Genomic DNA, 1,005,496 nt, shown 5'->3' with positions numbered 1-1,005,496 from the left:
AACTACCTCTACTTCTAGACTAGTTCTTTTACTAGTCCTCTAAGCCTACTAGTAGGCGTAGTTAGTATATAGTTACTAGAAATACTTACTAGTAACTATGCATTAACTACCTTTACTTCTAGACTAGTTCTCCTACTAGTCCTCTAAGCCTACTAGTAGGTTAGGGTTAGCAGATAGGTAGTAATACTTAAAAATAAAAGGGTTATATTTTATTATATAGGAAGAAGCGTATTATTAGCCTCTATATAGATACCTAATTTTTACTGCTAGCTAATACTAAATATATAACTAGTATTACTTTCTACCTCTTTTTCTTTAGCTTAAGCTAGTAGAAAAAGGTAGTTAATATATAGTTACTAGAAACACTTACTAGTAACTATGTATTAACTACCTCTACTTCTAGACTAGTTCTCCTACTAGTCCTCTAAGCCTACTAGTAGGTATAGTTAGTGTATAGTTACTAGAAACACTTACTAGTAACTACGTATTAACTACCTCTACTTCTAGACTAGTTCTCCTACTAGTCCTCTAAGCCTACTAGTAGGTATAGTTAGTACGTAGTTACTAGAAATACTTACTAGTAACTACATATTAACTAACTCTGCTTCTAGACTAGTTCTCCTACTAGTCCTCTAAGCCTACTAGCAGGTTAGGGTTAGCAGATAAGTAGTAATACTTAAAAATAAAAGGGTTATATTTTATTATATAGGAAGAAGCGTATTATTAGCCTCTATATAGCTACCTAATTTTTACTACTAGCTAATACTAAATATATAACTAGTGTTACTTTCTACCTTTCTTTCTTTAAGGCTTTACACTTATATTTAGTATTAGCTTAAAACTACCTATTCTAATTTAGTATTAACTTAAAACTTTTTATTCTAATTTAGCGTTAGCTTAAAACTTCCTAATTAAGATTAGCTCTATCTAACTGTCTCTAGATATAAAATATTAAATAACTCTTTAAAATTAAGAGATATTATATTAAAACTTTTACAAAAGAGAGTACAGAGTAGGATATACGTAATAGTAGTAGTACAGTATTATAAATCTAAGTTCTAACTATAATATTATTACTGTTAGACCCCTATTTATGTTTTAATTTTCGCTATATCCTACTGAATTTTAGAGGTGTCTATAACCTAAAGGGGTATAATAGGTACTTAAACTTAGGCTTTAGTAGACGTAGGTCTAGAAGATAAGATATATTCTTACTACCCTTCTTCTTCTTTAGCGTCTTAGTTAAGTAGTACTAATTATCTAGATTAATACTACTATTCTTCTTCTCTTAAATTTCCTTATATACTAATAACTCTTTATTAGTAAGCTCTACTACCTAGTTAGTAAAGTCTATAGGAAACCTAGAAATATAGCAGATATAGGTAGTTTTAGATTAAGTAGTAATACTAGCTAGAGTAGACTAGTAGGGTAGAGTTAAAGGCTACTAATTATTAGGATAGTCCTTAGCAGTACGTATATAATCTATAAGCGCTAGACTAGACTCTAAAAAGATAAAGTAGTAGGTGTAGTTTAAGTTATTATCTAGTTTATCTTTAGTAGCTTTATAAATAAACCTAGAAAGGTAATTTATATAGACCTTCTTAATAAGTTTTAGAGGAGCTTTAAAGTTATTAATATTAATATCTAGAGATAGCTTAAACTTTATAAACGCTGTAGCAGAGAATAAGAAGAAGAGAAGGTTATTACTAAAGAAAAAAGTTAGTAGAGCTATAATAATAGTAAGGAAAATAAGGTAAGATACTAGGGGGGTACCTATTAAAGTTTAATAGGTACTTCTATAAGAGTAAAGAAACTAAAAGTATAGCCTTAGTATAGCTAAATCTAATTTATAATACTTATACTAAGTGCCTTACACTATAAGCTCTCCTTATAGTTAGTTAAAAGAAGTATACTTTTAATATCTAGCTACTATAGTATTACCTTCTAAGTATTTAGTACTCTTAATTATTAGTGTCTAGTGTATTAATAATAGCGGCTCTTTAGGAATTCTTCTATAAATTATAGCCTATTCTAAAGATAAGCCTAGAGGTAAGTAAGAAGTAATTCTTAGTCTTTAGGTTATTTTATTAGTTCTAGATACGCGCTTAATCCTTAGTACTAGTAGATAAGTAGATAGAAAAGACTAAATAACTAAGAAGCTTAAGTATAGTTTAAGAAAGCTCCTAAATACCTAGAGTTAAGGACTAATAGATAAACTTCTTATTATAAAGAAGAGCCTAGTCTATATAAAGTATAAGAATAGATTATATTTTAGGAGAGTACTTTAAAAACTCTCTAGTAAGGTTAGTATTAAAAAGCTTATTATAGTTTATATCCTTATTAAGAAGAGTATAGTTTAGTTCTTAGGCTATCTTAAAGATCTAGCGTAAGTAATTACTACGCCTACTAGGCTTTATCTTAAGTAGAGAACTAAAGGACTTATATATAGGTAAACCCTTATAGAACTAAGAGATATAATTCTTATTATACTTTTTATCTAATTTCTTACTACTATAGCTATAGATACTATCTTTTAGGCGCTTCTTTACCTTTAGCTTAATATAAAGAGAACCTAGAACTAGAAAGAATTTAATTATTTAGGTAGCTTTATTAGTATAAGCGTCTATAGTAGGAACTTACTTTCTAGAAAAGTTTTTATATATTATAAATATACGCTTAGACTATTTTATAAATTAATTATTATATTCTTACTAAGTAGATAGAGAATATATTCTCTTAATAGTGTAATAGTGCTTAGGTAGAAGAGAGTAACTAATAGTATTAGTAGAGCCTATAAAAAGGGCAGTGTTAAAGTTATAGTAGAGGATAAAGGACTTAAGTATTCTCTATATATTCTTTACTTACTCTAGATAGTTAGAGTACGTAGGGCTCTTAGTGTTAGTAATAAATATCTTCTAGTTAGAGTAAAGAAGGCAGAACTTAGAACTAGAATATATTAGTAGTCTAGGGTTACTTAGAGGGATATACTAAAGTTTTATAAAAAACTCCTTAATAAACTTACTTTAGATTATTATTCTTTAGTAGGTAGGGATTTATCTCTCTATATACGTATCTATCCTTATCTATCTTAGTTATAGCCTTAGCTAACAGCTTAGGATACTTAAGAAGCCTTAAATATAAACTATAGTCCTCTATCTCTTAAGAGGCAGGATAGCTAGATATTATTATAAGTTATACTAGCTTAAGCTACTAAATAGTACGCTAGTAAGATAATAGATTACAGAGGCCTTCTTACGCCTTATTAGTAAAGACGTACCTAAACTAATACTTAAAACTCTAGATCTATTACTTAGAAGTATTATTAGGAGAATTTATAATTTCTTATCTATATATATACTAATTAAATCTATAAGGGGTAATACGCTTAGATTTTAAATACTTAGAAATATTAAGTATAATACTATTTTAATAGGCAGTAGGGCTATAGTACTTAGTCTAGTGCTAATAGGACACTATAAAGATAGTCTAGATACTAGTAGAGTTCTCTATATCCTAGACTAGATTATTAGAAGGGGGTATTAAGTTAATTACCTTATATACACTGTTAGCAGCAACGCTATTACTACTAATATAATAGACTTAAAACTTATCCCTAAATTAGCTTAACTCTTAGGCTATTTAGTAGTATAGTAAAGTAGAGGTAAGGTAAAGGTATAGTTTAGACAGGTTACTAGGATACTTATAGAAACTCTTAGGGTAGGTAGGTTTAGGATATTTAGCGTAGATATCTACTAGTGCAGCGTTATAATAATTATTAAAGGTCTTAATAGTCTAGTAAGTTAGTAATAGAATATTAAAGAGATTAGGGTAGCGTAGGAGTAACTTATAAAAGTTTTATAAGTTACCCCTTAGACGTACCTAGGTAATTATTACACTAGCCTTAACTATCTTTCCTAGACTAATCTTATTAGCTAAAATACTACCTATAAGGTAGATAAATTTCTTAGTAAGGTTTAAAGCCTACTTTATTATAATAGCTTACTACTAATATAATATAAAATATATAAAGAGTATTAACTTTTTCTTAAGGCTAGTAATTTTAGCCTCTAGGTAGGCCTCCTTTAGGTATATTAGCGTAAATGCGCTACTATACTTATTTATTTTAAATAGAATAGCAGAAGGATCTAGGTTAGTTAGAGTAGGGAGCTTAAGTATCTATTTAACTTTAATTTCTAGACTATTTTTATAGTCTAGATAGACAGCGTTGTCTTTAAGTATAAGTACTTACTAAATATTATTAAGAATATTTTCTTTCTAGGTTACGCTAGCTATAATAGTAGTAGCCTTAGAATTATAGTTATACTCCTCCTTATACTTTCTCTAAATAGGATTTAAATACTTATTAGAGTAGTAGATAGTTTTAATATTATCTAGATAGTTAGTACCTATAGTGTATAGTATAGTAAGATCTTAATAATACGCTTAATAATTATTTACGCGTACTTATAGGTCCTTTATTTACTGTAATATAGATTAGGTAGCTTTAGCTTTATAAATAAGTAATTATTTATTAGCGTTCTATTTTACCTTAGTCTTTAGAATTTTATTAATATAGGACTAGATAATCTCCTCTTCTAGAAGGTCTTTAATCCTCTTATCTTCTTTACTATTATCTAAGGTATTACCTATAGGTATATTAGGTTTAGTAGAGTTATAGACCTCCTTATTACTCTCTTTATCTAATTAGTAAATATAGGTACTTAATTTCTAATATTTTACAGGATACTATTTAAAGGCCTAGGACTTAAGGGCATTAATAGTACTAGAGGCGGCGTGTTTAGAAAGAAGGTTAAACTAATAGGGAGTTAGTTATTAAAGTTTCCTAGGTAACTCTAAGAGCTACTATTACTTACTGTAAGACTAGTAGTTACTTATTCTACTTAAGACTTTAACTTCTTTTTTACTGCACTTTACTTTAAATTCTCTAGCTTCTTAAGACTCTACTTTCTATTAGTAGGATAATTATTTTAGAGTATAATCTTAGTAAGAACCTATAAGGTGCTGTATATTATATTATAAGAATAAATATTAGTAAGATTAAATAGGGAGTTATTAGGAATAGAGAAGAATATTAATATAAGAGCTAGAAAATGTACCTAATATCTTAAGTTATTCTACTTAAGTATATCTTCTTCTAATATAGTAATAAGGAGAATACTAGAAGTTTTATTAAGGATATTTAATATAATACTCTTAAAGCTTACTAATTATTTTATAATATTAGTATTCTTAGAGAAGACATAGAATGTATTTTATATACCTAGGTACTAGAGTATAAGCTCTAGGAGGACGTTACGTATAGTCTTTAGAATATTAGATATAAAGAAATCTAGGTATAAAATCTAGAAGCTAAAGGGTTTATTACCTAGCTTTTTAGTGTTATATATAAGGCGTTCTGCAGTATCTTCTATATTAGAGCTAGTATTATTAACTTCTTTACTATTATGCGTAGGTATAATAGGTATAATATTTATAGGTTAGAAGGCTTCTTTATTATTACTCTAGTTAGATTATTTATTCCTATTATATATTAGTCTAAAAGAGGAGAGTAATTATAGATATAGAGAACTTATAATTACTTATTTATAGAAGTTTTAGGAGGCTTAGGGTTAGAGGCGTTAGGTAATAGATTAGAGGGGGAATTACTAAAGTTTAATAAGTAACTCTATTATTAAGTATATATTCTAAAACTTATATAGGCTTTACTTTATTAAGCTCCTCCTTTTTATATTATAGACTTAATAAGTTACTGCTAGACGTTTAGTACCTACTTATAAAAGAAATATATTAAGGGGAACTATAAACCTAGTTTAGGAGCTTACTATATTAGTATTAGGTATAAATATATTAGACGTAGAGTTTACTATCCTATAAACCGGTATACTAAACCTGCAGATTTTAGGCTAACTATTAACTAATTAGAATAGGGCTTAGTATTAGTAAGTTAGCGTTTAGCAAACGTTACAAACTTTAAACTTAGAAACTATTAATTAACTTAATACTAACTTACTCTATATATTACGTTTTTACTCTATATTAGTACTATCTTTTCCTATAATAGCTTTATACGGACGCGCTAATAATAACCTTATACCTAAGGATACTCCTATTACATAAAAATTGTAGCAGAAGCCTCTACCTATATACCTTAAAGGTTACGCTAAAAACTCTTTACTATAATAGGATCTACTTATACTTAATAACTCTAATAATTACAGCTACCTACGCCTACCTACTTACTGTAATAGTAAGCCTTGTAATTAGACTCCTATTAAGCTGTTTAAGCTATTCTTTACTAACACTAAGATCTTAAAAATTTACTACTACACTAATAAGAACACTTGTTAATAATACCTATCTAGGCCTACTCTAAAGCACTTCTACGCGTAGTGTAAGGTAACACCTTATAAAGTTTATAGTTACCTAGCTATATAAATCTATATAGGTATCTACCTTAAGGTATTAGTTAGAGATTACTAGCGCACTAATACGCAATTTAGAGTTATCTATGTCTATCTGCGTAAGATTATAAGCCTTTACTGCTTTAAGCAGATTAATTATTACTTCTATATTACTTCTCTATATAATATTAATAACCTATTTATACGTCTGTTTAAATAAGTTTAGGAGTTCTTTAAGTATATCTATTACGTTAGCTAACGTTACTAGAGCCTAGAGTAATATTTAGCTGTAGATAAAAGTATAACTTGCTTCTATAGGCGCGCTAAAGAGAAGATAATAATTAATTATAAGTCTAACTTAATAGGGTATAAAACGTAGTACCTTAGAGATTCTAGGTATTAATTAAACTAGCTCTTTTATAGTAAAGGTTTAAATAAGGAGGATAGGCCTTACAAAATTAACCTACGTTATACAGCCCTTAGCTTCTACCTAATAAAAGCTCTTGTACTCTATCTTACCCTTAACTACCTTGCTAGTAATATTAACACCTAGCTACTTAAGCCTAATAAATACGTAATTTTTATAGATAACTTATTTATATTAGTGCTGTTACTTAAGAAGTTATAACGCGCTAGGATTGCGGCAGTAGGCACTATATAGACAGGAAAGACTCTATGTAAAATTAGTATAGGTAATGTTTCTTCTTAAGTATCTTAGGTATTATAGTAGCCTTCTATAAAGCGTAAAGCCGTAGCTCTACTAATAATATTATTCTAGCTACCTAAACAACCTTATAGCTAGCCCTAGAAAAACGCGCTACTAGCGCTGTTACTATTACTATTACCTCTACCTACGCAGCCTACATAGTCTACACAGCCTACTTAGGAGACTAAGAGTAGTTAGGGGCTAGAGCCTAAGCCTCTAACTACTCTTAGTAATCTAGCTAAGGGCTTCTTAGTAGAGCTTATTAATATTAGGGCTTAGCGTAATAAACTTAAGTAGGGCACTATTTACTTTAATACTTTAGGAAGTAATAGAGTTAAGATAATAGCTTAGCGTAATAATAATATTATACTATTTACTATAACGTTTAATAATTTAGTAGCTATAATTACTAGATTAAGGAAGAGGCTAAGTAAAACGTAAACTAAGGTAGTCTAAACGCGTATAGCTTTTAGTAATATACTTTAGAAGGAGATAAAGATTCTAGAACTTATTAATTTATATAATTAGTTTATAAACGTAATTAATTGTTTTAATTAACTCTAGAGTTACTACCTACTTTAATAGGTTTACTGTAAAACCTAGAGGCCTCTATTTACTCTCCTCTTTAATATTATACTTATAAATACTTATAAGCTATTTAGTAGTAACTCTAGTACTTTAGTTTCTAAACGTAATACTTACTAGGAGTTTCTCCTTAAGCTTATAGTTAAGCTTAAGGCCTTATTAAAGCGGTAAATACTTCTCTAAAAATAGTACCTAATTTAAGCTATTTCTACGCTAATTATTAGCTATAAATAGGTTAAACTCTACACTTAATATAAATACTAGCTGTGTATAATTTATACTAGAATTAGCTCCTAAGCTACCTAAAAAACGCCTCTATAAGTTATTTTAAGCGTAAATCTTAACTTAGTTTAAAACAAGAGATTGCAGAGGACAGTTTATAGGTGTTTATAGTGTAATAAAATAATTTATTATCTTTACTAATTTCTTTACGTAAATAAGGAGGAGCTTAAATCTTAGCTTATTAGTAATAACATACGCCTACAGCTTGGGCTAGCGTTGTAATTATCCCAAAAATATAATTATCTTAACTTAAATTAATTTTACTAATGTATATTAAAAATAATTAAATTTTAAATCTATATACGCAATTTTTAGTAAGGAGCTTTAATTTTAAAGTTCTTAAGATGTAGCACTATAACACTGTTTTATTAGCTAAAATCTACGGGTTTAGTATACTAGTTTATAGGATAGCCTATAAGTTAGAAGCCTAAGTAGACTTTAGTACCTTAGCGTAGGAATACGCTTTTAATTAGTTAGCTAAGGTAGTATTAAAAGTTCCTAGAAAAGTTTATAGTTAGGCTAGGAATAGGACTAGTAGGCTATATATAATCTTATAAGTATTAGCTACCTAGTTACTTACCTATAGGTAAGTAATACCTCTAAAATTAATTATTCTAAGTACATAATTAATTAGTAGGTAAAATAAAAGTAATTTATAATAAATATTACTAATTACTATTAATAATTAAGCGTACGCATAGTCTATAGGTAGTTAAGGGTATAGTTAGTTAGTAGGGTAGGTAAGTAGTTAGGTAAATACTAAGGTATATATAATAAATTTAATAGTAGGTACTAACGCGCTAAGCTCCTAGCGTAACGTATAGACCTAGCTAGAATCTAAAACTTTAGTAAGTATTCCTCTTTACTTTACTAGTTTTAATCCCTATATAAATCTCCTATATTTACTAGTAGCTTTACTTACTATATAACGTTTCTACCTATAGTAACTATCTAGAAATTTACCTCTCCTTTTATTTTCTTTTACCTCTCTAATAATATTCCTATTCTCTGCTATACCTATCTGTTAACACCTCTAGATTTCCTCTATACCTAGGGTTACGCTTTATAATTATAGTTCTAATCCTATTTATACATAATTTTAAGTATAAAGACTAGTAATTAATTAGCTTTAGTATTATTTAAACTTATATAAATAGAAACTCCTTTATACGTACTTTATATAGAGATCTTAAATAGTAAGGTTTACTAAGAATTTATACCTTCTATTTAGGTAGTTAGCTATATTATTTATATTTTACTATTTTAGATTAATAAATCTCCTTATAGGTATTTCTTATAGTACTAGGAAGGTTATAGGGCTACTTAAGAAAGTTCTATATATCCCTCCTTACGTACTATGTTTTACTATCTATATATCTTTACCTAAGGTTATAAGGCCTTACCTGCTCTTTAAGGATACTCTTCTTCTACAGTGCCTATTCTTATACTCTAGGATTTATAATAGAAATAATATTAATTAGCCTTCTTATATATCTATACTTATTAACTAAGATATTATCCCTCTTATATCCTCTGCTTTACTGTCTATAAATAGTTATTATATTTACTGTAGTAAGGGACTTATCCTATCTAATTATTTAAGCACAATTAGTTCTACTAGATAAACCTTATTATATAATAAAAAAATATACAAGAAGCCTATATAAACGTCTATAGTATATTATAGAGTTATTTATTTTAAGATATTTTAGCTTATTTTTGTGTTCTTTACTTATATAGGTGTCCTATACACTAATTAGGTAATACCCTGTAGACAAAAACTCTAATTAGTCTCTTACTATATAGATAAAAACTCTAATTAGCTGTATTAGAAAACGCTAAGCTAGAGCACTATAACACTAATATATACTTTAATACCTACTATTAAAGTTTAATAAGTATATAATCTAATAGAGCTTAGTCTTATAAACATTATAATATAAAATTTAAATATAAATATTATATTTAGGAGATTTAAACCTATAAAAATAATAACTATAGAACTAGTTATTTTAACTATATTAAGTAATAAAGTATATATAACCCTATACCTTTTCTATATATACTATATTAAGTAAAGTACCTACCTACTAGCTAAGAGGTACTTACGTAGTTCTAAACGCTCTTAAAAGTTAGGTATAGTATAGGTATACCTATCTACTAACTATTTAGTATTTTTATAGGTATAACTTTTTACTTCTATTAAATTAGTGTTACTAGGACTACTATATTATATAATTAATAGAATATATAGTTAATAAAGCTTTATAAGAGTATATTTATCTCTATAGTAAAACTTAAACGCTTAATAGTATAGAGTAGCTATTTATCTTTAGATAATAGCTTAAAGGCGCTATATTTATCTAGGCTACTATCTAGCGTACTAGACAGGCTAGTTAATATAGGGGCTAGAAGTATAGATATAATTATTATTATTAGTAGCTTAGATATATATAAGTTCTTACTATAGATATTATAGGTTATCTCTTAGTATACATTATATATACACTACTTCTAATTACTATCTAGATATAAGTTAAGAATATAGCGTTAATAGACTTCTCTACCTTTAATACCCTTTATATATTAATTAACTTAGTCTATAGTAACCTAGCTATTATTTCTAGCCTATAATAGAAGGCTAGCTATAAGTATAATCTATGTAATAGTAGGCCTTCTATCTTAACCTACTCTACTAGACTCTTAGCTGTATTACTTAAGGCCTTTAGGTAGACTAAAAGAAAAGACTTTATAGATATCTATTTAATAGTACTTATAATTAAGAGCGCTTATTATAATTAGAATACTTCTATAAGATAAGTTAAACTTTATAAGTACCTAGGTTTATTACTTAAGGGTTATATTACTATAATAGAAATTATACTTAAGATTAGTAGTAATACATTCTACTAGTTTCTTATCTTATATATAGATAAGTATCTTCTTATTAGATACTTTCTCTAGCTCTTTTTAAAGATATTAAGTAATATCTACCTACTAAAATAATCTCTAACTAATATATTCTACTTTATATTAGATATTAGGCTAGCTTATAGGTTTCTAAAATATTTTTATATTAGTATCTTAGAGACTAAGTTTATTCTAGAGTATAGCCTCTTTACTAGGTAGGATAGTTATACTAAGTAGCGTTAGCAGAGTTTCTTTTATAGTAATCTATTAAAGGCGCTTTAAGTATAGTTAAAACTTAGAATTTATAAAGAGAGTATAGTAATACTTATTAATAATAATTTATATAAGTTATCTAAAGCTATATATATGCTTAATAAATACTTAGAAAGTAGTTATTAGTATATACTTAGGTATAGCTAGAATAATCTTAATATCTTCTTACTAGTTTATAGCATTCTATTCTATAAACTAAATATTAAGTTCTTATAGACACTTAACAACGTTAAGCTATAATACTACTAGTAGTCTAATTAGAATAGTTAGTCTATAGTATAGGGATAGTGCTAGAAGAAAGAACGTTAGGCTTTTACTACTACTAGTACCTATAATATATACTACTAAACTCTTACTATTAAATATTATATAAATAACTTCTTTTTACTTACTATAAAACTCTACTTAACTACTAAAGTTATTATAAAGTAGTAAGGTTATATTAATAGCTTAGTATTTACTCTTATACTTAATTTAGTTAGCTAATAGTATAGATATAACTAGATCTATAGTCTACTAGTTAATATTATTACTATTATCTATATAGCACTTTATTTCCTGCCTATTACTAGTCTACTATAAGATAAGACTAAAGTTAAAAAACTAATACTAGTTAGTACTTAGCTTATAGTATTATTATTATAAGTTATTTAAGCTTAAAAATATATTATTAACTAGCTTTATATATACTGTTTCTCTAACTATCTAGCTATAGGTAGATATTATCTTAAAAGTATACTCTTCTAACTAGCCTTAGAGTGTAGTAATATCTTCTTCTATAATAATATTAACTATACTATCCTTACCTATAATTTACCTACTAATAGTAATAATAAAGTAATAGATAAGATAAGCATTAATAGTAACCTTTAGCTATAGTCTAGTTGCCTAGGTTAATATATCTATTAGTACTTTTAAGGTTATATAAGCCTTACTATTATTATTTAGCTATACTAGTAAACTAAATAGCTATAGTATACTACTCTCTCTAACTAAACTATAATTATAGACAGTTTAGGTATATAGTAATATAAGCTAGAGGTACTAGATAAGAATACTTCTAACTTCTTATAAGAAGAATTAATACACTACTCTTAGCGTATAAGTATAGTTATAGAGTTTATAGTATTAACTTATAATTATAATAAGGCCTTATACGTAGAAAATATTATAAAGGCTATTACTAGACATATTATAGTAGTAGGTACTAAGTAGTTTAGTACTATAAGTAAGTTAGCTATATATAAGATATATAAGAAGTAGAAGTAGTATTCTAAGTTACTTAACTTACTTTTTATATTCTACTATACCCTTATCTTTATAGAACTGTAATATCTTCTATTATTATACCTTTAGTTTTGTACTTTATAAAAGTATACTCTTAACTTAGTTAATAATAAAGTTATTACCTATACTAAGAATTAGGTTAACCTTACTATTAAATATATACTATCTAGGCTATAAAATAGATAGTTTATTATAAAGCTAATTTTATAGAATTACTAGTAATAACTTAAGCTTATTAGTAAAGGTTACTACTAGTAACTATTATACAGTTATCTTATATAGACTATAGACTATATTAGAGAATTTAAGTATATTAAGAGTTATATCCTTAATAGTTACGTTACTACCTTCCTAAGTTATAAATCTATTTATAATATTAGTATCTAATATAGATTTAGTAAATACTAAGAAAGAGATAATCTACTAAATAATAGTTAGGTTCTTTAAACTAAGGTAGAGCGCTATTTATTCTTAGATTATCTTAAATAGTATAGAGGTATATTCTTTCTTAGAGTCTAGAAATCTAATAGTAAGTTCTTATATAAACGTAAAGTGTATAATTTTCTTAACAGCTAATAGAGTTATTATATATATACTAATATTATAAAATCTATCTACTTTAACGTAAAGAACACCTATTATAATATATATTATAAGGTTACTTTTCTTATAAAATAACTATTATTATAGAAGAGTAATAAAGAAGCTATAGTATAATACTTTTACAGAGTAAAATATTATATAATTAGAACCTATTTCTAGTTTACGCTAAACAGATTAAGCGTCTTTAAGCAGAGCAAGATAGTTTATTAGAGTAAGCTAGGCTAATTCCTATACTGCGTTAAGATAGTACTTTAGAAAGAGCTAAGCTAATTTATTATTAAATATTTTAGTAAAGAATATAAATATATATTATATATAGATTCTATACTTAACTATCTTATCTTAGTAGAATTAAAGTAGAAGCCTTAGGGGTTTATATTTATTCTTATATATTACCTTAATAAGTATAGTTTATAATATCTAGGTAATAGTACGCTAGTAGGTTTAGATTATAGATTATACTACTACCTAAAGAAGCTATAGTTTAATATTATCCTCTTAGTTTAGTTTCTAGCGTATACTAAGTATATATAGGGCTAATATACCTCTAAGAATAGTTTAAAAACCTAATTCTAATAACTATAGGTTTACTTTACTCTAGTTACTAATAGGAAGATTAGTACTAATCTATTATAAGACTATAAATCTTTTCTCTATATACTTTATAAAGAGCCTATTAATCTCTACTTTATTAAAGCTATTTTAAATAGGTAAACTAGCAGTATTTAGTTAGACCTTATTAGGAGTAATAACCTTAAAAAGTAATATAGTAAGGTACTTAACCTTATTTCTATATTTATTAGTTAAATCTATCTTTAATAATATTAGGTAGTACCTTTAGTAAGTATCTATATAACGCTAGTATATCTTCTAGTACTTATTTATTACAAGCCTCTTACCTTTAGTAGGCCTACTACTCTTAGTATTATTATTACTATATAATATAAGGTTGTATATAATTTAGTTATAAGACTTTATATTACTTATAGTATCTCTACTGCTGTATATCTAGGTGCACTAGTTATATACAACGTAGTTATAATATAGTAGAAGGTAATAGATTACTAAAATTAGCTAGTTTAGGTAGGCTACTTTACTATAAGTCTTAGGTAAGCTAGTATACTTCTTCTTTAGTACTATAATAATAAGTTTTTACTTATTTAGTATAATATTATATTTATACCTCTTCCTTAAATAATTAGCTATACTAGAAAGCAGTACACTAAATCTATATATAATATAAATAAGGATATTATATTTCTAGTTAAAAGTAATAATAGTATAGAAAGTTATAGTATTATATCTATAACACTTAATTTATAGGTATATAAAAGGTCTTTTAAACGTGTCCTAATAATTAAAGGAAAAAGAGATATATCTAATAGTACTTATAAAGTATAAATAGGATTTAGTTTAAGTCTAATATAGTAGTAGAAATTAAGATTTACCTAACTAACTTATTTAGGCACTTATTGCGTAGTAAAATAATAGGCAAGGTTTAGTTTAGTATTAGTATATAATAATTTAATTTAATTATGCTAAAAGAGAGCTAAAGTAATCTTATCTTATCTAGTATATTTAATTAGTTAAGAATAATTCTTTATTATTAATCCCTAGCTTATTATATCTTCCCTAATTCTTTATTATTTCTATCTAAGCCCTTAGGTTGCTTTAAGTATAGTAATAATATCTTTACTCTTATATACTAATATTAGGCTGCAGTTACTCTCTGCCTAGTTATTAGATTTAGGTAAACTAGTAAAGGCTTTTTCTAAGATTCTAGATAAATATAATACTATCTAGCTTATACCTAATCCTAACTAGATAGTTAATTATAACCTATTTATAGCGTAAAATCTAGAAGCTATATTACACTAGATCTATACCTATAGCTATAAGAATATTCTTATATAGTAGGTTTACAAAATCTATACTCTTTTGTAGGATACTAAGTAAGATAATAATATTAACAACCTAAATTAGTAAGAGGCTAGCTAAGAAAGAAAAGTTTCTAAAGAAGCCCCTACGCGTAATAAATAGATAGGAGAAGAAGGTACTTATACTTATAATAAAGCTATTTATAATAAGGTTCTAGTTAAGATAGTAAAAACTTAAGAAAAGGATATAATAAAAGATATTACTTTAAATAGTAATTATTTATAGTATATAGGTTTCTTTAATTAATATCTGTTACTTAGTAAAATATAGGTCTAGGAAATAATTAAGTTAGCTACAGCTCTTTAGTCTAAATAAATACTAAATAATTAGGTACAGGTTATATAGATATAGAGATACTGTTAGGTAGAAAGTTAGAATATATTAGATAGCTTAAGCTAGCTTACTTAGAATACAAGGCCTCCTAATACTACCTAGGCTCTAGGTAGATTAGTAGTTCTAGATTTATAGGCTCTAGGCAACCCTCCTCTTAAGAAGGTAAATAAAGAAATTAGGTTAATTAAATAGTAGGATAGATATAAGGAGTAGTTTAAGAGCTTATTTTTTTATATTACGTATATAGAAGTAACTTTAATTATTAATATCTTCTATTAGCGCTAGATAATAACTACTCTTTAGGAAAAATTATAAGCCCTTAAAGCTTATATTATTACAGAGAAGGAGCGCACTAGAAAGTAAGGTATAGGTATAAACACTGTTATATACTAATAATAGTTAAATATTCTTTTTAGTCTTAGTTACCCTAGTTAGCTAATAACTTAATAAGCTTTCCTCTAATAATAGAGTAAACTAGATTAAATACTTATATTTAGAAAGTAATAGTAAATACTTATAAATACTTTTAGGTTTAGGATTTTAGGTCTTCTTCTATTAACTAAGGTACCTAATGCGTTTATTAAATAGACTATAACTATAGACTAGATCCTAATCTAGATTAAGCTTATCTAGACCTATATTCTAGATATCTAAGTTATATACAACTAGATTCTTCTACTCTATATTACTTGTATTAACAACTATTAACCTCCCCTAGAGAGATTAGTACTTAAAGAAATAAGAGTAGATAAATTAATTAATATTAATTATAGTGCAGTAGTTAGATATCTAGAGAGAACTAGCTCCTAATTAACAGTAGAGGAGTAGAAAATTATATAGGAAATATAAGCCTTAGGTTACTCTATAAGGAGATAGTTACTTAATATTAGATATTACTTATTACTAGAAAAGAGAAGATACTTTTAAAAAGGTAGTAATATAGAGACTAAGAAGGGAGTGTTATTAAGAAGGTAGAATTTAACGTTACTATTTTAAAAAGAACCCCCTAATAATAACTTTATATTTATATAATATAATTTTTCTTTATATAATAAAGGCTTAGGGTCTAATAAATATAAATATATTAATCTAATTATTATTAAAGTTAAAATTAGTATAAATAAAAGCATATTTTTGCATTTATACGTGTTTTTAGAGTTATTAGGTCTTAGTAGTAGCTAGTATACTAGGCTTACTTTATAAAATTTAGAATAAAATAGATCTATTTAGGATCTCTAAAATATATTAATATATTATTAGATTACGTATATAGAAATTATAGATATAAAAGAAATAGTAATTTTATAAGTGTTTAATTTAAAGACTTACTAAGATATAAAACTAGAATTTAATTAATAGATAAGAATCTTCTTTTTAGTAGAAAAACTTACGTATTTAGTAATAATATTTAAATATTAGTAATAATATTTACCTATTTAGTAATAATATTTACACATTTAGCATTAATATTTAAACTTTAGTAATAATATTTAAGCTTTAGTAATAATACTTACACAGTTAGCAATAATATTTATATATTTAGTAATAATATTTATACAGTTAGTAAGGATATTTGTATAGTTAGTAATAATACTTAAGCTTTAGTAATAATATTCGCGTAATTAGTATTAATATTTTAGCTTTAGCAATAATATTTTAGCTTTAGTAATAATATTTTAGCTTTAGTAATAATATCTAAGTTTTAGCAATAATATTAAATTTTTACAATATTAATAAGAAGTTTATCTAATACTAAGCCTAAACTTAGCTAATAGGCAATAATATCTATTTAGCAATAATACCTATTTACTTATATATAATAGTTTTAGGGTTAGTTAGTATTAGTTTTCTAATTTAGTTTCTACTAACTCTTCTTTTTATTATCTTAATTATTACTAGTATTTACTACTTACCTACTGCCCTAGTTCTAGGCCTAGAGTAGAGTACTAGTAGATTAGTCCTAGTACTATTTTAAAGGTTTAGAGTTATATCTTTTCTTATAGCTACCTTAAGTTAGAAAGGTAGCTATTTATTTAGGCTTTATAAAGTCTAATAGTTTTAACTTTATCTTTATACCTATAGTAGTTTCTATATTATAAAAAGCCTACTTAAACTCTAACTATTTAGTAATAGTCTTTAATACTCTATTATACTAAATCTCTTATTAGTAAGCCTTAGAGGCCTTTACTTATACTAAGGAGATTTTTAACTTATTATCTATACTATTATCTATAAGCTTAAAGAAGCTTTAATAAAGTAGAGATTCTCTATAGTTTAGGTATAGTAAAAATATATTAACTAAGTTATTAGTATACTACTTAAAGTTCTAAAACTTTAAGTAGTTTTTTTACTATATAAGAACTAGGTCTTATACTAGCTTCTACTTCTCTATATAGATATTAGCCTAGGTATAAATTACCTTCTTATTAATCTTTTATTAGATTAATTCTAAGTATACTTTATATTAGATAGTACCTATTACTTAGTAAGTTCTAGTTATAGAGTCCTCTAGTACCTAGGTATACTTAAATACTATATTTATATCCTTAACCTACTAATCTACTTATTAGAGAGTAGAGATATAGGATTCTATACCTAATTTAGGCTTAGGGTTTACTATATTAAGTACTCTAATTAGCCTTCCTACTGCGTTAAATACTAACTAGAAAGGCTCTACTAAAGTAGTAGAGTATCCTAGGCCTAAGTACTATAAGGTAACTTAGAGGTATCTTTCTAGAATTATAATATATTTTAGGCTAGTACCTTAAAGTTATTCTTCTAGAAGCTTATTTAAGATTAATTAAATATACTACTTACTACTTAGTAGAGCTACTTATATATAGACTCTTAGGAGTAATTTCTAAGAAGGTTATAAAATACTAAACTAGTAGATTACTCCTAAAACTCTATTAATACTACTTTCTAGCTATATTCTAGAGGAAAGTATATAGCTTATTTTCTTAATTAAGAGTTATTCTAAAGGGCTTTTATATATTTTCTTAAGTAGCTAGTTCTCTATTAAAAAGTAAGTTACTTTCTACTTAGAAGTTTCTTCTTTTTTATCTAGGCTCTCTATGTCTTTAATATAGGTAGCTAGGCCTTACTCTAGAGCTAGGTTACTTTTAGTCCTAGATAAGAATACTATTAGGCTCTTTTTAGGTATAACGTTTTATTTTCTTTAAGAAGGTATTATTTTTCTATTAAAGAAAATAGCTTCTATTTATCTTAAATTAACTACTCTTTCTAAGGAGAAGTATAAAGGATTTAAATTATAAAGGCACTATAAATAAGTAATTAAGATATAAGATAAATAGGTATTTATTAAGAGATTAGATAAATCCTTAGAGTATAAGCCCTAGAGATTTATAAGTACTATATACTAGAGCTCTAAGAGCCTTATACTCTTAGCCTAGAAGTTTATTAAAGGTAGGCTAATAGAAGCTTAGATAGAAATACCTATAATATTAGGCCTTTTATAATTATAAAGTATATTAGAAAACTAGCTTATAAACTAGTACTACTACTCTTTATAAAGTATATATATTTAGTATTTAATATATTATTACTTAAACTATAGTAGAAACCTCTTACTAAGAAGAGCTTCTAGCTAGAGCCTATATAACTTCTAAAGAATACCTTACCTAAAAATAAGTATAAAGTTAAAGGAATTATAGAATACTATAATACTACTACCTAAGGGTAGAAGTATAGAGTAAAGTAGCTAGGTTAGTCTAATAAGAATACTACCTAGAAATTACTTAAGAATTTTAATTACTATAATAAGATTCTCTAAAACTATTTAGTAAACTTATAAAATATATCTTAGGGTACTTATAGGCTACCTAAGAGATATAGGTAGAAAGTAAAAGCCTTACTAAAGCTAGAAGTTAATAATCTACTAAGGTAGAAATAAGAACGTCTTAGAAAGAATATTTAAAAAAAAAAAGAAAAAGAAAGCTAGAGCTATAGTATAGTAATTACCTCTAAAACTAAAATTATAAACTAGTATAAAATAATATAGGCCTTAGTAAAGATAAAAAATTATAATTATTATTTCTTATACTATCTAAAGAAATTAAAATATATATCTACTAAGAAAACTTTTATAGTTACTTATTAAAATACTATAAAGTTAGAACTAATACTACTAGAGTTATACTTAGCTATTAGAGAACTAAAGAAACTAGTAGTAAAAGCCTTTTTAAAAGTACTACTAGCTACCTTTTAACTAGAAGTATAGAGAGCTACTAAATAAAGATACTTTTAGAATAATAGTAAGAATAGAATCTTTTCCTTCTTAGTATTAAGAATATTAGTGCTATAGTAGTAGAAGTACTAGTTAATATTCTTAAAAGTGCTATTATATAGAAAGTAAGCCTTTATAGGAGTATAAATAATAATATTATTAGAATAATATAGGCTAGTAGTACTAAGACTTAACTAAAATAAATTAGTAATAAGAAAATACTAGAATAATAGTAGACTAACCTTATATTACTTTAAGTTATACTAAGTAGAAACTTAATAAGCCTAACTAAAAGCTATAGTAAAGAAACTACTATTAGTAATAGTATAGTACTTAGTATAATTATACTTAAGAAAACTCTTATAATAAGCCTTAGTATAAGCGTAAGTATTTACCTAGTTAGCCTATACCTAGTTATTTATAAAGAGTATATTAGAGTTAGTAGTAGATATAAAGCTAGTAAACTTCTAAGTCTTATATAAGGTATACTTAAAGTAGTAGTTAAAGATATTAATAATATAATAGAACTTAGGTAGAATCTATTAAGGTTAGTAATAAATAAAGTATAAATAGAATAAAATAGGAAACTTACCTTAGTATAACCTCTAGTCTTAGTATTAGAATAATTACTATAAATACTTTAACTAGCCTTATATTTATAGTATAGCTTATTACTCTACTATAGCTTAAAAAATAATATAATAGTACTATTAAAAAGGTACTTTTAGAAAGTAGTAGTAAGAAAGTTAATATAGCCTATATACTAGAAGTAAGTAAGAGTAAGCTAAGAGGCTATACTAGTAAAGAGCTAGTAGATCTACTTAAGTAGAGGTATATTACTAATATAAAAAGGTAGAAGTATAGTAAGTTAATAAGAAGAAGGTTATTATAGTAATATTAAAGTTATAAGGTAATATATAGGTATTTTATACCTATCTAGTATATGTATGTTGGCTCTTTAGGACTACTATAATACTATACTACTTTACCTTACTTTATATATACTAATAACTATAAAAAGTTAATATAATATAAATAAATAATAAATACTACCTAAGATACTAGGACTATACTTAGTAGACTACTTATAGAGAGCTAATAGACTTTTATAAGAGAACTATAGTTATAAACTCTATAAAGAGTATAATAGGTACTAATATTAAAGTAAGCACTGCCTATATAAGATAAACTTCTAAGAAGGCTACTAGTAATATACCTTATAAGAATAATACTAGCCTATAAATAATTATATAAGTTAGTATAAATACTAACTATAATAATAAAGTAAGTAAATAATAAATTATTATAAGTAAACTCTATATTAAGCCTTTACTTTATATAATTATATATTATAAAGTCCCTAAAATAGAGCTATAGAAGTAATAGAGCCTAATAAACTATTTATATAGTTAAGAGGTACCTAATAAGGTAAAATTTATAAACGTAAAGTTACTAATAATAATATATAGTAAGTATAACTATACCTCTAAGAATTATAATCTAGAGATAACAGTAAATAAGACCCTCTATAGAGGCCTAGTAGTTACTTATAATAAACTAGGCTATACTTACTAAAGTTATAAAAACTTAGTAATAAGGATATAAGCCTAGTGTAGTAGGCTTTTAGGCTAGATCTAAGAACTAGCCTAGAAAAAACTTAAATAATTTAGTACTAAATTTCTCTTAAACTATTTTTCTTTTATAAAAGGTTTTTATAGAGTTTAATTAAGGTAACTATATAAATTAAATACCTATTTATTTACTCTAAAAATTCTAGTAGTTTAGGATAAACTATAAGCAGAAAGAGAGCTCTATTATAGGTATTTCTATCTAAGCTCCTATTAGCCTACCTTTAGTAAACCTCTAGGCTAAGGGCGTAAGGCCCTTAGAGCTTTAGTATATAGTACTTATAAATCTCTAGGGCTTATACCCTAAGGATTTATCTAATCTCTTAATAAATACCTATTTATCCTATATCTTAATTACCTGTTTATAGTGCCCTTATATAAAAGTAGACTTTTATATTTTAACTTTTAAATCTTATTAAATTAAAAGTAAATTTTTTTATTCTAACTTTTAGTTTTTAACTTATATATTATACTAAGTTAGAAGAAGACTTTTATATTATACCTTTTAAATTTTACTTAATTAAGAGTAGACTTATATATTTTACCTTTTAAATTTTACTAGGTTAGAGGTAAACTTTTATATTTTAACTTTTAAATTTAATTATATTAAAAGTAAACTTTTATATTATAACTTTTAAAATTTCCTTAGTTAAAAGTAAGCTTTTATATTTTAACTTTTAAATTTTATACTAGTAATATATATTTTGTATGTACCTATTCTACAAGGATTTTAAACTAAAATCCCTAATCCCAATATATATAGAGCGGATATTTCTTGAAACGGATCCAATAGAACTGCCTTGGGGTGTTCCGGAAACTCCTAAATCTACGGATCGCGAAGACTGAAGTATAGTTGCTCAAAGCTTCCTGCGTGGATCCTAGCAATTAAGGTGTTTTCGTAGTAGTGGATCTGGGAAGCTCGCGTATTCGAATTTGTTTCTCAAGCAGACTGTCCATCCGTTCACCGGTTTAGATATGCAGCCCGTTGCTTGCACAGTGAAGCGATTCATGTCTGTGTTACATTAGTGGAAGCCACGCCTGTATGCGCGATTTTCGATGTCCAGTGAAGGTGCCACTTCAGTTGTTGGTCATGCAAGGGGTCGTCACCAGGGAGGGCTGCATGTCTCCCATCTTCGGTCTCGCCGGTAATACGAGAAGTTCCGAAATCCTGTTGCTGCTACCACTTGCTTGTCTTGATTCAGCGAGTGGCTCACTCTTCCAGATGCTGCGACCATGACGACAGCAGTGCAGACCGAAGCTATTAGACCGGCCACAAAGATGCGCGGGTGGTGGCCTTTGTGCCAGGTCTTTGGTAAATACGTCAGGGCTGTTTTTCTAAATTCGTCGTTGTTGACAGTGCCATAGTACTAGAACTGCGGTGCTTGCGATGAAGAGACAAGACTGCCGAGTAACTCCAAGTCGCATTGTCTAATTGGCCAAATGCCTACAGTATGCGATTGGTTGTATGCGGGCGCTGTTTTGTGACGTCTAGCCGAAGTGGGGGGCTGTGCAAAGCAATTGATCGGTGTGCTAGTAAGCGTTGCCATGCATCTTAGGCGTTCCAACCCATCGAGGGGTAAGCGAAAGCGATGCAACGTGTTCGTTGGCCGGACGCGGAGAACATAGTAAAATACCGTTTTGCTTGTTAGACCCATTACTAGCGTTTTATCAGCCAAAAGCATCGGTGTAAGTTCGCATGTGAGCCTTACCAGTGTGTTGAAGGTTATGAGAACTAATCAGAGGCCATTTAGCTTACACCCGATAGAGAATTACTGTTAACGAAAACATGCCGTGTAGAAAACGAACAATGTTCATCTCGATCATGAGCAGGGCCTTGGATCTCTTGGTTAGAGTTTAAGATCGATAGCCCATTCGCATGAGCATGGAATCCATGTCGACAGTGTGATTGTGTAACCGACAGCCATGAGAACCAAGGCAAACAGCAAATCATCGTATGATGGAGGATGACCCGAGAATCGTGCGTTGTAGTTGACATCGGCGACACGGAGCATGCATGAGCGCGCGTGAGGGGCTTATCGAGTGTGTTGCTGGGTCTCTCCGGCTCCCACCTAATTTTGCATCGCCGTCCGATATCGAAAGTTTTACGCTTGCTTGTCCAGCTGACCAACTGTCCGGAAAGAAAATCGACCATCGGATTGACGACCATGTTGAGAGGCATCTGCATATCAGTGTGGGCGATAATGTTCCTGATTCTGGCGGCTGGTATGTCCATGTCTACTCTAGACGCATCGAAGGTCTTCGTCTGCCAATAAATCATACGGAATCACTGGGGCTGACTTGATTGTACGTGTCTAGCTTCAAAGGTAGTAGGAGCGCCTGTGGGACAACCACTAACAAAGCGCATGTCCACCGAGAGTATTGTTGGCATAGCAGTCGGTGCGCCAACTGTCTTGATAGGCACAGCAGCATTTGTCGTGGCGCTCATGCATTTCCTGAGGGAAAAGGATCATAGGGTGGAAGGTACGTGAACACAAGCAAGTGGGCCGAGCAGCCTCCTCAAACACACTTGTGTTTGATGGGCTCGTGGACAGTCCAGGTGTTGAACCAAACTTCGTGAAGGACGACGACGTTGAAAACAAGGGGCATAGTTCTTGACGAGCATATGTGAATGACTTCGTGAATCAGGACAGGAAGATCCAAGTAGCGTACGCGATAGACGTCAACAGACTTCAATTCCAGAAGGTCAGTAAGGATGTGATGCCGTTTAGGTGCAAAACTTACGTGAAATAGCATTTGCCGATGGACGATCAAGCGACAGCTCTGCGTCCAGGTTGTGTTGGAGGAAGGTACGATCGAGCGGACGAAGGACCTCGGATCGAACGCGTCAGGAGGAAGGTGCATCTGCTCTTGATTCAAACTTTGGCAGTGCTGTACTCAGCGAGTACAATGATGTGCATTCTCTAGTCGCAACCGAACGGGATGTGTGGGCTATACCAATCAGCGACAATGCTCAAGTTGGATAGAAAAATAGAGGGCCGAGAGCATCGGTGAGCGAGAATGACGGTGGCGAGAAGATGGGCCAGACTGAGATGAAGTGTAGACAAGACGCAATAAAACAGGTACTTACAATTCCATCTGCCATGTCCAACCTGATAAAAAGGGCAACGAAATAAAGAGGGCAACACAAACATCAGATATATTTGAAATATCGGAAGTGGGTAGACGATGAACCAAAAGGGCGCGAGGGACCAGAGATGAGTCGTGCGAGAGGGCACGAGCGAGGGACTTTATGAGAGTCCCTCGCCAAAACCTGCGTGTCAGCATGAACTGTTTTGACAGGAGGACTTCGCCAAGCGAATCAGTCCCTCTCACCCTTTTCGCCCTTTTTGCCAAGAAAGTCCCTCATGCCCTTTTTGCCCCACGATGGACTCACTAGCTTGCTGCACGAGCCGGGAAAATCAAAACTCGCAGTCCACATCTGCACGCCTCATCCCCCACACCGAACGAATGGACTGTCATCTGCTCGGCGGATTGCAGCGCAGCTGATGCTACCTGCGTAGTCACCCAAAAATAACGCGAGTACTACATTGTGTTGTCGTCATGCGACGACGTGTTATATGTGCAACACTGCCACAACACTCGTACGACTACCAACACTTTGGGGCGCAAAAAGAAGCTGTCCGCTTACAAAGCTTTAATTACTATTCACCACAGATACTACTAACAACGATACCACGACCCTTCAATCTGCGCCATTCACCATTTCAAGAGCTGCCCACGCCAACTTGCCCTCGGACAACATGCCCTCCCCTCTCGCGACAACAACGACCATTATCGGCCGTGGCTTCAGCGGCTTCAAGTCCCAGCCCAAACACACCGGCCGCTGCAATGAATGAGACAACGCCATCTTCCACTCTCCTTTGTCCAACTTCCCATAGAACGCCTGCTCCCCATCAACACACACTTGCAGTGTGATATCCACAGCTCCCAAATTCACACTCCCTTCTACATCAACGCACCATTCCCCGTCATCCAACTTCGTCGCACACACCTTCCCCACACTGAGATTAATTTTCCTATCCACCGTGCCATTCAAACCCGTCGATCTCGCCACAACACAATCCGTCTCCAACGACTTGGTCAGTGATGGACTAACCCTCATCCTCGCTTCCCGTTCAAACGCCCACGCACATCCCAACAACACTGCATCCTCATAAGCTCTCCCAGCAAAAGTGACATTAACAGGCATGCCCTTCCCACGCAGCACCCCCATCGGCACACTCACAGTCGGCACACCCAGATGCCGTATCGCGCGGTTGCCATTTGAGTACTTGACCCCGTTGAGCAGACTATGCGTCGCGCTCTCGACATTGGTTTCCAAGTCTGCAAGCCCAACGTCGCCCTGCGCCGGGAACGCTAGCAGATCGAGCGCGTTGGTCGTCATCCATGTGTCGAGGTCGCGGGCGCGCTGGGCTTCGAGAGCGGGGAGGGCTTGCGCGAGACCGGGCAGTGATTGCAGTGGTGTGTTCTTGACATCTTCTGTGAGCAGCGAGGGCAGGCCCGCATAGTCTATCCAGTTGCGCACCTCGAGGAAGGTGTCTGGTATGTAAGCTGGGGGCTTGGGGAACAGCATCGCGGGGTCTGCAATATCTGTCAGACTGCTCAATTTGGCGTCAGCGTTCTGATCCAGGAAATCGTCCCATGCTTTTGCGATGAGCACGCCGCGCTCAACCTTGTTCCACTCCGAGGGCCTGCCGACGACGTTGTTGGCCTCCCCTGACACAGAGTCGTTCTCGTAGTTCGTTACCAGCGGGAAATTGGTATGTACCACTTCTGCACCCAGAGCTTCGAGGCGGCGTGCAGCATCTCCCCAGAGCTGAATCACCTCCGGTGAAACATGAGGATGTTTAGCATGCGGATCCGAGTCTCTCAACCCAATATACATTTTGGGAACGCCAACCCTCTTTCCCCTCAGCGCATCTGCATTCGGCAGCAACGTACAGATATCTGCCGGCGGCTCAGGAATCTCCACAAACTTCTGCTCGCGCCAAAAGTCCCCCTTGGCACTCTCATCCGGCGTAGCAATCACCGCCAGCACCCTGCACAAATCGTCCATCGACCGCGCATACGGCACAGGCACATCACACGTAACATACAGCGGCCACAGACCCCTACAGCTCAGCACGCCTCTCGACGGCGTATAGCACGCGAGCGCATTATTAGACGCAGGACTCCGCCCACTACTCACCGTCTCGCTGCCCATCCCAAAGACCGCGAAACTCGCCGCCGTCGCGGTCGCCGCCCCATTCGACGACCCAGACGAAAACGCGCCGGTCAGGTACTTCGCATTATACGGCGACTCCGCGCGGCCGTACAGGCCCCGTTGCATTCCCCCCGCCGCCATGGGGGGCATGTTCGTCTTCCCGATTAGAATGGCGCCTGCGTCGCGCAGTTTCGCCGCGATGGCGGAGTCGGAGCTGGACATCAGGCCGGCGAGCGCGGGCGAGCCGTTCGTTACGCTGAGGTTGGCGTACTTGTAGCTGTCTTTGAGCGTGTAGGGGATTCCTTCCAGTGCGCGGGGGGTCAGGCCTTGGGCGCGGCGGGTGTCAGATGCAAGTGCTTCGGAGAAGACGGAGGGGTTTAGTAGCGTGAAGGCGGAGAGGCCGCGTTGGGTGTCGTGGTGGGCGATCCGGGTTAGGTACGTGGTTACCAAGTCGACACAGGTTACTCTCCCGCTGTTGAGAGCAGATAGGTGGTCGGAGATGCTGGCTTCTGTTATGTTGAAGGGGTCTTGGTCGTGCTGGCGTTGTGTTAGTGGCTTGTTGCGTTATTGTTGTACATAATGTCAAGCTTTACAGATGATCATTCTTTGCATGTTTTCATATATTGCTACTGTGAGTCCTCAAAATATCCCCATCAACAAAGTCCGTCTCACAAAACGACGATAAGGAGGAAGGCTTTACTGACTGCATCCATATCTGGCCCAACACTCGGGTCGGTGTTATCGTACTTCATATTCGCGACTTTGAATTATCCTATCACAGATGCGTCGATGTTCGAAGTGGAGGAGAGAGCGAAACGACGTTGTTGAATCAGGATAACTACCGCTGTTGTTGTTGTGACTTTCACCCCCACTTTCTGAATGCCCCCGGTTGGACCCCGCAGGACTAGTCCGAGGATGGGATATCCGATTGGGTTGTGATGGTTGGGAACGAGCTGCTTTGGAAGGTACAGGGACGCGATGATGGTGTGATAGCTGAGATCGAATGTATGGAGGAGGTTAGGTAGTGGTGGGCAATCGTTGGGGGCTGGTTGGCAACATGGGCATGTAAAGGGCATGCAGGAGTCAAATAAAGATATAATTGCTCCAGAAATCAACGCTCGCTGTACTGCATCCCAGACTCGCACAAAACTAACCAAACCAATAAAAGACCTCTCAAACATTTGCATCTCTACGCCGTCCCCGCCCACAGCGCCTTGACCCTTGTACTCCCCGCCACCAGCCCACACGCGCCCATCCAGCCCAGGTTCCACCCAGGCAGTCCCCCGGCACTACTGCTAAAATGCAGCGCCATGGGGAACCACGCCGCGGCAACCATCGCATCTGTCCACCACCTCGAATCAAACTTCTCATCCTCCCCATCTTGATACTCCGCCACGGCCTTCCCTTCACTCTGCATCCTAGCCCTAACAGCGCGCCTCTTCCCCTCCAGCTGCCACTCACGGCCCAGACGCAAGAAATCACAGCTCACGCCGCCCAACCACGCGCGGTACGCCCACAAGTATACACGCGCTGTTGTTGAGTCGCCGCGGTTTATCCGCGCGATGACGGATGGACCGACGACGCCGCTGTCGGCTAGCAGCGAGATGTTCTCCAAAGCTTGGTACGTGAAGTAGCTGCTTGCCTGCAGAATTGCGATGCGGTGCAGCACCGGGTCTGCGCCGAACTTTGGGCCTGAGGCTAGTGTGCGCAGCCAGGCGTACATGGGCAGCAGGCCGAAGAGGCGGAGAGTTGTGCGCGCTTTGGAGACGAGGACGGCGAGGGCGGCGATAGGGGGTACAGCGCCGGCGGTAGAGACGAGGGTCGTTGTTGGGGGTTTGATTGCGGTGGGGGAAGACGGGTTGACCAGCGCGAGCAGCTTGTGCAAGACGCTCATCAAGGCGGGCGACTTTGTTTGAAGATAAGCGACGATGTAGAGGGTGTAATTGAACGTCGAGAGGAAAGCGGGGAGTCCGCCTGGAGCCGCCAGCAGCCTGTTTCCCAGTCAGATCAACATCTCTCACTCTCAAATCGTCGAACGTGGCACTGACTTGTTCAACCGCAAAATCGTCCTATCCACATTGCGAATCGCACTCAGCGTGTTTCCAGGCCCAAGTCCTGGATCTGCGACCGGCGCGACTTTCTCCGCCTTCTCGGCGATGACTTCGGCGCTGGGCACGCCGGGTTTCGTCACTTCGTCGGCCATGGTGCGGGTGTTGGGTGTTGGGTTTGGGGATTGTGGGGAAGCTTGCTTGATTGTCTGGGGAAGGCGGACAGGGGGCTCCACAATGGGTAGCGGGCTGCGCGTCATGGGCCGAGGTTAGGAAGCAGGTTTGGTAATTCATCATGTCTTGAAGACTATGATTGGTTGGGATGGAAAAATGTTTTTGTTCAGGCTGGTGATTCGCTGGAATTTTGGAGTCTGACAGCTGTCATTGTTTGTTTTTTGGATGACGCGTGGGATTGCTCATGAATTCTTCATAGAAAAACATTTTTGATGTTGTTCATCGAATTTAATAGAAACATACATTCAAACTATTGCAAAATTGCGGTAACCTTCTCCACTGGAATAAATGAAGTCATTCGCAGTTTTTACTTATTTGACAAATGGAAAATGGATGTTCTTACCTTCCGTTTCAAAAAAGGATACAGTCTGGTTTATTGATATGAACCCGACAGATGACGTATTCTTTCCTTGGACTTTCACGTGAATAAGTTGCATGTTCTCGTAGGTGGGAGGAAAGCAGATCAGGATGAAGTTACTGTGCTTCTTAATGGATATACTTGATACCCCAGAATTCCACCTCGCTCGATTACTTGAGCTGTCGAGGAACACTCACGTCCGCTCTAGAACTACATGCCGGTGGCAGAAATGCACTATTCGTAGCTTCACGTGGCAATGTATTCCACAATTTGACGTTCAACATCAATTCTGTAAAGGAGTGAAGTTGCAAGACAGTGAATGAGGCATCCTACGAAACCCTTCTAGCAGTCGATACACACAACATCAACGTACACTCACAAAGCCGTCCAGCAGTCCAACCCACATCGCACAACCACCACGATCCCACCTCAGACTAATCTTCTCCCCTCCCCAAATCCTGTCTCACAGGAACAAACCCACAATGCCAACAGCAACCCCGTCTGCATCTACGAACCCCCTCACACTTCACTCCCTCCGTGCAAAAGTCGCCTCGCCCTGGACCCTAGGTATCGCCATCGGTCTCCTGCTCTACCACATCCCGCCCCTCGTATCCGAACACATGGGGCAAGACATGCATTTCCAGAACAAAGTCCCCGCGGCACTGACATGGGCACCAGACTTCGTCCCCACAGTAGACACTTACATAGCTTCTTTACGCGCCACTGACGGACACACAGAACCCATCAACGCGGTGAGTTTGAGTCGGAAGCACAAAGCAAAGCGACAAAAAGATACGGAATATTACACACACATCGTTGAATGGGCGTATAAGATCTGCATATCTGAAGCGCTGGGCGATATGTTTCGTATCTGGGAACGTGATGGAACGGAGAAGACGAGATTGTTTAACAAGGGCGTCGACAAAGTGTTGAGTGGAGTGCAGTGGCGTGTTTATCCAAGTGAGAATATCGTACTAATGGCTGGAGAGAATGATTGGAAGACATGGTTAGGGAACAGGTGCGAGGAGGTGGGACGGAGGGAGGTTAGGGAGGGGAGGAGTGCGTTGGAAGAGTTTGGGGAGGTGTGGGAGAGGGATGGAGAGGGGCGGTTAAGATTGAGGTTCGGGGAGTGGGGACTGTGAGGTGAAAAATGTCTCGAATCTCAAACTTGACAATGGTGGTGTGAACGGAGTTGTGTTTTTTCTGTGGGGGAGAGAAGTAGCAGCTGACTAAAATGGGCATCAACAAGGATTAGGTCAGTATGCAAGGGTCCACGCCAAGCTTCTTTTGCCATGATGCAGCGGCACCCTGTTGAGACGCGACTGCGCAACTAGAACCTGACAACAAACACGGCCAACGACACACCCAAGCGGTTCTGAGGAAGTCTTTTTTCTTTTTGCATACTCTCCATCTTGACTCCATCACCTGCGAACATGGCCGGCCGGTTCGTGAGAGCGTCAAAGTACCGTGAGTCCATGTTGCGACGTCGGGGTGCGCTGACACGACTGACGATGCCAACCAGGCCACGTGTTTGGCAAGGGAACAAAGAAGGTATGCGTAATCACTCAGTATATATAACAGTACGAGACTAATACCCATCCAGGAGACATGCTATGACAACCTGCGCATCTCCAAGAACGCCTGGGACACGAACCTGATCAAGGTCAGCACAGCCTCGCACGCGACCCCCAGACGCGCCCGCTCACCCTCCACAGGCCAACCCGCTCTACCTCTCGGTGAACTGGGAAGCAAGCGGAGGAGGCGCCTTTGCCGTCATCCCGCTTGAAGAGCGCGGCCGGGCTCCCGAGCAGCTCCCCCTCTTCCGCGGCCACACGGCCGCCGTCCTCGACACCGACTGGTACGGCAATACACGGCGCGTGGGACAGCGAGGACAGTGCTGATGTTTGGTGTAGGAGCCCCTTCAACGACTCGCTCATCTCGTCCGCTTCCGACGATGGCAAGGTCTTCATCTGGAAGGTGCCCGAGGACTTCTCGCTGCACTCGGACGCCGAGGAGCCCAACGACGTTGCGCCCGTTGCTAAGCTCAGCGGCCACATGAGGTGCGGACGCGTGCGATTCCATGGAGGGGTAGTGTCTAATATACATGCAGAAAAGTCGGACACGTGCTGTTCAACCCGGCCGCCGAGAGCGTCCTGGCCAGCTCGTCCGGCGACTACACGGTCAAGCTGTGGGACGTCGAGGCAGGCGCGGCCAAGCTCACGCTCAAGCACAACGACATTGTGCAGTCGCTGTCCTGGAGCGCCGACGGCTCGCTGCTGGTGACGACGAGCCGCGACAAGAAGCTGCGCGTGTGGGATGTGCGCCAGGAGAAGCCCGCCCAGGAGGTGCCTGGCCACCCCGGCGCGAAGAACAGCCGCGCCGTGTGGATGGGCGAGGCCGACCGCATTGCCACGACGGGCTTCTCGCGCATGAGCGACCGCCAGCTCGGCCTGTGGGACCCGCGCAACCCCAAGGAGCCCATTGGCGGCTTCCAGATCCTCGACAGCATCTCGGGCGTGTGCATGCCCTTCTGGGACGATGGCACCCAGTGCCTGTACCTCGCCGGCAAGGGGTGTGTAGTCATATACCTGACGATGTGATGACCAATTATAACTAACAATACTGCAGCGACGGCAACATCCGCTACTACGAGTACGAAAACGACAAGTTCGAATACCTCTCCGAGTACTCGTCGCCCAACCCCCAGCGCGGCATCGCCTTCCTGCCCAAGCGCGGCATCAACCTGCACGAGAACGAGGTCCTGCGCTGCTTCAAGACGGTCAACGACGGCTACATCGAGCCCGTGTCCTTCATCGTGCCCCGTCGCGCCGAGATGTTCCAGAGCGACATCTACCCGCCCACCAACGGCACCACGCCCGGCACGACCGCCAGCGAGTGGTTCGGTGGAAAGACTGCTCTGCCGCCCAAGATTTCCCTCGAGAGCGTCTACGAGGGCGAGGAACCGAAGGAGGTTGCGTCCGACTACAAGCCCGCCCAGATCTCCCCCGCGTCGACATTCTCGCCCACAAAGGCCGAAACGCCCAAGGCTGCCCCGCAACCTGCGCCCGCTGCTCGCGCCCCGCCACCACAGCTCAAGGACAACAAAGACTCCCTCTCCTCGCAGGCCGACAAGTTCGCCGACAAGGATGCCAGCTCCGACGACGATAGTGTGTCCAGCTTCGAGGAAGTCTCCAAGCCAGTCCAGCGCCCATCATCCACTGTCGCCAGGCAAGAAGAGAAGACCGTCCCCATCAGACAGCCCGAGCCCGCAAAGCCCACCACCCCCACGCAGACGAGATCCACACCACCCGCTGCTGCCACTCCCGCCCCAAGCTCCGCACCGACACCGGGCGGCCCCGCCTCAGCACTCCGCGACGCCCTGGGCGACATCAGGCACCAGCTCGAAAACCAGACCAAGGTCATGTCTGACCAGACCGATCAGATCGCGCTGCTGCTCCGCGAGGTCACCGACCTGAAGGCGAAGGTCTCGACTGGCGGCTCGCCCGACCACGAGAAAGACGAGCGCATCAGGCAGCTGGAGCTGGAGCTTGAGGAAGCGAGGTCTTGAGCTTCTTGAAGTGTTTTGACTCTTGTCTGGCTTTGATGCTGACGGCTGCGCAGATTGTACGTTAAGACTGGGGCGGAGACGCTGGTCGACGACTTGCAGGTGTTGATTGGTGCGTTGGGCGATGTTAAGGGTGTGGGACGTGATGGCGCATCGACGTCTTGAGCGTGTGTTGGACGGTTGTGATTGGATTGAGTAGGGTGGTTTTTGTATGCGTATTGTTCATTTTTTTTGCCGTGGATAACTTGCTTTGTTGCAGGGTGTTTTGGGGCTGGAGGGGTTGCAGTGCAGCTCTTTTTGTGTAGGAAAAGATTATCTTTTCGTCTTGATTTTTTCTTTTTGAAAATATGTGTGTGTTGGTGAGGCTTTGTGGGGGTGTGATTGATGTTGCGTGTTTAACAAGTGGGTTGACGGTGAAGAGACGAGGAGATATCGGCATTATGTCAACAGAACGGGATATGAGGGAGATTCAGATGGCGGAGTTTTTCTTGCTGTGGAGAGCATGCTGTGTATTGTCTACGTGTGGGAGCTGGGTTTATAGAGCGTGGCAGGGCTGCATAGAGATGAGTACTTGGTTTGTTTTGCGGTGGGCGTTTTCAATGGGAGAGGGAGTGTGTCGAGTGATCTTCCGGGGACTATGGTGATACATGATTTTTGTTGAGACACGTGGAGATGGAGGGTAAGATGTGGTGACGGGGGTGATGGACTGAGATGGTGAGGAAAGATATTTTTGTACGAGGAATGGATCGAGATGGGATTTTGTGATGTTCTCCCTCCCCTGCGGTGGTTGGTGTGTTCTGGTCGAGGTAGTTATGCGACAGTTTTGGCGTGTGACAGTTGACGAAAACCTTGGTGTGGTATCCTCCAGTCGATGAAAAGATTGATTTTCGAGTTTACTTTTTCGAGCAGAACGCAAAGTGAGACGCTTTTTATCCGCAGGCTTGGGTTCGACACGACATACGAAAGGCCAAGGTGATGAAGCTGCAAGACGTCGGCTTTTCGCACTTGACAATGGACTGCCGTCACATCGTCCCACTTGAAGATTTGTGTTCGTGAACACGCACGTGAGAAGAATGTGCCATGTTTGAATTGGAGGTGAGGTCTAGATTGCCGGGTCCTGCTCCGATTGATGCACAACCTGAGACATAGAGCGCCATGCATCGCTAGGTAGTTCTCAGCAAGCCACACCAAGTCGTAGTACGGGTTCTTCCATTTGTGGCTGTCAAGGGATAACTCAGATACACTGACTGGCACCTGAGTTTTACCATTTTATCCTCAGCTCCGATGTCACAACCTGTCACTCGCAGCCCCAGTATGACGACACAACGTTCCATCTCCCGGAACCCAGTCGTGTCAGTCTCCACAACTGCTGTGCCACAGTCCGGGTATGAGCCGATATACCCGGCGCGTTCGCTCACCGCCAAGGTCAGGCGAAAAGCTTGGTAATGCTTGTTCCTTGTTTTCCTGAGGCATTTTGTGACGCCACGAAGCTTAAGCCGCGTAAGCCTGCGCGCCCTGGACGTCGTCAGCCACCAGCACCATCCAATCGAAGCTCAACACCGTCATTGCTAAACATTACAATGTGATGTCAATACAGCTCAGCCACTGCGGCGGTCGTTCTCCATTCTTTCGGTGACATGGTGGCCCAGCTGGGAACGCGGCATCGACTGATATGGGTGATGAGGCGGTGCGTCGGTGAGCCATGGCCAATGGCGTAGACAACAGCTAGCAGGCGTTGAAACCAGCGCATGTGTCGGGATCAGGTTCTGACGAATACGGCTCAGCTGCGGCTGATGACAGGCTATCTGGACGCCAGGGTAACGGTGGCAGATCGTTAGCTCGCAGTGTCCGTCGTAAGATCCATAAAAGGGAGCCCATCACCTCCGCTGGCAAGCATCCACTCACTCATCAATCAACAACCATCAATCTCTGTCTCCCAACCTTTCACGCCAAAACACCTTCACCACACACCTCGACTTCCAAACAGTAAGTAACCACACCTTTGTATTCATTCACTCCATCTAACCCTCTTCCCAGAACCAACCGCCAACATGCCTCCCAGCGTCACCTCCTCCATCTCCACCATCGTCAAGCCCAAGCCCGTCTCCTGCGGCGAGTCGTGCGACTGCTGCGGTTGCGCCGAGTCGTGCTACTGCACCGTCATGTAAATCAACATCACACATACGACAACGGGAATTGTACGCGCATGGTTATGCTGGAGGGAAGACTTGAATAGCGATCGATTAGCGGGATGGGATGGAATGGGAGTTTGGGACACGACTGATACGAAACGAGAAGCAATTTACCATATATCATCATGATTTCGAGCTTTCCATGTGACTTTTATGTCGTGGGCTGCGTGATTGAGGTGTGTTGGGGTGTGGAGCATTGTGCACCGTTGCGTTCGTACACGTTGAGACTACGTTTTGCGATACTTTGGCCCGAATATTTCCAGCCCATTGCTACTTTCTTTTTCTCCTCAACGGTGCTTTCGCTCTGAACTTTAGAGAGGTTGTTTTTCGAATGAGTACTTCGACCTTAGTTTTTCGTAATCTCGTTCATATAACCGTTACGCAATTTACTCGTTGACCTAGCATCGGTTTCATGTTGTCCTCCCTGCGCCCTTAATAATGCCCCATATTGAGTCAGGAAGCATCGTTCTCGTACAAATCCCTGATTACCAGGATATCTGAATAGCGCTACCAAGACTTCAAGCATCGAGTTGTATCGTGATGCAAGGTTATGACAACAAAACTCCGATGTTGTGGGAGCGAGTCATTCAACTTTGCTCTTTTTGGATGAGACATCCGCGATACTGATATATATGAGTGTTTTCGTGTTTTCTGTTAAGGATGCTTGAGATAAGCACTGGTGTAGCTTGGGACATTTGGCACTTGTATAGGACGTTGGAAACTTCGCATTATACCGCTTGGAAAGAGAGTCTTGTATTCACATCCAAATGGAGGCTATTGAGGATGAGAGGCCGAGCATTTACTATATAAGGGTTATTTCTATAAGAATGAAGGCAAAGCTTCTAGATCCCTATAAAGCATTCCTTGATTGTTGAGCATGATCATTGCTAAACAGGTTATAACTGTGAAAACGTCGTCGGCAGATACTATACTATGTGGTAAGACCACGTTTGGAGGGTTCGAGTAGGGCCTTCATCGGATAGATAAATTGGGTAAGACAATACCACTGATTTGGCGTCTTTGTTCTCACTTACTCACTACTTGTTCCTACCAGTATGACTCATGGGAATACTCGCACAATCCTGATAAGAGTCGAATCTGTAGCGTGTACTTGCTCTGTTATTTATACTCTTCTCGGCTTCTTACGATCTTCAGTTTTGTCATGTTTCCTGAACATAGTCGTGATGGTATGAGTATTGCTGCGAGCAGTTCGGCTCATTTTATCCGTTCGTCATGTATTTGGAACTCTGCCGGTCTTCTAGTCCCGACGTAGCGATGACATTGACAATCTTCACGCTTTGTTCGTTGAAGAGAAACTCTTTTCGATGAGCGTTGAAATTGTATTGTAAAGTGATGAAAACTCCAGCAAATAACTCCACATCACTCGGTACTTATAGGCAAATGGAGTACACGATATCACTTACTTAGAGTAGGGCGAAACTTCATCATGATCTACACGTTGCAGATTTCGACTACGCGATGAAATCTTCTCGTACGTTCTACACAGCGTCTTCTGCTCACTGGTGAGGAGACTGAGATGAACGAACGTTGGACACCTCAGTGCTTCTATAGAGTACTTCGTGAAGCTGCTCCATCTGTGCTGACAACTATCTACAGCAGTAACCCCTCCGATATAGATCCTCGGCATTGAATCGTGGCCGAGTGGGCTGACTCATGCATCTCTCATGCTCTCAGTCATGGTATGCTGATTCTCATGTGCTTTCTGCAACTCCCTCGCGTTCGCCAATACAGCGCCCTCGCTCTTCTTCTCTCTGGTTGGCGTTGGCGAACTCCGATGAGGCTACCTTAATTATGCTTCTGACATATTCGAGCCATCGGGGTTATCCATCTCCGATTCCAACGCACGATTCTACGCAGGTATGCGATATAAGAAGGCTTTGAGGAACGCCGGGCTCAGTCGCACTGCGTTCAAAACCTGCCCATCCCCGGTCAGCTTGCGCAAGGCGCCGTCGTTACCCAAGCACTCGATGGTACCGGTCAAAGCGACGCAATAGAATTCACTCAGTAATAAGCTGACTTCTTGTTGACCGGGGTGGTCGCGATCATATGTGTGCTGTGAACAGCACACAGCGCCCGTTGAGGGTGTCGATTCTGTGACGTTATCTCTAGGAACCATCAAGGTGGAAGCGAGGGCAAGACCTAGTAGATGCTGTTCTATAATGAATTCGCGGGTACATCATGGCCTGATCTCGTACAACATACGGCTTCTCGGCGATCACGACACAGATGCAATGGGAACAGATGTCTTGCCTGATAACAGGCTCGATCCCTGTCAGTACTTCAGCACAGGTGCATCCCTACGCCTAACCTGGATGTTCTTTTGGATCCTTCCAATTCGAATCTCACTGGCAGGTACCACAAACAATAGATAGTCTCAATCTCAAGTAATATGCAAAGCAACTAGAGGAGAAACAGAGGCACCTGTATTGCTGAGTAACTGATAGAGAACAATGTCATTTGAAAAGGTCCCGATGACAAGACTGCGTCGGATGATAGATTACCATCACACTACATTGATTGGCGTGTTTTGATATTCCCTATTTCTCAGCACATAGAGTAGTTGATCATGTAACGAGACCTATCATGTACTGAGAGTAGATTGCGCGCAATTCTTAGCCCCTCTCTATTACAGAATTTTAGAAGTGATTAAAAAGTAGAATCTTCTTTACTTATCTACTAAGAAGAGTTTCCTTACTGCTTATCTAGCTAACAGAATAGTAGATTTAAGTTCTATAAGTAGCACATTAAAATCTAGAATTTAAGCCTAATTAGTAAGAGAGAAAGAAAAAACTCTTAGGAAGAATTTTAATGCAAAGATGTGTCTCTAATTTAGCTTAATTAGATTGTTAATTCAGCTTCTCGTCGTAAAGTTACAGCGTTGCGAAGTTGAGTATCGGTACGTGATCAGTCTCGTTACATGATCGACTACCCTACATATTCTGTTGTAAGCAAGTAGACAAACTCCGGTCTGCGACTCAAGCGCAGTGTTAACGAAACTCTGGACACTTGTTGAACCAATTCTAGGCAATGACGCGGTTGCACGTGTGCGGGCCGTTGACCTGAAACTAGCTGACATGGAAGCCAATCATTGCCTGAGCTTTAGCCTTGGCCCTAGGCTGCAGTCAACCCTTCGCCAGATTCTGACAATCCGTATCCTCGTCAACATTGACATACAAATAGATGCGAAATTCATCACTGGTATCGGTTCACATCGACTAACTTACTCTCAATTCGCAACTCACAGCTTCTAGCTTGCATTGACAGAGTGACATGCCTCGAGCAGCCCCCAAGAAACGCAGCCGTGCCGAAAACACGGCTGGCGTGGATCTAAGAAGATCGCGAAGATTAGCTAGCAACTCGCAAGCCGCCCATGCACGTGGGGAAAACGATGCGCAGGCGAATAATACAATGTATGCACCCCAGCCCGCAGCTTGAGCCAGTCCTTACAAGCCAGTACCCTTCGTAACCAGCGGAACTCGCCTCTACTTGGTCTACCAGCAGAATTGCGAGAACGCATCTGGACCTATGCTTTTGGAAATAGGACTGTGCATCCTATCAGCTCTCGCACCAAAAAAAAGGATAGCGTAGGGCGCATTACATACCACCCGTGTCGCGAGCGCCTTTCCGACCAAGAAGTCTACAATCTCAGTCTCCAGGGCGCTGCAGATGACGACCCTGTCACATGGGCCGCGAACGGACTCGACGACCACCGCACCTTTGCTGGCACCCATCATTGCAATCCCGATCCCGATAATTCGTTTCCCTTCTTAACGGAGAACCTCGTATGCAAGCAGATGTGGTGTGAAGCCGAGCCGATCAAATGGAGGACAACCACGATCTATTTTAGCGATTCTATTGCATTCAAAGACTTTATCAAAACGCCGAGCGCGAAAAAGCATCTCATCCAGGAACTCACAATCAACCCACTTGGCTGGAGTAAATCGTGGGAAGCAGCGTTGACACGAACAGCTGTTGGAACTTTCGTCTCCCTTCAAGGTCTCCATCTGATTTTTGACATGCGGGTAGGATATTCTGGCTACGAAGGGTTCAACACCCTGAATGAAGTGCCAATGCCTCTTCTGAGGAGGTTGATCCCGCAGTTTCAAAAATTGAGACTGAGGGACGAGAGAACGACAGTGTGGATTACGGGTGGGCGTGCCACGTTCTTTACACCCAGTGGTTCAGTTTGTGAAAGTAGGGAGTTTGCGGAAGGAGTGCGAAGGTTACTGCTGCAATATCAACCTACGAAAAAGACAGGGAAGACAGCCACGTGAGTAAGGTATGAACTAAGACGTGCCCAAAGTAGTTCTTTATGAGATACCAGTAAGCTCAACAATGGATACTTGGTATACAAACATCTCCACAAGCAGTAAGATATTTTTTGGCTATTATAAATGTTTTGTGTTACTCAATCTCCAAGTAGAATTATAGTGTCTTTTTTTGAGTATACGGCCTTTGAGCGGGTTAAAGCCGCTTAAGGCCGTGATCATTATCACGAATTCAGCCACCTGTCAGCATTCTTTCCGTGTTGAGACAAACCCTTATTGTGTAGCCAGTGATGTCTTTGTATGCATGGCAACACATCTCTATTGAACCGATCTATGACGACTAAAGAATGGCTCCTGTCTATCGTACGATGCTGTCTGGCGACGATAAAACGTTCCGTATTCGCACTGTTCTACGCTTCAAGTTTCACTCCAAGCCCAACCATGCCTAACCTTGCAATTATTCACGCCGGCGTCGCTGAGCTTCCCAACGGCACTCCCCTCGTTGTCGCACTCACAGGTGGCACAACAGGAATTGGATCGTACGTTGCTAGAGCACTTGCGAGGACTTTCACGAACCAAGGCGCAAAACTACGTGTGTACATCGTCGGGCGCAACGCTGAGCGCGCGGAAACGCTGCTCCAATATGGCCGTTCTACGAGTCCTGGGTCTGAATGGCGGTTTGTGCAGGTCGCAGACCTGGCGCAGATGAAAGATGTAGATCGCGCCTCTGCAGAGATCGTGCGAATGGAGGAGGAGGCACCATTTGCTGGTGGAAAGGCGAGACTGGATGTGCTGTATATGAGTCAAGCGCTCTCGCCGGTTCAAGAATCTAAACGTGAGTGGGATATTCATTTCCACAAGTCATGATGTACTGCGTTTTGGGGTTCCATGCTTACCGACCCGGGCAGGTACCGAGGATGGCATTGACGCGCAGATGTCGCTACTGTACTACTCTCGAATGCGGTTCATTCAAAATCTCACTCCTCTATTGACAAACTCTTCTGCGACTACGGGCGCACGCGTCATATCGATCTTTGCCGGAAGCATGGAGAGCAATGTCAAACCGGATAAATTGTTGATTGGGATCCCGCCAAAAGAAACTTACGGCGTGACAGCTGTACGAAACCATACCGTGTTCATGAAGACATTCATGTTCGAAGCGCTGGCGGAAAAACACGCGGGTAAGATCAGCTTTGTACATATCTACCCGGGGCTTGTTGATGGGCCTGTATTCTACAGCGACGTAAACCCGTTGTGGTTCCGTGTGTTATGGCGCGTATTCAAGCCACTGGCATCTTTGTATATGACGGCGCCTGATGTTTGTGGAGAGATCATGGTGTATCTTGCGACGGCGCGGTACCCTGCGAAGGGAGTCTTCGAGTTGGGCGGTGGAGGTGAGAGTAAAGTTGTTGGTGGAGTCGCTTTCAGTTCGCAGCGTGAGCATGGGGGCGGCGCGTACGGCGTGGGTCAAAGGGGTGATGAGACGAAGGCTGTGAGTTATGCGCAGGCGAGGAAAGACGATACGGCGGAGAAGGTTTGGCAGCATACGATGGAAGTGTTGGAAGGAAATCAAAAGACGAACGCTGGTCTGTAGATGAACAGTTTTCACATATACTACCAACCTTCTATACGGAAGTTTTGTCCCTCATAAAGTCTCGCACCTAATCAGACCACACAACCGCACTAAGACCATCCTCGTTCTCTGGCGTCCCGGCGGTACCGATTCTCAAATTGGCAACTAGCTTACCGAGCCTACCAGTCATTGTATCCCTCGCAACAATAGCTACATTTGCTGTTGTTTGATCGCCAATTGCGACAAAATCGCCGGCCTTGTTGATATCGAATGTCCTCGGATACGTCCCGTAAGAAGACGTGTTGTCTGTCCAGGCGATTGTACCGTCTGACGCAATTGAGTACTGCGTAATTGAGTCATTTCCGGAGAACTTCTTGTCGTTTCGATTCGTCATGTAGAGTGAAGAACCTTTGACCTTTACTTCGGCGACTTTGGTACCCAATGGAGCAGAACTGTTTCCCTCATATGGAGTCAGGGTGTTCTTTAGTGTCAAGCTCAGGCAACCACCTGAGCCCGAGGGATATGAGACTTTCCATCCCGAGACAGAGTTGGAGAGCTCGTTGGCGATGAATAGAGTCGTGTCCTTTGTTCCTCGTCGGATCCGCGATTGGGATCTCGTAGGAGTCCAGAAAACGCCGTGCCGTGGACCGGTTCCAGGAACAGGCTTGCCGGTGCCACACTCCGCGAGCTTGCCAGAGATTTTGTCGATTTTATTGATGCGAATCAAATCAGCGCCTAGATCAGGCACGATGAGATAGTCCCCTGTTGGGTCCACAAACGCATGATGCGGATGCGGAGCCTCTTGACGTCCTGGGTTATATCCAGGGCCGCTCATCGTATACTTCAGTGACTGGAGTGGCTGACCACCGTTCAGTGGCAGCTTGAACGTTGTCAGCTGCGACGTCGAACTGTGCTATGATTAATGCCGATCTGTCTTGAGCACTTGTCAACTATGTCCACTCACTAGTGAACGCTCACGATGAACCCTCTCCCATCCGATCCACCGTACAGCGCAGTAGCAACCCCACTCAGCGGAGTAGATCCCTTTCCTTTTGCCGTCAACGCGCCATTGCTACCAATCGCAAACGAGGTGAGATTCCCTCCCGCTGCTCCGGAAAACATCTCATCTGCAATGTACAATGATTTGCCAGGACCATCATAGGTGATCCAGCTTGGGACGTTGTTTCCAGTACTGAGTGAGCTGTTCAGCGTGAAGTCGATTCCGCTGAAGACGAGAGAGTGAATTGTGCCTGAGTAGTGAGTTGCCCAGAGGTTGGCCGCGCTTGCGAGTCCGCCCATAAAAAGCGGTAGTATAAGAGAATGTGTAGGTAGCATAGTGGGTGACATGGTTGGAGTTGTCCGTTGTACTCAACACATTGCAAACGGCGAAGCGCACATTAAGTACACTGATACTTTTGTTGAAAATGATATCGGGGACGATCATTCAAGCTCACATGTGTACGATTGATATTGCAGGCCTGCTGTTAAGAGATGCAGTCGTCCACAGCGATATGGCTGGAGATTGGGGGTATTTTTTGCTCGAGTTGCAAGCCATTTCCACGCCGTATGTGCGCGTGCTTCATCTGCGAATAGAAAGTTCTTCATTTCAGTAAAACGTCGCAATATAATTATCCGTTTCAGGCGAAGACATTTGAGTCCGGCGGCTAGACTGCCCCGGATTAATAAATGCAAAGAGATTACATTACCCTTGCCTTCATGTCCGGTTTGAGTGCCTCGCGTACATCGGCGCACATTGTGAAGACTTAAAGATATACTGAGCCAAGTTTGAGAACTTGTTTGAGGTTGTTACGTCTGTCTGGTAATCATCGTGTTCTGTTTCTGCTTTCAGGGTGACGCTCATCCATCCCACTTGTCGCTTAAACTGAGGCTTGTCTAGACTAGCTCTAGCTCATTTCGTCACATAGTGCCGCGAGCATACTCATCCCTCCTTAGCCCACTGTTTCCCACTCCACAAATTTCCCGTCGTCCACAGCCAATAATCGCGTCCCTTGATGAGCCAGATCATGAAGCTGGGCAACTTGTAACCCATGGCGGCGCCAACGCCCTTGCTCTTCCCAATCGGCACCATCTGCGTTTCACGCGTGTCCTCCTTGAACACTCTATCCTCGCCACCAACGTTCTTTCCAGAGGCCGACAATAGATCGCGCTTGATATTGGCAGTCACGACCGGTATGGCGGCGAGAATCTGGTGAATGGCAGGCTGCGCGTAGGATCCTACATCGCCGACTGCATATACACGCGGGCCGGCAGCATCAACGCGGAGGGTGGACGCATTCGTGGCGATGCGGCGATCGGCGGTCAAAAGGAAGGGACTGGTGACGAAAGATGTGTTCGGGCGCGAGCCGAAGGCGGGGACGTAAAGGTCTGCATCGATTGTAGTGCCATTGTCGAGACTCAGCGTTGCTTTAGCAGCAACATCGTCGATGCCTGGGCCATGAGATGTGTCGAACTGTTCGTCATGGGCGGGTGCTTGGCGGCCCTGCGGAGCTGCGCTTTTCACTCGCGCCTTCTTGACAACGGTGACGCCGACTTGAGCGAAGTAGGTCTCTGCCTGTTGCGCGATGGCGGGGCGCAGATTGGGCAAGAGGTTGTCGCCGGCACTCACGAGGGTAATGGCAACTTTCGGATGTGACAACTTTGAGCTGAACCAACCTGCGCGGCCATTCAGGTATTCGCCCAATTCACCAGCTGTTTCTACGCCGGTAGGGCCGCCACCCGCGATAACAATACTCCTCGCGGCTGGCAATGCCTCTCGAAAGACAGTCCAGCTTTCGCGTAGGAAGACTTCATCACGATTGAAGCCGAAGAGTGGAGAGTATGTGGACGCACCAGTGGCGATGACAAGAGCATAGTAGTCGATCTGCTCAATATCTCCAGCGATGTCGAGCGAGACGGTTCGTTGGTCGTGATGGAGCTCGGTCGCGGTGCCATGGATGAAGCGGAAGCTAGATTTGTATTGCTCAAATTGTTTGGGAATGCTGACAAATAGTTTATCCTGGTTGAACATGTCGTCCGAGATGAGTGCACGAGGACAAGCGGGCCGGCACATGGCATGTGAAGAGGTGCTGACTAGAATGACTTGATAGGTGGAGCTTTCGGGCAGGCTGGGTAGAATGTGTTTGAGGACATTGTGGGCTGTCGAGACACCACTGTACGAGCCGCCGAGGATGACAATGTGCTTCTGTGCCATCTTCACGACGAGTTTATAAGCCAATGGGGAAGACACGGATCTTGAGCAAAAGAGCAGTACTGTTGAGGCTAACTAAGGGGACAATATAAAAGACAGTGAGATATTAGGCAACAGAACTCGGGGTGATTCTCATCCGCGCGTTATCTGATATCGCGCCTCATGGGCCCTCCGCATACACATGCGGTACTCCAGAGTACCGACCCAGTTCGAGATCCAAAATCTGATGATCTTGAAATGCTTACTTCAGCTGGAACGCAGATGTTTATAGGATGAGTTCAGCCTGAGGAACCTGGCGCGGGTGTTGCCTAGCGCCAGGGGCGATGAACGCGGATCAGCCCGATACGCTGGGACCACTAGTGCGAGGCGGGGTGGATAGGCTGAAGGTGGGGTGATGGACGCAATATCACGACCAGTCTCATTCTTCCTTCCTGAGCTTCCTCAACAATCGAAGGCCGAAGAAAGACGGCCCCGATTCTCTGTATTCCAGCACTCCAAAGCCCAGTCGTACTCTGTGTCTTTAACAGAAACCCACGCCACATCTTCACAACCGCTGGTTCTCCTGAAACCTGGGGACATAAGGTCGGCGCAAGAAGGAAAGTGCAGAATCCCCTAAGCTTGGGGCAAAGTCCAGAGGATAGAGACATGACTTTGGAGCTGCAGTTGGGTTGTTCGCCGAGAGTAGAAAGATGATTACGGTCAATCTTTTGGCCGTCGTTGTGTATCACGACTAATCCACGATAGTATCTTGCAACTCTACTGTGGTCTCATATGTCCTGCCGCTGAGTAGGCCCATAAAGTCTCGGAGCTTCTACTTGGAATGGTCAAGCCTGTAGCTGCGGCCGCTCATGGTATAGTAATCCTAAAGATCAACTAACGAGTCGCTCCAGCGATTCATTAAGACCTTTGTATTCGTCTTCATAGACGCGGCCAGGTCGCTGTCTAGGTACTCTCATTTCTCCGCCAGTCTTCCAGTTTGTTTTCCAGGACCTGATTTATGACAGCCAGCGAGTAGACGATGTTAGGGTACGACTCGATATCTGGAAGCTGTTGTATACCTTGGCAAACAACCTGCCAGCAGGTGATCACCTTGGCGGCGGCCGCGTTAGGGAGGGAACCACACTTGAGACATCACAGGTAGGTCGCTAGGGGCTTATATGCGTCGTTACATGTCGGAACCAAAGATGGCCGACATTTGCAGTCCACATTCCTTCGTACCTGGGCTTCCTGCTCCCCGACAGGAAGATTAGAGTAGATTATCCATTCTTGAAAGAGCGGATCCAAGTTTCGTCGAATCCTGTAGAGTTGCCATCAGGTCGAGGTACCAGTTGAGTGCAAAATTGTTTCTTGTTAATAGGCGAGGAAGAGGCGCCAGACTTTATCAAGATAGTTGGAGTTAAGCAGTTTATTGGACCGTTCACGACTACTAGTACTCCACCTTATGGCCTGCTCATCGTTGAGACAGCTGTACCAGAGGGTACATCCTCCTTTACCAGGGATTTCAAGATTGGGTACCGGATTGCCACCGCCATGTCCAAGGATGAGAGCCTGAATAACGGAGAAGAAGATAACGCTTGAGTCCATCTCTTCTAGGGTGGGCGAACATTAATATTTCATAAGAAGCTAATCCATGCTTTTTCGAACTCTACGCTTCGAGGCGCTTTCTATGAGATGCGCACCGGAGGTCGGCATCTGAATTCGGCCCAAGCCGTGAAGCGCGGAATCTGATGCAAGACGATAGTAGCTCTAAACAATTGAACGAATGCGGGCAGGGGTCGGTCGCCGGCGTCTGTTCGTGTTCATGCGGCGATCGCGCGATGGCTGTGCGTCGGCGGCGCGATACGAGATTCGCTGCTCGCGTTCCGGTAAGCAAAGCTCACGACACGGGCACAAGCCCGCAACTAAATTTTGCCTAACCTGTATTGCAAATGCGAAAATGACTCGACGACTTACTACGATCTGCACCGTGTAGAGCATTGAGATACAGTTTAACAAACATGACATCACGGAACCAGCTCCTTGATCAACGAAAGGTACGAGTGTAACACCAGCAGCGTTGACTATATCCCAGAACATTGAAAAGTGGAATAGCAAGGACGTGTTGAGACAGTAATGTGAAGGACTAAGCGGGTAGCGATTGTAGTGGTAGAGCCGGTTCTGAAGTCTACCGAAGAAGGCTAGCCTTGCCAATAGATGGTTTCGCCGCCAGGTAGTAGTCGAGATAGCCGCAGACTACTGACGCCAGCAATTGGTCAATACAAAGCGCTAAGAGAACTCATGACGATGATTGCAGTCTGTGCTGTCTATGATTATTATTAGGAGAAGGTACATTCTACTTCGTTCATATGTTAGGGTTCGATACCTTGTCTTTGATCTCGTGGGCATAGCTTATCATGCAGCGGAATCTCCTTTATACATTGGCTGCTACGCCAGCTTTGGCCTGGACACAGCCAAGGTTTGGGTATGTTCCTGGAAATGACTTTGGCATTCCGCAGAATGCATCGTATGACTATGTTATAGTAGGAGGAGGTTAGTACTACACAGAGTTCCGGTTCTTGTAATTCACCGTTGACATCGATCAGGAACTGCTGGCTTGACCTTAGCATATCGCTTGGCTGAGTCTGGCACGTACAGTGTCGCTGTCGTAGAGGCGGGCGGCTTCTACGAACAAGACAACGGCAACACTTCTGTCGTGCCAGCGTACTGCACTCGCTATGCCACCACTACCGTGGAGTCCGCGACTCAGTATCCGCTGGTAGATTGGGGATTTGTTACTGAGGCTCAAGAAGGTCTTGGAGGACGCAGACTGCATTATGGGCGCGGTAAGACACTGGGTGGAAGGTAAGCCTGTTCTCATTCTTGGATTTGATAAGCAGTGGTTGACTTAGTCTTTGGAGCTCGTCGCTGAACGCCATGATCTACAATAGAGGGACCTATGGATCCCAACAAGCATGGGTAAGTGCTAAACAGTGAAGCATCTCGATTGGAAGCGCAAGCTTTGAGAGGGTAGCCTTAGCCAAGTACAAGGCATGCGAAAGCTGAAGTATCTCAAGAGCTTGTTTATGAGCGAACTAAGCTAACACTTTTGCTTTTGATAGGCAGACCTCGTCGGTGACGATGCATGGACCTTTGACAACCTGCTCCCTTACTTCTCTCGCGGTATCACATACTGGCCTGGAAATGCAAATCTTCGTGCTGCAAACGCGACGGTGCCACTACCAGCAAATGAAATGGCCTTCAACGGGACAGGACCGCTCCACGTTTCACACCCTAACTTTGCTCAAATCTTCGCCAGCTACATTGACGGAGCCATGGAAGAATCGGGAATTCCAGTCCAACAAGACTTTGCAAGTGGTTATCTACTAGGCAGGCAGTATGCGCCCCTTACCATTGCGTACCCAGAAGAAGAACGCAGCTCTTCTCAAACTTCATTCCTGCGCGCGGCGCTGCGTAGTGGCAGAACAAACCTAAAGGTTTACCCAAATATGCTCGCGAAGAAGATTGTGTTCAATGGAACTCTGACCGCTATGGGTGTAGAGGTGAGTAGTAATGGCCCCGAGAATGCGTAGCCTATCTCGGCTACAACGTCATGTCTCAATAGGCCAGAACAGCCTTCATCACATAGACAGTTGTACCGGGGCGTGAGGTGCAAATACATGTGAATCTGTCTGGCTGACAATCTTTACGCGATAGGTCGAAGCGTCTTCATACGGCAACACGAATACATTTGTGCTGAATGCTACACGAGAAGTTATCATTTCAGCCGGCGCATTTCAGTCACCTCAACTTTTGATGGTCTCAGGTATTGGACCTCGCGACCAACTGGAAGCACATAACATCACTGTCCTAGCAGATCGAGCGGGTGTAGGTAAGTACTCAGAGACTGCAGAAAACTTAGTAACGAGTTCAATATACTGATATTTGCGCGATAGGAGCAAACATGGAAGATCACTTGGATTTTGCGCCAGTCTTTGAAATAACGTTACAGAATGATGTCGGTGCGACAGCTGATCCTTCTACTAATGGCCCATTGATCGAGGAGTACCGAGTCAATCGAACTGGACCCTTCACGAACGCGGGAGCTGACTATATCGGATGGGAGAAGCTGCCAGACACTTACCGCAGTAGTCTCAGCGCCGCTGCCCTTGCGGATTTAGCACAGTTCCCCGCAGACTGGCCAGAGGTGAGAAAACCAACGAATGACCTTATCATCATCGACTTTGGAGCAAGAGACGACGCTGAGACATTTTGCAGATCGAGTACGAAATTAGCGCAGCCTCCCTTGCTGGAAGCGACCCGACCAAGCGCTTCGGAACCATTGTTACTGTTCCAGTGACGCCACTGTCGCGGGGGTACGTTAACATAACATCTAGCTCTATGCGCGACCTTCCCCTGGTCAACCCCAACCACCTCTCCCATCCTACCGATCGAGAACTTGCGGTGCAGGCTTTCAAGCGCTCGAGGTCGTTCTTTCATACAGAAGCTATGCGTTCCATCGTGATTGAGGAATCCATGCCCGGTGCCAACGTTACTAGCGACGAGGCTATCTTGGAGTACATTATGGCATCAAGCTACCAGAATTGGCATGCGTCTTGCACATGTAGAATGGGTCGACCCAACGACCCGATGGCGGTAGTCGACACACATGCCAGAGTCATCGGCGTGGAACGCTTACGGGTTGTCGATGCGTCGTCCTTTGCGCTGTTGCCACCTGGACATCCAGAAAGCACTGTTTGTAAGTCTGGTTTCATGAAATGGCTGCATTTCCTCAAATTAACATTCGCTAACAAACGTGTTGTTAGATGCTCTAGCAGAGAAAATTGCAGCTGATATATTGGCGGGGCTTTGATTGACAATGATCTACCTATTCTTGTAATAAATAAGATGTCAGATGCATTATTAAATCTCAGCTGGTACGTAATCTACTCTGCTTCCATCTAAGCTTATTGCTAAGTTAGTAGCGTCACTATAGCAACTTACTGAAGTAAAGTACCTCCCCTATGTGACGCATACATGATTTTATGTAGTTGTAACATCAAACGTACTTTCTTATATCAAGCAAGTAAAAGTACAGCCAGTATGTTTTCTAATCTGCTACACCTTACAACTTTAGGTTCAGTACAAGAAGACATACATATCAATAGAGGTAGATAATGACGAGGTTGTTGATTTTGAAAAGTAAGATTCGATAAATAACATGCGACTAGATTGGCATCCGAGAGCAACGGTATGCCTATTATTCACTCATTGTCTGCTTCTCAAATCTCTTCTCCCCGAAAACGCCTCCACCACCGGCTTAAGGATCCCATTTCCCCCTCCTCTCCTCCCGTCAACATCCACCACTTGCGCAAGAACCATGGTTGTGCCTCCCATGACCTCTTTTCCCATGGTGTTGGTCCCCAACAACAAATCGCTTCGCCTGTGTCGATGTCTCGCCTGAAATCTTCCTCTTCAAAAACTTTCGGCCGCACGGCTCGAAGAGCTAGCATCTTCTCGCGGAACTCCGGAAATGGGAAGATATCAATATACAGAAGATGAGGATATTGCAGCTGAGTTGCAGTTGGAGCAAGATCGGGTGCTACTTTCATTATCGCCGGAATATCCTCTCTCCAATGAACCCGTATCCCCATTTGCGATTGTGGCTGTGGTAATGTTGGACACCAAAGTGATTTCAGGTGACAGCCGTAGGTTGTCACCCAATCAAGCGTGTACCCCAGCATCGTCGCGTTTTCCATAAACGAGTTGAGAAGGGAATACCGATGCACTCGAATGTATGTATCTCTTGGGATCGATGGAGCAGGCAAAGCATCAACAGGAAATAAAAACGAGGATTCAATGGATGCGTAAGGCCTCGCTACCCTGGAAAATTGCATGGCTTCTGGAATGTCCTGGGTATCGGCAACCTGCTCACTCAAAGTAGGATATTCACTCGCTGCTATCGTTTGACAATCCCTGCCCATTCTCCCCTCCAGCATGTTCTCGCTAGATAAGCATGTATCATCGAGCTGGAATGTGTTGGGTCCACCAAAAGGGATGTTCATGTTCCAGTTTGGATTCACCGTTATACCTTCAATGGCGGATAAAGACTCTACCTCGTTCGATTCTACTGAGCGACCAGCTCTACCTTGAGCGTTCACAGGACTCTGTTCTTCCACCAGATTGAGACCTCCATTCGAACTGGGTAGCCAGGTGGCCTTGAGAAGGCCCGATGACATCGGTATTGGATGGCTCGGTTCATTGGCATGACTTGCAGACGCAAAACTCGACAGCTCTGCTAACCGGCGTTTCTGCTTCTCACCTATAGATCATGTCAGCATTTCATCCGACTCTGGCATCCCGCATGGCTTACGGTATCTTTTCTGTGCCGCTCTACTTTGTTGCCGTCGAGCTTCCGTCATCAGCCGTTTCTCCTTCGGCTGGACGACTTCGCTCAATGCGTCCATGGCGAATAGAGGATATAATTCAACGATGCAAAACGAAGAACTAACTCGTCTTTATCAGCCAAAACGTGGCTTACGTTAGCCATGCATTAGCTCGGGACCCGCTCGTCTCCACAATCTCTGGTACCGCAGGGATCGGCGCTCAGCCATCGTATCTTATTGGTATCGATGGATTTCCTATATGCAGCTCATCCACTTGGGAATCTCGTCAGCCAATTTCAAAATCTCGGTCTCACTCTCCACCCAGAGCATTGTCCACACCCTTCGGTGCTGTCGCAAGCCAATTGAAGAAGATTTGGAAATGGGCAGGCGCAAGGTAAAAGAGCCGGATCATGGAAGGCATGATTGAACCCATTGAGAAGTATAAAACGCGGAGTTTAGTTTAATTGTATCAAAGTGCATCATCCTTGAGCCGTCTTACAAGCAATCCACTGTTCCTCTGACACAGATCGAACATCTATTATTCACGAAAATGGCTTCTACGACCAAGACCTTCCATCACGCGCCCTATCCCGCAATATCCGCTGAGAATCCATCTAACAGTCAGGCGGGAAAAACTGTTCTCATCACTGGGAGCGCTTCAGGCGTTGGCTACGAAACTGCTAATAAATTTGCCCAAGCCAACGCATCTCGTATCATCATCTCTGGTCGCAATTCGGAGACATTGAATAAAGCGGCTACAGATCTCAAGAAGAAATCCAAATCCAGTGAGATTCTCACTCGAGTTTCCAACATCAATGAAGAAACCAGCATCGACCAACTTTGGACGTCTTTCTCTGATGAAGGCATCGTCATTGATGTTCTCATTCTCAATGCCGCTGACACGTCTGGTGGTCCAGCCAATCCATTGCTGAATGTATGGCCTCAGTTCCGGGCCATGTTCAATACCAATGTCTTCGGCAATGTGCTTATGGCAGCGAGGTTCCTCGATTCGCCGAATCTCGTCAAACAAGGGAAAACACTGATCAACCTGACGAGTTGTTTAGCACACAGCAACCCCGCACGCCTTCAAGCCGCCTATTCCGCCAGCAAGGTTGCTTCTTCTTCTTTTTTCCAACATCTTGCCCAAGAGATACCTGTTGACCAGTGTCGAATCATCAATCTTCATCCGGGTCTTATCCCAAACACGTCTTCTACAGACAAGGCTCCTCCAGAGCTTATCGAAATGGTCCGATGGGACGAAGGTAAGTGGAGAGCATTTCTCTGACGATGGGGATTTTCCAAACTACACATCTATTCTCCCCAAAGCATGCTAATCGGATTAAAACAGTCGATCTTCCTGCTTCAGTTTGCGTTTGGGCATCTACTACAGCTGCATCCTTCTTGCATGGTCGATTCATTTGGTCCAATTGGGACGTCGAGGAACTTGCGAAGCGCAAAATCGAGTTCCAGGAGCCAGGATATCTGAGGATTGGACTCCAAGGTGTCGAATACGTTGACGTCACGAAACTCTTCGACCAAATTCGTGAAAAAGACGCCAGTGAAATTCAGTAAGCTACAGATTCATCGTTATGTACGTACCAAGCGGTATCTAAAGGAAGTTGAATCAAGGAAGAAGAAGTCTCGGGTATAATCCATTTTAAGAGCGATAGGATTGAGTGGTACGAAGGCTAGTTCTTTATTATTACTAAAAGCTATAACGTATTGAGTGACTTGAGGCATTTAGCCAGATCTCATTCACCTTGCGCAGCACGTGTACTGCTTCGTTACGCGCTTCGTGGTTAACGATCAGGAGCGCGCCAAGCTCTCATAAACGCGCTAACAGATCTGGCCTAAGCTCTCCAGCTCTTGAAGTTACCTTACACTCGTAAGTCGTCCCTCACCACTTATTCACTGAAATTTTTAACCTCCTTCTTTGCTTTACTCAAGATGTCGACTACAACAAAGGATCCCCAAGGCGTCCTGCAGGAAGCTAAGGACGCTATGATGGAGTATTACACTTTGCTTTGTCGAATGCCTCATATGAAGCCAGAATGCCTGCGGGTGCCTCCTGCTGAGGGCTGGTCTGGGACTCATGCTGATGACTTGAGAAAGCAAGGCTGGTCAGACCAAGCTGCTGAAATCAGTCGCCATCTTCCGTTTTTAGCGCCTGGGTTGTATGATGCCGAACACGCTTGGATTGTGAGCCCCGCCATCTCATTTATTAAACAGAGCACCAGACAAGCGATAGTTTGATGATCGAGATGGTTGATTGAACAGATAATCGAGGCATAAGACCGAAATATATGGCCAAGGTAATTGGGATGGCTAGGGCATTACATACTGTTCAACATCATTGTGGTATCCTGGTTTAAAGTTGCCTACCTTACCATAAATTCTGCCACTCCTCGCTCATCACACAACGTATACCTATCACATTAACTCACTGACATCATTGCTCCAGACTTGGAGCTCGACGGCTGTGGCTTTTGATCAACCAGTGAACGACTTCTATCTGTCACGCACTTCGACTACAGACCAACCAAAACCACCGTATCTGCCACCACACGTTATCTACATTGGGCAGGGCTACAGCGAAGCGAAGGAATATCTTCTACTAGATACGGAGCTTGGAAAGATCGTCAGCTATCCAAACTACGGTGGTGACTTCGCGCCGCCGAACTTGACGTTCGACGAATACGAAGCCCTTGCACCCGAGCGGAAGTGGAAGGCTCACCCAACTCTGCCACTTAAGGCGTTCTTTGAGCGGGCATCTACTCGCCTGAAGCGCCTGGTGTACATACCTGTGCCCTGCCGCCGTAGAGGTCCCAGCTTCCACTTCCGCGCTGAATGGCCTGCAGAGGAAGCAGCACTTCTTGCAGTTGAGGATGAGTTCGATGCGGAGCATGAAGCCAATGATGACTACTTTGATAACGAGAACGATGATGACTACGTTGATAACGAGAACGATGATGAGCAAGATGAGATAGACTTGGAAGACTTGCGGCTAAGTGGCGACGAAGACGGCGGGGAAGATGAGGCAGAGGATGAAGTCTCCGATGACGAGATGGAATGGCTGCGCCACGATGCTGAGCAAGCCGAGTATCAGCCGGCTCCACGCCTTGAGAGGCCAGAACTCAAGCCATTGCCAGAGAAGACGAAGGTGAATACTATGTCATCGCTATTCGAGAGGTGAAGCACATCCGCTAATGCGTAACACAGAAAGTCTACGAAGCGTACAAGCAGAATGGGTGGCCGCACGATCACTTTAACGTAGAGAAGTGTCGGGTAGAGCTTACGGCGCTCCAAGATGAGTGGGACCGGGTGCAAAAGGCAGAAATGGAGGCGAAAAGTAAGAACAAGAAAGAGGATTATGTGAAGAGATTGACCCCAGAGTAACTCAAGACGATCGAGGAAAGGAAGAAATTGGCTGAACCGCAAAACTCATAGGATTAATAGATCGTCTCCAAATCCGCAGTAGCCTCGGAGCCTCTCGTGCGTTTGAAAAGTTGGACCAAAGAAAATGAGAAACTTTTGTTTCTTTGATACAACTCGCAAATCGACACGAGGTCTTGAACTTGTCCGTCTTGTAGTTGGTCCATGAGGTATGTACTAGCAAAAGCTTCCCTAGAATATGGTATCGTTGTTCTGGCCTGCGTGATATGATCAAAGTGCCGCAAGTCAGACCACTGCCCTTCCCTTCTCTGACCTGTTCCGAAAGCGACCACCAACGTAGCATGAGTGCCTGCATCGCCTTTGCGAAGTGGAGCCAAAGACACGAATATCCCGACGTAGGATAAACTGTCATGGGTAATACAAGCTCTTGAACAACCCAATCACGACTGAACCAAGGTCTCAACAAAAGGCGCTCCATACCCCTACAAAATCTTGCCTGTAGCTGGGACTCAAAATCCTCGTCGGCAATACGTTTGAGAACATAACCGCTATCCTCGCGTTCGGGGCCCAGCCAGACATAAAGCATGGTGAACAATGTTTGAGTTACCGCCGTTGGCCTTTCTTTCAAGAAACGGTATTTTCCGAGGCTGCGGCATGGGACCCCAGCAGTATGACATAGCATTGTACTTTCCGGCCCTTTCTTCAACTGTAGCGCTCACAAAGCTACATTTGACGATCCCGTTTGAGTTCTGAGGTTGGAGATGCATGACTCGATATTCCTCGTTTCTTAGTGGAGTATAAGGCGGTGGGACTTTGCGGACAAGTTTCAAGACGAGTGCTTCGGTGTCCTCCATTATCCCAGGATGTTTGGTGGAAGCCACGGAGTCGAGAAAATGCCACAGAGAAGTCTTGAATAAGTTTCTAGCATCGACGTTAGTTGAGCGACGATGATCAGAATGGGTCGTAAGTCTTGTCCAAGCTTGATCCCAAACCTCAGACAACCGTTTGACGGATCATTGTTCTTTACTGAATACAGAAGTGGTTTCAATGTTTACCAAGTCGTAATAAAGACTAGTTCTACAAGCGTTTGGAGGCCGAGTGTTATCAAGCTTGAGGAAAGGCTGAGTCTCGTGGGACGCGGGACGGGCGCGTGGCGGAACATCGCCAGTGTTGAACTGTTTTGTCGCCATTATGAATGTTAAATGAGTCTATGGTCGTTTTATCAGTATGCGAGGGTGTGTTAGGAAGCTGGAAGGAAGGGTAGCAATCCATGCGTGGCGGGGAATCTCGCAGTTGAAAACACTGCCCCAGGCGGAAGCAGCTTCTCGCGTAAAAGTTATAGTCTCGCATGCATAATGATTGTCTTCTGCAAAACAAGCGGGCCTCACCCTCCCGCAATTCATCACGTTGGTCAATATATCGATACCACAAGCTGAGGGTACGAGCGACATGCCTGGCCAGGCGTTGGGCACTCGTGGACGACATGTGTTTTCCACCTTGTTGGAGGGTTATCAGAGCAGACGGCTTTCACAATGTGCGCTACAAAAAACCATATATGCAATTCACAGTGAAGGCGGGGTTTTAAGTACACGGAGTCGATAATTTTACAACAAGAAGGCGACAAGATGTGGATCAGGCGGTGGCTAGCGCGATAGGGAAAGTCGCTACTTCACTCCACCTCATCATCACACAAGTAGATTTTCCCTGAATGTTCATCTCCACGCGTTATCCACCTCTCCACAGCTACAAGGCGCCCCTCAGATGGGATGCCATATTCATGCCAATCTCTTTAATGAGACGCGCAGGCATTCAAAAATTTTGATACCAATATCAACAGTTGTTGTCTCAGCATCCTTTCTACACGCTTCGTGCCGAGCACAAATTCTATCTTGATGGCGCAACCGAAGTAATTCAACATGTCACACAATGCTTCACATTAGGAGCAGGGTATACGTGTAAGGTCTGGTGCCATCTCTATGTGACCAGCCAAACTTTCTTTTATATTCTACCTCGTCCATAGTAGAGCGGTGCCATCCCGCTACAGTGCCGTGACTCTTGTATCGGCGTGTAGCTTTCTGGTATACGGAGTCTGTTCATGTTCCCTCCTCATTCCTTGTCTTCTTCGATTTTTTTTATCAATACAGTATTTTTACGGAGTTCAAGATTGGTCGGTCAATGGCGAGCTTTGGGCAATGTAGGTATGCTCAACCTTTCTTCAACAACAGTTTCTGAGGTCTAAACGAGGTTGTCCACTCCACTGGGGTTTTCTATACCCTTGAAATGTCATGCTCTATCTCAGATCTCTGTGGCTTGTCCCGTCACTACGGAGAATTGATGCTTTCACTGCGGCTCCTATGAAACGCTAATATTCTTGGCGTGATATTTCACGCTGGTTCAAGCTCGACGCGTCGTAAATATTCCAGTCGCACACAATTCACGAGACCAACGTCGTTTCTTTCAACCGCAGTTTCTTCAGCACAATCCGACAGCAATGAGTGACGGTGACGAAGGCGAGACTGACCTTAGCGGGCTTGACTTTGGGTAAGCTTTTTGTCTAATCATTGTTTAACGCCACTCAAATCCGATACAGTGCAGACCATCACACCTTCGACATGCTGGGTCCCGCCGCGCGCCCTACCTTGGTACCGGATACTTCTAATGGTGGCGAGCAAGCCTTCATGGACTCTGTTAGCCTTGCTCTAAATGAGAATATTGCCTCCGTCAACGAGACCCAAGACGTCGATGGACAAGAACACGAGCAAGCCGGTGGAGTGACAGTCGACTCTACTGGTGCTGTGGCAGTTGACACAACTTCCTTCTCGTGTCAGTTCTGTAACAAGTCCTACGACAACTTGGCGAGCCTCAAGGTATGTAACATCCATGTTCAAGTTGCGGATCGCTTTCAGCTGACTGTGATTTAGCGTCATCTGAAGAGAACGATGTCGGTATGCTACCGAAATCGTACTATTCAACGAGATGACGCCGAGGAGCCCGACACGAAGGTCGCGCGCACTGCAGTTGCCTCGCGAAAGCAGCGTAAGAAGCGCAAAGCCACTGTACCACCTGAGGATAGCCCCAGTTCAACACATGTATCTAAGCGACCACCGAAGACGATCAAACTGGAAGATGTTACACGCCCTGATGTGGGCACCAGCGCGAGTCTTCCTAAAGATGCAGGTATGTCGTCACGTTCATCTTCATTGAGTCCACAACTCCACAGTCACCAGCCCAAGACCAGCTTATACAGGGTTCGCTGGCAGTACCTGATCAGACTGCCATACCTGGTCCTGCTTGGACGGTGACACATAAAGCTCAGACCCACCCCTCAAAATGCATATGGCTGACAAGTACGAGTTGATCTCCCACTTAGTAAACTCATGAGCCACAGTGCTACGCGCGATCACATCCCGCAAGTTTCATTGCCAGCATATCGTGATGATCCACTCACGCAGGATTCTCGAGCCTCATTACAACCTCCAAGACACATCCTGCCCTCAGTTCGGAGTCTAGGCTATCCAGTCCTCCAGGAGTTCCGACAGAGTCAAGACGGTCGCCCCATAGCCGTAGCTCAGTCACACCAATCTTTGTTCCAGGCTCAACCAAATGTGGAAATAAACCATGGTCGCTTCAACTCGTATGGCAATGGATATGGTTCGTCTAGACTTCCTTCGGGAACCGATTTCAGCCCGCAATTCAAGGCCCAGCAAATGCGCAAATACCAGCAGCGTCGGAACTTCGAGGCGACAGCTTATGAGGGGCAATATCACCATGCACGTTCTCAGTTGCCATTCCCTGACCCTCACATACAAGGCTTGGGTGTGGGCACGAATATTGGACACAACGGTGGCGCAGTCTTATCTCACCACAACGCCGGTATGAGTATGGCTATAAACTCGAACACCAACTTTCAGGTTTACGAGAATAGCTCTCTTGGTCAATCACAAGGACCGGCTGACATGAATCATGCAGCAAGTGCGCCTGGATCCCGAATGCCATCTCGGCAGCCATCACCTGACCAATATGCGCCTTCCCAATCCGAAGCGCCTCTCTGCCAGTCATCTGTAGAATATCCCCAAAACCAAGATGTCGATATTTCGAACGTGAACGATGCACACGACAATGATGAGACCTGTGCTTATCAGAACGACGACTTCTCCGTGTCGCATCAAAACCCACGCTCGGTATGTGGGATGTCTACCTTTTTCAGATCGTTGCTAATACCTCCAGCTCGCTAAATTGCCTTCCGCTTCACCCGCACCAGATACAGACGATCCGGTCCTAAAGCTACGCATACATGCCAAGAAACACGACTCAGCTGGCCGACCAATCTTCTTTTTCTTGGAAATTCGTGGTTCTCAGAAGTTTGGGCCCGTCCTGGAGGCCTATTGCCAGAAGCGCAACAAGCGGTACAGGTCAGACTGGAAATTTATCTACATGTACCCAGCACCTACTCCGGAAAATCCAAATCACAAGAAGTACGTCGATTTGGTATACGATATGACACCCAACGACGTTCACGATATGGAGTACCCTGACGTATCGCTCAAGCATCTCGATACCATCTATATTCTGGAGGCTAAGCCGTGTACAGCTGTGGGGATTCAAGGTGGTATTCACAAGGATAGTTTTGCCTCGTCTCTACCTTGGTCGAAGCCGTCCGGTGGCGAAGTCAACGTGATGGATCACGAGGCTCCAGCCAATCAACATTCTAGTATTGGGACAGAGATCTATGACGGGCTCAGCCTTCAGAACAGGGACTTACGCACCCGCGTTGGCGAGCTTCATTCCGTTGTTACGCAACAGGCCAATTCGCTAGCCCAGCAAAATCATCATATCGGAGAACTGCGTGGACGCAATCACCGACTCGAGAAAGAGAACCAGTACCTACGCCAAGTCAGACAAGCTCACCCCCTTCCTCGCATGCCTTCCTTCATCCCATCCTATGGATCTGCCACACGACCCTCGGCCCCTTTGCCCTTAGGTATTCGAACAATCGGTGCACAAAACCGTCCCACAGCCTTTGTTGACCGGTGCGAGTCCGTTCGTGAGCCGGATGCACAAGGTTTGAAGCAGCAGCTCGATCAGCTTCAGTTCCCCAGCTACGCCCACAATGCGTACGATCATCCTGCGAATGATTCACAACAGCAGTATCGCAATCTGCCGGCAGCTTCTTATCATGACTACGTCGCTCAGATAGAGTCGTCCAAGAGTCGCATCCACGAAGCTACCACTGGTGATCAGCTCCAGAGTACGGTCGGCAATGCTATTCGTGATGTTGCGAACAAGGTCGGAGCGGAATTTTCTGAGAAGGTGGAGGAATAGGCTTTGATTCAACTGACATGCTCTGGTGAGGGATTTGATAAGATGTGCGAGCACGCAGCTGAGATATCTGATCTTGCTATGATATCCGGACCCAAGCAGTGCTTTGAGAGGACAGGTATTTTCCGGTGTATGTCTCCCACGATGTGATTCGCGCCAACTCGCACCAGATTATATTAATGTACTTCCTCTCATGTGCAACAGCGCATGATGGTCTAAGAACGCCCGTGACGTAGCATTTGGATTTCGCATCTTCTTGAGGTCTGGTTACATGTAGTTTGGTCTCAAATGATCTTTGTCCACCTCGGCATGTTTCTTCCTTCTGGTTGCCCATCTATTACGTGGCATCACAGTTTCTACGCGTCACCAACATAAGCTACGCGAAGTGGTATCTCTGATGCTTTCTTTTCCTCATGCGCTGCCAACGCAGTCTCTACATGGTATGAGTACGATTTAGAACACTAGTATCGAACTCACACATCGAATTCCATTGTATCAACAAATTTACACTATTCAAGACTACTCAAATACTCTTACAATTTGTCAGACTTGCTGTCAACATACTTCGGTATGGAGGCGTTGTGATGACGTCTCGACGGAAGCAACTCCGCTCACTAACTATATCAATACCCTATCTTTCCCCCCCGGTTCCCCCGCTTCCAGTTTACACCCATCAATACGTGTTTTTTCAATCGAGTCATTCGCACAACATGGAGCCTCTAACCCTTATATCCGCGACCCCTTCTCCCTTCGCACGCATGAACCGGATCGCGCTAGCTCTCAAATCCATTCCCTTCACCCTCAAGAACGAGATACCGTGGGAATCGGACACCGAGACGCCGAAATACAACCCCCTTGAAAAGCTTCCTATTCTGGTCTTCCCCGATTCAGATGGCAGACCCCCAGTTTATGACAGTGCACACATTCAAGAGTACATTGTCCGGAAATATGACGATAAGAGCCCGAAGCTCATTACCGGGGATGTCGATCTGGATCTTTCGATTCGACAGATCGTTGTGTTGAGCGAGGGTTGTCTTGATGCGATCGTTCTGCTTCGATGGGAGGGTCGTCGCGACTCGTCCAAGCAAAGTCAACTTTGGCTTGACCGCCAAAACCGTAAGCTGGATGGCGCGATGCGTGCTTTCAACGACATGGTGCAAGAGCGCAAGAACGATGGCAAAGGATATCTAGTGGGTGAGGAATTGACGATTGCGGATATCGCGGTCGTTTGTACCGTTGGGTTTATTGATTTTGGAGAGCTGCGACCGCAGTGGAAAGAGAAATATTCGACGCTGAGAGAGTGGTTTCAGAGGCTGGATGAGAGAAAGGAGTTTGCTGAAACAAGACCTGTCATGTTTGATTTGAAGGAGACGGTTGTTTGAAAGGGCAAAGTCTATCAAAGCAGGCTCTAAATCGTCGAAACGCGAGGTAAGTCGTCCTCCGGGCAGGTGGACCATACTCAGGCAAAAAAAAGCTAGCTGACTTATTACAGCTTTAGTCATAACAAAATGTAATTATTATACATCGTTACCTTCTTCACCCGCGGAGTGACATCGCCCTCAACATTTACAGCTTGTCCTTGACGTGAACCATCACAATATGACTCAATCCAGATTTGCATGGTATGTGTTCGACTTCAAGGAATGCAGCCAAATTTGAGGATCGTGTCTCTGAGTTGTGATGGAAACACCAATTGTTCTCCAAAAATGGTAACTTTATATAGGCCTTGTAATGGAACACAAATATTACCATATCCCAGTAGGAGCTACAAAAGTTACTTGAGTTATTACAGCCAGTTGATTTTGGTGTTGGGGACAACTTCTTTGAACGCTGACAAAAGCAACCACCCAACGGAATGTCTGACGAACATGATGCATTCTTGCATGCAACTATCACGCGAGTGGCGTTTTGGGTGCATACGGCGCTTACATGGCAATGCGCCTCTACGATTTCTTCGCTAGAAGCAGCCTGATTACGAAATCCGCAGCCCCTTCTTCAGCTAGCCGTGCGGCGTACCCTTTCCCATCGTCTGCTCATATTCTGGGAAGTCAATATCTACGCAGTCATTTCATTTCCGGCACAGCTCTCCAGATCATCAACTGTCCTGGCGACACCTCACCCCTTCGTAAAGATGTTCCATCTGCCGACCAGCGCATCGGCAGAGGATGTCCGGGCTGTCGGCAAACTTAATTCCTCAGATTGGGATCGCTTTAGGGTAAGTCTGTATGTGACACCTGTCCATGACCACGTTGACAAAATTCCAGATCATCACGCGGGAGATCGCTGAGGAATGCGTCAAGACCTCTCCCAACACAGGATGGCGATTCTATACAGCGATTCAACAGAGAGAAGTGATTAGCCTCATAAAGTCCAAGCTTGCGACCGAAAACATATGGATTTGGGAGTCAGAAGAGGATATCATTCGTTGGAAGATGATGATCCTGGTGCGAGATGTGATCCGCGCGAACAAGACGAGTAGTATGGGAGATTTGTTTGTGTATACAGGATGACACTAATTCATTTACAGACACCATATCGCAGACTTCCAAGACAGGGGTGGAAGCAGGAGCTGGGTTAGGAAGCACACGTAGATTTGACCCTATCAGAGACATATAATATTACCGATATCACAAAGTCCTGATCAATTATAGACATAAAAGTTCATTATCACCTTATGAGTGACCGTGCTTCTCTTTAGAAAAGACAAGGCAGTATAAACCTGAGTCGTTATTACCTTGACTTGAATTTCAAACGTCGCGAAGTCATTTACACGCTTAGCTGCAACAAGAACTTGATACATCCTGTGCCATACACCTAGCCGGCTTTTTGCATGGATCTTCACTCCTATAACTCTTTGCGTCGCCAAACTCCAGATATCAGGAGAATTCTCATTCCAAATAACGATGTTAGCCAATAGACCGTCGCCACACCACCATGCATGACATCCGAAAGTCGTTTTTGCCATGTCATCATTAGCTGTAGGGAGACCCTGGCTGCTTTCGCTTTTGGGCTGCTTTCCAATTCGAGTGGCCTTCGGTACTGTTAGTATCAGATCCTTCGACTCTCAACTAGTAATTTCTTTGCGAACTGTCTATGCTGCCCTCTGAACTCCTTCGCACTCGTTCTGCCCTCAATCTTACTGTATTGTTTCCTCCTAAACATGCAGCCCAGTACAACTCTGGTGTTCTCAGCACGATAAGGATATCAGTACCCTGGTTCTAGTAAAGGCAAGCTCTAGCTGACGCTGCCAATAACCAAGTCATCAATAGCCATTAGGACGAGGATGTGAACAAAAAGCCCCAAGCATATCTCGACAACTGTGACGATCTTGGATAGATGATCATAAGGAGTAGAAGGATCTCAAATCAAATTGTCACTTATCCCCTGCCCCAAAGTAACTATCAACGATGATGCCGACTACGGCAAGCAAAGTCGAGGCATGGGAACTTTCAGCAGAACGAGACAACGTGTCAGGTAATCGAGTGATCGACCGGAAGAAGCTTTTTAAGCAGAGGCAGCCGTCTTGAGTATGGCGACCTCGATCTCACGGCGGTGTTTGGCTAAAGGAACGACAGCATTGATTGGCGAAGCTTCGGCTGCAATGGCTAGTGATAGCTAGACGAATGCCAGCTGCTAACGTGAGCTAGTTTAACAGAAGTCGATTATGCAAGATTCCGTGGAGGATATAGGTTGAGAGCTTTTATTTGTCTTGAGCAAGGGAATTTGTACCTCGATCCGAGATAAGTCACGAAATTGCATAAAGGATGAGTAGACCGAACTGTTCGCTTAATTCCATTGCTGGACGACCGCACTCGCGTTCAAAAAAACTACTTTTCAACGGCGTGTTCACAGAGACAGCAAGCACCTCGATGCTACGCTCTGTTCAACTACGAGAGATTTTCAAGCTTGTTGTTTTGGACACTACGAAAGCATCAAGACGATTTGCAACATATGCACATACAAGATCAGATAGCTTGTTAACCTTGGTTGTCAATGATGTGTTTTGGTGTTCAAATTCTGAACTCTAACGCTTTGAGGAGAACCTCATCCTAGCAAGATAGCGGAGGACGACAAACACCGCTTCCAATCAGGCTACATGAGTTTCGTCTGCGCATCACAATCACCAGCCTTGTCCTTTTAGATAGGTAAACAGCCGGTGTACCCATTCCGAAGAAACCTTCTCTCCTGCTTCAGATTTCGCAACGTTGTCTGATCTCCTAGAACCTCTTTGAATGTAGATATTGTGCAAATTCGGCACACTCTCTCTTGTGCCTACGAGGATCTTCTTGATGGCCTCCCATTCGGCATCGTCAAAATCGCCGTGAAGATGTAGTGCTTCAAGTGAGGAAGGAAGAATTTCCCTGAGGTCAAACGTCGCCTTTTCCTCGGCTGTCAAATTGTTGGGATAAACTATCTTCCAGTCGCATCTTAGAGTTCTCAGTTTCTTGAAACGACGTAGGGAAACGCGTTCGAAATCGAACTGCATGTCCTATGTAACGTCAACACATGCTGTAAGTGATGTAGAGAGAGTTCATACCACATAATCTTCGACCATCGCGTATTCCATGACCAGATTCTCCAACGAATGTCCAGTATGTTTGACGAGCGCATTGATAATCCTTTTGGGGGTGTAGGGTTCATCATCGACCAATGCTCCGCCTTCATCGTAGTAAAACCTTCTCAGAGCTGTGACACCGCAAAGAATTCTCTCTAAGCCTCTTTTGACATCTAGTGCAGATGAGGAGAACATGAGCTCTTCGACATTAGACATGGGAAGGCAGGGCCGGGGCCGCTCACGCTCCTCGTCCGCGCTCTCGTCATCTTCTTCCTGGAATGCTGGATCGTCGTCCATCCAAAGATACTGCTCATCCTCGTCGAATGCCTCAGAATCCCCCGCCAGCCTATCACATCGACCCCCTATCATCGATGCAACAAATGCACGCAATGACGGAATACAGATGATATATCGGCACCAATCTGCTGGTATATGTCCTTCTGTGTCATGGTGTGCCATGGCCACCGTTGTCAGGTGTTGCAATGAAAGCTTTGGTGCCCATACAGGGTCTGCGAAAGCCTTAATTGTATTTCGAATATAGAAGTAAAATAGACCTCCATATTCCAAGCCTGTGACCCGCAGCGTGTTCAAGTTCGGAGCGTTATGCACAAGAAAAACCAACGGGCAATCGCTTTCACCTTGAGCAATTGCTTCCTCGAGGCACAACCGGAGGCTGATCTCCCCTGGTGGATCCGGTATTACTCGTGTGATTTGTTGCACAGACTCTGAGAAAGCCTCATTGTAAGGTATAGGTGGTAATCGCAAATTTGTTTGTGGTTGCATTGGATATGATACCGCATTTTCGTCCCAATGATGCCGTTGAGAGGGGAGACTGATGTCTTGCACAAATTCTCCTCGATAAGGGTCATCGAGAATCTCTTTGGCAATGTGCCAAAGTAGCTGGCCTTCCGGGCCTGAATACACATCAAAACTGAGTGTCTGGTATTTCGCACAGGAATGTGCGCGTTCCATAAGTGGTTTGCAAAGTGCCCAATGAGACTTGCATGATATCGCAAATTTGAAACTTGAAATGGGATCGAGTTGGTCGACGATCATGAGCTTGAGCTCAGGTGGGAGGGTTAAAAGATACATAACAATAGCTGAAGATTTAAGGAAAAAGCTGGGTTGATCGAAGTTTAAAAGGATGGTAGTGCCATGGTTGCCTGCTACAATACGGCGCAGTAGTTCTGCGCTAACTCTTTTTGGATGCATTGCCGGTATTGGACGATATCAAGTGGAGTGATCGACAAACAAAATCGAGAGACAACAAAGATGAATCGATAGTTGAGTGGTTACTAGAGGCAAGAGGTTGGTTGGCTAACTAACCTCTGTTGTGGCCTTATAACACTTTGTTACTCCGATATTGAGACAAGTCGAATGGAGAAAACTTGCACAACCTACCCAGAGACCAAGATGAAGTCCTTCACAACCGCAGTCCCATTAGCCAGCGCCAAAAGCTCATCATCCACACACGTAAGAAACGCGTCCCACAGATAACACTCATTCTTCGGGCTCGGCGGCAACACATTCTTGATCCCTAAGCTACTCTCCGGGCCCGTCGAGCTGTACGACGAGTTCCCAGCCGTGCTGGTGTTTCCTGTAGCGACGTCCGAGTCGAACATGACGCGGTCGAAGATCTTGGACACGGTTTCGGGCTGGTATGCACCGACAGCATGGCCTGCGTCGAATACGCGCGAGAAGGAGATCTTGTTGTGTTGACGTACGACGCCGCCGTTGAAGGTCGAGTTGGTGTGTATGGGCTCGTAGCCTGCGGAGCGGAAGCTGGGAGCTGAGGAGTAGGACATGGCGAGGCTTACTGCTTCGCCGCCTAGCCCTGCGTAGTGTCAGAATGGTTAGATGCATCGGTGGTTGGAATGCTTTAGGAAAGTTGATAGGTAACGTGAAGAGGAAGAGCACTTACAATTGCATCTGTAATCCCGATCGCCATAGATGAGCGCCACTTTGATGCCGCTTTGAGCAACATAATTGATGTTGTCGATTGAGACTTTGACTGGATCGCCCGTAACGCCAAAGAAAGTGTTCAATACATCGTTCGAGCTGATGCTGAAGTTAAGTGGTACACCCAGTTCCCTTTGGACCCAATCTTGGTTCATGTATCCGATGATGTATTCCGGTGGGAAGACCGAGTGTTTCTCCCGCGAAATGTCGAAGGGATTTCGCTGCCGGGGTTAGACATGTTGCAGTTGCAATGACTGGAATTAAACTTACGTCAGACGCTGTAGTGAAGGCGCCTTGTACATATCCGAAGCAGTACTGCGTCGCCAGTGCACACGCTGCATTGACAGTCTCGTTTGCCCCAAGGCTTTTTGGATCTGAAACACTCAAAGCGCGACATTGGTCGAGCAGATCGGAACAGCCGCCCTTCTTGGTCAAGTTGTTGCGTGCTTCGAGATAGACGTCTTCAGAGTAGGCTTGGAAGCCGTAAGTGTTGTTGACAGCAAACTCGGGGTAAAACTGGGCCTCCGTCTTGACGTCGATACAACCGTTCGTTATACCGAGGGTATCGAGATGAAGGTATTTTGCTTGAGTGTTAGTGATCGTGCCATTTTGAATATTTTCGTTCTGGGATTGGAAGTATGCCATGATCCCCGGGCCCCAGTGGCCGCCGTACTAACACACGTTAGCAGTCGTACGTGGAGAAGACGAACGAACAGTCCTACCGAGTTTGTCCAGAGGCTGATGCGATCGTTTGAAGACTCATGTTCCGGGAATTCCTGCAGCCAAATCTGAGTGAATCCCCAGAGTATTCTAGCTGCATTCGCCGTGGTGTTCACAGTGGTACTGATATTCTGACCCGGAAGAATGCCAGTCACAAAGGTAGCATTTGAGATCTCAGACGCTTCCATCGGAGCAATAGTCCCGGTGAGAAGATCCAGCACACTTGGGACAAGATCGGTGTAAGAGAAGCCGACCTTAACTGGCTGGTCAATATACAGCATATTGACATTGTTGTTCCATGACCAGGGGTTCAGTCTTGTGCTGTTTGAGTCAGGGTTGATATAGCAAGGTCCGTTCTCTGCTGTGACTCCCCCAAGCGATGTTGTGCCTGGTCCGCCTCCGACATAGATGGAGAGTGGTGCGTTCTTGGGATCCTTGCGGGATTCGAAGTACCAGTAGAAGATACTTGCGTTGTACTCCGCTGCTCCGCCGACATCACTTATCAGAGAACTTGGTAGATTGATGTAGCCGCTGAAGGCTTGGACGCCTGGGGTTGTTTCGCAGATGTGTGTCTATGACTTGTTGGTACATCTTCTTAATTGTCGGACCCAGTTCGCTGCTATGATTGTGAATAGTGAGTGATGCTTACTTGTTTGTACGAAATTGTCGCTCCAGGAGCTATTTTTGAGTCGATTGTGTGCAATTCCTCGGGCTCATCGGTAGAGTTCGCCGAGGAATACGCAGCAGATGTGTGAAGCAGGAGCGTAAGAAAGGGAAGGGTTGAATATTTAGACAAAGAAAACATGATCTTAAACAACTACGAAGAGACTGTATCGTATAATAAGCTTATAACGTTGCGAACTATCCGAGCTTAAATATGCCTTCAACTTTGGGCCGCGCAAAGTGGCTGACGTTCAGTTAGTGCTTATCCCCATGTTTCGTCAATTTCGACTCCGCCCTCCAAGGCTCACTCCAGAACAAAGTAAGCCCTCAAACGGCAACGCAATCTTGAATGCATGCGGATGTTCAAATGACGCGGCTAGGGATGCCTAATGCGCTGGTATCCCTTCAGCGTGGTCAACGCTTACGCGAAATTCCTACAAGTTCTTTTGTAAGGCCTGGATGCCGCTCAAACAGTAGTCGGTAGGAAGACTAAGTCGAGTTATCGCAGGAAGATGTAAGGTTGTAGTGAGCCGGTTGGGGTCAAGCTTCATAAACATACATCTGCTTGTTTCCTTGCTTTCAGCTGCTCTTTGTCTCTACATCATTCGGTGGACTACTAAACTCTAACTCATCACGCCTGCAGATAATAGCCGACATTCAGATGCACGTACATCCTCCAGTTTACGATGGTGACGATTGCCATCCCGTCCGTCAACGGCAGCAAGACGTGGCTTACTCTCACCCAAATGGGATGTCTGACAACCATAGAACTTTATGGACACCTTTCGATTGAATATACGTTTCAACCGTAGGTCAGCAAAACAAGTCCTGTTCTTATCCAACACAGGCCGTTCAACCAAGAATCTAACTGTGCTTCGGGCAGGCGAGGGATGGGTTGAAACTCGCCAAACAGAGGAGTTGATGGTTCAAGAGAAATGATCTACCGTGTGAGGGCGTCAGAAACGTTTTTCCAGACCACTTTGTCAGCCTCTTTAGCGCTGACTGTGTTTGATGCAAGGCATAAGGATTTGAGGGTGAGACGTCTTGTGTCCGTACGTTGTCTGTACCGTGACGTCGTATGAGCCCACAAAGACGGTACCTTTGATCTACGGCCTTCGAAAGACATTATAATCCTGGGCCGTAGACATGAGTATTCAAATATATACATGCCGACATCTCATACACGCTGCGCTGTCATTCTGAGTATAACCTTGTCGCATGATCTTGTCCATCCGTTGCACGCCCAATGCATGAGATGTTTTCGAAGGAGGCGCGGAGTTTATGTCTGTTCTCAATGTTGACTTCGAGTCGTGGTAGTTATTCAACCCCATATGCATACGACTACCCTCCAGCAGTTCACAAGAAAACTCTGACGCAGACCCGCGATATACATCTCAATTCCCTCCCTCAAACCATTGACCTTTGGGTTGACTGGGAGCGACTCTGATAGCCAGGATGTTTGATATTGGGAAACTGCTCGAGGACAAAAACAATCGCGGGATGAATACTTTCGTTGGGAGGATTCCACGATTTGCCCGATGGATCATACCACGCATCAAAAGGGCCTTCCGTGATGACGATGCTAGGTAGCGTCTCTTTCAACGCATTTGGGATGATACGGAGAAAGTGTATTGTATCAATAGTACGTTTCTCGAGCACAAGACGGCATGTGGCCCATATCTTGAGGAATGCTGGGCTCGGTGATACGATGCGATCAAGGTAGATTGCCGATCGCAAGATCTCCTCGTAGTATTCAACGTAGCGTTTTTGATGCAACGAGATGAACGTTTGGACTTCCGTGTTGACGTCCTTAGCAACTGCCATGAGCGAGGTGAAGAGTGACACCTTGAAGACCAAGACTCCCACGCCGGGCATTGTGATGCTACGAGGTTTCCTTTGGCGGGCATGGATATTTTCTAGCCCAGCGGCGTTAGCTACGTGGCTTCGCTCGAAAGTACCAATTCGCTACGTTGGTCATACCTTGCCATTTGACCATGTTAGGTAGGGCGAAATCGCTTGGAATCTTTCCTCCGTGTCCTGTTGTCGTGGCCAGAAAGATAGCCCGCGGCTCGATTGTTAATCCATAGATATGCTCTCGCAGCTCCAGCGGTAGATCGCGAAGACGAAAGCTGGAAGTTTCCATTAACATGATTTGGGTGGCACCGCATGTGCGTGACTTACGCTAAGGGATACGCTGCATTATTTCCACGAGCTTCTTGCTCAACCTTGTCAGCCATGCTAACTATTCGTTCGACTGACGGATCTGTGGCGTTCGGCGGCAAACGCGGAGTGTGAGAGTGAGGAGGGGATGTCAGCGTCAGCGGGAGCTTTGGATGCCAATGGGTAAGCTAGCGAGGTAAGCAATACCCAGCATCTTGTTACAAGGGGGTGTGTGAGCAGGCCAATCACAGAGGAACGGGAACCTGATATGCTCATCAAGCAAAAACTCGTTCAACGCCATAATTTCCAATTGTGAGAAGCCAAAACGAGCGTTTTATATAGCCACAAACTTGGGACGCTGCGGCTCGATCAGGCGTCCAAGTCACCGTTGATCAATGTTTCTCTCCATTTTCATTGCGCCAGGCGAGGTTTCGTTGTTCTTCAAGATTTGGATTTAGGTAGTTTGGTGTGCGTTCTTTTGTTGGAACTGCGTGAAAGGTATCTCGAATTCCACGGAAGGCGGGTTCGAGCAGATTTGGAAGTATTTCTCCACTGCAGATGATTAACTTACAAGGAGTATCGAACATTGAACAGGTAAACTATAAAAACATAAACTGGCGTTCATCAAATCCAACCTAACATGGAAATTTCTTCTTCCAGCGACCATCTCCAAAAAAAACCCTCTTACTTCCCCTACCCAAAAACACCCCTCAACTTACCCCCCAGCGAGCGTTTCTTCTTCCCCTCCCCCTCCCTCTCCTCCCTAATCCTCCCCACCATCATCCCCAAAGCCCCCACCACCGCCTCTCCATCAAAACAACTAACCTCCACAAACCCGCACCCCCTCTCCCCAGCCCACTCCTCCGCCGTCTCCCTCCCAACCCTCCTCCGCCCCCCCTTATCCAAAACATCCACCTTATTCCCCACCAGCACGCACGCAAACGGGCGTCCGCCCCGACACGTCCGCACAGCCTCATACGCAAGCTCAGTCACGCACTCGAAGCTCTTCCAATCCGTCACATCGTAGAGTAACACGATGCCGTCTGCGTCGGCGAGCAGGCGCTGGAAGTACTCCGTGTTGGACTGTGCGGGATCACGCAGCGTGGTGGAGCTCAGGTCTGTGGGGTAGATGTCCCAGGTCTGAGTGCCGAGGGGGAGAGTGCGGTGGTTGGAGAAGGGGAGCGTGGGGTCGTAGCGCGTGAAGTGTTTGCCGGTTAGGAACTGGGGTGTCTTTCAGGGGGGGTGCTTGCGAGAGTGGATGGTAGAGATGGAATGGACTGGGATGAAAAGGAGGAGTGAATGGGTACCATGTCTGTGAAGCATGTTTTTCCTACACCGGACTCGCCGAGGACTACTACGCTTGCTATTGTTTCGAGGAGGGAGGGGGACATGATGGGGACTGAGGGTTGGATTGGAAACTTGGGGGTAGGGAATTGTTGGGTATAAGAGTTGTGATGCTTGTTCTTGAGATGGGGGATTGATTAAGAGGGCTGGGTCACGTGCTTACGTGAGACAAGTCGCGACTTTCGAGACACGTCGTTGAATTGCAAGGGTACAAGCAAATGTTCGAGCCTCTTCTAGAGTACTCATTATTCGCCCCGCACAGTGACCAAATCCGCAGAGCAAGCGTTAGTCCTTTCGAGAGTGAAAAGAGTCAGACCACCCTGCAAAGAATGACGCGCAACCGCTAAGCGCCCTTCAACAATTGCTGCGGACATTTTCAGATTTTCAGGGACCCGCTCAAGCAGCAGACAGACATGCTTTTTCCCCATCCCTGATTAGCAGAGCGCCTTCCTCAGGTCGTGAAAAGCCACTGCACAGTTCACGACTCAAGAAAGCCATGGCCACTCACTTACCTAGCGTGAGCATGGGGGTGGAGTGGTGATCCCAACGCGCCTGACTACATCAATCGCCTTGAAAAGGCTCCCATCCCGCAACGTTCTCGAATAATCCAGATATTCCACGCGCCGCCGTTTGCTCCAGGATCCAACGGCCGCTCTGATGTCATACCGCGACTACCCGCGCGCGCAGAACCGGCCGCCACCGCTCGTCGACTTGATCCCCCATCAGCGCGACGACTTGGACGTGTCGGACGAGGAAGACGACTTCTACAGCAAGGAGGACGACTACCTGAATAACCCCAAGTGGCGATCGGGCATTTCACGCGCAGCAGACGGCATCCCCCGGAGAGTGCAGCGCTGTGTCGTCATCGGCTTCGCGCTCGTGTTGCTTCTGTTCCTGAGCTGGAGAACATACTTTGGGCCACAGTACGCCGCACGCGCCGCGCAAGCACAAGAGTTGAGGATCATGGAGGAGACGCCGGTCATGGGCTATGGGAGCAATGTGCTCCCGCAGTTCAAGGGCATGATCCAGGTCAGCGACATGGACGAGCAGCACCTGCCTAAGAAGGGGAAGCGGCTGGTGTTTGTGGGCGACGTGCATGGGTGCAGGGAGGAGTTGGAGCATCTGCTCAAGAAGGTGGATTTCGACCACAAGCACGACCATCTTGTCCTGACTGGCGACATGATCGCGAAGGGTATGTCACGTCTGCTCTCGAGGTAGGCAGGCATCATGTGCTAACGGAACTGAACCAGGCCCCGACTCCCCCGGTGTTATCTCTCTCGTGCAGAAGCTCGGCGCCTCATGCGTCCGCGGCAACTGGGAAGACAAGCTCCTCCTCAGCATCGCGCAATCCAGCTCGATCCCCAACACCGACTCGCCCGACGCCCTCGACGCCGCCTCGCACACACCCGGCAACCCCAAGCTACAGCACCTGGCCAAGAAATTCTCGCACTCGCAACTCGCCTTCCTCCAGCAATGCCCCGTCATCCTGCGCATCGGCAGCGTGCCCCACCTCGGCGCCCTCGTCGTCGTACACGCCGGCCTCGTCCCGGACATCGCGCTCGAAAAGCAAGACCCCTTCCATGTGATGAACATGCGGACCATTGACCCCAAGACGCACATCCCCAGCTCAAAGCACACGGGCACGCCCTGGGAGAAGTTCTGGAATCACAGACAGGCCAAGGTGCATGGGCATGGGCACGAGCATACGAGTATCGTGTATGGGCATAATCGCAAGAGGGGCCTTAATCTGCAGGAGTATACTTATGGATTGGACTCTGGGTGTGTGAGTGGTGGCCATCTGACGGCGTTGGTTGTGGATGGACATGGCAAGACGGAGGTCGTGCAGGTCAAGTGTAAGAGGGCGGAGGGGTATGATACGGATTAGAGTGTGGGGGTTGGGTAGTTTTTGGGCGTTGGATGGTAGCGACTTGCATTGCATTGCGGGAGTTTGGATATCCTGTTCTAGGGGTTGGTGCTGCATTGTGCTGGGCACCGTACGTTGGGTAGTTGCGTTTAGACCTGTATGGTGCACGCTTGTGTTGAATGTTCCTGCATGCAATATAATAACAGATACTACATATTCTACAACTCTCTTTCTCTCTTCGTTCATTTGTTCACCCATCCCTCACTGTTGATGCCGTGTATGATAGCGATACGAGTGGTGGAGTTGCAATCGCATACAGTTCATACACAGACTCATCGCCTACTTGGCAGCGCCTATATTGGCGAACGTACGTTCGCGAGGCAACATGTGGACTGGATAGATCGTAGGCCAATTAAGTTTGCCTAGCAATCATTGGCATATGGCGAGAAAAGATGATTGGGCAAGGCTCGCGTCAAGTTAGCGAAGATTAAAATTAGTACTAGTTATGCTCATGTCAAATATGGCTTAGAGTATCTTAAGCAAACACCCCGAACAAGACCTTGAGATGGCTCACCGGGTATCTTTTGCTATTTCCTGCCTAGGATACTCAAGCCAGTGATCCCATTCCGACCCAAGATAGTCCGAGATGATACCCATTATATACGCGCCCGCATCGCCAACCTGCCACATACTCCGCCCATGATGCAACAACAGCGCATAATACGCCATGACGACCAAAGCTTCCGGTCGCTTTGACGTCAAGAGCCCCATAAACTCCGGTGCCATCAGTGTCGTCCACGAAAACACCATTTGATATTGATTGCCCTGCTCCTCCTCGGAAAGCACTGCGTCCAACCCAACCTGCAGGTAATGGACTGCCAGTCGACATGCTGCCCGGTCTTCGGCGTCTAGGTTGTTTGCACTTTCGATGAGTTCCATAGCTCGCTGGCAGTGCGTGCCTGTGGGCGCGCGACTCGTGAATGCCGAGCTCAGGGAGAGGATGGGCTCGAGCTCCGATTCCATTAGCAGCGGCCACGCGGATTTAGCAACGGCTACGACGCCCCTCTGCATCCCCGCACAGTGAGCGTAGTACTTGACGAAAGCGTCGAGGCCACCCGTTTCGCGCTTAGCGAGCGTGTCGGCAAGGAGGTGGTGGCCCAGTACTGACGAGAAGAGGAGAACGGAAACGCAGTTGGAATGGTCGACCTGAGCCCACGTTGAGTTGAATAGCGAAATGGCACGGGTTTGGAGGGTCATGGCCTGGTGGAGAAACAAGGTCGAACGCTCGGGATACAGAAATGCTAGGTGACGGGCGGAGAACGCGAGCAGCTGGTGCATGAGGAACGGTGCCTCGAGACCAGTCTTGAGCGCGAGGGAGAGACCGGCTGGGTGGTACCATTCCATGCCGACACCGAGATTGAACATGCCGTTGTCGAGGGTGATGTGCGCCACGAGCTCCATGTGGTTCATGTTAACGGCGTCATCGGGTGGCAAGTCTCGATCGTCCCTGACATTTCGAACATTCGAGTCGACATCGGAAATAGACGCTGGTGTTGAAGGCGTACCAGTTTGGCTTTGAGCGGTGTTTGAACTTGTGTATCCATTCTGTGAGGGTGAATGTTCTGCCGATCGACTGTCCCGTGAGGTCCGAGATCCATAACTGCACTCCCGCTCGGATCTGATGCACAGAAGGCATATGGGACGCTGTTCATCGCACTGATGGGTTGGAAAAAGAGACCGAGGTCAGCTTTAGAGATATATGCATGGTACCAATAGTCTTACTTTGATATGGCGTCTCTTACTGCGAGTCTAAGATCAGTAGATGGCAGGAGGAAGCAAGCGAGGCGGGTCCATGAGCCATTTTGCGTGCAACTCACCATTCCAGGCATCCTCCCCTTGACTTCTTGTGGCTACGACGAAGCATGTTTGGTGGCTGGGAATGATTGAACTGGCGAATACGCGTGTTACATAGCTCGAGAGGTGTGGATGCCTGGCAGCAACGCTAACCACTTTAACACGGCATTAGCGCAGGGTATTGCTGAGGTAACACGCGTATCAAGCCTTCTGTCAAGGCTTCGACACCACAACCCGCAATCTGACAGCAACAACTCTGGTGTCGTCGCAATACGCGTATCCGCAGCACGACGAACATGGGTGGTAAGAAAACCGGTGAGATGCATCGCAAGATAGATAAGAAAGATGTTGATCTCTTTCCCTTTGTTCATTCGCATCTTCATCTCACTTCATACCATTCTATCTCGCTTTTATCGTTCCTAAAATCAATTTCTTCGTGCAATAACTGCTTGTTGCTTCACGCTTGCGTTTCCTTCGCCAATCTTGCAGACCCAGTAATCACACCTCATATACTCTCAAGATGCCGACCCTAGAAGCGTTTCGAGGCAACTACTATCTATGGCACTACATACCCAGTCTCCCCGCCGCCATTATCTTCGCCATCCTGTTCATCATCGTGACCATTGCCCACACATGGAAGATGGCAAGAGCACGGATGTGGTTCTGCCTCCCCTTTGTGATCGGCGGCTTCTGTACGTGCCCCTCAATTTTGGAGGACTCTCTTTCCCCGCAAAACCCCACAAAACTAACATTCCACGCAGTTGAAGTAATAGGCTACGCAGGTCACGCCGCTGCCACAAACAGCACCGGAAAACTGATGCCCTACATCATCCAATCCACATTCCTCCTGCTCCCGCCCGTTCTCTTCGCCGCAACCCTCTACATGGTGTACTCGCGCGTCGTGCAAGCCGTGTCCGGGGCGCGCTTCTCGCTCATCCCGCCGCACTGGTCGACACGCGTCTTCGTCGCCGGCGACGTGCTATGCATGTTGATGCAGACGTCTGGCGCGGGGCTGCTCGCGCAAAGCGACGACCCTACCATGGGCGAGAGGATCATCATCGGGGGTCTGCTTGTGCAGATCGTGGTCTTCACCGGCTTCGTGGGCTGCTGCTGGATCTTCCACCGCAGGTTTAAGGCGCATCTTTCCAGAGAGGGCGCCGCGACCCGTGTACCATGGCAATCGTGCCTGACGATGCTGTACGCAACATCGCTGTTGATCTCGATCCGTAATGTTTATCGTCTGGTTGAGTACAGTGTAGGGCACGACGGTTATTTGTTCAGCGTAGAGTGGCCTGTGTATGTCCTCGACGGGGTGCTGATGTTGTTTGTTATGGTGTTGTTTATGGTCTGGTACCCGGATCAGCTGAGGACACAGCCTAGGGGCGAGACATATGAGTCTGTGGAGCTTGGACAGAATGGGAAGCACTGATGGTCTGGTTTTCGGCGTCTGGGTATGTGACGAATGGAAAGGAGAATGAATGGACGAGAAAGCTAGAGATCTGTAGAACGTCATGACTATTGGTAGACTTTGAATATGAACATTAATTATCCTAGGATCTCCATGATACAGATCATGTCATATACAGCATCAACAAACCCCCAATGCACATTTGAAAGTAAATGATAGATATTCAATAAGTGAAGCCCCGCAGAGCATATGCAAGAACAACTCCGATGAAGACCCTAATGCAGGTAAATAGAAATTACGAATAAGCCCGATAATCCGTGAGAGCGCCAAAGTATAAACGGCGTGATAAAGACAAGCGTATCTCGTTGATGCCCCAGCCTGTTCTAAACTGTTCGTTCGACCCAATCTCAGTCACCCATTACGCGTCGAACACGCACATCATGTTCAAGAGCGATCTACCGGTCCGTGGACCCACAATCCAAGAAAAATAACCACGCGAGCAAAATGAATCAGAACGCCGATCGGAACTCTACTGAGATAAGCTTGAACAAGCCAGGCGAAAGCCAATTCTTGCCAAGCTCGGTACCGGACGTCCACGAATAACATGATGCAGACGAATACGTACGCCTGCCGCACGGAATTGGTACAGACAATGGTGTCAGCCTGCCTACATGGTAGTTGACTGGCTCGGGACACGCTGCTCGGTATATCGATCGGACAGGGTTGAGTTGCGGGGTCCAATAGTACGCCGCGTGAAACTCACTGAGCCGCGCGTCCTTTGCTGCGTCCAGGTCTGGGGCTAAGAACGGTTGTCTGGTTTGGCGCAGTTTCAATAGATGGTATGGTTTAGACCCTGTCCGACTGGGTCACAGTTCCCGCTCGCGATCGTTCCGAGTATTTCAGGTAGAGTTTGCCTGAGCTTGAAGCGCTGTCATCTCTGTCGAAGTCCAGAGGCTGGAGGCGAGGAGGGGGAGATGTGGTCTTGATATGAGAAGAGTCTTGTGAAAAGGTCAGGAAAAGAGGTCGTGACGTTTATTACTTGCTAAAAATACAAAGCAACGCACCGAAACAAAAATTTCTACCTACGGACTTGAGAGTAGTCCTGGGGCGATGGCGACCGTGACTCTTTCCTCAATGCTGTGCCGGGTATCGTGGGAAGTCGGGTCTCAGGTGGGTTGCTGGGCGACCCCAGAGGTGAGAGTGTGTTGAAGGACCCCGTTTGTGACCTCGCATTGCTGTCTGCGTCGTGGTAGGATACCTGTAGAGCTCCAGCTGGTACGGGTGCATAGTGTGACGGGTTACCGTTGGGAGACATGGAGCGTGGCGAAGTGAAGCCGTCGCTTTCACCATCATCTGAACCGCTAAAGCCTCGGTAACCGGGCGAGGGAGGGACATTGAGTGTCATGTCGACTGCTCCGTTATGATTGTGGCGACCGCTTAGTTCGGCTTCAGATGGGCGGAGTTTGATAGCGGGAGGTGAGGGCCTGCGTGATTCGTTGTCTCCGAGAGTGTCCGAGTCGCGATTTGTCGAGCCCATTTGTAGACTGAGAGCGCTGTTGTTTGCCATGGAGTTCTTGATGAAGGGAGAAGAAGCGCCGTTGGTGAGGGTTTGAGAGCTTGCCATAGAAAGGTCCATGACTGATCCTGCTCTTGAAGGCGGGGCCGATTGTGCCACGCCAGCATAGAAACCCGCTTCGATGGCACGAATACCAAACAGATCTCCTTCGTCCTTTTCGCGTTGGGTGAGTTCAACGGTGTCCTCCTTTTGCCCAGCTTCCAGTTGTTCCTGCTTAACAAAGCCCGCCATTCTACCAAAGGTTAGCGCAGAATCGACTTGATTGAAGAATATACATACCTGTGACGGTTGTAGAGCACCTTGATAAACCCAGCAAGGATTGTGAGGACAAGTAGACCGACAAACACAATTCTATCTCGGTCAGCCGATTGCAAACCATATTGATTCTATGTGGCCTACGTGAACTTGTACGCCAACTGTAGGTTTCCGAACCAGCTCGACATCTTGATGGGTTGGCAGGGCAGAAACCTGAAGCTAGCAACAACTGCGTGTGTTCTGATTCAGGGCGAGAGAGCCGGGGTATATCGATTACAAGTCTAGCAGATCAAGTCGATCGACAGTGATTATCGCGGTGGAAAATGGCACGTAATTTCCTGGCTGGTCGAGAAGGTATTGGAAGAGAGTGTGTAATCTGCGATAGTCGACAGATGTATGAAAACTGCAAAGCGCGATAAGAGCGAGTGGTGCGCGGGTTAGAAACGAAAGGACGTGTGACAAGGCACACTGCGAAGAATAACTTGGAGCACGAATATCTAAAGATCGGAAAATTGTGAAAACAGACGAGGGAAAGGAGGTAGATGAGGTCCGAGGCAAGCTACTACGCATGCGCGCTGTCCGCTTCAGTCTCGCGCCTTGTCGTACCGAGTCGATGCATCTAGTTGTGAGTCTAAAAGCGTAACAATATGACGGGGTGTCTCCATGCTGGGCCGCGAACCGAACCGAAGCCCAATCACACGGTGCTATTCTGAGGTAAGCAATGCCTAATTCAGGTTAAGTTTATGCACCCTAGACCGTTTCATATTGGCCATGTTAACACTGGCATGTCCTGGCTTGGTAGCCTGTCTCAGGAGGCGCCAACCATGCGCTTGCAACACCAATGTCGAAGACCACGCGCTCCGAGTCGAGAGGTGGTTCTTCGCAATTCAGCTTTCCACAATTGCTTTTGTTCAGCTTGACACCGATGTTGTGCATTCTAAGTGTGGCGTTGGCGGTGTCAAGAACCGTTGAAAACGCATGTGGCAACGGCAGGCGTCTTTCTTGAAGTTGATGCGAGCTGAAAAAGCATGATCCCGCTGCCATGCCCCTGAACTGGTGTGGAGCAGGAAGAAAGAGGGAAAGCGGCAACCTAGCGCTGAGCTATTGTCCGCCTTGGCAGGGGATTATCATCACACCGATCGGCCAAAGACAGTCAAGTGGGGAGGAGAATTCGCCTCTGCGTATTTTCTTTGCACCAACGGCGGCCAACGCAGGGGCGCGAGGAGAGGTTCCGTTATAATGCGCCGCAGACGTATGAAGTGACATGTAAAGTTCGATCTAATCGACGGCGCACAGGATGCTAAAGGTGCGTTAATCCAGCCACGCGGATTGACACTTACACACTGTGTCACTCGCCTGCTATATAGGGACGTGACAGGAACGAGTTGCGCGTGTATGTGTCGCACCAGAGTTGAATAGGCTACCAACCGTCAAATCGAAACATGATGTTTTTGTGCCTGACTCTCGTTCCTCACCGAAACTCGTATTCGCCTCAAATATCACCGGGAGGCGTAGCCGGCGGCAAACATGGACGGCATGGACGGCATTGACGGCTTTGGATTGCAACAACAATCCATGCAAGACAAGGCTGGAATCGCGTGTGTGGGTTGACACTTCAACATTCTCATCCTTTTCAACTCCGCCATAATCCTGTGCTTGCAAAACACCAACACACGGATTGGGGAACTCATGGGCCTCCGCGGGACTTAGGGTATCCTTGTTGACTTATTGGGAAAAGCGCGAGAGAAGGACTCGTATAGCGCTATTGACCAAGGGTGAAGAACATTTGGTTGGGGCGTCTTCCACGTTCCACACCTTAGTGGGTGCTGGTGAGCGCCCGATGTTGGCGCTGTCTTGCAAAAGGACGCGGTGTCAAAGTGTAGAAATTGCAAATGTCGCATTCATCGCGATTCGTTGCGCCAGGGATTTGTTGACTGGACGCCTGGATGGTGAGCCCACCGAACTAGAAGGGTCCGTCGGACGCAGGGGCACGGCCAGCGACTTGGCGCCGCGCGCAGATAGGAAATGAGCCTCTCGCTTGCTTTAAGACTGTTCTTACCGCCGATGTTGACCAGTATCGCCACAGTGGGCCGGAGGATGATTTGAGCCGTCAAGGGGTGTTCTGTGCTTGGAATCGATAACCGCATTTGAGATTGTGGGCTGCTTCTCCGGTGACACTGGGGGATGTAATGGTTTAAGACATGTTGTCGATGGGTGGATGAGTGAGTAAGAAGCTTTCGGTAAAATGTCGCGATGTGTGTCGTCATCGAGCCCCACCAGTGCTCTCGCTTTCCTAATCTCGTGTAACATCCGCAACGACAACAACTGCAACCTCAACATCAGCCTCAATCTCAACAACAGCCTCAACCGCAACAACAAAACCCGTTCAACCCCCACGCCCTGCTACAACTAGGCGTACCACCTCACTATGGCCTCCAACAAATCACAAAACAAGTCCAAAGTCCTCAAGACAGAGCCTCTGGTACTGATCACAAACCACAAACCGCTAGAACCAGTCCCATCCTGATACCCCGCAGGACCAAAAAGACGCGAAATGGGTAACACTGTCGAAGTCAGAACAACCACGCACCACCTCCCAACCCTCAATTGATCATCTCCAGAATCACCTACTCCGACCCAGAAGGTGTTGAGCGCACATGGGAGTCCGCCGAGCGCCTAACCCGGCCCAAGGGCTGTGATATCGACGCTGTAGGCATCGCAGCTATTCTGCAAGATCCGTCGAAGCCGTATGATGAACCGCGAATTGTCCTGCAGAAGCAGTGGCGAGCGCCTGTCAATGCGGTTTGTATTGAGGTTCCGGCTGGCTTGATGGATGCGGGGGAGTCCGCGGAGGAATGTGCGCTGCGTGAGCTGAAAGAAGAAACTGGATATATTGGGGAAGTGGTGAAGGATCGTGATTTTGCTGTTAGTCCTGTGATGTTTAGTGGTGAGTTTTTTACTACTTATTCTTTACTCCCTTTTTTCCATTGATTCCCATTTTCTCCTCACTTTTCAAAAGCTCCACACTCGTTTTACGTGTTTCGTCATCTTTTCTCTGCAACCAAAGTCCGACAATTTCACACGCTGCTCCTCTCATTCAGTCAAGTCCCAAAATTTGTTCATGAAATTGCATCAGCCCTCCACCAGAACCCAACACGACCTGTTTACTTTTTCTCCAACACCGCATCAAACTAACTTCCACAGACCCAGGTTTCTGCACAACCAACCTCCGCATGATCCACATGACAATCGACATGTCGCTCCCCGCGAACAAAAATCCCACCCCACACCTCGAGCCCAGCGAGTTCATCGAGACATTTTCCGTCCAGCTACGCCATCTCTGGGACGCGTGTAGGAAGTTTGAAGAAACGGGGCATGCGATTGATGCAAGGGTGGGCACGATTGCAGAGGGGGTCGAGATGGCGAAGCGGTGGGGAGTTGGGAGGGCGCCGCGGAAGGAGGACTATGAGTGAGGGGGGGGAAGGAAGGGAAGGGAAGGGACGGAGATGGAGTGGATTTGAACTCGAACTCTTGTGATACTATCCACCACAGTACAGTACAGCATGAGACAGTGAACGGAACAACCCCCGCATCACAAGCCCCCATAACGCGTCAGACACTACAACACGGCAATTCTTACCCTTTTGTGCGAATCAGTCAGTCGATAGTGTCTACACGGGGATACACCTTCTATACTAGAAACACGACCCCTCACAAAACAGAACGCACGCCCCCTATCACAATCTTCATTTCACTCCACTCCAGCCCATCTACTTCCCCGCTCATTTGTCTTTCCATCTATCTATCTATCTATCTATCTCTTCGTCCATATATCCCCAATCCATTCTCACAACCCTCACCTCACTTCTCCGATCCATAACAAAATCCATGCATTTATTCCATTCTTTCTGCTCTACCAACCAACATCCCCTTCCATCCACCTACTACAGCTAATCGATTGCTCATCCCCAAACCTATTGACCCCCTGGTTAACTCGCGTACCTCCCACACTTCTCTGAAGATAAGACCTGGTAAACAGTTTCACCTATTTATGGATAAATGGTAGGACTTCCAGCGCCGAAGATATGTAGTAGAGACTTGCTACATGTTTACTTAATGCGGAAATAGAGAATAACTCTCAAACCAAGATGACTACGTAGATATACAGTCATGCCAGCTATTCAATATCAAATCCAGAGCGTACCCTTCTCCGTTTTTCTGCTATCAATACTCTCCTTGTCACCTCTCCATACCACCTATCTTCCTACTTGTCTATATCGCTCTATCCCAACCCACAATATAATCCAGTCGTACAAACTCAATCCCCGTACGTCCCCACCCTCCAAACACACCCCAACATCCAGATCCCCTCTCAGCACCGCCCACCCACCCATCAGCGCGCAGAAAACACCTTCTCAAGAGCATGACAGTTTTGTAGATATCAAGGGGATTGTGCAGGAACAGGTAACGCGGAGACTGGGGGTTATAAGGTACGGGTGACATATCAACCCTATTCCTCCCCTCTTTGTATTACTACGTCGCTGTTCCTGTATATGTGGATGTAGACTGGATATCATCCCGACAAGAGCGGAGTAGGTTGTTAGGGATGTGCTTCCTCGATGAGCCTGGTCTGGTCTAATCGGTACTGGAGGCGGCAGGGCAGGGCAGAAGAGAGGAGAGCAGCCAAGTACCACATACCGTTTCCTTCCCAGTAGAGTTATTGTTCGTAACAGGGAAGCAGTGGAGTGTTTTGTCCATGTACGTGACCTTCCAAGTCTAGGGCAGAAGATCATATTGTATATGTATAAGATGAATCAGGTTGAAAGAGGATATTGCATATCCTACCTTACCCTGTTTTCTCATTTTGCTTTCCTTATATTATATGTGATCAAAAAAGAGAACAAAAGACGAATGTGAGTTTACACAAATAAGAAAAGAGTGAGTATTTCCTATTTTCTCCCTGAACACATCATAATCTGAGACGAGAACAAGATAACAACAAGCGAAGTGACTGTGAATGTGAAAGTGAATATGAAGAATATTATGCATTACCATCTCATCCCATCCCATCTCATCTATCTATGTAAACTCGTCGCGTCGCGTCGCATCGCATCGCGTCTCACTCATCCCAACCCAGTTTAAAATACACCATCTACAACAACAAGCCACCAGACCAAACCAAACGCCAAACCATAACACGCCGACCCATAAACATGCATAACAACAGAAGAACACCACTCAACTCCTAACCTCAGCAACAAGATACGGCCCAATAACCGCGGCAGCCGTCCAAACAATAGCACACATCTCCACCGTCAACACATACGGCACCTTCCACACAGGCACCTCCCTAAGCCTACACGCCACAGCATAAAACGCGACGCTGAAAAAGTGATAGACAAGCAACCAGGGGTTCTGAATGAGGCCAGAGAGCATACCACAAGGCTCATCGACACAGCGGCCACCACGTTGGAAGTAGCGGAAACAGCCGTTTTTGAGGGCGGTGAGGTGGGGGTTGTTTGCGGCGAAGAGCGAGTACAGCGCCATGGCGAGGATGTTGATGACGGAGCTGCCGCTCTTGCGGGCCCAGTGGAAGCGCGACATTGCGGCGACGACGGCGGGCGTGTCCTCGAAGCTGGGGACGTTTTGCGGGGAGAGGAGGGTGGAGAGGGTGACGACGTCGTTGAAGGCGACGGTCATGCCGCCGCCGGTGAGGGGGTGGCGCATGTTCATTGCGTCGCCGAGCATGATCAGGCCGGCGGTTTTCTGCACCGCGGGCGGCAGGAAGGAGTTGGGCATTGAGCGGAGTTTGCCGGATTCGACGGCGCGGCGGAAGGCGGGCTGGACGCATTCGGGGAGGTTGGGGAGGGCGACGTTGAGCATGTGGTTCTTTACTCCGCCGGCTTTTACGCTCGCAGAGGGCAGGTTCTCGGGTATGTCGACGAGGATGCGCGTCTCGTGTGTGCCGATCTGGTAGATGAGGATAGGGGGTGCGTCGGTGAGGATGACATGGCCGTGTTGGGGCATGGGCAGTTCGGCGTCGATCATCTCCAGGCCCCAGAACTTGCTGCGGACTTGGGGTGTGTGGGGGAGGTGGTTTTTCCTGAACTTGGAGGCGTAGCCGTCGGCGACGAGGGTGATGGCGCCGAAGTAGTAGTCCTTCTCGCCGGCCGTGTGGCATTCAACACCCAAGACCTGGTTGGTCCATTCATTCTTCACCATATCGGTGACGGTGGTCTCGACGACGGTGACGTTTGGAGCGGCCATGGCTGCGGCGCGCAGTTTGGTGATGAAGCGGCCGTGGTGGAAGGACCGGCCCTCTGGCTGCTTCTTGGAGGCAACGAGGCTCGCGGGGTAGGCGATTTGCACGGGCTCGCGGTTGTACGAGACCTGGTAGCCGTAGCACGGGATGGCATCGATGCCCTCGAGGCAGTCTGTCATGTATCAGCATGGTGGACTGGTCTAACAACGAATTGAGCCACGCACCCCTCAGGCCCAGTTTCTCCAGGGCCTCGACGCCGCCCGGCTGCAGCAGCTCGCCCACAATGCGGTCCGGCTCCTTGAGGCTCTTCTCGAGCAGGATCACGCTGCGTCCCTGCCGCCCGAACGCCACCGCCGCTGCACATCCCACGATGCCGGCGCCCACAATGACAATGTCTGCCTCATGGTGCACGCGCCGCCTCTCCTCGCGCGAGTCCACCTCTGGTATGTAGTCTGTGTGGGGGATGGAGGAGGTCGAGGCGCCGCGGGCTCGGGAGTGCGACGACGTGGTGACGCCCGGGGGCAGGGTGGTGATTTTGGTGGAGAAGATTGTGAGCATCTTGGCGGCGAATTGGGCCTGTTGAAGAACCCGGGATGTCGTGGATGGACGTGAACGAGGGTTGCAGGCGCTACAGAGTCGGAAAAGCACACACTACGAGGCTGGCAGAGGCGTCAATGGCCCGTCGGTGGCGACTCGCGATCTTAAACCCTCGTCCTGCGAACTAGAATCGCGGGCGGTGAGGCCCTTCTGCCAGGGGTCGTTGGCGCTAGCCACCGCTTCGGCCGGAGTGGCGTGAAGCTCATCTCATCTCCATCCGGTGCATGTCGGGCCATCATCTTTCGTGAGAAGCATGTTGGACTGCTTGACGACTCTACACAGCGAGGTAAGCATGTTGTATGAATGACATGTGAATGCATATGCAGCCGGATATGGCTAGCGCGGTGGGATGAACCAGCTCGCCAATGATACTCCACCTCGACGCCCACACAGCACATCCACGTCCTGGCAGCTGGGTTCGGAGAACTCCTGCAAACTCTTCCTCTTCCCCATTCTCGAACACCAACCCCTGATCCTTGAACTCAGGACAACCCTACCAGTATATCTTGACTATCATCTGCTAGCCATACAGAACAGCGATAGGCGATGATATTAATCTTTTCCTATCAATCGCGTTCCTTTACTCTCTTTTATTTTCCATACATCTTCTCGTACTCCGATAACAAACATTAAACAATCTCTCATCATCTCAATCACGCTCACCCCTCAGTGTCCGTCATAACCATACCCCACCATTCATAAACAAAAAACAACCACTTCAAACCACCCAAGAACCCATCATACATATCACATAAAGCCCACACCCACAACCAACACGTTATCCTCCCAGCACTCTACATATCTGCAGAACCTCCAGGCGATAATCCAAGCAAACCAAGGAATGCAACCAACTTTCAACGTCATCTATCCAATATCCAGTATCCATCCACACAATGTAAGCTAGACTTGTCCAAACTCTCACCACCACCCCGATGAATATCAGACATGCAGAGCTTACTCCGCGGGACCAAAGTCCTCTCACACCCCATCAGCATCAATGGCATGTATTCACTAATCGGTGCAGTGAGCTGCGTGTGGTCATATTGGCAAGCGATGGATTAGACAGCGTGTCGTTGTGAATGGTGCTCATAGGTTATAATGTGCAGTTCAATAAGTGTGTAAGTCAATATACAAGGGGTGGCTTGGAAAACGCATCAATCGACAAGTCCATCGACAGTGAAAACGCAGTCATGATGTGCAAGCAACGGGTATTGATAAGTTTTGTATCATGATACAAAACGAGGCACGAGGACAGTGCTGTATAAACTGGATGGAGAGACATCCTCATTAACACATCCACTGACACACCACCAAACATCAAGCATCAAGCCAACATCAGACCAAACACAGCACAACCAATAAATGAATAGAAAGTAGGAAAAAGACGTCATCATAACATCTGCCTAACCAGCGCCTCGTTCTCATAACGCCATTCTCACACACACCAACAAACAAACAGATGTTCTACGCCACCCCACGATATCCAAGAACCCAAACGGAACAGAAAAGAACAGAACAGAAACCAGCAAATCGACCTCGAACACTTCACCGGTCGCTGCAAAAGAGAACCCTAAGAAGTAGAAAGAATGTAGAAACCCACCAAGACAACCCCCGCACACAAATCCTACCTACCCACCCACATCCACACACACACACAGATCAAGCCTTCGCCCCCGCACTCGCCGGCTTATCGTCCTTGATGGTCTTCGTCTGCTTCTTCGCCGTGCCGATATGCGTATTGTGGACTTTTGTCGCGAATTTGAGACTTGTGATAGTTTCCTGGAGATGAGCTTGGAGCGGGGAGACCATGACGAACATGAGGGTTTTGGAGTTGCCGCCGAGCGAGTATTGGAGGAGGTATGTGAGCTGCGTCATGATGCATTAGCAAGTATTCGAAATCAATAAAAGAAGAATCAGCGACAACATACCTTTGAGTTTCTGTACGGGACATGGGTGCCTTCTTTCGCGGACCCAAGAGCGTTGATGACATCGCCTAGACAGCTCAAGCTCTTGTTGATGTTCTGTGTTTCTTTCAGTCGCGCGCCCTCCGCTTTGGAGTGCTCGAGTCTTTCGGAGCCGGCGAGATCGACGAGGTTGAGTGTGCCCTCGCTTCTCTCGCCTGTGATCTGGTTTGTGCCGACGAGCTTCAGGATGAAGACCGAGTGACTTCTGCTCGATCGCATGTTCGCCTTGGTGGCAGCTACTGTCCTGTTCTTGTCTGCCGTGTCGAGGATTTCCTCAACTCGTTGCGCGCTGTCGAGGGTGACGCTAACAGTATTCTCAAGAATCGTCTGCTTTTTCGCAGGGTCGTGTCTGACTTCGACCTTCTTCTTGTCGAGGTCTTCCGCACGACCGAGCAGATCGTTGTATGTCTCATTGTAAACCTCGATGAACGAACCCTCCATCTTGTAGCGCCAGCCCTTCTCTTCCAGGCGCTGTGCTTCAGCGTAGATCTGCGCTGTGGCACGTGGGATCATGCCGTCAGCTGAAGACATGGTGAAGGTCTTTCCAGCTCCGGTTTGACCATAACAGAAGATGCAGACGTTATACCCATCCAGTGCGCTCTGAACAAGTTGGCTGATCTCCTCAAAGACTTCGCCGTTCTGAGACCCTGGGCCAAAGACACGGTCGAAAGAGTAGGCGTATGAAGGTGTGATATCCTTCCCGGTCGCACTCATTTTCTCTGGACCAAGCATGGCCACCTCCTTGCTATCTGTGTCCACGTCCGGAAACGAGATCTTCGCAGGATCGTTCTCGGAGTCGTGCTTCGGTCGCACACGACACATGACTCTGATGTTGCCCTTGAGCTCCTGCACTTGGTTGAAGAGCTTTCGTCGTAGTGTCTCTTCCTGGCGGAGTTTGTCGTTGGCCAGCTCTGCTGCTTCGATGGCGTCTTGCATTCTCTTGTGGAGATCGTTGAAGGATTGCGACTGCGCTTGGCTGTCGGATTCGAGAAAGTTGATCTTTTCTTTCATCGCTTGGTTTGCGGCTTCCAATGTGAGGTTGTTGGTCGTCGCCAAGCCCAATTGTGTTTGGAGTCCAGTCTTGAGGTTCCTGGTCGATTCGAGTTCTGCCTTGACGTTGATGAGTTCCCCTTGAACAAGCTGTAGCTCCCGCTGCTTGGCCTCTGTTTCGTGTCCAGCGGCTCTCAACTTCGAGCCCCACTCTGCTTCTTTCTCCTGGGCCTCGCGAGCCCGCCTGCTGCGTTCTACTTCACCATCGGCATCGATCTGCTTCCTCAGCTCTGCCAATTCCTCGCGGTGCTCTTTCAGTAATCCCTCAATCTGAGATTTGAATTTTCTGACAATCTTCTCCTCGGACTCTTCCTTCTCTCTTTGCATCCTGTCCGTTTCTTTTCGCTGCCGGAATTCGAGTTCTTCCGTTTCGTTGCGCAACTTTCTGCGCAAATCGTCTGCTTCAAAAGTGTGGTTTCGTCGTGTCATCTCCAGCTCCATCTTCACAGTGTTCAGGCAACTTTGAGTGTCTTTCATATCAGATTCTAGGCTGGTGTTTGCAGTTTCTAATCGGGCGCGGATGGCTTCGAGTTCAGCAACTGCGGGATCACCATGTTAGTCAAGGGTGTTCGCGCAGGAAAACCGACAAGGGGCTCGCAGCGTCTTTGCGCCTTTGAGACGTACCTCGACCCTGAAGTTGTTGAGCAGTTTCTTTGTTATCGGTTGCTTGTTGCATGTCGCGCTCCATCCTAGCGGTAAACTCCCGAAATTGCGTTTCCATCGCTTCCATTCGTTCATCGTAAAAGTCTGGACAGCGGTCGTTAGTAAATCTATTTAAAAAATTCGTCCGCTTTGCTCTAGGGGTAGAGGATGGAGGATGTCGAGTGGGCGTTCGGTTCACTGTCTGTCGAACAGGCGATGCTTGAGGAAGTCGAGATGGAGGCTTTGCAGGCTTCAAGAAAGGGTTTGTATCCCTGCCAGAAGTCATACCACGCTCAGATTCACTCTCACGGGGCTCTGCATCCGAAACACCCAATTTGAGTGCCCCAAGATTGGCGCAGACTTCCTCGCAATCGAAATCGGCAGGTTCTTCGATGACAGGGGTGATGGGGCGAAAGATCGAAGGGGACGAGATGGCTCGAGAATGTGATATGCGAAACGTCTTCTGAGGGGTTACCTCGAAAGACTGTGTGCGCGCTCTCGAGGTCACGGGCGCCTTTTTCAGCACCTTGAGAGTCTCTTTGGGATTTGTGGAGATAAGAAAGGGCTGCGAACCTTTGGGGTTTGCCTCCTCGTCCTCGTCGTATCCAGCACGCTTAGACATGGCGGTGGCAGGACGAGACGGCTGATGATGCGACTTGCTTCTGTTGTGCCCATACGCAGACTTTGGTCTCGCGTTCGCAACGGGGGCTTTTGCGCCAGGACCCATGCTACCACCAAAGGCGGACGCAGAAGCACTGCGAGAGACGGTATTCCCGGTCGCGCGCGACAGCGATGCAGACATTCCGCGTGCAACAGTGCTCTTGACGCTGTTGCTGGTGTGGCGCGAACTAGGGGGCGCGGGGATCTTTGGCTTGTAGGGTTCACCACCCAATTCTGCCAGTGTCTTCCGTTTGGCGGCGGGCTCGGGTACTGGGGGAGTCAGTGGCCTGTCCGGGTCACAGTGTATGGAAATGGGAAGTTTACAGCCGGAGGGCTTGTGCTTCGTGGCCGTTGTCGACTGAGACATTGCGATGCGCGCGTTCATGCCAGAAGGGGGCAGTTCGGTGAGAGCGCGTGGCGACGTGGGCTCGAGATTGATCTTTGAGGGCGGCTTGATTCCTGAACGCTTGACGAAGCCCTGAGCAGACCGTGGGCGTCAGTCGTGGGGTCACAGTACTGCTTGCGCTGTGTGCAGACGTACCTGGTTGTCCATTGCGGGATCCATAATTCCAAAAGTCAACACAACTTTAAAAGAGCGAGAAAAATCACCAAGTCATGCTGCTCCCAGCCAGGTGCACGAGCGTGTTGTCGATGGCAGCGATGGCGGTGCGGAGTTTGATAATGCCGATTGTTTTGGCGTGTTTACAAACACGTCAAGAGACCCCTGTCGTTGCACCACGAGGAATCAGGTTAGACGATGGGCCGTGCCCACGGCGCGATGAAGACGCACCACCATCATCTTTTTCAAGTCCCATGCTGAAGTCTTGCACTGGCACAATATCGATACAAGCAGGCTAAGATGCCGGACGGTATCGGGTATCATTATGCATTTCTTCGATTTCGGACTCTCATAACTCCATGCTATGGAATGCTTGCTGAACGCCTTGCAATGCAGATGCTGAACCTCCTTCAATGCCGTGAAAGTCCCAAACCCCTATATCGTCCTACAACTCTTCAAACACTGAAGAATCCGAGTTGCAGAGGCATATCTCGCTGCCTGCGCAGCCCTCATTCCTTCCATTAAACACCTCTGCATAGTGTGCTAAACTTGTTTCACGAACGCTATGAATATGTTAGTCCATCTGAATCTTCAGGTATGCAACGAAGATGACTTACTGGCATCGATCTGAACCACCTGTGGCAGCGCCAATCGTACCTTGTTACGATACAGTGCTGGTTGCGATCGTTGCAAGGGATTGCCTTCGAAGTACACCGTCTCCAATTCTTCCTTATCCTTGAGCTCCTTTTCCACCTCGTCGAATCTGCTGAGCTTACAATTGCTTGCCCAGAATTCGGTGAGGTGGACGAGGCTCTCCAGACCCGTGAGATGTTCGATCGGGTTGGCGCTGATGTCGATGACCTTGAGGTTCGTATTGTGCTCGAGACCGGAGATTTCAGTGATAAGATTGTGCGAGATGTGTAACTCTTCGAGGCTAGTGAGACCCTGCAGGCCGGTTATTGTGCGCAGACGGTTCGACTGGATAGAGAGTATCTTGAGATTCGCGAGGGTGTCGAGGCCTTTGATTTCAGTAATCTTGTTCTTGCCCAACCACAGCTCCTCCAGGCCAGTCAGAGTCTCCAGGTTTTCAATTTCGCGCACCCTGTTTGCGCCGAGTTCGATTTGCCGCAGGTTGGTCATGCCATCGAGATTCTCTATCTTGCTGATCTTGTTCTGCACAAAGTACAGGTCTTTGAGTTTTGTGAGATGGCTCAGCCGCTTGATGTGCTTGATCTTGTTGAAGGACAGGTCGAGCGATGTGAGCTCGGTGAAAGCGTCGAAGCTTTTGATATGTGCGATGAGGTTGTCGTAAAGATCGACTTCTTGTAGTGTGGGCGCGACTGATTCGGGTATTGAAATGACTTCTATGCGGTTTTGGCGAAGGCAGAGACGCTACGTTTGTCAGCTCACCTATCGCAAAGGTTAGAGAGGGTGTGCTACCTTCATTTGCGTGAACCGCTCTAATCGCAGTGAGTCCATATCTGCAACTTTGCAGTGTACCAGCTCGATCTCGTCTTCATCGTCGGGCACGTCGTCTAGCAGGTCTTCGTCCGCTGCAAGTTGCTCTGGCGGTGGGCCTTCGTCGTCGGACACCTCTGGCTCACTTTCGATTTCCACTTTGGGATCTGCTGGCCCGTTTTCCTTAAGAGCCAGCTTATCGATTCTGAGTTTCCCGTCCCAGCCTTTGCTATCTCTAGGCTTGTGGTCGTCGATCTTTTCCTCGTGTGTCTCGCCCGTATTTGACGGCGCCGCGGGGTCACGCTCGGTGGGCGGGGTAGTGTTCGAATCAGCCATAGTGGCGTACAAAGCGATCTTGATAGGATGTATGTGGAGAGTTTAGTTGACCGAAAATATTCGACCACAAAGGTAGTGTGAAGTGTAGTTGTATCGGACTACTTCGGATGCTTGTTCAGGCAGGAGTTACGTCGTTGGAAAGCTTAGCTTAGCCCAGGACAAGGGTCCAGCACCCCTCAGCCTTGCGGAGTGCACTCGAATTCCAAAACCAACATCTTCACCAAATCGTCACGATAATCTCCGAGGAGCCAATGTAGTTGGGATGTGCTGTTGCTGTATTACTTATCGTATGTATCCCGCTATGTGCATGATGTCGCTGAGGTATTAGTTGAAGAGTAACCTCACGACAACTATCGTGTGCGACACTAAAAGCTCCACAGGCCTAATTAACGCATGACCCTGCACGATTAGATTGTGTAGCAAACGCCTGTGCCACATTTCAATCTTTAATACGGCCTTGAAAGTGGCCCTGTTTCTCTCCGACATCAAATCCCTCTCCCGTCAACTGGACCATGTCGTTCGAGAACTGTGGTACAGTAGCTGCCATGTTTGTTCTCAGCCGCCGTGAAGATTGCCTCGGGTACAAGATGTACAACGTTGAACGGTTGGCCACCAATATATCGACCACTTGTTGCTTACTTATCGTTGCTTCTTTCTTTGATGCGTCTGGGGGGCATCTTCAGCCACCTCCTCATTGCTACACACCCTCTCGTAGCGGGGATCTCGGATCAAGCCAACACCCAGCACACCCTCAAACATCAACGTTCGACTTGTGACTTGCCGCTTACAGTAGTAGGCTAAGATCGACGCGGGATGGCCTCGACATGCGGCCCGCACTGCATTGCACTGCGCTGCACTGCACTTGTCACGGGGCGAAACGTGAACGATGTGTGGCATGTGCTGGTTCATGTATTGAATCTAGCCTGCTCCAGCCGCCACGACGATGGTCATGCAAGATGGTCGTTGAAAATATCCGAACTGCATTGAGGTTGAATGCCGACAGAATCATGGTTTGGGAGTGGATGTGGCGGTGGGCGCGCACTCGAGGCCCACACGGTGATAGGCTGGGTCTGACTTGGTTAACCGCCGCCCGTCGTACAGGGTTAGCGATGTAGCGATGCACTCCGTGGCTGGAGGGGATTCCCGGAAGCAGGGCCCTAAGTTTATTGACAGAGACATGGGAGTTGACAGGCAGATGCAAGTCGCAAGCAACGTCTACTGGCGTTGAGAAGGTGCTGTTTATTCATGTGATGTACTCGCACAGCACCAAGAGAGAGCGGCTCGCTGGGTGATGTAATGCAGCCTGGTCGCGTCCGCTTGTGGATAGACTCGCAGGGTGGAGTGCAGAGAGTGGAGAGTGAATGCTTGGGCCTGGCCGCGGCTAGGCGACCATACGGTTAGTGGGGACGCAATAGTGCTAGATGGGTGGCACCCCTGTCGACTTCGTATTGCGCTTCTTGGGCAGCCCAGTCAAGTTGGCGAAGCATGCTCGAGTCCAGCGCGCCATCTGAGTCTACAGTCTCCAGAACGGCATCACAGTCGCAGGCACGCTGCAGGACCCGCAAGAGCACCCCAGAGCACCCTGCGCCGCCCACAAGGACGGTTGTTGGCGGAGCTGTTGGCGCTGACGACGGTGAAAGACGGCAGCTCATTTCCGCCCGCCTTAGCGAACCAGCCTCATCCCAAGCACCGATCCTGACCTCGCGAACTCCCTCCCTTACACCTCCCGACCGCGTCCTCGACGATCGTGTCCTAGCCACGGCGACATTGCGACTTCTTCCCATCTCGCGCGCCTTCCGCATCCACCGCAGTTGCCCAGCAATTGCCTTTCACGGAAGCAGCGACGGGCGCAAGTCGGACCACCGCCAGCGACCACGCACGAGGCACCACCACGCGACGCGGCTAGGGATCACCACCAGCTCTGCATCCTTCACCATCGCTACCGCTCGTCTTGCACTGCGCGCTGTCTGCCTGAGGTGACTGCTGCCTAGTGATGAGCATCGAGCCCTCGCACTCAGCTGCCAACGGTTCTGGTACGTGACGATAACGATGCTGCCGCCCCCAGCCCAACGCCATCGATACGGAACCCGTGCACTAACCCGGTGACGCAGCTTCACAGGCCTTCAGCCCCAACACAGTCGTTCCACCGCCCCGCTCGTCTTCACGAGGGCCACCGATGGACAACAATCACGTCGCCGGCAGCAGCGGGGAGAGTAATACGAACCCGCTCCTGGCCGTCGGCTCACCGCCAAACGAAGGGCAGACGTCCAAGACCGGGCTGAGTGGCGCCACCGCGACAGACACTGAAAGCATTGGCCAAGGCTCCCGGCACTCCAAGCGCAGCTTCATGGGCAGAAAAAGGGCGGGCAGCACTACGAGCAGCAAGCGCCTGCAGCAGCGTGCCGCAACCTCGGAGAAGGTCACACACGCGGCGCCAGTCGCCCCCACAACCAACCGTGAGGGTTCCATGCGAAGCAAAAAGAGAGGCGGCGGCGGTCTTCTCTCCTGCCTGCCTTGCTTTGCGCCGAAGGAGTCCCGAGCAACAGAAGATGTTGCGCCTCCAGAGAATGTCAAGCGGACTGAGAACGTGCCGGCCGGACGCACGTCGCAATCGACGCCCGTAAAAAAGCAGGAGCCCAATCCTGCCGAATCAATCACTGCTGAATCAAAAGAACCCCTAGATGAGAAGGCGGGTGTTGAGGCTTATGGCACGGGTGTTGCCGAGAAGCCCAATCACGGTGATGGCACGACCGAGCGCCAGTCACATGATATCTCGCCGCCTCAGATCGTCACAAGAAGCGCGTCCAAGAAGATGCAGGCACAGACGGAGTTCCCACCGCTCCCTGGCCAGCCCGGTTTCCTGCAGACGGATCATCCCCAGATCAATGTCACGACTCCCACGCCCGGAACTACTCCGGTACTGCCCACCGTGCTGCCGAGGCCCTCTGTTGATCAGCAAAGGATCATCGAAGATCAGACCGAGGAGCAAAAGCAGATCGATGCTGACATTGAGATGAAGGACGTGCCAATCTCGACCAACGACGTTCACCAAGAAGGCGAAGACCCGGTAGCAGCAGCGCAGTCTGACCACCCCAAGATCGATCTTCCTCCCCCGCCTCCCGTTGAGCAAAGACAGGATGCTGTGCACAAGCAGATTTCAGACGTCTCGGAAGCCTCGGAGCCACAGAAGTATCTGCTCGGCCCAATAGCACCAAGGTTCACGGGAAAGAAGTGTCTGGTTCTCGATCTCGACGAGACTCTGGTTCACAGTAGCTTCAAGGTATGCTATTACGCGAGCTAGGTGACCGTTTCCTGTCGTGCTAACATTTCTTAGATCCTGCACCAGGCCGACTTCACCATCCCAGTTGAAATTGAGGGACAGTACCACAATGTGTATGTCATCAAGCGCCCAGGTGTCGACCAGTTCATGAAGAGGGTTGGCGAGCTGTACGAGGTCGTCGTCTTCACGGCATCCGTCTCTAAGGTATTATTTGTCTAGCCCGTTCTGCCAGTAACACATGTTAACGACCACAGTATGGCGACCCACTTCTCGACCAGCTTGACATCCATGGTGTTGTACACCACAGGCTGTTCCGAGAGAGCTGCTACAACCATCAGGGCAACTACGTCAAGGTATGTTTGAGTCTTTTCAAGTGACTCTGTGAACTTTGCTAACATACTTTCAGGATCTTTCCCAAATCGGTCGCGACCTCAAGGATACCATCATCATCGATAACTCGCCCACGTCGTACATCTTCCACCCGCAACATGCCGTCCCGATCAGCAGCTGGTTCTCTGATGCCCACGACAACGAACTCCTCGACTTGATACCCGTCCTTGAGGACCTTGCTGGCAGCCAGGTCAGCGATGTTAGTCTGGTGCTTGATGTCGCTTTGTAAGCGAAGTGGAAAACGAGGATGAGGAATACCCCTTGCGCATACCCTTTTTTACTACCCTGACATACCCTTTCCTTTGGTCATCCTTTCCTCCCGGAAGGGGAGTTTAGACCGTACGTTTGTAATCAGTCTTGTAATCTGCAGCATGAGGCGGGTCCACCCGACACACATCAGAGCTTAGCTGGAAGAATGACAGTTCTTTCGTCTGGGTCTCTTGAGCTGTCTGTTGCCAGGGCGGCCCGCCACCTTGTGCGAAGCCAAAATTGCTCAGGTTCGGTATTGTAAGAGGCGTTCGAATCGACGTGGAATGATCGCTGCTGGAAAAAGATGGAAAAGAGCATTAATATTGTCACACTACATACCCACATACCCGCTGTTTCCGTAGGTCGACGTTGTTTGTCGACTAATAGTATTTCCTTTGTATACCACCCCCTTTCTTAGCATGGCATTGCTCACGGGCACATGTATCGTTTCGTTCAACCTCCACGACTGGAGCGTGTATTGACTGATATCTTGTTTCCTTTCTTGTACTTGTGTCTTTTGTTTCATGTAGTCGAGGATTTGATGTAGCGAGAAGAGCGATATGGGGGGTTGGGGGAAATGATGGTTCAGGTAGTATATACAAGATCTCTACCGAAATATTTGTCGTGCTTCTGATCGATCTGTGGGTCAGTGTTGTCAGTGTTGTCACATGTTGCTATGTCCTTCCCGTTGATGACGTTTTGGAAAATCACATGTGAACAAGTGCACAAATTCAAAATGACTCGTGCAACCACTTACCTTTCGTCCCGCCAACAGCGAACACCACACCCGTCGCCGCCACGCCTGCAGCTGTCAACTTTGGGACACTGACGACACATTGGAGCTGATATATCTCCGACTGTCTGCCTCCCTTCGCTCTGCTTCGCCTCTTTCACAGTTCTTCATGGCCCGGTAGCACGACGCCGAAATACACCACCCATCATGGAAAAGTACAGCCAATTCCGCGATAAAGGTACATTCATCATGCACCCAGGACCTCCAATGGAGCTTCAGATACTAACACACGCATAGGCACAGCGATTGCGCCTTTCCTGCCCGTGCCTTCCCCTCCATCGAGCTTTCTCTGGACACCCGTACATGTGTTCCTCTTCTTCACGCGCCTACCGTTTGTCATAGGGTTTTCGATTCTCTACTTTGGCATTCTGGACTGGCTACCTGTGGGGCATGCGATCAAGTATGCGGTGCTGTGGTCTATGCTCATGGCTCCTGGGGTGTGGTGGGTGGACTTTCAGGTCGATGGTGTGAAGCGGGGGTATGTATACCTCTCTCTCCACGCAATCCTCGAATATGTCATACAAGAGACGGAAAAATATGTGCTAATTGCATCCTCTTAGACAGCTCTCCTCGGCGAAAGAACAGCTCCCCAAGCCCGGCACAATTATCGCTTCGTCATACACTTCCCCCCTCGACCCCCTCTACCTCGCCGGCATCTTCCAACCAATCTTCACCCGCGCATATCCAAACACTCGCAAGGTCGAGCGCATCACACTCCTCCGCGCCATCCTCCTCGCCTTCTCCCACCCCACGCTCTCTCCCCCCGACACCAGCAACCTCGTCACCCTCGCGCAGCTCACTGCGGAAAACCCCACAAGCATAATTTGCGTCTTCCCCGAATGCACCACCACAAACGGCCGCGGCATCCTACCTTTGTCCCCTTGCCTGCTCAGCGCAGCCGGCGACACGAAAATCTACCCCGTAAACCTGCGCTACACACCTCAAGATGTCACCACCCCCGTCCCCGGCAACTACCTGAGCTGGTTCTACAACCTCCTATCTAAACCCACGCACCAGATGCGCGTAAGGATCGCTAGTCGCATCTATAATTCGCCGTCGCAGGACTCGCCCAAGAAGATTGTGCAGAAGGCGACGGGCACGGGCTATGATACGAATATCTTCGACCAACCGGATTTCCGCAACGGGGTCAATGGGAAACACTGGGATGCGGATGCGGGCATGCAGGTTGAGACTGGTGTTGGCGGAGTGGAGGACGTGAGTGCAGATGAAAAGAAAGTATTGGATCGGATTGGGGAGGATTTGGCCCGGTTGGGGAGAGTCAAGAGAGTCGGGTTGGGAGTTGAGGATAAGATTGAGTTTCTGAAGGTTTGGTTGAAGAGGAAGCGATGAGTAGGTGGAGGAGTAGTATCAGGGAGTTCTGGAATGGAGTACGTGGACATGAATATGGATGGTTACTTTTGGAAAGAATATGTAGGTATGAAGAATGAGTTATCATGATACCATGATTCTATTTCTGTCTCGGCTTTTCCATGCCATACGTGCATATCCTTTTTTAGTCATGATATAAATTCTACCATCACCGGATCAATCAGTCCAGTTCAAACCGCACCACCTCAACTCCATGAGTACCCGAAATCCAACCCAAATCATCCAAACATAACCGTATAAAGCCCCTCATCTCGAATTCACTCATAAACCTATACCTACCGTCATCCCATCTCTAAAACATACTCGACCCCTTTATCCCATCAACGCCATTCGTAATCCCCTCGACAGACCTCGCACTCCCATGCTGGTAATCGCGCGTAATCTCCTCCAGCATACCAGCACTCGCAGCAACGAAGCCGAGATACGGACGGCTGGGATCGAGGACGCGAGAGAGGTACTCGGGGTGGAACTGGACGGCGACGAACCAGGGGTGGTCTTTGATTTCGATGACTTCCATGCGGACGCCGGCCTCGTCTTTGCCGACGAAGCTGAGGCCGCCTTTTTCGAGCGTGGCGATGTAGTCTGGGTTTACTTCGTAGCGGTGGCGGTGGCGCTCGAGGATGGTGTCTTTGCCCGCGTACAGGGCACGCAGGCGCGACCACTCGCTGCCGGGCTGGAAGAGCGTGGGGCGCAGCCCGAGACGCATGCTGGCGCCCATGGTGGTCTTGTCGACTTCGGGCATGAACATGATGAGCTTGTTGGCGGCCTGGCCGTCGAATTCTTCAGACGTTGCGTCCGAGATGCCGCATACGTTGCGCGCGTACTCGATGACGGCGATTTGCATGCCCAGGCAGATGCCGAGGTAGGGCTTTTTGTTCTCGCGGGCCCATTTTGCGGCGGCAATCATGCCTTCGGTGGCACGCTGGCCAAAGCCACCGGGAACGAGGATGCCCGCGGCTTGGACGACCTTGTGCCAGGCGTCGTGGTATTTTGCGGGATTCGACACTTGGCATTTGGGCTCGAGGTGGTCCGAGTCGACCCAGCGGATGTCCAGCTTTTTGCGGCAGCGCATCGTCGCGTGCTCCAGGGACTTGATGACGGACAGGTAGGAGTCTTGTAACTCTACGTATTTTCCAACGAGAGCAATAGTGACGGAGTCGTGGAATCGGGTATCATGGCCAGTGAGTGATTGCCATTGAGCCCAGGTATGACGGCCCTTATCGGTCATGGCAGGAGCTACGGTGATTTGATCAAGGGCGAGGAATTGTCGTACCATGGGGATCAGCTTCTGCTGTTCGAGGAGCATAGGGACCTGGTAGATGGAGGGCATGTCTTTCACGACTACAACCTGCTCCGTCTCAACCTGGCAGAAGTGGGCAATCTTCTCAATGGCCGAGGCGTCTAGTTCGCCCTCGCAGCGACAGGCAATCTGTAGCACATCAGCTACATGGCCTGAAGGTCTCCAAACAGACATATATCCCCTCCGCCATAGATCATGTTGTACGTACCAGATCCGGAATCATACCAGCCATGCGCACATCCTTGATGGCGCGCTGCGTCGGCTTCGTCTTCTGCTCCCCGTGGATGACGGGCACATACGAGACGTGAATCTGCATGAAGTTGTCCTTGCCCGCGCGGCGCCTCAACTGACTCATGGCCTCGATGAAGGGCGCGCTCTCCATGTCGCCCACGGTGCCGCCCAGCTCAATGATGCAGACATCGGGCTCCTCGTTGGTGTCGTCGACAGGCACGCGCGCGACGCGTTCAATCCACGACTGAATCGCGTCGGTGATGTGGGGTACGACTTGCACCGTCTTGCCCAGGTAGTCGCCCTTGCGCTCGCGCTCGATGACGTGCTGGTATATTTTGCCCGTCGTGATGTTGTTGTCGCGCGTCAGGGTGATGTTGAGGTAGCGCTCGTAGTTACCGAGATCGAGGTCAACCTCGCCGCCGTCGGACAGGACAAAGACTTCGCCGTGCCTGTCGAGTGGTTTAGTGGGGTGTAGTGGGGGAGTCGGAGAGGGGTGCCCTACTCCTTCGGGTTCATTGTTCCCGCGTCGACATTGAGGTAGGGGTCGACCTTGATCGAGGAGACGTGCCGGGCTGTCAGTAGGAGCTGCGCGCGTCAAGTCGCGAAACTTATCTTGAGGCCAATCGTCTTGAGCAGCAGACCTGTCGACGAGGCTATGACGCGTGGGGTTAGCAGTGGACATGGACATGTCCAATATGGACTTCTTTCTCTGCGAGTATCTGCTGGCTCGAGTCGAGTCTGCCCTTTACTAGCAGATACCGTGACGAAATACTAAATCATCCCCTCGCCAAACCAGCAGTCCTCGCGGAGAAAACTTTTGATCACACAACCTCGAGTCTTACCTATAATGCCCTACGTTCGCCTGGTTAGTTCTAGGATCAAAGGCGCGGCAACACGCAGTAGCTCACCTTCCCCACGCCGCTGATGACACCTCCAGACACGAGCACGTACTTCATGATTGCTTTGGGTGTCTGAAGTGCGGTTTGGGGAAGAGGGAGAGAGGAAAGGTCAAAGTCGGCCTTCGCAAAGAAAATTGTCCCACCGCCTACGGTTCTGGTGGGGCACCCTGACCTAGTTAGCGCCAACCAACCAATCACTCGTCTCTTCACTCGACCTCACTCTATTACTCTATTGCTCAGACAAGAAAATCATGCGCCTGCGTGTGCAGCTTTGGTATGTTATCTGCACAGTAAAGCCTATCAATTGGTATCGTACTTCCACTTCCTGCCAGCTCTAACCCCATTACGCCATAGTCTCCGCCGAGTCGGTCGACTGTCCGTCTGCATTGTCTGTAATGCGTGCGATCCAACCAGGAAGGACGAATGTGTCTTATTCGTAATATCGTAATGATGCAAGTAGGTATTTGTGAAAAAATGCTTCAGGTGTCCCTAACGTCAATGTACCGCCCATCGCTATAAAATTGATGCCTTTTGTTGCCCTGGAAGAGATGATCCGTTAACCTCGAATGATGACAGCAAACGCCCGCTACATCCGGCGTTGTCGCTTCATCTCCTCCTCGTGTGTATCATGCTCTTGGCTGCTAGTGAGTCGTTTGCGCTGCAAAGCCTTCTCGTTGCCCTTTTTGACCTGGATATTGCAGCCCTGCAGCTTCAGCGCTCGAGTAAGAGCGCTACTGGGTCGCATGCCCGGGAAGTCTTTGGCCGTGTAGACGGTGAACACGTCGCTCATTACCTCTGTGAGGATAGGCGAGAACCCTCCAACGTGCAAGTTTACAGGATCGATTCGCATCAGCACAAACCGCAAACGGTACTTGCCATTTGTGCGACAAGACAGATCTGGGAAGCAGAAGAAGCAACCCTCATTGTCGTGCTCGTCCTTTGCAACCGAGGGTGACGCTACCAGCTGCCCCATCAATCTTCGCGTCGTTCGTCGGTCGGGTTGAATCAGCGCTGTCTCCTCGTTCGTCCCGTCTGCATTCCAGAGGGTGCAGTGCACCACGTTAAGCGAGTACCGTAGCTCTTCCTGTTCAGCAACGCCAGTCTTTGGGTCTGTGACTAGGAGTTGGATGATTGGTGGAGGGTCAATGACTCTGCGATCACGTTCCCCAAACCCGCACGCTCTGGCTGCTATGGGCTGCTGTCGCACGCGAAGTTCATAGTTGAGATTTCTGCACTCTGTCAGCGACCATTTACTTCTTCTTTTAGACGCAAACCACACTCACAATTGTTCATTGTATACAGGTTGTGGTATAGACCCAGGCAGTCGGACTGTCCGGGGCTCTTTCCGGGGCGGAGGTGCCGCAAGAGTAGGTGCAGAGTAGGCTATTGGTCCGGAGGGTGGCAACGCTCGTTGTGAATGCGAGTGGGAGTCGACAGACCCCCTGAATGGCGCGCTGCTCGACGCATAGTTTGGCGCATAGCCTGGCGATGATATCGAACCGTATGTTCTTGGTCGGGGAGGTTCGATTGGAGACGCAAGAGGCGCATACGACTGGTCTTGGTGGAGTTGATGATGTACTGGTCGGGATTCTTCATACGAATATCGATGATCCGTTGGCCTTGTTGATCCTCTACGATCAAACTCCGAGCGAGGTGATGTCGAATGTCCGTATTGGCGGGGAGAGTACGGTGGATCTAATCGAGACGGCGTGTACGGGTGGAGTAGCTTGTCGAACGGCGCGGCGGACCTGTGCGATGGTGGTGGGGGTGGTGGAGGCGGTGGTGGCTGATGGTAGTCGTGTCGAGGAGGCGGCCCTGGGTAGATTGAAGGAAGGTGGTTGATGGGCGATCGAAACTGGTAATCCATCCGCGGTGGTACAGCGTCTGAGGGGATTTCCAGCGGTTTGAGTTGGATAGGTGGGGGCAGTTGCCGGTGAGGGTAGTCTAGGAAGCCGGGCGGCGCGAAGACGGGGAGCTTCTGAGTCTCAGTCATGTCTGACAGTGAGCGAGGGGAGGTTGGTGAAGGAAGTGACGGCAGTGAGGGAGGAGGAGGTGGTGGTGGTTGGGACATGCGTGTGTTATTATCTGTTCGAGCCGGGCCACAATGCACGAAGCCGCATTGGGAGCACCACCTGTGTTCACGTTGCGAGGCTCTTGTTCAAATTAGAGAGGGCCAGGCAGTGGTGCAGTGTCAGACAGAACGTCAGGAATGCGGCACTAGATCGAGTGTGGCGGCATGAGAGGTTTATAGTCCCAAGTCCCCTTGTAGGCGGCCCTGTACGTATCTGGACGGTCAACAGGCAGATCGGCGGCGGATTGCTTCGATTGCGGTTACGTTGACGTTGGGTGGAGAGGCGCTCAGACAACGGCACCCGGGAGCGAAGAAGGATGCAGACGGGGATGTCCCGCAGGCCCTGGTCGAGTGGCAAGCCTCACGCCAATGGTGCACAGGAGCGGAGGGGTCAAGGGCATGGAACAGACGAGGAAAAATAAACGGCTTTGCACGAAACGCGGACTAGACAGAGGCAATATCCGAGGCGGTGGTGGGCAGGTCATGATGACCAGGATCGTACGAGAGCAAGCCAGGGAGGCGGATGCAGCAAGCTGGCTTGGTGTCGAGGAGCGGTGCAGTGCAGTTTGCGATGATCAAAAGGCTCCGGGATGGAAGCTGGGCGAGCCGGCTAATGCATGTGTTGCGGCGGCATCCACTCCTTCACACCAGACGACAGGACGGTGCTGGCTGTGCATGCAGGAGGGGTCCTCGCGACGCTCTGATTGCACGGGCGCGGATGCTCTTGTGGTGTGACTGCGCTGGGTTTTCGTGGGGCGCTGCCGAATAGGCTCATGCCCGGGTCAAACAGACAGCCAGCAGACAAACAATCGGCCGTCTGTGTGCAGAGGGGGTGTGTGGCTACGGCGTGCGACGCGAAACCTACCTGGCCTAGTAACATGGACAGCCCAGCAGTAGGCAGACAGAGACAACCTGGCAGAGGGACATGCCATCCAGCACGAGTCGGGCAGCGCCGCGGAGCATCGTGTGGGAGGGGATGCGATGGGCAGAACGAGCAGCACAAGCAACATGGGGGAACACGGACGCATCGCTGCAAAACAAAAAAGAAGCCATGACGGCACAGGGCAGGCAACCGGGAAAAGTCGATGTGTCAACTGGCCAACGGGCGAATCAGCCCTCCTCGCTGCCGTCTGCTCTCCGCAAGCCCAATGGCCTCGTCCCCTCGGTCGTCGACGGGCGACCTCCCTCGGCACACAGCGTCGCCGGCCACTCAAAACGAAGCCCCGTTTCCAGGGTTCTGGTCGAGCTTGGTGCAACGTGCAGAACGGTCATGCACCACAATCAACGGCCTGAGACCGCCCTTTCCCCTCCGGGACGCCATCTACCGCTCTCGCTGTCACCCCGAGCCCGCTGTGCCTGGCTCTGCCTGTGAGGGCTTCACGGCTGCTGGTAGCGAGCGTTGCAGGAGACACATCGCGCCCAAGTGCCTCCCCATTCGACGACTGGCCCTCCCCATTCGACGGCCCTCCCCATGCAGCGCAGGCAATGCGGCAGGCTCGCCGTGCCATGGCTGAAGCAGTGCGTGCATGGCGCGGGCGTGACCTGGAAACCCCCATCGCGACAGCTGCCATGTTCAGCGCGCACTTTCCGCTTTCAGACGCGTCTGGACGATGCTTTTCTCACACGAGCGTCCTGGCGTGCTACCGCGAGGTGCAAGTTGCAAGTTGCACTGCCATCCCGGCAAGCCACTTTGCACGGCGATGCGCTAGGTACAAGTATGGGAAGTATTGAAACTGCTGTCGCTTAGGGGGTACCTAGCCATACCACCGCCTACCAGAGTGACATTGGCACCCACGCAGGTACGCGCTACCCTGGAGCAGTTCGGCCCGCCCTGTGCCACCTCGACCGGCTGTCTTGCCCCTTCGATCCGCCCTCAGCCAGGCACTCCTCGCCGGCTCGTCTCCCTCCAGAGCGTGTCGCTTGTCGCTTGTCGTTGAAACTGGGTGTGGTCTGCACTAGGCTCGACGTCTGCGCTAGGCTCGAGGGGCACCCCAGCCTTACGCGAGCCGCCCGCCGCGAGCCACCCACCGTCCACCGTCCACGGCCTTCTCGCCGCCCCTCCTGCCTCGATCACCGATCCCCGAATCCCCCGACGGCGCATCAATCACATCGTCACCCGCCTGCTGACCCACTCTTTGCCTTCACATGTCACCTCAATAGAGGCGGCTCAACACGCACTTGCACCTGCGCCCCATATCGCTCCTCGGCAGCCATGGCCACCGTTTATGGCAACTACACGGGTTCGTCCCCACTTTCGGACTTCACCCGTCTCTATTCGCATCTCGTTGTCCTATTCGGCTCTCCTGCTAACCCTGTTCACTTCCCTGCAGACTATAGCGGTCCCTCCAAAGTCCCCGGATCAGCGACCCATGTTCTTGACGCTCGCCTCAACTTGCTCCGGACTCTAATCCCAGCCATATTCGAGGGCAAGAAGTGCCTTGATATTGGCTGCAACGCTGGAAGCGTGTCTTGCCAACTCGGTAAGTGAAGGGATATCCTGGTCCCCGCATCCGATCATTCAAATTCCCTCGTATGTATTAACATGTGCCAAGCCTTCGATTTTCATGCAGCGTCTGTCACTGGTATTGATATCGATCCAGAACTAGTAGCCCAGGCCGAAAAACTTTCAGCATTACGTTCTTCTCGCGTCCGACCTGCGGCAGAGAACACGGAATCTATTACCGACTACTTCCCTGTATCAGCTGTCCTCAATCACGGGTACCGCATCGAGCCAAAGAACGAAGCTGCGCGTCGCTCATCAACCGCTCCTACCCTTCCAAAGTGGCCATGCCTAAAATTCTCCACTGCAGACTGGGTATTGACAGAACCCTCAAACTCCCCAGATGTCTACGAAGTAATTTTGGCTCTAAGTGTCATCAAATGGATCCACCTTGAGCATCTCGACCAGGGACTGGAGACATTCTTCCGCAAGTGTTCGTCCTCCCTGGTAAATGGTGGCTATCTCGTCATCGAGCTACAGACCTGGGACTCATACGAAAAAGCCATTCGCCCCAACACTGCCCCCCACTTCAGTGAGAGCCTGAGGAAGCTGCAGTATCGGCCTGAGACATCATTCGACAACCTTTTAGCAGCGGAGGGGCTCAAGGTTTGCGCTTCATCGACTGCCTTACCACGCCGCATAAGCGTATATCGCAAGGATTGAGATTCGGTATGTGTAACCGTCGGTCTCGGCTATCACTGTAGATCTGAATCGAATCTGGAAACCGATCCAGAATTTCTGCAGAGGACCTAATATCCGTTGTCAACTCCACCCATCTAGTACTGTCTACATGTCATACCCTGCAGATGATTCGCGCAGATATCCGCCGTGGAGTCCGTGTGCCCGTCAAGACTGATCAAAACGGCAGGTGTTAGCTTTACGCAAACTGAGCTTCAACAGTAACTACAAGGACTTTCCCTGTCTTTTGTGAACTCCTGCCGTTGTACGAACCGCTCTACGAGTCGCATGATACACACTAGAAAAACGGTATCCAATGGAATCCAGCTGCCAAACAACGTATGTCGATCTATGTTTGGCGCGTCAACAAGGACGATCGATGCGGACTTGCGTGCCGATGGCGACGTCGGATGAGTGAGGCAAGGTGGTGCCCCTCGGAAATCCAGGCTATGCAAGCATGCAACACTCCCAATCAGGCGAGAGCGGTGGAAAGTTCGCTTGAATCTCAATCTCGATCAGCTACGATCAGGGTCTACCCTAGATCCATTGGGCAACCTCTCTCCATCCACTCAACCTCATCTCCCCCCACAATGCGTGGAGTGTGAAGACATCTAGAGCGGCAAGGACCTATCGACTGCCCAATTATGGTGTCCTATCGTTCTTTTTCGGTCCATACGATGCCCGCTTTTCCACTCTTCTCCCGATATCCCTCTCTATTCGATTACCGGTATTTCGGGTCAATCACCCTCCACTCACACACTCTATTCCTGATCAACCTTGTTATTGTTTTTCAAAACTTAGCGGGGCGGCTGTCTCGCCTCGAAACGTTCGTTGACTGGCGAGCTTCCACTTACAACACATGCGTGATGCAGTCAACAAAAGTCATGAGTCAGGTCCTGGTCAAAAGTGCCCATCCATCCACTTTCAATAGATAGTTCACAATCAGACGTCTAGATTCTTACAGTTCGGCGATAGTGCAACTCAATGGTCATCATATACAGCCGACAACTCGCCGTGAAAGGAAAACTACTTGAACGAGCCGAGAACTGCACATTTTGCAAAGCGGGTCGGGATGCATACAGCGCCTAGAGGCGGCTCTAACTACATGATGTACATGTCATTCGTTCGTCTGCTTAATTCTGACTCGGGAAACTCCTATTATGAATGCATGGCCTGAGAATAAATACATGTTAGCAATCCTCCAAGAAGATTTTTGGGTGCTAAGGCGAGTTTTGAAACAGTAGCGCCGTCAGACTCAGACACAATATTCGTTATACCAGAAACGAGCTCTATGCTTCTGATTGTTTCCAAATACACAGCTGTTCTTATCAGCGAGCATCTCAATATTCCCTCGACAAACATTTCAGCAGAGCAGTAGCTACACTCAACATGTCTTCACCGGTCGTCACACACGTACAACGAAGCTGTACTCTTATAAAGAAACGTCTAGTACCACAGCGTCTTCCTCTTCCCCACTGATAGCTAGTTAGGTTCCGATTCTGCGACAGCTTAAACGCCCCTGTTTGTGCGAGCTCCTGTGCGGGTAGCTGCGTCCGAGTAGCGTACGATCAGCAACAGAACGACAGCAAAACTGCACGCGCAAGGTGGGAAGGAAATACGGGTTGTTTATTGATTCTGGGTTACGGGGAATGGAAGAGGTTTGTAGGCAAAGTTGTTCACAAGGGCGAGCCTCCAAGCTCAGCTCACAGGCAATTACAGAGGAGCTTGAGTGATCGAGACACAGGCTAAGAGGCCCTTTACACATGATAGTCGTCAACCAAAGACCAGACCTATTACGCCTTGCAGTCAACAATGACGCAACAGTAATAGACGGTAGATGATATTTATCCTAACCGTTGAATCTCATAAAGCCCGACGCTCGGGCACATATCCGATATCCATAGCCTTGGACACATGTCGCTGATCCCAACTAGCTACTGCACTGCACTTTGGTGACCTACGAGAATCATCATCGCCGCGTTCGACAAGCAGGTCTGCAGTTTGCCCTGATCGGATCTCGACGCTTTCCAGACGAGTAGGCCAGCACAGACTACGGTTGTGCCATGGCCTTCGTTATGAGCAGCAGACGGAGATGCTGCGATAGTGCCGCAGTGCAAGCAGACACGGTCGAATGAGCATCGAATGACACGCACTTTGTGTAAGGGATAAGCGGAGGGAAGGGTAGTCTTAGGGAGTGGGGCCTATCGGGAGGGTGCGTCCAGGCGGGCTGGGGTTGCACGACGGTTGGGTTTGTTGAGCATATGACTTGGGAGTGAGTTGGGCTGCTGGTGTGCTGGTGTGGTGTGGCATTGTTCGGTCGAGTAGGGTCTATACGGCTATTTTTTGGTCGTCGGTGTCTCGGTGCTCGATACCTTGCAGACTTTTGGAGCGTAGCCATGGACGGCATCTTGTATGGGGTGGCAATGCAAGGTATTGCCAACCAGTACCAACTAGACTCGCCCCACAAACAGAAACAGCCAGTTCGTGCATTACCCTCTGATGTGCATTACGTTCTGATGGACACGCCATCGAGCCACGCTCGCTGAGTATCAAGTCCGGCGCGAGGTTTTGTTTTGACGAACAGCACAGCACAGCACAGCACATCGGGTAGCTGCCTGAACACCACGCACAAAGTACAACAGCGCGGTCGGCGTATCTACCACATATGGCTATCAAGAACATGCCAGCTCTTTCCAGCATGCAGTATTGCTGCACTTTGCACTTTTCTCCATTGCTGCCGCAGGGGTTGGATTGCTAGAGGTTGAGACGAAGAAAGACAGGAGGTACTGTGTATGTCGCGGGAAGGCTCAACAAGGCGAGGAATACATACGTGTTTATGTAGGTAGTCGGCACATGATGCAATCAGTAGGAAGCGCTCCCGTCAGCCACTACCGCGATTCCAACGTGGTTCTCGCAGATTTGCGGTTGACGTGCGGCGCATGCTTGTTGCCGTCTTCAGCAGACGATGCATACGTAATCGAGGCGAGTTGCACGATGCTCCAATGGCAGAGCAAGCCTGTTGATGCATGCTCAAAGAAGAACACCTTTTGGCCTTGCCCAGCCGTCACACAACGACAGCTCATCATTCCTTCGGCCACAGACTGCCTTTCCCGCTGCACAGCGTTGCCAATCGACCACCGCCAGACGAGGTGATGCGATGCGACTTTTCCACCATGAGGTGCGAGCGAGCGTCCACGTAGCGGCGGGGCGGTTGCGTACGCCCGACTGATACTTTTTTCTGCCGTCTACTGCACCATCCTCGAGCCCGTATCCGGCCCATTGTCAGACTTTGGTTCGCCATCTCAAAGCCTCCAGCTTGTCCGACGGCCGTACGGTGCCAGGGACAGGTTTGCCCCCGCCAGACGGCGTCCACGATGGCATCCCACTGCTGCGAGCGCTCAGCTTGCACGGAACACAACTAACCGTGCTGGCCAAGTTCTTGCCCCCAGCGTATTTATACTGTGCAGACGCATGAATGTATGGCAAAAAGTTTGTCGAGTTTCTTTTTCACCCTCTCGCGCCGGCTTTCTTTTTCCTCGCGACTTGAGACGTCGTAGGATATTCATTGTTCTCGGGTCAGCTTGTTTAAACCAATCCGGTACCTTGGACTGCGCTCGTTCTCAGGTAAGCAGCAGAATCGTCGCGTGCAGGATACGTCAGGATGCGCACCAGCGTTCATAAAGTAGTGCTGGGCACTATTTATTCCAAGGGGGATGGCTGGCGAGGGCGTTACGCGCAACCAGACCACTGACGACGGAACAGACTCAAGACGATCTGCGCGGCCCTTCACGATCTCTCTTCTGCAGATCTAGTACCGTGGTACAGCTAATTTGACCAGCTGTCCGTGTCAGCTTACATGTGGCGTCCCTGCCGCGACTGCCACAGCACGAGACAAAGCGAATGACCTTGCAACGACTGTCACACACCCCGGGCTAGACAATCCCTCCCATATACGAATCGGCGTTGCAACCAGGATACTTTGCCGACACTGCACGATTTGCTATATACCTACGTGACTGCTTGCCGTGTCCAGGACGTGTCTGGAGACTAGCGCTTATCCTCGACTTCAGCGCACCAACAGAGGCCATGCCGCCCGCGAGCTCCTCCTTCACGCCCCTCAACGTAACCGACGATGCCGTCCCCGAATGGATGGGCTCCTTCACCCTCTCCGCGCCGCCAAACACCGACTTGTGGAGAAAGCCCCCTTCGCGGGATACATCGACGGCGCCCATTCTCTACACCGCCCTACGCAACCCCTTCATAGCCGCCGAGGTCACAGTGTCAGCGGATTGGGAGCTGGAATGGGATCAAGGAGGCCTCGTCATATTCGCCGGTGCACCACCCGTCCAAATACCCATCGTCTCGCCGCAAGTAGCGGCACCCAGCACCGTCTCCCTCCCCCTGGACGCCACACAACCACAAACAACACAAATCCCCCAAGAATCCGGCTCCCAGCACCCCCGCGATCCCCCGCCTGCATACGTACCCCCCGCCCCCGCCGCAAAATGGGTTAAAGTCGGCCTCGAATTCTGCAACAACGCCTGCCACGCGACATCCGTCGTCGCCAACTCAGACGGCGCAGACTGGGCTCTCACATCGCTCACCACGCACCAAGCGCGCCGCCTCGATCTGCGCGTCAAGATCGAACGCATTGGGTATGGGTTGTGGGTGTGGTACGAAGATGAGGTGCTCGGCTGGAAGAAACTCCGCGAGGTTACGTGGTTTTTCTGGGGCGTCGAGGATAAGCTGGTGAGGGTGGGCGTTTATGCGTCGCGGCCGGCGAACTTTGGGCTCAGTATGTTTGAGAGGAGGGCTGGTGGGAATGGTGGGAATGGGAATCTGGGAGCGAGGAACTTGTGTGTGGATTTTGAGGGGCTGGAGATTTATTAAGTGGTCTCTTTTTTTTCTTAAATTCCCCCCCCTTCGTCCTGTTCTTTCCTTCATCCCCGTTTCGTGGTCGAAAGGTCTGAAATTCTGAAATGTACCGCGGGATGAGGTTAATTTTCTTCCCTCCTATTGCTCCTCCTCATCGTTTTCTTCTTCTTAGTATTACAGTTACACATTTAATCCTTCTCGGCTTTTCTTCGCTGAATCTAATTCCATCTCGGTATTAATATTCTATGTATCGTTTTATCGCACTTTTTACTCGTGATGTCACGGCTTTGTTTTCGTCCTCATCTTTGTCTCCGCGGCACGGTGGGCGGGCTTTGTCCCCTCGTTTTTCCTTTTTCTTGCCGAAGGTGTTTGAGCACGGCTCGGTCGTACTCGTATTCGTCTCGGTGCGAATCTGGGTTTGGTTCTGGGTCGGTGTGGTCGTCTACCATGGGATGGCATGGCATGTCACGAGATTTGGTAGCTTAGTCGGGTGCGTGGGCGACGCGTGTATGTGCGTTCGTGGGGTTTGCAATGTCAATTAGTCGACGAGAGATAGCACCATGTGTTTCCACCCTGTGAGAGAGTGTCTATTGTGCCAATATCGGATAACTCACTACGCTATACAGAACTCTCGACTACATCAGTTACCTGGAAAACACGCTTTGCATTCGTGCGTGTTGACTAACGACTGCGAGATGTGAATTCCGGATCTAACGTGGAATCTTAATGTATATGGGGAAGAGGGAAGCGTTAGTCTCGTAGTGCGATGTGTATCCGCCGCGTACTGGAGAAACGCAGTCAGAATGTTTTGACATGTTCAGGTATGACCGGCAATTGGGCTGGTGGGAAGACACGGCCTTGGAAAATGACTTGAGGTTCGGTTGTACGTCGTTTGTTCCGATGTGAAGGAATTCGACAAATTCACACAAATCGCTGATATGATCGCCCACTTCATACGCGTACTCTGCCAGGCCTTTTGTTCATCACATCACCATGCTAGGCTATCTTCTGCTGCTCATTGTAGTACCTCTGGCTGTTGTGGGACAGACTTTCGCCCCGAGGCCGCCAACGTCAAGGTGGAAAAGTACGACTCCAAGTCTGACGCTGATTCCTACTCCAACTTTGACTCCGTCTCCAAAGGCGTCGCTCAGGCTAAGCGTTACATGTCACCCCATTCTGACAGGTCCTCGGTTGAGCCTGAATGCCCCGACTGATGGTGTCGGAACAACATGTCGAACAGTGACGGAGACGGTGACGAGTGCGCCGAGCTTAGTGAGGAGTTGTAAAACTACGACTTTGGAGACGATGACCACGACGCTGTGTGTGTGGGAAGTGTATGTTGTTCATCAAATCTGGTCTCGATGTTTATGTTGATGGACTGATGTTGAATAGTCCTGACCGAACGACAACCAGTACAGCCTCACCTTGGGTAAGCCTCGAAGTCGATGAACTCGGGATATGTACATGGAACTAAAAGTAACAGACATCCCCACCCACAGGCCAATATGACGCTTGTTGGGCCTTGGACGAATGTAGTATCGTCTTCACAGACATAACCAACTGCTACAAGGCATTTGGCACGATAACAGACCCCACAGATCCCTGGCTCGAGAGCAACGTATACAAGCAATGTCTTTGCCGAGACAAGGGCACGCAGTATAAGAAGTGCGTTCCCCTGCTCCCAAAGCTCTTATCGACACCCTCCAAGCTAACCGCCACATCACAACCATAGTATACTAACGCCACCACGCCTCCCTCCTTTCTCACCAATTCAAAACTGCATATCCTGCTTCGCCCAAGCCGGCAAGTCCGCCTTCGCACCCACCAGCCCCATCCAAAAATGGACATGGGCCATCAACGACTTCTGCAACACTCTCCAACCAAACCTCTACCTCTTCCTTACCGCCACACTAACCTTCATGCAAGACACACACCAACCGCCGTCCTTCTCTCAACTCCCCGCCCAAGTGTCCGACATAACGACGCTCGCGGATCGCTTCACGTCGCAGCCAGGCATGAACGTGCCGTCTACCACGCCGCCAGGCGTCACTCGACCGGCGGCTCCGACAGAGTGGTGGGCAAGTGAGTTAACGCGTGGTGCTGTGGTTCCGACGGAGTATCTCGCTCAGCTGCCGGTGCATTGGCCGTATACGAGGTTTGGGGCAGCAAGACGGCCGCGTGTGGTGGCGACGTGGGCGTTTACACATCCGAATGTTACGGGTCAGACCGTTGCGCTACTGTATCATTCTATGCTGTGGAATCCGAGACCGTTATATACTTCGTCTGGTCACGGCTCAAGCGGGAATGCGTCGGCGAGGAATCCCCTGTTGGAGGGCTGGACCCATGCTTTTGTTACTACTTCGATGGATAATTTTCCACTCAAGGAGTTGGTTGTGTCGTCAACAGCAATGGTGGCGATGCGTTCAGCCGACTCACATTCTCTGATACCGATAGAGATCATGGCTGTGGAACCTTCGCAGACTGATGAGGCAGTCTTGGGTGTTGCGGAAGCCAAAGGGCAGACGAAGACGACCAGTAGGTTTGCTGTTCCGGAGGTGACGACAGAGTCTTAAATGTTAGAAGACTCGTTGAGTATGGCGTGGAATTGGCTGACCGAGTCCTGAGCTGGAAAGTTGGAATATGTGGGTAGTAAGATCTCTTAGTATTGTAATCTCTTAACGGTACTATTTTTGTCACAATGTTCGGTATTTTTCGCAATCGTAAGAGCACATATATTAGCTTGCCGTTAGTCTATTATAGATATAAGATGGACTTCACGAACTGAAATGAAACCCACATATACTCTTTGGTGTTCTTAAAATTCTCAAGATCATGCGCCATATAGTGCTCTCAGTGGATTGGGTGGCGAAGGCAAGTTATCGATTGGCAATTCGTACTTGTAGGTCAGATGGAGTCTATGTCCGCCAGATTGAGGAACATGTTGACATATTGATTGACTTTCAGATCATGAAAAGTGTGGAGAGAGCTGTGACTTCTGAAATAGGGACTAGCTACGACCATTATGTCATCCTAGCCTAATCTCATCAGCCGCGGAATCCCTCAATCAACAGACAAGAGATGCTTGTTTATCCGCGTAAGTGATTCCACGAGATTGACGAACAATTCATGCCTAGCCTCGAAGCCTCACGATCACCCTACCACGAATGACGATATAGTTGATGTGGCTGCATACAATATGGTTATGACAGAAACGAACGGCAGTATGACAGGATGGCAGAAGTACCATAAGCTACTAGCGGCCAGTCAAGAATGAGGCATGGAAATGACACGAACAAGAAGATCGCGTACCAGCAGTGCCTGACTGGCTCGAATTGTGACGAGGCTGGAGCACGAGCCGGCTGACCAGGTCGACCTGCCTGACGACTTGGGGGCTTCATCGATCCTCCATCGACCTATGCCAAATTGAGCGTATTCCAATATTCGTTTCATACGTTGAGCTTGAGTTCAGTCCGAAATTAACACAGGCTTCAGTAGGCAAACGACTCGTGGCATTCAGGCATTGGCACGCGCGCCTGCGTGTCAGCCTTCCGTCCACCGCTTTGAAAACACACAAGAGTTCGAACTTTCGCACTCTTTCTCATAACCTGTAACTCGTACCTCCAGCCGTAACTTCTGATACACCACCTTCATTTGTCAGTTACTTGGGTTTAGAATGAACGTTAATAAGAATCGCGCCATTACTGGTGTGTGGAAAGATTATACCACTGGAGGTGAGGCAGCCGCAAATATCGCATAAGCACTCATCCGAGCTAATCCTCACTTTTATTTTCAGATATTATTTTGTCGGTCTCGGATTCATGGGGTTATGCTATGATTGCTATCGCGACTGTATGGCTGTCGTGGTCTGTGAAATACCTCAAAAAAATACTAGGTAACTTCGCACTGTTCATTCATTTGCGTCAGAAGGAACCATCACAACGTTCAAACAATGATAGTTCTCTCTCGGAGCGCTCCTCGTTACTAGGTCATGGATCACGAGTGACCACTACGGCAGATCCACAAGCTCTTGCCAGGGTTATCAAGAGAACAAGTGGCGTTCGCGATCTCTTTTCGGAATCCGTATCCAACGAAGACCTGACTCGAGGAGAACGACTACGTCTCATCGTCCTGACAGCCGTAGTGGCGCTCTGTGCATCTGGGATGATCGTTGGAGGATATTATGCATCAACAATCAGGTTGACAGAGCCAGCCAGGTTGGCCTCGAATCGTTGCGGACTTTGGATCTTTGACGGTCAAAGTCGATCCGAAGCAGCTACACGGGCAGGACTGCTCGACCTCCAAAGAGAGGAAAGAGCAGCTGAATATGCAAAAGACTGTTACGGCCCAGTCTCTGGAATTAATGCCGTACGATGCAACTTGTTCTACCGTTCTAAACTTCCATTTCGTGCAGCAAACTACACGAACGACTGTCCTTTTCAAAACGATATTTGTCGTCAGAACCTCACAGTTACTTTCACTACCCCGACTATCGATGCAAGCGACCTCGGTATCAACAGCCCCACGACTCATAAATTTCGTCGCAGCACGAAATGCACCCCGCTCAGCATGGAGTATCCCTTTGTACAGAATGTAACTGAGAACGGAACCACAACCTACTACTACTATTATGGAGGAAAACCCGGCGATGACCCTCCAGTGAATTATACATACAAGACTGTTGGAGACCCTTGGGATCGTCTTACTCCAGTGTATGATCTCTAGTCAGTATGCAAGCTCTTTAATGTCAACGTATTCACTAACATCATGTCCAAGTGCCTACAACTCGGCCTCAGAGCCACTCCTATGGCAGCCACGATCAGAACTTACGATACCGAAGTATAGCACTCTAACCATAGTATTTGTCTCGTCACTCCGAATACTCTACGAAAAACGAAGCGACGATGCAATTTTTCCTGCGGACACGCCAGTGTGGATACCGGAAGATCCAAAACCCTGGTTTCGAAATTCTGATCCTCGAGCTCGCCCACTCGCATGCATCAATCTTATAGAAGTGTGCTCAGCAGACGAAATGGTTTGCTGGTCTATCAGGGCACCGGATGATATCACCAAGTTTGAGTGGACACCGGAACTCACACTCTTGTACACATCGCTTCATCGTACAGACATATTTGATTCGATCAAGAAGCGTCAAGGTCGTGGACTTCTAGCCCAAAAAGGTGTATCGAAATACTTCTCTGATGCATTAGGCGAATATCACTGGGTTGATGAAATGGAAAACCTGGTTGCGATAGCGCATGCTCGGACCCAGATTAACGCATGGAGTGTCGCAAGTGGGGAAGACTCTGTGCACGAAGGGAAAGATGGCTACTATCAGATCACAGAGAATTACGGCAATCTTTGTGGCAAGTTCAAGTATTCGCCTGAAGGTTACTCTGGTCTCAATTTTGTGGCATTCATTATCATCTGCCTTTCGCTTCCAGTCCTTTGCGTTGTCAGTTTGGATTGGATTCCCATTGAAACTAAGGTAGCAAGAGGTACCGAGAGCATCAGGAATATTTTCACGAACATTACTTCCCACACCAGAGCCTCCAGAGCTGCTTCAGGGCAAATATCTCAACCAGTCGGAGCATCCCAAAGTCAGTCGAGTTTGAATTCGCAAAACACGTCAGGGCTAGGGGCCACGGATCAAAGCTTGACCGCAGTAGCAGCCACAATTACGCCCACAGCTGGAACATCCACGACGGCAGCTCTGCCGCAAACCCAGATGCAACCGCAAAATTTACAGAGTCAAACAGCACATGATGAGGAAATCGAGGATCGTGGAGTCATGAAAAGTGATGAGATCAAGTGGGAACCTCTTGTCCTTCACAAGTTGTTATTGTTACCATGGCTCGTTTTATGGAAATTTCCTAGGTTTGTTGTCAGCCGATGCAGCAATACTGAGTAAAAGAACGTAAGATTCGAATAACGGCCCCGTATCTGGAACTCACATAATGCTAGTCTGTCCTGCATAGTACGGCAAGTCAACTCTCATTTCCACATCAGGCGGCACTTGAGGCTCTTGCTTGCAATTTCGGTTAACCGAGTAAGTGCAAGCTCACCCTATTGGTACAACTGATATCTGGACATGGGAGAGAATTGAAGGACCTTTGTATCAGTCGACAGGATTGGTCGGCTACATACGTAAGGGGGACGCCTCAATATCCAACACCAGCAACTCCCTGCAAGTATAGCCGGTCGTCATGGGATACTGCTTGCTGCGCCTAGTGATCACGTCCCCTAATGGATAGCTAGCAAAGAACTCCACCTTGGCGTTATTGTGAATTTATTCTTAACGTCAGCCTCTTCTCTTCCATACACACAATCAGGGAGCATATGCATGCAATGAACCTGATGCCTGGGGGCTGGATATGGAGCCCAGAGTATCAAAGATATTATCGGGGTCTTTACAATGGATTTCGCATATGTGTACAGAGAGAATGGGATTCTCGATCTCAGCCTAGTCCACAAAGATTATATCAACCTTTTCACCATGCAATGAGGTAAGTTTACGACTTTCGCGTAAAATTTACGAGTCGCTAATTTGTCGTATAGTATACATGCTATCCATGGACAAACCCCTACACTACTCGAGCCAGAGCCTAGCTACGTAATCCATCCGTGGTACTCTCAGCTTTCCAATATACCCATCTATCTATTTAAGACCGGATGTCAACAGGATGTCCCTTGTTATATAGCGCTGGTAGCGGATACACACTGGCAGACCAAGGGGCTAGGTGATGATCTAGGTCGTCATGGAGATCAAGACAATAACAGAGATATGAGGGACGGAGATAAAGTGGGCGCTCACGGAAAGGGTTTGAAAAGATCCATAGTGCACAACCACATGCGGTGGATCGCTCCGGCAGGGTACCATTGGTACGACTATATCTTCTGAGGTCGGTTTGCACTGCTTCAATCAGACGATTGAGGATGTAGATGCTAGCAGACCGATTTCAGAGTCAGCCTTCTGAAATCACCTACCTTCGACGCGTCTCTTCGGTCTAATGTTCGACGCATGTTGAGACCTCGCTATCAGCGTAGAAAAAAAGAAGCTTGTCGATTTGTAAGAGGAGCAGAGCATGTCTAAAAGCATTAGACATCATCGTACCTTGGGCACTCAGTCTTTGTCCGTTGAGTATCTTGGACAAGCGCCCTAATCTTGAGACATACCTGGCTGCATTAGTAGCGAATAGACGTTACAAAACCAATGGCAAGAAAAAGAATTCTAATAATGGCGATCTGAGCTTTCACGAAGTCGAATAAATTCATGTCAACTCCCCCGGTACTGATGCTGAGTATATATACTTTGCATATAATTCTCTTCTATCGCTCGTGTAGCTCAACTATTCAGTTTTCAAACAAGCTTTCCTTGTGGACCATGATTCGACTCAACGATTAGGTCTCGGCATCAACGTCCTATTTTGTAACAGTGATATTACGGCTATATGTGTAAGCCTCTTCGTTGTAACTACATTCGGACCTAAAAGCACAGTGTCAATTACATAGACATGTACAAAAGGTGTATCAAGTCAATTGATACCCCGGTCTTATATACCTCCATCAACATCATGTTTGAGTGATCTTCGCATTGTGTGTAAAAGCGTGAAGCTGACTCCAGCGATACTGAGCGTTATGTTTTGATGGAGTTAAGTAGGGATTAGAGATTATCGTGCGAATATTCCGCGATGATATATCAATTTTAAATGCGATTTTCATTTCAAGGCCATCATCCGTCAGACTCGTCACATAATCGACATTATAGAAATACATCATGCACTCATAACCTCATGCCAACACCAATCTCATCTCAATCAAGTTTTTCCCTCTCCAATCTTCGGCGGCCTCCAATCAAACAAGTCAAAAGCCTCGGTGCTCCACGGCCCAACATCCTTATCCACGACCGGACTCGGCAAATTGCTCTCCGCCTCTGATACCGATGCATTCGTATCAACAGTGAGACTCCTCGCGCGCTGCAGCTTCTTCCTCGGATCCGTCTTCTTGATCAATGCCGCCAGACCACCAACTTTGGTCTTCGGTTCTACTTGTACCCCTTCACCTTCGGCGTCATCAGCAGGAGGTTTTGGCAGATTACGCTTCTCCCACTCCTCGCTTGTACTCGGGATCGGCGCATCGTTCTCGCTCCTTACGCGTCTGAAGGTGCGATTGGGAGATTTACCAGCAACGACGCTGTGTTCTTTGCCTACAGTAAGGCCCTTCGAAGTCTTCTTCGATTTCTGCAATAGTGCGGCGAGCTCAGTTGTGCTCATAAGCGGGCCCTTTTTGCCAGCTCGAAGGGGATGTGGAGGGAGGGCTACGCTCTCATTGCGGGGAGCTGAGATGACCTCTAGATCCGGATTTACTATTGTGGGGTGGGGCTCGTTGCGTTTGGGTTTCTTGCGGAAGCCACCTGTGGAGAGAGCGAGTTTCCGAGGTGATGTGGAGGAGGCCCTTGAAGTACTTTCAGAGACGTCGGTTCGTGCGAGAGATACCTCCCTGGAAGGTTGTTGAGGAGCTTCCAGTACGGGAGCTGCAAGCGGCGAGACTTTGCGAGCTGGTTGAGGTTTCAAGACGGTCGCTTTTTTTGGTTGAGTTTTTCGTGTTGCGCCTTTTGGCGAAAGTGACCTTGCTTGAGCAACCTCAGGGTCGGCAAGCATTAGAGGAGGCTTACGGACAACCGTATCTTTCTTTGCAAGTTTCTTCGTCGTAGTCTGCTTTGGCTTTGGTGTTTTTGAAACAGGTGGAGAAGGAGATCGCCAAGGCTCTGATGGTGGCGAAGGGACCATCAACTGCTGATCCAGAAGACCATGGACGACTTCTGGATCATCGAAAATATCCAGGGATCCATCTGCTGGCGACTCTGAGATCCTTGCCCTCTTTGAGACCTCACCTGTAGATGAGGTGAGGGCCTTTCGTTTGGTTCGAGGCAGTGCGTCGCCTGCAGCTGTGCTTCGTGAGCTTCGTGAACTGGCACTAGCTGACGAATCTTTATTTGGAATTCTCAGCACGCTCTCGGCCTTTTGCTTTCCAACTGATACCCGAGATTGGCTTCCAGCACTTTGTACCTGCTGTGGCAACGATTGACAGAGTAACATCCCACGCTTCACTCCAGCAGATAGGCGTAGGGACTTGGCTTTGGGGTTTCGAGGCGGAGCAGATGGGAGTGAATGTGCTGTTTGCGGTTTGTCTGTAGGCACTTGCTGTGCGTGTGGCATCTGTACCGGTGACTTCTGTGCAGACTGTACTGCGAAGTCGACATTGGTCAAGCGATTCGATGCACTGACTGGAGGCGAGGAAGCAGGTGCAGGTCGTTGGGGCGTCTTCATAGCTTTGACATGGGGCACCGGCACTTTTCCTCGAGGTATCCTTGGTGTTTGCACAGGTGGCTTCTCAGACACGATTTGGGTGACCGATGGTAGCGCTGGCATGACTGGAGACCTGGGCCTTGTTCTTACTAGTCCAGGAGACGTGCATGGAAGTGTTACATCTGATAAGATGGCAGAAAACTTATCCGACGAGGAGTCGAGAGTAATGACGGTGGCCCCATGTGGTATTGACTTGTCAGACACTCGAGCAGTCTTCGCGTCTGACGTCCTCGCCCATAGAGGCAGATTCTTCCTTGGTACAGGACTGTCATCTAGTGGAGGGCTAGAGACTCTGGAGGTTGCTGAATCCTGCGCCGTCTTCTGCCTCTTTGTTGCTCTCTCTGTCTCCCACTCGTTCGCCTTCTCCTTCTCCTTGCGAGCTTCATATGGCGACTCCATTGGCACGGATTTGCCGATGGGACCTTTTGAAGCGCCGAGCAATGTGTTTAAAGACTTGTGTTTCAATTGGGACCCTGATCGTACGGTTTTGCTAGGCGCCACGCTGGATGGGGGCTGGAATGGACGTGGTGGGGCAGTCGCATTCGGGCGCGCGGGCGAGTCTTTGGTCTTGTTCTCAAAAAGAGGTGTCAGGTCCGTCTGTGTAACTCCCATTGCCTCCGAGACCTCCACCATGATGCCCTTGTCAAGCGTGAGCTCATCGCCTTCGTGCAGCTCATTGCTCTCTTTGTAGTAGGTGTCTCCCAGAAAGTAGCGCGTCTGATCGTACACCATGACGCGATTGTTGAAAGTGTGGAACTTGAGGTAGCCATCCTGCCACCTCTTTTGCTTTCGTCTGAGGTCGTGCGTAAAAAGACATCGGAACTCTGCGACGGGTGCTGTATTCTGAGAGGCGGGGACGGCGGACGAGTGGGGCGTGCTTCGCAAAGGAGCAGTCATCGCGTGAATATTCGAATTCTGCGCGTCGCGCCGATGTCGGCAGACATCAAGGGCGAGACTGGCGTCGAGAGTGTTGGATGGGGTGGTGGAGGCGTCGTGGACATGACGGCGACGCGACTGCCTTTCCGCGAACACACGTGATGCGTCTAGCGTGCGGAGCTCCTTCCTTCACCGGTCAGGGCGGCCAGGCTCCCAGAAGAGGAGAGGCCGCGGTCAATCCCGGTATCATGACCACAGACTATGGCACGTCTGTGTGTTGTTGGGACGCTTCACCAGGCTGACCTTCTGTTGTCTCATCAATTGCACCACATTGCCAGCTGGGCTGTGAAACGCGGGGCCGCCTATCCAGCACCCTGGTCCACGACCCTTTGACTCTACGCCAAAGAGCACAGCCACTTGTTAGTTCGCGTCGCTGGCCAAACATCCTCACGTTGAACAATACTTCCCTCTGAACCCCCAACTCTTCACCCAGCCGTAACTCCCGTCGCCGTCCAAGATGCAGCGTGTGCAGAGATCCATCGGGCGTTTCCTGCCCAGGCAGCCTAATGAAGCCGACATTGAAGCCATGCTGCGCGATTTTAACGACTCAGAAACGATGCTGGAAAAGGTGCGTTTGTTTTCCGCTGCATAGATGTGGCATGTTGAGAAGGTCCGAACAGGCGGGGTTGCGTCTTGTTCAACAAACTCCCCTGTCCCTGCGCAATCTCACCGAGAGCCATGTTTGATCTCATTTGCACATACTCTGCCGAAACAGAGTCAGTACTGTCATGTCGAACGGATAACTGATCAGCGCCCAGCTCGAAACTTGCGCAAAGCAATGGCGTGACGCGTGGACCAACATCCTCAACCACCAGCTGGCCACTGTCGAGCACCTGCACACCATCTTCAAGCCATTGGGCGATGAGAAAGGCGGACACAGCTCGCATGTCGCAGCCGACACCCCTCAGGCAACCTTGGAGCGTGTTTCGGCGCTCCAGGAGGCCTTTGCTGAGCTCAAGACGGACATGCTGGAGGAAGTCAAGGACATCGAACGGAAGCTGATCGTACCCGCCAAGCTGGCCAAAGACTCGCTGAGACCCATCAAGAAGTCTATGAAGAAGCGCGACGACGCAAAGGTACGACACATGTCACCTCCCACTCCTGACGTTGTTGACCCCGTGTCTTGCAGATTGATTACGAGCGCTACAAGAGTCGCTGCGAAGCTCTCCAGAAGAAGACGACGCGCTCAGAGCGAGAGAATGTTGCCTTGCACAAGCATGAAGCTGATCTTGAACGTTCTGCAGAAGCATACCATCAGGCAGACGAAAGCCTCCGGGTCTCGCTGCCCCCGTTAAACACCGCGACCTTCTCCCTCCTGCCTCACCTCCTCGCGAACCAGATTATCCTACAGAACAATCTCATCGGAAACCTGTACACGGTGCTACATCAGTACTCTCACGAGCAGGGATACCCAGACCCGCCACCTGAGCCGGAAGAAGTCATTCCCCTCTGGGAATCTAGCTTCACCTCCTTGCGCATGGAGATGGAATCCGAGTTCTCCCTGCTCAAGCAGGGCAAAGCAATCCACCAGCCTATGAGGTTGCCAGACAAGGGAGACACGGTGACCGGTCTTGGATTACGCAACAAGGTCATACCTGGTCGACGAGTGAGTAGTAGCGACAGCATTCCCGTTGCCGGGAGGTTTTCAAGGCCATCAACAAACCTGGCTCCACCATCCGAGAACGGCCCTCCTGTAAGCCTGTCTAGCAAGCCTTCAATTAACTCCCTCAATGGTACCAAACCAAGGATTGGGGCTGGCTCTTCGATGTTGAGTCCTTCATCCGGCGCAGATCAATATGGCCGCCGCCCCTCCTATGGGTCATCGTATTCGAATGGCGGTACAAACGGGCATGGTGACTACTTTGGCAAGGTCCCTTCAAACACCTCGCTCGGTTCTACTCCTGGCACGTCGCCCAATCCAGCAGCAGGCAAGAAGAAGCCCCCACCTCCGCCCCCAAAGAAGATCGGATCGTTCCAGTCCGAGTATGTCACAGCTATGTACGACTTTGACAGCCACACTCCAGGAGATCTGTCGTTTAGGGAAGGCGATCGCATCCGCGTGGTCAAAAAGACGGAGAGCTCGCAAGATTGGTGGCAGGGAGAAGTTGGGGGAGTGAAAGGAAGCTTTCCTGCGAATTATTGCAAGTAATGACCGTCATCGTAAACCAAAATCGAGTTGCAGGCTCGAACAACACTCAAAATTGTATCGGCAAGAATCGTACCAGGCACCAATGCTCATATGTGGCTTGGGTGGCTTTGCAAGCTCGCAAGGTATAAATAGCAATCGCATTCTATTCGTCTGATCGATGCTCAGCCCCCACAATCGCTCGGCTCCTGCAGCGGTAGGCGGGCGCAACCTGCATCATGGAGTACACGGGAGTGTCAGCCTTGTGCCACTGGTCGCATAGCCTCACCACATAAACCATATATGCTTCCTCGTACTCCCATGTCCGCACACGACCTAACCGCTGACATTGATTTTGCACGAAAAGATGGCTGACGAGAAAATCCCCGAGATGGTATGTTATCGAACATGTGCATGCACGCAAGGCGATATCACATTCAAAGAAGATGGCAGCCTACTAAGTCCACCCCAGCACCTCCACCACCTCAACCCACCATTCTCACCCCGTCCAATTCCCCCGGAACCTCCAACTCTCCCTTCCTCCTCATCTCCCACCTCTCCCGCCCCACATGTTGCCCTCGACACGGCGACGTCGCTCCCACTTTCCCCGCTGGCCTCCCTTCCCACCATCGCAGGTAAAGGAAACGCCTGCTACCTCGCCAATTCGGATATCCCCCAGTTCCTCGCCTCAGACCTCGATCTCTCGCGCCTAAACAGAATCCACTCGCATCTCTGGATGGCTGGACGACCTATGCGCGCGCGTCCTCTCCACCGCTACCGCATGCTGGGCTACGAAGTACTGGGCACAATGCAAATGGATCTGCATTTGCTCAAGTTCTCAAATGAGATCCTAATCAAGCCGTTGCCAGAATGGATGGTTAGCTACGAGTTCTGGGCGCAGTACTTATGCCACGACGGAGCGGGCGACCTGCACAAAAGCGCCTGTGGTTGGCTGCTGAGCTACATCTGGCTTATCACTACGCCGCTGGACCTCAAATTTGCGCACGAGCACAGTCTGCTCCCAAGTTTCGTCACGTGGATGTGGTGGAAAGAGTTTGTCGCGGATTTTGTGTGCCATGTGGATGTCAATGCGCTGGATCAGGTGAACATGCGGTACCAATTTGGCGACTTGCGTCTCGGGCGCATCAATTCGATTTACCGGTTTAGATTCTGTTTCACGCATTTTGTGCGCGGATATCTCTACGGGTATAATCGCTACGTGGTGTTTTTCGAGCGGAATTTTAGCTGGATCTTGGTTGTTTTTGTGTTTTTCAGCCTGGTGTTGAGCGCTATGCAGGTCGGTGCTGGGCTGGATGAGCTCAAGACCAACCATGCATTTCTGCAGGGGTCGTATGTGTTTGTGGTGTTCAGTATGATGAGCGTTGTGGCTGTTTTGGCAGTTGTGTGCGTGTTCTTTGTAGTAATATTTCTGTTTAACATGGCGGCTGCGATTGGGCATGCGAAGAGCGAGCAAAAGAAGAGGAAAAAGATGGCGGAGGGGAGAAGCCAGGGGAAGGAAGTGTGAACAAACATGAAAATATGCGAGTGGGTGAGTTAACCTTTTTCTTAAAAACAAGAAAGATAAATGAAAAATGATAAAAGAATCAGAGGGCTAAAAGCATCTTACAACTCCTGTCTCCCGCCCTCTTTCTCTTGCACCTTCAATCCCTCAACACTAAACTCGACCTCGCGCTCTCCTGTCTTCTTGTAGTCCACCTTCCCAATTACCGCCCCATCCCGCGGTTCATTCGCATATTCCTCCAGTCCTGCAAACGCGCCCTCGCACTCCCCTTTCCCATTGACCCACAGCGGCAGAAGCGGGTAAATGGCTCCCGGTGCAAAGAAAACTACATCATCATGCACGCTGAAGTGGCGTTGCGTGCTTGAAGTCTGCAGCCAGCGGTGCATTTTCGTGGGGAGAGACGCGAGTGGCATTTTAAGGAGTTCGCGGTCGTTTCCGTGCGCATCGTAACCAGCCCAGGAGCCGGGGTAGCTTCGATATATTAATAACTGTTTCATTCAAAGAACGCGAGCAGCTCGCACAGAGGCGAAGGAACAGAAAAAATGATGAAGAAGACTTGGATATACAACATAGCATAGTGGAGAATTCGAAGGAAGGGAAGCGTAGATGGAGACTCACAGCTGTTGACTATAAAACATTTTCAAATTCGCAGTGTAGTCTTCCAGTGCAGGATACATCTCTCCTAGTTTATAAATCGACGCCTTGTAAGTTGATTTTGTGTGGCAAGACTGCTCATATGGTGCCAGATCGTCCGACGTCCATGATGCGGTCCAAAGTTGGCCGACGGGTGTGGGATCCTCGGATGCGGACTCGGATGCAGATGCAGAGACGGATGCAGCCAGGAAGGCTGGGGAGATGAGCGTGAGGAGTTTCATGGTCGTCGGTTTTGTGATGTGAGTTCAACTTTCTTTGTTGTTGTGAAGGGTGGAAGTAAAGTGAGGTTGAATTTCAACGAGAAAGATGTTGGGCGAAAAATAGAATTTGAAAACTATCGTCTAAACGTTACTTGTGCATATAATTATACTTTCCCGATCTCGCATGATAATCCTGTTATTGCGTTCTGTCCTCTTCTCAAGTATGTTTGTCTGCGACGTGTGGGTCGCGATGATCTTCCGGATTTCCATATTAGCCGCAAGGGTAGGTCATATACACCACGCGACTACGATAGATTAAATGGACAGATCTCAGCAACCGCATATTTGAAACGAGCCGCAAAGTTTGCAAACTAATACAACAGTGGGAATTGTGGGCTGTGAGGTGATGCGAGACGTTAAAGACCAAACGTCATGTGTACTACTTCCGCCAATAAGTCTGCACAAACTCATGCGCCCAATCAATAACACCCGCCTTCCAATCTCCCATGCTCTCTTCAATCAACCTCTCAAACTCCCGCCCTGCCTCATTCTCCCCTTTCCCTAACCACATTCTTTCCTGCACCTTCCTCACGCTGCCCTCCCGCTCAACCTTGATGTCTGGAATATTCGCACCCTGCATGAGCGCAAACAAATTTAGCAGCAAGTTGCTACTTTTCCTAAGTGTGCTCCACGCCGTGAACGAATATTCTTTGAAAACGAGGTAATTTGCATGTGTAGCGCCGCCCATACCTTCAATCATCTCACGGCAAAGTTTCATCTGCGGGGCGAATGGTTTGGGGTCGCGACCAAGAATATAGCCAAAGTCGACGTGGAAGAAACGGCCATCGGGCGCTAGAAGGAGGTTGTCGAGATGGCGATCACCAACACCCAGGAGGTAGGTTATCACACAGTAACCGGCGCATGACTTGATGTATGTGTCCATTGCCTCTTTGCGAACGCCTAGCGGGGCGGCGTCATCTGGATTGTTTGCGCGCAAGTAGGCCAGGAGCGAACCTTTGTGCTTTTGACATGCTGCGGCGATGCTCATTGAGGGGACGAACTGGAAGGCCCCTGCTGATGTGCTGGTGGCGAGGATGCGGTATGGCGTTAGTTTCAAATCGAGGTTTTCTTTTCGGAGTAGTCGGTCCATGAGTGTGATGATTTGAATGACGAGCTGATCTTGTCGCAAGTCATCACCAGTCTTGAAGATTATGGGATATTTCGTGTCGGATGAGGTACGGAAGCTGAGGACCATCGGCAGTAAAGATGACTTTAGGACGTTGCAGTCATCGGTGTAGATTCCTGTGATATACACCGAGGGATCAAGTGGTAACGGTAGAGGTTCGAAATTTGTGAGTTCGTTCTTGGGGTCTGCTAATGCCTTCTTCAGGCGTGCGAGTTTTGTTGCTCGATCGCCGCCACCGAAACGCACATCTTTTGAGATCTTTGCGAGAATGGTGAGTAGTTCGCCTTGTCGACGAAAGGTGTTGCGTATTTCGATGCCTTCGGGCGTTGTTTCGAGCTCGACCATGAAATCATACTCGACCTTTGCGAAGAGATCGCGATGTTCAGGTTCCTGATCGCTGCTGGTATCGCTAATCTCAACCATCAAATACCAATGGAAGAAGTTGCCAAGCGTGAAGCTGTTCGCGGCACGAGTGACTAGGAAGCGTGCTAGAGACGAGTCGTCGCCTTCCCCAGGAGCTTCGTACTTCAAAGCTTGCACAAGCTGAAGGAGGTAGAGTTGCAGCTCTTCATCGTCGGCTTTCTTAAGGCGTTCGACGGCGTAGCTCCGAACGACAGGGTGGTCAAAGTGAGGTCCGAGCAGTTCGAGAGCATCGTCAACATCGATTTCTGCCCATTTGTCGAGCAAAGGAGCTGCCTGTCGTGCTTCCCTGGGGTTCTTCCAGTTTACACACTTGACAAACTTGGTCAGTGCTCGTTTGTCTCGCAGGAGAAAGTATCTGAACTTCCAGATATCGTCTCTTTCGTGTGAGGTGATCTCTTCTAGTGGACCTTTGGCCATGAGCAAATTCAACTTGTCTCGTACATGCACATTGGGCTTTCTGTCCCGGTCTAGCGAGTCGGTCTGTTGACTGCGCATCAACTCGCGATGCTTGTCTTCAGCTGGGTTAACTCTTCTTCCAATCTCGGGATCGTAGACTTTGATAAGCCGTCCTGCATCTGCATCGCCATAACCAATGCCATCGATGTCGATACCAGGTCCAAACGACACTTCGGGAGGTGGACGTAGCCTGATGTCTGACTCTGTGGGCAGTCTCAAGTCTGAGACAGGAGGCGGTGAGTACTCGACATCGGTGAAGACAATTGCGTGATCAAAGCGCGGAAGCTCGATGTCGAGGTAGAACAGTTCTGGATCACCCCCCTCGACAGAGCCACCGTTTGTCACGTTGTTCTCGCTTTGCCGGCTAAGAGCAGCTGCCTCTGCCTTGAGGGCTTCGTTCCGTATCTTCATCATCTTTTTGAAGACGAGCCCATCGAGCCAGTGGTTCGATGGCAGATCGCCCATCTCTTGCTTCTTCAGCAGTTCTTCGAGCCTCTGCATCTCAGCGATTTGCTCATCTACTGTGTCTTCGACTGTGACGTTCTTCCTGCTCTTGCGCGCTGGCGGTATGACCCATGGCGTGGTGGTGTTGGACAGTCCATCTGCTGCTTTGAAACGATGTAGCCTGCACCGCTGCCTCCCCATGTGCAGTGTGTTGTCCTTGTCAAACAATGGTATCGTGGTACCCCCGAAAGGCACAGCATGGAGATTCGAGTCTTTGTCCTCCAAGGGTGACAGGTCCCACACGGTGACGGCTAGTTGAGCAGACACGGGGAGGTTGGCGTACGTGGCAGGCAACTGTAGCCACTCGTTCCATATTCGCGCATTCTTGAACGCTTTGTACGCTGTCTGGACGGGGACGGTGAGGGGCTTGCTGTCGGCCCATATCTGCGCGGTGACATATAGCTCAAAGTGCGGGCTGTTGCCTTGACGTCAGCCATGGATTTGTCACTCGCTCGGCGCACCGTCACTGACTTGATGTTGGATGCTCGATGTCTCAAATCCGGACGCTTCAACAGTACCGAGTACGGTACAGGCTTCTGGTTGCCATCAAGGCGGTCTCTATGCGACGTCTCAGTAGGGGCCAAGCACACACAGCAGGAACGCTCACATGCGGACGTGCACCGACAGCTCGGTCAGGTCGAGCGACGTCGCGAAGTTGAAGGCTTCCATCGTGAGCGATGAGGGAGCTGTTTGCTACCGCATGCCATAAGCGCGCGTCATCTAGGTATAAGGCTATGGTCTCCAGCGCAGCTCGTCCCAGGCCCGCGGCGTACTGTGGGGTCACCAGCAAGCGCATGCACCGTGAGACATCAGGCGGGACGAGAGGGGGTGACGTGCACGCCGAGCAAGCAGGGATACGCGCGAGAGCGTTGGCACGTGTTGTGGTGATTGCTGACGCCCAGTCGCACTTTCCAGGGCGAAATCGCGCTAGCGACGCCCTCTCCATGGGAGCAGCCGCGACGCAGGAACAGGCACCCCCTCACGTCGCCATCTCTGCCTTCACTTGCGTCGACAAACAAACATGGCGCGTCTCAACACACACCTCTCTGCCACCCCACAACAGAGTCGCGCGACCACAGCCGACACTCTTTATCGCGACCCCTCCGTTGCGCCACGGAATGCCAGAAATGCGCGCCCCTCGACCTACTCTGTCATAAGCCCGTCGCAGTCCATGGCGTCGGACAAAGAAAACGAAATGCCTGAAACGCGTGAAAACACGCCCCGCCCAAGCAAAGCCAGGGGCCTGAGAGGCGCGTCTGTACGCATGCCTACGCCAGATTCTGGGTCGACTGCAGGAGGGAGCGGCAACAAGAGGCGACGAACGGGGACCTACAGCATGGGCGGCCCCCAGGTCTACGAAGATGAAGAGGAGGAGCTAGAAGAGGAGGAGGACGAAGATGAAGAAGTGGACGATGACGACACAACCGGGCAGGTCGAGAACGATGAGAGCGAGCACCAAAAGCACTACGACCCCAACCAGCCTCCTGAGCAGGCCCGTCGAGTGCGCGCGCATTTGCGCGACAATCATCGCACTCTTGAGGGTATGTTCTGTCACTGTGGGGTATCAGCACGCAAACAGCGCTCATAGACACAGAAAACCGCGATGACATGATTGGGAACAACAGCCATCTACACGACCTCCTCCTCAAGCAGAACAGCATCTTTGGCAAGGTCCGACAGACCATCGACGCTGCGGCAGATTCCCGTTTTCTGGTACACGCCAGCGATTTGGCTACAAAGAAGCTAGACAACAGTCTGCATGGGAGCAGCGGTGTCAGCATTGATCTGGACAAGTTTGTATCAAAGTGCATTCACTTTATGAAGACTGGCGGAAACATCGAGGACGCACCGGTAGTGGCAGACGACGACGAAGAAGACGACACTGGCGATGGCCTCGATTGGGCCTTGTTCGGTCGACAAGCATGCTTTCCATTCAACAGGCGACCGCCAACATCGGGCTTTCTCCTCGGCCCTCTGTCTGTTCAGAAGCGCGTCAGGACCACCCAACGAAAGGCAAGGTCACAGCGTCAGCCCTTGGCACCAGAAACACGGCCACAGGAGATCAGGGAAGCCGACCTCCAGGAGTCTGAGAACTCAAACTTGTCCCACCTCGTCAAAGGCATCAAGTCCCATCTCGAACGCCACATTGAGCGCGCACAGGAGGGAGTCGAACAGGAGCTGTCGCAAATTGGAGAAGACGATGTGGGTGAAGAGGACCAACGCGCAGCCTGTCGACGTTTCCGAGTGGATCCAGCACCAACCGGAGAACTAGCTGTCGGACTTCTCGACTTTGCAATCAATCCGCGTGATTTCGGACAGACAGTGGAAAATCTTTTCTACATCAGTTTTCTGGTTCGAGAAGGCAACGCCATGATCATGAAAGATGACGATGGCCTGCCTCTACTCAGTGAGTTTACCCCCGTATACATCTGTTTCTCTCGCTGACTTGTGAACAGTGCCTGGAGTACCACACGGTGTGTCTGAGCAGCGAGAAAAGAATGTTCAGAAGAACCAGGCCGTCTTCAGTATAAACTACGCCAACTGGCAGATGTTTATCGACGCTTTCGACATCAAAGAACCGCTTATTCCGCATCGCGAGAACGAAGATGTGAATGCTGGGCCGAGCGGCTGGTACGGCTAAGCCTATTACATGTTGTTACCTCGTACAGAGGCATGTTACAATATCTCCACGCTTCCCTGATATTCCTCCTCTTCGTTTTGCAAACATGGTTGTACAGTTCAGGTTGGTTGGTATAGCTGGGTAAAATCTTTGCGGCGCAGCAAATGTTCTGTTTTTTGGTCGGAGTGTGCGTCTTCGACCCGTAGTTCCTCCATAAGCCTTTGATACCCCAGGTCTTCTCTTGATTTCTTTTATCGGTTTGGCTTTAGCACATCTAGAGGGATATGTGTGCGGTGTGTCTTTTGCGAATAACATATTGCGTGTTTCATGCGTCTTGCGATATCGTTGTGCGAAAGGTCTCAATACCTTGATGTCAACGATTCTGCAAAGCAACAGATGTACGCTACAACCTTCGCCCATGACCGTTGGAGCGGTTTGTAACCGGTGTTCAGGTTTGTTGACGAGTCAACAATGATGATGACAAGAGTACACCACTATCAGACGGTTAAATCAAGTATTTTGCGTGCATTCGTGATATTGTATAAAACGTGACCGAGCTAGACCAGACCGAGCCTAGTTTTGGAATTGCACTCTGTTAGTTCCATGTCCCCTGTCTACTTTTGCACACTTCCTCTACACATCACAAGTTGAGATGTGAGTTGTATAAATACCTACCACTACACTTACCCTGATTAGCAGGTCTGGTCACCGATCGGAGAACACAACTTACTTCGCCCTGCCTGACTCAATAGGAATATGACAATAGCACTCGGCAATCCACCCACAAAGCAAACTATACGTTCCATTGCACAGCTTGAATAGTATTATCAGCATCAAGCGTGTTATACCCATTCACGTTATTTACATGATTCAATATGACCAAAGATTGGGATATAGTGCAGGCTGAGATCAAGGAGCTGTCCTTCAACCAGAAGAAACCCCTAGAAGAAGTCAAGGAGTTGATGGAGAATAAGTACAACTTTAAGGCTTCGTAAGTCACTTCTCATACGAGTGCTGTGTACTCACTAATGCTCGAACAGTACAAGAGCATATCGTATGAAGTTGAAAGAGTGGGGGCTCAGGAGACATCGACATTCTAAGATAGCAAGTAACCGCAGTGAAACGAGAAGACATTGTCTTTCCGGCAGCAAGGAAAATGAGCAGCGTGAAAGGGAGTCAATTTCGATGTTTGAGTTTATGCCTATGGAGACTATGTTCACGGCTCCTGCTACCGAACGTACGCATACAGCCACAACGAGCGCATCAAACCTCGAGCCAGTATCTGAGAGCCTGCTGGAACAGCCGTCGAATCATCCTTCGCCTGATGATCAAGCGGTGGAGTCGGATGTCGTCATGGAGATGCTAGGTGCTGTTCTAGATAAAGATTCGCACGGACTTGAGAAACTCGTTGCTGAGAACATGGACCATGTTAACAACCCCATTGGATTACCCTTCGAGACACCCAGCAGTCGCTTTCATGGTCATCCAGCAATGAATGGCATATTGATTCTTCAACACCCAGGACAAACGCTCTTTGATATTGCATGCGGATTGCCATGCGGACCCATTGTCTGGGTGCTGATATCGCATGGTGCAACAGGATCAAGACATCCCTTGGGAACAGACCTGGCACTACACAACGCTATCAAAAACGGAAGATCGCATACCGTCCAAGCGCTACTCGTTCCCGGTCGATCAAATGTCAATGGGCTCCCTAGTACCACGTGGAAGCCTCTCCTACAAGCCGTGTTTTGGGCGGTACCGGGTGTCGTTCGTATCTTGCTCGCTAAAGGAGCAGATGTCAACATCGTGGGGCCTTCCCCTGATAGCACGGGTAAGTATACTGCGTTGCAGTTGTGCTTGCGGCATCGAGCGATGCAATACACAAACACGGTTGTGAAAGCACAATGCGATGAGATCCTGAAGATGTTATTGGATGCTGGAGCAAGCATTTCCGCATTAGATGATGCATTCACGCCTTTCCAAATGTTCGTCAAACCGTGGCAGGAGATACCATATTGGGCTATAGAAACAAGCTCGATCGAATTGGACTGTCTACGTATATTTGTCCAGAAAGGCGCGAATCTGGAGTCGCCTTTCTCGAATTATCCATGCAGATCTGCCTCAAGGGATACATTCGTGCATCAAGCACTCTGGCATTCGACACCAAACATCGCCCGACTTGTTGTTGATAGCATCCCGCAAGACCCTGGAACCAATGGCGCTTGTCTACTTCACGACGTGCTTGGATCTTGCCCAGACGCCCAACGACATCCCGCTGATATGTTGCGAGACGTCAATCAGCTCATTCAACGGGGCGTTGATCTGAATTCAGTGCATGGTGACGGGAGAACGCCGCTGATGAGATGCATCGAACAGTGTTCGGCTGCTGATATAGTCCCTTGTTTGCAAACCTTGCTAGACGGTGGAGCAGATCCAGAGCTCGAGGGCCTGACTGGTACCCAGCCATTTATTATTGCAGCTCGCAAACTAGAAGGGTCGTTGCTTTCAGAGGTCATAGAGCTCCTAGTTGCGTACATTTGTGGAAATCACATCGAAATCATAGACGGCATCTCGTATGAATGGAGTCAAAGCCACTTTCCCATATCGAAAGACCAAAATTACGCACAAGTAGTAGCGTGTACCCAGGAACGCGGGAAGTTCATGACAAACATGCAAAATATGGTGCCGGAAGACATTCAACATTCCTTCCGACGAGCGTACTTTGCGATAGTTAGCGACAATTTCCTAAGAACCATGACGAAACTTGCTACATCGAGGAGACTCGACCTCTCGGAGATCAGCGAAATCACCAAAGTCATCTCGATGCGGAATACTTTTGATCTCCTAGAGCACAAATTCGACTACCAGCTTGCCATGTCATTCTTAGATCCGAGTCCAACGGCCAACAGTAGTGCTACGCTACGGGATATGTTACCAAATACTACCTCATCATCTTCTGGGGACATCTCCAACAACGCAGTCGTCGCACACGCACCATTTCAACTCAATATCAATATCTCGACCTCTACACACGGCATGTGCAACAGTCAACGAAGAATGGACTCGGATGAAGACGATTTCTTCGTTCCATCTACAACGCAGATTCGATGGCATGATCCTTGTGCCAAACCGAAAAAAGGTGATCTTCAAAAAGTGATCGCTGCTGTATTGCAGTTCAAGTGCGGAGTCTGTGCGGACGGAACACTGCTGACAAAGAAAGAGTTGGAGAAACATGGCGTCGAGCACACGCATAGTGAGAGTTGTTTAGACATGAGATGTCGGAGACGATTTTGCGTTAAGGGGGTTTGGATGGATGATCTTATGATGTTGACCTGATGTCAATGCAGATTGTTGAATATCCACAAACAAAGGAGTGAGGCCTGAGTAGCATATCATGATAACATGTTGCTCCATAGACGAGTTTATTCCTGCTTCCAACTGAGTTCCAATTTGAAGTAATGTTTGTCATTGTGCTTTTCCGGCTCGATTATGGGAGTGTGTACGTTGCCGGGAACCATGATCACAGACGAGGATTGCCAATCACGTGATATACATAAGAGGATCGAGAATGACGTATGCCACGTGATTGAGAATATTGTAACAACGAAGAAAGTATCATTTCCACCATTCCATTTGGGCGTACGGTAGACGGTCGTTGATTCTAAGGCAGGTAGGTATCTCAAGCCGTCGGCGGCGTTTCCCTTCCAGGCTGTCATCGATATGGTACTCTTAATCCTTGGTCGCGAAGGAGGAAAAGTCATCACGGAAACCCTTACACTAAACCTTCTTCTGTGCAAGACTTGCCTTGTACTAACACCTCCTCTATGCCCGTCTCAACCGTTATGTGTATAGTTAGCTTCTCGAATTACACCAAATTACTACACCTATGGTGCTTCATGGTCTACGCACAAACGCAACACAAGAACGGAAAATTGCTACGGCTGTGAACGCGTTGTTACAGCAATCGATCTGTATAACACGGACCGTTGTTGGACATATTATTCAAGCACATGGTCCGAATGGGGTGCATTATGCCTCTCGAAAAGTATGAACGGGTGGGAACAATGTAAGAAGATGTTTCAAGCCGTCCCCAATAGGAAGCACAGATGACACAATCCACTACGATTTTGGTGATGGGTTGAGCCTGGCTACTAGTGAAGTTCACCAATCAACTCATTTCATTTATGACACGCTGGTCAATGATGTGCTAAGTGTACTGTATGGGACCGTTAGCGTGAGCTCAAGCATGGATCTGGAGCGGAAGTAGTCCTCGAGCGCGATGGATGCGATACAACACGTGAGTGTATATAGATTGCCAAACTCATAACTATTTCATCAAGCGATCGCATCTCGAGTCGTATAGTGGTTAGTATTTCTGCTTGTCACCATCAGACAGCTCGCAGGAGACCAGGGTTCAATTCCCTGCTCGAGAGATCCCATCTTTTTGCGTCGTGGACGTCGTGCGTAATCTTTTTGCATGGTGGGGTGGGACTTTTGGGCTAGGGACAGCAGGCTTCGTAAGCGCCGAGCACTCTACCGATGGATCTGATAAAAATTTGCACCATCTGATAACACTCCGCCTTGAATTCCACCAATTACGTCTCATACTTGATGCGCCGTTGGCCACTTTTGGATTTCTGTAACACGCGAAGTGGACCGACTGAGACCGAAGCCGGCCATAGGCGCCCGGTCCTTCTGTCGCGCAATAAAATCGCTCCCACGCCTGATCTTAATCTTATCAGATCATCTACCATCTGCCCCTTCTACCCCCCCGAATCTTTCAACCCAAGATGAGGCTACCGAATATTACCGATACACTGGGCAATTTGTCCCTCTCCTCGCCGCATCGTATCCTGGTTGTCGGCTGCGCATACGGTGGCATCTCGGCCGTTGTCAATCTTCTCGAGTACTCGCAGGGAAAAGCGAGACAGAGCGTGTACCCAGGACCAGATTTCAAGGGCGCGAGAAGCAGTCGAGGTGTTGAAATTACAGTCATCGACGAGCGAGATGGATATTGTGCGTTTACCTGCCCCACTAACCGAGGCATTGATTTGTCTTTTTCCCTAAATCCATCACTCTGCTTCCGCCATGCATGAAGGTTGTGTGCTGATTAGGTACAGTTCACTCCGTCGGTGCACCTCTTGCACATGTCACGCCAAAGTACACAAGTCACATGTGGAGGCGTTTCAGCCATTTGAACGAGCTGAAGCATTCGAACCTGCATTTCAAGCACGGTAGTGTCAAGAATATCAACCCCGAAGCAAAAGTTGCAGAGTGGTGCGATCGCAATGGCAACACACAGCAACACGCATACGACTACCTCGTCGTGGCAACAGGACTGAAGAGACATTGGCCTGCTGTACCAAAAAGCGGAAGCTATGAGGAGTACCTAAGTGACGCAAAGTCTTTCATTGAAAAAATCACAGGCGGAGATCCGAGCAAATACGCTGGACGGAGAGTAGTAGTAATCGGCGCTGGCGCCGTAGGCGTCGAATTTGCCAGCGAGGTCAAATCCTACTACCCCCAAATCAGTGTCACACTCGTACACTCTCGCGCCGAAGTCCTCTCCTCCGAACCGCTCCCCTCGGAACTCAAAGAGCGTGTGAAGCTCCTCCTCGAGGAAGAAGGTGTCGACGTCATCCTCGGCAGCCGGGCATCCATTTCTTCTCTCACAGACGGAAAATTCTCCGTTACACTCGCAAACAACGACGTCCTAACCGCAGACTTCGTCATCGACTCCACTCAGAAAGGCAGTCCAACAACACATATCCTCCCGCCCTCATGTCTGAACGCCGACAAGGAGATCATAGTTGAGCAGTCTCTTGCATTCAAGCCCACGATTCCAAACCATACACACCACTACGGCGTCGGGGACGTGATCTCCTGGACGGGCATCAAGCGCGCCGGCAGCGCAACAGTCATGGGCCAAGCCGCGGCGCAAAACATCTACGCCTCGATCCTCAACAGCGAACTCCCTGCTTCCACACCAGAAGCAGATCGCCACGCTGTGACTGAACTCCCCGCTTGGGCGGCGGTCATCGGTATTGCGGTCGGCAAACAGTGTCTCACATACGACCCCAAGAACGGAATCAAGTACGGAGTAGATGTCATGCAGAGTTACTTTGGCCAGGATCTAGGCTGGGCCGCGAATTTGAAATACATGGGCTTGACGGATGTGGTGGAGAAGGTTGATAGTCCGGTCGAGGAGTGCGAGAAGGCGAACATGACGGAAGTGGGTGTCAAGCCTGTTAGTGTTGCGGCATAAGGGCCAAACGATATCGTAGGGGAATATTCGTAGTAGAAAGTCGTCTGGATAAGGTGTATATATTGTTTGGAAGCGGATGTCGAAATACACATGGTTTGTGCTGCTAGGATGTAGCAAAGAATAACTTTGCCATAGTTGTCGACCCTCTAATTAAGAAAGTAGTATGATATTCAACTTCCGCATGGCAATTACTCCCATAGGTTGAAGCTTGATGATGTCGTTTCATATCACGTACTTGCAAAATACACACCACGAATCACCACTTTCTTGTGTTCAACAATGAATAAGGACTATTGCATTATAGCATCAAACGCAACTCTAAGGTATTGGATATCACTCAAGAACGCACAAAGAAAATCGCAGAAGAACAAGAACACCTAGCGACCACCAATCTGGCCCTTAGGGATCGGTCGAACCCACATGAAAGCAGTGTTCAATATAATGACAATTATGCCGATGATCCAGAAGACCTGTGCATAGTTCTTGCCGTGGTAGCGGAAGATGATGGCGAAGATGATGCCACCGAAGTTTCCAGACGCGCCAACGATACCAGACAGGATACCTTTGAGATTGTTAGTAAGATGTTCGTAGTTTGTGGAATTAGAAGGACTTACCATTAGCGTGGGGGTGAATGTGAGGTACAAGCGCAAAGTTGGCGCCGTTGCCAGCCTCCAGGAAGATAGCCATCAGTGCCACAAGTCCAATCATGGTAGGACGGTCGTGCGAATCAAGCTTGCCGATGATGATGAGAAAGATGCCGCTCATGACGCCAACAAAGTGAATCCAGAACTTCTTTGCCCACAGGTTGTGGTTGGTCGACCTGTAAATCACATCACCAATGAAACCACCAAGCGGTCGTGTGATGACGTTGAGGAGACCGAACATGGCTGCCCATCGCCCGGAGTTGGTTTGGCCGAGAGCTGGGAAGTTCTTGAGGTAGTAAGATCCAAGGATAGAGTTGATAGCCAGTTCACCACCAAAAGAGCAGACGTAACCAGCGCAAAGCATGAGGGTTTGGGGTGAGAGGACGACTTTCATGGCTTCCTTGAATGTTGGCTTGACGACGATCTCGTGCTGGACTTCGTCGATGATCTGCACATCGCCGGTGGCTGACTCGACGTCGCCGTGAGCGAGTGGCTTTTGCTTCTTCTCGTCGGCAGATGAGATGGATCCGGAGGTCACGTTCGATGGCTTGTCGGCAAGTCCACCGGCTGTGGGGACAACCGAGGCGTGCGAGTGATCGATGGGGGCAACAACAGCGCCGCGCTCAGACCACTTGCCGGTTGGGGTGTCCTCAGTGAGGAGGAGAAGACCGGAAGCGACACTTGTGATGAGGATGAATGGGACGATGAAGGACACTCGCCATGAGACATGGGAGCTCAGGCCTCGGTCATGCCTGAGAGAGTCGTAGATGGCAGGCATGACGAAGTAGGTGATGCCACCTCCAGAGTTACCCCAACCACCGACCAAGGCGTTAGCGGTTCCGACGATATTCCTGTCATAGAAACCCGTCGTCCAGACCTGGCAAGGAACGAAGGTACCGCCAAGGATACCGACGAAGAAGCGAATGAAGTACAGGCCCATGGCATTGTGTGCAGTGCCTGCCATGGCAGTTGGGACGGCACCGAGAAAGAGAAGTGTCGCAAAGGTCTTCCGGGGACCGAAGTTATCGCACATGGGTCCGGCGATAGCTCGAACAAGTAGTGTGGCCGTGAGAGCGATGATGTTGGAGTTGGCGACTTCATTCTGGGAGAGATGCATATCCTGCCTGATGCTGACGGAAAGCTGTGCATGAATTAGAATCTATATCGAACATGTCACGTGGGAGTGGAGTTCATACCAGAGGCGGAAACGCGTACCTGCAAGACGTTAGTATGATGCATGTGGGGTTGGACCTGGTTGTGGGGAACAACGTACCATGACCAGAACGCGATGAAGAATCCTAGGTATGAGAAGAAGAACACCCGTCCATACTTGTCGAAAGGGTTGAAGATGGGAATCGACTTCGCCTTCTTGTTGTAGGGGTTGATCTCTGGTGCAGACCAGAGTTGCTTCAATTGGAAACCCATGATGATGTGCGTGGGAAGTGAATCTGGGGTGCAGATGGGGCTTGTGTGGGGAGACAAGGGTGTGCTGCGGGGCCTTGTAGGCACGAAGGGAGTCTGATCTGCTTGCGGATGAACATGGAGGGAGATACGGACCCAGATGTTATATAGAGCGCTTTACACTGGTCTACCATAGTACTTCCGCGGTATAGCTACGTAACGCAGATCGTCCGCTGAGCCAAGTGTTCAACACAAATTGTCCCCCAAGCCAAGAGCTTTGACAGTTCTCCGGACCAGAAGCTGGAGCTTTTCGTTATCTGTGGGCGTTCCGCGCCTCCACACAAGAATTGGTGGAGGTACAAGCCTATCAGCCGCAGTTCCAGGCTACGGAGCACCAGAACAACTGCTTGGCAACCGCGTACGACAACGCCCAAAGCTTAATAGCGGAAACCATCATTAAGGCGGGAATTCTGTTGATCGGAGCGGTAAAATATTCTTACCAGAGCTGTGGTTCGCTGGGAGACGTTTGGCGTGGGATAGTGGCGCCCGGGAAGTATTCTAGTTGACGGAGCGGGCATCTTCTTATCTCTTGGCAATATCAAGCGACACTAGGGTGGAATCCTTATCAAGACTGCAGCAGACAAATATGATTGCTGTTTTTCCGCGGTCTTGCTGACAATCAGTCTGTGTCCAACTCTGGGTAATATGATTTCTATTGCTCTGAGCATAGCCAGTTTTGTAGCGTCAGTAATGAAGCTACAGATATGGCAGGAATACGGCCTGGAACATGGACAACAAGGACAGCCAGTGTCGGACACTTGTTCTCGGTTCGGGCGGCTGATCGTCGTGCGAAGACTGGGACTGGTCCTAACGTGTGGTCGTGGTGAAGCTCAGCCACGTGCGATGGTGCATCTTTGCACCTGTACGATAAGCACAACATCGTGGCGAAACCAAGCAGATCGCCTGTGATCCCGGGGTTCAATTCACGATCTTGAAGATCGCTTCCCCGCAAATGGGGATCTTGTGCTTTTTCTGATCAGATTGTGGAGGCTGGGGAGGGTCATTACACGGCTGACAAGCCAATCAGCCCAAAGAGGTCGTGCCTTATCTCGCTTGCCAAACTTTCATATTTATGAAAAGCACGCCTGCTGCGTCAAGATGTGTAGATCTGTTTGTCTCTGGGCACCGTCATCGTTGTGTCGAGTCGAGCACATCTCTTGGTCCGACCATTGGCATATCGCGGCCTCCCCCAAACTGTCGCTCGCTGACCTCTTCGTACCTCACGCCCCTTGTTTCCCGCGCGAAAGCTAGGCGGTGGCTGTGGTGGTTTCGCCGTTGTCAACTGTAGACGTACGTTCAACCACGTGAACGTGGACATGGAGCGACGTCGGACCTTTCGACCGGAGAAAGAAGAATTGAGGGCTTCTTTGCACAAAAGTCAGCCCGAAACAGGATTGTTTGCACCGTCTTGTCCGCTTGAACCAAGCCAATACTGCGATATCACCGGAGAAACCACACACAGCAACCTGCTCAACCACTGAGTTTCGACCGTGTACTTGCAAAACCTGTCAACCGAATGACCCTACGACGACTTGAAGGCTGAGATGACTGTATTCGTTGACACATACTCATTGTGTAGGTTGTCAGCGCTGTCTTTTCACATGCTTGTTCCAATCTCGTTCGTAGGAGGCTGCGCCGAAGTCCAGCACAGAACGGGTCAAGTCCAGCACGCCATTCAATAGATCTTGATGAACGGACAGAGCAGCGCAAGCACCTATGGAAGCGCTGGATCGCAGTGCTATTGTCGTGTTGTGTTGCAGAGAATGAACTACGCCTGTTGCGGAATCCAATCGATGGAAGGCAACAGCAAACCTCTTCCCAAGGAAGTGATATCTCGAACACTTCTGACGCGTCAATATCTCCACTCAGTGGGATAGTGTAATACTCGTTAGGACTTTGGTACTCATCGTCTGTGGTTCGTTAGAGCTACTGCAAACAATTTCTCTATGCTCTTTATAGTCGAACTTTGTATGTTCCACGTTTTCCATCTCTTCATCTCTTCATCTCTTCAACTCTTCATCTCGTCCATCTTGTCTATCTCGTTCATCTTGTCCATCTCCTTCGTCTCTACAATCGTGTGGTTCATCTCAGCGTTCCCCCCACAAACAACGCGTGTATGATAGTTCTACAAAGCTTATTAGTCGGGCGCCTGCACCTGAACCGTAGAGTACAATCAGGGCATCCCACGATTCAAGACGATCCTACCGAATACATCCATGAAGATCAGCTTCTCAATCTCTTATGCCTACGTCCGAGACGGTCACATACAGTGCCTTCTATCCCCCACGTTACACCACTCTCCAAGCCAGACTTAGCATGCTTCTTCCCATCCACGTATGGTTCTCGTTCCAATGCACGCGTATGTTTTCTCTCACACAAAGAATACTTAAGAAAACCGACACGCATAGGGATGATAGTGAGGTCCGCCTCCTCCATGAATAGAGCCTCGGCATTACTGGCGAATGACATACATGACATCACTCTCCAGCATCAGTCTTCACAACAGCACATCAAGATTATCTATCCATCCCCTGCATCACTCAGCAGTACAGCATGCACAGAAAGAACACAGTACAACGTCTCGAGGATGGGATTATAGGATTATACCCGTCTACCTAGTTTCTCTACTTCCCACAACACAACAGCCGTTCCTCGGCATAAAAGCTCGTCATGACACTGTTGATGTTGCATTGTATCGTCTGTTTTGACTTGATCAGCCCATCCTTCCTTCCGGCGCACCTCGTGCACTTGGTGTGCGATCGCCGCTTCGCACCGTATCCAATGATGTGCCATAAACAGCACGAATAAGAATAACTAGTAAACACAAATCAAGGAAAGAGTACACAAGCCACCTCGCGCTTTTGTCATAGCCCACATGTTTGTCAAAAGCTTCTGGTAGGGAAAGAGGGATAGAGAGAGTAGTGGGACCTCGACACGGGCTTGATGGTTGCGTCGTTGATGCAAACAAACAAGCAACCATGGCTGGTGGAGTTGTGTAAGCGGCTGAAGGAGAGAAGGACGGACGGACGTGTCTAGAAGTCGGGAAACAGGTGTCCGTGACTATTAGGACACGTCAGAATGTGATCTACAGTGTACGGCGGAGCCTGCACGCACGGGTCGTCGCCAGCTTGCCCATACTGCTCCGACTCCTCCGGATACTTATCGAACTGGCTGGCATCGCCGACGCCGGCTCGCACGGGTGGGACGTATGGCGCGTCAATGTCCTTTTTCTGCAGTCTGTCCCATGTCACCTCGGCGAACCAGGGGTGGTTCATGACGTCTTTGCTGCCGCCGTGGAGGTTGCCGAGACGCTTGGTGAGGTCGGGGGTGATGAGCTTTTGCAGCAGATCGTGTGCGTCGGGGTGGATGTAGGGTGGGTACTTGACGCGCGACTTGAGGATGTTTTCGTAGATTTTCATGGGCGAGCCGCCGTCCCAGAAGGGCGTGAAGCCGCACAGCATCTCGAAGATGAGGATGCCGAGGGACCACCTTGGCGGCGTTAGCAGGCGACAGTGTGTGGTGGGTTCAGTCAACTCACCAGTCGACGGACTTGTTGTAGCCCTTGGAGGCCACCACCTCGGGGGCCAGGTAGTCGGGGGTGCCGCAGAGCGTCCACGTGATGTCGGGCACCTCTTTCGCGAAGCCGAAGTCGGTGATCTTCAGGTGGCCGTGGCGGTCGAGCAGCAGGTTCTCGGGCTTCAGGTCGCGGTAGATGATGTTGTGCGAGTGCAGGTAGTCGAGGGCCAGGGTGACCTCGGCGGCGTAGAACTTGGCGACGGGGTTGGGGAAGCGCTGCGACTTGCGCAGCAGGCTGAACAGCTCGCCGCCCTCGACAAAGTCCATGACCATGTACAGGTTCTTGGAGTCCTGGAAGGTGCCCCACAGGGTGATGAGGAAGGGGTGCTTGACCTGCTGCAGCATGCGGCGCTCGTCGTTGGTGTGCTCGACCTGCTTCATCTTGATGACCTGGGCCTTCTTGAGCACCTTGACGGCGTAGAAGCGCTGGTTGTGCTTGGACTGGACCAGGTGCACGCGGCCAAAGCTGCCCGTGCCGAGCGTGCGCTGGATCTGGAAGTCGGTCAGGGTGTACTTGCCCTTTGTGACGCGCGCCTGGTTGAGCGGGTGCGTCTGGAACTGCACCGCGCCGTTCTTGGTCGGCTGCTGGTGCGCCGCCTGCGCGCCGCTGGGGTGGATCATGTTCTGGATGCTGGGCACGTTGTGCGACGGCGCGCCGGCGGGCTGCGGCGGGTGCGCGGCCGGATTCATCGAGTCGGTCGGCTTGTGGGCAGAGGCGCTCGAGGCGGCCGTGGCCGAGTCGTTGGTGCGCGTCTTGGTGAGGTGGAAGGAGCCCGAGGTGCGCTTCGACGACGTGGGCGTCATGGGCCGGTGGCTGTCCTTGGTGGGCGACGTGGGCGACGCAAGGTCGGCCGAGCCCGTCGAATCCTTGGTCCGCTTCTTCTTGAGGAAACCGAGGGTAGGCATACCGTCGCTCGATGGCCAGCGCCGTCCGTCACGCTACAACCGTCACTCTACAGCCGGCACGCAACAGGCGGGCAGCGGGGCGACGCGTGCAGCAGCAATTGGGGCCGGACACGGGGACGAGGACGAGGGCGAGCGAGGGCGAGCGTGTGCAGGGCATCCACGGCTGCAGGCGCGCGCGAGAGATGGGTGAGGGGGCTGGTTGATGCTCGCGGGGAAGGTGCGAGGCGGCCGGCCCAGCGATCGGCGCATCAAAGAACGAAGCTGTCTCGCGCCGCCGAGCTGCTGCCACCGCCGGCCCCAGCACGCATTGGCCGCTGCTGCCACGGGCGCTCGTATGTGCCTCTGCCCACCCAGCTACACCGCTCTCCGCAGCCTGTGAGCCCGCCTGTGGCCGCCTACCACGCCGGCCTGCACTGCGCCTGCCGCGGGGAGCTCTACACGGTTGCGTCATGGTGCCACATCGCTCCCAGCCTAGATCTCGCCAACAGCACAGAGTCATGGCCGTGCATCACCTTCATTGCGACTGAATGCACTCGTAGCATCGTGATATTCAAAACAAACAACGTAACCACCAAGCACGCGTCTCGTCGTCTCACAGTTCATCAGTCACGCCCGACAGCACCACAGGCTGATACACCTCAAGGTCCAGCCCGCACACCTCCATGCGCTGCTGCCGGAACCTCTCGTACAGCCTGCCCCACGCCTCTTTGGCCTGCTCGTTCTTGGGCCGCACTCTTGCACGCTCCCAGAATGGCACATCGTACTCGGGCCCCGGCAGCCCGGCATCTGACAGCCGCACAAACGTAGTCGCCTGCTCGAACTCGGTCGCGTTGAAGCTATCACTCGCGTCGCAAAGGCTCTGCGATACGAAGACGACGTTTCCCATAGACAGCGACCACTCTGAAATTAGTGACTTGGGCGCCGCGAATGTTTTCCGGAAGAGGTCGAGGTCTGATGTTGGACTCGACGTTCGCAGCTTCTTCAGCTGGTGGTAGTTTTCTTGCGTTGGATGGATGAGGAGCAGCGACGTCGACAAGTCCGTCCGCTCAGGCGTCGCTGGATAAGCGGCCATGGGCTCGGATTTTGAGAACGCCAGCAACGAGTCCAGCGCAGATGCGTCGAGCATGACGCCGGGTCCTTGCAGGTATATTATCCTCTCGTAATCGACCAGTGAATACAGGCTCGCTAGTGAATACGACGACGGTAACGTTGCTTTTGTCCGTCAATCGCATGCCCCGTGGTCTTGGTGAAGATCGAACGTACCGTCTGCTCCGTCCACAATAGTCTCCATAGGTATGAGATGCACGCCATATCGCCTCACCGCGTTCCTCAGCAAGCGCCACGTCGTCGCCAACTCTGGATCCCACTTCTCCTTCTGCTTCTCTTCCGTCTGCTGCAACCACAATCGGGGAAACATAAGTATCCTCCTGGCTGGACTCTTCATCCTGTGCAGATCAGAGAGCAGCATAACAGCGCTGCACAGCTCGATATGCTCCCTCACTACCTGCACGTAACCCAGCCTACTCCAGTCCAGCGTCTGCCCTGCTATATACTGCTCCATTGTCTCGTCCACCTCGGGACGACTTCCCATGGGTCTCGCCCATTTCGCATCTAGCGTCGGTGGTAATATGGGAACCGCTGCGGGTAATGGTTTCGGCAGACGTGGTCTTATCGCGGCTTGTAGGTTGTGCACATATCGTTGTTGCAGGACGTAACCGGACAGAAAGAGCGCGAGGGTAAAAAGAAAGACTGCGACCAGTAGTCAGTGTCTTGCGGTGCATGTGTCGATGTGAGCGAGTGTACCAACAGTAGCAGAAAACAGGACCGAGACCTGGCTTGAAGTGAGAAGCAGCCGGCCCATGGTAGGAATATAAAAGGGTATCAAAGGGGCATAGATAGTCGACGAAGAAGGTTTGCGGAAATGCAGGAGCGAGCGCGTGCAGGTAGGCGTATGTCGTGAATGTGTGTGACGTGCTATGTGGGCCTGGGCCTGATCGCTCATAGGGCTGCAGTGTTGATTGCCCGGTTGGAAGGAGCAACAATCGATAGGCGAATTGGGCAGTCGCGACTTTGCGACCACCGTCACCGTCACGTTGCTACTCTACACGATTCTTCCTACTCGTCGCACATCCCAACCCCCCCTTCAGAGCCATGCAATAGCCCCTCCCATCCAACACTCACATCCACAATGTCGAAACCCGCATACGACAAAGCTGACGCGCGCGCCCTCCTCGACGACCGCGGCTACTCGGGCGCTCTGATCCGCGGCCAGAACCCGGCGCTGCTCTTCGAAAAGGGTGTTCGCGATCGCATCACAGAGTCCTACTACTGGAAGGAGCAGTGCTTTGGTCTCAATGCGGCGACACTATGTGACCGTGCTGCAGACTTGAAGTTCATCGGTGGCACGACGGGCATCATGGGAAAACCGACGCCGTTCCTGTGCTTGGCATTCAAGATGTTGCAACTCGTGCCGGACAAGGCGATTGTGTTGGAGTACCTGAATTTCAAGGGAGACGAGGACGAGGACGAGGATGAAGAAGACGAGAATGGGAAGGTCAAAAAGGAAGAAGAAGAAGAAGAAGACAAGGAAGCTGCTGAGGAGGGCGAGCAAGACAAAAAGGAACAAGATCTCAACGCAGCGGGCAAGCTTGGCTCCTTCAAATATCTCCGCTGTCTCGCGGCCTTCTACATTCGTCTCGCCTGGGAGCCTGTCGAGATCTACAAAACCCTCGAGCCTCTGCTCACCGACTACCGCAAAATCAAGCGCCGGCTCAAAGACGCCTTCACCCTGACGTACATGGACCAGTTTATCGACGACTTGCTGACCAAGGACCGGATATGCGCAACGAGTCTGTGGAAGCTACCGTCGAGGGCGAATTTGGAGGATCTAGACATGCTGGATCCGAGAGAGAGTCCACTCGGAGACGAGATAGATGCCCTTGACGAGGAGATGGGTGGGATCGAGGATGGAGAGGCCAGGAGCGAGGGGAGCTACAGGAGTCCAAGTAGGAGCTATGACAGCAGGAGTCGGAGCAGGAGCCGGAGCTATGATAGCAGGAGTCGAAGCAGGAGTCGAAGCGTGGACAGTCGAGATCGGCGGCGGACTCGAAGTCCTGGGGAAAGAAGTAGAAGTCGTAGCAGAAGGCGTAGCAGGAGTAGGGATGGTTCGAGAGACCGATCATCATAGCCGTGGGAGAATATCTTACAGGAAGGCTTTGTAGTACACACCAAAGTTTGTGACTGCCACGTCCTCCACTTGATATGCTACGACAGTCGGGAGTGACAGGCAGGTTCTCGACTCATGTAATGCAACACTCTTTGCACCTTCTCGATTCATCCATTCTGAAAGCGTTCTCTCCTCACGAGGTTAACGCCAGGGGTCTCTTCCAAACATCTCCTCGCCTTGCTTCGGTTGTGATACGCCGATTAGCAACATACCCTCTCATGGTCCACAATTACTCATGACCCTGCTGGAGTATCAATGTCAAGTCTTCACCAATTATCAGTCAAGTAAACTCTGAACGGATCCTCCATGTTTAGCGTTGGAGTTGTGCTTGGGTTTTATAGGGGGAAGAGTATATATGACCTCTTCACAATGCATGGGATATCATTGCAGATAATAATATCAACAATCAGAAGATCTGAGAGAGCTGTAAGTGACTAGTAGCGTCTGTATCGGAATTGGAGTATGGTGTAATCAAGAGGAGGAGGAAGAGGAGGTGGTGGTGGTAGAGGAGGAAGAATGGCGGAGTGACTTTGGGGCATAGGGATGTAATGCGAATCGCGTTTCCTCAAATTCAAGCACGCTTTCTCTGGTTTCTCATATGTCTCATCCAATCACCGTGTTTGCAAACACATCTTGTAAATCAAACCTAGGATCATTGATGTGAACGGCACCTTGATTCTCATCGTTTGACGAGGTACGGGTGTCATATCAACCAATGCAGGGCCAGATCAACAGTCTCTTTTCTTAGTATTGATTGTCCTGGAAGTTACGCGTGTCTTTTGCCCTCATCTCTTTCATGTCATCAGACAGCGTGATGCTCATCATGAAAACGTTTCAATGTTTAATCAATACCCTTTGCGAAGCTCAGTATACCACAGGGTACCATTGCAGTCATAGCATCGTCTGCTCTTGGGATTGTCATCAACCTGACAAGAAGTCCGAACTACTTGTCAGTGTATACTAGTCACAAGCGAGAAACATATGCATGGGGACACGTTCACAGGCGAGTTAATGGCACATCTCGCCCAGACTATGATAGACAAAGAGACCAACAGCTAAACTCAATATGGATGCACTCTGAACAATGCATTAGGGCCTCATTAGATAGGTTAGGTGGCTTTATTGAACTTAGACATTGTTAATCAGTCTTGAGATTTCTTCAAACTATCCAGGTATCTAATGCCTGTGAATTTACTTATGATGTGTAAAGAGGAATCTTTTACCTCAGAAGTCTGGAGAGAATCGGAAGAGTCAGTGTATGTCTATCAGACCCACGGGTATACGATCTTGATGTACTCCATATCTCCATTGGATACCAACGTGTTCGCATAGATGATGTCGCAGTTGTCTTGGGTGCGTTCTCTGGGGTGGCTCTCCCCTGCAAATGCAGGCTTCCATTTGACAAGAACCGCGTCTTTCCAATCCTTCCAGTTCCCCTCTGCCTTCATGTATGCGGCGCTTGAGTAGAGCCTAGTGCACTTGTTAGCATGGCGAAACAGGTTGGTTTCGTGGTTGAACTGACATGATGGACTGAGGGTCGGATGGTCCGTCGAGCGTGAATTCTTCGATACCGTCTTCATCGATCCTATTCTCTTTCGAAAACTCCGTTGCAGCGAAGTTGTTGTAGGAGAAACCAAGCATGGCGCTTTTGCAGACATCGGCCATACTGTATCTGACTGGGCTTTTGTGTTGTTTGACCTGTTCCTTGACCTGGTCGTAGTTGCCGACGTTCTTGCACTCAAAGTGGTAATACTTGTCGCGATCTTTGCGCTGATGTTCATGTGAAAGCCCGAAGACATGTCCTCCAATACAATTAGCAAAGTCTATGACCACCTTGAAGGCATCTGCATACCAAACTCATGTGCGATTGAACTGGCCCAGTGAGAGGGATGGTACTTGGACAGATCGACAACCACATAATGATCGCCTCCTGTGGCTTCTGGATTGTAACCCGTACTCGCGACAGCTCCGATACCGTGGGGCTTTCCTTTTCGAATCACAACCGTAGTGGGGCTGTGTTTTGGGTTCCAGTTACTATCCCAATTGTACGCATTTGGGTGAGGGGGCTGGAGACGGCACCAAGGCTGCTCAGAGGCAAGATCTGTACCGTCTCTAACTTCCAAAGCGTGGCCACTATCGGCACCAGGGCCATTGATCTTGTCGTACCACAGCTTGAGCGCTTGGTCGACTGTAGTGGCCATCTCTGCATGCGTTGACTCATCCTCGTAACAGTACCAGATGAGGTGAGTATTGCTGATAGGATCTTTGGGCCAGCGCTTATAGAAGCGATTCCTGTCTAAAGTGGTGACAGTGTCAACGGCGTCTACCCACCTTTGTCTAAGTTGGTCATGCTCGCCAACCTGCTTCTCAAGCGCTGCAGACAAGTATGTGTCATTACTAACCAAGACTGGATTGTCGAACAGCGAAGGGCAGGCAAAGGTGATTGCCAGAAGACAGGCGAGCAATGATATGGTAGTTAGGCGCATGGTAAAGTAGATCCTGTTGGGTTGACCAGTTGAAAGTTGAGTTGCCGTGATAAAAGTATGACCAAGACGATCGAACGAGCTATGGGAAAGTAAGTGATGCGGACTGCCCCACTTACGACAGTGCGAATGTAGGGCATGTTGATGCTCAAAAGGTGAATGTGAGTGAATCTCATCCTCAACATACAGTTGCGACGTGCAAGAATATCAAGGAAAACGTTAAAAAAAGTTTAGCTTAGATAGTACATAAACGTATAAAATAAACTAGATTTACAAGATGTAATTATTAATACTGCAATTGTAAAAAAGTAGAAAGACACAATAGAAAGTTAAGTTTAGCGAATAGAAATATACATAAATAATTAAATACAAAACAAGGGTAATAAAGATTATAATTTCTTATTAATAACTGTTCATTTATTATTAATACATCTTTAATAGTTAGAATAAAATAAACTAGATCAGGTAAAATAAGGTACTAATTAGATTAATTAAAGCATGCAGCGAGATTTTAATTCTATTTTAGCTATATAAAAGAAAGAACACTTACTCTTTTGTTAAAAACCCAAATAATAAAGACTTAAAACCCTCGCTTTACCTTTATTTAATAGGTATAACTTTTACTAAACTTCTTACTATTAAAATAACTAAATATAATATAGTTCTATATATTACAACCTTTATTTATAGATTTCTAGGTATTTACTTCTAAGTTCTAGAACAAGTTAATAAATTAGTCTATATAATAGTAGCTACTCTGTAAATAAACAAAATAGAATTAGTAAAATTCTAATATTAGATTTTACTAATAATATATAGAATAAATAAAAAGTTATACTTATATAAGAAAATAAATATAAGTTATATAAAGGTTATATCTTTTATAAGTCTAACCTAACTGTAACCTAACTTAAACTTAATATATAGTCTACCCTAGTTTAACTCTTACCTAAGTCTTCTACGCTAGTAATAGGTAAAACTTATATTAAAAGTATATAAACCTTAGGTAGAAGTAAAGTAAGCTCTACTAATTAGATAACTCTACTATAGTCTTTTATTCTATACCTAATTAGCTATACCTCTATCTAGGCTTATATAACCTAACTCTTCTAGAATAAATAAATTAATATTAATATATTAAAATACTATTATATTTCAGTTTAATACGCGCTTTAATTACCTCTTAGTTCTTATTATATATTTACACTAACTATAGTAGCTTAAGTATAACCTAGTAATAACTTTCTAGTTTCTATTATTATTACTACTACTATTATAATTACTTTAACTTCTTAATAAAGATTAGCTAGCTATATTATTACTCTATATTAACTCTATAGTTTTAAAAAAAACTTTATACCTCTAAAATTACTTCTATAAGGATTTTATTTAAGGTAGAATACTAAAAGATTGTATAAGCTTATTTAAATTACTTTTTATTTTAGTTAGAACAGTATTTCTATACTACTTAGTAGTAAAGCTAGAAAGCTAAAAAAGCTAGGTATTAAATATATTCTTTCTTAGTTTTTTAAACTTAAAATAGAAGAAGTAACACTCTAACTATAAAGGTTTTTACTTAAAGTTTTTAATTAAGCTGAAAGTAAAATAAATTATCTATGTTAACTTAGTAGAACGTGTAACTATTATACTAAGTTATACTTTCTAAGTTTCTTTACTACTTAACTAGGTTTTTAATAATCTTGTTAGAAATATCTTAAGTATTATAATAGTTCTAGTAACTACTAACTGTAGTTATTATACTATTAGGTTACTGTAACATATCCTATAGAAACGTTTAGAAAATACTAATAGAATAACTTAATTAGCTAAGTATAAGTAAATAAATCTAAAATAAATAGATAGATAATTAAAGTTATTTTATTTTAATTTCTAAGGTATAAAAAATAGTTAGATTTAAGTATATCTAAATAAGTTATAGTTTTTAACACTAATTCTCAAGCTGCCTACGTAGTATATTTAACATTACTAGTTTATTTAAAAGATTTATAACTTAGTATTGGTTTAGAAGATTAACTAAAGTTTTAAACTAAACTAAACTTTAGCTAAAAGCTGCTTAATCTTTTATTAATATATTTATAAGATTGTATTAAGTAGAATATTATTAAGTTACAGTTAATTTACTTTTTATTACTATTATTCTAACTAGTTATACCTATTTATTATATACAAAAAGGCTAAGTATAAGCTTTTACTTTAACTTTTTATATATTAGTTTAACTATAGTATGTCTATTAACCTATATATTAAGTATTAATATACTTAAGCTTAGATTAATTAATTCTTCTTTACTTTAGATATTAAAATTTATATACTAAATCTATTTATTTATCTATTTTACTTTATTCTTTATACCTACTAAAATTCTACTTTAATAGTGGTCTTATTTAATTACTAGTACTAAGAAATATTAAGGCTTTATCGTTTAGTAGTCTAATAATAAAAAAATTATATAAGTTTTTTCTAATACTACTCTAATTATAAAAAAGTTATATAAGTTTTTTCTAATACTTCTCTAGTATATAAGAATCTTTTAAAAGATCTTGTAAAACCTATATAAGTAGTAAAAAAAAAAAAAGAATTAGAGTAGTAAGAATATCTTTTATATAGGAAATTAGAATTCTTTAAAGCACTTAAGACTTAATTAAAAACTTAAAATATATCTTTTTTTATAAGATAAAAACTTGTATATTAATTTACTATTATTCTTTTATTATATATAAGTTTTTAACACTTATTAGGTATTACTATAAGTACTATCTTTAATAACTAACAATTAACTTAGTTCTAAGTTATTAGTTTTTTACTATATATTACTATAGCTATAATTACTATTACTATTACTATTATTGTAATACTTGCTTATTATATTACTTAAAAGAAGAAACAGTTAAATCCTTACTAAAATTACTAATACTAAGTTTATTTAGTAGTTTAAAAACTTAAAATTTAAGAATATCTACTTAAAAGTAGCTTTTATTTAAAGGTTAGTATAGAGTTTCTTACTTTCTAGTAGTTAATTAGTTGTATTAAAATAGCTAAGTATTAAAAAAGGTTTATTAGCTAGATAAACTTATATCTTTAAGGATAAAGATTAATATATTATAATAATTATATTCTAGTTATATATATATTGTTATTATATACTATCTTATCTTTAGCTAAAGTTTAACTTAGTTATAAGGTATTAACTTTTTACTTTCTATTAATATAACTACTTTTTCTACTATTACTATTACCGTAATTACTACTTTGTAGTAAAATTAGCTAGCTTTATCCTTATCTTATATTAACTATATAGTTTTATAGTAAAGTCTTATACTTTAACAATTACTTTTATAATTCTTTAATTTAAAGTAATATACTTTATATTTATTATAGCTTACTTAAAGTAGCTTTTTTTTAAAGTTAAAGTACTATAATTATATAACTTAGTAGTAAGCTTATTAATTAATTAAAACTAAGTTTACTTAAAAAGTCTATTACACTAATAAACTTAAATAAAAAGAAGCTAAACTTTAACTTTATAATATTATTACTTAAGTTTTACATTAATTATTAAGTTTTATAATATATTCTTGATTTTTAAGTAAGAAGTATTACTATTCTATTATTTTTTTAGGGTTTTAGCGTATTTATACTTATTGCATAAGTAGATAGACACAATACAGTAAGATTACAGTACAGTAACTTAGTGTAGAAGCTAATACCTAGCCCCTTTATATATAGTAGAAATTAGTAAAAGTATATAATAATAGTATTAAAAAGCAGGTTAACTATATTTTAGTAATACTCTACTTAATATACTAGTATAGATACATATTTAAGAGTTTAGGTAGCTGTTAGTTAAAGTTTAGTTTAGTTATAAACCTTAGTTTATATTATTAACTATAGCTAAATTATAAAAACTTCTTAGATAACTAGTAATCTTACTATCCTATAGTCCGCTAAAATAAACCCGCAGATTTTAGCTTAACATTAGGCTAATTAGAGCAGGGCTAAGTATTAGTAAGTTAGTGTTTAGCAAACGTTATAAACTTTAAACTTAGAAACTATTAATTAACTTAATACTAACTTACTCTATATCTATATTATTACTCTATATTTTATAACCTCCTTTCTATAGCTTTACACAGCTGCGCTAATAATAATCTTATACCTAAAGATATACCTATCTTCTAAAAATTACAGTAGAAGCCTTTACCTATATACTTCTAAGGCTATCCTAAGAATAAGCTACTAGAATAGAAACTACTTATACTTAGTAACCTTAATAATAAAGGCAGCCTACGCTTACCTTACTCTAATAGTAAGCCTTATAATTAGACTACTATTAAGCTCTTTAAACTATTCTTTACTAATATTAAAATTTTAAAAATATACTACTATACTAATAAGAATGCTTATTGCTAACAGCCTAAGTCTACCTTAGTATATACCTGCGCATAGTATAATATAACACTAGATAAATTTCTTAAGTTACCTAGCTATATAAATCTATATAGGTATATACTATAAGGTATAAATTAAAGATTACTAGCGCTCTAACGCGTAATTTAAAGTAGTCTACCTCTATCTATATAAAATTATAGGCTGTATCTAGTTTAAGTAAATTAATTATTACTTTTATAATATATATCTACGTAATGTTAGTAACTTATTTACGCGTCTATTTAAATATATATAGGAGTTTTCTAAGTATATCTATTATATTAGCTAACGCTACTAGAGTCTTAAGTAATATTTAGCTATAGATAAAAGTATAACTTACTTCTATAGACACGCTAAAGAAAAGATAATAATTAATTATAAGTCTAACTTAATAGGTTATAAAATATAGCACCTTAGAGATTCTAGGTATTAATTAAACTAGCTCTTTTATAGTAAAGGTACTAAATAGAAGGACAGCTTATATAAAATTAACTTATAATATATAGCCTCTAGCTTTTACCTAATAAAAGCTTTTATACTTTACCTTACTTTTAACTACTTTGCTAGTAACATTAACGCCTAGCTACTTAAGCCTAATAAGTATATAATTTTTATAAACAACTTATATACGTTAGTACTATTACTTAAGAAGTTATAGTATACTAGAATTATAGTAGTAGGTACTATATAAATAAGGAAAACTTTATATAAAATTAGTTTAAAAGATTTTTCTTCTTAAGTATTATAGTAGCTCTTTATAAAACACAAAGCTGCAGCTTTACTAATAATATTATCCTAGCCTCCTAAAAAACACAGATAGCCTTAGAAAAATGTACTACTAGTACTAATATTATTACTATTACCTCTGCCTACGTAGTCTATATAAAAGACTTAGAGTAGTTAAGAGCTTAAACTTAAGCCTTTAACTACTCTTAATAACCTAGTTAAAGGCTTTTTAATAAAGCTTATTAATATTAAGGCTTAGTATAATAAACTTAAGTAAGGCACTATTTATATTAATAGTTTAAGAAATAAGAGAGTTAGGATAATAGCTTAGCATAATATTAATATAGTACTATTTACTATAATATTTAATAATTTACTAGCTACAGTTACTAGATTAAGGAAGAGGCTAGGTTAAATATAAAGTAAGGTAATTAAAACACGTATAGCTTTTAGTAACACAATTTACAAGGATATAGATATCCTAGAACTAATTAATTTACCTAATAGGTTTCTAAATTTAATAGATTAATTTAATTAACTTTAAAGTTACTACCTACTCTAGCAGATCTATTATAAAACCTAGAAACCTTTATTTACGCTCCTCCTTAATATTATATATATAAACTTATATAAGGTATTTAGTAGTAAATTACTAAGTTTAGTTCTAACTATAGGTACCTACTAAAGATTTATCCTTAATTTTATAGTTAGGCTTAAGGCCTTATTAAAGCGGTAAATACCTCTTTAAAAATAATACCTAATCTAGGCTATTTCTATACTAACTATTAGCTACAAACTTATTAAAATTTATACTTAAAATAAGTATTAACTGTATATAATCTATGCTAGAATTAGCTCCTAAGCTACTAAAAGAACGCCTTTATAAGGTATTTTAAGCTTAAATCTTAACTTAGTTTAAAATAAGAGACTATAAAGAACAGTATTTAAGTATTTAAGGTATAATAAAATAATTTACTATCTCTATTAGTTTCTCTATATAAATAAGGAGGAGCTTAAATCTTAGCTTATTAGTAGTAATATTTACTACTAGCTTAGGCTGGCGTAGTAAATATATACAAAATGTAATTATCTTAACCTAAATTAATATTACTAACCTATATTAAAAAATATTAAAGATTAAATTTATATATGTGTTTTTTAGTAGTTAGCTTTAATTTTTATATTCTTAGGATGCAGCGCTATAACACAATTCTATTAGCTAAAATCTGCAGGTTTATTTTAGCGGACTATAGGATTACTAAGACTATATACTTATAGTATAATACTATTAATAGAGCTTAAATATTTAAGTATTTTATCTTACAGTACTTTAATAAAGTATAGACTACAATATATTATTCTTAATACTATTATAGTACTTTAAAGTTAATAAAAGGCTTAAAGTAAAGCTCTATAAAGTTATATTTTAGCTTCTTTTTATATAAGTTTCTAAGGCTAATAATGATTTTTTAAATACCTAGCTCTTTTAACTTAACTAGCTTATTCTAAAGTAGTATAATAATACTACTCTAACCTTAAATAAGAGCTGCTTTAAGTAAGCCTTTACAGATTTTTAGTATTATAATTAAAAAATAAGACTAGTAAAGGTAATTAGGCAGGTATAGTACTTATATGTACTGTTAGTAGTATAAGGACTAGTAACTGTTAGGGCGACAGCAACGGCAATAGCAATAGCAATAGCAATAGTAATAGTAATAGGAAGCGGAGGGCTAATAGCCTACTTACAACCAGGTTAAACTTTAGAATAAAAACTAATAAACAATTAAAAGAACGCGTACGCAAAAATATAATAATAAGATTATACATTAATCTCTGTCCTCTAGGGATTACTATTCTATAAAGTAATACTTTGTTTATTTTCTACTATTTAACTAAGTCTTTAAAGAGCTTACTAGAAATATCTAAAGTACTATATTAGTACTAAAGATTACTTACTATTACTTTTTACTAATTAGCTTACTAAAAGATATAGTATAGGAGCTTTTTAGCTATTTATATAGAGTTATGTTCTTAGTTAGCTATAGTTACAGTTATAAAGAAAAACAAAATAGATAATTAAAAACTTTTAAAGTATAAAAGATATTTATTTACTACCTTTTTATATAAATTATTCTTACTTATTCTCTATTAAGAGGTTTTCTAGTTATAAATTTAAGATAACTATTTAATATAGAACTTTTTATATCTAAGCTATAGTTTATATAATAATTTAAAGTTTTAAACTAAGTTAGTCTTTTACTAATAGGTCCTTATACTTTAAAATTTAAAATTATACTACTATATTAAGTAAAAGAATACTAAAAGACAATTAAGTTACTTTTTAATACTATTATTTTATACTTTTTTTAATATTTACTGTATACAAAAAGAAAATGTACTAGCTTTTACACAAAGTTAGTATACTATAGTCTTACTATATTACGTCTATCTACTAATATAGAAAGAATAAAAACGCTATAACTCTAAAGAAATAAACTTGTATAAGCTTAAGTTACTAGATGCTTACCTTATAGAGCTTTGTCTTAAATCTCTTGTAAGTTATAAGGTACTACTAGATATCCAGATTTCGCAAGTAGAATATATTACTATTATATTAAGTAATTCTCTCTATTTCCTTTTACTACATAACTAGGTCCTTAGAAATCTAACTAGAAATATCTAATATACTATACTAGTACTAGTAGTTAATTACTTAAATTCTTAAATTATTATTTTATTATAATATATAGTAGAGAAACTTTTAAGCAATAATAATAAGATTATATTATAGGTTAAGTACAGTCTTAGCTATACAAAAAGAAAAAATAGGATATATAAAATAAATAAATTAATAAAAAATAATCTTAACTTTTAAAGTATAATTACTATTAATATACTAGCTTTCTTATAAAAACTATTATTAATTTTACTTTTTCTAAATGTACTTTAGGTTAATATACGAAATTACTAGTTATGTAAAGAGTTTTAATTACTAACCTATAGTTTATAAAATAACTTTAGATTTATAACTAAATAAAACATTAAGTAATAGCTACCCAGTCTCCTAGATTTATATCGATTCTAGTATATTATTTAGATAATAATTTTCTAAAAGATAGAGGTTAATACATTACGTTACTATTAAATTCTAGTTATATATACATTCTAGCTACTTATTAGTTCTTACTATTTATACAAATATAGTAGCTAAAATTTAACCTAGTTTTAACTCTCTACTTTTTATTACTATTACTATTACTATTACTATTTTTACTAGCTAATAGTTAGCTTTGTTCTTGTTTTAAGTTAATATTATAGTATTATAGTAAGGTTTTTTACTTTATAAGTAACTTCTATAAGTCTTTTTTTTATATAGTATATTAAAAGTCTATAAAAGCTTACTTAAAATACCTTTTATTCTTAGTAAGATTAGTCTTATTATACTACTTAGTAGTAAACCTGTTAAGTAAACAAATCTAGGTATTTATAAAAGCCCTATTAGCCTAATAGACTTATATAAGGAAAAGCTAGATTTTAACTCTATAAAGCTTTACTTTAAGCTTTTAATAAAGTATAAGGTACTACTTAATAACTAGATTACTTAGGTAGAATCTATTACTATTATATCTAGTAACTTCTATTATTTTTTTTTACTACCTAACTAGGTCTTTAGAGATCTTACTAGAAATTTCTATAGTACTCTACTAGTACTAGTAATAACGAACTTTAATTCTTTAATTATAAGCTTGTTATAAGACGTATTAAAGTAGCTATTAAGCTATATTAATAGAATTATATTATTAGTTAGGTAAAATTTTAGTAATAAAAGAAAAGATAAAATAAGATTAATAGATAAAAAGATAGATAAAGTATTTAGATCTTAACTATAAAAGTATTAAAGATATTTATATACTAGCTTACTTATTTAAATTATAATTACTTATACTTTTTTTAAAGTTACCTAAGTTATTTATTTAATATTACTAGTTAACTTAAGAGCTCTTATAACTTAGTAATAGTTTAAAATATAATCTAGGGTTTATAACTAAACTAGATTTTTACTAATAGCTGCCTAGGCTTTTAAATATGCGTCTAAATTAGTATAATAAGCAGCTAGTTAATAAAAGACAGCGTATTAATTAGCTTCCTATTACAACTAATATATACTCTTACTAACTTTTACTTTATAAAAGGAGCTAAATATTAGCTTTTATATTACTTAGCCCCTACTAGCTTATAAGCTTAGAAATTAGAAAATCTAGCTGTATAGATTACAGCCCTTCTAGATTAATAATAATTATTACCTTAATAATTTTAAAACTTATATATAATACTATTATTATTATAATACTATATTCTTTATTTTTAGATTTGCTTAATTACTGTAACTATATATTGCGTCTTTTTTAGAACCTTAGATTATACTACTGTAGTAGTAGTTGTTAATAAAGCTATTATTACTCTTTTTTGTAAAGATAACCTAAATCTTAAAAGTTATTATTAAACCTATAAACTGCTATATTAACATATTTCATATGCCTATAAAGGTAGTAATAACTAGTCTATAAAGTCTATAGTTAGTTAATAAAAGCTATTAGGAGAGTAGGACTTTACCCTTAAATACTTCTTGTATACTATTAATACTATAAGTTTTAGTATATACTGTAGCCTTATTACTGCCTAGGCTAACGCCTTCCTTAATAAGGCCTATACTAGTATTAATTAATACAATTCTACTATAAGTAGAAACTAAGTAACACACTAGCTTAAAAAGTACCTAAAGTATACGTATATTAAGGTAATACAAATAGAGGTAAAGTATAAGGTTACCTAGTAACCTAAAGGCCTTTTATTATAGGTTATAATACTCTATAATATTATTAATAGTAAGGCTATTACGCCTAGAGATATATATAATATAGATAAAACTAGCTACTATAATAGTTTTACTAAGAACTAGTTTATTTATATACGTAAATATTAGTAAATTATTACTTTTTATACTAATAAATATAAGCATATTACATTAATAAAGGCTATCTCTACTATTAGAAATTTAATAGAGCCTATAGTTATTATTAAAGCTATAATATTGCTTAAGTACTAAGTATAGAACTTACTTTATAAGTACTTTATAACTATAACTAAGAGTAGTTATAGTAATAATAATATAAGCCTCTAGTAGCTCTAGTACTTTAATAAAATAAAATACTAGTACTAGTAAAGTAAGTAGCTACTATTTATTCTTAATAGCTATAGCTTTTGCTATATTAATAAGTTTATAAACTACGCTACTACTTATAAAATTTAGCTATTTATACTCTCTTTATACCTAATATATATTCTTTAGCTACTTAATATAGGCTGCTTTTAACCTCTTAAATAGTACTATAGCTATATCTTAGACTACGCTGCCTACGCTAGTGCTATAGAAATTAATAAAGTAGATTTTTTATTTATAATAGTAGGTATATAGTATAATATATTTAAGATAGAGATAATTTAAAGTAGCTAGTAGTATACTAGTCTATACCTATAAAATTTTAATATAGTAATAGTGTAGCTTAAGAAGTATTAAGATATTAGTAGTAATAAAAAAAAGCTTAATAGTAAGCCTATTTACTAGAGCTAGCCTACTATACTTAACTTAAAGCTAGTTAAGGTTAAACAAAAACTAACTTTAAGTAAGCTAAGTACTTATAAGTTTTATAACTAGGTATATATACTACTACTATAAGCTTAGGTTAAGCCTAGTAAGGCTTTAAAGATGCTTTTATAAAATACTTTACTACTAAAGCTGTTTTAGGTTAAGCCTTATACTATTTAATAAGTAGAGAAGTAGCGCTTTATAGTTAAGTACTTACTACGCTAGTACCTTTACTTTACTACTATTATACCTATTTTATACTATATAAGAGGCCTAGGTACTTTAGTATATACTATATAGGGCTTAAAGTATAATCTATTAACTACTAAGACTACTAAGTATACTTATAATAAGTACTATTAGCGTAAGTATAAATTAAATAATATTAAAAAGAGTCTTATTTATATAGACTACTGCTAAGTAAAAATAAAAAAGTATACTAAAGATATACTACTAGTAAAGAAGTAATAGTAGCAAGCTAAATAATAGTATAAGTTAACTAAAATAGTTAATACTTTATACTTTAAGTACTTTACCTTATATAGTACTATATATAAAAGGAACGCCTAGCTTAAATAATTAAACTTTAAAGTATAACTATTAAATAGTTATAACTAATACCTACCTAAGAAGTTCTTTACCTGCTATAAGCTATTTTAAGCTTACTTAAAGTGTACTATAGCTATATTAATAATAATATAACTAGCAGCTGTTTAGGTAGACGTAAATAAGCTAAGTACTACTTAAGTTATATTTAATTTTAAGTATAAGGCAGACCTATATATACTTTACTATTAATAAAAGCCTTTAATAGCCTCTTTAGATTTAGCTAATTTAGTAATTAAGAAAGGCTATATACTAGATTTAAAAAACAGTATTCTTTAAGTAATAGTTAAGAAGAAAACCTAAAAAACTTAGCCTATATAGGAGACTAAAATATAGCTAGCGCAGTGCCTTTATATAGTAGAGAGTAGCTTAAGCTTATCTAATAATTTAGATATTAATAGCGTATTTAGGCAAATTTGTAATTTTAAAATAAGTAAAGAATTGCCTAAATAAATTATATAATTATTATCTACCTATAAATTACTATAAATTAGTAATAATATAGCTGTTATATAAGTTTATATAGTAAAGTGCAGATTATTAAGTAAAATTGTTAAGATAATAATTATTATTAAGCTAGGGGGTCTATGCTTTACACAGCTAAGTTTTTAAACTTTTTTAATAAAACTAGAAGAGGCTAAGTAAGTTACTATATTAGATTTTTACTATATTATATCTATCTACTTATACTACAAGCCTAAATACGCTATTAATCTAAAAGAATAACCTATAAAAAAAAAACTCCTAAACTTTAAATTTATAAAGTTATATTATAAGTCTTTTATTATACTTAAAATACTGTAACATATACATTTCTATTAGGTAAAAAGTATTAGTATTTAACTAAGTAATACCTCCTTTTTTTAATACCTTAATAAGTCTTTAACGACCTTACTAAAGATATTTATAGTTATCTACTAGTTCTTATTATAACTTACTTTTATTTTATACATATTGCTGTAGTAGTAAACGCATTATAAGAATTTCTAGACTAAAATAAGAATATTATATTTTAGTTAGGTATAATCTTTATTTCAATTAACTTGGATAATTATAAATATAAAAAAAAAATAACCTAAAGATCTTTACTTATAAGATGTTTATAATGCTTAGTTACTAGATTATCTATAGTAATTATAATTACTTTTACCTGTTTAGAAGCTACCTTAATAATCTAACTTTATAAATTATTTAATTTAATTATTTGCTTAACTTAACTAAAGCTTCTAACTTAATAGTAAGCTAAACTTTAATTTATACCTAGGCTTTAGAACCTACGTCTATATTATTAGAATATGTAATTAGTTATTTAAAAATACTTAAATAGCCTATATTACTATTATTTATTATAAAGGAGCTTAGTATTAGGATTAATACAAGGCTACTTTTAAGACTTAAATAATACTATATTATTTACTTATACTTTAAGAAAAAAAGGACTATTAACCTGTAAAGTTTATTACTATAAGTAGAACGTTATCTTCTACTTAGATAGCTATATATTTACTTAACTTTTACAGGTTTTCTTACATGTTTAGGAATTTTTAATCCTTATTTAAATTCTAGTAGCTCTAACACTAATTAAGTACTAAGTATAGATCTTCCTAATTAGGTAATGTATATTTACTACTAAAAGTAGTAATACTAAAATTTACATAGATTTATAGTAGCTTTAGTTCTATAATTAGCTTTAATATTAATACTTATAAGGTAATTTTCTTATTCTTTACTAAATAGCTATAGTTTCTACTACACAAGTAAGTCTACTAATTAGATTCTTACTTATAAGATCCTACTATTTCTTAATTTCTTTATAAAAAAGGAAAATATATAAACTACTCTATTATTTTAAGCTTATAGCGTATTAATACTTGTAGTACAGGCAGATAGACATAACAAAGTAAGAATCTAATATAGTAACTTAGTATAGAAGCTAATACCTAGCTTCTTTTTATATAGTAAATATTAGTAGGAGTATATAGTAAAGGTAATAGAAAGCTAATTAGCTGTCTCTTAATAACTAGCTACTTAATATACTAATATAGACGTATATTTAAGAGCCTAGGTAGTAATTAAAGTTTATTTTAGCTTTAGGTTATAAACTATAGTTAAGTTAAGAAAACTCTTTAATTAACTAGTAATCCTAAATATATAAAGAGGTAATAATAGTTTATATAGATAAGCTAGTATATGAATATACTTTGTATCTTAAGAGTAAAAATCTAAACCCTTTATTAATTTGTCTATTTATCTTATTTTATCTTTCTTTACTACTTAGATTATACCTAATTAATAATATAATCTTATAAGCACAGCCTAAGAGTTCCTACGCTATATCTTATAGTAAACTAAAAATTAAAGGATTAATATAAGTAATTACTAGTACTAGTACAGTACTATAGATATCTTTAGTAAGATTTCTAAGAATCTAGTTAGGTAGTAGAAGGAAATAGAGGGTATTACTTAGTATAATAGTAATACCTTCTACCTAGGAGATAAAGATATCTTGCAGCGCCTTAAGGTTAACTAGAGACTTAGAGTGTAGCTCTATAAGGTTAGAGTTTAGCTCCTCCTTTTAAACTACTCTATATAGGCTATTGTCTATTATTTTATTAGTACTAAAATAAAGTGCTTGGAAAACTAGTAATAGTAGTACTATAAGTACTTCTATAGTTGGAATTTTTGATATAATAATAGGTATATAGTATTAACTCTTGTAATTAACAAAGTATAACGTAAATACAGGTAAATAGAGCTTAATCTATAAATTTTAAATCTAGTACAGATACAGCGTAACTAAGATTATATTATAAGTAGTAATAGAAAGAACTAAGAAATTTTATTACTTATAACTACCTTACTATACCTTAGTTAAAGTCTTTTATTATTATAATAAATCTAACTTTAGGTATACTAATTTCTTTTTAGATATATAGTTAGGTAGGAACTTAGCTAATTTAGTTACTAGTAAATTCTAGTAATACCTTAAACTTACTTACTTCTCTATAAGAAAGATATTAATATATTACGTAATTCTTGTGTTTTAGTTACGCTTGCGTTTTAATTACTTAACAAATTTTATTTACCTTAAGTCTAACCTAGTTATAAGTTTTTAAACCTTTGATCTTTACTAGTACTGCTATTACTGTTAATATTATAATTATTATTACTGCTATCTAAAAATATACTAGGTTTATCTTGATTACATATATTAATTATCTATTTCTATAGGAAGGTTTTATCTCTTTTAGATTACTTTGTAAAATTATATATTTTAAGTAGTATTCTTGGAGTTACTTACTTATTTAAAGCATCTTTTATTTAAGAATTAATTAAAATAATTATACTACTTACTTATAGACTTATAAAAATAAGAGTGCTAAATATTAAGAAAACTAATATTAGTCTAATAAACCTTTCTTAACAAAAAGCTAGACTTTTACTTTATAAAGCTATACTTTTTAGTTTCTAAATAAGCTTTAGGTACTATAAGATATTTTAACCCTAGAGGACGGAGATTAATGTATTATGTTACTATTGTGTTTTAGTTGCGCACGCGTTTTAATTACTTATTAGTTCTTATTATATATTTACACTAACTATAGCAGCTAAAGTTTAACCTAGTTGTAACTCTCTGCTTCCTATTACTATTGCCATTGCTATTACTATTAACGTTACTATTACTGCTACTTGCAAGTCTCTGCTATCTTAATAAGTAATCTATATTCCTAGCTTTGTCCTTATTTTATATTAATTGTACAGCCCTGCAGTAAGGTATTACACCTCCTAGATTACTACTATAATTCTCTTTTTCTAGGCAGTGTACCTAGGATCTATAAAAGCTTGCTTAAAGTAGCTCTTATTCTTAGTTAGAGTAGCATTATTACGTTACTTAGTAGTAAGCTTATTAAGTTAGAAGAGCTAGGCATTAAAGAAAGCCCTATTAGTCTTATAGACTTATATAAGAAGAAGCTAAACTCTAACTTTATAAAGCTATACTTTAAGTCTCTTATTAAGCTTAAGGCGCTGTAAGATATCTTTATCTTCTAGGTAGAAGGTATTACTGTTATGCTAAGTAATACCCTCTATTTCTTTCTACTACCTAACTAGGTCTTTAGAGATCTTACTAGAGATATCTAAAGTACTGTACTAGTACTAGAGATTACTTACTTTAATCCTTTACTTATTAGCTTACTATAAGACGCAGTATAGGAACACCTAAGCTATACTAATAAGATTATATTATTAGTTAGCTATAATTATAGTTATAAAGAAAAATAAGATAGATAGATAAAGACTTCTAAGGTGTAAAGGATATTTATATACTAGCTTGTCTAAATAAACTGTTGTTACCTATACTCCTACTAAAGCTGCCCTAGTTATATATTTAGGATTACTAGTTAATTAAAGAGTTTTTATAACCTAGCTATAGTTTATAATATAATCTAGGGTTTATAACTAAACTAAACTTTAACTAATAGCTGCCTAGGCTCTTAAATACACGTCTGTATTAGTATATTAAGCAGCTAGTTATTAAGAAACAGCTAATTAGCTCTCTATTACCTTTACTGTGTACTTCTACTAATATTTACTATGTAAAAAAAGGCTAGGTATTAGCTTCTACACTAAGTTACTATATTAAATTCTTACTGTATTGCGTCTATCTACCTGTACTACAAGCATAAATACGCTATAAACCTAAAATAATAAGATATTTTAAATTTCAAAGTAGAGAGTAGTACTTAGATAATAAGTAAAACTTTTTATTACTTTCTATTACTAAATAGGTTGTAGGAGATTTTAAAAAACATATCTTAAGTACTATACTAGTAGTAGTTATTACTTATCTTAGTCTCTTACTTATTAGCTTACTATAAAGTTTAGTATAAGATTTTTTAGGCTATATAAATATTGTTATATTATTAGTTAGCTATAATTATAGTTAAAAGGAAAGCTAAACTAGATAGATTAAGACTTCTAGAGAATTTTCTTTTTATATACTAGTTAATTTATACAAATTATTATTACCTATACTCTTACTTAAGCTACTGTAGTTCTTAATTAAGAACTACTATTTAATTAAAGAAGCTTTAGAACTATAGCTTTAGTTTATAATATAAATTTTATTTTATAGTTAAATAAACCTTCTTTAATTACTTCTTAGGCCCTAATATACGCGTCTATACTAGTCTATCTAGTAGAACGTTACAAAGAAATAGTTACTTTACTATTAATACTTTTCTTATATACTTTTACTAATATTAAAAATAAATAAAAGAGCTAGGTATTAGCTTCTAGACTTAGTTCTTATACTAAATCTATACTGTGTTACATCTAGCTGCTTATACAAATAGTATAAATACGCTATAACTCTAAATTTAACTTACTTACTTAAGATACTCTACTACAAGTTATTTTTTCGGCTATATTATATACTACTTAATAAGTAGAATAACAGTACTTTTTAGTTTAGTACTTACTCTACTAGTTCCTTTACTCTACCACAATTATCCTTATTATATACTAATTAAGAGGTTTTAGTACCTAAGTAATACTTATTAAAACCTAAAACTATAAGCTACTACGATTTTAAGCTAGTTAAGTATGTTTATTATAAGTAATACTAGTTTAACTTCTAAATAACTAATATTAGACAAAGAGATTTTGTATTAATTAAAGTACTAGCTTAATTCTAAGCTATAGATAGTAAAACGTAATATAAGTAAAATAACAATTTGTAGGCTGAAATAATCTATAGGCTTACTAAAATAATTTAAACTTTATTTCAAAAGAACACTTACAAATATAATAATGCCTATAATAGAACTAAATAGTTTAAATATCAGAAGTATTAAGTATAAAGATTTATAAATTATATAAAAAACTTACTAAAAGGTTTATTAACTTACTTAGTATTGTTTTCTACTTTTTTTATCTTGCGTTGTAATAACCTTAAGTAGATTTTAAGTCTATTAATAATGAAATTTTATTTTATTCTTTAAGTAGAAACTTATAAGCTACAAAAGATTTATCTTAGACCTAATCTTAGGTAGAAAGTAGATCTTTAGACAATTTCTTTAATAGAAGCTCTATGTTGTTTCTTAGATTTTCTAAGAATTTAAGATTTAAAAAGGATATATAGTAAGATTAAAAGATTATATTTCTAAGAAAATAATAAATATAATACTTAAATAAATAAGCTTACAAACAAACAATATTATAGCTAGATTATTTATTTTATATAATAGCTAGTAGGTAAGCTTATCTTAAGATTTTAATTTTATTAATTTATTTAAAATACAAGTTTTAAATTGTTACATAGTTTAGAAACTTAAAGATATGCTTACAAAACCTTACCTAGGTATAATCTACAGTAAATTATCGAGAATTCTGCTTTTATATAGGTAAAAAAAAGGCTAAGTTTATAACTAAGTAGAACTTCAAAAGTAATAAGCAATATTGAATCAGGTAATTACTATTTACAATAGCTGAGTTATTTAGTTATCTACTCTAATAAGCTAGAGAAGCTAATTAATCAATTAAATAATCTATAATCACAATTTATTATAGACATATACTAGTATTAGCAGCTTGAATTTTACATAATTCTCGAAGAAATTTATTATCTAAACTTTAGTATAAATCCTAAAGCTAAGCTAGACTTTAAGTTCTACTTAAGCTCTCAAACGTAGACAATTTTAAAGTAATTATTAACCTAATTAAAAAAAAATCTAAAGACGTGTCTAGATTAGTATACTTAATAGCTATTTATAAGGAAGAAACTAATTAGCACTTCTCTACTACGACTACTATATACTCTTAGAAATATTTACTATGCTACTATATTAGATCCTTACTCTATTGTATTTACGTGCCTTTACTACACGTATAAATATACGACGAACTAAATAAGAATAAACCTTAATTAATAGCTACTGTAGGAAAACAAATATAAACAGGAGTATAACACTTATAACTTAGAATTAGTAGAATTAATATAGCAGGTATTGGAGTTATTAATACTATTAGACTAGTAGTATACAACCGCTATATTGTAAATAGTAATTTTAATATATTTGGTAATAGGAATAGTAGCAAAAATCGTGAAAATAAGTTAAGAGAAGATAAGAATATTAAGAATTAAAAATTATACTAATTTAACTAAGAAAAATATAGGAAGAGAACATTGTAGCTTTCCAGCTTTAAAAAAATAGTATTGTTGTTTATTACTCTCTATCTTCTAGAAACGTTTAGGTTCTAATACTCTTTTCCCACTTTTTTAAATAAACTCACGTACTTTTATACATCTATTTAAATTCTATAAACTTAATTATCCTATATTTATAGATAAATAGAGGACCTATTTCTAAATCCTAAGTAACACTTTTGCAAATAAGTTCTAAATAAGTAGTTATTATAAAAAAAAGATTAACAGCTTAAATTTATTAAAACTATAAAGCTTAGTTATTTAATAATACTTTTATCTATAAAAAAGATCTTGAAAGATTTAGAGGTATAAGATATAATAATTAAGTAGCTTTAATTTTAGTCTTAATAATCTTAGCTTATATAATTAACTAAAAAAAAGAGCTTACTTTATATAAACTACAAGCTTTATTAATAAATTTATTTCTCTTACTATATTCTTTTGTTAAAGAATAACAAGTAAGAACTTATAATATTTTAGATTTTTAACTAAAGCCTTATCTGCAAGACATAGTTAAATATATTTCGTTACTATTGTGTTTTAGTTACACTCGCACTTTAATTGCTTATTAGTTCTTATTATCTACACTAACTTTAGTAACTATAGATTTATCTATTTTTTACTTTTTACTTTCTATTACTATTACTATAATTAATATTGCGATTTCGATTATTTTAATAGTTTCTACCCCCTATACTAATTATAGTATATTTAGGTTTTAAACCTATTTAAGATTCTCTACTTATTTTATATATAGTTTTAATACTTTAAATCTTTAAAAGATTACTAAAAGCTCTTATTTAGAGTTTAAGTAGTATAATTTAACAACTTAGGATTAAGCTAGTTAAGTTTCAAGTACTAAGTATTTAAGATAAGTTTAATTAGTATATAAACTTTAATAATTAAATCTTTTCTTTAACTTTATAGCACGATCTTTTAAGCCTTCTATTAACTTTAAAGTAGTACTTAATCTTTAAATCTTATATAAAAACGCATTACTATTATTCTTAGTAATACTCTCTAATTTCTTTTTATTAGATATAGGTTCTATCTTAACTAGGCGACACTACTTAAAGGTCTAGCAATCCTAGATAGGATTACTAGAGATAAAATTGTAGATATAGCCTAATACTTCTATTATCTAGTAGAGTCTTGAGGAATTTAACTATAAATATCTAAGGTATTATAATATTACTAAGGATTATATGCAGGTATTAACACTATAGTTATGTAATTCAAAATATAGCGCTAAAACGTCTAAGCTCTAGTAATAAAGTTAGATTTTAAGTATATAAACTTATAAATAGTATAATAAATTTGAAAATAGAAAGCTTAAGAGTAAGAAAACTCCAAAATAAGAGAAGTCTTTTTATACTAGATTAAGCTTTTTAATTATTATTACCTAAATATATTTTAAAGTAGCCTGTTATGTGTTTAATACTTTAAATCTATTAAAGAGTGTTTATTACCTAATTATAGTTAATAGTATAATCTAAAGTTTATAACTAACTAAAGTTTAATTACTAGCTACCTAGGCTCTTAGATATACGTCTGTACATTATATTAAGTAGAAGGTTAGTAATAGATAGTTAATCTACTTTATAATACTATTATCCTTTACTCTTACTAAAATCTACTATATATAACAAGGCTATCTATTAACTTGAATACTAATCTACTTTTCCTTAATCTAACTACAGTAGATCTATCTATATATAAAATAAGTATAAATATTCTTTATCTCTACTACAATAACTAAAGACTTAAAAGTATTAAGCTAAGATATTTATTAATGCACAAGTCCACATTAGAGATAAAAGACTTAATCACTATAATACTCTAGGTACTTAATGTAAAAGCTTTAGAGTTAGGAAATACAGTAGTTTAACTAACTAAGTAACTAGAGCTAATATTAATCTTTAGAGTCTAATAGTCAGGAAGTCTAGAATTGTTTAAATTAATTAACGAGCCTACACGATTTACAGTAGAACTAAATACTAAGTATAATCTAGACAAAGTAAATACTGTTTATTAGGCTATCCGTAATAATAAACATAAATTAACTAAGCTAGCTAATTACGATTTAACATTTTGAGTTACTATATCTTTATAACTAGGTTATATCGTGTTATTAGTTAGGCATGATGTTAATTGTAAAGAAAGATAAGATAAGATAAAGAAATAGATAGATAGATAAAGATCTTAACTCTTAAGGCGTAAAGGATATTTATGTACAAGCTTACCTATATAAACTATCGTTGCCTACACCCCTACTAAGCCTGCCCTAGTTATATGTTTAGGATTACTAGTTAATTTAAAAGTTTCTATAACCTAGCTATAGTTTATAATATAATCTAGGGTTTAAAACTAAACTAAACTTTAACTAATAGCTGCCTAAGCCCCTAATTATGCGTTTGTACTAGTATATTAAGCAGCTATTAATTATAAGATAGCTAATTTACTTTTTATTACCTTTACTATATACTCATACTAATAATTACTATGTTAAAAAGAGCTAGTTATTAGCTTATATACTAAGTTACTTTATTATATTCTTACTATGTTGTAACTACCTGCCTGTACTATAAGCATAAATACGCTATAAACTTAAAATAAAAAGCAGGTTAAAACTAGTTAGCTATATAAGGTCTTCTACTCTAAAATTAAAAGGTACTTTATAAAGAAATATTTCTGTAAGTAGTAAATAAGAAAATACTAATTACTTAATTAATATATCTTACTTCTTACTGCTCTAACGGATAATACTAACAGTATAGTCTTATAATTATTCTATTAACGCTGGTTTTTCTTATTTAATCTTTTACTTTACTTAGTTATACTAGAAGTTCAAGTTAAGTCTTCTTATTTTCTTAGTAGCTACTAACTTCTTTCTACTTTTAAATCTACTACTACTAGTTACACTACTAAAATTAATAATATAAACTTAACTTACTTAAGTTTTATTATATAAGTTAGGAATTTATAGAAATATTTATTACTACTATAACTTTATTACTATTTTTATTCGTAAGCAAAGCTATACCGAAAGTAAGATAAAATAGATTTAAGAATAAAAGGAACTTAATACTTAACTTAGTTGTATAGAGTAATAGGAGGAAAGACTAAATAGTAAACGAAAATTCAAGATTCTAAGTAAACTATTACTTAACAATTTTATAGAAAAAAGAAATATCGAAGCTTCTTACAAAACTTAAAAAGTTTTTAATTGAGATATATTTTATAAAATTAACTTAAAATTAGATACTTTACTTTAGTTATTCTATATCCTTTAAAATACTATTTTTAAAACTAAAAAAAACACTTAGAAGGCATTACATTTTATAGTAGTTATTAAAGTAATCTTATAATAGAAGCTTCTTTATAACTTAAAAAAGTATTTTTTTTTCGTTTTTATTATCTCCGTGTTATTACTATTACTTAACTATACTAGTTATCTTTTCTTAGTAGTATAGCTCGTTGATTTCTCAACTATATATAAACTAGAGTAGGGATAGTAGGATCCTAATTAGGTATTTACTAGTATTTTAAGTTTTACTACTAAGTACACTTAGCTAGGAAAGGAATATTTATTATAAGTAATAATAAGAAACAGAAAGTAGTAAATTCTGTTTTAATAGTACTATTTACAAGAAGAATCAAGATGTTGAAAAATATATTAAGCTTACTATACTACTAAAATTAAAGATTAAAAAAGATTTATTCAGATTCTATTATTTAAGGTCTAAGAAACTATTAAATTTTTCTTATAATACCTAAGTATTTTATTGTTATAGTCTTTATATAATTTGAATTCTCTCTTAAGTTTCTAATATATATCTACCTATCTTGTAGGTTAATCTAGAAAATATCGTGATCTAATTTCGTAGCTTGGTATAAAAGTTAAATTTAAGCCTCTATAGATTTAGTATAATTACTAGTAGTACATATCTATAGTACGAAGAAGTAAATTAGCTATATATTAGTACGTTTTTAGTTTAAAGAGTACTGCTTTTAGGAATAGTATTTTAAATATCTTAGATCTATTATATTTTAGCTATTAATAAGTTTATATAGAACCTATAAGTAATTATTATTAATACTACCTATAGTAGCTAAAGTTTAAGAAGATATATATTCTTAGCGTTTCTTTATTTCTACTTTTTATTTCTACAGGCTATTAGTCTAGTTAGTACTATATTTATTACTATAATAGTAGTTTTTATACTATTTATAGTATATTTAGAGTTAACATATACTAATTACTTATACTAGTTATCTTTTTTACTATAATACTAGAGTTATATAAATACTTACTTAAGGTAGCTCTTAACTAAGGTTAGAGTAGTATTAGTATACTACTTAACAGCAAGCTAATAGATCTTAATTAGCTAAATAATTATAAAAGCTTTATTAGCCTCTTAAAATTATAGAAGAAGAGGGTAATCTTTTGTATTTTAAGGCTATACATTAAGCCTTATATTAAGTATTAACCAGTTTTTAATAACTAGCTTACTTTAGTAGATAAAACTACTTTTATACTTAGTATATTTTTTATTTCAATTTGCTACTTAAATAGGTTTTCTGTAATCTTACTACAGATATAGCGAGTAATATTCTATCTCTAGTAGTTACTTATATCGTTCTTTATTTATAGGTATTATATTAGATATAATATAGTATTGTAACTCCTAGGCTTTACTAATTTAGCTATACTATTTGCTAAGTATACTTTTAGTTCGAGAATAGAACAAAAGATATAGATTTATTACTTAATAAAGTTTTTAATTTTAAGATCTAAGGTAAAAAGAAATTTATAATTAAGCTTATTAATATTAGCTATTAATCTCTAGAGAATGCAAATTAATCTATCTTACTACGATTGTGTTTTAGTTACGTAGGCGTTTCGGTTACTAATTAGGTCTTATTAAGTAAAGGTTTAATCTAGTTTAAACCCTCTACTTCTTATTTCTATTATAGTTGCTATCGCTATTACTACTACACTCTTATAAGATTAGGTAACTTTGTTTAACTCTATACTAATCTTATAGTTCTATTATAAAGTTCTATAGTTTTTAAATAACTCCTATAAGTCTTTTAATTTTAGCTAAATATCTAAGTTATATATAAGTATATTTCTCTAGATAATTAACATTATTATGTTATACCACTCTTACACTTTAGTTATATACACGTTTTAATTGCCTATTAGTTCTTATTCTTTTTAAAGACTTACTAAAGTAGTTAAAGTATAACCTATATTGTTAGGCCCCGCCGGGCCTCTAGAGCAGACAGTGCTGCAAGGGCAGTTACGTATACTAGTATAGCAGTATATATTCTCTAGAAGCTGCAGAACTAGTCTGCAGCGATTCGTCTATCTCTACTAATCTACTGCTATACATTCTAAATACGTTACTTATTGTACCAAGATCTTACACGTATATACCTTAGTACTTTTTATAACTATTACTATTACTCTTACTATTACTAACTCTTTTTAACAAAATTAGATAGCTTAGTTATTATTGTATAAAATTCTTATAGAGCTGTAGTAAGGGTTTTTAGTTTCTAAATTACTTCTATAAGTCTTTTGTTATTAAGTAGAATACTAGGAGTTTATAAAAGCTTACTATAAATACATTATATTTCAAAGTATATAAATATTATTACGCTACTTAGTAGTAATGCTATTAAGCTTAAAAGGCTAGGTATTAAAAGAAGCTTTATTAGTTTTATAAACTTTAATAAAAAAGAATTAAACTTAAGCTTTATAAAGCTATACTTTAAGTCTTTTATTAAGCCTAAGGTATAATAAAATATCTTTATTTACAAAGTAGAAAGTATTTCTATTGTACTAAGTAATACTCTATAGTTATTTTAACTACTTAACTTAGTTTTTAGAGATTTTATAAGAGATATTTAAAGTACTATAACAGTAATAGTAACTTCTTACTTTAATTATTTTACTCTTAATTTAGTATACAATATAGCATTTCTATTTTTAAGCTACGCTAATAGGCTTATATTATAAGTTAGCTATAATCTTAGTTATATAGAAAGTTAAGATAGATTAATGTATAGACAAGAAATCTAACTTTAAAAGTATAAAAGATATCTATATTTAGGCTTATCTGTATAAGTATATATTACATATACCTTTCTTAAAGTTACCTAAGTAGTGTAATTAAATTTATAAAATATTTTAAAGTTCTTTTAACTTAGCTATAAATAATATTATAAGGTATAGTTTATAACTAAACTAAATATTAACTAATAACTGTCTTAGTTTTAGATTATATATATAGACTAGTATATATAGTAGAATATTACTAAGAGATGTAATAGGCTAGGCCTAGTAGAACCTTAGTAAGTAAAGCCTTAGAGCTTAGCAACCCTAACTACTAATACCTACCCTTAGCTAGCCTACTAAAAACAGCTAGTACGCTACTAGAAGGACTATAAGTAGAGAAAAGCTAGTACTATAGATCCTTAGCAAATTTATCTAATTTATATAAGTAACTACTCTTAAGGTTAGCTTCTTATATTTAAATTTACTTATAAAAACACTCCTAAGTATTAGAAGTACCTTAGGAACTACTAGTAGTATATCTAATAAAAAAGATACTACAGTTACTAAGCTAAAAGTAGAAGCTTTATAGCTAGTAAAAATAGGCTTTATATAAAAAGCAATTAGAATATACTTATAAACTATAGTAAGATAGAACTTAAATAAATAGAAAGTTCTACTAAAACTTTAGCTAATTTCTTAAAGTCTCTAAAAGGATAAATAATAGATAATAAGGTTTTTAAATATACTAATCTTAATAGCTAGTCTATTATTAGTAGTAGCTAAAAAATAACTAATTAAAGGATTTAATAAAGGGTCCTCTTTAAAAAAACTATATAATATACTATAGATACTAACTTAGGAGATTAACCTCTTTAAAAATAATATACTACTACTACCTACTTCTTTTAAATAAAAAGTCTAATAATTAGAAGAAAAGGTATATAGACTAAAAGTAGTCCTAGTACTAACCTTTTCTATAGTAACTGCTAGGACCTATATAAAAAGCTTTAAGATACTAGAACTTAACTACTTTAATAGTAACTAGAAGGACTATTAAAGGTTCTAAACCTAGATAAACTATAAGCTAGAACATAATATTAAAAAACTAGAATTAAGCTCTAGATATATCTTTAACTAATTAAAGAGGCTTATAGTTAGTATTATCTTATTATAAATAGATTATAATAATATAGGTACTATAAAAGGCCTATAGATATTCTTAAATAAATAATTTATAAATAACTTATATACTAAAAAGGCTAGGTAAAAACTTTAAACCTTTTAGTAAAAGAAGCTTTCTCTATAATACTTTAATATAGAATTTATAAGGCTAGCCTTTAAAGTAAAAAAGGAAAGTAATACTAATAACCTAAAAATAAAGTACCTTAGTACCCTATAGCCTAACCTATAAGACTAAATAATATCTATAAAAGTACTAAGTAACTAAACTATCTAGTTACTAATAACTTAAGTAGTTACTATTAGAAAAAATCTTTTTAAGGCTAAAATTAGATTTACTTTCTTATATATAAAGTCTTTTTAGAATAACTTTCTAAATTAAGAACTCTTAAAAGCTTACTTTAGTTAAGTAATAAAGGTAATAAGTAAAACCTAAAATAAAGCTAAATAAGCCTTTAAAAAAGAGTACTTCCTTTATAAAGAAAAGAACCTATATCTATATTATAAAAAACCTAAGTACTATACTAATAAGTACTCTCTAGTATTAACTAATTATTTAGCTTAAGCTACCTTTATAGTAACCTACAACCTAGAAAAGTTCTTAAATAAAGAAATAGTAAGTTTAGAAAACTAGAAACCTCTATATATAGATATAAGTAGGAGTATAAGAAACTAGATTAAAAAAAAAAGTAGTTTTTATTATTCTAGTAAAACTAGCTAGATAAGAAACTATTAATTATTTATATAATTAAAAATAATATAGCTATAGTATCTATTTTAATTAATACTAGCTACTTAACTTATTTAACTATCTCCTCTAAGTTTATAAGAAATAATAATTTAGAGTATACTATAATTATATAAAGACCTATTATTAAAATAGAAAAAAGGTCTTCTTATATAAAAGTAGCTATCTAAATATAAATAAATATAGATAGCTATAAGAAAGAAATATATACCTATAAGCTAGAAGAAGATAAAGAGTATAACCTTATCTTAAAAAGACCTTAGATAAATAGATATTAAGTAATACTAGTACTAGTAAAGAAATCTATATTTATCTATAGTAGCTAGACTAAGATATAGAGCTAGAAAGGTAGAATACTTATAAAAACCTTTAAAGCTATTAGTATATAGGCGTATTTAGCCTAGGCTAAATAATTTTAAAAAGATAAATAAATCTAACTATACTTTACTTTTATAGCAGATATTAAAAAAGTACTAAAGAAAAAGATAATAGTTAACTCTTAAAAGAAGCTACTAAGCTATTTATAAAGTAAGTTTAGAACTTTTTTAAGAAAGAAGGCTAATAAGCTTATACTACTAAAAGAAGCTACTATTAACTACTCTATTAAAATTATAAAGAAGAATAGTAAGCTAGTAGAAATTCTATAAAGGCTACTATATAATATATTTAAAAAAAGAACTACTAGTACTATAAAAGAAACTTATATTATACCTAAACTATAGGTTTAGTTAAGTAAGTAAATCTAGTACTACTACCTCTATCCTATTTATAAAGAAACTTAAAGAAGGACTATAATTTTATATAGACTACTAAGCTTTAAATACTATTATATATAAAAATTAATATTTCTTTTTACTTATTTAAAAGACACTATTCTAAATTACTAAAGTAAAATAGTTTATAAAGGTAGATATTATCTAAGCCTTCTACTAGATATATATAGTAAAGAGAGATAAATAAAAAATAGTATTCTATACCTAATTTAGGCTATATAAATAGCTAGTTACTCTATTTAGCCTTACTAATACTCCTAGTATATTCTAATAATATATTAATTAAGTACTTTAGGAAGACTTAGATATATACTGCTTAGCCTATATAAATAATATACTTATCTACTTAGATAGATTATAAAAGGATTATAAACGCTAGGTTAAAGTAATTATTTAGAAACTTAAAGTAGTAAGCCTATAACTAGATATAGATAAATATAACTTTAGTATTAAAAAGACTAAGTACCTAGAGTTTATAATAGAGGTAAGTAGTAGTATTTAAATAGACCTAGAAAAGATAGTAGTAATCTATACTTAGAAATAGCTAAAGAGTATTAAAAGTATTTAAAGTTTTATAAAATTTACTAACTTCTACTTATAGTTTATTAAAAGATTCTTAGAAATTATTACCTTATTAACTAAACTTACTAAGAAAGAAGTAGTATTTTAATAAAAGGAACTCTAAAAAATAGTATTTTTTAAGCTTAAAAGTACCTTTATTTCTAAGCTACTATAAGCTAACTTTAACCTAGAATTAGAAATAGTAATAAAATATAATACCTTTAAGTAAGTAACTAGTAAAGTTCTTTTACAGTTTAGAAAGGATAAGCTACTTTATATAGTAGTATACTACTTAGTAAAGAATATAGTAGCTAAAGTAAACTATATTATATATAATAAAGAACTATTAGCTGTTATAAAGTATATTAATTAATAAAGTACTAAACTCTAATAAGTTTTAAAGTTTACTATTATTATAGATTATAAAAACCTAAAGTATTTCTATACTATAAGGCTACTATTTAATAGGTATATACGCTAGTTAAATATACTTAGCTAATTTAATTTAACCTTTATATACTACTTAAAGAAGATTAATAGAAGAGCTAATATACTCTCTTAAAAGAAGAAAGATCTACTAATAAGCTAAAATAATAAGTATATTAAAATAAAAGAATTCTAGCTTCTATAGCTATATATAAGAAGATAACCCTAACTTAAAGAGAAGAAAGAAGTAAGTATTTTATTTTACTACTAAATATAAAGTTTATAGCTTTAAGAACCTAATAATATACTTATAGTAAATTTTAACTTCTTACTAGAACCTATTAGTATACCTATAAGAATTACTATTAACTTTACTCTAGCTTATAATAGCTTAGAAGAGCTTAAAAGAATATAGAAAATTATAGCTAAAAATAACCTAATATATAGAAAAGTAAAGAAGGCTATAGAAATAAGTTAAAGAAAGTTTCTTTTAAACTTAAACTTAAAAGTCTTATTAGTAAAGTATACTATTAATAAAAGAAGGTTTCTATACTACTAAATATAAAAATAAGTACTAGATTTAAAAGAACTATATACTAAAATTATTTTAGAAACTTATAAATCTTTAGCTATAGGCTACCTAGGCTATAATAATACTTACGTAATTTTAGCTTATAACTACTTCTTTTTAAAAATATTATTTATAATAAGGTAATTTATCTAAAACTATAAAAATATAAAAAAACTAAGCCTTAAAAGGAACTAAAAAAAGAACTACTAAGACTACTCCTTCTTCTAGATAAAGTATAAAAGAAAATTTTAATAGACTTAATTATTAATTTACTTATAAGTAATAGGTACTAGTACCTTATAGTAGTTATAGATAGGCTAAGTAAAAATATAATACTTATCCTATTAAGAAACCTAGATACCTAAATAGTAATAAGAGCTTTTATAAAAAGAGTTATAGCCTACTATTAGCTTTTAAATACTATTATATCTAACTATAGTAGTTAGTTTATTAGAGATTTATAAAGAACCTTTTAAAGAAAATTAAGTATTACCTATTAAGTATTTACTAGCTACTATTTAGAAACTAATAGCATTACTAAAAGAATAAATAAAACTATAAAAGCTTACTTATAGGCTTATATTAATAAGAAATAAAATAACTAGGTACTAATATATCTTACTACTTAAATTACTATTAAGAGAAGAAATATAGTATCTACTAATATTAGCCTATTCTTTCTATAGTATAGATATAATATAGATATAGTATAAAAAAACATAGAATAGGTAATTTAATAATAATATTAAAGGCTTAATAATCTAGAGAAGTTAGCTAGAGTACATACTATATAATTTATAAAAATACTAAATTATATATAAGTAAGAATAGTAAAAGCTTAATAACTTTAAGAAATCTAAGCTAACTACTAATAATAAAAGGTACTAGAACTATAGAAAAAAGACTAGGTATAGCTATAGTACAAAAAATACTTCTTTAATAGTAGGTTAGTAAGAAACTAGACTAGAAAAATATAAAGTTTTAAGTAAAGGAAGTAATCTTCCTTTATACTATAAAAATAAATACTTCTTTAGGTATTTACCTAGTATTTTATATAAATAGGCTATAGTTATACTATAGAAACCTTCTAGTAAGATAAAATACTAATAATTACTTACCTAAGAGTATATTAGAAAATATTAATAAAGAACTAAAAAACTACTAAAAAATTAAAAAAATTATAAGTAAAAGGTAGAAATAACATAGTAAAGGGTGTAAGAAATAATACCTAGTTAAATAGAAAGACTATACTATAACTTTATAAGAGCTAGTAGAAAACTTTAAAGAAGCTAAAGTATAAGATAGCTAGTTAGCTTTCTTTAAGAAAAAATAAAATAATACTAGTAAATTACTAAAAGATTTCTAAAAAAGTTCTCCTAATAAACTATAATAATACTAGAGCCTCTAGTAATAGTAAAGTAAAGGTAAAGGAAGTAATATTTTTAGTAATAAGTACTATAAGAAACTATAGGTAGTTTACTAATAGATACTTTTACTAAGGCTAAGAATATAAATAGTTAAAAAAATTAAAATATTATTAGAAGAAAAAGAAGAAAATTAGTTAATAAGTATAAAATTAACTACCTATAAGTAGCTAGAGTATTACTAATAGAGCTCTATAGGCCTAAAATACTATACTATACTAGGTATCTACTAGAATACTAAAAGAGAAACCTAAGAAACTACTACTATATTACCTTATTTTTACTACTAATAGTAGTATTATCTTTAAAAGTATTCTAATTACTAGTACTACTATTATTCTTATAAATAGGCAGCTCTTAAGGCTTAGAAAAAGAAGAGATAAGCTTAGTAATAATATTAATAAAATACTTAGTTTAACTTTTAGTAATCTTAGCCTAGAAAAGTATAAAAATTAGCTAAGAAAATAGTAAAACTAGAAAGAAAACTTACTAAAACTAAGATAGCCTTACTTTAATAATTAAGTATAGCCTAAATATTACTAAGCTTAACTATAATAGTATAAAGAAGTAACTTAGTAATAGTATTACTAAAGTTATTATTTTAATACTTAGGCTAACTAATAAACTTCTTCTTAGCCTCTTACTAGGCCTTAAGAAGCCTAGAACCTAACTTATTAAAGTATAAAGTAATAGACTTTATAATAAAGTTACTAGAAAGGATAAAGAAGAAACTATAAAAGAAGATAACTTTAGCTTTAAGCTAATTAGAAACTTACTTAAAAGTTAACTAGTAGTACTTAAGTAAAAATAAATATTACTTACTTTATAATAAGTAGTATACTACTTTTAAAAATAGTAATTATAAGACTACTTACTTTTCTTAAAGATATAAGTGTCTCTATTTTCTAGAAAATAGTAGGCGTAGCTTAAGTAAATAAGTAGCTAAAAAGGCTAGTAGCTCTTAGTAATAGAGGTAGAGGTAGAGGTAAAGATAATACTAGCAGTAATAGATAAGTAAGTAGTAAGGTATAAAACTAATAAAATAAGAAGTTAGTAAAAAAAAAAGTAAATTTAATAGACTAAATAAACTTATAAATAAAAGTAAGGCCTTTTTATTACCTTTAGTAGTAGAATAAGTTTACTTCTTTACTAAAGACTTCTTTAGAGAGCTAGTAGCTATAAAGAAGAACTTAGAAAATAATATAGGCTTCTTAGGTAAACCTACTATTATAGTAGTAGGTAAAGTAGAAGTTAAGGTAAGTAAAGTTAGCGTAGCTGTAGTAAAAATTACGTATAGAGGTAGGTTAACATGTTATATTATAGTAGAGTAAAAATATAAACAATTTTTGCTAGAGGGGAGCTTATATAATAGGCTAGGCTTAGTAGAACTTTAGTAAGTAAAGCCTTAGAGCCTAGTAACCTTAACTACTAATACTTACACTTAGCTAGCCTACTAGAAATAGCTAGTACGCTACTAGAAGGACTATAAGTAAAGAAAAGCTAGTACTATAGATCCTTAGCAAATTTATCTAATTTATACTAGTAACTACCCTTAGGGTTAGCCTCTTACAAGAGATAGTTAACTCCCTTTTTATTACTATTAGTATATAATTATAGTTATTTTTAAAATTATCTTATAGGGCTAGGTTTTAGCTTCTTTAAAAAGTTACTATACTGTAGTCCTATTTTTTCGCGTTAGTCTGCTTGTGTAACCTTGAAATTATGCTATAACCCTAAAATAAAGTTATTTAAACTACATTTAATTCTTAGTTAAAAGAGCTTAACTACGCTACTTAGTAGTTAAACTATTAGGTTATAAAAGCTTATTACTACAGAAAGCTCTATAAGTTCTATAAACTTAGTGTAAAAAGTTTTAAACTTAACTTATTTTAAATTATATTTTAAGACATTCTTTAAGTTTAAGGTGCTATAAGATTTATATATCTACTAAGTAGAAGGAATTCCTATTGTACTAAGTAATACTTTTTTACCTTCTATACTACCTAACTAGGTTTTTAAGAATCTAATAAGAAATCTCTTAATAACTATACTAGTTATAGTAATTACCTACTTTAACTTACCTTTTATTTAGTATACTCATATATACAGCTTTTTAACTTATAAGCTATATTAATAAGCTTATTTTCTTAATTAGGTATAATCGTAGTTTATAAAAAGAAAAAAAAAATTAAATAAATATATAAATTCTGTAATTAAATCTTAACTTGTAAAGTAGTTAGAAGAGTAACTTATAAGGTTAGTTATATAGAAAATTATCACTTAGACTTTATTTATAGTTAATGTAGTTATATCTATAAGATGTTTAGTTTTCTAAGGATTTTATTTTTTAATTTAGCTATTGTTTATAACCTAAAGCTATACTAAATATTTCTTGACTACGAAGACTATTTAGTATATATCTTTATAAGCTACTTAAGGAACTAGCTTTTAAGATCCAACTTAATCCCCCTTTTGTTTATACTATATATACTTTTACTAATTTTTACTGCATATAAGAAGCTAGGTATTGGCTTTTATACTAAGTAACTAAATTAGTAACTTACTATATAACATCTATCTACCTACACTTAGAGCACAAATACGCAATAAACCTAAGATAATTAATTGTATAAAAAATAGCGAGGTATTAGCTTTTACCTTAAGTTACTATACTATAGTCTTACTGTGTTATATCTATCTACTTGTATAACAAGCTTAAATATACTAAGACCTATAAAAATAAAAAAGAAATAGTTGTTAATATAAAAGCTAATTATGTTTTAAATATTTTAGAAATTCTTAAGCGTTAGAGTTTACTTTAGTAAAAGCTTATAACAGTTAATTATAATAAAGAAGGGCGGTTATAGCTACTATAAGATAAATATAAATTAATTCTAGAGGGATATTATAGGCAACGTAGTAAGGACTTAATCTTTTAGTTATTTATACAATAAGGTGTTAGAGTAGCTCTAGTAATAGTTTACCTTAACTTTTAGTAAGCTGTGTATTACTAGAAACATTGTAGTATTATTTTAATAATTTTCTTATCTTATTATTACTTAAAGAAAACTATTTTCAAGCTCTACTAATATAGTAAGTTAGAATTATTAGAATTATAGAACTTGTAAATTTAGGTAGCCTGTATGTAGTATAGCTTAATTCTACGAATTCCATGCTTTTGTAAGGTTTTATAGCTAAGCAATGCTTTAAGTTAAAATAGAAGCCTTAATTTCTTTTAAGCTACTTTACTAACTAGATAGAATTTTATTTTACAATACTAAGTTATACTTCTAGACTTTTAATAAAACTTTATAACATTATAAAAGGTTAGTCTAAGAGTAATTACATTAAGATACTAGTATATTTTTTTATTTAGAATAATCCACTACTTAAAACCTTATTACAAAACACAGTATATTAAATACTAGGCTCTGTTTGGAAAAATCTTTTATTAATACAGTATTACTCTACTTAGAAATTATCAAACGTGAAAATATAAAGAGTAATAAGTTATTAACTACTTTAACTTGTTAGGTGTATAGCATATTTATATACTATCTTACTTATATTACAGATTTAAAATATTAAAACGTTTTAACCTTTTTAAGGTATCTACTTAAGCTTTCTATTCCGCTTATATATATTCTTTATTTTTGTATGGATTTTAGCCTAAATCTAAAGTAGACTTAAAATTAGGACGCTAGTTAAGTTTTTAAGAAGATGTAGCTATATAAATATACTAATTTTACTCTTTACTTAATTTCTAAACGCGTTTGTAACGCTTAAGTTAATAGTTAGATTTCAAGAAATAGCTAATATCCTCTATAACATCTTACCATTTAGTATAACTAATATATTCTATATTTAAAAAGATAATAATTAGCTTCTATACTAAGGTATTATTATAGATCTTAAATATTATATAGCTTTTAACTTAATTATTAGTAAAAAGAGACTTTAAATATAGTTTTCTATTTCTTGTCCTTATAGTTAACAAATTAAAGTAAATTTACTTTAGTAGTAGTTTAAGCTGTATATTTAGCTTCTTTCTTAACATCCTGTTATATATGTTTTACTTTGCTTTTTCTAATAGTTCTATCCCTTTTTACTTCTTTAACAACTTTAACGTGTTTTATTAGCCTGTGTACGCCATTAGCTTATGTACGCAGAATACTATTTTATCTAATCTTTTTAACCCTACACAACACTACTAAAATAGGCAATATAGAGGCTGCGCTTAATAATTTAAAATGCCTAAAGCTAGGAGAATCCTCTAATTACACTAAAGTAGCTAAGAAATATAGTGTTAACTAATTTACGTTATCTTAAAGGCATTATAGGGTAACTACAACGCGTAATAAATATATAATTAATAGCTAAAATCTTAACCCTATATAAAAGTATAAGCTTTTATAGTACATTAATAGGCTTTATAAGAGAGGTTTACTACCTATAAGAGAGATAATTTAGAATTTTGTATTAGAGATAGCTAGTAAACTAGTAGGAAAATACTAGGTTAATTACTATGTTGTATGCTATAGTATTTACCTAATTTTATATTAGATAACTAGGATTAACGCTAATTGCTACAGAGCTAATTCTGCCTTTAAATATACCTTATACTTTAAGTAACTATACTATAAAATTAAGCAGTATAGCGTTAAGCTGCGTTATATATATAATATAGATAAGAAGGGCTTTCTTATTAAAGTACTCTTAAAGATAAAGAGGATCTTTAGCAGAAACTAATATAAACGTAAGGAGATTAAGGTAGTGCTTTAAGATAGTAATAGAGAGTAAATTATATTATTAGCGTATATTTATGCTAATAGATTAGCTCTTACTCTAGCACTTATCTATTAGGCTACCTTTAGAAATATTTAGGATACTTAGTTATAGGATTTTAATCCTTCTATCTATTAAGCTTTCTTTACTTTATTACCTACTAGATAGATAAGTAACGTTATAGGCCTAGCCTAGCTTAAATAAGTATTTAATTAAGAGACTTAGAAGAAGGCCTAACGCTTATACTAGCTGCTTATTATTAACAGCTATAGCTCTTATATTACTATAGATTTTATTAAGTACTATAATAAGAATAAGATTCTGCTTATAGTACTCCTACCTTACTTAACCTATACGCTCTAGCTCCTTAATATAGTTATATTTAGGCCCCTATTAATAGCTTACTTAGCTAAGCTTTTAAACTTTATAGATAAGTACTAAAGACTCTTATCTATTACTAAGCGTAACTTCTTCTAGCTTTTCTATTATACCTAGGATAGCTTATTTAAGCCTTAAACTATCTAAAAGGCCTTTAGCACTACTAGTATTTTACCTATAGATTCTAACGTAATCTTCTATAGATTCTAGTTAAATAACTCTTACCTATTATTAAGCTTCTCTATAAGCTTAGTTTTAAGTGCTTTAGACTAGAGAAAGATTAAGAGACTCCTAAAAGAGGTAGTAATTAATATAAGCTTAAATTAAACTTAGTAACTTAGTTAAACTATTTATATAATCTTAATTTAAAAAACACTCTTAGAGTATAAAAATAGTTAGCTTAAGGAGGCTCTCCTAAATAAGAAGAAGCGTAGGCAGCGTAGTAAGGCATTACTACTCTAGCTACTAGCTTAATATAATAAAGGAGCTGTTTTTTAGTCTCCTTTAAAGGTTACTGCTGCCTGTAATTACTAGGAGTAAAAGGACCTTAAATAAGAGCAGTTATAATACTAAAAGAGTAAGGTAATTAAGCTTTAAGATAAACAGAAGTAACTTAAGGTAAATCTCCTTAAAGAGAGGCGTTAGAATTAGGTAGTAGTAAAGGAGGTAAAGGTTATAAAGAAGGCTAAAAAATAAGCTTAATAAGAAGAGAAAAAGCTTACGTGTTAGGCTAATAAATAACTCTAAGAAGATATTAAACTATTTTAAAGAGGTAAGAAGTAAAGCCTTAAGCTTATAGAAGCTCTAGCTATTAATTTAGTAGTTAAAGATAGAGTAGGTACATTAGTTAATAATAAGCTAACTCTTCTGCCTTAGTCCTGCCGCAGCTGCAAAATTAACCTCCTAGGCTAATTTAAATAGTATAAAATAATAACAGTACTTTATTAATTACTACCTTAAAAAATCTTGTAATAATTGTATTTGTGTGTAGCATTACAGCTTTAAAAGTATAGCTTAAAAAATAGTGTTCCGCGTACACAAGCCGATAGCGTGTACAGGCTAATAAAACACGTTATTAAATACTATTTCTAAAGCTGTTAGTAATAACTTTTTTTTAATCCTTTTATTATAGATACTATCTTTAGTTTATAACTTAAGTATAATAGTATTACATTACACAGTCTTTTAAAGGGCTAAAGGCCTTTAGGTCTACCTAGGCAATATAGATAGAATTGCATTGTAAAGTCTTCTATTATATTATATTAAATTTGGAAAAGTTGTAAGTTTAAAATAAAGAGAGAGAAGTTAATAAAGAAAAGAACAAGTTCCTCTTAAGTTAAAAAAAAAAATTAATTTAAAAAGGAATAAAGATAAATAGAGTATTGTAGTATTTTATATATATATATCTATCTTTATAATATATTAAGTTCTATTTCCAAGTTAGAGCTAGGAAAAATCTCAAATAGTCTTAGTTAATAACTTCTTATTACTAATACATTTCTCAGAACTATAGTTATTACTATTTCTAATACTTTTATATTATATACCTCTATTTCGGTTACAACCTTTATAGATAGTTAAAAATATTTAATCTTACTATTAGATTTTTAACTCGCGTTTTTACTCTTGAATAGTCTTTACTATCTATACTAACTAGAGTAGGTTGTAAGTAAAACAAATAAAGTCTATTTATATATAATTCTGCCTCTGTTTTTTATTACTATACTTTTAATAGTCGTTTCTACTATTACTATTATTACTACCTTGTAATAGAGTAAGATTAATTTATTTTTATCTTATATTATTTCGTCCTATACCAAGAACTTGCTATAACTAAATTATCTAAGCAATCCTTTTATTCTAGGAAGTTTCCTTAGAATCTATAATAGCCTCCTTTAAGTATCTTTAATTTTTAGTTAATGTTTTAAATTTATAGCGTAATTATACTAATTATACAAGCATATAGATTTTACGTAGTAGAATAACAGTATAACAACTTAGTATAAGTACTAATACTTCCCTAGAGTACAGAAATTAATATGTTACGTTACTATTATATTTTAGTTGCGGACGCGTTTCGATTACTTATTAGTTCTTATTTAGCTAAAGTTTAACCTAGTTATAACTATCTACTTCTTATTACTATTACTATTGCTATTACTATTATTACTGTTACTATTACTGTTACCCGAATAGTTACTAGTCCTTATAATGCTAATAGTGTATATAAGTACTATACCTGCTAAATTACTACTACTAATTTTATCTTTTAATTACAATACTTAAAACCTATAAAAGCTTACGTAATGTAGCTCTTATTTAGAGTTAGAGTAGTGTTCTTATACTACTTAGTAGTAAGCTAGTTAGGTTAAAAAAGCTAGGTATTAAAAAAAGCCTTATTAGCCTTATAAACTTATATAAAGAGAAGCTAAACTTTAACCTTATAAAGCTTTACATTAAGCCTTTTATTAACCTTAAATTACTATTAGATAATTAAATCTTTTAAATAAAATATATTATAATTTTACTAAGTAATACTCTGTATCTTCTTTTACTATCTAGTTAGGAATTTAGAAATCTTACTATAGATATCTAAAGTACTATAATAGTTTTAGAAATTATATATAGTAATTTATACGTTACTAAAGTACTATAAAATATAGTAATTAAATATCTAGGCTTTAGCAATAGGATTATATTATAAGTATATAATCTTAGTTATAGTATGTAAAGATTAAAGATAAAAAAAAAATAAGTTAAAAAGCTTTAAGGTATAAAAGATCTTTATATACTAGCTTACTTATATAAACTATTATTACCTAGACTTTCTTTAAAGCTGCTTACTATATATTTATAATTACTAGTTAATTAAATAGTTTATTACTTAGCTAATATTTATTATATAAAATAAAAATCTATAACTAAACTAAACTTTAATTAATAGCTGCCTAGGCTCTTGAATATACGTCTATATTAGTATATTAAGTAGTTAGCTATTAAGAGATAGCTAATTAACTCTTTGTTACCTTTACTATATACTCTTACTAATATTTACTATATAAAAAGGGTCTAGGTATTATCTTTTACACTAAGTTACTATATTAGATTCTTACTGTATTACGTCTATCTGCCTGTACTATAAGTATAAATACGGTATAAACCTATAATTAAATAAAAAAGTACTAATACTTAGCTATTTATAGATAGTAGATCTTAGTATAAGTATATAATAAGAGTATTAAAAAGTAGCTTAATAACCTATCTTTAAGCGAGACAGTGCTTATTATACTAGTGTACAGGTGTAAGTAAAAGCGTAAGTAGAATTTGGATTAATTTAAAATTAACTATAATGTTTTTTTTTATATAATAAACAATAACCAGGTAATAGAAATACTTAAAAAAAACATATATATATTTATAGTAAGGAGCTTTATAAGAAGTGTAGATATTAAGAGTTTAAATAAGAAATCTTATATTATTAGATCTTTTTTCTTTTGGTAAGCTTTTTAAGTTATCTTTAGTTTTAGTATTGATTTTAGCTTACTATAACCAAGGTTCTAGACTTTTAATATATTACTGGAATAAAACTTAGGATTTTATATACTATATAACATAGTACTTTTATAAAGTATAAAGCGTAATATATAATCTCTAAATTTCTACAGTGTTATAACTGTTTAGAATATAATTTCTAATAATTTTACTTATTTAAAATAATAATTAAGAGGTTTTACTTAGTATAATAGTAGGGTATTCTCTATTAATGTTCTAAGATTTAGGTACTACTAGAAGGATAAAAAAAAGTCTAAAGTAGAATTTTATAAAGTAAAAGTTAAACTGTTCTAATCCAGGTTTTAATAGCTAATATAGCTTTTTTTTAAACTTAGCTTTTCGAAAGAAATGTAACTACTTCTATGTAGGATAGTAATACTATTTTAACTTAAAATAATAACTACTTTAAGTAACCTTAGATTTATTTTAGGTAAATAAACTACAAATTAGGTTAGTAGAAGTAAATAAGTAGATATAAAACTTATATATACTATTAGAAGTTTATAAATTAACTAATAATATAACAGTAGTAGTAATAGTAATAATCGTGAAAAAAGTAGAAAGTTAAGGGCCAAAAATAATAACTAAGTTAAATTTTAGTAACTCTAATTAGTATTAAGATTATAAACTATTTAGTAATAAAACTATATATATGTTATAGAACATTATAATAATAGAATATCTTAGTTTGTTCCTTTTAGAGTAACAAGTTTTTATATCCTAGCTATAGCTTATTAATTTACTTTAGGATTAAAATGATACTAAATATGAATTTAATACTACATAACATTATTAGAGGGATTAATATACTAGTACTATATATTACTTATTACTAAGTAATAGTAATTATATTATACGTTTTACGATTAATGAATACTTTAACTTATACTTCTTAAATATTCTAAAAGCTTAGTGTTAGCGTGCTTACTAGAATTCTTATAAATAAATAAACTAAATTACGCAAATATACCTATTAATAAGTATAACTTTACTAAAATTCTAAAATTAAGAATTTAAATATTTACTAAACTAATAGAGTAGATAGTTTAGCAGAACTAGAGATGTTAGAGATAGGAATAATTAATAGACTAAAAAGCTTATAATTAGTATTTAAAATTGTTGTAACTAGTAAAGCACTCTTGAAGTCTTTAGATAGACTTATAAAATCTTAATTTACTATAAAACTTTTATTATAAGCAGATTAGCTTTAAACTTCTAAAAGTATAACACTATACTACTAAATAATTCTAGAGTTCTAATTATTACTTTAAGGTCTTCTATAACATTTCAAAAATTTTACTAATTAAGGTTTTTTATTATTTTTTCTAGCTTAGGTAGGCTATTAAAAGTTTCGTTATCAAAGTTTAATAGAATAAGTTAATAAAAATAGAGTACTATGTAGTTAGTATTTCTATATTTTTATTTAGCTTAAATAAGACTTTAACTTCTAAAAGTCTATAGCTTCTACTTAATTAATATTTTTATTTAGGTATAAGTCTAAAAAGATTAAGTTATTATTCTTAGAGCTTTAAATTATATAGAGAATAAACTTAGTTTTATAAGTTATAATATAGTTTCTAACTCTTGATATAGCTTTTAGAAGAGGTTATAAAGTATCTCTTAGCTTTTTTAATTTTTTATTACTAGAAAAGAGCATATAAAGATAGTTTTTATTTTAATAAGTTAATTTAATTTTGTAAGAAAGCAAGCATAAGTTAATCTAAGTTACTTATTCTCTGTAATAAGTCTGTTTAATCTAAAGTTATCTTTTTGTATTTTATTATTTATAACAAGTATATTTAAGAGGACTAATAATTTACTCCTTGTATTACGTTACTAGACTAGGTCTTATAATCTTATATATATCTATCTTTATTAACGGAATACAGAAGATATAATCTAAATATAATAGCTAATTATTCTAGAGTTATAGCGCATTTTGGCTAATTATATAAGCAGATATATCTAATATAGTAAGACTATTGTACAGTAACTTAGTATAGAAGCTAAAACCTAGCTTCTTAATATATAGTAAATATTTGTAAGAGTGTATAATTATATTTTCAAAAATTAAATTAACTATTTTTTAGTAATATATTCCTAAATACACTAGTACTCCCTAAAAGAAAGATAATAATGTGTTATATTGCTATTAAATTTTAGTTATATACACGTTTTAACTAATTATTGGTTTCTATTTTCTATACTAACTATAGTAGCTAAAGTTTTACCTAGTTATAATTCTTTACTTTTTTATTACTATTACTATTACTATTACCCTTATTACTATCTATTTGCTAGCTTTATTCTTATTTTATATTAATTATATAGTTCTATAGTTAGGTTTAATACTTTTTAGAATACTTTAATAAGTCTTCTTTTTTAAGTAGTATACCTAAGGTCTATAAAAGCTTATATAAAACCTATTTTTATTTTAAGTTAGAACAGTGTTATACAAGTAATTAGTAGTAAAGCTATTAGGTTAGGAAGTGCTAAGTTATAAAAACAGCTTTATAAGTATTATAAGCTTATAAAAGAAGGTACTAAACTTTAACTTTATTAAGCTATACTTAAAGTTTTTTATTAAGTATAAAGTAATTATTAATATTTAATTTATTTAAGTAAAATATATTACTATTCTACTAAATAATTACTACTTCTTTCTTCTATTACTTAACTAGGTCTTAAAGAGTCTTACTAGAGATATTACAAGTACTATACTAGTACTAGTAATTACTTACTTTATTTTGTTATATATAAGTTTACTATAAGATACAGTATAGAAACTTCTAGGCTATACTAATTCAATTATAATATTAGTTAAGTATTATCTTAATTATAATAAAAAATAGGATAGAATAGATTTAAAATTATATAGATAGATAAAGTATTTAGATCTTAACTCTTAAGGTATAAAAGTAATTCTATACTAGCTTACTTATATAAGTTTTTCTACCTCTACTTCTTCTAAAGCTGCGTTTGTTATATAGTTAGAATTACTAAATAATTAAAAAGTTCTTTAGAACTTAGCTAGGGTTTATAATAGAATCTAAAGTTTATAACAAAACTAAGCTTTAACTAATAGCTACTTAGGCTATTAAGAAAATATATCTATACTAGTTTATAAGCCAGCTAGTTACTAAGGTATTAGCTTTTATAATAAGTTACTGTATTAGATTCTTACTATGTTTTATCTATCTTCTTATATTGTAAGTATAAATACGCTCTAAATCTAAAATAAGATACTAGTATAGATATATATCCTAGAGCCTAGGAGTAAGTAGGTTAAAGCTTAGTTAAGTTATTAAACTTAGATTATATTAGAAACTCTAAATTTTATTCTTTAACTATAGCTAGGTTGTAAAAACTCTTGAATTATCTAGTAATTCTAACTATATAAACTAAGTAGCTTTATTAAAAGTAAGAGCAAGAATAGCTTATATAAACAAGCTAGTATAATAATTATCCTTATACTTCTAAAGTTTTTATCTTTTTATATCTTCTTCTTTTTAAAGGAAATTTAATAATAACTAATAATATAATTATATTAGTATAGCTTAGAATTTCCTACACTATATCTTATAGTAAGCTAGTAAGGAAAAGATTAAAGTAAGTAATATCTAGTACTAGTATATACTTTAGATTTTTCTAGCAAGGTTTTTAAAATCTTAGTTAAGTAGTAAGAAAATAAAAAGTAATACTTAGTATAGAAGGTAAACTTTTTACTTAAAAGAGAAGTAAACTTTATAGTACTTTAAGCTTAATTAAAGACTTATAGTATAGTTCTTTAAAGTAAAAGTCTAGCTTTTCTTTTATATAAGTTTATTAGACTAAAATAGTTTTCTTTTATACTTAGCTTTTTTAAGTTAATAAGCTTACTACTGTGTATATATTTTTACTACTCTAAATCTAAATAACAACTACTTTAATTAAGACTTTAAAGAATTTAAGTATACTACCTAGAAAAAGAAAGATAAAGAAGAAATCTAGAATATATAAAACTCTATTATAAAACTATATAAATATTATATAAAATAAAAACAAAGCTAGCTAATCTAGTTTTAGTAGTAATAGTTATAGTTATAGTTCTACTAATAGTAATAGTAGTAGAAACTAGTAGGTTAATAACTTATAACTAGGTTAAACCTTAGCTACTATAGCTAGTATAAATAATAGAACCTATTAAGCATTTAAAACGCATAGATAAAAACATAATAATAACATAATTAATTAATTTTCGTTTTCTATAGATATTTTAAGTAATAAGTATAAATATATAGTAAGCTTACAGGATACTTTTTAGTAATATTATTATTTATTATTTTAGGTTTATAGCGTATTTATACTTCTAGTACAAGCAGATAGACGCAATATAGTAAGAATCTAATATAGTAACTTAGTATAGAAGCTATTACCTAGCCTCTTTTTACATAGTAAATATTAGTTAGAGTATATAGTAATAGTAATAGAAAGCTAATTAGAATACTGTCTCTTTAATAACTAGCTGCTTAATATACTAGTGTAGACACGTTAGTTAAAGTTTAGTTTAGTTATAAACTCTAAATTGTATTATAAACTATAGCTAGGTTATAAAAACTCTTTAATTAACTAGTAATTCTAAATATATAACTAGGGCAGCTTTAAAAGAGGTATAGGTAATAATAGTTTATATAGATAAGCTAGTATATAAATATCCTGTGTACCTTAAGAGTTAAGATCTTTATTTATCTATCTATCTATCTTATTTATCTTATTTTATCTTTTTTTATAACTAAGATTATACCTAACTAATAATATAATCCTATTAGCGTAGCCTAGGAGTTCCTACGCTATATCTTACAGTAAACTAATAATTTAAGAATTAAAGTAAGTAATTACTAGTACTAGTATAGTACTCTAGATATCTCTAGTAAGATTTCTAAAGACCTAGTTAGGTAGTAAAAGAAAATAAAAGAAATTACTTAGTATAATAGTAATATATTCTGCTTAAGTAATCTAGATATTAAGTAGTATCTTATACTTAATAAAAGGCTTAAAGTAAAGCTTTATAAAGTTAGAGTTTAGCTTCTTCTTATATAAGTCTATAAGGCTAATAGAGCTTTCTTTAATACTTAGCTTTTCTAACTTAATAGTTTTACTACTAAGCAGTATAATAATACTATTCTAACTAAGGATAAAAGGTATTTTAAGCAAGCTTTTATAGACCCTAGGTATACTACCTAGAAAAGAAGACTTATAAAAGTAATTTAGGAGGTATAAAACCTTACTACAGAACTATAGAATTAATATAGAATAAGGATAAAGAGGTAGTAGTAAGAGTAATAGTAATAGTAATAGTAATAAGAAGCAGATAGCTAATAACTTATAACTAGGTTAAACTTTAGCTACTATAGTTAGTATAAATATATAATAAGAACTAATAAGTAATTAAAACGCGTACGTAACTAAAATACAATAGTAATATAACACATTAATTTCTATCCTCTAGGGAATATTATTATTTATATAAATACTTTTATTAAGAATTTCTAAAACTAGTTTTATACTATTAGTTATAGAAATAGTATAAAAAAAAGCTTTTATTTAAGTTTAATATAAAGTACTGTTTTCCTATTTCTATTTCTTTTAACTACGTTCTAATAAATTATTTAAAATAGATAAGATAGTCTAACACTTTGTCTTTTTTTATTAAAGTTAAGAGTATAAACTACTATTAGTAACCTAAACTTTATTTACTTTTATAATAATCTATAGGATTTTAAAAAAATAATCTCTATAATACTAAGTAGTATAACTTAAAAGTATTTAACTTCTATAATTTAGCTTAGTATTTATCTTATCTAAAATATATCTATAGTCTTATTACTATATTTAGTAGTAAATAGTAATTATACTACTACGTTAGTTTATATCTTTTACTTAGGTTAGGTTTAAGTTTTATATAAACATAATCTAGCTCTTACCTAACATAAAGCTAATCTAAAGTCTAGTTTAACTTAAATCTAACTTAAGTCTTTTATACTAGTATTAGGTTAGAATTTAGTTAGAATTATATCGACCTTAGGGAGAGGTTATATATACTTTAGCTAGTTAGATAACTTTACTATAGCTTACTATTATATATTAAAATAGCTGTACTATAACTAACTTATCTTTAACTTTAACCTAATATATAGTTTACTTTAGCTTTACTCTAACTAAGTATTTATATAACCTTATCTTAACTCTAATTTATAATTAAAAACTCTAGGCCTTTTTGCTAGCTTGAATATTACCTGGAATTTATAAGCTTAATATTTCTAATATAAGTTTTAAGTACCTTAGTAAACTTAAGCTAACTTTAAAGGAATTATTTAGAGTTAAGTATAACTTAAAAAGTATTTATATTAAATAATTATTTTGTTTAATCTTAGTATAATTTAGATTTAGCCTTACACTAAATAGATTTCTAGCTTTTTACTTTTTACTTTTTTAGATTTTTAGTTTTGTTTAGCTTGCTTTATTTATTTTGGATAAGTCCTAGGCCGTGTATTAAATTACCTATAACTATCTAGCTTTTCTACGCGCAAGCGCAGTGCCTATACTGTAAATAGTATTGTTAGTTAATATTATTCTTGATTTTCAGACAATCACCTGCTATAACACCTGTACTTCAAGAAAAACATCGTAATGCTTTACTCTAGTAGGTTTAGACTAGAATTACCCTTCTTAGCCCTTCCTTTTGCACATCTGGAACTCCCTCTCCCTGCATTATCCCGTGGATATACGCCTCGCCAACCAATTCAAACTCCTCACCTGACGATCCAGATGGCCGTAGAATTAAAGGAACGTCCGCCCCAGCCAATATCCAAACCTCATCTCCGCCGTGGAACAGCGGAGGACCCATCCCAAAACGACCCGTCTTCGTCACAAACAGCGACCTTCCGTGTCCAGCTGTCGCCGAGATCAGAAAATCAATATCACCTGCGGGCTTGGCTAGATCCATCTTCTCCCTTAATTCGTCGTGGAAACTCTCAACAATCAAGTCGTCCTCTGCCTTGCTCCCGCTCTTACTCCGTCGATGCTCGAAGTCAACAAACTCGGGAGGGAAAATTGTGCCATCCGCCTCTGTGCACCGCTCCATCATGTGTTGAGAGGCAGTATACATCGCCCCCAACAACTCCCTTGCTTGTTCGATGTTCAAATATTCGCGAACTTCTTCTGGTAGCGCGTCCGATAACGTCGCATTGCTGGCCCGAAACTCAATCAAATCCTCAGCGTACCGCAAGCTGAATGCAGCTCCTAATTGTCTGGTTAGAACGCGATTCTCAAGCAGCCCAAGGAACGAGCTGCCGCATTCCTTGGGTGCAGGCGTCTCCCCTTCAAAGCTATCAAAGAGTAATGTTCTCCAAAAGGTCTCAAATCGTGTCTGCCCTTCCGGCGGAGTCACCTTTTGCAAAAGCAAAGACAATTCGGGTATCAATGCCCATTTGAATGTAACACCAACACTCGTGATCTCATCTAGCTTGATCCCCTTCAATTGAAGCTTGTTTCTAGGGAGATACAACATTTCAACGCTTCCAAGCCCTTTAGAGGCAGCAAAAGAGGCGTGTTGGTTGATTGGCGTTGACAGATTCTGAACAGTGAAGTCTGGCACCCAAGACGGCAACTCCAGCATTGGTTCTGCATCGAAGGTGTTCTTCTTTAACGAAAAGATTTGCAGACTCTGCAACGAATCAAGGAGATAACGCGTCGCCTCTACGAAGACTTCTTCAACAGTGAGCCTGTAATTCACCATCAGAGGGTTTGTCTCTTGTTCTGGCGAAAGACCGACGAAAGCGTAGACCTTGTCGCGGGCATTACCAGACTCTGTATATCGATACCAGTCTAGAAGTCGCAACAGGCCTAGCCGCTTCGGGGCCGATTCGTCTTTGGATAATCCATCGAATGTTCCCATCGAGATTCTGACCTGTCGGACAATGGACCCGAGGGAGCTATTCAGTATATGTGTCTTTCTCGGTCGATAAAGCTTGACGGAGCTCCTAGCGGAAATTGTATGCGAGCTGAAGTCGCCCTTAGTCCGGTTGGTTTGGATAAGTGGCTCTGCCAGGTGCCTCAACTGATCGAACCACCTCGATCGTTGCAAGATCTCAAACGACCTAAGAACAAGCTCAACATTACCATGCTGCCTGCCACACATGAACCACGGTTCCCGAGCAAGTGCGATCTCCTGAACTATCCAAGCCCGTTTGAACCAGGCGCGGTTGAGAAAGAGATACACGCCGATCCAGGAAGTATAATTCAGCTTGGGTATTCCTAGCTTTTGATAAGTTTCATCTGATGAAATATCAAGGCTCCTCAGCTCTTTGGGATCGCGGTTGTTCCCTTGACAAAGGTTTACAATAGTGACGAGATCATGGAACGCTTGAGCGGATAGTCGGTCACCACCACCAAGCCATGCGAATACGAGGCGCGCCTGTTGGTAAATGCGACTCATCATCATAACTTGACTGCTCTTCTCTTCTAGGTTATTCTGATTGATGCACAAGGCATCAATCCAGAAGCATCCTGAGCTTTGGGGTACGTTGGAGAACTGGGGGTCTTTCTGGTGCGTGACGTGGGAGCGAAGCCCTAGCAAAGCCGCGTACAAATTCGAGCCGACTGAGACTGCCTTTCCATCGACTTCAATATTGAAAGCACGTGCTGCCCAAGCCTCCTGCGGCGAAATCTCTTGGGTGCTGAGATAAAGCGTACACGGATCACCCCAAGTGTAAGAGAGAGCGTCGTATGCCACGTTGTCGTTGAGATCTACGACGACGAGGGAACATCTCACCGGTGGACGAAACAGCTCGAAATCAGAGTAGCTCTCTGTAGAACAACCCTCTGGCCCTGGGTATATCTTGAGGAGTCGAATAGATGTAGGGGTCGGAAGGTCTCGATAATGGAGATCTTTGAAATCCGTTGGCTTCATTTTCTCACAGCCCTCGGGTGGTCTTATGATAGGGAGGCGCGGCTGATGTTGAGGCAGTTCCAGGCGATTCTCTCTGCCAACGCCTGCGAACCCCGACATAAACGCTGACACTACGGTTTCTTCATTGTCCCAAAGTGGATTGCGACTCTTACCTGGCGTCTGAGCAGCCATAGATTCGTGTAGCCAATGACGTGCGCGATGCGAGGTAGAGTTGCAAGAAGAAATAATCGTGACTAAGGTGTCGAAGTCAAACGACGAGAGGATTCAGTAGAGATCAAACGGTGACCTGGAGACCCCGCCTTTTAGTTGTCAGCTTGGTGTAACACTTGCCCAGCCATTCAGCATCGTCCTGGCATTCCTGTGTCGCATATGGCCAGCCCCCAACAAGTCGCAACCGACCAACGAATGCCTTTCTCCATGCATTTCAGCCTAGAGATTTGCATGATTTGGTCCGCCAAGCAAGGTCCGTTTGTGCATGCATTTCACCGACGTGCTGACGCTTATGAAGATGTTATCCTTGTGCTTGAAGACGTACGCGCGCGTGGCTGATGCAAGTATTGAGACTTAATCAGTGGGTCAAGAATGGAGGAAGAGTGGTGGTCGAATCAGCCCCGCCTCAAGCCAGTTGACCCCGCACGTTTTCCGCCGTACCGACTGGGACTCTTGCGCCACGCGCCCGCTTTACAAGATCCGCTCTTTATAACCAGACAATCAACCCTTGATATGATCTCATCCTAGGGCTTAGCTGTTGCCGTGGAGTTATCGGCAGGCATCGCACAGGAAATAACAAGACTCGAAGTACTTTCTTTACCGAGGCAGTGATCTGCGACTGAACGACTATGGAGTTCGATAAGCAGATCGAGGTTCCGGAGCTTACCCCGCTACTGCAGCCAGATCCATGTCCTGTTTGTTGTAGAAATCAGAGCAGTAGCTCAATCACGTCTTGCATGTTCTACGACGCGGTTGCATTGCGAGCATCTCTGCATGTTCTCGCGTCAGGCTTGTCACGCTACTACGATATCGCCGAGCTGGACTTCCCGCACTACCATCTACGCCGCGCAATCATCTAATTGCATTTTCCCCGCCGTGAAATAGCTATCTCACCATGAGTTCGACCTGTCGTGCTCTATCACAAATGATCTCCAGTCTCAGACCCAAGAGTCCTTTCATAAAATCGACTCGCTCTCTGGCTGACTACTCACGACAGCAACATTCAGAACTGTTCGAATACACGTCGGGGCGATGGATGTTTGCCAACTCCCCTCTTCTCAAGCTCCCCCCACATTACTAATTATAGACTACAGTTGGAATGACACCCTGAAGCATGCTGAAAGAAGACGTATCTTCAATTTATCGGAACTGAAGCGCCTTGGGGCTGCAGCCGTCAGCCGGAACGTAGAAGACGTGGCTCGATTTGAAAAGTTGGGTGAAGGGGGCTTCAACCGAACTTTCCTAATCACTATGCATGATGGCTTCCAGTTTGTCGGACGGATCCCTTATCCAGTTACCGAGCCGAAACACCTAGTCATAGCTAGCGAAGTTGCGACAATGGACTTCCTCCGCTCGCATGGCATACCTGTCCCTAATATCTACAGCTACTCAGCTACATCGGAGAACCCCGCTGGCACTGAATATATTTTCATGGAGCTAGTTCGCGGAACGAATCTGGGCGATATCTGGTTTGATCTGTCCGAGAAGGCTAGAATTGCCGTCGTCACCAGATTCGTAGAGTTAGAATCTCGACTGTTCGATCTTCCTCTGCCAGCTAGCGGTAGTCTGTACTATATCAAAGACCTACCAGCGGACTCCATCAAGGTTCGAATCCCTACCGCCGATCCTTCACACGGGAAGGACTTTTGCATTGGTCCTGACACACGACTTGGCCTTTGGTACGGGAAACGGGTCAACATTCAGATTGATCGTGGACCATGTGTGTATTAGCCCCATTATCCATTTACCAGTAACGATATCTGCCGTCTTGTCTATGTCAGTCCGGTATTAATCAGTTACTCATACTAAGTCCCGAAAAGATACAGATGTAGAAGCTGTTCTTGCAGCTGGGGCTAAGAAGGAGGCTGCTTACTTGAAGGAATTTGGCCAACCGCTTCACCCCTTCCAACGTCTCCGCCGAGAAATTTACAACTACGAGAAACAACCACCCTCCGAGCACTTGAATAGTCTGGCGAAGTACTTGCAAATCGCTTCTTACCTCATACCGAAAGGTAACGACACTCTTACCCGCCCGACGTTAAGACACCCCGATCTTCAACCCAACAATATATTTGTCTCCGATGAACTTGATATTACAGGTCTTATCGATTGGCAACATTGTGCAGTTCTCCCACTCTTTCTGCAATGCGGTATCCCAAACAGCCTTCAGAATTACGGCGACAGTGTGTCGGTATCGTTAACCGTTCCTGAGTTACCACACAACTTCGACGAGCTAGACGAACGCGAACAATTTGAGGAAGACGTACTCTTACGTCGGCGTCAACTTCATCACTTCTATGTCGCGGCGACGGCTAAGCTTAACCCAACGCACTATGACGCCCTAAGCTATGACTTCAGTACGTTGAGGCGCAAACTTTTCGATCATGCGAGTTCACCCTGGGAAGGCGACAACATCACTCTCAAAGCCGATATCGTTCACTTACAGATGAACTGGTCAAACATCACTACTGCAAGCTCGATCACGAACGATGATGCAAAGCCTCCTTGCCCGATCGCTTTCTCGGAGGAAGAGGTGAGCGAGTGTTTGCGCATGAATGCAGCGCAGGTCGAGGCAGACGAACAGCTCCAGGCTTGTAGGGATGCTATTGGCATTGGGCCCGAGGGGTGGGTGCCATTGGAACAATACGATGAGATAAAGGAACGTGAAAGTAAGCTGAAAGCTGATGCGCTTGATGCAGCTGAGTCTGATGAGGACCGACTGATGCTATGCGAGCATTGGATGTTCGATGACTTTGATGAGGAAGAGTATTCGTAAGGAGCTCCATTACAAGGGCGAGATCTCAGCGGCTTAGCGGCTCCGTATGACTGCACACTGGCCAAGATTTTGGCAGCTGATTGGATCGTTAAAATGATTTTAATCAAAAAAACGTCAATTATATTAGAACAAGACGTCAATTAGTAAGCGGAAGCTGGGCAACGTAGTCCGCAGAGCTCTGATGGTAGCCGCGCTTTGTTATTAGTATTGACTCCCCGTAGTCTGATTGATAGACAAGTATCCCCTGGCTGGTTATCTTGATAAAGTGGTTATTCAGTTCATCCCTACACCCGTTGGCACTACGTTTCGTGAAATCAAATTGAGATATCCATATATGCGGGCTACCAGTGCGATAGACTAACTGGCAATTTTCCCCTCGCCAAGATATTCCACACAATATATCAAAGTAAAATAAGTGTTCCGTCATCAGCGGTGAAATAGTTATGCAGTTACGATCGTCAAATCAGTATTTTCGACATGACCAATCCTACTGTTTCCCCTCTGCAATCTCCTTCTCCACTGCATCTGCCACGTCCCCTAACGTATCGAACTTCCAGTTCCAACATGGGTCCTTCCGGTTTCCCATAACGGCCTTGGGTCGAAAGATCCAGCAACTCTTGATTCCAATTTGTTTCGACGGGTGATGGTCATGGTACTGTGACTGAGCAGTCTGGAGTACCTCATTTTTCTTTACTCCGAAGTCTTGCTCGACTTTCTTGAGCATGTATTCGAAATTCTTCAGGTTAGGCTTGTAACTTCCGATGTCCTCAGCGGTGTAGATGGCATCAAACTCGAAACCCTGGAGCCCCTTGGGATGAACACGATTCTTTTGGAAAGACGAGTTGTCGACATTGCTCAACACAACAAGCTTGTACACCTTGCTCAATCTCCTCAACGCCTCCACGCTATCCTCGAATGCCGGCCACTCTGCCACGCTGTCCCCGAACCTCTTACTCTCTTCCGCAGTTGGCTTCTGTAGTCCCAACTTTTCACATAGTTTCGGATGTACAGCCGTCAAAATTTCTGAGTATTTAAGACCGGGGTTCTTGGTCTCTTCCGCGGCTTCGATGGGATGTAAAACCTCGAGGATGTGTTTCTGGTCTATATTGGGACTGCCCGACTTTTCAAGCATGGGCTCCAGAGCAGCGAGCATGCCGCGTTCCCAGTCGATAAGAGTACCGTAGACGTCGAAAGAAAGTAACTTAAAATCGGTGAGTTTGGACATTTTGGTAATAATAGAGGATAAGATAACAGGTGTTTGAAAAAATTGTCTTCAGAAGGAACTGCGGAGTTTTTATGAAGACAAGTCCTGGTATTTAATTGTCCCGACGTTGGTGATCGTGTAGCAGCCCCACATGACGTAGTGAGGTTGCAGCACGCCCTATGTCAATTGCCATGACTGACTACGACAACGCTAATTTTATGTGATTCAACAATCTTAGTGGTCTACACACTTTGGTCCGTCTGTCACTAAGAGATAACATCTCCGCAAGATGACACGCCCTACGATATGACAACCTTGGAGTAGCCGCAAACGTAAGTACATGAGTACATCTTACAAAGGACGCGCTTTATACAAAGATGCCGCAAAACAAATAACAAGCAACAAGGTGAGCACTATTGTAACACGTGTCGTGTACACTGCTAACATACAAAAACGTGCCTTGAACGACGGCCGAGGTGCTTATTGCTACAAGATAAAATCTACACTTCCCGGCCTAATGCAAGTGCCTAGGGTGCACCTTGTCAGTCTCCATCGTATACGGCAAGTCTCCAAGCTTCGACGTCAATATGTCCTTCGTCAACTTCCACAAGTTAAGGCTCAAGACCTCGTCCTTCGCCTGATCAGATGGTTCCGTTGGTTTGCGGTCAGGTACGATATATCCATTTTGCACTTGATCCTTCACAATATCTGGATGCGTCGCGGCGAACAAGGCAGGACGGCATCCCTGGGACACAGGATCCTTCATGAAGGGCTTCACCACTGCGACGCCGACCTTGCCTAGTGTACCGTACGCCTCCTCGGCCTGCTTTGGCTGATCTGTCAGGACACCGCCTGGGTGCGTAGCGTTGATCCAGGGAAACCCCGTGTTATCCTTCACAGAACCATACTGACCTGCCTTTATGCGCAAGACGAGTTCGCGGAGGAAGAGAATCTGAGCGAGCTTGGTGCGGTTGTAAAGGTACGTAGGCCCGATGTCCTGATTTATTTCGGCAACAGTCTTGAATTTTGCGCCCCCGTTCCCGCCACGGTGCATATCGGACGATTGGTGGACTATGCGTGAGTCGGGCGTTTTCTGCAGGATGGGCAGGAGCGTGAGTGTAAGGTGAGCCTGCGCAAAGACGTTGACCTGCATATGGCTGTCTATACCGTCCTGTGTTTCGTTGTACACGCCGACACCTAGACCTGCGTTGCAAACTAACGCGTCAAGCCTGTCCAGTTCTTGCGCCAGTTGCTTCGCGACTTGGTCGGTCTGTTTGAAAGACTGTAAATTGCATTGCCGCCACTCGACTTTGCTAGTATCGCCCCACTCCTTTAGGGAATCTTGTGCTTCAATGGCATGATCTTCTTTGTTGGAGAGGAGGTAGATCTTGGCTGGGTTGTGTTGCAAGATATGAGCAACAATGCCATAGCCAATGCCCGCGGAGCCTCCAGTCACTACAAAGACCTGCGGGAGTTATCAGCAATGAAGATGTGATGTCGTTTTGAGGCTCACCTTGCCAGACAGGTCGGGGATGTCATTGTTCGGGTCGAACGTGTTGCTCATAATTGCACCTTTGATTGCCTCCATGGTGATTGCGTAATTGTTGAAGTTCGAGTGTTTTATGCGAAATGGCTGCTCAGGTATAGTTTGTCAAGTCAAACTCCAGCATGATATATAGCCCAAAATGTATCTACCAAGACCTCGCCTCGGGATGTCGTCATGATGAAATATACGCTTGCATACCCTGCATCGATCGATGAGGCGCTGATTTGCGCAACGACGTGTCGTTAAGGGGTTGGACGCAAGGAGATCGAGTTCTAATCACATTAGTTGAATGCTGGTATAGAGAGGGAGGTGGATAGTCGAGAGTTAATGTGGTCACTGCAATCATGGTCGGAGATTCATTCGCGCCACCTCCGACGTCTCGTTTCACTCCACTCGACCTCACCTCACGTCAACATCTCATCGCCGATCGCGGTACAGCTCACGAAACATCGCAACTTCCAGTGATATACGCTTACAACGACTCATGTTGTCACAGTGTTGTGTTCGCTCCACGTAATCATGACAAATCTTGTAGCCGTGAATTATTTGCAGAGGCGAACACTCAGCATACCACCGTTGCTTGAAACCTCTACTCGAGGAAACACACGTGCAGCCTGAACATCACGAACAGCCTTGTCAGATTATTTTGAGTTGTCTCATAGCAATTATAAGCAAAATCCACTCATATCGCTACATGGGTGGCCCACTATGCCCTCATATGGAGGGCATCAGCCTAACCCGGCAAGGCCGTGAGATGATCGTGGGTTCGATTCACCAATTGTCAACATGTCATCCGCGATGTCCAGTTTGGTAGCTAATGCGTAGGCGTAGGCGTATCATGAGTAGCCCCCACGAAGAGATATGAAGTTTGGTCCCTCATGCGAACAAGAAAGAGCCAAAAAGTAGGTCATTCGGCTCCTGAGACAGGTGGTGAGGTGAGGGTATTCGAACATCTCCATCTGATCGAGAGACACTTCATCCTTGGGGGTCCTCCAGCCAAAACAGTCATACGTCGGTGAGGAGACATAGTTCAATGTCATTACAGGCTGTTTCTTCGATTTTGAGCAGGTTTCATTTCATATCATCCTGTGAACATTCGTTGCATCTTTCACAATATTCTCATTCTTTCAAACTCTCTCAGTTGCAGGTCAACGGGACGTCGAACCAGTTCCACCTCGTCATTTCACTATGTACAAGAACTACGATTGCATTGAATGTATTGGTGGGATGTGATGCCATGTTTAGGCCAAATTTACTCCTTCTTTCACTCCTCGAGCGACGTCGCACTAGCCGTTATCCAGCCCCACCAACGATAAAACACTTCTGCCATGGTCTCTCTTCCAAACTCCACCGCCTGTTACTTCGAAGACTCAACTACCGGCATATTTCAACCACCAGACCTAGCGTCTCAACGATGGGACTTTGGAATATGATCTTCCTATTCTTGTTCGGCCTCACGGCTTTGGTTGCAGGCTGTCCACCCCCGCTCAATGACATGCGCTTCCTCGCAAACGCTACCCACAGCACACGCGACCTAATCATGGCTTACAGAGCCCTCGATCCTGGTGGCACCGGGTATCTCGAATCCACATCGAATGTAAGTGAACCCTACTTTCCCTTTCCTAGATTTAAGACTTCTTGGATGCTGACTTCTCCGAATCAGAATGGTGACGCTCGTACGACATGGCCCGGTGGGCTCATAGAATTCTGTTTTGTGGACGAAGATCAGGAAGACTACCTCAGGCATGACATTGAAGCAGCGTGGAAGCTTTGGACCGACAAGATTGGTGTGGCTGGAGAGCACAGTGGGCACAGCCTTGTGTTTCGGGATTATGAGTTCACAGACTCCTTCAACAACGAGAAGGGCCAACATTCATGGGCATATTGTTACAACAAGCGTCAAAATCCTACGGACCCATTGGTGTGGAACCCAGCGGCACCCAACGACATCTTCGTTATCAGAGTCTCGAACGGTAACGCTTTGGCAAGTGTGCCTGGTTATATTCCCAAGTCCTACAGTGATGCTCAAAGCCGACATGAGTTCGACGTCATAGGCAGTGAACAACGAGCCTCATACATCGCGAAAACAAGCTATGATTTTTGGATATCCCAACTTGCTCATGAGCTAGGTTTGACTTTCTGATTAGCCTATCTGTCCGCGATTTTACTGAAACGAACAGGTCACGCTTTTGGACTTCAACACGAACATCAGCGTTCCGATCGTCAGTCCCCAATCACTTACTTCTATTGCATTTCTAACACGCTCTCAGGTGCTCAATACGTCGAGTATAATTGCGACGCGCTTCGAGGTGCAGCTGAAGCTCGCGACGAGGTTGATCGCCTTGGCAACGTAGATGATTGGGGCCGCGTCTGTCATGACCCCATCCTTGCGGGCGAGAAGTATAACTGGTGGGTGATTCATGAATTTGGAGTGTTGCCGTCAAAAGATGAGAAGGGCAACATCATCCATTCAACTATGGGCGGTGAGTATGACAAGGACTCAATCATGCACTACCACTCGATGGCGTTCTGGCCCGGGTGGTCAAGCAATCCTGATAGTAGAACCTGCCTGGACAAGCCCTTGTCTTTCTGGAAAAACGGCGGGCCCAATTTTCAACTGCCCGATTTTACTGAAGAGAACGATCTCGAATTTATCTACCCACGGTTGAAGCCCAGCGACGGCGATTACAGGGCAATCAAGGAGTTATATCCATGGGCCGAGCCAATGGACGAATGTGATTCCGAATCTTCAGGCAGCGGAGCGCAGAACAGTCGGCGCCAAACATCTGGAGACAAGGCGTGTCCTCCACGCAACGAGCCTTTACCATATCCATTCGCTACGGAAGAGTACTTCGGAAGGTGCAAGTGTAAAGGCGAGGCTTTTCTCAAGGCAATGCACGATTCCGATGCGGATGCTGGTATACTCTTTACCCCCGTGCGTGCATCGGCTGAAAGCGAATTCAACAGTGCCGGTAAGTGCAATACAATCAGATTTGTGGTCGACTGCTTATATATTTTGATAGCAAGTCTGGCAACTTGGGGATGGAAAGACTTTAAAGTTTCCCCAATCTCTATTGACTATCAGAAGCATTGGGCGATCGACCACGTTCTGAAAGCTCTCGGCCTGTCCGATAAATCTGTCGCACTTGGGGGAACGATTCAAGTGCACGGTGTCTCCCATGGTGACGAGGATCTTGATGGTGGAGGGTTCGGTAATGTTCCTTACGACGAACAGGCAGCATATATTGTTGGCGAGAAGTCGTACAGGGTAATTCTACCAATATTCTTCGACTTCAGATGGCTAACAGCATGTCAGGTCTCTGGATCCGAGTACACATTCGGAATCGATCCTGCAGGAGGCATGTGGTCCCCTCTCAGTAGAATTGGCGCACGTAGACTGACTTTTAAAACAGTATTGATTGCGATGGATCGAAAGTCACCAAGGTTTGCAGGACAGGAACGCTATCCTAAGGTCGAAGGTGACCAGTTGCCGAAATTGCAGTCTTTTTCTGACGTTGCCTGGTCGAAATGGGTGTCGACTGCTGGGAAGCCAACTACTATGCGTTATTTCCTGTCTCTAGCCATCGGCAACTTTGAGACGCGTTCAGTCATTGGCAAAATCCTGAATGATGCACGGAACACGTGGCAACCTGCGTGGCCTGGGGTGACGTTCTCTACGGATACTCCCCAGGGCGCGGCATTGCTAGGTTAGTAGACATAATTCACTTGAAGAAGATGGCTAAACACTGATTTCACGTAGGCACCCCGAACGCTCTAGCTTTCAGTTACTTCCTCATCCAGCACAAGTCCGGACTAGGCAATCTTCGCATCTCGAAAGTCACCATCTTCAAGGATGGTCGGAGGTTCGCAGACCCTTGTTTGCTGTTCCACGTCGAAGCGGCACCCGTACTACCGAAGGAACCCGAAAAGGCACGGAGCCTGGAAGCTCAGGGTTTGAAGCAGACATCTGTGAACAGCTATGTTCGACGACATGATCTGCGAGCTAAGTTGTAGATACGAACGGTCTTTCGAGATGATTTGATCGATACATTCATGTAAGATGTTTAGATTGTATCGAGGAGTGAGGTAGCGTTGCTCGCATGCGCGATAGATGGATCAGGAGAAACACCAGGCAGAATAATGAAAACCAGCCACGTATCTTGTTTTTTTGTAGATGCCTCAATTCCACCAACCGCACCATGATGTATTTTGCAAGCAGGACATCGATTGTAAGTGAACTTACCAGAGCCAGTGATACGAAATAGATATTAGAATCCTCAACGTCCTGAAAAGCTTCAACAAGTGGCGAACACGACGCACACATCAATGAGACTCCACAGAACCTCACACTATATCAGTCAGCAGAACAATCGGATGGATTTCGAAAGATCTCCAGCACAACAACCGAAAGGAGTTATAGCTAGATTGCAGCATAAGAGTATGGTACTATACAGCAGCCACAAAGTTTCAGCAACCACAATTCTAGCGGGTAGACACACAAGCCACCAGTAACATACCCTGCACAATCAGTTACCCACACTCTACGGAACTAAACGCCGTGGCGACGATAGAGTGCCCAGATATCTGCTGTTCCTCTTCCAAACAGCCCTTGTCCCACTCCTTGCTCATGGACAAAGAGGCGCAGAGCTAGATTCAGGTAAGATATCATAGCGGCTTGAGTTGTATTGCGTGCGCTGTCTGCATGTACATTCTCGTGCGTTTAACGTGTCCGTGCGCGTGATGCCTAGATTCGCGTGATGCACGCGAACACCAAAACACCACAAACTCTAACACTACATAACTCTACTACTATAACTCTAATTAAAGCTGCGCTTACAGAAATAGAATTACTGTAATTAAGAAATAATTTTTAATATATAATAATAGCTGTAAAGTATAGTATTAATTACTCTACGCTATTATAAAGGCACTAAGCTATTACAACATTATATAAAGTTAAGTTATCCTATTAATAAAATCTTAACTTATAATAGAAGCTTAAGCTTATATATTATATTAAAGGGCTTATAAAGCAAGGGCTTCTTCCTATAAAAGAGATAGTATAGAATTTTACCTCCTACGTAGCTAAGAAGGCTGTAAGTAAGAGCTAGGTTACCTATTTTATTAACTGCTAAAGTATTTATCTTATCTCTTAATAGACTATAGGTATAGACTGTAATTACTACTAAGCTAATTTAAGAGCTAAATATAGCTTATACTTTAATCTCCTAAGCTCTAAAATTACTAAGTATAATATAGATCCTTATTATATATATAATATAAATAAGAAGGGCTTTTTAATTAGTATTACTAGTTATTTAAAATAAGTATTTAGTAAAAGGATATAAAAGAAAAAGAAAGTTTAGGTATTTATCTAGAATAGCTTACGTAAGTAGATTACTATCTTAGTATATATATATACTAATAGATTAGCTCTACTGCTAAGCCTTATTTATAAAGCTGCTAGTAGAGCTCTATAATTAAGCTAGGTTAAAGATCTAAAGGTTAAAAAATACTTAGTCTTTATTATATTATTACTTTTAGAATAGATAAATAATAACGTTAGCCTTACTTAGCTTAAGTAGGTGTTTAATTACTATATAAAGAAAAAAGCCTAGTAATCTTATTAGTTACTTATCCTTAATAGCTATAGATCTTACCTAATAATAGAGTTTATTAAGTACTATAATTAAAATAAAATTCTCCTTACTATATTTCCTCTTTATTTAACCTATACGCTTTAGCTGCTTAATATAGTAATATTTAAGCCTTTTTTAGCTACCTACTTAACTAAGCTTTCTAACTACCTTTATAATAGCTAAAGGCTGCTTTTAATTAAAAAAGGTAACTTCTTCTTCTTATTTTAGAAGGCCTAAATAACCTTTTTTAAAGAATTAATAATCTTTACCTCTTTTAAAGTAACAGGAATCTTACCTTTTAACCTTAATATTATACTTAAAAGATTTACTATTACTACTCTAAATAAGTAAAAGTCTTATAAAAGCTTAACCTTAGTACTTAGTAGTTTTAATTAAAGGAAAATACAGTAGCTTATATATACTGCAGTATAAGATTAAAGTAGTTAGGAGGCATAGAAGCTTAGCTAGTTACTCTACTATATTTTAGTTTAAAATAAGCTACTCTACTATAAAATTTAGGAACTTAAAAAGGCGCTAATAGTTAAAAAGAAGTATAATAAAAAGAGTAAGCCTCTAAATCTTTAATAGTGCTAGGAGTATTATAGGGGAGCTATTTTCTAGTCTCTAAGGAAGGTTAAGAAGGTATATATTTACTAGTTAGTAAAAGACTAAAAGAATAAGGAGTAGTAACTTTAAAAAGCTAAAATAGCTAAGTTAAAGAAGGCTACTAAGTTATATAAAGAGAAGATAGCTTAGGAAAAGCGTATAATAAAGGTTATAGTAATAGAGGTAAAGAGAAAGGAGAAGGCTAACCTAGCTGCTAAGTAAGTACGTAAGAAAGAGGCTTTTAATACAGAATAAGCTTTCTAATTATCTTAAAAGAGTAAAAGAAAGGCCTTAAGGCTTTCTAAATATAGTATTAAACGTAGGAAATAAGTAGTTAATAATATAAGTAGTAAGGAGTAGTTAGGGGCTGCACTAGCTGCTTTAGCTATTACTACCTACTACAGCTGTAATATTAAGCTCCTAAGTAAATATAAGTAATATAAAATAATTATAAGTAATTAATTACTACTCTACTATAAAATCTTATAATAATAGCTATTATATGTAGCTCTATAGCCTTATTTTTAGATAGGATAGTTTTGGTGTTCGTGTGCATCACGCGAATCCGGGCATTACGCGCACGGACACGTTATTGCAATGTCTGTGTCCGCGTATCGTGGGATTTAATTGTGCCGCCTCGGGGCTTTCACAAAGCAACTGGATATGAACATGCTATCTACACGCCATGTGATGTGCGGTATATGACGCTAACTTCATCAAGACTCTGGCTAGAACGCATGTGTTGGCGCGTAGTAAACTCTGTAGGCGAACCGAGGAGAGCATAACTTGGTTGACAGGCGGGTCCCGGCACGTTTCACTGTTTTACGGTTTGATCGACACCAAGCGCGGTCGAGTTTTTTCCGGTTGGTCAATCCAAACGACGATCCCGTCATGATTTCATGCCCGTAGTCTAGCCATTTCTACAAAGTGAATGCGCGATGCATCGACATGGGCTTGCCACTCGTCCCTTGACTCGCAAGGTTGAAATCTCCGCCCCGCATGACACATGCACCGAGCCGAAAGGGTCCTATTCTCCGCAGCCAAGGCTCGCTTTGATAAGTGCAGATTAATTCAGGATGGCGGGAAACTTGTAAGATGAGAAGGGAATGGGAGGAGGATTTTGGACGGAAATGGAAAGATGCCGGTGTCGCGACACGAGAACGCTGCGATGATATATAAGTCTACACTTGGCTGGTGGTAAGGAATAAAATCAAGCATTTTGCCTTGTTCTTTCGTTGCATTCATTCGTTCTACTACTTGGCTCGCTCCAGGAGTATTTTCTGTGGTTTTACATTCATCAGGTGCTGGCACTGCTTCCACTCATCATCACCATGAAGACGACTCTCGTTCTTTCCTCATTGCTGGCTTCCGCCTTCGCCGCCACCATCCCGGCGGATGCGCACCAGCAGATGCAGCGCCGTGTCGCTGATCCCCAGCCAGTCTGCGATTTCGACTCCAAGTTGAGCTTCAACGACGCCAACGACAATGTCTCCCCTGCTTTCAAGCGTGATCTGAGCATGACCACCTGGTCCCCGCCGTCCAACATGGTCAAGCCCCTCAAAGAAGTATGGGACCACGAAGTCGCTACGTACAGTGACATGAAGTTTGCGAACTTCGGATACGACCAGATCATGGCCACCAAGGGCAAGATGAACTACTGCGTGCGATGGGAGGGCACTACCAAAGTTACTGCGGCGCAACGCACGCAGGTCGAGGCCGCCGTTCGTAAGCAGTTCAACAAGTGGATTGCGGTTCTTGCGGGCTTCGACAAGTTCCCGTACAAGACTGTGGATGTCAATGTCGTTGGATGGGCAGTCAAGGACAAGTCCATCCTGCAGGGAGACGTTAGCAAGATTGATGTGTACACTGATGTCGACGAAGGTGGCATCCCTCAATGCGCCGAGGCTTGCGGAAGATTTTTCAAACAGAATAATGACTACAGTGGCTGCAAGGCAGGCGCTGCTCGCCATTACGGTAAGTCTCCTCCATAAAGTAGTATTGGGAATTCGAGAAGTGATTGTTGCCGGTGCTCGATGCGCAGCTTCGCAACATCATCATCTGGTCTTCACTTTCTAAACCCCAGCTGGCAACATATGCTAACAAGAAGCAGACGAGTCTCTCTGGCTCACTCCCGGCTTCGAGGGCGGCGCGGGCGGCGACTGGGGTCAGCGTATCGGTCAAGAGTATTTCATGAGCAATCTGAATACAGAAGACATACACATACTACTCCACGAGATGGGCCACACCTTTGCTCTGGACGACTTTTACGACTGGACCCCGACGGGCATGACGAACTTCATCATGCTTGCTGGTAGCGCGTTGAAGATCACCGAGTTCGATGCTTGGATGGCGAGGGACTGGTGGAGGAACATCAAGTCCAGGTACGGCTTGTAAGCTGTTGACCTTGCAGTCGGCCGGTGATGATGTTGTAAATATGAGGTCTTCTTTTCTTGTACATTCGATGGGTTTTGTGGACGAAAGATGGCTTGATTCTAGTTGGTAGCAAAGAACTCATAACATGAGGTGGCAGACATACATGATCGGTGAGATGTGCTGAAATCCTACTCAGTGAGATAGCAACACTAGATCAGACAATAAAGTTACCGGGTATACAAGTTTGTTGAACAGGAGTAATTCTCGGGGCGCACAAGATTAATACAAACCTTGCATGTAATCGTCAAGCTGTTGCAAGATTACACCGCAACTTGGTTCCGAGCTTTCACTATCCGGATGTCACCGTCTTACTTCCTATCACCGACGTTAAGAAAACAACTGTACACCACGATGCAGTACACGATGTCAAGATATCTCTGACAGATGCAGTACAGAGAAGCCAACCATGCGACCAAAAACGACAACTTCGAGAAAGCAATTATAATAGCACAACATAACTTGAGGTAAGGCCCCGCTATTGAACATGATGATCTCATGGTTGCTAACATTATCATTGATATCGCTCTTTCGCCCTACTGGTTCTTCTAAGACTGTCTCCTCATCGTTTGCTAAATAAATGACTGGGACGGCGTGGGGATCTGGTTGGCTAGAGCTGGGCAGAAATATCCTTGCACACTCGATATTGTTGAGCGAAGTGACGACAAAGGCACCCTCAAGATGCTTGCTTTGATCTGCACAGAGTTGGACGAGCTCAAGGGCTTCAGAATGGTAGATCTCATGGGAATTACTATAGTAGAGTCATAGGGTCCTACCGACGCCAACGATGACTTGGATATGAAGGAAGCTGAAGAGGCCTTGGAGACAGCTCTGACATAGAATTTGGAGATTCTGCCACAACAGCCACAGCTGAGCACGAGACTGAAGCCGTTGACTACTATCCATCGCCAGAGAGCGTCCTTGAGGAAAGCAGTACTGCCAACGCTACCACTGTCGACACCGCGTAGAACCCCGCTCTCAACATCATCCCACCCTGCGAGGACAGCCAGACTTCATCACTTGTGAACAGAATGAAACCAACCGAGACCTCTCCAACACGAGCGTATCAAGGCGGCAGTTCCGTCAACTCCACAAAGTTCTCAAGCGACCCAACTACCGCACAAAATCGTGCAAAAGCACAATTATATGCAGATCCTGCGTTGATCTAGTGAACTTCAAGTACCTTCATTACACACCTGGATTGCCAGTCTCGAAGGGCTCACTCTTGTGATTTACGGTAATCATTCCTAGAGCTAACAGCATGAGAGTCGTGTGGAGGCTGTTTAGACAGTGCAGGCCTGTTCCAGGCCTTTTCTGCTTGTTTGACGATTCTGTTATGTAATAAGACATGAGTAATGCCTTGGACGAGCATCTGGAAGACGATATTTCAAAAACCTCCAAGTTTGTGAAGAAGTCAGAGTTTATGCAGTGACAGGCAGGTAAATGCAAACCTTTTCTCCACACCAAACACACTGAAGTACCAGCAGTAGCACTGAAGAAGATTTTGTTACAGTCATACTCTTTCAAACTGTGCTACTCAATTCGCTCTGTGCTTGTCGAGGTAAATATTATCTTCAAGATTGTAAACATCATTGTCTCGATTTTTGAGCTAACTTCCAAACTACCACAACCTATTTCACTTTCCATACAATACCGACTCAAGTCTGCATACGCTCTTAGGTCTGCGAAGAATCATCATTGATGCGTGACATGCGACAGTGAAGTGGTTGGAAGGCTCGGTAGGGCTGAGCTTGCCCCACAAGTTGTGATGCACGCCAAGTTCTTAGCGCCATCCCGACGCGACTGTTCCATTCCTCTTGACGCTTTCCATCAATCAAACGATACAACCTGGATTTCTGTGCCGCTTTTAAACACGCGATATCACCTGCTAGATACGCGTTCAAAGCTATGCCCACGTGCTGAGCCTCACTCCAACCATCCCCATCGCGCCGGTCTGCTCATCTAGAACACCGGTTCGCTCTCACAGGACGCGTGGAACTCCAAATCTTCTAACATCTCTGCGGTCGCTACCCCCAAAATGACCGACTACAACAAGGACACTGTCGCGCAACTTCGACAAATCCTCAAAGATCGTGGGATACCCAGTACGGGATTGACGAGGAAGGCGCAGATTGTTGAGAAGCTGGAGGAGGCGGACAGAGAGGGGTTGGAAAGCAAGGAGGAGGCAGAGACGAATACGGGCGATGTTGGAGAGGATGGCACGCCTGTGGAGGATGCAGAACAAACCCCGCCTGCGCCGACGTCTGAGCCTCTGCCCGAGACTATCTCGCACATTGACAGCGACATACCTTCTCCGAGTCGGACAGACGCGATAGGGCAGACGGCGGAGGACACTACAATGGCCGACGAGCCTGGTGCGCTGCAGCCTGCTGAGGTGTTCAGTGCGGCGCCAGCAGATCCCGAGGATGTTGTGGGGCCAAGAGTCACTGAGCCTGCAGACGAGGAAGTTGAAGACGAGGAAAAGGCGCCTGCGGAAGACGAGTTGCCAGAAGCCCCAGGGCCGGCTGCTGAAGCACTGCGATATGCGCAACAAGAGCGGGGACTGTCGGAGAATGCTCTGGACACCACGACAGGAGACGAAGCGCCAGCAGCAGATGAAAAGTCGTCGATCGAGCAGGCCGAGGCACCTCCACTTTCTGGAGATTTGACGACGCAGACATCGCGGCTCGCCACGGAGGAGTTGGAGGCAGATACCAAGAAGCGGAAGAGACGAAGCGGCTCGCCAGATATGCCCGTTGAAGAAATCAAAGCAAAAAGACCCAGACCAAGCCAGGAGCCTATCCATCTGGTCGAGGACAAGGACGTGACTATGGAAGAGAGGAACCCCGAGGACGAGCTGAACGTGGTTGTAGAGCCTTCAAACGATGCTGACGAGGCTGCCACTCCCAAAGAAGACACCCGACGCGAAAAGAAAGAAAACACGTCTCGCTACAAAGACCTCGTCCAACCCACCGCCGCCACACCCCAAGACCAAGACGCATTCGCAGACGACCGCCCCATAGTCCCTGCTCTCCACCCCGCAACGCCCGCCCTCTACATCCGCGACTTCATGCGACCGCTGCGCCCCGAACCCCTCCGCGCCCACCTCATCTCGCTCGCCTCTCCACCTTCCTCGTCGCCCACCCCAGACATCATCAAAGCCCTCTTCCTCGACGCAATGAAGACACACGCCCTCGTTCACTTCACCTCGACAACCGCCGCATCGCGCGTCCGCGCCAGTCTACACGGCAGCATCTGGCCGCCCGAAGGCAACCGGAAAGAACTCTGGGTCGATTTCGTGCCCGAAGAAAAAGTAGGCTCCTGGATCGCACAAGAGGAAGACGCCCTCGTCGCCGAGAAAGAAGCCCGCGCATCCGGCCACCCCATCCCCGCCAAACGCTTCGAAGTCACGTACCCCGAATCCGATGATGGCTCCATCACAGCCGTCTTCCACGAACTCGGCTCAAACGCGCCGACGAATGCCCCCCGCGGTCCGCGAGCCTCGGCGCCACAACCCCCGCCCCCCAAAGCGCCGTCGTTGGAGGCTAAACAGGATAACCAGCACTCCTTTGCCACGCTCTCCACACTCTTTCAAACTACCACCGCAAAACCACAGCTCTACTTCCTTCCCGTGGCTGACGACGTGTCTGCCCAGCGCCTGGACGAGCTGGCGGCCGAAACGAGCCGCGACTGGACGCCCGAGGACAGACGCAAGGGGCGGGGGATCAAGGCGGAGATGAAGTACAAGTACAGTTTTGACGAGCGGGGGAGGATCGTTGAGGTTGGCGAGGACCGGGGGCCGTGGAGCGCAGATGTAAGAGGAGGTGGAGGTGGAGTAGGGTTTCGCGGACGGGGAGGGGGAAGGGGGAGAGGGAGGGGGTTGGGATGGAGAGGGTGATTGTCTGTATTTGTGTATATGTACATGTTGCTGGATGTGACAGGTAATTCAAAAGTCCTATCTTGTCGCTCCTTGGAGTGGAATTGCAAAGTGTTGTTTCATATCTCATATACCCCACGATGTGGTTGCTATTTATAGGGCTCACAAGCACTTCTTAAACACGACGTGTGTATAGCGAATCTTGTACTTTTGATGTTCTACCATTGAACTCTTATCAAAGACTGCTGTGATGAGATGTGACAAACGAAACGCTATAGAAAACCCCAACCAGGCTTGGCCTTGTACAAATGGAAAAAAGGACAGAAAGAAAGACCAACGCCTTCGCAATGCAAGTCCCACATCCCGCCAACAGTACAAGACAGTACAAAAGAGAAACAAGTCAGTTCAACTGACGTCCAAACAGACAGCCTACACGCGCTCCTCCTTCCGACTCGTCGCCCTCTTCTTCCCGCGCTCGCGCTCCACCGCACTCCTCAACACATCGAGTCTCTCCTCGGTAACGCGAATCGCCTCGTCAATCTCCCGCTCCTGCATCGTCTCGGGGCGGATCTGGAACAGCGCCTGGTCGTCGTGGTATTTATTGCTGCCAGCAGATGCGTGGTGCACGACGACACGATCCATGGCGACCCGGTCCTCGAGCCACTTCCACAGCTCGCTCTCCTCGTTGCGCCAGATTTCCTCGTGCGCGACTTGCCGCTGCGTGGTGGACCAGGAATTAGGGCCCTTGGCTGCTGCGCCGCCGCGGAAGAACCACGTGTAGATGAGCAGCGCGCCGAGGATGAAGATGATGATTTGCGGCGAGATGAGGGATTCGAGGATGTCGGCGATGGGGCCCAGGATGCCGCGGAGGGGGTCGAAGATGCCCCAGTTGGACTGCTTGGCCTGGCTGGCGGGGGTAGGGTTGCTGACGATGGTTGGTGCCTCGTCGAGGGAGTGGTTCTTGGAGCGCTTCTTGCCGCGGACGCCTTTGCCGGGGGCTTTGACGGGGGCAAGTCTTGAAGTTACAGCGGCGCGGAGGGCGGCAGTGATAGCGGTTGCGTAGGACATCTGGCCGTCATTTGCGCCTTTTTCAATAGGGCCTGGATAGGGATGTTAGTATGATCATGTTAAGACGAGTCTGAGAAGGACTCACCTCGCAGCCAACTCTTCCCGCTCCACTCCACCGTGAATGTCATGATCAGCCTCGTGCTGTTTCCCGGCCCCCACATCAGACAGTATCGTGTCTTGGTGAGGAATATGTTCCCGCTGGGCACGTCGGGTGTTTGCGTGCTGCAGAGCACACAGACTGCCTTGTTCAGGTCGTACTGCTCGAGCGTCATAGTGATGTTGCATTTGGTCTGCCTGGGACCAACGGGCGCGGAGAGAGGCTTAATATACGAATAATTGTACGTCTTCTTGCCTTCGCCGAGACCCTTCTTGTCGTCTTCCATCTGCAGGTCCAGTGACTTTTGATCTTCGACCAGCCATTTGCGCATGAAAGCGCCGGATGCCGGGCCAAACATCAAGCTGTAGACTTTGCCCAGAGGCGCGGGGATTGACGTGTCGATCAGGAGTTTGTCGTAGTGCTGGTCGTTATCCCCACACTCGGTTGGTCCATGTGTCGCTGCGCCGGGGAACTCATTCGTTGTGGTGGCACTGCTCGCAGCAGCTTCAGCCGTCTCACCTCCACCGCCAACGGCCTGCGCTATGGCAGCGCTGGCCTTTCTTGCCTCAACAGTAACAGGTCCGATCTCACTACCTGCCATGCTGCCTTCAGCGGCATCTGTAAAACTGCCCACGCCATCGTCGTCTTCAGCGTCTTCATCATACACATCATCGTCTGAGTCTTGCGAAGATCCAGCGTCACTACCGACCGAGTCGGCCTTTTCAGTCTTGTCTCCGGTACCAGATCCATCGAGGGCAACACCGTTGAGCGAGGATTTGAGGTTGGGATGTGAGATCTTCCAGATGCCAATGATCAAGTCGTACGTCGAATCTCGTGCCAAAAGGGATGCGAAGATATTCCTGGCGTGAAGCGTCTGGATGACAATCGCATTGGGGAACAACATGGCCGTCGACTTCTTCTCCACTGACACGACTTCATCAAAGCTCATGACCAAGTTGGTGACCCAGCCTAGGATGTTGCTTGAGAAGCAGAGGTGCCCCTCCGAGACATATAGGCGTCCGTGGAGCAAGATCTCTTTCTGTAGGGCCGCGCTGTAGTCCTCTATCAGGTAGTCGTCTTCTGGGACACTCTTGAACAGGTTGTGGAAATCCCGATTCCGCTTCGGGGATGCCACTGCAAATCCTGTGCCGTTCAGTCGTTGCCCGTTCAGTGTTGCAGAAGGTACCAGCGTCGATGTGCTTGCGCCTATCACGGCGCCTATCGCGGTGCTCGTGGCAGCCGAGCTCCCCCTATGCCGTCTCTTTCTGCTGTCGCTCAAGCGACTGCGAATGCTGCCGTTCCTCTGCACCGATGATTGTGCTGGAGAATCAATCGTCTCGGCATGTCGGGGCGGTGTTGAGGCTCCGGCACCGTTGGCTGCCGATGCTGCTCCGATGGATCGACGGCGTTCATTCTGAACAGATGGAGGCTTGTCGACCACATAAGCAGCAGACACGGCCTGGGCGGCAGCGATATCCTCCACCTTTGCAGAAGCTTCATCGGCCTTCATGGTGATGTTTGTCGAGGAAGACATGGGGCTGACTTCGGTGCTTTCGGCGATTCCAAGATGAGCCAAGCTCAGGTTCCCGGATCCAAGGGTCTCAACAGCTGGTCTGCGCTTCTCAGCCCCACTGTCTGCTACTGTCTCTACGTTTTCGGGCCCGATGACTTCCTCACCACCGCCTTCCTCCTTCTGGTCCTCGTCTGTTTGTGGCGGCTGGCCGAGTTTGCTTTTGGTGGCCGCGTTGTCGGTGATGGTTTTGCCCAGCGTGGTGGCAGCGTTTTGGGCTGCAGAGAAGACGGAAGAAAAGAAACCACCAGACTGAGATGATACGGCTGTCCCGCCAGGGGTTTTGACCTCTTCGATGTGGGGTGTGAGTGGTACGGTGGTGGAGTTGGATAGCTTGCTGGGGTTGGTTGCTGAGCGTACGCGTCGATGTGATATCATGTTCCCCGACGGGGAGACGGTGACGTTTGAGCTCGAGTGGGAAGGGGTGTGCTTGGGCCAGTTTTTGAACGTGTTCGAATCGGTAGGAGAGGAGCCTTTGGGATCGATGGGCGTGGGTGGGGTCACAAAGGTAGTGGGTGGGCCAACCACATTCGGAGGCGTGGCAGGGATCTGGGTGACGATGCGTCTGGGCCCGAGGGAGCGGAGCGAGTTTGTCGACTGCGTGTCTGAGCCCGTGTGTACTTGTATCCGGGGCGGGGCAGTCTGCAGAGGGTCTTCCCACGCTCGCTGTTCGCGCTTCTTTCCTCCAAACAGGGTGCCGAAGCCACCTCCACTTCCACTTGCGCCCGATTTGGCAGCGTCCGTGTCGCCTCCCTTTTTGGGAGAGGTGGGGTTCCGAGCAATGGCGAATGCGTCCTTGAGCTTGCTCACTGGGGAGCCTGGCGCAGCGCTGTCGGAGGGGTGCGATGGCTGGGTGGATGCGTCTTGGGTGGAAATGACGGAATCGACGAGGCTCACATCGGCCGCCTGGACAGTCTCGGAGGCAATCAGGGGCGAGGACAGGGTCAGGAGTCCGGCGTGCGACTGATGGGGAGAGATGCCTGGACGGCGTGGGGGAGGGCTGAGGGTGGGTCAGTAGTGAGGCGCAGAGGAAACGGCAGCATGAAAGAATAGACAAAGAGCAGGCAGCAAAAGGATGACGAGTGCAAGCCGAAAAGCCAAGCGCGCAAGCGAGGGGTGGAGATGGCGGTGCTGAGGGAGATGAACAATGTTGGAGTGCACGGTGGGGGAGCGGCGGGCCAGATCGTGTCAGAGCCCCAGCGCCAATCCCCGGTCCACATGGCGAACCTCCCCATGACGCGTCAGGGTACGGCAGCTATTATGAACCGTGCGCACGACACAAAAGGAGAGAAGAGGGACGACTCACGCTTCCGTGTCCGAGTCTGTGAGCAGGCTGCTCGGGGTGCTCTTGTAGAGGGCGAGCGACTCGTCGCTGAGGTTGGCCGACTGGCGCAGGACGGGCGGGGGGCCTGCGTGGGCGTCGGAGTGGTGCGAGAGGTCGTCCTGGCTGTCGCCCCTGGCCGACTTCTTGTCCTTCTTGCGGCTGCGGAAGATGCGCGACATGCGGTGGTGATGCGACGAGGACGTGTCGCTGCGGCCGTCGTCCGAGGTGCGGCTCCTCAGCCTGTCCAGTGCGCCGTCGGTCGACCTGGGCACGTCGCTGTATCCGTCCGTCAGGTTCCCGCTGCTGGCAATCGAGGCCGACGACGAGGCAGGGCCGCGCGCCCGCTGTGCGTCGCCTGGGGCGGCCAGGGCGTCGCGGTTCGCCTGGCCGAGCGAGGAGGTGCTCTGCTGCACAGCCGCCATGCTGCCTGGATGTGGTTCGGCCTGGCTGCGATTCGGCCTGGAGTGGGATTGCCTGTGCCTGCGACGGATAGAGCAATCAAGCGGCAGTGGAATGGATGCGATTGCTGGCCTCTCACACGGGCATGTCGGTGCTGGGCGTGAGATGGGTGTTTGCAGGGACAATAGTGACGTAGGCTCACGCCGCGCTGGTGGTGGCAGCAGCTAGATAGTTATGGCAATGGGCGTAGGAGGGTGCAGCGCAGCGAGAGGCATGGCAGAGGCCGAGGAGCAGGGGAGCGGGCGACTCCAGGTGGTGTCGGTACTCCGCTCGTTTCGGTGCTCAGCTCGTTTCATGGTTCGCAGCAGTTGCCATGACGTTCCCCGGTAACGCGTGGGGCAGTGGACATGTGCCTGCACACGCGCATGTGCTTCCCTCTCCCCTCTCCCAACCACGACCGCTCCAACATGTCCCCCCGTCCTCCACCACGACACGATGGAGTCTGCGCACCTCACCAAAGCCCACGAACATGTCCGCACCGCCGCCACCGCCACGTACGGCAACAGCATCGCGACGGCGGGGCACGAACATGACCTGGCCGCTGCCGCCTTCCACGACGCCGCCCAGGACACGCGCAACGATGAGGTGGGTATGCGCATGCACGCTCGCGGCCGTCTGCTTACCCGCCACAGGCCCTGCGCATCCTCGACCTCCTGCAAGACCACCACCGCAAGCTCGCCGGCCTGATCAAGGAGGCCCCGCGCAAGAAGGACGCGAAGACCACCGCTGCCGGCCAGGCCTCAGATGCCTCGACCACTGCGCTCCCCCCGAGGAGCACCACCGCCCGAAGCGTCTCGTCCCCGTCGTCCCCGCCCGCGCCCCGTCGCAGGCTCCCGCAGTCGTCCATCGCCACCAACCTCGCCGAGAAGCGCGGCATACCCAGCGTCAGACGCACCGCGAGCGGCACTCCCCCCACCCTGTCCGACGCAGCTGCCCTGCGACACGACCAGCCAACGCCAGTCAGAGACCTGCTCGACCGCCACGCCAAGCCAGCTCCGTCCCCGTCCAAGCCCTCCCCCAGGCAGCAAAAGGACACCTCCCCGGCAGAGGCAAACTTCCGCCGCTTCTACTCCGCCTTTGGGGGCGTCATCTCCGCCATTTCAGCGCCCCTCGCCTTCACCTCACTCCCCCTCAACATCGCCCCTCCCACGCCCGTCCCCGAGCCCCCCAAAGACGAGCGGCCCTCGAAGACGAGATCGCGCAACCCCTCCCCCGAGGCATCCCGCACCGTAAAGTCGTCCGTCCCCGACCTCGCCGCCCTGATCAGCAAGCCCGCCTTGCGCGCCCTCCGCGACGGCTCATCGCAGATCAACCCTTTTGCCAGCAACGAGTCCTTCTACCTCGTCCCCACCTCCGGCGCCACAGTCACCTACGCGAGCATCCTGCAGAACCCGCAAGGACCGCACCTCCACGCCATCGACGAAGCCTCGGACTCGCTAAAAGGCTCCTCGCACTCCCACGACGAGTTCGTCGATGCCCGCGAGTCCATCAACCCGCCCTCCCCGACCACAACGCGCCGTCCCCACTCCCGCAGCGGCCCCGGCGTAACAGCCCAACGCAACATCCCCGCCGGCCGCGGCGCCGGTCTCAAAACACTGGAGGAACTCGCCCTTGAAAATGAAACACTAAAGACGCTCGTCGACAAACAGGCCAAGCGCATACAGATGTGGGAGACCAACTCGCAGAACCAGTTCAACGCCCTAGCTCAGAGCTTCCGCACAAAAGCCGTGCCGCATCCCTTGGGGATGGGGACTCCAGGCATGGCGTTGCCGTCTCCGCCCATCCCAGGACAACACTACCAACACCAATCTTCCCCCTCGACAGACGAGGACTCGAGCAAGAAATTGGCCGACCTGGAAGCCGCTCTTGCTGCCCAGACAGCGAAACTGCACGACGTCATGACGACGAATGATCAGCTGGCTAAGCAGAACGAGAAGAACGCCCAGGTTATCGGTCGCTATAGGGAGCAGTGGGAGAAACTCAAAGCTGGCGCGAGGAAGAAGGAGCATGAGAGGAGGGAACGACGCGTGGCTGATCTGAAAGGCGGCGAGACGGCAAAGGATAGCGAGAGCGGGGATGCCACGGGCGAGGCAGAGGGAGATGTTGACGACGATGACGAGGCCTTTGGGAAAGCCTGACCTCGACTCGGACACTACTATCATGGACATATCCCAAGCGTTTTGTTCAGCTGTGTATTGTGTATTCTTTACAAAATAACTAAGATGATATCTGACTCAAAACTCCAAAGACAACCCAAACCAAATTCCCCTTCATAATCTGACCCTATAAAACTCTCCATTACCACGCCATCCCACCCCCTAAGCAGAAGCAGTGATGGGCTTGTAAGAAGGCGCAACAGGTCCGCCAGCCTCCGTCTCAGGCTCCACCTTGCCCGCCGCATGTCCCTCAAACTCTGGAATCGCGGGGTGCACACCAACACGCTCCTTGCTGAGCAAATCAACCAACAACGGGCTGGGCTTGTTGTTCCTGTCCGAGAAAGATGCCTGGTGGTTCTTGTACGTCTGCACATTCTCAACGTACTTGTCGAAGAGGTACGCAGAGTCGAGCGGGCCGCCCTTGGCCTCGGGATGGAACTGCGCGCTGAAGATGGGGCGCGAGTTGTGGATCAGCCCCTCGTTCGACTGGTCGTTGAGGTTCGTAAAGTACTCGCGCCACTCGCTGGAGAGCGTCGTAGGGTCGATGGCGTACCCGTGGTTTTGCGATGTGATATGGCACTTGCCCGTCGTCAGGTCGAGAGCGGGGATGTTGTGCGCGCGGTTGCCGTACTTGAGCTTGATCGTCTTGGCGCCAGCCGCGAGGGCGATCAGCTGGTGGCCCATACATATGCCCATGACGGGGATCTGCGAAGTTTCGAACAGCTTGCGAAGGTTGTACACGGTGGATGTGCAGTGAGTGGGGTCGCCGGGACCGTTGGAGATGAAGACGCCGTCGAAGTGGTGGGCGACCTTGTGGATGGGGTAGTCGAAGGGGAAGCAGGTGACGCTGGCGCCGCGGGAAACGAGGCTGCGCAGGATGTTCTCCTTGACACCGCAGTCGATCAGAGCAACGTGCATGTCGCCGAGCGAGGAGCTGACGTGGAACGGAGCCTTGGTGGACACACGGCGGACAAGGTTGATAGCCTCGGGGTCAACGTAAGCTTCGTCCTCGTCGGCATCGTACTCCTCGCCGATGGTGATGCGGGCCAGAGAAGAACCCCGCTCACGGAGGTATGTCACTACCTCACGCGTATCGACGCCAGAGATGGCGGGGACACCCTCGCGAGCGCACCACTCGGCAAGCGACTCGACTGCAGTCCAGTGGCTGTGCTTCATAGCGTAGTCCTGGACGACGATACCGGAGGCCTGGATGTTGGGAGACTCGAAGTATCGGAGCAAGCCGTGCTCGTCGCGGGCGGCGGACGGAACTCCGTAGTTGCCAATCAGTGGCTGGGTGAAGACGAGGATCTGACCACGGTAGGAGGGATCAGTCATCGACTCGGGGTATCCCACAAGCGACGTGGTGAAGACTGCCTCGCCGGAGATGTTGGCTTTGGCGCCAAACGACTTGCCGGAGAAGATGGGTCCATTCTGATCGAGTAGTGAGTGATGTGCCTTGGGACATGCGTGGTCATGCGTACCTTGATTGTGAATGTAGCCCGCTCTGTCGAGATGGGGGTTGCCTTTCGCGCAGGCGATGGGACTTGGCGCGGTGCCTGAGTCTGTACGGTGGCCAAGTAACGTGCCTGTGCGTGGGTCCGGGTCACTTTGCCCAAGACACTTGCGGACCGCATAGCGGAAGGGGTGAGGATCTGCGACAACATGCTGGGTAGGGTTTGTTCGGTTTGTTCGGTGGTAGTGTTCGTCTGTATGGTACGGTGGGCAGGCTTTCAGTTGATCGATGCCTTCCACAGGTGGTCTGGCAGCAGAGTCAGTTCGATGCTCGCGGCGCGCCGATGTTCGGGCGGCAGCATACCTGAGATGTAGTCCTACAACAACGGGTTAGCCATGATAATACAAGTGAAGAAGTTGAAAAATCCAGTGAGAAGAACGCATCCACGCCTTCAAAGAAGGATAAAGACCGGACCGTAGTGCATTGGCGGCGTGTGCGCTTTGTCGAGATAAGCAACTATGGATGAACGTACCTGGGAAGTAAAGGTGGTTGGAGCAGCAACCATAAGCGCGATGGTAGAAGATCTGGGTATATTCAGAGCAGGACGGATACGAAGAGCCCGGCGAGATGTGGTAACTGAAACGATGTGTCGTGGGCGGTTGAGAGTTATCTGGACGCGGCGGGGAAGTAATTCTCAGCGCTATGCCTAAACGGGCGCCAACCATGACGCAGCCTCCAAGACTCTATCAACACCATGCGGCCTTGCAGGGGACGGCACGCATCTCAATTGCCCCGCCGTCGAATCTCCCCGGACCATTCAGTGTCTTGCTGGAGCTGGATGACATGATGGTGACCATGTACCGGTACCTAGGCGAACACGATGTGGCGCATAGCTCGTCACTTTCTACAAAGGCTTATCTACGCTCTTTGAAATGACATCTTCTTTGTAATAACAACTTCCCTCAATCGAACCTCAAATCTCTTGATTGCTCGTAAACGACATGACCTTCGTTTCTTGAAAGGCCCACTCCCCCGATATCGGGAGTCCACTGTGAAGATCCATGTGTTCTTCTGCTGATTGTAGATCTCCCAGACTTGCCCCCCGGTTCACTTGCAAAGTTTTTAACCCCACAGTCTACGCAACCTATGTTCATGCTCTTGTTAAATTCGTTATTTGTCTTGTCTAGACCGTCGAGCTGGTATACCGACGGCCCGGACGCTACAATGATGCTTTATATAGATCAAACAGGATGTAGTGTGTATAGCCGATGACTACGTGACGAGTAATCATGGTTGCGAACACTGAGATAGTACTGTGGGTGTGAGAATGGTGGAAAGATAAATCCATTGGTAGCTCGGCATGGTAAGCATTTGATGCCGTCATAAAGAATATTGATACCTAGACCATTACACAGATGTAAACACGCAGAGAACACTTCAATCGCCACTCGGACTCCGTAAATCGATGCTTGCAGAGATTTCTCAGAGTTGATCTGCAATCACGCAAAGCCTTCAGTAAAAGTTGTCATAGGCGCAATCGTCATCCACCTTCAGGCAGTACGCACACGACGGTTGCTCTTCAGTACACTTCCGCTTTCGTTGCTTGCAGTTGACGCAGCCGTTTTTCGAGCGTTTTTTCGACCCAGCAATGTCATACTGGCACGCCCAGAGTCCCCGCTTGCACTGGTTGCACGTCGGCTTTGCTTCGTTACATTTAATTTTCTTCTCGCGGCAGCGGACGCACGTCTTGCCCTTGGCTGGCTTGGGAGGTGGAGTGGGATCTGGAACCGTGACTTTTTGCTTGGGTTTTGTTGGTGTTGCTGCCTTTTTCCCCTTCTTGATAGGTTTTTGAGTCGATGCTAGAGAAGCAGCTTTGTTGCCTCTTTTCTTCGCTGGCGTCTTTGACGCTTCGGGAGAGGTAGACATGTCGAGATCAGGATACTCTTCGACTTCAACTTCATCCTTTCTACTGCGTTTTCTCTTTCGAGGCTTCGCTTTGGTTAAGACTTCTGGAACGCACGCTTGTGGGGCGGCACTGCCCTCGATCGAGAGTGCAGGCAATTTACTATCAGATGTTAGGCACGATCAAACTTCAGTCACAAGTTCAGTCGACGTAACCATTCCCGCGTGTAGGAACAGGAAGGTCAGGACTAGAGCGTTGGAACACACCTCTCGCCATCTACCGAACGATCCTCGACGTCCCGATGGATTGGACTGTGTTTGTACACAACGTGAATAGCTTCTCGTTTGAGAGAGAACTTGATGTGAATTGCGCCGCCACAGTCATATGTCGGCAGCAGTTCCTTTTTTTTCTTGAGATCATCTTCGCTGTCGTCAAGCTCGGGGTCTGATTCCTTTTTCTTGTTGCTCTTCCGATTCTTGTTCTGCAAGCTGTCCTGGCAAACATACTTGAATCGCGCTCCATCGCCGCCCTCCCTGTTATGGGCATTCCTCTCCGTGTACTTGAACCCATCGACGCCTTGTAAAGCATCAAGAATAGATCTGAATCCGTCAGCGAATGAAAATCCGCGTGACGACGGCATAGTGACGATACCTTGCAACTGCGCGCTGGACTTTTAGCCTGTCCTTGCCATCAATATCGCGACACAGACCATATTCAGCAGCAATGCTCTGCGGGAAATTGGCTGGTTCGATAAGGGCGTCTAAACTGTGTTGCTGTGTCACGGGAATTGTGATGGTCGAGGCCGCTGCGAAGATGAACTCTGTCACAATTTCCACAGGGATCAGACTAGACGCATTTCTTTCCAGCTCGTTTCGAAGCGCGCCATCCAAAGACTAGATTATGAAAGTTTTAGCTACGATTAGTCGGGCGGGTGGACGCAGTACTTCGGTTGTTGGACAGCGGTAGTAGACGTCTGGCTTCAGTCCCCGGTGATAGCGAAGATCGAGGTCATCGTCAAGATCATCCATGGTCACACGTGCTCGACTTCAGTCATGTCTGCTGGGCAATGGGTGGTGCAGCTCTATGCGTGGGCGCGTGAACGAATGGAGCTCGCGACGATGAGACGGGCAGCTCCGATATTTGGCCGCTACAATGGAGCTAGCACTAACCCAAAGTACCAAAACCCTGTTCGCTCAGCGGGTGAGAGACGTGATCACCAAACGTCTGAACAAGTCCATGGTCCCGGTGCTTTAGACTTCTGAACTGCAGCAGGTGCAGCGATCTTCTAGAAGACAAGCTAGGATGCAGCGTGGCTTACAGGCCTTGTGGTAGCTTGTGTGGGGCTATCACCGATGCCAGTGTGTTGGACATTGTTTGATCCATGTTTTATGCAGAGGAGCTTCACATCGGTTGTGTTCTCCAGACAGTCACATTGTCAATCTTAGCCGCCGCAGCGAGGAGTAAAGCCAGCAATGCATCAAAATGAGGCATGCTATCACGCCAGATGGGCAACCAAGCACAATGCGGGTAGATATGAGGCTGCTGAAGCTCATTGCTGCGCGCTTGGCTGCATCCTTCACGAAGATGTGCCTCAACAGTTGGCGGTGCGCGACGACCAGCGCAGAGGCGGACCCATGCAATGGCTAATCTAACAAAGGTACCTGCGCATGGACGGGTTGCTGGCTCTGTAACATTCAGCCTTGATACATGCAGATCCGAAGTAATAAACTGTTTCTGAGACATGGATGGGCCGCTGCAAGGACTGTGGAATAACAGCCTAACTGCTTTCTCGCGGTTCGGTGTCGCCCAGCACGTCGAGACCTCCTACCGGCATCTTCAACTCTCCACGCCGCTGTCACCGCAACTCCTGTATAACGCATCCACGCCGGCCGTCGCTGCGCTTCCCGTGTCTTTGTCCGAGTCCTTGTCCTGCCTTCACAGCATCTCGTGTGTTTGCCCGCTCCGTTCGCTACCTCTGGTGACCTCGACCTGTCCAACGGCCCGAGTTTCAAGCTCGATAAGCGGAACACGTACAGGTACGCGGAAGTGAGCTTGTCATTGTCGCGGCAACAGCACCAGGTGCGCAGTGCTGACGGACGTGCTGGTTAGACCCTTTCCACTCTCTTCAACCCCTCGTTTGGATAGCAAGCAGCAGCTAGCTCTACCTCCGCATTTTCCATCTTCCACCACACGACCCTCTGTCTCCTGCCGCCGGCCTTTCTTGGAACAGCTCCATCCGTCTTAAGAATCACTATCTCCAAGCGCGATACCCCGCGAACAGTCTAATCCCTCGCCATGGTCGTTGCGACAATCAAGTATGCCAAGTATTTCATTCTCATCCTGTCTTCCGCATATACGGGATTCGAGCGCTAACATAGCTCCCTCCAGGTGCGTCGTAGTCGGTGACGGTGCGGTCGGCAAGACATGTCTCCTCATCAGCTACACCACGAACAAGTTTCCCTCGGAATATGTCCCTACTGTTTTCGACAACTACGCCGTCACCGTAATGTGAGCTTCCCGTTCTTGCTCTGCCCCCGTTGGATGCCTTTGAGGGACGGACAACACGTTTATGATTGGTATCTGGGAGGGGCCTCGCCAGCTGAGGGACCGCTGCTAACCATATTCAAGGATTGGTGACGAGCCGTATACCCTTGGTCTCTTTGACACAGCCGGACAAGAGGATTACGACCGTCTGCGACCACTCTCATACCCCCAGACCGACGTCTTTCTCGTTTGCTTTTCCGTGACGTCGCCTGCCTCATTCGAAAACGTTCGCGAGAAATGGTTCCCTGAGGTACACCACCACTGCCCTGGGGTGCCTTGCCTCATCGTTGGCACACAGGTCGATCTCCGGGACGATGCGCAAGTCAAAGACAAACTGCTCAAGCAGAGAATGGCCCCAGTCAAGCGGGAAGACGGTGAGAGGATGGCAAGGGAGCTTGGCGCAGTCAAGTACGTCGAGTGCTCGGCATTGACACAATATAAGCTCAAGGATGTTTTCGACGAGGTAAGCCCAGCATGAGATACGACCCTTCTGCACAGATTCTAACTTATGCTCAGGCCATTGTAGCCGCGCTCGAGCCACCAGCGACAAGAAAGGAAGGCAAGCACAAAAAAGAAAAGAAATGTATCATACTTTGAATTCACTTGGGTGGTGCAGCCTCGCGCAGCAAGCATATAGGGGAGTGTTGGTTTGTGGATCTTCTTCTGTCGGGCGTGTGATCTTGGGATACCTCTTTGAATTACTGGCGCCATTTGTGGGTAGCGATTTCCCTTCCAATTACCAAACTGCTGTCTGATTTCTCACCGCAACCATAGTCCGTGTCACAGAATCCTGTTGCGGAGTTTGCACCGATGTGAAACAGACTGAAGAGTTAGACGAGAGTTGCGCGGAAGGACACGGACTGACCCTGTCGACGATGACCGTCGTTGGGAAAGACGTAGTGACCTGACTTGTTGCAGGACTGCGATCTTGATTTGTATGGCTCTGCGGGTTGGTACATCAAACTTCCGTCGTCCTCTGTCTCGTATTTTTGAAATCTTGAACATTCTCTCTCTTGTCGCGTTTCTTCTCTCGTAAAATTGAAGTGAAAGCTGCTTCTGTTTGTTGTTGTTCTGTTGCCTAGGACTATATCCAGCGAAATGTGCTCACGATTGAGAGCTTTCACGCCCGCACACGCCCTCGATATGCCCATCACTTTGTACTTTGCTACCCCTCAACTACCGTTGCTCTTGCGTCCCCGAGTGTTGCGCGCTGCCGTCGCAGCGTTGTTATTGGAGGTCACAAACTACTACCAGTGCGCCCACCTACCACGGTTTGCTTGCCCACAGACTTGCTCACGTCGCATCAGGTCAAATCGATTGAGTCTTGTCCTTCAGATATGTCGAATACATGCGCGGAGCCCAAAAGGCGACCGCCGCCCATCCACATCCCACCTCTCGGGCTTCCTCGACCGGTCCCTGGCCCCAATGCCTTTAGCAACAGATCTCAGTCGACCACAACGCAGACAAATGGCGGTTATTCGAGCCAGCAGCACCGCGATGCAAGACTTGCGGCGTCATCGATGCAGCATGCGCACTCTGCGACAGGCACACCTTTGACCTCGCCTTTGGAGATGCAGCAGGATGGGTCGTACCTTCCACACTCAGGATCCCAAACAGGCAGAAGTCGCGCATCCGCGGCCATGACCACACTATCTGATTTCATGGATCAAGCTCGCGTCTCGCCACGGAAGTCGGATCACAGCTCTGTCCCAAGCCGCGGTGGCTCGACATCCCGATCCAGGCATTCGGAGCGCAGCCACCACAGTGCGATATCGGGGCAGGCGCAGATGGAGGCAATGTATCAGGGTACTAAAACCACCCGAGCCGAGATAGAGTCTCGTACTGAGAGGAAGTTGTTCAAGATGACGGGCCAGATACCACCCACGCCTACTGTTGGTAAGCGTGATCTCAGGTCATAGTTTATAAGGCAATAGGCGTCTAACTACGACAGATGTGGCGGACGGTGAAGCCATCTATATCAGAACTGAAGACTTGCGGCTGCGGTGTCGAGCTGCTAATGGCGAATACAAACCTGATCGCGATGAGATAGCGAAGCGCGAAGACGTGTCAAAGAGTCCCAAGAAGAAGTTGTTTGGTGTAAGCTTTCCCACGTTCAGTAGAACCTCAACTGCCACTCCTACGCCTCCAATGCCCTCGAAGGCGGCACAGGTATTGGGGACTGAAGCTCGAAAGCCTCGCCGCATCGAGGTGCGCCCAATCAAGCCTGCAGACCCCATTGAAACGCCTACGAAAGCTCCACGTTCTGACACAACAACATCACTCCCATCGAAAGTACTCGAGGCTAGTTGTGTTCAGCGTTATCACAGCTCGCCCAGGCGTAATCGCGCTGCCAGCCGCAAGTCATCTGGCGGAAGGGGCGCGCACTCATCTACAGTTCATCAGAATCTCAATTCATCTTCCGATGTTGTTGCTCCGCCGACCCCTCCAGCAAAGGATACACCGCCAGACAGTAGGCCTGCTCCAAGAGCATCTAGTCCACTTCGTCGAGCTCCACCGTCCGAAGACCTACGCGAAGAATATGGCGAGCTTGTCGATCGAGGCATGAAGTTGCAGTTCCCCACATTCGCGCTCTCCCCCTCGCCTCCCAAGACAGCCATTCCGGGCGTTGGTGGAGTAAGTCCTGCAAAGTTTCGCCCGTATACTGCTGAAGACTATGCCAAGTTGATCGAAGGCGAGGCTTTACAGTGGCCTTATCTAGAAGAAGGGGACGCAAAGCAAGAAGGCAATCATAGCGCTCCACTGGAAGGTGAGAGCCGCGAGTTGTTGCAACCTCGCCATGACCGCCGGAGTGAGGACAAAGACTACACTGCACGCGTGGCTCGCCAACTGAGCCCAATGGCCCTGTACCCAAGGTTCTACTCACCCTCTAGCCACCCTGTCGGGTTGTTTGTGGAAGGTGAAAGCCCGTCTAAGAATGTAGGTGTGAATTGCTTGTTGCTCTCACTTGCCTCATCCGTGGGTCAATTCACATGGCTCTTTCCTGATAAATAGCTCGGCTCGCTCCTTCGCCCTCACCTCAGACTCACTCACTCACCCCACTCTTCTTGACTTAATCTCCTCAGAGGCTGACAGGTTCTTCAGACAAACCCCAAGCGACTACTATTTGGGTTGCCGACGAAAGCAAAAGATCTACACCTACGCGAGGACTCCAACACCGAATCCAACAACGGGTCGATCGAGATGGTCTTCCAAGGCAGCGTGAACGACATTGACCCGGGCTCGCCAACTGCTCGGATGGTACATGAGAGTGATCCAAGCCCAGTCACACCCCATAGACGCGACCAAACCGAGCTTACCACCCGTGCCATCAACGAGTTTCGTTTTGACGAACATTCTACTCCTAGAGGAAAAGGGTACGAGGGTCTCCTTCAACCTGACCAATCAATGTCGAAGCTCACTGATATGCTCGACGGAGTCAGCCCTCATAGAGACTTGAGCGGCAACTTCGAGCCCAACTGCCCCAGCGCCGTTCCGAGCCCGCTGCATAAAACGTCTGGTCCTCAAGGAACACCGCACTTGATTCTGCCAGGCCCCGACTCTACTCACCTTACACTATGGCCACCGCACACGCCGAAGACCATGGAAGATCACTTCTACATGACCAACGAACACCTCGATGTCGTTGGCAAGACTACGTGGGACTTGCTTGAGATCAGCAAGCAACAACAGATCGCGGTACTCAATACGAAGCATGATCAACTTGTCGAGATCGCCGCGAAGCATGTCGAAGGCATCAAGTCCCAGATCGACTTTGTCAGCGAAAAGGCCAGCGATACTTCACGTCACAATCACAACACCAACCTGAAGCTTGAAGAGCTTATCAAGCTCATGAAGAGCGAGGTGGTCGACGTGTTGACTGCGCAGAGCAAGAAGACGACTGACTTGGAGGTACATATCATGGAGCTTCAAAAGACAGTGCAGGGACTGCAAAAGATTGTAGAACAGAAGCCGTCTGAGCCAAAGACTCATCCATCGATCTCCACGGCTGGTTCAATCCACTCTCCGTTTCCGCCCGCGGCCCATCGACCTCAGCCTTCGCTTGTCGGCTACTATAGCAGCGGCGCCGAGTTAGGTCGAGATGGCCAGCCTGCGTTGCCACGTATGCAAGACGGTCGCAACATAACGTCGGGTCATGAGGCACATGTTGACGTGTTTTCGGGCTACAGTAACACGTATGGACAACAATGGGGACCCCGTTCTGGATACCAAGGTCGCAGCAGCAAAGAGGACCGACCTCCCCTTTCAGGAACGAACCCGTACAACTACCCCAATGGTGGACAGTTTGGGAACGGTTACATGGGCGGCTATTCTTCATACAACTTCTCCCCGAGCCCGTCTGAACAGCAGTTTCCTTACAATCAAGGCCCGGCGAAATGAGTGATGATGGTTTACAGATTGGAGAAGGCGGCATATTGGTGGGACGGATGTTCTCTTCTGTGATGGTTTTTGCACATCTGCGAACAGTTTGTATAATATTGTAGAGCCTACAACTTACGACCGAGACAGGTTTCGGATGGGAAAGTGATTTGGGCATTTGTACGATATCACGACCGGCGTTCTAATCGAGCTGTTCTTTGTGGCGGAGGTAAAGCTGGCGATTCTAGGTGTGTGTGATAGATACTCAATTGACAATACATGCATGACAAGTAACCCAGGTGCCTTGGACTGCTTAGATGGGCACGCGATAACATTGCTTCGAGAAAGGGGTCTTTTACGTATCATCAATCAGGTTTTGGTCGGGTCTCGCTCACTACCGAAACAGGTGACCCAAACAATGGTACTCTAAGCTTCTTAGTACGGCACGTCGCGTCCGAGCAATCTTTGTCCGAGTTGTCTAGCCGTGTGCTTCAGCGCGCCTCCCTCATAGGCCAGATGGCACCACCTCCTTCGTATGTCCGGTTGCATCCACGACGACATCATCACTGCAGCTGCCGAGAGATGCAAACAGCAAGAACCTGGGTACGTGCATGCATGTGCATTCCGCATCGAGTCTAAGGATCCCACCGTTCTTGCCTTAGCGCTGCGCTACTCTGCTTCCAGCTGTAGGGCTGTGGTACTCCGCATTTCCACATCTTGGTAGTGTCCCGCGTCGACACAACATCGATACAGACCATGGACGACGTCCAGCCCGCCGCAGACAGACTCTATGAAGGGACGCGTGCAGACAGCGCCAACGTTACCGACGAACATGTGCATATGAAGGCCCCATCGACGCTGTCGACCATCGCCCTGCCAGTTTTACCACCCCGCTGGCACATCCGCGCGCCCTCCGCCCAACCCGGTCTGACTCTGCAAACAAACCTCCCCTCGTCCACGACATCCAGCGCCCAGCACACGCCCAACGACGCCGCCACCACGGACGGAACGGGGAACGACTCGCTATCGGCCACGGCGCCGATCGCGATCCAGAACGGCAGCTACTTGCGGACGGCGTGGTCCTCAGCAAGCCTGTCCGGCTCGCTGTCGCCCGGCTCGCTGATCCTGTCGCCTGCCCTCAACGCCCTCGGCGACATCACGCCGCTGCCCTCGCCGCTGGTGATGGGTGACGGCTCGCCCGGTCCATGGCAGCGGGCGGTTCCCCGTCCGCGCTCGCGGGGCGCATCCGGCTCCTTTCGCGACGACTCCTTCCTCCACTTCAGCAGGGGCGCCCTGTCGCCCTCGCCCTCGCTCAAGAAGAAAGGCTACCAGGGGCTGAGGAACCCTTCCACCAGCGAGGCTTCGGGGGCGAGCCTGCAGCCACACTTCAACAGCGAGGCAACCCGCGAGAGGAACCGCAGCATCAGCGACTACATGCCCGACCCGACGCACAACGTCCGCCCCCGCCATGTCACCATTGGCGCTGCAGCAATCGAGGCCGACGCCAACACGCAGCAGCTCCTGCGCCGCGAGGAGTATCTGGCCGCCCAGCGAGGCCTCGTTCCTGCCAAACTCCCTGCCGGCCTCCCGACCCCACCCGCGAGCAACGCTAGTAATCGGAGCGTGACGGAGAGCGAGGGAGAGGAAATCGCTGAAGACAGCAAGATCCGGTACATCGCAGTGCGCTACGGACAGCAGAAGACGAAGAAACTGTGGCGCCCGGTGCGCCAGCTCGGTCAAGGCACCTTTAGCAAAGTCTACTTGGCCACGTGCGAGAGGACGGCAGCCAAAGATCCGCTCAACGAGAAGACCCTGGACCCGCGCAAACTGGTTGCCATCAAAGTCATCGAGCATGGTCCTGCGGGTGGCGCTGACGAGGAGCGCGTAGAGCTAAGCCTCAAGCGTGAAGTCGAGATGCTAAGATCAGTCTCACATCCGTCGCTCGTACACCTCCAGGCTTTCGACCACGACGAGGCCCAAGCTCTCATCGTCCTTACGTACTGCCCTGGTGGTGATCTGTTTGATGTTGCCAGCGACCATCGAGACATACTGACCGTCGACATCGTCCAACGCATCTTCGCTGAGATGGTCAGCGCTGTGCGATATCTCCATAACCAGCTCATTGTCCACCGCGACATAAAGCTAGAAAGTACTGCTCTCCCTGTGTCTACTTTAGTCCACGCTGTACGTGTAATCCGCGAAGCATCTTACTAATCATGACCAGACGTTCTTCTTAATGTCCCGGCTTCTGCCGTGCCCCATCTCCAGAACCCACAGTGTCACCCGTATCCCATAGCGACTCTCACAGACCTGGGTCTCTCGCGTCGCATCCCTGCGCCGCCCGAGTCTCCTCTATTGACTACGAGATGCGGTAGTGAAGACTATGCTGCCCCGGAAATTCTGCTTGGCCAACCATATGACGGACGCTCTACTGACGCTTGGGCGCTTGGTGTCCTGCTATACGCCTTAATGGAAGGACGCTTACCCTTTGATCCTCTGCCAGGAAAAGCTGCATCCCGCAGCAGAGCTGCTCACCGCATTGCCAGGTGCGATTGGTCGTGGGTGAATTTCGGCGACGAAGACGGCGAGTGGGACGCGCAGAAGGGAGAGGAATGGACTGGCGCACGGGAATGCGTTGAGGGCCTGCTAAAGAAGGTCTCGCGCGGTCGCAAGAGTCTTGAAGATGTTGAAAACATGACGTGGGTGCAACAGGGCATTCAGGTTGAAGGCGGTCTTCGGAGAACGGTGGAGGACGAGGCTTCCGACGAGGACATGATGGACTCCTCTGCCAGGTGATCGTTAATGAGGAGCGAGCGATAAATCGACGACGTTACTGAAATGGCTGCATACGCAGGCAAATCTAGAGGCGACGACGTACTGTACCACCACCACCACAACAACATGTTTGCACGGCTTTTCCTTGATCATCATTCAAGACGGGGGTCGGTAAAGAAGGGGCACGGATTCTTGGGCGCAGACCAGGCTGGGCGACGAGACTATGACATGATTTAATAGCCCCACCAACAAACGACTACGCAGGATGACATTGGGTTGTCCTCTCATGACTGGCCCGTTTTTGCGCTCCACGGCTTCGATTCCTTCGTGCGGTACTTTGTGTTTTGCTCTTGTCGATGTTCGCTGTGCTTCTCCTCTCTTTTGTGGGTGTTGTGGATTTTCTTTCACGGGTCTGCTTTGGTATGTTTTGATATCCCCGTACATGGTTTCTTTGGTGGCATGTTCATCGGTCGGTTGGATTCACCTCTATATTTTATCACATCTGTACCACGACCCGACGTGGTTTTTTCCATCCCTTGCACATGCTTTATTGGTACAGAGCAGGCATCAGCTCACGCTTTCAATTGGGTCTTGAATAAGCGGATTTAATTAGACTATATAGAATAGACTACTATCTTTCGCCGAACAGCACATGGTCCCGTTTCCCGATTAATTCGCCAGTGGCTCTACCAGCTTTTCCAGGCCCGGGGAGAACTTCGTGTCCACGATACCAACAGTCGGGAGCACGTTGCGCTCGGGAACACAAAGCACGAACAGTCTAGTGCGTCGCCGACGGTTCTGCGACAGGTGGGTTTTGGCTAATGCCAGATAGTTGGATTTCGTTGACTCAACAGGCGATAGGTATCAATACATGTTGCAGCAGGACGAGCATCAATTCATATCACTCCAAACTGGAGCGATATGCTTGTGAACCTGGTACGGGTGTCCTATCTTTGTCAGACGCGACGAGAAACCTCTGTTTTTGGCCGATCCAGGCTCAACCCATATGCAAACACCTCAGCCACCACCTGCTTCTTCCTTCTCCTTCTCCGCCGCCTCAGCTTCAGCCTTCTTCTTGTCCTCCCACTTCTGCTTCTTATCCAGCAGCTTCTGCAGGTTCTTCGCGCCATTGAACACGCCCTGTGTCTTCCCATTGCACGCTGCACACGTAGGGTCTTTGCGGTATCTCTTCAGCGCGCAGGCTTCGCAGAAGTAGTGGCCGCATTTCGTGATGATGGGGTTCTTGTACGGCTGCTTGCATATTATGCAGGCAAAGGGGATCTTCTCCAACAGCGCTAGATCAACGCCGTCGTCGTCCTTTTCTTTCTCGTCTCGGTTCGCGGATGCGACGATTGTCCCGCCGGGCTTCTTGCCCTTGGTTGACATTTCCCATTCCCGATCGAGCTTCCAGCCTGCCGCATAGTCCTCACGCGCGTGCAGGAACTTGCAGTTGTCGCCGAAGCCGCAAAACCCCGTCTGCTTGTAGTCCTTGCACACATCGGGTGTGTAGTCTGTGACTGTGATTGTGCGGATATTCGTCGAAGATTTCTGCGGCCCTACTTGTCGCGGTGGTGGTGCATCGGGGGTCTTGTCGGTGAGGGACGGCTTGGCGCGCGTGCTGCCGAGCAGGTTCTTTGCACTCAGGGCATCTTTTGTGGTCTCGTCGTACCAGTTCGACTGCTTAGTGGCGTCGGTGCTTGCTTCTATCACCGCGGAACGGTTGGCTTCGTATTTCGTGGTGCCCTCGATCGATGTGTTCGTTCGTTGGTCGGCGGTTGAAGCTTTGAGGGCGTTGTCGTTGACTTTTCGCCGCTTGACTACGCGCCCGTCCTCGCCTTCTCCTTCTGAGTCGGATGATGTGTCGGAGTCTGAGCGTGGTGGTGGCGGCGCGGCTTTACGCGGTGCGGCTTTGGCGCCTCGTTTCTTGAACTTTACAACAGGAGCATCCATGGTTCGAGTGCTGTGGCGCGTGGGATCTGCGTGTAATGTTGGAGTGTCGATTGTGGAGCGTGGATCATTGGAAAGATGGGTAAGCTGGAGGAAAGTTCGAGCCATGCATGGACCACGTGATCTGGGGTGCATATGGGCTTTGAAGCTCTCAACACGAGGCTGACTTTCCTCCTTCCCTGCATCACACGCGACCCATGTCAGATTTCACGCGCTTGTCATATGGGCTCACGGGAAATGACAGATCTTACTCCTTCATTTAACCTTATATTCGATTGTTTGATTTCACATCTGGTAGTAGCATCGCGTCTGGTTGCAAGACCTTTGACGCGACTGCCCAGGACTAGTGTACTCAAACGTCACTGTGCAGACGAAGCTTGACGCTTCGACGTGTAGTCTTTCCAGTCTTTGAGGGAACTGTTTCGAGACAACCCCTTTTGCTAAAAGTGGACATGCTTTCCGTAGTTGTCATCGATTAGGGTACCATATGTTCGACGCGACAATCCCACCGCGTGCACAGACAACGAGCAGAAGATGAGGGGCATGCTGTGCTTTGACGCATCTGTAACTCGTCATCATGAGCAAGCACACGCGCAGAAGGCTGCTGCAGGCCAATTGATTGCATGAGTGGTTTGTGTTGATCTGTTTCTGGGTGTTTGGGCGGAGCTAAGGAAACAACGCTAGAGGAAGGCGCGAGCCAAGACAGGCACTCTGCAAAACACAACCCGCGTCCCGCAACGCCGCGTCTCTGTGATCGCCTCGCCCATACGGCCTTCTTCTTCTTCCTTTCTGCCCGTGTAGGCGCTTTCCCGGCGATGCGCGCTCGGTTGTCCTCTGTTGTGTGACGGAAACGCGTTCCAGTGCCCGCCCGCGCGCGTCACTCCCCGGCCAAGCCCTTCGTGCCTTCCCTTGTAATTCGTAAACAGTGTGGCCTCACCCTAGGAGAGTGAAACACCTAATTATCTTCTTCGCTACTTGTTCCCTACTTCTCTTCTCGGCTGCAGTTTGGTCTGTTGCCACCTATTCGTCTCTACCACGTCCGCTCCTTTTCGACCACGCTCCCTACGCACCCCCGCGGAACCGCCGCCCGACTCCCGCGTCCACGGGCACACCTCCACACCCCAGCCCCGACGCCACACGCAACTGCAGGCGATGGGAAACTGAGTGAGCGCGAGCACAACCACAGCAATGGCGACAACGGCAAACCCCGCGCCGGGCACGCTAGCTGTCGAGAGCCACCACGGCGACCCCTTTGCGCACTCGCCAGACGCCCACCGGCAGCGCTACTCGGCCTTTGACAACTCGCACTTCTCCCTGTATCTGAATGGCTCCCCAGTGCAAGCGAGACGGGCGCTCCAGGCACATCTGGCTGAGACGACGCGCCGGCTGCAGGAGACATCACATCTGGGCAACGCGCTTGTCCAGCAGCGCAAGGAGCTGGAGGAGAAGCTGGAGGAGGTCGAGAAGCAGCATGCCGACGAAGAAATCGGGCCAGAGCTGCGCCAGAGGCTGGCTGAGCTCGAGAAGGAGTACAACGAGGTCGGCAGGGAGTCGGCCCGCGCGTTCCTCCCCAAGTCCCGCGTGCCCAGCGGCGAAACAGACATGACTGGCACTTCCATCTACTCCAGCGAAGCCATCCAGTCGCCCACCAAAATCAGCGTTCCATCTCGCAGGCAGAGGAACCAGCCACCCAGCCGAATAAACGATATTGCGCTGGCTACCGAGATCTCTACGTCGCTGCTATCTCAGCTGAAGGATCTGCAGGCTGTTCTGCTTGAGAAGGATGAGGCGATCAAAGCTGCAGATCTGGACCGGTCGCAGCTGCAGATCGAAGTCGAGGGTCTGTCGCAGCGGCTGCGCACCCTAGACGAGAGCGAGTCTCGGTTGAAGGATGTGAACTGGAACCTGGAAACCCAAGTCCGCGAGTCTGAAGCGCAGTCCAAGTCCGCATCCGACAAGGAGCATCGTCTTAATCACACCCTGAACGTGGCCCGCTCTGAAAAGTCTACTCTGGAACGGGAGTTGGAAGAGCTGAAGCAAGTGCACGCAAAGCTCAACGATGACCACATCAACAAGACCAAGCAGCATGAGACGGAGCTGTCTGGCCTTCGACGTAATGTGACCATGGGAGAGACTGAGAGAGGTGCTCTACAGCGCAAGGTGGAAGAGCTAGCAATGCAGAACCAGGAGCTGGCCAAGGCTATGGCCTACCGGATGAAGTCTGATGATCACGACGCTGCCGATGATGCGTCTCCAGACGACGGTGCTGATGACGGCGACGACAAAACTCCAGAACACACCCCTCCACCCTCTCCGAACAAGGCTACCCCGCGACACGGTCAGCTCGAATCTGAGACACTGAAGCACTCGCTCCAACATGCCCATCGCATGATCCAGCAGCTCAAGAACAACATCCATCGCGAGAAGACCGAAAAGATCGAGCTGAAGCGCATGCTCCAGGACGCCCGTGATGAGCTGGAGACGAACCGGAACGACCTCAAAGCCCCAGGAAGCGCGGGCAGACGGAGAAAGGCGGACAAGGACGTGTTTAAGAAGCCTCCTCGGCCCGATCGTCTCGGTGTTTTGCGGGCAGTTACTCAGGAGATTGTGATGGATGATGATGAATGGGAAGAGCAGGAGGAGGTTCCAAGCACACCGAGCCGACGCTCTAGGCCCGCGAGTGTGATCCCTGGAGCATTCCCAGGCAGCTTCAACTCTGCTGGTGAGACCAGCCCTGCTGAAGGCTTCGAGACAGCAAACGAGACTTCCGACGCCGCTTTCGAGACTGCACAAGATCGCGACGCCGTAACAACTGAGACAGATGCTTTCCAGACTGGTGCTGAGACTCTCGATGGAGACAGCAGCGCCGACTTGACTGAAACTGAAGCTGGACTCCCTCGAATCTCGATACGTCATAGCAGGTCCCCGCTCCTCAGAGAAAGTCGCGAGGATTCTTATGAGAGTACAGCATCTACTTCGGGTGAAGAGTACGACGACCTGGGCATCAGCACGCCATCAAACCAGCACTCCCGGTACAAGTCGAGAAGCAGACAAGGCAGCTCACGAAGATCCAGAGGCAGTCAAGACTTTTTCCTGGGATCTTCCCCTATTGCAAGGGATTCTCCAGCCAGTTTTGGCAGCAGGAGCAATCACAGCACTCCGTCCCAGGGCAAGAGTCTCTTTGCTGAACTGAACGGTCTGAATGAAGATGACGACGAGAGCAGTGCTGCTGAGGGTACACCCAGTCGATCGGTCATATTGTCTCGTGGGTCATCGCCTGAAGATTTCAGGAGGACTCTCCGCGACAGGTCGCCTTTCGTACCCAGGCCAGCCATGGTGGACTCGGGCATGATGACCGAGCCTAACGTTCCCGAGCATGTTGCCATGTCCTCGATCTGGAGTCAGCACACTCAACCTCAAGTTCCGCGTCCCTCGGTGTCGAAGCTATCTTCTTTCTTCACCCAGGACACGGCTCCTCAGGCTCCAGCCCAGCCGAATCTTCGTCTTTCTTCACAGTCTTCGCAGACTACCGAACCCAAGGTTGCTCTGCCACCACTGCTGCACATCTCCAGCGTTGCCGGGCATGATACCACCCCTCGGTCCCCGCCCATACCCTCGCTCGTTATGTCGCCCATGTCTGCTCAAGACACATCACCTCAATCCCCTCCTGCGCCGGTGTTCAGTTACTCGTCGGTCTCTGGCCACACCACCGTGCCGCAATCTCCTCCTGTGCAGTCACTGAACCTTTCGTCGGTTTCTGCTCACGGCACAACACCGCAGTCTGTGCCTGCGCCCATACTCAACTTTTCGTCGTTGTCTGCCCATGGCACATCGCCCCGAACTCCTCCTGTGCCACTGTTCGACTTCTCTTCTCTCTCTGCCCAGGATACATCACCTCGAGCTTTACCTATACCCTCCTTGAATATTTCTTCCGTTTCGGGCCACACTACCGAGCCCCAACATATTGCTCCCCCGACTCTCGGCATGTCGACCCTCTCGGGTCATGCTACAGAGCCTCGACATGTGACTCCTCCAACGCTCGGAATGTCGGCTTTCTCATCGCATGGCACTGAGCCTGTGGCGCCTGTGATGGAAGAGAGTGCGGCTCCTTCTCTGCATGTGTCGTCAATCGGGCATCAGACTACAGAACCGCGAGAACCTAGTCCAGCAAGAGCACTCCTTCCTGCTGCATTACTTGCCTCTGGGATTTATGCGCAAACCACCGCACCAACAGAACCCTCGAACGACATTGCAAGCGTTCAGAGATCGAGGGAACTGTCACCGGCTGTGGCTGCCCCTGTCGACGATGAGACTGAGGCTCGAGAGTTGGTGAAGCAGACACCACTGCAGGTTTCTTCCGTGTCTGGCCACTCAACCAGTCCAACAGACGTACCAGGCCCACGGCTTTCCACGTTTTCCTCGCTGTCTTCACATGCGACAGAGCCATCTGCGCCAAGGCAGCCTGTCTCTCAACTCTCTGCATTCTCATCTCAAGCAACAACGCCTTTCGCACCAATGCAGGCTGCACCACAACTCTCTATGGTGTCGTCTCAGGCGACGGCGCCCTTTGCACCGGTGCAGGCTCTTCCCCAACTCTCTGCGCTGTCATCTCAAGCTACGATGCCACTTGCACCAAGGCAACCTACTCCACAGCTCTCCATGCTTTCTCACCAACTCACAGAACCACTCGCGCCAAGGCAGGCCGCTTCCCAGCTCTCTGCGTTCTCATCTCAGACAACAGAGCCGATTGTACCAAGGCAACCTGTTTCTCAGCTCTCTGTGTTCTCGTCTCAGGCGACAGCTCCCTTCGCCCCGAGGCAGGCACCTTCGCAGCTTTCTATGTTTGCTGCTCAAGCGACCGAGCCTGTTGCGCCCAGGCTGCCGTCTTTGCACATGTCAACGCCATCCTCCTGGTCAATCGAGCCAGTCGAATCGCCAAAGCAGGCCCCATGGCAATTATCGCCTCTGTACTTCCAGACATCCGAGCCTATACAAGCACCAAGACCAGCTCGCTCAGGCTTTTCTGTAATGTCTTCGCACGCCACCGAGCCGGTCGAGCCCCCAAGAGCAGCGCCGTCAAGTTTGTCAGTGTTCTCGTCTCACGCTACAGAGCCAGTCGAGCCAAAGCAACGGGCGTTACCTCGAGTGTCAGCCATCACAGCACAACACACCGAACCCTCCGCAGCGCCTGTAACGCCATTGCCCACGCATGAACTGTCAGTTGTCAAGGTTCTCCAAGATACTCGGCCCGAGCCTGCATCCCTCGCAACTCCAAACATGCTTTCAACGGCTACCCGCACTCGTTCTTCTGACTTGAAGCTCTCGACTGTCTCGTCGCAGGGTACTGACCCAACTAGGCCCATCACTGCTCATCGAATAACTCCTGTGTTGTTTTCGACTTCCACAGCGCCAGATCAGGTCGAGGACCAAGAAAACACACAGGCGGGTGCACCAGAACTGTCATTCATCAATGCTACACTGCCCTGGGACAAGAACAAGCATCTCAACCCAGAAGCGACATCCGCTGCTGGCAGAGATGCACGAATGCCCCTCACACCAGTCAGCTCCAACTCGGTCCAGAAGAAGCCACGTACACCCATGGCCGATGGAGGTACTCAAACTATGGTGTCTGCTGAGCAGATTGACAAACTCCTTATTTCCAGGAGCCAACGCTGGTCTACCATCGCAGCAGCTGGAGCCGATAGGCCTTTGTCGCCGCCTTCGCCTACTCGGAGAGGCTCGCTCAGTCCGGTTCCAATACTGAAGCGGCCTGACAGTTCTGGAAGCATGCGCTCGCGTGCTGCATCTCCTCCTCCACTTCCTTCTGATCACAAGGAGCTCATTGCAGCGGCAGCCAAGACCATGCCACTTGTTCCGACAGGACATATGGGCCCGCCTTCAACCCCTGCATCGGCTTATAAGAGACGGCCGGTGACACCCACGATCAGAACAGGTGCTACTACAACGACCCCGAAGACTGGTGGTACCACTCCCCGTCCCCGCCATCAATCTCAGCGCGACGCTAGGAGCGGAGCTTCTTCGCCACTCAGTCGCCAGTCATCGCTCTCTTCCTTCACTTCGGAGCTTGACCATCGCTTCGACATTCAAGGCGGGCCGTCTTTCGCTGCACCTGGAATCACAGCCGGCACGACAGATCCGCGCATGATCCAGGCGATCACCCAAACGATGATTGGCGAGTATCTGTGGAAGTATACCCGCAAGACAGGGCGTGCAGGCATATCCGAGAACCGCCACCGACGCTTTTTCTGGATCCATCCATACACCCGAACGCTGTACTGGAGCGATAGCGATCCGCAGACTGCTGGCAAGACAGAGCTGAAGGCCAAGAGCGTGGCCATTGAGTCGGTTACCGAAGTCGACGACAGTAACCCTCTGCCGCCAGGGCTTCACCAGAAGAGCTTGGTCGTCGTCACGCCTGGTCGTTCCATTAAGTTCACTGCCACCACAGGCCAGCGCCACGAGACCTGGTACAATGCTCTGAACTACCTGTGTCAACGAGTTGATGAGAGCGCACAACCAGATCCGAAATCGCCAACGGCAGACGAGATACAGGACGAGTTCAATGGTGGGTACCGAAGTGCATCGCGCCAGACTGTTCGCTCAAGAAATTCTGTGAAATCTTACGCCAGCCGCCGCACCGCTTCGCCTCATCGCCAGCAACTGCCAACGCTCCGACAGGCGACAGTAACGCCAAGCCGCGCGCCTTCGACGGAACCAGGGCACCACTCCGTCTCCCGCCGGGTCAGCAGCCTGCTCCGTCCATCCTCTGCCATGCATGGATCGCTCTCCAGCCGTCGAAGTAGGCACAGCACGCAAGACTCGTCTACATACGAGGAACCCAGCAGCTCGCACATGGACCTTGGCCGCGATATCCACGACCACGTGGAACGTGACTTGGACAACATGGTGAACGTCCGTGCCTGCTGCGATGGTAAGTCTTTCTTCCCAGCACGTCCATGATCCGAGCTAACCAGACAGGCAAACACGACGTTGGTCACCTCCATCAGCACACGATCAAGGCACGCGACAGCGCCAACCGAATCAACTCGCGGGCGTCCTTCATCGGCTCCATCACCTCGCGGTCCTTCTCCCGCAACGAATCGCGTTCCGAGTCTCGCAACGAGCCACGCGCCCCATCTCGCACTGAATCACGCACCGAATCGCGCACCGAGTCTCGCACCGAGTCTCGCGCCGAAGCCTATGCCGAAGCGCGCCACGGCCGCATGACCCACCTCAACGACATGGAAGCTGCAAGCTCCGGCGGCGGCTGCTAGCCCTCCTACTTCCACCCACCCTTTCCTAACGTATCTTTTCCATGTTTGTCCTGTCCTGAACGGTGCCACCTCTCCTTATGTACGCAGCCTCTCGATCTGACCGCCAGTCTTTTATTTTCCTTTGCTCATTACACAAATCAATCAGACTCTCGATTTCTTTTCCTATGTGTCTTTCTTCACCCGCCTTGTGGCTTTTGTTTTTCCAGCGTATGGGGTCCGCGTAGAGGGGCGATGGCGCGGCGTTCACTTGTGTCGAGTAGAGCGCAGCAGCGCAAAGTAGATTGACTGGGAAGGGGATGGGGACTGTACAAATACCTACCTACCTAATGACGCATTTCACGCGTTTGCGTTTTGCTTGTGCTCGGTCAATCTCCGCTTCGGGAAAGAGAAGAACCACGAACCCATATATACATACAAAACAACTATTGAGTCGGTGATAGCAAAAAAATCAATTCAAACGAAGGTGTCAATCACACGCACTGCATCTCCTGAGTGTGACGTGTACCCTGTATGCTGGACATGAAAGCTATCGACTGATTGCAATTGATTTCGTGGCAAATGGGCCTCGGTCGAGATACTACTGCAGTACATATCCATTCATCATTGTGTGGTGGCCAGCTATTTGAACCTTCCTCTCACTTTGTCTAGTAGAGATTTTGCCATATCTACTTGCTCTGTGCCTAATATCCACGACTTCACCACACATCCACGCTGCTCTTCGCCGTCATCTAGACAGCCCCATCTTCATCCTCGTCCTTGTAGTGAATGCCTCGAGCCGTCTCGCAAGGATCGGGGGCGTACACGATCGAGCAGTGCTCCCAGTCGTCGTCGCTGCCGAGCTGGCGGCTGAAGTTGAGGGCGTGGTAGATGTTGGCGAAGCGGAACTCGATGTAGGGACGCTGGATGCAGTGTTAGCAGGTTCTTCACCCTCTGCGTAAGGACAGCCTACTCCTCTGGCAGTCTTGCCGCGCTTGATACGATCGACATCGCGCTTGCCCACGCCTTTGCCACGCGCAAGCTTCATGAGGACCATGTCACTCCAGCTGTCGTCCGCTTCGTAGACTCGGACGCAGCGAGTCATGTCGTTGTCGATGCAGTTCTGGATCACGTCGTTGATGGAGGTAGGGCCTGGCTGCTTTTCCACAAACACAACAGCCTTCTTGTCCCCAGCAATCTCAATGCCGTTCTCGGTGGCTTTGAAGTACTTGTCGCAGCCTTCGGGTGTCAGGAATCGAACGAGGGCGTACGACGAAGCAGTCTCTGGCATGGAGATCGACTCGAGCCTGCCTCCCCAGACGAGAGCCTGCAGTTCGTTGATACTCCTGACTCCCGAGACGCCCTTGAGCAGGCAGGTGCGATAGGCAGCGGCTGTAGCTTGTCAGAAAGATATCGGGTGTGAGTGCTATGGAGGCATAGGGACTTACGGTTCTCGCGCTTCTCTTGGGAGGGCCACGCCTTCAGGGTGTCGACAGGATCGCCGGACTTCGGCATTTCATCTCTGGAAGTGGTAGGAGTAGACTTAGGAAGTATGCTGAGGATAGCCTTGCACAGAGCAGCGAGATCATCCGCTGTTTGAAGACTGAGGTGATTGATATTCACAAGGGTGGAGCATAAGTGGAGGAAGCTCCCATTCGTGTTCTGTAAAGTCTGCTTCACGCACATGGTTGTAAGTGGGCTCTGCCGCTTGTCAACGAATTTGTTGACGTAATCAACGACCGCGGACACGTATTGCGCCTTGAGCTTCTCGACCTCGTCTTTGTCAAGCTTGACGTCTGGAGTATATGCGCTGCGGAGCTTCTTCGACGCGGTCTGGACGTTATGTATAACAGCATGATTGTCTGCCGGCAGAGCGTCGATGTACTCACTGGCCTTGTGGAGATACTCATTCGCAACATCTTCCTGCGACACGCCTTCCCACCGCTGATTGACCTTGGTCTGCTCTTCATCCGTGTTCTTGGGCGGCTCGACCTTTCTATCTTGCATCGCGGATGAAACTGTCTCGTTGGGCTCCTCTGACTTGACGGGAGTTGCAGACAGGTCAACGGCATTGCTCTTGGGGCTCTTTGGCGAGGTGGTGTCTGTCGTCTCATGCGTGTGCTCGAACGAGAACAGGTTCTTGTTGGGACCAGCTGGCGAGGATTCTTTGGGAGCGCCACTGGATGGGCTGAGAGGGTCCCGAGCCGACAGACGAGCAAACATGCTCTCTAGGTTTGACTCAGACTGGTTGCTCTGCTTGGGAAGCTCGATCTTAGGCGGGGCAGGAGAAGCAGTTTTGATCACAGGCTTGGTGGGGTTGGGTCTGAGAGAGATAACAGTCAGATGAAGGATAATCACGAGAACTATAACGGAGTAGCGTAACATACCCATCAGCCTCCCTGGGCTTCGCCTTCGCAAGCCCTAACACAGGAGGAGATGTCACTGACGATGCTGGCGCTGCTGCTCTGGGTGGGGCGTTGGAAGCAGAACTAGCGGCGCCTACGATCTTGACAGTGTTCTTCTTGAGCTTGAAGCTGGTCGCATTAGTTGCGGGCTGGATAGCGAGGTTGCTGCGCGCGTCCTGGCTCTCAAGCCTAGGCTGAAGCCCCCGTGGCGGGCCTCCATGCAGCGACCGGCGGTCCATAGTAACGGATGACGGCGGAGGATTCAAGCTCGATGGCGACGACGGAGAAGGAGGTGAGACAACCAACTCAAAAGTGACCGGCGATATGGTAACAATATCAACAGTGGCGGTGAGGTTGCGGGTGTTGGTGTTGTTGCTCGTCGCTAAGGGAAGCTGCTGTCAACAACGGGAAGGCACGCCGCCAGGTGAGAGAGATCTGACGCACCACTGTGGATCTGCAGGTTCCTAAACGCCTCTACGCAGTCGTCAAGACGGGCTTGGTACTCCTTGTCGTTGAGAATACGATGTGCACGCGCTGGAAGTATTTCAGACATGAGACAGCAAGAACAGCGTGGATAAGCATCAAGCGTGAGGGAGCCTCAACAACGCTAGCTAGTAGAGTGGCAGCAAACACCGGAGGTAGCATACTAGTGATGATGAGAATGAAGTGCGAAAGAATAGATACATCTGTATAAGAGTCTAGGAACACATGTTTACAGCCGCGACGTAAATGCTAGACATCATGTCTACAGAACACTGTATCGCCGTTGAACAGTTGCAAAACATTTTGAAGACATTCAGGCTGCACGGGATAGACCCAGCTCTCAGAACAAATAGATGATATAGTTCTCGTGGAGCTAGAATGAGCAATCCCATGGGCATTGAGGGAGAACAGGTTGGAACGATCGGAGAGTAGATGGAAGCTGCCAGTCCATGTATTGACTATTCACAAACACCACGCTTGGAACTGACCGGAAACCGATATCCTGCTGGCTAGTTATAACACAAAAATGAGATCAAATGGAAGAGGCAACGACGAGGAATATCAAAATCTGGAGAACTCAATAAGAGCAGTACGCATCAGACGAAGAATGGAGATGTGGGTGATGAAATGCCAGAAGCTCAAACGATCAGATCAATTCAAACCGTGTTGATATAAAGCCAAACTGTCAGAAGACAGGTGTTGGGCAGCTACAATTCATGGTTACTCGGTTTGAACAGCACAGGTAGTCGTCGAGGGTAATGATGAGGTTTGCAGGGATCGACCATTGTGGCGTGGGGTGTGTGCACGGCCCACGAGCCAGCAACCCGCGTCATCGCTGCGATACTGAGCTCTAACTCCACAACCCCGACCAGGCTTCCGTGCGCTGTAGAAACGCGTCTTTTGCTGCCCCTCCAAGCCACCAGTACGAGTCTTTGCCAAATATAGAAGCGCCCTCGCAACGCCATGTGGGACGACGAAGACAACAACCCGTACGGATCGTTTGCCCGCCATGATTCCAATTCCTCGGATGTACCTGGCCTAGCCTCACCTGCTGCGTGTAAGGTCTCCAAGTGCTGCCTGAAGTAGGTCTGATCGGCTGAACTGTATCAAGTACCGTACCGTCCCGCGACGCCGCCGTCTGAGACGTCATCCAACACACAAGAGTCGCCCGAGTACATCTCGCAGCGGGACATGAGCGATGTCGACTACGACGAGGACCACGAGCGCGAAGAGCCTGTTGCGAAGAAGAGGGACGAATATCATGCACGGGTGGAGCAATGGCTGTACGAGAATCCCGACCAGCTCATCTTGATCACAGACGCGGGGAAGGAGGGTGCCAACTACATCCAGTACACGATCAGTTGCGGGGTAGGTGGAAGCCAGCTTGCCGGACGAATACAGCTGATGCGACTATAGGGCCTTGAAGTCAAGCGCAGATACTCCGAGTTCGCGTCGTTGCGCGCGACGTTGGTCAACCTGCATCCGGTTCTCATCGTGCCCCCGATACCCGAGAAGCACTCCATGGCAGACTATGCCGCAAGACCCACAAAAGCAAAGGAGGATGCAGGCATAATAGAGCTGAGGAAGCGCATGTTGGCTGTATTCCTCAACCGCTGCCGAGGGATGAAGGAGATAGTGAGCGACGGAGTCTTCTGGAGGTTCCTTGACCCGTACACCAGCTGGGTGTGTTCTCCTTCGAGTCTGAATTTCCAAGCAGCCAAGCTAACACAATGCGCCAGAACGATGTACTCAGCAGCCCTCCAGTGTCCACCATTCCCAAGCAGATCCTCAAGGCGCCCCCGCTTGACACCGCAAACCCCACTCCCGCGCATAACTACCTCCCAGTTCCCTCATCGTCCGCGAAACTGAAGAACAGCGGCCCGACGTCGAGCTCAGGTACCCCGACCTCACCACCTGGGACAGCTTCCCTGCCCTCTGCAGCAGCGCACACGATACCGGGACCACAAGTTTTTGGACGCTTCCCTCCAGAGTCGCGGGAGATGTCAGAAGAAGAGCTCGACCCTTACTTTGTGTCCTTTGAGACGGCATCGAAGGATCTTGAGCATTTGCTGCAGGGTCCTACGGAGAAGGTCAACCGACGGCTGTTGACGCATCTGGGGCATTGGGGGGAAGACCTGGCAGATCTAGGCGGTCGACTTAACGCATTCTCGCTATCCGAACAATCACAGTCGCTCGCGGCGGCAATAGAGAAGACCGGACAGGCAGTAGACTCGACCTACATCTCGACAACAGAACTGGCCTCCTCTCTAAGTGCGAGTTTCTCTGAACCGATGCGCGAAAGCGCGCAGTTCGCAGGCGTCGTGCGCTCTGTACTCAGATATCGGGTGATGAAGCGGATCCAGGAAGACATGACGAGGGATGAGCTCGAGAAGAAGCGCAACCTCCTTGATTCCCTTGAGCGCAGTGAAGCAGAATCCAAACGTTTGGAGCAACATCTTAGCGGTACGGGACATGCACCCCCTGCACGTAGCCGGGCAGCCTCACACAGCTCACAACGAAGCACTGGGTCAGAACCGCGACACCCAGAGGACGACCGGACTTCGATTGATTCAGACTTCCCGCCCACGCATGGCGAGCAACAGCCCCCGTCCTCGACACAAGGCGCACCCGACGACACGCAGTCACCACCGACGAGTCCACACAGGAAGACTGCGAGTGGAAACTTTGTAACGAACAAGCTGTTTGGATCCATCACACATGCGTTTAGGGGTATGGCGGATGTAGACCCAGAGAAGACGAGGCGTGACCAGATTGGCAAGACGAGGGACAACATGGTGCAGGTAAGCAAATCAACGGCTGTAGTAATATACCGTGGTTAGAGCAGGCTGACGTATGACCAGCTTGAACAAGCTCTGCGAGTCGCCGAGACAGACACCAAAGAGGCGAGCAATGGCGTAATGAAGGACCTGCGAAGGTTCCAGGGCGAGAAGGAGAACGATCTAAGACGGTACATGGTATGTGTAGCCTCCTTTCTTGACGACGCATGCGGATGGAGTGGTGGGCTGATGTGATACACAGATGGAGTTTGCACAAGCCCACGTCGACTGGGCGAAACGGAACAAGGCCGCGTGGGAAGAAGCGAGGGCCGAGGTGGACAGAATCCAACCCCAGATCGAAGAGTACTCCAGGGACCACGATGAGATGTAATGCGCGTGGTGGTTGTAACGATTGGGCGGGTGGGACTCTTGGGCATGGCTGGATTGGGTGTACACTGCATGTCGAACAGATAGTTGCAATCGCCCTACCAGTGAATGTCAGCTAGATCAAGGGAGAGGGGACGTGGGACAAGTGTAGACATTATCGATACTAAATCTGACATTTAATCACATCCTATAATCAACTCTGCTAAAATCAGCGTTTCCAACGCCCTAGATCGCACCGAACCCTCATGCCGTCAACGCACTGCTCAGCCCCAGAATCCCCATGCCCGCGAACGCACTAGCAAAGCACAACCGCCTCGAATGTGTCAGGTCCAGACTCTCGCCCAACAACTGCAAGCTAACCATGGCCATGATGCCCGCCGTCGCCGCAAACATGCACCCATAGACCAGATCCTCGTGCTCACCCATACCTCCGCCATTCCCACGCCCGGCGACGCCAAACCACAGCGCCGCAACGCCCGCGCCCAGCGGCTGGGACACGCCGCCTAGCAATGCGCTCCAGAACATTGCCTTCCAGCGGGAGTTGATGGCGAGGTACAAGGGGAGGGCTAGCGCGAAGCCTTCGGTTATGTTGTGGATGAAGAGGGCGAGGAAGATGGAGAGGCCAAGGCGGGGGTTTGCGTGGTTGGTTGCGTAGGTGATGAAGCCTTCGGGGATTTTGTGGAGGGCGATGGCAGTGCTGGTTTGCAGGCCAATGGAGAGGAAGATGTTGGTGGGGACGTGGTGGTGGTGTTGGGGACCGTTGTGGTCGTGCGTGTGCGTGTGCGAGGCATGCGAGGATGTGGTAGAGAGGGAGGTGTTGCTGGTGCGTTTTTGGAGCGGGGCGTGCTCGTGAGTGTGGCTATGAGCGTGGTTGTGGTTGTGATGATCGTGTGTAGAGTGGAGGCTTGAGATTGAGCTGTCCATAGTCGTGGGCCCCGAGAGCGTGGGTGTGGAAAGGGTGAGCCCGTCGACATCACGAAGGAGAGGCGAGCGCTCGTGAAGCCCTTGGGTGGTTTGGTTCCTGGGAATCCCTGACGGTCTCGCAGTTGGCAGCATTCCAGTCGATTTTGTTGATTGCAAGCGTTGCGGACGTGTAGTCAGAGCATTCCGGAAGCACTCCGTCCCACACGTGTCCGCAAATCCAAAGCATTGGCCGTCCTCGTCGCAAGATTTCTTCTTTCCGCCTAACACGAGCTGGGAAACTTTTGTCGATAGCGATGTGTGGAGCGGTGGTCTTGTGGCGGACAACTTCGGGTCGACGTGTTCGCTGGTTGTGCCGTATGATCGATGAGCATCCGCCTCCACACCCCCATCCACCTGCGACAACCGTCCCCTCTGCTCCTCCATTTGTCCATGCTCGTGCCCGGCTTCTTCATCCTCGACTTTACCCTCCTCTTCATCGCCGTGTTCGTGGTCGCAGTCCACGACCGAATGCGGAATAAACTGATGCAGAAAGCTCGACAAGAAAAAGATGCCAAGCGCGCCAAGGAGAAAACATCCGACCAGAGTAAAAGTCGCATTCCTGGGAGACATGCCGGCTTTCGTGAGGTAGTTTTTCGCGGAAGGGAGCATGCTGTATAGCGACGAGAAGATCTAATCGTACATTCATCAATTGACACCTTTTCCATGACGTCGGGATACGTACCATGACGCCAAACGACAGACTCAACCCTGAGGACAGGAACGTGTTGCTATCTTCGATTTTGAAGTCCTTCTTCCCGGGGAACTGCCGGATGATAACGTCGACGCATATTATCGACGCTGCCTGCTTGTCAGCCAGAATCCTCGAGATGCAATCGCCGAGAAGGCGCCGAGGGAGAAATTTTACCTCCTACGGTACACGCTGTTCATCGGTTAGCAGACGGTCCCAATCTCCCAACTTATGCGCGTGGTCCACGTACCAATGCCGCTGACCGCTGTCATGATCCATCCTCGCGTGTCGTTATCCAACACCATGTTGCGTGACGTGACGTTCGGTCTCCCAGTGCCGTCGATCTAGCTCTTTTCGAACACTCTGTGTAACGAGCGAAATGTGTCCCTTCTCTTAGATGCTATTGATGGAGGAAGGTATAGATACAGTCTATGATGTATAGTATGTGTATAATGATGATGCGCATACACGGAGTGAGGCTTGCTCGCGATGTTGGTGGGCACCGTGATGGCCAGTGCAGATCCGATCGTGGCTTGGCAATAACTGCGTCACGATTGGCCTGCATGATAAACACGGACGCACATATTCACCTCACTCATAGAACAGCAAGGTTTGTTTCTGTCACGGGTTGAAGTCATTGATTGAACTCAACAAAAAGGATAGAGTGCATTCTTTATCACTCCCATCTTGAAAATCAAACTCCTTGTACTCGAAACTTTCGTTTGAGGAATGCCGCTCGTAGCGTTGGACCAAAACCCGTCCTTGTTCCGCTTGTAAATCAACAATGAATCAAGTCAAAGAAAACGCCGACGCTATGCAATGAGACAATTGGGTTGAATCATAAAAAACCCACGAAGAGAAGGATGCCGTGTCGATCACGCTGGTAGGGAGGCTCATTGACTCTTCGGAGGTTTTGGAGGGTTGATTTTACTCCATTTCCCTTTGCCGTGTTCGGGCTTCTCGTTGATGACGAGCAAGTTGCGCGCTCCACAGAAGCTGCCTGGCTTGGCTGTCCGTGTGAGTTCCGTATAATGACCCGCGCGGTCGGCCTCCGTGGCGTTGGGCGACAGACCTCTGACAGGGTCGTCGAATTCCCATACAGTGTCTGTTACGATGGAGCCAGGTTCCTCGCCGAGTCGCTCATTCCTCGAAGGAAAGCCGACCATGGGATTTAGGATGTCGTGGATGATGGAGTACAGTCTTTCTGGTCGTCGGACGAGGGACAGCCAAGATAGCGTCTTCTCATCGTACGCCACACGAATGTATGGGTTCATGTAGATTCCAGAGTCTGACGGCATTCCTCTTCCTGTCCGACGATATTGTAGATCCGCATTGACCAGGCAGCACTCAGAAGCTTCCCAGAACGTGTCCTCCTCGTACCGAAACCGTAGTTGAGACACGTTGGTGTTCGGCGATGTAGTCTGCTCATTTGGGGAGGTAGATGCAGAGCCGCGGTTGACAAGTGTCGGGTCTTGGAACCATTTGGCCTCGTAAGCAGTCATGCCCCCCCAACAGCTGCGCACTCGGACAGCATCCGACTGTGAAAGCACGTCGTTCCTGCTGGTCGCGGTGCCAGCGCTGGTAAACCATGGGTAGAAGGGTAGGCCCGTTATCCGTCCGTCCAGGTCTCGTGTTGCAAAGCGGTCATAGAACTTGAAGGGGTTGATGAAGTCCACAGCACATGCCGCTCCATAGTTTGTGCGGCCTGCAGAGTCTATGTTCGTGGCGAAGAGAAGCTGGATGGCGTCGATGGGCTTGAAGATGACATCGTTGAGATACAAGATCTTGTCGAACTTGACACCATTCGCATCGATGGGAGCCAGAGCCCGATTACGAACATCGGCAAGGAATGCGATTCGCTTGAGACGTGTCTCTCCGGTGGGCAGAGTAATGCGGGGTAGCGTGCTGAGATTGAGATCCTCGAAGACAATGGTCGAGTTGCCTGTTCAGTCAGCAAACAAAGACTTCCAAACGCTTGTGCGGGGACCTTACAAGTGACCCTCTTCTTGAGGTCTACCAGCGACTTCTTGGTGACTGCATCGGCGTTGTCTTCGTAGATGCTGAGATGGACATTGTCTGGGCCCAGCAAGTCGATCAACTCAAGCACTGCGCTAGCCCATGTCCCAGACGTCAACTGTCCCTCTGTTTCGTACAGTGAAGACGATATGAAGATCTTCTCGCTGTGTGGGTTTGCTCGTCCAGGGACATCGCTTGCCAGTGCCCGCTGGCGCAGGTCCTCATAGTGAGTAGGTAGAGTCGTGTACGACGGGAAGAAGATGGCGGCGACGAGGACCAGAAACAGACAGAAGAAGGGGAAGTAGAAGACTGCCCAGAATATGAAGCGTATGACAGATCGCTTCCTGTGATGCCGTGTAACGTAATGCGTGTAAACAGAGCGGTTGGAAAGCTTGCTCGGAAGCCTTTGGCTCAACCGTTGAAGCCACGATGGATTTGAGGTGGACCGTTCCAGCTCCGGACGATCCTGCGCTTCGAGCGAGGTTCGTGGGAGGAGCTCATATTCGTGCGGTGACTGGGGCGGGGACTTTGACATTGGAAGTATGTGCAAGATATTAATTAAAGCCTAGCATAAAGCGAGGACGGAGTAGAATATTAGTAGAAGCTGGCTTGAGAGGTGCGTAACCATGCGGCTGTGAGCGCGACTGCCTGTACTTCATAAGCACCAGGAGTAGGGTTGCGAAGGTCAAGACGCTCGTACGAAGCATGCCCACGCAATACACCGAATTCACCGGGCCCACTCTGCCGTAGCACCAACGGTCACAGGTAGGGCGCTGTAGATTATGTCGCTTATGCAGCACACTTTATTGGATACAGTTAGACTGTCTTGCAGTCTGTCCAATCAATGCCATTAGCTGCTCTGACTAAGCTGACTAAGCGCACCGTGCCGGATACGCGACCCTGACTCGCTACGAACGAGTGCCGAGCTGCATCCTGCAGTGCGCCACCACGACGGCATGGCGTTTGCAGACCCCGCTATGCTGTTGCTCCGATGTCCTTGCCCATCAGGTAGCCCGCAAAGCTTGCGAATACGAAGCATTCCTAAGGTCTGGGCACGCTGTTTGGAGCTTTACAAAACGGACGAATAACTCTTCATCGATACCCCTGAGACGTTGCACCTTCCGGCAATCTCCGCCAGCGCCGTGACGGGAGCTGCGTACGCCAGGTTGCGCGTTCATCGGCGCAGCCCTTTGTAGAACACTGCTAGTAACACATCAAATCACTATTCGATGTAGGCTAACACAGCCCCATTGTAAACTGACAGTTTCACTTTCAGCCACCCTATCGAACCCCTAGCCTTAGGGCTGAACGACCTTGGCAGTCACCATGACAGGTGTGAGGACTTGAAGGGTCTTCAGGGTCTTCAGGGTCGCACCACTCGTAATCGTATTGATTTCGCGCTTCACTCAACGATGGCGAGATCTAATCTCCTACCGTCTTGCCGCCCGCACCTTCAGACAAACAACACGCAGATGCTCGTCTGGCACGTTTTGATCGTATCATCCTCACGCTAGGCAGAACATCAGACTCGCAGCTCTCACGCCGATCCTCCGCGCTCTCATCTTGTCAAGACTACCCAATCGAATCGCTGGTCATTTGTCAGTTTCGGAAGATGGCTCTTCGACTACAGGAATAGGCATTGGATCCATGAGTTGTGCTTTTGGCGATTTTCCTCCTTCCGAAACATGTTCAGGCAGTCCATCACTCTCGTTACCGTTTTCTGATTGTATGTTCTTGGGCTTCTCAGCTGGCTCTTGCTCCGCCTCATCAGCACTGCTCTGTTCGACTGTTTCAGCATGACCCCTCTCCTTCTGTCTTGGATCGCACTCCGTATATGCACGTTGTGGTCTCGGCGCCTGCTGTCCCCATCTCCCCCACATACGTGACCGCGGGATGTCATGATCTGCCGTCAGAATCGTCAGCATGGCTTCAAACCAACCACAGGACAGTTGCAGAGCCATCCTACATATGTGCACGGAATCAAGGAGGAGCATTACTCGGTGCTTGACGCCTCCCGTCTGCGTACATGTTCCTCAGATTCTGCCCCATTCCGCTGTTCCTGGTGTATGGAGCGTACCTCGCCTGACCCGTGTGTAGCCTCTCACCACCAGTGTTCATCCATTGCCGCGGATACGATGTCGGCACGTCCCATGCTCGTGTCGAGGAGTGTGGATACTGCGGGAATTGGAAGGGAGGAGGATCGGCGAAACGAGGTGCGGAGTGTGGAATATACCTTCGAGGTATCTCTTGCGTCGTTGCGTCATCACTAGAGCTTGAGGATGAAGAGGAGGAGGATTGTAGTGGTGGAGCGGCCTTCTTCAGCTTCTCGAGGATGATGGGCGGGTACTCGTCGCAGATATGGATAAAGTCGGTCTCGAAGCGTCGAGGTCCTGGGGGCTGACTTCCCTTCTCTACAGGATGCGTTTCCGCGGGTCGCTTCCTGCGCACTGGAGCATACGTTGCTGGCTGTGGAACTGGCACTGCCGTTGGCGGGAGGTATTGCTGGGGCATCGGGCCAGGCACGACCGGAGCTGCATACAGCGGAAACGGTTGTTGGTACGCTATCGGTGGATATGCCATCTGACCTCCAGCAGGCGCGTGTTGTTGCCACCCCATCGCCGGGTAACACTGCTCCCCATACACGGGCATGGTCAACGCAGGTTTTGGTCTCTCCGCATATTTTGCGCTCGTACATGCGGCCTCCTCTTGATCCTGTGGACTGCGACACCATCTTCTAGATCTCGAATACTCGTCCCTCTCTCTATCCCATCTCCCGTGTCTAGAACGCGACCTCGACTTCCTCTTCGCGCCGCATCTGTGTCCCATCTCCCTGCCGTAGTCGTGGTTCCTGGGCTCTGAACGCCATTGCGGTGGAGTGAGCAAGTGGAACCAGTAGTCGAGTTCTAAGCAGGACCGGTGGATGTAACGGTGCAGGTAGTAGACGGCAAACCAGAGTATCACAGCGCCAAAGAGGCCGGCGATTACCAACGCGATGATGAGACCGGAATTCCTACCCATACTGCTGATAAAGTACCGCGAAGTGGGAAGCAAGAAGCACGAAGAGTGAATAGCAGATATGCATTACCAGCATTCCATCTCTCTGTCAGGTGCGTTCCTCGAGGACGGAAATCGAGCAAGCAAACAAACTGTCGTAACACCGTGCAACCTCGCCTCCAATGCATGTCCGCTCTCACAAACCATAAACAACTGGTGCTCTTCCCGTACAACGCCAGTCCCGTTTCCGAGCCGCGCTGGTGTCGTCGTCCTATCGTCCCTAGGTGAATCCTCGTCTCGAGCGCAGACAAACTTGTGTAACCAAGCACACCCGTCCTGGCGTGTCACAAACACAAACGCTGACACGTCCCCCGCCTCGTTTCCCTGGACCGCCGTCAGTCCCTCATCTACTTCCCGCCATGTCGTAGCGCTCACCCGCATATTGTCTTTCTACAGGACTACACGCGTGGCTGCGCTGCCTCGACGTCCCGCCGCGTTTGCATTTCCATGGCCCCAGCACTGAAGCCGCGCATGCACATCTTGGCGAGGCACCAGCCGAAGAGAATGCAGAAGATGGCGACGAGGAGCGTGACGAGAATGATGGTGTGAGAGTACTTCATCGTGAGCGATCGTCGAGAGTATAGATAAGCGTGGTGGTGCTGATAGAAAAAAAGAGAACGTGAGAACGTGAGGTCGAAGCGTCGAAGTGAATGAGCCTTCAGCCCAGATCAAGTCTACTTTCACCGTACCCTACTAGTATAACACACTCATATCTTACAACCCGATATTCATACAAATAATGACACTCAAAACTCCCTCAACGCATCCAAAACTTCCTTCTGCCGCTGACTAGCCATGCGCTCAAACCCATCCACAGTCATCACGAACGTGCCCCTACCTCCTGTCAGCGCGCGCAGATGGTTCAAGTACCCCACCATCTCCTTTAGCGGGACGCGCGCAACGATCTGTCTCTGACTGTCCGCAAGCCCGGAGTGCATGCCCCCTGTGCCCGACGCAAAAGGGTCAGGAGGCGTGTAGATCAGATTCGGATCGATACGTGGTGCGTCATCGCCGTCGGTGGGTGTGTCCGCGCCGTCGAGGGAAAGCACTTGGCCGCCGCGCGAGGAGGAGATGTCCTGCACGACAGCGCCGAGGGAAGACTCGTGCACGAAGATGGTCACCATCATCACGGGCTCCATCAACACCGAAGGCGCAGTGCTGCTTGCGCTTCTGAGGCCGTGAGACACTGCAGCGCGCGCGGCCTGGGAGATGGCGGTCGGTGTCGTTTCGGGGAAGAGGTTTGTCTGCGCGTCGAGGGCGATGCTGATGCTTGTGTTTGCGACGGGGAAGCCGTTGAAGGGACCGCGGGCGAGGGCGGCCGAGACGCCAGCTTGGATGGAGTGCAGCACGCCTGGCAGCGAGAGGTGCGGGGGGATGGAGTTCTTGTGCGAGGCGGAGTCGCGGCGGGAGAGCGTGGGGTGCGAGATGTGCAGGGTGTTGTTGTCCGGTAGCTTGAATATCGACTCGAACGCGCCGCCTTCCATCTCTATTTCTTCTTGCGACGCGGAGATCACGGTGCTGTCGTCGATGGGCTCGACCGACGCGGTGATGACGGCTCTTGCCTGTTTTCCTGCGATGGGCTTGTCGAGTTCATACGTGTAGGGGGGCGTGCCAGTGGAGATGGTCTCGCGGTACCCGATCTCGATCTTGCCAATGCGGGCTTTAGCTTTGAACTCGTTGAGCAGGCGGTCGCGCGCAATCTCTAGATGCAGATCGCCCATGCCAGCGAGGTGCGTCTGGCCTGATTCCTCGTCAACGGAGAGATGCAGACTTGGGTCCTCTCGGAGCAGGATACCCAAGCTTTCTTGAACGTGCTTCTGCTCACTCAGACTGTTGGGCTCGATGCTGGTGAAGAAGACTGGAGGCGGGACATTGATCGGTCGTAGCTGCAGGGTGTTCAAACCACCAGCAGGTGTGCCCTTCATCTGCAGACCTCTGTATACGATGAGGGTGTCGCCTGTTCGTGCGTGCTTGAGGCCGGTAATCACGCCAATCTGGCCAGCTCCAATGCTGTCGACTTCCACGGCGTCATTGGCGTACATCTTGAGGAGGCGCGGTGCGCGTTCAGCAACGGCAAGATTGGTGTTGTAGAGAGTAGATCCACGATCAATGGAGCCCGAGTAGACGCGCACATAAACCAGGACGCCGCGCTTGGCATCGTTGACCACTTTGAAAGCAAGGGCGCACGCTGTCAGGTTCTTGACTTCTGATACAGCCAGCTCGTGGCCAGCTTTCTTTGGTTGCTTAATTACTGATTTGGTGGCTGGAGCTGAGCTCAAAAGTGCGGAGAGAGTGCTGCTCTGGTTCGCAATACTGATCTCAGGATCTGGGCGTTCGAGAGGTGATGGGAGGAGGTCGACAACTGCATCGAGGAGAGGTTGAACGCCGACGTTACGAAAGCTGGCACCTGCGAAGACGGGGATGATGGTTTGCGGTGCCTGCAGCACGACACGGCGAAGTGACTGCATGACCTGGATGCCAGGGATAGCCAGATGATCTTCATCCTGCTCGAGGAAGTGCTCCACCATCACATCGTCGTGCTCGCTCAGTATCTCGACGAGTGCAACCCTTGCCTTTCTGATCTCTTCCGCAAACTTCTTGTCAGTCTTGTCAAGCTCCTCGAGCCCGAACGCCCGAATCTGGCTTCCATCGCCACCAGCCTGCCACAGCATACCGCGAAGATTCACAACGTCACCAACACCGACGAAATCTCCATTGCCGCCCTGCCACCATGGAATTTGGCACACGGCCGGCCATGCATGCAGCCTGGCGCCAATCTCTTTCACCGTTCTCGAGAACGCAGCGCCAACTCGGTCGAGCTTGTTCACGAAGATGATTCTGGGGATGCGGTAGTGACCAGCCTGAGTCCAGACCTTTTCTGTCTGAGCTTCGACACCAGCGACTCCATCGAGGATACAGACAGCGCCATCGAGAACACGGAGAGAGCGGAGCACTTCAAAGGTGAAGTCTGCATGACCAGGCGTGTCGATAAGATTGACATTGTGCGGAATAGAAGATCGAGCTATGGTATCAAAAGTTGCAGGCAGTCGTGGCGGCTGTGGTGGCGATTGAGTGTTGGGAGGTAACGGAGGCCAGTGGAATGTGATGGCTGCAGACTGGATGGTGATGCCGCGCGCCCGTTCGGCAGGGAGGAAGTCGGTCACCGTTGAGCCTTCGTCGACGTCTTCGGGGGGTTAGAATAGCTCCAGGTCAAACACAAACGGATGGGTTGATTGTGATGAGTATAGAAAAGCTGAATTGACGAAAGAATGCATACCTCCAATTCTTCGTGTGTATCCACTGTAATAGAGCATGCGCTCTGTAGTGGTTGTTTTTCCCTGAGACGCTATCAACTCTCCATCCTTCATACCCGAATTCTGTAAAACTCACAGCATCGATGTGAGCGATGATGCCAATATTTCGCGTAGACTTTGAAAGTAGGTCTGGTTGGGGCACTGCGGTCGACAGCAGCCTTCGAGGAGCCTTCACATTATGCCGCACGACTCGACGAGCACACCATACCCATCCGACCCTCATGCCAATGACCCTTTCGATGCGTGTTGATAGAGAGGTGGGATGCACGTGATAGCCCGGAAATGCTGTCGACTGGTTTGCGCCTTGCCCAATATGACGACAAGTGCCAAGCCGCACCTGCCTAGGTAAACATCCATGTCCATGTCATCAGCGCCCGCCGACGACGTTGGACGCTGACGGTCACCCTCTCGGCTCCAATTACATTCGCTATCATGGACTACACCGCCGACTCCGATCCATGGGCTTCGTCGCCGAAGCACAACCGCTCGTCTTTTGGGCAGCCTCCCACCGGCGACATCCCCTCATCCCCGCTGCCTCCGCAGGCATCGCCGTACGGTCAGGGCTCGGAACAGTATGGCTACATGGGCGATCACGATGCGCAGAACCGACCTAATGCGGCGCCCGAAAATGGCGACCACCAACAGCAACCGCGCACGCCGGGCCTCGATGCGCCGCAATCACCGCAAGCCCAACACCAAGCTCAGCAGCAAGCTCCCGGCCCAGGCCAGCAGCCCCAGCGATACCACGGCACGCGACCGCAGCGACAGCAACAGCAGCAGTACAAGCTCCAGGCCAAGGTCACGGGTCTCGAGCGGACTGGCAAGAAGGACACGATCCTGCGGTTCGACGTTTACGTGCGTACCTGTATCGAGACCTGGGGAAGCTCCACATGCTGACTCCCCCGCAGACCAACCTCCCCAAGTTCCGCACCACGCAGTTCCGCGATGTCCGCCGCCTGCACTCTGAGTTTGTCAAGCTTGGCGAGCACCTCATCTCAGCGTGTCCCGAAGCGATTGTGCCCGCCGTCCCCCCAGCCACTACCTCGGCCGGCGCCGGCACCGAGGAGGACGAGGCGCGGCTGAAGTCGTCGATGCAGCGGTGGCTGAACACGGTCTGCAGCAATGATGTGCTCATACGAGACGAGGAGATGGTCTTCTTCGTCGAGAGCGACTTCGGTTACAGCCCAGTGGTGCGCCGGAAGCAGCCCGCGACCGGCGTGCGACGCAAGGTCATCAAGCAGTTTGCCCCGCCGCCAGACGACACGCCAGAGCTCGCTGCAGCCCGTCCGACCGTCAAGGCCTTCTACCTCGGGACCATGGACACGGAGCAGAAGGTGGAGAAGATGGTGAAGCACAGGAGGAGTGTGTATGTCTTTTTATTGAGTTATTCACATACTGACACTGCTAGATCTTGGTGTTGCAGAGTCCGACCTGGGCACAAAATTCGCCGCCATGCATGCACAGGAAACGCATGTCGGTCTCTCCCACGCGTACAAGAAGCTGGGCAAGGTCATCCAAGCGATGGGTGACTTCCACGCTGCGCAGGGCACGGCCGAGGCAACAACGCTCGGTGACCCCCTCCAGTACCACAGCAGCGACGCCTTCATTGCAAAGGAAACACTCACAAATCGACACATCCTGCTGCGGGAGTTGTTGCAAGCGCAGTCTGCGACCAAGTCCAAACTCTCCGCAGCAGACAGGCTGAAAGCCAGCTCCAGCGTCAAGCGCGACAAGGTGGATGAGGCCATCGCCGCGCTAGACGAGGCCCGCAGCCACGAGCAGTACCTCACGTCGAAAGCCCAGCGCGTCACACAGAACCTGCTCCACGAGCAGAGGAAATGGTTCGACAGGACCACGGCCGACATGCGCCAGGCGATCAGGGAGTACGTCATCCGCGAGATCGAAGCTGAGCGCCGTACCCTGGCTACCCTCGAGTCCGTGCGCCCAGACATCCGCGCCATCGACGGGAGCGGCGGCCTGTCCCGGCTGGGTCGCGAGGCTCACCCGCCCCAGCGCCGCGCCCCCATGGTCAACTCCCAGGGGCCCAAGGGCGACGCGTGGTCTGGCGTGCCCCGACGGCCCGGCGACGGCCTCAACCGCAGCATGAGCGGCAACGTCCCCCTTCCCGTCGCAGACGACGAGGAGAACGACGAGGAGGTGCTGCACGGACGGAAGCGCGCGACGAGCAACGGCAGCCAGAAGGCCGTCGAGGAGGACGAGGACAGGATCGACGCGAGGAACGCAGCCAGCAGACTGGCCACAACGACCTTCTAGCAGCAGATCAGCGCCAGGCAGGACTGAGGGGTGTGTAGTTGGTTATCGCGCTAGTAATATCATCGCCTGCAGCATGCGCTGTGATGAGTTTGTTTTGTTGTACTGATTGAGTGAGGATGTGCGAGTGAGGAGACTGCGCTGAAGGTGCTTGATCGGTGAATGTTCCGTGAGCCTTTCTCCATGCAAGCGTGGGTGTCGACCAAGCCGTTTCCCAGCTCATACTCATACCTCATAAGCCCTTGTAGTCTCCTGGTGCGTTGACATGATGTCGCTTGGATTGCGAAAGCGTCAGCGTATCCAGGCTTCGCTGTTCTTCAATCGAGCAAATCTCATCGAATTGGCACTAGTTGAGGTTGGAGGACTGAGTCATGCACCCTTGACGACACACCATGCCTCGTGAACTCGAGCACTCATCACATTCCACATGCGAAATGCAGGACCTTCTGCTACTCTTCATCGGAAAGCATCAAGATTTCAGGTAGCGTCTATCTGAAAACATGATCAGATGATAGGGGGTACACAGAGTGATGGCCGCGATTGATGATTGCCGCGATTGATGAGTGTCCGCCGAAATACCTGGAATCGAGCTACAGACTGGAGACCACACAGCCAGAAAGAAGGACTGATTGCTACTGGAAAAGCAAGCTAGGTGTATACATGCTGTCGTGATGGAATACATGCTTACGCGAACCTTGCATGTAGTTGTCGAGCTGTTGCGTATTCATCAACTTCTGAGTGACATTACGACTCATACTTGCAGACCATGCTCTCACAGCAGAGTTCAACACTTCATCGGTGTTTAGAATGGGTATCATATTGACAGGCATCTAGCAATCGATCTCATACTCCCCTGGACTGGGGTCCCGGCCCAGCCTCACAATCTCCAGCATCCGCAACAGCTTTTGGCAGGCCCGCCGCATCTTCGCACACTGCCTCATCAAGATGTCCCACCTCGAGAACCACACAACCATCAGGCCACTCTCTGCCGTCCCCATGGCATTCCACATCCGCTGCCAGTTGTTAACATCCTCATCCCGTGCAGAATTCGAAGGGCCCACTCCCCTGCACGGGCACCCCCCACACTCCCTGCACTTCTCTGAGTCCGGCAAGCTGGCAGCCATTGTTTGATCCCATTCCTCCACACAACGAGCAGACTCCTGCTCGTTGAGACCGTCCAGTTGTTCCAACACTTGCAGCAGCGCAAGTACCCACGACGTCAGGCCTTCACATGCATCCTGAATACCCTCCTGGTTCCCGCTTCCCCACCATGCATCCACGCCCTCCTTGCTTATCAGGACACTTTGGCGGCAATCTTCCCAATTCGGCTGCAGCGACAAGCGGCGTGCCACTTCGATGTCGTCGGTACACGGTGCGAGCTTGGCCATCCACACGAGGTGTTTCTCGTCGTCGGCATCGAACGTGACAGAGTGCAGTTCTGCGAGGGGCACTTGGTCTGTCAGCTTTGGAGCATGCGGGTTTGAACAGGATCTGACAATTTTCTTCTGTGGCATTGTCTGTGTCGACGGCAGTGTCGACAGGAGCGGCTTCGCTTGGCGGTACGTCTTTGCATGGCATTTTGCCGGCGCTCTTCGATGAGATGGGCATGTTGTCTGACATCGTGGGGCTTGCAGTTGTATGGAGACGAAAGGCGTGGGTGATGGGCAGTTTACGGCGGCAGGGGAGGCCCGAGCACGATGATAGGTATTGTTTAGTCGAGGGCAACTTTCCAAAGCAGCGCAGAGGAGACGGATACCTGGTGTGTTGGCCGCATCTCACATCTTATGTCAAGCCTGTTGTATTCTCCTCACACTCATCTTCACCGGCCGTTGTGCATGCGTTGATATGGCTGTCTTCCCATATCTTGCGATTGTCTATCCTGGACAAGTGCTCGGGCTAGCGCGGATTGGTGCTCTCACCTTTTTCACATTTTTCACCTCTCTCATTTCCATCTCCATCTACAGTCACATCATCTTTGCCTTACACACAAGAGCTCGCTGCCTCTCCGCGACTCAACATGGACGAATTGCCCGACTACCTGAAGTTTCTGCAGGAGGAGGATGAAGAAATACAGAGCAAATTTGCGGCAACCAAGACGAGGGGGGAAAAGGCCGATTCCATGAAAACGCTTGCCGAGTTTTGGGAGCAAGAGAAGGCCAACAACTTGCCAGAAGCCATCGCTGAGCGAGATCGAACCAGAAAGATTGCCGAAGGCGAAATGCGCCCGTCTTCGTTTGCCCGCCCACGTCCTCTGCCAGCGTCTTCTAGTATTGGGCGATCCTTCAGCTCGCAAGACTCGACTGCTACCAAGAGACGCGCGCCTGCCACACCTGCCACCAGCGATAGGTCCCGACGCTCCACCGCCCATTATGCAGACACGGAGGACGCCCCGACAAGTCTCGGTATACGCCAGGCCAGCGCTTCAAGTACGCCGCGTGGTAACATGTTTTCAAGACGGACGAGCCCGGGGGTTGCCCCGGGCTTCGAACAGCAACGTATGCAGAGCACTGGAGGGAGGTTATCCCAGGAGTCGACTCCTGGGAGTAATGTGGGTTCATCGAAGAAGGAGGCTCTCAACGACTACCCGATCCATATCATTGTACCCAAGAATGCCGAAAATGCCGACTGGACGGTGGAGAGCAATCCCGAAAGTGACGACTGGTTCGTGAGGAGCGAAGACATTCCCCGAGATCTGCGTGAATACCTTGCCGAGCGCCTGCATGGCCAGATTGTCGGCTCGAAACGAATACAAGCCTGGAACAGAATGAAGCCTTGCGTCGATGTCTGTGTGCTCCACAATGCCATTTCGAGGAACGGAAAGCCTGTGTTTCCCACGGCATGGAGGGCATGCACAACCTGTGCGAAGACATCAAATAGCACGAAGACAAAACCACGTGTTTGTGCCCTCCTTCAAGAAGATACAGACGGCACACGTTGCATTGTCGTCCTGCCATTGCCAGAGGAGTTGAGAGTGGGGAAGAGTTGGGAGGATAGGGAATTTTGGGTGCGAAGCGTGGAATCTGCGGAATGACCTTCGCAAGGTACGACAGCTGGAAGACAGTGAGTGGATGCAGGACGATGGTGGCATCGTGCTGGTTGTTGCCTATTTGTCTTGGTGAGACATATTGTATCTAATTCTGCCATTGCCTTCGAATCGGTTTGAATGCCATCTTGCATTTTGAGCCTAGTAGTGGAATGACATTGATGTGAAATGCTTTTGTGATTCTACAAAAGTTTACAGCCATGAACTAACTTCACACTGCATGCCGGCTTGAGCAAGGTGTGCCGCGCGCTGTGTGGTGACGTTCGACCGGTTGCTCAATCGGGAAGGCACGGAGCAACAAACTTCCCTTCTCGCATCTCCGCCACCTCTCACCTCACACCACTCACCTCCCACTTCTCACTCTCTAACCTCCTCCAACTCTCATCACTCACCACACTTATGCATCATGCCACCCAAATCTGGACATCACGATCGTCCAGCGAAGCGGCCGAATGAGGATGAAGATGCTGAGTTGCCATTGCCAGATGCCATGCGAAGCCCAGGAGGTCATATGTGGCGATCCAACGTGCGAGGCAGGGCTGTTCCGAGCGATGTTGCCGATTCAAGCTTTCGTCCAGATGCAGGCGATGCCATCTCGGGTTCGGGCAACATATCCCCTGGTTGGGTTGCAAGACAGCGGAAGCACGAATTGCTGAACTCGCAACTCAGTGATGGATCGACGCAATTTTCCGAGTTGCCAATGCCGAAGCCGACTCCACAGGTACAAGAGGACAATGACGATGACGGCCCAAATCCAGACAACGGCGTCTTCAAGCTTCCGGACCTGGGTCAGTATCGAGCACACATTCGTGGAGGTCGCCAGGGGATGGGGTCCCAGCAGGTGTCTGCTGGGGCGAATGCAAACTCGCGGCGGTCTAACGCCGCGAGTGACGATGCGTTCGAGGCCCTCCGGGATGTGCGTGCTCAGATGCCTGAACAGGTTCCTAGCTCCGTCGGAACACCTGTGCGGACGCCTAGTGAGAGACAATTCATGCCAGAGCAGTCTAGTGGCTTCGGAGGTCAGAGGCTCCAGACCCCAATTGCCAGTTCAGGTGGATTCCAAAGCATATTCGGCAATCCGAACCTGGGGTTTCGACGACACATGCCACCCACTTCCCCTTTGCAAAGCATGGAACCCCTTCGATCGTCGCCGCCTCTTGCCAGATCCCAGATGCCACCGGATGAAGACGAAGATCCCGCATCGCAGCCTTTCGATGCAAGACTCAGAGGGCGGATGCGCTACGACTACGCTCTCGGTTCTGGATGCCTTGCCGCGGTGGTGCTTGCGCGAATACATGCCACACAGCTCGGTCATCCACTCCCCGCAAGTCTATCCGATGCCCAGTGGAGAATTACTGGGAGAAACATCCTCTGGAGCATGCCGAGAATATTGCTTGATACGTTGGTGACTGGTAATCTCGCCAGAAAATACCACTGCGGGAACGACATGCTGGTGGAACTCTTCGATGACTCGGAATGGGCACATGAAGCGACGTTGATAGCGCCCATGGTGTACACTGTCATACTCTCAACCACAGGCATGGGGCCAGGTCGAGGCCTCTCCCCGACCCCTGACCAATTGAGACTTGTGATCGGGATGCTGAGAGGTTACGTGTCTCAGCACCCAGATACCTTTGACGTTGCCCTCCAAGTCGATAATGCCTTTGGTCGTGTCCATTCCACTGAAAACGATCTCTACCAAGGACATCACCACTTCTTGACTGCCACAAAGAACGGAGTGCGAAAGCCTGTGCGCGGCCGAATAGATATTGTGACGCAGTTTTGCGATGGGCTCGAAGCTCGTCTCGATCGTATGCCAGAAGACCAGGAGGAAGAGCCGCTGAAGCATGCCCTGCAATACATTGGTTATGCCTTCAATTACAGCGCCCGCGAGAAGGACCACATGCGTGGAGGATCTGCCTTTCTCATGCACCTTGTCAAGCACGTTTGCCAGGTCCTGTATCCCAGGGAGTTCAACCTTGAAACGTTCCCTCTGTGTTTCCTAGCCAAAGAGGACGAAGTATGCCTTGCCGAACTCCTATTGACGCAGCTGGCCGATAGCTTCCATACCACTGGCGGAGGTTTCAATGCCCACCCTCCTGGTTTGAACAATACCAGCGCAGAGATGAAGGATTGGGTGAAGGAAGATTGGGAAGGGTTCTGGAGGGATCGTAGAGAGACCAGAGTGGGAATGGGCTTCTGGGAGCAGGCGAGATGCGAGGAGATGGATGTTTTGGAGCGTGGCGGAATGGGACCTTCGGAGGCAGCCTCCGAAGGGTCGATGGGAACACAACAGGCCATGCTCTCGGCTGTGCAGGCCGAGAGCAAGGATCTCGAGAATGCTTCTCGAGATTTTGATAGAGAGGCGAAGCAGGAGGAGGAGGCTGTTGTGCATAGGCTTGAACGGATTGCAGCACACGAGGCGCTGGAGGGTCCCGAATATGCGGAGGTGCGAGAGTGGATGTTGAAAAGGTTGTGTTGACGACTACGCCTTGTAGTACGAGAATGTAATGTTAGCCTTAAACCCTTTGTATTTGCCATGAGACCCATGGATGTTCTGTGCAAACCAGTTTGAGGTGTTGTCCGTGACTTCCGTTCTGGTCTTAGCCCCACATTTCCACTCACCTTTTTCTTGCTCTCCACTCACTTTTTTCTTGCTCACCATTCTCTCCACTACCATCTACACATGCCCCAATATGTCAAGTCAACTGCCACCGACGATCTACGCGGTCACTGACGATCTGCAAGAGAGGCAAGATTTTGAACTCGCCCTGGCGACGACCAATGCACAGTATGATGTTGCCCAATTCATCGAGGATGATGCCACTGCCGATGCCATTCACACAGAAAGCAAGAAAAATGAGCGACTAGAAAAAGAGCTTGCCGAGAAGAAACGTGCAGAGCTTATCCACCAACGTCATATCGCAGACTACTTGGAGGGAGCCGAAACCATGCTCGAAATGGCCACGAAGCATAAGGCCGAGGTCGACAAATTGCAGAGTAAGCATCGGCGCGCATTTTGCATTTCTCTTGCTGACAATTTCAGAACAAATAGCCGAACTGCATAAGACCATTCACGGCAACGATGCGCAACCCGATCTCGCACGAGTCAAGGCTCTCGCAGGGGACGAAGGGCTAATGCAACGTCTGGAGCTGCAATCCAAAGACCTGGAAGACAGCCAAGCATTGCTCGCGTCTAAGAATTCCGAGGTTGATGCCCTGAAGCGGGAACTTGCTAGAAAGGACGACCAGCTTGAAGCCAAAGCTGCAGAGTGTGCTACTCTGGAGCGTAAACTCGACGGAAGAGCTGCAGAGTGTGCTACTCTGGAGCGTGAACTTGATGGAAAAGCTCAGGCGTACGATGCCTTGAAGGATGAAGTGGAGAAACCCAATGGGCTTAGGGCAAAGGCCAGGGATTACAACAGTCTGAGGCGTGAGGTGTACGAAGAGGATGGGCTCAGGGAAAAGGCGGAGGCTTATCTCGACCTGGAGGTCGAGGTAGAAAAGGAGGATGGACTGCGCGCGAAGGCTTTGGCTTATGAGAGGCTGAGTGATGAGGTGGACGGGGAAGACGGGCTTAGGGGAAAGGCGGAGGCTTATCTCGACCTGGAGGTCGAGGTAGAACAGCCGGACGGGCTCCGTGAGAAGGCTGCGGGATACGACAACCTCTGCCGCGAGGTAACGACCCTGAGAACACACGCTACAGCGGCGAAACATGAAGCGGATACATTTGTCGCGAGTTTCGAACCATTCGGCGGAGTCGAGTTTGTCAAGTCGGTCGTGTCGAAGGTGATCGAACGAGGAGGTCTAGATGCCATGGACACAGCCACGGAGAAGTTTAACCATGCCAAAGACATGAATGCGCGATATGCCAAACATTTGTCGGTTATCGCCAATGCCCTGGCAGCCTATCTTGTCAAGAGGAAACAGCTGGCGAAAGGCAACAAAGATGGCATATACGCCTCGATAAAGGCCGATCTCGAGAAGTCCATCGATGCCCTGCCCCCGCTCGTTTGTGCCATCTTCGACAAGGAGGTTCGTATGCGCAACATGGTCAAAGAATACGAAGAGATGTCAGAGGCAAACTTGGATGCGATCGAGGACTACAAGAAGAGCCTCGAGGCTATGCGGAAGAATAGGGACTTTTGGATGAACCGTTGCCGCCAGATCATGGCCCTGTATTGGCCCGAGGACTAGATGAATGAATGAACAGTTGCGGATGCTCTACTTGTATCTGCCCGCGTGATAGATGAATGAATGAACAGTTGAGGGTGCTCTATCTGTATCTGCCCGCGTGATGGTGAACGTGAACCAGAGGTGCCAAGACGAAGGTAATCCTTTTCCTTATTCCATAGCGAGACCTTCTGCACAAACACCACAACGCGTATCGCTGCCAATCCCATTACGCACAATTTCTCTACCAATTTTCCTCTTCCTGCCGAGATCACCTTCGCTATGCCTACGCCTGAGGAAGTGCTCGATGCCTCGAGTGATTTGAACGCTCCATCCCACAATGCCACACCTGCCGGTGCCCCGTCTGCACTAGTGGAAGCAGGCCCTGTCTCGAGGGAAGATGATGCCGGAGAAGACGATGCCGGAGAAGACGATGCCAGAGAAGACCATGCCGAAGAAGACGATGCCGAAGAAGACGATGCCGGAGAAGACGATGCCGCCCCCAGCTATGATGCTGTCGCAGGTGATAGACCGCCGTCTTACCGATGGACGCTGATGCACGGGTTTGCTCAGAGAGTTTCTGCCGTAGTAGCCAAACGTAGGTAAAAAGCTTCGAGGTCAGACAATTTACTAAGTTTTGCAGATCACGAAGTGGCCATTTACGAACTGGTCTTAGAGCGCCAACAACTTGTCGCATGGTACCACGACCCTCTCCGCCTGCCAGATGCCGAGACGCTACGTTTGTCATTGAAGTTGTGGAGCGGTTTGTTGGATGTTTTCGAGCTTCAGTTCGGAAAATATGGCCTCAAACTAGTCGAGGCAGGCTATAAGAAATTGGGTCTCCCATATGATGACCCCCCCTTCAACTTCACCTCACGCCGAGAATAGGGATCCGCAGTAGACGTTGAGGGGTGTATCGTGATGGTGGTATCAGGTTGAGTATCGGGGTTTGATGCAGGACGATGGTGGCATCGTGCTGGTGACATCAGGTTGAGGATGAGAGTAGGGGTATGCTGTCGCTCGTCTCGGCGGAGGCGCCGAGACGTTTCGTAGATAAAACATGTCCAGTTATGAAATTCTTCTCTTTTCAGATTCTCATCGAACTGCTTGACGTGAGGTTTGAAGAATACATATGTAAGAGCCAGCGTGTTGAAGTGAACAATAACCACTCGTAGGTGTTACTAGCAACGATGCAGATTGAAAGATTGACTTGAAAAATATGGAAATAGAAAATATACTACAAAACTACTGCCCTTGGGTTGTAGAGAAAAAGAATATGGGAATGAGGTAGAGCTGACTCGAACTATGAATGACCATAATACATAGACGCATACAGGAAAACTCCACTTCGTGTTGTCATGGAGTCGCCTTCACAAAGGGTGTCCAACATGCTCAAGACATTCGATACCGTCGTGTATTCAAGCGCTCGACAACGCTCTGCTGTATGATTGTGGAGGAGCCGCATGCAGGAAGCGTCACCGAGGCCGCGTCAGAAGGCTACCACCGCACTCGGGAGCAGTCAAACTGGAAGGGTAATCAGATTGTCGGCGGCAAACGAGTGATAGGCTGTCACTATGATACCCTTCTGTGGTCCGGTAGTCCTGAATCAGAGGACGAGCATTGGAACTCTTGAGTGCTGTTTGAGTGACCCGTCCTGTGACCGAGTCTGCTCACTGTGTCCAAACCCTTGATGGCAAGCTCGAGCTGCAACGCGGAGTGCTAGCAAGACTCCTACAGAGCCCATGGCGGACGCGAGCTTGACATCGCCAATCGTCCTGGTATTTGTCTCACGCATACATGCGCCCAGGGTCAGTTGTGTAGACGCACACAAGATCAGTCGTGTGCCTCATGATTAGTCATGTAGCCTCATGATGTAGCTCCATGGTCAGTCGTGTAGCTCCACGATGAGTTGTGCAGTCTTGATGAGTCGTGTGGCCCCAGGATCAATCGTGTGGCCCCAGGATCAATCGCGTAGCCCCATAGTGAGTTGTGTAGCTCCACGATGAGTTGTGCAGCCTTGATGAGTCGTGTGGCCCCAGGATCAATCGCGTAGCCCCATAGTGAGTTGTGTAGCTCCACGATGAGTTATGTAGCCATGATGAGTTGTGTAGTCATGAGGAGTCGTGTGGCCCCAGGATCAGTCGTGTAGCCCCATAGTGAGTTGTGTAGCTCCACGATGAGTTGTGTAGCCTTGATGAGTCGTGTAGCCCCAGGATCAATCGTGGGATCAGTTGTGTAGCCCCAGGATGAGTCGTGTGGCTCCAGGATCAGGATCAGTCGTGTAGCCCCAAGATCAGTCGTGTAGCCTCATGATGAGGCATGTGGTCCCACGATGAGGCATGTGGTCCCACGATGAGGCATGTGGTCCCACGATGAGGCATGTGGTCCCACGATGAGGCATGTGGTCCCATGATAAGTCGTATAGCCCCAGGATCAGTTGTGTGGATGCACCACGAGGACAACCACAGCTGGCATATCGGAGTCTCGTTCGTTTTGACGCCGTACGGTTGAGAAGTCGACACACAACGTAGGCGAGCTGAACAGCCCAAGAGCAACATGATGGTGGTTTTGAGGCGAGCAGGATCAAAGAATCATCGGCTTCGAATATAGAAAGGGCGCCCAGATGATGGTTGGCACTGAGGAAGCGGGGACGATGAGATGGAAGCTGCCACAGGACGAAATGGACGCTATTGTCTAGAATAGACCCGCGAGCATCAGAGGACGTGAAGAATACATGCAGTTTGATGCGCGTGTCGTGTTAAGTGATGCGTCGACGGCGTGCGTTGGTGTCGTGAATGGTGCAGGGCAGTCGAGTGGTCGTGATCGTAACCGCGATCGTGGTTGCTGACACATCAATGCGGGACTTGACTCGCGAGGCGCACGTGCGCCGCTAGTCTTGGTGGGGCTCCGATTCGTGTTCCATCGACATATGGACCACCCCATGTAGAATGCTACAACTCAACAACGCGCGCGTCGAATATGCTTGGAATTTCGAATGTAGTATTCAACAATCCTGACCATTCATTCGCTAGAGCCCGGCCGAACCCGCTGTTGTTTTCACGATACGATTACAGTTCTGGTCCCTGGGATCGAATGCACACCAGCAACGAAGGGTACCATCCCGATTTACTCGCAATGCGTTCGTGCTGATGTCCCGTCCGTGACCGGCAAGGTATAGTAGACTGTACAGATTGACATGCTTTGATTGCATTCAATCCGAATGAGACGTCGCCGAACGGTAGCTTCCACAGGTATAGTCCCCAAATGCGTGGGCAGTCCCAACACCCCCGAAGTGCAACAAGGACGCGAACGGTTACCATAAAAGTGGCAGCGTTCGAACGAACAGTACGGAGAGTATGTTTACCGAGAGTTACAAAGCAAACGGAGTCGTTGACGTGGAGATCTTGTGGTGGGGTGGTGCGGGAGGAGCTGGGAACCGCAGAGCAACCCTCCCCTACGATGCCGCTTCAACACGAACACCTTGATCAGCATCATATCGGTGTCGGAATATTCGCCCAGACGAACTGTTTGAACTGATGCAATTGTAGACTGAACGGTGGGGTGGGGGCAGAGTTAATGTTCACTGTAGATTTTGTATGAGCCCCTCCCCTGGACTGGGGAAGTCTTGCCGGCTCACGTAGGTGTAGTCGAATGAAAATTTAAATTGGTAGTCTGCAAGGCCCTGCTTTCATATACTCGTCCGTTTAAGAGCAAGGTTGCCGGGTGACGTTGAGATGGTGATGTAGGAGTATAAGGGGTGTAGGCTGTCGTGGAAGTATGAGGCACACGCGCCGCAGCCTGTCGGTCTCGTGGAATTACGCCGGGATTGCTGTGACTTTAGCGCATGTCTAGAAGTACGAATTCTTTCACGTTCCGAGAACGGCACAGTAAACGAACAAGGCGTTGTGGAGGAGAAAGAGATGCTAGGTATAGTATGGGCGCACGTGATAGCTGTATCTGGAATGGTGTCCGCAAGCGCCGTAGATCGCGATGCAGGCGCGCACGGACATTGTCCCCGCATGCAATTCCACTCCAACACTAAGAGCACACGCCGAACCACCCAAATCTCGAAGAACGACGAAACCTCACATGCTTCAAGCAGTGTTATTCTCACGGAATCGCGTTTTACCCTCTCGTACGGATCCCATAATCGCTCTCAAACCTGCGTCATACGAATTATCGCACGTTCTGCGTGGTAGTCGCACTACGCCACACTCTCGTTATTCAACAAGCAGCCCCCATCTATCGAGAGCACGTTGTTCGACAGGCGCAGCTCACCAGAGCAGTTCTGGATGTTTCGATCAAGAATTGAACGCAGGAAGAGTGGCCAAACAGGAAGAGTGGGCCAAACAGGATGTTGAATTTGTCAAGCGTCTTCACTGGCTGGACAGGAGCATAGATGAGGGTGGCTCCTCCAGACGGTGGCATTAGTGTTTGGAGTACGCCGAACCTCCCGCAGCTCCCACGCACACGGAGACTTACACATCCTCACTGGTCAATGATCAGGCACCACGTCCCTATGGTCCCTATGGTCCCTATGGTCTGGACACATACCCTCAGCTCCCGCATCTCCTTCACGTTACTTCAGAGAGCCTCAGTCGACGCGTTCTAGGTCACGGACGGACGAGACACGCAGGTCAGAGAGGGTCACAACGTCAGACCCCTACGAAGCCCAATTCACGCTTGTTCACTGGCATCACAGAGCGACAACCTTCATCGCCGTCTCTAGCATGCGAATTCCATCGAAAGAGGGCGATGCAGTTCCATGTTTTGCTCGTCAGGCCATCTGGAGACGCGCTGTAATGTTGAACCCCAAACATTCGCATGAAACAACTCCGTGTCGACGCGTTCGTACTCGTTGCTCTGGATACCACCTGACTGGGGTCGTATGGACAACAATGCTGGATAGCTGTGGGAGTCTACAGACGATGAAGAAGATTCACAATGCCCATTGAAACTCGGAGAAGGCGAGGAAATGTCCTTGACGTCAAGCTGGCCGAGATCGATTTACGTCCATGTCACCTACATCCTGGGTCGCATGCTGAGTCCCCTGAGAGCGCAGCTGACGCCAGATCACGTACGTCGTGCAGCGATCTGTCTCACTTCCCTCGTCGACCACTGTAGCGCAAAATCAAATCACATTCCAGAAGCCAGAACCATCGCGCGTAGTGGTCCTCGACTATGGTCCTTCTTACACCATCCCTGTCAATATCCTGCGCGACATACGTTCTCTCTCTCGTCGGTTTAAGCGCCAACGCGGATTTCCTCGTCGCTCGTCAACGCAGAAGTTCATCATGAAACACCACGGCACTCCCATGACCTGGCTTACACAGCTGCTGAACTGCCCATTAACTGACTCGACTATCTTTCGTTGCAAGCCTACGACTGCCTTACGTTCAGGAGACTCACGGCTTCAAAGCCAACCTAGTGCGCCAGCCGCATACATACAAGGAGGCAACCATCAGCACAAGAAGGCAATACGTGGCTCCCTATGAACGACTCGCTGTCCATCTGACGTACGAGAGGGTGCCCAAGGACCTAGACAAGATTGCGACTCAGCTCGAGTGCATCAACATGAGCATGACCACGACCCCACCTCGAACCTGAAGACGAACAAGATCACCCGCATGCTCTTGTGCACGGTCTCATTCATGAACGAGTTCTCATATAGGATGCAGCTGCCCGAACACCATCACCGACGTGCTCTCGGTCATGTACGGGGCCACGATCGTGTTCAGGCACATGTGCAGGTTCTACGGCTGGGACTCGAGCGTCTCCATGATCTTGCTCACGGACGAGGACACGATGATGGCCATGAACGCGCACATCCTGATCATGCACAATACCTTGATCGAGACGGGATCCTCAACCACGACCGTGTGCACAACCTCGAGGCAGGTCGCGAACCTGTGCATGTTCTCCTCCACGACTCAGAGCTTGATCTTGCACATGGTCACGGACATGCGGCCGACGAGACCTGGATCAGAGACACGTGCTCGAACATGAGCGGGATCCCGTGCTCAGATCCGGAGACGAAGACGATCAGGACCACGCCCTCGTACATAGACTCGACCTTGAGCGTGGAAGATCAGGAACTCGGACAGGTCCCACTTCGGGCGCATGAAGTGGTTCAGGAACCTGGTCAGGCACATGAGCATGAAGGGGATCGCACTCATGTTGGCGAGGCTGATAGCGATCTCGATCAGGGGTGACGAACCTGACTACGGCCTGGACACGAACGAGGTTGACAGCTTGAACGCCTTCGTGGCAGGCTTGGTCGACACCTACTCATGGCCACGAACCTCGACATGTTCTCGGATGTGGTGGCGAAGTTGAGGGAGTGCTCGTCCGTACCCGTGGATGGAGACGCGAGCAGATCCACAAGCTCGATCGTGATCCGCGGCCTGAAGTCGACACCATGATCTACGGATACGAGAAGGTGTACGGGCTCGCGTACAAGTGCTGGTCCAACCTCCCGACCCCACTCTGCGACGAGAAGACGTACTTGTTCATGTGAATGATCGTGTGCGACGACTGCTGCGTGAACCACAACACAATCAAGTAGGAGGGCTTGAGCGTCAACACCTTCGTGCACATGTGGTGGATCGTAGACAGGGCAAGGCTCTCGTTTGAGCGGACATGGACTGGGTCTTGGACGCGAAGAACTACTACACGAACATAGGCCTGGCCGGACGCCTCGACGCACGCATGTGCCAGCCCAGGATCGTGACCCCCTCCGAGATTCTGGAGACAGGGTTGGCCTTCATCCCGTTGACGTTCGAGAAGTTGAGCCAAAGTTTTAACTCGCACCGCGACTTCATCACGAACGTGATCTCGAATGCCACTCCTACTGTGGTCACGGCCTCGGACATGGAGGCGATCACCAACGCGGAGATGATCAGGCGTCAGACTCGAAGCGGACCGTGAATGAGGCCTTCTACTGCATCGCCTCCACGTTGCTCTTGTCGGTCAGACCCGAGACCTTCATCTCGCTCACCGTCTTATATACGGGCTCTCTCATGTTGGAGATCCTGTACTTAATGTACCTCGCCAACGCCTCCCTCTTTAAAACGAGCATTACGTCTCCTACTGGTGCGGCTGGTCGTTCACGCGCACGCCCGCGGACATGGCAAACATCTTCTTCTCATAGATCCTAGCCACGCAATCAGGATCGTGTCCTTGCCAGTCTTCGAGCTGTAGTACCTGGCCAGGCGAAGAGGAATGAGGCGACCGCGGTCCCCTACACATTCTGCTTGGCGACGTAGCCCAGAGTTGCTCTTAGTTATGTTCGTGGAGGTGACTGTATTCTGGGCCACGAACGGGTTATCGGAGTCATATTTGGGATGGTGATCTGGCTGAAGTTCAGGCTCGTACTCGGGATGTTGAAAAGGTTCTGCTCTGGGACCCTCATCCGAGTTGATCGTGAACATGGTCTCGAGTCTCCTCGTCAAGTGCGCGTTCTCGGAGATGAGCCTGACCACATTCGTCATCGGATACGGAGGGAGAGGCACCAGATCATGATCAAGTTCGAGATACATGCTCGATCACGCTGAAGTCCCCACCCAATAGTCCAAAAGTTCATGAAAGAGAGTTCATCTAGGTTTCTAGCATAAGAAATATAATCGTTCTCACTCAATTGCCTTAATATTACATTTGAATACAGTCAGTCAACATTTCTTTTGTGACTGCTGGTCGTGAAGCTGTTATTGTGACTATCAACTCATTAGGCAAATATGGTTATGGCAAGGAAGTGTAGGCACGGGATTGTATTGTGGCACTGCCCAACAATGGGACGCTAGTCGTACCAGGCTACCTTGTCATCTTCTTCCGCAGAGTCGTCCAAAAACAGGTCGCTATCCCCCAGATCATTCTCAACACCCACTTCAGTCTGACTCGGTGTCATCACCGAGTCATCATCATCCTCCTCGTCACCCTTTCCAGTCTGACTCGGTGGCACCACCGAGTCATCAGCCATCTTCTCCCCCTCCAGGCCAGCCGCAGTCCGCAGCACCTCAGTCGCCGTCTTCTTCTTCCCCTCCAAGGTAGCCGCAGTCCGCAACACTTCCATCGCCTTCGTCTTCTTCTCCACCTCCAGGCCAGCCGCGGCCCGCAGCACGTCAGTCGCCGTCTTCGCCGTCTTCTCCCCCTCCAGGCCAGCCGCAGTCCGCAGCACGTCAGCACCCGTCTTCGTCTCCATGGCAGCCGCAGTCCGCAGCACGTCAGCACCCGTCTTCGTCTTCGTCTCCATGGCAGCCGCAGTCCGCAGAACGTCAATCGCCGTCTTCGCCTTCTTCTGCCCCTCCAAGGCAGCCGCAGTTCGCAGCACGTCAACAGCCGTCTTGGCCTTCGTCTCTAGGGCAACGGTAGTCGACAATGTCGTGTTTGACTGGCGCGGCAGCTTCTTTAGGGCGGCGAGCTCCCGCTGCAGCTGCAACATCTGAGCATCCTGTTGTGCAAGCTGGGCATCCTGTTTTGCAAGCTGGTCCTTCAACATGTTTGCTCGGTTCTTCTCGGCAAAGAGTTCGCGCGAAATATCGGCCACAAGCTTGTCTGTTGTTTGCTTGTATCGCTTGGCATCGTCGTGATGCATGGAGAGCTCGGCATCGTCTGCAGTGCGCTTCGTAGATGGCAACGTGTCCTTGGCAAGATACATCGAGTTAACACCCTCAAAACCTCGATGGCCCAGAGATATGAGCATCTTCGCTTCTGGCGCACTCGGCCGAATTTGCATGTGATGGGGTATGTGTCCTCCCCTCAGACGCTTCTTCCAAAAGGAATACGAACACCAGAGCAAATGGCATGGCTAAACTGTTAGTTATTGTATGGTAGCAGAGAGGGTGACTTACTTCTCCAGGGTGGGCATATTGACCGCAATAGTGGCACGCATTCGGGCAGTGACCTTGTGCATTCCAGTGGTGTATGTCCAAAGGGCCATGGCAGTTCAGGCAAGTTTGATGACTCAGGGTGAGTCCAGCGCCGACGGGAATGGCTTCTTGTCCCACGAAGTTGGCCGGAGCATAGTATCGCTCTGGAGCGAACTTCAGCGAGGTTTCGGCCTCGGCGGTGGATCCACTGAAGCTGGCCACAGGCGGCGCAGAGAAGTTGTTGTGCCCAAACCCTCCGCGTGCATTACCCCTCGTCGACCCCTCCCATCCCCTCGCAGACGGCTGGTTCATGCCCGCGGGACTGCTTCCCGCCGGCCCAGCACCTCCCCTCGCATACCCTCCCCTGGCATACCCTCCCCTGGCATACCCTCCCCTCGCATACCCAGAACCTCCTCTCGCGGCCCCAGAACCCCTAGCAAACCCCCCTCGTCCTGGCACATTGTTGGCATTCGGTGGCAAGTAGTTGTTGTTGTTGTTGTTGTAGTAGTTGTTGGCATGAGGGCTGTAGTAGCCGTGGTCGCCGCGGCGAGACATGATTTTCGATTTGGCAGATTCGAAAATATGTGTGTGTGGTGTGCGTGCGACAGTCAAGCGGAGAGCAATTTTTCACCAGACGTTGACGCACGTGCCACGCTGGAAGCCAGAACAGAAGGAGCGGCAGCTCACTTTCACGGTGAGGAACGGGATAATGCTGCAGGAGACAGGGGAGTCTAGTTGGTGCTCTGCTATCGCGACCGAGAAGTTCAAAATCACAATGAGGCCAGACAAATACAGAGGTGTTGTGAGGTAGAAATCTGAGCGCAACGATACACACTGCGTCACGGTGACCCTCAGAGCGAGTATTCACATGAACGCGCGATCCTACGAGATAACGAATACACAGTGTGTTGAATGTGTCAAATAGACCGTATTCGTCCTGCTGTATACTTCCAACTGTCACCTTTGGCGGCTTCTTTGGGAAGATGAAGACAGATTTGGGGGGATATCGACACACTGTCCCTGCATGCTCGACAGGAAGCCCAGTATATGAGACATGAATGAAGACTACGAGGAGACGATGAAGTAGAAAGGAAAGTCATCGAAGGGTGTGGTAAGAGTCTCGAGGCTTGAAACATCACGATTGGGACATAGAAATTGATGAAGACGTTGTGATATTTTATGAAGTAGAAAGTCGACGCGCTCCGTGTATCCACCGAGCGCTTTGATAAACACTAAAACCACTCGCTGCAACCAGCGAGTGGACAAGGAAAAAGAACACATATAGCAAAAGGCATCACCAACCGTCGCGTCTTTGGTCCAGGAGATGGTTGAGATGCTCTGGAAGCGCAGGGTATGTCTTGCCTTCCCGCTGCAGCTTCTCGTTGCGCATCTCGTGACGAATACCAACAAACCAAGAGGTGCCGGCAATGACGCCATTGGGGTGTTGGAGGCTGACACCGTCGGTCGAAGGATCCCGTTCGTACGCACCATGGAAGATGCTGTCGGTGCTCTCGAGCGCGTTCGTCGACTTCAACCACCTGGCAAACTCTCGTCCCTTCCAGTATTGATGGCATAGATTCGGCACAAACACTTCCCCCTTCATCCACGCAAACTTGGCAGTACTGACGGGGTCTTGGTCTGGAACGGCGAAGTCCACCATTGCAGTGTGGAATCCCAGCCAGTACTGCTCTGTTGCAAGGATCGACTCCTTCGCGCTCACCACCTCATCCCGCACTCGGCGCAACTCTCGCTTCTCCTCCTCAACCTCCCTCCGAGCAGACTCCTTCTCCGAGGCCGTCAACATAGCCTCCGAGTACCGACTTGCCCTCACCTCCGTACCGCTGGCCTGGGCCAAGGCAAAACAAGCGACCCTGAGCTGATTTATGTCCAGCGTTTCCTGGAACACCTTCACGTGGGTCCATAGGCTGGCAAACTGTTCCTTCATGTCGGCGGAGATCTGCTGCTCCTCGGCAAACCCCTCATCCAACATCTTCTCCGCTTCGGCAACAGCATCCAGCGATGACCGACGACTCTCCAATTCGTCTCGCAATCCAGTGGCAACGGCAAACAGCCTATCGGAGGAGGCCAGGCTCAAGTCGAGCTTCTCAGTCGCCCAGGCACCCCATGTCCTGAAATTCTTCAGGTTGGTGAGGCAAATGTCGACAGCCATCTTGAAGGCGGCAATGCGGTTGCGTCTCTCCTCAGCGTCGTCTGTGTCAATGGCATCGATATTGAACAATTCCCAAAATGGCTTGGACGGTGGGTTCATGCCAGGCCGTCTGGGTTCGTCATCGCGGCTCAGACGGGGAGCATCCGTTTCTACGAAAGTTAAAATTGGTTACGAAACGATTGGACGAGCAGCCACACCTTCCTCCTCTTCGTCCTCATCATCATCCCAGGAATTTGAGAGAAACGTACCCGTCTTTAAGGCAGCAAGAATCCTCAGCGACTCGGCACTCATCTCAGGCACAACGGTATCGGCAGCTTCGGCAACGGTATTCTCGGTATCGGCAATTCTGGCAACGGCATTCTCGTCGGCGGCGGCAGGTTGCCTCTCTGATCGCATCCTGCGCTTTTGGGGTCTATCACGACCCATGTTGATATGGCAATTTTGTAAGAAAGTGGGGGTAGAGAGGGTGTGGGTTGGTGGTTCGTGTAACGACGTGCAGCTGCAAAAATATCAAGGCTGTGCGTTGCTAGGACCACTCGTTTTTCCGTTCCGTGCGCTTTCACCGTGAGACTATGATTTTTCCTTCACCATAGTGTCCTTGCGTCGATGATGTGAGACACAGGATGCAATCACATTGTGTCATTTACAAGGATACAAGTGGATGCAAACCAGGTATAGAAGAGGATACGAACAATGTGATGTAGCATGAGCAAGAAATTTATGAATATATGATAGACAAGAGAAATATATCGACCTTGTTCGAAACGAGAATGGTCTGCAGACACCGACTGATTTCAATATGAAAAGTGTGTTCCTGGGAAACAAGCCTCGTATGAAAAAAGAGAAAGACGTGTTCGCTGGCTGGGGCACAGGTGTCCTGATGGATCCGCGGCGTCGGGGTGCCTACATGCAGGCTACACTCAAGGCGTCTACACACCCTGTTTCGTGTACTGGCTCCCTACAGAATCTTATCAGTTGAAGTCTATGTCATGATGAGGGATTGATGAGAATGATGTCGGTGGAAGGAATTGAGTGGAAATTCCGATGTTGAACCCAAGCACTCGGTTCGTCGAATCGAGATCTTGCAATAGCTGGACAACTACATGCAACGTTTGGATGAAACTTGTGCATCTCGAGTGTCACCAGTATATGTCTTGCGGTAGTTTCGTTGCGTTGTTTTGGCAGCTTGGATGCAGGTATGTGAGTGCCAAGGTTCGCCTTCCTCCGGCGCGCCTTCGGTAGTGCTTCCGATTGCACAGCCAGCGTAACGCCCCCGCCGAATTTTAGAACTCTAATCGAACCTCAAGCGATCGTGTCACGACATCTTCTCGAGCTTTGAAGGTTCTGAAGCCTTATACGATCATGTCGAACAACCTAGTTGGCACCTTCACGATGCTCATACCCGAAGCAGGCGTAGTGTCCAGCGTTAGTGTATACGTCGACGTCTATAGGACGGCAGATCACGGCTTGCACCTCAAAGCAGTAGTTACGGAAGGACGTAATGGGATGAAGGTTGAGTCATTGTTTATCTAACACGCCAGACGCTCCATGCCACCATCGAGCGTAAAAATCGCTCCATGCCACCATCGAGCGTAAAAATCGCTCCATGCCACCATCGAGCGTGAAACTCGCTCGGCGTAGACGCCGAGCGATAAGAAAAAGACATCGATACAAGCACACCAGATCAAAACTCAATATCGTCGGCGTTGAGACTCGCCGCAAACTTCACCATCCTCTCCGCCTCCTTCCTCTTCTTCTCCTTCTCCTTCTCAGCATCCTCCTTTGTCTTCGCCGTCACCTTCGTTGGGCGCAGGACCACTTCCTTTACCCCGCCCTTGCCGTCTTTCTCCCTGATCCTGACTGGCTCATCTCGGTGCTCGGCATTGAACTTGGCAGCCGCCTCGGCATTTTTCTTGGATGCGGCAGCATCAAGATCTTGGATTGTCTGTTCGTGCCCTGGCCAGAGAGGCTTGGGAGGAGGCATCCGGTCTCGCCCACGTCCACGTCCATTTCCACCAACTTTACCATGGTCGTTCCCGCGGTCACGGCCCGCGGGAACATTCGCATTCTTCTTCGGAGGTACAGGGGTGGAGGCTACCTGGCTGAAAGAGGGGGCAGAGGCAATCGGATAGGCTGGCGCTGTGGAAGTGGGGGCAATCGGATAGCCCGTATACTCTGGCACACCACCCGCTGGCCAGCAACGGCAGTACTTGTCCAGCCAGATCTCCCCTTGCTTTGTCTGGGCAATGGCCCTAACCTCTTCAGCCTCGAGCTTGCTGTGTCGATATCGGCAACGGCGACCATGGGGGCATTTGTCTATGGTCATGAAAGTCTCGAAGCAGAGAAACAAATCATGGTCTACGTCGGCATAGTGCCAGGGAGCCGCCCTGCCGTTATCATGCTGGTAGACAAGCCCGTCATTGAACCTGGCATTGGCGAAGTTCTGCGCCGTCCTCGGCCAAGAAGCGGGGGGGGCAGCGTGCGACTTGGACGCCGACTTGACATTGGCAACGATCTGGGTGTGAGGAAGTTCCGCGTGCAGGATCCCGGCATTGTAGGCATTGACATATGTGACGTTGGTAGTCTTGTGGCGGGGATCCTCGACCGGCGCGGCACTGTGTATCGACTGCGACAGACGTGGCGTGGTTGTTGCAGGTGGCGGTGGGCCTTGTGGTGGCGGCGGCGGGTTTTGTGGTGGCATGTGGGTCCGAACGGGTGGGTTTGGGGGTGGCATGAGGGTCCGAACAGGTGGCAGTGGGTTTGGGGGTGGCATGAGGGTCCGAACGGGTGGTGGCGGGCCTTGTGGTAGCATGGTGGCTTGAGCGGGCGGCGGCACGGCCTGTCTGGAGGCAAGCCCTGACAACATCGGTATTGTTGGGGCATTCGTTGGCAACAGGTACTTCTTCTCATACTCGGCAATCCTTTGCTGTTTCGTGGCAAGTATATCACGATAACGGGTCTTCCTGTCCTCTGACTCCGTGCCGGTTGCGGAGTATCTAACGGCGGCTTTGAGCAGCTTCGCAACCTGGTCTTTGTCTTCGGCATACTTGCTGCGCTCTTGCTCTGTCACTAGTTAGCACCGTACCGCGCACGCTGTTACGACAACACTCACCGGACGGCATCTCTCTCTGGCTTAGCCTATCCATAGGCGGCATCTGGAATCCCCACGAATGAGCCATGCGAGGCTGTGGTAGGCGAACTTGGTGGTGTCGTCTACCAGGGGAAAAGGTTGGTGAGGGGGAGGAGCTGTTACGGAGGCGAGCCTCAATACAATACCACAGTGGGGGCCAGTGCGTTCGCCTACGACAGAGATTTCCCTGATAACACACGGCCAATCATGACTGATTGGGAGTTACTTTCACCTCGACTGACAGTCACCTGGACCGGGCCTTGGTGCAGCGTTTGCACAGACCTAAGCCTTCGCGGGAGTGCAAGAGGATGTCCAAACAGCGCTGATGAGAAGCTTGGTGTCAACAGCATAGAGACACTGTCACAAGAGAAGGCGTAGGATAGGACAGGTGCCTTAGAAGAGGTGTACATGCTCTCGGTCAAGTGCAGAAGCCGCGAAACCATACTGATACGAGTTCCAAAAGTGCATGTTGGACGCATACAGCTAGGGATCCAGACACACGATCGCTACACCAATCTAGGATGTAGTTGTCAAGCTGCACATTGGATTCTGGTGTTTCGAGCCGTGACTATTCACACTTCACTCGCGATCGTTTGGGATTCCTCAGAGACCACAAGAGTGAGCACTATGGCACCTTATAACATTACAAATTTGCATTTCCTTCAATTACGCGACTCGCGGTCAATCCGGAGTGGTTCACTCGGGAGTGATCCCGAGTGCTACACTCGGGAGTGATCCTGTGTTCAACACGCAGCAAGTGCCTGAGTTCAACACTCAGAAGGGCCGCGAGTCATTTTTTGCAGTGAAGTTCGAATCACCTGCCTGGCAACACTAGCGTGATTATGAATCTTGGCAGGGAACACAACCCACGTCACTCAAACACAATTTCGACTCAGAACATAACTTTTGTAAAAAACATTCAACCCATCAACCAATCAGATAAAAAGCTGCTTGGCGCAGCGGAAGCGCGCCGGGCTCATAACCCGGAGGACCTCGGATCGAAACCGAGAGCAGCTAATTTGATTTTTGCACTTTTTGCTGGTCATCATAAAGGCTTGCAATGATCCTTTAGTCAATGCAATCATGTGTTTTCACTTTTTGACGCCCTACTGGGCAAATACAGCAGCTAAACCACAAGATGAAGGGCTACATGCCATGCAGCCCGGGCGTCTACAAGCAGCATTTGATTGTGCAGGTTTCATACAACCTCTGCATGTAGTTGTCTACACCTGCAAGCTATGTCAATGATGCGGGGATAGAAACGTGTATTATTGCCGCCTTTGTTACTCTGGCAACTACCCCAACATCCTGCGTATCTTCTCGCTACTACTTTTTCAGCTCCCCCTCTTCGCAGCGCTTCAACAACGCCGACAGCTCGTTGAACCGCACTGGTTTCGTCATATAGAAGTCCACACCAGCATCAAACGCATCCTCTTCATCCTTCTCGCTCGCCAACCCCGTCAGGGCGACTACGACCGCTGGTTGCGCGGTACTGCTCTTCTGCCGCCCAGCCTCTGCGGAGCGGATCTGACGGGTAGCTTCGAAGCCATCCATGACCGGCATGGAAATGTCTGTAACGTTGGTTAGTCTATACAGAAATGTAGGGGTGCGTGCTTACCCATGAAGATGAGATCGAAGGTTTCTATCCGGAATTTTTCGACCGCCTTTTCTCCATTCTCCGCTTCTGTCAGATTCTGATAGCCCTTCTTCTTAAGAAATGCGCATAGCAATCTGAGATTCAGTGCATTGTCATCGACAAGCAGAACACGAAGCTGCGAAGACGGGCTAGTTGGCGTCGCGCTGGCAGGCTTTTTGGACAACGCCGACCGAGATGCGGAAGCACTCGAACTTGTGTTTGTCGTGGTACTACAGGGGGCTTTGTTTTGGCTATCGGAGCCTTCTGACGTGTTTGGCTCGTGCGTTCCTGGTCTGTATGGTAGTTCTTTTATGCCCTCATCGGTGTGTTGTTGCTCCTTTGTGGTTTTGTCGTCCTCTTCCGACTCTTGACCCTCCTTGTCTGCTCCATCAGCTCCACCCTTCCTGAGCTCGTCCATCTTAGTGACGCATGCCGAAAGTGCCTTTCCAAATTTTGTCGGACCTAGGGGGCGCGGAACTCTTTCCCATTTACTGTACCCAGGGATAGGGTCGTAACGGCCCGCCAACTTGCTCGGCGTCATAACGATGCTGAGGAGAACACCATGTTGGCCGTAAGCCGCAGCAGTCCTACGAACTGTATCTACCTCTTGCTCACTCCCTTCATCGAAGAGGATGATGTCTGGCTTGGCATCGTCTGCGGCGTCGATAAGTCGAGCATGGTACCAGTCACAGAGGTACATTCTAAGGGAATCACGGACAAAATCCGGAAAGCCGTACATAACCACTGACAAGTTCCGGGATCGCAGTGCTGCAATGGTGTGCTTGGCCTCGACCGTAAGTTGTTCGTCGCCGTCGGACTCATCACTGTAAAGCTTCATCGGTATTCTGACTGTCATCTCAGTACCTTTTCCGACCTCGCTCTGCACGACAATCTCGCCGTTGAGAAGCGACACAAGACTCTTCACAATGGACATGCCCAGCCCGACGCCCTGGGATGATGTCGCATCTTCTTGTGTAAAGGGAACGAAAAGGTGGTTGTCCAGAAACTCTTTTGACATCCCTCTCCCGGTGTCTTTCACAGTCAAGATCATCGTGCGATCGGAATCCAAATCGTTACTCAGGGCGTTGGGGTTCGTCAACGTCTGAGACGCGCTGAGTTTAACCAAGACCGAACCTTTTGCTGTGTATTTCAGGGCGTTTCCGATAAGATTGCTCGCGATGCGGCGTAGGGCACCTGGTTCTGTGTGAAACGACCAGTTGTCCGAGTAACTCACATCGCACACGACTATGACTTTTTCGCTGTGACCAGATTTGCTGAACGACTGTCCCGCTTCAAGTACGCCAACAGTCTCTTCGCAGAGCATGGCGACGTTGGTGCATATGTATAACCCTTGAAAGTCCCGATCGGGGCCTGCGGTAAAACCTCGTTTGTCTTTGAGTGCCCAGACCGCGTCTGGAGCTTGCCTTTGGCGGTACTTGTGTTGGCGTCGCTCAAACTGGTTTATTTGCGCGTACGATAAAACGCTTGTGAGCGTCTCGTGAAGCGTTGAGCCGCAGGAAGTGATTGTGTTGACCAAAGACTTTTGTAAAGGGTCCATATCGGTGTCATCGAGGAGTTGCAGAGCGCCTAAAATGCCATGCAGCGGAGTTCCTGGAAAGTCAGTCCTCGAACTGATAAACAACTATCACTTGACATACTAAGCTCATGGCTAACGGAAGATACAAAGGCATCTTGCTGTTTAACCGCTGCCATTGCGTCTACCCTTGCAATCTCCGCCTCCACCGTATGCAAGAATTCATTCAAGGAAGGGAGGTCAACCCTATCCGTGAAAGGAGGCAGCGCCTTTGCCCTCCACAAAAAACAACCAGCAAGGCGTTTCAAGGATGTGGGATCGGAGAGTGGCTGGAAAATGAGCTGTTTGGCGCCCGGAAAACTCTTCCGAAGGCGCTCGATCATCTCTTGTTTTTCTTCCGCTACAAGAACCTCGTCGCTTACTCGTGTGAGTGTTGCATGACCGAGGTACCAAACAACACCATGAGGGTAGCGAAGCATGAGCCTTTGAAGAAAACTTTCGTCTATCAGAACCAACCCTTCAACATCTTTCGAGACAGGCGTGGTCGGTGGTCGACTGGTGTTGGTCAACATGCTGAGGACCTCCGCAGGGTGGTCAGGGATTACGCCTTTGCGGAACTCAGTGCTAGTATATGTTCTCTCGCCCTTGCTTCCATTCTCTTGTGATGGATCGTCTTCTGGAGGCGACACTTCCTTCTCGAGCTCATGCACTGGCTCCGGAATGGGTTGAGATCCTCCGTGGAGACCGATTAAGCCGTCCACAAATAACACTCCATCAGCCTCTAGAGCGGTTTGTAAACATTGAGCGGCTCTTCTAAAAACTTTTCGGTACGCTGTCTCTCCCGACGTGCCCGCGCTTTTGCCGTCGTCTTCAGGTTTGGCCGTCGACGTACGTGTATCCTCAACGTTCTCTGTGTCGATACGTTTGTCTCGTTCAATCTCGGCGCGTACCAATCGTTCGGATTCTTCACCCCCGACTTTCAAGTCGTCTGACCCCATAAACGTGTGCTCTGCAATCTCACCAATCTCTGTGCGCTCCGTTATAGGGGATGATGGCAACGGATTTTTTGCTAGAGTCGGCGAGTTTTCCACTGCTTGGGTGGCCATAGCGCGTGACTTGACGAATAGGTCAAGTTGTTTTTGGACGCTTGACCATCTGTTGTGAAAACCTCTCTCCCGGGCGAAGTCCAGCAAGCTGATGCATTTTCGGGCCGCAGTTGTCAAATGCTTTGTTTCAGCTGCTGACAGTTGCGTTCGCCCTGAGTTGTCGACGACAAAAAAGGTACCAACATGCTGATTCTTTTTAGAGACGATTGGTGTACCGGCATAGAAAGACAAGTGTGGCGCGTTAGAGACAGACGTGAGCGCAGAGGTGTGGCTATTCCGGCACAAGACAGGCACGCTGAACGTCTTTTCATCTGTGGAAGTGTCGACAGCGATTGTTTGCTGGAATAACCAAAGCCATCCATCTTCGTTGAATGATCTGAGATCTGTTGTCTCTCCACTCGCAATAAGCTTTTGTGAGCACCCATCCGTCAGGACGACAAATGCGCCGCACACACCCCCTGCGTGATGTCATCAGTACTTCATCTCGACGAATCATTGGCCACACGAACCGATGCGGACGATTGCGAGCTCCACAAGATCATTGAGAGCGTCGTGAAGAGACGTACTCCCTAGCTGGCTACCGGGAGCATCATCTGCGAAAAGCTGAAGATAGCTACCTGGATATGAGCAAACTAGGATGCCAGTACCCGCGCGTGAAAACCTACGTGTTCAGCGCATATTCTGTGCGTAGCTCTCGTAGTATATTCGAATCACTACCTATCGTCATGTTGAGAGTCTGGGTTGAAGACTGAGGCTGTTCGTGCTCGTTCTCCCTAAGTGTGGCTGTGGCGAATCGCGGTGGCAATACGAAGACTGGACATGCCAAGCCTACTTGCCCGCGGAAGTAGTGAGTGTACCAAACTGTCAGTCGCCGTAACCATAACCATTGAGACAGTTTGGCCTCTCATCCATAGACCAAACATGTTACTACAGTCTCTGGTAAGAACCCGTTTTGGAAAGAGCTCATCGCCAATCTGATGCCAGGAGCTGGGCTGCTGAGGGATTTTATTAGCAGAGCTAGGAGCGTTATGTACCTGTCGGCGAGAGGTTCCCTTGCTTCCGATTGGCAACGAGCCTCTTTGAGGCCTACCTTCTCTTCTTTAGTATTTCCAGTGTACGGTTCGTAAGTCTCTCAGAGTGTAGATGTTGAAACCACAATCCATACCAGCGCAAGGAGAGGATGGAATGGACAAAATGGCAGGCTGTTGATGTCATTATCGACCCCTGTCACAGGCGAACGCGCTAGGATTTCGTAGTCATTGCGAGGGCATCACCGGCTGGCTTCAGTTATCGGAGAGCAACACCAGAACTCGAGCATGGTAGAAACACGAAGATCGACGCGTCAGTCGACGGCCGCAATACCAGATTACACCGAAAAAAAGTCATCGTCAGCCGATGAGCGCAAAAGCAAGAAGACCACGCGTCAGAAACGCGCGAGAGAGGATGATGATGGCGTGGAAGAGGATGAGCATTCCCCGCCAGTGAAGAAGGTCGCGAAAGCGAAGCCAAGGCCCACGAAACCCAAGACCAGCAACTCGGGTGCCGTGCAACCGCCCGCACCTGTCTCAGACACGAACCGCAACGCCAACAATGAACAAGAAGTTTACTGGCTGCTCAAAGCCGAGCCCCTCCCCCGCTTCGAAAACGGCGTCAACGTCGCCTTCTCCATAGACGATCTCGCAGCATGCACCGTCCCAGAACCTTGGTCGGGCGTCCGCAACCCGCAAGCTCGGAACAATATGCAGGCCATGCGCAAAGGCGACCTGGGCTTCTTCTATCACAGCAACGCGAAACCTAGCGGCGCAGTTGGTATACTACGCGTGGCGGAGGAGGCTAAAGTCGATGAGACGGCCTTTGACCCGAAAGACGCCTACTACGACCCCAAATCGGATAGAGAGAATCCAAAGTGGTATTGTGTGGGCGTCGAATACGTGGAGAAGTTTGGTGGGGTGGTGGATTTGGCTAGGCTGAAGAGTTTCGCCAAGGACGGAGGGCCGTTGGCCAAGATGCAGTTGGTTACAAACTCGAGACTGAGCGTGTGTAGGGTAAGCAAGGATGAGTGGGATTTCGTCCTGGGGTTGGCCGGAGAGAAAGAATCAGCCCACAGGGAGGAGGAGGGTAATAACAGTGAAGAGCAGAAGTGAACACCGGAGAACACATCTGTCTGGTTTGGCAGGCTGTTCTTGCTCCACAAAAGACTGCAGTACATACTCCTACATCGGCGTGTGCTTGACCTCGACTTTCAGATACTATAGATTCACCATACCCGTCTCATTGACACTGCAATATCTATACTGTTACACTTCTGCGATCCCGTGTCCTATGGTTTACTAGCCCTGGCACTCCAAAGTGCACTTCACGCAATCATCTGATCTTAGTCGTGGGCCCACTCGCGTTACAAATGGGGAAGCCCGCGCCGACCATGATGAAACAGGCAGATAGGCAAACACCCTTTTGAGTGTGCCTTCCGGACGTGCTGGGCTTTGATGAATCCTCGCTCGTGTCATCGTTCGGTTTCCGGAACGATAGCCTTAGATCCCATACATCGGCATGTCTATTTCACGGGGTTTCGAGTCCTTCAACTCAATTTCTTGACGTGTGACCAGGATATTGTATAGATCTCGTAACAGACTCATTTTCCAGATATCTAGACAACTTAAACATCCTATGAACCAGCCGCCCGTCGAGAACCTTTTCTGGCCAACACTCTACCCCGTTGCACAGTCCGCGGACCCAATCTTGAAAAAGGCTTCGCCCACAACGTTGCAAACAAAGCTCTTCATGGTACAATGAGCGTGTATTTAGCTTATATGCATAGAGGGCCGCAATTACCTATTTAATGAATAACATTGGCTTGGAGATTCGTCCGCCTACCATCATTCGAAGCGTGAAAGGAATAACCATTTGTTCTTTTCCCGTCACCTACGAGCAGACAGAAGTTTCGCTAATACACCAAACCTTGCTCGTTCACAGCAAATGCATTCAAAGACCTTGTTCCTCGGTATAGTTTTGTCGGGTGACTGGTCACGGTTTAGCTTGTAACTCTAAAGTCATTTAGTACGACACCTCACCTCACGTTACTCACTCCACACATCAGCGTCCTTGATGGGGGTTTGCACTATGCGCTGGCACAAGAAGTGTGTTGAAACAGGGGCGTGACTGTGTGGCCCGTCTAGTCTGGCGGTGGCATCTACGGATCTATTGTTGAAGCGGCTACATCTTCGCCCACTTGCCCAATTTGGATGCATGCCGAACACACAACGCACCGGTCACGGATGCTAGTACAGAGCCCCGCCTCGGACGTTGAAACATATACAGGAAGATACGGACTCGGTGAGATCACGGCGACATACAACCCCGCTTTGAGTGACATCTGAATAAATGACTCGCACATCGCCGTAATAGGACTGCAGACTCTATAAAGGACGGCTGCTCACGCCTTGAGTATGGTGATCTCGCGCTTGTATCGTAATCGTATCACCCGCAATGGATGCCTTTGAGAAAAAGACTTTGAAGACCTCCCGAGGTTACACCTACACTTACTACGTCGCTGACGGAGACAAGTCCCTGCCGGCTCTCTTCTTTCAGCATGGCTGGCCCGACCATGCAGCGATGTGGAAGGACATTGCGACTCCCCTTCGATCCACCAAACATCCAATCATAATTCCTGACCTCCTTGGCTACGACGGCACCGACAAGCCAACCGATCCTGCTGCTTACCGGTGGGATGTCATGACGAAAGACCTCATTGAGATCGTCGACGCTGAGCAACACGAGAAAATCATCTCTGTGGGCCATGACTGGGGGGCGGGCTGCGCTTCTCGGCTTTACAACTTCTACCCCAATCGAGTGGATGGTGTTGTGCTTCTTAACGTCGCGTATGGTGCACCAACACGTGACAAGTTCGATTTGGACGCCGTCAACAAGATGACAGAGAAGGCGTTTGGCTATCCTGTATTCTCATACTGGCACCTCTTCACAGCGCCGGACGGACCCGCCGTCTTGAAGGAGCATCTCGAGCGTCTTTACCATGCTATGCACGGCGAAGCCGAGACTATGAAATATATCTTTACCACTCCAGGCGCTATTCGAGACTACCTCTTGAACGGCGGTCACGAATCTGAACTGCGACCGTACGCCCGCGACGAAAAGCTGAAGCAGGAATTCATCGATCGTATGACCCGAGACGGCTTCGAAGGGCCACAGTGCTGGTATCGCGCTACCACAGAGAACTATCAGTCCGAGGCACACAAACAACTTCCCGAGGGCGCGGAGAAGGTGAACGTCCCGTTGTTGTACATCGGATGCAAACAGGATCCAGTATGCAGACCAGAGACTATGTATTCTGCCATCAAGGCGGGGCTGTTGCCCAAGCTAGAACAGGCGGAGATGATAGATGCAGCGCATTGGGTGGCGTATGAAAAGCCTGAGGAGGTGGTTGTACGGATGGAGGGTTGGCTGAAAAAGCACTATGCACAAGAATAGGATTAATTGCTCCAAAGTCAGCAATAAGGCTAAGTTCAATCATTCACCCGTTTGATTTTCAGCTGCTATTTCTTCGAGGCAATAACAGTATAGACCGAAAAATGCGCGAGCTGTCAAAAGACAGACCGTGCTCATTGAGTCCCTATCACAATTTGATTCGTATGCCTGTTTTGATTGCAAGCATGTCTCTGAAAAATGATTGTACATGTCAATCCCCATTCCGATTTCCATCTGGGAGTCGGTGTTGTGCAGGTCACGTGATTACGCGCACGCGACTTTCTGAGATTTCTGGCACCAATCAACGAAGCGAAGTCCCCGCTTTTTGCGAACCCCTAGCTCGGGACCACTCCACAGCATCGCTCTGGCTTCCTCCAAACTCCAGCCCTGGAGCATACATCAAGGGTTCTGCATTTCATTTCGAGTTCTCCCAGTTGGAATTTTGATCCCCATTTGGCGCTGTTTCCTAAGCTGCTGCCGGTTTATAATATGGCTTCAATCTGCCGTGCGCGGCTTCTCTCTGATCTCAGTGGGAAGACTGCGTGCGATAAAGAGGCAACCTCCTCGGATGGGCGGTTGTGCGCGTTCCACTCGCGCCAATGTCAAGGTAGAGTTATCCTGTGAACCCGAGCATGCAAAGCAAACACTGTTTGATGGACGAATTGCAAATCGCTGGGTCTCAAGCGCAACACAGGTATACTGACGCTCCGCAGCCCTGTATCGAGGCTACAAAAAGCGCAATGCTGAGCTCGACTCGCTGTCAGAAGCACCGCCATTGTACCTCTCGAGTAAGAAGACATCAGTAGTAACATACGACTTCACGGATATCAGCGAGGAAACTACGCTCCGACAAATTCACGATTACCTATTTCGCAAGTATAATCTGCTCGATCGTGTGATTCGCGCTCGAAGTCTGCATCACAGCCATTTCTTTGCTATTGACAATGACTACGGCCACGCGAAGTACCTCGACAGGCTGCAAAATGAGAGACATGTCATGGTCAAGGCCTTGGAGAAGCTTGGGAAGAGAGCTGCTGCAGTCATGTATGAGCAGAAGCAGTGGTTCGATTGGGTCAAGAAATGTCAGGAAGAAGAAGAAAAGCAAGGGGAAAACGAGAGCAAAAAGGTCAAGCTCGAGTCGCTCCTGCTCAAACGGCACCAGAAAGAGATCGACCGTCACCAGAAAGAGGTTAGGAGGAAGGAGGATAGGAAGCGAGAAGAACAGTTTCTCGATGAAACATACAAACAACGTCTGTCAGAGGAAGAAGAGCAAGAGGAATGGGACCCTATCCAAGACATCAACGGCTACGAACGCGACAACTATATCGATCTTATCAAGTTCTTTCTCATGCTGGAAGATGAAGCTGAGGAAACTGAACCTGCCCAACTCGACGGAGCTGCTGACACGAAACCTGCTGGGAAAGCTCTATCGAAATCGGCAAAGAAGCGCCAGAAAGCGAAAAATGCCGAACTCAAAAAGATGGCAGAGCCCGCATCGCAGACCGGTGAAGGGAGGGGCGCGAACGTCATTGAAATGGAGACCAAAGTTCAGATGAGGGAGAGGTTGCGGCAGCCAGTCAAGTTCGAGCGAGCCAAGGGCTGGTACGTGGAAGGCGGCGGCCCTGTAGGGCTTGATGCTTCGACTCCCATCCTGCCCGAGGAGGAGATAGAAGCGCTGCTGGATGAAGTTGCTGAGATAAAGAACTTCATCTTTTGTCGGCTACTCTTGTCCCAGGCCACGCTTCTCCCGGTTGCACTTGAAGCCGCCAGTATAGACGAGTTCTTAGCCCATGACCAAGTCACTCGAGAGCATCTGCGAGACTTGTGCCTCAAGCTGGAGCGGCCTGGCCTGCAGGATGTTCGTGACGCGTGTGCAGACTTCATTCGGGAAAGAGACGGAGTCGAAGAGGAAGAGTCAGAAGAACCTACGGAGGAGACAGACGAGCAAGGAGAAGGAGGAATTCCAGAGAAGTACAGACTAGTCTCCAGAAACGGGGACCGAATGCCGGAAAAGTACCAGACTAAGAGAGAGAAGGCAGCCAAGAAAGCGAAGAAACAGCCACCCGGGATGTTCAACTCCGAGACGGATGGCGTTCTTGACTTCGGGAAAGTTACGGACGAAAAGAAATACTCCCGGAAGCGGATGCGTATCAAGATATGCGGACGATACATGTACAACTATCCCAGTGAGAAGGCCCTCAATCGAGGCGGATGGTTCCACTTCTCAGTCATCGCTAAAGACTCTGACCTCTTCGACGCTGTCGAGCTTTGCCGCAACTGGAACGAGTTCTTCGAGCTCAACATCCTGTGCATGTACCACTACTTCCCTGCACCAAAATGGACGCGCTTCATTGGAGATTTGCCACGCCAGCAACTACTGCAGCTGGGCTTCATACCGTACTTCAGCGGCGACAAAGCAGAGAACGTCACAAACTACTTCCAGACAGGGAGTCGTGGCATGGCACGTCGGGCGCACTCGATTGTCGAAATGAGGAACTTCATCTGCGGTCATATCAAGCGCGACGACCCAGTAAGCCGCCGCTTCATCCAGTACCTGGCTTTGGAGACGTTCGAGCTTCGGGCGTTGGTTCGAGATCGCAAGACGGGGCGTATTTTGATCACTCCTCCTGAGGATGAGCTTTGGATACTCCGACAAAAGAGCGGATGGGGGAGAGCTGCTCGCAATGAGTTCGATATTCTTGGAGAAATTGGGCCTACCTTCTTTGAACAGATGGACAAGTCGCGCAAGTGGCACTTTGGCTTTGCCGAGGTCTATGATGTGTATGTCTGGGATTCCAGTCCTGGTCGATCGTTTCTTATCCTCCAGAGGAAGCTAGAAGAGGTAAGCCCTCACACGTCTTGCTGAGAGTTCTAGACAACGCTAACCAGACCAGATCCTCACCCGTGCTATGCGAGTCCACAAGCTGAAGGACATGTTCTCGCAAGCACGGCCCATTCTTGCAACGATCACAAAAGACCCCAACACAGAACGTTGTCGCAGCATCAAACCGGATGAGCAGGTTACGAGCATGTGGGATGATCTTGACAAGACGGCAGTGATATGGGAGTGGTCGACGCAACACGGGGCTAAAGAGACGGAGTTTGAGCCGCGATACACAGAAGCCGACGAGCTTGAAGATGCCCTTCTTTTCCCGCTAGAAGCCACGGGCGAGATGGCGGACAATCTGTTCCGCAACAATCCAAGCGCGATGGAGATTTTTGAGAAGCAGTCGATTGACGTCCGCACATTCGCTGCGGATCTGGATACTGACGACGAATTCTCTGGTTCTGAAGGGGATTTCGACTCGGATATGGACGATGAAGCGTTCGAGGACGACGGAGAACTCGACGGCCTCGAAGACGACGACAACGACGAAGACTGGGACACGGAGGAGGGCTCGTCCGACGGGGAATACGGATATGTTCACAAGGGAGAGGTTGGAGCCGCAAATGAAGCCATCGACGTGCTGACCAAGATGTTCAAGGGGTCGAGCTTCCGCGAACCAGACTACTTCTTGTCTATCATTCGCAACCCCTCAAAGGCAAACCAGATTCCCGAGTCGATCAGAAACAATCCTGCAGACTTCATGGCTAGCCTCCGAATTGCGCTTAGAAGCCAGAAGGCCTACGACAGCAGTCACATAGGTATCGAGGCAGACTTCCACCGACATTTGGACCGTCAGAAAAGCAAAAGTAAGCATGTTCGATGTTGGTGGCGTGAAAAAGGCTAACACTTCTTGCAACAGTTTTCAAGCATAGCTGGCACATGGCAGACCAGGAACCCGATGCGTTTGCACACTACTATGGACAGATGTTTCTGTTCAACGCCATGGAAGACTACGTCATGACCAGTGGGGTTGATCCCGGCCCCTTTGAACTCTGCAAGTTCATGCGCATGAAGGATTTGTTCCTCGAGGAGCGAAGGATTGTAGACGATGCTTTCAAGGCCTACGCCTCCATTGCTGCTTTCTTCAAGACGGAGGCTTTCCTCGCCTCTGAAGATGGCAAGCCGTTCAGGGAATCGAAGCTGCTCAACCAGGCGGAGAGAGCAAAGCAGGTCCCGGATCGCAGGACACATATGAGCAACAAAACGATGCCCACTTCTTTCTGGCGTGACTGGGATAAGCTGCTGAAAGACAACGGCAGGAGGACTAGAGACACTGTCGAGGATATCTTTCCCACGGAATGGCGCAATGCTATCCGTCCTATCATCATACGCTGTAGGTTCACGTCACTTTATCTTCCATTTTTCACTTTACCCACTCTTGCGAGTCACCGCCAGGACTCGGTCTTTTGTTTTGGCTGACTACCAAAATGGTTGAGCTGCAGCTCCCGCGCTACAACATGTCGTGCATGAACTAACGCAGCACCAGTATTCCGAGCAGGCATCATCTGCCAGTCCTACGCTGGCGCAGCAGCAGGCATAGCGGTGGCTAAGGCGGAGCCTGGACGACCAACGGACCTGTACATCGACTATCGCGCAGGCATTCCAGTATCGAAGATAGTGTCGCATCTAGCCGACCCAACAACGCTCGACCGGGATTTCATCGTCGAGAAGGCCCGTCTATTCCAGAGCCTGGAAAGGAACGCGACTTTCTCAGTGCTGAGATTGTGGTCGGCGCCTCACTGTAAGCTAGCGTGTAGAGTCGTGCCTGTAGTACCCGTGTCTAACTGCTTGCTAGTCTACCCGCTCATGCTCGGGATCGATAAGCGACCGATGTGTGCGTTCTTGGACGATCGAGGGCGCTGCTGGGAGTTCAAGTTCATCCCCAAGGACATGCCGTACAGCGAGTGGTCTATCCACCAGCAACTGTCGCTCAGACTCGAGCCGTACAGGAGGATCTTTGGCTACCAGGTCGTGGTTGCAAAAGACCTAGTGCTCATCATGGGCAGGAACGAGAATAACACCAGGCAGCTGAGCGAGGCCGTTACGTGGGCCATCCAGACTAAGCCGTGGAGGCTGGAGGTGGACTTTTGGCGGAGCTTCGTCAACGTGGATGTGGAGTTCTTGGAGGAATTGGATCCGAGGTGGCTGGAGTAGAGGGCCTTGTCACAGGCCGTCGCGTCATCTATCACAAGCCTGCTGGAGCGCCGGGGAGTCACATGCAGCACATGCTTATCGGTCGGGAGCTTGCATGTAGGGCTGCATATGCTCAACAAGCCCTCGTATCGAGTGCGGTGGTCGCACAGCAGGATGGAGACGTGCAGACTCGAAGGTGCACAGGCCGACATACGAGGGCTGCCTGGATGCTTGTTTACGATGGTGAAGGTCTCCGCCATGGATTGATAGACAACAGTGCAGATCCATGCATGGCGATCCACAGCAAGGAACTTCTCCAGTCGTTTGGCCTGTGTCCTGGTGAGCATTGGCTTTCAACATCAGCACGACGAGGGTTGCAGTGTTGTTGGAAGCGGGCAGCAGACAGCAACCGTCACGACATGAGCCACAGACGTCAGGACGGGGTGAATTGTCAGGCTCGGCAGGTGGAGGCGCGTTGCTTCTGGAACGGTGGTGCAGGCTGCGCTTGCCGGTTCAGGCTCGCTTAGAGGTAAACGAGGGCTCGTGTGGGGCTCGACCAGGCCAGAAGCGTAGCGGTAGACACAGCTGCGACGGCACTTTGAGAAGCCTGAGCAGGTGAAATTTGAGCAGCCCTGCCCTCTCTGCTGCCTGCCTGCCTGCCCGTACATGAAGCCATCTTGCCGAGTTCCCTCCCGCGAGTCTGCGTCAGAAGCAGAGGTTCGCGTCGGCCAGCTGCCTAAGTGAGAACAGCGCGGAGGCAAAAGTCCGGTGACCATTGCGGCTGTCCAATAAATCGCCGTCTTCTCCGCCAGGTACGCGCTTTCCGCACTGCCATCACCTCGTTGTCGTCGTCGTCGTCGCTGGAACATGGACTGCGCACAGGTCGACTGACGTGCCAGGCAAGACGACGTACACACCCACACGCTGCCCGTGTCTGCCCAGGACGTCGCCCCGGGCTCGAGTCGTACCCGCTACCGCTCATTCGTTCTGCGCGGCCGACGATCGGAGCTCCAGGCCACGGCAAGCAGCGTGCTCTGCGCTCCGTCCATGCTTCTACACGCCGACCCGGGCCTCGCCGAGGTTCCAGGCTTTGACAAGGAGCAATTGGACAGCCTGGCCCGCAGCGTCGAGCTGAGGCGGCAGCAGCTCGAGCAGGACATCCGCGCCTACATCCAGCGCAAGCAGGACGAGCTGCGCAGCTATGAGCATCAGGTAACGCCGTCCCCCTGCCCGTGTCGCCGCGGCGGTGCCTCGTATCCGCGACCTGGGAGCTGATTCAGGCGCAGCTGCTAGATTCCTACCGCGCAAACGACGCCGGTGCGAAAAGCGAGCCGGCGTGTGCTGCAGCGAGCTCCGAGACGGACGGCCGCGCGAAGAAGACCAAGCACACGCGCGTCCACAAGCGCGAGCGCGAGCTCTTCACCTTCCTGCCGCTGCTCGACGCCCTCGCCACGTCGCCGCCCACGCCCAAGCGCGAGAAGAAGCCCAAGCAGGAACGGCCCGAAGGCGCACCGCCCACGTCGACTGCCGCCGCGAGAGATGCTGAGACGAGCACCGCGCACACCACCACGACGGACATGTCGAGCCCCACGGCGGGCACCGAGCACGCCCGCAAAGCTCGCCGCGCCCCGACCAAGAAGTCGGCACTGCGCACCACAAACACGCCGCGCCCGCGCAGGAAGAGAGTCAGCCTGGCCATCGACGACCAGATCGTCCTGCCCGCCGACACCATCGTCGAGCCGCCGCTCACCAGCCCCAGCGAGACGACATCCACCTCCAACTCGACCGCCTCGCTCGACGACTGCATAGACCCGCGCCTGACCCACACCGAGGTCCTGCCTGCCACCGCCCCCGCCGCCGCCCCCCGCGACGCAGTCCACCATAGCCTGCCCCTCACCATGACGCACCACAGCGGCTCGCCCACCAAGCCCCTCACCACCCTCCCCTCGGCCCCCATGTCCCTCGACTCAGACCCGCCCCCGCTGCTCCAGCCGCGCGCCCCCTACGACTTCACGCCCGCGCGCGTCGAAAAACTGCCCCAAGACGACGCGCCCAGCATCCCCGAGGAACATGAACAGGAACTAGAAGACGTCGAGGAGGATGACCATGACGGTGAAGAAAGCTTCACCACGTACGTCGGCGGCATCTCGGGCTCCGGCCATTCAGACGTCAACCAGGCCGGCAGCTACGGATACCCCAGCAGCCTCGGCGCGAGCTACCTCGAGAGCTACATGATGAGCCGTCCGCTGAGCGTGAGGATGGCAGCGGCTGAGAAGGCGGAGCTCGGCAGGGAGGAGAAGCGCGTCATGCTTGAGCGGAAAGAGGAGGAGGAGGAGTTTGATATGGAGCGCGTGGCGAGAGCTGGGGCTGAGGCTGGGATAGCGGATGAAGACGATTTTATGGGGAGTATGGATGACTTTTGAAATGGATACACGTCTTGGATATGCGTGGGGGGGATCGCTGGACGGCGTTGGAATTGCGGTGCTTGGGTGGGCGCTGGATGACGGCGTTCCATCGGGTAACCACCATGTCCACTGCTCGAATCTGTACATAGAGGTGGTGTTTTTTGTCATGTCGATGGTTTGAATAATACCAGAACTGCACATCGCTTCCACGACCATGAGAGACTGGGGGCAAAGGCTCTCTATTCGCGTGGCTGGTAGTCTATAGCCCGCTGAGCACAATTCTATCTATAAATCTCCGCTATCCGAATTCCATCCTGGGTATCCCGTTCCTGTTACACCGTAGCCAATCCAAGTCTCTGCGTCGAATCATGAAGCTTACATCTGTCCTATAGGCGCTCCAAAGTTCAGCGGCGGGCTCTTCAGGATAACGCCGTCGACGGGTTTGATGTGGTCTGACGGCCGCCGCGAAGTCGTGGATCCTTTCCTGCTGGCTGACCGGCCATTGTGGGTTGCCCGTGTGGGCGACGACCCTGACGCTTGATGTGACTCTTGTGCGTCCTGGGGAGAGAATCGCTCCTGCTGCTTGGCAATCCTCGCCAGCACGTCGTCCAGAGCTTCCAAACCGATCGTGTCTTCAGCGCCCTGCGTTGGGTCCGAGGGCAGGCTTAGCGGGCCAGTGAGACTGATATCCAGTTGCGGTGTGGCAGAGCGGCTCTCGTCGTCTACTGTCGATAGCATGGACAGGTTGGGGATTGGGGGAGTATGTCCAGCGTGGAGTCTATTAATGGCAGGGAGCGGCGTGAGAGCGGCGTGGGTCGGCGGGGGAGACGGTAGGATCTCATCGTCGAGGACTGCGAGCTCGTCGGCCATGGAAGAGGCGACGGGCATCGACCTGCGCTTAGCCGGGACTTGGTCGTCGAGGACCGAGAGCTCATCGTCAGGCAGTACGTTGGCAGGCAAATCGATATGCGCAACAAGTCCAGAGGGATTCCTGCGTCTCTCGAGCAGTGACATAGTACGGGAAAGGCTCTGTTCTTCTTCTGGCGATGGTTCACCGGGAGAAATAGCGGCGATATTCTCGACCTGGAGTAGAAACTGCGGTTTCTCTGTTATCATCATATCGTCGGGCGGCGTGGGCGTGTCTGCAGGAGGGGAGAAGAGGGCTTCAGGACGAACTGTAGCGCCCCTTGTAAGTCCCTTCCATTTAGTCTGCGTGCCCGCATCACAGTAATTCGACTTTGGGCTCGCCATGGTGAGGGACGCGAATGCACGCTAGGGCCACGTTAGTCGCTGCCCCAGAAAATTGCGCGGTAGACCAACGTAGTACAGGTGCTATGGAACGTGGGCGTAAAATGTCAAACGTCAAACAACGGCAATTGCGGGTGTGCTGGTCCAGGGCCGGTGTCAAGCGAACGGCGGCGAGATAAGCGGGCGTCGAGTGCGCGGGATAAGACTGCGAGGGTGGTGAATGTGTCGGCGTGCGCTGTGCTGCCAGGCGTTTCTTTAAGTAGAGTCTGCCCGCAACGCGGTGAGGAAGGAGGCGCGACCACGATACGTCACCAATCGCGGCAGCTGTCGTCGGCCGGTACCTGAAAGTGCCCCACCCATGCTTTCTGCCGATCTGCTTGAGCAAGCATTTCACCACCAAGAGTCCCCTACCGTAGCGGCCGGTTTCACCGTGGACGTTGCTTCCTGGACTCCAAGCCACATGCGTGACCAGAGTGGATCCATGTCATCATGCCGGACAGGACCCTTTCTTGCTGGCGAGGGGCGCGCACCTCACAAACTCGTGAATCCGTTTGTATCGCGTCGAGGTCGAGTTCCTGCCATCGCCCGACCTCCCTAGGATGAAATCCGCCTTTCCTATAGTGGACAAGCAACATTACAACACAAGAACTTCATCTCGCGTCCTACGTATTGAGTGAGTGCGCGGCCCGGAAAGAGCTCGGGTCATCTGGTTTCCATTCCGCCTTGGACGACGTGACGTGAGGAGAGGGGTAACGAGATAAGTTGCTGAGTGAGCTTACACCTTCATCATCGTTGGTTATCTTGCTTTCACTTCTGTCGGGTCTCGAACCACCTACACCAAGTATCCACCACCAAATTGCATCGCGCCTTCTGGAGAGAAACGAGTCATATCTTGAAATTAGAGTTGAACCACACATTCGTCGTTAATCTACCCGCTTTCGAGGTTGTCTGTTTGAGAGCTGCAAGGCTTGGTGAAGCTATCAAGTTTCATCACTCCACACGCGTTCCAGCTACCACAGCTGCCTTTTCTGGTCTATAGCGCCAAAATCGAGGGATCGAGTGACAATACAGCGACTCAAAAAATACAGGACAGCCGTCACCATGGTTGGACCTGCAAACTCAGTCAACTCACCACGCACGAACTTGGCGCAAAGAGACCCCCTAATGACGGCCGTCAAACATGCCGTAAATGGTCCGCGCAGACTATCCATCCCATACATGAACAGCCTGTCCGCGTCAGAGGAAGAACTACAGCCCTTTCCCGAGCCAGAGATCTCCACCATAGCTCTAGAGCAGAAGCCCATGGCAAGACTCCACTACACATACTACCCACCCTCCCCATCACAAGGAAACGTCACAAACCCCTTCTCGCAAACCCTCATCGTATTCCTCAACGGCCTGATGCTGCCCAGGAGTTCGTGGGACGAGACGATCCGCAGCTTTCTGGAGAAGAGAATCGCAGGCCAACTCCCCTATCCAGCACTCCTCAGCTACGACCGCTACGGACAGGGCGAGTCTGACCACGACCCGGCGGACAAATACCCCCCGCCATGTCATGGCCACGATGCAATGTCGGCCGTCTACGCACTCAAGCAGCTCACCCTGCAGATCTGGAGAGACCACATGGACTCGAACCACAAAACCCACTACCCCTGTCTGATCTTCGTCTGCAACAGCATCGGCTGCGCAATCGCTCGTCTCTTCACGCAAACATACCCCGGCACGGTATCGGGCCTTCTTTTCCTCGACAGCATCATGGCAAACTCGGACGGCCTGTCCATCTGGCCCAACCCCGACGCCCCAGACTTCGACCCCAACACCCTCCCATCTGGCGTCAGCGAGTACGACGTGAGAGAGGCGCGCGCAAAATGGAGCGCCATGTTCCACCCAGACGTCCCCAGCATGGAGGGTCTCTCGCGCAGCAATCTAGCGAGACTACTGCCGTACGACGACGTCCCGAGACTGGAAGGCTATCTGGGAGAGGGCCCCTATCTGACTGTCGTGGGCCACGATTGGGCCACGTTTGCTGAGCAGTCTTGTACGTCGTTCTCTTTTTCCTGGAAGTTTCTATTAGCATTCTAGCTGACTTGTCAATCAAGATACGTCCGCCCTCCGTATCCCTAGGACCCTCACAATGACGTACGCGAATCCTGCTTGGCGCGTCTACAACGAAGGCCTCGTGCGCATCACGGACGAGGGACGAGCTATTGGCCCGATTGTAGCTGTGGGCTGTGGGCATTTCATCCAGAGGGACGGGCCGGGGTTTGTAAGCGACGAGATGGTTAGTTTGCTGGATCGCGTAGTGAACCGTGTGGAGCAGGTCAGTGAGCGGGTGGGGTTTGGCGGGTGATTGAGCGAGCGAATAGTAAAAAGGAAAAGTGGAGCATGACGGCGCTGGAAATGGATTTCGTCTTCCGTGAAGAGTCTGTCACTCAGATAGTGTACATATTTCTACATGAAGGTTGGTCGTTTCTATGTGATGTTATCAAATGCCTTGCGTTACCGCTCCGCTAGCATGTTCTTGATCGACGACCAGTACCTGGGCTCGACCTCGTCCTTCAGCTCCTCTTTCGCCAGCCACTTGTAGTCCTGCAGACCGAGCTTGTTCTCCTCCAGGTTGATCTGCCCTGCCATGATGCGCGCTTTCAGGAAGAAGGTCTTGGCGCCGTACTCGGTGAGGCCTGTGGGCTTTGTTTCCGCCTCGGGGTACTCGAGCTGGTATTGGCCGATGGGGACGTGGCCGACGAGCCAGGTGTTCATGTTGATGCCGCCGGAATGGGAGAGGATGCGTTGCGCTGCCTATAACAACATTAACAGCCATTTCTTGCACGAACGTGGACAAACTCACCCCATGCAGATTCTCCTCGTCCAGCCTGTCCTGCGGAAACTGCCAGTTGCCCTCCTTGTCCTTGACTAGCAGGTACAGCGTCCTCTGCAGCGCGCGGTTCAAGCTCTTCGTATCGTTCTGCAGATCTGCCTCTGTGACCCTCGGCATGGGCCTGTCGACGGGCTCGTGGTCGACCTTCTTGCTCGCGGCCGTGGTGGCTGTTTCCTGAGCATCTGCGCCGGTTGTCTCGGCATCCTCAAGCAAGCGCTCAACCTGCCATTCGAAGTTGCTCTCCTGTGCTCCCGTGAGGATCTCGTCGTTCCACGCCTCGTCGCCGTAGCCCTTGTACCGTCCGATGTCGCGGGCGGGCGTCAGCCGCTGCTTCATCTTGCGCTTCCATTCTAGATCTGCGGGGGTGCGCTTCTTGAAGTAGAAATAGCGTGTGAAGGGCAGGGCGAGGCGCTCGTTCAGACGGCGTTGGTAGAGGAAGTAGGCCGACTCGAAAGGGTGCAGGTCGCGCGTTAATTGCGGCGGGCGGGAGAGGACGACGCCCGCGTTGACGGCGTAGGAGGGCTGCGGAGACGTCTGGGCAACGGGGGGGATGTGCTGGTCTGACGACTGGACGGCTGCGGCGGCAGCAGTGGCATACGTGTTGCGGGAGATGGAGTCTCTACATGAGCGGCATATGGATTGACCTGTGCCCCTCGCATCAGCACCTCGTTCGTTCGTTCATTCCGCGCCATTGGAAGTATTCCCAACACTCACCCGCTCTCGCGGCCAACCGCCTCGTCGTCTGCTGTCCCGCGTTCATGTCTCCCTCACAGTCACGGTCACGGTACGGTCACTACGTATACAAGCGTCGTGTGCCCCATCGCCGTCGAAAAAGTTCGGGGCGGAGGTGCATTGGGCCTAGCCTGGCCGTGACTAAGCGATACATACCCCCCAAAACTCTGCGCATCGCGCCTCGACGCTTTTCTTTTCTTCATCTTCATACCGGCACCTATCCTTATCCCCAGACTTCTCGCACTGTCATGAGAGTGTGGTCATTTAACGGTGCCCAGAGGAATTGAGCAGTCTTTTTCGCTAGCGGTAACTTCAAAACTATTCCAAGGTGTACAGCTAGATAGATTTTGCTCACATTCATGTGCACGTGTGTCTGTGGTTTTGGTGTGTCTCGTGGGCTTTTGCAGAGTGACTGCGAGTGTTGCGTTGTCTGAGCTTGACAGTGTACCATCTCAGTTGTGCATATCGCGATCTCTCCGTATTCGTTGTCGTCGCCGTGGGTAGAGAGTCCAGCCCGTCTTCATGTCGATTTGGGTGTTGTGATTGCATGTGCAGAGCCTTCTCTCGCTGTGCTGTTCAATAGTGAGAGAAACAACCATATGCTCCTCTGTAAACACGCCGCATAGAACCCACACGTTACAAGCACCTACACATCACGTCTCCAAGTGATGTTTGCATGCATCTTCCTCGTCGGTGATATCTTTCGCCGACGTCGTCTTGGCAATGTGAAACTTTAGACGCGCCCGCGATTGAGCTCGCAGGCACAACACCGACCCTAGATACCCCTCACACACCCACAAAATGTCGCTTTCCATACCCAACGCCCCCAACGCCGGCCTGTTCAAGCAGGGCTACCAGAAGTAACTCACCCGCCTCAGAAATCGAGCCTGTGCACACAGCTAATCACCCCACAACAGCTACGACGCCGAAGATGGAGCAGTCATTCGCAACATCGATGCCTGCCGGACGATCGCCCAGACAGTCCAGACTTCCCTTGGGCCCTACGGCCGCAACAAGATCGTCATAAACCACCTGCAGAAGATGATCCTCACCTCAGATGCGGCGACGATACTGCGGGAGCTCGAGGTCGTGCACCCCGCGGCGAAGCTGATTGTCATGGCATGCCAACAACAAGAGGCGGAGATGGGCGATGCGACAAACCTGGTTATCGTTCTGGCTGGCGAGCTGCTGAAGAAAGCCGAGGAGCTGATACGGATGGGCCTCAAGACAAGCGACATCGTGTTGGGCTACGAGAAGGCACTGACTGCGGCGATGCAGACTCTGGAGGGTATGTTGTGCTCGAAGAAACTGGTCTGTGAGCGGGGCTAACTCTGGTCTAGAGCTGGTATGCGACAAGGTCGAAGATATCCGCTCCCAGAAGGAGCTCAGCAAAGCAATCCGCACCGTCGTTGCAGCCAAGCAGTCTGGCAGTGAAGATTTCCTCGCTGACCTCGTCGCCGAGGCCGTCCTCGCCGTGCTCCCCAAGAACCCCGTCAACTTCAACGTCGACAACGTCCGGGTTGTCAAGATCATGGGTGGCAGCTTGGAGCAGAGCAAGGTCGTCAAGGGCATGGTCTTCGCAAGACAACCAGAGGGCACTATCAAGAAGGCCAGCAAGGCCAAGGTCGGAGTCTTCTCGTGTCCAGTGGACATCTCACAAACCGAGACCAAGGGCACAGTGCTGCTACACAACGCAAAGGAGATGATGGACTTCACAAAGGGCGAGGAGCAGCAAGTGGAGCAGCTCGTCAAGGAGCTCCACGACTCTGGCATGCGCGTTGTTGTTGCTGGATCAACCATCGGCGAACTGGCACAACACTACCTCAACCGCTACAACATCCTCGTCATCAAGGTCCTCTCCAAGTTCGAACTCCGCCGGTTATGCCGCGTCGTCGGCGCCACACCGCTTGCTCGTCTCGGAGCGCCCATGCCCGACGAGATGGGTACCATTGATATTGTGGAGACCATGGAGATTGGCGGCGACCGTGTCACAGTATTCAGGCAAGAAAACGAGCAGACACGAACAGCAACCCTCGTTCTCCGGGGCGCTACTCAGAACCACCTCGACGACGTAGAGCGAGCGATCGACGATGGCGTCAATGTTGTCAAGGCCATCACCCGCGATGCACGATTAGTACCCGGAGCCGGCGCCACCGAGATGCAGCTCATTGAACGGATCAAGGCCATCGCAGACCGCACATCCGGCCTCGCCCAGTACTCGATCCGCAAATTCGCCGAAGCCTTCGAGGTCATTCCACGAACGCTCGCCGAGTCCGCCGGTCTCGACGCTACGGAGGTGCTTGCACGACTATACGTTGCGCACGCCGCACAGAAGGGCCGAAAGGACGACGAGTGGACTGTCGGTGTTGATATCGAGAACGAAGACGGTACGGGCACTCTCGACGCCAAGGAGGAGGGTATTCTCGACCTCTGGGTCAGCAAGAGCTGGGCCATCAAGCTGGCCACCGAGGCTGCGAGGACCGTCTTGAGCGTTGACCAGATCATCGTAGCGAGACAGGCGGGCGGCCCAAAGATGCCTGGGAAGGCGCAGCAGGGCAACTGGGACAACGATGACTAGATGACTTGGCTTGGATGTACATGACACGAAACTGCTTGACTGGAGGTCAATGTATGTAATGATATCAACGTCCTCGAAATGAATGACTCTAAAGCACACTTGTTGCTGCTACACATCTAGTGGGTAGGCATTTAACCTCATCATTGTAGTGTGGTCATCAGTGTAGTGTGATCTGCCATGTAGTCAGTCCATATAACTTTTGACCTTGTTGAGCTATATCTCTCTATCATCTACGTGCGAGACTCGTTCTGAAAGGGCGCCATCTTCTCGGTGTCGGCTTCGAATGCCGCGACACGCGTTTGATGATCATCCCAAACGTCTCACTCCTGCTTGAGGCGATTTCTCTCTAGTTGATACTCCTCGAAAATGCGTCTAAATGGAGCATAGACGTAACCCGGTGGCTGACCTTGTTGTACCCCAGCATCGAGTAGAGCTTAGACATACAGACGTTGGAGAGGTCGTTGATTACCCCATAGACCATGTGAACCGTACTCGTTGGTGACTTGGTTGGATACGAGGACTTGACCAGCGATGGAGCGTCGAACGAACTAAAGGGCTTTACAAGCAGGCTGTCGCTCGTGTCAAGTCACGCGGGTGTCTGAACGGGTTTCGGCTCAAGCACGACAATCTCGTCTCATCGAGCGTCGAGGGCTGATCTGTAGATGATGGCTATGTAGCCGGCACCTGTTCGTGGTATATCGACTAACCGAGAGCCATTATGACTGTGTTGCTTCCAATTGGCTGACGGGCCGAACCGCATGGTATGGCGCAAGCTTGAAGCCAAGAGAACGTCATCGTACTGGTATGCAGCATAAGCAAAGTCACGGGCTCGCCTCGGAAGCGGGGTGGGGGTTTGATGGAGTGGAGCTTACCAATCAGCATTGGAATATTCTCGAGAGCTATGAGAGCTGTTTTAAGGGAGCTCAGTCTCTTGCTTGAGAAACTATTCCAATACCAATTAATTTCACCAATCATCCATCATGTCGAACCAAGCTGCGTGGATCACAGAGGCCAAGAGCAACCCGCTCCAGGTCAAGGAGGCTGCTATGCCGACTGCGGGGAAGGGCGAGGTCGTGGTGAAGAACCATGCTGTTGCTGTTAACCCTGTGGATTGTGCGTACTGTAAAGTTCCTCTTGTCGATGGAGTTTGCTGACTTGAGTAGGGAAGATCCAGGATTCTGGTATGTAGCGCGTCAACCATCCGTGTGAGAGGTGCAACATAACTGATTGAAACAGGCATGTTCCTGCAGAAGTACCCGAATGTCCTGGGCGAGGATGTAGCAGGCGAGGTAATCGAGGTCGGAGAAGGTGTAACGCAGTTCAAGAAGGGCGACCGAGTGCTCGGGTAAGTCATCCATCGTCTGTGGAGACCCATTGGTGGTACTGATCACACGTCTCTAGACATGCTTTCTCCCTCGTTACCAACGACCCAACACACGGCGGCTTCCAGCTCTACACAGCCCTCAAGGCCTTGGTCGTCTCGAAGATCCCGTCCGACCTCTCGTACACCGCAGCCACCGTGCTGCCCCTCGCAATCTCCACCGCAGCAGCCTGTCTCTTCAAGAAGGAGACTCTAGCCCTACCGCTGCCAACAAGCGCTGAGGCCAACCCACCGTCGACTGGAAAATCAGTTCTGGTATGGGGCGGCTCAAGCAGCGTTGGCGCGGCAGCGATTCAGCTAGCCGTCGGCGCAGGCGTGAAAGTCGTCAGCATTGCAAGCAGTCACAATCTCGAGAAGCTGAAGAGCATGGGCGCTACCGCGGCGTTCGACTACAAGTCTTCCACCGTCGCAGACGACATCATCAAGGCGCTTGAAGGCACAGAGTTCGCTGGTGTCTGCGATTGCATTGGTACATCCGACGCTGCAGCAGCCTGGGCACCTGTGTTCAAGAAGTTGGGCGGACGCTATGGAACAGTCATGCCAGGAGCTAAGGGCCTTCCAGAGGGCATCGAGGGCACGAACGTGTTCGCCCCAAGCGTCGCTCTGGACGATCGGTACATTGGCGAGGCTGTCTGGGCGAAGTGGGTGCCAGAAGCGTTGGAGAAGGGCACACTCAAGGCCCTGCCGGAAGCCATTGTGATCAAGGGCGGTCTTGACGCGGTACAGAAGGGTGTCGACGCGCAGAAGAAGGGTGTGAGCTTTGGCAAGATTGTCGTCGAATTGTAGGCGGGTATATCGCGGCAAACTTACTCCGGGAAGGGCTAGCGTAACTGCTGCCTGGACCCACTATAAAGTTTAAAAGGCCTTCGATCGAGCTTCCTCCCCTCATCCTCACCTCTCTCAACCCAGCATCACTCAAGCTCTGTGGCACTCACATTATGCCCGCGCGAGATCTCACCACTTGATCAGTTACTAACCATTCCATCGCACCAGCGTCTCTCCATCCACTCCACACAGCCCGTAAGTCAGTCCAACCTCCCACACCCAGTTTCATGATGAAACATTCCTACGTTCGCAGTTTCCACGCGACCATCAACCGAACCTACGACCGATGGATCATATGAGCGTTGCAACACCTTCCTTGGATGTCTGATATACTCTCACACGTTGCTCTTGTGCATGTTGCTTTGCGGAAAATGTACTGACGCTGTGTAGATTTGACGGCATTGGCGGGGTCGACGGGCTGAGTGTGAGTGTGTTCGTGCATTGTGGGAATGGAAGGTGCTGGGGTATGTCGTCATAGTGGTGAAACGAAGATTGATCTTGTACACTGTTCTTGTCGATGTGGAAATGTGACTTACCTGAATGTTGTTGTATTGGTTGATGGTTACTAGGCATCCAACTACCCTCCCCTCTCCCTCCCATCCCCAAGAAAACTGTCCTCGTCCTCGTCATCTTCCGTACCCAATAACCCCCTCTCATCCTCAACACCGTCCGTCTCCTCTCTCAGCCCTCCACGGCCAACGCCGACCCCCGCACCCCCCTCCTCCCGCTCCTCCTCCATCCCGTTCATGACATACCAAACATCCTTCTTCGTCAGCAAACCCCTGAGCATGCCCCGCTCAGTAAAAAGCACATATCGCAGCCCCAGCCTCTGGAACATGCTGACTGTGAGCTGGAACGACGCCTTAGCATTCAGCGTGATGGGCGTTTGATCCATCCACGGCCTCAGATCGAGACTTGTGGTTGGGTCGCTGAGGGGCTGGTGGGAGAAGTACGCTTCTGTGTCTTCTAGCAAGCCGCGCGAGGGCGCGAGAGCAGACTGCAGCGCGTACGTGAGTTCAGTGCGGGAGATGTAGCCCAGGAGGAGGGCGTCGCGGGAGTTGTCTATGACGGGGAAGCCACGGAAGCGGTGCTCGGAGAGGAGGTGGCGCAGCGACGCGATCGTGTGGCCTGTTGCTGTAATGGCCGTCAGATCCTCGATGCGCGTCATGACATGTGCGGCGGAGACGTCGGGGATCGAGGACCCGTTGTCGTCGCGGTTGTCGAGGAAAGGGTAGCCTTTGAAGTGGATCCAGGATTCGTAGATGCCGCGCGGGGAAATGGCGTCGCCGATCCATTTGCTGATCATGACCGCGATCATGATGGGAAGGACGTATGTGAGCGCGCCGGTGAGCTCGAACATGATGACGACGATGGAGACGGTCATTCGTGTTGTGCCTGCTAGGGCGGACGCAGCGCCCACAATGGCATACGTCCCTGGCGTTACGCAGGGCACGTCTGGTTCGCAGGACCCGAAGATGAAGAGGGATGGTAGTGCTTGCTGGAAGACTTCGACGCTGAGTCCGACAGCGCGGCCGTAGAGACCTCCTATTGCCAGCGAGGGGAGGATGATACCGGCGGGGATCGTGAGGCCAAAGGTCAAGCTTGCGAGGATGACGCCCAGGCCTGCAGAGACCAGGAGCAGAGCAATGACGCCTGTGTTTGCTTTCCCTGATTTACAGAGCCCGAGGGTGTCTTCGGAGAGGTCTGCGCACTCAGCAAAAAGGATATACACCAGTTCGGAGGTTTGGGCTCGCATGAACTTGATGGGATAGTTGACAACTGCTGTGACGAATGCCACCAGAACCACCTCAGTCACTGGCCCTTTCAAGTACGTGCGGTTCTTCCGCCATTCTGCAACGCTCATGTTGAGGTTGATGAACAAACCTCCGAACAAGCCTCCTAGAATGCCTAGCAGGACGAACGGCACCAGTTCGAAATCATGCCATCCGCTGTGGTAGGTAACCTGGTACAAGACCAGCTTGCCAGTGCGGAAGGGATTAGACACTTGCAATGTGACTGCTGCGACCATGGCACATACAAAGCTGCTCCACATGGTTTTGTCTGGGAAGTAGTAGGATAGCTGCTCGAGGCTGAAGAGCACACCTCCGACGGGTGCCCCGAAAGCGACTGAGATACCTGCTGCCGCTGCTGCTGAGAGGACTTCTCGTTTCCTTGCTACAAAGCCGTCAGGAGAGAGTTGCACGCCGAGCGAGGGGGTAGACTGACCTTCATTTCCGTTGACGTTACCGAACAGCTTCATGAACAGGTTCGCTGAACAACACGCCACATGCACCAACGGGCCTTCTTTCCCAAGCCAGAGCCCTGACGCGACTGCGAGGCACTATGAGCGTTAGGAGGTCAACCAGAATAGCTGCTAATGGTCATACCAGGCCAAGTGTCTTCGTAACCAACGTCCAGCCACCCAAGAAATGCCGTATCACGAATCCTCCCAAAACCGTCTTGATCTCGGGGATACCGCTCTGTCTCGCGTACGGTGAGAAGCTGCTAACCAAAAGACTCGCACACGCAGCAAACAGTATCTATTCTTCATTAGCACGGCCATCTTCTCCCCCTCTAGAGCCCCACTCACCGAGAACATGACAAAGAATATGTACTCCACGATCCAGCTCCCAGCTTCAGAATGTATCCCCAATGCATCCCCCCACGGATGCCAATCGTGACACTCAGAGTTCTCCGTATACCCCCAACAGCAAAATCCCTTGTTCAGGTAGAATCGCCCATCGCCATCAACGTTGCTGCAATGCCCCGTCTTCAGGTCGGCGAGCCAGTCACTCGCAATATCGATGAATGCCGCAATTCCTCCACTCAGAATACCCGCAGCCACCAGGATAATCCAGACCTGGCTCGCATCAGCCAGCTGCTTCAGATGCCCCAGTATCCCCGTCGCGCTGGCGTAGAGATATTTCAGCCGCTGCCGTTCTTTCGCATACTCGAAAATCCAGTCTATCGCCGTGAGGTCGTCATAGCCGACTCGCCGCCCGGGGCCTTCGACATACCAATCCAGCCCAGTCGCGTCTTTGGTGTCTTGCAGCTGTTCGCCCGCGGTGCCAGGGGTGTTCAGGTACTTGAGTATGAGCTCTGTGGAGCCATTTCCGCGGGGACTGTTACGGAGCTGCTGAATCCGGGACTGCGGGGTTCGCGGGAGCGGAGAGTCGCGGGGGCTGGAGAGGAATCGCGGGAGACCGAAGGAAGAGGACGTGGCATTCTGTTTGCGCTTGAAGGAGATCCTACGGTATGTGTATTAGCACGGTAGCTTGGGGTCGGAATTGCATTGCGCGTACTGCTCGGGGAGATTGCGTCCCAGTGGATCGTCGGCCAGCAGGGCATCCTCATCGCTGTAGTCGTCCTCGACGGCGGGCTGCTTCCCGTTCGATATGCGACTAGACGATGCTTCAGCCGGTCCACGTGAGGACTGGCTTGATGACGAGCTGGACATCCCCTGGAAGTGTACTCCTGCGCAGACTCGAGCGCATTCTCCAGATAATCGGGTCGTGAGGCGTCAAAGAAGGTGGAGCTCCCTGGTCGCATTCACATGCATAGGGCTGAGGGTTAGGTCTGTGCGCGGAATCGGGAAGCACTCTATTGGCATTCTCATCGTATTTCACACAGCAAAGAGGAAATATAATTTTATTTCAATAATCATCTTCGAAGTATGAATTACACAACCGCTAGCTTCTACTGCCTTTTGAGTGCCTACTCCTGATTGAAGTCGATAACCGCCCTTCCCGCGATCTCACCTAAATCAACGTTAGTATAAAAACCTTATATTGACAGGATAAAAACTACCTCTCCTAAGCTTCTGCACAGCTTCGTTAAATTGGCTCAGTGGATAGACCGTGTAGATAGGCTTCAACAAGCCTCTCTTTGCAAACTCCAAGGTCTTGTCCACGTCTGCCATACTACTCACAAGCGTGCCCCGCACGCTCTGCTTCCTAAAGCACATCATGCTCGGGTCGACAGTCATGGTCAGCGTACCGGCTGGCGGCAAGCCAATGCACATCACCTTTCCGCCGACACGCCCGCCGAGGTACGACAGAGCAGATGGATATGACTGTACGGCGGTAACGAAGACGCCGTGTGCACCGATGCCGTCGCAAATCCGAGCAATCTCCTCAGCAACGTTGTCGACTTTCTTGAAATCGATGAATTCTTCTGCACCACCTGTTTCGATGCAGAGCTTCCTCTTACTTTCACCGGTGTCGACAGCTACAGCGCGGAGGCCCATGGCCTGGCGGCTTGTTAGATGAGAGCCCATACGGCAAAAAGCGTCAATTTACCTTTGCGAGCTGAACGCCCTGCAGTCCTACGCCACCACCCGCTCCTGGAAAGACCGCCCAGTCGCCAGGTCGTAGTCCAGACTCCTTGATTGAGGTGTAGATCGTTGACGCAGCGCACATGATGGGCCCTGCAACAAAATCGTGCACTCCATCCGGAATAAGAGTCGTGTACCTCTCAGGAGAGACGACGTACTGCTTGTACGATCCGTCGACCATCAAACCAGTAGTTACAGCCTTTGCACAGCTAAACAGGTCAATAAGTAGACTTGTGCATGTTCAGGTAGGAAGCTTTACTAGCATTCTAGACCGCCTCGGCAGAGTTCACATGCGCCGCATGTATCTTGAACGGGCTGAGACGACATCAGCTTCTGTAGCGATTGTGTCCTGGCGATTGAACTGTTCATCAAGAGGCTGGCCGGGAGTTTACCTTGAACCCAGCCCGCATGCCTGGCTTCAGTGTCTTGACCGCGTCGCCAACCTTGACGATGACTCCTGCGCCTTCGTGCCCTGCGCACTTGGTACCAAACACCGACATCTTGGGTAGCGCCCAATCGTTCAACATGAAGTGGATATCGCTGTGGCAGATGCCGGTCGCATTGAGTTTTATTAGGACATCGGTTGATCCTGCCCAGCACGTAAATTAAGGCAGCTCAATGAGTGCGTAGAGTTTGGTTACCAATCTCAGGAACCGGGACATCTTGAACCTCGACGTGGAAATCCGGCCCCTCATTGACCACGACGCCTGCCTTGCACGTCTTAGGGATGTCGAACGTTTGAACTTTGTCGTCCGCCATGTTAAGGAACGGAAAGATGATAAAGAGGAAAGTACGAGGTGAGATGACTGCCGAGAATAGCGGGAGATGCTGCCCTTTACCTACATCTACCCCTCCTTATAAGAAGAGGCTAGTTCTAAGTGATGCACCAATGTTGATGAGTAGCACATATGTGTGTAACAACCGGCAGTCGTAACTCCTCATCCCCGCAAACTTCCCTTGCAAATGTTCATAAACTTGAGTCAGCACTTCTGAATCGTCTTCTAGAGCTTGATCGCTGCTGAATCGCTACATAAACGAGGAGCCGTGATCAAGTGAAGCATCACGGTTCCTTCGGTCGTTAGTGCGGGGAAGAGACGAATGTGGGGTTGGCAGGTGACGACATATGGAGGCTCTAGATGCCAGGCGAGGCGAGGCTGCTCAGCACGTGCGGCACGAATTGCTGCCTCTGCAGATCGGTGTCTGGCCACGACAGCTTGCAAAGCATGATGAGCGTTTGTAAAGCGCAGAAATAAACCAAAGCTAGCTGTCTTTGCCATTTTCCTTTGGTATCTATCGGCTTCGGCTTCGGTAGCTCTGATGACGTGAAACATCAATCCGTTGGCTCTGATTTGTCTGTAGCTTGATCGGCCGGAGGATACCGTTCATAGCTCTGCGAGATGAAGACTGCCATCCACGAGGAAATCGAAAGCCAGACATGGAATGTAGTTGCGATTGGCGCATAACCCCCGAAAAGTGAGTCCATTCGTCTTGGAGTGTTGTCAGCCATCAGGGTGTCAAGTGGAGTGAGTGCAGGGCAGACGTGATCGATGCCGCCAACAAGCTAAATTATGCGGAGCGGGGTGGCGGGAGGGGCAAGAGCCAGTGGCATTCCAGACAACCGTGCTTATGAATTGATTGCCCCACTACTTATATCAACGCTGCTCCAGACGGTCGTGATCGCAGCTTGTTCTCTCAACGTCTCCTACACACATCTCACTCAACTACAGCAATCATGTCCAAAGGCGAGTGTCCCATGAAGACGGCCAACGTCGCAGGCGGTGGCACCAAGAACATCGACTGGTGGCCAAACGAGCTCAGGATCAACATCCTGCGCCAACATGACCCAAGGCAGAACCCTCTAGGCGCAGAATTCAACTACGCCGAGGAATTCAAGAAGCTCGACTACGATGCATTGAAGAAGGATCTCAATGCCCTGATGACCGACTCGCAGGAGTGGTGGCCCGCCGACTTCGGTCACTACGGCGGTCTCTTGTGAGTAGCAAGTCGTCAATGCAGTGAGGAATGACGTGCTGACGTTGCTTGCAGTATCCGAATGGCATGGCACTCGGCAGGAACCTACCGTGTCTCTGACGGCCGTGGTGGCGGTGGTGATGGCCAGCAGCGTTTTGCCCCTCTCAACGCCTGGCCAGATAACGTGTCCCTCGACAAGGCCCGTCGCCTCCTCTGGCCCATCAAGCAGAAGTATGGCAACAAGATCTCGTGGGCCGACCTCATGCTCCTCACCGGCAACGTAGCCCTCGAGTCCGTGGGCTGCCCAACCTTTGGCTTCTCCGGTGGACGTGCCGATACCTTCCAGTCTGACGAGTCTGTCTACTGGGGTGGCGAGACCGAGTGGCTGGGCAACGACGTCCGTTACAAGGACGGCAGCAAGGGCGTCGAGGGACAGGGCGTTGTCGATGGCGACCAGCACAAGAAGGACCACAAGGACATCCACACAGCACGCGAACTCGAGAAGCCATTGGCTGCTGCACACATGGGTCTCATCTACGTGAACCCCGAGGGTAGGTGCTCCTTGGAGCGGTACTGAACTCTACCAGAAGCTGACTCTCCTAGGTCCCGACGGTGTCCCTGACCCTGTTGCTGCCGCACATGACATCCGCACGACTTTCAGCCGCATGGCCATGAGCGACGAGGAGACTGCTGCCCTTATCGTCGGTGGCCATACCATTGGAAAGACGCACGGTGCTGCTCCCTCCGAGAACACAGGGCCAGACCCCAACGGCGCCGACATCTCAGACCAGGGCTTCGGCTGGAAGAACAAGCACGGCAGTGGCAAGGGCCCAGACACAATCACCAGTGGTCTGGAAGTCATCTGGACCGGTACCCCCACCAAGTGGAGCAACAAGTACCTTGAGTACCTCTACAAGTTCGAGTGGGAGCTGGAGAAGAGCCCTGCTGGCGCCAACCAGTGGGTTGCAAAGGACGCCGACGCTATCGTCCCCGATGCGTACGACTCCAACAAGAAGCACAAGCCTAGGATGTTGACCACCGATCTGGCATTGCGCATGGATCCCGGCTTCGAGAAGATCACCCGCCGATGGGTGGACCACCCTGAGGAGCTCAACGACGCTTTCATCCGTGCCTGGTTCAAGCTTCTCCACCGTGATATGGGTCCACGAACCAGGTGGGTTGGCCCTGAGATCCCCAAGGAGGTTCTCATCTGGGAAGACCCTGTCCCCGAAGTCGACCACGACCTTGTTGGCGAGTCTGAGATCTCCTCCCTGAAGAAGGAGGTTCTCGACGCTGGTATCGAGCCTTCCAAGCTTATTCGCACTGCCTGGGCATCCGCTGCCTCCTACCGCGGAAGTGACAAGCGTGGTGGTGCCAACGGTGCCCGTATCCGCCTCGCTCCCCAGAAGGACTGGGAGGTCAACAACCCCAAGGAGCTTGCCGAGGTCCTCAAGGCCCTCGAGGGTGTGCAATCGAAGTTCAACGGCTCTGGCAAGAAGATCTCTCTCGCGGATTTGATTGTCCTGGCTGGTGCTGCCGCACTCGAGAAGGCTGCAGGTGTTTCCGTTCCGTTCACACCCGGTCGCACTGACGCGACTGACGAGCAGACCGATGCTCAGTCATTCGAGCACCTCGAGCCCGTCTCTGATCCCATCCGCAACTACGGCAAGGGTACGGAGCGTGTTCGCACCGAGCAGTTGGATGTTGACAAGGCTCATCTCCTCAACCTCACCGCCCCTGAGCTGGTTGTCCTTGTCGGTGGCGCGCGTGCATTGGGCCTCAACTGGGATGGCTCATCCAACGGTATTCTCACAAAGCGTCCTGGCCAGCTTACTAACGACTTCTTTGTCAATCTTCTCGACGTCAACACCTCCTGGACAGGTGCTGACTCCAGCAACCCACCAGAACTATACGAGAGCGTCAACCGTAAGAGCAGCCAGAAGTGGACTGCTACTCGCCACGATCTCATCTACGGCGCACACCCTGAGCTTCGCGCTATTGCGGAATTCTACGCAACGCCTGATAACTCAGACAAGTTTGTGAAGGACTTCGTGGCCGCTTGGGACAAGGTCATGAGCAACGACCGATACGATCTCAAGGCCAAGTCGGTGAGTGGATCGTCGAGTGTTTCGAGCAGGCCTCGTCTGTGAGCGAGTGCATGTATTGCTTTTGTACTGTTTCAAAGCACTCTTTGGGTTCACTCACTGACACATTGTGATAGTCATGAACCCGTACATAGAGTCAACCATGATACCTAGATAGCGAAGTTTCGACACTTGAGTCAGATAGGCAACGGAAACGAATTGTTCAAACTATATGTGCCTCTTTTACCACGTGGTGTGCCTGATTGACATACTCAACTGCCGCAGTTACAAAACCACGGCTATGACATCTCCCGACTGATCGCACAGATCGATGACAGCGACCAGACTTGGACACGACACTAGCCCTCAGATCTCATTCAATCTGTCGGAATTTTGTCTCCAAACTGCCGTGCCTGTCTCACAAACTCACTCGCTCAGACGTTGTTCCGGAACCTGTGTTTACGGGAACACACGAGCGACCGATGCGCAATGCAACCACCCCTGTCGATGAACATGCGTTCCAGTACATCTGCAAACCGAATCTGAAAGCCTTGGGCATCCGTTTGCCATTCCAGGATGTCGGGTTTCGGAAAGTCGCGTAAAACAAGATGCGCCGCACCATGTTTCCGTCAGAAATCCGATGTCGACTCTCATCCGCGCGTCGCCTCGGTATCTCCTTTTGTCTTGAATTATTCCAAAAGACGGGTTTCAGCGGTCGCTTTATTATGCCGAGGCGGGGCTACGTGACATGAGCGTCGTGTTATATTGAAGCATTGCGCGCCATTAACTGATTTCGCTTATTACCTTTTGTCATTTTTATCATACTTCACGTCGTCGGTCCGTCTCTGTGGACCAGAGTATTAGAGTGCAAGGGCTCTATCGTCAGGGTTGGGATCTTTGGGGTTTCGAGAATAGATGGGACATATCATCGATGCAGCGCCTGGAGACGACCGAGGACCGTTGATAAACCGTGTGAGTTTGGGAATGTACACGGTTGCCCTGGCTGTTGTTGCGCTTCGGTATGTCGAGGGTCACATTTCTCCTTTGCAATTACTTACCGTAGGTAGCCTTTTCACCCGTGGGTTTATTGTCAAGAGATTTGGGCTTGATGACATATTCATCGCCGTTGCCATCGTAGGTAAGTCATGCTCATACTGAGTAATGCAGTGGAACTAATGACACCAAAGATCCTCGGCGCTGCACAAACAGTGACAATACTTTTTCAAGTCGAGAATGGGCGCGGGCGCCATGCCAACGAATTACATGTTGAGCAAATGGAGAGGATGTTGATGGTGAATGCGTTTGCATGTAACCTCTGGCCATCCTACTGACTTTTGGTAGTATAGCTGGATTAATATGCTTCTATATTTCGTCGGGAATTGGTATACACACTCTTTCTTCACTGAAGGAAGACATACTAACCTCACCTGCAGGACAGTAAAAATGAGCATCCTGGCACTCTACCACCGCATCGGATCAGGGAAACAAGGACTCCCCTGGACCGTACAATCTCGCGCAGTATGGATGACAGCCAGTCTGATCACCGCATTCACCCTCGCTGTGTTCTTGGTACCTAACCAGCCGTTCATCTTCTCCACAGACCCAGCAACTCATGACAATACCAGGCACAATTCTTCGCATGCACACCCATCTCCTACACCTGGAACATCGAAACCTTACCAAACTCGTGTATCAGCGGCGCAGCGTTCATGCGGTCCTCGGCTGCTATCAACATCGCAACAGACATTGTCTTGCTACTCTTTCCTCTACCTCTACTCCCCTTGCTTGCATTCAACAATCGACAACGAAGTACGGTCCCCCAAATGCATTCTACAATATATTTCGCTCAGCAGCCAACTAAACTCTGCAGCCGCCCTCGCCCTCATATTCTCTATCGGTCTAGTCCCCGTCATAGCATCCACCATGCGTCTCTGCGAGATCGTCATGTCAGGCAGCCCGCTATCCGCCGGTGTATCGTGGCAAGAAGCAGATACTACCTGGTACATCCCCTTCCTTCCCACTCTCATCCAACCCCACCACTTACACGCTATGCTATCTAGGACGTGGGCCTGGGTCCCCGTGTGGTCGCAAATCGAAGTCGACATGGGCATTCTCGCCGCCTCGCTGCCGAGTCTCAATCCCCTTTTCCGACAAGTCTTCGCTGGCTGCTCGGTTAAGGGGTCTGGGTATGTCGCCTCGTTGCCGGAGTGGACAGACGATGGGAAGGATATGGAGAAGGAAACTAGTACTGTGTATACCGCTTATTACGGCGATGGGAGTAAGAGTGACAGCGAGAGCGAGGATGAAGCGGGTGGGGCGAAGGAGTGGAGGCTGGAGTTGGATTTTGAGAAGGAAGGTGAGACTTTTATGAATACTACGATACGTTGAATGTTTGATTGCCGGAGTCTTGGTGTTGAGACATGTTGACCCGTGCTGCTCACTTCTCCTCATCTCGTCAACAACGCAGAGAATACTCTTCGAGTGTGCCTACGCGGACGGATAAGATATGTTAGCTTCCATGTAAGTCGTCACCAGCTGTGCATGCACAAATCACCCCCTCGAGCTTGTGATTGGTGCAGTGTATGTCATAAATTCCATGATTCATATTTCTCAAAGCTCAATATAGCTAAGACAAGTTTTCCGTAATCCGTGATAGATAAGTCCTCCATAGCCCCTGGCCTTAAAGACTCCGTATTCACTTTTCCGTGCCCGCTAACTCGAACGAACAAAGTAAACCCGGAGACTAGATGTCTAGCAAAACATGATAGATGTCGGTAGACCAGAACCGTCGGTACACAATTCCGCAGCGCAAAGCAAACGTTGGTAGTTGGAGACGTAACAGTCAAGTTGCGACTCCTCATCAGCCATCCTGAAGCAATTCACGGCAGTGTGATGTCCGACGCGCCTCACTGTGGGGGAGGCGTCTAAGCCGCGGCCGCTATCTAAGCGGCAGTCGGGGCATCAGCAGCGGGCTCGGCTGGCTTCTCGGCGGACTCGGTGGGGGCAGCAGCATCGGTAGTAGTGGCAGCGGCCTCGCCATCGGCAGGGGCCTCTGTGTGGTCGTCCTCCTTGCCGGGGGAGTCGATCGCAACCTTGACAGCGATCTCGCGGCCCTCGATCTCCTTGCCGTTCATCTCTTCGCAGGCCTTCTGCTGGAGCTCCTCGGAACCGAGTGTGACGAAACCGAAGCCACGGCCCTTGCGGGGCTCACCGCGAGCCTGGAGCTTCTTGACCATGAAGCGGGGGATAGGGCGGAGGGCAATCTTGGCCTGGGTGGGCGAGTAGTCCTTGAAGATCTCAAGGAGCTGCGTGTGGTCAGTACGGTGTCAAAAGTGGGGTTTATCTAGCCAGGCATACCCTGTCCTCCTTCAGGTCGTAGGGCAGGTTCGCAACCATGACCTTGGTCTTGGACGGAACGCCATCCTCAGGGGGACCACGCTGCTTGCGCTCAGCACGCTCGCGGGGCGCGGATGTCTTCTTGGATGTAAGCGCTTCGTTCGTTGTCTCGGTCAAGCCGACAGTTTGGCCAGGTACATTTGTGGGAGTGCTGTCCGCGGGGGACTCGTTGGTGAGCTCGATCTGCTCGGCACCCTCAGCGCCCTCAGCCTATACCCAATATGATTAGCCGGCGCAGCACACCTCGTTATGCAGCATTACTTACAGCACGGCCACCACGGCCGCCGCGACCGCCACGGCCACGACCGCGACCACGGCCCCGGGTGGAGCCACGGCGGCGGTTCTCAGAGCCGTTGGCACCCTCAGCACCGCTGCCAGTGCCCTCGGTGTGGGCCTCGGGAGTGCGGGCAAGCTGGATGGACACCTTGCGCTCGAGGATGGCCTTGCCGTTGAGCTCGGCGATGGCCCGCTCAGCCTCAGAGGGCGTGGACAGGGCAACAAAGGCGTAGCCAACAGGGCGCGAGGTGCGGGGGTTGGTGGGGATGGTCGTGGACTCGCTGTGCAACGTGTTAGCACCGAGGGATGCGTCATAGCACCAGGGCCCACTCACACCAGGTAGTCCTTGAAGAAATCCTTCAACTCCCCCTCGGTGGTCGCGTACGCGAGGTTTCCAATATAAAGTCGCCTGCCCTCAGCGGCGCTGGCACGGACGGCCTCGTCATCGGCTGCCGTGGTCTGCTGCGCGCTGGTGTTCTCCGTGGAAGGAGCGTTGTCAAGGGAGGTGTTGGCCATCTGGGCGGTGACACTGTCGACGGGGGCGGACATGTTTGCTGAAGTTTGGGGGTTGACGAACACGAAACTTGGGTCCGGGTAGACTGGTGAAGGTCGACGGTGAACAGGTGTTGAGTGGAAGATGAACCGCCTGGAGGTGGAACTGGTTGACGAGGGGGGTGGGAGTGGGTAGCTACGAGCCCGGAGAAGTTGGAGAGGGGGTGGGTTGATGGGTGCGTTGGTCGTCTCTGGGTTGACTTGATGGGGAGTGAGTGCTCAGGAGCGTTGATCGGGGAGTAGAGGCACCTTCAAAAATGGCCGCGCTAGCCGCAACGGGCGTAGTGGGCGGATTTTTGGAAAGTGCCCCGGTCAGTGCGATCATATCTGGCAGGCACCAGCCCTATGCGGTGAGAGAGACGTGAGAGATGGGGAGTGGCGTCTGGCCGTGCAGCACCCAACGCGCGAGAGCAGACATATTCTCATCGTGCGCGCTCCAGTGCAACACTCGAGTGCAGTGCTCGCATCGTGTGTATGCTCGCCTTTAGCGAAGCACTCGCACAGCAGTCGTGATGCACGCGGACACGTCAAGCGGCAAGCGGGTCTTTACGCCGGAAGACCCACTGGGAACGACGCTGGGGGCGTCTCACAGACACCATTCTTCTCGGCTAGCCTTGCTGCAGTTTGTACTCACCTGCACGAGCACAGGCGCCTGCCATGGCGAGTCCAAGCACACAACAACCGCGCCGGGCGCTCGTTCTCTATGGCTCCGAAACAGGCAATGCCCAGGATGTTGCCGAGGAGATGGGAAGGGTCGTTGAGCGCTTGCGATTCGATACCCAAGTTGCTGAGCTGAACGCCATCGGTCTTGTATGTCTTGAATGGCCATGGCACTAAGAGAGGTGGTTGACTGTCTTGCAGAAGCAGTTGCTGCAACACCAACTCGTTCTGATCTCAATCTCTACCACGGGCCAGGGTGAGCTGCCAGCCAACAGTCAGGCGTTTTGGAAGGCACTTCGAAGCACTCGACTCCGGCCAGGATGTCTGCAACAGATGAGATTCGCCTCTTTTGGACTTGGCGATACTTCGTACCCCAAGTGAGTTCGTGGTGGAATGCATCGTGTATCTTCTTCTGATAGAAAAGGTTCAACTGGGCGCACCGCAAACTTTACAATCGTCTCATTCAGCTTGGAGCACAACCAGTATGCGATCGTGGCGAGTCTGACGAACAGCATCCAGAGGGGTATGTTAGTTTTTCTCATATTAGTTGCTCCATCTTCAACCTTTTTCGTTGAAGCTCCTCGTCCAATTCCCTCATCGCCACTCTGTTCACAGCCTTCTCTTCTCAAACCCGTCAAATCTCGATTCCATAGGCTATGACCTGCTCAAAAGGACAACATCTCATCTGACTCCTTTAAGCATCGATGGCTCCTTCCTCTCATGGTCTGCAGCTCTTCGCCAACGTCTCGTCGAAGAGTATCCACTCCCAGAAGGTCAAGATCCGATACCGGACGATGTTTTACTAGACCCAAAATGGGTACTCGACTTCGCAGACAGTACGGCATCAAATCCACTTGATAACGATACGAAGGTCATTGCAAATGGAGATGCCTCTGATATTCCACCCCAAGATCTTCTCGATATTCCGGGTGGCCTCACTGCAACCATCAGAAGCAACCAGAGGATAACCCGCACGACTCACTGGCAAGATGTTCGCCACCTGCAACTCGATATTCCAGGCTCGCGTCCCTACGCCCCTGGCGACGTCCTCACCACCTACCCAAAGAACTTCCCTGTCGACGTAGACGAGTTCCTTGCGATCATGGACTGGACGTCCCAGGCCGACACGCCCCTCCGTTTCGTCCCCTCCTCACCTTCCACCTCCCTAACTGCCACCTTGCCAATCTCAAACGTCTCTCAAAACACTACCATCACACTTCGAAAGCTCTTGACAAACCACCTTGACATACTCTCCATCCCTCGTCGCTCCTTCTTCGCCCACCTCGCCCACTACACAACAGATCCCTTTCACCGTGCACGTCTGTTAGAGTTTACGGACCCGGAATACATCGATGAGCTATACGACTACACAACGCGCCCGCGGCGTAGTATCCTCGAAGTGCTGCAAGAGTTCGAGAGTGTGAAGATCCCCTGGCAAAGGGTGTGCAGTATCATACCCGTGCTGCGAGGCCGGCAGTTCAGCATTGCCAGTGCGATGAACCCCGAGGCAGACAGCGACGGGAGCAATGAAGGAAACACAAAGATCGAGCTACTGATCGCGATTGTAAAGTACAAAACAGTCATCAAGAAGATAAGACAGGGTGTGTGTACACGGTACATCTCCTCGCTCACGCCAGGGCAGAAACTCACCGTCACGCTGTCGAAAGGAGGGCTGGGCGTGAGCAGGAGGGAACTCGACAAGCCAGTCGTCATGATCGGCCCGGGGACAGGTGTAGCCCCTATGCGCTCACTCATCCAACAGCGCATGCAGTGGCGTAAGGAACCAGTCTCCCCTTCTCCTGAGCAGAAAGTCCCTGCAAATGACCTACTCTTTTTCGGCTGCAGAAACGCAGAGGCAGATTACTTCTTCAAACACGAATGGGCCGCTCTGAAAGAAGTGGGTGTGCCGTTGGACGTTTTCGCTGCATTTTCGCGTGATCAGGTATCTGTCCCCTTGTTTTACTCTCCCTGTACCCCCCCCCCCCCTCCCCATCCATCACGTCTGCCGATATTGTTATTGGTTCTGACACTGACATCAATTCCTCCCCAGCGACAGAAAGTCTACGTCCAAGACCTCATTCGCCAGCAACGCGCACTCGTCTATGCCGCGATCGTGGAACACGGTGGGATAGTGTACATCTGCGGCGCCTCGGGCAAGATGCCCCAAGCGGTGCGTGAGGCGCTCATTGAAGTTTTCCAGAGTGAGGGGCAGATGGAGAGGGAGGGCGCGGAAGCATATCTAGCGTCGTTGGAGAAGAGTGGGAGGTATAGACAGGAGACGTGGTAACGGTACATTTCACAGGTCGCACGATAGACGGGATGGTAGAAGCGGTTTGCAGTGCTTACTAGGAACAGCATTTAGTAAGGGTTTACATAGACAAATCATGACACCATGGTTGAGTTTGGATTCACCGCATCCAGGACCTTACATCCTCGTAGCTTTCTCCTCATTCGAACCTCTCTTGAGCTGAGAAAAGGATGAAAGACCGCTGTTGAATGGAACAGATGATGGCAAAAGACAGAAATCCAATGGATCGAGGCAGAACGGGGGTGTCCGCTGCGCATGGTAACCCTGGACCTATGCATTGGGCCGCACTGTGTCTTTCCAAGATATCTATCAAGTCACCACGGCTACCTCAAGAGTCGACACGCCAAGTTCGGAGATAGAAGGGCAAGCTGAGTCGAGCAGCCGTCTACATTAACACAGCTGTACAGTGCTCTACATTGTGTAGTTAGACTGTCAAGTAGATGTAAAGCATGGATGAGAATATCTGGAAAGGAAGTCGCGGAGTGAAGTCGGGGAACGCGACCGCGCGTGCTGATGGCCTAGCGCACGCATGACTCATGGCACGAATGCGCGTCATCGGATTTTATGCCTCCCCACCAAATCACAGCTGCAGCCTACAAAGTACTCACAACCTCGACCCCACGCCAAAAGTCACCTTGAAGTACGCCAAAATGGCCCAGAAGGGAGAGCATTTGTTCCAGCGACCTCTCTATGGTAGCAAGCCCACACCAAATTCTGCCACTCGTGACTAATTCAGATAGTGTTTGATCTGCCTGAGGAACTGCTAGCCACACTCAGCCTCAAGAACCAGCCTGACCGACCCGTACAAGAAACCTCTCCTCCAGCACACTCACCAGCAAACGAACCGTCAGAAAAGGCAGAGACAGAAGACAGCAGCCCCGTAAAGGCCACTTCATGCAGCCTTTGCGGGCTGAACTTCGCCTCAGTCGCAGAACAGCGCACCCATATTCGGTCCGATCTCCATGGCTACAATCTGAAGCAGAGGATAAAGGGCGCGAAGCCAGTCGGCGAGGCAGACTTTGAGAAGCTCATCGGGGACTTGGACGAGAGTATCTCAGGCTCCGAGTCGGACGAGTCGGACGAGGATGAAGACGAGGAGGACGGGAACAAGCCAAAGGAGTCTACGTCGAGCGCGCTCCTCAAGAAACAGGCTAAGATTTCGAATCCAGAATTCGACGAGTTTGCGTCGAGGAAGAAGCACCATGGCGCAGGGAAGCCTCCGTTGTTCTGGTTCTCATCGCCAGCGGTTCCTGATAACATGTCACTTGGAGTCTATCGCGCAATCTTCACGAACGAAGAGCAGGAAGAAGAGTCACACATCTTAGAAACAATACGAAAGAAGCAGCTCTCGCCAACACAGCCGCCAAAAGGCAAGTCTGATGGTGGTGTGCCTCTCCCTGGAACAGACATTGGCCCGCACTACTTCCTCTGCATGATCGGGGGTGGCCACTTCGCCGCCATGGTTGTTGCATTGGCCCCAAAGATGGGAAAGAAACACACCGGAGTAGACGAGCGGTCAGCAACCGTCATTGCGCACAAGGGCTTCCACAGATACACGACTCGACGAAAGCAGGGTGGGTCTCAATCAGCAAACGACAACGCGAAGGGCAATGCGCACTCGGCAGGTTCCTCCATCCGTCGATACAACGAGACCGCACTCGTCAATGAAGTGCGTGAGCTGCTGTCGAGCTGGAAGACTATGATCGACACCGCAGACCTAGTGTTCGTTCGGGCGACTGGGAGCACAAATCGACGGACGTTGTTTGGGCCTTACGAGGGGCAGGTACTTCGAAACAATGACCCACGAAACAGAGGGTTTCCATTCAGCACTCGGCGAGCGACGCAGAAGGAGCTTATGCGCGCTTTCGTCGAGCTCACAAGAGTCAAGCAGAGCACCATCGACGAAGCTGCACTGGCTGCACTGAACGCTCCCCAGACCGACAGCTCTCCCGCAACACCTGCCCCTGCGAAACCAAAGCCTCAGAAGCTATCCAAGGAAGACGAGGCCATAACACTGCACACGTCTCAGATCATTCCTCTGATAAGAAGATCGAAGGTCCCGGGTCTTCTCAACTACCTCAAGACGAACAACATCCCCCCAACGTTCACCTTTCTACCTGTCAACCACCACACGCCTACGCCCCTCCATCTCGCCGCATCCCTCAACTCCGCGCCTATCGTCACCGCCCTCCTAACCAAAGCAGGCGCAGACCCAACACTCATGAACGACGACGCCCGAACGCCCTTCACTCTAGCCGGCGACCGCGCAACCCGCGACGCCTTCCGCGTCTCCCGCTCGGAGCTCGGCGAATCTGCCTGGGACTGGGAGACAGCCGGCATCCCCGCCGCCCTGTCGAAAGCCGAAGCTGAGAAGCGCGATGCACAAGACAAATCGGAGAAGGCAGCACAGGACAAATCAGAGTCTGAGCGCAGAAAGGCAGAGACGGAGCGGTTGAGGAAGGAAAGCGAGGCGCAAGAGACGAGTAAAAGGGAACAGCGTATTGGGAAGGGGAAGGCACTGGGGGCGCTGCCTGTTAAGACGGGGGCGGAGCTGAGGGAGGAGGAGGCTAGGGGGTTGACGCCCGAGGCGAGGGCGAGGATTGAGAGGGAGAGGAGGGCGCGAGCGGCGGAGGAGAGGATGAAGAGGTTGCAGGGTAAATAAGCTTGGTACCTAGACCGTCGTGGGAATCAAGCGATTCAGTGACACTCCTCGTTTTGAGCGGTGGCGATTATTTTATTCCTACCCACGCATCGCATACTCATCTACAACGCACCCAACTCCTTCAGCTTCCCAATCATGCCATCCACATCCTCAACCTTGACACCGCCCTTCCTCGCCGGCGGCTCCGTAACCTTGACCGTTTTAAGCCTCAGCTCCGTATCCAGCCCATAATCCGCCAACGTCTTCTTCTCCAGCTTCTTCTTCTTGGCCTTCATGATATTCGGCAAACTCGCATACCTTGGCTCATTGAGTCTCAAATCCGTCGTAACCACCATGGGCAGTTTCGCCCTCACAGTCTGCACCCCACCATCCACCTCCTGCACCACCTCCACCGCCCCATCATTGACACTAACCCTCGACGCCTGCGTCGCCTGCGCCCAGTCCAGCAGCCCCGCGAGCATCTGGCCCGTCTGCCCCGCATCATCATCAATCGCCTGTTTCCCCAAGATCACAAGATTCGCATTCTGTTCCTCGACAACTTTCTTGAGCAATTTCGCTACGCCGAGGGGTTCCAGCGCGGCGGTTTCTTCGACCACGACGTGGATGGCGCGGTCGGCGCCCATGGCCATTGCGGTGCGGAGGATGTCCTGCGCTTTTGGGGGGCCGGCGGAGAAGGCGAGGATCTCGTCGACGGGGGTGGTTTTTCGCTCGCGTAGCCGGACGGCTTCTTCGATGGAGAGCTCGTCGAAGGGGTTCATGGAGTGTTTTACGGAGGCGGTTTCTACGGCTGTTTGGGCGCGGTTTACGCGCGGTTTTACCTGGGTGGTGTTAGTGGGTGGGAGGGTTTGGGGGTTCTGGTGGGCTGGAAGGAGGGCGACTGCGATGTCTTCCTTGCTTTCCAAGAGCGAAATTCCAGGCATGCGTCCCGTCAAAGAAGTAATACTACATACCGCATAGTCAATGACCCGCTTGATAGGGACCAAGATCCTTAATCCCGACATCTTCGCGTGCTGTGATTTCCTCCCACAGTCCTAATTCTGATCCTGCGTGGAACGAGTTCGAGGTTCAAGGCGAGTGCGTGGTTGTTAGGCAGAATGCGACGGCGAGAGGGCGGGGAAGAGGGATAGTATCGGCGCTCGACCGTTTGCGCGGGCGAGGTTATGATGATTTAGTTAGTTAGCCGAGGCCGGCTTGTTTCGCTCACGTCACTGCGCTAGTTGGTGTGGATTCTTGGCGCGAACTGTGTCGTTGAGATGGATGGGTTATGGAGTGCGAGTATTGTGTATTTGTCTCGCAGATCTAAAGTGTGGGAAGTATTGTTGTGCGTTGTTGCGGTGGTCAGCTTTTGTACTGTGTCATTATCGAGGTTTTCAACTGCTGGAGATATCTCAAGATCTCAAAAGTTTAAGTGAACAGGTTTCTTCAAGGAACTGCTTGTGTAGTCAGGCGTTCTATCTTCTTCTCCATAGGGGAGAGGAAGTCATTTTAATTCTACTCCTCCAACTTCACTATTTCCCCACGCCTCCACGTCCAACATCCCATCCCCCTCACGTCCGGATCCCAGCTAGTCGTTTCCTCGCCTGCTGAACAAGCTGCGGCCACTCTTCCCCCCTCTCAGCCGATCCCGGAGGATCCAAGACGCGTCTCAAAGCTTCCCTCGCGCGCTCGTGATCCCCCGTCGCCTCGTAGTGATCCGCTAACCGGAACAGAGACGGTTTATGCCCTACATTCGCAGCAGCCTGTAACCACTCCCTCGCAAGCGCCGCTGCACTGCCGCTCTTCCAGCCCGTCAGCCATCCCAGTGCCGACTTCAACTTGCTGTCTGCGAGAACCGGGGAGGAGTCGGTGGAAGCGTCTTGGTAGAAGGCGGCGAGGTTCACCATGGCTTCCCGGTGCCCTGACGCGGCTGCTTTGCTGGTGTACTGCAGCCAGTTTGTGCTTGTTCGTTCCTCGAAGGCAGATAGTTCGTAGTAAGACAGGGGGTCGTCGCCTTCAAAGGCCCCTTTTTCGAAATAGGTTTTGGCTTGCAATCGGACGCTAGGATCTTGGTCGCTTTTCAGCAAATACCCCAAGGCGTTCCAGGGCGTGATGAGGGGGATTTGCATGGGGTGTCTGGCGCGGGGGTTGAACTTGAAATGGCAAAGTTTGACGGCTTCTTCGTATGCGGCTTGGGCTTTTTGCCGCTGTCCTTCTTTCTCCAGGAACAGGCCTTGCAGTGTTAGGGCCTCGGGTCCTAGGGCTATCGACTGGGCTTGGGAACCGATTTTTTCGAGGGTTTTGCGGTACTGGACGAGCTCGGACTGTGGGAAGAGGCGGGCGATTTCTTTGTAGGCGGGTTCGGCGGTCACTGTGCTTAAGTAGACGGCGGTCATGATGTGGACGATGGCGAGGGGGTCTTCGGCTTGGGCACATCCTTGGAGGAGTAGGCCTGCGATGGTCTTGTGCTGACTTGGAGGGAGCTGAGCTCGTTTCGCTGGGTCAGTCAAGTCTGGTACTCTGTATGTGACGATTGCGAGTGAGGCGAGGGCTTCTATATCCACCTGGTACTCTGACAGACGTCAGTACTCGCCGCGTCAAGAAGACGTTGTTCGCACGAACTCTTGGCTACTCGTCGGATATTGCTCCCATGAGTTAGATTGCTCCTCTGCGCAAGAAAGTCTGCAATGATTGCATCTGCTGTGTGCGCCTCCATCTGGAGCACCCTCTGCTTCTTGTTCAGAGTATAGAATCCGACTCGAGCGCGCTTGTCGACGTCGCCACGCAGTCTTCGAACATCCAACGTTTGGTTTGCATAGTTTCGTCGTGAAACATTATTTCTAGGTGTGTCCACTCTCGCAATGCGATTTATGAAGCCATCAAGATGGACAGCGGTTGAAAACTGGCGCGACTGGCAGAACGCACATGGTTCCGACCCGAGTATTGACCTCCCTGCACGTGCTACAAAACGAGAAGAAGACATGCCGCCGACAAACCCTAGCAATCTGTGGTGAAAGTGAAGACGAAGCGATGATATTGTAGCCCTCGGAGGTCCGCGGGCATATATACCACCGGGTGTCGCGACGATTTTCCCAATCACGTGCAACAGCATCTCTACTTTAACATTAAATCACAGAATTTAAGCTTCGCGAATAATGTACAGGTTGATATAATACGGTCTAAAGCATATAAACAGCTACATAGAATGTATTTGCTGTAATGTTGCGCTGTTTCAGAGTTTTGGTGTTCGTAATATTGATTTTGCGCACGTGATTGGGAAAATCGTCGCGACACCCGGTGGTAGAGCCGACCCGACCTATGCAATTCTTACACTAGCGCTAACAAGCTAAAAATTCCTGGATCCACCATCGCAAATGTTCGCGCAACTTTTCGACTCGGCCAAACGGATCTTGAATCCCGCGTCCCCTGCCCAAGAACAACCTGAGGAGACGGCAGAACCAAAGCTTCGACGCCACATCGATATCACAATGGTGGTGACACGGCGAGGCGCAGGGACGGATACTCCGCGCTCGGAGACGGCGACACCGCGGAGCTCGAGCAGGAAACGCATCGGGAAGAGGGAGTTGGAGGGGCTGGAGACGCCGACAATCTCGGCGGCTAAGAGGCAGAAGAAGGTTGCGCCACAGAAGAAGGAAATCGAAGAGACACCAGAGCCAGACGCACCTTCGCCCGAAGTCGCAGGGGAGAGCTCAGACACCATCGACGTCGCCGTCCCCGAGCTGGACTTTTCAGAGGCAGACAAGCTCCCCATCCGTCGCCGCGCAGGGAGCCCTAGGGTTGTCGTCGCTCACAAGCCCTCGCCGCCTGTGGAGGACAGCGTTGCGGACTTGCACGACGACGAGGAAGCCACGCCCACGCAGGATAATGCCTTCCACACGCCAGAACAACAGGCTAGCTCCGTGTACGCGACGCCAGCCACGAGGAGGAAGCAGGAGGCATCGCCCACGCCAAAAGTCAAATCGACCAAGGACCGAACACCTGCCTCAGCGAAGAAGAGCGGGCGCAAGACGAAGCCAGACGAGACCACGCCAAGAGCACTGAAATTCGTCGACGAGATCCCGTCATCCACACAGGAGAGCGAACAAACCCCCATCGCCTCTCAAAGTGCTCCAACGACTGCATCACCCTTGAAAAAGGCACACGTGCGCTTCGGCAGCGAGGAACCCCAAGTAGACCTCGCGCTCCTCGCAGCCCTCCAGCCCACACCAGCACAACCAGAAATGAACGACGGCGACGACTCGGCCAGCGACTCGGACGAAGCCCCCGACGTAGTCACCACCGCGTCCGCCGCCTCGAAGCTCAAGCTCGCCGAAGCAGACGCAGCCCGCGCCCGCGCCCGCGCCCTGCAAGTCCAGCAAGAAAAAGAGCGCTCGCAGCGCACAGCCCGCGAGCAGCGCCTGGCCTCTGAGCGCGCCGAGAAGCTCAAGCGCGAGGAGAAGAAAGCAGCCAAACTCGCAAAAGCACTCGCCAAGCAAACCCAGCACTCCTCATCCGCTTCCGCCCAAGCCCCCACCACCCCCCTAGACCCACACAACCTCCCCGCCCTCCTCCCCGACGCCCTCCTCTCCGCAATCGACCACGCCCGACCCCCCACCCCGCCCCCCGAGCGCCACGCAAAAACAGACGAACAGCGCCGCAAGGAGAAACTGAACCACCACATCAAGTTCCTCGAGCGCGGCGACACGCTGCCCAAGGATGTGCGGAAGGGGAAGCTGAGTGTTGCCGTGCTGCGCGGGCAGAATAAGGTGCTGCCGCCAAAGGCGAATAGGGATTCGCGGAATGTGAGGGAGCATTGGTTGAAGGGGAGGAAGGTGGAGAAGAGGAAGGGTGGGAAGGCGAATTTTCTGCATAGCAGGGTGGAGAGGAGGGCGCATGGTGGGGGGAGTAGGGGGTTTTTGAGGGGGGAGGATTAGCGTCGGTGATGGGCTAGGAATGTCGTTAGAAGTCGTTTATCCTCGTGGTTCACCAATAGGTACGTCCGTGGTCTTGCAATGCAGTCTCCGAGTCATGAGTTCGTAAAAATATATGCAAGTTAACATGTCCATCGTCTATTTCCGCCCTGGCCTCTTCGGCTTAGCAAAGCCCTTCTTCTCCTCCACATTCCCAACCTTGAACTCGTCCAGTATGACCTGCTCAGTAACCTCCTCCGGGTTCGTCGCCTCGATCCTTTTATTGACCTTCAGCCCGCCCTCGTTCTGCGCCAGACCGACGACGTTCGCCCGACTCGCGGCGTACAGCATGCGCTCCCTGATCTTGGCCACGCTCGGACACGTCGATATGAAGACGATGCTCGTGTCGGGGTCGTCGTGCCTGTAGAAGGCATATCTTGGCTCCCTTGTATCGATCGACGACGCGATGGTAGACGGCGTAGCAGACGTGGAGGAAACAAGTCGCAGCGTCTCAGTCGCAGCATCCATACGCAACTGGACGAGGTTATCGCCTCCCTTGCCCAGCCCACGTAGCGCCTCCGCAATACCGCCAGCAGCGCGAATCTCCAGCTTCCCGCCCTGCGCGAGGCTCTGACCCTGGGTGCCGCGGCTCTCCAGCGCCTCGGCGGCCTTGATGTCCTGCAGGCTCTGCTCCTCGGCTGTCAGGGGGTTCTCGCTCTCCGAGTGCTTGACGTGCTTCTCCCAGCCCTGGCTCGTCAGCTCGTCGGCCTCCGTGCAGAAGACGCTCTCGGCGAAGTGTTCACTGCCCAGCTCGCGCACCATCGTTAACCGCGTGCTGGCGAACAGCATCTTCTGGCGTACGGGCGCTGAGTTGGGCACGTAAGTGACTGCGACCAGCGACTTATCGGGAGACGAAAGCGAGTCGGCGCGCCGGAGGAGGATGTAGAGTGCGGCATTGGGCTGGACGTGTTTGCTAAGGTTGGACAAGTCGGAGAGGAACGCCGACGACGACGACGAGATTGTGGCGCTGGGGACAATGGTTTCGTTTTGGATGGTGGCGAGGAGACCGCGTTGCGACGACGACGTTATCAGGGTGCCGAGGGCCGATTTGAGCTCCTGCGATGCTGTCGTATTTGTTAGCTCTCTCTGCTAGAGACGGGCGGGCAGCATGTGGGGGTGTGTGTTACCGGAGATGCCGGACTGCATGTTGGTGGGTGCTGAGGGTCCAAAATCCCGGACTGTGTTGTACTACTACTCGAATATCTACAAACGCAACGCAAGACGACGAGAGGACAGGTTGGGGTTGTGGTGGAGCAATGTTTACTCTGACGTGGGAGGGTCAATAGTGGGGCAAGTGGGCTCACGCACTTGGCAGCCTCCTCTGACTGTACATCACCAAGCAGCAAGACGCGTAGTGAACAAGTTACTTTTTTATACATCCAATTGACGACTCAACGGTGCTTTGCGGAGCAACTCAATGCGACGCGGATATCAACAAGACTCGTCAGACTCTACTCCTCGTACTTGCCTCCCACCAGCGTCAGATTTGACTTCTCCAGCAGCCCTCGGAGGTACTCGTACACGGTAAATGTGACAGCCTGTCCAGGAGCGACACGCATGACGCGGGGCGTGATACCCTTGTAGAAACTGCGGACACCCTCCTGTTTCCACATATCGCTGTGGCAGTGTCAGCATCGGTCCAGGAAAAGAATCACGTCTGGCACTCACCTGCCGATAGCGACAATCCTTTGCACAGCACTCTGCCCAGGCTCCGCAGCCGTCTTCTGCAGCCTCGTCTTTATTGTGTCAATGGGCGCGTTGCTGAATGGCCCCATAGCACCACTGATCAACCCAATGCAACTCGTCTCCCACCCCGGCAACGTATTTGTGCCATGGTACTCCTGAAGTCGCGCCCTCAGTGCCGAGTATGCCGTGAAGTTGGCAGCCTGGTTCGTTCCCTGGCGCAGCGCTGTGAGAGAGACTCCGCGCCACAGCGCACCACCACCTTCCTCCTTGACCACGGTGTAGAGAGCATGTGCAGCGTTGCGGTACTTGGGCACATCCAGTGGGTCGGCCATTGAGTGGTGTTGAGCTTGTAATCGGATCTTGATGACTTCCATGGGAGTGACAACAATAACAGCTTCTGTCACACCAGCAGCGAGACCAGCTATCTCTTGTTAGCAATTCCCTCCCTACCAATTGCAGAGAGACGCCAGACGTACCGAGAAATGTAGACCCCGAACTGACGTTGCCCTGCTTGTCCGCCAGCGCCTGCTTATACCACTCAAAACTTGTGAACCGAATCGCCATCTTGGGCACAATGCCCGTAAGCACCGCACCAAGACCTTTGTAGAGACCGAGTGCTGTTTCCCGCTTCACAATTTCTGCTCCTGTCGTGATAAAGCCTCGCTTGGGAGCCTGCATTCACCTCGCATTAGCAAGGTCCATATTTGAAGTCTATCAAGCCGTCAAGGCTGGAGATGGGAATTGCACGTACACCAGGCGCACGAGCTCGTCTCGACAACTGCATACGGACTTTGATAGTATCTAGATCATGTCAGAGCCATCACACAGCCAAATTCTTGCGAGAACTTACCCAGAGGATGGCACACAAGTGCTTCCATCATTCCTGCACCTCCACCAGCTACACCCAAAGAGTCAGCAACCCACTGCTGCACCCCAATCTCTCATCCAGGCGCATACCGATCAAGTTGGTGGCCGCCGTAGCGGGCTTCTTCCGGTCAGACCTCGACATGTTGTGTAGTGGGAGTTTGAATCAAAGGAAAGCGTGTTCGCGAGTCGAAAGTCAAGGACCGAGAAAGGGTATGCAGTTCGGATCGAAGGAAAGAGGTCCAAAAATGACGCGTCTTGAAGCTGGTAATCCGGTCCCAGAAGCTCCCTTCGACCCAGCTACCAAACGGCCTCGGCTTGTCGAATAAAGTTACCACACACACACACACGGACAAGCAATTCAGACAACCCAAGCAACAAAAAAGTGTTCAACAAACAGTACACAAACAAATAAAGGGAACCCCAAGACTCATATTCTAAACCACGCCAGCCTGCCTGAGCCAGACCTACCCGCGGGTCCCAGCTGCGTGACCAAAAATTATTCCGTCGCATGCCTCGGCCCTCATTCTCACGGGAAGGCACGCGTCTCGTTCCAATCAGGGTCTCTTGGCGGGGCTACGCAGGTACCCCAGATCTCCGTCTCCGTGGGTGGGCGAGCGGAAGGTCGAGTGGGGGGTTGTTCTTTCGGCCGGGCGTCGGCTGGGGGGCAGATGCGTTGCCGAATTCAAGCATTAGCACCCCGTGCATTGAGTCGCTGTTTCTGAGCCACTGTCATAAGGAAGCATTGAGGTCTCATCTTGGTATGGCTCGCGACTATCGTCGACTTTCACGCGCTCGTGCGCACGCTCTTGCTTGTGATGGCGGGGTGTTCTTTCCATGTGAAAAAATGACGTTGGGTTAAAGCCGCTGCGACGGCGCTCCGGAAACGTCCGACATCAAGCACGCAACGGAATTATTCCGAGCATCGCTGGAAGATGCTCCGAGTTTTTGGATTTTAGCAAGCACAAAACAAGACGACGAGAATTGTGCTAGGTGAACAGTGTAAAGGGGTATATTTCGCTACTCAATCTAACACGTGTATGAAAGTTCTGGGCTTGTAGTCTTTGTACAGTCCGTTATGTAAAACGAACTTCGTTAAACAAGCTCGCCCTGACCTGCAGCAGGGCGACTAGCTCCAGCACGAACTCCTGCAGGAGGACTACGTTTGTAACAATGTGCAAGAGGCTAGCCTCCCAAATTTCATCTTCGACTGCTTCTGGCCCGGCACCAGCAACGGCATTGTCAGTGGCATCCTTTGGTGGAGGCAGATACTTGGACAGCATGACCTCGATGGTCTGCGAACCTGCATGGCGACAGAAGCGTATGCGTCTCTTGAAAAACTCGGAATGCTTCAGACCCGCGAAGTTGGCGTCGATGTCTGAGATGAGCGTGGTACTGCGCTGTCCAGGTTGTGGTGCTGGAAGCGGCGACAGAGTTCTCGACGGTGAACCGATCAGTGTCTGTCCACCGAGCTTGGAGGGAGCAGGAGACGGGGCTGATTTATTTTTCTTATCTGAGAGTGCTTCCTTTCTTCCTCTGGGAGACTGAGCCCGGAATGGCGTTACGGAACTGTCGAGCATATGTTTGGGTATTTGCGACATTGAAGACCCTGTTTCTGATGGCTGACGGCTAGGCTTTGGCTGAGGTGTCGGCATCTTCGTTGCGTCGTTCAACTCTTCATGGAATCGAAAGGCGTTCTTACGACTGGCAACATGGTCGTCCCAGTCCGGAATATCCGCGCGCAGAGCATCGACTTGCGCTTCGAGTTGCTGCAAACATGCAAGTAGCTGTGGAGTGGCGGATGGACTCCAGCTTGGAAACCTATTAGCTTTGTACATGTCTCGTAGACTATCATTCGAGAATTCGGTAGGCTCAAGCCCAGTAGCCTCAAAGTGGTAATCCGCGGGGTCAACAGAGAGCCATCCTTCCAGGCACAGCTGCGAGCAAGCCCCCAGGCTGACAATGGTCTCGGTAAGTGCCAGGTTTGTTTCCACGTTGTTGGTGAGAAACCTCAACAGTAGATCCACGAGAGACTTGAACAGCGGATCTTCAGGAATTAGGTAATGTGGGGCCACCTCCCCAGCTGTGGGCTCGCCCGAGTCAAAGTAGCCCGCGTCAAAGTAGCCCGAACTTTGCGAAGGTTTCGAAGTCTGTGAAATGGACTTGAGCGAGCAAGGATGGCCCTCAAGCATGCTCAGTATGTCCTTCAGATGGTTTTCATAAGACTCATCGACACCATCCTCACCGGCAAGGTCGATAGCAAGGTGAAGATACATCTCTAACTCGAGATTCAAAGCCCCGACTGTTCGGTACGGCTCATCATGATGCACATGTATCACCTTGATCATAGAGCCAAGGGCGTAGCCGTGGTTCTTGCTGAGTACGACGGTTGCCAGCTTCAGTGCTGCGGCAACGGTTTGCGAGTTTGGAGAGTCAGTGCTACCTAGGACCAGATCGACCAAGTTGAAGAGCGATGGGTTTAGCTTCTCGTCGTCCAGCTCAGTCACACTGAGAAGCATAAGGGACTGCCGCTTTTTTACTGCAGCAGGGGATCGTGGCATCGTAGGGGATGCTGCTGTACGATCCTGAAGTGCCAGGAGATACTGAAGGATCATGTGTATGAGCTCTGGATGGTCGAGAGCATCGAGAATACGCCGTAGGTAGGTAAGAACTGCAACAGAAGAACCGCCGTCGGCATCCGAAGACTCCAGAAGTGAGGGGTATCTAAGTATCATTAGTCTGATGGCCGTTATCTGAACTGAATTATGTATGGACTAACAATAACTGCTGCAGAAAAAGGATCTGGAAATGATCAATCAAAGTATGTCTGACGTCTGTAGACCTGCAGTGCTCAAGCACATCTTGCCAGAACGCAAGATAGGACAGGAAGGTGACAAGGTGGTCTTGAAATTCATCCGTGAAAAAGCTCTCGGCTTGCGAATTAGGCTGCATATCCGTGTAGTCGGATAGCGATAGTATTAGAGGCATGTTCTGAGGCGGGTGTATAATCGACAGCTTCCTGGCAGGTGTTAATCATCGGGCGTAACACAAGAATGATCGCAGAGGCGCACCTGCTGAGCTGACTGTATGATGCTCCTAAGCCAGTAGCCATGAGAGTCGGTAGATCGCTATTAACGATCCACTGTTCCAGCGTGATGGACTTGGACGCAGACTCGAAGACGTAGAGCAAGCCAGTACGCGCAAAGTCACCGATACGACCCTCGTGATGAACATGATCAATGAGTTGGTAGCACAGGGGAAAGTCTTCCTTCTGTGTGATACCCGCAAAGTCGTTCTTTTGGTTCACCGGGCGTGTGCTCGAACCTGCAGATGCAGTGGTGAACCACACGGGCAGTATCTCTGGTTGCAATCTAATTTTGGCGGCAATTCCAAACAGAAGCTCAACGATATCAGCTTCGGTGTCTTCTCCCACACCCATGCTTCCCGAACCAACAGCGCGATTGACGAAATTCATCAGGGAGACAGCGAACGTGTCATTCTCAAGAAAGTCCTCCTCTTCGCTGTCGATGAGCGCATTGAAGAATGCGACAGCATCCCTGACCATGCCCTCATCGTGCGATGTCGCGGCGATCTTGGAGACGGCTACGTATATCTGCTGTGCGGCGGCGAACTGTAGGCACATGTGTGGGGCCGGCGAACGGGATTCATCGTTGAGGATCGCGGTGAGAGCTTGGAGTCCTCGGCGAATAGTGCCCAATGCCTCGCGGTCGCCTGCGAGACTTTGCGCCTTCTGCCATGATTGCTGTCGCCTGTGTCAGCCTTCCGAGTCGCAACGCCAGAGAGCCGCACCGTACCACGATCTGGTTGTATCGCTGCCGGAAGCGAGTCAGACGCTGCTGTGGGTTGTTTGGCGCGACCTGCTTCTTCTTCTGTGAGCCGCCGAGAAGTCTCACCCACTACATTGTGTTAGCATTAGCCAGCTTGAGCAGAGCATGCGCGACGCACGAAGTCCATCTGGAGGGCTATCAACCCTGCATTGGGGCGACGTTTGTTGGTGGGGTGCAGTATGCGGGAAATGAGGTCGACGCGAGACGCGTCCAGTCGTCCTGAAGCCAGCTCCCCGCCATCTTGGAAGAAGGAAGTCACAACCAAGTCTTGACCCCAACAACGTCACAGCAATCGAGTGTCGCAGACTAAGACAAGTAGAAACGTACGTATTTCCTATTACTGAACGATTGGCCGTTGTGAGCAAGTATGCACTCGCTTTTGTGGAGTCAACACGTTCGTCGTGGCAACGAGGGACGTGCATGAGGCCAGGGCATTGATATGACTCTCATGTCTGTAGTCACTTGAAACTTCCAACACAGTTCTCCTCTACCTAGGAACGTTTGTTCTTTTGATTTTACAACGGCTTCAAAGCAACTCACCTCATCCGAAGGCGTTGAGGATAGGACAAGTAAGCGAGACCATTAGCTCACAGCCCTACAAATCCACATCAATATTCACTCACCCATCTACAATGTCTCCTTTTCAATTCGAGTGTATTCCCCGTCATCAAGGATAGTACATCCGGTCGGCGAAGTCCATTGTGAACCGGGGAGTCCCCCATTGAGTTTAGGTATCTGCGAAGCCAGTTTATTCGCTACGTGGCCAGCTTTCGCCGCACCAAGGGCATTCAACAGTTGTCGGCTCGCTGTTGACGTCCTCTTTGATACAGTAAGTCTTCAGCTAAGCATGTTTTCGAGCCTTCGTAGATGTTTACTCTCTGCTGAAATTAGTGGCGGTGAGCATCTTGACGGTTGTGCTAGGGCGATACTTATGCAAGTGAGCTTACTATGTATCATGTACGCTCTCGCCTCGACATATACCGCAACCAACAGCTCATACAAAATCTTCAGCTGCCCATTGCCCAACCTATCTGATACAGATAGGTACTTGATGCCACGCTGAGCCATGCCGAGCACTCATATGCATAACAAGACGAGCATATGTACGTTTGACACCATCAGGTTGTCAATGACCCTAGTCTTGGAAGGAGGGCCTGCTCCCAGCCTAGGCTATCATAATTATATACGTACGAAGGCCTAGGGTTCTGAGTGAGCTTCGTATCATTGGTCGATAATCGCAAAAGATCCTTGCGGATAAACGTGTATTCAGGGGTCAATTTATTGCACACTGCAACGACAATGACCGATCTTTCAAAGTTGCTCACGATCTAGTCTGGTGCTGAGAAACTCCGACAAATTGTAGACTAAGTCCACGAGATCTCGTGCTGGAGCTCGAGCGTAAAATGTGTACTTTGTCTTGCCGGTGCGACATTTCGTCCGAAGTAAGCACTAACATACCATCTGGCCATATCCACCCACATGCATGTAAGAAACAGGCGCTGTATCATGGGCATATTCACTTGATTTAGACAAACCTGCGAGAGCCATTCTAAATCAATGCCTAATCTGATCGCTACAGCATAGGCCGTCCCTGTTGAAGCACACGAATTTGATGGAGCACTACTGAGCATTCACTGTGCCACACGGCAGCAGGCATATGGACCAGGCAGTCAACCAATCAAGTGGTACTGTTGAATTGGTTATGGGCCCGGGATTGTGGGACACTGCTTTCCGGGCGTTGGCTTACGCTGACAACGGACACGGAAAAGGTATTTCCAAGCACGATATTGGTTACATGATAACCAACATGTGGTAATCCAATCTTGCGAGGGAGCGTCTGAGCGCAAAGTATATGTATGAGAGGTTGTACGGCAACAAGTTGTTCCCACTTTCTCCATCGATCGTTTCTTCCATAACATTCGCTCCTAGCATTATCAACTTTCCTAATTTGTTAATCTCAATCCAGCACGTAGCATCTCGATTATTTCTACCCGGTCATGGCAGAACAACGGAATATCGTCGTTGTCGGCGCCTCCATCAGTGGACTCCAATCCGCTCATTCCATATTGAAGCATATCCTGCCTGTTCTCAAATCGAAGGGAGGTGCCAAATATCACGTCTACGTAATCAACCCGTCTTCGACCTTCTACTTTCGAAACGCGTCACCCCGAGTTGCAGCGTCCAGCACGCTTCTAGGAACCGAAAAGGTCATATATGACCTGCATAAAGGATTCACGCAGTACTCCAAAGAAGACTTCACACTGATTGAGGCTTCCGCTACAGGCCTTGATACTTCTGCACGGGAGATTCTGTACAGGAGAAGCAAGGCAACAGACGACGAACGCTTGCCATACTTCGCTCTGATTATCGCAACCGGCAGCAAGACCCACTACCCGGCTTTTTCGATGAGCACAGACACCCAGGCTACCTTACAATCACTCAAGTGGACGAACGAGAAGGTTGTTTCGGCCAAGGACATCATAATCGTTGGCGGAGGCCCGACTTCTGTCGAGTTTGCCGCCGAAGCCGCCGAGTTTCGCAATGGCACGCCCAGGTGGTTCAGCAAGACCGAACGCAAAGTCAACGTCACCATCATCACAGCCGGAGACCGGCTGCTGAGCAACATGCGCCCGGCAATCGCCAAAACAGCCGAGCAGAAGCTACACACACTAGGCGTCAAGATCATGTACAACACGCGCGTAACCGACACCACCGAAGGGAAAGACGGCCGTACCGTTGTCAATATCGCCAAAGGAGACAAACTCGAGGCCGATCTGTACATCCCCGCATTCGGCGTCGTGCCCAATTCATCCTGGCTCCCACCGCACCTCCTCGACAATGACAAGTACCTTAAGACCAACCCCGGAACGGTCCGTGTCGACGAGGCAGGGCCCCGTGTCTACGCCATGGGTGATGTGGCTTCGTACTCGGGCAACACTACCTGGGAAATCATGCTCGCTATGCCCGTTCTCCTGGTCAACCTCAAGCGCGACTTGCTGTCGTTCAACCCAGCGCAGCCAGACGCCCGACCCAAGGGCAAGGACAGGCTGTACAAGGCGGACACGAGGGAGACTCAGATTATACCCATTGGCACGAAAGGTGGTGTTGGCGCGATCATGGGGTGGAGACTCCCAAACTTCATAGTTTGGTACTTGAAGAGCAGGGACTACATGGTCGCGATGGCTGCGGAAGCCACTCTTACCGGTGACAATGTGAAGAAGGAGGTTGTCTGGACTGCTGAGGAATCCGCAATTTGAGGAATGGATCTTCGCTGGAGTCTTTTGATAGATGAGATTAGCATCGAGGAGGTTTATACACGTTGCTGTTCCAAGGGGTTGCATCCATAGATTCTGTCATGCGTCAGTTTCCTAGTTCCTAATCAATTCTTCTTCCTCTCAGCGTTTGCGCTGTTTCCAGGGCGATGGCAAGTTCGAACTTTGGGTAAATACGAGGTGTATAAAAACTCGCAAAGCATATCTGCATCTCGAAGTGACACTACGAAAGTTCGTCTCTTTCTCAGCCTTATTCTGTACTTAATTCATGTCACTGAACATCGATTTCTGTAGTCTCATCAGCGGAGAATACCCTACCGGCTTAGACTTTTCCTGTACATCGTCTATGAGAATTATCTTTGGATCAGCATATTGTTCGGTACACAGGGTGATACTTCAAATCGATTGACTCTTCTTCCAGTTTATTTGCCTGATCCCCCAGGTTAATCTTCAGTAACCAGAGACATCAACGGTATCTTATCATTGTACAACGCTACGCAGCATGTGTCTTTGCATCTCTCCCACCTTGCTTCCACAACCCACCCGCCGAGTGGAATAAGCTTAAGGGCAACCTGTTCCTCCCTCTTCTCAACCCGTAGCTCTGTTCCTCAGCCCATCCATATGTAGTCGTGTAAGAAGCGTCTTGTAGAGAAACGCTTTACATGAGGAGAGAATTGTTTGTGGTCAGGTTGCGCTTTACATTGTCACGAGCAACCGGCGTCTGATTGGTCGCCTTATCATCTGTCCCACCATACCCCACTTGGCTGCATCATAGTCCACCGCGTCTTAACGCCGCCTCGCCGCGCTCCAACGCCTCTCCACGTCTTCTGTCTTGAGCTAGTACAACCACTTCCTCAGCCATACCAGTTGCAAGAATGGGCACCTTGACGGCAGATTGTCCACGCCTTGATGCTCATTGCCCGCACAAACTCGCAACGTCATGCCGGCTCACGTCGACACTGAATTGCTGCGCCTGCGCGGATGAGCGGGCTCATTCGATGACATACAGAGTGTACATTGATGGCGTGGGTTTTGTGCAGCGGGGGACACGCTGGCAGGGCTACTGCTGGTTCTGCAAAGGTAAGCTTTTGAGTACCGTGTCGAGCGTAGTGTATTGTACAAAGCAGTGTATATCATGAATGAGACGACAGTTGCCTCCACATACAAGGAAATCCACATAGAGTGCGATACTAACGTGACCAGAGTTCTGGACCAACCGTCTCGCTGCCACCGACCCCCCGCTGAACATCTCGCAAACTCGCGTTCCTGAGATACCGGATCAGACCGAGTTTCTTGAGCGGTGGTTCGAGTTCCATCAAGGCTACCGTCTTGTCCAGCGTCCTGATGGCACCGAGCAGCGGATTTCCGTCATGGGCGAGCCGCTCAAGGACGTGAGCCCTGGCTTTCTGCCACGCACATTGGCGCAGATGAGAGAGGGCATGAGGAATGACGCGAGGCGGTCCGAGAACAGGCTGACGAGGCGCCGGTTGTCGTCGGAAAACGAAGCATCGCAGCCACAGCAGCCGCACCAGAGTATAGAAGACGCTCTCGACAGCCTTCTTGACGAGGTATCTGACGACGAGGCTCCAACTCCAGTCCCAGCTTCAGTTCCAGCTCCAGCCCCAGCTCCAGCCGGACCGCAAACCCCGGAAATATTGCCATCACTGCAAATATTGCCATCAATAGACCCTCGGGCTATCCTTCGTCGCAACGCAGAGCAAACTCGGCGCGCGGGAGAACGATTTACACGCCTGTTTGGCACTCGAGAGGAAATACAACAAGACGACTATGAGTCGCCCCTCTCGACCATGTACAACAGAGCCTGGGGACGGTTTAGACAAGCTGAGGAGCTGCGAGCAACTGGCGACAATACCGCACCTTCACTGGAAGGGCGACCAGTCGAGGAGCGACGAGAGATCGAAGAGCAACTCCTCTGGAGTGTCATGCGAGAATCACAGAACGCATCCCTGGGTGTTGAGGGGGCAGAGGGTAATGTATGGAGCTACACTCCCACAGACGCCAACAGCAGCGCCGAGACCTCCTACCAAAGGACTCGCCTCCGGATAAATGAGCTCGCTGAAAGCTTGCGTTTCGCGCCTCCTGCCATGCCAGCCCCCAACGTGACCACACCGGCTTCCTCATCAAACCCAATGTCGCAAGTCCGCTCCTCCCTCCAACAAATCCAATACGAACTCAATCGTCTCCGCGCAGCTTCCGACAGGGACCTCTTCGTGTCAGAAGCTGGTGAAGCCCTTCGCTTACCCCGCCCCTTCGAACCAATACCCGTCAGGACACTGGACAACCAGCCTGGTCGCCCGCCGCCAATGACTGACGAGGCAATGACAAAGGTCCTGGCTTGTCAAGTTTGCTACCAGCAGCTTGCAGATATTGCCGTGCTGCCGTGTGGACATATGGTGATGTGCCAGTGGTGTGCTGATGTGGTGATCCCGGTCAAACATAGCCATGTGCCCATCAGGCCGAGCAAGTGTCCGATGTGTAGAAAGATGGTTAAGCAGAGGTTCAAGATCCACACTGGATGATACTAGAGATAGAGACGTCATGAATTTATGTCCAGATCTGCACAATCAATCCGAGATAAATAAAACATACATGTGAACACATTACATACCGGTATCCGTCATAGCCTCCCCCCCGTAATTAACTCACCTTTGGGTATCATTATCCATCCTTTACAACTTGCTCTCCCGCACAACCCTCTCCCGCCCCATAACCGGCAACGCCCCACTCATCATCACCTCCTCTTCCACCCCTTCCTGCCCATAGAGCACCATTTCCTTCCCCCCTCTTGAGCTCCACCACGTAACCGCCGCACCACTACGCTCTGCATCCATCTCCCCACTAATCAGCACCTCCCAGTAGCGCGCCTTGACCGTCTCGCGCATCTCGTCGTCCCGAAGCTGATTGAGCAGGTCGGCGCACAACGGCATCCACTCGTCCAGCAGCGGTATGGGGAGGAATGGGAGCGCATCGATAAGCGTCAGCGCGAGGACAGCTTGTTCCGACAGCGCGGGCGGCGGGGCATCGGAGCCCTGTAGCGCGAGGGCGACTTCATCCAGCGGCAGGGGCTCCGCCGGCGCATTGAGCGCGCGGTGGTAGACGACTTCCAGTAGCGCGGCGGGCAGATCGGGGTGCGTTGCTGAGAGCGCGGAGGGCGGGGCGGTGACGCGCATCAGGGTTTTGAAGGCGAGGCGGAATTGGCGGGGGGAGAGGCTGTGTGGGAAGACGCGGAATAGCGCGTCGATGTAGAAGGGGAGGTGCTTTGCGGTGATGTGGGCTGATTGCGGGGCGGAGAGGACGGCGAGCATGACGCTGTGGGCTGCTTCGAAGACGGGGAGCATGGTGCGGGTCGATGCTGCGGCGAGGTAGGGGACTGCGGCTGCGACGAGGAGGTCTTCGTTTGTTGCTAGGGAGAGGATTAGGGTGAAGTGCTCGGCTGTGTCGAGGAAGTACCGGTCTAGGATGCGGTCGATGGGGTGGCGTGGGATGTGCCCCAGGAGTTGCGGGGCGATGAGTTTTAGCAGCTTGTCTGCGTGGTTGGGGTACGCGGAGAGAATGTCGATTGCGGTCAGGTAGACGAATGTGTGTTGGGAGAAGGATGCTGGGCCGAGGCGCGTGGTTATAAAGGAGAGGTGGCGCAGGGTTTGCAGAGCCTGGGATGCGAGGATGGGGGCAACGGCGTCGGCTGCGAGGGCAGAGTCGCCGAGGATTCGAACAAAGACTCCGCGTAAGACGATGGTTGTGGCGAAGAGCGCGGCTTTGAGGAGTTTCCATAGTTGGGGGGTCGTCATGTTGAGTGCTTCTTCTTCTAGGTGTGCTGCTTCATCCGTGGAGTCGATGTCTGAGAACTTGTTCTGTCGCCACTGTGTGGTGAGTGCTCGTGCGAAGCTCGCCAGATCGTCCATCATGGTTTGGATGATCCATGGGCTTTTTACGTTCTCCACGGAATGCGCGATCAGCCTTGACAGAGGACCCATTGCAGCCACCAACGGCCTGTTCAAGATGACTTCAACCTGTCTATATGAGCTGGAATGGACCTACACACAGTCAGTACTGGACGCACAAATGTCCAAAAGATGGGTGCCTTACACTCCAGACTAGTTTGCCGCTCTGAGACATCTGCACATCCATATCCAGCCCTCCGAGGAAGTATGCTGACTGGAAGCCCTCGTTTGAGTAGTACGCTGTACCAACCAGTACAGGCAAGAGAAGATCATAATCAATCTGAGCCCTCTCTGCATCCGCAAGAGACGCAAAGCAATGATTCAGCACCAGAGTGATGGTATGCCCCCCTAGGCCATCCTGTTCAAAGCGTTCCCTGACCTCGATCAAGGCTAGATTCGTTGCCCTTACCAGCGCACCTTCGACTCTTTTCCTCATAGCAGAAGCCCAGTACAAATCCATTCCCTGCTGTTCCAGATTCCCTATGCCGATCAACAGCCCCCCGAGGACGATGAGATGCTTCCATCGCTGGCTTCGGTCATCTGCGCCAGCGACTATCGCGCGTATCCAGTCATCAAGAGATAGCCCTCCTCCAACGGGCGACTGGCCTGGTAGGAGCTTTGGCGCCTTTTTGTGGCGCACATCGTTGTGGTGGGTTACGACGGTAGTGACGGCGGCATGGAAGACGGTGAGCAGTCGCAGGGGCGTTCGGACGCCATCGGGGCGATCCCAGAAGGCAGGCGCAGTGAGAAGGTGTGAGGTGAGAAGACTGAGGTTGTGGGGGTTTCCAAGCGTCGTGAGGAGTGATGAAGCTGTGCCCAGTATGCTGTAGTCTCGTCGTCAGTATGCGCGGTGCTAACGCGAAACTCGAGGTGCATACCGTGACGTGTCCTGCTGGTCTGTGTAGGCCTGCAGCGAGCGCAGCAACGTGGTCAACAGGCGGTCAACCGGCATCTTGGATTCCGACAGCCTGGAAGATCCCTCTGGAGTTGCGCATAGAGACGTGCGCGCGACGGCGTTGGTGTTGAGACTGATCATCACGGGCCGAGGTAACTTGCGCTTTGACCCCTGAACGTTCATTCACTGATCGAGCCAACAACCTCCACACTTTGCGCGCGCTATCACGAGAAGACGCGCCATCCTCCAGCGCGTTGGTACGATTTATGTTTTGAAGCGCGTATAAACCATGCCGCGCACATGAGGTTTGTTGCCCCTCCCTCAACGCCTCATAATCCCACACTGACCTCTCCAGCTTCATCCAGCGCGTCGACAGCGCCGCGCCCTTGGGCTACACAACCCCCACCTTCCCCTCCCTCTACTGGCCGCTCCCCATCAGCTCCGCCCAGAAGCACTACCTGTACTACCCCGGGGATATTCTGCGCTTCACACTCTACTGGACGCTGCTGCTGTTCGGCGGCATACACCTGATTGTCGGACTGTGGGCGTGTATTATACAATGGCGGAATTGGAAGATCATATGGATTGCACCGCTACTGTTCGCGCTTGTTGGGGCAATTGAGGGCGCAATGTCAGGAGCAATCGTTGGGGGGCTGTACGTTGTTCACGGGAGATTGGCTTAAATGAGGGCTAGACTGACCGTGTGCAGACTTGGGGGAGTTTATCAGGCGGGCTATTTTGAGATGAGTACATGGATACCCTTTGTTTGGGCGGTGATTAGTGTGTTGGTACTTATCCTGTCGTCCTTTGCCATCTATGGAGGGCTTTGAGGGCTGTACTAGGAATACCCTGGAATGAATCAGACTGATTTGGTATTTGTCTATGTTTGGTATTCGATGAACAAAAGCATAAGAAATTCAAACAAAAGACTATGCATACAGTCGCCCAGCAGTTGGATATTCAACTGGCCCGCTTGAGAAACTACAATGACCCACCGGCTCTTCACCATCGGGGTCTTGTTTCTCCGAGGCAACCACGCCCCACTGCACAGGATACAAGCTTGCGTCTACGTCACTCGATGGAGGATGACAAGCTGCACTGATAGCTGCCGAGCAACTACTCGCTAGGGGTATTCCAGCCGGATATCGCAGATTTCCAATCGCAAGCCCACCTACTGCGATCATAGACCCAATTGCAGTAGTTAAGATAATAGCCATAGGCGAATACCCACAGGTCGTAATCTGGCCCGATATATTGCGCGTTTGTGCATCCGTTATCATAATGTGAACCATGAAGATACTCTGCGAAGCCAGCCAGTGGAAGAGGAGCGATACCAGTGTCATAGGAATAGCGTATCGAAAGGGGACGTTGAGCCAATACGTGCTACGCTGTTGACCGACGGGTGAAGTAACGCGGAGCGGCTTGCGCTTGTGGGTGTAGGTTGACCATTCCCTAGCAATTAACATACTTGTGCAAAGCGCGTTGAAGGCAAGGTACAGGTACGAGAGTGCCGCCTGAGGACTATTTGCAATAAGTACAGAGGCCATGAGCGAGCGCCTGAAACTGAGGAGGTTGTTGCTTTGGATGATGCCGAATCCGATTTTCCATAGTTTGCCGGCGTTGCTGGGCATATCTTTGAGCGAGAGTATGCTGCACACGACACCCAATATGATGGTGATGATATATCTGAGATAGAAGTCAGCTTGGGTTAGGAATGGCACTCTGCTGATAACTCACGCCACGTATGTGAGAAACCATCTTCCCGGGGGTGGAGCCTTTGACCACCTGTGACTGTCGGGCTTGAATTTCACGGGCTTGATGTCCGTTTCGTCTTTCCTGATGCCGTGGGCAGATTCCCAGGACCATTCTGTTTCCAGCAGTTCTCTGGTTTGCAAGCACCGCCCGCGTGTCTCTGTATCAGGTTGATCAAGATAATGTGCTATCGCATCTCCCAGCGTGACTACAGCTTCGTGGTTTCTATATTTGATAAGCATAAAAGCCACACATAGCGCCTTGATAATGTTGGAAATTATGACAGCTATTGCGATTGGAAAGCTGAAGCGCAACCTGCAGACTTCTTCAACTTGTTCAACCATGCAATACTTGATCGGACGTCCATAGGGTTCCCACTTGGATCTGTCCTGCGGTACTTCGAACTGGTTGTCAATACTACAGTTGTGTGCAACGTGGGAGGAGCACCGCCACCCATTAGACGGGTAGGTGTCCGGCAAGCTGAAGAATGGAAGTGTGTAGGACGCTTCATCAAGTAAGTCCAATGCCTTCATGCCATCAGGTGCGTAAGCCCATTCCGTGGTTGAGTAATTGCGTTCCTCATATGAGGTGGAATGGTATCCGGTAATGAGGTCGTAGTCATGGGGTTTCGTAACAGTGTAAGGGCGTGTGCCCCACAGAGTTGAATTTACCGTTTCATTCCAAGGAGGAGGTTGATTGAGATTGATCCATGTAAAGTTCCCAGTGGCGCGAGTAGTCTTGGGGTATTCTGTGTATTGTTTGAATTCGGGATACCAGGATCGATTCCGCCAGACCACGGGATCGTCCTGAACGAGGTATACGTGGCCAACGCTCGACAGATATTGGTCGTTATACGCGTTAAAACAGTCCACAGTGCTGATGTTCTTGTACCGATCCCTCGTTCCACTGGTACTCAGGGTGATTGTGTCGTTGAGGTTGGGTCTGTAGGGGCTCATCTTGTCTATGACGTCCGCACTCTGCTTCGCATCTATGTCCACAAAGCTAGACGTGTTGTACACTCCGCCATGAAGCCAGTCGTCCATAGTCGGAATGACAACATACTCGTTGGCTTGGAGACTGGTGAAGACGACTGAGTTGAAGAGTAGATGAAGTGGTGCAGAGGAAAGGAGCAACAGAGCCCAAAGAACCACGCGATCCCAGCCAATGTGCCGAAGATTGCGTAAACTAGGTATGCCAATCTGGAGCCAGTATCTTTGCGCATGTGCACGGGCAAGTTCTTTTCGACTTGGTGCGCTGAGAACTTGCATACAGTAGTTGCTCGCGCTAAGAAGTAATGTGCTGATGATGTTGATTATCAAGTGTATCCAGACGTTGATCTTCCGTGTTCTCGCGCAATTGCCCATGTATAGCGTCCCGAGATATCCTTCGGTTGCGTTTCCCGGATTCTTCCAAACCCATACCGTCATGGCAATATTGAAGAGACATACTGATACAGCGCCGATGAATGATAGCAGCGCACCTATACGCCAACCCGCGAAAAATCGACGCTTAGTTAAGTGTTGAGTTTGAAACCTTTGTTTGTTGGGCTCTGTCGTAGAAGGAACCTCGTCGTCATACGGTACTTGCATAATTCCAATTGGAGTTTTCTGCATTGATTCTCGCGGAAAATGAGCTATCACCTTGTTCGACCCTAGCTCTTTATATGTCTGTGGTTTGCTATTCTGGAATTAGGCTGTGCAGACATGGTCTGAAGCTTGGCAGTTTACCTATGTTGTCGAAGGAGCTCGATGTGATCCTCGCCTAGAGGCGCCACCGCGTCAGCTTTGCGACTCCAAGTGCGCGTTGGACGCGACGGCATGATGTGTTACCGAAAGTACATGTAATAGTATGAACTAGCTCTCCATGCAGAGAAGCTGCTGTATAATGAGCTGTCTGTCGAGGTCAGGAGTTTTGGCCCCATCAGGCACCCCCTCTTGCTACACAGCATTGCTTGGCGTAGCGAGGCTGAGCTTGGCCGGCTGAGCCTAACCGGCTAGGCTACAGAAACAGGAAAAAAGCTTGAAAGTGCGGTTAGGATGTAGCAGCTTGTTCGCTAAAATGATACTCGATAGGTCTGTAAGCTCTTTTGTATTCTCCATACTACACTAGAGCTACGACGATCGTCTGTCAAACTGGTATTGTACCATCATCGAGGTGGCAAAGTCCAAAGCTGAATCCAATGGATTACCTACTCAGGCTCAGCCTCTTCTAAGTAGCAGGGATACGGCCTCGCTGTATCAGACACCACTAAAACTTTAGCACTCACCTGCTTGCGTATGGCACTCAGTAGTGCTTGCAAACGTATATCAATAGCTGCATGCAACTTCAGTTGAGACCATCCCACGTAAGCGTGTTGAAGAACCACCTGTTGATCGAGTGTATCGTCTCTAGTGCTTCGCGAGATATGTTTCCTTACGCAACATATTGCAAATAGGGGTGTAACAATGCCTCAGAAGCAAGAGGTCTCTTATCAGGGTCAATGACCAGTAAAGACTCAATGAAGTCTAGCAGGTCTGGTGACACCGAAGGATCTGGGATGTGCTGCAATTCCTCACGCCAGTTGCCTTTGGTAATAAGCTTTATGGGACTAAGAGGATGATCCATAACCGCTAACTGTTCTGCAAGCTTAAACTCGTTCTTGTAAGTCTGACAGTCAATAGGCTGACCTAACGGGCTAACAAGACAGATCATTTTCGCAATACACTATGCTTCAGTGTGTCCGTCAATAACCTTGTTAGCATCGCCAAAAAGGCCGAGCGGCGATGCTTTTGTTGTCAACTTCGAAATCAGCTTTTTCTTGAGTAGCCAGATATGAGCACTAACCGTAGCACCAAGAGACCATACATCTGAGGAGTGTCGACAAGCCAAGCCTTGCCAGACCTCGGGCGCTCTACATGGTAGGCTTTGAAGACGTTGCGTTGAAGAGCCGTCTTTGATTGCTGTAAAAATGAGACCTTGCTTTAGACACAAGTCCAAGATGAGCTGTTACCATTACCTAAATCTCCTAACTTAGCAACTGGAGAGCTCCCATGGATATGAGAAACGAAGATGTTATTCGGGCTGACATCTGGCTGTTTTAGTATTATGATTAGAAATTGAGTACGCATCGCTACCCGTATGGACGCCATTAATTGTTCTCAAAACGTCGAGAGCCGATAGAACCGCCTTAGACACGACTCTGGGTATTACTGGATTGCCGCGAAATTCGGGGGCGGTTACAGCTCCCAAATCATGGTCCATCCATCCGAACACTAAGCATGATGGGTCGTCTTGGTGTTCGTTCAACCTCACAATATCGCACAGAGCTCGGATGTACGGGCTCGAGGCAATGTCTTCAACTCTGTAGTTTCTGTATTCGCGCCTCAAACACATCTTTTCCTCATCGGTAGCGGCTGTTTTGATCATAACCCTGCGGTGATGGTCAGCGATTGCTCCTAAATCGTGTCGTGGAACCTCACCATTCTGCCTTTGCGATACGGCTGGACAACACTTTGGCTTTGAAGACGGTGGAATCTTTCAGTGGATACAACAGCTCATATCTATGCTTTGCACCACGAAGGACTTGTCCAATGCGTAGCGCCATGAGCCTGCGGGAAGGTAGTAAAACAGACAGAGGCAGAAACTCTGTACGGATTGAGTAAAAAGATGCAAGGTCATGCGAACGTGAAGGAGTGAAATTGAAGACTCGGAAATAGCGAACAATCTGAATGTGGTGGACGCTGCCGATCTCGTCAACATGAACCCAGGACCTGTTCTACGAGAAGGCAATGTGGGCATAACGCCAGGCTGTGAACCGAATCGGAAGGAGACAGCGGGGTTGCCGAGGAGCTCTCAAAGGATCCGCGGGCAGCTGGCGTCACTCATTTCTCGCACTGCCTCGTTATAGTAAACACTCAATAGAGCATACTGAGTTCCCAACGCCTGAGCATTGCCAGTGCAAGATGTTGTTCGTGGAGTGCACAGGGACACCATACGAGGTGAAAAGAATCGCGTGACGTCATAAAGCCGCGTCGCTTTCCTCGTAGCCAACGCTAATTTTACTCTCAGATCGGCCACCAGCACGGTACAGCCGCTAGAACTGAGATTGAGCGCTGTATCTCTTTCTACGCTGGTCTCTTTCAGACAAACTGCAAGCAAACGTGGCCACAAGTCCATCAACACGCCTCCAAGTTCGAGAGGCATGCGAAGGAAACATGGCCTGCCTTTCACGAAGAGATGCGCGGCATAGCTGATGGGGCTGGAAGAGAATTGCTCGATATCGTGGCGCTCAATGTGCGGACAGAGATCAACTTTGGACTGTTTAGTGATGGATGCACAGCGCTAGCATGGCAAACCAGCAATTTACAGGCACCACGAAGCCAGTACATGCCTAGAAGTTGGCTGGCCCAGAATTGGGACGTGGGTACTGGCTTGCAGTTCGGAGAGAGCACCAGCTGACAGCTTGTAGTGGATGACCGAGCAGAAGCAAAATCTCATTATCACCAAAATCACCCAGGCCAACAAACCCACTATCATCCAAGTCACTGAAGCCGGCATCATTGGAAAGATCGGGTTCAACAGCTCAGGCCTAGGAACACTGCTCAATGCAATCAAAGTGCATGGCGTGGACTCAACGCGACTGCCTGTGCATTTCGGTTTGCGAATGGCGCTTGAGAGCAACTCTGTCGATGAAGCAGTCAGCAAGCTAGAGACGCATGGCATGGCTTCTTCAGCGCACATCCTTATCGCTGATTCGAACATTTCCCTCGGCCTTGAGTTCACGAAGTCGACTTTTGCACATTGTGTCCCCGACTCCGCGGGCCGTATCGTCCACGCAAATCACCTGCTTCTCGAGCATCCTGGCGAGACCGACACAGTATGGCTGAAAGACTCTCTAACGCGTGTTTGCACTATGACCGACAATGCGAACAAGTTGAATGAACAGCCTAGTTGGGAAGATGTGAGTAGGCTATTCGAAGACGAACAGAATTGTCCAGCTTCGATCTGTAGAATCCAGACCAAAGAAACAGGCAGTGAGACCTTGTTCAACATTGTGATGGATTTGAAGAGTAAGACGGCTGTCGTGAGGTTAGGCAGGCCGACAAGAGTAGAGGAAACTATCGAGTTAGCCTTGTGAGAAGAAAGTCATAGCCTTGCAGTCATTACGAAACCAGGCGGTCGAAGGGCTTGGTTTTGCATCATTGAATAACACCGGAAAGTTTTCCACTACAACCCGCTACTCTAACTATTCTCGTGACCTTATCCTTTACCCTTGTGTGCGTTCCAGCATGCGAGTGCGACTCGAAGGCACTGGGTCGCATCACGCTTCCGACTAGAGAAGGTTCTGACGGGCTTAGAATTCAGTAACCGTCTCAGGAAGCAGGAGCGTTGCAACAAGCGACATATGCGCCTACGTAATGCATGTGCGCTTCGCATTAGCTAACTCTGGGAATCGGCAGTTGGAAGAACGGAGATACAACCCACTCCCGGTCTCTTTCGCCTGCCTTTCATCGAGTCTTCATCGGACCGCTCACACTCAACGTGGAATGAATCCCTTTCCAGATCTCAGGAAGAAAGAAGAGTGTGAGAGCAGCCAATTCGAACATGAAACCACAAACCTAGAAAAGGCAGTGTATGGGTCATTGACTGCTCATCATATTGGTCTCATCGTTGCTGCGACATCGTGCATAATTGCAGTGTCCATTGCCTGCTTTCTTATATTGCGACATGCGACGCACTACCTAAAACCGTACGAACAAAAGCAGTATGCAGTGTCGGTCCCACCTTGGCTTCTTAGGCTAACCTTACCAGTATCATCCGCATTCTTGTTATGGTTCCGATATATGCTGTGGTTTCATTCCTTAGCTACGTCTTCTACCACCAAGCTGTCTACTTCAATGCCCTGCGCGATTGCTACGAAGCCTTCGCCATCGCGAGTTTCTTCACTCTCATGTGTCATTACATTGCGCCTGACCTCCACGAGCAAAAAGCATACTTCAGGAGCATACAACCAAAGAACTGGGTCTGGCCGCTCAACTGGATCCAGAAGTGCACCGGTGGCGAGAAGACAGGATGGCTGAGAAGGCCATGCAGCGGGCTGACATGGTTCAACGTGCGGGTGACCGATGTTTGGCACTACAAGTAAACGAATGGCTGATATCTTTCAGATCGTATACATCAGTGTCTTTCAGTACTGCATCATTCGTCCGCTGTTCACACTCGTTGCTGTTGTCTCTCACTCTCAAAGCCGCTACTGCCAGGGTTCCAGGGACCCTCGATATGCACACGTATGGGTAGCAGGGTTCGACGCGATCTCTGCCATGGTCGCCATGTACTGCATGGTACAGTTCTATGTCCAACTGAGGCAAGATCTTGCACCATACCGGCCCTTTCTCAAAGTTCTCTGCATCAAACTTGTGATATTTTTCTGTTTCTGGCAAACCTGCATCCTCTCCCTTGTGACCTCGAAGGGCGGACCCGTTAAGTCAACGGAGTACTTTGCTGGACCAGATATTCGAGTTGGCTATCCAGCGATGTTGATCTGCGTGGAGATGATCATTTTTGCAACCATGCATACATTCGCCTTCTCCTGGAAGCCTTACGATCTTGAGAGCGAGAAGTCACTTACCAGCTCAGAGCATAGCTCTTCCTCCTACCCCCAGGTTTATGATCGCGGCCCAGCTGGGGCCCTCCTCGACGCACTAAATCCGTGGGACATCATCAAGGCCTGCGGTCGTGGTTTTAGATGGCTCTTTGTCGGCGTACGGCGTCGCAAAACCGATTCCTCGTATCAGATCACAGAAGTCAATCTAATGGCAACAACGAGCGACTCGACACCAATGAGAACTCGCACGACAGCACGCTCTGATCCAACACACTGTCGTAAGCGCCAACACATGGACAGAAACACACGAGCCTGAACGTTCTCAGGTAGGAGCATTGAACGCGACTTGTACATTATCCTTGCGACATGTCATCCTCCATCATGGAAGCGTGGCCGTGACGCGACTCTCACGCTCTTGAACCCAGTCCTGACCTTGGCAGCCCGAACTGCTGCTCGGCTCAAGAAATGGGGTTCGGAGCTGGTAGATCATTATCACAGATTGTATACCATGACAAGATGCTTGGCTTTTGGGAAATACAAGCTAAACCAGACATCGGCGTGAGACAAAGAGTCTGAAAATAGAGTTCAAATGCGTTTTCGAGATCAGTGTATATGTATCTCAACCGTGTATAAGATTGGCCTCAACAATAATTTACTGAGAGCTAGCCCTGCCAGCAAATTTGCGTAGAACTTGAAAGTGGTAGCTCCAGTTTCATATAAGTTCCAACAGTAAGAACTTTGTGGACAGACAGAGTACACACTCTTGTCTGCATAATTTCCCTCTGTATCAAAAGGTTGAAACATGGTGTTTTTGCGAATGTCCATTTACTTGTAGATTAACTGCCTTACGCAGTTGAAATTGGGTTTTATCTTCTAGATTTGGTGAGATAGACCTGTAAATCTTGGCTAATACAATACTAAAGCGCGGGATGTTGAAAATATCCAAATTGGGATCCTACAACTAGCCTAAAACTACTTGAATAAAACTAAGTAACACAATTCAACCAGTTAATACTAGTTCTCATCTTGGGAGCTTATCTTATTAGATCTACTGGATCGATAAAGGCAAGTCTATTTCTATACTTATTTTAGCTATGCATGCAGCGTCGAAGCAACGACTAGTCGCTCAAAAATGCCCGCGCTTAGCTACCGATCTTACTGGCTGTTCTTGCCCATCGCGATTTTTCGCTCTCGTCGATTTAGCAGCACTTGTCTTGGCAACCCCGCACGTAAGTATAAATACTTTCGATTTTCCCTCCAAACAGCCAGTATCTTGACCTTCATCCCTTGACAATATAAAACTTACTGCTGTAGATATACTGCCATATCAACTACACGAAGAGCCTTGCCTGGAAAATATACAGACTTGCTTTCCATCGTTATCACTAGACAACATGAGCAGTTTCTCAACGATCAACACCGGTGTGGTTGAGACGGGCAACTATAGAATTGTCGGCAGCGATATCGTCCAAACAAATGAAAACAAAGTAGACATAAGGACCGGCCCGAAGTGTTATAACAAATCACTCGAGTATTTGTCCATTGCCGCACACAACGATGCTATTTCGGACTCGAGTTGCAATGATCAACTCAATTTAACTGCAATCAGCCTTAAACGAGCTCTAGCTGAGGCAAGCATTAACCAGCTTGAGCAGTCTAAAAAGATCAGAAAGCTCCAGAAGCCTAAGAGCACTATCAATAGTAATGGTAAGGAGGTGCGTGTGGGATGTCCCTTCTTCAAAAGTAATCCCCAGGCGCACGCAGAGAAGATGGGTTGTCGAGGCAAGGGGTTTCTTGAGATGTCGAAGCTAAAGTCAGTGCAACACTACCTCGTAGTTGAGTACAGCTGACAATAAGTAGAGACCACATTAAAACGCACAAACGTGAAGTGTCCGAGGAGTTCATCGAAGAACACTTGAATTTTACCTTTGGGAGTTTCAAGAAGCTTGGTACTATAGAACGTAAATGGAAGCTGGTCTTCCAGATTCTATTTCCCGAAGTACCACAGGACGAGATACCCTCGCCATGTAAGCAAGTACTATAGAAACTGGGTGTAACTCGAACACTGACATGAACAGATGTGGATGATTATAGCATTATGAAGGTACAGCCCTTGGCTATTGCTGACAACGACCTTGACATACTCCGAACTAGTCTCAAGAGTGAGCTTTGGAATCAGTATGGCGGCGAGATTACATGCGACATGGCAGATTTTTACGCTAACTTCGATACTATATTTGACGATTCTATAGAGCACCAGAAGGGCGATATGAACCATAGCTCGCTACCAATGGGTCAGCACGGTTACCCGACTCCACCTTCATCTATTCAGAGCTCGCCTAAGACGGGCACGATGAACATAAATAACTCAAGTGGCCTTGTATCAACGCCACAGCTTGCGACTATGGACATGCCAAATCCGTTGCTCATCGAGTATAATGCCATGGACTGGGAACAGCAACTTGGTATTGACGTCCAATCTGCGTTTGCCACGACACCAAAGGCGGTCAAAGCTACCACTTTTGAGTGGATGTCGCCTCCTATAGAGCCTTATACATGCTCTTCTCAACAAAACGCAAATATGTCTACTTCTTTCTCATCAAAGTTTAATGTTTCCGTACCATTCTGTCAACAAACTCAATCCGCATTTGACACCAGCTTTGATTTCAACCTCCATGAACCATTAGTTGCTTCTTGTGCGTTGGAGACTGAAAGCCCATACACGGATTCAATAACTTGCTTGCATCAGGAGTTTGAAGTCTGCTCTTCAACTCTTGATGTGAGTGAAGTGATGACGCCTCCTAGTAATGCTATACGTGGAGATGAGTTCGACTTTGACGATTGGATCGAATATGCCAATTTGAAAAGTTTGAATTAGGAATGAAATGGTTGGATAATCCATATATAAGTAATCATAGGTTGGCAATATAGTTTATTATCGCAAAGGAGGGATCGTGTATGTGGCTGAGCTAAGACCACCACTACCTGAACCCAGTAGATGGGCACGAAGTTCGTAGTCGCACTTTGTAGTACTAAAGAAGCCATGTAAATTACATCAAAACAATGTTTATCTCTTGAGCATTACTTCTCACTCACAACCGCTGGAGAACAGTCGATAACGAAATTTCTTAGGGAGATCTGTGACAATGCCAGTAACGTTTTTGCAATTTAGAAGTTTGGACAACATGATATATGTGTAGAATATCCGATTGTCAAAGTCGACAGTGGCTGGATAGGGTCGAGGTAAAATGGCTTCTAGAGTGCATAGTTTGGGCAAAGACGTACGTGATTGAATGTGGGGATGGCATATAGATCTGTATCATCAAATACGAGGCGGAGGTGTGCTAAGAGCTTAGGATAAAGAAACAGAGGTAGTTAGTACAGACGAAGCCAGATCTTGACGACAGATGAATTTTGTCCATTACAACGATGAAAGAGATGAAAGCAGGCATTGATATGCTTTGCTTAACCTAATATGTATGTGAAGCTCTGTCTGTTTATTTTTCAACGATTATGGTTTTGCACTCGCCCTTTCCTCCACCATCTTCATCAGTTTCGACAGCGCCTGTAGATCCTCCTCATCGCATCTCGGAGCCTCTACATGCACCTCCTTGTGACCTCTATTCCTACCGAATTCGAAATCATAATGATCTATTGTCCCTCCGTATCCATTCATCTCAAGCCACTGACTTGGCCCAATACCGTAATCGAACATCATGTACCTGCCGCGGGGGAGTTTGTTCAACAACTCGTATCGTTCCTCAAAGCACCTACCATAGTCCCAATCTCCATGACCGATCGCAAAACGACGCAATTGCGAAAGCCTCTGTTCGAAACGGGCAAAGACATCACGCCAACGGAGTTTGATCTCTGTGAAATAATCACCTGAATCGCCTCCATCACCGAAAATTTTGCCAAGACTGGGAAAGTTTGCCGCCGCTTGCTCTTCGTTCAATTGCAGTGCGGTGACGATGTAACAGTCGTCCAAGAGCAGTTCCTCGAGGGTAGACGCATGCGACAGAATCCAATCAATCTGCCAGTCGTGCGCGATTGTGAGATTTCCTAGGCTGAGTGACACGAGGCGAGGAAACGTCGAGATCGCGCGTAGGTCGACAAATGGCCACACGCCCCAGAGACACTCGGCGCCGTACAAAGTGAGATGTGTAAGTTGATTTTGTAATGGTATGAGCCAGAGGCCTGGCAAATCGTGAGTAAAGCCTTGGTCACAGGCCGGCAGATAAAGGCTGTTCTCCGGCGCAGCATCGTCAGACTCGGTTGCGATTTGTAAATGCAGTCTTGACAACCTGTTCCGTACGGCCAGGAAGTGGTCGGACTCGAATAACCCTTTGTCCATGTGGTCCTGCAAATTCTTGATTGTGAGGCCCTTCACTTTACTGGCATCCTTCAAAGCACTAAAGAAGGACTCGAGGGTTCCTATGCGAAAATCTGTCGTTTCTGCAACTTCTTTCGTCCAGTCTGATTCAACTGCACACTGTCTAGCAAATCTCAGTTCGACCTCCTCTGTGTTTTTGAAACTCCTGATAGTTCCGATCGCTTCCCCGAAGCTCTCAAGAACATGCGCTTCTTCTTGGCATAAGTCATCACATTCGGGATCTGATGATGTGTTGATGATCACTCGACGCACAAGTCTGTTGAGGTCTGACTTCGCAAGAGTATCGAATTTCTGCGCGCTCTCGTCGGTGTGGTTGAGGGTAGCAGTGCGGAAAAGAACTTCGACCGCTATTTTCTGCAGTTCTTTGTTGACTAGGCGGAGCGCTTTCAAAGTCTCGATATCGTCGCTGTGGCATTGGATGCACTGTTGCCGTAGTTCAAATGGGAGTTGTAGCATAATTCGAGGTTGATGAAGAGAAGGGGCGATGGGATGGTGTTGTTTTATGGCGTTACCTAAGGATATTGTCAGTGCATACGAGCTAGGCAACAGCGAACTAAAAACGGCGCTAGAAGCATACCCCCGGTTGATATAAACTCTACACACGGCAGTCTCATCTATACTGATTTTTGTGCTGATAGTTAAGGTTTCCCGCTAGACTGTTTGTTTCAAGATGGCTGTATTGTTATTAGTATCTTTGTTCTCACTAAAACTTTCTGGCTAGGTAGGGTATACTATGAAAACGAGTAGAGAAAGTAGCGTCTGTAAATACACTTGATTTAACTTGATATTTTACTTGGCATCGTATCATGTCTTCTTGTTAGAGTCCGAGTATTAGACGATTAGCTTTTTCATAGCAGAAGGTCCAAGGACAGGTGTAATAGTGGGCGTTTCTAATGTAGCATAGATATACAGTTAGCAATGCTAGTATGCACTCCCGTAACTCTTTCCCAAATCGTCTTTTGGTTGCCGAGGAAAATCTTTCCCATTCTCAAAGGGCTGCATTTTCTTTACCAGCAACTCTTTCCACTCTCTGCCCTCATCGCTAAGCCCGATCCCTGCTGCAGTATACTCCCACCAAATTAGGAAATATCCTGCCCTCTCCCAGTCATTGCCCAGCAATATTGCCCATTGTCGGCGTGTACCAGTGCTAAGCAGTGTTATGCTCCTCCAGTAGTTGTGCAGGTGTCTTCCCATCCTCGTCCTTCAGGTCGGAACGTGCCCCACTGTGCTCCAACAACTTCATGGCATCGACTCGGCCCCTCCAGGCGGCGAAATGCATCGGCGTCCAAGCCCTCCAAATGACTTCGTGCACGTCCGCGCCATGCTGCATCAGGAGGCGCATAGTATCAAGACGACCGGTACTTGCAGCGCTATGTAACGCACCAGTATGAGCGATAGGGAGACCGTGTTCCAACAGCATCTCAGTCATGCGTGTACCAGCGAATGCGGCGAAAGACATCAGAGACGAGCGGTAGGTCCCAAGTTTTTTCGACTGCTTAACAGGATGCAATGGATCCGCTCCAAACTCGAGCAACACAGCGACTATGTCGGGTTGTCTTAGCCTCACAGCCTCGTAAAGTGGCAGCTCATGGCCGTGGCCGAGGCGGAAGTTGATGATATTTGGGTCTGCAGACAGTAGTGCCTTGAAAACTGCGGCGTCTCCACCGCGAACGATCTTGTACATAGTCGATATCGATATGATACTAGAAGCGTCAATACCTTGCTGTGCTGCGAAGGCAAGTAATGTGGACACAACAGTAACTTGACTATTCAGAGCCGCTGCTATCAAGGCCTGTTCAAGGTTTGATATTCGCCGTGCGCTTACGCGACGCACATCATGCGGGCCTTGACTTGGACACTCCTCACTATAGATGCGGTGCAGCTCTTCCAGCATTATCTTGATCCATTGTGGTTGCGATAGCAAGCTTTGTAAGGCCGTGTCGTTCCCAGACGAGCTTGCTTCAATGAGAAGGCGGGCGGTGTCCTCGCCTATGAGTACATCGCCTACATCTCTGGGCGAGTCGTAGAAGCTTGGGAAACTTTTTAGGTCTGCGTTGGTCAATTGCGCCATAGCTATGTCGTGGTGATGGTAGTAGTGGTGATGCTAAGGATAATGATAATCACTATACTCGTGTGACGAACGTGAAGTTTTAACCCTTATTAGTTAGCCGCTCCTTTATATGTACATATATAGAAGCGGGGCTATATTCTGTCTAACGCAAAACAGGTAGCCACTTTGCAGCGGCTCGCTTCTGTTCCAAATTTAGACGTTAGGCCAACCTTAACGAATCTCCGAACGCTGCTCTCGGGTTTTTAGAAAAGCAGGAAAAGTTACGCAAGAAAAGCTGTTCTAAATTGCAATAGCTATTAGAAGTAGCTAATAGGTAATCTAGACTATTCTACAAAAGTAAATTCGACCACATTTGAAGTTGGCACGAACAATTTTGGCCTTCCATCGTTATCTTTGGGGTTGACCACAGGTCCCCAAAGAAAGCAGGGCAACATAACCACTGTATCTTCGTGATCTGCCTTTGACCCCCAATTCCACCAGTCCAATAATTCGCCAGTAAAGACAAAGCGGAAAGTTTCACCATTCTTAGCGTCGTCAGGTATCTCTATCCCGTTATATCCTACGCGTCGCGTCGTCGTCCACGACTGGCCAGGCTGTAGGCTGGCAAACCGGTCGTTCTGGCTGACATTGACAGGGACATCAGGGTCGTCCACTATCAGAAAGCCGCAACATCCGCTTTTTCCGTTGTCGTATCCCTCCCAGGTTCCATTGCAAAGCCGTCCAACTTGATACCAGTGAATATCATTGAAGATGCGTGTATGGAATATTATAGGTCGTGCGGTTGCCTCCGCATGATACGTAACCTTGACAGTGACTTCGAAAAGGATGTCCTGGCGAAATGAAGATGGGCACTCAAGCAAAACGCTGAGATTCGGAGCATCGGGGTCACGGTCTATGTGTTTTGCAGGTGGGAACGTATCTTTCGTCTGGTTTTGACTACGTCGCCACCTTTGCTCTTCCAAATTGGCCCTGTCAAGACCAACTCGAGCTTCTCGTGTTAATCGCATGGGCCAAGGCTGGGACTCGACATGAGCAGTAAATGTGACATGAGGCCCGCCAGCTAAAACGAGAGCATGCGCATTGTCCTTGAGCTCTTGACCGATGTGCTCACGTACAGTGCCGTAATCCCATGTCCCTATATCACCGCCCGGCCATAGTAAGGTGTATGTCTCACCAGACTTGAGCAACTTCTGGTATCGTTCGGGTAAAGTCACCTTCGATGTAACGGTTCCTCTTGGGGCAAGCTCCCAAAGATCATGGCTGTGGCTGTTTACCACCAAAGGCTCATGACGGCTTAGGTCACCCAGACCTGAATGATCAATAGCTATAGCTTCAAGGTTGTTCGCAGTGTGACGGAGAAGCACAAGAGCTGATTTCCGAAGTCCTTGGTCATATTGATTCCATTCAAAGATGACAGGCTTGTCAGCGGGGCCATCTGAACGCTTGATCAAGAACCGAATCTCATATGGAAGCGTCAACGACAAAGTCTTGCTTGCGTCCAACTCAAGGCGAAGTTGGGGCAATTCTGGGCTAAGTCGATGTTAGCTAGTATCTGAACATCATTTGAAGGTATCTTACCGCACAGCCTCTTCCGACAGATTTATGTGATTTGCCAAGTTTTCCACCATGTTTCACAATCCAATTGATAACTGGGATGGGCTTCTAAACGATTCCGACTTCCGTTCGAGGCAGACTCAGTAAGCGCCTTGGGTAGGTCGAAGGGCGTTCTTGAGCGTTGACCTAAGTTGTTGAGGACTACGAGTGTTAGTAGCCGCTGCCCAGGACTGTGCCTCATGCCACTTTACATGCCCAAAGCTAGATTCTCGCCCCAATATCAGACGGACACACAAGGAAGCTTAGAGCGAGATAGTGAATGCTTCACAAGTACGCTGTTGAGTATATGCTATTGAACAACATGTCCAGCAGCGAAGACGGGGTGTCAAGCCTATGATGTCCGTGCGCGTGACGTCACGCGCACGGACACATTAAGGAACGAGCAAGGATGATCAGCATTTTGGTTTTGAACAGAGCAGGCGCGGCAATGCAAGTGCATGGTTTTGAACAACATTGCCAGTCACTATCATTTAATGCGCGCAGTTTCTGGAGTTTCAGACGCCATCTTTTGAAATCGCCCATTCTTAGTCCCCAAAGTCACATTGAAGGCATTTGTTGGTTCAATCTGATGCTGCGACAATAACGAGGCGCGGAACAGGTAGGAACATCGCCCCAAAAAGGCGCGCGGTAACAGTGTACAGAAGATGAACTACGAAAATAACCGGGGCAGCCAGACTTCTGACCATTAGCCTCTCTCGATCAACCTCATGGTTGTTTACTGACTCCGGGTGTGCGAAAACCGCTCAGTTCAGAAACACTACGCCGCATATAATCTAGGAATTAAGTTTTTGGTGGACGCCTTGGTGATTGTGCCGGAAGAGTTCTTACAGGATATAGTCAAACTACAACCTTATAAGAAGCAAGCCGTTTACCTCGTTTATGTTCCCTCAAAACTACCTGGCTACAAACCATCTTTTCCAAGACCCAACTCATCCTTCACTTCATCTAAGTCATGTTCAAATCTATTTTGTTTTGTTTAGCGGTCCAATGTGCACAGGCATTGACAGTGCATTACGCTGACAGCAGTTGCGATAGCCGTAAAGCTGTCGTCGAAGAAGAAATGCAACTGGCTATAGACATGGCTTCTGCGGCATCCAAGGATGTTGAGAAAGGAAAATACTACACGGACCTGTTTGCCAATACTCTTCGACAACGACCAGGCTTCAAGGACGAGATCTCACAGAGCTTCGCGAAGATATCGAGTATGGCATCAGGAACCGACCCCAACTACGTATTCGTGGTTACATGCGACGTTTCTTCAGAATTCTGCCAGCGTGGCTACATTGCACATATGGGAGATGATAGGAAAACGATGAATTTTTGCGACAAATTCTTCACTCTTGCAGAGATCAAGGGGACAAACGACCGAGCAAAAGATTGCCAAACCATGGACCTCAGGGACGCTCACAGGTCCAAAGCAGCTATCCTTGTCCATGAAATGACACATACAAGATATGCCATGCTTTGGGAAGATCCGTACGTATAACGATCGAAACATATGGTACACCTCATTAACATTAATGTCAGCGCACTCGACATTGCATACGGATACACCGCAAGTTACCACTTGTCTCGCGGGCTTTTCGATCGGAGTTGCGTTATATACAAGGGCACCAAGGCTTTATGTCCCAACGCCAAAGGCCAGGAAGGTCTTTGTGACGCAGAGGACTCTGGCAAAAACGCCGACTCGTATGCGCTCGTTGCTGCTGGCATCTATTACACCAACAGGTGCAACAGGGTGATTCCACTGCCTCCAGCACCGAACCCACTCTTCACAATCGATCCTAACTGGGAAGACTCCGCCCTCCCTGCCAAATCCTCTGAAATGGTTGGAAATCCTGTTGGAAGTCCGCTTCCAAGCTCCATTCCTAGAAGGCGCCGCCGCGAAGACCGAAGAAAAGCCTTAGCAGCCAGGTTTGATTGTCCAGTCTACGATGACTACATAGTAATCGATGGCAATGGCGATGAAAGTGTAGGGTAGGATCATCTTGGTGATTTTTACAGTGCTGGTATGAACACTGGAATTGATATTAAAGATGCTTGTCGAGTAGGAGTGAAAACCTTCGAGACTTACTTTAATATCCAAGGGGTGCTCACTCTTACTACTTGCACTTTGTTATGACTTGACACAGCTTTTTATTAGATAGAACATTGTTGTAACCCCACGATACAAAACGTCTGATTCACTTCCAAGTAATTTTATCATCGTTTCTATATTATATATCTTCACCTTGTTTCTTTATATCCCTGTCTTCTGTACCTCCTCTGCATGCTTAATAGCTACTCTAGTTCTGTCTATAAAAGAAAGTAAACAATTCTCTAGCTTTTAGTTAGACACAACTCTAAATTCGGAACTAAAAGTCCATCTCGTTATTGTTATTAGTAGTTATTACACATTGTGTATTACTCTGTTACGCTATCTTTACACGTGATGTAAATATCTTATTCATTTCCAAGTACTGATCTCAAGACCCTTACAGTATATAATGTTATAAGTAGAACCTACTACTCATCATATTCAGGAAATTCACTAGCTCGCAGCAGAGACTTGTTGTTATAGCACCTCTCTAAAATTTCTGCTAATCTACAACTAATGCTGACCTGTGATTTAAAAGCAGTTGATGCCTCTAGCCGGATCTTGTTAGTCCATAGAGCATTCCTATGAATGTCAAGGGAAACTAACTTCACGAGCCTTTTATTGAGCGCTTGCTCATCAAAGCAAGTATATAACGGATTGGTTTTTCGGAACCGTATTGTAGAGAGGGATATAAGACTCCCCTCCAGCCTCCCCGAGGTCCACCGGGGCTTCCTCCAGCTCAAGTTTTCCTATGTATGGAATAGCATCTGAGAGTAAATATATTAGCCAAAAGATCAGGGACCAGTCTGGGCTAAGGTTACCATAGAGAGCTGCATCGTCGAGCATAAGCCGGGGTTCAAAAACTTGAAGGCCAACTTGTACTATCTCCTCATATGCAGCATCCAGGTGGGCTGCATAGCATGTATGCATCCATACTAGATCGTGTACACTATTCACAATATGTTGAGCGATATTACGTTCTCTAATTTTTTGATGTGGGGCCAGTACACGACGAATTTGCTCCTGCGTCGGCGGATGCGGATACGGTATGTAACCGTAACAGCCTTCCCAATAGGGCTAGAATGGATTTGTGCGTTACCGAAGGGTTTTGTGCCGTAGCTTATATCTAAGATCCTGTAGGAGGCTGTTAGGCATGAGGACAACAAGCTTACACTGCACTTAACGTGGCCTATTGCCAACCATGTTCTAGTAAGTTCGTTCTATTGCTCTTGGTCTTGCCGCGCCGGCCTTGAATAATCCTAGTGAATCTATCATAGTTTTCCAGCATAGCGAATGAAGGTTTCGAGTGGTTGGATTACCAAGACAAAAAGATCAAATCCTCAGTTACCACATCCTGCTTCCTGTATGAGCGTTTCGGGCGGAGCTGCACAATTAACTGGCTCAGAGATCATGGTAGTAATTGAATGTATGGGAGATTTTTGCTTGCCATTTTCGTTGTCCTGCTTGCTTAGCTTTCACCTTGCGTCCTTCAGTGCTCACCTTTTCGTTTTCATCCGCCTTTTGCATCAATACCCATCGCATGCACCTGCTTACCTGACAGGCTCGCCATCATGCTAGCTTCATATACAAATTTTGGAATTTTCCGGAATCTCGATACCTGAGTCAATCTGTGATGACTCCACGCGTCCCTAATAGTCGCGATCTCTGTATCACATAGGTTGTTGTGGGTTGCGGGTTGCGGGTTGCTAAGCCGATCACGCCCTACCGCCTTACACGCGTAGGGCGTGAAGACTTAGTCTCACTAGTCTGAGCACCGGGCAATGCATTTGCTCGCTATCTGGTTTTAGCAATGTTTGGGCATCATGCCCCTCTACGTGAATTTATCGGCTAATTGTACAATCGAGGCTTACAAAGGTATGATTTCTCAATCCTATTTGTGGAACCTCGCCTTGAGGCTCTCTCCACAAATATAAGTATACGGCTAGCGTTTGGCTACCGAGTCAGCTGTGTGAGCTAGGTTAGCGTTAAGAGATGGCGTCAAACGGTCTACGATTGACACGAAAGGCGTGGAGGCTGTTGCAAGACAATATTGATATAACGTAAGAGTCATCAGGTCATTGTAGGAAGCCAAAATGGGGGATATAAAAAGACGGAAAGGGAGAGCACGAAAACCGCACTACCCTCACACACAACACCTCTGCATCAATCTCAAACCCATTCCCAAACATTTTTGTGCCATCTCTAGACACAAAAAAAACAAAAACAAACTCGAAACGCGTGGACACAACTTTCACTTCTTGTTCTCATCAACCCCTCCATTCATATCACAACCTTGACCGCAATGTCGACGTCTGTACAAACAACACCTCGCTCTTCCTTCGAGTTCAGCAAGTCAACAGTGACTTGTTCAACGACCTCGATCGATTCCTCGACGTCGAATAAAACCCCAGGTCTAGCCAGGATATTTTGGGACTCTATTAAGCGGCAAGCAAAGGAACATCATCAGAGTGTAAACTCTGCGTATGCGACATATTATGGACAGGGCTATGGGCAGAATCGACCGCAAGAGTGGAGGACTGACCGATGCAAGAGTTCGTCTGAGTAGTAGTTGGGAAGGAAAAGGGAAAGGGCTTCGAAGAAGAGTGCGGGTAGGGAAAGGCGGATGTATTATAAGAGGCACAGTAAAGGAGCTTGAAAGGCATGTGTGGGGTTGAAAAGCTTCCCTTGGTCTCGTGAGTGTTACTCAATTTAATTTTGAAGATGTTGAAAATCCGACAACACGTTATGAAAGCCTAAGCAGATCTTCCAACTCATTTCTCGGATCGGGTATTATGTGTAGTTAGATAACTACACTACGACATGTCGTTGTCACTACAATACACTTGAAGGCTGTCTTCAAAGCCCATAGTTCTGAACAAGCTCTTCTACCCCAGCTCGTAAACTCTCAATCACCATATCCATCGTGTTCCCCTCAGTGGCACCCTGCATCCAACAAAAGTTTAGCACCGCATTACCGTCTCCACCTGTTACAACATTGACACCGAACACACAATTCGTGACGTTTGGGCACTGACTGAATGTTGTTCTCCCAATTTTCCATGTTGCCTCGACGTCCCCGGTCTTTTTGTACACACCAAGATTTGAAATTTCAGCGGTAGGGCTCCTTGGTTTCCCTAACTTTGAAGTAAAAAACGCATGCATGTCTGGAACATACTTGAGTAATGCAACAGGGTTGTCGCAACCTTCTTTTGCCACGAATCGGGTAATTGCGGACTTGAGGGTTCTCGCTTCGTCCCACGAGAAGTAACGTAGTGTGCCTTTCTGGCCCTCACCTCTCAACACAGCACCAACGTTCGGTTGGGTGAGCTGGTGTAGATAGTCAAAATCTGCAACCGCGTTTGTCATTTGATTGTCCGGGGTATCAAGAACTGATCTCATAGATACAGGGCATTCAATCCTGACCTTCTCGCACTCAGAAGCTGGTAGAGTGGCGAAGAGTGAAGAGGCAATCAGACATTGTAATGTGGCAGTCACACTCGTTCTTTCTCTCCGGCTGAAGAGTGCGAGCTTCTCAGTAGTCTGTGTTGAGAAGACAATCGTTCGGAATCTGCACTCGGGAAGTGATGTTGTGTCTGAATGTATAGGATTACCCGTCCAGCGTTTGAGCGGGCGCTTATTGAATATAGATGGCGCGATCGATCCTAGGATGGCGCGGAGAAAGAAAGGCCACGAAGTCTGCATGGGATGGAGGTCTTCAAATGATGGAGGGAGTGGTGTGGTAGGTGATTTTACGAGAAGCTCTGCATTCATGTCTGTCTTGATAGCAGAGGAGTTCAGGGCAGCGAGGAACGAGTTGTGAAACAAAACTGCCGAGGACCCATCTGCGAGAGCATGGTGCCAGATCCAAGTCGCAGTAAACTCAACCGGCGGGGTTCGCGACGTAGCGATGATCAACCGCCAAAAAGGCCTTGTTCCAAGCCCATGTTTGAAATCACGGCTATGTTGTTTTGTTAGAAGTGCATCCAGCTCTTTATCGACTTCGCCGTCCTTCGGAAAGGCAGTTTCGCGTTCTTGGAAACTCACGCATTTGCCCAAGTCAACTTCAGGTAAGCGCGCGAAGTAGACGTTCGGATATGACTTGTCCTCGTTCAAGGCGATAACACTAAGACTCGGATGTTCTTGGACAACACATCTAAGAGCGGCGAAGACCAATCTCTCGATAGCGGAAGAGCTGACGCCGAGCGACGAGTACGTAGCAGTGAGTCCTACGTTCTTGTAAAATCCCAGATGGTGCCTTGCAGTGCTGTATGTCTCCAATCGACCGCAAGGGCGTAGCCTTTCGAGGGTCGTCGTATTCGCCATAGTCGGTGATATTCGTCCGAATCACCTCGTTCTTGTCGTATAATGTTTGGTGTTGTACTTTGATCGACGAGATGACGTTTGTGAGCTCGCAGGTGCCCCTGTCGTTTTATGAGTCTCGCAAGGAACCCTGGTGGCGGATGCGGATCTTTATACGCGCAAGATTTTGTACAACGAATCAAAACTACCGCAGCGTTCTCAGCTGATATCTCAGCACTCGGCTTACAATGTGGTGACACATGTTTTGCATCGTTCCTAGTGTTGGTGGCGTCACAACCCTCGGAAGAATTGTACTGGTTTATTCAGATGAGTACTTTTCCAATTTATTGTCTACGTTCCGCATTTATCGTGGTGAGGAGAATTAAACGTGCGCACGAATGAATGCCATGATCTCTGTAGAGAAAAGAAGATGTTCGTGACGCCACGAGTACCTGTGTGATTGCTTGTTGTCATCTGAAATTGACATACCTGGTGTCGAGTTGTAGTTTTAGCCTTCGATTTCAATCGGCTGCCGTCAACCTCTCCAGACACACTACCTACGATTTCGATTCCGATGGTTCGTAAACCATGGAAACAATCAAGTCTTCTTTACACACTCTATGACGTGGCGCCATGCCTTATCATCTTCCTTGGCCCAGAGATCCTCCACACGCAGTCCTGCACCATCGACCAAAGTCCGCCACTGCAGTTCCGTTCTCTCCATACTCGAGAAACAGCCCATCATGTGCCAATCCATTCGACTCTCTAGATGACTCACACCGGACTCTGGCAACACGACCTCATCTAACAGGATGACTGAGTCATCGGCCATCACATCGTGAAGTCCGCGCAATATTTTGTGGGCTTGTTCCTCTGGCCAGTCATGTAGAATCGACCGAAGGTAGAAGGCTTTTGCGTTCTTGACGAGCTCAGGCTGTGGGTCGAAGAAGCTCTGTGGGAGTTTGATGATGGAAGAAGGCAAATCGACCGCTTTTTCCAAGACCTCAGGGAGGTCTTCGACAACAACTTTCCCGGCAAGATTTGGAAATTCTTCCCTGAACTTTTTTGTTTGATGGCCCAGCCCCCCTCCGATGTCCACGAGCAATACCCTCTCTGGGTCTTCAATCTTCAAGCGCTCTTCCGCGGGGTAGTTCGGCGCCCATTTACCCCCCGTGTCAGCAAGCTGTAAACTCATAGTCGTGTCGAACGCATCTGAAAACTTCTTGTTTTCAGGCCTAGCAAGGAATTGGAAGTAGTCCACACCCTTGATCCCGTAAGCAAGTTGGAACGGTGCGTCAACTGCGCTTGTGGGGTTCTTGTATCCCCTTTTCGAGAAGTATTCCGGCATGCTGGACACAGCTGGGTAGATGTGTGTAAGGTGTACGACGCCTTCTTTCAAAGGTGAGCCGGTTACAAAGAGATGACCCAGAGGAGCAACAGAATATGTTTTGCTGGTATCTGCGTTGAAGATGCCGATCGCCACAAGTAGCCGGAGGATACGATCTAAGAGTATTCAACATTAGTCGGCGCTGGAGAAGAAGGGACGCATGACGTACGGATCAGTACTGGGTCTGCATTGCTTTTCTCTGCAAGCTCGGCAACGGTGATGGGGCCGCCATGTGCAAGAGCAAAGTCAAATAGGTTGAGGTCGCACGCAATGCGAAGCACAATAGGATCGTATACTGCCTGTGCGTCGAGTCAGCTAAAGAAGTCGGTCTTTCAAGGACGAACTTCAAGTGCAGGGTAAAAGCACTTACAAGGAGCATTTTCAGCATCTTGTCGATAGGTGACGTCCATGCACTGAGCAATTTGGTGCAAGCTTCAATGAGAACACCCTGTGCCTCGCCATGGGTACTTGGATCGGCATCTGCGAGATCAGAAACATGCTGCGCAACTTGTTTGATGTCCATCTTGATGAGTTTGGATTTGGGGGCTGCGCTTGGGATGAATGGAAATCTTACCTTGCGTAGCTTTTTATACAAACGCCTTGGAGCGCCGACCAAGTAGAGCTAATGCGAGGCCTCCCCTTGAGGCTGTTGGCAACATGGATCGATGCCCTTCTGCATCCACAAAAATTCGACCTTGTGAGCTGCGGGCTTATATCTCACGTCAGCAAGGCCACATTTCATCGCCAAGACATGTCTGCTCTGTAAGCAAGGTGGTATGCGATATGAGAAAGCCTTGAGTAGGAAGGTGCAAGAAGAATGCAGATAGAGCTAAATGAAATGGAGTTAGAGACTGAGCCGTACCCCACTACCCCACCTCAAAAATACCAGCATTTATCTGCTCGTGTTTTCTGGAAAATCAAAGAACATAAACAATCTTTTTTCTCCCGATCTGCCACATACCATGGCTAGCCAACAACTGTAGCAGTTGATCCGCCCTCTTGGCTTAGTGGTAAAGCGTATCACTAGTACCTCCGGAACATGATAAGATCGCTAGTTCGATTCTGGCAGAGGGCAGCGTACACCTTCTTTTTTGGCTAGGGTCAGTCCAGTTGCAATCTTTTTGGTCAAAGGTTTTCTGTCCTCTTTCCAATCGCACGTGAGCCAATACCGATACAGAAAAAAATGGAAAACAGGGTTCTGAAAAAAATTAAATTATCAAGATCACAGAGTAGAAAAGATTGCTCATCATCTACATCACCGGGGCCTATCTTTTTGAGTGAAATTTGGAATGGTATATCGTTTGTACAGACATGTAGAAAAGTACGTCTAGCGTAAGGCCAATCTTCTGGAAATGCTACCAGTATGGACAGACAATGTGTCATGAATAGACCACGAATGAGTGCAAATAGCTCTTGTTATTTATAGGAGTCAATTAAAGAGCAGACCGTAGATCCAAGACGCAACTGACTTGGTAGAGCAGAAAAGGATACCTGGTCATACTACGGGCTTAGTAGCTTTGATAGGTCTTACATCGCTCCCTACGATGATAGGTACGACGTTGTATCTCTTTCCCCTTCCCTCCAGAAATGCGTCAGTTGATGATATTGTGGTCCCGCTGTCTCTCTGCTCGCCATATTGAATCAGTGATACGGCGCAGTGCCTAGGTCACCCTTTTATGCATAGTAACAGTGAGGAAAGTCTCTAGCTTAAAGCTTACAGCTACGGTTTGACACGGACGATCATCGCTGCTCTCATGGGGTGGAATCCAAAGGCCTAGATGAGGCGGTGTCTGTGCCTATCCGAATCACCTTTATGCGTCATCGTGTCTGCGTAGTCGCGGTATCTTCAACATCGGCTGCGTTGTCTTAGTCGGTATTGGCTGATCTTTCGGCTGCTATTGGTATCCTGGAAGATGGATCTCGTTGGCGGCGTTGCGATTTGTTACAGATTTTGCTTCGGCGCATCCAGTGCCGATTCTGTGTCTTCTTACACGCCCGCCCCTAATCGGAACGCATCGGGTCTCTTTTATAGGTCTGGCTTATCAATATAGGAAACGCTGCGATAGATCTTTCCAGATATTTAGGCAACACCCATCTCCGTCGGAGCCTCGATAGGGCGTTAACGATTGATGTTTCGGATGTTATTCAGAATTCGACCGCTCCCCCTTCCCCGCTTGATTCAAGTCTCGCTCGGCGCTTCTTGGTCACTCGTCTTCGAGGCGTTGTCAGATCTCCGGAAAATGATCCAGAAAATAACAGCAGTAACCGTCATCAACCCCGTCAGTGAGCCGTAGAACCAACTGAGATTGGGATCATGTGCCACTGTAGTCAAAGCCATCGCGATGGCCGAAGCTAAGCCAGCAATCAACAGGCTGACCGCTTGTACAATGACCTTCATGTCTTTTGGAGAATAGTCATACGCGTACTCCATCCCTGTGACCAGCGCAAAGATCTCGCCAGCAGACATCAGGAAGTACAATGGCGCCTGTATCCAAACGTTGGGCCTGCTTGAGACAGAATCGGGGTGATCGCAAGTGTCAGGGCGGTTGTAGCAGGGCGGAGATTTGTATATGGAGTGTTGGATGGCCATAGCATACAGCATTGAGAGTGCAACGAAGACGAATCCGATAGTCATGCGGGTAATAGGTCCAAGGTAGATGCGTCGGCGATGAAGGAAAGGATAGAACACTTCTTGTATCAGTGGCCCCAAGACTATGCAACCAACCTGGTTCATAGCAGGCAGAAGGTCGTTAGGCGTACCATTGGTCTTCATCTGCCCGGCTTGCGAGATGAGGTTGTTCTGCATCTGATCGAAACAGACATAGAACATTACGAAGGCGAGCAGGACTCGGCAGGCCCGAAGACCCCGTGCTAGCTCGCCGACGAGTTCTCGACTCCATGGGACTGTCTTCTGGAAGTGCTCACTCTGGTATTCGGGGTATGCGTTCGTCATCTTGAAACCGTTTCTGCAGACACACGACAGGATCTTGGTTGCTTGAGGGACTATGTTCCCCTCGTGAGGAAGCCTTATATACCAACGCCGCCCGCAGATCAGCAGTAGCGTCGCGATACCCATGAAGCCCAGTGTGAGTCCGTATGCGCCTGTGAAGCCGAGGTGCTTTTCAATGTAGACAGTGGCGAACCAGGAGAGCGAGCCGACGTTGCCAAGCCAATAGTACAGGTTGTAAATGTACTGTAGTGTGAGGTGATAATCCGTGATGACCTTCTCGCCACTTTTCAGTGTTACAATCCGAGGTTTCGTCTCGATGTACTGATCAGCGATAAAGGGGGCAGTGATGGCCTTGAAGCCACCTCCGCCTATGCCGATGAGAACCATGGCAAGGACCAGTCCGGGAAGTCCCCATCCCTTGTCGAGGTTGGTCGGAATTGAGCTTACGGTCAGAACGGTGCAGCCCAGACAATAGATGACAATGCTGATGATGAGGGTTTTGTATCTGCCGAGGTAGCTATCTGCGATGATGGCGATGAATACAGGCGTGACGTAGTAAAAGACGTAGAATCCGCAATAGATGCGTGTTGCCATTGCTTGGCCGAGACCGAGAGCCCCTGGTGTTTCTTGACTGGTGTACTTTGATCCATGTTCGAGGTAGTTTTCTACAGGATGGACAAGTTAGTGTCAGATTCGAAATGCTTTGAATTACAAGAAGGAAAGATAGTGCAACTTACGCCATGGCGCCGTCAGTCCCCAGAACGCCGCTCTCTCCCAGAATCCAATAAATGCAACTGCCCACAGACGCAGCGGTACATTATCCCTGACGCGCCGCAAATCCCCAACATTTGCCGTCTTAACGCTCGAATCGCTCGAGCTCAAGATCTCAGCAACACTATGATAGTTAGTATCCCCCCCTTCAGCCTCAAGTGGCTACTTATTGACGTACCTGCTCTTACATATCTTCCGCAGCGGTATCGGTTCACACATGCTATGCCGAATTGTGCTCCAAAATGAGCTTGTCGAAGGAAAAAGGGATGCGTGAGCCAGTGGATAAACCGCAGTGACAACAGTTGAGGCGTTCCGAGCGAAAGCGGGTAATTTGACATGTAACGGCAATTATAGATCAGCTGCGTGGTGGACGCCACCCTTTCACTATGTCAAGTTAAAATCCGCGCAGGAGGGCACTGAATTGTGATATCTCGCTTTTCCCCGATTCTAAAACGATGGTCTCTACTTTCCAAGTGTAGAGAAAGCTCGTGAATATATCAAGAAAAAAAGATGCCGACTGACAATCGGGTCATCAATTCCAGTGCTTGCTCTCTCTTGAGTATAGGGTGTAATGCACTACAGGTACAGAGCCCAGAACAACCAAAGCTTCAGCTCGCCAACGCTCTCACGAGGCGCATGACTGATCGTTTTGACAACGTGGCGTACGACTCCATCGGGAGCGGTTGCGCCTATGTAGCACGCAGACCGTTTCCGCGCAGCGAAAGCGATTGCGAGCGTCGTTCTGGGCAAACCAACACGCAGTCGCTAAGCGCACGAGTACAGTGACGGCGAGGCAAGTCAATAACAAACGGTGAAGCACAAGCGAGTGGTCGAACGAAGATAGACTAACCATGGCGCTAGAGGCCGTTCGAGAATGCGTAGCTCCACGTCTGCCAGCAACCAGCCAGACTAACACCCAAACTCAGACCCAGACGTGCGAGCACCTCAACGGCAAACTCAAAATTCCAAAAGCTAAATAGAAAACTTGGACGTGCAAATCCAGACTCCAAGGCACCATAGCAATAAGTCGTTTACATGACCTTACCACGCTTCAAAACAGACTACCATCCCAATTCCCCACGCATCACCATCAACACCTCCAACATCTCCAAACCCTCCCCACAACCTCAGACGTAAACAGACCCACCAACCCAGAAGAAATCCCTCGCTCACAACACAGAGCCTATAAGACCACAGCTTCATCCCAAAATAGCCCTCATTACCAAAACTCAGCTACGCCCACACCAGCCACACCATCACAGCACGCCACGTCCAGAGCGCCCAGAACAGCCCTATAACACGCACACACTCGGATGGGAAAGTTGGGTTGGAGAAGCGCCGGATTCGCATCTTGTCTTGTCTTGTCCTGTTCTGTTGAGCCACCCTGCTTGCTGGCTGTTCTTCTAGGAGATGTGCATTCTCAGCCCTATGTCTACTTCGGGACTAGCACGGTGCCAGTCCTGGTCTTGCGGCTGAATAACTGAATCTCCGCCTTTCCAGGATCGGGGGACCCGACAGACCGTTACTGTGGTACCCAGGGTAAGGTTTAGCACTTCGCCACCTTTGCAGAGGCTTACTGGACCACCTATGCGTAGGGTGGCAAAGTGCTAAAATTTACCCTGGATACTACAGTACAACGGCGTTAGCGTGACGGAGTCGGATTGGAACATCAGCTTGGCGGGGGGGACAGCGTGTGGATGATACAAGGTTGATGGAGTAGACAGGGCAGATCGCATTCATCAAGACCACACCGAACACAACCCCAAGCCCGAATGACCGTTTTGGTGTTTACTTCCGACTCACAACGCACCATTCAACAAACCCATTCATCTACTTTGCAGCATGCATACACATAAAAAAAGGATAATGTCACACTTCCATTCCATTCCAGTCCAGTCCAGTCCAGGAGAGCGTCGCCATTCGCTCTACATACGCCTACCAATGCTTCAAAGGAACGCCGACCTGAAAGACCCCCCATCAATATCGTCATCGTCATCGTCATGATCACCATCACCATCACCATGTACATTCCCTCATCCCTCATCGTTTCCAACCCCTCGTCATGCGAGCTCAAATCATGAGTCTAATCTAACGCAATCAATGCCCCGAAAGCAAAAAAGTCCGTACTTTCACGTTATGCGTCGCGACCCCAACACTCCAATGAAAAGAAATGACGCCACCAACGATGGGGATGGATGATACGGAGAGTTCTGGGCGAGTTCGATACAACTTTTTTTGTTTCTCGCGACTGGCTCTAGGCGGTGGGGACATGGATCTCCGCCACTGGATCATCTCCGTCTTCTCCGCCAAGAAGGGGATGAATGCCTTCGTCCGTCGGCGTCGTCGCGCCAGCATGATATTCATCGCCGAAATCCTCCAACATGCGGTTGTTGAGGTCATCTGCACCGCCGGAGCCCAGGTTGACCATATCGCTTGCAACATCGTCTTCCTGGAGGCTCGAGTTCTTGAGACCGTCGAAGCTCCACACAGGCTGGTCGTCCCAGTTGTTTAGCTGTGCATATGTACCAACGCCGCTGAAGCTGTCGTCCTCATCCCCTCCATAGCCTTCATCGTTGTAGGGAGGCAGGGTGTCATCTTCATCGTCGAGAGTCGCGACTCCGGCTGCGCTCCCGGGACGGTTCGCGACTATTGAGAGCGCTGAGCCACCCCCGCGCAGGGCTCCTGCTCCCGCTGCGGCTGCGCCAACGCTCGACGACCCATTGCGGGACGAGTCGCCAAGGCGCAAGCCGTTTCCCGCCGCGGGTGAGCGTGAGCGGTTGTCGTGTTCGGAGTCATTGTCGTCTTCAGAGCCGGGATTGCTGTTGTTGACGAGTTGCTGTAGAGAGGGAGGGCCTAAAGGGTCGGGGGCTCGACGTCGGTAAAAGAGGAGATACGCACTACTCGTGACTGCCTTCTCGCCAGAGCCGCACTTCGAAACCATGGAATCTACGATGTGTTAGTGACGTCGACCATTAAGGCTGGGTGCCCTCATTTCGCTTTGCAAGTTCCAATCGGAGACTGCAAGACACAACGATGGTCTGTAGCCTGTGTGATGGATTGACTTACCATTGTAATTGTACCACTGTTTGTCGAAGAAGTTTTGGGCCGTGGCAGTGTAATGACCCCCACCAAGACCACCATAATGATTATCGACAGCAAAGAGATCATAGGTAAGATCCTTGTTCTCGGGGAAGCCAACCTTGCCAGACAAGTCCAACCCCTCAACCGGAAAGTCGATGAGTTCCTCGATCTTGTCCCTGAACGACCGATGGCCACTAAAGCGTTTGAGGTGTATGATGAGGATATCAGGCACCGTCCAAATCTCCAGTGTTTTCGTCGCCCGACGTAGAGTCTTGCATCGGCTACAGAACCACGCGTTGTCTTCCGAGAGAACCTCGCTCTTCGAGGTTTCCATGAAACACTCATCCAAGGTGATGCCATGTTGTTTTCGAGCTTTACGCTTGGCTTTCTTCTCCCGCAGCTCGGGGTCTTCAAACATGTCGATGTTCTTCATAGCGTCCGTACCACGAGGGTCATCTGGTGAAGTGGCACCGAAGAGCCCCTCGAATGCCTCTGGAGTCCACTCGAGTACAAGAGCCTCACCCAGACGGATCAAGCTCTGGTCGTTCTCGTCATCGGGATCTTCCGGGTATGCGGGCTGGTCGAGGTCCTTGGCCTTCTTCTTGAAGTTTTTGTTGTTTTTGTGCTTGCGTTCCATCTTGCGCTCTTGTTTTCTCTGCTTCTTGCTCTTCTTCTTACCCTGCCGACCGCCTCGTGAGAAAGCTGTTGGCTCGGTCTCGATCGACTGCATCTCTTCGTCGCTACTTACATTTGCCGCTTCAATCGCATCCGCGGCATCGACAGCAGACTGTGGTGTTTCCCCATCCTCTTCACTAGACGATCCTGAGCCTGAACCCTCAGTGCCAACAGAGGACTGCTCCGAATCGGCCCGAGATGGCGCGACCCGAATACGTTTGGTGATAGACTCTAAGGCTCTCGAGTGATCGACTGTGCTCCAACCGGTCGTAACAAACTCAGTGCCCTTCCGAGTGTGCTTCATCTCGAAGAGCTGCCTAAACTCTGGATGAATGGCAGCCCCAGGCCTGAGCATTTCCGGTGTTCCACTGTGGTCAGCCGAGTCGGTCATCGTGACTTCGACCATATCTTCGCCTTCAATCGACTCGTCCTTGACCCGCGGATCCCCGTTGGGCGCAGCATCTTCTTCTGTTGTCAAGACAGCGTCGGAGCCAACACGTGATGAAACCGATGATCCTCCACTAAGTTCAGTCAAGATCGGACGAGTTGTCATTTGAGCAACCTTTGCAAGCACTTTTTGCAGAATTGTGTCATAGTCCTTTGCTTCTTCGCGTGTCAAGACAATAAAGAACGGCGTTAAGGCCATCGAAAAACTCTGTCCTCGATACGAGTTCGCGCTGGGGCCGCGGTTGAATACCGGAACCATGATTCTATCGTGAGCCGGTGATACTGAACTTGGAATGTCTTCGTCAGACGAACCACTGGTCATTGCCTTGTACTTGGAACCCTTCTTTTGTGGCGCAGGCCAATTGGTTGGTGTGTTATCAAGTTCGTAGAAGAAAATGTCGTCACGTGTAGTGATGCTGGATTCCGAAATTGTCGTCTTATCATCTAGATGTCGATAGAATTTGTGGCTGTACACTTCCGATGCCATCAAACGACTTGCCGACGTGCCAAATCGCTTAGCCACGTACTCCTTCAATGCCTTGATGGTAGCATTCTTATCAATATCCACCTCAAGCTGGTAGGCTTTACCTTGAACGGGAACGTATGTGATGGTATGTGTCCAGGACTGCTCAATCGGGAGTTGCAAAGTGAGCTGGCTGTACGGATCAAAAGTGATGCTAACCTTGTTGCACTCCGGGCAGACCATAGTGTTCTTATAGAATCCTGTATGACAACTGGTCAGCCTGCATGTCTTCAATGCGTTATGTGTCCTTCAATGAGCCATCGTTGTAGCTGTTGAAGGTTTTCGGGCTCATACGTACCACTGAACAGGTCTGTAGCCACAGAGTCATTGCGAGCGCGATGATTGGATCGATACGTCTCACCCAGCTGCTTCATAGCTTCTGGGTCATTGATTGTGTTATCATCGGAATCAGGATTCTCGCGGTAGGGCTTGACGTATATCCTGTTGAGGTCCTCGTGAAGTGCATCGACCAACCAACTGAGGAACTCTTGCGAGTCCTGTTGGCCGTATCCTGAAAAGAGACCATTGGCCTTTCCGAGCGCCTGCTTGAACGCTTTCGGGCTGACGGACGATGCGGTACCGATGTCATAGATATTACCCAAAACCCCAGCATATGATTTCGCGATAGCTCCCTTATGACCAATCGGGTTATCTGTGTTGATCTCTTGTTTCCATTTGTTGCCTGATGATGCGTCAGTAAGTCCACGATTAGCTGCAGCCTAAACATTTCCAGTCACGTCTGGAATTTTCCAGCTTAAGTCGTGTGAGAACGTGAAGGTGTTCGGCCTGAACAGTATACTCATTACGGGACAACTCACTCAAAAAGTATAAGCTGAGCTCCTTCACACTGCGCAAGCATTGGAGAGCGGAGTTCATATAGCAAGTATTGCCCAGGTTCGTCAATCCGACATGGCCTCTAACCTTGCCATCACGTCTTTTGCCTCGTGTGAGGGACCGTCCAGTGGGTGTGCTCCTGCCGCTATTGGGATTGCTCTGCAGATCCTTGTGGACGCCGACCTTATTCTTGATTTTGACTGTGTCCGATATGTATTCGCCCTTGTCGTCGTGCTCCTCAAGGACGACAACTTGATCCTGAGTAAGACCAGCACCGGCTAGTGTCAGAGACTCATTGAAATCGGCATTCGCTTTCTCGTCCTTGCCTGTCACTATTTCGCGCTCGCTGCCGTATGTGAGGCCGTTGAAGCTAGCAACGTCCATGGCAAGAGGGGGTCGTGTTGACGAAGGGTGGACAGGAGACCCGTTACGTGGCGAGGCGTCGGGCGTCAGCATGCCCACTGGCTGTTGCTGTGGCTGAGGTTCGTCCGAGGCGGCACTGTTCACTATCCTCCACACGCGGACCTTGTTGCTCAGGTCGATGCTAGCGGCTTTCTTTGCAGTCTCGAGGAAGGCCAGAAAGTTGTCGCTCCTGCTAGCCACAATCTTCTCAGCAAGCCGCGCGTTCTCCGGGGCTGTCGACAGCGCTTTTCGTACTTTGCGGACGGTGAGGACGGGAGGAAAAAGCTCCCACTCAAGGTTCTCGCTGCTCTTGTCTGGGACCGTATTCTGGACATGGCGGCGAATGATGGGACAACCTTCCTTGAGCCCGTACCAGCTGACGACCAGTTCCCAGGCTTTGACGGGCAGCACCTCGAAGTCTTGATGCATCTGAGATCCCTTGCGCAGGGCTATGAAGTCGTCACCGTGCTGGTCGGTCACGTCACCTGACGGCGAGTCCGGGTCGACCAGCTCGGCGTTGTCCACGGGGCCAATCGGGCCCTGCGTGGCCTCCTTGCTGAAGCGCTCTGGATTGTTGATGTTCTCCGACGTCCTGGCCCACACGCGCGCCAGCCACTTCTCCGAGATGACGTAGCCCTCCTGCCGGTCCTCGAGATCTGCCTGCGTCATGGCCAACACCATCTTGACCTGCTCGTCGAGGCTGGGCACGTCGGCCGCCGAGGGAGCGTCTGCCATTTCCACTGACATGGCGCGTGCGCTGCGCTGCGAGGTTGCAGCCGACAGTGGCTTCGTGGCTCGGGGGCTCGACTGGTCGCTGTTGGTGCGCGCGGCAGGGGCGTCGAGGTCCATGTCGGCGTCGTCCATGTCCGAGTGTAGGCGCTTGGCGGGTGATGAAGCCCGTGGCGGCGGCCTCTTCTGCTGCTGCGGATCACTGTGCTCAGAGTCGGCCGTCATGGCGTCGCCGCTCTCGAGTGTCAGGTGCGAGTAGGCTTCGCTGGGGGAACTGGGCCCGGCGTCGAGCACTTCGTCGTGCAAGTGCGGTGGGAGGTAGCGCGGCGGCGATGTGGATGAATGTATGCGTTGGGTTTGCGGGGAAGCAGCTGCATTCGGCGACTGCGCGTCGGCACGCTCCTCGGGCTGTGGTTGTGGTTGCGGCGACTGTGCTGAGCTTGCCGTCTTGCGTTTCTTGGTGGAGGCCGTGGTGACGCTGGGGAGCCTGCCGTGGAGCAAAGGTAGCTCCAAGACAGACGCAGGAGAGGGCAGATTCACAGCAACGGGGACGAGGTCAAGCAGAGGTGGGGTAAGCGCAATGGCCGCGAAAAGAGCGAAGGCGGTCAAGTTTGCAGCTGCTTGTCACGCCCCATCGTCACTCCAGTTTGTCCTTCAGCCTTGCGGAAAAATAAGCGATCTTGGCATGCAATCCAGCCTTTGTCCCGTACATGGGTAGCAAAGGACTGTAATGCCATCATCGTCCAGCTGAGCTATGTATAGATGCGGCCCCAGCCTAGCCGGGAGAGCACGTTCTCCCCAACTTGGTACGACAGGGCAGCGGTCCGCCACTGGTATCCAACCAGATAATCAGCTGTACACGCCCCTATGTGACGGAGGCACTATGTTTGCATCACCTGAACATCCATGCTATTTTATGTGCACATGTCACATTTTGAAACTGCATTGTTTGTAGTTGCGGTTCATAAGTATATACACTTCTGATCCGATTTTTATACGTGGCCTAAACCATATCGTGAGTGAACATCTCCTGGCCTTGAGATACATAAGAGCTCCTCGCGACTCATTTTGGCCCTCCATTATTCAACCACGCAAAGGCAGACGCTCCACCCACCGGGTTCGCAGTCCGTGTCTTCGGCAGCGTGGGCGCACTATCCTTTGGTTTATCCCCAGACACCGCCGTCTTCAGTTGCGGCGTCGCCGAATCCGCCGTCATCGACTCACCCTCCCCCCTCCTCTTCCCATCGTCGAAGAAGCGAGATTGGCCACTCACCGGCGGCGAGGTGGATGTCGGCACCGTACGAGTACTGGCTCTCATGGGCTTCAACACCTTGATTCCCGTATCGCGACGTTGGTGGCTGGGGGCCGAGCTCGAGGTTTTACCCACGTTGGCCCAATCCAAGAAGCCCGTGTTCGTCTTTTCTTGTGTGTCGCGTCGCCAGTTACTCAGCAGGGCTGGTGAGGCACTGGGCCGTAGAGTTGCGCTGACAGGACTCACATCTTGGGCGCCTTTTTGTTCAGCGCGTATCGACGTGGACAGCCCAAGATGGGGCCGCTGCTCAAGGCTCCTCCGCCCGTTTGAACCATCCTCATCCGAGCTGCCTGTGGTATGAGCATCGTTCAGCTTGCCTGCGGTCGAGGGAGATTCAGGTGCAGATATCGTGGCAGAGTGCCCGCTCGCCATTTCTGGTTTTGAAGACTCGCTCATCGATTTGTCGGCCATGCTTCTTGTATCCACGGCAGTATGGGCCTGACTGTATGTGAATAGAGGCTTGAACGTGCGGTCGTCTTCGGGTCGCACAAGGGGAACCTGAAGCTTGCTGCCACCATCATCGTAAAGTGTCAATTGATTTGCAGAGAAGAGTATGTCGGCATTGTGGGCTCGAAGCACGTCGCTACCAATAAAGATTTGGATGGCTTTGGAGTGAGACGCCTCGTGGCACCCCCCAACAACAGTAAACTCGACGCTCACTGAGGGGAGCTGCGGGGCAGGACTATTTGGCCGCGATGATCCCGTGACCGGTACTGCCTCGGGCAGGTAAACCGGAAGTCTGATCTTGCGACTGCCATCGTTGCTTTCATGTATCTGGTCCAAGAATCCAAGGTGTTTCACAAGCTGGATATTCATGTGTGACGTGTATGACCCGGAGCACACAGCTGCATAAAGAAGAGTGTCGTGCTTGAAGTCGGTATTGAGCCAACAACGTATAATGGCAGGAACCGAGCCTAATATGAAGAGGCCAGGCGCCAGGCCAGGAGCTTCTACTGGTGTTGTTGGACCCAAGCCTGTGAGGCTGTTGGCACGTCCAGAATTCGCCGAGTACACAGAGTGCCCCGCTGAGCTCTGCCTCCCATCCGACTTGTGTGAATAACTCCGCTCGCTCAGGAGATGGCCACCCATGCCGCTGCCAGTACGGGCTATCAGGTCCAGCGATGACCGTGAGGCATGCGCCCAGTGACCGTGGTTGGCAGTCTCGTCGAATCGAACACTGTTGGCACGCGACGTTGTTCCCAGACGACGGGGTTCATCTTCGCCGTCAAGCTGAAGGCTGCCGATGAGATTGCTCGAATGGCCATCGAAGTTGGCGAAATGCTCCGCTAACGGCTGCTGGAGGGGAACTAAGACGTGTCAGCCATGAACATGAACGTAAACAAGAATATTGGCAACGGAAGCATACCTTGCTGTGGCGTCCCACCCAACACAGACGGGAAGGGCGAGGAAGTTCCCCAGACGTTCTTGAGGCGCGAGTCGTCGTCTTGCTTTCGTTCGAGGCGGCAAACACGGTCTGAGAGCTCGGCTTGGTTTTGTTGTACCCGAAGCATCTCGCTCTGGAAGCGCCAGAATTCCTCCCTAGGCTGAAAGGCTACGCTCTCCGGATCCATCCCTCATCCCTTGGTAAGCGTGCTCAATGAAGAGACCTCACCCCACACTTGCGCCCCTACCCACGTTCTCCAGACGAACGGCAACCCTATCCACTTCCACGGCTTCGTTCCTATGCCTGCTTCTTTCGAATGGTGTTACAATGTACTCGTTGCGTAGGGGTGCCTTGACCGGACTGCTGCTTGTCGGAACGGAGGTGGGGTGTACTGTTGAAAACGCTTTGAAAATTAAGCTTCGACTGGGACTGTGAAAGATGTATAACAACAACAACTCCAAATGTTTTCTATATCGTATTCCAGAAGCAGGCCAGGCCTTTGGGATACTCGTTTGTAGAAGGCAGCTTGATGTGGAAGGCACAAGTGCGGTGGTATGAGTCCGTGTCACAAGTTTTCAAGCTGAACTTTGCAGGCTGAGAAACACTCGAGACGGCAGCATGCACAGTGTAGTCAGAGCAAACAAGTGCTGGAGCAGTGTAACGTGGATTGTTTGGTTGGGTGTCTTTGGAGATGAGTGTTTCGCCGCAAGTACGCATCACGAAACTAGCGTGTTTGTTTACGGCATCATCCCGATTGGTTAGCTCGATCCACTCGTACAGCCTCATCATTTCCTCTTCCTTGAACATATCATTGTGTATTCCATTCTGACACATCTATTTCTACTCGCTGTGTGTAATTTAGCAAGGAGTCAGTGGTTACTTGGTTGCATTTGAGTCATCCAATGCCTTCCAGGCAACTTCATCAGACCACCCTGGCAACACTGAAGGGAGTTTTTCTGGCATCTGATCCGGCCATCTCTCGGCAATGAGCTGCATCATCTCACGATAGAGGATGTCATAACCTGCAGGTTGGAAGTGTAGACCTGTACCTGTAGTTAGTTTCGAGACACTTGACTTGCGTTGCGTGGTTGCAACATACCATCGTACATAAGTTCCAACAGGCGATCGTTCTGTGCTATATCTAGTGACCCAAGAACTGGATCTCCCGCTTTCCAATTGTTGAAGTCAAACTTGGCTTCCTCCATGAACGCTTTCCAAAGATCAAGCACTGGGATTTTGAGCTTTGAGCCTACTTCACAGGCTGCATTGGCATATTCCTTTGTGGTGGCAGCCACTCTTGATGGGAGAGCATATCCGCTCGCTTTATCCCTCGGCCACCAAAGATGTTCGTTGATAGGTGGAGGAGCGATTAGAATAATGCGGGGGTTGTGAGCCACTATCAATGGGTGGGTGATGATCTTTTCGAGGTTGGCCTTGTACTCTTCCATTGGGACGTGCTGCTTATTCGGAGCATCTGGCAACGACGAGTCATTTGCCCCAAAAAAGATGGTCTGGCCGTGTCAGCCAGGTCCTTCTATATCTCATCGAAGACACCATACTAGGAAGCGGATTCTGGCCACCTCAGGTGAGGGGATGATGCTTGGCAGTACTTGGAGAGCCTGGCGAGTAGTGTACCCACTAGGAGGATATCAGTACTGTCGTCCAAGCCGCTAGAAGAGCACATGGTATTACCTAAATCCGCGATTGACGACATCAAGTTTTCTAATGTAGGCTATGGTAATTGTTAGTTCCATCTCATCAGTTTTCAATATCCCATGTACTTGCCAGCCTGTAGAACTGAGGAAAATCCTCGTTGCTCGTTGAACGAGTCTTGAGTGATGGAGTCTCCAAAAAGGAAGAACTGTTCGTATAGTGCTGGCTATGAACTTGTCAATATGAGCAACTCACTCACTTGGGCTTGGAAACCTACCATCTTGACTATGGTTGGATGGAATGTAGAAGCTTAGGTGTCAAGCGTAGTACATGGATGTAAGCAAGTCTGGAGTACACGATTGCGATAGGAAGATGTCAAGGAGCAAGCGTCAGCCAACAAAAACAGAAAGAATATGACAAGAAACTGTGGCTCCCCATAGACAAGGCGATGGCGGGGTGTGGTGGATGGGTCCAACGCGCTACTATTGGCCGATTGGCTGCTAGCGATAGACGCACCTTGCCCGTTGAGGAAGTGACTGTTGGACCCTGACTGAAACGCCCTTCGTCATCTCGCACATCACGCGCCGTTTCCGCCAAATGTTGACCGCCCTATATTGAAGGCCCCCTCCGCGACAGCAAGGAGAAGCTTTCATTTGTAGGGTGTATGTGTGTACGGCGCTGTGGTGTGTAAGAGAAGTGCATAAATCTACCCAAACCGTGCCGTTATTTGTGAAGCGCGACGCGTGCTGGTAAGTATCCTATTCCGACACGTCCCACAGCCAAGCGATCAGCAGTCGGCGCCATGGTGGGTCAGTCGCAGTGCAAGACATGAGACGTCCTCTATCCAGATGACCTCTGCCTGGTGTGGGCGGCGTGCGTGTGCCTCTGTGCTTGTTCGTACTAATAAGGCAGCAGCCCACACAGTGTCTCGCTGCATGTCACACAGGCGCCCATGATGCCCAAGTCGATCAATTCCTACCGCAGCGTCGAGTCCTTTGACCACGACGACGACCATGACGACGCCATCACGCAGCAGGAGCGCGACGACACTATCAGCAGCCAGACACCCACATCGCCGACAGCCACCTTCCGCCCAGCGCGCTCTCTGCGGGCCTCGGACTACGACCTCGCGCGATCCAGAGACAACCTCACGGAGCGCACCAGCCTGCTGGGGCACCGCCATGGCCAGCTCGATCGCTCGTACATGAGCGTGCCGGCGAGCATGCCCGGCACGCCGCGGCCAGGCACCAAGCGACACAACAGCCAGCTGCCGACCAGCTCGCGCATGCGGCATAGTAGACCGGGCTCCTTTAGCCACCCCTTTAGCCAGTCCTTCAGCCAACGTCTGGTGAACGCGCTGGGTGAGCGGGGGGCGGCCCTCGAGGAGAGCATGCACTCGGCCAAGGCGTCGCTGTGGCAGGACAACCGCGTGTGGTACGACCAGTTCACGTCGACGGACTGGGTGCACGATAACATCGCCGACGCCTACCGTGTGAAGGCGCTCCGCAGCCGCAAGGATCTCCGCGGCCGTCTGGCGGCGTGGTTTGACGGCGCCCAGGGCTGGGTGCTGGTGGCTCTCATTGGCTTGCTCACTGCCATCTGTGCCTACTTTGTCAACACGACCGAGACGGCGCTGTTCGACCTCAAATCTGGCTACTGTACGACGCGGTGGAACAAGAGCCGCAAGGCTTGCTGTAGTGGCGCGACCATGTGTGATGAATGGGTCCACTGGTCACAGGCAATCCGCACCGACAGGGTGGAAGATGTCCATATACAGTATGCCTGCTTCATCCTCTCCGTCATCGTCCTCTCCATGGCCTCATGCCTCTTGACTCTGACCACCAAGACGGTCATCCCCTCGACTATTTCACTCGCCACGCTGGATGAGAACCTGGCTGCAGAGGTGCGAAGGCACTCCGACAGCGACGAGGATGACCGGAAACGCAGCATCAGTCCTGAGTCGAGGTACCAAGAGGCCCAGCTGCGACCACCCATGGTCTACTATTCCGCTGCTGGCAGTGGTGTAGCTGAAGTAAAAGTCATCTTGAGCGGCTTCGTCCTACACGGATACCTCGGACTGCGCACGTTGATCATCAAGACCTTCGCCCTCATCTTGAGCGTGGCATCTGGCCTCAGTCTCGGTAAAGAAGGCCCCTATGTCCACATTGCGACGTGCATCGGGAACATTGCCTGTCGTATCTTTTCCAAGTACCGAAACAACGACGGCAAGCGCAGAGAGATGCTGAGCGCTAGCGCTGCTAGTGGTGTTGCCGTCGCCTTCGGTGCTCCCATTGGCGGAGTGCTGTTTAGCTTGGAAGAAGTCAGCTACTACTTTCCATCCAAGACGTTGTTCAGGACCTTCTTTTGCTGCATTGTAAGTCAGGTTGCAATGATGTGCTGTACAAAGAATGCTAACGAAAGTATAGGCGGCTGCGTTGACCCTCAAGTTCCTGGATCCCTACGGCACCAAGAAGATTGTGCTATTCGAAGTTCGATACCATCTAGATTGGAAGTTCTTTGAATTAGTCACATTCATCTTCACAGGTGCTGTTGGCGGTGTCCTGGGCGCCCTCTTCATCAAGGCATCTCGCATATGGGCACGCACCTTTCGCCGCATACGTGTGATCAAGAAATATCCGCTGCTTGAAGTCTTCCTCGTTGCACTAGTTACTGGCCTCGTCAGCTTCTGGAACCGATACACCAAACTTCCAGTCACCGAACTTCTCTTTGAGCTGGCAAGTCCATGCGACACGTACACATCATCAGGCGATGGCTTGTGTCCAACGCGTGAGCACATTCCCAGTGTGTTATGGGTATTGTTCGTTGCATTCGTGATCAAAGCCAGTCTAACTATCGTCACTTTCGGAATCAAGGTACCAGCTGGCATTTACGTGCCGTCCATGGTTGTCGGTGGTCTTGCCGGACGCTTCATCGGTCACGTCGTCCAGCTCTTCGCACTCCGCTACCACAACCTCGGCCTATTCGGAGGCTGCACTCCTGACGGTCCCCCAGGATCCTGCGTCGTCCCTGGTGTCTACGCCATGGTCGCAGCCGGCGCAACCATGACGGGCGTCACTCGCCTAACCATCACCCTAGCCGTCATCCTCTTCGAGCTCACAGGCAGTCTAGACCACGTCCTGCCCTTCTCCCTCGGCATCCTCGTCTCCAAATGGGTCGCCGACGCCATCGAACCCCTCAGCATCTACGACCTCCTAACAGACATGAATTCCTACCCCTTCCTCGACAACAAAGTCCGCCCCATCTTCACCTCCGAGCTCGGCGACATCACCCCCCGCGTCCGCCTAGACCGCCTCATCGACATCTCCAGCGAATCCCTCGTCGCAGCTCCCGAGTTGCGCGAGAAACAGCGCTCACTCCAAATGGCAGGTGAACTCGACGGCGGCCTGCCCATCGTCAAACACGGCGTCCTCGTCGGCCTCATCCCCGCGCCTGACCTCGAATTCGCCCTCGATAAACTCGATAACGAGGAAAACACGCTTTGCCTCATGTCGCCTCAGGTGGATTGGGCTGCGGGTCGCGAACCGCATAACGAGCACGACGAGGGCGCGAGGGACTACGATCCCAGCGATTTCACCCCGTATATCGATCCGGCGCCCGTCGCGCTCGATGTGCATTCCCCCATGGACCTTGTCTATGAGTGCTTCGTCAAACTCGGGCTGCGGTATATCTGCGTCCTGAGAGACGGGCAGTACGCTGGTTTGGTGAGTCTTGCATACTACCACCCCGTTTCAAATGCACTGGCTGACTGATTGTGCGATAGGTGCATAAGAAATCCTTCGTCAAGTACATGAAGGAACTTGAGCACAACGAGAAGAAGGCGCATATTATTTGAGTCCGTGGTTTTTCTTTCCGTCGACTTTGCTTCATTCGTTCAGCGGCATCATGCCTGGCGTTTTTTCTTTCGTGGGATTTGGGGTTCTTGCGAGTTTGTAAGTTGGGGGCTTTCTTTACGCCATGTTCGGGGTTTTTGCATATATGGCTTGTGCAGAGGGCGTTTTGTAGTTTAGTCGCATTGTGGGTAGAGAGGGTTGGGCTAGGGGGTTAGAATAGGTAGAGAGTGGGGAATACAAGGGTATATGTGTTCGGTCACGGGGCAGCACTTATTAGTTTTTTCTTGGTTGTTGATGTGGGAGAGATTTGCTCTGTGATATTCCAGTTGCTAATGTTGAAGGATCTGCATGATTGTCATTGCTATGTTCACGAATACACATGCGCGTAGAACCATGCTCAGAGGAAAAGGGTATCTATTTGTATTCATTGGTATCGTCGCACATCCCGCGCCCAAAAGGATGATGATGATTTAGAAACAAAAAGGACCAAACTCATCGAATAACATAACTCCCGCCCTCAAGCTGCGTTTTGGTACTAGCCTCGAACAATGCGCCTGCCGAGTCAATCGAAACAGCAATGCATGTACACTCCATGACCCCTAGATCTCATTGAACGGCATGTAACCCGGGCAGCACGGGGGATTGACAATGCCGCTATAACCCATGGCGTGGTCGAAATGGGTGCGTTCGTGTGGGCAGTTTGCGCCGGTGGTGTCGGTTGTCTCGGTGTTGCTGGGAGGAGGCGCAAAAGCAGGCGCAGAAGGAGGCGCAAAAGGATTATACGGTGGAAGTCTGTTGTCGGAATTCGGTGCGTATGCAGTCCACGTAGGAGTCTCAGTTCCATGTTCTGCCGTGTTCGTGAGAGCAAGCCCACGTCCGCGTCCGCGTCCAGTGCCCCGTTCACGTCCAACCCCTCGTCCAGTTCCACGTGCACGTCCGCGTTCAACTCCACGAAGCCCAGCGCGTTTGGGTTTCCGACGACCTGTCCGCGCCGAGCTTAGCAAATGCTTGCAAAACAGTTCAACAAATTCCCGCAGCATTCTCTGCAGTGCCAGAATGTCATGCATGGGCTCAAAATTCATCATCGTCGTCGGTCTTCTTCTTCCTCCGTCCAGGCGCCTTCCTCTTCTTACCCTCTACATCACCAGGGTCGTCACTCTTCTCCGGCGCATCCGCGACCTTGCTCACAATGTCGTTGAGGAAGTCAAATTGCTCGTTCTTGGTGATGGCTTGCTTGAGGTGGATGGCGCCGACGCGCTTCGAGTTGCGCGACTTGGCTTCGGCCGCGGCGCGCGAGACGAGCGAGATCATGAAGAGCTCTAGTGCTTTGGCTGTGGGGATGTTAGCAGGGGGAAGTGAAGGGGATGAGGGGGAGAAAACGACGTACAGACTACAACAGGCGTGACCTGGGCGACCTTGCCCACGTCGTCGTCGGCCTGCATGATGCGCTTGATGCGCGCGACGGGAAAATGGTTCTTGATGACTATGTTTTCTGCGCCGGGGGGCAGTGTCGACATACTGCCCATGCCCATACCCATGCCCATACTCATGCCATTGCTGGCCAGGTCAGGCAGCTTGCCCATGGCGACACCGGGCGCGTCGGGCAGGTAGTCGGCGTCGGCCAGGCTCTCTTCTTTCTTGACGCCGCGGGGCATGGCGGGCGTGAGTGGGACAGGGCTCGAGGGCGGCGAGGAGAGGGGAGAAGACGTCGTCGCGTACGATGCAGGGCCCACGCGTCGAGGGACTTGTTCAGGCAGCAGGGAAGAGGCGAGGCTGGGAGGCTGGTGAGGCTGACGGGTCGAGTCGCTGGTCGTCATCGTCGGCAGCTATTTAAGTAGGTGTTCGCTGCTTGCGGAAGTGCTGGGGCTGTGATTGGCCGTCGTCGAACAAAGCCTGCGTCGTCTGGTCTTGGTTGCAGAAATAGTGCGGCGGGGCAGGGTGCTCATTTTATGCGCCTTTGCGGCTTCGCAAGGGGCGCCGCCAAGCCCAGCCACAAAACAACTTCTTCGTGCCAGACTGCGACCATCATGCTTGCCATCCACCGCCTTCCTTCACAGGGCCGGCGGCGGATGCGCGACGCAGCAGTGGATGACGACACGAGCACGCCAGAGACCCTGACGCCGGCTTTGTTGCGCAACGACGAAACCCGCCAGCTCCACGCTGCGTGTGGTTGATCGGCGCAGCAGACCTGGCACGTCGCTGATGGTGTAATTACTTGATCTAATCTGACACGATGCTGCGCCCGGCTGTTGTACACGTCTATATACACAATCAATCCATCTCCACAATCACTCCGCTTTCGTGATGCTGCCGTCGTCCTTGCGGCCGTCCGCCTTGGGCCCTTCTCGTAACCACGTTGTCGCGAGGTTGTTCTTGGGATCCTCATCAGAGTATCCACGCTGCCTCCTGACGTCGAGAACAGCCTGCCGGACCCGCCTCGTGCACTCCATGCGCAGGCTGACAACTTCCTCCGAGTACTTAAGCGCGTTGTTCAGCACCCCGACCTCCAGCTTCGACCCTGCCTTGGCCTCTTCCTTTGCGCGTATCTGCCTCCAGCGCTCGCGCAGGTCCCCAAACGCCTCTTCCGCGTCCAGCCTTGCCCCAAATGTGACTCTAATGTTCTTGAATGGCCGTGGTATGAACTTGGGGAACGTGCGCCTCTCGTCCATGACGTCGTCGAAGCCCTCGATGAAGATGGGCACCACGTCTGGCATAGGGTCGCTCTCCAAGATGAGCCTCGACACGCCCCACTTGAAATACCGCATGATCCTGTCCTCGGTCTGATGTATCATGCCCTCTGGGAAGACGTGCACCCATGCGTGTCGTCTGCTCATATAGGCCGAGGGTGCGGGAAACGTGTCCTCTCCGTTGGTTGAGAAGGTAAGGTGCCCGCCGCTGAACGGATCGCTGAGGTCGGGACTCGAAAGCGATGTTTCAGGCTTTCCTGGGGCATCGTTGACACGTACAAAAGGACCGCGAGAGAGTAGGCGTATGGCTTGAGTGATGGTTGGCTGGAAGAGGCCGCCATGCTTGGAGTGCGCTGTTCGATGCGTGGGGAGGACTTGGCCAAGAGAGAAGAAGGTAGACGTGGCCCTGGCAGCATGTCAGCGAGTGCAGTGAGTGGAATCGGAGGGGCAGTACTTGTTCTGGAAGCATAGATCGTAGCTTCCGAGACCCCAGCGTAGGTTGTTTGGGCTGAAGACATAGCTCAAGGGAAGTACACCCCATAGCAAAGGATCATCCAATCTACGAGCAACATCGTCAGCCTGTCTCTCCTGCAAGTCCAACAATGATACACCTACACTGAGATATGGTTGGATACTACGCCCAGTCAGCCCATGCCCCCCCAACGCTACACATATCAGATCGCATACCAGTGAGCAGTCCCCTCTCCCTATTCTCAACCTTCTCCCTCTCGTCCAGCAGTCTCAGGAAATCGTCCATGCCATGCACCTCAGGCCTGCTCCACACGTTCAGAAAACCACTGCACAGGACGCCCACCGCGCCCATGACAAAAGTGGAAGCCGCCCGCCATGGCGCGCTGGGAGCCTCGGGCTGCTCCTCGGGTCGCATTGAATCTGGTGCAGAAGTGAGAGAGGCATGGGGCAAACCCGCTGTTGTACAACCCACCCAGCGCCAGGCGGGAGAGCCGAGGCGCTCCAACGTCACTTGCCAGGGACAGGAATTTTGCGCCAGGGTTATCAAGGGTCCAGAACGAGAGTCTGCCCCGTCCGTGCATGTGACGGAGAAACGCGTCCGACTACTCAACGACGCGCCGACTCGGAATCGTTTTCGCCCATTGATTGTGCTGGAAGAGGATTCCTGCGGATAACATATAATCTCGGCATTGTTTTTGGGGTCGCGACTCCTGCACGTTACCTGCTCAACTCAACATCTCACACATCGACGGCTGGTAGACTGCATCGCATCATTTACGACAACTATCGACCCGCCAAACACGAGTGCCCCATCCCAACACCCAAAGAAACGCCCACCATGCCGCCACCCAAATCCGTCTTCACCGCCCACGAGCGCAACGCCCTAAAAGACCGCTGGGGCTCCCAAGCAACCCGCCTAAACCGAGACTCGTTCCTCCCCTTCGGCTCCTGCCAGCTATGCCTCCTACCCGCCGTAGACCCAGTATGCTGTGCGCAAGGCGACCTTTTCTGCCGCGAATGCGCCATGACGAACCTGCTCGCCCAACGCAAAGAGATGAAGCGACTGGAGAAAGCGCTCGAGCGGCAAAAAGCAGAAGACGAAGACCAGCGCCTGCGAGAAGAAGACGAAGCGCGACACCGAGCCGTCGAGGAGTTTGAAACAGTGCAGATGGGACTGAGCGTCAAAGTCGGCGCGGGGAGTCGCGTGGTAGGGAGGCAAGACGGCAGGATTCTAGTCGAGCAAGACACGGACGCGAAACCCGGGGAGGCCCGAGGCTCGAAGCGTAAATTCGAAATCGACGAGGAGGAGTTGAAGCGCATAGCCGCCGAGGAACGCACAAAAGCGCGACGCACGCTCGACGAGGAGCGCAAGGCGGCAAAAGGCCATCTACCCAGCTTCTGGGTCCCGGGCGAGACGCCCGATCAACACCACAAGGGCGCCGAGAAGGCAAAATCCACCCCGACCTGTCCGTCCAGCGACCACGACCACCCGCACACCCTGAGCCTGAAGACGCTAACGAGCGTCCATTTCAACGAGGAGAAGTCCACAGATACGTCCAAGACGGCGCGAACCTGCCCCAGCTGTCGCAAATCGCTATCCAATAGCACGAAAGCAGTCATCGCTATTCCCTGTGGGCATGTGCTGTGCAAACCCTGCGTGGATAAGTTCTTGACGCCGGAACATCGCCATCAGAGACATGCGCATGATGATGGGCCGGAACCGGAGACTGTGCATTGCTATGTTTGTGATGCGGATTTGAGCCCCGCGGTGGAGAAAGAGGGTAGGAAGAAGAAGGGGGAGAAGGAGAGGGGGGTGAAGCCTGGGCTGGTGGAGATCAGGAGTGAGGGGACGGGGTTTGCGGGCGGGGGCAAGGCGATGGTTAAGAGGGAGGGTGTGGCGTTTTCGGTGTAGAAGTTATTTAGGGGAGAGGAATGAAGAGGAGCGGATGGTGTGTTTTGACCACAGTATCGAGAGAGTTTCTGAACAGTTTTTGCTTGTCCAGATATATCATGTCCTTAGAGATAGTGGAGAACAGCCTGATTGCTGGCCCTCTGACTACTCTTTCCTCAATCACCTTTTTACCTCTTTTCCGCGACGCGCACATGTACAAAAGCATCGCACCTCACAAACGGCCTTGTCAAACTATCCAGCTGCGGTCAACCATCAAGTCGTTACAACACCAAGCTTAAAAACATCTTCGTCTCGACGCCTAAACCAAGTAAAAAGCTCAATCAACACTCTCCCCAAAGTAGACACCTGATTTCTGTCTACAAGCCCGATTCTGCGCCAACACCCGAATAGACAAAACCCCTACACAACACTCCGCGCTCAAGCATCTCTTTCCCCAGTCTCAAACAAAACTCCCCAGAGTTTCCCCAGCCCACAAAAGCCCAACATGATCCCCCGCACACTCTACCCAAGCCCCCTACACCCTCACCTCACCACTGCGGTGCGATGTGCGTATCCTGCCTTGCTATGTACATGCACGGGCGGGCGCAGCGTGGCTGCAGTATAAGTTGTTTATTGTGCTGTATGCGGTGGGGATTAGCGAAAAGTGGTGGGTGTTGTTTCGGGCTGTTGGGTTGGTAGGGGGTGTTAGCAAGGTGGTTCAGGTGGGGAGTTATGCGTGTTTGGGGTTGTATGGGCTAGGTGAGGTGGATCGAGGGGGTGCTGATGTGCGGTGGGGGCGTGGGGGGTGTATGCGTATATGCTCGGGCGGCGGAGGAAGGCTTTGGGGAAGGTGGTGTAGATTTAGATGTGGGTGTATATGTGAATATAGCTGGGACAAGGGGGAGACGGAACGCGTATACTATCATATCTGCATACAGTACAAAAAAAAAGCAACCAGCAGAACTCTAAATTAACCTTTGCAAAGCCAAGAAAAATGTATTTCGCAGATCGGTGGGATAAGATGGCAGGGGTAAAAAGGTAAATTAGATGTAGGAAACCTTCACGCCCATGCCCACCGTCCTCCTCACTTTGTCCCACCCGTTTCTCACGATCCTCAGGATACGCTCACGCACGTCTCGTCGTCCTACCGCCAGAGAAAGTGCCAACAGGAACATGATGGTGCGGAGAAAAGCCAATGGATTTGTCGTCATGTGATGCGCCGTGGAGGATATGGAAGTGTGCATGGACGAAAGCAGGGTCGAGGCACGTTTGTACAGGCCAGGGGGCGGAGTGACGGGTTTCTTTGCAGGCTGGCGTGAGGTTCGAGAAGATTGCGGTTGCGGGTGGGGCTTGTGTGGTTGCTGGTCCGAGCCTCTGGGCTGCCGTCTGTTCTCTTCCTCCCTCTTCCGTCGTTCGTCTTCGGCACGTGACTGTTCCAGGCGGCGTGCTTCGGTTTCGCGGCGGCGCTCCTCCATCTGCTCCTGCTGTTGCTGGCGCAGCTTATCTTCGCGTGCCTCGGCGTCTGCCCGCTCTTCCTTGAGCGAGTGCAGGGCGAGCTGGAAGGCCTCCTTGCGCTCGTCGTCGAGGACCTCGGACATGGTGATGAAGTCGCGTGCGTAGTCCCACTCATCGTTGCGGGGCAGGACGTGGAGCGTGTAGAGTTCGAGGAGCTTGATGCGCGTGTTGAGGTCGCGCGGCGTCTCGGTGCCCGTGTGCTGCCGCGATGGCTGGGGTCGACGCTGCTGGTACGAGGGCGAGGCCATGTGGGCCGAGACGTCGAGGGTCGGGTGGGCCGTAGCCGAGAGGTACGTTTCGAGCTTCTGCTGGTTGAGGCGCTGCGAGGGCGAGTGCGTGAGGAGAAGGGTAGCGCTGCACACCAGTCAGCTTGCACGATCCATAGCAGTGAGAATGTGCCATTGGCAAGCCTTACAGGTTCACGACGACGTCTGCATCCACGTCGCCGTCGACGCCGGCGTATCCGTCGCGCACTACATCGTCCCACACGCTGCCGTCGCGGCACTTGGACACGAGCTGCTTCCACCGCGCGCCTCCAAACGCGTGCTTGCCCTCTTCGGCGCCCAGCTCGACGACCGCATTGAGGAAGGTCAGGTAGAAGCTCCACACCTTGACACGCGTGCCCCGCGAGGCCGTTGCAACGGGGGCGTGGGATACCACGTCGCCATTGGGCTTGCTGTCCTCGGCGTCGTCAACGGGCGGCGGTGTAATGATAGGCTCGATAGTCGACAGGGCCTCGGGCAGGCGTCGCGTGAGGAACAGTTGCGCGGCCTGGCGGTAGGCCTTGGCAATCTGCGACGACTGCTGCCGCGACGCCGAGAGCGACGAGATGGACGACGAGAGGTAGCGCGACCCGCTGATGTCTTCGTAGAGAGCCGCCATGTTTGCGTCTGGCGTGTGCGTGTGCGAGTGTGTTCGGCCGTCTACTGATCCATGGCCATTGCTGTTGCCGTTGTAGGGTGTCCAGGGGGTGACGTGTATTTGCTGTTGTAGACCAAACATTCACCGTTCCTCACCAGCCACTTAACCTCGGCAGCCTATACACCTTGGCGGAGCGTGCCTGCACCAAAACACCAAATCTCCGCTCACCTCACCATCCATGCACCTACCCGTTTGGCGCATTTCTGTAGCTTCGCAGCAATTGTGCGCGTTTGTCAAACGCGTGCCTGCGCGTCTGAGTCAAGAGCTAGACACTTCGCCTCTTCGACCTTTTGATGATCGCTTCATTGACATCACTAACTCACCTGCAGCAGTGCCTTGCCTTTTTCTTGTACATTTTTCTCGTGCAACATCGTCAGCTCTCTACAACCCAGTCCCCCACAAACCCCGTGCCACACTCCCTCGGGCGCATCCCCTGTCATGGAAGTCGACGCCGTCTCCTTCCCGTATCACCTGCTCGGCCTGTTCATCCACATATCCGAGGCTGATTTTGTGTCATTTGATCTCGAGCTTTCTGGCATCCCCTCCCGTCTGCCCAATAAGCCGCCTCGTACTGGTAGCGGCCGACTAACCCTCGAAGAACGCTATGCCGAAACAAAGGCCGGCGCAGATCGCTATTCAATCCTCCAGGTAGGTATCACGTGCGCTAGATTCGACTACATCGCAAACCAATATGTACTGCGACCCTACAACATCAATATAAGCCCGTTACTGGACGAACGACTCGATTTTGAGCGAGAGATCAGCTTTCAAAGTGGAGCATGTACCTTCCTGCTCAACAATGGATTTGACCTGGGCGCGCCATTCGCAAAGGGTGTACAATACCTGTCGCGAGAGGAGGCGGAGCGTGCAAAACAGCTGGCTTGGGATCGACTGGACAAGAAGAACCCCATCGAGGATCTGCAGTTGAAGAGCGAAGACGTCGAGTCTCTCGACTTCATGCGACGTGCTAGGGAGGCCATCGCCAAGTGGAAGGCCACTGCATCGTCTTCGCTCGAAATTACTACGCATACTGGCCTCAGCGAGAAACCTTCTGTAGCAGTCATCTCTCGGTTCGAAAAGCGTCTCGTTCACCAGCTTGTGCGCGCAGAGTTTCCCGAATTCGTCTCCATTGGCCGGGCAGATTGTGTGAGAATTATCGAGCATGATCCGGTACGCGAAGCAGACAATACTAAGCGTATCAAAAACCGCGTCAAGGAACAAATTAACCGCCAAACGGGCTTTCGTTGGGTGTTTGAGGCACTGGTCCAAGGCGAAATTGCCGATCCCCTCTTCCTGCCTCGTGGTGTTATGGGAGACAACCAGGAAGTCAAAGATCGTTGGGACCGGGCTGTGGAGCGCCTCAAGACTAAGCAGCCGGTACTGGTCGGGCACAACATGTTCACTGACATCGTCTACTTCTATCGCACATTTGTTGGCCCATTACCAGTAAGCTTGGCCTATCCTGTTGAAGTGAACGCAGCATTTAAAGCGTCGTAAGCTTGATTTGCCCTTAATTAGACATACTGACCACCTTGAATTAGGATACCTTAGACGAATTCTGCGATGCCACTCACAAGCTCTTTCCTAATATCGTCGACACAAAGTACCTGGCCACCTACGCTGAAGGAGACTTAAATGCATCACCCACATTACAAGAAATTGCCAAAGGACTAAATGGCCAGATGTTACCCACTATCATCACTCACGCCGATCACTCCAAATATCAAGAAGCCGAGGCCTTCCACGAAGCAGGTTACGACAGTCTCCTCACAGCTACCATCATGCTGAAGCTAGCCGCCAAGCTAGGCGCAGAGCGCAAAGAAAAGGAAGCGTCAGCGCAAACAAACGGCTCCTCGAACAAGGATAACTCCAAAACCACCGGAACAACGCTTGAGAACACACAAGACCTCGTCGGCAACGACTACGCGACGAGCAAGCAGCCAGCCCCAGTACAGCCCAGCCAGAAGCCAGACACAAAAGCAAAAGGTAAGAGAAAACAACGAAACAAAGGCAAGCGCAACAGCAGCAAACCAGCCAACGGACGTTTCAACACGAAAAACGTCTTCGAAACCCTGCGGGAGCTGCGTCTGGGCACAGAATCCGACTCATCATCCGACGACGTTGAAAAGGCTTCCGTGGACAACACCTGGGGCGGAGAGCAGCATGGCGGAGCAGCAGGGTCGTGGGAAGACGAAGCGTTTGTGCAGGACAAGAGTGGGTGGGTGCCCATTGAGCAGATGGAGAGACAGGCTATGGAGCTTATTCCTGGGGTTGACTCGGCTTTTTGGCACGAGTTTGGGAATAAGCTCAGGGTGTTTGGCACGCAGGAGGCGGTGCTGGCGGTGGCGGATTGGCCGGCGAAACGTGGGTCGTCGATGGGGGTGTAGGGGCTGTGTGGGGTGGATGCCGGAGGTAGGTAGCTTGCCGTTGTTCGGACTTGATTTCTGGAAATGGGCATTGGATGCTGGGAATAATCTTTCCTGCTATCTCAATGTCTCCACTTGATGGCTTGTTGAGTTTACTCTATCCTCCTTCTCAACGTCACACTTCCTCTCCGTCCCATCTTGTCATCTTGCTCCACTCACATTGACTTGTTACCATTCCAAGTGTGTTGCATATAATAAAAGTGACGCAGTGTCAAAGTCAGACGAGTAAAAAACGACCAGGAAGTCTCGATGAAATCCAACCCAGCATCTCCCTACCACTGCATCTCTGCACCTGTCCAGTACCTCCCCACATACACTCCAGGCCGAGGCCGAGGCGAATGATGCAGAAAGTCCGGCGAGACAGCGCATAGAGAGATTGTGCGATGTCGCTCACGAGTGATGGGGTATCGCTGAACCGTCGATGGAGTCTGCTCATGCTTGTCCATAGTCTGTTTAACTGCTTCCTTGACAGCAGGTGCACTAGCTGGCGGGTCTTGCGCTGTTGTCGTGGTTCCTCACTGCGTCGCTAGAGCATGAATAGGTGCTATGGGAAAGTCTTCTTGCATGAGAAGTTCGTTGTCATGGTCCTTCACTGCGTCGCTAGAGTGGAAATAGATGATATGGCAAAGTCTGCGTGCATGAGATGTTCGTTTTCACGGCGTCCGCATGTGTGATACAGTCGAGCCCAACCGGTAAATCCCATGGTATGGCTGCCATGGATGTGCTGTGTGTATCTTAGCTGACGTCTGTCTCGGTGATCTATGTCGAACGAGGCTTGGGAGATCGTAACGACGAGAGACGGGACGTTGGGATGTGGAGGGTCTGTCGATCTCCTGATGTCCCGTTCAAGATGGAGAGGGGAAGCGGATCAAATCCAGGCGCTTGAAGTTGTGTATGCCATGGTGTGTTGGGCTGTGATGGAGTTAGGTAAGGATATCATAGTGTAGATTCACCACCCCGTCAAAAAAACTGGACAGTTTTCGTTCTCTTTACTGCTGACACATCACAAAACTGTCCAGTTTTTTGTGACGGGGCGGTGGATTCACGGTTGCAAAAACCTTGCCATGAACAAGCGGAGGTTACCAGATTGCCAGCACGTTTACACTTTCGAATAGGCTTTGTCCAAGCACGGCGTCAAAAAGAAGTAAGCGCTTACACTTCTTTTTGACTTTTGTAATGAAGTTGCGAAATGCTTCCGCATGGAGTCTTTTCATTGGCTGGGAAATCACAGTGGGCTTAGAGTTTACACTTTATGTTGTTTTTGTGTCCTAGTTGCCTACTGCTAAACTCTGTTTGTTTGTTTTAATGTAGGCTAGACATGGGTGTATTGAAGTAACCAGACTATTTACTGTGCAGTGATGCAGTTTCGCTACTTTAAAAACTTTCGTTTTTCGCGCCGGTACTTGCGATCGACAGTGTTATGTTATTACATCCCTGAGCTAAGTAGTGGTTGTCTTAAAATCCACTGCTTCGCCTTAGTTTGAACGTTAGTCATTTCGTTGTCCAATTTAGGAAAACAAAATCACCCAATCATGTGCTCGAACGCCAGTTTCTGACCCTGAATAAATGCGTCCGGCCGATCTGCGAGACGATCTACCGGCCGATCTACATATCTAAATTCGTGTCTCCACCAGATCGAGAGCACAGGCCTCGCCCTTGTTTCGACCCAGCACGCTGTCAAAAGCTAAGTGTAAGTAAATGAAAGATATTTGTTCCAAGCCTCGAAAATTTCAGCAAGTTATCTGACCAAAAGTTGAGCATCGAAATAGAATCATGATTGAACGGAAATAGTATTGACGGTACATATGGTGACGAGTATCTAATCGACACATGTGGAGGCGAAGAAGCATAGAGATATGTTTCAATGTACGAGACAAAAATGCAACATTTGCGTAAGGAGAAGGTTGAGTGTGTCCCACACTAACGTCATTTGGGACGCCGCTTGTAACTCTACACAAGCCTGTGTGTGACCGACGGCTTTCGCCTCCGGCCGCTCCGTACCTGAGTTAGCTTCGGTACCGTAAGTTGCCGAACATCTGCGTGGCGACAGTGATGCTAACTCATTCTAGCTTCCAATAAACTCGTCTGGAAACTACCTACTATGCGGTGTCCTGCTTTGGGGGCGACAACTAAATCAAAGTTACCAAAGGCGTGATCGGTGGGGACAGTAGTGTTGACTATTATGAGTAGGTTGATGTCGAGCGCCATGTGCTAAGGTGGTGTTCTGATCGTCCTTATAAAGGGATACCCTCTCCTTTTCTCAGTGCAACATCATTCCATCTACAATAGCACCTCTTCTCCCATCAAACAGGTCTTCCAGTCTACCAAACGCACACATCATGTCGTACCGACTTTTGTCCGCCCTCGCCGTGGGCTTTACGCTCTTGTTCCCAACCAATGCGCAATGCCCTAACACCGTGGCCTCGTACAATCCTGCGCTCCGAACCATGTCCTCCAACAACAGTAAGTACCGAAAGATGGCAGTGTCTCCTTGAACAATACGTCTAACATGCACGTATTAGCTTGGTTCATAGTTCCGGTTCCCAAAGCTGCCGTTCAACAGGCTCTATCCGAATCATACCCAGCCGTTGGACTAGTACCAAACAATCGCCTGTCCTTGCTAGATGTCCCCAACTTCCCTGCTGGCATGCATCCCGTGCTTGTCACATCTGGATATTCTTCCGACATCCGACAATCAATCCTCCAGATCGACGGACCGTTGTTGGTATCGGACACGCAGATCCCGTTTGTGGGCAAAGGAACAAGTAAGAAACCGTTGCTCGCGCCCTTGAACACATATCAAGCCGGCACGAGCGACCAGGCAAACAAAGACTTGGCTGCAGTAGTCCCTGCTGCGGTATCCACACTCATCGGCGGCCTCTTCGTCCGTCTGGGAAACTTCATACCAGGAAACGCCGCGTACACAGCAGTTTCCAATGGCCTTTTCAGCGCCAACTCGAAGTGGGTCATCTTGCCCAACCCAGCGTCGGGGCCAGGTGCATACGTTGAAGCCATTGATCTCTCGTTCACCACCGTCACTGAAGCACAATCCAAATACTCTCTCACTTTCTTGAAGAGCGTGATCAACCAACCCCAGCTTCTGAACGGCATCCTTTCTGGTAAATGCCAACGGAACACATACTTCTTGACTAACGCGACAGCGGAAGTTGAGTTCAGATCTGGAAATGTTACTTTGGGTGCTGCAGCCAGTGGCTCCACCCTGGGCTTGACGGCACAAACGATGGGTACTCTACAGAAGGCTAGTCCAGATGGCTTTGGCAACTACATCGGCGCAGGCGGCTTCTCAGGCTGTGCGCAAGTCGTCGGATACAACACGACGGGACCTTTGGGACCGGGCACTATGGGTGAGGACTGCGACGAGGCATCTAACAATGTTGACCCCAGGGCTCTGATGTAGACGATCAGGTTTGGTGTTAAAAGTTGGCTGGCTTACGTAGGTTGGTGGTTTCGAGCTTTTGAAGAGTGTTGGTCAGATACATGCCCTACTCGAAAATCCTCGAACATTATCTCTCATGGACGGAGCACTACAAAGCATCTTTGTGTGGGTTCTATCAAAAGAGTATGAATGTATGTTATCATTATATGATGAGTTCTTCTCCAACCCATAGCAGCCCAACATATGTAGTTCAATAGTAAAAGCCTTTTTGAACGTGCAAACACATCCTCAGAAAGCAAAATAAATCTGTCGCCTTGTACGTGAATATATTGCGAGCTGATTGTCATTCAGCACTCGAAGAGTCAAAACCGCGGGTCAGTGTTCGAAAGTTCGAACTATGTAGCAGGAAGGTCTCCATACATCTTTATAAAATCGATCTTTGAACTCAAATTGTTGTTTGGTTACTAATTCACCCGCATCCACAGTTTAGAGAAATCTTTTTCGGTTATTCATCTCATTGTCAGCAACATCCCTTTCTAGTTAGCTATCTTTGAAGAATACAATTAGATAAGGAATGTAAACCAGCTCGAGCACTTCACGTCATAATGTTAATATTTTGAATAACACATTTTCTGTCAGTATTGAAAGGGGTTTCGTAAATTCGCTACAGATAGTTTCAAGCACACCTGTTTACGACGCTCCTCGCTTCATGCCAGTTAAACCTTACCATTAGACCCTTTCTTCGCTACAGATGTTGCTTGAGTTGTTCTCTGATGCTACTAACGTTTTCAGTGTCAGGGCTTGACGTGCGCTGGTTGACGTGGCTAACCAGAGTCGCTTAAGAATCAAAGCTGCGTGGTTAAACTCTCTTCCACTTAGACCCTCATTACGAGCTTCTACCCTAGGCTTTATTGTGAAGGTGATTATGCAGCTGTGTCCGCATTCCAATACAGTGCTGATCTCCGAGCCTGCCTGTATAAAGTGGGCCTATTGTCTATTGACCGCTCGCGTCACTATTGACAGGTATTGAGCAATTGTCTAGAGAACCCTTAGAAAGGGTCGCACCACAGTTATAACTCCACTGTCCAAATCTCCCGAAGTTGCTGCCGCCTGAAACATACCAACGCTACCTATGTTGGCAAATATGGAGCAGCTCGGGTCTTATTATTGTGCGCGCTTTGAATTTCCGAGCGTTGATGTTCTGAGCTTGAAAGTCATCTTGAAGTAGGTTAACCTCAACAGGAAGGTGGTCAACATGCACAATCCTTTGGAAACAGCCTGCATTATCGTCGTATTGAACTCAGTGCAGATGATGAGTCAACCTCTAGCGAAACCATGCTCGGTGTTAAGCTCGTACTTGTGGAAAATCATCATTGCTAAACCAGGTTTGTCTGCTGGCTACATCAACAACCCCGAGAACCCCGAGCGGCTCTAGAGGACCGGCGATCTTGCCTTGATCTATCATGCATGAACCTGCTAGACTGTTGGCGGCTCTTTGAACGTACCTGTGGGTGATAGCGCCGGCCGGTGCCTAGCTTAGCCGCATATGCGGGTACTGCCTAAATCGGTGCCTGATTGCATGGGATAGCGCCCCGATACAAGGTATGGTCGATAATAGCATGGTCTCCGAAATTGAGCGTTGACCGGTTGACTGTGACTGTGTGTTCACCATGACTGTATGTTCGCTTTGATTGTAAAGTTGCCGTACTTGCGTGTTTTTGGATATCACCATATCCAATTATCACTGAAAGAATTACGTTCGGGCCAGGATCAGAGCAGTGGTAGGTTCTTAGGGGATCCCCTGCAGAATTCTCTCTTAGCGTAGAGATGTCTGTGGAATTGGACTATGCATAAGAGAAATCAGTGAACCTAGAAATTTTATTCGCATGACAAAAACCAGCTATCAATTGCCGTCTATACATTCATACTTCATGCATTATATACTCAACAACTTTTCTTCATACAGGTCGACCCAAGACCTCCATAACGCCGTGATCAATGCGCGGATTTCATGGAGATTGAGCCAGCTCTGGCCAGCACTGAACCCACGTCCAGACCCGTCTTACTACCCATCATCTGCCCAATAGCCTCGCATACCTGGTGGACCTGCAATATATAACGCGCAATATGGGTATCGGACAGTCCGAACCCAATGCTTTTTTGTACTTGTGCCCAGCACATCTTGCTGAACAGAGCAACAATCTCGTCAGTAGTTCGATTCTTCGAGACTGAGCTTGAGCTGGGGTCTCTACGTGACTCAATGTAACAGCTGGCGACAGAAAAGAGCCAGAGAGATTGAAGACCAGTGCCTAGACTGAGGACACGTTGCTCAACCATGCCGAGAGCAGAGTTGACCAGCTTAGTCTGGGCATCTGGGCATACAGGTAGGGAAGTGATACCTGCTTAATTTTAGCGATAATTCTTTCAATAACCCACTCGAGCAGAAAAGAGCTACCGTAATTCAATGCACCTCCTTCAAGGAGACATAAACATAAGCCTGCTCGTAAGAGATTCGCATTTCCTAAGGCTATCGGGCTAAATCCTTCATGCGCAACCAGCTCGTGTATCTTGATGATTGTACTAGCTGATCTTACGCAGATGAATCGTTGAAAGTCTGTATCTATAGCTGAAGAGACGGCTCCATCTGTTGTAAGGGCGAATGGGAGATGCAGCAGAAGTAGTAGCTCATGTAAATATAGCTCCAGGACTGCTCGATATACGAGGCCTCGATTGCGTCCTGCCACGTCTGGTGCTGGGTCCGACCAACTAGGTATACCATCCATGGCTTTGGATATCTGCACCCGCAATGCCACGAGATGTGATTGATTTAGCGATCTATGTTTTTGCGGGTTATTGACGAAGTCATTGATCTCGTAGCGAAGCGGTCGAATCGAGTGTGCGATCTTTGCAAACGAGTTATCTGTAAGCTGGCAGTCCGGCTGATCAGGGGGCTCGAATTCAGTGTTGGAAAAGTAATCGCAGTCGTTGTATCCCTTTGGCTGCCCGATGTCGGCGAGTAGATTAGAAACCATAGATGGCACACCGCGTTCAATACAGGCTGCGATATCCAGCTCAGCAACGGCAGACCACACCTTCCGACGTATCTCTCGCTCATAGACGGATTCCTCTACGCCAAGAAGTTTCCAGTCTCGGTGAAGGCCATTCGAGATGGCATCGGCGAGTAAAGTCTGTGAAGCCGTGTAGTGGTCCTCGCGGCCGATATCGTTCAGTGTCTTCGATAAGAGCACTAAGCATTTGATTTGGAATGCTTCGATTGTAGAGTTTGTCGCTGCACGATAGTTTTGCCATGCCTCAACTGCGTGCAACCATTTCACCGCTTCGTTTCTGGCAGTAGAACTGTCTCCGTCAAAAGACAGCGGATCGTCCGCAAAAAGACACCTTGAGCATGACATCACAGCAAGAAGCATCGCATTGAATCGAACCGGATCATTGTGCGTCCCGTCCCAATAGTCCTGGTATTCATGCCAGAACGAGGGAACGTGGAAGAGGGCATATATCCCAGTGAAGTGATCGAAGTATGACTTTGAAAGACGACGACAGCGCTCTTCTGCTGGGAGAAGACGTTTTATGGCTTGCTCTACCTCTTCTTTTGAATAGAACGGGAGAGGCTGCTCTGCGCTTGGCGTGTATGTAGCCCATTGCGGAGCCCCTAGGATGTGGTGGTCCTCAACGATCTGTTTCATAAATCTGTAGAGGTCCGGAAAGGAGGCAACAATGCTCGTCGAGTGGCTCAGGCCTCGGAACCGACCGTTCAAACTTTTCCTTTGGTCCGGGAATGGTTGCTGCATTTGCAACTTGAAAGACTCGATGAGGCTCTCACTGTCTAGGACTTCGGAAGAGGAGCTTTCGAGGTCCAGATCATGCTGAAATGGTAGCCAGAGATTTGGTTGACAGTTATCACTGATAAGCGAGGCATCGAAGTTGTCGAAGGTGGTTGTAGGCAACTGGCTTATTGAGTTCTTGGGAGACCAAGCCTGATTAGCACAAGCTAGACCAGCCACGTCCGTGTCCGTGTTCATCGAGAAACGAGGGTCGTACTCGCAAACTTCTGGGGTGCCTACGTTGATGCACCTCGAACAGATAGGAGTCTCTCGTCCACACTTTAACTTCCTGCGCTTACATTCAAAGCACGAAAGTACTAGACGTCTTCGCTTGGTCGTCGTCTCGGACATAAATAGGAGAGTTTAACTATAGTCGCTTCAAACAATCAACATGCCATAATAGATAAAAGAACTTAACATACCTAGGTGGCGCATGTGCATTAAGGTGAGTGTCTGTTGGATATAAGAGTTACACGTAGAGAGTTGGTAAGCAATTGACAAAGCATGTAAGATTGATCTAATGCTATCCTAGGTAGTCGGTCTCTGGAGCATTGTCTTTTCCATAGGGATAAGTTCAGGTATGTAAGCGGCAGTTATTGCTTGATGACGTCATCCAACTGAACTACTGTCGAATCAACAATCACTCCGGAGAACAACCAATATACCTTCTGCATACAGTAGCTTGATGACGCTATAAAGCTGCTCAATTTGACTAGATCACCATCGAACCACTGCTATCGCTTGCCTCATGTAGGCTCCAGGAAGACAGCCAACATTTGAACATCCCTTCTGCATCCAATCAACGATGCTTGTGTCGTTGGAATGCGCATCCAGCCGATAGACACCTTTCTAGAGAGTTTCACAAAACGCCACCCGTGGGTGCTAAGCTGAGGTAGGATCTTAGAGCGTTACGCGTAATGCCCTCGGCGCTATGCTGAGGTGAGATTTTAGAGCGTGCAGCGCAAGACGGCTCGGCGATCTGCCAAGCTGGATTCGGATCTAGAACCCGTCGCCTCGGCCCGTGCCACTGAATCAAGCCTTCATTTTCAGCCATCGCAGCGTTCCGTTCGACGACGATTGGTAGTAACGGAATCTTATCAGATGGGATATGCAAGATTGTAATTTACAACTTCCACCGGTTTTCTATTGAGTAAATCTTTGCCCTTGATGTCTTTACTCTATTCTTCACACTAACAACTTGTGAACTATGACCCAAAAAGGATTTTTACTAAGGTTTTGATATCATGTATGGTAAGGTAGCTCGGTTATTTACGGACTTGCTAACGCCGAGCAGTGCTCTACTGTGTCGGAGATGTTGACTGTAATTGTTCTGTGACTCAGATTTGAAGCATACAAAATCCCGAACATGCGAAATTGCGGCGTGGGTGTCTACTAAGCGGCGTGGACAGTTGGTAAGCGGCGTGAGCATTTATCAAGCACTCTATCCCTCCATTTCTCTTGTTCACCGAGTACCTGCTTCACTCAACTTTGTTCCTCGAATGCCAGCATGTCGAACGAGTTCTTTTCCGCCGAATCATGGCGGTCCATTAGCCTGTGGACTATCTTCACGCGTGTTGCGTTCGGTTCCTTTGGTATATTTGTCATTTCAACCATAGCTGACATCATCTACGGAAAGATCCGTGGGTATGTCGCATTTCGTTCAGCGCAGGGCAAGCATGGCTGCCAAAAGCCTCCCCGTTATCCGCACAAAGGCTGGCTTGGACTTGATCTGATGCGAGAGCGTCAAACTGCAAGCGACGAAGGGCGTTCGTTAGCCCATTACGACCACTGGTTCGCCAAACTAGGACCCACATGGGAAGAGAAGCTCGCTGGCCAGCGACTCATCAACACGATCGACATGGCAAATATCCGCGTAACTTTCAATGCGGACATGAACACGCTTGGAAGAGCAGGCGCTTTCCACAAGAATGACTTCCTTGGCCCAGGCATATTCTCATCCGATGGACCCCGCTGGAAGTTCTCTAGAGGCATGGTCATGCCTCTCTTCAAGAAAGTAGAAGTCCGATCTACTGCGATGTTCAAGAGACACGTCGATCGTTTCATCGCGCAGATACCACACGACGGAAGCACCATCGATGTCCAGCCTTTGCTGAAGAAGATGAACTTCGATTCGACCGCAGAGTTCATTTTCGGCAAGTCCACCGACTCTTTGCTGTCAGGGTCGCCGTACAGCAATGGTGACTTTATAGAAGCGTTCAATTACGCCAATGCTGGGTCTCTTAAACGACGAAAAGCAGGACGCCTAGCTTTCAGATACTGTCTAGACCGAGAATATCCCAGGACAGTTGCGGAGGTTCATGCATTCGTCGATCAGCAAGTGCAACTTGTGCTCAATGAGTCGCCTGGTGCTATTCAAGAAGTAAAAGCTAGATATGTTCTGCTCAATGAGCTTGCACAGCAGGTCAAAGACCCGATTGCTCTTCGCTACGAATGCCTCAATCTTTTTGCTGGCGGAAGAGACGGAGTGGCGGTACTAGCTGCCAACGCGCTCTTCTGTCTTGCAAGAAATCCCAGTCTTTGGCAGGAACTACGCGAGACGGCACTCACCATATGTGAAGGGGCTGAGCTTGATTTTGATTCCAAGACTCTCAAGCCCTTCCGCAATGTTATCTATGAGACAATCCGCTCGATAGGACCAAGTGCTACTGTAACCCGGACTGCCTTCAAGGACACCATACTGCCCAAGGGCGGGGGACCTGATGGCGAGTCCCCATTGTTTATGGAGAAGGGCGACCAAGTCTGTGTTCATGGCTGGGGTTGCAACCACATCGAATCGGTTTGGGGAGATGACTGCTATGATTTCACGCCCGACAGGTGGAACCATATGAAGATTCCGCCTGAGTTTGTGCCCTTCGGTGGAGGTCGGAGAATTTGTCCGGCGTACCAGCAAGTTTATCTTCAATCTACGTACATCTTGATACGACTTACCCAGGAGTTCGAGAGTATCGAGAACCGAGATCCAGTGTTGGAGTATGTCGAGCTTGACAGAAATCTCACAGAAAGCCGTAACGGAGTTAAAATTGGGTTGGCAACAGCCAGACCTTAGGGCGAGTCTCGGTAGTATTTTGTTTGACTGTAGACCAGTTTGATAGATTAGTTATATCTGACGTAGATCTCAATGAAAAAATCTAATCCTACGGCATGATAAGGTACCTTAGTGTCGTTCTCACATCTCTACTTTCAAGTCTTTGCATCGTTCAAGCTAATCATGGTAACTCTAGTACTCTCAACAAATTGAGGCAGCCGTCTGCGTTAATACGATCTGTGTATTTCTCTGGGAGAGTCAATGTATAACAATCAATGACCTACCCTGAGATATCGACCATCAATATACTCCATCGTGCAAGTGTTTCCGGAGACTGTCAACATGTTCCAAAAAGCTATAAACAATACTTGACGGGCGGTTACTTTCTCCAACTCGCTTCGTTGCTAGTTCCCCTCTTTGTTTTCTAGGAGATCACACTGAGCAGGGCTTTACATCGATGCCGCCACATCACACGACAACGAAGGCACGCTATGCAACGTAAAAAATATTTGTCAACAATTTGGACTCCTTGTCTTCGGATTTAATACTAAGCGAATGTACCCATGTACTCATACCAATACCTCCACTTTGGACCAGAGTGTCCACACTCATCTATCAAGTACTTGACGATTATGTTCTAGAAAAAGTCTAGATCATACTAGTTTACGACATGATGGGCTCGCTGACCATGCCAGGTTGGTCCCAGAAGCTGGCCATGACCTTTCGGTCTCCCTCCCAAGCCCAACGGGCATGCTGTGCGGCGAAGTTCTGGAGAGTCGAACTTGAGTCAGCTTCCATGAGGTCAGCAATTGGGACATTGAGTACTCACGTCGACCAGAAGGACATCGCCTGCATCCCAGACGATGCTGGACTCTAGCTCGTGCTGCCATTCGTCCATCTTCTGCAGCCACTCTCGGGGAACTGGTTCATCCTTTTCAAGGCCGGCAAACTGAACATTTGTGAGTAACTTCAAAACTTTGGTTGAAACGTCCGAGACGCATCAAGCTGGACTTACATGTGGGGGGATCGAACTACCCTCGGTTCCATCCTCTTTCTTGAAAGTGAACGGGGCGTTGAAAGTGTCGTTAGCCACAGCGTTGGTGTAGCGGGTGGACAGAGCCTGCGTTACAAATCAGTCTCTTTGTATCCAGCGTTTCATAAAGTCAAAGTAAACTTACGTTGAATATGGCTGGCTTGTTCAAGGTAGGATGCTGTCGGGTGCCAGCAACACGATGAATGACGTCGAGGTCGCCATTATCCTGCCAGGTCCACTCGAAGCCGCGGCGCTGCCAAACAGGTAGAGTCTCATCGTCTCGGTCGATGTCCTTGTGCCAGCCACCGCGGTGGGCCAAGTCGAGCATCTTGCGCTCAACCATAGCTCGCTTGCCCTCCTCGGTCTCGGGCATCTTCTCGTCTCCCTTGGGGCCGAACGCCGAATCTTTGTACAGACCGTTACCACCGACAATACCGCCGACCTGATCTGCATTGTGTGGAATATGGTACACAAGGCCCTTCTTGCCGCAACCCTCGACGAAGCCTGGGGCATCCTTCTTCAGGCGGTCGTACAGGGCAATCGAGTTGCAGACAGAGGTCTCACCGCCGCTGGCCGGGGGAATTTTGCAATAGAGAGCAAGATAATGCGGGTGTACTGGAGATACGGCGTATTCGTTGTGCCAGCCAATAAAGTGACTTGGCGGACCCTCGTTGGCAGTGAGCACGTTGGGGGCCTGAGGGCGGCGGAGCACCTCCATACCAGTATGCTCATGCGGCTTCCAGGCGTGAGGGCCGGACCCTGCGAGGGCGAACATGAACTCTGAGAAGTCCTCGGCCGTCTTCAGGGGTAGGCCTTTGAGGTGGATAGCACCACCATTTGCATCGAGCAGCTGGCGGATTGGGCTCTGGAGATTCTTGTCGGATGGCTGAGCACCAAGAGCGCGGGCCTCCTTGAGGATTGCATCCTTGGAGAGTTCTTCGCGTGAGGGCTGAAGTATGAGGGGGAAGTCGATCGCAGGCTCATCAGAACCCTGAATAATCTGAATTTTCTTTTGATACTCCTTGGTAGGAGAGGTCCAATATTGCTCAGCCACCATTGCAAATATGGGAAAGTGTTGTAGTCGATTGACTTGGAAGTGCGGATTGTGTTGTTTTTGTGTAGTTGAGAAGATGGCAATGAAGATATGTGAACGGTCCACCAGGTGATATATATATTGAATTCTCTTCCTTGCCAATCTGCTACACAGACCTGACGACCGTTGTAAAAGTTTCAGCTGTTACGCACAGCTACACCTTGACTTCGTCGGCCGAGAATCCCTGCTTGTCTGACTAAGGCGTAAGCGGCGTTTGTGATTATCCGAACAGGGCCAATCGGACATGCTGACGGCTTTGTGTTATTTGTTTGCATGGATCACGCGGCGCTCCGAGGTTGTTCAATTGAGTTCATGGATAGAATTGACCGACAAAGTTGTGGTCGGAGATGAGTTTGACTATGATCGTTACAACGGACTTATCAAATTTGTCGCCGAGTTCAATTAATGAGTTCCTGAACCACTGATTCTGCAGAAAGCTCCATAACACTCGTGTTAATTGTGTAAAGAACCATCCTGGCCGCTTCACATAAAAGTATATACTCGCAACGTCACACCTTGTGGAAGTCATACCTAATACAGGCGTAACAATGTTGGACGCAAAACAATACAACGCCTTAGATCTGGCTCAACCAACGGATTTCAGGTCTATGCTAAAGAGTGGTGAACTGCTGTGGGGTACAAGTTGTCGCATCCCCCATGAGGAAGCTGCGCGTGTAGTAGCAACTCTACCACACCAGTTTTGTTTCCTCGACGCAGTATGATCCCTTACTCCTTGGACACGCATATAGAGAAATACTGACTTATGACTTAGGAGCATAGCCCACTTAATCCCACACTACTTGCCAGCCTCATCAAGACCATTCAGTACACTTCAAATGGCTCTATGGTGCCATACGTACGGCTGGCTCCCAATATGCCAGATCTGATCAATTATGTTCTCCTTGCAGGAGCAGGAGGCATCGTTCAGCCGCATGTTCAGAATGCAGAGCAAGCTCAGCAACTAGTGTCTCTAGCCAAATTCCCTCCCCTTGGTACGCGCAGCTACCCACCTCTGGCACTGTTTGGCAACCAGACGCGCACCAAGCCTGGAGAGACCGTTTACGACGTATGGAATAACCATGCCGCTGTCTTTGCCCAGATCGAGGACGTGGAGGGAGTCAAGAACGTTGAGGAGATTGCAGCTGTTCCTGGAAGTCAGTATTCCTCCCCTTCTCCGTCATGTACATATCGCAGTGGTCAAAAAGGAGTTGTGACTGAACCGGTCTAACCAAGTGTCTCTCAGTTGATGCCTTGATGGTGGGAGCGGGCGATCTTCGATGCTCCATGGGTCTTGAAGTCGGTAGTCAGGACGGCGACGAGCCAGCTTTTCTCGCTGCAATGGAAAAGATCCAGCGCGCCGCAGAAAATAATGGCCTTGCGGTGCTAGGATTTGCCATGACGCCTGAAATTTTGGAACGACGACTGAAGCTGGGATGGAAAGCCCTCATTATCCACTCGGATGGAGCAGCAATTTTCAAATCGGGCGTGAAAAGCTTTGAGGATAATGTTATACTTGCGAAAATCGCGGGCGTGAATGGCTCAAACGGTACATACAACGGCGATACCAACCACTAGGGAAAGCCCGACCAAAATAACAGTTGATGCATATACACGAGGTTGAACGGTACGCCTACAATATAAATTGATGGTTGGCACATGATATTCTACATTGCACTACTAACATAAGACTCACAAGCTTTTGTACAAAGCACAAGACCATTTATATGAATACTGATGTACCTAACAAACGAATTACATATACGAGTAGATAGCTCGAACTATTGTGTAAAACAACCAGGAGGTGATATTGACTACCAGGTAACACACTGGTCTAGTCTTGGGTCTTGGGAAATAGTAATTTAAGTGATCTTACAAGGTTTTTCAACTATATATACATGAACGAATATTTAGAACGAAACATTCGAAACATGACTGGGTCGGACGCCCTTGGCTTCGGTAGCCTCACTGAACAAAACGCTTAGGCTTCGCGTAATGAATTCATCCACACCTTCTACTTGCTCAAGTCTCGCCGATCAAAGGGAAGTCAAGAACCCCACTAAACATATCAAGTCAAATACGTACAACTCCGCCCTCGGTGTTCACTGGTCCGTCGCCGCTATCTCTTATTATGACTAGGCCGGCCAGTGCCGATACAGCATGGCAATTTAGCCCCAAAGTTGTAGCCCCTACTTCTCAGAAATTCCATTGGGGAAAAAAACATGGATTAATCCTGCGATGTGTTCTCCGATTGGATCAGATCCGAGGCATGTTTGGTACAAATGAAAATAGAAAACCGCCTAAGGTCGGACATGATTGTTTCCCATTGTCCTCGGCCGAAAAGGTTCGCTATCTCTTCTTCTTATGCAAGATTCCCATAGCAAGCATGTAGGGAAACGATCCGTGTAGATCCGTTTAGGCATCCTTTGCGGGGACGTGATGGCGACGACCAATGCTCAAGATCCAATATGTAAGCCTCTGATGGTAGAAACAGAGTGATTTTCGTATGCAACGTTCTTATACTTTGTTCAATAACTGAATATTTTTCAAATACAACATGACCATCGATCAGATTGGAGCACCATGGAGTGGCACCGGCACTTGGGTAGTGCAAAAGTTTGGTGGCACGAGCATTGGGAAATACCCTCTCAATGTCGTTGAAAACGTTGTCAAGTCAGCACCACTCTCACCTGGCTATTTTACAATGAAGATGATGGGTGCTTACAACTCTCAGGCCTATCACTCGTTATCATCGAGTGGTCGTTGTTTGCTCTGCATTGAGTGCCAGCACCAAAAAGGAAGGCACCACAAACCGCCTTCTGCAAGCCTACAAGCACTGTCTAGGAACTGACTTCGAGCGCTCCAATACACTAGTCCAAAACATCCGCGCAGAGCATATCAGTTCAGCTTACGACTATATAAAGGACCCAGAACTTGTCATCGAACTCGTCCAACAGGTTGAGCATGAATGCGAGCAAGTTATACAGCTTCTCTTAGCAACGAAAACCATCGGCCACGGCAACTCATACATTCTTGACAAGGTCATCAGCACGGGCGAACGACTGGCCTGTTTCTTCCTCTCTGCCACGCTGCGTGATCGGGGCATCGCAAGCGAAATTGTCGACTTCTCCGAAATTGTTCCGACCACCATTAACAGTATGATGAACCAATCGTTCTATGATAGTTTGTCGGATGTCATGGCCAAGCGAATCCGCAGGTGCAAGGCCACCGTGCCGGTTGTTACGGGCTTCTTTGGACCCATTGACCGCGGTCTTCTCACGCAAGTCGGTCGCGGATATACTGATTTCTGCGCCTCGATGATATCTGTGGGGTTACGAGCACACGAGCTGCAGGTCTGGAAAGAAGTAGAAGGCATCTTCACGGCCGATCCAAGTAAGGTACCCAGTGCCCAAATGCTCCCCGTAATCAGCTCTGAAGAGGCTTCAGAGTTGACATTTCACGGCTCCGAGGTCATTCATTACGCGGCTATGCGTCTAGCCATGCGTGCGAGCATTTCAATGCGCATCAAAAACGTCCTCAACCCGCAGTCACCGGGAACTCTGATCGTAGATGACTGGAAGGGTGTCAGTCCTTCACCAGTTTCCTCGACCTCTATGAACTGTGCTGCAATTCGGACTTCTCTGCCTTGTACGCACGATGGCGCTACCAGGACCCCGATCGCCATAACATCGAAAGACAAAATCTTGCTCATCAATATTCGGTCCGCAGAACGATTGAAAGCGCACAGCTTCTTAGCCGGCATTTTCTCTGTATTCGACAAACGGAATCTGTCCATCGATCTTATATGTACCAGTGAGGTCCAGGTTTCCATGGCATTGCATTCTGAAGTCTCTCTGATCACGGGTGACGATGAGGACGACTACTCCGAACCCGTCCGGCAAAATCTCCAAAACGCAATTGCGCAATTACAAGAGTACGGGGATGTAGAGCTTCTGCACGAAAAAACCATCATCAGTTTGGTTGGCAAACAGCTGAGACGGGCACTAAGCGTGACTGGACAGATGTTCTCCACGCTGAGCGAAAATCGCATTAAGATCGAGATGATCGCACATGGTAAGCTATCTGTCTGTGTTCTTTCGGATTGTCGGCGACTGACCCAAAGTGTTGATAGGAGCGAGTGAGAACAGCATCTCCTGTGTCGTCCAGGAACAGGATTCTGTGCGGGCAGTGGCTCTTCTACACGCGGTGTTTTTCACCACTCCTCAAACCCAACCTTCTTCGGCGATATTGAAGCCCAACATGGAGGTTCAATTACAAATTCAGGCACCCGCGAGCGAGAGTCGGTTCTAGTATGACGGAGGTAATTTCGTTTGTAGAGCATGGTTCCTCGGTCGAACCGGCATAACATTGGCACATGTATGTAGATCATGGAAATCGTGAATTGGCGATCGGACTTGTCCGAGGAATATCTCGGACTTACGAAACGGAGATCGAGTAATGTCGCGTAAGGTGTATAGATCTATTAGCCGAGAAGTTATGTATCGGTCGATTGGTATTTTGCTGCTCGATAAGTATAAACAATGTCCTGGTATTCCTTTACTTCCAATGTCTAGGCCTGTGACGAGTGTTTCCCCGTGAACTAGCATCGGATATCCTTGCATCGAACCTGCCCATAATGGCTATCGACTTCACCCTCTACGGCTATGATGTAAGTATCGACTAATAGCAATATAACAACATTGATGTGAGTTGATGCCCAAGTAGGACAACCCTCGAACGCGCATCATCAAGATCGTAGTAAGATTCTTTTCAGCTCTAGACTGTCTCAATACCATATCCCTAACACCTCATCAGGCTGCCGCCGAAGGTATCACGCTCAACCAATCTCTAGTAGTTCCACGCAAGGGCATCAATAAAGCCGCCTATATGAAACTCTTCCCTTTGTCCCAAGGAAAGATCCCGGCCCTCAAAGGTCCTGGCGTGATGATCACAGAGACGATCGCTATTGCCTATGTAAGTAAAAGACGGAAGCTATCTGTCCAATATTGTCTATATTTCCTCAGTGTTTTCTTTCCAAACATATTTTCTCGTCTTGTCTGCTTCCTACGCTAGCTAATTCAACACTAAAAAGTATCTATCCAAACTCAACCCCAAATCTCATCTTCTTGGCTCCGCTGGCACTCTGGCCCAGGAATCCCTGGTGCTTAGCTATGTCAGCTTTGCAAACCAGGAGTTCTTGCCAACACTTGCGCGCTGGTTCCTCCCTCTCATCCCTGGACTCACGGACCCCGCACCGTACAATTACGAAGCAGTTGAGGAGGGGAAGCGAGCAAGTTTAGTGCTGTTGGACAAGCTAGAAGTGGTCCTGAGCGGAGTGGAGTGGCTAGTAGGCAATAGCCCGACCCTCGCAGATATCTTTGTAGCAATCGTATTGAGCAGGGGTTTGCAGTGGGTACTGGGCAAAGAGTGGAGAGACGCACATCCTGTAGCTATGGCACATTTCGAGAGGGTGAAGAACTGGAAGGCGGTGGCTCAGGTAATTCCGGATTTCAAGCTGGTTGAGGTCGAGTCGCCAAATGTACAGCCAGAAAAAGTAATTTGAGGCGTTCAAGGAGCAAAAAGTCGTCATGGCTGCTATATACGTATAGGGCTCGATATCGACCAGCAATACAATGGCATTTGCTAGGCAGTTGAACAATGTAACGAGACGGCTCTGCCGATGATCCTAATACTAAGTTTCGCCGTTTTGTAGTATTGATCGTAGGACTTGATGAAAACAAACTCGGCGAAAGTTTACTCACGAAGACGTAGTAACAAGTCAAAGACATAAGCTTACTGTTACCACAGCACGTGGTCAATGTGAGAGAGTAGTTCTTAACAAATTGAAATATCAAGAGCTGTAATTGGACTTGTCACGTATTCTTAGTGTTTGTGCCACCCCAAGACTTTTGCTATACTTTCCGCAACATGGGCAGTATTCTGTGCATTGAGTCCACTGGCAAAAGACGTTAGCTTCGTTACATCAACTAGAAATTGTTTTTAACATACGCAATGGACAGCCGTCCCGTGTCCTGCAAATACACAGCGTACTCTTCCCTTAGCTGTATGATCTGTTCGGGGTCAAAAGATGTGTATCTGATAAGAATGCGTTAGCGAAATTCTTTGTAGGCTTGCCTGAAATATCGTAGAGAGTAGTGAAAGAATCATCTTACAAGAACATCCCAACCTGACTCGTCACAAAGCCCCACTCGCCAGGAGCATTCTGCTTAATCAGCTCTCTTTTCAATGATTCTCGCCTCGCAGCCAAATCTTGCGCCAGGCCCCTGAGATCCTCCTCCCACACCATCTTGAGGCGCGGGCTCCCCAGTATGTTTGCTACCAGCTTCGCACCAAATCGCGGTTGCGCGCCCGTCTCTTCCCGGGCCATGAGTTTCATCTGTTGCTCGACCCGCGCCGCAGCCTGAGCAGTGGGCAAAGGTACACAAAGATGTCCGACGCGCTCTCCATAGAGACCGAATGCTTTGCCGTACGTTGTGGCGAGTAGGAGCGGAACTCCCACCTCAGTAAACAGACGGATAGGCATGCAGTCCTCCGCTACGCTGCCGGACACAAAACCTGGGTAGGAGAGATCAAGGAAAGCTAAATGCTGCTTGGTCAAGAATGTCTGTGCAAGGCACTGCCACTCCTCTGCGGACGGATCGCAGCCGGTCGGGTTATTCCCACAGACTTGAAGCACGATGATAGACTGGGACGGGATTTGTCTAAGAGCTTCGTCAAGGCCGTTGAAGTTAAATGCGTGGGTCGAGGAGTCGTAGTACGGAAGGCTGGCTGTTTCGAACCCTGCAGCTTGGAAGACGTTCGGGTGGTTGACTAAGGGGAAATACATGGTTAGATCACCAGTTGAAACACAAATGTTAACAGTCTATGGGTGCTTGACTTACCCCACGTTTCTGAAGGAATATAGACTTTCCCTCTGACATTGGATTGATACGGTTCATAATGCATTCGCAGAAACCTGGCGCCCATATGGCATGCTCCGCTACCTCCAAGAGTTTGCATTGATGCAATCCTTGTCAGAAGTCGATCAGCACTTGACCCTCATGATACACAACTGTTGCTTGCCTTTTCTCCTTTATGATCTGGCTAGTCTCCCCAAACAACAGACGTGCACTCATGTCTCGAAATGGTGCCTCACCAAGATGAGACGCAGGATATTCATGCTCCCATTCCGGGTCATCGAATAACATTTGCCGCGCCTGTACATGTTTTAAAAGCGATCACGCAAGCCCTGAAAGACCTACCTACTAGTTTCACCGATGGTAAGACGTACGGATTCCCCTCTTGAGTTTGATAGACACCGCACATGAGGTCCGCCTTGTCGGGGCGGGGGTCGTTCGTAAACTGTGCTTGCAGGGCGTTGAGGCTTTCTACACCAATGGATGAGAGATAGCTAGATGATTATGCTTGACCTTACAAATACTTACCAAGCTTGCCTTCAGGAACATTCCCCAAAGGATGTGCAACCTCTTCCTGCATCCTGTTACCATACTTCAGGTGAAGATCTTCGAAAACAATCTGGAGTCTATTGTCAATTGTAACAATATCGTGCATGTCGCCCATGGTCACTTGAAGTCCCAGGACGATATCGAGAGTGGTAGCGGATCTATGGTGATATGTATTCTAGCTGCGAAGCTCTATAGACACCCAGAGAGAAAGTTTAAACTCGTTAGCCTGTCGTTCGGCGATGAAGGCAGATATCCATCCAATCGGCTCAGATATATGGTGCAACCAGGCTTCCGGCCGAGTCGGCGATTGCTGGGGCCTCCTAACGATGTATTGATGCTAGGTCCGGCCATTCAGAACACTCCATTTTCCAACAATATATGCCAGGAAGTAATTGGTTACTACCTGAGCTGACTCGGTATCGCTCTCGTTGATTACCTTTTGGTAATTCCCACTTCGTCGACAGGCTCGACTCACCTACCAAAGTATAGAATTACTGATGAGTTCGCGGGCATACAAAATCATTATCAATAGCCTGGCGTCAAAGTGTCTCACTATGAAACAGTCTTCCAAAATCAACCTTTTGTCGAGGCAAAGTAGACATGTTGTTCAAGTCAAGGAAAAGTGTTGGGCATATTTGTTCGCATGCCAGCCCCCGACCCCCACTAATCCAGTCCACTAATCTAAGGTTAGTTAGCTCGCTCAGTTAGCGCATGCTCTCGCCCTGTATTTCTCGCTAGCGTGAATGATCCTAAGAAAACAGTTTGCAATTAACCATGAGCTTGACCTCCTAACTACATAAACTGTGTTTGGCCTTCTCAATGATCAAACAACTTCCAATTCTTCGAGGGTGTTCTTTGAATAACTATAGAAAGCTCTCCAGATAGCCATTCAGCTCTCTCCCTGCCTTGAACCGGTCCGCCAGACGCAGCGCTCGCATGAACTCATAGCCTAGCGCCTGCTCGTCCTCCAAACCCACAGAGATGCGCACAATGGACTCGCTCAGTCCGTACGATGCCGCCCACTCCTTCTCGCGCATAAACACCGTTTGCACGTAAGGCTGGGCCAGTGTCACGTGTGCGCCCAAAGACGGGCCTTTGTGCACGTTCAGCGCGTCGAAGAAGGTCGCTGCTGCCACGACGCTCTCAAACTCGAGCGTGAACAGGCCGCCGTAGCCAGGAGTAAAGTCGGGCGTGGCAGTGCGCATGCGCGCTTCGTAGTTTGCACGCGACCAGCAAGTTGACGGATAGTACACGTGCGTGAGCGTGCTCGATAGCGTACCGGCCAGGGGGCTGAGGACCGAGACGAGGTGCTGCGCATTCCTGTTCATCATGGTAGAGCGGGCGAGAAACTTGCGGCTGTTGTGCTCGAGGACACGCGAGTCAGCGCCGAAGAGTTCGTTTACGTAGGTGCTGTCAAGAGACTGCTTGAGCGGCGTGTAGTAAGGCGACGAGGGATTTAGGACGATGCTCCCGGCCATGACGTTTGCCTTGCCGCTGAAGCTCTTGGTGAGAGACGTGACGATAACGTCTGCAATGCCTGCAAGGTCGACGTTGGCAAAGCTGCCAATCGTCTCATCGACAACCACGACAAAGCCGTATGTGTCCGCTAGGCGTCGAATACGCTGGAAGTTGACAGTCCTGAGCAGCGGATTGGATGCGCACTCGCACCATACTGACTGCACCATACGATGCTGCTGCCATTCGTCGGCAAGGTAGTCTTCAAACTCATCGAGTTCGGCCTCAGTGCCGAAGCCATAAAATTTGTAGCCCAGACCATACTTTTGCACCAGTTTCAAGGTAAGCTCGTAGGGAAATCCAAATACGACCGTCTGTGTCGGCCGCCAGCTCTGCAGCAGCTTGTTGGCCTCATAGATGGCGGCCATGCCGGTTGGATAGAGGAAAACGTCTGATGGCACAAAGCGTGCGCTTGAAGCGACATTAATAGATGCGCGCTGGATCAGTTTCACAATGCGTGTGCGCACCATACCGTCTGCCTGCATGTCTGCAAGTTCGCGGAAGAGATTTGGATTGCTCCCCGACAGCTCATCTACAGGCGCGGCAGATATCTTGTCGAGGTGTTCGTGCATGCTCTGGGCGAGGCGTGACGAGATGCCCGTTCCAGAGAGCCGCCAGAAACCCATGGCGCTAGCATTGACTTGTGCAGGAAAGAAGACGAGGTAGAAGCGCCGCGGAGCAGCATCATGCATGTTTTGGCTGATTCCTGGGACGTTGTCCCTTGCTACCGTCACCGAGGATTCATCCAACTGGAAGTCTACGGCTCTGATCCTAACGCTACCTGCTACTTCGGGTGACAGGTCGTGTATTGTGGCCTGGCAAGCTATTGCATGATCCAAGGCTGGGAATATCAGGCACTTCTCTTCTGCTTGTCCGAGAAGAGCCAGGCAAGCATTGTTGACCTACACACAAGTAGAGAACAGTATTAGTTCTGGCTGTTCAGTGTAGACTTGCTCCTGTGTTTGGTCATGACTCACTTTGACGACATCTTGATTGAGGAAAGACCTGGGATAGCCGATCTGCTGTACCATAATAACACGCGGTTCTTGTGCAGCCATTCCCCGCATATCCTGCCAGGTCGGTAGCTGAACAGAGACTGCATGGCGATGGGCAGGGACAGGGGAGCCAAGAGGAGGAGGATGTGGAAGAGATTTGGTAACTGAATCATATGGAAACTGCAGTAGAGAAGGCATGTTGGAATGTGATCTTAGTCTTCTACTGGCCCTGGCAATGCTTCTCGCAATTTGGCCCAGGAAGACCGGATAAGACCGACCTTGCCCACTCTTATGCTGACAGCTTCTGGGTATCAGTTTCGAGCAGGGGAATAATGTTGCCAGGTTTGTTGAGCAGCCTGTTGTCGGACATACTACTTACAAGCCCCTGTGCAAGACGGGTAAGGCGTCCAGGTGGCAGCTTTCACCGTTCTACATCCGAGGTGTGACTGCCGCCAGAAACTTGCTACTGCAACTCAAATCTTCTCTAGGTCACCTATCACCGCTGTAGTAATACCTACGGATCGGCCCTAGTCATCGCTTTCGGCCGAGCGATCGAGGGTACATGCATTTGTGACAACCAAGTCCGATGGAGACGTCGATAAAAGCAAGACACGACGGGAACTTCAAGACGTGTCGTGGTGCCTTCCTTCAGTTTGTTCAAGTCAAACCTCGGTTCTACATAAGAGATTATCCTGATCATTGTCGGGAATTCACTTTTGCCCTGTCATGTCTCCTACCGCTCAAGAGAGTTCTACGTCTGGTGACCGCGGATACGCCAAGACATCGCTGAATTCGGTTAACCGTTATCGAGGCCGTGGTGCGTCAAGCCCCCAAGTTCAGAGGGTGTCACGTGTGGACCAACATTTAACTGTTGGCTTTTAGGTCAATACGAGTTTCAACAAGTCCATCCTATCGTTGATGAGGCACCCATCCTTCATGTTGCATTCCACAGCTCTCCAGACCAAGACGACTTTGCCTATCCTATCATTCTGCCTATGCTCGGCTGCACCGGCAACTTCCAAGAAGAGCAAAACAATGATGGCCGCCGTTCCATCTACCTCCACGGCTATGTATCCTCCCGCATAATGCGACTTTCCCGAAAGAACCCTGCTTCCGACGACGATGAACCTTCGGGCATTCCTGTCTGCGTATCTGCCACCTTGATGGATGGCATCGTCTTGGCACTCACCCCCAACCATCACAGCTGCAATTACCGCTCTGTCGTCGCATTTGGACACGCACATATAGTCGAGGATGAACCTGAGCGCCTGTGGGCCATGGAACTCATCACTAACAACCTAGTCCCAGACCGCTGGCGGCATACGCGCTATCCAAACAAGACGGAGCTCAAAAGTACTGGGATCTTGCGGGTTGATATTCATTCAGCGAGCGCCAAGGTTCGCGCAGGCACAACTGGAGAGGCGAGGGAGGACCTCAAGGATGAGGCAATGCGGAAGAAGGTATGGGCGGGCGTGGTGCCGAGTCGGATGGTCTACGGAACGCCGTTGCCGGCGCCGACTAACATGTTTCCTGGCATGCCAGAGTATATTGAAGACTGGGTGGAAGATTGGAATGAGAAAGCAGAGAGGTATTCTGCAGAGGCGGCTGGGCTGTAGTCTATATCTCACATATTTGAGGAATTGAAATGAGAAGATAAAGCGCAATGATAGAGACACATAACAATGCCACCAACAATCTGACTGCTCCATAAAGAAAGGCTGAGTATTGGCGACTCTATTCAAGTAGGACTTCCTTCGCTTATATGTTGTCTTTTTCGTAAGTTCTAGTTTCACTTATAGGTAACCACCCTTGGATGTAGAATGGATCCCCAACATGTTTGGAATTTACCAAACTGGCCATCAAAAGACAAATTACGTATGGACTGTTCAAATGATTACATGGCTAACACGGTCAGAAGTATGCGTATTCAAGTGCTTGTAGACTTCCAAATTGGCGCTTAAGCGTCTTTGTGTTTGTGCCCATATTCATCTTTCAATCGCCCAACCCCATGATGTCTGTCTTCAAGGCAAGGCTTGAGTGATTTGCCACCTCACAGTCTACGAAATCTGTCTCATCCTAACCGTGATTGGTAGGGTCAGAACAGGTGATACAGTAAGCGAAGGAGATACATCCCCTCAACCGCTGATCCAACATACATATCCGAGGTCGGAGGATATGCCCATACCCGATGACCAAACGAGACTATGCTCCGCAAGGAATTTCCATTCTATGTGTTACGGGTAAAGTGGCAGTAACTCCGACGACCTATCATGTTATCAAGTCCGAAAACCCGGGGATCACGAGTTTACTTCGAGGGCCATGATCAACGCCATCTAGGAAGCTACCACATTCATCTACAGTTTGCAGGCCAATGCATAAATCCGACATCCTTCTGTGAGCACGTGACAGATTGAGTGGCTTGGCCGTTGGGGCGACAGGAAAATCGTTGTAAATAATCGGTGTCCCCATCTTCGGCCGAGGGCTGAGGACTTTAGACCACACTCGGAGAAGACTCACCGGTGTGTCGCTTGCTTGATTGGGCGATCTTTTCGATTTTCGGTCGTTCCATTGATATACTAGAATAACAGCAAGACAGCAAGGCAAATTCATCACAGTCAGGCTCGATTCTAAATACAATCAACAAAAGAGAATCCCAGCTTATCACACCAACTTGATTATCAAAGACTCTTTTCGAATCACTGAGTTCTTGCTCGCGACTACTAAGAACAAGGTGTCCGTTGCTGCACGTAAGAAGTCAAGAATACCGAGTGAGTCTAAGCGTTCTTCATGAAGACGTACTCGTTACTAACCTTATTTTAGGTCCAGAAAGAGTTGACTAAAACACAAAGAAGTGAGCTTCAAAGTACTCACTATCCGAACCAGCAATCAGGGTGAACCCAAAAATGGATTCGGCTCTGGAAACTGCAATGCTTGATGTCTTCTATGCACCTGCGGACGGTAAAGAATCTCGACTATATTCCTTTGCGTGGCGAACCAACGCTTCCCCTGAGGCCTTTGTTATACAATCTGTCGATTTGGTCATTGAAAGGTTGACCCATGACGCTCAAGCGCACCAACATGTCCCGACTTTTACATGGCCCCAGATCCTCCGTTCAGGGCTGGAGTTAGGATATGGCAAATCCGATATTCGCACATTCCTGGACCAAGCCTTACAAGAGCACGATAGTACGGCAGCTCCGATGGCCATCAAGTTAATCATGCCGAAGGTCGGCGGCTACGTCGCGCAGTCCAATATCATCCAAACGCGACTCCATGGTTGTGCCCACGTCGAGTCAGTGGCTGGCTTTCTCCGACCTGGTGAGAGGATCGAAGCTTTCACCGCATCCAAGACACCTAGATCAGGAAAAGCGGCTTTGATCTCAGAACTCTACGATCAGTTAACGACCGCGATCGGTGCCGTCAGTGCCATCAAAAACACCACCCCTGGCCTTGAATCGCCCTGGCAGGTATTAGACAGCATAGAACAGGAATTCCAAAACCGCCTTGGGCTGCAGTTTCTCGTGCCTGAGCCGGTCTTGCGAAAGCGCATAGGGCTTGTCCAATGTCTAGACTATCGCATGTCTCTCGAATTGCTTCTACATCTGAACATAGACCTTGTTGTATTTGATGAGCCGGGAACTTGCATGGAGGACTCTAATGGCCCTCTTGCACACCTGCGGGAGTCGTTCCACCCCATCGACTTGAACCCAGATGATGGATTCGTGCAGCGCCTCTATCTCGCAACTCGAGACCAACGCCTAGACGGTCTTACCTCGCGATTCGACGCAATCTTCGAGAAGGTGGCGCAGGTAGCTGAGCTCCTGAAGCTCCCTACACCCGCACCATCGGCGATGGCGATTGCCACAGACAAGTACCTCACCCGCATCACGTGCTCCGAACCGAACTTGGACCACAATCAAGACGGGCCTCGAGGCCAAGCCATCTGCGTGAAGAGCAGGCAGGAGTTGGAGAAGCGGCTCATGGATTCGGAGAAGCCTCTACAGATACCCTATCCTGTCGTCGTCAAACCTACGAACGGCTGGGGAAGCTATGGGGTTGCCAAGGCTGTGAATGAGACAGAGCTACTCGATCACGTGGAGTGGGCAGCAGGTTATATTATCGGCTTTGTCAACTCAGAAGTCATGATCGAGCCGTACTGCGACGGACCTGAAGTCGACATCAATCTCGCCATGTGGGATGGAGAGGTGACGTTTTTTGACGTTTGTGACAATGCTCCGACCGCGGGTGATCTCGACGAGGTGACGGGAAGCGGGAGGAAGGACTTTCAAGAGGGTCTGTTCATGTACCCGTCCCAGCTGCCCGCATCGGAGCAGACCATGGTTTGCCAATATATTCACAAGTGCATCCTCCGCATGGGCTTTCGTACAGGCGTCTTCCACTGCGAGGCACGCGTCCGGGACTCTTCCATGCACTATGTTCGACAGAGCGGAAGCGGCATCATCGACCTTGAGGCGAAGTCCACCACCAGCGATAGCGAACCCAGCGTCTTCCTCCTCGAGATCAACGCCCGTGCGCCGGGCTACGTCGGCCTGTACGCTTCTGGCTGGAACTACGGTGTGGATCTGTGGGCGCTGCACATGCTGCACTGCGCCGGAGATGAAGCTCGCTTCCGTGCGCTCTCAGTATCCTTCTCCAACGGTGCGCAACACGACAGCGCGGTGCTACTCATCATGCCAGAGAAGAAGGGAATATTGCGATCAGAGGATCCACGGCCGCGGCTGAGACAGGAGAAGCCGGAGTTGGCTGCGTGCGTGCCTCTTTGTTTGAATTACTTCAAGGTAGGACAAGAAGTGACACCGCCGGATGATACGGAGAACTGCTTTACCTCGGTGATGGTGGTGGAATCGAAGAAGGGAAGAGCCGATCTGATGAAGACAGTGGAGGAGGTAAGATTCGAGTGGACGCCGGTGATCGAGTGAGTGAGTGTGATGATACGGTTCAAGAACTACCATCATAACTCGAACTAGACCATATCCCTGTAGGTTAGAACAAAACTCATATTTTCATACCCATCTTACTACTATCATCTCTACAGTGAATGTTGTGCGTTTGAATGTCGAACACAAAACAATGTAGAATAGTATATCAACGCTGAATAATTCTTTGGAATTGGCAAATATAACATTTGTCTCAACTGGAATACTAGCTATACTCATTAAAGCATGTACATTGTCTAGCTTGATTTTCCTTCTTTCATAAGATACTGCTGCTCGACTGGCGCCCCTGCCTCGTGCTTCCACAACAAACGATCGATCTTGCCACCTCCGCCCTGACCTGCTTGGAAATGTAGTTTGAAATGGTCTGCCACGAGCGGATACGTAACCATGCGTCCCCTTTTCGCCTGCTCTTCTCGAGAGGCCAACCAGGAGAACGTGTCATGCTCGTAGTGTGAAAGAGCCCATGCCTGGCTATCGAGCCCTTGAAACGCCACTTCTAGACCGGATGGTGATGTGTCCTGCGTCCTCACATCTATGACCCAACCGCGCTTCTCGTCAAGATATCTGCCAACATAATCCTCTCTGGATCGAGGCGCGGCGTCAACTGTCCGCGCCGCCTCGAGCTTCTCCTCGAACCTCTTCACGTTCAACGCCGCGTTGCCAGCGGCCTCGGTAGCCAATGCAAAGTAATCCGATGGCTCGGGCGTGTCAACGAGGGCCTCGAGGATCGCCATGCTAACCCACCCAGACACATCACCCAGAGCGATCGAGTTAGTGCAAACGACAACACTACTGTTGATCTCGGGCAGCAGCGCCATGGATACATGGTACCCCGGTAAGCTTCCGCCGTGTGCGATCAGCGGGCCGACATGGGTCCTCGGAATGATTTTGGGCATCTTCTTCACGTAGATGCTGTTCCATCCCATACCGAGGACGGTGTTTGGAAGCTGTGTGCGGTACCAGCCAAAAGCGTATGACTTCTCGAGTAGTGCTTTTGCCGTGAAGATGTGGCCAGACAGTTGCTGCAGTCCGTGCTTGATCGCAGGAGGCGAGTTGCTTGTCTGCAAGCCGGTTTCGTGGCGAAAGGCCTGTAAGAGCGCGATGGTGTATGTCAGCAGGTCGTCGGCACTGCTGAGGCCACCCAGAGCCGGAGCCATAATGGTATTGCCGTTGATTGGCGGCTGGGGCATTGGATAGAGTGAGGCATCGTCCAATGCTGCATATGGCTTGGCAAGATTTGAGGCATTAGAGGGATCAATAGGCTCGACGGTTGTGTTCTTCAACCCCAGAGGTGCGTACACCTTTTCCTCAAGATACTGTGCGTAGGTCCTTCCGCTGGCACGTTCAATAACCTCACCAGCCAGGGCATAGCCCCAATTACTGTAGCCCCAATCCGCACGGAACTGGCCGGTAAGGGGGAGGCTGTTGTAGTAAGGAAGGAGGTCGTTCTTCTCAAGCAACAAAGTCGCATCAGCTCCTTGCCACCAAAGATTGGATCGGCCCAGTCCGGAACGGTGGCTCAAAAGGTCGACAATGGTGAGATTTTCCGTTACAGTGGCACTCGCCGTCTGTAGCTCAGGAATCACATCCTTGATCGGTGTATCCCACTTCAATTTGCCCTCAGCAACGAGCGCGCCCACTGCCGCAGCAGTGAAAGTCTTGGCCATGGTTCCAATGGGAAATTTCGTACTTCCGGTGACTGGCTTCTTCGTCTCCAGATCCTCGAAGCCGAAACTCGCGCGATGAATGGGCTCCCCATTGTGAGAGACTGCAAAAGATATTCCTGGCGCGCCGGCGACCTTGCAAATTGCTTGAATCACAGGTTCGAGAGCCTGAAGACGTTGTTGAAGGGTGGTCTTGTCATCTGATTGCTTAGCCATGTCGTTGAAATATAAGAACCTATTTCCCTAGCAGAGGAGAGACAATCCCCATCTTATCACTTATAGGTGTTTACACAGAATGCCAGTTCTAAGCACTTCATACGTACGGCAGAAACTCATAAACTCCGAACCTTTACTTCGGTACACAATAACCGTTGACTCTAAGATCTGTGTCGCGTCCGATCCAAAGTGGGAATCAGCGCGTGCAGATGTCCGAGCAAGTCGCTCGGACATAAAGGCTTAGCAGCTAGCGCGCTTTTGAGCAAGGCGCGATCTGCACTCAACACCGCTGCTATTCGTTCCCGCAAAATGCTTATCGCCGAGGCGTTAGTCCATTCCCGTATAACCACGCCGCTGAATGATGTCTTTCGGCTGAAGCCTGCCTGACTGTTCGTCTCGTTTATTCCCTTCTTCAAACAGTTATGGAGGTCAAAAGCGAACCAGCAGCAGTCCAGCAAGGCCAGGTTGATAACGAGAAAACTGGCCAAGATATAGGAAGAAAAGACACGGAGCAAGTCCAAGGTCAGACTAAACAAATCACCGACAACGCAGAAACTATTTGGGATGAGGCATTCCTCGTCACATTCGGCCCAGATGACGCTGAGAATCCCCTCAATTGGTCCAAGAAGTTGAAATGGGGAATCACGGGCGCGGTGTCTGGCACAGGCTTCGTCCGCATTATGGTCTCGACGGTAAGAGAGTAACGCTACCAATTTGCAAGTCTGTGTGCTAATGGAATTTGTCTGCAGATGATGGCTCCTGCAATCAACACCATCGCAGCCGAGTTGAACATGTCAACAACCGAGTCGACCATGGCACTATCGGTATATCTTTTGGCAACTGCTTTTGGACCGCTCATTATCGGTCCTCTATCAGAAGTCTATGGTAGAAAGACCATGTTTCATATTACCAATATCTGGTTCCTGGCCTGGAATCTCACCTGTGGTTTTGCCAATTCGAAAGGCCTGCTTATTGCCGCTCGTCTCCTTGCTGGCTTTGGTGCCAGTGCAGCATATAGTCTGGCATACGGCGTGCTCGGTGATGTATGGCCGCCGGAGAAGAGAGGACGCTCCGTGAGCCTGTACTTGCTCATCCCACTGACTGGCTCCGCTGTTGGCCCAATCATTGGCGGTTTCATAGTTGAGTATTCTACCTGGCGATGGATGTTCTGGTCGACCACCATTCTCCAAGTCACCCTTGAGCTGTCCTCGCTACTCCTGTTCTACGAGAGCTACGCACCTTTTCTTCTCCGTCAGAGAGCAGAGAAATGGCGCAAGGAGACTGGCGATTCTCGTTACCATGCCGAGATCGAGATGCGCGAATCCGGCCGCTCTGCCGCTTGGAAGCTCGGCCGTAGTCTATCTCGCCCCCTCCGCCTCCTAGCATTCCACCCGATCATCCAGATCCAGGCCATCCTGGAAGGTATCAACTACGGTCTGCTGTACTTCGCACTAGCCAGCTTCTCCGCCCTCCATGTATCCGCGTACGGTGACTCTATCGCCATCTCCGGCCTACACTACATTGCCATCTGTGTCGGCACCATTGGCGGCTCTCAGCTCTGCGGGCCTCTCATGGACTACGTCTACAAGAGGATGACCTCTCACACCGGTGAAACCAATGTACCCGAGCTCCGCATTCCGCTTCTACTACCAGGCGTTTTCTTTACGCCAATTGGCTTCCTGCTCTACGGCTGGGCCGCACAGTACCGCATCTTCTGGCTCGTCGTTGACATTGGCGCGGCCATGCTCTCCCTCGGAATGCAGATCTTCGACACCTCTCTGCACGCATATGTTATGGATGCGTACCCCGAGCACATCAGCTCAGCGTCCGCTGCAACACAGGTGCTTAGGAGTTTGTTGGCGTTTGCATTCCCTCTATTCTCGAACAAGTTGTACGAGTCATTGGGCTACGGATGGGGAAACAGTCTGTTGGCATTTTTGTCAATTGGTATTGCACTGCCGGCGACAGGCATAATCTGGCGCTTTGGTGCGAGTTTGAGAGCGAGGCAGCAGTCGAGCTACTAGGGCATCTCGAGCATGAACTGGGTATACGGTCATGGCCGTAACTACGCTTCGACTACTTGTGCTGAAGCTGTCCGGCCCATTAAATTTTGCGCATCGGTGGCCATTTTGTTGTCATGAGTCGAGAACTAAGACGATATCACAGCAGACATCAGCTCTTGATTCTGATCAAGAAGGTTAGAATAGCAGCAGCCGTTGATCACTGTCTACTATGGATTATAGCAGAATATTATGTGATATCAAAGCACTCATAAAGACAGAATTTTAAGGTTGATGGATTTAATCATGCCACTCACCAATAAATCAAATGGTAACTAAACCAAACAACAAAACACCCGCCCCTTCGCCTTTCCCTCTACACCCCGTTTTCCTAATACACACAAACCCATTCTACCTACCACATCCGGACTACCTCCGCCAAATAAGGCCGCCATGTGCCACATAGTGGCTGAAACATCCTACCACTATAGGTGGATTTACTTTGTACCGACATCTGTTTCTCTTAACATAGCAGGCTAAATCCTTCAACCTGCAGGAACATGCAGAAAAAGCACGCAATAACGGCTCATCAGCCGGAACTTCGCATCCTTCCAGAATTATTCCACTTCTAACCGATGTTGTGGTATGGGTACCTGGATACATCAACCCGGCTTTGCGTTTTAGATTTAGGCGCTCGTGGTATGTTTGGTTTCATTGGCATCGTGGGAGATCTGGGACTACTGATAACGATGGTGTTTTTTGGTTTTTAGAATGCGGTTTGCCCCTGGTTAAGGTTTGTAGATTAGACTGCTATGTGATTTTTGGAGAGAGATGCACAACTCGAGGCGTGGGAAAACAAAAAATGGCTAATAACCCTAGCTGCTGATGATTTCGCGTCAAGACCGCAGTATGACGGCGGGCATGAGGCCAGAAATGCAACAATTGCGCGTGCGAATGTAGTCTAGAATTGACTCTGTGAGCACAAGCGCAACGAAAAATCGGTCTCAACCAAACGACCTATTCTCCATATTTGGATTCCCTGGCTAGGTATCTGATTCACAACAACATCAAATCATCTATCCAACCTCATCTCTCCCCCTTCCCAACCCTCCGCACCCACCCAGGCACCACCCGATTCCACACCGACACATTTATCTTCCCGCCTCCAACAAGTTCATACTCCGGCCCCGTCCCCTCCTTCACCCCCCTACTCCGCTCCTTATCCGCCTTCGTATGCGCAAACGTAACCTCCCTCCTATGCCTCACAAACGGAGTCTTCTCAATACCAACATGCACGCTTCCGTCTCCGCCAACATAGCTCCCATATCCATACCTCGCGTCAAGCTTCTTGAGGAACGCCGCGCGCTCTTTGGCGGAAAAGTGCGACGTTCCTTGCAGGTCTTTGACGGCGGCGCTGGCGGCGAACAGCGATATGATTGCTGCGATGGAGGTTGGCATGCGGGCTAGGTAGCGGCCGGGGCGGCGGAAGTACACGAGGATTGCTGTGAGGATGTATATGCCTGGGCGGTGTTAGTGGGTGGGTTTCAGCGTGGTGGGGGTGTACGTACCTAGGACGACTTCGGAGATGATGAAGAGTGTGGTGTTGAAGAAGAGGCGTTCTTCTTGGTTGAAGATTTCTCCTGCCACTGAGCTCGTTGCGCTCGACAACGGCACGAAGAGGCTGTCGATGTTGACGCCGAGCCAGATTGCGAAGAGTTTGGTGTATGCCTTGTTTAGGGGTTCGTCGATGTCGGAGAATTGGGGTAGTGGCTCGCTGGGATCGGATGATTGCACGCTGTTCGACGCGCGGTTGATGAAGTAGGGGAGGAATTCTCCTGCGTAGGAGTCGTTGTGCCATCCGGTGCCTATGGGTCTGAACAAGAAGAGGTTGGACTGAGCGATGACGTTATGGGCGCCGTTGGAGAAGTATCGGTCGAGGCCTTGCTCGCTCTGATCTGGGTCGGGCACGGCATCGACGGGTTTCTCCTGCAGTCGCCCGTTGGAGTCAACCACAATGGTCGCGTCTCCAATGATCAGCTTGGGTTGGCAGAGCACGAAGAAAGTGTCTTTGCTTGTTGCTTCGGCTATTGTCGCGTTCATGACATCAATCCATTCTGCTGGTGCTTTCTTCATCCATCCTATGGCTACGGCTGACCTGCATGTATCTTGGTCAGACTGGATGGTGTTGTTTGGGCCTGCAACAAGCGTAGCCACCAGTTCTGCTGCGAGTTTCCCCGAGACGCGTTTGCCCATGGGGTTACTGCCTGGTCCAACGTTAAACTCGAGGTCGTTCCCATAGCACGTTACTGATTTGCCATTTCCGTCTATCACCTTGGGCTTGAAGCTGATGGGTCCGTTGTCGAATTCATCAGAGTGGTTTGCAAACAACTGGAGCTGGTAATCCTGGCCAAGCACCATTGGTTTGCAGTTTGCTTCCGCGCTGAAGAACTTTGTGCGAGCGCGAAACCTCTCCTCGGTCGTGTTCGCAGTTTCGGGTATCGTAAACGGCAGATACATGGCTGTGTTGTCTATCCAGGCTGGTAGAGACGTATTGTGCGTGTAGTTGGACTCGGCAACAAGGAATTGACTTTCACCCGTTCCGCCTTGGTACGCACCGCTGTACACAGTCTCATAGACCTCCCGTTCTCCTTCTCTTGGAGGCCCAGCAGAGCCGTTTATGTTCACAAATTTCGCATCGTATAGCGACGCGAACGTTGTCTGGGTAGGCATCAACCTCTGATCCACGATGAAAATCCCTGCATATGCAGTAGCGAGCAAATTAGCCAACAACGCCATGACGCAAACTGTTGCCAGCGTAAGATGACCAGATCGGAAGGCCTTGAAGATAGTAAGTTGGGGTGGCAGCGAGCTATAATTCAAGTCAATCGACCGGGCGGCACGAGCTTTTGAGCCTTGCAGTTCTTCGAACGGTTGTAGCACGCAGAAGAGTCGGTTGATGAATATCCAAGCGGGCTCAATCAAGGTTGCAATCGCAGTAGGGACAAAGTTGATAACAAGGTTTTGTACGACCTTGTTCTTTGAAGGCAATGCGAGGCCTAGATAATATGTTAATATCTTGACCCAGACGTTTGAAGGAACTAGGAGGAATCTGCTCACCATGTGATCTGCTCTTAACAAATAATACGCCAAACGTGATTGCAACAGCCAAGAAGCCTAGGATCATCAACATGATGATGAAGAAATTAAACTGAAGTGGCCGATGAGGCTTCGCAATTTCTGATTCATCAGGCTCGGTGAGCGACAACGACTCTGATGGATGATCGGGATCGTTTTCGAAAGCGATCCTGCAGTTTTATTAGCATGGAACCTTTTTTTTCATATCATGAACTTACCTAGTTGCAGAGTTGTCGTCGGTAAGCTTGAACCTTTTGTCACTCAACTGTTGCTGTAGATGTTTCTCGGAGCAGCAATCCAGGGTATCGAATATGGAAAGAAGAGGAGTGTTTTCAGCGCCCAGAGACATTGTCGCAGCAATGGTACCTGACATGTTAGCTCCATCCACTTCAACTTTCAATGTACAAAAGAGTACGTACCTGGGTCCGAGTGAAGTTTCTTCTTCCGAACAACACTGAGATACAGCAGAGCTACACCCAGTAGAGAAACGAAAGCCAAGAACCCCTCAACCAGGTATGCAAAGACAGGTTCAATGACGAGTGCCTCAAAAACGACCTCTTTCTGCCCGGTAACATTCGTTGTATCGGCCGAAAAGTCCGTAGCGAGAATGTCAGTCATGATGCGGGCAAATAGCAGACGATAAGCCTTCTCGTAACTCTCTCCAAGAACATCCGCATCTAAGTAATCCCCAAGCTCCCTTCCACCCGCCACTATAGCCATCGCTGCCATTGCCGGGAGATCCCAACCATCGCTAGACTTGAGTTTGAAAGTGATATCTTTCCCTGAAAGCTGCTCGATATATCTCGGTATCTTCACAATCGGGAGGTTGTTTGTTCGTGTGACGATATCGTCAGACTCTGTCGGAAAGCGAGCAAACATGGGCTTTTCCTCAATAGCCAAGGCGCTCTGGAAGGAAAACTCGTCAAATACTCCTGCAGACACCGGTCTTTTCGAATCAAGCGGAATGACCTGCAGCGGTGCTTTTGAGGTGGCGTCGATGGTTGCTCGTACGGTTTGCTCGTAATAGTCCATCTCGCAGAAGATTGATGTTGGATCAATTGCTGGATCGTCTTCTTTCTCTTTGTTCTGACTGAACGCTGCGAAGAAGGAGTTGTTCGCCGGCGCCTCGTTGTCGCAGAAAAGAGAAAGTGCAAGAAGTTCTGTTTGGCTTTTTCCGGACCAGTCTGCGGTGGTCCCGAATCCAGCGAAATTAGCTGAGTAGCGTTCTATGCCGAGAGAAGAATTCGTCGTGGTGTTCCCCATGTCGTCAAGAGGATAGCCGCAGACTGACAATGTGCTGTTCAAGAAGATCGTGTTTCTGGTCTGAGTCCGTTTAGTCATCTCGCACTTCAAGTCCATACTATACAGTGTTGTCTCTGCAGTCCATGTCTCTTGCTGCTGATGTTCAGCCTCGTGCAATACAAACGGAGCCAGCGCATAGGTTTCGTTCATATACGCCGGAAGGGTCTCGTTTAAGGTCAGGATTCCGTAAGCAGATTGAGTGAACTGAATTGTGAGCTCATTCTCCTGTTTCGAAGCATCCAAGAACGCCTTTGATGATATGAATGTTTCAGGGAAGGTCCGAGTGATGGATCGAGTAGAGAAGAGGCCGGCTTGGAGGGGTACGATGCCAAATGTGACAAAAAGGACTGCAGTAGAAGACAGAAGAACAAGCCAATGACTGCTGAATATTAGCTTGTTGAAGATCCAGCATGGTTCAAAATGCTTACCGATTCCGCAGTGCATGAAACGGCACAAACGGCCCAAAATCGAAAGGGTAAGTCAAGAGCAACGAGTCCTTGCCCAACGCCCCCTTCGCTCTGGAAAGCTGGTGATAAGGCTGATACCGTTTCGCATCGATGTCGATCCAGACCCAGAATATGCTGAAGACGACGGCGATGATAGTAGGCATATACAAAAATGTAAAGCACTGGCTCAGAGGTAGGTCGCTGATCTTTGTCGCAAATACGACTCCGCCATCGTGTTGGCTTTTGGAGAGGAAGTACTCAAGCACAGCAATGAAGGCCCAGCAGACGAGTATCGCGAGTATTAAACTCAATGGTCGGAGAGCGGGCGGGTGCCATGAAGACTGACGGTTGGCGGACGTGCGTTTTGGGCGGAGGAAAGAAGACATGCTTAGAGCAGGATAACACGTAGGCCGAAGTTCGGGAGAATACTACGTATCTTCAAACAGTGTATATCAAACTCACTCCATTTGAAGACGTTCAACGATATCGTTGATCCCAAATCTCGAACTTGAACGCGGACACCTCGTTGCTTTAATACCGCGTTGTCTACGAGTAAGCCCAACAAAGCACGACAGCGGATCCAGCAATATATAGCATCGCCCCGGTGCCTGAAAACTCTCGATTCCGCCCCCACCCAATGGTCTGGTAACCTTATTTGCACAGCATAAAACTTCCCCAGCTGGGTAAGGCTGCATCTGACTAGATCGCTGCACAAATTGTCACGGACCAATTATATGGCGTCTCACGTAAGGCGCCCTGCGTATGTAACGCTCCGCCACTCCCGCGCTGCAAATAAGCGCTCGCTATTTGCTATGTTACGCCCCGTTCCGCCCAGCCAAGGCCAGCGCGTTTCACCTCTTGCAGCGCAGTATTGAACCGAGCACCAAAAGAGTTGATTGAGATGATTGATTGAGTAGGTCAGGAGGTATGATTCCGACTCTGCGCTTTATGATCAACATAATAGCTGTAGCGTTACATAACGTCCAACACGCCAAACAGTAAGCTCACTCCGCGCAGCTACGCGCATTCTCCCACAGCATAAAAAATCACCAGGTTTGACCTTATACTCAGCGCACATAGACTAGTCTGTATACCTCCAGCTATCCGCAGTAGAAGCAACAAGAGCTATATTGCTTTGCAAGGCTTTATGTATAATGCAACGTTAGGTCAATTCCTACACACTAGCTAAGCATGCACGTTATATTCAGTTGCATTTCTATGTTTTGCGTTGTACAGGCTTCTGGGCTTACTTAACTTCTCATGCCATGTGGGAAGCAAGGGATGCTAGATCGGTTGCCTGCTGGGCATCGAGCACATGGCTGATGTGCTGGAGGAGAAGATGATAATTGGACTGCGGATGAGATGAGATGACGAAGGATGGTTGGTGTACGATAGTAGTTGGACTGTACATGATATATACAGATCGAGGACCTGGCGCAAGGCGGCATGTATACTGATGTAGTATCAAAAAAAAGAGGACGTGATGAGATATAGACGGGAAGAAAGCATATTCTACACCCCCCTACACAGACTACTCGAATATGCAGAAAAAAGGGCGTCATTCACATACACATGGGGTATCTCTAAAAGCGCGAACGCAACCGTAAACGCCAACGCACCATTATCAGAAACAAATTCCAATGCAATCCAACCCAACCCAACCCCACACCCATCACCGACGCTCACTCCACAAGCGATCCACAATCTGGAACACAGCAGTAACACTCCGCATAGTCTGCTCATCAATACGCTCTCCAAAGCGCTGTTGGATTTTATCCGGATGCCATCGCACCCGCTCAGCTTTAAGGACAGCATCCGGATCCCCCGCCCACGCCTTCGCAGCGCGCAAAAAGCGCTCAACCTCCTCTTGCGACACGCGACTCGCCTTCCCAGAAACCACAGGCCAAGGAATAACGTCGCGCGCAGGCTCATCCGACTGTGGTGAATTTTTCAGCTCATCCCAGCGTTGCGTATACGACGTCCACGCAGCTTCTCCTTCCTTGACGCGTTTGCGCAGCTCCCCCTGGCGCAGACTATCCGCCATACGCTGCCGTATATGCTCGCGTTCGGCTTCATCTTCATCTATCGTACCCCGATGTTGCTTTGCTGCCTTGCGCGCTGCTTCTCGTGCTGCGCGCTCTTCGACGATGTGCTGGTGGGTCTTCTCCCACATCTTGCTGCGCACGTACTCGGTGTACTCGGCGTCGCTCATGCGCTCTAGCGTGCCGTCTGCGCCGGGTTTGGTTGTGGGGTAGACGTGTACGGGCTGGCCGTAGACGCCTTCCCAGTATGCGGCGCCTTCGTCGTCGGCGAGCGCGTCGAAGAGGGATTCGCGGAAGGCGAGGTCCGGGTCGCCGGCATCGGGGTCGTCGTAGAGCGATTCGCGGTGGCGGTGCGAGGGGTCGTAGTAGGTTCCGTCGCGCGTGGATGTCGGGTGGCGGTCTGCATGGGAGCTGTGGTGTTTGTGGCCGTGTCTGTGTTTGCGCCGCGAGGATTCTTTTCGCTCTGAGCGGGGGCGCTTGGGGGATCGTGGGAGGTTTTCTGGATCGTCGTTGTCGTCGTCATGTGGGCGGGTGCGTCGCTTTGAACGGCGTTCCGAGGCAGATTTGAAGGTGAATCTCGAGGCTTTGGCTTTGCTGTATATGTCACGTGCGGACATCTCGCTAGCCTGGTCGTCCATGGCTGGGGGGGATTGTGATGTGGAGATGGTTGGTGTGCATTGTAAAAGAGTGGGAGGATGTCGAAGTGTGGAAAGCGGAGAATGCGGAGGTCGCGGTGATCTCACTGGCTCGTGCGGTTTGGCATGTCATGCACCTCAACGCTCCGTCGCGCCTCACTCCCCAACACCACAACCACACACACCATGTCATTCAAATTCGGGCTCAATGTAAAAAACAAGACGGCGCCTGGGCTCGCGAAGCCCGCACTGGGCAAGAAGAAGAAGAAAGCCTTCCTGGACGACGACGAAGACGAAGACACCAAGCACAAGGGCAAAGCCAAAGCCACAGACGGCATACAAGAATTCGGCGAACTCACCTTCGAAGACACAATCGCCTCGACCTCCGGCCCCTCCACATCCGCCCCCGCAAAGCCCAAGAAAGGCCAGCCCCCCGCCCCTCCAGCACGGAAACCCAAGCCAAAAGGCGACGATCCCACGCTGCTCGCCAACTCCGCCAGCGCACAAGAGGCGGAGAAGCGCGCACAAGAAGCCGTCCAAGTAGACGCCTCCATCTACGACTACGACGCAGCCTACGACGCCCTGCACGCGCGCACCGCCGCCAAAGCCGCCGCCGCCCGCGAGGAAGCCCTCCAGCGCAAGCCAAAATACATGGACAGCCTGTTCGAATCGGCCGAGCAGCGCAAAAAAGACCAGCTCCGCGCGCGCGATAAGCTCCTCCAGCGCGAACGCGAAGCCGAAGGCGACGAGTTCGCCGACAAGGAGAAGTTCGTCACCGGCGCGTACAAAGCGCAGCAAGAAGAGACGCGACTTGCCGAGGCAGAGGAGAAAGAGCGGCAGAAGGCCGAGGAGCAGAATCGCGCGAAATTCGGCATGCAGGGCTTCCATAAGCAGATGCTACAGGAGCGCGAGAAGCGACACCAGGAGGCCATGGAGGCCGCTGCCCAGGCTGCAAAAGACGGATATAAACCCCCCGCCGCCGATGCTGCGGAGGAGAACGATAAGCCCAAGACAGACGCCCAGCTCGTAGAGGAGCTGCGCAGACAGGGCAAAACTGTCATCGTCAACGACGACGGCCAGGTCGCGGATAACACGCAGCTCCTCAGCGCGGGCCTGAATATCATCGCAAAGCCGAAACCCCCTCCGCTCCCTGCTGCGGCTGCTGCACGCGAGGCGGCGAAGCAGACCGCTTATCAGCCTCCCAAGGCGGCGCGCGCTGCTCAGCGCGAACGCCAGACGCAAATGGTCGCCGAGCAACTCGAGCAGGCGAATAAAAGAAAAGCGGATGAGGACGCGCAGGAGGCGGCGAGGTTGGTGCATGCGGCGAAGAGCCAGAAGACGGCCGGCGAGATTAGCAGTGCTAAGGAGAGGTATCTGCAGAGGAAGAGGGAGGCGGCCGAGGCTAAGGCTGCTGCTGCTGCGGGGAAGTGAGGAGGGGGTTGGGTAGTTTGTTGTTTTCGCGTTTTCTGGCGTGGGTGTTGTGGATGGGATGGGATGATGTGATGTGATGTTGAATAGATGTGATCTACGCGTTTTGAAAGCCTAATCCAATCCAGACACTAGTAATGAAAACATACCAGGTAGTAAGTAGCTTACCTGATAGGAACGAATACACGCATACCTCAGACCCAATGGATCAGAAGCCAGAAAAGTCCAACTAACCTACCCACCCGTCTGTGACGTACATCACAGACAACAAACCCCTACTCCCCCTTCCCCTCCACCAAACCCCCCACCCCCCCCCCCAACCCCCCCCCCCCCCCCCCTCAACCCCCCCCCCCCGCCCCCTCAGTCCCCCCACAGTCTCACTACCCCCCCCCCAACACCTCTCTCCCCCCCTCTCCGCAAGCAACGCCTGCCCCAGCACACCCCTCCACACCCTCCCCCCCTCCTCCTTACCCACCATCCCCGCAATCCCAGGCTGCACCCTCTCCACAAGCGCCCCCCGCCACCTCACCACCTCAGGCCCCTCACACCCCGCCTCCCTTAACGCACGTATCAGCCTCAATATCCTGTTCTCCGCCTGCACAAGCTGATCCAGCGTCGCATGCGCATCGTTGTCAAAAAACGCCGCGAGCGAGACGGCGTGGGAGTGTGCTACCTCCCTCGCGGCCTCGTGGGCGGGGAAGCGCGGGTGCGAGGGCGTACACGCCTCGCATGCGCAGGTTATGCCGAATTTCTGCGCGAGGCTGGCGGCGCGTTGGGTGGCTGATGTATAATACGCGTCCGGCAGCGCGGACAACGTTAACTCGCCGCCTTGAGGGATGTCGTGCGTTGCGTGGACGGTCATGTGGTTCGACACTGCGTCGTACGCAGCGAAGCAGTTCGGCACACACGAATGCCTTAGCCTTGCCGTTTCGGGGAAGAGGCCGGTGACTTGCGTACCTTCCGGCAACTCCGCGCGCTCGTGTTCGGGCAGGTCTGTGAGCGAGAAGCGCGCGGTGTGCCAGCGGGCGGTGAGGCGGTAGGCTGTTATTGCGGGGATGAGGGTGGGTGCTGTTGTTGCGTAGAGGGTGTGGTCGGATGGTGTCCATTGGGAGGGGGGTTTTGTTGTGAGGGGGTGGATGGCGGTTATTAGGGGGTCGATTAGGGAGGATAGGGCGGTTAGGGAGGGGGAGGTACAGGCGGGGGAGGCGGGGAGCGACCAGATGAGGGATTGGGAGGAGGGGGGGAGGGCGTGGAAGGCGGGGAGGAGGGAGGCGGTTTGTGTGCCGGGGTGGGGGAGCGTGAGGAGGGGGGGCTCGTGGATGAGTCGGGTGCCGCGCTTTATGGGGTGGGTGGCGAAGAGGGCGTGCTGGGTTGTGGTGGTGGCGTTGGGGTGGTTGGACGGGATGGGGAGGGAGGTGTAGTGCGGTAGGACGGGGACTTGTGGGCGGGGGAGGGGGAGCGTTGCGACTGTGTCGGTGTCTGAGTCGCTCGTGTCGTTGACGGGGACTAGGGTAGTTGTGTCTTCGTGGGTGTCTTTCTCTTTCTTCTCCCTGACTCTGTGATCATGGTCTGTGTCGGGCGTTCGTAGGGCAGACATGGCTTGAGTCGGGACAGTCTGCCTTGTCGGGTTGATGTCGGAGGGATTGGCAAGTACAGTAGATCCAACACATGGAGTACGCAACTCAGTATAACGCCACGCGCGATGTTGTGGACGGGGTGAGAGAAGAGAGTAGAAAATAAAGTCAACATACCCCGCCTAGCGAAAGGGGGAAGTAAGTCGCGTAGTGAAGGTGAAAGCGTGCAAAGGCGGTGACAAGGCGGCGTTTGCTCACCAATATCAATGAGACAGAAAGACGATATACGCATGGATGACGAATTGAGTGAGAGATCAATGATGAACAAAACGACGAAATTCGTAGTGCATTGACAAGCAGAATAGTAGATGACCCCACAATATAGAAGGAAGAAAAGAGTCGCTATATAAAAATCTATCACCACCCATATCGATTCCCAGCTTCTTTCTTATTTCGATGACTAGACGCAAAGTGGTCCTCCAGCGCATCCTTCTGCGTCGTAGCCACATTGATCAAGCTCCTCAGATTATTCTTGCCGGTGCCTGAAATAGATTTAAGAGGGTTGTGCTGCACCGTCTCGCCCTGTTGTCGCAGTTTCTCGTTATGCGCATACTCCGTGTCGGTGTTGAAGTCGACAATCTTGGCTGAGGAGAAGTCTGGACCGCCGCGTCCCTGCTTGCCGAACAGCTGGCGTCGCTCGGCTTCGGAGAGGTTGAGCTCGGATGCTACGTGTGTCAGGTCGTGGGGTGCAGGTGTATTAGCTGCGTGTTGTGTGGATTGGTGGGCTGGCTGTGTTTCGAGGGGCTCGTCGGCGTCTGATGCGTCGTCCTCTTCGTCAAACCCGTATAGCATTGGTTTGTATGCGCCGACGGGCTGTTCTTTGGCTGGGGTTTCTGCTTCTTGAGATACGCCGAAGAGCGAGACTTTGGGTTTGCGGACTGGTTTTACTTCCACGGCTGATGGCTGTGAGGTGAGAGCAGATTTACGGGTGGCCTCTTCTGCTGTGCCTGCAGGACGGGGGGCTACTGGTTTCTTCTTCTTCCCTTTGCCGACAGACATGGGCACAAATCTAGGAGCGGCGGCCTTTGGTGCGTCGACTTTGGGGGACTCGATTGCCGTCTCTGGGTCTGGTTTTTCGGTCTTTGGCGTCGGCAGATTCAGCATGGCTCTAAAGTCCTCCTTCTTCATGGGCTCCTTCTTGATGGGATTGCCGTCTTCGTCATAGTCGTCCATCTCGATTCGTGGCTCTCGTTTGAAGGCAGGCTCTGCGCCCGTTCTCAAATTGACACCAGCTCCTGGCCCCTTGCCGACTCCCTTCTTCCCCGACGATGCGCCTGCCGTCGCATTGGGCTTCTTTGGCGCAGGCAGCATGGCGCTGAATCCACCAAACGCGCTGCCTCCCCCTAGTCTCGCCTTCTTCGCGGGCGGCGCGTCGACATCGATGTCATCCTTCTCAGACTGCGGTAGTGGTGCGCCGGGCAGATTGACCTTGATGCGTCCTGGGTTGGCGCGGTCGACGACTTTCTGGAAGGCGGGCTTGGGTGCAGTCTTGGCGGCTGGCTTAGACACGATCGGCGCGTCCGTGTCAGATTCCGAGTCTGAGTAGGCGAGGAGGTTCATGATGGTGTTGCGATGGTGTGAGCGTGAAGTATGTGCATGCAGTTTGGATAGGGTTCGCGATGACCGCTGATCGCCGTTGCCAAGTCCGTTATGCAGGGTCCACGACCCGCTCATTCACCACGACTCCACTCTCCATGCTCTACGCCCCACGATATGTCGATGTGATATGATACCCCTCAGCTGGCCTGATCCCCCAATGTAGCGACGACTCGACGATACGCCCGCTCACCATGTCCCTCCTCCAGAACGAAGAGTGAGCCTCTCTATTAGTAAGCCCGCCTCCAAGCTAAACGCGCCAGCTTCGTCCTCTACCAGCTCCGCACCGCCTACCTCTCGTCCATCAAGGACGGCGTCGGCGAGCGGCTGATCAACGTCAATGCCGCCGTCCTCAACAACCCGGCCTTCCGTGCCGCGGGGTGGGTGCCCAACGCCGCCGACATCAAGCGCACCTACTCGCCGCCCATCCCCACGGCCGTCACGTCCGAGTACTTCCAGGCCCCGCGCTCGGCTGGTCTGAAGGCGCCCGAGGGCTTCGACGACGACGACGATGCCGGCATGGTCACGGGCGGCGCGAGCAACGACACGGTGGGGCCAACGGTGCATGCGAAGCCGCGCCGGCGCAAGGAGCCGCTGGACCAGGACGACAGCAGCGACCTCAGCGACGAGAGCGATGACGACGACGACGCCCACCGCCCCGCCAACCAGATCAAGTTCACCAAGATGCCGCTGCGCACCCGCTCCGGCTCGTCGCCCATCCGCGGCTCGGCCCTGCGCAACGAGCTGGCCGAAGCTGGGGGGCAGCCCTCGTTTGTGGTGACGTCCCCCTCCCAGCCGTCCAGCCTGCAAGTGCGTCGTGGCTCACTGAACATGGTCGACACGGTCCAGCAGCGCACGCGCCGAGACACCATCACGAGCAGCGACATGTCGTCCGAGAACGAGATCGACAGCACCAACTACAGGCGGCGCCGCGCCAATGCCCGCAAGGTGCCCAATGCCAAGCAGCTGCTCTCCCAGCGCATCGAGGAAGACGAGCGCGAAGCAGAGGCTGCCAGTCTCGACCCCCTGCACGAGGGCAACGAGTCGGACAGCTCCATGTCGTCCGAGTTCTCGGGCTCGGCGGATAGTGAGTCGCTCATGGGCGGCGGTGGCGACCCGCTCGACTCGTCGCCGACTACAGAGCTGCCCAACATGTCCACTCTGACGCCCTTCAAGACGTCGCCCCGGAAGAAGAAGGAACCTCTTGAGCCGATTCTTCAAGCACTGCCGCCGCCAAGGCCCATCAGCTTCGTCCTGCCTGTGAGCGCCCTCACTCAAGCCCTGCAAGCCAAGGAGCAGAAGCCTTCCAATCCCCTGCAGCGGTTTGCTGGCTGGAATGCCGCTAGTGAGGCCCAGCAGAACCCCCTGTACATCAAGCTCTACTGCCCCTTCGCAGCCAAGCCCTCGAAAGCCGTCGAGCTGCTGATCCGGAAGTTCAACGACAAGGGCGAGGCCATCTCAGTCGCCGAGGCCATTGGCTATGCCCTGCACCGCTACCAGGAGGAGAAGCTGGAACCGCCACTAGCCCCGGAGAAGATGAACGTCAACTGCTGGGTCATGCGCATGTACGACGACGGCGAGGTCGACGACGAGTTCCCGCCACTGACACGCAACAAGCCCCTGAAAGACTTCGCCTCCAACAACGCCCGCGGCATGCGCCCTCGCGCGCGTGACAAGCCATGGGACGAGTTCGCCCTAGTTGAAGCCTCCGCGCGAGAAGTAACAGAGGCCGAGAAACTCACCCCAATCTACAGCGAAGAAGCAGCCGCCGCTCTCGCCTCACAAAAAGACGCCCCAGACTCGCCCGACGACGCCACACCCCTCAAACCCCAACCCATCCCCAGCCGCGCAAAAAGCTTCCGCAACCCCATCACAGGCCCCTCGTTCGCCCCGACAGCAACCAGGAAGAACACAAGCAACCTCGCCGACGCGCCAACCGTCTCCGCCTCCCACGCCGCCTCCCGCATCGGCGCGCCCAGAACAATCACAGTACATTTCACAGACGAACACTTCAACGCTAAACACATCCCCGTCCCCTGCACAACAGACACGTATATCGCCGAGGTCTTCGACCGCGTGTGCCGCGACCTGCATCTCGACAAAGGTCTATACATCCTCAAAGTCAGCGGGTCAACCACCGTCGCGCCGTCAGACCGCACAGTCGAGGCGCTAAACACACACATGGACCTAGACCTCTCGCGGCGCCGCTTCGTCGGCGACGGCGTCTTCGGGCTTTCCGGCTCGCCCGGGTCATCATCCCCCAACGCCCCGCTTATCATCTCCACCGGCGCCGTCCCCAAAAAGACAAAAAAGAGCGACCGCGTCCACGCCTCAGCTCTATCCCGCACCGCCGACCCGTCGTCCGCGGCCCTCGCCCTCTCCTCAACAGGGTACTACCGCCGCTACGCCGTCCTCCGCAAACAACCCATGTCCTTCGCCTCATCTACCGCGCGCATCCTCGCCCTAGATAACGAGTACATACACATCATGCCCGGCGAGAAAACGGGCGAGGGCAAGACGACGACGGTGCATTTTAGTAGCGTGGTCGGGAGTAAGGTGAGTAAGAAGCATCCGCGCATGTTTCGGGTTATTGTTTTTAAGGAGAGGGAGACGAAGAGGTATGATTTTGAGGCGGGGGGGGTGGAGGAGGCGGGCGAGATTGTGAGGGAGATTAAGAGGGGGGTGGGGAGGTTCCAGGAGGGTATTGTTTAGGTTTTACTTTTGAGAGGGGGGGGGGAGGGAGGAGGAATGATATAACTTGATGTGATATGATATGGCATGATATGATACGTAAATATATGCGTATCCGCCGACTCATATCCTGCAAAAGGGGAAGATCACACTTAACAAAAAATGTTCCAGGAGGGTATCATTTGGGAGGGAGGTGAGAGGAGAGGAGGAGAGAAGGAGGAATTGGAAACGTCGTAACTCAAAATAACATAACGTGAAAATATACATAACCCCCTCATATCCAAATCCAAATCCAACCGCCATCCCCGAAAAAAGGGCAAAACACCCCACCCAACAAAACCAACAAACCCTACTTATTAAGTCTCCCCGCCCTCCCCCCATCCCGCCACCAAGCACACCTCTCCAACCCCCCCTTCCCCATCCCCTCCCCCTCCCCCTCCATCCTCACGCCCCCCTCCTTCAGCGGACTAACCCCCATCTGCCTCCCGCCGACCCCCTGATAAACCTCCCAAACCGGCGCCCCCTCAGCGCGATACGTATTCGGGTTTCCACTCACGATAAAGCTCGCATAATACGCACTATACACGTCCGCGACCCCAGGGTACTGCGTGCCAGGCTTTCCGTTGAAATACGCTGCGTCGCTGGCGTGCGGGACGCCCTGGTAGGCGGGGACGTGGTTGGGCGTGTTGAAGCGGGCTTTGTAGACGGGGGCGCGGGCGGCGGCGAGGCGGCGCGCGGTTTCTTGCACGGGGCAGATGTAGGAGTAGTCTCCTAGGGCGGAGGCGGTGCGGGCGTATTGGGGGGATATGGGGTCTGCTGTTGTGGAAGAATTTGATGGATCGGGGTACAGGGTTTCCAGGTCGGTGAGGTCGGTGGAAGTGAGGCCTGGGGTGAGTGTGCGCCAGAAATTGAGGAAATCGGCGTTTGTGCGCAGGTCTTGGGGCGCGAAGAACGTGCCTTCGTTTGCGCAGGAGGATATTAGCGTTGGGAGGGCGAAGAAGGTGCCGTTTTCGCCGGAGGTGGAGCCGCGCTTTTCGAAGAGTGGGCCAGGGGATACCGGCTGGAAGGGCCAGGTTACGTTGTAGTTTGAGGCGGAGAAGAGGCCTGAGGCGACGAATTGGATGTCGTCTGCTTCGAGGGCGCGGAGGCAGGCGAGGGCTGCGGCATTGGGGGTGGTGGGGCAGTTTACGTAGTCCATGAATTGGGTGAAGTGGCGCTGGTAGAGGGGGTAGTCTACGCCTGGGAAGGCACGCGCGGTTTCGGAGCCAGAGGCGAGGATGGTTTGGTTGAAGAGGGGTTTTCCTGTGTCGGCGCCGTAGTTGTGGAATTGGTGGATGCCGACTGCGTGGCCGCCTGCGCTTTGGCCGCCGAGTGTGATGCGCTCTGCGTCGCCGCCGAAGCGACCGACATACTTTTGCATGAACTCTAGCATCAGACGCTGGTCGCGCAGTCCGAGGTTCAGCAGGCCTTCCTCCTCCATCAGCTTGCTTGGGAGACTTCCCAGCGCACCGAGCCGATACTGCGCAGTGACGACGATGAGAGGCTGCGAGCTCTTGGCCACGAATCGCGCGCCGTCGAAACTGCGTCCTGAGCCGACGATGAACGCCCCTCCATGCAAAAACACAAACACCGGTAGCTTATCATCCAACGAGGTTCCAGACGGGCGATATACATTGACAGTAAGACACGCCTCCGACTGATGGTCCGAGACGTGAGGGTTCTGGAAGCAAGCCGGTCCGTATGAAGTCGCAAATCTCGTGCCTCTAAAGGCCGCGGGCCATGTCACGGGCTTGAAGCGATCCTGATCCACCGGTTGTGTCGAGTACTCGAGGCTCAACCACGCGTCGACAGATTTGCTGGGCGTTTTCTCTCCCATGTCCACAGCAAACTGCGTCCCTTGGAACCTTCCATACCCCGGCAGCGTAACGACAAGAGACTCATCGATGGGTGGTGGAGAGTGAGTTGAGCTCGATCGCGTCGCGCTGAACAAGCCAAACAACAACGAAACCGTGCTGACGAACAACACAGCGATGGCAATCCTCCTCTTGTACCACTGTTTTGAGATGGTCGTCCGTCTGGGAACCTCACCAGTATGCAACAGTGATTCGCTCTGCTCTTCCGCCATGCTTGCGAGTCTGCTTACTGTCTCTGTTTACGGCGAACTCTAGCGTCGCAGTGGAAGTCGGGAAATGGGTGGCCTGGCCGTTTATCCGCAGCCCGACGGCAAGTTAGCGTGTTGTGGTTGTTATGGAGGCGCTTTCACCGGCTGACGCAATTCGAGCTCGAGCTGGGCCGATCAGGTTTTATGTAGACATAGGCTAGTCCCAAGCACGTTAGATAGTTGCCCCACTGCGGGAATATCCCTGAGTCTTGCATCGGGCCCAGCTTCTGATGTCATGCCTATGGGAATCTAAAGGTCTGGTCAATTCAGTGGCACTCTACCGATTCGCTGGCACAAGTTTGGTAGCGAGTACTCTAGGCAAGGTTCTAGGAAGACAGACCGAGTACTCAGATTTGTTTTAAGCTTTGTGTTGGATGCAACTAAGCGTACTTGCAGACACACCCGAGCATGCCCGAGGATAGAGTAGTCGAAGTGCAGCACATCCCAGCCTCCAAGCATGCCATATAATCGGTTCTGAACTCCAAGATACAGCTCGCCAACCAACCAAGTTCCACAACCATACCAACTCGTATTACTCGTTAACAGAGCCGCCACAAGCGCTCAATCTCTACATCCACATGCTACTCGTAGTCCCCATACTCTCCTCCAGATGCTGTAGATGAGCCCAGCGTATAGCGTATAACGTATAGCGTATCCGTCTATCACAACCGAATCTGCATATCCATATTACACCTGCACACCACCGTATCTCTCGCCGTTTGGGAACTCAGCTCCGGCGGAACGTCATTATTAATCGTTATGTTTGCGGGGTACCGCAGATCATCCAACCAGTATCTTATAGAAAAAAATCGAAACTGGAGAGTACGCCGACGGAGTTGGAGACCGAAGCAATAGAAAATCTAGCCTTGCACGGGGTCTATACGCACCCTACAGACAATTGCTCTTGCCAGGGTCTGGCGACTGGCTGTGCCTAATGCGCCACATCTTGGTTCCAACCGGGCGGTTGTAAGATGCCGGATTATGTAATCAGTATTATTCACTGATGCCAATGTCATGTGTGGCGTCGGAGCAAACCCTTGCAAAGGAAATATTTCCCAGACATGTTGAAAGAAAAGCGGACATACGAGATCTCCACCTTTTCGCTGTTGCCAACAAAACTCTCAGTAATCAGGCGGCCAGCCATCTCCACTTCCCGAAGGGTCTTGAACCAGAATCACCCACAACTACTTCACATGTAGCCGCGAGTTCCGGTGTAGTAACACTCAACGCATTGAATACGACCACAGAAACGCCGTTCCATGCTGACTTCCCCACACTACATGTCGTTCGTCGACACTCATTGGCGTGGATCCTGAACACGATACTGAGCGAGTAGGTACCGGCTAAGTGCACCGATCGAAGCAGGACGGTCACTCGGAGACTACAGACCAGGTATTGATTCCGTCCCGTATCTGAGAGAGAACTCTGCATTCCAGTCTCGAGGCGGTGTGTTATACGGAAGCACGCTGGGCGACTTTGTCGCACTAGGCGTTGTGGATGGATTGAACGCGCTCCACAGGTTGAACGCTTCATCGATCTTCGCGGGCGCCGATGGCGGAGCGGGCGGTGTAGCTGAACTGGGTCCAGGGGCCGAATACCTGTGGGGCCCTCTTGACGTTGCCGGGGCCTGCGACGAAAGCGGCAGCAAAGATGCGTTGTGCTCCAAGAAGTCGAGGTACTCGTTCTTGATGGGCGATAGTAGGCGTTCGTACTCTTCCAGACAGCGCTGGGCTGCGGTCCATCGTTCTGCGATGCGCGAGAAGCATTTGCCGAAGACGTGCATCCACTCTTCTATATCTTCCCATGAATATGCTTGGGAGACTTCTTGCTTGCAGCGCTGCAGGCCCTGGAGGAAGACGAGCGCGCAGTTGAATACGTGGTGGCAGGGGTGGAAGACGTATTTTATCCGTCCGGCTTCGGCTTCGGACTGTTGGAAGTAGCCGTCTGCGACTTTGACGGCGTTGACTAGGGCTATCATCATCTGGCAGGTGTTTGGGTCGGGTATGCGTCGAGAAGGCCGGTACAACGTGACGAGAATGTACGGGACGGATATGTCCGAGTAGAGCGTCATCTCTTTCCATCGCGCCACCAACCCAGGGTCCCTGTTCATATTGGCTGCTGCGTAAATTTCCTGCTGCCATAGTGAGATGTCGGCAATGCATCTCTGCATCCACTGTTCAATTGATGTGCTTCCGCTCGGAATTGGATCCCCATGCCACAACACTGAGATAACCTCCGCCTCGATGAGCCGGAACCGACATATTATGCGCTGCGTGAACTTGGAAACGCGGCCTGTTAGTTCCATAACCGACTGGGTGATAGCTGTGTCGTCAATCTCTACCGGAAAAGCAACCTCGATATGTCTGATGGGTAAGCTCGTAGGTCGTAGGAATATTGAACACACGCCGACTTCCATCTCGAACGCACACCAGAACAAACGCCGCCTCATATCGCGGTGATATGCCGAGATGGTTGAGTGGTTGGGCAGTTCCTGGTGGAGACCAAGGTCGATTACTGCCTGGCTGATCAGGCCCGTCAAGAGCCATAAATCTGCCATTCGAGGATTTAAAAAAATGTACTGAGTGAGGAAAAGTATGGCCTGCAATCCAGCAATATCGTTCGTCGCTACTTCCGGTATCCACTGCATAGCGTGTCGGACGAGTTGGTACGCTGTTTCATTGGCTTTTTGCAGGTTGCTTCGCGCGGCTGTACTTAATGATATGGCCATCATGATGCAGACAATATAACGGTTTCGGACTGTGTCTTGGTCCAGATTCGACGCCTTCCTGTGGTAGATGGAGTTGAAAGCCGTGGTCACATCATTCCGGTGGTAGATAGGATACTGTGTAATTACTCGATCCAGATAGTTCTGGAAGAGGATATTCGCCCCTACCTCATCAGGTATAAGCTCGTGGAAATGACTCTTCGACGGCTGAGGGTTGATGATGGACCTGGGGTGATTCTCGTCCAAATCAGTCGACACCACCGGGCCTTTCTTGGACGGAAGCTGAGTGCCTTTCACCACACACTGCAACAGCGGCTGAGCCTTTGTGACGCCAAGAAACGGGGGAGTGATATCCTCCATGACTCGATTCACGAGGCTGTCAGTGAAAGCGCATTTTTCCGTCCCCCACTGAATCGAGTAGTGAGCATCCGAATCGCCCGAATTCGACGGCGAGGAGAAGGTCGAAGTTGAACCCTCGGGCCGTCCAGCCAGCGTCGCAATATGAGCCTCGAGGAAATCAGCAATACTCCTCGGAACCTCCTGCTGCGTCGAAGAATCGAACCCAACACACTGCACCCTTGCGTCTACACAGCGAGTGCACGCCGGAACCTTTCCGTCACACTTTTTTGTGTCAAATCGTCAGCAAAACCCTAGCACACGTAACACCATATGGGGGAAGAGAGCAATAAGGGCAATCGTGTTACCGAAAGTTTCCTGCGCCTGCAACGCGCACAGGCCAGGACTCGCCTCCGGACCTTGGTGCGGTTCTGCATCGTGCAGACCAAAAAAAAATCGGTGTGCAAAAAAGAACAAAACTCGGCGTCTGGGTTGGACAAAACGGATGGTTGGGGATTGACGACTTGACAAACACATCCCAGCAGTCAGGTCGGGGCTGAGCGCCTGGGTTGACCGGGCCATCCCTTCCGCTGCATGCGCAAGATTGACTACGTCACGTGGCCTCGCTTCTAATCTCAGTCGCGTCCTGACTCGGTGGCATTCAATTCCGAAAAACGATACGTCCGTATGTGGTTGATCATGATGACAAACACGCATATGCTGTGCCTAGTTGGTTTGGTAGCCTGGGACGAACGAACGAACTCAACGCTCTCCAGCATTTATTCTATCCTCACTCACTACATGGCGTCGACAAGCAGCTCCAGCAGCCCGCCATCGTTTGACCTCGACGCCCTGATCCAGGTACTACCAATCCATCCATCAGCCTTGTGAAACCCCCACAGAAAAACACATGCTCACTGTACATCAAATAAAAGAGCCTCCCTGCGTGCAAACGATGTAGAGACTGCCGTCGGGGCTGCGACACGCTGCTACCAAGATGCAGGTAACGCGCAGTCCACATCCGAAAACAAGAGGTTGCTCGTGGTGACCGAGAGAACCCTAGGCAATGTACCAAAGCCGGCGCCGACTGTGTATTCTTCGACCACGGGCGCAATGAACTACTCCCACGAAGGCATGTGGGGCTGTTTTTTTTTCTTTCATTTCATTTCATTTCATTTCATTTCATTTCATTTCATGGCCCGCACGTGGCTGATGCTGGGATTTTTTGCGTAGTTACATTGCAGAGCTGGTCGAGCACATACGTCGGATTGGGAGCTCGACGCACAGCAATCCTTCTCCGGCTGCGCCGGGCGAGTCCATGCACGATAGGAGTCTGGTTGTGCCGCTCAGCCTGGAAGCTATGGCGTCCGAGGTCGTCCTGCATCACGACCACCACTTTGCGTATGCGGGGGACAGCTACCGGTATCTGGGCGCGCAATCCTGCCTACTAAAATCGCCGCGACTGCATGCCATTGACATTCCGTCTCCCAAGGTAGAGATGGACGATGAATGGAACTTATCCTGGAAAGAGTCACCAGCAAAGCAGTACGAGCTGATGGAGCTCTACCTCGAGGTCATGCAGCCCGTGTATCCCATTCTGGACCTATCACTGCGCTACCTAGCCCGCGACGTCCCTTATGATGTTACCGCGACGGAAAAGTTTTCCCTCAACTTGATCTACTCCATCGCTTGCTATGTGCTGCCGAGTACGGGGAAACGCCCAAATACTCAGGATGTGTGGAATCCTACAGGGAGGCTCTCGTATCATCAAGGCAACTCGCTCAAATATCGCATCCTAGCTAACCAGTTCTTTGCACGTGCTATGGAGTGTCTGGAGGAGGCGACGGTCGAGCCGACCATCGCCACACTCAGGGCGGTTCTCTTACTTGCTATAAACAGCCTGTTCGATCCAAAGACAGGAAACACAGGCCAGCAGATAGCCCTTGCAGCGCGTTTGGCATTCGACTTGGAGGCGAAAGCAGAGCTGCAGGAGCTGGAACCAGCCGATGTCGCCATGCTTAAAAACATGCACATGACAATCTTCAGTCTGGAGAATGAAGTTGCATCCACGCTAGACAGACCTGCCATGTTCCCTGAGCCCGTAAGTCGACAGCGTGATGTTACATCCAATCAGCTAACCAACCTTGTAGAAATCCGAGCTATGTTTCGACAAGCACAAACCCGCCGAGTATCTCTGCTCGCTCTTCCGACTGCAACACCGATTCCGCAAAAGCGACGACGCGACCAAACACGACATCAAGAAACTCCTACCACTTCTGGACGAAAAAGCCGAACTCCTTCCGACTGTACGTATTGCGCTGCACATGACACACCTCCTCCTGAACCCCGTATGGGGCAGCGCATGGCACGTTTTGGAGGCAGTAGTCAGCCTAGGCGGTATCCACGTCTACCTGACGCCACACTGGGTGTATCGAGCCGGGACAGTATTGATCCAGAACATTCCTGCCATCTTCGGGGGCAATCTGATTCAACTGTACTCCAACGCGCTTCTCGTGCTCGAGCTATCTTCCTGGAAATGGCCCAGCTCCGCCGCGCTGTCAGCATCTCTCGTCAATCTCATGCAACACATGAAAACAAAGTACAGGCCAGACTGGTCCGACAAGCTTCAGCAGGGAGACGTGAGGATATGAAAAATTCGGTCTTTTCCCAAAGTCAAATCTATTTTCACGTGTTATGGTTTTGGGGGTATCGAATAACGCTTCAAGGACCTAGAAGTTTTTTCTTTTCACTTTTCTCCGTACGTCCCCCAATACCCTACTCTCTGCGCCTTGGGGACGGTCATTTTGTAGTGCAAATCATCCTCGTCTTCACCGCTCCCAATCGCGGCATCGTCATCGTCGTCGGGGTTGTAGTCTTCTTCGTCGCTGCCAATGCGGTATTTCTTCTGGTACAGGTCTCTCCCAAACTCGTCGTCCTCGCTCATCTCATCCTCGGGGTAGTCGTTCGCGTAGTAGTCCTCGGCATTTTCATCCTCGTCGTCCGTGTCGAATTCCCTGTCACTCTCATCGTCGCCGTACCAAAACTCTTCATCGGCTTCGTTGATGACCAGGAAGCCTACAGTACCTGAGGGCTCGGGAGCATCGGGCATTATGGCCTCGCGGACGTACGTGTCGTAGACGTATTCATCGGTGTCGAGTTCCATTGCATCGCCATGCTGTGGGGCTTGTTCGGGATGGCGTTCTGCGAAGCGGCGGGCGGGGGCTTTGGGCTTGTACTTGGAGGGCGAGGTTGCATTTTTTGTAGGCGAGCCAAGCTGTTCAGAGAGGGCTTCAAGTTCGCGGAGGTCTTGGGCGGATGGGGAGGTGAGGATAGACTTTTGCTGTATGGCAGTGGCTGGGGTTCGAGGCAATGCACTCTTTGTGCCCGGTCGCTTCCTGGGTCGCGGGGTTGCTGGGTGCGCTGGCTCTGGTACGGGGACCTGCAGCTGCCCGTCGACGCTGTCTGGCTGGCCCGGCGCGGCTGGTCGTGCTTCTATGAAGACATGGTTGGTACGGTTCCCTGCAGATGCGTCGAGGTGGAAGCGTCGCTCCGAAGCCGGTGTGGGCGACGCGGGCGTGGCCGGCGCATCGTTTGGTCTCGTGAGGCGGCGGAAGTAGAACTTCTGGCGCAAGGCCTTGGGGTCTGCTTCCAGGGCCTTCTGTCGCTTGACCAGCAGGGCGTCGACGGGGGCATCGTCGCGCTTCCTCTTGACGCGGAGGGTCGTGGGCGCCGGCATGGCTGGCGGCGGACGTTAGAGGGGAGATGCGGGTGGAGACAATGGATGGCGGGGTGTGGAGGGTCGAGAATACGAGGGACAAAGTGACATCAAGGCATCCCCCCTGTTAGCGCGCCGAGGTCATCCCCTGCTAGCTTAACACGAAAGCGACTCCATCACCCATCACCTGCGCCTTGTGACCATGAGTGCTGCGTGAAGGTCGTCTGGAATATGTCTGCCTGCTATCCTCACCTCTCCATTCCTTTATAACATTACTAACGCCTAAACACCCCCGTATCACTCCCATATTTCCACATCACATACCCGCCGAGCACCGCGCATCATGGAACGAATGCGGCGCATCTTCGAGAGAGAGAACTCGCGGGCCGCCTACGAGCCTCTCCAAGGCCGGTCAGAGCATGCAGACGGAGAGGATGCCAACCATGGCGACAGCCCGCCCTTCTCATGGACCGAGTACTCCGTCTTCGCGCTGCTGGGAGTAGCCATGCTATGGGCCTGGTAGATACGATACCTCACCCTCGCATGCGAACCGCTCTAACAAGATACCAGGAACATGTTCCTCGCCGCCGCGCCCTACTTCCAGCGGCGCTTCGACTCGGACCCCGCGCTGCTGCGCAACTTCCAGTCGGCCATCCTCTCCGTCTCGACCGTCGGCGGCCTGGGCTCCATGATCGTCCTGACCAAGCTGCAAGCACGCGCAAACTACCCCAAGCGCATCACCATGGCGCTGGGCATCAACGCCGTCGTCTTCACCCTGCTCGCCCTGTCGACGAAGCTCTTCCTCGACGTATCAACGCGCGTCTACTTCGCCTTCCTCATGGTGATGGTACTCAGCGCCAGTCTCGCCAGCGGCATGTGCCAGAACGGCGTCTTCGCCTACGTATCCAGTTTCAGGCGCGACGAGTACACGCAGGGCATCATGGCGGGCCAGGGCGTCGCCGGCGTGCTCCCCTGCATCGCACAGATCGTCTCCGTGCTATCCGTCCCCAAGAACAAGCACGCCCAGGGCTCGCCTCAAGTCCCCAACACATCAGCATTCGCCTACTTCCTCACCGCAACCCTCGTCTCCACAGCCACGCTCGCCGCATTCTCCTACCTCCTCTCCACAAAGCGCGTCACGCACACCCTGCACCACACCACAGATGACGACGCGGAATCCGCCTCACCCCACGAGCGCAAACCCATCCCCCTCACCACCCTGCTACGCAAACTAATCTACCTCGCCTCCGCCGTAGCCCTAACCTTCACAATAACAATGTTCTTCCCCGTCTTCACCCAGCAAATCCTCAGCACCCACAACCCCGCCACCTCCCCCCGCCTCTTCCAACCCGCCACCTTCATCCCCCTGGCCTTCCTCTTCTGGAACGCAGGCGACCTGCTCGGCCGCACGCTTCCCGCTGTCCCCGCCCTGCGCCTCACTGCTTACCCGCGCTTACTCCTCCTCCTCGCCGTGCTGCGCATTGGGTTCATTCCGCTGTACTGGCTGTGTAATATCGGCGGGAGGGGGGCGGCGGTTGAGAGCGATTTCTTCTACCTTGTCGTTGTGCAGTTGTTGTTTGGCGTGTCGAATGGGTTTTTGGGGAGTAGCTGTATGATGGGGTTTGGGGAGTGGGTGGAGGATGATGAGCGGGCGGCGGCGGGGGGGCTGATGTCGTTGTGTTTGATTAGTGGGTTGACGGTGGGGAGTTTTTTGACGTTTTTCGCTACGTAGATGGGCTATGCTTTTTTTTCGGATTTTCACGATTTTGTTGTATATGGGGGGGGAGTTTGAATGTATAAATGTCCATTTCGTGCTTCGTGTCTTGTCTAGTAATCAACTAGGGGGTATCACAATAACTCCTTTCCCGTGCCGTGCAATGCCATGCTATCCCACCGGTTCACAACTCGCATCCCGAATCGGCCCTTGCCTGCTTCCCATCAACAAGCGTACTCCCAATCCCTCGCCATTGCGATACAACATGTCCGTCCTACGAGGCACTCACACTGCCCTTCCTCTGCTGCGGCCCCGGACCAGGCAACTGACCGGGAAGAATCTGGCGCGGACCGCCCTGCGCCATGATGCTCTGCCGCCTGCTCCCCGCGCCATCCAAGCCAAAGCCCATGCCGCCCGCGCTGGCAGCAAAGCTCTCGGCCGTGGCGCTGGTCGGGGCGCCCATCATGCCCATTCCCAGCCGGCCGGTGGCCATGCTGTCTGCGCCGGGCGTGAGGCCAGAGTACAGGGAGCTGCCGCCGGGTGGGGCGCCGAGCGCTGAGCGGATCATGTTCTTCATGCGGATGTACTGGTATTTCGAGCGTTGGGAGGCGTGTGTGTAGGTTGCTAGTGGGCGGGGTTTGTGGCGTGCGAGCGCGGCCATGATCGAGTCCTTTTCTTCGTCCGAGTCTACTGCGCCGGATTGTTCGAGGTCTTCGGGGAGGGGGGCGTTTGCGTCGATGGCGGCACCTTTTCGTCTTGTTAGCCTGTTGTACTGTGGATGATGGTCTCAATCTTATACTTACGTTGTTGCTTGGCTTGGTTCTTCTTTTGGTATTGCGCCAGCAGCATACTGTACGGCAAGCTTCGCCCCGGCACGCCCCTCTTGAGACCCATGGAATGACTCTTGCACGTCAAGCTCCTGGCACAGAATCCTCCATTCGGCAACGGAACACCACACTGCCTCTCCACATCAACCGGTCCTTTTGGTTTTGCTGTCTTCTGCTTCGGCTCGTCCTTCTTCTTCTTTTTGGCGTTTGGTGCCTTTTCTGCGTCGCCATCAATCTTTCTCTTCTTGCCCTTCTTTGCACCCTCGCCGTCAACAGCACCCTTGATAGCCGACTTTCGCGCGTTCTTGCCGCCATCGTCGTCCTCGCCCTTCTCTTTCCTAAGAGCCGCGTCCTTTGCTTCCTTGGCCTCCTTTTTCTTCTTGAGCTTCTCTTGCTTCTTGTTCAGGCACTCGCGGATGTGGGTCGTCGAAGAAGCACGAAGCACAGGTCGACGGCAGTGCTTGCATTGTACCGTGTCGACCTTGTCGTCGACGGGGCGGCCGGACGGGAAACCAATCGTAGTCTTCTCGTCCAGAACGTTGACTACAAGAGAGGTAGCCCCCAGCGGTGCGGCTTTGGTCCCGACATCTACCAGCACGTCAGTTCCGCTGGTCTCCAGACACAAGCATGCGTCATAAAAACGCGTGCTGTGGCAGACGTACTTGTTGCGTCGCTTTCTTTCCAATTTCCGGTTATTGACGCCTTCGCAACAGGCCTCCTAAGCTTCAGGCTGAACTTCTTTTTCTCCAGCCCCATGGCATCTTGAACTGTGCCCTTGTCTATGATTCCTGGCGGTGACGATGCCGCGGCTGGAGGCGCTATAGCTTGTCAGCAATGCGGAGCGCATGCAGAGGAGGGGCCTTGATGCTCACCTTTGCGCGCACCGCTGGCGGTCATGCTGGAGGTTTTCTGACGCCGGCGGGGTACGTCGGCGGAGGTTGGAATAGCTGTAAGTCGCACCCTGGTTATGATGACTGTATCGTGGTGGTCGGCACTGGGCGCAGTGACGAGGTGCGATCAGTACTGTGAACGCTGTTGCTGGTTGCCTTGGAAGCATGATCACAATATGCCAAGGCGCTTAGCCTGACACGGTCATGCGACAAATGTACCAGGCTGCACCACAAAATTCATAAGCCGATTGTACGGATACGGGGATATGTTTCGGAAAACAGACATGCGAGTTTCAGGTTGAGCCAAGTAGAAGAATAATCGAATCGAATCGTTTGTACTTTCTACAGTCCAATGTACACGGCCGTGACGCCTAAAGAATCCGACCACCCTTGTAATATCACCAGGGAAGGACTCAGGAGTAAAGTAAAACGCCTGCCCACAGAGCCCAGAAACTGCTGAGCACAGAATGCTGAAATCTGGCTGTACCCAGCCATTCGAAAACACCGCGTGAATCCTCTAACTGAGTATCGCCAAAACACCCCCAACTCCAAGATAAATGCTGTATGACCCATAATGCTTATCACACCTCGTAGACCGTAGCGCCATTGCTTGTAACGCCCAGATGGTACAGACACAGATTTGTACAAGGCTATGTTTTCTTTGATGTGCCTTGACCGCACAGGGGATGATGTTTGATGCATCAAAACAACAAACAAAACATCCCGTGCTTACAAGTAAGAGGTCAACGGGACCTAGCGCTTGCCCTTGGCCTTCGCTTTCGTCGCCTTCGTCTTCGTCGTCTTCTTCGGGGGTTCGTATTCCTCGATATGGTTGTAACCATACTCTTCCCGCATGATGCTGTTGGTCCAATGCAAGCAGCGGTCCTTGGTCGCGTCCTTCTCGGCATGGGCCTTGTTTCGTGTGGACACTCGGGGCAGATCTTCATCCTCGTCGTCTTCCTTTGGATCCTCGGCCTTCGATTTATGTCCTTTCAAGATGCCCATGTATTCAGTGATGCGCTCGCCGAAAGCTTGCAGTTCCTTCATGAGTAACCTCTCTCGATGGCCTCGTACATCCAACCATTCCAAGAGAGCACTGATCTCCTCAGGATCATCGTAATATCCCCATTCAGAAGCGTTGGCGAGATGCGTTGCGCCTTCTTCTTTCTCCTTGCGTTGAGGAATAGTGAAGCCAAGGCGATGCAGGTCTTGAGACAAAGCCGGCTCCTCCATATTTGGCTGCAGTTCATGTTCGTCTGGTCCTTGCACCCATATACGTCCATTGGCGTAACCGTATTCCGCCGTGGAACTGTTCGGAACACCTCCAAACGGCATTCCATTGTGCTCAAACCAGTAGTACTTGTTCAGGAAACGATCTTTTCCAAGCACCGTGCTGCGGTGCACACGTGTTTCGCGGAGATCGTCGTCGAGCTCGTTGATGCTAGCCTCGCATTCCTTGAGCTCGTCTTTTTTCTTCTCAATGGAGTCCAAAAGCTTCTCCCACTCCTTTTGCTTCTTCGTCTTCTCAGCGTCGGCTTTCGCTTTCTTCGCTCTCTCCTTCCTGACTTCGTCGGCGGCGGCCTTGCGCTTATTCTTGTTTGTATGACGAAGTCGACGGTTGGCAGCATCCGAATCTTCGCCACCCGCTTCGGTGCTTTCTTTAGTTTCCTCCGTAACACTTGTCATCGAAACGTCCATACTTTCGTTCAAAGTTGTATCTGTTGGTGACGCCGGGGTGTTGGCAGGAAGGTGGATCCTCCGCTCAAGATCCAACTTGAAAAGCTCGTCGGCCCTAGGTACTGTTAGGGGCAAATCAGTAAACGAGTGATGGAATTACTTACAGTTCTTTCCGCTTCCTCTGGAACTCGATTTTCTCTTTACGCAGGCGGGTTAACTCTTGGGCAGCGGCAACAAGCTGATCGCGGAAGGTTTCCGTGGCGACAGTCAACCTGAGCGCCGACTCTAGCGCTGCAATGCGAAGGTTGACGTCGAGATGAACGTAGTTGGACGCGACATTGTCGACAGTAGGTTCCTCATCAGGCGGGACAAGCTCAGCCAGAATCTCGTCGCAGGCTGACTTCTGTGTTGGGTCGAAAGACAAACGGTACAAAAGGCCAACCATACTTGACTGCCATCCACCTTCTCGGAAGTTTCGGTCCTTGCACTGCTCAACCCAGTCGAACTCCGCAACGAACTCTGCGGCTTTGTGGATTTGTTTCGGCAGTTCAGGAGTAGGAGTACGTGGCTTGACGATTTGCTGGACCTCTGACTTCCTCAAACTGCTGCGGGTTTTTCGAACAGGCGGTTCCGGCTCAGGCGTTGGCGTTGACTCTGTGCTCGACTCCTCATCGTCCGAGTCGTCAGCATCATCCATGTTTGGAAGAGGCGCTTGGAATTTCCCAGAACTGCTGACAATCTGCTTCAAGATGGAGCAGTGAACTTCGACGAATAATTCACATTCCGTCTCCTCAGAGGAGAAGAGCATGGCATCCACGAAATCGTCGAACGTAAACGAATCGAGCATGTAGACCGTGTCGTGAACGTTGAGGGTTTCCCATATGCACAACAGGGGCCCGACACTCTTCATGAGGATGCCGGTCTTCTCATCATCGGGAAGCGGCTCGGCACCCTTGGGCGTATCGTCGCATAAGAACTTCAGCGTCGGTCGTGCAGGCTCCGTCTTTGGTATCCTGATCTCCAAATCCTCACAGGGATACTTGACTGGCTCGAACGGCTTGGTCACTGGTTGTGCTTGCTGCGGTTGTGGAACGTGTGCTGCCGGAGGTCGTTGATTATGCGGAAAGCTGGTTTGGTAGTGTTGGTTCATGGTTGGTCCTGTGCTAGGATGGGGCGCGTGCTGTTGTTGCACATAAGCGTATTGTGGTGGGAAATTAGTCACAAGATAACCAGGTGGGTGCATTGGCTGTCCGTTAACATAATGGATTGGCTGCGGAGGCGCATGAAACCCTCGAGGTGGCCCGATGAGTGGCGGATGCATCATTGGTGGTCCTGCAGTAGCGTGTCGTTGAGGCTGCGATGGGTTTGCTGAGAAGTTGACAAAGGTAGGCTGCCCCTGCCCCGGCACTGGTAACGACGGCCGATGCCCGTTGACGTTAGGCGCATGACCATTGGGTTGGTTCTGTAGATACGGTTGCTGCACTGGTGGACTCGTGCCGTTTGAGTGTGAAGCATTCAATGCTTTTTTCTGAGCCATAATGGCTTCTCGAGTTTTGTTCTCGGGGATCGTGGTTGGGATGCTGTAGCGTTTCACCAAATGTTCTTTGGCCATCCAGGGTGCGCCGATCCATGATTCCCGTGAGATAGTACTGCGGAGGAATTGCTTAAGTATGAGCTTCGAATAGACTCTGTTGTCCCGCTGGAGCTCCGAAGCCTTGTACTTGGTCACGTTCTCGCCGGTGTCGTCCATCTTAATGACATAAGTAAACGAACGATATGCCTCGTCCTCCGACTGTCCGGCAAACATAGTCTGCAGATGTTCGTTGCTAGTCATTTCTGTGATCATACCGAAGCGACGCGTGTTGTTATCACTCTCGATCGAGACGCGGTCCCTGATCATGAAATGTTCCTTGAAGTGCTAAGAATCTGAGTTAGTAGACTATTAATACAAGCAGCGTTCTGGTCGTTAGAGACGTACATCATAAGTTTTGTTGACTATCAACTGGAGATTAGCAGTGGGTCAGGGCCAGGAAGATACACACAACTTACCCAAGTCATCCATACGCGATGTAGTTTGGAACTGGACCCAGTGGAGCACGAGAGATCTCAGACCGTCAGGAAAGATGCTATTGATCTCCTTTGCAGCTTCCATCTGAATTGTTGTTACACTCTGATTGTCCTTGTCCCGTACTGACGTAATGCCTACCTCGCTCTCCCTAGCCTCGAAAAAGGTGTATTTGGTGTGTCCGGTTGCCTCGCACGTGAATACTTTCTGTAGTGGTGTTAGAGTCGTAGTTCTTGTTAACAGGACTGCACTTGCCTGATCATAAAAGTCGCGTCTGAGTATTGTTAGCCATATTCACTAACTTGACGTCCCTGCACAAACCTGTCGAGGAACTTCTCGTATTCGGTATAGACCTCTCCTGTCTCCTCTATTGGATAGACCTATGCGGCAATCTTAACATTCATGTATCGTCGGGTATTGGGGATATGCTGACGTACCTCAGTACCATCATCGAGGTTCTTGGGGTGAGGGTCGAACTTGACAGGCTTGCGCTTGTAGAGCACCTGAGATTGTCAGTTCGTAATTCGTGGTAGTGGATGTATCTATTTGTACCATGTTGCCTGTAGCTCTAGCTCATGTGAAGCTTCTGGACGTCTGAGCTATCACGTCGCAAACTTTCGGAAGCGTCGCGAGACGTGAAGCGCGTAGTCTGAGTCTACCGCAGGCTAGCCCTGGTAATAGCTCGAAGCGTTCGCCCCTCTTGTGAACGGTCAAGGCAAACAGAAGCTCCGAACGGAACCGGAGGAGATTCTGGGTAAAGTTGGCGCACTCTTCCGCGGTCCGATTCCGAGACGCGTATATGATTCCGAAAAAGCGTGTCAGCTCGAGTTGTTTTGAAGTCGCGAGTGTTGTGGGCGCGGGAGTTGTGCGATCGATAGTTGAGTGGCGGAGGGAGCGTCGAGAGAGGTGGGAGCTGTCAATGGGGAGAGTAATGTATGAGAGCGTACCTACGAGCAGCTTGGCGTCCAAGCCCTATATGGAAGGGGTCCATGCATCTATCCCTCATACACATCGACTTTTCGCACCCACGTTGCAGTCGCAACACCAGCTATTTGGACTTGTTTGAATCGTCATTCGAAGCTGAGTCAGACTGCGATAGCGTTGCATCGCTAAAAATTGCATTTGAATCGTTGTTGTCCACTATGCCAGGTATATATTGATCGGAGAGTGCTCATACAAGATCTATCTACCCCAAGGCTCGAGGCAAACCCTTGAGACCCACCTATCTTTCTAACCGCCCACTTTGATCCGGACACTCCCAAACACCATGTAGAACATGGAAATTTCCGTAACAAGGAAACTTACGGACCTTTGCGGTATCAGAAGTGGTCCAGAACTATCTTCCTCTTTTCTTCCTTTGACATGCGGTCATTCTTGAAACTCTCCACCCATTACTCAGGATTAGCTGGAGCCTGCATCATGCAGAGTATGATCATGTCCGAAGGATGTTTGTCTGAAAAGCATTGAACTTCTTGATAGATCGGGCAAGGCATTGTTTGACGGGCGAACATACACAAGATGAAACGATGCAATCACCACATGTCGAAGATACTCGAGATAGGTTGTGGATTTGCGTCCAAGGACCACGACAAATAAAGTTAGGGCATAGTAAATATTGCCTGCACATGCGGGAGGCTATATGGTCCCATCTATGAATCGAAGTACACAACTAAGAACCCCACCCAACTACCAACCACTCCGATGGCTGAATAAGAGCTGGTAAACATAAGTGGAAGGAATTCATAGCGAGATCCGAAGAAGATGCCATGAAACAATGAACAGTACGCAATCAAAGGAATGGAGAGGGCGATATAGAGGAAAGAGAAGCGATCAAGTAGGAAGATTCGTGGCCGCGGCGAACTAAGACTTGTCAGTGGCGATATTGATAACGGACGGGTGACATACGCGGGGGCAAGCCTGTCAAAGATCAGAAGAAACAGTACAAGCCAGAAGATAGTATACACTGTCTTCACAGGAAATTCGCCTGCTGTGAACAGGAGGGGGAAGAGGGACACATGACCAGCAACAGCCAAAGGTCGGAAAGCGCCGAAATACCTGCGGTCGATGAGCGCGATCAGGCTGAACGGTATGATGACGAGAAGGATCGCTTTCTCGTGAACGTGCCAGCCAAACAGGAATGAGGCATAGCCACACAACGTGACAGCACCAACGAACGTATGCCAAGTGGGCTTGTAGAGAAGTCGGAGGAGCACAGGCTAAGATAGGTCAGCCGCAGCCTGTGGTCGTTAACAGCATACATACGATTTGAGCACCCAAGGTTAGAAGAAAGCACACCAGGGGTGCTATATCAGGAAGTACGGCGAATGACGTATCCCCGACCAAGCCTCTGGTGACACTATTCATTGCTTCAACATCGACGGCCAATCCCAGACGAGGAGCCACTAATGAAGTCAGCAGGATTCGTACAATACTCCATAGAACTTACATTGAATGAGAACGCGATCTACGAATGAGTACATCGCCCAGATATTCGGCGCCCAATAAGCATGACAAAGCCCTCGTGAAAATGGAAAGAGGCGACGGAACACTTGTTCAAGTTGGCCCCATAGCGCAAATGGTCCAAACGCGCTAGCGAATACTGCAACGATACCTACGCCTAGTTTGATGCAGTTCAAGAAGCGAACTCGAAAATACGGGAATGACGATTGTTGCCCTGAGCAGTACGCGCGTAGGAGGTAGACGAAGTATGCGGGAGCAAGGTACAAGTAGATATGCTTGAGGCATAGCAGAGCAGCAAAGAGAAGTCCGGATAAGAGAACTGTTGACTTATTCCGAGCAAGAACCATAGAAAGGATGAGGATTCCATATAGGAAGCCATTGTACTGGAAATGGATGTGATCGATGATGAGAAGCCCAGGTGAGAGAAGAATGGACAATGCGGCAGCATGTGCAGTGACTTTAGTCTTGGAAGTCTTCACGTAGCTAGACAAGAGTCAGTTGAATGGGATGAACAAAATGGATATTGTCAAATACAGGTGCAAGGCATAAACCAAGACTAGCTCAGTGAGAATCACTGTAGTCCGCTGAAAATAAATGGTCTGCCAACTGTCATAGCCGAGGGCCTTGACATTGAGCATTCCAGGCTCAATATATGCGGCGGCTTGAGACATAAGCCACTCGAAATAAGCGAAGAAGGGGGGATAATCCAGAGTCCATTCTGAAGTATTCTGCAGAATCTGTTAGACAGCATTGTCTGGTTGTGAGTAGTTCCCAGGCGTTCACACTTCATAATACCATTCTTTTATCGACAATGAATGAGTAAGGGCAAGCCAGTTGCGATGAACCTCGAAATCGGTCGACTTGCTGCCACAAACAGTCAGCATGCACGCCGATACAACATCAAATTCGTGCAGTCAAACATACTACGCGGGGAAAAGAAGGACTTTCAAAGCCGTGGCCACAACAGCGCACTGGGCGATGGACGGATTCAATTCAGCCATGGCGACATGGACTGTGTGTGGTTGACAATGGGCAAGAAGCGCGGAAAAGCAGAAGTTTGAAGTCACGTGCTCATTGGCCCGTTCTCAAGCTAATTCACGCGGTTGGAAACAACGCGTACACGAACACAACGAGTCTAACTCAGGCGAAACAAACTGCAACAAGGCAGACGTGGCAATGCAGTCGACCTTTTACCAGCACTCATCAGGCCCGCCTGCCAGCGTGGTAAAGTGCTTCTTCAGAACGACGTCCGATTACAGTGGAGCTGCCACGCGAGTTTACGCGTCGAGCGGATCTTCCCACAGGGGCGACCCTGACACTAAACGCATCCAGGGCCGCAATGTGCTCTGAAATGGTCTGCAAAAGGGATGCCAGCCGTGTTGGCTGCAAGGCGTGCAAGTTACTAGAGAAGAGACGAAGCGAGTGTCTAGTCAGGCACGATGCAACTACCCGCTGCATTCCAGCCCTGAATAATTGCGAGCCGCACCTGAGCAACACGAAGAAGGCCAGCATCAAGCACCACGGCGCAAGCAATGCAACGCGGCATCGCACGAGCGTCTGCGGCTCCGGACAGGACGTCGGTCCGTGATTCTAAAGGGCGGGGGCGGGCGTTGGTGACCTGAGTGAGCCAGGGCGATTGCGCATTTAAAATAAGCTGGTGCACCAGTCCGCATTCGGAGGCCTCATTTGCGGCTGCCTCCTGTCTCCCACTTCTTCTTCCTCTCACCTCGATCGACATCAGGTCGCCATCCTCTTCTTCGGACCCGTTCGTTCATTCTCTAGCTATTTCCTTGCACTGAGGGTCCTGGCAAATACTGCCCCTGTGCCTTGTTGCTTATTATTTGTTCCCTCTTAGACCGTTGGCATCTTCAGGACAAGCCTCAGGCCCATCCTTTTCGCGCGCCTCGCACCACCTAATCGTACGGCCAACCTGCTTCTTGTTGACGTCTGCTCCGACTCGACACTTCCAGGCGACCGCGCAATTGGTCCTTGTTCGAATTTCGACTTGGTGCTGTCCACCCTGTATTAAGTACCCACTTGCCCGTGCGCTTTTGGATGTGAGCCCTCTTTTTCCTCGAGTGTTTGAACAGCCACGCAGAACGTTGCTAAGACGTCCCAGATCCCTACAAGATTTAATACGACCATCTACCCTTCGCAACCTTCGCGACCACTCTGCAACCGGTTGCACCTTCAGATTCTGCCATACGTATTGTGCCGTCCGGTCCTCCGAGTCCTGGACGCAGTAATTTATCTTCATCACGGCTACCATATCCCACACTGCGCGGGATAACCTCAGCCTGCCTCCGCACCTGCTCGGAATGCAACAGCACGAGAGTGCCTCAACTGCCCCGAACGGTCCCCGTCTTCAGACGAGTTTTCAGAGACAGATGAACGGAATGAACGGAGGCCACCACGGCTTCTCGCATGGAGCATTCGCTACGAACCAGCCAGGCTACGCCGACAGGCATCCCGAGAGGTCGAACAACATGTCTATCAACACTGGAAGGCTTGGAATGGGCAATCAGAATGGCCATGATTTGCAGACTCCTGGCACCGGTTACGACATGAACTTTACCCCTTTGCTGCCTTCGCAGCTGCTCCTGGGTAGCCCTTTCCAACCCGGCTCTCCTTCAGCCTTCAATTCGCCGCAATTCCAGAACTTTGCGGGCTTTGCCGGCCAGAACCACTCGCAGCAGCAGAACCACCAGTCTAACCAGGTCGGCAGCCCCTTGCAGCAACCCCTTTCGCCCCAGCTGTACCAGACCCTTGTATCTCCTACGAGCATGAACGGCCCTGGTTTCTTTGCCGGCCCGCAGTCCCCGACCGGAGGATACCCCGGGTACGGTGGGCAAGGTCTTGGCGGGCTCGGTCACTCCATGTCGATTGCCCCTGGACTTGTCTCCGGTACCAGCAGGACAGTCTATCTGGGAAACATTCCTCCTGAGACATCGGCAGAGGAGATTCTTGGTCATGTAAGAAGTGGACAAATCGAGTCCGTCAGGTTGCTGCCAGATAAGAACTGCGCCTTCATTTCTTTCCTGGACAGCAGCTCAGCAACCCACTTCCACTCGGATGCAATCTTGAAAAAGTTGTCGATCCGGGGTCAGGATATCAAGATTGGGTGGGGGAAGCCGTCGCAAGTGCCAACTTCAGTTGCGCTAGCTGTGCAACAGTCAGGGGCTTCCCGAAATGTCTACCTTGGCAATTTGCCAGAAGACGCTTCAGAGGAAGAGCTTCGCGAGGACTTGAGCAAATTCGGCCCCATTGACACCGTCAAGATCGTTCGGGAGAAGGCGATCGGTTTCGTCCACTTCCTGTCGATTGGAAATGCGATCAAGGCTGTTGCACAGCTCCCCCAGGAGCCCAAGTGGCAAGCCCCCAGACGTGTCTACTATGGCAAGGACAGATGCGCGTATGTTTCTAAAACTCAGCAACAGAACGCTGCGCAGTACCTTGGCATCGCGCCTGGGTATGCCCATGTCTTGAACGGTGCTGACCGTGACATGATCTCCAATGCTCTTGCTCAGCAGTCTGTTGCTGCCGCGGCTGTTGCAACATCTGCCGGTGGCGTCAACAACCTGGGCAACCGCACTGTCTACCTTGGGAATATCCACCCTGAAACTACTATCGAAGAGATTTGCAACGTGGTTCGAGGTGGTCTTCTCCACCATATCAGGTACATCCCTGACAAGCATATCTGCTTCGTCACTTTCATCGACCCTACTTCTGCTGCGTCTTTCTACGCTCTCAGCAACCTCCAGGGACTGATGATTCACAACCGTCGCTTGAAGATCGGATGGGGCAAGCACTCTGGTGCTCTGCCCCCTGCTATTGCGTTGGCTGTTAGTGGTGGCGCTTCGCGAAATGTGTACATCGGTAATCTCGACGAATCCTGGACAGAAGAACGTTTGAGGCAGGACTTCTCCGAGTACGGTGAGATCGAGCTGGTCAACACACTTCGCGAGAAGAGCTGCGCTTTTGTCAACTTTACCAACATTGCCAACGCGATCAAGGCCATCGAAGCTATTCGGGGGCGCGAGGAGTATAAGCGATTCAAGGTCAACTTTGGAAAGGATCGCTGCGGCAACCCACCCCGCCAGATGAGCAACAACCCAGCTCATGCCCAGCAAAGTGGCAGTGATGGTCTTCAATCTCCGTCGCCTCTCAATGGAATGCATCCCAATCGTGGAAGCGGCCCCTCTCCGACTGGATCTGGTGCTCCTGGCTCCGGCGGTAGCGCTAACGGACACTTTGCTTCCATGCAAGCGCCAGCGCCAGCGCCAGCGAACATCCTGAACACTGGCAACAACAACCCGTTGATGATGTATCTCCAGGCTCAGCAACAGCAGCAGCAACAGCAAGCCGAAGTGAACCTCCAGCAGCAACAACAACAGCAGCAGCAGCAAAATCAGCAGCAACAACAGTCTTTCCAATCTCCACAAGCCGCCTTCTACGGTGCTGATCTAAATTCCATGTCGCAGCCGCATCACTCGCACGCATCGCACAACAGCACATCAAGCTTCAGCCTCATCAACGGCACCTCAAGTGGCTCTGGTGCCACTACCGTCGGTGGTCTCCTCGCCCCTTCGAACCTGAACGCTCGTGCGCAGCACTCACGTGCCGTCAGCCTTCCGGCCTTCACCCAGGGCCCATTCTCGCACGCGGTTCAGCAGACTCAAACGCCACAACAGGGCTCTTTCGGCAGCCTAAGCTCTGGTATCGGTGGCTTTGGCAGCGGAAACGGCGGCTACGGCCTTGCGATCGATGGCGGTCTTCCCGGATGGGCTGAGGAGGAAGTTGGTGCGCAGTAATCGACCTGCGCATAGGTTCAACCTTTTCCGCTTTTCATGTGCGATATTTTTTATTTGCCTGCGCCTACCATATTCTTGTTTTGGTTTAATCCACATCATTTGTTTGAATCATGCCATTTTCTTTTTGTTTGGATCTAGGGGCTGGAATAGGGTATTGGCGTCTGTATGTTTGTACACACCTTGTTGTCTGGTACTCGGTTATCTTTTTCTAATTTGAACATGGATGAGGACTGGGGCTCATTTCACTCGCTTGTTTGCTCTAATACTTGATCTTCTGCACCCTGTTATGTTTTGTTTGCTTTCTTTTTCCGATGAGTGGCTTGCTCGGGACTAGGGAAACGGCTTGTGGGTTGTCATGCTTGATACCTGTAGGGAATGAACGTAGATGGGATGCATGGATAGATATTGTGGAGAGGGGTGGTGTGGGAGTAGCTGTGGTGGTAGTGGTAGTGGTAGTGGTAGTGGTAGTCGAATGGAAATCGGCTATGTGCCATCATTGATTTACTGGCATGTGTGTTGTATGCTGTCTATTGACTGATTTGCTATGCTATGCTGATCGTGTTGAAGTTACCATCTGGCATCCGGCCATGTACTTCGAAGAACAATCCCATTGCGTGCCTTCTTCTCCACACCTTACACTTTGACGGACTTTACTGGCCCGACATGACTGAACAGTTGATACCCTGATAGGACAATTCCTCAGACGATGGCTCACACAAGCGTTTCGTAGAATGCAGGTAACGCTTCGTTGAAAGCAACTGCTCAAATGGTCGAGACGGTCGCTCACGGTTGAGTAGGGCGAGGCGGATGAGAGGAACGCTCAGCCTGGCCGGGGGAGTCGTCAACCCGGTTGGGAGCGGCAGAGGGAGCGGCAGAGGACCGTACGGCCGATGCACGAGTAGTGTTGTAAAGAATCTGGTCCAATATGCTATACGCAGAAGCGGGCAGGCCAGTTGTTGTGTCGGTCCACCTATTGATGGAATCCATCAAGGCGTCCGTGAGAGCGGCCAGGTCAGTTGTGTTGTCCATTGCGGCATTGGCCAAGTCATCGATCGGAGGAACGTTTTGGTAGAGTGCAACTGGTAGGCCCGCGTCCCTATACAATCAGCATGAACAGACGCCAATGTGGATATGAGTGCTCTTGGCGATTGACTCCTCACCCTCTCAATCGCAGAACCTCACACCACATGCGCACCATTGCGTCTTTCTCGTCCATGCCCTTGACGCTCTCAGGCGTCATCATGACTTCCCTGGCCTCGGATCTGCCCAGGTCGCGGCCGTCGATGATCCTAGCCCAGAAATCGCGGATTATGCTCTGTGTGCCTTCAATGTCAACCGGTCCGTCGTCTGGTGCAGGGTCGTTCTTAGATGGGGCGTAGTCCAAGTTGTGCTCATCGTCATCGTCACTGCTGCCAATGGCGGTGCTGATACAGACTACGATGCCTGGCGACTGTACACCACCGGATTGGGGTCCCTCGCGAGACGCACGAAGCTCGCCAATCTGGACAGTGAACAGGCCGCCTGCGTATGTGGTGCCCTGTTGCACAGCCAGAACGTGACGCTGAGTCCAGAGGGCAGCATGCTGGTGTCTCAACAATGACGCATGCGCATCTTGCTGTTGCGATGGTATAGCCGTGACGACACCACTACCTTCTGCTGGCTGCACGTAGATATATGCGCGGTTCGTAGCGAGGCTGGAGTGGTGGAGTATGTGTTGGTAAGAATGCAGATATGGCTTTGGCTTGCCCTCTGCGTCTGCTGCGGCAAAGTTTGGGGCTATCGTGTCGCGAAAGGCTCGGTATGAAAGCGACCATGGGCTCTGACGCGTCGCTGCGGGGAAGCTCGTCTCAATGCCCTGTACGAGCGTGTTCACGATTTTGAGGGCATCGTCGAGGCTCGCCGAGGGGTTGTTCACGTAGTAGAGCCTGCTCGTCGTTAGCACCATAGAACCAGTAACCTCTAGTAGTTTTTTTTTGGTATCCTTACCCGCTATACTTCATCGTGGTGGATGTTGTTTGCTTTGGACTGGAATGGTGGCTTCAGACTTCAAGGTAAGAAGGGTGGGCGGAAGCTAAGATCGGCACAGGGATAGCCCCTACCGTTTAACCTCGCCATGATGCAGCCTAGCCGTGCAGCCGTTTGAGGCTCTACTTGCATCACTCAAAAAGCTCCGCGCGGCTTCACCCTTCCTTTCTTTTGCTTACCTCGTGTACGACTCCATTCGTTACTTTATTTTTTCTCGTATCATATCGCGTTAACCATCTCCTATTTCCCGTCGTAATATCAATGGTGCTACCCTTTCTATCTGCTCTATGGCCATTTTAAGCCCCCTCCTGCGTCGCTTTGTCGTCCTCTGCGTAACCATCACACTCCTTTACCTCACCTTTCGTCAGCTTATAAATCGGGACACTCTCCCGCCTCCAACCACCACATCGTCTGATAGAGTACGCTCCCCAGTCAAATGGAAAGACGTCCCGCTTCGCTACCCCGTCTCTTCCATCATCGCATTGCCAACGGGCACACCTACCTCCATACCACAGATACAGCATCATTTTGGAGTCGAGACAGAGCACAACAAGGCTGAGAGACTGCACAGGAAGGCAGCAGTCAAAGGTGTGTTTCTACATTCGTGGAACGGGTACAAAAAGTACGCATGGTTACAGGATGAAGTCACTCCGGTAACAGGAGGCTTCAAGAACGGCTTTGGCCAACGCGGCGCAACTTTGGTTGATACCTTGGATACACTTATCATTATGGGCCTCGAAGAAGACTTTGCAGAAGCTGTAAAGGCTATCAAGAAAGTAGATTTCACGACGTCTTCCCTCCAGCATATGAACGTGTTTGAGACGACTATTAGATATCTTGGAGGACTCCTGAGCGCATACGACCTGAGCCATTCTAAACATCACATCTTGCTAGATAAGGCTACTGAGCTGGGAGATATGCTCTATGCAGCATTCGATACTCCTAACCGGTTACCCATAACGCGCTGGGACTGGGAGAAGTGCGTCTCGACCTTGTTCAAGTCGCAAACACAAACTAACAAGAATCAGTGGTGCTCTCGGCGGCCAACAAGAAGCAGACCCTCAGGCACTCAGCGCTGAGTTAGGATCTTTGACCCTGGAGTTCACGCGCCTTTCGCAAATCACCGGAGAACCCAAATACTACGACGCCGTGCAAAGAATTACTGACCTACTTGAAAAGCATCAGAACAAAACGCGGGTGCCAGGGCTGTTCCCAATCTTGATCAGTCCCCTTCGCGAAGAGTTTGATGTTGATAAGAAGTTCACCTTTAGTGGCATGTCCGATTCACTATACGAATACTTCCCAAAGCAATATATGCTACTTGGCGGTAGGGTTCAACAGTACAGGAGCCTTTACGAGCATGCCATCGACGCAGCGAAGAAGCACATCTTCTTCCGCCCGATGAACCCCCAAAATCAGAATATTCTCATTTCTGGTAACGCGTATATCACAGCCGCAGGCTCAGTCAAAACCGAGCCTGAAGGTCAGCATCTTGGCTGCTTCACTGGCGGCATGGTCGGCATCGCTGCTAAGATTTTCAATCGCACCGACGAACTGGACATCGCGCGTCGACTTGTCGATGGTTGTATCTGGGCCTACGACTCCATGCCTACGGGTATCATGCCCGAGACGTTTGTAGCAGTTCCTTGCAATGGCGAGGAGGACTGCAAATGGCGACCTGAAAAGTGGCACGAGGCAGTCATATCAGCGGGTTCCGGCACTTTTGTACGAGAGCTCGACGTTCAGGATATTATCAAAGAAGATGGGCTGCCCCCTGGTTTCGCAAAGATTGCTGATAGGCGATATCTGCTCCGGTACAGTTCTGTTGTCCACATGCATGCACTGCAGAGCTAACAAATTCACTACAGCCCCGAGGCTATCGAATCTGTCTTCATACTGTACCGTATCACCGGCGACCCCGTACTTCAAGATGTTGCCTGGCGCATGTTCACTGCCATCAATAATGCGACGGCTGCCGAGTTTGCCAATTCGGCCATTGCTGACGTGACGTGTCCACATGGGCAAGAGACACAAAAGTCGGACGAATTGTCGTCATTTTGGACGGGGGAGACGCTAAAATATTTTTACCTGATCTTCAGTGAGCCGGATGTTGTCAGTCTGGATGAATATGTTTTGTGAGTGGGCTCAATTGCGGAAATGGGATGTTGGCTAACAAGAAGATAGTAATACCGAAGCACATCCCTTGCGCAGGCCGCAGGTGCCGTGAATGGTTTGCCTGTGTAAAGAGTCGACTGACCAGTGAGGAATAAATAGATGTATTTAGTTTACGATCTGCATCGCAATCTCAACCATGAGAAATTCATTAATCTCTTAATATCCAAATGTTAAATTCAACATAAACTCCAGGGGTATCGGTCCGCCTTCCAACGCCTACATGACCCACGAATTCATACAACATGACTTGCTCGGTCCGTTTCGACTTTCAACTCTGTTCTCTTTGTGATGACGAGTCGTGTCTCATCGCTCATCGCCTCCAGATCCTCCTCGTCTCTCGAAGTTCGGTTTCCTACCCAGATCTCGATGCCGCCAATCAACATTTCGTTGGGGGGTCGGAACGTAGGGCCTGCCATATTCGCATTCCGTGATGAACTTGGCGAGTGTGACACTGACGAAAGCTGAGTATTGCTATCCGGGTGCGATTGATCGATTGTGTTCATTTGGTAGCTTTGAAGTGGCCAGGATTTTCCTGATCGCAAGTGTGAGCCCTGAGTGGATGAACTGGGGTCTTTTGAGGATCCATGCTGTGCATATCCAGACATCTTGTAGCTTGTCATGTATTCCGTGTGGAACGGTCGCAGGAACGGGCCCATTCCAGTGATCGTGGACGACATGGTGGCGTAAGCCATATGCCATTGCGTTGCCACCAAGTAAATGTAAGTTGTGTCGGCGTAGACGAATGCTTGTTTAATGTAGTGCAGTCGCGCAGTGGCCAACGCGATGACAGGAAGTCGGGCGGAAAAAGCGAGGACTACCAGGAGTTTGGATTTCGTTCGCATCTTCAGGTTCCAAACTAACTGCACCGCGATGGCGAATATGAAGACTTCGGTCACGATATCCAGAGCGGAGATGGCTTGCCATTTTGGCCACTGTGTCGGTCAGCTTTGCGCGCGCGCTGGGTTTTCGATGTCGTACCAAATTTGTACAAGTCTTATCTCCCACTGTCCATCCATATGGATTACATGGTACAGAAATGAGCGTAATGGCGATGACGATCCATATACAGGACGCTGACAGCAATGTCCATGATGAAATCTTGTGCGAGCGTCCCGGCGAGATCCTGAGGTAAAGGAACAACACCGAACATTTCGAAGCGAACAGCGTGGCAACGTAGAGGATTTGCGCGGCGAAAGCGGTCTGTACAGAGGTTAAACAATGTTCGAGTCTAGTCGTGTTTGATCGCTGAAGGAGTTGGAACCCTGAGGGAATCATGTACACACCCTGCCCAATTGCTTGTGTATCGACAAAGGTACGCCTTGCAGCGAAGCTCCCAAGCCTAAGCTGGCTCCGTGAAACACAAGTGCTGACTGTAAACTTTGTAGAAACTGCGCAAATCGATCAGCATTAACGTTTGGCTATACGGATGCCGATGTTAGCGTACCGTTGCCGTCGTCAACCACCAGTCGTCAGACTTCCACTCCTTGGTCTGCAGGCGCAACCAAATTCGAATAAAGAAACAAATCCACACATAACACATCGTCACCGCGGCAGTAACGACAAGGAGGCCGCCCTTGTCATCCGCCGTGATGCGATACGGCGGGGGATTGACTTCCACTGCCATAAAGTCAGTATCCCAGGTTTTTGCCACGATAGCAAGACGACGACGGGACCATAGAATGTTGAGGGAAATGCGGCGCTGATGAATACCCCCCCATACTCTAGGCAATCAGATGTGTATTCGGGTAAATTTGCACCAGCCTTGTACGACTACGGGACACGCAAGCCATCGATCCATGTATTTACGAGACATGCCACGCTAGAGATCGTCGCGTGCCACGTTGATTTGTGGACGGACTCTCTACGCGACTGACGGAACCGAGCCCAGCTACTCGGCTCGACGCCATCTTTCTGAAGTTGTATTAGCAGACCCTTGACGGGACGTCTTGCGCGGAGCTGTGTATGGCTTTATGAATCCGACACGGAAGCTTCCCCCCACAACGGGTAAATCGCTGCTTGGCTGCCTTGTTAAGTTTCACCGAGAAACGTCAAGAATTAGACAAAACATATTGGTTTCCCCGGCATGGTCTGGAAGAGGTGGGCTTTGAAAAGCGGCACTAGCGCACGTCAAAATCTCCGCACGGCTGGATTTTTTCGCCATCGATCATCTAGATCTTGCATGGGTGAGGGAGCACGTTTCAAAGGTTTGATTCCTTATGCACGGCCAGGGGACCAACGGCTGGGTTATCCAGAAAGAGGCGGCGGGCCGCGTAGAGGCACACTACCCGATTGGACTGCGGCAACTGTCAACCAAATCTCGCACTTTCGCTATCTTTTACTAGCATCGGCAAGTCGGATGGTGGCTACTCTAAGTGGACCTATGGCCGTAATAGCAGAAACCGCCAAGGTTACATATGCAGCGGCCATGCATGGTTTTTGAGTGTTCGAAATTGTTCCAGTTTGCCTCTTCAACTCGCATCTGCCTTTGCACTCTCCCCGCGGCGTTTCCCTGCTCCGCGTCTACAAGCAATGGCTTCTTACGGTAGTGAAGAAATCAGCATGGGAGAACTCAACAAAGGAACTTCTACAACATCGCAAGCGGCTGCGCGCAGGTCAACAAGCTACGATGACGAAGATGGCGGCGAAGCGTATCACGAATCCATTCCAGGACACACAAGACAGGATCGGGCAGACATGTCGCGCATGGGAAAGGTACAAGAGCTTAGGAGAAATTACCGGCCACTGTCAGCCCTCGCATTCACCGTTATTCTCCAGGGAACTTGGGAAGTCCTAATGACGTGAGTATTTTTGACGATCGACGCTCTGCGATCCATCGGCTAATACGGCGATGCAGCGCAACCTACCAAGGCCTTGTCGATGGAGGACCAGCTGGTCTCATTTGGAGTTTTGTCTGGACCTGGTGTGGGTTCAGCTTCGTCATGCTCTCGCTCGCTGAGATGGCTTCCATGGCGCCAACTGCCGGTGGACAGTACCATTGGGTATCCGAATTCGCCCCTCCCAAGTACCAGAAGATTCTCAGTTACTTCACCGGTTGGCAGTCGACCCTGTCGTGGCAGGCTGGCACGGCATCGGGGCCATTCCTCGTTGGCACATTGATTCAGTCGTCTGCCGTTGTCATGTACCCGGATTACGCGCCTACCAACTGGCAGGGTACACTCATGGTCATTGCTGTGGCGATCTTGGTCTGGGCGCTGAACATCTGGGGTTCGAAAGCGATGCCCTTGATTCAGAACATCATGTTGGTTGTCCATGTGTTTGGGTTCCTGGCCACCATCATCGTGTTCTGGGTGCTTTCGCCTCGAGCTACAGCTGAAGTCACATTCACCAAATTCACCAATGGCGGGGGTTGGAGCTCAACGGGGCTGTCATTGATGGTCGGCCAGCTGTCCGCCATCTACGCTTGCATTTGTGAGTTTACAAATCAATACACGCACAGACAGACATACTAACAGCGACTCCAGGCTCCGACGCTGCAGCCCACATGTCTGAGGAAATCAAAGACGCAGGCAAGACGGTGCCCAAGGCCATGATCGGAAGTTACCTTATGAACGGCGGTCTCGGTCTAATCTTTCTCATAAGCTTCATGTTCATGATCACCGACGTCGACGCCGCGCTCAACGATGTAACCGGGTATCCCCACATGTGGGTGTTCGGTCAGGCTGTATCACCGGGCGGTGTTGTTGCGCTCAACACGATCCCAACGATCCTCATCTTCGCAGGCACGCTAGTCTACAATCTTTCCACTTCGCGCCAGACTTGGGCTTTTGCACGAGACCAGGGACTCCCTTTCAGCGAATGGATCGGCAGAGTAAACCCCAAATTGCAAGTACCGGCGAACTCCGTCACGATCACCACCATCATCACCATCGCGCTGTCGTTCATCAATATTGGATCGGATGTTGCTTTCAATGCGAGTAAGTTGCCCTTGTCTCCTCCATATGGACACAGGACTGCCAAGCTAACAAGTCACCAGTCATCTCCCTCAACGTCGTCTCTCTGATGATCACCTACGTTGTCAGTATTGGCTGCGTGCTGTACCGCCGCATCCGTCAACCCGAGCTTCTCCCCTCGTGCCAATGGTCGCTCGGTCGCTGGGGCATCCCGGTCAACATCATGGGCGTCCTGTACTCCTTCCACGCCTTCTTCTGGTGCTTCTGGCCCGAGGGTACACCTGTTGCTGCCGAAACCTTCAACTGGGCCGTGGTCATGTTCTTGGGTGTAGCCGCGTTGAGCATGGTTGATTACGCGTTCAGGGGACGCAAGTACTACAAGGGCCCCGTTGTTCTCGTCGAGGGGTACAAGGGCGAATGAGGGTTGCGTGGGTTTTCTGGGTCAGGGGGATAGGATTGTGGAGCTCGTTATCTGTGCGTATACTCATTGTGGGGGGATGGAAATTACCGACTCGGTATCCCGAAGAAAATAGAACTAGGAAGACGGCTTGGAAAGCATAAATAATACAACAATACGTTAAATCGACGTTACGTCTCTGTTTTTTTTTTTTTAAACGCTACTCCATATGCAATCGGAGCCAACATAGTGTTCGAGATCGTGCCGTTTCAGAATCACGTACTTAGTGTCATCAACGCGCCGTCGTTCATTGTCCCGTTGATCTAGCACCCTTCATCCTTGCCGCTTTACCGACGGCCTCCGATGGAAACGAGATTGTTCCCCCAAATGTTTCGAACCTCGGCAGTTGTACCCCGGCATTTAAAAATTTAAAACCTGAGTCGTGTCGCATAGTCTCGTGTAATTGGGTGCTTGCGTGGTGTTGTAGATCACGAATTGAAGGAAGGCGATCATGAGCTTACGAGACAGTTTGTCATATGTTTGCGCATCGTGTTCGCTCTCGGCTTCAATGCCACATTGCTACTGGCGCGCGAATCTGCGGTGTTGCTCTTACGTACGATCAGCCTGTGCAAACCATGCAACGAAAGAATTTCTTCACGACGACGAACATTTCAGGATATCGATAATTTTTTTTGGTTATGACTCGAGGTAGTACATTTCAGCTCGTACAACGTCGCATGCTTCGTACTCATGAACCCCATGAGTCGTTCCAGTGGACGTGTCATATCATTTTTTTCGTTGGGAGTCTCTATGACCCCTAGATGTCTACATCGATTCAAGCCTTGAGCTCAGTAATCAGCTTGCCTGTGTTGCCTCCGCTAAACAGCATAGTCCACGTCTTGGGGACATCCTCAAAGCTGGTAGGAACCAGTGTCTCAGACTCTGGACCGATCTTGATCTTACCATCCTTGACGCCCTGGACGAGTGTCTGAATGAACGGCCCTGCCTTACCCGACTCGAACGCATCGATGACGATGAACCCCCGAACTTGAATCCGGTTCGCAATGATCTCAAACCAGTTCCTGATACCGTTCCCGCCGTCGCTGTTGTATGTGGAAATGGAGCCGCACGCAGCAACACGCCCGTGCTTCTTGATGCGTGCCAGCATGAGCTCGAGGATCTCGCCGCCAACGTTGTCGAAGTAGACGTCGACGAAGCCCTCGGTGGCTTTCTTGAGGTCCTCCTTGAAGGTTGGCGACTTGTAGTCGACGCAGACGTCCGCTCCGAGGGACTCGACCCATTTGCACTTCTTCTCCCCGCCAGCAATACCAATGACTCTCTTGCAGCCGACGAGATGTTTGGCGATTTGAACGACCATGTTTCCTGTCGCGCCTGCCGCACCGGAGACGACAACGACATCGTCTGCAGTTGCCTGTGCGACATCGACGAGGCCGTAGTAGGCTGTGAGACCGGTGGCACCGAGCGAGCCGAGGAAGTGCGTTGGTCGCATACCAGCGCTCTCGTCTGCTTGGACGGGCCTGACCTCCTTTGCACCAACGACAGCATATTCTGTCCAGCCAAGCGACCCTATGACCAATTGTCCCTTCTTCAAGCTATCTGCGTTTGATTCGACGACCTCGGCGACGGCGAAGGCACGCATAACGTCGCCTTTCTGGACAGGTGGTACATACAGACGCTCAGGATCTACGCCTAGTTGGATCCATCCTCGTTGCGCAGGGTCGTTGGAGATGTAGAGTGTCTTGACGAGGACTTGGTCAGAGCCAAGCGTGGGAAGCGTAGTGTTTTGGAGAGAGAAGGTAGGGTCGCTGCCTTCAAGGACAGGGTCGGCTTTGGGTGGGTTGGAGAGAATCCATTGGCGGGTCTGTTGGCCTGGCATATTGGCTTTGGTGGTGAATATGTCTGATGTGGTGAGGAAGTCGTGTTGGATGGATACGTCAATGGGTAAGTACGAAAGATCAAGAGGAGAACTGGCCTTTTTGTATATCAATCAGGTACTGATTTCAAAGCAACACACCGCTTCGACTTGATTCTGCTACGTCGACCCCAGTTGCGGCTTCGACGTGTCTCTCAATCACGGCGAACCTCGGCTTCTTGGACTTCCAGAGTGGAGCTCAAACTCTGGTGATGGAATACGTGCACGGACCAATGAAGAGGAGTAGCGGGGAAGTACCGCATGACTCGTAATGCTTATGGACACTTATATGCATGATCGGGATGCGGAGAAGAAAGTGCTGCGGAGCACAAGAAGGCTGAGAGGCTACACAGGAAGGTGACAGTCAAGACGTCTTTTTGTGTTATCATGCATAAGCAGGAAGAGATAATTTTGCAGTGTAGTTGGTGAAATAAGAGCGAGGGTAGTTTCAACGACATATTCATGAGCGACTACACTTGAGAAGGACATGCGTACTCGTTGTCCCGCTCTTCCTTCATGTCTTCCCGTTTATCTCCAGTAACATCGGACCATTCGAGTTCAATGCAGCTGATAACGCGCCAGTTATGACCCCGTCAACCTCAACGTCTGAAGCACTGCGATCACTGTGATAGCGAACTACTCATCCTGTGGATGGCGAATAAGCCCCGACTTATCAAATAATATCAGCATGTTTGTAAAATTACTTGTTTCCATTTGATTATAAGTGGTCAATATCGAGGCTAGATAAATCGATCGTTGCCCTTCACAGTCTTCTTCACTTCCCCCATCGGGTCCAAAGGCGAGGGAGTCTGATATAGGCCCGGCACTCGGGCACCCATGTATACCGTCCCGCACCAATTCGCCTCTTTCTGAGCGCCCTTGGCCTCGTAGTACTTCCTGGCTACTACCAGTGGTGTCAAACTTCCAAACTTGGCTGTGTATCCGGTCATGGATCGGCAGTGATATGGTATGCTCCGACAGATACTGTCAGCGTATCCTCCCAGCTGGCGGTCCCACATCATCAGCTGCTTCATCTCAAGCTGCCGGTACTGCCGCAGTAACTTGAAAGTGTTGGATTGAAGGATGAGCAAACTCATCCAGTAGATCAAGTAACAGATACCAGCGCCGAAGTAGTGGAAATCGAAGACGGGGTCGAATACCGGGTCAGAACAGATATCGAGAAAAGCGTCCATCGTGATCAGGTCGACTTTGTCATAACGTGGCCCATGCTTCTCGAAATCTGATAGCCACTCGGAGGCCCGGGTGGCGAGGTGTTGTGAGTCTTCGATCACTGCATCGATCTCGTCTTGTGTCTGACCGTTGAGTCTGTCGGTTCGTTCGAGGAGTCGCGGTATGCATATGCATATATCATTCAGAGCGACGTAAGGGTCGACCTTGGCGGCTTTGGTTGTTACTGCCAGCCACTCAGGGCTATCCAGCATAGACGCCTTGCGCATGTGGTACCCGATACTCAACTGGAAAGGGTGAGCGAAGCTTGGCTCACAACCTGGACTATACATACCGAATTATATCGAATGGCATGGAAGATTTGCATGCTCAATCTGCTATTAAACGATGCGGGACCACGCTGTCTGAGTAGATGGAGGAGTCCTTGGACGTGGTAGAAGAACCCATGTCCTTGCGTAACTCCGACAAACACCTGAACATGTTGTTAGATTTTGACGATAGCAGAGGATGAGTGCTGTCTAACCTCGTACAAAGTGAGCAAGTACGTCGACAATAAAGTCTCATCTTTTAGTGCCAGCACCGGATCTTGGATGGCTAACAGCATTTGACTCAGTGCTGTCCCGTAGAGCGACCTTGACCGATTGATCAGTGGATTGTTGCGATTGTTAACGGCAAGCTGTGCCGCTGAAAGCGCATCGACTGCAGCCAAAAGTACCTTGCTGGACGCAGGCATCGTTGGTAGCGCAAGCATCAATGCTGATGGAGGGGGCAATGCTGGACCATCGCATCTCGGCAAGTAGAGCGCGATAAATGTGCCCAGGTGTTGAATTCGATCAGTAGCTATGGAGCTAACTTGCTTCGGTAGAGCTGCATCCACAAGTCTAGTCTCTGAGGCGGGAAGACGCACGTCTGCTTGTCCAGGAACGTTTGTAGAGGACTCTAAGCTTGTTGTATTGTATTGGGAGTACTCGTATTGTGACTCGTCCTCTTTGATAAGCACTGCTCTTTCGTTCTTTTCATCAAATTTGTGAAGGATGAATGACTGTGTCGGCCTGTATCCTGGACATCTTGTGCCTCGGCGACGGCAGATGTTGCATTCTGGTTTGGCTTCATCGCAGCGGACCTTCCTCTATTTCATTTCACTCAATGGCTGATCGGACGAGGAGAGATAGAACGAGATTTCGTACCTTCCTGCACTCAAAACAGCCTGTGGATCGTTTCGGCATCGTCTCACGCCGAGCAAGACAGCTACTGCATATATCCCGGGGTAAGGAACACCAGAGGAGCTTTCGAGTGAGCCTCTCACTGCAAGCCCCAAATGTAAAGTGTGGGGGTTCGACCTGGATTACTCATTGCTCACGTCGCGGAGGAGGAGAGGAGGAGACGGTTGGAATGCGGGCGCGGCCGCTAGCAGTGACAGAGGCCAAGCAACCCCCGTATCCACCAGTAACAAATCGAAGCTGCCACTCTAGTTCCCAACCCATAGTATTCTCGGGTCTGTGCGAGCCCCCTGCGTCGGTAATATGGAAGGCTACACGGAGTAGTTCCGTGAGGAGGGGCGCTTTTCTAGCTATCTGGTCTATCGGTCCAAGTCCGATGCCATGTCGAGTATACTCGTCGTCGCACCTTTCTTCGAAACACTAATGTGTATTCATTGTCTTAGGTGATATTCATGTCCGTGGTTTGTTGTGTGTGGAGACGTGAACGTGATCGCACGAGAGCGCCTCCTCAGCTGAGAAACATCGGGATCGCGAGCCAGGACGACCAGGGAGATGAGGGGAAGAGCCAATAGAGAAAATGGAGAGACAGATAACAAAACGTGACAGAGAAATCATTTAAAGAAACATGATTAATTGGAAAATTGTGGTGAGTGAAGGCAGGAGCATAATGGTACTACTTTGCATGCTAACAAGGTATGAGGCAGGAACAGCCGCCAAAGAGCTTTGACGAAGTATGCTGGACATGAATTCTGTCCATGTGCATCAGAGCTCCTCAACACAAGCGCAAGCTCCTTTCTTATACTCTGTCTGTACATCTTTAGGCCGCCAACTTCGCCGCATCATCCCTCTGCACGTGCGGCGATCATTTCGACAAGGTTGTTTCGCGAACACGAACGCTTTAGGATGCGTCTGCGAAGTTTCGGCTTAATGATCGTCACAGACGACTACACTAAGCTTGGCTTCTTGCTGCCAACAACGTCTATCCTCTGACAAATTCCTGTACGCTCATGGTGGTCGAATTCAAGACAGTCCGAAAAGCCACGCAGAGGCGAATAATGCAAGTGTCGAACTCTGTACAGCAGTTAAAAGTTTCAGCATGTCGTGAGATCACTATATAATGAAACAAGGACATTTTCTGGAATAATCTCAACTTTGTCCAGACAGGGACTGCCCATGAATGCCCATGTTCAATTGAGTTTGTACTGTCATTGCTTAAAACCAGTAGATGGGTTTGTGGATGGAAGAAAATTTAGTCGTCAAAGTTCTGTATACACAAAGGTGGGCTGGTGATGATGAGTTGTAATGCTTTGGGTTGCTGTATGATACTTGTGTTGGTTCTTGGATACGATCGCCCGCACACAGTCACCCGCGATATCCCATATACAAACATCATCGATCCACATATGCGTTCGCAAAACTCCTCATTCCGTTGTAGACATATAATACACCGTAAGTCGCGCGTCCCAACTGAACGCACCGCCAGTGATAAACCCCCAAAAGCCAAGTACCAGGATGTGTCAAGTGAAGTCGCTTTTCCGGTCTTCCCCTTCGCGACTAGATCCACGCCCAGTGCACAGAGTTGTATAAAATAAAGAAGCGGGTAATCGCAAGTTGGATGGAAGAAGCGATTCGCAATCGAAGAAAGACCAGGGTCGCTACTGCAGAGCACCAGCCGTGAAGAGATGGTGGGAATCGATAGAAAGAAAGGCAGTTCGTATCGATTGATTTATGCGGAGAATCGGCGCATGACCTTGGCGATAACTGTATTGTTTGTCAATTATGTCGAGCATGCAAGATTACGCGAATACATACCGTGAAGAGCGACAACGCTGAAGATGAAGACGACAGACAGTGTCATGACCACAACCGGATCAACCTTGAGGCCCGGCGACTCATCCGTGTATAGCCCTGCGCAGCTCAGTTAGCCAGAATTCAAGGCGCAGAAGTGAATTCGTGTTGTTCGCTGTCCATGCACCCCTCTCTGCCCATTCCAATGACCGCCTCTCTAACATCTCACTTACTCAACATGGTGCTGGAGCTACCACCCGCACCAGCTGCTCTTGTGCTGCTTGGTCGCTGGTTCGCCGACTTCTCCGCGCGGTCAGCGGCCGCCTTCCTTCGCATAACAGTCGCGGGGCCACCGGGGGGCTTAGGCGAAGCCTGGCGCGCGGTCGTAGAGCCGGACGCGGCATTGTTTACGGGGGAAGTTGCGCGTGGTGCAGACTGGGAAGACATATTAGCTTCCGTCAGGAAGGACCGGCGAGATAACAAGCGAGCCGTAGAGACGATGCGATGTTGAAGCCATTGAACGATTGCGGACAAGCAATGCGACAGGGAAAACGTTGAGAATATAGCGAAGCCGCTCGTAATCGTCGTCGTGGTCTCTCGTCGCAATGTCAAGTAGGCATTGCCGACCACTTGTCTTCTATGTGCACCCAGTGCCTGTGGAAAGAGATGGGGCTCACCATGATGTGTTCGAGCGAAGGTGACTGGAGAAGAGCAGACTGAATGTGTGAAAAAGAAGGGTTGTGAAGCTGGTGGTGATATCGATCGCTAGGTCTTAGAGGACACGCTTCACAGTTGAAATGCATCAGGGTTAGCGTGGCCCGCGTCGTAAATTTGCCAAGGCCTGTATCACGTGCACATGGTTCCCATCTTGATTTTTACGACTTGCCCACGACTATGCTTTCACGACGTCCCAGGCCTGGCCATCAACGCACATGAACAATTCGCCCAGAGACCACTTTTCGCATTAAACCGCAGGATGTGCCAGAGGTATACATAACATCCCAAGATTCTAAGAGCTGGACCATCCCATCGCTCCCGACCAGATTCCACCGACCAGATCCCCGAACCCATGATGCCCGAACCCAGAAAACAAAAAACCTTGAGTTAACTCCCGCAGCCACCGGTATCAAGAAAGAGATGATTCCAACCTGTAGTCCCAACTAGCAAACACCCGTATAGCCCCCATTTAGTAGGTATATCATCATCTGCCATGACCCCAACGCAGGCAAAATTACGCCATTAGAGCACATGGCTGAAACCCAGAGATATTTCGCCACCCCATTGACCTGTGTCCCCCCATTGTTTAGAAGCCCCCGAGAGAGACAACTGAAATGCAGAAACTCCGGATGTGCATTGTGACTCCTTAATCAAAACTCCAAGATTTAGCCCCAGACGGAAGCCTGGACGCTCTGGTTAGGCGCATTGCCCCAGGGGCCGTTATTCCAAATACCGACGCCTTTGTCGGTCACGGTCGAAGAAGGGTTCAAAGAAGCAGACGTCGCAGCAGGGTTGTTCTGCTCACTAGCATTGTAGGAGCTGTAACCAAGGGGCGAAGGAAGAGGCGTCGTCGCGCGCTTCCCGAGAGGGGCACCGGTAGGCTGGTGCTGGTTGGTGGATGGGCGAGTCCCAATGGGAGCGACACCGGATCCGTTCGCCTTGGACCCTGAGACGGGAGGCGAGCCGCCGCTGGGCGACGAGTTGGAGGTGCGACTGGCCTGCTGAGCATCAAATAGGCTAAAGGCTGGATTCTGGCTAGAGGCTGGTGACGAATTGCCATTGGCACGGGCCTCCTGGGCTCCACTCGTCGCGTCCTTATCTCCTCGCGGGGGCATCTGAACAGCAGCCTCGCCAGATGCATTCTGCGCCTGCATACCAAAGGGATCGAACGCCAAAGGAGAGGCGCCACGGGCAGCACCTGACGTCTGGACTCGCACGTCCTGGCTTGAAGTGGGGTTGTTATTGTACAAGGTCGACGTCTCGCCATACAGGGCACGATGCTGGCGGGCAATGAGCTCGCGGCGCTCCTCTTCATTCATGGCATTGGGGCTCATGGAGCGGTCGGACTTGGATGCTGATCCAGAAACGTCTATTACCCTAGTCAACCAACTGTCCCGCCTCTATTGTTGCCCTGACTCTGAGTCCTTACTTCTGTGGTATTGCTGCTCTTGATGGTAGTTGCGCAGTTCTCGCTCGCGCTGAGCCGCCATCCGCCGCTTCGCCTGAGCCATCTGGTCCGCATCGTTGGGCCGGGGCGCATAGCGCTGGTTCTGGTAGAAACCCTGCACATTCGACGTCGAGTGCGGGCGCGCGCCGTCGTAGTCGCTCACCGAGTGGTGGCGCTGCGGGCCGCCCATGCGTTGTTCTGTGCCAATCCGTCAGTGTGGGCTCTCATCGTGTGCGCGGTGTGTTCGTACCGAAATCGGGGTAAGGGCGCGGCGCACCTCCCATCATAGGCATCGACTCGCGACGAGCGCCGCCGCCGCTGGTGCTGCTGGGCGCGGGCGGGTATGCAGCGCCACCAAAAGGCTTTCCGCTCTTGGCGAGGTTTTCTTGGGCACGGTCGACTTCTGTGGTTGAGGTTAGCGGTAATCCATGTCACACCTGTCACTGCCGACCAGGCAACGTGTTGCAACATACCGTCAAACTGCGAGGCAAAGGCACTGCCTTCGTTCACCGTCGAACTAGCGCCTATGTCCATGTTACTCGGAGTCCTGGCGCCCGTGTAAACACCGTGTCCGGTACCTGAGCGCGATGGCGGCGGTGGCTGTTCCCACGATGCCTGGCGGCCGGGGACCGGCGCAGCCCAGGAGGCGTCATTGTAGTAGGACATGCTTGGTGGAGACGTTGGGCTGTCGTGATGCTCAGGTTTAAGGGTAGACAATAGACGTGCAACCAAGGCGGATGGGCGAGAGGGAAATATTCCGAAAGCAACAGAGGTCAACTGCACAGTTGTCAGAATAGAGCAATCAATTGCAGGGTCAAAGCAAAAGCAGTCGGCCGGCAGTAAGTATGCATGCAACGGAAGCGGGAAACGAGATCAACGAAAAGATTTTTGGCGGGCAGAGATGCTCGAGATGGATAGTGTCATGCCGCTTACCGAGAAATGGACCCTGAGAAGTGAACGTACAGGGAAGGAACGTTAGGTACTCACTCGCAGCGTACACAGTAGTCACCGAGAGTATATGGTCATACAACAGCTGAGAAGAGGGTGCGGAAGACAGCGCGGGATGAAGTCGAAAAGGGATCACACCAAGCTAACCCTGAGTGAGAACGGAGATTGTTTTGACTAGTGGAGTACGCTGCTCCGCTTGCTCTCACGGACCTCAGACTGCACGCAATTCATTAGCTTGAGCGAGGGCTTCCGTTTCTTAGCAACCGCTCGCATTGTCCCCTAATTGATCCGCGAGAGCAGCTACTTCGCGTTTGAAGAATGGTTAAATGCCCTGTACTCCTTCGCACAAACGCGACGGCTTAAGCGAGCAGGGTGGTGCATCCCGTTCGTGGGAGGCGGCAACTGCAGCTTGTGTTGGAGACATGCAGAACGTATGATGGTTGGGCGCACGACGAGACTGCCTCTACCAAACCCCGCGGCGCCTGGACCACGACCTTGATACCTCGACACAAGCATCCATCCAACAGCCTGCGCTCACAGACACAAGAAGCTGAACAATCCTTGACGTGAGCACTTGTCTTCCGCAGCCGGCATCTGCGAACATTGCGTTCGCAGCCCGACGACGAAGTCTGCTGCAGAAATTTTAGCATAAGGTGTGCACGCCATCTGCACACCCCACCACCTCTCCTCTCTGTGCCGACTGTTCTGCCGCATCTGGCAGGAGGCTGTATGGAGCGCTTCCAATGTATGGTGTGGGGCTCTGCATGATCAATCAAGCGGATAACCCCAATGAGCGCCCGCGAGGGACCGTCGCCAGCCAAATTGTCATCGTGTGGCGCGGGCCCGTCTCCGTCGTTGCACGTGCGTATCTTCATTTGCGCCTGTGTCTTGCGGGGTTGCCGCCAGACCTATCATCGCGTACTGCAACCCATCGAGTTCTGGAGTGGAAAGGAAAAGAAATCATCCTGTGGTCGAGCAGCTTTCCCAGATCAGGCAAGAGCCACAATTTCCCTGCGGCTGTAGCGCGTGGGTGAACGCACGTTCGATCGTCGAAAGTACAGCATGTGGCATACACCCTGCACGCCGAGCCTCACGAACGACGCGCAATCAGGGCTTGGAGCATGTCGAGTCGTGGTCACGGCTCGCCACGTTGACGGGTTACTATACAGCCCTACACAGAAACTCTTCCTTCCGACAGGATTCAATGAGCCACAGTTCGCTTGCTATGAAGCAAGACAGGATATGCTCGCTTTACATTGGTGGAGGGGCAGCTAGGGGGATTCCTGTACAGTTACGGTAAATATATTCATAGGGACATGAGATTTTTGCATCTGAGCCAATCAGATTGCAGGGATATCCTGTCCAGGGTTCGATGGTGTAGTTGGTTATCACGTTCGCCTCACAATCCGTGTGCGCGAAAGGTCGCGAGTTCGAGCCTCGCTTGAATCAGCCTTTTTGCTGGAGAGAGTGATTCTTTTGTGGAGCGGAGATTGGGTGCAGAATGTGTACGAGGTTGTGTCCTTCTAGTTGGCCGAAATATCAACAACAATGTCCAACAGTTAGGCGACCACGTGGAATTTTTTTGTAAAATCTGAGCTCATCAGGTATTACTAACATACGTCCCAGCTATTCTGCTTGTATCATGTGCTTTTGTAATTCAACGACGTTGCTCCGCTCAACTCAGATGCAACGCACAGGTTCAGTAACCCATAACGACTCCATCAAGACGTAGTATGTAGGCCTCCAAAATCGACGATGTACCACTGGGACTTGCCTACCGTCTCAGTTGAGTCTGAAGCCCGAACCAAAATCCTACAACATATTGACAACACTGTATAAGATCAATGCAGTATACGTCTAATATCCTCTTATTTAGATACTCCTATTGCGATCCTGCTGATTTGGGAGCCATAAACACAGCTGTCTTCCGGTTCTTATACTTGACCAAAAGCTGCCATCAATCAAAGAGGTAATTATGTTGAGGTTCAACAAGACCATAGTGGGTCTTAAGATTGATGCTGTGGGGTCTAATGACGATGCCCGTTCGGTGAACAACGGACAAGGTGATGTTTACGTCGGTCGGTTCACGATCAAGGCAGGTTTTGTGAGGCTAACGTCTGCGCTCCATTCATTTCCGAGGCTCGTTTCCATCACCCCACAGTCACGGCATTTTCTACTAACCTTGTCCGATGTCAGCTAACCTCACCCAGTTTACCCTCGGTGCCTCCCGCTCACCAGCCGAACCAGTTCGAGGGACGGCCGCTCGGGTCGTCGCATGGTGGTAGAATGCGCGGCCGAGAAGACACGGTATAACGACACGGTAACTACGTATGCCAGCGCGTCTCAAGAGAGTGTCTAAATTGCTTGTACGGGAGACAGCGACGCGAAAACGTATCGGATTGGTTAGGTCACACCATGTGGGCGGGGAAAGTGCAGTACTATGATGCGTGGTGTGATACTCGAATCGTAGGTGGAGAGACTGTGGCTGTACCCACTGGTCTCAGATTGTTCCCCGCAAACAGTACGAGTATAAACCTCTCAGGTCCCCGCGTTTGAGACAACCCGCCTGAAGTACAACACCAGTCAAACACCAATCAAACACCACTTTACTGCAACCAACCCGCGGCCGATACTTCATACAAGCCTTGGCTTCTTGTCTACATCGTCCATCAACGCAACTACAAACAACATATAACCCACCTTGAACTCGCCCAACCCCAGGAGGAATTTTGTTCGCCAAACCGACACTACATTCTCATTACCATATCGAATATCTCCATCCATCAAGATGTCTTTCCGCATTGCACCATTTCTCCGCCAGAGGCTCTTTACCACCTCAACACGTGCACGCACCGCCATCCCTATGGAGAGCGTTACTGCATCTCAGTTCGCATCAACGGCAAACGTCGTCCCCAAGCTTGGTAGAATAGCAAAATGGTACGTCCAATGATCTTTCAAAGTTCAACCCATTCATCTCTAACCCGTTCCAGGTACCTGCCTTCTATGGCTGCAATTGCTATTGGTACGAAGCTCTACCTTGCAAGCTCCTCCCAACAAAGCCGCTCGATTGTCACGCTCGACGCGGCTAATCGCCACATAGGCTTTGGTGTTACCAACGCTCTCCATGAAGTTAACCGCAAGGCACACATGGTACTTGAGCTCACTCAAGAAGAGAAGAACCAACAGTTGATGAACCTCTACGGAGAGCGTTCAAGTCTTGAGGACATGGAGCGAGCATTCGCGGGTCTTGAGACAACCCCTGTGAACGCAAAGGACAGGGCCAAGCTTCTGGAAGAGGCATATGGGGACCGCGCCAGCATCAAGGACTTGGAGAAGGCTATGGAACTCTACGAAGTCCAGTGATTGAAACACAAACGGTTCAATAGGAAGATGAAAAAGACCAGCTTCGAGCTCAGGAAAGCAACCACGCTTCCGGGGAAAGGGTGAAGGGGAAGAAAAGAAACAGGAACAACGCGCGCGCTGGACGCTGCAAGTCACACCGCCAGGACACAAGAAGACCGCCCACATCAAACCCAAGGCCGTACTTCGTGATCCTCGAGAAGTGAGGGGCCATGCAATTCGCATCGCACATGATTAGTTGGAGTTCATATCAGGGTCATAGGAACGGGAAGGGTTGTGTAGCAAACCCAAGTATCAACAATATCAAATCTCAAAGTCAAAAATACCTCCAGATTCTGTACATGCTCTCATTGTGATACCTAAACAGTACGTCCAATGACATCGTATTTGCCAAGTCTACTTCGAGCGCCGAGTCCTTCCGCCGGCCGCGCTTCTCCATCGGCAACTCAAAGAAACAGGGTCCGTGCGCCCCACATTCCGATTATCGACGTCACCTGCAGCTCGGGTGGCTTTCTCAACTGGAAAAAAGCACTTCCGTAGGTCTGTCGATGAGTTCCAGCAGCAGCAGCAGAGATAACAACAATTCGTAGAAGGATAGGTCAAGACATACCTCGCTGTACAGACTACCACAAAGCCTTCAATCTCTCGCCTCTGGAGAGTACAGATAAACGTAGTTGGTAACGCCGAGGAGATATGATATGTTACCGATAGCCTTGACAGCGACTTGCTATCTCGTCACAGCAGACTGTCCGTGTCGTTGTACTCAGCGTCAGCAACTTCATCTATTCATTATCCCTTTGCAGGCTTCAATGTATCTTTACGTTTGATGGCCTTCTTCAACATTTGCTACAAGGTCAGACATGAAGAATACAAAAGGTGTAAAAAACGATATACAGAGTGTAGTGAGTTCGATCTCGAGTTTTTTGAGCGCCGCTGCGTTGACCGTAGATGCAATTGAAGTTGCCATACATATTTCGACGCCGTAGAGGTCCAAAGAAAATTGGCCCGATACACAAGACACTATTCAAATGCAACTTACAAAGCCAGGGTGTATGGCGGCGATAGATGGGTAACACTCGTCCCTCAGCTTGAGAGTCTTGCGATACCGGAAGGAATGACCTGGTCCCTGTATCTCGCAGTACTGCGGACCATTGGGGGTGTCGGAGTCGTCATCTCGTCGATACCGCTTGTCTTGATGGTGGGCCGACATGTCGTAGTGATCATAGGTGATTTTAGGCTTTCCGGACGGCATAGTCAGTCAGTGACACCAAGTGTGTGCCCTCGATTGTTTTTCACAGCGTGATAACAACCCCAAACTACGGGTTTAGTTACTATAGGCCAGTAGGCACATAGTCGTAATACTCAAGATGTTTGAGTCTTACACAAACTTTGAATGTAGATGACAAATTTTGGCTCAATCTTGCTGCAGCTTGGTTTCAAGTATTTCGATTAACTGCGAGATTGGGTTGTCTTCTCTAGCTACTCTCACTCCCCTTGGTTCATTGCCTTCGCGGCCTCCCATCCCTGCTATTTTCTTTCTGTCGAGTCGTTTGTCGTTCCCATACTACGGAACTATGGCACGCTGGCCGTATTGCTATTAAGCGGAGAGTTCAGGTAAAGGAAGCCTAATTATGAGTTCAAGTGTGACAAAGAGGAGCGAGATCAGTTGTTTGACTGAGACAATTCAAGTTCATAATGCAAGCAGAAAGAGTGCTGAAAGTGGATTTGCTATGTGTCGGGTGAGGCGACAGTGAGGTATCGCAGAAGTTGAGGTTAGGCGGCGCGGTATGATAATGAAGATGAAGAAAAGAGCAACAGGCTATCTCTGCTATGAAGTTGGTGGGTTGCACCCCCCCATATATGAATCTGTGCTAAGATTTCCTGCAGCAGTCGATAGTCATCGCGACGCACAGGCTAGCCTCACGGATACACATGCGCAAAGTGATAAATGTAGAGGTTCAAGCAATTGTATAACACTCAGTTGTTTGATCAACGCCAGTCTAATCCCCCGTCTTCGTCCACATGCTTTAAATCTCTCTTCCGTCGTAGATTATTGGGCATTCAAATGTATCCTTCTACATGGGTATCTCTGTTCTTCATCCCGTCATCCCGTCTTCTCATATCTTACATCAGAAGGTACGCGAACGTGCCCGCCAGACCGGCGAAGATGAGGCTGCCAGAGAGGTGCGACGCCGCGCCAGTCGTGTCCAAGTTGGTTGAGGTACTGTTATCTTTGAGATTACCACCAGTGCCAGCCTTCGAGTTGGGAGAAACATTGTTTTCTGCATTTTTAGAAACATTGCGATACGCTTCCAAAGTCTTTGCGCCAGAAGCACTTGGTCATGTTAGCCACAGCAACGATGTGTCAAAACTCATCAAGACTTACGGTCCGTTGATCACACCGACCATACCGTTTTGACAGTGCTTGCCTTGTGTGCAATAGTACCAGATTGGCACCGACGCATTTTTGACCTCGTATGTGAACGTCCAGTTTGCAACGTTCTGGGTGTCGACAGTGGGTACGTAGCCCGACCAGAATCCGGTATCCAAAGGCTGGCAAGGAGAGCCGAAAGCACCCTGGGCGACGGAGTGGTTCTTGGGCCAGAAGCGAAATGTAACGGTATCACCCTCGGCAGCCTTGACGTTATCAGGCTGGAAAACAAGACTGCCGGTCTTGTTGCTGACAGCGACGAAGTGCTCCTCTGCGATGGCTGCGCCAGCGAGGGCGGTGGCGGCGAAGATTGTGGAAAAATGCATGGTAATTGACTGAAATCGAAGAGACTAGCTCGTTGGAATAGAGAAAGGTATGGGTAGAAGAGAAAAAGGTGAATTGTTCGAAGTGAAAGTAGTAAGAGAATAGAACGATGGACCTGCCTGATTGTTGGAGACTACAGCTGAGCAGAACTGAGACCATTATATAGCACACAGCAGGAAACGTTGCCGCCGTACTAAGTATACTCATGTTGGATATGTCTGCCTGTGCAAGACATGGCAGAGCTTCTCGAGACTCCAGACGTCGCAAAGGGCACGAATCAAAGTCTCGACTGCCAACTCATCAAGAACGAAACTGCTGAGTATTCAGCTACCATTGGTCCCATTAGCCACTGGTCGATGGCACAGCCGCAGCCAGCCTGAGGCTCCATATGTAGCAGCTCGGGGACCCAGGGCATATAGGCGCCAAAGACATAGATTCTACGCAATGGCGTGTCTGTCAGAAGAGATGAAACTCGGTGACGGCCGTTGCTGGCACGCAGAATGTTTGAGCTGTCCGGAAGAGCTAGTGCATGAGCCACCAACCCCACAGATTTCAGCCGCTCCCTGACTCGATCGATGTGACAGCGGCTCTCGGTGCAGTGTAAAAGCCGCAAGTAGGTTGCGTTCATCTTAGTGCAGAACCCGAAAAAGTACATGAACATATGCTACAGACAAGCTGGTTAGACATATGTCTGGAATGCTTAAGCTTTACCTCGTGTCTGAATTTAGTTGTCAAGCTGTTGCAACATGTCGCTGGCTTCGGCTTTTGCACTTGACCGTGAGAGCGGATGCTGGCTGCCGCGATATCTTGGCAAAGCCATTGCCATGCTCCGAGCGGGGTTTTTGCAATGCGTCGTTTTACGAGACCCAGAAATACCACTTAAGAGCAGATGAACACAGCGACACAAAGGCGGTGAGATCTACCTATGCGATGCCTTCACACCACCTACAGCGGGGCATTATATTGACTGATAGATCAATCTTTGTCATGACTAGCATGTCTGGGCATAGCCCGGATGGTGCCGAGAGGGTCGCATTGCAACATCCACCATTGCGACGGCAATCAGACAGAACCGAACACCGCTACATGTTACGTCCGTTTTGAGCGGTGAGGCTCAAGAGCACACACAAATCGGTCAAAGACACTGTTGCATCTCAATCACAGTCAGCACGATCTTGTCTGGGGAACCCTGGCCTGCATCTCCCAAAATATCTTACAGAGACAATACTACAGTCAGGTGTCGCCTGTCGGGAATGGTTTTCCGCTTGCAGTAGACTGCAGTTGTCTTCAAATCAGGCAGTAGCACTCTACATTGCATTCAACCGTGAACTGTATTGATTCGCAAAGTATTGATCGCTGTCAGATCTTGCCGGTTGCGAGTGGCGCGATGTAACAGCTGTTAGCTCCGGAGGTTTTCCTTAGGCCCGCCCTCCTGTCACCGTTCCAAAAATACCATCGTCCCCACACCAACGCTCGTGTCTTTGGGCACTATGAGCTCACTACTCTATATCGCCTTCCAGAAATCGACTATCTGAGGTCACCTGTAATGATTGTCAAGGTTAGCCTGTGGCAACTATCATCATCACAACCATGCTTCTCCATTGATTTACACTAATCTTAGCTCCTACGGCAACAATCATGCCGAGAAGAGAGACAGAATACGAGAACTAGAATACGGGTAGATTGATTGCCTACGGTGTATATAAGGATGAGATTCAAGCTCCAAAAGCAATATCAACTCAAGCATCAACTCAAACATCAACTCAAACATCAACTCCAAGCACCAACTCTAATCAACCAAATCCATTCCTATCATACTCATCCACCGACAACATGAAGTTCACTGCCTCTGCTATCGCTCTTGGTCTTGCCAGCCTTACCTCGGCCGTTTCTGGTATGTCTATCACTCTCGTCTTGAATGCAATGTGTGCTGACCTTCAAAGTTTCTTTTGACACCGGTTACGACGATGCCGGCCGCTCCCTGACCGCAGTATCCTGCTCAGACGGAGCCAACGGCCTCATCACCAAGGGGTACTCCACCCAGGGCTCTCTCCCATCATTCCCACGTGTCGGCGGATACCAAGGTATTGCTGGCTGGAACTCCGCACAGGTATGTACTTCTCAACGCAGTATAATTTTCATCATACTTACAAACCCTCTCACAGTGCGGCACATGCTACGGAATCACCTACAATGGAAAGACCATCTACGTCCTTGCCATTGATAGCACGCTGAACGGCTTCAACCTCGCAAAGGCAGCCATGAACGAGCTCACCAACGGCCAAGCTGACCAGCTGGGCCGCATCGATGCGCAATTCGCTCAAGTCGCCGTCGGCAACTGCGGACTCTAGATGCAAGAAGCCACAGGTGTATGAATGGGAAGAGAAGCAAACCGTTACGAACCTGCATTCCTTAATGTTTGTTGTTTACTTGAAGCATTTTTAGCGAGGATCATCGCATTAGCCGTCCTTGGGTCACTCCTTAATGATATTGTAAAATTGGGCATCTGCATGTCGAGTCAGATAGAATCTATACCATGTTCTACGAACAATCTAAATTACCACTGCTTAGCGTGTGTCCTCCAAGTAACCACTCTCGCCTTTCAAGATTGATATCCATGTCTCTGCCTTTCTTCCACGACACTCATCGCAAACCGACATCCTATCCCCAAACACCATATTTCATCGTTCCTGAACCCCACACACTGCTATCCGTTCTCGATAGCAAGAGTATTCGCCATTGCACCCACGTTCACATGTGCTAATCAGAGATAAGAAAACACGACACAGTCGCGCAGTTACAAGTTTGACTGGACTAAGGAAACGATCGTGGGGAGGTTTGATTACGATCCAGCCACCCTATAATCTATATTCAGACTCTATCCGCAAGCATGAGCCTCTACTTACATGTCCTTCGTACCGATACATTTCCCAGTTTCTACACCCCACACGAGTACCTAGGACGACGAATCATTGCGCCACGCACGCATTCTTACTCAGCCTCCTATTGCGATCATATACAATGTTGTTTAAATCCTTCGCCACATTCCCCGTCTACCGAATAGTTGTTCCAGTCGAAAGAGCGATGACTGCCCGTATCATGTCGATGTGAGAGACTAGAGTCTGAGGTCGGAGTGCAGTTGACGGAGATGATCCAAAATGCTACTAAATCCCTGTGTGAAGACATCATCAGGTAAGGACCTGGCTACGCTTTGTACGGGAAAACGTGTTCAAGGGAGTAAAAAGTACAACAACACAAGCGCATTGCCAACCTCGCATCGTCGTATACCAACCACCGTGAAGATAGAGTCTTACTCAGCTCCATATATCGTCAAGTAGTCCCCTACAAACGGTTCACTCACCCTATTATGCCTCTTCCAGGCCGTGACCTACCGTCTACTCAATTTACTTACGTAATCCTCCATCACGAACGATGTCCTCACCTCTCGGTTACCCAGAATCAAGCTGCAGCAGTATCTTGCAATAGCTTGAAAACTATATGCCGAAATCATGTCATATGTAGGCGCCTTAAGTATTGCTAGTACACGCTTAGAACACTAAACTTGTAGGATTCGATCTTGCGGCCTAGTTGCGTTCTTTTGTGGAGAAAGATGTGGCTTGATTCCATGCATTTGGACTAACTGAGGCCTTACCTCGATCGGGAACGAATGCAAATGCTGTACGGCTTTCCATGTTTTGAGTGTGCGTGCAAGTGATTCCATTGTGTCGCGGAGGGCATTGTTCAGGACATGTGATGAAGGAGCTGAACAAGCATGTGCTACTCGGTTTGTTCGTGGGTCTGCCGAGGTATCTATACGATCTAGGTTGTAGGATGAAGTGGGGTAGACTCTGTATGGAAAAACTGTGGGTCAAGAGGCTTTTGTGTGAATATAAGCTATGATGAAGTGCGTCTGATGGTTAATAATTGATGAGCGGTTCAAGTTTGGCTGTTGCGTCGAAGCAGAATGATATGTTTGCGTTGCGCATACCTGATACCACACATGTGATACTGACATTCTCTAGATTCTAGGTACCAGTTGCTCTGTGTATATGAGGAAGTCCGCATCCTTTGCGCCACCTGCGTCGTACCTTCAGCATCGTGCCGTTCCACGGTTACGTCATCGTCGGGCTGGTCCTTGGCGCGCGTGAACCTTCAACGTCGATGGCATGAGGAGGCTACCGGTCAAGGCTGAATCTTTGGCACATTGATTCAGGGAACTTGGAGTGGCAAACCCATTTCGACTCGGAGGTCTGTGCTAGGCGGGTCTTCTACATAAATCGCGCTGGGGTTGAGGACAGTTGCGCGGAAGTGTGCGACGCGTGGATGATAGTCGGCTGAGGTTGCTGTGTGGGGATAGGCTGGAAGCCAATTGTGGAGTGCTGAAGCAACTAATAAGCGAAGGATGCGATCAGCGGGTAGCAATAGGTACTTGGCTCCAGCCGGAGAAACTGACCGAGTAGGTAGGATTTCTGCAGAGTGCCAACAACAAGCCACCGCCATCACGAGACTGACACTGCGTGAATCAACATCTCTTGTTTAGAAGACACTGTCGCCAGGTCGACGGACAGAAATCCGTATGAAGGCCGATACGAGTACGATGGAGATGTGCCTGGATCATTACGCCAAGTATAAGGGTCCAGCCAGATCCTAGACCCTGAGCATCGGTACCTATCAAGGTCTGAGACAACTGTTCGTTCACGGGTTAGCTGTCCTCCCCGCGCCGCTAGCACGAAGAGAATCGAGGACGTTTTGCGACAAGGCACCGCTCAGGCCTTCATCACGCGGCAATCATGCGGGATATCGTTGGGAATCGAGGCTTGGGAGAGACTGGACTGTTGGTGGCTTCATACCAAGGGAAACTAATAGAGTGTACGGCAGGTCTGTCCCCAACCCTGCTCACATCTAAACTACATTTGACCGATTTAAATGCTTTTCATTGGCGGGACGGAGGAGGCGAACCAAACGAGAGAAAGGCGTCGTAGGTCATAATTGGCAACGCCAGTGGAAGTGGAGCGGATGTCGCGCAGACCAGCGAGTGAAAGGGGTACCTGTTTGTACTCCGCCCCCTTGGGAAAGAACGACCGTGCCTCGTAATTATCCCGAAATTCGTATCCAGCCTATATTATAGATGCAGCACTCCCTCCAAGCCTGTGACCTTGCTTGTTGCTTCCCCACCGTCCACCCACAATGTCACGCCTCGAAATCATCTCCCCAGAGGAGGTCAAGAGCCAGATCGCACAGGGCCTCCCAATTGTCATTCACGATGGATATGCCCTGCACCTCGGACAATGGATCAACACACATCCCGGCGGCCGCCTGGCCATCTTGCACATGGTTGGCAGAGATGCAACCGACGAGATCAATATGTAAGCCGGCGCGCATGAACTAGATCCCACTTTTCCTGTTGCGGACGAACTGGCGCAGACGGCGGGCTTTAGCTAAGCACCCAAGACTGACTCCACATCAAATAGCTACCACTCTACGAAGGCCCTTTTGATGATGAAGAAGCATCGCATCGGTCGCGTGCAGCTACCGTGGACGAATCTCGAACCCCCGATCCGCTCCCCAGATTTCTACAAGAACCTAGCAGCGCGCGAGAAAAAGGAGGCGGCTGCGAAAGCGGCTGGCCACAAGTCCAGGCGCAGTGTCGACCTCGGATCTGTAAGTGGCACGTGCATATAGCACCAAGACACGGCTGACCAGATGCACAGGCGGTGGCGATTATCAGCAAGAGATTAATACCGCAAGATGCATGTGTATCCCGAACAAACAAGACCGAATCGGAGAAGCTGCCGCTACTCGAGGTAGAGTCGGAGAAGGGTGCTTTTGACAAGAAAACACACCGCGAACAATATGCGACCGAAATCGAACAGAAGGAGATTGAGGAGGGGCTGAGGGACAACCCTTCGATTGATCCTGCTACACAGGCCGCTATCCTGGACGACTACCGCGAGCTACACCAGCAATTCAAAGATGAAGGGCTCTACCAGTGCCGCTACTCAGAATACGGCAAGGAGTCGATACGATACGGCATCTTGTTTGCTATATTCGGTACATTGCTTTACTGCAAATGGTACCTCACATCTGCCATGTTCCTGGGCATGTTCTGGGTGAGTTGTCTCGCACACCGTATTGCGATTATCACATGCTAACATTCGTCCTTGTAGCAACAAATCATGTTCACAGCCCACGACGCAGGCCACCGCGGCATATCCGGCAACTTCATCATCGACACGCTCATCGGCGCCTTTGTCGCAGACTTCTGCTGCGGCCTGAGCATTGGCTGGTGGAAGTCGTCACACAACGTCCACCACCTCATCACCAACATGCCCGAGCACGACCCAGATCTCCAGAACATTCCCCTCTTCTCGACCACTCCAACATACATGAAGTCCGTTCTGTCGTCATTCTACAACTTCGAATTCATTTGGGACGCCGGCGCCGACTTCCTCGTCCCCTACCAAAAGTACACGTACTACCCGATTATGGCTCTCGCGAGGTTCAACCTGTACATGCTCAGCTGGTTGCATCTCTGCTCGCCACGCGCTGCGCAACTGGGTGCCGCATGGTGGACACGCCCCGTCGAGATTTTGTTCATGGCGTGCTACTGGTACATCTACGGCTACTGCCTCGTCTGGCTCTACCTGCCCACCTGGCCCATCCGCATTGGATTCGTCTTGATCTCGCATTTAATCACCATGCTCCTCCACGTCCAAATCACGCTCTCGCATTGGGGCATGCCCACGGCCGACCTCGGCCCCACAGAATCGTTCCCCCAGCGCCAACTCCGCACCACCATGGATGTCGAGTGCCCCGCATGGCTAGACTGGCTACACGGCGGTCTGCAATTCCAGGCCGTGCACCACCTGTTCCCCCGCGTGCCCCGACACAACTTGAGGCGAGGACAAGTTTTGGTCCGCCAGTTCTCCGAGAAGACAGGCATCAAGTACCACTGCTACAACTTCTCGCAGGGCAACAAGGTCGTCCTCAGCAGACTAGAGCAGGTTGGCCAGATGGTCAAGATCATGGTTGATTGCCAGAAGAACATGGCTGAGACGGGCGAGAGTGGATTACTGCATTGATAGCATTTCAAGCAAGGCGTTTAAGGAGGCTACATACATGGGAGTTTGGAGAATAATTGTCGGTTACGTTCTGCGGCATGGTGCTTTTTGATCAGAACTATATTGCAAAATATAGTAGACTACACTTGTAGTCTCCCTTCATATGGTAGAAGGTTACAAATTTACTTCTTATGGCAAAATAAAAATTTGCTATTATATTGCGTAACTTGCTCAGCTAGGTGAGACACCAGTAACCAACGTGCAGCGAAGTGTTCCATTTGCTAGACAGCTACATGCAAACGTTGTGTGAAACTTGAAGACTATAAGTATTACTAGTATTTGCCCCATGTGGTTAGCCATGTTCTTTATTCCTTCAATCTAGTTACGATATTTTTCAGTAGAACGTAGGTTCATTCAAGGTATTTCAACTAACCGAGAGACGTGCTCACGATTGTTAGATTGATGAACACTGCATCGACTGACTATGGTATTGCTCTACCAACCACCTTAACACACAACAGGGCAACATCCCATGCATTCAATGCATGCACCTCCTCAAGTCGAGCGGCGAACATTGTCGTACTTGGAGACCGGGTAGTGGATGCAGTTCCGGTTCTGCTGCAACACGCGCGTACCGCCCAACGCGTTAGAAACCTAGACAACACATTAGCCAGACGTCTACCATCCCAGAGGAAGTGGTTTCTTACCGTCGAAACAAGACTCTTGTCATCAGCGCGGTCACCGCTGGACTCCCACCACCACGCACCACCCAACTTCTCCTTCTTGAGGTACTTAGCCTTGAGGGCCTGGACCTCGGGCGTGTCGAAGCTGATGAGCTGGCGTGTCTGGTTGTTGTACGCCCAGGACGCCACGGTCTCTCTGTCGGTGTGGATGACGCTGCCGTTCAGCGGTAGGCTCTTGTAGTCCACAGTACCCGCCTCCCACGTGCCGTCGCCGCTGCCGTTGAACTTTTGGCCCATGCCGTTCGTGTCAGCGAACGAGCGGCCGTAGAGTAGCATACCCAGGATGACTTTTCTGGAGGACGCGACTTTTGACTTGTAGTACTTGATGGCTTGTGCAGTGTTGAAGTCAGTGGTTTTGGGGTTGCGCGTCGACGGGTACACGTTGCTGAGGTGACCGGTGAAGTTCGAGAAGCCAGGGCCCATGTAGTCAAATGCCATTAGGTTCCACTCGTCGATGTACGGGTCCATGGCGGCGATAGGCATAACGGTGTACTTTAGTGGGCCGGCGGGAGCAGAAACGTCGATCTGGAAGTGGTATCCGTCGGCGTGTTTGGCAGCGTACTGGTCGAGCGCCTTCGTCATATTAGTGCCAAATACACTGAGCAAGAGATGGGGATCCATACAGTGCGGAGGAGTTTCACCGTCTCCACGAGGTTCTTTGCATCAGTTTTGTCCTCGGGATACTCCCAGTCAATGTTCACGCCGTCGAATCCCAAGTCTGCCACCATAGCCACGGAGCTCTGTACAAAGTTCCACCTCGTAGCATTGCTCGCAAGCGCTGTCTTGAAGTTATCTCTGTACGTCCAGCCACCAATGGATAGCGAAGTCTTGAGGTTGCGGTTTTGCTTCTTCAGCTTGAGTAGCTGGTTCATGTTACCAAACATTTCAGTGCCGTTGGTTGCAACATCGCCAGCAAACTTGATCTGGACGTCCGCCCACTCGTCCGAGAGGAAGACATTGCCGGTAGTGGCGTTCACATTGGCAAAGGCGTATGTAACCTTGGTGAGTTTGCTGGCAGGGAGGTCGGTCACAAAATGTTGACGTGCATAAATAGCCTTTATCACTTAATTAGTTGGAGAGCAAGACCAACCTACGACGAGCTTACCCAGTTGACATAGAAAATGCCCATTTGGTAACCACTGGAGAGCGTATCACTGATAGGAACAGCATTTGTAAGGAAAGGAAGGGCCAAAAGAGTGGTGGCACTAGAAAAACGCATGATTGCAAATGAGAGGACGGTTACTGGGAACCTGGTAGGAAGTTAGAGAGAGAATGAAAGTAGGTTTTTGCCAAAAGTCTATGCCACAGGAATAGAGTGAATATATACCCACCCCTTTGTGTCTTCGATTTCGGCACTTCAGGCGGCGGAACACATCATGTTCGCGCTCATATACCTGGATCTTCCCGCGAGTATATTTGGCCGCAGACCAAGGCTGAGTACCGAACGAATAGGGAGCATGATGTGAAACGGGGTTAAGCGGAATGTTATACCGGAGACTACGCCGTAATATGCAGCGTGCGGCTCATCATTTCAGATGCCGTGATGTTTCAACAATTCAAGTGGCTTGGTAGAACCGATGCGCCGTTTCAATCGGGCCTATCCGCGCGCTTCGTTTCGAAGAAAGTTTGCGGTACATTGTTTGATGAGACGCTTGGACGGGCTTGAGAAGTAACGATCATAAAGACTGGAAGCCAGAAATCGTGGTTAGATATGATTGTCGAGGACGTGTGTGCAGAAAGAGAAGGCCGCTCATGGCGAGAGATCGCAAGAACTGTCTAAGGTATAGGCGGCTGACCCTCCAAGCCCGATTTCAACATCTAAAATAAGTAACTATATCAAATTTGGTGCGCTTCTACTCAACAGATGTTGCTTGAGGGTCGAATGTTGAGTTGGGAAATGGGATTGAGGGGGCTGTGGGGAAGGATCGCGTTCCATCAGATATTCAGTCAGCGCAACGCGTTCTCACGTGCGTCGATCATGGCATTAGGAGATGACATCACTAGATATGCGTTTGATTGTGACAAATGTTAAAATCCAAATCACGTACCACAAAATCGTGTAATAACAAAAGCTCTTCAAGCCGATACTTCTCTTGATAAATCCCAGTCTCCTGTGGCTCTTGCCTAGTTATCAACCTGAATCTTCATGCCGAAGTCGCTAAGATTCGCAACGTATTGCTCGCCCAGCGTCGCAGGCGTCAGAATGCCTCCGCCCAACCTTCCTGCCTCTGTGCCGTCAAGGTTTCCTCTGGTTATCAGAAGAGCAGCTGCACTCAGCGTAATTGCCGTTGCCGCATACCCGCCGTGCGCACAGTCTAGCTTCGCCGTAACCTTGCCCTTATCCTGCTCGGCAATCCCTACACCGCGGTAGGAAATGAAGTCATTTTTCATACTCTCTCTGGTAGGACCCTCGCCCGGCTTTGGAATTAGGAACTTCTTTATAAGGGGCGCGATCATCCAACGGACGGGTGGGATAGCGAGGACGATGCTTGCAACGCTAAAGGCGAGTTTGATCATGGCACCGCTGAAAATGTTGCTCGCACGCATGTATTCGTTGAAACGGAACTTGGGACCATAAGCCAGGGCAGGATCAGACTGGTACAGTCCCCATGAGCGATGAACAATTGGTGCATCTGCAGCAGCCATAGGACCTGTAGTCTGTACGCCACCGAGCTCGGGTACATATTTTAGGCCAAGGAGACTATGCAGCAGATCTGCCTTGGGAGCTCCCACCACCGAGTCCGCTTTGATGGGTGAAAGACTGTAAGGATGCATGCTCTTTGCTAGATGGCTGAGCGAGTAGTTGTCGAACAGTGACAGCACTGTTAGACTTGTGCCACCGCTCACGCCCGTTTTTGAGTCGTAGAGTGTCATTATGACCCTCTCACAGGGCGCGTTGTAGCGTTTGCGGACCTCTCTTGCTAGAACGAATGCCAAGATGTCTGCAGGAACAGAGTCGAGACCGCATTGAGGGATGATGATGCTGTTGTTCTCCTTCGCGAGGCTGTCGTATTTGGCAATCATATCATAGTACCAGGGTACTTCGCCCGTGGAGTCTAGATAATGTGTTCCGTTGTTCACGCAAGCAGAGAGAACGGGCTCGCCATAGAACATGAACGGCCCCACAGTCGTGATGATGAGCTTGGTCTTTTGGGCGAGAGAATCCAGTTCTTCTTTCTTGAGCTCGCATGTTTCAATGTCTGTGATTGGTGTTAGCTTGGACCTGAGAATGATTTGGTTTGACGTGGAAGGATAGTTGTTACCTGGTTGCTTTCGGTCTGGGTTCAACCTCGTCAACTCATCAACGACAGCCTGGAGTTTCTTCGTATTGCGTCCAGCAATCGCCCACTTCAGGTCTTCCGGAAGGTGTGTGCTAACCCACTCTGCAACCAGCTTTCCAGTGTAGCCAGTCGCTCCGAGCAGGATGAGTTCGTACTGCCGGGCCATGTCTTCCTCGTCGATTAGCTTGGATGCAAATGAGTACTGGGCGGCGAGGCGGGGTTTGAGGAAGAGGTGGGAAGACATCAACCGATCCTTAAGTATTCAGTTCTCGGCATCACCTGTCAAACGGGATTCTATCCCACGCTCCGGTGAGATAAACCCGCGGATTTCGGCCAATAGAATCGTGTCATAGCGCTACATCGCAAGAACTTCAAAATCGAAGCTCTACACTAAAAATTACGTATATAGATTTAAAATTTAATTATTTTTAATACAGGTTAATAGGACTAATTAAAGTTAAGATAATTATATTTTTAGTATATTTACTACGCTAGCCTAAGCTGCAGACATATATTATTACTAATAAGCTAAGATTTAAGCTCCTCCTTATTTATATAAAGAGACTAGCAAAGATAGTAAATTATTTTATTATACTTTAAATACTTAAATACTATCTTCTACAGTCTCTTATTCTAAACTAAGTTAAGATTTAAGCTTAAAATAACTTATAGAGATATTTTTTAGGTAGCTTAGAAGCTAATTCTAGCGTAAATTATATATAATTAATAATTATTTTAAGTATAGAGTTTAATAAGTTTATAGCTAATAATTAGTACAGGAACAGCTTTAATTAAGTGTTATTTATAAAGGAGTATTTACTGCTTTAACAAGCCCTTAAGTTTAACTATAAGGTTAAGAAGAAAGTTTCTATAAGTACTCTATTTATAAAGCAAAGTACTGTTTTTACTACTATAGAGCTTATAAGTATTTATAAGTATAATATTAAGTAGGAGCGTAAATAGAGGCCTCTAGGTTTTACAATAGACGCGTTAAAGTAGGTAATAACTCTAAAGTTAATTAAATTAATTAATTATATTTATAAACTTATTATAGAGATTAATTAAAACTAAGATCTCTATTTTCTTATAAAGCGTGTCTTTAAAAGCTATATACATTTAGACTACTCTAATCTATATTTTACCTAGTCTTTTCCTTAGCCTAGTAATAGTAGCTACTAAATTATTAAATATTATAGTAAATAGAATAACATTATTATTATACTAAGCTATTATCTTAACTTCTTTACTTCCTAAAGTATTATAGTAAATAGTACTCTACTTAAGTTTATTATATTAAGCCTTAATATTAATAAGATCTATTAAGAAGCCCTTAGCTAGGTTACTAAGAGTAGTTAGGAGCTTAGGCTCTAGCCCCTAACTACTCTAAGTCTTCTATATAGGCTGCGTAGGTAGGAGTAATAGCAATAACATTATTACTAGTAGCGCATTTTTCTAGAGCTAGCTGCGCTTCTTAGGTAGCTAAGATAATATTATTAGTAGAGCTACAGCTTTGCATTTTATAGAAGGCTACTATAATACCTAAGATACTTAAGATAAAATATTACCTATACTAATTTTACGTAGAGTCTTCTCTATCTATATAGTACCTATAGCTATAATTCTAGCGCGCTATAACTTCTTAAGTAATAGTACTAATATAAATAAGTTATTTATAAAAATTACGTATTTATTAGGCTTAAGTAGCTATATATTAATATTACTAGCAAAGTAGTCTAGAGTAAGGTAGAGTATAAGAGCTTAAGTAGAACAGAAACTAAGTTCTACGTAATATAGGTTAAGTTTATAAGAGCTATTACTAGAATTTAAACCTTTACTATAGAAAAGCTAGTTTAATTAATACTTAGAATCTCTAAAGTACTACGTTTTATAACTTATTAAGTTAGACTTATAATTAATTATAGTCTTCTTCTTAGCGTAACTATAGAAGTAAGTTATACTCTTATCTATAGCTAAATATTACCTTAGGCTCTAGTAATATTAGCTAACGTAATAGATATATTTAGAAAACTCTTATACTTACTTAAATAAATACTTAAATAGATTATTAATATTATAAGGTTAAGTAATATAAAAGTAATAATTAATCTACTTAAATTAGATAAGGCTTATAATCTTATATAGATAAATATAAACTACTCTAAATTAATTATTAGAGTACTAATAGTCTTTAACTTATACCTTCTTATATATACCTATATAGATTTATATAGCTAGGTAACTAAAGATTTTATACAGCGTTACTAGTCTTTATAGATAAGAGTACTCTAGAGTAGAGCTAGGTAGGCATTATTAATAAGTATTCTTATTAGTAAAGTAGTATATTTTTATAATCTTATTATTAGTAAAGAAGAGCTTAAAGAGTTTAATAGGTATCTAATTATAAGGCTTACTATTATAGTAAGGTAGGCGTAGGCTACCTTACTTATTAAGGTTATTAAGTATAAGCAGTTTCTACGTTAGTAGAGGGTTTTTAGGGTAGCCTTTAAGGTATATAAGTAAAGGCTTCTACTGTAATTTTTAAGTAGCTAGAGCATCCTTAGGTATAAGGTTATTATTAGCGCAGCTGCGTAGAGCTATTTTAGGAGTAAATAGTATTAATAATTATAGAGTAAAACGTTAAAGTATAAAGTAAGTTAGTATTAAGTTAATTAATAGTTTCTAAGTTTAAAGTTTATAACGTTTACTAAACGCTAACTTACTAACGCCAAGCCCTGCTCTAATTAGTTTAAAGTCGGGCCGAAATCCGTGGGTTTATCTCACCGGAGCGTGGGATAGCGTTCCACTGGCAACATGAGTCGGAGGAACTCCTACAACGGGTGGTGATAGCCAAGCTCCGATTCACAAGGAACTAGCTCATTGACTAGAGACTGGCTTGAGCGGGAAGATGAAGTCATACTTACCGAGGCAGGAGCAGTTTTTGAATACAACAATTGATCGCGGCCCTGCTTAGAGAGTAGAGATGTTGCGAAAAGCTGAAGCTTTCTTCCATATTCTCACTTTTTCGCGATAGACGACGAGAACAGCGCATCATACGTTCATGCGATGATGTCAGTTGCTGGTTGAGTGACCCTATGACCAATGCGGTTTAGTGGGTTTCGGTTGGAGAAACACGCACCTTGGATGGGCAACGACAAGAGAAACGTTCCCACCGTCACCACACTCGAGGCGCCAGTTATGACAGCGTTTATGATCGCACAGGAAACTGCCGCGTGCCAGGTCGCTACTGAAAGCTCTTAGTGTTGGTATGAGGACAGGAGGACCCGGCGAAACAGCGGGGTTCTAGGATAGCTTGGTTAGCACCTGCAACACACACGTCCTCAGCAGAGCCACTGATTCCTTGAAGACACACAGGTCTCTAGACTCGTCTGCTTTGCATCTCTCTGAGAGAAGGTTTGCACACGCGACGCGAGTGCGAGTCGCCCGCAACAACCCATAGCCTCACCGGGCGCTTACAGAGCCGCGAGACTATAGATCTAGAAATGTCAAGACCACTTCTTCTCAGCAGACCAGGCTCCCTGCAAACTTCAGAAATGCAAGTCGCACGTCGGTTGCGAACAAAGATACCAATAAACTATATACCGAAACTTGGCTCGACTTCGTTTCGCGTCCGTCTCGCTCTTCTCCCTCCATAAACTCTACATCGAGACACTCGTGATACCAGTGCGGTTCAGACGGGATGCATTACAGTGTGCCTGTGCTACGTAGGCAAAGAGGACTTGCGTGCCTAAAGACGTCCAGGCCTAGGCGCCTCTGTTGAATCGCTTTGTACGGTATCAGAGGCGGCAACGACAAGAGACCTGTTGTTCAATCAGCATCGCTTGTCATGTGCGCGACCGGCTGGGTACATGTACGAGTTCCCACCTTGGACGGCTGCCTGAGGAACGACTCTTGTGCGCCTCAAAATTCAACCCTCACCTGATGAGGGATTGCCGCACGGTGTTAAACCTCCTAGGGATAAGTCACTGAAAAAGATAACGAAAAATGACATGTTGTTTACATTCGGAGCAGTAAATCGGTTATCTGGACTTGTCATCTGGTCATCCGCTTAGAGAGCCGTGACACGTGGTAAGGTAAACCTGGAGACCAATACGAATAGAACAACTGCGTCACCGACTGCTCCAATCCCAGAGAGCTGTATCTTCCAAGACAACCAGACTCCACTTTGTCTTTCCTTCTGCACGCATCTTGGGCGTCCCAGGGTCTAGCGAGTGGTTGTGGTTGTGGCAGCTACAGGGGTCACGACTAGGCCAAGACATTAGCGTCCGGCCTTTATATGTAGAGAGGGGCCCTGCTCCGCTCTCACCTTCTCACTTCGACATATGAATCGCGTCGCCCAACTTTCTCGCGTTCTCTTCTCAGGAAAAAACAACAATGGTCGAGACTTGTATAGTCTGCCTCGGCGACCTCGCCCACCAAGACGAAGGTCTTCCCGCCACCGCATCATCGCTCGCGACCGACTCACTTGAGGTTGCGGCTAATGGTGACCACGATACGACCAAACAGACACCTTCCGAGCAGACCAAAGAGGACGAGTTGATCGCGCATCTGCTCCCTTGTGGTCACGATCTACACGACGAATGTTTGAAACCCTGGGTAGAGAGGGCGAACAGCTGTCCGATATGCCGAGCCAGTTTCAACATGGTGGAGCTCAGCATGCGCGTTGGAGGTATGTAACCGAGGATGTCACTACAAGCTGCAGTCGCGATGTTGCTGTTGTTTTCCGGTAGCGACGCAACTACTGGCTAAATGGTCAGTCGAACTCAGCTTCACCCATGTGTAGCCCACATCGCTGTGATGACCATGATTTGACAAGATGCATTGAAGAACACCTAGCTAACAAGTACGCAGGGCCCAAGCTATCCGACTATGCCGTGCAGGATAAACAGCAAGTCGCCGACATCGATCCGTCTATGATCATCGACGAGGACTACATGCTTGAGGATGACGGCAGCTATGACGCATGCATGGTGTGTGATGAGTTTGGCGATGCATCGCAGCTTATGTACTGTCACAGCTGCGAGCAGCTCTGCCACGTCTTCTGTGGTGGTCTCGATCAGATGCCGACGCGCGGCGCCTGGTACTGCCAGGGATGCATTGAGAACCCGGCACTTCTAGAGGCTGCCTCCCAACGACGGACTGCTCAGCGGGGTCCTGCTGCTTGGGTCAACGGACGCAGCCGCGTGCCCCGCCACAACCGAGCTCCAGACGAATGGGTCGGTGTCTGGCAGAGTGTATGGAATCGCTTGCAGTTCGACATCGAGTTCCCTTTCGAAGACGACGAACAATCCGAAGACCATTCGGAAGTCCTGAGGCGGGAGGCTCACGAGTGGGAGCGGCGTTTCGACCTCGCGCGTCAGTTGGGTGCTGGCACTCGATTTCGCGCGGCTGCAGATAACGTCCACACCCGACGTCGCGGATCTAACCGGTCTACCACCCGACCCCCAAATCGCTCGCTCCATCGAGAAGCTCCGAAGACACCCCGAGACCCCGAGTCCCAGGAAGAACTCCGCGCATGGAATCAGTTTGAGAAGGCGCGCGATCAGCTCGCCCAACTGGACGCACTTCCTGCACCCGACAACAGCACCACTAGCAGCCTTCGACGCAAGCGAAAGTCTGCTCCTTCTTCGCCTACCGAGTCTGAGCCTCGCGAACAGATGCCTGAGCGCAAGCTGAAGCGCCCTCGAACCCGTCTGCAGATCGACAACGGCGAGTCATCCGCCGCTGCAGCTCGCCGCAACCCAGCCAACCACAATAACCCTCAGGGGTCAGTCGCCTCGCCCCCAGCAGGCCAGGGTGCTGAGTCATCCACTGCGCCCGGCTTTCTGCAGTCTCTACTACAGGAAGTTGAAGTTGATCGCTTTGCCGAACGTGACAAGGAGATCGCCGCCCCACAGCCTCGGCGCATCATTGTCGAGCGGGCCTGTTCACCCCAGAACTCGTCCCCTGGGTTGTCTCCTATCTACTTCGCACCACGCGGTATGACCACGCCGCCTCCGTTAAACCTCAGTCGTCCAAGGTCGCCTGTTGAGCTAGACCAGCAACTCTCGCCTACCTATTCGCCTTACTCGCCTGCGGATGATGATCGAATTGGTCGTCGCAGGCACACACATCGCTCGGCTGGTCTCAGCAGCCCTCCTCGCTCAAAGGACTCTTCGCCTTCTCGCCCCCCAACCCTTTCGTACTCGACCAAGGCGGAGCTGCAGCGTATGGTGACGGCTGTTCTCAAGCCGTTGTACCTGAAGAAGGAAGTGTCAAAAGAGGAATATACAGACATCAACCGCGACATCTCACGCCTGTTATACGAGAAGGTGGGAGGAGCTGGTGCCGATGCTCTAGCAGATCACGATACAAGGGAGAAGTGGCAGCGCATGGCGACTGATGAGGTGGATGGTGCTGTTAAAGCGTTGCGGGCGAGTGGTGCGACAGTTCTTTCACCTGCCGCCGAGGACTCTACTTCGTCCTCTTCATGATAGCATTGACGCGTTGTTTCTCTTGTCGATGCAGTCTTAGCGAGTTTGTGTTCACCGCATAGGTGTATCTTGGGCGTTAGGTTCTTTCGGTCATGTATCACGTCTACGCCGGCGATACGGGGTTACATTTGGAAGGATGGGTAAGATACCACGGAGTTTGGCATTTCTCAGGGCACGGAGTTTCGATACCGGTATTGGTCGCTGTCTAGAACATAATACGACCTTTTTGAGCTCATGATAGAGTTTTGTACGTCACACTTGGAGTTCTTTGTCTCGTGGTGCATACTGTCTTCGGTAAGAGCAGCCAATCTGTCTTCTATATGCTTTCTTATATCTCCACTTCCTTCCTTATCGTCTGCTTATGGTATCTCCTCGAGCAGTTTCGCATCAGGGATGTTCTTTATGCACTCGATCTTTTGCAACGCCGTCCAGTCACCCCTGTCTTCGACAATCTCCAACCCCCGACTATACAGCTCGTCGAGAAACGCGGGCACAAACGTCCCTGGACCCTTTACATCGTCACGTGTCGCCGCATGTTGCGCCGCGATCTCAAAATGCAGGATACCCGCCACAGCAGCATGCAGCTTATCCTCTGGATTGGCGGCCAGGTACGCGGACAGCGTGGTGCCGAGCGTGCAGCCGCTACCAGTGATGAGGCCGAGATACTTGTGGCCGTTGGAAATGGCATACATGCGTGTGCCGTCGCTGATGACATCTGTCGCGCCCGTCATGAGGACGACGTTGCGCTCGCGGGCGGCGAGGGAGGAGACAATGTACGCCCTCTGCTCGAGTGAAAAGAGTGAGTCGCCGCTGTCGACGCCGCGTTGCTGCGAGTTGTCGTGCAGCGTGAAGCCTGACGCGCGGGCAACGGCTAGGATTTCTCGCTCGTTGCCTTTGATCAAGTCGAAGTAGCCGCTCCGCATCAGGAAGGAGGTTGCTTCTCTGCGGATGGCTGTTGCGCCCGCGCCTACGGGGTCGAACACTATGGGTCCGCCGGCGGCGTTGTACGCTGTGATTGCCTTTGCGTAGTTTGAGAGACCGTCTGGAGTCACGGTGCCCATGTTTACTACGAGGCCGCCACCGAGTTTCGACAGGTCGATTGCCTCGTCGCCGTAGTTTGCCATGATGGGGGAGGCGCCGATGGCGAGGGCGACGTTCGCGGCGAAGTTCTGGACTACGAGGTTGGTCATGTTGTGGGAGAGGGGGCTCTTTTCGTGGACGCGTTTGGTCGCTTTCGTGGATGCGGTCATGAGAGCTTTGATTTCATCTTCTTCTTTTTCGAACCAGAAGTGCGGCTCGGAGGAAGTGGCCTTGAAGGGGGGTGGGGAAGCGAGAAGGCGCTGCAGGTTTGCTGATGCGGTTTTGGGGTCTGGGGAGCCTACGATTGCGGAGACTACGGCAACGCCATCGATGGTCTTTGGCTTTGGCGTGTTGGGGCGTGGAGCGCACAGCTGGTGCACTACACGTTGGAGGTTGGATGCGTTGACACCACCTATGCACACCGTTTTGATTTTCTGGGAAGCATCATCGCCGGCATCGAGAAAGCGCAGGATCTTACGGATGCCGTTCACGCCGATGATGTCTTTGATGTTCTTCTTCGTGTTGGTGGCGTAGAGTGTTCCGATGCCTAGGTAGTCTGCTCCTCGCTCAACGGCTATCCTAGATTCGTCCAGAGAAGACACTGTCGCGCCGATGATCTTGTCGTCTCCCAGGATCTTGCGCGCCTCGACAATGTTCATATCATCTTGTCCAAGATGCACACCCTCGCATCCCACGGCGAGGGCAACGTCGACACGGTCGTTGATTAGGAGGGGGATATTGTGTTGTTTGCATTTTTCGTGCAGTCTCTTTGCTGTTGAGATGAGGGCGCCCGTGTCACTTGACTTGTCGCGATACTGAACGATTGTCACGCCTGGCGAAGAGTTAGATTTTGCTGTTATCTTTCGCTTGTAGTTCGGTATAGAAATTTGATAGAAGACTCCACATGTGAAGTCAATGACTCGGTATGATGATCAATGGAACACAACTCACCTCCAAGCAAAGCCTGCTCAACAACTTCAACGAGATCTCGTGAACCCAGTATGGCTTCCGTCGAGTCAGTCACGAGGTACAGCGAATAGTCGACCTGGTTCTTCATGTTTGCACTTGGATACCTGAAGAGTCAGATTCGGCAGTGGTGTACGTGACGACGGTTGGCAAACATTACACTCAAACGAGGCTTCACTAGAAATGATGTAGTAGAAAACCTGAACAACCGTGCTTGTGGTGCGTTGATGGAATCATTGATTGTGATGCTGTTTGGAGAAGTTCGCAGTCAACCCAGGTTACCCCACACTCGAACTGCGGGAGGGTCAACAAATCTTGCCATCATGCACCACGACAATACAGCAACCGTAGGTAGGTAATACTCTATATGCGGTAATTACCTGGTCCATGGTAACTTTTGAGACGTCACAGCTACGAGGAATAGAGTATTATAGCAACCCTGCTGTGTAGTGCTTTGCTTGAACGACTCACGGGCTTTGCAGAGATTCACCCGCAGTAGCGTGATGCTTGGCCACCGTTTTGTTTCGCCTGACAACGTCTTTGACGTGGGTTGAAGCGGCAGCAGTCGCAAAGCAAACGATGCTCGTGCCTTTGCTGCAGTCACAAATTGATTGCCTACGAGCATATTCGGCAAATGGTGCCAAACAAGTGGAGGCCGCCTTACCCGCGGGGCTGCAGGTGTTTGAGCATGACCCGCAGAAGTTGGTCGTCGTCTACCGGATCTCCATCGCACTGGCCCAAGTTCGGCGATTTGAAATTTCAAGGCCGTCACCTTTAAATACCCTTCCATTGTGTCGACAACTCCCACTCACACACGCAAATTCACCGGACACTCGCCAACCCAGTGACCGCTACTGGCAGCAGCAGCAAGATCAAGCACCTACATCACACACAGCACACAAAGCGCCAACCCTCCCGCCGCGTCGCAGCCCCGCGACCTCGCCAAACCGCCACCTTTGCACTCCAGGACAAGCACCAAACCGTACCACAGCGCCGTCCACGACAACTGCGGTATATGTATTCGCGCCAAAGCTACGCCTTCCGAGTCGAACCTCCCCCCAAACTGCAAAAATTTCGCTGTACGCGGATACCTAGCAGTTCCCAGCACAGCACCAACGGTTAGTCCAGTGCCTCTCTGACCCCGAGTCACACATACACCCACACAACGCGAGAGCCTGCGTCTACTGCATGTCTCTTTCGGCCACAGTCAACATTTTCGACCTGACCTTGCACGTTCGTCCGCTGCATACCCAAAAGTAAAAAACCCAATACCAACCCACCCCCACAACCGTCACCATGGCTACCATCAACATCCGCCGCGATGTCACCGACCAGTTCTACCGCTACAAGATGGAGCGTATCCAGTCTAAGATCGAAGGCAAGGGCAACGGCATCAAGACTGTCATTGTCAACCTGACCAGCGTCGCCAACTCGCTTGCCCGCCCCCCCGCTCATGTCATCAAATACTTTGGTTTCGAGCTGGGAGCCCAGACCAACACGAATCCCAACGACGACCGCTGGATCATCAACGGCGCCCACGACGCCAGCAAGCTACAGGACTACCTCGACGGCTTCATCTCCAAGTTCGTTCTGTGCAAGAAGTGCAAGAACCCCGAGACCGACGTCCACATCAAGGATGGAAACATCACGCTTGACTGCAAGGCGTGTGGTAAGATCTCTGATGTCGATGCCCGCCTCAAGCTGAGCTCCTTCATCTTGAAGGATGCACCCAAGAAGGGCAAGAAGGACAAGTCGACCAAGAAGGCCGAGCGTCGTGCCCGCAAGGAGGCCGAGGCCCGAGGTGAAGAGCCCTCGCAGAACGGCAGCCCCGGTGACAGCGCAGAGGACGACGAGAACGGCGACTTTGACGTTGAGGCTGGTAGTGACGACGAGCTCACTCGCCAGATCAACGAGGGTGCTGACGAGATTGAGGAAGCCAAGGAAGTCGAGTGGCACCTTGACACCTCTGAGGAGGCCATCAGGGCTCGCGCCAAGGATCTCCCGGATGACCTCAAGCGTGCTCTGGTCATTGAGGATGATGAGGAAGGCGAGGGTGGTTCCAACTACGACGTCTTTGGCAAGTGGATCATCGACACCGCCGCGGAGAAGGGCAGCGTTGACAAGCTTGACAACGTCGAGATCTACCTCAAGGCCAAGGAGCTCGGTATCGAGTCGAAGCACCGCACCCTGACCGTCATCCCCCAGACTCTCTTCACCGAGAAGATTGTCAAGCAGATCGAGGGGCGCGCTCCCATGCTCAAGAAGCTCCTCACTTCTGAGCGCCACGAGAAGGCCTTCCTTGGTGGTACTGAGCGCTTCGTCGGCAACGACAAGCCCGAGCTCATCCCCCAGATCTCGGCCATCCTGCTCAAGTACTACGAGAACGACCTCGTCTCTGAGGAGGTTCTCAAGGGCTGGTGCTCCAAGGCGAGCAAGAAGTACGTCGATCTCAAGACGAGCAAGAGCGTGCGCAAGGCGGCTGAGAAGTTTGCCGAGTGGCTCGAGAACGCGGAGAGCGATGAGGAGGATTCTGAGTAGTTTGTTGATGATTTGCTTTGATTTGCTTTTCAACGGCGTGTGGACAACTCTCCTCCTGTGTTTGCGTTGCTGGGGTTCGAGTTGGACGATGAATGTGCATTCTTCTCTCTCTCTCTACTTTACCTAGTATATAAAATCCTGCTTGCTCTGACTATGAACCACGCCCGTGCTTTCCTGTGAGATGCGCCGTCCCTCGAACCAGGCTCTTGGGCCCACCAGCGCGCAGAGTAAACCAACGCCATGCAAGATAATTTTTCGTTGCCTCTGACTACTTCTCACGCGAAAGCAGTCGGCCCTCGCCTAGCCCACCAACCCATGCTCCCAGCGCACGGCATGTCCGCTCCCACTCGTCTGGAATTGGGCAAGTCGCCGGGGGACTAGCAGCACGCTATGTGGAGATCGACGCGCGAGCGAACGCGAGGGCCCGGCAAGTCTTTTCCTCCAAGGATTGCGGTCGCATGGGGAGAAGATAAAATGGTGGCTGACCCCCCACCCGCGGCTCACATATCACACACATCCATGCTTCATCTTGCCTGAACGACAATACACCGCGCGCGACTTCTGGAGTTTTGCGCTCGCGACGTTCGGGATAAGAAAGCTCCGCTGTGCTATCTATCTAGATATTTGATTCTAAGACTGCTGGATTGATTGTTGATTGATTGGTATATTCGATAAGACGAATTGAAAAGAGAAGAGAAGAGGAGAGATATCAACATGGCCTCCCACGATATCGGCGCAGTGGAACCACACGCCTCAACGACAGTTCATCCCAAAGCAGACTCGACGCATTCGCAACCGATCTACACCAGCGAGAGCAACGCGGTGCTCGAGCACGACGCGCAGACAAAAGGGCGGTGGTTCCAGTATGTCAAGACGAAGCAATTTTGGATCACGTTGGTTTTGGGGCAGGGTGCGTTATCTCTCCCATCTCTCTCTCGGTTTTCAAAGCACACATACACATACACACACACATACATGAGTAAATAAACACAACACTAACAAGCTACATATAAAACAGTCCTAGCAATATGCATAACCTCCACCAACACGCTCTCCAGCCTCCTCTCCGCAGAAGGAAACTCCATCCCCGCATTCCAAACCTTCTTCAACTACGTCCTCCTAAACGCCATCTACACATCCTACACCTTATACAAATACGGTTGGAAGCGCTGGGTGCGCCTCCTCCTAGTCGACGGATGGCGTTTCCTGATCCTCGCGTTCTTCGACGTAGAGGGGAATTACTTCGTCGTGCTGGCTTACCGATATGTACGTTAATAAACCCCCCCAATCCATCCCACAGTAGACTAACTCCCCCCTAGACGACAATCCTCTCCGCGCAGTTAATAAACTTCTGGGCCATCGTAATCGTCGTCCTCCTCTCCTCCCTCCTCCTACACGTGCGCTACCACTGGACGCAAATCCTCGGCATCCTGCTGTGCATCGGCGGCGTAGGCGTGATCTTCGGCTCGGATCAAATAACAGGGTCGAACCACTACGGCGCCTCGGACGAGGTGAAAGGCGACCTTTTCGCGCTGCTGGGCGCGACCTTCTACGGACTCGCGAATGTGTTTGAGGAAGTCCTCGTTTCGGAACGGCCGCTGTATGAGGTGGTGGGGCAGTTGGCGTTCTGGGGGATGCTGATTAATGGGACGCAGGCTGGGATTTTTGATCGCGCATCCTTCCGCGCCGCAACTTGGAACGGCCGCGTTGCCGGCTATCTTACAGGCTACACCCTCATCTTGAGTTTGTTCTACTCCCTCGCCCCGGTCCTGTTCCGCCTTTCTTCAGCGGCGTTTTTTAATATCTCCCTCCTGACGGGGTCTTTCTGGGGCGTGGCCATTGGGGTTAAGGTCTTTGGACTCAGTATTCATTGGATGTATCCGATTGCGTTTGTGCTTATTATCGTGGGGCAGGTGATTTATTTCACGAGGCAGACTATGCTGAGTGAGGCTTTGAAGCCGTGGTTGGGGGTTAGGCAGGAGAGGGGGTGGAGTGGGGTGGGGACGGCGAAGAGGAGGGTTGAGAGGCCTGAGGCTGTTGTTTGATTGGGGGTTGGAGGGATTGGGTGAGGGGAGAGGATGGGGGGGTGTAATGCACGGTGTTATGATTGAATGAGAAAATAATCGCTCCCGCAATACATTGAAACGAGCAAACATCCACTAAATCACACCACGTCAACTACCTACCGCTTCAAAAACCCCAACAGCGCAGCATCCCGAAACTGCCTACTCACACTCCCATACTTAGCCTGCCACGCAAAAAAATACAGCAGCGCCGCAAGCGGCTGGCCCACCAAACAAAAGCTAACCCAAAAGATCATATTACCCGCGACCTTCCCCCTCGCCCAGCTAACCTTCTGCATGGCATCCGTGAGCACAATCATAGGAATCTGGAGCATCATACCCGCAAACGCCACGCCGATGATATTATGCGTGGGGACGCCAACGAGCAGCTCATGCAGGACGCCGGAGAAGAAGAAGACGATGAACTGTGCGAGTGCGGGGGGACACCCGCGGCCGACGAGCGGGGAGTAGATGTGGCGGCGCATGAAGTTTGTGACTGGCTTGTTCCAGGTTGTCCAGTAGGAGCGGATGCTGCTTACGTTCCACCAGTCGCCGTAGAATTCGCGGTCGCCGAATTTCATAATCTCAGCGAGCGCGTTGAGCGAGGATTGGAAGAGGGCGAAGAAGCCGCAGAGCCAGCAGAAGACGGAGATGGTGGAGAGCTTCATGACGCGCTCGACGATGGAGGTGAGGTTGAGTGTTAGGATCTTGTCTAGTGAGTTCCGGAGTAGTGGTGCGGCGTACTGGGCGGACGCGATCCAGATGACGATGCTGAGACCGGCGACTTCGGCTAGGCGCTTGAAGACGAAGACCCAGCGGATCTTGTCGGTGCGGGGATAGACGGGCTGGTAGACGAGTGTCGGCGCCCACCAGAAGTAGCAGAGGTTTTCCATGTTGATGTTCAGCGGGTATGGACAAGTCTTGTACAGCTCAGGCAGCGGGTCGGCTTGCTTGGGGTGCAGATAGGCATGGCGCAAGTCGCGGTTGGTAAGCGCATACGAAGCACACTTGAGGAAGACGATGACGGCGTGGAACTCGCACAACGTGCCAATGCCTGGGTGGTAGATGTTGTAGTAGACAAAGTACGTCGCAATAGAGAGGTTGCAGATGGCATTGACGCTGTGGAAGAAGGCGACAATGTACCAGGTCGAGTTGAAGCTTCGCAGTGCCGCCGCGTACTTGGCCTGCGTGTCCTCGCCCTTTTCTGCTGTTATCCGCTTGTAGGCTTTGTCTGCTTGCCAGGCTGCTGCGAGTTCTATCAGGTACGTGACGAACAGGTGGGCGGGGACGAGGAGGTAGAGCAGCAGGCCGGTGACGACGTCGGAGCGGCTGTAATCGTGGCAGCTGATGCAGATCAGGACGCCGTACTGGGGGAGTCAGCGATGGAGGGGAAGTTGGTTTTGTCGAGGCTACCTTTTTGTAGTTCACAATCATCAATCGCAGGTTGGAGAAGATGAGGACCAGAATCATGAGATTTCGGAATCCTATAAAGCTGGGCGTGGTCTCCGCGTCCTGACTGAGAGTGGACGGGCGCTTCTGCGAGTGCGTGGCAAAGACATGGCGGTACTTTGTGTCGCGGGAGCGCTGAGCGGTGCTCTTGACGTTCTTGCCTTTCTGGTCGGCAGTCGGCCTGCGGTGGACGGAGGAGTTGGCTCGCAGGTCGGTGGTTGTCGACGTGACGGTCTCGACGAGTGAAACCATGCTGGGCGGGAGACTCGAGTGCTGCGATGGAGTATGAAGTATTCAATGGGAGAGTCGAAAGTCGCAATGTCTCGTGCAAAACTCAATGGCACGAGTAGGGGTGCGTGGTCAAATGGGCGGACGGGGATGACAGTCGAATGACCGAGGCTCGTGGGTAAGCCGTGCCGGAGAGAAGGGGACGGCGAGCATGTGTGCCATGGCTGGCCTGGGTGGACGGGCAGATAACCAGGCGTTGGGGAAGGGATTTGTTGAGTTGCCCCTCTGCTGGGCGGCCTGCGGGGTGATGCGGGTTACGCCAGCCTGCATGAACCATGAACCGTTGGGACTTTGCTTTAACGTTAGCTGTGGCTCTCCGTGTGGCTCCTCCGTGTGGCGCTCCGTTGTGGCTGGTGATACTGCATGGCTCGAGCTCCGCGACAAAGCAGCGCGGTAGAGCTTGACACGAACATGTGAAGCCACCCACTCGACTCTCTCCCCCGTCAATCGCGTCCTGTCGCGCGCCCACTCGCCGTCCCCTCCCGCATCCCACGCGTCGGGCAGCCATCCCCACCATGGAGCGCGAGTACCACGCCCACCAGTACGATGCAGGCCGCCCGCGCCCAAAGCGTATGTACACGGCTGTAGACCGTCCGAGGGCAGAGCCAGGCTGACCATGTTCTGTCTGCAGGAGCCGTCACCGACTACGGCGCCACGACAGTCCAATGGATGCGCAACCGCCGCCCGCGCTACAAGAACGCGGCCGTGGCAGAGATGGAGCGGCCCAGCGCAAGCTACATCGTCGACATGGCGCCGCCCGCCGCCCGCCTCGCCAGCGCCGCCGAGTCGATTCCCGCCAAAGCCGTGCACTCGTCGCTCAACAAGGTCAAGCACCCCATCAACGTGGTCAAGTGGACGCCCGAGGGCCGCCGCCTGCTCACGGGCTCCACCAGCGGCGAGTTCACCCTGTGGAACGGCATGGGCTTCAACTTCGAGACCATCATGCAGGCCCACGACGCCGCCATCCGCGCCGTCGAGTACACCCACACCGACGACTGGCTGCTGTCGGCCGACCAGACGGGTGTCGTCAAGTACTGGCAGACCAACTTCAACAACGTCAAGGAGGTCCAGGCCCACTCCGAGGCGGTACGTGGGCTCGCCATCGCGCCCACCGACTCCAAGTTCGTCACGTGCGCCGACGACACGACGCTGAAGATCTGGGACTTTGCCTCGAGCGCCGAGGAGTCGACGCTGACGGGGCACGGCTGGGAGGTCAAGTCGGTCGACTGGCACCCGCACAAGGGGCTGCTGGTCTCGGGCTCCAAGGACCACCAGGTCAAGTTCTGGGACCCGCGCACCGCCCGCTGTCTGTCGACGCTGCACGGCCACAAGAACCCCATCTCCAAGACCCTCTTCGAGCCCGTCCAGGGTAACCTGCTCGCCACGTGCGCCCGCGACCACACGGCCCGCATCTTCGACCTGCGCATGATGCGCGACGTGCTGCTGCTGCGCGGCCACGAAAAGGACATCATCACCATGGCCTGGCACCCCATGCACAAGAACCTGCTCTCCACGGGTGGCGTCGACGGCAGCATCCACCACTACCTGCTGGACGAGCAGAACCCGCCGCCCGGCCAGCCCCCCTCCATCTCCCCCTACGACTCGGCCGACCCCCACAACGCCCCCGCCCAGGCCATCTACCCCGCCCACAGCCTGCAGTACGCCCACGACTTCACCGTCTGGACCCTCGACTGGCACCCCCTGGGCCACATCCTCGCCTCCGGCTCAAACGACCGCGTCACACGCTTCTGGACCCGCCCCCGCCCCGGCGACACCTCCTACGTCAACGACCGCTACCACATCGGCCAAGCCGCCGCCGAAGCACAAGGCACCTACGACCGCGGCCAGGGCCGCCGCCAGATGCGCGAGGAAGAGGAGCAAGAAGCCGAAGACGAAGCAGAAGGGCTCGTCGACCAGAAACTCCCCTCGCGCACCCCAACCACCCTCCCCTTCATGCCGCCAGGCCTCTCCCTCCCAGGTCTCAACGCCGCTCCAGACGGGTCCTCCAGCGCCCTGCCCGGCATCGGCGGTATGCCTGTCCCCCTCCCCGTCCCTCCTCCTCCCCCAATGGCTGGCATAAACGTAACCGGACACCCACCCCTCCCCTTCCCAGCCGCAATGGACCCCTCCCGCATAGCCCAACTCATCCAATCCGGCGCCCTCCCTCCACCCTTCCCTCCAAACGCCCACGCACCCCCACCTCCAAACGGCGTACCCCCCTTCCCCCCCGGGCCCCCGCCGAACTTCGCTTTCCCGCCAGGGATACCGGGTATGCCTGCCATGCCGCCCGGGATGCCGCCTGGGTTCCCCGCGGGCGCGTTTCCGGGGTTCCCCCCTCCGCCGCCGTCGCAGGGCGGGATTGTGGCGCCGCCGCCGGGTTTTCTGCAGAGTCAGGGGCAGAATGGGGCGGGGCAGGGGCAGGGGCAGGTGGGTAAAGATGGTGTGAGGCGGAGGGGGCCGTTGCCGGATCAGCAGGATGCGCTGAAGGCGGAGATGATGCAGGGGCGGTATCGGAAGCCGCGGTGATGGTACTTCATGGGATGGGATGTTGTTTTTGTGTAGAGATAGGTCATGGCGTTGGGGTTGGGATTGGCGTTAACATCGCGCCATGCATAGTTGGTCAGAAGTAGTCGCCATCGAATACCCTATTTCGTCTTTCCCCCACCATCCTCTTCGTCAAAGCAACCCGCTCCCCCTCATCCCGCCATAAACCCCCCTCAACCCCCTTACCACCTCCCCCTCAACCATCCCCCCAACCCGCTCAAGCACCAACCCATGCACACCCCCCCTCTCCCCCACATCCGCAAACACTCCCAACCCCCTCATCACCCCCTCCCTCTCCTTCTCCCCGGAACGAAGTAAAACTCCCCCCGCGCCCAAAACCCGCAAAACCAACGCAAACACCTCGCTCTTCCCGCACCATCCCAACGCGCCATCTTCCTCCGTCCTAGCAGTGCGCTGCAAAACAGCGAGAGCATCGAGTGTCCACGCGCGCAGCTCCTGCGTCGCACATGCCGGCATACAAGACGCGACGCGACCCCACAGGCTAGCAATCAGCGCGTCGTCCGTGAAGAGGTTCTGTTTCTCCGTTGCGAAGAGGGCGGTATCTGTTTTACGCTCCCTTGCCAGGACTTCAGCGAAGCGTGGGGTGAACAACGGGTTTGTGGCTGTGAGGCGGCGGAGTGCTTCTTTTTGTAGATCTTTTGAGGCGGGGAAGGCGGTGGTGAGGAAAGACGCTAGACGGTGTGCGGTCAGGAGGGGGGGTGCGTTTTCCACGTCTACATTTACGTGGGCGCGCAGAAGCGTCCCAGCTGCAAGGGCAGCCACGTCGCGGATCTCGTCATCATCGTCATGGAGCAGGTCGAGTAGGAGTAGGGATAGCGCGAGGAGTAAGGGGCTTGTTGCTTTTGAGGTTGGGCTCAGTGTCCAAGTGTGGGTTAGTGCGGCGAGGGATTGGGCGGCTGCGAAGCGCGTGGGGAAGGGTGTTGTATCTGTTATGGTTGTGCGGAGGATGCGGATGTAGCGCGCGATTATGCCCAGGATGGGGCGGCGCGAGGTGGGGTGTGTGGAGAAGGCACGGTCGAGGAAGAAGGCTTGTAGGTGTAGGGCGGATTGCGTGTTTGAGGGTGGGGCGGCGAGGTATTGGGTTTCGAGGGTTGTGAGGGTGGATAGGATTTGCGACTGGGTGGTTAGGCTGAAGAAGGCGGGTTGTAAGTAGGGGTTTGTCAGTGCGTCTGCGAGGACGGCTTGGGCTGCGGAGAGGACTTCGGCGTCTGTGGCGGAGAGGACGAGGTGGTGGATGTGTGACAGGATTAACGAGATGGGTAGGACTGGACTGTTGGAGGCTTTTAGCTGGATGATGGTGGCGAGTGTGTCGAGCGCGGTGCAGCATGTGTCCGGATCCTCGGCCGCGAGCAGTGCGAGGGCGTCGCCGATGCTTTGGTACTCGTCGGATACCATAAGGGAGAGAGTGTCGTTTCGGAGTATTGTGCGATCGATGAAGAATAACTGTGCCAGTGAGCCTCGGAGTAAAGCTCCATCCTCACCCTTGCTGACGCCTAAAGCGTACTCTGGTCCTATCGAGACCGCCGCGGTGAGAGTACTCCATGCGTTCAATGTTGAATCATGTTCTTGTCGTTGCAGAACAGACATACCACACAGGCTCACGATGTCAAGAAAAGCGGACCTGATGAAAGGGCAATTACTTGCGACGTACCACCTCCCAGCAGCGACGGTAAGGTCTGCCATCAAATCTTCGATTGTCTGTACATCTACAAGGAGTCAGTTTTCTGTTGCTTTACTTCGGACGAGTGCGCGAATACTATAAAAGAAAGACTGGCAGACTCACCAAGATTTGCGAGGCTATGCATCAGCTTCCTAAGCATGTATTTGACAGCTAGCAACACGCCATGTTGCGTATTAGTCGAGCTGGGTACCGTGTCCAACATTGAGAAAGCAGCATCCCGCAGTTGATGCGAGGAGCGCAGTGACACCACCGTCCGCGCAGCCATATCGCGGAGGTGCCAGTGCGGACTCGCAAGCAGTTTCTCGACTGATTTCAGAATAGGGCCAAGGTCCGCGTCCGGAGGCCGGGCTTGTCGCAAAATTTGAAGTGCAGGAAACACTCCTTCGGCTCCGTGGAGGTCAAAAGGTGAGCTACTTTCACTTGTGCCCTCGATCGATTTCTTCAGCGGTCCATTTGGATCAAGAAGGTCGGTGAGAATCCCAACTAGGCTGGGGTAGTTGTCGTATGAGAATCGCGAAGTCTTTGCCCGGTCGCGTTCTTTCCAGTCCTGTGCTTCATCGCTGCCTAGCAGCCTCTCAATCAAGGCTTTAAATAGCATGAGACTGCAATTGCGGATTGGCCATCTAGGGGAAATATTAGCTCGTACCTGAAGTCTCATTGAGAGGTCCGCTTACATATTTGAATTTAGTGTCTTCGAGGCCAGCTCAAGGCCCTGTCCAATATACGCCTCCGAAGCCACGCTGAGCCGAGAAGTAGTGAAGATTTCCTTGATGCAATTCAATGCATGCACTTGAGGTAGACGACTCTCTTCGATATTCTCATTTTGTGCTTCGGCAGATGCTTCGGCGATGAGATCTTTCATCGCACGTTGGAGGAACTTGCCCCCCGACGGTGGTTCCGCAGCAATGATACCTGACATAAGTGCTGGGATACCTGCAGATCTCCGAGTGATTGCTCCTGCTTTGTCATGCATTGAGCGAAGGGTTTCCTGGCACGGTCAGTCACGCATGGTTGCATCGATAACATGTACATACCCGATACCAAGTGTCCGGCAGGGCTCGAAGCGAAGCGATGTTGGATGTTGCGCAACGACGGCAAAACACTGCAAAGGTTTGGGCCACAGTCGAGAACGCACCGCGATGGCGGAGTTCTAGGAGTTGCGTAAAACACAATCGGCCTAGCTTGTCAAAGTACTCGGGAGTGATGAGCGCGCGATCATCGTTGCCAATTGGCGCCTTCGAGATCACGGTCCGAAGTAAGACGCTGCACATGTTAGTTGAAGTTGTAAACACCTGCAAATGGATACATACCTAGCTTCTTTCAAACCTCTCCACGAGTAACTCAAGATTTCCTTCGTGTCAAGGCTGGCCTCCTCTTCCATCTCTTCAGGTACATGTCCCTCTGGCGCATCAGCACATAAAACATGATGGATACATAGCCAGAGTGACTCAAAGCTTCCCACTATGTCGTCATGGAATTGCTTCCATTTGCCAAAGGTTTCGATCGGCATGCCTGACAAAGCCGAGTAGAATTGGTCCTGATCGACGATATACCTAGCAGATGTTAGTGCTTGTGCTCTTGCCAGAGACTACTTCACATACCTCAACGCAGCGAACGTCCCATGAACTGGACGTCCGTCCACAGCCTCTGACAGATTCTTGTGGGCTATATCAAGAGTTTGATCCAACTGTGTCTTCAAATATTTGAACACCCCAAGTTTGGACGAAAAGGGCGAGTCGCTTGAGTCGGCAGAGCTGTCTGTGGCTAGCGAGAAGATCAACGAGTAGGCTCGAGCAACGCCATCTGCTTGGTCAGCCCGTCCTGTACGGAGCATTACGGTTTCTGCACGAGAAAGAAAGCGAGGCAGTGTCGCCATCACAGCGTTCTTTTGCGTGTCCGGCAACGCTTCTAAGCACATCTGCAGTATTGAGACGGCTGCGTCTCTGACGTCGTCGAAGGGGTCCAAGATGAGATCCAATAGAACTCGGACCAATCTGTCGTTGGAAGTTTGAAGACCATGGGCCCAAGTTAACTGTCCCTGCGCCGACTTGGACAGGTGGGAATGCGGCACGCCAGGATCTATTCCAGACCGAAGAACGATAGTCAGTGACCGTAGCGCTGTTATGCGTCTTTGGTAGGATGCAGTTGGGCGCAGCTCCCACTCCAAGAAGCGTATGTACCACACAACGAAAGTCAGGGACTCGATCAGCGGATCTTGCGACGAGTACTTCGAAAGCGATGTGTTCTGCCTGAAGCACTCTCTGGGAAGAGGAAGCCGGTTGTTCATCGTGGCTCCACTCTTGGACTTCCCCTTTGAGAGCATGGCTGTACTGGCCCTCAGTCGGTCGAAGAGTTTTTGGGTATAGCCATGCACTTCTCGGCGGAAGTTGGCATCAGTCTCTGTATGTAGATGGATGAGATTGCGCTTCAACGATTTGAAAACTCCCCGCGGTACAGGTTTTGTTGTCGCCGTAGAGTACACGGAAAGGAACATCCCAGCAAGTCTGACTTCAGGTTTGTGATGTGACATCCACCCACCAAAGATTTCGTTGGGCAAGTAGATAGCACCATCTCGAACATCAATAGTATCGCAAATGCGATGGTCTACGAGAAGGTAAGTCGTCATCTGTGTTTCTGAATTTGAACCTTGGACCTACCGCTATCTCGGATGATAGTCAACTCTTTTCCGGCTTGTATGGCTGCCAGTAGGATCCTGAATTCTTCAGATTCATCCAGTCCATTTTCATGGGATTCGTAGACCCGCAGCTGATCACACAGTGCACCTTTCGGCTGCACATGCAAACCAAAGTGTAGATAAGAGAGGAATCGCATATATTCATCGATGTTCGGAAGGAAGCAATGCGGAAAGACATGCGTCTTGAACTCCTGTACACGATCCGGCCAGTAATGTAATGTTCGAACTACTGGTTCGATCCAGAAAGGGGAAATATTATCGTCGTCCGTGAGAGTACTATCATCAGGTAGGCGCCGGGCTTGGATAAGAAAATTCTTCACCAAATTTCCAGCGGAGAGCGAAGTGTCGTGATGAACAATCCATGCGAGGAAAGCCTCAAACAAAGTCGAAGAGGATGCAGTCTTTCCGAGCCCACTTGAAGATTGCTCCAGCAATTGCTCATATATCTCGATTAGCTGGGAGATCGAGGCAACATCTCTTAACAGGAAATGTGCCAAGCCCTGTAAGGCTGGCTTGACTTTGACACGGTCTTGTCGTTGGCAGATGATGTCCAGAAAGGTAGTTGTGGCCTGGTTTCGAAGCTCTAATGCACGTTGGCTTTGATCTTTCGTAATAACACTTGTAAGAACTAGAAGCATCTGCCTCATAGATTTTCCTTTGGCATCATCGGACCTTTGCAGATATATTTCGAAGAGCCGGAGCCATATGAAGTCTTCCAAAAGAGCACTGCGGGCATATTCAGTGTTGGAGACTTGGCAGAACTCGATGATCGCACACAGTGCATTAGATGCAGCCGCTCGATGACCAGGGCCTAGATCTGGCAGATCTGCAGTTTCCAGTACGGGGGTGATAATGTCGCGCAGCCCTCTAATCCAGCGTCAGTACTACCCGTCGTGACAACTCAAATTTCACGGACTTTGCATCCTTACTTCACACCAACGGCTGGCTCTTGCTCTGAAAAGTTCGGCAGGTTTCTGGACACATTCTTCGCCAGGTCCCGCAATGCCTTTTCAGGAACTGGGACGCCGGAGGCAATATCAGTTTCTGCCATGCTCGAAGTCGGCCGCGTCTCGCGTATGTGCGTCAGTACACGGACCTCGAAATTGAAGATGAAGTGGGGGAACGCGCTAGTAAATTTGAAATTACTAAGCTGTGCGACGCGACTTCCTCACATTCAACCTCATCTCATATCGCCTCGGCAGACTTTTCCCGTCAGATCTCGTGATGATTCCGGGCGTGTTGGACTTTGACATGGCACTCGTGATGTTATGAACGACTGCACAACAACTTTCATCGATGTCGGCGAGGGAATGCAACTTCATGACGCGTTCAGAACGCAAACCGCGCTGTCGACTCGAAGTTTCACCTGCTTTTGGCGATGAGCAGCCCAGAGCGGTGCAATATTTCCCCTGGTTGAACACGCAAGAGCTCAGAGATCACTGATTTCAGCACTGTGCTATTTCGAAATGTATCATAGCCGATGGAACTTGTTGACCCAGATGGACAGACTTCTAGTTCACCATAGCGTGCTCGAGGACTGGCCCTTGACTGACATAAGCAGTTACCTTGCTGCATTTCCGCGTCCTCGCACCGCCGCGGGATCAAACACCAAGTCTCTGTTTGCACTTCGGGGTTATCGAGCATGCAAGCCGTTTGGCGGGATCACAACAACCAATACGATGTCTTTTCAATGAGATGTTAACCGTGTGATTCGTTTGAAGAGTAGACCTACTCTCTCATGCTTCGCGTGATCGTGTCACAGCACCATGTAATCCAGACTTGTACCACACTTTCAATGCTAACAGCATGTTATGTTGGACTTTACTAAACTCAGGTCTTCGAAGTCATAGACTACGTTTGCCTCTTTCAGCAATACCGGCCACTCATCGATCAGGTCGTCCTCATAGAGGTAGTTAGGTGTTGTTTCGGTTTGTCAGATTCTTTCGTCAGCGAATACTGAGGAATTACTACTCCCCAGGGTTTCACGCACCTACACCCGAGGAACTGTCGGTCAACGTTGGCCTGACTGTGGACTGTATCAAGGCTAAGGGTTGTTAATATTGCATCTCAGATGGATGGCAAACTAACGTCCATTGACAGGCAGAATCATCGTCAGAGGACGACTGCAAGAACACAACGCTGACTCCTCGAAGCAACCGGCCGTTTGATATTACCTGACTCGTGCGAAGAGTTATCGTCAAAGTTTGGCGAAAGAGAATTACAATTGGCACTCTCAGACTTCCAGCATGGCGCCCTCGGCTAGCTCTCTCACCTCTAATACAAGCCCCTACAACGTAGATCAGGTCCCAGCGCCCAATTACTTACCAAACTGCAATCCTAGCAAATCTCACTCGAAGCTTTCTACTTCGCTAATCGCCAAACAATCGCCCACCCCAACTGGTCAACAATTCTCGTCTCCCAGCTCCTCACGTCTCGGCCAGTTCATCGGATACTCTTCAAGTGACCAAGAGGAAGAACAACGTACTACCAACAGAGAAAAGAAGAAGCTCGCTCGCAACAGCAGGCCCACCAGCAAATACAAGTCAGCAGAGTTCGTAGAGAGCGATAGCGAGGACGGCACAGGCCCGAGTGATACACAACGTCGGAGATTTCATGGCAAGCTTTCTGACCTACCAAAGCTCTCTGAACAGCCGAAGAGACAATTTTCGGGCAAGCCCTCGGCCGTCAATGATTTGCCGCACAATCGCACCTCCATCGTCCCAACACATCAACCCTCACATCCAAACAAGCAACATCATCTGAGTGTTAAGCATCTCAAAGGCCCACTACCCAGTGCAGCGATGAACTCCAGACACGGCGGTTCCAATATCAGGTCCTTCCTCCATACAAATTCTGTCAATACGAACTCCTCAATGATGAAGAAGCGGCCTGCATCTCCGACTGCTTTAGTAATGAATGCCAAACGACCAAAGACCAAAGGGGGTTTTATCATTGAGTCCAGCGACGAGGACGAAGACTCTAGCGACGACGAGAGTAGCGAGAGTGACACGAGCCATGAAGAAGAAGATTCAATATCGATGGTGCCGCCACCCAGGTCACCAAAAGCCAGTATTCAAGGTAGGAAGGCAGACCCAGCGCCTCTGCCAGCCAGATCTCTAAACCGGGATCGTCTGAGATTGCTTTTGGGAAAGAAAGGCAACTTTACCCCAACTCAGCGACCGCAACCATCCGCAACCAAACAATCATCGACCATATCTCGTGTTAGTGCATCACCGCATCGACTCGCTCCAAACCCAACGAGCTATATCAATGAACAGCGAGCTCCTGCAAATCCGAATTACATCAAGGGTGATAGGTTGCCGGCACGGAGTGTGACCGCGAATGGTTCTGTAACAAATGATGCACATGGGCAGAAGCGAGGTAGCACGTTTGTTGCACCACGAGAAGCTTCGGTTCAGCCAGGTACCCAAAGAAAGCAAGACTTTGCAATGACTTCGGCTTCCAAGGACGCGAAACACAGACCAAACGGTACGGTCACGTTAAGTCATATAGCTTCAAGATCGGGACAACGGCCAGCGATGGCCGAAGGCCCGATGATCAACTCCGAGACACAGTTGAAGAAACCAGTCAGTAATGTAGGTGCGAAAGTGCCGGCAAATCAAACATCAACTGCTGCCACCCCACATAACTTCGCAGCTAGAAGCCATTCGCAGAATCTTTTGACCACGATGAAGGCTGCACAAACTGCTGGAGCCCTCGATCAACAGATTCGCAAGAGCGGAGTCCGGCAGAGTGAGCACCCCAACATGACATCAGAGTTCACTTCATCCCAGACTCAGAGAAGTGGAAGAGCGAATCAACTGCACGTCATTGCCCAGGGCATCAACGACCAATCTTCCCAGACAGATCTTGTCAAACAGTCAGTCCGAAGTTCACCAGCGACAAATACAAATAAATCAGTGTGCCGTTCTCAGCCCGTCCAAAACCGACCATATAACCTGACTGCCAGTGCCAAACCCTCCCAGTCTACTCTCACGACATCAGCTTCTCGAGAACGACAGCTGAAGCTCGAAACTACCGGTACAGCAATTATGAATTCTTCTATATCACATAACACACAGATGTCTCAAAAACAAAAGGTACGAGAAATCACCAACGGATCTAATGAGAATACTTTACCGCCCAAAGAACCCGTTATGGTTTCTGGACTGTTATCAACTGCTCCACGACCGGTTGTGGACACTAAAAGCAGAGCCAAATCTATCGCAAATTTGGCTGCTTCGCCCAAGTCCACCCCAGCGATGATGAGTGGAGCTCAAAAGCCGGTAGTTATAGCGCAGCCAGAACCTATCACGCAGCTCAAGCCACAGAATGCCATGTCCAAAGCGGTACTGACTTCATCCAATCTACCGACTACACTCGCCGCCACTCAGCTTTCCTTGTCAGCCAAACCCCATCCCAACGCACCCTCAGCAACTACATCAGGAGAACCCAGCAAAGCCGCAACCTCTCTTCTTACTACACAGGGGTCGCAACAGCAGAATTCGCAGAGTATCCCCCAAGTTCCCCCACATGCCAAAGCAATTCCTACGGCGGCCGTGGTCTCAATAACGACGCCTACCTTGCCAATTGTTCGCCCTGCGCCGAAACCACATTCTGATCGAGTGGCAGAACCAACACCATCTGTAGCTCCGCCTACAGCTCTAGGATCTTCGGTGGTTATTCCAAAAACAGCTTCTACACTCTCGGTTACTACTTTCACGGCTGCGAGCTCGCCAGGTTCTGCTCACTCTGACCAAACGTTGGCTAAAGCTGTGAAGTCAGATACTACTCAGTATGTAACAGATACAGAATCTCCACACAGTGCAGAACTTCAGGGTGCAGGGTATATCACTGTCAGCAACAATGTCATCAAAAACAACGGGAATGCTGGGCAGTCGGAACATATTTCGAAGGAAATAGATAATCCAGTGGCAGCACCTACGAAACCCAATCCTGATCAGAATACAACACCTACTATTTACAAGGCCGAGGCTAGTTTTCCACCCAAGCCTCCAGCTATCATTCCTCCAAACTCCGTAGCGGCTCCAGCCCTTACACCAACAACTCACAAGTCAGGGCAATCGACCATCATCGAAACACAACCTAGAGACATCGTAATCATCTCCACAACACCAAATACTGCCAACGATGCAGAACCTTATTTCGAGTACTCAATTTTTCATAAAATATGGGCTGGTTCGCAGCAAGAGAACGACAGCGCTGCTGCCGAGCCCGTCTCGCGTCCGTTCACCAACATCGACGAAGCTAATGCCCAGGCCGAGTCGCTCTTCCACATATCTAAGTCACAATACGTGCGGCATTTGCAAGTCGTCTTCTCCTCCACCAGCAGCACACGGGACGAATTCGACTTATCGACTCTGCTCGGAACTTTCTCACCTTTCGACAACCCAGGCAAGAAATCCTACCTGAAAATATGGGTTCAACGCGACTACGTCTCCACGTTCGCAAACAAAACGCCCCAGGACCTCGGCCCTGCATCCTTCATCTCGAAATCGCTATACATCCTCCGCCTCTTCAAGCTCATCTCTCCCTCAACCGATACTGATGACGACGAAGAGGGGCCGCCACTCCGCATATACCACCCACTTCCACGCACGGAGCTCTACACCACACTCGATACAGCGAATCGCGCGGCGCGCAGCCTGCAGATCGAGCTCAGCCACGAGAAGGACCCGAAGAGCCCGCTTACGAAGAAGTGGCAGGAGACCAGTCTCCGCGATTTGAACGCGAAGGTGCACGCGCTGGATCCGTCGATGGGGGGTAGGGAGGCGTGCTGGACGAGCGAGTTCAATGGGTGCGGGCTGGGCGCAGACAGGTACGAGCTGTTGGTTGAGAAGGTGGCGCTGTGTGGACCGAGGAATTTATAAGGGGACGGACAAAAGCGTAGAATAATCTGCTTTTTTTGTTTCTCCTCTCCTATCGGATGAGTTTCGAGTCATGATGCCCTCGGGTACATCTCCGCTTAGGGGATATCTCATAGAGTTTGAATGTACAGGCTTTGCTCATGAATGCGGTCTGTTGTGGTTCCTTTCATGTGACTGGAGGCTGCGACAGTATGAGCCTAATATCACTAGGGTATCGTCATTTTTCACTGGACAAACAAGTTACAACAATGATATTAGAACGCAATATTCTGTCCGTGCTACAGCAGGTGAATTGCCACGAAACGGGACGTAAAACTTCTGAGCTCGGACCATTTCCCCAACCCATAGCATCCTCTATACAGTACTGTATTAATCTCGCTCCTAATCACTTCACATCCAAACCCGCCTCCTGCTAGGTCTCAGTTCCAGCAGACTTGAGGAGCATCTACCCCAGCGATATCGGTCCGCAGCGTCATGAGGAATGGCTTCTTGGTCTACGCAATTGGCTGGAGCTACTTTGGCACTAGTCTTGCTGGCAGTAACTCCACTTGCGTTATCCATAGGTGTGTGTTGTCCAAATCCATCACTTCCATTTCCCTATGCATTACCCGCAATATTACCCCTCACAGGCCCAAAACCACCTCTGGCAACTTTGGCCCCTGATTTTGACCTTGTTGTGCTCCTCAACGTTACCAAATATATCACTGGCGACTACTTTGTCTACCTCGCTGCCGTCTTTGTAAAAATATGCATCTTGTAGCAGTTCCTACAACGCAAGCCTCGATGTTGAATTTGGCCTTGCTAGTCTTTCAGTCCGATTCGAGGCCACAGATATCAAAGATCAGAAATTCGGTTTTCTGACTTTGCTCCTCTCGCTAATTATGATCACCTGGATCATACATTTTTGGTCCCACAATAGCAAGACCAGCATGATCCCTTGCTCGAGGAAGACAACTCATCGTCAATGGTATAGAGAGGCCTTTCCAATGGAAAGTGTCGTATATCAAATTGACTGATGGGTGTTCTGCGGTCCCATACTCGGATTATAAGCAGCCAACCCGAAATTTGGAGTCCGTGGTTCGTAGCTTCGTTATCAAGTGTGATACTTGTGTCTGCGTGTGCGATATATTGGAACAGACTATCCGAGAGTGAACGACCACTTCAACTCCCTAAGAACATCTTCCCAATTTCTCTTTTTTCCACCTTTCAAAGTGGGCCGCCAGACCTCTTTTAGGACTTTCTGTGCGGCAGCCACATTCTCGTAACGGTTTCTTTTTTGAATATCTTCCAACCGCTTGGAACATGTCTCACGTGCCGTATCGTCTTCCAACTCTGCACCAACCAGGAATATAGGATACAATAAGCTCGACTCGGCAGGACTGCCGGTTGGAATCCTGACAATGAACTCCATTGCTCGCGAGGCACAGGTTGGGATGAGCGCTGCATGGGTAGGGGAAGTGCGGTACAACTGAATGAATGCCGCAAGACGGTAGGCTTCAGCGAGTGCAACGAGATCTAGCGCTATTGTGAGATCAATACCCAAGGTGAAAGGACTTTCGTAAGTCCAGTTCAGAATGCCCTGCTCAATAGCATTGAAGGATGCCAAGTAGGTAGGATTTGAAGAGCTCAGGTACTGAATCCGGGAGGTCAGGTTACAGAGCTGATACGATATGCCCATCAAAGGATCTACGGTGAGCGGCATAGTTGTGGGGCTTAGAAGCGGCGACAGTTCCTGCTCCGCGGAGGATGAAAAAGAAGGAGATCCCGAAACTCGCGCCATAAGAGAGGCCGATACAAAGTGATATGTGAAATGGCGACGAAGAGAGTCGACTTCCCAGCAATCTACGAGATGTTGTTCTGGAGTGAGTGTGTTCAAGATTCGCTGCACACACTGGATTTGCGACATCCACCGGGTAGTCTTCACACCATTAAGAGCTTCAAGACCGACCAGAATAAGGATGACTGCAGCCACTTGGTAAGTGTCTGCAATCGGCACACCAGTTTGGGAAACCCGGTTCTGGATGAATGCATAGCACTTCCTCTCATGTCTAGTCGAAACAGCTCGTAGATTCTGCGCACGATTTTGATCCATGCTTCTTCGGGCAAGTTGGGCAGAAGTAATGGCAAGAATCGCGTCCAGCATTCCCTCGCTTTGGAAAGCCCAGGGCATATACAAGGATGTATAAAAGCTTGTCGGAGTTGTTGCTACAGAAACGCTTGGCACAAATGCCTCCACATAATATTGGAGAAGGTGCTTCCTTTCTGACGTTGCATCTCCAGGTAATGCATCCCAAGGATCAATAGATGGTTGCAATTGCCCGGGGGCCTGGCTTTCTGGGCTGGGTGAACTGGACTCAGACGATTGTCCAACAACAACAACTTTGCGCTGTGCCTGCCATTCGCATGTTAGGTTTAGGCGTTTGCAGTTGGAGCAGTCCGGTCGAGCAGAATCGGGTTCGCATCGTTTCCGTCTTGTGCGGCAAGTAAGGCATCCTGTGCGTGAACGTGGGGCGAATTTTCGTTGACGTGGCTTGAGCTCAGCCATGGTCTGACAGCAATTGAGATGGCGGGCAAATAGACGATCTGAACAATCACTGCATACGATTTACGGTGTGCATCGTTGCAGCAACACCATTAGGAAGGTGGTTGAAAGACGAGTCGTCGGTGAACGTTTGATAAGCATGTGGGGCCGTGCTCAAGCGGGCCTACGCCATCTCAACAGGAACCGGGCCTTTTCCATGCTCGAGTCATGTCGGCGGTATTTCAGGGTTCATTATGCATTAATCTTTAATTCGCTGCAACCTTCCCAATCTGCATCATGAATTCAACAGTTCAGAACAACAAGCACTGTAAATCCTCCCTGAGTGTTATCAAGGGCTTCAGGGAACATTCACCTATAGAGTCCTCTTTTTCAATTTTTTCGACCCGCTCTTCTCAATCCACAGTTCGTCCGTCCTCGTCAAGTCCAAATCCCAACATTTTTTCTTACACCTTTGGTGCCTGCAAGTCGGACATTTGTTACCCACGACCGCGACCGTCCAGGTTTTACCGCCTATGTAGCTGTTAGAATGTGTCTACGGTGGCACTCGGCAACATACATCGGTGGCATCGCCATTTGTGCGGCGTGTATGACGAAGGTATACTGTGTTTGTTGCCCATGACCTCAAGTGACCGAACGATGCATGGAGATTGGTTAGGCAAAATGACCTTGTAGCGGTTAGAAACCGAAATGCGGCAAAAAGAGAGTTCAGTACAACCTGTATTCACTCTTAAAGCAAAAAGGCGATTATGTTTCGTTGTGGTGGAATGTGTCTTTTGCCACGTTGAAGACTGTCAGGACTTGTTGTTGAATGAAACCATGCAATAATAGGCGTTATATCGTCACAAACACTCCGCAGATTGAATTGAATTTTCCACATATTGTTGTTCTAACAATACATCGAAGCTTCAAGTGCTTGTAAACAGAAACGATTGTACTTCTCAATGTCTGCTGTGGTTAAAAGTTTCGGTCATGACGATATGACTGATATATGGCCAATACAGTTTATGTGTTCTTGCAAACACGGAACCACTTGGTGTCACACGGTAAACCTATTGTGCAGTCCTAACTTGCAATACTTAAAAGTGTTATCTATCAGTGTACGACAAAAGATCAATGCTAACGCACCCAAGTATCATGTTTTTTAGTAGCTTGTGGGCAGGTAGGTGTCTGATGTGGTATATATAGAAGGTCATAATCTATAACACAGCTACCAAATGAACCTTCTCTGGAACTATCGTTCGCATTGATCGTCCAGCCAGCGGAACGAGACCCCCGACATCTTGCGAACATTCTAAATCATCGCTACTGTCTTGCTACGGAGTTTGTGACCCTTCCATTGTAGAAAGGCTACGGGAATCAATGCACACCCAGCCATCAGTGCAGATGCAACAGCCGCGCTGTTTGCAATTCCAATATTCTCAAACATGTACGGGAACCTGTCATGAATTAGCAGCTGAATCCTGCGTCCCTTCTCCACAATACGTACCAGAAAGGTCCGATGAAACCCCAAGTCTGTCTCACAAAGATGATGAAAACACCAACACTACCCGCATCATCTGGGTAGCAGTCGACAGCATACGTGATCATGATCGTCGTGACGATCTGATTCCCTACTGCTGCAATACTGACGCCAATGATAGGCGTCACGTTCCAGTGGCCCGCAGTCGCATTCTGAGTCTGTAGAAGAAATACTACGAGACCACAAATCGCAAGCAGAATACCAGAGTAACTCAGCCAAAGTCTGAACTCCGGTGCCCGCCTCGATTGTGTTGTGTCCTTCGCTCGCCAGCTCATCCAGTGATCACTTAAGAAACCGCCAACCTGTTCGCCGATGAGAGAACCGATGATGATGCCGATAAACTGCAGACCAGTCTGTTCTGCGTTGAGCTTGAACTTTTGGCCGATGAGCTGCGGGATTTCAACTGTGCACATGACGGAGGCGAAGAGGAAGACCATAGCGTGGCCGCATGCAGGAATTAGTACGCAAGGGTACTTGAAGAAACGAAGCGGCGAGACGAATTCTACAGCGCTCAAGGGTGTGGAATCGATGCGGTGGGGTAACCACTTCTTCTTGTTGTTGTTGTCGCTGCTTGACGAGGCGAGCGGACCATCCTTGTGTCTTATGAAGCGTGTCTCAGCACCGACTAGTAGGTACAGGATGAGTTGAACGCCGTGGATCTACATCTCACCGTCAGTATATTTTCCAGCGTGGGGCGCGTGTAGATGGCACTCACAATTGCGATAATCCAGTAGATCCATCGATATCCAACGTTGTACGCCACGAACCCCATTATGAACGGTGCAAGCGGGATACCGACAGTTACCATGACTGTCCAAATACCCATACACTTGGCTCTTTCCTTCTTGAAGAACATTTCCACCACAACTGCGCTTCCAAGTGAGCCCGGTGGTGAAATGAAGAATGCTGAGAATGCACGACACGTCGCCATAGCGGCGTACGATTTGCTCTCCGCGCATCCGATATTGAACGCCAAGCTACCGATGAGTGAGATGACGAAGATGGGCTTGCGACCGTAGCGTGTGGATAGGGGGCGCCAGAGGAGCGGGGCGGCACCTAATACAACAATTTGTATCGACGTTAGGTACGCTACCGTGCTTATGGTCACGCCGAGATCCACTGCAATATCTTCGTATGCTGGAATAATAGCAGATGCAGCGAAAGCACCCATGCATGCGTGGATGGCGATAAGGAAGAGGTTCATATATTTCTAGTAACATAAGTGAGTACGAAACTTTGCATTGTAAGGGCAAGACTAACCTTCCAGGACGACCAATTGTACGGGTCGTGATCACTCATGGTCGGAAGTGGATCAAGCTCGTAGGTTCCATGTTTCTGCACGAGGTACTGACGATGTTCCTCTGAGATATGAGAGCCCTCAAACGCGTCGAGGTATGTTCCATGGGTGTTGGCACGCTCAAGGTCTTCCTTTTGCTGAGCAGCACTGGCGGTGATCTTCCCATCCTGAGACATCGTGTCTTTGGTTCTGTGAAGACGACTTCAGCACCAGAGAGAGAGAAAAGTCCACACAGTCACAGAATTAGCCGTGTCGTCCCGTTCTTATACTGTGCACGGTTCTGCACGTAATCGTTTGTGGAGTCCCCAGGCGATGTGCCGGTGTGGAGAAGCCCCGGATGCTGGAGATAAAACACGTTAGTCTGCTCAGGGATTACCATGCGACTCCGTCACAGCATGATCTCTGAACTCCAAATCCTTCTCGGTTGTCTTTGTCGAGTAATGAGACATTCTCCACTACCCTCTTACGGCCAATCTACTACTTGGATTGGTAACGTCGAGTTCGTTGAGTACGCGTCGTGCGATTTCAGGAGAAGGGTTCCTTGCCTGTTGGAAACCCGGAGTGGATCACGGCAGTTGAATTTATTGATGACCGGTAAATGAATAGGCCATGCATGACGTGCGGTATGCAGGGAGGGTACCAAGCAACGCCATCCGGACCTAAGCTTTAACGGCGAAGGCTAAGGTGCTTGATAGCGCTTTTCTTGTTTTGGCTTCGGGGATGTTGGGGTTGTTTCCTTTCCTTGCAAATATCGACTGGGGGGCTCGTTCAACCTGCGGGGATCGTCGGCTTGGTTACTTATTAACACCCGCTGTGCCCACAGCAAACACTCAAACACGGAAGGTAATTTATCTCATGCATTCATTCTATCTTCAAAGCTTTGCGACTAATCCTGCCTCATCACATAGCTTCTCTGCCTCAACAATAACGTCTGTCCCATAGACTATGGCTTGAACCCCAGCATCGGCCCACTTGTCCGGCACTTTTCCTGGCCCACTCTTCAACGCCGCAAAAGCCTTATCCCGCTCCTCCTTCGCCTTGCCAGCCCCGAGATGCATTGCTCGTCCGTTCTCGGCCGCAAGCTCGACAATAGCTTCTGCACGTGGTTTGCGGAGTTGCTCGTACAGCCGAAGAGCGTGATTAATCGTGCTGGGTGAGCAATCCGAAATGCGACTTGGAGACAGTACAACGCCTAGTACGGCGCCGTCTTCGATGGCTTGCGCAGCGCCTTGCGCCATATGTGGTAGAGTGGGGTGACACGCATCACCGACGAGAGCAGTACTATCGTGGACCCATGTTGGCAGTGGGTCATGGAGACGTAGTTTCCACTCGCAAACCTCACCATCCGGCACGAGATTCAGCAGCCTGTGTATCATGGGGCAGAAGTCGCCGAACACTTCCAGCATGGCGGACTTGGAGCCCTGGGTTGTGTATGTGGAGTCGGGTGCGCCCGCGAAGTTGACATCTGGCTGCAAGGTGGAGATGTTGTAGATGGTGTTGTTCTGGATGGGATAGGCTATGATGTGCTTACGCTCGCCGATCCAGCGGGTCACTGTTTCAGAGTCGATGAGTGCGAGAAGTTCGGGATCGTGGGCCATTTGCTCGCGCGTTGGCATGATGCGGTATGCAGCTTGGCCCGAGTCCTTTACAGTTCCGGTCTGGCCATTTTCTTGAAGTAGTGCAGTGCGAGTATTACTCTTTATGCCATCAGCACCGAGAAGAATATCGCATTCAACTCGATGAGCCTCCCCATCTCTCGGGGTGACTTTAAAACTTGGGCTTGAACCAAATTTGATATCAGAGATCTGGCTGCTGAACTTGAAGGCGATGCCCTCTTCCTTGACACATCCGTCATAGAGACCACCTGCTAAACTGGAACGGTGGCCGACCATGTGTGGGTATTTATATGTCTTCTCCACATACGCAAGATCGACGAAACCCAACTCTTTGTTTGTCGCACCTTCACGAATGTACGTGTTTGCACATTGAACCGCCTCGGCAGCAATCTTCTGCCAGCAGCCTAATCTATCGAGGATCTTGGCCATGTTTGGTGCAAGCTGGATTCCTGCTCCCACAAAGCCAAGATTGGAAGCATTCTCGTAGACGGTGATGTTTTTGTGGCCAGCTTTGGCAAGGGAAAGGGCGGTTGAGAGACCACCCATGCCTGAATGGTGTTAGCCGTCAAACTCCATGAAGAATTCATATCCCAGAGCAACAACTGGGCGCTTACCTGCACCTATCACAGCTATCCTCAAGTTGTCCGCCATGATACAGGCTAATGGCTGCAAAGATGCAGATGTAGTTATTTGGGTAAATGTTTACTCTGGCCCCAAATGGTGATAGATGATGTCGATGTCGACACTTGTGAGATTGATTTATAGATGGAGATCTGTTTTTTTGTCCCTGGAAACGCTTCCTGGTGGGTCTCTATACCCTTATTATCAATCCAAAATGTACTGTGACCTTGTTCATCAAGACTGCCAACTCTATCCCGCAGGTTTCACGATCGGGAAAACACTTAGCCGGCCCTCGTTCCTGCTTACTTAATGGAGCTTCCTGGAAAATCTGCTCGTACTGGATAGGTAGACCGATGCAATAAGACTGGCTTCGAGACCTGCGAACGATGCGCCACGCAAGAACCGCGGTGAGGGGTTTCGCCCGCTTGCATTGCCGAAAACCCCACATTCTGAACACGGGGTAACGCTAGCACCCACCCGTGTGTTTAGCGCGCCTACGTAGGAACTTTCGTCATCAGAGCGGTTCCTGCGTGAATTGTGTTTTTACATCGGCAATTATCAGGGATGCTAGAGTCTCTATTCGATCATCTGTCCGTCTTGCTAAGATCTTGCTGTCAACATGCAGATCCGCGCTTCATCACGGATAGCGGCAGTTGAGAACAGACCTTCAAGCTCCACCAAAGAACAAGCTGCTTTGCACACCCTGCAATTTTAAACCCGCAAATCGAGGACGCCACGTCAGGTATGCGCATCGCACAAGGATGTTTCATGGATAGCTTGGACCTTTGAGAACACCCGAATCCCAGCATTTTGACTCGGCCTGTGTTCTAATGTTCGTGGACTTGAACATGTAAAACAGGTCCCATGCCCAATTGAAGACCAGCTGGTTTTTCGCTTTTGTTATCTCTAACGTTCAGATTCACAATTTGAAAGTTTCGAAATAGACAAGATGAGACGGAAGCTCAATACCTTGCTCAGTTGCGTAGCGTTGATTAAGGTGGCAAGTTGCTCCTGCACACCGTCTTTTCTGCAGGCCTCGTTGCCCACTGGCGCAAGTGTGAACTTTGCATACTCCCTCCAAGCGAATTCGACGTTCGAAGTACCAGCAGGCGACTTGGGCTATCCAACGAACCCCGTCAACCTCCCAGCGTTATGCGCCGTATCAGTCCAGGTTAAGAGCGTTGGCAACACAACGTTCGGACTCGGCTTGTTTCTGCCCGAGGCGTGGAATGGCAGGTTCCTGGCTGTTGGACAGGGAGGTTATTCTGGAGGTGTCAATTGGGCAGATATGGTACTAGATTCTTCGCGTTATCCTTTTAAGGAGACTAAACGGCTAATGCTCAATCAGGCTGTCGGTGTACGATATGGTTTTGCCGTAATCTCGACAGACACCGGACACAACTCAACCAATAGCGATGGTTCGTGGGCATACCAACAGCCTGATGTTGTCGAGAACTGGGGTCATCTAGCGCTCCACGGGTCCGTTGTGATTGGGAAAAACGTCACTGCCGCATACTACCAAGAAAACGTGTCTTACAGCTACTATTCCGGTTGCTCGACCGGCGGCCGCCAGGGCCTAAAGGAGGCAGAATTGTACCCAGAAGACTTCGACGGCATCGTCGCTGGTGCACCCGCGTGGTGGACATCACATCTCCAGCCGGGGACCGTGAGAATCGCTTTGAACAACCTGCCCACGACGGCCGATTATCACATCTCGAGCGCACAGTTCTCAGTTATCAATGCGGAAGTGCTCAAACAATGCGATCCTCAAGATGGTCTGGTCGATAGCATCATCTCCGACCCGCAGGGCTGTAACTTCCGCCCCGACGCCCTTCTCTGTGGTGCAAACGCCACTGCAAATGCCACAAACTGCTTGACGGGCCCGCAACTCGACACTATACACAATATCTGGAGCGACTACGTTGGAGAGAACAATACCATGATCCTCCCGGGATTCTGGCCTGGAAGCGTAAGCAAAGCACCCAGCATGAAGTACTCATGAAACATATACTCACTACGCTACAGGAAGGCACACCAGCTCTCATCAGCGTGAGCGCGCCAAACAAACTCGGCACAGACTACGTCAAGTATTTTCTTGGTAAAGGGCCACAATGGAACTACACAGAATACAACGACTCCATCATCAAACTATCTGACGAGATCAACCCCGGAAACGCAACAGTCGGATTTGATCTCTCTGCCTACGAAGCCAAGGGCGGAAAGCTCCTCTCCTATCACGGCGCAGTCGACCCGCTCATTCCCACTGGTAGCACTCCTTATTACTACGATCACGTCCTTCGCACGCTGCAACCACGCGGTGTGGATGTCGACTCGTTTTTCAAGTACTTCATCGTGCCGGGCATGGGGCATTGCATGAACACAACGGCAGCGTTCAACGCGCCGTGGTACTTCGGGGGGCCAAACCAAGCGGGTGTCTTAGGAAAAACTGTGCATAGTGTTCCTGGTTTTGAGGATAAGACGCATGATGTGCTACTTGCCATGATGGCGTGGGTGGAGAATGGGACGGTGCCGGAGTACATTGTGGGCACGAAGTACGTCAACGAGACGACGCATGACAAGGTCATGCGACAGAGGCCGCTGTGTGTGTACCCCAAGATGGCCAAGTGGACTGGAGAAGGAGATGTGAATAGTGCAGAGACTTGGTCGTGTGAGAGTTTGTACTAGGTCTTCGTCTATAACGCATGTAGTCGAGATTTGTATAAAAGGCCTCCAAGGCTATATGAATATCTCTTGATTTCCTTCATCTTACACTCGATCTAGCTCTCCAGCAAAATAGGCACCTGCTCCATCAAATGCTCCACAATCGCATCTGGACCCTTCTCAACCTGCAGACCCTGGGGTATAGCATGCAGTTTGATACCCGGAACTTCTTTCTTCGCAATAGCATGAATCTCGGCCGCTTGTTCAGGAGACCACATTGATGCCGAGAACTGTTCTGCGTCAACACAAGTCGCAGGAGCACACAGACGCAAAACATCAAGGGCATGGAGGACAAGGGGATAGAATGGCAGACGGAATGTCCTGAAGAAGATGTGGAAGGCTTTTGGAGACGTACCAGAACATTGGGCTGGTGTTTTCGCACAGTCGGCTCTACCTCCTCGATCGAAGAGCAGTTCGCCACATGTTCAATCTCATATCGGTCCTTTAGGGCTTCGACCAAGCGGCCGACCAGTCGCTTCGCGCGCTCGGGGGCGGTGTTTACGGTGACGAGCTTGTAGGGGCCTTTGGGGGTAGTGTCTGACATTGTTGCTGTTGTTGTTGTGCTGGTAGGAAAACTTCTGAGTTTAGGCGAAAGATGGCTGGAGACGTTGAAGATGAGGGTTGGGTTGATGGATGTTATGATGTAAGAGGTAAGTTGATTGATGAGGGACTTTGATGTCCGGTGTTAGCTCCGCTTTCCGAGCCTAGAAAATGCTTGCAAGTGTTTCAGTCCGCTACGGTATTTATTGGTAGATGAGTTCTGTGGATATATTCTCATACAAGGAGGGGTTCTACTGCCCCGCGCTAGCATTCAAGCTACTTGTGGGGAACTCGTACGCGTCTTCTGTTCAAGAAGAAACTATCACTGTCACGCGTTGAGATACAATAGAAGCCGCGAAAACATCTCCAATCTACCCGTCCTCTTGAAGAATCTACCGTTGCTGGAATTACTTTGTACAACCCAACCGCGACCACGGGTTGTGACAAGAGTAGGGATAAGGGTTCATCCGGAGCTTCACCACCACCCCAATAGCTCCAGCTATCCCAATCCGGCAGCAGAAATACCTCCTCATAACCGTGTACGATATAGAGAAACACCGCTCGTCCGAGGATTACCTACAAATCAACTGCCGTCTACCAATACTCAACACACTGAACAAATTTCCATCGGCTCTTGGAAAGACTACCGACAATGACTACCTACGAGGAAGCTGCAGTCGGATTCCGTACACATCTCCCCGATCTGAACTCTCCGCGCTTCACCACGGCGGCAAAGCAAAGCCCGTATGAGTACTTGAAGTGCATGCAGGACAATCGTGCGCCACCTTGGCTGTACGATCTTACTAAAGTCTGGGAGAAGCTGCTAGCAGAGCCGTACAAGGGTATCACGAACGACGGGACAGTGCGGGAGGGATTGTTCGAGACAAGAGACGAAGGGGTTGACGTGGAGAGCGTAGTAAAGAAAGCCGAGGAACTACTAAGCGGCTTGAACGAAGAGCAAAAAGAGAAGTTGAAGTATGAGGTTAGCTCAAGAGAATGGCGCGCCTGGAGCAACCCAGAGTTCCTGCTGCGACCTTTTGGTCTTCGACTAGAAGAAAGTACGGAGTGCTCTCTAATTCCCCATCCTTCCAACTCACTAACACACCCCAGTCCCAGAGCAAAACGCCCAAGCAATCCTATCCATCATCGAAGCCTCCCTCTCCCCCGAAGGCTACCAAAAAGCCCTCAGCTCAATGCGCGTAAACCATTTCCTGGGCGAAGTCGTGCACCTCCCCCTTATCATGAACAAATACTCCTACAACTTCCTCCTCTTCGGCACGCCCTCCGCCTCGCCCTCCCAGCCCTGGGGCTGGCTCTTCTACGGCCACCACCTCTGCATATCGTGTTTCTTCAAAGGCCCGCAAGTCTTCATGACACCCTCCTTCACGGGCGCAGAGCCCAACATCATCGACGCAGGGGAGTGGAAGGGCACGCAGATCCTGCACAAAGAAGGCGCTCTCGGCTTGAAACTCATGCAAAGCTTGACCGCAGAGCAGAAAAGCACGGCGCAGATCTACAAGAACCTGCGTGATGATGCTATGAAGCAAGTCTACGGCCTCTCGCACAACGACGCCGCGAAACGCGATGAACTCATCACCGACGCTTGGGGGCCCGACGACCAGCGCCACGCCTGCGGCGCGTTCCGCGATAATCGCATCGTGCCGTATCAGGGCGTCCTCGCATCTTCTCTCACCGCCGCACAGAAGGCGAATATCCTAGACATCTGCAACGAGTTCCTGCTCTACCACCCCGCGAAGTCGCGCCAGCTGAGGCTACAGTTGGTTGAGAAGCACTTCGCTGAGACGTATTTCTGCTGGATTGGCGGGTATGGCGATGAGGATGCGTTTTACTTCCGTGTTCAGAGTCCGGTTATTTTGGTGGAGTTTGATCATCATTCGGGCGTGTTTTTGACGAATACGGAGCCCGCGAAGTATCATACGCATACTATTTGCCGCACGCCGAATGCGGGGGATTATGGGCAGGCTGTTAGGGGGGAGGGGATGCGTGTGGTTTGAGTAGTCTGTTGTGGTGTGTGTTGTGGGAGATGAGGGGTTGGGAATGGTGTGGTTGGGTGTTTGCTCAGACATCCGATGTGTTTTATGTAGTCTTAGGCTTTCTCTGAATGGAAAACCTGTGAGGGGGCATGTAATAAGATACTTTTCATCATTTATCAGCGTGAAGAAACTCATGTTCCTTTCACCTATCTCCAAGCGGTAGACGAAAAGCGTTTTTCGAGAGGAACGAAATCCAGCAGTCGTGACGAAGTAATTCGAAATGAAATAAAATGACCGACTTCGTTAAACATTAGACCAAGCGCATTAAGATACGCAAAACATATGTTCGAGACCCCCTTCTAGACTGATGGTACAACGCAGCGTCATACAAATCGGCGAACACATGGATATCGTGTGCATGCCTCAGCACTAGATCTTGCAAAGTGTCTGCAAACTCTCCCTCGTGCTGTCCTTGTGCTCTTTGACCACTTTAACAATCTGCTTGAACGTATCCCTCTTCGCATCCCCGACAACCTCATACAACCACCCCTCACTGCTTGCGACGATCGCACCCTCACTCCTCAGTCGTGCCAACGCGATAGGAACCTCCTCTTTGTTGCAGCTCGACACGCCGTCCGCGATGATGTAGACTTGGTGTCCGTCGTGGAGCAAGTCGAGCGCAGTCTGTGTCACGCAAATGTGTGATTCGATGCCGACGATTGCAACGGAGAGGCGGGCGTCGGGGCCTGGAGTCAGTGCGGCGAGGGAGGTGCGGACATCAGGGGTGCTGGATGTGTTAGGGCTGGAAGTAGAAGAAGGATGGGGTGTGATGGGTACATCATGGAGAACAATGTCTTGTCTACATGGCAGGTCGTCTGGACACCATCTGGTGCATCAAGCTTCAGCTCTGGGACTGTGCTCCCGAGGCGAGCGGCATTCTGTGTGGTTGCGATAACGGGAATCTTGAGGATTTGGCCTTGTCATGGTGGTTAGGATTAGGCGAGAGTGCATGAGAGTGTAGATGACTTACTGGCCTTGAGCAGCTTCTGTGCTGTCGCAACGACTTTGGGAAACTCATAGATGGCTGGTCGGAAGCTCTCTTGCACGTCGCAGATGCTACCTGTATCAGCTTATCGGGTTGTGAACCGCGATGTGGAAGATGGTGTACAAGAGCGCGGGGTTCACTGTTTGGTTGTGAGTTGTTGACGTGTATTACAGTGGGTAATGAGCCTACCGATCCCTCGTTGTGCCATTGTTGATGAGAATGGTCTGTGCAATACCCTGTGGGGTGAATACGTGACGCGTGGGAAGAGGGGACGCATGGTGGTGGACGCTCGTCTGCAGACTACCGAGGCAGTGGATGGCGCCGTAACCGTACTGTGAACCAGGGTCTCTTCCGCCCGGCCTAGCCATGGTTGCACCAATTCCGTCGGCGGTCGTTCCCAGATTACCCAATCTATCCAACTGTCAAACAACGCCACCATTGTAGGAAGGAGCCCGTGTCTATCGGGCCCTGTCTTGCTGGATCAAAAGCTTGCTTTCAGTGCTAGCGATAGCACCGGAAGCCTGATTAGGGCGTGGGGGTGTCATGTATTGGCGTGCCGTTGCAGCTTCCACATGAGGACGAAATCGCAGCCCGGATGAAGTGTGACGACTGAAGGTATCTGGGTCATGTGTTCACTTCGCGCCAGAGCAAGGGACTGAATAGGGGAGTTCCAAAGAGAGTCTGGCCGAGATCCATGGACCCCAAGCAATCTCGTCGAGTCGGTGATCGTTGGATCGTTGGGTCGCTGCATGTACAAACGAGATGACTGTTTCAACCGTTGAAACGGTCATCTTGTAGTAACCACACGTGCGTGCGGGTCGATGGAATAGGCCGACTTGACTCAGCTGTGTCTTGCTGAGAAAAGGAAGGCTCTGCTGAGGCGTGGTCTGTCAGCGCATCTATTCTGGATGCTCACCATGCCTCAGGTCCGCGGGCGTAGCATGTGCCCGTGCAGTCCTGAGCGCCTGCTTGAATTGAGCAATGTATTGTGATGATTGTTTACGCCTCATGTCTGGATCTGGAAGTATTTGGTTTCACACAATGCAAATCCAGGTCGGGCGAGCCCTTGCGAGTGCTCGGACGTGTGCTGGTGCTGGAGAGGGAGAAGGGGGTCGCCATCAGATTGGATGGAGGTGGCGTCGATGCTTTCGCAGTCGCGTTGCTTCTGCTCGGAGGGCAAGGCGATTCATGTGGAGGAGAGAGCATGTTCACCCGCCTGTATCCACGACTACTGCTCTACCCAGGCGATGGTGCAGGCTGGACGGCCGGCAGGACAGGAGACGATTAGATTGCTCTGCCCCCAGGCGCCCCTGTCACCTGGTCTTGGGTCTTGGGCCCTGGGGAGACGGTGGTGGAGGCCATGGCCCTGAAATGCTCTAGCTGAAGCGAGCGGGCGGGCCCTGTGCGTTCTCACCCTCCTGTGACGACGATTCGACAATTCCCTACGGCTGTCCGCCTCCTGTACATAGTTGTCTACACACCTTCTCCCTCGCTCTCTCGCTGTCCTCGCTGCTGTGCCTTCTGCCGCAGTCGCACCCACACCTGCCCTTGTTAGCGCCTGCCTGGCCGAGCCACCGATTGCACGTAGCAAGTCGCCTCGAGACGGCGTCGAGCATAGGGGCTGCACGTAACTGTACCCGCACAAAACACCACCACCACCGCCGCCGACGACGACCTCCAACGAGGGCTCTCGCTGCAGGCCAGACACTCCCTCGCGCTGCCCTGACCTGCCCGGCGATTTGGCCACGTGCAGCCCGCAAGAGCAGCAGCCCCTCCTTGCAGCACCAGCGTCGACGGCACAAAAGTTGATGAGCGCCCACGGCACCGCCAGTGCTGTCTATCCTTACGCCCCGCATCCTACGAGCATTCATTCTGAGCACCGCCGCCTCAAAGAGCGCGCCGCCTGGCTGAACGGCCCGCCCCAGCTGCAAGTGCACCCGCCCTGCCTGCTGCTGCACCCCGTCCTGCACCTCGCGCGCATCGACGAACTGCCGCCGCCCGCCCCCGCCGTCATTGTGTCTCCACACTCGCTGAGTCCGCCTCGATCGCGGGACTCGGCGCCCCCTGCAACGCACAAGGCCTCTGCGAAGACGGGTCCCGCGCCGCACACTACCACCGATGGGAAGCAGAGTACCCACCGCAGCGTGCCCACCAGCACGTCGACCATGACGTCAAACGGCGTGCCAAACCACACGGGCAGCAAGCGGGCCGACGCCGTGCCCTCTGCCCTCCAGCGCCCGCCCTTTGTCTCCCAGCACTCGAACTCGGTGCCCTCTACCCCGATGCAGTCGGCCCGCAAGTACGAGTCGCACTCGCGCTCGCCGTCCCCCAACGGCGGCCTTGGCAGCCACTCGCCGCGCTCCGTGTCCTCGGAGGCGAACAGTACCATGCCCTCGCTGCGGCTGGGACGGCCCTTCAAGTGCCAATACGAGACAAACGTCGGCAATCTGGGGCGCCGGCGAGTGCCCTATCACTCCTCTGACATACTAGATCCCGCAAAGGAGGTGCCCAAGAAGACGCTGGACCCTCACGAGGACGGCAAGCTCAGTGGCGACATGCGCGAGCTGTACGGCCGGATACAGCCGAACCAGGCGCATGTCCAGGTGCGAGATCGCTTCGTGAACAAAGTCCAGCATATTCTAGAAACGGAATTTCCTGGCCACGACTCCAAGGTCCACGTCTTTGGCTCGTCTGGCAACATGCTGTGGACATCAGAAAGTGACGGTATGACAGTTGCACTACGCATCTGAAGGGTCCGCGCTAACAGTTGACATCAGTTGACATTTGCATCCAAACACCTATGAAAAGGCTCGAGGAAATGCACGCACTTGCAGAAGCTCTTGATAAACGTACGCCATCCATAGCTTTTCCTCGAGTTCTGACACTAACTGCACGCAGATGGGATGCAGAAAGTCGTCTGCATTCCGGGCGCCAAGGTCCGGATAGTAAAAGTCTGGGACCCTGAGCTGGATATCAATTGCGACATCAACGTCAACAACGTCGCTGCCCTCGACAACACGCGCATGATCAAGACCTACATCCAGATCGACGATCGTGTGCGCCCGCTCGCTATGATCATCAAGCACTGGACGAAGAAGCGTATCCTGAACGATGCTGGTTAGTCCTGTGGCACGCTTTGCAGTTCTCTCTGACAATCTCTAGGCATTGGTGGCACAATCAGCTCGTACACGTGGATATGCATGATTATAAACTTTCTCCAGACTCGAAATCCGCCGATATTACCGGCATTGCACAACCTGCCGCATCGAGAAATCGACAAAGCGACCGGTAAACCTTCGCTGTCTAGCTTTGCCGACGACTTGGACAAGCTGAGAGGGTTTGGTGAGAAGAACAACGAGTCGCTAGGCCAGCTGCTTTTCGAGTTCTTCCGGCTATACGGGCACGAGGTCGACTTTGAAAAAGAAGCCATCTCTGTGCGACAGGGCAAGCGGCTCAAGAGAGAAGAGAAGAACTGGCATCCTGGAGGTGGCCAGAAAGAGGGTGTGAACCGTCTTTGTGTTGAGGAGCCGTTCAACATCGAACGAAACCTGGGGAATTCGGCAGATGACTACGCCTGGCGCGGCATTCATCTGGAGATCCGGCGCGCGTTCGATCTTCTCGCGGATGGTCAGCAGCTCGAGAAGGCGTGCGAACAGTTCGAGTTCCCGGCTGAGGAAAAGCCGAGCGCAATCTTCAAGAAGCCGCAATCTCAAAAAGCGACTATCACATCGAGCGTACCCATCCGCTCTGGACCCCGTGGCGGTGCATCGCCTCACCGAGGAGGCAGAGGAGGTTTCAATTCCAAGGGGTCTAACAACAATGGCAGGAGATCGTCCAACGGCACGTCCTTTGCTCAAGGGCGGCCACCATTCCTACATAGCCCGCCACTTCCAGGGGCTGGCCAACAGGAGTACTTTGCCTTTCCACGGGGACTCCATGAGCAATTGCATGACCAGTTGTTCCAGCAATACCAGATGTTGGAGATGCAGTCAAATTCCTTGCGGGCACAGCTTGCTGCCCAGCAGCATCAGCAGGCACACCAGGCGCGAGCCGCGCAAATGCATGCCCATGCCATCGCCCAAGCTCAAGCGCAAAATCGCGGGCCCAACAGCACGAACGGATCTCCACAAAAGTCGCCATTTATCAATGGTCATTCCAGCCCTCGTTTGGGCGAGTTTGGAATACCCAATGCTATCCCGCAAGGCTTTCTGTACCATCACCCTGGGTTTTACAACCCGCTGCAGTCGGATCCAGCCATGTCCCAAGACGGGTCACGAACAAACCCCTCATCTCCTTCGCTAAGCAATAGTGTTCCTGGCGTGCGAAGAAATGTCAACCGAGTTTCGAATACCAGTGACACGGGGTCAGTCCGTTCACAGTCGCAGCCTCCTCGTGGTCTTAACCAACAGGCTGTACCTGCAGGCTACTCACCTATGCCTCAGCTCTATGATGCTTCGATGTTTGCCGGTTACCCTATTGTGCGATCAACCCAAGACAATACAGTTGTGCAATCGACACCAGTCGTCCAACGCAGTCCGCCGTCAAATCAGCCCGAGCCTGCTATCCTCCCCGACACTAGCACACCAAAGGAATATGTCGGCTACTACGTGGCAGATCAGACCCCGGCGACGCGTCCTCTGTCAGATTATGCTGTCTCCGTCATTCCGTCTTTTAGCGAATTGGCCCAACGTCGTAGACGTGTCTCGCCAGAGGTACTGCAACCTCTTCTCAATACCGCCATACGCCGAGCATCGCGATCACCATCACCGCTTAGTGACCACATGCGAAATTACCCGACTGTAACGAACACATCTGCTGGTCTGAATGGCGAGCGCAAGGCTCGTGTTGATTCAGTCCGACCGGCCGTTGACGCTGGTCCAGTTATTGTAAACGGGTCATTTCCCGCCCAACCGCGCGAAGTCTATGCTCAAAGCAATATTGTTGAGTCTTCACTACCCGAAATGCCAAACGCTGCTGCTCTTGGCATCTACACCAATAGTCAGAACATACAGCAGATAAGAGAGCTTGAAGCGCGTCAGCAACTGGTGCTTGAAGAGATGCAAAGGCAGAGAGTAATGGAGGCAATGGGGCCATCCATTGTCAACGGATCGATGAAGGGCAGTCCTCTTGGGGAGAACAATGGTTTGACTCGGGTTCCTAGCGAGGAACAGCAGCCGTTTTCTACGACGCCAGAAGGCTGGACGAGCTACGACTCGAACAAAAGTCACCGTAATAACAATGCGGAGGATGTGTCTCCAAAACGGGTGCTACCTCCTCAATGGCGGACTGCTGGGTATACCAATGGTCTCCCGTCTTTGGACATTGCGAACACTCCCCGGGCGCCTCCTCAAGAGATCAAGTCCGCCAACCTACCGCTACTGTCGCCTGTGTTCGAGACCCGTACGCCATCGCCGACCCTCAACCGATCGTCTGAACTTAGCAAGCTAGTGAACGGTACGAAGGTTCACACAAAGGAGAACCACCATGCTCGCCGAGCTTCACATACACCTGCCGCATCGAACGGGAACAGAGACAATCGTACTACGCAGGTTAAGAACCATCCGCAGGTCAACGAGAAGAGCAACAAACCACACTCTGGGAGCAGTAATGGCTCCAGCCCATGGCAGTCACAAGGGGGCAACAAAAGAAGAAAAGGTGGAAAGGGAAAGAAAGCTCATGAGCAGAAAACGACGGGCGAACCGTTACCTGTTAATGTTGCCGATCGCAAGGGAGGGTAAACGAGAGCTCTGTCAGCCTGTGGGTACATGATGATGTATCCAGAGTATGTCTACGCCTGCTCGTCTTCCGAACCATGTCTTGGATACTGCCAGAAATTGTGAGGGTATGTTCCTCAGAGCAGACACTTGAGATATGCTGTTGGGCAAAAGAGAGCATACCGATGCTCTCTACCGCTCCGGGCACGCCAACTACAACCTACACACGTCCCACTGCTGCGTCCCTGGCGCGGACGCAAAAAGACGAAAACAGAAAAGATTGAAAGAAAGATTGTATCATTTGCATTCGAAGCGGTTCAGCGCGGGCTTGGAAATCGTCGGGCGAAAGCGAAGAAAGGATGATGGGATGGTGGGATAGGCACATTGATCGGAATCTTTTCCAGATGAGGGCGTTCCGTTCTACATCAACTGTACACATTGCATTCTGTTTCTCACTGGGTGGGGTGGGGGGAAGGGGGGCCAGGGGTGGTTTTTTCGGCATTCCATGGAGTTTTTTCCCCTAATCGTTTTCCCTGTCCTTGGTATGGGTACACGAGCGTTTGTTTTTTTCAAGTGTTTATGGGCTGGTTTGGACTGGGCTGGGCTGGGCTTGACTGGGCTCAAAGGTTTCTTCTTTGGTGGTTTATCATGGCTGGCAGGGGGGGCTGGACTGGATGGAACATGGCATGAAAGGACATGTATAGATAAAAGGGAAGGGTTCATGCGAGGTGGGCATGGAAGATCACGCAAACTGGTGTGTGTCTTTGTACGAGAAAAGAAGAAAAATCAAAGCAAAAATTTGTAAAACTCGCTGCATCTATGGGTTGTGATTGTGATAAGGACTTATTAGGCGACTCTTGTTTGGTTGTAGTGTATCGGGAGAGATGCGCGTGGGAAGGTACTAAGAGGTGACGTCACATGTATGAATTGAGGTTGTTGTTATGGAGTGGATCCTGTGGTGCACAAATCTGTGTATAGCTAGATACAGATTCATAAGACTGAAGCTTGACATCTGACGATGACGAAATTCCACGCAGATGGTGGGTGGTGGAAGTGGTGGTGGAGAAGAAAATTGTTAGAGCTCCGCGACATCCGATTATTCGACTCCTAGACTCGCACGTGGAAGGGGGATGATACAGATAAGCTCGTCCGGTCCGTACAAAAAGCAAGATCCAAGTACCCGGTTTGAGCATCGGAGGATCCTTGTACAGTACGTCTTTTGCCTAACTTCGCTGCGGTGTGTGTATGTGTGTGTATCAAGGGTCCCGCGTTTCTACAGACGTCATTGTTGCTCCAATAAAGTCCCACCTAACACCAGCGTCACAGGCAAGAACCACCCGCGATTGATTATACATCAAAGAAGTCTAACCCTCCAGTTATTTTGAGTCGACGGCTATCAAGTGCTCTGAAGTCTACTAAACAACACCAAACCGCCCGAGCACATCCCACACCATCATGCCCGAGATCATCCTCTCCATCAACGCCGGCTCCTCGAGCGTCAAGATCTCCGTCTACAAAACGCCCGAGACCGGATCTTCCACGCCCACCCAGCTCGCCGAAGCCTCAGTCGAGGGCCTGACCTCTCCGCCCGCTACATTAAAGTACGAAAGAGGGGATGAGAAAGTCAAAGACAAGGAGCTAGAAAACATTAAGACGCAGGAAGATGCATTCCGCTACGTGTTAGACTACCTCACAAATGATAAGGGCCTTTCTGAACTCAGCAAAAAAGAAGATATACGCTTTACGTGTCATCGGGTGGTGCATGGGGGCGACTACCCCCGCAGCCAGGTCATCGACAAGGAGACGTACCACCACATCGAAGAGCTGTCCGATCTCGCGCCGCTGCACAACGCGCCGGCTCTTGACATCGTCCGCGCAGTAGCGGATATCCTCCCCACGGCCAAAAACATCGCCTACTTTGACTCGGCGTTCCACAGCACGCTGCCCCCATACATAAGCACCTACCCGATCGACTCAGCCGTCGCGAAGAAGAACAAACTGCGAAAATACGGCTTCCACGGCATAAGCTACTCCTTCATCACGCACGCCGTTTCGACTTTCCTCGACAAGCCCGCCGATCAGCTGAATATCATCGCGCTGCACCTCGGCTCCGGCGCGTCCGCGTGCTGCATCAAGAACGGCAAGAGCCTCGACACATCCATGGGGCTGACGCCGCTTGCTGGCCTGCCTGGCGCGACGCGCAGCGGCAGCATCGACCCCAGCCTGATGTTCCACTTCACGCACTCAGCAGGCAAGCCCAGCCGCAGCAGCAGCGGACAACTGCACATCACGCAAGCCGAAGAAATCCTAAACAAATCCAGCGGCTGGAAAGCGCTAACCGGCACAACGGACTTTGGGAAGATCAGCGCCTCGGACCGCGAGCAGGATCAGCTCGCGTTTGCCATCTTCGTGGACCGCATCCTCAACTACGTTGCGCCGTACTTTACGAAGCTGGACGGCGAGGTCGATGCGCTGGTTTTTGCGGGCGGGATTGGCGAGAAGGGCGAGCGGTTACGACAGGCGGTTGTGGATGGCGTGCGGTGTTTGGGGTTCGAGCTCGATAAGGAGAAGAACAAGACGATGGGGGAGGATGTGGTTACGGATGTTAGTGCTGAGAAGGCGAGGTATAAGACGCTGGTTGTTAAGACGGATGAGCAGCTGGAGATGGCGAGGGGGGTGCTGATGGATAAGGATCGGTTTGTGGGGAAGAAGTAGGGGGGGGGGGTTTGAGTCGAGGTTGAGGTTGAGGTTGTTGTTGTCGTTGTTGGACGGGTGCAGTGTACATCCGAGTCCCGAGCTAGCCGGTCTTGTTTCTTTTTGGACTATCCGACGACATCCACTGATGGATGGGTTTGTGTGCATACTCTATCTGAATCTTATCCGTGCGATTATAGCTGTCTTCGTCGTGTGTTTAGTCCGAGAATCTAGAGTTAGCCAGTCAGGCTTGAAGCATAGCTTGATAATGCCCATGTCGATATCCATGTCCAAATCCCTCTCTTTACTCTGCTCCTTCCATACCACCGAGAACAAGCACACCCCTCAAAGCGTTATTGTGAAAGTTTTATACTTTGGGATGATGAATGAATCTGACTCGTTCCCTCACGCACGGAGAGCAGAAAGGGAGATTGAGTTTGGAAATCCGGATCAGACGGATAGAGTTACTGAGATGACTTGACGGAAGAGGATGTATAAGAATCTCGAGAGAAAAGGTAGGATAATCCGCGCACAATGTATATTGTGCTGCTGTATAACCTGGATGAACGGCATCCGATACTCACGCTTAGATTGCGACGCCTAAATGTCCTCGCCATGCATACGGTGTAAGACGAAAATCGTACGACGAGCAGACACCTTCTTTGTGTGTGCTCTTCATTTCAGCAGCGTCTCTTGATACTTCGTCGTCGTACCGCTTCAGTCGTCCTTTTTCAGATAGTTGACTAGATCTACCATCTCAGCCTGACTCATCGCCGCACTCATCGCGGCGTACGCCTCCCACAGAACCCACAGCGGGAAGACGACCCAAAGGCCGTTGAAGAAGGCGAGGTAAAGATATCTAGACAGCCAAGCATCAGCACAAATAAATGATATATGTCGGGCGAAGACGGCGGAATATGGGGTGTGGTTCCGATATATGGTGCTGACGGGAGTGTTGAGATGACAAGTGGGTCCCGCGGGAGACGGCGTATCCGCCCGCCAGCGCACATGCAGGGCCAGCACAGCGAGGGTTCTCAACACTGCAAACCCGGGTCGATAGGGCGCATGGGCAGTGGGTCGGGAGGCTCAAGTCGACAAACCACCGACGGGCGAAGGGGGGGTGGAAATGAGGCAAGATCCACTTACAGATACATCCAATTCGACGTGTCGAGATTGGGGCTGCCTGAAAGCCACTCAGGAGCGAAAGTCATCCAGCCTGGGTAGAGAAAGAAGGGTGACGTGTCAGCCTCATGGATGTGACGCTTTGAAACAAAAACAAAAGCTCAACAAACAAAATCAGCGGGCCGAAGCCCATGGTAGATGCGCGTGCGCCTCACAAAAGACGCAGGGCGCGCCCCCCGCCTCTTGGGTGTGTGACATGACTGAAGGGAAAATGTGGGCGGTGTCGGAAACGAACTCACCTCCATATATCTCGCCCGTCGCAAGAATCACCATCCAGAACCACTTCTTCAACACGCCCTTTCGCTCCTCGCCCCGCAAGCTCCAACAGATCCACAGCGCCAACGGACCCGCCACGAATACCGTCAACAGCTCCAGGCTGATGACCGTCAGATCCGTCCCTCCCCACCGCTTGTCCGCCTTTGCATATTCCTGCCACAGCCTGCTCGCAGGGCTCTCGCCGTAGTTCGCTCCATACAGCCTGTCCTTGATACCCAGCCAGTAGACGTCCGGAGGCGTGAAGAGCGTGACATGGAGGTTCTTCTGTGCGGCGAAGCTGGTCGGCAGCGCGTACGACACGAAGAAGCAGTTCCACAGGAAGCTGCCCTCGAAGACGAAGTGTACGAGGGCGTCGAACAGGTGCCAGATGAACAGGATGCGGATCTTCAGCGACGCGGTGCGGGGAAGCGCTTTGGTGGAGATTGCATAGGCGCCGGCGAGGAGGGCGACCACACCGAGGAGCGAGGCGACGGTCGTGGCATCGATTTCGGGGCCCGAGCGAGGGACGACAGGTGGAGGGAGGGGAGGTGGGGGAGGACTTGACTTGAGGAAGCTGGAGCCCCAGGCCATTGTTGCACGCGACTACGAAGAGCAGGAAGAAGCCAAAACAGCCACGAGGACGGAAAAACGACAGAGCTCGGTCGAGGATAAACCGACAAGAGGTTGGGTCAAGTGGTGAAGAGAGACCAGGGTCCACTCGCGTCAGCCAAGCGGGGACTGGTGGGCCTCATGCCGGTCAGTCACATGGTCAGAAATCGCAATCTAGACCTTGGCTACCGTCTTTGGGCGGCAAGAAGATGCTCACGAGGCACGACGACAACAGCATCTGTGCACAAGAGGTTGGTTATGCCATATTTTTGCATTGACTGGGTATATAGGTAGTACTGCTTCGACCCGCCCAAGCATACTCGACTGAACTACTCCCGAACCCACCATGTACAAAGCGCCGCATACAACAAACAACCATCAATACAGAACACACACAACGACACCATCGACGATGACAATTTGAAACAACCTGCAGCATCACATTTGACGATCCAGTACCGCCGCCTGCGTACGACCAATCGACCATCGGTAGTAATGAAGGAAAACGCTACAAAATGCAAACAACCCGCTTTTTCGATCCCGTAAAGAAGGAGCGACCAACAATGACTTTGAGACGTGACGAGGACCCCCAAAAAAAAGAAAGGCATTACAACCACCATAGCGCATGGAAAATCGAAGAGAGATAGAAATACCCAGAAAACTCCGTAATCGAACTGGACCAGAAGGACGCCGGCTGGTAAAGACATGCAAGAAGGCCGCCTGGAAAATGCAGCAAAAATTCCATCCGAGCTATGTTGGAACACGACCGTCTCAAGAGAGACTGTCCGAACAGAAACGCCATCCGCCGGGCTCACGACAGCAAGTCATACCGTGGTGAAAAAGACTTGTGAGCGCTCAGTTGCCAGAAAGCCAGCAACGTCCGCTCCACGCATCATCGTCAATCAGGTCATGAGCGGGCCTTCGTGTCCAAGGAAATTTGTTAAGCGTAAGACGCAATTATGAGGTGAGAGGTTATGGTGTTTTACACGCATGTTTGAGGAGTATGGCCCCGTTCAACAAACATGCCACCATGCATGTTGAAGCCATACTGGGATGCAATGTGATCGTCAAGGCCGGATCCGGTGAGTGGTCCAGGCGATGTTGATCGAGACAAGAAAGGCGAGACATTTCGAGAAAAGACGGCGTCATTGGCTCCGTCTACCAAGACAGGCAGAGCAGGAGACGGTGGGCTATTGGTGATTGAAGACTGACTGCTACCAGAACTGTTGTGCAGTTCGTACTCGACAGCGCCGTCGCTGTGCGTTGATTTAGTTGCCGGAGCGGCAGTAATCGGAGAACACTTTCCAGTAGGTGTACCGAACTGAAGACGTATTAGTGTCCGTCTAGGCCTGCTTGCTGGAGTGTTGAGGTTGGGAACGTACAAAGCAAAACTTCTGGATCAACTCGTTGTATTCTGCGGACTGTAGGTCAGGCTTCTCGGCTGAGAAGGTATTGGGCCTGGTGCCAGGAATAGGAGCGCCGGTAGTGTGTGCCTTGAGCACTGCTGCCGGACGATCAAAGTAGCCCTTGGGCGCCATGTTTCCGCCGTTGTTCTTGATGCCACTCCGATCGCCCAGAGCAGTCTGAGCTGTTGACAAGGCAGCCGAAAGGGAAGCGCCGAAGTCGTAGCGAGCAGAGAAAGCCAGGCCAGCCTGGGTCTTGGGGGCTTGCATCGATACCACACCTCGCTTACTCTTAGGCTTGAGACGGATCGCAGGTTCACGGCTACCGAACTCGAACTTGTTCTCCGAGTCATGGCCAAAGTCGTCGTCAGCAGTCACGAAGCGAGGGCGCGGTGAAACTGGCGAGTGACGACTGCGAGGGATGGCACCAAGAGCGACATTGGAACGCTTGCTCTGGCGCGGCTGATGCTGCTTCGTCTTCTTGGTGAAGTCAACCTGGTAGTTCATGTTGTTGTTGCTGTCCCAGAACTCCTGGCCGTTCACTTGGTAGCGTACGCACAGCAGAAGTGTCTTGGACTCGAGGTTGGCCTGATCAGCTAACTTGATGTTGAAGTTGAACCGGTCGTGGCCATCATCCTTGTGCTTCTTGCGAACGTCGTGATTGAACTCAGCAACTACTTCAGAGGTAGTCTTCCAGTAGTCAAGTGTGAAGCGAGCCACAACCAATTTTTGGAAGGAAATGTTGGCACACGCGATGTTGCCAACCAACGTCTGGTTGTCAGAAGCAAGAAAAATGCGTTCCACTCGAACAGGTGAGGTCTGTCGCTCATATGAATCCGATGTCGGGAAGTTGGCTAACTTGATCTCCCATTCGGGGGTCTTGTCGCGAGAGTCCTCTTCCTCAAAAGGATACTCGGTCTCGCTATCGTATGTTTGAACAGGCGAGGAGCCCACGCTAACGGCGATTGGGCGATCAGCATGCAAGAAGTGTCGTACCTGCTCCATGTTCTCGTTGAAGTGCACCGCCTTGGAGTAGGTTGGAGTGCCCGGCATGCTTGAAGGCCTGCGGCGCGAAGGAGGCCTGAGAGCTGGCCTGACCAACTCACCCGACTTCTTGCGGAGAAGAGGCGGTTTCATCCTGAGGTCGTCGTCCTCGGCATCGCTGTCGTCTGAGCTGATGATTGTGTCTGTCATCAAGGGCTCGAGGACGTGCTTGGAGAGCATGATGTCGCTTGATGAGCGAGAGTGTGCAATCTTGCGAGCCTCTACGGATAGTGACCGGGCCGCAGTCATTGGCTGGGGGGTATTGGTTGGTGTTACCGTGACAGCAACCTGGCGTGGGGAGCTATGGCTTGGTGAGGATTCCCGCTTTACGTTGATGTGCTGCAAGGCCTGCTCGAGCTCCCTCAGGTTGCCTATGCTGCGACCCCGCTCATCATCATCCGAGGAATCGGGAGGAGTGGTGATCGCGCCTGACGGAATCAGATGATCGTTCATAGGAGGAGGAGACGGACGGATGCTACCATTTCTTGACAGCCCGCGGGCACGGTCTGCGTCAGACGCAATGTCTACGCCGCCGTTGGCAGCAAGTCCATTTGCATCGGTGCTGCTGGGAGACGACGGGAACGAAGGCGAGCGGCGTTGCTTGTGGAGATACGATGTGGAAGAGACGGAACGAGGCAGGGCAGGTCGCTGTGTTGGAGCAGGGGCTGCCGCGAAGTTGGTGTAGGAATGGGTGCGGCTGATGATAGGGCTGCTGGTCTTGGAGGATGCCGGCGACCGCTGGGAGGGGGGAGTGTAAGGCATTCGGTCGGCTTCCGGGGTGATGGAGCGGGTCGAATGTGTCGAGATGGGATGGAGATCAGGGTTGCGGGTGCATTAGAAGAAGCTACGGAGTGGGCGGTCTGGCGGGAATATTAGCGTCTGCACCAGTGATAGTGGTTGTCGTGGCAGTGCAGTGGACAGCAGCAACAAGCGCAGCAGATTGGCACTGCTTAGCGACTGGCTCACGTGTGGGGTGCTGGCACTGAGGCAAACTTACAGAAATTATCTAGGTGAAGGAACGGCTCGTGAAGCTCGGGGCTTGCAGGAACGGGTCGTGGTAGGTAAAGGTCGCGACGTGGATACTCACAGCTAGCCAAAGCGGTGATGACGTCTGACTGGGGGGGGTGTGCTTGGAGCGTGGGGACTCGAAGCAGACAATTGGGTGTCGAGATGGTTTGGGCCGGTGGCTTCCGTGTGGACAGAAGAGGCTTTCGTACGACGGCTCCTGGGTGGAAGGTACCTGTGTCGAGGCTGCAGTGTGGGAGGAGGAGAGGTGGAGTCGAGTCGTGAAGGGCAAAACCTGCTCGATGCACGCTGACGACCTATTAAAGGGTCTGAGGCTGGCAATGGCCTAGAAATTTGTTGGAGAGGGGAGAGGAGAGTGTTGAGGAGCGGCAACAATGAGCTGCAGGGCCGCGACTACTATTGGGAACAGTGTGCCGGGGTTTCATGGAGCCTGGGCTTAATCTGCTTTGCCATTGCAGAAGCGATGATTTAGCGCCATGCACGATCCACCCAACAGACCGGGGTTGCAACAAGGATTTTCAATGAGGACGCAGCCAAGCGGGGACAACCGGTTCTGGGAATCGTTCAAGGCCGAGTGAGCGCGGTGCGTCGTACGGCTAGGTGCTGACGCCTCTGCCTGTCCATCTGTAATCGCGCCGACGGCGGAGAGACGACCAAGACAACAAAGATACTTTGCGGTACATGCCTGGCGTGCTCGTGGCGCCGGCCCATCACACATCCTGGATCTGCCTCCTCTATCAGCCCATGATCGAATCTCCCAACCGTACGCGAAGGCGACGGCATGGCTGCTAATTCGGACCGCTCTGCACTCAACAACACCTCGTCCGTGGTTTCTCACCAACTGGGTCGGTGAGCAGTGGGGGCTGTATGTCATTATCCGCCTCCATCCACACGACTTGGAAAATACGGAGGCCCATGGGGGTCGTTTCTTCATCATGCACCCACCGGAGTCTAAAAAGTCTCCGCAATTTTGCTGTCATAATGCCCACAGTCCACTTAGCAAGGCTTACTTGACGCTCAGCCGTTGGACAGGCGCTGCTAAATTTGCTTCTTCTTGTAATGTGGCAAGCACAAGCCACGCAATCACCTTCCGATTGCGCACATGCCAGGTGTTACTCGAGCGATGGCGTCATGTTCATCTCAACTCTCAGCGCTACCACGACAACCACTTCTTCTCGACACCACCAGCACTCTTTTCGCCGTCACTGTGGCGGTGCGCACGATAGGGGCACCAGCTCTCGCGTGTACCTGGATCATAGAGGCGAACTCGGCCTCTTCCAGCGCCTCTTCTGGGCTTTCCATCTCAATCGAGGTGATCGCCATGCCACTTGGAAAAGGCGGTCGGCTTTAGCGTCAGCCCGAACCAGAGCCGCTAAGCCGCACGATAATCCCTGCTCATCGCAAAAAAGTTGTCAATACGACTCGAGACGCAATTTGCACCTTGATTCTCACCACCAAAACTCGATCACGATGCGCGATAACGCTACACTGATGAAACTGCAACGCCGTGATACCCGTTTGCTGACAATGCTTGTCCACTCAAGGAGAACGTGCATTACTAGGTAGTGAAACTCACACCAGGGTGAGAGGCTTTTGTCAGCTTCCCCGCACCTCCAAGCACTCACCAGAGCAACTCTAACCGTCGTTACCGAACACAACCCAGCCTTCGTGGCAGACTCCGATGCAAAGGGGTTCCTGTTCTGGCAGCTGTACCCAACATCTCCATCTTGCGCGCGCCTACGCATCTCCACCCATGGATTGATAACGGACGGCTTGTCCGGGTCAAAGATTGGTGGCTGACAAGTACTAGAGTGTTTTCACGAAACTGGGAAGAGTCGACCAGGATCTATACACGTACAGTCTTATCGCGAGCTGGCCTGATCTCAGCATCGAGATTCGAAACACGGCTTCCGGGAAGGAGCAGAGTCTGTCAATTCAATACCGTCATTCAATGTCCCTTGTAAAAATGTTCGAGCGAATTTCCATCCCATCAGCACCTGAAACACATAACTTCTGACAAACTTGGTTATTGTAACTTCATCAAGATGGCCAGACCCAAATTTCCAAGAAACTATCCCGCATGCAGCCCCGGACAGCCCCACTTCGCGATGCCGTTCCAAAGTTTTCGCCCGGCAAAACTCAAGGATCCGAGCCAATTGTGTTTGACGAAGAAGCTCACCGCTCAAGGCTCCGCTGATTGCGCCGTGCCTTATCAGCGATCTCCCCCAGAATAGCGATCCCAGCAAGCTGATCACGTTAGCTCTGCCAAGTTTCTTAGCGAGCTAGCCGCATCTTTGACATGGTCCGATCGCTGCAACTCCGAAACACAACGGCTCTACATGGTACCGCGAGTCAGTGGTGAATTTGGACTCGTAGATTTACATGAAGTGTTAACAACAGGGTGTGTCTAACCAGATCCATTCGCTTTGAAGATCACTGTTGAGATTTGCAACTCCGGGAGCGCGCAGTGTCCTGCCATAGTGGTAATGTTCACAACCAAATCGATGCGACCATCCTTCAGCCATCGGGTGGTCGAGTAAACAAATCCATACGCTCTCCCTTCGTCGATGGCCATTGCGTTCATTCTCGTTCTAGACAGCAGTAGTAATGTAGTGCCTATGCATTCATACGGAAGAAGTGCTATATCATCGTATACAGAGCGGGGGATCATGTTGATTTATCGAACCAATCTGACATTGATGCTAGTTTGAGAAAATCCTCTCAAAAGCACATTTTTACGAACCACCACGCTCTTCAACATATACGCATCTTTGCTGCGAACAACCTGATCACGTTAGCGGTATTGTGATTGAGCAAGATTGTGCGCCCCATGAGATGCATTGAGTGATGATTGTCTGTGCGAAGTTCGTTGATCCAAGATCACCATCGATAGTATCTCCGTCTAAGGACCGAATGCAATAAACTTTGTTTTTACTTCACGTCTACAATTTCTATTGGACTACCATGGGACTCGCTTCCCATAAAACTGTAGTAGGGACATAGAACCACGCAAGACGTAACTCCATTTCTGTCAGGAGAGACCTGTCCCGCATTTGATATCATATCTGCTCCACGAACATGCTCACTATCAAACGGATCAGTATCACCCGCAGATAGTCTGGATCTAGACAGCGGTAAGCCATCGCTTAGACTACCCCACGTCTGCGATCGTATTCTTAGCCCCCACTCAACAATATGACTGGATATAGCAGGGATCTCGACTTATCAGCTAACCGTGATAGGTTTGACTTGTGTATTGTTGACAAAGGTAACGACCAGCCTCCCTGTGTGACATGACATTTCACTCATTTCGCTAGGTAAAATTCAGGAGCCATACTTACTGACTTGACGGTAGAACACGGTTGCAGATATGGAGTACATACATGCATACGAACGAAAGAACACATATCTACAAATCCCATAGTACTGATGAACTGGACCTGAAACCCCGCAGAACGACGTGATTGGTACCTGCTGTACGTGTATCGTTGCACCACGCTCACTTTCGTCTCCACAAACCTCGTGCCGATGGGGTTATCGGCACATTCCCTACCATTACCGCTGGCCAGTGATACAGGACCTGGGGCACGTTTCATGCCCGCGACCTTGTCATACCAACATATCAACTTTCATACGCTGGAACTTCCCCACAAACTAGCATGCAAGTAAATGCAGGGGGGCTCTAGAATTCTGGGGGACGGCAGCGATGGAGTGCGGCTGATCTTTCCTACCGTCAGACTTGCCCCGCTAACTCTGATGAACGGAACTATAGGTGGAGCCTGAGAGATTTTTACAGAGATTCGTACTTGCTCCGCATCCACTGATAACGTGAACCCGAGTGTGTTATCAGTCGCTTTGCTGGTTCGATACGGCTGGTACAGCTTCTCCAATATTGCACTGGCCTCCTCAACACCCAGATTTACTTTGAGATTCAACATACTAGATCACGGTTCGTTCCCATCCGAACCTCGCTGAGGCTATAAGAACAAGCAAACCCGGTTCAAGACCCTGCATACGAGGGAGTTCGTATTTGATAAGCCTACTGTGGTCCCCCCCAGAAGTATAAGCCATTCGCCTCTTGTGGGTACCTTCCAGGACGCTCACGGATTGGTCAAAAGCCTCTTAATCAGCAATTCTGACGAATAGAAGATTAGTACGCAAAGTGGGGAATGGCTTATACTTCTGGGGGGGACCACAGTAGGTTCGATGGCTTCTGCATCCAACAAGACGACCCCACTTCTCCCAAGACTTCACCTCTTGACGTCGACGACTTCGGCGTATCTTGACACATCGCATACCAGCCTCTCTTGCCAGCCCTCACGAACAACCGCATTCAGCAATGCGTGCCGCACATATCCAACAGACTTGAATTTGGTATGTCGTGGAACAGCACGTCGTCTGGGGTCTGCTGCAATGGCAGTCTTGATTACCATGACAGCATACCGCGCAACACTTACCTGGACATACGATATAGGTCCAGACGAGGTTCTATCGCGGGGTAACAAGGTTATATCTCTGCTCCAAGCGGTGAACGCAGTGGCATGGACCGAGCCGAGTGAGATTGATTGTTGACTTGGTGCCGACTTAACTCAACATCCCGAGTGCTGACGCGGGGTAAGATGCCGGTATGCCCACAATGGAGATATGCATCAAGGCGGAGATGAGGGTTTCGCATACCCAATATCGCGATAACAACCCCTATCGTACGAGGGAGCTCCTTCCGTTCCTCAGTCTACCCTATCTCCCGCCATACCTAATACGCGCGTCTCTATACCATCTCATTACCACATCATTATCTTCGCTATCTTCAACACAAGATCAGTCCATTTTATTACAGTTGTCCCCATCACGTCTGTCATGTTCTCCATAGTATCATGTTCGAACCGCCCTGCACGACAAGATGGGTTCGCACAGCCATGCACTGCGCCAAGTGTAACGCCCGCAGGCGCTCATGCATGCGCCCCCGCTCTCAACAACATCTCACACTGCCACTCGGAAAGCAACCACACCCTGTCCTGCAGAAGTCGCGAGCGAAAACACGGTATTGCACGTTGAGAGGATAATCGGCACATGGATCCGTCAGGGAGGACCAAAACAGGGCACACGGTTCCCTATGAGGAAGCAGGAAGCTAGTATTGTCGGGTTTGGTCGCCGAAAAGCACGACGCGTTGGTAACTGTCGAGCGTATTGGCGGAATGTCCTCCTTGCGAAGTGACGTTCATCGTCGACGATATCGCACCGAGTATGACACGATCATCTGTCGTTCAAGCTGGGGCCAAGGATATAACCTTGGAGCAGCATGTCACTCCTCAGCTCCAAAGTCAAGGTTTGCACTCTTAATCAGCGTGGCGTAGACCGAGGCCATAAGTTGCGCCACTAGTCAGCTTCATCGGGTGACATTTATTGGGGACAGGCAACGCCTGTTTAGTGGCTGCTAGCAATTGACTATGGCTTGAAGTTGCTCAGATGCATGACACAAGCAGCAACTAGGTGGGATACTCCTTGAGGATAACCGTTGGACAAGGTTCTTGCGAAAATGTGCTTTCATATATCGTAAAGTAGTTATACGTTTGCTTTTTTTCGAATGGTAGATTGCTCCATGACGAATTCTACTTACGCAAGTGCTACCTACATTCATCATAATCTTCGCATCTTCAACAACAGTTTTGCTTCGCTTAGCTGTATTCTCCATGTATGAGAGTCTTGTGAGATCATTGTTCTTCATCAATTGCACAATCCATTCCTCTGCTGTCTACACATGCAACAACAAATACAAGATACCTACAACACATAACCGGGATTTCTCAAAACGAGTGATAACTAAATAAGGAAGACTTTGTATAGACCAATAGTCTAGTTTGTTTGTGAATGATCACAACCCGATTTTGGAGCGTAGCAAAACTAGCTTCTTTGCCCTTGACTAAAGACGAATGTAACAGTTTGTACATTTACTAAAGTGTGATAGTAATATGATCTTGAGCTTCAAACACATACGTCTAAGCGCCCCATACCCGAATATACTTATACGGACACAAGTCATCTTGAGATTATTGTAGCGCGTGGTTCAGAGAAGTGCTGTTTTGTAATGGGCAAATAAGTAAGCCTCAAGAAGTCTTTCAAATCCAAAATGGTATTAGACAGCAAAAACCAAAGACACAAGAGATCCAAAGAAACATAGAGATATTCGAGTCTTATTTATGTAGACCGAGTAAGTTTTGTAAAGTAAGAATGATGTTGGTTGCAGCTTGGAAATGGTGATCTTTGGTGTTGTTTGCAAAATTTGGTGGCTCGGTAGATGTGTAGCGCACACAAGCTTCTAAACACTACATACTCAAACTCCGATTTGATACAATGTAGTTGAAACTCTTGGACTTCTACCTTGGACCCTCATCTCTCCGGCACCAAAAGCGTAAGATCTTGGATCTCCGGCCTAGCGTGCTCACCTGCACGCCCAGCAGAAATTTTCCAGCACACCCACCTTGCGCATTCACAACGCCCGACTACTTGCCTCCACAGCCAGCCGCAAAAACACACCTCACCCCATTCCCCTTACTCATGACAATTCGTCTCTACGCGCCGAGCTTACCGCACAGAAATAATACTCTCGTATCCTGAGGTTGTGGGGAACTACGTTATGCTATAGAGGGAATGGACGGATGGGGCGCGTCGGAGCGGCGAATCCTCAACAACACGGATCGGACATGGTCAAAAGCCACAGCACTGGTGTCGTGCATGACGCCTAACCGCCCGGCGGCTGCGATGTCAGGGTCTTGGGCGAACTGGTTGGGAAGGGAAGAGGAGGTGTGTAACGGGCGGTTGTGCGGGCAATTTTTTTCGGTACGAATAGCTATTATAGGATTGTGAAGGCATGAAGATGGTGAAGTAAGTGTTAGTGTCGGGCCGAGATTTCTTGCTTGTCATGAGACGAGCCTTATTTGTTTCTGCGACGCTCCGGTGGAGCTGTGGAGGGGTGTGTGTGGAGTTTGTGCACATGGTGGAGTTTTGTCGGCGTCGATTACGTTTCTGGGGTAAGACTGTGGAGGGCGTTCGCGAGAGCCAGGACGCGGGTTCGGCCGGTTCCCTGGATATCAAGTCATGGCAATCAAGCCCCGAGATTGGAGGTATCGGATGATGAAATGTAACCGATTCGCGTTCGGATTTTCTTTCGCAGAGCCTCTATCAGAGCTTCTAATGCAAATACAGCGATCGCCTAGAAAACTACTACCACAAGTGTTTCTTGGTATGGACCATCCCGTGAATCCAGGGTCACCGAACGACAGGCAGGGTCTTCACATAGCTTCGATATGCAAGGAAAGCAAAACCAGTTAGCCACAAATGAGATCACACCGCCTGCTGGATCTGAGGTCGATCAACATCAACCCGCAATGTCCAGGTTTACTCCAGACTCTCCATCTCTCGCGGCAAAATTTGCTTCGCCTTATTAGCCCTCAGCAAGTAGCCTTTACGCTGCACAGTAACACACCAAACTGTTGAGAGTGGGTCTTTCCCCACCTTGGCCGCTCATGCTTGCGCGAGGCAAGACACACCTGCGGTTACAGACATCCTCATGGAGAGGGTGGTGGAGCATTGCATAGGCTGAAGACGTTAGATCTGGAAATTTCACGAGGGAGCTTGAGTTGTCCGGGAGAGCAAATCATTGGGGACTTGGTGTGGGAGTGGTGTGATGATTTCCAGCGATCTGTCTGAGTGCATTCACATCGTGCTGGGAAGGAGTTTGGATATGCCTTTTCTTTCGATTGATTGGTGATGAACACTGACCGTTCGTGAACCACTTGTGGGGAATGTAAGATTGCGGATCGTACGTTTGGTTTCGGGGTTGGAGTTGCCTATCAGACATCTGTTGCAAGTTGACGCTCGTTCGTTGTATATTCGGACATTTGTGAGACAGGTCTTCTTCCCCGAATGAAACCCGCGCGATACTGGTCATTCTTACCTTGCAACCTTTTCTGCGTGGCATGTCTGACTCCATATATTCGGGTTAATTCAATACCGAGATATCCTTTACCAAAGAGATCTAGCGGACCAAGTTAGCTAACGTAAGATTCAGCCTTTTCCCAACAACATGCACTCCATCTCGATGACTGGCATTCGAACTTCGAAGCTCTTTGATGATGGTATTACGATCCATGGTACACCTCTCTGGAAAAGTGAACCTTCGACATCTACTGACGAAAGCCAAGGTGTGGCTCAAGTAGCGTAATCGCGTTTCTCCGTCGATATCGCAATCGAAAATCCTGCAACCCCGTAGTTGGTCGAGTGAATCCTTCGAGCCCTAATGGTCTTCCTCATGATCGATGGCGTCTCTGGATTCGACCGGAACGGTAGCGCTTGGTCCCAAGACGGACCGTCTGCGCAGGGTATGACGAAGGGTGGTGTGCGAAACCCTGTTCTCAACATGTGAAAGCTCCACTCTCTGCTGATCAGGGTCCCGGTTGCGTATCGATGCTAGAAATGAGGGGTCCAGACGTCGGCGCCCGCGTCGAGCTGCACTGCAATCAAGTGTGGAGAGCGTCAAGAGCAATTGTGGGGACTGCATCGTTGGTTCGGAATGTTAGATTTGTAAATCCCCAAGGATGGCGTTAATAATGGAAAATGATATCGTTGAAGCATCGACGGTACAACGAGGTACTTCGAGGGTACATCTGCGCGGACAGGCAGCGGCTCAGACAGATTTACCCCAGATATGCAAGCCACCACTGAGCGACGCTTAGCGTCAGATACAATTAATTGCGATTTTTTGTTGAGATCGCGAGTATCGCTGGGGTGCTGTCGTAAGATGTCGACCGATTCAACGCGGGGATAATACGGAATGCCATTCCAACAAGCCTAGTGTCGTGTGTGAGTACAATCAGTTTTCGAGTTCAGAAATGACAGAGACAAGATGATCTCTTACTAATCGAGGCACGTGATTGGGTGAAAGAGCTATGACGAAATTGTCGCGAATGAACGCATGGCAGACTTCATTTCGCGTCGACTGTCAACCGTCACCCAACTCAACCAACCAGCTCTAACCGTAAGTATGCGTTCTCTCACTCAATGGATGTACCCCATAGTATTCACTTTCTAACGTCATCCCTTCAGAGCTGCAAACCACCTCAATGGCACCTTCACGAGCCCTCCTCCGCCGCATAGCCCGCGCATCCATACACCCAACTCCACGTCTCCTCTCCACCAGTGCACATACACGAACCCCTCTCACCATACGCTCACAAACATCATCACTGTGTTCACTTTCCGCCCGTCCAACGCCCCCCCTGCTATCGCGACCCTCGTATTCCCCCGCACATCCCACCCGCCCATATTCGCAATCCGCGGAGCCGCCCGACTACCTCAACGAGGCGGAACTGCATGTCTTTAATAAGATAAAAGCGGAGCTAGATCCTGTGAAGCTCGAGGTACGCAACATCTAATTGCCTTATCCAAGCTCTCGTATTCATTGAGTTTGCGGGGTTGCGTGGCCGCACCAATCGAGGGTTGCATGATGTGATGTGAGGTGGTGTGATGGATTGGAAGCGGGATGCGGGGGCAAGAATCTTATCCACGCAATCCACGTCAGCGTCTTCAATGTCGATATGTGAATTGGGATGTGGATGCAGTTTCATCTCGCCATGCATCATCGTCGTCGCGTTTGTCGGAATACATGCTAACGCTCCATGTATAGGTGCAGGATGTAAGCGGTGGCTGCGGATCCATGTATGCGATTGATATAGAGTCACCCAAGTTTAAAGGATTGACGGTCATCAAGCAACACAAGTTGGTGAATAAGGTGCTCGAGGCGGAGATCAAGAGTTGGCATGGTGTGCAGCTGAAGACAAAGGCAGTATGACACATAGGCTTGCTGGTATGAGAATGATGCTAGGGGCTTGTATATAATGTACCACCATTGTATTATACATAGAAAGGAGGCACAGACGTGAGTATATGGCAAGTCAGGGAACTGGACATACATCTCACAGTGTGTAGTCGTTGAACCGTCAACCCAGCGTCAAGAGCACACAAACCCAATAAAACCATATCACGAGAGAACAAAAAGGCAAGGTATATCACAGATTGAATACAATCTCTACCTACGCTGCTAACACCTCCATCACGCCATAAAAACGCTAAATAGTAAAAAGATTCCACGCTCCCATCCGCAATCTTCACACATAAGCAATCTCGCAGGTATCATACTAAACGATAAGCAAAACGTAACATGACAACAGCCGCCTTCCCCACCCAAGACGCCCGAGGTGGCAGTATTCAGAACATACTTTTCGCCACGGATTCACAGGGAGAAGGAAAGCCGGCCCGTACGAGATATACAACAATATCCGCAAGGGGTGAATCGAGAGAAACCAAAGCCTGAGACGGCCGCGATCAGCCTTTCGTGCGGGCACTGCGTCGCGTGCCATTAGCGACCGGGCTTGATGGAGTCGCTGTCTCGTTGGCTTTAGCCTTGCTCTTCGCTGTAGTCTTCGCTGGTCTGGCTGGTAGAGTGGTCTCGGCCTTGCGCTTCTGCGCGACCGGAGACGATTTCGCGCCGTTTGTCGTCTTTGCAGATTTACCCCTTGTAGTTTTTTTCGGGGGCTCGGGTTCTGGCGACGGTTCAGGGGAGGCCTCGGGGTCGGAGAGGTCGGATTCTTCTGCTTCCGCTTCTGCGTCGCCTTCCGGCTCTGTGGTCGGAACGTCTACCACAACAGTCTCCTCGTCTGCCATTTCGACGTCTTCTTCGGGAGCAGGTGATGATTGCTCGTTGGCTTCCGAGGTCTCTGCCTCCTCCTCCTCTTCCTCCTCGGGCTCCTCGGCGCCGACCTGTGCATCTTCCTCGCCGCTTGACACTTCAATGTAGCTCTTGTGCGCAGTACTTTGACGTCCACTCTTACGTCTGGGCTCGCTCGACGGCCTGGCGCGGCCATCCCCATCGCTCTCATCATCGTCGTTGTCAGCCCTCCTCTTCTTCCTGGGTGTCTTGATCGGCCGCTCCCCTTTGACCCTCTTTGTCTTCTCACTCCTGGCCTTCTTGCGTGACTTCTTCTCGTCGCCGTCAGTAGCTCTGCGTTTCTTGCTTCGAATGGCTTTGCGCACGAGCGGTTCTAGCTCGTCTATCAAACCGTCGTCTATCCATTGTTTGTCTGCGATTTCCTGGGCTTGATCGTGGCTCTTGAGCGGTCGGAAGATACCGGACGGCAGTCCTGTTTTCCCTGGCCAAGTTTCCGAGCTCCAACCGTTTTGCTCTGTCCATGCAGTGATGAGCGCATCGGAGAGACTAGACAAGACGTAGAGGTTCTTATCAGCTTGAGGGGAGGGCTCAATACCATCCGCGACACTCTTCACGCGTTGAGCGGCGTGATGGATGAGAGAAATGTTGTCTTTCGTAGCCACACACTTTAGGTAGAACAGGATGTATTCCGACATGAGCTTCAATGTCTCGTCTTCTGTGTCGAAATCGGGATGATGAGCAAGCAGACTCAGTAGCCGGGGAAATATCAGCTCCAGAGTAGTGTCTTTTTGAAGCGCCTTAGCGGCTTGACGTGAACGAATCCATGTCTCAAATCCGATCTTCTCGGTTCTCTCTGGTTCGTATGCGAGGAAGAACAAAATAGCGTAGAACCGAGTTGGAAGCCGGTTCTGACCCAGGTATTTCATAAGCTTGTCAGCAAAACCTTTGCGAACTTGGAAGCAAAGATCGTGCGTAACAAGAGCCAGTTGGTTGAACTGAGCGGGTTTCAAGAGCTTTTCCAAACGCGGGTTGCAGGAAAGTTTGAGAAGAGAGTTGGCCGCAAGGAGTCGTTGACGGTTTTTGTGATCTGCCGGAGTACTATCGTCGTCTGAGCCTTCGCCATTCTCCTTCACTAATCGATTAAGCAAGGCGTATGTGTCCGTCGCAGCTTCATCGATGTTGGATTCGATGGGTAGCGAGCGTAGTCTGTTGACGAGTATCTTGACCGCCCATGCTCTGCCCTGGATATCATCGTCTGGTAGATCCGCCCATGCCTCGTCGGCATTGGCAGTAGTCGAGTGAGGCTTCTGGAGAATTTTCTGAATAGCGATCTCTACAATCGAGTCCATGTCGTCTTCACATTCAGGTTGAGCAAGAAGAACCAACTGGCTTAGCGCTGCCAACTTGGTGAGCCAATGATCACCACCGTACTCAAAGTTCTTGATGCTCTTTGTCAGTATCTCTTTTGCGTGCATCTCCTTCTTGTTATCGCTGTTCATTATGATAGTGATCGCATGCTTGGCGGCTTGGGGAGGCGTGCCGTAGAGTGCGAAGTTCAAAAAGCTCTGGACAAGTTTGCGACTCTCTTTCCCATTCATTGGGATGTCGGTAGGGAATTTCTTTGCAAAGGCGGCGCAAGCCTTGAGATCGTCGACAGCGCCAAGAGGGTTGGGCGTCTTTGCTGTCGGCGACTCGTTCTCAAGCGTCCTGCACAGGTCTTTGACGTGAGTAGAGAAGACCTTGGGGTGCTTTGTGGAGATTGCGTTCAGCAACTCGTGTGCGGTAGTACCCAGCCCTTTGTCGTCAGATCGAGTGTAGTCGATAATAGCAGAAACATGGCTTTTGTTGTAGCAGAGTAAGCTGACACGGTAGAGAAGAGGGTTTAGTGTTTCGAGCATTGATAAGCCGGGCCCGTCCTCAATTCTCTTTCGCAACTCTTTCTAGCTTGAAATTAGCCAGTTAACTTGCAAGTCAGGGTAGGTACTTACAATTGATCTGAAGACTCTCCTGTAGTCGCTTGTTGGGTCCATGCAGAAGCGTATAAGCGTGTATGCACGGCGGTCATGAGCCTTCGCAAACTTCCACAAATCATCCATCACGCGTGCTGAGTTTGGAAGCGTTTTCGCCCAGTAATTGATGAGTCCTTCAAGCTTCTTCTTGGTATCCCTCTCTTCATCGTCCGTGACGCCACCATTATACTCTTCGCAAAACTTTAGAAAGTGCTCCATGAACGTGGACATGCTGACTTGATTGCTCTGTTTAGCAAAAAAAACTTTCTTGGCCTTCTCCTCTAGACCGTGGACGAGTACGAGTTGTCTTTCCGCTCGGATCTTGTCCAATTCTGCCTCTGTATATCCCTGGTCTCCGTTCGCCTGGCTGTCTTTCACGACTTGTGATGCTCCGCTTGCGACGGCCTTTGGCTTCATTGGCGGATAAGCAAGCGGCAACAAAGACTCGTATAGCACGAGGTCGACCTGAACATTGATCTCCAAGTCGTTGACGTAACATGCTTCCAGTATCCGTGACGGTATTGGTCCAAGCAGAGTCTTGACTGTGTCGTCTCCTTCCGCAATGGCACCCGCAGCTACCCCCCAAATCCTTCCAAGAAGTCTCATACTCTCAGAGTGAATGACACTCTTCTTGTCTTTGACTCTATCGGCAAGGTTCGAAAGAATAGACCCTGGTTCCGACATGCTACCGTTACTGCCCAGTTTGCGAACGATGTCGTTGAAATCAAAGCGCTCCACAGCTTGAACAGCCGCTAACCGCACCTTCTCGTCGCTATCGATGAGACACTCGGCGAAGTGCTTGAGGAGCTTCTTTTCCTCTTCTGGATCAAGGCCAATACCACCGGCTGATGTCATTAGTATTCTTCCTACGCCAGTGGTCCATGAGGCGCGAATGACAGCGGATTTGTCATTCTTTCGCTGCAAAAAAGCATGATAAGCAACCGGATGCTGGGTTGGGAAGGAGTTGATAGAGGCAGGTGTCGTGAGAAAATCGAAAGATTTAGCCGCTTCTGAACGTCCAAGGCTCTGCGAGGGATATGCTACAGGGTTCATTTCAGGGAGAGGAGGCGGGCCGGCCGCACCGATTCCTGAGATCATGTCTCCAAAGGTTTCGGTGGCAAGTTGACGTAATTGGACATTCTCGGTGCCCAGCTCATCCTGTAGATGAGGGATGATCTCTTGCAGGACACCAGGGCAGCACTTCCAAAGCTCTCGGAGCAATCTATGGGCCTTGTTCGCCTCGTTGATGTCATCCTCGGAAGGACCCTTAGAAACTTCGTCTTCCGAGTCGGCGCTCCCTGCTCGATGACGCGTCTGGTTCTTGAAGGAGGTTCCAGCATTGGTGAAGTCCACAATAACAGAGCTGAAGTAGTTACCAATCAGGCGAGCCATTTTCTCGGGGTAAGCATTGCAGATGTTCTTGGCCATGTTGTAAGCAGGCGGCGCCTCCTTGCGTCGCAGTGTTGACTGCTTGGCGTCTATTGGCGCATTCTTCTTGCCCTTCGCGGAGCTCCCTAGTGTTATGGGATCAGCCCACAGGAACTGCGCGACAACGACGTCTACGACGTCATGTGTGACGGCCGGCGCTTCATCGATGACGGTGGAGAGGACCTCGGTCATATTATGCTCTACGTTCTTGCTCAGCTCCTCGCCGTTGTCACTCTTTGACGGCCCAGATAGCACATCGAAGCAGGTGGTGAAGAGGGCCGAGGTCAGCTGGTCGGAGCCAGGAATCTCATTTATGAGTAGGATGCTCTTCCACTCGGCGAGCGACCGAAGCACGTACATGTGCTGGCTGTTGTAAGGATGCGAGGGGTCGGCTAGGAGGGGCAGCATCTTGACGATTATGACGGAGAAGATTTCCTGGACGCGTATGTCAGCATTGTCACAGTACATAGTCACGTCGCAGAGCACACCTTCAGCTTGGAGGCGGGGTATGGCGCGTCTGGCGCGAACAGCTTGAGCATGTCAACCACGCAGCAGGCCGTCCACGCGCGCACACCGGCATCCTTGTGCTGCAGGAGGCTCTGGTGAGACAGTTCCTGCGCGATGGGCGCGAGCGACTCCCGGTGTGCCTCCTCTTGATCTATGGTCCGTAGCTCGTCCAGCAACGTCTTCAGTCGCGTCAAGACATCGGCCACGCTGATCTGCTTCCCTGGTCGTCCCACAAGCGACTGTTTGAATCTCAGCTTCTTTAGCCCGTCTTGCTCCTCCTCCTCCTGCTCCTGTTCTTCCTCCTCGACAACTTCCGTCACGGCGGCGGCAGCGCTCCGCCGACTGCGTGGAGCCATGTCGCGTGGTTCGCGTGTGAATTGGCGCGCGGTCGTTGCGCTTATGATATTTTTCAATACAGAGCTGACTGTGCGCGTTGCAAAGCAGTCAACTGGCCAGAGCGGTAATCGAGTTCAATGGCGGCGCGGCGATGATGTCTTGTACTGGGGACCTCGAGGCGTTGAGGGCAGCTGCATTCGACGCGTTAGCTAGCGCGATCTGCACGGGCTAAAAGCTACCTCATCGTTCACCCACCTCTCGACTAAACTAATATTCCACACCAGTCACTAGCAACTCCAATGAACTAGTTGAAACGTACAAACAGGGACAGACCGTGGAAGCTTCCGGCAAGACCGTGACAATTTAGAGCATTCTTGTTCACCACAGTCTTCTTTCTGCCACTGGAGGATCACACGAAGGAGGGAACGAACTTCAGCTACCTTCTCATCTGTCTGTCCTCCATGCCCTCAGTATCCTGTAGGAAATCCATTCGAGACGCAATATGGAGAGGCAACTGGCCTTTCAACGAGTACGCAGCTGATACCGACACTACAATATCCTACTGACATGCATCCCAGCTGAAGCAGCCATGCATCCAACTCTTACAGGTCACTGCGACTCTTGCCCAGAGGCCCACTGCACGAAAGGAGTTGGTTCAGGCGCTCACACATCTTCTCGGCACACTTCGCGACATCACCGCCAAGCCAGGCTCAGTAGATGCCAAGCTTGCTGAATATGCTTTTGTTCCTGTATCGCAGGTTCTCCGCGTCTCTCGACAAGTTCCGGTTCGCGCCCTAGAGCTCTGTCTCGAATGTATCTCAACTCTCCTCCGCACGGGCTGGGGCGGAGGTCTTGAGCCTGCTTTGTCTGGGCAACTTCTCATTCTTTTCACATTTTTAGCCAAGCCCTCTTCCGCAGAAAATGGAATCGCTGCGACCTCAGAAGAACTTCAGGCTATGTCATTTCAATGCATGGCCGAACTGCTAAGTGAAACGTCTCGCACCAGCCAAGGGAAACAAGCCATCACAGACACGGTTAACGTACCAGCACTGGGGGAGGCTGTACTCACAATGCTCGACAGTCTGACCGAGAGTCATTCCAACAGTGTCAAATTCAAATCCGTGACGGCTTTGATGGCGCTGAACGATGCCATTGTCGACGATGACGCTCTCGCTAGCTTTCTTCCCAAGATGGTGTCTTCCCTGACCAAAGTATTGACTCCAAGCAGTAGTAGTCGGGCAGGTTTTCGAGTCATAGAGCTCAGTCTACATATGATGGCTTCTTTGTTGTCACGGCTTCTTAGCGATCGAAAAACGAAGGACTTGCCCAACGAGGCTCCGGCACAAGATTCTGATCAAGGCATCAATATGTCGCGGTCATCGGCGTGGCTACAAGCTACGGCTGCCCAAATCAAGATTGCCATGGCTAACGTCTTCAAGCTGCGGAACCACGACAAGTCAGAGGTTCGAAGGGCACTTCTAGCGTTATGTCTCTGTGTCATACAGGAGTGCCGGACGTCACTGTCTATATGTACCGGTATGGCCGTCGAAACTGTCATCAGTCTCGCTGGCCGGGATGGCTCGCAAGACACAGTCGAAAAAGATTTGAAGGCATTGCTCGCTTCAGATCAAAAGCTCTCTGACCTCTTGCGTGAAAGCCTTCATGGTTGGGTTGTCTCTCTCCCTCGAGTCATGCAGTCAAAAGATGATCACGGCCGACGACACATCATCCACCAGATCTCAGTCACAATACGATTATTTGAACAGAATCAGGCGATCATTGACGATAGACTGGCCGATAGTCTTCGCGATGGTATATCTATCATATTCACAGACTCCAGAGGCGTGGAGGATGTCACCCAGTCAAAGTCAGATGCCATTACCGAGAAAAGCTTGGTGCTGACTCCTGCAAAAAGTTCATCTTTTCCATCACTGAAATTACGCCTTAAAGGTCAGGAAGACATGATGGCTGAGTTTAAGCTGCTGGTGCACGAGCTCGCGGGATCAGACTCGGCCTTGACGGTTGTGCAAAGTCTAGTTGGGACGCTCGACATTGGGTCTCAAGAGATGCAATTGGGCAGCTTCTGGATCTCAGTCAATCTTCTCCAAGACTTAACAACCACAAATCTATCTTTTGATGACTTTATCGATATGGGAACACCTAGCTTACGAGAAGAGCTTCTAGACGATCTTTACGCTCATTCAGTAACCATACTCAACCAGCGGGACACTGAGACAAACTTGCCCTGGCATTTCTATGCGCTAGCTCTTGAGACTGTCGCCCTGCAGGCACGGCGATACAAAGCCGAATTTCGGGCTGAGCTGAGTGAGATTCTATATCCAGTACTCCACTATCTCGGCAGCTCAAACATAGCACTTCGGGATCATGCACTCACATGTTTGAACATCCTATCAGAAGCATCCGGATACTCCAGTGCCAGCGAGCTTGTGATCGAAAACGTTGATTATATAGTCAATGCAGTAGGCTTGAAACTCGCCATGGGAGATGTCTCACCCCAGGCCCCTCAGGTATTATTGATGATGATGAGACTATGCGGTCCGTCTTTGTTGCCGTATTTGGACGACGTCGTTGGTAGTATCTTCGATGCGCTGGAAAGGTATCATGGGTACCCGAAGCTTGCAGAACTCCTGTTTTCTGTCTTGAAGGGAATGACAGAGGAAGGTGTCAAAGCACCACAGCTTGCTATTGCTGCAGGCGACAAAGTCAACCAGAATCGATTCAACCAGAATGGGGTCACCATAGCAGATGTTGTCGAAACACTCAAGAAAATGGATGTTGAGACTCGCAGGAGAGAGAGAGAAGATGAAGAACAATCCAAAACTCCCTTCCCTGAGCAGCCTTGGAAAGAAACTTTCTCAATAGATTCCGAAGAGAACCACGACCACGACCCAACCGATGAGGCAGAGCAACCCACCGATACACCAGAACTCCCTCCCCCTGCTCCACGAACGTTCGAAATTTTGCTCACAATTTCGAAACTCACACAACATTATCTCACGTCAACTTCATCAAGTCTGCGAAATTCTCTCCTCTCTCTTCTCAGGACTACGATTCCTGCACTGGCAAAACATGAAAACTCCTTCTTGCCGCTCATCAACACACTTTGGCCAGTTCTACTCCCACGTTTGCAAGACGAAGAAGCGTACATCGTGTCCAACGCACTGGAGATTGTCGCCTTGATGTGCGAGCACGCTGGCGACTTCATGAGAAGTCGTATTGATGACGCCTGGGATATTTTGACGAAAGTGCATCGTCGCACCAAACAACGAACGGACAATCGCATCAGCAGTGGCAAACTGATATCCACATCTACGAACCTCTCTCGTGTGGAGACTGGCATGAGCGCATTATCCATGGACCCAATCTCCAGATCCGATTCCTTTCGACCAGAAATGTACGTCGATGCGCCCACACGCATGATCTGGAACAGTCTTGTGGGTCTGCTGTGCGCAATCGCCCAACACGTGGTGGTCCGGGATGAGCGATTCGACGAGATACTGAACGTATTAGATCCAGTACTAGACAGAATCGATGTGCGCCAGGCGCTAGAGTACAGCAACGCAGATGCAGTTTGGCTACGTCTGTACAAGAAGAGCAAGCAGAACTTCCCTCAAACATCCACCAAGTCTATCAATTTGGCCGAAACATCACCATCTGTCGGCAAATTACCTGTTGGCAGACCCCATTGGGACTTCGTGCGACTTTGACCTCTGCGATAGAGTCAGCAAGTGCTGTTGGTGTTGGTGGATAGATCATAAACCAGGCTGTTGGCAAGCTTTGTCTTTTCCTTCCCATACCAGAGGAAGTAAAACATGCATGTTTGCGAACTTGGTAGCGAATCGGTGCACCCGGTACACGCTATCGGTTTGCTCGCTAGACAAGTCAAACACACGCCAACAGCTTCCCGCAATACCAACAACAACGATGGAGCGCGAGCGCAAGTTGGTCAGCAATTCAAGACCGATCCATATTCAAGATGTCAGGGATAACCGTCGCTGGGTGTCATCAAATCGGAACGCTGGTTCTTAAGGATGAACAACTTTCTTCAGTGGTTAAATCAATATCACGCTCGCCATGAGCTTCTACATCTTATCTGACAACGATATCTAAACTTTTCAGTGCTACATCGTCCTCTGCACCACTCGATAATATCCAGCCAGGCCCAACGCGACACACAGGCTCAGAGCGACTCTTCAGTATCAACCGCATCTACACTTTCTACGTTACACTGAGGATAAATCCACGAATACTTTTGAGATCAAGTCCATCACGCCACATACTCCTGTGTAGATGTGCTACCACGAGTACACAACCTTCGCCCTCTGCTCCTGCAAAGCCATCCATTCCCGCCCATGCACCAAATGCGACGACCCTCTCATGATCATTTACTGCCCTGACTACAGAGTCCTGGAGACGCAAGACTACGGGACATGTGAGAAACACCACATAGGTACACCGGGATGTACACTCCAAAGATTAGATGAGCAACCATCGGAACACGACCAATGCATTCGCCGTACCCTGGAGGATTGGTCAGAGTTACCCGACTCTGCTATTCAAAATAGTTTGTTACGATCCCCTTCTGTAGCAGAGAAGACGAACTCGGACCGCACGTCGATTTATCAGACTGTTCCGGGGGCGGAGCAAGATGTGAGGAGTGGGAAGAATCGCGATGAGGCTGTTATTGTCAAGTACAATCCAAAGACAAGGGAGTTTGAGAGGCCTATGAAGCGGAGGAGGAATGGTGATGGTGCGCTGGGAGCCTGAGGTAATAGTGTTTGTTGTATTGTACAATGTCGAATTTCAATAGCGATGCAGCGGATTCAGCGTCATATTACGAAGCATTCTTGATAAGCGTTGGTAATCTTGTTCTCCGTATTGCTTTTCTTGACTGCTGCATATGCGTGCTGAGCGATCGATCCAACGTGATCGAACAAGGACCAACCAGCGCATACAGTAAACGGGCAAACCACGACACGGATATCCCCGTTTGTCCGGTCCTGGTCCGCGTATTCTAGAAGCTTTCGGCGCATCGGCAGCAACGACGTTAGGACCTGCAGAACCTCGGAAAGAGATAGTCACGAGGTCTACAACATCGCGTGCTCTTAGTGAGCATGGCATCGAACGTCGATAACAAAAAAACAAGCAAGAGAGAATAAGGGCTTCAAGTTACGCGCACACACAGCTCCACATGCATTGAAAACTTCAACAAAGGAATTTTTCTTCTACAGTCCAAGAGCACAGCGACGACACCACCACCTCACCATCCTATGACAGCAACCCGCTCCACCGTCTTCCGCTGCTTAGCGAGCCGCATGATCCGCACTCCCCCCGCATGCACACATGCACATGCACATCCCAACGCTTGTCCACAAGCCTCATAATCCCACCCTCCATAATGTACACCGCACCCCAAAATCTTGCTCCTGCCCACGTCCATCCTGCTGTATTTCAAAGCCACTGCACAACTTCCAGGATGCGTACAACGTGGAGCAATCAAGCGGCAGCAGGACAGCCGCAACGTCACGATGCATGCGCGGATGACGCATCCGCAACTTCCCGGAGCTAAAAGTCAAGGTGTGAACAACGCGTTCTGGCGTTCTGGCCCTGCTTCTGCGCGTGTGCTTTCGGCCAACGTCCGGCGACGTGGCTCACGCGCACTTACAAAAGCGCCTTTGTCTACTGTTTTGGAGTCGTGCTCGCTGACGTTGACGTTATTGTTGCTTTGCTGCTGGTTTTTGATACGTACCCTCACGACCTGCACGTCTTGAAATCTCCAAAGCTTGACCTGGACTTGGATTTGATTTGATTTGATTGGGCTGGACTAGACAGTAGCCATGGAGTTCTCAAAAGAGCAGAGGCAGACGAGGTATGTCATATTAGTTGTTCCAGGTTATTCGAGCATGTTTGTCTATGCAAATCGAGTGTCAGAGAACGCAACACAGGTTCAAAAGAGCAACGCTGATCTGTTTGAGAAGATTCCTAGCCGTCCTCCTCCCCGTACTCACGCTCTCGACGCATCTTCTACTTTGCACATCCTTCGCGCTGCCTGACAACGACCCAACTCGTGCATTCTGGTCGTTCGTATATAATGTGCTCGCAGCGAGCGCAAGCATATTGGGGTTGATAGGCGCGGTTCGGGTGAGCATCTCCTGCTTTGCGTACATATCCATGTCCGATGCTTTCGTCCGAACACAAGCTGGACCAACGATGGATTTTTGGGATTGAAGCTGACGTACAACTGCAGTTCATACCCAGACTCGTGTCCGCATATATCTTTTTTCACACGACCACGCTGTCTTTCGTGACACTCGCGCTCGTCAATATCATCATACCTTTCGATTTTCAACTTCTGAACCCGATGCTTCCAAGGCAACAAGTGGACGCGGTTTCGTTGTGTCGTGACCTCGATGCCGGTCTTGGATGGGATGACGAGTGGTTAACGAAATGCTCGACCACCTTCCATCTTGTGAAGTTATGTGTCGCCTGGGGCGGCTTATTTTTGATGACAGCGCAGTTCTGGGCGTTGATCACTGTTCGGAATTGGGGACAAGAAGTACGGCGTCAGCAGATGAGTGGAAATACGGATGTTGAGAAAGCTGGCTTGATGGACGAACGATGCGAGTCTATGAACGACGAAAAGATATGGTCCTGAAATAGAGATCAAATGAAATGAACGCCATGCATCAATATCATGTGCCACGCTTGTAACTGAAGAAGCTTTGAAACAACAGAGTTCAGACTAAGTCTTGCGTTGAAGCTGGACAGTATCACCCGCGAGTTGCTGCGGACGGCTGGTCACCGAACAACTTTTGGTTTCGGCTTCATCATTTGATTCATGCTCCTCAAAGTGAACTGGCAGATTGATGATGGTATCCTCGTCTGTGGCGCCTGTCTCTGGGTCAGCAAAAAGCGCTATCGTACGCCACCACAGCTTTGATCGGACGTCTCTAAGAGTCCAGTACTAACCAGCGTCCCAGCACGTCTCCCTGACGAAGAGTCGAAAGTCACGCGCTGCTGGCGGGGCTGACACGTTGTCATCCGCTGCCTCCTTCCAGAATACAAACCGCTTGCACTCCGTTTTGTTGTTCAAATACCGAGTATAGGTCCTCACAGATCTAAACGAGCAACTGTCGCAACGACAGTCGCATTTGGCCCAACCCTGAATGGCTCCACAATGCATGCACATTTCATCCATGTGGCCCACCCACTCGTTCTTCCCGTTAGCTTCAGTATGAATGATTCGCGCGAGGCGCCCAACATGCCAGGAACAAAGGCGATGCGGGAGCTCGACAACATCTGTCTGTTGGGCATCTTCCGTGAGAGATATGGGCGCGCAAGCTGGGCTGCTCGACGAATGAAATAAGCTGGTGGGATAGACCTGTTTACATAGAATGCAGCGACGGTGGGTAGATGTTGCGCTGGGGCGCGCGAGGTAGGTTCGAAATGCGAGACGCGCACAATTTGTGAGTGTGGTATTCTTGAGGCGCGGCGCAAGAGGTAGTGTGTCGTTCAGGATCGGATGAGTGAGCTTTAGGGCTAAGATGCCATCTGGAGGGAGGTGATCAGAAACCTCAAGAATGAGTTCTGGGGGTAAACTAAGAAGTGATATGGAATAAGAAGCCATGCTTGGTAGTCGGGACGACAGGATGTGAATATTTAGGTGACGACGTTAGTGGTAGATAGGGCAAAATCTAGGTTGCTTTGTGGTACTGTGAAATCTTGTGAGAGGCGGTCTAAGTTTCGCAGAACGATCAGGGCGTTTGTTGTAGCCGTTGCCGTGTTGCCCAGGAAAGGAAGCCACGTTCACAGTCCACATTCCTGGGCGCAGTCCGTGTTTGTCTAATGTGATGAGGCGTCGGGTGATGTTTTGTTGTGAATGAATCCGGTCCATGGTGCTGTATGAAAGGTAGTGTTTCAGGTTTTGTGGTCATTGTCCTCCAGGGGTATTGAGGCACGGGTATGCATGTTGGACGCCTCACAGCGGGTGTACGTGCTGTGTTAGACGCCTCACAACGGGCGTACGTGCTGTGTTGGACGCCTTACAAAGAAAGTACCTGCTGAGACAGAAGGACAGTTGCAAGGGTCAAATAGACTTGGCATTTGGGGCAGTGATCAAACGGCTTTTTTTGGTGATGACGGGCGTGTGATGGTGTGAACGGGAGGTGGCATGACCAGAAACAGAAAGCTCGTCATACGTACCGAAGTATGACCAGGTGTGAAGCAGTCAATACAGAGCATAAAATTGAGTTTGGAGGAACAAAGTACAGCCTTTAGCGCTGCGGTCAACGACATTAAGTTTGTCTCGAAGTCAAAACCGGCTTGGAGAAATATGTTTTCACAGGGTGGCTACAAATAGTAAGGATCACTTTGTTGACAGGGTATGTTTGTAACCGAGAAACGTTGATCTCGATGCCAAAGACTTCACGTAAATTGCCTCCCGAATTTGGTAGATCAAAAGTTTCACCGTCTGGATCAGTCCGAGCGCAAGTCTTTTGTCATTTAAAAACGTCAGTGACGGTCAGAGTAGATATAATACCATTTCACTAATTGATTAAAATCCCGAACGTTATATTCAGGCACCTTTCGATCGTGTCCGCTCCAAACCTATTATACATCAAGTGAGATACTGCACTGAAGAAGAACATAAACGCCTGCAATATGTTATCCGATCTTCCGAATCGACATGTTCCAGGCACATATATTCAAAGCCCTCACATATACTCAGTGAAAGGCTGGTGTTCGTCTAGAATCTGTCCTCCCAATACACACCTTTTCTTTCGAGCATTGTGTGTGCACAGAGCTCGATGTCGCAATACAGTTATGTCAACATTGTCAGATAAGTTTTTCCCCCATAACTGGCTGGATTTGCATATATATTGTTCCTCAACCCTTTTCAGACAAACCCAAACATAATCGTACAACATTCACCCCTTCCATTCAGGCAGCTTAACCAAGAAACACACGAAGACTGGATAACTTCCAAATTCAAAATGGCCCAACCATATATAATCATGGATATGCTAAGCAACCCACCATATGCGTTAACTATCGAAATGTTCCTCGCCGCAGGTATGGCGTTGGACGATGATGCAGGAAAGGGCGAATACAACACGAACTCGGCGCTGTACACTACCTTCGATAATATGATGTATGAACTAAGGCATCGTGGTATCGACCCTTGGGAGTGGATTGAAGGTAGTGTGTCCGAAGAAATGCGAAACACACGCTTCATCCAGCGTCTGTCGAATCAGTTCCCACCCGCCAATATGGATAACGAGAACGACAAAGACTACGAAGATTCTGAAGACTCCGGAGACTCTGGAGACTCTGAAGACTCTGAAGAGAACGAACACAATGAATATGACGAAGACATTGAAGACGAACTAACAGATCTGATGATGGATATCCAAGTTAACCCAACCGAGTTCAATTGGGACCCAAATGCTCTGAAGTTCACAGTGGCGGACTTCGTCAAAACGTGCGTGTCGGTCAGCTTCCTACCCGAGGTACCAACCACCCTACAGACAGACCAAGCCTGTTGTCCTTTCTTCGCAATGCTTGGCCACTTGGTAAAGAAGAAAATTTCCATTTCCGAATTTCTGTCTGGTAATATCTCAAAGGAGAAAGAAGACTACCCGGTAATCGTTTTTCTGTTGAATCACCCGAACCCGAAGACCATAGTTACCGAAGCGATAAAGAAGTTTTGGCCTGATTGGTACCTGCATTCCCCACAACTCTTCCTGGAGTTCACCCTCACGGAGTTCCATAACGCCGTCTACGATATGCATGATGAGAAAATGAACGGGGGGACCGGGGAAGGGATCGCCAATGTAGAGTATATTCTCACGTCGTTGCGAGAGCGAGGTGCTGACATTCCCACCTACATAGGTACCTTGATGACACTTCAAATATGGCCCGACTCTGTAGATATCTTGTTCGACTTATTTTGCATCTTTGATGTGTTGTTGTCGAAGGGCAATGAACCTATACCGTCAATCATAGCTGCTCTGCACGCATACTATGACCAGATGTCAGCGGGCATTGTTAGTCCGTTTTTAAACCACGAACAAGCAGTCGGGTTTGTGAATAATCTCCAAAAGGTCACCATCTCCAGCATCGCTCCCGAGGACATGAAATGCCCTTTTTGCTGGAACATCTACGGTCAAGTTGACGAAGAAGGCGCTAATAACGACCCCGTACTCACGCCGTGTGGACATCTATACGGGCGAGATTGTCTGGTACAGGTGTTGGAGAGTAGTCGTCTATGCCCAATGTGCCGTTCTGACATGATCTAACTAGATGATGGACTTGAAGTAACACCGTCAGGGCTTAGCCTAGTGGATTGGAGGCTGAAGTAGGTTACCGTTTTAGGCGATTAGGGAAAGGTTTAGGTGAAATGTAGGACGTAATATATTCTATGCGCATCATTATGACCATGTGGTTCCGTTTCTAACAGTATACCTCCCGCTATCACAAACCGTCCAGTGTAAACCAATCCAAACTTTTAGCTATCGAGATGCCCTGGTAACACCTAGGTCCTGCCGAGTGCTACGCCAGCATAGCGGGCCGCATCAAGTGCTCACCCATGCATTACAAATGGTATCCAAAAAAAACGGGCCCTAAAACGCTCGGCCCATGAAACAATGTAAGTTGATGCCTGCATTAACGTGTTTTCGAAGCCAACAGTCGTCCCAAACTCCCGTTGGCAGGCGACATCGAAGGAACAGGTGACTTTGCATAGACAAGTTCACCTTCGATCGTGCTTGCTGACGTCCTGGATATCGGCGGTGCCTTGTACGAGTATTGCTTCGGACTTGAGGGAGCGGTCAATGGCGTCACAAGATCTATCGACTTCGATGCATACGACGAAGTATGTGGGTTTGTCCTTGGTGGCAGCGGTCGCGTGGTAGCAGATGTGTACGGTGTGTACGGGAGCGAAAAGCTGTATGATGAAGTCGGTGTATGTGACAGGGAAGGCGCAGCACCAAAGCTAAATTGGGACGTTGAGGTAGAACTGTAGTGAGGTCGCACAGGTCGTGTGGTCTCAGGTGAATATGTAGACGACTGGAATTGACGGAGATATCGCGATGCCTCTGAATCTAGGCGTTGGGATTTCTCGTCGCTTGGTGTAGTGTTATCGTCGGAAAGATCGTCCGAGAATGCACATGATGATCGTTTTGAATGCGACTGAGTAGGCGAACGTTGCGGAATTATGTCACGAAATTGGAAGTCGTCAAATGTGAAGTTGGCGAAGGGGGTTGTCGGGGGTGAATAATGATCATATGAATATGTCAAGCTCTTCTCTGTATCCTTCTTTTTGCAGCTATACGTATAAATTAGTATTCATGTTGCACATTTCAACAAGTAACAACATACCTTTCAGAGCAATACAATACAGCATTGCTGGGAGTAACTATTTGTTTTTCGCAGACAGTGCTACACGTAAAGTCAGCATGCATCGACTGACAGGGCTGTAGATAGGTGTTTAGCGTACCAGTAATTCAGAAAACTGACGGCCATTGCTTCCTCCTCGTCACTTTCTAGGAGGTCCTTCGGAAGATCGACTTTGCGACTGCCCTTGCTGCCGTGGGATGATGATCGTTTTGATAAAGGCGCGGGCTTCGTTGGCTTTGCGTGAGCTGGCAGTGCCCTTTTCGCGTGATTTGACGAATGACGAACGTGATGAGCCATTCTGGGAATGGAGGCCGGTGAACTTTAAAGGCCTCGCTGGAAATGGCGCACGGGCGTCGAGAGGGATTTGTTACAGGTTGGAGCGTTCGCAAAGAAGCGGTGACACAGCCCGGTGTATTTGCTGTAAGTGCTGATATGACGAAAGGACGTGCGTGCTTTTTTGTACGGGTTCCTTATCTGGACTTCCTGCAACTATGATTAGCTCAAATTATTCGGTACCTTTTTGACCTCCGGCGGGATGCAATCTGACATGAGACGATCGAGCCAGTAGGATAAATAAAGAAGCCAGGTGATGCAACGAATAAAGTAACGAGGAGGCAAGCTTACAACAACTGACAGGGCAGGTGCGACGTCGTATGAAAAAGAGACAGCCTTGCAGTAACACCCGGGATCGACAAGGACTGCGGGAGCGATAAGGCTGGTATGAGCTTGTGTATGTGAGATAACCAGAGCCGAGTGTTTCCTTGAATTGAACGGCAATCGTCGGCGTGTGAATGGTGTCTGGATATTAAGACGATGTCACTTGCTTTGCGGAGGGACTGCGTGCAATAAGTAGTGAAGATCCCGGCGTCAGCGAAGAAGCTCTAGAACACGGTTGACGACAACGGTCTAATGAATATAGGTGGGTTATCGTTACGCGTGTGGGGATGATTCGTGATTGCAGTGCAGCACGCCATTTTTGGCTGAGTCTTTAACACATCCCCCACTCGCGTACCCACCATGGTGTGCCTTGTTCCGACCTTGAATCCATCATGGTGCCTTGAATTGAGTTTGCTCTACCAGTAATAGGAAGCCAATCGGAATCAGAGTACGCACTGGTTTCTGTCCTCCATAGTGTTTCGCATGACGGCTGCCTTGCTCGACGAATCGTAGTCGTGGAGGCTACCATCGATCCTCGATCGAAGTTTGGTTTAGGGTGCAAGGGTACGACATGGCGTACGCGGAGCGACCCACCCGAGTGCGTATCAGTATCTGTAACACGATCACGTCTTGTATCGCGAACTTGTGCTGCACAATGAAGCCATATGGCGAGCGTGTCACATTCCCTCCGGGAATAAAGCGTTTTCCTTTGACACCACGCAAAAGCAACTCACAAATGTGCATATCATGCTAGAACTTTCGCTGGTCAGATCAACCCAGTTTGAACTTCATGGCTCCGAGTTCGCACTTTGTGCATCGTGACTATCCGCATAAAATGACAATGCACGCGAAGACGCAAGTCATTTTTCTATAGAGTAACAGACCCCAAATAGCACCCAACGATGTTGCTCAATCACGAGCACTTACTGTTTCGCATATTCTGCCCCCTGAAGATCCCGACTGACTACTCCAGAGTCAATACTGCATGCAGCAGTTTGCAGCACTAAAAAGGGTAGTAGCCATGGTTCAATCTGACAGGTGCATACTGACAGATCTTCAGACGGCAAATGGATCCTCAGCAGCGTGCTGCCTGGCGATGCGCCAGATTTGGATCGGGGCTGACGATGAATAAAATGGCCCCTCCTGCATATGTTCAGGAACCGGTGAGACGTCGATGCGTTCAGAACTAAAGCTGTTCCGCTCTACCCCACAAAAAGTCAGTCACAACGCACTGATTTCGTAAGAGGACGTGGAGAGACCCACTACACGCGTTCAAGAAAGTCTCGAACGTCTGCTCGTTGCGTATCGGTGCTGATATGAGCACTTGGAGTGCTGAGTTCATGTCAAAGAAACTCCCTAGCGTTGTTACCAGTCGCAGGATGACAGATTTGTCGTATGTCTGTTCTTGATTAGAAAATCGATCCTCGAGAATCCACACATGACGAGGGCTTACGACGTCTGCACCCAGTAAAATATCCGGTGCGTCCATTCCATAATCCTCTGAGAAGGACGCGGTATCAATCGGCCACCCCCACTTGAGAGCCGCAGTCCGGACTGGGCACCGTGATGAAGCGTCGAGACCATTCAGGAAAAGATTCGTATTAATAGCATCGACGACACCCTCATCGCCGTCTGTGGCAACTATGCCAGAAGCTCCAAGGTACTTGGCACATAGGATAGAGAGCATCCCCGTTCCTGCACCCAACTCGAATACCTTCCTTCCTTGAACCATCGAACATCCATTCTCAGAGGCAAGATATGACCCAAGGACCAGTGAAGGTTCCCAAGTTCTTAGTCCGGTAGTCCCGGACGAAGAGATAACGGACCGTGCTTCGAGGAGCGTCACTGTACGTTCGTCCGAGGTACTGCCGTCAGTTGGGTGGAGAGGGTAGGTGTACGTCACAAACGCCTTCTGCTGTGCGGAGTCGGCCTCGGAAGGGATATTGGAGATGAGAAGTGAAGACATGGCAGACATGAGATCATCTGAGACTTCCTGTTTACGACCAGAACAACATCAGTCAATGGTTGGGAGAAACGGGGCGGTGATTGAATAGGCGGCCAAGCAGACTTGTCATTTTTCTAGTAGCTGCTATTCGAGCACCAGATGAGCGAGTAGTTCGATATGATGAAGCAGATTGCTGCGAAGAAAAAGGAAATCGTACATCCTCCTCTGGGTCTTCAATTGACCTCTCCAGCTTCGATATAATAAGCTTGAGAACCCTGAGCTGGTAGCGCTCGGGTGGTGGTGACTTTACTCCTCCAGGATCGAACAGATTGACAAACATCCAGGACTGAACATCAGGCGCCATCAAGACTCTACCACTTGGCCATCGTAACTGTGATGGTTCCACGAGCTGGAAGTACTGACGTTGCAGCACTCGCAGCTGTGATAATGTGTCCGCGTCGATTTCCATACCGTCCTAATGTTGAAGACGAAAAATTTAATAGAGATGGCCTGATCTCAAGTCGCAGTTGCTTTGCTTATGTTGTGTCAAAGTAAAGTTGATGATGGCGCTTACCTAATGTGTGCAGCGGGGCGTCTTGGCAGTCGGCTAAGCGAGAGCTGCACATCCAATTTTGCTAGCCATTACTGTCGACGACAACATCCTGCGGCCAACTAACACCACAGCAAACCGACTGTAGCAGGATCGAGTTCCGTCAAGTACGTTTGCACGCCACGCCTGCGCCCTCCCGAGTCTTCGACTGCACCTACTGACGCGAGTACCGCCTCCAGGTCGAAAAGTCCTCAACATGGCCGATTCCCAAGTCACCCTGCGCACGCGCAAGTTCATTCGCAACCCCCTCCTCGGTCGTCGCCAGATGGTCGTGTAAGTGCACGAAACACCGGGCATACAATTGCGAAGGACTCGGTCTGACGGTCACGTATAGCGATGTCCTCCACCCCAACCGCGCCAACGTCTCCAAGGACGAGCTCCGTGGCAAGCTTGGCGAGCTGTACAAGGCGAAGAAGGAGGATGTTTCCGTCTTCGGCTTCAAGACACACTTCGGTGGCGGCAAGAGCACCGGCTTCGCTCTCGTCTACGACAGCAACGAGGCCATGAAGAAGTTCGAGCCCCGCTACAGGCTAGTCAGATACGGCATGGCCACCAAGGTCGAGAAGGCCTCCAGGCAGCAGCGTACGTCTCCCTCGAATACCTGCACGTCGATGGCGAATTGGCTATGGGCATGGGCGCTTGGGTGAAAGATGTATACTGACTCGGGAACAGGCAAGCAGCGCAAGAACAGGATGAAGACGTTCCGGGGCACAGCCAAGACCAAGGGCGGCAAGAAGGACAAGAAATAAGCGGGTGCATCATAACGATGACTACGAAGGTCACGGTCGGAGTGGAATGGCGGGTTCTCTGGAACTGGTTCGCCTGGTCTTTCATCACGGTGGACTCGGAGTCTCAGCGGGCATCGGCATCGTGTACAACTACGAACGCCTGAAAAACTCTTGCGGATAGGAACAGCAAGATGGGTGGCGTTTGAGATTCATTGTCTGCTAACCCTCAATGCATATCATGGACCTTTCAATTCTTTACGAATTTGCCGCTTTGGATGATTTATCAACTTTTCTTTAACCATTTGCTCTCTCCGTCTTAATCACGCACATTTCACAACCTATGCTTGCGACTTTGTCCCTTTCCCCACACGATACCATGGTCTGGAAACGCGCGCTTGTCGACCCCTACCCCCTATCGTTCTTTATCAAAACCTGCAACGTGTGGTGATACTTTCTATGTCCTCACTCCCAGATCGATCTCTCAGACAACCACACTATTAAATCCGGATGTCTGCAACCATTGTTTTTCTACATACCTAGTATATAAGACGAGCATAACGGAGGCGTTTCCGATAACATTTCTGACCAATTCCAATGCGCCAACAGCAAGACGTCACGTCGCGAACACAATATGTGGACATGTAACTAACTTTTTTTGATCTTGCCAGTGAGAATATTATTATACTCCATGTACAGCTAACCAACTGTTGTACAACATACCATCCAAAACGCTCATCATATCTGTCCAACTCACGTCCCAGCAACATCCTCCACTTTCACAACAGCGGGACCCCGCCGCGCACTCTCTGACGCAGCATCAACCACAGGCATCTGCGACGGCGCAGACGCAGGCGCCGGCGTAGGTGTAGGCGCAAGTGCCGGCATAGGCGGCGGCCCCATCCTCCTCATTTCCAAGAACCTCCTCGGCACGCCCGCCGCAGGCGGCATACCCAAAAACCCCTTACCGCCCATACTCTCGAGCGGCTTCGCCCTGCCACCAACATAGCATCCCAAATCGCCGCTCCAGACAAAGCCACCCCCTACCACGCCCCTCAGCACGCCAAACGCCCTCGCATCCCTATACGCGATGCCCGTCTCAGGATCCCTGTACCTAGCAACCTTGTTCGTGATTTCGCAGTGCACGACTTTTGGGCGGAGGGCGGCGTCGCGCTCCGCAGCGGCTTTTTTGCTGACGGGCTTGACGAGCATGACGTTTACGAATGTGGATGCGTCGGCGGGGGACCAGTGGAAGAGGGTTGTGCAGAGGTGGATGAGGGCGGTGCGGTCTTTGTCTTTTGTGAGCGAGGCGGTGGATTTGTAGCGTGAGGAGGAGGGTGGGGCGTCGAGGTCTGGGAAGGAGGATAGGATGAGGAGGTTGCGGAGGGCGCGGCGGATTTGCTTCTTGCGTGGGGGAGGCGCGGGGAGGAGCGGCTTTTGGAAGGAGGAGAGTACTGATGAGTGGGTGGCGGTGGGGTCTTGCGTGAGGAGGGGGTCGCTGAGGGAGGGGTGCGGATGGGGGTGTGTGAAGGGGAGTTGGGGTGCGTTGTAGGGATTGTAGGAGGAGGCTGCGGAGAAGGGGTTTGGTGGGAGGTCGGAAGGTGTGGATTGGGGTTGCTGAGCTTGAGCGTATTGGTCGATGCCGTAGAGGAAGGAGTCTTGGTTTTGTGGGGGCGTGAACATGATGCTGCTGGGGTAGGGCATGCTGTGGGAGCCCATGAAGATGTCTCCGCCCATGAAGACGTCGCCGCCAATTGCCTGCGATGCTGGAGTCCATGGCTGCTGAGATGATGATTGCTGCGGTGGCAACGAGGTTGGTATCGAAGGTATGGATGGTGGGTTTGTAGAAGTTTGGTATTGGTTCATAGGGCCGTTGGGGACTGCCTCGTCGACGGGTTGCTCAGCGGATTCGGCTGTGACGGTTTCTGAGTCCGTCGCAGTGAGGTTCCTGTTGAGTTTGTCTTCCAGGTGTTCAAGTGAGGGTGCATCTTTCCCCGTGTATTTGAGCTTGTCGTCTACATAGATGGCAGGTCCGCTGTAGTACCGAATGAACGGCCCGTCGATCTGTCGATTCTTCAGGGCGTCAATCTTAGCTTGTCTGTCGGCAGCCCGCGCCTCTTCCGCCTCTTCCCACCTGTGCAACGTCTTTTTGTTCACTCGTTCGTTTCGTGCAGCTTCAGCAAGTCTCTCTGCCTGGGTCAAGGGCTTTGGCTCGTCCTTTGCCTTTCGAGCCTCGGCGGCCTTCATCATGGCCAGGGTATCATCTCGTCTCTTGTCCTTCTCCTTCAGCTTAGTCAGGGTAGACTCTTTGTTTGCAATGGTCTGTTTCCGCGAAGATGCTCGAACGGGTCCATCTTCTTCGGTGGGTATCCAGGATGCCCTCTCGGATTTCTTCTTGGGTCGCGGTGGAGGGGCCATCGAAGGCGACTGCGCGTGCACACCATCGAGCTTGACCCTCTTTCGTGAGGCGGCAGCCATTCGCGCGGCAGCAAAGGGATTTGTAACTGCTTTGCGCTTCTTGGTCTGCTCCTGGCGCTCCACCTTGCGCAGCTCTTTTTCGCCTGTTTCGTCGTCATCGCCGCCCCCATCTTCCTCTTCCGAAGACGAAGAGTCCAGGTTGTAGTCCTCTTGCTCGTTCGCATCTTCGCCCTTGAAGTCTTCCTCGTTCGGCGCGTCCTCCCATTCCTCGCCCCAATCCTCTTCCTCCTCTGCCGACTTGGCGAGCAGGATGGACATGCGATTGCCTGCATTGGATCTCCTGGCCCGTGACGTGACCATGAGGTCGACAGGCGCCTCGGGTTCGCTTTCGTCTTCAGAAGTCCCATCCTCCTCATGATGATCAAACGGCGGAGGATCATCCCCATCCACATCCACGTCCATTCTCTCCCCATTCTCAGGCGACATGACGGGCGGGCGGGCGTTAGGGCGAGATGCGGGGCAGGTGCAAGTAAGGCGATTAGATGGTGTGGCAGGGCAAGGGTCGACTGTGCGGCAGAGCAGTGCGGCAGCAGTCAAGGGTTGTGGAACACCTTCTGGAAGTCTTCCATAGAAATGCCGGTTACGCGTTGTGCCTGACAGCTGTGGCGCCGGATTCACTACGCGTTGTAGGTGCAGAAGATCATGCAACAGGCGAGGCTGTCACATCGAAGACGTGCACGCGCCCGCCAGACGAGAATGACGCGCCGGCCGAATAAAAGCAACGTCCGTGTCAACGGAGATCTTTCGTCTCGAGTGCCGACACTGAAACTTAGCGCAGGCCTCAGATTGATAACGGTTTTCAAGGCGACTTGACGATACGGCATGAACTGGCATCTGTTTGAGGCATTCTTCTGGAAGATCATGTTTCAATTGCGATAGAACATACGTACTCTCGAAATGCCGTCTGAGACAAACTCTACCTAACCTGCTGCATGCACTCTGTGATACCAGAGAACCGGTTCCCGTCACGGGGTTGGTCGGACAGCTCTCAGAGCCTAGAAAAAAAGCACAGCAATTCCCATGCAGGAGGGCACGGTATTGTCACTTGGATCTAGCGATGCAAGTCCAATCAGGACACGTAGCACCAGAGTCCACGTCAGACTCGACGAGGACGGAGTAAAGGGCTCCCTCGGCGCGCCTCTGGTGTTTCAGAAACGTCCCCCGCAGGACAGCCATTCAGGGAGAAGCTCGCAGGCAACCCCTTTTTGCTCTTCTGCTGCTACAAAAGAAGTGTTGTGGTGCCGTGGCAGGTGATGCCAATGCCAATGCAAACGCCAACGCCAACGCCGTGCAAGCATTGTGAACGGCCGCGAAAAAGCATTTCTCAGGACACATTGCAATCCGCGCTCCGTGTTTTGTAACGATCTGCCCGACGAGCATTCGGACGTGCCTGCTAGCGTGTTCCTGGTGGCTCCTTCCCCGTTTTAGCGAGTCCCTCTTCACCCCAAGCTCCCTCTACATCATCACCACCTCTCCCACTCCCACTCCTATCCGCACTCTACGCTGCCGCAGCCGTATCGTCCACCTGATGAGCGAGAGCCTTTAGCCGCCATCTGCGTAATCGTATTTCTTTCGTTCTCCAGGCACGCCCGTACCTGTCTATTCACCAGCCACGCATATCATAATCGAGAAGGCTTTTCCAGCCCGGCGACAACACTCTTCAACGCGACCAGTGGCATCCTTTCGTCCTTCCTTCTCGCGCGACTATCCCGCCCATTGCACTCTTCGCTGTGCAAACCGTTGTGCGACCGAGCTCTCGAATATTCCAACCCCCACCCAGCCCAGCGACTCAGCGCGTCATATCAACTCTGGACTACTGCTGTCGTCCTCAATCGAGCTGTGTCAGCTGTTGGAATTGAGAACTGTGCCAAGTTAGAAGCTCGCGTGCTTCAGCGGCTGCGCATTGTCCGGACTGGATCCAAGTTGTGTCTCCCTGCTTCAGCCCAACCTGTACACCTATTACACAGGCTTTGCGCCGAGCTCAGCCGGGTTCCACTTTGCTGGCAACCATTTTCACTGCCCCACGTTCCTTTGGCCGGCACCAACCTGCGTTATCGCCCTTACCCTGGTTTTGGTAAACGAGTCACTACGATCATCCAGCTTTAGAACATTGAACTACCTCACGGTCAAAGACAGAGTCTGTAATTCATAATGGCTCCCTCCACTCGTCCCGACCACATCAACCTCAATTACATCCCTCAATTGAACCCTCAGCCGCCGCACTCTGGCACCTCCACTGGCACCACTTCGCCTATCGAGCCTCCGTCTGGCAACTCGATTCGCTTCCCTACAAACTCGTCGAACCCGCTGGGATCTGCACCAGGCGCAAGAATGAATACAGGATCTCCCTCCCATGAGTTTGGGAGCAGACTGTATTCCAAACGGTTGGTCGCACCCCGAAATAGGTCGTGTTCTCGCTAACGTCTGACGACAGTGCACGAGAGATCCAAGCGCAGGAGGGCCTGACTCCACAATTGTGGGGACCACCTACCAGCGGCAATTCCACGCCATTGCGTGAGACGATTCCAGAGTCGCCCAATGGAGACAGCTTCCCTGACTTCAATCAAAACATGCCAGAGGCCGCACCCGCGGCTCAGACGTCCACCCGCCGTGCCCGCGCTGGCACTTTGCCTTCACGCTTTTCTCCCAGTGCAGCACCTGGCGGACTGATGTCACTACCCTCACTCGCGCCAAAGTCGTCCCGTCCTACTCCGTCTACCAGTCCCTTCAAGCCTGGCTCTGGTACTCCTGCTGAGCGTGCTGGTTTTACTCCAGGAGCTACAAACGCTGCTGCTACATCAGCACTTCTTTCTCGTCTTCGTGCTGGTTCTATGCCTCAACAACCAGGTTTCCTTCCGCCCGCTGCCTCTGCTTTCGGCAATCCCATTTTCTCCTCTGCTTGGGCAAGCAACCGTCAGCGCAGCAGTACCCTTCAGAGTATCGCGTCTCAGCCCTCGAATGGACCCGGTTCTCCTATGTCATCCTTCTCTCGGGATGGGCTTGCAGACACGGATGTTAGGACTCTCGATTACCTTGGATTGGTGGACACTCCTCAGCCTGTACGAGCTACTCTTGCGCCTTCCGATATCGAACTACTTCTCGAGAGCCAGAGGACTTCCAACAGTCTGTTGAACAGCAACAACCGCATTCGCTCATATTCTGTTAACGCGAAGGAGAAATATGCCGAGGATGAAGATGAACTTCAATATGGTTACAGCGGCGCCATTACCCCAGCTGAAGCCAACGCTCTTCTCATTCAAGAAGCTATCCGCCAGCATAATCAGGACGTTCAGGCATTTGCAAATTATGCTTCTTCCGCCCGTCCTCGTGCTAGGACTGCTGGCGTGCTCGATGCTCCTGGACGAGGGATGATGCGAAGTTTCCTGCCCACCATGTCTGCCGACTTGACGGAGGATGCCGAATACAACCTTGCTGAAGCCGTGAAGAAGCTTCACCTGCCCAGCTCAAATCTTGGTGACGAAGGTACCTTGGATGGCCCAACTCGATCACTGTGGCTTGGCAACATACCATCGTCTACTACTGTGTCATCCCTCAACGTCATTTTCAGCACTTTCGGTTCTATTGACTCTACCCGAGTCTTGACACACAAGAACTGTGGCTTTGTTAACTTCGAAAACCTCGAAAGCGCTGTTCAGGCAAAGACACAGTTGAACGGAAAGGAAATCTTCCCCGGCGCAGGCCCCATTCGGATTGGTTATGCGAAGATTCCGAGTGCAGCGGCCACGCCTGGTCACAACGGATTGTTTCCCTCGCCAAGCCCAGATCCAATCGCAAAAGCCCAGGCGGAAAGCGGCTCGGCCCACAATACGAATGCAAACAACGTTCGTGTTGAAAGCGCCAATGTGCCTTTGACAACACCTGAACTGACCGACATCCGCGGCGACATTGTCCAGATCGTGAAAGATCTGGGCGCCACGGATGACGAGCAGGCCAGGATTTCCGCTCAAGTCGAAGCTGCCATCCGGCTCAACACTTACATCGATGAGATTCCTCCCGTTGAAGAGCCCAGTCACACCCGTGTTCATGATGCACCGAGACTGCGTGAGATCCGCAAGCGCATCGACAATGGTTCCTGCTCGAAGGATGACATTGAGCAGATTGCTCTGAACATGCTCCCTGAAGTTGCCGAGTTGGCATCCGATTACCTTGGTAATACTGTGGTACAAAAGTTGTTTGAATTCTGCGAGGAGCCTACCAAAGAGGCAATGTTGCGTGAGATCGCGCCTCATCTCGCCAAGATTGGTATTCACAAGAACGGAACATGGGCTGCCCAGAAGATTATCGACGTTTCCAAGTCACCTGCCATGCAGAAGATGGTTGTCGAAGCTCTCCAACCGTATGCGGTGTCCCTCTTCCTGGACCAATTTGGCAACTACGTTATGCAGGGTTGCCTGAAGTACCAGCAGTACAACAACTTCATCTTCGAGGTTATGCTTAGCCGTCTCTGGGATCTCGCCCAAGGTCGATTTGGTGCTCGTGCTATGCGAGCTTGTCTAGAAAGTCACTTCGCCACTAAAGATCAGCAGCGTATGGCTGCGGCCACGATTGCCCTCCATAGCGTTCAGCTCGCTACCAATGCAAACGGCGCCTTGCTTTTGACATGGTTCCTGGATACCTGCACTTTCCCAAGGAGGCGGACAGTGCTGGCTCCTCGCCTGGTCCCACACATTGTTCATCTTTGCACACACAAGGTCGCCTACCTCACTGTACTCAAGATCATCAACCAGCGCAACGAACCGGAAGCCCGCGACACTATCCTCCAGGCGCTATTCTTCTCACCCAACGACCAAGTCTTGGAAGACATCCTGGCTGACCAGAACTGTGGTGCAACTCTGATCTTCAAGGTGCTTACCACTCCATTCTTTGATGAGCAGATCCGTGCAGACGTTGTGCAGAACGTACGCAACGTCCTTGCTCGCATCAAGGCACAGCCCCAACAAGGCTACAAGCGACTCATGGACGAGGTGGGTCTCTCAACTCGAAGCGGACCTGGTCATCGTGACCACTCTGCGACGCGATCGGCGTCGAAGGACAGGATGGGTGGGTCGCAGGCTGATTCAAGGAACTTCTACCCACCGGCTGCCGCTGGCTTCGATCCTGTCGGCCTCCAGCGCACTGCAAGTATGGACTCGAACAACTTTGATCAGTATGCTATGGGCGGCAACGGTCCTATGTACATGCCCAACATGCAAGCTATGAACAATCAGCAACAGCTTCAGTACCAACAGTTGTTGGCCCGCCAGGGTCAATTCTACCCCCAGATGAACGGCTTCCAAGCCCCACCTCCTGGTATGGAGGCCTACCGAAATGCGTCGCCGGGAGGAGCACCTGGTTTCAATGGGTCTCCCATGATGCAGCCTGCCAACCTCGCCGGCCAAGGCATGGGTCCAGGTATGGGTGCGCCAATGTATCAATATGGAATGTATGCACCCCAGCAGCAGCAGCAACAGCAACAACAAGCTGCTGGAGGCAACCAGCGACGCGGAAGGGTAAGCAGAAATGCGTCTCCCGCGCCGGGCACTCCATATTAACAGTACTCCACAGAGATAAGGACTGGATGTGTTCCGAATGTCCTTGGACGCTGTTTGTAGCATATTCCAGCATTTTGAATCGCCATGTACGGTGTTGCGAGACAGCACTCTCTCTTCCTGTATATGAATTGTCACGCACACGATTTTCTTTTTTTGTGGCCGGCTTCCCCCCTCTTTCTCTGCCGGCGAGAACGGAGCAGGCCTACCGTATTTCCACGACGTGCATGTCCTGTTTCCTTTCACTTCGGTTGGACGGGTTGCGTTTGGCGTTTTTGTTCTTCTCGTTCTCCAAATATCACGCTCGCTCGCTCGTTCGCTCATGTCGCTCGCTTCACAATTGCGTTGGTCGTCGTTTTTTTTATCATGTTTCGGTTGGTCGTCTCTGCTTGGAGCCGGCGCCCTTTTTTTGTTCCATCGCAATCTCGAGTCTTGTACTGATATACGTGGGGTGGTAGTGGTGGGTTGAGGCTGGTTGGTACATGTGAGGGAGGCAAGACAGCAAAAAGTCGAATATATGACATGATTTGGTATGGGATGTGTGGGGGATGGGGTCTTGTTGTATCTTTCTTCCTTCTTCTCCTTCTTCTGTGTTGGGTTGCTGGGATGGATGGTATTTGGAGGGATCAGATCAGAGCAGAACGGAACAGATAGAGGGGAGATGGCGAAAGACATTGAATGATGATTATGATGATGATATGTTTATTGATACTGCTGCTGCTGCTTTGTGCACCATGATGCCACCAGCATGTTTTAATGCGAGATTCTAATGCGAGTAGCGATGAATTGCAATCCGACGTTATCCAACGCCTTTTTCTTCTTCCCTCGACCTTTTTTGTTCCCTTTACATCCATGAGTCGTCGTCGAAACATTGCGAACACTTCGCGGGTATCTATCTCTCTGCATCTCCAGTCCAAGAAGCAAAAAACGCCGCTATTCTACCCAACCCTACCCTACCCAATACGCCTATACAAACAATACCAGCACCTGCGATTTGCCGAACACGGCCTCACCACCATCAGACCGCGCACGGCATCATACGACCTGCCGCGCCCACACTTCTAATGCGGCCTCATGGTCATATTCCCGTTCCCATTCGCATGCGCACTCCCATTCGCATTCCCATTAAGCCCCGCCTCATCCACCTTCCTCTTCTTCGGGTCCCTCTCGCCATCCGCCTTGGGCGGCTCGCGGCCCTGCAGACGATACACGGCTTCTTTGAGCCTGGGCTCCATAGCGCGCAGATCGTCCTCGGTAACGGGGTTCTCTATGCTCTCCAGCACGCTGTTAACGGTAGAAATGTGATTTGCGTCTTTCTTATCGTCGCGCCAGCGCGGCGACCCGTCAGCTTCGGCTTTGTACTTCCACTGGCCTTGCGGGGTGCGGTAGCACTCTATGATGCGGCCGTCGAGGCGCTGGTCAAGCGACATAAGCACGTGCCATTCCGCGGGCGTGAGGGCGAGTTCGGCAAAGGGCTCGTATTGGTTTTTATTGTGCTGGACGAGCAGGGTGATGGGGGCGGGGATAGCGGTGTAGTCTGGGATGGGACCGTCTTCGCCATCCTGCGGGTCGATGAGGGGAAATTCGCCGAGGCGGAGTTTGAAGTCTATTGTGTTTTCGTGGGGGGGTTTCCATTTCAGGGTGTGGCGGTCTGTGCCGAACTCGTAGCGCGTGGCCTTGCAGGTGAAGATCAGGCCGTCGTTTCCATGGCGTAGATTCGGCAGGACTTGGTCGAAGGTGTGGCGGAACGAGTATTGCGGCCACATGTTCTTCTCGCGCAGGCGGAAGGGCGGGATGTGGACGGCGGTTTTGGGGAGGGAGGAGTTGTAGGGGGCGAGGACCCAGTCGCGCAGGCGGGCGAAGCGCTTGTCGAACGTCTTGGGCGTCAGGTTGTCGCCGTTGAGCGTCAGGCAGTCGAAGACGTAGTAGATGAGGCGCGGCGTGGCTTCGCCGGGGTACTGGTCGTTGACTAGCTCGCCGTCGAGGATGGTGCCGTAGAGGAAGGCGTCGGGGTTCTTGGGCTGCTCCCAGAAGGGCACGCGCACCGCCGGCTGCACGTTGTAGTAGTTGTTCTTGCGGTCGATGAGGAATGTCACGGGCTCGAAGCGGCCCGTCGCGTCTTCGGTAAAGGCCATGTACAAGAGGCAGCGCAGGCCGTCCGTCTTCTCGCACATGAAGTATTCGGCGCGTTGCAGTTCGGCTATGTGTTCGCGGGAAAAGGAAACGGGCTGGGCGCCTGGGAAGCGTGGGTTGTCGCGCCCGATGAGGTTTGCAACATCTTGTCTGAGCTGTTGCGCGTCGTGGTTGTCGACGAGGTAGCCGGGCATCTGCGGCGGCGGCGCGTGGACGGGGGCGGCGGACGGCATGACGGGTGGTGGCTGGGTGGGGTCGTTAACGGTGGGATTAAGGGTGAGTTGTGCACCCTCAAAGCCGGGTTGTGGGCTTTGAAGGTAGGGAAGCGCGTGTTCAAGAGTATTGGAGCTCCATGCCAAGCAGATAGTTCGCTTATGTCAGCCGCGTACAAAGATGTAAACTAGTCACTTTGGGAGGTCTTGAATCTTTCTTGATAGAAGTACAATAGAATACAGATGTCCCTCCACATCATGCCTTGGCACCCTCGCTGGCCATCAGTCTGCTGGGCGCTTTGACGATGCTCGCCTCTTCTCCGGGGTCGCCGCGGAACTTCCACTCCCCATTCGCAACCTCATCGTCAGATGCCATATCCAGTCTCTTCATCTCTCTCCTCATATACCCCACAATCTGCGCCAGTTGCTGGAAATCCACATCCTCCCTAGACCCAAGCAAGTTCCTCCAGATCGCAGCGGCCATCATAGCATCGCCCTTGACTAGTCCCTCGTCATACGACAGAAGCACGGCGCGCCATTGCGAGAACATGTCCTTCAAGTGCTTTTGGCGAAGCGTGTTGGCGTGGAACTTGTGCCAGATGACGAGACGGTCCTCGGCGGCGTAGAAGGCTTGGTTGGTGAGGTGCTGAATCCAGACGCTGGCGTGTGACTCGGGGAACATGCGGAAGCGCACTTGAAGCATGTACATGTGAATGAAGGTGATCTGCGTCCAATTGGAGAAAGTAGGTGTCAAGCCGAGTGCTGTGAGGTTGTTAGCATAGACTCAAAGCCAAGGATTGTACTTTCTGAAGTTCTTACTGTCGTACCACCACCCCTCGCCCTCGCCCAGATGCACGCCATTGTCGTCAACGGGTATCTCGCCCTTCTTCAACAACGCCTGCGGTATCTTGTAGTCACCCGGCCTTGAACATTCCTTTACGAGGTCGCGCGTTGCACCATATGCGACGTACGGCTCAATCATCAATGGAGCCTTCTCGCGCAGCTTTTGCGCCAAGCCTGTTATAGACGATTTTACGGCGGGAGAAGGTTTCTTGATTGATTCGGGCCTGGGTTCGGCGGCAAGCTTGCGTGTTGCATGGTACAGGCTTGGTGTAGTCGTGGAAAAGGTTCGCTGTGCTTTGCGGAGGGATGTTCTGTTCGCAGGCTAAACTTTGTCAATTTTTGTATGTTCCAACAGATGGAGGCGCAGTACCTGAAGTATAGAAGCGGATGACTTGAACAGTGCTCGCGAGCAGGTTGTGCAGGTGTAGTTGGACGCCATTGTGGGTTGATGTGGTGGTGACAAGTCGTAGTTCTCAAAAATCAGAGTCGCGAGTCGCGCCTTCCACACTGATGATCCATGACCTCACCACTACCATCAACAGCAATACCTCGAGGAACAACAACATCCCATCGGGGACAACGATGTTCGGCCCGAATGTAAGATATTGTGCCCGAGTCGCTTTCCCGAAATCCCGTTGGAAATTCGACTGCTACATGGAGATATGTAACCCTACATTTGAATGCACACAGCAGACGTCTCGTGCGCTTGCCTTCTCAGCGCTCATTCGCAGATTCATGCCACACCTATTGTTACAGCTTACCAACAAGCATCAGTTCAAACTCGCCATCTGAACATTCAATGTCTTCGTACGAGGCGCAGCGTCTTGGCCTGGTACAAAGATGTCTAGATCGACAAATCGGAAGCCGCACCAAGTGTAAGTCACAGGACTTGAATTTGACCATGTCATAGATTCGCCGTGGAGCACTGCTTTTCCGTATCAACTCCAACTGCGACAGTTGTATGTTGTTTCTCTTTCACATTCTCTTTTCAGGTTCATTGCTTTGACTGTGTCGTGTCGTCTGTTGCTCGATCGTTCTTGAACAGTGATGGCTGTTGCGCCACCGTACGTTAACCGCAGAGACAATGCACTTTATATCGACCTCTTCGGAGACTCAACCCACTACTACACATCTGGTGATCGCATCCATGGCGTCGTCCGTGTCAATCCAGACTCAAGACCACAACGTGTGACTTTGGTCTTTAAAGGGACCTCGACCATTCATGATTTAAACGCAAAGGCTGTCAAGATTGAGTTGTTCAGATACTCACTGGATTTGTTCGAATCTTCGGGTAATGGGGATGGGCTTGACACACTGCGCAGAGATACAGCTAAAGACGGCAAAGTTGAGTTGCCCTTCGAATTCACGTTCCCACAAACCGTCGAGCTCTCGCCACCACAGGACAGAGAATGGTGGTACTCTCAAGACGTGTTCAACCATCCTCGGTTTCAGCACTCCCCAGGCTTCCCGCTACCCCCAAGTTATACGCTGTCCAAATTCGGTACTGGACCTCTGATATCTGGGCCCATCGTCGCTGATCCCGAGGCGGTGTATATACGGTATTACCTAGAGGCCCGCATCGAGATTTCCACCTCAGATACCTCCAACGCAAAACCACCTCCAGCACGCCAAGAGCTCCATTTCATCCCCCCAGCACCTCCCTACGACACCTCACTCCTCCACCCCCTAACCGACTTCGGCACAAACATCCCCAAGCAATTCTGCCGCTACAAGTTCATCCGGACACGAAACCTTCTCCCAAACTACGAGAAAAGCAGCAAACGCGGGCGCGTAAAAGACTTCCTAGTAGAAAAAGAGCTCTTCTTCGGCCTCCACAGCTACAGCGAAGTCCCATTCGTGCGCTTCGACCTCTTCGCCATCCCCGCGCGTATCGTTAGAATAGGCTCCCCGTTCCCCATCGCCCTTAAGATCGAACACCTCGAGCGCTCGAAATCGCTGCCGCACCCGCCGAAGCTGTTCCTCCGCCGTGTCCGCGTCCAGATCACGGCGAGGTATTATACTTTTATCCCGACGGCGGCGACACAGGGACAGGTGCAACACGCTCGCAAAGAGGAAACACACACCATCACCTCCACACTTACCCTCGCAGACAGGAAATTCGACTCCGGCGCCGGAGAGCTGATGTACCATGACATGGACCTCGCGCGTGTCGCGGACCTGCACCTTGGACTTGCAAACGACAAGCTCATCCCGAGTTTCACCAGCTACGGCCTTGCGCTCGAACATGAGGTGCAGGTGCATGTCTGGGGCGAGTGCGCGAAGCATGGGTTCGAGGGGTTGGCGTGCAAGGAGATGATTCAGATTGTTTCGCCGTGGGTGATGGAGCCGCCGCCGCTGCTGCCGGGGGTGGGGGAGTCGAGGAGGGAGGAGGGGGAGGCGTTGGGCGTGCCGCCGCCGCCGTATGGGTCGTGAGATGTTGTAAGGACTCCTTTTTTGCACTGTTTTTTTTCTTTGCATCGGCGTTCTTGTAGGGTGTTGTAGGGTGTCATGTCCTCTTGTCTTATGTTGTTAGGTTGGAAAGTATGGCTTGTGGGAAAATGTGTTTGTTTTATTGCTGTGTTGTTCGTTCGTCTTCTAACATCTATCACTTCCCTGCCATATATCATCGTACTGCACTCCACGGAAGACCTGCTACCTTGCACATTGGAATCTTATCTTCATAATACCCGAGTCCTATTTTCCTCTAACCAACCCCCTCATCTTGCTCGTTCCACGTGATATCCATTCACACAAAACATCATAAATCATCTAAACCTCCTAAACCTCTCCTCCTCCGCCAACCTCTCCTCCACCCTCCCCACAACCTCCCCCCCATAAACGCCCTCCACCTCCTTCCCCCCAATAAGCACATCCTTCTCATGCCTCGCCGCCTCCTCCTTAGTCATAAGCACCAACTCGCGCATCTTGAGCAAACTGCTCTTCTGCCCCGGCGTGCTCATATCGACGAACTCCCCCACGGGCTTCCGCCACCGACAAAGCACAAGCCGCGTGGCAAGCCCACTAATGACGCTCCGCCCCCCATACACCTCCTCAACCAAATACCCCACATCATCCTGCGTAAGCGGCAGCTTAAGCCCCTGCGCATCATCCAGTTGCAGGGCGCGCGCCACCCGCTCCTCAGCGCCCTGCAGCGCGCCGAGAATGCCGTCGTACATTTTATCCCGCGATTTCGAGGGCAGGTACTCCTGGGGATAGTCTGCGAGGGAGAGGATGACGTGATTCGCAACCGCGAGGCCGAAGATAGCCGGCATCGTGCCTAGGACAGGGAGGATCCTCACGCGGAAGTCTGGCAGCACGCCTAGCTCGGCGACGCTGCCTTTTTCGACTTCGGCGGCGGGGAGGGGCTGTAGTTCGGCTTTGCCTGGCCCCGGGCGCTCGGTCGAGTAGACGACGGGGATACCGTCTTTGACGCCGCGGAGGCGCAGTTTCCGGCGTGTGGACTTGGAGAGCGGGTCATCTGTGCTGGTGGAGATGTCGCCGATGAAGATGCGCGTTGGGTCTGATTTGCAGCCTGCGCCCATGCAGGAGATAACTTTTATGTTATTTATTTTGCAGTAGGCGAGGAGGGCGACTTTGCTGTCGATGTTATCGATTGCGTCGATTACGTAGTCTGGGGCTTGGCCGTTGAGGGGCGCGAGTTGGGCGGCGGCGGTCTGCTCGCTGAACAGCTCGTTGCGGCATTCGAAGTGTGTCCATGGCGTGATTTGCTCGAGGCGTTTGCGCAGACAGTGGACTTTGGGCGTGCCGACGTCGGCGAGTGTGGCGACGGCGTGGCGGTTCAGTGATGAGAGGGTCACTTGGTCGAAGTCGATGAGGCGGAGGGTTGTGCAGCCTGAGCGGGCGAGGGCGGCGGTGGCGTGGGAGCCGACGCCGCCGCAGCCGACGACGACGATGAATGCTGAGCGTAGTTTGGCTAGGCCGGGGTCTGTGAGGAAGACTCTGTTGCGGGCGAGTTGCTCGAGGATCAGGTCGTCGTCGTAGTCGCCTTTTCGTGCTCTTGCTGCTAGGGCTACGCTGCGCTCGTCTTCTTTGCTGGGCGCGAAGACGTGGGATGCCGCGCCGTATTCTGTCAACTTCTCCGGATGTTAGCTTTTGCTGGGGTTTTGGTGTGACGGGGGAGTGATGGTAGATCCGTCACGTGCCATCTCGTACTCACTCTTTGCGTTGGATAGTCTTCGCCAACTTCTGGTATCGACGCTTTGAGGTCCGCAACCTTCGTCATGCGCCTCACTTTTTGGAAGCTAAAGATAGCACTTGCAACGACGGCCCCGGACACGACAGCAGTAGTGAGTAACTGCGCATTGCGAGACTCTGTGGACCGAGATATCCAAGAGGACATCTCGGTGATTCCGTGTGGCAATCAGCCAATTCAACTCTTTCTATGTCACAGCAATATCCCGTGTCGAATAAGTCCCTGATATGCAAAATTCCAAAGGCAACGGCGATGCGCAATGCTAATTTCGTGGTGTTGAGTTGTCGAAAGTTTGGACGTGCGCCATCGCAACGTGGTGGCGCTAGAGGGGATGTAGTTAGATGGGTGCGATGCTTCTCCGCAAAACGCAGATGACCTCGAGCGAACCCCCCGGCACGACTCGACGCGTCTAAGACAGTCCCCACGCGCCATCCAGGTCACGCGTCTCGTGGCAGGCTGTGGCTGCAAATAAGAAAGCGCAGACCCCCGAATACGCTGATACTGTCCATCTCCTCGATCAAAATAAAGCTACACCATGTCGAAGCTCTCCCTTGCCATTATCGCTGCGGGCGGTGCAGCAGCAGGCGCAGCAGCAACAGCAGCCTTCTACTCGACCAAGAAAGACAGCCTCCCGTCCACCCCCGCCGTGACCACCACCACAACCACCGTCACAGGCCCCGCGCGCTCCGCACCACTCCCCTCAGTCCCCGCCATCCCCTCCCCCGCAGCCGCCGCCCGCCGCCCCCTCGTCGACCCCAACGGCCTCTTCCAGTACGGCTTCCCAGGCCCCGTCAACGACCTACGCCCCGCCGCCTCCCTCACATCCTCCTACGACCGACGAACACGGAACCCGCACTGGGTCGCAGAGCACATCACGCCCGAGTCCCTCGCAACCAGCAACGCAGACCGCAAGCACAGCGTCTTCGTCGAAGATGTCGCCATCCCGGAGAAGTTCCGCGCAAAGCTCAAAGACTACTTCCGCAGCGGGTATGACCGTGGCCACCAGGTGCCGGCCGCCGACGCGAAGTGGAGCCAGGAAGCCATGGACGATACGTTTTCGCTGAGCAATATGTGTCCGCAGGTTGGCGACGGGTTTAATCGCGACTACTGGGCGCATTTCGAGGACTTTTGCCGCAGGCTCACGCACACATATCCGTCTGTCAGGGTCGTGACCGGCCCGTTGTACCTCCCCAAGCGCGAGGCTGACGGGAAGTGGAGGGTTAGTTATGAGGTTATCGGGCAGCCGCCGAATGTCGCTGTGCCTACGCACTTCTTCAAGGTTATTTTCGCTGAGGATGGGAGAATCGGTGGGAAGGTCGCGCTGGGCGCTTTTGTGCTGCCGAATGCGCGTATCGCGAGTGACAAGCCGCTGACGGACTTTGAGGTCCCCGTTGAAGCGGTCGAGAGGGCGAGCGGGCTGGAGTTTGCGACTAAGCTGGATGTGTCGCGGCGGAAGCGGTTGTGTGAGGAGGTGAGCTGCTCGACCATCGTCAGGGAGTACGCGCAGCGGCAGAAGACGTTTCCCAAGAAATGAGCGCAACGCAGCGCATCTACCCTGTTACGATATGTGTGAAATGAGAGTTTGTACCGAATATAACATGATATTGTACAGCGTTGGCTGCTGTTCGTACAGTATAATACAATCATGCCATGCCACCTCTCATCGTTTCCAAGCCCTGCCTTCCCTTCCCTCCTTTTTCATCACCCCCTGCGTATCTTCGTTTCCTGCCCTAAAAACCCCCAACACCCTGCTGGTTCTCCTTCTGTATCCGGCTCACATAGCTCTTCGACACCGTGTTCCACGCCCCCATGTACTTCTCCATGCACGCCGTGAAGCACGATTCTTCGCCTTTGGAGAGCGACGTGTTGGGCTTGGGCACGCACCGCTCGAAGCAGTGTTCGTTTAGTTTCTGGGAAGAAAAAAACATTAGTAAGACATTGCATGGTGGGTAGTCTATGACTGGGGTGGGGTGGACTAGATTGGAGGGATGAAGTGGGTATACTGGAGGGGTGGAGGAGGATCTGATATAGAGGGAGGGAAGTAATCACCTCAACAAGCATGCGCGCATTCTGCATGGCTGCTTCTTGCTGCACCTGGCGCATAATCTGCGTCTTTGGGTCGCCGCTGCCGGAGGAGAAGTTGCCTAGTGCGTCCATTGTGCAGTATCGTGTCGTGTAAAATCGTGTGTATTTTATTCGTGAATCGATGCAATCGTCGTGACAGTAACAAATCCCGTAATAGCAAGTGCAGTCGTCGTCTCACAAAAAAAGAATAGCCTCTCGACGTCAAGAACGGAAGTCCCACTTGGCGAGCAAGACCCCTGCTCCGCTCGCTCGCTCGCTGGTGCCGCTCTCCGCCCGCCGCCTCGTGGAAAGGCCACTCTACACCCACTCACGCAACCAAGCCAAACCAAACCCACCACTTCATGTCGCGCACCCAACCCATTCTTCTTTTCCCAGCGTAGATTATACTTTCCACCACGCCGAGGCGCGTTTCTTCTTACCCCCCCCTTGCAATCGATTGCCGTCTTTCCATTCTTTGCGCGCGCTTGGTCACCGGCTTGAGGGAGCTTGCTGGCTAGTAGCTATGTTGTTTGCGGCACCATGGGCGAGCTTGTGCCTGCTGGCGGGGAGCTTGGTGGGTGTTGGCGCGCTGGGACTTTCTGAGGATCCGGATATCAAGGCGATTTCGGTATGTTTGTATGCTATGTGTGAGATGGACAGATTGTTGCTAATACATAATGTGTAGCTGCGGACGCATAGTTTGGATCCTGTAAGTCGCCTGCGCTGATATATACGGACCTCTCGAGGAACATTCCAGGATCTAACACACACCCCCAGCCATACCTCGACTCGGACATGCAGAGCCGTTGGTGGGACTTTGGCGGAGACACCGTCATTCGAACAGACAAGTACATCCGCCTCACGTCGGACAAGCCCTCGCGCGAAGGCTGGCTGTTCTCGCGAGTACCCTTGACGGCTACAAATTGGGAGGTGCGCTGAATCCACCCCCATCTGCACCGTGCTAGCAGCTCACGCGAGTAGATCGAATTCGAGTTCAAGATCCACGGCCAGGGCAACCTTTACGGCGATGGTTTCGCGATGTGGCTCACCAAGCAGCGAGCGCAACCGGGTCCTGTATTTGGACATGCAGATGAATTCGAAGGCCTTGGTATCTTCTTCGATACGTATAAGAACAATCGACCAGGCACCGTCTTCCCCTACATTATGGCTATGAACGGCGACGGCAAGACAAAGTACGATAAAGATAACGACGGCAAGGCCAACGAGGTCGCTGGCTGCTCTGTACGTCCCTCCCACTACGTCTAGCAAATACATCCTGCGCAACAGCTAACACCACCCCAGGCCCGCGGCATCCGCAACGCGCAAATCGCCACCAAAGGCCGCCTAACCTACTTCCAAGAGCAATACCTCAAACTAGAACTCTCCTACAAATCCGAAGACGAATGGACAACCTGCTTCGAGATCCCAAACTACCGCATCCAACCCGTCGCCTACCTCGGCTTCTCCGCCGAAACCGGCGAACTGCACGACAACTTCGACATCGTCTCCGTCAAGTCGCTCAACCTATACAAGCGCAACCCCGGCGCAAAAGCAGCAACAAGCACCCCCGGCGCCAACGCAGGCAAAACCAGCTCCTCGTTCGCCAGGCCAAAGGAATCCTCGTCCGGTGGTGGGAGCTGGACCTGGTTCCTCGTCAAATTCGTCCTGTTTGGCCTTGCGCTCACTGGCGCGTATGTCGGGTACACGGTCTACCGCACGAAGCAGAGGGATAGGTTTTAGAAGAATGCGACGCTCCCTACGCACGAGGCGAGGCAGGCGGTTAAGCTGTATGAGTGCAGGTATCGCGCTGGTTATGCGGATGGTAAACGTAAACACAAGGCCCGTGTTTGGAGGTCGAGTGGTGCGTCGTCGACGACGGGCGAGTGGCGCTTTGTTAGGGATGAGGAGGGCTGGATGAATATGTATCGGTTGGAGTGATGGGGCGGGACGTCTAGTCTGATTGACGTGTTTTTGTAGCATCTTTTACCCCTGGTGTGGGTACCTTTTCTCGCGTTGTTTGTTCAAGGTTCGTCGACTCCTAGGAATTCTATCAATCACACTCAAATTCAAAATGTTCCATCTTGCAGGATGTTTTTCATGTGCTTTCTACACTTTGAGGAGATTTGACTGCGTGACTTGATTTGGTTGTATGTATCCCGTTTTCCAAAATGCCAAAGTCGTTCTCTGTGGGGGAGGCGGAGAGACGACTGTTCCTTTATACGGGGGGTTTGCTTTGGGTGTACCGTACTGTACTTGTTTTCCCGACTTGGTTTACGTGGGGTTGTTCTTGCATCCGTTTTAGATGACGGGCCTGCATGGGGGTGTTTGCAGGGGTCATGATGTGCGTGATGCGGTTCTTTCTGTTTTTAAAGAGCTTGGAGACTATTTGAATGAGGATAAGAGGCGGATGTTGAGTTATCACGTATCGTCGAGGACAAGTGTGGTGACTGGAAAATGTGTAGTTAGTTGCATGTCAGCTTACGATCAATATCACAACGACAATCAGTCTGTAGCATAACTAATCTTCTCACAAGTCAGCACAGCACAACACAGCTAAAGACGAATTGGAAGAATAGAAGCGATGCATTGGTTTTGGTCCTCAGATTAGCTCTCCTGCTGTTCTCAAAAGGAACAACACGCCACAACCACCCGTCGAAACAGGCAGTCGCGCCGGGTTCCTTACTCGACTTTGGCTTTAATGCCCCATCTCTCGAGACAGAACATCATCACCGGACCCCAATGATCTGTCTGTCTATTGATCAGATCGCGGTATAAAGAAACACACCCACATACCGCACCGCGCCCAACAACAACGACCACGCATCCCCGCACTAACGGTCCTCCCCCCAAAGAGGGAGGCACAGGCGCTCGGATTGAAAACTACGTTTCCGTCGTCATGAGCGAACTCGTCTGAAGACGGCGCTTCGACCCTTTTACTGCTTCCTCAGTGCGCGGCGGGAATGGTTGGGCGGCGGATGGCGGTGGAATGACACGACCCAGTGGCTTTGCGAAGACGACCCCGTCGTCGTGCGATGATGGGGTCAGATATGGCTCATCTTGCAAGATGGCGCACTCCCTCCGCTTTCCGTTCTTGTTTGTCATGCAGTGAGACCCCGTGGTTGATTAGACCGTGAGGTCTCCTTGTGACAGGGTTTGTCGTTCACTGGGATCTGGAGGGTGTTAGTAGGAAGTAAGGCGACGATTTAGTTGCGTAGATTTTAGAGGAATGGGCAAATTCAGGGAGAGAGTTGTGCTGAAGTGTTTGGGCAGAGGCGCGTGGAGGCGGGGTGGACTTACTCGCTGCTCGGGTTGTTGGTGAGAAAGAGAAGGCGCGGCTGACGCGAAGTTAGAGAGACGCGAGCGCACAGGCCCATCTTTGGCTGAGTAATCACTTGGCATCACGGTCATTGCAACGACGTCGCTATTGACGAAATTGTGCATCGTGATTCAATCATTCCCATACAGTCGAATAAAAGTCTGAGTGAATCTACTTGCTTTTTGGCCTGCTCGAGTACTATAAAAGATGCTTGTTCTAGAGCAGATCACATGAAGGCGCGACATAGCGTGTTTGCTTGCCTGACCACCTCATTGAATAAAGAAAATATTGAATGGAACTCTATCCATAGTAGGCCAAAGACTGACTTTCATTTCCATCCTCTTGTAGCCCCAAAAGTGCTGGATGATCCTGAGTCGCTGGTGTTGTGGATATGGTTTCTCGTTGAGAGCGCCCTTATACGTGCGACTTCGGCGACTGTCTGGTCTTGAGATTATCGGCGGAGCCAAAATCTGGTCAAGCAGTAGTTGGCCGTTGATGGAGTACGAGAGCGTTGGTGAGAATGTGTGGTCCGGTAGGCCTATATTGATAATCCATCAGAAAATCGGTTCTTACGTATCGAACACCCATAGGCCATGGTTTTCCATGCACCTCCTCCGACGACAAGGTCGGCAGCGAAGACCAGAAATCGACGGAAGTTCAAGAACCCGTTCATCTACCCCTGTTCGCGTTGCCCCGTAAAGTCTGAAGGCCTGTTTACAACGTCGCGTGTCTTCTCGACACACCAGCTCAGGATCAAGGCAAGATTCTCTCAGTGCTGCGAACCACTCGTCTTCCATATCCCAAGCAAACATCCAGCTCCAGGGAGTATATATGTCGTTCCATGCAGATGCTTTGTCGAAGTCTCCAGGTTTCATTTCATAGATGTCCGCACCGCCTTTGATAAGTGCAGCGACCACGCACCATATAGGAACTTGGTGTTCGTTGTGCTTTGTGTACCCAGTCGAGTCACTCCGAGAAACTGCTCTGGCTTCTTCTTCTTCTTCGAACCCTGCCGTCGGCGACATTCCCTCATTTTTTGAGTCCTCCAGTTTATTCAAAGCAAACCATAATAAGGAGGTGGAAAACCCTGGCCAGAGCAATCGAAGATTTGGGTCAAGACCCCGATCTAGACAACCTTCTATGAAAGTCACACTGTTACGCGTCGGCAGAGACCATACGTACATGAGAAACGTCAACATGGCATGCCAATTGTCTGGGTTATACTGCGATGTGTATGGAATGGCCTCGAGCCAGAAATTGACAGACTCTGTATTCGCCTGCAAAGTCGAAACCCTTTTTGTATCATAGCTTGACCAGAGACTCTCAAGGCCACTCCTGGAACTTACGACAAGTTCTAACGTCGCAACACAATCTACAACTGGTGCTGGCTTAGCCCAGAAAGCACACTGCCAGGCGAGATGCGCGGGTGTAAATCCTGTGCTATAGTACCTTCAGTCTACTGTCTCTTGAGTGACGTTTTTCGTCCTAGATACTTACTTGTCTGGTTGAGTCCAGGATAGACCATAGGAGACCAAGAAACTACAAATTTTCGGTTCAGCGTACAAAGCAGCATACTACAAAAAGTTCGGTCAGCGAAAAGCATTAAAGTTGTTCTCACGGGCGACATGACTAAAGTGTACTTAACAAACGGTTCGACAATGGCAAGAACACCCATACATAGATTAGTCGAGTGGGATTTAGATGAGTCTTGTCCTGGAAGCCCGGGCAATATGACGAAAAAACACATTCATGTTTAGACACGGTACATTGGCAGCTACTCCATGAGTTCTAACGATATCCATCATTGTCGACATATGACGCTTCTGACTAGTTGCAACCATAGAAACGATAAAAGCGATACAATATTGACCAGCAGAAAGTGTAATCATAAGATGACTCACATGTAAAAGTGTTTCTCCGTCTTCGTCCTGACATCTGAGATTGGCTTCTCCTTTTGCTAACATTTCTTGAAGTTTTGTGAGGTCGCCGTCATACACAACACGTATTACAGGATGATCACATGAGATGATTGGAAAAGTCGTGATCATTGGTGCGAAGTGATAGAACCCTTGTCGATTGGGACCTGTGTCGAACAAGAAAGATATACCAGGAAGTTGAGCAAGTGCTTGGTTGGGCCAGAAATGAGTGCATATAGTGACGGTAGAACTAGCAGACGGCGAGCCGTTCCAACGGCGATTCGTGTGTGTGACTTCAACAGTGAGATGGCCAATACTCCAGTTATAACACCATACCCGATGATATATGGAAACCATCCGACTATACTGACATCGGTTATCCTCAATGAGTCCCGATGTGACCACAACGTTTTTCTCTTCTTGTTGCTCAGAACGATTGTCGCATTTCTTTGCGATAGTACTTCGACCGACGTCGGACGCAATCTGGTAGATTGATCCCTTCAACTTTGTCGGCACCGTCTTGTTTTGCATATTCGAATAAACCACAGCTTGCTCAACAATTGGAACTATCGAAGACAAAAGCTCGTTTGCGAGAATCTTGGTTGCCATGTCGATATCCGATGCCGAGAAAATAGCCGTGGATCGGAGCCCTTTGAGATCGTTTTCAATGTTTCTCAGTGACAAATGAGCATGTTGTGATTCTGATTTTAGCTGGGATCCAATGGAATTAAAGGTGTCATGAGATCGTTGAGTCCTCTCCAAAAGAAGGGAGTTCTGGTTCTCGAGCGTATTGATGTGTCTGTACGTTGACTCAAATTGCTGCTTTATAGCAGCTGCAGTAGCCTCGTGATATCCGCGCGCATAGGTCTGCATAGCGTTCAAGCTATCGCCTGTTAGGCGTGTGTTCTGAAGTAACTCAGCATGCTTTCGTTGGATGTCGGTTCGAACAGTATCGATGCTGGCGTTGGTTTTGTGGGCATGCTGGAGAAGCTGTTGGTGGCCGTCCTGATGCTCTCGAGCATGGTCGTGTAGGGCTCCTGAAAGTCCAGAAAGAACTGCATTCGAGCGCATTTGTTGTTCCTCGATCGAAGTAGTATCTTCGCGCAAACGAAGGTCGTGCAACCTGGCGAAAGTCAGAGGAGTGTGATCCAAGTTCGCTATTGCGACATTACCTTCCAGTAATGGACAAGGCATTGTTGAGGTTAGTCTTTCGATCGTTGAGTCTTTTTGTGATGTTCTTCACCTTGTGCTGATCGTAGACCCATTTGATCTTTCTTGCGAGGGTCGGCGATGGCTTTTTAGGGAGGACGCTCATGAGGTCGCAGATATCATCGTGAAAACCACAGAAGCAATTAGTTATTGCTTCCGATAGTACCTCGAATTCCTCGACAGCGTTCTTCGACATCTTGAACTTGCTGACAAAGTTTCTCAGGTTCCGGACATTTGCTTCGACTTCACGCAACGCTGTACTCATTAGCTCACGCCTTAAGGCGACCACCGTTTTCACTTACCGTCTCGTAGCGCTTTGATGTCATTGTTGGAATCTTTGATCGCCGTGAGGAAGCCATATGCCTCGCGACTCACTCGCAAGGCTACATCAGCGAGCTGAACGGCACCTGCAACGGCGCCAAGAACTTCCATTATAACTCGGGTAGTGAGAAGCGTTGTAGCAGTTTGGGTTGGATTTTTCTAGCAAGAACGAGGTTGAGGAGACATGAAAGAGGGAAAAGGGGAAGGAATCGACGGAAAGAGGGAAAAGGGTGAGGAAACGACGGAAAGAGAGCTGGAAATTCATCAGCCTGAAGTGAGGCGCAATCGTTGGGGCTGTAACCACGGGGCATATGCAAAGTGCAGTACAGACCAATGATAGCATGATGCATGCGAGCTGTGGGCGCATCTGCTCAATACCACAGGGCTTGGAGTCTGGACACTGCCACCATGAGTTTCTGCCAAAGAAAGCCTCGTCGGCGGCACCTTAATGCAATTCGGGGTTGAGCTGAACGGTGTATGTGTTGTCATATGTTGACCCAAGAGAGTATAGGAACAGTGCCATTCTGCACATGCGACTGCCTAGCGGCCTGCCCAGTCAGGGCATTCAGTGGTCGAGTTCCGGAGACGCTGACAAGATGCATCAATATGCCGCAAGGCGTACTCGTCGTATGTTCGTTTGAGGAACTATGCACGGATGACGACAGAGGGGATCATCTAAGCCACGTACGCTAAGCCTAGTACCACCTCCACCATCTGTTGCACAACCAATTACAACTAAAGTCATGTTATCCTCTCCTTCATAACATCAACAATACTCTTCAGTCCGCCCAGTCTCTCCTCCCTCGTCTCACCCAGATACAAACTCGCCACAGGCCATGCATGAATTCCACCCTTGTCTTCCCATTCCTCCACCTCTTTTCCAGTTTCCTTCAGCAGATTGATCAACGCTCTTGTCTCTGGACCGAGCACCTCTTCACCACCGTACAGAAAGTACCATCCTTTCTCTGGGCTCGCGTCGGCCCACTTCTTTGAGTCTCTGCATTGCCCCGGAGACACTAGTGGATCCGAGGGAGAGGTTTTGGAGCCGATGTACTGACGGCCGTAGATCTCTAGAGTCGTGCTGTTGAGGTAGTCGGATGCTGTATTGCGGTTTTTGGGCGAGACGATAGTGACCCAAGGGCTTATCATGATCGCAAGGCCAGGTTTCTGATGGCGGAGTTTCGCGTCGGAGGTCAGGTGAAGGAGGAATGTAAGAATGAGTGTTGCGCCTGCTGAGTCTCCACCCACTACAACGCGTGTCGATGACTGAGCGAGTGAGAGGACGTATTCATACCCTGCCACCGTTTCGTGGAGCTGAGTGGGATAGTTCGCATCGGGTACGAGTGTGTACTCCAATGCAAAGAGTGCCGGGTTCCTAAAGCCAGCGGACTTGAGAAGCGAAACCCAGGCAAGCAAGAATTCCATGTAGAAGAAACTACTGCCCATAGAAAACCCGCCACCATGACAATAATACACAATAACATCCGGTTGCTCTTGGGGATTGTGTACAACATAAACACCTTGGAAGCCCGGTCTCTTAACTTCTGTCCATCTCAGTGGCGAGGTGAAGATTCCGTGACGAAGCATTCGAAAGCGCAGAAACGGCAACGATACTTGTTTCGAAAAGAAAACGCGCCCCAGGAAGGCTGGCATGTTGGCGAAGGCATACCGAACGAAACGAATAACGAAATCCTGGAATGGTGTTGCTTTTTGGACGAACGGGGTGCGCTGTTCATATGGGGTGAACAACCTTGAGCGAATAAATTGGTAGGGGATCACGAAGACTTGAGGAACTATAAGTTTCAGTACTTTAGTGTATGTTGAATTGAGTTACTGACTTAGTGACGGCAGGGCAGGTATCAACCATTTTAGCAGTGGAAACACGCCAATCTGGATCAGCAATTGGGGCGCGAGGCAGACTAGAAAGGCAATGCAGTCCAAATAGGAGATCTGACTTAGAATCATCTTCGTAAGAAAGAAAAATGAGAGAGGTTGTGAATGTTGAACAGTCTTGTGAGAGAGAGGACAGCCTACCCAATGGCTCGACGATGACGACGTCAAGGATTCGCCCAGAGTCTAACGTGTAACTGGCTAGTGTACAAGAAACATTCACTCAGCGCGAATCATTACCGCCCCTTTGCAGGATGAACGCGTCAAACAGATATAAAATGCATCCATCAAGGCGTCGAGGATGTTGAAGGGCTGTGAATGCTGGCTGTACTACTGGTAAGGTGCACGTGATGACAACGCACGTACCACCCAAGTTTTCTAGAAGGAAACCGCGACTCTCACCTGGTGTTTCGCAACCACCAACGCGACAGCTGCAGTCAACCTCGACGTTTGCTTACAACCACCTATCTCGCGACACTCGATTGACTACTTCTTTTTTCTTGTGCCCTCATTTGATGGAATAGGATCCAGCAGAGGCAGGTTCCTTGCGCTGTAGCCTTATCCAACCTCGCGAGAGTGCAACAAAGCTTCACCATGGCCAACCCCGCGGCAGACCCCAAGGCTGCGCCGCTTGCCGACGACCTGAAGGAACTTGCGCTGTATGAGGCTTCCACGTATATTCTAATGTTTAGTTCTAATGCGCACAGCTCTCTTTCCACGACTGTTTTCCCTAAAGCCTTCTTTTGCGCTCTTTGCAGTCAGCTTGCTATTGACTCATTCAAACTTTTGTGCTGTAACAAAGCCATATGTACACAATGTGAGTCGCATACTCTCACGGTGTGATTCGCACGCGTTAACACCCTCTATAGGCCAGGACAAGCTCGAGTTTCCTACAACGTGCCCATCATGCGACCACTCACCTCTCGAGGCTGACTCGTGCACGCCGAATAAATCCCTGCGTAACACGATGCGCATCTGGCTGCAAAAGCAAAAGAAGAAGGAGGATGCCAAGGCTATTCGGGCAGCGACTCCACCAGTAGAGACAGCCCCGGTCATCCCTGAGGCACAGCCTGCTGGTGAGGCTGCAGACAAACCAGTCGAGAGTGTGGAGGAAACGCCAAAATTGGAGCAGGTCCAGGCTGATGAAGCTACTGCCGCCGCGAATGATGCTGAAGAAGTAGTTCAGCGCGCAGGCTCAGCTGATGTGCAGCCGAACGAGGTAGGTTTGCAATCTGCTGTTTCAGTCATTTGTTCAGGCGTGTTTGGCTCTGGACGAGTCAGAAAAGAAAGAAATGGAAGCATTGCACGTCTCGTAGGAATGAACACAATTTTTGTCGCACGTGCCGGTGGCTGTGGAATGCATCACGTCTTAGATCTTCACTCTGCGCTGTTGCTGATTACGCGCAGAATTCCACTTCTGTTAAGGGTGAAGACCTGGAGCGGCACGGCAGTGTTGCATCGCAAAATGCGACCAAGACTGCGGAACCGTCAACAGATGATCCAACGAACGAACAGAACACCCCGAACGAACAAGGCATGATGGGCAACAACAACCCCATGATGAACATGAACGGTATGCAGGGCCAGACGGGCTTCGGTTTCCCGAACCAAGGCAATTTCAACGGCATGGGTTGGAACGGCATGAATCAGATGAATGGCATGACCAATATGATGGGCAATGGTGGCTATGGAATGAATCCCATGGGTATGTCTGCTGCCAGAAATTGCTCTCAAAATAATCTTCTAACGATCTACCAGACTTCAACATGAACGGCATGTCCAATGGCATGTACGGCAATTATGGTGGAAACATGGGCATGGGGATGAACGACATGTCCGCCATGAACATGATGAACTATGGTGGCGGCTATGGCAACGGATGGAATGGCATGGGCGGTGGCTATGGAAACTCCAACGGTTTCAACCAGATGGGTGGATATAATCAATCTGGAGCATATCCCGAGATGATGAACCAGTTCCCCAAGAATAATTTCCCAAACCAGAACCAGAACCAGAATCGTTTCCATGCCAATCAAGGAGGAGCATTTCCTCAGCGAAACAGGAATGGCAGTCGTGGAGACTTTGGACCTGGGGCGAACGGTCGTCCTGGAAGTCGAAGCGGCCCTGCGCACAACGTACGTCGATTTCATAATCTTCCGCCAAGACCTGCTCTTTTGGTCGGCGAACTTCCGACTTCCCCAAATTCAGCAACTGACAAGTTTGTTTTTCAACAGCGTGACGGCCAGTCACCTGACGGATCCGCTAAAGCTGCGCCTGAGACTAAGGTCGAAGACGAGCAGACAAAGGCGCCCGCAGAGTCTACTGAGGAAGGTAAAGAGAGCAACGATGCTGCGCTGGATTCTATCAACCCTTCTGGTGATGGTAGTAGAGATGCCGATGGCGCGACTAATCATGCAGGAAACGAGTCGAACGAGACGACCAACCCTGATGGGCTGAACAAGATCCAGACTGTTGATTCCATTGAAGGAGATATGCAGAGCTTCGATCCCTCGATGATGGGTGACGGAATGCAGCCTAACATGCCGTACGGTCAAGGCATGATGAATCAATTCCCTGTTCAAGCGCCATTCAACCCTAATATGAACATGGGAATGGACGCGGAGTACCATCATCACAACAATAATTACGGTCCTCGCGGCGGGTTCAACGCTGCTTATGGCGCTGCTACTGTTTTGATAGGCCAACCTACCGGCGTGGGCGTTGAGGGTGCTCCTACAGGCCCACGAGCGATGCGGGAAGGTCGGCCAAACACTGGGTTTTCGAGTCGAGTGAACAGTGCGCGCTTCATTGCACCACTAAAGAGCGTGACGCCTGCGCGAGAAGGCGTTCCTGCTAGCCCAGTCCGAAGAGTTCGATCGTAAGTATAGTGATGTATGTGGTCAAGATGCAGAAGGACTGACACTTTGGCAGACGATCCCCTGAACGAGACGAGGCCTTACGAACTAAAGAGAGGTCACCGTCACGCGCGCGATCTGAGGCCAAGTCACGAGCTGGAGATGGACAGAGAGATGAGCGTCGAGAGCGATCACGTTCAGCAGACCGTGAGTCGCGACGCGATGACCGAGGACGATCGCCCACACCCAAGGCAGAGGAAGACTACGAGCGCCGCAAGGATCGACGCACCCACCGCTCATCACGTCGTGACGATCGTGATGAGGACTACGATGACCGACACCGTGATGATAGAGACAGTCGAGGAGACAGAACGCGCAGCGCATCAGCAGATTCCAAGTACCGTAGTAGCCGCCGCGACAAGGAGAAGCACCGCTCATCCCGCTCCCACCGCGATCGCAGCCGCGAGCACCGACGCCGCCACCGCTCACGCTCTCCAGAGGACAAGCGTGACGACGATGATGCGTACGCAAATGGTGATAAAGAGTCAGAAGGCAGCTCTCGGCGCAAGCACAGGAGTGACAAGGATCGCAGCGACAAAGACAGAAGTGACAAGGAACGACATCGCGAACGCTCGCGTGACAGGGAGCGGGACCGCGACCGCCGAGACCGCAAAGAAAAAGAACGCGACCGCGACTACGAGTACGAGAAAGACCGATCTCGCGATAAAGACAAGGAGCGCAAGCGTCGCCGTGACCGCGACGCCGAACCTGAAGTCTCCGACCACGACCAAGACCGCTCCTCGCGCCGCAGCCGCAAAGACCGGGAGCACAGACACGACGAGCGCGCCCCCAAGCAACTAGACAAAGAAGAAGACGTCGTGGGCCAAATGATGAAGAAACGAGCCGTATCCCCACCACTCAACGCGCCAAAAGGTCCCTCCGCAAACGGATTCAGCATCAAAGGCCGCTCAAAAGCAACAGTCATGCCACCACCCCAACCACCAACCGGACCGAGAGCTCTACAACCCCCCAAAGGCCCGCGAAGCGACAAAGAGCGACGAAGAGAAAGCGTCGGCTCAGCAGCTAGCGGAAACGCAACACCAACAGTACAAGACCACTACGCAGCCGAGCGCGAGAAAAACGCCCGCGAGCGCAATAATAAAGAACGCGGTGGTGAGCGCGGTGAGCGCGAGCAGAGCAAGCCGCGCACACATGCTTCTCGCCCTTCGCTGTCGTCTAAACGCCCCATTGAGGATGTTGGCGATGAGCGTGGGGAGCTGCGGAATGAGGCGCTTGCTTCGACTTCGACGTCCTCGCGCAAGGATACGAAGACGCCGACTGCGCCTGCGGGGCATCGTGATAAAAGGCGTAAGAGTGGCGCGGGGGGTGAGGAGACGAATTCCATTGCGAATTTGTTTACGGCGGGGTTGAGGAAGAATGCTAAGGCGAGGCGGGGTGGGGTGAGGACGGAGGGTGATGTTGAGCGGGAGATGGAGAGGTTGGAGAGGGAGAGGCGGTAGGGTGGTGAGCTCGCAGGAGGTGTGGAAAAATAATCAGTGAGGTTGTTTTAGGCGTGGGTGGGTAGTTATTTGCGTTGGTGCAGTGGCTGGGGAGGCTGCGATTTGCACATCTGCATCTGCATCTATGTGTATGTATGGTTACGGTTGTGGCTATGGCTATGGCTATGGATTGGGTAGGGCATCTGGGTTCTCTACTCTATTTCTTGTACTTTATTATACCCTCTTCTGGTAGAAAAATTCAAACGGGGCGGGATTAGGGGCGTGGGTGTAGGTCTAGGTAGGTACAAGACAATAAAAATACATATTCCGGTGTGTATTGGTATCTCATTTCATCATGGTCTATCGTGTGCTTCCAGTCGGTCCATTGTGATCTGTTTTTTCCAACCCCGACTCCCCTCACCATCTACCTACCGGCGATGGTTCACAAACTCCCTGCTCTCTCCGCCCAACCGACTCGCCACAACACACGCCTCGCGAATCGCCTTGGCCACACTCCCCCTCACGCCGTCCTCCTCCAGTGACATCAACCCGCCAATCGTGCACCCTCCAGGCGTGGACACCTTATCCTTCAGCACCGCGGGATGCTCCCCATTCAGCACCAACGCCGCCGTCCCGCGCATCGTCTGCGCAGCCATAAGCTGAGCCTCCGCCCTCGGCAATCCCATCGCGACCGCCCCATCCGCCGCCGCCTCCAGAATCAGCGCAAAGAACGCCGGTCCCGACCCGCACAGCGCAGTGGAGATATCCATCATCGCCGGCGGCAGCGTAACAACACGACCAATCGAGCTAAACACAAACTTGACAAGCGCAGCATGTGTATCCGACAGCGGCGGATTCGACGTCTCAATAACAGACATGGACTCGCCAACAAACGACGCCGTGTTAGGCATCACGCGCACCACTCTGCACGCCCCCTCCACCTTCCCACTCCCCTCAGGATATAAGAAATCCTCGAGCTGCCGCTGCGTAACCCCCGCCAGGATGCTAACCAGCACCTTCCCCTTGAGCGCGTCGCGCACGCCCGCTTCGCCCAGGATGTCCTTGTACCCGTGCGGCTTGCAGGAGAGCAGGACGATGTCTGCTTCGCTGACGCCTTTGAGGTTCTGGTTCGTGAGGGTTTGCAGCGGGAAGGAGTAGTGGCCGAGGGCTTTGCGGACGTTTTCTTCGGCGGGCGCCCATTGGTCGCAGGCGATGAAGTTGGAAAGGTTGGGGGTGTCTTTGGGGGTGGAGGGGGAGAGGGTGGATTGCGTTTTTGCGGCGGCGAGGGACGACATTACGCCGCCCATTATGGCGATGCCCATTGTGCCTGTTGGGGGTTAGTTTCGTGGGTTGGGTTTGGGGGAGTGAGGGTGAGGATGGGCTGTGAGGGGGTGCTGGGGGTTGGGGGCTGCTTTTCTCTTGTCTTCTTGGAGCAGGATGGGGGTATCTCTTGTGAGAGAGTAGGTTCATGAAACTTTCTCTTTTCAAGCGCGGTTGCTCTCGTGCTCCCATGCCCATGTTGTACTCCAGATATCGAACACACAAAAGAATAACTCCAACATACCTGAGCCGAGCACGGTCAAAGTGAGACCCTTTGATTCTTCAGAAGACGACATATCTGCGATTATCCGTCTCTTCTGTTGTGGTAGAGTTTAAAAAAAATAGTCCGTGAACAAAGAGCAGCAGCAGCAGCAGGCCGTGCCTCAAATAAACCGACGAGCAGCGACGTCGGCGCGAACCCCACGATCGGCGCGCTAGGCCCCACACCGATGCTATGCGCACGACGCGACGCCGAGCCCAGCCAGCCAGCCATCCCATCCCAACAACCCTAACACACGACACGCCAAACGCGCCTCTTGACCCGAGAAACTCCCCCCGATCACCTCACGCCCCCCTCTCAAAAGCAAAATGGCAGACCCCTTCGAAGTCCGCCAACGCTTCACAAACCTCCTCTCGCACCTCTCCGCCTCGCACACATCGCTGCAAAAAGCCGCCCTATATGCGCTTAAGAACCGCGAAATGGACGAGGACCTGCACTCGTGCATCATCGAGCAGCTCGAGCGCACGAACATGAATACGCGCGCGAATATCATGTTCTTCATTGAGTGTCTGTGCGAGATGGCGGTCAAGGACGCTGCGGGGAGTGGGAATAGCAGTGGGAATGGGGAGGCGAGCGCGATGGGGTTCGTAAGGATGTTGCAGCGGGATATATTGAGGGTTGTGGAGTGTGTGGTTGGGGAGGAGGGCGCGAATGTAAGGGTTGTGCGGAAGGTTTGTGCTCTTTCTCGTGTGTTGGGGATGGATGGCGCGGGAGCTGACTTTACGCGTGTAGGTCCTGCATGCGCTGCAAGCTAAGGCTATTCTGCTCCCTGAGACGGTCGCGGAACTCGATGCTGTGCTTAAGTCGCGCGAGACGGAGAATCCGCAGTTGTCGACTACGTCGCGTATGGATAAACGGCAGGTGGAGCATCGCATTGAGGAGGATCGTGAGCGGCATAAGAGGATGCGGGAGAGTATTTGGGCGGTGAATGGCGAGGACGAGAAGGAGATGGAGAGGCTGTGGGAGGAGGCGAGTGATATCGGGGAGGATGATTTCGTTGTCGGGAGGGAGGATTGGGAAGAGAGGGGGCAGGCGGTTGCTTTTGGTTGAGGATGCTGTGTTTAAGGGAGGAAAGGATGTGGGCGTTTTGGGGGGTTTATGCATTGCAGGCGTTTGGAGAGATACCATGGGCAAACGACTGGCCTGATGTTTTGCGCTGCATTGCATACATACATTCATAATTTCTGGACTTTGACCGATGCTATACATATCTGTACACGCCACGCCACGCAATATGCTATGATACAGTATCATTCAATAAAGTGTCTCTACTCCATGGCAACCGTCGCCCCCAGTGCCTTCAACGTCTCGACAATCTTCTCCGCCTCCTCCTTGGGCACACCCTCCTTCATCATCTTCGGCGCGCTCTCCACAAACTTCTTGCTGTCCACCAAACTCAGCCCCAGCATGGCCTTGATCTCCTTGATGACCTTTGGCTTCGCGCCCGCATCGAACTTCTCAAGCTTCAGGTTGAAGAGGGTCTTCTCGGCGGCGGCGGGGGCGGCCTCTTCCTCTTCGACGGGCGCAGCGGGGGCGGCACTCGCAGGGCCGGCTGAGAAGCCTCCCATGGGCATATCGGGGATATTCAGGCGGGTCTGCAGCCACACATCAGCTCTACACTATATATGAATATTGAGGGCATTGGTTGGAGCAGCTGCACAGTATATGCGGCTCATAGACACCCCCAATTGCCAAGATCATCCCCATAACCCAAAATGCATACCTTCAGCGACGAAACCAAATCGGCAGTCTCCAACAACGTCAATTGGCTAATCTGGTCCACGATCGTCGCGATCTTGGGGTTCGCAGGAGCATCCGACGCCCATCTCCGCTGTATCCTCTGCTGTGCCGCCCCCATCGCCGGTCGTGTGTATCCATTTGCGCGGGCGGTGCAGACGCAGCGCCTCAGGGCGCGAGAAGCCGGAGCAGACATTGCGGTATGGTAGAGTTTCGAGCGGGAGCGGGGGTGTGAGATGTAAGCCTGTCGTCGCTTCGATCGTGGAACGTTTGGGCGAATCCTGAGATTTTGCGGAGCGGCGATGCATTCGGTTTGGCGTCTTGGCACAGGCCCGCAAAAAAGTTCGAGAGAAGAGAAAACAGAATTGTAACGCCACGAACGGACATTCAACAGCCTGTTTTTCGAAGCGTCGAAATTATGGGAAGGCGCCCCGATTCACTATACCCCCACTACGCAAACTGTCGCTGAAGGCAGGGAATAGCTATTATGAAGGTCGATATCAGAATGCTTGCGGCGGATGCGCTGAGGCAAAGTGGAACCGATGAGCTTTTTGTTCGTTATGAGGGTCTTTTTACGGAGGTGTGCGCGCGCTGGATTCAGAGCGGGGTGGAGACTGAGGAGAAGATTGCGGCGTTTGGACGGGTGTTGCCTTTTGCGCCGCATCTTGCAGAGCATGTGGAACGCTTTCTTGCCCGCATTTCAAAGAGCCTGATTATCGGATCGCAGGCGTCTGGGGATGTGCCGCCTCTTACCGCTGAGGCGGGTTTGCTGGACCTTTTGCTTGGAACCTTTCGACTTCTTAGCCACGACTGCAAGACTTTTGCTCGCTTTGTACGACCGCTTGCGCTGGAGGGCTTGTTTCACCATTCGAGTCGCCCTGTGAGATATCTGGCTGTTAGGACGTTTTGTCTGTATGTTCATGCGGCGGATCGGGCGACGCAGGAGATGGTCAAGAGATGTGTTGGGGAGGGAGAGGTTGAGGGACGATGGGAGGGGAAGGTCATTGACTACCGGTTCTTGTCGTTGTGGGAAGAGAAGAGGTGGAAAGAGTTGCGGTTGCAGTTGCAGCAGAAGCAGTCAGAGGAAGCCGAGTCTATCCCGCAATCTGTGTACCAGGAACTTTCACCATACACAGTCAACGTCAACAGCATCCTGCTACCTCGATTAGATGGAGCGCCATCGCAGGAGAGTCCTTCTCAGCTCATCTCGACAGCCACGACGGAGGCGAATCTGACGAACATTGCCTGCGGACTCCTCGGATCTAGTCCTATCTTGCTTACTGGACTGGCTGGCTCAGGAAAGACACTTCTGACACGGCATTTCGCATGGCAGCTCAACAAGCTCGACAAGATGGTCACTCTACACCTCAACGAACAAAGCGACGCCAAGCTACTGATTGGCATGTACGCGACAGGAGCGAAACCTGGAACATTCAGTTGGCGTCCCGGAGTGCTCACAACAGCAGTAAGAGAAGGAAGATGGATTTTCATCGAGGATCTGGACAGAGCGCCGAACGAAGTCATCAGCACACTTTTGCCACTCATCGAGCGTGGCGAACTGCTCATCCCGAGTCGAGGAGAGACAATCCGAGCGGCAAGAGGTTTCCGCATCATTGCCACAATGCGAAGCACGCTCAACCCGAGAGGACAGGAAATCGTGCCCCGTCAGAACATGATCGGACACAGATTTTGGAACTCGATTACAGTGCAGATGCCCCAACTCGAAGAGTTTCAACAAATTATCTCTGCTACCTATCCGGCGCTGCAGAAACACCTGTCTGGGATCATGAGAGTTTACTCACGATTGTTGGAACTTTACTCTGATGCCAAGTTTTCCTCCGAGAACGGCACATCGCTTCGAGCTATGACACCGAGAGATCTGCTCAAATGGTGTGACAGAATCGCTGTGCTTCTTGCGCAGACTTCTACTTTCAGCCCCGCACAGGCGGACGACATCTTCATGGAGGCGTTTGACTGCTTCGCCGGTAGTCTGCGCACTGAGATTGCACGACATAAGGTCATGGCGTGTATAGCTGAAGAGCTGCACATTGACCCTCAACGACGAGACCATCTGCTCCGGAATCGCACAGTGAAGCTCGAAGTACCGTCCAAGACCAACGCATCTGGAACGATCCGGATAGGAAGAGCGAGGCTTTCGAAGCACAAGTCCTCCAAGCGATTAGTGTCCAGCCGGCCATTCTCTACCAACGACTACACTTTGCGTTTGCTCGAGAAGATCGCAGTGGCAGTGGATCGACAAGAACCGCTTCTGCTTGTTGGTGAGACTGGTACTGGAAAGACGACATGCATTCAGTATCTGGCTGAGCAACTCGGTCGCAAGATGGTTGCTTTCAACTTGTCCCAGCAAAGCGAAAGTGGCGATTTGCTTGGTGGCTTCAAGCCAGTCAACGTTCGCAGCCTAGTAATCCCGCTGAAAGACGAATTCGATGACCTGTTCGACACCACATTCTCAAGAAAGAAGAACCAACGCTTTATGGAGATGCTCGGCAAGCGAGTTGCAAAGGGCGAGTGGAAGCGCGTTTGCACACTCTGGCGAGAGGCGTTAAAGATGGTGGATGCTGCGCGCAAAACACACGAATCCCAGACTTCATCGCCTGATCCTGACGGTGGCCAGCCTAAGAAGAAGCGAAAGATGGATTCGTTGCCAGTCAACTTTCCCACGGCAAGATGGGAAAAATTCGCTACGGATCTTCATGATTTGGAGGCTCAGCTTGCTAGCGGCTCCGAGGCCTTCGCTTTCTCGTTCTTGGAAGGTAATATTGTTAAGGCGGTCAGGAACGGTGACTGGGTGCTTCTCGACGAAATCAACTTGGCATCTTCGGACACGCTGGAAGCACTGACAGATCTTCTGGGTGGAGGGCCCGACGGCAATCCTTCGATTCTGCTTACAGAGACCGGAAACGTTGAGCGAGTCGTCGCTCATCCGAACTTCAGGGTTTTCGCTGCCATGAATCCCGCGACTGATGTTGGCAAGAAGGATCTTCCCCCTGGAATTCGTTCAAGGTTCACTGAGCTATACGTTGAAAGCCCCGATGGCGATGAGAAGAGCTTGCGCAACATTGTCGAGAAGTACTTGGGCGGTGACGGCACAGATCCAGCAATTGCAAGAATAGCGCGCGATGTTACTAGTCTCTACCTCGAGATTCAGCAGCTCGCGAAGGCGAATATGCTTGTCGATGGTGCAGATCAGAAAGCACATTTCAGTTTGCGAACATTGACAAGAACTCTTTCGTATGCTAGGGAGATTGCACCTCTGTGCAGTCTTCGGCGAGCACTCTTTGAAGGTTTCCACATGAGCTTTTTGACATTTCTGGGCAAAGTGTCGGAAGATCTCGTTTCTCCACTCATCACTAAGCATCTGTTTCCTCAGAGAGCGGTCATGAAAGCAGAGCTCGGCAAACCACTTCAACAACCTGCCGACGGACGTGGCTACGTGAGACAAGGCCACTATTGGCTTCGACAAGGTGTACAAGCTGTGGAAGAACAACCTCATTACATCATCACACCTTTTGTCCAGCGGAACATGAACAACCTCATCCGAGCTGCATCGACACGCCGATATCCTGTCCTCATCCAGGGCCCGACTTCGTCTGGTAAGACGAGTATGATTGAGTATCTTGCGAAGAAGTCTGGGAACAAGTTTGTTCGTATCAACAACCACGAGCACACCGATTTACAGGAGTATCTTGGCTCGTACATTTCCGGAGCCGACGGGAAACTCACATTCCAGGAGGGTATCCTTGTACGCGCGCTGCGAGAGGGACACTGGATTGTGCTCGACGAACTCAATCTTGCGCCTACAGACGTACTCGAAGCACTCAATCGCCTTTTAGATGATAACCGAGAACTCCTCATTCCGGAAACGCAAGAAGTAGTTCGTCCTCACGATGACTTCATGCTCTTCGCCACACAGAACCCTGCCGGTCTCTACGGTGGCCGAAAAGTACTATCACGAGCTTTCCGCAATCGTTTCCTCGAGCTGCACTTCGACGACATACCAGTGGAGGAACTGACTGAAATTCTGCATCGCCGCACCATGATTCCTGAAACGTGGTGTAAGCGCATTGTGAAAGTGTACCAGGAGCTTTCTACACTTCGACAGGAAAACCGCATCTTCGAACAGAAGAGTTTTGCGACGCTCAGAGATCTGTTCAGATGGGCGCAGCGCAAGGCAGATACGATACAGGACCTTGCGAACAATGGCTACATGCTTCTTGCAGAACGTGTGCGTAAAGAGGAAGAACGTGTTGCGGTCAAGAAGGTCATGGAGAGTGTCATGAGCAAGAATGGGCCCAAGGTTACGATCGATGAGGAGCAGATGTTCAGCGAAGACAACTGGTCTGCTATCAAGCAGCTGAGTAAGGAGACCACTGGTGCTAATGCCGGCGTTGTTTGGACCCGTGCTATGCGGAGACTCTTCGTGCTTGTAGCTCACGCCATTCGTAACAACGAGCCTGTTCTGCTTGTCGGAGAGACGGGTTGCGGAAAGACCACAGTGTGTCAGATGCTGGCGGATGCGTATGAGAACCAACTGCATATCCTGAACGCCCATCAGAACACTGAGACGGGTGATTTGATTGGTGCCCAACGACCTATTCGAAACCGAGCGGCTATCGAGGACTTGTTGAGACAGCAGCTTCTTCAGGTCATAGGGGATGTGAGGGGAGAAATCGATCCTGCTACTGCCTCTGCTATGGACTCGGACCACTTGTTTGCATTGTACGACGCGATTGTTAAGGAGAACCCCGAGGCGATACCAATCGACCATCGCGAGGCCATACATGTCAACCGCATCAAGGCCGCCGCATTGTTCGAATGGGCAGATGGAAGCCTTGTGCACGCTATGAAACAGGGTCACTATTTCCTCCTTGATGAGATATCACTCGCGGACGACTCGGTTCTCGAGCGCCTGAACAGTGTGCTTGAGTCCTCCCGCACACTCCTGCTTGCGGAGAAGGGCCCCGTTGATTCCCAGATCACCGCTCGTGAAGGCTTCCAATTTCTTGCAACCATGAACCCTGGTGGAGACTACGGCAAGAAGGAGCTCTCACTGGCGCTCCGCAATCGATTTACGGAGATTTGGGTCCCCGCAATGTCTGACTTGGAGGATGTCTTGCAGATTGTGCGATCCAAGCTGAAGCCAGAGGTCGCACAGTACGCCGGGGCTATCGTCTCGTTTTCGCAGTGGTTCAATGAGAAGTACAACACTTCGGTTGCCTCGTCCATTTCGATACGAGACACATTGGCTTGGGTCACGTTTGTCAACAACTCCATCAACAACGACCCAGTCTTTGGTATCGTACATGGCGCAGCTATGGTCTTCATTGACACGCTCGGTGCAAACCCAGCAGGCCTGCTTGCAATCTCGCCCACGTCGATTGACGAAGAACGGAAAGCGTGTCTGCACCACCTCAGCAAGTTACTCGGTCAAGACGTCGCGCCGCTCTACTTTGGTACAGTGGACCTCACCAGCACCGATCAGTCGTTCCAGCTCGGTTCGTTCTCCATCCCCAAGTTCTCGTCTGCCGCAACAGAAACATCGAACTTTTCACTTGAAGCTCCTACAACACGATCCAATGCTATGCGAGTAGTCCGCGCACTGCAACTTGCAAAGCCAATCTTACTGGAAGGTAACCCCGGTGTTGGCAAAACTACTCTCGTCACCGCACTCGCAAAGGCTATCGGCAAACCTTTGACGAGACTAAATCTCTCCGAGCAAACAGATCTTATGGATCTCTTCGGATCCGATGTCCCGGTCGAAGGCGGCGCCGCGGGTACATTTGCCTGGCGCGACGCTCCGTTCCTAAAGGCTATGAAGAACGGTGACTGGGTTCTGCTCGACGAAATGAATTTGGCATCGCAATCCGTTCTCGAAGGTCTTAACGCAGTTCTCGATCATCGTGGAGAAGTATACATCTCCGAGCTGGACCAGACTTTCCACAAGCACCAGGACTTCCGTGTCTTTGCTGCGCAGAACCCGCATCACCAGGGAGGCGGGCGAAAAGGCTTGCCTGCCAGTTTTGTCAATCGTTTTACGGTCGTGTATGCGGATGTTTTTCGTCCCGACGATCTTACACTCATCTGCCACAAAGTTTTCCCGGGCATTGAGGAGGCGGAGGTCACCAAACTGATTGGCTTCGTGGCTGAGCTAGACGAGCAGGTCGTGAGCCGCCGCGCTTTTGGCAGCTTGGGTGCGCCTTGGGAGTTCAACCTGCGTGATACGCTGCGCTGGCTACAGCTTCTTGCTTCAGATCAATTCTCCGGTTCTGCAAGAGACTTCCTAGACACGATTTTCGTACAGCGTTTCCGCGCTGAAACTGACCGTAATCGCCTCCTCAAACTGTTCGAGAGTCTGTACGGTGCTCATGAACCACGCGTGAGCCTCTACCATAATATCAGCACAGAAGCGTTCCAGGTCGGTCTTGGGTTGCTTCCGCGAGACACTGCGGTTACACGCCCAGATGCTGTCTCGACTCTTAAGATTTCGCAACTAGGACCCATGGAAGCTCTGCTCGTCAGTGTCAAGCAGAATTGGCCGATCATTCTGGTTGGGCCGCCTGGTTCTGGGAAGACGGCCATGATCAACCAACTTTCTTCGTTTGTTGGAGCCGAGCTCGTTACGTTCTCCATGAACGCGGATGTCGATGCCATGGATCTTGTCGGCGGATACGAGCAGGTCGACCCCAACCGTGAGGTGCACCGATTCATGGAACGACTGGAGGAGTTTGTGCGCCGCAAGATTGCTTTGTTGGAGAAGCCAGTATCAAGCTATGTCAAGCTGCTCGAGCATATTCAGTCGGATGATGCGCCGCTCACTGAGAACTTGTACTCGCTCCTCGAAACCATTGCTCGGTCTGACTCCGGTGCCGCCACACTCCTCCAAGAAATGCAGATTCTTTCTCAATTTGCCAATCAACAAATCGACGGCGCTCGCTTCCAATGGGTCGATGGTATCCTCATCCGTGCGCTCGAGCAGGGCAAATGGCTTGTTCTCGACAACGCGAATCTCTGCTCCAGCGCTGTTCTCGATCGTTTGAACTCGCTGCTTGAGCCTAATGGCTATCTCTCCATCAACGAACACTCCACGGCTGATGGCGAGGCAAGGATCGTCCAGCCACATCCTGACTTTAGGATCTTCATGACCATGGATCCCAGATTTGGTGAGCTGTCGAGAGCTATGCGAAACAGGGCTGTTGAGATTTGCTTGCTCGATGGATCGCATGTCGTTGGACCTGAACAGATGGCCGAGTACCCCCTTGAGTCGGGAATGTATCGGTTCCGCCAGTTCCAAGAACACGGAGCGTACGTGGGCGAGACGATGGAGGCACGGTTCGAGAACTTGTCCGTCAGTGACAATGAGTTGATGAAGAGCTTTGCGAAGCAAGCTCAACAAGGCCTCATACCTCAGGATACGCCCCCACATACGAACGGCTTCGAGAATGCGGATGCTATGCAGGTTGTGTCAACGAGCTCGGCGCCGCATGTGTTCGATGAAAAACTCGCACATTTCTCGCAGTTTCTGAGCAACGCATGGGCTCCGCAAGCACAGCAGTTCCAACAACTGTTCGGATGGGACGCTCTCGCTCAGCTTGTGCCTTACCACCCGCTCGGCAACGAACTCTGCATCAATCGCAATCCTGCGTCCCAGTCGCTTTCTCTTTGGTACGCATCCATGTATGAACTCATACTGGATCTGTACAACATGCAGCAAGCATTCCAGACGCTGCCATCCGCCAAGTTCGAGCGTCGGAAAGAAAAGCAGAAACTGCCCGTGTTCCTGCATGCCTACTGGCAGGGACTAGTGAAGTTAGTGGAAGGTCTCTGGACTGCTCATCGAGAAGGCCAGCAACTCGAGACTTCGTTCCTCAAGCCTTTGCGGACGTTGTTTTGGGCTTTCTTCGCGCTCGCCAACGGATCGACATTTGACCGTGCGACGTTCCAGACATATCTCAAGATGCTGACGTCTGCTGTCACGACAACTACTCAGCAGCCAACTCCCTTGTTGCAGGATTTGAGCACAACGCTCTCCAAGCAGATCGCTGTTTTCGGCTCTCATGTTCAGCTCACAACAGGATTGGGCATGGAGCGTATCTGGCGCCCGTTCAAGCCCGCTACTCCGAAATCCGTGGTCCAACTCAAAGCTGTTCTGGACCTAGAGGCTCTTGCTGACAGGCTCGATGCCATCATGTGGAAGTCGAATCTCAGAATCGACGAGATGGTGCAAATTCGAGAGCGAGTCGCAAGCTCTCTGGAGCTTGTTCGGAGAGAAGACGTCGATGCTGATGAACTTCTCAAGAGTCTCGATGGCGCTATTCAGGAACTCGAGCAGGGTATCGGCGAAGACGACGCCGTTATTACACCATACTTCGAAGATGAGTTTGAAGGCCTTTGCCAGTTCCTCGACGTTGCGTTCAACGATCAGCCGGCCCTGAGACAACTATATATTGCGCCTCCGCCTGCTCTGGTGGCGGCCCGAGCTAAATCAGCGCTTTTTGCGCGACGACCTACTAAGATTTCGACGGTGGCTGTTGGGAGAGTGGACGAGCCTACCGACTTCTTTGCTAAGTTGTACCGACACAATGGCTTGGAGAAGGAATCGGCGAACCCAATGATCTTACAAGGGCAATTCCACAGTGCCATGTTCGCCAAACTGCACGGTGCTGATGAAGTGCAGCTTGCGCAGCTTGACCGCTTCGAAGCGGAGCTGCAGGTTCTTTCCCAACAAGTCACGCTCGACGCCGACCGTATCACGCAGGACCAGTACGAGGCGCTGAATGAGCTCTACAGAAGCGTGTATGGTCAGGTCTACGCATCGCATACCGTGGATATTGTCCAGTCGGTTGATGAGAAGCAAGTTACGTTCCATCCCGATGCGCCCATCACGACTGCGTATCGTTCGACTCTCCAAGAACCACTGAGGAAATGCTACCCCCTTGCAGATAACATCGATGCGAAAGCGTGGGTTCAGCTCGGCATACTAGGCCTCAGCTTGTACGTGCCGAACTATCCGCACGATCCTGCGCTCAGGCCGATGATCGAGCGCAAGATGTTCAACGAGGAGAAGCAGAGCCTACTGCAAGCGATGGACTCGTTGAGGCGATTCCAACTCGACTTCTCCGGCGAAGACACCAGTTTCCGCATTCGACAGGTGGAGGAGGCGGTGCAGATGATGGGCGAGGAACCGCCTGTGCCTGCTATTGTTCGCCCTGAAGTCTCGCAGTTGGATGACTTGCAAGGTGAATTTACCAACTTACTCAGTGTCATTCAGCCACTGCTCAACGGATCGATGACGGCTGAGGAAGCTGCGCAAGACGTTACGCTACAACAAAATGTGCTCCGTATCATCCAACGACTTACGGAGGGATACCGTGCGTACGATGACATCACTGATACTGTGGTGGGCTTCCTTGTCTGCCTCAACATTGGCCTGTTGCTTGGCAAGAAAGAACAACAGGACAGAGAGCAGGGTGCTGTGAGCAGGAGTCTGGCGTATGTCGGTCAGGAGACTCCGTTCTTCGGCCTACATGATCAAAAGTCTATCGTAAAGTCAGACGTTTTCTTGCAGGAGTTTGAGCAGGCTCTGCATCAAGGCCATGCCATCGACCTTCGCTGGCATGCATTGCACTCGCTATCAATCATCAAGAGCACCGACCCGGTAGCGGCGTCTAGCTCTGCAGCGAGAGGCTTACTGCACAACATCTTCACTAGTTTCTACGGCGAGTGGAAGACCAAGCTACTCCAGGACCAACAAAACGAGGCTTTGAACCACAGTCTGTACACGTACAAGGGTGTGGAGGATGAGGGCGATGAGGAAGATCCGAGCTTGTTCCCCGACTACGAAAAGGAACAGGAGGAGGATAGCAAGCCAGATCCATCCTCAAACTCTCGCGATCATGCGATCCGTCTTGCGAATATCCACGCCCAACTTTTCCTTCATGGTCGAGAAGCTTCCGAGTCAGTCAAGGCGTTGCTCGAATGGAGTGCTGCGCAGATCAATCGGGCGTCTGAAGGCAAGAGCTACGGAACGAAGCACGAGAATGCTCTGCCTGCTATCTACCTCGCACTGGAGAAGAAAATCGACGCGCTGTCTACATCTGGTACTGGAAGGACCTACAACTTCTACTTCGACGCCAATCTGCCTGAGGGCAAGCGTCTTATTACGCTCATCCACCGCGTACAAGTCCGCTACCGCCAAATTCGCAACGTCTGGCCGGAACATGCTACCCTTTCGGAAGTCCTACGCACTTGTGACGAAGCCCTTGCATTCCGCCACGTCGACCCGGTGGCCAAGTTCATCACCAAAGCTGAGAAACTACACTCGTACATGCATGAGTGGCAGAAGGTGGCGAGCAAAGAATACAGCACGGCCAATTTGTACGATGACCTGACGCGGCTGCTTGTTAGCTGGCGACAAGTTGAGCTGACGACGTGGGCCCGGTTGTTCGACCTGGAGATGGAGAAGAGTCGCGATAATGCCAAGAGCTGGTTCTTCGTCGCGTATGAGACGATTATCGCGGCTTCAGAGAGCATTGATGATGAGAGTGAGATGAAGGTTCATGCCAAGAACTTGCTAAAGACGCTTGAGAGCTTTTTCGAGAACACTACGCTGGGACAGTATGAACAACGCATTGCCCTGCTCAAACAACTCCGTCAACAAGCTGCGATGCGCATGCAAGACGTGGAAATCTTCCAGATTGTGCATGATGCACTCGACAACTTCATCGCATATTTCTCGCGTCTCGAGAAGCCAGTCCATGAGGCGATTGCGAAGGGCCGAGAGAAGTTGGAGAAGGAGGTCAATAATGTTATCAAGCTTGCGAGCTGGAAGGATACGAATATCGATGCGCTCAAACAGAGTGCGAAGACGAGCCATCGGAAGCTGAGCAAGTGGGTTAGGAAGTTCAGGGGTGTGCTCAATCAGCCGGTCTCGGGGATCTCGAGGAGTGGGTTCCCGGATGAGGTCCAACTTGCTCGCGATATCACGATGGAGACTGTTAACACGATTATCGATTCTGATGTGCTTGAGTTCTGCAATGATAGCGTTCCTGGATGGACCGACCGCCCGACACGATTCAAGAACCTCGGTGTTACGGTAAACATGATGCGCAACTTGTCTTCGCCGAGCGTTGCCAGCGTCGATGGCGCGTCGTACATCGACACGTTCATCACGGATCTAGAGATCTCCATCAAAGAACTGCAGAAAGCCACACCATCTACACTCACAGAAGAGAACAAAGAGGATGTTCAGCACCTCAAGACCCAGAAGCGAAAACTCTACGCCGATACGATGAAAGAGCTACGCCTGATGGGCATCAAGTCAAACCTCAGTGTCGATACTCTGGTCAAACAGGATGAGCTTTCGACGATTCTTTCCACCATGCCTTTGATTGGAGAGGGGTGTGGGCGCACCGCAGAACTTCATCTGCACAAGGCGCTCAATGCTATGTCCCAGGTTCGAGCCGTGACGAAAGAGCATTCGGGAGATCTGACAGCGAACGACGTGGCAAAGAGTATCGGGTACATTGAGGGACTTCTGCACGCCTCTATCCGACAGAGGAATGTGCTGAGTAAAGCTGCAATGAACCTGAAGGTTGTACAAGCACCTGTGGCGGTAGTGGCGAATCTCTGCCAGCTTGCGAACGGTCAACTTGCCTGGGCTTCAGAAGAACAAGTCGAGGTGACGAAATCGTTACAGCCTAGTCTGAGGTGGCTTGTTGCTATGCTCAAGACTGCTACGGATATCGTCTCCGCACAGGCTAAGCTGGGCAAGACGAATGGGCTCGATGCCCTACTTCGGGGAATGCGGGAGTGGACCAACAAGTTGCAAGACCAGGCGGATGAGTTCGACAGGCTGCCTGAGCTACCTGTTAATACTCAATCCGAAGCACATCACATCCTAACTGAGTCTGTCAAGGCTAGTATTTCGGACTTCCGGACCATCTTCCAGGACTGGATCGCCAACAACGACATCTCAAGGACGGTACTCAAGCATCTCCAGCCATTTGTCTTCCAGTATCCCGAGGTACAAGTCACCAGCTTCTCAGAGGAGCTGCGGCTTACGCTTGAGGACTCTTCGAGGGATATCTTCGGTGCTCTCGACTCAATCCTAGGCTCAATGCAGGATGTTGAATCCGCGTTGAAGGAGGTCCCATCTTCGACTGACGACTCGATCTGGATGGCGAAGGAAGAGCAGGCACTCTCTGCTGCCATCACCGCTCTCCACGCCCCGCAGATCAGTGACACGGTGCAGACAATCTTGAACAGCGTCCAGCGTCTTTACGAGAATGAAAAGTTGTCCGCTGTTGCTGCTTTGTTCGCGTCCATCCAGCCTATTCTAACCCAGTACGTTGCGTCGCATAAGTACCTGCTCGACCGCTTCGACGCGCTGCATGCGTCGACTGCAAAGCTCCTCCATCGCTTGTCGAAATCGTTCATTCAAATCGGTACTCAGGGCTTTTGCCAGCCTCCTGAGAAATCACCAGACAACAAGCAAGGTCAGGATGAGAAACTGGAATCCGGTACCGGCCTTGGTGAGGGTGAGGGCGCGGAAGATATCTCGAAGGATATTGAAGATGATGAGGATTTGGAGGAACTGGCGCAAGAGCAGAAGGGAGAGCGCGAGGGCAGTATCGAAGAGGAAGACGATGCTGTGGATATGGGCGAGCAAGATATGGAGGGTGAAACTGAGGAGGTTGGCGAGAAAGAAGACAAAGGTGATGAGGAGGGAGATGAAGGTGAGGATGACGTGCAGAGTGAGGTGGGGAGTGTTGATGATCTCGGGCCGAGCGCGGTTGATGAGAAGATGTGGGATGAGGGCGGGAAAGAAGAAGACGATGCGAAGGATAAGGAGGGGAAGCAAGATGTTGGAACGGAGGATAAGGAGGAGCAGGTTGCGAATGATAGCGAGCAGAAGGAGAAGGAGAAGGAAGAAGGTGAAGATGGCGAGAAAGAAGATAAGCAGGGTGCTGAGGAGGATGAGGATATGGAGATGGAGGGTGAGGATCAAGAGGAGAATGTCGGCAAGGGTGAGACTGAGCAGATGGATCCGCATGCCAAGGAAGAAGAGGCGCTTGAGTTGCCGGAGGATCTCAACATCGATGGTCAGGATGAAGATGAGAAGGAGCCTGATGATCTTGGTGATATGGATATGGGCGACGATTTGCCGGAAGACGAGATGGATGATCAAACCGACGCGGGCGCTGAGCCTGACACCGTGGACGACGAGATTGGTCCTGAACAAGAAGGTGAAGAAGAGAAGGACACCACCGGCCATGTCGAAGACGAGGAGCAGCCGCCTGAAGACCAAGAGCAAGAAGGCGAAGAGCCTATGGAAGATGATGCGGTTCCTCTGCCTGACGAGAACATGCCGGACGACGAGCCTCGCGACAACAAAGACACTGATCAGGCCGACCCGAACGCGGAAGCTGGAGCGGGTACTGAGGCAAACGAGGAAGCTCACAAGAACAAAAACGAGCAAGCCTCTGCCAGCGCTGCCAATCGCGATGAAGGTCAGGAGGGCGAGTCATCCGAGAAGCAAGAGAACACCGCCGAAGATGGCACTCTTGGACAGACAACTCAACCCGACGCTGGCGGCCGCAGTGAACAGAAGGAAGAAGAGTCCCGCGAGAATCAGTCATTCAAGAAGCTGGGCGATGTGCTCGAGAAGTGGTACAACCAGCAGAAGCAGATTTCCGAAGCTCGCGAAAAGGACGAGACCCAGGTCCAGCAGATTGATAAAGAAGTCGATATGGCCGATGCTGACTTTGAGCACCTTCCCGACGAGGATACGCAGGCTGATACGCAGGCCTTGGGTACGGCGACTGAAGAGCAAGCTAAAGCGCTGGATCATGATATGGCTATGCCGGTTAATGATGACGAGGAAAAGATGCCTACTCGTCCCGAAGACAACGATCAGGAAATGGCGGATGCTGAGCAGGACATCGATATGCAGGATGGGGAGCAACCTCAAGAGGAGCGAGAGGAGCAGCAACCGCAGGCCAACACTACGGACGGCCAGCCTCAAGCTTTCATCGGCGATCAGAAGCCGTTCGCAGACCAAGAGGATGCAGATATGGAAGATGCAATGCCGCTTGAAGATGATGTCTCCGACACCTCCTCGGTCGCCGACGTGGAGACGCAACTTGAGCTCACACACCTCACTCCCTCCACCATGCCCGCGTCTTCTGCCCGGTCCCTCTGGCTCGCACACGAAAGCGCCACACATGCCCTCTCCCAGCAGCTCACCGAGCACCTCCGTCTGATCCTCGCCCCCACGCTCGCCACCAAACTGCGAGGAGATTTCCGCACAGGCAAACGTCTCAACCTCAAGAGGATCATCCCGTACATCGCTTCAGGGTACAAGAGAGACAAGATCTGGCTGCGACGAAGCCAACCCAGCAAGCGAAGCTACCAAGTCCTCATCGCGCTCGACGACTCCAAATCCATGGCCGAGTCGGGCGCCAGCAACCTCGCACTTAAGACCTTGACGCTGGTAACGAGGAGTCTAGCCATGCTGGAAGTCGGCGAAGTAGGCGTAGTCGGCTTCGGCGACGAAGTCAACGTCGCCCACGACTTCGACAAGCCCTTCACGTCCGAGTCCGGCGTCCGCGTCTTCGAGCAATTCGGCTTCGAAGCCAAGAAGACCAACGTCCGCGGCCTTGTAGACAGGAGTCTCGAACTCTTCTCCGAGGCACGACGCAAGGGCTCGAGTTCTGCGGGCGAGGACCTGTGGCAGCTCATGATTGTCGTGAGTGACGGCATCTGCGATTCCCACGCTGAGATCCAGAGGCTGGTCCGCAAGGCGCAGGAGGAGCGCGTCATGATTGTTTTTGTCATCATCGACTCGAGTGCGTCGGCGCCGGCTGCTGCGCCGGTTCCCACGCCGTCTGTGCATCCTGCTGCGCAGCCTCAGGGGGTTGATGTCTCGGAGGTGAAGGAACCGGAGAAGAAGAAGGAGCAGGATAAGACTTCTATTCTTGACCTGCAGTCTGTGGAGATTACGCCTGAGGGAAAGGTCGTCAGGTGGAAGTATATGGAGCGCTTCCCGTTTAGGTATTACCTCGTTGTCAGGGATGTTAGGGAGTTGCCGGGTGTGCTTGCGGGCGCGTTGAGGCAGTGGTTTGGGGAGGTTGCTGGGAGCGCGTAGATTAGGGTGTTGGAGGCGTTTTGGAACTGGGGAAATGGAAAATTTTACTTGTGGTTCAGTGTGTTCTTCATGATATTGAAGTCTCTTGACAGCTTGATTGGTACATAGACCAAGCTTCACCAGAATACACTAGCAGCTGTCCTTACACGCTCGTACACAGTCTTTCCTATACGTCATCGTCGTCTAGCATCGGGTCTTGCGACGATGTTCCTCAGCACGTGACAGCCGGCATGCTAAACTCTCATGATTGCATCACGTGGTGGAAAATAGTACTCACGACGTAGCAATGGACGTCTCGATTAATTCATAGGTTAAACTTCACAAGCATACATGCCGCTGGCGGTTATTACACCCTCGCACATGGTCCTTCCTGTACATTATCGTACGTATACATATGATAGTTTCACCGGCAGTTCTTGCGAACGGAATCCGAACACGCAAGGCTGACTGTCGATTAATACGACTATGCACACCAAAGCACAGTGTCACGTCGGACTTTTGCTACAGGAGCTTAGTCCGCGGAGCGTTGAGACAAGTTACGCAAAAGATAAGGCGCCCAATTCTATCTTGACGGTAACTTTCACTATGCAAGTCACGCAAAAGATAAGGCGCCCAATTCTATCTTGACGGTATCTTTCACTATGCAAGTTACCTAGCTGCATACGATAAATTTTGCGGGGGCTTGTCTAAGCCTTAACCGGCGTATCGACACCGCCACACTAACCTAAGCCGGCATTACACAGTAAACAACACATTGTCCTGAAGCCCTGCATGCACTTGCATGCACTACCCCTCATGGGGTAATTATTCATCGCCGCGGAGCAACGTTGGGCGCTCCAGTCAATGGATCGTCTCGCCGCAGCTCCTTTGCGCCTTCACCCACCATCGACCTTGACGAGACAGGCGCCTGCCGCCTACGCCACTTGATCCCGTCTTGGGCAACCACTGAGAACGTCTATTGTGCAAAGTACCTCGCAATCGGTCACTTCGGCACACATCTAGCTCGCTCTGACCTTGCATGTCGTTTTCCACAACCTGCTACCTCGCTACACATATGGCGAACATGACGCAATGATCAAATAGACGGACGTATCAGTAAATTGCTCGATCGACCTACCTCCAGAAATAATCAGCGATGCAGCATCATTGAGCGAGATAGAGCCCTGATATCTAGATCATTGAAACGGGGCCCACTGGTCAACGTCCAAGAACCATGTAAAGGTAACCGCATGGGTTTTCCATGGCTGTCGACTTTCTGTTACAACTAGACGTTGGCCGTTAGTTTGGGATCCTGATCATAAGCATCGATCGCCTACTGTGTATGAAGGATACCGGCAGACATACATCTCTAGCACGGTGGGATAACTCGCTTTCCGTGCTTGAGTGATGTCTCTTCCAAAACACTTCCTCCAGGCCTGTTTAGAGTGGACAGTAGGTCATGAGATACTTTTCAACATGGGGGTGTCAGTAGAGTGAGTTAGTATATGCCCATTCCGGTTGACAAGCATCCCTTTGGCAAGCCTAGATGGCTGATGCCGCCTCACTGGCCGTGGCAGGGATCCGGGGGCTTGGGATTGGTATGTTCGTTTTTTGCTGCTTGACGCTTCTCAAACTTGTGCTAGCCCCAACTGATGTCCCATCTTGCACCACTGCACTAAATCATCGGCTGTAAGATCAAGTATGGTGGTCTGTTAGCGCGGTGGGAGGACGCTAAGTCATGCAACCATCTTCCCCGGCTGCCAGCTAATCTCGTTGCAGACGTGCGCACAAATAATGGTTACAAACAACGACGCAACAGAAAGCAAACGTGAGCAGTATCATGAGTCCCTTACGATAAAGATATATTAATAGAATTCGTCTGCCCATATGGTCTCCCTGAAACTTCGAGTCTCAATGTTCTTTCTCCCCTACCTAAATACACAGAACCCAGTAGCATTTAACAACCACTCCGGCTATGTCCACCAACCCTTCCACCAGCAGGCTTATCCTTGTCATCTACATCGTCATCCAATATGAGGACTTCTCCCAGGATGACATCGTAGAGCATAATCATGATGTCCCATCGTAAGCTCAATCGCCCTCCAGTCAACGAAAGATGCTCGGTAGTGCTAACCTCCGACCCAGCGCCGAAGCAACCTACGCTGGCTCCACAAACAACGATACCGCTCCCCATCGACCTAGCACGGCTTTCGCCCCCACAGTGCCGACTCAATCTTCTGCTGCGAAAGAGCAAGACGTGAAGGGCATCGGTGCCCAGTTCGACCATGTCTCTGACGTACAAGCTGCGGAGATTGACATATGAGGAAAAGGGTGTGGCTCAACCCGAAAAGAAACAGCTCCTGCGACCAAGCGCTGGTAGAAAAGAAACTGGGTATATCGACACAAGACGGTTTTGAAATTGGGCTAGATGGGACATCTTGGAAACTACGGAGTCAGCAAGAACAGTTCAGTGGGGCTACATTCAGTATGGAGTCAACCAGCGTTGGAGTTTGATCGCTCCATTGCATGTTAGCTTTAAGATATGTGAATTTAAGGTTAGGTACTGTACCTGTGTAACCCATAGCCTATTATTCCCGCTTCTTGCTGTGATTCGGTTACAGTTGCCTGCCAAACTGGGAGTGCCCTGCAGCCTGTGACTTGTTCAACCTTTGAGAAAATTCGTAATCATTGGACGTATCACCGGCTAACATCTCTTTCTTGTAGCATGGGCTAGTTCAATAAACATCGACAAGTTGCGAGGGGACGTTCTTAGCGGCGTGCCGGCCCTGCCGCATCGATGGCTTCAGCAGACTCCACACTAACGTCCACCTCTTTTAGCCCGTTTTTGCTTGTCGCAAAAATACCTTGCTGCTCTTCGTCAATAGCTGTGGGAGTCGATGGTCTTTGCGATAGTGGCTCGAAGTGCGCATTGTGGACTCTCTTCTTATCAACACGACGTCTCCATGGCTTGTATAACAGAACGCTGAGGCCACCGAAGACAACAAAGCAGCCGCAGATTGCACCACCTGCAGAGTGTCAGCATAGTGAGCGATGATACATCAAAATGAATAAACACACCAACAATGTCCCAGCTGGCTCCCAGCCTCTCAACTCCATCCCAAAACCTACCATCCGGCTCGGCCACGTTCAGTATGAGATTGAGGAATTGCACTGTTCCAATGATCGTTGCAACAATGACCGTGATGATAGTCAACACGATGCTGTAGTAGCAAATCGCAATTGGATCCCTCGCCAGCTGTGTACTTGTATAAAGGGTCATCATCAGCGCACCATCTGTTGTATCCAGCAAGCACATGCCCGCCGTGAACAGCAGTGGGAATATGAGAATAAGCCAGATAGATGTACCCTTCGTCGCTTGGATTGATGAGATACCAAGAATCGCAATTTCTGAACTAGTATCAAAGCCGAGGCCGAAGAGAACTCCCAGAGGATACATCTTCCAGGGTCGATCGATGAGTTTAAAAAGCTTTTGCAGCAGGGGAAAGAGGCATCCACCGCCTTGAATTTTGAACTCTTCATGCTCGCTTCCGGGGTCGCTCGCAATCATTTTCTTCATTTGCACAATGAGTTTGTACAAAATGTAGATGTTCATGATTCCCAGTAAGAGAAGGAACGTAGCGGAGACAGATGTTCCAACGATACCACCAATGCGCTCAAAGCCGTCGAATTTGGATGATACAGCTGCCGCGGTACCTGCGACTACCAACGAAGTGATGATGACAATGGTGGAGTGGCCGAGAGAGAAAAACATTCCAACTGTGACTGGACGCTGGCCTGCCGCGATCAGGCGCCGAGTCATCAGGTCGATGGCGGAAATGTGGTCTGCGTCCAAAGCATGGCGGAGGCCGAGTGTGTAGGATAGAACAGCAGTCGAAACTAGAGGCGTGTGCCAGTGCTGCAAATTGATGTTAGCAGGTATTCTCAGGTCGAACGAGACTCTTAATATTAGCTAGGAGTTGTACCAGAATGATGCCGACTCCGGCCCACACTAGCAGATTAACGACTATGAGGGTGACGATAATAGCGATGACTGAGAACGGAAGTTTCTTCAGATAAGGAATGCCTGAATGGTACTTGGAAGCCTTTTTCGAAATGCCGCAGAAAAACGAGTGTTCGTTCTCGGGGAGGTTATCGTCTCTCATGGATGAAGGTCGTGAGTTTGCCATTTCGTGATAGTCCGACTGAAAGGTGGTGGGAAAACGGAAGGGGAGAGAAAAGAGAAATACCGATAGAACCCTGAAGTTCAGAAGTAAAGGAAGGTCGCGACATAGAATCCTGATGAGGAAGTCCTGACGTGCAGGTACCGTGGGATCTTGAGCGGGGCAGACGGCTTTGGCGGGGAACACCGGAGTCAGCTTGGCGTCATGTACTCCAAAAACAGCGAGCTACCATGTCATATGGTGATCATTTATAAGTCGATGTTCAGATGAAATTGGTTGTCCAAGTTCATCAGTCAACTTTGGTAATTTTTCACACTTTGCGAAAGCAAAGCGATGCATTGGTGCCCCCGAAACCGAAACTATTTGATAACGCAACATTAATATCTCGCTGCTGAGCGACATTCGCTACATAATTGCAATTGAAATCTTTTGGTGGGTCCCCCGGGCTACAGAGGTTGAGTGTCGGTGGTAAGGTGTTCTGTAAACGTCAACACTGATCATCATGACTGCCCCGAGTTTTTACTTACATGATGCATACCCAAGATTGAGAATATCGCTTCAACGCTTCCTGAAGCACCTAGAAGGTGCCCTATTGCACCCTTGGTGCTACTAACATTGATCTCTGATGCTTTGCTCTTTCCTTCTTCACCGAGTAAAAGATCCTTTATGGCTCTGTTTTCAGCAGCATCGCCAAGCGGTGTGCTTGTAGCGTGGGCATTTATATAGTCAATGGCACTGGGCTTGAGACCCGCATGGCGGAGTGCATGCTTCATCGCAAGTCGCGGTCCTTGACCATCCTCTCGAGGAGCTGTCATATGATAGGCGTCGCTGGAAAGACCGTAACCTGCAACCTCTGCGTAGATCTTTGCACCTCGTTTCTTTGCATGTTCATATTCCTGTTATCATTAGTAAAACACATCTTCTTCCACAGTCTTACTTACCTCTAACACAACTACGCCAGCACCTTCTCCGATGACGAAGCCGTCTCTCTTGCTGTCGAATGGTCGACTTGCTTCAGCAGGGCGATCGTTCCATTCCGTCGCCAAGCTTCTTGCCCTTGCAAATCCTGAGATAGCAAGCGGGTGAATGCATGACTCTGCACCTCCCGCAACTATGACATCTGCATCACCAAACTGAATCAGGCGAGATGCGTCGCCAATACTGTGAGCACCTGTCGTACAAGCTGTTGTAGCTGCATGATTTGGGCCCTGGAAAGCTTAACCTCAGGACTTGACATATTGCAGTTCTTCGATCAAATACCTTGAAACCATACCGCATAGATATATGACCTGCGGCGAGATTGATCAACAGACGTGGGACGAATAGAGGAGATACCTTTCTGTAGCCCTGGTAATCTTAGACAAAGTATCCAAAGCGGTATATTGGCTTACTCCTTTCTCGTATGCTACAGTAGTGTCGTACACATCATCCAGACTGCCAATGCCAGAACCTATGTACACGCCCTGTTAAGAAGTTAGTAGGGCGGATACTGGTCTATGACTTTTTCATACTGTCGCCTCGAGATCTTCTTCTCTCGTTGGCCGCCATCCCGAGTCGTGAAGAGCTTCTTCAGATGCTATCATCGCATACTGAGCGAATCGAGCCATTCGGCGTTCGTCCTGGGCAATTATCAATTTCGTGCTACGATTCTGTTGCGCAAAAACTCACAGAAGGACTCAAATACTCTTTAGGATTCCACAGTCCATCATCTTTCGCACCCTCAGGTACCAAAGCAGCGACTTGACTTGGTAAGGCCGCAAATTGAGGGCTCCTATCTTTGATGGATACGACACCGCAGTCACTGTCAATAAGACGTTTCCATGTTCGGCGAACACCTGTAGCTGTTAGCGACGGAGCCAAAGATGGACATTGGAGCTGCGAGACCTATTCCCAACGGCGTTACCAGTCCTAGTCCTGTCACTACTACCCTTCGCATTGCATTTTTCGATGAATTCTGATGGCGTTTGAGAGGTTCCCCGAGTTCCTTCCATGATAGAGCTCGTGCCACACGTTAACCATATTTGGCTCTCTAGCGCCGGGCAAGTCGCGTCGTCTTGTCGAACTTCGTCACAAACAACCTACGACTTATGCTCCCAAAGACGTAGGTGTATAACAGCCGCAAGCATAGTGATCACGAATACACTAATCGTGTATCCAACTCTATATCAATAGACATAGATTATGAGTATCGTAATATTGTAGAAATACCTAGATACCTTGTTTATGAGCACCTAGATCGCGTCCTTCTCGAAAACTCTAGACAACATTTTTTCGACCTGAGTTCTAGACCTATACCTAACCCCTTCGTATATAGTTGCGTATCAAAATCCCCTTCTGGCCGTAGCTCGCTGCTATGAGGAGTACCTAGTCGACCTTTAGTCGAAACTCGCACCTCTTCCTTGACGAAAACAAATTGTTCGCGTTTTGGTGTAAAATCGCCTAGGCCTGAGCCACATTGTTCCACTTTGGAAGATATATCCATCTGTTCTATGCGGAGAGAAGTGTGCATGTTATCTGTCTCTAAGTACTGGTGAAGATAACATTTACGCGTGTATTGTGAGCATGTCTTTAGCGGAGCTGTGCGACACCATTGATCCCGCAAGGGGCCTGCTAAACCGGGTGTCCTGTCTGTTGGGCAATTATAGCTTAATGTTCATGACCGTGATCGCAATCGCCCGAGTAGTCTTGATATGTTGGCCATCTGTGTGAACCCTAACTTCTCTCTATCCTCTAAAAATGCATAGCAACGTGAATGGATGAGACGAAAAAACAGACCATAAGCTGGCTTACTCGAGAAGTATTGTTTGTTTCGGAAGTTTGATTTTGTTTGTATATCGTGCTGACAAGACATCCGTTAGTAAGGTATTTCACTCACATCTAAGAGTCGACAAAGAAGTTCTTTCGACCGTGTGATGTAGTGAGGTCTGATAAAAGTAAGCGGGATCTCAATCGATTGTCGAAAGCTCCATATCTCAACTAACACGACCCGTGAGAAATATTGCGCTCGCGATATCTGATGTCTGTTCAAGGTAACATTGTGTGACTCCCGGAGCCTTGTTGTTAGTAAGGAGCTCATAAGCAGAAGCTGAGAAACCGAGTCAAAAAGGTTCCACTAAGTACTGATCTCACGAATGTTGGCAAGGGTTCTGTAAACGAAGTTCCCCAGTGACAGTGATGAGGAGGATAGCAGGCACGTGAACGGGTGGGGAGTCGCGCCGGCAGTTCGGAGCTTCATTGGAGCACGTCATCGCCAAGACCCAATTGGACCCTTTCTTAGCGTCAACGCTGAGTGAATCAACACGCAGAAGATGACTCTCCGCGAGATGATGAAGAGACCCCACCATATACAAAGCAAGCGTTGCAGTTCTTCGCTCCCAAATACATGAGACTTGCGCGATGGCCGCCACAGAACCTCTTAACACTGCTCCCCAGAGCAAATACAGTAAGTCTGCCAAATTTATTTCCGTAGTCGCAAACATATTTTTGCCAAACTTGGTATTGGCAAGCAATTTATGCCATAGCTACTATCCTGTCGCAAACCTGGCACACGTCGCATCGATGACATATCTTGTCCGTATACCTAGGAAACTGGTCATACTATAACACGCTGAAACTTCTATTCGAGCTTCCAGTACGCTGACACTTGCATAGAGACAGTTTCCTCGCAGCCAGAGAACCCATACGCAAAGTTCATACCCGACCAGACCATCGCCACGATACCAGAAGTCGCACTCGAATCCGGTGTCACATTGTACAATGTTCCCGTCGCGTACAAGACGTATGGCACCCTTGGCCCTAGGCGCGATAATGCCATGTTGATATGTCATGCGCTTACGGGAAGCGCTGATGTGGGCGATTGGTGGGGTCCACTGCTAGGAGGATCCGGAAAGGCATTCGATATCTCGAGATTTTTCGTGGTATGCATCAACAGTTTAGGCAGCCCATACGGTAGTGCGAGTCCGGTCACAGCAAAAGACGGAGACGCCTCACTAGGACTGTACGGACCCGAATTCCCGTTGACAACAGTCAGGGATGATGTCAAGTGAGTTGAGAAAACTTTCCTGGCCGTGCATACATAGCGCTGACAGACGCAGCATCTTCAAACTCATTCTAGATGATCTCGGCGTGAAGCAGATCGCTGCGGTCATCGGAGGCTCCATGGGCGGCATGCTTGTCTTAGAGTTTGCTTACTTCGGAAAGGACTATGTCAAGTGCATTATTCCAATCGCTACTTCTGCCCGTTACAGTGCTTGGGGTATCAGCTGGGGAGAGGCTCAACGACAGAGCATCTACTGCGACCCAAAGTACGACGATGGCTACTACATGTTTGATGATCCTCCTTCGACTGGTCTAGGGGCTGCACGCATGTCTGCCCTTCTGACATACAGAAGTCGCGACTCGTTCGAGTCACGATTTGGGCGCAATACTCCTGATCTATCCAGAAAACAGAACATAAACACCGTTTCGCGACCGATGACACCATCAAATGAGCACTGGGCGATCCACAATCACGGTCACAAGAATGCTGGGTCACCGCGTCTAGCCTCACGAACGAGTAGTAGCACAATGTTAGCCACTTCGGCGGCAGCGCAGGCCGATCTTGAGTTTCATGATGCGTCAACCCCTTCCGCGCCACCACTAGCTGGACCTAAGACCCTAAACGGTGGGTCGGCAAAACTCCATGCGCCACATTACTTTTCTGCACAGTCGTACTTGCGCTACCAGGGAGAGAAGTTCATCAAACGATTCGACGCCAATTGCTATATCGCGATTACGCGAAAGCTGGATACCCATGATGTCTCCCGACATCGCTACCCTGAAGGCGAAACCCCGGAGACTTTGGATCCTGTCTCGGCTCTCCATTACGCGTTATCAGTGATTGAGCAACCGACGCTTGTTCTTGGCATACAATCCGACGGGCTGTTCACCTTTGCTGAGCAACAAGAGCTTGCAGCGCATATTCCTAACGCCACGCTGAAAACCATAGACTCGCCAGACGGTCATGATGCATTCTTGCTCGAATTTGAGCAAGTCAACACACATTTGCTAGGTTTCTTGAAAGACACTCTTCCGGATATTATGAATAGCAGCCCAAACCCTGACACTATTACGAAAGATTCTGGAATGACCGCTACCAAAACAAGTACGTTTGGTGAGGCCGAGGTTGACGATATCACCGCGTGGTGAGCTGGACGAGTAACTCATCTGAGCGCGGCGTCTGGAAACACCATAGAAATATGCATAGGTCGGCGTACAGTTTTCGGCATATGCTTGAAAGAACACTTGTACGATTGGAATAGTCAGAGCTGAGGTTCAACCCCTTGTCAGCCAAAACGAGAAAACTCAAGCCCAATGGCAATTCGGGAAAAGTTTGAGACGAAGTGCTTGCTGTCCATATACGCTCGTCAGAAACAGCGAGTCATGAGCGATCACCCTTATAAGAGATGGGTTACAGTGAGTGAGCAGATCACTCATCTAATGATGCCCAAAGTGATCAGCCGTTACAACTTCGACTGTATATCTTAGTACAACGCATGTCTCCACAATTGCTTTCTGAGCTAGCTTAGTCTCGCACCTTTGCCCCACCACCCCACGTTGTCGGCGGCTACGCGACCCCTCAACACGATTCGGGCCAATCCGTCCCGACATACAAACGCGACTTTCCATCACACGAGATCACCTGTTATGTCGTCTGATGGAGGATCTACTTGATAAAGACCTCTTCGATGTTGTGGACCGCGGGACAAGGGCGATTTGGCGAGGCTTCCTCCATATGCGGTTGAGGTGTCTATCACGCCAGAAGGGGTACGTTGAGGCAATCTTGGCATGTGGCAGGATAAACGTTTGTTTGTTGTTTACTTTGACATTCCATAATCATCTTATATCACTCACGAAGCGTCGAAGTTACTCAATGTATCTCTTTCAGAGCTACGCATGATTGCAGGCTCTGTCTCTAACAATGACTCGATGATAACCTCAAGGGAGAGTTACATCGGTCTTGAGGCTCGGCATGTACTATGAGACTAAAAGTTGCTAGCGACCCCGCACATGCGGCACAGGGCGTTGGCGCAGTAAGCGCAAGGCGTTGGTACAGTAAGCTCTCTATATATAACAAGGACAAATGCCTCTCCTGGTCTCCGCCCCATTGCTCGACTCATATTATATCGTTGAACAGTGCACACCAACCAATTTCATCTATACTCAATCATGGAGCTTCCCAAAACTCAGAAGGCCGCTATCAAGCAAGGCTCTGGCGACACCTCAACCATCGTCGTCAAGGAGATCCCCGTGCCACAACCAGGTCCCGATCAGATTCTGGTCAAGATCAACTACAGCGGACTCTGTGCCTCGGACAAATCTCTTCTGAAAGATGAATGGGGTAGTGGGTTTGGTATGGCCCCTCAGACAGAGGGTATCGCTGGCCATGAAGGCGCAGGCGTAGTCGTAGGTACGAACAGATCTCCTGAATCTCGACGAAGCCTCAAATATTCTAAAGAATTCAGACTGACCATCTTAGCTGTCGGAAGCAACGTGCAAGACCTCTGGCAGATAGGCAATCGTGCGGGAATCAAGTGGATAGCGTCTATCTGCCGGAGATGTGAATTCTGTACTAATGGGTCAGACGAATGTCACTGCCCTAAGCAAATTAACTCCGGTTTGACGATTCAAGGCACGTTCCAAGAATATGCTGTGACAGATGCACACTACGCGACGCGCCTACCAGACGGCGTCAAAGACGAGGAGGCTGGTCCGATCATGTGCGGTGGTCTTACAGCCTATGTTGCATGCAAGAGGAGCAAAGTTCAGCCAGGACAATGGATCGTGATCCCGGGCGCTGGAGGTGGTAAGCACAGCACTGCGATTCCCTATCCTCGTGGAGATCCTAATACATATAGGTCTTGGACACTTCGGTGTGCAATACGCGCGCGCTATGGGGATGCGTGTAATTGCCATTGACGGTGGGGACGCAAAACGCGATCTCTGCCTCTCCCTCGGCGCAGAGAAATTCATTGACTTCACCACCACAGCCGACATTCAAGCAGAGGTTATGAAAATCACAACATATGGTACGCATGGCGTCATTGTATTCTCAGCTGCACGAGCGGGGTATGAACAGGCGCCGCATCTGCTCAGGCCGAACGGCACGATGGTGTGCGTGGGACTGCCGAATGATATGACTATCGTTGCGGGCGCGCATCCGATCACTATGGCCATGAAGCGGTTGAATGTTGTGGGCAGTGTAGTCGGAACATTGAAGGAGGCTGAGGAGGTAAGTTTGGATGTTTCGCGCTCATGGGGTGTCACTGACAGAGTGATATAGTGTCTCGACTTCACGGCACGAGGCCTTGTACATCCAATTCTCACCCATGGTGGACTTGAGGATATCGACAAGTTCTGCAAGGATATGGATTCTGGGAAGCTTATTGGGCGAGCTGTCATCAAGATAGCATCATAAGCTATCGGTGTACAAAGGCTGAGACTCGGCAACCCAAATATTTTGTTGAATAGCTTAGGAGATACCAAGTGCATAGCAAATCTTTCGAGAGGGGGTCTATAGCTAGGGTGCTGATAACGGATCGCGGTGATTGATTCATGGTTTCGATAGCAATGACGATCACCACCAACACCACTGTAGCGAGAGTCATGTAACGTCTCAGTGCCTCATCAGATAACACATGCTGTTTTTGAGACGAAACTTCAACTCCAAGTTCTGCTCGTGCACAGTTCCAGTCCTTTGCGGACATTTCGGTTTCTTCTCGGATCTCTGTTCTTGAGACAAAGGAAGACATTCCAAAACAATCTCTGGAGGAAAGGTAGCACTGAATCTCTTTTTTCTGACCCGCGTAAATGGACGGGAATAGATGCAGAGAGTCGTTGTGGAATAGATCGATTTGTCCACCCAGACACGAAGCTCTTTTCTCATATCTGACAGAAGCGAGGAGACACATAGAACTGCGGCCCTACATTTTTGAAATAAACCATTGGCGTTGACATGTTACATCAAGGCGTCGTCAACGCATGAATGGTTGCATTGTGTCTTTTACGCAAAGCCAATCTTCTCTCATGTGCTTGTCGGAAGTGCTTTAGATGATTCGTAGGGCTGAGATGTAAGATTTTTGTACTATCTGCACCATGCTCTCTCATCATTTGGCAATCTCGAGGTTCTGCTCCACAGAAGTCATGTATTGGCGCTAAGTTTCATTTTCGTTCCACAAAGAAAGATGAGGTGCAGTTTTCGTGAGTTCCAAAATAAATATGACCCAGCCCCTTATCTTCTCAACTCATTTTGTCTTTTCGACAGGCTTTTAACATAAGAATACGGGAAATTGATATACCCAAGCACGTCTCGGTCATCCTGACTCTGTTGCCAATTCTAGGTACTCTCAAACATGGAATTTCCTCGAGATGGGTTTGGAATGCTTAGAGAAGAAGAGGAGTGTTGGAGTGATTGAACGGAGAGAGGGGAAGGGACCTTTCATATGCATTCTTTTGTAGCTTTTGAACAGTGCTGAGTAGGAACAATATTTTGCGGCCTTGCAGGCTAAATGCTGATCTCATACATGTGGTTGGCATAGGCCGATACAAAGCACGTGAGATATGGAAGCCACGCAACTAGGATAAACCTTTGGTCTATGACAAGTCTCCGCACTTGAGTCGTTTAGACCAAAGTAACAGAACTTGAGTATCAGAAACAAGCCAGGTAGTCGAACTCTGTACCCTCAAACTACAAATCTTCATGCGAGTTTTACTGTATTTTTAATGGAAATCCCCATGTCTCTATGAAGACATGTGTAGGTTCCGACAAGTTTTGAAGCAAGAAAAGGAACGTATCATCGCAAAGACCGAAAAGAAGCGCGCATATTGGGCCACGGCTTGTATTCCAAATCCGGGTTTCCAATCTCGGTGTCGACATAGATTAAAGGGTCCAAGGCAAAAGAGCATGTGAAGATTGCAGCGGAGGTTTAGATCTCCCATAGCAGCACTGACTCGCTTATTTATTGTCTGAACACGCTCCTCAAAGACTCACATGTTCTTTGACTGTAACGGTTTCGACAGAACAGGGAAAGACGTACACTATCTTGATTTTGAGGAACATATGCCTCTCTAGCAACGATCTTTGAAATGGACAGAGAGGTGGTTTGGATATACGAGTGCAAACTCTGTAAGGAGCAAAAGGCGGAAGCATCCACATACTCATATGAGTACTGACTGGAGAATCTCCATGCTGCTGCAATTGCTTGTTTTCGAAGTAAAATGCCAGTCAAGATGCACAAGAGTGAGTGCTATTAGGAGCCAGACGCGCAGCGGACCATTTTCTACCAGTCTTTGGATTCAGGCACCACATGAAAAGTTTCCCGGCCTCGTTTTAGGTGTTTCGACTACGATAGAGACAGCCATCAACAGGCTTTGTGTAGTTTTAGTTACTTCGAAGCAGGACCCATAGTTCATGTCGTCGGGATTTTGAAGACCACCGCAGAGGCATAGCGAAATTTGCACTTTGTTTCGACGGAGAAAAGAGGTTTTTGGTGGACAGGAGAAGGAGGTCCGGTGACTTGGCTATGGAGGGGTGCTAGGAAAAAATCATGTGGTCAGATTATGTCTGTTTTGAGTTTTCTGCAGAGCCATAGATATGAGAATGTAAAGTTTTGAGAAACGAAGCGCTGTTTTGAGTAGATGTGGAAAGATGCAGGGAATCGTACGAAAGGCCCTATATATAGCTGATGTTGGGATGGAGACACGGGCCATCGTTTGAGCTGTCACAAAAAGGTTGATCAGTGCGGTAGATGGGGTTTATCATATTCCTCGTCGCTTATCGTCCATGTATATATCCTGCTTACACATCTTGCGAGAAGTTGGCTGCAGCCCAGAAATTATCGTGCCAAAGCACCACATATACATCCCACAAACCAGCGCAGTCCATATCTCTTATGAGTCTCAAAAGCCTCCAACACATCCGCGTGCTCAAGCAGGCACCACATAGTTGGCAGGGAACAATCCTTTCGCCCCGCAATACACGCCCCAGAACCAATCCCCATTGACATCCGCGGCCTCCCTGATCTCCGCAAACTTCGGAAACGCCAATTCGTCCTCAACTCCCTCGTCAGGCCAATATCCCCATCTGGCCCTGACCTTCAACCCCTCACCCCCGTCTGGCGGCAAACGTTGCATATTCCCAGCACTGGAATCGCCGTCTTTGAGCGCCCATCCGCCAACAAGATCACGTACGACTACGCGTCTCTGCCCGCCGTCGCGGTCTTCGAAGCCGACAATCACCATACGGTGCCCGCGCAAGCACTTGCGCCACCCGTTCATACCGTCTTCTTTCGAGATGCGAGATGACAGGACGAGTTTGTGGTAGCAGCCTGTGCACATGTCGTAGTCGCCTGTGTTGCATTGCAGACAATGGTATCGTGTGTGGGAGGGCGGGATGGGGTATCTGCACACGTTGCAAAGAGTCGTGAATGTGAGAGGTCGGAAGATAGAGTTGGCTATTGTGATGTGGTCGGGTCCGCGAACAAGAGATGCAGATTGGGGTGTCACGGGGGGTGATGTGGGTTCCATGGCGCGGTCTGGTGACGCGAGACCAGGTGTCGAAGGTGCAGATGCTGTGACATCTGGCTTTTGCTGAGGTACCTGGTGAGCTATGGGAAGAAGGGGATGTGTGCAGTGTCGGCCTTGATTCACACAGCTGTTGCAGAAGCCCCAGTCGCCTTCGTTGCAATAGTCACACTTCCAGTAGCAGGCGTTGGCGTAAGCTTTGCACATGTCGCAGAAGACGCCTGCCTCTAGTCTGTTCTTGGGGTCTTCTTCGCTCATGAGGTCTCGCGATGGATTTGTGGATTGACTCAACTCCACCAGGGGTCTTCGATACCGATGTCCGATAAGAATATGGGGATGCTCGTGGTTTGGAGGGTAACCGCCAGCTGGAGTCCTCTGCTCGTAGGTTTGCCACGCGTTCCACCCGAAACCAAACCAATACTTGCATCCTTTGCGGAGACGATAACATCGTAGGCAGATATTGTAGTTACCATCATCGCATCGTGAGCAATTGTAATGAAGCTCGTGCTCGATATGATCTTTGCCGCATGAATTGCACGATATCCGCGGTTCTGTGTACAAAACAGGAGGCATATGTACGGATCCAGCAGACTGCCTTGGATGAATTTCGTTGGCGGCTGGATCTGTTGTAGCGCGAGAAAAAGTAGGTGGCGATGCCAGAGGAGGTGTTCCATTGGCGAAAGATCGAGGTCGTCTCGTTCCACTTGGTTCAGTAGTACGACGCAGCGTCTGGGGTTGAGAGGGTATGACCGTAGAAGTGGCCGAAGGCGAGAGTAATGGAGAGTTTACCACAGCCAAAGAACTAGTCGGGCTACTATTCGGTATCTCAAAGTGAGAGTTGCGTGGCGAGTTGGGTACAGAAGACGCCATGACAGTCTGGATACTGTTGCGAAAATGTTGTCGCGCGTCGAGTGCGCTTCTTTGTTGATTATCAGACTGACGACGAATGGGTGATGGCCGTTCCAGATCAGGATCGCTGTGTCTAGCCGAGGTGGTGGAGAGAGTTGGCGGGCGTTCCAATCGTCTCGTTGATCGCGAACTCCCCAGACTCGAGGATCGTTGGTGGTGCAGTCGACCACCACGGTTTGCAGCATCAATGAGACCCGGTCGAGAGATGGGAGGCCCCGGGACGTTCAGAGGAGTCGATGTTCCACTCCCTGTTCGTACCAGACCCCTCCTGTGTGAGGCCTCCTCGTCACGCGTAAGAGGGCTGCGAATTGGCGGAGGTAACGATGATGAAGATGAACTGGTCAATCCTTCTCTTGCTAGTCTTTCTCTTCTTTCCCGCCTTTCTCGATGACGTTCTGCCTGCCTGTCTGCCTGACGTCTGCGCACAGCTTCGGCGATCCTCTCTGTGATCTCTTCTTCTTGGGCAGTGCCTATGTCGTTCAGGTCGACGCCCTCAGCCATCAGCTCCTCCAGGACTTGACGCACAAGGTCTTCGTCAACGTCAATCGAGTCGAGGTCTGACGCACTGAGTAGAGAACGTAGGCTCGACTGGTGCTCGATGACCCTGGAAGGAATGACAGCCCTTTCCGGCGAGGCTCCTGGTGCATTACGACTCGTTGGTTGCCTTTCATCGCGACTCCTCCGTGACTCCCTGCTCCCTTCACGGCTCCTTTCCCTCCTCCTTCGCTCCCTAGGCAACTCCAGACTTCTGCTGCTCCCGTTTGGTATGCCCACGTCTCTCAGACTCTGCGCCTGTACATCTTCCAGCATCCTGCGCTCATCATCATCGCGCTCTCCCCGCCGCCTGAGCTTTGGCAGCACAACATCTCCAGGCTTGTACCTCTCTCGATCAGCCTGTTTTTCCTCCTCGGTTTTCCCTCTCCCTGGATTCCCTTTGAGGAATATGTCGAGGAGCGAGGTGGACATGGCGTTGGGCTGCGTCGTGCGCACCGAGGCGCGACATGATGGGCATGTATACGGATGTATCGAGGTTGCAGCCGAAGCCTGGAAGGCGAACCATTCTTTCAGACACGCGCCGCAGAAGGTGTGCAGGCAGTCGAGGAGGGTAAGCGGTTGGAAGAGAAGATCCGTACAAATCTGAGGTCGCGATGGTTAGCAGGAATATCCCAGTTGCGCGCCGGACCGAAACAGAAGGAACGACCCAGCTACCGTTTTCCATGTGCCTCACCTAGGCAGCTAATCACCTCTTGCGCAGCTACCCGCAACACCTCTGGCTCATCACCGTAGTCGCGGCGTTCTCAGACCGCCTCGCCTTGCCCCTCCGCACACCTCCGAAACATGAACCTCGACTTACCGAGCACGTCAATTCCTTCTCCAGATCGCTCTGCACTCCACCAGCGCGCTCGCCCTCAGCCATTGGGACGATGAGGTACTGCGATGGGAAAGCTTGTCAGCTTGTTCAGCTCGCAAGCTACTCGTCTGTAGTCGGCGGACGCGCTTGGCGGCTACAATTCGTCATGTGCCAGCGCATGCATCTCGACACAGGCAGCGCCGCCCATCAGGTCGCAACAGCGGTGAGATCAGCTTCACCGGCGTGCAGGTTGTCGGCATCTGCACGCTACAAAGAGGATGCATAGGCGAAATGTAGCGCGTCACGCGACTTCGCGTCGTCATCATGCAGCTAACAGCTGAACACTTAGTGGAAGTGAACGTACTCTGCTTGAATGTCAAAACTGAGTGAGAGAATATTCAAGGTTGTTCTCGCGTCTTCAAGAAGAAAAAGCGCCTCGAAATCCTTCGAACCCACTTCTCAAACCACCAAACATGAAACTGTAGAATGACGAGTGCAGCATCCTCGGCAACCATTTCAAACACCACAAACGATGTTTCGCCTGGGTTCGGCCGCAGATCGGCAGTAGAGCAAACACTCTCCAGTCAGAAACTCCCAAAACATCACGTGCATAGGAGATTTAATATCGTGACGATACCTATTGGAGACTTAAGGTTTAAGGCCTCACTGTTCCCATAAACATGGCTATGGTGACTACAACCGCGTTCAAAAAAGAAATAGAGGACCACGATAGCAAAGGCTTGTGAATGTCCGACGACGTGTAAATAAAATCCAAGCCTCGGGAGGACAGATATCTGTCTTTGACGGAGGTCCCATCGAGACTGCACCAGATAAGGAAGGACCACCATCCAAAGTGGTTAGCATAGAAATGAAAACATAGAACAGTCAAGTGTCCAAGACCTGGGCTCGAGAAATCTCTCAATCAGTTCTGACCCATGGATTTCCCGCCCGATACCTCGAAAAGCTTCTGCAATGAAATAATCTGGTCTCCATAATTCCCCGACCGTATAATACACCCGCCGAACCCCGACATCATCTTCGCTCTCATCTCCCGTCTCCGCTCTCTGGCCAGGCGCGTGGTAGGATATATCCCAAAAGCCTGTGTCGTAGCCAAGCTCAGTCTCGAGCACGAAATGTGTGAGGACAGGCATTCTCTGCACAGCCTTCGCGAACGCAGTGAGGAACGGATCCAAAGTTTTCGGATTACCATGCTCGCGAAACTGCTCATCAGACGATGCAGTCGATCCGTCAAAGTACCAGTCACCAGATGGAGTTGCCATGTTGAAGAAGACTTTGAGTGTTTTGAGAAAGGGCCAGGTGGGCGTGGAGCATGTCTCGTGGCTTGATGGCCAAAATAGAGTTGAATCGAAATAGCCTCTTAGGGCAAGGGATGTGAGATTCTGTGAAAAGACACGCAGGGAGGCACTGAACGGATCATATAGTGCGCCTGGTGGTATACGTGAAGGTACTGCCAGCCGTTGATCCGATGGAGTCTCTGAATGGAAATCGATCTCGGCCACAGAGCGCTGCTGAAGCTTCGTCTGCTCGAGCATCTTCGCGAATGTGGTCCTGTTTTCAACGTTGATCAGATGATCGCCTCCCTCTCCGAAATTCCAGAATAGACTTGTCACATTAGGTAGAAATGCTGCAAGACGAGGTCCGACTGCAGGCGCAAGTTTCCGGACGAGGCTGCCTTGGACGTTGAGATAAGTAAGGTTCGAAAGTGTCGGTATCTTGTTAGACTCGGAGAGATCAAGATAGGAGTCTTCCCATCGTTTTTCGAAGATGTCTCTGTCGCGCTTGCCCTGCGCTATCTCAAGTCGGATTTGGTTGCGGTCGCGAAGATCAATTGGGGAATGCACATGCTCTAGTTGCAATCGTAGTCCACACAGTAGACCTGCATCCTCCCACTGCCTCAAAGTAGAGAATAAATCTACGATGATCTGGGTGAAGCATTCATTGTTGGACTGCTGTTCTTCTTTCGACTCAACGCGTCCGCATTGTTCTTCTGAGTACTCTGGGATCAGGATTATGAAGCGCAGCTTCGTTAGATATTTGCGACGATTGCCTGTCACGATGGCTCGAAGTTGACTCAGCTCATCACTCTTGATGAGCAGCCTGTGGAACGTAACAAATTCGACAGCCTCTCTCCAGTGGCTAGAAATCATCGCATACGGTGGGAGCTTCGAAGGTTCTCGACTCTGCTGTTCGATTATCGGGACTTGTGGCTGATTCGGATAGCGTTCTAGATACAGAACAATTTTGTTGATGAGTTCTTGCGGTAACTTCTCCATGGCGGTATTCAGAACCCCAAAAAATGTCCTTTGTTGTTATAGTATGATAAATTCATGTGGTGGATTGGGTGCAGGGAAACGCAACACTATATATCTACAGGTGAAGCATGAAACAATGCCAAGGGGCTAAAGCGGCTAATGCTAGTTGCTGATGTACCTGAGGTAGCGTCCACACCGTCGACATGTTCAAATGAAGATATGCATTATCATCAGCTCTATACTGCACCACTCCCCGTGAGCCTGCTGTTCTCAGCAATAGTCACTGAGCCCTGTGAAAAGCAATGCGATTAGTGATCACAATTACGACAATGAGCATGTTACGTTATAACCTAGCACATAGTATATGGCCGTATACATCATTCAACCGGAGTCCAGGTCACCATGGATTATGTGTTCATTGTGATGGCGTCAAGCTGGTGTGCGAGGATGTTTACTATCAGCACCTAGCACGGAAACTTGAATGACTTCACGCTCCTACGCCGATACAATACCAATAGTCCTTCCAAAATGAGCTACCACAAGCATCGCCGTTCTCGAGTACTCGATTCCATGCATACAGTTGCGTCGTAGTGATTCCATTGCGTTCGGCAAACAGCTGTCATGACTCGTTAATCGAAGACACTTGAGGAGGTAAAGAGATTGACTTACATAGCAATAGTCTCCTTCCAAAGCTTGTGCGACCTTGTTACAATCACTGACCACATTATTCGGCTGGTTGGGAGTCGGAACCACGAGGCCACTTGTCGGTGTTGGCGTTGGTTGAGCAGAACGGCTGATGCTGATTGAATCGGAAGTCCCCACACAGTACGCTTGGTCTTTCCAAAAGTTTGTCGTGCAGTCGCTAGAGACAGCCGGATTCCAGGCAAAGAATTGTTCCAGGGTGATGAAATATTCGTCGGCAACGCTGGCACAGTTGTCACCATCAACGACCGTGTGCCATTTGACACAGTCTACGGACTTGTGTTAGCATTCCAATCTTGCGCCAACATCATCTGATAGAGAACAACTTACTCGCAGGCTGTCCGGTATGGGTCGGTGCACTAGGACCTAGCATGGAGGTGCTGCTAGGTGCTACTGAGAGAATGCTTGTGCTCGGACTGGGTGCTGGCGTATTGGGCGAAGCCATACAGTAAGCCTGTTCCGTCCAAAGGTTTGAACAATCCGGGCCTACGGCTGGATTCATTCTATAGAATTGTGCGATGGTTAGTTCGAAAACATCGAGTACATCGCTACATGTAAAGTCTTTGGGAACGTCCGCAAAGTCGGTACAATTGACATCGTATCCCTCCTGTAGGACGATTGTTAGTGGCATGACTACATTCTCTTGGAACTGGATAACTGACCCTAAGGGGGAAAGAGAACTCTGGACCTTCTACTGGAGTAGGTGGCTGATCAACATAAAACCTACCGCAATAACGTACACCTTCTTTGAAACTACAGCTTGTGGTATTAACATCGGTTCCTAGGTCAGGATTCCAGAGCAGTATTTCTTCGAGTGACACATCATATACAGACGCTGCTAAGTCACACTGATGGCGAAAGTTTGTACCCGAGATATCAGTCTGCATTCGCGAGCCGTCAAAGTAGCGGTAGCAATCATCGCGTGTTCCTGAAGCGAAAGGAACCCTTGTGATTTGCGGCGTCCAGGTTGTGCTCGCGGGGGCAAAGGTGACTTTAGTGAACGGCAAGCCTGTCGCGCCGGGTGTATGATAACCCGGACGCCCTGAGTAATCGTTGACTAAACCTGTGTTAGCAATGGTGGATTTTGAGATGCAGTAGCTGACTTACTATCACCAACAGGTGCAACACAGTAACTGATGTCTAATAGCAGGTTCGTGCAATTCGAGTTAAGTGAAGGATTCAAGAACACGAAGTCTTCCAAGGAAAGTCCATATCTCATCGTGACTAGATTGCAGTAGTCGCCTTCCTCTACATTGTACCAAGATCCACAATTTCTGTTCGATTCGTCTTTGGCATTCGTTGGAACTGGAGCCGCCGAGGTCGCTGTGCTCGGGGCGAGTGGAGGCGACGCTGGAGGTGTCACGTAGGCCTCACCAGGATTCGACACACAAATTGATGTCTCATTCATCTTATAGAGATTGTGACATCCAGCATTGATGATCTATAGACGTTAGCAGCTCATTTGAAGTTGTGATAGGCCGAACAACGCCAACTTACTGGGTTCCAGGCCTTGAGTTGTGCAATTGTTATGTTGTTAGACTTCGCCATGGACTCACAAGTATCAGTAGTATTTACTGTATAAATCTCACAAGTATTCTGGATGCATAGTTCACCACTCGTGGGAAATTCGCTGCAGTAAGCAGCAAGGTTGTTGTCCGAGAGTAGCCACGCCGTTCCAATGCCATTGGTTTTGGAGACCTTGTAGCAGTCGTCCCCAGAGGCAACGGTATACTTTTTACCAGCACACGATGAAGGTGTTGGAGTTGCAGCTTGTGGCCTGTTCACGATGTCAACTAGGGCAAACGAATGCAACCGAGGTGGCTAACGTACAATGACCAAGGTAAAGTCGAAGTAGTCAAAGGATAACCGGCCACTCCGCAGCTTGACGTCTTGGATTGATAGATTGAGCTTGACTGTAATTGTGGTCCATAGTAATAGGGCGATCCAGCCTGCTTCTGAAGGTTCTTGATGAAGCACAAGTCACAGGGTCCTGAAAACTGCACATCAGTGGGGGGTGTGCTGTCCCATCCGACAGGACTCTCTGTTGGTTGTCAGTACCCGTGCAGCAGTGAGACCAAGATACGTACGGCCCGGATCTGCTTGCACCGCGGCCGCTGCAGCGACTACGTTGCACCATCGCCCGGAGTCCTGAATGCAAGCCAAATCCCAATTGTATCGCATCAGATTGGGGATCATGTCGAGAGGGGCATCATTCTCATCGTCATAGCCAGCCCAGGTCTGCCCTACACAAGCAGTCCTAACCTGAGTTTCGTATTGTTCCAGCGCCGTGGAGCAGGCGCTGGTGCAAGCTTTCTCCAAAGTCGCTGGCGGATAATAAAAGCCGTTCATGAAACGAGCAGCTGTTGGGGGACATTGTATGACATCTGTAAGTAGTGCATTTGCGCATGTAGTTGTCAGATTAGTAGGTATCGTCCCGTTGGTAAAGAATGGAAGCGCATGAGCTGCTCGGAAAACGAGCGTGAGCGGCAAAAGCCATTGGAAGGCCATCGTTGATGCAGTCTCCCAATTGAAGTGTCTTGAGGATAACGATACCAAAAGAGTGTGGTCTGCAGAAAACTGCACAAAAGAGTTCAAGACTGACAGCTTAAGGTGCCTCCCTTCACACAGGTACGAAGTCGGATGTCTAAGTTAGTATACATCATTGCAAGAGGGTTGTCATGTGGGTACATCCGGCATCTCGAGACATGACATGAGCCGATCTTACATGGGCCTGCCCCAGTAAAAGAAGTTCACGGGTCCAGGTCGCCGACATTTTGATGAATAAGGGTTTTCAGGCCTCCAACTCGGAATTGGGAGCAATCTATATCTATGGTAAAACCTTGCCAAATTGACCAGATACTAGACAAGGACCAGGGAGTTGACCTCACAATATACCGGATCAGGAAGGACGAATGACTAACTGTAAGATCAAGCTGCGAAGTGGATGCGCTAGTGGTGCGGCCCGAGATAGGACTTGAAATTAGTATCGCACCGCGTGCTTGACTACCCAGGTAATGGGGCCTCATGTGTGCCAATCACAAGCTAACGCAGGGGAAAAGATGGGGCTCAGGCTGAAGCCATCTACGGCCTACCGGCAATCTGATGGTGCCAAGCGTTTCGCCAAAGTAGTGTGGTTAATTCCAATGACTCTAGTATCGGGGCGTAAAAGTGCGATCTTGGCATTTCAGGGTTGCAGATTGCAGACCTCTCGCCTCGATTAAGTCTACAGTCACATTACATTTCCAAACTACCTCTGCAAATATATCAGGTGTGTCGGCCACAACTAGGGAAACAAACTTCAAGGACTTCGACCAGCACTCAGCTTTATACATACGCCGCAGACTTCGAACCACTGACTAAAGTGCCGCCGCGCCCCTGGTCTGGAAATTCCCTGGCAGTCCGACAATCTTCATAGGACGAAACAACCGATCTGACCTTAGTCTGTCCCATACTATTAAATGTTGCTAAAGGAAGTAAGCGCTAAAGTTTCAAGCAACAATCTTTGCTCTTTCATACTTATCCATATCCTAGCTAATTGTCCTGGTGGGTGGCCTTACAAGGCTTTCTGCTGATAGATATAGCTACGTGCATGCTTCTAGTGTATTACTATTGGCTTGTCGGGAAGGACCCCTGTTATAGTTCGGCAATTGAGAACCTCTACTGTAAAAACTTTGACCTGCGACTGATGATTTGCCAGCTTCTAACAAGGGTCGCTCCCGAGGTGCCAGTACCTGGCAGGAAAAGTCAATCTATCTAGCACCTGATTAGCGTAACGACGGTGCTCCAGGGACCCACTAAGGCGGAGAAGCTGGCTTGAACACATCCCGGTCATCCACTTCTGACGCATGTCCCTTACAGGGTGCACCAGTCTCACCTGGTTAGTGGAATGAATCTTGAGAGCAGAAGTATTTACATATCTCCAAAATGAGGTCTACCCTCAACAGCTCTCAGGTTTCAACCCTTCCATTCTTTCTTTTACTTAGGCTCTTCGCGCGATATGGCTCGAAAAGCGTTCATCCTTTGGTTATGGACTATCGTTCTCTGCACAATACCATTCACTACTGCTTTACCACGGACACACGCTCATTCTCACTCTCATTTTCATAAGAAAGCCATTGCACCGATTTGCAAGAATCCAGTCTCGTATGTACAAGGACATCACTCATAAGTAGAGTGCGAAGCAATTTGTGAACCGTCAGAGCCTTAGATATTCTGAGGGAGCCGCAAATTGATCCTGCATTCCCACATATACATCGTGCTAACCAAACTCTAGACCTTTTGATTATTCCGCCAAGCTACAGCGTGATGAAGATGCACCGATATGTCCTGTCGCGCCAGGTATTGACCTTTTCCCGCGATCACTTGAGTCAAGGGCCGAAGACGACTATTCGTGCTCTGAGTCCAAGCCATGTAAGAACGGGGCCTGCTGTCCAAAAGCGACTGGATACTGTAATTATGGCGAGAAATACTGTGGTACGAACGGTCAAAGCCCTAACGAAGTTTGCTGGTCAAATTGCCATGCCAAGGCAGAGTGTGGTAGAGATTCCGATCCACCAGGCAAGAAATGTGCATTGAATGTGTGCTGCTCTAAGTTCGGGTATATAACCAAGTCCAAATGTTGCACTTGCTTCCGCTAAATTCTCATAGTTTTTGCGGGATGACAGATGAGTTCTGCGACAAGGGAACTGAAGAGGAACCTAGCTGTCAAAGCAATTGTGATCAACCCGGATCAGGTAGCTCTGGAGGTGACGTTCAGAAGAGAGTTATCGGTTACTATGAAGCATGGGCACACGACAGAAAATGCCAGGGGATGGTACAGACCCTACATCCCTCCTCATACGTTAATTCATACTTGACTGACATATCTTACAGGATTTCAATAATATCCCAACTGGTGCCCTAACGCATTTGTACTTCTCTTTCGGTTACATCTCTCCCGGCGATTTTGATCTGGTACCCATGGACGACCTGGAACCGGATCTTTTCTCGCAGTTCACAGAAGTGAAGAAAAGTAACCCTGGCCTCAAAACCGTGATTTCTCTAGGCGGTTGGACCTTCAATGACAACGGTACCGCGACTCAGCCGGTGTTCAGTGATATGGTCAGCACCTCAACGAACCGAGCCAAGTTCATCAAGAAACTGTTCGCGTTCTTGCGTCAGTATGCATTTGATGGAGTCGATTTTGATTGGGAATATCCCGGAGCCCCTGACCGCGGCGGCCGACCCGATGATGGCAAAAATTTCGTTACCTTCTTGAAGGAATTGGACGAGGCCAACAAGGAACAACAGATGCACTACGTTGTTTCCTTTACGGTCCCAACCAGCTTTTGGTACCTCAGGCATTTCGATCTCAAGGCTGTGGACTATGTAGACTTTATTAACGTTATGAGCTACGACTTGCACGGCATTTGGGACTCTACGAACCCAATTGGCAACCACATTTACGGGCATTCGAACCTGACAGAGATCAAACTCGCCCTCGACCTCTTCTGGCGCAACGATATCAAGCCCGAGAAGCTGAATCTTGGCCTAGGATTCTATGGTCGAAGCTTTCAGTTGTCGAACACTGCATGTTACCAACCAGGATGCAATTTCAAAGGTGGTGCAGCTCCAGGACCATGCTCTAAGAACTCTGGAACCCTCACTTATAAGGAGATCCAAGACATCATCAAACAACACAATATCAAGCCTTACCATGACAAAGAAGCTGCCGTCAAGTACATAACATGGAATCAAGATCAGTGGGTCTCGTATGATGATGAGGAAACATTCAAAGCCAAGATCGATTTCGCCAACAAGCTGGGGGTCGGCGGCTTACTTATCTGGGCAATTGATCAAGACACTGACGATCTGGAAGCTCTCAACGCAGTGGTCAGCCCCAAATCAATCAAAGCTCTGGCTATGACTGCCGATGACGCTTCCTACTGGGACGATGCTACCGTGCCTGATTGTTACGTAACCGATTGCGGTGGCACCTGCAAAGCTGGCTTTTTCAAGATCACTCAACAGCCCTGTGGTGGCGCCAAACCAGTCACAAGGCATTCTAAGGGAAAAGACAGTCAACTGTGCTGTCCCACCGCGAGTGCACCCGACCCGAAAAAATGTAAATGGCGTGGCAACCCCACTTCGTGCAACGGCCATTGTCAGGACAATGAGGTAATGCTCCAAATGAACAAATGGGGCGATGGCCGGTACTGCGAAGATGGAAACAAAGCGTATTGTTGCGAGTCACCCGCAGCAAAAGAGAACGATTGTTACTGGGCTGGCGTTGGCCAGAGTTGCGACAATGATGATACAACCATGACCTTCTCTGGTACTTTCATGAGTACAATCGCTGATCTTGCCGATGCGCTAACGCTTTTCGACACACCGTTGGTCAGGTGGCTCGAAAAGCAGGACATGGAGATGCAGAAAAGATACTGCTGCCCGAAAAAGGATGCAAAGAACTGGGATAACTGCCGTTGGTACGGTGACCCTGGATCTTCCGACACATGTTACGATAACCACTGTCCTGTCGGAAAGCAAGTGCAGCTTACTGATAGTCCATATGGGGCTGGGCAATCGTGCTTTCCACGCATGGAGAGATCGAGAGTTTACTGCTGCGATCCTACAGACGGCAAACAACTATTCTTACCAGTTCCCTTGGACCGGCTTTTCAAGGACCCACCTACAGGCGACGATGTCCACACCGACTTCATACTGGAAGTCGACGATACATTTGGCGGCCAAGGTGGAAAGACTGATAGTGATCCTGGTGATGCTGCGTTTCAATTCATTGTCTTAGCGTCCCCAGAAGAGCTTCAACAGTCTCTTGACAAGCGCGACGGATCACATTGGGAGCTCTTCAATTGCAAAGGAGGTTCCAGTGAGGAGGAGCAAACGATCCAGATGTTCTGCACAGATAATTCAGAAGACAGCAATTGTCACAAGATTGGACTGGGACATGGCGTACCAGGCACTATCCTTGAGATGCCGGCAGGATGCGGAGCAGGTCGCTACGCAGTTGCGAAGTCCATGGTGCCATCAAAGGAGCAAAGCATACCCCATCACCTAGTCAAACGGCTAGCAGGGGACGCGAAGCCAATGGTGTACGACCTCACCTTCGACTATGAGTTCCGTCGCGTGCCTCGTGACTCTGGCGAGACTCACATGCGAATCGACTTCTCGAATAAGGACAACTACTGGGACAACGTTGTTGCTGCCGCGGCGAGCAAGCGCAAAGCCAAGCGATCACTCTCAGACGTCGGCGGCAATCACAAGAGGTGGCTTGAGGAAGAATGGAGAGACGACTACCATGGCGGCATGCTTAGCCACAATGACCTTCACAAGCGATGGTTTGGTTCAGATATCATTGCCTGGCTCAAAAATCTGGTCCAGCCTGAGATCAAGACTGAGTTTACGCATAATGTCAAAGAGCAATTCATTGCTAAGATTATTGATGACAAGGTCGAATGCGGCGACGGCAACACCAAATTAAACGCACACATCCTTGTTCAAGCTTTGACGGACGTCAGCGTCTCCACGAGCTTTGGATTCACACTTATCACGAAGCTCAACTTTGCCAGCCCAGGAAGCCCGTTGGACTTGAGCCAATCATACCTTACTTTCATGAATCAAGGTAAGGTAACAGCGACATTTACACTCGAGGCCCTTATCCGCGTCAGTGTTGAATCAGGAGAGAAAACTATCCTCACACTGCCGTTCCCAGGTGCATCATTCCGAGTGCCAGGCATCGTCACGATTGGACCGTCCGTGAGGGTCGCTGGCGAGTTCAACGCTGCTTTGACGCTCTCCGCTGAAATCGAGACAAAGGTAGACCTCGCTGGTTGGGAAGTACGCCAGACATACCCGGCCGCTGACCAGGACTACGAACCCAAGATCGTAGATGACCTCGATTCTGGAGACTCTGGAAACGAAAACGGCCTCTTGGAGCCTCAATTCTATGCTGCAGTCGGGGCCGTAGGCAAGGCTGAAGCCCACCTGAAGGCCATTGCTGAGTTTGGTATTCGTTTTGACGATCGCTGGAAGGTGGGAGCTGCGACGGCTGGTGTTGTCGCGGACGGATACGTTCGATTCGAAGTCGGAGTTGGCAAGAGCACAGATGCAACATGCCCTTGGACGTATGGTATGACTCTTGGTGCGAAGCTATATGCGCAGGTCGATACTCCTTCGCAGTTTGGTTGGGGCAAGAAGACATGGGATCTGCCAGGCTCGGGAGAGGTTCCAATCATTCCCGGCGGCAAGTGTCCCGATCTTCGAACTGGCCAGCCTACCAGACGGGATTTACTTTCGATTGGTCGCCGCGCCGACACCCTGAATAACTCATCTCATCGAGAGGGTGACATGGCATCTACCAGCACGCACACTCTTGGGAGACGAGCAGTTCCGTGGGGTCCACCGTTCCATATCGATCTTCAGAATCTGCTTTGTCCAACCTCCCCAAAACCCGCTGAAGATGGCACCACAGAATGTGCCAAGCTTTCCCAAGTTCCGGGAAGTGGGAAAAGTGATGTTTCCAAGCGTGCAGCCGGAGATGTTACAACCTATCATCATTTGGACAAGCGTGCAGCTCCTAAACAGGGCGCGTTTTGCGAAGGAAGGGCCAAGATGGTGATCAAGTCCCTGAGTTATCCCTCCTCTGGAGAACTACAAGCTGTAAGTTATCTGATAGCACTGCCTCCTCGAATCTTGGAGCATAGTACTGACTGGACATTCTACAGGCTCTTCCTGGTGCTCTTGCATATGGCTATACGAACCCCAATCAATGCACGGACTTTGGCTTCGGACAGATTCCCTTCCCTGCAGACACGCCTAAATATGCAACCGAGCATATTCTAGAATTCCAGTTGATTACAGACTTCTTCGAAGATTATGCGAAACGCAATCCGACTGTTGATTGTTACAATCCTGTCATCCAGGGATATCCGACGTGCAACTGCCTCAAGAGCTTCTGGTACCAGGTTAAGCCACAACATAAGCCAGTCATCAACGGGGTTACCAAAGACCCTATCGATCACGTCGGCTATGAGTTCCCTGGTACAGGAAACAATTATCTGAACGAGTTCGTGCTCCTCCACGCAGAGGTCAACAGTATCAAGGAAGGATATTGGGGCAAGGACGTGGCGTACAACAGTTATACTCTGCAGGATTATGCAGGGTGGGGCGATAATCTCTTCCAATATGTGAAGAATTCAATCACTGCCATCAGATATCACAACGACCCGACTATCCTAGGCAACCTTGTCCGACAGAAAAACCGCATTGGCACCCGGCTGAACCTGCTGGAAAACACATATCTCAACACCTACCAGAAAGACATCCGGGGCCAACAACGAACATGGAGACCACTCGGCCTGCAAGCCGAATGGAATACTTTCGTGCGCGGAAGAGCAGCTACGGCAATCACCGACGCCTTCAATCTTGTTGAAGAATATCTGTCAGCATTGGAAGAAGGTTATGCGACGCAAGCGCAACGTAACATGGCGAATCGTGGGGGTGCAGACGCACAAAATGAGTTGACCTTTATTGGGAAGATTGATGCGTTGAGGACTGAGTGGACTAACAACAGGCCTACATGGAACAATCCATTCCCTTAAGCTGACTACTGTAGCGAACAATGTCGACTTATTACCTTCACCAAGTCAGCTCATGTTACAAATACGAATCTTTTCAGACTCGCTCCTCGTCTTCCTTTTCATGCCATGAACATCTCAAAATGAAAAAAATGTCCCAATCAATATTTAGAATGACTCGTAGAAGTATCAAATAGAAGTCGTATCTTCCCAGCCTTGTAACGCTAAGCCATAGCACTGTGCAAAGACACATAAGCTTATGAAAAGTTCTCAGCATCTCGACAGTCTTGGTGCTGGCGTCATACACGCGATCACATGCTGTCGCGGTGACAAGTTGTCGCACTTCGCTCACCCAGATTGACTCTCGGAGCTTGTTGAGAAGGGAATAGACTGCTTGTGTACAGCTGAGCATATAGAAGGCTCTGTTCAGTTTCCTAGGGTCGTATGTGATAGTCTAGATTTCCAGCAGTCTATGTATCAAACAATTCGTTTTAATGATGGCTCTACTTCGCTCGCATCCAATCCACCATCCACTCTGAAATCATTACCGCTTTACGAGGCCTTCATTTTAGGGTTTCATTAGGCTTTTTCGAGTACCATGACTTCACTATTGCAAGATCAGCAACTTACAATCACTCGAACAAGACAGCTCTCTACTTCACAATGCCCAGGATACAGAACATAAGAAATAGTCAAGTCTCAAGGCTTCCAAGACCTATCCAATAACTATATCCAGCATCTTATATCTTGCCAATTCCTCCACGTCAAACCAGACAACTACAAGTTATCTACATCATACCCATTACTCATCAAACATCGATGAAAATTAAAGGAGTGATCCGTGTCCAGCACAACGCTCTCGCTCCTCCATTCCCAGTCGTATTTCATTGCCAGCTTACTGCGTAGCGCCAGTAGCACCCGCACCGCGACCAGCGCCTCCTGCTGTGGCCCCGCCTTGTTGCCGCTGCGCTCGCTGGCCCTGGGCTGACTGGGTTCGCTGTCCGGTAGTGTTCTGTCCAAAGAACCCGCCAGCCTTAGCTCGCTGACCTCTCTGCGAGGTGTTCCCATTGTTGCCTTAATAGAATTTAGTACGTGAAATATGTGAAAAGCTAGGTAGAACATACCAGTCTGTGTCTGCTGTCCAGTTTGACCCTTCTGGCCCTGAGTGGTTCCCGCTGTACCGGTGCTCTGTTGGCCAGTCTGGCCTTGGGTGGCTGCCGCTGTACTGGTGCTTTGTGGACTGGTTTGACTTTGGGTGGCACCCGTCGTGCCAGTACCTTGCTGACCTGTAGCAGTTCCAGCGGTACCACTACCCTGCTGACTCTGAGTGGTTCCTGCGGTACCGTTTCCTTGAAGACCCTGCTGTCCTTGAATGGTTCCCGCAGTAGCCTGGCCTGTAGGAGTGAGTCCAGCCGCCGCAGCAGCCTGGGCCGCGGGAATACCGTTTGCGTCGTTGTCGACAAGACCGCTTCCAGTGCCCTGTGCAAGAGCTTTAGCAGCAAGGAAAGCGGCGTTAGGAGTACCGGCGGCCGCGCCTGGCTGCGTGGCTCCGGTGCCCTGAACGCCGCCTGCGATACCAGTCTGATCACAAACAATAGGACGAACAGCCTGAGAATTGGAACCAGTGGAAGCCATATACGCGTCGATGTTGGGCAGAACTGAGATGTGTTAGCGATATTCATGGCCCCCACTATCACAGAACTTACCGTTGACGCAACGGTTCTGATTGATCAAGTCAATGTTCGCAACAGCAGCTCGACCCTGAACAGACATCACTTGGAGCTTGGTGACAACATCCATGAAAGCTCCACCAGTGGCGAGGGTGCTGTTGGCAGCCTGGACATTGGGATCACCACTGTTGGCAGCGTCGATGATAGCCTTGTGAGTGAGCTCGTCGACCTCAGCGTTGAACGCAACGAGAGCAGCCTGCTTGAACTGGGCATTGTTCTGGATGTTTGGGCCTGTGTTAAGAAAGTTCGACACCATAGAAGTGTCGGCCATCCAGTTGGACACAGCAGTAGCGAGGTCACCTGCAGTGGGTGTCTGGCCAGTCGCAGCGCCTCCAGTGTTGACATTCTGGGTTCCGCTAGTTTGACCGTTGGTCCCCTGTTGAGTTGACTGCTGGCCCTTAATTTCTCGTTAGTCTTTCGTCTTGTTGAACGCGACATTCTAAGACTCACTGTAGTACCCTGTTGCGTAGTCGTCTGGCCTGCAGTCGTCGCGCCCGTATTACCGTTACCCCTGTTCGGCTGAGCAAGGGGAACAGCAAAAGCTGCCGAAGAAAGGAGAGAAGCGAGGATGATGTACTTCATGGTGAATATTGTGTGAAAGTACTGAGTCAATGTGTTAAACGATAGTTTGGAATGAATTAGAGAAATTTGGAAGATGCTGGATATAGATTATTAGCCCGTAATGATTGAGGAACCTGCCCGATGATAATAGAACGGGTGTGGCATCGTGGGATATTTGTATCCTTCTTGATACCCCGTCAAGTGCGCTTGCCTCAGATGTACCATCACTTCGTGGTGAGACAAACACCCTCATTTTCGTGGCATCGAGCTGCAACAAAGCAGCCTTGGAGCATTAAACAGAACTGACTAGGCGAACCTTGCCCTTGCAATGTTGCAGACGGTACGGTAGACAACTCCGTGTTCTCTGGGGCCAGACAGAATGTCGGCTGGAGCAGATCGCTCAGTATGAAGATCGACTTCCGCCGGGTACCCCATGGTAGAGGTGTAAAGGCTTCGTGAATGTTGTTACAGAGTTCGATGTTATTGTTTTGATGGCGTCTGGAGAGAGGTTTCGCAAGTCTTGGCAGACGGGAAGCGATCAGGTCGTGTATCATACCTTAGCTCCCGCCTCCGGCTGATGCGTGTGGTGAAACAAACGCTATGCGCATTTCTACTTTTGCCGGTAGCGGCAGTTAAGATAGCGAGTCAGGACGTTGTAAATAAGGTTCCCCAAGGGTAGCAAGTCAAAGTCGGGGAAAGCCTGAGCTGGGTTTCGAGTCGTTCTGGAACATCTGTAATACGGAGAAGATCCTGCTACTCCACACAAGGACGAACATGATGTAATTACGAAAGCGAAGTTGTCAAATGAATGCAAGATTCGAATGAGCAATGTGAAAGTCGAGGGTGCAGAACGAACATAACGAACGCTTCGCCCCAAAGATGAGTTGTTTTGATCAGTATGATCAATGAGCCGCTCTTCGCTCGGGAGCATATTGTCAGTAGACTACTACTCCAGACGTTCGAATATTCCATCTTTGTTGGAGGCGTAAAGTGACGACAAGTGTCCAAGTTTACTTGATTTTGTAGTGCAGCGAAAACCGTTTCAACTCTCTGCCATGGAATTCCCACCTCCGTTTTGTTCAACGGGCCAACCTCCCCATTCAGCACCGCCCGACGTGGGATCCATAGAAGTCACGATTTTTCGAATGATCTTAGCAGGGTTGCCTGCGACGACCGTGAACTCAGGGACGTCTTTGGTCACTACGCTCCCGGCACCGACTACGCTGCCTCTGGCGATGGTGACACCAGGGCAGACAACCACGTTGCCACCGATCCAACAATCTTCACCGACATGTATTTCCTTGCCAAGCTCTGGGCCGCGGGTTCCCTGACGGATGACAGGATCTAGAGGGTGAGTGCCAGAGTAGAATGACACGTTCGGACCTACAAGCGTGCGAGATCCAATGGTGATTAGGCACGTATCGACAAAGATGGAATTGAAATTGACGTAGACGTTCTTGCCGAGACGAACATTGTAGCCGTAGTCCATGGCCAATGGTGACTCGACCCAGGGATCGTCTTCGAATAGCTTGTCATCTTCTTCAGGAGTTGACGCTTGCGGTGGCAATGGTGTCCTGTCCTGAACAACACTGATCGCGGCGTAAGATTGAAGATACCACTTTCGTAAATTCACGGTGTATCACATACTCTCGAAAAAGTTCAGTGAGCTTTCGACGCGAGATGTCATCAGCATTAATATATCGAGTACATGCGCGCTTGCAGCGGGCTCGCTCTGCGATCAGCTCAGGAGTGAAGGCATGATAGAGTTCCCCGCGAGCCATCCGTTGCTTATTCTCGGAGAGTTCCATGTTGGATGCCTGACGGTCGAGGGATGGGTAACAGCGACGTGAACCGGATGGGCCATGAGGCAGAAAGGATGGTTGACGCTTGCTTGGCACGCTAATAAATGATCGTCCCGCCTGAAGCCCGGACGCGCCTCGAAAACAATGGCAAAGGGATAACCTGCAGCAAGTTACTATTGTGCTGCTGTTGCCCAAAGGAGCTGTTGCAGTAGTCCACTCCGAGGTTTCCTGCCCTTGTCATTTACTATGCCTTGACCCTCCTCCCTCGTCTGCCCCCGCGTCCCCTCCATTCCAGCTACACATCATGGCCTCCAACGGATCAGTCGCCCCGTCGCACGTCGACATCTCTTTTCCTGTCAACCGTCCTACACAGCCGGGCGAGTGGACACCCGAACTAGACACGAAGCTACGAGCTCGAGAAGCGTCCAACGTACAAACAAAGAGCGTCGATGCTATCACGCTTGAGTTTTTTCCTGGGGGAAAGCGCTCGCTCGTAGGAATTGCGGTGCGTGCCTTCTGTCTAGGATGTGCTGCCGTGTTTGGCTTCCTCATGACGGCGCTCCTTGCATACCATGGTAGCCAGTTCTGGCGTCCTTGCTTCTTCCTCGGAACGCTGTCTATATTTCACTTCCTTGAGTTCTACACAACGGCCGGATACAACACCCCGGGAGCATTCGTGTCCTCGTTCCTCCTCACGAATGGCACTCAGTATCGCATAGCCCATGGAATGGCTTTCATCGAGACGTTTATAACAACCTACTTCTTTCCAAAGTGGCAGACTCGAGTCAGCACTCCGTCGGTAATTGCGCTGGGTATCGCCATGATTATAGTGGGTCAGGTCGTTCGGAGCGTTGCTATGGCGCAGGCAGGCACCAACTTCAATCACAAAGTCCAGTCGCGCAAGAAGGAGGACCATGAGCTGGTAACGAACGGGCTGTACGCCTACTTCCGCCATCCGTCATACTTTGGCTTCTTTTGGTGGGGCATCGGAACACAAGTCATGCTAGGCAACGTAGTATCCTTCTTAGGTTATACCGGCGTCCTGTGGTGGTTCTTCAGTCAACGAATATCACGTATGTCTTCATCTCTCCCATCCCACCTACAGCCCCAGCATCTAATCGGAGAACAGACGAAGAGAAGCATCTGATAGGATTTTTCGGTCACGACTACGAAGTATACAAGAAGACTACTCGAGTCTGGATACCTTTTATCTAAGGCATTCGCACACCGAGAACTTAAGGGCTTTAAGATGTCTTGAAGATGTGTTGTGATTTCGAAAGCTGATATCTCTACACCATATCATCAAGGTGTTGTTTGCGTTCCGCACTCGCCAAATTGCGGAGATCGAGAAGATGCAATCGATAGGTGGCCAATTGAACTTGAAACACTCCCAATCACCTTCCCCACTGCTAGCCCACAAATGCCGTAGAAAATACACATTTACAGACACGTCGTCTCGAAAACAAGCCAACGCGTCGTAGATTAGTCATGCTCGGCGCGTCGTCTCGAACATCTGATTCGGCATCAATTGTGCCGAAGGATGCATCATCAATTTGCGGTCCGAAGTGAATTACGGAGCGACACGCAGTCTGTAATGCCGCTCTTCCCACCTGCTTACCTGCCAGGCTTTTGCACCTTCGGTATCCCTCGTTGACAATCCCAGCTGCAGCAACTATACATCGATGCTGACGCTCCCGCGCTGACCCCTCACTTCAACTCACGATCCTCACATCTCACAACACGCTCGGACACCCAGCCTCGTCATGAAGCTCCCCCCAATCGTCGTCGCCTGCCTCTCTGCTCTCGCAATCGATTGCTGTTCCAATGTAATCGCGCAACGCCTGAAAGCATGGCGCGACGAAAAACCCTTTGTCTTCGACCGCGTGCTGTTCCTCCAGTTCGCGTTTATGGTGGCGCTCACCGCGCCAATAAACTACCATTGGCAGAATTGGCTTGAGCGCAGGTTTCCAGGATGGAAGGTGGTCACACAGCCAAGCGGTGCGGACGAGGAGAAAGCGCTGGGATTGAAAGAAGATGGAGAGGATAAGAGGGGCGTCGAGGAGGTGAAGGTGAGGAACTGGTGGAATATCTTTAGGAAGTGGTTTACGGATGTAAGTTGTGTCTTGAGATGATAGGGTGGAAGAATTGTGCTGACGAGGATAGTGTATCACGATGGGTGCGCTGTTGAATCAGTCGATGTTTCTGATATTATTTGGCATCATGAAGGGCAAGACTATGGCATTGATTGTGCTAGATTTCAGAAACGTAAGTACTTTCCCGAACTTTTGAGTGCTGTTAGTGCGATATGCTAACAACTGTGCAGGAGCTATTCGGTCTCATCTTCGACTCGTACAAGGTCTGGCCCATTGCGAACTTCTTCAGCACCACATATATCCCCGTCGAGCGCCGTATCATGTTCCTCAGCTTCTGCGGGCTTATCTGGAATATCTACCTCAGTCTTGTTGCTGCTCGACTATAAGCAACACAGCATCCAATACATACATCTTCGCTCTTGCTTAGAGCCATTTCTATCTATTGTTGATCCAGGGTATCGAGGCTATCAGCATCTATCATCACCAAATCTATCTCTCTCCCGGTCCTGCCTTCCATGCCTCCAACACCGCATCCCAATACTTCCCCTCATCTTCCCTCACATGTCCACAGTGCGCACTCTTTTCGAACCTCACCATGGTCACATCAAACCCCTTCCGTTTCGCAATCGCTGCATGCTCCTCAACCTCCTCCCACCCCACCATTTGATCCGTGCGACTATACAAATACACCCTCGGCACACTCCTATCAAACACCTGCTCATCATTTATCTCCCGACACAGTACAACCATCTTATTCTCCTTCCACATCACCACGTTAGTCACAAACGTCAGCACAAGAAGCAAATGCACCAACACGCCCCCAAACATCCTCCACCCCCACGTCTTCGGCAACGACGCCGCAATCGCAGCATGACTCTTCATCCATGGCCCCTTCGTGGGACTAGAGTCCATAATGTGACACCGCATCGGCATCATTGTCCCAAATCTCCTTTTCCACGCTTTGGCAAACTCGTTGACTTGGTTCCCGCCCCCATTGGAGAAACTGTGTACCAGCACCTCTCCACCATCCTGGGTGTGCGAGGAGACAATTTCTATGGCGGGCTGGAGTAACTTTGCGCTGGAAGTGGTGTGGCGGAATATGTCCGCTGTTTCACAGCGGATCAGCAGGATTTGAGATGTGGGGAATCGCGTTTGGTAAGAGAAGGTGTATTTTGCGATGTGTTTTGCGGCGGCGGCGTTCCATGAGAAGAGTAGGATAAATGGTGGTTTGGTGGTGGCTTTGGTAGTAGGAGGAGTCCAGAGATAGGTGTTGTGGCCTACGGTTTGGAACTCGGAGAGCGGCTTTGAGATGGTGGTGGGTGGGGGTGTTATCGAGGGCTCCATGGTCGGTGTTGAATGATGTATTCTCTGGTGAGGATGATGGTTCGACTGTGGTTATGTGAAGACTTTAGCTATAGTAGAGTTAGAGAACGTTCAGCTTACAGAGTTTGGGAATGTGTATATACCTGTTGGCTTACATCACGTGCATGGTGCTTAGCCTAATAGAACAACCGAGGTCCTGATGTCATTGGCTCGTTCGCAAGCTGTACCTGAACAGTCCAAATTGAAAGCTTCGCAGACATGTGTTCCTTCAACACCTTTCCACCATTTCGAAAGTCACTCTCGAAACAAATGTCGATGTTGCTCACATCTCCAGTGGTATAATTCGATGTACCGTCGACGAGCTGAAAGCAGATGCCATGATTGAACATAATTGCAAGGACGATCAACTATGGATTAAAGAAGTGCAATGTTCGCACTACGTCAGAAAAGTACTGTCCGTTAGGGCCTGGTTGCCTACGGTAGAGAGGAAGAAGACAAATCCCGATAGAACAGTAAGGATATGTTCTGAAACTGGACGTGGCGATGAGAGCGAAAGCGAAAGCGTGTCTTGTGAGGAAGAGGACGATGAGTAACTAACGTAGAACTTCTATTTCTATAACCACAGAACCACAGAACAAACTCCACCATCGCAACCCTATCGGCCCATCAAGTACGCCGCCGCCGAACTAACAACAGCTCCAGCCTGCGCCGCACCAGCAGCAATGCTCGCCCCGTAACCACCCATAGCCGCGCTCTGAGCCATGGCATATATGCCTCCAGCAGGCACGAAGCTGAAATAACTCATAATCGCCGCTGCCGCCGAGCCTGATTGATGTTAGTCGTTGTAAGAGGAAGCTGAACCAATGGTGCGACATACCTCCAACAGGTCCACCAGCACTTAGTCCTAGCGTAGCAAAGATCGGAACAGTGGCAGCAGCGGGTGTGAGAAGAACGACACCGTTTACCACATGGAAGAATGTTTGGTAGGGATGCTCAGCGATCCAGGCGATGATGGCTTCTGACATGGCGTTGGTGGTGTCGGTTTGGTTGATTCCCAAGCTGTGTTGTTTTGAGAGGAGGTATGGTTTGGATTTAAGTTGCTTTTTGTAGCTGGATGTTGACGAGGCTGAACTTTTTGGGTGCCTTGATGATGAGGGGAAATGTGGTACATATGCAGCCATGCATGTGGCGCGGCGATTGATTGGATGAGGACGCTGGGTTTCGACTGCAATACTCACCGGCGCTTGTGGACCACGATAAAGCATTGATATGCCTCACTGTCGGCTTTGTATTTCGATATCCTATCTATCGATCTGGTTTAGGTTGTTGCCTGGCGCGTTGTGCGCACCAGACGTTAGAGACTTTCACCACTCGTGTTCTTCGACGCCCAGTGCGATTTGGTAAAGCTACGAAAGGATCGTCGTGGGCCACTCAGAGCAACTGAAGATCAACAAAGTAGCTTTGATACATGCTCTCTACAGTAAAGAAGACGCCGCTAGAATGAAACCGACAGTACCACGATTCCTGATATATCGCTGAAATACTGCTTGCAGACCTTGACTGTACGACTTAGCCATTACTGCCACACGTCTCGAAGACAAAGTCTTTCCGCTCTCTTTCGTCCTTCAGGACGACGTTATGCTTCTTGGCACCTTCGACAAGGATCGCAGCCTTCGCATTACCTCTTAGGTATTTCATCCGCTTCGCATCTCAGACCATGAAGGCATGGCCTTCTTTCGCAATGCGTTCCCGCGTTTTCTCCAGGAACCACGCATCTACCCACTTCACTATCAATACATTGAAACAACCCAAGTCAATCCGACAAATTATGTGGTCCTGGTCTTGAGACGCATGGCACATTACAAGCACATCATGATTATCCATCATAGCCAGACTAAGCGATATCGACATCCCCCCGAACGCAAACAGCTCCCACGCAAAACCAGCCTCGAGAAGGTCGTGTGTGCTCAAGCCCTCTGAAGCTACATTGCCGGGGTGGTACAAGGGTTCGCGACCTGGGTATTCATGTGCCCAGAACATAGCACAGTGGGCAATCTCATGCACAATGGTAGACGCGAAATACAGCTGGAAACGGTGATTGTGGCTCTCTGTGCGATGCCCCGCAAGGCCGAGAGCCGTTTCGCTGAGCTAGTCGCCGAAATGACCGCCAAACCAGACGCCAGTTGGTCGGTCACTGGGCGCTTTGGGGGCTGGATGCCTTGGAACGTTTAGGATTTGGCGGGGCGAGACATGCTTCGTGAAGAATACTATTTCTCTAAATCGGAATTCTAGTATCTGATATTTTAGGGTACAAACATTAAAGGTCAAGACGAAAACCCCCAAATGAAACGAGACTTTCTTGTTTGCCATGAAGTCGTGATACAGCCCATCCTTTTGTCGTAGCCTACAGTGATACACTTGTTATGCTTCTTAGGAACGTCATGCGAAATGTGAGAGAGTTACAAACCCAAACTACACAGAGATCGTTGTCTGAGTTCCATCGAGGCTTATTGGCCCCATGGGGTATTGCGTTGGTGGGAAGTCGGATTCCGGGTCAAATGTGAGACCAGTATATAGAAAGTCCAATGACTCAATGTCTTGGTACGGGCCGTGATCAACTGAGAGTTGCTCATCGGGAAGAAACTGATACGGAGGCGTGGCATTGATCATTTCCTCTGGAACTGGGAATTGTTCTAACCAACGATCGTGATCGCCGAGAGCGTGCGATGTGAAGATTTCCGGCGCAGGAGGTAATATAAGGTCTGGTATCACTCCTTCCAGTTGTTGTTGACGGGACGACTGGATCAGTTGGTGGAGTCTTGTACGAAACGCATTGGAGAACGCATTCACGTCTGTTTCGTCCGCGTGATCCATGAGACGCCTCATGTGATGGTCGTTTATATCGAACGGTTGATGTACGTGCTCGAGAAACATTTGAGAATACAGTTCGATCGCAGCGGCTTCGGCAGCTTCGATGGTAACGAGATGAGTCTGGTTTGGCACAGTGAATGCCATCGGAAGTTCGTCAGGTAGATGCGTTGGCTCAAACTCTAAAAAAGACTGAAATTCCGGTGCGCTGTTGAAATTAAGTTCGAGATCATCGTTGTCTCTGACTGCTATCGTATCTGTGTTTCTCATTGACGCTGCCGGTCTCCATGTCATGTCGTCGACAACTGTCGTACTTAGTCAATACAAATTTCGCGTAGTCTTGGCGCGATAACTCACATGGGCGTGGAATTCGCTCCAACGTAGGATATATCTCTATATAAAGATCACACCAGTATTTCTCAACCCTGGGACCCCGAGGCTGGCCAGCATGTTGGCATCGACCAGGTCGGTGGTCCTCCTGATATGCCACTTCGCTCTTAGTGTACTTCCAGCAGTTCCGACAAAGAGCTAAGAAGGGGAGAGAATGTATGTGAGCCAGCGATTTGAGGTGTTTGGCCACTCCCCACATATTAGCCGCTCCTGTGAAGTTACAAGAGGAAACCTGGTTATGGATCACGTAGTGCTTCTTGATGGGGCAACCAAGGGGTCGGTTCTTGCACTTTGCTTTAGTTCTTTTGCTGCCGTTGTCCAAGTCGTTCAAAGGAGCATTTGGAACCAGTTGTTCTTGACCGTTAGGGATTGACTTGACCGGTTCATCCGGACAGTCATTGAGACCTCCAGCAGACCCCGTGCCTCCTGTGTATGACAAAGACGTGGCCCTGTTATCACCTGATGGGCTACGGGTGCTTGAGTACGATATCTCCGTGGCGGTAGACCATTGATCCGATGACGATGGGGTGCCAAAGTTGAGTCGGTACAACTGATCCAAACGGGCAAGCGCGCGTTGCATACCTTGAACCGCGACGTCACCAGGGCTTTTGAAGATATTCTGTCAGCTGGTTCCAAGTTTCATAAAAGATATGAATTATACGTACCATCTCTCCAGTAGGTTCCCTACGATGGTGTCGAGACCATTGAAGAAGTCATTTGCTCTCCCCATACAAGCCTGCGGGTCCAGGGTATCCAACAAGAAAAGAAGCTGCTTTTCTGGTATGGCTCGGTTGTCACAAGGGACAAGACGAGGCTGAGAAACACTGAGCCGTAAATCCTTCCGATTTGCGCTCATTCTGGTGGACAGATTGCACTCCGCAATGATCGACCCAGGAGCAACCATATCTATGTCGTAGGTCTCGGTCATTGCGAACTGCTTGGGGTTTGACGTCTGGTTTTTCCGATGAGAGAGATGCAAGTCGCGAGTGTGGCGTATAGCATCCTCTTTGTGAAGGGGGCCCGTAAAGGTAACCGCACAAAACGCACACACGGTACCAGGCGTCTTAATCACTGTTAGTGACACAAGGTCCGAAGGCACAAAGGCTCCAGACTTACCCGTAAGTTGTACACAGACCATGGTGCTGAGCCACGTTCCAACTGATTGTGCTTCGTCAAATCTTGAAGTTTTCTATGTCGAACAGTATCGCGGCTTGTTCCGAACTTAGGGATATTTGTCGAACGCTGTCGAGTGGGTAGAGAGCCTAGTATTGGAGAGGCTGATGAAGGTGCATTATTCGTCGATAACGATGTCTTGAGACCTGCAACAACCGGAAGATCAGGGGTTGATATGATGTTTTCTGACCCTGGCCGCGAGCGAGTAACGAGTTCGTTGTCTAACAACGATACAGAACGAACCTGATTGTCCTCTGTGTACGTTGTTCCGGACCACGACGATTCCGTAATGGCTGCATTGTATTCGTCGCCGACTATCGTTTCGGAAGATTGACTTGAAAGCGCATATGGAATTCGAGTTGTTTGCGGTCGAGACGGCTTGGAGCTTTCACTTGCGGTAAACAATTCACGAGCCTCGGTAGGAGGCGGCGTTGTCAATGTAGTTGACGGTAATGAGGTTTCTGCGTCCGCCTCAGAAGACGTCATTGAGTTCGCAACTTGGCCGTCCCACGGATCCATTATTATGAGTTTGGTCCAACAATAGAATGAAAGTGACAGGACAGTAATAAATCGAGAAGAGCGCTGGTATGAAAGCTGGAAAGTTTGTAGCAGGTGCTGTGGATGAAGAACAGAGAGGAGAGCCAACAGCTATCATATAGGGGGTTTTCAAGAATTGGAGCTGGAATGGGAAGAATTGGGACCCCCATTTCCTACAATTCTCTACAAACGAGATGACTGCGAGTGATGTAGGATCGTCTGACCAATAGGGTGAGCGCACTAAGTGCGCCACACGTTTGGAACCAGAGAATTATGCACGTCACTGAGTCAGGTCTAGTCAATCTTAGTCCTCCAACACAATTCTGGGTATTTGTTGTTGCGACAACCTGACAACGCATAGACAGCGGGGTTGAACGTACATTCCCACTGGGAAAAGAACATATCTGGGTGCCCGGCCAGTTTTCGGCACTTACATAAGTCATCCGCTGTGTTAGCGATCGAAGTTTTGTAGAGAGGGGTTTGGATAAGCAAGTCCATTGGGGATCAAAGGGTAACGCAGTAGGTGGAAGGACATGTAATTTTTCGAAACGGCAGCCGCCGCTGTTGACCTTAGATCCACAAACCAAACTCCTCGCAGTAACCTTTTCCATGATCCAATAGACTGACAAGATATGCATACAAGATTGAACAAGAAAGGTGACATCTTGGAGAGCACTACGCCGAGTCGGTGACACAACCTTGGCTAGCATCCTTGACGAACCTAGCGTACTTGAATAGCGTACCCTTGCTGTACTTCAGCTCAGGTGCCTTCCAATCCTTCCTCCTCTGTTCGAGCTCCTGCTCGCTCACGCCGATGTTTAACTCATTCGAGTCGGAATCAATCGTGATCTCATCGCCGTCCCTGACGAGACCAATAGGCCCACCCTCTTGGGCTTCGGGCACGATGTGGCCGATCAAGAAGCCGTGGCTACCACCGCTGAAGCGACCATCTGTGATCAGAGCGACGTCTTTGCCGAGACCCGCACCCATGATGGCGGAACTGGGCTTCAGCATCTCCGGCATTCCGGGACCACCCTTGGGGCCTTCGTAGCGGATGACAACGACAGTCTTCTCGCCCTTCTTGATCTCGCCACGCTCGAGGGCGGTGATGAAGTCATCCTCAGCATCGTAGCACTTAGCCTTGCCGGTGAATTGTGTGCCCTCCTTGCCGGTGATCTTGCCCACACAGCCTCCAGGGGCCAGCGAGCCTCTTAGAATCTGCAAATGGCCAGTCTCCTTGATAGGTTGGCTGAGGGGTCGAATGATCTTCTGGTCAGCTGGGAAGTCCCTGGCTTTGTCCAGGTTCTCCTTCAGGGTCTTGCCGGTGACGGTCATCTGGCTACCATCTAGGAGACCCTCCCTGAGCAAGAACTTCAGGAGGGCAGGAGTACCACCAATGTCGTGAATGTCGGCCATGACGTACTTGCCAGATGGCTTGAGATCAGCCAGGAGAGGAATACGGTCGCTCACGCTCTGGAAGTCGTCGATGGTGAGTTTGAGACCAACAGAATCTGCAATAGCGATCAAATGGAGAACAGCGTTGGTCGAACCACCAGTGATGCTGATGACGACCATGGCGTTCTCGAAAGCTTGCCTGGTGAGGATGTCACTTGGTCGAATATCCTCCTTCAACAGGTTCTTGATGGCGCCTCCTGCAGCCAGACATTCCAGCATCTTGGCCTTTGAGTTGGCAGGGTTCGAAGACGAGCCAGGCAGCGACATGCCCATTGTCTCAATGGCTGTAGCCATGGTGTTCGCTGTGTACATGCCTCCACACGCACCCTGACCGTTGCACGCATGCCTGATGATATCGAAACGCTGATCTTCGTTGATCTCGCCTGTGATGAACTGTCCGTACGCTTGGAAGGCGGAGACGATGTCGATAGTCTGGTTCTCGAGTGTCTTCGCGCAGCCTGGCTGGATGGTTCCGCCGTAGACCATAAGCGAGGGCCTGTTCACACGGCCCATGGCCATAATGACACCAGGCATGTTCTTGTCGCATCCCGGGATGGAGATGTTCGCATCATACCACTGACCGCCCATGACCGTCTCGATCGAGTCGGCGATGATCTCACGCGACTGCAGCGAGTAACGCATGCCCTTGGTGCCCATGGAGATACCGTCACTGACGCCAATGGTGTTGAACTGCATGCCCAGGAGACCTGCCCTCTCCACGCCCTCCTTCACCTTGTGGTTAAGGTCCAGGAGATGCATGTTACATGGGTTGCCCGAGTACCAGACCGACGAGATGCCGACCTGGGCCTTGTTCATGTCCTGCTCGTCCATGCCTGTAGCGTACAACATGGCCTGCGAGGCTCCCTGCGACTTGGGCTGTGTGATGACCTTGCTGACCGAGTTGAGCTCATTGTCGGCTCTGGCGTAGCGGGGTGCGAAGCTCGAGAGGCATCGTCTGAGAGATGTGAGTATTATGAGGCATTATATGGAGATATTGCAGTGGGTGGGTTTACGCAGATTGCCATTGAGCCCGTGACGAGCACTTTGCGCGCGAAAGCGCTCCTCCAAAGCGTGCGAGAGACATGGTGGCGGACTACACACTTCCCCAGGATCTTTCGAGTACTTTTTGTGTGTCGCGGCGACCTCGGAGGTCGCGGAGCTGCTCGTATTTCCGACCAGCCAATCAGCACCGACGTGATTTGTATTGTCCGTCATCGCTTGGGATAGACCTATTTTCGTCAACAAACTTCGTTTTGTCCTCCAGCCATTCATTCCATTGAAATTCATGGCAGGAGATGGCTCAGGTCATTCAATATGCGCATCACAACGCTCTCGAGCATCCGTTCACAACCGCGAGATTAGCGCCATGAATTGCTTTTGTTGGCGATCATCTGCTTAGACGTCCTCGCCATCACCACAGGCGATACTCGTATGGAAATACCTTAATGACATGAATAGCTGATTCACTCCTCGGTGCGGTGCACTTCACTGTAAGCTACCAAGAAGGCGTTGTGCATAAACTTTCGAGCTATTCAATGTCATCTTCCAGTCACTCCTTGCGTTCCATCACATCTTCGGTCCCCGACCTTCACAACCATTCAATGCCACCGATCATTTGATTTAGCATGTCTGTTGTTTCATTGTCCGCGCGCTCTTGTCAGCTATATACCTCAATTTCTCAGATCTACGCTTGTTGAGAAACCCCACACACAATGATCAAAGTACACAAGTTCTTACTCCTCTCTCAATGGCTTGCGCCGGTCGCAAGTCGGGTCTATACAGGCTTCAACTATGGCGCCTTCTGGTCGGAGGGCGACGCCAAATACGAGGCCGACTTTGCCGAAAACTTCAAGTTAGCTTCTAGTATCAATACCACAATACCTTTTGACAGCGCCCGCTTGTTCACTTGTAAAACAGATGGTACGTTGAACGATCCCACTGAAGCTTTCGATGCTGCCGTTGCGACGAACACATCACTTCTGCTTGGCTTCTGGGTTTCACCAGCCACAAGAGGCGATTCGCCTGACGAAATGATCAAGAATGAGATGATCGCGCTCGGGAAGGGCTTCGAAAAACATGGTCAAAATCTCTCCGACCTCATCATCGGGCTCTCTGTTGGGAATGAAGATGTGTTTCGTTGGAACAACGTACCCACCGCCTCGGGCCTTGCAGCAGACATGCTCTCAGTAACCATTAGCAAAGTAAAAAAAGACATCGCCATGTCTCCCTTCGCACAGTACATGGAAGGAAAACCAATCGGACATATCGACACAGCACAGTATGCTGTGGTGAACGATGATGTCGCAGATTTCGTAGGTGTGACCGTCTACCCTTACTGGAACAACGAAAGCATCGCAGACGCAAAGGAAAGCTTTCTCAGCTCACTCGAAGATGTCGAACGTCGAGCTGGCGACACTCCTATATGGATTGCGGAGACAGGTTGGCCTTTTGAAGGTCCTCAGAGGGGGGAGGCTGCTGCAAGTACTGAGAACTATCAACAGTATTGGAAAGAGGTAGGATGCTCTATATTCGGAAAATACAACACATTCTGGTTCGAGCTGTCGCGAGATACGCAGACAGACCAGCCTGATTGGGGTCTTGTCGATGTTTCGTCGAAACAGCCTCGTATCACGGACCTGACTTGTCCTGGTATGTTAGATGTACCGGATCTCCCAGCAAATATGTCGGCGGTAACACCTTCTTCGGCGTTCACTTTACAAAGCACAACTCATGTCATCAAGACTGTTATCACCACAGTGTATCCAACAGACTCACTAGCACATTCAGCACCACCGGGAGACGAGAAAACCACTACCACGATCACACAGACCGTATACGTTCCATCTTCGCCAACCATAACCCCAGCAGCCATCTCAAAACTACTCGCCGACAACATCCCATGGTGTGTGACAGTGGCCGATGTCGCATGGAATGGCCAGTACGTTCCTGTGGCGGCTAATCCAGCAGGACCAGACGGCAAGTGTACTCCAGCGCCAACGCATAGCGGGCTTCCATATGGTGCAGCCAAGACGATGGTATTCCAATCTTACTCGAGCGACGCAGGGGTTATACCAGTAATGCCGACTTGGGCACCTTCTCTAGAAGCCCCAACACCTCCTAGTGACCAAGAGGTAACTAGCTCTTACACGCCGGAGCTATTGTCTGCAAGCTTTGTACTCCCAGCATCGACCTTTTCGACGATGATATCTGGTAAGTTACCACATCCACAAGAGGGTATGAACACCACCACTGCACCGTCGGGACATTCCTACTGTGACTCCAAACCGAGCAAGAGTGCTGTTTTACTCTCGTCAACCTCAGCATCATTATCCTCTGGTACGTCTGCACAGAACATGCTACTCCCATCGCCTCCTGCAAACTCACCGGCATTGTTGTCTACTGTGACCTCTCCGTCTCTTGTCCCTCATTCAATGCCTCTACGCCCTACAAACAGGGTGCTGTCAGGCTTCACTTGGCCGAAGGTACAGCAGCGTAGTGCTCCACTCAAGCGAAGGTGGTGGTGATTAAAGTGATAACGGTAGGGTCAGTGTGCGAGGATGACAAGGTCATTATATTCATGGATAGGAAGAACAATCCCTTAGACAGATTACGCCGCAGAGGGAGGGAGCTTGACTAAATGTAATAGTCCTTGATATATACATGACGGCTGTTGCATAAATCCATAGCATGATTTTATGATGTATCTATTTTTGAAGGAATGAGTATTGCTACATCAATAAATTCATGATTGTCAGATGAGTTTAGCACATGGAGAAAGCTATGATTCCTAGCTCGAACAGGCATTTCCGAGCGGCAAGATATTTCTCCAAACGTCACTTTCCTAATCGGGAAGGTTTGCTTTCTTGTCGATTGCTGTCTCGTTTTCCTCAATTGTTTGCTCAATCGTTTTGCTCAATGCATTTTCTCCTCTCATCAAACTTTACGCCGCTGTGCAAGCCTCAGCCTTTCGAAACGCTACCTGCCTAATCAGGGAGGTTCAATTTTCCTGTCAACTGCTTCGTTTTCCTCAATACATTTTTCTCAATTTGCTTTTCTCAGCACCATTGGTACGTTTCTCCAGTGCGTTTTTCTTTTTTAAACAAATCTTGCGTGCTTTTGCTGACCTCGGCCATTAGTAACACTACTTTCCTAAATCAGTAGGTTGACCAACCATTCCATGGATTGCAGCAACGCCCACGGAATCTTCTGGGAACGTATTCGGGATATCGGATGAAAGTCGTCGGCACGTCGGACGTCCACCACAAACACTTTAGTATGACGCACGTGAGCGGCGGCAGCGAAAGCACGCAATTTCTAGACAAGGCCATTGGGTCCAACTTTTGATTTCAAACAGCTATTGAACGCGTTATTAATCCATAGCGAGACATCGCGTCATAATGGAGTTGCGATGCTTTTTCTCCACCCGTGCAAACGCCCACAAACGCGTTGCGGACACCATCACCAGCCATGAACGTCACACGTAGAGTCCTCGCAGTCGCGCGAAACTCACGACCGTCGACTGTGCTGCAATGCCGGGCGAGAAAGGCCCCACAACCATCATTGCTGCAGGCGAGACAGCAGGCCGTCAGAGGGATTCACCAGCAGGCACGGCGCAATGCTCAGCATGTGCAGGAAGACGAACCTGCTTCGACGAACCCCGCTCTCTCCTTCCCATGTCTCGACGCGCACGAGTCCCGCTCCGCATCTCTCTCCAAGCGCTCGCTCTCGGGCCCCGAGCCGTCGTATACCTCGGGAAACACGCTCAACTTCCACTCGCGACAGCCCATATTGCTGGACTGGGGCGGCATATTGGCTGAGTTTAATGTTGCGTATGAGACGTGGGGGACGCTGAACAAGGACAAGAGCAATGCGATTCTGCTGCATACAGGCCTCTCGGCGTCAAGCCATGCACACAGCACAGAGGCAAATCCACAACCCGGGTGGTGGGAGAAGTTCATTGGGCCTGGGAAACCGCTGGACACGGACAAGTACCATGTTATTTGCACGAACGTAGTCGGGGGTTGCTATGGCTCGACAGGGCCGTCATCGATAGACCCCGCGAACGGCGAGCGATATGCGACGAGGTTCCCAATACTCACAATGGAGGATATGGTGCGTGCGCAGTTTCGCCTGCTGGATGATCTGGGCATTCAGAAGCTGTATGCGAGTGTGGGCTCGAGTATGGGGGGCATGCAGAGTCTTGCGGCTGGGACGCTGTTTGCGGAGCGTGTGGGTCGTGTGGTTAGCATCAGTGGGTGTGCGCGCAGTCATCCGTACAGCATTGCTATGCGGCATACACAACGACAAGGTAAGTTTCGCAAGCTCAGCAGCGTTGTATGATTTGCTGACCTCTTCATAGTGCTGATGATGGATCCAAACTGGTCTCGAGGCTTCTACTACGACGGCGTTCCTCCACACGGCGGCATGAAACTTGCTCGTGAAATCGCAACAGTCACATACCGAAGCGGTCCAGAGTGGGAACAACGATTTGGCCGCCGGCGCGCAGACCCGTCGCGGCCTCCAGCGCTATGCCCCGACTTCCTCATCGAGACATATCTCGACCACGCGGGGGAGAAGTGGTGTCTAGAGTACGACCCCAACAGCCTGCTCTACGTGTCCAAGGCGATGGATCTCTTCGACCTCGGCCAAGAACACCGCACCCGCATCAACGAGCTGCGAAAAGCAAACAGCGGCAAGATGCAGGCTTACCTCGACGGCCAAGCCATCACAACAGACAACACTACCGATACATGTAGTCTCACGCTACCCGAAAAGCCCTACGAAGAGAAAGAGCAACCAGCGGAGATCGAAGCGAACGCCGCACAAGCCGCAGCCACTGACGAGCCCCCGGCAGACTTGGTCGCTGGCCTGCGACCCATGGCCAACACGCCCGCGCTCATTCTCGGCGTGGCGAGTGACATTCTCTTCCCGGCGTGGCAGCAGCGCGAGATTGCTACGACGCTGAAGCGCACGGGCAATAAAAATGTCACGCATATCGAGCTTGGGGAGGAGAAGAGCATCTTCGGGCACGACACGTTCTTGCTCGATTTGAAGAACGTTGGTGGCGCCGTGAAGTCGTTTTTGGAGTGATGGGTTAGAGAATCGGTTGTACGGCATGTGCGTGTCGTGCAGACCTACGTCTGTTGAACGTGGAGTGTCACATGTCGGGCTGTGAGCGCTTTGCATTGCATGGTGATCTGCGCGTGGCGCTGCTGAAGGATGGAGAATGCAGGATCGATATGCATGAAGAAACGTGGACATGCGTTGCCATCCCAAGCGGAGTGACAGGAAGGCTCTGTATTGGTTCGTGGATTTTCGAGACCATGATCCCAGCACAGCAATCAGTCAGAACCCTGCAGATATGCCTACCGCCCGCCGAGACCATGACAATCACTTGGCGTGAGAAAACTCCTGAACCGCGCTTGTAGCACGATTATATATTAATTCAATAAACCAGTGCATTTCTCACACACGCTGTGTCAGTATCAGTGTCATGCAAACACATGAACGATCCAGTTCTTTCTCCCCGCAGTCCATCCGAACGCTGAACACGACAGCTCGCGTCCTGTGCGACGGTGGGGCAACCGCGGGAATGGCTGACGGCCAGCCTTGACGCCCCCAACGGGTAACGTTCTTCATCTCGACGCCCACCTAAACGGGCGCGCGCGTCCCCGCCGATCGGTCTTGCCTGCAATTGGAAAGGGGTAAGGCAGTTGATTTGTTGCTTTTTGTGCTACTACTGCCCCCCCCCCCTCCCCGCATCTGTCAGCCAGCCCGTATCTATTGCCCTGATGTGAGGTTATATCAGACTGGCTAGCGCCCGTGATCTTCGTTGATGTGTCGCGTTTCTGACTCTGCTTCTGACTCTGTTTCTCCACATCTCGTTCGTCTTGCTTGCTTGCTTGTGGGCTGGAGAAGAACGCCATGGCGCACAGCGATACGAATAGCCTTGTGCTGAAGGATGACCCGAGTTTTGTTACGACGGAGCAAGTCTCCCAGGTGCATAGTGTGTCGAGTGGGCTGCCCGCCGGCGTCGACGACGACGAGCAGCGCTCGCTGTGGCAGAATGTGAAAAAGTATCGCAAGGTGACTTATGTTACGTTTGGGCTTACGTCTGCGATTCTGCTGTATGGGTATGATAATGTGGTTGTGGGCACGGTTTCGGCCATGCCGTTGTTTCAGTAGGTTTTTGGTTTCTCATGATTGCTGTTGGATACGCAGATGCTGACCAGCACCACCAGAAAAGACTTCGGTGAATACTTCGAAGCTGACGATAAATGGATTCTGCCTGCTACCTGGCTTGCTCTCTGGAATGTTGCGTCCCCCATTGGCGCGATGATGGGCTCTCTCTTCGGCGGCTGGATGCAAGATAGAATCGGGCGTCGTCTTGCTCTGGCTACCTCCTCGTTTCTTTCCGCCCTCGCAGTCGCAGTCATGTACATTTCTTATCTGCCAGCAGACATCACCGGCCGCCGCGTGGCCTTCTTAATGGGCAAATTCTTCCAAGGAGGCGCAATTGGCGCCGTCATGGCTGCATGTCAGACGTACATGAGTGAGATCCTTCCCCCCGCGCTACGAGGCTCAGGCATGGCTTTCTTCCCCGTCTTCACACTCCTGGGACAACTGGCCGGCGCGCTTGTTATTTTCGGGGCGCTGAACGCAGACAACGGATATGCGATTGCTTTTGGCTCCCAGTGGCCGTTCTCCTTCATTCCGATCGTCGTCGCTTTCTTGATCCCAGAGTCGCCGACGTGGTACGTCCGCAAGCGCAAACTAGACAAAGCGTACAAAGCACAAGCACGTCTGGATCCGCCGGGCGCAGACACAAAAGCCATCGTCGACAAGCTCCTCCGCGACATCGAGCACGAGGAGCAGACGTCCAAGGCCACGTACGCGGAATGCTTCAACAAACGCAATTCGCGCCGCACATTAATCGTCATGTTCGCGAACGCACTACCCGCAGTCTTCGGCCTGCAGCTCCTAGCCAAATCGTCGTACTTCCTCCAGCTCATCAACATGAAAGCAAGCATATCCATCATCTTCCTCATCCTCGGCATCGTCCTCGGCCTCATCGCAAACTGTGTTTCCGTCTGGGTCGTTGCGCGCGTCGGCCGCCGCACCCTCGTCATCTCCACGCTGCTGATCTGCGCCGCGCTCTGGCTGTCCATGGGGATTGCGAATTGCTTCCCCATCGTGCCGGCTGTTACATGGTACGTCCCCCTCTATTTCCCCTGTCGTAGCAAAACACATCAACTAACAACTACATAGGTGGACAGCCATCTCCATGATGCTAACCATCGTCACCGCCGGCGTCGGCGTCTGGCCCGCATCCTTCGCTATCGCCGCCGAGACGTCGTCACTGCAGCTACGTGCTAAAACGCAGGGCCTCGGCTGGTTCGTCTCGGCGTTCTCGGCGGCCGCTGCGGGCGTCGCTTTGCCGTATATTTTCAACCCCGATAGCGGGAATCTAAGGGGGAAGGTCGGCTTCACGTATGTGGCGACTTGTTTGCTGGGCGCGGGGGTGAGTTGGGCGGTGATTCCGGAGATGAAGGGGAGGAGTGTGCTGGAGATTGATTGTATGTTTGAGGAGGGGGTGGGGGCGAGGGAGTTTAAGAATTGGAGGGGGGAGGGTCTGAGGGAGAGGGAGATGGTGGGTGTGGGCGGTCGTGAAGTGAGGGTTTGAGACGGATTGTTGTTGGTGGGAGGTTGGCGCGTACTTGCATCTGCACGCGTTCTGGGTATCCTCGTTCGAGGCTGCACGATTTTTGTGGCGTGGCATGAAATGTGAGATCAAGCAGTGTTTCCATTGGATCAGAATTTGTTTTGAGAGAGAAGAGCTTGGTGTTTATACCCCTATCAATATCCACTTCTTCCACGTCCACGCTCTCACATGTTATCATCAACCTTCAATTGATCACAATAACCGTCTGGGTAAAACACTGATTTTAACTCTTCAACTTCACAAACACTGTAAGCGCAATGAACAGCCCACCTGCCTCCACCCTCTTACTCATTTCATCCATTCCGACCATTTGATCAACTTAACCCAACCAGGTCCAGTCACCATACACAAACCTCGGTAAACTCCCATCTTAGCGAAGATATCCATCCATATCAGTTCAACGGACCTTGAAACATTGTGCTCTCTATATATCCGAATAACTAATAAGTATTAGTAAGTGGAATGCACTTCCTACGATATATGATTATACACATACATCGTCACTTTGAATACGCATAGATCACAATAAATAGGTTTTACCTAATAACCTGAGTATCACAACTAGAATGAATAGAACGGTATCCATCAACAGCAAGATAATCTGTAGACTACCTGACGTTAAAATCTGATCTCGAAGACACGTTCTGACAGAGGAGATACTATCTATGGAGTGTTTGAGTTTCCATGGTGCTCTGGAGATATTCGCGCCGAGTCGTGAAGGGCTCTCGTGTACACCTCAGAAGGAGGGAGATATATGCCCGACTTGCGACGAACGAGGACATATCGTGTGAACCTTGGGAGAAGGACCGAGTATGTCGACGACGACAAATGTGTTTTGTTCGCTAAATTGGTCTAGAGGTAGATGGAAAAAGTGTGACGCAAGTACGAATTCACCCTGCGGATGTTCGGGGCCTCGAACTCGCGTACTCGCACTGGTATATTGAGCGGCTAGTCGTCGAGAGACTGTTAATTGGCTCTGCTTCTTTGTTGATGTTGTCGCGAACTGTGACTAATAGTTACCGGGCGCATGATGCTTCTCGAAACCTTACCATACGGGTGTCTGAGAAGTATCGATATTTATTCAGCTAAACTCAACAGTGTTCCCTATCTCTTTCCAAGGTGGTATAAACAAATAGTAGAACAGTACGTACATAACAAATAACTGGTAACTAAAGTCGTTGATGGGGACCTTTATCCTCATATCATTTCAAGAGTCATCAAATGACTGCATATTTGGTCTTGATCTTTCGGTCGGCTGAAAGCGTCAAAACTCTTGTCTATCCGAGCCAGCAAAATGTATCATTGCAAAGTCTCATGAAAACACACATAAATAGTTGGAGAGTTTGCTTCATATAGTGAGTCAGAAATTCCGCTTTTGCTATGTTTCGTTTGTTGCGTTCTATAGCAACATGGAAAGGTCGAGACAGAAAGCAAGTATCATGCCAAAAAGAACAGGAGTCAGGTGGGGTCAGGTACATGAGATAGGTAAAGTATAGGAGGTAGTATTACTATGCTTTTATATGACCAATTACACCATCGATGAGAATACAAAAAATCGCTCCGAGGGGATATCAAAATGCGCAGACCTTCGAAGCACGCTTATGCGGAGAAACGCTTAGTCAAGCTGTTGAATGTGTTAGTACTGGTATGTTTTTGAGCCCAAGGCCAGACCAACCTAACACTTGGGCTCAGGGATACTGATGGACTCACGTTGACGGTGTTGCCGTTGCCGGCAGTGTTGTCGGATCCAGCAGTGTTTCCGTTGCCGTTGCCGTTACTAGATTGGAGTGTTAGCTGAGTGATATGGTAGTGTCGTAGAACTTCGACTTACCCGGCGGAGTTTCCGTTTCCATTGCCGTTTCCGTTACCAGCACCGTTGCCAGTGATGGTGTTTCCGTTACCAGCAGCGGGGCTGGTGATCGAGCCAACAGTGTTGGTGATTGTGTCAAGACCCGCGAGTTGACGAATGGGCAGGCTGGGGGTGGATGGAACGCTGGGAAGAACTGATGGGATGCTGGGGAGAACTGATGGGATGGCACCAGGGATGCTGGGCACACTCGGGATGCTTGGGATGCTAGGAACGCTGGGGATGCTGGGAATGCCCGAAGGAATAGTCGGGAGACCGGAGACGGTTGGGATGGTTGGGATGGTAGGAATAGTCTGGCGTCCGTTCAAGGTGTTGCCGTTGCCCGCAGTGTTGCCGGTGCCAGCCTCATTGCTGTTGCCGTTGCCGTTCTGTAGATAGGGTAAGTAGTTGTTTGAGACGGTGTGAGAAGGACTTTGCTTACTCCTGCAGTGTTGCCGTTTCCGTTCCCGTTTCCGTTGCCAACACCGTTGCCTGCGATGGTGTTTCCAATGCCAGCAGATGGGCTGGTGATTGAGCCCACAATGCTGTCCAACTGAGGCAGGGGCGCGCTGATGACCGATGTGGCCAAGCAGGCGAGGGTAACGGCGATGAAGTTGTAACGCATTTTGAGTGATTAGAGGGAGGATCGGTTAAGATTAAAAGTTATGAGTTGGGATTAGAAGTGAATGTAGTGAGTGTGAAGATGGTGTGATGGTGAGCTGTTGGATAATGTTCATTGTGGACTCTTGCATAGGTTTATATACCATTTGCTCCTTCACTGTCCTAGTCTCCAAGTCATTGTTTTGCTCACCGTTTTTCTAACCCCAAACGCAACTTGTCATGCATATCTTTGAAAGAGCATGACACAATCTTGTCGTGAGATAGTTCTAATGCACAAATCGCCGATCAGCGTAGCTGTTTTCAGACTGTCAATTGGCCCGCTCTATGCCATCGGCATACTAAAAATTGGGGAAGAGATGATCTTCTCCAACACAAGAGGAAAGGCGCCGTGGTTTCGGCGATCACGAATTAGTCCGCAAACTATAATCTGAAGTCGCAAAGCTATGCCATCGGGTGTTAAGCTTTCCGATTCGAAACTGCCAATACTAAACTAGGGCCAATAGCTCTTGGCTAGCTGAGCAAAGGGATCTAAGATATGTGAACTGCAAAGCTATCATGAAAGTTACGTCTGGCAAAAGACATCTCTGAGGTTCACGCATACGACGTAAAATTCTATGCTTTGCACCGGTAACATTTCGGTCGCGGTCATTTGCGAGTGCCCCTGTTGATCTGCCAGGTACGTGGGATTTTGACCAGCGCGGGTAACTGACATACCGAGTCATGAGCAGCCGATTGTTCAGGGTCGTGCATATCGGGAAAACACGATCGTCATAGTCTAAAGTTAGTGAAATACTAGTGCGAGCCATCATCACTAGACAGCCTCAGTACGTCAGATCGTACACGTATCTCACAAAAGCCACTTTCCGCCGCAGACGTACCTTTACACTGCAACGGGTCTGTTTATTTTATGTTCGTCATCGTGTGGGCCCTTGGGTTGATAACATCGGCATCCATGTCTCCAGCATTCACCCATCCTCCATCAAAATGAGAGACTTGTCACATTTCAACTACTTTGAACATTGTCAATGTGTTATGCAGCGGATTCTGGTGTGATGAAGCACGTATCCAATATCGACCTATGTCTTGTCGATCTAGTCCCCGTGCGTGTATGCTCAACGTCTTTTGAACGGATGAACCCGTTCAAGCAACCAAATATGGCCTTATTATATGCGGAAGATCTTACTCAAACTCACTGCCACGCGCCATAACCGTTGAAAGGATCTACAGAATCGGTCCTAAACTTCTACGACAAGGTTTAACCGTCTGTGCGAAGACAGAAACACTTCCTCAAGTCATGTAAGGGACGCAAGACGCAGGAGGTGGGCACCTGCTCTTGCCTGACGGCAAAATCCGAACAGTACAGGTGACACTGCCCATCACAGGATGGGATTGCCAAGGCTGTCAGCATCGAATACACGCGCGACTCGGTACCTTGCAGGGTGTACGTGGATGGATCAACAACATCAGGGGCGCACGTGTTGCGACCCCAGTGTTCATGCTCAAAGCAACTTGTCCTTGGGTTTGAGTTGGATTGCGATCGCTGCTGCTGATTCTTGGAAGATTCCGTAGGGTATTGTGCTCCTATGTGGTCCTGATCTTCGCTGCTTCCCCTTTTCCTTTGCTCGTTCTCAAATCTTTCAAGTCCACTGATGCTTTTCGTTTATATGAACGCTCTCTCTGCGTGAGTAAAGAACTCAATCTGGAACTCAAGACTGCCCAAGGCGATGACCAAACCTACCAGTTCTACTTGTGCACCTCACACCGCCCAAGATTCTTCGACGATTTCAATCCATCACTTGTGTGCTGCAGCTGTCTGTCCGCCCTACTGCATCCGGATCGAATAACGTAAGAACACCTTTCTGTCACCCAAACGGAGTTTGGTCGAGGAACAGACCGTGGTCGACTGGATTGAAAGCTACAGATGCACTTGAGGATGTCTATCACTCACTACGATCTTGGCAGAAGGCTCAAGTATGCGAACGAATCAAGTCAATAGAAAGTGGCAAACATGATCCAGTGTAGCCTAACTCTTGCTCGTTGTAGTTAAGTGCAGTAGTCAAACCTGAATGTTCTAGACACGGCCTCAGCCTATTCTCAGTCCATCGAATATGATCTGTGCCGCCTTTGGACGAGAAAGAATTGGCCTGCAATGCCAACTAACAGTGGGTGACAATTGGAATTAAAAACGTGATCAAACCAAAACATTGTAATCTCTTAGTGAATCGTGATAACTTCACAATGTCAAAACAAGCATCCAAATCGCGTAAAAAGTCAATCCTGCTACCCACCTCGAAACATCCCAAGACGAAACTCAAGCCTAATACTAGCCATCACTTCACCAAATCAGAATTCAACTGCACTGAACAATGCTCGCCAGAAGCAACACCATCTAGATACAACCCAACATCTCAGCATCAAACAACAATCAGTGAACATGTGTGTTCATCAGCCATTTGAACGTATTTATTCCGTTATGAGTAATCACTTTTTCAAGTCCACGACCCTACCCACGCAACCTTCCCACCAGTACCCAGAAATAAAACGAACTAACTTGCCCCTCCCACCCACAGGTAGGAAAAATGGCTGTTTTGTTGCAGCATTTGATCTCAGGGTGGAGTTGTTTCGTTTTGAGAAGAAGAATGTAGTTTACTTCCCGATAATTCGACTATCCGAAAGATAGGATATATAGAAACGACAACACCATCCTTTCTTGAATCATCTCAATGAATTTATAACAACTCCATGATGTATAAACCGAGGTTTCAGTGTGCAGGAAAACAGAAACAGACAATCTCAGTATATACTTTTACATCATCTTGAGGCAAAGATTGAGCGTACGTAGTACAGGACACGACTCCACCGAACCAGAGACCGAACAATACTTGGCTGGGAAGTAGTTCCTGCCGTTTAGAAGTTCGTTTAATGTCTCGGCAGAGATGAACATGTTATACAGATTCGTCGTGTGGATGTAAAGCGAATAGATCTGAATTTATCTACCTCTTGATAACATTTTTTTTTTCTGAAAATATTTAATTCAGCACATGGGCAGACTTTCCTTCTACACCCGAAAAATACAACCAGCTGGTTTACATCTCTGACGAGAGTGAGAATTTGTTTACCAAGACAGGCCATCTTTCTTCTGAACACTGCTACAGTGGATATTTCAACAAACGGGTAAGACTGGTTACGAGGAAATGTATCGCCCAGCATTCTTTAGAGACATGGCCTCGAACTTTGATACTGGGTTGAACTACAAATACCCATGTGAGCTATTAACCCGTGGTGGGTTTCATTTCATCTCTTATCGAGCCTATACGAAGGGAATAGAAAAGCACACAGACGTGACATTGTAGTAATAAAATTATTTCGTGACCCAGTCTAGCATAACCATTACATGCTAAACAATAATATACATAATGGCGATTAGTAAGAGTACCCAGTCGTTAGTAAAAAGATATCGTTGTGAACAATCCTATACGCATGTCCTTGCTTTGTTGTATAGACTTCTTCTCAACATGTCAGAAAACGATGTCAAGAAGGGATGAAATACTAAATATGGGAAAACTGCTATGGGAAAACTTTATACGTCTCCCTACACATCCCAACTACAGAGTGAACTACGTTTCTGCCCTGCATTATCCTCTTACCCTCTTCTCTCCCCCCATTCTTTAATCGTACCACGCCAACCCCACTCCACCTCCCCAAACCCAGCCACGTCCCAGGACCACACCTCCATAGAATCCCGATCTCGATCCGCACCACACATTCAAGTCCATCCTACAGATCACCTTCATAATTACTCCCGAACTCCCAGGCAGGAGAACATAGCTCAAAACAATAACATATCAGCAGAGCAACTACATCATCAACTCACCTTGTCAACAATACCGTGCTGCTAGATTACAATTTCCTGCTACTTGGTAGGACATTACTTTTGGGTTTTTAGCGTATTCATGCTTGTCGCACAAGCAGATAGACGCAACACAGTACAACTCTAGTATAGTAACTCAGTATAGAAGCTAATACCTAGCGCCTTTATACACAGTAAATATTAGTAAAAGTACACAGTAACAGTAACAAAAAGCAGATCAACCGTCTCTTAGCGACATTCTGCTCAATGTACCGGTACGGACGGCATATTCGAGAGCCCAGGCAGTCGTTGGTTGAAGTTTGGTTCGGTCGTGAACCCTGGATTGTATCGTGAACCCTGATGGGAAGCGGAGGGTTGGTAATTTGCGACCGGGTTGAACTTCAGCTGCTGTAGCTAGTGTGAACAATGAAGACTGATGAACAATTGAAAACGCGTGCGCAAAAATACAATGGTGACGTAACACATTAATCCCCGTCCTCCAGGGCTTGGTAGGACATACAACTCCATATACATGTATAGAAATAGGATAACTTGTGCGCTGGTGATACAGCGTGTTAGTAACTTACTTATATGTTGCTGCCTCGATTTGTATTGTCTTGTGTCAGGTGGAAGAAGATGCGTTTTGTAATTAAGGAGCTGAAGTAAGGTACAAGGGCATTGTACATATTCTGCTCGTTTGCGATTTCATGAAAGTGTCTTGATCGCTAAATGGATTTGTAGAAGCGGGAGTTTGGAAGGGGAATAGTGAGAACAGGCAAGGCGAGGGGGAAGTATAGACACGCAGTGGTAAAACCAGCTCTCACCAGTCTATTTAATCAATGGCATATCATAGTTGGGAGTCTGACATAGGATTTGCTTGCTGTGATAAAAATCTGGGTTGCGGAAACTTGGGGATACTACATGACGACGTATTTTTGATTTGGGTGTTTGCTGGATTACCACGCGTGATTTATAGGGACTGGGACTGGCTATGTTGCTTATGTACTATTGTTGTGGATAGGAGGGATGTTTCTGCAGGTGCGCGAACGCGCTGGTTGGTGGTCATTCTGCCCTTATGTGATTTGAGCTAGGTACGACGACGCCTAGAATATAGTAGAGAATGCGGGGATCAGGAAGTCGTTGTTAAACAGACAAGATGATCTTTAGGAATGGCGGTAGACTTGGTCTGTCGTTGATGCGATCGAGCAAGTTCAATGATTGTGAGGAGATGGAGAGTGGAATACAAAAGAACATAGTGTACAGAAGGGGCAAAGAAGGCTGTTGCGTGCAGTATAATCGTTGATGGTCACCATTAGAAAGCTTGATAACACACCAACGACAGGAAAGGATGCAAGGAAGGAGTGTAAGTTGACGCAGGAGTTGGTATCGACAAGGTAGGACAACACCTGGGTTTGAGAGTATGGCCCGGCTTGCCTGATATCAGGGAGGATACAAGAGATGGAGACTGAGTTGACGACGAAAAGAAGCAATATGAATCAACGAGAAAGGCCGACTGCAAGACCGACTGCAAGGAACGGAGATGCGCTAAAATTAGGTCACCCGATCACGGTTTCGAAACGTCATGCCTACCTCAGTTTTCCAAGTTCGCGACATGTCGGGGTTGAGGTTCGGGCGAAGAAACAACCCTCTGCACGCTCTTGAGAAACAGCAAACGCGTGTTCGAACCTCGACAAATGGCAAAGCGAGTCTCCCATGCCCGTTCTTCGCTTAAACTCCACTGCGAAAGTCGAAGTCAAAGCGCCGAGCGGGCATGCTCGGGCGATTGAGATTCGATGTCGTCATATCAATATAGAAGTGTGGTACTCTTGCAAAAGGTCGAGAGACTTCCATACGAGGATGAGCAGAGAATGGGAGTGCAGATGCAATGCAAGCTGGGTTCGATGCAGCTGCTTCTCTGTGTGGAAGTAATCTTGTTTCACGCGTTCAGCGCGAGTGTGAGACATGGATGGTCCCCTGACCTGGCGGCGGGCGTTTGGAGATGGGACCGGGTCGCTGGAGGGAAGGAGGTAAACAAAGACTACGGAGGCAAACGCGAATGTCTCACCAGTGCCATATGCAGGGCGGGCTCAACATGTCTTGAAAGAAAAAGGTGTGCCGCGGGCGGGTGATGATGCAGGGAGAGTAGTGGGCGGAGGCGAGTGCGTGGAGGAAGGCTGATGTGTATGTGGACCGTGCGAGGCCGTGGACTCGCGATGGGAACAAGATGACGGCCCTGCGACTCTGACAGCCGACCCACCCTGCCCCTTGACTATCATTGCAGCGCTGCGACTCTGCTGTGCACCATTCTTCTCGCTGCCCCCAGTCTTTTCTGCCGTGACGACCGCTGCCGGCGTGCTGAATGCAGACGAAACACCGCTCCGGCCTCCTCCTCGCAACACCTTCTCCGTCGCCCTCCGCCGCAAGACTTTGCCCGTGTCGCCGTATTCCCTAACCAGCCTTGCCCGCCGTGTCCTCCGCCGTCGCGTGCGCAATCCACCCGCCGAACACGCCCAGACAGCGCCTTGCCGGCCCAGCACCCGCCATGGAGCGCGACGACTACTTCCGGCCCATCGACTCGGACAGCGACATGGCCGCCTCTGCTTCAGCGTCCTCCTCTCGAACCCCGCGCAAGCTGAGCCGCATGTCGAGGTCGGGGGCGCCGCGGCCCATCATTACGCCCAACAGCCCTGTCGACGGCATGATCACCTCGACCGCAATACGGCCGCCGACGCCCGCCCCCTCGCCCACGCCCACGCAGCGCGCGCCCGACTGGAGCACCGCGGCCGAGCACGAGGACTCGCACATCAAGAGCATACGGGCACACTTCAGCGACATGAACAGGGGGGAGCGTCTGCGCCTGCTGGGCGAACTGCTGAATCTGTGCGACAGCCAAGAGCTGAGCTTCGTGTCGGAATTTGTCAGCCCGCGGCTAAAGAAAGATCCGTTTATGCTGCTGCCTACCGAGCTGTGTCTGCGGGTGAGTCGTGTCTGCCTATGCCAAGCCCACGTCATGCAACGTTGCTAACAGGCTCCAAGATCCTCGAATGCGTCGACGACCCGACCACTCTCGCCCGAGCATCGCAAGTCTCCAAGAAGTGGAGAGAACTGGTCGAAGACGACAGCGCTTGGAGGTTACTGTGCCACAAATACTCGTTCCGGACGCTGTCGAGAGAAGAGAGGACTCCAGGCGACCACCCCGGCGACGACATGGACGCCGAACCGAAGCCGTGGCGGGCTGAAGACGAACGCACCTCGAGAACAGACGACGTGGCCCCGAAAGAGCACTTAGAAGTCGGTTCGCCAACCTCCGGAGCCGAGGGACTGCGAACACAGAGCCTCGACCGCGAGGCCAAGAGGCAGCCGTTGCAGCGGAGACAGCAGGCCACCACCTACCGATCACACTTCAAGCAGCGCTACATGGTCGAGACGGCGTGGCGCAACGGAGGAACATGCGATGCACGACAGATAACACCGGACCAGGGTGTCGTGACTAGCCTGCACCTCACCAGCAAGTACATCGTCGTTGCTCTCGACAACGCTAAGATCCATGTCTTTGACACACTCGGCGACCACCAGAAGACGCTGCAGGGACACGTTATGGGAGTTTGGGCCATGGTGCCCTGGGGCGACCTTCTCGTCAGCGGTGGGTGCGATCGCGATGTGCGCGTGTGGAATCTTGCTACTGGGTACGCTTTCCTGCATGTCTATATACTCACAACGACTAATGTTTGATTTCAGATATCCACAATTTACGCTCCGCGGCCACACTTCAACAGTCCGCTGTCTTAAGATGTCAGACGCGAACACAGCAATATCCGGCTCAAGAGATACGACTCTCCGGATATGGGATTTGAAGAAGGGCCTGTGCAAGCACGTCCTCATTGGCCATCAAGCAAGTGTCAGATGCCTCGAGATCCACGGTGATTTAGTGGTGTCTGGCAGTTACGATACGACGGCAAAGATTTGGAGCATATCGGAAGGCAAGTGTCTGCGGACGCTGTCGGGACACTTCAGTCAGATCTATGCGATCGCTTTCGACGGGAAAAAGATCGCGACAGGCAGTCTAGACACGAGCGTTCGGATATGGGATCCTACTGATGGGTGAGTTCATCTACTCTACTAACATTCGACTGACGCTGACATCATCCATAGAAAATGCTTGGCTGTCCTACAAGGTCACACGTCTCTCGTTGGACAACTCCAAATGCGCGACGACATCCTCGTGACCGGTGGATCAGATGGGTCGGTCCGCGTATGGAGTCTAGCAACCTACCAGGCTATCCACCGCCTGGCCGCGCACGACAACAGCGTTACTAGCCTGCAGTTCGACAACACGCGGATCGTGAGCGGCGGCAGCGACGGCCGCGTCAAAGTCTGGGACCTAAAAACAGGCATGCTGGTCCGGGAATTGAGCAGCCCCGCAGAAGCAGTGTGGCGAGTAGTCTTTGAGGAAGAAAAGGCTGTCATCATGGCTAGTAGAGGTGGTAGAACCATCATGGAGGTAAGCGGGAGCCCTTCTCCCCCTAATCATCCCAGTTCTCAGGTACTAATAAGAGAAAAGGTCTGGGACTTCTCCCCGCCTCCAGAAGACGATCTGGATAACTCGCGCGCTGCTAGTCCGGCGGGGTACCTCGATATCGAATACAATCGCCCTCGATCAGCGGCTATGCCTGTTACGTCGCCGCTTGCGCTGGACGATAGGGTCGAAGACGTTACTATGGCGGATGCTGGCGAGGCGTAGGTCGATTCATACCCTCCGCTACTGAGGTCGTGCATCGAGTGTGTGTATGACGCGCTTTGAGCGAAGGGTGTTTGGATATCATGTTGCATTACTGTTGCTCTCGTGCGGGAGAGGCTTTGTCTGCAGTAGACTGGGGGTATCCTACCGTACTCGGCAGCCGCGACGATGAAGTGGCTTTGCTGCTGTTGTTGTTGTTGTTATCCACACCTGGCAAAAAACAACAACCTTTGTTGTTGTTGGCTGTTGTTGTTGAGGAACAAGGGAGAGCGTCAAATTTGGCATTTTGGGAGTTTTTTTTGCGTGTGTTTTTCCCCCATATTCATAGCTTGCGGCATATTCGTTTTTTTTTCACTAGGGATAGCAGCGTTGGGGGTGTCTGGCACGGTATTTGGCTCGTCTTGGCATTTGGGTTTGGGGATTTGGGATGGGATGGGATGGGATAGGACGGAATTACTCTTGGGATGATTTGCACGTCTGGTGGGAATTTGGATTGGCACTTGGATTTGGACTTGGACTTTGAAGAAGGGGATGGGGAGGGGGATGCGGATATCGGCGTTGTTGTGGCGTGGCGTGACGGGAGTGTGTGGGTGGTACTTGTACCAGGAAAATTATCATTGTTATTCTTCCCTTTCTCCGCCGTTTCCACTTCTCTGTGCCTCCCTCTTCTTCCAACAGCACCCCACCACCACAGCACCCACACACTCACCCCTCCCTCACGCAAACCCCCCTCCACGCCCCCCCACCAGCTTCATCCACCCACGCACACTCCGTCCCCGCAACTCGCTCCCGTGCAAACGCTTCCAATGCCGCTGCGCCTGGTGCTCCGGCGTGGATCCCCAGCGCGCCGACGCGCGGGATGTGCAGCGCTGCTGCGAGGAGGGCGTCTGCTGTCGCGGGGAGGGGGACGAGGAGTGTTGGCGGGGATTTTGATGGCGGTTGGTTGGCGAGGTGGAGGAGTGTGGGGATGTGGGCGTGGGAGGGGGAGGAGGGGGGGTGCGGGGTTGTTAGGAGGATGAGGGATAGGGGGCGGGGTGTAGTGATGGATGGGTTGCTGGTGTCAGTGGTGCTTGTGTCCTGCCCTTCTGTGCGGAAAGCAGATGGTGCGGTGTGAGAGGCGAGGGCTTCCAGGTGCCGGGTCATGCTGTTTAGGCCGATTAGGATGTGGTGTTTGAGCGCTGGGGGAGGCGGAGGAGGGTCGGTTTCTGCGGGGTTGGTGGCGCGTTTTCGCTTTTTGCTTTTGCCGCGCGAGGGGGGGATGTGCGTTTTTCGGTGGTCGCCTAGGGGGGTGAGGAGGCTGTTGGGGGTTAGCATGGGAGTGGAATGGGAGAGTATAAGGAGGGAATAGAGCCAGGAAGTATAGGTAGTGAGTACAACGAAGAAGTAAAAGTAGTGAGTACAACGAGGAAGTACAGGTAGGAAGTACAACGAGGAAGTAGAAGACGAGGAAAAAGACTGTACGAAATAAATGGAACAGTTGGAAGAAGTGTATCGAGAGTAGTTTGACGATATGAGAATGGCCGTACCTACTTGCACACCAAGTCGATGATGATCTTTTGATCGTCATATGAGATCTGAGGCCTTTGTGGGTCAGCATTTTCACATGCTTGGTGTCAAAGTCCGATCTACCATTTTGTCTCTGTGAAGGGCGAGGATGTCTTAAAGATTGGACGGGAATTCTTTTTTGCTGCAGGCGCCATCACGTCTTGATTTGCTGCACGGAATCTCAAAGAGTGTAGTGTCGTTGGTCTCGGAAAATGCGTGTCGGAGCTTTGTTTGCTCGTGTTTGCAATGCAGGGCACCGTTGGCGTAGGCGTCCGCCGTTGTCGCCCTGCAAACTCACGAAGAGGCTGATCGGTTGTGAGAGTCGCCGAAGAGTCGAAGTATAGAGAGTAACGTTGAAAGGCAGGTGAATGGTATCAAATCACACTCAATCACTGAGCATGGAATGGTGATGCACGTTGCCTTGCAGCGGACATTTTACGATTTGCATGTTGAAACCTACAGGGCTATCCTAGTCGACGAACTAGGCTCAAGGCGGTCAAGACTACGATCAGCCAATGAGGTGACGTCGAACTTTACGTGGGGAACGGTTGGTGAACTCTCCACGACGCGTCTTTGAGCTCTTGCTCTCACCCACGTCTCCTCGGTCGCATTCAATTCAGCACTCGCGCTTCTAACGTGGTCGCTGCAGCTCATGGTGGCTCTTTCAACCGCCATTCCACGCGAGGCTACAGCCTAGTAAGGCGCACGTCTTTTGGGGTAACTTCAATCCAGCTGCTGCTGCCTGTATCGCTGGAGAGGTGCTTGCTTCCTGCCCGCTTTACCTGCGCGTTTCTGCCGCCGACCACGCCTTGTGTGCAAACACTCTGCCTTCCACAAAGTCATGAGTCTGCGGGACCATGATATAGTGCTGTCTGAGGCTGCAGACGAGCCCGCAATTGCCAATCCCGCATCACCGTCGCGCCGCAACCCCGTCGAAGACGCAGACTCTAGCTACACCCGCAAACGCCCCCGACTAGACAGCGGCAGCGACAGCCTTCGCGCCATGTCCACCGAGCCTGACTCTTCGCACCAGGACCCCACATCGCCCCGCGACAAGCAGGTAGAAATGACGATACGTCCGCACCCGCCCTTGTCACCTGCGCCCGCCGACGCCATGCATAGTGATGGTATCAGCGGCTCTTCCGAGGACGTGCAGTCCGCCCAGGACCAGTCTCCAATTATTATAGCCTCCACAGAAGACGAAGAGAGCCCGCCCATCATGGTCATTGAGGACGACGATGACGATGAGGAGTCGGCTGGGTTCTTGGTCCAGATAGACGCAGAGGACTACTTCGAGCAGTTTCCCCACACTCGACACGGAAACTACCTCCAGGCAGTCCAGGCCCTCACGCAGCACATCCAAGGATGTAAGTCTCGCGTTGTTCCATTCCCGTGCGCTAGATACACGACTAACAGAACACAGCTGGTGCTATCAACACCGAACTCTTCCCACGTCTGTCCCAATGGCTCCTAGCCCTCCCCGACCCTTCGAACAACCTCCAGAACTTCTACGTGAACAAAGCCATGTTCTGGGACGAGTTCGCAAACATGGTGGCCAAGTTGTTGAACCGGAGGTACCAATGGATGACTGCTCTCAATGCCGGTCAGGATAATGACACGAGCAGATATCCATTTGGAGAACATGCCGACGACGATGTGCAGATAAACGAGATATTCTGCGGCTTCCTAGGCGCCTACATGAGATTATGTTCTCACCTCATGCTGGTCGATGTCCACCTGCTCTCCCGGTCTCCGCCCAACGAGAGCTACCCCCTACCCTTGTTCAGCCAGAAACATATGCGGCATCTCCATACCCTGTTCCGCACTGAGAAAGCCCCGGTGTTACACGTCTTGCACAAGGAATACTCCGCCGATGTGCGCGAGATGAGCAATCGTCTACACAAATGTTTCCTCGATGCGGATGGCGCTCAGAACATTCTTCGACTGGCTGATGAAGCATTCCATAAAGTGCCACTAAATACCCAGACTTTGATAGCTTCCTGGGCATCCCAGATTCTCAGCTCGTTAGGCTGGGCCATCTATGAGCTTCCAAACGCGGACCATCTTATCAGTCGTTCCGAGTACTGCCATGGTGCCCTATTATTCTTTCGCAAGTACAGTGAGGATCTGGAGAACCCAAGCACGGTTGGCGATGCTGGCGTTGCTAGAGACCTCATACAAAACTTCTCTGTTCTACTTCTTGAGCTTTGTCAGTGGAGCGACGAGATTGCTGCCGAGCTAGTCGGCGAGTTCTTGGATTTCAGCGAACCGAATTCTCCCACAACCCCATCTATGCAAAACACGACCATCACTGATCATGGCGACTACCGGCAGGATCCTACAGCCTTCCCTGCTCTGGTTACCAGCGCGTGGAAGTTCAAACTTCTCCGCAGATACCTCGTCAAAGGTCGAATGGAGCTGCGAGTAATGAGCATTGCGTACATGGATGCCGCCCTGATCGAAATTTTCCGAGAGTACAACATCATCGAACCGGCCGGAAATCATACTGTCATGCAGTATCTTGCCGAGTTCCTTCTTCACGGGCGCGTGGTGGATTACATCATTAGTGTTGATTCGCATCCACAACTCATCTCCCGGAGTGCGAACATCGTCGGATTCCTTGTGGTCACCCATCGTTGGACCGACAGCCAAGCTGACGATATCTGGAAAACGGTTTCCAACAGCCCTGATCCTCGGGTAGTAACTGCAATGATGGTCATGCTTCGAGGCATTATTGGCCTCATGCATCCTCCTGACCACCTTTATCTCTGTCAGAAGCTCCACGATCTACCCATCGAAAACTATACGATGGACATCTTACGATTTTTACGAGAGGTGACCGTCAAACTTGTCGACAAGTTCCCCCCGATCGACTACGATGTTAGAGGACCTAGTGCACGCCCCTGGAACGTTTGTATTCAGATACTCCGAGAAACAGCGCCAAGCCGAGACGCAAACAAACATCTGCTGGATCTACATGCTGAGGCCGACGAACAACTCCGCTTACTGGCTACCGTCGTGCCCCGGTTGGAGCGACAGGCCATCTATCGTGAGTGTGCACAGCATATTACCAACCAATCGCCGCAAGCGACTGGCAGTGTGCGGGTTATCCTCATTCTTGCGTCGCCGCCAACCCAGGGCGACAGTCTGTTTTTCCAGAACATCCCCAATCTGACGCGGCAAGTTCTCGAAGAGATACCATCCTTCGTCAAGAAGGAGCGTGAAAATGGCTACCACTCTCACCAAATGCAGGCTCTGCGATACCGACTGGAAGTTCTTGCACTACTAATCAGTCGAGCTGAAAAAGGCATCCCAACCGACATCTATCCGGATATTTGGGATCACATCGTTGGCAAGCATGCGTTGTCGGACAATGCCCGAGACCTAGCTTGGACGCATCTCCTCCACACGATCAAAACCTTTCCAGACAACAAGTTCTGCAAGCAGCTGGTGTTCTCGTATGTGTCCAAAATGGACCCAAAGTTTTACACTCCGGCCATGTTCGAATTTGTTGCTAGTTACCGTTTCCCCACCATAAGACAGACGGTTTCGACAGAAACTGGAGATGTCTCCCTCCTGCAAATTCCTGGCGCGGATCTGTTATGGTCGATCATGTTGTCCGCTCCCCAAGGCACGATCGAAGACCGTGCTGCTTGTCTTCTTGCTGCTCGCTACGTGGCAATGTGCGAAAGCGAAGACTTCAACTTACAGGAAGTCGAAGACGCTCACATCACTCTTGTGGAAAAATGTATGCAGGAGCTCAGAACTGCCTCTCTAGCGTTGCGCGAGAAATCATCAGAAGAGCCAACTTCAGCAGATATGGATCCCACCATTTCTGGGAATACGATCGAGCAGAGCCAGGACCGTTTCCGTAGAATACTTGTCTTCCAGCAGCAATTGCTGGAGTTCGTTCGACAAAGGCCTGAATTCAATCGCACACGAGCAGATTCTAAAGTCGAGGCTATGGAGACCGATATCCCATTTGGAGATGCCATCACAATCAAGTATCAATGTGGCAACGACAGACAGTCGGTATCCATGGCATCAGAACATACACTGGAGGACCTGCATCGGAGACTGTGCCATGCAACGGGATTTACCAAGATCAACCTTTTCGCTAACGGCCAACGGTTGAACGTCAGCGAAAAGGCACGTCAGAAGATCTCCGATACCAATTTGGGCGGGCAGTTGCTTGTACAGAGGGCAGAAGGAGCTGAAGTCACTCGTTCCATGCCAGAGTCAATCGCAGGATCTTCGGCTTTCGAACTGAACGTGGTGAGACATTTTGATGAGCTGTTTGCTTGGATGGATTCAGATGACACCACGAGTCGACTGGTAAGATCTTGTACCCAAAACTTGGGACTATTGCGCTAACCTGTTCATCAGCTTTTCGACTTCCTCAGTCTCTTCCCAGCCCGTATAACGTTAGCAGACAGCGTCACGACAGGTGAAGCATCTCCCGACCAGTTGTTTCCACCCGGGAGGTTTTTCCAGGCCAAATACTCTGCGCATGCTCTTCAGTCGAAGTTAAGGGAACAACTGCGTAATGTACGTTTGACTAGCCAGCTGTTTCGCGTACATCCACTGACCAATGATTAGTCTGCATTGAATGAGAACTTCTTGGCCAATGCTGTTAAGCTCCTCGATAGGGCTCTGCTGAACCGAGAACTGATCAGTGATTCACTCTCTGAACCTCAGGAACTTCAGCTGGCGGCTGTGTTCGTAAACGTTCTCTTGGAGTTTTTGAGAGGTAAGTCTTAGTATCAAGCTCCCAAGTCAAATCGCCAACGCCTAATATGAAGCAGAGCGCCTATCTTCCGACGTTTCATCTAACTACTTCTCTGACGGAACGTTGCTTGCGAATCGACTCATGACGATACTATCGGTCGCACTTCAAGCAGATGATGGCGCTATTATCGTGGAAAACTCTTACGCTACGATTATGGAGGCGTCACTGCATTCCCATGCTGTCTGGAAGGCATTTATCAGCAACCCCGACACGCCTCGTATTCACCGAATGCTTCTTTTGGTCGATCCACGACAATCTATTCGAGAACACGTCGGACAGAAAATAGCTTCTATCTGCGGCGGCGACCTTCCGTCAACATGCCCCGTCGACAAGGCAGAGATAGCTGCACGCTTTTGGGATATCATTGCAGATATTCTCCCTGATGCAGTCCACTACTCTCAACAATCGGTGCAGTTGTTCGACATTGCAGAGCACGTTTTCCGGACCAGTGACGAATACAAGCGCGACGAGGAATCACTACGATCGTTTCTGACGCAATGGAGCAATCTGCTCTTGGGCTATGAACATCAAGAGTTCGCGGGCCGTGAACAGATTGATTACGTTGTCTTTGGCTTCACTAAGCTCCTACTGTGCTGCATTTTCTCCCTCAAGTCTTTCAAGAAGCCTTTCGACGCTAGCACGTTGATGACCAAAATCTTCAGAAAGTACATTTTCGTGAAAAGGTACGTCTTTCCGTGATTCGATGGATCACAGTAACGCATACTATTCTATGAAATCCCGTTGTGAGCTGGAGTTCAACATGCTAACCAGCTGCAGTGCTCGGCCTACGGATATCGAGGCAGAAGAATGCGCCGCGGAGCCCATGGCCCTTCCTATTTTGGAAGGTCATACAAGGAAGGAACTTTACGACCTCATGATCTCTCTGGCCGACGACAGCAACACTTACAACTCTCTCCTTCAGTTGACTAAGGAAGTCGAATCTGAGAATAGCACCCCAGTATTAGCGACCCTTTCCGTTGACCGTTTACTGGAGATCCGCTCTTCCACAGGATATGTTGGCCTATACAACCCTCGAAATATCTGCTACATGAACTCGTTGTTAACACAACTGTTCATGAATGTAAACTTTCGGCGATTCATACTAGGGCTGGAGATTAAAGCTGGCGATACCTCACGGCAACTCTTGTTTGAGACACAACGACTTTTCGCAGAGATGCAGAATTCATTGCGCAAATCGACTGATCCACGTCGGTTTGCAGCTTGCGTAAGTAGCCTGGACAAAACACCTATTGATATCACGGTTCAGATGGACGCCGACGAGTTTTACAACTTGCTCTTCGATCAATGGGAAGCTCAATTGACCAGCCCGGAACACAAACAGAAGTTTCGCTCTTTCTACGGCGGAGAAACGCTCAACCAAGTCCGCTCAAAAGAGTGCAAACACGTCTCTGAGCGCACGGAGCCTTTCTTCGCTGTACCATGCGATGTTCAGGGCAAAGATAATCTCCAGGAGAGCCTTCAGTCGTTCGTGGACGGCGATGCCATGGAGGGAGACAACAAATACAAGTGCGAGGCGTGCGGCGGCAAATTCGTGGACGCTGTGAGGCGGTAGGTTGCGCTCGTGTCCCACCAAAACCAAGGCTAATATGACTAGAACATGCCTCAACGACGTGCCGGATAACATGATCTTCCATCTCAAGCGTTTCGAATTCGATCTGAACGACTTCAGTCGGAGGAAGATTCATGATCATTTCGCATTTCCAAACTCCATTGATATGAGCCCGTACAACGCCAAATATGTCGATGATCCTGCCAAATCGCGCAAAGAAGACATGTTTGATCTCGTCGGTGTCATCGTACACATGGGTACGTGTGAGAACGGACATTATTACTCGTATATCCGCGAGCGGCCCTGTCCAACCGAAAGCGACCCAGCATCAACCTGGATGGAATTCAACGACCGCGAAGTAAGTCTGTTCGACGCAGCAGAGATTCCTCAGCGTACTTTTGGAGGTACATGCGAGGATGGATACAACCGACAAACCAAGAACTTCTCTGCGTACATGCTATTCTATCAACGTAGGGCTGCTATCGACGATGATCAGCGCCAATGGGCCACCTCTTCGCGTGGTCAATCCCCTAAGGTTCCAGTTCCACAATCGCTCCAGGAAGACATCGACGTTAACAACGAGCATTTCATCCGGGAGTACTGCTTGTTCGATCCGAATTACTCGAGATTCACGCGACAGTTGAACGCTACATCACGCATGGTCAACCATGGGACCTGCTCAGAAGACCATACACAAGTAAGCACCCCCGATATGTTCCCGTATTACCAGACCAACACGGACATTTGAGACTGCTGGATCTGTTCCACACAATCACTCAAGGTGGGGTTTGGAACGCTTTGCTTACTGACACGTTGTCAACAGGAGAGCCTCGCACTGCAAATCTTACTAGCACATGTCAGCCGGATTGTTTGGCGCCATCAGACACCTGATATTTTCATGGAGACTTTGCCCCAGCTTCGCAAATCCATGCTATCATGTCCAATGTGTTGCAACATCGCATTGAAGTGGCTAGCTCTCGACGAAAATGCCCTTATGAATTTACTTTTGCGGTGCATTCACCCCAAGATACGGTCACAAACGCGCACTCTCCTGATCGACAGTCTCAAGTTCTTCCGTGAGAAAGAACCGACCCTGTATGGTTTGGAAGGCACTGAAAATGACATGGAACTGGACTCTCCAGCCTCAATGGAAGGACTACTAGCACGTGTGGTCCGGCAGCTGCGTACCCTTGTGACGGACTCTTACAAGAGCACTCGAGGCTGGGACGACCTTTACCTGACCCTGATTCAACTGGCCGAAATGGGCAATGTGGAAACGGCCGTATTGCTGAACAACAACATGCTGGAATTCTGCCTTCGACTTTTTGTCATGCACGCATATCCAAAACTCCAGCAAGATGCCCCTGAACTTGCAAGAGCCATGGAAAGGAAGCGGGGCGTGTTCAACAGGATGATCGGATTCATATATGCACTCCTCTCTCGCATGGACATACGTCTGCCGGCCGTTGTCGAGTCTCAGAACATGGATCGACTGTCCACATACGATCGAGAGTACCAAAAGTTCCCACTTACTCGTGTAGAGAAGCAGATGATCCTTTACTGGTCGCAAGACTTGAAGGCTCTTGCTGTTTTGGACAAGATGGTTGAATCGTTTGATCGAACCAAGACGGAGAATTTCTATCCTGGGGACGTTTTGAAATGGATCCTCCAATCGCCTGATCGAACTATCCAGATGCACATATACAATACGGTATCTGAAGGCATCTCTCAGCTCGATCCTCCGTATTGCGATGCTTACGTACGGGCAGCTTTGCCATTCTGCGAAGCTTGTCCAGTGCCCGACTATGTCCTGAGAGTCATTACCGCCGTGTCCAAGGCGCCTCTCCGGGCTGAAGACGAACGTGCACCTAGCGGCGAAGTTGTGCTTCAGTTCTTGAGCGGGCTTTTGACGACGACAAATGAGGACGTTTTCGAACTGAAAGATCCTTACATCTTTCACAAGTACGTCATGCTCAAGAGCCGTGACTTCGCCATACCGCTACTCCTCAACGGCCAAGAACTCATTCGAAGAGCGACCCAGAACTTCCTGTACGAGCTTTTCAATTTGGAAGAGGACGCTCCTTCGAAACTCCATGTTCACAAGTACCAAGTAATCCGTAACTTCGCCACAGAGTTGATGGTGAAGATCGCTTACGAACAGGAAGCTGGGATGCTCCGTTCGTACTTGAATCCGATGATTGAGTCTTGCCGGTCGCTTTGCCAACAGTTATACAACTTAATCAACACTGAGGATGTTGAGCAAGAGCAGTATAAAGACGAGAATGACTCCGCACTGATCATCCAGTGGCAGACGGAGATTGAGCCTCGACTTCGACAGTGGCCAGATGAGGGTACACCTCTGTCAGCGGGGGAAGCTTTTGAGCAGTCAGATTATGGTAGTGAGTCAGACGATGACCACAATCACCTTGATCTTTGAAAGGTGATGTTGTGTTGACCTGAGCTTGGTGCAGTTCTTTCTTCTCCTACCAAGCCTTTGTTCAGCGCGGACGGCGTGTCTAAAGCAAGCCACGACACGTCGGTTGATATATCGATCAACTTTTGAGGATGGACTTGGGCTTGTCGGGGTCACACATGATGTGTTTGATATGAAGAAGGAGTGGGTTTGATGAGTCGTTATGACACGACGATTGAGTTACTTCAGCGGGTTTGACCTTGGCGCATTATGATTTGGTTTAGACGTTGGAACTTCGGCTTTCCTCAACAGTCTTTGTGGGTGTTTGGGCGTATTGATATTCGAGAGCATAGCGAAGGCGATTGGGCGCCTCGGATAGGCTTATGGATGAATGATCATGATGTCAATGACGGATGGGTTTAGGCTATGGATATGGATACATGCATGGACATTGGTGTTTAGTTTTGGAGGGTTATGCTCGGGCTTGGGTGCGTATAGAATACACGAGCATGGATATGGCGAATGGCTCTATCTGGTAAATGACACGCGTGAACGATCAAGTGCCTCCCATTGGACGATTACGGTAGAACTCGAAGTTGTGATTGTCCTTGCACCTTGAACATCACGACTCTTGGAGCAATATATTCCTGGCTTCAATATCAGACTCGGAGTTGCACAAGAGCCCGCCGGGCCGAAGGTTGGTAACTAAACTTGATAAGCTCGATCAAGCCTCTTAGCGTAGCAGCAGCTATGCGACGTCATAATCACGGATACTGCGGACGAGCTCCACTACCAACTGCCAGACGCGTGGAAACTTAATAAATACCTATCTTCCAAGACTTATCTTTTTCCTGTTCTCCTGTTCTCGTTCTCCCTACCCAGCGCGTTCCGTTGATACCCTGTTTCTCTTTCTAACGGCCCCGCGACCCGGCAGCACGCGATACTTGGACAGGACTCAGAAGATTGCTAGAAAAGCAATTGAAGCATCATGGCCTCGTTAAAGCCACAGAACAAGATCGAGCTCTACTCGGGGAACTATTTCGCAGCATGCACATTAGGAGGAATAATTGCGTGTGGACCTACGCATACAATGGTTACGCCGCTTGATTTGGTGAGTTTTGAGTCCTAGACACACCAAACGCAGAAGAGAAGAAGTCGAGCCTACGAATCCCCTCATTCAAAACGAAACACCTGACTAACACACGCCCACCAGGTAAAATGCCGGCGCCAAGTCGACAGCAGCCTCTACAAATCCAACACCTCAGCCTGGAAATCAATCTACGCCAAAGAAGGGATCCGCGGCGTCTTCTTCGGCTGGTCGCCCACCTTCGTCGGCTACTCGCTGCAAGGCGCAGGCAAATACGGCTTCTACGAGATCTTCAAGTACTGGTACGGCGAGCAGCTTGCGCCCGGCGCGCCCAAGCAAATCGTCTACCTCGCGGCATCAGCCTCAGCAGAGTTCCTCGCCGACCTCGCCCTATGCCCCCTCGAGGCCATCAAGGTGCGCATGCAGACCAGCGTGCCGCCGTTTGCGCAGACGCTACGCGAGGGCTGGGGCAAGGTTGTTGCGCAGGAGGGCGTGGGCGGGCTGTACAAGGGCTTGTATCCGCTGTGGGCGCGGCAGATCCCGTACACCATGGTCAAGTTCGCCACGTTCGAGGAGACGGTTAACCAGATCTATAAGTTTATCGGCAAGCCGAAGGATCAGCTCAATGGGCTGCAGCAGACGGGCGTGTCGTTCTTGGGGGGGTATATTGCGGGTATTGGGTGTGCGGTTGTGAGCCATCCGGCCGGTATGTTGGAACCTTACCCCCCCTTTTTCCCTACGGGGTCGTGTAATGTGCGTGTGAAGCGGAATGGGGCGCTGATATGTTCGCAGATGTCATGGTTTCGAAACTCAACAGCGATCGAAAGGCGGGTGAGGGCGCGGGCCAGGCGCTCACCAGGATCTACGGCAAGATTGGGTTTGCGGGGCTGTGGAATGGGCTGCCGACGAGGATCTTTATGATTGGCACGTTGACGGCGTTCCAGTGGCTGATTTACGACTCGTTCAAGGTCTCTCTGGGTGTAAGTTTCATGTCTGATCTTGCGTTTTGTGCAGATGAGCTAATCGTTCCTCAGCTGCCAACTTCGGGAGGTCACTAGGCGCGTTGCATTGGATGAACGGGATTGAGAATCCGCTGAACTGTCTCCAGGTTGGTGGGGGTGGATTAGTGTTTACTCGTCTGTCTAATTCCGAGCTTCAGCGTACGTCGAGATGGATTCTCGTAAACGGGGATTCAATGCTTGCTTGACTGGGCCAAGGTACGAAGATATGAGGCGGTTGGGTTCCTTTCTCTGGCGTCAACACGACCATAACCTATGTCTTACGAGATGGCTATCACTAATCAAATATTTAAATCATGATGCTCTTTTTTTTTTTTACAAACCCATACCTCATGACGCCCTCGGACACACATAGCCAACAGGCCTAGTATTGTGAGTTTGCTAGCGCGCTTGATTGTTTATTGGCTTAGATGTATTCTAGATGTGATAGGATGTGACGTGATCTGATTTAGCAGTGTCTTTTCTTCCACAGTTCAGTCGAATTCTTTGATAGGTAACGGCTCTGGTTTTGCCAATATATTCAACCTTCCCAATACCCTGAAGCTGTGTTTGGTACTTGCAACTAATTGACGAGCGGAGTGAGAAATAAGTTGCTTAGGAGACAAAGAGATCCAGGGAGATGTTGTTGGTACATCAGGGGTTGACAGAGGTGAATGTTATAAGTCGCTTGAACACAATGATGGCAAAAGTATGGGATCTGAAGACACAGACGGCTCTGGTGAAGAGATTGTCTGAGAGGGATTGACGAGAGAATACGTTGTCAAAACTGCAGATAGAGGAACGTTAGTGCGTTATCATTTCGAAGGCTGTGATTTTGCGAACTGATTTCCAAATTGAAAAACAAATTTCTTGTGGAAAGAATGTAAACCTAATTGTAATAGGTACTATCTAACCCGCTTACCCTGAATGACGTAAAACACACAGTATCTGGAAGCAGTGATAGGAAAGTTTGAAATGATATTTCGAGATTTGCTAGACAGCAATTAATGTAAACCATAGAGTTGAACACAACAGAAGGATATAGAAGCCAGGCAAGATTGAATAAATTTACGTAGGAATGACGAGGGCAACTGAGGATCGACGCCACTTTTGAGGCTGCTCGGCATATCCTCGGTCGTACAGCGTCTGGGCTCCAACATCACCGCTCGGTCGCTCCTCTCCTAGACAAACCCCATACCGTCTTAACTACGTCAGTCAACATCTCCCTTGGAATAACTGCTATCCTACATCGAAACCACGCCTACGGACTGGCCACATTCTGGAAATATGCAGAAACAAGGTACGTGGTTCTTTCCCAGCACCGCGCGCATCGCTATTCATTCAACTGCGCGCTCGAAGAAGCTCACCAGCTGCTTACCGTGGTGATGCTCCACCACTTACCCAACACCAGCGCGTGTAACAGGCAAAAAAGCGAGAGAAAACGCGTCCCTCATACCCACGACAGCACCGTCACCACTCCCACCCAACCTCGCTAACCCCATATCCAGTCCCAGCGCGAGCCTTCTCGCAAAAGGATCTCCCGCCCTCGGTCGAAGCAGCCTACTACCGGAAATGCATCGAGCTCCGCCGCCGCATCACGGACATTGAAGAGAACAACGACGGCACGCGGCAGCGCATCACCCGCCTAAACCGCGGCATCCAGAAGATGCGCCTCGAGCGCGCCTTCCTGCTCGAGCAGCTGCAAAAGCACCAGGAGTACAACATGGACGACTCGGACCGCAGCAGCTCCCCGCCGCCGACGCCCACAGACAAGCCCCTGCGCAGCAAGCGCAGCCACCGCAAGGGCACGCCGCCCGTCGGCGCCGACGGCGCAGCACAGCACCTCGCGTTCGGCGGCGCAGGCCCGCTGCACCACATGAGCAGTGCGCAGAGCACGCCGGACCCGGGCCGCCAGCCGACGAATCCGTTTTTCAGCACCCTGGCCGCGGCGGGGAGTCCGCATGCCGTGAATGTGAACGGCGCACACGTTCAGCAGCAACAATCTCAACAATCACAACAACAGCAACAGCAACAACAAACCCCAACTGTGCTCCCGCCCCTCCACGCTATCACCCCCATCCAGCAACAACAGCAACAACGCCCGTCCACATACTTCGACCCCGCGTACGACGAGCAGCGGCCCACGCCTGCAGACCACGACGTCGATGCTGCGGGGCGGCGCCGCGCTTACTCGGGCGCCCAGCACCCCCCGCTACCGCAGGAATCCGCGCCGCTGAACGGCGACACGGATATGGTCGATGCCGGGGCCTTTACCGCTGTCAATCGGTAGAACGGATCGATGGCTTATGGGCACTTTGTAGCGGGCCGGGATGCGCGCTTTGTGTACGCTCCTTGGATGGCGGGTCGTCCCTGGGGAATGTGAGGGGGGCTTGGTTGTGTGTTGAGATGGGATGGGATGGGTGGGCTGGGGCTGGCGTATTGTATAGTATGGTATATCGGCATGGCGTGGCGTTGGAAGTGCAGATCAACCGTGTGTGTATTAACATGGACGGCGAGAATAACAATAATGGTCATTTCTGATTGAGTACACTACATCATTTTGCTAGAGTGAATGATGACATGACACGTGAAGTGATGGATGGATGGATGGATAGATGGGCAAGGCTGGTCCCACTCACCCGTCAAGCTAAAAAGCTTGTGTGGGGCCCTGCATGCGTTGCGAGAAAGTCAAGCTTGGAAACGGTTGTGGAGGTGGCACAGTTTTAGTTTGAGCACTTTAGAGAAACATGGTTCAAAGACACAGGAGAGATGGATTGAGGATATAGACCAGTCTCCCAGAGACATAGGCAAGGTTGCAAGCAATCGAACCGGTTCTTCAAGAAGAAAACCCCCGCTCCGTGTACTCGTAGTCACTTCTCAACTGTCGTCACCGTCATGATAGCCATAATCATCCAAGAACGCAAACCCTCAAACGCTTATTTCTGCATCATGAGCTGGACGAACTCGTTGTCTGTAGCGTATTAGTATATATAGACGGGGATGTGATGAGATCATCTTACAGTCAATTCGGCCATCGCCGTCCTGGTCAGCCTCCCGGATCATCTCGTCGACCTCGTCGTCGGTCAGCTTCTCGCCGATGGAGGTCATTACGTGGCGCAGCTCGGCGGCGGAAATGAAGCCGTTGTTATCGCGGTCAAAGACCTTGAACGCTTCCCGGATCTCCTCCTCGGAGTCGGTGTCCTTCATCTTGCGGGCCATCATGGTGAGGAATTCTGGGAAGTCGATGGTGCCGTTGTTGTCGGCGTCGACCTCGTTGATCATGTCCTGCAGCTCAGACTCGCTGGGGTTCTGGCCCAGGGAGCGCATCACGGTGCCCAGTTCCTTGGTGGTGATCTGACCTGTGGGACGACAATGTCAGCGATACTTTGGTCGTGGTTGACATGATGACGTGATTGGCGTGGTGCTGTCTGGCTACGACAAACACCATAGATAAGGGCAGGAGTGGTTTGCTCCAGGGATGGGTGTCGCGAGAGTGAGCGTGTCGAGGGAGGGCACTAACCATCGCCATCCTTGTCCTAGTTGCAGGAGTAGTGTCAGCAGTGCATCTTGGGGCCGAGCAGATGCATCCAGGCCGCCAGGCAGCCGTGCAGCACAGGCGGTGGTGTACAAGCACAGGCAATGGAAGGGACGACTCACAAACAGGGAAAAGGCCTCCTTGAACTCGGAGACTTGCTCCTCGGTGAGAGAATCAGCCTGCGACTTGGGGTCAGCTCTGCGCAGTGGTGTGGAGGCGGGCAGCCGCGATGTTTTGCAAGGCGGGGTATCGACAGGAGGCATGGGCAGCGCGGGGCAGACGCACCATGTTTGCTGTGGGGAGTATTCGCTGGTGAAGGGGTGAAAGGCGGGGTGTGGTCGGGAGGGTGTCGAGGGAAGTGTGCGGGCAGCTGGCGATGTATAGCGGAGCAGTGCGGTGTGGAGGAAGTTGTCGAGCGATTGCGGCTGGAGGAGTGGTCGAGCTGCACCGCCAGCCATTTGCTTAGCGGGGCGCCTAGCACCGGGAAAGCGGACACAGACCAAGGGCAAGACGCTCCTGACATTCGGAGCGTGCGGCTGAAACAAACGGTGCCAGCCCACCCATCCATTCATCACTCGGCACGCCAGCGCTCCACTGCACGCGCGCTGAAGCTCTGCTTCTACCATGACATAGCCGCCTCGACTCTCGCCAGCCCAACATGTGGCGGGACCGAACGAACCTGTATGCTGCGCCTGCGTCCGACGACTGAGCCGTGTCCTCGCTGACGTAGCCTGTAGCTTCATTTCCTACCGCCAGTCCTACTCGCATCACCCTCCCAAGAAGACGCGCTATGGTGGACCAGCCTCCAATGGCTTTGGCGATGGCAGACGCATGTCCGAGGAGCGCCAGGGACTCATGTCTGGCGGTGCATACGACGAGGATGGCGATGCGGTGATAGAGATGGACCTGCTGCCTCCGCGATGGCTAGACGTGCAGGACGAGATCACCGAGCACCTCGCAGACATTGCAAAGCAGACGCGCAAGCTCGACCACCTGCACCAGAAGCACGTGCTGCCTGGCTTCGACGACGAAGACGTGAAGAAGCGGGAGGAGCGCGAGATCGAGCAGCTCACGCAGGCCATTACAAGGAGCTTCCAGAAGTGCCAGCAGGCCATCAAGCGGATAGAAATGATGGTGCGCGAAGCAAAGCAGCAGGGCAACATCAACCAGGGCGAGGAAGTCATGGCGCAGAACCTCAAGATCTCACTGGCCACACGCGTCGGTGAAGTGAGCGCAATGTTCCGCAAGAAGCAGTCTGCATACTTGAAGAGTGAGCAACACACATGCCATCCAACTAGAAAATCTCAACTAACATGCTGAAGAACTCCGCGACCTCGGTGGTTTCGCCTCGCCCTTCCGCACTGCAACGCCTGTTCAGAACCCCTACAACGACCCTGCCATGCAAGAATCCGACGCCGACCGTTCCTACTCGCAATCGACCCTCCTCCAGACAAAACAACAGCGAATGCGCCACGACCCCAACGAAGCCCTCATCGCCCAGCGCGAGCGCGAGATCGAAGACATCGCCCAAGGCATCATAGAGCTCGCAAACATCTTTCAGGAGCTACAAACCATGGTCATCGACCAGGGCAGCATGCTAGACCGCATAGACTACAATGTAGAGAACATGTCGCGAGACGTCAAGGAGGCAGACAAAGAGCTCAAGGTAGCGTCCGGTTACCAGCAAAAGTCTGTCAAGAGGAAGATCATGCTGCTGCTTGCTATTCTCATTGCTGGTGTGTTTATCCTGTTGTCGTTGAAGTTGAGTCGGAAGGGTGGAAGTGATGCGCCGGTCCCGGTTCCAATCGTCCCTGAGGACCCGCCCATTCGAACGAGAAGGCAGTCGGTGTCGTTACGAACAAGTCGTAACTGGCATCGTCGGAAACGGCGGATATGGCAGGAGGTTGCAAATGACCCCTCAGTATTCTGAATGTACTTGTACCTGTAGGATACTCAATGATGGAGGCTCGTACTCCTTGAAATCTTCACGAAATTTACACAAAATCTGCACGTTTTGGCAGCTGTTTACACAATGCTAAAGTGAATCTGACTAAGAGTGATGGATGCGATATCTGCTTCCACGTGCGTTGAGATTGGCTATCGGCCATTATTCCGTAAAGATGTTCATATATACAATCACAATTACGACTCCCATAATCACACACTGATCTGTTCTCTCAAATATCCAATCTCTGCTTCTATTTAATGTGGGGAGCAATTGCGATCAACATCCGCGTAAGCTTCACAGCGGGCAGATGCTGACATGAAGATGCGGTTACAAGGCGTTTGCTGCTCGAGAAGCTATTTTAAGACCGCCACACTACTCCGCCTTTCTCTGCAACCTTGCAGTAGCGTACAATAATAGTGTATAATTCATAGCTAGATTGGCATCTTAACAACCAGCTCACATGGTGTCTAGATACTAAAAGCTACGCCGCATTGCGGTAGTATCGTATGCATTCACATTCAGCTCTGAGGCTGATTTGTATCTGAAATTCGCAGAAACAGACAGATTGAAGACTGAGGAATGCCTGTGTATATGTCTAGATATTATAAGATGGTGTTCTTCGGTGGTATGACGGAGAAAGGTGCTGTTGGGGTGGTTGGGTGGGATCGCAGGATGACATGACAGGTTTCAAAAACGGTGATCAGCTTCGTAAGGCGTAGACAGGGCTTAGTGCCAATGTCGAATGCTTCAGCCCCCAGCTTCGTCTTGCAGCGTGGCGTTGGGAGACAAAGAGAACAATCGTATCTGAATAGAGTCCTTCAAGTGTCCATGACGCGACTGGGTTAAACTCGAATGCTTGGATGAGGTGAACGACTGTTCAAAAGGACTGAGCTGGAGGGGACTCGTTTGCGGTGACAATGCGGGCCAGGGTCGCGCTTGCTGCACGTTTGACCAGGGTGCACTGCCTCCAACTTCGCGTCCGTGCCCAGGCCTCCTCTTCGTTCAGCCAGCCAAAGTCTACAGGACAGCCGCAGACATGTGTCTTGAAATCTCGAGCCATTGAACTCTCACTTACCTCGCCCTCACCCCGCGAGAAAGGGAGCTCCAGCGCACACTTGTCCATTTCAAGGCGTCAGCCAAGCTGTGTTACTATTCCAAGAACAGCTTACGCAGCTCGCAAGACCCCATATACGCCCACATCAGCAACGATTAGTTGGGGGAAAGAGACAGTTTCGCCGGGGATTTTTGCATGAGCAGGCACAGCAGCACCGCTGCGTGGAGAGAAGCGCCCGTAAATACGTCTGGCCGCTATGGCCGGTCGGCCTCCAGGTGGACCGCCGTCTCACGATAACTTGATCGACTTCGACGACCAACAGCCCACATATTACTCCGGCGCGCGCGCACCCGTAAACGACGACGACCTGCTCGACCACTATGACATAGACAATACGGACACGGCGCCGCAGGGACGGCCCTCGGTGTCGTATGACGAGTTCGTGGGAGGGGGAAGGTCGACGGCGGGCCTCCCCGGAGCGCCTGGCGCGTCTCTGGGCGCATCGCCGTATCTGCAGGGGAACAGGGCGCATTCACAGACGTCGGACCTGAACAACTACCAGAGATACTCAGACGCAGATATACCCATCGACGATGATCGCTCGGCGCAAGGCTACTATGCCACTGGAGGTGCCTACGAGCCACCGTCGCCAGACGTACGTCGTGGAAACTCCAAGAACAGCCACAACAGGAATAGCGTTCTGACGCTGGGAGGGGGTCTCACCGGCCGGGTCAAGAGCATGTTTGGACGAGGCTCGGACTATTCCGAGATGGACCTGCCGTTGACGGAGCATGCGGCGCACAACAACCAGCCACCCCCAAGCGCCTACGACGATGGCCAGTCTACCAAGACGAAAAAGCGCACACCAGGAAAATTCAAGTTTGGATTTGGACGAGGAGCACCGGACCCGTCGACATTGGGACCCAGGATGATCCAGCTGAACAACCCCGCCGCGAACCTGGAGCAGAAATACGTCGACAATCACATTTCCACCACAAAATACAATGTCTTTACTTTTTTCCCAAAATTCTTGTACGAACAGTTTTCAAAGTACGCGAATTTGTTCTTCTTGTTTACAGCTGCTTTGCAACAAATACCCAATGTCTCACCAACTTCGCGATACACGACTATCGTGCCGCTTATGATCGTCCTGCTCGTGTCGGCTGTCAAGGAATATATCGAAGACTATCGGCGGCGGCAGTCGGACGCACAGCTGAACAGCTCCAAGGCGCAGATTCTGAAGGGAACGGCGTTTGAGGACGCGAAATGGATCAATGTTGCGGTTGGAGATATAATTCGAGTCGAGTCGGAGCAGCCTTTCCCCGCTGATCTAGTACTCCTCGCTTCGTCCGAACCTGAGGGTCTGTGCTATATCGAAACGGCGAATCTGGACGGAGAGACGAACTTAAAGATTAAGCAGGCTATTCCTGAGACGGCGGATTTTGTCAGTGCAGCCGAGTTGGGCAGACTCGGTGGGAAGATTCGGTCTGAACAGCCCAACAGCAGCCTGTACACGTATGAGGCGACGTTGACCATGGCCACTGGAGGAGGAGAGAAAGAGCTGCCTTTACAACCAGATCAACTACTTCTGCGTGGTGCTGTTCTCCGAAATACCCCTTGGATCCACGGCGCCGTCGTCTTTACAGGACACGAGACGAAGTTGATGAGAAACGCAACCGCTACGCCGATCAAGACAACTGCGGTGGAAAGAATGGTCAACAAGCAGATCCTCATGCTTGTCGCGATTTTGATCTGTCTTAGTATTATCAGTTCCATCGGCGACGTTATCATTCGATCGTCTCGGGGCGGCAGTCTGGGCTATCTTGTGTTGGGCACTTTCAATGGCGCCCAGCAGTTCTTCCTTGATCTTCTGACGTACTGGGTTCTGTACTCGAATTTGGTGCCCATTTCGTTGTTTGTCACGATCGAGCTTGTCAAGTACTATCTGGGCACTCTGATTGACTCTGATTTGGATATCTATTACGAACCTACAGATACTCCTGCGAATTGTCGGACTTCGTCGTTGGTGGAAGAGCTGGGTCAGATCGAGTACATCTTTTCGGACAAGACGGGTACCTTGACATGCAATATGATGGAGTTCAAGCAGTCGTCGATTGCAGGTATCCAGTACGCCGATGAGATCCCTGAAGACCGAAGAGCGACCATGGAAGATGGACTCGAGGTTGGCATCCACGATTTCAAGCAGCTCGAACAACATCGTCAAAGCCATAGGAACAGTTACATCATCAACCATTTCCTTACGCTGCTGTCGACATGTCACACGGTTATTCCTGAGAGAGGCGGCGAAAAGGATGCGATCAAGTACCAAGCTGCTTCTCCTGACGAAGGCGCGCTAGTCGAAGGAGCCGTGCAGTTAGGGTACAAGTTTGTTGCACGAAAACCGCGAGCTGTCATCATTGAGGTGGAGGGCCAGCGACGGGAGTACGAGCTCCTTGCTGTATGCGAATTCAATTCGACAAGAAAGCGAATGTCTACCATCTTCCGCACACCAGAGGGCAAGCTCGTCCTCTACTGCAAGGGTGCTGACACAGTCATTCTGGAGCGACTTTCCAAAGACAATCCATACACGGAGACGACTTTGACGCATCTGGAAGAATATGCTGCTGAGGGTCTCCGCACGCTCTGTCTTGCTATGCGCGAGGTTACTGAAGATGAGTTTCAGCAGTGGTGGAAGGTGTTCAACACGGCGCAAACAACCGTCAGCGGGAACCGTGCCGAGGAACTGGACAAGGCTGCTGAACTCATCGAGCACGATCTCACTCTGCTTGGAGCGACCGCCATTGAGGATAAATTGCAGGATGGTGTACCGGATACTATCGCCACACTGCAGTCTGCTGGCATCAAGATCTGGGTCTTGACTGGAGATCGTCAGGAGACTGCCATCAACATTGGCATGAGTTGCAAACTGATCAGCGAGGATATGAGTCTCCTGATCGTCAACGAAGAAGACAAGGAGTCAACGAGAGACAATATCCGGAAGAAGGCTCAAGCCATCGCAAACCAAGGTGCAGGTGGAGCCGAAATGGACGTCCTCGCTCTCGTCATCGACGGAAAGTCTCTCACCTACGCGCTCGAGCGAGACCTTGAAAAGGAGTTCTTAGATCTGGCTATCAAGTGCAAAGCCGTCATCTGCTGCCGCGTCTCCCCGCTACAAAAAGCCCTCGTCGTCAAGCTCGTCAAACGCCATCTCAAAGCCATCCTCCTCGCCATCGGCGACGGCGCAAACGACGTCTCCATGATCCAAGCCGCCCACGTCGGCGTCGGCATCAGCGGCGTCGAAGGCCTCCAAGCAGCCCGCAGCGCCGACATATCCATCGGCCAATTCCGGTACCTGCGCAAACTCCTCCTCGTCCACGGAGCGTGGAGCTACCAACGCGTCAGCAAAGTGATCCTCTACTCCTTCTACAAGAACATCGCCATGTTCATGACACAGTTCTGGTACGCGTTCCAAAACGCCTTTTCGGGGCAAATCATCTACGAATCCTGGACCCTAACCTTCTACAACGTCTTCTTCACCGCCGCGCCCCCCTTCGTAATGGGCATCTTCGACCAGTTCGTCAGCGCGCGTCTCCTCGACCGTTACCCGCAACTCTACCGCCTCAGCCAGTCGGGCGTCTTCTTCAAAATGCACTCCTTCTGGTCCTGGGTCGCAAACGGCTTCTACCACTCGCTGATTCTGTACTTCGGCTCGCAAGCCTTCATACTCTGGGACTGGCCGCAATGGGATGGTCTGAATGCAGGACACTGGGTCTGGGGCACTGCATCGTATACCGCGAATCTCGCTACCGTCCTCCTCAAAGCTTCACTCATCACAAATATCTGGACCAAATACACTTTCCTCGCTATCCCCGGCTCGTTCCTCCTCTGGTTCATCCTCATGCCGCTGTACGCGTACGTCGCGCCCATGGCGGGCATCAGCACAGAGTACGTCGGCGTCATCGAGCGTCTCTTCCCCGACCCGCGTTTCTGGGCTATGGTCATTGTGCTCCCGCCCCTGTGTCTGATACGCGACTTTGCCTGGAAGTACTGTAAGCGCATGTACTTCCCGCAGTCATACCACCACGTACAAGAGATACAAAAATACAATATTCAGGACTATCGACCGCGGTATGTACATCTCCTTCTTTCCCCTTTCCGCACCTTTCCGCACCTTTCCGTACAACATGTATATGGGCTGATGATGGGATACAGGATGGAGCAGTTCCAAAAAGCAATCCGCAAAGTGCGCCAGGTGCAGCGTATGCGCAAACAGCGCGGATATGCTTTCTCGCAGACGGATGAGTCGCAGGCGAGGGTGCTGCAGGCGTATGATACGACGCAGGAGCGGGGGCGGTATGGCGAGATGGCGAGTTCAAGGAAGTGAGGGTGTGGGTAAAGAAGGCTGGGGGTGGGAGGGGGAGATGTGGTGGGTTGGGGGGTCGTGTGATTTGGGCTTGGATTGGGGGTCGGGGGTGTGTGTATGTGCTATTGGCGTTTTTGATGTCGTTGCGACATGATGTGGGATGGATGGATGGATGGATGGATGAAAACTTATGTGTCTACATTTTACCTTTTTACTTTCTACTACTCTCTTCGACTTTACTCTCTTGTGATATGATGTGGTCGATACACTCAGCTCACAGTGAAAAAAGAACAACATGCATTTCCCACCCAAGTTCTGCATTCGCAATCGACTCACGTCATCTATCTACCACTTCCCCCCCTTCCCCTTCTTCTTCCCCTTCCCCTTCTCCACGCCCGCCTTCTGCTGCCCACCCGGCGCCTTCTCCTCACTAACAACACCCCCCTGCGTCAACCCCTCCGCCCTCTTCTTCCCCTTCCTCCCCTTCGGACGGTAGTAACTGCGATCGCGCATGGGCAGCCAGCGCTCTGCATCCATTTTCTTGCCCTCGACGAACTCCTTGGGGATGCGCGTCTTACGCAGACGCTTCGCGCGGGGCGCAACCGCATTCGTAGGCGCGACACCACGTTTGCGCGCCTCGGCCGCGACGCTCGTCGTGGTCAGGGAGCCGAGGGGCACGCCGGCGTTTTCGAGGGCTGCGGCGTCGACGTCAGAGATGAGGCGGTCTGCTTCGGGGAGGTAGGCGAGCAGATCTGCGGGGATGGAAGTTGGGTCCGTGATGCTGTAAGCAGCGACGAGGCCGGCGATGGCCGCTCTATCCTCATTATCCTGATCATACAGGCTCTTGAAGATTTCGCCTGCGGCGTTGACGTTGGCGGGACTGTGTGTGTCGAGGAGGGCCGTGCCGGCAGCGACCATGAGAGCTTTTGAGGGGGCTTCTGTTTTTGATTTGTGCGGTTTTCGCCAGTACTCTGCGGCTTTTGCTAGCTCGGATTTTGCGGCGCCGGGGCGGCCTTGTTGGGCGTAGAGGGAGACGAGGGCGGCGATTAGGCCTGGGGCGAAGCGCACGTCGAGGTCGGATGCTGAGTTGCTTTCGGAGAGGCGCTTGAAGAAGGATTCTAGGAGGTGGGTGGCTGCTGCGTAGTTGTTTGTGATTACGTAGAGGTGCGTGATGGTGAGGAGGAGGCCCACGTCGGTTGGTCGCTTCTCTAGGAGGGGCACGATCTCTTTGAGCGCGGCTTTCTCGGTGTCGGCGTTGCGCGCGTGGGCTGCTGCGTTCAGTACCGCTGCCATGTTGACTGCTGGGAGGAGTGTAGGGGCTGGGGTTGCGGAGATGACTTTCGCAGTCGAGGATGCGACGCCGGATGTCTTCTGCGAGAGCAACGAGATGACATATTCGTCCTGGAGCAGGATGTTGGATTGGAACGAGAAATGTTGGTCAGTCACTGGGGGCTTCGGCGAGGAGTGGAAGAGGCGGTGCGATAGGTATGGGTTCGAGTGCTCCTTCGAGGCGGCGATGCTGTTCACCTGGGCGATGTATCGGGTCGAGAGTTCTTTGATGCTGTTGCTGTCAGTTATGTCCAAGTCACAGTATTAAGTGACAGCCTTACTCGGCGAAAGGGAGGGAAGTGGCCAGCTGTTCGGCCTCGTCAATCTTGCCCACCTGCGTCAAGACGTAGATCTGCTGCACAGTGATGGGCAGTAGTTCGGCCTGCTTCTCAGCCTCGCTGAGATCCGAAAGCGCATTGCACAGATCCTTGGCCCTCTTCAGGCAAACCTCGCCCTGTCCCAGCTCGCCACGCGCGATGCTTCCACAGGCCGCATTGAAGGCCGTCTCAAAGACCTCGAGATCCTCGCGGGTGGGCTTCTTCTTCTGCGCCAGCTCGCCCTGTCCCGTCCACTCCAACTGCGCATCGACAGCGCCAGAGTTGATGCGGATGTCGTACTCCTCGCTCTCGACCGAGTGGCTCGCCAGCTCCTTGTAGACCTTTGCGGCTTGTGCGAAGTTCTCCGAGCGGTAGGCCTGCCTCCGTCAGCTACGCGCTACAGCAGTACACGTATACGTACAGCCTGGGCGAGCATGTGCTTCATGCCACGCCCCGCATCCGGCGCCGCCTGCGCAGCAATCTCGGCGGCCTTTGTCGCATTGCCCGTCTTGTACAGCGCATAGGCGTGTTCGAATTGCGCCCTCTCCTGCAGTCCTGTGGCGTCGTCGAACACCTTCAATGCGTCCTCGTACCGGTCCAGATTTAATAACGCGACGGCCTTTGCATGCTGTGCGTCTAGGTCCGTCTTGGACTTTTTGGTGGCAGCATTGGCCGCCTTCAAGATTTCATCGTGGTCTTCGAGGGACGTCTGGGCGAGGAGCGAGGCGAGGGATTTTGTCGAGGCGGCCATGTTGGGTGTGTGTTTTATCTCGCATCCATTGACAGAGGTGGTGAGGTGGTCGGTAGGGAGTGGTGGGCGTTGGCGGGGGTGCGGAGGCTCGAAGTGCAGCGCGCGGGGATGATGAGGTGGATGTTCGCCTAAGCTGCATAAGCCACAGGGCCCTGGACTATCTTTTGTAGATCTGTTAGAGTACGACTGTCGCGAAGCATGTTGGAAATAGCTGATCCGCTTATTGTGTTTATTTCGAGAACATAACTGATACGAAGAAAAATCCAAGTCTAGTTTACAAATAGTCTACGTCAAGCGATCTACCACAGATTATCCCTATTTCATGTTTTAATCGAAGCATATATACCGCTTCATGCCATGTACCAACGGTACCATTGAGTTCCCTCTCACTGCTGCGCGTGTAATTTTTTCCAGTTAAAACCTTACCCAGTATGCGTGAAGCGCCAGGTATAAAACGCCTTTTCTATCCCAACGCCAGCGCTATGCAAAAGAAATCAATTGACGTCCTCAAACTCGTCCTCTTCGCTCTCGTCCCCTCCATCTCCCGTAGACACAGCCGGAGTCACAGCCGCAGAGGGCGTCGCAGCCGCGGATGGCGTAGAAATAATGGGTAGCTCGAGCTTCACGCGTTTAGCATCTGGGAGGGCACTGGGCATCCCGACGGCCACATCCTCAAATTCGTCGTCGTCATCGTCTTCCTCGTCTTCTTCCTCCTCCATCTCTTTCTTGCGGCGCTCGGCTTCGATCTGCGCGAAGATACCGTCCAGGTCCTGGGTCGCGGGCTTTGCATCGCCGGGCTCTGTTTTGACGGTTGGCGAATCTGTACCGTTGCTCTCCTGTTTGATGGCCGCGGCACTCCCTCCGTTGGCCTCCTTGACGACAGTGGATTTTGTATGCCATGACGGGAGCTGGTTCTGCATGGCGATCTTCTCCTGACGGGCTTTGTCTGCAGCGCGTTGCTTCTCGTTGACTTCGGCGCTGGATCCAATTTGAATACTGATCTTCTCTGGCCCGGTGACCATTCCCTTGACGGCTGTGGGCCTCGAAACCACATCCTCGATGACTTCGTGCTTGGTACCCGGGTCGATGGTCTTGTCGCGCGGAAGCTCTATAAGCTCGTTGACGGCATCCTTCCCTTCTACTGCGGGAATCTGAAGCTGATCAATCTCGCCCATGAGTGTGATTAGTGGGTGGAACATTTTGTTGAATTTGGCTGGTGTATCGTCGTTTGCGTCGTCGGCTTGACCGCCCTCGTCTATCTCATCGAGCGGGTAGTTGCATCTCGCGCATAAAAAGCCGCTTGCCCTCCCCTCGGGATCAGGCCTGTCGATTACGTCCATCATAGTGAATTCAGATCTGCACCGGGGGCATTTGAACTCAGCCTTCTCGGTCGTGGGCTTCGCGTCTTTATTCACACGTTCGTGGATCTTGTGGATCTTGTATTTACAGGAGTCAATAGCGTGACGCCAGTCGATGTAGTAGTATTCTTTGCTGGTCTGCTTGGTCGCGCCCTCACGTTTTATCTGCTGGTTGTAACTGGGCCTGTCAGCGCTGGACAAACAGGTCCACCAGACGACTTACACCATGCACAGGCCTGCCTCCTTGAGCCTTCCAACAATCTTCCCTACAGCCTTTGAGTTCTTGCCTGCGTCGAGGATCTGGACAAAATCCTGGATGGTCAACGCGCCGTGGTAGCAGAGCGCGTCGATGACTACCATGTGCTCGGTCTCGTAGAACATGCGCACCACCAGCCGGACGAGCTCTTTCGAGGAATCTACCGGATCCCTCATGGTGGTGGTGGAGAGCGATTACAAGGGGTTGGGAAGACTGGGTCGGCCAACGAAGGCAGCCACAGCCTTTGTCTGCTGCGAACGGTGCGCCGGCACGGGTTTGAGGTCGAACGCTCAGAATTAAGGACTACAATTACGTGGGCGTACTCGAACACCTCTCTACCCGTTGTACTAAGGCTGCCCGCAAGTGAGTTGACGTGGCAGTGAGAGTGAGGAAAAGAAAGCCCGTACGAAGCACTGTAGGCTGCAAGGCGGTCGCGCGGGCGGTGAGGGTCCGAGGAAGAACGAGCACCGAATGGAAGACTTCAGCACAGCGTGCAACATCACAACTGCTCGTCTATATAACTACAGATTGACTCACGCCTCAAATTGTATATAGCCACCATTGCTAGATTCTATGGTAGATTTGAGGACAATAGTGTTTGTAATCGTTATTCATGTGAGTGGTCATCAACGCCTTCGGTACTGCCGCGCCAAGCTTGACGTTCACAAAAAAGTCGCTCAAGCTTCCACCCCACAATTTCCCTTGCAGCTCCCTCCCCAATCACCTTGACCACACCTATGCTCGCCAGCCCTACACAATGGACCAAGCTGCCGAGAAGCCTTCCGCTCCGCCAATGGCTGACAACAAGGCCTCGCGCGGCGACAACGACTCGTCGGATCACGACAGGAAGCGCAAATGGGAAGACCGAGGGCGCGACGGCAGAGGCAGAGGCGGGGGCCGAGGCGGGGGCAGAGGTCGAGGTGGACGTGGCCTTCAGCACGGCAGCCATCAGAGCAAGAAAAGGAATCTGGGACGTACGGAACATGCGTAGGTGTCCACCCGCCTCGCCAAAGCGCGTCTCTAACTAAGCAAGTACCGCGCAACTAGACAGACGCGGGCGCAATGAAGCCCAGCAGGCGCGCAACAAGGATCAGGATGCTACCGAACGACCGGAGCTACCTGCAGCCTTCCCCGCCGAGGAAGTCGAGGCTGAAGAGCGCAGGCCGAAGCGCAAGGTCGCAGTCATGGTCGGCTACTCGGGCACGGGCTACAAGGGCATGCAGATCGACCACAAGCAGAAGACGATTGAGGGCGACTTGTTCAGGGCCTTTGTCGCCGCCGGCGCCATATCAAAGGCCAACGCTGACGACCCGAAAAAGTCCTCGCTCGTCCGTTGCGCCCGTACCGATAAGGGCGTCCACGCAGCAGGGAACGTCATCTCGCTGAAGTTGATCGTTGAGGACGACGACATCGTAGAGAAGATCAACAGCAACCTCACAGACCAGATCAGAGTGTGGGGGATCCAGCGCACCATCGGATCCTTCAGCTGCTACCAGGCCTGCGACTCGCGATGGTACGAGTACCTGATCCCCACGCATTCGTTCCTCCCGCCACACCCGTCGAGTTACCTGGGGAAGAAGCTCGAGGAGTTCGCCGAAAAAGAAAACGACGTCGAAGAGTACCGCAAGAGGCAGGCCGAGGTAGCCCACTTCTGGCCTGAGGTCGAGGAGAAGTACATCAAGCCCATCCTAGACTCGCTAGACGACTCGATCAAGCCGCTCGTAGAAGAAGCCCTCTACAACGTCGAAGCCACGGACGCACCCGAAGGCGACCCCCTCATCGACGCCTCCCTCGACGACGTCCACGCGAACAAGAACACCAACCCCGACACCAGCGAAGCAATGGACATCGACCAAGCCGCCAACGAAGTAAAACACACAATATCCACCATCCAGCAAAACACCCCCAACCTAACCCTCAACTCCCAAACCGACGGCTCCGTGCCCCTCCCCCCCGGCACCGTCAACGAATCCGCACTAGAAGAAGCAATCAAAGCCCTCAAAACCGCCTACATCGACGCCAAAAAAGCCTACCGCATCTCCCCGGACCGCCAATCCCGCGTCCAAGCAGCCCTCAACCAATACCTCGGAACCCAGCGCTTCCACAACTACACCGTACAGAAGAAATTCAGCGATAAATCTGCCCAGCGATACATCAAATCCTTCACTATCGCCCCCCAGCCAATCATCATACACGACACGGAATGGCTGTCCCTGAAAGTCCACGGCCAGAGCTTCATGATGCATCAGATTCGCAAAATGGTCGGTATGGCTGCTCTGACGGTGCGATGTGGTACGCATCCTGATATGCTGCGTGCGAGCTTCGGGAATACGGTTGTTCGCATTCCGAAAGCCCCCGGCCTGGGTCTGCTCCTCGAGCGTCCCGTCTTCGACTCGTATAATGAGAAGGCGGCTAGGCAGCACGAGCGCGAACCGCTTGATTTCAAGAAGTATGATAGCCTGATTGAGGAGTTTAAGGAGAGGGAAATTTATCAGCGGATTTTTAGGGAGGAGGCAATGGGGAATCAGTGAGTATACCCCCTTTCTCGCTTTCACTGTGATGGATGTTTAGGAGGCGAAATGCTGATGTGGAGTGATAGGTTCAATACGTTCTTCACGCACCTTGATAACTACAAGGATCCTACTTTCTTGTATCTGACGTCTGGCGGTATCGAGGCTACGAAGAGGGTGCGTGAGGTTAAGGCCACGACGACACAGCAGCAGAAGTGGGATCAGGATTCTGATGATGAGAATGCTAGTGGAGGGGAGGGCTAGGTCGTCCATTGTAAAGAGGTTATGCAATGAGATGGCGAGACGAGGCATTTGATACCCGTTGATGAGATGTGAAAATTGCCATCTGAACATGATGTGATGTGATTCGAAGTCCAGTTGTGTGCATGGATGGACAGCTCTAACATCACACACCACCAAAACCAACAACATATACATGGAAAAGGTCAGATTCACTCATACACGACCCCACCTCTCATCCCATATCACCCATATACCAGCACAATAAGCACCCACCCATAAATCCCTAGTATTACAATACACACCAAGAATTCCCCCCCTCACTCCCATCCACACAACTGCCAACCAGCGCTCAAATCGCCGTCTGCGCAACCGCGTCCTTCTCCTTACCCATATCATGCTCATTGTAGTAAAAGTTCTCCTCTGGGATACGTCCGCGGAGGAACTCTGGCTCGGAGCCACGGACGTAAATGTCCTCGTACAGGACCTTTGCCGTGGCGTCTGGCTCGGCCATTTTCTCTGCGATGGCGACCTCGGCGTCGACGTCGGAGCGTGCCTGCTTGTCGATGCCCTTGAGTTCTTCTTCCGTGGTGACGCCCCAGTCGAGGAGCTTGGTCTTGAGGCCGGCGATGGGGTCGTTGGTGCTGCGCATGCGCTGGATTTCCTCACGGGTCTGGTGTTGTGGTTAGTATTGTCGCATGGGTGCTGGGGGATGGGGGAGGTGGGAGCGTACTCGGTAGGTGGTTCCGGGGTCGGACATGGAGTGGCCTCCGTAGCGGTAGGTGACGAATTCGTAGACGAGGGGTCCCTTGCCGGCGGCGCAGTACTCCTTTCCGTACTTGACAGCGGCCTTGACGGCGAGGGCGTCCATGCCGTTGATCTTCAGACCAGGGATGTACTGGCCGCGCTTGTAGTACTCGGTGAGGGCAGAGGAGCGGTTGGCAGCGGTACCCATACCGTACTTGTTGTCTGTCTCATATTAGCAGAGTTATGATGATTGGTGTAGTGGTGGACGCACTCTCGCAGCCGAAGATGATGGGCAGGTTCCACAGCTTCGCCATGTTGTACGACTCAAAGACCTGGCCCTGGTTCGAGGCACCGTCTCCGTACAGCGCGAGGGTGACGTTCTTCTTGTTCTCGTACTGGCACGCAAAGGCGATACCGGCGCCGACGGGGACCTGGGCACCGACGATACCGTTTCCACCGTAGAAACCAGGCGCAAACATGTGCATGGAACCTCCCTTTCCGTAGGCAATACCCTCCCTCCTGCCGAGCAGTTCACCGATGATGGACTTGACAGAGGCTCCGCGCATAAGGGCGAAGCCGTGGCAGCGGTAGGCGGTGATGAGATGGTCAGCACGCTCAATGGCATGTTCGATACCAATGGCGACGGCCTCCTGACCGGTGGACAGATGGCAGAAACCGCGGATCTTCTTCTCCTTGTAGAGCCGGTCGGCGGCCATCTCCATGCGTCTAGACAAGCATGTCAGAATGTGCGAGTGCCCAGCTATGCTCGGGTGGCGGAACAATCGTACCGTACGGCCACCATGTCGTAGTACATCTTCTTCAGCTCCTTCTTGGTGACATCGAGCGTGTAGGGCGGCGGGTCGAGCTCGTATGTCTCGAAGGCCTCGTCCGAGAGGCGCACCTCAAAGTGCTTGTCATCATCCTGCGGGCCGTCAGCCATCCGTTCGGCGCCGCTCCTCGCGGAATTGGCGTGCTGCACGGCTCTCTTACCTCTGGGACAGCCTCCCGATCGGTATGCGACGATGCTGCGTCGGTGGTGACGGTCCTGAAGGCGGGTCGCGCAGCAGCGGGGGCGAAGGCACTGCGCCGGAAGGGCGAGGCAATGCTCCTCCTGATTGTCCTGGACAGCATGGCGATGTCGGTGGGGAGGGGGCAGGTGGGAGGGGTCGTGGACGAGGGCGAGGTGGAGGCGGTGCTCGATTGGCAAAGATTTGAGGTTGAGCTCCGCCCGCAAGTTCGGGGATCCGCTTCGCCAAGTGATTGTCAACGCTCAACAACACCTGCTTACGGTTCAACAAACGCTAGGCATGAATTGGTTTTTGTCTCTGCTTGGAGAAACATGCATTTTGATCCATCATGGCCGTACGCGATGAGTTGGACGATTGAAAATGAAGTTGCTAAAATTGAGATTATACACACAACCTGCAGCTATTCACCCTGCATCTCACCAAATAGAACGGTTGCAAAGACTGCTGGAGAAATTGGTTCCAAGTCAAGTTCGACATCCAAGGGTCCAAGCTCAGTGTACATTTCATTATGCTGGCATACATTAGATATACATGATATACATCCCCTACTTCTCCCCCGCATCACGCCCCGATAGTAGGCAGGTGCTTCGCCTGTCCGGCGAAGAACTCTTTCTGCGCCAAACACCTCTCGCTCGTGCACCCCGGGCATCGTAGACTCATCTGTGGGCTACATGCCACTCCGCTCTCAAGATGCGTCTTCGCAAGATCTGCAAGGGCTTGGATGAAGACTGGGCTGTCGTTTAGGCTGTCCACGCGCTTCACACCTTCGTGACCCTCCGCGTCCTCGCCAATTACTTCCTTGTCCAGCTCGTACAACGTCTCGATGTGGTCGCTCGTAAAAGCAATTGGAATGAGCACCATGTCTGTCTGACCCTTCTTCATCAAGTTCTTGACTGTGTCCGAGGTTTGCGCCCCAAGCCAGGGCTGTGGTCCGACTTGCGATTGCCAGACGAGGCGGTACTTGTACTTCATCTGCAGGCGCTGCATGACAGCGTAGACGGTTGCTGCGACTTCAGCGGGGTAGGGGTCGCCACGGTTGACAACCGTCATGGGAAGACTGTGCGCGGAGAACAGCAGGATGACATTGTCTCTTCGCTCGGGTGGGTACTCGGCCAGCTTCTTCTCGATGTTCTGCGCAAAAGCCTCGACAAGTCCAGAATGGGCGGGCCATCGGTCAATTACACTCCATTTGATGGCACCTTCTGGGTCAACATCTTCGCCTGCTCGCTTGCCTTCTAGTCTGGTCTGCCACTTCCACAACTCATTGAGTGATGACCCAGTTGTGGAGCACGAGTACTGGGGGTACTGTGTGAATGCGACGGCTCTGCCACCATTTCCTCCACCAAACCCATCTGCTAGCATCTGCTTGTATGTATCCTCAGTCAGTGGGTTTGCGTAGCGGAAGGCGACGTAAGGTTTATGCGGCGCCGTCTCGGGAGATGTCTTGTCGAGGATCTTGCACATTTCGGATGCTTGGTATTCGGACCATTTTCGGATGGGTGATCCGCCACCAATCTCAGCGTACTGCTTCTGAATCTTCGGCGTTCGTCTCCGCGCGATGTAAGGGCCAATGTAATTTTGTAGAGGACCAAGTGGGATGAGGTCTTTGTCGGCCTATGTCTGTTAGTTTGTGGTCCTGATTTGGCGTGTCGACGTGCATACAAATAGCGCGCTCAAGAAGCCATGAACTTCGTCCGTTGTGGACGGTCCTCCCATGTTCATGAACATAATAGCCGTTGGGCCCTTACTACCAGCAGCACCTGTTGCCGCTGGGGCGACTGTGGCATTGCCTCTTCTCCTTTGCGAACTATATGACGAGAGTATGGCCGTGGTGGGGGCTGTCGATGTTATACGCTTTGCAGCAAACGTCAGTGGCGTGCGGAGTGCCATTGTGAGTGTATGTGTGTAAAGAAGGAAACAGGAACCACGCTGTCAAACAGTCAAGGAGAGAAGACCAGCCGAGGCCGGACAGGATGAATAAACTTTGGGGTATAAAGCTTCAGCCAATGACGGTTGTCCCGTTGTCGTTGATGACATCGAGCACGGCGATCGCCAGCCATCGTACGCTAACGTGTCCGTGCGCATGTTGCGCGGATTTGCGTAATGCGCACTAAGGTTAGGCTACAAGAGAAGCGGAGACTGCAAGAAAGATTGTAGTTACTCGTGCATCTGCACAATTCGAAGCTCAAGTCTTTAGGGAGCAGTGTTGGTGGCCTGCGAGCCGCAGACGTTGTCAATGATTTTCTGAGGAAGAAGTATCTTTACTGGCTAGAAGGGCTTAGTCTGTGCAGGGGCATAGGGAAAGGCGTCGTACCAATGACCAAACTGTGGTCATTGGTGCAGGTACGTTGTCTAGAGTTTTGCGTGTCTGTCTGGTGTGATCTAGATACTAACGCTAGTAGAAGGTGCTTGACCAAGATAGACTTGCTCAGCTTGTTCAAGACGCACGGCGATTCATTATGTACCACAAAGGAGCAATTGAGGGTTACCCTCTTCAGACCTATGCACCCACACTCATGTTTAGTCCGACAGGTAGTCTGATCAGACAGCTGTTCCAGCACGAAGAGCCAGAAGCAATCAGTATTAGGCTGGCTCTGAGCAACGGGTGGAGCACATGTCTGCAGGCGCTCGAGGACCAAAGCCACTATGTTAGTTCCGTGGCCTTCTCGCATGACTTGACGCGGCTGGCGTCGGCGTCTTATGACAGGACTATCAAGATCTGGGATGTCAAGGAATGATGTCGACCGCTGGCATGCGTAGGTTGCGATATTGTATGTCGAGAGGTGCTCCTTCGGCTTGTATCACCACCAGGCTACATGTCCATATCCCTCGCCGGCGATACACCCGCGCTTTTGTTCGGAGTCACCTCAGTAGCGTCTCCTCACTCCATTTGAGACGGCGAACAGCGTTGTTTGGGATTCTCCAATTCATCTTACGATAAGTGTTCGACCTGTTCAGAGAGACTGCGCGAGATCTTCTTGTTGTCCCTTAATTGCTCTTCTAGAGTTTTGATATACTAAGAACAGGACAGCTTATAATGTGTGCAAACTGAGATTATGCTGGAAGATCATGAACAGAGATAGCAGGTGGTATTTGATTGCGCCTGAGACTTTTAAAGCCAGCTTGGGTTGGCCTTTTGTACTCTTGGTGGTTGCTTCATAGCCTATGAAGAGCGATCTAAGTTTCCAGCAGCAACTTCTCATCAACGCAGTGGGGCCCTTCGAGCCAACACCCCTCACAGTTGAACGACGCAACCATTTAAACAACAGTTAAAAAAGCCCCAGCCGTTGTTGTCGCTCCCGCGACTGCATCACCCACCCCCTCCTCGAGTAACGACCGTTCCGTACTAGGAAAAGTCCCCCGTCGCTGCAGTATAAATATTGCTTGACTACCAATTGCACGCGGTCTCTCCATTCGGGTACCAGATTACGGCGTTTGTCAGGACGACGCCACAGTTACCGAGATCTGCCCGGGTGGCCGTGTAGCATGTTTTGTGGTTGACATCATGCCAGATACGGTGGGCCCTAGCCTTGCCGCTGTCGACGCAGATGCTCTGGCTGCGGCCGCACGAAGTGAAGTCGAAGCATCCATCTGAGCTGATCTGGATTCTTCCGCACTGGCCACAGTCATTCCAGCGGCCCCAGTACGCCCAGGTTACTAGGGGGGCGCCATTTACGGCATTCACATAGCGCTGCGAGTAAAAGTCGAAGGGAGCATTGAAATCGGGGCAATCGCCCTGGCTGCAGGGGCCGCCCCTCTTAGCCAAGGCGTTGGCATCGGGATGAGCATCGATAAATTTGACCAACTCGAAGCCCAATGTCGTGTTGGTGATGTCGATGGCGCCCTCGGGGGTGTATGGCCCACTGGCCATGAAGTCCTCGAGTTCCTTTCCTTCAAGTGGCTTTGAGGCCTCGGTCACAGCAGACACCGGAGCACCGATGATAGTCGTTGCGGTGGAATCAGCGGACAGCGGAATAGCGCGGACACTGACCGCGGCGACAGCCATAGCAATGAGGATTTGCTTGAGGGTAGTCATGGTGAAGAGAGAATTCGACTGATGAGAGGAGAGAGAACAATTGACAAGGTAGACAACTGGTCAAGGAAAGACTTGGGCCGGTGTGAGCGGTGCTGAATTCTCTTGCTACAGAAGGTGAGAAATGCTCTGGACTTTATACTTTGTCGACCGGGCATCTCGCTCTCGTTATCCTCACTAGGGATAGGCCACCAACAACACACAACAGGGAAATCAATTGTACAATGAGATCGATTGTGGTTCCACATCATGTGGTAAGTCGTTAGCTGCGTCGTAAAATCGTGGCGTTGCTAGATTTGGTTTCAATCCTTCTGGTTGGTTATCATGACAACGTGTCTAGGGGTTTTTGATCTAATGTCTTGTTTGCGGTTAGGTACATGCGGCACCGATAGATCTTTTGTAAGCTTGTTTGCGGTTGACATGGCAGGGATGAAGGTGAAGAGGAGAGATAGGCTTGCACCCCCCTGCCACGGTACGGCTTTAGTCCGTCTAATAAATACTAAGCTTCCAAGATTCCAGTCTGAACGGAGGATCTAGTATAAACAATATCAAGGGTCAGAAAACCAATACAAGTACTAGACCAGTCGGCAACTTATAGCAATGTGAATAAAATATCACTAGGGAGTGAAGTATTAGAAGTATATAACATTGTAGTCATAGTAATGGACCTACGACATCTGTACCTCGAAACTATTTTTTCAAGTAGTTTGGCTGGATGCATATTACCTGGATCTGGGTGAATGTGAGCTGTAAGCGCCTGAAATTTCTACAGGCAAATCAGCCCATTGTCGGGCTACACTCTAGGTACATGGAGAGCTCATTTCCACATTTAATGCATAATTAATTACACAATGCATCACTTCTGAGCCAACATTACTAATAATGACCTAGCGCTGACGATTAGGGCTTGCAGAATGATTAACCCTGTTTAATAGCCTATTCAAAATGCGGAAGGAGGATAGAAAAAAAGAATTCGTTAGATAAAGAGTGAGCTCGTTTGCGTGTTTTTAGTACACTGCTATTTATAGTACTATTGCCTACTGGCTCCCTCTTGTGCAGCGGGCCACCTTACAGAGCGTTACTACAAGCTTCCTGTGCGTTCTCTAGGCAGCGCGGGTATGGTAGCTGTGTTGGAGCCATCGTACAATCTAAGACAACCTTCTCCATTTTGAAAAAACGTGAAGTCGCCATCAGCGATCGTTTGATGTTCTACTGTTGGTCAGTAGATTAACGACCCGTTCTTTCCTTAGAACTTGCCTGGAATATACCCAACCTCGAGATCAACTATCGTTATATTAGCTATTCCGAGGTTTGTAACGTGGCTTGCATCTCTTCCATCTGGCCCGTCTCGGGAATGCAGGTGTTGCGCCAGTTTTCCAGGAAAGGCAGCGTTTCCGAAGCCACTCAATATTTCTACAATCATGTGTTAACGAGTGTTCAACGTACCAGGTTGGTCAACAACCGTATCGCACCTTGTTCATGCAGCAGAAGAGTAGAGGCCGTGATTTGAACAGGATCAGGTACAGTGATAGGAGAAAAACTTGATGGGCCAGAATCTGTAGATGAGGATGTATCGAGACCCGATCCTTCTTCCTTGCCTATGGAACAGTTGGCTTTGTGAGACTTAGGTTCTTCGACTTTGATATGTGTATTCGTCTTTCGTTTGACTGTGGCTTTGGGTCTGGGTCTGGGCCTGGACGCTTGAGGAACCTAAGGGACAAGCGTCATAGTTGCAGTCAGAGGGACAGTGTAGATACTATTGTAAGAGGTAGAAGCCATTCTGATGTGACCATATCTTGTATTCTCAAATAATTGAGTGATGAGAAGATAGAGGTTTGTCAACAAACTGAGCACCCTTTTGTAGGTCGCCATTAAGACTATCGCCAAAGTCCACATCTCAGTATACATTGTTCAAAGCTAGCTAAAGCTGAGAATGGGAACCCGCTCTGGCACAATGCGAACATAATCGAGAGAGACCGCCGGGAACATCGCAAGGCAGGGAAGGCGATTTGTGGAAAAGAAAGAGGTTGATTGCCGGTTTGGGAGGTAGCTCAGAGATAGTAAGCGAAGACCCGGATTATCCCATGCCCCGGCTTGCTGAACCCGCGGATTTCGGACCGACTTTCAACCAATTAAATCGCGTCGGCGTGTCGGCATTAAGCCTTGCGTTGGAACATCTTTGGTGTCGAGTTCTGGTTTTGATGTTCTTCGGCTATTGTACTCTGCTGTTCTACTGGCCGAAATCCGCGGGTTCAGCAAGCCGGGGCATGGGATAGTGCTTTCCGAAATACCTTCGTATAACGTGACTTTGGCTCCACCAATTAGATTGCCCGGCTCGACTTCCGGTCTTATCTCTCATTCCTCATTGGTTTAGCGCAGGTCACGTTATACGAAGGTATTTCGGAAAGCACCCATACCCGAATGGGATGTAGCTGTTTCCTGATGCGGACTTGCCGTCTTCTGGATTACTACTTTACTATAAAATCCTATAATCGTAGCCATTATATGTAGCTCTAATAGACTTATTCTAACGGTAAGTTAGGACAAAAGAGTGTTCAGCGTGTATTACATAAATCCGCCCATTACGCGCACGGACACGTTAATGCCGCTGAGACCAAGCTAGTGAAGGCACGTGAAAACGCGTCAAAGCTAAACCAGGCGCGTCTCACTGCTGCCTTACGTTCAATCAACGCGACAGCTAGCGCACGTCCACGCCCTCGCTTTTCTATTTTATCGTAGAAAGCCTCATTGCTCTGTAGTTGTGTGAACGACTTTGAAGATCTTGGTCTACAAGAGCTAAAGCAGACTCACACCACTTCACGACCCAAGCCAAGACATCACACACAATGGCGGATACGCAGAATTATCGTCCAAGCGAAGAAGAGGAGGAAGAGGAAGAGGAGATTGATGACTCTGTATGCATCAGGAAACCAACTACAAACGTGTGTCTGCTTATCGTTTCCAGAGCTACAAGACAATGAAAGACGCGGTGCTTTTCGCAATTGACGTCAGCTCCACCATGTTAGAATGTCCCCCTCCTTCAAACGACAAGAAAGCAGACAGAGACTCCGCAACGTCTGCTGCGCTGAAGTGCGCCTACCAACTCATGCAGCAGCGCATCATCTCCAACCCTAACGACATGATGGGCATCCTGTTGTTTGGCACTGAGAAGACAGACCTGAAGGATGGGGACAGCACATTCCAACACTGCTATCTTCTAGCAGACTTGGATGTTCCTTCAGCCCAAGACGTGAAGCGACTGAGAGAGTTGGTTGAAGAGGAAGAAGAGGCGGAGCATATCCTCAAACCTTCAAAAGATGGAGCTAGCCTGGCGACGGTGCTGTTCTGCGCGAATCAGATCTTCACAACCAAGGCGCCCAACTTCTCGTCAAGACGTTTGTTCATAGTCACCGACAACGACTACCCAGTCAAAATTAAGCAAGACAAAGATACGGCAATAACGCGAGCGAGAGATCTGTACGACCTGGGATGTACAATCGACTTGTTCCCAATTTCTCGGCCAGAGCACGACTTCGACCGGTCCAGATTCTACGATGACTTGGTCTACCCAACATCTCCCTCTGACCCAGACGCTCCTGTAGTGGTCGCTTCCACAACTAAGGTCGCAAAGAGCGGCGAAGGCATCACCCTCTTGAAACAGCTTATCTCTTCCATAAATTCAAAAGCCGCACCACGTCGCGCCCTCTTCAGCCTACCCCTCGAACTAAGCCCCGAACTGCGCATTGGGGTCAAAGGCTTCATCCTGATCAAGCGACAGGAACACGTGAAATCATGCTACGTTTGGGTCGGCGGCGAGAAGACGCAAATCGTCTCCTCCTCAACCTCCCACATGGCCGACGACACTGCGCGTGTCGTCGAGAAGACTGAACTACGAAAGGCGTACAAGTTCGGCGGAGATGCGATAACCTTCACACCTGACGAGATCACGAAAATCCGACAATGTTTCGGCGATCCAGTGATTCGAATCATCGGTTTCAAACCATTATCCAGCGTTCCCATCTGGGCCAACACCAACAAGGCAACGTTCATCTACCCCTCGGAAGCAGACTACATAGGCTCGACACGCGTCTTCTCCGCTTTGCAGCAGAAACTCCTTAAGTCGAAGAAGATGGGTCTTGTATGGTTCATTCCGCGTCGCAACGCCTCACCCACACTCTGCGCGCTCATCCCTGCCGAAGAGAAGATGGATGAAGAGGGTGAGCAAAGCATGCCTCCCGGCCTGTGGCTCATCCCGCTACCATTTGCAGACGACATCCGCCAGTTCCCCGAAGCAGCAGAGAACGCTCTCCAGACGACCGACGAACTGACGGACAAAATGCGACAGATCATGGAGCAGCTGCAGCTCCCCAAAGGAGTATACGAGCCAGCCAAGTACCCGAATCCAGACCTGCAGTGGTTCTACCGTTGTCTGCAAGCCATGGCGCTGGGTGACGAAATCCCCCTCGACCCAGAGGACAAGACGGTCCCGCGCTTCAAGCAGATCGACAAGCGGTGCGGCGAATACATCGAAGCCTACGGCAGGGAGTTTGAGGAAGCGTTTGCGCAGCAGCAAAAATCCACACTTGCGCATCGCGCCAAGACGACGGCGAATACGACGAAGAAACGCAGCGCAGATCCGGAGGAGAAGCCTGCTAAGCGCGTCAAGAAAGAAGCTAGAGTCAAGGATGAGAATGGCGATGATGGCGTGAGCGATGAGCAGATGGCGGAGATCAACAATAAGGGTCAGATTACGAAGCAGACGGTTGCTAATCTGAAGGATTTCTTAAGCCATAGGGGGCAGAGCACGACGGGGAAGAAGGCAGAGCTTCTTGAGAGGGTGCAGGAGTACCTTGAAGGAAAGGGGCTGTGAATGAAACTATGATCATCGCAGTGCGGTGGGTGGTTCATGTGCGAATGTAAGAACGATAAGTAGACATCCGCGCAAGCACGTGTAGATCGGCTATCTTCCCTCGTCCCTCATACTGGCAATCCCATCAATCAAATGTCTCAAAGTATTGTAAACGCTCACTACAAACAATCCTTCTGTCTGGCCACTCAACCAAAAGATCGGTACGCTCTCAAAGTATCTCATTCGAGTGGTGCAGCAGTAGTAGAGTACATAAAACGCCAAATCCTAAGTTGACCATCACACCATTTCTATCGTCACACCCTCCACATCCTCGAATAGCGTCTCGTCAACCCACCTGGCAAGCCCAATCCTCACATACGTCCCATCCGAGCGCTTGGTGAGAACAAGACCCATCGCTGTATCTAGCATCTCCATATCTTTCTCTCTGTGGAACTGGTGTTCGATGAGTGGGAACAAGGGCTCGTTGCGGATGCGCAGACAGACGGTTTCCCCCGACCCTTCATCTGCTATGTCACGATATAGAACGCCTATTTGTACGCCATCCTGCGTCAGACGGTCGCCTTTTTCGGCAGGCTCGGGCGAAAGGCTGCCCAGTGCGGAGATCTGGTGCGAAATGGCTTGAATTAGGTCTGCGTGTCTATTGTTGAGGAATTGAGGCTGTGGTCGGTTAGGTGAGTTGGTTGAATTGAGTGCCACATTAGTGACTTCCAGCTGAAATGGTAAAACAACATACCGATGTTTTCGCACCCTTGTTTGAAGTCGGACAATCAACGCAGATCGTCTGCGCACCACTCATGATTAGAGAAGCTGAGGTGATCGCGCCATACACATCGTCATACTTTGGAGAAACATCGATGCGATCGACTTTCAGGAACCCGAAGTCTGCATAAGGGATTCCTAGTTCTGCGCTCAATCCTTCGAAACGCTGCTCGAATGGTTTCAGACGCTGGCTGTCGTATGATACGCGTCCTGATGTTGATGCCCATGACCATGACGGTGCGATATAGTCTTCTGGGGGATGTCTGCAGGCGTGTTCCTGTTGTTTGAAAACAGAATCAGCGAGTCCAGTACTGAAATAGATAGATAATATGGACTTCATGAAGACAGTTGATCGAGACTTGACTCACATCTGTAGTCTGCCACAGCAGTGCACCAGGGAAATGTGCACCCCAAATCCCTGCTCCATATTGCCCTCCCCCAACATAACCTTTTGCCAAGCCTGAGAGCGCAGGTAGTTTGTCAGTAGCATATGTAAGCGTTCGAAGGGAATAGTCTTCTACCAATCGATACCAGCGCTCGCTGTGCGAAACAGGTCCACCGGGTGTCATGTATGCGTCCAGGGGCCACGGTGTCAGATTCGATTCACCTTCAAGCCGTTTCTCAACCCAAGGAAGCTGCGCAGTTGCTTTGAACTCTCTACACTGCCATAGAAGCTGGGTCTTTGCGAAATAAACTATACGGCGTGAGAGTGCACTCTCTTGGAGTGTCCAAGCTCGAAATCTCAAAGGGCTTTTTTCCTCCGATTCTTGATCTGGAGTCTCTCCGTATTCAGTGACCCAATTTGCTGGTTCGTCCTGGAATATGCGAAGCCGAGAGTAGCGATCGAATTCGACTTCGAGATCGAGAAAGGAGCAGCATGTCGATCTTTGAATATCAGAGATGATATTACATCCCTTGGTGCCGTCTTCGGAACTCAGAGCTGCGAGCGTACAGGTAGCGTTGCCGTATACGTCGGCCATGAGTGCTGCTTCTCGAGCCCAATCTTCTTTGTCGTCCTGAATGATACAGAGGGAGTCTATCCACAGATAGCGATGCCCTAGCTCACGTGTGATCCGTACAGCATCTCGAAATGTGTTTGATAAGTCGTTTATAGAGATTCTTGTCATCCTAGCTTTGAGATTCCGTCCCTCGGTTTTGACAGAGTGTTTGGCAGGTGGGCCCCAACAATGACTGAGCGTCAAGTATTCTGCGTCGCCAGGGATTTTCACATCCTGAGAATCAACAAGTTGTATATCTTGCTCAGTTTTGAAGGCTTGCATATCAAGGAGTCGAGTGGGTAGAAAGTCCTTTTGTAGACTGGAACAATTCAGGTGTTTGTGTAGACATCGATTTAGCCATGATCTCATCGTCCGGATGTTATCGACGTGTTCGTGTATCTCTACCGGAAGGTTTCTTTCCATAGGTGTGTGTTTTTGTTTCTGAAGAGAAACAAACAACTCTGATCATAGTAAGCCAACATTCTTAGTTTGTAATCTGGAAAATTGCAGATAATAATACAACCCGTGCATATGTATATCATATCACGCGGATATTGTTAAACCTACCACACCACCAAAGCGGAACCCGATAGAAAAATGCCTGCGATATAGGGTCCCCGTTCATCCCGATTTTAAGTGTGAATATATGATGTGGAGCGCTGTGTGATCTTTGCAAATAGATACAACTATCCTGATCCTGTACCTCGTTTGTGGATTCGAAGAGGATCTCACATAATTGGCATCCATCTGCTGCCTCACCCCGCATACATTCCAATGACTGTAATGGAACACACGCTTGTTGAGAGTATTCTTTCTGATCGTGAACTTTGGACCAGAAGTCATATGGGATCGCACGACAAACCAAACAAAGATGAGATGGCATCCCAATACAAGCTGGAGGCTGGGGTGCTCAGGATATCAATGGCTCAACCGATAGAATAGAACAGCCATGGTGTTTCGATTATATATGAATGAGAATAAATGAGAATAAGAGGATATTTCTTTCGATATTTGTATCCTTTGCTTTACCGCCGGGAACGTGAATCTAGTGCCGATCGGCGATACGCAAGTACAGCGCCACATTTGTACATCCAAGCGCCTGGATGTACTTCAGCCTGATGACTTTTGTGGGTGAACATTCTCACTTTGGTGATGGGTCTGGCTGCTGATCACCCTTACCCTGCATCTTGTTGGATTCGGCACTTGTCCGATGTTTCGCTTGCCGCCCAACATCCCTGAACACTCACCAAAGAATACGCGTCATCAGGACGACTTTCTCCACCTCTAGCACATCTTCTTTTCCCCAATCACTGTGTTCTATTGGTCTCACACAGATAGCCTTATGTACCAAGACCGACCTTTAAATGACCCACTACAATCATACTCAGTGCAAGACACGCGAGGAAGAAGATGTGCTCTTGTTGGCTTATCAGATACCAGAGATCAAAGATACTAGTTTGAAGTGAGTAGCAGAGCTCAGAAGACCCTGACAGCCGAAACATCGATGGCGGAGAACGTATGAGCAATCTCGTCATATGAGATATATCGGTTATACTTGCCTACAGTTAGAAAACCCATGAACTTAGGCAAATAAAGCAGGAAGACTTACAGTCGAGAGTTGATATCCCAGCTTCAGCACCCTCTCTGTACGACTCTTCGCCGTACTCGGTAACTCAAGATATCTCTCTTCCTCATCCTGCTCCTTTCCAAACCACTTCGCTGGCAGATAATCTTGTGCCCAAATCAGACCACGCACCAGATAATCCTCGGGCAGCGGCAACACATCTCCATCCTTCTCACCATCTGCTGAGAAGACCGGGCTGGTCAACAACGTATTCATGTCTTGAGTCGGGTTTTGTTGATTTTCGGTTTTGATTAACGTATTGAGAAAAGAAACGAGTTCGGTCCAAGGAGCGTGGTCGATGAAATGGGCAACGTATTGTACGGAAGCGAGTGTGGTAAGAAAAGAAAGCAGAACGTGTACATGAGGCAGTACATTCTTGTCGCCAATACGACGGAGAACCAGGGAGAACGTATTCATAGTCATGTCAAACGCACGGGAGAAGTTCGCGTCCGAATGAAGCGTGTGGAGCTCGGCTATAATCTCGCTCTCGGTGATCATTGGGACTTCGAGTTCTTGTCCATCGATCGGCAATGGAGGATCCCTAAGTTGACCTTTGTTTACCACCTGTGATGAGGAGTTTGGCTGTTGGTGAGCAATAAAAAGGAAAAGTTGACGAAGGGTGTTGTGCTTGATACCATAGTCAAACCAGCCAGTGATGTTTGTGACAGCGATGTATACACCTTGCTCTTTCCATTTAGCTGTCACACGACCAATGTGATTATCGAGTTGACCGAGAAAGTCTTTCTGGATCGTATCAAAGTCGGCTTTCGGGCTCTTCTCAAAGATGTATGCATGAGCCATGATGAAGTTGTTGTCGATTGGTAAGGCGTGAGAGAATGATGCTTGTACCCGCCCAAGGATGGGGTTCAAAAGGGTCATGATTGATTCGCGGGCGCTGGGGAATGGTTCGACGGAGTTGAGGGATCTGCAATAGTAGTACATCTGTTGGAGAGCATTTGGACGAGCCAAAATTGCCAAATGATGGTACAGACGACCGACCATGGGGGTCTTGTCAGCAGCCTTGGAATACCAAGATCGGGCAACACCAGCCCAAGTTTCTCTGTCTCGAACATCTTCGTCTTCGATGGCCATTCGATAGCGGCCTAAATCGCCCAGACATTCGATCCAAGTGTTTTCAAAAGCAGGTACAGTCTCGTACAACAACGCCATCATCTGGTAGGCCAGATATATGAACGCAAGCATGTAGTCAATACTGTCAGGAAGCCGGCGGCGTAGTAATTCAAGAAAAGAGTGAATACCATGTTTCCACATGCGAGCTGGCATAGAATACTTTGCTGCTAGTCGCCGTAGAGCTGGACTGGCGGATGGATGTTGGGAAGCGAGAAAAAAATCATGGTGTTCGTGAAGAAGAGTCCGATGTAGTGCAATTAGAGCTTGCCAGTGATCAGGAGCAAGCTTACGGTTGGAGTCAGAATTCTCTTGAGCAGCAGCAGCAGCCTGAGCTCGATCAACGTGGATACACTTAGTCTCTACCATAGTTAAGCCAGCATATATCGACTTGACTTCGGACGCAAGTTGTTCCTGAGAGATTGGGCGACTGTCTGGCTGGAGTAAAAGTCCAGGATACCGGTTATCATATTTTTGCAGTTCGATAAGCCCAGGCTGGCGAGCTGGCCCTTGGGGATGCTGAGCTCTGAGAATTGGATCTCGATGTGGCAGCTCCGGTGTAGACCGATAAGGCGATGCAGTGCTCTGCTTAGGATCGTAAAGGCGCTGAGTGCGTTCGGGCGTGACTGTATCCCTAGAGTAATCAGGATCAAAGACCCCAACCTGGATAGGACCTTTTTCTCGGCGTCCATAGAAATCAGATCCAGCAGGTCGTTTCTTACCAGAGTAAGGAGGTGATTGCCGGAGTGTGTTTTGCTCTAACGATAATCCAGTGATGTCTAGCGTAGATCCGCCACCCGCGGTAGCATCTGAAGATCGATATGTGTTTCTAAACTTATGTTAGAAACTGTCTGCTAGGTTTATGAGGTAGGCAATCTCACCTTGACTTCGCAACCGCGTCTCTCAGATACGCACGTGCTTGACTTGGTTCCAAATCTTTAACCTCAGAGGCATGGTCGGCTCTCACATGATCAAAGAGTTGGTCTATGTTCAGGAAGATCCGACCATCGTGACCATCGAACGGGCAAGGAAGTGCACCTGTAGGTGGGTGTTCCGACTTCGATTGCGTTCGTAGTGCGTTCACCCACCGTGACTGAATGTCGACATATTCGGGTTGCATTCTGTAAGCCTCGAATTCAAGTGTAGTAGTTCCGCTCGTGAACCAAATGCGGTATTCGGCGTGTGTCCAACAATTTTCCACAATACAATTTGATTGGCTGTAACCCCAGCATCGGCCAAGACGTGTCCTTGCAAGTAACCCGAGGTGACGTGAGAGCTATCCCAAATCCGGGGCGAATGCTAACGTTACAGGCGGGCGTGTTTATGGTCTGGAGTGGCGCATGAAATGTTATCAGAACCTCAATTGTTCGTGCGTGAACGGAGTAGACGAGAGAAGAGCGGTGGTTTGCTCGAGGTCCTCGCTAATTAGGCATCAATACGCGGTGACAGTAATAGCTGACTCGTGCGCGACGTGATCGAGACGATGTAGAAAACGATTAACAACTCAAGGTTACTGGGATTTCAGAAGCCTGGACTGATGCAACAACAGTTCCTTCGAGAACATCCCGATATTTACGTGCGGCAGAGCCTCATGTCGGTGGTTCGCAATTTCGCAAACTAGGCAAACTAGGCATATCTTGGCGTGGCGGCCTGCAACACGGCAAGTGTTGCATCTCGTTCTCTGCATAAGGGTCGCCCTGTACAAAAAGCAGGCAGCTAGAGCGACGTTTCTCGAGGTGGGCGTCCCTTGATCTTATACAACTACACAGCTTATGCAAAGACTTTTCGAACGCCTCAGCAGCTACGCATATTTGATCGACATTGCATGTCACTCTCGCCATGACTGCCTTGTGGAGCAACCCAGGTACTGTTTGGTGGGATCGAAGTCTCACCGACCAGCCCACTCAACGCTTCAAGCGGTGTGCTGAGTTTTCATCTGTAACCTATACTCAGGAGGAAAGACGAGTTGACTCAAGTCAGTCTGTTACGCTAACGGTCAGCCGCTCGTAAGTTGACAAATTTTTGAAATCCACTTAGCTTCTACGCTGACCTTTTTCTACATTGCGTCTCGCTACACAAACGACGAGCGCGACGCAGTGATTAAGCAAACTGCCGTATTCGTAATCTATTCGATCGATTCATCATCAAAAGGATCTGCGACCCATCTGCAGCAAGCCACTAACGAGATGAGAAGGTAACATCATTCCAGGAGATACTGGCATTGGAACAGCACCGTAGCTAGCACCATATTGCGCCTGACGCTTCCCCTAGACGACAAAGACATTCTGTGCCAACGTCCACTCTTTGCGGTCATCTGCCTAGAGTGGAGGACCTCGACCCTATTCAACAATTACGATTTTACGTAGCCGTTACACTACTACAATATAACGATTGTACAGGACTTTTTCTCGTACCATATGACCATGCCATTTAGGGATGTACATGCTACGTTCTGGTGTGTAACACGTCGAACGAATCTGCAGTAGAGGGAAGCACGTCATTCCTCTGTGCTACACAATTCTTCAGTATCTTGAAGCCAACCAATTGTCATTGCTTCAAGCTGTCCATTGATGGCGTCCAACAACGTGGTCGATGGTACAACGTTGATATGAACATATTTAGAGGGGCTGTGATCGTGGACGAACGGGAAGGCGACATGTAGTTGTTGGGCGGCTAAATTCAGTCAACCCATGGGCCGTCTTTCGTTAACTTGGTGTCCTGCAGCTTGAAATTCGATATGTGGTACAGTTCCAAGCTTGTATCGAAGTTTCCGGATATTGATGAACAAAGAGTCGCCTTTTTGCTCATCCATAGGACAGATCAACCCCACAACGAAATGTCACTTGGAGCTCAGACGCCACCAATGCTTCTCAAAGACTGCCTAAGGTAGCATGTATAGATACAAAAGTGTCACGAGGATTGAACATCCCACCCAGATTACTAGATGGATGGATAAGCGCAGAAGTCTAAGGCCTAGCAGTCCTGACTTAGTGCTCGAAATAGGTCTGTTTGACTGGTTATCTCAAAAAGGCTCAAAGAACGAACCTACGAATACGCTAAGCGTATTGCAGCCAAGCGCCTACTACGACATGTGTCTCAAAGAATCACCGGTTCCAGTTACACGTGAGGACTCTAATAGCGTCATCCTACCGATCATACACTGTCCATGAGCGCACTCAGATGTGGACATCGAACAAAGCGAAAGAAATATCAACCTATCCCAGATGATCTATGTTCACACATCGACCCATGCTCTCAGTCCGGCTAAGACACATTCCCTGCCATACTTAGCATCTGTGTACGCATGTAGAGCTCAGCGCTCAATTTTACATGGAGGACTTATTAGAGATTATCAAGGATCTTCGTCCTCGCAAGAAATCAAGGCTCACGTCGATAAGAGACAAGAACAGATCTACGCAAGCTACGATGGGAGGTAGCATTTGATTGATGTCGTACAATACGTTATCTATAATTACTACGATCATGATGCTGTTGTTCGTGGAAGATACTGGTAGAAGACAGTCTATCATTCTCGAACAAGTCTAGGTACCAGCCTGTCGGGAGGGACACAACATACATGGTGGTCTGTGTAATCCTTGACGATCAGCAATGTGTGTCTCACTTATTGCACCCTTCCGACCTCACTGTACCGGTAGGTACCATAAGGCAAGGCGATCGTTTGATGTAGATAGCTTATCCGGATTCATGCACGACGTTCTGTATTACCGATTCAAGATCCCTATAAATGACTTGGATGCAAATGCCTCAGGTTTGAAACTCAGTTGCTAGGTTTGGTGTACTGGCATTTGACTAAAGTGAGGGACCACGGTTTCTGCGCTTATGACGGCCTTCTCGCGCCAAAGAAATGTCGACGGCTTGACACTTCCACACATTTCGCCATGTCTCACCAATCGGAAGGTTTCTAACGCATCTACCCACGCGCGCATATGTATTGGGTGTTTGAGCACAGCCGTGACCAGCAGATGCAAGTTCGGGTCAGAGGATTAAACTTTAGTATGCAGTAACTCGACGCGCTAATACCATAGGAGTAAGGATGTGAACAGCAGTTCATGCAGTCATCATGAAGAATAGAAATTAGGGCAAGTTCGACCAGGCTGAGATCCAGATAAGCGAAGGCGGTTATTGGGGGCCGAAACGTGAGCACCATTCGATGACAAGGCTGAGGAGTCTCCGTCAACAATAAGGCTACAATATTGACAAATGGGGCTTCCAGAACAAGGTGGTCGGTAGGCTATCTCACAATATGTCCGCGTGTAGTATATCTCCTGATAAGAGAGTAAGATGTGTCTTGAGGCAAGAGATAATCTAAGCATACTCCAGCCTTAGCCATAATCATCAACAGAACTGAATTTGATAGCCCTGACCGGTGTCTTGTGGCATGCATGGTCGGCAAGACATGAATGTTCTTGGCTCGTATTCTAATTCTGTCATTACTTTGCAGGACATGCAAGTCTGGTCCAGGATGACTATGCCTTCAATGTGTTCTCGTGTCATTGTAGGCACCCCTGTCTTGGCTGCTCATAAACCATTACATGAAAAATTCATGCTAAAGTCTCGCCCATAACGGTGAAACATGTACTTTAATGAGCAAGCTATATCAACCAACTCTTTTTTAATGATCTAAACTTCGTATATTTAACTCACTAGCACTTCTAGACATTGATGTTTACAGAACCAACATGTGTGTAATCGTTTCATGCGTATATAAACTCTAGGCATATCTCAGTCAAGACTGTCCACGTCATAGTGTTCAAATAGATTCATCCACAGAGGATGTTGGTGAGCTGGCTACTATCGGTCTGCTTCATACACGAGAAGTCCTCCATTCAATTAGTTCAACCAGTTGGTATGCATAATTCGACCAGGTTATTTGACACTGAGGTGAACAAGCATGATGCATTTTCGATCTCAGTAGAATATTCACAGAAACAAGGCAACCGACCACGGAATTCATCCACGGAAAGAGGAAACCGAACGTTACACAAAGTGCCGTGTTTGAGATGCACCGGAACTACCCGCCTTACCCTAGTCACACAGTAAATCTTACGAGAGTCACGGTCATTTTGAAAACTTTGAAAGACCCTTCTCCATTCCTGTCATCATGACCTGTCCGCTTGAATCGACAGTCTGACTAGTGCAGAAATTGAGGGTCTGAGACTAGGCAGAAGGAAGACTAGAGAATCAGCGTCTATTAAATCTGGTCGCATGTCGCAGTTTTTATTCCTAAACTAGTTAGTGAAACGGTTGCCTTGTTTGCCTGATTCCATCGCAATACCCAGTGTATTGGATTTGACGCGAGACCGCCTTCCCGACCCGCCCGAGAAGTATCTAAAGCGGGGCAACAAATTTTATGACCGGAAACAGATAAAAGGCTTATCGTCGGCTCTTGTAAACGCAACTTGAGTATATGAGGCCGGTCATCAATCCATACCACTGGTGCATAAAAGATTGTATGTCACGCTACCCGCCAATCTCGCAAAAGTAAACACGTGGCGTGAATGTGGCTGGCAAGGCTGAGAACTAGCGATGAGTAGATCGGCATGACAGAAGGACCACCGATTTCAGTAGGCGAGAAGTGATGAAAAAAGATCACCTTGGGGGCCAAAACTTGAGACAGGGGCGTTATAAGGCTGAAGACCCTTGACCTAGGAATTCAGTATAGCAGATCCAAGGTAGAAGCACAACAAGGCTAGCATTGTAGCTAGGAATAAACCCTGTCCCTTTGTCGTTAGAATTTGCATGACCACATATCATCGCAAAGTAAACAGAATCAACTTCACATGCATAAGGAAATACCGTTAATTTCGCTACAAATTTGAAGTACTGGTGACTTTCCGGAGATAAATCAGTCTCATACCTTCAATGCACATGCGATGTCACTTGAATCAAATGATTTTACATTGAGCGGACTCATGCTCAAATCTAGCAAGTTCTGACTTCTGAGGATGTCACTCACAATTCGGACATCGCCTAGAGCAGTGGAATTTCGGCCTACGCCATGTCTGACAAAGGAAGGAGAAAAGCAATAAAGAAAGAAGGCAACGGAAAAGTGGAGAGAGATGTCGTGTGAGATATTGTGTAAGAAGTAGTGTGAGACATCGTATTCTAGCCTATCCTGCTACTGAAAGTCGACGTGGTGGACGTGTCTGGTGTGAGCACAAGGCCGAGAATAACAGATCAGATGAGTATGTCAGTCGACGATGGCGTGCTTCGTGTGGTGGGGTTTCTAAGGAGAAGATGTCAGGCAGGGTCAGTTGATCAATTGTCCTGCCTTGTACGTAAGAGACGAAAAGTCAGCAACGAGACGAAGAAAGAAATGTGAAGCATCTTTAGCTAAAACCTTGCAGGAACCAGAACTCCGTCATACTTGATGTTACCCAAATCAATGGCGACAGGTCGAGAAATAAATAATGAGATAATGGTATCAAGACGTGAATTGGCTACCCCATTGTGTTTTTTTGACGGTATTATACGGCCAAGGTTGGCAAGAGCGTCTTGCAGATTTGACTTGACGTCAAGTGTTGAATCTCTCTATGGGCTGAGATACGAGAGACCGATGAAGCTGAGAGAACTGTGGATAATTTGTGGATATTGAGGAATCTGTGACTTCTCGCGCATGGTACAAGGAACAGAGTTCACCGGAAGCGATCGACATCGAGAGGTATAACCGGTAGTATGTTGCCTTACGTATGTCGACGTGGCTCAGCTGCTAGGTCTTCAAGGAACATGTTCTGAGATTATACCCAAATCAGGCTGAAGACACGTTTACCCCAGCCAGCTGACGATGAAGGACGTGGCTCATCGGTGCCGTTACGGGCCTTGATATTAAAATTGGTATAAATGGCATAGTGGGCCATCAATCGATAACTTGCCTTCAAGGTCGTGTCGCATACCATCCCTTCCACTGTTCAACAGCCCGTCGAGGGTGACAAACTACTGATGGTATGCATTTAAACCGGTTGGCACAACAGTTGTCGGCGGTAGTTCGTGTAGATGAATTGTGAGTACTTCCTAGTTTAGCTTGCCGACCAGAATTTAAGTTGAAGCATGCATTCCGACTCTTCACCATCATGTCTGCCAGGTTTCTGCTTCGCAAAGATCTCCACCAATGAATATCTCACACTCGTGATATGAGGTAACCAGACTTGTGTAGAGGGAACAACCGCAAAGCGATACGTCTCCGACTCTTTCCAAATCACTTCAGCACAAGTGATCTATGTAGCCTCCTAGCCGAGCAATTCGTCGCACTGTAGACACAGCCGGCGATGTCGTGGGGACCCGGTCCTGTCAGAGTTGTCAGAGTTGTCAGAGTGGTGGACAGACGCTTTCAAACATATTTAGAATCATGGAAGGCGAAGCATCGTCAGCTGACGCGGACCGTTGATCAGCCGTCTTATCTCCGCTATCGCGCGCCGTTGGCGGATCGGTTGAAGAGATCTGCACATCACAACGTCATGACGTGCCATCTCCACGCGACGGGCTACCAAACAACTGCTTGTCATCTCTGCGTGGGAACACAGCGGACCATATTTCGCGGACATAGACCTGCGCCTCTTTGTCTCTGTGCTTCTATTCATTTCTTTCTAACATTACGATCGTGATTGATGGTAAATCGCCCAGCAATATTGGTAAGCCGAAAGTTAGCCCCCTGCCCAGGATTACATGAAGGTGCCATCCTTACGCGGACTGCCTCAGCTCGTAGAGTCGCATTGCGCTCTTAATACAAGCCGAGTTCTTCTCTTATGGCTATTCTTACATTTGTACAGTGATTAGAATAGTAATGCACTCGCGATCATAAACGATATCACCCTAGCCCCGGGTCTCCGCCACTCGCGATACATACCAGCTTAGACACCACCGAAGCGCATATATACCAACATGGCCTCCAACACAGATGTGCCGTCGGTGGAGGACATCTATGTAGACCAAGGGCTGCGATCCGGTCCGAACGCCCAAAAAACGAACTCGAAAGCGCCCATCCGCGTCTACGAGGAGCCGAATATATATGGGGCGAATTCGTCGGGTCTTGATAGTAATCAGGAAAACGTACCGCTTCTAAGTCCTACGAGGAGCGATAGCGGAAACACAAACGGCGATGACAGTGGGAACGGTGAAACAGAATGGACATTTGACAAAGAATTCCAAGGGCTTCCTTGGTGGAAACAACCATCAGTAGGCACACGACGATATCCTATGAAGTATGGGAATTTGATGGCCTGACAAGTATAGATATTCTGGCTCCTGCCACCATTCCTTCTCTTCACCATCGCCTTTGGGGGTGTTATAGTGCCCAAGATCAACCTCATCATGGATCTGGTATGCGAAGAGTACTACGCTTCACAAGGACCCAACCCAGCATCTGGACCTATGGACCCGGGGCAGCAATCTGATCGGTGCCGAAATGACGACGTCTCATCACGCTCCTCACTCTTCCTTCTATATGGCAGCCTATGTGCTGGTATACTTGCGGCTGTTACCAGCCCGAAGCTCTGCGCGCTCTCCGATCGATATGGACGGAAGAACTTTATGATCTTCAACACATGTACTGCGCTTTTTGGCGAAGTGCTCACGATCCTCGCAGCAAAATACCCCGATGTCGTACACGTCAATTGGATCCTTGTTGGCTACGCCTTCGAGGGGCTTGGTGGCTCTTTCATCGTTGGCATGGCACTTGCTCACTCATATGCTTCTGACTGTGTTTCCCCGCAGAAACGCAGTACGGCGTTCTCATATTTTTACGCTTGTCTGTTTGCTGGTATAGCGATAGGGCCTGTCGTGGCTGGTTACATCATTGAAGCGCGTACAAAATCAGTTGGTAAGACTGAAGCGCGTCTTCTCATCTTCTACCTTGCTCTAGCAGCCCACGGCATGTTTATATTCTTCTTGTCGTTTTGCATTCCCGAGTCACTCTCCAAATCACGGCAAGCAGCTGCAAGAGAGAAACACGAGGAGGAGATGGAGAGACTGGGCCCAGCGTCCGATTGGATAAACCAGCTTCGCCACGTCAACCTCTTCGCTCCTCTCAAGATTCTCTGGCCCACCGGTCCCGGTACTTCATCCGCCGTTCGCCGGAACCTAGTTTTGCTTGCCGCCATAGATACCATCGTGTTTAGTGTTGCCATGGGCGGCATGGGCGTCGTGCTCGTGTATACGCGTCGTCAATTTGGCTGGCAAGACGTGGAAACTGGGCACTTCGTCACTATCGTGAACGGAGCTCGAGTTCTTGGTCTCATCGTTCTTCTGCCTCTGATCACGAGAATTGTTCGCGGCAAAACACCACCTCGCCAGCGCAGCTCTGGTTGTGATAACTTCGATCTCTCGATCGTTCGTTTCGCCATCTTACTCGACATGTGCGGTTACCTCGGATACACGCTTGCACGCAAGGGCGAGTTTTTCGCATTATCTGGAGCTTTGGCTGCTGTTGGTGGTATAGGCAGTCCGGCGTTGAGCGCTGCTCTAACGAAGCATGTACCCCAGGACAAGGTTGGACAGCTGCTTGGTGCGACGGGCCTGCTGCATGCACTTGCCAGAATAATTGGTCCTACCGTATTTAATGGCATCTACAGCGCGACAGTAAGCCTTTTCCGCCAAACAGTGTTTGTTAGCTTGACGGCGACCTTTGGTTTGGCGTTCGTTTGCAGTTGGTTTGTTCGACCACATGGTGAGTACTTCGAAGTTAAATCTTTGGATCATGGATTCTGATTGAGTTGCAGTGTATATCAACGATAAGGAACCAGAAGATCAAGATTCGCTGGAGCAGAACGCGTAGTCTGCGGATTTGCTCGTCGTCTCTCTATTTATTTTTCCATAGTAATACTTCACTTTGGGGCAACGGCGTTTTCCATATCCTCTTCGAACACACATACAGAGGGCGAAGGCGAATACATACATGCCTGGGCAAGTTAGAAAGTGGTCCGCAATCCATTGAAATTCACAGCGCGAGCAAGTTCAAACTGCCGACTGATCAAAAACATTGCCAGATCACTGGCCGGCCTTGTGCCTCAAACTCACTGCCTTGCAGCCTTTTTCCATGACCTGGCCGCGCAAAAACAGCAAAAAGATATTCCGACACCTGAGTGATTCGAACACTCGCTCCCGAAGGAACGGGCTTAGCAGGCCCGCGCGTTAACAGCATGAGGTCAGCTTTAGGTCATGTGACGATGGATTGATAGTGAACTTACCCACTCCGCCAAAGTGCCTTGGTTGTTGTTGATGACGAGACTGGGGATATGTGACTATATGTTCTGCCGTGATTTCAAGGTGATTGACTTGTGGTGTGAGATTCAAGAGGATGGTGACAAGTGCGTCCATGTGCAGTGAGCGGGGAAGTGGTGGGGTGAAACTGTGGGGCTGTGTGACTCCACGTTCCATGCACGCATCACATTGACGGAGTAAGTGTAGTGGTACGTTGCAGCTTCTACGAACAGAACTTCTCGTGCGTGTTTGATTCCGGTTTGCTCTGAACTGGGAACAAATTATCAGGAGATATTGGCTGCGTGTGCGGTGAAGTGGATTTGATAAAGACCACGTATGCAGAGCAAGACACATTCATGAACAACGTCTACACAAACTTAATGAGCATGTGCATATTCTATCCGCCATCTCTCTAGTCCCTCTTGTAAATGCCCAACGTCCAACAAACGCGCAACAACGCCAATCCCCATGCCATACCAATGCTATCCCAAACAACATTCAGCTTACTCCCCATGACTTCCTTCCATCCGATTGTAACCTCCGCCATGCCAATATCCGCAGTCTCAGCCAGCATCAGCATCTCCACGTCGAAAATCCAGCCTTCGGAGTGCATGTACGGCACAATATAGGGAAGCGCGGGGCGCGAGAAAAGCTTGAAACCACATTGTGTATCTTTTATGCGGGCCGTGGCGGGCGGAGTCATGATTCGAAGCAAGATATGGAAGGAGTGCATGAGGAAGTTGCGGAGTTTGGAACGCTGGAGAGATAATTAGCGCAAGCTCGATGGTGGGAGGAAAGTTCAAACCTTGACGACAACTTCGCTGCCTACGAGGTGAGAGCGGCTGCCAATTGCAACGCCTCGACCCTCTTTGTCTTCGACTTTCCTGCAGCCCTCGACTAGCCTGCCCAAGTCGCTGAACCGACTCGCGCCATCGGCGTCTGCGAAGACCACGTACTGTCCTCGGACGTGTCGCATGCCGTGAGTGACGGCCCCACCCTTGCCTCGATTCTTCTCCAGAGTGATAACACGGATGCTACCATGTGGAATATGCGTTGAGTGTGGTGTCTGTCCTGCCCCATTCTTCGACCAAGGTCCTGGAACGGATACAGGGTGCTGGCTCAATTGGTGTTCCTTCGCAAACTGCAACGCTTTCTCGACCGTCCCATCTGTGCTTCCGTCGCTCACGATCAGAATCTCCCAACCCTTGGCCTTCGCTGCGCCTTTCTCCCCGTCGTGTGCCCCGCCGTATTCGCTTTGCAGAAACTCCACAGCTTCCTCCAACATGCCTTCCAACCGGTCCTCTTCGTTGTATGCCGGTACTACCACGCTCATGAACAGCTCAGCATCCTCAATTGGCATCTGCGGCGGTACAATGACCTTTGCGCCTGGCGCATTACCTGCCCTTTTCTTCGCGACTTCCTTTTCCGCCGACCATTTGTCGTGCCAGCAGGGAAGTTCCTTGGGCGGACTAGGCTCGCCGTTTGGTAGAATGGTGGTATACTGTTTCTCAGAGCGGCGTGGATCGCGCGGGACTGGCGCAAGCATCTGAAGGGCAATAAAAGCCTAAACAAAGCAATTGTTAGCATGATTCGCGCGCTGGGTCGATGAAATCACGCGTCTACATACCCAGAATCCGAGTGCGACCAGCAGGAAACCCAAGGCCGAAACGAGCACCCACGTCGGCGGCATCACTACCTGCTGTTGTGGGTGGCTCTCGAAGCCATAGCCTGCGCCTTGAAAGCTTGTATCGAATGCCTTGTTCGCGCGGTTGGACATGTTGACGTATAATGCCCTAGGGCGGACGATCTGAGGCGTATGCTAACTGCCGATAACCACACGCATCGAATAACGACCACTTTCAAAAAGTAAAGAGCAATCTGAGGAGTCAAGAAAAGGGGACGAGTGAATGTACTTATTGCTCGGTAGCCAATGAGACACGAAACTGCAACGTGGAGGCTGACGTACCGGCTGAAAGATAGCCCCGCCGCTAGCGGCCCTAGCGCCCTTGGATTCATAGCACTGTACCAAACTTCACCACCTTCGTACCACATCTTTATTTGTGGTTCATCTGTCTCTCTGGACAATACTATTCTTGCAGCCCTAAAGCCTCACGTATATCTGCGTTCAATCCTCTTTCTGTTCACCTTCCTCAGCAACCTGCCAACTCGAAACACGTCTATCCCCACCAATAGGAACTGTGAAACCATGTACGATACGAAAGTACACTCCCGAGAAAGTGAAAATGCGGCCGAGCCGACCATAGCTCCGATGGATTCTAGCCTCCCATGGACAAGGGCATTCGATGTGTGGTGCAACGATGGACAAGCTGCGCCATGCAAGGTTCCGTAGACCTGGGTCCCATGTCGTATCATTACCACGTCTCACAACTGTCTCTCCCTACGTCGACGATTCATGACTTTGTAAACCGGTCTTTGATCCACGACCTTCCGTTCAACGTTAGTGTGGCGACTTATTTGTCCCATGTGATGCTGCTCGGACAGCTTCCGTTGACTACTGTCAACTTGGAAAGGTCCCTACCCTGACGACAGTACATCTGTCAGCCTACGAGTCGGATCATAGCATTGCACTGACGAGTTCAACTTCAAGCTACTACTTACGAGTGCGGTCAAACAGCTGTTCTATTAGAAACCAAGCGCACGTCGATGTTCACTACTGGATTTGCAATCAAAATAGAGCGACTGAAACCCGTGTTGCCTACAAATATCGACATTAACAGGATGATAAACTCGTAATTACGACGACATCGAAGCTCACGGTTAGGTGTTTCGGACAAGTGTCAACAAATGTGATTCACCGACTCTTACCATCATGCATAGTTGCCTTCTTCCCGAGGCTGCGTGATGAACTGTTGCCTAGAAATCATTCAGGGCTGAGCTGAACTCCGCATCGTTTACAAGCCAACACATGTTCGCCACTCTAACCCCACCAATCCGAATATTATTTCAAGGTTCCAGATCTCGAGCCCAGGAGAATGGTTCAAGCCGGCCTCCACGTGGTGTCAACGCCCGACAGCGAACTGCGTCTCATAGTTTTGCGATTACAAACGGTGCGTCGGAGAGACGGCTGGGGATACGACTAATAAAGAACAAGTTTCGATTGGCTAGGGCTTGCACTTGCAATATATCCATCCTTTTTTCGGCTACAGCGTTCTCAAACTTGATACTTCCTTCCCATTCGTCACTATCATTCAAGATTATTCATGTCAGATGGCGACGAACTTGTTGATCATAACAGCTGAGCGTCCAAATTCCATAGACGACCGATAGCCTAGTCGTTTTGTTTCACTTACCAAAAGGCGTCCAACAAACGCACACCAAACCATGCACGAAATCATCCCGAGTGAAAACAAAGTACTGAACAGGGAGTGGTGTATGATCTGAGACTGTTTCGTTTCCCTAAACGCACATCCTCAATCGGATCCAGGTGCGTGGGGGTGAGAGCCGTCGAAAATGAGATAATAAATTAACCGAAACGGAAGACTTGACATCGGTCTAGAGAAAGAAAAACAAAGCAACGCCCGTGGGGTGAGACATGAGCAACACCAGAAGTTTGGTGCTTGGTATGCCAATAAGCCCGTTGGGCTCACATACTCACATCCATGTCGGCTTAATAGCTCCGATGCATCTTAGAATTCGCCACTGATCCTAAGCTCGGTTGTTGAGAAAAACGTGGTCATACCAACTCAACTGTACGCGAGTAGAGGATTGTAAGCTGGAAGGGAATATACATGCATTTCCTAGATCGAACCATGCGAATCAATAAAGCCGTAGGACGCAGTTTGATCAGCTGCATAGACTTCTACCAGATGTCAAACCTGGCAAGCTGGGAACGTGAAGTACGCAGATTGTACTCCAAAGAGCCTCTTCAGGGTGCTGATTGGTAATCTGAAAGTCAGCCCGATGAACCCATATGCAAAAGACCCACATATATTCTTGGCCGAGTTGCAGTACAGTGACTTTATGCTTTAGCACAGCCAGCCTATAGGGTATGCTTTTGCAAGTTGACATGGAAATCTCACAACAACACGGCGTTGCTGGAGGACTTCTTTGACGTATAAAGGCTCACTGTGACGCTGGATTTCATCTGCATCCCATTGAACTTCACAACCCTAAGATATCTGTTCACTTCTGAATAATCAAGTAGCGTGGACGCCACAAACTTGGCCCAGTGTTACCATGCCCGTTCCTGTGTACACTCAACAAACCTCGGCGTCCAAAACGGACGATCAAAAGTGTTCTGATACCTCATCGTGTGTAATCATCCCATTGTATGTCTGTCGTTCGAGCTCACACACGGGAAGGACAAAGGCCGAGCCCTCGAGTTCGGTTACAGGGGGAAGTCAGAACTCCCAGAGCAAGTTGTCCAACAACGACTCGAAGTCGAAACTTTTACCCCGTGACGCAAACTTGGGTAACTTGGAATTTGGGTATATGGGAGCTCAGTTTGGACGTGGATATGGTGGTGATCTTTGAGCGCCCTATGAGTGCAGGCTATTTCTGACGTAGCAAAGACGCCATTCCTATGCAGCTACCGAACCATTGCAGAGGACGGCGATTATGGCGCATCGAAAGTACCAACAATGTGTTTGCTTTCTTCAATCTCACCATAACACACAAAAATATAAGTTTTACCGCTCTTGCGCAAGTTTTATTTAATGCTAGACCGCTTTACCTATCTCATGACGACTCATCGACGGCAAACGGCACGATAACGAGCAGTCATTGATCCATGCTTACATACAAAAATTCTTGCAGTGCACCAAGATCGCGACTATACGTCAGGATCATACGTGTCTAACTATCTATGGGTCTCGCGTTGAGAAACCAGCTGGAGGAGCTTGGCGTCGGTACGCATGAAGATAGGCAGATTCCGCCAACGTGTCAGCAGGGAGTGACCGGTACAGATCCGCGCAACCGAGATGACCGTAGTAACGCTTGAGAGTAAGGGGAAGGCCGGGGAAGCGGGAAGCTTCGGTTTGGGAGAAAAGGGAAAGTCGGGGGCTCGGGAACCATTGCACTGCAGATCTCGGATCCTGACATGTGGGCTCTAAAATCCACTTTCGCAAGATAGGGCTATTGGGTAGTTCTATGTGGCGCACCCGTGTCGATAGACCAAGAGGATTTATCGAAAAGATCTACAATGTCTCTCAGGCCCAAGTGTAATGATGACTTGGATATCACCTCGAGCATGACTGCGATGGATGTCATGAACGAGCACGTGACGGATGGGAGGCCTAATCCCAATCACAGCCCTGGCGTAGTCCGGGCCGCTCAAACCAACAGTAAAGGACAAAAATCGTTCATTGGTTCATACATGCGAGCACTACTCCGACTCGTATTAGGGCTGTATGGCAAAACAATTCCACCGCTCTGCTAATTGGTTCAAAGTCTACGCACGGACACTCTGATAACGGCCCGACGAGTAATATCTATCCTATGAAAAGAAAAGCCGTCTTATGTAGGTGGTATGCTTGCGAAGGTCTTACTGGGTGAGAAATTGCTGGAAACAATAATTTGAAGCAAGAAAAGCGGCGCAAGAGGTCCTCCCTCGCGGAGTATATAATTCTACCTATTTCCTGTTCTTCTCATCACCACTACAAATCTCATTTGCATCAGTCAAGATCTTTTTCTCTCAACTTGAAAACCAAACAGTTTCTTACTTCCTACCCTTTTTGATTGGTAACGATGCCTGTGCCTGTGTGGAACTTCGAGGACCAAAAGTTGAAGCAGGACAACTCTGATACATCTTCGTAAGTCATGCTACCATCCGAAAGACTGCGATAAACAGGAAATTAATTCGGGTGATAAGTGTTAACGCAGAACGCCCTGGTTCCGCCACGTCCACGATTTGCAACCTTCAAACCACATCTCACCATACCGATTCGAAAAAGGTGCTCATCCGACAAAACCCACGCATGTGTGAATTGGAACTTGAACATATGGGAGCACAGTTTGATTAGTGACGCACTGCATCTCGAAGCATCCGAACCAGAACATATTTTATCTACCCTTCCATCCACTTTCTCTGACTGAAACAAGTGAGTGTGATGTTACTCATCGATGCTTGTTCCCCGTGACTTGACCGTCCTTCAAACGACACACATCTTAGCTATCACTGTCAACGTGGCGTAGTTCGGAATCCCTCATGTACGCATATCGCTAAGTAGCGAGCCTATGGAAGCTACAGGTTGAGGTAATTTGTGGTAAATCCCTCAGGCAAATCCCTCAGATTTGCCAAGACGTGTCCTTACACCTAACCTCCCCCTCAGGACCTCCTATAAGTCTTCCTTTGAGGTATGGACACTCGTCATCCTACCACAAGCTGTAACAACTGATAACACTCTCCACATCCTTCACTTGGGACGTTCTTCAGTTATCTTCACCTGAACATTGCAACTTGACTTTTCTCTCGGTTCAAGCCTTGTTTTAGAACTTGATCCTGCAACGATCAAACTATCAAGCATAGTGACACACTGAACGCATTTCATCTCTCTCAAGAACAGGCCGTTATGTCTAGAGATGATTCGCCTGTCATCGACGCCAAAACTCCACAGCGATCCTCGTACGCCAGGATCGCTTATTGTGTTTCAGGCCTTCTCTAACTGATGTTTACCCTCAGAACAAAGGTAGGGTACTCCGGCTCTATCATCAGAGCTTCGTCAGACCACCAAAATGCATTACCTCACGTCTCAAAAGGCATAACGTTGCCGCTTCGCGATCTTCTTGTGCTGCTGGTGGATCTCGGATATAGCGGTTGTCAGGTTAAGGTAGAGAAACCCAGAAAACACTCTATGTGTGGCTTTATGTGACAGCGTAGTAGACTACGACGTGCTATATCATGAGTATCCAGAAAGGCGAGTGGTCCGATGCTTGTCTACCTCCTCGCATCTGTGTATGCATCCTCGTGCCATGTGGGTAATTCTGCTCACAACATCCCGATATACAATACATGGTTTATAGGGGGCTAGTGTGCCTACCATTTCTGAACATTCGTCTAGGAACTTAACCTTCCCGTCTGTAGAATAACGACGTTGTAATATTTACGAAGATGTGTATCGTATTCACCCATTCACTCCAACCTGATGATCCATCCATCACCTACCCTCTCTCCCCTCGCATCTACTCCACCCCAAAACACCAGACTCTTCCCGTCTTCCATCACATCCGCGCCAAAGAATGCCCTCGGTCCTGGATGCAATTTTCCTTCCGCATCTTCAAGCTCTTTGTCCGAGGGTACTTGCACCACCGCTTCCGCCCACGAAAGGTGCCCAGTCTCAGCTCCAAGCGCAGATCGAATGGCGTCTTTGATCTTCGCGGGCTTGATCGCTTCTTTGAGACTAAGCGCAGCTTTAGCCTCGAGATTACTGGAAGGAAGCTGCAGGACCCATGTGTCGCTCCATTGGGTGGCTTCGGTCGAATGTTTTAAATCTTCCGATGTGTATGAGTGAGTAGACTCTGCAGAGTCTTCGCGAGCTCCAAGAAGGTAGATCAAGTAGTTGCGACCATATCCCGTGTGAACAGGTAACAGAGCCCCGTCGTGCCGAGCACGAGGTCCAGGTGCCATCGGATTGGTGGGGAAAGTGAAAGACTCCCACGACATCTCCTCACTAGGAGACGATATATCGAGATGATGCAGTTGACTGCTCATCGGGTCTGAGCCAGAGATCAGCCAAAGCTGACCGTTGAACAGCGCGGCATTTGACGTCGCAACTGGGGCAGTGGGAAGCTGAGACCAGATGCGTGAGGCGATATCAAATTGCCAGAGATCTGAAGCGGTGGAACCAGAGGGATCGATGCCGCCAAACAAAATTACATGCGTTTCTTGTGCAAATAGTTGGGCGCTCTGGCGTGGTCCAGGTGTAGATTCAGTACTGGACGGCGTGAGCAAGTCCCAGGCCTTTCGTTCTGGACTGAATAGCCATATCGCGGACTCTTCGTCGATGAGCTGGTCTTTCTCATCGCACCCTCCATATACAGCGATATTTCCATGAAAGGCACATGCTGCGTGATTTGTTCGTCCAACAGGTACTCTCCCGTCTTCAAGGGTTGGAAGTGCTGGAATAAGGCCATAGTCCATCTCTGGCTGACCCGAGTGCTGAACAGTTATTGCGTGTACATCGTTACTTGCAAGAGTATTGGTCGCGGTCTTTCCGCCGAAAATATACGCTTTGTTCTTGATAGTAGTTATCGTATGATTTGACCGTGCTAATGAGCGTCTGGGGATGTCAGTTGACGACAATCATTGAGAGACGAGGAACAAACCGTGTGTGGTCATCCGATGCGGTAGCTATTCTCGTAAATGTAGCTTTCAAAGGCAGGGTTGGCTTAGAGACGATGTATGCAGCATAGCCAGCTTCCGCCGTGTGCTCAACAACCTCGGAAGCTACGTAGGCAACTGCAGCGATCTCTGCCATGCTGGAGGCGTGTGTGAGCTTAGTGGCTTTTCGGGATATATGAGGGCTCGAAGCTCAAGGTGAGTATGGTTGGGGGTGAACGGCGTGAACGAAGTAATGCAGGTACGACGCATCATGACGTCACTGGTTCTGTAGCGGCTTTGAACGACACCCAGAAACTGGAAATGCGACGTCTTTGCGTCTTATCGCTAGAGCTTTCGACACCCGAAACGCGGCTAAAATTACAGCATGACATGTGAAGGGGTTGGGAGTGTATGAACAGAGATGATGTTCTACTTCGTTTTCCCTGGGATTCCCCGCCTATGGACCCCTTCTGCGCAACATATTGACATAATTCATTCCCAAATCAGACACTTAATATGGAGCAAGTAAAGCCAAGGATGGGAGTATGTATCATCTTGGTCAAATTTGCATTACCAGTACCTCTTTACGTCAGATCATACATTTTAACGGCTTGTCGACACATAAGACGTAGTATCCCACCCAACATCTACACCCTCGATATGTGCTGCGTGTTTGACGGCTCTCATTTCTCCAAACGGTGTTTGCTTCGTCTCCAGATACATTTCCACATTACCAGGCCGCGTAAAGTCCCTACGATCAAACCCACTTTTCCCCTCATGCTGACCCAGAGATCTCAAGTACTTCATCACGCCGGCCAAGGAGACATTGACACTGTACGCCCCTCCATCAGTTGCACGTTTGTAAAGTGCTGCTATAATCCCAGAAGCAAGGAGATAGCCAGCGCCATGATCGAACGCTTGGCAGGGTAGCACGCGTACTGGTTCATCAGTGCCAAAACGTTCAGCGTCTGCGAAATTAATGCCTGAACAGGTTTGTACGAGAGAATCGAACCCTCGATTGTGTGACCAGGGACCGTCTGGACCGTAGGCGTTCAAGCTCGCAATAATAAGTGTTGGATTCGCTTTGACAAGATCTTCTGCAGAGAGGCCTTGGGCGGCGAGACTTCCAGGACGGTAACTTTGAATGAATACATCTGCCGTTTCAAGGAGCTTGAGAAGCTTCGCTTTGTCGTCTTCTCGTTTGATGTCAAGTTGGACCCTGTGTTTTCCTCTTGATAAATCAATGTCAAGATCTGGAAGATCGGGGAGTGTAGGTGATGTAATCCAGGTAACATCCGCTCCATGCACTGCAAGTGTTTTCCCGGCTACTGGGGCAGCTATCACTCGACTCATCTCAACGACAGTGATCCCGCGGAGACATTTATTGTCAAGATCTGTATCGAGTACGGGTGGCAGGTAGGGTGCAGAGTTACCAATCTTATTCAGCAAGATAGGGAAGTCTGCGATCGCGCGTGCTTGAGCTAGCGCATCCCACTGCTCAAAAGAGCGTACTGCCGCAATGACAGTGCCGTTCCGAAATGCTTCGGTCTCGAGATCAACAGAGTTCCATGTCAGCATCTTCTTCGCCATATCTGCTCTTGTGGCGTCTACGCTCAGACCCAGGATCTTTGAAGTGTTCTCTCGATGATTCGGGAATGAGTCGTGTATCCTGACATACCCATCGGCTGTTTTGAAAAGGCGGTGGTCCGCGCTATAGCCCGAGGGCGCCGGCTTGCCGTCTAGCGTATAAAGTCGCTCAGACTTGAACTCCACACATGCATGCTCGGCAGGAACAGTAACCCGAGGAACAGAAGATTGGTGGCGGATGGACCAAAACAGGGCAGCTGCGAGTGCTGAGGTAGCAATGGTGGACTGTGCTAAGTGTTCGACCTTGAACGAAGAAGGACAGCACTCTGCGTCAATCGGGAGACTGAGAGAATGTAAAGGCTCTTCTGGAAGACCAAGAGCTATCCATAAATAGGCGACCGAGTCGTGTGGCGTGAACCTTGATCGGTCCATGGCATATCTCCTCAGGTCTGATCAACTGAAGCACTGATCGGCAGTGCTACTCCTTCGCTCACAGGGCGCGATCAACCAAGAGCGATTGGTTTCAATGGAGTGGGCCTTTGGACGTAGAAAGCACCCGGTTTCACATCAGAAGAAGGTGAATCTTGCCCTCGGAGTCTTTCGGTCGCACAAAGGGAGCCCTGGGATGCGTGAAAAGTAGCGTTCGAGTCAGGAATCAACATCATTGCCTGTGAGACGCGACGCAATGGGCGCGACCGAAGCTTGCCGCCGCTAATTGCCAGACGGTCATCATACTCGGCTATCTATATTACAATACGATGATCTTACTACCCATGCTGTGCACGTGTGTAAGTATAAGCGAAGGCGGTGCCAAGCTGAACGACAACACATCAACACCCTTTTCCATCGTTGCCTGAAATCACGGCGGCACACCCGGCAAACCGGCTCAGGAACAACATGCTCCTCATACCCACTGCAAAAGAATAGGGGAACAGCGCGGTATGCTCGTGCTTACATGCGAGGGCTGCAGGGAAGGATGTTTCGCTTTCACCTGTGCGTCTTGCAGAAATTGCATTGTGGAAACGTTGTCCGCATGATCTGGCACGAGGAAGAGGATGGCAGGTATTAGGCAAAAAAGGCAAATGGTTTAGCGCACACGGCCACCGCTGCGAGGCTGCATCAGCCGACCATCATCGAAGCTGTGAGCTCATGCACCAATGCTCAATTACCACATAGCGGTATGTCTGGGGATCCCGGCATTAAGCAAAGTGTGCCTGAGCTCATGAGAGGAACAAAAATCCACTAGGTGCGCTTCATCAAGCCTTCCAAGCGTCTCTGCGGGTTGCGCCGATCAGTTGTGTGAGCCATCGCCGTGCGTTGGCCGAGCAAACGCCAAACTCATTCAAACAAGCCAAGGCCCACTTTATCTCAGCCCTTCCAACTACATGACGTTCGCGCCAGTGTCGCTAGTTTTTGCAAGAATCTGACGGATAAGCTGGGGAAAAGGGATCCAGTAACACTGAAGCGAAATCATGGGGACGATCACTATCTCTTGAAAGCACAGGGGGTCACTTGCCCCCCAATGAAGCTTATGAGTGGCCGTATGACTTCCTGTGGCGGCTTTGCAGTGGAAAATGGAGTTAAGTGAGCTGCAAAGACAATCTCCCCGATTTCTACTGTAACGCTGCTTAGATCAGGCACAGCAATGGCTAGTCCTTCCTAGCTAAGCATGTCAATTTCCGAGGGCTTCGAGCTCAGCCAACCACTCGTAATCTTATCCATGAATGCTCATGCAGTATCATGGTGAGACAGATTTTTTCTCAAGTCGAAGCGGTCAAGGCACACTGCAATCAACAGTTCCGTCAGTGTGGTATCGACTTCGACAGATCCGAGTCGCTTTACTCATGACACCAGGAACACATACATGCCCCTGAACTACACCATTAACTTTACCGCATTTAACCCAGATTCTGGCCAGTCTGACTTGCAGAAACAGTCGAATCAGGCGTAACAATCAACGGTTCGCAAATCTGCGGTCAGCAGGTTCAAAAGCAGGCAAATTGCTTGGCACAACAGAAAGCTCGTAATTCGAAATTTGTGAGATTGCAACTGAATCGCGTTACGTTTTGGACGCCGAAGCTTCCAAAGACGACCGTCAACGTCTAGAACGGATAGTTCTCAGCCACCTTGTCAGTGCCCTGGGCCTCCGCAAAGACTTAGCACGGCCATCCTCTCAGCCCGCCCTATACTACGGAACGTTGCGCTTCGCCCCGAGGCACGGCTGCCCGTTCATGACTGTTGCCGCGACGAGAAACGCCGACCCTATCAAGAAGCAGATTCGTACTGTTCATCTCCTGAGACAACTCAGACAAGACACACGTCATGAATTGATCATAGACAAAGGTGTTTACCAGCGGTACATGCAAACGACAGACTCTCGATGTTCTCACCGCATCAACCTCGAGGCTTGCGGTTTTTGCAACGCCACAACCCGAATATGCGAAGAAGTCATTATACGCGGCATGCGAAGCGCTGGCGATCTGACCGGGTTTGTTTCAGAGGGTCTACCGACCCTTGTCCGGGCTAGCTTCTGACAGTCAGGAATTCTGCGAGTAACGGATTTGAAGGACAGGGATCTAGGGTGATCGACAAGCCCGGACAAAAGTTGCGGGCATTGTAATCAGGCACGACCGCAACCGAAGTCTAAGGTGTCAGGAACGGACTCTCGGGGCGCATTAGTCTTGCAGATTCCGCCTACAACCCTAATCAATCCTATATGCGTATCGATACGCCTCCGAGCATCCTTGCCTCTAGCGTACAACGCCGTTTGAGGATTTCAAGCCATGTACGAATTATGAGAAAATCTTACAAAGTCTTCCCATTGGCAGCAACGGCACAACCCCCTTGTTTATGTCTTACTTTACCAAGATATGTGTATTGTATATCTGGGTTGAAGGGTGAGTTTTAGGGGTATAAGTACAAGTGGATGTTCCACATACCAATTTGTGTCCATCGCATATCGTCACTCAGACAGTGATCGTTAAATTCGCCCTCGCTCAGACACTCCATCACGCCGCTCTTTCCCAATCTACAATGACGCCGGCCACGAACTGCGCTAGCGTTTCTGGGATGTAAGTGTGTCTTATCACTATCTCGAGGGGCATTGTTCATCTCGACTTCTTGTGTCTGTGTTCAACTATTTCCCTCACCATACATCACCTCGATACTGACCTACCGCTAATGATGTCTTCAGGTCTATTACATGCTGCGGTAGCTTGCACTCTGCTTCAGAAACCTGCGTATCAACAAGACCATTACCATCAAATGAGTCTACCCACACACACACAAACATCAGCGCGAATGACAACTCGCTCCATGTCTCGCCTGCAAGTTTCCACGAGCCGCGTCCATCAAACCGCAACGAGCAGGCAGATACCTCTCATGTCTCCAGCCATTCGCACAGCCAACGTATTGAGACTACGCTTGCACAAGTTATCCGAATGCATTACAACGAAAATGTGTTTGAACTTCAAGAGGAAGTAAGGACTACAGCTTTACAAGAGGCTGGTCAAGAACTCGACTTCGACCTGCCACTTCAGCGTTATGAGAATGATAAGTGGCAGTTGAACGATTGGGTAGCAGTGCAGAGTGCTTCGGTGGCGATGGATGGAAGTCGTTATTCCGCAGGGCTTGTCGAGACGGACCCCTGATGTACGCACACACATGCTTTGGCATCATATTCGTTTACACTGTTTCGCGCCGCCACAATCCTCTTGTACGATAGTGTATTAGACTTCTTCCTACTTCTTCAATACAACATTGCCACAACGAACCGTTTCGTAAGGCGTAGTCTACAGCGAAATTCGTATTTCCCATCACGCTTAATTAGACCTTGACACCAGTCGGACCGTACGCACGTTCCACTTCTTGCCGTGCTCGTTTGCAGCCGAGAAGTCTTCTGTCAGCCTACCGACCCGCTCGCTTATCCGTCCCTCGACTGAAGTCTGAGTGCTGAGTACCTACACAGCCCGACCGGTGAGACGGACAGACCTCACACCACTCAACGATCACCGGAGACGCGACTACTGCAATACGCAAACAGCACCCTGAATTGGACCGCTGGCCGCCCTCCAGGGGCACAAGAAAAAGCAACACATCACTAGTCCCTGATTATTGCGTACCGTATGCAACGGCCGGGATGAGGAATCTGCCTATGCACATCACCTCCACATGCGAGCCTGATGCGTGCAATTCGGAGCGCTCTCCGTTCGGCCCTTTCTTACGCTGTCAATGTCCCTGGATGCATGGGATAAACCATGTTGCTGTAGCCAGCCACCTGGTTGATAGGTGCGCCGGCCTTGTGACATCACACAGAGGTACAGCAACAGTGGTGCCCCGATCTCTCGCCCATCTCGCGAATCGATCCAATTTAGGAATAGTTGCTTGGAGCTTACAGGTACAGCACGCAAGTGACTGGACCACATCGTAACGCAAGATTAGAACAGAACCGGTTCGCCGTTCTGATAACGTCTGAATTGGCGGGTGCAGTGCCACCTGCATCCATGAAAGGTCCCGGCACGCAAGCCACCGGCAAACCACTCGCGATAAACCCCCGTTTCACGAGATTGTACGGGTCCGCACCGTGTCGTGGTGACTCGAGGCTCACTACCTTCATGATCGACACCACCCATCCTCTCGCGTACACGTCAGACCGGGATGATGTGAAGCATACACCCCTGCCACGCCCGTACCGAAAGGAACGACAAAGTTCCACATCACAGCCAACCTGATTCATGCCAACGTGCCGCAGCCCTGGAACCAAGTTAGGATAGGGTTCCCATGCCATCCTTGCAATGCCGGATTACGAGCGCACGACACACAGCTTAGAACCCGCAGCTGAGCGGCGCAGAAAGATGAGGAACAATTACACGCGTTCTAGACTCCGACCACTCACATCTTCACATCCCTACATCTCTACACCCCCTGTCCATACCCCCATACCATTTTAAACCCTCCAAGCTGCAGAACTGCGCATGTCTCGCATCTCGCGCAGGTCTTGCAACTTGCGCAGGTCTTGCATCTCGCGCAGGTCTTGCATCTCGCGCAAGGTCTCGTATCTCACGCAAGATCCGCAACTCACGCAAGATCCGCAACTCACGCAAGATCCGCAACTCACGCAAGATCCGCAACTCACGCAAGATCCGCAACTCACGCAAGATCCGCAACTCACGCAAGATCCGCAACTCACGCAAGATACCTATATAGCACTAGATCAACTTAATTCAACCCAACCCAACATTCCATCCCCATCTTCCATCCGCAAAGGAACACGACGGGGAAAGAAAAACGAAGACAAAGCTGGGACACAGCCATCGATTTGCGTTCTAGGACAGGGAAGGTGTTTACTCGCTTGCTACCATAACATGCTCGATATACAATGCGTTACCGTCCGCATTGGTACATTCAGCAGCCAGGTCGTCAAGAGACGGTTGATCAGCTCTCTGTTACTATTACTGTGTACTCTTACTGATGCTTCCTGTGTGCAAAGGGGGCTGGGTAGTAGCTTCTACATTGAGTTACTGTACTAGATTTTTTACTGTGTTGCGTCTATCTGCTTGTACTACAAGTGTGAATACGCTATAACCCCGAAAGAAAAAATGATACAATGCGTTGCAGAGAAGGGTGTTTTGTTATGCACGGGATGCCAAATGGTGAAGAAGACAAAATTGGAGATTAAAGGCAAGATATGGGAGTCAGAGGGGGTTCATGTACAAACCAAGTATCAACTAGCGCATCATTTACAATCATGACATGACATTTCCATCTACCATCTACCCATCAACCCCCTCACCTCACACCCTCGCACAAAAAAAATCCCCATTTACACATCTACCTCGCCGCCTCCCTAACCCCCGTCTCAATCCCCAGCACCGCCTCCCTAACCGTAGGACTAAAATGCTGCCTAAGCAGCTCGCCCTCCCACACCGTCCCAGCAAACGGATTACTCCCCTCGATCTCGCCCTTCAGCGCATCGAAGACGCCGTCTCCCCGCCTTTCCTCCGTATTCCACAGCGGCGCGATCTTCTTGCCGTGCGACCTCGCGATGCGGTTCACAAGACCCAGCATAGCGGTGCAGCTCTTCTCTGGCAGCTGCAGGGAGATGGAGAGCAGTTGTTTAGCGAAGGCGGCGACGCGGAGGGGCGGGACGGCGCGCAAGGCGGTGGCGGGGAGGAGGACGGAGGTCAGGGAGCGGATGAGCAGGACGATTGTGGTTTGGACGTTGATTTTGTTGGTTTGAGGGGTTTGGTGGGGGGCTGTCGGGGCGGAGGGGTCGGGGAGGTGGAGGGATTTTGCGCTGAGTTCGATGTCGGTGTTTAGCGCGACGGGGTGTAGGGTGCGGTAGAGATGGGTGATGAAGAAGCTCAGGTCTAGTTTGAGGGTTGAGGCTGCTTTTGCGGCGTCCTGGCCTTCGAGGAGAGCGAAGGCGGTTATGACGCAGAGGAGGGATTCGCGGGTCAGGTTTCGTTCTGGGGCTTCGTCGTCGTCGTCGTCGGATTCGCCGGAGCCGTCTTCGTCTTCGGATACTTGGGCTGCGGCGGAGACTTCGGCGGTGGTGATGATGTCGCGGAGGGCTTCTAGGATGTCGCCGAAGAAGTCTTGGTTGATGAGGTGGGCGTAGCGTGCGAGGCCCTCGAGGACGGCGCCCATGAGCTTTGGTGAGCGCGCTTTGAGGATGCGGAAGTAGGCTACAAAAACCATCTTCAGCGTCTCGGCCTGCATCCTGTCGCGCTCTTCATGGCTGACGGCGGCGTCTGCTTCTTTGAATTCTTTTGCGATTGCCTTCTTCTCTTTCATGTCTTTTCGTGTCTTTTTGGATCGGAACTCGCGCTTCTGCTTCATCTTCTTGCCGCTGAGGGGTTCGTTCTCTGCCTTGTCGACGGAGTGGTAGGAAGCCTTTTGCGAGAATTCGGACAGCAAGCGGAGGTGGAGGAAGGTGTTGAGGACGCTCTCGTCGAAGTGGTAGTTTCTGCTCTTCATCATTTTGGTCAACATGGTGACGGCTTCCAGCGAGACGTTGCCGTCCTCGTCGTTCTCGAACAATTTCTCCAGCGTCTCTCTGCACCTGAGGAAGTCGGCGTCTGCGCGCCTGGTGCTCAGCTTGCCAACTAGAATCTTCAGCAGCTCGCCGCGGAAGTTGAAGTGGGGCACTGCCGTCAGCAGGTTGCAGGCGCAGCTCACAGCGACCGTGGCCAGGCTCGCCAGCTGCTCGTTGTTGGAGCCGCTAGCCTTGGCCAGCTTCCCCAGGTGTTTGACGTAGGCCTGGTAGCCCGAGACCAGCTTCTGCTCAAAGTTGCGCAGCTTCTTGACCTCGCGCGACACCTTCTCCGGCATGGCCTCTTCCGAGAGTGGGCGGATTCGGTAGCCGGGGATGAGGTCCTTGAAGATGGCGACCTGGGTAGCCAGGGCCAGCTTCTTGACAGTCGTGTTGTCCGACTTCTCGGCCAGGTCAGCCAGGGCCTTGAGGGCGCCAATGTGCTCCTCCGGGTCCTCGTTGACCAAGCCCGCTATGCGCGCGAGCTCCTCCTTGGCCTCGAGTATCTGCTGCCGCGCGGGGATCTTGGGCTGCTCTTCCTCCTCAGCCTTGTCTTCCTCGGGCTCGTCATCGCCATCACTGCCCGAGCCCAGGAAACTGTCCGAGTCGGCGTCTTTAACCTGCACGTCTAGGGCGGTTGGGTGGGCGACCCATCCCTCGGTGGTTCGGATGGGCAGCTTCTTGTTCTCCTTCTGCTTCTTCAGCTTGCGGGGCCGCGTCTCGTAGTCCTGCTCGAGGTCCCACTTGGCGGCATTCTTTATGAAGCTTGCCTTGTGGCTCTCAGCGGGCGGGGGAGAAGACGAAGACGAGGCAGACGAAGCGTCGTCTTCTGGCGGAGACAATCGTCGTCTCTTGGCGGCAGGTACTCGTGACATTGCGAAATGCAGTCTTGGTCGGACTCGGGGTCGGTTGTCGTGGCAGAGAGTTTGCGCTGGAAATTTTGGCATTGGGCGAGCCAGCCTATTTTCTGCGGACCCACTTAAATTTTCGAGCTGCACGTCGATGCAGACTTGCGCGCTGCACCTTCAACCCTCACACTTCACCCATTCCACACACACGCATAACATGAGGCCGCTTACAGAACCCGAGACCAAGACGCTGTTCGAGAAGCTCGCCGGCTACTGCGGAAAGGGCATCGCAAACCTCATCGCCGACCCCTCTGGTGGCTCAGACCGCAATGTCTTCCGTGTGCAGGTGCGCTCCCTCACAGCATATGCTTGCAGACACACGATGCTGACAGTCGCATAGGGCTCAAGAGTCTACTACGTCCGTGAATCCCTCGCCAACCTCGCCACATCTGTAGCGCGCGACAACCTGCTCTCGCTCGGCATCTGCCTCGGAAAATTCACAAAAACGGGCAAATTCCGCCTCCATGTCACTGCCCTCTCCGTTATCGCCCCGCACGCAAGATACAAGGTCTGGGTCAAGGCCAACGGCGAGATGCCCTACCTGTACGGAGGCAATGTGCTCAAGGCGCATGTGGGGCGTTGGAGTGAGGACTGCCCAGAACATCAGGGCGTTATAGTGCTTAGTATGAACGACACGCCTCTTGTGAGTGGATTCGATTTCAATTACTATGCGTGCAGGTTGGCTGACTGCTTACTTAGGGCTTTGGTGTCAGCGCGCGGTCGACGGCAGAGGCGAGGAAGTTGGACCCCACAGGTGTCGTTACCTTCAGACAGACGGATATTGGCGAGTATCTGAGAGAGGAAGACACTCTCTTTACAACTTGAGCGACAAAAAAGGGAGATGCAACTATATACTTTGGCGATATAAAGAAGGAACTGTCAGCGCATCGAGACTGCAGCAATGTGTATACCCAACTGGACACATCATGCTGGCTTCCCGAGTGGGTTTGCGACAACAGGCGGAACAGAAGTGCAGGTGAGACGACAGGAAAGTTAGTCGTGATGTCAATGTTGGGTTGAATGAACCAAGATACTCAATCACAACACAATTGCCCTACTCAAGGCTGTACTGAACGTTCTAATTATTCTCGATGTGGTCTCGACACCAATCAGACTAAAGTATGCTTCATGTATCGAGTATTAATAGTGCATGGTTGGTTGAACCTGACGGATATGGCAGGTGGCGCCTGGAGCTGTCTTAGCTTCCTTCCTCAAAATCTGTCGTCTACTTATATTCCTCTCTTCCGCCATGCCAATATCCCTTCGGCGAAACACAGTTCACACCCATCTCGAACACTGCCACCTGTGTCGTCTGCGCCACGTTTTCAACACTAAGTCCCGACGTAGTGGACATGAGCGCTTACGGGACGCCTTATCTCACTCGCTGATCTCAGACGGCAATCTCCTACACATACAAAAGATTGTGGGGAACGAAAAGATGGAGCGGTTTTGCAGTCATCTCAAACAGCTGCAAAGCACAACCTACACGGTTTTTTGCAGTCTACTTACGAACAGCTTAATGCTACACAAGGCTGGCGCACGGGGCTGAGGCTGAGAGGCTTCAACGTTGTGCCGCGTCTAATCTGCAACAAACTAGTCAGTGAGCGGCGTGATTGGCAGTTACCCCTGTTGCCCAGAATGGCCCCCTCTCGCTAATGCAGTGCTGCATATGAGGGTGGCAGAATGGCAAGGGTGATCTTTCACTGCAGCGATATAATTATCCCAGTATGTCCTGTTTAGACGCCCTCCCGTCCCACCCATTTCAGTCTCGTCAACTCCACAAGATTCATCCCCAAGTCTCCACCTTTCCATTTAATCTCCGCCTTTCTTTACTTTTGGATATCAGACGTGCCCTCAACCACCCATCATGTCTGCACCAGAAGTAGACACGAATCAATGGTATTACCTTTACGTCAACAACAACAAGGACTCCGCCATGCTAGGCTCGCCCCTGTACAGTGAAGATGGTACCAGAGGCGCAGTATTCTTCAACGCTACAGATACCTCGGCAGACAACATGCGATGGCAAATCTTCCCCGTCAGTGTGAATTCGTCTGTCGTCTACACTTTCCGTTCCAAGAGGGGCGGCAGCAACGCGTTTATTGGTACGGCGTTCAATTCCGCCGAAGATACAGAGGGCAACACTCAACCAGGCATGGTCCGGGGCGATGTTGCAGACACGAGCGTGTACTGGACGTTTGGCGCATGGGGCGACGGGACATGGTGGTTGAGCAATGCGCAGAATGGGACGGGGTATCATATGACTCGTAAACCGAGCACACTCATGGCGATGGACCCCAACATAACAGCCCCGCAAAATGGGCAGCGGTGGGGACTTTCGCCGATTGCGAAAATCAACGACCCGGCGTATTCAAGTATTAATGTAGGTTTCGGTCTTGGAGCATGGGGCGAACGATACTGACTCGGACAGTTACTGGGGGCCACGGCTATGGCTGCGACAACGACTTCTTCAACACCATCGTCCACGTCCACATCTACATCCGTATCCGTATCCGCATCCGCCTCTTCCTCAACATCCCCATCCCCAAGTGCCGGCACAAACGCCGTCTCTGGCGAATCCACCGGCAACACCCCCTCTGGCCTCTCCACCGGCGCCAAAGCAGGAATCGGCGCCGGTGTCGGTGTTGCTGTTCTCATCGCCCTCGTTGTCCTCGCACTCTTCTTGCGGAAACGAAAACAGCGTCGAGCCGCATACACGCCTCCACCGAGTTACAACAACCCACAAGAAGTTGCTGGGGCGCCGTTGACAAAGTACGAGCTATATCACGACGGGGCAACGAAACATGAGATGCCGAATTCAGGTCATGATGTTGCGGAGATCATGAGCCAAGATCGACCTGTAGAGTTACCGGGGAGTACGGTTACGAAAAAATGAGCGCAATTGAACTAGGGAATTAGGGAGATGAAAGTTTTAATATCAATTGGGGGTGTTGAATAGGAGCCGTTGAAACGTACGAAAGGCAGGACGAGATAGGAAAGAGAAAACAAAGACAGAAAGAGAATGATACCCATATTAGTTAGAGAGTCGAAGCACAGATTTGTGCCATAGTCATGGTCATCCTGGCTCTCGGTTGATCGAAATTCCAAGAACAAAGTTGCAGCAAATCATGTTACAGCTTGTCAACTACATCCATATCTACAGTTAGTGTAACAGTCTTGCGCTGATAGAACGAGTAGCTTACACCTTACGTGCACTTGTATAGAGTATATGTGTGTAATCTTCTCACTTCTAGGAGCTTTAAAGAGTGCAGTTTACTACTCAGTTGACCGAGAGCTCGTCGAAGCAAACAGTGATATGAGTGGGATCCACCTATGTTTCTCCACATAACAGCTCGTGGAGAAGAGGTTTATGTAATTTGACACGTTCGTTTCGTACTTCTAACATGATTGGATGCAATTGTGACGAAATGAGCTCCTCCAGGAGCACCCCGAATTTTGATGCACGCCAAGCTTTTACGATTCTGCCGTGCGTCACCGTAGCCCGAAACACCAAACTTTCCCTTTCATCACGCGTCTCGTCTCTCAACAACACCATCCAACCGCGCTCATCTAATATCCACTCGATCTTCCTTTCTACGACTGCCGGCAGCGACTTGTTTATCCGCCTTGACAAACCCTCGGTGCTGAATAAGTTTAACGTCGGCAACTCTCTGGTCCGCGCGCAACAGAACAAAGCACAGCGCGACAGCCTCCCTCGCCTTTGCATAGCGCAATCGCATCGCGAAACGTACTGAAAGATTACGACTACAAAAACGCACATCATCTGCAAGAACTGTCACTTCCCACCGCAAACAACAACACCACACCTCCGCAACCATGGCGCGTAACTCTGAGAAGGCGCATTCGATGCTCTTCCGCTTCCGCGCGGCGCAAGCCGCCGAAGCAGGAATCATCGACATCTCGCGCACACGGCGCCCGAAGCTGATCACAGGCGTGACCTCGATCCCCGTATGCGAAAAATGGCGCGGTCAAGTGCTCAAAGAGATCTCGCGCAAAGTCACAAAGATCCAAGACGAGGCCCTCTCCGACTACCAGATCCGCGACCTCAACGACGAGATCAACAAGCTCATGCGCGAGAAACACATGTGGGAGAGCCAGATCAGGAATATGGGTGGCCCGAACTACATGCGCGGCGGTCGCGTGCTGGATGAGGACGGCAAGGAGGTTCCTGGCGGCGGCAAGGGGTACAGGTATTTTGGGCGGGCGCGGGAACTGCCAGGCGTGAAGGAGCTGTTCGAAAGGCAGTCGCGGCCGGAAGATGATAATGGGGCGGCTAAGGGCAGGGAGAAGAGATCGGAGCTCAGACAGCGCGTGGATGCGAATTACTACGGCTACAACCTCGATGAGGAGGACGGAACGCTGCTAGCCTACGAAGCGGCGAAGGAGAAGGAGGCGTGGGATCACTTTATGCTCCTGGCAGACGACCTGAGCGAGAAGCAGACCAAGATGCAGAAAGAGTGGATGGAGATACCGGGCGATGCTGGAGATGGCATACGGTGGCGCGTGCCTACGCTCGAAGAAGTCAACGACGAATTGGTCGAAAGGAGGAGGAGGAAGTTGCTCGAGAAACTGGGCTGAGACACCCGTAAAATCAACGCGCGATACTATGCCAATGCGAATGCCAGTGCTTTTTTTCGGGGAGTTTATCATGCATTTTCATGTTGCGAATGGGATTGTTCTGCATTATGGGGCCTTTCTTTATCACCATCGAGGCTGGATGGGGGGAGGAATCATCGCCCTTCTTGCTGGGGGAAGGCGATGTAGGTTATGGACGCGAAAACCTTGGTAGATGCGCTATGGGGTATGTGGACCGATAGACAGACAGATACATGAGGTGCTAAGCCGGCTAAAAGATTAATACCCCGTCGAGCGATGGACGTGTAGAAAAGCTTTTTTGTACATTATGTTTTCGACTAATATAATTATGTGTTTCTTGAGCGTGTTGCATGAATCATGGGAGGTTCTAACGTTGGTTGGTATAGACAGTGGTTTTTTTGTCTAAACGTCGAGGTGATGCGAGATTATGGTATCATGTGTGTGTGTGGTTAATGTAATGGTTAATGGATGAATGTGTTGGTTACTATCTGTATACATCAAATATTGTTCTTCCACAACATTTATCGTTCTAGTTTTGATGCGCTTTAAAGCTATGAAGAATACAACTTACCTGCAACTATCTTGACTAACTGCAAGCATACGTAGACAAGCTCTCAGTCGGTCGAGATACCAGGAATCAATACGCGCAAAGCGCCGCTCCTCGGTTATACATCAGCACCTAGTTGAGCAACAGAGCTAGGGTTAAAAAGACAACGAGCCCGTCGCCGTTATCATGATTATCCATTGCTCTATTTATCGTCGCTTAGCATTACTATCGAGCGTTCCGCCAGCCCAGTGGGAAGACTTCAAACATGATACTCTTTACTCTGGCTGTTCTCGTTGGCGAGCTCTTTAGCTAAGACACCTACTAGTAATAACTATCACACAGGACTGGGGTGTAAGTTCCTTTTTCATTAGCCCTGCGAGAGAGTGTCTAGCTCGAACTGACTACACATATTGCAACAGCCATCCCTCTTCTCGGTGACGTCAACCCAAAGATATGAAAAGCTTTTGTCTTGTTAACAAACATCGTCACCGCCTGGTTCTCTATCCTGGATACTCAGAGGTCGCAAACGTTGATCAATAGAAGAGGTTATTTGTATGGCTTGGCCTCACGTCAGCTTACCTAGGTACCGAGTACTACTCTGATGCCGAATCCCTGTAGTGGTGCGTAATCGAACCAACAAGGTTCTCAATCACGATTGCCTATATAAAGATGGGCCCTGCGTTAGCACTGTCAGCAGGTTGCATAAAATGCCAAACCCTCCCTTCTTCTCGCCAAACAGTCTCTAAACACTACGTTTGTTGAGAGCCTCGTTTTCTAGGTTTCACATTCCTCTCATGAATATCGAAACCTACTCTATCAAAGTCTTTCGTTCAAGAGTCGAAAAACTACTTATGACGGAGTTAGCTGCATCGAGATGGAGTTTAGGATAAGTTCTAAGAACGCCGTCTTTCCAAGCATTACCTCCTAGACCATCAACGCGGATGCACCCGGATTTCGCGCATGGTTGAACATCGGCGGTCTTTACCTGGGGCAGTGTTTCGGTCCGACGCTGTGGCGATAAGCTCCCCACCACACACCTCCGCGAGAGCCCTCCAGCCAATAGGAGCCGAGCTCCGCCGAAAAAATTCTGGGTCGCTATCAAATCTTCTTCATGACGTGTACGGCTGTCTACGGAGCAATATGGGGATCAGAACGTCATGTTCCGGAGTTTGCGGCGGACATAATGGCTTTGTGACGTGGTGGGGTACGAGCTGGATGCATATTTAAGTGACGGGGGAGCCGGATCCAAAAGTTTCTGCTCATCAATCTACGCAACAAACAACACACCAACTACCTAAATTACACCACTTTACACCACTTCCAACCGATATTATGGCTGCCACAAAGTTCGAGGGATGGCTCGGCAAGGACGAGAAGTCCGTTGAGGGCAAGATGGAGTGGGGCTCGTTCGAGCCCAAGAAGTGGTCAGAGGATGATGTCGATATCGAGATTTCCCATTGCGGAGTGTGCGGATCAGACCTTCACGTCCTGAAGTCAGGGTGGAGTCCTACTCCTTACCGTACGTCCTGCCCCGATTCCCAATCGCACATAGTGGGTTGTGGGAGATGACATCGAGACTAACACCCCCCCAGCCTGCGTTGTCGGCCACGAGATCATCGGCAAGGCCGTCAAGGTCGGCAGCAACGTCAAGCACGTCAAGGAGGGAGACCGTGTAGGTGTCGGCGCCCAGGCCCGTTCCTGCCTGCAGAAGGACTGCCCCGACTGCTCCACCGGCGCTGAGAACCACTGCCGCCGCGCCAACGTCAACACATACGGCTCCGTCTACCCCAACGACGAGGGCAAGTCCTACGGTGGATACGCCACACACAACCGCACAAACGGACACTTCGTCCTGCCCATCCCCGAGGGTCTCGACTCTGCTGACGCAGCGCCCATGCTGTGCGGTGGTATCACCGTCTTCTCGCCGCTGAAGCAGAACGGATGCGGGCCCGGCAAGACGGTTGGTATTGTCGGTGTTGGTGGACTTGGACACTTCGGTGTGCTGTTCGCCAAGGCACTGGAGGCAGACAAGGTCGTCGGTATCTCGCGGAAAGCGGAGAAGCGCGACGAGGTGCTCCAGCTCGGTGCGGATCAGTACATTGCGACCGACGAGGACGAGGACTGGGCCAAGAAGAACGCCCAGACGCTTGATCTCATCGTCTGCACAGTGAGCAGCGAGAAGATGCCATTGGACCAGTACCTGCAGCTGTTGAAGACAAAGGGTACCTTCATCCAGGTTGGGTATGTGCTCCCTTTCATACATTTTCCCCATTGGGGTTTCTGAAAAACACGACTAACTCCCTTCAGTGCTCCCGACGGCGGCAAGCTCCCCAACATCAACGCCTTCACCCTCATCGCAAGCGGCATCAAGGTCGGCGGCAGCGCCATCGGCACGCCCAAGGAAATCTCAGAGATGCTCGAGATTGCCGCGGAGAAGAAGGTCAAGCCCTGGATCCAGAAGCGCCCCATGAAGGACGCCAACAAGACGGTTGTTGATATGGAGGCCGGCAAGGCGAGGTACAGGTATGTGCTGGAGAACTAGATTTCTCCATGCCAACCTGGTTATGAGTAGAAAATAGTAATGATATCACGATATATCCTGTCAGTTGCATCTTGGTTTTGACGTGCTGTGAAATGAGATGGAGACTATGACCCTTTCCAACATATCGGCACTTTGGTCTGTTTCTTTCCTTAACGCCTAGTGTGCATCATAAATGTAGTACGACTGATATGGAATCAAATTTATTTAAAGACGAACTTCTCGTCTGAAACCGGTTATCGACATTATCTGATAATCAACGATCAACGGCTCGGGTATTTGGAGATTGCGTCATGAATGTTCGGAGCATCGTTTTTGTACTGGGAATTGCTCGCCCTGGTGTAACTCTGCTCGGTCTTTTGCATGACACCGCGGCGAAATATCTAGGTTTCGTTAGTAGGGATGGCTTGATAGTTGTTCATGATCTTGGTTGTAGAGGGAGATTAGGCGCGAAAGCTTTATATGTACTGGTTTATCTACATACAATGCTGCCGCTGGCATCTCTTCTTAGCGGTTAGAATTGTGTTAAATTGTTCATTTAACAAATTTTGCAAGTTGAAACTAATCAAAAGAGAATTTATTGGCCTCACTTCTCTATTACCAAAACTGTGTTCTCTTACCAATAGGTCCTGCGTAAGGAGATCCGTTTTCAATTCTGGTAGTGTATGAGATTTTTAGGCTTTTACTGTAGTCTGTCTAGTGGCTACTTTGACAAGCATGGATAAGTTGAAGATTATCATGGTCCTTTTAAACAACAGTGAAACAAAACAGTGAGGAGACAAACACTGGTAGAACTCATACTAAATACCTATGTAAAGGCAGAAAAACAAGCAGTTTTTCCAATCTAACGATGACACCGTATTTTGAAGGCAAGTGAACAGTATGCTCTTCATAATTGTCTCGATTGGTCTTGTTCGTTTTACCCTGTCATAGGAGATGTACACTAGATTCCATTGGGTGGAAAACACTTTGTTGCCAGCAAGCAAGATGAACACAAAAGAGAACAGATGTTGATTCACAGACAATCTCCATGAACAAATGCATGGCTGACCAAATAGACACAATAAGCCTTTCACCGTAAGATCTCCAAGCCACGCCCACGCTTCATCCATCTACGCAACCGACATAGCCCCATTCTGCTTGCAATAGTACTGCATTTCATCCCCGCCAATATGCTTCCCCTCTGAGTGGCAGATGTTGAGGTTTCCGACAAGGACCTAGTTCACGAAGTATTAGCTTTACAGTCCAAATTCCTATGTATTCTCAACACATGACTTACCACTGTACAGTCTGGGCATGTATCCCACTGTTGGGACCCCGTGTTGCGTGCTCGGTACGCGGCGCAGGCTTTGTTTGTTGCGTCGGCGTGGTAGACGGTTGCACCCCCGACCTTTGTAGCGCAGATGATGTCGTGGTGGAGGTCGGCTGCTACGAAGGGGGCGAGGGTCAGAAGAGAGAGGAGGGGGAGGAGAGTGGAACGCATTGTTGGTGTTGGTGGGTTGAGGGGTTTCGAAGGGTATGAATGGAAGTTGGAGGGAAAAACGAATGGATGACTGTGAGAGCGAGAGTCTTTGGTTATGTATTGTTAGTATAAGCAGGTCGCGACGAGATATTTATCCGCACATGCAAAGGGAGATATCTTGTATCCACAGCCACAGCGTACTTCAACGGCATCATCGCCAAGTCGTCTGATAGTTTGGGAGATTATATCGGTGGGTGTCGGTCGTATTGTGGCGAACATCGTGATGTTTGAAACGGCGTTTGACGAAACAGGAGGCGATCGGCCGAACAAAACCGGTCAAATTTGACTTCGATCTCCAGATAAGGTTACCAAGACTCTTGGGGCCGTTATATCTGGTTATGGGAACCGTTTCCGGGTACATATGGCGCGTCCCGGATTTGCGATGAAACAAGCCTGATGGATGTTGTGCGTGTCGGTCCGGAAAACTTACTTTCTGTCCCTGGGTTTGCATCTAATCGAGACGAACGAATACGAGGCTGACGTTGAATCAACTGTGGGTGTTGGTGATCACCATCTGAACACCAACAGTCCGTCCGTAATACTGCTGCACGGCATTCCTTTCATCATGCGCTTCGGACCGTTACCCCACCGCCAGTACTTTCAATCAAGAGATGGTAACCGATAAACCGACCGATAGTAAAGAGTAATTGAGGAGTGAGGGACGTAGGCTAGAACTCTGTATAAGTATCATATCCAACCCGCACCATATGCCTTATCATCACATCTCACGTTATCTTCTTTCCATCGCTGTACATTCGTTTCAGCTTGTCCTTGGAAACCAGCCTTGATATCCCATCCACTCATTCATTCACCATGCATTTCACCACTGCCCTCGCCTTGGCCTCCAGCATTGTGTTGGTCGCGGCCCGTCCCACCGTCCAAGTCAGCGAAGACGACGCGATCCTCTACGGCAACGGCCGCTTCACCGTAGTCAAGCGCGCGGATATCGAAGAACTCCAAGCACTCCGCGAGTCGGGCGTCACGCCCCCCAAGCCCGGCTACCTCAACGACACCCTCACCACCGCGAGCGGCGAGGAAGTCAACAAGATCGGCGCAGCCCCCCTCAGCAAGCGCGCAAACACCATCGTCATCCCCAACCCGGCCTCCGACTTCCTCGGCTGGGACACGCAGATGAGCGCCGTAGTCAAGGGCGCACCCACCACCCTCACCGTGTCCAGCGGCTACAACGTTGCCAACTCAATCTCTGTCGGCGTGGGCGCCAGCTTGACGCTGGTCAAGGACTTCCTCGAGGTCTCTACAAGCATTGATTACAGCCAGACATGGACGTCGACCCTGAGCCAGGGGTTCTCAGCGGAGGTCCCGGCTGGGAAGTACGGTGCTTTTGTAAGCAATGCGTGGACTCACCGTGAGAGCGGAAATATCTGGCAGGGAAGCATTGGTGGTGATGGCACCTTGACGTACTACCAGGCGGAGTCCTTCAAGAGCAAGAACTACGATGGGCTTGCGTGGGTTGATGGTGTGATTGTCCTCTGCACGGGCGACGAGATCCCGTTGAGGAGGTGTCTTGGTGAGGGAACGTTGTGAGAGATGGTCCGTCTTGAGATGGATCGCGGATTGGGAAAGAGGGAGGTGATAAGATGGAAGTGTATGATGGCAGATAGACCTGTAGTGTGCCGGATATCTTCTACTTCCAAGTTAACTTTTTTCGCATTTAAGAACCTTTGACTTCAGTCCGACCTTTGAGACCTCATGCCGGTCAACGATCCTTCTCTCCCTGTTTTCACCTTCGCATACTCATTTACTGATCCCCCCGTACAGTCTCAACTGTACAACTTACCCTTGACACTCCAGTAGCCTTGTTCCTTTTCCTCCTATGAACACTACGTTGTGAATCGCACACACTTTGCCAGAAAACATACACTCTGACTCTGTTATCTGTGGGACTTCCCCCTCTTTTTCGTCTCGTTATATCGCTCTCTTTAGAAACTAGACGAAAAGAGCAAGTCAAAAAGATAAGAACGACAGTTCAAAGGCTCAACAACCATGCCAATATATATCGATGCGATCGTTGAACAGAAAGGGTGACTTGGACGGCAGTTGAAGCATGCGCCACAATGATAGTTGTGAAGAGTGGGGTCTAGAGTATGAAATTCATTACGAACCGGTGATCCGGTTAGAAAACAAAACGCCGTCTAGTAACAGCTATTGATAGCGCTGATACCAGTGCGTCAGAAGATTAGCCGAAGATGAGGCATTGGGAGAGCCAGCTAGCACACACACGAGTGTCTCCATTCAGACATCCCTGGCATATACCATCAGGCTTAGAGAGTTGAAGGCTACCAGACAGGGATGATCCATGATAGTCTCGCGAGCCGGAGGGTACATGCTGCGGGGCGCGCGGAGAATTCCAGATCTAGTTTCACGGCCGGCTAGTTTATGTGGCACAGCTGTGATCCAGTGTGAAAGAGATTGTTTTCTGGACTTAACGCAGGTGACATATCGTGACTAAGCAACGATTGTACTTGCCAGTACACATCAGATCAATCCTGGCCACCATTGATAAAGGAATTGATCGTCTGTGAGTGGACTGGCATTCATGGAACATGTGTGAAGAGTGAAACAGACCAACTTTCCTCCTTCTCAACGTAGAGAGGCATTACAGCCCTGTATAGTAAGTTTTGCTACGTGGTCGAGGATCGAGTGAGCTCACTCGCATACAGGCTACTTGTGCAGAAGCTTGATCGGTACTCTCGGACCCTTAGCAGCGACGTCTCCCCCAGATTTGCCAAGGTCGCGAGAGTAATGAGATGCATGAACGCATGGAGCAGCGCACTTCCGTCGCTTCGAGTAACCGGAAGCTGAACTAAAGGGTGGTTCTCTTACAGCAATGTGATGTTACTCGTGTAAAAACATGCGATCGGCGAGCCTGGACTACCTAGTCCCCTAACATGTTGAAACCGGCCCGCCTCTATGTGTGACTGTCTCGCCCTCTGCATATCGCGTATGCTGAATGGTTTCATGTGTATGGTATATCATGGTAGCGTGGAGACGGTGTCCGACAAGAACTAGAGCGCGAGCTTGAATGGGTGTGCAAATCCGTACTATTTGCGGTGCTTGGTCCGTGGAAGTACCTTCGTCGGACAGACATGCAGATGGCGATGTACGCGCTTCGGCTCCGCAATGGTCGCAGTCAAGGCCACCAAGATCGACTGGAAACGAGACTGGAAGGCACACAATAGTGCATGCACGGCACGTGCATACACTGTAGAGCCTGTGCTCACTGTAATCATGAACGACATCCATGAGGAGCGCAAAACCAGGTAGGAGAAGTGAGGTCTGAGGATAGAATACGAATAATGTTTTGTAGATGAGATGTTCTTCGCTCACAAGACTTTTGACTCACCGTGTTCCGCGCGCACTGATAGATGCGTTAACTTGTTTTGAGCGGTGCATGTCAGTAGGGCCCGCAGTGATCTCCTACCGCAAGCACCAGCATGCAGTACTACGAGCAGATCAATGCGGGGTGACATTTACCCGCGGCTTTTGCACGTAGATAGTCACACAAGCACCTCCGGACGCCAGAGTTACCTGCTCGCTCGCTATTATTATAACGTTGAAAGTACTATGATAACGTTGGAACATACGCTGCACAATGCACCGAGCATTAGCGCATTGCCAAACCTAAGCGACGTGTCTTGCTCGCCCTGATCCTCAGGCTACCTTTAAATTGCCCACAGGTTGTAACCGCGAGCTAATCGACTTGTTTACGAGCTCCGAATTGTCGTCATTCCTAAACTGCATCGGGTCATTATGCCTAGCGTACCGAGTGGTAGCGCAATGTTTAGAAATTACGAAGCCGTAAATGGCATAGCGAAAGATCTTGTGGGAGGATGTGTAGCGAAATTCTAGCTGGTGTGGATTCCATCGTTAGCCCGTCACCCAGTTCCAGTGCCTTGGATAACGGCCCAAGGAGGTGTCAGGGGGGATGGCCTCGCGCGACGAACTGCGATAATAGGTGTCTGACTTGTTGTGCCTGACTAAACGTAGATCGGGTGCGATGCTGAGTTTTCCATATCGGAGATTGGACGCTTGTACTCCATGACATCGATGTATTTTTTCCTTTAGGTCTCTTGGTGTGCGATGTCCAAAATGGCAGTAAGAATACAGGCAAGACTTACGCGGTCTTGTAGTGTTGTGGCGTGCATACATTACTGCGCGGTGACCTTCGCAGTTTTTGGACGGGAGCAAGATATGTACTGGTAGATGATGTCATTGATGTAAGTGAGGAGAAGAAGCGACCGATGTGAGTTCTAAACGTCGGTGAGTCGTTATCGGAACGCCGTGGCTTTCACGCGCATCGGAGGCACACCAAAGGCAACCGAACTAACAGTCCGTGCTGACCACACTTTCTCTGCCAACGCATTCCCTTGACGCGCAGCAGAGGAAGGGAAACTTAGAATGACGTGGGAAGGGTAGGTTCGCCGAGACCAAGGCAGCAAGGGGCTCAACACCCATGTATCATACTCCCCAAAGATTGGCATCTCGTATGCACTTTTTCTTTGGCCCGGTAAATATTACCCCTATCTCGAATGAGTTGCAGCACATTCTATCGAGGACTACATGTAATTGGGTTATCTTAGAAGAAATGGCGTTGTTTTGCCTTGTTGGACGAGTTTTGAATTCAGCTCGTCAGGGTTCGATGAAAACTCTCCCCAAAAACTCGTTCAGCGAAAACATCCTAGGCACACTGACGTAGACTCGCCTGGGCAGTGCTTGTGGGTGGTGGGGACTTGGAAGTAGGTGCTTATTTGAAACACGATCTTGTCACGCAACGCGTACCCGATGAGCTACATTTAGCTGGCGCTGGTGTGGTGGTTTGACATGCGGACGCTAAACTGGAGCCGATCAAAAACTGGCTTCTGGAAGGTATGTAGCCTCGTCTCCGTAGCGCAAAGAAACGATAACCTGTTGGAAATATTGAAAGATGTAGGAACGGGTAGTCGGCAATGCAGGGCTAGCATCGAACAGTTAGTGAGGCGTCAAGGTCAGCTGGTTATCTAAATGTTAGGGCAAGCAAAGACCACAGTGCAGCGAGCTTGTCGACGAAAACTGAGGTAGGTCTGACGAGTGCCTGACCCTCTCAGAAGCCCCCGTCGAGAAATCGGTAATGATGGAAACAGATTCAACTAGTCCTATCGTAGACTTACATAATGAATGCAAGATCTACTTAGGAGGTACAGAATATCCCGTACATAATAATTGATGTAGATTGCAAGAGTCATCAATGCGTGTGCCTAACAGCGTGTTGACGAACGCGATCTGGAAAGGAGTCAATATGTCATTGTGATCTACGAATAGCCTGCCGGTGGTGCGGGGTGCTTGATGTGTAGCGCAGACCCTACATGTAAATCACGTTCGTACCCGGGTCCCGTTGCAAGCGGTGTCCATGGTTGCTCCGTATGCATGCACCCGTAGTGGAAAAAGCTGACGAATGTACTGGCTTCGTCTACATCATAATCCTGTGTAACTGCATATTCCACAGACAAACAAGCGAATCATATCTGTGTCGGATGATTTATCGTTCCAGTTCTGAGAGCTGAACATGGTCATGACTAAGTCGATGGGCGGACAGTTTGCTGGTTGGGCTTTACTTAGCACCTGCGCCTTCACAGGGCTGAGGAAGACGACACGGTGGAGGAGAGACTCAGGGGAAATACTATGGGGGAACGTTAGATGTGAGTTTTGAACGTGCTAGAATTGAGAGGCGGTGCATGAACACGCAAGGCAATCCTAGTTCGGAGAAACGGAACCGGGCTGGCATCTGATCAACTTCGGGATGTTCGTAGAAAGAGAGTCAGCGATCGTCGAGTATGTCCCTATTACTGTTGTTAGCATTTCTACTTTGAAATTGGATGCCTTGGGTGGCTGCTATTTCTGGATAGAGGCCACGCATTGCGCGACTAACACTCCTTCGTTGGCACACCCTATTGTCTTCCTGCCATAGCGGTTGCTCTCTTCTCCGTCTGCCCAGACTTTCCACGATGCTAGGGTGAATGCTGCCGGCGCCGTCTTGGAGAGATAAACTTTGTACTCGGTTGGGGATCATGTGGCAAAGGCATGCGCGAATGAATGACGCCTTACAGCACTGGTCTGTCTAAGCACAGATGTTCACTTTCATGTTACTGAGTCGCAAGCTGCTGCCGGCAGGGTCCACGTAGAAATCTGTGAGGCGTTGTCGTCTCATGCCTGCATATCCCGGTCAGAGCAAAACTTTATAAGATATGTGTCTGACTCGAAGCAAGAACGCGCAACGCTGGAGTATTGCGCAAGGTGACGAGTGGAAAGCACCTTTCCGAAGAACAAAGGCGGTTTTTTCTAGCGGCCGTGGGTGCATAGATACTAATTTTCTTACTTACCGATGCTTTCCAAATCCTGCCGGCAACCAGCCAGACGAGGCAACCGTACTTGGCAGGTGTGACTTTGCGTGTTTGAGCATCCCCTGATCCTCTCCAGCCCCCGCCGATTTTTCCATCAGACAACAAGCTTGGGCTGGTTGCCGCAGAGTGCACAATGAGAGCGGCCATCCCGTCGATTCGGACAGACTATCCCTGATAAGGTTGTGCGTAATATATCTGCCAATGGTTGTAGCTGTGGCGCAGTGGCGGGCTGTCGCTAACCATCCCTATTCGATTCGCCCCGAGTATTCACGACTGACATGGCTCACTGCATGGACTAACACAAGCGGGTCCGAGACAGTGCAGCAGCTTGGTCCTTGCAGCCATGCCTTTTCCTGGGCTTCGCGGCACATGCAGTGGTCGCCGGTCCCCAGACACGAGATATAATCGCAGCAGCCTATCCTGCAGCGGGATTCCGTCTCCGTACGCATGCATCGTCTCTTCTTCCTTTTTGACATCCGACATGCACATGGCTTCGTAACCACTTCGTAACCACCCTAGAGCAGTCCCCTGCTATAGCACTCGAATCAGTCGGTCCGCCCCACCCTGGCATGGTGCAGACGAGCCGGTACCTGCCTCAAACCTAAAAGTGCCACCCAGACCGCGGATTATCCAGCGATCCTCCGTGTGCTCACCGAATGCTGAAACGCTCTTGAAGCGACCCAAAGACCCCTTCCATGTCGAACGGTTTTCATGTCCCTTTGTCTGGCCACAACTCTAATTCCCCCCACCATCACCAGAAACAGGCTCTCATCGAATCGAGCCGTGTTGAAGCAAACCTTATTGAAGCTGGTCTACTGAGCAACAAATCCCACAAGAAGAACACGAAAAGGGTTGTCGGGTTCCAATCGCCTTTGGTCAATAGCATCAGTACTGCTTCCCGAACCATCAAGACTTGTCTGAAAGACCAGGCCCGCTCATGCACTTTCTAGGAGGGCGTCGTCCCGGCTCGCGCAGCTCCAACGACAACAGACCTGCCAGTATCGCGAGGCCTCTGACTTCTCAATCGCGACGGAGCGACGCGACTCTTGACCCCCAGGCGCCTGTCCGCTCCACTAGAGGCATGGCCGGTGTACTTGACATTGAGCGGTCCAGGACGCGTCGAGATCGAACCTTCATTGGCAGCCAATGTACCGTTTGTGACGAGCCTCTGGAACATACGCTTCGTGGTGAACGCATACTACAGCTCTCGTGCGGTCATGTGTCACACGAGGCTTGCTTTTATGAGTATATTCGCGAATTTGAATCACAGCACTGCCCCACGTGCGATGCGACGTTGGGGCTCGATACAAGTCGCGGAGGGAACGTGCTTGACCTTGGTACGCAGAACCGTGGCAGCAACAAGCGTTGCCAACCCGTACTGACGTGGATGTATAGAGAAGCTCAGCACTATAGTGCGTTCCGTCCAAAATGATTCAACCCAGACCAGTAGCCAAAGGAGTACCCAGAGCACGCCGACCCCATGGGATGACCAAACATTGACATCGCGTTCGGAAGAAAAATCGCAAGGCCGCTCGCGCAACAACAGCGACGTTTCTGGTCGATACACAACTCCTCACCCAACGCAGCAGCGAGAAAGAAGCCACAGCCACAGCCGGGACCAGAGCTCGGATCGCGGCGGATCGCGGTCACGGCAACATCTGCGCAGCGACAGCGGCGCAACCGGAATCACCTCTTCGAACGATTACGCAGCGACGCAAGACGGCAGGCGCCATGACTATGACGTGCAGTCGATGGAGACCAGTCTAAGCAGCCCGCGCGGCCATTTGAAGTGTCCCATTCCTGCGCCGACAGTGACTGTTCGAAGCGAATTCCCAACTCTTAGCAGATCGCGACAACAGCAGAGTTTGACGTGTCTAGTGACCGTCGAGGTGGTGGAGGGGAAATGGCGGCCTGACCCTGAGGATATCCGTGGCGCCCTACCCCTTCCCTCAATCGCTAGCGCCACCGGAAGCCACAGACGCGAGAGATCGCCTGCTCGCAGCAGACAGTCCAACACACCATCTGTATCGACGGAAATCCTGGACGAAATCACCGAGGATTTACATGCGCGTGTTGACAACTGGCACGGTCTTGATTTCTCTCGGTTTGGGAAGCTGCGGCTGCATGGCCACATCCGGGTTGGGAAGGATCGCCAGTCATGGCAGGAGCTGGAGTGCTATCTGTTTGCGGAAATGCTTATTTGTGTGAAGGAAAAGAAGGTCGCCTCGCACGCACAATGGGATGCCTCGGAAAAGCAGTCCAACAAAAAGCCTAAATGCGCACTGAAGGGTTCCATCCTCATCAAAAAGCACCTTAAGCAAGTCGAGCATTCACCAGAGGATTCGGTACTGACCCTCAGCCTATCCGTCGCGGAACTGCCTGCGTTCCATCTGCAGTTTCAGGACAGGAACCAGCTGGAAATATGGCGCCGCGCTTTGATGGACATCGGTCTGGACTTCCCCACCAGCAATGGAATGCCTGACTTTGATCACGACTATTCTGGAACGGAAGATGACGACTACCAGAAGCAAAGACGAGTGTCATCGGTCAATTCCTCATACGGCGGAGCTAGGTCGACCATGACTGCGCCAACCGAATATACGAATTCGCGCATTGGAATGCCTGAGCCTCGCATCTCTGGCTCGGTTCACGTACCCATCGACATCGTCGTTGTCATCCCCGTCTCGTCGTCGATGCAAGGTTTGAAGATCAACCTCCTACGCGACACCCTCAAGTTCCTCGTGCAGAGTCTTGGTGAGCGTGATCGTATGGGCTTGGTCACCTTTGGCTCTAGCGGAGGTGGTGTTCCTATTGTTGGAATGACGAGCAAGGCATGGAAGGACTGGCCGAAAGTGCTCGACTCGATACGACCCGTTGGACAGAAGAGTCTACGCGCCGATGTGGTTGAGGGTGCCAATGTGGCCATGGATCTATTGATGCAGCGCAAGTCAAGCAATCCGATCTCGAGCATCTTACTCATCAGCGACTCATCGACATCGGATGCCGAGAGTGTCGACTTCGTCATCTCTCGCGCTGAGGCCGCCAAGTAAGTGTCTAGCCATCCATCTTTGAGGAGTACAATGTTAACATCATAAAGGGTTTCGATCCACTCATTTGGCCTAGGGCTGACCCACAAGCCCGATACCATGATCGAATTGTCGACACGCACCAAGGCTTCCTACACTTACGTCAAGGACTGGATGATGTTGCGCGAATGTGCGGCAGGATGCCTTGGTTCACTCCAGTCTATTTCGCATCAGAACGTGAAGTTGAAGTTGAGATTGCCGGAAGGCTCGCCCGCAAAGTTTGTCAAGATCAGTGGAGCATTGCAAATCACCAAACGCGCCACGGGAAGGGACGCCGAAGCATCTCTGGGCGACTTGCGCTTCGGTGATAAAAGAGGTCAGTTTATCGATCAAACTCGGCGATAGCGCACATTACTGACAATCGTTCAAGATATTCTTGTGCAACTAGCCATTGCACCTGATGCTGGCTCACCAGAGCAGCTTCCACAGGACCCTTGGGAGACCATTGTGTCAGGCTTAGAGGCTTTGGGCGGACCATTTGATCAAGAAGACTCTCGTACTCTGAGTGTCGAAGAGGTACCCTTGATCCAGGCTGACCTCACATATGGAGATATCCTTCGAGAAGGCTCACTTTCACACCTGCCGAGGCCGTCACTACTAGCCATCACCTTACTGCCTTCGGGCCCACAGAGAAACACTCATCATGGCCGACCTCCGACGCCGCCTATTCCGCCTCATCCCCACGTCGTCCAGCGCCGTATGGAATTGTTGACCTCAGACATGCTGGCACGTGCACTGACACTTGTCTCGCGAGGACAGCATGACCGAGCGCATCATCTGCTTAAAGAGACGCGAAGTATCTTGAAAGGGCTTGGAAAGGGAGGCCTGCCACCTCTTCCACCTCCCGGTCACCGACGGAACGACGCTTCGAGTACGACGGGCAGCGGAAGCTCATCGCCCACCAACAACAGCAATAGCGGCGAGATTCGCCGAAGAACACCCTCGCCGCATGCAAACAGTCCTTTCACACCTGCAGCAGGGATCGATGCGAGAACCATGCAAGCGCTCGACGCAGAGCTCGAATCCAGCCTGGAATGGATCAACCACCCTGCGGTTTTCGGTCGAGATTCGCGCAAAGCTGTACTGCAGGCAATCGGTGTTATTTCTTCGCAACGCGCATATACTTTCCGATCATCTTCCGAATCACTCTGGGCGGGGCGCATCGCGGGCGTCAAGCGTCTTTCAGTAGGTTCGCGCGAATGGCGTGAATCTGGCGATCAAACCGAAGCCCTTATGGAAGAGAACTAACGACACATTTTTCTTTCTACTCTTATAACCTACCCTTGTACAATATCGGATTATGCTTGGACACTTGTTTCTAGATTCACGGCCGCTATTCTCCGGCAATCGATCGTAACGGACGATTATGGGTGGACTATTGGGGGCAACTTTTCTTCTGGGTTCCTTATTTTTGACTTGGTCAGCCTGCTTACGAACGATACCACTGCGGTTCTGTCTTCCTTTATCTGGCGAATATTCCCTGATTTCTTGCGGATTCCCCCGGCTTGAACGATATGGACCTACGCGTCCAATTTCATTGTGTTTACATGTTAGAGGATACCACCATCTGCTCAGCTTTTCGATATACGTAGAATCACGAATTTTCAATTTCTTCCACCATCACGCCTCCATCTGTCCATTACCCTAGATTCATCATCAACACACAAGAACTATTGACGCTACGTAGATTTCCGTAGAGCTGACCAAACGCAGTCTCAGAGCAATAGATCTCACCGCACTTGGCGAAAGATTCAAATCATATACAGCTTCTTTTCAACGACTCTCCAATCATGGCTCCCCCGCAAAAGCATACATAATACATTCCCGATGCGCCATGCATGCGAATATGCCAGGGGTAACCGAGTCGCTGCCCGCTTTGGTGGAACCTGGCATGCAAACGGTCCGGCGCACATATTGTGTAACTCTCTTCCCGCTTCCTCTCCAGTTTACGCCACAAATAAAAGTTGAATGCAAACGGGAATCGATGACAAGAAACCGCCAAGGCTATGAAACAACCCGTCGGCTCCTTCATGTACATCAAACGGAGGGTGGGAACGGAGAGGTCACTGTATCGAGTCTCATATTCGCCGTTGTGTGCGGGAACGGCTGTCATCCTTGCGCATGGAACGGAGTTTACTCTCCGCCTTAAATTACGTACAACCAGGTGTGCGGTGCGGTGTCAGTTTCTCGCAAATACGCAAGATTATTGTCCGACTTTTTTTCTTTCTTTCCACCAACATCCGTCGGCATCCCCGGGGGTATAATCTAGTCATCACATCTTCACGCTGTGGCGCCCAGCTTGTAGACGTAGTGGCAAACGGGTTGTGCTTCCGGTGGTAATATAAGCCTCTCCATACGTTGTATGCGACAGATAGGTTCCTCAATCCCGAACGTGTATTCTTACGGAATCGTACCAAAGATTCAATACAAGCGCCTGGTAACGGAGCGAAGGATCAAGCTACCGAGGCGAGCGGCACAACGACTCGTTAGCCACAGCTAGGTACGAACTCGGGTGTGCATGCATGTTACAGTGAGCAGGGGTACTGCTATAACGGTGTAGTTACACCAAAGGATGAAAAAGCAACAGGAGGGCTGCATGCATGCAGGAAAAAAGTGCCGCGGTATGAAGACAAGTGCGTCGCTGTGATGTAAATTTTGGATTCTGTACCGCTTCATCTTCAATGGGGTTTCCTCGGTAGGTTTCATGAGTCGCGACAAGCGGTCGACCTTCCCATCCCACGTGTCTCATCCTTTACCCTGTTAATCTTCCGCTCTCGCTTCCACGTGTTTGACTCCTGTCTTCTCCGGCGCTATCATCGATGGTGTCTCGTCGCGTTGCTTTTGGTACGCTCCGCGAGGCGAAGGATCACAGGTTCCGAGGGTGGGGCATCTGAACCTGACGTCCGAGTTTATGATGCGGCACAGTGGTTCCTTCTGATCTGATGTTGTTCTTTTTCGAGCTAGACTCGGAGAAGTGAGCCCGCTAGAGCGATCATCCGGGCATTCGGTATGACGACGTTGGAAACGCACGGCCAGAGTGGCCGCCTTAAAAAACAGCGGTATTTCCGTGTATCCTTTTCCGTTGTTGTGGATGCACGGATGTTCCCGCCTCTTCTTTCGTTCTTACACTACCCTTTGTCTCTTACACTTCTCTTACACGCCATATTGTTCGTTTCTCAGTATATCGCCGAAGGGTACGATGGCTCCTAGCACGGTATCCAATCAGTGTGTCTCGTCATGTCGATCTCCTAGACGTCTCGAACCAATGGAACAGTGAGACAATAACATATACTCACACATGCCATGTCTATATCTGACGCGCATCTCACTTATCTGGATATACTATCCGACGACGTACAGCACGCTATACACTGAGCTAGAACTAATTATGTTGTTGTTCTCCCTCATTGCCCATAACCGGCTTGAGATCTGCACATGCGGAAGCTTCCGTTCACGCCTGCTTCTTCGATTGGACTTGTTACGCGTAATCCGAGGTATTCGCGTCAATACTCCTGAGATGAATGCGGGGTAGACTGACATCTCGGAGCCATGGGGCTGGAAAAAGAAGCTCTCTTGACATTTGATGGCCTTATATGCATGGAATATCACATAAGACACGGTTGTTGACAGTCACAAAAAAGCGGCGCCCGCCGATGAACCCAGCCTCTCTTTAATCAGATACATATGCAGGTACTACTTCCATCCGCACATTTTCAGATACGCCACATGGGTTGGACGTGAACGAAACAGTAGACCATAATGAAAAAAACGACGTCTCAGATGCAAGGCCAGTTGCGCTGAGAACCAATAAGTAGTCCCCGACGTAGGGAACATGGGTGGTGCAGTATGTCCTTGCACAAATTCCCTCCGCGGAGTCTTACTGGCACTCAACCTCCTGCATACGCTCGAAAGAGGTCAAGACTATTGACTTGGATTGTGCAGGCACCACCCAAGCGATAGGTGGCTGACTTTGCAGATCTTTGAATGTTCTTTGTCAGTTCCGCCCTGGATAATGAGACGTAAAAGTTGATACATGCTCCACCCGTCTCACCCGATTAAGGCAGAAGACAGGTAGTCACGGTTCAGTAGAAGAGGTGTGCATTTGACGAATCATCGATATCTGCACTGGTAAGGAGAATTTTGAACGCACGGATAGGGCTTCTCGGAGATATTGTGATCTTCCGTCTACGCTTTTGTCTACTTCTGAACATATCCGCTCCTTGTTGAATCGATCTCGATCACTCACACCACGTGTGTGATGTACTTAGCTAATTCGAAGCACGTGGTCCTTGTGTCAAGGCTTGAGCTTTTAGATTAGCAACGGTGAAGTTTGACCTGCGCTCGAGACCAGACATATCAAATTTCTATACGTAAGGATGTAGGCGCAGTTATTGAGGGATGTTTATCCCCTAAATATGTTGAACATCAAACACGCTTTTTCCCAACATATCACCCATCTTGACATCAGTGGTGTTTCCTTTCTCAAATCCAAACCTCTACTCAGTTTGTCTATACCAGAGTGCTGAGATGCACCTATACAGACACAGCTCTCTGTACCACTGTCACCGTTTGGATTTGCGAAAGGAAACACCACTGATGTCAAGATGGGTGGTGCATTGGGACGGGTTGAATCAAATGAGTCCACACTACCTCAACTTCACAAAAGGATCAAGCAATACAGACCTAGAGCCTGGGTCGTATGGTCGGATTGGGTTTTGGCTGGAGCAGTATAGATCGAAGTTATCAGTTGTTAAACAATCCTCGGTTTATTCCTTATGACCTCAAATTTTCTACGGCGCTTTGAGAAAGTGTAGCCATTCACCACCGGACGAAAGGATAGCTCTGACCGGGGTGATGTATGGGAAGGCTGGGGTTTAGGTAAATGCTATCATAAAAGACACGTACTTGCGGAGAGTGCTCTTGGAAAGATTTGTTCCATAGTCACATAAGACATCGTCAGTTCTTCGTCTTCCTGAACATCCATCTCGACCGTGCCTATGGTTGAAGTTTTGACCGAGATAGTACGTATGAGCTTGCCTCGCCATCGAACCCCATTGACTTGTTCACAAGTGAATGCGACACAGGTAGTGGTTCACATAGCATGTCTTGATTGGCTTAGTGAAGATTTATAATCCATAATGAAACTTCAGGGCGAGAGACTGACATACACGTGTGGATTACAGCGCCATCGTGTATCAATCAATGAAGATATGTACCTAGATAATTGGAGGACAAGACATGAAGGTACAGATTTTTGCCCTATCACCAACTTGAGCAGTATATTAACGCTGCTTCTACACATCACTCAAAACATCTACTACACATAAAAGTCAACTATCGACATACTACTGACAGTAAAACCCCATCAACAAGAGCTCTCGCAACTGAATCAAACTTATCGACAGTGTTCAACAAATTTACACAGCAATGTGCGGATACGAGTTCATCTCCCACTCATGCGCCCAACCCCCTACGAATTGCACTGAACTGACTGTTGCATATACTTCGCATTGCGACGTTACCGGCAGGGATAATGTAGGCGGAAGATGCGGACAGGCCGAATACGTAGGGAGTAGAATTCTGGACTATCCATGCCCTCTTCACCGAGGTCTACGCAATCCCGCAATCGCCGACCAGGTCCTTCGCCAGGATGGAGGGCACTATTGGCGAAATGCTCCAAATACTGGAACTGATGGTAGCGCAGAAGAGCTTCGTCGGTCTCAGCGAATGTCTATGAGATTACGAGATCGCTGGCTTCGGAATCCAGATCTCTATGAACATGACCCAACCCTTCCTGATAATATGAGAGAAGCTACTACGGCAGACTGGAGGACGTACTATAACACCATTTTCCATAGAACTTATGGCGGAGAGTTTGGACACGGAGATCTATATTGGGGGTCCCGAGGTCGTGGGGGACCACGATGATCTCTGCGGTCGACAACGATGACACCTAATGTGTATGCTTTGTCACTTGAGCGGGACAGGAACCTGTACTGCCATGATGTGTTAGGCTAGGATATGTATGTTACAACGTATTAGATGAAACATCATACGCAAGTATCGTGTAGTCCTGTTTGGTCAGCTCCCGTGTATAGATGAAATTTTCGTTATGTCGTTGTACCATGTTGTGTAGTGATCGAACAAATGATGATCCGTTTACAGCACATTCCATAAGCAAGCCGACCCCGAACATACTCTTTCATTGCCCAATGTTTACGTAGAATATATGGTTGTCTCAATATTAAGTGTCACACATGTTAAAGGTTTTGCTTTATCACGTTTCCTGCCGCTGCACAAATACTTAATTGAGAGTAAGTACTTTACTTGACGTTCAACTACAGACTGTGCTTCTCAAACCCATGTGTTCAGCGTTCTCAAGTCTCGTATGTCGTAGTAGGGGGCTAGAGCAAGGACAAGCATTGACCACTGTCCTATCTCAAAGCATTAGACACGTGTGCATTGCTCAGTTCAAGTACAGCACGCAAGCTTGGGAGTGTCAATCTACGACTCACTTGAAGGCATGTGTTATTGATAGCATTGATCGAATTCAAGTGACAACATCGGAGTCGATTATTGACATAACAATGTCGGATAGTTTCACACTTCCGATTGACGTACAAGATTCATATCCACAACCACAACAGAGCCATATCCCTGTGACAGCAAGCCAGTCTTCTTCTGTGAACGAAAGCCAGCCAGCACCGTGAAGTCCCACCAGCAAATCCAATATAAAAATCTGCCGGCGGTAACATATCCTCACCAACACATCTGTACAAAGCACTCAACAACCAGCACAAGTACTCTAGAATACCCGCAACCAAAATCGATTCACACGCAGCAAAAACTTACACTAGATCCATATTATACCAATATACCTTCTCAACCACATCATGTGTGTAACCAAGCACAAAGAATACACGTGCGGCTACATTACACCCGAACGGTTCGTCGTCGCACAGCACAACACGGTATGTGTTTTTCTCCATCCAGCGGAGGGGACTATAAAAATGAAGTATCCGTGTGGAAAATGCCCAAGATGCATTAGGAACTTTGTTTAGGCTCGGTCATTTGTTCGGATCTGATCAGTATGGGTACAAGTAAGCGATGTATTCTTGCAGACATGGTTGACGGCATGCTGGCGTGCCGGGACTTGCTGTAAGGGATGATGATGAGGATATTGCATTGTTCGGCTAGACGTGGAAGATTGTTTATGGGTGTAGAATATCTGACGGTTTGGTCAGATCAATAATAACTCTTGAACACAGTTGTTGTCTTCCTTGGAATTCTTTGTATTCACCTGGTTTTGTACCAACAACTGCTCTACAACTGACCAAAGTAATGGCTTTCGTATGAACACTGAGACACTAGCTCTTCGTTTAGACAGTTAGGCAGGTCTTATAGTTGTTAGAACAAGTGTCGGGACACTGTTCCACCCAGCACCAGATTGTACCGGCGATAGAACATGGAGATGTTCGCGATTGTACAATCAACTTTTACAGCAACACAACGTCTGGCATTCCGCACTATATCTTGCGACGAGCCAACATCTTCCCATCCTGCAAGCTCTCAAAAAGGGTATCAAATATCCATCCCACCCCCTCTCAATCACCGCCCTAAACCCCCCAACGCCCTCCTCGTCCCCTCAACAATCAGTCCATGTTCCACCTTATGCATCCTCTCCTCCAACTCATCCTTACTCTCCCCTTTCCTAATCTCCACCTCCTGCGTCACAATCGCCTCCCCAGCATCCACCTCCGCAATAACCTCATGGATCATCGCGCCCGTCCTCTTCAGCCCTTCCTTTTGCCCCGCCTCCCACGCACGTCCAATCGCATCCGCGCCCGCAAACTCGCCCGGCAGCGCAGGATGCAGGTTTATGATCTTGATGCCCGCGTTGGCGATGGGTGTCAGGAACGATGGAGTGACGATGTGCATCCAGCCCGCGCAGACGATGAGATTAGGGCGAGGAGACAGCGCAAGGATGATGTTCGCGAGGTCGGTGTCGTAGGCTGTGCGCGCGGAATCCGTGTCCGGGTGCGACTTTTTGTAGGGAACGAGGTTGTGGTAGGTTGTTGGGATCGAGGCTTTCGCGGCGCGTTCGAGGCCGTATGCTGCTTTGCGACTGCAGGTCTTGTCAGTCGCTATGCACTCAGAAAAGGTAGGCGTCGGACTTTGAGATAACGTGTGTGATTCGTGTGTTGGGGAGCGCGCCGGATGCGCATGCATCGATCAGGGCCTGGAGATTCGAGCCATTGCCGGATATGAGGACGGTGAGGTTGTGTTGTGTGTCTGCCATTTTGTGAGGTTTCAGGGCGGATTTTGAGACCAGAGACACGGGTTCGTGTTGTATTGCAGGGAACGAAGCTCACGCGTGTTGGAGTCCAAAAATTGAGGATGTGGGGTAAATTCACCCCACCAGGACGGAGGTACGTCGTGCAATTGCCGAGTACACATGATGGACGACATTCACTAGGTTCAGAGACATTGATGTCGAACGATTCATGTGATTAGCGTATTCCGGCCATGCTCCTTGGAGGATGTACCTTTACTTCCAACCACCGCATCATGCAGCTTAGATGTCTGCAATACCTAATACGCCTGCTATTCCATTTTTACACAAGCACCTGAAGGGCTCCCGTCCCATCGAAACGCCTTGTGTACTACTAGATACCAAAATCCATCACGCCTTGTTCCGCTTCAGGGTGACTGGCTCGTCGTCCATGTCCTCCCAATCGTCGTCCTCGTCGCTGACAACGGCTCTCTTCCGCTTGCTCCTGCTTTTGGCGCCGTTCGAGACTGGCTGAGTCGCCCATTTGAGGCGCTTCTGAATACCCTCGAGGCGCTCTTCGTACTCTTCCTGCTGGTTATCGACTGCCATCTCAAGCTTCTCGACCTTCTCTGCGGCATCCTCCATCTGGTCAAGGGTGTCGGCGTTTTGACTATATATGCGATGTTTGAGGGCCAATCGCCAGAAGTAGTACTTGCGGTCATTCTCATTACTTGACTTTGCTTTGCGCGTAATCCGTGCTCTCTTGCGATGATTGGGCGGGATAGTAGAGAGGAGATGAAGCTCGACTATCCGGTAGAATTGCCTAGTAACGATTTTGGCTTCGTGACGGAGCTCTTCCAGATCGATACCGTTGCCAAGAATTTGGTCTCTGGGGATTGGCGAGTCTTTTCTCAATAGTTCTGGCGGGAGGTTTGATGCAAGCGAAAGCGTCCGGAATGAGGGCAACTTGCGAAGGTAGACAATATCGCTGTAGTCTCGCATGGAATCAAAATCCTCACTGGGGTCTTCGACAGGAATCTCGTAGATGAACTGTTTCTTCACAAGATCCTCAAAGATAGTGTCGTATAGTCGAGAGCCAAGAGACTGTCCTTGGTATGGAGGCAGTATTAAGAACTGGGAGATTCGTTCCCGCGAGGGAGTTTCGAGACGGTTGATCTTTTCGTTGAAAAGGAAGGTTTCTGGATCTTGGGTCAAGCGTTGAGATGTGTACTTAGGAGTATGACTGTCTGAGCTTTCTGGCGGAGGAGATGGGAGCATCTTGGTGGCGCGCATGATGTCAAAGGTTGGGAAGATCCATGAGCGATATGAGGTAGAGAATCCTGCGAGCGTGTATGGGGTAGTCGTAGCATCGCTGAGAGGAGTCACCTCGTACAGCAGATACAGCGACCAACGGTCCATCGTCTCCTCGTCGTCGAGGCCCTCGAATGTAGCGCCTTCGATGAACAGCAACACCAGAATCCTCATATTTGTCCAGATTTGCTTCGCCGCGTCGTTGGTCATGGGCGCCTTCCAGATCTCGTATTTCTTGTTTTGCAGCGTGAAATTGTGCAGACATTCTCCTGGAGGTTTCCAGTCTTTTGACGTCGCATCCTTGACATCTTCTGATGGCTCTGGTAGAAATTGCGCAAATAGTTCTGGCGTGAGATCGACCTGGTTGATGTCGGGTGAGATACCCTTAAGCTCCAACTTCTCGTCAAACTGTATCTTGAGCCGTGGCTTAAGGTCGTTTGCGCGGAAGTCAAGTTCTATGCTTGGATTCTTGTAGCCGGCGATCGCCTCTTGCTCGTCGATCACGGTGTATGTGCAGGTCGGGTTGAAGGAGTCGTCAAGGATGCGCTCGGACTCGCCGCTGCCTGGGCGATATAGATTGATGTGGAAGCACTCATTCGAGTTTGTGACCCCTAGCGATTGTCAGCCTCGTCATTATGCAGTTCATCGTCATGAGGGCTGGATGCATTTGAGTACGTCTGCGACGGCTCAAGTGACATCGCAGAATGTACCCAAGACAGCAAGACCATGCGACACAATACTTACAGTCGTCAAGATCCATGGTTGTGATTTGTGTGAGAGTGGCTAGTGCGAAGATGACTGTCTACTGGAGCAGTAAGTCTAGAAATGTCAAGAGGCGCGTCGCTGCAGCGAGGATGTTAGCGCGAAATTACGCGTTTTGGTGATCAGCCCTACGGTACTAGCCGCTTCTAGCTCCTTGTATTAGCTCCTTGTATGGCGCACACCTCAAGAGTCAAAGATTTGTGGAGACTGTTGTCCACCACTCCGTTCTCCCCGAAGCATGGACAGCATCGATTGACGCCTCGCTACCCGCTCTACGTTCTTTCTTGTATATCAACGCGCATTTTCCTCTGGCAGGTTCTGGGGATCGCCGCACATACCGCCCAGCATGTGGGACGGACTTTTCATGCTGCTCGCTTTGAGCACTATTATGGCCATTGCGTACGTCCCTCACTCCTCATGCGTTGGCGTGTGCATGTTTTGGACTCTGAAGCTTACCATGGCAGCTCTTTTCTCGCGGGCATCGTACCGCTCTCCTTTAGCCTCTCTCCGCGCCAGCTCCGTGTCATCACCCTCCTGGGCACCGGCGTGCTCGTGGGGACGTCGCTCATTGTCATCATTCCGGAAGGTATCGAGACCATGTACAGCGCAAGGAGTCAAGGCTACACATACGCGTCCCGGAGTGTACAGCCTACTATCCCGTCTGGGTCGACTTTGCGATCTGGCCTTAAGCACCCTGCAGAGTTCATGTTAGAGAGGTCAGAGGCAGTGGATACCAGCTTCCTGAGAGGGGGTGCGATCAAAGCTCCTAGCGCGGACATAATTGTGGAGAGGTCTTTTATCGAACCTCGAACGAAGCGAGCAAAGGACACCAAGCAGAAGGAAAAGGAGAAGGACAAGACCGTGAGCGCAGACCCACACCCGCAGAAGGGCGGCGATGACGACTCAACCGAGGGACACAAGGAAGGACACACGCGCGTTCACGCGCCCGAGGATGACGATGACAAGCAAGGCTACCTTGAGCATGAGGATGGAGGAAGCCCCCATGCATTCATCGGTGTCGCATTGATCCTGGGATACATACTTATGTTCGTCGTGGACCATCTACCGGAAGCCCTCGAATCGACAAGACCCAAGTATCAACCCATGCACATTTCGCTCTCGAATCTAGCGCGAGGACCGCACAATGCTTCGACCTTGAGCCTGAACCCAATGAGTCGCCCGCCGTCTCCGCCCATGTTGACCCCAACGCCTATGGCACCTTCTGCCAGAAGGAAGGGCGGTTCAGCGACTACCATAGGCCTTGTTGTCCATGCCTGCGCAGATGGAATAGCGCTAGGTGCTTCGTCGACAGCGCCTTCTACTTCTTTATCGCTCGTTGTCTTCATAGCAATCATGCTTCACAAAGCGCCCGCAGCATTTGGTCTCACGTCCGTTCTTCTCAAGCAGGGACTGTCGAAACGTACGGCGCGAACCCACCTCGGATTCTTTAGCTTAGCTGCACCGGCCGGCGCTATCGCAACATGGGCCCTTGTTCATGCGCTCGGACGTAGCGCGCTGGGTGGTGACGAGGGGCTTACCTGGACCACCGGCTGGGTGTTATGTTTCTCTGGTGGAACTTTCTTGTCAGTCTTCATTTCAGCCTCCTATCTTTGCAACATGAAACGTACTAACTTTAACAAAAGATATGTAGCCATGCACTCCATGACCGAAGCAACGTCATCGCAGTCGCAATTTGACCCCACCGCAAATGGTTACATAGACGCCTTCCCAGAGAAGAAGACTCTTTCCAAAACAGACATTGGCATCGTTATATTCGGCATGCTATTACCACTTGTCACGCAAATAGGGCACGCACACGCACACTAGGTCTAGGAAAATATCTATTGGCGACGACTTCAGGGACAGAATTTGGGTTACTTCTGGATATGAATCATCTTACTTCAACTATAGACTCGTCTGTAGCAAATGACCATTCACGATTATATCACTCAAAATTTGCAGTCCGTATTAAATATACACGATTTGTTCTCATCGTGTTTTTAACAATATATGCATTTGTAGGGTGTTTTCTCGTCGCATGTCATGTCTCCCAGAACTTCGGGTCAGCATCTTCTCTTGTTCTTCCGCTCATCTCTGACGGAAGCGTCGCCTTGTTTCTTACGACTTCCATTCCAACGTGAGCGTCTTACCAAAGTCGAGCAACAGCGCTTTGCATCTGTGTGTTCGAGTATACTTGAAGAGCGCCTCATACTATGATAAGGCGGGCAAGATCATGCCAGATACTTCATTAAAGTAAAAATATGTGTCATTTCCTTGCTTTTTGCTAGTTCGCTTCTGTTGACTACTTCAGACGAAGCGTGGACGTGAACAGGCGCTTGCAAAAAGTTCATCAAAGACTAGCCAAAACTGATCGTTCGCAAGGCACGTGGTGGTGGTACAACGGCAACTGTCCTACGCCCCTGCACTACATCGATACTATCACTACGCATACACGGATTTTGACATCTTGGACAGAGATGAAGTCGAGTTTGAGTGTTTTCCACGTTAGTGATTTGGAGATCATCCGCGGGACCGCACCATACCAGCAGACGCCCATAGCGCCTGGGCCCACACACCGCTGCTGTCACGTCACCTTGAAGTTCAACAACTTACGACAAGCATGTGAAAGCGGAGGGGCGCACGACCCTGCAGAGAGAGTGCGGAGGTGGAGCTGCACGACGTCGATCGGGGTTGACAGGACTCTAAAGACACACTTATTCCAGTGGGCCATGGTTCTGCGAGCGTCCGCCATTTTCGTCGTTCGTATCTCTGCGCGGAAGTGGGAACCTGGGAAGTCGCACTCAACAACAGGCTGAGCCCGCCTTCCTTCCCTGGCCCCTCTCAACACTTCAACACTTCCTTCTTTCCCATCCAGGGTGAGACGATAGTAGATTTTCTCGTAGGGAAAGGACCTCCTCAGCACGCCCGATAGTTTCTTTTGCAGCTGGCACCCCTTTCAAACTGGTAAGTTCTCTCAAAAGCACCACCATCCATTCTATGTGATATCCTTCTCGTTCCCTTCTCGTTCCTCATGACCACTCCAAAACTATCCCACCGACAACGTATCCGAGCCTTGTGGTCGGGTAATAAACAAACATCCTCAACTACTGACGATATTCCTCGCAAGACAAACGCTTATCCTCGAGATACACTCCCACAACTGATACGGCACGCGAGCGATCCAACCTCCCAAGATCCTCGGATACCTCCTCTATCGGGCTTCCCCTCGTCCTCGATTAAGGCCGCTAATGTCACCATGACCGCCAAAGCAACCATCAGCTTCTCGCAGCCGGGCGTGCAACCACCGGTATATGTTGTCACGCCCCTCAGCAATCCGCCATGGGAGACACTTGAATTGACCGTGGATGATGAGAAGATGCCTTCTGGCGACCTCGTCTTTACTCGGCATTTCAATGATGTCGGCGAGGGCAGCTACCAATACAAGATCCGCATTGGAGAGGGCTATTGGGTTCTGGACGAGTCAAAAGAGACTGGTAGGTCAATGCATGAGGTTATCTGACACAGATACTGACATACTGCAGCCACGGACGAACAAGGCAACCGCAACAACGTGATCCATGCCAAGGGTCCCCCACCTAATATCCGCAAGGACAGCACGACGGACGCCAGCGCATTGTCCCAGCTACCGAGCTCCCCGGTTCCATTCGTTGTGGTAGAGAAAGCCGCGGATCAAGAGCAACCAGATGTTGGCGATGCAGAGCCACAAAAGTTACCCGTCGATGCTGATAAACGCGCCGCCGACGCCGAACCCGACTTTGAAGAGACCAAGGCAAGCTCTCCAGTCGATGCGGACCCGCCGGAGCTGCCGGAGGTACCTCTGCTCGTTGTTGAGAAAACAGACAATGAGCCTACATATGGAGACGATTTCGGCGATGACGCCACGACGGCTCAGAAGGTAGCACACGAAATGAGAGCTGCGGATGCATCGCCTGATAAGCTCGTGATCACCCCAGAAGATCATGTGGAGCCTAGCACAAAGGAAGAGGAATCTGCTCCCTTATTTGAACACGAAACCTATCAAACAGGCGAGCAACTACCAGAATCTCCGTCGATGGAGACCCCCGACGAAGAGTCTGTTCAATCGTCCACGGACCAAACGAGCTCTAGTGGTATTGTCCACACGCCCTCTGAAGCTGACGAGTCGCAAGAAGATAATGAATTCAGCCATGCGCCTCTGCTTCCCCATGAGACAGGGCTTGGTAATAGGGCTAGCGAGTTCGACCGTGTTCCACTACTCTCCCACGAGATGGAGGACGGCACCGATGAGTTTAGCAATGGACCTCTTCTCTCGCACGAGACTGGCTTTAAAAATGATAGCGCAATACACAGCGATGATGGGGATGAGCTTGCCAAATCCCCACTTCTATCGCATGAAACCGGGTTTCCGCAATCTAAGGGTAGCGATATCGTCACCGAGTACAGCGAAGAGGATTTGGAGCCACAGCCTTACACGCGGTTCGACGATAGTCATGAGGAGGAAAATGGCGTTCCCCTCTTACCCCATGAGCGCGATATGAGAGCTGCTAGCATCTCCGGTTCTGAGCGGTCTATGGATGATGGTTTGTTCCTCCCCAACGCACAGCCATCATTTGGGTACGAAACCTCTAACGCCAGGGGGCTTTTTGGTGGAGGCGGACGCTCTTCTATCTTTAGAACAGGAACTGACAGTAGCTCCCTTCCGCACAAGCTGCCCAAGTCTGATGAAGAGGACGACAACCTGCACGACGCTTCGCTTGAGCCCTTCCCTACTAGCCGCGAGCAGATCCTCGAACGAGTGGCAACCATTGGTCATCACCTCCCAGAAGACCAAGTCGTCGACGAGCAGCATTCCCCGCAGATGTCTGTCATGTCTCAGGCGTGCTCTTCGGTTGATCTTAGGCAGATCAATTCGTATGCATCACTACCATCTGTTCTAGAAGAAGGTGACGACGACGAGTATGAGGCTGCGGGAGACTTCGGCTCACCAGTGATGATGGGTGGTCGTCATACTCGGGTTCCAAACTCGTTCTTTGGTTTTGCACGGGACCCAAATGCTACGCCTGTGTCAGAGGACAATCGACGTCTGGAGTTAGTCGAAGAAGTTGAGGCTGATGAGCCAAACACTCATACAGCCGAGTCTAGTGAGGCTAGTAGTTTGGGCAAGAACGACGGAGCTAAGGACCTACCAACTCCTTTGGCTAAGTTGGTCGATTCAGCGGCCACTCCCGCCAAAGTTTTGAATTCATTGATCGCACCGCTCACGCCGAAAGTCGGATCCACATCGACCGACAAAGAGACCTCCGAGTCGGAACCTCGCCAGCGCCGTGAACTAGAGAAGGATTCTGCGAATGTAACTACAACCCCATCAGCCCCTTCCGAGGATACCAAGAACAGCATCAAAGACAAGGTCGCTCGTATAGTCTCGCCTGACGCGCTTCAGCGACTCGATCGGCCTCATAAGAGCTTCCTACAGAATTTGTTACGCGTTGTGTTCCGCCCTGCTAGGTGAGCAGTCCGCTATCTTCTTCACTCTTTTCTCATTGAAGCCCGATGGAGCGCGTATCTCCATGATGCACGGACTTTACTATCCTCTTCTTTTCCTGTTGACTCGCTCGAAGAGACGACGCTGACTTTGTACCTTAGTGTTTCTGTTCTGGTCGTAGGTGTCGCTGTTGCGGCATACTGCTACTCCGCTGTGTTGGCGTAGGTGTTGTAGACACCCAGGTCTAGTCTGGAGTGTGTCGAACTGGTATCAGCCGTATGGCACGATACAAATCGGCGCAGTCTATACGATGGCATGAATAACGAGATATGGACACGACTTGAGGCGTTTTGGTGCATGAGCATGGCATGCCGGGACATTGATTCTCATCCCTCGGATTCCTTGTATTGTCCCTAGAGATGCGTTACCTAGTGGAGAACCTGACTCGACTCTGTATGTGTTCCTAGGTTGATGTGGTGTGATGCTGTGTTGAAGTCGTGGTGAGCTTGTTGTGCGTATGAGGCGAGCAGTATTTGTTTGCATCATGGGTCTTGTTCGGTTAATCATTGACTTTCTGCTTGAGTAGTGAAGAATGGGTCGACGTGATGACAGAAATTCTGACTACGATACTCTGATTTCTATGTGGAAAGGGTGAAGGGATGTTGTGCTCGCGCCAAGAGTGAGTCTGCTGAGTGTTGTGGGTCCAACGTGAATCAATTCATATACAGTCATTTACACATACTCCATGCTACACTACGCTCCGTCCAACCACGTAGGAGAACTACGAAAGCATGCAACAATAATTCCCGTCTTAGTATACATTTTGTTTCGACACAAGCATCTCTTCACCAGCGACCCAAGCTGTTAAACGCCGACCCAAACTGATCCACTACACACCATTAGCCCAATCAATCTCACGCATAAAAGAAACAAGACAACATACCATACTGACTCGTAGCATGACACTCGGACGCCTCAGCCTTCTCATGCGCCTTGGGCAACCACTCGCGAATCTTCTCCTCGCGGTTATGATTACTAGGGTGCGTGCTCAGGATCTGCGGCGGGCCCTGTTGTCCCAGCTTCTCCATCCTGGTCCAGAACTCCATGGCGGCTTCGGGCCGGTAGCAGCCCTCCGCCATCATCATCAGGCCGATGTAGTCTGCTTCTGCTTCGTGCTTGCGGGACGCGGGCATGCTGAGGAAGAGGTCGAGCAGCATTTTTGAGGAGTAGAAGGAGATGTCGAAGAGGGAGAGGGAGAGGGCGAGGAGCATGATTATGGGCGCGGTGGACATGCGTTCGCTGAGTGGGGGGTTAGTGGTGGGTGGGTAGATGTAGGGTGGGATGGGGACATACGCGCTGTGATGGGCGACGACGTGCGCGATTTCGTGGCCAAGGACTGCTGCTATCCCGTCTTCGTTGCCGCAGAGCGGGAGGATACCAGTGAATACGAAGACCTTCCCGCCTGGCGCTACGAACGCGTTCTGCTCAGGGCTGTCGATGACATGCACCTCCCAGTTCAGATCCTTCAGTCCTGTGCCCTCTGCATACGGCAGCAATCTCTCCAACACCTTCTTCACCTGCAGTACCCGCGGGTCGTGGTCGGAGAGGAACTGGCCGGCGTATTGCTGCTTGACTTCGTCGACCGTCGCGACGCCCATGCTTTCCTCCATGCCTGGCGTGATGATGTTGAAGCGGCGACGTCCGGAGACGGGCACCGTTTCCACGTTGTAGAGGTAGAAACCGCCTGTCCCGACGCTGATCAGACCGACATCTCGATAGAAGGTTGGCCGCGCCGCCCAGCGGTGGAAGATGTTGGATGCTGCCTGGAAGCGCGAGTACTGCGGACGGCGGCCGAAGGGGATCTTTTGGTAGGCGCGGGCTTGGACATGGTGAGCGAGGGGTCGAACGTTCGTTGGAGGGGGTCGGATGGGGAGTTGAAAGGCGCGGAGCGGTGGGCTTTTACGGAACATAGTCGTGGTGTGGTGGGGCGGGAAGTCGACGTGGGGCAGGAAGACGAGGTCGGGAGATGAGAACGAACGACGTCCGCGGGAGTGACGGCGATGACATTGGATGACGCGGAATTCGACACACAACGTACATGTCGCGATCTTGAATCCTCATACGATGTTGATGCTTTACAACGTACGGAGGGTGTATATTCAAGGTGTATCCCGGAGCCGCCACAGCCAAGATTTTCTGCTCTCAAATCAACCTGCTTACATCACTGCATGTAACAAATAAGAAGTGCAGCGTCCAGCCACCCCCTCCCAGATCCACCTTGTAAATACTCCGTACGTTGTAGGATACCGCATGAACTGGTTTGTGTGGCGCCGCGGGCTTACTAACGTTGCTAAGTCCTAATCACCAATCGAAAGGAGTTTCCGTTGCTTCTAATTGGCCGAAAGAAGCGCGTGTCTAATCGAGCGTAGTCGTATGGCTTTTGACCAGTCTATGCGGTAGTAATTATCTCACGGCTTTTAGTCCTCCAAATTCAACAACAATGATAGATACCGCAACACCCTCGTTTCTCACCATCTTGTCTAGGAAGAGGAATGATAGAAGGATGCCAAAGTATTCAATCGAGGCTACTTCAGACATATCCTATCACAGCCTTGTAATATAGGAGAATTCGAGTGCGTCAAACTACTGTGGTACCCCCCGAAGTATAAGCCATTACCCACTTTAGGTGCTAGTCTCCCATTCGTTAGAAGTGCTATTTCACAGACATCTTGAACAATCCGTGGGCGTTTTGAAAAGTACCCACATGAGGCAAATGGCTTATATTTCGGGGGGTACCACAGTAAATGAGGACACCCCTCATGTTTGATTGGCCATGGAAAACCTCCTGCCAAAACAGGGCAAGAAGTCTCCAAAGATGCACCTAATATCATGCTAACAGCAAAACAACTAAAACTGCACGAACTAGTACCAAAGAGTTCCGTCTATCAGATTCAGTCTCAGCTCAAAATTGCCTGGAGATCCCTTTCAAATCATTACGAGGTCTTGCACCTATTACTCGAGCTCCGAACGCACCAGCCCGGTCGTCACAATCTCCGAATTCAACGAAACGAACAGACCACCAAACTATATACGAATAAGCTAGTTGTTTTTTCTACCGGTCTTGATGATCGGTGCACAATATCGGCGTAATTAAGACATGAGCTCCTTCGTGTTTCTTTGGGAATACGGCTGAAGACGAAGTTCCGAAATGCGCCACAACCTTTACATCACTAGAATCCTGTCCAATATCGGAGCAACCGTGGTACTCGTTGCACCGAGCGCTGACCTCATGTAAACCCTATGTGGAGAACACACTATTCACTTGTCCCCCACGGATATCTTAGTATCAATGTGTTTTGAATATTATATACATTTCACTGTATGGAGAGAGATGTACGCACAGCCAGCGGTTGGAAAAGCCAAATTCACCTGGTATTGAGCAGAAAGAGTCTGATAACGATTGTTCTGTGAGCGTGGGTGGAGACGTTGCAGCGGGCGAACTACTCGTACCCTTTCAACTCTGTACGGCAAAAGCAATTGCAACGACTTTGGTATCGTAAGGGTCTACTCCAATCTTCTAAACGACCAGGATGTACTGTTATTGTTGCAGTCATACCACATGAAGTATTACCCTTTTGGGATGAGCCTCCACCACGAATAGACACCATGCAAAACCATGCGCCGGTACCTCCTTAATGGCAGGCTAGTGTGTCCAACTCTTGAAGGTATGTGTAATGGAAAAGATGCTGTGATGCGTAGAGCAAAGATACCTACCCGCTTATCTATAAACTTCAACATGAAACTAACACCCGCGATTTTATACTGAATCTTGATCAAGAAGACCCGAGTGCAAATGTCAGGGAATCGATGCAGTTGACAAAACGTTGGAAGAGGACAGGAAGTATCTCCGACCTGCATAAGCATGCCTGGATATTCCCACTACTACAAAACACAACAGAGCTGTTGTAGAGAGCCAGCTATCTTGGGAAGGAAGTTTGGGTTGAGGGATGGAATAGGTATTGAAATTGACTAATCGTGAGTTCATAAACCACAAGAGATCGGGGTACGCTATGATTTCGCTAGTGCGACGCTAGCGTACAGCCCCATACCGTGTAAACTTGTTCAATCCGTGGATAGCTAGACAAGGTTGTAACGAAGCGAGTCCTCTGGCGATTGGGTATTCAGGGTGGCTGAGTGGCTGTGATTATTCCACCACTTGCAGGTCGACTCGCTTCGCTGCAACCCCTTTCTAGGCATCTACGGATTGAACAAGTTTACACGGTAGTTCATTACGCAATTCGATCTAGGCGTTAGTTGTAGAATGCGACTGCTGCCGTGAACGTAGTACAACTAGATTTATCGTTCCTTGTATATCTTGCTCTCCATGTGAGATTTTGTGTTGTAGCAGAAGTGTAGCAAGATTGTACGTATTGTTGCCATGCATGCATGTGCTGTGCCGTGCCTAAGCCACAAGGCTCAGCCCCAGCCGCTTTCACCAGGCGTCAACTTCGAATCGTCCAGCCGAACTTCTCTCCATCACCTACACAACCACCAACAGTAGAGTTCCTTCACCGCTGGACTCGTACATTTATTCTTCACATCTTTCCTATTTTCTTTGCTTGAACTGTCGAATAGACCTTTTTCCATGCGTTTACTGCGGATCGAGAAAAATGGGGAATTCAGCCTCGTCGGCCCCTTCAACAACAACGACATCCCGCCTTATGCGATTCTCTCGCACACCTGGGGGCCAGATGGAGAGGAAGTCACCTTCAAAGATTTGACAGAAGGAATAGGTGATGCAGGCAAGAGCAGGGCAGGCTACCGCAAGCTGATGTTCTGTGGCGAGCAAGCTTCTCGCGACGGTTTGCAGTATTTCTGGAGTGATACCTGCTGCATCGACAAATCTAGCAGCCAAGAATTATCAGAAGCGATCAACTCCATGTTCCGCTGGTATCAGAATGCGAAAGAATGCTACGCCTACCTGTCGGATGTTTCAACGACAAAGCGAAAAGCGGACTACGAAACGTTCTGCTTTACTTGGCAGCCAGCTTTCCGGGACAGCAGATGGTTTACACGTGGCTGGACTCTCCAAGAGCTTCTTGCCCCACGTACCGTCAAGTTCTTTTCTAAAGAAGGCCAGCAACTTGGTGACAAAGTATCTCTCGAACGACAGATCCACGAGATTACAGACATTGCTATCCCAGTCCTTCGAGGAGCTCCTTTAGATGAGTTCAGTGTTGAAGAGCGATTCAAATGGGCGAACAACCGCCAGACCACACGCGAGGAAGACAAAGCGTACTCACTGTTGGGTATATTTGGTGTCTATATGCTCCCAAATTACAGTGAAGGGAAAGAGTATGCGTTCAGGCGGCTTCGGAAAGAGATCAGAGAGTCTTCGGGCAACAAGGTCTTGTCATTGAATGAAGAGCAGAAGCGGACACTGTTGGAGTCGCTGCGATTCGATCAGATTGATGCACGTCAGATGAGCATCAAGAACGCACACGTCAAGACCTGTAGATGGCTATTGCACAAACCGGAGTACCTCGACTGGCTTAACCCGACCAAGCTATGCGAGCACCATGGCTTCTTGTGGATCAAAGGAAAACCTGGGACTGGAAAATCCACTTTGATGAAATTTGCACTTGCCCAGGCACGGAAGACAATGAAAGACACAACTGTGGTCTCGTTCTTCTTCAATGCGCGGGGCGAAGATATGGAGAAGTCCACCATTGGAACATATCGATCACTGCTCCTGCAGCTTCTTGAACGACTTCCAGCGTTCCAGAGTGTCTTCGACTCCCTCAGTCTCTCGATTTTGAGCATCAGCACAGATTACAAATGGAGTGTCGAATCACTCAAGATGCTGTTAGAACAAGCTGTACGAAGTCTGGGAAATTCCTCCGTAGTCTGTTTCATCGACGCCCTAGACGAATGCGATGAAGAGCAGATCCGGGATATGGTACAATTCTTCAAAAACGTCGGCGAGCTCGCTGTGTCAAACAACATCCACTTTCAAGTCTGCTTCTCAAGTAGACATTACCCACATATCACAATTGAGAGGGGGCTAGATCTGATTCTGGAAGGGCAAGATGGCCACAGCCAGGACATAACTAACTACTTGGAGAGCGAGTTGAAGATTGGGAAGAGCAAGCTTGCCCAGCAAATTCGAATCGATCTCCAAGAAAAGGCATCAGGGATCTTCATGTGGGTCGTTCTTGTCGTGGGCATCCTGAACAAAGAGCACGATGGCGGTCGGATACATGCACTTCGACGGAGATTGCAGGAAATTCCTAGGGACCTCCACGAGCTGTTTCGCGACATTTTGACGCGCGACTCGCACAATAAAGACGAACTAGCTCTGTGTATTCAGTGGGTACTTTTTGCGAAGCAGCCATTGAGCCCAGAGCAGCTGTACTTTGCCATTCTCTCTGGAGCCGAGCCCGACGCGTTAACAATGTCGGACTCTGATAAGATTACAACGGATGTAATCAGACGATTCATACTGGAGTCCTCCAAAGGTCTCACCGAAATCACGACTTCCAAACTTCAGAAGGTTCAATTCATTCACGAGTCGGTCAGAGACTTTCTGCTGAAAGAAGACAGCCTGGGAAATATCTGGTCTGATCTTGGAAGTAACCTTCCAGGCCAAAGTCACCAGCGGTTGAAGCAATGTTGCCTTGCCTACATGGATATGGACATCTTTACTGCTCTGAAGATTCCAGAGCACCTCCCAAAAGGTTCACCGCAAGAAGTTGCAGAATTCCGCGCATCAGCTACTGATGCATTCCCTTTCATGGAGTATGCTGTACAAAATGTGCTATACCATGCTGATATGGCAGAAGGAAGGGAAATTTCTCAGAAGGCCTTCATGATGGATTTTCCACTGACTCGTTGGATCAGTCTTGATAATTTGTTTGAAAAGCATGAAGTGCGCAGGCACACGAAATATGCGAGTCTGTTATATGTGTTAGCCGAGCACAATACGCCAAATCTTATCAGAATCCACCCATCCGCCCATCTGTGCTTCGAAGTTAAAAAAGAGCGCTATGGACCTCCCCTTTTCGCAGCCATGGCGACCGGGAGCAATGACGCTGTCCGAGCCCTCATAGAAGCTCTCTTCAGGAACCAGCCTACAGAGACTTGCCCTCATGAGATATACGAACAGTGTTGCGAAAGCACAAGTGGAATAGTCGGGCGCGATTTCAAGTTCCCGAGAAAAACGGACATGGTCTCATATCTTGCAGAACATGGAAACGGGACAATACTTGCTTTAGTGATTAGAACAGGTAATGTTGACGTCAACTCCAAAGACAACCCTCAGAAACGATCACCGCTATCGTTGGCAGCATATGGAGGGCACAAGGCAGTAGTAAAGCTACTGCTAGATACAAACAGGATTGACGTTGATCTGACGGATGAGAGAGGACGCACACCGCTATCGTGGGCAGCATATGCAGGGCGAAAGGCGGTAGCAAAGCTATTTCTAGACACAAACAGGGTTAACGTTGATCTGAAGGATGAGAAAGGATGGACACCGCTATTTTTGGCAGCATATGGAGGGTACGAGGCAGTAGTAAAGCTATTTCTAGACACAAACAGAGTTGACGTTGATCTGAAGGATAAGGATGGACGGACGCCGCTATTGTGGGCAGCACACGGAGGGCACGAAGCAGCAGTAAAGCTGTTGCTGGACACGAACAGGGTTGACGTTGATCTGAAGGATAAAGATAGACGAACACCGCTATCATGGGCAGCACACAGAGGGCACAAGGCAGTAGTAAAGCTACTGTTAGACACAGACAGGGTTGACGTTAATCTAGAGGACAGGGATGGAATGACGCCGCTATGGTGGGCAGTGTTGGGAGGAAGTGAGAGTACAGTTGAGACGCTACTAGAGACTAACAAGGTTGATGTCAATTGGAGGGATGTTACAGGAGAAACGCCGCTAGTATTCGCAAAAAGACGACGAAAGGTTTTAATAGTCAGGCTGTTGAAATCATACGGCGCCCACGAATAACGGCCAACATTTCTGCTCAGCTTCCTCCCGGCTTTTCCAGACCACCATCCCCGGAATATCGACCACCAAAGCTAGCATACCACAAACATCAATTCCATTATATCACAATACATTCAGTGAAAGACTTTCTACATCCTCGTACATATAGTGAAACCATCAACTTATCAAACGAGGACTTACCATCTCGTCCTATCCGCAAACGACATAATGCAGACGACGTAGCAACACACAAAACGCGCAACAAAGCCCAGCAGCATCTCCATACTTACTGCTTCACACGTCGCCGATCTGATAAATTGGCGGAGTACTATCAAACACCCTGTTCACCGTTGCGTAGATGTTTATTTCCAACCCTATTCACATTTTGACTACTTTCACAATTTATACCCCACATATCCACCCACATATATCCATACCCTACATCCTTATGTACATCTGTATCCATACATTCCTATGTCCTCATATCACTCGTTCAACATCCAGCGGTCAATTCGTTGTCATCCCATCTCCAATGCCGTGTTACGTCGCACTTCAAGTCCCCACTTAATTCCCCATATCTCCATCCGCCATCTCCACCGTTTCCAAAACAACACACAACAACACTTCCCCACTCTTTCTTCAACAACACAACAAATCACACCACAACAACATAACAAACCAGCAAACTCACCGCCATGGCTCATTACGCATTCGAATACTGATGCCCAAATCCCAAATCCCATGGTAATATTTACCTACCCAACCTCCGTCTGCATCCTCAATCCTCCATCCTCCGCTCCATCAACCGGTGTCTGTGGATCCCCTCCTTCCCTCCCTCATCCACCCGTTACCCATATCCACATCCACATCCACATCCACATCCATCCATCCATCCATCCACCCAAGCAACCAACCCCACCGCACGGAGCACATATATAAATAGCTCACATCAACACTAACCAGGCACCCCCGTCACATTACCCAAACATTACACAACATACAAGGTAAGACTTGTTTGTTGACATGGCTATGGACATGAAACAAGGCCGTAGCGTGAGAACTGGGGTGGTTACTGGGAAGTTTGGGGTGAAACAGGATTCGTGGTACGTGGTGCAGGGTAGTGTATAGTATATGGTGTGTAGTGTAAACAAGCCGGAGCTGAAGATGGAGCTGAGGTGAAGTTGGTTGAGGGAAGGGACAAGGGTAAGCGAGTAAACACTCGCGTTCACGCTATTTTTTTCCGACGCCACACTACCTTGCTAGAACGTCATGCCATGGGTTTATACAGCCACAGATCTACTCATACATACTCATACACACAACATTCCCATAAGTCATATCAAGCCATAAAACGTCTCAAATCAGCGCCTCCCCCCTATACATCGCCTCCCTCACCTCCCTAACAATATCCGCGCGATCCCCAGGCCCAAGCAACACAATGCCTCTCCCTCTCCGCCCCATGCGCCCCGTGCGGCCCAAACGGTGGATAAAATCGATTGTTGTGTGCGGGACGTCGTAGAGAATGACGTGGCGCACGGCGACGGTGTCGATACCCCTTGATCCGAGGTCTGTCGTAACAATGACCTTAGTATTGGGGAGCGTGCGATTCCCGCCTAGCTCAGACTTAGCGGGCTGCTGATGCTCCGGGGAAGATGTAGGTCCCGACCCGGTGAAGGTGGCTAGTGTTTTTGCCTGGCGGGAGGGGTCTGTGTCGCGGTGGAAGGCCATTGCGTCGACGCCCTTTTTGACGAGGTAAGCGGCGACTTTCTCTGTGTCTTCGCGCTCGTTGACGAACACCAAGATGCGTTTTGTGGGGACTGATTCCTTGCCGTCTGCGGGATCGTAGTCGGCTGCTGCTTTGCCGATTTTCCAGATTGTGTCTGCGCAGGCGAGGTCCTTGTTGCCGTGGTAAGGGTCCTTGTTTACGTCTACGACGCCGAGCTGGACGCGGCGCGGGATGGCGTGTAGGTTTGGCGTGACGAGGCGGTGCATGTCGGGGAATCTGTCGGCGAGGTACTTGTCGAGGTATTTTGGGATGGTGGCGGAGCAGAGGATGAGCTGTTTGAGGGACGGGGTGGCGCGGTCGAGGACCTCTGTTGTGCTGGGCTTGAAGGAGCGGTCGAAGAGGGAGTCTGCTTCGTCGCAGATGAGGTGGGTGACGCGGGCGAGGATGTTGGGGTTGCTTTCTGCGATGCTGGCGAGGAGGGGTGGGGTGCTGATTACGACGTCGACGCCGTTGATGTTGAAGAGCCCGTTGCGGATCGTGGTGGCGGACATTTTGGCGGAGATGGGCGCGGCGCGGAACTTGATGGTGTGGGATAGCGACTTTGCGACTGCGCCGACCTGGGCGACGAGTTCGGCCGAGGGGACGAGGATGATGGCGCGGGGGCGCGCTGGGTCGACGGCCTTGTTGAGCTCGGGGTCGGGCACGGCGAAGATGTCGTCGCGCTTGTCCTTGGCCTGGGTGGCTGCTTCCTCGACGTCGCGTGCTGCCTGCTCCTCGGCCTCCTCTTTCTCCTGCAGTTCGTCGCGTTTGATGGCATCGAGCGTGGGGAGCAGGTAGGCGAGCGTCTTGCCGGAGCCAGTCTCAGCGGCGAGCAGGAACGACTCGTGGCCAGACTTCTTCGATGGTGTCCTGGTGCGTCGTTTGGCCTGCAGGCCCAGCAGGGCGGGGATGGCGACGGACTGGGCGGGCGTGGGGTTGCGGTACTCGAGGGCGGGCAGGGCGTCTTTGACGGCGGCCTGGACGGTGTCTAAGAGGGGCATCTTGGTGAAGGCGTCGTATTGCTCAATCTTGTGCTTGATGGCCTGGCGCGACCCGTACGGCACTTCGTGTAGGGTGCTCTGCATCTTGAGGGCGTGGAACGGCTCGGACCTGGTCCTGCGCTTGCCGTCGTCGCGCCCCGTTGGCCTGTCGTTGCTTCGTGCCCGCTGGTCCCGTGTTCTCTCGAGGATGGGCGGTGCCCGCGTGCGGTTGAGGTGGGCAAAGGCATCCTGCTTCCTGCGTGCGGGCTTTCCGTCTGCTGTCGAGGGCGGCGGCGGGCGATCGACCGTCTCTGAGAGGACCATGCGCGCGGGTCTGGAGCCATCGCGGCCTCTGGGCGGCGCTGGGCCTGTACGAGGGCGGGCTTGTGAAGGGCCGCGCTGGATGCCTCGCTCGCGCTGGGCCTGCGTGTACAGTCTCGTCTGGTGGTACTGGGGGGGCCCGAGCAGGGCGCGGACTTCGCAGAACGGACACACACGGACGGCCTGGCGCAACATGACGACGGGACGTGGCTGGTCGCAAAAGGAAAGCGTCTCAATAGAATCAATGTCCCGACACGCTCGTCTACCATGGAGAAAAGCCGCACTGACCGGGTTCGCGAAATTCTAGCGCCACCGCATCGCGCAGGGCTCGCAGCCGTGTCCTGACTCGCGCCGCCGATGCCGTTGCCACGTCAACACTCTTATCCTTGCCGCAATCGATCCCGTACCGCTTATCAACACACGCAACTGTCCACCCGCCCAAAGCCAGCGTGCATATCTTCTCCTCTCCTCCGCTTTTCTTCTCACCATTGCGCGTGCGCTCGGCCGACTTTCACTTCAAGGGCTTTCCATATTCCATCAGCCCTCCTGACGGCTTCCCTTGCAGCGCGCACCCTCACCGCCGGCCCATTCTTCCACGCATTCCTGGCTGCTGTCTTGCCCACCAACGCCCGGCGCTAGCACCGTAACATGTCACGCAACGAAGCAGTAAGGCCCATCGACGATCAAATACTGACAACCCACGTGCTGACCATTGTGCCTGCAGGTGTCACCGCTGCGCATCAACAAGACGCCGACAAAAGGAAGTGGCCGCCCGCTGTCTGAGATTGGAGCCATGAGCCCCAGGCGCAACTCTCCGAGCTTTGACCAGACAACAAAGGTTTGCACTCACCAGCCCAACCACCACACCAGTCCCGTGCAGCCAGCTAACGTGGCCCAGAGGGTGTATCTGGCCAAGGAGAGCTCCCCATTCGCTGCCTCGTCGTCGCCCTTCAACAACCCCGCCGGCCCACGCCTGTTCTGGAGGGAGCAGACCACATCGCCCAAGTCGCGCTTCGAGTCTGATAATGAGAACGAGGGCGTCGACCCACCCTCGCTGCTGTCCCCCAAGCGCAACTCGATCGAGAACCTGAAGAAGCAGTCACGTGTCAAGAACAGCAGCATGTTCGCCCGTGAGCAGCAGAACGAGTATGACCCCTCTTCCATTCTCTCGCTTGACCGACCACTGGCTGCTGGACGGCCCTTGAATGCCGCCATACAGGGCAACGCCTACGCAGGCAACGGCCTGGCTGGACTACGCCAACAAAACGCTTCGCCCGTCGGCCACCGTCGCGCAGACAGCTCCACCAAGATTCCCATCCTGAGCCCATCCAAGACATCCCCAGCAAAGCTCCCCACACAGTCGTCGTTTGCATCATCACCAACACGAGACTCCGAGGGCCGCGCCTCTCCCACAAAATCCTCGCTCGTCAGCAACGGTCGCTTCAACTCCCCACAGTTCAACCCGGATTCCAGCGTCTACTCCGATGACGAAGACTCCCAGCACAAGGCTGCCCGCCCTCCACTGCGCCGACACGCCAAAAGTGTGACGTTCGACACGGCGCCGCCCCAAATCACAGAGTTCGAGATGGTCACACCCGACCCTTCTGCAGCGTCTGGTTCGCGTGAGGGGAGCTACGAGTCGGATGAGGATGAGGAGATGAGCTTCGACCAGGACGACAGCTTCGACGCTTCGCTGGAGGATACTGAGAAGACACCCGTTGTGCTTCCTGAGGACTGGCGTCACATGAGCCCAGATGCAGCAAATACGTCGCTCACCGACACATACGACGATGTCTTTGATGGTCGCGACGAGAGCCCGATGCCAAATGCTGGTCCCAACGGGCCAATAAACGGTGCACGCCACGGCTCCGTCGCGTCGGAGGGCGAGTCCCGGCCACTTCCACCTCTTCCTGGCATGCTGGCCCTGGATGATCGTCGACGACGTGATTCTAGCACCGGTCTGTCAGCTGCTGCAGAACGTGCAAGCGACGCGCGGAGATCGCTGCCCCTGCCTCCTCAGGCTGCTGGCATCTCAAAGTCCGATCTGCTCAACATGCGCGACACATCTATGTCGCTCGAGGACAGACTGCGATTACTAAATTTCGATGGCAACCGCAACACAGAAACACCGACTCAGGAAACTCATGACCAGAAACCCGAAGAGGAGGTGGGTGTTCAAGTCCATGTCGACGAAATCGAAGACGTAACCGAGTCGGAGCTAGCGGACGAAGATCAGCCCCACGTCCCGCGCATCTCCCGCGAGTCTATCCTGCGAAGGGTTAAGAGCCGCACATTCGAAGATGACGAAGGAGATAGCTATGGCTACGATGTTGAGTTCAGTCCTGAACGTAGCTACGGCGACTTGGCTGATCTGGATCCTGATGTTCCCATCCCATCGCGCGAATGTTCATCCAACTTCGATGAGCTTGCTCCTCCCCAGTTCGCTGCCGCCGATGACGAGGACGGAAGTGTCATCCGCACATACCCTGATGCTAAAGCCGAGGAAGTTGAAGATGAGTCCGAGGTCTCAGAACTCGAACCTCCTGAGATGAACGACTACGAGCGTGAATCATCTGTCATCCGGCATCCCGTCCCAGACGAGCCAGAAGAGGATGACGACGCCAGCATGTACTCCACCCAACCTGAGGAGCACCCAACCGAGAACGGCACTGTTGACACTTCGGGGCCGTCAACGCCTACAGCTGTCAACTGTTCTCCGTCTGCGCCTGTCGAGGAAGTGCAACAAGGCGAGTTCTTTGCTGCTTTTGAGGACAAGGAAGTGAACCTTGATCTTGATCCCCAGAAAGAATCTTTCACACCCATATTGAGCCCTCTCGATACCGCTCCCAAGATGGAGGCAATGCACGATTTCCTGAGGCGTCCTGTTACACCAGAAGGTAACGATGAAGATATTGACGAGGAGGATGATAATGACACAGAGGCGCCCAGCACACCAGACTCTGTCATCCGACACAACGTCGTCGTCTCACCGCCAGACTACGAGTCCTCCCCCGAGGTCCCTGAGCGTGAAGCTACCATCCGAGGTGCTGGTGGTCGGCTGAAGACCCGTCCGTCGCTGATCCCAGACGAGATTGACATGGCAGCCACACGCCGACAAGTTAGCGGAACTTACCCTCCACCTGTCCCTGCGCGCAGTCCTAACCGTCAATCTCTTTCCCTTGAGGTTAGCCATGTTGAAGACGACGACGACTCTGAAATCAGCCTCGCAACCCACGAGAAGCGCATGCTCGATCTGAACCTTGGCGAAGATTCCAATGACCTTAGTTTCGGACTTGACAAGGAGTTCGATAACATTATCGAGGCTCAGAAGGTACACAACCTTTTTCCTTTACCCCCCTTCGCCCGTTTCCCCACCCCCACAACTGCACAGCACGATGCTGCTGCGAGTTATGTGTCAGGTGAAGACTATCTGCATACGAACAGTCCCACTAACAACCATGTCAACGAACAGAAGGGCTACCTGATGCGTCAAAACACCAAAGTCGTCGTTGCCAGCAGCCGCCAATTCAGTGATGAGAAGCCTTCCGCGGACGCGAAGCCTGCCACAGAAAAGGTCAACAAGCCTACCTCCCGCAAGTCGAGCGCTGAGCGCAAGCCTGCGTGGACGACCGAGCCTTGGAACGGCAAGTCTCGTCGCAAGAGTCTGCGAACAGCATCTGGAAGTCGGCGTGCCCCACCTACTGAAACAGTTCCTCCTCTTCCGGGCCAGGAGTCTGCTGTGACTAGTGGACTTGCGGCTGTTGCTGAACAAGGTGATGAAGAGCTCGAGGAGGGTGAGGAGCGTGGGAGAGTGTTTGTCAAGGTTGTCGGTGTGAAGGATCTCGATTTGCCTTTGCCGAAGAGTAAGTGTCTCGCTACTTGCAATCGATTTCTTGCTAAAACTAGTTACAGACGAGCGTACGCCCTTCCAACTGACTCTCGACAACGGACTGCACTGCGTGACAACGTCCTGGCTGGAGCTAGGTCACTCCGCTGCCATTGGCCAGGAGTTTGAGCTCGTTGTCCTCGACGACCTTGAATTCCAGCTTACACTCCAGACCAAGCTCGAGCCTCCGGTTCAACGGCAGATCACCGCTGCTGTCATCAACCCTGTTGTCAACCACAAGAAGTCTCACTCGACCTTCCGCAATCTTCTGTCTTCCCCCAAGAAGCGAAAGGAGCAAGAGCGACGAGCACAGGAAGAAGCCGACCGTGCCGCACTTCAACAGCAGCAAGAAGCCCAGGCGGCTGCCAAGCGCAACCACCAGGCCACTGCTTGGGACCTTCTGCATGACCTCGTTGGTCCGGACGGCTCGTTTGCGCGTGCTTACGTTTGCCTCAACAACCACGAGAACCAAGCTTACGGCCGTCCCTACACAGTTGACATTCCTTGCTTCAACGAGTGGGCTGTTGACGACTCAGGTGCGAGCAGTGTCAAGAGCAAGCGTGGTGGGGTTGTTCGACGCCCACCCTACCGCATCGGCAAACTCACTCTCCAGCTGCTGTACGTTCCAAAGCCAAAGAACGCGAGTGACGATGATATGCCCAAGAGCATGAACGCTTGCATCCGTGAGCTTCGAGAGGCAGAGGAAGTCAAGGACAAAACTTGGGAGGGTCACCTCAGTCAACAGGGTGGTGACTGCCCATTCTGGCGTCGTCGCTATTTCCGACTGAATGGCACAAAACTCACAGCCTTTCACGAGACTACTCGCCAGCCGCGTGCGACGATCAACTTGGCCAAGGCTACCAAGCTTTTCGATGACAAGAGCGCCCTCAAGCAACCATCATCGACCAAGACTGGCGGCCGACGCAAGTCTGCATTCGCTGAGGACGAGGAGGGCTACATGTTCGTCGAGGAGGGCTTCCGTATTCGCTTTGCCAATGGCGAAGTCATCGACTTCTACGCCGACAACTGCGAGCAGAAAGAAGGCTGGATGAAGGTCCTCTCCGAGACTGTCGGCAAGGACATCGCTTCCGGGAAAGCCTGGACCAACATGGTCCTCGACAAGGAGCGCCGAGAGAAGGCTGCGCGTTCGCAAGCTGCTTCAACCCCGTCATCAATACCTCTCCCGGGACAGGCGATCCCTTTCAAACCACACCACCAACGCACACAGTCACACGATGTTGTAGGAACCGGCAGACCAGGCTCGACAAGCCCCGTGAAGACCCAGATGCGCCCTCAGTCGTCGTACGGGCCGGTACCGCCAGCCAAGGACCCGCGACACGCTCCCGCACCGAAGCAGCGGGATGGTGCTGGGCATTCACAGTCGGGACGCAGGGAGCAGGTTCGATCTATGATCTTCTAAGCACTTTGTCCCTATTCATCACCAAGAGTATCGATATTACCGGTCGCTCATCTATCGTTTTTGGACATTTCACTTACTTGGATCGTGTCCCTTGGAAACAGGTGCATTTTCCGTCTTTTTCGCACCGACTCGGATTGAGGTCTTGGCTCCGCCGGAAGAGAGCGAGGGGTGCTGCGCGCTCGTCGTGATTTTCTCGGGGTGGGGGTTGTGTTAATCAAGTTTGTCGAGATCTGGGGGTGTTTCCTTTCTCTTGATTCCCTTCTCTTTTTCATTTTTTGTTTGTCATTACTTCACATTCCCTTTTCTCTGTTTGGGAGGTGGTCGTCTGATTGAGCGTTTTTGGCATTGGCGTTTTTTTGTCTTGGGGCTGTGTGGTTTTTCTCTACGAGCGATTTGATTATGACTGACTGTTTGGATCGGATCGGATTGGATTGGGATCTTAATGATTCATTGCGGATGACATGCGAGTATGGATGTGGGATGGACTTGGCATGGACTGGACTGGATGGAGATGCAATAGCATATGCAGATGCGGAGATAGGATAATACACATGGGATGACTGCAAGTTTCTCCCGTTCAATGATGTGATGTGATGTGACTCGAACTTATTTGCCTTTCATTCCCATAACTTCTGCTATCTGCCTATCATATTATCGTACATCCACATCGTGCTACATGCCAAATGCCAAAATGCCAAAATGCTACATGCTATGCAAATACACAACACAAAAACACACCCCCTCCCACTCTCAAACCCACAAAAACACACCTTCCCACCCTACATCCCACCCCTCTTCCCACTCCCCTCCACACTCACACTCACACTCTTCCTCCCCCTCCCTCCCCTCCCCTCCCCCGGCCCAACAAACCGATGCACAGTCCTATGATCCAGCACCCTAACCTCCCTATCCCCCTTCCCCCACCTCTCCGTCTTCGGCCACGTAAACCCATAAAGTTTACTATGCCTCTCGCACCGCATACACTCCTTGCGAGTAAGATACCCATCCTGCTGGACGAACGCCGCGTCGCAGGTCTGGCACTCGACCCATTTTGAATATTTGGCGCTGAGGATCGAGGGGCTGCGGGTGTAGTCGCCGGGGGTGCGGGGGTTGGGCTCGTAGCCGTCGAGGTGCGTGGTGGCGAGGGGGATGGGCGCGTTGGGGGGGGAGTGGGTGAAGCGCGAGGAGGAGCGGGTTGTGCGGGGGGGTGGGGGGGGAGGCGGGAGGTGGGTTATAGGGGTGGGAGGGGTGGAGTCGAGGTCTGAGGAGAGGGAGGAGAGGGGGGAGGAGGGGGAGTCGTCCCAGGGGGTGGTTGTGATGGTAGTGCTTGTTTCTGCTGCTGATATTGTTGTTGTTACTGTGATTGTGGTCGTTTCGTCGCTGACGGTAGCGACGCCCAGGGTGGGGACTTCGTGCAGGACTTCCGGGTCGACTTTGATGGTGGGGGACACGTCTTCGTCGATGGAGGTTGCATCCGTAGAGGGTGTGGAGTGGGGCGACCGTGCTGCGAGGAAGGACTGGGGGGTTGATTCACGCGAGGACGAGGTTTCGTCCATGTGCATTGTCAGGAGGCCGTCGCGCTGCTGGGTGCGGATTGAGCGCGAGAAAGTGGGGAGGTCGGTCGCGGGGTCTTCGATGCTGGATACGGGCAGTTCTTGTCTGAGTGAGGATGTGCTGTGCGCCTTCTTGAGTGTTGCTTCGCGCAGAAGATCGGAGGCGTGGCGCTTGGCTGGGGAAGTCTTTGTGCTGGTTTTGGCGCGCTTCGAGGCTGGGGTTGAGTCGCGTGATGCTGTTGAGTCGTGTCGTCGTTTTCTTGTGGAAGCATCCTCTTCGTCTGAAGCTGCCTCTCCTGCTAGTTTCTCCTGCGCCTGCTCTGAGCCCTCTCCCTCCTCATTCCCATTCTCATCCTCGTCCTCACTATCCTCGATCCGTCTCATTGGCGCCCAGCCATTCTGTAGTCGATCCTCGCATGTGTGACAGAGACACTCTTCGTTATTTTCGCCAAAGTAATCCTCACCATATGACACGGTGATTTCTTCTCCTTCTGCGATAGGTTTGACGGCAACAATCTGCATTCCATCGTAGCCCTTGGTGGAGAGTCGGGCATTCGCGTCGCAATCGTGGTTGGCGAAGCGTGCGGGTCCAAGGAAAAGCGAACGCGTCTTCTTCCTGCTCGAGATGACGAGGCTGAAGTCCTTGCGCGCCAGTTCCAGCGCCGCCTCCTGCTCCTCCGTCATAGCGACCTGAACTCCAGTCAGGTACTTGATCTCCTCGCGCGGGTTGATGTCTCGTCGCGCGGTGATGGACGCCTCGTGGTCGATAATCGTATAGCGGTTTGTCGTTGTGACTTCGAATGCGCAGTCCGGTAGGTAGATGTTGACGTATCTCCGGAGGTGTCGCTTGAAGTGCTCCTGGTCCTTCTCATCCTTCAGGCTGGCCATGTACTTGCGCAGTCCGGGCAGGCGCAAGAGTCCCTGCACTGCCTCCACGGGGTCCTTCTCGCATATTACGTGCCTGCGAATGATGTCGGCAATGTCTTCTTCGTGCAGCCCTCGAGACGCGGAGAAGCGCCCACCGCGGTTCTTGCGGATCGCGGTCCAGTAGTAGATCTAGAAGCGCCTCGTTCAGCCATGTTGCCCGTGATACACTCGCGACCCTGTTGTCGCGGGCACGTGAGGAGTGGCCTACCTTGTCGACCAGCGCGTCCGTGATAACGTCGTCGTACGATGCCAGCTTCTCCAGCGTCAGACCGCCCCTTTTCTCGCTACTTCCAGGCGCCATGACTGCGCAAACGGTCGCAACAACGGAAGATTAGCAATGGCGCGCGGGGAGATGTCGGTCGTGTTCGTCAAAGGCAAGCGGCCGTCGCTGTCGTAAAAGGAGGTGGTTGGCGTGACGTATATGAGGCTTGGAGAGAGCGACCATGCAAGTTCCACTTCGGCCGTGGACATGTAAGGAACGTGTGCACGAGACGAGAGAAGGAGGGACAATAGCAGCAGCAGAGCAAGGAGCGGCAGCGCTTGAGGCAGCAAACACAAAGACGGTGAAATAGCGCAAGGGCGCAGTGCGATTAACGGAGGAGCAAGGCCTAGTACCCTTGTCCGATGTACCGGACTGGGATCCAGACTGACGCGCAGTGAAGGTTGCACGCGCAAGCGAGAAGGCTAGGATATGGGGCGGGGATTGCCGGCCAACTTCCGACGACACTGCAAACTTGTGTGCATCGCGACAATCTGCAGCAAACAGTGTGCAACTACATAGACAGGTGCCACTCTCTGCACGGTTGGACAAAGGCGGACACGATGATTCAGCTCAAGGTACGGAAACGGCATCGAGGCTTTGGCCGCAAACAGCGACAGCAGCACACCAACTCATACATCGCATTTAGACCCTCGTCAATTGCATCGACAACTCCGGCGCCGCCATAGTGGAGTGCGTCAACGTCCTGCGATCAAAGCGGCCCGCCAAAGTTGGTATGTGGGGGATTTGGCTGAGATGAGATGAGGGGACAAAGAGTTGACGAGGACAGGCGATCGCATAGTAGTTGTCGTCAAGAAGCAGCGAAACTTCGGCCCCGAGACAGGCAACAGCGTCTCCATCAGCGCAGCGAACAAGGTCCGACGAGGTGACGTGCGACATGCCGTCGTCGTGCGCACAGCGAAGAAGTGGCAGCGCCCAGACGGCAGCGTGGTCAAGTTCGACGACAACGCCTGTGTGCTGATCAACAAGGCTGGAGAGCCCATTGGATCGAGAGTCAGCGGCGTCGTGGCAGCAGAACTGAAGCACAAGGAGTGGTCCAAGATCTTGTCGCTTGCACCCATGCATGTATGAGGGGGAGCATCACGCATTTGCGAAGAGACATGATATGAGGGAAGAAGTGCATTTTCAGGAGTCTATGGAGCGCTGGGATGATGTAAAACAGATGTATGCCATTTTCAGTACCCACGGGTATCAGAAGACTCGTTTCCAGGACTCCGTGCCGTAAATATCAAGAGATCAAACGCCTATTCTATGCCATGTCGTGCACTTGTCGTTCGTTCGTTCATTCATCAACGTCTTTGTCACCTGGCTGCGAGACGACACCGCATCCGCAGCACACGTAGTACAGTTTCTGCTCATGTTAGAGATGTTGTGTGAATGTGTCGAGGGAAACCTCACCATGCCCGTGTCGGCGGTTCGCTGCTGAGACTGGAAGAAGACAGCCTCGTTCTCGCCGCACTTCATGCACTGCTTCTGGACGCGCGGCAACTACAAGCAAAAAGTACAGTTAGCCAGCAGGCTCAGAAAGGAGCAGGCAAGCAACAGAACAAGATGCACGTGTGCTCATGACGAGAAATCCTCCATGTCGTCGTCATCGTATTCTTCGTATTCCTCCTGATGATTTGTCTGTGGTTCCTCGTCCTCGGCTTCCAGGACAAACCCAGGAGCCCAGTCTTCACCGCACTCCACACACATAATATCCATCCCACACATGGTGCAACAGGGAAGATCCTCATTCGGAGAAAGCGAGGCTTGCGAAACGGAGTGGGAGAGACCAACCGTAGGATCCTGCGCAACCTCGGCCGTGACTCCAGCAGTGGCTCCGACCGTGGACGCGATCTCGTGGCGCATGACGCAGGACGATGGGGCCTCTTCGACGAACGAGCAGGTGCGGCAGGCGAACATGAGCCTGTTCTCCGCCTTGTCTTCGCGGGGGAACAGCAGGTTAGAGCTGGGCGCAGTCAGTAGGTGTGGCGTGCAGGGTCTTGGAGAGATTTGCCATTCTGAGCAGAAGCGGAAGAGGATGGGCTCTTTCTTGTTCGATCCGTCGTGTTCCGCGGCTGGGGACGACATGTTGGTGTGGCTTTGCGGCGCGTGTCAGATCAGAGGCTGCAGTCGTGCTTTTGCAGGTCGGGAGCGCGGCACACGTGTGGTTGTAGAGCGTGGTGGCGGAGAGAAAGTGTGAGTGTGGATTTTGATATCCAACGCGGATCCGGCTCGCGTTGTTGTCACGGTGACTCTGCATTGGCGCCTTGTCCCCTTGTCCCCGCATTGGATCGCCAACCGCCGCCTACCAGTGCAGACGTCCCTGCAACCTCAGTTCTCTGTATCCAACCCTTGTTCAGCTTTGCGCAGATTGCTCCTTGCTCACGCCAATCGTACAACATCACCCAGACCCACGACAAGTCACACTGCAGTCATGGTACGCTCCGTTGTCCGCCTCACGTGCTAGCTAGCAACTCACGCTCCACGCAGTCAACCGAAACAGGTCTTCCCGAAGGGTGGGAGATACGCCACTCCAACTCGAAGAACTTGCCCTACTACTTCCACTCGACTACGAAAGACTCGCGATGGGAACCGCCTGCAGGGACAGACTCGGAGATGCTGAAGCAGTACATGGCCGCCAACCACAGCTCCAAGGGCGTTGCGCCCGGCGGCTTCGGCAGCTCAGCAGGCAAGATTCGATGCGCCCACCTCCTGGTCAAGCACAAGGACAGCCGACGCCCTGCTAGCTGGCGGGAACCCAAAATCACGCGCGACAAGCAAGAGGCCGAAGAGCTCATCAGAGAATACCAGAATCAGATCAAGGCCTACGAGGGCGTCGAAGGATACGGGAACTATCCCGCCAAGTCACTTTCGGAGCTGGCAACGACCGAGTCGGACTGTAGCAGCGCGCGGAAGGGCGGCGACCTGTGAGTGTAGTAGTAGCTTGCGCTCATGACGAGGTAGCATATGGACACGAAGATCAGCAGCTAACGCTCAGTAGGGGCTTCTTCGGCCAAGGAGACATGCAGAAAGAATTCGAGGAAGCTGCTTTCAAGCTAAACAAAGGCGAAGTGAGCGACATGGTTGTGACCGCGTCAGGAATTCACTTGATTCAAAGGTTTGCGACAAAGGCCATATGGGGTTGTTCAACGCTGACCACATGTGCAACAGGCTGGAGTAGTCGATGGGATCAGCGCTTTGTGCTGCTTGGTCTACCATGGCAATACACCGGACTGGCGGATGCGCGATTTGCAGAACGAGCGCGTTGCTGCTGAGAGACAGGCTGGCCATTGGAGAGAATTGATGGGAGAGTGGCTTAGACCAACAGCGTCAGAAAGTGCTCAACACTCCAACGTGGCAGGCTGTGCTCGTTACGACTCATCATAACTGTACATGTAACACGTATTCATTCGTCGTCTTCTTGTTTGCATAGATAACCTTCTCGGACTCATTGATCAAGCTTCACGAGCTAAGGACGCGAGCTGACGACAACCAAACCACAATCGACTTTGTGCAGAATATGGTAGAGCCCTAAACTACCTACGACCGTGGAAAACAATCTATCGCACGCGGCGCGCTGGTAGGTGTCGCATCTTTTCGTCGCGCCCTCTACCTAATCGACGGGTTCGGAAATTTATTCAATATCTACACGCGTTGTGCGGTATTTTCTGCAACGCAAACGCATAGCTGCCCAACAGTCCTACGGGAAGAGAGTTCTTCAGGTACGAGTGCAGTGTAGGCGTCTTGCACCACAACCTTTGAGCAATTCAGCCGTTGCGAGCTACGCGCTGATGGTTTACAGAGCCAGCTTGGGAAACGTACGCGCCACCCACTCTCGGCATCCCGAACCAACCTTCCCAATCGGTTCCGGCTCGCTCCGAGTGGCAGCCACCACTGGTGCGGCGAGGACGACCCTGTGACATCACATGGTGAGTCTTGTTTTATTTTTCGCGAAGCCGTCCAATTCGCACAACCAGTACGCGGACTGGCTGCTGCACTGGCGCGCTTCTAGACTACCCCTATCAAGGCGATCATGCATCGACACAACGTTGTCGCATCGCTGCGGGCGATAAACTGGACGTGGTTGGGCTGTTCCACCCCTGCCTTGATTTCATTGTCCGCGCACGGATTGCGGTTCCTGCAATCGACGTAGGTAAATCATCCTCTAACCGGTACAGCAGTCTCGCTTTACAGTCTAGAAGGAAATTACGTCAGATCTATGAGATGGGAAAGCGCCAAAATCCCATCACCCACATAAAGCTTACCACCCCCGCCAGCTGTTCTCCACACGACTCCCACGCTAGGCCTTCGATCCCACCTTCACAGCAATACTCACCCTCCACGGCGTCTCGGCACATTCACTCTTCCCGTCGAGTAGTTTCCGTCGCTCTCTAGCCTACAAATAACAGGCTCCCCCTCGGACACCAAGCACAAGTGGTACACCAACACTCCTTCCACCACCACAACCACGACACATACATAGGAAACATAGATCATCGCCGACATGGCTACCAATACCCTCCAGCCTGCGAACCCCAACTACTTCGACCAACCTTCCTCACGCCCTCACACCCGTCGCAACTCAAGCCGCAAAAGTTTCGCCTCTACGCTTTCTAGAACAGGCTCTCACGTTGACCTGCCCCGCACACCCTGCCCCAAAGACGGCGATGCTTTCAGCTATCACCCTTCTCACCTCCACTCCTGGTACCTCCCCCAGGAGCTATGGGATCGGCTTCCGGCCGAGCTCCAGTCGGCCTTGGCCGCCGTGCAGCACTCTGGCGCAGCTGTTCTCACTGGTAAGTTGTCACAACACTCGTGCCACGTAGCAGTCAGTTACGCGGCATCGTTATCCATCATAACCGCATACACAAACAAATAGAGGCTGATTTACTGTAGGGTTCGAGCGTCTCGAAAAGCACACCGGGGATACCGGTAGTGGTCGTCCTGACCACAAACTTGCTGAGGATGAACTCCTAGTCCAGTTCGAAGATCTTCCACCACCCAAATACCGCACCATCAGCAACGCAAGCAGTGCACTCCAGTCAGACATTTCGTCTCCCTTCTACTGTGGCTCTTCAGCCTCTCAGTCTGGTTCCACATCGCCCGCCATGTCGTCCTTCTCAGTGGGGCACCCCGCAATACCTTGTTCGCCAATGTCGCTGGGTCCACCCAAGGAAACCTTTGCCGATATGCGAGGTCGCTCTCGAGACCGCTCCTTCTCCACACCACTCGACCCGCATGAGGCCTACTATGCGACCGAGCTCTCGCACCTACGCACTGAGGCCACTCCTCGTCTCCGTCACTTGGGCCGCAAGGTCGACACCGAGTGGTACGAAGCAAAACGCACTGGCAATGTCGCCGCCGAGGACGTCAACACTTTTGAGAACTGGTGGGCCGACAAGAAGTGCAGCATCCTAAGCCTCAACTACAAGGGCAAGCGTTTGGCTGCGATGCACGGTGTGTCTTCCTCGGGCATGGGCTGGTCCGCTCCGTAGTCGCTAGTGAAGTGGGTCTTCTCACTTTCTTGTACACGCGGTTTACGAAGTGCATGAGTCGCTCTGCTGGGGACATCGCCTCAGAGTGCTCTCGTACACGGGTTCCTTCGATACGGATTTCCTTTTTTCCTACATTGTTACACGAATCTCTTTGCTCATCATGTCTGTTTTTCAGCGAGGAGTCAGCGGTATCTACCCGCACAATCACGGTGCATCTATGGGACAGATTGGGGGTTCATTGGGACTTGAAATTGAGCGAGAGCCGGTATCTGTGGATACACTCCACACATGCCCGCCTCGTGTCACTCTACAAGTCGATGGGATGGACTTTTGGCGTCAGTGGGCACTTTTTACGGCCCTTGGTATCCTAATGTTTTCTACCTACTTACGATTCCCTACCTTGCTTAGGCAGCACAATTCAGCCATGCCAGCCAATGAAGATGATTTCTTGGAACACGTTAACATGCACTCCGATCGAGTGCCTTCAATACACACGTAATACCCCGCTACCCCTCCACTGCAGAAAGGTCGGGCTCCTTTCGATACGAGATAAGCCGAAGCCGCACCAAACAAACAAAAGCTTCTTATCACATGCCAATGCCCAACACCCCGATTCCCTACCCAGCACGCAATTAGCGCTTGCATCCAGGCTGCAGGCCGTCGGTCCCCAGTCCCAGATGCTGTATCTACGTTAACACTTGTCCGGCCCTTGCCGACTTGTCGGTAGCTGTGCTGCACGCTAATATGCAAGCGACTAAATCAGGCACCTCCGCGGACCGTCCGCCAAAACATGCATGCATGTGTACGGAAGAATCGGCGAGATTTGCTAATGAATTGCAGATTTTCAGGGTGGGCGTTGTAATAATAGACTGGTAGAGAGCGGGGTGTTTGCGGAGAGATGAGGAGATGTTGGAGGGGAGATAAGGGTTTTGGTGAGTGATTGGTGATGAGCATATATCGGGGGTTCTTGGGGAGGGGGAATTGTGGTGTTGGCATTATTGGCGTTGTTGGGAAAGAGAAGGGGAGGGAATGCGAAGGTGTATGTGGTAGAGTTTGATTTGACACCCATACATTTTGTTTGTCTGTCTGTCATGAATCTGGTTCGTTGGGATCTTTCTGCATTGCGTTGGGGACTGGGCGTGTAAGGGGCTTAGTATGCGTCGTTGTCGTCGTCTGTATCTGTCTCCGCACAAGCTTGTCTTGCTGCCGTTTGTCCGGAGTCTTTCCCCTTTGCCTTTTTGCTGGGATTTCGCAGCTTGGACTTTGCGTGCGAAGAGCAGGATGATGACGGTGGCGCAGCACCATTACGACCTGTGTGCTAGTCAGCATACCGCGAGACTATCCCAAAGCTAAACGATGAAGTACCGGTGCCAAGAGATGTAAACGTACGGTTCAATCCTCCGCACACTGCTTCATCGTCATCTTCGTCGAAACCTTGTCTACCCATCCGGCGATGTGCAGGGCCCAGGTCGAAACCATCGTCTGGTCGGGGACGGCGCGCACCTCGAGGCCGGCGATTCATGCCGCGGTAGTCCATGGGGTTGTTCTGGCGGCGCGGGGAGAGCATGTCTGCGCGCATACCTTTGCGGTTCATTCCGCCTGGTCCCATGGCATACGGATTGTCCATGCCCATGTCGGAGATGGACAGCGAGTCCTCAAAGGCCATGCCGTTTGTCATGGCGTGAGGGGGCATAGACATGGGCATGCGAGGGTTCATGCCCGGAGGCATTCGGTTCATTCCTCCCATGGCAGACATGGCGTTCATGCCTGGGGGGAAATTCCCCGTTCCAGGCATATTTCTCCCCATCATGGGATCAGCCATACCAGGCGCCATCTTGCCCATTCCAGACATACCGCCCATGTTCATACCATACGGGTCAGCGGGCATACCCCTTCTCTGCGCCATCCTCGGATCCATATGCATGCCCGGCTCTTCCATGCCGAACGGACTCGGCCCTGGAGGCTCGAAATTGCCAAGATCCGCAGCAAACCTCGTCCCCCGTTGTGGTTTCTGACTCTTCTTCATGTCCTCGAAGCGCTCGTCAAGCGCCTCCAGTAACTCTTCTTTGAACCCTTCAAACTTCTCTTTCTCCTTCTTCACCTGTTTCTTCCCCTTTTTGCGCTCCTTTCTCGCTGATTCGTCGTCAGAGCTCTTCGTGCTCTTCTTCTCTTTGCACCCCTCGTGATCTCCACAATCCCGCCCCAAGTCTTCCTTGAGGATGTACCGTATCTCTCCACTCCCGTACCTGTTCTCTCCCTCGGCATCTTCGTCCCATGCGTCGTCTTTCGACCGGTATAACACCCGGTGGCCCTTGCGGCACGTGCAGTTCGTCGTGCACACACAGGCATCGAGGAACGCGTCGCCGTCCAGCCATTCACGACCTGAAGGTCCAACCTTTTTGCTAGCAGGTTGATTGCGGTTTAGTTTTGTAGATGTAGGCGGCTCGGTATACGAGCGTGTGGGTTTCGATGGCGCAGTGTAAGCAGCCATGGGGACGCGCTCGTAGAGGCCTGGGGGTCGACCCGGGCGTCGCGGCTGTGGCTGTAGGGGTGCTACGGATGGGGAGCTGGTGGATTCTGATGGCGCGGGCGGATATGCATAGGGGTTCTCAGCAGCGTTGGGCATACCGCCACCACCACCACCGCCGCCGCCGCCATAGTGTGGCATGGCGGGCATAGGAGTGTACTCTGGCGGCATGCCCCTTCCCCCCATCCCAGCCATACCCATAGGATTCATCCGTGGACTCGGCATCCCCATCCCCATACCATTCATCCCCCGGCCGCCCATCCTCGGACTCGGCATTCCCATGCCCATGCCCATCCCAGCCATGCCCCTACCACCCATCCTAGGACTCCCCATCATACCCATCCCCGGCTGCGGTCCCATATACATCTCCGGCGCAGATCTAGATCGCATATCCATCTCGCGAACCCCCATGCCCCCTCTTCGTCCTCCATACCCCATGCCCCTCCGCATTCCCCGTGCAGGATACCCTTCCATCTCCACGTCGAACTCGCTCTCGCTCGCTTCGGTGCCGATGTCGAGATCCCGATGTGCGCGTCGCTGTTTGGGCGATCTGTAGACTGGGCCTGCGGCGTTGCGGGTTGGTGCTGGGTGTACGGAAAACGCAGAACCTGCATTTGTTTTTAGAAATACGGAAGATGGATGGGGCAGGGAGGGGTTAAGTACCAGCTGGGACGAACACTTTTCCTCCTGGTGCGGAGACTTTGACGAGAGGGGGTGGGGTGGATTGACCTGCGCCCATGGTACGATGGAGGTGAGAAACCAGTGTGTTCCCGATTTACGGCTGGATGGTAGCAGAGAGAGGGGGGATCAAAGACCAATGAAAACGTCTAGCGGGGGGTCATCATAGATGCGAGGAAGTGAAGTGAAGTGAAAGATATGAGCGTGGGAGAATGGAGAACAAGAGCATATGGCGTTTGGATACGGGGTGTGTGTGGGCTGAAAGACAGCGAGTTGTTTGCTCGAGGTGCTGGGTTGGGTGGTACGAACGTTCCGCACTGCATGAGCTGGTCCCGAACGGACAAACAAGATCGTCGTTGTCGTGTCACGGGGACTTGTCAGCAGCGCTAATGTGCAGATGTATCGGGAGTGGCAGTATGCAGTATGTCAAGTCCGGATGTGTAAATTTGGGGATCTGATATGCATAGGCGATTGCTGTTTTCCTTTGCAGTGTGAACATGTAACATACATACTGTACCGGCGTCTGCTGGAGATCGATTGGTAACAAGAATGTGACGGGTTCACAATCTATATTCTCGTTATTTCTTAGGGAAAAAAGGCAAGTTGGGCTTTCCGCGACGACCAACAAGGATCATACGCAAAAGAGCGATATGCATGATGAGTTAGCTAACCGTGACAAGACCAAATCACCAACCTATTCCCTTCAGAACACAACACCCGAATTATTCAACAGCATCAAAAAAGCTCTTGTCGGCCTCCATAGCGCTATACGTCGACTCCGTGCCCTCGGTCGCATTCCTCAAGTACAGGCTTCGAAACTTTCCGATACGATCATCTTTTGCTTCGAACACCAGATCGGCTGGGTCATGGATCTCAATCTTCTGGTCCACATGCACACCGTTATCTTCTGCGTGAACGTTGACGAGTCCCGGGATCGCCATGGTGTGTTTCATGCGTTCTTGTACTGATGCGCTGTCTGGAGAGCAGAAGATGAAGTACAGGATGTTTGTGGAGGGATGTCGGTAGAAGGTAAAACTTGGACGTTCGGTAGGGAGTCTCGCTGTGACGTCTTCTGGTGGGAGCAAGGTGAAGAAGTTCAGCTTCAGTGTGTTGATGGTGATGTCGACAGACTATGTAGAGTTAGCGGCACGTAGAGTCGGTGTAGAACGCAGTGCGTACTATCTGTACCGTTGCTCCGGAGCTGTAGAGCTTCTTCAATGCATCTACAGCGTTATCATCGATAGGATTCTTCATACGCCGATCACAGAGGCGACATTTGTTTTGCTTGTGTCCCATGTCTTTGATGCCGCCGTTCAAAGTTCCCTCCATTTCGGTACATGATTGCTCGTGTTCGTCTCGCTCAGCCCAGGATCGAGCGTCTGTTATCTCTCCGATCTCCTTGCAAATCAAAGATGACGAGAGATGCTCTTCGCCCAGCTGGCGCACCAGGTCATGGCGATTTTCGAGGAAGAAAGCTCTGTGAGGTTCTTTTGAAAGATAAGGCACGTATGTTATAGCGGTTACGGAGTTGTTGCGGCGCAAAAATAGGTAGAGTGGTATTCGAGTGTTCAGGATGTCGTCGAGCTGGTTCAGGCTACTTTGGAACGAGGAGTCAAGATCCCTGGGACGTATGGGCGCCAGTGGTAGAAGCGTATCATCCACGAGCATCAACGGAAGAGCCAGATATATGGTGTCTGTCAGGAATGCTTTGAATGCCTCATCGACGGCTGGTGTCACTGAAAGCAGATCGATGTGAGTTGAGGAACCACATAACGGAATGGAGGCCATACCAATTTGTGCCTTCTTCATTTTGGGATAGCAGATTCCACTCATGCCCGTCTTGTGTTATGGTGAGAGTGTCGCAGTTGATCTTGAAGTCGAGTGCATAGAGTGGTAGCCCAGCGACAACAAACGATGCGGAGACCGTACCTACCACAGATACGCGTCTTACACTGCCCGGACGCGTCAACATCGCTTCTCAGTCACCTGGCAAATGGTGGTCTGATACATTCTCAACAAGTCATGGTTGCGATCTCGCAGGTTGCCTGACATGCGGAGTTCCGCACGAGTGCGGATCTCGTGTACTGCGCCATTACGAGAGCGACTAATGACTTGTATCTCATTTTCCGCTACATTGAACTCGCGGATTCGCCCAATAGAACAGCGCGGTAGAACCGCATCTCAAGAATACCAAAATTCAAGCTCGTCAAAAACGGAGTGCTGGGAATTGAACGTTCAGATGGAAGAGTTGAATGCCGATGTACCATCAAGCTCTAACTGGTCAGTGATCGGCTCGAAATCCGTGGGCTCGGGACAATGGGATAGGAACAAAATATTGAGGTAGGACGGGTAGATGAGTATTTGGTGGAGTTTGGGTGTGAAGGTTTGAAATGAGGCAAAGACGTTATTCAATGAGCTAGGCAACCACCTCGGTTTCCATCACCCTGACACCTAGCCGTAACTCTACAATACTTTCGTACACCATTTTTGGTAGCAGCCAGGGTGGATTCCAGCTAGGAAAGATCACCACTGATGTAGAAAGACCTTTGAAGTAAAACCACGCACGAGAGCCATGGCTTCTAGCATGAGATTTTTGTACATTGTCCAGATGAGGGGTTCGTTCCGTTGTTGAGCATCTGGAGCTTTCATATCATTTTGAGTGTGGGACTTGAAGACAGTATTTGGGGGTGCCTCGAAGACAAATTGCATACATCTTACGTCTGTTCTTCATATCTAGTATAGCTCCTTATTGAGTTAAACTCGGGCTATTTGTCAAAACCATGGGCCGACAAAGGTAGGCCAGATTGACTGGTTATGTCTTTTAGTAGAGGTCTCTGCCTTGTCCTCAGCAAGACTTCGTTTTAACCATAAATGCGGTCGAGATTGGCTAAGAGAATACTGGTGCGCTTTATGTATCATTGAAACAATCTCAAATTGCTTTGCTTGTAGCGTTCCATGTTGTTATACGGTTTTTATGTCAAAGTTTGCGATAGAGTAGTTTATATACTATCCGTCAATACAGCCCTATGAGCTCATTTGGTATGGCTAGGTTATACAATTTAAGGATATAGAACAGTTCTTGTTACTCCCATGTCATATACATCTCAATGCATGGACTGTTGAAGTTTCTTTCACAACGCGATAAGATTGAAGACAAGGAGGGCTCGGGTATGGTCATTGGGGACAATAACAATGTTCAACAAATGTTTTGATCAGTTAGTTAATTTTCGTTTCCTGCGCCGCTATTCTTTAGCACTACAGCATATGGAACGAATTAGAGTGAAGCCTCATGTCACGTGCGCGAGCGATGTCAGCACTGGGACATAGAAACCCATCTGGATTTACGCGTACAGTTGAATGTGCCAATAATAAATCCAATACATCGACACTGACGAGCAGTTTCGAAGTTGAATAGCCACCGTTCAGTGACAATCTCATAGCTTGGCTTTTGTAAGGAATACGACCGAGGTCTATTCGCCTTCAAAGTCGAGCGGTCAACGCTTCCAGCAAAACAGTTCTGGTTGTTGCGCCGGATGTATTCTCAGAAGGTTGCATGATGGCCTCACGGGTTCCTATATGTCTGGAATCGGTAGCTCTAGCATGTCAAACATTGAGCGGTTGACATTACCCGGTGCTTTAGAATATATCAGGGACACATTGCGATGAAATGTCACATATATTGTCATTATCACAGTTGAAATTGGCCGAAATTTTACTTGTCCCGCAATCCATAAGGTAAACGGTTAGATCTTTTGAGTCGTGATTTTATTTCACCATGCCTTACAGTCGGCTGTCCTTTACCTCAGATGATTAAGTGTTGCCAGATTCTTTCTCTCTCACTTCTGAGTTGATCGCCCATCTGATGGATGTTTTCTCCTCCCTCCTCCCCTATATATAACTGGGTTCTCCTCAAAGTTACGTCCTCGTCTTTAGCTTTCTCCTCCTACAGATTTGCATTGCTTCCTGTCACTAATACCGACACAACATCATGGAACCGGATCCACTTCTGACGTTTGACGAGTTTCCGGCATACCTCCAGCCGAGGAAGACCATATTGAGATACGATTCTAAAACTGAACCTAAGCAAGAGCATCTGTAGTAGAGCCTTGACAAGACTACTATTGACGTTCTGCTTAAGAAGCTGTCTGATTTAATCATCAACTTGTTGACTGGTGCTCCTAAAAGCGACAGAGAACTTCAACACCTTCTACGGACTGCATCAACTCTTTCTTATGTTCTAAGAAGCCCAGCAATCAAAGTCGCGCTTCTAGGAGCTCAAGGTGCTGGAAAGAGCCTCATAATTAATGCATTATTTGACCTTGATGGTCTTTCGCTAACTAGTGCAGAAGGTGCAGCCTGCACTAGCTCTATTACCAGATATGTTCAGGCCCCGATAAGCAACGGCGAGACCAGGTACTTTGGCGAAATCAAATTCCTAACTGCAGCAAAGAGGGAGGCCTTGCTCAAAGAACACGCGCGCTCATACTATTACTATCACAACGCAGATGACGATTCTGATGATGAAGATAGTTTTCCAGTCAAGCCAATCCGTCAGGATGAGATAGACAGGAGCCTGAAAGACACTGCAGAAGATATCTTTGGAACGCTGTTTGGGTCTCGTGACTCCTTTCTCGAGAGTTGGAGCGCTCCTGCGTTTAAGAGTGGAGAATTTGTTCGAATCTGCCAACTCAAATGTGAGGAGGCTCTTAAGAAAGAGAATGTCGACACGCAAAACATCTCCCTCAAAATCGCGGATGATCAGAGAGATCTCCTGAAGCAAATTCGGCCTTTCTTGACCGGTATCAAGGGACAGAGCTGTCTATGGCCACTCGTAGACAATGTCGCAATCAGGTTCCATCACGACTTGCTCCAGGCAGGAATTGAGCTGTTCGATCTTCCAGGTTCGTAGCTACCCTGCTTTACATAGGATTATTGGCTGACTGTTCATTAGGATGGGGTGATATCAATCTCTCGAGAGTCCGACATGCAGAGGAGATCAAGGATAGCGTGGATGTGGAGATCATCCTTGCTGACACGATTCGGATCGCTTCCGATGACAAGGTCATCAACAGTGTGCGGGCAGCCATGGCTCATCATGGCGCTTCGAAAGTCAAGGTGGTAGCAACGAAGATTGATGTGAGTGTGTTCAAGAGCCCGAACAAGCAACCCAACTGACAAAGTTGATAGTCTCTTACCCCAAATCAACTTGCTCAATGTGGTGGCGGGGAATACGATCGAATCAGAGAGATGGTTCAGCGTGTCGAAGAGCAAGAGACAGACGAAGACGAGGATGACGATAGCAATAGTGCCGTAAAACGAGAAACGATCGCCAGATACAAGACTTACCAGGATCGTTGTATCAAACAGAGAAAGATTTCAGAGCGCGCAAAACATATCACGGCAGAATTGGCGTCGAAGCTCCAAGGTCGTTCTCTGAATGATCTTCCCGAGGTCTTTCACGCATCCGCTTCAGACTACATGGAATCAATCAAGAAGGCCAAGATTGGGTTTATGAATCAACCAGCCTTGTCCCCGAGCATGACCGGCGTGCCAGCAATCCGAAAATTCCTGATGTCACTCCCCGCTGAGCAGAATCTCAAGGACTATGAACGACACATCAATATCATTGTTCCAGCATTCATTGAAAAAATCAAGCGAACAGTGTCGGACACCGACCGCGATGGTGGGTTCCGTACTATCGCTGACGAGTTCGATAGTATTCGCAGAGGTTTTATGACACGACTGCTTGCGCAAGCAAAGTCGTCCTTCCAGTATCAATCCGACTTGAGTTTGGGAAGAATTGAAAAAGACATCCCTACATTCAAGGAACAGGTGGAAGAGAAGGTGACAGAAGACTGGTTCAGGCACAAAGGTGCCGCCTTCACTAGGATTCTGAAGTGCCGTGGCGAAGTTCTCAAGGGAGCTTCCAAGGCAAAAGGTCTCGACGAAGGCTGCAACTGGAACAAAGAACTGGCAAAAGTGTTATCACCAGGGTTCACCAAGTGGTCGAAAACGCACAGTCTAGGCATGAAAAAGATGGCATCCTCCTTACGGAAAGCATTGGATCAGCTTCACGACAAGACTAACGTAATGATGAACGACTCAAGCGCGAATCTGGTCACTGTCGACAAAGCCAAGAGAAAATGGAACCCGCTACGCCACCAAATTCAGGCAAAATTGATGATACTGATGGATGAAGTCGACAAGCTGGAGAAGAAGACGCTCGAGTGGGCTACTATGGAGTTTGGACGAGAGAACAACCTCATAGCACAGATCACAGATGATATCTATGTTGACGTCTTCCAGTCGGAACCTGAGCTCAAGCCGCCGCCCGTGGCTGGAAAAAAGAAGCAATATAAGCGATATGTGACTCCCAAGATCGGGTTTCAAAAGAAGCGTATGGAAGAGCTATTTCTGGACCCGAAAAACCATCTCGTCGACCGGTTGTTGAAACACTTCCAAAGTGAGTTCGACACGATCATGCGTTCGCTGTTAGAACAGCATTTTGCCAGTATTGAGAAGCTGTTAGAAGAGTTCAGCACTTCGATACGAAGCGAGGCACCGATTGACTATATAATCACGCGAGATGGCGAGTCCATTCGAGCTGATGTCGAAGCACAAATTCCAAAGTTGTTAGAGATGGCTGCTGAGCTGCGTGGCAAACTCCCACTACGCATCAAAAAAGAAGATAACTTAACGAAAGCGTCAGCAGAGAGTCTAGACATTGAGGAAGGGGAGGACGAAGACTTCGCTTTCATATTTGACAAGATGGCGAAGCGCACGAGGACAGAATCCTCAACTACTACAGAGGCCAAACGAGTCAAGCACGAATCTTAATGCCAGCTCACCTGGCCAAGCAAAGACGACGAGATCCAGTCCTCAAATCTCGGTTGCTTGCTCTTCAGCTACACTTTCGTTCACGATACATGAAGATGTACACCTAGCGGAGCAATGAGCCTTACCAAAACCGAGCGGCGAAATCTCATTTCGGCCACACACTTCATTTCCACTTTAGTCTTTCCATTTGCGTTCAACTATTACGGTGATTTGCACCTCTTTTACCGAGCACCGAGATCTGCACGTTCCCATCATTCTCAATAACCCAGCACTTCCCTCGGCCCCATCTGATTCATATCAACGGTTTGCAAGCTTATGGACATGGCCGGAATGGCAAAAGCGTGCTTATCTACTTTTCTTTTTTCCATATCTTTCGTATACTCGGCGAATGAAATTACATTCACTGTATACATTTGGTTGAAGTCTAATCGTGATGGTGGGGATTCACCCAAACAATGAATGAGCATCACGTACCGAATTTCCTTTAATCACTCCGGTCGTATCAAGAAGGTCTGGACACTTGGCGAGTAAAACAAAAAGCATAACTCAAAAGCCTCTTGCTTCTGCCTCTGCCGGCCGGCCGGCTGTGGACATTGTGAGTTTGTGCACCCTGATAATGATTGAGAGAACGAGAGAAAGAAAACTCGTAATCACTTCAATCCAATGTCTTTTCAATAGCCGCTCTGTTTAGCCCAGAATATGTTTTTACTTCAGTGGTGGGACGCGCCTCTAATCCAAAATATAGTGAAACTCGAACAAATCGCGATGGGCTCGGGACGCAGACGTGGTGTGCATATTGTTTTCAATGGATAATTGTGCTTTGTTTGCTTTTGATTTGTATATACCACTACGCGGCCAATGCGGCCCGCAGCCCTTCGCGCCCCTAGGTCGCGGCGCTTGCAAGCGGCCAAGCGAGGTCTGTGATTCGATGAACTACTGCTGCAGGTGCGCTCCTTGGCGTTGTCCAGAGCGTCGCAGCCAATCCGGTTGCTCATTTATCTTATACTGTGATTTAAGATGTCTCCCATGTTCCCGCCCTAGCGCCTGTCGTTCTTCCTCCGATATATACGTGACAGCATGATAGGAGATGTGGGCGAAAGAAGGTGGTATACAATATGAGGCGGCATTAATGTCTATGATAGTCGATTCGAAGATGATCTGTGCATGTCGCTCCAGAGAAATGAGAGTGGGTTCCGAGAATGCCGCTCAAAATCATGAATTAGTTCAGCGGGTATGCCAACCCTAACGCCGTTCGCCAATGCTAAGCATAGTATGTTTCTGTACAGGTGTAAGGAGCGGTGTGAGCCAAAGCTTTGGTGGCGAGTTCGTCAGGTCGTGACAGCGCCGCGGCCATCCACCTGCTACCGCTAGCGCTTAGCGATATCGAATCCTTGAGATGGTTGGTATCGCAGATCATGATCGGTCTATTGAATCGCGATTCGGCGGATCGGGATTGGCGACCTGTATCTTGTCAGTGTTGTATCTAGATAAGTGAATGGAAGCACATACGCCTAATCGCCGCCCATAGTCATGACTGTCGTCAATGCTACCGTGACTTGAATTGTCAAATACCATCAGTTGTGTTGGGTTGAGACGCGAGTCAAACACAAGCGGTTGACTATAACGACGCCCTGACCCTGGACTGATGGATTCACAATCCTGTCGACTGTTTTGTGAACCGAATCTCGTGCTGATCTTCGGCGGGTACTGAATGCCTTTCTCCGTCTTGCCTCCAAGCAAGCCAGCCTTGCTCATAGTACTGGTATTGCGTGTGATGCTGGCAGGTGAATGCTGTTCTTCTGACTGTTGCCTTCTCCTTCTCCAGAGGAAAAACAGAATTCCGCCAATAACGAGTGCGATTCCGGCAACACCACCAACCACACCCCCTACAATGGCGGCAGTATTCGATTTGCTACGGGTACTTGTCTGCGAACTCGACGCATTGCTTGGTGTCAAAACAACAGTGCGGGTAACGATAGAACCACTCTCGGTAACAACTTGAACGGTCGTCTGATCCTGATCGTGATCAACGCTGCTGGGAATTGTTTGAAGGGTTGTCGAAGCCCTTGCGCTCTGTGTTGAGGGTTAGCTAGATTCTATAAGTTGAAACGCGGAGTGTCACAAAGAAATGGGACAAATACAGGAATAGCAGAAGTTGAAGTTGGAGAAGGCGCCACGGTGGTAGTCATCACCGATCCAACAACTGTCTGGATGACTGTTGCTGGACCGGACATGCGACGACTTGTGGAGACCTCACGTGGCGGAGCCGGTGTAGGCTACCTGAGATGTCAAACCCCAGAACCAAATAGAGGGAGAACGATAAGAAAGGATTGACAAGACAACAAGGAAAGGTGAGATTGGCGTAGACAATGTGACAGAACAAAATGTACTAACAGTAATCGCTGCAGCCGAAGTCGCAATTCTTGTCGAAGTTGGAGCAGGTGCCGAACTAGTCGCGGCGCTAGAAGAAGTAGAAGTAGTAGAAGTAGAAGTAGTAGTAGAAGTAGTAGAAGTCGACTTGGAGCCTCCTACAGTACCGGAGGCCTTAGCGCCGAGACTGAGGTAAATATAAAGATCATCGTCTTTGCTGCCGCACTTGTCGTCCGGGAAACCAGGGCAATCAACCTGACAACCGCTGAGGTCTGCTTGGTCCGAAGGAATGTAGTTTGAGCACCAGCAGTTTGTGTATTGGATGACAGCGAAGGCATACGTGCCGAGACCGTTACAGTAGTCGGTACACTTGCCGTTTGATTGAAATGTCCAGAAAACTACGGCGATTAGGTTGGTAAGGACAATGGTGGAGCAATACTTACAAGCATCACCAGTAGCGGTGTTTTGACTTGAACAATACGCCCCACTAGCGGCTACTTTCACTGGCGAAAGCGACAGTAGTATAGCAAGCGTGGCAAAGATACCCGAGTACGATGACTTGAACACACGACCCATGGCGAGCGACATGATGAGATTGAGTTGAGTAGATATTTCGATGTCTTTCTTCGAGAGCGCTTGGATTTGACGGTGGGAATTAAAGCTTCCTTGGAGAGTAGTGGGGTGATCCTTCGGGGAGCCTGTGCAGTTCTCGAGATGCCGTAGTGAATTGATCGGCGTGCTGGGGACTTCACGAAGATAACGACCAGGGATAGCGATTGAATGCCTCCAGTGTCGTGAACAGATGATTAAGGTAGAGGAGAAATGCCGTCTTGCGGATTTGTCGGCGCGGTATATGGGTTGAACGCGATAGGAGGCGATGTCGCGAAGTCGTGCCGCCTCTTAGGGCTCCTGAGCCTGAACGAAGCAGTTGGGCAGTTGAGCAGTGTCGCCGCAGGCTGGGGACCTGGTCAATCAAATGGGCGTCAGCATGCTGCGCTTAGACAGAGAAGCCAAACGGGTAATGTCGTCGGCGGATTATCGAGGAGGCGGGAAAAGAGTTGCGCAAGCTGCTGTTGGGAACAAGAGCTGGTGGAGCTAAGCCAAGGACTTACAACGGCGCTAGCTACTCGTACTTGCCAAATACAGAATCCGTGCAGATCGCCAACCTTGAGATTCCGCGCCTCCCGCCTTCACTTCAGGACACGCTGCACCGTGGCACGCAAGCGCTTCAGAATTCCTAAGCACTACTGCAAGTGAGTTTGCAGATGCGTTCGTAGTAGTCGATAGTGTTTGAGAAGTGTCGTAAACTCCTTGTGGTATCGCAAGCGGTGCCTATATTGTCATGACGCGGATGAACATCACTATCCAGTGCCGTGCAGTCGACCGACCAAGGTTGTAGAGCCGCCTAGATTTGCGATAAACCGTGCGTAGAACCTTTGTTGTCGAGACCTAGCAGTGATCTCGTTTCGGAACTGGCTCCGAAATGTTGTGTGGCTAAAGTGCGGAAAGACGGAAACGAACGCGTGTCAATAGACAGTGAGTGAAAGGAAAGAAACTGTATAACGAGTGTGTTAAGGTGAGAACCGGAAGAGCTGGGGAGAAAGGAGGGATGGGCGCACAGCGCGGACAGGCAACATGTTTTTGTCCATGATGAGCGCTGATCATCTGCCGCATAGACAAGATTAGCGGCGGTATTATCGATGGTCCGCGTCGTCCTATCGCGAACCACCCGTTCTGTGCACACCCAACGGGGAGCGTTGCTGCATTCACGAGATGATCTATTATCCACTCCAAGCAGGTGCTCTTATGCGGGGTACGACAACCCCCAAAGCGATGCGATAAGCAGGTGTCCGTTGCATGTATGTCAACCTGTCAGTTGCCATCTCTGCCTGCACTTGGCGTCGTGTGTTGCCCCTTGTTGTTGTACCCACAGCCCTTGTACGACCGACGTGTGGGTGAGTGCACTGTTTCAGAATTCCCCAGGTGCGTGAGTGACACTAATCAAATCGCAACAAACACGGCGACGCGCCCTTGGGTTTCTGGAGTCTCACATTTCGACTGCCAGCTCATCGAGTCTGAAGTCATCTATATCCCCCAGCCTCACGCTTTCGGTCTATGTGGAGCAAGAGCCCCTGTCGATCTTCATTGCAGAGTGGGAACGCGTCCATTCGCGCCGAATTGGTCATTCAGGATTGCGTCATACCCCATTAAACAGTCTTGATCTACGCGACTCTCCCGCTGTGGCTGATGTCTGAAACAAGGTGAAGATTGCTGCTGCATATTGAAAAACAGTCGCGTGTTGTTGCAGTAACTATGCTCGTATTGATAGATTAACGAAACGCTGTCCACAGGCCCACCTCAGGAGTCGTAACAATGACGCATGCCATCAAACGAGCCTTATCAGATCTGTCAAAGCACCGCATATATTTCAAAAATGAGTCTGAATACTGGGCTCGTGTGGGAACAGCCAACGAAAGGCATCGAGATTCGGCGGCTCGGAGGGGATGCAACGTCTCCAATCATGACTTGCAATGTCTCGCTAGAGGAAAGATGAACATGGAGAGTAATTCGTGTGTGAGCACATTCGATCGCATAAGCAAGAGCTCCACTTGATTCATCCGCTACAGCTTTGACTTCTTGGTGCTGCCCGCGACGCCCGTCACTTGCTCCCCTGATAGCAGGAACTCTGGATATTCGAAGCCACCGGCAAAGCCAGCAGTATGCCATGCGCCACCATCGACTAGTACAGGTCGTCAGCGTAAATTCTGTAGTTATTGGAAACGAGTGCGCAACTCACCAACGACTGTCTCTCCGTTGACAAAGTTTCCTGCGTCTGAGAAGAGGTAAACGGTTGCATCCGCGATCTCCTTGACGTATCCAAACCGCCCTACTGGAACTGCCTTGTTCGCTGCTGCAAGATTCTCTTTTTTCGACAAACGAGCCATGCCTTCTGTGCCTGCAATGGGTCCTGGGGCTATGACATTGGAGGTGACACCCTTGGGCCCTTGTTCAATTGCTACAGACACGGACATAGCATCTATGCCTGCCTTCGCAACCGACACATGGCTCTGCAGTACCGTACCTTGGTAGTGCAGTGTTGCGCTCACGAAGATAATGCGACCACCGGTCCCATTCTGAGGCGCGGTCTTACCATTTGTCTTGTGCTTGCCTGCTGACTCGACGAGATATGGCAATGTTGCTTTGACGGTATTATACGACCCAAGAATATCGATATCGATGACTGACTTCATCGCATTCGTCGAGAGGTTATCGATAGTCGTAAGGAAGTTACCTGCCGCACCAGCACTATGCACTGTCAGGTTCCTCTCTCCACCAAGTGTTTGATGTCGCAACTCACATGACGAAGTCGATACTGCCTAGCTCCTTGACAGTTCTGTCCGCTGCAGCTTGGAGCAATTCTGGTTTTCTCACATCTACTGCGCCGATGCCAATAACCTTTGCGCCCTTCCGTGCAGTTGCGATGTCTTGAGCCATTCGTTCGGTTTTCTCGACATTACGACCGATGATGGCGGCATTGGCACCAAGGTATACAAGAGCGCGAACCTGAGCTGAGCAGATCGATCCTGCGCCGCCGGTGCAGAAGACGACCTTGTTATCTGTGAGGGAGTTTGTCAGTAGAGGAGCTGGCGAGTGCGGGCTGTCATGGCAGGATTATCGAAAACAAACAGCTTTGGCAAAGAAGGCCATCAGAGCTATATTGCTAACGTACTAAAGATGCCTTCCCTCCAGACAGGGCTCACGAAATCATACGGTTCAAGAGGCATGGTGTTGAGTAAATGCTTGGGATCGGTTGGTTGCTGTTACAGGTGCTTGCAGGGAGAGAAATGCAATACTGGCGGAGTCGCGTTGGCAAGCAGATGGTTACAAGTTGATAAGTGAAATATAAGCAGAAGTTACGGCCGAGAGCTATGAAATGAACGGTGTACGCGAACGTCGGATTCGCGCAGATCCTGGCCGAGGTAACGTCACGAACTGACTATCCGCATCCGACGAAGGCACTGGGAAACGCAGTCTGGGGCATGGGATTCATTTTCCGGGGTATCTTGGATTCAAACGCGTCTTCTAGTTCAGAGATTAGGAGAAGGTAACGTACGCGATGCGAGAAAGACGTGTTGTGGGCCTTACTACTGATTTGCATGTGCTCACCCTCCGCATTTAAGGTGCCAAGCTCAAGCAAGGGAGCAAGGGTAACGTCAGCGTGCATGACTCCAAGCTAGCTGTCAACCTTCAACACCACCTCTCCAGGAATCACCCCAATTCTACCTGTCTCTGCGCTGTTGAACTACTAGCAACATGGCTGCGCAAACAGTATCCATCTGCAAATTCGTGGGGACGATAAGTCTGGGTCTGCTCACGGTATGTAGACACCCGCCACCTCATGCGGCTCCCCCACCTGTACTTGTGTTTGATAAGCTCAAGCTCAAGTCCAAACACACGATCAGTGTTCGGTCAGAGTTTCGTACTAACAACTTCTCTAGGGCGTCTCAGCATCCCTCTCCACCTTCACGCTCCCATCCCTCCTCGCGCTGCCCACCGCCGTCGACGCGCGCACATCTTTCACCTACCTCTCCAACAAGTCTCAATACTTGTCCACGTATCTGCGCCACATTACAACATTCACGCTCTTCTCCGCCTACCTGCTATCACCTCGCCGATTTCGCCATCCATATCTCCTCTACACCTCCATCTTTGCCTTCGCATCGGGGCCAGGCGTCGATTATGCTGTCTCGTTCCAAGAAGGCACAAACGAGCAGAGAACAGCGTTGGATCTGGAGGCGCAAGGCGATGACGTAAATGGCGAGCAAGTCCGACAGGCTGTGGAGAAGAAGAAGTTCACGGAGAGCATCAAGACGGTTCTTGCTGGTGTGGCGTTTGTCACGCAAGTGGTCGGGATCTGGGGAGATGGCGCATAGGCATGTTCGACAAAGGTACAAGCAGTAGCATTGTGGACTGCTGGTGTGATGCATGATGAGACGGTCATTATTCTGCGTTGGTTGATCCTCTGCGAGGCGTTGGCAGGAGTATACGTTCTTGGATGATGATATTTTGGAAGTATGGTCTACTTTTGGAGGCTTTGCTCCTAGCAGTATCAACGAGCACCACTCCTCTCTGTTTGGAGACTTATACATTCCGTCCTCCAGAACGTGAATTTGCTTGTGTTTGCGAGGTGTTCCGGTTCTTGAAAGCGTTCATCGAGGCTGTTGTTCGCAGAAGGATTGCTGGAATCGTAACTCCTCTGCAACACTTTCACAGCCGTACATATAAAGGCTAGGAAATACCATCGTATGCCAATGTGTTTTTCGCTCGAATGGAGAGTTACGATCGTGTCTAGGTTCCAGCTTGTTGGAGTTGTATCCTTGCCTGATGAGGCTCATGCGCCACGTTCCCGCTTTGACCCCCAACCTTGACTTACGTATGGGTTCCACATTCTTTTCGATCGTCACGCGTTTAGACTCCGTAACTCAACCCGACTTTGCTTCATAAATTATCAGTTGCGTACTCTTGAGTTCGCCGCCAGTTGTTCATCATGAGTAAAATGTGGGAGGTGGACCCGGAAACGCGGAGTAAGGTACGTGATGAGCGCAAGCTGGATGCGGGGAGCTTAGGGGTCGATCAGGAACGCAAGGGGCAGCACTGGGAAGACACACGAATACTTGCAAGATATCAAAAGCTGACCGTCTACCTCAGCTACAGGAAATACAGAAGACAAACGATAACAACAAGTGCGTCGATTGCAATGCGCCGAGTCCACAATGGGTGCGCAACTACTCCCTCTTTGACCCACGCAACCGCATCACCAGCAATGTGTACTAAGATAGTATACCCCAGGCCTCACCCAAGCTCGGCATCTTCATGTGCCTCTCATGCTCTGGCGTCCACCGCGGTCTCGGGGTACACATCTCGTTCATCCGCAGTATAACGATGGACGCTTTCAAGGGCGCTGAACTCGCGCGCATGGCAGCCGGCGGCAACAAACCTTTCCAAGACTTCTTCAACACCCATACGTCGAACACTAAGGATGGGAGAACGTTCGAGGCTTCGACGATCCAAGAGCGGTACGACTCTGAGGCTGGCGATGAGTGGAAGGAAAGACTGAGTTGCAAGGTCGAAAGCAGGGAGTTTGACAAAAGCAACCTACCCAAGAGACTCCCGAAGAAAGAAACCACGGCTGCTGGTGCTGGTGCTCCATTGAGTGGACGAGCAAGCGCAGCAGGGAGCAGAAGCCAAACACCCCTAGGCAAGACACGAAACAGTGACGCCAGCTTCGGCCGTTCAGGCTCACCCGCACTCGGCACGAACGCGATGTCTCAGAAAACGAAGAACGAGTCCTATTTTGCGAAGATGGGTGCTGAGAACGCAAACCGCAGTGATGACGTAGCGCCCAACCAAGGCGGGAAGTACGCTGGCTTTGGAAGTGAGCCTGACTCGTGGAAGAAGGACGAGCCTGATGCCCCACCTGAGTTGGCAGATTTCCAGAAGGATCCTGTTGCGGCGTTGACCAAGAGCTTTGGATGGTTAGGCGCGAGTGTGAGTAAGGTGGGTAAGACAGGATACGAGGGGTGGGTAAAGCCCGGGATGCAAAAGGTATGTCTCCGTTCTCCAACGAGCCTTGAAACCAACGCGGCTGACACAAAACAGCTCGCCGAAGCAGACATTGCCTCTCAAGCCCGCACAACTGCAGGCACCTTAGGTCAGACTATCCAGTCTTCCGCCGCCAACGCCGGCACGGCTTTCAACCGCTTTGTGGAAGGCGAAAACGTCTCGGGTACGCGTGGCGCTGCCGCACAGCCTGAGCGTAAGGATTTCTGGGAATCGTTTGGTGCTTCACCTGCGGGACCGGGCAAAGACAAACAGGACTTCTGGGACGAATTCTCGAGCGCAGGAGAGACAAGGACAAGCGGAGGTCTGGGGGAGAGGAAGAAACCGAGTGGTATCGGAACAAGTGCTGTCAAGAAGACCACGCCGGGGTCAGGGCCGGCAGGGAAGAAGGACGATGATACCTGGGGCGATTGGTAGGTCCGGGCTCTGTAGAGAAGAAGAGGTGCCATTGGCGCTGGGATTTGGTATGGAGTTCTGGCGTAGTTGAATAGGGCGGCGAGTTGGGTAAGTAGGTATGTATTTAAGTCACGTTCGAGTTTTGTCATGCTTCTCCGTCAGTCTCCTGTCGTATGAATTTGTGAGAATGGTAAGGGCTTGCGCCTGTTACACTGAGTTGCTTTCTATGAATGTTTATCTGATTCTTATGTTCTTCATTCTTTAATTCTGCGATCTGCTCAGCATCGGCATGGGGTTTCTCGTAAGATTGTTTACTTACACGCCAACTATGGCACTAACAGGAAGAAGACGATTACTGAACATTCGCAGTGGACTTGTAGTTTCTCACCAATTCATCATTTCCAAGCAAACTCATCAAAATCATTACATTACAGTAACCTGAGCTATACATCCATCATTCATATGGTTTCATCTTCAGTTGGCTTATGGAGGTTAATCGTCTGGGCAGGCAGGTGCAACTGCTCCATGAGTTGGACCTGAGAGATGGACCAGCCTCCATACATTTGGTGGTGACGTCTGTGTTCTGAAAGTGAAGAGCGCAGTCAATATACCTCTTTTCGGTGCGTCTGTCTCGACCAGCTTAGCACGAATGATGACTAGCTTCACGAAGGTAGATGTAACTGCAGGTCACGGAATTGATGATGCTCAAGTTGTCGTGACTTACATCATGAGCGGTCGGACTGCTCATGCTGGCGGGTATCTGGGTGCATCTCTTGCACATCGCCTTCCTCGTCAGCCTGTCACCCTGCTTCTGAAGAAAACCGCCCGCACAGATTGCTCTTGCCTTCTGTTGTGATCTCAGCTACCCCTGCAACTAGCTTCCTGCCCGTTCACTCCAAACGTAACATCCCAAATCGCTCGCCGCTCGACCGATCGAGGAACAACGCCCTCTTTCTTACCTCTACCTGTTTTGGTCTATTATCTGACCCGTGAAGGGTAGGTGCTACTCCTCTATAAGAACACCTCTCCCGTCCCGGTGCTCCCTTTCTTCTTCACTCCACTCCAATTCACCAGTTACGACACCAGCCCACCAACTGGGCTTCTTCCGCAATCACCAGCACCACTTGGTACGCTATCTCATTCCCACGCTTCACGTCTACCCGGCTTGCACATTCCACGTCAATCACCACGTCCTTCTATCTGACCCACTCGACCATCGTCACCCTCAACTGTACCTTGGCGTACTAACACGTCGTAGTGTTCCTCCAATACTGACCGGCTCTTGTCTGACCCTTTCGACTGGTATGTCTTCCAAGCCTGAACCTACTCACACGTTTTCTCCGTCATCATCCGTAACCACGCATGCTGATGTACCACAGAGCTCTCTCATCATGCCTCGCCTCGCCTTGCTCCTTGTGGGCGCTTTGCTCGCGCTTGTTTCCACAGTCGATGCCGCCAAGAAGGACACGATCCGCCTGTACAAGTTCAACACTGATGACTGCGCCGGAGCTCCGGATGGCGCCAACATCGATGTTGTGCGAGACCAATGCGTGAGCGTTGGTACGGCGTCGAGCCTCAAGCCCGCTTTCCACAATAACCGCGATTGGATCAACGAGATCAACAGTGGCAAGACATCTTGCTGGTTGATTCCCTACGAACAGCCAGGTTGCCAACAGGGGCAAGAGCTCAAATCCATCCCACTTCCGCAGGAGATGTTTAGGTGCTATTCCGATGGTGATGAGAGGATTCGTTCCGTCAAGTTCGCCTGCTCCATCGAAAAGTTCTACTCGACGACCTGGACGACCACCATCGCCCATACTTCTTGGTCGATCGGCCGCGACGAACGCCCCACGCCTGTTTTGTCTACGACTTCGCTCACGATCACTGGCTCATACGTGACCTCTGCCAATCCGACTGCTGCCGTCGTTCTGGCCGTTGTTCCTAACGCAACGACGAAGACTGACTTGGACCACGTCGAACCTCGCACTCAGGACGATACAGACAGCGATTTGGAAGACGACACCGATGCTCCCGATTCCACTCCGGTTCCCGCTCCTTCTATCCACCGACGCGATGCTGAGCGCCAACGTCAATCCAAGGGTGTGTGGATGCTTCACCCATGGAGTGCGACGCCCCTCTGTTACGAGTGCTACACCAAGGGGAAGACGAATGACTTTTCCAAGTTCGATTGCCGATCCGGTCCGAACAACATCGTCAACTGCGGCGACAAGCCAGAGTTGGGACCAGACAACGAGCCTGTTACCCGCACCGCCGGCGAAACTTCTACCTCTACGATCACCACCACAACGTCACTCACCTCCCATACCACCACAACCAGTACGACCAGTTCGGTTGATGATTCGACGTCGACAGTCTCGCCAAAGATGGCCAGGTCGTGGCACAGGCGTGTCGCGTTTGAGAATCCATTTGTATCAGGCAATACAGTGTGTGCCGACGCCGAGTGGGAGAAGCGCGGCCAGGCCGACACCGAAATCCGCCTCCAGAAGATCGGGAGCGACATGAAGAAGTGCGACAAGGCCCAGGCTCAGACTCTCAACATCCCGAAGCCTGTCACAGTCCGACCTACGACCGTTACTACCATGACAACGATCGAGTCGGCGACATCGACTTCCACCACGTCCTTGACGATGCTAAAGCGTGTGACTGTGGCACATGGCGACTTGTAAGCCCTCGGCTGAGCGTTTGGCAAGATGTTCGAGCCTTGCAAGTCTAGGATGGTTTATCAGCGTTTGAGTGTTATTATTTGTGACCGGTGAATTGTTTCTCTGTTTCTTCCAGCATGCTTCCATGTTTGTTGCAGCCACGCTGCTTGTTTGTATCGATAGAGTAGATAGTTCAACGATGTTCTGAGCCCAAGGCCATGATATGCTTCGTTACCACATGCATCTGTGATTATCTCCAGCACTTCTTTCATGGTTGAGACTAACAGCCCTCAGGACCCAGCATGAAATGGGGAGGTGATTGTACTTTGAGAGAGTGCATTGCAGACTCGAGTCATCACCTGCCGACATTCCGGGGCCGCCTGACTCAACTCCCAAAATTATACACTGGACAACCCTCTTCCCCTCTGCTCCACGACAAATGTCGTTCATCCCCCGCCATGCCTTCCCGCCGCTCCCCTCGCTCCCCCGGTCCTACTTCCTGGGCCACCACAAAGCAGGCCTCCAAAAGATGAAATCGCTACTCTCCTCCATCGACCTCGTCGTCGAATGCCGCGACTACCGCGTCCCGCTCACATCGCGCAACCCTCTATTCGAAAAAGCACTAGAAGGCAAAGAGCGGGTCCTCGTCTACACGAAGCGGGACCTCGGCGGCAGCGTGCGCGACGGCAAGCACGAGGAAATCATCCGCGGATGGCACGCCCCGTCGACAGTCATGTTTGTGCGCAACGGGCGGGAAAAAGACGGCGAGGTGGGCAGCGGCGAGGGCGGCGCAAGGAAAAGCGTGTACAAGCTTCTTGATGTGCTGCGGGAGCATGCTCAAACGCGGTGGAAGCTCGTCGGGCACCGCGTCATGGTGGTCGGCATGCCGAACGTGGGGAAGAGCACGCTGCTCAATGCGCTAAGGGCGCAGGGCATCGGGAAGGGCAAGGTGGCGCAGACGGGGGCGCAGCCCGGCGTTACGCGGAAAGTGGGCAGCGGGGTGAAGATCATGCCCAGCGAGGACGACATCGAGGGTATGGACGAGGGTGCTAAGCGCAGATCGAGGGCCGTAGGTGGAGGTGTGTATCTTCTCGACACGCCCGGGGTGTTCATCCCGTACGTGCCCGACGCAGAAGCGATGATGAAACTCGCCCTCTGCGGCAGCGTGAAGGATACTATCATCTCGCCCGTCGTGCTGGCCGATTACCTGCTCTTCCACGTCAACCGCGTCGACCCCACGCTGTACAGCGAGTACGCGCCCGGGCCCACGAACGACATCATCGAGCTGCTGGAGTCGATGGCGCGCAAGACGGGTAGGCTGGGGAAAGGCGGCGCCGTCGATGTAGAGGCGACCGCGCTGTGGATGATTCAGAAGTGGCGCACAGGCTTTCTGGGGAGGTTCTTGCTCGATCCGATTGAGCAGGGGAGTCTGGATATGGCGAAGGTGGTGGAGGAGGGTGCAGAGCCGAGCTTTAATCAGGCGAAGCGGGTGGAGAGGGAGAGGAGAAGGGCGAGGAATAAGGCGAGGGGCGAGAAGTGAGGGGCCTTCTTATCACTGGGCCGGGGGAGTGGAATTTTGCAGCGGCGAGGACAGGGGATGAGGGGGTCCGATGTGTCGAATTATCTGCTGCTACTGCCTAGGACGACTGGCTCGCTGCGAAAATAGCTGGAAGTGCTATCGCTGGAACGAGACAACGAACGCCTGGACTTCGAACACAGCCCTGATTCCTTGCCATGTGGATGTCTCTCGGCCCACCGAAGTGCTCGCACGATGTCGAGTCGCGAAGATGGAGCCAAGATGCTTGTCCTGCGCTGCTGAGACGAAGGAGCGTATAGTGGAAGCTGGATGAAGAAGATCGGTATGGTTCTCGGAACAGACCGTTGAACATGCTGGAGCTGTGTGGTATGGCAGAAACATCAGACCTGCAATTTGTTTATCCATACTACAGCGATTTGTACTAGTATATTGTACAATATGAGAAAGAAAAAAGGTATCACAAACACCTTACCCATTACAATAATCCACCACAAACACACATTACACTCTACGCCCTCTTCCCCTCTTGCTGCGCAAGATCCAAATGCCAGCCAAACACCTTCCTGAAAACATCCTTGGCCCCACTCTCAATCACATCCCCATGACACGGCACAATGCGCTGGAAATCCCACTTATCCATGCGCGCGACCGACTTGGCAAACCCGGAGCGATCGCTCGCACTCGTGCCCCACCAGACGACACGCTTCTGCGCCGTAGCACTCCCATACGTGCTCTGCAGCGCGACGAAAATCTTCGTGAGGATCCCGCTGTTGGCGTCCACGCCGCTGCGGCTGAACTGCTCTGTGGCGGGCAGGTTGAACATGAGATCGGCTTGGATGAGGGTGCGTGTAGGGCGGTGCAGGAAGGCGATTTCCTTGTTCATGTGTGCGGGGACGTACTCCCAGTCAAACTCTGCGTCGAATTCTGGCGAGATGGTGGTGACGGGCTTTGCCTTTGAGAAGACGTGGGCGAAGGGGACTTGTTCGACGGATTGGGAGGCGCGTTTTTCGGGGAGGGATTCGGGGCCCATGACTTGCGCGTTGGGGTACGCCGTGTGCCAAGGGCCGAGGAAGATGTGGTGCTGGGGACGGATGTTAGATGGGGGTGAATGGTAAGGATAAGGGGAGGTGCGTACTTCGGCGTCGAGGGCGGTGATGTATTTGACTTCGCCCATTTCGGCGACTTTGCGCTTTACGTCTTCGGTGAGGGCGACGGGGGAGAAGACGGCGAGGGCGCCGGATTGCAGGCGTACTGCCACTTACGTTAGTAGGGGAGCATGCAGTTTTAAAAAGTACACGGCATACCGATTGTGCCTCGTCCACCGACCTTTATCCTGCCGAATCGAAAGAATGGCACGGAAAGTGTGGTGACAGTTCTGGGGACGATGTCGCGGATGATCATGACCTTCTCCGGGTCCGAGGGTACTAGTTTGGAGGACATGTTGAAGGATATGTCTGTATTGGGCTGGTTTGAGGATCTGGGGAAGAGCAGCGAGCTTTGGTTGAGTGATTGGCGTTTCGGGGTGTTGGAAAGTATATGCACGACGTCAAGGTGGAGAGACGCTTGATGGTCGGATGACGCAATGTTCGAGATTGGCTTGTGATTGCGAAAATCAAAGGTGAATGTTAGGAATCATCAGGTCATTGACAATGGTATATATATCCGCTGAAAAGACTTGACACATAACCTCCGTGAGTAGTCCCGCCTCGGACACATGCTTTGGTGATGGCCATTGAGGTTGCTGGTGCTGCGTTGAACCGAGGCGTCGTCGCGTCCATGGCTCGACACGCGCTTTGTCATCTGCGCAGTCAGGATTGTAAGTCTAGAATTTGAGTTCACGCGTACGAATTCACGTATGCGAATGGGGGAAATGCGAATGCATGTTGTGAGTTTGACTGTTTTTCATGATTTTTCATCTAAGCCACCACACTTCGTCAAACCCCAACGCGTCCTTGGTATATGTGTTTGGCATACATCGACGTTACGGTGTTCGCAATACTCTAACTACTGTGAGCATTTTCATTCTTTCATGGCCATAGTTTCGTGCTGCCCCACTGCAAGTTTGTAAATCGAGGCTTTTCCAGACTGCAGAGCTGTCGGACGAAATTTCGCGGATCGTCGGAGGGTGAGGCAGAGCACCGCAGGCTGTTTTGTCGGCCCAGACTGGTTGTTCTTTGTAAGATGGTAATTATGGATCACAGCTCCTCATCTGGCGTTTTCAGCACTGAGCTCGGCCAGCAAGCCTCCTGCGTCTCTCTTCTTGGCATCCTCGTTAAGCTTCTGTTCGATCCACTTGCTCATCTCCTTGACTTTCTGCAGCGCAATGTTGGTACAGTTGAGCAAAGCCAATGGGTTCACCGTAGCTCCGCCGTACTTTGCAATCTGGCAGACTTCGCCATGCCTGTTCATGGTGATGATGACTTCCCCCTGCCGGACCTGCTCTTCAGCCAGATTCGCGTCGACCAAAAAGATCTCTCCTTCCTCAAAGTATGAGAAGGTCACGCAGAGCGGCTGGTGGAGGATGGACAAAGGTATTGGTTCACGGTCGCGAACACTGAGGATAGTTGCTTTTTCACCCTCCACCAATACGTCTGGTCTTCGGAAGTGTTGTAGAGCAGCCATGACTGCGATGCAGGAAGCATCAATGAGTCCTCCATCGTGGTCGATGATGTGTACGTCAGCGCGGAGGGCGAAGCACTTCAGACCAGCGATGATGCATAGCGATTCGGTATCGAGGGCGTTTGAGCGGCGAATAGCTTTCTCGAGGATTCGTGAGAGGATGACTTCTGAGTCTGTGGGTCTAGCCACTCAATTAGAATTATCCAAATTGGGAGGATATCAAGACACGCACCTTCCAACCTCAAAGGCGGGAGAAGCCATGGGCGAGAACTCTGTGACGATTTGAAAGATGCCATCGAACTTGCGCTCAGGTAAGGGCGTCGTCACGTCTACTGAGATTCGAGCAACGACCCTAAGCTGTCAGTCTCGCACTTGTATCCCCATACCATATTGTACCCACCTCGTCTTGCCCAGCTGCACGTCGGCGACGCCATATTCATCTCCAAAAGTTAGCTCCAGCGGGCGAAATGCATCAAAGGCGCGTCCGTCGAGCCGGATCTGCTCTGACAGGGCCTGCTTGATGAAGTCGCGCTCATTGATGGAGATCTCAGCTTCGCGAGGCATCTTGCCTCTTGCAAACAGAAAGTGTGTTTGACCGTTGAAAATACAGCGGGGATCATGCGGAGAATCGTGAATTGCGCCGGTCTTGGCGCGCGCGCCCCTACGAAGTTCACGCGCAGGGCTGCCAACAACTTTCGCACTCACCATCGACTTCATCAACAACGCGCAAGACTTCCGAAACATACACGAAAATAACCACCGCGCACTACGTAATCAACCGATACTATGACGACCGCCCATAGACCGACGTTCGATCCCGCTCGCGGCAAAGAAGCCCAGCGAGGCCCGGCCTACCATCAGCGACTGCTCCCAGCACACACCACACTCAAACATAGACAGCCAGGACAAGGCGGCGACGCTGATGACCAAACACGCGACCTGCGCGCCGAGCTTCTCGAGGCCGAGGCGCGTCACTTTGCAAAGAAGAACGGCACCTACATCGAACCAGAATCTGCGGCAGACTCCGGCAGCGCACCGAAGCGACAGATCGATGCCGTGTCAGCGACAGAAGAGGGTGAAGAGGATGAGGTCGACTCGAAGCGGCGGCGAATAGAGATGCTGGAGAAATACCGGGAGATAGACGCCGACGACAGCAGTGACCAGAGCGAGAGCAGCGACGATGAGTGAGTCCACACCCGTCTTAGCAACCACCACCATACTAACATGCACGCAGTGACGACGACGACGAAGAAGACGAAACAGCAGCCCTCATGCGCGAGCTAGAAAAGATCAAGAAAGAGCGCGCAGCAGCAAAAGCAAAGGAAGACGCCGAACGAGCAGCAGAAGAAGAAGAGCAGCGCGAAATCGACGTCGCGCGAGGCAACCCGCTCCTCAATTCCCGCGACTTCGCAATGAAGCGCCGCTGGGATGACGACGTCGTCTTCAAGAACCAGGCGCGAGGCACAGAGGACAAGAACAAGAAGAAGGAGTTCATCAACGACATGTTGCGCTCCGACTTTCACAAAAAGTTCATGGTACGCACATACATCTCCAACTTCAACGCAAGGCTAACCATGCGCAACAGTCTAAATACATTCGATAATCTTTTTTCCAACATGAATATCAACTTGCATTGCACCGCTGGAGTCTTGGCGTACGGATCTTTTCTTTGGAAATACTCACGTGGGCGCGTGAAGCGCATGAGAGAGACCCTGGTTACCGGTAGTTTGGAGGCGTGGCGTGGGTTGTGGGTGAAGTGACGCAACGACGTAGCCTTATCTCGATCAGCAAACCATTGCCTGTTTCGGCACCCAGCCTATCTGCCTGCCATCCAGACGCTCAGCGAATGGCGACTATTCCTGCCTTGGCAGACGTCCATCACATCCTTGACAACGTTGGTCTGAAACGTATTTCTCAGTCTCTCGCATACAATGGCAGATGCACCAAACTAATCAACAGAAGAGGTATGTCGTGTAGGTAATCTGCATCGCCAAACGGGGACGACCTGGTGTAGGATGCCATCTGTTGGGCAGACGATCCCGCACCTCCCCACCGAAGCAATTCGATCCAGACCGAGAAGAATACCAAGCTTGTCTTGGCTAAACCTTCCACCCTCTTATATGTCTGCCCCAACGATTGATCTACGCGGGGTCCGCAAGCCATTAGGCAAAGTGACCTCATACGGCTTACATGTCTTGCGCGATGCTTATCCCCTCCCATTATATCACATAACAGCAGACAGACAGATAGATAGATAGATAGACATATATATATCTAACTATATAAACTCGCTCGAACATATTCAACGCTCTCCCAAGCATTTATCTATTCATCTCTCTACTTACAACAACTACCCCAACACCCGCCCACACACAAACAACCCACACACCCAAAATGGCAGGCTACGGCAACCGCAAAGCCCCAGACTACAACCCAGAAGACTACACCTCAGAACACACATCCACCCGCCTCGGCCTCACAGACTCAGCACCCTACTCAAACGCCCACCCAACATACGGTTCTGCATCCACAGCGGGAGCTGGTTTCGGTATATCATCCCCCATCTTTCCCACCCCGTCTTTTCCACCCCTTCCCTTACCCCACCCCCCTCCCACCCCCATGCAGACCTAACAAAACGAAAAAGGCAACAAACACTCCTCCGTCCCCGGCGCCGACACCTCCGCAGACGCAGACACAGATACATCCTCCACGCCCGCAGATCTAACGCCCTACCCATCACACACATCCACGGCGCCGTATACGAATGCCTCGCCGTTGGGGAGTGGGTCGACGGCCGGGGCGGGGTATGGGAATAAGACGGGGAGTTTTGGGGGTGGACGTATGTTTTTTCTCTGTTTATCTTTACCTTCTCGTAGGATAGAGTGGGGGTAGAGGGATATAAAGGGGAAGGGAATAGGATGGGGGGGTTTATGGGATGATGCTAATGTTCGAGTAGATTCCGATTCTATGATGGGGAAATTGGTGCAGAAGGCGGGGCATGTGATGCATAGTGGGGCGCTTGAGGAGAAGGGGAGGGGGATGCGGGAGGGTGGTGGTGGGGGGGTGGGGAAGTAGATTGATGGGGGGTTGGTAAGCGGGAAAGGGATGAGAGGGAATGGAAGGGAAGGGAAGAGAGAGGATAGTAATTAATGGAGTTGATTGGGATGTTCTCGCGTTACTTTTCCTAAGCCCGGTGAACGATGGCTATGCATTATTGAAATGAAATGAATCCAAAAGTGAGTATCAGTATTGCAGATGTGGCGGAAGTCGTTGTGTCCATCATCCGTCCAACCATCAGATCCAATACATCACCTTGTTGAGTAGTCGGCATTAACCATGGCACAGCAAATACACACATCTCGATTCTCAGTTCTCAACACTCGATTCCTCTCTGCTTACTGACTTGACTTAACATTCACGCCAGCAACCCCATCCCATCCCATGCCATCCCAACACTATCACCCCGCCCCACCCCACCCATCCCGGGTATCGATCAACTCCCGATAAACACAGCACACACACACACCGACATACACACAAAACGCCGCAGCCGTCTATATACATGGCCCCGCGCCTCTTCAAGGATGCGTGTACGCGCGCAACACCACCATCAACAACAAGAACAAGCGACATAAACGGACTCAGCGCCAACTTTTGAACAACGAAAAACGAACGGCGACACAAAGGAAAGTAGCACGTCAGGTGCATACATGCATGCTAGTGATCATCAACCTGCTGGACAGGCGGGGTGAGGATGCGGCGCAGCGGGACCACATCATTACTAGCACGCGGTGGCTCCTCAGCGATATCACCTAGCTCCGAACCCCCGCCGTCCTCATCAACGCGTTGCTGATGGGCATCGAGCGTCTCGAGGAAAGAAGCAGGCGTGATCGTCTGAGCGGAGATATGTCGCTGCTTGACGACGCCCGCGGAGAGTCTACGGGGTGTGTATTCCTCGCCTGCGTCAAGACCGGGCGAGAGCGCCATGCCGTCGGGAATGAAACCGATCCCATCCCTGTCATCGACAGCCGCGGCTTCCTGGAGTTGCTTTATCGTCTTCAGACGCTCCTCGGGGGTCGTGATGTGCCAGTCGGGGCCGAATTGGATGACGGAGGCTTTTTTGCCGTGGACGGTGAAGCTGCCTTTGCTGCGCATTAGGCCTTCGCTTTCTTGCGTGTCGTCGCTCAGGATGGTGGATGCGGAGTCGCGGCCCTTTTGGCTGCGGCGGTGGGAGGAGCTGCCGTGTGAGTCGCGGAGTGTGCGGTGCAGGCTGCGTCTTTGCTTGGAGCGGGATGTGGGCGAGCCTGAGAGCGCGGCAAGCGACATGTCTGCTTCTGAGGAGATGGCGTCGGGGTCTGCGTGCGCTCCGTCGGTGGTGTAGATGTCGGGGGTTCGCAGTTCCATGAGCTCTGACTGGGCGGTGGGAGGGGGAGTAGCGTATCGCGAGCCCGTGTCGGAGTCGTCGTCTGAGCCTATTGTGCCGTCGTTTGTGGTCGATACGGATGGCCGGTGATCAGAAGGATACATCCTGGGAGACTGTGCGGAGCTAGCCACTGAGCTTCGGCGGTCCGATGTAGCCGGTGCGAAAGATATGGGGACATATGTCTGCACAATGGGAAAGGTAGGGCTTGACTGGGAAGTCTCTGGCGGTGTCTTGAACATATCTTCGTCAAAGTCGGTATCTCTGGATGATTTCGTACCCGGTCGTATTGACGGTGATTCCGGCGAGAGAGGCGGTTTCTGGGCGTTGGCAAATAAACTCGTCTTCGAGCTCAGCTTTGCCAGCGGACTCTTAGACGTCTTGTGAGACGGTTGAGGCGAGAGCGGCGGGAGTTGAGGTTGTGGTTGTTGCGAAGTTTCTGCTATGCGGTCATTCCTAGCCTGTCGTTCTGTATCGCTCTGCCGTTCGTCTTCCAGCTCTTGCGCAAGGATATCGCGATGACACTTCATCCGCCATATCTGGATGCGAGACCATTTTAACTTCGCAGCCAACCGTCCCGCGGCGTGAATGACCATCTCCCGTGTCTTTGGCTGTATCGGTGCGAGGATCTGAAGATGCCTTGCGTCTCTCAACCGCGCTTCAAGCTCTCTTATTGCTTGTGCGAGTTTCTCCTCCGACTCCGATATCCGCTGCTGCATCAACTCTTTTCGTGCTGTCATCATCTGCTGTGCGAACTGATTGTCGATTCCCCCAGTCTGTATTGTTACTTCGCCGGTTGGTGTAGGTACCGACATGCCTGAATGCGACGAGTGTAGACGTCGCATGCCTCGATTTGTCTGCCCCTCGTACAGTCCGCCCACCATGCCTCTCGATCGAACGCCCAGGGTTTCGAACGCTGCAGTGTAATTCAGCACACCTAACCACTCGTTCAAGTCACTCTCGCTGTCGGCCAAGAATGTCTCCTCACCAGCCTTCGAATACATGACAAAAGCATTCTTATGCTTTCTGTATGTGTTGTCGACAAGACAGACGGCGCCATCCATGGGTATCACGTTATCCTGCTTGAAGTGCTGGAGTGGGGGCTGGAAAACTACTGGTCCCGTTTCATCGCGCTTTTGGTGTTGCTCGTGCTGATTCATGAGAGACCTCGCCCAGGTGGAGTTCCGGAAGAGTGAAAGACCTGAGCGAGTAAGGACTGCACCCCATTCTTGCCAAGGAGATCGTGCCTTCTTTCGTTTTGCATCCTTCCTCCACAGGATCCCAACTTTAGTGACAGGCATCTCCACAATACCGACTGATGTCCCCAGTGGGTTTTCCTGGGCGGCTTCCGACATGTAGGCCTCTGGTCTGGATCTGGAGGACACGATCTGGATCACACCGTACCGTGAGAAAGACTTATAGATGTTTTTGGTATCGAGCGTCGCAGCAGTTCCAAGATAGCTGTAAGGGTCATCCAGGTTCATGACATCTTTGATGGACGGGCGGAGGGCGTCCAGCTTGCCCTCGAAGATCAGGGTGTATGGATCCAGAGGCTCTTTAACAGACTTTCGTACCGGATCGTTCATTGGGCCTTTGAGTATTGTTTTCCTGCTCTTCTTGGATGAGATGGTCCTCAGATCGACATCGTCTTCGATATGGATGAAGGGTGTGTAGACGACGTTGTCGTAGATGCACCCCAGAGCGTCGTCGGACACTCCCTCGCACGACGAGTTTTTGATGTAATCTGGTCTCTGCATCTTTCTCTTGTTGTTCTTGTTGAAGACGTCGGTGTGCAGAATCACAATCGAGAAGGAGATGAAGTATGCTTTGTCTAGGGAATGTCAGCAAATGGTGTTTGTAGGAGTGAATAGCTGGCCTACCTGGATTGATGTAGATGCCTGGATTGCATTCGTGATAACGGTCGGAAAAGCCCTGCAGGACCCTGTCGATTTGTTGTGTTTCCTTGGGGAGCTCAACTTGCATGAGCAGCTTGCGTATAGCCATGTCAATGGGATCGCCGAAGAAAGCAAACTTGCGCATGTAGCTTCGCAGTACTGAAAGGAGAAACGGATCCTCAGTTTTGGAGAGGTAGCTGGCTACGACGCTCTTGTTGAAGTTGTTCGCTTCTATTCGTTCCAAGTAGCGGCCTGGGGTCTCGCCTTCTTCTCGCTCGGGCAGTATGAGCGTTTCACGGCTCATATTGAAGGAGTTCTGGTGGGACGACAAGCCTGAAGCGCCCATCAATCCGAGAGCAGGCGAGCCGTGCCTAGACGAATGCGGATCGGAGCCCTGGCGGAATCTCGAGCTCAGGCCGAAGAGGTTGCTGAAACTACTCCTTCCCACGGTAGAGGTCGAAGTCCTGCCGCTAGGGCCATTGGGTGGTGTGGGCGACGTGGCCCCGTCAGAGCGCCCCCCTAAAGAACCCATTGTCGACGAGCGACCCCGTAGACCCAGCCGTACGGGCATGCCGGCATTTTTCGAGGAGCGCGCAGAGCGGACGGACGCGGTAGAGCCATTTCGGTACAGGGAGCCGGGACGGGGTGAGGATGGGTTCAGCAGGGTAGCGTCCGAGGAAGGCATTGGCGAGATCTCCGGTCCAGGCTCCCCCTCTTGCACGCGATGTGCAGTCGGTGGAGGACTTCCGGTTGAGGAGCGTGTGGGTGAGGCAGAGCTCCTTCCGCCGGTAGACAGACGGGGGGTGTCAGGCGCAGCGTTGGGGTACTGGGGCGAGTCGACTTTCATAGGCAGGGGAAATAGGGATGCGCGCTGTTTCCGCCGGCCAAAGCCAAAGCGCGCTGAGCCCATCCGCGGTGGCTGGTGCGGGCGCGGGGTCTGTTCGAACGAGACGTGGCCGCCCGAGCTTCCGTCTGACCGTGACGACTCGGAGGCCCTGGTCACGGGGAGGACCAGGGCAGGCGCGCCGTCTGTGGACTCGCGCGGGTCCGCTGCCGCCTGGCGCTCCCTCTCCTCGAGCAGATTGCCGTGGCTCTTCTTAAGACCCAGCGGCCCCCGCTTCTTGTCCATGGGCTTGTGCGCCGTCGGGCGGTCGACCAGCGAGGGGTCGAAGGAGCGGCGGCGCAGGGTGAACTGCTGCAGGCGCCCCCGCTTGCGCGACTGCTCCGTCTCCTGGTCGACGACGGTGGGCGCCGTGGTGATGATGGCAGGCGCGTCGGGGTACGTCGGGGGGGCGGTGCTGGCGGGCACGGCGGGCACGGGCGGCGTGTCGTCGCGGGCGGCGTGCTCCTTTGCCTTTGCGTTGAGCTGCGAGTCCGAGGCATGGCGGAAGCGCATCAGGCTGAAGCGGCGCGTGTTGGGCGTCGGGCGCTGGACGGGCGGCGAGGGCGGCTCGGACGGCGGGCGCTGGTCGGGGTCGTGGTGGGCGTCGAAGGCGGTGTCGTGCGGTGCCAGGTCGGCGGTGGTGGGACGGCCGCCATCGTAGGACACAGCTGCACGGTCGGGTGGCAGGTGGTCGGCGGAGTCCTTGTCGACGCGCCTGAAGAAGCCGCTGGGGTTGAGGGTGCTGCGGCGCTTGAGGTTCTGTTCGCTGCGGCCGGGGCGGAGCGTCTTGAGAGGCATTGCCAGCTCAGGTACGCGCAGGCAGCGTTACAGCGAGGGACATGGCACAGCCGGCGGCAGAGGGCGGCAGGCTGGGCGAGAGGGCGGGCGTGTCGGGCGGCGGAGTGGATTGCTATAGTCGCCAGGCCGGCGATGGTTCACGGCAAGTCGGGCCCAGAATCAGGATCAGGCGCAGGCTCAGGATCAGGGGCGCGGGTGTCAGCCAGGCAGGACAGGACCAGGCAAGGCCGACGTTGGGCATGGTGTGGAGAGCAGCCGCTAGCGTGCGTGCTTCAGCCCTCAGCCGTCGACCATGACCGTCGCAAACGTCCGTCCGCCTTCCCGGATCCTGCTGTGGCTGCCAGGCACACGACACCAAAGCGCCCTCCCCCAGCACCCCCGGCCTCTGCTGGCGACCCTGCCTTTGCGCTGCATGCCTCTTTGACTGTCTGACTGTCTGACTGCCCCAATTGACTGCCATGCGCCACCCGTCCTTCACTGCCCTGGGCCTGCTGCTGCTCGCGCCCTCCCTCACCACCGCCGCCCCGCGCGACCATGTCCATCCCCCATACGACGCCGCGCAGGCCACACCCCACAGCACCGTCCACCGCCCCTGGCGTGCACTGTCCGACGTCATCATCAGGAAGATATGGGCACTGCCCGAGAAGCAGACGAGCTTGCGCGCAGGCCCCGACGGCACACAGAACGCCCACGTCCCAGGCGACCAGCTCGTCGCGCAATATGGTGACGACGTCGTCTTGAGGTTCCGCATCCGCACTGCAGAAGAAGCCTCAGCCCTCGCAGAGGCAGCCGACACCCTCTTCCTCGATGTGTGGGAGTTCACCGAGGACTGGGCCGACATACGCATAGCCAAGGACGTGCTGCCCTCGCTGCTCGGGCTGCTGCCTTCATCGCTGCACACGTCCCACGAACCCTTGATGCAGGACCTCGCCCTCACCCAGGCCATCTTCAACTCCTACCCCTCGCCGTCCGTCACACAATCACACCAAGGCGACCGCTTCAGCCTCCATGTCAAGGCCTCCTCCGCCAAAGGCAGGGGCCACCCCTTCTTCCAGGACTACCAGCCTCTGTCTGTCATCCACCCATGGATGAGTCTCATGTCTTCCATGTTCACCACGCACGTGCGCCAGATCAACGTCGGCGTCAGCTACGAAGGGCGCGACATCTCTGCCTTGCGCATTGGTGTGCATCCTACAAACAACGAAAAGCCATCCAAACCTCGCCGGACAGTCATTGTCACGGGTGGATCCCATGCACGTGAATGGATCTCGACCAGCACCGTCAACTACCTGGCATGGAGTCTGATCAACTCGTACGGCAAAGACCGCGAGGTCACACACCTGTTGGAAGAGTTTGACTTTGTGCTCGTCCCTACACTGAACCCTGACGGCTACGTCTACTCGTGGGAGACTGACCGACTGTGGAGAAAGAACCGTCAGCCGACCAGTCTGCGTTTCTGCCGCGGTGTGGACCTTGACCGCAGTTATCCGTACAAGTGGGACGGTGACACCAGCCGCACCAACCCCTGCAGTGAATCCTTCGCGGGAGACGCGCCATTTGACGGCGTCGAAGCCCAGCGCTTTGCTGACTGGGCCAAGAATGAGACAGAGAACAACAACGTCGAATTTGTTGGCTTCTTGGATCTGCACTCTTACTCGCAGCAAATCCTCTACCCGTACTCGTACTCCTGCTCCGACGAGCCGCCTGCCATCGAAGACCTCGAGGAGCTGGGTCTCGGCCTTGCCAAAGCAATTCGCGTGGCGCACAAGGGCCATGCTTACAAAGTCACGTCTGCCTGCGAGGGCAACGTCGCCATGTCCAAGGACGCCAAGCGGACTGTGTTCCCACGCATTGAGTCGAGCGGCGGTAGCGCATTGGACTGGTTTTACCACGAGCTGAAGGTCAAATACTCATATCAAATCAAACTCCGCGATACCGGTAGTTACGGGTTCTTGTTGCCCAAGGAGAACATCGTGCCGACGGGTGAGGAGATGGTGGATGCCATTATGTATTTTGGTCGTTTTATGCTGGGACAGGTGGGACTTGGCGTCAACGGACAGGATGTCGAGGTCGAAGTCGAGGAATCCACGGACGTGAAAATTGATATTAGTGAGGTGAAAGAGTCCATTGAGCTGTAGGCGGACGCGAATTGTTCTTGTAGTACCCTTGTAATGAACATTTCTTTACCTTTTCTGCACATTCCGCGGAGCTGCATCCATCTGTCGTGTGAGATTGTACGCGACCCGGCTTGGAGAATGCACATGCAGGGATCTTTGCTGAACAGAAAAGATCAGCCAATGTAAACCAGCAATGCGCGTTGTGCAACATCGAGTGAATAGTGGATAGCAGAAACGGCGATGCAGCTCTTGCCCATGCGTGTGGGGCCCGCTAAGTCTGTGAGCTCCGTCATTTCCAAAGTCTCGGCGACGACATCTCTTGCATCTGCCCACGCTTTCACCCAATCGCTCCTCTCTTTGGTGCTGCCCAACTTGCACTCTCGTGATCGTGCCATGTCAAACCAGTGAAAAGACTGCCAAAAACACGAAAACTACCGCCCATTGCACGCTTCTCGCCAACGTCAACACAACATGGCGTCAACATCCACCGAGACAACTCCCCTGATCTCGTCGTTGTCGGGCACAGGCAAATCGTTGCCTGTGAAACCCCAGCGCACCGTCACGTTCAACACGACTGTTTCTTCCACCAGCCCAAATGCAGCGCCAAGATCGGTGTCGCACGGCGGCGCATCCTCTTCGAGCTATGTTCCCACCAGCCACGGCGGACAGCCAATGCTCTCCACATTGAACAGCAAGCTGCGACGGAGAAATAGCTCGGGCGCGCCTTCGAGACTGCCCCCGGTACCGAAAATTGGCCCGCAAAGGACAACGCGAACCGCGCAGAAGTTGAAACTTCTCCCCGACCCTTCGAATGAAGAGGACGAAGAGAGTGGACGCGATGTATACGTGCAGTACACGAGGATCAAGGACCCGACGGCGAGGAGAGATGCGGCGCGACTGGGCAAGGCGGATAGGGAGCGGTTACCGCGAGTGACGGCCTACTGCACAGCGGCCTCATACAAGCTGGACGACCTGATGCGGTTCCTCAAAGGCAAGCAGAAGTCGAGGGGCGCTCTACCCAAGCGCTTCGACGAGTGCATCTACTCGCCCTACAGCTACGGCACGAAGGGACCAGAAGACGTCGTAAGCACTGCTGTACTCGACGGCATCCCAGAAGAACGGCAGAGGAGATATTCAGACAGCGCCATCGAAGTCGAAGCCCAGAGCGAGAGACGGAGAGACGACCTCATCGGCCTCCACGAAGACGGCGACGCGCCAGACCTAGGAGAAGCAGAAGGATCCGACAGCCCGCGCCGCCCCTCCCTCAACCACGCCGACTCGGACCCACAAATAGACACACCCGACTTCGACACGCAAGTCCACACACCGGAGGTCTTCCTCTTCGAATACGGCACCGTAGTCCTCTGGGGCATGACCCTCCAAGAAGAAAAGCGCTTCCTAAAAGAACTCTCGAAATTCGAAGTCGACAAACTCGGCAAAGACGCCGTCGAAACAGAAGAATTCAACTTCTACTACACACGCGAGTACCAGGCCAGAATCTACAACGACTTCATCTCCCTGCGCGACAAGAAAAACTACATGATCAAACTTGCCATCTCGCATGGCTTGTCACAGAGCGTGAAAACTTCCCTCTTCGAAGACCTCGTCGATAATACAATTGATCATACGAAGGATATCCCTGCGCAAATTGCGAGCTCGGGAAAGATTAATCTCAATAAGAAGGAAATCAATATGCAGATCGGCGAGCTGTTTATCCTGCGCATTAGCATCCATCTGCAGGGCTCGGTGCTGGATGCCCCCGAGCTCATGTGGGCGGAGCCGCAGCTCGATCCTGTCTACCAGGCTGTTCGCAGCTACCTTGAGATGGATCAAAGGGTGGGTCTGCTGACGGAGAGGCTGAATGTTATTGGCGATTTGCTCGCTGTGCTGAAGGATCAGTTGACGGTTACGCATGTGAGTTTTTCCCCTCCTCCATCCCTTTATCTTGTTGCGCGTGGTATGCTGACTGGTTGTGTGCAGGGCGAGCTTCTTGAGTGGATCGTCATCATCCTTATTTTCGCTGAGGTCGTGGTGGCGGCTATCAATATCTTTGTCGATTTGCATGCTGCGGATTGAGCTGTTTGGAGGGTTTTTGCTAAGGGCGTTGCGGGTGCGATGCGGGTTTAGAGGCGTGGTGTATATAGGTTACTGTTTTACTTTTTTTTGCCTCGTCTTGTCGCCCTTTTGTATTATACGCGGTTCGCTGAGTTTTGTTCGTGTGTGGGGGGAGTGTTAAGCTGCGTGTTTATGTGTGTTTTTATATACACATGAACATATCGATAGACAGTTTAGACACGCTTCTGGCAATCAAGTAATAGCAATCGCAAACACCGCCCATCGAACAGTTAAATAAATCCCAGTCCCAGTAGACGGGGAGTGTCGTATTTGAGTTTACATTTGTAAGCAGTCAAGCCATGTGTCTTCCTTCATCTTTCCGTTTTTCTATGTATATAGACAGATGCACACACACATACACAGACATCAAGACACACGGACACTCCAAACCCACCTCATAATAAACACCACGAGAATCCGCCCATCAAACACCAAAATCAATACAAGTCCTACTTATAATATCCGAGTCTCCAGTACACATCCACACCCAACACACGGACCAATCGGCCAATCTCCGCCGCACCACAGCTGAACCCTGCCCTTGCTTGACCACACCCGAACCACCCTGCATGCAAGGCTAGGCTAGCTAAGCCAAACCCCAAAGGCCATACATACACGTTCCCCCCCCCTCTCCCGCCGCCGCCGCCGCCGTCCCGTCCACCTGTCGTCTCCCCCCCATCGAATCACTACATAAACAAGTCCACCGTTTTCGAGACTCGACTCGAAATCATCCTCGACCTACGGCCTGCGACCTGCGACCTGCGACCTCGAAACTCGACTCGGCCCCACCAATGAACCGTCCCAGATGAGTTGGAATCTGTTAGAGCGCTTCATAGAGTCGGACCACTTTAACTCCGATCCGGCGCTGGCTGTTGCGTATCTTGCGTGAGTGGTTGCTTTTTCCATGATTGGGCGCGACGTGGTGTGTTTAGGCGGGGTTGCGGTGTGTGGATGGATAGATGGGATGCGCATGCTTTGTAACGGTTACACTGACTTCTTTCCCCCAATCTCCAGACGCTACGCAGACCATGTCGGGATTCACTATGTGCTCTGCTCGAAGCTGCGCCAGTTCGCGTATGAGGAGCTCGAGTTCTTCCTCCCGCAGTACGTCGTAGTCTTCCCCCGAATTGTTTTGGCGAGAAAACAAGACCCACCGAGCGAAACTTCATTGTAACTCGTTCGAAGAGTGACTGATACGTGTGCGGGGAAAATAGGCTGTGCCACCTCCTTATAAGCATTGATAATGAGTCTATGGCTTTGGAGGAGTTTATAATAGACCTCTGCGAGGAGAGTGTGAATGGGGCGCTTTTGGTGGGCTTCTTCTTCCTCTTTATTTTCTTCCCGGTCACGATGTTGTTACGCGCGTTGCTTCGCAGGAGGCTAATGGTGGCTGCAGACTTTCTGGCTGTTCCAGACATACCTCCACGACCTGGCGAGCGCGCCAAACTCGATTGCCTTCAAGACTTGTCGCAGGATATACAACAGAGTGCAGCGCATTGTTTTTGGATCGGCTGAGCCGCAGCGGAGAGAAAAGATCAAGGAAAATATATTACCCGTCACCCTGCTCTCGAGCTTGGTGCTGGCCAGTATCGCCGCGCCGTTTCTCCCCGCACACGCGGGACCACTGGCCATCGCGCAGGCGCGGAAACCCAGACCAATCGAGGACATCATCTCGGACAACGTGCAGACGGCGAAGGTGGGGAGGAGCAAGACGGTGACGGGAGAATCGCCGCGGTTGAAGCAGAGGAGGAACGCCCAGGGGCATTCCGATCCTGAAGATGGACGGTCGTCGAAGGCTTCGTCGCCGCGGCCTAGAGAGGTGCGCGAACCCAAGGACTTGAGACGACAGGCTACACGGCCTGCGAATCCTACGCGTGGGCACTCGACACAACACAGGCCTTCCCTACTATCTATGAGTGCTGAGGCCCATCTCAGCTCGTCATCGCTGCCCGACTTTCGCGATTCTAACAACAATTCCCCGCTTCCTACGCCCCCTGCTACTGCTGGGTTGGTGGTTAAGCCGGACGAACCTGGCTTTCGTAAGCGTCGTTCGCAGACGCCGAGACCGCTCACGCCGACCGCATTGTCACGGTCGCAGAAAGTGCGTCTATTGCGATCCAACTACTTTCGCAACGAGACACAATTCCTGAGTGCGTTGGAGGATATCTCGAACCGTTTGGTTATTGTACCGAAACCGGCTCGTCTGAGTGCGCTGAGAGCCGAACTTGCTTTGATCGCGCAGGATTTGCCCGCTGAAGTCGATATCCCCACTCTCTCGCCCCCTACACTGAAAGATGGGATACCGTCTCAGAGCCAGCATCATCGGATAGTCCGGATAAACCCTGCGGAAGCCACCAGTCTCAACAGCGCCGAACGAGTGCCGTATCTTTTGATGGTGGAGGTGTTGCAGGAGGACTTTGATTTTGATCCGGATACAGAACAGAACCAGCAGTTACTCGAAAAGCTCATGATGGAAAAGGGGACGTCTAGACGACGGCTGTTTGATATTACTAACGCTGAGCATTTGGCGCTTGATAGGACACCACCAAATGGATCGGATAGCGTCTTTGAACCTGCGAATGGCGACCTTAGCAGCACTTCACTCATCAAGGACATGGATGAGGACGACCTGGCTTCTGGATTGGCGCGTGTCTCGATGCCCGGTACCAGCAAAGTCACGGCACCACGATCCTCAAGTGGAGCCAACACGCTGTCTTCAATTGCTAGTCTATCTACTCCCCGCACGTCTGACATGGAAATCAGCAGGTCCAACAGTCCGGGCCCCCGAAAGTCGACCATTCCCTTGAACCGAGGGAACCAAGCAGCCGACCAACCGGACTTTACAGCCCTCGCGACCCACATGCGAACTGCCGCTCAGATGCTGGCACAACTTGAAGCGAGTGGATCGAAACGGCCGAGGAATGAGGTGGCGGCGATCAAAGCTAAAATCATCGCGAGCATGCAGAGCTTGGAAGAGCAGAATTTCCTTTCTGATGATCAGGGGCCGACGTTCGACACCATCATGGCAGAGTCAGATCCAACAGCAATCACAGCGGAGCCGGAGGATCTCGAGGAGGGAATGGCCGTCGCGACGAACTCTGGAGCAGGTGCGGCGCGTATGGAAAACGATCTCAAGACGGGCGGCATGCGGAGAAAGGGCGACCGAGATGATCCCAGTGCTGCAACGTTTGGTGAGGAGTGGAGCGCAAAGAGAGAGCGCATACGACGGTCATCACCATACGGACACATGAGGAACTGGGATCTCATCAGCGTCATTGTCAAGACAGGGGCAGATCTCCGCCAGGAAGCCTTTGCGTGTCAGCTCATCCAAGTATGCGCCAAGATCTGGGAAGAGGCACAAGTCCCCGTCTGGACAATGCGCATGCGCATCCTCGTTACCGGCGAGTCATCCGGACTCATCGAAACAATCACAAACGGCGTCTCCCTCCACTCCTTAAAGCGAAGCTTAACACTAGCCAGCATAGCCGCCGGCACCAACCCCCGCAAACGCATCGCTACCCTAAAAGACCACTGGCTCAAGACCTTCGGCGAGCCAGAATCCGAAGCTTACATCGCCGGCGTGGGCGCTTTCGCCCGCTCCCTCGCCGCATACAGCATGATCTGCTACGTGCTGCAGCTCAAAGACCGCCACAACGGCAACCTCCTCATCGACAACATGGGCCACATCATCCACATCGACTTCGGCTTCATGCTGTCCAACTCCCCCGGCTCCATGGGCTTCGAAGCCGCCCCCTTCAAGCTCACTCAGGATTACGTTGATGTCCTCGGCGGCGTCACATCCCCCGCTTTCGAAGACTTCAAGGCCCTGTGCAAACGCGCGTTTCAGGCCCTGCGCAAGGAAGCAGAGCGGCTGATCATGCTGGTGGAGTTGATGAGCAAGCAGAGCAAGATGCCGTGTTTTGCGGCGGGGGCCGCGAGTGTGACGAATAGTCTGCGCGCGAGGCTTATGCTGCATTTGTCGAGGGAGGAGGCGGAGGTTTTTGTTGATGAGCTGGTTGCGAAGAGTGTCGGGAGCTATTATACCCGGCTGTAAGTCTTTGAGCTGTCTTTTTGTGTGGAGTGGTTGCTAATTGACTGGGATAGATATGATACTTTCCAGTACCGCTCGCAGGGCATTTACTGAGGTTGCGCTGTTGGTTTCTTCTTGGTTGGTGGGATGGGACTGGACTGGACTGGATTGTGTTGTGTTGTGTTGCATTTCCGGGAGTTGGTGTGTTGTGTGCGTATATGTGTGTGGGGGATTGAGCATGTCCTGGATCTAGATGGGAGAGGGAGTTGGGATCGCATCAGCATTACAGACAGCACAAGAGTCGTATTTCTTTGGCGTGATTGCAACAAATTTCTCCTCATTAACATAGATATAGGTATACTGACTAGGTATCTTTTGGTTTTCGGGCCCGCCCCTGACCCTGAACTCGAACTATCTCGCGCTAACACCCCGCATTTGACCCTTGTTCGCAACGTCCCTCATGCCGAGGTCCCTCTACCTCTCCGCAGTAAATTGAACGGGTATCCAGAGCCATGTCGATCGCTTTATCAACCGCTCACTACCACCCTCCCCACTCCAAAAACCTCCCTTCCAGCTAACCACCTACCCCAACCCCCAATCCACCCCAACCCACCACCCAAAATGACCCACGCCGCCTCCACCGCCGACCTGCGCGCCAGCACCCTCTTCTCCTTCACCAACCACGTCGTTCTCGTAACCGGCGGAGCCACCGGCCTCGGCGAAATAGCCGCCCAAGCATTCATCCAAAACGGGTCCCGCGTCTTCATCGCGTCGCGCAAAGAATCCGAACTCCACTCCACCAGCACACGTCTAAACGCCCTCGGGCCCGGGCACTGCAGCTACATCATCGCGGACCTAAAAGACAAAGCCGGCTGTCTCGCCTTATGCGCGGAAATGCAGCGCCAAACTGACCGGTTGACGGTGCTGGTGAACAGCACGGGGGCGAGCTGGGGGGATGAGTATTATGATTATCCGGAGGAGGCGTGGGATAAGCTGTATAGTCTTAATGTTAAGAGTGTGTTTTATATGACTGTGGGGCTTGAGGGGTTGCTGGGTAAGGGCGCGACTATGATGGATCCGGGGAGAGTGGTGAATATAGCTAGTATGGCGGGGATCCAGACGGGGGATGTTACGACGGGGGAGGGTGGGGGGTTGTCTAGGCCCGGGACTGGGACGTTTAGCTGTCAGTCTACCTCCCATCTCCTATTCACAATCTCCGGGTTTACTTTGCTGATAACCTCCTCAAGACGGCCCCTCAAAAGCAGCAACCATCCACCTGACCAAAACCACCGCGTCCAAACTCGCGCCCAAACACATCATGGTCAACGTCATCTGCCCGGGCGTCTTCCCCTCGCGCATGACGAACTTCGGGCTTGAGAAGTTTGCCGACGCTCTTGTGCAGGGTCAGCCCACGGGCCGGATTGGCACGCCGAGTGATTTCGGCGGGCTGGTGCTGTTCCTTGCGAGTAAGGGCGCGGCGCATATGGCTGGGAATGCGATTGAGATTGATGGCGGGGCGACGTTGTCTGGGTGGAGGGGTGGGGGGAGGGGGGGGAGTAGACTTTAGGCTGGGGGAGTAGTAGTTCAGCTTTTTCTTTTATGTGGCGAACTTTGTGGCTAGTGGATAGCTGTGGAGGGTGTGGTGTGTACATGGTCGAGACTTTAATGGCTTCTACTACCTCTTTGAGTAAAACACATGCGGAAATGAGATCTGTATACCTGAATGTCAACGTTCTTGATAATGCATCACAATCACACTATTCTTCTACCCGTTATTCCAAAGTTTGAGATAGTATACATCCTCAGCACAAATACATGCCATTGTATCACACTTAACCTAACCACTATCTACATGGCATCTCCAACCCTCCCGAATAACGAGGCAAGGCGTGAAATGTCTACTTCTGCCCATTTCTCACAGGGGTAAATCAACTTCCATGTGTAGTCTTAACGCGAGAATCAGAAGGGAGGGAAGAGATATATAGGCTTGCCGAAGTCTTTGCGGTATGATCGTGTGCGGGATTAGTGTTGTGTTCTGCGTATTATCATAGTGTGAGATGTCATGGATGGAAAGACTGTGCAGTGACGTAACGTGGAGAATTTCGTGTCGAGTCTTTGTATTCATTGTTCATGTCATGTCTTGTGAGGAAAGTAAACGCAGAAAGATGTACGTAAAGAGACACTATCTGCTCTGAGATGAGTGGCAGTGACCTGGTTCGGGTAGCGAGGTACAGTGAGTGAGTGGATGAGTGAGTAAGAAGTTGGAGTTTGGAAGGAAACGCGTCTAGGGTATCAGATACCGCCCATGCATACTGTACGAAAGGGACTGTGAGAGAAAAGTGGGAAGGCAGACTACATGATACGAAAGTAGGATGGGGAGTTCAAGAGTAAGAATGAGAATAGAATCAAGAACTAGTCTCAGGCGACCAAGGCGCGTCTCTCTTTTTCTCCTCCAGCCAACGCGTCAATGCTGCAGGCACTGAGCATGTGTCGTCAGTCATAGTCGGGATCCAGGTGGTAGTACTGTCTATCGTTGCTTGGGCTTGCGCGGCAGGTTGGTATGATCCCTTCTGACGTGAGGCAAGTCAGTCAGGACAATTCAGGTGGTGTCGATACGACATATACCTGACACTCAACGGACGAATCTTCGACATGTTGACCTCCGCAGCGCGGTTGGGATTCGCCATCGATGGGTCTGGAGTCTGCCATTCGATGTGTTGGTGGGCAGTCCGCGTGCTGAGAAGACCAGAAGGAATTCGGTGGTTGCTGGCGGATGTGTCAACTCGAATTTCGATGAATATAGACCTGATAGTTGAGCAGTGGCTGTTGTCGTGGTGGTTCTGCGAAGGAAGATTAACATGTTCGAGACAATTATACCACCATTTTATAAGAATCAGAAAAACCCTCTAACGACTGATCTCGATGATATCGTCTCATAGTTCTCCATTCTGAGAGACTCGATACGGAAGCACTGATTAGCATTCAGTAATCGGGCCGGTCACCTAACCGACGTTACAGTTTTCGGTGAGTTTTGTGACTGCTGTCAAGACGTCTAAACCAACGCTGTGTATCCTTGGGGATCGTGATTTTGATACGGATGCTGGGTACTTACCGTAATAGTTTTCCTTTGCAGAAATCTTACTCACCACGTGCATGGACATGGGTCTAGCGAATGGCGAATGGGTTGTCCAAGGAGGCACAACCTTAGATGATGCAAGCCTGGCGAACAGTCACTTCAGCATGATTGGGAGCTCATCCTCGATGACGTGTATAGGAGTGCGCGCTGCGGAAATTTAAAGAGAAAGAACGCACCTTGACGGTCATGGAAGTGGTACAGTATCTTTCTCCAGAATGTAGGCACACGACATCTGTTGTAAGTTCGAAAATATTCAAGAAGACAGCGCCTATGTGGTCCACGAAGCTTGCCGTATGGTGTCCCTGCTTCTTTACGACATATCGTGATCTCCTACATGCGTGCGTTTACAGGGCTGGGCCGATTTCTACTCGGAACCAAAGCTGTACGGCATGTTAATTTCCGATGGTGCATAAACGTCTGGAGAAATTGTGGGTCGAATCCACGTCTACTGTAAGCGCCCGTCAGATCAGTGTGGTTCCTGGTCGCTGTCAAGATAACTATCAAAGTACTGATAGTCTGCCTTGCATGAGCGTAACGGCGGGAACCTGCATGAGGCTTGTACACCGTTCGAAATGTAATCGAATCCGACACTAAGCACGCCACTGTCATGCCATTGCTTGTTTTCTGGCGCGCTCGATATAGACTGACGACCTTTGCTCCTGACAACAACTTGGAAATGGATGCAAAATCCGAAGATGACTGTGAAGTGCCATGTGTTTGAAAAAAGTTGCTAGGATTAGCCCTGTAACGTACGAGAGCGTGAAACAACACCATTCCTTGCAGTTGGTGCGACAGAATGCGAGGTTTGCTGAATCGAGTATAGAAAAATTTGTACGCGTGAGCAGTTTTCGAACCCAGCATATGAACGGATTGAATTGCCACTTCAGCAATTCAAATGAGATTGTTTCCACACAGGCGTTTCAAATTGACAAGTAGAACACCGGTTCTAAAGGAGGTATTGTTTTGAAGAGAGTTGAGAAGGGAAATACCGACTTAGTATGCGAGGAAGACTTACTTTTTGACTAAGACCTGGTGTCGGAAATACACTTCCGTAGTCGCTTCCATAGTAAGGAGATGCTGCAATTGGCAGAGCTACCTCAAGTAGTACTGCTCTAGCTCGTTCCCGTATCACTTCCTACCGATATCTTCGTGACTTCGAATCCGTTTTCGAAGCTGCGACTCGCCGAGTCTGTTTCATCAAAAGTCTAGAAAGGACGAAACGCTGTTATCCGCGTGGACATCTCTGCCAGAGATCGAAGCTCGACACAGCGAACCTTCTAGGAATGTAGGTCCGAATCTCGAAAACAGACAGGTCAAGTGGAAGTCCTTGGAAGAATGGGATAGAGTATAGCGGGTTAGAAGTGGAGCTTGGGGTACGGACAAGATGGGTTGTAGCCTTTACTGCACCTTCAGTGGCAGCCTCGAAAGCGTTGCCAAACTTGACCACGAGCGTATCTATGATGGATGGACCAGCAATCCGGGCACTTGTAGTATCAAGCACCTCATGGCCTTCGATGCCTACTTGGTATAGGAGGGTGAGCCATCCACTTGAGTCTTTGTAAGCCCCCACTCCCTGCCCATGTATGTTGTCTCCCAACGACGAAGCAGGGGTTAGTGGGCCAATTTAATACGATGTTGAGGGCACAAGTGCATTCCAGCGTGCCGAGGAAAGAACGCATCGAATGTGCCGACAGGTATACCAAACGCTTCTTCGACGAGATGCACGAAGCGATACGGTAGTTTCTGAAGAGCATCGTGGTACCTTGGGCACGTTTGCTAGTGGTTCTTCTAGACTTTACGAGTAAGTAAGCAGCCTAACTCTGTGTAAGCTTTGCGAAACCCAGGAACTGATTGCTCAGAAGGTCATTGATTCGGGCCACGAACGCGCCAGTCCGGCTTCGAGAGATCTCGACTCGGCCCGGACATCACCCCGTTTTCAGCAAAATGTGCAGACGCGTCGTGAATGACCAGCAGCTCCGTAGCGAGATCGAACTGCTCGCGTAGATCTTTCACGCCAAGGGTCGTTTCTTCGGCATACCCACTGTATCCCAGAAAGTGAGGTGATTTCAGTTTGGGCAGAGAGGCCTTGGTGTGAGGCGGTTGATCAAACAGAGTCGGGAGCAGCTCGACGAGATTCGATATGACATGCGGTGCAACATCATGGTTTGTGATGTGGAGAAATCATACATTGAACAGAGCGTTATGAAGCTGATCGAGCAGCTCCAGTTTCTGATCGGTTTTGGTAGCCTTGGAAATATCCAAGATAGGCAACCCTAGGTTTGCGACCATGTCTCAGAGATGACGTTAAAGAAGAGACGTGACTGAGTACACCGTGATGAGCGAAATGAGACGGTGATTGTCAGGTACACCGCGTGATGTGCATGGGGAGTGTGAGTGAAGGAGAGGCATGACGTTGCTTGTCGCGCCTGTCACACGGTCTCAATATCGATGTTAGCGTGAACCCCGCCCCCTCCAAGGTGCCTCCCAACTAGGTAGCAACTCGACAACAACAACGGTACATCTGCAAAACGCGAATACACCAAACCAAGCAAACACTCTCAGCACTACATACCAACATGGCATACAACTTCGTTCGATCCTACATAGACACGTTCCGGGAGCGAACCGCTGCTATCAGCCACACGTCGACGTTCCGCGAGACCGGCCAGATAACGCCAGAGGAGTTTGTCCTCGCCGGAGACTTCCTGGTCTTCAAGTTCCCCTCGTGGCAGTGGGCGGATGCCTCATCGCCCTCGAAGCGCGCACCGTATCTGCCTGAAGGGAAACAGTTCCTTGTGACTCGCGGTGTCCCCTGCCATCGCCGACTTGACGACAACTTTGCGGGAGAGGCCGGCCAGGATGAAACAATAGTTAGGGATGGCTTTGCTGCTGGTGAAGGCGCGACAGACGACGATGGCTGGCTGAGGACTGGCGGTATGGCAGCAAGTCAAGAGGCAAAGGTTCGCGACGTACGGACAGTTGACGAGAGTGGGAACCTGGGCGCGGCTGAGGAAGAGGACGAGATACCTGATATGGAGGATGACGAAGACGACGAGGAGGCGATCATAAGAGATCCCCAGGGTGGTTCCAACACCTCAGCGTGAGTTCCTCCCTCATACTTTGCATTGTCGCAAAGCCGATAGTGTTGCCTGGAGAGAGAAATGCTAACCCAATCTAGTCCCCTACGAACATACACACTCTACATCTGCTACTCGGCCCATTATCGCACACCGCGACTATATCTCTCCGGTTACGGTTCCACGTCCGTACCACTCAAGCCCCAAGAGATGATGGAAGATATCGTTGGAGACTATAAAGACAAGACAGTCACGATCGAAGACTTTCCATTCTTCGACCACGCTCTGAAGACCGCCTCAGTACATCCTTGCAAACACGCCTCCGTCATGAAAGTGCTGCTGGACCGCGCAGATGCAGCCTTGAAACTACGACTCGCCAAGCTCAAGGCAGGCAAGGACGTCAGCAAGCTTGATAGCGGCATGGAGGGTCTCGTGGACGACACCAGACTGCTGAAGCTTACTGAGCACGCGAAGAGCAAAGACGGAGATGACGGGAAAGATGACTGGGAAGTGCTGAGCGAGGGTGGAGACGACGAGGTTGCTATCAGGGTGGACCAGTATCTCGTCGTTTTCCTGAAGTTCATGGCCAGGTGAGCCTCGACCAATCCCGTGACTCTTATCTATGCTAACACATGACAGTGTCACGCCTGGTATTGAGCACGACTTCACTATGGGCGTTTAACCGCTGAGCATGTCGTTGTTGTTTTTCGCGATCATTTCAATCTTTTGGGCTGTGATTTCAGACGGCGCTCTGATACTAGTAGACATTCTGGGATACTCAAGGCGTTGACGGATTTTCTAGACTTCTTGACTGACATCAGATTAGTGGATATGGATGGGTGGGTGAGAGTTCGACAGATAGTTCACCAATCAACCAACATTACATCATTGGAAATAATTGCCGAATCCCGGAAGTGAATCCAGCAGGCTCACATTATCCGGATGCACGTCCCGCTCCCGAATCAGTAGGGATACACACATCTCCAACGTCAGCATTTAATCTATTTTATCAAAACGACCGCTACTCGTCCAACGATCACCAGCGCCTCGATCCCGTCGGCCTCCGCATCTCGAGCTCCTTCCCTTCGTACCCAAACCCGCTCTTCTCGCGATTTTCTCCATGAAGAAACGCACAGATCCTGTCGAACAATGACTCGACAGACGATTCCTCCAATGGAGCGTTCGGGAGCATGCGCGGTGAGTCCAGAGAGCCAGGCGCGATATCCCCGGAGCGATCATGAGAATGCGAAGGTAAAAGTGAGTGCAGACGATGGTTCAGGTGTGTTAGGTAGGGTTCTTGGTCCGTGGAGTCGGAGTCTTCTGTGGATGGGCTCATGAGGCGTTCGGCGATTTCAAACTAGGTCGGTTAGTCGGCGGTATTTTGTCAATGGCTGAGGTTGAAGTCGTACTTCTCGCAGGCCTTGGAGGCGGAATTGCTCAGCGCGCTTTTGCCATCGGGGTGCGGCGGGTGTGATGAGTTCGGTGCGCTTTTGCCATTTGGGTACACCGGGTGGGAGAGGGACTGCGGTGACGAAGACGACCATGGCCATTATGGCCAGCATGATGAAGGAGCGCATTTTATGTTTGGCGAGGTGCTTGATTGACGAATTGGTGGTGATAGTCGGATTGATAAAATATTTTGGTCGGGTTCTCAGAACCTATGTGGAGAGAGAGTGAACGATGTTGCCAGAACAGCGAACGCAAAAAGATGAGTGAAAAGAGCGAAAGGCTAGCAGTCGATAAGAAGGTAAAAGAATGTATTCACACTACGGCACGATACGCAGTATCCACCTGCCTGTTGGAGCAAAGCACTGGGGGAGACGGGGAATTGGGGAGCCGAGCGTTTGATTGCAGCGGTCCGCCGCCGTTTATATACCCGACACCTTTCATCGTTGCTTTAAATCTGAAACGCGATCGGCCAAAGGAGAAACATTGTCCATGTTCGCGCTATGTAAGCCCCGATCGTTTGGACCTGGGGCTAATGCCTGTTGACGCCGCTTACGAGGCGAAATTTGTCACTTGTACCAGAGTCTTGACGGGTGTACAATGCAGGGTGGCGCGGGCTGGATATTGAAGTACAAGATACAATTGAGAACGATGTTGAAGGCGAGAAAGAGGTCAGAAGGCCACATTTCGTGTGTATGTATTCACGTATTGGTGGATGCAACGTACCCCATGCATCCAAGAACGCGACACCTGTCTACGTATATGAAACGAGGACTCCAAATCTAGAAGGAGCCAAGCGAGACGGAGCCGCTGTCAGACGAACTGTCAAGCCACGTCATGTTACATAATCAAGGGTCTCGCCAAGTCTGTAGAAACGCGCTCGCGTGTGTGGGACGCGACTTCCAGCCTTCCACTTCGCGGTAACGTCATATGTTGCTACGATACGAACAAAGACTATTGATTCTCTTCACAGCCACTCTGGATGATCTCGCATGATTTTGGTGCTTTGTACAATGCTTTACCGTTCAGATATTCATCATCCTCGAAGACACAGAACTCGGTTTTTGGATATATCTTGAAGACGACATTGCTTGCAGTTTTTGGCTCACTATAACCGCTTTGCCAGGGATGGTTGATACAAACAGTTCCTTCCATACAACACGCGCATCGCCTCGTTCACCGACCTCAATGATTTCACGTCCCGGCCTCGATCTCAGCACTATCCCACCAATCGCAATCTTAACAGCGCATCTAAAGGACGACGAGGAACGGCAGCTTAAAGAAACATTGCACAGATTCAATGCGCCACTCACCACGGACGTCTCGAGAGCGAAAGTGTTCATCGGCAAAGTTGGGACGAAGAGACGAGCGGAGTTTGAGCTGAGATCCCGCAAGCTGAGAATTGGGGAGATCGTCACGCCCAAACGACCAGCAAGTCCAGTAAAGACGAGCGGTCCTCCGAACAAGAGAAGGCGGGTTTCTGGTAGAGTTTTGGGATCTACACTGGCGCAAGAGGGGGACTCGGAAACTGAAGACGAGGATGTAGAAGGCACAGAGATCGAAAATGAAGCGCTCGCTGGGAGACAGGGTCGGGTCGTGTCTTCGTCTCCAACATCTGACGCCGAATTTACTTCTTTGCTGGACGTCTTCGAGGATCGAACAGAGGATGACATCGTTTGGGTGATCAAGCTCAATTGGATAGAGACTTGTGTATCGGAGGGCCACTTGGTTCCCCTAGGTGATAACCTAGTCTACAAAGCTCGAGTGCTGGAACGTCCAAAGTCTAAGAACACAAAATCCATCAAGGCTATCTTTTCTGCGGTAGCCAAAACAGTGCCGGTCACCCAGACTCAGACGGCCACACGTCCGCTTCCTGCGCAGAATATTTTGGACAGGGCGAAGTCAGACGCGTCTACAGCTGCGCCGACATCGAAGTACAAGCCCCAACGCTTTGGAAACCACGCCTCACGCCGCTTCGAAGGCAAAACTTTTGCATCGTCTACACAGCCGGCTATCCCGTCATTCGCCGCACAAACAGCCCATTTGCTACAGAAGACGACGAGCGAGTACGAAGGTGTGGATAGTGATACACCCCAGCCGCCTGACTGGGTCAAGAAGAACCTCAAGTACTCATGCCAACGCTTCACACCAGCCAACGGACCTAACGAAGACTTCATCGAACAGCTCAAGAAGATCCGCACCGCCAGAACACTCATCGACGACGATGTCGGCGTCCGCGCGTACTCTTCCATCATCGCCGCCATTGCAGCATATCCACATAAGCTCAGCCACCCCCGTGAACTGGCCCAACTACCAGGATGCGATGAAAAGAGTGCAGTCCTATTCGTCGAGTGGAAGAACACGGGCAAAATCCAAGCCGTCGAGGACTTTGAAAACGACGAAGCAATGAAGATCCTACGCTCTTTCTATGACATCTGGGGCGTCGGCGCGAAGACAGCGCGCCATTTCTACTACCAAAACCACTGGACTGACCTCGACGACATCATCGAGTTCGGCTGGAACGATCTCGACAGAGTGCAGCAGATCGGCGTCAAATACTACGACGAATTCCTCGTCCCGATCCCGCGCCCAGAAGTCGAGCATATCGCCTCCGTCGTTCGCGAACACGCGGTCCGCCTGCGCGACGAACGCATCACAGTCACCATCGTGGGTGGTTACCGGCGCGGCAAAGCTGCATCCGGGGACGTGGACCTGATCGTTTCGCACCCCGACTTGGAATGCACAGCAGGGCTTGTCAAGGAGATTGTCGAGTCCCTGGAACAGACAGAGTGGATCACACATACGCTGACCATGAGCTTGAAGAACACGCATCGCGGTCAGCAAACCCTGCCTTTCCGCTCTGCAAAAGGTGCCGGAGCGGGCTTCGACACGCTGGACAAGGCGCTCGTCGTTTGGCAGGACCCCACATGGCCGGGTCGACATGAAGATGCGGATAAAAAGAATCCGAATATACACCGCCGCGTCGACATCATCGTCGCTCCGTGGCGGACTGTGGGCTGTGCCGTCTTGGGCTGGAGTGGCGGGACCACGTTCCAGCGTGATCTGCGCCGGTATGCGAAGGCGGTCAAGGAATGGAAGTTCGATAGTAGTGGGGTTCGGAGTAGAGGTGATGGCGAGGTTGTTGTGCTTGAGGGGCCAGAGGGCGTGAGTGGGACGCCGGAAGATGCTGAGAAGGTGGTTTTTGAGGGGTTGGGACTGGAGTTTGTTCCGCCTGAGTATCGGGTTACGTATTGATTGGTGTTGGTGTTGCTGTAGAGGTTGTTTTCGTGGGAGTATGTGCATATGGAAGTCGGATATGCATTGGAATTCTTCTCGTATTGACGAGGCATGTTCAGCCCTATTTTTTGGACGTTGGGCTATACGTTAGTCAGTTAGAATAGCATGTGCTTGTTTAAGTTGTGTGCTGGTCAGTGGAAGCATTCATTGTCTGAGAAAATAGCACAAATGTACCATTTGGAGTCTGAATAACTACGGTAAAATCGCCAGCCAGCCAGCCTGGAATCTTTTCTGAACCCAAGAACTCCCATATCATGCATAATTTCCTGAAACGCCTTGCTAGATGCGACTCTTATCGTGTCTTTTCGACGTCCACACCCCCCACCCATCTCCCCAGTATTCTCCTATCCACCCATCCATTCATCCACACCCCCCCTAATGATTCCTAAAATTCTTCTTCTGGTAGAACAAATCCGTCCTCGAACTCCCCAAATTAATAATCTTCGGACACCCATCTCTATCTTTCTCGAGGCGCGTACACTCGAAGCAGTAAAACGCGTCCGAGATGCCCTCGCCGCCGCACACGACGCATTTGTTCTGGTAGTTGCCGAAGGAGCACTCGTCGCAGATGCGGGCGAGCGTCGTGGGCCGCACGTACGAGTCGCACACGGGGCATTTGCCGTCGCATTTGTCGCACAGCCGGCCGATGGAGATGCCGGCTTGCTTGCGGCACATTACTAGGTCGCTGAGGGGAAGTCAGTGGGGGGTTTGGAAGAGGGAGGGGAGGGCGTACGGATGATGGCGGGACATGGTTGGGGTGGGTGGTTGGGTTTACTCGGGGGCTTTTGTGGGATTTCGAGCGTTCGTAGAGGTGCGTGTAGTCGGTATGCCAGGCGACGGAGGCGATATCGCTAGTTGGAGTGTTGCGGAGTGAGGTTGGGGAAGAGAAGAGGCGCAAGTGAAAGGAACGGAAAGCTAGTCAGAGCTGCGGACCTCCGCTGGGAGATCCTCGGCTGAACCTGCCCCGTGCGACAGCTATCAGCGTGAGAGCTCCCTTGAAGAAGCACAACGCGTCACACATCACCAACGCTACAACACAGCAGGAACTATCGATTCCTCGACACGAGCCATGGAAGGCCCCATCGCATCCGCCGTCGTCATCCCCGACCCAGAACCCTCACCACCGCCCGCAGCCTCGCCGCTCACCACCACCGCACACAAACGCCGCCAATCCTCCACCTCCGACGACGCCACAAAGCGCCCGCGACTCACCATCGACGATGCCCCTGCCGACCGCCAAAACCCAACCAAAGAGCCCAAAGCACCCGTCCCCGTGCGCCGCGAGCGAGGCAGAGAGCGCAGACTATTCGGCGCAGCCCTAGGCGCACTATCCCAGAACTCAGCAACGGCCGCGCAGAAACGCCGCTCAGAGATCGAGAAGCGGCAGCTGACGCAGCGCAAGCTCGACGAGGAGGAGAGCGAGCAGAGGAAGGCGGAGCGCGCGGCTAGGCGCAAGGCGCAGCGGTGGAGGGAACACCAGCGTTTTGAACGGGATGCGGTATGACGGTTGTGTTGTGTTGTATTGGACAAATGCTGATGTTGTGTAGATGCGAATACGGCACGAGAGTCTGGTTAGCATGGCGCACTTCCTCTGGACGGAGACGGAGCCGCGACTGGTGCGTTGGAGTGTTCTGCGAGGAATGGAGGGCCCAGGCTGACGCATCACAGCACTACAAACCATGGGAGACGACCGCCGAAGAAGATGACCGTATCCATGACCAGATTGCCGACGCACACGAGACTGTCAGACGAGAAACAGAGGACTACGAGGCTCGTCAGGCACAAGAAACCCAGCGCGAACGGCGTGCCTCTCGTGGTGGTGTGGAGAACGGACATGCCATGGACACGGACAAGAGAGACGACATAGACGCTTCCGAACACCTACTTGCGAGCAATCGAGGCGCGAACGGCAATGGCGCGCCTCCAGAGGACGATGACATGAAAGACGACCACCATGCAGAAACTCCTGCGGATGATGTGGTGATGGAGGGACATGCTGCTGAACCCCAGCAGAGCAGTTTACAAACTCACAACGCTGCTGTCGATGCCATCACACAAGATACCATCGATGAGATGGGCGAAGAAATCGTCGAGGCCACAGAGGATACAGTCATCTATTGAAAGTTTCCCGTCTCTACGTACACCCACGGTAGTCAGCCCATTGGCTTTTTTGACACGCAAGAGCGATCTCAGTCCATGTATCCACCAATACCACAGGCAGCATTTCCGTCTCAATCTCAACCCCCTAAAACCAGACATCTCCTACACAACCTACAAACTACTCTTCCCAGCCTTCCCCTCGCCCACCAACCCCTGCCCCTCCAACCACTTCCCCAAAATCTCATTAACCTCCGCAGGCGTCTGCGTCAGCGCCCAATGCGACGCGGCGACCTCGCCCCGCGTCAGCTGCGGCACCAGCGCCTCCATGCCGCGCGACATCTCGGGCTTGAGCACCGAGTCCTGCGTGGCCTGGATGAAGAGGGTGGGTTGGTTGATTGTCTTTTTGTCGAGGAGGGATTTGTCTTCTTCCCAGTTTGCGTGGCGCGTGCGGTACCAGTTTACTATTATCGGGCTTGGGGTTAGCGGACTGACATGCTGAATAAGGGATAGAAGGGGAGGGGGGGACGAACAGGTGGGATGTATGCCGTGACGCACATATTGCGCAACATAGTATTCGAGGACCTGTGTCGACGCATTAGCCCACATCTCCCCCTTCTCGTCAATAAACTCACCTCCCCGCCCAAAAGCCGACTCTCCCCCACAAGCGGCAGATTCTCCCCCACCACCCCCTTCGCAGGATCAAACACGACCTCCCCGCCCGGTCCCCGCGCCCCATACATGCCCTTGAGAAACTGCCGTATCGACGTCTCATCACGTACGCTCTTCTCCACCTCACCCGACGCCAAATGCAGCTGATATGCGAACTGCGGCAGCGGGCCCTTGACCAGGTCTTCGGTCGAGATGTACTGCTCGCTGGGCGCGGAGTAGGGCGTGCACACGGAGAAGATGTGTGTGATGAGCTTGGGGTGGTAGGCGGCTGCGCGCCAGATTACGAAACCTCCCCTTTTGAAGCAGAAGTTAGCTTTTCCGCATGCAGTGGGATTAAGTGGGTGGGGGATGTATGTACCAGTCATGGCCGCCTAGGATGATGGTCGGGGCGTCTACTTCTTTTGCTAGGGCGGCGATGTCGTCTGAGGCGCGCTTGAGGCCGTAGAGGTTTATTGGGTTTGGGGGCGCTTGGGGCGCGTCCTGTTTGTGGAAGTGTTCACTTAGCTTACTTTGTTCGTCTTTTCGAGGGATTGGGGGGATGTGGTGCATACCGTGCCGCCGTAGCCCATCATGTCGGGCGCTACGACGCGGAACCCTAGGTCCACGAGGAAGGGGATCTGGTATCGCCAGCCCATTGAGAGGTCGGGCCATCCGTGGATCTGGGATTGTTAGTCGTGCTGTGAGCTGGATATTATACTTGATGAGGCTTAGGAGTTGAGGTTAAGGCTATATTGTGTGTATGTGATTCCGTATGATTGATTGATTGATTGATCTCGCGACTATCTTGTGGAAGCATACATACCAGAAACACAGTATCCCTCCATTCTCCAGACTTGGGCACTGCATACAGGTACTGATACGTCTGTCCGTTCAGCACCGCGGTTTTGTGCTGCACGCGCGCATCGTTTCCGGGGTTAATTGGCTCGACAGTCATTTTTGATGCAGTATATAAGCAAACAGTGGTAAAGTCAATGGTCTCAGTAAAGAGATGGGGTTGAGACGAGAAAATTCAGGTCAATGGCATAGCTCCTTTGACATGTGTTGTGCTGTGGTGGAGATCCCACTGCTTGCCCCACTACCGAGGCTCGCGTGATGAGGGGTCCAGCATGAGCAGGCGTTGGTGGAGAGACTCGGCCATGCCTTCTCGTGGCGGTGTGTTGTTCATTGAGGTGGGACGGATGGCCTGGGAAGTGAGTGGTATACTGGGAAATGCTGTAGGTAGAATGTAGGCGCTGGAATTTGATGTCAATTCTAATTATCTGAAATGAACTGGGATCTTGGGTGAGCGTCTCAAGTCCAGCCACAAACACATGCCTCTCCTTCGGCATAATCAAAACGAGTCGGTCTTGCTGTATGAATTGCTGTATAAGTCGCTGCGGAGGACGATCTCCGGTGCTTCATTCGGATGGGATGGGACGGGATCCCTTGCTTGCGTAGACCGCCTCCGATAGCTGAAAGTGTAGCATGATCATCTAGGTCACAGCTGTCTTCACGGCAATGGACTAGAAGCTTACCGCTGCGGCGATGCAATCTCAACGTCGTTTAGAGCAGCTCGCGAGCATTCCACTGTTTCTCGTGGAAGTTGGCTCGAGGTTGAAACGGTAGATGTTGGTGGCTGGACTATTTCTAACGGCGTGCTCAAAGCAACACCCGTGCTCTCGCGTGCAGCCTCACTCTCGCGTTCGCTTTTGTCCATACCATCCGTCCCGCTCTCGCAATCCGTAACGACTTGCTTCAAACAGACGAATGAGCAGCCAGTTCCTACAACCTGGAGGACTGATTGGTAAACGAGGGTATCTCTTGCCAATAACATGTGTTCCTTGGCCTCCTTCCCGGCAGGATGCATGGTTCCACGAGAGGCTACGCGAGACTCGCAGTATCTTCTCCCCTGATCATCAGCGATGACAACAGCTATCAACCTTCATTTATCCGGTTGGAGGGATATCACACATCTCTGACAACGCTGTTGTACATTATCTTCTCGCCGTCCACACATACCAACTGCCGCGTCTCTTGTCGCATGGGTTCCTGGCTTGAGCTGCTTCGACAATACATCGTACGTGTGTTTTGTACCTTATCGTCCCGGCAGTATGGTCCAGACCAGGATGTACGCACTTGGTATGCGGTATCGGTAGCAATGCCGTGATGCATGGCTGACAACGTCACGGCACACTCACCACGCTTTCTAATTCTCCGTAACTCTGGGAGGCTGCGTTAGAACGCCACGCTACGAATTCGTCAAGATGTTTCGCCGGAGGGGTTGCCTGAATACGAGTCGTTCCACGGAAACACGTTGAGATACCGTCATTGAGTGGGTCGTGCATGCCGCTGTTTACCACAAATTAGATACGTCAAACACCGGACTACTATAAGTGTCCGCGCAGAAAAACAGATATAGTAGTTAAGTAGAATGGAAAGGGTAGGTTGAAGCTAAGCAAAGGAAAGGCACACTAACCTAGTAAAAGACATATCGATATCTGGCTGATGGGTACACTCACAATTGAAGCGTTCGTAACCGCTATCAACAGCCTACAGGTCCAACGCATGTAATGCAGATACTCCACAACATCCAGGACTGCCTTATCGCTGTTCCACAACCCTGGTACCCTTCTGATAGATGGCCTCTGCAGACCGCCATGACACTTGCCTTACATAGTGCTACATCCACATGCGAATCTCGGAGCTACAGGTCTGTTTGTCCGGCAAAATAATACGGCCGCAGTATTCGAGACCAATTGCAAGAGTCTAGTCCAAGGGTCCACCTGGGAATCTAGCTTGCCTCATCTGCACAGCGTAACGACATAGAGGAAAGCCTACACAAAGCCTCCTATCTTGCTGGGCAAACATGCTCGCTCACCTCTATGTTTGGTTGTATTACGAAAATGATCCGCGGCTACAGATAACGCGAAAGCCTCGAATCATGGCTACGATTTCACCATCTCGCCGTCGATGCACCAACGAACGTGAAGCAGCCCCGGCTTATGACAGACCAATGCCGGCAAAAGGCCACTGTTCAACATGTATATCAACCAGTCTACACGCTGCCGTGGGGTAAAATCTACTAACCATTTGTCCATTCATCCCCCCATCCCATACCCCAACTTTCTCTCGTAATGGCTCCCTCAGCTGTGGCAGATATCTATCCAATCTCATCACGACATTCTAATAAATCGTCGAATATTACAGCATCCGTTTTACACGGGCCAAGAGATTTGCGGCTCGTAAGCTTCCCGCTGCGTTGTATATCCCGCACTGCCCACGTTCGTGGGGGTAGTTTTATATTGGGTACCTGGAATAACAAAGGCTAATTACTTGAATAGGAAACCCGTTTCCTGTCAGAACCCGCGCCCCACGAACTCCAGATCGCTATCAAAGCCACTGGTGTCTGCGGGAGCGATGTTTCATACTATACCAAGTTCCGCAACGGTGATCTGCAAGCCGTACAGCCGCTGTCACTAGGCCACGAGTCTGCAGGTATTGTGGTCGCAGTTGGCGAGAATGTCACTGGTTTCCAGATTGGCGAGCGCGTGGCTCTGGAGGTTGGCGTACCGTGTGACAACTGCAGGTCATGTCAACGCGGTCGCTACAACCTCTGCCCTGGCATGAGGTTCCGCAGTAGCGCAAAGTCTGTGCCTCACTTCCAGGGGACGCTCCAGGAACGGATCAATCACCCGGCGAAATGGTGCCACAAGTACGTCTTGCCTGACCCATTGGCAGAAACGAGCTTAGCTGACAACCTTATCCAGACTTCCATCACATGTTTCTATGGAGTCTGCTGCGCTCTTGGAGCCGCTTTCTGTGGCCATACATGCGACACGGAGAGCTGGTATCGAGCAAGGTGACACTGCGGTTGTTTTCGGTGCGGGCACTGTTGGCTTGCTGACTGCTGCCATGGCCAAGATGTCCGGCGCCACGACTGTTGTCATTGCCGATGTTGACCATGGGCGGATCGACTACGCTCTTTCAAACGGATTCGCACATAAAGGCTACATTGTAACGCCGCGAAAACACTTGGATGAGGGTGCCGAGAAGTTTGCAGCCGCGAGAGAGATGGCTGAAGACGTTATGGAAATCGCCTCGTTCAACGAGGTCGACTTTGAAGGCGCGGACGTGACGTTCGACTGCACTGGCAAGGAGGTGTGCATGCAAGCTGGTCTTTACGTGAGTCTTTCATCTAAATTCATCATTCCAGCACCTTCTGACGAAATGGCAGGCAACAAGACCTGGCGGGAAACTCGTAATGGTCGGAATGGGCACTCCGATCCAAACCCTGCCCATGTCGGCATCTCACCTCAAAGAGGTCGATATCATAGGTATCTTCCGCTACGCAAACACGTACCCGATTGGCATCAAGATCATATCCTCTGGTGTCTTACCCAGTCTCGATAACATGGTTACGCATCGATTCAAGGGCCTTGCAGCCGCGAATGAAGCGTTTGAGACTGCTGGGAAGACGGTCGACAAGGATGGTAATTTGGTATTGAAAGTTCTTATTGAGGCTTGATTGGGCACTGGTGTCTTTTTTGGATGTGCAATACCTCATTATGGTGTACCTTGGGTGTTTGTGTTTCTTCTGCGGATGCTTGGAAATAGGTACGGGGAATCGGCGAGGCGTTTGGAGTTTGGGGAGATCATATTAGAGATGATAGACTTAGGTTCACGGAAAAGATTGGTGATTGGTTCACGTAGCAATCAATACGATGAGACGAGAAATGCAAAGCACAAATGTACTATGAGGTTGACGCGAAAGGAGAGAAATTGTCAACTGGGTTTTCATGATAGAGAATGTATTGCTGGACTTTATAGAAAACCGTCGAGAGAGGTGTAGATGATGTTTGCCGATATTATGCTACATACATCGACTGAAGGGATCGAAGTTGCACCCAGCATGGAAGTTTGGGAGATAGAAGTTGATGGGTCAATGCTTGCCCATGGGGAAGTCGCGCGCGTCGCGTCTGCACGTGTGCGGCAAATAGGCTTGGCAAATGATGTGGTAGCCTGAGAGCAAGAGCTCCCCACTACAGCTTGCTTCAACTCCACCACCAAGCTCGCAATCACCTTTCTCTCTAGTCCAGAACCCCAACTTCAATCACAGAACACGACTGTTTTCAGCAAACATGGGGGAACCTACAGCAAATCCGCTCATTTCAACTGCCCGCGCCTCCGATACAAGTCCCACAGTTCAACTCCATCCGCTCGTGCTCCTCACCATATCAGACTGTATTACGCGCCACACACTACGACAGCAAACAGGGCCAGTAGTGGGGGCTATACTGGGTCAGCAAAATGGCCAGGATGTCACAATGGAGGTTGCTTTCCAGGCAAAGCTAAAGTCCACCGACGATGGCGAGGTAACGCTTGATGACGAGTGGTTCAGCAAGCGGTTAGAAGATTGTTAGTCTACCCATGAGCTCTAGTGTTATAGAGTTTAAGGTTCAGAAACAAACGAATCTAACACGCGCGATAGTCAAGGACGTCCACAAGCAGCCAGCGCTCGACATTGTCGGCTGGTTCACGCTCGGCCCCGCCTCAGGCCCAGAACCCCACGTCCTCCCCCTCCACGCGCGCATATCAGAGCTCTACACCGAATCGCCCATCCTCTTCCTCTTCCACCCAGAGGCTGCTTTCTCGGAAGCGACAACCGCCGGCAAACTGCCCCTCACTCTCTACGAATCCGTCTACGAGAATGCAGCAACCGACCCCAACGACAAGGCCATGGACATTGATGGCGCAGTCCAGGCAAAATCTATAAAGTTCAAGGAGCTGGTGTATTCCGTTGAGACTGGCGAGGCGGAGATGATCAGCGTTGACTTTGTTGCCCGCGGAGGTGGTAATGCGACTGCTATTGAGGGTTCAGCCGAGTCAACAGCCTCGAACGCTGGCTCCTCCAAGGTTGACGAAGCTGCAGGGAGGAAGACAAAAGGGAAACAAAAGGAGGAAGACAAGGAGAACGACACCCTTGATGAGTCTACAGTCCTAACAGCAGAAGACGACGAGAGTAAGCTACAGCCTCATGTGCATCTAGTCGTGGAATAACCACTAACACCGCCTAGTCATCTCTTCACTCACTGCCAGGATAAACGCCATCCGTATGCTCAGCCGCCGCATCTCACTCCTTCGCGCCTACCTCTCCTCTCTCCCACCATCCTACCTTTCCGACCCCACCCTCCCACTAAGCCCCTCCCCAGACGCCACACATCCCCTCCCACTAAACCACTCCATCCTGCGCAGCGTCTCCGCCACACTCGCCCGCCTCAACATTCTCGCACCCCCCGACTCCGTCGCCTTCACCCTCGAGTCCCAACAAGAAGCCTCCGACGTGCAGCTCGTCAACCTCCTATCCTCCATCACAAACTCCGTCTCCGCTGCAAGGGATCTCGGCCGCAAGAGTTCCATCGTCGAGTACGCCAAGCAACAGAACAGGATCCGCACACAGCCCATTGGCATGTCAGGCGGATACAGTGGTGGAGGTGGCGGCGGTGACAGTGGCGAGTTCTTCGACACGGTCCTGGGCGGCGGTCAAGGCCGAGGGGGTTTCGCAAAACCGTATGGGGGCAACAGGTGGTGAACTTCTGACGACTCACACAAATCTCTCACAAACGTGTCGCTGGTAGATGGGCTAACGCGGGGCTAGAAATACTGGTCCGTCGCGTATCTGTGCGGATTTGAGGAATCAGCCCCTCGAATACGACTTTGAGGATCAGTTTCAGCACCCGTGGATTGGCTGCCTGGCGTCGCTGGGCGTGCTACTTGGCTGCTACATTCTGGCTCCTCTGCTTGTTTTAGTTGTCACGGGCGTTATTGCAGCTGCTTGCATCGCGTGGTTCGTTACACTGGGTTCTGTGGTGGTGCTCAGAGTATGGCGCTGGGTTCATTAGATGGATGGGAATGAGGTGCCGTGCATGCAGAGGATGGAATTCACGAACTGGCGCACGGGATGGATAGGGTGGATATGCATGGCAGTCATATAGCGAAACATGCATGCATGCATCAATCATGATGAACAAGATGAATGAGATTTACGAGATACTACTTCCTCCCACGCCTTGGCTAATTCATTTGCCCACACCCACTCCCACTCATCACCACCCCACACATCCTCGGCGGATCGCGAATCACCCGCCCCTCCAACCCTTCAAAATCTCGCATCTCACACCGCGAAATCATCAGCCAGTCGCTGTAGTACCGGCTCAAATCTGTCGTCTCCCGGTGTCTTCGAAGGATCTGACGCTGCTTGTCGTACCAGGCGCGCGTCGAGTTGGGACTTGGTGGTGAAAGTGAAAGTGATGGTGGTGGTGGGGAGTCGGAAGGGCCGTCGGTTTGGGGTGGTAGTGTGGCGGGAGTGGAAGATGGCTGTGTAGTTAGTGCTGGAGGGGAGATGTCGGTGTTGACTGCTTTCCAGAACGCGGCTATGATTTCTTCGACTGTGGGGTTGAGTTCTGCCGTAGAGAGTACGATTTCTGTCCCGGGGTTTCCCAAGACTGTGAGCTTGTTCGATTCATCGTCGTCGTCCTCCCATGTAACTGAAATGGGGACGACATGTCGTTTTCCATGTTCACTTCCTGCCGTGGGCGTTTCCGAATCATCGTCCCATCCCCACGTACTCTCACCGAAATCAAACGCGACACCCGGTCCCTCATCCTGTATTTCCTCTGCCGTAAGATGATTGAGAACCCAACTATCGTCGTCGTAGTACAGAGGGTGTGAGTAACTCGTATTATCAACCGGATGCATCGGGTCAGTGCTAGCAACATAGTCACCATCATACTCGTACTCCTCATGTGCCCAGTCCTTGAATTGCACCCGTTCAACTACATCCTCAGGTCGCACTTCCCTTGAGAGGGGCGACAGTGCGATCTCACGATGGCTGATCCCGACCCGCGCAACACTCGGTCTATGCGCATGGGCAAACGCATGCCGCATATCCCACGCCGCTGCTGCATACTGGGCCTCGAGCTGCTTCACCAGCTCTGCCACTTCTTCCGTGCCCGGTATGCCTCGCCCAGTGAGCGTCTTTGCAAATGATTCCGCACGCTCTAGCTTCCGCTTCCAGGTGTCGTCCCATTCTTTCTGCTGACACGCACCGCAATCGTGTGATAATGTTCTCGTGATATATGCATCTGCGTTACATGCTGCTTTTGTGCTGTTTCGTGTAGTTTTGTGCCGGGTTCCTCCGCAGCTGGACTTCCGTAAGCGGAGGGTGTGGTGGCAGGTGAAGCGGAATTGGATGACTTTGCACATTGCGGTGGGCGGCGTAGGGGTGCTGGATCGGGAGCCTGTATATAGATTGGTAGGGTGAGATCCGTGGCCTTCAACAGCCTCGGAGATATGTTGAACAACGCAGACCGAGAGTAGAAAACGATGAGGTAGAAGCGCAAGTTAGATCTTAGTGAAAGACTGACTGAGGTTTCGCAATTCGGGAATGACCTTGGTTTGTCTTCAGACCATCTAAAAAAGACAATAGGAGTGTACAGAGTGAGATTGATACTAATAACTCAGCTCAAGCCTAGCCAAGTTGCTAGGCTTCACCGTACGTCCCCTACACCCCAATCCGTAGCGATAGTGATGGTGAAAGTGACAAGGTCAAGGTGAAAGCAATTGCCAGACTGCTCGACAGGTCAGCGCCAGCGACCGGAAAGCGATATAACAAGGCTCGACTGACGTATCCATTGTGTGTGTGTTGTGATAACGAGTACGGTGCGCGGAATAGACGGTGGAGTGTGGAACTATAGGCATGAAGTGAGGTGAGATGGAAGAATCGTCGCCGCGGACAGCCCAGGAAAGGGAAGGAGCGACACATTGCACATGCACATAACAGCTACGACGAAACGATCATAAAAGTCAAATTACTAAAGCTAAAAAAGTTCATCTGTGTCTACGAGAAGAATACACAGAAAAATGAAAGTGGGTATACTTGAGAAACCATCGTTGAGATGGGAGAAGAACAGAACCAATCCATGGTTCAAGTTGTGGGCATATATCATGATCTAATCCGTGTCATGATGGATCCTGCATCATACAATGGACTTTGGTCAGTCAACAGCAAAGAAGAAGCAACCGGCACGCCCAATGCGATACCACTTGTCTGATACAAGGAAAAAAAGAAATAGCACGATCGAGTGATGTGCACTAATGCTTCACCTCGGGAGTCATCGCATCACTCTCCTGAGCCACGAAACCCTCCCTGGCACCTTGTCCTTCAGGCTTGTGCACACGACTATCTTTACGTTCTTTCTTCAGCATCCACCCGCTCAGCGCTCGCCTGAGTCGGGATTTCTGCTCTTCTTTCGGGGCGGGCTTCGGCTGTGGCGCGTCCATGCCCATGTTGCGCGAGTTGCGCGAGGAACGTGCTGATTGGGAGCTTGCGTTGGTACTTGGGGACGAAACGCTGTCCATGCTGATTTGACGGGCGTGGCCACTGGGACTGGCTTTGTTGGACTTGTCGAGTTTAGTGATAGTGGGAGGTGTTGCCCATTCACCCATCATGAGGTTCAAGTGTCCCGGGCTGGCAGTAGTGGTGTTCTTCTTTGGAAGACGGCGGGCTTGGATGGTGTCTCCGCTGTACGAAGTGTCTGGACGAACCTCGACGGGGATCTCGGGTTGGACGTCCGCATCCGGCATCATCGACGAGTCGAATCTTTCTCTCGTGTACTTGTGAGAGACAGGCGAGGTGACCTCCTGTTGTTCATCGTGCGAGCGCATCAAGCTTGCGATATGCGTAGGTGATGTCGGCATCTGCGGCACTTCTTCCTGTGGTACCTCTGGCTCCTTCCAAGTGTCGAGACCTGGCAGGCGTGGCAATTCTCGGTTCAGGTCCACCTCCGGTCTACCTCTCTGCGATTCCTCATTTGCGTTCTCCCTAGATGTGCCCGGTCTACTGTTGCTTCGTGAGGTTGACCTGCGCGGTAAGCCCCAGCTTCGCCACGCATTGGAGGAGCCGGGGCGTTTCTCTTCTTGTGAATCTTGCTCGATTTCGGTGCTTGCCTTGCGCAACGACCTATGAGAGGTAGCACGACTCAGACTTCGCTTGACATTGTCCTTGATACTGCGCGCACGGCTAGGTGTGCGAGTAGGATTGGCAGTTGAGGGGCGCTGCGACGCTTGGTGCTGTTTGCTCTTATCTAGCTCTTGGCGCATCCACTCAGACGCTTGTGCATCTGCAATAGCTGCAGGGTTGTCGAGCTGACGAGATCTCCGATTGGAGCTTCCGGATGTCGGAGCTGTTGACGTAGGCGCTGCTGACGTAGGCGCTGCTGACGTAGGCGCTGTTGATGTGTATGTGAAGGAGTTGCTGCGTCGTGTGGCCATGGCATCCGCGTCCACTTGAGTTTGCGCCGTGGCGAGCTTGAGCGCGGCGGCCTGCTTTGCTTTCGCCGTTCGCTTGTCATCTCTGTCGTCCAGCCAGACAAAGTTCGCCTTGGTCTTAGCAGAGTCGGCTCTCCGCCGGCCGGTGTTAGCACGTGCAGGTACAGGTGCAGGTACAGGTGCAGCTGCGGCGGGCTGAGTCTTCGCGGCCATTTCCCACGCCGTGTTTGCTCTGGCCTTTACGTAGGCGTCTTTCATGTCCGCTGGCGCTCCACTTGGCTTTTTGACCTGAACCTCAGGCGCTATGGCCCTGCGGTCTGCCGCACGCCGGGAAAGAGCACTAAAGTCCAGCTTGGGATCCGTGTCTTCCATGCCGTGGTCCGAGGGCTTGTTGTTCCGCAGGACGAGGACACATGCTGCGCGCAGCTCCCTCTCCGTCTGGAGAGTGAGTGCCCGACGGTTGATGAACGGCGAGAAGTCGCACACATTGTCTTTAGAGTCATGTCGGGAGTGTGCCGATGGCTGTGGTGTTTCCTTTGGAGTCGACTCTGGTTTCGACGAAGACGTCTTCTGCTGTACAGTAAGCTACTGGAGTGGGCCAGTCGAATGTCGAGGATACCCACCGTCGGCCCCATGTTGAGGGAGAACTTCTGCTTTAGGGCAGACATTTGGGAAGCGTAGAGATGGGTGAAGGTTGTTGGAATATGTTTGGGCGAGAAACGCGTGATATAGCAGCTAACAACGTTGCACAGTTGCAGCCAGACAGGGCGCGGGTCGCGCGTGGATGATTGTGTTGAGTAGGAAGAAGCTCCACCTGGTGAGGCTGGCTGTGGCTGGGACTGGGACTACCGTGTCACAGCAGAAAAGGGTGGGTGACGAGAAGATGAGAGCCTGTAGCAATGCAAGGGAGATTGGAAAGGGCACATGAGCTTACCTATCCCATGGTCCGCTGGAATAAACCCGCGGATGTCGGGCCGGCTATTGGCCAGTTGGATTACATCGGCAAGTCGGTGTTATGCCCCACGTTAGAGTTTATTTAGTGTAGAGTTTTGATTTTGATGTTCTCCAGACCTGTGCCACACGATCCTATTGGCCGAAATCCGCGGGTTTATTCCAGCGGACCATGGGATAGTGATGCTGTATATGATCGCCCGCCCCGGCTCAGAAAGTGGGACCGGTTTCGAATGGCAGCCACACCGACAGTAGCGAGTGAAGCATCGGCCCTAGCAGGGTCTCGACATCACGCAGGATGGGGTGGGACGGTGGAACCAATAATAGGAGCGACACGGGTGGCTGCGCATCTGGAGCTTGAGAGGCTGTCGGCGAATCTAAACTCACCAGCACCCAACTCATCTTGCCGTCGACTGTCCAGACGCGGCCGCCTTCTCTCCCACCTGCCCTTTGCGTCCGCAATTCGAAATACTCGCGACTAGCCTTTGCTGCTCACACTCGGTGTGCCCATGAGAAATTGGAGGCGGCGCCTCTCCCCAAAGTAAAGTAACTCTACGATGCGTGGGCGACTACGTGCCTAGATTGGGTGTCGTGGGATTTGCTTTGTCTGCTCACCACTCCATACACGGGACGCTGTCCTGCAGCAGCCGGCCTTGGCATCCATGTAACTGCAGCAAGGGTTCTCGGTACCTGTCGCCAAAACCTTCCTCTCCCTTCCAGCTGACAGGGCGGTAAACATCGCTGGTGACGGTTACAACAATCAACCCAACCCATCAGCAATGTCAACGGCGAGTCAGAGGCCGACATTCAATCTACCCTCGCCGCCGTCATGTGAAGCTTGTGTTGTTGCTTTATCCAGCCGCAATCCGTATCGTCGCAAAAACAGACGCGTCACACGACAATCTTCTGTAATGTCGGCCACAGGGCCTGTGCGAGCTGTAAGGAGAACCATCGTGTGCTCCGGTGGTAGCACCAAAACGGTCCTTTTATCGGATCGACATCTCGCTTGTATCACGATCAGGTACTGTACCTGTCTCTTTGTGCGCCTTTGGGCGCCCCGAACCATGGAATGTCTCTCCATAAACACTTTCTTGGGTCTCATCGTCAATCGATAGTTTCCATGTCTTCTTTGTTCTCCCGTCAATCGGTACTGTACCTTTGCTTTGTTTTCTGATCGTCGTCACTACATTTCTTTTCGCGTTCTACATTGCTGATCCCAATGAGCCGAAATGCAGCGCGTACCTGCCGTTCAGCTATAGCACCACTGTCGGTGACACTCCCAAAGCTTCGACCATTTTGCGCATCAGCCGTTGATTGCTTGATGCACTAGGTTCGCACCCGCAGGATCCAAGTGCCAATACAGTGGCTAGGAAGTTCGATCGGTGCAATAAAGTATGGGCGCTAAACGGGCGTTTCAAAGTCTGGGCCGTGTCCGGGTAAAGGCGCAATTGGACCCTGGGGTCTTAAGAAAATTACCCACCAAATGGGTCTCGATCACGAGAGGCAGGAGAGAGTTCGTTAGAGACATGCGCTGGACACGTGACGCGGAAGACTGGTATGCGCAGCCAGATCGCGATCAACTCTGGAAATGCCAACGTTAGGAGAGATCCTCCAATTGAAACTTATCATGGCCTCCTAGTAAGAGCAAAAGTTCGTCATTATTGATGCTGTTTATCAATGGCCAAGATATTACGCATCGCAGCTTTGAGAGAGACAAAGAAGTACGATCTCTCAGACTACGAACAGCGGAGCACAACGCGTACCTGAAAGCGCACCTGAGAGAGGAACCATGGTACTGTGTGCGGGCCGAAGATCCAAATCCTCAACGAACAGCTACGCCATTCTCCTCCAAAATTGTCTCAATTGGGTCCTCGACATCATCGACTATGCAGGCCAACATTTCTCTAAAGACTCACATTGTGGTTAAGGTGGAATTGATCAATTGATCAGGGATCTCATTAAATTGGAACTATTCGAAGATAGTCGCATCCTCCGTCACTGGGACAGCCATAAGAGCACATTCTAGTATCCCGGACCACCAAAGAGACATCTGCTAAGGTCAAAGTGACGACGACAGCTGGCAAAGCATTTTCCAAAAACAACGCATATGTACCTCAAGCTAATTCTCACCCTCATTGCCAATGTCGAACGATTCATCCCATACAAGGATCAACCTTCATGATTTATACCAGCTGATGGGACCGGAGTCAGGTACCACAAAAAAGCAAAGAAGAACAACGATTCATACGAGCATCGCTTGATACCTAGGTGACCGAATGTTGAGCACGACGATTAAGCTTAAATGCGGAGATGTGGCTGAAGATAGCTAAAGGCTTATCAACTGGCTGGTCGCCGAATTGCCTTAGGCTTAGTAGTTGAGTTCAGCTAAGCCTCACGTTTGGTCAATTCTGAAAAGTTCAACATTTTGTGGTAGCGAGCTGAACCGTCAAGATTACTAGAAGCTAGCGCCAAGTCCGCGTAGGAGCCGCACGAAGCCACGGTAGAGCTAAAGACAAGCCACGATGAGGCGGCAAAAGGGTTATCCATCAACGGCAAAAACAAAAGTAGAGGAGTTCTATTTGTACGCAATAAGCAACAAAATTCGTCAGACAATATCACGAACTCAACCCCTCAGCCCCAGCCTTTTCGGCAATAGCCCCCGATAATACAGCACCGCCCCCACAGTCGCACTAACCATCCCCACCACCAACGCCGTGGTACTCACGGTCGTCTCCTCTGTCACCCTCCCAATCTTCGTCTCCCGCTTCCCTCCCCCAAACACAACCTTACTCGCACTCACATTCCCCTCCCCCTCGCCCGTGGTCTCAAAATCCTCCCAGTTGACTTTACTCAGCATCTCCTGGTATTCGACGACGGTGCCACTCCAATTATTCGTCACCTTGCCCGCCTCATTCTTGTACCAACTCGCACACTTGGGATCCCCAAACGAGCTGTTACTCAGAATCTCCTGAATCTTGTCGTTGAACGCATCGGTGCTGGACTGCTTGGGCATAAGTCCGAGTTTGGCGCCGCGATTGCGCGCATCGAGCACAGCGCCGACCATGGTGTTGAGGTAGCGCGACTGCGCCTCGATCATCAGGATGATGGAGTTGTGACCCAGGTTTGTATTCGGGCCGTAGAACATGCCGAAGTTGGGGAGCGAGGGGACCGTGGTGCCGTACAGGGCTGTTGCGCCGCCGCTCCAGATGTCGGATAGCGAGCGGTTTTGCGTGCCCGTCACGTGGATGGGGAAGAGGAATTCGACGGTGCGGAACCCCGTGGCTAGGACGATGATGTCGTGCTCGTAGTGCGTGCCATTTTCCATCTCGATGCCTGTCGGCGTGATGCGTTTGATACCCGTGGTTTCTACGGTCGTCTTGGGCGACGCGAGGGCTGGGTAGAAGTCGTCGGTGATGATGACGCGCTTGCATCCTGGGTTGTAGTCTGGGGTCAGTTTGGCCCGTAGCTCGGCATCGTCGGGGAAGTTTTCTCCTAGCATCCGTTTGCACTCTGAGCGGATCAGTTCTGCGTAAGCTGAGTCGGGGGCTGTTACGGCGTCGTGGAAGGATTCGCGGAAGTCCATCATGAGGCTGCGCTCACGCCAGCGGACTGGAGGGAGATAGCCTGGTGCAATTAGCAGAGGCGCAAGAGGTGGAAAGAATAAGGTGTTTAATAGAAAGACATCCAAATTCAACATATGGATGTCTTGCTATTGTTCACCATGTATACATACGTCTAAGAGCTCGGTGGAAAGCCGAGATTGGCGCATCACCACGCGGAATCACCCAATTAGGCGATCTCTGATAGACAGTCATCTTCTCAGTAACATCGACAATCGCCGGGGCAATCTGTGCCGCCGTCGCACCTATTCTCAGTTAGTCAATCCTCTATCTTTCAACATGCAACATCCAGACTCCACGTACCATTTCCAATCATGCCCACTTTCTTGCCCTGAAGATCATAGCTCCAGTCCCACCGCGCGGAATGCATAATCCTGCCCTGGAAATCCTCGATCCCCTCAATCTCAGGGTACCGCGGCTGGTTCAGCTGGCCAACAGCCGAGATGAGAAAGTCGCAGTCGATGCTGTATGCAGGGCTGAACTCGGCGGCTTTGCCGCCTGTGACGTTCACATCGACAGTCCAGCGTGAAGTCGTGTCGTTCCAGGTTGCGGATGAGACGGACGTGTTGAAGCGGATGTACTTGTGGAGTTTGTATTTGTTGGCAACATTTTGAAGGTATTCCTGTCGAGTGTCAGTGTTGGGTTTGGGAGAATTGAAGAAGAAGTGGCGAGGACGCACGAGGAGCTCTTCCTGGCCGGGATATGCGCGTGTCCAGTCTGGATTCTGTTCAAAGGAGTATGAATACAGCAAACTGGCGACTACGTTGTTTGTAAGCATCTGACGTCTAATTTTGTGAATTGCCGAGACTTACCGTCACAACAGCAACCGGGATATTTGTTATCGCTGTTTAAGGTAAGTTCTTGCCACTTTCCTTCCAAACCTGTCTTGTGGAATGTCTTACTGCCACGTTCCTCCCACACTTGTACCTTTCTCGAGGATGATGAAGTTGTGGCATTGGTTGCGCTTGATCAGGTCAATGGCCATGCACATTCCTACTACAAATCAGCGTTCATTGTTTGACGTCTTCAACGCGAAGCTGACCAGAAATTCCAGCTCCAATGATCACAACGGCTGCGCTGGTATGATCCTTATTCCCCACCGGGACCTGTGGCCATGGCATTGAACCACCCATCTTTACGAATTGCTATCTACCAATGGGCGAATTGCAACGATGCGGTCGGTACACGAAGAGAGTAGAAAGAGTTTGGGAACAAGTTCGCCAGACACGACAACGTTCGACCACGCGCTTTAAGACGTGGCTCCTAGGTTGTTCCGCATGCCCGGGTGGGTCATCACTTGTACAATTGCCGTAGTAGCGGCAACGTCCCACCAGGTGCCACCCTAGTAGGTGTCCAGTGACTAGGTACGACCCATGTCCTCCCCCTCTTTCGAGACATGTAGGTAGGTACTTTGCACTGCACCATTCCAATGCAATGCAATGCATGACTGGACGCACATGTTTCCCTACTGCTGCGGGCCCACCCGAGCTTCGTGCTACCATGCATCTTCCTCACGCACGGAGAAAGATAGCAAAAGACTCACTCAGAATCAGTAAGCAACGAGATGCCTGGAATACTCCTCTACCCTGACGTGTTTGTGTGAACGAACAGACATGAGCTCCACCAATATGTGGGGCCGAAACTGGGGTAGTCGGCAGCTTGACCGTCTCGGGTAAGACCAATGCTGATCAGACCCGCTTGAAGACTCAACGAAGACGAGTCGGCATAAATAGCAATCGTTCCCCTCGGAAGTCCAAGTCCGTCTGAATAATCATTACTATTGTAGCAGGCAAAAGCGATGTATATGGCTAAAGCAACGTCGGTGTCAGACTGAGATGCTTAACAACACGAGTAGAGGCGCACAGAATACAATCTGCTTAATTGCCTATATTGGTATGTGTTGTTTACCCTGTAAGCCACTACGCCACCGTCTCCACTGTACATCACTTTTCCCTGATACCACAGTATGTGTGCTGACTCTGAACTGGTCAGTAAATTGAGAGGCTTGACTGCTATCTAAAATATCGAGTGACGGAGGTTCAATTCCGTTCCAAGCCCTTGTGGAAAGAACCACCCATTGTTATGCCAGGAACCTCGGCTCTGCTTGTCTATCCACTCTACTATCATGGAAACGCTCAACTCTCATGCTCGTAGTGGGCAGCGATCAAGCTTCGACTAGTCTACACGTTATCGTACGTTACCCATGCTTTAACCTCAGGACTCGCCCAAACTCGTACGAAGGATGAATAGAGTTCATACTTCTTGACTCAAGACCTAGATTGCTGATTTGCACCCCTGGTCACCTTTCTCAATCCACTATAGATCTTCGTTGGTCAGGCCACTTCCAGCAGTACGTATCGAGGGCGGTGTAAAAAATAGTGGACAAGTTTTGTTTCCCATTTCCTTGATAAATACATAAAGTGGATTGGTTTTAAAAACGCCAATTGCTCAAGAAACAGGAATCGAGTAACTATACAAAAACAATGGGTATATATATTTCAGCTGAACTCAGCAACCTCCTGCAGTAACGGCCATCGTAGCAAGACTGTCCACTCTCTGCTTATACATGCGCATCTGATGCTTCAGCGGATCGCCGTACACGACCTTGTTCAACATCTCATCGTCTACTGTTACGGCCTCAACGTCCAATTCCGATTTGCGACCACTCTTCTGTCGCAAAATGACCAGTCGACCTGCCGGCGAGAGCGTGCAGGGGGGAATTGGCCACGCCGGCGCCGTTGACGTCGATGTTGCTGACGTTACCGATGGTGTCGATGCACCTGTTTGTGCAGAGGTTTTGCTTGACTTAGAAAACATGGACGAATAGTTGAGCTTGGATTTCGTCTTTGGCGGTGGCGACTGGGATAGATTTATTTTCGACATCGATGTTATCGTTGCGCCCAGACAAGACCCGCTCGGTGCAGGATTCGCGTATAGCTTCAACAAGCTCTTGATCATGTTCTTATCCGCCCTCGGTACCGGATCTCCCTCGTTGACAAACGCGTAAAACAAGCTTTTCCTGTGTCTCTTATCCGTCGACTTGGTCAGCGGACGTAAACTCACGGGAGGCGCGCCGAAAGTGACGCAGTGTACGCGCTTGAAGAAACTGGTCAGGTAACTGAGATCCGATTCAATCTGCGTGCTCATCATATGTGCGTAAAGCAATGCAGCGACCGCTCCGCCCGCGGAATGGCCAGTAATGAGTAAACTGCAGTTTGATCGTGATGGGTTTTCCTGTAAGAGGACGCGTAAACGTTCTGCGACTGGCTTGACCATCTTGCGCGCTACGTAGAGAAAACCCGCGTGGCACACATTCAACGAGTCGTCAAGGAAGCCATCAGGACGTGTGGGCGCAGAATTATAGTTCACAGCCCAGTCCATGAACGTTTGACTCCCACGAATGGCGAAAACGACGGTGTTCATGTCGTCGATGGGTATGGATTTGAGGACCATGGCTTTTGTGCCTGTTCGCCAGTCGGCGGGGACGTGGGCTTCTGTTTCGCCGGAGTCTGGGGCCGGAGGTGTGTAGACGCGATCGGAGTAAGTTGCTGCTAGGCAGAGCAAGGGATACGTGGGTATGTAAACCTTGAAGGGGGGTAGGTGAGGCGGAAGCCGTGAGTTCGAGTAAAGCCAGACTTTGGAGAAGTGGTTTGAGCCTTTGCCGCCGCCTAACACTCTACACACATCGTTTGTTGGCCGTCCTGTTTCCGGAACTGAGTTCAAGTTCGAGGTTGAGGGACGTGGCTGTGCATCGTCGTACACCAAGAGATCCTGCTCTTTTCCGCTGAACTTATCGTCATCGATACTAGTGATGACTGCATCGAACTTTGAGCTGATGATGTCGCATAGTGCTGCACCTTGGCAGAGGACCTGCATGCTCTTCATCGCAATTGCATGTGTAGGTCTCTCGATGTAGTCGGTTGTCAATTTTGTTGCACCATTTCCGGCCCCTTGTCGCAAATCTTGGTAGGACTTTTTCGCCTTACGGTCTAGCTTGTGCAACTGCCCCTTCAAAAGCCCATCGTCGCCAGCTTTTTGAGGCGGAGGTGAGGCGAGACGTACAGTGGACTGGCTGGCGTAAGGTTGCACGGTCGGAGGAAGCGGAGATCCATACGAGTTCCCACGATGCGGATGCTGAGGCACTGCGCCATATATCGGATGTTGAGGCACGCTTATGGGATGGAGAGAATATGCTGGTGGTGGTGACTGCACAGGATTTGGCGGTTGAGGGTGCAGATACTGAGTAGGTACCACTTGGACAGGCTGGAGGTGATCCTGAGGACGGAGGTTCATTTCAGACTTCGATGGGCGCACAACTTTCTTCGCAGTTCGTACTTTGGATGGCTTCGATGACGAACGAGTGCGCTTCTTCCTGCCGTGGCGCTCCTGTTCAGGAGCCGTTTGACCCATGATGAATAGCTCTCGTCGATAACGATTGCTTTCGAGTGTGATCTTTCTGATTCCTATAAGGCTGAAGATTTCTTCCTATCCACGTTTCGATCGTCGTCTTCGTCCTATTCTTGTCGCGTTCACAAAACACATCGCCGCTACCGCGCGATTTCCACAAGCATTGAGTCGTGATTCAACTACGCCTTTGCACAAAGGGGCTTCTCAACACACAAAGCCGATGTTAGGAGATGGTTGGGCAGGCTGAAAGAACGAGACGGACGACGGCAAGGCCGAAGGGGCAGTGTGCCTGCTTAAGTGTCACTTTCGGGATCGCCAGCAAGAAGCTGCGCACAGCTTCTCACTGGATCGCTTACAGCACGTGCCTAAAAAGATAGTGGCAAGCTGTTTGAGATTTCGATGTGATTGGCTAACGATCTGCTTGGCGACGTTAAGCAGATGATTCGTTTCACAATTGTCGTCACAGATAGGTAATGTGCGTATAACCTCTTTAGACTGACTCTGATGAAACACAGGATTGGCTTTGAGAACTCCTCTAAAGCAGGTTGTTTGTTGACGAACCAGATAGGTATGCAGGATGCAGATCGGTCCGTTGTTCTATTTATATCCAACTGACTCGTGTCCAGCACCTACGATGTTCTCCGCAAACTATCAGCATCCTGGGTCTGATGTACCGTGTATGACATGCATATTGCGCGAGATCATCCTCCAAGGTAACCCGACATGAATCTAACTCCACGTGCGCGATGATTGCTTTTTCCTCAACCTCCTCGTGTCTTTTGCTTGTAGCGGCTCTGATTGGTCCAGTCTGATATCAGTTTGTCAGTTTGTTCTTTCCCTTGCGACACACAGATACCTCGATTGATGTGTTCAGACACAGTGGCTGTGAAGACTAGTTCGGAAAGTATGTCTGCTGTGAAGATGTGGCCTGGAGACTAAATCTCGCTGCACTTACCTGGGTATCGTTTCTTTGTAGTCACTCGAGCGCTGCTTCTGTAACCAGCTTGTATTTACCCGCAATACCCCATACAGGTTCCATCGTCGTTGCATCAACTAAGACACGCTCCTTCGATAGAAACGTAAGGCAATACAACACCACAACGAGATTTCGTCATATCAACATCTCCTACTTACCAACTCCACACTACTGTAAACTACACCACCTACTACTTCCTATTGATCTCGAAAGCTCTTAGACTGTTACTTCGCTTTCAATCGCACAGTATCGTTTCTACCTGTTTGTTTACATAATCCCCTTGATCATTTGAGTGTCAACTTGGCAACACCGCATTGAGAGATTCGACATTTCCGAGCCTGCGAGAACCAATTCGATAGCGTTCCAATCGATACCCAAACGCTCATGCTCATCAAACTCACTCCAATCCTTGCCACTCTCTTTCTGCGGCAAACCTACGCCTTCCCTTACCCTCTCGAGAACACGACAACCCCAAGCAGCAGCACAATCTGCAATACCACTACCTCGCTCTGCGACACAAACACCGGCAGTAATTCCACTCTAGCCGGCATCCCTCTCAATGGATGTCGAACCGTCTACCCCTCCGACCTCAGCGTCGTGAACTCGCGTTACCCCGATTACGACATCGATCACCTCCACTCGGCCAAAACCTTCTTCATGCTCCGCCGCCAGATGCTCGGTGACGGCGAAGTCGCCGTACACATACAATTTCAAAGCCTCCCAGCAAACACCACAAACACAACCTGCCGGCTCGAGTTCATACTCCCCCGGCTCGACCTGCAGCACATCCAAGGCCCCAATCCGACGTTCAACGTGTATCAAGTCGAACACGATACAGACGCCGTGGCAACATGGAATAAGTACGAAGGGAATGAGAGGGAGGATGTGTTTGGGGTGGTGAATGGAGATCCAGAAGCACTAGAGAGAACGCGGAGTGTGGGGGGTGTTGCGGCGATAGGAGAAACGATGTGTAATCAGACACTGACGTTCCAGATGGGGATGGCGTTTGATAGTTTAGGCGAGCCGAACTATTGGGAATTTTCAAATGTTTCGCCGCCCGCGGCGCCGGTGCAAGGGTTCAGGGTTGTGTGGGGGTGTTGAGTTGCTGGGCAGCTGAGAAGATAGTGGTCACGGTCTGGAGTGGTGGCATTAGGGAAATTCCATGAACTAGAATCTATTCTTGTCAGATTGTCTCCTCTCGTTGTGTTGGTCTACTGCTGGCATCCTCCTCAAGTCTGTATGTTCGAAAAGCTCTGCTCCGCCACGCAACTCGTGCATATGCAGGGCTGGACACACTCTCATATCACTGCATCAACGAAAAACACAAAAGCTCTTGAAATGTCTATGCACCACTAGCACACACCATAGGACAAAGAATGTAATTTTGAGGCTTTATCTACCTCTTCTATGAGATTCTGTCGCCACGTGCCAAATCACGCGAGCAAGGAAAAAGCCCGCCACGTAAACACCCTAAAGCAAAGGCGCATGAGTCGCTTGCAGACTTTGCAGGGTATTGTGCTCGCCGTGAAAGCATTTCAAGTGAAAAAGGAATGCCAAAATCGCCGATCAATCCGATGCCTACCCGTCACCATTACCAGCCGTCGTACGATAGCCGAGATATAGTCAGATCTCTATCTCGCCCCAAACGCACTCCAGAAAAACCCCAAACCCCAGGCCCACTAAGCCTTCTTACGCAAATCTTGCCTACACATAGGGCAGATGGAGTCCATCCTCTCTAGGATCTCAATCAAGCAGCTCTTTCCGAACAAATGGCCGCATGGTGTCTTCACAGGGTCGTTATTGGCCATCTCACAATGCGGTAGGTCTCTAAACGCAAGCATATGCGCAGAAACCGCAGGGTCTTCTTGAGGGTCGGGCGAGTAAGTGTAGGATGGGTCATCATCATCAGTCGTACCGAAGGGGAGCCAGCAGTGCGGACATTTCATGTCGTCGGCAGCGATAGTGGATATATCGACCTGTTCGAGAGCATTGACGAAGGCGACGGCGTCGAGGGGAGGGCGAACATTGCGCAACCAGCTTGATCCATAGAGCGAGGCAAGAGGTGGAGGGACCGCCATAGGCGAAGGCCATCCTGGCCAGGGAGATGTAGGCTCAACAGCTGCACTCAAGGCGGCTAGAAAGGAGACTGAAGGTCCTGCGTAGTTCGATGCAGCGTTCGGCCCGCCATTGGTTAGAACCGGATTCAAGATAGAATAATACTGCGTTAGATCAGAAACGGGCATATCTTCACCGATGTTTAAATCTTCCAAACCAGGCATATCTTCACCAATGTCCGAGTCTGCCAACTCAGACATCGAAGGGCTTGGAAGTTCTTCGTGAGGCAACGCAGCCGTGAACTCCTCCGAGTTGCTGTTGTCGTCGTTATCACTCTGAAGCTGAATCGCTGTATTCGTTGCGACAAGTAGGTTCTGGTTCGGATCAGATTGGGCAGCAGGTGATGAGGTAGTGGCGAATTGAGTGGTAGATGGAGACGCGACCGACGAGTAACCAACACTGAGTGTCTGCGCGGTAGTGGCCTCGGGCGAAGACATGGTCGAATTCTGATTTGCAACCGGTTGGTGTGCAAAGACAGGGGGGAAAGAGTGATGGCCGGCGTTGGCCAGATACGCAGCAACTTCTTCGGGTAGCAGCGTCTGGTTCGGGGGCGCTAAGTAGTTGCCCATAAAGGCTAGCACAGCCACGAATCCTTGAGGAGGGGGCGGCAGCGACGTCTGGGGTTGTTGAATTGCAAATTCTTCGACGGTGGCTAGATATGCCGCAAGCCATGGAGGCGGAGGTGGTAGTGTCTGATCCGGGCCTTCGGGAGCGTGGTCTACCATGGGTCCGAGAACTTCGTCCAAAGTATTTTGTGGCTGGTGCACCTCAACGTTGGGTACATTGGCGGTTGCGACCGTGGCGTCAGGCGTGCTGTCTTTGGGGGCCGAGGTTGTTGGAGGCATTCCGCTGGTCGAACAAGGCTGCCTAGATTGTTGTTTGGTTGACTAAGAGTGGGTGCGGTTGGCTGCGTCGATTGAGAGTGGAGGTTGTGGGTCAAATATAACGAGAGAGAGCGGGACACCAGAGAAGAGTTTCTTGGCAAACACGGGTGAAAGTCAGAATATAACGAGGTCTCTCACTAAACGATATGACAAATGAAAGAACAAAATAATCTCAATTGACACATGTGGAGTTGCTATGACAACATGAGAGTCTTTGTACGACAGTTAACGAAAGCCCAATCGTAAGCAGAAATATATAGACGGAAACAAAATACTTCTTGTTTGGAAACGCTCCTGCTAGAGAAAGAGGATAGGAAGACACACCGGTACCATCTGTAATATATTCTGCTGTGTTTTGAGGCCGTATTCAGCTGAGCAATATATTGATAGTGGTTTGAGTAGAGTGTGGCGACAGACTCCTACCTTGGTTCGCCTATTACTTCACGTATTAGAACGAACATGTTTTGACTGGTCGCGACTGATGCAGCTCTTGTCTGTCGTGTCTATTCATGTAAGCCAGACTGTGTAAAAGACTGGAGGAAGAATTGGAGAAACAGAACAAAAAATAGAGGAGAAAAGAGAGAAGAAACAGCTATGTCTTTGCAATTGCAACACATAAGAGGGCATAGGAATCCAAACTGAGACATTCAAGTGAGAGAGAATACTATCAGAGAACACCTCAAGGAGGCCCTCTCATAGCTAGGTATCAACGGCGTTATTGGTGATATTGGGAGGTTCAATAACATTCCCATCGACCAACTTGAAACAGAATAGATACAGGTGGTGATGGATAGCTGTCGAAAAGGTTCGAGTTGGGGTGGCCAAAGCATCGCTGACGTAATTAGTGTGAAGCGTGAGATCGTCACCATCGCATCACCTCTCTTGCGCTACACTCACTCCACACATGTAGGATTATATCGGACATTGCGCTTCAAGCAGATGCTGCGGAAAAGATCTTATCAGTTCATCTTGGCTACTGGACCCTGTCAATATGCCCTGTAACGCATGCATGCGCCTCAAAGTAAGGCCCGCTAAATTCTTGCTACTGGCGACACTCCTCACAGGATAGACATCTGTTGTCATGGCCGGATACTCTTCAGATCAAAGTAAAGATGCGTTACAGACATCTGATGAGCACCTATTTATGGGCTTCACGTTCCATGGTCACTTCATTGCCACATGGAGAAAGTTGGTTACGGAATAATACTCGATACTTTCAGAGGTTCAGAGGGCGTATACCGGCAACTCGGATCTCGCCGTGATAGCACCGAAGATGCTCAAACTAACGAATTACAGAGCTGGTGGTGGGGAGCGCACATTGCCGCAACATGCATAGCCATAAGACTGCATCAAGTACCCCATGAACAGCGTGATTCGCGCCCAATCAGGCATGCGCCAAGATACTTCGGACTTCTATACTCTGAGAGGTAACCGCTAAACCTCAAATAGCGACCACTCAATCTTCTGATAACCCCCTCACAAGCTGCATGTGCGGCGCATGTCTCGATTCGCCATTCATCCGATAAATATAGGTATGTATGTCTTATGTTAGGTGCGCTGAATGGTTTCCTTCTTCTCTGTTGACCTTCACCTCCACAACTTGACCTGTCGACCTCTCTCCTCATATATCATGTTACAATAGTCAATCAAGAACAATTTGATTCATTCTCCATCTTCTGTCCACACGAACATACTTTGGAATCTCTCCAGATCAAGCCTGGCTTGGCAAACAAGGGACTTGCGTCATACTGTCACCCCTCGAGCATTTCATCTTGATCAAGTCGAGATGATGGATGCCTTGCTATGGCTGTTTGGTGCAGCATTCATTGCCGGCTCAGCAATGGTTCTTCTATGCCAGCAAGGTCAGCGTAACATCATTCTAGCACGATTTCGTATAAGCCGGCGCAGATACTCTGGCTCTACAACTCCTCCACGATCGCTTTCACTGTCCGAGAAACAAGTAGACATACCAGTCACATACTCTGATACGTTTCCACCATCTCGGCATTCTGTTTGGTCCGGAACCGGCGTGGATTCGGTTGATCCAGAAACAGACGTGCTTCCGCTGGAAGCGTCATATCTAGATGCAAAAGACTCACTATACACTCCTTGTGGGTTCTCGATCAAGGATATCAAATCTCTCGGTGACTTTCCCGATTATGCTGCCTTGAGTGGGGTGCGTCTGCCACAGTCACACCCAGTGTTCGACATCAAAAATGCTCTTCCGCGACCTTACAGGCCCTTTCGATGGGCATACCACCAAACGATGTGTACGTCATTTTGAAATACAAAACTTTACTCTACTAATCTAGGAGACAGCACTCACGAAGATGGAACCTGACTGGTGGCTGGAGCTCGAGAATACCTACGAGGAGCGCATCAAGCAACGACAAGCGCTATTCGCGCAGCACGGCGAAGCAGTCTTGCAATTCCTACCCGGGTCCGAGCTAGCCTGCAAGGAGCTCATGGAGATGGTTCTGCAATTCCTATGTGCACGTTACCCGCAATATTTCAAGTTAGACAACGATAACACTATCTTTCACAACGGTATCTTGCACACCACAACAATCCTCAAGAACATCCACCCCTTACACGTCCTCCTAAACAACGTCCCAGAAGACTTCGCCATCATGCTGCGCGACGACAAAACAGGTCTCTACGTCTTCCGCGCAGGCGTAATCTGCAGCGCACTAGGCTGGAACGTCGGCACGAAAATCGGCCTGCGACTCGACGAGATCCACGGCCCAGTCCCAGACTACAAAGAGAAGATGAAATTCTCCATGGACAGGTACGTGACACCGTTCCAGCAAACCCCAACAAACCCCTAACAACGCACTAGATTCTTCGCCAAAATGCCCTCCGACAAGCCCATCCAGCGCGGCTCCTGGGGCATCGAAGTCGGCGAACTACTCTACATGGGACCCGACGACACGGCACATAAATCCCAGCGCGAGCATCAAAGCCCAGACCTCTCCCTCTCACAGTGCCACCTACGCGTCGACTGGCAGACACTGCGCCGCCTCCCGCTCTCAGGCGCTGTGGTGTTTAATTTCAAAGCCCTGTTCACCCCCGTGGAGCAGTTCCGCGATGAACCGTATGTGCCGGGCTTGCTGCTCAAAGTGCTGAATGAGGGGAAGGGGAATATCATGGCGTATAAGAATACTTGGCATACGGATCATGTGGTTAAACCGGCGCTTGAGCGGTTTCATGACGAGCAGGTGCGGAGTGGATTGGTGCCTGGGGGCTGGGAGCCGCAGACGTTGGATGAGAGTCCGTGGTTTCCTGGGTGGGAGGGCAAGTGGCGGCGTCAGCAGGGGTTTTGATGCGTGTGTTGCTGTGTCCTGCGCAGGTTGGGCTGGGAGACGCTTGGATGTGCTGGTCGATCAAAAAGGGGTATGTTCAGGGATGGTTGATAGATGTCTAGATTGTAGAATCGAGGCTAGATGTTCAGCACCAGGCTGTGAGAGTAAAAATTGCTATCATGTATATCTTGATATTTACACAGATACCCAGCAGTTTTTCGATAAAACAAAACAATACCGCACAGTCCAGCACGTTGCTAAGACCGTGAACCAGACTTTCATAATACATAGCTATTACCCCTACCCAATCCAATACCAACGCCATAATCCTTCCCAATCCCCTAAACCGCCGAATCAACAACAGTCCTCCTAGAGAAAAACGTCGAAATCGACCTTTGCGAGCGGAGCTTCGGTTGCACCGTCTCGAACTGAATGACAGAATCGTGTTTCTTCGTGGGAGGCTGCGACGACGATCTCATATACGGCGAGTGCGTCTTCTCGCGGTCAGGTGCGTGAGTCTTGTGGCTGAACAGCGAGAGGGCCGGGCGGGATGGTTCGGTGAGTCGAGCCGCGGCCGGAGGAGTGATGTGTGAGTGCGGCGGAGACGGGCTGGGCGACTCCTCAAGCGAGTCTGTGGTGTTTGAACGGGGCAGGAACAGCGTCGAGGGTAGTGTTGGCGAATCAGGCTCGAGCGGTGAATTGGAGTGCGTTGCGGTTTGTAGGCGCGGGGGAGTCTGGGTCCGCGTTGGTGGTGGCGATGGTGATAATGCTGCTTTCTGGGGCGCTGGCGGCATGGATGAGGCGCGGCGTTCGGCTAGGTGTCGCGTCCTGCTGTTTTTCGAGAGCGAGACGGAGATCTGGTGCGGTTCGAGACCGTGGGGGTTACTGTCTATTATCGACCAGGCTGTGCGTGAGCTGGCTACTGGGGGGGGGAATTAGCTTTTTGCGTCGTCTCGCCAATGAAAGGGAGAACGTACTGGATGATGATGCAGAGTGCATCGAACTCTGGTAACTGGACGATGACGATGCGACGTTTTCGTCGTATTCTGGTTCTAGACTATGTTAGTTTGTTTGTTGGTAGAGTTGAGAAACGGACACAACATACCCTCAGCTACCGAGACATGTGAGAGGGCACTTTTCTTGAAGACCATGGACGGCTGCTTGCTCAAGCTATGCAGATGTCTGGCATTCTGGTTTGCACTCGGTGGGGTAACAGGGCGCCTGCCGCGGATTTGCTCGTGCTGGGCCTGCTGGCGGCCTCGTACAGGTGAGCTTTGTCGTTGCGAGTGTTGCAGGACCCGGTTGTTGGAGAGGTCGCTGCTGGCACGTTCTCTCGCAGGTGGACTCGCGGCAGATGTAGGCGTCTGAGGTGAGGGCGGGTCTGTCGATTTGGATGATGGGAACAAGAAAGTGCGTGTTGCTCTTGCTCGGGAAGAGTCAAGAGACACTGCCCTGGGTTTCCCTATGAAGGCGATTTTGGCCTGTAATCCTTTATATTCCTTGGCCAATGAATTGGCCGGAGACACATCTTTTGCTGCGTGTGAGGGGGGATCGGGTTGGTGTTGGGGAGGAGTGATCGTTGTCATTTCCACACATGGTTCCTTTCCTTTCTTGGACTTGAAGAAGTTGGACATGGCGGGGAATAAGATTTCGAGTGTTGTACAGATCGACTTCGACTTGAGGCGGGTTAGAAAGAGACGTTCGAGGGCAGGGCGAGGCGCATTATATGGAGTGATGGAATACAGCCGCTTGCAAAACATAAATCATTGCTCGCGATCGCATTGCCATGTTTCATGCTACCTAGTGTGCTTGTGGGTCGGACTACCGGGTATTGTCATGCAGCTAAAGAGTTTCCATAAAGTTAGCGAGCATGGATAGACGTCACTGAGGTACTAGTTCCGCGCGAACCGTTGAGCGATGCGCGGGAATTTGGCGAGAAACCTTCCCGGCACCTGTTCCATGTATAGAAACATGGTTGCCAAAGATGTCAAATTGGAAAACAGCAATGCCATGTGTGCTGCATTTCAGCAGGCTGTCCATACTACCTGGCTTCAAAGAAGAGGGTTTGGCTGCGGCGCAGACACTATGAATGGCCTGCAGCAATTGAATCCATGGTTCGCACGAGACAACTAAGAGAGGTGCAAACTTTGTCGCAGATGGCTCGTGAGGATTCTTGGGACGCTTGAGAAAGTGACGTTTTGCCACCGCTCGGAAGGACGACGATTGGCTGCTTTCTGCACATGTGCAGTTGTTGATCGTATAGAGTCACTGACAGCTGCAGTATGCCAGAGGTCCCACGGATCTTCACACGCGATATCCACGTGCGGTGCTGAGCTGAACAGCATAAGTGTTCCAGACGTGTCTAGAATTCGGTTCCGACTGAATAGACCACAGCAAACAGACAAAGAAACGGAATGTGTCACCCACGAGGATGCCCACAGTTTAGAGCTGCCCCTGAACCAGCGATGCTCGAAGTGAGGATTGCGATCTTCATGGCTGGCAGGAGGTTGGTAAAGGCTGACAGGTGTCAATGACGACAGCGAGATGCCCTAAGATAGTTTGCCAGATTGCCAAGTGTCTAACTGGATGAGGGCATTGAAGTGTATGTAGAGTATGTCTCTGCAAGGATTGTACATGGGAGTGACGGGGAGTGACGGGGGATGTTGGATGGATGGAAAAGTAACGTGACCAGACGACTTAGTGCGACAATGGCCCGAGTCGAGGACGACATGCACCATACAAGCAAACGACGGGAACAGTGAGGGGAAGCTTGCAATATTCATGAAGTACAGGCGATGCATGTCGTTGTGGAGTACTTAGGTAGCAGACATGGTCGTCGAATGACGGCAGCAGCCAAGACTGGATTGCGTCAATGTCCAACGAGGCTCGGCTGCCGCCACTCTCGCGAGCCCAAACCTGCTCCAAATCAGTGCACACCCGCCCTAGAGCGTGCATACACTACCCTACTACTGTGTCAAGCCATCTCCAGGGTCCCCTTTGGTGTTGAGGCTCAAGTTGCTTGCCGTGGTCCAGGCTCCAACCGCCGTCCCTTATCGGCTATCAACCGTGCCTTTCCGAATCTGCAACCATCACGCCGCCTTGCACACGACCGACAACCGACGACGCGCCTGCCCGCCCGAAATCTCCGCGGCGATCTCGACTCGGACGTCTTTGCGGACTTGCTCACTGTGCAGCGCCGACCGTGCGCACCGTCCAACGCGTCGACCGTCGCGACACGGCGAGCCTCCTATCGTCATCGTCACCACCATCCTCATCCCGCTGCGCCGTCACGCTCGCCCGCGCGCCATCGCGCCATCAGCCGCCAATTGCCCGCCGCTCGCTGCGCAAACCGTCAGACGCACTCCGGAGGGTTCCTGCCCACGCCGGAGTGGTGGTAGGCTCCCGCCTCGACTATGGCATTGGTAGCGCCACCGGCCAACGATCGCAAGCGCGTCAAGGTGTACGAGCTGAAGAACAATGACTGGTTTGACCGGGGCACGGGGTTCTGCAAGGGCGTGGTCGTGAATGTACGTGTCGTCTGGTGTGCGCTGCGACGACTGGCGATGGGCAGCTTCATAGTTACGGTCAGGGCTGACGTGTGCGACCATAGCAGGAAGAGGCCAAGATCCTCGTTCTCTCCGAAGACGACCACGCGCGCCAGCTGCTCGAGACGCGCATCTCCAAAGACGACGGCTACCAGAAGCAGCAAGGTACGCGCCCGTGACACGACCCGCCAGACACACATAAACACACACAGGCGACATCAGCTGATTGCGCGCGCAGATACGCTCATAGTATGGACCGAGCAGAATGGCACCGACATGGCCCTCAGCTTCCAGGAGCCAGAGGGCTGCGCGAGCATCTGGTACGCATCCGCCTCCGCACGGCCCTGACGCGCTGCAGTGACCCGGCCAATGCGCTGACCGACCCAGGGATTTTGTCAACGAAGTGCAGTCGCGCCTGCAGACGCTCGCCCAGGGTATGTCACATGCTGCCTCTGCGCATGCCACCCGCTAACACGCCGCCAGATGACGGCCTCTCCGACGACGTCGACCACATCAGCCCCATCATGCTGCCCAACCCCGACCTGGGCAACCTGCACGACATCGAGAACCACATGCGCGCCGCCAACTCGACGCCCGGCGGCCGCGAGGCCCTGGCCAAGTTCATCCTCGCCCACGACTACATCCCCAAGCTGATACCCCTGGTCGAGATGGCAGAGGACCTGGAGAGCGCGTCCGACCTGCACCGCCTGTGCAGCATCATGAAGATGCTCATCCTGCTCAACGACACCTCCATTATCGAGTACGTCGTCACAGACGCGGTCGTCTTGGGTGTCGTTGGAGCTCTTGAGTGTGAGTGCCACTCTTTCTACACATTAGTCCTTCTCTCTGACTCTCCCAGACGACCCAGACTTCCCCCTGCACAAGGCAAACCACCGCCAGTACCTCGCCGACGAGTCCAAGTTCAAGGAGGTTGTCAAGATCGAGGACGACAACATCAAGCGCAAGATCCACTACACATACCGGCTGCAGTACCTCAAGGACGTTGTGCTCGCGCGCATCCTCGACGACCCCACATTCTCCGTTCTCAACTCGCTCATCTTTTTCCACCAGGTCGACATCGTGCAGCACCTCCAGGCAAACGGCCCATTCCTCAAGGAGCTTTTTTCCATCTTCACACCCAAGGAGCAGAACCCCCAGCGGAAAAAGGATGCCGTGCTGTTCATTCAGCAATGTTGCTCTGTAGCTAAGAGCTTACAAGCAAACGGTAGGGCGCAACTGTACCAGAACTTCATCAGCAATGGCCTGCTGGAGGTGATACAATTCGCGCTCAAGCACCAGGACGCGGCTGTGCGCGTAGCAGGAACAGACATATTGGTATCACTCATCGATCACGACGCACTGATGGTGCGGAGCTACATCTTCAAGGCCATCCAAGAAAAGTCCAAGCCATTGACGGACACTTTGATCGAGCTCCTCTTGATTGAGGTTGACCTCGGGGTGAAAGCGCAAATGGCCGACGCAATAAAGATCCTGCTGGATCCCAACGCGAACTCTGCATCCATCGAAGCGCTCGGGCGGACAAATAGTGACTTCCTCGCCAAGATGAGGGGCCAACTGCCATCAATACCACAGACAGACTCTTTCATTCAGAATTTCTACGACGAGTCTGCTCGAAAACTCTTCCAGCCTTTGAAAGATCTCGAGGGCAAGGAGTCCAGTAAGTCTGGCCCTCTTTTCTACCGCGCATACAGCTAACACCCTCAAGTGGAAGACCTTTCCATACAGGAAGTGTCACTATACGCCCACCTTGTCGAAGTGCTTTGCTTCTTCATCCGACAGCATTCTTTCCGCAGTAAATACTTCATTCTTTCCGAAGGCCTAGCGGCGCGAGTCGCTCAGCTCATGGCCTGCCCAGAGAAGCATCTAAAACTGAGTAAGCCAGGTTGCTCCTCTAGGATTCCTGTTGCTAACGCGCTTAGCCTCTCTGAAGTACTTCCGTACAGTCATTGGCCTGCATGATGAGACACACAACCGCCAGATTATCCAACACCAAGTCTTCGACCCGATTTTGAAGATACTATTCGACACTATGCCGCGAGACAACCTGCTCAACTCAGCCTGCCTCGAGCTGTTCGAATTCATCAAGCGCGAGAACATCAAGATGATTGTACAACACATGGTCGAAACATATCGGGAAAGGCTTCAAGGAATAACATACGTTGATACCTTCCAGAACATCATTCTGCGGTATGAGCAGATGCACGAGCCAGTGACAACCCAGGAAATGGACCAGTCGTTTACAAGCGTGGACAGCGACATACCTGCACGCCATGCAGGATTGATAAATGGCGGCAAGTGGGGTCAAGGATTGAAAGAGCCGGATGCCGACGAAGACGCATACTTTAACACATCTGATGACGAAGACGATGGCTCTGGTAGTACAGGGAAGCCTGCCATGAACGGAGCTTCACCGGTAAAGCCACTTGTCAACTATCCCGACGACGACGCGGACGACGATGACATGGACATCCTCGCAGTCGATACTCCAGTATCTGCGAACAAATCTCCCAAGACGGCTCAGAAACCCGACGAGACCACATCGCCCAAACCATCTGTTGTCGGCTCTCCGCCAGAACGCATATCCGAGAAGCGACGAAGAGAAGAAGACGAGGAAGACGAGCTGATCGCCAGTATATCATCCGCAGCTGGTCCCAAGCGCCGCGCCTCGACCTCCAGCAACACAAGTACACCGAGCCTTCGGAGCTTGCGCCGTAAAGCGCCCGCAATAAATCCCGGCAAAGATGGAGGCGGAACCCCCAAGAAAATCTCTCTATCCCTGCCGTTGAAGAGCGGGGCCGAAGGCAGCGAGAACGAGTAAGAGGGACAGATTCAAGCATGACGCTATCCAAACAGCCGAGGAGAACGTGCAAGGAGTCGAACATGGAATGCATCGTATTTCTGCTGCTTGCGAGATACCCCCTTTTTGGAAAACCCGGGCGCACATTGTATGAAAGCAAACTAGGGAGGGCGAGAAGGGAATACGAAGTACTCTTGGCGACTGGACTGGGGGAATGGGCATGGGGCATTGCAAGGTGTCTGTCTGTTTTTAGGCGTTTTGCTCTTTGATCGACCGGGAATGGGATTGGATTGGAAGGGATTGGGACGGAAGTGGGGCTACGATGATTGGGAATGATGCAAGTAAGAAGTCTCGAATTAGCGGTCGTCGTTGGATTTTTTTCTTCTCTCTCTCTCTCTTCTTCTGTGTTGCATGGATAAGTGGGAAGAGGTTGGGGAGGGCATGGGCCTGTGTATCATATCTTAGCGCTGTTGCTTGTCGAAATGTCACTGTTCTGAGAAGAAGATGGTTGAATTTGAGCAAGATGTGACATGACGTGTTTTTGTAAATGACTCTTTGTCTATGTATTTGCTAGATGGCGATGGCTTCGTTGACGGAGACTTCGTACCAACACTCGACAACGTCTAGGAAATTCGATAATCGGTCTAGATATACCCGGCAAGCCTCGTATACTGCATGCGAGAAGATCACGTTTCTTCGTGTCAAAGTTAGCGTGTTTATTCTCCACCCCCGCCATCCATCCCACCTCCCCTGCATATATCCCACAAGATCCCATCTCGCAACCCCGACACCACCCTCACCCTCTCCCTCTCGCAATCACGCGTACCGCCATGCCAACTCCTCCCCCACCTCCCTCCCACCCACAATCTCAACCACAGCCACAGCCAAACCAACAACCCACACCCATCGCCGCCGCCGAAATGCCCCCTTCACCCCCCTCCCTAACACTCATCCTCGCCGCCACCCCCTCCCTCGGCATCGGCAAAAACGGCACCCTCCCCTGGCCCCAACTCAAGAAAGAAATGGGCTACTTCGCGCGCGTCACAAAGCGCGTCCACACCCCGCCCTCCACTCCAGGCGCGCGCAGAGTAAACGCCGTGCTCATGGGGCGCAAGACTTGGGAGTCTATTCCGCCGCGCTTCCGCCCGTTAAAGGACCGGCTGAATATTGTGGTTACGCGGTCGCCGGGGGCGTTTAGCAGTGCAGTGAAGGAAGAAGGGGAAGTGGGGGTGGAGGGCCCGTTGGTGGCGAGTAGTATCGGGGATGCACTTGCAAGGCTTCGTTCGTCGCAGAGGGTGGCTGGTGAGGAGGTGCAGGTTGAGCGTGTGTATGTCATTGGTGGGGCGAGTGTTTATGAACAGGCATTGGAGATGAGGGAGTGTGAGCGTGTGCTTCTTACGAGGATTAAGGGGGAGTTTGAGTGTGATACATTTTTCACGGGGTGGGATGAGGGGGACTGGAGGGAGGTGGGGAAGAGCGAGTTAAGGGAGTTTACGGGCGAGGGGGAGAGTGTCGAGGGTGTGGTTGCGGAGCAGGGTGTTGAGTTTGAGTTTTGTCTGTTTGAGAGGAGGGGGGTGGGGGAGTAGGTGTGGTGACAGTGTATGTTTGCTTGGGATTGTGTCACGCTGATATGAGTATGGTCTCAAATGCGAAGGTTCCGAGGCGCGTACGGTTTAAGGAGACCTTTTGCATGCAGCAACTACGTACTCGACATGTGACCTTGTGCTGATTTCGTCCGAATTGTCGTCTTGCTGCCGGGCTGGCTTGAACGCAATTCCAAGCACGTATTGCGCGAGACGACCATAGCTGGTCAAGCGGGACATACAAAATAGCCTTCACGGCCTCTTGTTGTGCCGTTTCCCTTTCTTCCTCAGCATACACATACATGATATGGAGTTTGTTAGATCTGCTTCTGACTCCCTCCTTCTTCTGACTACCAATTTTTGACTCATCCATCCATCTCCAGTCTTACCTACATGCCGCCAAGGTAAGACCACAACGTTCAACGCTGACTCCACCGCGCCCTCAAACCCCGACCGACTCACATCGGCACAACTCCACGCCCATCTCCCGCAAGCATGTCTCCGCCCTTTCCAGGCAACTACGAAACAGAATAATATGCTTCATCTTCGTAATGCAGCATAAGCATGCACGTACGGTCTCCGTAGCGGAACTCCGCAGCAGTGGGGCCCGAGTCGGCGTTCTGTTGCGCCGCTGCCCCGCAGAAACTGGTCCGCGTGCCTGCAGGCTGTACTCTGTGGCGTTCCACGATGTTCGCAGACGCGGGTACAAAAGGCTCGGCGCTTCCTCGATTGTAGAAAAAGTAAACTAGCAATTGAGCTTCCAACACTCGGTCTACAAATCAACAAAGGATCAATTGAATATCGCAACACGTTCGGAGACTTTTTCATATCACACACAATGGCTGTTCTTGTCATCCCGGATCAGTATGGGTATGTACACGCTCTCCTCGCATCTCCTCAGCTTCCACATCTACCCAACAAGCAAGCAAACAAACCCCCACTAACACCCCCCCCAGCTACGTCCTCCTCGCCGCCGTCTCCACCTTCCTAGTCGGCTCCTGGCACGGTCTCCGCGTCGGCAGCTACCGCAAAGCTGCCAAGGTCCCGTACCCCTTCGAATACGCGTCCTACGAGCAAATCCAGACCGCATCCCCAGCCTCCAAAAACGCCATGATACTCTTCAACTCGGCGCAGCGCGCGCACCAGAACTTCAACGAGAACCACCCCATCGCCCTCGGCTCCATGCTCATCTCGGGTCTCAAGTATCCCAGTGCCACAGCCATTCTGGCCGCGGTGTGGAGCGTCAATCGTGTCGTTTATGCGCTGGGGTATACGAATGGGACTGAGGCGGGTAAGGGCAGGTATTATGGGATTCTGTGGTTTTTGGCTCATCATATTATGATGGGTATGGCGGGTAAGGCTGCTTGGGATGTCGCTATGGCGTAGATGGAGAGGGGTTGGTGGAGAGAGGGGGGGATGTGTTGGGGTAGGAGGTGTGTGTGTGAAGAGCTGTGGGTTACGAGGTGCGATGCTGAGATCGATGGGCTGTGTTTACCCATAGGCGTAATAAAATAGACGGCTTTACTACTTGATATGTTAACAAACGGTGCATATGTGTTTCATTGTGGTCAGATTGCTCGCCAACAAGATTGTAGGAGCTCCTCTTCATCGGCGCACTTACTACGTCCTCACAGCTCAGATTGGAGAAGAGAGAAAATACCAAACTTTTAGTTTCCCCATGCAATGGTACCGTACCATTCAATGCGGCTCACCCGCATGGCACAGGATGGTTATTGCCCCACCGCTGGATACCGCCCCACAAAAGTGTAGCTAGCTCTTATCGATAAGCCAAGTCGCGACTTCCTCCCAACACCAACGCGCCTTCCACGATCGATCGACTCCATACATCCACATCAGCTTTCCTCACAATGGACCCCTCCAACCGCACAAAAGAAGCCCTAATAGGTACCTCTCTCTTTCTCCCCTCCACACCCCCACTAACCCCGCCACAGCCCGCACAGAATCCCTCTGCACCTCCATAGCCGACATCCGCGTCACCGACCCCTGGGCCGGCGACGGCTACCTCTCCACCATCCTACGCGCCGTCAAAATGGCAGACAGCAGCGCGCACGCAAACGTCCCGCAACTCGAGGGCGTGCACGACTACGCGACCACGGCGCAGCGCGAGGGCCGCATTAGAGAACAGACTGCGGGTTTGGTCAGGACGACGCAGGAGATTAGCACGCTTATACGCGATTTGCAGGAGTTGTGGCTTTTTGGGGGGTTGGATACGTTGGGGGAGGGGAGGGGGGGAGATGGGGGGAAGGTTGAGGATGTGGCGAGGGGGGGGGGGGGGCTTGCGGGGGGGGGGGAGGGTGGGGGTGAGAATGAGGAGACGGCGAGCAAGACTTCGTGATGGGGAGGGGTGAGTGGGGAAGATTTGGCTGGGAGTGTTGTGGGAAAGAGGGACATATACGCATACAAGGGCGCTCGGTCATCCGCGGTACCACATGCCTACAGTTGGAGCTTTCTGGGAGTCTCCTAGCCAGGTGCCAGGCCTCGAAAAGCTGTACCCGGACGTCATAACGAGAATCAGGAAGACGCACTGGCAAGGAAAGAGGCGAAAATACGCCCAATACAATTCCCAAAGAGCACTAAACGAATGTAGAGAAGAGGAAGAAGTCTATCCAAAGAACGCCACAAAACCACCATCATCCATCACACAAATCCCGCTTCCGCCATTCAACGTCCCCAGAAAATCCTTCGCTCACAGCTTCGGTCTTCGCCATCAAGCACTTCGTTCATCTCCGAACCGTCGCACCCGCATAGGCGCTCCCCACTCACACGCGCATGTGGGTTCGCCACGCGTGGCTCAGGCGACACAGCTCCCTTGTCCCGAGGCGCAAGCCTTCTTGACCATGGTTTCGATCTCGTTGTGCAAGTCCTTCTCGATGCATTTCAGTTCCTCTGTGAGGCACTTCAGTTCGTCTTTGATATGCTTCAGTCCGTCCTCAACACGCTTCAATTTGTCATCGATGCGCTTCGATTCGTCATTGATGCACTTCGCTGTCTTTCCAATGGCCATCATGAAGGCTGGCCCATCGTTCTTTGTCATAACGATATCCGGGTAGACAGGAGGAACAACGACGTTGAGTGGTACGGGCTTGATACTGTGGTTGTGACGCTTGCGCGTGATGCGGACGCATATGTGCATGCGCATGCGGAGGACTTCCAGGACTCTACGGAACAGGGCGTACGTGTGCTTGACGACCGCGCGGTAGACATCGACGGCGGAGGCGGAGATACGGGTTACGAGAAGCTTGTACAACGGCACTGTCTCATCGCCTTGCGTATCCGTGTTTTCTGCTGAGGAATCGGCGCGCTCGAAGGCCTTGGGTAGACTGGCCAAGAGGGCGTTGAGGATCATGCCGATGAGGATTCCGATGACGACGCTGAGTAGGAGTGTGGAGGGCGAGGCTGCGGCGTTGGCGCTGCTCCTGTAGCGGTATCCTGGGATGCCTGCCGTGCCGGGGAAGACGTGGTCCATGGTGGTGGGGAGGGAATGAGAAGTGTCTGGTAGGGGTAGAAGACGATATGGTCAGGAGGGGAGAAAGCGGACCTTGGGAGTGTGAGCGGATGGTCGATCTCTGAGAGTTTGATGAGAAAGAAGAGTCGAATGACTTTGCTCTTATAACTACCGCATCCCCAACGTCTAAAGAATGTTTGCCAGACATCGTGTATCGGTCATCGTTCATGTCTTTGAACGTTAAGACAGTCGCAGAACCTCAGTTGCTCCGCACCTCACAATCTTGTCCCCATCTCACCATACGGGAAACAGTGCAGGTCTCCTGTTTCCTTGAAGTGTTTGCTCGTGATGCCTACGAAGTGCACGCAATGTGCTCACCCATGCCCGAGCTTCCGAGACAAGACGATGGTTCTTATTGTACCCATGTAACGAGACACATCTGCGTCGCGCTCAGACTGTGGTCTGCGGGACAGTGCACAACACTGGATTTGTTTGTTCTTATGTAGCATGTTGAGAATCTCGTGGATGATGGATACGGATGCCCTGTAATGAACAGAGTAGTGAATAGTATATGTTTGTGAGGAACGACGACAGGAGTGGCGGTGCGCTCGTTCGAGCGCTGTCTTGCTTGCCTGTCTTACATCTCTTAGACATTGTTGCTCGACGGCTAGTCCGGGACAAATACTATGCCCACATTCCTTCACTGATGTTTCGCGCTATAGGCTTCGTAGTCTTTCCCGTTATGTGTCTCTTCCTGTAGATGGTCCACGCGCCTTTATATATCTTCTCTGATATTCTCAAGCGTGACCCATAACTTCCCTCACAGCGAGTTCACGTTGTCTCCTTCAGGCCTGCATACCAATGTCCAACCTCTTTGACACAGTCCGCCAATCCCTTGAATTCCCCACCATCGAACAGCGTTTCTTCCGTGAGTTTCGAGTTCACTCGAAACGGCATATTGACCGGCACCTTATTCCTCCCGATCTTGAACATACCCTCTGCCATTTCCTTCTCGAGCTCTTCCTCCAAACCATCCGCTACTTGCTCCCACAACCTCACCCCGTCGTAGCCCGCTGGTGTAGTTGCGCCGGCGACAAACCACGGTGGGACATCCTCAGCTTTGACTCTCTCCTCATCCAAAGCTTCGACATGCACCCTCGCGCAATCCCGTACATGTACAAATCCAAATGCATACCGTGGCTTGGCCTCGTCGAACAGCAGCGCTTTGCTCTGCCGGTCAAGATGTGCAAAAGCCTGAGACGCTGTAGTAGCGAACTCGGAGGGTCCGATCACAGTACCGGGAATGATTTGGACGATGGAGAATGGAGTGCTCTGGTCGAGGCGCAAGTTATTGAGATAAGCCATGCATTGAGCTTTTGCCGAGCAGTAGGCATTATGGGCAGACTTAAGGGGAGGCTGGAAGGCAAGTGATTCCCGATTGACCTGGACGTGTTCTGGGACTACATCAGCGATTGATATTTACGTCTTCCGGGATGCACCTTACCGTCCAGTAACTCATCCATTCGAACCCCCAGCGTATCCCCGTCTTCCGAATTGACTAGCCCGGCGCCGGCTTGTGTGAACACCATACGTCTCACCGTCCCTGATTTCTCAGCAGCCTGCAGAATGAGTTTCATGGACTCCATGAAGGGGTGGTATATGTCATCGTCTGGATGTAAGTTCTGATGATATTCAGCTCCCCCTCTCGCATTCTCGAACCTGGGTTACGCACCGGCAGAGGCCACGCTCCCGCAACATGCACAACGTACCAGACACCTGCCAGAGCGCAATCATACGCCCCCTCTACGGTATTGTCCGGCACAACAGCATATTCCAAGTGAGATAGATACTCTTGCATCGAAGGCCCAGACTTGATGGCTTGGATAGCTTCTTCGCGACGGACGATGCAGCGCACGCGATATCCAGTTTGGAGCGCATATAGAACGCATGCGTATCCGATTGTGCCATTTGCGCCTGTGATCTAAAGGTCTGTTAGTAAGGATAGATGGGATGTAAGTGCGATGTCGTACGGCGATGAGTCCTCGATTCACGCTTGCCATGATTTTGAGAATTAGTTAAGAAAACTGTATGCAGTATTTCGGTTCTTTGAGCCATGTTTATGAACGCATTGATATAGGGCGTGCAGTTCAACATTGCGGGAAAGTTGCAAGCGTAGGGCGTAAGGAAATCAACATAGGCGGCCTATGCTTGTGATTGCCGTTACGAACCGCCTGTATGCGCAGTCTCGGCCTTTGAGTTGTGCTGCTGTGTTTGCCTGGCTGTTGTTGCTCCTATGCAGATGAGCGAAATGACAACCAATGTATTTTACCTGTTTGATGTACCAGATGAAGCGTGTATTCCATATACCTAAACCTACGGTTAAAAATAGACATTGGCCAGACATATTGCATTTGCGACGAACAGGTCATGCAGCTATATTTACACCATGATTTGACATTCAAGAGATTTAGGCCCAAGGATTCTCCACCTTGGAATCATCCGGATTTTATCGCCTTTCCTCCCATTGTGAAATTGAGAATCTCACTTGGCTTATAGTTTCCTTCAGAAGCTATGGACGCCCATCGAGGCTGTAGAAGTCTAACTGGCCGGTTGCGAGAAAATTGTTGTCACTACACAATCATACTGCGCTCCAATCCTCACCTCATATATCACCCGTCGAACTCCGAATCATTCTCGCGCCATGTCCGCCATTAATACATCGATTCTCGGCTTCATGAACTGGAGGTACTCCTCTTCAGGAATGACAGGCGCAGGCTTCTCCGCGACAAGCAGAAAGCTCTTCTCCACGTCATTGAAACTCCACTCCCACCAAACATCTCCAACGTGGGGTGCACCTGATGCGTCGTATCGCTGATAATGATCTTCCTTCATGATCGCCCCGATGAGTTGATTATATGTGTTTCGAAATTTTGCCTGCTGCTCTGCATCACTTTGCGAGATAAACTTGAGCTGTTTAACGTTCTGCAACCGGCGTAGAAGACGAACAAACTGCGCAATGTCGGATAACCCGATGACCATGACAAAACTGAGACGCTCCAATCGAACGCATTCGGCATCAAACGGCCACTGACCCCACCGAACGATATCGTCCCATGGCGGGCTATATATGGCGACTTTTCGAAGCATGCACAATCGTCCTTCTGGTACCCCTCCGGCCATCGCTCTCTTGTCCCTGGTGGATTTGTTGATACCAAGAAAGAACGTAGTACTGCGCCATGCAAGTTCTGTGAATTCCAAGCGGAACTGTCGACATACGAGTAGCAATGACAGGTTAGCGGCCGGCGAATAAGCACCGCCTGGAGAGTATGGGCCAGCCATTATGAGTCCTACGAGACCTATAGGGGATCCGGGACCTAGCTGGGGATAGTGGTTGATTTGGGTCGCGTCAGCGCTTCGTAGTTCAAAACCGGCATCTACTGGTTGATCGAGGGCGTAAGTCGCGATTTGCAGCCGGAGTTCTGCGGGCAGGGAAAAGAAAGAAGTTTGAGCAGATTTCTTGGCCATGATATGATACTGTCGTATGCTTGATATATCAGATTGTGTCTTCAATGAGAATGCTAGGAAAACGTGGGATCTGGCATGCGATTCGAAGATTGAGCATCGTGGTGTCGGACCGGGAGTGGTAGGACATTGCCGGATGACGCCACTGGGCCCGTGCTCCCATCTGATAAACTTCATCTGATAACCCCGCCGATCTTCAACTCATCTCATCTTGCATCACCCTCATGCGCACTGCTTCTATCAGTCTCATTTTATCATTCAGTCTCGCAGATGTGACCACCGCTTTGTATGTGGGAAAATGGTGTCCCCGCGCCTGCGATCTAACGCTCGACTATGCAACCTTTAACGACACAGGCGCACAGCAATCAAGAAAGGCGCGCAAGTGTCGCAGTGAGAAACACATTACATCGCTGTATCTATGCTTCGAGGAGTATTGCAAGGATGATGGCGAACGGGACTCATTTCTACACGAAGAGGTCACATGGTGTGAAGAGCGTATAGGTGTGACATTGCCCAGTTACCAGGATGTTGTGAACCGATGGACGCCGGAGTACAAAGCAGGAGTCAAGCGGTTGAGTGCAGACGAGGGCCTAGAGTTTCCGATTTTGGGCGAAGTCGTCGTACCAGATGATATGTTTTTTGAGAGGGCGTTCACAACTTTGGTATGAATGTGTTCGTTTCTGACCACGATACAACACAATGCTAAGTGGTTCCTCAGGACGCGGCGAATTTTGAATATGACATTCATCTGATCTACGGGTAAATGATTGTTATTCTCTAGCTTGGGTGTGTGGCTAACTTTGGTAGCTGGTACATGTACTACTTCTGGATCTCAGTAGTGTCTTTAGGCATCCTAGCACGCCTTCTGTCATCCATTCGCAGCCTCATCCACCAGAACAAGGGCTATCGACCAGTTTGTGGATCCGAATCAGAAATCCCCATCAAGCCTCGCAAAACCGCCAGTCTCCCAAACTCATGGCTGAAGCGATATCTCACCACCCCGGCTGCATTCGGAAACCGCTGCTCTCAGACTTATGGGTGGTGCACAATCCCGCCTCGCATCCAGTCACTCACCATCTTCTTTTTTGTTGCTCTCAACGTCGTTCTCTGCACTATCTCCTACCGCCTGACATCAGGAAATCTATACTGGCCGCAAAAGTCTGCGCAGCTATTGCGCTTCGTATCCGATCGCACTGGTATCATCTCGCTGGCAAACTTCCCTCTGGTTTGGCTCTTTGGCATGCGGAACGATGCCCTCATGTGGGTTACGGGTTGGGGATTCGGCACGTATAACGCGTTTCATCGCTGGGTGGCGAGAGTTGCCACGGCGCAAGCGGTGGTGCATAGCATTGGTTATACAATCATGACTTGGGAGGGTAAGTCGACTACTGTCGGCTATGATCAAGAGCATATGCTGATGCGGGCTAGATGGTGGTTGGTTCCACTTCAAGAAGTATCTTCACAAACATTACTTTTGGAATGGCGAACTAGTAAGTTACCTATCTTGCGGAAGAATGAGTGTTGACGGTTCCGTAGGCAACAATTGCCATGTGCGGCCTGCTAGCCTTCTCTGTTTATGGGCTTCGACGCGCACACTATGAGATCTTTCTCATCACCCATATTGTTCTTTCTGTCACCGCGCTCTGGTCTATGTACTACCACGTCGAAATTTTCGTCAACGGCGAATGGAACATCTTCATCTGGCCCTGCCTTGGTGTTTGGACCTTGGACCGTGTCTTGCGAGTTGCTCGAATTCTGGCTTTTCACTGGAGATTTTGGAATACCAAGGCGACTGTGAGCTACGATCCATCGTCGAATCTAGTCAAGATGGAGGTAGATGGTAGCAAGAGCTGGACCAGGATCAAGCCGGGAACGTACTACTACATTCATGTCCTAAACGACCTTTGCTACGCGCACCAGAGTCACCCCTTCACTTTAGCATACGTGTCTTCGGATACGAACAACTTATCGCCCACACCATTGTCGACTCTCTCACCTCGACCTCCGCCTCCGCCCCAACGTACAGATTCATTCGAGTCTAGCGAGTCCGACGCTCTGCTGTCCACTTCTTCGCGAACGTCATCGAGATTAGTCTTTCTCATCCGTCCTTATGATGGTTTCACATCGCGCCTAAAGAAGCACTGCCTCTTGCATCCGAAAAAGCTCAGGGTGCTCATTGAGGGGCCATACGGACACACAATACCACTCAACACGTATCCTAACGTCCTCTTTATCGTCGGCGGCACCGGAATTGCCGTCCCGTTATCCCACTTATCGCATCTCTTGCATGCAGACTCCCACGTGCAGAGTGTGAAGATTGTGTGGGCGGTGCGGGAGCATGCTTTTCTTGCTTCCATCCTGCAGGAATTTCATGCATTACTGGAGGATGAGAGGGTGGAGATAGAAGTTCATATAACACAAGATGAAGAAGTCAAGGATGATTTGCCGAGGACACATACAACAGGCATGGAGATCTTGACAGGGAGGCCAAACGTGCATGCAGTTGTCGAGGAAGCGGCACGGGGAGCGGGTCAAATAAGCCTTGCGATAGTAGCCTGTGGACCGGCGCGTATGGCTGATCAAGCAAGGAAGGCCAGTGTGGATATGCTCGGAGAGGGTTTAGGGGGTGTCGAGTATTTCGAGGAGAGCTTCAAGTGGTGAATTTGTTACGTAGCATGGTTTAAAACGGCCTGTTTGGGGGTTTAGATGTGCTGAAGACATGGGGTGTTGTATATGACAAGCAAATCTCACCAAAATTTCAATTTGTGTTAAAGAAACTTCTTTCATGTCAATTCAAAGCGTCTCTACAATGAGCTAATTTCATTTTGTTCTTGCAGAGGCGGGACGCCAGAATACTTCTTGTGCAATTATCGACTACAATAAGACACGGACTTCTATCCAATAACCCCAACCAACAACAGAAGAATCACACTCTTGCAAACATCTATCGAGAATTAATATGTTGTATGTCTGGAGCGGCAGGGGACTTGGTACAGTTCCCACCTACACTCTTACCACTCGAGTGCGCTCTTATCAAGCAGGTCCGTCCTCAATTCTACCGCCACAAGCCACAATATGACATACGCGGCGTCCAGGATCATTTCTTCATCTCGGCGCCCAGAGGTGTCAATTTCCCATGCCTTGCATTTTTCGCTTTTGTGCATACGACACATTACTGATATCGGCAATAATGACGCAAATCCGACTTCGCATTGCCGCGGCACCATGCATACAACGCGACTACCTACGACACCACTCGCAGACATGACGCGTAGCGTTATGGTTCTACAAAAGTACCTGCATGCCCCACGTTGAGCTTATCTAGCGTGTGCCCTCCCTCTCCCTTCCGTCGGGTCTTTCTCCATCATTGATCATTTGTAGTCGTCAGATTATCGCGTGCAAGATGGGTGTCGACGCGTCTGAGCTTCTCGTTCCCTTTCTGGGTTCTATCCAAGCTGCCTTCTCTGTGCTGCTGACTATTTTCTTCGGTGTAGTCGCAGCGCAATGCAACCTGCTCTCTGTCAAGGCAGCGAAGGAGGTGTCAGGGCTGTGCGTGCGCATGTTTCTGCCTGCGCTGCTCATCTACAAGATTGGGAGTAATTTGCACTCGGGCACAGCCATTCGATATGTGCCGCTTCTGAGTATGTCCCAATACCTACACAACACGAGATTGAGCATACGCTGACGGCTTGCAGTCTGGTCCATTACGTATACGCTCGTTTCCGTCCTATTTGGCCGCGTCCTCACCCGCATGTTCAAGCTCCCTGCATGGGTCACGCCTGCGCTCGCCTTCAACAACACTACAAGTCTGCCGCTGTTGCTTATCCAGTCGCTCAAGCAGACCCAGATACTCGATGCTATCCTTGTTGGCGACGACACGGCGGCTAACGCGCTTGAACGTGCCGAGTCATACTTTCTAGTCAACGCCATGGTCAGCAACTCGCTCACCTTTGCGCTGGGGCCTAGACTGCTTCGACCAGGCGATGAAGATGCGCCAGAGAACGACAAGGATGATAATCAAACAGACGAGGACGAGCAAGAGGCAGAAGAAGATGGCGAGAGTGGCGATATGGAGCGTGGCCCTGACGGCCTTATCCACGAAGAGACATCCCTCCTTCCGCAGCGTATCGTTCGTCGCACAAACAGCGCAGGGAAGAAAGGCTACTTCAAGACACGCGACTGGTACAACAACCTGCCAGCCTGGGCGCAGGACACGCTTGATGTGGCATGGCAATTTGCCAACGCGCCATTGCTGGGTGCCATTGTAGGCGCCATCATTGGTCTCACGCCTGCACTGCATCACCTTTTCTTCAACCCGAGCAATGAGGGTGGCTACTTCAATGCTTGGCTTACGACTGCTATCAAGAATATTGGCGAGCTGTTTGCGTCCTTGCAGATCATTGTGGTGGGCGTGAAACTCAGTCAGAGTATGTTAAAGATGAAGCGGGGCGAAGATAGTGGGGAGGTGTCGAAGAAGTGTTTAGCGTTCGTGACGCTGATCCGGTTCTTCGTTTGGCCTGCGTCAGTCGTTCGTTTCCTTCGTATCTCTGCAAAAGCTAATCCATGAGTAGCCTTAGTATTCCTTTCATCTGGGCTCTCGCAACGAAAACCCAGCTCCTGGACGCTGACCCCATGCTCTGGTTTGCCATGATGCTCATGCCCACTGGTCCACCGGCCATGATTCTGGTCGCGCTCACGGATGTTACTGGTGCGCCAGAGCAAATGAAGATGACAATCGCGAAGTTCTTGACTGTGAGTCTGCATTGAATCAATCCGACACGATGGACGAAGGCACTGACTTGGTACCAGATTAGCTATTTTGTCACGCCATTGATTTGCTTCGCTGTTGTTGGAAGTTTGAAGGCGACTGAAGCTGCGATAGGTCGATGAGACGTCGTCACGCGGAAAGAGAATATGAAAAGCACGGATTGAAAATCAATGTTTGTAAAGATGCATTAAACGTGGCTATTGACTCGATAACTTTCTATCATTACTCCTTTAGCATGTAGTCCGTTGGTGGCGCATTTGGCTTTCCATTATGCCAATGTCTACACAATACGTTAGATCGATCATGCTAGAGGGCGTTGTCATGGCCTGGGCGACGACGAAGTGTGATCGTTTCCGCTTGCCCGTTTGCTGCCAATCGAGCAATCCGAATTCTGCTCGCGGTCGTCTCTTGGGTACTTAAATATTCATCCATCTCGCGATCGGTCATAGCGGAACCATGGTGCATTGCATTCGCCGTATCCTTCGAGATCACCTGCGTGACGGCTTGCCATGCATTTCCTAGGAGCGACATTTCCGTCTTAGTAAGGAACAGCACAAGTGCGGTGGCGAGAAGAGTGAAGTGCAGCGCCAATAGGCCCATGATTATCCCGAAAGCCCTCCATCCTTGCGGTACGAACAGGTAACCAACGGAAGTCAGGGATGCGGGGGCTTTGACATCGAACTGAGGCAGGAAATCATAGTACGCCATCTGCATCAAGATGGTGTAAAGAGCTTGGAGGGCGAGAGCGGGATTACGACTGGTCTTGAGAATATGCTGGAACACGGCTATATGAGTTCTGTGGATGCTGCCGGACCCCGCATAGGAGCTCATCATATATGTGTGGTTCTGGCCCTCGGTGCTATCGACATTTTGGTTCAGTGCATCCCAAACGAAGTCTTCCGTTTCGGTACCGGGACCGTACTTTACGTCCACCTGTGCTGCTGTCCAATTGGAAGCGGGCTCGAGATGGTACAAGCCTCGACTTTCTAGCGTTGTATTGCGACTGGTCACTCCAAGCATGCGTGCAACTTCATCCGTATCGTAAGCCCCAATGTTAGAGTTCCACTGCAGGGTGGCATCGGAGAATTCTTCCTGACGCCAGGATTTGATGTGATAATCATATGGAGACGGATTTGTGAAGCATAGACTCGTGTCTACCCTCACATCTGCACGGCCATGACTGTCCCACAGTCCGTCGGAAGAATCAAGTTGCTCGAGGTCGAAGACGGAATTGTCCGTTGTGTATTGGTTCCAACTAGTATAATTCCCGGTGGTGTTGAGCAACAGGCTGGCAGCCGTTGTCATGGTATATTCAGGATGCCAGTCTGGTCCCAATCCTCCCGTGAGATCAACAATCCCAAAGTCGAGCGTGCACAGAGCAACTGCCCACAGTTCGATTGGCTTGCCAGTGCCAGTTTCGGAGTCATGTATTGGCAAAGTGCAGTTGAATGAGTAGCCAGAGTCGGTGTTGAAACCGTAACCAGTGGCATCGTTTTGCTTGAGGGGAGGGTGTGTATCTTCCCAGCGAAGGACGCCAGATACCGTCGTCGTAATCCAATTGCTGACAGTGAGGCTCGATACCGTGGGCTTTACACACACGACTCGGGTATCGACAACTGTCATGGCACCAGTGTAGTTTCGCAATGCCGCCCGTACCTCAGGCTCCCTGATAGGAAGAAAACCTCGATACGACTTTCCGGTATCCACAAAACCTTCGCTTTGAGAGCCAGCTTCGCTGTACTCGGCAAATTGCGGGTAGCTCGCAGGTCCCGTGTGCCAAAAATCAACCCCTTGGTATGGAGTGGTATCACCGCTGGGCGTATCAAATTTCAACCCAAAAGGTACGGGAATATCGTAGGGCTCGAACAAGATAGGAGAATAGTCGAAATCGGTAAGCAAGAGTGTCGACGTGAACTGAAGTGCGAAGGCATTCAAGACAGCGACTACTACAAGAGCCGAATATCCGAGTTGTGATCCGATGCGCATAGTGTGCCATACGTTCCACATCAGCGAGAGAGGTCCAGTATTCGAGCATCTGATCATGGAAAGATGTGGAAGGTCGGTAGTGGAGGCTCCGACACGTTCGAGGATGAGCGCAGCGACAAGGGCGGCGAACACGCTCAGTTGAGTACCAGTAGCGATGCGCAATGCAACTGAACACAAGGTGACTACTTTGCCTGCCCAGAACTCTCCAGCGATTTGGCGCCAGAAGCGTGGAGTTAAGCCGCTCTGTCTGGCCGTAGTCGCGCCGCCCCATAGGAAGAGGAGAATTGCCAGAGCCAGAGCAATCGCGACAGTCCCTCCAATCAATATTCCGACATTGTAGACGCTCAGCTTCTCCCAAAATCGTCTAGTCTTCTCAACTCGCGTAGCTGGCTGGGCGACATCTGGCTCTGCGGCATCTGGCTCGGTTTGTTGGACGCTGTAGTAGGTCTTCTCGGTGTCTGCCGGCCGAGACATGGTTGTTCAACCGAAGTGCAATGACACAGCGAGAACGAAGGGGGAGAGGACATTGGTGATATGGAGGGGTTTTCATGGCGCCGTGCGGCTGAGATCGGTATGGCTGGCTGAAGGTTCGCATTTATGATGCTGAGATGCATAGCAAGACGTCTAGACGACGCCACCATCGATAACTCCGCATACAGAAGTCTGGGCAGCGTCGCGCCTCCCGATTCGATCAAAACTTATAACGTGTATCGAATGAAATAAGACATACTACGACAAATCTCGGATTGGGTTTACTAGCAGACTAACCTCCCGTAGATCTGGTGTCCAAGCGTGTTGTTACTAGATACGAGGTTTTGGTTCCCGCTACCCGTATGAAAGTTTTCCTTTACTTACTACCAACGCTTTCTTCACCCTGCTAACCAGATGCACATATAAGCCGAGCGCAAAGGTATTGGAGGTAAGCCTGCAGTCCTCCATCGCGCATCTGATTCAGAAAACGAATGTGGCACAAGCTGCCTTACCTAAGGCGGGTAAAATCCAGCCATGCAAGCACAATCCTCGAGGGTAGACAAAACAGTCAGTATGGATGTGAGAATTCTTCTATCGCAATGCAAAGGCAGACTCATTATGAGTCATCCTTCCACCACTCATCCTCCAGCAGTTCCTTTGCGGTTGGCCGATCCCTCCAGTCGAGCTTCATCATCTTGACAATGAAGTCCCTGTCCTTTTTGATGACTTCCTTTTCGGTCACCCATGCAAAGAGGGTCAACTCATCTTCGGGGACTTCTTGCGTCAAGCACAGGACAGAGTGAAGGCTTTCAGGACTGAGAATATCCTGAAACTTCAGGGGATATGGACCAAAGAAGCGTATTTGGTTCAGGGCAACACCCACTTCATACTCTTCATGGTCTCGAGTCATGCCCTTGGGCTTGAAAATATGAAAATTCCCACCGTAGATCAGACTTATCAGCTAGAATTGGATAATTGTATCAGCAGATTTCCTGAACAATGAATGAGAGATATTGAGAGAGAGGATACCTACCACAACTCCAAAAGACCATATATCAGTTGCCGTGTTCCATGGCAGTTCCAGAAGGATTTCCGGACTTGACCATATTGGTGTTCCGACCCGTGTTCCGGATGTGGCCCACTCTGAGTCAATAGGGTAGCTTCCTCCTAGATCTCCAAGTTGGACGTCAGAAAATCGAACGTCACCTGCTTGGAGGTTGGCAAGAACGTTGTCGGGCTTGACGTCTCCAGAATTAATCAGTTACATATCAACACAAGCCTTGGTGGAAAGTCATACCAGTATGCACATAGCCATCCTTATGGAGAACGCTTAGTGCTTCTAGGATGCATCGAGAAACGTGCTTGAGCTCCTTCCGGTTTAGCGTTTGCTTGTTCAATGCTTCCAAAAGATCGGTGTCAAGGTACTTTAAGGCGATGATAGCAGGATAGGAATGCTCCTCGATCTCATCTATCAAGGGTCGAAGGTATTGAGTACGATGTTGAAATCGTTTGAGCACATCTCGTTCATTTTCGATTCTCGGATGATCTCGAACGCTTTTAATCACCACCGTTTCTTGCACATGATTCCTAGTGAATTTAGTGTCCAGATAATTGAAATCATCTCAGATCTAGCTCACTTCGCAAACCATACGGTGTCCTGGATCTCTTTCGTGATCGTGTACTTGCCTATCCTACCCTTGAGGACTTGCCCAATTCGAAAGAGGGACGACATGAATACGTGCTTGTCTGGTAAGTATCGTGGAACCAACAAGTTGAATGAAGAGAGCTTGGAGGCAAGAGATAGAGGAAGGTCAAGGCCAAGGAGCGGGCAAGTCGTTGTGCCAAGACGCTAAAGCCCGTTCACTCCATCTTTCGAAAACTTAGATCACTGTGCCTCATCTTGACGTTTCAACTTTTGATGTGGGCTTTCGCGGTCGCGAAATCCGGAAGTAGTGTAATGGTAGAGCCCAACCAACACCGAACTGGACTAGAAGTAGAGAATGATTGTAGTTAATTTTAAAGAATTCAAATGCTCAAGGTGCGTCTTAGAAGTCTACAGTTTCTTTTGTAGACCTTTGAGTTGCTGTGCTTGAGCGTTGTAGTCGCTACAGTGGGATATTACTTGTTGATATTACTACCTTAGTTCTGCTATGAAGAACATTTAGAGAGCACATAATTAGTACATACACTTTCTCCAGCGCCTACCATCAATGGTCATTAGTCTATGACTTCCAAGACATCGATAACATAAAACCTCGATAATGGACTTGTTGTTGCTCTTGAACACTTGTAAGTCATTTCACTTTTCAGCCGTATCATCATCCACTATGTCTAATAACAGCATCGCGGTGGTACTCATTGGTAGGCTTTTGCTCTTGGGAGTCTTAGACAAGGTGATAAACACCTTATATTCTCTACAGGCGGTCTCTGCACCGATTGTGTAATGTATATTTACTGTCTATATTCAAACTATGTCAGGATGTTTGTTTCGAATCGGGCTTAAACAACACAAATGGTGAGTACTCCTCATAATAACTACTTAAGGCGGCTTGAAAACAGACGAAGAACGAGTAGCAAGTGGCAGATACGTAACTTGATGACAGAGTGATATCCTACTGTACAATCTCACAGGCAGTCATGATAGATTTCATTATCTTCTAGCCTCAGGGGCAAAAAGTTCCTTCTCGTGGAATCTGTCGTGTGATGAGCCTCACCTATCCAAACATCATACATATCACCAACATTTCCAAAGTAGATAGAACCAATACAGAAAGCAGTACAAGAGTGGTGACTGGATTAGATTGCATTGACGAACCTGCGATCATCTTAATCAATGATACCTTCACTTCGAACTGAGCAGGCTCGTGGGTAATATGTTGTAAGCCGACGAAATTGAGTGAAGTTATTGGTATGAGCGACAAGATGGAGGAACATCTTCTCAAGGAGACAAGAGGGGTTTGTTTCGACACTCCCGTTTCTTGGTTTAAGGAGCTGGCGGCCTTGCTAGAACAAGTCCGCATAGGGGAAACTACTCCCGAAGAGCACTTTCTACGGTTTCGCAAAGGGTAGATGCCTCCCCACTTCATACCTCCAACTCCGCCCCGAATGACCCGCAAACTTATTCAAACTACTCCCAATCTCCCCAAGCATCGCCTTCCCCTCAAACCCTCTCGCAAATGGACAATCGCCGCCGCCAATATCTTCGTCGAGTGCAATCCTTAGCACTCAACTCCGCGTTCATTTTCGCACTTCCCAACACCATCCTGAAGCACTCGTTCCTCATGTCTGAAAGCCCTACTTCGCCCAATCCCACGAGGATATTGGCTGTCGACCGCAGGTTTGCGCCCGAGCCAGTGCACACCGCGCGCTCAAACGCGATGATGCCGGGGATACGCGGCCGATCATCTGCGTGCGGAATGTTCTCCGCTCCAATCAGTTGGATACACCTGCCCGGCTTGTCCAGCCCGGCAGGTTGCTGCACGGCGAGTTTTGTGATTTGTGCCGGCACTTGGGAGAACCAGTCGCTGGTGCGCAAGGTCAAAGGATTTTGTAGGTGGTATAGGAGTAATGTGAAAATCCTGTTGAGAGCCAGGATGGTGGGTTTTGTATGTGAAGCAATGTGCCAGCTTCTCTAGTGTCTATCGCCAGGTTTTCATCAGCTCTTGGTGGTCTACCAGAGCTATCTGGTCTTCCAACTTGCTAATCATGTGATCTGCTGCCGAACTTCATACAAGCTCTGGAACTAAGTTAGAGCCTGTTATGAGGCCTTCCTGCTGGTAAGTAGTATGAAGCCATTAGAGTTTGACGGAGATAAACTGTGACGGAAGGTCGCGATAATAGTAGATCAAGGTGTATGGTATAGTAACGTTGAATCTATGATGCTGCCGTGCCGTACAGGAACTTGTGGATGTCGACTATCTCTATGAAGGCGGTTTGTTCATCATTCTGTCAGCGAGAGTCAGTACCGACATTGGGGTTATGTTAGGCTCGGGCACTGTTATGCCAATCAGCACTTACTCCGACCTCGATCTTGATTTGAGTCTCGCTTGATGCGAGCGCTACACTCGCACTGGCCTCGAGACTTGCCATGACTTTGACGTACGTGGCCCGCAGATAAAAGAATCAGGTCTGACTCAAGCACTTCTATGGCACAGGACCGTGAATTCGGGCCCTCCGGATCAACGCTAGCAGGGGGGAGGGGTTGAAAATCAACAGAACTTTGCTGATTCGCTTACCTCATTTCTAGTTGTGGGGAAACCTAGAAAAGCTTAAGCCCATCAACCTTTGCTGGGCTTGGTACCAGTGTTGAGCCTCATACCTTCCTTGCTAGGATTGATCCAGAGAGACCAAGTTTCACGCAAACATGGATGCGAATACAACAGTTCGGCTATGTTCTACAACAAACAAATCGCCAACGAAGGGCGCAAGTTGCAGCAGTCAGTAAAGAACATTTCGCTAGAATGCAAATGCATCTAAGAAAGCTTGACACAGTCACTACCTAACGCATTTAGCTTCTACGCCAGCCTCGAAGTAGCTGTTTCTGGAGATGCTGTGTCCGAATAGGCTCTGTCGCAGGCTTTATCGGTGGCAGATCGCACTCGCCAGAGTGCACGGTGTACAGCGATTCGCACACGACTGGCAATGCATCGCTTCTCAACATTTTGGCATTACGTCAGAAATGATTCCGACAGATCTTCTGCAGGTGTCACAGATTGATCTGCAGGAGACGAGATATCCGAGCTCTAGCGGCAAGCTAAACGAATGAACAACTTATGATCTACACTTCTGTTTCTATCAACACAAGACATGCTCTTCGGGAAGATCGCCCTTATAATACGAAACTTTATCAGGATGATCGATTCTAGCGAAGGTAGTCTATGAAATTTTTGTAATCAGATACCCTTAGGACCTTTTGCCAGTTTATTCGCTACTTTCGCGTTAACGCTAGAGACTAGATCTTCTCCAGTGACGTCAAGCATGGTTCGGCTCCGACCGCGCTCGAGCGATGCAAGAGCAACATTTGTTAGCGAGACGCGTTATCGAAAACTACCAGATCGGGAATTTACGATGCGGTAGCGTGGGATCTGTGAGATGCGAAGATTGATCCAGAATGCTGGAAATATAAAGTGAGGTGCTCAACCTGAGAACACATTACAGTCAAGCATTCTTGCTTAAGCCTTCCAACACGATGGCTCGAAAAATATCCGCTTTAGCGCTCCTGGCATCGACATCTTCTGCCATTGTCGTCCCACAAACCTCAGGCCCCGGCCGACTCACTGGGACAAACTTCGGGATACCTGGACGAAACGCAACATACGATTATGTTATTGTTGGCGGCGGACTTGCAGGATCTGTCGTCGCATCTCGACTTACGGAACACACCAACGCCTCCGTTGCTCTTATAGAAGCAGGTAGCTTCTACGAACTCACAAATGGAAACTTGAGCCAAATTCCATACTGGTCGGAAGAATGGGTCGGAGCTGGGCCCGACGAGTGGCAGCCACTTATCGATTGGGGTCTCTTCACTGAGCCACAAGTTAACGGCGAGCGAGTTCATTATGCGCAGGGAAAGAATCTTGGGGGCAGCAGCGGAAGGAATCAGATGATGTACCATCGACCAACCGTAGGCTCGTTGCAGGTTTGGGCTGACCAAGTCGGCGATCAATCCTGGACTTGGGAGAATATGACCAAGTACTACGAGCGAAGCATGCAGCTCACACCGAACGTAGCCAACAGAACTACAGCCGACGGAAGTTCGGTGTACGACGCTGGCGCGTTTCCCTCCAGCGAGAACAACCTTCAGCCACTGCATGTCAGTTATCCGGGCTACATCAACCCGCTGTCCCAGTATGCTGCTGCGGCCTATTCTGCGATCGGCCTACGCCCAATTCCAGGCTTTGCTAGTGGAGTTTTGGATGGCTTTGGCTGGTGGCAATTCACGATCGATAGTGAGACTGGGCTTCGGAGTTCAGCCGAGAGCTCCTTTCTAGCCCAGGCGTTTGGACGTCCAGGATTGACAACCTACATCAACGCTCAGGGAAGGAACATTATCTTCGAGAATGGCACAGCAATCGGCGTCAACGTAACCTCAAATGGCCAGCGACCCTTTACTATATCCGCGCGCAAAGAGGTCATTGTGTCTGCCGGAGCTTTCCACTCACCTCAATTACTCATGGTATCCGGAATTGGACCAAAAGCCACACTCGATGAATTCGCAATAAAGATTGTCAAAGATCTTCCAGGTGTGGGTCAGAACATGTGGGATTCGTGCAATGTCGGTGGACCAGTCTACGAAATCTCAGTCCCTGGATATTCGTACTGGCAGCAACCGGGGCCGATGCGAGATGCCGAAGCACAGCTCCTAGAGAATGGTACTGGTCCCCTGACGAACATTGGTTTGGATGTCGGTGGTTGGGAAACCTTCCCAGATCGATCGAACTTTAGCGAAACCACACAGCAAGCTCTTTCTTCCATCCCGGCAGACTGGCCGCTCATCGAGAACTCTGTAACAAGCTCGAGCAGTATCTTGACTGCATCAGACTCATCTACACAGTATGGCGCCATCGGCTGTATTCTCATAGCACCATCCAGTAGAGGCAACATGACCATCCAGTCCGCGAGCAATTTGGATCCGCCGATCATCAATCCCAACTGGCTGGGTCACAGCGCCGACGAAGAAATCGCAATTGAAGCGTACCGTAGGGCTAGACAAGCTTGGCAAGCCATTCCTGAGGGCATTCGCATTGGGGACGAAGTCTCGCCAGGTATGAATGTCACGACCGATGCGGAGCTGTTGGCCCACATCAAGAAGAACATCGCTCCAATCCATCACGCATCATCCTCGTGTGCGATGGGTAAGAAGGATGACCCAATGGCAGTAGTAGATTCCAAGGGTAGGGTATTTGGTGTGCAAAGATTGAGGGTTATTGATTCATCGAGCTTTCCGTTCACGCCGCCCGGCCATACTCAGGGTGTGACGTATGCGCATGCTGAGAAGCTGGTAGAAGACGTGTTGAACGATTATTTCGCTCAGAATTAGGCTCAAAAGGCGTTTGATAAATAGCAAAGTTCAAGAGCAGATATTTCACTAAACTTTGAAACTATGATCGTGGTTTACTGTAGTTGAGCAAGCTTCGGTTTCAGGAATCCTTCATGAGTGAGGCTACATCATTTCGTGGATGCACATTTATAGAAGTGTCCTTCACGCTGTAGAATAATATGACTACATACACTGGATTGAAAGCATTCTTTCTATATCCACACAAGAATAGCTGAGCAAGTCAACCTTACTTCTGGTTTGCGAATTGTTTGTGCAAATCCATATATCTGGTATGTTTAGTAACTTATAATAAACATCCAAAATTCTACGCCATGTCTATAAACCTAATTTTTGTAGTGGACAAGTTTTGGTCCCATGTTTTACAACTCTGTGAGTGGTAAGAGGAACAACATACTGACATCATACCTAGCGAACGGACGATGTCGAAATAGATATACTGTAACTCGCAAAAGTTGCCTAGCATACATATAAGAGACAGGACCATTGCTCAAGCACAGACTGAGTCAGCCAGTTCACAGACTTGAGTTTACAGGCTCAAGCGCTGTTTTATCTATTCGATACAACGACGTCAATACAACCCGAGAACGTGGAAGTGTTGTGATGGCTGAGACGTAGGCTGGTAAATGCTAAGATATGCTTATAATTCTTGATGTTTATTGATAACTCGATCATCATGGTATTGTATACAAATATGTCTTGGAGAATCTACCGAGAGCAGTGCAACGTCGGATTATCCACATGTCGATGATCCGCTTGCAGACTAGAAAACCCAGATCCTGATGCAGAAGGAGAGGGTCTCCTGCGCAGTAATACCAATACTTAGACTTACCGTGTTCAGTGTGTAATGGATTTGAGTTGACAAGTACCAATAAAAAAAGTCAGATTTCCATCACCCCATGTGGGCGACACCGGGAGGAATACTGTAGGGTTGAACTACAGTCATACATTCCCAATTATCGAGCCATTCCACGCTCTTGTTGACGGACGCTTTGACTCCCTTACATGATAACGGTCGTCATAGCCATGCGATTTTCAATGGTCTTTTAGTTTGACGTTAATCTTGGTCTCGCTAACGATGGCCAAACTTTCTAAAGCAAAAGTTAATGGAGACCATAGAACTTCCTGAGAATGACACGAAAATATCTGCGAACAATGTCCACTACCAAGCACTTGATAAAGTCGCGTATCAGTACAGACGAAACTAGGGCCAGGAAGTAGATGTGAATCCTTCCATAAGTGTACGACGACTCACAAGGAGAACGTCATGGAAGCAAAAAGCATTGCCGCAGCTTTGAATTACACATCCGTCCAAACAACAGCGACAATAGCGACCTGACGGTCAGTGGATGGTTTAGCCGTACTCAGAAGCAAATACATGCTTCGCTTAGGTGGAAATGATGGACACTGGTGCATCTTTGGTCTTGCTGTCGCTATAACACCAGATCAAATGCACACACCCAATTCAAACACGATCTCCACATGGTGCGAACCGTTTCCTACTCCGACCGATGTGTTCGTACCCAGTTCAAAGCGCTCAGTCGGGGATTTGCCTGTTCTGATGGATCTCAACCGTATGCTACGCCAGCATCTTCCCTGTTCGTACTGAAATGTGGACAGCGGGAAAGGCTTCACAGCTTGTGTTTCCAGGATCGTCACCAAGACACCTGCAGGTAATCTCGTCACATGTCATAGTAACTACTATTTCGCCAAACGTGCGTAGTGTCTTGACTTTCCATTCCCTGTATAGGAACGACAAACTAACTACTTATTAAGGGACAAAAGCTCACCTTACATCCCTTGCTAAGCAATGACTCATGAGGTGGGCCTTTGATTATATTGTGTCTTTGCTCTACCATTTGAATGCCTGCCCACTTCTTGAGCCGGTATGCAACTCGTTCGACGTACAAATCTTAACCCAGTAGTAGAGTTCTAAAGCTGACTGCATAATTTACAATGCTGATTGATTACTACATTATTGTGCCTATTCTTGTAGTATCCTCTTTTCTTGATAGCTATCCTTCTGCTGCTCCATCCCCACTGGTTACAGGCATTATTGAGATAGCTGAAACAAGCCTTAACAGTTATCAGGTAATTGTTGTTGACGTTGTCGTTATCCTCATCTTCTTGTAACCATGCTAACAGTACTTCGTCTGAGATTGCATCTACTACAATCTGGTGTGGCATCGGGTACATAAACGAGATTCTTGTTTCTATATTGCCCTTGGTTTTCTTCTTCTTCTTCTTGGCCATCTTTAGTGGTGGAGCGATGCGTCTCGACTAGGTGCAACGGTTAACTCCGAGCTGAGGACAGGTGGGACGTTTGTAGCACTCTCTAAGCCGCACAACTTGAGTATTAACACTGTATATCATAATATAATTCTTCGTTTATCAAAAGTAGAACTATTCGTGTACTTCAGTAATTGTAAAATGTTGTTCTTATTAGTTCTTGCACGAACCTCAAGGCCTAATGAGGGAATCCCGCAGCCCGCTATCCCAACTTGGACTAAAGTTCTGCCGGCGTTTCTTGAGAGCTAGGGTTGATTAATGCTTGGCTTCGCGACGTGATACGATAAACAATATACACTAATCACAAGCTAAATAAACTTAAAGTTCTATTTCCAGGTCTAGATTCTAACTAGGTACATATTGCTTATTAAACATGCTCGTTGCGCATCTCAAAATGTGTACCCCCTGTTTTTGGCTCACCTAAGTATACAGGCTCTAGAACTCTCAGCTCTGTTCCTTCCTCACGCCCTTCTGTCATCGAATCCGGAACCCCACTGATCCTTGATGAGTCGGCTGAAGTATCTATACACTTCGAATTTATGTGCGATTTCGAATCATTCAATGTCGAATACCCGGGACGATTCTTTCGCGAAATGGTTGGAGACGGTGCAAGACCTGGTTTGCGACTGAGGAACACTCTTTGATACACTGATCCGTGTTGTTTGAAACCAAAGGAAATGGTAGGGACGCAAGCGCAAATAATTCCTATAAGAATTTCACATAGCCTTTAGTCGAGTTTGTCAGCTCTCGAAATGCGGTGTGTGAGAGTCAGCTACTCACGCAAGGAGACTGCCAGGGACGCTGTCCCAAGTGGGATCCGGACTTCTTGACAATTTGACACGATAATACAGGTTTAAAGCCGAGCATATAACTGCGCTGTTTCTTGATCAGCTATGTTTCGAAGGACATCCCAAGTTAACATACCTTCCACCTGTTAGAAATATGACAATTGCGCCTATCTTTTTTGTAATCGACAATTGCAATGGGATGATGACCGCGAATGGAATCACAAATATCATGGCATCTGAAATGATGCCAAAGACGCTGAGTGATATAGCAAGATGAAAGGCGCGAGTCGCCCATGTCTCGCTCTCACGAGGATTCGCAATCACGAGGCCGTAGATTGCAATCCCGGCATGGGTCGACACGGCAAAGACAAGTCCCGCCCAAGAGCAAATTCGGATCCAGCGAATACGCGCAAAGAGGTGGATGTATAGTATGAAGAATGTCGCTTTGATGAATGTCGAGTTCCAAGGAGAGATAACGAAAATGGCGTATGAGGTTTTTGCCGCAGTTGGAGACAGCGCTTGTACGATCGAAACATCCCAGAGGTGGCGACCCAGAGGGCCATCTGCAATACCTTCACGAGATCCAAGTCAGTACAAAAGGCATAGATAAGACGAGATTACTCGTACTTATCACTAAGATGACGTATTGCGCGATGCTCAAGAGTACGGATATGAATAGTGTCACTGTTCCACAGTCAGACTCGAACCAAGCTGGCCAGATTTGGAGTTCAACATACCGTCATCCCATGTCCAGCTCTTCATCAACCGTGCCTTGATGTACACGCGGTTCATGTAGAACACCAGCATCGCTGCCCCAATCACACTGGTGGTCCAATTCTGCAGTGCCGCCCTTGTCGTCGGGTTCACGAAGTTCGAAGTCGTTCCATCTGGTGGTGGTGATACAGGCGTAGTCTCCAGGAGCTTCAGGACCTCCGGTGGTACGTCGTTGAGGGTGAAAACAGCCATAGCGCAGTCAAAAAGTTTGAGAGGTCGACACAGTTGCAGACCCGTTTCTTACATAGCGCCGCTGAACATTAACCATCCATCAGTCTTTGTGCTCACACATGCGCTAGAATCTATTTATCATAGATTTGAAAGTAAGTTTGTCACACTCGTATTCGGCTAAAGCGATATCTGGCCTTCCGTGGTGGGTATTTTCCCCAACACGCTAGGGAATCTCCACTGTTTCATGACGCACCTGTTTAGTGATGTAGTACACAAAACAAAGTTCAGGCTTTCGAAGGCATGTGACCCATGGTTCTGCTGAAGTGATTTGCTCGGCTAAGAAGATCTCGGGTAACTTCCCATTGGCATGTCAGGGATAGTGCATGTATGAAGGCAATGCCGGTCATCGAAGTTACACACACGCTATCCAGCTTCCTCGCCCGTGTGCAATGAGATATAGATGCACATTGAAACTGGATGCGCGACCTGTTCAACAGCTTGATGTTGGAACCTTAAATGTCAGGTTTGTGTAATGTTCTCAGGTTGGTTTTCAACTTAGCAACTGAAGTTGCCCACAACGCTAGACAATTTTTCCTGTCTCCAACCTTTTCGTATCTCTCCAGGCCACCGCAGCTATCACTTCCATACTCTTGCAAGATATAAGAAGCAAGGCTTAAGCAATTGTCAGTGAACATCGAATTTCTCCAAACCTCAAGTACTGTAGTATCTGGAATAAGTACTGAATAAATCTAAAATTTTCGTTGAAGGCTGGGAGGGACTAAGGATTAGGGTCCAGCGGATCTCATTAACGGGCTGTAACAAGGCTTGGCTATAGAATGCAGAAATGCCTCAGTTAACTTATCTAAGTTAGTACTTAAGGGGCAAATCAGGTCCGTCGAACTTATCCAAGCTGGCCTTCGTGCGAGATGTGCGCAGCCCCAGCTAGCTTCTAGCGGAGATGTCGAATTCATACGGTCGTGTATATGACCAAAGAATTGCTAGAGTACCATTGGCATGCTTAGTAATACGCGAAGAAGACGGCGTAAGATACGATTGGCGTAAATGCGTGTCCTGGTTTGTGTTATTAACCTTGTGAACTACTTGCGACACTTTCCCCCTTGTACACTACTTATACCTGATACCACAGTTCGTTAGTCGTGGAGGTCTGAATCCGAAACTTTGAAAAGGCTTGAACCGAAGGACCTTGTGGAATTGGGCCATGAGCCGTAGCCATACTTAGCTTCAATCCAAGCTGTATTAGTAACCAACAATCTAGATGCTAGAATATATGGTATAGCGTCTTACTTGCTGGTGGTCGCCGACTTTTTAAACCTTCCGTCTGCCGGTCTCGCAGGCGGCGTGGTTGTCGTCGCACACAAGAGCATTGTAGATTGCTACCAGCTTAACGATGAGGAGCATTGCCGGATACGACACGTGTTCCATCAGATTCTCAGGTCGTGGAAACAATGGCTCAGATTCCTCCAAGGTACCAGGTGATCGGGAGGCAGCTAATGAAAACTTCAACATGACCCACACACAGCACAAACCCTCGGGTAACACACAAAAACAACCAGAAATCCGAACGTCACGGTCGCATTCATTCTCGCATTCATGGTCCTACCTATTCCAAGCACTAAACATTAATGCATTGTAGAAGAATCTCATTAAAATCTGGCTTGTTCTTCCAGCTATTAGTTAAATCTGCGATAGGTGGGTGCATCTGCGGCTAGCAAGTACAAAACCAACCTTGCGCTTGAAACGGTTCTTGAGTAGCTAACCTTCAAGAATACGAGGGACACACACAGCCGCGACGCGTTTTCGAAGCGACTAGATCTTGTATGGAACTTAGTTTTCCTAACAAAGGTTTGGGATACATGACAAATACAGCTCGGGGCCGTCTGGCATGCGACTAGAGAAGCCACGACAGGCCTTGGGAGCCGATTGGCGGTGAAGATGTTCCAAGGCAATAAGAAGACACTTCAGGTATGTAAAGTAGCGAGCTTAACCTTAATTGTAATTCCTTCGACAGATTGAACAACTCTAAAAAAAAAATCTGTTAATTGCACACAACTTCAACACTTATCTCGTGCAGTAGTGTTTTACACAGGTCGGCTTCCCTTTTAAGTCCATCAACGAGAGTGCCTGTGTTGATGTCGAAAGCACTGCACTATCTAGATTTATAACAGTTGTATAGGAACTACTTTATATATTCAATAATTCATCAGTGCCGTTGAACGTGTTAGGTGTTGGCAAACACTTGTATTATCCGTATATGTTGACATGCAAGCTATGATAACGCCATAACTAACAGAAATGCTTCCGATAGGTTTTAATTCATCAAAATATAGAGGAAATACAACCAAAGAGAAACACGATTTGGCCTATCGTGACCTAAATAGGAGCTCTGGTCCTTCCTTCGCACCTGTGATATGGTCCTTGAGGAGGAACTGGACATGGCCCTGGATCATGGGCTTTTGGCCGGCGCCGCCAGTGGGATGCTCGGCACGAGAAAATTCAAACTGGTAAATTATATGTGATAACGTTAAGGTCATCTCATGATAAGCAAAACCTTTGCCGATGCAGCCTCTTGGACCACTAGAGAATGGGTGGAAGGCACTTCGAGCGAGCTCAACTTGCTCTTTCGTGACCCCATTTTCGCCAGCGAGCCACCTTTCGGGATTGAAACGGAAAGGCTCGTGAAAATAGCTGGCATTGTGGTGCAAACTGTAGATACCGGTGCCAACGTCGACGCCTTCCGGTAGGTGCATGGAACCAATCGTGATACCACCGGGACCGACCTCTCTCCACAATGCACCACCGACCGGTGGTGACATCCGAAGAGCTTCGTCGATGCACGTCCGAAGATAGGTGCAAGAATTCAGCTGAGCACCCAATTTGATTTCGTCGAGTGATGCGAATTTTTGTCGAATTTCTCGACACACCCGCTCGTACGGTTCTGAATTCTCACTCAGATAGAAAAGCGTTGCCGCAAGAGTGGAAGACGATGTATCCGACCCTATCATATGGGTTAACATCCTGAGCCATAATATCGTCTTCAACTGCAATGCAACGACTTACCAGCGACCACGAGGGTAGCGCACTCCGCTCGTATCTCGGACTTTGTCAGCGTCTTGTCATTGTCTGGATCTTTGGCCGTCTCTAAGAACGAGAATACGTCGCCATTGTCTTGGGACAGCGACATCTTGGATCGATCCCGCAGCAAAGACGTAATGAACTTGAGAAAGGCGTTCCTAGCTAGAATTGACGCAGGAAACAGATATCGGTCCAGTCTGCCAGTGGTGAGAGAATATGCCTGTACAAGAGTGCTTACTCGGACATTCGAGTCTTGAATTGCCTTGGTTACATGTCGATATGTTGACTTTGTCAGGGCTTCATATTTCATGCCGAAAATGACTTCCGACATGATGTCAAACGTGAACCAATCACCTATTCAGGGTTCCGTTAATCAGGCGAAATGAACTGTGACTTCGGATGTCAACTCACTTTGAAGAGACATGTCGATCAACGATTCCTTAGGTGAATTATTTTGTGCATGCGCGTTCTGTCTCAAATTGTCGCACAGTGCCTTAATGCAACCTTTGACGGCACTTTCGTAGCTTAGCATTCGGGCGTCTGAGAAAGCGAGACTGAGAATGCGTCGTCTTCGCGCATGAACCTCTTTGTGGCGGATAGTAAGAGTGTTTGGCGCACTGTGGACCAGGGCCTGGTAAGCCTTTGATTTGATTGTGTTCGCCCTGTGCGAGTGTACATCTATCATGATTTTAGTCTGTTTGATAACTATGCATGCCAGTATCCATTGCCACAAACCTTGAGCCGCGGTATGTGTGTCAATCAAGAGACGTGATGGGCCGTATCTCACTATTGGGCCTATGCGCCTTTTTGTAAGTACCACAAAGGGCAGTAAATACGTGGTCAGGATAGTTCTTTACCATATTTCTGGTGACATCTATACATATCAACATGAAGAGTGCCCTTCCACGCATAGTACCCGGCATACAAATCTGTGCATCGCCCGAGAAAGGGTCCTGGATATGAGGCAAGTGGGTGGAAGACAAATATTCTCACAGCAAATGCGATAATCTTGATGCGCGCAGTAGTGTCAGAGGCGAAGAAATTCAAATCAAATAAAACGCATAAGAGACAGGGATAGACATTACCAATATTAAAGGAAATCCTGCCAATAGGCAAAACTTCAGATTGTCCGATAATGTAACTAATACACCCATCGTTGCGGCTGAAAAACGTAGGACAATCCGCCAGGCTTTACTCAGTCAAGTTATAAATATGGTAGGAGAGCACTGAGGCCGACAGTGATTTTCACAAGAGGGAAGCTACTGCACGAAGCATTTCTCACTACCTTACTCTATCGAAGACTATTTACTCAATTTGTGCATGTGCCCTAATGGACGAAGATTTGTGTGCAAATCTTTGTCTGCTAGTTTTCGGTGGTACCTGACGTGAGATTTCGTCAGCAAAGCACACACCCGCTACACCACGTTTATTGTCACGTGCACGAGTTCTTGGTATCCACTGCATGATTTTCCTCGCGTGATAAGCTTGGTGGAGGTGTTGTTGGCCGTTTCGCTGCTTTTATAGATTCTATTGCAGAGGCTCTACCAGGTGTCACCTTGTGATTGATAGCCAAAATCACAACCCAGTACGGCCCTGATAGATCACCCATTGTGATAAAATCGGCCATGTTCGTCACATATGCTCAAGTGCCTGGCATTGAGGCTATTGCCGTCGGCCTGCTTTGTATAGGAATTGGCGCATTGGTATGTTGAACAGCATTCACATTGCGAATCAGGGACACCAGAACACTAATGAATTTTTGGAAATGGATAGCTCATTTTAAGCATCTATCGCTTGTACTTCCACCCTTATGCCAACTATCCTGGACCTTTTCTGGCCAAATTGACGAGCTGGTACTCCATCTATCACGTGTACATCGGAGATCTACACACAGATATCTTCCGATGCCATGAAAAATATGGTAGGTTGAACTGGGTTGCATTCACTACCAGTTAGCGATGAAGCGAGAATATGTAGCTGCTAATCTCAGGGCTAGGTGATCGAGTCCGCTATGGACCAAACAGACTCCTCATGAATACAGAAGAGGGGTTCAAGGGTACGGAGACTACTCGTTTGCCCTCGTGAAGATTGTACTAATCTGCATGGACAGGAATCTATGGGCACGGAAAGAATGTTTGCAAGTCAAAGGGGTATCTGCGTATCTCGCTTGTGCCAGGAGTACACCCTACATTGGGTACGATGGACGATAAGGAGCATGGCAAGCTGAGAAGGCTTCTCAACCAGGGACTCTCGGACTCGCACTTTCGCACGCTTGACTCGGAGATTAGTCGATTGGCATTGCTCTTTGCTTCTAATCTTGGTAAGACCCAAGACACATTTGATCCGAGTCTTGAAGCCGGCGAAGACCAATGGAGTGCTCCTAAGAATCTAGCTGAATGGAGTAAGTGACGAGTCCTGCGCAGGTTTTTGATTTGTGAACATTGGAATCATTGCTTGCTAATCACGCTTTCAGGTGACTTTTTCACTTTCGATGTAATGTCACAACTGGTCTTTGGCACCTCGTACCACCTTCTCACTGATGCTACCAATCATTGGATCATCGACGGTGTGCTCGGGCAAATGCGGCGCATCAGCTTCCTAACGACGCTCCCAGAATTGCAAGACATGCGTTTCCATCACATACTATTCCCGGAAGCTCGTAAAAAAGCTATTCGTTTCTCTGGGAAGAGTCGAGAAATCCTGGAAGCAAGACGTGCACGTGACAAGACCGATACCAATGGCTTCAAAAACGACCTTTTCTCTAAACTCTTGGCTGCTAAGGACCCCGAAACGGGCGAAAGCTTGTCTCAAGCCCAATTATGGGCAGAGAGTAATCTGTTGATCATAGCAGGTAAGCGCTCTAAACGCCTACTTTACCCTATACTACATGACTAAATGTCCGCGTCTAGGATCCGATACCTCATCCACTGGTATTGCGGCGTTGTTCTTCTACCTTTCACGCAATCCTGAAGCCTATTCTAGAGTCACGCGAGAAATTCGTGAAGCATTCGTCTCCAACCAAGACATATCGCAAGGACCGAAGCTCTCATCATGCACCTATCTTCGCGCATGTATTCAAGAAGCACTGCGACTCAATCCAGCTGCTAGTGGCGCCATGTGGAGAGAAGCACTACCTGGCGGCCTGGACATTGCGATCGAGAATGTCCATATCCCAGCAGGGTGCGAAGTCGGCACAGGCATTTTCTCGCTAAATCACAACAGGGCCTACTTCCCAGAGCCGTTCGCATATAGGCCAGAGCGCTGGATTGCAAGCGAGTCTGGCGAAGACTCAGTAGCGAAGGCTAAAGCTGCATTTGCTACGTTCTCAGTCGGCCCACGCAACTGCGTCGGCAAGAACTTGGCGATGATCGAAATTACTCTGGCTGCGGCTGCTGTTATAAGGCAGTACGACTTCCGCCAGGCAGAGTCATCACTGGGCCAAGTGGGTGACGGCACAGGCACACAGAAGGGGGTGTATCAGACACGTTGGGCATTCACGAGTCTAAAACAGGGTCCATATATCCAGTTCAGACCAGTTCCATCGAACGGGGCCTAATAGCGCCGTATCTACAAAGAGTAGCTGTATCGTATATGGACCTTGATATGCAGGTAGTGGATAAATACAGTCAACTAGTTATACAGTTATGAAATGCGATGTTAGCGTAAAGCAAGAGCTAAGAATCAGCCACACTACACAAGGTTAGATTGTAAGTCTCAAATAATAGTTATGAATGTCACAAAAGTGGATTGGCTGCATCGTGCGGAAGTAGACTCTTCAACAAATCAAAATTTTATTAATGTCGCTAATATAATGAAGTGGGAAGGTGACTGGCAACTGCCTACCATGTTTGAGTAGGCCATATTGAGATTCAAAAGGAGATTTATCAAAAGAACTTTTCTCTTTCCAACACCCAATTCACGAGCCGCCGAATCTTATTAATGGATCAAGTAGCGCAGCCATTTCTTCGCTTGACTCATATGGTGCCTGGTCTTTGATGCACCTTGAAACCATGTTTTCATTGACCATCGCGTCTGAGAACGAAGAGCAAGCCAGCTGCCATCTCCTCTGCCTTTTCTTCGCATATTGTTCGAAAGCAGCTTTCGAAATTGTGGAAAGAAGATAGCGAGGATGGACCATGAGCGCCTGACAACCTTTTTGACCGAAGCCGAACGAGGTGATCGAGCATGCCTTAATGCCATCCACCTTGTCGAGCTCTAAAGTGACATTGGGGAAGTATAAATAGCCCCGTTCACGTAACTTGATGTCTATGTTGTCGGCGTTCCTGTTTCCCGTGACCAGGCCAGAGTCCATCATCTGCAGGCAACCATTCAACATCCACGCGCCTGCGGCACCCTTGGAATGGCCTGTCAGCCATTTTTGGCTGACACAAGGTAAGAGGTTTCCTTCTTTTCGGCCCAGATGTCTCATCTGTTGTTCAATGACGAGCGTCTCGTTCAAATCATTGAGAACTGTAGAGGTTCCGTGAAGCGACGCAACGGAAATATCATCGATACCAAGGCCCCATGTTGCCAAGGAGCCTCGGATAGGGGATATGCGCTGCGCTTCATCTTTTTGCCAGAATTGGTGATTGATGTTGAATGTAGCATCTGCTTGCTGTTTTAGTGCTTCTTTTTCTATGTCAATGGTATTTTGCCGACGGTATTGGAGTCGCTCCTCTTCAGTGAGATGAGAAAACATGTTGATATCTGCTTCCATGAATGCAATGCTTTCTTTGCGCCATGAAGCTATCTGGTTTCGTCGTTGATCCAGCTGCTTTCGCCGATACTTGGGATCTAGCTTGAGGTCTAGTAGTGGTCGGGGAAGCTCCTTTGCTGTGCTGTGTCGCTCGCGTGCGTTGGTCAACACGCCCTTGCCTGGCGCTGGCACAGAACGGCTTGCCTTGTCGGCCGACATACTTGTATGAGCTACGACACCGTATATCGGCAGGCCCATCTTGAGAGCCAGCTCCGCCGAGGTGACAATTTGCACGCCACATCCTTGAGACTCAACGAATCCGCTTCTGCTAGACGCCATCGGTCTTGACATCTCTGGTGCGCTACGCCCAGCGGCGAACTCGGCATCGGTATCGCAGGTGGCTTTCATGCTACCAAACTCATATGACACATCTTCTACAAAATCCTCCACACCACCAACTATGCACACTTTAGCTTTCTGTGCCACGATTAAATCATATGCCGTATCGAGGGACTCAAGTGAGGTTGCACAGGCCCCAACAGGTGTCCTAATTGGGCCCGATGATGAAGTCAAAAGCATATTGACCCAAGCACCCGTTGTGTTGATGAAGGTTTCTTGAAGTACATCACTCTTGACCTGCTTGTCGATGAATCTGTCTCGATGCATGCTTCTGAGTGAGGAAAGCCCACCCATGCTAGAGCCAATGCAGATTCCGACCTCCGAGACATGAATATGCTGGTAGAGCTCGTAAGGATCCAAGATACCAGATGACAAGAATGCCTCGACGGTGCAAACAAGAGAGAACAGCGTTACCGGGTCTACTTGGTGGATAATATCATCAGAGATGCCATATCTCTTGGGCGACCAGCCAGTGGGGATTTGACCAGCAACCGTCCGATTAAAACGCGATGTCCGTGGAACCATAAGGGTAGCGCCAGCCTTCAGTTGCACGTGGCACGTCCCAGTGTTGTCGGTGGATACCATTGCCTTGTCGCCATGTTTGCGTCGTAGATCTTTTGCTGACTCGGCCGATGTTTCAAAAGGTGGCAAATCACGCTTGAGGACCAACTCTTGCAAGGATTCCTTGAACTCAGGATCGTATCCGTTGTCGCAGATTTCAGGCTCGATTGTGCGAACACCGCTATGCTCCAGTATCCTGGACAGATATCGGGTAGGGATCTCGCTGTCCTTGACGGGTCTTTGTGTAGCAGCGTCGACCCAGCCAGCCACACTGTCATCATCCGTCGGGGTAGCTACTTGATGTCTTATCAGACCCATCATCCAAGCCATCTCAATGCAGCCCTCGAGTGACAATGAACCATCAGCCTCCATTTCCCATCTAGTCCGACTGCTGCCGTGAGGGCCGAGTTCAGCGAAGCCAGTGACCACGACGGTACGACTCAGATCAATCATATCCTTCAAGGCCGATGATAAAGGAGCGAGCTCGTCTTCGTAATCAGGTAGAGTCGGGAAAGGAATCCGCAAGTTGCTTTTGATGTCTATAGTCCGTTCCAATTTAGCAGCCTTGCTCCCAACGTCAGGACCAGCACTAAGAGAAGCCTCGATTGCCATCTCGTCGTGAATGGCTTTCCTTGTATGAGCATATGCAAGCAAGTCTCTGCGTATGGCTGCAAGTCGATTTTTGAAGTCCTTGACCAAATTAAGACCTCCGCCTAGATCGACAAATAATGGAATGGACTGGCATTCGGCGTTGAGACGACCACCCATAAGACACACGATGTTGCTTGCCATTTCGTCGGTAGCAAATGTCCGAACACCCAACGCTTCGACCGCCTGGGCGACCACGTCGTTGTCATCCATGAGCCCGGTACCTCTTGTCCAGCCAATGACGACGCCAAAAAGGGAGAGATACTCCGCCCATGCTTCGGAAGACCACTTAGCCATGAGGGTTTCAAGTGATCTCTTTGACTCTGAATAAAGCCCGTCTCCTCCCATCAAGCCGTGATTGGGAGATAGTGGAAGAATGACAGTGGCGGGGCGCGTTCTGATATTCCTGTTCTTCTTGCTCATAGCAATGGCTCCTAGGAGTCGAACGAGGTTGGTGAGCATGAGACGGTGCGCGAGCTCCGACTTTGAGTCAATATCCTCAACGCTACGGCCATTCTCAGAGATGGCCGCGAATGGTACAACGTAATCGAGATCCCAAGCTGGATCGGACTCCAGATACTGGACCAGATTCTTGACGTCACGCTGACTTCCTTGGTTGAAGGGGAGCACTCGAAGGACTGAATGCCGTGATCCGTATCTTCTATACAAATCTTGGTACATCTGGGTAGTTTTGGGAGAATAGCTGCTTGTCGTCAATGTTACCCTGGCCCCACCTTCAAGTAAGGAGCGGAGTATGTGGAACCCTATCGACCTCCTTCCGGCTCCATTGAGTAGAACGTTTTTTCCCTGGAAAGAAAAGCCTGTTCGCTTGACGGACTGAAGGTCGGAAGCGAAGGCAGAGCTGAGTTCCTCTGAGAAAGTGGCAACGCCATTGCTGAACTGGCTCACGGCGTAAGGTATAGAAAGCGCTTGCATCCCTTTCGAGTTGATGGAGATTCGTGGTATCTCCCGGAATTGAATCTCTCCAAGGTCGTCAACCATGGTCAGAGGTGCCATGCTCACAGATCTGTCGATGAAGACGGAATTACGGTTTTTTGAGATGAGACAAGCTTCATGGAGAAAGTGTAGTGACTTGTATAATGTTGCTCCTTCTTTTACCCCTTTGTTGGCTGTTGACATCAGATATTTGATCTGCGAGATGGAACGGTTGCAAGCTCTGTTGATGACGTGGAATGACAGATCCTCGATTAGGGTCGACTGGCTTTCTGAATGTTGAATGCCCAACAGTTGCGCCAGACGCACAATATCTTGGGTGTTCCAGTTCCAGAAAGAGTCATACGTGCGCTCCTTGTTGACATCAAACTTTGGCAAGATGCCTTCGCCATACACTTCACCATGCTCAGATACCCAAACGTCCAACTTTTCAATGGCTTCGTTGGCTGCTTTACTCCGGCTATCTGACTCACGGCTTGCAAGAGACGTGTCTTGAACATGAGATTCTAGTACGTCTCGAATATCTTTGACAAGCGCTGATGACTTTTCCGTCACCATTTGCATTGCTTTCGAATCAATCATGACCGCTTGATCGTTTGCTGGCTCGGCTCTTGACATTGAGATTCCTTGCTCTTGGAAATAGCTGGTCACCCAGTTTATGAGACGTTGGTGGGCCTTCTCAATTGAAAGGCGTGCATCTGGCGGATCAGACACCATTGAAAGCAATACAGCATCCTGCCTCATAGGACCAAGGCCCCACTGGTTTTCCAGAGTCTGGCGTATAGTGGATTGGGCGAATTCAGGCGGAAACTTGGCGGAGATAAGTCTGCTTACCATCGACTCCGTCTGTTTACCGAGTCTGCCGGTGTGATTGACGCTCAGCAAACGGCAGAGTTCCTCCAAAGGTAAGTCTTCCGATCGCTCAGGTAGCTTGCCCTTGAACTCGGCAAGCAAATCTCCTATGATTTCGTTCGTAAGAGTTGAGCGGCCTGTATTGAGCATGAGTTGAAAGCTTATTTGCTAGAAAATTCTAACTCACCTGCCGCAAGACTACTTACCGAAGCGTTCAACGGAACGTCTTGACGATCCCTCTTTAACTTTCCTGCGACAATGGCAAGTACAATGGCTGATGTCGGCGTTTCAACATCTTCCACAGATTCTAGTGGCTGTTTGGCACTTGATGTACTCGTTGGTATCGGTACTGGCTGCGCGTCTGGCTTTACTGGTTCTGTTGGTGGCCTGGCCTGGGTATCGACCGGCGATGGTTGTTCATGTACACTTTCCTCTGGCAGCTCACGGTAATAGATCTCGTCTTGATCACTTTGTGGTCCAAGAATACGCCGTTGAACGCCCTGTGATTCGTCCTGCTCTTTGAAACCTGCGCTCCACGTTCTCTTCATCATATTAGTGAGGACATTGGATGGCCCCACCTCCACGATGCGCTCGGTGCCGAATTGGCCCAAGATGACATCTTGCGTATCAATCCTTTGCACGTAGACCAATTAGCAAAGGTACAAGATGTAGTGTCAATGTTTGTCTATGCATTCTGATATCTCGCCTTTGCACCCAGTGTTGCAGTGGAAGAACTTACCATTTCACGGGGAATGTGAATTGATGCCTATTACAAATTAGTACCAATCATGCCCAAAACGCCCAAATGAATACAAACGCTAACAATTCGATCAGAAGCGTGTGTGTGAGTTCACGCTCTACGTCGGGATGCATGATTCGTTGGTCGAAAAAGGTGCTGGGCACCTAGAACCGATGATGTCTTGGATGCGACCCGATAACTCGAGCCAGAGCCCAGTGACTTTGTTTGGCCTGTCGCACGCTCTGTTGGCGTCAGAAAAGCTTGTGAACCAAGCATAATTCCTTTGACCAGACATTTGCTGATTTGGATGCGGCGGTTGCGCAGGGCTGTCAGACTGCATGACATCAGCATGGTTTTGGGACTACTGTGTATCATCGTTACGTGACCCACAATTACGCTGCTGAACACATGGCGGTCCAGGGTCCGAGAACACCGAAATTGAAGCAGCTTCTGGGGTGATACGCTGTTAATATGGATGCTGGCGGTAACTCAATAATTGCCTGGACGTTCAAACACCTGCTTGCCAGCATCAGACGACAATGGATGGACTCAGATTTCCCAGCCCTTTGAGTGCAGCAAGCGTATCTGCATGCTTGACTGTGTTGTTATTAGGGATAGCGGTATTTGCGGCAAGATAGTCCTTGTTGACTTGTTGTGGCCTGTACTGACACTGATCAAGGTCTTGAACATTGCCTTGACCATACATCGCCTGTACTTCCACCCTCTGAAGTCGCATCCAGGGCCTTTTTTTGCACGCATCAGTGACTTTTACAACACATTCCACATCTTTGTCAAGGATGAAGCACAGAATTTCCACAAGCTGCATGAGCGCTATGGACCCGTTGTTCGCTACGGGCCTAACAGACTCAGCATCGCCACACCCGGCGCCGTGAGGATGCTTTACACCAACAGTCGCTACACACGCAAAGCAGACAGCTATCTTGCTTTTCCACGAGATCCAACAAATGCTAGTCTCTTCTCGAGCATCAACAAAGAAGTGCATGCTCGCAAGCGTCGTGTTTTGCGCTACGGCTTTTCGGACAGTGCCTTGAAAGAGGCGGAAGTGACTATCAAAAAATATGTTGCCATTCTCTTGAGCTGTCTGGAACACCTTCCGGACGACCATCAACATGGCTGGACCGTCGACGAGAAGAAGTCGACCGGGCAGTGGAGCACTCCAAAGAACTGGGCGGAATGGATCAACAGGTATTCGTTTGATCTATCGACCGATCTTTCCTTGAGCGAGTCTTTCGATATGATGCGGCTTGGCGAAAGAAGACATTTTGCGGATCTGATCCACGAGAACATGTGGGCCGAGAATGTGGTAAGGATGTCCAACACAGCCTGCAGCCGTTGCTTCAGAAAAGCTCACTCCGTACAGACTGGCTCCGCACTTACGCTTCTGCACCGCTTAGGACTGCGTAATGTGTTACTGTCACGATGGGTGCGAACCAGCAAGCCGTTCGACGACTTTGTCGAACGTGCAGCTGCCGCACGCATCGAACAGGCGACTACAGGAGTCGAACTGGGCAAGAAGGATTTCATGTCCTGGCTCACGAACAACTCTAATCTAGACGAGGACGTTTCAATGGACGAGATCAAAGAAGAAGCCATATTGCTAATCACTGCCGGTAAGCGATGGCTCCTCTTTACGCGCGCGCAGGACCAACCAGAACTGACTTGAATCTCTTTGCAGGCGGCGACACTACCTCCACGACCATCTCAGCCGCCATGTACTACCTTCTCCACGAGCCCGAGAAGCTGCAAAGACTGCAAGCCGAGATCCGCCGGACCTTCTCCCGCGTAGAGGACATAGGCCTGGGCAGTGCGCTGAATTCGTGCTCGTACTTGAGGGCGTGCATCGAAGAGGCTCTACGCATAGCCCCGCCTGCTGGCTCGGTACTCCGGCGCGAGGTCGAGCTGGGCGGTGTGCGCGTCGACGACCTGTACATTCCAGAAGGCACAAATGTCGGAGTCCCCGTATCGGCCATGCATCACGACGCGATCTACTTCCCGTCGCCATCAAAGTTCCAACCCGAGCGGTGGATCCCCGGCTCTGTGCTCGCAGACGGCACAGAGGTCACGCCTGAGTTCGTCAAGCGTGCCTATGGCGCGTTCCTGCCCTTCAGCGCGGGGACGAGAGGCTGCATCGGTAAGCCGCTGGCCTACCATGGCATCTCGGTTCTCTACGCGACCATGTTGTTTCAGTACGACATGCGTCTGTGCCGTGAGAGGTGGGTGAATGGGCACCGCAGCGGTGTTGGGCCAGATCCTACCATCGAGTATGAGCTCGAGGACATCTTCACTTCATGGAAGAACGGTCCATTGGTTGAGTTCAAGGCCCGACAAGTGGAGGAAGCAACGCTTGTGTCCGAAAAGGCTTGAAGAGTGACTTGACCGTTCCCATGCCAGGTCTGCCGCTGAGCTTATCTTGCTTCTATTTGGATATTGGTCTATTAGGGAAGGCAATGATTGGTTTCATCTTGACTAGTGGGCGCAGCAGCCACCGGCTTTGCAAGCGTCTGCAAATGTTTGACAAGTAGCACAAGAATTATGGGAAACATCTAGACTAGACATAAAATGTATACAAGTGCATAAACTGCGTTGCTCGGGACCGAGCTACCAGCGAATGGCTTTTGCCTTAGTAGGGAAGCGTAATAGATTCAAGATGCATCACTTGCATTACCAGGAAATACATGCTCCCATCGTAAGAGCAGTGCAGGGCTCTTGAGGCACACCTCAAAACGCGAGATGAGTCCCCTCTACAACAGTCCGCCACAGGCCGCCCAGAGAGACATACAGCAGCCAACAAAAGCTTACAGAAGAAAAGAAGTGCTTACCACCACCTCTTGCGTAATCAACTCACGTGGCGCTACTGCACATAATCCGTGCGCCATGCTGACGTGACTTGACATAAGCAGACCACATGCATGCACACAATCCTGTACCTGTGAGACATGGGACCGTCACGTAATCGGCCCTTCAGGCTGATGACGGAAGCAGGATTTCCAGGTACTAAGACTGATGATAAGAGATGATGATAACTGTGGAGATGGTACTCACAGAACTGCCGATACATACAACTAGATACATAGACGGTGTGATTATCGCCCGCTGGAAGCATGGGTGCAATCTCCCCACATCATGCTGGAGCATAGCAGTTGATTAGAGATCACATTGGTAGATTGGATTGGTGTGGAAGTGAGCATGAGATGGAGAGCGCTCATTGGCGAGATGCTTGCGTGGCTACCTTGATTAAGCTAGTCTGGCTCCGTATGCGGCTACTGTCCGTACAGCCTCCATCCAGGTACATTCTCCTCAGCCTGCGAGAGCTTGGCCGTCTTACGGGAACCGAACTATTTGCTGGATCTATTTTGGAGAAATCACTGACCTCGAAGTGTGGTTTGGGGGAAACTGTGTCGGCTTTTGTATTCAAGTGTCGTTATCATGGAATTTAGTCAGCGGTTGATAGTCAACAGTAGAAAATGAAAATTGATACCGTGTCTACTTGCTTATAAATGGCACTTAGGTTTAACAAATGACGTTATAGGGGTTTGTCTGCCTCACCGTATCATTATATAGTCAACGGTTTCCGCTCGTTCGCAGTTCAAATACCCGACTCTATACTTCCACGACCTCTGCTCGTCATTAAGCGCTCACGAATGCTAGCAACGTAAACATGGGTTTAAAGTCAAGCAACACAAGGATTCCGCCACCAAACCCCAATTATCGTAGGTAGTGTGTTGCCCCAGCAAGCAGCGAGAGGCCAAGCTGATTTTTTCATCTACATAGAATGGGGCATGTATAGCAGCAAGAAGAACAATGGTAAGCCAAATTGACACATTGCCTTCCTCCTGGTCACTTTTAATCGCCAAAATCGACGGAGAAACAAGGGCTGATTGGGACATTCTTGAGCTACAAAACAGTCAACGGGCATTGTGCATGCAAATGGACAGTAGAGACAGGCTGGTCCGAGCCCGAGTTCGTCCAAAGTCCCTACCTGCAGGTGCACGGTCTGGCACCGGGGCTGCACTATGGTGAGCACAGCGTTTCCCGATCCAAGGGGAACCCCAAATCTTCATCTCCCGAGAGATACCAACCGCGTCCGCAGGTCAGCAAGTCTACGAGGGGCTACAAGGTGAGTTTGTGGTGGAAACTCGGCCCCGGAAGGCGTGAGGGGGGTTTTCCATGTCGACGCTGACGGTGATTGCTGTGTGAAAACAGCCCGTCGAACGCAGGACAACAACATACTCATTTTCCGTGCCGAGGCGAACGCGAAGCGCATGCAGCGGTCGGCGGAAGCCGTCTCCATGCCCGGCGTGCCAGAAGAGCTTTTCCTCAAGGCCGTCCACCTGGCCGTAGCACGGAACGCCGAGTTCGTCCCACCGGCCGATTTCGCAGGAAGCCTGTACATTCGGCCCTTTCAGTTCGGGTCAGGGTGCCAGATTGGGCTGGAGCCGCCGGACGAGTTCATCTTCTGTGTCTTCGTGCAGCCGCACATTGCCTTCCACGGTCACGGGACGCTGCGGGCGCTGGTATCCGAAGACTTTGACCGGGCGGCCACGCGCGGCACAGGAGCCGTCAAGGTCGGCGGCAACTACGCGCCTGTCATGAGGTGGTCGAGGGAAGCGCGGAAGGCGGAGAACGGCGGCTGGGGCGTGCTGCTGCATGTCGACAGCAAGACGCAGACGTTTATTGATGAGTTTAGCACCTCGGGCTTCATTGCCATCTCGCGCGCGGTAGATGAGAGCACCCAGCGCGAACGCACGACGGTGGTGGTGGCGGATAGCCCGGCTGCCATTGAGAGCATCACGGCCGTGACGGTTTCGGAACTGGCATTGTCATTTGGGTGGGAAGTTGTCAAGCGGCAGGTGAGCATACGGCCTTGAATAGCCAACACAGATTCTGTCTTGGAGACTGATACGGCAGTACAGGTGAGACTGGACGAGCTCGCGAGCTTCAGCGAGGTATTTGCGGTGGGTACGGCTGCCGGACTGGTGTCGGTTTCAATGATCCGGCACCAGTCCACAGATCGCGACTTTAGCTTCGTTGAAAATGGGTCCTGCTACCAGAAGCTATCGAGCACGCTAAAAGACATTCAGCATGGCAGGGTGGCGGATACCTTTGGGTGGTGCGCGCCTCTTCGGTTTGAGGAATTTGTATCTACATAGGACGGTTGAGGCTGAGCAGTAGAGCGTGCCATAGTAGAGATGCAGGCTGTGCAGCTACTTCGATCTTTTTATTATGGCCAGTGCTTACGTATGTGTTGATTTTGTTGTTCTCACAGTTGTGGGCCAAAGCAAGAAAGCATGTAGTCCATTCCATTTCATGACCATAGTCCATTCCATTTCATGACCAGTCACAGTCACAATGGGAAATTAATTTTCAATAAAAGAAATGTCATATCAAATACTAGGTCCCTCGCACAATGTCTCGCAGCCGGAGTATCCCTTACCATCGATACTACATCAATTATTTACCGCATAAACTGATAAAATTTTACCAACTTTGCTGTCAAGGCCAACAACGTCACTAAAACTGCAGCTAAACATGCGAGAGCTTACAAACACGATGGCATGATTAAGTAGCATTTAAACAGTACTAAATTTGGTCTACATACATGTGTAGCTGTGTAACAATAGATTGACGTTGCTCGGCAGTTCAGATTCTGCCACCAGATTGGCGTAAAGTACCTGCCCGATCGGGCCTAGCTTGGCAAAATTTCATCAGCCTAGCGGAAGGTGTCAACGGGGTGGGGCACAGCGGCATTGCATGCCACGTAATCCCCGCATGCAGCGCCTACTCCATACACTGTGAAATATATCTCAAACCGGCCTGCACGCTCGCAGCGACGGCTTCGCTGCCAATCAATCCATCAACTCCTGAAACGCCGTCTTTACTGTCAGCCTCGATAAGGAGACCTGCTTCTTGGAAGACGTGCTCGGGCGCCACGGTAGCCCTTCCCGCCTTGAAGACATACTTTGACACCAACGTCGCAAAAAGGATCTTGCGCGCCTGGCCGTCCTTGACCAGGGCCTCAGGTCCACCCAGCAGGTCTAACTCCCTGTCAAACTTCGTGCCGGGCTTGGTGAAGTAGGTGACTACGTACATGGCCTTGTCGCTCCAAGCCAGGATGCGAGACGACACGGCATAACTTTGGTAGGGGCGGATCTCCCTTTGAAACTTGCATTGCACCCCGGCCAAAATGAAGGCAGGCGATCCGAGATTCGCCAACGCTTGACTCAAAAGACTTGTTATGAGCTCAGCGCGATTGACGTCGGCGTCTGTGAAAAACGTGCTGTTCGACTTGTGAATGTTCATGTCCAGATCGAGCGCGATGGCCCGAGATTGTAAGGTGTAATGCTTGAACAGAGCGGGCCGTGCGGCACGGGAGGTTGCCGTTGTCGGAATTGGCGGACGCGCCGATGCGCGTTTACTGCGTTTCGACCCAAACTTTGCCCTCAACAATCTATATAGCGAAGGGGCCAGTCGCACCGTGTGGGCTAGCGGCAAGGATTTGGCATTGGCTGCTAAGAAACAGACGAGCAGAGTTCCAGTGAACAGATAGTGAGGTGGCATCTGTCGGATGGTGTCGAAGACTTGGTCAGCCATTATTCAGGTGGGTATTTGAAGTTATGTTCATCTAGGCAGTGCTCCGGTGGTGGTCTAATCTCGGTGAGAAAGGGTCGTTGAGTAGATCGTTCAAGGGACGTTGCTGTAAGTTATGAACGCAAGCAAAGAATCGCCTCGTTCTTCAACAAGTAGTCCTGAGAGGCAAGTGTTATTTAGGCATTTTTGAACTCTACCAACTCCTTCTCCATCGGACTTGACACTTGTTCAAGCGGTGGTTGGCCGAGTGAAGTCATCGTCAGCATGTTTACGTAAGCATACATGTGGCGTCTGCTCGATGCCAGTGTCGTTAAGGCGAAAGTAAGTATCGACGCATGCCATTTGATGGCAACGAGCAACAAGTTGCACAAACATCGTTATCTGTGTCTTCTTTCAGGGGCTAGTCCGGAGCTAGTCCGCCTTGGCTAGTGCTGAGACCACGCGTTCCAGCTTAGATATTACGGATACTTGGAGTAATATTTCCTGCATACCTCGTACTTCGCTCTTCGTCCTTTGTGCTTGGTAATTCGCATTCCAGTACCTAGTCAGAGTCTAGATAGGCTATCCCTATCCCCATCGTCTAGTAGACTGGGAAGTATACGCAACAGACTCGAATCTACTATAAAATGCTAATAATGTTGTGTTCAAGTAGGATCTACAATACGAATTAGAGATTGCTAGATCGCGTTGTACACATGCCTGGCTAGTGCTGACAGACAGGTAGAGCTTACGACGCTCAAATTAATAGGATCGCCGCTCTTAAACACTGCAGCTTAAATAATTTATCCGTTACTCTTCTTACTAATTAGCTCTTCTACTTACCTAAGCTACGCTTATATTTATATATACACTTATACTCAACCTTCCTTTCTAGAGTATAATATATGATTTATTAAAATAGTTAAAGTACCTTAACTTTAGGTAGTAATATTTTTAACTATATATAAAATTAAATCTTGTATTATATCTTCTAAATATAATAGAGTTATATATAGTTAGAAGTTATTTCTACTCTATAAGATCTCTAGTTTCTAAGACTTAATAATAGTCTTTATAAAATAATACTAAAATAATAATTTACTTCTCTTTAGATAGTTAGTAAAGCCTATATATAAGGTTTTATAATTTAACTAACTTTACTATAACTTTGTAGATCTTTATACCTTCTTTAAAGCTACGTAATCTATATTTTAAATTTCTACTTTAGTAGAGAGTTTTAATAACCTAGCTATAGTTTATAATAGAAACTAGAGTATACAACTAGGATAAACTTTAAGTAATAGCTTTTTAGGTACTTTAATATATACCTATACTAATCACTTAACTAGCGTCTAACTATATTTTATTTATTAAAATTTAAAATATACAAAAACTATAATTATTAAAGAATAACTATTATCTAGTTAAATTAGCCTTTTTCTGCTTTTCTAGTATAAGGCTAATTCTTAAAGGAGCTAAACATGGTCTGTGTTTTAACTAAACACCTGAGATGGATAAACTCTTGTCCTTCAGGCGCCCTATAGTGGACTATGAGGCTCCTAAGGTGTTATGCTCCTAGACCAGATCCTGGCTTAATGGTAGGGTAATTTTGCGGCGTAATGTTCTCTTTATCTGGTGCGGCACTTTTCTGCTTTATATACTAAGTACAGTCGTGCCCTCTTCGCATCCAGGCTCAGCCACCAAATTCGCCCACTTCTGGTCCTGCCGCCCGGCAATACGGCTTCTTCCTGCCACACCTCGCCTACCATGGCCGATGTTGACGAGCGCCGCAAGGCCCAGAATAGGGCCGCCCAGAAGAAATACCGTGAGTTGGTCGACGCCTGCCTGGAGACTGAGCCCTTGGCGCCGCAGCTCAAGCCAGGTCCCAAGAAGTAGCGGATCACGTGCCCATGCTGCTAACTGTCCTGCCCCAGGAACACGACAGAAACTGCGTATCGAACTCGCCAGAGCTATCCTGTGCGATAAACCGCCCCAGCAGACCGGCACGGCGACGGAAAGGCGCGATTGGATCCCCTCAGTTGGCGATTTCGACGACGGCTATCAGGCTGTCGTTAGCCGGCACAACAACACCTCCACCACTTCTCCCAACACACCAAGATCCTCGTCCCCCGTTGATACGCTTCAGTCCCTAGGCGTCAGGCATCTGCTACACACCGATAATAGTCGATCCACGAGGCTGCTGCGCGACGGCGACGCCCTGGCCGCCGCCCTCGAGCAGTACGGCATACCCTTTGATCTCGATGGCGGCAGCACCCACAACATGGGCTCCGCCGACTCGGCAACCACAATGGGCGACGTCCACTGCCTAGACCAGTCGCTCGCCCGCCTCGACTGGATGCACAGCAACGGCGAAACACCTTCCAACGGAGCGCTGCCATCATCCGGCACCTCCCCGCTCTCGTCCAGTGATATCGACAAGTATATGATGAGCCCTCCATCGCATCATCTGTCATCCTTGTCATCCTCGTCTTCTTCGTCTTCTTCGTCTTCTTTGTCAGCTTCTTCGTCGTCGTCATCATCATCATCATCAACAGCACTTACGCTCGGCAGCCTGCCCACGCCCGTCTCAGACTGGCCGACGTCGGTAGTCGCCGACACCCCCTTCAGCAACTCTTCAACCCTCTCGCTACTCAAGAGCTGCTGCCACCGCCCTCACCCGGAAGGCACAGACGACAACGCTAGCTGCCCCAACAACAGCAGCAGCAGCTCCACAGCACTCCTCGACGAAACCTCGAGCCCGCTCTACACGGCTATCTCACTCGGCAACATGGACATGGCCCGTCTCCTCGTCCGCTCCGGCGCAAAGCTCGACCTGCCCGACCGCAATGGCGACACCTTATTGCACCACTGCGTCCGGCGCGGTGACATCGCGACCAGCAGTGCACTGCTTGACCTCGGCGCAAATGTCATGCACACTACTGCCGGTGGCAGGACGCCACTGCATCTGGCCGTCAGCACGGGCAACGAGGCCATGGCTGCCATGCTGCTTGATTGGTGCGCGAATGAAAAAGACCCGCCTTTGGAGGCGGTCGCTGCTGCTATTATTCCTACCCCTCTCAGTTCTGCCGCTATTACCATTCCTATCACCGCCGCCACAACAACAACAACAACAACAACAACAACAACAACAACCAGGCAGAATACTGACGTTTCGACGTCGTCAGGTCGAAAAATCAGTCTGCTAGGTCAATTCATAGACGCCTGCGACGCCCACAACATGACGGCCCTCCATCTCTCCGTCAAGCTGCAGCGCATCAACGTCCTCAAGGTCTTACTCGAGTACGGCGCTAATGTCAATCTGGGTTGCCATTAGCAAGTCGGGTCTCGTCCTTTGCATTGATGTTTTTTTCCTCCATTTTCTCTGGCTACTTCACCGCCACATTCATGGCAAGGTACATAAGTGTGTTGAAAATGGTGAAAGGTTTTTTGTTTTATATATATACATATAGAATGCGAGGAGTTTGCTTGCTATGAAACGCAACATACGAATTGCTAGATAAAAAATGAGCTTCAAAGCTTCCGTCGTTATCTGTCCCTTGAACTTCATTGCTCCAATCACGTGCCCTGTCTTCCTTTGGCTTTCTCCCCAAGCCTGACAAAAAGCCCAAATTTTGACAAAATATTTCTTATAATCACATCAAACTCTAAAGAAACAAACTGCCGTCGCAGAAACCAGTGTTCACGGCGGCTACTGCGATGATGAGCCGTCCGGCTGCATGGCGGCAGCCATGGCTCCGAGCGTGGGATGGTCGAACATGGTCGGCACGCGGAGCAACCAATTATGACGCTTCAGCTCGGCGCCGAGCCGCAGCGCCAGCAGCGAGTTGCCGCTCCAATCGTCGAAGAATTGGTCGTGCTTGCTCAGCTTCGTTGCTGGGTCGAGGTCCAGCGTCTTGATCCAGAGAGAGGCCAGCAGGCGTTCGCTCGACGAGAGTGAAGCGTCGTCGTCTTGTGTCTCGGGATAGATGGCTAGCGAGTCGGCGGGTGCGTTTCGCACGAGCTCTTGAAGGCGGCTTCGATCGAGCTGGCCGGCTGTTGTCAGTGGGAATGCGAGGAGCGTTGTGAAAAAGGATGGGATGCTCGTGGGCGGCAACGATGTGTCGAGTTTGGGCTGGAGAGTCGTGGATAGTTGGCCAGCTAGATTGGCTGCTGCTCCCTGCTCGCTTGTCCATGGTGCTGGGCTACTCGCCGTCACAACGGCCCCAAGTCGGAGGTCATCTCCCAGTGCTTGGGGAGCGTACAGATCCACCACTACGTCCGAGAAGCTAGGTAGATGCCGTCGAATTGCCTCTTCAATGTCTCTGATCTTGATTCTATGACCATTGACTGTCAGCTTGCGTTCAGCTGCTGACTCGATTAGACTCAGCGTTCTGTCTACATTGGCTCTGAACCGCTGTGGCCCCTCGGTCTTGATTTGCCCAGCACGAGCGCTTGAGAGATTGGAATGACCAAGCTTGAGGATGCCGATTGCTCCTGGCGGCACACGCTCGGAAAAGTTGTGTGGGTTCACGACGGAAGCGCAAGTCCAAGTTGCAGTGCCGACAAATTCTCCATGTTGGCTTTGCGAAGGGGATCCCAAAAATGCAATGGTGCCCATCTCCGCCACGCCCCATGCCAGGAACAGTCTGGCACATTGGCTCCATTGAGCCACATCGTGACGTGTCGGAATGTCGCCGTACAAACATACCTGTCGCAAGGCCGGCATATCTTTAGGCTTGAGTATCCTAGATACAGCCACAGGAATTGTGACGGCGTTGACGTTGAAGGATTTGATGCTTTCACCAATATCAGAGATGCTGCTACCTAGCGACGGACAGCAGATTGTGCCCCCGTGTGCAAGCGGAGCGAGGATATCGACTAGCATGGTAGTAGACCATGATTCATTGTACAGCAGTGACCGAGTTTTTGTGTTCATGGTCATCTGTTTCCCCACCTGGAGTAATGCAGCGCGTAGTTCTCCATGAGTGACGAAACTTGGAGCTGACCCGGGGTCTGCAGAGAGAGGTAGCAATGAAAAAGCATAGTCTGATGCTATCGAAGGTACGGGAGAGCGATAAGCCGGCTTGAGGAAAGCCGTAGTGGGTACCGGCAAAGTATCTGCGGCGACAACAATGCATCGGCAGCCAGAGACGTCGGAGAAAGATGAGGCATAGGCTGGCGAAACCAGAACTGTGGATGTTTTGGCGTGATGTAGCAGGCCAGGTAATGAGCTGCTGTTAGTGCTGGGATCGAAGGGCACAAGGTAACCCCCGGCTTTCAAGACACCAAGAATGGCGACAATGGCCCATGAAGACTTGTCGAGAACTAGGCCGATGGCTTGATTCGATCGCACACCTTGCCGGACCAGTCGCTCCGCCAATGAGTTAGAGTAATCTTCGAGCTGCATATATGTCATGCAGTCATGCAAGGACTCAACGGCATGATGAAATGGGTTGCGATCGACGTGTTGTCGTACGAGATGCTGTATGTACGATCCGCTCGATGCAACGTTCGCGTCAGATCCACCGTTGAACCCGACCTGTTGAGGCTGCAGGGTCTCCATATGAGATTGTGAAAGTGCACTCAGGTCTCCCACTGGTGTGGATGATGGCTTGTGGAACATCTGCTCAACAAGCGTGATGAAAGTCGCCATGATGCTCTCGACCTGCGAACTGTGCAGGATGATGGGGTCGTAACTGAACGTAACCAGGATCTCTTTTCCACCAATCAACGTCACCAGATCAACATCGAGGGCATTGGGAGACAAGCCTTTGGGGTTCTCGTACACTTTTGGGGAATACAGACCAGCCGCTTGAGCGTCGAGGTTATCAAAAGCAACGGCTTGGAAGTTGAACAAGTTATGCAGTTTGCATGCCTTGTTACAATCTTCATTGATCCGCGATATTCTTTCCCATCCGATGTGAGCGTGCGGTATAGCTTCAAGGTTGTCATTCTGACACTGGGCCAGGAAAGATGAGATGCTGAGACTATAATCGATACGCGTGCGGCAGGGGATAAAGGCAGCTGTGGGTCCCGTCATCTCCTCTATACCTGGAACACTGGCAGCAGCGGTGGCGCGGCCAGACAGGATGGTTCTGAAGATGACATCGTTGCTTCCCGTGAAATGGCCCACGGTGAGTGCCCACGCTGCTTGCGCAATGGTAGCTACTGTCGCGCCAGACTGGCGAATCACATCTGGAGCTGGAAGAGATAGCTTTTGCTTGATCGACCACGAGGCCATAGGCATATAGCTTGCAGCGATATCTGCCGGTTTCCCCGGGAACTCTGCTCCGGGTGCGCCTTGGAGCTTCCTCTGCCAAAAGGTGATGGCATCCGCTGGATCCAATGCTGTCTGATATCGTATAAACTCTTTGAATGGTGTGGCTCTGTCGCTGCTATCATCATGATACTCGGTTGATGGACTGAAAAACAACCTGGACCAGATCGGACGCAAGGACCATCCATCGTAGAGTCCATGGGAAGCACTGAAAAGAACGGTAACTGTTCCGCTCGTATCCTTGGCGCCTTGCAGCGAGGAGGCTGCCTTCACGAGTCCAACACGAGCTAGCGGCTGGCCGTAATCGTGGGTATCGTACACGATGTTAGCGAATGTCTCAATATCTGGCACTTCTTCCCACGTCAGAGCACCACTCTTCATGACGACCTGCAAAGCACCACTGTCCTGGCCTGGGATCATCCGGGTTCGCAATAGCTCGAAACCCTGGAATGCAGATTCCCACGACCTCTTGAGCATCGCCAGATCGGATGCGGGTATGTCCATGTGAGCAATCATGAGCCATGCATAAGGGGTTCTCGCGGTCAAGGCCATAGAACTCTCTTGCATGGGCGTAGCTGGATATATGTCTTCAACATCTTCATAGTCAATGCCGTAAGTCGGGAGCGTGTAGTTGATCACGCTTTCTGCTTCGGTTTCGGAGATCAAATCGAATTGCGCTGATGTCAGCACACTGAGGGGAAGCTCGGCGGCGGCAGCGTCTTCCGGCGTTGGCTCGATGTGGGTCGCCATATCCGAAAGTAGAGGGTTTGAAAATATGGCGGAAAAGGTTGTTTCATAGCCAAGAGACCGAGCCAAGCTTACCAGTTTGATCGCAGAGAGTGAGTTGCCTCCCAAAGAAAAGAAGTCGCTGTTTACAGTCACGAGATTCTTGTCGACTCCCAATAGGCGTTCCCACCAGTCCCGTAGCATGTCTTCCCTTGCATTCAGCGGGTGAAGAATTTCCCTGTCATTGCTGTTTGGACTCTCGAAATTCAGGGAGCCGAGACATGTTGCTATGAAACCACGATCCAGCTTGCCTGATGCAGTATTCGGTAGCCTATCTAGCGCAATGAATATCGAGGGTACCATGAACGCGGGGAGCACCGCTCGAAGACTGTGTTGCAGTTTGGTGGCTATTATGTTGGGATAGTCGGCACTCCCAGTGCGCAAATGAGAGAATCGCACACCAGATAGCGCGTCCACAAAGTCCACCTCCATGACAAGGAATGCTACCAATATGGGGTCTGTCTTGGCTGAACGTAGCTGAAGATCATCAGATGAAGGATTGCAGAGCTGGACAGTGCAATGACGGAAGAGCTTGTCAGTGGCCATCGACTTCTGAATGTGGTGCTGCACCTCGCCAACATCGATGCGCTGACCACGAATTTTGATTTGGCCATCTCGTCGGCCGAGGAATTCAAGACTCCCATCCGATTCATATCGGACCAGATCTCCAGTACGGTAAATCCGCGCTGTACGCGTTGATCCAAGCGCAGTACTAAAAGACTCTGTGCTGAAAGAGCGTAACGTAGCCTCTTCCATGCTATGATAGCCACGCGCCAACTGTTGACCACTAACACAAAGCTCGCCCACCGCACCAATTGGCACGAGGGTGTTTGATTCGGGCCTCATCACCCATACGTCCACGCCGAGTCCTTTTCCGATGTTGCGACTGCTTTTCTGACGGACGCCCTGCACGATATCTCTGGCGGTCGCATAGATGCATGCCTCCGTGGGACCATACGCATTGACGATGCGCCGTCCGGGCTGCGCCCAAGCATCAATGTCTGACTGTGATAAAGTCTCTCCAGCGAAAACCACGAGTTTCACGATTGGAAGTTTGCCACCATCCAAAAGTCGCGCAACCGTCGGTGTCAAAGATAGCACATTGACTTTCATCTCGAGGATAGACGCGGTCAAATCATCCATGCGTGCCTGCTCGGACGGGACACATACACAACCTCCGGCAGCAAGTGTGGTGAAAATCTCGAAAAGACTGACGTCGAAGGTGAAATTACTGAATTGTAGCATGCGCGTCGTTCGATTCAACTTGAAGTAATCCTTCTGGAAGGCTATGGCACTCGACCAAGCTGCATGATCAATTTCCACCCCTTTTGGCCTGCCCGTGGTTCCAGATGTGTAGATTAGGTATGCGAGCTGAGCTGCAGGGGAAGCTTGGATGTGGCCTTGGCTTGAATCGCTGGGTCTTTGTGAAGATTGCGAGAGGGAAGATAACTCGACTGGTAATACACAACGGTCTGCGAATAAATCCGACAAATACTTTGTATGACTTGGAGAGGTTAAAATGATTTCCACCTTAGCTGTGTCGACGAGAGCTTCAAGGCGCGATGCTGGCTGGGTAGGATCAAGAGGTACAAACGCACAGCCGGCTTTGAGTATTGCAAGCATCGACACCAGTGCGGCCGCTGACTTGTCGATACATAGACCAACGAAACAAGATTCATTGTTGTAAGGTTTGCGCTCGTGTATGTCTTGCGCCAGGATGTTGGCAAATTTGTCCAGTTGCTGATATGTCAAAATTGCATCATGAGAAATTACGGCCATGTCAGATGGCTGCTCATAAGCAGTCTGTTCCACTATTTGATGCACAAATATAGGCACAAAATCATTCGGCTTGCCCGAGTTGAAGTTGAGAATGGCGTTGATATGATTGGGAGCTGGGTCCATGAGGCTACCAATGTCACTGGGTGACGAATTCGAGGTGCATTGGCTGACATTCCGTAAAATGTGATCAAATTGCTGCATCGCGAGGATAAGAGTCAATTCATCAATGCAGTGAGGATCAAAGGCGGCTTCGATGCTCAGCGAACCGTCGTCAATGCTACACTCGAGGACAAGAGGATATGGATGGAAATCGGCTGAATCGATAGGCAAGGGAACAATGCCGAGCTCGTTGAGATGAGAATTTTCCGTAACAGAACCCGGAGTAACAACTAGTAGTGTATTGAAGTTGCAAGCCTCCCGCGCAGCTGGACTCAGGCTTTGGATATTCTGGAGACCAAGGTGCTGATGAGGTATTGCTGAATTAATGACTTGTTGTAATGACTGCAGGTAGTCCGCTAAGCTCATGTCATGTCGGACTTCTATTTGTCTGGGAACTGTAGCGATCGTCGGTCCAACAATTTCCTCGATATCGGGAAGTGCGATGTCTCGGCCGGATAATGTTACGCCATACGAGACCAAAGCACTATCGGAATACCCAGCCAAAGTCATAGCCCACACGGCGTTGACAAGATCAGCTGCAGTTACCGAGAGATTTCGACTGGTCTGTGCACTGTAGTAGAACTGAAATACTTTGCTCGAACTTGCAGACGGCTTATGAGAACTCGCCACCGGTGGCCACTTAAAACCGTTCTCGTCCTGGCGAATCAGCTGATTCCTCCAGTAATCCTCAGAAGGCCTAGTGCTCTTTACATTGAGCTCTCTGATGAAAGATTGGAATGATGGGCTGGGATGAGTTGCACCCGGAGCTCCGCGAAAGAATCTAATCACAGTGTCCCAGATCAATCTCATTGACCAGCCATCATAGGCTGCGTGGTGAACACTAATGATGAAGGAACTTGGATTACCCTGTTCTCCTGAAACTATACCCAGGCGGAGCAGTGGAGATCCGTAGGAAAATGCTTGAGTCCGTTGTGATGCCATTTGGTCCGCGCATGATTTTCCAGTGACAGAATAAGCTGCGAGAGCAGATCGAGAGACGACGATGAAGCTACCATAAGGTCTCAAGATGATCCGACTTCTCATCATTGCGAAGCGAGCACTGGTCTGCTCCCAGGCCAGGAGGAAACGAGGGATGTCCATTTCAGGAGGTAAGGTGAACGCAGCATGGAGACAATAAGCTTGTTGTTTTGATTTTGAGGAGGAGATGGCCATTAACGCTTCCTGCATAGGACTGCAAGGATAGATGTCTTCGATATCTTCGACAGATAGCGAGCATTCTGCCGAAATCGCTTGGAGTGACTCGTCATCAAATTTGATATCGAGCTGACGCACCAGCGAGAATGGCTCACTGCAAGAGTCTTCGCATATCGTAGATGCACTTGATGAGACTAGATTCGATGACGCAGTTGAAGAGATTGTAGTTGGAGTACTGGCCAAAAGATTTGCCATATCGATTAGATCCGGATTGGCGAAGATTTCTGCAATAGAAAGATCAATTCCAACGCGTCGGCATTCCGCCCTAAGTCGCATGGCAATCACTGAATCTCCTCCAAGATTATAGAAGTTACTTCTCTTGCTGATCACTTGGACGTTCAAAACCTTCTCCCATAGTTTGCCAAGAAGCACCTCTTCGTCTGTATCAAGATCGTCGCCATCGGTCGATATGGTAAGTGCTGCTGTGTACCCAACCAGCTGGGCACGGGCCAGTGCTGATGTTGCTACTTGAAGGGCACGTCTGTCAGTTTTTCCAGAAGTTGAGAGTGGGATCTTGTTGATCGGAATGTATGCTTGAGGAAGCATATACCGTGGAAGCGATGATACTGTAGATGGTTGACGCAGTATCTTGGCCACCACAGAACGTAATTTCTCGATCGAATCTGCATCAATAGGAATGAGTTCGTCACTCGCAGAAGCCTCTTTCGATACCTCCGAGTCAGGTCTTACGCAGACAAAACAGACTAGTATGTCGCTCTCTCCGAGGCTAGCCCGCTTGAGCAAATCGACGACGATGGGACCGTCGTCTCGCTCAAGGCTGGTGCTCAGTACAGTTTCAATCTCGCCAACCTCAACACGCTGGCCGTTGATCTTGATTTGTGTATCTTTCCTTCCAATGAAATTCAATGTTCCATCAGAATTGTAGCGGACTAGATCGCCTGTTTTGTACAGTTTGCTGTTCGGCCGAACGCCCTTAAGCCATTCAGGACTGTCAATGAACACTGCCGCCGTGGTTTCGGGCCTTTTGAGGTAGCCTCTGGCCAGTATAGGTCCTTCTATGAGTAGCTCGCCTACGGCGCCTATTGGTCGAAGAATACTGTGATCATTCTCATCAACAATCCACGTAGCACAGCGATATCCACGCCCAATGTTCGACGCGCCAGTCTCCCGAGTCACGGCTGAGTGCGATACGCATGCTACGGTGCATTCAGTAGGACCGTACATGTTGATCAACTGAAGACGGCTAGCCCATGCGTTCACTTGCGATACGGAAAGGGGCTCGCCTGCCAGGCAGAGGGCTTTCAGGGTCGATACCGATAGCGGGTCAAGTAGGGCAGCAAAAGACGGAGTGATACCTGCCCAAGTAGCCCTACTACGTGCCACGAAGGTTGTGACCTCGACAGGGCTACGGTCTTCTTCTCTCGGAATGCAAAGGCAGCCACCCACTTCAATGGTCGTGAAGATGTCACCTATTGACGCATCGAAACTGTATGATGCAAATTGTAAAGACCGTGTATCAGGTCCCAAAAGCGTCATACCTGTGGCAACCGCGTGTTCTCTCAACCCTGTGGCCAACGCGCGGTGGGTTATTAGGGTACCCTTTGGTGTTCCCGTGGTACCAGAAGTAAACACCGCGTACATAAGGTTCTCTGGATTTACTGACTCGTAGATCGGTGCGTTTCCCAGTTCGCGTTGTCCGGAAGAAAGCAGTTGATCAACAAGTCCTTGGCCAATCTCAATTATGGAGATTGTCCTGCTTTCGGTGGCTGCACGGAGCTTGAAGCTTCGCGACTCTGCTGTCAAGGGCGAGCATACTACGACAGAGGCTTCTAGTTCGTTAATAAGGTTCCATAAACGTGCTTCTGGGTGTGCTGGATCTAGTAGCACAAATGCTCCCCCAGCTTTGAGGATACCCAGTATAGCAACGACTGTCCAAAGCGATTTCTCGAAGCACACAGGAACTAATATTTCCGGGCCAATGCCATACTGCAACAGGTGTCGGCCAAGGCAGGTAGATACATCATCGAGTTGTTTGTACGTCATGATTCCATCCCAGCTGTAAATCGCCTCCCTGTCTGGATACGCTCGCACCCGTTCGGCGAAGATCTCGTGTGCGCATTTTTCCAGGGGAGTAATCAAGGGGTTGTTCCACTGAAGGAGCGAAACCATGTCGCGTTTGCCCGGCTTCAAAATATCCCGAAGACTTTGATAAGGATCGCGGACCAATTCTGAAAGCATATGACTGAGTGAACCGGCCACATTCTTGATATGCTCGCTCCCGAAGGCCGAACCCAAGAAGTCAAAGTGCATCTTGATTTCCCCGTCAAAATCATTGACTTCGACGAATAGAGACAAGTCAAACTCGGTAGGATCCTTCTCCGTGATAGTCTCAAAGATCAGGTCCTGGCCGCGATCGATCTGAGATTGTCGCGAAAGGTTAGGAAGAAATGAGATACCGCTATTGAACAGCAATGAGTTTCCCGGCAATTCTATGGCGCTTTGGATCTCGGCGAGAGAGGTTCCTTGATGGGCGATGGCATCGGCTGAGGACTCCTGCATTCTTTTCATCAATTCCACCAAAGATGATTTCAAGGCATGACCAAAGTCCACGAAACAGACTAACATAGCAATAAATGGGCCAATTGCATCTTCGATTCCGTCGAGTGGTGCATCACGCCCTGAAGCAAGATATCCGAAAACAGCATGATTCTCGCCGGTATACAGCCGCAGCACGAGCGCCCATGCCAAATGGACTAGAGTTGGTATGGTTATCTGTAAACTTCCTGCAACACGTTGAAGTTCCGACAATTTCACCTCTAGAGGTACCGGAGCATGGCATCTCTGTGGCTTCTGAGACTTGGGTGATTCCTGGTCCATCCTGGTGTCCAACAAATGGGGAAAAAAGCATGGCTTGACACCATTGAGGTGGTCCTTCCAGTACAACAGACTGCGGTTCCGGCGTTCCGGGTCGCGAATGTAGTGGATGAAGTCACCGAAGGTGTTTCGTGTGCTATCTGAAGCTAGTACAACTTTGCTATACGCTCTTGAAAGACTTTGTAGCAATGGCTTCTGTGACATTCCATCAAAGAGGATATGATTCACCTGAAACCTGACAAACGTTCTCTTATCAGACGTTGAGCAAATGAGAAGCCTATGCGGGGGCTTCCTGTCAGGGAACAGGCCTTGATCTCTGTATAACGTATAGCCGTTCAGCTGCTGTAGTGCATCTTCGGAATTCTCTGCTTTGAGAAGGACAGAACATGGAACATGTTTCTTGAGAACGATTTGGTAAATCATATCTGATCCAGTGGCACTTGCAGATTCCAAGAAAACCGTCCGGAGTGGGGAGTGGGCTGCCACTGTTTCACGCCAAGCTGCTAAGAGCTGATCTGAGTCGATAGATCGGCTTGCTCCTTCGGTTTGATCTGTCGTGACCTCCCACGTGAAGTCAATCTCATAAGCGTCTAGATTGGTAGTTTTTAATTGGCTCAATGCCAAGGAATCTTGCATCGGAGAGCCATCTAAGATTGCCTCGACATCACAGAGATTTTCGACTTCTGGGATGGCCAGTATCGTTTGCTCAAGAGAATCAATCTCCAAATAATCCATGGTGCTGCGTTTTCCGACGTCATCAAGAGTCAATTGCTCCCTTTCATTCAGCAGTGATCCCACGATATGCTGTAGAACCGAAGGCAGAACAGATTCCAGCCAAGAAGATATTCGACTTTGATGCCGTGTTTTTGAGTTCCATGCACTTGTGAGATGCAGCTTTCCATCAGAAAGCACAGCAGCTGATAATTCGAACAAGCAGAACCTTTGGAGATTAGGGCCCATGTCAGCCAACTCCTCGCCTGCTGTCCACGATTCAGGCTTGAGAATTGCATCTTCCTTTTCCAAGGATTGGTAGCGGCCCTCGTAATTGAAGAGAATTTCGGCTGGCAGATGGTTCTTATAAGCAGATCGCCCCTCCTCAGTCAGATACTTGGATGAGAAGTACTGGTATCCTTTAGCAGGCATTGCTCTTCGCCAGTCTTTCACGCGCCGAACCACGTCCACGACATCGTCGGTATTGACGTTCTCCAGGAGAATAGGCGAGACAACAGTGAACCATCCCACGGTCTGCGAAATGTCAATCTGATCGTTCCATGGCTCCCTTCCGTGAGATTCGTTAAAGATTGGAGGTAAAGCGCATTCTGGAAATACTTTGCGAAACGATATAAAGATACTCGCTAAGAGGAGATCAACAGGCTCTGTGCGAAGTGCTCGATGGCAATCGTAAAGGAACTGGGACGCGAGCGTTGGATCGAGAGCTATACGGATTTCTTGCACGTCGCTGTACACATTTTGAGATGGCGAGATCCCCCAAAAAGAAAAGTCTGTATCAGGCACTGATAAACCATATGGGATTGTTTGTGCGGGAATGAGTCGTTGGCTGTGGCGCCTTTGTAGCTCAGCCCAGGCAGAGAATGGAATTGATTGCGACCGATCCTGTAAGATCGGTGCAATAGCCTGGCTGTCTGCCTCGATCAGAGCATTAACTAATGCTTCTAATTCCTCCACGATAACCCTCCAGGAGACCAAGTCGATTACGATATGGTGAGCAACGATGAACAGCAACGAGTCTTTTTCAGCAGATGTTTTGAACAGTTGCGCACGCACAATCGGGCCATCGAAGAGATTGAGGGCCTGTCGCGCTTGAAGCATTCTTCTCTTTTGGTCATCTCGTGATAAGTCATCCGAGATAATTTCCAAGTGGAATTCAGAGTCTGTCGCAGCAGTAATGTATTGCATCCATTCCCCATCTGAGGAGGCTCGGAACCGCGCACGCAGCATTGGGTGCCGCTGGATGATATCTGCTAACGCTTTTTCGACAAGTTGTGGCTGCACAGCCACCGTTAACCGTAGAAGAACATTCTGGTTGTAGTGATGCCAGGCTGAAGACGAATGCGCTGTCTCTATGAAGAACTGCTGCATAGGGGAAAGGTAAAAGTGCTGTTGCGCCTCGATCACAGGAATCTCTAACTGCGAAGATGTTTGCTCGCTTATTTGGCCGGCTACGTCCAAAAGCGATGTTGATGTTAATATATGCTTGACAGAGAGAAATCCAACACCAGCCCTTCTCGTTGCGGAAGAAACCTGCATAGCCGTGATCGAATCGCCTCCAAGTCTGGTAAATGAATGGGTCATGATGACTCTGTCCATTGGCAGGTTGAGCACCTGACTGCAGATTTCTTGAAGAAGCTTTTGCCCTTCATTAAGGGAGATCGTCTGCTGAGCTTCCAAATTCTCTTCTATCTGTGTGAGATGCATTAGCTGTTCCTGCGACAGGATCTCAACCTCATTCAACAGAAGTTTTCTATCGAGCTTTGACGAGGTGGAGTACGGGAATTTGTCGATTCCTAGCCAGTGGGATGGAACCATATACGGAGGAAGGCTTTCGCCTAGCTTCTTACGAGTTTCCTCGACTAGTGCTGGATCGAGCGGTGTGAAGTAAGAATTATCTGCGTCTGGCGTTCTTTGGGTATGGAGGATTGCCGTCAGCCGGTTAGCTAGCGGGCCCTTTTTGGGAAGAACTACAGCCGCCCTGCATGACTTGATATGTGCCTCGATATCACTCAGTTCTATGCGCTGCCCACCAACCTTGACCTGCGAGTCTGCTCTACCGATTACCTCGAACGAGCCATCGGCGAATTGTCGTGCTAAGTCGCCAGTCCGGTAGAACCGCCGTGGAGACGATTGCTCAGGCGTTGGATTGGGGAAGAGGTCCACGTCGACCAGAAAGCTGGCAGCTGTCCGAGTTGGGTCGTTTAGATACCCGTCTGCGACCTGCGAACCTTCAGATATGAGTTCGCCAATGGCACCAACTGGCATCAGGCGACGCTTGTCCATGTCAGCAATCCAAACACGAGTGTTCCTTGGTCGGGTTGTATTATAAGCGGCTCCTTTGAAGATACGCCCAAAATTAAGAATGAGAACATTCTCGGCTGGACCGTAAACATTATAAACCTCTGCGCCGCCATCTATCCAGCCAGCGATGTCTGACTCCTTGACTAGCTCGCCGGCCAGAAGCAGCTTTCTGATTGTTCCGGAGCAGACAGCAGGATCGAGAAGTCGAGCCACTGTTGGTGTCAAGTTTGCCCACGTTGGGCGTGAGCGTTGGATAAACTCCTGCAAATTTCCCATACGATCATCCTCAGATGGAATACATAGCGTCGAACCATGCAGCAGGGCAGTGACTATATCTGCATAGGACATGTCGAAGGTATATGATGCGAACTGAAGCATCCGCTCTGCGGGGTTCGCGTTACCGATTCTCCCAAACTCCCAAGCCCCAGTGCAGACTGCAGCATGCGAAGCAACAATGCCTTTGGGAATTCCAGTGCTTCCAGATGTGAACAAGCATATTGCAGGATCCTGGGGTTGTGGTAAAAGATTCTCGACGTGCTCGTCAGTCGATGGCCCCTGGACACTGAGCCGAGTGACTTGAACGACTTGAAGTTCTGAGGATGATCCCTTTAGCAGCGCAGCAAGACCACCTTCGGCGACCACCGCATGGCTCGCCTTTGTGACATCAATAATCTGTCGTATGCGCGATTCTGGAAATCTGGGATCGACAGGCACGAAAGCTGCACCCGTCTTGAGCACAGCCAGCATAGAGGCGATCGACCAGCGTGATTTGTGGAAACAAACCAGGACCCAGGATCCGACACCGACTCCGCGGCGTCGCAGCTCCCTTGATATGTCTGCGGAAACATGATCAAGTTCTCTATAAGTCATTTGGCCGTCCCAAGAATCGATAGCCTCGGCATCAGGCTGTGAGTCGGCCACTTTGGAGAATTCGGCATGAACCAAAGATTTCTTGGGGATGAAATCTATCTTGTTCCACTCTAGGATGTTTTGCAAGTCCTGCTGGCTAATCTTAAGATCTTTGAAAAGCTTGGGGCTCTTCGTCTCCAGGAAAGCATCGAGCGTCGAAGAAAGCGTTGCGCCAAAATTCCTGGCCTCGAGGTTGGACATAAAGTTGTGACGGAAAATCAGTGTGTATGCCGATGGCTCGACAACCAAGGCAAGATCAACACCTTGCCATAGAAGTTTGTTTGAATCCCCAGATTCTTCAATTGGATCTCCGTCGGCGGAAATAAGATCTTCGCCATTGACGTATATAATGGCTGTGTTGCTATGAACCGAATCTGACCCATTGTCATGGCTGCGAAGGTTGATCGAAATAGATCGCAACTCGGTCGATTCCAGTATGTCGCACGATCTGCTCGCTATCTTCGCTTCGGCAGCTTTGATCTGGAAGCAGATCTGCGGCAAGTTGGTGTACAAGCAGAGCGTTGCAGACCATGCAGCTTCGAGTGTTGCTGCCGACAGTGATGGTGTAGATGGCGCGCTCAAATATAGCTCCTCGCTTTCGGCGGCCTTGGAATGTTCCTTTCTTCCAGGGAATGCAGGCAGCTTGCAGGTCACCGCCTTTCTGGACATCGGCAATGAAGTTCGTTTCATGACTTCGGTATTATCCTCTGTGATATGGTTACTTGCGCAATCACATACAGCAAATAGGAGGCACAATGCGGGTTTGACGGCTGCACTGGGGACAATAACAGACGGTCAGGTGTCACACTACAGCCAGCAATTTGTCCCAAGCAGAACGAAGTCACGATCGCAATAGACGGAAGTTGAAGAGGCGTGCAGTGGTTGTGTCGAGCAAGCTTGAACAACTCTCTACCAGTATGCGATTGATCTCTAAGGCGCGCACTTCTATGGCTGCGAAATCATATCATCACATTATGATCGACTTGCATCACAGAAATCCATGACTTGATTGACATCCTCGCTCAAGAGGCGCACGAAAGGTGCTGCATGTAATAGTGTCCAGCGTTACCCGTGCAACATACGTTCAATACGGACTAGGCGCTGACATATCCCTGCATGAGCTCAGCATGAGGTGAGACAAAGCACGCCTCCACACAACGTGCAGAACGGTGCAACGCCTCCCGTAGCCCTTATTTCTGTTCCCTTTGACCAGATGTTGTGCTAGTGAAGCTACGTGGACATGTTTTGTGGCGTAGTTCCTGCTCTATCATCACGCCGAATGCACCTCCCGCTGCGTTGAACTCTCCCCGCTTTTTGAAAAAGTTCAATCATGGCTAACGCAGACGTTGCGATGCCAGCCGACGACAAGAGGCTTCAGGACGATGCAGAGGCGCCATCTCCACCCACGGGTTCAGCCACAGAAGCTCCTACGTTGACCACCATGGAATGCGTGCTAACTATCGGCTCGATTGGCCTGGTGGTTCTTATGGGCTCTTTGGTAAGACATTCGCAGCTTCTCTAGTAGTAGGTTTGACTAAATGTGTTGGTGGGTAGGATTCTACCATTGTGGCCACTATCAATCCAACTCTAGTTGCACAATTCAACTCAGGCGGGGACATTGGATGGTATGGCGCCGTCTTCCTCTTGGTGGTTGGCGCTACTTTGCCTTTCTTTGGCAAGCTGATCACCATGTTCATGCCGAGAAATGTTTTCCTGGCGTCCTTGACCACCTTGGAGATTGGGTGCTTGATGTGCGGTCTTGCTCAAAATTCGCCAACATTCATTGTTGGGCGAGCGTTCGCTGGACTCGGATGTGCTGGCATCCTTTCTGGCGGTTTGACGTACGTTGTCGAAAAGAAGAAACGGGAGCGTGTATGACGAGCATCTAGCTAACACTGTTTCGCAGCATTACTGCGTTGATTACGCCCCTGCGATATAGAGCCATGTTCATCAGCATTATTGGCGGCTTAGAAGGTGTTTCCAGTATCATAGGGCCCGTCATCGGTGGTGTCCTCACGAATACCATAGGATGGCGTTGGGGGTTTTGGATCAACCTTCCCTTCGGCGGTCTCCTTTTCGGCATCTTGCTCCTTGCCTTTCGGAAACCCATCAGGACGCCAGGCAATGGGACCAATGCAACAAATTCACCGCTCGAAAAACTGCGGCAGCTGGACTTTGCTGGAGGTTGCATTATAATAGGCTCACTCACATGCTTACTTCTGGCTTTGCAATGGGGAGGCTCTACGTATCCGTGGGCCAACGGTCGAATCATTGCGCTTTTCGTCATTTTCTTCATCTCCTTCATCTTGTTCACGATTTGGGAAACCAGACTTGGTGACGCAGCGTTGTTTCCGATGCGCTTGCTGAAGAGGAAAGCCTTGGTGGCATCCCTTTGGTTCGGTTTTTGCATCTCCAGCGGCATGTGGATCATTCTCTATTATGTGAGTCGCCCGTACTTAACACTCCACAGGTCAGGGGAATTGTAAGCTGATAGCATCTAGCTTCCGGTATGGTTCCAGGCGATTATGGGAGTGACGGCCGAGGGATCTGGAGTTCGTCTCTTACCAATGGTGATATCCGAAGTCTCGGTTGCGACCGCCGCAGCAGCGCTGGTTCCAGTTGTCGGATATTTGCCTCCTTTTGTCTTTGCAGCCACAACAATGTCATCCATTGGCGCTGGTCTGTTGTCCTCGCTGCATCCCGGTAGCCCCAGGGCTCAGTGGATAGGATACCAAGTGATATTAGGCGCGGGCTACGGTATCGGGATTCAGCAATCTCTCGTCAACGCCCAAGCATCAGTGGAAGCAGCAGACGTTGGCTACGGGACATCTGCCGTGCTCTTGGGCAACATCCTCGGAGGCTCCATTTTCATTAGCATTGCGCAAGCCATCTTCCTTGGCGAGGTTCTGACACTCGAGGGCCAGTTTCCCGGAGTGTCGCGTGATACATTGATAAATGATTTTCGCTCGCTGCGAGAGATTGTCTCGCCACAGGATCTGGCAACAGCTTTGGACGTCTACAACTCGGGTTTGCGAAAAGTATTCCTGGTGGCGACAGTGTTGTGCACACTGTCCGTCTTGGCCTGGCCCTTCATTCCTTGGCGCTCGCTCAAGGCCAAAGATAAAGAAGATCAGAATGTAGAGAGCATCACAGAAATAGTACGAAGCGACGTCAAGGATGAGGAGGCTGTTTCTTCGAGCAATTTGACAAACGCGAGTCAAGAGAAGACAGACGCAAGCCAAGCGAAGGCGGATGCGAGCGAAGAGAAGGCTGATGCGAGACACAAAAATGTAGAGCAGACTTGATTAGAGTTGATATCCTAGCGTCGTATGTTCTATATAGAGGCTAGAAAAGAGTCATCATCGAGAGACTAAAGTGGAATCGTGTATGCATTGATCGAGGGTTGAAAATGTGCCCCAACACTTACATCAGCTCAGTTTTCTAGAATTTCCGCTGCAATCTGAACTTTGAAGCTCAAAAGTAGCTACGTACGTGCCGGAATACTCACACTGGGTGACGTTGATCAGCTTGGCTGACCCTCGATGAGCGTTCATGAGAGGTAATACCTTAACCTAATAGGCAGGTAACATGTTACAATCTGCACGCCGCGCTTATCAGGTGAGGAAGCTGTTGTGCAGATTTTCTTCCAGGTACTAGGATCAAGGGATTTAAAGCCTCGAAGCCTCTGCCTGTGCCGCATAGCCCTCAGTCATCCTTCTTACTCTGTTCCTGCCACCCACTTTCAAGTCACGCCAATTTCACCGATGTCTGCCACCACAGAAATCAAAGTGTACGTCGTCACCGGCGCCAATCGAGGCCTCGGTCTCGGCCTTGTGCAATCACTCCTTGCGCGTCCCCAGCACACGGTGGTCGCCACGGTTCGTAGCGAGCAAGCCAAACAATCGCTAGAAGACGAGGTCAAGAGCGTCACGAAAGGAACTGGCAGCACGCTTGAAATTATACAATACGACTTCTCTACAGCCATCGCTCCGAACCTAGTGGAAAGCACATTCGCCAAGTTGAACATTCCGCACATTGACGTTCTGGTGCTCAACGCCGGAGGGGCACAGCCAATGGTCCCGCCAAGCGAAACCACAGCCGAGGACCTACGGGCAGCTTTCGAGACCAACACCATCGCGCCTCTTCTCGTCTTCCAGGGCCTGAAGTCATATCTGCTACAAGCCAAATCAACCCCCAAACTTATCTGGGTCACCTCTTCGGTCGGGAGCATTGGCGACATGGATCCGTTTGGCGGCGGCGCTTACGGTCCCAGCCGAGCGGCACAGAACTGGCTGGCGCGCTCCATCCATCTCGAATGCAACGGCACAAAGGGCGACACGCGTCTGATTGCCATTCCTCTGCATCCGGGATGGGTACAGACGCGAGCGGGGCAATATGTCGTCGATCAGTGGCAGTCGGCGCTCAAGGCCATCGACTACAATATTGAGAAGCCTCCGACTACGCTCGAGGACAGCGTTTCCGGCATGATCAAGGTCATTGACGATGCGACGGCGGAGCAATCAGGCCAATTCTTGACCTTTGAAGGCAAGTCCTTGCCGTGGTGAGTCATCGTTTGTGGGTTTGAAGAGTTTGCGCGCCAGGCGTGCCCATTCAGCGTGGAAGAGGCTCCCAAGAGCTCAATAGGTGTCAGCCGTCAGAGAACCGAAGAATACACTACTATGCGTCCATCCATGTTGCCTGTGTTCGGAAGGAGAGCTAGGTCCTTGCATATGCTTTCCATTCCCTGGTAATCTACGAAATACTGAAATGACTAGACTAGTAATTACCCTGCGCATCCTCAGCTGTCTGCTTACCACATCTCACCACACATAGCGTGACGCTCTCAGCCACCCATGCAGCCTCTGCATAACCCTCACAAGTTGCCGCATATTAGGTATGGATAGTCAGATGCAGTTGATTAGGTATAGTGCGGAACACATGTTGATGGCAAGCTTCGTCGCATGCCTGTGCGGCTCAACGCAAGGCCCGTTGCGTGGAAAGTCGCAATCACACCTCGGCGCGCGATCTATCTTTTGTATGCAGCAATTGTCGGACCAAAATGAGCATCATATTTTCTCTGAAGGGCAAAATTGCGGCCATCACTGGTGCCGGAGGGTGCGTTTCCTTCCTTTACAATTCAGTGTGATGATAGTACCTCGAAGCTATGCTCCACAAGGTTGCAATCAGTGAAACGCTTCTGGACTATAACTGAAAGCTATGCGCAGGGCCATCGGAACCCAAACGGCAATTAGCTTTGCTGAAGCTGGTGCGAGTACCATTCTTCTGTCCGACGTTTCCAGGGAAGCTCTAGACCGGCTTCAGAAGCTCTTGGACTCCAAACCATCATGTTCAGCTACGTGCTTCATGTATGAAGTCTGCGACGTCTCCAATGACGAGCAAGTTGCGGAGTTGCTTGCCAAACTTGATAAGCATGGCGGCCTAGACATCATGGTCAACAACGCCGGCGTCTTCCCTACAGATCTTGACGGGGATGCTGTGACGGTGACGGCTCGCGCATGGGAGTTGACGTATAAGATCAACGTGCTGGGCACCTGGCTGGGCTGCAAGCATGCGATTTTGAGCATGCGCCGATTCCGCAAGCAGAGCGGTAGTGTAATCAACCTGAGCTCCGTGGCAGGGCTTATCGGCAGCGCGACGTCGCAGCTGGCGTATACCGCCAGCAAAGGCGCCGTCATCGCCATGACCAGAGAGTTGGGCATCGTTCATGCACGGGAAGGCTTCCGCTTCAACTCGTTGTGCCCGGGGCCTTTGGATAGTCCCATGCTACAAGACTTCCTGGAAAGCGAAGACGATAGCAAAGGCTCATCTGCCAGCATTACCGAGCCCACAAAGGGTCAAACAGCTCGGAGACTAAGGAGGGAAGTGCACCTCCCCCAGGGACGCTGGGGTACACCGCTGGAGGTTGCGGGCGCAGCAGTCTTCCTGGCCAGTGATGCCAGCTCTTTTGTGAACTCGACTGAGCTGGTGGTTGACGGCGGGTTAACCAAGGCAAGTCTTTCATCCCGTGATCTTTTGCCGATCGGATTGCTAACGTTTGCCAGGCATTCGTCACTCCCGAAGGCGAGCCGCATCACAGTAGCCTTTCAAGGCGTCAGCCAGGGACCAATTCTAATCTTTAGTGTTAGCCATGCAATCCATTCTTTCTCGTATGAATAGATTATGGCCCGTGATCTGCTTGAACGTGACTTCGCTTTTGCCGAGCAAAGTGCTACAAATAAGGAACACCAACGCTTTGCCACATGTCTGGTCATGCCAACGTGAAATCGGAACGCAGATTTGTATAATTCGTCCTTCGACCAAACATAAGGGGTAATGAAAAAGTAGGGCACCACTGAGCATACTATCCCTATTACGAACATGCTCATGAACACAACACTATTCAGGTGCTTTTACACAAAGTCCCATCATCCTTCACCATCCAGTTCTCACTCCCGACACAGGTAATACAGTAGAAAACACCGTCTGGATCGTACTTTTGCTTCACCACGCTAAGGCGGTCAAAGTGCACGCCGTAGAAGTCTTCTTTCCAGTGCACATTGCCCCAGTCGGCCTCGTTCATGTACGTACCCACTGAGGGCGCAAGGCCGCGGTAGACGGGCTCCACTTTTGAGCGGATGTAGGCGAACGGCTCGACGTTGTTGATGTAGCTGAAGTCGACCACGTCGCGCTCGAAGATGTCGAGCACAATAGAACGGTACCAGCCGGGCTGGACGGCGGAGTCGTTGACCTGCAGGCCGTGCGTGGTCTCGAGGCCGTGGTGCACGAGCGTGTGATAGACGGGCTTGCCCGGCTCGCCGCCCATGATATCCATGGCGGCACGGAGACGCTTCTTGTCGCCAATCAGCGCGTGGGTGTCGAGGAATCGGGATGAGAGGGCCGAGATGCCGCCCACGCTTGCATTGGTCCCCGTCTTGTTGGCAAAGTACTTGCCGTAGTCAACATAGCTTGATTTGGTGATGTTGACCTGGATGCCGAGTTGGGTTGAGTTGTAAGATAGCACTTTATCCTCGAAGGACTGGAAGAGCTTCTGTGACTGTTCGGCTGTCTTCCCGGTGATGGTGAAGGCCTGGTACCAGACGTTGGTGAACTTGTGTTCGTGTAGGCCATCGGCCGAATTGGCAACCCAGTATCCGTACCCGGCGAATCCTTTCTTGGACAGATTGGGGAAGGAAGAGTACACGGCTGTCATGGCATCCAAGAATTTACTAACCGTTCCAATGCCCTGTGCGCCGAGCACAATGTAGAACAGGTTAACGTTCTGGTTTGGATATGTCTTGACAGTCAGTTGTGTTACGACACCATAGGTGCCAGGCCCTCCGCCGCGGATGGCGAAGAAAAGATCCGGGTTGACATTTGAGCTGGCCTCGACAAGCTCGCCGGATGCAAGGATGATCTTTGCAGACAGAACTTGGTCGCCTCCTATGCCAAAGTTGCGGGTTACGGGGCTGTGGCCTCCTCCCTGCGTCCAGCCTCCGGTGCTGCAAGGTCCCTGTGGATTTGTTAGTTTCGTTAGTGTTCTTCTGTGCTGCTGGGAAACTACAAACATTTTGGTTGCCTCCAACGACAATGACGCCTTTCTCCCAGGCAGTAGGGTAAATGTCAGACCAGGCGTAGGCGCCGTTGATCGTGAGGCTGGTACCATTCCAGGTCTGTGCGTGACGCCCGCCCGAGATGGACGCAGGCTCGTTGAAGGTGAAGCCGCCTCTGAAGTGATATAGCCATATGGACAGGCCGTAAAAACCCTTGGATCTACGAACGATCAGTCAAGTAATGACTATTATCCACACACGACTTACCTTTGGACGAAGTCATGGCCGGAAGATTTGATAACAACTCGAATATTCTTCTCTTTGGCAAAGCGGATGCCGTTCTGGATGTCCGCTTCCGTCGTTGCGTTGATGGCGTAGACGGGTGAGTTGCCAAGCTGACACTGGCTGGCCGGGGTGTCGGTTGCGGTTGGTGGTGGGCATGTCTCGTTGAGCGGGTAGTCATAACCAACAGGATGCTGAGCCTCGAATTTGGGGTCATAAAACAATGTGTCGTTCAGCTGTGCGCATTGCTCCGCGTCGTAGGTGGGTCCCACATAGCAAGGGAGCATGACTGGGGCTGTCTTGATCAGTTTGCCACTGATTGTCTGATTGAATTGCGCCCATTCGTCCGCGGTTGGCCAGCATGTTTGACTGGGGGTCTGTTTGATTGGTGAGTTAGGTAGTCCTGTATTATCACGGGGTTGCGCTTTATGATAAACTCACGCATTTGCACTGGCCCGCTGCCAAGGGTACCGAGAACAGCAACAGGACGTGAAGTATCTGCCTACGCCATGCTGCACCCATGCTTATAGTGAGTGTCCGAAGACTTTAAGCTTTTGAGTTTGTCTCTGTAAAGTAGTCGTCGAGGATCGTAGACAGTTGCGCACTGCAGTATTACCTGTAACAGAATTGTGTAACAATCGCATCTCGCTGCAGGAAGTGACGAAACTGGGTAGATATACCAATCGCGCTCCTTGTACTAAGATTGCATACGCTACAGGGCGGCCCGTGTTATGGTTTTTGCTGCGTGTAGGTGGCGAAATCCGCTGACGTGAGCGTTATTATGCAGCAAGATGATTACGCATAACATTACTACAGTTAATAATCGCCCAAGTTACAGGGTAATAGCTATCCCCCAGTACAGAGACTATTTCCGTTCTTATTTAGGAGGATAGAAAGCTTATTCTACGATACTCTACTATACCTGCCTGCCTAGAGTGCCTATACTAGTAGACAGGTTTAGGGTACCTAATAATAAGTTAGGGTTAAGTTAGAGTTACATAGACTTTAGGTAGAGTTATAATTAGGTTTATATAAGATAGATCTAAAATTTAACTCTAATTAATTAACTTTATCTATAGTCTATAAGTATACCTACTATATATATTTATTAAGGTAGATAAACCAAATTTATAACGCTAATAAGATAAAAATTATATAATATATAATAGAATTTTAAAATTTAGGTTAAAAAATTTAAAACTTCTATTCTATATATAAATAAAAAATAGAAAAGAATTTTAAAACCTATTATTATTACTATATAGTAAAAATAAAGAAATAGAATTTTCTTATATTAACTTACCTAGAATAAAATAAAAATTAAAAGGTTTAATACTAAAAAGAGTAAATTTTAAATATATTTTAAGAAAGATTAAGATATAGTTTAAAAAATAATAAATATAATAGGCTATACTTAGTAAAACTATAGTAATTAAAGCCTTAAACCTTAGTAGGTCTAACTACTAATACCTTTACTACTACCTATACTTTAAAAACTTTTAGTATACTACTAAAAGAACTATAAGTAGAGAAAAACTAAAACTATAAAGCTATAGTAGATTTATTTAACTTAAACTATTATTTACTTTTAAAGTTAATTATTTATATTAAAACTTAATAATAAAAAAAACTATTAGGTATTAAAAAGACTTTAAAAAGTACTAATATTATATTCCTTAAAAGAAATACTATAGTTACTAAGCTAAAAGTAAAAGCTTTATAGCTAGCAAAAATAAGCTTTATATATAAGAAAATTAAAATAGTATTAGGCGTGTAGGGTTAGAATTAGGTAGGCCTTTTCTTACTACTCTCTATTTTTTACGCTAGGCCTAATTAAGGTTTTTTCTAGAATCTAAAAATAATAATAACTTAGCTAAATAAATAGCTATTAATATAAACTAAAGTTCTAGAATACTAAAGAAATATAGCTCTATAAATCTAGAAGATAAAAACTCTAGATTAGTAAGTAGAAAAAATCTAATCTTTTTTAGAGTAACTAGAGTAAATATCTCTAAGAAAAAAAGATATCTACAGTAAATATATAGAAATAAAATCTAGATAAAATCTAGAATATAAAACTAGTATTCTAGTACTATAATAAGCTGCTTAGTAAGCAATAAATACGCACTAGAGGGCTAGAGTTCTAGTATTTAAAGAAATAAAAAGAGTATTTCTAAAATTTACCTAGTAACTACTCTATCTAAATATCTACTTAATAACTACTATTATCTAGATTTTTAGTACTATAAAAGCTGCTTAGTAAGCAAAAAAACAAGACTAGGATATCTAATATAGAATAACTAGAATTTAATATAGAGTATTTCTAGAGTAACTACTCTATATATATTACTTAAATACCTAGTTATTACTCTATTAGTACTAGCTATAAAGTTACTTAGTAAGTAGAAAATATCTAGTTTATACCTATATATATTGGGATTAGGGATTTTGGTTTAAAATCCTTATAGAATAGGTATATACATAATATATATTACTAGTATAAAATTTAAAAGTTAAGATATAAAAGTCTACTTTTAACTAGGTAAAATTTAAAAGTAGAGATATAAAAGTCTACGTCTAACCTAGTAAAATTAAAAAGGTAAGATACTAAAGTCTACCTCTAACCTAGTAAAATTTAAAAGGTAAGATACTAAAGTCTACTTTTAACTAGGTAAAATTTAAAAGGTAAGATTTAGAAGTCTCTTCCTAACCTAGTAAAAGTTAAAAGTTAAGATATAAAAGTCTACTTCTAACACAGTAAAATACATAAGTTAAAAGGTAGAAGTTAAGATATAAAAGTATACCTTTAATATAGTAAAGTTTAAAAGTTAAGATATAAAAGTTTACCTTTAACCTAGTAAAGTTTAAAAGTTAAAATATAAAAGTATACTCTTAGCCTAGTAAAATACATAAGTTAAAAGGCAGAAGTTAGAATATAATAGTCTACTTTTAACCTAGTAAGATTAAAGAGTTAAGATATAAAAGTAAACTAAAAAAAGTAAAATAATTTTAACCTATAATAATACTAGAAATACCTTTTTTTATACTAGAATATTTAGAATGTAAGTTTAAATATAATAATAATAATAAAGGTAAAGTAATAATTTAATATAACTTTACCTTACTAACTTAGTCTTAACTTATTAAACTCTAAGGTAAAGGTATTAGCTAATAAAACTACGCCTATATTAAGTACCTTTTTTATTCTACTTTACTATATAATCCTCCTTTTTCTTTCTTACGCCTTATACCTATTTCTAACCTACCTTCTCTATTAGCCTATTATAACTACTACTATATACCTATAGAAGTAATTAATCTAACTAGATTAAATAATAAATCTAGCTATAGAGATTAAGCTCTTTTACTAGAAGATAAAGAAGAGTTTAAAGACGTTAAGCTAGAAAACTATAGTACTAGCCTAGACTCTAAATATAAAGTAAATAGTAATAGTAGCTATAGGTAAGGGCTTATAATATTCTAGTAAAATTATAAGTAGCTTTTACTAATACTAGCTATATCTTAACTTTACTATAATATAAAATTACTCTAAAGCTAAACTTCCTATAGACGTCTAAATATAAAATACCTAAATTATAAAGATATACTACGTAACTATAATTTAGAACCTTCTAATACCTAAGTTAATTTATAATCTCTTTATTACTATAGACTAAAGTAATAATTCTATATTTTTTAAGATTACCTACTTTATCTCTAAAGTGCTATACGTAATTAGCTATACTATATATAATAAACTAGCCTCTATTATCTTAGACCCTATTTAGTATAGTAATAATATATATACAGTATAAGAGCTTATATATACTCCTTTAATAATTAACTTTAAAGATATTATTAATAAGCTATTTATTCTTAATTAGTATTATCTCTTTATAGTAGTATTCTAGTATATAGAGAGGATTCTTTTTATACTTACTAAGTCCTACTAATATAAGCTATACTAATATTAATATAGTTTATTTTAATATTACTATTATATATCCTAACTTAAGTCTAACCTAGAATACTAGGCGTTTAAACTATTAGAGTATATTAACTACTTTACTAATAGGTAGTAGTATCTCTAGGTAATACCTAAACTATTAGTACCTATAGATATTAAGTATATAGAGTATAAAGAGAGGGTATATAGGTATAATAAAAATAATAAAAAAGAAAGTAGTAATAAAGATAAGAATAATAGTAAGCCTAAGCGCAGGTAGAATACATATTAGAATAATCTATAAGTAGGCTAAAGTAAAATTAATAGTTACTATATCTCTAATAGAGTAGATTATAAGATTCTATATTATAACCTTTACTTATATTATCTGCTATTTCTTTTATACTACTTTTACTTTTCTTCTATTATATACTTATTATACTTATTATTCTTATTATACTTATTCTTATTATACCTATTATACTCCTTGCTTTTTCTATTATTCTTACTATTTATATACTTCTTAACCTCTTAAACCTCCTTAGCCTAATACTAACCTAGATTTATAAAATTATTAACTAAATTATTTTTAATTAGCTTCTAAGTATATATAGAGAAGATATTCTGCCCTTAGGCCTATAGATAATTAATATAGTTAATAATAACTATATTATAGGCGTTTTTTTATATTACCTTTACGCTACCTTTACCTATAAATATATTATTCTACTAAATAATCTTATTAATAGTAGTAATACTAGTAGCCTATTAAATATTAAACATATCTATATAGATATAGAATAAATAGACTAGAGTATAGTATAGTATATTAGTTATAACTATAGGTTATTTCTCTTTAGTAGGATATAGTACTATCTAGATAGTATAGTTATCTTTATTAAATCTAATAAGAATTACGCTATAGACGTTCTATATAATAAAGGTATTACGTATACTAAACGCAGTAGCTTAGTTAATAAGTTAAAAAGAAAAAAATAAAATATTTAAGAATATAGTTAAAGGGCTCTCTGCTTTAAAAGAAATAACTATACTATTAACCCTAAAGTATATATATAGAGTACTAGTCTTAGAGGTAGCTAGTAACCTATAAACTATAAGTAATAGGTAGATTTTATCTTTAGAAGTAGTATATAGGTAATAAAGTAAGCTAGCCTAGATACTATAGGCTATCTTAAAGCTACTAAGGTATAGTAGTAAATAAAAGTTAGCAGTTATTATTCTAAATAACTTAAGCTAGTGCTATAAAAGATATTAGTTATAATACTATTATATATAAGAGTAAGGAGAAAAAACCTATACTACGTTAAACCTAACTAATATCTAGCTTTAAGATACCTAGTAGGTTATTTATATAAGCCTTATCTAGTAAATAAATACTATTATAGAGGTACCTATCTAGAGTAAAGAGATACTATATAGTAAAGTAAAGGTAAGTAAAATAGAGTAATAAAGTAAAAGCTATAGCAGAAATAGAACTATATTAGAAAAAGTAAATTACTTAGAGAGTATAAGGTTAAGTAGCTAAAGAGTAGAGTAAGTAATAAAGCTAGGTAATAAAAAAAAAGTAATAGTAGGTATAGTTAGGAAAAAGACTATATTAATTAATTACCTTAATGTTCTACTTATATACTACTTATAGCCCCTTAACGTATATAATATCTATTACTATTTACTATAGCAGGGCTTAGGCTAATATATAAGTAAAGATAACCTCTAAGTAGTAAGTATATTACCTTTCTCTTTACTATTATTACTTAGATTATAAATAGAAATAAATAGTCTTAGTATATAAATTACTAGAAGGTTTTTTTTACCTCTAACCTAATAAGATACTGCTTCTTAGTAGAGGCTTATAGTAGTAATATGTCTAAGTCTATATAGTACTATAGTAATAAGTAATACTATAAGCCCTATTATAGGATAGATAGATATAAAAGAACTATAGTTTTTAGTATATATATAGTAATAAGTAGAGACTAGTAGTAGTAAGGAAGATACTAATAACTTTCTTTTTTCTTAGGCTAATATCTAACTACCTAAGTTTATAAAGCCTAATAGTAATACCTTTATACTTTATTCTAGTAAAGCCTCTCTCTATAGGTATAGTACTTTATACCTTAAGTATAAGTTTTTTAAATACTATTAATATATAGGTATTATTTTCTTTACGCTGTAGAGGTAGCCTATATTAAAAGAACCTAACCTTAATATACCTATTATTCTATATAACCTAGATAGATAGCTGTATAAGATACTATATACTATATTTACCTATTTTTAAGTTAATAGTAAGGGTAAGTTTATAATTAGTTAGAAAGAAGTACTACTTATTATACTCTTTACTATAGTAGTAAATTAGTTTAGTAAAGCCTTTAAACTAAGTACCTACTTTAAGTATAGTTAATAGAATAAGGGTATTAAGATCTTAAACTAGAGTATATATAGGTTTAATGTTTATTACTATAGTAGTAGCCTTAGTAATTTATATTATAGTATCTATAATAAGCTATATAACCTTATAATATATAGTATCTAACTAAGGTTATTAATAAAGTATAAGATAGAGTTAATATATTATTTTAATTAAAGTTATTATTATAAGGTAGGAATAGAGTAGGAATAGAGTAGGCTAGAAGTTAGGTAGAGTATATATTTATAAATAGGTAAGGACGTAGGATTCTTAACCTTTAACCTTATATATATAGTAAGTAATATATAATAGGTAAATACAGAGGCTAATTCTAATTAAACTTAATATATTAAAGGATACCTAGCTTAGTAACTATATAATATATTACGTACCTATAGTAAGCTAATTAAATAAAGTTATATTAACTATACTACCTAACTACTACTTAACGTAAATAGAATATCTATTATATTACTAAACCTATAGCCTATATATAACTATTCTATTATAAGAACTAGCCTAGCTTCTAATAGACTTTCTACAGCGTAGTATATCTCTACCTATTATAATATAGATAATATTAGTAGGTAGGTATATAGTATTAATATATACTAAATATTATAAAATATAGCTCTTTACCTTATTAGGTATATAATCTATAGGTTAATATTATTAATTAGATATTAACGTAATATGCTATTACTTCTATAGATAAATAATATACATACCTAAGGCCTATATAACCTTACCTATAGTAGAAGCTCTATTAGTTAAATATAGTATAGTAAACTTATATATTCTTATAAATAGTATAAGATAACCTCTCTATAGCCTATACTAACCTATTTATAACTAAGGTCTCTATTTTAGGCTAGATAAAGTACTAGTATATACTACTATTAGTATAGTACCTATAGCTAATAGTATATATAGAGCTAGGTTACTAATAATTCTCTAGTTAGAGCTACCTATTCTATATAATAGCTTACTTTATAACTAGTATATATAACTATATAAGCTCTATTCTACTAGTAAGTATCTTCTATATAGCCTAGGTAATATAGTTAGTAAAAAAGACCTCTTTAACTAAGGTATATTAGTTAGCCTAGTTTACTTTTACCTAGTATTATAAGATAAGTAGTAACTTAAAGCTAGCCTATTAGAGAACTTTATTAGGCAGAATTCTAATATACTAATTATTATAGCTTATAAGTATAGATAGCTAGTTAAGGTTCTTTATTATCTCTACGCTAGCTTCTATTAGTAATAAAAGGCTATTAAAGAAGATAATAATATAGTTACCTTAGACTATAATAATAATCTACTTATTACGCTCTTAATACTAGTAGTAGATATAGGTAGCTTTACCTTTAACCTAATAGCCTATTTTAAGGATAATATATAGTATAGTAGTATTAAGATCTTAGATTAAGATATATATACCTTCTTATTAATATATATATATAGCTATAACCTAGCTTTCCCTTTTACTCTCCTTAGCTACATCTATAGTAGCGTATATTAGGAGGTTAAGGTCTATATAGACTACCCTATTTTATAGGATATATAGAATAGGTAGGTTTAGTAGGTAAGAAATAAAGAACTAGGTACTATTAAGTAAGAATAAGTCTAGTAATAGGATAAGTATAGTATTAAAAAGAGTTAATTTATTAGAAATAATATAGGTATCTATAGCCTTATAGTAGTTAGAAATATAAATTAAAAATTAAAAATTATTTAATATACTATAATTTACTAGGCTTTTTATACCTACTTCCTTTTCTTATATTTACTATACTACCTTACTATATATTACCTTTACTATAGGTATACTCTTTACTTTAGCCTAAGCCTACTTTAATATAATTATGCTATATCTTTACTATTTTAATATATCTACTTATCTAGTCCTACTAGCCTACCTATATTCTACTACCTTATAGCCCTACTTATATCTAGGCTAATTCTTACTTCTACCTACTTCTCCTTACTAGCTATATTAGTGTATATAGATAATAGTAATAGCCTTTTAGTAGGCGTAATTATAACTTACTATATTTTATCTACCTTACTCTTATTACTCCTATTCTAGTAAGTATATCTAATATAGCTAATTTAAAATATCCTAGGAGGGTTAGGCTCTTTTACTAGATTACTATAGAAGAGCTACTATAACTAGTAAGTATAAGCTAGACTCTAAGTAGAAGTATTACTAACCTACTCTTTCTTTTTTCTACTAGGATAAAATTATACTACCTTCTACTACTAGCCTCTATAAGCGTGTATTCTTTCTTCTCTATAAGCACTATTTCTATAGTATATAGAATAGAGATATTACCTTAGTTATAGTAATATACTTTTCTACCCTAGTAATAGGTAAGTTCTTATATAGCCTTAGTAGTATACTACTTAGGCTTTAAATAAAAAGATATTATTAAGCCCTAGTTACTATTAATAATAAAAGTAATAAGATATTTAAATATATCTAGGTTATTTATACTTACTTTAATTATTACGCTAATAGTAGGTTTTATATTAGTTAAAATAACCTCTCTATTATTAAGTTCCTTACTCTTAGTTTAGAAAGGAATTAGGTGCTTACTATAGCCTATCTTAAAAATAGTTAATAGTATAGCAGCGTATCTATTCTTAACTAAAATATATATTACTTCTACCTATATTACCTTAATAAAAATATTAGCTAGATCTATGTTAATATTTATTAAGACCTTTACTATACCTATACTTAACTAAAACTATAATTATAGTTATATAGTACTAGCCTAGTATAGAAGGTAGAAGAATACTTTTTATTACTATAAAGCCTACTTAATAAATACCTCTACTACTTTATATAAAAAAAGAGTAAGTAAGTATAGAAGCTACTAAGTAGTATACTACTATAAATATATTAATTATATTATAAACCTATTAAGTTCTATATATTCTTTATATCTAACTCTAAACCTAAAAATAATCCTATACTCTTTACCTATATATTACTTCTACCTAGTAGCCTTCTTCTAGGCTAGACTATTATAGAAGTTAAGCTTAACCTATTACTTTTATTACTATACTAGGATAAGAGGTATCTATCCTTTAATAGTAAGGCTCCTATTAATACTCCTCTTATTTAGTAGCTAGATAGATAACTCTCCTAGTACTAGTAGATATAGAAAGTACCTATACCTTAGAGACTTACTCTAGGAGATAAACTACTAGGCTAAGTAACTATAGTATTTAATACTATTAGCTTAAGAGAGGACCTTAAACTTAGTATAATATTCTATAGTAAAGTAGTAATACTCTACTTATAATACCTCTAGTGTTATTATATCTCTACTCTTAGTAAGCCTAGTATAAAACCTATAGTCTATATAGTTAGTTAGTAGTATCTCTAGCATCTTAAAGGTATACTAATAATCTATTAATATTAATATTAGGTAGTAGTCTTCTACCTATTTAATACCTATTATTAGGTTAAGTATAATTTATATATAAGAGTGTATTATATATTATACTAAGCCTCTATTAAATAACCTTAACTCCTAGGTAGATATAAGGGGATAAAACTACGTAGGCTATAATAGGTTATACTAGTCTATATATTATAGTTAAAGAAGCTAGTCCTATTTTATTAGAGTAGCTAATAGAATATATATACTAATAGTAAACCTAGAAAAGAATATATAGTAGAGGTTAATAGCTATTCTTATATAGTCTACTAGAAAATAGGCTAGTTAAATTATAAAAAAATTTATTATTATAGTTAGCTAGGTTAAGTAGCCTATATAGGTAGGTATAATATACCTTACCTATCTAACTTAATATATTTATAATAGTAGAAGTCTTCTACCTAATCTTTTCTCTCTACTACGTCTAGTATATATATAGGTACGTAGTATAGACTAAATATACTCTTAGTTAAAACTATATCTCCTTTAGCTATAAAGAAAAAGTTAAATAAAGAAGAAGAAAAGTATATTTCTAATAATACTCTTAGAAGCTTAGTAAAAGGTATAAATAAGAAAGAAGCTAGTATAGAGATAGTAGTTATCTTAGTTAAGAAAGATATAAGTAGAAATAAGCTCCTAAGTATAAAGTAAGTAAAAGAAAGAGATATAGAAAAAGAGATATAGAAAGAAAGATATAGAAAGAGATATAGAAAAAGATATAGAGAGAAATAATAGGTATAGAAGAAGAAAAGTATATAGTAGATAGAATTAAGGTAGTAGTCTATAAATACTTAGGTAATATAGTAAGTATAGGTATCCTTAAGGTAAGTCTATAAATACTGCTTAACTATATAAAGAGTAAGTATAAATAATTAAGAAGTACTATAAGTAGGTTCTTATTACTTATTTAGTATAGTAGGTAAGGCCTAGTATTACCTATAGCTAATAAGGTACCCTTTAGGTATATCTATAGTATAAGATAAGTATAGTTAGTATTAGTAAATAGTTTATAATTTACACTTTCTATACCTTTATAGAGTATATTATCTAGGAAGTATATAGAAAGTATAAGAAAAGGTATTAACTACGTTTAATACTACGTATATACCTAATTCTATAGACTAGAATATATTATAAGTTACTAGAAGAGTATAGTATATTCTACTATTAGTTTACTCTATTATAAAGCTCTAAGGTAGAGAAGTAATAAAAAGAAGCTAGACGCCTATATTATTATAAAAAGGCTAAATAACTATAGCTATATAATAGTTATAGCTATAGCCTAGATATAGTAAGAGTAGTAAAGATAAGTACGTATAGTAGACTATAAATATACCTAGTAGCCTATATTACCTTACCTATTATATAACTACTAGCTACCTATTCTTTATTAACCTAATACTATTAAGTAGTACTACCCTATTAACCCTCTAAGCTAGTACTACCTATTTCTTATATACGCTGCTTTTACTATATCTAAGATCTACCTTATAGGTATACTTATTATACCCCTTTAGGTTGTAGACACCTCCGAAATTTAGTAGGATATAGCAAAAATTAAAACATAAACAGGGGTCTAATAGCAATAATATTATAGTTAGAACTTAGATTTATAATACTATACTACTACTATTACGTATATCCTACTCTGTACTCTCTTTTGTAAAAGTTTTAATACAATATCTCTTAATTTTAAAGAGTTATTTAATATTTTATATCTAGAGACAGTTAGATAGAGCTAATCTTAATTAGGAAGTTTTAAGCTAATACTAAATTAGAATAGAAAGTTTTAAGCTAACGCTAAATTAGAATAGGTAGTTTTAAGCTAACACTAAATATAAGTATAAAGCCTTAAAGAAAGAGAGGTAGAAAGTAATACTAGTTATATATTTAGCGTTAGCTAGCAGTAAAAATTAGGTAGCTATATAGAGGCTAACAATATACTTCTTTC

At 49.9% G+C, this 1,005,496-nt stretch overlaps 360 protein-coding genes and 4 non-coding genes across 364 annotated transcripts; 188 read left to right on the top strand and 176 right to left on the bottom strand.

The window, feature by feature from the left end:
* Positions 1 to 23,378: 23,378 nt before the first annotated feature.
* On the top strand, positions 23,379 to 24,197 carry P153DRAFT_359957 (uncharacterized protein; the record flags this gene model as incomplete). The annotated part of the gene is made up of 4 exons (XM_033666887.1): positions 23,379 to 23,436; positions 23,530 to 23,694; positions 23,860 to 23,916; positions 23,965 to 24,197. The coding sequence occupies 4 exons, from the start codon at positions 23,379 to 23,381 to the stop codon at positions 24,195 to 24,197; spliced, it is 513 nt and encodes a 170-aa protein (XP_033520707.1).
* A 658-nt stretch (positions 24,198 to 24,855) lies between these two features.
* P153DRAFT_347451 (glutamyl-tRNA amidotransferase subunit A) lies at positions 24,856 to 28,676 on the bottom strand. Its single transcript, XM_033666171.1, has 5 exons — positions 28,486 to 28,676; positions 27,631 to 28,428; positions 27,185 to 27,275; positions 27,096 to 27,152; positions 24,856 to 26,992 (listed from the first exon to the last, which is right to left on the bottom strand). The coding sequence occupies exons 1-5, from the start codon at positions 28,638 to 28,640 to the stop codon at positions 24,917 to 24,919; spliced, it is 3,177 nt and encodes a 1,058-aa protein (XP_033520706.1). The 5' UTR covers positions 28,641 to 28,676; the 3' UTR covers positions 24,856 to 24,916.
* A 743-nt stretch (positions 28,677 to 29,419) lies between these two features.
* P153DRAFT_369644 (uncharacterized protein) lies at positions 29,420 to 30,400 on the top strand. The gene has a single exon (XM_033668828.1). It carries the CDS (start codon positions 29,560 to 29,562, stop codon positions 30,217 to 30,219), a length of 660 nt encoding a protein of 219 aa, XP_033520705.1. The 5' UTR covers positions 29,420 to 29,559; the 3' UTR covers positions 30,220 to 30,400.
* Positions 30,401 to 30,510: 110 nt separating this feature from the next.
* On the top strand, positions 30,511 to 32,645 carry P153DRAFT_298738 (coronin-6; the record flags this gene model as incomplete). Its single annotated transcript, XM_033664230.1, has 7 exons — positions 30,511 to 30,544; positions 30,600 to 30,628; positions 30,681 to 30,740; positions 30,793 to 30,935; positions 30,991 to 31,137; positions 31,188 to 31,649; positions 31,706 to 32,645. The coding sequence occupies 7 exons, from the start codon at positions 30,511 to 30,513 to the stop codon at positions 32,643 to 32,645; spliced, it is 1,815 nt and encodes a 604-aa protein (XP_033520704.1).
* A 3,949-nt stretch (positions 32,646 to 36,594) lies between these two features.
* On the bottom strand, positions 36,595 to 37,008 carry P153DRAFT_90107 (uncharacterized protein). The gene has a single exon (XM_033673479.1). It carries the CDS (start codon positions 36,969 to 36,971, stop codon positions 36,705 to 36,707), a length of 267 nt encoding a protein of 88 aa, XP_033520703.1. The 5' UTR covers positions 36,972 to 37,008; the 3' UTR covers positions 36,595 to 36,704.
* A 1,083-nt stretch (positions 37,009 to 38,091) lies between these two features.
* On the top strand, positions 38,092 to 39,371 carry P153DRAFT_399757 (uncharacterized protein). Its single transcript, XM_033671760.1, has 2 exons — positions 38,092 to 38,265; positions 38,310 to 39,371. The coding sequence occupies exons 1-2, from the start codon at positions 38,126 to 38,128 to the stop codon at positions 39,127 to 39,129; spliced, it is 960 nt and encodes a 319-aa protein (XP_033520702.1). The 5' UTR covers positions 38,092 to 38,125; the 3' UTR covers positions 39,130 to 39,371.
* A 31-nt stretch (positions 39,372 to 39,402) lies between these two features.
* Positions 39,403 to 40,717, top strand: P153DRAFT_369641 (uncharacterized protein; the record flags this gene model as incomplete). Its single annotated transcript, XM_033668827.1, has 2 exons — positions 39,403 to 39,958; positions 40,032 to 40,717. Exons 1-2 carry the CDS (start codon positions 39,565 to 39,567, stop codon positions 40,715 to 40,717), a joined length of 1,080 nt encoding a protein of 359 aa, XP_033520701.1. The 5' UTR covers positions 39,403 to 39,564.
* Positions 40,718 to 40,784: 67 nt separating this feature from the next.
* P153DRAFT_347440 (putative isomerase YbhE) lies at positions 40,785 to 42,227 on the bottom strand (the record flags this gene model as incomplete). The annotated part of the gene is made up of 2 exons (XM_033666170.1): positions 41,661 to 42,227; positions 40,785 to 41,604 (listed from the first exon to the last, which is right to left on the bottom strand). The coding sequence occupies exons 1-2, from the start codon at positions 42,041 to 42,043 to the stop codon at positions 40,785 to 40,787; spliced, it is 1,203 nt and encodes a 400-aa protein (XP_033520700.1). The 5' UTR covers positions 42,044 to 42,227.
* An 84-nt stretch (positions 42,228 to 42,311) lies between these two features.
* On the bottom strand, positions 42,312 to 43,945 carry P153DRAFT_369640 (putative AMID-like mitochondrial oxidoreductase). Its single transcript, XM_033668826.1, has one exon. It carries the CDS (start codon positions 43,905 to 43,907, stop codon positions 42,636 to 42,638), a length of 1,272 nt encoding a protein of 423 aa, XP_033520699.1. The 5' UTR covers positions 43,908 to 43,945; the 3' UTR covers positions 42,312 to 42,635.
* A 2,352-nt stretch (positions 43,946 to 46,297) lies between these two features.
* P153DRAFT_298521 (GMC oxidoreductase) lies at positions 46,298 to 48,753 on the top strand (the record flags this gene model as incomplete). The annotated part of the gene is made up of 8 exons (XM_033664219.1): positions 46,298 to 46,433; positions 46,487 to 46,745; positions 46,802 to 46,859; positions 47,003 to 47,447; positions 47,605 to 47,772; positions 47,837 to 48,087; positions 48,159 to 48,639; positions 48,707 to 48,753. The coding sequence occupies 8 exons, from the start codon at positions 46,298 to 46,300 to the stop codon at positions 48,751 to 48,753; spliced, it is 1,845 nt and encodes a 614-aa protein (XP_033520698.1).
* Positions 48,754 to 49,060: 307 nt separating this feature from the next.
* P153DRAFT_434071 (uncharacterized protein) lies at positions 49,061 to 50,359 on the bottom strand. The gene is made up of 2 exons (XM_033673058.1): positions 50,254 to 50,359; positions 49,061 to 50,202 (listed from the first exon to the last, which is right to left on the bottom strand). Exons 1-2 carry the CDS (start codon positions 50,345 to 50,347, stop codon positions 49,163 to 49,165), a joined length of 1,134 nt encoding a protein of 377 aa, XP_033520697.1. The 5' UTR covers positions 50,348 to 50,359; the 3' UTR covers positions 49,061 to 49,162.
* A 401-nt stretch (positions 50,360 to 50,760) lies between these two features.
* Positions 50,761 to 51,982, top strand: P153DRAFT_425452 (short-chain dehydrogenase/reductase). Its single transcript, XM_033672544.1, has 2 exons — positions 50,761 to 51,528; positions 51,615 to 51,982. The coding sequence occupies exons 1-2, from the start codon at positions 50,817 to 50,819 to the stop codon at positions 51,836 to 51,838; spliced, it is 936 nt and encodes a 311-aa protein (XP_033520696.1). The 5' UTR covers positions 50,761 to 50,816; the 3' UTR covers positions 51,839 to 51,982.
* Positions 51,983 to 52,161: 179 nt separating this feature from the next.
* Positions 52,162 to 53,695, top strand: P153DRAFT_369638 (uncharacterized protein). The gene is made up of 3 exons (XM_033668825.1): positions 52,162 to 52,465; positions 52,728 to 53,426; positions 53,486 to 53,695. Exons 1-3 carry the CDS (start codon positions 52,214 to 52,216, stop codon positions 53,660 to 53,662), a joined length of 1,128 nt encoding a protein of 375 aa, XP_033520695.1. The 5' UTR covers positions 52,162 to 52,213; the 3' UTR covers positions 53,663 to 53,695.
* A 408-nt stretch (positions 53,696 to 54,103) lies between these two features.
* On the bottom strand, positions 54,104 to 54,849 carry P153DRAFT_408402 (uncharacterized protein; the record flags this gene model as incomplete). Its single annotated transcript, XM_033672057.1, has 2 exons — positions 54,104 to 54,567; positions 54,715 to 54,849. 2 exons carry the CDS (start codon positions 54,847 to 54,849, stop codon positions 54,208 to 54,210), a joined length of 495 nt encoding a protein of 164 aa, XP_033520694.1. The 3' UTR covers positions 54,104 to 54,207.
* A 1,301-nt stretch (positions 54,850 to 56,150) lies between these two features.
* On the top strand, positions 56,151 to 59,438 carry P153DRAFT_399750 (uncharacterized protein; the record flags this gene model as incomplete). Its single annotated transcript, XM_033671759.1, has 5 exons — positions 56,151 to 56,200; positions 56,250 to 56,526; positions 56,581 to 56,836; positions 57,014 to 57,840; positions 57,887 to 59,438. The coding sequence occupies 5 exons, from the start codon at positions 56,151 to 56,153 to the stop codon at positions 58,979 to 58,981; spliced, it is 2,505 nt and encodes an 834-aa protein (XP_033520693.1). The 3' UTR covers positions 58,982 to 59,438.
* A 21-nt stretch (positions 59,439 to 59,459) lies between these two features.
* On the top strand, positions 59,460 to 60,397 carry P153DRAFT_369636 (glutathione S-transferase domain-containing protein). The gene has a single exon (XM_033668824.1). The coding sequence runs from the start codon at positions 59,689 to 59,691 to the stop codon at positions 60,358 to 60,360; it is 672 nt and encodes a 223-aa protein (XP_033520692.1). The 5' UTR covers positions 59,460 to 59,688; the 3' UTR covers positions 60,361 to 60,397.
* A 466-nt stretch (positions 60,398 to 60,863) lies between these two features.
* Positions 60,864 to 61,594, top strand: P153DRAFT_399748 (uncharacterized protein; the record flags this gene model as incomplete). The annotated part of the gene is made up of 3 exons (XM_033671758.1): positions 60,864 to 61,193; positions 61,243 to 61,456; positions 61,506 to 61,594. Exons 1-3 carry the CDS (start codon positions 61,110 to 61,112, stop codon positions 61,592 to 61,594), a joined length of 387 nt encoding a protein of 128 aa, XP_033520691.1. The 5' UTR covers positions 60,864 to 61,109.
* Positions 61,595 to 63,098: 1,504 nt separating this feature from the next.
* P153DRAFT_389040 (uncharacterized protein) lies at positions 63,099 to 64,625 on the bottom strand (the record flags this gene model as incomplete). The annotated part of the gene is made up of 2 exons (XM_033670808.1): positions 63,099 to 63,467; positions 63,516 to 64,625. The coding sequence occupies 2 exons, from the start codon at positions 64,623 to 64,625 to the stop codon at positions 63,099 to 63,101; spliced, it is 1,479 nt and encodes a 492-aa protein (XP_033520690.1).
* A 305-nt stretch (positions 64,626 to 64,930) lies between these two features.
* Positions 64,931 to 67,017, bottom strand: P153DRAFT_298517 (alpha/beta-hydrolase; the record flags this gene model as incomplete). The annotated part of the gene is made up of 5 exons (XM_033664218.1): positions 64,931 to 65,367; positions 65,455 to 65,713; positions 65,763 to 66,164; positions 66,215 to 66,784; positions 66,862 to 67,017. The coding sequence occupies 5 exons, from the start codon at positions 67,015 to 67,017 to the stop codon at positions 64,931 to 64,933; spliced, it is 1,824 nt and encodes a 607-aa protein (XP_033520689.1).
* A 1,031-nt stretch (positions 67,018 to 68,048) lies between these two features.
* Positions 68,049 to 69,269, bottom strand: P153DRAFT_89866 (uncharacterized protein). The gene is made up of 3 exons (XM_033673477.1): positions 69,057 to 69,269; positions 68,856 to 69,004; positions 68,049 to 68,791 (listed from the first exon to the last, which is right to left on the bottom strand). The coding sequence occupies exons 1-3, from the start codon at positions 69,110 to 69,112 to the stop codon at positions 68,283 to 68,285; spliced, it is 714 nt and encodes a 237-aa protein (XP_033520688.1). The 5' UTR covers positions 69,113 to 69,269; the 3' UTR covers positions 68,049 to 68,282.
* Positions 69,270 to 69,728: 459 nt separating this feature from the next.
* On the bottom strand, positions 69,729 to 70,548 carry P153DRAFT_399745 (P-loop containing nucleoside triphosphate hydrolase protein; the record flags this gene model as incomplete). Its single annotated transcript, XM_033671757.1, has 2 exons — positions 70,343 to 70,548; positions 69,729 to 70,256 (listed from the first exon to the last, which is right to left on the bottom strand). Exons 1-2 carry the CDS (start codon positions 70,424 to 70,426, stop codon positions 69,729 to 69,731), a joined length of 612 nt encoding a protein of 203 aa, XP_033520687.1. The 5' UTR covers positions 70,427 to 70,548.
* A 173-nt stretch (positions 70,549 to 70,721) lies between these two features.
* P153DRAFT_369631 (Metallo-dependent phosphatase) lies at positions 70,722 to 72,388 on the top strand. The gene is made up of 2 exons (XM_033668823.1): positions 70,722 to 71,571; positions 71,630 to 72,388. The coding sequence occupies exons 1-2, from the start codon at positions 71,037 to 71,039 to the stop codon at positions 72,262 to 72,264; spliced, it is 1,170 nt and encodes a 389-aa protein (XP_033520686.1). The 5' UTR covers positions 70,722 to 71,036; the 3' UTR covers positions 72,265 to 72,388.
* Positions 72,389 to 72,712: 324 nt separating this feature from the next.
* Positions 72,713 to 74,207, bottom strand: P153DRAFT_434062 (putative C6 finger domain protein). The gene is made up of 3 exons (XM_033673057.1): positions 74,121 to 74,207; positions 74,026 to 74,044; positions 72,713 to 73,959 (listed from the first exon to the last, which is right to left on the bottom strand). Exons 1-3 carry the CDS (start codon positions 74,165 to 74,167, stop codon positions 72,814 to 72,816), a joined length of 1,212 nt encoding a protein of 403 aa, XP_033520685.1. The 5' UTR covers positions 74,168 to 74,207; the 3' UTR covers positions 72,713 to 72,813.
* A 146-nt stretch (positions 74,208 to 74,353) lies between these two features.
* On the top strand, positions 74,354 to 75,639 carry P153DRAFT_369629 (RTA1 like protein). The gene is made up of 2 exons (XM_033668822.1): positions 74,354 to 74,789; positions 74,859 to 75,639. Exons 1-2 carry the CDS (start codon positions 74,618 to 74,620, stop codon positions 75,524 to 75,526), a joined length of 840 nt encoding a protein of 279 aa, XP_033520684.1. The 5' UTR covers positions 74,354 to 74,617; the 3' UTR covers positions 75,527 to 75,639.
* A 944-nt stretch (positions 75,640 to 76,583) lies between these two features.
* On the bottom strand, positions 76,584 to 77,524 carry P153DRAFT_298129 (uncharacterized protein; the record flags this gene model as incomplete). The annotated part of the gene is made up of 3 exons (XM_033664203.1): positions 76,584 to 77,313; positions 77,361 to 77,432; positions 77,481 to 77,524. 3 exons carry the CDS (start codon positions 77,522 to 77,524, stop codon positions 76,584 to 76,586), a joined length of 846 nt encoding a protein of 281 aa, XP_033520683.1.
* Positions 77,525 to 79,399: 1,875 nt separating this feature from the next.
* Positions 79,400 to 80,053, top strand: P153DRAFT_369627 (uncharacterized protein). The gene is made up of 3 exons (XM_033668821.1): positions 79,400 to 79,818; positions 79,874 to 79,908; positions 79,958 to 80,053. The coding sequence occupies exon 1, from the start codon at positions 79,582 to 79,584 to the stop codon at positions 79,747 to 79,749; it is 168 nt and encodes a 55-aa protein (XP_033520682.1). The 5' UTR covers positions 79,400 to 79,581; the 3' UTR covers positions 79,750 to 79,818; positions 79,874 to 79,908; positions 79,958 to 80,053.
* Positions 79,400 to 81,132, top strand: P153DRAFT_323558 (uncharacterized protein). The gene is made up of 4 exons (XM_033665213.1): positions 79,400 to 79,818; positions 79,874 to 79,908; positions 79,958 to 80,283; positions 80,541 to 81,132. Exons 1-4 carry the CDS (start codon positions 79,765 to 79,767, stop codon positions 80,807 to 80,809), a joined length of 684 nt encoding a protein of 227 aa, XP_033520681.1. The 5' UTR covers positions 79,400 to 79,764; the 3' UTR covers positions 80,810 to 81,132.
* Positions 81,133 to 82,386: 1,254 nt separating this feature from the next.
* P153DRAFT_323555 (squalene monooxygenase) lies at positions 82,387 to 84,497 on the bottom strand. Its single transcript, XM_033665212.1, has 2 exons — positions 83,823 to 84,497; positions 82,387 to 83,770 (listed from the first exon to the last, which is right to left on the bottom strand). The coding sequence occupies exons 1-2, from the start codon at positions 84,154 to 84,156 to the stop codon at positions 82,575 to 82,577; spliced, it is 1,530 nt and encodes a 509-aa protein (XP_033520680.1). The 5' UTR covers positions 84,157 to 84,497; the 3' UTR covers positions 82,387 to 82,574.
* Positions 84,498 to 85,443: 946 nt separating this feature from the next.
* P153DRAFT_425444 (kinesin-domain-containing protein) lies at positions 85,444 to 89,164 on the bottom strand. The gene is made up of 5 exons (XM_033672543.1): positions 89,053 to 89,164; positions 88,836 to 88,989; positions 87,834 to 88,781; positions 86,124 to 87,748; positions 85,444 to 86,061 (listed from the first exon to the last, which is right to left on the bottom strand). The coding sequence occupies exons 1-5, from the start codon at positions 89,074 to 89,076 to the stop codon at positions 85,855 to 85,857; spliced, it is 2,958 nt and encodes a 985-aa protein (XP_033520679.1). The 5' UTR covers positions 89,077 to 89,164; the 3' UTR covers positions 85,444 to 85,854.
* A 497-nt stretch (positions 89,165 to 89,661) lies between these two features.
* P153DRAFT_298597 (L domain-like protein) lies at positions 89,662 to 90,864 on the bottom strand (the record flags this gene model as incomplete). The annotated part of the gene is made up of 2 exons (XM_033664221.1): positions 89,662 to 90,462; positions 90,511 to 90,864. 2 exons carry the CDS (start codon positions 90,862 to 90,864, stop codon positions 89,662 to 89,664), a joined length of 1,155 nt encoding a protein of 384 aa, XP_033520678.1.
* A 1,436-nt stretch (positions 90,865 to 92,300) lies between these two features.
* Positions 92,301 to 92,943, top strand: P153DRAFT_89417 (uncharacterized protein). Its single transcript, XM_033673472.1, has one exon. The coding sequence runs from the start codon at positions 92,350 to 92,352 to the stop codon at positions 92,842 to 92,844; it is 495 nt and encodes a 164-aa protein (XP_033520677.1). The 5' UTR covers positions 92,301 to 92,349; the 3' UTR covers positions 92,845 to 92,943.
* Position 92,944: 1 nt separating this feature from the next.
* Positions 92,945 to 94,963, top strand: P153DRAFT_89418 (phospho protein phosphatase-like protein). Its single transcript, XM_033673473.1, has 4 exons — positions 92,945 to 94,144; positions 94,199 to 94,348; positions 94,399 to 94,497; positions 94,551 to 94,963. The coding sequence occupies exons 1-4, from the start codon at positions 93,041 to 93,043 to the stop codon at positions 94,761 to 94,763; spliced, it is 1,566 nt and encodes a 521-aa protein (XP_033520676.1). The 5' UTR covers positions 92,945 to 93,040; the 3' UTR covers positions 94,764 to 94,963.
* A 586-nt stretch (positions 94,964 to 95,549) lies between these two features.
* On the top strand, positions 95,550 to 97,116 carry P153DRAFT_369620 (uncharacterized protein). Its single transcript, XM_033668820.1, has 3 exons — positions 95,550 to 95,754; positions 95,814 to 96,054; positions 96,137 to 97,116. Exons 1-3 carry the CDS (start codon positions 95,724 to 95,726, stop codon positions 96,924 to 96,926), a joined length of 1,062 nt encoding a protein of 353 aa, XP_033520675.1. The 5' UTR covers positions 95,550 to 95,723; the 3' UTR covers positions 96,927 to 97,116.
* On the bottom strand, positions 97,092 to 99,716 carry P153DRAFT_89347 (CTP synthase-like protein). Its single transcript, XM_033673470.1, has 6 exons — positions 99,405 to 99,716; positions 99,339 to 99,348; positions 99,109 to 99,149; positions 98,999 to 99,060; positions 98,474 to 98,945; positions 97,092 to 98,394 (listed from the first exon to the last, which is right to left on the bottom strand). Exons 1-6 carry the CDS (start codon positions 99,450 to 99,452, stop codon positions 97,258 to 97,260), a joined length of 1,770 nt encoding a protein of 589 aa, XP_033520674.1. The 5' UTR covers positions 99,453 to 99,716; the 3' UTR covers positions 97,092 to 97,257.
* A 265-nt stretch (positions 99,717 to 99,981) lies between these two features.
* Positions 99,982 to 101,388, bottom strand: P153DRAFT_389026 (uncharacterized protein; the record flags this gene model as incomplete). The annotated part of the gene is made up of 2 exons (XM_033670807.1): positions 99,982 to 100,624; positions 100,679 to 101,388. 2 exons carry the CDS (start codon positions 101,386 to 101,388, stop codon positions 99,982 to 99,984), a joined length of 1,353 nt encoding a protein of 450 aa, XP_033520673.1.
* Positions 101,389 to 103,678: 2,290 nt separating this feature from the next.
* Positions 103,679 to 104,629, top strand: P153DRAFT_298357 (uncharacterized protein; the record flags this gene model as incomplete). The annotated part of the gene is made up of 2 exons (XM_033664210.1): positions 103,679 to 103,946; positions 104,019 to 104,629. 2 exons carry the CDS (start codon positions 103,679 to 103,681, stop codon positions 104,627 to 104,629), a joined length of 879 nt encoding a protein of 292 aa, XP_033520672.1.
* Positions 104,630 to 108,730: 4,101 nt separating this feature from the next.
* On the top strand, positions 108,731 to 109,534 carry P153DRAFT_378463 (uncharacterized protein; the record flags this gene model as incomplete). Its single annotated transcript, XM_033669797.1, has 1 exon — positions 108,731 to 109,534. One exon carries the CDS (start codon positions 108,731 to 108,733, stop codon positions 109,532 to 109,534), a length of 804 nt encoding a protein of 267 aa, XP_033520671.1.
* Positions 109,535 to 109,649: 115 nt separating this feature from the next.
* P153DRAFT_89471 (uncharacterized protein) lies at positions 109,650 to 110,107 on the top strand. Its single transcript, XM_033673474.1, has one exon. The coding sequence runs from the start codon at positions 109,765 to 109,767 to the stop codon at positions 110,059 to 110,061; it is 297 nt and encodes a 98-aa protein (XP_033520670.1). The 5' UTR covers positions 109,650 to 109,764; the 3' UTR covers positions 110,062 to 110,107.
* Positions 110,108 to 111,012: 905 nt separating this feature from the next.
* On the top strand, positions 111,013 to 112,467 carry P153DRAFT_369613 (uncharacterized protein). Its single transcript, XM_033668819.1, has one exon. It carries the CDS (start codon positions 111,439 to 111,441, stop codon positions 112,090 to 112,092), a length of 654 nt encoding a protein of 217 aa, XP_033520669.1. The 5' UTR covers positions 111,013 to 111,438; the 3' UTR covers positions 112,093 to 112,467.
* A 526-nt stretch (positions 112,468 to 112,993) lies between these two features.
* P153DRAFT_89302 (uncharacterized protein) lies at positions 112,994 to 115,641 on the top strand. Its single transcript, XM_033673469.1, has 3 exons — positions 112,994 to 113,250; positions 113,313 to 114,240; positions 114,293 to 115,641. The coding sequence occupies exons 1-3, from the start codon at positions 113,193 to 113,195 to the stop codon at positions 115,425 to 115,427; spliced, it is 2,121 nt and encodes a 706-aa protein (XP_033520668.1). The 5' UTR covers positions 112,994 to 113,192; the 3' UTR covers positions 115,428 to 115,641.
* Positions 115,642 to 117,172: 1,531 nt separating this feature from the next.
* On the bottom strand, positions 117,173 to 120,021 carry P153DRAFT_369612 (uncharacterized protein). The gene has a single exon (XM_033668818.1). The coding sequence runs from the start codon at positions 119,779 to 119,781 to the stop codon at positions 117,334 to 117,336; it is 2,448 nt and encodes an 815-aa protein (XP_033520667.1). The 5' UTR covers positions 119,782 to 120,021; the 3' UTR covers positions 117,173 to 117,333.
* On the top strand, positions 119,872 to 122,141 carry P153DRAFT_89275 (uncharacterized protein). Its single transcript, XM_033673467.1, has 3 exons — positions 119,872 to 120,388; positions 120,579 to 120,896; positions 120,950 to 122,141. The coding sequence occupies exons 1-3, from the start codon at positions 120,278 to 120,280 to the stop codon at positions 121,967 to 121,969; spliced, it is 1,449 nt and encodes a 482-aa protein (XP_033520666.1). The 5' UTR covers positions 119,872 to 120,277; the 3' UTR covers positions 121,970 to 122,141.
* A 171-nt stretch (positions 122,142 to 122,312) lies between these two features.
* On the top strand, positions 122,313 to 123,470 carry P153DRAFT_378460 (uncharacterized protein; the record flags this gene model as incomplete). Its single annotated transcript, XM_033669796.1, has 2 exons — positions 122,313 to 122,339; positions 122,418 to 123,470. The coding sequence occupies 2 exons, from the start codon at positions 122,313 to 122,315 to the stop codon at positions 123,468 to 123,470; spliced, it is 1,080 nt and encodes a 359-aa protein (XP_033520665.1).
* A 98-nt stretch (positions 123,471 to 123,568) lies between these two features.
* P153DRAFT_298418 (uncharacterized protein) lies at positions 123,569 to 124,342 on the bottom strand (the record flags this gene model as incomplete). The annotated part of the gene is made up of 2 exons (XM_033664211.1): positions 123,569 to 123,938; positions 124,086 to 124,342. The coding sequence occupies 2 exons, from the start codon at positions 124,340 to 124,342 to the stop codon at positions 123,569 to 123,571; spliced, it is 627 nt and encodes a 208-aa protein (XP_033520664.1).
* Positions 124,343 to 124,760: 418 nt separating this feature from the next.
* On the bottom strand, positions 124,761 to 127,559 carry P153DRAFT_298471 (phosphatidylinositol 3-kinase; the record flags this gene model as incomplete). Its single annotated transcript, XM_033664213.1, has 3 exons — positions 124,761 to 127,305; positions 127,362 to 127,448; positions 127,498 to 127,559. The coding sequence occupies 3 exons, from the start codon at positions 127,557 to 127,559 to the stop codon at positions 124,761 to 124,763; spliced, it is 2,694 nt and encodes an 897-aa protein (XP_033520663.1).
* Positions 127,560 to 127,844: 285 nt separating this feature from the next.
* On the top strand, positions 127,845 to 130,010 carry P153DRAFT_369609 (Nse4-domain-containing protein). Its single transcript, XM_033668817.1, has 3 exons — positions 127,845 to 128,431; positions 128,485 to 129,297; positions 129,347 to 130,010. The coding sequence occupies exons 1-3, from the start codon at positions 127,912 to 127,914 to the stop codon at positions 129,529 to 129,531; spliced, it is 1,518 nt and encodes a 505-aa protein (XP_033520662.1). The 5' UTR covers positions 127,845 to 127,911; the 3' UTR covers positions 129,532 to 130,010.
* A 141-nt stretch (positions 130,011 to 130,151) lies between these two features.
* Positions 130,152 to 132,936, top strand: P153DRAFT_347369 (ankyrin). The gene is made up of 2 exons (XM_033666169.1): positions 130,152 to 130,501; positions 130,551 to 132,936. The coding sequence occupies exons 1-2, from the start codon at positions 130,386 to 130,388 to the stop codon at positions 132,847 to 132,849; spliced, it is 2,415 nt and encodes an 804-aa protein (XP_033520661.1). The 5' UTR covers positions 130,152 to 130,385; the 3' UTR covers positions 132,850 to 132,936.
* Positions 132,937 to 133,861: 925 nt separating this feature from the next.
* Positions 133,862 to 133,946, top strand: P153DRAFT_t99. Its single transcript has one exon. It is a non-coding gene; the product is annotated as a tRNA-Asp (tRNA).
* Positions 133,947 to 134,120: 174 nt separating this feature from the next.
* P153DRAFT_323509 (FAD/NAD(P)-binding domain-containing protein) lies at positions 134,121 to 135,978 on the top strand. The gene is made up of 2 exons (XM_033665211.1): positions 134,121 to 134,529; positions 134,634 to 135,978. The coding sequence occupies exons 1-2, from the start codon at positions 134,304 to 134,306 to the stop codon at positions 135,776 to 135,778; spliced, it is 1,371 nt and encodes a 456-aa protein (XP_033520660.1). The 5' UTR covers positions 134,121 to 134,303; the 3' UTR covers positions 135,779 to 135,978.
* Positions 135,979 to 136,155: 177 nt separating this feature from the next.
* Positions 136,156 to 137,847, bottom strand: P153DRAFT_378454 (nitrate transporter-like protein; the record flags this gene model as incomplete). The annotated part of the gene is made up of 4 exons (XM_033669795.1): positions 136,156 to 136,340; positions 136,393 to 137,563; positions 137,619 to 137,637; positions 137,696 to 137,847. 4 exons carry the CDS (start codon positions 137,845 to 137,847, stop codon positions 136,156 to 136,158), a joined length of 1,527 nt encoding a protein of 508 aa, XP_033520659.1.
* Positions 137,848 to 140,549: 2,702 nt separating this feature from the next.
* P153DRAFT_89185 (uncharacterized protein) lies at positions 140,550 to 141,082 on the bottom strand. The gene has a single exon (XM_033673466.1). The coding sequence runs from the start codon at positions 140,861 to 140,863 to the stop codon at positions 140,597 to 140,599; it is 267 nt and encodes an 88-aa protein (XP_033520658.1). The 5' UTR covers positions 140,864 to 141,082; the 3' UTR covers positions 140,550 to 140,596.
* On the bottom strand, positions 140,754 to 142,466 carry P153DRAFT_89153 (camp-dependent protein kinase A). Its single transcript, XM_033673465.1, has 2 exons — positions 141,422 to 142,466; positions 140,754 to 141,372 (listed from the first exon to the last, which is right to left on the bottom strand). The coding sequence occupies exons 1-2, from the start codon at positions 142,363 to 142,365 to the stop codon at positions 140,916 to 140,918; spliced, it is 1,401 nt and encodes a 466-aa protein (XP_033520657.1). The 5' UTR covers positions 142,366 to 142,466; the 3' UTR covers positions 140,754 to 140,915.
* A 491-nt stretch (positions 142,467 to 142,957) lies between these two features.
* Positions 142,958 to 144,260, bottom strand: P153DRAFT_347356 (glycosyltransferase family 8 protein; the record flags this gene model as incomplete). Its single annotated transcript, XM_033666168.1, has 3 exons — positions 144,169 to 144,260; positions 143,629 to 144,114; positions 142,958 to 143,577 (listed from the first exon to the last, which is right to left on the bottom strand). The coding sequence occupies exons 1-3, from the start codon at positions 144,224 to 144,226 to the stop codon at positions 142,958 to 142,960; spliced, it is 1,164 nt and encodes a 387-aa protein (XP_033520656.1). The 5' UTR covers positions 144,227 to 144,260.
* A 293-nt stretch (positions 144,261 to 144,553) lies between these two features.
* On the top strand, positions 144,554 to 145,552 carry P153DRAFT_389010 (PRP38-domain-containing protein; the record flags this gene model as incomplete). The annotated part of the gene is made up of 1 exon (XM_033670806.1): positions 144,554 to 145,552. The coding sequence occupies one exon, from the start codon at positions 144,554 to 144,556 to the stop codon at positions 145,550 to 145,552; it is 999 nt and encodes a 332-aa protein (XP_033520655.1).
* A 1,200-nt stretch (positions 145,553 to 146,752) lies between these two features.
* P153DRAFT_399716 (uncharacterized protein) lies at positions 146,753 to 148,349 on the bottom strand. The gene is made up of 3 exons (XM_033671756.1): positions 147,444 to 148,349; positions 147,114 to 147,393; positions 146,753 to 147,061 (listed from the first exon to the last, which is right to left on the bottom strand). The coding sequence occupies exons 1-3, from the start codon at positions 148,075 to 148,077 to the stop codon at positions 146,857 to 146,859; spliced, it is 1,119 nt and encodes a 372-aa protein (XP_033520654.1). The 5' UTR covers positions 148,078 to 148,349; the 3' UTR covers positions 146,753 to 146,856.
* A 45,512-nt stretch (positions 148,350 to 193,861) lies between these two features.
* P153DRAFT_389006 (HET-domain-containing protein) lies at positions 193,862 to 196,294 on the bottom strand (the record flags this gene model as incomplete). The annotated part of the gene is made up of 1 exon (XM_033670805.1): positions 193,862 to 196,294. The coding sequence occupies one exon, from the start codon at positions 196,292 to 196,294 to the stop codon at positions 193,862 to 193,864; it is 2,433 nt and encodes an 810-aa protein (XP_033520653.1).
* A 782-nt stretch (positions 196,295 to 197,076) lies between these two features.
* P153DRAFT_347351 (uncharacterized protein) lies at positions 197,077 to 199,109 on the top strand (the record flags this gene model as incomplete). Its single annotated transcript, XM_033666167.1, has 3 exons — positions 197,077 to 197,371; positions 197,428 to 198,053; positions 198,154 to 199,109. The coding sequence occupies exons 1-3, from the start codon at positions 197,229 to 197,231 to the stop codon at positions 199,107 to 199,109; spliced, it is 1,725 nt and encodes a 574-aa protein (XP_033520652.1). The 5' UTR covers positions 197,077 to 197,228.
* A 144-nt stretch (positions 199,110 to 199,253) lies between these two features.
* Positions 199,254 to 200,388, bottom strand: P153DRAFT_369599 (HAD-like protein). The gene has a single exon (XM_033668816.1). The coding sequence runs from the start codon at positions 200,332 to 200,334 to the stop codon at positions 199,597 to 199,599; it is 738 nt and encodes a 245-aa protein (XP_033520651.1). The 5' UTR covers positions 200,335 to 200,388; the 3' UTR covers positions 199,254 to 199,596.
* A 147-nt stretch (positions 200,389 to 200,535) lies between these two features.
* On the bottom strand, positions 200,536 to 202,341 carry P153DRAFT_399712 (NAD(P)-binding protein). The gene is made up of 2 exons (XM_033671755.1): positions 201,827 to 202,341; positions 200,536 to 201,778 (listed from the first exon to the last, which is right to left on the bottom strand). The coding sequence occupies exons 1-2, from the start codon at positions 201,899 to 201,901 to the stop codon at positions 200,828 to 200,830; spliced, it is 1,026 nt and encodes a 341-aa protein (XP_033520650.1). The 5' UTR covers positions 201,902 to 202,341; the 3' UTR covers positions 200,536 to 200,827.
* Positions 202,342 to 204,666: 2,325 nt separating this feature from the next.
* P153DRAFT_323485 (uncharacterized protein) lies at positions 204,667 to 205,993 on the top strand. The gene is made up of 5 exons (XM_033665210.1): positions 204,667 to 204,831; positions 204,883 to 205,127; positions 205,176 to 205,218; positions 205,273 to 205,566; positions 205,620 to 205,993. The coding sequence occupies exons 1-5, from the start codon at positions 204,753 to 204,755 to the stop codon at positions 205,871 to 205,873; spliced, it is 915 nt and encodes a 304-aa protein (XP_033520649.1). The 5' UTR covers positions 204,667 to 204,752; the 3' UTR covers positions 205,874 to 205,993.
* Positions 205,994 to 209,435: 3,442 nt separating this feature from the next.
* On the top strand, positions 209,436 to 210,634 carry P153DRAFT_399710 (uncharacterized protein; the record flags this gene model as incomplete). Its single annotated transcript, XM_033671754.1, has 2 exons — positions 209,436 to 210,078; positions 210,215 to 210,634. The coding sequence occupies 2 exons, from the start codon at positions 209,436 to 209,438 to the stop codon at positions 210,496 to 210,498; spliced, it is 927 nt and encodes a 308-aa protein (XP_033520648.1). The 3' UTR covers positions 210,499 to 210,634.
* Positions 210,635 to 211,565: 931 nt separating this feature from the next.
* On the top strand, positions 211,566 to 214,432 carry P153DRAFT_425419 (uncharacterized protein; the record flags this gene model as incomplete). The annotated part of the gene is made up of 3 exons (XM_033672542.1): positions 211,566 to 211,616; positions 212,522 to 212,639; positions 212,775 to 214,432. The coding sequence occupies 3 exons, from the start codon at positions 211,566 to 211,568 to the stop codon at positions 214,430 to 214,432; spliced, it is 1,827 nt and encodes a 608-aa protein (XP_033520647.1).
* A 109-nt stretch (positions 214,433 to 214,541) lies between these two features.
* On the bottom strand, positions 214,542 to 219,199 carry P153DRAFT_347333 (uncharacterized protein). Its single transcript, XM_033666166.1, has 3 exons — positions 218,453 to 219,199; positions 215,565 to 218,146; positions 214,542 to 215,511 (listed from the first exon to the last, which is right to left on the bottom strand). The coding sequence occupies exons 1-3, from the start codon at positions 218,890 to 218,892 to the stop codon at positions 214,841 to 214,843; spliced, it is 3,693 nt and encodes a 1,230-aa protein (XP_033520646.1). The 5' UTR covers positions 218,893 to 219,199; the 3' UTR covers positions 214,542 to 214,840.
* A 76-nt stretch (positions 219,200 to 219,275) lies between these two features.
* On the top strand, positions 219,276 to 221,198 carry P153DRAFT_88912 (uncharacterized protein). Its single transcript, XM_033673464.1, has 2 exons — positions 219,276 to 219,514; positions 219,562 to 221,198. The coding sequence occupies exons 1-2, from the start codon at positions 219,365 to 219,367 to the stop codon at positions 221,065 to 221,067; spliced, it is 1,656 nt and encodes a 551-aa protein (XP_033520645.1). The 5' UTR covers positions 219,276 to 219,364; the 3' UTR covers positions 221,068 to 221,198.
* P153DRAFT_369594 (carbamoyl-phosphate synthase-like protein arginine-specific small chain) lies at positions 221,166 to 223,155 on the bottom strand. Its single transcript, XM_033668815.1, has 4 exons — positions 223,071 to 223,155; positions 222,902 to 222,914; positions 222,567 to 222,844; positions 221,166 to 222,516 (listed from the first exon to the last, which is right to left on the bottom strand). Exons 3-4 carry the CDS (start codon positions 222,747 to 222,749, stop codon positions 221,248 to 221,250), a joined length of 1,452 nt encoding a protein of 483 aa, XP_033520644.1. The 5' UTR covers positions 222,750 to 222,844; positions 222,902 to 222,914; positions 223,071 to 223,155; the 3' UTR covers positions 221,166 to 221,247.
* Positions 223,156 to 224,050: 895 nt separating this feature from the next.
* On the bottom strand, positions 224,051 to 225,469 carry P153DRAFT_359900 (uncharacterized protein; the record flags this gene model as incomplete). The annotated part of the gene is made up of 4 exons (XM_033666886.1): positions 224,051 to 224,603; positions 224,708 to 225,040; positions 225,093 to 225,334; positions 225,386 to 225,469. 4 exons carry the CDS (start codon positions 225,467 to 225,469, stop codon positions 224,051 to 224,053), a joined length of 1,212 nt encoding a protein of 403 aa, XP_033520643.1.
* Positions 225,470 to 226,736: 1,267 nt separating this feature from the next.
* On the top strand, positions 226,737 to 227,582 carry P153DRAFT_378439 (uncharacterized protein; the record flags this gene model as incomplete). Its single annotated transcript, XM_033669794.1, has 4 exons — positions 226,737 to 226,756; positions 226,830 to 226,949; positions 227,070 to 227,448; positions 227,502 to 227,582. 4 exons carry the CDS (start codon positions 226,737 to 226,739, stop codon positions 227,580 to 227,582), a joined length of 600 nt encoding a protein of 199 aa, XP_033520642.1.
* Positions 227,583 to 228,322: 740 nt separating this feature from the next.
* P153DRAFT_388994 (uncharacterized protein) lies at positions 228,323 to 231,383 on the top strand (the record flags this gene model as incomplete). The annotated part of the gene is made up of 3 exons (XM_033670804.1): positions 228,323 to 228,881; positions 228,937 to 229,922; positions 230,088 to 231,383. 3 exons carry the CDS (start codon positions 228,323 to 228,325, stop codon positions 231,381 to 231,383), a joined length of 2,841 nt encoding a protein of 946 aa, XP_033520641.1.
* An 867-nt stretch (positions 231,384 to 232,250) lies between these two features.
* Positions 232,251 to 234,131, top strand: P153DRAFT_260012 (kinase-like protein; the record flags this gene model as incomplete). The annotated part of the gene is made up of 2 exons (XM_033662825.1): positions 232,251 to 233,511; positions 233,587 to 234,131. Coding segments are annotated over 2 exons (1,806 nt in total), but the record flags the coding sequence as incomplete, so codon positions are not given.
* A 586-nt stretch (positions 234,132 to 234,717) lies between these two features.
* P153DRAFT_369589 (uncharacterized protein) lies at positions 234,718 to 236,147 on the bottom strand. Its single transcript, XM_033668814.1, has one exon. The coding sequence runs from the start codon at positions 236,085 to 236,087 to the stop codon at positions 235,155 to 235,157; it is 933 nt and encodes a 310-aa protein (XP_033520639.1). The 5' UTR covers positions 236,088 to 236,147; the 3' UTR covers positions 234,718 to 235,154.
* Positions 236,148 to 243,929: 7,782 nt separating this feature from the next.
* Positions 243,930 to 246,200, bottom strand: P153DRAFT_323456 (uncharacterized protein). The gene is made up of 4 exons (XM_033665209.1): positions 245,743 to 246,200; positions 244,804 to 245,678; positions 244,329 to 244,747; positions 243,930 to 244,278 (listed from the first exon to the last, which is right to left on the bottom strand). Exons 1-4 carry the CDS (start codon positions 245,997 to 245,999, stop codon positions 244,108 to 244,110), a joined length of 1,722 nt encoding a protein of 573 aa, XP_033520638.1. The 5' UTR covers positions 246,000 to 246,200; the 3' UTR covers positions 243,930 to 244,107.
* Positions 246,201 to 247,106: 906 nt separating this feature from the next.
* P153DRAFT_369585 (sorting nexin-like protein-41) lies at positions 247,107 to 249,518 on the top strand. The gene is made up of 6 exons (XM_033668813.1): positions 247,107 to 247,300; positions 247,355 to 247,611; positions 247,660 to 247,926; positions 247,983 to 249,044; positions 249,105 to 249,218; positions 249,283 to 249,518. Exons 1-6 carry the CDS (start codon positions 247,207 to 247,209, stop codon positions 249,409 to 249,411), a joined length of 1,923 nt encoding a protein of 640 aa, XP_033520637.1. The 5' UTR covers positions 247,107 to 247,206; the 3' UTR covers positions 249,412 to 249,518.
* A 132-nt stretch (positions 249,519 to 249,650) lies between these two features.
* On the bottom strand, positions 249,651 to 253,609 carry P153DRAFT_298242 (glycosyltransferase family 69 protein; the record flags this gene model as incomplete). Its single annotated transcript, XM_033664206.1, has 4 exons — positions 249,651 to 251,000; positions 251,053 to 251,168; positions 252,050 to 253,000; positions 253,051 to 253,609. 4 exons carry the CDS (start codon positions 253,607 to 253,609, stop codon positions 249,651 to 249,653), a joined length of 2,976 nt encoding a protein of 991 aa, XP_033520636.1.
* Positions 253,610 to 254,490: 881 nt separating this feature from the next.
* P153DRAFT_399696 (uncharacterized protein) lies at positions 254,491 to 256,092 on the bottom strand (the record flags this gene model as incomplete). The annotated part of the gene is made up of 2 exons (XM_033671753.1): positions 254,491 to 254,977; positions 255,072 to 256,092. The coding sequence occupies 2 exons, from the start codon at positions 256,090 to 256,092 to the stop codon at positions 254,667 to 254,669; spliced, it is 1,332 nt and encodes a 443-aa protein (XP_033520635.1). The 3' UTR covers positions 254,491 to 254,666.
* Positions 256,093 to 256,155: 63 nt separating this feature from the next.
* On the bottom strand, positions 256,156 to 256,688 carry P153DRAFT_388985 (uncharacterized protein; the record flags this gene model as incomplete). Its single annotated transcript, XM_033670803.1, has 2 exons — positions 256,156 to 256,452; positions 256,533 to 256,688. The coding sequence occupies 2 exons, from the start codon at positions 256,686 to 256,688 to the stop codon at positions 256,156 to 256,158; spliced, it is 453 nt and encodes a 150-aa protein (XP_033520634.1).
* P153DRAFT_399695 (P-loop containing nucleoside triphosphate hydrolase protein) lies at positions 256,533 to 259,713 on the bottom strand. The gene is made up of 3 exons (XM_033671752.1): positions 259,519 to 259,713; positions 259,406 to 259,466; positions 256,533 to 259,312 (listed from the first exon to the last, which is right to left on the bottom strand). Exons 1-3 carry the CDS (start codon positions 259,663 to 259,665, stop codon positions 256,875 to 256,877), a joined length of 2,646 nt encoding a protein of 881 aa, XP_033520633.1. The 5' UTR covers positions 259,666 to 259,713; the 3' UTR covers positions 256,533 to 256,874.
* A 107-nt stretch (positions 259,714 to 259,820) lies between these two features.
* On the top strand, positions 259,821 to 262,040 carry P153DRAFT_369582 (vacuolar protein sorting-associated protein-like protein vps17). Its single transcript, XM_033668812.1, has 3 exons — positions 259,821 to 260,297; positions 260,351 to 260,804; positions 260,851 to 262,040. Exons 1-3 carry the CDS (start codon positions 259,875 to 259,877, stop codon positions 261,714 to 261,716), a joined length of 1,743 nt encoding a protein of 580 aa, XP_033520632.1. The 5' UTR covers positions 259,821 to 259,874; the 3' UTR covers positions 261,717 to 262,040.
* Positions 262,041 to 262,543: 503 nt separating this feature from the next.
* Positions 262,544 to 263,333, bottom strand: P153DRAFT_388982 (uncharacterized protein; the record flags this gene model as incomplete). Its single annotated transcript, XM_033670802.1, has 2 exons — positions 262,544 to 263,163; positions 263,210 to 263,333. The coding sequence occupies 2 exons, from the start codon at positions 263,331 to 263,333 to the stop codon at positions 262,544 to 262,546; spliced, it is 744 nt and encodes a 247-aa protein (XP_033520631.1).
* A 397-nt stretch (positions 263,334 to 263,730) lies between these two features.
* P153DRAFT_388981 (uncharacterized protein) lies at positions 263,731 to 264,744 on the top strand (the record flags this gene model as incomplete). The annotated part of the gene is made up of 1 exon (XM_033670801.1): positions 263,731 to 264,744. One exon carries the CDS (start codon positions 263,731 to 263,733, stop codon positions 264,742 to 264,744), a length of 1,014 nt encoding a protein of 337 aa, XP_033520630.1.
* Positions 264,745 to 265,927: 1,183 nt separating this feature from the next.
* Positions 265,928 to 267,300, top strand: P153DRAFT_347298 (uncharacterized protein; the record flags this gene model as incomplete). Its single annotated transcript, XM_033666165.1, has 2 exons — positions 265,928 to 266,506; positions 266,585 to 267,300. The coding sequence occupies 2 exons, from the start codon at positions 265,928 to 265,930 to the stop codon at positions 267,236 to 267,238; spliced, it is 1,233 nt and encodes a 410-aa protein (XP_033520629.1). The 3' UTR covers positions 267,239 to 267,300.
* A 121-nt stretch (positions 267,301 to 267,421) lies between these two features.
* On the top strand, positions 267,422 to 269,057 carry P153DRAFT_369579 (uncharacterized protein). Its single transcript, XM_033668811.1, has 2 exons — positions 267,422 to 267,756; positions 267,803 to 269,057. The coding sequence occupies exons 1-2, from the start codon at positions 267,453 to 267,455 to the stop codon at positions 268,951 to 268,953; spliced, it is 1,455 nt and encodes a 484-aa protein (XP_033520628.1). The 5' UTR covers positions 267,422 to 267,452; the 3' UTR covers positions 268,954 to 269,057.
* A 154-nt stretch (positions 269,058 to 269,211) lies between these two features.
* P153DRAFT_434015 (uncharacterized protein) lies at positions 269,212 to 269,857 on the top strand (the record flags this gene model as incomplete). The annotated part of the gene is made up of 2 exons (XM_033673056.1): positions 269,212 to 269,527; positions 269,573 to 269,857. The coding sequence occupies 2 exons, from the start codon at positions 269,212 to 269,214 to the stop codon at positions 269,815 to 269,817; spliced, it is 561 nt and encodes a 186-aa protein (XP_033520627.1). The 3' UTR covers positions 269,818 to 269,857.
* A 4,509-nt stretch (positions 269,858 to 274,366) lies between these two features.
* On the top strand, positions 274,367 to 275,354 carry P153DRAFT_88530 (uncharacterized protein). Its single transcript, XM_033673462.1, has one exon. The coding sequence runs from the start codon at positions 274,557 to 274,559 to the stop codon at positions 275,139 to 275,141; it is 585 nt and encodes a 194-aa protein (XP_033520626.1). The 5' UTR covers positions 274,367 to 274,556; the 3' UTR covers positions 275,142 to 275,354.
* A 1,266-nt stretch (positions 275,355 to 276,620) lies between these two features.
* Positions 276,621 to 277,943, bottom strand: P153DRAFT_88535 (uncharacterized protein). The gene has a single exon (XM_033673463.1). The coding sequence runs from the start codon at positions 277,658 to 277,660 to the stop codon at positions 276,725 to 276,727; it is 936 nt and encodes a 311-aa protein (XP_033520625.1). The 5' UTR covers positions 277,661 to 277,943; the 3' UTR covers positions 276,621 to 276,724.
* Positions 277,944 to 279,087: 1,144 nt separating this feature from the next.
* On the bottom strand, positions 279,088 to 280,389 carry P153DRAFT_359887 (uncharacterized protein; the record flags this gene model as incomplete). The annotated part of the gene is made up of 2 exons (XM_033666885.1): positions 279,088 to 280,112; positions 280,212 to 280,389. 2 exons carry the CDS (start codon positions 280,387 to 280,389, stop codon positions 279,088 to 279,090), a joined length of 1,203 nt encoding a protein of 400 aa, XP_033520624.1.
* Positions 280,390 to 281,280: 891 nt separating this feature from the next.
* On the bottom strand, positions 281,281 to 282,671 carry P153DRAFT_369576 (uncharacterized protein). The gene has a single exon (XM_033668810.1). The coding sequence runs from the start codon at positions 282,662 to 282,664 to the stop codon at positions 281,648 to 281,650; it is 1,017 nt and encodes a 338-aa protein (XP_033520623.1). The 5' UTR covers positions 282,665 to 282,671; the 3' UTR covers positions 281,281 to 281,647.
* A 1,367-nt stretch (positions 282,672 to 284,038) lies between these two features.
* On the top strand, positions 284,039 to 284,110 carry P153DRAFT_t100. Its single transcript has one exon. It is a non-coding gene; the product is annotated as a tRNA-Met (tRNA).
* Positions 284,111 to 284,295: 185 nt separating this feature from the next.
* On the bottom strand, positions 284,296 to 288,096 carry P153DRAFT_399682 (uncharacterized protein; the record flags this gene model as incomplete). The annotated part of the gene is made up of 5 exons (XM_033671751.1): positions 284,296 to 284,664; positions 284,712 to 286,340; positions 286,388 to 287,827; positions 287,879 to 287,982; positions 288,035 to 288,096. The coding sequence occupies 5 exons, from the start codon at positions 288,094 to 288,096 to the stop codon at positions 284,420 to 284,422; spliced, it is 3,480 nt and encodes a 1,159-aa protein (XP_033520622.1). The 3' UTR covers positions 284,296 to 284,419.
* A 94-nt stretch (positions 288,097 to 288,190) lies between these two features.
* P153DRAFT_369573 (DUF55-domain-containing protein) lies at positions 288,191 to 289,677 on the top strand. The gene has a single exon (XM_033668809.1). The coding sequence runs from the start codon at positions 288,686 to 288,688 to the stop codon at positions 289,511 to 289,513; it is 828 nt and encodes a 275-aa protein (XP_033520621.1). The 5' UTR covers positions 288,191 to 288,685; the 3' UTR covers positions 289,514 to 289,677.
* Positions 289,678 to 290,581: 904 nt separating this feature from the next.
* P153DRAFT_369572 (alpha/beta-hydrolase) lies at positions 290,582 to 292,001 on the top strand. Its single transcript, XM_033668808.1, has one exon. It carries the CDS (start codon positions 290,856 to 290,858, stop codon positions 291,852 to 291,854), a length of 999 nt encoding a protein of 332 aa, XP_033520620.1. The 5' UTR covers positions 290,582 to 290,855; the 3' UTR covers positions 291,855 to 292,001.
* A 339-nt stretch (positions 292,002 to 292,340) lies between these two features.
* P153DRAFT_378428 (uncharacterized protein) lies at positions 292,341 to 296,892 on the top strand (the record flags this gene model as incomplete). The annotated part of the gene is made up of 6 exons (XM_033669793.1): positions 292,341 to 292,458; positions 292,565 to 294,693; positions 294,746 to 295,544; positions 295,598 to 296,071; positions 296,225 to 296,479; positions 296,534 to 296,892. The coding sequence occupies 6 exons, from the start codon at positions 292,341 to 292,343 to the stop codon at positions 296,890 to 296,892; spliced, it is 4,134 nt and encodes a 1,377-aa protein (XP_033520619.1).
* Positions 296,893 to 297,918: 1,026 nt separating this feature from the next.
* Positions 297,919 to 299,294, top strand: P153DRAFT_378427 (uncharacterized protein; the record flags this gene model as incomplete). Its single annotated transcript, XM_033669792.1, has 2 exons — positions 297,919 to 298,083; positions 298,158 to 299,294. 2 exons carry the CDS (start codon positions 297,919 to 297,921, stop codon positions 299,292 to 299,294), a joined length of 1,302 nt encoding a protein of 433 aa, XP_033520618.1.
* On the bottom strand, positions 299,273 to 300,860 carry P153DRAFT_434007 (uncharacterized protein). Its single transcript, XM_033673055.1, has 2 exons — positions 300,597 to 300,860; positions 299,273 to 300,548 (listed from the first exon to the last, which is right to left on the bottom strand). The coding sequence occupies exon 2, from the start codon at positions 300,525 to 300,527 to the stop codon at positions 299,652 to 299,654; it is 876 nt and encodes a 291-aa protein (XP_033520617.1). The 5' UTR covers positions 300,528 to 300,548; positions 300,597 to 300,860; the 3' UTR covers positions 299,273 to 299,651.
* Positions 300,861 to 301,625: 765 nt separating this feature from the next.
* P153DRAFT_388967 (uncharacterized protein) lies at positions 301,626 to 302,874 on the top strand (the record flags this gene model as incomplete). Its single annotated transcript, XM_033670800.1, has 2 exons — positions 301,626 to 302,562; positions 302,624 to 302,874. 2 exons carry the CDS (start codon positions 301,626 to 301,628, stop codon positions 302,872 to 302,874), a joined length of 1,188 nt encoding a protein of 395 aa, XP_033520616.1.
* Positions 302,875 to 303,023: 149 nt separating this feature from the next.
* On the bottom strand, positions 303,024 to 304,162 carry P153DRAFT_388966 (uncharacterized protein; the record flags this gene model as incomplete). Its single annotated transcript, XM_033670799.1, has 3 exons — positions 303,024 to 303,323; positions 303,373 to 304,046; positions 304,117 to 304,162. The coding sequence occupies 3 exons, from the start codon at positions 304,160 to 304,162 to the stop codon at positions 303,024 to 303,026; spliced, it is 1,020 nt and encodes a 339-aa protein (XP_033520615.1).
* A 739-nt stretch (positions 304,163 to 304,901) lies between these two features.
* Positions 304,902 to 306,901, top strand: P153DRAFT_347282 (t-complex protein-like protein 1). Its single transcript, XM_033666164.1, has 3 exons — positions 304,902 to 304,994; positions 305,052 to 305,422; positions 305,475 to 306,901. The coding sequence occupies exons 1-3, from the start codon at positions 304,936 to 304,938 to the stop codon at positions 306,710 to 306,712; spliced, it is 1,668 nt and encodes a 555-aa protein (XP_033520614.1). The 5' UTR covers positions 304,902 to 304,935; the 3' UTR covers positions 306,713 to 306,901.
* A 791-nt stretch (positions 306,902 to 307,692) lies between these two features.
* P153DRAFT_378420 (GroES-like protein) lies at positions 307,693 to 308,879 on the top strand (the record flags this gene model as incomplete). Its single annotated transcript, XM_033669791.1, has 4 exons — positions 307,693 to 307,825; positions 307,876 to 307,893; positions 307,949 to 308,057; positions 308,114 to 308,879. The coding sequence occupies 4 exons, from the start codon at positions 307,693 to 307,695 to the stop codon at positions 308,877 to 308,879; spliced, it is 1,026 nt and encodes a 341-aa protein (XP_033520613.1).
* A 616-nt stretch (positions 308,880 to 309,495) lies between these two features.
* Positions 309,496 to 312,375, bottom strand: P153DRAFT_378419 (uncharacterized protein; the record flags this gene model as incomplete). The annotated part of the gene is made up of 4 exons (XM_033669790.1): positions 309,496 to 311,259; positions 311,306 to 311,458; positions 311,509 to 312,100; positions 312,188 to 312,375. The coding sequence occupies 4 exons, from the start codon at positions 312,373 to 312,375 to the stop codon at positions 309,496 to 309,498; spliced, it is 2,697 nt and encodes an 898-aa protein (XP_033520612.1).
* Positions 312,376 to 312,582: 207 nt separating this feature from the next.
* Positions 312,583 to 314,131, bottom strand: P153DRAFT_87899 (alcohol dehydrogenase 1). Its single transcript, XM_033673460.1, has 6 exons — positions 313,893 to 314,131; positions 313,644 to 313,840; positions 313,511 to 313,566; positions 313,217 to 313,460; positions 312,726 to 313,167; positions 312,583 to 312,676 (listed from the first exon to the last, which is right to left on the bottom strand). The coding sequence occupies exons 1-6, from the start codon at positions 314,008 to 314,010 to the stop codon at positions 312,633 to 312,635; spliced, it is 1,101 nt and encodes a 366-aa protein (XP_033520611.1). The 5' UTR covers positions 314,011 to 314,131; the 3' UTR covers positions 312,583 to 312,632.
* Positions 314,132 to 314,983: 852 nt separating this feature from the next.
* P153DRAFT_323414 (catalase/peroxidase-like protein HPI) lies at positions 314,984 to 317,535 on the top strand (the record flags this gene model as incomplete). Its single annotated transcript, XM_033665208.1, has 3 exons — positions 314,984 to 315,243; positions 315,298 to 315,773; positions 315,826 to 317,535. The coding sequence occupies 3 exons, from the start codon at positions 314,984 to 314,986 to the stop codon at positions 317,370 to 317,372; spliced, it is 2,283 nt and encodes a 760-aa protein (XP_033520610.1). The 3' UTR covers positions 317,373 to 317,535.
* Positions 317,536 to 318,091: 556 nt separating this feature from the next.
* P153DRAFT_88100 (uncharacterized protein) lies at positions 318,092 to 319,971 on the top strand. The gene is made up of 8 exons (XM_033673461.1): positions 318,092 to 318,325; positions 318,374 to 318,440; positions 318,494 to 318,598; positions 318,648 to 318,688; positions 318,740 to 318,875; positions 318,932 to 319,115; positions 319,177 to 319,306; positions 319,367 to 319,971. The coding sequence occupies exons 1-8, from the start codon at positions 318,222 to 318,224 to the stop codon at positions 319,692 to 319,694; spliced, it is 1,095 nt and encodes a 364-aa protein (XP_033520609.1). The 5' UTR covers positions 318,092 to 318,221; the 3' UTR covers positions 319,695 to 319,971.
* Positions 319,972 to 320,248: 277 nt separating this feature from the next.
* On the bottom strand, positions 320,249 to 321,527 carry P153DRAFT_298599 (RNA-binding domain-containing protein; the record flags this gene model as incomplete). Its single annotated transcript, XM_033664222.1, has 4 exons — positions 320,249 to 320,611; positions 320,664 to 320,912; positions 320,968 to 321,259; positions 321,313 to 321,527. The coding sequence occupies 4 exons, from the start codon at positions 321,525 to 321,527 to the stop codon at positions 320,249 to 320,251; spliced, it is 1,119 nt and encodes a 372-aa protein (XP_033520608.1).
* A 626-nt stretch (positions 321,528 to 322,153) lies between these two features.
* On the top strand, positions 322,154 to 324,613 carry P153DRAFT_369558 (riboflavin synthase domain-like protein). The gene is made up of 5 exons (XM_033668807.1): positions 322,154 to 322,340; positions 322,392 to 322,567; positions 322,615 to 322,713; positions 322,890 to 324,132; positions 324,241 to 324,613. Exons 1-5 carry the CDS (start codon positions 322,188 to 322,190, stop codon positions 324,475 to 324,477), a joined length of 1,908 nt encoding a protein of 635 aa, XP_033520607.1. The 5' UTR covers positions 322,154 to 322,187; the 3' UTR covers positions 324,478 to 324,613.
* A 477-nt stretch (positions 324,614 to 325,090) lies between these two features.
* P153DRAFT_399667 (uncharacterized protein) lies at positions 325,091 to 327,237 on the top strand. The gene is made up of 2 exons (XM_033671750.1): positions 325,091 to 325,191; positions 325,239 to 327,237. Exons 1-2 carry the CDS (start codon positions 325,149 to 325,151, stop codon positions 327,158 to 327,160), a joined length of 1,965 nt encoding a protein of 654 aa, XP_033520606.1. The 5' UTR covers positions 325,091 to 325,148; the 3' UTR covers positions 327,161 to 327,237.
* Positions 327,014 to 328,302, bottom strand: P153DRAFT_369555 (electron transfer flavo protein, beta subunit). The gene is made up of 2 exons (XM_033668806.1): positions 328,111 to 328,302; positions 327,014 to 327,978 (listed from the first exon to the last, which is right to left on the bottom strand). The coding sequence occupies exons 1-2, from the start codon at positions 328,159 to 328,161 to the stop codon at positions 327,262 to 327,264; spliced, it is 768 nt and encodes a 255-aa protein (XP_033520605.1). The 5' UTR covers positions 328,162 to 328,302; the 3' UTR covers positions 327,014 to 327,261.
* Positions 328,303 to 328,707: 405 nt separating this feature from the next.
* Positions 328,708 to 330,158, bottom strand: P153DRAFT_425390 (uncharacterized protein; the record flags this gene model as incomplete). The annotated part of the gene is made up of 3 exons (XM_033672541.1): positions 330,040 to 330,158; positions 329,759 to 329,903; positions 328,708 to 329,708 (listed from the first exon to the last, which is right to left on the bottom strand). Exons 1-3 carry the CDS (start codon positions 330,061 to 330,063, stop codon positions 328,708 to 328,710), a joined length of 1,170 nt encoding a protein of 389 aa, XP_033520604.1. The 5' UTR covers positions 330,064 to 330,158.
* Positions 330,159 to 330,475: 317 nt separating this feature from the next.
* P153DRAFT_399664 (uncharacterized protein) lies at positions 330,476 to 332,070 on the top strand (the record flags this gene model as incomplete). The annotated part of the gene is made up of 1 exon (XM_033671749.1): positions 330,476 to 332,070. The coding sequence occupies exon 1, from the start codon at positions 330,511 to 330,513 to the stop codon at positions 332,068 to 332,070; it is 1,560 nt and encodes a 519-aa protein (XP_033520603.1). The 5' UTR covers positions 330,476 to 330,510.
* Positions 332,071 to 332,082: 12 nt separating this feature from the next.
* Positions 332,083 to 333,343, bottom strand: P153DRAFT_347252 (actin depolymerizing protein). Its single transcript, XM_033666163.1, has 2 exons — positions 333,234 to 333,343; positions 332,083 to 333,170 (listed from the first exon to the last, which is right to left on the bottom strand). The coding sequence occupies exons 1-2, from the start codon at positions 333,250 to 333,252 to the stop codon at positions 332,206 to 332,208; spliced, it is 984 nt and encodes a 327-aa protein (XP_033520602.1). The 5' UTR covers positions 333,253 to 333,343; the 3' UTR covers positions 332,083 to 332,205.
* A 214-nt stretch (positions 333,344 to 333,557) lies between these two features.
* On the bottom strand, positions 333,558 to 334,801 carry P153DRAFT_298516 (mitochondrial uncoupling protein 2; the record flags this gene model as incomplete). The annotated part of the gene is made up of 6 exons (XM_033664217.1): positions 333,558 to 333,723; positions 333,775 to 334,213; positions 334,269 to 334,464; positions 334,544 to 334,593; positions 334,643 to 334,690; positions 334,750 to 334,801. The coding sequence occupies 6 exons, from the start codon at positions 334,799 to 334,801 to the stop codon at positions 333,558 to 333,560; spliced, it is 951 nt and encodes a 316-aa protein (XP_033520601.1).
* Positions 334,802 to 335,732: 931 nt separating this feature from the next.
* On the bottom strand, positions 335,733 to 338,299 carry P153DRAFT_378408 (uncharacterized protein; the record flags this gene model as incomplete). The annotated part of the gene is made up of 3 exons (XM_033669789.1): positions 335,733 to 337,380; positions 337,436 to 337,675; positions 337,728 to 338,299. The coding sequence occupies 3 exons, from the start codon at positions 338,297 to 338,299 to the stop codon at positions 335,733 to 335,735; spliced, it is 2,460 nt and encodes an 819-aa protein (XP_033520600.1).
* A 1,739-nt stretch (positions 338,300 to 340,038) lies between these two features.
* P153DRAFT_369550 (FAD/NAD(P)-binding domain-containing protein) lies at positions 340,039 to 342,178 on the top strand. Its single transcript, XM_033668805.1, has one exon. It carries the CDS (start codon positions 340,502 to 340,504, stop codon positions 341,759 to 341,761), a length of 1,260 nt encoding a protein of 419 aa, XP_033520599.1. The 5' UTR covers positions 340,039 to 340,501; the 3' UTR covers positions 341,762 to 342,178.
* A 404-nt stretch (positions 342,179 to 342,582) lies between these two features.
* P153DRAFT_347241 (uncharacterized protein) lies at positions 342,583 to 344,450 on the top strand. The gene is made up of 2 exons (XM_033666162.1): positions 342,583 to 342,856; positions 342,980 to 344,450. The coding sequence occupies exons 1-2, from the start codon at positions 342,652 to 342,654 to the stop codon at positions 344,314 to 344,316; spliced, it is 1,542 nt and encodes a 513-aa protein (XP_033520598.1). The 5' UTR covers positions 342,583 to 342,651; the 3' UTR covers positions 344,317 to 344,450.
* Positions 344,451 to 344,466: 16 nt separating this feature from the next.
* Positions 344,467 to 346,690, bottom strand: P153DRAFT_347236 (uncharacterized protein; the record flags this gene model as incomplete). Its single annotated transcript, XM_033666161.1, has 3 exons — positions 344,467 to 345,831; positions 345,884 to 346,562; positions 346,617 to 346,690. The coding sequence occupies 3 exons, from the start codon at positions 346,688 to 346,690 to the stop codon at positions 344,467 to 344,469; spliced, it is 2,118 nt and encodes a 705-aa protein (XP_033520597.1).
* Positions 346,691 to 346,839: 149 nt separating this feature from the next.
* On the top strand, positions 346,840 to 347,830 carry P153DRAFT_369548 (uncharacterized protein). The gene is made up of 3 exons (XM_033668804.1): positions 346,840 to 346,938; positions 346,989 to 347,288; positions 347,343 to 347,830. The coding sequence occupies exons 1-3, from the start codon at positions 346,934 to 346,936 to the stop codon at positions 347,461 to 347,463; spliced, it is 426 nt and encodes a 141-aa protein (XP_033520596.1). The 5' UTR covers positions 346,840 to 346,933; the 3' UTR covers positions 347,464 to 347,830.
* Positions 347,563 to 349,812, bottom strand: P153DRAFT_388946 (uncharacterized protein; the record flags this gene model as incomplete). Its single annotated transcript, XM_033670798.1, has 2 exons — positions 347,563 to 348,319; positions 348,371 to 349,812. The coding sequence occupies 2 exons, from the start codon at positions 349,810 to 349,812 to the stop codon at positions 347,563 to 347,565; spliced, it is 2,199 nt and encodes a 732-aa protein (XP_033520595.1).
* Positions 349,813 to 350,797: 985 nt separating this feature from the next.
* P153DRAFT_408259 (kinase-like protein) lies at positions 350,798 to 352,356 on the bottom strand (the record flags this gene model as incomplete). The annotated part of the gene is made up of 6 exons (XM_033672054.1): positions 351,844 to 352,356; positions 351,499 to 351,794; positions 351,375 to 351,452; positions 351,209 to 351,324; positions 351,090 to 351,163; positions 350,798 to 351,059 (listed from the first exon to the last, which is right to left on the bottom strand). Exons 1-6 carry the CDS (start codon positions 351,966 to 351,968, stop codon positions 350,798 to 350,800), a joined length of 951 nt encoding a protein of 316 aa, XP_033520594.1. The 5' UTR covers positions 351,969 to 352,356.
* Positions 352,264 to 353,658, top strand: P153DRAFT_369544 (peptidase C45 acyl-coenzyme A:6-aminopenicillanic acid acyl-transferas-like protein). The gene is made up of 3 exons (XM_033668803.1): positions 352,264 to 352,362; positions 352,433 to 352,783; positions 352,833 to 353,658. The coding sequence occupies exons 1-3, from the start codon at positions 352,327 to 352,329 to the stop codon at positions 353,499 to 353,501; spliced, it is 1,056 nt and encodes a 351-aa protein (XP_033520593.1). The 5' UTR covers positions 352,264 to 352,326; the 3' UTR covers positions 353,502 to 353,658.
* Positions 353,659 to 353,810: 152 nt separating this feature from the next.
* On the top strand, positions 353,811 to 355,625 carry P153DRAFT_347224 (DUF300-domain-containing protein). Its single transcript, XM_033666160.1, has 3 exons — positions 353,811 to 354,128; positions 354,176 to 354,476; positions 354,532 to 355,625. Exons 1-3 carry the CDS (start codon positions 353,911 to 353,913, stop codon positions 355,282 to 355,284), a joined length of 1,272 nt encoding a protein of 423 aa, XP_033520592.1. The 5' UTR covers positions 353,811 to 353,910; the 3' UTR covers positions 355,285 to 355,625.
* A 620-nt stretch (positions 355,626 to 356,245) lies between these two features.
* P153DRAFT_87156 (uncharacterized protein) lies at positions 356,246 to 356,928 on the top strand. Its single transcript, XM_033673459.1, has 2 exons — positions 356,246 to 356,781; positions 356,831 to 356,928. Exons 1-2 carry the CDS (start codon positions 356,363 to 356,365, stop codon positions 356,838 to 356,840), a joined length of 429 nt encoding a protein of 142 aa, XP_033520591.1. The 5' UTR covers positions 356,246 to 356,362; the 3' UTR covers positions 356,841 to 356,928.
* On the top strand, positions 356,827 to 358,071 carry P153DRAFT_87153 (uncharacterized protein). The gene has a single exon (XM_033673458.1). It carries the CDS (start codon positions 357,067 to 357,069, stop codon positions 357,844 to 357,846), a length of 780 nt encoding a protein of 259 aa, XP_033520590.1. The 5' UTR covers positions 356,827 to 357,066; the 3' UTR covers positions 357,847 to 358,071.
* Positions 358,072 to 358,884: 813 nt separating this feature from the next.
* On the bottom strand, positions 358,885 to 359,532 carry P153DRAFT_254443 (uncharacterized protein; the record flags this gene model as incomplete). Its single annotated transcript, XM_033662761.1, has 1 exon — positions 358,885 to 359,532. A coding segment is annotated over one exon (648 nt), but the record flags the coding sequence as incomplete, so codon positions are not given.
* Positions 359,533 to 360,126: 594 nt separating this feature from the next.
* On the bottom strand, positions 360,127 to 361,495 carry P153DRAFT_369543 (ankyrin). The gene has a single exon (XM_033668802.1). The coding sequence runs from the start codon at positions 361,043 to 361,045 to the stop codon at positions 360,509 to 360,511; it is 537 nt and encodes a 178-aa protein (XP_033520588.1). The 5' UTR covers positions 361,046 to 361,495; the 3' UTR covers positions 360,127 to 360,508.
* A 216-nt stretch (positions 361,496 to 361,711) lies between these two features.
* Positions 361,712 to 363,328, bottom strand: P153DRAFT_433982 (uncharacterized protein). The gene is made up of 3 exons (XM_033673054.1): positions 363,242 to 363,328; positions 363,011 to 363,187; positions 361,712 to 362,962 (listed from the first exon to the last, which is right to left on the bottom strand). Exons 2-3 carry the CDS (start codon positions 363,058 to 363,060, stop codon positions 361,756 to 361,758), a joined length of 1,257 nt encoding a protein of 418 aa, XP_033520587.1. The 5' UTR covers positions 363,061 to 363,187; positions 363,242 to 363,328; the 3' UTR covers positions 361,712 to 361,755.
* A 796-nt stretch (positions 363,329 to 364,124) lies between these two features.
* On the top strand, positions 364,125 to 365,027 carry P153DRAFT_388939 (uncharacterized protein; the record flags this gene model as incomplete). The annotated part of the gene is made up of 2 exons (XM_033670797.1): positions 364,125 to 364,522; positions 364,574 to 365,027. 2 exons carry the CDS (start codon positions 364,125 to 364,127, stop codon positions 365,025 to 365,027), a joined length of 852 nt encoding a protein of 283 aa, XP_033520586.1.
* Positions 365,028 to 367,309: 2,282 nt separating this feature from the next.
* Positions 367,310 to 367,834, top strand: P153DRAFT_87100 (uncharacterized protein). The gene has a single exon (XM_033673457.1). The coding sequence runs from the start codon at positions 367,426 to 367,428 to the stop codon at positions 367,687 to 367,689; it is 264 nt and encodes an 87-aa protein (XP_033520585.1). The 5' UTR covers positions 367,310 to 367,425; the 3' UTR covers positions 367,690 to 367,834.
* Positions 367,835 to 367,896: 62 nt separating this feature from the next.
* Positions 367,897 to 369,690, bottom strand: P153DRAFT_323362 (uncharacterized protein). Its single transcript, XM_033665207.1, has one exon. It carries the CDS (start codon positions 369,444 to 369,446, stop codon positions 367,980 to 367,982), a length of 1,467 nt encoding a protein of 488 aa, XP_033520584.1. The 5' UTR covers positions 369,447 to 369,690; the 3' UTR covers positions 367,897 to 367,979.
* A 49-nt stretch (positions 369,691 to 369,739) lies between these two features.
* On the bottom strand, positions 369,740 to 371,601 carry P153DRAFT_323357 (S-adenosyl-L-methionine-dependent methyltransferase). The gene is made up of 4 exons (XM_033665206.1): positions 371,384 to 371,601; positions 371,180 to 371,289; positions 370,979 to 371,108; positions 369,740 to 370,925 (listed from the first exon to the last, which is right to left on the bottom strand). The coding sequence occupies exons 2-4, from the start codon at positions 371,195 to 371,197 to the stop codon at positions 370,021 to 370,023; spliced, it is 1,053 nt and encodes a 350-aa protein (XP_033520583.1). The 5' UTR covers positions 371,198 to 371,289; positions 371,384 to 371,601; the 3' UTR covers positions 369,740 to 370,020.
* A 201-nt stretch (positions 371,602 to 371,802) lies between these two features.
* On the top strand, positions 371,803 to 371,884 carry P153DRAFT_t101. The gene has a single exon. It is a non-coding gene; the product is annotated as a tRNA-Thr (tRNA).
* A 1,104-nt stretch (positions 371,885 to 372,988) lies between these two features.
* Positions 372,989 to 374,749, bottom strand: P153DRAFT_359852 (PTR2-domain-containing protein; the record flags this gene model as incomplete). Its single annotated transcript, XM_033666884.1, has 3 exons — positions 372,989 to 374,424; positions 374,497 to 374,654; positions 374,709 to 374,749. 3 exons carry the CDS (start codon positions 374,747 to 374,749, stop codon positions 372,989 to 372,991), a joined length of 1,635 nt encoding a protein of 544 aa, XP_033520582.1.
* Positions 374,750 to 376,784: 2,035 nt separating this feature from the next.
* On the bottom strand, positions 376,785 to 384,104 carry P153DRAFT_388935 (cysteine proteinase; the record flags this gene model as incomplete). Its single annotated transcript, XM_033670796.1, has 6 exons — positions 376,785 to 377,476; positions 377,597 to 379,456; positions 379,555 to 379,938; positions 380,075 to 381,838; positions 382,332 to 383,840; positions 383,900 to 384,104. 6 exons carry the CDS (start codon positions 384,102 to 384,104, stop codon positions 376,785 to 376,787), a joined length of 6,414 nt encoding a protein of 2,137 aa, XP_033520581.1.
* Positions 384,105 to 384,645: 541 nt separating this feature from the next.
* P153DRAFT_433977 (SGNH hydrolase) lies at positions 384,646 to 385,999 on the bottom strand. The gene is made up of 6 exons (XM_033673053.1): positions 385,848 to 385,999; positions 385,703 to 385,796; positions 385,610 to 385,649; positions 385,477 to 385,555; positions 385,017 to 385,428; positions 384,646 to 384,960 (listed from the first exon to the last, which is right to left on the bottom strand). The coding sequence occupies exons 1-6, from the start codon at positions 385,848 to 385,850 to the stop codon at positions 384,794 to 384,796; spliced, it is 795 nt and encodes a 264-aa protein (XP_033520580.1). The 5' UTR covers positions 385,851 to 385,999; the 3' UTR covers positions 384,646 to 384,793.
* Positions 386,000 to 386,433: 434 nt separating this feature from the next.
* P153DRAFT_369537 (uncharacterized protein) lies at positions 386,434 to 389,598 on the top strand. The gene is made up of 3 exons (XM_033668801.1): positions 386,434 to 387,944; positions 387,997 to 389,292; positions 389,352 to 389,598. Exons 1-3 carry the CDS (start codon positions 386,523 to 386,525, stop codon positions 389,421 to 389,423), a joined length of 2,790 nt encoding a protein of 929 aa, XP_033520579.1. The 5' UTR covers positions 386,434 to 386,522; the 3' UTR covers positions 389,424 to 389,598.
* Positions 389,599 to 390,020: 422 nt separating this feature from the next.
* Positions 390,021 to 390,461, bottom strand: P153DRAFT_388932 (uncharacterized protein; the record flags this gene model as incomplete). The annotated part of the gene is made up of 1 exon (XM_033670795.1): positions 390,021 to 390,461. The coding sequence occupies one exon, from the start codon at positions 390,459 to 390,461 to the stop codon at positions 390,021 to 390,023; it is 441 nt and encodes a 146-aa protein (XP_033520578.1).
* A 31-nt stretch (positions 390,462 to 390,492) lies between these two features.
* Positions 390,493 to 391,076, bottom strand: P153DRAFT_298732 (histone-fold-containing protein; the record flags this gene model as incomplete). The annotated part of the gene is made up of 2 exons (XM_033664228.1): positions 390,493 to 390,752; positions 390,809 to 391,076. The coding sequence occupies 2 exons, from the start codon at positions 391,074 to 391,076 to the stop codon at positions 390,493 to 390,495; spliced, it is 528 nt and encodes a 175-aa protein (XP_033520577.1).
* Positions 391,077 to 391,421: 345 nt separating this feature from the next.
* P153DRAFT_323342 (uncharacterized protein) lies at positions 391,422 to 393,003 on the bottom strand. The gene is made up of 4 exons (XM_033665205.1): positions 392,796 to 393,003; positions 392,724 to 392,742; positions 392,563 to 392,667; positions 391,422 to 392,514 (listed from the first exon to the last, which is right to left on the bottom strand). The coding sequence occupies exons 1-4, from the start codon at positions 392,992 to 392,994 to the stop codon at positions 391,710 to 391,712; spliced, it is 1,128 nt and encodes a 375-aa protein (XP_033520576.1). The 5' UTR covers positions 392,995 to 393,003; the 3' UTR covers positions 391,422 to 391,709.
* Positions 393,004 to 393,162: 159 nt separating this feature from the next.
* On the top strand, positions 393,163 to 394,491 carry P153DRAFT_347197 (zinc finger-containing protein; the record flags this gene model as incomplete). The annotated part of the gene is made up of 1 exon (XM_033666159.1): positions 393,163 to 394,491. Exon 1 carries the CDS (start codon positions 393,418 to 393,420, stop codon positions 394,489 to 394,491), a length of 1,074 nt encoding a protein of 357 aa, XP_033520575.1. The 5' UTR covers positions 393,163 to 393,417.
* Positions 394,492 to 395,148: 657 nt separating this feature from the next.
* P153DRAFT_369534 (uncharacterized protein) lies at positions 395,149 to 397,145 on the bottom strand. The gene is made up of 2 exons (XM_033668800.1): positions 396,401 to 397,145; positions 395,149 to 396,339 (listed from the first exon to the last, which is right to left on the bottom strand). Exons 1-2 carry the CDS (start codon positions 396,865 to 396,867, stop codon positions 395,514 to 395,516), a joined length of 1,293 nt encoding a protein of 430 aa, XP_033520574.1. The 5' UTR covers positions 396,868 to 397,145; the 3' UTR covers positions 395,149 to 395,513.
* Positions 397,146 to 397,217: 72 nt separating this feature from the next.
* On the top strand, positions 397,218 to 399,482 carry P153DRAFT_399638 (CAF1-domain-containing protein). The gene is made up of 2 exons (XM_033671748.1): positions 397,218 to 398,352; positions 398,448 to 399,482. The coding sequence occupies exons 1-2, from the start codon at positions 397,345 to 397,347 to the stop codon at positions 399,291 to 399,293; spliced, it is 1,854 nt and encodes a 617-aa protein (XP_033520573.1). The 5' UTR covers positions 397,218 to 397,344; the 3' UTR covers positions 399,294 to 399,482.
* Positions 399,483 to 401,731: 2,249 nt separating this feature from the next.
* On the top strand, positions 401,732 to 402,720 carry P153DRAFT_255629 (uncharacterized protein; the record flags this gene model as incomplete). Its single annotated transcript, XM_033662773.1, has 2 exons — positions 401,732 to 401,795; positions 401,855 to 402,720. Coding segments are annotated over 2 exons (930 nt in total), but the record flags the coding sequence as incomplete, so codon positions are not given.
* A 1,892-nt stretch (positions 402,721 to 404,612) lies between these two features.
* On the bottom strand, positions 404,613 to 407,300 carry P153DRAFT_433970 (uncharacterized protein). Its single transcript, XM_033673052.1, has 3 exons — positions 406,994 to 407,300; positions 405,185 to 406,947; positions 404,613 to 405,128 (listed from the first exon to the last, which is right to left on the bottom strand). Exons 2-3 carry the CDS (start codon positions 406,920 to 406,922, stop codon positions 404,725 to 404,727), a joined length of 2,142 nt encoding a protein of 713 aa, XP_033520571.1. The 5' UTR covers positions 406,923 to 406,947; positions 406,994 to 407,300; the 3' UTR covers positions 404,613 to 404,724.
* Positions 407,301 to 407,674: 374 nt separating this feature from the next.
* On the top strand, positions 407,675 to 409,741 carry P153DRAFT_347188 (cytochrome P450). The gene is made up of 2 exons (XM_033666158.1): positions 407,675 to 407,817; positions 407,866 to 409,741. The coding sequence occupies exon 2, from the start codon at positions 408,079 to 408,081 to the stop codon at positions 409,636 to 409,638; it is 1,560 nt and encodes a 519-aa protein (XP_033520570.1). The 5' UTR covers positions 407,675 to 407,817; positions 407,866 to 408,078; the 3' UTR covers positions 409,639 to 409,741.
* Positions 409,742 to 410,115: 374 nt separating this feature from the next.
* Positions 410,116 to 411,760, bottom strand: P153DRAFT_347185 (Clavaminate synthase-like protein). Its single transcript, XM_033666157.1, has 4 exons — positions 410,796 to 411,760; positions 410,633 to 410,737; positions 410,447 to 410,566; positions 410,116 to 410,385 (listed from the first exon to the last, which is right to left on the bottom strand). Exons 1-4 carry the CDS (start codon positions 411,705 to 411,707, stop codon positions 410,281 to 410,283), a joined length of 1,242 nt encoding a protein of 413 aa, XP_033520569.1. The 5' UTR covers positions 411,708 to 411,760; the 3' UTR covers positions 410,116 to 410,280.
* Positions 411,761 to 412,071: 311 nt separating this feature from the next.
* On the top strand, positions 412,072 to 413,591 carry P153DRAFT_369528 (HpcH/HpaI aldolase/citrate lyase family protein). Its single transcript, XM_033668799.1, has 3 exons — positions 412,072 to 412,459; positions 412,516 to 412,897; positions 412,987 to 413,591. The coding sequence occupies exons 1-3, from the start codon at positions 412,292 to 412,294 to the stop codon at positions 413,316 to 413,318; spliced, it is 882 nt and encodes a 293-aa protein (XP_033520568.1). The 5' UTR covers positions 412,072 to 412,291; the 3' UTR covers positions 413,319 to 413,591.
* A 610-nt stretch (positions 413,592 to 414,201) lies between these two features.
* P153DRAFT_323324 (aspartokinase) lies at positions 414,202 to 416,289 on the top strand. The gene is made up of 3 exons (XM_033665204.1): positions 414,202 to 414,413; positions 414,475 to 415,814; positions 415,873 to 416,289. The coding sequence occupies exons 1-3, from the start codon at positions 414,298 to 414,300 to the stop codon at positions 416,049 to 416,051; spliced, it is 1,635 nt and encodes a 544-aa protein (XP_033520567.1). The 5' UTR covers positions 414,202 to 414,297; the 3' UTR covers positions 416,052 to 416,289.
* Positions 416,290 to 416,327: 38 nt separating this feature from the next.
* Positions 416,328 to 417,468, top strand: P153DRAFT_399632 (glutathione-S-transferase theta, GST). Its single transcript, XM_033671747.1, has 4 exons — positions 416,328 to 416,409; positions 416,466 to 416,498; positions 416,556 to 416,714; positions 416,833 to 417,468. Exons 1-4 carry the CDS (start codon positions 416,377 to 416,379, stop codon positions 417,301 to 417,303), a joined length of 696 nt encoding a protein of 231 aa, XP_033520566.1. The 5' UTR covers positions 416,328 to 416,376; the 3' UTR covers positions 417,304 to 417,468.
* An 8-nt stretch (positions 417,469 to 417,476) lies between these two features.
* P153DRAFT_86642 (PLP-dependent transferase) lies at positions 417,477 to 419,403 on the bottom strand. Its single transcript, XM_033673455.1, has 7 exons — positions 419,186 to 419,403; positions 419,007 to 419,128; positions 418,824 to 418,957; positions 418,643 to 418,770; positions 417,914 to 418,571; positions 417,750 to 417,836; positions 417,477 to 417,696 (listed from the first exon to the last, which is right to left on the bottom strand). The coding sequence occupies exons 1-7, from the start codon at positions 419,319 to 419,321 to the stop codon at positions 417,624 to 417,626; spliced, it is 1,338 nt and encodes a 445-aa protein (XP_033520565.1). The 5' UTR covers positions 419,322 to 419,403; the 3' UTR covers positions 417,477 to 417,623.
* Positions 419,404 to 419,977: 574 nt separating this feature from the next.
* P153DRAFT_86688 (PLP-dependent transferase) lies at positions 419,978 to 422,072 on the bottom strand. The gene is made up of 2 exons (XM_033673456.1): positions 421,699 to 422,072; positions 419,978 to 421,623 (listed from the first exon to the last, which is right to left on the bottom strand). The coding sequence occupies exons 1-2, from the start codon at positions 421,912 to 421,914 to the stop codon at positions 420,070 to 420,072; spliced, it is 1,770 nt and encodes a 589-aa protein (XP_033520564.1). The 5' UTR covers positions 421,915 to 422,072; the 3' UTR covers positions 419,978 to 420,069.
* Positions 422,073 to 422,442: 370 nt separating this feature from the next.
* On the top strand, positions 422,443 to 423,677 carry P153DRAFT_388917 (uncharacterized protein; the record flags this gene model as incomplete). The annotated part of the gene is made up of 3 exons (XM_033670794.1): positions 422,443 to 422,533; positions 422,599 to 423,304; positions 423,632 to 423,677. The coding sequence occupies 3 exons, from the start codon at positions 422,443 to 422,445 to the stop codon at positions 423,675 to 423,677; spliced, it is 843 nt and encodes a 280-aa protein (XP_033520563.1).
* Positions 423,678 to 424,217: 540 nt separating this feature from the next.
* Positions 424,218 to 426,851, top strand: P153DRAFT_323312 (glutathione synthetase ATP-binding domain-like protein). The gene is made up of 2 exons (XM_033665203.1): positions 424,218 to 424,484; positions 424,537 to 426,851. The coding sequence occupies exon 2, from the start codon at positions 424,620 to 424,622 to the stop codon at positions 426,654 to 426,656; it is 2,037 nt and encodes a 678-aa protein (XP_033520562.1). The 5' UTR covers positions 424,218 to 424,484; positions 424,537 to 424,619; the 3' UTR covers positions 426,657 to 426,851.
* On the bottom strand, positions 426,843 to 428,736 carry P153DRAFT_369523 (putative D-aminoacylase). Its single transcript, XM_033668798.1, has one exon. It carries the CDS (start codon positions 428,552 to 428,554, stop codon positions 426,911 to 426,913), a length of 1,644 nt encoding a protein of 547 aa, XP_033520561.1. The 5' UTR covers positions 428,555 to 428,736; the 3' UTR covers positions 426,843 to 426,910.
* Positions 428,737 to 428,976: 240 nt separating this feature from the next.
* P153DRAFT_298793 (MFS multidrug transporter-like protein) lies at positions 428,977 to 430,578 on the top strand (the record flags this gene model as incomplete). The annotated part of the gene is made up of 2 exons (XM_033664233.1): positions 428,977 to 429,246; positions 429,304 to 430,578. 2 exons carry the CDS (start codon positions 428,977 to 428,979, stop codon positions 430,576 to 430,578), a joined length of 1,545 nt encoding a protein of 514 aa, XP_033520560.1.
* Positions 430,579 to 431,640: 1,062 nt separating this feature from the next.
* P153DRAFT_347161 (uncharacterized protein) lies at positions 431,641 to 435,982 on the bottom strand (the record flags this gene model as incomplete). The annotated part of the gene is made up of 6 exons (XM_033666156.1): positions 435,420 to 435,982; positions 434,109 to 435,370; positions 433,908 to 434,055; positions 433,672 to 433,859; positions 432,123 to 433,610; positions 431,641 to 432,074 (listed from the first exon to the last, which is right to left on the bottom strand). Exons 1-6 carry the CDS (start codon positions 435,821 to 435,823, stop codon positions 431,641 to 431,643), a joined length of 3,924 nt encoding a protein of 1,307 aa, XP_033520559.1. The 5' UTR covers positions 435,824 to 435,982.
* Positions 435,983 to 436,821: 839 nt separating this feature from the next.
* Positions 436,822 to 438,171, bottom strand: P153DRAFT_369521 (uncharacterized protein). Its single transcript, XM_033668797.1, has one exon. It carries the CDS (start codon positions 438,115 to 438,117, stop codon positions 437,110 to 437,112), a length of 1,008 nt encoding a protein of 335 aa, XP_033520558.1. The 5' UTR covers positions 438,118 to 438,171; the 3' UTR covers positions 436,822 to 437,109.
* Positions 438,172 to 438,273: 102 nt separating this feature from the next.
* P153DRAFT_369520 (uncharacterized protein) lies at positions 438,274 to 439,740 on the top strand. The gene has a single exon (XM_033668796.1). The coding sequence runs from the start codon at positions 438,301 to 438,303 to the stop codon at positions 439,543 to 439,545; it is 1,245 nt and encodes a 414-aa protein (XP_033520557.1). The 5' UTR covers positions 438,274 to 438,300; the 3' UTR covers positions 439,546 to 439,740.
* Positions 439,741 to 439,776: 36 nt separating this feature from the next.
* Positions 439,777 to 441,139, bottom strand: P153DRAFT_388910 (uncharacterized protein; the record flags this gene model as incomplete). Its single annotated transcript, XM_033670793.1, has 2 exons — positions 439,777 to 439,788; positions 440,018 to 441,139. The coding sequence occupies 2 exons, from the start codon at positions 441,137 to 441,139 to the stop codon at positions 439,777 to 439,779; spliced, it is 1,134 nt and encodes a 377-aa protein (XP_033520556.1).
* A 394-nt stretch (positions 441,140 to 441,533) lies between these two features.
* On the bottom strand, positions 441,534 to 442,736 carry P153DRAFT_298231 (uncharacterized protein; the record flags this gene model as incomplete). The annotated part of the gene is made up of 1 exon (XM_033664205.1): positions 441,534 to 442,736. One exon carries the CDS (start codon positions 442,734 to 442,736, stop codon positions 441,534 to 441,536), a length of 1,203 nt encoding a protein of 400 aa, XP_033520555.1.
* Positions 442,737 to 442,883: 147 nt separating this feature from the next.
* Positions 442,884 to 445,484, top strand: P153DRAFT_399620 (stress-activated map kinase-interacting protein-like protein; the record flags this gene model as incomplete). The annotated part of the gene is made up of 2 exons (XM_033671746.1): positions 442,884 to 442,989; positions 443,036 to 445,484. The coding sequence occupies exons 1-2, from the start codon at positions 442,967 to 442,969 to the stop codon at positions 445,482 to 445,484; spliced, it is 2,472 nt and encodes an 823-aa protein (XP_033520554.1). The 5' UTR covers positions 442,884 to 442,966.
* A 328-nt stretch (positions 445,485 to 445,812) lies between these two features.
* Positions 445,813 to 447,726, bottom strand: P153DRAFT_399619 (alpha/beta-hydrolase; the record flags this gene model as incomplete). Its single annotated transcript, XM_033671745.1, has 1 exon — positions 445,813 to 447,726. Exon 1 carries the CDS (start codon positions 447,586 to 447,588, stop codon positions 445,813 to 445,815), a length of 1,776 nt encoding a protein of 591 aa, XP_033520553.1. The 5' UTR covers positions 447,589 to 447,726.
* Positions 447,727 to 449,005: 1,279 nt separating this feature from the next.
* Positions 449,006 to 451,169, bottom strand: P153DRAFT_347142 (GAL4-like transcription factor-like protein; the record flags this gene model as incomplete). The annotated part of the gene is made up of 2 exons (XM_033666155.1): positions 451,054 to 451,169; positions 449,006 to 450,970 (listed from the first exon to the last, which is right to left on the bottom strand). The coding sequence occupies exons 1-2, from the start codon at positions 451,120 to 451,122 to the stop codon at positions 449,006 to 449,008; spliced, it is 2,034 nt and encodes a 677-aa protein (XP_033520552.1). The 5' UTR covers positions 451,123 to 451,169.
* Positions 451,170 to 451,486: 317 nt separating this feature from the next.
* Positions 451,487 to 453,336, top strand: P153DRAFT_378374 (uncharacterized protein; the record flags this gene model as incomplete). Its single annotated transcript, XM_033669788.1, has 4 exons — positions 451,487 to 451,546; positions 451,720 to 451,817; positions 451,919 to 452,786; positions 452,836 to 453,336. The coding sequence occupies 4 exons, from the start codon at positions 451,487 to 451,489 to the stop codon at positions 453,334 to 453,336; spliced, it is 1,527 nt and encodes a 508-aa protein (XP_033520551.1).
* A 95-nt stretch (positions 453,337 to 453,431) lies between these two features.
* P153DRAFT_388904 (uncharacterized protein) lies at positions 453,432 to 454,421 on the bottom strand (the record flags this gene model as incomplete). The annotated part of the gene is made up of 1 exon (XM_033670792.1): positions 453,432 to 454,421. One exon carries the CDS (start codon positions 454,419 to 454,421, stop codon positions 453,432 to 453,434), a length of 990 nt encoding a protein of 329 aa, XP_033520550.1.
* A 262-nt stretch (positions 454,422 to 454,683) lies between these two features.
* P153DRAFT_369515 (uncharacterized protein) lies at positions 454,684 to 456,183 on the top strand. Its single transcript, XM_033668795.1, has one exon. The coding sequence runs from the start codon at positions 454,975 to 454,977 to the stop codon at positions 456,130 to 456,132; it is 1,158 nt and encodes a 385-aa protein (XP_033520549.1). The 5' UTR covers positions 454,684 to 454,974; the 3' UTR covers positions 456,133 to 456,183.
* A 15-nt stretch (positions 456,184 to 456,198) lies between these two features.
* On the bottom strand, positions 456,199 to 457,962 carry P153DRAFT_399614 (SCA7-domain-containing protein). Its single transcript, XM_033671744.1, has 4 exons — positions 457,814 to 457,962; positions 457,604 to 457,759; positions 456,918 to 457,529; positions 456,199 to 456,861 (listed from the first exon to the last, which is right to left on the bottom strand). The coding sequence occupies exons 1-4, from the start codon at positions 457,836 to 457,838 to the stop codon at positions 456,389 to 456,391; spliced, it is 1,266 nt and encodes a 421-aa protein (XP_033520548.1). The 5' UTR covers positions 457,839 to 457,962; the 3' UTR covers positions 456,199 to 456,388.
* Positions 457,963 to 458,117: 155 nt separating this feature from the next.
* P153DRAFT_399613 (glycosyltransferase family 57 protein) lies at positions 458,118 to 465,165 on the bottom strand. The gene is made up of 14 exons (XM_033671743.1): positions 464,958 to 465,165; positions 464,819 to 464,897; positions 464,568 to 464,761; positions 464,020 to 464,516; positions 463,836 to 463,975; positions 463,479 to 463,789; positions 463,268 to 463,433; positions 462,189 to 462,545; positions 462,011 to 462,076; positions 461,895 to 461,953; positions 461,558 to 461,847; positions 461,487 to 461,503; positions 459,673 to 461,426; positions 458,118 to 459,623 (listed from the first exon to the last, which is right to left on the bottom strand). Exons 1-14 carry the CDS (start codon positions 465,032 to 465,034, stop codon positions 458,585 to 458,587), a joined length of 5,046 nt encoding a protein of 1,681 aa, XP_033520547.1. The 5' UTR covers positions 465,035 to 465,165; the 3' UTR covers positions 458,118 to 458,584.
* An 865-nt stretch (positions 465,166 to 466,030) lies between these two features.
* On the top strand, positions 466,031 to 469,248 carry P153DRAFT_86284 (uncharacterized protein). Its single transcript, XM_033673453.1, has 2 exons — positions 466,031 to 466,090; positions 466,153 to 469,248. Exon 2 carries the CDS (start codon positions 466,352 to 466,354, stop codon positions 468,842 to 468,844), a length of 2,493 nt encoding a protein of 830 aa, XP_033520546.1. The 5' UTR covers positions 466,031 to 466,090; positions 466,153 to 466,351; the 3' UTR covers positions 468,845 to 469,248.
* A 379-nt stretch (positions 469,249 to 469,627) lies between these two features.
* On the bottom strand, positions 469,628 to 470,870 carry P153DRAFT_399611 (uncharacterized protein; the record flags this gene model as incomplete). The annotated part of the gene is made up of 3 exons (XM_033671742.1): positions 470,831 to 470,870; positions 470,005 to 470,769; positions 469,628 to 469,940 (listed from the first exon to the last, which is right to left on the bottom strand). The coding sequence occupies exons 1-3, from the start codon at positions 470,842 to 470,844 to the stop codon at positions 469,628 to 469,630; spliced, it is 1,092 nt and encodes a 363-aa protein (XP_033520545.1). The 5' UTR covers positions 470,845 to 470,870.
* Positions 470,871 to 471,004: 134 nt separating this feature from the next.
* P153DRAFT_369508 (glycoside hydrolase family 47 protein) lies at positions 471,005 to 473,275 on the top strand. The gene is made up of 4 exons (XM_033668794.1): positions 471,005 to 471,848; positions 471,898 to 472,683; positions 472,738 to 473,004; positions 473,054 to 473,275. Exons 1-4 carry the CDS (start codon positions 471,157 to 471,159, stop codon positions 473,094 to 473,096), a joined length of 1,788 nt encoding a protein of 595 aa, XP_033520544.1. The 5' UTR covers positions 471,005 to 471,156; the 3' UTR covers positions 473,097 to 473,275.
* Positions 473,106 to 474,980, bottom strand: P153DRAFT_369507 (uncharacterized protein). The gene is made up of 4 exons (XM_033668793.1): positions 474,489 to 474,980; positions 474,328 to 474,432; positions 474,023 to 474,244; positions 473,106 to 473,976 (listed from the first exon to the last, which is right to left on the bottom strand). Exons 1-4 carry the CDS (start codon positions 474,666 to 474,668, stop codon positions 473,278 to 473,280), a joined length of 1,206 nt encoding a protein of 401 aa, XP_033520543.1. The 5' UTR covers positions 474,669 to 474,980; the 3' UTR covers positions 473,106 to 473,277.
* Positions 474,981 to 475,376: 396 nt separating this feature from the next.
* Positions 475,377 to 477,529, top strand: P153DRAFT_347111 (amino acid transporter). The gene is made up of 4 exons (XM_033666154.1): positions 475,377 to 475,842; positions 475,899 to 476,473; positions 476,527 to 476,979; positions 477,039 to 477,529. The coding sequence occupies exons 1-4, from the start codon at positions 475,574 to 475,576 to the stop codon at positions 477,374 to 477,376; spliced, it is 1,635 nt and encodes a 544-aa protein (XP_033520542.1). The 5' UTR covers positions 475,377 to 475,573; the 3' UTR covers positions 477,377 to 477,529.
* A 483-nt stretch (positions 477,530 to 478,012) lies between these two features.
* Positions 478,013 to 479,465, bottom strand: P153DRAFT_369506 (NAD(P)-binding protein). Its single transcript, XM_033668792.1, has one exon. It carries the CDS (start codon positions 479,247 to 479,249, stop codon positions 478,188 to 478,190), a length of 1,062 nt encoding a protein of 353 aa, XP_033520541.1. The 5' UTR covers positions 479,250 to 479,465; the 3' UTR covers positions 478,013 to 478,187.
* A 560-nt stretch (positions 479,466 to 480,025) lies between these two features.
* Positions 480,026 to 481,699, bottom strand: P153DRAFT_388894 (uncharacterized protein; the record flags this gene model as incomplete). Its single annotated transcript, XM_033670791.1, has 4 exons — positions 480,026 to 480,760; positions 480,808 to 480,945; positions 480,997 to 481,602; positions 481,661 to 481,699. 4 exons carry the CDS (start codon positions 481,697 to 481,699, stop codon positions 480,026 to 480,028), a joined length of 1,518 nt encoding a protein of 505 aa, XP_033520540.1.
* Positions 481,700 to 483,419: 1,720 nt separating this feature from the next.
* Positions 483,420 to 486,311, bottom strand: P153DRAFT_298160 (uncharacterized protein; the record flags this gene model as incomplete). Its single annotated transcript, XM_033664204.1, has 7 exons — positions 483,420 to 483,454; positions 483,506 to 483,601; positions 483,715 to 483,916; positions 484,876 to 485,567; positions 485,628 to 485,843; positions 485,896 to 486,048; positions 486,119 to 486,311. 7 exons carry the CDS (start codon positions 486,309 to 486,311, stop codon positions 483,420 to 483,422), a joined length of 1,587 nt encoding a protein of 528 aa, XP_033520539.1.
* Positions 486,312 to 487,959: 1,648 nt separating this feature from the next.
* Positions 487,960 to 488,042, top strand: P153DRAFT_t102. Its single transcript has one exon. It is a non-coding gene; the product is annotated as a tRNA-Val (tRNA).
* A 1,339-nt stretch (positions 488,043 to 489,381) lies between these two features.
* P153DRAFT_298123 (uncharacterized protein) lies at positions 489,382 to 489,956 on the top strand (the record flags this gene model as incomplete). The annotated part of the gene is made up of 3 exons (XM_033664202.1): positions 489,382 to 489,530; positions 489,584 to 489,615; positions 489,694 to 489,956. 3 exons carry the CDS (start codon positions 489,382 to 489,384, stop codon positions 489,954 to 489,956), a joined length of 444 nt encoding a protein of 147 aa, XP_033520538.1.
* Positions 489,957 to 491,887: 1,931 nt separating this feature from the next.
* Positions 491,888 to 493,147, bottom strand: P153DRAFT_347097 (uncharacterized protein). The gene is made up of 2 exons (XM_033666153.1): positions 492,340 to 493,147; positions 491,888 to 492,288 (listed from the first exon to the last, which is right to left on the bottom strand). The coding sequence occupies exons 1-2, from the start codon at positions 492,708 to 492,710 to the stop codon at positions 492,078 to 492,080; spliced, it is 582 nt and encodes a 193-aa protein (XP_033520537.1). The 5' UTR covers positions 492,711 to 493,147; the 3' UTR covers positions 491,888 to 492,077.
* Positions 493,148 to 494,541: 1,394 nt separating this feature from the next.
* P153DRAFT_298282 (Cerato-platanin) lies at positions 494,542 to 495,059 on the top strand (the record flags this gene model as incomplete). Its single annotated transcript, XM_033664207.1, has 3 exons — positions 494,542 to 494,602; positions 494,652 to 494,818; positions 494,874 to 495,059. The coding sequence occupies 3 exons, from the start codon at positions 494,542 to 494,544 to the stop codon at positions 495,057 to 495,059; spliced, it is 414 nt and encodes a 137-aa protein (XP_033520536.1).
* Positions 495,060 to 497,409: 2,350 nt separating this feature from the next.
* On the top strand, positions 497,410 to 497,807 carry P153DRAFT_369498 (uncharacterized protein). The gene has a single exon (XM_033668791.1). It carries the CDS (start codon positions 497,499 to 497,501, stop codon positions 497,688 to 497,690), a length of 192 nt encoding a protein of 63 aa, XP_033520535.1. The 5' UTR covers positions 497,410 to 497,498; the 3' UTR covers positions 497,691 to 497,807.
* A 70-nt stretch (positions 497,808 to 497,877) lies between these two features.
* On the top strand, positions 497,878 to 499,990 carry P153DRAFT_323231 (delta 8-(E)-sphingolipid desaturase). Its single transcript, XM_033665202.1, has 4 exons — positions 497,878 to 498,074; positions 498,180 to 498,369; positions 498,420 to 498,818; positions 498,876 to 499,990. Exons 1-4 carry the CDS (start codon positions 497,896 to 497,898, stop codon positions 499,788 to 499,790), a joined length of 1,683 nt encoding a protein of 560 aa, XP_033520534.1. The 5' UTR covers positions 497,878 to 497,895; the 3' UTR covers positions 499,791 to 499,990.
* An 85-nt stretch (positions 499,991 to 500,075) lies between these two features.
* Positions 500,076 to 501,806, bottom strand: P153DRAFT_369496 (glycoside hydrolase family 18 protein). Its single transcript, XM_033668790.1, has 4 exons — positions 501,618 to 501,806; positions 501,136 to 501,567; positions 500,477 to 501,085; positions 500,076 to 500,423 (listed from the first exon to the last, which is right to left on the bottom strand). Exons 1-4 carry the CDS (start codon positions 501,639 to 501,641, stop codon positions 500,325 to 500,327), a joined length of 1,164 nt encoding a protein of 387 aa, XP_033520533.1. The 5' UTR covers positions 501,642 to 501,806; the 3' UTR covers positions 500,076 to 500,324.
* A 770-nt stretch (positions 501,807 to 502,576) lies between these two features.
* On the bottom strand, positions 502,577 to 504,002 carry P153DRAFT_347083 (uncharacterized protein). The gene is made up of 2 exons (XM_033666152.1): positions 503,776 to 504,002; positions 502,577 to 503,712 (listed from the first exon to the last, which is right to left on the bottom strand). Exons 1-2 carry the CDS (start codon positions 503,957 to 503,959, stop codon positions 502,637 to 502,639), a joined length of 1,260 nt encoding a protein of 419 aa, XP_033520532.1. The 5' UTR covers positions 503,960 to 504,002; the 3' UTR covers positions 502,577 to 502,636.
* Positions 504,003 to 508,185: 4,183 nt separating this feature from the next.
* P153DRAFT_425333 (uncharacterized protein) lies at positions 508,186 to 510,593 on the top strand (the record flags this gene model as incomplete). Its single annotated transcript, XM_033672540.1, has 2 exons — positions 508,186 to 508,480; positions 508,663 to 510,593. 2 exons carry the CDS (start codon positions 508,186 to 508,188, stop codon positions 510,282 to 510,284), a joined length of 1,917 nt encoding a protein of 638 aa, XP_033520531.1. The 3' UTR covers positions 510,285 to 510,593.
* Positions 510,594 to 510,643: 50 nt separating this feature from the next.
* P153DRAFT_298716 (TMP-TENI-domain-containing protein) lies at positions 510,644 to 512,421 on the bottom strand (the record flags this gene model as incomplete). Its single annotated transcript, XM_033664226.1, has 2 exons — positions 510,644 to 512,196; positions 512,316 to 512,421. 2 exons carry the CDS (start codon positions 512,419 to 512,421, stop codon positions 510,644 to 510,646), a joined length of 1,659 nt encoding a protein of 552 aa, XP_033520530.1.
* Positions 512,422 to 512,909: 488 nt separating this feature from the next.
* Positions 512,910 to 513,425, top strand: P153DRAFT_388882 (uncharacterized protein; the record flags this gene model as incomplete). The annotated part of the gene is made up of 1 exon (XM_033670790.1): positions 512,910 to 513,425. The coding sequence occupies one exon, from the start codon at positions 512,910 to 512,912 to the stop codon at positions 513,423 to 513,425; it is 516 nt and encodes a 171-aa protein (XP_033520529.1).
* P153DRAFT_85845 (eukaryotic translation initiation factor-like protein 5) lies at positions 513,350 to 514,928 on the top strand. The gene is made up of 2 exons (XM_033673452.1): positions 513,350 to 513,409; positions 513,459 to 514,928. The coding sequence occupies exon 2, from the start codon at positions 513,627 to 513,629 to the stop codon at positions 514,866 to 514,868; it is 1,242 nt and encodes a 413-aa protein (XP_033520528.1). The 5' UTR covers positions 513,350 to 513,409; positions 513,459 to 513,626; the 3' UTR covers positions 514,869 to 514,928.
* Positions 514,929 to 515,582: 654 nt separating this feature from the next.
* Positions 515,583 to 516,913, top strand: P153DRAFT_298469 (DUF914-domain-containing protein; the record flags this gene model as incomplete). The annotated part of the gene is made up of 3 exons (XM_033664212.1): positions 515,583 to 515,778; positions 515,887 to 516,134; positions 516,188 to 516,913. The coding sequence occupies 3 exons, from the start codon at positions 515,583 to 515,585 to the stop codon at positions 516,911 to 516,913; spliced, it is 1,170 nt and encodes a 389-aa protein (XP_033520527.1).
* A 137-nt stretch (positions 516,914 to 517,050) lies between these two features.
* Positions 517,051 to 518,921, bottom strand: P153DRAFT_347069 (uncharacterized protein; the record flags this gene model as incomplete). Its single annotated transcript, XM_033666151.1, has 2 exons — positions 518,345 to 518,921; positions 517,051 to 518,298 (listed from the first exon to the last, which is right to left on the bottom strand). The coding sequence occupies exons 1-2, from the start codon at positions 518,630 to 518,632 to the stop codon at positions 517,051 to 517,053; spliced, it is 1,536 nt and encodes a 511-aa protein (XP_033520526.1). The 5' UTR covers positions 518,633 to 518,921.
* Positions 518,922 to 519,046: 125 nt separating this feature from the next.
* P153DRAFT_369489 (WD40 repeat-like protein) lies at positions 519,047 to 521,331 on the top strand. Its single transcript, XM_033668789.1, has one exon. It carries the CDS (start codon positions 519,338 to 519,340, stop codon positions 521,192 to 521,194), a length of 1,857 nt encoding a protein of 618 aa, XP_033520525.1. The 5' UTR covers positions 519,047 to 519,337; the 3' UTR covers positions 521,195 to 521,331.
* Positions 521,332 to 521,344: 13 nt separating this feature from the next.
* P153DRAFT_425326 (uncharacterized protein) lies at positions 521,345 to 526,660 on the bottom strand (the record flags this gene model as incomplete). Its single annotated transcript, XM_033672539.1, has 8 exons — positions 521,345 to 522,939; positions 523,017 to 523,537; positions 523,589 to 523,902; positions 523,949 to 524,177; positions 524,225 to 524,467; positions 524,516 to 525,518; positions 525,572 to 526,476; positions 526,539 to 526,660. 8 exons carry the CDS (start codon positions 526,658 to 526,660, stop codon positions 521,345 to 521,347), a joined length of 4,932 nt encoding a protein of 1,643 aa, XP_033520524.1.
* A 5,975-nt stretch (positions 526,661 to 532,635) lies between these two features.
* P153DRAFT_378347 (uncharacterized protein) lies at positions 532,636 to 534,042 on the bottom strand (the record flags this gene model as incomplete). The annotated part of the gene is made up of 1 exon (XM_033669787.1): positions 532,636 to 534,042. One exon carries the CDS (start codon positions 534,040 to 534,042, stop codon positions 532,636 to 532,638), a length of 1,407 nt encoding a protein of 468 aa, XP_033520523.1.
* Positions 534,043 to 535,259: 1,217 nt separating this feature from the next.
* Positions 535,260 to 537,440, bottom strand: P153DRAFT_323198 (MFS general substrate transporter). The gene is made up of 4 exons (XM_033665201.1): positions 536,819 to 537,440; positions 536,274 to 536,768; positions 535,526 to 536,217; positions 535,260 to 535,475 (listed from the first exon to the last, which is right to left on the bottom strand). The coding sequence occupies exons 1-4, from the start codon at positions 537,029 to 537,031 to the stop codon at positions 535,331 to 535,333; spliced, it is 1,545 nt and encodes a 514-aa protein (XP_033520522.1). The 5' UTR covers positions 537,032 to 537,440; the 3' UTR covers positions 535,260 to 535,330.
* A 267-nt stretch (positions 537,441 to 537,707) lies between these two features.
* Positions 537,708 to 539,490, bottom strand: P153DRAFT_323196 (FAD/NAD(P)-binding domain-containing protein). The gene is made up of 2 exons (XM_033665200.1): positions 539,086 to 539,490; positions 537,708 to 539,019 (listed from the first exon to the last, which is right to left on the bottom strand). Exons 1-2 carry the CDS (start codon positions 539,120 to 539,122, stop codon positions 537,728 to 537,730), a joined length of 1,329 nt encoding a protein of 442 aa, XP_033520521.1. The 5' UTR covers positions 539,123 to 539,490; the 3' UTR covers positions 537,708 to 537,727.
* A 305-nt stretch (positions 539,491 to 539,795) lies between these two features.
* P153DRAFT_347052 (tannase and feruloyl esterase) lies at positions 539,796 to 542,251 on the top strand. Its single transcript, XM_033666150.1, has 3 exons — positions 539,796 to 540,383; positions 540,441 to 541,061; positions 541,118 to 542,251. The coding sequence occupies exons 1-3, from the start codon at positions 540,042 to 540,044 to the stop codon at positions 541,775 to 541,777; spliced, it is 1,623 nt and encodes a 540-aa protein (XP_033520520.1). The 5' UTR covers positions 539,796 to 540,041; the 3' UTR covers positions 541,778 to 542,251.
* On the bottom strand, positions 541,757 to 542,578 carry P153DRAFT_369484 (uncharacterized protein). Its single transcript, XM_033668788.1, has 2 exons — positions 542,169 to 542,578; positions 541,757 to 542,043 (listed from the first exon to the last, which is right to left on the bottom strand). Exons 1-2 carry the CDS (start codon positions 542,355 to 542,357, stop codon positions 541,870 to 541,872), a joined length of 363 nt encoding a protein of 120 aa, XP_033520519.1. The 5' UTR covers positions 542,358 to 542,578; the 3' UTR covers positions 541,757 to 541,869.
* Positions 542,579 to 542,682: 104 nt separating this feature from the next.
* Positions 542,683 to 544,525, top strand: P153DRAFT_323186 (uncharacterized protein). The gene is made up of 2 exons (XM_033665199.1): positions 542,683 to 543,411; positions 543,464 to 544,525. Exons 1-2 carry the CDS (start codon positions 543,006 to 543,008, stop codon positions 544,366 to 544,368), a joined length of 1,311 nt encoding a protein of 436 aa, XP_033520518.1. The 5' UTR covers positions 542,683 to 543,005; the 3' UTR covers positions 544,369 to 544,525.
* A 47-nt stretch (positions 544,526 to 544,572) lies between these two features.
* P153DRAFT_85737 (Isochorismatase hydrolase) lies at positions 544,573 to 545,927 on the bottom strand. The gene is made up of 5 exons (XM_033673451.1): positions 545,582 to 545,927; positions 545,516 to 545,531; positions 545,378 to 545,463; positions 545,185 to 545,323; positions 544,573 to 545,134 (listed from the first exon to the last, which is right to left on the bottom strand). Exons 1-5 carry the CDS (start codon positions 545,829 to 545,831, stop codon positions 544,777 to 544,779), a joined length of 849 nt encoding a protein of 282 aa, XP_033520517.1. The 5' UTR covers positions 545,832 to 545,927; the 3' UTR covers positions 544,573 to 544,776.
* A 919-nt stretch (positions 545,928 to 546,846) lies between these two features.
* P153DRAFT_323182 (uncharacterized protein) lies at positions 546,847 to 551,566 on the top strand. The gene is made up of 4 exons (XM_033665198.1): positions 546,847 to 548,116; positions 548,170 to 548,241; positions 548,291 to 548,509; positions 548,555 to 551,566. The coding sequence occupies exons 1-4, from the start codon at positions 547,201 to 547,203 to the stop codon at positions 551,128 to 551,130; spliced, it is 3,783 nt and encodes a 1,260-aa protein (XP_033520516.1). The 5' UTR covers positions 546,847 to 547,200; the 3' UTR covers positions 551,131 to 551,566.
* A 416-nt stretch (positions 551,567 to 551,982) lies between these two features.
* P153DRAFT_85630 (uncharacterized protein) lies at positions 551,983 to 552,430 on the bottom strand. Its single transcript, XM_033673449.1, has one exon. The coding sequence runs from the start codon at positions 552,297 to 552,299 to the stop codon at positions 552,021 to 552,023; it is 279 nt and encodes a 92-aa protein (XP_033520515.1). The 5' UTR covers positions 552,300 to 552,430; the 3' UTR covers positions 551,983 to 552,020.
* On the top strand, positions 552,426 to 554,114 carry P153DRAFT_369480 (acetate kinase; the record flags this gene model as incomplete). Its single annotated transcript, XM_033668787.1, has 1 exon — positions 552,426 to 554,114. A coding segment is annotated over exon 1 (1,109 nt), but the record flags the coding sequence as incomplete, so codon positions are not given.
* A 403-nt stretch (positions 554,115 to 554,517) lies between these two features.
* On the bottom strand, positions 554,518 to 555,828 carry P153DRAFT_359785 (Emopamil-binding protein; the record flags this gene model as incomplete). The annotated part of the gene is made up of 3 exons (XM_033666883.1): positions 554,518 to 554,659; positions 554,947 to 555,016; positions 555,222 to 555,828. The coding sequence occupies 3 exons, from the start codon at positions 555,826 to 555,828 to the stop codon at positions 554,518 to 554,520; spliced, it is 819 nt and encodes a 272-aa protein (XP_033520513.1).
* Positions 555,829 to 556,095: 267 nt separating this feature from the next.
* P153DRAFT_85615 (uncharacterized protein) lies at positions 556,096 to 556,743 on the bottom strand. Its single transcript, XM_033673448.1, has one exon. The coding sequence runs from the start codon at positions 556,551 to 556,553 to the stop codon at positions 556,176 to 556,178; it is 378 nt and encodes a 125-aa protein (XP_033520512.1). The 5' UTR covers positions 556,554 to 556,743; the 3' UTR covers positions 556,096 to 556,175.
* Positions 556,744 to 557,092: 349 nt separating this feature from the next.
* Positions 557,093 to 559,294, bottom strand: P153DRAFT_85646 (carbohydrate-binding module family 21 protein). Its single transcript, XM_033673450.1, has 3 exons — positions 559,291 to 559,294; positions 558,773 to 559,153; positions 557,093 to 558,721 (listed from the first exon to the last, which is right to left on the bottom strand). Exons 2-3 carry the CDS (start codon positions 559,053 to 559,055, stop codon positions 557,190 to 557,192), a joined length of 1,815 nt encoding a protein of 604 aa, XP_033520511.1. The 5' UTR covers positions 559,056 to 559,153; positions 559,291 to 559,294; the 3' UTR covers positions 557,093 to 557,189.
* Positions 559,295 to 562,799: 3,505 nt separating this feature from the next.
* P153DRAFT_85608 (uncharacterized protein) lies at positions 562,800 to 563,397 on the bottom strand. The gene has a single exon (XM_033673447.1). It carries the CDS (start codon positions 563,255 to 563,257, stop codon positions 562,949 to 562,951), a length of 309 nt encoding a protein of 102 aa, XP_033520510.1. The 5' UTR covers positions 563,258 to 563,397; the 3' UTR covers positions 562,800 to 562,948.
* Positions 563,398 to 568,421: 5,024 nt separating this feature from the next.
* On the top strand, positions 568,422 to 569,434 carry P153DRAFT_369471 (bola-like protein). The gene is made up of 2 exons (XM_033668786.1): positions 568,422 to 568,735; positions 569,002 to 569,434. Exons 1-2 carry the CDS (start codon positions 568,439 to 568,441, stop codon positions 569,164 to 569,166), a joined length of 462 nt encoding a protein of 153 aa, XP_033520509.1. The 5' UTR covers positions 568,422 to 568,438; the 3' UTR covers positions 569,167 to 569,434.
* On the bottom strand, positions 569,406 to 574,465 carry P153DRAFT_347023 (sister chromatid cohesion and DNA repair protein). The gene is made up of 3 exons (XM_033666148.1): positions 573,968 to 574,465; positions 572,031 to 573,914; positions 569,406 to 571,982 (listed from the first exon to the last, which is right to left on the bottom strand). The coding sequence occupies exons 1-3, from the start codon at positions 574,340 to 574,342 to the stop codon at positions 569,700 to 569,702; spliced, it is 4,542 nt and encodes a 1,513-aa protein (XP_033520508.1). The 5' UTR covers positions 574,343 to 574,465; the 3' UTR covers positions 569,406 to 569,699.
* A 359-nt stretch (positions 574,466 to 574,824) lies between these two features.
* Positions 574,825 to 578,050, top strand: P153DRAFT_359781 (HEAT repeat protein-like protein; the record flags this gene model as incomplete). Its single annotated transcript, XM_033666882.1, has 2 exons — positions 574,825 to 574,851; positions 574,901 to 578,050. 2 exons carry the CDS (start codon positions 574,825 to 574,827, stop codon positions 578,048 to 578,050), a joined length of 3,177 nt encoding a protein of 1,058 aa, XP_033520507.1.
* A 339-nt stretch (positions 578,051 to 578,389) lies between these two features.
* On the top strand, positions 578,390 to 579,185 carry P153DRAFT_369469 (uncharacterized protein). The gene has a single exon (XM_033668785.1). The coding sequence runs from the start codon at positions 578,634 to 578,636 to the stop codon at positions 579,108 to 579,110; it is 477 nt and encodes a 158-aa protein (XP_033520506.1). The 5' UTR covers positions 578,390 to 578,633; the 3' UTR covers positions 579,111 to 579,185.
* A 432-nt stretch (positions 579,186 to 579,617) lies between these two features.
* On the top strand, positions 579,618 to 580,212 carry P153DRAFT_369468 (uncharacterized protein). The gene has a single exon (XM_033668784.1). It carries the CDS (start codon positions 579,872 to 579,874, stop codon positions 580,112 to 580,114), a length of 243 nt encoding a protein of 80 aa, XP_033520505.1. The 5' UTR covers positions 579,618 to 579,871; the 3' UTR covers positions 580,115 to 580,212.
* P153DRAFT_323159 (uncharacterized protein) lies at positions 580,111 to 581,180 on the top strand. The gene is made up of 3 exons (XM_033665197.1): positions 580,111 to 580,212; positions 580,322 to 580,484; positions 580,591 to 581,180. The coding sequence occupies exons 1-3, from the start codon at positions 580,181 to 580,183 to the stop codon at positions 580,996 to 580,998; spliced, it is 603 nt and encodes a 200-aa protein (XP_033520504.1). The 5' UTR covers positions 580,111 to 580,180; the 3' UTR covers positions 580,999 to 581,180.
* A 273-nt stretch (positions 581,181 to 581,453) lies between these two features.
* P153DRAFT_378332 (uncharacterized protein) lies at positions 581,454 to 581,970 on the bottom strand (the record flags this gene model as incomplete). The annotated part of the gene is made up of 2 exons (XM_033669786.1): positions 581,454 to 581,570; positions 581,605 to 581,970. 2 exons carry the CDS (start codon positions 581,968 to 581,970, stop codon positions 581,454 to 581,456), a joined length of 483 nt encoding a protein of 160 aa, XP_033520503.1.
* A 1,366-nt stretch (positions 581,971 to 583,336) lies between these two features.
* Positions 583,337 to 584,685, top strand: P153DRAFT_433906 (uncharacterized protein; the record flags this gene model as incomplete). Its single annotated transcript, XM_033673051.1, has 2 exons — positions 583,337 to 584,181; positions 584,321 to 584,685. The coding sequence occupies 2 exons, from the start codon at positions 583,337 to 583,339 to the stop codon at positions 584,346 to 584,348; spliced, it is 873 nt and encodes a 290-aa protein (XP_033520501.1). The 3' UTR covers positions 584,349 to 584,685.
* P153DRAFT_369464 (uncharacterized protein) lies at positions 584,276 to 584,685 on the top strand (the record flags this gene model as incomplete). Its single annotated transcript, XM_033668783.1, has 1 exon — positions 584,276 to 584,685. A coding segment is annotated over exon 1 (262 nt), but the record flags the coding sequence as incomplete, so codon positions are not given.
* On the bottom strand, positions 584,625 to 586,436 carry P153DRAFT_369463 (uncharacterized protein). The gene is made up of 4 exons (XM_033668782.1): positions 586,365 to 586,436; positions 585,841 to 586,223; positions 585,723 to 585,782; positions 584,625 to 585,669 (listed from the first exon to the last, which is right to left on the bottom strand). The coding sequence occupies exons 2-4, from the start codon at positions 586,035 to 586,037 to the stop codon at positions 585,009 to 585,011; spliced, it is 918 nt and encodes a 305-aa protein (XP_033520500.1). The 5' UTR covers positions 586,038 to 586,223; positions 586,365 to 586,436; the 3' UTR covers positions 584,625 to 585,008.
* Positions 586,437 to 587,281: 845 nt separating this feature from the next.
* On the bottom strand, positions 587,282 to 588,857 carry P153DRAFT_369462 (uncharacterized protein). Its single transcript, XM_033668781.1, has 4 exons — positions 588,560 to 588,857; positions 587,851 to 588,390; positions 587,661 to 587,796; positions 587,282 to 587,599 (listed from the first exon to the last, which is right to left on the bottom strand). Exons 2-4 carry the CDS (start codon positions 588,361 to 588,363, stop codon positions 587,454 to 587,456), a joined length of 795 nt encoding a protein of 264 aa, XP_033520499.1. The 5' UTR covers positions 588,364 to 588,390; positions 588,560 to 588,857; the 3' UTR covers positions 587,282 to 587,453.
* A 174-nt stretch (positions 588,858 to 589,031) lies between these two features.
* Positions 589,032 to 590,163, top strand: P153DRAFT_399569 (uncharacterized protein). The gene is made up of 4 exons (XM_033671741.1): positions 589,032 to 589,059; positions 589,132 to 589,225; positions 589,287 to 589,534; positions 589,625 to 590,163. The coding sequence occupies exons 2-4, from the start codon at positions 589,149 to 589,151 to the stop codon at positions 589,699 to 589,701; spliced, it is 402 nt and encodes a 133-aa protein (XP_033520498.1). The 5' UTR covers positions 589,032 to 589,059; positions 589,132 to 589,148; the 3' UTR covers positions 589,702 to 590,163.
* Positions 590,164 to 590,430: 267 nt separating this feature from the next.
* P153DRAFT_298009 (YL1-domain-containing protein) lies at positions 590,431 to 592,557 on the bottom strand (the record flags this gene model as incomplete). Its single annotated transcript, XM_033664199.1, has 1 exon — positions 590,431 to 592,557. The coding sequence occupies one exon, from the start codon at positions 592,555 to 592,557 to the stop codon at positions 590,431 to 590,433; it is 2,127 nt and encodes a 708-aa protein (XP_033520497.1).
* Positions 592,558 to 594,306: 1,749 nt separating this feature from the next.
* On the top strand, positions 594,307 to 597,707 carry P153DRAFT_378327 (RNA binding protein-like protein Jsn1; the record flags this gene model as incomplete). Its single annotated transcript, XM_033669785.1, has 2 exons — positions 594,307 to 594,539; positions 594,590 to 597,707. The coding sequence occupies 2 exons, from the start codon at positions 594,307 to 594,309 to the stop codon at positions 597,705 to 597,707; spliced, it is 3,351 nt and encodes a 1,116-aa protein (XP_033520496.1).
* An 889-nt stretch (positions 597,708 to 598,596) lies between these two features.
* Positions 598,597 to 600,155, bottom strand: P153DRAFT_425304 (mRNA capping enzyme, alpha subunit; the record flags this gene model as incomplete). The annotated part of the gene is made up of 2 exons (XM_033672538.1): positions 598,813 to 600,155; positions 598,597 to 598,670 (listed from the first exon to the last, which is right to left on the bottom strand). The coding sequence occupies exons 1-2, from the start codon at positions 600,068 to 600,070 to the stop codon at positions 598,597 to 598,599; spliced, it is 1,332 nt and encodes a 443-aa protein (XP_033520495.1). The 5' UTR covers positions 600,071 to 600,155.
* Positions 600,156 to 600,279: 124 nt separating this feature from the next.
* On the bottom strand, positions 600,280 to 601,700 carry P153DRAFT_369458 (uncharacterized protein). Its single transcript, XM_033668780.1, has 3 exons — positions 601,263 to 601,700; positions 600,869 to 601,214; positions 600,280 to 600,811 (listed from the first exon to the last, which is right to left on the bottom strand). The coding sequence occupies exons 1-3, from the start codon at positions 601,329 to 601,331 to the stop codon at positions 600,306 to 600,308; spliced, it is 921 nt and encodes a 306-aa protein (XP_033520494.1). The 5' UTR covers positions 601,332 to 601,700; the 3' UTR covers positions 600,280 to 600,305.
* A 239-nt stretch (positions 601,701 to 601,939) lies between these two features.
* P153DRAFT_298746 (uncharacterized protein) lies at positions 601,940 to 603,325 on the top strand (the record flags this gene model as incomplete). Its single annotated transcript, XM_033664231.1, has 1 exon — positions 601,940 to 603,325. The coding sequence occupies one exon, from the start codon at positions 601,940 to 601,942 to the stop codon at positions 603,323 to 603,325; it is 1,386 nt and encodes a 461-aa protein (XP_033520493.1).
* Positions 603,326 to 603,657: 332 nt separating this feature from the next.
* On the bottom strand, positions 603,658 to 605,422 carry P153DRAFT_346991 (uncharacterized protein; the record flags this gene model as incomplete). Its single annotated transcript, XM_033666146.1, has 2 exons — positions 605,070 to 605,422; positions 603,658 to 604,986 (listed from the first exon to the last, which is right to left on the bottom strand). Exons 1-2 carry the CDS (start codon positions 605,250 to 605,252, stop codon positions 603,658 to 603,660), a joined length of 1,512 nt encoding a protein of 503 aa, XP_033520492.1. The 5' UTR covers positions 605,253 to 605,422.
* A 77-nt stretch (positions 605,423 to 605,499) lies between these two features.
* On the top strand, positions 605,500 to 606,769 carry P153DRAFT_369457 (uncharacterized protein). Its single transcript, XM_033668779.1, has one exon. It carries the CDS (start codon positions 605,641 to 605,643, stop codon positions 606,637 to 606,639), a length of 999 nt encoding a protein of 332 aa, XP_033520491.1. The 5' UTR covers positions 605,500 to 605,640; the 3' UTR covers positions 606,640 to 606,769.
* Positions 606,770 to 606,835: 66 nt separating this feature from the next.
* On the bottom strand, positions 606,836 to 607,322 carry P153DRAFT_298747 (uncharacterized protein; the record flags this gene model as incomplete). The annotated part of the gene is made up of 2 exons (XM_033664232.1): positions 606,836 to 607,015; positions 607,155 to 607,322. Coding segments are annotated over 2 exons (348 nt in total), but the record flags the coding sequence as incomplete, so codon positions are not given.
* A 148-nt stretch (positions 607,323 to 607,470) lies between these two features.
* On the top strand, positions 607,471 to 609,246 carry P153DRAFT_369455 (uncharacterized protein). The gene is made up of 5 exons (XM_033668778.1): positions 607,471 to 607,797; positions 607,855 to 607,878; positions 607,947 to 608,099; positions 608,151 to 608,411; positions 608,472 to 609,246. The coding sequence occupies exons 1-5, from the start codon at positions 607,693 to 607,695 to the stop codon at positions 608,907 to 608,909; spliced, it is 981 nt and encodes a 326-aa protein (XP_033520489.1). The 5' UTR covers positions 607,471 to 607,692; the 3' UTR covers positions 608,910 to 609,246.
* A 2,457-nt stretch (positions 609,247 to 611,703) lies between these two features.
* On the bottom strand, positions 611,704 to 614,245 carry P153DRAFT_433893 (uncharacterized protein; the record flags this gene model as incomplete). The annotated part of the gene is made up of 6 exons (XM_033673050.1): positions 613,913 to 614,245; positions 613,574 to 613,865; positions 612,387 to 613,524; positions 611,983 to 612,059; positions 611,832 to 611,925; positions 611,704 to 611,778 (listed from the first exon to the last, which is right to left on the bottom strand). The coding sequence occupies exons 1-6, from the start codon at positions 614,040 to 614,042 to the stop codon at positions 611,704 to 611,706; spliced, it is 1,806 nt and encodes a 601-aa protein (XP_033520488.1). The 5' UTR covers positions 614,043 to 614,245.
* Positions 614,246 to 614,387: 142 nt separating this feature from the next.
* Positions 614,388 to 616,049, bottom strand: P153DRAFT_425297 (alpha/beta-hydrolase). Its single transcript, XM_033672537.1, has 2 exons — positions 615,770 to 616,049; positions 614,388 to 615,724 (listed from the first exon to the last, which is right to left on the bottom strand). Exons 1-2 carry the CDS (start codon positions 615,894 to 615,896, stop codon positions 614,673 to 614,675), a joined length of 1,179 nt encoding a protein of 392 aa, XP_033520487.1. The 5' UTR covers positions 615,897 to 616,049; the 3' UTR covers positions 614,388 to 614,672.
* Positions 616,050 to 616,240: 191 nt separating this feature from the next.
* On the top strand, positions 616,241 to 620,196 carry P153DRAFT_399556 (uncharacterized protein; the record flags this gene model as incomplete). The annotated part of the gene is made up of 6 exons (XM_033671740.1): positions 616,241 to 616,480; positions 616,529 to 616,638; positions 616,691 to 617,040; positions 617,229 to 617,526; positions 617,580 to 618,699; positions 618,753 to 620,196. Exons 1-6 carry the CDS (start codon positions 616,416 to 616,418, stop codon positions 620,194 to 620,196), a joined length of 3,387 nt encoding a protein of 1,128 aa, XP_033520486.1. The 5' UTR covers positions 616,241 to 616,415.
* Positions 620,197 to 620,364: 168 nt separating this feature from the next.
* On the bottom strand, positions 620,365 to 621,846 carry P153DRAFT_369453 (pyrroline-5-carboxylate reductase). The gene has a single exon (XM_033668777.1). It carries the CDS (start codon positions 621,495 to 621,497, stop codon positions 620,604 to 620,606), a length of 894 nt encoding a protein of 297 aa, XP_033520485.1. The 5' UTR covers positions 621,498 to 621,846; the 3' UTR covers positions 620,365 to 620,603.
* A 143-nt stretch (positions 621,847 to 621,989) lies between these two features.
* Positions 621,990 to 623,238, top strand: P153DRAFT_85062 (uncharacterized protein). Its single transcript, XM_033673446.1, has 2 exons — positions 621,990 to 622,446; positions 622,508 to 623,238. Exons 1-2 carry the CDS (start codon positions 622,084 to 622,086, stop codon positions 622,823 to 622,825), a joined length of 681 nt encoding a protein of 226 aa, XP_033520484.1. The 5' UTR covers positions 621,990 to 622,083; the 3' UTR covers positions 622,826 to 623,238.
* On the bottom strand, positions 622,917 to 623,745 carry P153DRAFT_369450 (54S ribosomal protein L12, mitochondrial precursor). Its single transcript, XM_033668776.1, has 2 exons — positions 623,499 to 623,745; positions 622,917 to 623,370 (listed from the first exon to the last, which is right to left on the bottom strand). Exons 1-2 carry the CDS (start codon positions 623,706 to 623,708, stop codon positions 623,044 to 623,046), a joined length of 537 nt encoding a protein of 178 aa, XP_033520483.1. The 5' UTR covers positions 623,709 to 623,745; the 3' UTR covers positions 622,917 to 623,043.
* A 175-nt stretch (positions 623,746 to 623,920) lies between these two features.
* P153DRAFT_323107 (midasin) lies at positions 623,921 to 638,799 on the top strand. The gene is made up of 2 exons (XM_033665196.1): positions 623,921 to 629,724; positions 629,785 to 638,799. The coding sequence occupies exons 1-2, from the start codon at positions 624,000 to 624,002 to the stop codon at positions 638,676 to 638,678; spliced, it is 14,619 nt and encodes a 4,872-aa protein (XP_033520482.1). The 5' UTR covers positions 623,921 to 623,999; the 3' UTR covers positions 638,679 to 638,799.
* A 1,833-nt stretch (positions 638,800 to 640,632) lies between these two features.
* P153DRAFT_388838 (uncharacterized protein) lies at positions 640,633 to 640,980 on the top strand (the record flags this gene model as incomplete). Its single annotated transcript, XM_033670789.1, has 2 exons — positions 640,633 to 640,742; positions 640,803 to 640,980. The coding sequence occupies 2 exons, from the start codon at positions 640,633 to 640,635 to the stop codon at positions 640,978 to 640,980; spliced, it is 288 nt and encodes a 95-aa protein (XP_033520481.1).
* Positions 640,981 to 641,426: 446 nt separating this feature from the next.
* On the bottom strand, positions 641,427 to 642,820 carry P153DRAFT_298678 (NicO-domain-containing protein; the record flags this gene model as incomplete). The annotated part of the gene is made up of 3 exons (XM_033664225.1): positions 641,427 to 641,683; positions 641,736 to 642,573; positions 642,641 to 642,820. The coding sequence occupies 3 exons, from the start codon at positions 642,818 to 642,820 to the stop codon at positions 641,427 to 641,429; spliced, it is 1,275 nt and encodes a 424-aa protein (XP_033520480.1).
* A 257-nt stretch (positions 642,821 to 643,077) lies between these two features.
* Positions 643,078 to 644,807, bottom strand: P153DRAFT_425290 (3-oxoacyl-synthase-like protein). Its single transcript, XM_033672536.1, has 8 exons — positions 644,723 to 644,807; positions 644,507 to 644,673; positions 644,350 to 644,457; positions 644,230 to 644,301; positions 644,099 to 644,185; positions 643,780 to 644,046; positions 643,366 to 643,734; positions 643,078 to 643,316 (listed from the first exon to the last, which is right to left on the bottom strand). Exons 1-8 carry the CDS (start codon positions 644,772 to 644,774, stop codon positions 643,149 to 643,151), a joined length of 1,290 nt encoding a protein of 429 aa, XP_033520479.1. The 5' UTR covers positions 644,775 to 644,807; the 3' UTR covers positions 643,078 to 643,148.
* Positions 644,808 to 646,234: 1,427 nt separating this feature from the next.
* On the top strand, positions 646,235 to 648,025 carry P153DRAFT_378310 (homoserine O-acetyltransferase; the record flags this gene model as incomplete). The annotated part of the gene is made up of 3 exons (XM_033669784.1): positions 646,235 to 646,280; positions 646,490 to 646,880; positions 646,933 to 648,025. The coding sequence occupies 3 exons, from the start codon at positions 646,235 to 646,237 to the stop codon at positions 648,023 to 648,025; spliced, it is 1,530 nt and encodes a 509-aa protein (XP_033520478.1).
* A 1,020-nt stretch (positions 648,026 to 649,045) lies between these two features.
* Positions 649,046 to 650,294, top strand: P153DRAFT_298511 (alcohol dehydrogenase; the record flags this gene model as incomplete). The annotated part of the gene is made up of 4 exons (XM_033664216.1): positions 649,046 to 649,286; positions 649,356 to 649,682; positions 649,735 to 650,108; positions 650,160 to 650,294. 4 exons carry the CDS (start codon positions 649,046 to 649,048, stop codon positions 650,292 to 650,294), a joined length of 1,077 nt encoding a protein of 358 aa, XP_033520477.1.
* A 2,321-nt stretch (positions 650,295 to 652,615) lies between these two features.
* Positions 652,616 to 655,736, bottom strand: P153DRAFT_369447 (uncharacterized protein). The gene is made up of 2 exons (XM_033668775.1): positions 655,536 to 655,736; positions 652,616 to 655,444 (listed from the first exon to the last, which is right to left on the bottom strand). The coding sequence occupies exon 2, from the start codon at positions 655,271 to 655,273 to the stop codon at positions 652,802 to 652,804; it is 2,472 nt and encodes an 823-aa protein (XP_033520476.1). The 5' UTR covers positions 655,274 to 655,444; positions 655,536 to 655,736; the 3' UTR covers positions 652,616 to 652,801.
* A 553-nt stretch (positions 655,737 to 656,289) lies between these two features.
* On the bottom strand, positions 656,290 to 661,247 carry P153DRAFT_425286 (carbohydrate-binding module family 50 protein). Its single transcript, XM_033672535.1, has 9 exons — positions 660,721 to 661,247; positions 660,464 to 660,674; positions 660,131 to 660,410; positions 659,741 to 660,074; positions 659,296 to 659,690; positions 658,964 to 659,240; positions 658,601 to 658,902; positions 658,444 to 658,547; positions 656,290 to 657,980 (listed from the first exon to the last, which is right to left on the bottom strand). Exons 1-9 carry the CDS (start codon positions 661,139 to 661,141, stop codon positions 656,516 to 656,518), a joined length of 3,789 nt encoding a protein of 1,262 aa, XP_033520475.1. The 5' UTR covers positions 661,142 to 661,247; the 3' UTR covers positions 656,290 to 656,515.
* A 1,383-nt stretch (positions 661,248 to 662,630) lies between these two features.
* On the top strand, positions 662,631 to 668,383 carry P153DRAFT_425284 (glycoside hydrolase family 18 protein; the record flags this gene model as incomplete). Its single annotated transcript, XM_033672534.1, has 5 exons — positions 662,631 to 662,776; positions 662,907 to 663,230; positions 663,281 to 663,446; positions 663,506 to 667,288; positions 667,354 to 668,383. The coding sequence occupies 5 exons, from the start codon at positions 662,631 to 662,633 to the stop codon at positions 668,227 to 668,229; spliced, it is 5,295 nt and encodes a 1,764-aa protein (XP_033520474.1). The 3' UTR covers positions 668,230 to 668,383.
* A 717-nt stretch (positions 668,384 to 669,100) lies between these two features.
* P153DRAFT_388831 (uncharacterized protein) lies at positions 669,101 to 670,517 on the bottom strand (the record flags this gene model as incomplete). The annotated part of the gene is made up of 4 exons (XM_033670788.1): positions 669,101 to 669,279; positions 669,330 to 669,863; positions 669,912 to 670,332; positions 670,386 to 670,517. 4 exons carry the CDS (start codon positions 670,515 to 670,517, stop codon positions 669,101 to 669,103), a joined length of 1,266 nt encoding a protein of 421 aa, XP_033520473.1.
* A 2,085-nt stretch (positions 670,518 to 672,602) lies between these two features.
* On the top strand, positions 672,603 to 673,513 carry P153DRAFT_378302 (prenyl cysteine carboxyl methyltransferas-like protein Ste14; the record flags this gene model as incomplete). The annotated part of the gene is made up of 2 exons (XM_033669783.1): positions 672,603 to 673,371; positions 673,428 to 673,513. The coding sequence occupies 2 exons, from the start codon at positions 672,603 to 672,605 to the stop codon at positions 673,511 to 673,513; spliced, it is 855 nt and encodes a 284-aa protein (XP_033520472.1).
* Positions 673,514 to 673,787: 274 nt separating this feature from the next.
* On the top strand, positions 673,788 to 674,865 carry P153DRAFT_84844 (uncharacterized protein). The gene is made up of 3 exons (XM_033673444.1): positions 673,788 to 674,409; positions 674,462 to 674,563; positions 674,622 to 674,865. The coding sequence occupies exons 1-3, from the start codon at positions 674,062 to 674,064 to the stop codon at positions 674,775 to 674,777; spliced, it is 606 nt and encodes a 201-aa protein (XP_033520471.1). The 5' UTR covers positions 673,788 to 674,061; the 3' UTR covers positions 674,778 to 674,865.
* A 15-nt stretch (positions 674,866 to 674,880) lies between these two features.
* P153DRAFT_298727 (uncharacterized protein) lies at positions 674,881 to 675,735 on the bottom strand (the record flags this gene model as incomplete). Its single annotated transcript, XM_033664227.1, has 1 exon — positions 674,881 to 675,735. The coding sequence occupies one exon, from the start codon at positions 675,733 to 675,735 to the stop codon at positions 674,881 to 674,883; it is 855 nt and encodes a 284-aa protein (XP_033520470.1).
* Positions 675,736 to 676,369: 634 nt separating this feature from the next.
* On the bottom strand, positions 676,370 to 676,739 carry P153DRAFT_388826 (uncharacterized protein; the record flags this gene model as incomplete). The annotated part of the gene is made up of 2 exons (XM_033670787.1): positions 676,370 to 676,539; positions 676,592 to 676,739. 2 exons carry the CDS (start codon positions 676,737 to 676,739, stop codon positions 676,370 to 676,372), a joined length of 318 nt encoding a protein of 105 aa, XP_033520469.1.
* Positions 676,740 to 678,047: 1,308 nt separating this feature from the next.
* Positions 678,048 to 680,664, bottom strand: P153DRAFT_433875 (uncharacterized protein; the record flags this gene model as incomplete). The annotated part of the gene is made up of 4 exons (XM_033673049.1): positions 678,048 to 678,887; positions 678,940 to 679,577; positions 679,638 to 680,035; positions 680,089 to 680,664. 4 exons carry the CDS (start codon positions 680,662 to 680,664, stop codon positions 678,187 to 678,189), a joined length of 2,313 nt encoding a protein of 770 aa, XP_033520468.1. The 3' UTR covers positions 678,048 to 678,186.
* A 328-nt stretch (positions 680,665 to 680,992) lies between these two features.
* On the bottom strand, positions 680,993 to 683,244 carry P153DRAFT_399539 (dihydroxy-acid dehydratase). The gene is made up of 2 exons (XM_033671739.1): positions 683,151 to 683,244; positions 680,993 to 683,092 (listed from the first exon to the last, which is right to left on the bottom strand). The coding sequence occupies exons 1-2, from the start codon at positions 683,219 to 683,221 to the stop codon at positions 681,358 to 681,360; spliced, it is 1,806 nt and encodes a 601-aa protein (XP_033520467.1). The 5' UTR covers positions 683,222 to 683,244; the 3' UTR covers positions 680,993 to 681,357.
* A 168-nt stretch (positions 683,245 to 683,412) lies between these two features.
* On the top strand, positions 683,413 to 685,774 carry P153DRAFT_399538 (glycoside hydrolase family 17 protein; the record flags this gene model as incomplete). Its single annotated transcript, XM_033671738.1, has 3 exons — positions 683,413 to 685,347; positions 685,431 to 685,619; positions 685,680 to 685,774. Exons 1-3 carry the CDS (start codon positions 683,850 to 683,852, stop codon positions 685,772 to 685,774), a joined length of 1,782 nt encoding a protein of 593 aa, XP_033520466.1. The 5' UTR covers positions 683,413 to 683,849.
* Positions 685,775 to 686,454: 680 nt separating this feature from the next.
* Positions 686,455 to 688,606, top strand: P153DRAFT_369440 (homoserine acetyltransferase). Its single transcript, XM_033668774.1, has 2 exons — positions 686,455 to 687,445; positions 687,497 to 688,606. The coding sequence occupies exons 1-2, from the start codon at positions 686,605 to 686,607 to the stop codon at positions 688,225 to 688,227; spliced, it is 1,572 nt and encodes a 523-aa protein (XP_033520465.1). The 5' UTR covers positions 686,455 to 686,604; the 3' UTR covers positions 688,228 to 688,606.
* A 304-nt stretch (positions 688,607 to 688,910) lies between these two features.
* Positions 688,911 to 691,378, top strand: P153DRAFT_425275 (MFS general substrate transporter; the record flags this gene model as incomplete). Its single annotated transcript, XM_033672533.1, has 4 exons — positions 688,911 to 689,318; positions 689,379 to 690,347; positions 690,406 to 690,767; positions 691,314 to 691,378. Exons 1-4 carry the CDS (start codon positions 689,062 to 689,064, stop codon positions 691,376 to 691,378), a joined length of 1,653 nt encoding a protein of 550 aa, XP_033520464.1. The 5' UTR covers positions 688,911 to 689,061.
* A 1,080-nt stretch (positions 691,379 to 692,458) lies between these two features.
* P153DRAFT_388820 (uncharacterized protein) lies at positions 692,459 to 693,330 on the bottom strand (the record flags this gene model as incomplete). Its single annotated transcript, XM_033670786.1, has 4 exons — positions 692,459 to 692,483; positions 692,535 to 692,636; positions 692,691 to 693,094; positions 693,148 to 693,330. The coding sequence occupies 4 exons, from the start codon at positions 693,328 to 693,330 to the stop codon at positions 692,459 to 692,461; spliced, it is 714 nt and encodes a 237-aa protein (XP_033520463.1).
* A 6,433-nt stretch (positions 693,331 to 699,763) lies between these two features.
* P153DRAFT_298507 (F-box/WD repeat-containing protein pof1) lies at positions 699,764 to 701,917 on the top strand (the record flags this gene model as incomplete). The annotated part of the gene is made up of 5 exons (XM_033664215.1): positions 699,764 to 700,153; positions 700,213 to 700,862; positions 700,915 to 701,277; positions 701,329 to 701,677; positions 701,738 to 701,917. The coding sequence occupies 5 exons, from the start codon at positions 699,764 to 699,766 to the stop codon at positions 701,915 to 701,917; spliced, it is 1,932 nt and encodes a 643-aa protein (XP_033520462.1).
* An 82-nt stretch (positions 701,918 to 701,999) lies between these two features.
* On the top strand, positions 702,000 to 702,551 carry P153DRAFT_84741 (uncharacterized protein). Its single transcript, XM_033673443.1, has one exon. It carries the CDS (start codon positions 702,083 to 702,085, stop codon positions 702,380 to 702,382), a length of 300 nt encoding a protein of 99 aa, XP_033520461.1. The 5' UTR covers positions 702,000 to 702,082; the 3' UTR covers positions 702,383 to 702,551.
* A 68-nt stretch (positions 702,552 to 702,619) lies between these two features.
* On the bottom strand, positions 702,620 to 703,614 carry P153DRAFT_388818 (uncharacterized protein; the record flags this gene model as incomplete). The annotated part of the gene is made up of 3 exons (XM_033670785.1): positions 702,620 to 703,211; positions 703,445 to 703,495; positions 703,544 to 703,614. The coding sequence occupies 3 exons, from the start codon at positions 703,612 to 703,614 to the stop codon at positions 702,620 to 702,622; spliced, it is 714 nt and encodes a 237-aa protein (XP_033520460.1).
* Positions 703,615 to 704,300: 686 nt separating this feature from the next.
* P153DRAFT_388817 (uncharacterized protein) lies at positions 704,301 to 712,255 on the top strand (the record flags this gene model as incomplete). Its single annotated transcript, XM_033670784.1, has 8 exons — positions 704,301 to 704,826; positions 704,883 to 707,794; positions 707,846 to 708,007; positions 708,059 to 708,209; positions 708,265 to 708,931; positions 709,026 to 709,817; positions 709,864 to 710,515; positions 710,642 to 712,255. 8 exons carry the CDS (start codon positions 704,301 to 704,303, stop codon positions 712,253 to 712,255), a joined length of 7,476 nt encoding a protein of 2,491 aa, XP_033520459.1.
* A 791-nt stretch (positions 712,256 to 713,046) lies between these two features.
* On the top strand, positions 713,047 to 714,634 carry P153DRAFT_369437 (mitochondrial phosphate carrier protein-like protein). Its single transcript, XM_033668773.1, has 4 exons — positions 713,047 to 713,342; positions 713,445 to 714,024; positions 714,111 to 714,298; positions 714,353 to 714,634. Exons 1-4 carry the CDS (start codon positions 713,220 to 713,222, stop codon positions 714,374 to 714,376), a joined length of 915 nt encoding a protein of 304 aa, XP_033520458.1. The 5' UTR covers positions 713,047 to 713,219; the 3' UTR covers positions 714,377 to 714,634.
* An 873-nt stretch (positions 714,635 to 715,507) lies between these two features.
* P153DRAFT_369436 (uncharacterized protein) lies at positions 715,508 to 716,824 on the top strand. Its single transcript, XM_033668772.1, has one exon. It carries the CDS (start codon positions 715,983 to 715,985, stop codon positions 716,604 to 716,606), a length of 624 nt encoding a protein of 207 aa, XP_033520457.1. The 5' UTR covers positions 715,508 to 715,982; the 3' UTR covers positions 716,607 to 716,824.
* A 258-nt stretch (positions 716,825 to 717,082) lies between these two features.
* P153DRAFT_369434 (EF-hand protein) lies at positions 717,083 to 718,216 on the bottom strand. Its single transcript, XM_033668771.1, has 5 exons — positions 718,137 to 718,216; positions 717,974 to 718,030; positions 717,837 to 717,852; positions 717,337 to 717,675; positions 717,083 to 717,287 (listed from the first exon to the last, which is right to left on the bottom strand). The coding sequence occupies exons 1-5, from the start codon at positions 718,137 to 718,139 to the stop codon at positions 717,253 to 717,255; spliced, it is 450 nt and encodes a 149-aa protein (XP_033520456.1). The 5' UTR covers positions 718,140 to 718,216; the 3' UTR covers positions 717,083 to 717,252.
* A 293-nt stretch (positions 718,217 to 718,509) lies between these two features.
* P153DRAFT_399529 (t-SNARE) lies at positions 718,510 to 719,781 on the top strand (the record flags this gene model as incomplete). Its single annotated transcript, XM_033671737.1, has 3 exons — positions 718,510 to 718,532; positions 718,589 to 719,121; positions 719,174 to 719,781. 3 exons carry the CDS (start codon positions 718,510 to 718,512, stop codon positions 719,779 to 719,781), a joined length of 1,164 nt encoding a protein of 387 aa, XP_033520455.1.
* Positions 719,782 to 720,811: 1,030 nt separating this feature from the next.
* P153DRAFT_369433 (phospholipid-transporting ATPase-like protein) lies at positions 720,812 to 725,246 on the top strand. Its single transcript, XM_033668770.1, has 2 exons — positions 720,812 to 724,981; positions 725,066 to 725,246. Exons 1-2 carry the CDS (start codon positions 721,110 to 721,112, stop codon positions 725,235 to 725,237), a joined length of 4,044 nt encoding a protein of 1,347 aa, XP_033520454.1. The 5' UTR covers positions 720,812 to 721,109; the 3' UTR covers positions 725,238 to 725,246.
* Positions 725,247 to 725,561: 315 nt separating this feature from the next.
* Positions 725,562 to 727,724, bottom strand: P153DRAFT_323041 (uncharacterized protein; the record flags this gene model as incomplete). Its single annotated transcript, XM_033665195.1, has 3 exons — positions 727,284 to 727,724; positions 726,827 to 727,239; positions 725,562 to 726,777 (listed from the first exon to the last, which is right to left on the bottom strand). The coding sequence occupies exons 1-3, from the start codon at positions 727,611 to 727,613 to the stop codon at positions 725,562 to 725,564; spliced, it is 1,959 nt and encodes a 652-aa protein (XP_033520453.1). The 5' UTR covers positions 727,614 to 727,724.
* A 104-nt stretch (positions 727,725 to 727,828) lies between these two features.
* P153DRAFT_433861 (uncharacterized protein) lies at positions 727,829 to 729,601 on the bottom strand. The gene is made up of 2 exons (XM_033673048.1): positions 729,195 to 729,601; positions 727,829 to 729,149 (listed from the first exon to the last, which is right to left on the bottom strand). The coding sequence occupies exons 1-2, from the start codon at positions 729,401 to 729,403 to the stop codon at positions 728,108 to 728,110; spliced, it is 1,251 nt and encodes a 416-aa protein (XP_033520452.1). The 5' UTR covers positions 729,404 to 729,601; the 3' UTR covers positions 727,829 to 728,107.
* Positions 729,602 to 729,756: 155 nt separating this feature from the next.
* On the top strand, positions 729,757 to 732,050 carry P153DRAFT_84484 (pseudouridine synthase). The gene is made up of 3 exons (XM_033673442.1): positions 729,757 to 730,214; positions 730,261 to 731,754; positions 731,827 to 732,050. Exons 1-3 carry the CDS (start codon positions 729,985 to 729,987, stop codon positions 731,999 to 732,001), a joined length of 1,899 nt encoding a protein of 632 aa, XP_033520451.1. The 5' UTR covers positions 729,757 to 729,984; the 3' UTR covers positions 732,002 to 732,050.
* On the bottom strand, positions 731,856 to 733,884 carry P153DRAFT_399525 (uncharacterized protein). Its single transcript, XM_033671736.1, has 5 exons — positions 733,715 to 733,884; positions 733,513 to 733,646; positions 732,996 to 733,450; positions 732,711 to 732,946; positions 731,856 to 732,650 (listed from the first exon to the last, which is right to left on the bottom strand). The coding sequence occupies exons 1-5, from the start codon at positions 733,853 to 733,855 to the stop codon at positions 732,330 to 732,332; spliced, it is 1,287 nt and encodes a 428-aa protein (XP_033520450.1). The 5' UTR covers positions 733,856 to 733,884; the 3' UTR covers positions 731,856 to 732,329.
* Positions 733,885 to 734,138: 254 nt separating this feature from the next.
* P153DRAFT_346891 (ferrochelatase mitochondrial precursor) lies at positions 734,139 to 735,676 on the bottom strand. The gene is made up of 2 exons (XM_033666145.1): positions 735,415 to 735,676; positions 734,139 to 735,366 (listed from the first exon to the last, which is right to left on the bottom strand). Exons 1-2 carry the CDS (start codon positions 735,640 to 735,642, stop codon positions 734,314 to 734,316), a joined length of 1,281 nt encoding a protein of 426 aa, XP_033520449.1. The 5' UTR covers positions 735,643 to 735,676; the 3' UTR covers positions 734,139 to 734,313.
* A 303-nt stretch (positions 735,677 to 735,979) lies between these two features.
* On the top strand, positions 735,980 to 736,490 carry P153DRAFT_399523 (uncharacterized protein; the record flags this gene model as incomplete). The annotated part of the gene is made up of 2 exons (XM_033671735.1): positions 735,980 to 736,095; positions 736,155 to 736,490. The coding sequence occupies exons 1-2, from the start codon at positions 736,069 to 736,071 to the stop codon at positions 736,488 to 736,490; spliced, it is 363 nt and encodes a 120-aa protein (XP_033520448.1). The 5' UTR covers positions 735,980 to 736,068.
* Positions 736,491 to 736,878: 388 nt separating this feature from the next.
* Positions 736,879 to 737,788, bottom strand: P153DRAFT_399522 (uncharacterized protein; the record flags this gene model as incomplete). The annotated part of the gene is made up of 1 exon (XM_033671734.1): positions 736,879 to 737,788. One exon carries the CDS (start codon positions 737,786 to 737,788, stop codon positions 737,141 to 737,143), a length of 648 nt encoding a protein of 215 aa, XP_033520447.1. The 3' UTR covers positions 736,879 to 737,140.
* Positions 737,789 to 740,460: 2,672 nt separating this feature from the next.
* Positions 740,461 to 742,940, top strand: P153DRAFT_346886 (ATP-dependent DNA helicase-like protein II subunit 1). Its single transcript, XM_033666144.1, has 2 exons — positions 740,461 to 740,700; positions 740,751 to 742,940. Exons 1-2 carry the CDS (start codon positions 740,632 to 740,634, stop codon positions 742,653 to 742,655), a joined length of 1,974 nt encoding a protein of 657 aa, XP_033520446.1. The 5' UTR covers positions 740,461 to 740,631; the 3' UTR covers positions 742,656 to 742,940.
* Positions 742,941 to 743,314: 374 nt separating this feature from the next.
* Positions 743,315 to 745,660, bottom strand: P153DRAFT_84368 (HET-domain-containing protein). The gene is made up of 4 exons (XM_033673441.1): positions 745,592 to 745,660; positions 744,980 to 745,511; positions 743,783 to 744,873; positions 743,315 to 743,691 (listed from the first exon to the last, which is right to left on the bottom strand). Exons 2-4 carry the CDS (start codon positions 745,293 to 745,295, stop codon positions 743,353 to 743,355), a joined length of 1,746 nt encoding a protein of 581 aa, XP_033520445.1. The 5' UTR covers positions 745,296 to 745,511; positions 745,592 to 745,660; the 3' UTR covers positions 743,315 to 743,352.
* Positions 745,661 to 745,911: 251 nt separating this feature from the next.
* Positions 745,912 to 748,767, bottom strand: P153DRAFT_433857 (uncharacterized protein). Its single transcript, XM_033673047.1, has 2 exons — positions 748,046 to 748,767; positions 745,912 to 747,993 (listed from the first exon to the last, which is right to left on the bottom strand). The coding sequence occupies exons 1-2, from the start codon at positions 748,282 to 748,284 to the stop codon at positions 745,995 to 745,997; spliced, it is 2,238 nt and encodes a 745-aa protein (XP_033520444.1). The 5' UTR covers positions 748,285 to 748,767; the 3' UTR covers positions 745,912 to 745,994.
* A 6,296-nt stretch (positions 748,768 to 755,063) lies between these two features.
* Positions 755,064 to 756,954, top strand: P153DRAFT_388801 (MFS general substrate transporter; the record flags this gene model as incomplete). Its single annotated transcript, XM_033670783.1, has 3 exons — positions 755,064 to 755,357; positions 755,415 to 756,846; positions 756,899 to 756,954. 3 exons carry the CDS (start codon positions 755,064 to 755,066, stop codon positions 756,952 to 756,954), a joined length of 1,782 nt encoding a protein of 593 aa, XP_033520443.1.
* Positions 756,955 to 757,688: 734 nt separating this feature from the next.
* On the bottom strand, positions 757,689 to 759,289 carry P153DRAFT_323017 (glycosyltransferase family 2 protein). The gene is made up of 3 exons (XM_033665194.1): positions 759,007 to 759,289; positions 758,185 to 758,943; positions 757,689 to 758,136 (listed from the first exon to the last, which is right to left on the bottom strand). Exons 1-3 carry the CDS (start codon positions 759,154 to 759,156, stop codon positions 757,792 to 757,794), a joined length of 1,254 nt encoding a protein of 417 aa, XP_033520442.1. The 5' UTR covers positions 759,157 to 759,289; the 3' UTR covers positions 757,689 to 757,791.
* Positions 759,290 to 764,178: 4,889 nt separating this feature from the next.
* On the bottom strand, positions 764,179 to 766,056 carry P153DRAFT_346875 (uncharacterized protein). The gene is made up of 2 exons (XM_033666143.1): positions 765,663 to 766,056; positions 764,179 to 765,616 (listed from the first exon to the last, which is right to left on the bottom strand). Exons 1-2 carry the CDS (start codon positions 765,812 to 765,814, stop codon positions 764,470 to 764,472), a joined length of 1,299 nt encoding a protein of 432 aa, XP_033520441.1. The 5' UTR covers positions 765,815 to 766,056; the 3' UTR covers positions 764,179 to 764,469.
* Positions 766,057 to 766,090: 34 nt separating this feature from the next.
* On the bottom strand, positions 766,091 to 767,939 carry P153DRAFT_369418 (CoA-transferase family III). The gene has a single exon (XM_033668769.1). The coding sequence runs from the start codon at positions 767,674 to 767,676 to the stop codon at positions 766,261 to 766,263; it is 1,416 nt and encodes a 471-aa protein (XP_033520440.1). The 5' UTR covers positions 767,677 to 767,939; the 3' UTR covers positions 766,091 to 766,260.
* Positions 767,940 to 770,277: 2,338 nt separating this feature from the next.
* On the top strand, positions 770,278 to 770,894 carry P153DRAFT_388797 (uncharacterized protein; the record flags this gene model as incomplete). The annotated part of the gene is made up of 2 exons (XM_033670782.1): positions 770,278 to 770,315; positions 770,438 to 770,894. The coding sequence occupies 2 exons, from the start codon at positions 770,278 to 770,280 to the stop codon at positions 770,892 to 770,894; spliced, it is 495 nt and encodes a 164-aa protein (XP_033520439.1).
* A 1,230-nt stretch (positions 770,895 to 772,124) lies between these two features.
* P153DRAFT_83979 (uncharacterized protein) lies at positions 772,125 to 772,923 on the top strand. Its single transcript, XM_033673440.1, has one exon. It carries the CDS (start codon positions 772,218 to 772,220, stop codon positions 772,770 to 772,772), a length of 555 nt encoding a protein of 184 aa, XP_033520438.1. The 5' UTR covers positions 772,125 to 772,217; the 3' UTR covers positions 772,773 to 772,923.
* On the bottom strand, positions 772,769 to 775,198 carry P153DRAFT_369417 (nucleolar complex protein-like protein 3). The gene has a single exon (XM_033668768.1). It carries the CDS (start codon positions 775,150 to 775,152, stop codon positions 773,074 to 773,076), a length of 2,079 nt encoding a protein of 692 aa, XP_033520437.1. The 5' UTR covers positions 775,153 to 775,198; the 3' UTR covers positions 772,769 to 773,073.
* Positions 775,199 to 775,342: 144 nt separating this feature from the next.
* Positions 775,343 to 776,010, top strand: P153DRAFT_388795 (60S ribosome subunit biogenesis protein-like protein NIP7; the record flags this gene model as incomplete). Its single annotated transcript, XM_033670781.1, has 3 exons — positions 775,343 to 775,471; positions 775,526 to 775,828; positions 775,885 to 776,010. 3 exons carry the CDS (start codon positions 775,343 to 775,345, stop codon positions 776,008 to 776,010), a joined length of 558 nt encoding a protein of 185 aa, XP_033520436.1.
* Positions 776,011 to 776,905: 895 nt separating this feature from the next.
* On the top strand, positions 776,906 to 778,412 carry P153DRAFT_323007 (uncharacterized protein). Its single transcript, XM_033665193.1, has 2 exons — positions 776,906 to 777,568; positions 777,617 to 778,412. Exons 1-2 carry the CDS (start codon positions 777,053 to 777,055, stop codon positions 778,079 to 778,081), a joined length of 981 nt encoding a protein of 326 aa, XP_033520435.1. The 5' UTR covers positions 776,906 to 777,052; the 3' UTR covers positions 778,082 to 778,412.
* Positions 778,413 to 778,713: 301 nt separating this feature from the next.
* On the top strand, positions 778,714 to 780,120 carry P153DRAFT_369415 (Isy1-like splicing factor). The gene has a single exon (XM_033668767.1). It carries the CDS (start codon positions 779,023 to 779,025, stop codon positions 779,782 to 779,784), a length of 762 nt encoding a protein of 253 aa, XP_033520434.1. The 5' UTR covers positions 778,714 to 779,022; the 3' UTR covers positions 779,785 to 780,120.
* A 1,561-nt stretch (positions 780,121 to 781,681) lies between these two features.
* Positions 781,682 to 782,891, top strand: P153DRAFT_388792 (alcohol dehydrogenase-like protein; the record flags this gene model as incomplete). The annotated part of the gene is made up of 3 exons (XM_033670780.1): positions 781,682 to 781,868; positions 781,942 to 782,590; positions 782,657 to 782,891. The coding sequence occupies 3 exons, from the start codon at positions 781,682 to 781,684 to the stop codon at positions 782,889 to 782,891; spliced, it is 1,071 nt and encodes a 356-aa protein (XP_033520433.1).
* A 1,058-nt stretch (positions 782,892 to 783,949) lies between these two features.
* On the bottom strand, positions 783,950 to 784,371 carry P153DRAFT_346859 (uncharacterized protein; the record flags this gene model as incomplete). The annotated part of the gene is made up of 2 exons (XM_033666142.1): positions 783,950 to 784,105; positions 784,168 to 784,371. 2 exons carry the CDS (start codon positions 784,369 to 784,371, stop codon positions 784,001 to 784,003), a joined length of 309 nt encoding a protein of 102 aa, XP_033520432.1. The 3' UTR covers positions 783,950 to 784,000.
* A 750-nt stretch (positions 784,372 to 785,121) lies between these two features.
* On the top strand, positions 785,122 to 785,955 carry P153DRAFT_399508 (uncharacterized protein; the record flags this gene model as incomplete). The annotated part of the gene is made up of 1 exon (XM_033671733.1): positions 785,122 to 785,955. The coding sequence occupies exon 1, from the start codon at positions 785,224 to 785,226 to the stop codon at positions 785,953 to 785,955; it is 732 nt and encodes a 243-aa protein (XP_033520431.1). The 5' UTR covers positions 785,122 to 785,223.
* Positions 785,956 to 791,745: 5,790 nt separating this feature from the next.
* Positions 791,746 to 795,142, top strand: P153DRAFT_359710 (von Willebrand and RING finger domain-containing protein; the record flags this gene model as incomplete). Its single annotated transcript, XM_033666881.1, has 4 exons — positions 791,746 to 792,145; positions 792,204 to 793,854; positions 793,906 to 794,210; positions 794,265 to 795,142. 4 exons carry the CDS (start codon positions 791,746 to 791,748, stop codon positions 795,140 to 795,142), a joined length of 3,234 nt encoding a protein of 1,077 aa, XP_033520430.1.
* Positions 795,143 to 801,173: 6,031 nt separating this feature from the next.
* Positions 801,174 to 802,269, bottom strand: P153DRAFT_369410 (phosphoribosylglycinamide formyltransferase). The gene is made up of 2 exons (XM_033668766.1): positions 802,069 to 802,269; positions 801,174 to 802,019 (listed from the first exon to the last, which is right to left on the bottom strand). Exons 1-2 carry the CDS (start codon positions 802,191 to 802,193, stop codon positions 801,503 to 801,505), a joined length of 642 nt encoding a protein of 213 aa, XP_033520429.1. The 5' UTR covers positions 802,194 to 802,269; the 3' UTR covers positions 801,174 to 801,502.
* A 308-nt stretch (positions 802,270 to 802,577) lies between these two features.
* On the bottom strand, positions 802,578 to 804,237 carry P153DRAFT_388787 (histone acetyltransferase type B; the record flags this gene model as incomplete). Its single annotated transcript, XM_033670779.1, has 2 exons — positions 802,578 to 804,088; positions 804,222 to 804,237. 2 exons carry the CDS (start codon positions 804,235 to 804,237, stop codon positions 802,578 to 802,580), a joined length of 1,527 nt encoding a protein of 508 aa, XP_033520428.1.
* A 214-nt stretch (positions 804,238 to 804,451) lies between these two features.
* Positions 804,452 to 806,206, top strand: P153DRAFT_369408 (Zinc/iron permease). Its single transcript, XM_033668765.1, has 3 exons — positions 804,452 to 804,638; positions 804,704 to 805,822; positions 805,883 to 806,206. Exons 1-3 carry the CDS (start codon positions 804,586 to 804,588, stop codon positions 806,064 to 806,066), a joined length of 1,356 nt encoding a protein of 451 aa, XP_033520427.1. The 5' UTR covers positions 804,452 to 804,585; the 3' UTR covers positions 806,067 to 806,206.
* A 1,289-nt stretch (positions 806,207 to 807,495) lies between these two features.
* On the top strand, positions 807,496 to 809,748 carry P153DRAFT_298733 (uncharacterized protein; the record flags this gene model as incomplete). Its single annotated transcript, XM_033664229.1, has 2 exons — positions 807,496 to 807,733; positions 807,782 to 809,748. The coding sequence occupies 2 exons, from the start codon at positions 807,496 to 807,498 to the stop codon at positions 809,746 to 809,748; spliced, it is 2,205 nt and encodes a 734-aa protein (XP_033520426.1).
* A 916-nt stretch (positions 809,749 to 810,664) lies between these two features.
* On the bottom strand, positions 810,665 to 811,972 carry P153DRAFT_433840 (uncharacterized protein; the record flags this gene model as incomplete). Its single annotated transcript, XM_033673046.1, has 2 exons — positions 811,075 to 811,972; positions 810,665 to 811,020 (listed from the first exon to the last, which is right to left on the bottom strand). Coding segments are annotated over exons 1-2 (972 nt in total), but the record flags the coding sequence as incomplete, so codon positions are not given.
* Positions 811,973 to 814,167: 2,195 nt separating this feature from the next.
* Positions 814,168 to 817,857, top strand: P153DRAFT_425248 (uncharacterized protein; the record flags this gene model as incomplete). Its single annotated transcript, XM_033672532.1, has 5 exons — positions 814,168 to 814,303; positions 814,524 to 815,626; positions 815,669 to 817,007; positions 817,107 to 817,509; positions 817,542 to 817,857. The coding sequence occupies 5 exons, from the start codon at positions 814,168 to 814,170 to the stop codon at positions 817,591 to 817,593; spliced, it is 3,033 nt and encodes a 1,010-aa protein (XP_033520424.1). The 3' UTR covers positions 817,594 to 817,857.
* Positions 817,858 to 818,099: 242 nt separating this feature from the next.
* On the top strand, positions 818,100 to 818,979 carry P153DRAFT_83760 (uncharacterized protein). Its single transcript, XM_033673439.1, has one exon. It carries the CDS (start codon positions 818,192 to 818,194, stop codon positions 818,654 to 818,656), a length of 465 nt encoding a protein of 154 aa, XP_033520423.1. The 5' UTR covers positions 818,100 to 818,191; the 3' UTR covers positions 818,657 to 818,979.
* Positions 818,596 to 821,415, bottom strand: P153DRAFT_369405 (ATP-dependent RNA helicase-like protein mrh4). The gene has a single exon (XM_033668764.1). It carries the CDS (start codon positions 820,976 to 820,978, stop codon positions 819,074 to 819,076), a length of 1,905 nt encoding a protein of 634 aa, XP_033520422.1. The 5' UTR covers positions 820,979 to 821,415; the 3' UTR covers positions 818,596 to 819,073.
* Positions 821,416 to 821,431: 16 nt separating this feature from the next.
* P153DRAFT_359702 (DUF1709-domain-containing protein) lies at positions 821,432 to 826,089 on the top strand (the record flags this gene model as incomplete). Its single annotated transcript, XM_033666880.1, has 3 exons — positions 821,432 to 821,449; positions 821,508 to 824,646; positions 824,696 to 826,089. 3 exons carry the CDS (start codon positions 821,432 to 821,434, stop codon positions 826,087 to 826,089), a joined length of 4,551 nt encoding a protein of 1,516 aa, XP_033520421.1.
* A 577-nt stretch (positions 826,090 to 826,666) lies between these two features.
* Positions 826,667 to 829,187, bottom strand: P153DRAFT_433836 (uncharacterized protein; the record flags this gene model as incomplete). Its single annotated transcript, XM_033673045.1, has 3 exons — positions 828,778 to 829,187; positions 826,908 to 828,698; positions 826,667 to 826,732 (listed from the first exon to the last, which is right to left on the bottom strand). The coding sequence occupies exons 1-3, from the start codon at positions 828,868 to 828,870 to the stop codon at positions 826,667 to 826,669; spliced, it is 1,950 nt and encodes a 649-aa protein (XP_033520420.1). The 5' UTR covers positions 828,871 to 829,187.
* A 202-nt stretch (positions 829,188 to 829,389) lies between these two features.
* On the top strand, positions 829,390 to 830,101 carry P153DRAFT_322963 (ribosomal protein L14; the record flags this gene model as incomplete). Its single annotated transcript, XM_033665192.1, has 3 exons — positions 829,390 to 829,406; positions 829,478 to 829,562; positions 829,619 to 830,101. Coding segments are annotated over 3 exons (404 nt in total), but the record flags the coding sequence as incomplete, so codon positions are not given.
* Positions 829,952 to 830,768, bottom strand: P153DRAFT_369402 (uncharacterized protein). Its single transcript, XM_033668763.1, has 2 exons — positions 830,248 to 830,768; positions 829,952 to 830,200 (listed from the first exon to the last, which is right to left on the bottom strand). Exon 1 carries the CDS (start codon positions 830,752 to 830,754, stop codon positions 830,413 to 830,415), a length of 342 nt encoding a protein of 113 aa, XP_033520418.1. The 5' UTR covers positions 830,755 to 830,768; the 3' UTR covers positions 829,952 to 830,200; positions 830,248 to 830,412.
* A 414-nt stretch (positions 830,769 to 831,182) lies between these two features.
* On the top strand, positions 831,183 to 831,952 carry P153DRAFT_369401 (peptidyl-prolyl cis-trans isomerase ssp1; the record flags this gene model as incomplete). The annotated part of the gene is made up of 3 exons (XM_033668762.1): positions 831,183 to 831,271; positions 831,325 to 831,761; positions 831,836 to 831,952. Coding segments are annotated over exons 1-3 (557 nt in total), but the record flags the coding sequence as incomplete, so codon positions are not given.
* Positions 831,953 to 833,338: 1,386 nt separating this feature from the next.
* Positions 833,339 to 834,329, top strand: P153DRAFT_298491 (uncharacterized protein; the record flags this gene model as incomplete). Its single annotated transcript, XM_033664214.1, has 2 exons — positions 833,339 to 833,666; positions 833,731 to 834,329. 2 exons carry the CDS (start codon positions 833,339 to 833,341, stop codon positions 834,327 to 834,329), a joined length of 927 nt encoding a protein of 308 aa, XP_033520416.1.
* An 824-nt stretch (positions 834,330 to 835,153) lies between these two features.
* On the bottom strand, positions 835,154 to 837,538 carry P153DRAFT_83728 (uncharacterized protein). The gene is made up of 2 exons (XM_033673438.1): positions 835,911 to 837,538; positions 835,154 to 835,640 (listed from the first exon to the last, which is right to left on the bottom strand). The coding sequence occupies exons 1-2, from the start codon at positions 837,328 to 837,330 to the stop codon at positions 835,480 to 835,482; spliced, it is 1,581 nt and encodes a 526-aa protein (XP_033520415.1). The 5' UTR covers positions 837,331 to 837,538; the 3' UTR covers positions 835,154 to 835,479.
* A 524-nt stretch (positions 837,539 to 838,062) lies between these two features.
* P153DRAFT_399491 (actin monomer binding protein-like protein) lies at positions 838,063 to 839,554 on the bottom strand. Its single transcript, XM_033671732.1, has 3 exons — positions 839,325 to 839,554; positions 838,714 to 839,270; positions 838,063 to 838,664 (listed from the first exon to the last, which is right to left on the bottom strand). The coding sequence occupies exons 1-3, from the start codon at positions 839,365 to 839,367 to the stop codon at positions 838,257 to 838,259; spliced, it is 1,008 nt and encodes a 335-aa protein (XP_033520414.1). The 5' UTR covers positions 839,368 to 839,554; the 3' UTR covers positions 838,063 to 838,256.
* Positions 839,555 to 841,522: 1,968 nt separating this feature from the next.
* On the top strand, positions 841,523 to 844,500 carry P153DRAFT_408019 (uncharacterized protein; the record flags this gene model as incomplete). The annotated part of the gene is made up of 4 exons (XM_033672053.1): positions 841,523 to 841,554; positions 841,639 to 842,435; positions 842,486 to 842,670; positions 842,722 to 844,500. The coding sequence occupies 4 exons, from the start codon at positions 841,523 to 841,525 to the stop codon at positions 844,369 to 844,371; spliced, it is 2,664 nt and encodes an 887-aa protein (XP_033520413.1). The 3' UTR covers positions 844,372 to 844,500.
* Positions 844,501 to 845,618: 1,118 nt separating this feature from the next.
* On the bottom strand, positions 845,619 to 847,663 carry P153DRAFT_83414 (uncharacterized protein). The gene is made up of 5 exons (XM_033673437.1): positions 847,185 to 847,663; positions 846,766 to 847,139; positions 846,513 to 846,647; positions 845,881 to 846,444; positions 845,619 to 845,832 (listed from the first exon to the last, which is right to left on the bottom strand). The coding sequence occupies exons 1-5, from the start codon at positions 847,327 to 847,329 to the stop codon at positions 845,785 to 845,787; spliced, it is 1,266 nt and encodes a 421-aa protein (XP_033520412.1). The 5' UTR covers positions 847,330 to 847,663; the 3' UTR covers positions 845,619 to 845,784.
* Positions 847,664 to 849,006: 1,343 nt separating this feature from the next.
* On the bottom strand, positions 849,007 to 850,876 carry P153DRAFT_369393 (peroxisomal 2,4-dienoyl-CoA reductase-like protein SPS19). Its single transcript, XM_033668761.1, has 4 exons — positions 850,472 to 850,876; positions 850,100 to 850,358; positions 849,539 to 850,047; positions 849,007 to 849,481 (listed from the first exon to the last, which is right to left on the bottom strand). Exons 1-4 carry the CDS (start codon positions 850,524 to 850,526, stop codon positions 849,363 to 849,365), a joined length of 942 nt encoding a protein of 313 aa, XP_033520411.1. The 5' UTR covers positions 850,527 to 850,876; the 3' UTR covers positions 849,007 to 849,362.
* A 178-nt stretch (positions 850,877 to 851,054) lies between these two features.
* On the top strand, positions 851,055 to 852,063 carry P153DRAFT_369392 (uncharacterized protein; the record flags this gene model as incomplete). The annotated part of the gene is made up of 2 exons (XM_033668760.1): positions 851,055 to 851,118; positions 851,241 to 852,063. Coding segments are annotated over 2 exons (499 nt in total), but the record flags the coding sequence as incomplete, so codon positions are not given.
* Positions 852,064 to 852,258: 195 nt separating this feature from the next.
* On the top strand, positions 852,259 to 854,271 carry P153DRAFT_346803 (ArfGap-domain-containing protein). Its single transcript, XM_033666141.1, has 4 exons — positions 852,259 to 852,331; positions 852,451 to 852,519; positions 852,592 to 853,347; positions 853,402 to 854,271. The coding sequence occupies exons 1-4, from the start codon at positions 852,290 to 852,292 to the stop codon at positions 853,777 to 853,779; spliced, it is 1,245 nt and encodes a 414-aa protein (XP_033520409.1). The 5' UTR covers positions 852,259 to 852,289; the 3' UTR covers positions 853,780 to 854,271.
* A 100-nt stretch (positions 854,272 to 854,371) lies between these two features.
* P153DRAFT_369390 (uncharacterized protein) lies at positions 854,372 to 854,701 on the top strand. Its single transcript, XM_033668759.1, has one exon. The coding sequence runs from the start codon at positions 854,408 to 854,410 to the stop codon at positions 854,612 to 854,614; it is 207 nt and encodes a 68-aa protein (XP_033520408.1). The 5' UTR covers positions 854,372 to 854,407; the 3' UTR covers positions 854,615 to 854,701.
* A 137-nt stretch (positions 854,702 to 854,838) lies between these two features.
* P153DRAFT_83216 (uncharacterized protein) lies at positions 854,839 to 856,653 on the top strand. The gene has a single exon (XM_033673436.1). It carries the CDS (start codon positions 855,063 to 855,065, stop codon positions 856,443 to 856,445), a length of 1,383 nt encoding a protein of 460 aa, XP_033520407.1. The 5' UTR covers positions 854,839 to 855,062; the 3' UTR covers positions 856,446 to 856,653.
* Positions 856,654 to 856,860: 207 nt separating this feature from the next.
* Positions 856,861 to 858,018, top strand: P153DRAFT_322937 (mitochondrial GTPase-like protein; the record flags this gene model as incomplete). Its single annotated transcript, XM_033665191.1, has 1 exon — positions 856,861 to 858,018. The coding sequence occupies one exon, from the start codon at positions 856,861 to 856,863 to the stop codon at positions 857,959 to 857,961; it is 1,101 nt and encodes a 366-aa protein (XP_033520406.1). The 3' UTR covers positions 857,962 to 858,018.
* Positions 858,019 to 858,466: 448 nt separating this feature from the next.
* P153DRAFT_298307 (uncharacterized protein) lies at positions 858,467 to 859,398 on the bottom strand (the record flags this gene model as incomplete). The annotated part of the gene is made up of 3 exons (XM_033664208.1): positions 858,467 to 859,039; positions 859,094 to 859,209; positions 859,263 to 859,398. The coding sequence occupies 3 exons, from the start codon at positions 859,396 to 859,398 to the stop codon at positions 858,467 to 858,469; spliced, it is 825 nt and encodes a 274-aa protein (XP_033520405.1).
* A 765-nt stretch (positions 859,399 to 860,163) lies between these two features.
* Positions 860,164 to 861,141, bottom strand: P153DRAFT_298657 (uncharacterized protein; the record flags this gene model as incomplete). The annotated part of the gene is made up of 3 exons (XM_033664224.1): positions 860,164 to 860,758; positions 860,810 to 860,929; positions 860,978 to 861,141. The coding sequence occupies 3 exons, from the start codon at positions 861,139 to 861,141 to the stop codon at positions 860,164 to 860,166; spliced, it is 879 nt and encodes a 292-aa protein (XP_033520404.1).
* A 222-nt stretch (positions 861,142 to 861,363) lies between these two features.
* Positions 861,364 to 862,337, top strand: P153DRAFT_298581 (uncharacterized protein; the record flags this gene model as incomplete). Its single annotated transcript, XM_033664220.1, has 2 exons — positions 861,364 to 861,761; positions 861,812 to 862,337. 2 exons carry the CDS (start codon positions 861,364 to 861,366, stop codon positions 862,335 to 862,337), a joined length of 924 nt encoding a protein of 307 aa, XP_033520403.1.
* Positions 862,338 to 862,971: 634 nt separating this feature from the next.
* Positions 862,972 to 863,652, top strand: P153DRAFT_433822 (uncharacterized protein; the record flags this gene model as incomplete). Its single annotated transcript, XM_033673044.1, has 3 exons — positions 862,972 to 863,125; positions 863,222 to 863,416; positions 863,534 to 863,652. 3 exons carry the CDS (start codon positions 862,972 to 862,974, stop codon positions 863,650 to 863,652), a joined length of 468 nt encoding a protein of 155 aa, XP_033520402.1.
* Positions 863,653 to 864,294: 642 nt separating this feature from the next.
* On the bottom strand, positions 864,295 to 868,573 carry P153DRAFT_298026 (protein transport protein sec73; the record flags this gene model as incomplete). Its single annotated transcript, XM_033664200.1, has 2 exons — positions 864,295 to 866,828; positions 866,878 to 868,573. 2 exons carry the CDS (start codon positions 868,571 to 868,573, stop codon positions 864,295 to 864,297), a joined length of 4,230 nt encoding a protein of 1,409 aa, XP_033520401.1.
* Positions 868,574 to 868,705: 132 nt separating this feature from the next.
* Positions 868,706 to 869,005, top strand: P153DRAFT_388760 (uncharacterized protein; the record flags this gene model as incomplete). The annotated part of the gene is made up of 1 exon (XM_033670778.1): positions 868,706 to 869,005. The coding sequence occupies one exon, from the start codon at positions 868,706 to 868,708 to the stop codon at positions 869,003 to 869,005; it is 300 nt and encodes a 99-aa protein (XP_033520400.1).
* On the top strand, positions 868,868 to 870,777 carry P153DRAFT_369386 (putative metallocarboxypeptidase ECM14). The gene has a single exon (XM_033668758.1). The coding sequence runs from the start codon at positions 869,032 to 869,034 to the stop codon at positions 870,709 to 870,711; it is 1,680 nt and encodes a 559-aa protein (XP_033520399.1). The 5' UTR covers positions 868,868 to 869,031; the 3' UTR covers positions 870,712 to 870,777.
* Positions 870,778 to 871,024: 247 nt separating this feature from the next.
* On the top strand, positions 871,025 to 873,015 carry P153DRAFT_399479 (sporulation protein-like protein RMD1). Its single transcript, XM_033671731.1, has 2 exons — positions 871,025 to 872,604; positions 872,671 to 873,015. Exons 1-2 carry the CDS (start codon positions 871,162 to 871,164, stop codon positions 872,764 to 872,766), a joined length of 1,539 nt encoding a protein of 512 aa, XP_033520398.1. The 5' UTR covers positions 871,025 to 871,161; the 3' UTR covers positions 872,767 to 873,015.
* Positions 873,016 to 873,770: 755 nt separating this feature from the next.
* On the top strand, positions 873,771 to 874,010 carry P153DRAFT_369384 (uncharacterized protein). Its single transcript, XM_033668757.1, has one exon. It carries the CDS (start codon positions 873,776 to 873,778, stop codon positions 873,977 to 873,979), a length of 204 nt encoding a protein of 67 aa, XP_033520397.1. The 5' UTR covers positions 873,771 to 873,775; the 3' UTR covers positions 873,980 to 874,010.
* Positions 874,011 to 874,056: 46 nt separating this feature from the next.
* Positions 874,057 to 876,949, top strand: P153DRAFT_298346 (kinase-like protein; the record flags this gene model as incomplete). The annotated part of the gene is made up of 3 exons (XM_033664209.1): positions 874,057 to 874,116; positions 874,202 to 876,855; positions 876,910 to 876,949. 3 exons carry the CDS (start codon positions 874,057 to 874,059, stop codon positions 876,947 to 876,949), a joined length of 2,754 nt encoding a protein of 917 aa, XP_033520396.1.
* A 368-nt stretch (positions 876,950 to 877,317) lies between these two features.
* P153DRAFT_433818 (NAD(P)-binding protein) lies at positions 877,318 to 878,402 on the top strand (the record flags this gene model as incomplete). Its single annotated transcript, XM_033673043.1, has 2 exons — positions 877,318 to 878,018; positions 878,083 to 878,402. Exons 1-2 carry the CDS (start codon positions 877,457 to 877,459, stop codon positions 878,400 to 878,402), a joined length of 882 nt encoding a protein of 293 aa, XP_033520395.1. The 5' UTR covers positions 877,318 to 877,456.
* A 1,786-nt stretch (positions 878,403 to 880,188) lies between these two features.
* Positions 880,189 to 881,152, bottom strand: P153DRAFT_83124 (uncharacterized protein). The gene has a single exon (XM_033673435.1). It carries the CDS (start codon positions 880,830 to 880,832, stop codon positions 880,302 to 880,304), a length of 531 nt encoding a protein of 176 aa, XP_033520394.1. The 5' UTR covers positions 880,833 to 881,152; the 3' UTR covers positions 880,189 to 880,301.
* On the bottom strand, positions 880,669 to 882,359 carry P153DRAFT_425227 (Clavaminate synthase-like protein). The gene is made up of 5 exons (XM_033672531.1): positions 882,159 to 882,359; positions 881,896 to 882,095; positions 881,603 to 881,733; positions 881,246 to 881,561; positions 880,669 to 881,214 (listed from the first exon to the last, which is right to left on the bottom strand). Exons 1-5 carry the CDS (start codon positions 882,258 to 882,260, stop codon positions 881,169 to 881,171), a joined length of 795 nt encoding a protein of 264 aa, XP_033520393.1. The 5' UTR covers positions 882,261 to 882,359; the 3' UTR covers positions 880,669 to 881,168.
* A 58-nt stretch (positions 882,360 to 882,417) lies between these two features.
* Positions 882,418 to 883,798, top strand: P153DRAFT_369380 (autophagy-related protein-like protein 3). The gene is made up of 3 exons (XM_033668756.1): positions 882,418 to 883,071; positions 883,150 to 883,638; positions 883,688 to 883,798. The coding sequence occupies exons 1-3, from the start codon at positions 882,548 to 882,550 to the stop codon at positions 883,728 to 883,730; spliced, it is 1,056 nt and encodes a 351-aa protein (XP_033520392.1). The 5' UTR covers positions 882,418 to 882,547; the 3' UTR covers positions 883,731 to 883,798.
* Positions 883,799 to 883,836: 38 nt separating this feature from the next.
* On the bottom strand, positions 883,837 to 884,405 carry P153DRAFT_369379 (uncharacterized protein). The gene has a single exon (XM_033668755.1). It carries the CDS (start codon positions 884,382 to 884,384, stop codon positions 884,085 to 884,087), a length of 300 nt encoding a protein of 99 aa, XP_033520391.1. The 5' UTR covers positions 884,385 to 884,405; the 3' UTR covers positions 883,837 to 884,084.
* A 997-nt stretch (positions 884,406 to 885,402) lies between these two features.
* Positions 885,403 to 887,965, top strand: P153DRAFT_369378 (Nucleotidyltransferase). The gene has a single exon (XM_033668754.1). It carries the CDS (start codon positions 885,683 to 885,685, stop codon positions 887,747 to 887,749), a length of 2,067 nt encoding a protein of 688 aa, XP_033520390.1. The 5' UTR covers positions 885,403 to 885,682; the 3' UTR covers positions 887,750 to 887,965.
* Positions 887,916 to 888,653, bottom strand: P153DRAFT_346769 (PHF5-like protein). Its single transcript, XM_033666140.1, has 2 exons — positions 888,525 to 888,653; positions 887,916 to 888,476 (listed from the first exon to the last, which is right to left on the bottom strand). The coding sequence occupies exons 1-2, from the start codon at positions 888,539 to 888,541 to the stop codon at positions 888,167 to 888,169; spliced, it is 327 nt and encodes a 108-aa protein (XP_033520389.1). The 5' UTR covers positions 888,542 to 888,653; the 3' UTR covers positions 887,916 to 888,166.
* A 151-nt stretch (positions 888,654 to 888,804) lies between these two features.
* P153DRAFT_83038 (uncharacterized protein) lies at positions 888,805 to 890,141 on the top strand. The gene is made up of 3 exons (XM_033673434.1): positions 888,805 to 889,289; positions 889,339 to 889,407; positions 889,460 to 890,141. Exons 1-3 carry the CDS (start codon positions 888,861 to 888,863, stop codon positions 889,910 to 889,912), a joined length of 951 nt encoding a protein of 316 aa, XP_033520388.1. The 5' UTR covers positions 888,805 to 888,860; the 3' UTR covers positions 889,913 to 890,141.
* P153DRAFT_388750 (epoxide hydrolase-like protein) lies at positions 890,063 to 891,494 on the bottom strand (the record flags this gene model as incomplete). Its single annotated transcript, XM_033670777.1, has 5 exons — positions 890,063 to 890,473; positions 890,524 to 890,854; positions 890,919 to 891,040; positions 891,112 to 891,219; positions 891,363 to 891,494. 5 exons carry the CDS (start codon positions 891,492 to 891,494, stop codon positions 890,063 to 890,065), a joined length of 1,104 nt encoding a protein of 367 aa, XP_033520387.1.
* Positions 891,495 to 893,472: 1,978 nt separating this feature from the next.
* Positions 893,473 to 895,212, top strand: P153DRAFT_83014 (GroES-like protein). The gene is made up of 4 exons (XM_033673433.1): positions 893,473 to 893,781; positions 893,881 to 894,251; positions 894,307 to 894,721; positions 894,774 to 895,212. Exons 1-4 carry the CDS (start codon positions 893,674 to 893,676, stop codon positions 895,062 to 895,064), a joined length of 1,185 nt encoding a protein of 394 aa, XP_033520386.1. The 5' UTR covers positions 893,473 to 893,673; the 3' UTR covers positions 895,065 to 895,212.
* Positions 895,213 to 895,593: 381 nt separating this feature from the next.
* P153DRAFT_346762 (uncharacterized protein) lies at positions 895,594 to 897,584 on the top strand. The gene is made up of 3 exons (XM_033666139.1): positions 895,594 to 895,954; positions 896,028 to 896,558; positions 896,614 to 897,584. The coding sequence occupies exons 1-3, from the start codon at positions 895,678 to 895,680 to the stop codon at positions 897,126 to 897,128; spliced, it is 1,323 nt and encodes a 440-aa protein (XP_033520385.1). The 5' UTR covers positions 895,594 to 895,677; the 3' UTR covers positions 897,129 to 897,584.
* Positions 897,585 to 897,610: 26 nt separating this feature from the next.
* P153DRAFT_346760 (uncharacterized protein) lies at positions 897,611 to 898,801 on the bottom strand (the record flags this gene model as incomplete). Its single annotated transcript, XM_033666138.1, has 2 exons — positions 897,611 to 897,790; positions 898,100 to 898,801. 2 exons carry the CDS (start codon positions 898,799 to 898,801, stop codon positions 897,611 to 897,613), a joined length of 882 nt encoding a protein of 293 aa, XP_033520384.1.
* Positions 898,802 to 899,390: 589 nt separating this feature from the next.
* On the bottom strand, positions 899,391 to 901,777 carry P153DRAFT_369373 (uncharacterized protein). Its single transcript, XM_033668753.1, has 2 exons — positions 901,489 to 901,777; positions 899,391 to 901,435 (listed from the first exon to the last, which is right to left on the bottom strand). Exons 1-2 carry the CDS (start codon positions 901,531 to 901,533, stop codon positions 899,690 to 899,692), a joined length of 1,791 nt encoding a protein of 596 aa, XP_033520383.1. The 5' UTR covers positions 901,534 to 901,777; the 3' UTR covers positions 899,391 to 899,689.
* Positions 901,778 to 904,393: 2,616 nt separating this feature from the next.
* Positions 904,394 to 906,653, bottom strand: P153DRAFT_346757 (cyclohexanone 1,2-monooxygenase). The gene is made up of 7 exons (XM_033666137.1): positions 906,479 to 906,653; positions 906,339 to 906,429; positions 906,249 to 906,280; positions 906,116 to 906,195; positions 905,740 to 906,058; positions 905,550 to 905,681; positions 904,394 to 905,440 (listed from the first exon to the last, which is right to left on the bottom strand). The coding sequence occupies exons 1-7, from the start codon at positions 906,567 to 906,569 to the stop codon at positions 904,440 to 904,442; spliced, it is 1,746 nt and encodes a 581-aa protein (XP_033520382.1). The 5' UTR covers positions 906,570 to 906,653; the 3' UTR covers positions 904,394 to 904,439.
* Positions 906,654 to 907,452: 799 nt separating this feature from the next.
* Positions 907,453 to 910,146, bottom strand: P153DRAFT_369369 (alpha/beta-hydrolase). The gene has a single exon (XM_033668752.1). The coding sequence runs from the start codon at positions 909,844 to 909,846 to the stop codon at positions 907,945 to 907,947; it is 1,902 nt and encodes a 633-aa protein (XP_033520381.1). The 5' UTR covers positions 909,847 to 910,146; the 3' UTR covers positions 907,453 to 907,944.
* Positions 910,147 to 911,203: 1,057 nt separating this feature from the next.
* Positions 911,204 to 911,920, top strand: P153DRAFT_388742 (uncharacterized protein; the record flags this gene model as incomplete). Its single annotated transcript, XM_033670776.1, has 1 exon — positions 911,204 to 911,920. One exon carries the CDS (start codon positions 911,204 to 911,206, stop codon positions 911,918 to 911,920), a length of 717 nt encoding a protein of 238 aa, XP_033520380.1.
* A 578-nt stretch (positions 911,921 to 912,498) lies between these two features.
* P153DRAFT_388741 (uncharacterized protein) lies at positions 912,499 to 913,779 on the bottom strand (the record flags this gene model as incomplete). Its single annotated transcript, XM_033670775.1, has 1 exon — positions 912,499 to 913,779. One exon carries the CDS (start codon positions 913,777 to 913,779, stop codon positions 912,499 to 912,501), a length of 1,281 nt encoding a protein of 426 aa, XP_033520379.1.
* A 1,825-nt stretch (positions 913,780 to 915,604) lies between these two features.
* On the top strand, positions 915,605 to 917,141 carry P153DRAFT_378231 (uncharacterized protein; the record flags this gene model as incomplete). Its single annotated transcript, XM_033669782.1, has 3 exons — positions 915,605 to 916,088; positions 916,138 to 916,606; positions 916,658 to 917,141. 3 exons carry the CDS (start codon positions 915,605 to 915,607, stop codon positions 917,139 to 917,141), a joined length of 1,437 nt encoding a protein of 478 aa, XP_033520378.1.
* Positions 917,142 to 917,301: 160 nt separating this feature from the next.
* On the bottom strand, positions 917,302 to 919,064 carry P153DRAFT_82902 (uncharacterized protein). Its single transcript, XM_033673432.1, has 3 exons — positions 918,226 to 919,064; positions 918,098 to 918,172; positions 917,302 to 918,042 (listed from the first exon to the last, which is right to left on the bottom strand). Exons 1-3 carry the CDS (start codon positions 918,878 to 918,880, stop codon positions 917,462 to 917,464), a joined length of 1,311 nt encoding a protein of 436 aa, XP_033520377.1. The 5' UTR covers positions 918,881 to 919,064; the 3' UTR covers positions 917,302 to 917,461.
* Positions 919,065 to 919,538: 474 nt separating this feature from the next.
* On the bottom strand, positions 919,539 to 919,914 carry P153DRAFT_369365 (uncharacterized protein). Its single transcript, XM_033668751.1, has one exon. The coding sequence runs from the start codon at positions 919,901 to 919,903 to the stop codon at positions 919,670 to 919,672; it is 234 nt and encodes a 77-aa protein (XP_033520376.1). The 5' UTR covers positions 919,904 to 919,914; the 3' UTR covers positions 919,539 to 919,669.
* Positions 919,915 to 920,038: 124 nt separating this feature from the next.
* On the top strand, positions 920,039 to 923,986 carry P153DRAFT_369364 (DUF625-domain-containing protein). Its single transcript, XM_033668750.1, has 8 exons — positions 920,039 to 920,647; positions 920,731 to 920,830; positions 920,904 to 920,985; positions 921,053 to 921,099; positions 921,149 to 921,475; positions 921,525 to 922,343; positions 922,392 to 922,559; positions 922,606 to 923,986. Exons 1-8 carry the CDS (start codon positions 920,534 to 920,536, stop codon positions 923,502 to 923,504), a joined length of 2,556 nt encoding a protein of 851 aa, XP_033520375.1. The 5' UTR covers positions 920,039 to 920,533; the 3' UTR covers positions 923,505 to 923,986.
* Positions 923,987 to 924,403: 417 nt separating this feature from the next.
* P153DRAFT_298072 (uncharacterized protein) lies at positions 924,404 to 925,069 on the top strand (the record flags this gene model as incomplete). The annotated part of the gene is made up of 1 exon (XM_033664201.1): positions 924,404 to 925,069. One exon carries the CDS (start codon positions 924,404 to 924,406, stop codon positions 925,067 to 925,069), a length of 666 nt encoding a protein of 221 aa, XP_033520374.1.
* An 835-nt stretch (positions 925,070 to 925,904) lies between these two features.
* On the top strand, positions 925,905 to 926,452 carry P153DRAFT_298626 (membrane-associated proteins in eicosanoid and glutathione metabolism; the record flags this gene model as incomplete). Its single annotated transcript, XM_033664223.1, has 2 exons — positions 925,905 to 925,936; positions 926,023 to 926,452. The coding sequence occupies 2 exons, from the start codon at positions 925,905 to 925,907 to the stop codon at positions 926,450 to 926,452; spliced, it is 462 nt and encodes a 153-aa protein (XP_033520373.1).
* A 408-nt stretch (positions 926,453 to 926,860) lies between these two features.
* Positions 926,861 to 927,308, top strand: P153DRAFT_322875 (uncharacterized protein; the record flags this gene model as incomplete). The annotated part of the gene is made up of 2 exons (XM_033665190.1): positions 926,861 to 926,971; positions 927,019 to 927,308. Coding segments are annotated over exons 1-2 (327 nt in total), but the record flags the coding sequence as incomplete, so codon positions are not given.
* An 89-nt stretch (positions 927,309 to 927,397) lies between these two features.
* P153DRAFT_369363 (uncharacterized protein) lies at positions 927,398 to 928,818 on the bottom strand. The gene has a single exon (XM_033668749.1). It carries the CDS (start codon positions 928,551 to 928,553, stop codon positions 927,879 to 927,881), a length of 675 nt encoding a protein of 224 aa, XP_033520371.1. The 5' UTR covers positions 928,554 to 928,818; the 3' UTR covers positions 927,398 to 927,878.
* Positions 928,819 to 929,238: 420 nt separating this feature from the next.
* Positions 929,239 to 930,592, bottom strand: P153DRAFT_399456 (NAD(P)-binding protein; the record flags this gene model as incomplete). The annotated part of the gene is made up of 4 exons (XM_033671730.1): positions 929,239 to 929,986; positions 930,037 to 930,214; positions 930,265 to 930,513; positions 930,563 to 930,592. The coding sequence occupies 4 exons, from the start codon at positions 930,590 to 930,592 to the stop codon at positions 929,364 to 929,366; spliced, it is 1,080 nt and encodes a 359-aa protein (XP_033520370.1). The 3' UTR covers positions 929,239 to 929,363.
* A 290-nt stretch (positions 930,593 to 930,882) lies between these two features.
* P153DRAFT_369362 (uncharacterized protein) lies at positions 930,883 to 932,145 on the bottom strand. The gene has a single exon (XM_033668748.1). The coding sequence runs from the start codon at positions 932,055 to 932,057 to the stop codon at positions 931,221 to 931,223; it is 837 nt and encodes a 278-aa protein (XP_033520369.1). The 5' UTR covers positions 932,058 to 932,145; the 3' UTR covers positions 930,883 to 931,220.
* A 119-nt stretch (positions 932,146 to 932,264) lies between these two features.
* Positions 932,265 to 934,839, top strand: P153DRAFT_346732 (ferric-chelate reductase-like protein). Its single transcript, XM_033666136.1, has 5 exons — positions 932,265 to 932,716; positions 932,773 to 932,813; positions 932,862 to 933,430; positions 933,483 to 933,544; positions 933,591 to 934,839. The coding sequence occupies exons 1-5, from the start codon at positions 932,279 to 932,281 to the stop codon at positions 934,713 to 934,715; spliced, it is 2,235 nt and encodes a 744-aa protein (XP_033520368.1). The 5' UTR covers positions 932,265 to 932,278; the 3' UTR covers positions 934,716 to 934,839.
* A 315-nt stretch (positions 934,840 to 935,154) lies between these two features.
* Positions 935,155 to 937,274, top strand: P153DRAFT_346728 (uncharacterized protein). Its single transcript, XM_033666135.1, has 4 exons — positions 935,155 to 935,695; positions 935,750 to 936,575; positions 936,626 to 936,806; positions 936,864 to 937,274. Exons 1-4 carry the CDS (start codon positions 935,458 to 935,460, stop codon positions 936,942 to 936,944), a joined length of 1,326 nt encoding a protein of 441 aa, XP_033520367.1. The 5' UTR covers positions 935,155 to 935,457; the 3' UTR covers positions 936,945 to 937,274.
* P153DRAFT_399452 (uncharacterized protein) lies at positions 937,129 to 939,282 on the bottom strand (the record flags this gene model as incomplete). Its single annotated transcript, XM_033671729.1, has 1 exon — positions 937,129 to 939,282. One exon carries the CDS (start codon positions 939,280 to 939,282, stop codon positions 937,129 to 937,131), a length of 2,154 nt encoding a protein of 717 aa, XP_033520366.1.
* Positions 939,283 to 939,570: 288 nt separating this feature from the next.
* P153DRAFT_322863 (putative serine/threonine protein kinase) lies at positions 939,571 to 941,011 on the bottom strand (the record flags this gene model as incomplete). Its single annotated transcript, XM_033665189.1, has 4 exons — positions 939,571 to 940,240; positions 940,313 to 940,524; positions 940,577 to 940,866; positions 940,917 to 941,011. The coding sequence occupies 4 exons, from the start codon at positions 941,009 to 941,011 to the stop codon at positions 939,896 to 939,898; spliced, it is 942 nt and encodes a 313-aa protein (XP_033520365.1). The 3' UTR covers positions 939,571 to 939,895.
* Positions 941,012 to 942,194: 1,183 nt separating this feature from the next.
* Positions 942,195 to 943,382, top strand: P153DRAFT_369359 (uncharacterized protein). Its single transcript, XM_033668747.1, has 2 exons — positions 942,195 to 943,224; positions 943,297 to 943,382. Exon 1 carries the CDS (start codon positions 942,456 to 942,458, stop codon positions 942,912 to 942,914), a length of 459 nt encoding a protein of 152 aa, XP_033520364.1. The 5' UTR covers positions 942,195 to 942,455; the 3' UTR covers positions 942,915 to 943,224; positions 943,297 to 943,382.
* Positions 943,383 to 943,642: 260 nt separating this feature from the next.
* On the top strand, positions 943,643 to 946,318 carry P153DRAFT_425209 (GMC oxidoreductase; the record flags this gene model as incomplete). Its single annotated transcript, XM_033672530.1, has 2 exons — positions 943,643 to 943,715; positions 944,541 to 946,318. The coding sequence occupies 2 exons, from the start codon at positions 943,643 to 943,645 to the stop codon at positions 946,316 to 946,318; spliced, it is 1,851 nt and encodes a 616-aa protein (XP_033520363.1).
* Positions 946,319 to 948,133: 1,815 nt separating this feature from the next.
* Positions 948,134 to 948,748, bottom strand: P153DRAFT_82690 (uncharacterized protein). Its single transcript, XM_033673431.1, has one exon. The coding sequence runs from the start codon at positions 948,587 to 948,589 to the stop codon at positions 948,269 to 948,271; it is 321 nt and encodes a 106-aa protein (XP_033520362.1). The 5' UTR covers positions 948,590 to 948,748; the 3' UTR covers positions 948,134 to 948,268.
* A 252-nt stretch (positions 948,749 to 949,000) lies between these two features.
* Positions 949,001 to 950,423, bottom strand: P153DRAFT_399448 (uncharacterized protein). The gene is made up of 4 exons (XM_033671728.1): positions 950,151 to 950,423; positions 950,041 to 950,097; positions 949,550 to 949,985; positions 949,001 to 949,501 (listed from the first exon to the last, which is right to left on the bottom strand). Exons 1-4 carry the CDS (start codon positions 950,377 to 950,379, stop codon positions 949,402 to 949,404), a joined length of 822 nt encoding a protein of 273 aa, XP_033520361.1. The 5' UTR covers positions 950,380 to 950,423; the 3' UTR covers positions 949,001 to 949,401.
* A 2,298-nt stretch (positions 950,424 to 952,721) lies between these two features.
* Positions 952,722 to 953,875, bottom strand: P153DRAFT_425208 (pisatin demethylase; the record flags this gene model as incomplete). Its single annotated transcript, XM_033672529.1, has 3 exons — positions 952,722 to 953,374; positions 953,437 to 953,805; positions 953,863 to 953,875. The coding sequence occupies 3 exons, from the start codon at positions 953,873 to 953,875 to the stop codon at positions 952,740 to 952,742; spliced, it is 1,017 nt and encodes a 338-aa protein (XP_033520360.1). The 3' UTR covers positions 952,722 to 952,739.
* Positions 953,876 to 955,262: 1,387 nt separating this feature from the next.
* Positions 955,263 to 957,007, top strand: P153DRAFT_346717 (cytochrome P450; the record flags this gene model as incomplete). Its single annotated transcript, XM_033666134.1, has 5 exons — positions 955,263 to 955,372; positions 955,448 to 955,507; positions 955,562 to 955,852; positions 955,925 to 956,302; positions 956,361 to 957,007. Exons 2-5 carry the CDS (start codon positions 955,483 to 955,485, stop codon positions 957,005 to 957,007), a joined length of 1,341 nt encoding a protein of 446 aa, XP_033520359.1. The 5' UTR covers positions 955,263 to 955,372; positions 955,448 to 955,482.
* A 353-nt stretch (positions 957,008 to 957,360) lies between these two features.
* On the bottom strand, positions 957,361 to 962,434 carry P153DRAFT_322853 (fatty acid synthase subunit alpha reductase; the record flags this gene model as incomplete). Its single annotated transcript, XM_033665188.1, has 4 exons — positions 957,361 to 961,698; positions 961,749 to 962,194; positions 962,301 to 962,327; positions 962,379 to 962,434. 4 exons carry the CDS (start codon positions 962,432 to 962,434, stop codon positions 957,368 to 957,370), a joined length of 4,860 nt encoding a protein of 1,619 aa, XP_033520358.1. The 3' UTR covers positions 957,361 to 957,367.
* A 405-nt stretch (positions 962,435 to 962,839) lies between these two features.
* On the top strand, positions 962,840 to 964,968 carry P153DRAFT_425204 (cytochrome P450 3A31; the record flags this gene model as incomplete). The annotated part of the gene is made up of 4 exons (XM_033672528.1): positions 962,840 to 962,881; positions 962,980 to 963,624; positions 963,682 to 963,931; positions 963,997 to 964,968. The coding sequence occupies 4 exons, from the start codon at positions 962,840 to 962,842 to the stop codon at positions 964,683 to 964,685; spliced, it is 1,626 nt and encodes a 541-aa protein (XP_033520357.1). The 3' UTR covers positions 964,686 to 964,968.
* A 1,132-nt stretch (positions 964,969 to 966,100) lies between these two features.
* On the top strand, positions 966,101 to 967,630 carry P153DRAFT_425203 (branched-chain-amino-acid aminotransferase; the record flags this gene model as incomplete). The annotated part of the gene is made up of 5 exons (XM_033672527.1): positions 966,101 to 966,125; positions 966,227 to 966,337; positions 966,412 to 966,438; positions 966,525 to 967,171; positions 967,235 to 967,630. 5 exons carry the CDS (start codon positions 966,101 to 966,103, stop codon positions 967,469 to 967,471), a joined length of 1,047 nt encoding a protein of 348 aa, XP_033520356.1. The 3' UTR covers positions 967,472 to 967,630.
* Positions 967,631 to 967,909: 279 nt separating this feature from the next.
* Positions 967,910 to 968,662, bottom strand: P153DRAFT_369355 (uncharacterized protein). Its single transcript, XM_033668746.1, has one exon. It carries the CDS (start codon positions 968,619 to 968,621, stop codon positions 968,100 to 968,102), a length of 522 nt encoding a protein of 173 aa, XP_033520355.1. The 5' UTR covers positions 968,622 to 968,662; the 3' UTR covers positions 967,910 to 968,099.
* A 1,818-nt stretch (positions 968,663 to 970,480) lies between these two features.
* Positions 970,481 to 972,366, top strand: P153DRAFT_369353 (ankyrin). Its single transcript, XM_033668745.1, has 2 exons — positions 970,481 to 970,713; positions 970,823 to 972,366. Exons 1-2 carry the CDS (start codon positions 970,656 to 970,658, stop codon positions 972,220 to 972,222), a joined length of 1,458 nt encoding a protein of 485 aa, XP_033520354.1. The 5' UTR covers positions 970,481 to 970,655; the 3' UTR covers positions 972,223 to 972,366.
* Positions 972,367 to 972,410: 44 nt separating this feature from the next.
* On the bottom strand, positions 972,411 to 986,589 carry P153DRAFT_407915 (HC-toxin synthetase). Its single transcript, XM_033672052.1, has 2 exons — positions 977,402 to 986,589; positions 972,411 to 977,284 (listed from the first exon to the last, which is right to left on the bottom strand). The coding sequence occupies exons 1-2, from the start codon at positions 986,569 to 986,571 to the stop codon at positions 972,598 to 972,600; spliced, it is 13,857 nt and encodes a 4,618-aa protein (XP_033520353.1). The 5' UTR covers positions 986,572 to 986,589; the 3' UTR covers positions 972,411 to 972,597.
* Positions 986,590 to 987,084: 495 nt separating this feature from the next.
* On the top strand, positions 987,085 to 989,223 carry P153DRAFT_346700 (MFS transporter). Its single transcript, XM_033666133.1, has 4 exons — positions 987,085 to 987,379; positions 987,436 to 987,722; positions 987,788 to 988,322; positions 988,383 to 989,223. The coding sequence occupies exons 1-4, from the start codon at positions 987,212 to 987,214 to the stop codon at positions 989,184 to 989,186; spliced, it is 1,794 nt and encodes a 597-aa protein (XP_033520352.1). The 5' UTR covers positions 987,085 to 987,211; the 3' UTR covers positions 989,187 to 989,223.
* Positions 989,224 to 989,562: 339 nt separating this feature from the next.
* On the top strand, positions 989,563 to 990,905 carry P153DRAFT_369350 (NAD(P)-binding protein). The gene has a single exon (XM_033668744.1). It carries the CDS (start codon positions 989,646 to 989,648, stop codon positions 990,444 to 990,446), a length of 801 nt encoding a protein of 266 aa, XP_033520351.1. The 5' UTR covers positions 989,563 to 989,645; the 3' UTR covers positions 990,447 to 990,905.
* Positions 990,754 to 992,033, top strand: P153DRAFT_425197 (sorbose reductase SOU1). The gene is made up of 3 exons (XM_033672526.1): positions 990,754 to 990,996; positions 991,107 to 991,890; positions 991,944 to 992,033. Exons 1-3 carry the CDS (start codon positions 990,941 to 990,943, stop codon positions 992,019 to 992,021), a joined length of 918 nt encoding a protein of 305 aa, XP_033520350.1. The 5' UTR covers positions 990,754 to 990,940; the 3' UTR covers positions 992,022 to 992,033.
* A 175-nt stretch (positions 992,034 to 992,208) lies between these two features.
* Positions 992,209 to 994,248, bottom strand: P153DRAFT_322833 (isoamyl alcohol oxidase). Its single transcript, XM_033665187.1, has 4 exons — positions 994,155 to 994,248; positions 993,699 to 994,090; positions 993,447 to 993,651; positions 992,209 to 993,391 (listed from the first exon to the last, which is right to left on the bottom strand). The coding sequence occupies exons 1-4, from the start codon at positions 994,233 to 994,235 to the stop codon at positions 992,282 to 992,284; spliced, it is 1,788 nt and encodes a 595-aa protein (XP_033520349.1). The 5' UTR covers positions 994,236 to 994,248; the 3' UTR covers positions 992,209 to 992,281.
* A 5,295-nt stretch (positions 994,249 to 999,543) lies between these two features.
* Positions 999,544 to 1,004,716, top strand: P153DRAFT_359640 (uncharacterized protein; the record flags this gene model as incomplete). The annotated part of the gene is made up of 24 exons (XM_033666879.1): positions 999,544 to 999,560; positions 999,763 to 999,780; positions 999,834 to 999,858; positions 999,963 to 999,974; positions 1,000,210 to 1,000,233; positions 1,000,349 to 1,000,384; positions 1,000,455 to 1,000,487; positions 1,000,665 to 1,000,677; positions 1,000,999 to 1,001,013; positions 1,001,075 to 1,001,121; positions 1,001,155 to 1,001,181; positions 1,002,116 to 1,002,181; positions 1,002,252 to 1,002,268; positions 1,002,440 to 1,002,466; positions 1,002,580 to 1,002,613; positions 1,002,893 to 1,002,955; positions 1,003,133 to 1,003,195; positions 1,003,417 to 1,003,438; positions 1,003,643 to 1,003,666; positions 1,004,015 to 1,004,192; positions 1,004,230 to 1,004,296; positions 1,004,359 to 1,004,369; position 1,004,403; positions 1,004,666 to 1,004,716. The coding sequence occupies 24 exons, from the start codon at positions 999,544 to 999,546 to the stop codon at positions 1,004,714 to 1,004,716; spliced, it is 891 nt and encodes a 296-aa protein (XP_033520348.1).
* Between the last annotated feature and the right edge of the window lie 780 nt (positions 1,004,717 to 1,005,496).

The sequence above is a fragment of the Dothidotthia symphoricarpi genome (genome assembly GCF_010015815.1).
Source record: "Dothidotthia symphoricarpi CBS 119687 unplaced genomic scaffold P153scaffold_18, whole genome shotgun sequence".
NCBI classification, from domain to species: Eukaryota; Fungi; Ascomycota; class Dothideomycetes; order Pleosporales; family Dothidotthiaceae; genus Dothidotthia; species Dothidotthia symphoricarpi.
Note: the sequence above shows the minus strand (reverse complement) of the source record. Positions and strands in the feature narration are given on the sequence as shown.

Coding starts and splice junctions, on each gene's coding strand:
- P153DRAFT_347451 (XM_033666171.1), bottom strand. CDS start 28,640: ATGGCCGACGAAGTGACGAAACCCGGCGTGCCCAGCGCCGAAGTCATC. Junction 28,429..28,485: donor ACGATTTTGCGGTTGAACAA/GTCAGTGCCACG, acceptor ACTGGGAAACAG/GCTGCTGGCGGCTCCAGGCG. Junction 27,276..27,630: donor GCGCTGTGGGCGGGGACGGC/GTAGAGATGCAA, acceptor CAACAGCGGTAG/TTATCCTGATTCAACAACGT.
- P153DRAFT_369644 (XM_033668828.1), top strand. CDS start 29,560: ATGCCAACAGCAACCCCGTCTGCATCTACGAACCCCCTCACACTTCAC.
- P153DRAFT_90107 (XM_033673479.1), bottom strand. CDS start 36,971: ATGGTTCCTAGAGATAACGTCACAGAATCGACACCCTCAACGGGCGCT.
- P153DRAFT_399757 (XM_033671760.1), top strand. CDS start 38,126: ATGCCTCGAGCAGCCCCCAAGAAACGCAGCCGTGCCGAAAACACGGCT. Junction 38,266..38,309: donor GCGCAGGCGAATAATACAAT/GTATGCACCCCA, acceptor CTTACAAGCCAG/TACCCTTCGTAACCAGCGGA.
- P153DRAFT_369640 (XM_033668826.1), bottom strand. CDS start 43,907: ATGGCACAGAAGCACATTGTCATCCTCGGCGGCTCGTACAGTGGTGTC.
- P153DRAFT_434071 (XM_033673058.1), bottom strand. CDS start 50,347: ATGGACGCATTGAGCGAAGTCGTCCAGCCGAAGGAGAAACGGCTGATG. Junction 50,203..50,253: donor AGCGGCACAGAAAAGATACC/GTAAGCCATGCG, acceptor CATGATCTATAG/GTGAGAAGCAGAAACGCCGG.
- P153DRAFT_425452 (XM_033672544.1), top strand. CDS start 50,817: ATGGCTTCTACGACCAAGACCTTCCATCACGCGCCCTATCCCGCAATA. Junction 51,529..51,614: donor AATGGTCCGATGGGACGAAG/GTAAGTGGAGAG, acceptor GGATTAAAACAG/TCGATCTTCCTGCTTCAGTT.
- P153DRAFT_369638 (XM_033668825.1), top strand. CDS start 52,214: ATGTCGACTACAACAAAGGATCCCCAAGGCGTCCTGCAGGAAGCTAAG. Junction 52,466..52,727: donor ATGCCGAACACGCTTGGATT/GTGAGCCCCGCC, acceptor TCATTGCTCCAG/ACTTGGAGCTCGACGGCTGT. Junction 53,427..53,485: donor CATTGCCAGAGAAGACGAAG/GTGAATACTATG, acceptor TGCGTAACACAG/AAAGTCTACGAAGCGTACAA.
- P153DRAFT_369636 (XM_033668824.1), top strand. CDS start 59,689: ATGGAGCCTCTAACCCTTATATCCGCGACCCCTTCTCCCTTCGCACGC.
- P153DRAFT_89866 (XM_033673477.1), bottom strand. CDS start 69,112: ATGGCTGACAAGGTTGAGCAAGAAGCTCGTGGAAATAATGCAGCGTAT. Junction 69,005..69,056: donor AATGCAGCGTATCCCTTAGC/GTAAGTCACGCA, acceptor GGAAACTTCCAG/CTTTCGTCTTCGCGATCTAC. Junction 68,792..68,855: donor TAACATGGTCAAATGGCAAG/GTATGACCAACG, acceptor CCGCTGGGCTAG/AAAATATCCATGCCCGCCAA.
- P153DRAFT_369631 (XM_033668823.1), top strand. CDS start 71,037: ATGTCATACCGCGACTACCCGCGCGCGCAGAACCGGCCGCCACCGCTC. Junction 71,572..71,629: donor TGGCGACATGATCGCGAAGG/GTATGTCACGTC, acceptor GAACTGAACCAG/GCCCCGACTCCCCCGGTGTT.
- P153DRAFT_434062 (XM_033673057.1), bottom strand. CDS start 74,167: ATGCTTCGTCGTAGCCACAAGAAGTCAAGGGGAGGATGCCTGGAATG.
- P153DRAFT_369629 (XM_033668822.1), top strand. CDS start 74,618: ATGCCGACCCTAGAAGCGTTTCGAGGCAACTACTATCTATGGCACTAC. Junction 74,790..74,858: donor CTTTGTGATCGGCGGCTTCT/GTACGTGCCCCT, acceptor CATTCCACGCAG/TTGAAGTAATAGGCTACGCA.
- P153DRAFT_369627 (XM_033668821.1), top strand. CDS start 79,582: ATGTCGCGATGTGTGTCGTCATCGAGCCCCACCAGTGCTCTCGCTTTC.
- P153DRAFT_323558 (XM_033665213.1), top strand. CDS start 79,765: ATGGCCTCCAACAAATCACAAAACAAGTCCAAAGTCCTCAAGACAGAG. Junction 79,819..79,873: donor TCCTCAAGACAGAGCCTCTG/GTACTGATCACA, acceptor GATACCCCGCAG/GACCAAAAAGACGCGAAATG. Junction 80,284..80,540: donor TAGTCCTGTGATGTTTAGTG/GTGAGTTTTTTA, acceptor TAACTTCCACAG/ACCCAGGTTTCTGCACAACC.
- P153DRAFT_323555 (XM_033665212.1), bottom strand. CDS start 84,156: ATGCTCACAATCTTCTCCACCAAAATCACCACCCTGCCCCCGGGCGTC. Junction 83,771..83,822: donor GGAGAAACTGGGCCTGAGGG/GTGCGTGGCTCA, acceptor GATACATGACAG/ACTGCCTCGAGGGCATCGAT.
- P153DRAFT_425444 (XM_033672543.1), bottom strand. CDS start 89,076: ATGGATCCCGCAATGGACAACCAG. Junction 88,990..89,052: donor ATCCCGCAATGGACAACCAG/GTACGTCTGCAC, acceptor CGGTCTGCTCAG/GGCTTCGTCAAGCGTTCAGG. Junction 86,062..86,123: donor TCCCGTACAGAAACTCAAAG/GTATGTTGTCGC, acceptor ATCATGACGCAG/CTCACATACCTCCTCCAATA.
- P153DRAFT_89417 (XM_033673472.1), top strand. CDS start 92,350: ATGCTCGAGTCCAGCGCGCCATCTGAGTCTACAGTCTCCAGAACGGCA.
- P153DRAFT_89418 (XM_033673473.1), top strand. CDS start 93,041: ATGGACAACAATCACGTCGCCGGCAGCAGCGGGGAGAGTAATACGAAC. Junction 94,349..94,398: donor TCACGGCATCCGTCTCTAAG/GTATTATTTGTC, acceptor TAACGACCACAG/TATGGCGACCCACTTCTCGA. Junction 94,498..94,550: donor ATCAGGGCAACTACGTCAAG/GTATGTTTGAGT, acceptor ACATACTTTCAG/GATCTTTCCCAAATCGGTCG.
- P153DRAFT_369620 (XM_033668820.1), top strand. CDS start 95,724: ATGGAAAAGTACAGCCAATTCCGCGATAAAG. Junction 95,755..95,813: donor CAGCCAATTCCGCGATAAAG/GTACATTCATCA, acceptor ACACACGCATAG/GCACAGCGATTGCGCCTTTC. Junction 96,055..96,136: donor GTCGATGGTGTGAAGCGGGG/GTATGTATACCT, acceptor GCATCCTCTTAG/ACAGCTCTCCTCGGCGAAAG.
- P153DRAFT_89347 (XM_033673470.1), bottom strand. CDS start 99,452: ATGAAGTACGTGCTCGTGTCTGGAGGTGTCATCAGCGGCGTGGGGAAG. Junction 99,061..99,108: donor TCAAGACGATTGGCCTCAAG/ATAAGTTTCGCG, acceptor ACAGCCCGGCAC/GTCTCCTCGATCAAGGTCGA. Junction 98,946..98,998: donor GGAACAATGAACCCGAAGGA/GTAGGGCACCCC, acceptor ACCACTCGACAG/GCACGGCGAAGTCTTTGTCC.
- P153DRAFT_89471 (XM_033673474.1), top strand. CDS start 109,765: ATGTATCGTTTTATCGCACTTTTTACTCGTGATGTCACGGCTTTGTTT.
- P153DRAFT_369613 (XM_033668819.1), top strand. CDS start 111,439: ATGCAAGACACACACCAACCGCCGTCCTTCTCTCAACTCCCCGCCCAA.
- P153DRAFT_89302 (XM_033673469.1), top strand. CDS start 113,193: ATGAACGTTAATAAGAATCGCGCCATTACTGGTGTGTGGAAAGATTAT. Junction 113,251..113,312: donor GAAAGATTATACCACTGGAG/GTGAGGCAGCCG, acceptor TTTTATTTTCAG/ATATTATTTTGTCGGTCTCG. Junction 114,241..114,292: donor ACTCCAGTGTATGATCTCTA/GTCAGTATGCAA, acceptor ATCATGTCCAAG/TGCCTACAACTCGGCCTCAG.
- P153DRAFT_369612 (XM_033668818.1), bottom strand. CDS start 119,781: ATGACTGCTCCTTTGCGAAGCACGCCCCACTCGTCCGCCGTCCCCGCC.
- P153DRAFT_89275 (XM_033673467.1), top strand. CDS start 120,278: ATGCAGCGTGTGCAGAGATCCATCGGGCGTTTCCTGCCCAGGCAGCCT. Junction 120,389..120,578: donor CAGAAACGATGCTGGAAAAG/GTGCGTTTGTTT, acceptor ATCAGCGCCCAG/CTCGAAACTTGCGCAAAGCA. Junction 120,897..120,949: donor AGAAGCGCGACGACGCAAAG/GTACGACACATG, acceptor CGTGTCTTGCAG/ATTGATTACGAGCGCTACAA.
- P153DRAFT_369609 (XM_033668817.1), top strand. CDS start 127,912: ATGGCGCGTCTCAACACACACCTCTCTGCCACCCCACAACAGAGTCGC. Junction 128,432..128,484: donor CAATCATCGCACTCTTGAGG/GTATGTTCTGTC, acceptor TCATAGACACAG/AAAACCGCGATGACATGATT. Junction 129,298..129,346: donor CGATGGCCTGCCTCTACTCA/GTGAGTTTACCC, acceptor ACTTGTGAACAG/TGCCTGGAGTACCACACGGT.
- P153DRAFT_347369 (XM_033666169.1), top strand. CDS start 130,386: ATGACCAAAGATTGGGATATAGTGCAGGCTGAGATCAAGGAGCTGTCC. Junction 130,502..130,550: donor AAGTACAACTTTAAGGCTTC/GTAAGTCACTTC, acceptor ATGCTCGAACAG/TACAAGAGCATATCGTATGA.
- P153DRAFT_323509 (XM_033665211.1), top strand. CDS start 134,304: ATGAGGCTACCGAATATTACCGATACACTGGGCAATTTGTCCCTCTCC. Junction 134,530..134,633: donor CGACGAGCGAGATGGATATT/GTGCGTTTACCT, acceptor GATTAGGTACAG/TTCACTCCGTCGGTGCACCT.
- P153DRAFT_89185 (XM_033673466.1), bottom strand. CDS start 140,863: ATGGTTGCTTGTTTGTTTGCATCAACGACGCAACCATCAAGCCCGTGT.
- P153DRAFT_89153 (XM_033673465.1), bottom strand. CDS start 142,365: ATGCCTACCCTCGGTTTCCTCAAGAAGAAGCGGACCAAGGATTCGACG. Junction 141,373..141,421: donor TACAACAAGTCCGTCGACTG/GTGAGTTGACTG, acceptor AACGCCGCCAAG/GTGGTCCCTCGGCATCCTCA.
- P153DRAFT_399716 (XM_033671756.1), bottom strand. CDS start 148,077: ATGCGCCTAACTACCATATCATTGCTCGCCTGTCTTCTGGCAATCACC. Junction 147,394..147,443: donor TTCAATCGCACATGAGTTTG/GTATGCAGATGC, acceptor ATTGTATTGGAG/GACATGTCTTCGGGCTTTCA. Junction 147,062..147,113: donor TCCGACCCTCAGTCCATCAT/GTCAGTTCAACC, acceptor CAAGTGCACTAG/GCTCTACTCAAGCGCCGCAT.
- P153DRAFT_369599 (XM_033668816.1), bottom strand. CDS start 200,334: ATGTCCAAACTCACCGATTTTAAGTTACTTTCTTTCGACGTCTACGGT.
- P153DRAFT_399712 (XM_033671755.1), bottom strand. CDS start 201,901: ATGGAGGCAATCAAAGGTGCAATTATGAGCAACACGTTCGACCCGAAC. Junction 201,779..201,826: donor TCCCCGACCTGTCTGGCAAG/GTGAGCCTCAAA, acceptor TAACTCCCGCAG/GTCTTTGTAGTGACTGGAGG.
- P153DRAFT_323485 (XM_033665210.1), top strand. CDS start 204,753: ATGCACGATTCCGATGCGGATGCTGGTATACTCTTTACCCCCGTGCGT. Junction 204,832..204,882: donor AAGCGAATTCAACAGTGCCG/GTAAGTGCAATA, acceptor ATATTTTGATAG/CAAGTCTGGCAACTTGGGGA. Junction 205,128..205,175: donor TTGGCGAGAAGTCGTACAGG/GTAATTCTACCA, acceptor ACAGCATGTCAG/GTCTCTGGATCCGAGTACAC.
- P153DRAFT_347333 (XM_033666166.1), bottom strand. CDS start 218,892: ATGGCGGCTGTGCAGCAGAGCACCTCCTCGCTCGGCCAGGCGAACCGC. Junction 218,147..218,452: donor ACAGACTCGGACACGGAAGC/GTGAGTCGTCCC, acceptor ACCCACCCTCAG/CCCTCCCCCACGCCGTCCAG. Junction 215,512..215,564: donor CGGGAAGAGTTGGCTGCGAG/GTGAGTCCTTCT, acceptor ATCCCTATCCAG/GCCCTATTGAAAAAGGCGCA.
- P153DRAFT_88912 (XM_033673464.1), top strand. CDS start 219,365: ATGGAGTCTGCGCACCTCACCAAAGCCCACGAACATGTCCGCACCGCC. Junction 219,515..219,561: donor AGGACACGCGCAACGATGAG/GTGGGTATGCGC, acceptor TACCCGCCACAG/GCCCTGCGCATCCTCGACCT.
- P153DRAFT_369594 (XM_033668815.1), bottom strand. CDS start 222,749: ATGTTGTCGCAGATCCTCACCCCTTCCGCTATGCGGTCCGCAAGTGTC. Junction 222,517..222,566: donor GGGCTACATTCACAATCAAG/GTACGCATGACC, acceptor CTACTCGATCAG/AATGGACCCATCTTCTCCGG.
- P153DRAFT_369589 (XM_033668814.1), bottom strand. CDS start 236,087: ATGGATGCTCCTGTTGTAAAGTTCAAGAAACGAGGCGCCAAAGCCGCA.
- P153DRAFT_323456 (XM_033665209.1), bottom strand. CDS start 245,999: ATGGACCGCCGGTCGCTGCATGGAGGCCCGCCACGGGGGCTTCAGCCT. Junction 245,679..245,742: donor AAGCCCAGGGAGGCTGATGG/GTATGTTACGCT, acceptor TATCTCTCTCAG/ACCCAACCCCACCAAGCCTG. Junction 244,279..244,328: donor GCGGCAAGACTGCCAGAGGA/GTAGGCTGTCCT, acceptor CACTGCATCCAG/CGTCCCTACATCGAGTTCCG.
- P153DRAFT_369585 (XM_033668813.1), top strand. CDS start 247,207: ATGTGGGACGACGAAGACAACAACCCGTACGGATCGTTTGCCCGCCAT. Junction 247,301..247,354: donor CCTAGCCTCACCTGCTGCGT/GTAAGGTCTCCA, acceptor AACTGTATCAAG/TACCGTACCGTCCCGCGACG. Junction 249,219..249,282: donor ACGATCTAAGACGGTACATG/GTATGTGTAGCC, acceptor TGTGATACACAG/ATGGAGTTTGCACAAGCCCA.
- P153DRAFT_399695 (XM_033671752.1), bottom strand. CDS start 259,665: ATGAGGGTCGGATGGGTATGGTGTGCTCGTCGAGTCGTGCGGCATAAT. Junction 259,467..259,518: donor TCATCGCTCACATCGATGCT/GTGAGTTTTACA, acceptor ATAGCGTCTCAG/GGAAAAACAACCACTACAGA. Junction 259,313..259,405: donor ATACACACGAAGAATTGGAG/GTATGCATTCTT, acceptor AACCCCCCGAAG/ACGTCGACGAAGGCTCAACG.
- P153DRAFT_369582 (XM_033668812.1), top strand. CDS start 259,875: ATGGACTACACCGCCGACTCCGATCCATGGGCTTCGTCGCCGAAGCAC. Junction 260,298..260,350: donor TCCTGCGGTTCGACGTTTAC/GTGCGTACCTGT, acceptor ACTCCCCCGCAG/ACCAACCTCCCCAAGTTCCG. Junction 260,805..260,850: donor GATGGTGAAGCACAGGAGGA/GTGTGTATGTCT, acceptor TGACACTGCTAG/ATCTTGGTGTTGCAGAGTCC.
- P153DRAFT_369579 (XM_033668811.1), top strand. CDS start 267,453: ATGTCAAGTCAACTGCCACCGACGATCTACGCGGTCACTGACGATCTG. Junction 267,757..267,802: donor CGAGGTCGACAAATTGCAGA/GTAAGCATCGGC, acceptor TGACAATTTCAG/AACAAATAGCCGAACTGCAT.
- P153DRAFT_88530 (XM_033673462.1), top strand. CDS start 274,557: ATGCTCTTGTGCACGGTCTCATTCATGAACGAGTTCTCATATAGGATG.
- P153DRAFT_88535 (XM_033673463.1), bottom strand. CDS start 277,660: ATGCAAATTCGGCCGAGTGCGCCAGAAGCGAAGATGCTCATATCTCTG.
- P153DRAFT_369576 (XM_033668810.1), bottom strand. CDS start 282,664: ATGCCACCACAAAACCCGCCGCCGCCACCACAAGGCCCACCGCCACCT.
- P153DRAFT_369573 (XM_033668809.1), top strand. CDS start 288,686: ATGGTAGAAACACGAAGATCGACGCGTCAGTCGACGGCCGCAATACCA.
- P153DRAFT_369572 (XM_033668808.1), top strand. CDS start 290,856: ATGGATGCCTTTGAGAAAAAGACTTTGAAGACCTCCCGAGGTTACACC.
- P153DRAFT_434007 (XM_033673055.1), bottom strand. CDS start 300,527: ATGGCGAGCCCAAAGTCGAATTACTGTGATGCGGGCACGCAGACTAAA.
- P153DRAFT_347282 (XM_033666164.1), top strand. CDS start 304,936: ATGTCGCTTTCCATACCCAACGCCCCCAACGCCGGCCTGTTCAAGCAG. Junction 304,995..305,051: donor TTCAAGCAGGGCTACCAGAA/GTAACTCACCCG, acceptor ACCCCACAACAG/CTACGACGCCGAAGATGGAG. Junction 305,423..305,474: donor GGCGATGCAGACTCTGGAGG/GTATGTTGTGCT, acceptor ACTCTGGTCTAG/AGCTGGTATGCGACAAGGTC.
- P153DRAFT_87899 (XM_033673460.1), bottom strand. CDS start 314,010: ATGGCGGACGACAAAGTTCAAACGTTCGACATCCCTAAGACGTGCAAG. Junction 313,168..313,216: donor AGGGCGTTCAGCTCGCAAAG/GTAAATTGACGC, acceptor ACAAGCCGCCAG/GCCATGGGCCTCCGCGCTGT. Junction 312,677..312,725: donor TGTGCAGAAGCTTAGGAGAG/GTAGTTTTTATC, acceptor ACGTTGATTTAG/GTGAGATCGCGGGAAGGGCG.
- P153DRAFT_88100 (XM_033673461.1), top strand. CDS start 318,222: ATGGGACATATCATCGATGCAGCGCCTGGAGACGACCGAGGACCGTTG. Junction 318,326..318,373: donor CTGGCTGTTGTTGCGCTTCG/GTATGTCGAGGG, acceptor TACCGTAGGTAG/CCTTTTCACCCGTGGGTTTA. Junction 319,116..319,176: donor ATTCAACAATCGACAACGAA/GTACGGTCCCCC, acceptor TAAACTCTGCAG/CCGCCCTCGCCCTCATATTC.
- P153DRAFT_369558 (XM_033668807.1), top strand. CDS start 322,188: ATGGCGAGTCCAAGCACACAACAACCGCGCCGGGCGCTCGTTCTCTAT. Junction 322,341..322,391: donor AGCTGAACGCCATCGGTCTT/GTATGTCTTGAA, acceptor ACTGTCTTGCAG/AAGCAGTTGCTGCAACACCA. Junction 324,133..324,240: donor CTGCATTTTCGCGTGATCAG/GTATCTGTCCCC, acceptor ATTCCTCCCCAG/CGACAGAAAGTCTACGTCCA.
- P153DRAFT_399667 (XM_033671750.1), top strand. CDS start 325,149: ATGGCCCAGAAGGGAGAGCATTTGTTCCAGCGACCTCTCTATG. Junction 325,192..325,238: donor GTTCCAGCGACCTCTCTATG/GTAGCAAGCCCA, acceptor TAATTCAGATAG/TGTTTGATCTGCCTGAGGAA.
- P153DRAFT_369555 (XM_033668806.1), bottom strand. CDS start 328,161: ATGTCGGGATTAAGGATCTTGGTCCCTATCAAGCGGGTCATTGACTAT. Junction 327,979..328,110: donor AGCGGGTCATTGACTATGCG/GTATGTAGTATT, acceptor AACACCACCCAG/GTAAAACCGCGCGTAAACCG.
- P153DRAFT_369550 (XM_033668805.1), top strand. CDS start 340,502: ATGGCAGAACAACGGAATATCGTCGTTGTCGGCGCCTCCATCAGTGGA.
- P153DRAFT_347241 (XM_033666162.1), top strand. CDS start 342,652: ATGGGCACCTTGACGGCAGATTGTCCACGCCTTGATGCTCATTGCCCG. Junction 342,857..342,979: donor CTACTGCTGGTTCTGCAAAG/GTAAGCTTTTGA, acceptor TAACGTGACCAG/AGTTCTGGACCAACCGTCTC.
- P153DRAFT_369548 (XM_033668804.1), top strand. Junction 347,289..347,342: donor GGAGCAATCGTTGGGGGGCT/GTACGTTGTTCA, acceptor GACCGTGTGCAG/ACTTGGGGGAGTTTATCAGG.
- P153DRAFT_369544 (XM_033668803.1), top strand. CDS start 352,327: ATGTTGTTCGTGGAGTGCACAGGGACACCATACGAG. Junction 352,363..352,432: donor GCACAGGGACACCATACGAG/GTGAAAAGAATC, acceptor TTTTACTCTCAG/ATCGGCCACCAGCACGGTAC. Junction 352,784..352,832: donor GGCTGGCCCAGAATTGGGAC/GTGGGTACTGGC, acceptor GACAGCTTGTAG/TGGATGACCGAGCAGAAGCA.
- P153DRAFT_347224 (XM_033666160.1), top strand. CDS start 353,911: ATGAATCCCTTTCCAGATCTCAGGAAGAAAGAAGAGTGTGAGAGCAGC. Junction 354,129..354,175: donor AAACCGTACGAACAAAAGCA/GTATGCAGTGTC, acceptor TAACCTTACCAG/TATCATCCGCATTCTTGTTA. Junction 354,477..354,531: donor GCGGGCTGACATGGTTCAAC/GTGCGGGTGACC, acceptor GATATCTTTCAG/ATCGTATACATCAGTGTCTT.
- P153DRAFT_87156 (XM_033673459.1), top strand. CDS start 356,363: ATGAGCAGTTTCTCAACGATCAACACCGGTGTGGTTGAGACGGGCAAC.
- P153DRAFT_87153 (XM_033673458.1), top strand. CDS start 357,067: ATGAAGGTACAGCCCTTGGCTATTGCTGACAACGACCTTGACATACTC.
- P153DRAFT_369543 (XM_033668802.1), bottom strand. CDS start 361,045: ATGTACAAGATCGTTCGCGGTGGAGACGCCGCAGTTTTCAAGGCACTA.
- P153DRAFT_433982 (XM_033673054.1), bottom strand. CDS start 363,060: ATGGTGGAAAACTTGGCAAATCACATAAATCTGTCGGAAGAGGCTGTG. Junction 362,963..363,010: donor CTGTCGGAAGAGGCTGTGCG/GTAAGATACCTT, acceptor ACATCGACTTAG/CCCAGAATTGCCCCAACTTC.
- P153DRAFT_87100 (XM_033673457.1), top strand. CDS start 367,426: ATGTCGACGTCTGTACAAACAACACCTCGCTCTTCCTTCGAGTTCAGC.
- P153DRAFT_323362 (XM_033665207.1), bottom strand. CDS start 369,446: ATGGCGAATACGACGACCCTCGAAAGGCTACGCCCTTGCGGTCGATTG.
- P153DRAFT_323357 (XM_033665206.1), bottom strand. Junction 370,926..370,978: donor TGCAGACCCAGTACTGATCC/GTACGTCATGCG, acceptor GAATACTCTTAG/ATCGTATCCTCCGGCTACTT.
- P153DRAFT_433977 (XM_033673053.1), bottom strand. Junction 385,650..385,702: donor TTCCTCAGTTCTACAGGCTG/GCAAGTACATGG, acceptor CAATTACCATAG/CCTACATTAGAAAACTTGAT. Junction 385,556..385,609: donor GTCGTCAATCGCGGATTTAG/GTAATACCATGT, acceptor ATATCCTCCTAG/TGGGTACACTACTCGCCAGG.
- P153DRAFT_369537 (XM_033668801.1), top strand. CDS start 386,523: ATGATGCCCAAGTCGATCAATTCCTACCGCAGCGTCGAGTCCTTTGAC. Junction 387,945..387,996: donor GGACCTTCTTTTGCTGCATT/GTAAGTCAGGTT, acceptor ACGAAAGTATAG/GCGGCTGCGTTGACCCTCAA. Junction 389,293..389,351: donor ACGGGCAGTACGCTGGTTTG/GTGAGTCTTGCA, acceptor ATTGTGCGATAG/GTGCATAAGAAATCCTTCGT.
- P153DRAFT_323342 (XM_033665205.1), bottom strand. CDS start 392,994: ATGCGACCCGAGGAGCAGCCCGAGGCTCCCAGCGCGCCATGGCGGGCG. Junction 392,515..392,562: donor GATCTATGCTTCCAGAACAA/GTACTGCCCCTC, acceptor ACATGCTGCCAG/GGCCACGTCTACCTTCTTCT.
- P153DRAFT_369534 (XM_033668800.1), bottom strand. CDS start 396,867: ATGGCGGCTCTCTACGAAGACATCAGCGGGTCGCGCTACCTCTCGTCG. Junction 396,340..396,400: donor GCAGACGTCGTCGTGAACCT/GTAAGGCTTGCC, acceptor ACTGGTGTGCAG/CGCTACCCTTCTCCTCACGC.
- P153DRAFT_399638 (XM_033671748.1), top strand. CDS start 397,345: ATGGAAGTCGACGCCGTCTCCTTCCCGTATCACCTGCTCGGCCTGTTC. Junction 398,353..398,447: donor CATTTGTTGGCCCATTACCA/GTAAGCTTGGCC, acceptor ACCTTGAATTAG/GATACCTTAGACGAATTCTG.
- P153DRAFT_433970 (XM_033673052.1), bottom strand. CDS start 406,922: ATGTCCGAGACGACGACCAAGCGAAGACGTCTAGTACTTTCGTGCTTT. Junction 405,129..405,184: donor AGGAGGTGCATTGAATTACG/GTAGCTCTTTTC, acceptor AAAATTAAGCAG/GTATCACTTCCCTACCTGTA.
- P153DRAFT_347188 (XM_033666158.1), top strand. CDS start 408,079: ATGTCGAACGAGTTCTTTTCCGCCGAATCATGGCGGTCCATTAGCCTG.
- P153DRAFT_347185 (XM_033666157.1), bottom strand. CDS start 411,707: ATGGTGGCTGAGCAATATTGGACCTCTCCTACCAAGGAGTATCAAAAG. Junction 410,738..410,795: donor ACAAGCCAGCCATATTCAAC/GTAAGTTTACTT, acceptor TTTGTAACGCAG/GCTCTGTCCACCCGCTACAC. Junction 410,567..410,632: donor GTAGTTCGATCCCCCCACAT/GTAAGTCCAGCT, acceptor ACAAATGTTCAG/TTTGCCGGCCTTGAAAAGGA.
- P153DRAFT_369528 (XM_033668799.1), top strand. CDS start 412,292: ATGTTGGACGCAAAACAATACAACGCCTTAGATCTGGCTCAACCAACG. Junction 412,460..412,515: donor AGTTTTGTTTCCTCGACGCA/GTATGATCCCTT, acceptor CTTATGACTTAG/GAGCATAGCCCACTTAATCC. Junction 412,898..412,986: donor GATTGCAGCTGTTCCTGGAA/GTCAGTATTCCT, acceptor AGTGTCTCTCAG/TTGATGCCTTGATGGTGGGA.
- P153DRAFT_323324 (XM_033665204.1), top strand. CDS start 414,298: ATGACCATCGATCAGATTGGAGCACCATGGAGTGGCACCGGCACTTGG. Junction 414,414..414,474: donor GTCGTTGAAAACGTTGTCAA/GTCAGCACCACT, acceptor TACAACTCTCAG/GCCTATCACTCGTTATCATC. Junction 415,815..415,872: donor GATCGAGATGATCGCACATG/GTAAGCTATCTG, acceptor AAGTGTTGATAG/GAGCGAGTGAGAACAGCATC.
- P153DRAFT_399632 (XM_033671747.1), top strand. CDS start 416,377: ATGGCTATCGACTTCACCCTCTACGGCTATGAT. Junction 416,410..416,465: donor TCACCCTCTACGGCTATGAT/GTAAGTATCGAC, acceptor ATGCCCAAGTAG/GACAACCCTCGAACGCGCAT. Junction 416,715..416,832: donor AGACGATCGCTATTGCCTAT/GTAAGTAAAAGA, acceptor AACACTAAAAAG/TATCTATCCAAACTCAACCC.
- P153DRAFT_86642 (XM_033673455.1), bottom strand. CDS start 419,321: ATGGGCGACATGCACGATATTGTTACAATTGACAATAGACTCCAGATT. Junction 419,129..419,185: donor TGTTCCTGAAGGCAAGCTTG/GTAAGTATTTGT, acceptor CCATTGGTGTAG/AAAGCCTCAACGCCCTGCAA. Junction 418,958..419,006: donor TCTTACCATCGGTGAAACTA/GTAGGTAGGTCT, acceptor AAACATGTACAG/GCGCGGCAAATGTTATTCGA.
- P153DRAFT_86688 (XM_033673456.1), bottom strand. CDS start 421,914: ATGCCTTCTCTACTGCAGTTTCCATATGATTCAGTTACCAAATCTCTT. Junction 421,624..421,698: donor TCAATCAAGATGTCGTCAAA/GTGAGTCATGAC, acceptor ACTTGTGTGTAG/GTCAACAATGCTTGCCTGGC.
- P153DRAFT_323312 (XM_033665203.1), top strand. CDS start 424,620: ATGGATTCGGCTCTGGAAACTGCAATGCTTGATGTCTTCTATGCACCT.
- P153DRAFT_369523 (XM_033668798.1), bottom strand. CDS start 428,554: ATGGCTAAGCAATCAGATGACAAGACCACCCTTCAACAACGTCTTCAG.
- P153DRAFT_369521 (XM_033668797.1), bottom strand. CDS start 438,117: ATGGACGACCAGGCTAGCGAGATGTCCGCACGTGACATATACAGCAAA.
- P153DRAFT_369520 (XM_033668796.1), top strand. CDS start 438,301: ATGTCATTCAAATTCGGGCTCAATGTAAAAAACAAGACGGCGCCTGGG.
- P153DRAFT_369515 (XM_033668795.1), top strand. CDS start 454,975: ATGTTCCTCGCCGCCGCGCCCTACTTCCAGCGGCGCTTCGACTCGGAC.
- P153DRAFT_399614 (XM_033671744.1), bottom strand. CDS start 457,838: ATGACCGCCAGCGGTGCGCGCAAAG. Junction 457,760..457,813: donor CGCCAGCGGTGCGCGCAAAG/GTGAGCATCAAG, acceptor GACAAGCTATAG/CGCCTCCAGCCGCGGCATCG. Junction 456,862..456,917: donor GAACCAAGCCAAGCAACAAC/GTAAGTATAAGA, acceptor CAAGACGAAAAG/GTGCCGCCATCGACGCAAAC.
- P153DRAFT_399613 (XM_033671743.1), bottom strand. CDS start 465,034: ATGGCTGAATTGAATCCGTCCATCGCCCAGTGCGCTGTTGTGGCCACG. Junction 464,762..464,818: donor TAAAAGAATGGTATTATGAA/GTGTGAACGCCT, acceptor CAGATTCTGCAG/AATACTTCAGAATGGACTCT. Junction 464,517..464,567: donor TTGGTTTATGCCTTGCACCT/GTATTTGACAAT, acceptor ACTCTTGTCTAG/CTACGTGAAGACTTCCAAGA.
- P153DRAFT_86284 (XM_033673453.1), top strand. CDS start 466,352: ATGCAACAGCACGAGAGTGCCTCAACTGCCCCGAACGGTCCCCGTCTT.
- P153DRAFT_369508 (XM_033668794.1), top strand. CDS start 471,157: ATGGCCATTTTAAGCCCCCTCCTGCGTCGCTTTGTCGTCCTCTGCGTA. Junction 471,849..471,897: donor ACGCGCTGGGACTGGGAGAA/GTGCGTCTCGAC, acceptor AACAAGAATCAG/TGGTGCTCTCGGCGGCCAAC. Junction 473,005..473,053: donor AGTCTGGATGAATATGTTTT/GTGAGTGGGCTC, acceptor ACAAGAAGATAG/TAATACCGAAGCACATCCCT.
- P153DRAFT_369507 (XM_033668793.1), bottom strand. CDS start 474,668: ATGGCAGTGGAAGTCAATCCCCCGCCGTATCGCATCACGGCGGATGAC. Junction 474,433..474,488: donor GGTGGTTGACGACGGCAACG/GTACGCTAACAT, acceptor CGATTTGCGCAG/TTTCTACAAAGTTTACAGTC. Junction 474,245..474,327: donor TACACAAGCAATTGGGCAGG/GTGTGTACATGA, acceptor ACCTCTGTACAG/ACCGCTTTCGCCGCGCAAAT.
- P153DRAFT_347111 (XM_033666154.1), top strand. CDS start 475,574: ATGGCTTCTTACGGTAGTGAAGAAATCAGCATGGGAGAACTCAACAAA. Junction 476,474..476,526: donor CGCCATCTACGCTTGCATTT/GTGAGTTTACAA, acceptor CAGCGACTCCAG/GCTCCGACGCTGCAGCCCAC. Junction 476,980..477,038: donor GGATGTTGCTTTCAATGCGA/GTAAGTTGCCCT, acceptor ACAAGTCACCAG/TCATCTCCCTCAACGTCGTC.
- P153DRAFT_369506 (XM_033668792.1), bottom strand. CDS start 479,249: ATGCCAGGCCAACAGACCCGCCAATGGATTCTCTCCAACCCACCCAAA.
- P153DRAFT_347097 (XM_033666153.1), bottom strand. CDS start 492,710: ATGCATTTTTCCACAATCTTCGCCGCCACCGCCCTCGCTGGCGCAGCC. Junction 492,289..492,339: donor GTCGGTGTGATCAACGGACC/GTAAGTCTTGAT, acceptor AACATGACCAAG/TGCTTCTGGCGCAAAGACTT.
- P153DRAFT_369498 (XM_033668791.1), top strand. CDS start 497,499: ATGCGGGATATCGTTGGGAATCGAGGCTTGGGAGAGACTGGACTGTTG.
- P153DRAFT_323231 (XM_033665202.1), top strand. CDS start 497,896: ATGTCACGCCTCGAAATCATCTCCCCAGAGGAGGTCAAGAGCCAGATC. Junction 498,075..498,179: donor GCAACCGACGAGATCAATAT/GTAAGCCGGCGC, acceptor CACATCAAATAG/CTACCACTCTACGAAGGCCC. Junction 498,370..498,419: donor GCAGTGTCGACCTCGGATCT/GTAAGTGGCACG, acceptor CCAGATGCACAG/GCGGTGGCGATTATCAGCAA.
- P153DRAFT_369496 (XM_033668790.1), bottom strand. CDS start 501,641: ATGGGCATTTTCTATGTCAACTGG. Junction 501,568..501,617: donor GCATTTTCTATGTCAACTGG/GTAAGCTCGTCG, acceptor TAAGTGATAAAG/GCTATTTATGCACGTCAACA. Junction 500,424..500,476: donor ACAAGAGTCTTGTTTCGACG/GTAAGAAACCAC, acceptor TGTGTTGTCTAG/GTTTCTAACGCGTTGGGCGG.
- P153DRAFT_347083 (XM_033666152.1), bottom strand. CDS start 503,959: ATGGCCCGGCAGTACGAACTCATCCTGCTCGGAGCGACTGGCTACACT. Junction 503,713..503,775: donor CCCAGACCGAAAGCAACCAG/GTAACAACTATC, acceptor CACCAATCACAG/ACATTGAAACATGCGAGCTC.
- P153DRAFT_85845 (XM_033673452.1), top strand. CDS start 513,627: ATGGCTACCATCAACATCCGCCGCGATGTCACCGACCAGTTCTACCGC.
- P153DRAFT_369489 (XM_033668789.1), top strand. CDS start 519,338: ATGCGCAACCGCCGCCCGCGCTACAAGAACGCGGCCGTGGCAGAGATG.
- P153DRAFT_323198 (XM_033665201.1), bottom strand. CDS start 537,031: ATGTCTCAGGATGGGAAGATCACCGCCAGTGCTGCTCAGCAAAAGGAA. Junction 536,769..536,818: donor ACAATTGGTCGTCCTGGAAG/GTTAGTCTTGCC, acceptor TTATGTTACTAG/AAATATATGAACCTCTTCCT. Junction 536,218..536,273: donor TCTACTGGATTATCGCAATT/GTGAGTGCCATC, acceptor GGTGAGATGTAG/ATCCACGGCGTTCAACTCAT.
- P153DRAFT_323196 (XM_033665200.1), bottom strand. CDS start 539,122: ATGGCGGACAACTTGAGGATAGCTGTGATAGGTGCAG. Junction 539,020..539,085: donor GATAGCTGTGATAGGTGCAG/GTAAGCGCCCAG, acceptor AACACCATTCAG/GCATGGGTGGTCTCTCAACC.
- P153DRAFT_347052 (XM_033666150.1), top strand. CDS start 540,042: ATGAGACGGAAGCTCAATACCTTGCTCAGTTGCGTAGCGTTGATTAAG. Junction 540,384..540,440: donor GTGTCAATTGGGCAGATATG/GTACTAGATTCT, acceptor ATGCTCAATCAG/GCTGTCGGTGTACGATATGG. Junction 541,062..541,117: donor CGGGATTCTGGCCTGGAAGC/GTAAGCAAAGCA, acceptor ACTACGCTACAG/GAAGGCACACCAGCTCTCAT.
- P153DRAFT_369484 (XM_033668788.1), bottom strand. CDS start 542,357: ATGTCAGACACTACCCCCAAAGGCCCCTACAAGCTCGTCACCGTAAAC. Junction 542,044..542,168: donor AACACCAGCCCAATGTTCTG/GTACGTCTCCAA, acceptor GACGCAGAACAG/TTCTCGGCATCAATGTGGTC.
- P153DRAFT_323186 (XM_033665199.1), top strand. CDS start 543,006: ATGACTACCTACGAGGAAGCTGCAGTCGGATTCCGTACACATCTCCCC. Junction 543,412..543,463: donor TGGTCTTCGACTAGAAGAAA/GTACGGAGTGCT, acceptor AACACACCCCAG/TCCCAGAGCAAAACGCCCAA.
- P153DRAFT_85737 (XM_033673451.1), bottom strand. CDS start 545,831: ATGGTGGCGTTGTTTGACAGTTGGATAGATTGGGTAATCTGGGAACGA. Junction 545,324..545,377: donor ACAGAAGCTGCTCAAGGCCA/GTAAGTCATCTA, acceptor CACCATGACAAG/GCCAAATCCTCAAGATTCCC. Junction 545,135..545,184: donor AAGACATTGTTCTCCATGAT/GTACCCATCACA, acceptor TAACACATCCAG/CACCCCTGATGTCCGCACCT.
- P153DRAFT_323182 (XM_033665198.1), top strand. CDS start 547,201: ATGAGCGCCCACGGCACCGCCAGTGCTGTCTATCCTTACGCCCCGCAT. Junction 548,117..548,169: donor GTGGACATCAGAAAGTGACG/GTATGACAGTTG, acceptor AGTTGACATCAG/TTGACATTTGCATCCAAACA. Junction 548,242..548,290: donor TGCAGAAGCTCTTGATAAAC/GTACGCCATCCA, acceptor AACTGCACGCAG/ATGGGATGCAGAAAGTCGTC.
- P153DRAFT_85630 (XM_033673449.1), bottom strand. CDS start 552,299: ATGCTCAAACCGGGTACTTGGATCTTGCTTTTTGTACGGACCGGACGA.
- P153DRAFT_85615 (XM_033673448.1), bottom strand. CDS start 556,553: ATGTCTTTACCAGCCGGCGTCCTTCTGGTCCAGTTCGATTACGGAGTT.
- P153DRAFT_85646 (XM_033673450.1), bottom strand. CDS start 559,055: ATGCCTTACACTCCCCCCTCCCAGCGGTCGCCGGCATCCTCCAAGACC. Junction 558,722..558,772: donor CCGCGGGCTGTCAAGAAATG/GTAGCATCCGTC, acceptor TGATTCCGTCAG/GCGCGATCACCACTCCTCCC.
- P153DRAFT_85608 (XM_033673447.1), bottom strand. CDS start 563,257: ATGTTGAATCTCAAAGTAAATCTGGGTGTTGAGGAGGCCAGTGCAATA.
- P153DRAFT_369471 (XM_033668786.1), top strand. CDS start 568,439: ATGGCACCTTCACGAGCCCTCCTCCGCCGCATAGCCCGCGCATCCATA. Junction 568,736..569,001: donor TAGATCCTGTGAAGCTCGAG/GTACGCAACATC, acceptor CTCCATGTATAG/GTGCAGGATGTAAGCGGTGG.
- P153DRAFT_347023 (XM_033666148.1), bottom strand. CDS start 574,342: ATGGCTCCACGCAGTCGGCGGAGCGCTGCCGCCGCCGTGACGGAAGTT. Junction 573,915..573,967: donor ACCCCGCCTCCAAGCTGAAG/GTGTGCTCTGCG, acceptor ATACGCGTCCAG/GAAATCTTCTCCGTCATAAT. Junction 571,983..572,030: donor GGAGAGTCTTCAGATCAATT/GTAAGTACCTAC, acceptor ATTTCAAGCTAG/AAAGAGTTGCGAAAGAGAAT.
- P153DRAFT_369469 (XM_033668785.1), top strand. CDS start 578,634: ATGTGCTACCACGAGTACACAACCTTCGCCCTCTGCTCCTGCAAAGCC.
- P153DRAFT_369468 (XM_033668784.1), top strand. CDS start 579,872: ATGCATGCGCGGATGACGCATCCGCAACTTCCCGGAGCTAAAAGTCAA.
- P153DRAFT_323159 (XM_033665197.1), top strand. CDS start 580,181: ATGGAGTTCTCAAAAGAGCAGAGGCAGACGAG. Junction 580,213..580,321: donor AAAGAGCAGAGGCAGACGAG/GTATGTCATATT, acceptor CTGTTTGAGAAG/ATTCCTAGCCGTCCTCCTCC. Junction 580,485..580,590: donor GGTTGATAGGCGCGGTTCGG/GTGAGCATCTCC, acceptor GTACAACTGCAG/TTCATACCCAGACTCGTGTC.
- P153DRAFT_369463 (XM_033668782.1), bottom strand. CDS start 586,037: ATGGCTCATCACGTTCGTCATTCGTCAAATCACGCGAAAAGGGCACTG. Junction 585,783..585,840: donor GTCAGTTTTCTGAATTACTG/GTACGCTAAACA, acceptor CTTTACGTGTAG/CACTGTCTGCGAAAAACAAA. Junction 585,670..585,722: donor GTATTGTATTGCTCTGAAAG/GTATGTTGTTAC, acceptor TTATACGTATAG/CTGCAAAAAGAAGGATACAG.
- P153DRAFT_369462 (XM_033668781.1), bottom strand. CDS start 588,363: ATGTCTTCACTTCTCATCTCCAATATCCCTTCCGAGGCCGACTCCGCA. Junction 587,797..587,850: donor TTTTACTGGGTGCAGACGTC/GTAAGCCCTCGT, acceptor AATCAAGAACAG/ACATACGACAAATCTGTCAT. Junction 587,600..587,660: donor GACTTTCTTGAACGCGTGTA/GTGGGTCTCTCC, acceptor TTTGTGGGGTAG/AGCGGAACAGCTTTAGTTCT.
- P153DRAFT_399569 (XM_033671741.1), top strand. CDS start 589,149: ATGGCCGATTCCCAAGTCACCCTGCGCACGCGCAAGTTCATTCGCAAC. Junction 589,226..589,286: donor GGTCGTCGCCAGATGGTCGT/GTAAGTGCACGA, acceptor GGTCACGTATAG/CGATGTCCTCCACCCCAACC. Junction 589,535..589,624: donor GAAGGCCTCCAGGCAGCAGC/GTACGTCTCCCT, acceptor ACTCGGGAACAG/GCAAGCAGCGCAAGAACAGG.
- P153DRAFT_369458 (XM_033668780.1), bottom strand. CDS start 601,331: ATGGCGTCCAACTACACCTGCACAACCTGCTCGCGAGCACTGTTCAAG. Junction 601,215..601,262: donor CATCCGCTTCTATACTTCAG/GTACTGCGCCTC, acceptor GACAAAGTTTAG/CCTGCGAACAGAACATCCCT. Junction 600,812..600,868: donor CGAGGGGTGGTGGTACGACA/GTAAGAACTTCA, acceptor ACAACCTCACAG/CACTCGGCTTGACACCTACT.
- P153DRAFT_369457 (XM_033668779.1), top strand. CDS start 605,641: ATGTCGAAGCTCTCCCTTGCCATTATCGCTGCGGGCGGTGCAGCAGCA.
- P153DRAFT_369455 (XM_033668778.1), top strand. CDS start 607,693: ATGTTGTTTGCGGCACCATGGGCGAGCTTGTGCCTGCTGGCGGGGAGC. Junction 607,798..607,854: donor CGGATATCAAGGCGATTTCG/GTATGTTTGTAT, acceptor CATAATGTGTAG/CTGCGGACGCATAGTTTGGA. Junction 608,412..608,471: donor ACGAGGTCGCTGGCTGCTCT/GTACGTCCCTCC, acceptor ACACCACCCCAG/GCCCGCGGCATCCGCAACGC.
- P153DRAFT_425297 (XM_033672537.1), bottom strand. CDS start 615,896: ATGATTCTAAGTCAGATCTCCTATTTGGACTGCATTGCCTTTCTAGTC. Junction 615,725..615,769: donor ACCTGCCCTGCCGTCACTAA/GTCAGTAACTCA, acceptor TGAAACTTATAG/TTCCTCAAGTCTTCGTGATC.
- P153DRAFT_369453 (XM_033668777.1), bottom strand. CDS start 621,497: ATGGGCATCGCCATAATGGGCGGCGTAATGTCGTCCCTCGCCGCCGCA.
- P153DRAFT_85062 (XM_033673446.1), top strand. CDS start 622,084: ATGGCAGACCCCTTCGAAGTCCGCCAACGCTTCACAAACCTCCTCTCG. Junction 622,447..622,507: donor ATGTAAGGGTTGTGCGGAAG/GTTTGTGCTCTT, acceptor TTACGCGTGTAG/GTCCTGCATGCGCTGCAAGC.
- P153DRAFT_369450 (XM_033668776.1), bottom strand. CDS start 623,708: ATGTCTGCTCCGGCTTCTCGCGCCCTGAGGCGCTGCGTCTGCACCGCC. Junction 623,371..623,498: donor ATTTGGTTTCGTCGCTGAAG/GTATGCATTTTG, acceptor GTGTGGCTGCAG/ACCCGCCTGAATATCCCCGA.
- P153DRAFT_323107 (XM_033665196.1), top strand. CDS start 624,000: ATGAAGGTCGATATCAGAATGCTTGCGGCGGATGCGCTGAGGCAAAGT. Junction 629,725..629,784: donor CCGCGCTTTTGGCAGCTTGG/GTGCGCCTTGGG, acceptor TTCTTGCTTCAG/ATCAATTCTCCGGTTCTGCA.
- P153DRAFT_425290 (XM_033672536.1), bottom strand. CDS start 644,774: ATGCGAAGGGTAGTAGTGACAGGACTAGGACTGGTAACGCCGTTGGGA. Junction 644,674..644,722: donor GGTAACGCCGTTGGGAATAG/GTCTCGCAGCTC, acceptor TAACAGCTACAG/GTGTTCGCCGAACATGGAAA. Junction 644,302..644,349: donor AAGAAGATCTCGAGGCGACA/GTATGAAAAAGT, acceptor ACTTCTTAACAG/GGCGTGTACATAGGTTCTGG.
- P153DRAFT_369447 (XM_033668775.1), bottom strand. CDS start 655,273: ATGTCCACCTCGCTCCTCGACATATTCCTCAAAGGGAATCCAGGGAGA.
- P153DRAFT_425286 (XM_033672535.1), bottom strand. CDS start 661,141: ATGGCCTTCCAATGGCTTTTGCCGCTCACGCTCGTTTTCCGAGCAGCT. Junction 659,691..659,740: donor TGTTGCACCTGTTGGTGATA/GTAAGTCAGCTA, acceptor ACACAGGTTTAG/TCAACGATTACTCAGGGCGT. Junction 658,903..658,963: donor CCATACCGGACAGCCTGCGA/GTAAGTTGTTCT, acceptor ACAAGTCCGTAG/ACTGTGTCAAATGGCACACG.
- P153DRAFT_84844 (XM_033673444.1), top strand. CDS start 674,062: ATGAAGCTCCCCCCAATCGTCGTCGCCTGCCTCTCTGCTCTCGCAATC. Junction 674,410..674,461: donor TTAGGAAGTGGTTTACGGAT/GTAAGTTGTGTC, acceptor TGACGAGGATAG/TGTATCACGATGGGTGCGCT. Junction 674,564..674,621: donor TTGTGCTAGATTTCAGAAAC/GTAAGTACTTTC, acceptor ACAACTGTGCAG/GAGCTATTCGGTCTCATCTT.
- P153DRAFT_399539 (XM_033671739.1), bottom strand. CDS start 683,221: ATGTCTCTCGCACGCTTTGGAGGAGCGCTTTCGCGCGCAAAGTGCTCG. Junction 683,093..683,150: donor CGGGCTCAATGGCAATCTGC/GTAAACCCACCC, acceptor CACATCTCTCAG/ACGATGCCTCTCGAGCTTCG.
- P153DRAFT_369440 (XM_033668774.1), top strand. CDS start 686,605: ATGAACGTCACACGTAGAGTCCTCGCAGTCGCGCGAAACTCACGACCG. Junction 687,446..687,496: donor GCGGCATACACAACGACAAG/GTAAGTTTCGCA, acceptor ACCTCTTCATAG/TGCTGATGATGGATCCAAAC.
- P153DRAFT_84741 (XM_033673443.1), top strand. CDS start 702,083: ATGAAGTGGCTTTGCTGCTGTTGTTGTTGTTGTTATCCACACCTGGCA.
- P153DRAFT_369437 (XM_033668773.1), top strand. CDS start 713,220: ATGGCCTCGTTAAAGCCACAGAACAAGATCGAGCTCTACTCGGGGAAC. Junction 713,343..713,444: donor TGGTTACGCCGCTTGATTTG/GTGAGTTTTGAG, acceptor CACGCCCACCAG/GTAAAATGCCGGCGCCAAGT. Junction 714,025..714,110: donor GGTTGTGAGCCATCCGGCCG/GTATGTTGGAAC, acceptor ATATGTTCGCAG/ATGTCATGGTTTCGAAACTC.
- P153DRAFT_369436 (XM_033668772.1), top strand. CDS start 715,983: ATGCGCCTCGAGCGCGCCTTCCTGCTCGAGCAGCTGCAAAAGCACCAG.
- P153DRAFT_369434 (XM_033668771.1), bottom strand. Junction 717,288..717,336: donor CGGCGATGGCCGAATTGACT/GTAAGATGATCT, acceptor AATACGCTACAG/ACAACGAGTTCGTCCAGCTC.
- P153DRAFT_369433 (XM_033668770.1), top strand. CDS start 721,110: ATGGCCGGTCGGCCTCCAGGTGGACCGCCGTCTCACGATAACTTGATC. Junction 724,982..725,065: donor ATTCAGGACTATCGACCGCG/GTATGTACATCT, acceptor GATGGGATACAG/GATGGAGCAGTTCCAAAAAG.
- P153DRAFT_433861 (XM_033673048.1), bottom strand. CDS start 729,403: ATGAGGGATCCGGTAGATTCCTCGAAAGAGCTCGTCCGGCTGGTGGTG. Junction 729,150..729,194: donor GAGGCAGGCCTGTGCATGGT/GTAAGTCGTCTG, acceptor TGACAGGCCCAG/TTACAACCAGCAGATAAAAC.
- P153DRAFT_84484 (XM_033673442.1), top strand. CDS start 729,985: ATGGACCAAGCTGCCGAGAAGCCTTCCGCTCCGCCAATGGCTGACAAC. Junction 730,215..730,260: donor CTGGGACGTACGGAACATGC/GTAGGTGTCCAC, acceptor TAACTAAGCAAG/TACCGCGCAACTAGACAGAC. Junction 731,755..731,826: donor GAGGAGGCAATGGGGAATCA/GTGAGTATACCC, acceptor GTGGAGTGATAG/GTTCAATACGTTCTTCACGC.
- P153DRAFT_399525 (XM_033671736.1), bottom strand. CDS start 733,855: ATGCTGTCCAGGACAATCAGGAGGAGCATTGCCTCGCCCTTCCGGCGC. Junction 733,451..733,512: donor TACGACATGGTGGCCGTACG/GTACGATTGTTC, acceptor ATGCTTGTCTAG/ACGCATGGAGATGGCCGCCG. Junction 732,651..732,710: donor ACCCCGGAACCACCTACCGA/GTACGCTCCCAC, acceptor CCACAACACCAG/ACCCGTGAGGAAATCCAGCG.
- P153DRAFT_346891 (XM_033666145.1), bottom strand. CDS start 735,642: ATGGCACTCCGCACGCCACTGACGTTTGCTGCAAAGCGTATAACATCG. Junction 735,367..735,414: donor GCTTCTTGAGCGCGCTATTT/GTATGCACGTCG, acceptor TAACAGACATAG/GCCGACAAAGACCTCATCCC.
- P153DRAFT_346886 (XM_033666144.1), top strand. CDS start 740,632: ATGGCGGATACGCAGAATTATCGTCCAAGCGAAGAAGAGGAGGAAGAG. Junction 740,701..740,750: donor AAGAGGAGATTGATGACTCT/GTATGCATCAGG, acceptor TATCGTTTCCAG/AGCTACAAGACAATGAAAGA.
- P153DRAFT_84368 (XM_033673441.1), bottom strand. CDS start 745,295: ATGCCATCTCATCTTTGTTTGGTTTGTCGTGCGATCCCATATGACTTC. Junction 744,874..744,979: donor GGTTCCGCTTTGGTGGTGTG/GTAGGTTTAACA, acceptor TACTATGATCAG/AGTTGTTTGTTTCTCTTCAG. Junction 743,692..743,782: donor TGCTGTGGCAGACTACAGAT/GTGAGTCAAGTC, acceptor TTCAAACAACAG/GAACACGCCTGCAGACATCC.
- P153DRAFT_433857 (XM_033673047.1), bottom strand. CDS start 748,284: ATGCAACCCGAATATGTCGACATTCAGTCACGGTGGGTGAACGCACTA. Junction 747,994..748,045: donor GACGCGGTTGCGAAGTCAAG/GTGAGATTGCCT, acceptor ACATAAGTTTAG/AAACACATATCGATCTTCAG.
- P153DRAFT_323017 (XM_033665194.1), bottom strand. CDS start 759,156: ATGTCCAACCGCGCGAACAAGGCATTCGATACAAGCTTTCAAGGCGCA. Junction 758,944..759,006: donor TGGTCGCACTCGGATTCTGG/GTATGTAGACGC, acceptor TGCTTTGTTTAG/GCTTTTATTGCCCTTCAGAT. Junction 758,137..758,184: donor GCAGCGAAGTTGTCGTCAAG/GTTTGAACTTTC, acceptor TTATCTCTCCAG/CGTTCCAAACTCCGCAACTT.
- P153DRAFT_346875 (XM_033666143.1), bottom strand. CDS start 765,814: ATGGCAGAGATCGCTGCAGTTGCCTACGTAGCTTCCGAGGTTGTTGAG. Junction 765,617..765,662: donor GCATCGGATGACCACACACG/GTTTGTTCCTCG, acceptor TGACATCCCCAG/ACGCTCATTAGCACGGTCAA.
- P153DRAFT_369418 (XM_033668769.1), bottom strand. CDS start 767,676: ATGGACCGATCAAGGTTCACGCCACACGACTCGGTCGCCTATTTATGG.
- P153DRAFT_83979 (XM_033673440.1), top strand. CDS start 772,218: ATGTCTCGCATCTCGCGCAGGTCTTGCAACTTGCGCAGGTCTTGCATC.
- P153DRAFT_369417 (XM_033668768.1), bottom strand. CDS start 775,152: ATGTCACGAGTACCTGCCGCCAAGAGACGACGATTGTCTCCGCCAGAA.
- P153DRAFT_323007 (XM_033665193.1), top strand. CDS start 777,053: ATGTCTGCACCAGAAGTAGACACGAATCAATGGTATTACCTTTACGTC. Junction 777,569..777,616: donor CGGCGTATTCAAGTATTAAT/GTAGGTTTCGGT, acceptor TGACTCGGACAG/TTACTGGGGGCCACGGCTAT.
- P153DRAFT_369415 (XM_033668767.1), top strand. CDS start 779,023: ATGGCGCGTAACTCTGAGAAGGCGCATTCGATGCTCTTCCGCTTCCGC.
- P153DRAFT_369410 (XM_033668766.1), bottom strand. CDS start 802,193: ATGGCAGACACACAACACAACCTCACCGTCCTCATATCCGGCAATGGC. Junction 802,020..802,068: donor ATCACACACGTTATCTCAAA/GTCCGACGCCTA, acceptor CAAGACCTGCAG/TCGCAAAGCAGCATACGGCC.
- P153DRAFT_369408 (XM_033668765.1), top strand. CDS start 804,586: ATGTGGGACGGACTTTTCATGCTGCTCGCTTTGAGCACTATTATGGCC. Junction 804,639..804,703: donor AGCACTATTATGGCCATTGC/GTACGTCCCTCA, acceptor TTACCATGGCAG/CTCTTTTCTCGCGGGCATCG. Junction 805,823..805,882: donor TTCTCTGGTGGAACTTTCTT/GTCAGTCTTCAT, acceptor CTTTAACAAAAG/ATATGTAGCCATGCACTCCA.
- P153DRAFT_83760 (XM_033673439.1), top strand. CDS start 818,192: ATGTCCTCATATCACTCGTTCAACATCCAGCGGTCAATTCGTTGTCAT.
- P153DRAFT_369405 (XM_033668764.1), bottom strand. CDS start 820,978: ATGTTGCGCCAGGCCGTCCGTGTGTGTCCGTTCTGCGAAGTCCGCGCC.
- P153DRAFT_369402 (XM_033668763.1), bottom strand. CDS start 830,754: ATGTTCGCCTGCCGCACCTGCTCGTTCGTCGAAGAGGCCCCATCGTCC.
- P153DRAFT_83728 (XM_033673438.1), bottom strand. CDS start 837,330: ATGGAAGGGTATCCTGCACGGGGAATGCGGAGGGGCATGGGGTATGGA. Junction 835,641..835,910: donor AGGCGGAATGAACCGCAAAG/GTATGCGCGCAG, acceptor ACTAGCACACAG/GTCGTAATGGTGCTGCGCCA.
- P153DRAFT_399491 (XM_033671732.1), bottom strand. CDS start 839,367: ATGAGTGGAATCTGCTATCCCAAAATGAAGAAGGCACAAATTG. Junction 839,271..839,324: donor AATGAAGAAGGCACAAATTG/GTATGGCCTCCA, acceptor ATCTGCTTTCAG/TGACACCAGCCGTCGATGAG. Junction 838,665..838,713: donor CCGGAGCAACGGTACAGATA/GTACGCACTGCG, acceptor AACTCTACATAG/TCTGTCGACATCACCATCAA.
- P153DRAFT_83414 (XM_033673437.1), bottom strand. CDS start 847,329: ATGTCGCTCGCCATGGGTCGTGTGTTCAAGTCATCGTACTCGGGTATC. Junction 846,445..846,512: donor CTTCAACTTCTGCTATTCCT/GTATTTGTCCCA, acceptor CCCTCAACACAG/AGCGCAAGGGCTTCGACAAC. Junction 845,833..845,880: donor ACTATGGGCGGCGATTAGGC/GTATGTGCTTCC, acceptor GACAAGATACAG/GTCGCCAATCCCGATCCGCC.
- P153DRAFT_369393 (XM_033668761.1), bottom strand. CDS start 850,526: ATGCCTCTTGAACCGTATGATTTCGTGAGCCCTGTCTGGAGGGAAGGC. Junction 850,359..850,471: donor CTGGAGGGAAGGCATCTTTA/GTACGTTAGCAA, acceptor ACTCCCTCACAG/ATAACAAGGTCGTCTTCTGC. Junction 849,482..849,538: donor CAACGGAGAGACAGTCGTTG/GTGAGTTGCGCA, acceptor GACCTGTACTAG/TCGATGGTGGCGCATGGCAT.
- P153DRAFT_346803 (XM_033666141.1), top strand. CDS start 852,290: ATGAGTAAAATGTGGGAGGTGGACCCGGAAACGCGGAGTAAG. Junction 852,332..852,450: donor ACCCGGAAACGCGGAGTAAG/GTACGTGATGAG, acceptor CGTCTACCTCAG/CTACAGGAAATACAGAAGAC. Junction 853,348..853,401: donor TAAAGCCCGGGATGCAAAAG/GTATGTCTCCGT, acceptor GACACAAAACAG/CTCGCCGAAGCAGACATTGC.
- P153DRAFT_369390 (XM_033668759.1), top strand. CDS start 854,408: ATGATGACTAGCTTCACGAAGGTAGATGTAACTGCAGGTCACGGAATT.
- P153DRAFT_83216 (XM_033673436.1), top strand. CDS start 855,063: ATGTCTTCCAAGCCTGAACCTACTCACACGTTTTCTCCGTCATCATCC.
- P153DRAFT_369386 (XM_033668758.1), top strand. CDS start 869,032: ATGCGCCACCCGTCCTTCACTGCCCTGGGCCTGCTGCTGCTCGCGCCC.
- P153DRAFT_399479 (XM_033671731.1), top strand. CDS start 871,162: ATGGCGTCAACATCCACCGAGACAACTCCCCTGATCTCGTCGTTGTCG. Junction 872,605..872,670: donor ATCAGTTGACGGTTACGCAT/GTGAGTTTTTCC, acceptor GGTTGTGTGCAG/GGCGAGCTTCTTGAGTGGAT.
- P153DRAFT_369384 (XM_033668757.1), top strand. CDS start 873,776: ATGCTTTGTAACGGTTACACTGACTTCTTTCCCCCAATCTCCAGACGC.
- P153DRAFT_83124 (XM_033673435.1), bottom strand. CDS start 880,832: ATGCTGGGTTCGAAAACTGCTCACGCGTACAAATTTTTCTATACTCGA.
- P153DRAFT_425227 (XM_033672531.1), bottom strand. CDS start 882,260: ATGGTCGCAAACCTAGGGTTGCCTATCTTGGATATTTCCAAGGCTACC. Junction 881,734..881,895: donor TTTGCTGAAAACGGGGTGAT/GTCCGGGCCGAG, acceptor AACGTGCCCAAG/GTACCACGATGCTCTTCAGA. Junction 881,562..881,602: donor GCACTTGTGCCCTCAACATC/GTATTAAATTGG, acceptor CGTCGTTGGGAG/ACAACATACATGGGCAGGGA.
- P153DRAFT_369380 (XM_033668756.1), top strand. CDS start 882,548: ATGGCATACAACTTCGTTCGATCCTACATAGACACGTTCCGGGAGCGA. Junction 883,072..883,149: donor GGTGGTTCCAACACCTCAGC/GTGAGTTCCTCC, acceptor AACCCAATCTAG/TCCCCTACGAACATACACAC. Junction 883,639..883,687: donor TTCCTGAAGTTCATGGCCAG/GTGAGCCTCGAC, acceptor AACACATGACAG/TGTCACGCCTGGTATTGAGC.
- P153DRAFT_369379 (XM_033668755.1), bottom strand. CDS start 884,384: ATGAGCCCATCCACAGAAGACTCCGACTCCACGGACCAAGAACCCTAC.
- P153DRAFT_369378 (XM_033668754.1), top strand. CDS start 885,683: ATGATTTCACGTCCCGGCCTCGATCTCAGCACTATCCCACCAATCGCA.
- P153DRAFT_83038 (XM_033673434.1), top strand. CDS start 888,861: ATGGAAGGCCCCATCGCATCCGCCGTCGTCATCCCCGACCCAGAACCC. Junction 889,290..889,338: donor AGCGTTTTGAACGGGATGCG/GTATGACGGTTG, acceptor GATGTTGTGTAG/ATGCGAATACGGCACGAGAG. Junction 889,408..889,459: donor CGGAGACGGAGCCGCGACTG/GTGCGTTGGAGT, acceptor GACGCATCACAG/CACTACAAACCATGGGAGAC.
- P153DRAFT_83014 (XM_033673433.1), top strand. CDS start 893,674: ATGGCTCCCTCAGCTGTGGCAGATATCTATCCAATCTCATCACGACAT. Junction 894,252..894,306: donor CCGGCGAAATGGTGCCACAA/GTACGTCTTGCC, acceptor AACCTTATCCAG/ACTTCCATCACATGTTTCTA. Junction 894,722..894,773: donor GCATGCAAGCTGGTCTTTAC/GTGAGTCTTTCA, acceptor ACGAAATGGCAG/GCAACAAGACCTGGCGGGAA.
- P153DRAFT_346762 (XM_033666139.1), top strand. CDS start 895,678: ATGGGGGAACCTACAGCAAATCCGCTCATTTCAACTGCCCGCGCCTCC. Junction 895,955..896,027: donor CAGCAAGCGGTTAGAAGATT/GTTAGTCTACCC, acceptor CACGCGCGATAG/TCAAGGACGTCCACAAGCAG. Junction 896,559..896,613: donor AACAGCAGAAGACGACGAGA/GTAAGCTACAGC, acceptor AACACCGCCTAG/TCATCTCTTCACTCACTGCC.
- P153DRAFT_369373 (XM_033668753.1), bottom strand. CDS start 901,533: ATGTCTGCCCTAAAGCAGAAGTTCTCCCTCAACATGGGGCCGACG. Junction 901,436..901,488: donor CCCTCAACATGGGGCCGACG/GTGGGTATCCTC, acceptor ACTGTACAGCAG/AAGACGTCTTCGTCGAAACC.
- P153DRAFT_346757 (XM_033666137.1), bottom strand. CDS start 906,569: ATGGGTGGTTCAATGCCATGGCCACAGGTCCCGGTGGGGAATAAGGAT. Junction 906,196..906,248: donor TCCCGGTTGCTGTTGTGACG/GTAAGTCTCGGC, acceptor CAAACAACGTAG/TCGCCAGTTTGCTGTATTCA. Junction 905,441..905,549: donor TTTCCACCGAGCTCTTAGAC/GTATGTATACAT, acceptor TAATTGCACCAG/GCTATCTCCCTCCAGTCCGC.
- P153DRAFT_369369 (XM_033668752.1), bottom strand. CDS start 909,846: ATGGGTCAAACGGCTCCTGAACAGGAGCGCCACGGCAGGAAGAAGCGC.
- P153DRAFT_82902 (XM_033673432.1), bottom strand. CDS start 918,880: ATGTTTTGCAAGCGGCTGTATTCCATCACTCCATATAATGCGCCTCGC. Junction 918,173..918,225: donor ACATGTCTCGGTAGCTGAGG/GTATGTTGTGTC, acceptor AACATAGTCTAG/AACCAGAATACGACGAAAAC. Junction 918,043..918,097: donor GCACTCTGCATCATCATCCA/GTACGTTCTCCC, acceptor TCCCCCCCCCAG/TAGCCAGCTCACGCACAGCC.
- P153DRAFT_369365 (XM_033668751.1), bottom strand. CDS start 919,903: ATGAATATTGCAAGCTTCCCCTCACTGTTCCCGTCGTTTGCTTGTATG.
- P153DRAFT_369364 (XM_033668750.1), top strand. CDS start 920,534: ATGGCATTGGTAGCGCCACCGGCCAACGATCGCAAGCGCGTCAAGGTG. Junction 920,831..920,903: donor CGGCTACCAGAAGCAGCAAG/GTACGCGCCCGT, acceptor TTGCGCGCGCAG/ATACGCTCATAGTATGGACC. Junction 922,560..922,605: donor AGAGAAGCATCTAAAACTGA/GTAAGCCAGGTT, acceptor TAACGCGCTTAG/CCTCTCTGAAGTACTTCCGT.
- P153DRAFT_369363 (XM_033668749.1), bottom strand. CDS start 928,553: ATGGACCACGTCTTCCCCGGCACGGCAGGCATCCCAGGATACCGCTAC.
- P153DRAFT_369362 (XM_033668748.1), bottom strand. CDS start 932,057: ATGGCCAAGAAATCTGCTCAAACTTCTTTCTTTTCCCTGCCCGCAGAA.
- P153DRAFT_346732 (XM_033666136.1), top strand. CDS start 932,279: ATGCGCACTGCTTCTATCAGTCTCATTTTATCATTCAGTCTCGCAGAT. Junction 932,717..932,772: donor AGAGGGCGTTCACAACTTTG/GTATGAATGTGT, acceptor GTGGTTCCTCAG/GACGCGGCGAATTTTGAATA. Junction 932,814..932,861: donor GACATTCATCTGATCTACGG/GTAAATGATTGT, acceptor TAACTTTGGTAG/CTGGTACATGTACTACTTCT.
- P153DRAFT_346728 (XM_033666135.1), top strand. CDS start 935,458: ATGGGTGTCGACGCGTCTGAGCTTCTCGTTCCCTTTCTGGGTTCTATC. Junction 936,576..936,625: donor CGGTTCTTCGTTTGGCCTGC/GTCAGTCGTTCG, acceptor ATCCATGAGTAG/CCTTAGTATTCCTTTCATCT. Junction 936,807..936,863: donor CAATCGCGAAGTTCTTGACT/GTGAGTCTGCAT, acceptor ACTTGGTACCAG/ATTAGCTATTTTGTCACGCC.
- P153DRAFT_369359 (XM_033668747.1), top strand. CDS start 942,456: ATGGACAATCGCCGCCGCCAATATCTTCGTCGAGTGCAATCCTTAGCA.
- P153DRAFT_82690 (XM_033673431.1), bottom strand. CDS start 948,589: ATGGCCAAGAAGAAGAAGAAGAAAACCAAGGGCAATATAGAAACAAGA.
- P153DRAFT_399448 (XM_033671728.1), bottom strand. CDS start 950,379: ATGGCTGTTTTCACCCTCAACGACGTACCACCGGAGGTCCTGAAGCTC. Junction 950,098..950,150: donor GAGCTGGACATGGGATGACG/GTATGTTGAACT, acceptor ACTGTGGAACAG/TGACACTATTCATATCCGTA. Junction 949,986..950,040: donor ATACGTCATCTTAGTGATAA/GTACGAGTAATC, acceptor GATCTCGTGAAG/GTATTGCAGATGGCCCTCTG.
- P153DRAFT_369355 (XM_033668746.1), bottom strand. CDS start 968,621: ATGAACATTCACAAGTCGAACAGCACGTTTTTCACAGACGCCGACGTC.
- P153DRAFT_369353 (XM_033668745.1), top strand. CDS start 970,656: ATGGCCGATGTTGACGAGCGCCGCAAGGCCCAGAATAGGGCCGCCCAG. Junction 970,714..970,822: donor GGCCGCCCAGAAGAAATACC/GTGAGTTGGTCG, acceptor GTCCTGCCCCAG/GAACACGACAGAAACTGCGT.
- P153DRAFT_407915 (XM_033672052.1), bottom strand. CDS start 986,571: ATGAAACGAACTTCATTGCCGATGTCCAGAAAGGCGGTGACCTGCAAG. Junction 977,285..977,401: donor CGTTGTGTATTACCAGTCGA/GTTATCTTCCCT, acceptor AACCACGGGCAG/GCCAAAAGGGGTGGAAATTG.
- P153DRAFT_346700 (XM_033666133.1), top strand. CDS start 987,212: ATGGCTAACGCAGACGTTGCGATGCCAGCCGACGACAAGAGGCTTCAG. Junction 987,380..987,435: donor TGGTTCTTATGGGCTCTTTG/GTAAGACATTCG, acceptor GTTGGTGGGTAG/GATTCTACCATTGTGGCCAC. Junction 988,323..988,382: donor TGTGGATCATTCTCTATTAT/GTGAGTCGCCCG, acceptor GATAGCATCTAG/CTTCCGGTATGGTTCCAGGC.
- P153DRAFT_369350 (XM_033668744.1), top strand. CDS start 989,646: ATGTCTGCCACCACAGAAATCAAAGTGTACGTCGTCACCGGCGCCAAT.
- P153DRAFT_425197 (XM_033672526.1), top strand. CDS start 990,941: ATGAGCATCATATTTTCTCTGAAGGGCAAAATTGCGGCCATCACTGGT. Junction 990,997..991,106: donor GCCATCACTGGTGCCGGAGG/GTGCGTTTCCTT, acceptor AGCTATGCGCAG/GGCCATCGGAACCCAAACGG. Junction 991,891..991,943: donor TTGACGGCGGGTTAACCAAG/GCAAGTCTTTCA, acceptor AACGTTTGCCAG/GCATTCGTCACTCCCGAAGG.
- P153DRAFT_322833 (XM_033665187.1), bottom strand. CDS start 994,235: ATGGGTGCAGCATGGCGTAGGCAGATACTTCACGTCCTGTTGCTGTTC. Junction 994,091..994,154: donor CAGCGGGCCAGTGCAAATGC/GTGAGTTTATCA, acceptor CCAATCAAACAG/ACCCCCAGTCAAACATGCTG. Junction 993,392..993,446: donor TCGTTGGAGGCAACCAAAAT/GTTTGTAGTTTC, acceptor ACAAATCCACAG/GGACCTTGCAGCACCGGAGG.